Here is a 1,152,801-nt window from a genome sequence, read left to right as displayed (position 1 = left end):
TCATGTCTATTGCATCGGTAATGCCATCCGGCTATCTCATCCTCTGACGCCCTGGGTTTGTTTAAACCGTTTGGTTAGCTGGCTGAGGCTGAGCCTCTCAGTGGCCATCTCAGAGCTCTGCAGACAATATGAGCAGAGCAGGACCTTGTGCAGCGTCACCTGCTGCAGAATTCACATCCTTTGCCTGTTCCTAAAGGTACACGGTCACACACTAGGTCCTCACAAAGGCAGACAAGCTAATGAGCAGACGCTTCTGTAGCAGACAGAGGAGGCCACCTGGCTCAGGCAGGACGAATCCGCAGTGGGCAGAGGCAGTGACAGCTGCCACGTCATTGGAGTAGAATGGATGAAAGTGCAAACATGTAGTCTCTGAATTTAAACCAGATTTTAGAGCTCTTAACCCTTTACCGTGGACACTGTTTCCAGCCCGGTGTTTCTGCTTCTCTCCACCAGCAAGCACTCTAGAACTTTCAGACATAATATTTAAGGGATATTCCAAAAAAGTGATTGCCAGACTCAAGTTATATATTGCTGAGGAGGAAAAACTACTGATGTGGGCCTCAGAGCTCTCTCTGTTGCTTGGGCCTGGGAGGAAGGGTCAAGAGGATAAAGCTGAGAGACAACTCCCTGGGACATAGGTTCAGCTTCTGGAGAGGAGCCCAGGGAACTAACCTTCCTTGTTGTGAACTGACTTCTGGAGGGAGAGAACCAAAGAAAGAGACAGTTGGAGCTGAGAGGTCTCGACATTATAGAGAGGGAACACAGTACGCTTGGGTGGCTGTCCCAGGCTCTGCTGGTGAGTGGCCAACTGGGGCCCCTGAAAGAAACGGGCTTGGATGGTGAGGGTTCAGGGTTGCCCAAGCCAGGCTCCAAAGGGGGTGGAGCAAAGCCACAAATGGGATCTCTCTGACTTTTGGCATGACTGGAGAGAGATCCTGTTACCCCTTCAGCACCTTGCCCAGCGTGGGATCCATTCCTAAGAATTCTGTCAGTGGGCCCTCAGGAAGACCACTCTTCCCTTTGATTCTGGATTGTCCAGAGGTCATGGACCACTGACATTTGAGTGGGGCCTTTGGCTTCCCTGGTGGCTCAGATGGTAAAGAATCTGCCTGCAATGCAGGAGACCCAGGTTCAATCACCTAGGTCGGGAAGATCCTCTGGAGGAGGGCATGGCAACCCACTCCAGTATTCTTGCCTGGAGAATCCCATGGACAGAGCAGCCTGGTGGGCTACAGTCCATAAGGTCGCAAAGAGTCAGATACAAATGAGTGACTAACACTTTAACTTTTTCTTTGGCTTCTGCATGCCTGGGAGCTGACTTCTTTCAACCCAGGTCACAAAGAATCTTGAGTTCTTTCCTACCTGGGATTTACTGGTACGAGAAGCTCTCTGGGTGCCTGGCACAGGGTGTGCACTCCATGAGCTCTCTGCTTTTCTCCAAGACTCAGCAAATTATGCTTCCTTGTAAGCGAGCCCATGCTCTACAAGGGAAGGGACTTCATTAGTGCCTCAGGAGCCAAGGGCTGCAGTTGGCAGCTCACAGCTGAAACTTAAAAACCAAATTGCATACAGGGCGGAGGGGGAGGGATCTTGGTTGCCAAGATCCAGTTCTCTCAAATGTGCAAACCTCTGAGTGGAAACAGGCTGCCTGGGCACAACTCCTGACCTCCTGGAGATGTTAGGTAACTCTCTCTCCACACACACATATCCCAACTAACTGCCCGCTTACCCTCTGAAGGTACAGAAGCAACCGAAAGCCTGAGCCTTACTGGTCACCAGTCCCAGTGACCCAGTGACCCATTCTCCTGGGTGCTGGAGAATGTGCTCGGTGAGGGGGACCTGGGGTCCCAGGAATAGAGGGGCGCCGAATCTCCGTCGGGGCCGCAGAGCTCTTGCTCCCTGGAGCCATCACCTCACACTTGGGCTGGAGTCCTGGAACTAGGGGTCGGAAGTTGGGCAGAGTGAAAACCTGCAAGCCTGTGGCTCACCATCTGTTCTTCCTCTCCCCGCAAGTGCTTCCTCTCCCTGCAGCGCACTCCACCGCACACCCAGGGGCACACCCGAAACCACCCCAGTCCCGCCGCCCCGGCCTTCCCTGCCCAAGCCACTCACACCCCCTGAGGCCGAGGACAGAGCCCACTGTGTATGTCGGGCTCTGCAGGCCCCTCTGCTCAGGCTCGGAGCAGCCCAGCTTCCCCCACTGACTCTTCTTTCTCCTCAAACTCCTGACCCTGCACCTTTCCCACGCACTCTGGGCAACTGGCCTGGGTGCTGTTCAGAGAGCCCTGGGCTAGTGCCAGTGGGAGCAAGCTTCATCCCCACCGTCATCCAAGGAGATGGCACCGTTTTGCCCATTTTCACTGAACCAATCAGGATTTGAACATGGATCTGTGTGCCTTGTCAGTGCTTTTTCCTAGAGCTCCAAAGAGATCAAGAAAGAGCTTCTTGGGATTGAACTAGCTTAGTTTTATCTTCACAACAACTCTATGAAGTAGGTTCTAGAATTATCCCATTTTACCCACGAGAAGACAAGCCAGAGAGGTGTTACTTGCCCCAAATCCCTAGTGAGGGAGCTAGGATTTGTCCTTAAGACAGTCTGGCTCTTCCTCGCAGCTCTCGGAACTCATGGCCTTCCTCCCTCACCCCTTCAATCTCTCAAAATCGTCAGTGGCCTCCTGGTGTCCAGAGAAGACAACCCAACTGCAGAGCCCAAGTCCCACCCCCTGGTCATGCTTTTTGCTAAGCAGACCTCCACACCCTACTAGGCTGGTCTCTTTGCTGCTCAAACACACTGGAGATTTCCCTGCCCACACTGTTCCTGTCCTTACCTCCCCATTCTCCAGGCCCCCATTCAGCCAAGAAGCTTCTGGGGTGACTCCCACTGGGAATGTTCTCTCATCCATCTGAAATCGCCAGCCTGCTCTCAGATCAGGCGCTCAGCCTGGTGTGTGCGTCCTGCTCCTCACTCCGCCTGCTCCTCTCATCGGTCTCCTCAGAGTCTGAGTGAGACCAGTAGGAGGGGCAAGAACAGCACTGCGCCTGCAGCTCCTGCCTGCAGGTCCTGGGCCAGGTTTCCCCACTTCTAATCCTCACTCCAGCCCTCTGACCCCCACTGCACATGAAGAAATCTTAAATCAGAGTGGGGAGAAATTGGTCCAAGGCTGCACAGCTGAATGCCAACAGCTGACTCATTGGAAGAGACCCTAATGCTCAGAAAGGAGAAGAGAGCAGCAGAGGATGAGATGGTCGGATAGCATCACTGATTCAATGAACACGAACTTGAGCAAACTCCAGGAGATGGTGAGGGATAGGGAGGCCTGCTGTGCTGCAGTCCATGGGGTCACAAAGAGTTAGACATGACTTAGCAACTGAACAACAAGCACAGCCATTAAGTATTAGGGCTGAGATTCGAACCCAGCCTGGCTGCCTCAGAAGTCAGTTCTCTTGCCCACCGCATCACAAGTCCTAGCCTGTTTCTGTGCCAAGGGAAAGGTCTGAGTCCTACAGTCATTCATTCCAACTGTGACAGAGCGGGGCAGCCTAGGAAGGCTTCCTGAAACAAGCAAAGTGGGGAATGGGGGGGTGGGGGTGGGAAGCATGTCCAGAGGGGCCCGCCAGGCTGAGCAGTCGGATCCCGGTTCCTTCCAGAAGGGGCTGGCCAAGAATGGGGTGTCACCTGAGGAGAAGGAGGCACTGGCCACCTTCTGAGGCGTCCCACTCGAGAGGGCACAGAGCAGACTCGCCTCCCCTCACCACACTCCACAGGGGGAGAGGGGCAAAACCTACCAAATCAATAAAGCCCAACTTCACCCAACCAGCAGGTGCTACCATGGGGACCTCTTAGGACGGCTTCTGGGGTGAAAAAGGTACCTGGGCGACCACCACTCACCATAGAGGTAACACAGAGGCAGTTTGGCAACTTTCTCCTCCTTTTCCTTCTTTCTCATGTGTGTGGGTGGGGGGTGTGGGGGTGGAGGGAATCTACTTTCCATTCATCCACCCTCTCATTCCCTCCCTATCATGTTATCTAGATCATAAAGTGCTCAACTCTTTGCCAAATCTTTGTGCAAATACACACAAACCATACGCATACACCTGTACAATACTCTGCAAATTGCTTTTCTCACTTAAGACTGACCCAACAGACATCACAATCATAGCACTTCTCAAAGGGCAGCTTCTCTCACTAAAAATGATAGCATTATATAACATTGTTGTTGTTTAATTGCTAAGTCGTGTCCAACTCTAAGACCCCATGGACTGTAGCCTACCAGGCTCCTCTTGCCATGGAATTTTCCAGGCAAGAACTCTGGAGTGGGTTGCCATTTCCTTCTGCAGGGAATCTCCTCATGCAGGCATCAAACCTGCGCCTCCTGCACTGGAAGACATTGGCAGGCAGATTCTCATTGCTGAGCCACCAGGGAAACCCGTTATATAACGTACATATATGTGAATGTATTATTCCTATCATTATTTCCGCTTCTCTGGACATCTAGCCACATACTTGTAGGGATGGTTAAACAGTGAAACATGAGAAACTACAAAGCTGTCTCAAGAAATGTAATAGAAGTTGCATAGGTACAGAGATGAACCCCCAGGTTGGGTAGAAGGACCATGTTATCTTCTCAAATATTTCATTGAATTTTAAATCTCAATGGGTTGTTGTTGTTTTTTTTTTCTTTTTGACCTTTACAGAATGGTTCTGAGTCACTTGGAAGAACAAATATGTGAAAGAAACCCACAAATTGTTGAAACTGAGAGGCTGTTTAAGTATATAAAAAAGCTATAATCAACAAAACAGTGTAATAGAGATACAAGAAAAAAACAGGTCAGTATAACAAAATAGGTAACTTAAAAACAAAGCTTATTATCTATAAAAAAAAATGTAATATACGATAAGTTAGACGTTACTATATGGGAGGGAAAGAAAGTCTTATCCAATAAGATGTGAATCAGTTAGCTCTTTGGAAAATAATTAATCTGCACACTGTAAATCCAAATAAACCCAAGCAGATCAAAGAGCTACATGGCACAAAGGAAAGGAAAAATGAAAAGAAATCCTAAGAACTAGAAAGAAAGCTAAGTCAATACCTGTTTTATCTCTTGTTAATAGGGGACTTTCTAACTTAAAAAGCAATAGAAGGCATCTGAAAGGGAACGATCAATAGGTTTGACTACATAAAGATGATAAACCTCCATCCACTGAAAACATTAGAAACAAAACTAAAAGGTAAATAACCAGGCAGAAAAACCATTTCAACAAATATAATGGACATAGGGTTAAAATCCTGTTACAAAGAGCTCATGCAAACCATTAAGAACATAAAATGCCAATGGAGAGATGAGAACAGACAAGTCACAGAAGAATCCAAATGCTTAACCTTTCTAGAAATAAGAGAAAAGAAAAACTAAGAACGTAAAAACCCTTTTAATAGCCTTTTCTGATTATAAAACGATGGTTTACAGTAGAAAATCTGGAAGATAAAATTGACCCACTGGGTCACCATCCAGAAGAGACCAACACTGACTTTGCTGTGTATCCTGCAAGTGTTGCTTCCTCTGCCTTTTTCTTTTTAGTTTGAATCCTATTGTTGGCTTCCCATTTTCTGCCTATCAGGTTAACAAAGCTCTTTGTAAAGCTTGTACTCCGTGCTGATGACAGTGTATGAGGTTCACACAAAGTAGGTGCAACTGAATTTGAGGGGAAGGGGCTTAATTCATCCTGTCCTTTTCCTGAGGCCACAGCTGAGCAGGGGTGTTAGGCCAGTTGTGACCCCTGGAGCCATGTAGACTGCAGATCTCCAAGACCAGAGCAGCAGAGTCTCGAGGGGGCTTTTCAAAAGGACAGACTCTGGGGCCCCACCCAAGTCTGATGGCAGAGGCCTCCCTCTCCCCAGGGTCCCACAGTTATTTGGAGCTTGCCAGGGGCCTCTCTGCCCTGAGTCTGGCTGCCTGGGTTTGAATCCACACTTCGCCTCTAGTCACTGCGGTCCTCAGGCACACTCAGAGCCTTGGTTCCAATGGAGAGTGCCAGCTGGCAGGGCCATTGTGAGGATTAAGTCCATCAGAGGTGTTTAGCCCGCTGTCTGGCAATAGCATGTGCTCGTACTATTTTGTTAGCTCAAAAGAGCGAACTCCAACTATTTGCTTTCTGTTTTTATCACTCAGGACCTATCAAGGGATTTTTGCTGAACAGAGGCACTATGAATTCAAATCTCTGCCTCATGAGAGTCAGAAAACTGTTCACAGCTTTCAAACGGCAGTTTCTCCAGCTTTCCAAACATCTCCTGGCTAAGTTTCAGAAAGCCCTGCTAACTGTCCTTTCTCTGAACACCTCCTACCTGTTCAAGGTGACACAGCACATCGGAGGCAGAAAGCATCCCTCTCCCCTGACAAGGGGCTCAGCCCAGATCCTCCCGGCCCTGCCTGGCCCATCCTTGCTTTTCCACGAGCCATATCAGGGCTGTCATTCCAGCTCCCCTTACGACCGACAACTGGGCCTTGGCATAATAAATGCTCCGGTCGAATGTACTTTATTTTGGGAAAAGTCATTAAACCACTTTTGTGGAAACATTTTAATTGAATTAGATTGTTTTCTGATTGTAATAAATGTTAATTAATTGAGTGGGCCGGGTGTCCTTGGATCAGGCTGGCTTCTCTTGGTTTAATTAGGAGGAGAGTGCAGACTTACTTCTTTTTGTCATAAGTCTGAGGTTTAAATTTATCTTTTGTGCTAATAAAGTAATCAGGCAGGTGCAAGGAGCAGATTATTTTTTATATCTGAAATTTAATAGCCTGCTTCACTCACAAGCCTCTGCTTGACATCATCAGGGCATGACCTAGTTCCCTTGTCTTGGCTTAATGAGGTTTATCCATTTCTTTGGGGAAAAGAAAGAAATATTAACTTCTGCGAAAGTCCTTTTGTTTCCTAGTAATACCAGTCACCTGGTTCCAAGGGGACAAAGTTGCTAACAGGAGAGGCAGGTGGTCTGTGAGGCACTAAGAACCAACCCACCCCCCAAATTTTTGTTCACCCCTAGTGTAGGCAGGCAGACCTGGGAAGTTCCAGAAACTCAGAACAGCCCAGAGATCCTGGCAGCTTCCTCATTATAGAGATGCTGAGACTGCAACCCAGAGAGGGAAGGAGCATGCCCAAGGCCACACAGCATGGCCCTGGTATAGTGACATCCTTAATAACAAATTCAGTTTGGGTCAACTAAAACCGACACAAGCCAGACCCTGGATTAGCAGGGAGGGTAGAGATAGGTCCAAGGAGTTTGCACAATAGTAAAATATAGACGGGCGTAGAAGTCACACAGCACTGAAGGCAGCATTAAACACTAGGCACACAGTCTCAGGCTTGGGGAGGAAGGGCAGTCTGGAAGCCTTCAAGAGGAGATGTGTTAGCATTAGGTTCTGAAGGATAAATAGAAGTACGCCAGGTAGACAAAGTATGGTGAAGAGCATTCCAGACAAAGGAATGTCTGCACACACGAGAGCCCCGGGAAGCTCTCGGAGGCTCAGATTTGAGCTGGAGAAAACCCCTCTTTCTGTCTGCTGCAGTAGAGAAGGGTTCAGAGGGGGAGTCTATGGGCGGGGAGAACCAGGTGAGGGAGGCTGGGAGATCCTCAGCTCGACTCATTGCCGTGAAAATGGAAGAGCAGGGCTAGATCATGAAATGTTTAAGAAGCAGAGTCAACGTTTCCTGGCTTGGTCAGGTGTCCTGAGGATGGAGGGGTGACACCTGCCCTTTTGGACAAACTCCCTGGCTACCGAATGGTTGTGCTTCCTCCGAGTGGGTCTGTAAGGTGGCAACAGCAGCAGCCGCTTGCAGCTAGCAGCTTCCTTTAGCCAGATACCATTACACGAGCTTTGCCCGATACTGCATTTCCTCTTCAGTATAACTCTGCCAGGTGGGTCCTGTTCTTACCCCCATTTTGCCAGTGAGAAAGGAGAAGAGCCATGACTTGCCCAAGGTCACTGAACTCCAGAAGGGGGAGAGCAACTGCAGCTCCCCACACTGAGCCCGACCTACCCTGGATAGGCTCCACGTTCAAATGGGGCCTTACTGACTTTCTACCGCAAAGTATCCCAAATAGGTGACCAGAGTCTAGGTTTTCCTTTGAGGAAGCAAAAGACCTTACCAGCACCAAACATCATTCTCCAGGGGCACCAGGGCTGACCCGGGCATCTTGTCCCCTCCCCCATTCGTGCCCAGGCTCTTCTTGCTGGAGAGAGGAGGTGAGCCGGGCTGGGCTTCCCTCTTTCTTGAAGGCCCCCCAGTATAGCAAGAAGGCCCTGGGTTCAAACACGCTTTGCTCCGTGTAACCCTGGACAAGTCGCTCTTCCTTTCCAAGCCTCAGTGACTCCGTGTCCGCCGCGGCCCCCAGGGCTGTGTGGGGTCTCTGGGGTCCCGGCACACACTGTGATTGCGGCCACCCCAGCCGTGCCCTTGGCTCCCTTCAGGCTGAGGGGGTCTGAGGACATAGAGCCGCCTTCCAAATGGTGTCCTCACAGGTGCAGCCTCTAACCCCAGAAACCGGACCCCAGGCCTGCCACCCAGGAATCAAGTCCGCTGCCAGCAGACCCTCTTTTTCCAGTAGGTCCCCACCCTTCAGCAACCCTTCAGTAGTTGGTTGGCCAGGAGCCCCAGCAGCACACGCCTTCCCTCTTCACTCACCACCCTGACTCTGCCTGTCGGGATTCCGTTCACCCTTCCAGGCCTCGGTCTGCCTGCCTCCTCTCCAACCCCACGGGGCCTCTCCCCACCTGCTCTATGCCCCTTCTGGCCCACCTGTCATTGGGTACTTGTCTGATGCTAGCAAGCTCTCAGGGTGGACCCAGGGCTCTAAATCCCCCCCAGGGCCTGGCAGGGTCATTCCTGCAGGAGGAACAGCTCAGGGTTGTGGATGGATGGAGATGGGATAGAATTTGGCAAATTCCCCTACCCGCCCTCCCTATCACACATATACACGTGTGCACACACGTATGCTGTCACACTCATATGCACACGTGTGCACACACGTACGCTGTCTGGCCCACCCTCCCATTTTGTGATCACACTGGCCCTCCCTCTAGCTCTGTCCCCTCTGCCTGGGGCCTCTCCCCACTCCCTCCTGCTCCTCATTGGGCTGCCCCAAATGCTTCTCTGGGCTCTGGTAAGTAATTCCACTCCACATTTCTCACTGGGACATGCCTTGACTTTGGGGCAAGGCCAGGCCTTCGGCAAAGTGCCACTGCACACCACTGTGGCCCTGTCCCTAGGGAAATACCAGGAACGTGCCTTGGGAGCTAGTCATTGACAGGCTCCAGGAAACTCCCCCCAAATCCAAGGAGAAAGCCAACCGAGATCCTTCCCAGTGCAGCCAGGAAAGGGGGCCGTGAAAGTGAGATTAGGAAGGTTCCCTGCTTCCTGGAAAACAAAGCAGCAGAGCCAACTGGGTCCCGACTGATGGGTTTCCTGCCACCACCCCCCCTCCTCCTGCAGGACAGACCAGCTGTTAGCACCAGATTAATGACCACGATTAAAAGCAAAATGCCCTTGCCATGGCCCACTGTCCTCCCACACCTGTGAGTCCGGAGGCTGAGCTCTAAGCCCCGGGAATGGAAGATTTGTAATGAAATCAGACAGGCCTCTTCACTGCTGATGGTATCGGGGCCCAGGGGAGATGCAGACTTATTTCCTAATCTCCCGTGGAGCATCTGTCAGCCTCGCCACACAGCAATGTCATTCCCATGCCCAGCAAGGACCTTGCACGGGGCTGGCTGTCCGCCACCTGCCAGGCCACCTCCCCAGCCTCTTCTCCAGCCCCTTCTCTTTGCCTGGGCTCAGGCTGAATGGACATTCACATACACGCACTCATGCACACACACACACAGCCTGGTTCATTCATAAAGCGTCTGCTCTGTCCCTTTTGCATTGACAGAAGAAAGAGAAAAATGAGAACATCTCTATAGCAGTGTTGTGTGCGCGCGTGCTAAGTCGCTTCAGTCGTGTTCGACTCTTTCATAGCCCGCCAGGCTCTTCTGTCCATAAGATTTCCCAGGCCAGAATACTGGAGTGGGTTGCCATGCCCTTCTCCAGGGGTTCTTCCTAACCCAGGGGTTGAACTTGCGTCTGTTACATCTCCTGCATTGGCAGTTGGGTTCTTTACCACTTGGGCCACCTGGGAAGCTGCTATAGCAGTGTTAGAAAACAGTTAAGGTACTGTTGACAAACGAGTCATTCTGCAGGCTTTCTAGAAGCTGAGAAGTAGATGAGAACAAGCAAAATGTGAAGCCTACTGGGGCAGCACAGCCCATGACCTACCCAGACTGGGGACCAGTTTTCCCACCAGAGAGCTTCTGGGTGGCAGGGCTGAGCAGAGGGGCAGAAGGAGGCCTTGGGAGCTGGATGCTCAGGCTTCACCAGTTAGGACTGCATGCTGAGTCAGTGAGGGGTGTGGGAGGCTCACACAGGACAGAGGGGACAGGGCCCCACAATTACCACAGAGGAAAGCAAGGGGGATCTTGGTAGCAGTGGCAGCTCCCGCCATGCCGGAAACTTCTCTACTGCTATTGGCTATTACAGCCTAGTCCCTTGTGGACACCTGAGGCCCCGCTGGCAGAAGCTGTAGGACTGGGTGGGTGGGGAGCAGGGAGAGTGGCCTGGACTCCTCTGGAACAGGCCACAGAGACCTGTCCCGCCCCTGCCCCAACCTCGTGGTGTGAGCAGAACTCCATGAGACCCGGGATGCCAGGCACAAGTGAGCCTGTGGCTCCTGCCCCGACATGACCATTTGCTCCCAGTTTCTGCACTTGGAAGGGAACACTTCCTGCCCATACCTCCCCAGCAAGACTCAGATGAGGCCAGGAAACCTTGTGTACCACATCCTCCTTTTGATATTCATAGTAGGTCTTAGGCATCAAAGGTTCTGAGAGGTCTTGCCATCACTTTTATTCTATTTTACATTCAGCACAGTTACTTGTGCAGTCTCGTGAATTTTGACAAAAGATCACACCCACACAACCCACAGTCTTATCATTTGTACAACGCTGAACATTTTCATCACCCCAGGAAGTCCCCTCACTCCCCTCTACCCCCACCCCAAGGGCAACTGATCTATAATAATAGGTTAGTTTTGCCTGTTCTGAAGCTTCATGTTTATGGACTCTTACACAATATGTGCTCCTTTGTGTCTGGTTTCTTTCACTCCATGTATTATCTGTAATATCCACCCATGTTATTGCATGTGTCTATGGTTCATCACTTTTAATGGTTGAGGAGTATTCCAAGGTAAGATACAGATTTAAATGTGTTTATCTATATTCCAGTTGGTAAATATTTAGAGTTTTCTGATTTTTGCTCAAACAAAGCTGCTATGATACTTCTCTGTACTAGACTCTGTGTGAACATGTTTCACCTTTTTCCTGGACGGTTTTACCTAGAAGTGGAATTTTGAGGTGCATGCAAACCTCTAAACTGCTTTACAGAGCACCAGCTTACACTCCCCCCGAAATGTATAGGAATTTCTGGGGCTCCATGTCCTCTATATCCTCACGATTATTTGGTGTTATTTCATCAGTAACTTTAAAAAAATATTTCAACTCATCATTTATCACACTTACTGAACCACTGAACTTTTTTCTCATGATCCCTTTTAATATCCCATGGAGGCAGTGTGCAGTAGGATACTTGGAGAGTAAAGATCTAGACTTTCAGTTATAAATAGGAGAAATCAAAACATTAGCTATAAGAATAAAGAACGAGCAGAGAAAGAGATGCTCAGAAGAGGAGACAAAGGCACAAAATCAGAACAGGCCTCCAGTGGAAAGGAGTGAGTTCAGTACATAAGAGATAACTTTGGGACTTCCCTGGTGCTACAGTGGATAAGGATCCACCTGCCAGTGGAGAGGACGGGGATCTGATCCCTGGTCTGGGAAGATCCCACGAGCCACAACTACAGAAGCCTGCTTTCTCTGGGGCCGGTGAGCCCCAACGACTGAGCCCGCATGCTGCAACTACTGAAGCCCGTGTGCCTAGAGCCTGTCTCTGCAACAAGAGAAGCCGCCGCAAGAAGGCCACGCACCCCAACAAAGACTAGCCCCCACTGCTCACGACTAGGGAAAGCCTGTGTGCAACAAGAAAGACGCAGTGTGACCAAATGAATAAAAGTAAAAAAAAAAATAACAATTTGGGAAAACTTCTGAGCCACATTTTTTGAGATTCGAAGGATTTCACATAGATAAAACTGGAGCAGGCTATTACGCAGGAGAAAGAGAATTCAGAAATTATTAACATGATTGCAAAATGAAGGTCACTTTGAAGTGAAGTCAAAGTCGCTCAGTTGTGTCCGACTCTTTGTGACCCCATGGATTATACAGTCCATGGAATTCTCCAGGCCAGAATACTAGAGTGGGTAGCCGTTCCCTTCTCCAGGGGATCTTCCCAACCCAGGGGTTGAACCCAGGTCTCCTGCATTCCAGGCAGATTCTTTACCAGCTGAGCCACAAGGGAAACCCTAGACTCCAATACATTGATGAAATAAACAGTTCATAAACACAAATCTTCAACTACAATTGTTTTTAATAGATAGTAGCTCTGAAGGTCACTTTAGAAGCATCCAAAAGGAGAATGCTGAAAATGCAAAAAGGGATGTGGCGAGAGAGAGCAAAGAGCTCAAGAAAGGGGAAAACATTCCTTAAGTAAGGAAAGATTTGAATTTATATTTGAAAAAGCACAGTACATCTCAGGAAAAACTTGATAAAGAACAATCAAGACCAACAGCAGTTGGTCCTGGCTTTTCAGCAGACTAATTAAAGAAAAATTAAGACTTCAAAAAAAGGACAGAAGTGATAGGAGAATTTAGTTTAAGGTAAAGATGGTATTTTAAATCAGAGGGGAAAATACCATTTAATAAAGGGTTTTGGTATAACTCACCATGTATCTTTAAAAAAAAAAAAAAAAAGGATAGCTTTCCATGTTACTTCCTCTCCTAAAATTCCAAATGGATCTTAATTGTAATAATGAAATTATAAAAATAATAGAAGAAAATCTGTATGTTAGCTAAAGTGCTGTAAGGGGTAAATTCCAAAAATACCAGGCGCTTAGCACAACAGTTTAGTTTTTGCTCATGTGAAGTCCAACTGGAAGGGGTAGAGTGAGATGGGGATTTTGCTGCCCACAGTTTTCCCAAGACCCAGGATGAAAGAAGCACTGGCATCTTCAACAAGTGAGCTCCCGGGTTGCTCTGAGCATTGATTCCATCTGTCAGTCAGACAATGAGAGACGATTATGCATGAGAAAGCACACACATCCAAGACAAGAAAGATAAGTGGGAATAACCTTTGAAACTGAGGGAATTTCAAAATTATAAGATGTTTCTCTGCATAACTCTATGCAAATAACTTTGAAATATCTAGTTGAAATATTGATTTTCTAGGAATACATTATTTATTAAAACTGACCCCAGAAGAGAGAAAAAGTCTAAATAGATAAATCTACTAAAAGAAATAGAGAAAGTTGTTAAAGAGCTAATCCTTAAAAAAGATTTCAGGGGGGAGTTCTACAAAGCTGAAGGAACAGACATTCTCAATGCTCATTAAATTATTCCAGGGAATAGAGAATAATAGGCACATGAAGGAGGAGTAGGGAATTATCCAGCAAATGACTATGGAAGCTCAGGTTGCCTGATAACAAGCTGAATGTCCACTGAAAGCTACCATTATCTCAACAGTCAAAGTTCAACTTTCCACCAGCCTGCCAGATGCCAGCAGTTAGTATTCTAGACAGCTCTCTGAGAAGCTGGCATCTAAACTTAGTCTGGACACCTGGGCTCCTCAGTTATGAAAATCTTTCTTAAGCCAATTTAAGTTGAGTATCCATCTCTTATAAAAGACATGTCTTATTCAGTGGATAAACCATATTCTATTCAATTCTTAATGTAAATAGGAAATGATACATTGATTGAAATGTATACATGATTGAAATGATACATGATTGAAATACATTTGCTAGTAATTTAAAGATAAGTACTAATAATACGGCTGAGTGCCAAAGAACTGATGCTTTCGAACTGTGGTGCTGGAGAAGCCTTAGACAGCAAGGAGATGAAACCAGTCCATCCTAAAGGAAATCAACCCTGAATATTCATTGGAAGGACTGATGCTGAAGCTCCAATCCTTTGGCCACCTGATGCGAAGAGTGGACTCACCAGAAAAGACCCTGATGCTGGGAAAGATTGAGGGCAGGAGAAGGGAGGACAGAGGATGAGATGGCTGGATGGCATCACCAACTCAATGGACATGAGTTTGAGAAAACTCCAGGAGATAGTGAAGGACAGGGAAGCCTGGCGTGCTGCAGTTCATGGGGTTGCAAAGAGTCGGACACAACTTAGCGACTGAACAACAACTAATAATAATATGGACATGACATGGAAGTTAAAAACACAAGAGGAAAAACAAGTAACAGTCAATGCTTTGTCAACCCAAAAAAATTCAGAAAAGGGAAAACAGAAGGTATTGAGAAAGAATAATTAACAGAAAACATGAAATTGAATGGCAGGAAGACCAAACATTTTATTGTTACAGTACACCTGTGACTTACACTTAAATTTCTTTATTGGGCACACACACACACATATTCTTATACACAGTCATACACACAAATCCAGTTATAGACCAGTCAGTTACAAAATACTCACTTATAACAAAATAACAAAGATTAGCATGAAAGGTCTGGCAAAGATAATCCAGGCAAAAGCTGACAAAGCAATGTAGATATGTTCATATCAGACAAAGTAGAATTCAAGACAAGACACATTAAGCAAGATAAATAATATAATTTTTTTTCAAATAAAAAGTATAGCCTGCCAGAAAGATATGAAATAAAAAAGAACTTCAACCAAACCATAGGCATAGTGGAAGGGTTTATCATAACCTGAAATCAAATTGAGTAAAGAGAAGGTTTGAATATCAAATTTAAGAAGGTTTGAATATCAGATGTAACAAGCTTCATGTGTAGCCCAAAGGTAAACTATCTGTTTTACTTTCAGATCCTTATAGAGCAACAACAAAAATTCACCACATAACACACAGGCCACAAAAATCTCAGAAACCAAAAAGGAGAAATCAGATGAGCCACATTCCTTGCTCATAACGTAATAAATCTAGAAGTTAACAACAAAAAAATAAGGTCTTCACCTCAAGTCTAACCACTTGGAAATTTTCAAATATTCCTCTAACTCAGTTCTCAGTTCAGTTCAGTCTTTTAGTCATGTTCGACTCTTTGTGACCGCATGGATTGCAGCACACCAGGCCTTGTCACCAACTCCCGGAGTTTACTCAAACTCATGTCCATTGAGTCGGTGATTCCTCTAACCAGCTCAAGTTAAACTGAAAAAGGTTTTAAATCTGATGACAAGACGCCTGAAAGGGCTAACAATATTTCACACCAAAACCTAAATACTCTGACTGAAGATTTCCTCAGAGCAGTGTCATAGTCTTAAACTGTTCTGTGTAAAGTCAATATTCCCTCCACAAAGATATTCCGAGTGCCTGCTATAGGCCAGCACAGCTCTAGGTGCTGAGGGTAGGGCGGTGACCAAAAGAGGGAAGGTTTCTCTGTGGAGCTTACAGGCAAGCAGATAAATGTCAGGATGGCTTTTTAGAATATCCTGAATATTCAATTCGAGAAGCTGGAAAGGTATAATAAAATACTCTCAGGAAAGTAAGAGAGAGGAATAAAGAAAGTGTAAAAAATTAATGACAGCAAAGTCAAACAGAATTGATAAAATTAAGATCTGATCAGACTGCTAGGTTGACTAAGAAGAAGAGAGACAAATCATGAAAAAGTATCCTTAGAAATGGCAAAGGGAATGATACAGAGAAGATTGTACAGATTTTACGCAAATGACATGTATAATACAATGTCAAAATTTTTTTGAAAACAGGTAATTTAGAAAGCTATTATGGATAAAATGGAAACATAACTAGAAATACGTAAATTACCTAAGTTGACTCAATAAGCGGTGGAATACTTGAGTGGTCCAGTAACTATAGAAGAAAGTGAAAAGATTGGTCAGGATCTAATAACCAAAACACGTAAATACCTCAGTGATTTCAAAGCAGAATCTGACAGTGGTGCTGATGACCCTATTTGTAGGGCAGCAATAAAGACGCAGACATAGAGAACAGACACACTTGGGGGGAAGGAGATGGCGGGACGAACTGAGAGAATGGAAACATATACATTACCGTACATAAAACAGACCCAAAGTGGAAATTTGCTGTGTGACACCGAGAGCTCAGCCCAGTGCTCTGTGACAACCTAGAAGGGTGTGATGGGGAAGGAGACAGGAGGGAGGTTCAGGAGGGAGGGGACATACGTATACCTGTGGCTGATTCGTGTTGATGTATGGCAGAAACCAGCACAATATTATAAAGCAATTATCCTCCAATAAAAATAAATAAATAAATAATTCACAAAGTAGCCCTCAGAGGCAGTAGGAAGGCCCTGCTGGGGCTGGATTCAAGGCCTGCCTGCCACGGATGCTGAATGTTACTGAATCATCTTTCTACATCTCTTGAGATGATTGTATAATTTTTCTTGTTTGTTTCATAAATATAGTGAGTTATATTGATTGAATTTTTAACATTAAATCAAAATTGCATAATCAAAAAAAAAGTAGAGGCTGACAAAATTTCGAGGACTGCTATTTTTACTTAATATGTAGAACATAAAGATGGAAAGAGACTCTTTGGCAAAGCTGGCATACCAAAATCTGATCCACAAAAAAAACAATGGAATTATAATTACAGGACTTTAGATGCACAAAGAATGAGAAGGCTTGGGCACAAACTGCCCAGAAGGAGTGTTACAATTGGAGGCACTACTGTGTGTTCACTTGAGCATATGCGTGGCCTGTCACCCAAACCCAGCTGTGGGGACGTCTCATATACTGTGGTCCTGCCCTCCATCACTCCTTATATCTGTAATTTCATGGAGTATTTCCTACAGCCAATTGACAGGCAAGGAAGAGAACAGAGAAGAGTTTACGCACAGCTTGTCCACTGAAAGTGGACTCCTGTGGTCCTGCTGTCCCATTCAGAGGTGGCCCCAGGAGAAGACGGGGAAGAGAAATCTTATCAAGGGCAAAATTTAAAACATTGTATCTTATTGGTCACTTTCCTTGAAGGCAAGATGGCCTGAGGTACAGATCTACATTGGTTCATGAGCAGTAGTTAATGGTCTGGCCAAATGATCAAGGGCTTGGAAAGAACAAGAGTGGAAATCAGTGACCATGTGGTCTGGGAAAGATAATGTGGATAGAGCTGTCAGAATTGACCCAGAGGCAGAGCCTACTGTGTCTCACATAGATGCTCTCCAAAATGCCCTCCGTGTGGAGGAAGTTCTCGATAACCAGGTGGACATGATCACCCACCCAGTGGGTGAGCTGACATCTATCAACTTCTTTCCCCAGCTAGTCCTGGGCCTGCTCAGGAATAAAGTGGCTTTGGAGGCAGGAACAGAGACCACCTGGTCGAGTAGGTGGTCTAACAGCCGTTCAAAGCTGACGCAGCCGCTGCTGCCGACAAGGGCCTAACTTTCAGCAGTAGAGACCAAGTCTGCAAGTCTGATATCATACTACAGTGGAGAGGAACAGTCAGCTCTATGACAGCGAGTTGCTTATATTGGACTCCTTCCATCATGGGGGACAGTGATTTGTCCTCGTTGGAATAAATATGGATATTGGAGTTGAATAGGTATTTTCTTCATGCTTCCATCAGGACTGACATCCGTGGACTTCATAAATACGTCAGAACAACCCATACAATACTGCTTCTGCCCCAAACTCACTGTACAGCCAAAGAATGAAGCCGTGGGCCGATGGTCATGGGATTCACAGCTCTTATCATACACAGGAGAGCTGGCCCGAGAGAAGACTAGAGCAAACATTTAAAGGATCAGTCACGACACCCTGGTAGACAACACTCTGTGAGTTGGGATACTGTCCTCTAGGATGCGGCGTACGAGCTCAACCAGCAACCAACTTACAGTGATCGGTTTACAGCAACCCTGGAACCAAAGCATGAATGTGGGCTTGGCACGTGTCACCACTCCACCAAATAATCTCCTTTCAAAAAATTTGCTTTTTGTTTCCACATCTCTACACCTGCTGGTTTAGAGGTTTTGATATGCAAGGGAGGACAGCTTCTATCTGGAGACACACAATGCTTCCCCTGAATAGGAAGTGAATACTGCCAACCAGCCATGAGGGGCTCTCAGGCCAGTAGATGAACAGGCCCAAGGGAGATCATGTGTTAGCTGGAATGATTGATTTACAAGTGTGCTGTCCAATACTGTAGCCACTAGCCACCTGTGGCTATTATATTCAAATTTAATTTAAACTAAATTAGTAATTCAGTTTCTTCAGTCACACTAGCCACATTTCAAGTGGTCAACATCCGTACATGGCTATGTGTGTGTTGCTCAGTCGTGTCAGACTCTTTGTAGCCCCAGGGACAGGAGCCATCCAGGCTCCTCGGTCCATGGGATTCTCCAGGCAAGAATGCTGGAGTGGGCTACTGTGCCCTCTTCCAGGGGATCTTTCCGACCCAGGGACTGAACCCACATCTCATGTGTCTCCTGAATTGGAAGGCAGATTCTTTACTACTGAGCCACCTGGCTATAACATATGCGTATTGGCTACCATTTTACCCAGAGAAGATGTGGAACATGTCCATCATTGCAGAAAGTTCTACTGGACAGCACTGACTGACGGTACTAACGGGTACTAAAGGGTAATGGGGAGATCATTACAATAGTACATGAAGAAATGAGGTTGACTCTCAGGAACCCTCTGCTCTGCCTGCTAGTACTGCCATTAGTAACTTCCAGTATGGAAGCAAGATTACAACAAAGATGTTAGGCAAGACCACTAGGGCCCAGACCCCTCAGGAATGGACACATGGCCTAGAATCCCCGCCAGATGAGGTGTTGGCCAAAGGCAAAGTCATCATGCAATAGATGGTAGAGGAAGGAGGTTATACACCCGAGTCAAGGCACAGAGCCCCGTATTCTCTACCCATATTTCCTTCCCTGCTCTGCCATCTATACATTTATATACTTTAATGAATTTCTCTTGTATTTCCCTTTAGTCCATGCTTGTATATACTGTTTGAAGAGTATTGAGAGAGAATTGGGACAGAATTAGAGAAGAAATGGACCTTGCCCAGAACTTGGAGTTGTTTACAGTAACTGATAAGAGAGTGAAGATATTTTCAGTTTGCCAGACTGGATTTTTTTTTTTTTTGCACTTCAGCATGGGAAGAAGTCTGAATTCTAGTAGGACTTGGTTGGTTTTGTTGGCTTCCCGGAGTGTGGCTCTTCCAATAGTTTTCCAGTGTTAAAGAAGAGTTGGTTTTCGTTGTTTGCAGTCAACGCCTCTGACTGGTACAGAAATATAAATACTGATGAGGAATAGACCACATGCTATTTGCAGATGACGTACTTGGCTTCCCAGAAATTCCTAGAGAATAAGCAGAAGAATAAATAAAGAAAAGAAAAAAATACATGAAATAATTTACTGTGGCGACCAGATACAAAATTGCTTTTGTATTTATCAGCTTCATTCTGGAAGGAAATGTGATCTTTAAAAATTTTTGATGTAAAATAAAACCAGACCCAGAAGGCTTTGAATATCAGACCATTTTGTCCTGAAGGTGCTGAGGAGAAGTGAGACCTGTATTAGGAAGCCAAACACAGGAGTGTGTGGGAGGGTGGGAGCTCCCTGGGCCTGGCCTGTTCCTCCTGAGAGGTGCCTGCTGCTGCTGCTGCCTGGAGCAGGGGCTGGGGATGGCTCAGATGGAGAGCAGCACCAGCTGCAGTGCACTCTGGTGGGGCCTATGAGGTCCAAAGTGGCTGGAGAGAGCTGGGAGGGGGGAATGAGAGTCCCGTGCAGCCCCCCAGGCCACAGCATATCCAAGGCCCTAAGATTATACAGCCTCAGATATGCAGATGATACCACTCTCATGGCAGAAAGTGAAGAGGAACAAAGAGCCTTTTGATGAAGGTGAAAGAGAAGAGTGAAAAAGCTGGCTTAAAACTCAACATTCAAAAAATTAAGATCCTGGCATCCGGTCCCATCACTTCATGGCAAATAGATGGGGGAAATGTGGAAACAGTGGCAGATTTTGCTTTCTTAGCTTCTAAAGTCACTGTGGACGGTGACTGCAACCATGAAATTAAAAGACACTTGCTCATTGGAAGAAAAGCCATGATAGACCTAGGCAGAGTATTAAAAAGCAGATACACCACTTTGCCGACAAAGCTTTGTCTAGTGAAAGCTATTGTTTTTCCAGTAGTCGGGGACAGATGTGGAAGTTGAACCATAAAGAAGGCTGAGCGCAGAAGAATTGATGCTTTCCAACTGTGATGCTGGAGAAGACTCTTGAGAATCCCTTGGACTGCAAGGAGATCAAACCAGTCAATCCTAAAGGAAATCAACCCTGAATATTCACTGGAAGGACTGATGCTGAAGCTGAAACTCCAATATTTTGGCCACCTGATGTGAAGAGCTGACTCAATGTAAAAGACCCTGATGCTGGGAAAGATTGAAGGCACAAGGAAAAGAGCACAGAAGAAGCTGAGGTGGTTGGATAGCATCACCAACTCAATGAACATGAACTTGAACAAACTCTGGGAGATAGTGGAAGACAGGGAAGCCTGGCATGCTGCAATCCATGTGGTCCCAAAGAGTGGGACATGACTGAGCGACTGAACAACAACAAAGCTTACAATTGGAGGCCTTCTAAAAGGAAATCTAATACAAATTATAAGTACAAAATCAGGGACAAACACGAATAGTTACTTAGAATGAGAAAAGAGATGAAAACAACCCACGGACAAGAAAAGTTGATCTACCACAAATATCACAAAATCCCCCCAGAGAGCATAATATTTTTAATATTCTATATTTTTAATGTGCCTAGCACATCTTTTAATACCTTGTGTTCCTTGACTTTGGCTACATACCTTTTGATGGCCTCTTCATATGGCAATAGTATATAGTGTATGGCATTTCCTGTAAGGAGAACAGAAAGATAACTCAGTATCTCCCCTGGTGTGGTAGCTAGTTTTATTAATAGTTTAGGGAAGTTTCTTTCAGTTTCACATCTTGTTGGTAAAGTTGTAAATTTTTAGGATTGTTTTCAAATTGGGGGAAACTTCTATCCCGCTTCTTTTATACACGAGCTGTAAGCTTTCAGGGTAAGGACCCATCTTAAGAACTCTAAACTGATGGCTCGTTACCCAAAGCAATTCCGATGCACTCGCAAATTGCTACTACATCACTTTGAGCTACACAGTTGTGTACTGAAATTTCTCTTATGCTACACACACTGTACTTACTGATGAGCGTGTGTAGGAGTTTTGTCATTGCAATCCTCATTTCTCTAGGCTGTCTCGTTGTATTGGTAGCAATTTTGTGTGCCATTTCATCTGGAACTTCCAGGCCTCATCAGGACACGATGCATTAGTTACACGATACATCAGTCAGCCCAAAATGTGATTCCATATATTGGGATGAGTAAAACATGCAACTTCACACACAGAAGCACCCCTTGTTTGTAGGACTGCTACAGTGCTCAAGTCCTACAGACAATTGACTTCTGATACGTTTTATTTTGCATCCCATTAAAGAGAAACAAAATGTATAGTACATTTAGAATTGTATATGCGGCATTGCCGAGTATATTCTTCAACAGGAGGGATTTCCATTTTGATGGGCATCCATGAGAAATGAATCTATCCTCTGGTGGCGGAAGAATTTTCCCCAAACTAGTTTCTGGCTCTGTACCCTTCACACTTTGTTCCTCCTCCACAACCTTCCAGGGCTGGGTGTAGACACATCCATGTTTCAGTATGGCCTCTGGGCTGCATTTTCCTGTCCTGATAACGAGTGAGTCCACGTGGTGGGCATTGGTGGTTAGAAAATTATTGCCAGAATGACTAGCAATATACAGAAGTGCCTATACACAGAAGTGCCTATAAACTACATAAATATATCCACTAAGTCAAATAAATTGTGTCTCAGACTCAGCTTGCCCTTAACCAGATCCCAAAGATGCCCATGGCCATACAACATCATCCAACATGAGTGGAAGTATGACAGAGACCTTACGGTGGAAGAGATAGTGGTCTTAACTGAAACATTTTACTTTTATAAGTTTTACAGAAACATTTATGACCATGTAAATGCATTGCTGGGCTGCCTCCCAGGGCTTTGGAGGAAGCCTGTGTAAATGAGCTTAATTAACATCACAGAATAGCTTCCTTCAGGAGCTGAGGGACCAGGGAACAGTCCCATTAATCATTCCTCTCACCAAAAAAAGCACACCACAGTCCACACAATGCCCCTCAGGCTCACGCTTTCATCTTTGCTCACTGCCGCGTCTCAGGCAGACACCATTGGTCCCGGTCCACAGATGAAAAATGGACGCCCAGAGAGGAAGGACCCTTGGCCACCGTCACACAGCTGGCAGGTAACAGAGCCCAGCTCTTGTGTCCCAGTCCAGAGCTCAGGCGCTGCACCAGTTCCTGAACTGTCTCCTTTGCCCCCATAGTCATCCTGACAGAAGGCCGAGGACGGGGTCGCACCTCTGTTTTATAGAGGTGGTAGCCTTTGTCGTCACTCCTCATACCCACACTGACAGGACAGTTGGCAGGGCACTTTCATGCTCAGGAGTTTGTTTAACTCACAGCAGTCTGCAGCGTTATCCTCATTTTTCAGTAGAGGCTCATGGACATCACGTGGCCTGATGAAGACCCAAGTGCAAGGCTGTAGGAGGAGAGGCGCTGGAAACCAGGTCTCCCCACTCCTGCTTCAAGGCTCTTTTCACCACCCTTTGCTTGCTTCCCCTTTTGAGACCAAAGGGACCTCAGAGCATCATCTAGCCCAGTCCCCTTGTCCTGTAAATGAGAAGCTGAAGCCCAGAGAGAAGGGACTTGCCCAGGTCACACAGGAAGCTCCTAAGCTGTACATTTTGTCTCTCTGCCTCTTTTCTCCAGGCGCTGTAGAGCCATCGTCTGCCCCTCAGTGTCTAGGACGGCCCATTGCAGGCTGGCTCTTTAACCTCTGAGTCATCAGGCAACAGCCATACCCAGCGAGCCTATCACTGCAGTCCTGCCCAAATCCCTCTTCTTTGAAGCTTGTCTCTAACCACAGCCCCTATTGAACAGGGAGAAGAGGCTCAGGCAGCCATGTTTGTGCTGAGTAACCCCCCATCCAGTTTGAGCAAAGCTAGAGTGAGTCCAGCTCTGGTGCTGACGCTTGAATAGGTTGGGAGTCTAAGTGATGGAGAAGAAGCCAGACAGAAGCAAGTGCAAAGCTCCCTGACAGAAAGGCAAAAGCGTAAGAGACAACCCCCCGTCCCATAAGTTTCCCTATCGCATGATTGCTAGGACTACTGGGTCCAGGTTATTTTTCTGTAGGATACATCAGCACACTTTCACCTCTGAGTCTGGTAAGTGGGTTTTTGCACCATGCATTTCAGACATTATAGAATTAGTTTTTAAGCAAGTTTAATGGGTAATACCTTCCTTCACATGGTTCACAAATGAAAACAAAAAGGCATACATTCTAAGGTCGTGCTTCCTCCCCTGTCCCTATACACCCAGCTCCTTAGCCTCAGAGGTAACCACCTTTGTAATTTCTAGTATATCTTTTACAGCTTTCTTTATGCAGATATAAGCAAATGTGAATATATGCTTCTTACTCCCCAATTCTCTTCCTTGGGCCAAGGTAGCATACTGTATATATTGTTCTGTATTGCTTTTTTCGCTTAATCATCCTGGCAATCATTGCATATCGTAAAGTGATACAATTGTTTTGTTTACAGTCAAATCCATAGTTTACATCAGGGTTCACTCTGTGTGCTGTACACTTTGTAGATTTGGGCAAGTATATAATGGCATGTATCCACCATTACTGTCTCATACAGAGTAGTTTCACTGCCTCAAAAATCCACTGTTCTTAAGCTGACATAGTAGATGCAGAGCCAGGATTTCACTCTAAGATATTGGACCGCAAGACCAGGCTCCTTCCACTGATTGGAGCAGCGCTGTCTCCACTCGTATTAGAAATGAACAGCTTTCACACTGGTTCTTTACTCTTTTTCTACCCTCTGTGCAACACACTGGGGGTGTTGACAAAGCTGGGCCCAAATGATGGAAAAGAGCAATTTTCCTGCAGTGTGAGGCATGGGAGGCAATATTTGTCTATTTTTGTCTGCATGCACACACCAGGGCACAGCTAGCAGGGTCAGTAGGTCTTATGAGAGTAAATGGGGCTGTCGTTGACTTTTCAGTGCGCCAGCATCTTCATATGTGTGGCGGCCTTAATACCACCAGAATCGCATATGATAGGAGCTCCTAGCCCAGAAAGAGCCACACTGTTCAACCTACAGACTTACTAAGGTCCTCCCTAGGTCATGGGATAAAGAGACACATAAGAAACAGGGGCTTATAGCACAGTCTATCAGGACCCAGTGTGGCAAGTGGTTTTGAAATGGAACAGGACACTCCTGAGGCTTCCCTGGTGGCTCAGTGGTAAAGAATCCGCCTGCCAGGGCAGGGGACAGGTTCAGTCCCTGGGTTGGGAAGATGCCCTGGAGAGGGAAATGGCAACCCACCCCAGTATTCTTGCCTGGGAGGTCTCATGCACAGAGGAGCCTGGCGGACTGTAGTCCATGAGGTTGCAACGAGTTGGCCAGGACTTAAACGACAACAAAGGACCCTATTGTCCTTGCCCCTATCTCCTCTATCTGCCTTTTGTCTGTGAAAAAACTTTAGCCAAAGAATAAGTTTAATCAGAGAAGCAAGAAAATGCAGAAACAAAGGAAAACCGTTAAAGGAGACAAAATAATAATAATGTAGTCATTAATAGTCAAGGACCTTTAATTCCTTCTCAAGGGCTATAGACAATATTCTGAGCCATGTCCTGTAAACTGTCTTATGGATACTGAAACCCCCACCAGGTGGAAAAATTAACGTGATGACTGACTGTAGCCATGACATAAGCTGTCACAAGCCCAAGAATTGGTCTCAAGGAAATGGAAACAAACCAACCCTGGAACTGAAGATTAACTGTACTTAAAACAATCAAGATGACACAGCTCAGACCAGCAGTGACCAATTTCAAAATGACTGTCAGAGCTGACTGCACTGTTTCTGCATGTAGCCCCCTCCCTCTCTCTGTAAAAGCTCTTGCTCCCTGATTCTCCGGTGGTGGATGGGCAGAGGGAATCAGCATCTGTACAGCTGTTGGCCCCCCTCCACCCCAAGGTTGCCAACCTCCAAAATAAAGCAAGCTTTCCTTTCCACCAACCTGGCCTCTTCATTGGCTTATAAGCAGCAAGTAGCCAGACCTGTGTTCAGTAACGGTTTGATGGAAGAATGCATGGGGGGAGAGGGAGTTGTCAGCATTCAGGGAAGAGGATTTACCCCAGCCTGAGGGGGTAGATCAGAAAGATTTTTTGGAGGGGTTGCCTGAGCTGAATTTTGAAGGGTAAACAGTCCTTCAAGGTAAAGCTGGATGAGAATGGGCATTCCAGTCCACATGTGTAACATATTCAAAGGCCGGGAGGAGAGTGAGGACAAGGCCGTTTTTGAAAACTGTTAAGTGGCTCAGTGTATCCTGAGCCTCAGCCAGGGGCTTTGTTACAAAGAGTCATTCAGCCAAGCTGGGACTTCGGTCTCTATTCAGTAGACAATGAGAATTATTAAAATCCTGTAAGTGAAGGTAAGGCATGGTCAGAGTTGCATTTTAGAAAGGTCTTTCTAAAATCTTTCTAAAATCTCATTCTGGGAGATGTCTTGTTCTAAATGGTGTCTAGAGAGCAGCCCCCATTACAGCCTTCTGCACTTCTCACCAGAAAAGCACAAAAATGCCAAACAATTTTGAAAATCAAAACTGACAGACAATCAATTACTAGCATCTGAAAGGCAAAACAATTGCTTGCCTGTGCTTCAACTAGGAAACAAAGCAATCCATTCGCATAAATAAAGACAGAAATACACTTAATTCTCCTGCAGTCCAGAGATCCAAGCTATCTAACAACTAGAAAATTGGGCAGCTGCCCCTGGGCTGTAAATGGGATGGGTTTTTTTCTTTTTTAGATATCCAGCACACTGTTCTTAGATTCCTGTCCTTCTTGCACCTACCTTTTTGCAACTAAATGAAGTTGCAACCCCAAAATAACAAAAGGAGAGAAGGTAGGGCAGCCTGAGGCTGGCACTTAGCCTCCTGAAGGTGAAGAGTCTCAAGGTAAAGCACTGAGGTGGGAACAAGGATGGACAGGGAGACCCGGTGATGACCCAGGACACTTTTTCACAAACTCCACTGATCAGAATGGGAGACCAGACAACGGGAACAGAAGAGGATCCCTTTCCCTCATAGACTAAGAAGCTAGAGAAAGAATAGAAAACTGAGCTCAAGCGAAGTAGAAGGAAGGAAATGCCAAGACCAAAAATGAATGAAATAGGGAAACAATCAATTAATTTATTCATTAAATTTAGCAATGTTGCTGGAAACATTGTCTTTATGCAACTACCAATACTTCTACTAACCAGTACCAGTTACCAGTACTTCTACTAACCAGTACCAGTTACCAGTACTTCTACTAACCAGCTACAATTTATGAAATTCAAAAATAAGACAATTCACAAGGACATCCAAAAGGCAACAAATATCTAGGAACAAATCTAATGAAAAGTGTATAAGACTACACACATTACTGAGAGAAATGAACGAAGACCTAAATAAAGGAAGGGAGGGAAATACCATATTCATGGATTGGAAGATTCAAGAATATTCACAGAAATATCAGTCTCAATAACCTAAAAACTGGAGACAACCCAAATGTTCTTTACCAAAAGAATGCATTGTTTCATCTTGACATAATCATACAACTGAATGTATTCAATGCTGAGAATGAATAAATTACTGCTACTTGCAGCAACATGGATGAATCCTATAAATATAGCATGGAGTGAAGGAAGCTAAACTCAGAAGAGTACATATCATATGACTTCATTTATAAAAAGTTAAAAAACAGACAAAACTAATCTATGGTGTTAAAAGTCATGATAATAGGAGATACTGACCAAGAAGGGCTATGAGAGAAGATTTCTGATGCTGGTCACCCTCTATTTCTTGACCTGGGTGGTGATTTCACAAGTGTGTTCATTCTGTTAAAATCAAGCTGGGCTTTGTGCATTTTTCTGAATGCATGTTTTCATACAGTAAAAATTTTAATAAAAATGAGATAATTTAGGAAAAGGAAACTTGCGATATAAAGAACTTACAAGGCTTCTCAAATGCCGTGATCCCGTCGAGTTCTGTGTCGTATGTGGACTCTGCTGCTCAGTAGTAGAGCTGAGCACTTTACTTACTTATGTATTCAATTCTTGCCAGTTAAATAGTGCTCTATGAAATAGGTGTTATTCTTAACACTCACCTCACCCTCTTTTGAAGAGACTGCAAAAATCTGAATGAAAATATCAGCAAATATCACTCGTCATTTTACAGATGAGGAAACAGGCCCAGGGAGTTTAAAGTAACTTCTCCAAGGCCACATAATGACCGAGGGGTGAGAACCAAGAGTCAGTCTGAGCAGTCTGGGCCCAGGACCCAAGTTTCCTGTCACTTCCCTGAATCAGCTTGTCAGCTGTTTCTCTTCTGTTCCACTCCTCTCTCAGTTCCTGGAAAAGTGTTTCTCAGCCTCCATAATTCATCCCACAATTCGTGTGGTATCTTTGCCATGTTTGATGACACTGAAAACAATAATGATTCCTATTGTGTTTCTGCACTTGCCCATAATGGACAAACTTTTTAAGAGCTTGGAGCACTGTGCCAGGAAACCAGCTGAACAAAAAGGCTTCTGTATTTTTGTCAGTAGAAGCAGAGTTGTGAAGGGCAGCATAATGTGCGTGTTCACTGCCAAGAAACTTGCATAATGATTTTCTGCATCTTTAAATCTCTGAATCCATTAAGGCTCTCTAATTGGTATTGAGTAATACATCATGTGAATGGCAAGTATTATTCACATCTATCCCCTTGCTTCTCTTCATATAATCTTTTATCTAGGAAATGTTAAATTGTCTCAGTTATCTATGCATGAAACAGTTGGAATCCTCAGTGTATTTTCAGCTATGTAAAATGTAAAAATGTAGAGAAAAAATTTTAAGGAAATATACCAAATTATTAACAGTGGTTATCTCAGAATTGTAACTTTTGGGGTTTTTCGTGGGATTTTTTTTGTATTCTCAAATTTTCTGCATTGAATATATATCAATTTTGAAATAACAATTTTAAAATTAGCTTAGAGTATATAAATTTTTATATAGTTAAATAATTGCAATTATGTCAACATATATATGTAGTAAAAGACTGGAAGAAATTACTCATAATTTATTTTGTTCTGGATGTAGAGCAATGAATTTTTGTCTTCCTTCTACTCTATGACATTTTCTGAATTTTTTTAATGGTCATTCTATCAGTCAAGATTCTTGAATGGGGATCCTTCCAAACAGGTAAGGGGTTCAAATGTGGGAAAACTTAAAAAAAACACACAAATGTTTGCTACAAGCAGATATTATTGTTCAGTCGCTCAGTTGTATCCGACTCTTTGCGACCCTGTGGACTGTAGCCCGCCAGGCTTCTCTATGCATAGGATTCTCCAGGCAAGAATACTGGAGTGGGTTGCCAAGTTCTCCTCCAGGGGATCTTTCCAACCCAAGGATTGAACCCGAGTCTCTCGTATCTCCTGCATTGGCAGGCAGGTTCTTTACCACTAGCGCCACCTGGGAGACCTATATATCTGTATCTACATTTTTTTCTCCTGTGTTCCAAATGGGGCTGTAGAGCTGGTTTAATAAAGACACTAATCACTATAAGCAGATACAGATTTTACAGTGCAAAAAATAAATTTATCGTTTCCTTTTTTGGTAAAACATAGCCACTTTGTGTCACACAATGTGAAATCAGACTTCATTTTACTTCATATGATATAGCTTAAGAAACAGGGTTTACTGGGGAAAGTTATCAGCTGAGAGTCAGTAAGAGAAGACATGCATGCCCCAGCCTCCCCTCACCCCCCAAATAGATGGGCCACGGTCAGGTGCAGCGGGACACACAGTGGGTCTGCATTTCTGGGGGTGAACCTCAGCCCCTCATTTGCTCTTTTTCTACTTTACCAGGGGATAAAATCAGCCTGCTTGAGCATAGGGCAGTCAGAATTTAGAATGCCAGGAGTTATCCAGAAGGCTGGTTTTCCAGAAGGAAGGATTCTCCCACTGGGTGGAAGTGGTCAGTGAGGGACAGTAGGAGTCATGAGGTCCAGGACTTGGCCCGGGTACCGTGATAGGTGTGCTGCTCACTGATCGAAGAGAGGGGCAGGTTCAGGGAAACAGCGAGCTCAGTTTGGGACACGAGGAGTCCGGACAATATATGTCACCACCACAAGGTCAGGTCCCCATTATACACTCTCATAGTGCCCTGAACCTTTAAATTGCACACAGGAGATGCACATTCGATCCTGGGTTCAAGAAGATCCCCTAGAGGAGGCATGGCAACCCACTTCAGTATTCTTGCCTGGGAAGTCCCATGGACAGATTAGCCTGGCGGGCTACAGTCCATGGGTTTACAGAGTCGGACACAACTGAAGTGACTGAGCATGCGTGCATCCCAAGTGCAATAAGTCAATCATGGCATGATTAGCATTGAACCTCCCTTCTGGATGGATAGTGAGCTCCCTAAGGTCTTTGCCCAGGTCTAACCACTTCACTACTGTACCTCCAGCACTTGACATAGGGTCAGGCACAGAGCAGGAAACTAGTAGATATGTGCTGAATGGATTAAAGAATATACCTGGAGCCATGCAGCAGGCTGTCGGGTACATGGATAGGAAACTGAAAGATCTAGGAGGAAACTCTAGAGTCAGGAAAGCTATGCATTTGGGTGGTAACTGAACCCAAGGCACTGGGTCAGATGGCTCAGGGCAGGTGAGAAAAGTCCGAGAGCCTAAGTCAAAGTCCTGGGAAACACCATCATCCAAGAGGGCTCAGGAAGAAGAGCAGCTGGAGAGGAGGTGGAGAACTAAGTGGGAAGGGGGTGGAGAATTCTCTAGTGGTCCAGTGGTAAGTCCACTGATGGACTCAAGTTGTGTCCACTTCTTGTCTATTGTAAATAATGCTGCAGTAAATGTGAGAGTGGGCTTCCCAGGTGGCACTAGTGGTAAAGAACCCCCTTGCCAACGCAGGAGACATAAGAGACGTGGGTTCAATCCCAGGGTTGGGAAGATCCCTTGGAGGAGGACATGGCAACCCACTCCAGTATTCTTGCCTGGAGAATCCCATGGACAGAGGAGCCTGATGGGCTACAGCTCATAGGGTTGCAAAGAGTCAGACATGACTGAAGCGACCTAGCACACATGCACAAGTGATTAAGACTCCATACTTTCATTGCAGGGGGCACGGGTTGGATCGCTGGTCAGGAAACTAAGTCCCACATGCCACGGGGTACAGCCAAAAAGAGAGAGAGGAGGGTATCCTGGAAGCTACAGGAGGAGAAATATTTAAACAAAGAGAAGTCAGTGGAATCAAATACTGGTGAGAGGCCTTGTGAGATGAACGACACCAATGCTTATGAAACCCTTGGGTGCCAGGCACTGTTCTGACAGCTCTGTGTGTCTTAACTTGCTTAATTCTCACAAGGTAGGGACTATCATCATGATCTCCCCCACTTCCCAAAGACGAGGGTATCGAGACACAGAGAGGTCACCGAGCTAGTAAATGGGAGGGCTACAGTTTGAACCCAGGCTGTCTCCAAGCCTGTGCTCTTCCCTGTTACAGACACTGCCCTAGAAGAGAGGGAACAGATCAGGTCATTGGCAACACTGGCAATTTCAGTGACGCTATAGGGTAAAACCACAAGGCAGTGAGTAAAAAAAAAGTGAGTTGGAAGCAAGAGAGTACAGACCAGCAGGCCAGCCCTTAACTACAAAGAGTGGTCTGACTGTGTCACCTGGGGGCTCATTAGACATGAAGAATCTTGGGCCCAGCCCCATCTTCTGAAACAGACCCTGCAATTAACAAGTTCCTCAGGTGATTCACATGCGCGCTGAAGTCTCAGCGAGCTGATCTTTCAGAACTAGATGAGCTTTCAGGAACGTTGATGGAGAGAAGAGAGAAAGAAAAATGCAGTTTTTCTTTTTTGGTTGGAGAGACTGAAGCAGGTTATAAATTTAGAACAGTGGTTTGCAACCCTGACTCCACATTAAAAACATGTAGTGTGCCGAGGCCAATGCCCAGAAGAAAGTCTTGTAGTCCTGGTGATCCAAATACGGGGGCAAGGTAGGGAGACTCACACAAGGAATCAAAGTAAGGAAGGACAGGATGGAGGTGCAGGTGCCAGGGAATTAAGGCCTCCTCAGGTAACTGGGACCCATTCCAGTGTTCTTGCCTGGAGAATCCCAGGGACGGGGGAGCCTGGTGGGCTGCCTTCTATGGGGTCACACAGAGTCGGACACGACTGAAGCGACTTAGCAGCAGCAGCAGCAGGTAACTGGGAAGGTTTGAGGCTGAAGAAATGCAAAGAAGATGTTTTGGGGAAGGAAGAAAAGCATCACAGTAAAGCAGAGAGAAACATTTTAGAGTATGGGGACCAGCAAGGAGATAGACTATCAAAGGGAATAACTCCTAAGAGTTAGGATTGATTGATTGACTTCTTACATTTTAACTGGGATATGATGTAGCAAGAATGGTGCTTTTAAAACTGAAGTCAGATGGTGTTCCTAGCCTGCTCAAAGCCTTGCAGTATCTTTCCATCACATATGGCTTACTAGGCCCTTGGTGATCTGGCTTTGCTGACTGCATTCTCTGCTTTCCACTGACCTCCTGCACACTAGGCTCTTTAATGTTCTTTTTCCTACTGATCCCATTTCTGCTTCAGGGCCCTTGTACTTACTATTCTCATCTTTGGTTCTTCCTCTAAATATTCACACAGCCTGCTGCCTAACTTCAGCTGGGTCTCCTTCCATGTCCTCTCAGAGGATTTCTCTCATCACTCTCTATGCCTTTCCTCTGAATTCTTTTCTTTTTAAAATATTTATTTTATTTTTTATTTTTAATTAGGCTATAGTTGCTTTTCAGTGTTGTGTTAGTTTCTACCGTACAAGAACATAAATCAGCTATATATATCCTCTCTCTCTTGAGCCTCCCTCACACCCACCCACATCACACCCCTCTAGGTCATCACAGAGCACTAGAGCTGAGCTCCTTGTGCTAAACAGCTGCTTCCCACTAGCTAGCTATTTTACACACGGTGACCTGCCTCTTGAGAAACCTATATGCAGATCAGGAAGCAACAGTTAGAACTGGACATGGAACAACAGACTGGTTCCAAATAGGAAAAGGAGTACGTCAAGGCTGTATATTGTCACCCTGCTTATTTAACTTATATGCAGAGTACGTCATGAGAAACACTGGGCTGGAGGAAGCACAAGCTGGAATCAAGATTGCTGGGAGAAATATCAATAATCTCAGATATGCAGATGACACCACCCTTATGGCAGAAAGTGAAGAAGAACTAAAGAGCCTCTTGATGAAAGTGAAAGAGCAGAGTGAAAAAGTTGGCTTAAAGCTCAACATTCAGAAAACTAAGATCATGGCATCCAGTCCCATCACTTCATGGGAAATAGATTGGGAAACAGTGGAAACAGTGGCTGACTTTATTTTTCTGGGCTCCAAAATCACTGCATATGGTGATTGCAGCCATGAAATTAAAAGACGCTTACTCCTTAGAAGGAAGTTATGACCAACCTAGACAACATATTAAAAAGCAGAGACATTACTTTGCCAGAAAAGGTCCATCTAGTCAAGGCTATGGTTTTTCCAGTAGTCATGTATGGATGTGAGAGTTGGACTATAAAGAAAGCTGAGTGCAGAAGAACTGATGCTTTTGGACTATGGTGTTGGAGAAGGCTCTTGAGAGCCCCTTGGACTGCAAGGAGATCCAACCAGTCCATCCTAAAGGAGATCAGTCCTGGGTGTTCATTGGTAGGACTGATTTTGAAGCTGAAACTCCAATACTTTGGCCACCTGGTGCGAAGAGCTGACTTATTTGAAAAGCCCCTGATGCTGGGAAAGATTGAAGGCAGGAGAAGAAGGGGACGACAGAGGATGAGATGGTTGGCGGCGTCACCGACTCAATGAACATGGGTTTGGGTGGATTCCGGGAGCTGGTGATGGGAGGGAGGCCTTGAGTGCTGGGGTTCATGGTGTTGCAAACAGTTGGACACGACTGAGTGACTGAACTGAACTGAGAGCATATATGTCAATGCTTTCTGAATTATTTTCTATCACAACTCAATATCATGTCATAAACCTACCTGCCTATTTGTTTAAGGTCTACCTCCTCTACCAGAAAGTGAGCTCCATGGGGGCAAGGATTTGTCTTGCTCACTGTTAAATACTCACCACCTAGAACTGTGAGGCACAGAGGTGGTACTTGCAAAAAGTTTAATGAATGAATAGCTGGCTGCTGCTGCTTGGTGCCAATCAATAGGAGTTTGAGATGAAAAGGTGTTGCTGAGAGTGCCTGGAGAAGGTGATTATCTAGGGAGACTGTAGAGAACGAGATAATTAAGGACAAGCAAATGGCCATCTTTGAGGAGGGCGTGCAGAGTTGTAATGGCAGGTAAGACAGTAAACAGTTTTGTGTGTGGCTGAGAATGTGGTTTCTGCCCTACACCACCTACTCTCTGTGTGGCTCTGGGTAAATTTGTTAATCTTTCTAAGCCTCAATTACCCACCAGTAAAATGAGGCTGATAACCGTGATGCATGCATGCGTGCTAAGTTACTTCAGCCGTGTCCAACTCTGTGCGACCCCATAGATGGCAGCCCATCAGGCTCCTCTGTCCCTGGGATTCTCCAGGCACGAATACTGGAGTGGGTTGCCATTTCCTTCTCTATAATACCTTCCACCTAAAGGTTGTGATGGAAATTAATTGAGCAAATGGTCATAAAAAGCCTAGCACAGGGTAAGCTCTCAATAATTGCTAATTAATATGATCAATCCCAGATTGGGAGAAGAGTGTGAAACGTTGCAATATAAAACAATGTTTATGTAATTCTGCTAAATCTTGTTCCCCTTTGGAATAGTCTACCCAGGAATAGACTTGATGCGTTTGTTACCTTGTCCCCAACCACACACATACACGAAAATGTCTCTGCCTTGCCAGCCCCATCACCAGCCTTTTCTCCTTTCCGATGACTCTTCTGGGAGCTAGCCTAGGGCTTGACACAATAAGTTCTCCATAATTATTTGTTGATGTTCATTGCACGGCTCCCAGACAATGCTTAGGTGTTACTTTGTCAGGAAAATCTCAGTGTGGAGTGGGAGATAATTAGTTGTCTCTGACTTCCTTAGGAGAACGAACTAGGTAGAAAGATGGCTTTCTTCGGGCTCTGAATAACCTATAAGCCTGGCATGGCAAACGTAGCTCAATAGGAAGGGATTGGGTTTGGTCCTCTGGAACTTCCCTAGTGAACCATCTGCATCCCAAGGGCGGCCAGAGGCCAAGGGCGCTGAGCCCGCGTCTCCTTTAAGAGGTGTGGCCTCGCTGTAGCCACCACAGGAGTGATTGGCTGAAGCTGCCTGTCCCTGGGCGGGACTCGGTTGCTAGGGAGCCGCGCGGGCCCCGAGGAGACTGCGGCGGCTGCGCGTAGGAGCGAGGTGCTTGCTGGGGCTGGGGTGCGCGACGGCGCCGGGGGCTGCGGTGAACGCCTCACAGGCCGTGCAGTTCCCTGTGGGGAGGCGCCGTCGCCATTGCCACCTCGCTCGGTGAGCGCGTCCCGCTCGCCGAGCAGGGCCGCAGCCGACCGCCGGCACCATGGGCCAGTGTGGCATCACCTCCTCCAAGACCGTGCTGGTGTTTCTCAACCTCATCTTCTGGGTGAGCGTGGCCAGCGGGCGGGAAAGGGCGAGGGGCCGGCGGTGCGGCCCGAAGAGGCCTCGGCTGAAGCGCCGGTGGGGACCCAGCGGGGACACAGGCTGGGTCGCGGCTGGCGCTGAGGAGGTGGGGGAGAGACGGGAGTCTGCGGCGGAGACCCGGGAGGGCCTGGGCCCGGAGGCCGCTTCGCTTGGTACCTCCGCGGCCGGGACGAAGACTCGGGGTGTAGCGGGCGGTGAGGAGAAACCCTCGGGGGCTTCTGGCGGCCTCCGTCTCGGGCCCAACGCCCCGGCCGGCGGGCTCTGTGCCAGGAGCCCGGCGCTGAGAGGCCCCCCCCCGCCCACAACCCAACCTCCCCCCGGAGCAGCCTGCTGGACGGAGAGCTCACGTTGCAGATTCTTTCAGGACATCAGGCTCGAAATAGGATATTCCCCAAAGGGTCGGGCTCCTCTTTCTTTGTCAGGGCCCGGAGCCCCCGCGGCTCCACTGGCAGCCCCGGCGAGCGAGCAAACGGTGAAGTGCGGGGACGCTTCCGACTCAGGCAGGAGGAATTTTGCCTTAGAGCTCTTTGTGTGTGGAGAACGGGTCGACTGGTTACCAGCCCAGAAAACGGAAAGGTTTCAACTTGAGAAGCTAAATAATCCTGTGACCAGGAAAATCAATCATATTTGTTTGGTCATGGGGGTGGGTAGCCTGAGATTATAAACCTTGGTTAAATATGACTCGAGTGTCACAAGATCTAGAAAGGGATGAGTTCACTTTCAATAAAAGGTGGCTTATGAATTTTTTTGGACACGCCCCCAAAGGAAGGGCCCTTTATAAAGCACTTCATCTTCAGGTCCTTATCTCGTCAGGGACTTTTGTAATAACCTGTGTTATTCCTATCAGCCTCTCCACCCTCTAGTTCATCTGGACCTTGCACCCGGATAAGTCTTATTAAGCTTTTCTTCCTTCACATCACTTTACTTCATTTCAAAAATAAATACACACCCCTCCCCCAAAGCTTCAGCAGTAGAATAAAAATTCAATGCCCTCCTGGTATTGCAACCAAAATCCTCAAATCATCTTTTCCTTCCTCACGATTGACCATGTTCTTAAACCATGTTCTTAAACACCTGGACACACTTCTCTGTCCCCAGTCTTCAGGACACTTCTTGAACATTTCCACTTTCCATCCTTTTGTATGTCTCCATTCACCTCTTTGCCACAAACATACCTAAATTGGAAGGAATCCTTTCCTCCTTACAACCCGGTTCCCTCCTCCCCCTGCAAAGAATGAAACTTTTCATATCCTGACTGCTGTTGCATAAAAGAATAACTACACATCACAGGGCACTTACCACACACATCTTTTGCCATAAGAGAGTCTTTCAGGGTATGGTGTGATGAAAAGAATCCTGACTGAGAGTACTGTTCAGGATCACCCACGTGACATCAGGATTCCATGATTTCTTCTTTTCCGTTTAGAGCAGTGTTTCTTATACTTTAGTTTGACTTCGAAGCCTTTTTAAAAGGTAAAAGAATCTCCTAGTATCTCCAGATGAGAAACACTATCGGATAAGAAGATTCTTAAGTGTAGACTTAGCTTTGTATCCTTTACAGGCCCTTATTTTTTTACGGGCGTACAGTTTGATTTTGAAGAAGAATCTGTGTACTATCAGGTGACTTTTAGGCCTTTCAGGCTCAGGGACTGGAATTGTTAAACAAAATACTGGAAATACAGGAACCATTTTCTTTAAATAATTAAATTTTCATTTAAAATTGCAGTTTATTCAAAGATTCATTCATCTTTAGAAATTATATAAGTATATGTACTATTATTGGCACTTAGTGAAGAAGGTTATGTTGAACTTCGGTTGTGCTTTTCATGGTGGGTTCTTGCCAAGGCTGAGGTTAAACACCCTTTATCTAGGTTAGTAGAATAGTAAAATGTTTGTGAGGTGAGCTGTGATGAGGAAGTTAAGCAGACACGTAGGGGAAAAATATGTGGCACAGAGCAGGATTCATGTAACACAACTAAGAAGGAAGCAGTGTTAGCTGTGTCTCCCACAGAATTAGTAGTTAGGGACCAACTGTTGGAATCTGATGATGTTGGTAATCATAACTAAATTTGAGTGCTTTTTATACCCAGGCACTCTGCTAAGCACTTTAATGGAATAAAGCCTCATAACAGCCTCATTTGGCAGGGAATATTATGCTTCTCTTACAGATGAGGACATTAAAGTTTAACTTAAAGTGGCACACCCAAGGTGGGGCAGAGCCAGCCTTCAAACCCAGGGTGTCCTATACTCTAGAGCCTGTGATGTTAGAGCAAAGTGTGATTTCAAAAGACTTGCAAAGGGGAAGGAGCTCTTTAGGCAGAGTTAGACTCACTTGCTCCAAAACATGATTTTAACCTTGTTTAGAACTTCCACCAGCATTTAAACTAGACTGTTTAACTTGTCAGTTTAAAAAATTAGGTCGTCATGAGGAAGTACATAAAACATGTTAATCTGTTCTTCCTGGTTTTTTTTATTGCATTCTTCAGTTCTAATAAGTGTATTCTTTTATAAGTGGTCCGTTCCACCTTTTAATACCTTAATGTATAAGTGTAAGAATAAGCATTCCCTACATAGAGCATCTCTAACATTTATCTGGGTTCCCCTCGGCAACGTTTCCCTCATAGCTCAGTTGGTAAAGAATCTGCCTGCAATGCAGGTGACCCAGGTTCAATTCCTGGGTTGGGAAGATCCCCTGGAGAAGGAAATGAAATGGCAACCCACTCCAGTGTTCTTGCCTGAAGAATCCCATGGTCAGAGAAGCCTGGTGGACTACAATCCATGGGGTTGCAAGAGTGGACACAACTTAGCGACACCACTACCACCACCACTGGCAACGTTAGCAAAGATTTTTTTTAACTGTTGCATTGGCTCTTTACTATCAACTGATTGTTGATAAGTGTTGAAGTTTAATTCGTTTGGCAACATATTTAAACTCTGTCTCTTAATATCTTGATATCCTGGTTCAGTTGGCAGTTTGTTCAGTGAGCTGTGATATGGAAATAGATATGTACTTGAAATGCTTAAAATCGGCATTAAATGATATAACAGCCAAAGTTGTTAATGTTGACTTGGTGTAGATTATTGTGGACAGTACAGTCTAAGAAAATTACTGTGGAAAGGCACAAAGGGGAAGCAGTGGTTTCTAAAGTCTTTAAGCTTGTCTTAATGGAAATTGAGAGCTCATCACCAAATTCCAAAATATTAGGGCTTGTAGTGTGAAAGGTTAATTTTGGACAAGTGAAGGGATGTGCAACTCGGATCTCTTTGTTTTTTACAGAATGGCATAGCTTTAAATGTTAGTGTATTAGTGCTAGACCCATGATGATTTTTGGAAGATAAAAGTGTTTAGTTACTAAGTTTTGAAGGCTTTTAGAATAAACAGTCATTAACCTCTTCTCTAAACTGCACTTTTGCTCCAAGGTCAGACAAGAGCCTTAATTCAGTGGGTCATTTGATCTGACCTGGGAGGCCTCATCTAAAACAAGTTTAAATCAGTACTTGATAATTTCAGGTTTTTTTCTGTTCAGTTAATTGAGTACTTAATTAAGTCCCGTGTTATACAAATTACCTTTACTTTTTCTACCCTAGAAGAAGAGCCAATTGGCTAGTGTTTATTTTGCTCACACATATCTTAGGCATTATAGAGACTGTAAGGGAAAGCTTTGTCCATGCTTGCAGAATTTCTAGTCTGGCACATCTGCTTAGGGTGTTGTTTTTCATCAGTATGAAAAGCCATAGTAACGCTACAAGGGCTGTGGAGTAGGAAATACCACAAGGTAAACACCTTTTAAAGGCTTTTGGAAACAACTTTAGAATGTCGCAGCTTCACTAATCATTCATTCATATGAAATACAAATCCTATTTAAAAGCCTTATTTAAGCTTTAAAATTTGTCTTGTCTTAAAAAAGTTTCAACTTTCATTTCTCTCTGTGAATACATAAAATTAAGGAAATGTGCTCTGTTAAGCAGATACTACACAAATGTTTAAGCACCCACTTTTTGCTTATATTACCGGTAAAGTGATGGAAAAGTGAAGATCTCTGTTCTTACAGAGCTTTACAGGACAGACAGTTAAAAATAAGCAAGAAAAATAACAGATAGTGATATGTTACGCAGAGAATTAAGACAGAATGATGTGATAGAGTGATTAGGTGGCTGCTTTAGGTTGGCAAAGAAGTCTTCTCCGAGGAGGTGAAATTTAATCTGGAATATGTGAAGGAACAGATGTTGGGGTGATTTGGAAGAAATGGGGGACATTTAAGACAAGGAACAGCCTACAGGCCCTAAGGCAAATTTGATGTGTTCAAATTACCAAAAGAGGTTTTAGCTATACCTTCATGCTTTTGTTTAAAAGATAAAAATTTATATGAAATATTTCATTATAAATGAAGAAAAACTGCTTGTCACACATCTCCATATACATGTTTTGTGTTTTCTAGCACATCTTGCACATCGTGGAATTTGTTTCTCTACCTCTTGTATTCCCATCTTCATGAGTGACTGCTCCGACAAAGAATATGTCATTGGAGCACACCTTCAGCTAACAGATTTCTTTTTTCGTAGTTGTTTCTCAGTTTACTAGAAGAAAAGCAAGTTATGGTATATGACAGGAGACCTATTTCTTGTCTTTGACAGTTAAGAAAATGAATTACTTCCAGTCTTACTGCATTCACAGTCATCTGTCCACTGGACCAAGTACCTTGTGGCTGGGAGTTATTAACTGAAAGAACTCAAAGCAAAGGGAATGTAGGAGGACTCTCTTTAATGGGCAATTTAAGAAATAGGTTGTTTATTACCTTTTTAGGGTATTTATCATGCTTTGAAATATTTTAATGAATTTTATTCCATAAGATCCAACATTAGGAATTTTGCAAAAAATTTATTCCATAAAATTTATACTTGCATCAAACAAGTATACCCTAAGACTCATTCACTCAGTAAATACTTGCTGAATATCTGTGCTTTACCTGTTTGAGAAATGCAAAAGGTATAGTTCCTGCATTCTAATAGCTTATAGGAAGAGGGGTCAGACAGACAAGCAAAATCATTTAATGTTCTATTGAATTTAATTTCTAGCTGCTCCTCTCCCTCCCCCTTCCACATGGACAGTCTCAAGTCTTCCTTAAAAATGTCATCTCCTTCCTCCCTCCCCCTCTTTAATAGTTTGGTAGAGCCAGTAGCTGAGAAAAAGTATTTGCATTGATGTATTTGTTTTTGACTTACTAAAAGGAAATCTATAGTAAATGCTGACATACTGAATTTTACATTGTTGTTGCTATTGATTAAATACATAACCCAAGCAAAGGCAAACCTGTTATGAAGCTGAAACACCTCAGGTTCCAGTAGTAATAACTGACTCTTTACAGTTAGAGTAGGGTGTGGGGATAGAGAGTCTCAAAGAAAAATGCGTATTTAAATACTCTGAAAATACTCTTTCAGATGACCCCTGGAGCCTAGCAATCTGAAAATATCTAATTTCCATGCTGTTACAATAGTTTGACTGTGGCAGTTGCAGATCTCCAGTTTCACTGCAGCCTGAATCTTTTGGATTTTTCAACTGGGAGATATAAATTGGATTAAATAGAAAAATTTTGTTAAGCTAGATAAACAATGATTATAAAAAGTCAAATACAGAAAACGTTAAATAGAACAGAATTGAGGAACGTGACCTTTGGAATATATCTCCAGAGCAATATTGGTTTAAAGGATTAAAATATTCTTTCTTTAAGAACAATGGCAATAATGATAGTGATATTGATAATGAAGGAAGAAGTGGCTTATTGTCAAAATTATACACCTCGAAGTAGGGTTTTGTTTTGCTTGTCTCCTTGATAGGTGATATTTATGGGGGAAAAAAGATGTGTACTGAAGTGATCAGAATTGTGTTAAGTAGTCAGAAAACATGTAAAGATGAGTCAAAGCCAGGCAGACCCAAAAAAGTCATAAACAAGGAAGATTGGCAGAGGTGCCTAAAACATTTGGGATTGAAGAGATTCCTGTTTTATGTTTTGGTTAAGGACAGATTTAAGAATTCATTTGTTAAAGAACAACAAAGTCTCAATTTCAGATACAATTTTAAATATTGACTTTCATGATTCTGCAAATATATATTTCCTTTTTAAAGAAGACACTAAAAAATATTTTAATATTACCATAATTTCACCACCAGGAGACAACCAGTATTAACATTTTGGTGTTTATAAATATCCATGCATAAGTGTGTTTTTCCCCTAACATACCACAAGTGTGTTACTAAATTATGCTTCAACAAATTTAAGGGCTATAATGCAAATATATCTCTAGATGCTTGGGTTTTTTCTTTTTGTGTGTGTGTGTGTGTAGTATTCGTTTTAATTTTTATTTATTTTGCTTTACAGACTTTTGCTGTTTTCTGTCAAACTTCAACATGATCTTTTGTTTTTGCTATTATAATTTTGTTATTAACATTTTGACGAATGCACCTTGTACAGATCTTTTGTTTCCATCTGACCTCCTTTCTTAAGAATAGACTCCTAGAAGAACAGTTAATAGGTGCAAAAGCATAAATGCTGAGGCTAATGACGTGTTGCCAGATTGCGTTCCAGAAAGAGTCTTCTTATACTCCTGAGGGCTCTTCTGTCTGTATCCTTACGTATCTTTGAATACTGCTTGTCTTTATTATTGACCAGTTTGTTATGGAGAAAATGATATATTTAATAGCTTCCTAAATTCTTGGTTAAAATAGCTTTACTTTCTGTTAAGAGGATTTGAAATCTTTGGTATAGTCTTTTTTTTTTTTTTTTTCCCCTTGAGTGATAAGAGAAATGTGCAGCATTGGACTTGGTAGAAGAGTAATTCTATTTAATGATATGAAGTATTTTATCAGAGTAAGTCAAAACCGAAACAAATATGTTTGACTAGAGAATGTTATATAAGTAGAAGAATGCTGGAAGATTTCAAGTGATTTTAAGAAACTTATGGCTTGAGGGTGAAGTTTGGGGAAGCTTTCAGAAATCCACTGTATAGGACCTACCTGGTGGTCCAGTGGTTAAGACTCTGCACTCCCAATGCTGGGGGCCCTGTTCAATCCCTGGTCAGGGAACTAGATGCCATATTGCCACAGCTAAAGATTTCTTATGCCGCCACTAAAGATCCAGCATGCTGAAACGAAGATCAAAGATTCCACGTGCTGCAACTAAGACTCGGCACAGCCAAACATAACTTTTTTAACTTGGAAGATAATTGCTTTACAATATTGTGTAGGTTTCTGCTGTACAGCAGCGTGATTCAACTCTAAGTATAGGTATATCCCCTCCCTCTGAAGCCTCGCTCCCGACCCCCGATCCCACCCCCTAGGTTGTCCTGGAGCACTGGGCTGAGCTCCCTGTGTTACACAGCAACTTCCCACCTGTGATCTGTTTTACACATAATAGTGTGTATGTCAGTGCTCCTCTCAGTCACCCCGCCCTCTTCCCCTGATGTGTCCACAAGTCTGATCTCTACGTCTGTGTGTCTATTCCTGACCTGCAAATAGGTTCATCAGTACCATTTTTTCTGTATTCCATATATATGCGTTAAATGCGCTGTATAGAATTACCAGTGGATTCCTTATAGGAGAGAAGGAAGATAGGTACATGAGAGACTATTGTGACCATACAGAAAGCTCTGAGTTAAAAGTTTAAAAATAGATACGTAAGATGAATTTCTGCTGCTGTTTTTTCCCTCTCTGATTTTTGAAATCTGCGTTCTTACAAAGTCTGGAGTACACAGTGGTTTTTGCCAAGTCTTTCTATTTTTTCTCCCAACATTCCAATCGCTTCTGCTTTACCAATTGATTGTTGGAGGCAAAAATCACACAGAAGTAGTAGTTCTCGTAGGTGAGAAGAATTTGTCAGACTCTGCTTTTAGCTGAATGACTTCACATGGCCCCCTCATTTTTACCCTGTCCTGCAGGAAAGTCACTTCTGTTCTTCTTTGCTTTATCTTCACCCAAATGCTCCGTGGGATGCTTCTACCTTCACATTTCTAAATTTCCATATAGATACACTTTCACAGCAGAGCTGTTTCATCTCCTATTGTGGAATAGTCTGTTTAATTGTAATGTTGCCACATTCTGGTGGCAAGCTCACTGTGCTTGATGTGCTCCCTTTCATTTCCTATTTCTTCTTTCTTAGACAAGTAAAGAATTTAGGAGTTCTGTGGATTTTAGTATTTGATCATCTCTCTCAGAAGATTTGAAAAGTACAGAAACAAAGCAACTAGTTTCTAAAACCAAAACACTGGTTTCTAAACTACAGAAAAATCAATCTTACATAACAATGAAATTTCTTACTTTAAAAGGGCTTTACTTTTGTTGTAGGGAGTGAAAGGTGAAAGGATAAAGTGAAGTGTCATACTCTGGAACTCATACTTCTAAAATTTTCTAACAGGTAGCTTTATTTTTGGAGGAATAGCTTGGTGTTGTGCAAAAGCACTGAATTTCCTAAGGTTTTAAAATTTTGTGACAGTTTAGAACCATGAGTTTATTAAAGGGTAAAGAAGAGGGACTTCCCTGGTGGTCCAGTGGCTAAGACTCCACGCTCCCAGTGCAACCGGGGGAACCAGGTTCGAGCCTGCTCAGGGAACTAGATCCCACATGACACAACTAAAGAGTTTGCATGCCACAGCTAAAGACCTGGTGCCAATTTTAAAAAGGGTAAGGAAGAACAGTTTTCAGAAAATTATTTTTTTTCCTATTGTTTCAGCTTTCAGCCTTTCCCTTAAATTTCCCTTCACTTCTTTGTAAAAAAGATGAATATTTTTAGTATACTGTTCTCCACAAATCCTCCTTATAGGCTCAGATTTTCTCAGTGGTGACTAAAGCAGTTCAGCTGCTTCCAAGTTCTACATTTCATCCCCTCTGCAGCTGCTTTGTTGGCAAAGCCCAGAGCCTTTGATAGATATCAATCCCAGCATGACCCTTCAGAAGAAGGATTTAACCCTGTTCACCTTTTAGCCTTTCTAATAGCTGCAGCTCCTATGTTAAAAATCTTCATGACTGCAAGTCCCTAGTTAGGAATGAATTACAACTTTCCTTACATTTACCATATATGTCCCACCTGTGTTTGTCATTTGGATGGTTGGATGTCATTAAAGCAGTTGTTTATTGCTGTTTTTAGGTCTTCAGCTCTTGTTAGGACACCTTCTCTGTATTTTCAGAGTAACTGATGTCACTTCATAAGTTGTTTATTATACAACTTCTATACATGTCATTGGGCTTCAAACCTGCCTACCAATGCAGGAGACATAAGAGATACAGGTTCGATCCCTGGGTTGGGAAGATCCCCTAGAGGAGGGCATGGCAACCCACTCCAGTATTCTTGCCTGGAGAATCCCATGGACAGAGGAGCCTGGCGGGCTACGGTCCACAGGTTTGCAAAGAGTCAGACATGACTGAAGCAACTACATACACATACACACATACATGTCATTAAGAGAAGAAAATTTAGAGGACACCCTCTATGAGTTATTTGATTTATATAGTTTCATATCAGCAGTCACTGCAGTTTTTCTTAGTATGTGCAGCGACTATGCTGCTTCCCCCTGTATGTTGTCAAAATAGAAGCATTATGTTCTCAACTGCACTGTGTGATTTAGATGTTGACTAGTTTGCAGCCTAGACTTCTCTCAGATCTATTAGAAAAGAAACAGGCAGCTTTACAAATGGCATCTCCTCCTTGCATTGCATTCATTATCTGTCTGGGTGGACTAGGTGGAGGCTGGCCGCACTGAAAGTGTTTCGCTTGGCCCACGCCCAGGCAGCACCAAGGGTGAGCCTTGTAGGGATCTCAAACTCATTTCGTATCTAAAATGGAAATAGTTCTTCAATGTCCTGTATTTCAAATTGTTGCGTACCTATATCTTCCAGTTTTATTTTCAATCAAATTTATGTAGCCTTTAATTACGTGTACTAGCACCTAAAAGAAGGAATTTATTTTAATTCAAGCCTTGTAAGAAATGAAGGTTGCCTATTAGAGTAAGAAAAGCCAAGAATCCAAAGAATAGAGAGATGACTGGTAAAGACAAACTGGATAAAATTTGATTACTTCATATATAGGATTTCTTCTAATTCAGTTTGGGGACTAAAAGTATTTACTGTAACAAAATGTGTGTACATATGTGTATGTTTGCATACCACACATATGTAGTCAAGAAAAACTAGTTTTTGGTATGAGTGCTAAGTATTCCATATACTTCTGTGGTTAATGCACCCAAATTATTAAACTGTGTCTCCTCTTTTCTCTCTCTTTTGTCTTCTATCATCCCATAATAATATGACCCCAAAGTAAGTATGTCAGTGAACTGAGGGTCTTTGAACAGGTTCAGTTGCTGTAAGTAAAGCATTTATAAACTAATGTATTCCAGATGTGATGGCCATTAATAATTAGGTAAGCTGGATTAAGTTGCTAATCTTGTTCGAATAGGGAACTAAAATCTGTAAGATTGAACTGAAGAGGAAACAAAGCAAATTCAAACCAAAGATTTATGATTGAGCTTGAAGGGCAGTTTCAAGGGAAGGGATGAGATGAGGTGTTCTCAATGAATTTTGACAAATATCTACCATGTGCCAAGAGCTGTTCTGGGTGCTGGATGGTGGTTCAGGGCTGAAAGACTGACGGGAAAAGTTTGTGCCCTAAAGGCATGCAGAGATTTATATAGTTATAATTTCAACCCTTGGGATAAATGCTGTTAGAGCTATGTAGGGGATGCTCTATGACCAAGGGCACCTAATCTGGTCTGAATGGTCAAGAATGGCTTCCTAAAGCAGAGGTGATATTTAAACTGCATCTTAATGGGTGACAAGGAGTTCCTGAGCAGATGAAGAGAGCATTCCAAAGAGAGCAGCAGAGGTAAAGAAGTGAGAATGTGTAGTACATTTGGAATAACGGCTTTCAGTTGCTCAGGGTGCGTGAGAGGTCGTGGAGTTCGAGCCTGAAAAGCGGGAAGGACAGCTTAGTTTATCAGAGGCGTTACTTGCTTCATCCTGATTTTAAACATGCTAATGCCTTGTTCTGGTTTATATTTTTAACAGAAATAACTGATCATATAAAGAACATATTATTAAGGGACAGAGGGAGGGTCAGCAAGTAAGGTTTAGGGTGACCAGTGGTAAGGCCTGAATTAAGACAAGCACTGCAGAGGGTTGAAGAGAAGTTAACAGTATTCAGGTGATGTTTTGAAAGTAAATCTGGGGCTTACCGGGTGGCTCAGTGGTAGAGTCAGCCTGCCAACGTGGGAGATACACATTCAGTCCCTGACACGGGACGATCCCACATGCTGCAGAGTAACTTACCCCATGTACCACGACTGCTGAGCCTGGGAGCCCGTGCTCCACAACAGAGTAGCCTCCACTCGCGACAGCTAGAGGAAAACCTGTACAGCAATGAAGACCCAGCACAGCCATAAATAAAATTTTTAAAAAATAAAGAAACCTGAAGGAGTTTGGAGATTGATGGGATATAGAGGTAGGTCACAGAAAGAGTATAGAGTAACTCTCAGGCATTTGACTAGGAAAAGTAACTGGTGCCGTTTGCTCTGAAATATGAAATATGAGGGCAGATTTAATGGAGTGAGCAGGAAGGCAGCGAGGGTTTGAGGTAGGTTGAGGTCAGGCTGACTGTGGGACTTCCAGATGGTGATGTGTAGTTCTGAGTTGATGGCTTAGGTGGAGAGCTACAGTGACTGGTGAAGCCGTAACTAGGCTAACCCAAGAAGAGCCTACAAAATGAGAACTAAATAGGGCTGAAGGTAGAACCCTGGAGATCACTGACATTTGTGTGGTAAAGGAGAGTCCCTAAAGAGAATGAGAGAGCAAGCAGTGCAAGAAATAGGAAGAAAGCCAGCAGTGGGGCCTCCTGAAAGCCACAGGAGAGTTTGAAAAGAATATGGTTTTTTAAATTGGCTCCATTATTCTAGTTGACGTCTATTAAAAAGTCCATGTTATTTATTTATTTCTGAAGTCAAGTTACTTTCTCAACTTTCTATAAATGGAGTGAGTCTTTTCCATCCAGATCTGGGTGATTCTTCAGGCCTAGTGTATGAAAATATACTAATGATGCCCAAGCTTAGAGTCCCACAGACTTAAACTGCTTTCAGGTTGAGAAGAATTAATGATATCATTGTGGAGGCTCTTTTGTAGTTTGAAAATTAATGCTGTATGTGTTAAATTTTAAAGAATGGTGAAATAACTCTTTTTATATGAAAGCCTCAAAATGCTCTCTAAATGATAATTCATTAAACCGATGTTTTAACACTTAGCCTCACACTGTATTTGCTCATTCACATAAAAGCAGGCAACACTGGGCTGTCAGCATTGTGATGGCAAAATTGACACAATAGCAAAATTGACAATGATGAGAGGAGAACGTATGTATTAATAAAACTCTGTAGGTGGAGCACAGTGTCTGCAGCGGCAGCTGTTTTATGACTTTCTGCATTCACTTTCCCTGTAGGTGCTCTAAAACTTTGTACCTCAGAGTGTAGCTCAAAAATCAGCAGCGTTAGCTGGGAGCTTGTTGGAAATGCAGAATCTCAGGTTCCACCCCCAGACCTACTGATCAATCTGCAGTTTAATAAGATCTTCAGGTGATTCCTATTCACGTAGTTCGAGAAACACAATTCTAAAGCATAAATAGACTTAAAGGGCTTGCAAGGGGCTTCCCTGGTGGCTCAGATAGTGAAGAATCTGCCTGCAATGCGGGAGACCCCGGGTTCAGTCGCTGGGTCAGGAAGATCCCCTGGAGAAGGGAATGGCAACCCCCTCTAATATTCTTGCCTGGAGAATCCCAGGGACAGAGGAGCCTGGTGGGCTACAGTCCACGGGGCTGCAGAGTCAGGGATCACTGAGTGACTAACACACACACAAAGGATTTGCGAAGTTCTTTAGTCATTCAGCCCTCTAGCTTTACCATTTCACAGTCTCAACCAGGACAGCAAATTTTTTAGAAGTGGGTATCATGTATCATGGTTATTAGTTACTATTGTATTTTCTTTCCCCAAGGCAAGAGATGAGAGTATAAATGCAGATTCTGGAGTCAGATTACCTGGGTTCAGGTCCTGACTCTGCCACTTGTCCTGATTTCCCCATTTGAGGGGGGCAGCCCTCCCCTCTGCGCTGATCTGTAATTGACTACAGAAGGCCTTTGGGGTGTGTGTGTTTTCATTCTTGTCATCGATATTATGTGTGGGATTAATGGTTTCTCAGTCCTAGATGAGCCAGCATGGAATTTGGAAGACTTTTCAACTTTAGTAAAGAAATGTTCTTACTAATGAATAATTTTCAGCTTCACTGAAAAAAGTCTACAAATAGATTTAAAAGTGGTGGAAAATCTCATTGAGTTCTAACGTGCCAAGAAATAGTGGGAATGTTTAGCAGCAGGGGTTGGAGAATTTTACCAGTGCTCTGACCTTGTTTTCTACAGGGAGCCGCTGGCATTTTATGCTATGTTGGAGCCTATGTCTTCATCACTTACGACGACTATGACCACTTCTTTGAAGATGTGTACACTCTCATCCCTGCTGTGGTGATCATAGCTGTTGGGGCCCTGCTCTTCATTATTGGGCTAATTGGTTGCTGTGCCACAATCCGGGAAAGCCGCTGTGGACTTGCCACGGTAAGTTAGTTCTTCCCTGACCATATGTGTTGTCATAATATGTGGGAATATTAATTTGTGTTACTTGCTTGACTTGAGCATGAAACTCCGTATTCTCTTTGGCTCTCTTTATAATTGGAATAGAATTAGCACTTGTCTTAAACTTGTAGCAGTTATCTCAGATAATTGCTTTTTATCAAGAGAGTATTTAGAGCTATTTTTTCATTTGTATTTAACTTTTGACAATGTTTCCTTACATTTTCCTTACAGTTTGTCATCATCCTACTCTTGGTTTTTGTCACAGAAGTTGTTGTTGTGGTTTTGGGATATGTTTACAGAGCAAAGGTATGTTGTCTACTGTAATTTATATGTTTTAAAAGGTGGTTGAAGTGTTTTGAGTGAAATAGAACTCATTTTCAGAGTAAACATTTTCTTTTGCCTTCAGTTTAGCCACCACTTGAAAAATATAAAGGTAATTAGAAATTATGTGTCAGGATTTCTTGTCTCATTTAATATAACAAAGTTTTACTCTGCTGCTGGCCTAGTTTTAGGTGGTGCTGGTTTAGTTGCTAAGTTGTGTCCAGCTTGCGACCCCATGGACTGTAGCCCGCCAGGCTCCTCTGCCCATGGTATTCTCCAGGCAAGAATACTGGAGTGGGTTCCCATTTCCTTCTCCAAGGGATCTTCCCGACCCAGGAATTGAACCCCGGTCTCCTGCATTGCAGGCAGATTCTTTCCGACTGAGCTACGAGGGAAACCCCTAGTTTGTAGACAGTTTTCTTTAAATGACTCTAGTTGTTGTTCAGTTGCTAGTCATTCCAGCTCTTTGCAACCATGGATTACAGCATGCCCAGCTCCCCCATCCTTCACTATCTCCCAGAGTTTGCTCATATTCATGTCTGTTGAGTCAGTGGTGCTATCTAACCATCTCCTCCTCTGATGCCCCCTTCTCCTTTTAACTTCAGTCTTTGCCAGTATCAGGCTCTTTTCCATTGAGTTGACTCTTCATATCAGGTGGCCAAAGTATTAGAGCTTCAGCATCAGTCCTTCCAACTAATATTCAGGGTTGATTTTCTTTAAGATTGAATGGGTTGATCTCCTTGGAATTCAAGGGACTTTCAAGAGTCTTCTCCAGCACCACAGGTCGAAAGCATCAATTCTTTGGCACTCAACCTTCCTTATGGTCCAACTTTCACATCCATACATGACTACTGAAAAAACCATAGCTTTTGACTATACAGACCTTTGTTAGCAGAGTGATGCTTTTTAGTATACTGTCTAGGTTTGTCATGTGAAAGTGAAAGTGGTAGTCACTCCGTCATGTCTGTCTCTTTGTGACCCCATGGACTGTAGCCCACCAGGCTCCTCTATCCATGGGATTCTCCAGGCAAGAGTGTGCCCTCCTCCAAGGGATCTTCCCGACCTAGGGATCAAGCCTACATCTCTTATGTCTCCTGCATTGGCAGGTGGGTTCTTTATCACTAGTGGCTTCTCAGTCTTTGTCATAGGTTTGTCATAGCTTTCCTTCCAAGGAACGAGCATCTCCTTGACTGTAGAATGATCTACAAATGAATAATAGGTCAGCTGAGAAATTTGTTCAAATTTCCTTAGTCCATAGATTCCCAGATTTCTATTTTAGAAGAATTAAATTAAGGATTTCATTTTCCATTGCCTCTTCAGGAAAAAATGCCTTGGTCCTAGACATAGAAAAAGGGAGTTGGTTTTCAGTTGCTCAGTTGTATTCAACTCTTTTGGAGCCCGTGGACTGCAGCATGCCGGGTTCCTGTCCTTCATTATCTCCCAGCTTGCTCAAACTCATGTCCATTGAATTGGTGATGCCATCTAACCGTCTCATCCTCTGTCGTCCCCTTCTCCTCTTGCCTTCAGTGTTTCCCAGCATCAGGGTCTTTTCCGATGAGTCAGCTCTTCGCATCGGGTGGCCAATGTATTGGAGCTTCAGCTTCAGCATCAGTCCTTCCAATGAATATTCAAGGTTGATTGCCTTTATGATTGACTGGTTTGATCTCCTTGCTGTCCAAGGGACTCTCAAGAGTCTTCTCCCAACACCACAGTTCAAATGCATCATACTGGGGTTTGCAATCCTACAACTTGTTCCTGAGGAACAGGGGCTCTACCAAATGCCAAGACAACTATAGCCACTCCCTTCTTTCCACTTTTCTGGTCATTTCTTCTTTTCTTGCCCCTTCCTTTCTATTTTACCCACTTTTGCCTTCCACCTACAGCAGCATTTAAGGCTAAATAGGCTGCTTTAAATTAATTAATTTGGGTATAACTGAAAATCCCACGGACGGAGGAGCCCGGTGGGCTGCAGTCCATGGGGTCGCTAGGAGTCGGACAGGACTGAGCAACTTCACTTTCACTTTTCACTCTCATGCATTGGAGAAGAAAATGGCAACCCACTCCAGTGTTCTTGCCTGGAGAATCCCAGGGATGGGGGAGCCTGGTGGGCTGCCATCTATGGAGTAGCACAGAGTCGGACACGATTGAAGCGACTTAGCAGCAGCATAGAGCTGTTACGGAGAAGGCAATGGCACCCCACTCCAGTACTCTTGCCTGGAAAATCCCATGGACGGAAGAGCCTGGTAGGCTGTAGTCCATGGGATCGAGGCAACCCACTCCAGTATTCTTGCCTGGAGAATCCCAGGGATGGGGGAGCCTGGTGGGCTGCCGTCTATGGGGTCACACAGAGTCGGACACGACTGAAGTGACTTAGCAGCAGCAGCAGCAGCATAGAGCTGTTATGGCTTCCCTGGTGGCTCAGAGGATAAAGCGTCTGCCTGCAATGCAGGAGACCTGGTTTTGATCCCTGGGTTGGGAAGATCCCCTGGAGAAGGAAATGGCAACCCACTCCAGTATTCTTGCCTGGAGAATTCCATGGACACAGGAGCCTTGCGGGCTACAGTCCACAGGGTTGCAAAGAGTCGGACACGACTGAGCGACATCACACACTCACACACACAGAGCTGTTATGGGCTTCCCTGGTGACTCAGGGGTAAAGAACCTGCCTGCTAGTACAGGAGGCATAGGTTCGATCTCTGCACGGGGAAGATCCCCTGGGGAAGGAAATGGCAACCCCCTCTAGTATTCTTGCTTGGAAAATCCCATGGACAGAGGAGCCTGGGGAGCTGAAGTCCATGCATTAGCAAGAGTTGGACACAGTTTATCGACTAAACAACAACAACATAGAACCGATACAAAGGCATCCTAAGTTATTCTCTGAGCACACCTGGGATTATTTTCATTGTAACTTATGATTTGGAGTCAAAGACATGATAGGCTGATTTACTATTTAACCATTGCTGTGTAAGGTACCAGACAGGTATGCTAAAAAAAAGAATGCAGTGGATCATACCCCTGCCTACAGTCTGGTTATCAATTTTATGATCTTAACCACATGACTGATAAAATTACCAAATAGGTCTCATCATCTTAGAAGGGTAAGGAGAATCTGGTACAAGCAAACTTTATTAAATGACACTTTAGTTGCCACTCTGTTGGCAGTGAGGTATTTTGAAGAGTTGATTTCCTGATGGTTTTTGTTTTTTTTTTTAATCTGTTGATTACTTTTGCATATTTGTCCAAGTCTAAATAAACATTAAATAAGTAAAATGTAATATTGGTATTTGTCCCCAAAGTATCCTGTGGGTGCTTTTTAAGTTGTTTAATTTTTACCTCCTTTAGGAAAGGTAAATGAGTAGGTCTTCTAAGAACCCCATTTGAAAAAGGAGGGGATATATTTATAATTTAGACACCTATCTCAAGGCTCAACTGCTTTCTCCCTCTTTCATACATAGGTAGCCTGCCATCTTGCACACAATCATCTCTTTGATTGCTTTTAATCTAATGTAATATGTCTGACATTTTACCTGAGTCTACCTGAAGGCAGGAAGGGAGAGAATTTTTTTCTTACAAGAAATTCATAGTGCTATCTCGAAACTTTACATACATGCCATTTAGGCATTTAGCTGGAGCCTTGACTAATGTTACTTTCACCAATATTTTTGAGGGACTAGATTCTTTGTTTTGATTCAGGTGGAAAATGAAGTTGATCGCAGCATTCAGAAGGTATATAAGACCTACAATGGAACCAACCCTGATGCTGCTAGCCGGGCCATTGACTATGTTCAGAGACAGGTGAGTTCTCTTGAAGCTGATTTGTTTTTGAGAACCAATTGCTATTGAGTCAACATTGAACTTAGCTCTGTTACTGTGTAAATTAGCAGTGTACCTTTATAGCCATGGTTAGCGGCATAATGAGTCCAATATTTTTACCTTCACCCTTGAAAAGTTTTTTCCACCAGTACCTAGCATAGCCATAAGAAGCATCTGCCCTTCCCCCCAAAAAAATAATTAGCTAAAGGGGTGATAACGAGCGAGAGATTTATGTCACAGGAAAGTTGAGAGCCCAAATGAACTTTAGAGGCGGTAAGAAGTCTTTCACATACCTTTGGAAGATAAGACCACCAAAGATAACAGACAAAACTGTAAAAAAAGAAAATTATTGTAAACAATTTGAAACATACCTAAAGGTAGAATCATCTAGTAGATCTTTGTATCCATGAACTCACCTCAAAATTTATCTACTTTCTGCCAATCTTATTTCATCTATTTCATCTTATTTCTTACTCCTGCATGTCTTTTGCTAGTTATAACTTAGAGTAAATCCCAGACATTTCAGACAAAAAATTTTAAATACTTTCTCTTTGGATATAATATTTAATTCAGAATCAGATGTTTAACAGGCAAAATTAAAGATTTTTTTCTTAGCTATAAACTACCCCTTGTTGGCAATATGATTTTTCAAACAGAGGGTCTAGAACCACTAATTATGTGTAGCGATTTAAATTAAAGTTAAAAATTCACTTCCTCAGTCAACACTAGCACATTGTGAATGCTCAGTAGTTCCGTGTGGCTAGTTGTTACCATACTGAGCTTACAGACCTACAGCATTTCTGTCATTGCAGGAAGTTCTGTTGGACATCTATTGGTCTAAAGTAGCTTAAAGCTCTGCAGTGCACAGAACTCTGAAGTTCAACACAGGGCCATGTATTCTAGGAGGACTGATGTCTCTGTTCTCTTCTCTGTTAGCTGCACTGTTGTGGAATTCACAACTATTCAGACTGGGAAAATACAGACTGGTTTAAAGAAACAAAAAACCAGAGCGTCCCTCTTAGTTGTTGCAGAGAGACAGCCAGCAGCTGTAACGGCAGTCTGGCCAACCCCTCTGATCTTTATGCTGAGGTAAGTTCAGTTTCTTGACTAGCACTTGTCCAGCCTGGTAACCTGTTTTCTTGGTGACTTATCTCTACCTAGAACTTCTCTACCTTCTTTTACTTGCCTTTAATGTCATTTAATTTTAATATGTTATTTTCAAATGCATTATCTTTTTCCCTCTTATAGTTTGTCATTTCTATTTCTGCCAGTGAGTAGTAATGTGTGACCTTGCAGCTTTTCCCTTTTAAAAAGACTAATGAAGATGACTTTGGGTGTTTCAGGGGTGTGAGGCTCTGGTTGTGAAGAAGCTACAAGAAATCATGATGCATGTTATCTGGGCAGCATTGGCATTTGCAGCTATTCAGGTAAGCACAGCTAGCCAAGGAGTTATCAGAGTGTACTGATTCTCCAGTGTCAACACCGAATGGTTTTTAACCGCCAAGTGCAGTTAAGCTTTGTGTATATGGATAACTTGGAAGTGATTGAGGTATAGACACCAGTGTCCAACATCTTCTATTTCCTGTCTCCAGACATAGACCCAGAATGGTCCCAGAAACCAGAGATCTGGACGGGGGACGTCTTATTTTATTTTCTTGACTTGATTAGTGAGTGACTTGTTCAAAATATAGACTGTTGTCATAATGTATTCTTGGGAGGTGCTTTAGTAGAACTTCACACAATTGTTAAAAAAATCAAACTGCTTTATTTTAGCTTGGAGATGGAAAGCTTTATTTTAATTTTTTTTTTGTTTCTCTTTCCATTTCTTGCTTTCCTGTCTCCAAGGGATTTATATGTTAATATACATACATCAAGAACTGGCACTACACTGGTCTCTTACAGTAATAGGAGCAACTTTATCAGTTTACAGAAAAGACTGTTAAGTAAAAACTGAGGTTTAACTGCCCTAGTATTTGTGGATTTAGTTTTTTTAGACAGATTGGCATCAAGAAGTCTGTCATACTACTTGGCATATCTGGAAATGTCCCATGTCCCAGCTCCTACCAGTGAAAACAGTCTTTTTTTCCCCCTTATTAATAGCTTGTACAAAGTAGCTGGTAATTGTTTTAATTACCTCTCACTTTATCAAAAACAAACAAACAAACCCACACGTACCCTTTATACCTCATCAGTTCAGTTCAGTCGCTCAGTTATGTCTGACTCTTTGTGACCCCATGGACTACAGCACACCAGGCTTCCCTCTTATCACCAACTCTTGGAGCTTGCTCAAACTCATGTCCATCGAGTCAGTGATGCCATCCAACCATCTCATTCTCTGTCATCCCCTTCTCCTCCTGCCTTATATCTTCAATCTCATACCCACCTAAAAAAAAAATGACGATGACAATTTTTCTGCCCAGTTAAACTACCTACATTCCTAGTTTCTCAGGTATATATATTTTATCTTAGGGATTCTGTTAAAGGAATGTTACAGCTGTTTGAAAATGATTGAAAATCCTTTGCATCAGATCTGGTTCTCAGAGTATTCTTTAGTGTTCTTTTAGTATATTCTTGAAACGTGCTTCAGGTCCAGAGAATCTATTCTAGCACATTATTGACCAAGACATATCAACACCACAGGCATTAATTAATTTCTGCAAAAATCCCCCAGGCAATAATGTGTTAAAGTTTTTATATCATTTAATTGCTAGATAAACCAGTGTAATTGCTAATTTATATGTAAGTTGCTTGGCTTGTCTGCTATTTGTATATTTGAACAGAAACTAGTGTGTTTAGTAGGAAGTGCCTTTTAAAATGGCAAAAAGGTGATTGTTTACTTTGCTGGTATTCACACACCTCTGAAATGATTGATTAAAAAGCCTAGCTCTATTTGCTATGGTCTTTGTCCTTCTAAGCATTTACTCTGTGGCTCAGCGTAGCAGTAATCTATAGATCAGCAGGGATGTATTTCATATTTTCTCTGTGTAAACACTGTCATTTAGCTAAAAATAATGAAACATGAAGGTGGTGTCTTTACCCAAGTGAAATCCTGATCTGTGCATTTTTAATGACTTTATGTGTGGCAATAAAGCTGCATATATTAGCATGCAGCAGAAAAGCTTAAGTATATGATGCTTATGATCATGAAGTATGCAACATGTATATAGAAGGCTAATGAAAATCAACACTCAGATATGTCCCTCATCTACTTGAGCTTATTAACTAGCTTATTAATATTTCTTCATTAAATATTTTTCAGTGGGGACTAATAAACATTCTAACCAGTCTCTTAAATATGCCTTCTTATACCATGTTATAGGTAAATCACCGTGGCTTAAATAATATCTGATAAAGCTTTGATGTTTCAAGTTTAGCAAAACTAAGTCAGAGATTGAGAACTTTTGCAGACTTGAAACATAGTGGTTTTGAAAATTTTTAAAATTTTAGTTTTAAGAAAAGAAACATCCATTTGCAGTAAAGGATTTTCTAATATGTGTGAGTGCCTATAAATGTTTAAACTTTCGGTATTCAGAATCTGATGTGGATTGGTGCCCAGGATATGGAAAACCTAGGTGAAGGCAGAAACAGTTCAAAGAGCAATGAGCTTTTATACTTACTGTGATAGAGAAAGAGCTAGAAGGATGCTTGGAGATTCTCCAGTCCCTGTTCCCTTAGTTTTGAAGACCTTGAAATTGAGGAAGAGCAAGGATAGCATGATTTAGGACCATCACTAAATCTTGAACCTTGTCTCCATGTGTGCTCTGCCTCTGATTACCAATTGAAGAATTAAGATTCTCAAAAGATTAAATTCCTAAATTCTGTTATGAAATCTGACAGTGAATTGATACTTTAAGCTGGATGGAATACAAAATGTAATAGCATTGAAAAATTGTTAGCATTTTTCTTCAGGTTCTAAAGTGGGGAAGCTCTAAGAGCTATTGCGGTAAATTGTTTTATTTAATGGTAAAGAAAGATGATTTTTGGTAGTGTTGTGAATATCAAAACTATGCAAGTGCTGTCTCCTTTGATTTTGAGTATGATTTGTTGTACCGTTAAGCTATGTTTCATCAATGTTTTAAGACATAAAAGTGAATTTAAGATAAAATTTTCTCATAAGCTTAATTCACCAATAAGAGCCTGTTGTTTGAGTATTGTGGGCCAGTCTGCCCACCGCCTCTTTTGGTGTGAGCCCCACTCATTTTATGTGTTGTCCATGGCTGCTTTTGTGTTATGGTGACAGAGTTGAGTAGTTGCCACAGAGACTGATTTTGTCTCTTGGTTCACAGAGCCTAAAATATTTACTATAATTGTCCTTTATGAAACATTGGCGTTCTAGTCTTGTTAAGTGGTCTAGGTTTGGGTAGGACCAAAATGATCAAGAAAAAAAACGCTGAAAAGAGTTAATTGTTACAACAGGATTTTTTAATATAAGAGAATGAAATTTTAAAGATTTTGCACACTCCTTATACTATTAGTTTGTTAATCAGCAAGATATTTCACTTCTTTGATAGTAACTAGCCTTTTAAATATACAAATAAAACAGTCTGGTCATAATAATAAAATCTAGATTTTTGATTTGGCAAGCTCTTTTAAGTATCAGGTGCAGATAAAGCTGTCTACAAAGGCAGTATGGGAAAAAATGGAAATTGTCAGTCCTTGGACAATGCTGTCACGTTCTTAAGATGGAATGATCAAGAGCAAAATTCTATAGAGAACTGCTTCCCAAGGCCATGCTGCTTTTTTCTGGTCTGTATGCCAAGTGTGAAGTAGGCTGAGACTGCTGTTTCCTTCCTGCTTCTTCTAACTTCTATTTTAATTCATTAAAATGAGTTAAAATACATATGTAAATAGCACTTTGGATTGGGCCCTTTAGATAGTTAAAATTGAGTGGCTTAATTCTGACCGTCTTTTGAAAAAAATATTTTAAGTAATTCCTTAAAAACTCAAAACCAAAGCTTGGGAAGCTAATTCCTGAGTAGCTAAGTTGTGGGTTTTTTTTTTTAATTTGGGGAATTTAATTGTTAACTTTTTGAAAATTCTTTCATTGAAAAGCCCACTTGATAAATTTTTCTGCAAATGATAAATATTTAATAATAGGTGAAACTCCTGCTCAAGTCTTGACCCCAGTTCTTGAGTCCCTCCTTGGTTAGATAAGCACATAAATATTTTTTATACAAATAGAAGCTTATAGGATGCAATTTTCTACTTTTTTCCTTAAGATAATTGTATGAAGCCTCCAGTTTTGAGAAATAATGCAGACAGAATCTTTATGTGCCTTGCACAGTTTCCCTCAGTGGTTAACATTTTGCAAAACTGTTATATGTCACAACCAGGACATTGGCATTGATACAATCCACTGGTTTTATTTAGATTTCTCATTTCTATATGTGTATTCAGTTCTGTACAGTTTTATGACCTGTTTGGTTCTTGTATCCACCACCACCACAGTCAAAATACTGACCAGTTGCAACACTGTAAGAGTCCCACCTGGTAGTCTTTTATGATTGCACCCACCTCCCTCCCATGCCTCCTCCCCCATACCCTGGCAACCACTAATCCGTCCTCCATTCCTAAAACTTCATCATTCTAAAAATACTATATAAGTGGAACAATATATGTAACCTTTTGTACCTTCTTGAAGACAAATTAATATGCTACCATGGCTACCTATAAGTATTCTATTTTTTTACCTACTTCATAATTTATTTGCATTAATGGGCATTTATGGAAGTGTTGCTATTACCAAAATGCAAGTAGTGAATACCCTCTGTATGTATGTGCAAAATCTATAGCAAAAAATGTGTAGCCTTTAAGTTCAGGGGTCAGAGAATAGGGATGACTTTTTGATAGGTATTTCTAAATTTTTCTCAGAAAAGAGTGTTTCCAATGTCCAGTTCTGATTACCTGGTGTAAAATACCTACTTCCCCATAATGCCATCTATAGTTGTGTATCATAGAGCATTTTAATCCTTGGCAGTCAGTTTTTTAATCATTTGCTTGATGTATTTAGCAGTCATTTTTGCTGTTGTCTGTGTGTTACATTTGGACTAGGTGCAGATTACTTCTCATGACTTGAATATTGTAGGGATAAGTTTCATTCTAAGAAATCACACTGCAGCTAAAACATTTGTGATATTTTTAAATCTGTTGTTGGAGAATTTCAATAATCAATGAGATTTTAATGTAGCAAAGCTTTGGAAATGAACCTGTAATACTTAGTGATGAGGTTTGCACTATAAGAAGTTATTGTGTAGCACTTAATTTTTTTTTTAATTTTTATTGGAGAATTTAATGTTATTAAACAGATTCGTTTCCAGGCATGAGTAGGATTTTATCAAACTTATTGAATTGTTTTTAAATCAGTATAAGTTGATTTAATTTAAATTAAAGTCAAGAAAAAAAGGATACTTATTTCAGACCCCATTTTGAGAGTGCTGACTCCAGTAGAAGTTAACCAGCTGAAAGGAATGTGAGGAGGTGAGAATGGGAAGAGATCTTTTTCCCAACCAAATCAATAATTTCAGAGCTTAGCATTTTTATTGCTCAATTTAACATTGCCTGGGAACATAATTGTGTTTGATCTTATAGCTATTCTAAAAATGTTTTGATGTACAGTAAATGGAAATGTGTTTTTTTAGGAATTAGATACTAAACATGTCTAGAATTGGCTTAAGATATATAGTGAACTTCAACAATATCTACTTTTAAAATGTCTTAAAGGTACTTTGCACTAGTAAACACTCAGCAAATGCTGTTATAATGAAACTGATGAATTCAAGCAGAAAATATATATCCCAAATGGGTAGAATAGAGGCTAAGTAAGGGAAGAAGTTGGAGTGTGTAACTTCATCATGGAGAATTCAGACTGAGGACTTCCTTTGTCTCTGTACCTGTGTCTCATTAGTAATCTTCCACTTCAGACTTTGAGCGTCTAGTTATAGATCGGGTACATTCTGTTGAAATTAGATTGACCCCTGTATGTACAAAGGGCCCTGCCTTTTAAAATCAAATAACTGAGACCTTTCACTTTCAGTGAAAAGTTAGAACAGCACATTAATTTATTTAGCTCTTTAATAACTGTTTATATTTTATAAGAAGGCAGGTCAGAAATTCTAGACTCGTTTCTCTTTAATCCAGCTTAATCCTCTCACTTATCCAAAATAACATGGCATGACTTTATTACTATTCCAGTTTGCTACCACAGAAGGATTAGGCCTATTAAAATGATGAAGAAAGTGACCTTTAAAAAGTAATATGTACATAATATCACAGAGCTGTCCTGGATTTCAAAGATAATAATTGCGAAGCAGAAACCTTCAAACCACACTTTTTGGCATCAGGATTGGTTCCCCCTGCATAGGGATTTTGGGCTACTCATATATTGGGCTTTTTATTCTGTGGATTGTCATAAAGCCTATCTCCCCAAAATCCAGATGTGTGAAAGACCAACATTAGATTTCCTCATATGTAGTCTTGATCATTCCACTCTAGACCTTTGCTGTCTAGTATGGTAACCACTAGCCACATACATCTGAATATAAATTAATAACATAAAAAATGCAGCTCCTTAGTTGCACTAGCTCCATTTCAGGTGATCAGGAACCTCATGTGGCTAGTGGTACCATATGTGACAGCTCAGTTACGGACTGTTTGCATCACTGCAGAAAGTACACTTCTGTACAGCCCTAGTCTGGTCAGGATGGGGATGGCACTAGGAGAGCCTGGATATTCTGCTCGCTTCACGGATTATTCTTAGATGTGCAGCGGGGATGCCAAAACTGGGTTCTTAGTTCCTAAAAGGATAATGTGTTCATTAGAAATTGCTTACTGTTTGTGATTTTTTTGATGATTTGAGATCTTTGAACTGTGAAACAGTTCCATTGCCAACAAAGAACTACACACTTGCTATAAGAGGATTTTCAGCCTTTTTTCCCCATTGTTTTCTTCCTACAGCTGCTGGGCATGCTGTGTGCCTGCATCGTGTTGTGCAGAAGGAGTAGAGATCCTGCCTATGAGCTCCTCATCACCGGCGGAGCCTATGCATAGTAGAAAACTCAAGCCTGAGCTTTTTAGTCTTGTTCTGATTTGGAAGGTGAATTGAGCAGGTCCACTGCTATTGGCCTCCTGAGTTCATTTAGTTAAAGCACACATACACAGGTGTTGGACGGAGCAGCTTGACTCTTCATTTGTCTACCTTCTTACCTACCCACCTATGACTTTTTTTTTTTCCCTCTGTTTTAGCTGACTCTCCATGTCTGTAAGTGTTTTGAGTATGGCGGTAAATGTTCTAATCTCAGAACCGTTTGTGAGTTGCGTAGTGTGGTAGAATTAAAGGTTGACGTGGCCCTGCTTCTGTCACCTCCAAGCATAATGGGACTGCTGCTGTAGTATCACCAGGTCCTTTCAGTCTTCACGGTGGAGAACTCTTGGCCAAAGGTTTTGGGGGGGAGGAGGAGGCAGTCAGCTGTCTGGTTAAAGTTAATACCAGATAGTGCCCCTCATCAGTGTCCTTTTTAAAAATATATACTATAGTCCAGTAAGATAGCAACTGTACAAAATGGCTAAGATAGATTTTAGAATCATACCTCGTGTATCTTGGTTCATCTTCAAAATCAGACTGATCTTTGAAACTAGCGGTTTTTAATCAAAGCTGGCTTTATAGGAGGAGTATAATGTATGCACTACTGTTTTAAAACAATTAGTGTGAGTGTGTGTGTACTTTTGTATGATTGAGCCCATTCATCGTAAGTCTAAACTTGTTAGAAATAATGTACCCATGTAGACTAGCAAAATAGTATGTAGATGTGATCTCAGTTGTAAATAGAAAAATCTAATTCAATAAACTCTGTATCACCCCCTCAACATGTGGTTTTTAATTATTTGGAGACACTTCAATTCCAGAGCAGCAGTATAATGTTTTAAATGTTGGTGCTATCTGTAGTTCATTATGATTTGCATGTGTTTCAGTTATATCTGTTGCAAAATTTGAAAGACCTTGGTATTCACAAAGCTACAGATGCTTTTCAGTCCAGTACATCCTGCAGATATGGAGCACCTACTGTATGTGTGGCACTGGGGATACAGTGATGGTGCTGTCCTCTTCAGGGAATGTGGAGTGCTAGTATTGCAGAATTTACAGAAGCAGGTAATTCTCATACAGTGCAGTGATTGTAGTGATAAAAAAAATGGGAGCCGGAAGGAGATGCCTGAAGAGGTCAGAGGCAACTTCTGGAGGAGAGACCCAAGCCCAGAGGCTAGATAGACTTTATAGAAGAGGGTACACAGGAGTGTGAAATGGGATGGGGTATGTAGGCAGCCACAAGGAACTCTTTGTGCCTGGGGCTGGAAATACAATGCTGGGAAAAGAAGTGTGGTAGACCCTGGGTCTTCTCAGGTCTTCCTTGACATGCTTTGGAGGCCAGGTTCTACTTGAAGGTGGAAGCAGTCATGTGTGAGCATGGTGGTGATGCAAGTGGACCTGTCATAGCCGCCCTGTGGCCATGGGGATGGGCTAGAGGGCCAGGCAGCCTTCAGTGGGGTGCGGACATGGTAGTTTAGGAGAGAACTCAGGAACTCTTTGGAGTGGGGCTCTGTTGGTGGAGGTGGTCTCAGGAGGAGTTTGGAGTAGGGGAGAATGGTGGAATTTGATCACTGGGCAGAGAGAAAGGGGAAGGATGGAAGGATTCGAGGATAAGTCCCAGGTTTCTGGCTTAGTCAACTGGGAAAACAGAATTACTTGCAGGGATCAGGAGCTAGTAAGGATCATATCTAGGGACATGAGTTCCTGTTCAGTTTTGGATCCATCAATTTTGAGAAGCCTAAGTTCTATGCAAGTCTGTCCTGCCTGAAAATGGAGATGATGTCAGAAAGGAGAGGAGTAGAGACTAATTTCTGTTCACAAAGTGCAAGTTAACCAAAACATGGCTGATTTTAGAGAACTGTAGGAGATTGTGACACCATCCTTCTGGCAGAAAATGAAGAACTAAAGAGCCTCTTGAAAGTAAAAGAGGAGAGTGAAAAGGTCACTTAAAACTCAACATTCAGAAAACTAAGATTATGGCATCCAGTCCCATCACTCCATGGCAAATAGATGGAGAAACAATGGAAACAGTGACAGACTTTATTTTCTTGGGCTCCAAAATCACTGCATATGGTGATTGCAGCCATGAAATTAAAAGACGCTTACTCCTTGGAAGGAAAGTTACGACCAACCTAGACAGCATATTAAAAAGCAGAGACATTACTTTACCAACAAAGGTCCGTCTAGTCAAGGCTATGGTTTTTCCTGTGGTCATGTATGGATGTGAGAGTTGGACTATAAAGAAAGCTGAGCGCCAGAGAATTGATGCTTTTGAACTGTGGTATTGGAGAAGGCTCTTGAGAGCCCCTTGGACTGCAAGGAGATCCAACCAGTCCATCCTAAAGGAAATCAGTCCTGAATATACATTGGAAAGACTGATGCTGAAGCTGAAACTCCAATACTTTGGCCAACTGATGTGAAGAACTGACTCATTGGAAAAGACCCTGATGCTGGGAAAGATTGAAGACAGAAAGAGAAGGGGATGACAGGATGAGATGGTTGGATGGCATCACTGACTCAATGGACATGAGTTTGAGCAAGCTCCAGAAGTTAGTGAAAGACAGGGAGGCCTGGCATGCTGCGATCCATGGGGTCGCAAAGAGACACGACTGAGCGACTGAACTGAGTAGGAGATTGGCTATGTTCTGTTGACCGAACCTATCTCCTGTTCCTGTCTGCTGCACGTTGGACAGGAATGTTTTGCTTGTCTTTGGGCCTTTGACTAGCACCTTCCCCATCCCCCTGCCGTGTCTCCCCATCCTTGCTTCCAGTTTTCCATATGTACCGTTCTGTGGCTGCTCTGTCACAGGTTGGAGCTGAGGTGAAAAGTAGCTGGACTGGAATGTTTGTTGCCCTCAGCTCTTTCTGCGAGACCTACCTAGATGAGCCTCCAGAGTAGGAAAATGCTTTGGGAAAATAGGCCAATTAGTAACCCACTCCTTGAACTTGCCCAAGAAACTAATTCCACACCACCCCCTTCACTCATTTCCCAGCTTGCCTGGTGAGAGAGCAACATCCTCTCCTGGGCTCTGTCAGCCAGACCCAAACCCATCATGCTAACAGTGGAGCCAAAAAGACAAGGGGAAATGGTAGCTCTGAGTCCAGTTAAACCATCCTAGTTCCTGTCAGCTCTAAGTTGTGCTTAATTCCTGGCGTAGTCATGGAAATGCCTTAATCTTTTGGGAAGCTCTGGATCGGAAATCTCTCCATGTTGACCGGATCCATACGAATTTCACTTACTACCTACCTACTTGGGCTTCCCTGGTAGCTCTGTTGGTAAAGAATCTGCCTGCAATGCAGGAGACCCAGGTTCGATTCCTGGATTGGGAAGATAACCCTGGAGAAGGGAATGGCAACCCACTCCAGTATTCTTGCCTTGGAGAATCCCATGGACAGAGGAGCCTGGCATGCGGTCACAAGAGTCGGACATGACTTAGTGACTAAAGCACCACCACCACCACCACCTACCTACGTAATATCTCCAGGGTCTCTGCCATACCACATGGAGCTGAGACTGGGAGTTTGCATTACCCTGAGACCTGTTCCCCAGGGCTTATTCTCTAGAGTGCAAAAGAGCCACTTTTTATACCTGAATTTAATAAGTGAGCTCTCCCACTGGACCAGCATTTCCCACCCTTGTCTGCACATTGGAATCACTGGGGGAACTTTAAGAATACAGATGCCTGGAATCCCAGAGCTTCTAAGGCGGCTTGTGGTATCCAGAGTGCAGTGAAGGCTGAAGAATTACTGCTGTAGTCATTTTCTTTTTTAAAATAAATGAATTTTATTTGGAAATACTGTGTTGGACACAAAGTTTGTTCAAGTTTTTCCTAAGATGTTACAGAAAACCTTTTGGCCAACCCAGTGATTTCAGACTTACAAAGAGTTGCAGGAATAAAAATTGTACATATGAGGCCCAAACATCCTTTGCTTAGATCCACTGAGTAACATTTATGCCACTTGATTTGTCATTTGTATTCTTGGATGTGCTTTCCCTCTGCATCATCGTCCTTTTGTTCTAATACTTAACAGTGGGTATTTCCTAGGAATAAAGATACTCTTCAACAATCCCAGCGCAGTGATCAGATTCAGTACAGTTAACTGATAGAGTAGGTTAAAATACAGTTCACATTCTGATCTGATAATGTCCTTTGTAGAGCCCTCCCCCCACGGTTCTGGATCTAGTCTCAGATCATGTATTACAGGGAGTTGTCATGTCTCTTTGGTCTCCTTTAACCTGGAGCATTTCCATGGTTTTGTCACTTAAGACATTGACATTTTGGAAGAATACAGTTTCTCCTTTAAAATGATGCTGCTCATTTTCGGTTTATCTGGTGTTCCCTGTTGATTTGATGAGATTGTTTTGCATTCTAGATGCCTAGAACACTGTGTCATATATCCTCTCAGGAAATACAGTGTCATCTGTCCCTCATTGGTAATCTTAATTTTGATCACCTGGTGTATCATTTAGGGTCTCAGTTCAGTTCAGTTCAGTCGCTCAGTCGTGTCCGACTCTTTGAGACCCCATGAATCGCAGCATGCCAGGCCTCCCTGTCCATCACCAACTCCCGGAGTTCACTCAGACTCACGTCCATTGAGTCAGTGATGCCATCCAGCCGTCTCATCCTCTGTCGTCCCCTTCTTCTCCTGCCCTTAATCCCTCCCAGCATCAGAGTCTTTTGCAATGAGTCAACTCTTCACATGAGGTGGCCAAAGTACTGGAGTTTCAGCCTCAGCATGATTCCCTCCAAAGAAATCCCAGGGCTGATCTTCAGAATGGACTGGTTGGATCTCCTTGCAGTCCAGGGGACTCTCAAGAGTCTTCTCCAACACCAAAGTTCAAAAGCATCAATTCTTCGGTGCTCAGCCTTCACAGTCCAACTCGCACATCCATACATGACCACAGGAAAAACCATAGCCTTGACTAGATGGACCTTTGTTGGCAAAGTAATGTCTGCTTTTGAATGTGCTATCTAGGTTGGTCATAACTTTCCTTCCAAGGAGTAAGCGTCTTTTAATTTCATGGCTGCAATCACCATCTGCAGTGATTTTGGAGGCCAAAAAAATAAAGTCTGACACTGTTTCCACTGTTTCCCCATCTATTTCTCATGAAATGATGGGACCGGACGCCATGATCTTTGTTTTCTGAATGTTGAACTTTAAGCCAGCTTTTTCACTCTCCACTTTCACTTTCATCAAGAGGCTTTTTAGTTCCTCTTCACTTTCTGCCATAAGGGTGGTGTCATCTGCATATCTGAGGTTATTGATATTTCTCCCGGCAATCTTAATTCCAGCTTGTGTTTCTTCTAGTCCAGCGTTTCTCATGATGTAATATCTGAGGTTAGTGAAAGGTAAAAAGTTAATAGGAAAATTTTAATATTAATAATTGTTAACCGAGTAAGAAGTCATTAAGGGAGAAAAGAGCTCTAAAGCGTCTCCTAGAAAACAGCTACTACCCCAAGGATCAAGGTAAGAGAAGACAAGGAAGGAACTTAGAACAACAGAGGAGAGCCCTGTAAGCCTGAGAGGCAGACATCCGACAGGAACGTGCCGCCAGCTGTGTGCTGCAGAATCGATTCCCTGGAGGTGCCTGCTACACATGAGAGCAGAGAACAGTCACCGTGGAGGATGCTGCTGGGATCCAGGCCAGACTGGGACACAAATGGTCTCTTCCAGCCTTGTCTTCCACTTCAGAGGCCCCTGTTGGCCAGCTGGCAAAGAGAAATATAGTTTGCAGAGTCCCAACTTTAATGTGGCGGGAAAGGAAGGCAAGTTTGGAGCTAAGAGGCAACAAATTAATACCTAGTGCACCTGGTCAGGAGGTCTTCCACTTTCTCCATGGTATAGTTGCTGTTTTATCCCCTTTCGATTCAGGCAGTCTCTGGAGACACACTCTTAAGACATGCAACAATCCTGCTGTTCAAACTTCTCCCTCAGTTTAGCAGATAGGGCTGACTCTGACCTGACTCAATCTTTCCTGTGATGGTTGTGAAATACTGATTTTCCAATTCAGGACTCCTTCCTCATTTATCAGTCTGCACTCCCTTCTCTCCCAGTTGTTTATTTTTACGTATTTATATTCCTTGTAAACTGATGGGATTCTCCTTTTTTCCAATGGTCTATAATTCATTACTGTCCTTTGGTTTTTGTTTTTGGTTCTCAAATAGTCTGGATGTAACCAGTGGGAGCCCCTTCAAATTGTCTCAAGACATCCTGACATTTTTTTTTTTTTTTAAACACTTCTGTAATTTCTGACGAAAGAGCTTCTGGATTCATCTTGTACCCACCTCACCCCAGCCCTGGAATCATTGTTCCTCCGAGGGACCTTGGTCCCTGGTGCTAACTGTGCTCATCGCTGGTGGGGTGACTTTGCTTCTCATTCTGTCAGAGCTATCTTACTACCTTTTAAAACTTGTTTCTAATTTTTTTAAACAAAAGAAATAGTGCTTTAAAAAATGTAAACCATATGGACATCTGTAAGGAAAAAGTGCCTTCAGGTAAGCCAAGTTTAGTAAGTTTAAAGTCCTTCTACACTTTACATATACAAAAACAGACTTGATCTTGGTTTGTAGGTTTACTTTTTGCTATTACGTGAATTCTATTCTGTCCTCTTGAATTCTATTTTATAGGTCCTCTTTTTTCTTCACAACAAAATGTATACTCTTACCTGTATCGGACTGTAGAATTTGCTTTTTGTTAGCTGCATGGATATAGTAATACTACGATTAACCAATGTACAGTGGACAGACACTTGATTCCAGCCTCAGTGCAGTGAACACCTTCCTACACATACTGTCAGGCATTTAGAATTTTTTTAATTAAAACTTTATTGAGGTAAAATTCACACAGCATAAAATTAACATTTTAAAGCGAACAGTTCAGTGACATTTAGTATGCTCACAGTATTGTGCAGCCACCCCCTCTGTCTAGTTCATTACCCCGTGTTCTACATTTTTACATGGACTCGAGGATAGATTCTTAGTAGTGGTTCACTTTGAACTTTTAATAGATTGATGAAAAAGTAATTGTGGTTTCAGACCATGAATTTTAAATCATTATAACTAGGTTCAAACACATTTTTATTAGTCAAAATAGAAACCATTACAATCAGTACATTTTTGCCAATGAGAAATAAGTTTGTTTATTCCTATGGTGTAAAAATCCATGCTTCAGGATTTGATGAACTCTTAGTATTTTCTGCCTCCTGCTAGTTGCAGAATCATTTTCCCTGCAAAAAGTTGTTGAGATGCTTGAAGAAGTAGTTGGTTGACGAGAGGCCAAGTGAATATAGCAGATGAGGCAAAGCTTCATAGCCCAGTTTGTTCAACTTCTGAAGCATTGGTTGTAAGATGTGTAGTCGCATTTTCATGGAGAATTGGGCCCATTTTGTTGACCAGTGTTGGCTGCAGGCGTTGCAGTTTTTGGTGCATCTCATCGATGTGCTGAGCTTGCTTACTTCTCAGATGTAATGGTTTCACTGTGATTCAGAAAGCTGTAGTGGATCAGACGGGCAGCAGACCATCCAACAGTGACCATGACCTTTTTTGGTACAAGTTTGGCCTTGAGAAGTGCTTGGGAGCTGCTTCTCAGTCCATCCACTGCACCAGTTGTATAAAATCCACTTTTCATCACATGTCACAGTCCAATTGAGAAGTGGTTTCTTGTGTAGCATAAGAGAAGACGACACTTCAAAACAATGATCTTTTTGATTTGCAGTCAGCTCATGAGGCACCCACTTATCAAGAATTTTCACCTTTCCAATTTGCTGCAAATGCCAAATGACCTTATAATAGTCAATGTTGAATTCTTCAGTAACTTCTCCTGTAGTTTTAAGAGGATCCACTTCAGTGATTGCTCTCAGTTGGTCATGAACTTCCAAGGGCCAGCCGCTGCACTCTTCATTTTCAAGCCTCTCATCTCTTTTACAAAACTTCCTGAATCACTGCTGCCCTGTATCTTTGTTAGCAGTTCCTGAGCCAAATGCATTGTTGATGTTGTGAGTTGTCTGTGCTGCGTTACGACTCATTTTGAACTCAAATAAAAAGATTGCTCGAATTTGCTTTTTTTCTAACATCATTTCTCTAGGCTAAAATAAATATAAACAGCAAATAAGTCATTAGCAAAAAAATTACGTAAGAAATGTGCATGAAAATGATGCGTAACCACATTTATTTAAGAATGTATTCCAGTATCAAACAGTGAAGTTCAACAATGCAAAACCACAGTTACTTTTTCACCAGTCTAACCGATATATCCAGTTAACACTCCAGAAAAGTTATACCAATTTATATTCCCACTAGATGGGGAAACAGTGGAAACAGTGCCAGTCTTTATTTTTTTGGACTCCAGAATCACTGCAGGTGGTGACTGCAGCCATGAAATTAAAAGATGCTTGCTCCTTGGAAGAAAAGCTATGACCAACATAGACAGCATATTAGAAAGCAGAGACATTACTTTGCCAACAAAGGTCCATCTAGTCAAAGCTATGGTTTTGCCAGTAGTCATGTATGGATGTGAGAGTTGGACTACAAAGAAAGCTGAGCACCGAAGAATTGATGCTTTTGAACTGTGGTGTTGGAGAAGACTCTTGAGAGTCCCTTGGACTGCAAGGAGATCCAACCAGTCCATCCTAAAGGAGATCAGTCCTGGGTGTTCATTGGAAGGACTGATGCTGAAGCTGAAACTCCAATATTTTGGCCACTTGATGCAAAGAATTGACTCATTGGAAAAGACCCTGACGCTGGGAAAGATTGAAGGTGGGAGGAGAAGGGGACGACCAAGAGTGAGATAGTTGGATGGCATCACTGACTCAATGGACATGAGTTTGAGTAAACTCTGGGAGTTAGTGATGGACAGGGAGGTCTGGTGTGCTACAGTCCATGGTGTTGCAAAGAGGTGGACACGACTGAACTGAACTGAGCAGTATAGGAAATTCTGCGTTTCCCTACAGCCTTGTAGATACTTTGGGTATTAGAAGATTGTATGTTTCTAGAAAGTTGTCCATTTCTTCCAGGTTTTCCAGTTTGTTGGCGTATAACTTAATAGTATTCTCTTATGATTTTTTGTATCTCTCTGATATTGGTTATTTCTTTTTAATTTCTTTGTTTATTTGAGTTCTCTTTTGTTTTTCTTGATGAATCTGACTAAAGGTTTTTCAATTTTGTTTCTTTTTTAAAAAACTATCTCTTGGCTTCATTGATCTTTTCTGATGTTTTACTGTTTGTTAGGTTTTAGTCTCTTAATTTACTTCCTCTCTGATCCTTATTGCATGTCCTTCCTGCTGCCAACTTTGGGTTTTCTTTGTTCTTTTTCTGCTAATTTATTTGAATGGTTGGTTAGGTTGGAAACAAGATTTTGCTTGTTTCTTAAGGAAGGCCTGTAACACAATTAACTTCCCTCTTAGAACTGTTTTTGCTGTGTCCCATAGATTTTGAAAAGTTGTGTTTCCATTTTCATTTGTCTCAAAGTATTTTCTGATTTTCTCTTTGATTTCTTCTTTGACCCATTAGCATGTTGCTTAGTCTCCATGTGTTTGTGCTTTTCCTGTTTTTTCCCCCAAATTGATTTCTAGTTTCATACTGTTATGGTTGGGGAAAACGCTTGTTGTAATTTCTTTCCTCAAATTTGTTGAGATTTGTGATCTATCCTGGAGAACGTTCCCTGTGCACTTGAAAAGAATGTATTCTACTTTTTTGGAATGTAGTGTCTTGAAGCTATCTATTAAGTCCATCTGTTCTATTATGTTATCTAAGACCCCTCTCCTTACTGATTTTCTGTCTGATGACCTCCACTGACGTAAGTGGGGTCTTAAAGTCCCCTCTGTTATTGTATTGTTAATTTCTCCTTTTATGTCTGTTAATATTTGCTTTATGTATTTAGGTGCTCCTATAATAGCTATATGTATGTTAATGAGTGTTATATTCTCTTGTATTGATCCCATTATCATTTTATATACACACACACACACACACACACACACACACACACACACACAAGAAACTGTGGAAAATTCTGAAAGAGATGGGAATACCAGACCACCTGACCTGCCTCTTGAGAAACCTGTAGGCAGGTCAGGAAGCAACAGTTATAAGTGGACATGGAACAACAGACTGGTTCCAAAAAGGAAAAGGAGTATGTCAAGGCTGTATATTGTCACTGTGCTTATTTAACTTATATGCAGAGTACATCATAAACACTGGGCTGGATGAAGCACAAGCTGGAATCAAGATTGCTGGGAGAAATATCAATAACCTCAGATATGCAGATGACACCACCCTTATGGCAGAAAGTGAAGAAGAACTAAAGAGCCTCTTGATGAAAGTAAAAGAGGAGAGCTTTAAGTTGGCTTAAAACTCAACATTCCGAAAACTAAGATCATGGCATCCAGTCCCATCACTTCATGGCAAATAGATGGGGAAACAGTAGAAACAGTGTCAGATTTTATTTTTGGGGGCTCCAAAATCACTGCATATGGTGATTGCAGCCATGAGATTAAAAGACACTTGCTTCTTGGAAGGAAAGTTATGACCAACATAGACAGCATATTAAAAAGGAGAGACATTACTTTGCCAACAAAGGTCCATCTAGTCAAGGCTATGGTTTTTCCAGTGATCATGTATGGATGTGAGAGTTGGACTGTGAAGAAAGCTGAGTGCCGAAGAATTGATGCTTTTGAACTGTGGTGTTGGAGAAGACTCTTGAGAGTCCCTTGGACTGCAAGGAGATCCAACCAGTCCATCCTAAAGGAGATCAGTTCTGGGTGTTCATTGGTAGGACTGATGCTGAAGCTGAAACTCCAATACTTTGGCCACCTGATGCGAAGAGCTGACTCATTTGAAAAGACCCTTATGCTGGGAAAGATCAAGGGCAGGAAGAAAAGGGGACAACAGAGGATGAGATGGTTGGATGGCATCACCAACTTGATGGACTTGGGTTTGGGTGGACTCCAGGAGTTGGTGATGGAAGGGAGGCCTGGCGTGCTGCGGTTCATGGGGTCGCAAAGAGTCAGACACACTGAGCGACTGAACTGAACTGATGATTATATAACATCCTTTACAAACTTTGTTTTAAAGTCTTTTGTCTGATGTGAGTATCACTACCTCTGCTTTCTTGTCATTTCCATTTGTATGAAATATCTTTTTGTATTTCCTCACTTTTAGTCTGTAGGCATCTTTAGCTCTGAAATGAGTCTCTTGTAAGCAGCATATAGATGGGTTTTGTATTTTCATCCAGTCAGCCACCCTATGTATTTTTATTGGAGTATTTAGTCCAACACCGAATGTGACTATTGGTAGGTATGTACTTATTGCCATTTTGTTACTTATTTTTGTAGCTTTTCAGTGTTCTTTTAGTCTTGTCCCTTGTGGTTTGCTGACTTTCTTTTATATATCTTTCTCTCTAGCTTTTGTGTGTCTATTGTAGGTTTTTGATTTGTGATTACCATGGGGTTTATATATGCTAACCTATATCTGCCTGTTTCAAACAGGTAGTCATTTAAGTTCAAACACATTCCAGCAGGTATACAGTCTTTACTCCCCTGCTCCACATTCTATGTTTTTGATGTCTTATTTTGCATCTTTGTCATTTATGCCTTTACTGGTTGTTGTAATTATAGTTGTTTTTACAGATTTTTGTTTGTTTTTTAATCTCTGTACTAGCTTATTTAAATGGTTGATCCTCAGCCTTTACTATATATTTGCTTTTATTAGTTGGATTTCTCCTTTCCTATAGATACTTCTTATTTTAGCCTTTTCCTTTCCACTTAAGGAAGACCATTTAGCATTTCTTTTAGGGTTGGTTTTGTATTCATGAACTCTTCAGGTTTGCTTGTCTAGCAAGTTCTTTATCTCTCCTTCAACTCTAAAATTATTATCTTGCTGGGTAGTGAGTGTATTCTTGGTTACAAGTTCCCCCCTTTTCAGCACTTAATGGGGTTTCCTTGTATATGACTCTCTATTTTTCTCTTGTTGCCTTTAGAATTCTCTCCTTAACTTTTGCCACTTTAATTATGTATGATATGATCTGTTTGGGTTCATCTTGTTCAGGACCCTCTGTGCTTCCTATATCTGGATATCTGTTTCCTTCTTCAGGTTTGGAAAGTTTTCATTCATAATTTCATCAAATACCTTTTTGACCCTTCTCTCCCTCTCTCCTCCTTCTGGGACACCTATAATGTGAATGTTGGTACACTTGATATTGTCTCAGAGATGCCTGAAACTGGTCTCAATTTTCATTTTTCTTCTTGCTGTTCTGATTGGGTGGTTTCCATTATTCTGTCTTCCAGATCACTTTTGCATTCTTCTTTATCACCTAGTCTTCTGTTTATTCTTTCTCTGTGTTATTCATTTCTGTTATGGCAGTCTTCAGTTCTGATTGATTTTTAAAATATTTTCTAGTTCCTTTTAAAATTCTTACTGTTTATCTATTCTTTTCCCTAATTCAGTTAACATTCTTATTACTGGTGCTTTGAACCCTTTATCTGGCAAATTGTTTGTTTCGTTAGTTGTTTTCTCCAGTACTCTTGCCTGGAAAATCCCATGGATGGAGGAGCCTGGTGGGCTGCAGTCCATGGGGTCGCTAGGAGTCGGACACGACTGAGCGACTTCCCCTTCACTTTTCACTTTCATGCATTGGAGAAGGAAATGGCAACCCACTCCAGCGTTCTTGCCTGGAGAAATCCCAGGGACGGGGGAGCGTGGTGGGCTGCCGTCTATGGGGTCGCACAGAGTTGGACACGACTGAAGCGACTTAGCAGCAGCAGCAGTTGTTTTTTCTCAGAGGTTTTTCCCTTGCTCTTCCAATTCAAACCCCTCCTGTCTTCTCCTTTTGCTTACCTTTGTCTCTGGAATTAGGTGAAACAGTTACCTACTGCAGTCTTGAAAAGGGGTATCCCTGTGTGGGAGCCACCCTACACAGTATGCATGCACCCAGTGACCTTGGTGGGGGAGCCAGATCTGACATGAACACAAGTCACATCTTTCTCCGGGGTCTGCTGGCAGCCATCCCCTGGTTAGAAGGTGGGGCTGCAGAGAGAGGGGCTAGGACCGCAGCCTCCAGGGGGGTGGGACACTGGTCAGAGACCTTTGTAGTTTCAGTCTGCCCTCTCTGCACTGTTTCAGAGGTAAGCAAGTCTGAGCTTTTCCCCATGAGTGGAGTCCAGGTGTGAGAGGTGACTTCCGTTATTTTCAGTGGCTGTCACTGTGCTATCGGGGCCAGGACTGGATCTCGGGTTGCTGGGGGCAGAAGTTCTGAGGGGTTAAGTCCGTGCTAGCTGTGTTCCCCTTAAGTGTGTGCTCTCTGCCCCCATCACTGGCACCCTCACCCTAGAGAGGAGCAGTGCTCGGGCAAGGGAGATCGGTGGTGGTGCTTGGAGCAGGCCAATCAGAGATCTAGAAAACTTCTGATGTGCTGCTTGTGAGAGCGGTAGTAATGGCTGCCCCTCCCCTGCTCAGACACTGCTCCAGGTCTGAGCCGCCTCTGTCTCTCCACTCAGCTGCTGCCATGCTCACCCTGGTGTGTAGCATCAACACAGAGCAAGCAGGACCTGTGTGCAGACTCGGCGTGGGTGGGGCCTGGGCTGTGGAGGTCTGGTCACAGCAGACAGGTTCTGAGGGACCACCTGGGTCAGCGCGTCATGGCTCTCCCCTCCCTGCTTAGACACTGCTCTGGATCTGGGCTACCTCTGTGCCTCTTGGCCAGGACAGCCCTCGCCTGGGTGTGGAGCGGCTTTGTGGAACAAGTGAGGTCAGAGCTGTTGTTCAGCTCAGGCTAGGGTGCATACCAGGGTGGTGGTAGGAAACTAGTCAGAGACCTTTGTAGTTTCAGTCTGCCTTCTCTGCACTGCTTCAGGGATAAGCAAGCCTGTGCTTGCTCCCCGTGAGTGGGGTCCAGGCTTCCCACAGCCCTTCTGTTTGTACCGTCGGCCCTCCAGCCAGCCAGGGGATCTCATCTTCCTGGGGCACCCAGTATGTGGCTGGAACCACTCACTCCACAGGGAGGATCTCTCTCTGGGCTCTTGCGAGTCCCCTCCCAGGGCACGAGTCCTGGCCTGGTCACTGCTCCTCTCTTTCTACCTGATTCTCTGTGACTTTCTTACAGCTGTGTTCGTGCAGAAGTCTTTTCCCTGTCTCCAGCTGGTTTTCAGTGAGCATTGTTCCACATGTGATGTAGTTTTGATGTGCTTGTTGGGAGAGATGAGTTCCCCACCCTCCTACTCTGCCACTTTGATCTGTTTTTGACACTCTGGGTTGGCCTGTATCTTTTCTTCCCATCCAATAGATGAAAAGATGTATATCTATGACTCTTAGCTAGGCCCAGGATATTTTCAAAGCTGTTCCAGCCATTTGTGTCTCCTGGATTTCCAGTGTGTATCGTCTGCCCAGTTGGATAGGTGGTTTTGGGCTTTTTGTTTTTCTTATGGATCTTAATAAACAATTAAGTTTACTTGGGAAACTTTTCTGTGAAACTCAGTGTGTGCTGCTGTTGTGATAACGGGATTATGTGCCTGATACATTTCCTAATTGGTTATTGTTGGTGGGTAGGAGTCCCTGCTCTATGAGTACTTGATCTTATATGCTTGCATTTCTTGAAAATAATTTGTGTGTCCTATGTTGCTCTTTATCGCAGTGTCCTTGAGATTTCCTGAGGGTGTTGTGCAGGCCCTTGCAGAAATATCCTAAGTTTACCTGAATACCTTTTTGGACAGTGTTGAGTGTATGGCTAGTTGTGTTGACTATGTTGACTCATACACTGGTTGTGTCTCTTGACTTTATCCACTGAAAGCAAAATGGATATGAAAGTTATAATAGCAAAGAAAAGAGACCTGTTTATCTTTGTATCCTCAGCACCATAGTAGTCAGAATGGACACTCAGTATTTAAAATCAGCCACTATGATGCCATAAGAAGTTGGTTTTCAAACTTTCTTTTTGCAGCTGAAGTACCCATTAGAAAAGTTCTCAACCCTGGCTGCATATTAGAATCACCAGGAGAATGTTTGAAATATTTATGCTCAAGATGAGCTGGCAGAGAATTGGATTCAGTTTGACTGAGATGGGACCAGAGCATCAACATTCAAAAAAAAAACTTGTTAGGTGATTCTACTGAGCAGCCAAGGATGAGAACCACCACTGGTCCAATATGTAGACGCTACAAGTAGGGTTTGAAATCGTGTGGGGCTCGCCTTCCCCTCCCTTTGGCCCCTGATAGGGCTTCATTGAGCACAGTTTGAAAGCCACATCCCTGTGGGCTTGGTGCTGAGGATGGGGTGCCCACTTGCTGGCGGTGACCTTGTGCAGGGCTTGGGCTGCTGCTTCCCATGCCAGGAGGGGAAATAGGCAGAGATTGTGGTTCAGCCAGACGGAGCCTAACAGATACTCCTGTGCTGAGGTTGCCCAGCCTGGGAATAGCTGTGGGAGGGTGGTTGGAACTAAGTGTTAGACCCCACTGGTGCTTGTGTCCAGTTTGGCCAAGTAGCCCATTGCTTCTCCTGAACTACTTCTCCTTTACTCCTTGTCACTTTCAGGAAGGACTTACTGACATAACTATAGCTCCCCCGAGGGCATATTAAGATGAGGATGCTATGCCAAGCCCAAAGTTACTATTGATTGCAGCCAAGGTTTGGAGGGGGTGGTCCTTTTTATTAAAAGTGATCATCTCACGCTTTTCATTAGCACTTCTAATGTCTAATTTTGAAACTTCCAAGGATAGCAATTTATACAGGAGCTCATTGCACCCATCTTGCCGATAATGGTACTGAGATCCAGAGAAATTGTACCTTGCCTAAGACCACACAAGGAAGCATGAGCCTCGATTTCAGACCCTGATGCTCTGGCTTCAGAGGCCATGCTTTTCCTATCTGTTCTGCTCCATTTTTCCTGTGAGTAGCTCTCTGTCAAGAAGAGGGGTGCAGTTACTTATACACTCCATTACCCACACGCCAACTCCCTGTTTATCGGTCACCATCTCCTCTGCTGGGAAGGCTGACCGTCCAGCTGAGGTTGTGACCTCGTGCACAGAGAACGGAGAATGCTGCAGAGGCAATGAATCTGACCTCAATTCATTTGTGGGTTTCTTTCTCCCTACTATAAATTGTGACTCAAGAGTTGCTCTCAGTTCTGTTCCATGGCTGCCAAAATGACTGGAGGGCGGGCCCTGTTATCCGACACTCGTTACCCATCACCCTCCAGCGGTGTAGACATTGCGGCACCTGTCAGAGCTGTTGATAAATATCTAGGCCAGTGGTTTTTAAAAAAGATCTTTGCAGTTGGATGGAATGCTCAATCAAGATGACAAGGTATTTTCAAGGAATAAATAAGTAAAGCACTGAAACCTAGGGCTTTCTCTTCTTTTCTTTCCTCTCGGCTGCTCCTGCAGGGCCTGATGCCAGTGGCCAGTCTGCTGGGCTCTCCTGGGCCTTTGCTCAGACTGTGTCCCTGCTGCCACCCCGCCTCCACCTTCTACTGCACCTGAGGAGGGAAATCTTCTCATCTCCTTTCTTTCCACTCTTCCCATTCCTGCCTCACATCCTATAAATTTCCAAGTGCTGTTGATGTATTTCCCTCATCCTTCCAGAATTGCTCTCCAGCTCAGTTGCCACTTCCCAGACAAGCCACCATCATCTTTGTGTTGGCCAGCCTGCACATGGCCTCCTGGTCCCACTCTTACCCTACTTACTGTCTGCCTTGTATCAGAGGGCTGATAGTATCTCTGTGCAGCTTCTGGGGTGAGCGAGCTCTTTGACACCATCCCTTCATCTTAGCATCCCCCCTGCCCCTGTCTCAGTTTCAAATACAGTGTCATTCACACAGAAGTCATTAAGATACCTTGCTTGATTGAATTACTTCTGACAGGTCTCGTATCTGGCTGACCTAGGCAACGCTTCTGGCTGCCGGTTCGCACTGGCTTTCTTCCACATTTACTCCTAGGGCCTTAGGTGTGGCGTGGCTGGAACAGGGCTTTGGCAGGCCTGGGGCAGCTGTGGAAGTTATGTTTCTGGGGCCAAAAAGAATGGCATGAGAGCATCAAGCACAGAAGAGGAGCTTGGCCACCTCTGTGCGCAGGGTGGGCCTGTGTAGACCTGGGGCCCCTGCCTGGTGGATCTGCCGTGTTTGAGGAGTGGCAGGCAGCTGGGTCAGGAGACAGTGCCACCCGCACCCCGACCCAGAGGCCTGCAGGCCCCTACCAGACTCTGCACCACGGCCCCTCTGCCTCGGCAGACTGTCACCTGTTTCTTGCCTGGAGCTAAGCTTGCTCATCCCCAGAATGTTCCAGGTGTTCCCTCCTCCCTGTGCTCACACACCGCCCTGTCCCAATGCTCTTCCCTGCCTCGTGTCCTGTCTGCTGCTGCCCTGCTCTAGTCCCTCTGCCCCTCGGAAGCCTGCTCTCCCCCATCCTGGCTCTCGTGGGCTTCTCCCTGATCCCTCCCTGACCCCTCCCCCATCCTCCCTGACCCCTCCCCCATCCTCCCTGACCCCTACTCCCTCCTCCCTGACCCCTCCCCCACCTTCCCTGACCCCTCCCCCACCTTCCCTGACCCCTCCCCATCCTCCCTGACCCCTCCCCCATCCTCCCTGACCCCTACTCCCTCCTCCCTGACCCCTCCCCCACCTTCCCTGACCCCTCCCCCACCTTCCCTGACCCCTCCCCATCCTCCCTGACCCCTCCCCCATCCTCCCTGACCCCTGTGGCCTTCTCCCCTTGGCAGGGACCCCGTGCTAGGTTGCCTCCCCATCCCCAGCAGACCCAGCACAGACCCCACTGGGGCCTCAGTGACGACACTGCAGGTGGGAAGCTCTGCTTTCCTGGACTCCTCCCCTCCTTTACCTCCTCCCAATGCAGCACTTGGACACAGATGCCAGGAGGAAAAAGAGTGCTCCTTTATTCCCTGTGGGAAAGACTGCTGGGGAGCATCTGACTCCTCCCGTGAGGGCAGGCTCTGTCTGGGGCCCCCCGCAAGGCCAGGGGGTGGCTGGCCCCACTGGCAGGACAGGTCCAGGGAGGGGCTACTGTCTCTTCCTTAAATCTTCTCCAGGTAGGAGCCAGGGACAAAGCCACGCTGCCCGTTCCGTTGTACCGTCCACCAGCCGTCCTCCCCTTCCAGGATGACCTCCAGGATGTCCCCCGCAGAGATGTTCAGCTCGTCAGAGTTCTGGGCAAGAGAATGAAAACACATCTGGCTGAAGGGGCCTGCTTGGGAGGGCCTCTGGTCAGGTCACCCCCCCACCCCAGGCAGTAAGTGTCTCGCAGCTGGGCTGTCAGCTGAGACATGCCGGCCTCCTGTGGCTGCAAGAGAAGGCCACTCCAGGCTAGGGCAGCCCTGGGAGACCAGCCTCTTGTCCCCTTGGTTTGTCACAACCTGGGGCTGCTTCCCTGGCTTTTCCTCCAAGCTGCTCCCTTCTCCCGCTCCCTGCCTGAGACACAGCAAGCTAGCAAGTCAGGAGCAGGGGTGTTTGCTATTCCCCAGGACAGCCAGCCCTTGTCTTGCAAGCACACCATCATTCTCCTGGGCTGTGCCCCCTCCCCAGGGCACAGACTTTGGGAGTCAGTGTAGCCAGCCAAGCTCCAAGGAGATGCTTCAGTCCCAGTGGATCTTGGGTCCAGCTCTGTACCCCTCGCCTTAAAGCAAGGACAAATTAAGAGTCTCTGGGGATCTGGGCACAGCTGCCCTGTGGCTCCTTTACTCGTCCTCTTCTTGTGAGCTTCAGAAAATCAACCATGCACAGCTGAGGACCAAGTTCCGACCATGACTTGTTCTGGGCACCCATGGTCATGGGGAACAAGGCCTTTACCCAGAGCCTGCCCCTCAGACCACTTCCTCGGGTAGCTCCAGCTCCACCAGCCAGCTGCACACATGCATGGCCCAAGCAGTGCCCACACCTGCCTGGACACCATGTGACCCAGCGCCTGGTGCCGTTCATGAGCTTTCATTCAGCAGGTGTGCACCAGGCCCCTCCTGAATGCCAGGTGCTATTCTGAGGGCACCCACCCCAGCACCCTCAGAGTGCATGTGCCCACATGTGAGCACACCCTTGGGCATGCTGGTGTCCACGCAAGAAGGAGGGGAGGGCAGAGGGCCTCACCTGGGCTGTGTAGTCATAGAGTGCCCTATAGTCCTGGCCTGGCATGGTGGGGGGCCCTGGCGCCTCCTGCACGGCGATGGCAGCGTAGACACCCTCATTCCGGTCAGGGGTAGGAGTCAGGGTCTCTGTGGAGGCTGAGTACAAAGTGAGGTCTGGCACCCGCCCCTTGCAAAAATCAGTAGCCCCCAGAGGGCCCCCTGACTCACAGCGTCCTCAGACTTGCTCAGCTTCTTCCCATCCTCCAACCTCCCAGCTATTGGAGGGCCCATCTGTGCCAAGTAGACATCCTCTCCTCTTCCTCCCCCCAACCAGGGTGACAGTTGTCACCCCTAATTACCTGCAGAAGCTGCTGACAGTGTGGTCTTGGGACTTCCATGCAGCAGCCCAGAAAACCTGGGGGCAGGAAGGACAGGTGAGTCAGGGCGGGGGAAGTAGATGAGGCAGGGAGCCTGCAAGGTCAGCCCTAGCTTCCAGGCACAGATGTGACTTATGGGGTGCCCCTGGGCATGAGGGCTCTCCAAAGGGTCGTCCCAGTGGCTCTTCCCCGGCAGCACTCTCCCAGTCCCTTACCCTGTAGATGTCTTCCCAGTACCTGTTCCCCGCAGGGCCAAATTGGCGTGCTCCAGGGCCTGGGCCAGACCCCTCTCCAGCCTCCCCCACAGGCAAAGGAGCTGTCCCCTAGAGCTCAGCCCACTCACGCCCTGCTGGGACCTTCACCAGCCTGGCCAGCCCCGCCACTCCCCGACCACACAAAGTGGTCGTCCAGGAGGAAGTGTTGAGCTGATTCACCCCTTCCTCTGTACTTGGTTCAGACCTGGACTGAGCTAGAGTCATGCAAGTATGTTGAATAAAAGAAAAAAAAAGTGCAAGAGGCAGACACTGGGCACCTAGTACGGAGGCCCATGTGGGTGCCCTGAAGCAGAGGTGCTGAGAGCTTGGATGAGTAGAACCTACCTTCCTGGCCTGGTAGGTTCAAGCTAAGTCTACAAAGACTCAGCTTCACCAAACAGAGACTGGGTGTCAGGCATGGCCAGTGACTGGGAGAGGAATGCAGAGGGGCAGGTCGTACAGGCAGAGGAGTCTGGGGAGTGGAGTGGACCAGTTTGGGGTGTATAGGAGACAAGACTGAAATAGGGACAAGGCCAGACACCCAGGGGTCTTGAGGGCTCAGTCAGGGGCAGGGCCTGTAGGAAGCTGCCCTGTAGTGTGAGGTGGGACCCAGAGACCTTCCCTGGACAGCATTTGCAGAGCTGAGGGTCCAGGACAGAGCACATGGACAGGTGAGCGTAGACTTGGCAGGCGTGGGAAGGTCTGATGCAGACTTGCCCTGCCAGGGAGGGTTAGCCCAGCAGGCTGGGGCTGGAGGGACTGAGCTCGCCGAAGGTGTGGGTGCCCCGCCGCACTGCCTGCCTTCCCAGGGTTGTCTATGCTCTCGACTCCGTTCTTCCCTCCACTCACTTCCCCTGCCCCTCCCCAGCCCTGCCTGGCTTCAGCTGCCCCACACAAGGGTCCCTGCCTGTCCTCTCCAGCAGCCAGGCTTCCCCTGTGGGACCGCTTTCCCTCTTTTCTCTCGTCCTCATCAGACCCCTCCTCTCTGTCCTTTCTCGGCCCTGCCCCAGGTGGCTCTTCAGGCCTGTTGTCTAAGTGACCACATGTGCAGAGAGGTCCGAGTCCTCTCTGGTTTTGGTGTGACAGTGAGGGTGGGAATGCCCGCCTCCTAAGGTCCTTGCTGACTCAGGGTTCCTGGAGGAGCAGGTCGTGGGGCCCACGGGCTGCAGAAATAAGCCATCCTTGGAGGGCCAGGAGCTCCGTCGCCTCCACCCCCACCCACGCCCACCTTTCAAAGACAAGGCCTCTGCACTAGGTTGGAGGGAGAGAGGAGGTCATGGAGGCCTGGGGATGGGGCACAGGTGCCATGTGAAGCCCACAATGCTCCTTTAGATGCCCACAGATGGGGCACTCGGGAAACTGGCTGAGGGAGTTGGAGGGTGGGTGCACCCTGAGTAGACAGCCCTCCCAGTGGGCTGTCACCCCCAAGGCCTGAACCAGGAGGGTCCTAGGGTCTGAGTCTGCCCCCAGCACAGGCCCTGGGCCTCGAGGAGGTGTGTGAGTTGTGCAAGTGACACACGGGCCTGACACAGGACCCTGGCACCCACCACAGCCAGGCCAGGGAAGGGGGCTTGGGAAAAGCTGGAGAGTCCTCCAAGATCACTGGCTGCAGGGCCCGCCCCTCTGCCCTGATCCTGTGCAGCCGGTGAGGGGCCTGACAGGCCGAGGCTCCGACCAGGCCAGCAGCAGAGCTCAAGGGGTGAGCCCGGCTGGAGTCTCCCAGCACAGTTGCTAGTGAATAAGTGGGGTACGACTGTTTCATGCCTGGCTCCCCTTGGGCTGAGGGTGTCCTGAGGCTAGATTGAGTCTGTCTTGTCCCCCAAGAGTGCCCTGCACCTAGACACTACACCCCAGGCACACAATGGGTGCCCAATAAATACGTGGGGAAGAGCCAGTTGCAGGAGGAGGGGCTGGTCCCCTTCCTGGCAGCCCGCCTCCCCCTGGCCCCGCTCTGTGTGTCCCAGCTGGCTGGTGTCCAGCAGGCGCTCACCTCTTTATCATACCACAGGACGGCTGGACGCCAGGGCTGCTGGACAACGGGGCCACCTCCCGATCATAGTAGTTCTGGTAAGGCACCGGCGCTGCAGGTGACAAGTGCGAGAGGCCCCGGGTGACGAGGGCAGGGCAGGCGGGACCTGTGCCCTTTGACAGCCCATCCTCTCCCCCTCCAGAGACCCAGACCGGGGCCCCACCTTCCCATCCTGGCCCTGGCCTGCCCTGGTGCTTGAGAAGGGGGCCCCCTTTCACTTCCCTGAGAGATCCCCCTGTGGGTACCACCAAGACCGAACATTCTAGACTCAAGATTCAGTGGTGCCAAACCGTGAGTGGAGTGGGGGCTCTGAGGCGGCTCCTGCCTCTCCCTACCCCGTCTCCCCTCGAGTGTTACAGTGTCCTAGGCCCCGCCTGTCCCCTCTCTCGAGAAGGCAGCACACTAAGGACCCAGCCAGGGGCCTGCTCTGTCCCTGACCTTCCCCTGGGCCTGGCACCTAGAAGGGAGCTGTGAGCCACCCTGCTTCTGTCCTGGCAGTTGAGGCTCAAAGAACCCAGGCCAGGCCTTCCAGGGAAGGTGGACCTGGACCCAGTGGCCGTGTTGCCCACAAGCAGGCCTCACCTGGGGGCTCAGTGCCCGTGCTCTTGGCCTGGATGAAGCCGTCAATGTCGGCGTCCACGCTGCAGCCTTCCAGCGTCACCCGCACCTCTTCGTAGAGCTAGGGGTGGGGACGAGCAGAGGCTGGGGGGCCAGGCTTCACCTGGCCCACATTGTCAAGCCTGCCCCCCTCTTTGGGTCTGAACCCTGACAAGGGGCCTTGACGTGTAACTGCCCCAGGCCTGCCTGAAGGGCTAGAGCCCTGGCTGGCAGCTTCTCCTGTTTCCTGAACACCTCGTGTGTGCACATTCCTTTGCATCCTTTGCATTCCTCTCCATCCTCTGTGGGAGACAGGACTTCCTCATTTATAGATGAGGAAGCTCGAGAGAGTGACTTGCCCAGGGTCACAAAGCAGAAAGTGAAGTTAGTGCACTGGGCTTTGGATCTGGCATGAGAGGATTCAGAACTCATACTCCCTCCTCTACTACGAGGCCACCAGGTGGGCTCAAGTCATTTGGGGGGAAAGCCCCCAAAACTCCACACCCATGGGCAGAAGGGATTAGGCAAGTAACTGGTGGGATCAGGAGTCAGGGCTGAGAGAGAGCGAGGGCTGCATCAGCAGAGACCAAGGCCCCTGGCAGGAAGGTGGCCACCCCTTTCTGCTGAGGGGGGCCGACCCGGCCCGTAGAGCTCAGTAAGGGGTTGGAGCCAGAACACCCTGGAGATATCTGGGGACAGAAGAGGGACTGAACCTCGGCTCCTGCAAGCACCAGGCATGGAGCAGGGAAACCCCAGGGTCCCCCAGCCTCTCTGCAAACCTCTGAGGGGCTGTGTCCACCTCCCTTCTCCTCCCCTTCCCAGCGGAGGGAATAGAGCTCCAGGACTCTGATAGAAGAGTTGAGGCCTTGAAGCAGGGGCAAGCAGAGAGGGCAGACGCCGGGGTAACCACAAAGCACACCTCCCAGGCCAAGAGGCCATGGCCTGCACAGCACTGAGCTCCCTGTCGTTGGGGCCTGGGGGAGAGGCTCGGTGCTGGGCTCGGAGACCCTGAGGCCAGGGCTCAGGCCGCAGAAGACTAGGTCTGCTCATAGGCTCAGGTGGACTTCACTGTCGCTTCACTGTCGCTCGGAGGCCACCCTCCCCTCACGGCTCCCCGCACCACCCACTCCCTGCCCTCAGCCCCCACCTCATCGTCCTTGACGCACTGCATGGAGAGCTGGTTGCAGTGCACCCACAGGGAGTTGCGGAGGATGGTCAGCCGGTCAAACTCCTGCAACTGGAAGGCCTGAGGAGAGATGGGGGTCACTGTAGGGCTGGGCCAGGCCGGGCCCCACCCACAGCTCAGCTGGAGTTGACCAGCCAGACCCGGTGGGCTGAAGCCAAGCCTAAAGGAAGCCTAAAGGCTGGGGGTCCCCACCCGCACCTCTGTGCCAGCCCTTGAGGCTTCTGGGAAGTTGAGCTGCCTGTGGGACTCTGCCCCCTGCCCTTCCCCAGACCCTACCACACCCCTGGGGTGTGTCTTAAGAGGAGCACTGGACCCTGAATCCTGTCTCCCAGGCCCTGTTCATCAGCCCAGGGAAGCTATGGGTTCTGTTCAAGCTTCAGTTGCGGCTTCAGCCAAAAGGGGTGAAGGATCCCTGCCTGCCTGCCTGCAGACAGGGACTCCAAGCACAAAGCCAGGCAGGGAGCTCCCTGGGGAGGGCCTTGGAGTGAGTGGATAAGTGAAGGAAGGCTGGCTTTCCCCACTGCGGCCCCCTCTTCCCCCACGAATCAGCTGAAGGGGGGACGAGCATCAGCTCCACGCCGAGGGGCCACTCACCTCGCAGGTGGCGCGGTGCTCCTGCTCCCACTCACTCCGCACCCTCTCCAGCTGCTCAATGTTCTGCCTGTATGTCCGCTCTGGAAGCGCAGGGGGTCCTCAGGGAGGCCAGCCCACCCCGGTGCTCCCTCAGCGCCCTCCTCCTCCCTGGAGAGACCTGCCCTGGCTGCTGGAGCCGCAGGTGAGCTCTCGTCAGGGCCCCTCACCCTGGTACTGCCCCTGGAGAGGTGCTCAGTGCCCACCGTGTTCCAGCTGCCTCGGGCTGGGGCAGAGCCTAAGGTCAGAATCTGGGCCTCTCACCATCCCACCTTCTAGAAGCTGAGGCTCAGAGGGGGCGGCCCTGGAGGAGGGTGAGGGGGAGCTTTGGGAGCTGGTGGGCTGGGAAGCCAGCGGGCTTGGACCGTGGGCTCTGTGCCCCCCAGCCAAGGGAGCGCCTGGGTGTTGGGACAGGTGGTATGGCAGAAGGCAGAGCTGTGTCAGCAGAGGTGAGGGGTGTTGGGATCTTCTGGCATCGGGAGGAAGATAGAGGAGACAGATGCCCAGAGAAGGCTGTGATGTGTCTCAGTGTATATGAGAGAGAGAGAGGTGTATGTGCAACGAGTGGGCCTGTCTCCCTCGATCAGTGGCTGTGAAGGTCCTGAGCCCTGGAGCCAGACAGCTTGCATTCAAATACAGTTACCACCACTTACTGCCTGTGTGACCCTGGGCAAGTTAAATAACCTCTCTGTGCCACAGTTTCCTTACCTGTTAAGAAAGGGGGATAGTAGCAGTGAATGCCTCATAGGATTGTTGTGAGCATTAGTAAAAACATGCAAAGCACCAAGAACAGTTTTGGCAAATGCGAGAAAACGCATTTTTCATTTTGCTTGCATAAGGAAGCAAGAGTGAGGAGTGTGGGACTGTGTCCCGAGGGTGAAGGCAGTGTGCTGCCGGGGGAAAGATGTCCAGGCTGCCCACCCCCAAGCTGAGGAGGCGGGCTAGCCGCGTACCTGCCTCCATGGCTGAGTCCTTGCACTGCTTGGCTTTGTTCTGGCTCTGAGGAGACAGAGGGAAAGGGCACTGAGGCCCGGCCCTGGGCGCCTCCCAGCCCAGACCTCGGGCTCCTGGCCTCCCTGGGCCTCCCTGAAGGGCCTCTGTCACAGCCTCCCTGGCCACCTCTCACAGGGCAGGGAGAGCAGACACTAGCTCTGAGGGGGACACTGCAGAATCAGTTGAGGGTGAGCTCCATCATTAACTCCAGCCTCACCCTACAAAGGACCACAGGCTGTTTCCAATAAAATAGGAATAAAACGGAAACCTGGTCATGCAGACACATGTGAAAACTAGGCCTGGAGACCTAGAGCAAGAAACACAGACCTGGGGCTCAACAGCCACTGCCGGACCTGCTGGGTGGGGCTTGGGCTCTGTCCCTGACTTGCTGCCACCAACTCACGTGCAGGCCTCTGCCCTCTCTGGGCCTCAGCTTTCCTGTCTGTGCAATGGGCCAAATGTGTTCTTGGGTCCTGGGGGCTTTGATATTCCCACCCTGGCCAAGAGGCCGGAGTAGTCAAGAGCTTGGGTTCTGGACAGCCTGGGTTTGGGGTCCTTTCTCTGTTCCTGCCTGGCTCTGAGACCTTGGACAAGTCACTCAACCATCTCTGGGCCTGTTTCCTCTCTGGGACATGGGCCTACTGAGCCCTTCTCTGAAGGGTTGGGTGAGGGTTAGCATCTGCCCTGTGGGCTCTGGGCCTGGGCTGCAGTGGGCCTGCTCTGAGGAATGGGTTGTTGGGTGCAGCCTGGAGATAGCAAAGGGGATCAAACTGACTGTCTAGACCCTGAGATTCTAGGAAACCTTGCCTGGGGGAGTCTGCAGCTCCCCTTCCCGCCCTGCCCCAGCCCCATGAGATCACCCAGCCTCAGTGACTGCACGTACCTTCTCCACCTGCTTCTGTTGACCGTTGGTGCTAATGCGCTCAAAGGCCTGTTCAGCATCATCCGCATCCCGGCACTTCTGCTCATACGTCTTCTTGGACTGGGGGGTGTAGAGGGATGTGACTTGGGGGCCCCAAGGTGAGGCTCCTGAGCCCGACCTCCCTTCTCCCTGTCAGGGGCTATAGGTGGAAAGGGGGCCTCCACACCAGGGAGAGAGATCTTGGGGTCTGGAATGGAGATGGAGAAGGGAGTCTTGTTCCCAGGCCCCCCTCCCCACTGGGGACAGTGTAGCCTGGTCCATGCCTCCGCCTCTTCAGAAGTGTGGTCACATCAGACCACCTGCAGGGCTCGGGAAATGCCGTGTGTCATCATGATGCCAGGCCCTGTGTACGCGGTCCTTTCAGACAGCTCAGGAGTCCTTTCTCCCTCCACCCGCGGAATCCCTAGCTGACAGCATGTGTGACCCTGTAGACTGCTGTCTGAGACTGGTTGCTTACCCATCAGTCAGGAGCACCTCCCCCCTCAACAAGGGTAGGGGGCAGAGCCCCCAGGGCTGATCTGCATGGCACCCTGGCAGCCAGTGCAGCTCCAGGAACCTGACAGGCCACTGTGCCTGTTGCTGGATGGAAGCCTGAGCCCAGCCCTGTCCCAGGGCTCCTGGGATCCACACCCCAAACCCGGCCGCCCCTCCAGGCTCACCTCCATGGCCTTCTTGTGGAGCGACAGCTTGCTCTTCTGGACACGGTCCATGACAGCCTCGTACTGCAGGGGACATGAGGCTCTGAGCGTGGGGCTGTAGCCTCAGGACGCTCCCCTAGGCCAAGAGGACGGGGTGTCCCTGGGAGGAGGCCCAGCCTCCCCTCCTGGCTCTGATGGGGCAGTGAGGAGCTGCCCTCCCCCTCCATCAGCCTGCTCGCTCACAACAGCTGCTCCCAACAGAAAGCTAGAGGAGTGCGGGGCATGGATGTACCCCGGGTATCCTCTCCCTGCAGACCACCCCACCCCCAGCCAGGACTTGGTCTCTAGCCAGAGAATACCCAGCCTACACACACACATGTGCACACACCCACACTGTCCTTCACTCACAAGCCTCTGTAACCACGCATAGCAGTCACACTTGTGGGGACCCCAGCCACACTGTAGAAGGTATCATTCTGTCCAAAATAGCTTTTGCAGACATCACAGCCTCATCGGCCACAGGAAAGCTTGAAATAGCCATCTCAGGACCTCACAGACGCTCTGCAGGCAAGTCCCAGGCTCAGAGAGGTCACCTGCTCCAGCATCTCAAGGCTGGGCTGACTTGTGGGGTGGGCTTTGAGGGCCCATTGTCTGCTCAGGAACCCAAATTTAGAATCCCAAAAGCCTCAGGCCCCAGTTGGGCAGACAGGGAGTACAGTCACGTGAGATTTCTGCGGTCAGAGCCACTCGTCAGAGCCGGCACCCTGCCTGTGAAGACTGAGAGAGGGCCTGGTTCTCGGTTGGGTCCCTGAAGCTTGGGAGGTGGACATAAGCGTCCCATCCTGCAAGAGGGAGACTGAGGCACAGAGAGGGCAAGTGGCTTGGCCAGGACACCCAGCCCCAGGCTGCCCCAGCCATGAACTGTTGCTTTTTTTTTCCCTTCACAGGTCAGTTGTGTGGAAGTTTCCATTTTCAATTCTTTGGACAGTGTACAAAGATGCTCCCTCTCCAAGCAAGAAGTGTTTCTGCGTGCTGACCTCTCCCACCCTGTCTAAGTTCCACCCTCATCACTGAGGCCCCAAAAGGCTGATCCTGTGTCCACACCTGCCTTCCCAGAGGGCCACATACTCAGCCAATCAGAGTCTCAGGCTTGGGAGGGGGCACTGGGACACAGAGGGTACCAACCCCACCTCTCATCCAACCTCTGCAGCTTCTCTGACAAGTCGCCTTCAGTCTCTGTTTACCTACCTCCCACAATGGGGACCTCACTTCCTTCCCATGCATTGAGGGACAGCCGTCCCCTGTGAAGAATACCCCGGGATGCTAGGGCAAGCTCAACACCTCCCATTCCCCGCAAGCTCTGTCTACCTCGGCCTCAGGCAGCCCTGCAGAGTGGCTGCAGTGACGGGGCCCCCAGATCTTCCTTTCTCCCAGATAAGCACTGTTTCTGGTGACTCCCTAACTTAGGTTGCTTCCTTTGGATACTCCCAAGTTGTCGAGTACCCTCCATAGCCTGCTGTAACGGGATGATCGAAAAGGCCCATGCCCTTCACTCTTGGCATGAGACACCTCAGTGGGAAGAGCCCCAGAGGGGCCTACAGGCTGGAGAGCCAGGCCCTGGTTCCACCACCCGGCCTCTATCCACACTCTTCTCTCCTCCAGATCACCATCACCCCCAAGCCTGGGGTGCTGCCCCGCCCTCCATCATGAGAGCCCAGCCTCCACTACCATTGCAGTGACCACCGCAGTCTCCCACCGGGCCCATCCCCAGCACCCGCCTCACCTTCTTCCTCTGCTCCTTCTGCCTCTCACGGAACTCCTCCAGGCTCCGCAGCTCCTCGCGCAGGGCCAGGGCCAGCTGGATGTGGGAGCTGCCCACATTCTCCATTTCTGGGGGCAGAGTAAGGACACTGGTCCCTGGCATCAGACTTGATGGGCCCCAACCAGTGACACACTCGCCCCTGCCTGGACCAGCCCAGCCCCAACCCCACAGCTCGTCTCTGTTACCCCCAAGTCCTCCACCAGCCTCAGTTCCCAACCAGAATCCACTCATCTCCATCAGTGGGGATCTGCTGTTCCCAGACGGTCCTGTCCCCCTGCAGCCCAGGATGGGGAACAGGCGGGACTTACGCTGCTTCAGAGAGTCAAAGGAGGCCCTCAGGGAGCTGCAAAACAGAAAGACCAGGGTCGGTAGGACAGTGAAGGGGGACCTGCAGTCCTGGCTGGGCCCAGGGACTTTTATTTTGGTGGGAGGGCCCTTGGTCACTTATACGCGCTGACCTAGACCCAAGGGACCTTCACTCAGCCCATGACCACTGACTCAGAACTCAGGCTGGGATTTCTGGAATGCAAAGCGCTCTCTTTGGAAATTACAAAGCAATCAATGCCCCCGCTCCCATCCCCCAATGCTCTTGGCTTCTGCACATCTTCAGGCCTTCCCTCTCTCCCTGGAGCCCCTCCCCCATAGTCCTCTCCCAGATGAACAGAAGCAGGAGAGGGTGGGGTTCAGACTTGGCAGGGGGCCTGAGGACGTCTTGGAGGGAGATGAAGGGCAGCTATAGGGGAAGAGGGTGACAAGCAGGGCAGAGGTGCTGAAGGGGAGAGGTGTAGGGGCCTTTGGGCAGGAAGAATGGGATGTACAGTTGAGTACAGCGAGAAGCTGAGGGGCTCCCTGGTCCCTGGCTTGGTAGCTGAGTGGATGGTGGTGACACCTCTGAGAGGGCTCAGGAGAGAATATCGGGAGTTACTTCAGGGTGCACTGAGTTTGGGGTACTTGAGAAAACACAGTAGGAGGCATCAGTCTGAAGGGAGGACACCAAGGAGGAAGCAAAGGGAAGGAGCTGGCTAAGCATGGGAAGTGTGGAGGGTGATGCCTGAGGGTAGGGTTGCCAGGTGGCATAAATAAACTTACAGGACACCCAGTTAAGTTCAAATTTCAGATAGACAACAAAAGCTTTTTGAATATAAACATGCCCCATGTAAAATTTAGAACATACTTACATTTTAAAAATATTTGTTATCTGAAGCTTAATGGGACAGTCTATATTTTATCTGGCAGTCCTGCCAAGGGGGGCTGTCACCCAGAGCAATGAACAGAGGTGAGGTCTGAGCTAAGATGTCGGAGCTCACTCAGAACCCAGTCCTGTCTGCTGCTGATGGGTAAGGGGCACTTTGGTCAGAACAGGACTGATGGAAAAGTGCCTCTCCCAACCCATCTGCTCTCCAGCAGAGGCCTCTCTGAGGGGCGAGCTCCCCCTCCTGGCAGAGGAGGGAGGTGACTTGGAATCCCAGGTGAGGAACCAGGCTAGAGCTTCCTGCCCTCGAGTCCCATGTGCATTAGAAGCAGACCCTGGAGCCAGATGCCTGGGTTCACTCCAAGCTGTGCCACACACTCTCTGTATGACCTTAGACAAATGGCCTAGCCTCTCTATGCCTCAGTTTTCCCATCTGTAAAATGGGGATAATGATATCACAAGCAAAATGGTTGTGAGGATTAAATGAATTTATATGTATAAAGGTCTCTTAAGACCTGGTGCAAAGTAGATGCTTTGCAAGGGTTGCTGTCATTATGCCACCCTCCCCTGAGCCCACATCTGCACACCCCGACCAGTCCCGGGGGTCCCCCAGGCCCCTGAACCTGACCTGAGCTGTACCTCCCAAATGCCCCACCTAAGAGCTTACTACACACACCCCTCTTATCAGAAATGCCCATTGAATTCACCTTCGGGTTGGAGGCATCCCCTTGAAGCAGCCCCCATAGATTGGGTTCCCTTCCCATCACCCCCTACAGCCCTGTGGGCTGATGGGTACCAAGTCTCCAAGTGCACAGAGACGGTGTGTGGAGGTTGCAGGCTGGCTTGTCTACTCTCACGGGTAAAATTCTCTGCCTCTGACTATGGCCCCTTACCCAAGGAGACAAAAATACGCTGCCGCTCCTTGCTCACCGGGCCACCTGAGGAGCCAGAGCCAGAAGGCAGATGCCAGGTGAGGCGTCCTGTCACTGGCTGCATCCCTGTGCAGAGCAGCGTGCCTGCCCCCTGGTGGCCATATGACCACATGACACCCAGCGATACAGCTCTGCCCACCCCCGCCTGCGTGCCTGTGAGCGTGTGTGCTATGTCGCTTCAGTAGTGTATGACTCTTTTCAACCCTATGGACTGTAGCCCGCCAGTCTCCTATGTCCACGGGATTCTCCAGGCAAGAATCCTGGACTGGATTGCCATGCCCTCCTCCAGGGGATCTTCCTGGATCAGGTGGCAACTCACTTCCTGGATCAAACCCACGTTCTCTTTTGTCTCCTGCATCAACAGGCGGGTTCTTTACGACTAGCACCACATGTGGTGAAGACTCCCCCCGCCAGCATCTCCTCACCACCCTTGCAAGGCAGGCTTCACAAGGGGCTCCCTCCTCCCACAGGGACTCTTAAGAAACCGACCAGCCGAGCAGCAGCAGCAGCAGCAGCATCACCTGGCAGTCCTCAGAAGCGTAGCTTCTCGGGCTCCACTGCTGTCCTCCGGGAGCCGAAGCTCAGAGGCAGGGCCCAGCACACTGTTTCAACAAGCCTCCAGGTGCTGCTGATGTACATTCCAATGCGGGCCTCATTATTTAACGCTCACAACTCTGCCAGGCAGGGAGGGCACCATCATTAGCCCCATTTCACAGATGAGAAAAATAAAGGTCAGAGAGGTGACAAAACTGACCGTGGCTACAAAAGTGGCAAGTGGTGTAACTTTCTCTTCTTACCAGAGGAAGGAAAGGGTGAAGGCATGGTGACCCCACTTGCCTTGGTAGGGGGTGGAGAGGTCAGGACTCTGGCAGAACTGACACTTTGCCAGCGGTTACATTTCCTTCTTGCACACGCATCTCCTGCCTCAGTCGACCCATTTACGGTTAGAGCCTCTCTAGGCCCAGCACGGCCACCTCTCTACACCCCATCCCTCACCCACAACATGACTACATCCGGCCAGATCCCTCCCAGAGGCCAGGGCCTGCAACCTACTGGTCCTCACCTCCCTTTGGACCTCACATCCCACAGACACCTCAGAGTGTCCGAAACTGGGCTCTTCACCCTACAAACCTGCTCCTCCTCCAGGGCTCCCTTCTCAGCAAAGGCACCACACCTACCAGGTTATGCACACCTCCCCAATCTGTCCATCCACCTCTCACTGCCACCACCCTAGTCCCTGCCCCATCACCTCCATCCCTCCTACTTCACTTCTCATCTCTCATCCTTGTTCTCTGCCCACAGTCATTTGGCCACTTACCAGTTCCTCCTACATACCATGTTCCCTCTTGCGCCAGGGCCTTTGCACATGCTAATTCCCTATGTCAGCATCTTTGCCTGGCTCTCCCTTCTGTCTCTTCTGAGCATTTGTTCCTATTGTCATCTTAGGTTGACACATTTGTCTATCACTGCACTGAAATAAGAGCCTATTGAACAGGGGTAACATTTGGTTCTCCTCCCCGTTGTCGCCAGGATCACAGCCCAGTGAATTAAACTCAATACTCGATAAACCCCAAGGCCTTTTTCAACTCCAGACCACTCAGGGAAATCATCACCCACATTTCCCAGAGACGTTTGAACTGTGGTGCTGAAGAAGACTGGAGAGTCCATTGGACTGCAAGGAAATCAAGCCTGAATATTCATTGGAAGGACTGATGCCAAAGCTCCAATACTTTGGCCACCTGATGCGAAGAGACAACTCATCAGAAAAGGCCCTAAAGCTGGGAAAGATTGAGGGCAACAGGAGAAGGGGACGACAGAGGATGAGATGGCTGGATGGCATCACTGATGCAGTGGACATGAGTCTGAGCAAGCTCCGGGAGATGGTGAAGGACAGGGAAGCCTGGCGTGCTGCAGTCCACGGGCTCACAAAGAGCCGAACACGACTGAGCAGCGGAACAGCAACAGCTCTGCTGGGTCTCCACCGCGTGTCAAGGACGGAAGCCCCGTGCAGGCCTCTGCCTCGTTGTCAGTCCCCATTGCCCTTTTCAACCTGGCTCTCAGGACACTCGGCCCAGAATTCTGCTTCAGACAGTTTGAATTTCCAGCGTCAGTGTCTCCTGTACTACCGTGTGACCCACACGATCTCACGGCCCCTGCTTTGCCATCCTCACCCGTGCCCCCTGCCAGCCACGAGGCTCCTGCCTCCCAGCTCCCAGGAGAGGGCTCCTCTCACTGCCCCACACGCTGGCCCAAGTGACCTGGCCTCCTTAGAGGAGGAGCAGCCCTGATAAGAACACAGGCCCCCTCTCTCACTGCAGTATCTTCAGTGATACCTTCATTCTCTGAGCTCGGAGGAAGAGAGATGATGGAAAAAAAAAAACAACCCTTCTGACAGGAAAGCAGTGTCTTAGGCTTGACAACTGGGGGTGAAGCAGAGACGTGAGTGTTTAAGGATTCAAGTGGGGGCTGTCCTTGCTCGCAGGTACTATTGGGTTGGCCAAAAAATTCAGTTGGGTATTTCATAACATGGAAAAATCCAAAAGAAATTTTTGGCCAACCCAATACAAAGGGACGCACAGGAAACTGACCCCAGCCCTGCCTCGATTCCCCTTTCTGAACCCCTACCCTGTGCAGCTTCCACGGCTTGTGTGGGACTCGGCGCCCTACCCGGGGCAGGATGAGCAAGAGAGGGAGATAACAGCTTTCTTGGGGAGGCGGTATTTCAGGCAGAATTCACAGGGGAGATATGAGGGCATCAGCCAGAGCAAAGGCCCCATGGTTGGAAGGAGGTTCGAGGGGAACTTTCTGCAGGGTTAGACGTGTGGTTCAGGCAATACTGAGAAGCCGCCTGCACCCACCTAGTGCTTCTTTAAAATGCACTGAAAGAGCTTGTGGGGATTCCCTGAGCTGGGGACCAGGTCTTATTTGTGTGTTCCTCATTGCCACTGCCCAGCAGATGCTTGCTGAGTTCATGTGTGAACGAGGTGAGCGCTAAAAGTCATCTAAAGGCCAGAATAACCTCGTCTCAATGTATGTGGCTATGTCTCAGGCCTTCTGGCCAGTCTGAGGTCAGGGGATGACGCAGAAATGCTCTGTCTTCAGGTGGCAGGGGTCGGGGAGTCTGGATGGCTTGCCCCTCTCAGCTCTTGCTGGGCTATTTCTGGGGTCACGGAAGCCCTTGGCTTTGGTCGTCCTCCTCCACCCTGTTCAGTCTATGCACCTTCAGCCCCCTCCATTCGTCCTCCCGGGGGCTGAGAATGAGCATCCCATGGAAGACAGGGGGCTTGGCCACGAGGAGGCACGGGGCTCCCCCCTTCCCCCAGTGACGGATGGGCCCTGGAGGATGAGCTTCCAGCCCCCACGTGGAATAGCCAAGCCAGCTTTGCCAGGTGCCAACCTCAACACAAGCTCATAAGTCTCCATGGCAACAAGGAAGTGACCCATGTTGTCATGGTTGCCACTCATCCTACGCACAGAGAGCCCCTCCAGGTTGGTGTAGGACAGGGTGACCTGGTCTAAGCCAAAAAGCTGATAGGCAGGCAAGGCCAGAGTGTCTGGGAGAGCTTCCTGGAGGAGGTGGGGCATGAGAAGGCCCTGGAAGAAGGTTCTAATGCAAAAGACCAAAAAAGGGGATGAGAGTGAGGTCACCCCCAGTGGGCTAGACCCCAGATTCAGGACAGTGGGGCCCTTTGTTTCATTTTAAAACCTTTGAGTTCCCATACCCCCAACATAGCTTGGGGCATGGCACACACTTAGATGGGTGATGGATGCTTGGCCCATAGTTAAAGAAAGCAATGACTTCATGGTCTCACCAACCTTAGGACATAACTCACAGAGCAACACTTATTAAGCACCCACAGTGCATCATCAGCTGAGCTGGGAGCTGCAAGGGGGCAAGGCCCTAAGGGAAGCAGCAGGTAGGCTGGGATAGTCCAACCCCTGCCTCCTGCTTCTCTGGCTCTAAATGTGCCCTGAGCTTTCCAGCCTCCAGCCTTTGTCCACGGTCCTCTCCCAGGAGGTGCCCTCTGCTCTGCCCTGCTCCTCTGGCCACTCTAGCTCACTGGGGAACTCGGGATGGGGCTGGTTCTCACACGCACTGCTCCCAGCCTGCTCTGGAACCTGTGCCGGGGGGGCAATGAGGCCCCTGTGGGTTTTTTTCCTGCCTCTCCTACTGCTGGGGAGGCTGAGCCCTGGGGCCTGGCCCTGCCAGCCCATGCTCCAGCTCCTAAGTGGTAGGCAGCAAGGTGGACCCTGACTCTGAGCTCCTCGCCCTGGTCTGGGGCTCTACCCTGTTGCTCCCACCTCAGAGGGAGGCTCTCCCTCCAGGGACCCCACCCTCCAGCTCTCTGGGCCAGAGAAGGGCTGGGCCTCAGAGGAAATGGTCTAGCCGGGCCAGGCAGTCTCCTCAGTGCTAAACTAAGCCAGGTGACCCCAATTTGTATGACTCATGGAGGGGCCCATGAGATCGTAATGACCTTCGATGTTTCTCAAGTATCACTGTGGCTTAGGGCTCTCTGCTTGACATTGTGTCTGCCCAGAGGAACTCATGAGTGTGACTGTTCACAGCTGAGGACCCAGGACTCAGAGAGGGGGAGTGACCACTCCAGGGTCACACAGCAAAAAGGGTAGGGCAGACCTTGCCCCACCTGGCCTCCTACAACCACACAAGGAATCAGGGCCGCCCAGAGCCTCGCCCTGGCCACTTCATGGTTCTAAAGATAGGGCCAGATACTGTGCACCTCTCCACCCTTCCCACTGCCCGCCTGGCTCCATTTCCACTTTATTCTCTTCACTGGTGGTTTCTCCTTCCCTGTTTTAAGTCCCCTGTGACTCACAGCCCCCTGAGTGTGCCTCATACTTCCTGCCTCCAGCCTGACCTCCCACTGTGGCCCTGCCTGGAGCACCCCCTCCATATCCCCCAGGAGGGCTTGTCTCTTGCTGGGAAAGTTCTCCTTTTCCAGCAGCCCTGGGAGGTCAGAAGGCAGGTGGGGACTCCTGGATCATGCTCCCTTGATTCCAACCCTGTCTGGGAATACAAAGAAGGTCCCCGTTCATTTTCCTTACTGTGTCCTGGTAAAGAATGCCCTTCTCTGTACCCAGCTTGTACCCAGCCTCAGTCCTGCCATTTTTATCTGCTCAGCAGCCCACTGGAGTCGACAGATGAGAACCAAACTCAGAGAGGTTAAGTGACTTGCCCACAGTCACACAGCTCATAAAGACCAAGCGGGGACTAGAGCTCCTACATTCTTACTCCTGGAGCTGCGGTCACACTTTCTGGTCCAAGGCAGGACCCTTGGGCATTGAGCATCCATGTCTCCTGGCTCTTCAACCTTCCTCTAGCCCTCCCTGAGTCTTCTCTGGCTCCAGGTTCCTGGTTAGAAGAAGGGTCGCCTATGTCTTTAGGAGACCTGGAGAGTGTTGTTTATTCATCTCAAATGAGGCGACCGGGTTCCAGGCTTTGCAGCTGACAGGCTCTGGGGCCACTTTCCTTGAGCAGAGCCAGACCCCCATGGGGAACGGGGGCAGGGGTGTGGGCAGGGCTTGCTATGGCAACCGCAGGCTGGGTCGGGTCTCTGGGCTCCCGGGGAGGAGGAAGAGGATTCAGTCGAGCCCTTCCAGGACTTGGAGTCCTCTCCGCCCCTCGGCCTGACTCAGCCCTTACCCAGCAGGGAGAGTCCACCCTTCCTCACCACTGCTAGAACGTTCTCCTTAGCTGCCCTCAAATTGAAACTCTCTCCGCACCTGCGTCCCTCTCACAGTCTGCATGCAGAGGTGCTGGCCCAGGGGCTTCCCAGCAGCAACTGCCCTCCCAGCCAGGCTTGGGCAGCCTCTAAGGAAGGCTGCACTGTCATCCCCTCACTGAGGAGGAAACGGAAACCCCAAGTGTCAGTGACCAGCCCCCCCACCCCCCACCGCTTCAAGGTCACATGGCCAACGGGTGAGGAGCAGGCACCCCCACCTCTGGGCCACACGTCCCTCCTGGAAGCTCGAGCTGACCCAATGCTGCAGGGGGCGCGGCAGCCAGTGGGGTCCTGTCACCCCTCGCCAGGGCTCTCAGGACTTGGATGGAGACCCCCAGGGAGTGTGGGCTGTGCCCCTTGCCCAGAGAGTCTCCTGGGAGCTCAGACTGTGGGCTTTTTGCCCCCACAAAGAACCTGACCTTGCCCAGAGTGCCCAGCACCCAAGAAAGCTGCCCACCAGCCACCCTGCCCCGGGAGCCACTCAGACCCTCACTGGCCCTCCCCATCCAGCCCACCCCAGGAAGCCCTGAACCCTGTCAAAAGGCCCAGAAAGTGCCTGGGGAAGCAGGCAGGGCCCCCTTACTTGATCTCCGTCTGGCCACCTGCCTTGCGGGCAATCTGCACCAGCTCCTTTCCGTACCGCTCCTCCGCCTGGGCCCTGCAACGACAGCCCCCAGGCACCGGTCTTGTCCATGGCTGCTGGCCAAAGCTCACCCTCAGACAGGCACAGCCACATGGCAGGGTCTGCCCGTGCAGGCTCTGGCCCTGCAGATGCCTCCTTGAGACGGTTAAGCCTCCAGCCCTTCTAAATAAACGTTGGCTGAATTCAAGCACATCTGATGGGACATTAGATATATTTGCCCACTTGGGGGAAGGCCCAGGCTGGGAAAAACAGGGGAATCATACTCCTGACTTCTTAGAGTAGGGGTGGCCTGCCAGCAGCCAGGCTGGCCTCGGGGCTCGGCCACCTCCCTTCCCTCCTGGCGCTCACCTCTGTCTCAGCAGCTCCTCCACATCCTTGCACATCTTCCTGCCATCCAGCAGCCGCTGCAGCAACACCTCGTAGCCCGTGTGAGCGGTGAAGTCCCTGCACTGGGACACAGGACAGAGGGGCGCGTGAGGGCCACGCTGGGGAGCCCTGTGTGTAGCCTGGCGAGGACCCCGCTGACCGCCGCCAGGACCTGGCTTCACCATCAGCCTCCATCTCCCCTATCTAAGGACAAGCTCTTGGGGTTCAGCACGTGGCCTCAAGCAGGCACACAGAGGGTCCCCCTTGTCTGTGGAGGCACCAGGTGGAGATGAGCCCTGCGGGGATCAGAGCTCACAGTCAGGACACTCTAACCTAAGGTGGCCTGGGGAAGGGCCCCCACCACAAGCCTCCATGATGACAGCCTTAGGAGGTGCCTGGCACCGTTCACCCCTGTCGCCTTCTCAAGAACCCTCTTACCTCAGGTGCCCAAGTGAGAAAACTGAGGCACAGATGGGTGAGGTGTACCCGGGGTGACCCAGCCTGAAAGCGGCAGGCCTGGCATTGAACCCAGGCTGTCTGGCTCGGGCCTACACCCTTCAGTCCTACCCTCTATAGCCTCTGCAAAGAATAGCAATTGCTGTTCCCTGACAACCCACTGTATGCTGGATGCCACGCAGGGCTCACCCTGTGGGCTCAGGGCATCCTCCTGCACCCACTGGGTGGGGTGAACGTCGAGGGTCAGGATCCGGCTCTCACAGTGCTGAGAGCAGGGCTTCTATGCCTCTCAGCCTGGCTCCCATCCATTTTTCCCCCCATCCATTCTTGAGGAAGGACCCCAACCCACCAGAGTGCTCAGCCAGGCAACTGGGGCCAGCCCCGAGAGGCAGCACCTACCTGTTTTCTTTTCCATTTCCACAGACCATCCCCCATCATGAGCCACAGAGATGGGGGAAGGGAGCCCCTGCTTCGATGCACGCTCCACAGCCCCGTCTCACAGCTTAGTGAATCAGCAGGTCTTTCCCAAGGCCACACACACTTGAGTCAAGAGCTGGCCATTGCTGCCCCATGCCTCCCCTCAAATGCTGTGTTGTGGGTGTGAGGGGAGAGGCAGGGAGAAGTCTAAATCAAGGAGAGCTTCCTGCAGGAAGAGGTATTTGAGCCCGGCTCTGGGCTTCCCAGGTGGTGCTAGTGGTAAAGAACCCGCCTGCCAGTGCAGGAGACATAAGAGACATGGGTTCAGTCCCTGGGTTGGGAAGATCCCCTGGAGGAAGAAATGGCAACCAACTCCAGTATTCTTGCCTGGAGGACCCCAGGGACAGAACCAGGGCAGGCTAGAGTCCACGGGTTTGCCAAGAGTCAGACACGACTGAAGCAACTTAGTACGCAGTGGGAAGAGAAGGTGTTGTTTTTCAAGGTCTAAGGAGAATCGGATGCAGTAGAGAAAGGCAGAGAGGCCACAAATTGTACCAGCTGGCCCCGTGCCAGGCCCAGCCCACCTTCAGTCAACTCAGAACGGTAGAATCTGCCAGCCCACAGGATGGTTAGGATCCCGAGTGCATGCCTCCTCCATAAGCAGCCCTAAAAGTTCCCAAGACTAGGCTCAGCTGCCCACAGGCTGATGAGCAGCAGGCCTGGGTCTTGGCTGGCTACTCAGGGCCCCAGGCAGAGTGGTCAGCCCCCAACGCCCACAGGCCTCTCTGCCCCAGCGTCTAGGCTGGTGTGGGTGCCCCAGGCTCCATTTCTGTAGCTTTCGTGGGCCACTTGCTACTAACCAGACAGCGGACCACAGCTTCCTGCCCCAGCCTCCCCCCTGCCCCTCCGGACCCCCAGGACAAAAGCCAGTGGCGGCCAGGGAGGAAGATGGGTCCTTGCTGCTCCTTCCCTGCCCCTGCCCTCTCCCCCTGAGGGGTCACTCTGAGCTGGACACCACAGACCACCAGAACTAGGAAGCGTCTTGTCCAGTGCCCCTCAGTCCTTGGGGAAACTGAGGCCTAGAGAAGGGGAAGATGCGCCTGAGGTCCCACAGGCAGAGCGGGATGAGGACTTGGACTTGCAGGGCCTGTTGTTACCCCGCCATGCCTCTCGGGGAGGGGAGGGCTGACCAAGCCCAGCCCCGCGGCAGACTCTCTGATCTTTCTTCCCAGCCCCTACTCCCCAGAGGAACCCCTCTGTCATTACAGAGACCCCCGAGTGGAAAGAGAAGCAAAAGCAAACCTACATTGGCCATTCTGGAGGAGGTGGCAGGCAGAGGGGCTTGCAGGCGGGGTCCTTGGAGCTCAAGTCCCCAAAGTTCTGCAGGCTCTAGAATCTGGCCCAGCCCTGACTCAGAGCAGGTGGGGCTTCGGCTGGGTGAGCCACCGTCACCAGTGAGTAGGTTGTTCCAAGGAAGTGCCAGACTCCCTGGGGGCTGTTCCCGGCTGGCCTGCACCCCCTCCGCCACCCCACCTCAGTTGCCTCCTCCGGGGCTTCTGACTCAGGGCTCAGAGTAGGGCAGAGTGGGGCTCAGGAAGCTGCTGAGGAAACGAACTAGCTAATCATTCAGTTAATCAATTAGTCCTGCAGGCTCACCGCCCTCCAGGGGCCCACCCTGGCCTTTCCTCCCGGCACCTAACTAGCTACAGCCTGTAGGTATTCTGGGTTCCCTTTCAACCCCTTGTTTACAGGCTCAGGTGGACATTTCCACAGTGTGGAAGCTACGAGACGGCAGGGGCCTCCCACCTCCTTGTGTCCCCCCGCAGCCTCCGTCACCTGAGACCTGCCTCTGGCCTTGCCCTTGGTGAAATAGTCATTTATTGAGTCCACCAGCCACACACGATACCAAGAGTATCACAGCTGTCTTCTTATTGGAAAACACCACACACCCAGGGAGTTAGGGTGGTGATGAGGAGGAAAAGAGGGTAAGTGACTGCCCGAGTTCCCTCAGCTGGTGAAGATCAGAATCTAGGATATGAACGCAGGTCAGCTTGTCCCCGGGCTTCCCAGCTGGCACTAGTGGTAAAGAAGCCACCTGCCAACGCAGGAGACGTGAGAGGCGCAGGTTCGATCGTTGGGTTGGGAAGATCCCCTGGAGGAGGGCATGGCTCCTCCCTCCAGTGTTCTTGCCTGGAGACTCCCATGGACAGAGGAGCCTAGCGGGCTGACAGTCCATGGGGTCTCAAAGAGCTGGACACGACTGAAGTGACTGAGCACACATGCAGTTTGTCCCCAAAGCTACATCAGACATTCAGTCCAGTTCAGACATTGGTAGTCCAGCAACTCTGTTACATTTTGAAACATCAAAAAAAAAAAAAAAAACCCTCTTTTGAAGATGATTACTCAGACTCCCTCTGCCTCAAACCAAAGCCGTGTTTCCGTCTGTCATTCAGTTACCATGGATTCTTAGAGGCCAGCTCCGTGCCCGGGCTGGGTCAGAGGAACGCTGCCCTGGAGAAGGGCCGGCTGGCTCTGCAGATGTGAGCGGACAGCCAGCAAACGGCCAGAGGCCCCACCCTCGCCATGTGGCACCTGGGGTGATCCACCCCAGGGCGGGGTGCCAGGTGTCAGGCAGATGCAGGTCCCTCCTGGGGAGACCTCCCCCAAGCCGGATGTGGGACCCCAGGCCTTGCCATCCACTCTGTGTGGCCATTCTTGGCCTCCCTTGCCCCACACTGGTCAGATCAGGGCTACAGGAGAAGGTGTTCCAGGCTGCTCCGGCCAGAAGCGTATTCCTGCCTCCACCTGAAAGGGGCATGCGAGAAGCCTACGAGCTCGGGGCTCTGGTCTCTGCTCAGGGATGGCCCACCTGCTCCCTTGGCTGGATGGCCCTGGATGTGTCACAGTCCAGGCCGGCAAGCCGGCCCCAGCCCTGCCATGCCCCCACTGCGCAAGTACAGAGGGAGCTTTGTGCCCATTGCCACTTCCTCCTTGTCACACCCATGCCATTCTTGGTGGCTGCATTGGCTGGGCCACAGAGACCAGAGCCCCAAGCAAGCCACTTCCCTTCTCAGGACCAGGTTTCCTCATCTAGGAAATGCCTGGGGAGGACAACCTCTCCTGGCCCCAGACAGCCCACCCCATGTGGGCACAGCCCCCTGGGGGCAGACTGGCTGCCAAGTTTAGGGATGGGGCCCAGACCTGGCCCGAGAGACTGGACAGAGTTTAGCAGACCATTTATGGGTTCACACCCCACCCTGTGGTCCTGGGCGCTCTCAGCTTCCACTTCCCTCCCTGTAACAAGAGGCCTAATGGTTCCCTCCACCTACAGTTGATCTAAGAAGCCGGTGAAACAATGTACACAGATGAGATGAGGAAACACAAGGTCAGAGGTTGCCCTGAGCTGGCGACGGGGCTGAGGATTATTACCCCTATTTTACAGATGACAAAAACGGAACCCAGAGAGGTTAGCTACCTGCTCAGAAGTCGGTGGGAAACAGCCAGGTTTTGAGCCCTGCTCTCCCAAGCCAGAACTTAGCGCATCCCCCACCTCTCTGCAAAGCCCTGAACTCAGTAGCTGTTCAGCAAGAGCAGCTCCCCATGCCTTGCCGTGGCCCCCCCTGGCTCTCACCAGCCCCTTCTGGCTGGCTCTCACCGGACGGAACCCAGCTGCTCAAGGCTGGAAAACACCGAGTTATCCTCCTACTGAGTTATACACCCTTCCCCACCAGAGGGTCCATTTAAAAGGCTGCAGAAGCTTTTTCAAATGTTCCCTTACATGAAATTCCAGAATATAAAGTATCTCAGAGGACAGCTAAGCCTCTCACCTTAGAGGGAGAGGCCTGGGATTTGGTCACAAGTCTGATCTGCCAGGAAGAAGCTGGGTACTCTTGGTGAAGCCCTTGTCCTTTCTGGGGCCGCCTGACTGTGTTATGGGTTTGGGGAGAGGAGGTGACCTTCAACTGTTCTTTCAGCCTGGAGGCTGCTGTGTGTCTGTTGGCTTTTGGAAACCATGGCAACCATAACTGCATCTTACCTGGAGATGTCTGAAGTCAGGGGTGGGCTGAAGCTGCCCAAGGGGAGTCTGAGGGAGTGTGAGGCCTGGAAGGGAGCGGTTGGGGGCTGACACCCATACATCTCCTGGGAACCAAGTGGAGGCTGGGAAGGTGGCTGGGAAGAGCTGCCTGTAAGTCTTGGCTGGTGAGAAATGCCTGGCAGCCAAGAAGGAGCCCTCGAAAAAAGCTGCATGGAGTAGATGATGGGGTGCAGCTGGGAGGGATCAGACATGGACAGCTGCAGGGAAGAGAGTGGGACAGCCAGGGGACAAGGTCCCCAAAGGACCTGCAAAAGTAGCCAGGAGAGGAAGAGCTGACCTGTGGGCATCAGTCACCTGCTGCACCAGCAGCAACTGCACCAGGAAAATAAGACCCTTCATCCCTTTAGGCCTTCCAACCCCACACCCGCGCCGGCTGTAGAGACGCTAGAAGCAGTAAGCAGTGGGGGTGACAGAGACCGACCCTGTGCTCTGCGCGCATCATAGGCTTCCAATCACAGGCAAAGTCGGGGAGACTGGGGAGCTTTCAGGTGAACAGGAAAGTGAGATCTGGATACGAGGTTGAACTGGAGGGAGTTAGACCTGAAAAGGACTGGACACGCTCTATCACACGCCCAGGGGTGAGGAAGGGAGAGCTACCACTACCGCTTTGGAAGGCGGAAGGAAAAAATTCAAGCTTCCTGCTTGTGCCTTACCAAATTCAGAGACTGTTTCATAAAATGCTTACCATTCTTCTCAGAAACCTTTCTAATGACTGACATGCTCTTGGGTTGCTAGGCTCTTTATATATTTAATCTAACTTTTTTTTTTTAAATCACCTTTTACTGGTGGGAGAAGAGACAGAGCAGGGAGACTGGACTCACCGCTTTCATCTCAGGAAGCTCCAGAAGCCAAGGACAGCAATTCTGAATACGGTTATAGGCTGCACGGTACTCGGGCGACCTCACCTTCTAATTTCACCACAATTTAACAGAAAGGATTTCTGTGGCCAGCGCCTACCGTGGCTAGCTTACTAGCTACCAGTCCACTGTTGCTTGTCTGCTGTGCGCAGAGAAGCAAAACCACTGGGATTGTCAGAACACCTGAGGAAGTGAGTACTGAACTCTGGAGAAGGCAGAGCGTGGGGCGGTTTGCCTCCTGGGTCCCAGTGCCCACGTCTGTACAGCAATGCTCAGCAAATAGACTGGACAAAGGCTGCGAACATAGGGAGGCGCTCATGTGGACGTGCCTTCATGACAGCTGGCTCCTGAGCCGCCCCGAGTAGAAGACCAGACCATTTGTTTGCAGTTCAATGACTAGTTACCCAGCACCTTAATTAAGCCAGACAGACCCGTCCCCTCTACTTCATACAACATGTTACTACCCCATTGTACAGATAAAGAAACTGAGTCTCAGAGAAGATAAGTCAATGAATAGCAGCCAGGATTTTTCCACTGCCCCACAGCTAGTACCCTACAGTAGGTCTCGTCTCTACCATTATTGATTGCTAAACTGAGAGACGGCAAAGAACAGATACTCAGGTATTGCTTGGATGAATGGGTGGATGGATGGATGAATGGGTGGATAGATGGATGGATGGATGAACTGATGAACCAGAGACTTCAGTGAGCAAGCTGGATGTTTACCCAGAGAATCCCAGGAGGAGAGCTGGGTACAGAGGGCTGGGTACCAGGCCTCAGCCCTTGAGGAGCTAGTAAGGAATGTGATCATTTGTAGGCCTTTGTAGGGCCTTCAGGAGTAGGCAATGGCACCCCACTCCAGTACTCCTGCCTGGAAAATCCCATGGATGGAGGAGCCTGGTAGGCTGCAGTCCATGGGGTCTCTAAGAGTTGGACACGACTGAGTGACTTCACTTTCACTTTTCACTTTCATGCACTGGAGAAGGAAATGGCACCCCACTCCAGTGTTCTTGCCTGGAGAATCCCAGGGACGGGGGAGCCTGGTGGGCTGCCGTCTATGGGGTCGCACAGAATCGGACACAACTGAAGCAACTTAGCAGCAGTGGAGCCTTCAGCGAAAGAGGGAGCATCTGTGTTTGGTGTCCCCAGAGCCTCAGCCAGGACTCACAGGGAAGTAGACAGGGAGGCCAACTCCAGATCGGTACAAAGAAGGACTTTCCAAGAGCCCATGTAGCCCCAAATATGGAGCACAGGTAAGTCGCTTTGCTGGGTTGAGAGTGCCCCGTAGCTAGGATCTGGTAAGCAGGTTAGGGATTCTGCAGAGAGGATTCAAGCCTCAGATGATGTGTCCTACTAGGTGTTCTGAGTCTGGATGTCCCCTGACTTAAAGACTGGAGGGGTCCATCTGTAAGCAGGCAAATGTGGGGTGACTTATGGCTTTTCTAAGATGGCTCAGGATAGGTGTCAAAGGGAGAGAGCCAAGAAAGCAGTAGACTCTTAAGGAACAAAGCACATTGAACGTGGTTAAATGAGCTAATCTGGGGCTTGGGATTAGAAATGAGTTTCCAGAGGGCTCTAGATCTCCACTGAGCCCTGGGCTGAGGCCTCTTCACCCAAGCAGCCCCGTTGCATGGTCCCTGAGATGTCCAGGCCCTTGACCTGGGGCCCAGCTGGGCCACAAGCTTTGGGGAACCCGGAGACCTGGGGTTGTTTCCTGCAGCCTTGGGTGAGGGGGAGAGTGGAGCTGTTAGAGGCCTGTGAATGTTCAGGGGCTCCTAGGAATCCCACATTGCAGAGTTTGGAGGCCGGGGAATAGCACAAGTACCAGAAAGGGACCTCCTGTGCCAACCTGGGGCCTCATCTCAGTAACACAGACCCTGGGAGGATTTGAGGATGAGAGAGGTTATATAACTTGTCCCGACTTCAACACCAATTGTGTGGGCGTGCTGGCTTCCTACTTTGTGACTTTGTTGTTTCAAGTAGGCCTCCTCCAACATCAGGAAGGAAGGGCCTCCTCTACGCGCTCCCCTTCCCCCATCCTGTGAAGCACTGCTCACTTCCCCTCCATTCTTAAAGGCCCAGCTCAATCCCCCACGTCTTCCTCCTGCGTTAAGAAACCAAAATGGGCAGAAGTTAGCACAAGGGACAGGGCAGGAAGGGAACACAAGTCTGGGCAGAGGCCTGGAGGTGGCATTGAGCCCCTTGGGTTCAGGAGACTGGAAGCCTGATGCTCAGAGCTGTGAGCAGCGAGGGGGCTGAAGGGCCAGGACAGGTGTCTGAAGAGGTGGCCTGAGACCAGCTCGGGGAGAGCCCCGAGTCAGGCAGAGCCAGCGGTGGGACCCTCCCAGAAAGTAACGGGAACCAGGGCCAAGTTCCCAGGTCAGGAGTAGGGAGCAGGGCGGGTGGCATGTGGAGCGGTAGAAGCCCATGCCCTCTATGCCTCTAATTCTCAGAGAAGCCTGCAGTGTCAGGGCTGTACCCTGATTGCCCCACGTCACAGGTGACAACTGAGGCTCAGCAGCCGCCTACAGTGCAGGAGCCGTGGGTTCGATCCCTGGGTCCGGAAGATCCCCCAGAGGAGGGCATGCCAACCCACTCCTGCATTCTTGCCTGGAGAATCCCCATGGGCAGAGGAGCCTGGTGGGCTACAGTCCATGGGGTTGCAGAGAGTCAGACACGACTGAAGTGACTGAGCACACACGGACGCACGGAAGATGAGTGGCTGGCCCCGGTCACACAGCTCCTCTGTAGGTGGGCAGGAGGCAGGTGTCAGGCCAGGGCTGAGGGTAGGTGGGGAAGGTGGATGGAGGTTACTGAGCCACCACAAACACTAAGCCCCAGAGGAGACACTGACCCATAAGCAAGGACAGGCAGTGACCACACCCTGTGCAGAGCCAGCCCCATGGCTCCTTGCTGCACAGGCTCCAGCTTGTGAGTGACCAGCCAGGAACTGGGGGCCAGCACCAATAGCCAAGGCTGTGTTTCTACTTGTCCCTTTCCCCAAGCATCACCCCTTCCACACCACATATACCTGCCATGGCCCATGGGTGCACCCCCTTATCAAGAAGAAGTTCAGGCAGGGGGTGTGGAAAGAGTCCAGGTACCGGGTTCTGGTCCTGGCCAAGCCCATGCTTACAGACAATGTGAACTTGGGCAAGTTACTTAACCTCCCGTGCACAGATTCCCTCCTCTATAAAATGACTGTGAACACACTGCCCTCCTCCCAGGGGCCCTGAGGACTAAATGAAATAATATACGTAGGAGCCCAACAAAGGTCATCCTGAGACTTAATGAGCTCCTGGAAAAGGGTGGCCATGGTGATCAGTATATATTAAGTGAAAGTAAACCAAGAAAGGAAATAAAAGAGGAGAGCTGGGTTTGAGTCCTAGCTGTGACACTTATCTCGACTGGTTGCTTCCTGTCTCTCAGCCTCAGGTTTTTCATCTGTAAAGCGGAATGAACACTTGGACTCCGATGCTCACGGGGCCAAGGCGGGGTGTCTTGCTTGGTGGTATAAACTGCTGCAGGGTGAGAACTGGCAGATTCTTCTGGGTTCAAGACTTCCTCAAGACAGAGGTGGGCCCACTCCTCACACCTCTCCCCAAAGGCAGGAAGAGACCCCTGGCAGCCCCTGCAGAAGGCCCCTCAGCCTCCTCTGCTGCCCTTGGCAGGTTCTGGACCTCAGAGCTGACCCTTGGGCTCTGGTTGCAACACCCTCCAAGCCCAGGGGCTTTCTGGGTCTCCTGTACCTGCTGGGGGTCTGCACGTGGGGCTCCTGCCTTTATTAGGTCATTAACATTCATTTGACCACATCTGTCTTTTAACCACAGTGATAGATTTAATACAGACAAGGAGCCAGAAACTGAGAGGGTGGAGGGACTCAACCATGAGGGCAATGGAGTCCAAGCAGCCCGCTCAGTGCTAAAGGCAGTGTGAGAGACAAAGATGGCACCTGCCACCGTCTTCGGGTTCTGCATTAGAGACTGGGAATTGCTTTAGCCTGGCCAGCACAGCCAGTGGGTATCAGGCGTAGAGCAGCACTGAGGGAAAGCAGATCTTTAAGTGGAGCAAGATGCCGCCTCTGGGGGCCTGGGGCTCTGGGGCTGCCTGAGGCAAGCCTGTCCTCTCTGGGACCGTCGCTGCTTAACGTTCCCTCCCAGCATCACTTGCACCCACACGTTGTTGGTGTGTGTTTAGTCGCTCAGTCATGTTCGACTCTTCGCGACCCCATGGACGGGAGCCCACCAGGTGTCTCTGTCCATGAGATTCTCCAGGCAAGAATACCAGAGTAGGTTGCCATTTCCTCCTCCAAGGGATCTTCCTGACCCAGGGATCGATCCTCTGTCTCCTGTGTCTCCTGCATTGCACCAAACATGTTGGTAGGACTCAAACCAAGGCCACTGGGTCCTGGAGTGCAAACTCCTCCCCTCGCTGAACCTGCAGCTCTTCTAGGCTTAGGGGTGGTCTGCATCTGAAAATAAAATTCCAGCAATGGCTCGGCAGCTCCTGCCCTGCCCTGAGGCCTAGTTTTATCTGCTGGTTTTCCCCTGACCCTGGAATCAGCCACACTGTTCCTTTGGCTCCAGCATCAATTTGCATCCTCATCTGGGTCAGAGTGAGAACAAGTGCAGACGCCAGCTCAGCACCTACTGTGCTGCCTTCCAGTAGCGCAGATCCTCGTGCTGTGCAGACCTTCATGCCCCACAAGTGCAGTTTTCATGACAGCTCCACGGACACTGATCCAGACGTCTCTGTTGATCCCCTGCCTACCACCTCACCCTGTTTGCGTGGACTGACCCCAGCTGACCTTCCTACCACCTGCAGTCTGGGGTTCCCAGGCCTGGGAGAGTGGTCTCAGAGCTGGTCCAAACGAAGGGGAAACATTCAAGAGGTGACAAAGAAGGGGACTTCTTTTGCTTCAGTGGCTGCCAGTTGGGAAGTTGAGGATCAGAAATCCTGATTTTCAAAGGCCTCTCGGGTCTAAGCAGGCCAAGGCCAAGGTGGACATCAGTTCCCTCAAGGCTTTCTCATGGTCCACTGAAGAAGTAGGTAACCCCAGCCTATGGGACAATTGTGCTTGAAGAATGAAAGCTGGTGGGGACTCAAGGAAGCTCAGAAGTCATGGGCCTTCCCAGGGGCCAAAGGTGGGGCAACTCTAAGGAGGAGCCCACCATCCCAAGGGGATTCTCTCAAAGGATGGTGTCTCTCCACGTATGTCCAGGCTTGGGAGAGTTAGAGGGGGGTTGTCATAGACTGGTGGCAACCTTATGTGCGCGTGCTAAGTCACTTCAGTCATGCCCAGCTCTTTGCAACCCCATGGACCGTAGCCTGCCAGGGCTCTTCTGTCCATGGGGATTCTTCAGGCAAGTACACTATACTGGGTTGCCATGCTCTCCTCCAAGCGATCTTCCTGACCCAGGTATTGAACTCCAGTCTCTCAAGTCCCTTGTGTCTCCTGCAATGGCAGGCAGGTTCTTTACCACTAGCACCACCTCAGAAATGTTCAAACTTCAGTTTCTTCGCCCATAAAAACACCTCAAGTGTAGAGAAAAAGGAACCCTCCAACACTGTTGGTGGGACTGTAAACTGGTACAGCTACTATGCAGAACAGTACGGAGGGTCCTTAACAAACTAAAAATAGAGCTACCATATGATCCTGCAATCCCATTCCTGGGTATATATGCAGAGAAAAGCATCATTCAAAAATATTCTTTCATCCCATTGTTCATTCCTATACTGTTCACAATAGCCAAGACATGGAAGCAACCTAAATGTTCATCAACAGATGAATGGATGAAGAAGATGTGGTACATATATTCAGAGAAATACTATTCAGCTGTAAAAATGAAATCATACCATTTGTAGCAACACAGATGGACCTAGAGATTATCATACTAAGTGAAATAAGCCAAACAGAGAAAGACAAATATCGTATGACATCACTGAAATGTGGAATCTAAAAAAAAAAAATGAACTTATTTATAAAACAGAACTAGATCCAGAGGCAGGAAACAAACTATGGTTACCTAAGGGGAAAAGCAGGGAGGGATACGCTAGGAGTTTGGGATTAGCAGATACCTGTGGCAGTGGCACCCCACTCCAGTACTCCTGCCTGGAAAATCCCATGGATGGAGGAGCCTGGTAGGCTGCAGTCCATGGGGTTGCTAAGAGTCGGACACGACTCAGCGACTTCACTTTCACTTTTCACTTTCATCCACTGGAGAAGGAAATGGCAACCCACTCCAGCGTTTTTGCCTGGAGAATCCCAAGGACGGGGGAGCCTAGTGGGCTGCCGTCTATGGGGTCACACGGAGTCGGACACGACTGAAGTGACTTAGCAGCAGCAGTGTGCTCTGCTAAGTCACTCAGTCATGTCTGACTCTTTGTGACCCCATGGACCATAGCCCCCCAGGCTCCTCTGTCCGTGGGATTCTTCAGGCAAGAATATTGGAGTGGGTTGCCATGCCCTCCTCTAGGGGATCTTCCTGACCCAGAGATCAAACCTGTGTCTCTTGTGTCTCCTGCATTGGCAGAGGGGGCTCTTTACCATGAGGCTTTCCCAGGCCACCTGGGAAGCCCCAGTGATCCTGATGAACCTATTTACAGGGCAGGAATAGAGACACAGATTTATACTAGAATTCTGGAGTGGGTAGCCTATCTCTTCTCCAGGGAATCTTTCTGACCCAGGAATCTAACTGGGATCTCCTGCATTGCAGGTGGATTCTTTACTAGCTGAGCTACCAGGGAAGCTGCAAAAGAGAAACTGTTAGTGGGTCAGTTGTGTCCAACTCTTCATGGCCCCATGGATTGTAGCCTGCCAGGCTCCTCTGTCCATGGGATTCTCTAGGCAGAATACTGGAGTTGGTTGCCATGCCCTCCTCCAGGGGCTCTTCCAGACCTAGGGACCGAACCTAGGTCTCCCACTTTGTAGGTAGATTCTTTACCATCTTAGCCACCAGGGATACTACTATATATAAAATAGATAACCAACCAGGGGCTACTGTATATCACAGGGAACGACACTCAATATTTTATATAATCTTAAGGGAAAAGAATCTGAAAAGAATGTATATATATACATATATAAAATATGTATAACTGAACCACTTTTTTGTATACTTTAAAGCAACATTGTAAATCAACTGTATTTTTTTAATTAAAAATTAAAAAAACACCTTAATGCAGGACCTTAATAGCCAACAACATTAAAAAAAAGAACAAAGTTGGAAGACTCACACTTTCTAATTTCAAAACTCACTACAAAGCTATCGGAATTAGAATAGTGTGGTTTTGTCGTAAGGACAGACTTACAGACCAATGGAATGAAATAGAAAGCTAGAGATAAGCACTCACATATACGGTCAACTGAGTTTCAACAAGGATAAGACCATTCAACGTGGAAAAGACCATCCTTTCAACCAAAGGTGATGGGGAAATGGATATTCACGTGCAAAGGCATGAAGTTGGACACTTACTTAACACCATATACAAAAACTAACTTAAAATGGATAAACGACCTAAATGTAAGAGCTAAAACTATAAAACTCTGAACAGAAAATAGGGGGAAAGTTTCAAGACATTGAATTTAACAATGATTTCTTGCATATGATACCAAAAGAACAGTCCATAAAAGAAAAAATAAATAAGACTTTATCAAAACAAAAAACTTTTTTTCGTTAAAAGACAGTATCAAGAGAGTGAAAAGACAATCCACAAATTAGGAGAAAATATTTGCAAATCATACTTAATTACTATCCAGACTATATAAAGAACTTTAAAAACTGAACCACAAAAAGATAACCCAATTCAAAAGCAGGCAAAGGACTTGAATAGACATTTCTCTAAGGAAGATAAACAAACTGTCAATAAATGTGTAAAAATATGCTCAACATCACTAGTCACTGGGAAATAGGAATCAAAACACCAGTGAGGGACTTCTCTACCTGACCCGTGGTTAAGGGTCTACACTTCCACTGCAGCAGGCCCAGGTTTGATCCCTGGTCAGGCAACTAAGATCACACATGTCGCAAAGATAGGCAAATAAATAAATAAAAAGAGCCAAAGTTAAAAAACAAAAAAATGAAATACCACTTCATGCCTACTACGATGCCTATGATTGGGGAAAAGACACAGGAAATAACAAGCCCTGGTGAAGATGAAGAGAAATTGGAACCCTTGTGCATTGTTGATGGAATGTAAATGGAGCAGCTTCTGGGGAAAATATTGATAGCTTAGCAGTTACTCAGCATGTTAAACACAGGATTACTTATGATCCAGCAACTCCATTCCTAGTTTTATACCCCAAAGAACTGAAAGCAGAAATTCAAACCAGTATTCAGTTCAGTTGCTCAGTCACGTCCAACTCTGTGACCCCGTGAACCGCAGCATGCCAGGCCTTCCTGTCCATCACCAACTTCCGGAGTCCACTCAAACCCATGTCCATTGAGTCAGTGATGCCATCCAACCATCTTATCCTCTGTCATCCCCTTCTCCTCCTGCCCTCAGTCTTTTCCAGCATCAGGGTCTTTTCAGATGAGTCAGCTCTTCACATCAGGTAGCCAAAGTACTGGAGTTTCAGCTTTAGCATCAGTCCTTCCAAAGAACACCCAGGACTGATCTCCTTTAGGATGGACTGGTTGGATCTCCTTGCAGTCCAAGGGACTCTCAAGAGTCTTCTCCAACACCACAGTTCAAAAGCATCAATTCTTAGGTGCTCAGCTTTCTTCACAGTCCAACTCTCACATCCATACATGACCACTGGAAAAACCATAGCCTTGACCAGATGGACCTTTGTTGACAAAGTAATGTTTCTGCTTTTTAATATGCTGTCTAGGTTGGTCATAACTTTCCTTCCAAGGAGTAAGTGTCTTTTAATTTCATGTCTGCAGTCACCATCTGCAGTGATTTTGGAGCCCAGAAAAATAAAAGTCAGCCACTGTTTCCACTGTTTCCCCATCTATTTGCCATGAAGTGATTAGTACATCCATGTTCATAGCGACATTTTTCATAATATATGAAATGAGCTAAAAATCCAAGTGCCCAATAACAGATGAACAGATAAACAAAATGAGGTATACACGTAGCATGGAATATTTTTCAGCCATTAAAAGGAATGAAGTTCTGATACATGCTAAAACATGGATGACCCTTAAAGACGCTATGCTAAGTGAAGCAGGACAAATACTCCTGATTCTACTTATACGTGGTCCCTAGCATGGCAAGTTCATAGAGACAGAAAGTAGAGTAGGAGATGAGAGGAGCAAGATAAGGAGTTATTATTTAAGGGGTATAGAATTTCTGTTTGAAATGATGAAAAAGTTTTGGAATTAGTAGTGATGGTTGGTAGAACATTATGAGAGTACAGATGCCACTTAATTGCACACTTAAAAATGATTAAAATGGTAAATTATCTGTTATGTATATTGACATTGGCCACAAAAAAGTAATTGTATAAGGTTAAAAAAAAAACCCCTCTATCCTCTACTAATTCACAAGTGAGTCAAATGAGGTCACATAAATGGTAAATGCCAGATATATGCTCATTGTCAGCAATGGCCATGTAGCAGAAAAACCACAGTTCTCAACACCAATGGAGAACTTTGAAAACTACTGCTCCTCCGCCCTGAAATTTGTATGTAATTGACCTGGAGCTGCGACTGGGCATTGGGGTTTGTGACCCCTGTCACATTTCTGATCTTATCTCCAACCACTCTTCACCTCCATCACTCTGCCCCAGCAGCATAGGCCTCCTTGTCCCCTGAATAGGTCAAGCACCCTCCTGACTCAGCCCATCACCCCTTCTTTTTCTCTCCAGTATGGCTTAGCTTCTGCTTTTCTATTTCCGCAGTTGGGAACCCTGATCCCATCTGGCTGCCCCATCCCCACCCTGGCTGCTAGTCTCTGAAGCAGCAGCAGATACTTCCTGTTGCCCAATAGTGGGTGGCCTGTCAACACCAGGGAAGGGCCTGTCACTCACTGGCCTGCTTCTGTTATCCATTGCTCAGGGTGTCAGGTCTCAGCAAACCACCACACACTCTTGCTAATGTCAAGGGCGCTCTGACCTGACCAGGGAAGGTAGCAGCCAAGCCTAGCCCAGCAGCCCCAACATCCATCTGGGTGGCACCCCCAGGCCCACATCCCCTCTATAAGCCATGGTTTTCTCTCTATAAAGCAGGAATAAGAATACCAGCCTCATGGGGCTATTGCATCTTGTTACCTGAAGCCACAGGAATGACTGTCAAATGGTGGAATTTAGTATCCAGTGGTGAACAGAGTTGGGGAGGCATCCTGAGATTAGGAAGACCTACATATGAGGCTCACGCTGTAGGTGCCTATCCAGTTAAAAGTCAGAATCCCTTGGGATCTCTTCCTGATCTACTAGCTCCCAATGCTGAGCAGCAGCACGTGGTCCCCTGAGGACTGTGCTTAGTGTCTCCATCCTCAAAGCCTTTATCTCAGTTGAGAATCACTCTAATATCCTACAGATGAGGAAACTGAAGTTCAGAAAGGAGAAAGGATTCTCCAAGTTCCCCCTCAGCAAGTGAGGGGGGAAGCTTCAAAGAGGCCTGTCCCCATTCTGAGCCTGGAGCACAGAGAGTGACTAAGCCCGCGAGGGGGGGGAGCCTTCCGGAGCTAGTCCAGCAGGATGCCCTAGCTAGCGTGGGCAGCCCCCAGGGCACCGGGTACCACTCTCTCTTACTAGAAGTGAGGCAGTTTCGATTTCCGCAACTAGTTCCCTCCATCGTTTCGTTTGCAGCGTCAGACAGGCTCTAGCTGAGGCAGACAGGCATCCTAACCACAGCCCACAGCCTCCAAGCTTTTTTGCATGAGAGGAAACATCCGTCACTGGAGAGGGTGAAGAAAGGAAGAAAGGCTCTCTGCCTCCACTCAAGGCTGGTCAAGAGCTTTTAAAGCCCAGCCGGGGTCTTCCCTTCCTACAGTCACCCTATGCAATCCTCTGGGCCAGAAAACCCGTCTTACAAACCCACTGCACCCACTCCCCCTCCACACCTTTACCCATGCCAGGCCTTCCACCTTTGCCCTCCCACCAGCTCCCAAGTCCTCCCCCACCTTTCCAGGCCCAAGCAGGGCCCTCCCTCTCCATCCCAGGGGCTAGCAACCCTGGCTGTGTGGAGGTACTGGGAGAAGCCAGCCAAAGTCCCTGAGTTCCTGGGAACTGGACAACAAGGAGGACCTTGAGAAGCAGATCTTGTTTTCCACCAAGAATAAAATCGAAGGTGTGGCTTACGTTCTTGACCCAGGACAGAGCAGCCAGGAAACGCTACAGGGGAATACCTGCAGGCATCACAAAAGTGGGGCAAACGCGACCTTGAAGCTCTGCAGTCACCGGCTGCATCAGACGGTCGACCGCATCCTATGGAGTGGGTGTGGAAGAACCAAGTTCTTGGGTTCCTGGGGGCACACACACCACAAAGTGTGCACAGAGTATATGGAAGAGTTCACGCTACTGAACCATAAATGTCACCTAAAAACACCATCTCAGCTTGAAAACAGGAATTGCTTAGTTTTGTTTTTTAAACATTTTCCTTTTAATGGCATATGTAATCTGTGATCATTTGCGGAAAATTATGGTGAGAGAAATCACCTTACTTCCAAAACCACGGAAACCAATGTTACTGAATAGGGAGCCACCCTTTAATCCTTTAGGAATTATAATTGAACCAAGAACTCACCCGTCTCCTTGGATTTAGGGGCAGAATGCAATAGGGTCCGACAGAGCTAAGGGGTGTCCCTGCTCTGCCTGGGGTGTATGACCATGAACTTGGCACTTGACCTCCCTGTGTCTCCGTTCTGGACATGGGAGGCCATTGGCAAGTCCTTCCCTGCAAGGTGGATTTGGGGACACATGTGTCCCAGGGCCTGGTGCATAAGGGATGCCGAACAACAACCTGGAACAGCCGCCTCTCCTCTGAGAATGACGTATCTGGGACTCAGAGAAAAAAGAATTTTCACAGAACAGGACATAAACATCTTCTTTTTCATTTTTAATTGTGTAATGTAATTTTCACTGGGTAATATATTTACATGGTTCAACAATCAAACGCTATAGAAAAGTACATAGAATATTCAACGCCACCCAGCCCTGAAACCCATCAATCTTTCTTCTTTCACTTCCCCCAAAAGGCCATCACTTTAATTAGCTCTCTGTGTGTCTTTCCAGAGATTCTCATTGTTAATACAAGCCCATGCATGTGTGCTAAGTCACTTCAGTTTTGTTTGACTCTTTGCAAGCCCCTGGACTGTAGCCTGCCAGGCTCCTCTGTCCATGGGATTCTCCAGGCAGGAATACTGGAGTGGGTAGCCAATCCCTTCTCCAGGGGATCTTCCCGATTCAGGGATCGAACCCGGGTCTCCTCCATTACAGGCGAATTCTTTACCGTCTGAGCCATCAGGGAAGCCCTAGTACAAGCCTATACCAACACTCATGCTTATTTCCCCCCACTTTTCACAATGGGTTGCATACAAGACACATCACTTGGCTCTGTGCTTTTTACACAGAACACCATGCCTCAAGGAGCTCTGCAACCAGCACAGAAAGAGTCTGTTCTCATCCTTTTCAATAGCCATGGCCAGGAAGGCACAGGGAGGGCAGTAGGTGGCAGCAAAGGAAGGCCAGCCAGGGGCCCCCCTCTCCCACCTCCTGCCTCTACCATCCCCTCCTGCTCAGGAGAACCCCCTCCTCAGCCACTGGCCTCCTCGGCCTTCAAGGCCACAGGGCCCTGCCCTGCTGCAAGTCCATCCACAAAGCCTGAGTGGGCTTTGATTCCCAGCAGAGCCCCTTCCAGGCCACTCTGATCCCTCTTTCCTAGATGAAAAGTTTCCTGCCCAGCCAGAGGACTATGAGGGGTCCCCAGGTGGCTGCTAGTGCCAAATGCCAGAGAACTGGCCACACCCTCCCATCCAGGAATGTCTCCTCATGTGGGAAACTTGCAAGAAGTGGTCGTCAAGTGCAAAATCTTGATACACAAAGATCGACCCAGAATGCTAAATAGTTGGCAATAATTTCTGTTGTTTTTTAAGACAGCATATTAAAAAGCAGAGAAATAACTTTGAAGACAAAGGTCTGTATAGTCAAAGCTACAGTTTTTCCGGTGGTCATGTATAGATGTGAGAGTTGGACCATAAAGAAAGCTGAGTGCCAAAGAGTTGATGCTTTTGAACTGTGGTGTTGGAGAAGACTCTTGAGAATCCCTTGGACTGCAAGGAGATCCAACCAGTCCATCCTAAGGAAATTAGTCCTGAATATTCGTTGGAAGGACTGATGCTGAAGCGCCAGTACTTTGGCCACCTGATGTGAAGAACTGACTCACTGGAAAAGACCCTGGTGCTGGGAAAGATTGAGGGCAGGAGGAGGAAACAACAGAGGATGAGATGGTTGGCAGCATCACTGACTCAATGGACATGAGTTTGAGCAAGTTTCTGGAGTTGGCGAAGGACAGGGAAGCCTGGCATGCTGCAGTCCATGGGGTCGCAAAAAGTTGGACACCACTGAGCAACTGAACTGAACTGAATCCAAATGTCCAACAGGGGACTGTATAAATAAATCACATGTGTGTGTGCTAAGTCACTTAGTCATGTCTGACTCTTTGTGACCCTATGGACTGTAGACTCCTCTGTCCATGGGATTCACAGCATGTCCACCAAATCCACAAATTGGAGGACTGTACAGTCACTAACAATGGTGTTTTGAAGATAAGGAAATCACACCCAGGCCCACGCACGTTCAAGATAAAATTATGTCGAGAAGAGGATTGTCCCCCCACACTCTCCTCCTCAGTAGGGAACCTCAGAGTCTCAGAACCGGAGAGGGGAAGAGGCCACAGTAGCTGATCAGACAAATGGGGCCTCAGGCCTCTCCCCCAGCCCCTAGACCACGCATCCTTGGTGAGTCATTCCCCCACCGAAGGAAGTGGTGCCTCCTCTGTCCTCTGTTGCGGAGCTCAGCACCTCCTCACTTAGCGTTTCCAAATGAAGCTGGAGCCCAGCCTCAAAAGGGAGAAATGTAACCTCAAGTCAGAGGGAAAAGTTCAGGCCTGGTTTCTCGGTCCCCTTTGATGGTTTCCGCCCAAAGCCATGATGGTGGGAAGAGCAAGGCATGAGAAGGAGTATATGTGGCCATTACTTTTCCTTTTAACAACCCCGAAAAAGACAGGATGTGGGTCTTAATAAAACCTGGTCCAGAACTAGATTTTCCTTCTTAAAACAATATCCTGTGACTTCTTTGCAAAGGTGGTTGGATGTATAGGTCTGGGAGGCAATGAGAAGGCAGGAGGGAAAAGTGCAGCTCAGAGCAGTGCTCTGGGTGCTCCCTGTGCCTGGTCCATTATCAAAGAACTCTAGACTCCAGAAGAAGTCGATCCTGACTTCTGCTGCTGCTAAGTTGTTTCAGTCGTGTGCGACTCTGTGTGACCCCACAGACGGCAGCCCACTAGGCTCCCCCGTCCCTGGGATTCTCCAGGCAAGAACACTGGAGTGGGTTGCCATTTCCTTCTCCAATGCATGAAAATGAAAAGTGAAAGTGAAGTCACTCAGTTGTGCCTGATTCTTAGCGACCTCATGGACCGCAGCCTACCAGGCTCCTCCGTCCATGGGATTTTCCAGGCAAGAGTACTGGAGTGGGGTGCCATTGCCTTCTCCAGACTTCTTCTAGGGAAAGGTAATCTGACAGTCTCATTCAGCTGTTTGGATGGGGGATGAGGATCGGAGGGCCCAGCTTAGACTACCTAGTAGAGAACACTTCTCAACAAATATCTGTTGAATGTAACTAAAGCAAAATGAAGGAGAAGGTGGGTTCAGGAAGGCAGTAGGACTGTGGAGGCCCTTACTGTTCGTCCACTTATTCTATTAACATTGACCAAACACACAGCCCACTCACCAGCCCTTTGCTGAGGATACAGACAGGTGTTTCTTGCAATACACTTTGGCTGCTGCTGGGAGCAGAGCCCCTGCAAGGAAAGCTGTGTATACTGGGAAAAGGAGTGGTAATCCCGCAAATTCTCTGGGATTCTCTGCCCCTCTGCCCGGTGTTGAGTCAGGTTCCAGGAGCTCTAAGGCCCTGTCAGCTCGGGCACCTGGTACTCTTATCCTTAGCTTTCTTTCCGACAGCCCCCTGTTCTGAGGCTCAGTTACAAACTTCCTGCAAAACTGTGATCTTCTTTATCACTGTGTGTGTATTAACAGAAATCAAATGATCCTTTCCCTCCCCTGTGGCTAGCCCACCCCAGCCTCACTCCCACAGAAGCCTGCATCTGAACGTGAGGCTGCAGATAGAAGGAGGCTATAAATAAATACTGCATGGTCACGCTGACAAGATCGCAAATACAGGCCTACTGAGGGACAGGACTGGTCAACTCTACCACTTCTAACCACTGTGTCTGCTTTTTATAAGTTTTTGTCTCCTCTCTTACTATCAGGCTACCAGCTATCTGTGAAACTGTCTCTAACAGGTCAGTATCAGTTCAGTCGCTCAGTCGTGTCCGACTCCTTGCAATCCCATGGGCTGCAGCATGTCAGGCTTCCCTGCCCATCACCAACTCCCGGAGCTTACTCAAACTCATGTCCATCAAGTCAGTGATGCCATTCAATCATCTCATCCTCTGTTGTCCCTAACAGGTCTAACAGGTCAGGCCCACCAATATTTAATCAATCAGATTCCATGTAGATCCCTACTATTTGCTATATCTATAAGTCAACAAAACCACATGACCGAGCTTGTTAAAACTGTGGGTAAAATCAGAGTTCGTGGGCCCTAACTAAAAGCTATAGGGCATCTGGAATGAGTAAAGTATGCAAGCTTAATGCAAACTCGTAGAACCTCAGAAACCACTTTTGTTTCCCTGCTCACAATGAAGTGCTACCGTGAACAGGGCTGGCTCTCACCTGCGTTTCAGATGGTTGAGGCTGCCAGGTAAGGGGAGTGTTGTGGTATTAGACACGATCCTTCTAGCTCAGGGGCTTCCTTCCACTACACACCAGCCATTTACAGGCAGTGTGTTCCCAAGCTGTGGTTAACAGCATTGCCTGGGCATGGGATGGGGGAAAGCCAGGGGGAAGGGCAGGCTGAGCCCTGTCCCTAACACCTGCACAGTGGTTGGATCACTGTATCTTTTCCATTTTACTGCTTTGTCTGTAAATTGGGGTTCAGAAGACCTCTGTGGAGCCCATCTGATCTGATTTCTCTGGGAGGTAGGAAGGACTGAGTTTTTCCCTCCTTCACCAACGTGGCCCAAAGATCCAGTGATGGGCGCTGTGGCTAAAGAGGTAGTGAAGCACCTGAGTGAGAGCAGACGGTGGGGCCAACTGTCCAGGTGTCACCCAGCTGTGTGACTTTGGCAAGTGACTGAGGCTCTCTGTGCCTCGGCCTCTTCTTGTGAACAATAGGTGTCACAATAGCATCCACTTCCTGGGTTTAAATGAGTCAATAGATGCATAGTCCTGAGGACAGCACCTGACCCATCTTTAGTGCTCGGGTTAGTTGTCCTTGTGGGCTGGGCCAGGCTGAGCATCTGGGACACGTGTTAGGATTCAGAGCCCGGGGGCATCAGCCCTTCCCTCCCTGCTTTGGCCCTCCCTAGGGAAGCAGCACCTCTACCCCAGGCCCCCGGAGCCAGCAGCTGAGGAGAGGAGAACTTGTGGGTGACTCAGAGGTGGGGCGAGCACAGAGTGTGGGGGGATGCCGCACAGGAAGCCGCCGCAGGTAGAATGCTGCCGCCACACCCTGCTCCCTCCTGTACCACCTCCCCCCTTCCTGCCCAGACCCTGCCTTGGGGCTGCTCCTCGGGCCAGCTCTGTCCTAGGGAAGGTGGAACCAAAGGCTCTGGGCTGGACCAGATGTCCTGGAACTAAAATACAGGCAGGGTGTGCTTGCCCCGCCACGGGCTGCTAAATGCCTGGATTTTCAAGTGAAAGTGTGGGTCTCCCAGTCATGTCTGACTCTTTTGTGACCCTATGGGCTGTAGCCCACCAGGCTCCAATGTCCATGGGATTCTCCAGGCAAGAACACTGGAGTAGGTTGGCAATTCCTTCTCCAGGGTATCTTCCCAACCCAGGGATCAAACCCGGGTCTTCTGCATTGCAGGCAGAGTCATTACCATCTGAGCCACCAGGGAAGCCCTAACCTCTCCCCAGTTTTGCACTTCAAGTTGGAGCAATGATGTAGTGACTCACTGTCCAGTCTGTGCATCCCCTGCTGACTGCAGCCCCCCACCCCTCGCATGGGTCCCAGCTGCCAGCCTGGCGCTTGGAAGGGGCTGAGGCAGGTCTGCTTTCCTTGGCTTCTCTGGGCTGGTCCCAGCCCCTCTCTGTAGAGATGGGGAGATGGAGGCCCAGAGAGACAGCCCTCTGCCTACTGTGCAGTTAGAGCAGGCGGGAAGCGAGCCACTCAGACTCTGGCCATGGGCCCCAAGGAGAGCGTAGCCCGGAAGGGAAGGAAGACCTGGCTCGTTAGCTCTCGTCCTCCTGGCTGGAGGCCCCAGGAAAGGGCCCGGGAGGCCAGACTGTCGGCTGAGTCCAGGCCGACTGAGCAAAGAGCCAGTGTCCTCTGCGCGGCTGGAGGGGGTGCCCTCAGGACAGCCACGTTCCTCAGCTCTAACCAGAGAGGTCTCAGCTTTTCCCTGGGAGCCACTGGGAACAGTCAGCGCTTGAGAAGCAGAGCAGTAGGCTGAGAGACAGCAGGAAAAAAAGGCAGTGGGGTCCAAATGGGTCTTGCAGGCTGTGTGGCCTGGGCCCAGCAATTTCACCCCCACAAGCCAGCTGGGTACTGGAATTTCTCAAGGAAAAAACTTGATTTACACGTGCGCTGAATTTAAGAAAGCGAACAAGGAATTGCCCAGGCCTGTTGCCTCCCTGAAGGACCCCTAAAGTCTGCAAGGAAGAAGGGTGAAGAGGGGTGGGGTAAGGGCAAGAGATTGTGCTCCAGCGAGATGCAGGGGATTTTGTTACATTAGATCCCCTTGTTTAGCTCTCCCATTCAGTTAGTATGTTTGTTAATTATCTCTACTCAGAGAGGTAAAGCTCAGAGAGGTAAAATGACTTGTCCAGCCTCAAAATAGCAGAGCCAAGATCCAAATTCAAGTTTATCTGGTCCCCAGACCTGTGACCCTCCCTCCTTTACCTCACAAGTCCTCATCAAGTTCCCAGCCATATATCATATGCTCCTAAAAGGTTCCTGCTGTGGAGAGGGGGTCTTCCAGAGGAAAGATCTGCCCTGGGATCCCAGAGAATATCCATCCCTTGCTTGCTGAAGTTTGCAGAGGAATCAGTATCCCAGACTGAGGACCCCCATTGTCCACTTCCAACTCAGAAACAGCCCAGGTCACACCCCTCACCCCGTGACGATAAAGGATCAAAAATCAGCCATCATTTTTATGAGAAAACTCCCCTCTGGGAGCCACATCCCCAACCCACCACCCTGAGGAAATGTCAGCTGAGCTGGCCTCCCCAGGCACACTCCACTTGCTGAAACCCACAGCCGTCTTCACTCACCCAAAAGGCATCTTTGAACTGAAGCTGAGGCATCATCCTCAGGCAACCGCCACGGCAAAGCTTGCTCTCCTGCCACGGTCAGGGCTGAACGAGGGCCAGGAGCCAGGCGCACCGTCCCAGTCCCTGCAAGGCTGGCCCGGGGGGCCCCCTCCCCGGCCGGCGGCGCCCTCTGCAGCGCCTCCGAAGGCAGCCGTAAGCCAGAGACTGCCGGAGGGAAGAAACGGGCTCAACCTGTTTTGTTTGGGGCTAGAATCAGCGGCAAAATGAGGAAGGGCTGGTGCCCAGTGATGGGAGGAAGGGCCCCACGGTCCGGCCCGGCCCCTCGCCAGCCCCGCGGAGATGAGGACTCAGTCCAGGCTGCAGGACTGAGAGCAAGGAGGGCAGCCCCGGGTCAGCGAGGCAGTGGCCAGCGGGAGAGGCGGTCCCCGGGGCCTCCGCAGCAAGGTTTGTGCAACCTCCCCGGGGCAGGCTCCAGGGCCGGCGCCCCACAGGAAGTGGAGCCGCCCCGCCTGCCACCTGTCACCCTGCTACGCGCCTCCACTTGCCCCCTTCCGATGTTCTAGCGGGGAATGTTCTCTGAGCCACAAACTCAGCGAGCCTGAGGCCCATTACAGTTGTGGGCAAGGAGGAGGGCAGGAACCCAGGTGCTGTCACCCACCACCCCAGCCCCAGCCCGGCCCAGGTCCAGAGAGGCCAGACTCTCCACCCGTCACTGGAAAACCACTTCAGGAAGGGAGGGGCTCACCCAGACCAGAACATCATCACACCCTGCATGCACGATGCCCCAGTCCACGTCCTGCCCTTGAGGAGGTCACAGTCTGGGGGCAGACATAGCTGTGGGCTGGGGGTGGGGGGAAGGTGAGAGCACGGAGGTAGAGGGAGCAGGTAGCTAGGCCAATGGAGAACAGCCTCATGGAGCCTGCCTCTTCTCCAGGTCTCCAGATTAGACCCTCTCTGGGGCAGGAAGTCCCCTCTGAAGATGGAATCTTCAGGCAGGAAGAATGTTGTTGGACTGAGAGAGACAGAATTACAGAGGCATAAATTGGGGAGTTTGAAAAATCCAGGTGGAGGCCCCTGTTTTTGTTCTGTCTGGGCCCTACCCTTCAGAAGGACTTGAATACACCCTCCAGCTCTCCAAGCCTCGGTTTCCCTGTCGGCCACCCCTAATCTTTGGAAAAGATTAGGGAATTACTGGAATTTCTGTTTTTGGTGGGGCAGGTGCTGGGGCTCTCTCTGTGTGTCTGGTATTACCTTGGGAAGAGCCTTGGACTGGAGCCCCAGACACCTGGGGAGGAAGGGCCTGCCCACTCAGCAGAAGATGCCGGCGGGGGGTGGGGGGGCAGAGCCCAGGGTGGGTTGGCAGGAAGGGATGAATCAGGATTGTCCACAAATCACCACCCTCAGCAATGCCTCCCTTACCACTGACTGTGGTGATCAGACAGATGAGAGCTGCCGCAGGAGAGAACTAAGCTCCCAAGTACCAGCAATGTGAGCCCGGGGTTAGAGATGGGGCACACCCATACCTCCGAAATAACCACCCAAGAGATAACTCGCTGGGGAGAGCTGCAGAGCAGTGGGGCCATGGTGGTAGCCCCCTACCTCCAGAATCCATGTGTGTGTGTTAGTCACTCAGTTGTGTCCCAACCACGGACCATAGCTGCCAGGCTCCTCTGTCCATGGGGATTCTCCAGCCAAGAATACTGGAGTAGGTTGCCAAGCTCTCCTGCAGGGGATCTTCCTAACCCAGGGGTTGAACCCAGATATCCCGCTTTGCAGGCTGGTTCTTTACCAGCTGAGCTATAAGGGAAGCCCAGAATCCCTAGGATCTAGCTAATAAGCATCTCCAGCATTGAAAGCACCCCAGTTGGATTTTCTGTTGCTTGTAGCTGAAGACAGCTAACGTCAATATCACCTTGAATGACGAAGGCCAAAGGCTGAGGCTGGACCTCATCCCAATGGCATCACCACTTCTGATAGCCCCTACTCAGCCTCCCTGGCCTCAGGTTTCCATCTACCAAATGGAGTGATGCTTCTAGTTCTGGAGACAGACAAGAAACCCTCAGTTAATGACAGGCTCTTACCCTCTTATTCCCCTGGAGGACGAAACTCAACCTGCTCCATTATCCTTGTCTGAAAAAATGAATGGGCAGAGGAGCCTGGTGGGCTACTGTCCCTGGGGTCACAACGAGTCAGACATGACTTAGCCACTGAGCACAACACACCCTCTTATTAGCAGGAAACTTCAAGTCAGGCTCTCTCCCCTGCCTCTCCAGGGGCTCTTCCCATCACCCCTCATAAATTTCTGCTCAAAACAGCCCTCTTCCTTCCCCCCAAAGGTCCCCTCTCTACTCCTACCTCCACAACTTTGCCTCTCTCTGCTCCCTAGCCTCCCTCCTGACATGCCTGCCTTCATCTTCCTTCCCTGCACAAATCCTCCCATCCCCCAATGCCCGCCACAAAGCTCGCACACATGAGGCCTTCCTTTCCCAGCCAGGGCAGGCCCAGATGGATGGCCATGCTGGTTGTGGGCTGAAGCAATTAGGGAAGGAAGTAATAGGAGGATTCTAAAGAGACTCTAAAGTGCTCTGCTGTAGACAGGCCTTCCTCCTCCCTCCTCAACTCCCCACTGAGGCTTGGCCACCTCGGTGGCCAACAGCCAACTCTGCTTTGGTTTACACTTGCTGAGTACTGGGGGCATCATTAAGCCTTTTACGTGGACCACCTCATTTAGTCCTCCCTTATCATCATCCTCACCTCACAGAGGAGCAAACCAAAGATTAAAGAATTTATGTGACTTGGAACTTGTCTGGTGGTCCAGTGGCTAAGCCTCCCCCTTCCAATGCAGGAGGCATGGGTTTGATCCCTGGTCGGGAAACTAAGATCAGTAGGGTATGGCCAAAAAATCAAAAAAGAGAAAAGAGTTTATCTGATTCGTTCAACACCTCACAGTCGGTAAGTGGAGTGTTGGGCTTCAGACTCAGGTTTTCTGATGCCAAAGCCCATGTCTTAATTTCCCCTCGTGTCTGTTACCAACAACCTCTCTTAACAGTGAGTTTCATCCTTCCTTTCTCCAATTCTGCCTCCTCCAGAACCTCTCACTCTGATCCAAAGCTGGAAAAGGTGAGTCCAGGGAGGCTGTTGGGGCTGGTGGCTCTATTGGATGAGAGTCCAGCCCTGGCGCCTGATCATCGTCCAATTTCCCTTTGTTATTTGCACTGCCTAAGGATGCTTTGGCCCCAAAGAACATAAAACCAGAGGGTCTGATGTGGATGACATGTGTTATCATCCATATACGTGGTTTGGAGGCAGCATGGCCTGGGTGAAATTCATTAGGGCCCCGGCTCAGTTTCTCTGTGACTCTTCTCATTTACTGTCTCCCTTAACTTACTGTGCCTCAAAGAGTTGGCCATGACTGAGCAACTGAACTGAACTGTCTCCCTTCTCCAGCTCCAATGGCTCTGGTCTACGACTGCACACATAGCCACAGAGGAAGAAAAGGGATTCCTCTCCTTTTGTCTCACTTTCTTCAAAGTCCTCCCTGCCCAGGCTCTGGGGAGACCTCCCTTCATGTCTCATTGGCCAGAATGAGACAGAATCACATGCTCAGGTATGGCCATCACCGGCCTCAGGAAGGGGATGTCTTGACTGGGGTGATGGGAATGTTGAGAGCCAACCACCACGACCACCACAGCGCTCTGTCCACCAGGCCCACAAACACTGCTGGGTACCAATTCCTGGCAGGCCCTGCTGGGACTGGGGCTCAGAGAGGACACAGACCTGGTCTCTACCCTGGAGGACCCACTTATGGGTTCTAGAAAGATCTCTCCAAATGGGAAGTGGTTGGGAGAGGGTGAGACCAGAAGAGGGTGTTATAATAACTCTGAGAGAGGGCTGAGCCCTAGGTGGGCAGGCCAGGAGGAAGGGCTGGTGGGACATTATGGAGACAGAGGAGAAGGAGGGAGACATTTGAGTGCCTCTGAGAAGAAAAGGAACTGCTCTCAGGCCTCCCTTCATCACCAGTTTCCCTGGGGAAGGGAATCCAGTCCTGAAAATCATAATCACAGTTGCATCAAAACATCATTCGCCTTGAGGTCCAGGCAGCTGTGCTTAGAGCCAGACTTTGCTCCTATTTAAGGAGGGAGTCTCCCATGAAGGCTGAGCCCCATCCTATTTTGCATGACATTTGAATACATCTCCTGAGGAACTCAAACTCAAGAAGTAGGAGATCCATGGATTGAGAACAAAATGCAAAATCAGTTATTACAACATTGCCACAGCCAGCCCCTTGGAGGGGTTTTGCTCCTGAAGCCAGTTTATCCATCCTCTTGAGCCAAATAAACAACAAAAACAATAATACGAGCCAGCATCAAGGGAGTATTACTGCCCGAAGGATTTGCATGCATTTTACATGCTTGATCTCACTGATAGCTCTCTACCAGGACCAGCTATGTCATTTGCAGCATCAATGCAAAATGAAAGTGTGGGGCCTCTTATTAACAAGGCAAGGGGAAAATTGCTGTTAAAGCTTCTAAAATATAGTCTTTCCCTTTCCCATGTTCTGTCAACTTGCTTCATTTGCTATTTAACGTTGCACCCCCTTGGGCATGGGAACACTTGAGGGACAAGCGCCCTCCATCTCTTGACTCACTTTCAGAGGAAACCCACCAGAAGCTGGGTTTCCCCTCCTGCCAGTCACCAGACTGCATTCTCCGGCTGGGGGCAGGGAAGTCAAGCCAGGCATCTCCCTTTCTCACGGTAGAGGGTGATCCCCAAGACTACTGCACGCTCATACCAGGATGCCCTAGGTACGGGTCAGGAGTGGGCAGGAGACCTGAGTCACCTGCTGAATGCGCCACGGTGCTGTCAGCTCAGTGCGGGGACAGCTGCTGCCATGCCCCAACCTGAAATGCTGCCAGGCAACACTGAGCCTCCCCACACCTATGCCAGGCCCTGCTGGGGGCAGAGGGTGGCAGTGGTGGCTAGGCAGGAGTTGGGAGGGGAAAGCTGAGGACCCATCAGGGGAGGTGGTAGGAGACAGGGCCATGCATGCGCCGAGGCTCTAAGCCCTGAATCCATGCCTCATTGTCCCATCAGACTTCACTTAAAAACAGAAATCCAAAGATAGTATTATAAAGGGTTTCAAGATGCACATCCTTGTAGGAAACCCTGCTCACTACTGCCTGTTCTCCACACATCAGCATGACATTTTCAGACCAAATTAGATCCTGTACTTTCTATTGTCACCTTAGCTATGATTTCTCAATGCTCTTTGAACAACAGTCATTGGCCTTACATGGCCTGTAGATCCTGCATGATCTGACCCCAGCCTACCCTTCAACCTCATCTCAAACAGGAAGAATCTTGAGCAATAGGTTGGAGCCTTCTAGAAAAGGGAAGGTGTTGTAGAAAGGAGCATCTCAAAGCTCCTTGGTGACATTAGGCATTCAGAAGGCCCTGACCATGAATTTTATTCGGAAATAGCATCACCAGTGGTCCAGGGGGCATTTGTCTTGCCCCTCTCTGCCTGCAATTCAGGAGACCTGGATTCTATCTCTGGGTCAGGAAGATCCCCTGGAGAAGGAAATAGCTACCTGCTCCAGTATTCTTGTCTGGAGAATCCCATGGACAGAAGAGCCTGATGGTGCACAGCCCACAGGGTCACAGAGCCGGACATGACTGAGCGACCAACACTTTCATGTTCGCTTTTCTCATTGTTGTCTTGATAATATCTGCCATTGTCCAGGCAGGCCAGGTGACACAGTATCTTTCCTTCCTGGAGAAGCAGAGTGTACTGCCATGATGCTGGCATGGCTGTGAGGTGCCTGCTCACCTTATCTACCCCATGATTGAATTGGAATGTTCCTGGACCCAAGCACCATGGCCCACTGTTCCTGGGGGAAATGCGTCAGGCTCCTCCAGTTGGCCAGAGGCACATGTCCACCAAGCTGGGGCCCCCACACTCAACCGCAGCTACCCTGCCCCGGAATGGAACAAGCCCGGCTGCAGAGCATCCACTGGCATTTCCTGAGCCTTCTTATCTGGGGACGTGGAAGCAAACAAGGCAGAGCTCCCGCCTGTCTGATGGGGGAGGCAGCCCAGTGTGCTGACTGCAGCACAGCGGTGGGTGCAGGAGAGAGGGGAGTCCCCCGAAGGAGGGGACCTAGGGCCTGAGTAGCTGGAAGGAGCTCGCTGGTGTGACCAGTCAGCAAGGAGTTTCCAGAATGACAGTAAAGGCCTGCTGGGGTCTCAGCACACAGAGCTGTGTGCTAAGCACACACGCCTGAGGTCTCATGTCATCCAGCAGATATGGAAGCTGAGGTTCAGAGTTCAGCTAACTTGTCAGTGCGTGCATGTTTAGTCGTGTCCAACTCTGCAACCCCATGGACTGTACCCCGCCAGGCTCCTCTGTCCATGGCATTTTCCAGGCAAGAATACTGAAGTGGATTGCCAGTTCCTGCTCCAGAGGATTTTCCCGACCCAGGGATCAAACCCACATCTCTTGTGCCTCTTGCATGGCAGGAGGATTCTCTACCACTTGAGCTAGAGTCCCACCCTAAGTGGAGTCTTTCCTTCCTAGAGAGTAGGGCTGGAAGTGAGGGACCAGGGCAGAGTCTGGGGCTGAAGCCTGGTGAAGAGGGAGGGGAGTGAGGGGAAGTCAGCAGCTGAGGAGGAAGTTCAGGGACCAGGGGCCCTGCAGGGTGGGGGCGGGGCTCCCAGATGGCCTGTCTGACACCTGGGGACATCCTGGTCCCAGATCTTTGCAGAGGGGCCTGTGGATGTGGCCTGTGGCCCTTAGGATGTGCTATAGATTCTACTTTTCAGTTTGCCCCAGAAAAGCAGTTGCAAAAACATAAAGCTTCTTCCCACTCACGCAGCTCTTCTGAGTTGACAAGGAGCTTTCAGATTTACTAATTTGCAGCCACCAGGGTGTGACTCTAAGTTTCCAGTCATTGTCACTCTTCAGAAGCCGGGTGTTGCTGGTGTTGCTGGCCGGAAGGCTTAGAAGACATCACAGAAGTGCTAAGTGGCCAGCGGGTGGCCAGCAGGGTCACCAGGACCCCCCACCCAGCCCCATAGATGTGGGGGAAGGGCTACTTCGGTGAAGGCTGAGAACCACCATCGCCAGTTCACCAGTCAGAGGGTGGAGGAATGCAGAGGTGGAAGGGCCCGCAGAGACCCTCTCAAGGGTCTCCAATGGCAAGAAGGGGGCCTATCAGAAGACCTGTGGGACTTGGTTAAAAAACATAAGGCCAGATCTCAGCTTAGACTTACTGACTGGGTAGGGGCAGGGAATCTGTCAGTTTCTAGTCACCGTCTGTGAGTCAGACGCACACGCTTAGAAGGGAACTCCTCTCATTCCCTTACTGCTCCATTTTACAGGTGGAGAAACTGAGGGCCAGCAGGACAGAACCACTGAGCGGATTCTTTTTAATAACAGAGAAGGCAGGGTATAATCACCTCCCACCCGCCATTCCTGCTCTGGTCCTTTCTAGCCTGTTTTGGTTTGTGTTTTCCATAACGGCAGCTGTCTCAAAAAAGAGCATCAACAGTTTTTCAAAATCCTCTCCCCAGTTGGGCTGGTCTTCATTTGGTCAGAAAGTATCTTTGCTCACAGTAAGGCAAAGCTTGATTTTGGCCCAGCTGGTGTTTAATTATTACTGAGATCCTGACATTCAAAGGCAGGGGACCTTGATTTCAGTCTTGTCTGGGCCAGAAAATCACTAAGTCGAGAAATGGGGAAGGGAGCACGGATGCAGCAAAGGAGATAGCATACACCAAGGCGCAGAAGCAGGGGGCGACTGGGTGTGTCCAGCTGAGGGGTGGGAGGTGGGGGGAGCACTAGACTTGGAGACTGAAGAACAGGATTTGAATCCTGGCTCCAGCCTCACCTCACCGACAAGGTTCCTCGTCGGGAACAAGGGGATGATGAGCCTATGTATTTAACAGAGTTGCTCTAAACTTTATACAAGAAGTTTCTAACATGCCTGGCCCAGTACTTAAGACATGACATCATCCAGCTCAGCTCGTGTGCACAGAGGCCTGTCAGCCCACCGTGATGACAGCATTTCAGACCTGGCAGTGTTGCTGCTATAAGGTGCTGTGCTCCCAGGCAGTGACTGGAGAAGACGTACTCCCAGGACTTCAAACAGCAGAATAAAGCCCAGGACTGGCTGGTGGCCTGAGCAGTGTGGAGGGCATGACGATAGACTCTTATCAGACGGCGAGACCCCATGTTCTTGGGCAGCCGGTGCTGCCGAGCTCTCGAGTTTCTTCCCAAGCCCTGTCCTCAGCAGCACCCCTTTCCAGATATCTCTGAAAGACATGTGTTCTCATATATATTATTTAATTTTTACATTTTATTTGGATATAGTTTAAAAAGTAAAGAGTACAAGGAACTCTCATTCTCTTTCCCCAGATTCAGCAGATTATTTACATTTTTGCCACAATTCATTATTATATCTCTCTCTGTACTTACACAGATATGCAGATGACACCACTCTTATGGCAGAAAGTGAAGAGGAACTAAAAAGCCTCTTGATGAAAGTGAAAGAGGAGAGTGAAAAAGTTGGCTTAAAACTCAACATTCAGAAAACGAAGATTATGGCATCTGGTCCCATCACTTCATGGGAAATAGATGGGGAAACAGTGGAAACAGTGTCAGACTTTATTTTTTTGGCCTCCAAAATCACTGCAGATGGTGATTGCAGCCATGAAATAAAAAGACCCTTACTCCTTGGAAGGAAAGTTATGACCAACCTAGATAGCATATTCAAAAGCAGAGACATTACTTTGCCAACAAAGGTCCATCTAGTCAAGGCTATGGTTTTTCCAGTGGTCATGTATGGATGTGAGAGTTGGACTGTGAAGAAAGCTGAGCACCGAAGAATTGATGCTTTTGAACTGTGGTGTTGGAGAAGACTCTTGAGAGTCCCTGGGACTGCAAGGAGATCCAACCAGTCCATTCTGAAGGAGATCAGCCCTGGGATTTCTTTGGAAGGAATGATGCTGAGGCTGAAACTCCAGTACTTTGGCCACCTCATGCCAAGAGTTGACTCACTGGAAAAGACTCTGATGCTGGGAGGGATTGGGGGCAGCAGGAGAAGGGGACGAAAGAGGATGAGATGGCTAGATGGCATCACCGACTCAACGGACACGAGTTTGGGTGAACTCCGGCAGTTGGTGATCGACAGGGAGGCCTGGCGTGCTGCAATTCATGGGGTCGCAAAGAGTCAGACACGACTGAGCGACTGAACTGAACTGAACTGAACTAATTACATATGCTTAGTAATGAGGTAGATACTATCTGAGTAAGCTAGAGACATGGAACCCTTTACCCCTAAATTCTTCAGTGAGTATTTCCTGTGAACAAGGACATTCTCTTACATAACCACAGCACAAGTTTCAAAACCAAGAAACAACATTGTACAGTGTTCTTGTCTATCCCACCCCTCAGTCACCGTTAATTCCATCAGTTGTAATGTCCCTTAAGTCTGTTTTTCCCTCCTGGTCTCCTTCCATCTGTGACAGTTCCTCTATCTTCCCTTGACATTCATGACCCTGATACTGTGGAAAATGGCAGGCTGCTCAGTTTGTAGAATGTCTCTCCATTTGGGTTTGCATCTGGTTCTTCCCTCATGATTACATTCAGATCACACACTTTGTATGACAGGAACACGACATAAGTACTTTTGTGTTCTTCTCAGCACATCGTATCAGGAGGCACATGAGGTCAACTTGTCCCATTGTTGGTGATGTTAACTTTGGTCACTTGATTTAGGTGGTGTCCACCAGTTTTCCCTTTCATGTTTAATAAATATCTTATAGGAAAAATTTTAAGGCCATGTAAATATATGTATCTGTTCCTCATCACACCTTTGCTTGCTTGTTTTGACATCCATTGATGATTTTCTGACTCCACCCTTCCATCTATATTTATTAGTTGGCATCCTACTGAACAGAAGTGTTCCCTTTTCCTCATTTATCTATTCATTCATTTATATTAATGAAGACTCAGGAATTTCTATTTCAATAGGTTATAATCTGTTATTACTGTTATTTATGTTGATGCTCAGACTGCCCCAGATTAGAGCAGTTTCTGTTTCCTTTTCATATGACACTATTTGTTTTTGAGTACTTCTTACTTACCTGCCCCTAGCTCTAGAATCAAGGTTTCTCCAAGGATCCCTGGTTGCTTTCAATGGTGAGTCCAAAGTTTTGCTGTTTTTATTTTTAAAGCCTTTATTGAATTTGTTACAGTATTGTTTTTTATGTTCTGGTTTTTTGGCCTCAAGGCATGTGGGATCTTGGCTTCCCCACTAGTAATGGAACCTGCACCCTCTGTCCTGGAAGGTGAAGTTTTAACTACTGGGCAGCCAGAGAAATCCCTGAAGTTTTGCTCTGAACTCACTGCTCTTTACCTTTGTCTCCCCAAAATGGTTGGAGTAGATTTTTTTTTTTTTTGTAATTTTAATTTTATTTTATTTTTAAACTTTACATAATTGTATTAGTTTTGCCAAATATCAAAATGAATCCATCACAGGTATACATGTGCTCCCCATCCTGAACCCTCCTCCCTCCTCCCTCCCCATACCATCCCTCTGGGTCGTCCCAGTGCACTAGCCCCAAGCATCCAGTATCGTGCATTGAACCTGGACTGGAGTAGATTTTTAAGGAGTCATGATTTTGTATGAATAGGTGAGCTCAGAAGTTTCAGGTCATTGCTGATCTGAGCCCTGAATGATGGATGGCTGCAGTTTGGAGGAGCCTAGAGAAACATGAATTCTTTTATTATTATTATCATCATCATCACTATTAATGACAATAAACACTTCCATTCATTCAGTGGTGCTGTGTGCCAGGCTGGGAAGAGGCAGGGCAGCTCATGCAGGTGTTGCCTGCCAGGCTGAGGGTCTGGACTTTAAGCTTGGAGCACTGAGGGACCATGAAGATCATGCCTCTTTCTAGGGCTGCCTTCTCACCACCAAAAGTCAAGAACTTGTGGCCAAATCACACAGAGAGCCGAAAAGGAGACAAATAGAACAATAATCTGACACCCTTTCCCAGCAGAAAGCATATGACAAGGCCCAGGAGCTAGTGCAGGGGAAGGGGAGGAAGTGGTGAGATACAACAACCCGGACATTTCGAAACTGCCAGGCAAGAAAATCAGGAACCATCGTGCTCAGAGGATGTGACTCTCCTGACGGGACTCCCTCAGTACAAAGACAAAGACCTGTCACTCGTTTGGTTTTTTTTTCCCCCTCATCCACACTTTTCAAAGCATCTAGAGAAGGCACAGGTTTGTGACCTCTGAAATTTCTCTCCCACAGGGCTGCCATGTACGGTTGAGTAGGTGGTTCACTGCTTAAGACGTGAAAGACGTGAAGCCCAGGTCCCCTTCCAAAGGACCTGCTGCCCCGCTGCAGGGAGAGTACCCAGCATGGAGTCTCCAGCTGTCAGTTCCTTCCTTCTCAGTTGCAGGGGGCCGCCTTACCTGAGGTCACACCTTTCTTGGCCTGACTATTGGAGGCAAAAGGATAAAGGCCCCTCCATTGAGATCTTATGCTTGGACAACTCTGATGACCTGGTGCTGGGTTTGCTGAGCTTGACTGAGCCTGAAACACAGGTTGACTTTCCTCTGCCCAGACCTGCTTTCTCCCCCTTCCTTTCAACAGATGTGGCTCTCTAATAAACATCACGTGCTCCAAACTCTGCCTCAGAGCCTGCTTGTGCAGAATACAAACTGCCACACAAGAAGGTCCAGCCAAGGGGATGAGTGAGGGCTGAAAACCAGAGCTTGCTTCTGTAGCCAAGCAGTATGACATGAGACTTCACCCACCAAAGTGGCACCATTTTCTAATTCTCCTCCAGCCTGCCTCAGGGCTTCCCTGTCCACTGTGCTCTGTGGTCACTCTCTCTGAGCAAGCCCTTTTCCTCTGAGCTCTGCACTTCCCTTTCCACTCTTCCCTTTGATGCAAGAGACCCAGAGCAGTTCTGTCTCCTGTTTGCAGCAGAGAAATTGTCTGGTAGACATTTAAACTTAGAAGACCAGATGGGGAGTCATTCATCTCTCCAGGGAGTTGCCTGCCTGGAGGATGTCAGAGATAGAAGGACTCCATAGACTTCTGCAGGTGGGCCTGCCAGTGCCAGCAAAGGGTCAAGTGAGCTAGTCATGGAACCAGGTGTGGGCAGCCTGTCAGAGCCCACCCCTGGCCTTGGGACAGCCTCGGGGGACCTGGTTAGTACCTGGATTCACCTTACTTTCCAGTATAGAACGAGCACTTCCCTTTGGTTCTCATCCCCTTGGTCCTGCCTTTTCCTGTGGCCCCTAGCCCTCTACCCACTTCCAGCTTCCTCTCCTTCCCACTCCCCTCCTCGGTCAGCCTGGAAATCACTTCCTCCCTGTTTGCCCCCAGACCCTCTTGTTCACTTTCTCTGGCCCGTTCCTTCTGCTCCGTTGCCTGCAGGGCTGCTGGGGCCTCTGGCTTGGCCAATGTAGGAAGACTTGTGCCTGGGCTGGTGGAAGCTGGAGCTGAGGCCTCACCCTGCAGCCTCTGCTTCCGGAGGGCACTGGGTCCCCGCAGTCCCGACCAGAACGCTGTCATCTGTGGTAGTCACCATTACTGTGCTCCTACTGTGTGTCAGACACCGAGCTGTGCGCTTCAGATCTACCATCTCTCGTCCTCAGAAAGCAACTCAAGGAGAGTGTCATTGCCCCTGTCACAGGAGAACTGTACAGGATGAGGAAGTTAAGGGTCTGGGACTGGAATCCCAAGTCTGTATGTTCAAATCCCCATCCCCAGCCTATCTTTCGCCTATAACCCTCTACCTCTACACAGACTTAAGTCCGGCCAGTGCTACAGCAGCCACTCTAGGGTGCCCCTGAAAAACCAATTCAGAAAGACACTTGGCAGTAAATATGGAGGAATTACTGAGGAATTTTTAAAACTTGATACATTGTGTCCAGGAATTCCATGGCTAGAAACCTACCCAGAGGAAATAACAAGGAACATGGGAAACAATTTATGTACAAAGATGTTTGTAAAAGTATTATGTTTCATAGGGGAAAAAAAAATCCCCCAATCTACATATCTAAGCCTAATTAAATTATGGTGTTGCTCTGCTGAAAATATGCTGCAGCCATTGAAAATATTTATAAAGAGTTTAATAATCACATGGAGAAAACATTTATGACTAACGCCAAATGAAAATAGCAGGTTATAAAATTATACAGCTTGATCTCAACCATGCAAACTTGCTCTGCAATTAAAATGAGAATAAAGTGCGAGCCGTCCGCAGCTCCTCTTCTTCCATGTCCCCTACCCCATGCAGACTCTCACAGCAATTCCCACTCTCGTGGTGTCTCCTTGCTTTGTCTCTCCCCACTGAACCATGAGGGTTTCAGACGGGGAGCAGTTGGTCTTCTTCCTCCCTGATGGAGCAGCAGCCAGACAGAATCCATTGCTGAGTAGACACTCAATCCACCTCTGAGGAATGAATGAGCAAATAAGGAAAAGGAAGGGGTGGGAAGGCTGGCACAGGCCTCAAGCTGCTCACTTCCTCAGAATCAGTCTCCTGACTGGCACAATCTTAGACTTGCCTTTTCCTGCCCTGGCTCCAAAAGCCTTTGACAGCTTTGTCACCTGAGAAACAGGGCGGAATTTCCCCTGAGCAGCTCAGGATGTACAGGAGGGAGCATCCCTGTGACCCTGGGCCAGGGGGTGGAGACATGCCTGAGCTGCCTCTGGCACCTTATACACACCAGTCCCGCCAATCCTCACAGGTGTGGCATATTAATTGAAAACTCCCATTAACATTTACAAGCTTCCTCGGTGGCTGAGACCGTAAAGAATCTGCCTATAATGCAGGAGACCTGGGTTCTATCGCTGAGTCAGAAAGATTTCCTGGAGAAGGGAATGGCAATCCACTCTAGTATCCTTGCCTGGAGAATCCCATGGACAGAGGAGCCTGGCAGGCTGCAGTCCATGGGGTCACAAAGAGTTGGACACAACTGAGCAACTAACACACACACACGTTAACACTTACAGAAACTGAAACTTAGGGTCATAATTTGCTCCAGCTCTTACAGGAGTAAGTGACAGGGCTGGGTTTCAATCTCCAAAACCCACCCCTGGACTATAAAAGTGACCTCGGCCTGTCCCTTCTCCAGTGTGAGCCTCAGTTTCCCCTCTGGACAGTGAGGCTGCTGACTCCAAGGGCTCAGCTGTCCCTTTCCACTCAGATAGCCTGTGATGATAAAATGTCCCAACTCAAACTCCACTTTCCTTTTTCCAAACTCCACCCCCACATACCCCCCACCCCCCACCCCGCCCTGAAAGTTACTGGAGGCAGCCTGGAGCCTTGAGGATCATGGGACTGCAAATGAGCCAAGTGACGCCACGCCCACAGACCCTTCACAGATAGCCTGGGGCTGGAGAACAGCTCGTGCCCGCCCCCACCTCCCTGGATACCAGCAGAACGCTCTGGAGCATTGGAGCATCACATCCAGCCTCAGAAAGACACGTGTATCAGGTTGCTGGCCATTTCCCCTGCTGAAACCCCTGGGCTGGTGTCTGGGGGTCCTGAGAGTGTCTTCCTGCCGTCTTTGCTCAACTCAGCTCTCATGGCCAAAGGGCTCCAAGAAACATAGTCATCTCCCTCCACTGTCAACACACACCCTGCCTATGGGATAGACCATCGTAGTAACAGCCCACATCTGCACAGTCTCCCACCCACTCCAGCCCAGCAAGGTGCCCAGGACAGGATGGCAGTCCCATTTTATAGGTGGGCATCCTGAGGCCCAGAGAAGGACAGTAATTCTCCATGAGCCACACTAGTAAGTGGCAGAGCTGAGACTAATCTCTAGCCTCTCAAGCCAGTGTTTTTAGTGCTTTCCCGCCAGAGCCTGTGCTTGTCCCATTCAAGTGGTACACATTTATTAACCCTTGCCACAGGCAGGCGGAGAAGGCAATGGCATCCCACTCCAGTACTCTTGCCTGGAAAATCCCATGGACGGAGGAGCCTGGTAGGCTGCAGTCCATGAGGTCGCTAAGAGTCGGACACAACTGAGCGACTTCACTTTCACTTTTCACTTTCATGCATTGGAGAAGGAAATGGCCACCCACTCCAGTATTCTTGCCTGGAGAATCCCAGGGATGGGGGAGTCTGGTGGGCTGCCGTCTATGGGGTTGCACAGAGTCGGACACGACTGAAACGACTTAGCAGCAGCAGCAGCCATAGGCAGAACACTGTGGGACTGCAAAATAGGCAAGACACAGCCCCTCCCCTTGAAAGGTTTGCAGTTGAATGCAGCAGGGGAAGAAGCAGGGGTGAGGTGTCAGAGATGTGGTTTGCGAAGCTGCCCGGAATGGTGGGTGCAGAGCGAGATGTCTGGAATACCTGTTGAACGAAAGGCAGATGGACTGAATGAATGAACTGCCTTATTAACAACAGAGAGGGGAAGCGGGGATGGAAGAAATTGCCTGAGCCAAGGTGTGACACACAGTTTGACACACATGCAGGATACACATCTAAAGAAAGGAGAAACAAAGCTAAAAATAGTTCAGGAAGGCCACATTTTGAACCACTGTAAATGCCAGGCCCAGAAGTTTCAAAGATCCTCCGTAGATAAGAGTTGCTGTTACAAAACATGTTTTTGGACCTTCGTTTAGCAGCAAGACATGAATGATCAGGCAAACAATGGCAGCTCTGGGGAATAGGGGTGAGGGGTGAGGGGTGAGCCTGGAGGCAGAGGGGCAGGGGAGGACTCCCAAGAAACATGAGGAGGCTGGCCCCGGTCCGGAATGGGATGGATGTGGGAGAAAGGTGTACAGGTCTGGCTTCTGACACTGCCTTTCTCTGCTCCTAACAGCTGGGATTCCCTGCTGGCCAGCCTCAGCCTCACCCCATCCCAGGGGTCAGTCCTGACTCAGGAAAGGAGGACAAGAAGGCATCCAGCCGCAGGTATCATCAGCTCTGGCTGGTCATCAGTTTCTTATCTGGATGAAGCACAATAACACACAGTGGGCACTCAATCCATTACTGTAAGCCTAGACCCTGAGCTGCACTTTCCAGATAAATGTCACTCTGGATGTGGGACCGCCCTGCCCCCAGCCTGCCAGAGCTGGAGTCATGGCCCTGAATCCCAGCTCAAGCTGCCTATAGTCCAGCGCTAGGGGCCATCTGCCCGCCCAGCCATAACACCCCTTAGATTGGGATAGTAGAAAGAGGGAGGCAGATTTGAAGCCAGACAAACTGGGGCTTGACTTTAGCTCTATATTCTTGGAAAGTTACTCAACATCTCTGAGCTTCGTTTTCCTTATTTATAGGAATCAGCCAATAATACTCATGTAACAAGATGTTAAAGACGGGGCTTTTCTGCTCCCACAGAGTTTTGACTGCTGTCCAAAGGTGAAGACAAGAAGAGACTTCAGGGAACTACTTGAGCTTGTAGGACCTGCCAAAAGAGGGCTCCAAATAGACCCTGAAGGGCTGCCCAACACCCGCCTTCGGCTCCATATAGAGGTGAGGGCAGAGAGAAGACTGATGAAGACGATCCTGAAGAGAGTTTAGGGGAACGCTGATGTTTCTTTTCCTCTTCCCTCCTGCAGATTCCAAAAATGGCCTTGGGGCTTGATCGCAAGATCTCTTTCTCTGGAGAAATTCTCATCTCTGCTTTCCTTGAGGTTGGCTGTGCTACCAGGCACACTCTTTCCATGTGGCCACTCATGGCTGTTCAAGGCTTACATCCTTGTTTTAATATCCTCAAACAAAAAAGAGACAGCTTCTTATTCAATAGTCCATTCCAAGTTCCAGCCTGATTTTCCTTTGCCTGATTGGGGTCATGTGCCCATCTATGAACCAATCACTGTGGCCAGTGTGGGATGTGCTGCCCTGATTGGCTGGATCTGGGTCACATGTCCTCTCCCGGAGCCTTGTGAATCAAGAGTAGAGGAGGGAAAGGAGAGAGCTGCAGAAGAGGGAAAGGGATGAAAGGAGCCTGTGTGCCTCTTTTCCTGATCAGCGTATCTCCTTCCTCCCCATTATTCTCTGTCTCAGCACCTTCCCGGTTTCCCTCATTGTTCATATTGCTATTTAGAATTACATATTTGTTTCCTTGAGCTTCCCAGGTGACTCAGCGGTAAAGAATCTGCCTGCCAATGCAGGAGACGGAAGAGACGCAGGTTCGGTCCCTGGATCGGGAAGATCCCTTGGAGGAGGAAATGGCAACCCACTCCAGTATTCTTGCCTGGGAAATCCCATAGACAGAGAAGCCTGGCGGGCTACAGTCAATGGGGTTGCAAAGAGTCAGACGTAACTATGCACACACGCGTAAGTAGACTGTCTCTACTCTCCAGCATCGGCTCCAGACCATTGGAACCACACAGCTCTTGCTGCAACTCGCCCAGTGCCTGACATATTGGCATAAATGGGTGTTACCCTCATAGTGAGTGCCCTTTCTCCAGGAAGGGACCATGCTTATTTCCTACGAGTGTGTCACCCACCCCAGCCCTAGGTTGCCCCAGAGGTGCTTACACTCCATGGGCTTCTACTCATCTCCCCACACTCCCACCCCCAAGCTCACTGGCCTTGCCCCAGGCTCTCCTTAACTGAGAGTCATGCCCATGGGACAAAGGTCCAGAGGGCAAAGACAAGACCTCCCCCCGCACTGTCCTTCCACTGCCCACTGTGTGTCTGTCATTCACAGAAGTTGTGGCTGTGTCTTTCTGGAGAAGGCCATCTTCAGGTGCTACTGGGGAAGGTCCCTGCTCTCCTGCTAGGAGGTGAGGAGGCAGGAAACAGCAGTGCAGGACCAGGCAGTGTGGAGGGAGGGCTCAGCCTCTCTTGGTCTGCATTTTGGAGGGTCTCCTCCAGCAAGGAGGAGCAGGTGGTACTATTGGAGCAAGGCAGGAGGGAGCCCAGGTTCACATCCAAAGAAGTTGCCGTGTTTCTGCCCGATCCAGTTTCCCTTTATTATCCCCAAGCCTTTATCCATCGATGTGAGGCACCACTGAGCTGTCGCTAGGGAGCTGCCCTTGGTTCTTGCTCAGAATCTCTGATGTTGGAGGAACAGCGCCCCCTGAAGGCTGGCGGTGTGGGGCAGTGGAAATCAGCAAGAGCCCCCTCGGCCCCATCTTATGGCTGGAAGAGCTTTGTGTCAGAGTCAATCTGAGTGTTTCTGAGTGTTTTTTAGTGTGAGAAGCCTGAGCCTCTTGACTTCAGTCCAACAGTTAGTGAAGCTGCCCCCCAAAGGATCGCCTGGGGGAAGGCGTAGGTGCGAGGGAGCCACCTGACCCCAGAGTGTCCCTGCTCAAGTCTTCTGCCTGTGAAGACCTGGCCCCAGTCACTTCTCAGCCTTGGGATGAGGGCTGGCTGTCACCCTATCCTGAGCTGTGCAGGCGGGACCAACTTAGCATTCAGGACTTGCCAGCAAATTCTTTGGTGATGCGGGGCCTCTCAACTGGACCCCGCTATGTCGTCTCTGAGAGCAGAGAGGGGGAGAATGGCTGCTCCTAAACTCTGGCATTCCTGCCCCAAATCCTGTAGTTTTAGGAGTTCAGCCTAGTGCTGCAGGGAGGATGGGAGGCGTCGTGACTCTTCAGACTTCCAAAACGTCTCCTCCAGGCACAGGGAAGGGGTTTTGGCACTTGTGTGCTTGTGGGTTTCCAGACTAAAACCTCCATCTCAGTCCTATGACCCAGAAATTCTGTTTCTGTGCCCATGATGGAGAAGGGAGGGGCAGCCCGAGAGTCCTCCAGCGGGGGCGTGAATGAGTAACACGTGGCCGATGCACTGTAGGCAGACTCAGCAACGTGGATCTTAAAATCAAAGTGTTCAGTGAAAAAAGTAGGAAAGCAGATGAGATTTTATAACAGAATACCATTTCCGCACATTCATAATACAAGTATAGGTGCGTGCTTATTTTTAGCATTGTACTATTGCCTCTGGTATTAATAAAATGAACACGACTATCTGATATCAATGTGTAAAAGATTTCAAAGACTCTGCTTATTTTTAGGATACTAGAGGAATATTTTTCAACCAAAATTTGGAGGCTCACTTTGTAGACCAGCATGATCATATAATAGTTCTCCTATGTTAAATTATTTTTATTTTGCAATTTCCCATACTTCTTATAGTTGAAAGTATTTCAGTGGTTACTCTCAATAATTCTGTACTAGTTCAAATGTACCAAAATTCTATCAATTGACTTTGGAATAGTACACCTAAGTGGAAATGTAAATTCATGTGTTATTCACAATATATGTGTATCCCTCAAAGTACTTTTCATTTTCACATTGCCCAGGCCCTGAATTTGGAATGATATGCTTATTCAACATTTGGATTAAAGTCCTGATAATGTATTAATGCTTCTAAGTTTCCCCTTACACATAAGAAAAATAAATTATTTTCTGAGTTAAAAAATATATTCATACAAAACACATGCAAGAATACATACAAATAAAAAGATATGCATTAAGTACATTAGAGTGCTTACCTGTAGTGGATAGGAGAACAGGAGGGAACTATGGGATAAGTGCCTTAGACAGCAAGGAGATCAAGGAGTCCTAAAGGAAATCAACTCTGAATATTCACTGAAGGACTGATGCTGAAGCTAAAGCCCCAAACTTTGGCCACCTGATGTGAAGAGCCAACTCATTGGGAAAGATCCTGAGGCTGAGAAAGATTGAAGGCAGAAGAAGAGGGTGACAGAGGATGAGATGGTTGGATGGCATCACTGATTAATGGACATGAGTGAAGGACAAGGAAGCCTGGTGTACTGCAGTCCATGGGGTCTCAAGGAGCTGGACACAACAACAGAACAACAACAATGGGATAAGAGGAAATTCATTAATTCAAATTGAAGGACGAGGCCTTACTCAAAGATGATAACGGACCATGAGGCTAAGTAACTCAATCTCCCTGAGCACATGTAAGGGCGAAACTGATGAAAAACCCTGCAAGCTCCAGTCTCCAAGCTCAAAGTCAAGTCCATCTGCTCCAGCTCTGGGGCCAAGGTCTTCCAAGAGTTTCAGTCAACAGCACAGTGGCATTTGGTTTATCACCCACCCATCCAGAAAATTCCTAGGAACACGTGGTCCAGGCTCAAGAAATTGCACCCTAAAGAGACTATGAGACTGAGAAATGCGCCCCCTAGAGGCCAGAAGGGTGATCAGAGGTCTGTTTGAGTTGAACCAAAACTTCAAGGGACTCTCTGGCTGCATGGATCCGTCCTGTGAAAAGAGCTGATGCACTTGTTCTCACTAAGGCATAAGGGTTTGAAAAGTTTCCCCTTCCTAGAACAAGTACGATGCTTCAAGAGCCTGGTGTGCACTGTGAAAGGAAAATTAAAATGGAGTCAGTATTGTTAAGAGAGCTCTCTAAAATGGAGGCACTGAGTGAGTGTGATTTATGCTCACTTCAGCCCAGATGGAATCTGAACTTTGACCTGTTATTGTCTCAACTCTGGCATCCAGAATATCTGCCCAGTGTTCCAGACAGTCAAGATACCTCTGGACTCTTAACCTAAATAACTCGTGACAGCCTTTTCCTCAAGGAGAAATATTTCCTTTCCCTTGTCAGAGTCCATCATAATTCCTGCCAGACCATTTTAACAACCTGTGGTCTTTGCCTTTATAAAACCCTGACTGTTTTTCTTCCCTAGAACCCTCTTTCCATTCTACTCAAATCTGTGTCTCTCAAATTGCAATTCTTTTATTAAAAAAATAAAAAACAACCATTATTTATTTATTTGTCTGTGCCAGGTCTTATTTGCACCACACAGGATCTTAGATCTTTATTGTAGCATGCAAGATCTTTTTTTTTTTTAAGTTGCAAATGTGAGGTCTAGTACCAGGGATGGAACCCAGGCCCCCTGCCTTGAGAACACAGAGTCTTAGCCACTGGACCACCAGGGAAGTCCCTCAAATTGCAGTTCTTCAGACCCACACAAATTTCTTTGTTCTTTGAAGGCTAGATACCGATTATTGTTTGACAACAATACCACTGATGCCAAAGGAACAAGTACTGAGGGTGGAGTTTTAGGCAGCTGAGAAGCAAAGATTGTTCAAATGAGGCCGAGAGACCTTGGCCAGCCATACCAGTAAATCTTGGGGGGGGCAACATTCCCCTGATGTTTGGTCTTGGAAAGCATGCCAGTTTCATTTTGGAGGCACAATATGAATTCAATTTCAATAAGGGCTGTGACTTTTTTTTAGAAGGTAAGATATGTATAATTGGTCTTCTACGTTCCCCTCAAATTGAACCAAAATGATTGTGTTATTTATAATGTTACTCCAAACAGTCAGATTTTAAATCCTTACAGAATAAATCCGGCCCTTTAAGATGCCTTCCAGGGAATTCCTTGGTGGTTCAGTGGTCAGGACTGAGTGCTTTCACTGCTGGGGCCTGGGTTTGATCCCTGGTTGGGGAACTAAGATCCCACAAGTCATCTTGCTGTGGGGTTAGGGCTGGGGGCCATGAATATTATCCTCTTTCCATCATCTCTTAGATTAAAGTCAAACATTTAATTTTGGATTTTGGAAACACCAGGGGCCTCTCAATTTTGCTTCATCTGAGATAAAACCCCATCCTCCAACCGGCAGCTGCTGGCATCACCCTGAGGACCCACTGGCCCTGAGCACCCCCCTGGCCCTCCCTCAATCATATGGGTCTCCACAGCATAAGGAGTCAACGGGACCGAGGACACACAGAGCTGTGCATATCTTCTAGAACAAATTTCAGGTCCCCGAAACTCTGGAATAGCATGCCCACATGGCCCCTAAACTTGCAAGGGCCTCTTCCTCACAACACTGTCCCCCTAAGGGTAAACTGAACTGTTAGTGTGTGCAGCATAGGCCCAGAGGATGGCCAAGGGGCAGCTTTGGCAGAGGGTATGGATGGAGCTTGGATATGTGAGCTGGGATGTCCACACACATGTGCACGAGGTTCCTTGCAATGTGGGACAAAGCTGGGGGTGGGAGATAAGAAAAAGGGAGCCCTTTTCAAGGTTCCATGTTCCAGCACAGAGTTCAAGGATTTTTTTTTTTTTTTTTTTTGCTGCTCTGGGTCTTAGTTGTGGCAGGCAGATCTAGTTCCCTGACTATGGATTGAACCTAGGCCTCCTGCATTGGGAGTGGGGAGTCTTAACCACTGGACCACCAGAGAAGTCCCAAAGTTCAAGAGTTTTTAACTAAAACCTGGTTTTCCAGGCCTATAAGAAAACACATTTGTCAGGGTAACAGGATAAAATACGTTTTACCTAGCAATTTGTTAGCTTGATTTATACTCTTATTATTTAGATGTCCCATGGCCCGTGGCCTCCATTTGTACTCTTACCTTGGGCCATGCAAATACTGGGGGCAGGCCTGACCCAGGACTTCTTTTGTGAGGCTGATGTACAATCACCCACTCTCTTGTTCTACAAGGCAGGGAAGTAGAGAAGGAGAGGCAAAGGGGACTTCCAGGGTAGAGAAAAACTGGTGCCCCGAAAGGTCCCTTCCAGTCCCTCTTCCACAGGCTGCTGCAGGGATCCTTGCGTTTCTTCAGTGCTTTATATTTTTAAACATTTGATTGGGAAAAATCTCAAGCATTTCCAAAAGTAAACTAGAAGAATGAATTCTCATGTCCCCGTCACTCACCTGCAAGGATTATCAACTCATAGCTAAACGTATTCCTTCTCTACTCCCACCCACATCCTGCCCCTTCTCTACTATTTTGAAGCAAATTTCAGCTACATCATTTAATAATAACTATTTCTGTAAATATTTCTAAAATAATAAGTACTCAGGAAAAAAACACAACCACAAAGACATCACACTTAAAAACAATAATAATTTTAATATCAAATATCCAGCCAGTGTTCAAATTTATTTTAATGTTGTTTTAAACATCACAAAATTTTTATCTCTTTTTTTCCATTTGAATCTTGATATAAATATGTCCTGCACATTGTAATTAGTTATATGTCATTTAAGTTTCTTTTAAATATCAGTTTCCTCCTCACTTTTTTCTGCAATTTATTGGTTTAAGAAACTAGGCATTTATCCTATAGAGGTTTCCACAACATGGATTTTACTGATTGCATCTCCATACTGTCTTTTAATATTTTCTGAAATCCCATGTGTTTCCTATAATCCTACTTGAATCTAGATTTAGGTTGAATTTTTTGGCAAGAACACTTCACAGAAGCCATGCAATATCTGATTGTCTTTATGTGTGATGTTGGCAGATGTTGCTAATCGAGTGTCCAGTGTCACTGTCCATTAATTAATTGGGAGCTGCCAAATGGTGACATTCCAATTCTATCGTTCCTCTTTCATTTATGAACTGAATTACTTCTATAAAGAGAAACTTGCCAGACTTCCCTGGTAGTACAGTGGAAGAATACAGTACAAGAATCTGCCTGCCAATGCAGGGAACACAGGTTTGATCCCTGGTCTGGGAAGATTCCACAGGCCACAGAGCAACTAAGCCCATACATTACAACTACTGAGTCCGCCTGCTGCAACTGCTGAAGCCCACCCGCCTAGAGCCCATGCTCTGCAACAGGAGAAACCACAGCAATGAGAAGCCCGCACGCCGCAATGAAGAGTAGTTCCCGCTAGAAAAAGCTTGCGCACAGCAACCAAGACTCAGCACAACCAAAAATATATAAATAAATAATATAAAAAAGGGGAAACTTCCTCTCATCTATTATTTCGTTATGCAGGAGTGCAGTTTGTGTAGGAAGGACAGATAAATGCTCAAAGTTAATTTTACATCTTTGCCAATTTTCAAAATAATGAATTTGCTTGTAAGCATACTCCAAAGATGACCGATTAGATTTGTTTCAATATCATTATGAACTCTTGGAATTAAACCAATTTGATGTATTCAATCCATTGCAGTTTTACCTTTATCGATGCTCAAAGTGTCCATCTTTGGCCAAAAGGAGCCTCTTCAAGTTGACTCCTGAGTCCCGAGGATAACCCTTACACTCTCCTAGGAGTCTCTGAAGGCTTCCTTCCCATCTGCTATGACCAACTCCTCATGACGATTTCCTGTCCCAGCCCTGGAATCAACCATTTCTTCACGGAGCCCTAATCTTTCATGGGGAAATGAAATTTTAAGACTGCATTCTGGCCACACTGGGGGTGCTTGCTGATACTGGATTATTATTCCTAGGTCTTTTCAGAGGTCAGAGCTAGAGAATATGTTTTCTGTTAGTCTTAAAACATGTAAGTTCATACTGATACTTTCAATTCAAATTCAGCACTGGGGTTTTTGCACAAATTCTTATTTCTTCCACCTGCATCTCCTTTCTTCCATGCCAAGAGTCTCATTTCTCAAAGACACCACACAATACGGAATTTCACATAATCTCTCATTGGCTTCATCCTGCATTGCACACACAAAACAATCTCAGAATACCAATTCTCCCACCTGACACCGAAAGCTCAGCTTCTCTGTACATTATTGCCAAATCAAATCTCAGAGACAGAGTTTTGGGGAAGTAGAAAAGGATAGCTTTATTGCTTTGCCAGGCAAAGGGGGCCACAGCAGGCTCAGTTCAGTTCCGTCACTCAGTCATGTCTGACTCTTTGTGACCCCATGGACTGCAGCATACCAGGCTTCCCTGTCAATCACCAACTCCCAGAGCTTACTCAAACTCATGTTCATTGAGTCAGTGATGCCATTGAACCATTTAGATCATTTATCCTATAGAGGTTTTGTTGTCCCCTTCTCCTTTTGCCTTCAATCTTTCCCAGCATCAGGGTCTTTTCCAATGAGTCAGTTCTTTGCATCAGGTGTCTGAAGTATTGGAGTTTCAGCTTCAGCATCAGTCCTTCCAATGAATATTCAGGACTGATTTCCTTTAGGATGGACCGGTGGATCTCCTTGCAGTCCAAGAGGCTCTCAAGAGTCTTTTCCAACACCATCTTTAAAAAGCATCAATTTTTCAGCACTCAGCTTTCTTAATACTCCAACTCTCAGGTCCATACATGACTACTAGAAAAACCATAGCTTTGACTAGATGAACCTTCGTTGGCAAGGTAATGTCTCTGCTTTTTTATATGCTGTCTAGGTTGGTTTCAGCTTCAACATCAGTCCTTCCAATGAACATTCAGGATTGATCTCCCTTAGGATGGACTGGTTGGATCTCCTTGCAGTCCAAGGGACTCTCAAGAGTCTTCTCCAACACCACAGTTCAAAAGCATCAATTCTTCAGCACTCAGCCTTCTTTATAGTCCAACTCTCACATCCATACATGACTACTGGAAAAACCATAGCCTTGACTAGACAGACCTTTGTTAGCAAAGTAATGTCTCTGCTTTTTAATATGCTGTCTAGGTTGGTCATAACTTTCCTTCCAAGGAGTAAGTGTCTTTTTATTTCATGGCTGCAGTCACCATCTGCAGTGATTTTGGAGCCCAGAAAAATAAAGTCGGTCACTGTTTCTACTATTTCCCCATTCATTTGCCATGAAATGATGGGACCAGATGCCATGATCTTAGTTTTCTGAATGCTGAGTTTTAAGCCAACTTTTTCACTCTCCTTTTTCAAGTTCATCAAGAGGCTCTTTAGTTCCTCTTCACTTTCTGCCATAAGGGTGGTGTCATCTGCTTATCTGAGGTTATTGATATTTCTCCTGGCAATCTTGATTCCAGCTTGTGCTTCCTCCAGCTCAGTGTTTCTCAAGATGTATCCTGCTTATAAGTTAAATAAGCAGGGTGACAATATACAGCCTTGACATATTCCTTTCCTGATTTGGAATCAGCCTGTTGTTCCATGTCTAGTTCTAACTGTTGCTTCCTGACCTGCATACAGGTTCTTCAAGAGGCAGATCAGGTGGTCTGGTATTCCCATCTCTTTCAGAATTTTCCACAGTTTATTGTGATCCACACAGTCAAAGGCTTTGGTGTAGTCAATAAAGCAGAAATAGATGTTTTTCTGGAACTCTCTTGCTTCTTTGATGATCCAGTGGATGTTGGCAATTTGGTCTCTGGTTCCTCTGCCTTTTCTAAAACCAGCTTGAACATCTGGAAGCTCGTGGTTCACGTACTGTTGAAGCCTGGCTTTGAGAATTTTAAGCATTACTTTGCTAGCATGTGAGATGAGTGCATTTGTGCGGCAGTTTGAATGTTCTTTGGCATTGCCTTTCTTAGGGATTGGAATGAAAACACCTTTTCCAGTCCTGTGGCTACTGCTGAGTTTTCCAATTTGCTGGCGTATTGAGTGCAGCACTTTCACAGCATCATCTTTAAGGATTTGAAATAGCTCAGCTGAAATTCCATTACCTCCTCTAGTTTTGTTTGTAGTGATGCTTCCTAAGGCCCACTTGACTTCACATTCCAGGATGTCTGGCTCTAGGTGAGTGATCACACCATCATGGTTATCTGGATCATTAAGGTCTTTTTGTATTGTTCATCTTTGTATTACGGCCACTTCTTCTTAATATCTTCTACTTCTGTTAGGTCCATACCATTTCTGTCCTTTATTGAGTCCATCTTTGCATGAAATGTTCCCTTGGTATCTCTAATTTTCTTGAAATCTCTTCTTTCCCATTCTACTGTTTTCCTCTATTTCTTTGCATTGATTACTGTGGAAGCCTTTCTTATCTCCCCTTGCTGTTCTTTGGAACTCTGCATTCAAATGGGTGTATCTTTCCTTTTCTGTCTATAGATATACAGTCAAATCACTGTGTTTGGAATGGCTCCCCTGCCTGCTTACCCCACTGACAGTATGCACACGTATGCACCTTTGTTCCATTTTATTTCTTTACTCTTAGAAATTCCTTTTTTTAAATTTAATTTTGTGTTTTACATGAAATATTTACTTGGTTCCAAATATACAAAACAACCTTTATTCAAATAAACTCAGCTTTTATCTCCATCCCTCCCCTCTTTGTGGTCCCTCACCCCATGAGTAACCACTTCTCATTGGTTTGTCATCCCATTGTTTATTTTAAATACAAGTAGATACATCTGCATGCTTATATATTTGATCCCTGCCTTTCTTAAATAACTGTTATATACACATTCCCTTTATACTCAGAATATAAATGGAGAAATTCCTCATTCCCAGCTACAGCTGCCTGATACTTTTTTATTCAACCAGCCTTTTGATAGATATATGGGCTGTTTCCAATACAAAGTCAACCAACTAATTGCTTTTTGTCTTTTGGTCTAAGGTTGCTTGCGGGCTAAGTTGCTTCAGTCGTGTCCAACTCTTTGTGACTCTCTGGACTGTAGCCCACCAGGCTTCTCTGTCCATGGGGTTCTCCAGGCAAGAGTACTGGAGTGGGTTGCCATTTCCTATTCAGGGGATCTTCCCAACCCAGGGATTGAACCGGTGTCTCTTATGTCTCCTGCATTGGCAGGCAGGTTCTTTACCATTAGCACTACCTGTGAAGCCTTGATCTAAGGTTATTTGGATGCAAATCCTAGATGTTGCATCATTTCACAGAGGAGTCTTTCTAAAGTACAGATGTGGTCAGGACCTTCTCCTGCTTGGAACCCATCAACGGCTACTCCTGGCCCTTCCTTCTGGCCCTTTATTCTGAGTCTGGTTTTTTTCCAACAGAAACTGAGGTTTTGTCATACAATTCTTGAACCACTTGACTTTTTGGATTATAACATCTTCCCCCCCCACCCCTCAGTGATGATAGCTTCACTATCAGAATAAAGTCTCAACTCCCTAGTTGAGCAGAGAGTGCCCATCAGATCTTACCTTGCCCAGCTCACCAGGCCATCTGCTGCCCCCTTCTCCTCAGCACCTCTCCTGTTCATCTCCACCCAGGAGAACGGGCCCATACTTCTGTAAGCAAGTAAAAAGGGCTCACATGTATCCACAGCACAGGAAGTCCAACTCTGACAGCGGATGTTGGCAGCAAAGTGAGGTTTTATTGCAGGGTGCCAAGCGAGGGAGTTGGGAGACAAGCCTCAGACCCACTCACACTTGGTCTTTGAGTTAGAGGCTTTTTAAAGTAGAAGAACAAAGAAACTGGGCTTACTCATGGCCTTGTGACATTTCTGTGACATTTCTTAATCGTGGTTTCAGGAGTCAGGATGTCTCTGGCCAGGTGGTGCATGGCTCCGGAGTCTGTTAGTTCATCTTGCCCTGGAGAAACAACCTAAGTTTGTAGGTTATCGAGATTACCTACAACTGCAACTTTAGTCATCTGACTCTGCCTGATTAGTGTTCAGTGAGCACAAGATTGACGTCAGAGAGGACAAGAAAGGAAATAAAATTTTAGATAGAGAGGTCAATCAACTCGGTTTCAATACCCTGACTTCATACTGCTTACACATTCTCTATCCTCTGCTTACAAGCCTTTTAGAAAGGCTTTTCGTCCTTCTTTTATGCAGCCTATGTAAACCAACTGCCATCAATGCATGGATCCTGGACCGTGATTTTCCCATGTTTATCCCCTGACCTCATGGCTCCTTCAGAACTGAAGCTGCAAATATCCCCAATGCCCAGCAGAAACCCAGCAGCTCCATGGCTTTAGGAAATGTTTGTTGCATGAATAAATAATTGTCTTTCCTTTTAAATGAACAAAATCAGCTCCAGGTCACAGCCCTGCCTCTCACTAACCAGAAGAAGTTGCCCCATAGTGAAATCTCCTTGATGTTTTCTTTCTGTTACTCTTCTGAAGGAAAAGTTTCAATTAGGTGTTTATAAGGAGCCTGGTAGGTTGCAGTCCATGAGGTTGCTAAGAGTTGGACATGACTGAATGACTTCACTTACTTTTCCCTTTCATGCGTTGGAGAAGGAAGTGGCAACCCACTCCAGTGTTCTTGCCTGGAGAATCCCAGGGATGGGGTAGCCTGGTGGGCTTCCGTCTATGGGGTCACACAGAGTCAGACACAACTGAAGCGACTTAGCAGCAGCAGCAGCAACAAGAGAGACTAAAGCTATCATCACTGGGGGGTGGGGGGGAAGATGTTATAATCCAGAAAGTCAAGTGGTTCAGGAATTGTATGACAAAACCTCAGTTTCTGTTGGAAAAAAACCAGACTCAGAGAGCCAGCAATGTTGGACAGAGAAGGGAGGGCCTGGCTTGCAGCCCCCTCACAGCGGGCCCCAGGTCCATTTCACATTTGGCCCCTTCAGAGTTTGTTATAGCCACGCGTTCCGGGAAACACACTCACTCAGGAGGACAATGCAGATAGCAGAGTGCAGTTTATGACACCGGCGGGCCCAAGGCAGACTCTCCTCTTAGCCAAGGACCCCGACCAGCATTTGTGAAAATCTTTTATACCCCATGTGTTCATGTCTGAACCCACCACCCCATATTCCTTGAGACTTACATAAACCAAGGAAAATACAATCCCAGTAACCCCATCATTCACGTGCTATGTGAGCTCACGTGCTCAAACAATTAACCAATAATCCATAAGCCCAAGGTTATACTCCGATAGATACAGAAAAATTTATGGCCTGTCTGGAGTGATTAGTGTATGTTTCCTCTTAGGCGATGAGTAACCTAGATACTATCTTCAAGGTTCCCCTGTCTGGAGGGGGTCTTATCCTTCTGTTGTTGTTTTCATAGGCACTAAACACAGAGTTCAGAGTCCATTGGAAAAGTGGCCAAGCATGATCAGCATGAAAGGCCTAAGATGGAGTTCAGGCCCTATGAATCCCTTCTTCAAGTTAAGGAAACCCCCCTCTTCACTTCTGAGACCCCCCAACCAGGGCAGGCTTGGAGAGCATTCTGAGCCAGCTTCAAGATGGGTCTCTCACTGCTTGGAAAACCCGTTCTGTTCAGGTCTACCTGTTGGTTCAGACTTTAGGCTGCCTGCCTTTTATCCCTGTCTACACGGAAGGTGGCTAAAGACAGGCCCGTCCTTCTCAGGTGAGCTCAAATCGGGGCCTCCGCCCTCAGCTGGCCTCAGGATGGGGAGCCGTCACTGTGCATCCCTGGGGAGGGGCGTGTGAGGCGTGTGACTGCTGCACTCTTAGGTTTTTCTCATCTTCTGTAACTATTGATATTTTAGTAGCACATATCCAAGGAAGCTTGTGGGCAACTCAAGAGAAGCCTGGGGAGAAGAGAGAGACGTTCTGGTTTGAAAAGAGGTCGAAGAACCACAGAATCAGAGGAGCTCATATCGAAAGGGATTTTGGTACTCACCTGTGCTATGCTATGCTAAGTCACTTCAGTAGTGTCCAACTCTGTGTGACTCTATGGACTGTAGCCCCCCAGGCTCTTCTGTCCATAGGATTCTCCAGGCAAGAATACTGGAGTAGATTGCCATTCCCTTCCCCAGGGGATCTTCTTGACCCAGGGATCCAATCCGCGTCTCTTACGTCTCCTGCATTGGCAGAAGGTTCTTTACCCAGTGCCACCTGGGAAGCCCTTGGTACTCACCTAGGATATTCCAAAGAGGACATGTCCCCAGGATCACCAAAGAGGCCCCTCTTTGATCTGTTTTATAAGTATTGTGGTGGACTATCTTGCTTAAAGAAAGAGTTCTGGTTTTGTTTTGTTTTTGTTTTTTTAATCTGCAGAACATTGACCCTAGAGCAGCTTCTTACATGATACAAGAATACCCTTTATTATGGTGTTTCTGTCACAGTGCCACCCAGACTTACAGGATCCCAGAGTCAGAGGGCTCCCTTTTACCCCTAAGATGCTGCGCCACTGTTGGGCAGCTATAATGATCCAAAAGAGACACTTCTTCCCCCACCCCTCCCCGACACACACACACACACATGCTTCTCTGTGGTTCTCTGAATTGGTCCTGATCCTGGTCTTCTTCCCCATGGTCTGGGCTGTGGTCTGCTGAAGGCAGAGCCCACATCCTCCTCCCCGCCACCCCCACCTCACCTCTTCTCCCTATTCAATGTTCTCGGGTCCTTGGTCTGCTCCTTTGATATTTAACAGATCATTACTTGCCCTAAAGGGATTCTCTGGTCAGAAGTAAAAATGTTTTATGGCTATCACTTCAGTTGGCTCTGCTACTGATTCAAAATAGCAGTTGTTTTTCTCTTTAATGAATATTTTTCTCCCTCCCAGTTGTTGAGTGCTCTCCCTTTTTAAAGGTGTCACGATTCCAAGCAGACCAGAGCATGTCTGAGATTTCCTCCCCAGGCATTTCGCAACACTCACTGCCCTCCTTCCCTCCTGCCATGGAGGTTGTTGCTGTCAGGGTCTAGACTTTCTAAACTATAAGCAAAGCAATCTGAGGACCCACAGCCATAGAATAGCAGGCCAGGTAGAGGGTTCTCCCACTTGACCTCTAGAATTACCTGGAGGGCTTGGTAAAACTCAGACTCCTGAGTTTCTGAATCAGATCAGGGTGGGGCCCGAGAATCTGCATGTCTAACCTGTTCCCAGGTGATGCTGATGCTACTGGTTTCAGAGCTACTCTCTGAGAACTGCTATATGAAATGGAGACAGACAGCAAGGTTTCAAGGAATGGGAGTGTTTCTAAGTGCCCAGTAGAAAAGGGTGCAGTGAGACCCACACACTCCACAGGTGCCTGAGTTCACCCCAGTTCCTTGCTCAGGCGCCGCCTCTCCCACCCACGGCATCGCCCCCACAGGGAGTCTCACAGGGCTGGGAGCAGACACATTGTTTTTCGGACACTTCATCTCAGAGACCAAAGGAAACTGCTCCTCTGCTCCCAGATTTGGCCCTTGAGGAAAAATTGGCAAGAAAACAGTCATTTCATCTTGGAGGTGGCAGTGATCAAGAGAACAGCCTTCAACAAGCGTTTGAACAACACTCCTGTGTATGCCTAAGGGCCCTGCAGACTGTCCTAGGGATCTGAACAAGGGCAATTTCAAAATTCTGGGCCTATTCTGGTGATGAGCTATGGGAACAAAAGAATATTGGAGCTTAGGGAATGAGGAGTCGGTACATAGATGACAGGTTGTAGTTCCACGCCAGGAGATGTGGCTCCTGAGAGAGAGAAACACTTAAATAACAACAATGGCGACCTGACTTTGCAATCCTAGAGGATGCTAGGAAGGAAGAGAAGCTGAGCGGGCTGGGGGTGGGGGTGGGGGGAACAAAGTAGGAGGCTGGGGTGTCATTCAGGCAAAGAGGTGTTAGAGCCTGGGGGGTGGGGTGGAGGTTGTTGTTGGTTTCTAAAATATTTACCACCACCTGAGCATCAAAGACTGACAACAGACTGTGAAACCTCCCAGTCCCAGAGAGACCCCTGGCAATTAAGTTTAAAGGGCAGGAGCTGTCAATTGGCAGCCAATATATGTATAAAAGGAGCCTTCATCTCTGGCATCTTAACTTCAGCTGTGGAATTCATCTCACCTTGCAGCCTTATCAAAGGTTTGCCCTTCTGTTGCTTCAGAAAAAAAAAAATCACTTTATTGAGATTTTGAAATGCCAAAGTTTTCAAACCAGCAGCAGCTATCAAAAATTAAAGGAGCTTTAATCACAAGGTATTTCCTGTTTTAACTTCTAAGAGAAACTGCTACAGTACTCACTGAGGCTTGACAAGAACTGTTTCATGACTGTGGGTTCCAGAGCTTTCCTTCACGTTGTGTTTTGGCTATGCCTGCTTCATCTCTATTATTACTTAGCAAGGAAAGAATTTCCTTTTTTTCTAGTCTAAACATTCCCCATGAGAAAAACAGTCTGCTTCTCTGTTGAATAATAGGCCCCAAAGCCTGTTAATAAAAAATCAACGTCCATTTAGGAATTAATGGTAGGTAAGAATCGCATCATTCATGTTCATCGTATTTCTGCTACCTGACAGAGTGTAAAAAGTAGATTGCCTTTCTGAGCCTGCTTTGAAGGAGTCGATTCTGTCTCCAGAATGTCTCCACCATCTGTTCCAACCACAGTTGTCTTACCCAAGGGCTCATTACTCCTTCTGAGATGAGTCAACCCCCTCCTATCTGATCTCCCCACTTCTGCACTCCTTCCCTTCTCATCTTATGATAATTCTCTACACACTTCCCTAACACAGATCTTTCCCTAAGACCCACACATCCGCCACACACCTCTTAGGGGAGGGGATACCAGGGCTTATCTTCGTAACCCATAGTGTACTGGGTTATCTTCAAGGTGGGTTTCCCGCACCTGACCTGCCTTTCCAGCTCCACGTTGCCCAGGCTCCCAGTCCAGCTCCTGCCTCAGATGCATTGCTTTTCAGTCATGCAGCCAGGAGCACATTCATCCACTCAGCAGATGCTGCGCCCCGATTTCGGTCCTGGGAAACAGTTTAATAATAACAATAAAAACAGCTAACTGAAACTTTTCTGTATGCCAGGCACTGTGCCAAGTCTCTTCAGGTAAGAACTCATTTGATTCACACAATGACTCTATTAGGTAAATATAGCAACTCATCACCTCCATATAAAAGTAAGGAGACAGAGACTCAGAGAAGCTAAGCAGCTTGCCCAAGTTCAGGCTTCATAGTTCGTCACTCATTTATTTATTCAAATGGTCTCTGGAGTAACTATTATGTTCATGCATTATCCTAGGTACTTGGAAAACATGAGAGAAGGAAACAAAGAACTCTGCCCTCGTGGAGCTTACATTCTGGTGGAGGGAAATGGACAAGAGAATAGATGTTCTAAGTGAATTATCTAGTGTGTTCAAAGGTGATGAGTAGTACTATGGGAACTAAAGAAGAGCAGAGCTTAAGGAATGGGGAGTCAGCGTGTATGTGGCAGGTTGCAGTATTAATAAGATGGTCATGATGGCTGCATTACCCAGGGGACCTTTGCCTGGTGGGCTGCCGTCTACGGGATCGCACAGAGTTGGACACGACTGAAGCGACTTAGCAGCAGCAGCAGAAGAAAGTAGAGGAGATACCCTACGGCTCTCTTGGGGAAGAGCATCCTTGGGAGAAGGAAGAGCGAGTGCAAGAGTCCTGAGGCAGGAACATGCCAAGTGCCTGCTCTGTTTAGGAATTATAATGGTATCCAAAGTGGAGGGAGAGGAGTGAATAAGGGAAAAGAGCAGGGGCAGAATCCTGTAGCTATTCGGTTTTCATTCTGAGTAAAATGGCAAAGCAGGGACTTCCCTGGTGGTCTAGTGGCTAAGACTCTGCACTCCCAATGCAGGGGGCCTGGGTTCCATCACTGAGCAGAGAACTAGATCCCACACGATGCAGTTAAAGATCCCGCAGGCTGCAACAAAGATCGAAGACCCTGCATGCGGCAGCTAAGACCACTGGTAGACAAGCACTTTTTTCCAAGTGGCAGTGGGCAGTGGGGCCAGTTGTATTCTACGGTCATCTTGTAGGGAAGAGATGATGGAGAAGAGGGTGGTGGGTGGGGGAAGGGGAAGTCAAAAGATGGGTGCAAAGAACAAGAGGCAATTACACTAATTCAGGCAGCAGTAATGAAGGGGTGAGAAGTGGCTGGATTGGACTCTGAAGTTTTTTACTTTAGAGCATGGGGACGGCTCTGTGGAGCCTGCTTTACTCCACCTTCGTCCGGTCTACTCTGCCTCCTTTACAGGTAGTTATACAGGGGTCTCCTTAAATTATCACAGATTCATTTGAAATCACACACCCCAAACTGGAAATACTTCATTTAAATTCATTTAATACAAGCATTACATTAAGAAAAAATAACATCCTCCACCTTTCAAATTTCCTACAGACATTTTTTGTCTTTGAAAGTTAAATTGTTAAATCCATCATCTCCACTTTTAAATTCCTCTCGTAAAAAGGCAGTGTTTCTTCCTGTCTGTTTAAATCATATTCCACCCTGAGATTGGTTATGTAACTTAGGAATGAAAACAATGTCATGCCTTACTTTTCATCTGTCTCTTGGGAGGTGGCTACAGGAGCTGGAGTGGGAAATCAGTAGAGTCATAACCATAAGGCAATTTCATCTACTTTTTCTTAATTAAATGGGAAATATAAATTCTTTTCAATGAATGTATTAAATAGAAAACACACTCCAGTTCCAACCGGTTGCTAGGTAAAGCAGGCAAGGATAAAGACTCAGAGCTGGAAGGAATTATAAAGACCCACTCCTTTGAACTCTTCAATCATCCTCTGATGAGGAACCAGATCGGGAACAAAGAGAGCTGCCCAGACTGCACTGAGGTTAAGTGGCTGAAACTCAGGTCCTCCTTCGGACACCAGCCTAGTGCTTTTCCCAGACACAGTGAGGCAGCTTCCTGTCAGAACAGACCAGAGAAAACAAAATTATGGGCTTTCAAAGCTAGACTCTTAAAGTGATATCCAGAGCAACTAGACCAGTGTTTCTACATGGGGTGAGTTTGCCCTCGGGGCACTTTTGGCAATGTCTGGAGACGCTGTTTTTTATCTGTTACAGCTGAAGGGAGGGTGCTACTGGCATCTGATGAGTAGAAGCTGATGATGCTGTTAAACATCCTGCTATGCACAGCTCTTCCCTGCCCCCAACAAAGAACAATTCAGTCCCCAAGGTCAACAGTGCCAAGGTGCAGAAACCCTGAACTAGATCCAGCTACATATTAAGAGTCACCTGGGTGTCTGCAGACCAGTTGGATCAGAATCTCTAGGGGAGGGGTTCGAACAACGGTGTTTCTGAAAAACTCTCCAGGTGAAAGTTTGAAAATTACTGGTTCAACCCCTACCAATTGGAAAATGAATCAAATAACCAACCAAAGAATGTAATTAGCCCTCACTGTGGAGAAGGCAATGGCCACCCACTCCAGTACTCTTGCCTGGAAAAGCCCATGGACAGAGGAGCCTGGTGGGCCGCAGTCCATGGGGTCGCAAAGAGTCGGACACGACTGAGCGACTTCACTTTCACTTTTCCCTTTCATGCATTGGAGAAGGAAATGGCAACCCACTCCAGTGTTCTTGCCTGGAGAATCCCAGGGATGGCGGAGCCTGGTGGGCTGCTGTCTATGGGGTCGCACAGAGTTGGACAAAACTGAAGCGACTTAGCAGAAGCAGCAGTGTGTCCACCAGAAACTGAAGGACGTATAAAGCAGGTCACATCACAGCCCTGCCTCAGGGAGCTCACAGTTTGCCTGAGTAGCAGACCAGGAAACACTATCTGTTGTGGGTTATTTAGGTGACGAATGAAGACCATGTGGAGGAAGGGCTTTAGCAAACAGAAGGCAACAGTGAGCATTGAGAAGTCAGAGGGCTGGCTCCTGGGTTGTAACCAGAGGCGAGTTTATTGGTAGGACTACTTCATCTATTTTCCATCTTTGTATTTACTTCCGTGATCAGAAAAAGTCTCATTTTTTCCATCTGCTAAAATTGGGTTAGATAAGGTACACTATCTTATCCTCCAAACTATAATTATACATGATTTAATGATATTAAATATAATGTTACTGAGTCCAGAGAGACTGTTTTATTGCTTTTTAAAAAACTATACAAGCAATTTAATATATTTTATATATTAAGAAAATAATTGTCCCTCAGTTGTGTTTGGGTTAATTATACCCACCTTTCCCATTGGGAATTGGATTCCTTAAAGTTATCTTGGGGCTTCCCTTGTTGGGAATAAAGAATCCACCTGCAATGCAGGAGACACAGGAGATGTGGGTTTCATCCCTGGGTCAGGAAGATCCCCTAGAGGAGGGCATGGCAACCCACGCCAATATTCTTGCCTGGAGAGACCCATGGACAGAGGAGCCTGGTGGGCTACAGTCCATAGTGTTGTAAAGAGCTGGAAATGACTGAAGTGACTGAGTGTGCACGCAAGGATATCTTGGTCAGCTTCCTAAACTTGCCTGTCATTTTCGTGGTTACAACTCCCCTACTCCACAGTATAGGACACAATATTTAAGACATGGTCTTTCTCATTTTTAAACTAGTATCTAGTCAAAGCCTGTTTCCCTGCCTCCCTAGAGGCACTGGCGGCTGTTAGCAGTGGTTTTCAATCCTAAACAGACCCCATGCTCCCTGTAATAATAATAATGTTGTTAACAGCTGCTTTACTATGTTGAAATAAAACTCATATGTAATATAACTTACCTACATATAAAAATTTTTTGAATCATTATATACTGATTGTCCCCTCCTCCATATATTCTCCATGCCCCTACAGCCTGCTCTGCCCCCAGGGTGGCAACCTCCACAGACTGTATCACCCGGGCTTCCTGTGGCATTAGGCCCATGGGAGGCACTGATACAAAGGCCACAGCAAAAGGAGAGAGATGAGTGTACTTATTCCCTGCCTCATGGAGCTGCTAACAGTGTTGGCACGTCTCTGTACCTGCAGTCACAGCTCATATGTGTGTGGGTGAGGGGTGTGTGAGTGCATGTGTGCTAAGTCGCTTCAGTCGTGTCTAACTCTTAGCGACCCTATGGACTGCAGCCTGCCAGCCTCCTCTGTCTGGGGGATTCTCCAGGCAAGAATCCTCAACTGGATTGCCATGTCCTCCTCCAGGGGATCATCCCAACCCTGGGATCCAACCCACATCTCTTATGTCTCCTGCATTGGCAGGCGGGTTCTTTACCACTAGTGCCACCTAGGAAGCTCGGGAGACTAACACTGCCTAACCACAGACTGTGGCTTCAACAACAGACATTTACTTTTTCACACTTCTGGAGGCTGGAAGTCAAGGTCAAGGTGTCTACCCGGTTTACTTCTGGTGAGGCTTCTCTCCTTGGCTTACAGACAGCTGCCCTCTCTCTCTGTCCTCACGTGGCCTTTCCTCTGTGCACTTGCACCCCTGGGGTCTCTTCTTCTTTGCATGTGGACACCAACCCTATTGGATTAGCGCCCCACCCTTGTGACCTCATTTAATGATAATGACCTCTTTAAAGGTGCTAACTCTAAATACAGTCACATCCTGAGGTGCTGGGGGGTTAGGACTTCAGTGTGTGAATTTGAAAAGGGTATTATCTTTTAACATGTAAATTACATTAACATGTAAATACTTGGGAATGACTATCCCAGAAGATATCTGGAAGTACTGCTGTCAGATGTTCGCACCATGAATGAGCTTAGATACAAAAGCAGGATACCAAGGTTTTTATCAGGGACTCAGGTGGCATGAGTAGTAAAGAACACGCCTGAATATGCAGGAGACATAAGAGATGTGGGTTCGATCCTGGGGTCGGGAAGATTCACTGGAGGAGATTATGGCAACCCACTCCAGTATTCCTGCCTGGAGAATCCCATGGACAGAGGAGCCTGGCGGGCTACAGTCCATGGGGTTGCAGAGAGTTGGACACGACTAAAGTGACGACACATGCACGCACACACACACCACTAGTGCCAATATCATTTGGGACCTGTTTTTCTGCAATGGTGAACAACTCTTGGAAAAGTTCTAAATAAAAGGAAGCCTAGTTTCTTTGATTTACATAGTATTGAATTTCTGGAAATGCAGTATACATTAAAACTATGTGAAAAATAGTTTGTTTAAAGTGGAGTTTGATTCTAGGCTCAGATGATCATAAGCAGGAGTTTCACCTACATGAATGTCCACTCAGTTCAGTTCAGTTCAATTCAGTTGCTCAGTCGTGTCCAACTCTTTGTGACCCCATGAATTGCAGGCCTCCAGGAGGTGTCCATCACCAAGTCCTGGAGTTCATTCAAACTCACGTCCATTGAGTCAGTGATGCCATCCAGCCATCTCATCCTCTGTCGTCCCCTTCTCCTCCTGCCCCCAATTCCTCCCAGCATTAGAGTCTTTTCAAATGAGTCAACTCTTTGCATGAGGTGGCCAAAGTACTGGAGTTTCAGCTTCAGCATCATTCCTCCCAAAGAACAGCCAGGACTGATCTTTAGAATGGACTGGTTGGATCTCCTTGCAGTCCAGGGGATTCTCAAGAGTCTTTTCCAACACCTCAGTTCAAAAACATCAATTCTTAGGTGCTCAGCTTTCTTCACAGTCCAACTCTCACATCCATACATGACCCTGGAAAAACCATAGCCTTGACTAGACGGACCTTTGTTGGCAAAGTAATGTCTCTGCTTTTGAATATGCTGTCTAGGTTGGTCATAACTTTCCTTCCAAGGAGTGTCTTTTAATTTAATGTCCACTGGGACAGTCTATGGAGAAGGCAATGGCACCCCACTCCAGTACTCTTGCCTGGAAAATCCCATGGATGGAGGAGCCTGGTGGGCTGTAGTCTGTGGGGTTGCTGAGAGTCTGACACAACTGAGTGACTTCACTTTCACTTTTCACTTTCATGCATTGGAGAAGGAAATGGCAACCCACTCCAGTGTTCTTGCCTGGAGAATCCCAGGGACGGGGGAGCTTGGTGGGCTGCCATCTATGGGGTCGCACAGAGTCAGACACGACTGAAGTGACTTAGCAGGGACAGTCTAAAACCCGGTAAGACAAAGTACAATTATTTCTTGTGCAGGATTGCCCCACAAATGGCAGGGCACCTGGGCCCCCGACCTTGCACTTCAAATGCTCACAAAGTACCCCCAGGGTGTCTCCCCTCCAGCACTGAGTTCAGAGGATTTCAGTGGCCTGGAGTAATTGTGGTCTCTGCTGTCCTCTGCCCCTTTCTAGTGCTGGAGTCTGGGAGGAGGGGTGGGGTGGCAGGCAGTGGGGAAAGATCACGGCCTGTAGTTAGGAGTCTCTCCTCTCTCAGGTGGTTATTGTGATTCTATGGCTCCGAGTGACCCAAAGTCTTCTGTGGGACTTCTGGGGTGAACTCATATATGAGTTTGATTTTTTCTTTTTAAAACATTTTAATTTAATTCATTTATTTGGCTGCATTGGGTCTTAGTTATGGCACTCGGGATCTTTAGTTGTGGCATGAGAACTCTTAGTGCCAGCATGTGGGATCTAGTTCCCTGACCAGATTGAACCCAGGCCCCCTGCATTGGGAGCATGGGGTCCTAGCCACTGGACCACCAGGGACTCATTAGCAGTCACTATTCATACCCCCTACATCCAGACCTAGGTGACCGCTAATCTACTTTCTATCACTCAAGATTTTGGAGTCATATAGATCATGTGGCTTTTGTGACTGATTTCTTTCACTTAGCAGATGATATAGAGGGTCATCCATGTTGTAGTTTGTATCAGTACTTCATTCCTTCCATAGCCAGAAAACATTCCTTTATATGAATACACCACCTTTCATTTATCTATGCATCAGCTGGTGCACATTTGGATTGATTTCATGCTTTTGACTATTATGGGCAGTGCTGCTATGAACGCTTTTGTACAGTTTTTGTGTGTGTGTTTTCATCTCCTCTGGGTATATAGTGGGTTGGCCAAAAAGCATGTTCCAGGTTTTCTGTAAGATGTTCAGAAAAGCCCAAACACACTTTTTGGCCGACCCAGTACTTAGGAGTGGAATTGCTGGGTCATGTGGTAATTCTCTGTTTAACTTTTTAAGGAACTGCCAGGATGTTTTCCAATACAGCTCCATAATTTTACATTCCCAGTGGCAACATACGAAGGTTCTAATTTCTCCACTTCCGCATGAATGCTTGTTATTATCTGCCTTTTTGATTATATACATACCAAGTAGGTACGATGTGTTATTTCACTGTGGTTGTGATTTGCATTTCCCTAATGATTAGTGAGAGTTTCCCTGGTGGCTCAGATGATAAAGAATCTGCCTGCAATGCAGGAGACCTGGGTTCGATCCCTGGGTTGGGAAGATCCCTTGGAGAAGGGCATGGCAACCCACTCCAGTGTTCTTGCCTGGAGAATCCCAAGGACCGAAGAGCCTGCCGGGCTACAGTCCATGGGGTTGCAAAGAGTCAGACTGACTGACTAAGCACACAACGATGAGTGATGTTGAGCATCTTTGCATGTCCTTATTGGTCATTTTTATATATACCTGGAATAAATGTTTATTCAGATAATTTGTCCATATTTTAATTGGATAATTTGTTATTTTATTTTTTATTTTTAAAATTGAGTGGTAAGAGTCCTTTGTATATCTTAGGTATAAGTTGTTTATCAGGTATGATTTGCAAATATTTTCTCTTATTCTGTGGATTATTTTTTTACTTTCTTAATGTTATCTTTAAAGCACAAAAGTTTTAAATTTTGATGAAATTCAGTTTATTTTTTTCTTTTGACCATGGTCACAAAGATTTATTTATACAATTTCTTCAAGAGTTTTATAGTTTCAGCTCGTATTTAGGCCTATGTTCTGTTTTGAGTTGATTTTCGTATATGGTTCGAGGAAGGGGTCCAATTTCATTCTTTTGCATTTAGCTATCCAGTTGTCCCTGCACCATGTGTTGAAGAGACTATTCTTTCCCCACTAAGTTGTCTTGGCACCCTTGTCTACCACCACAGTCTTATTTCTGGACTCTCAGTTCTTTTCTCTTATGTCAGTGCTACACTACTTGACTGCTATACCCATATGGCTTCTTAAATGGACATTCCAAGGGCTGCCCCCATTTCATACTTCCCTTTGTATGGGAGACTGGCTCCTGTTCAACTTCTTTCATTCTCTCTATTGCAAACACCACAGGCTTTAACCCATGGCCTCTTACTGCTGGCCCACAAAGCAAACAGTTCTCTTGGATGAGAAAATGTGCCCTTTTTCAGGGACTTCTCGTGAAACGGTCAAGTATTCATATATACCAAAAGTTGATATGCAGGCTCCTTCAACACTGAGCTGTGGACTTTGGAGTCTCATCTTAGAGAAATTCTCCAAGCTATGGGGGTAGTGGAAATAATTTAGGTAAAGTGTGGAAAGAGAAAAAGCCATGGATAAAACCCCAGATGGTGGGGGAAAAAGCCCATAAAAGAGTCTGAGAAGCAGTGATCAAATGGGAAGGAGAAAAATTAGAAGAGCATGTCCTCATTAAAACCAAAAGAAAAAAAAGATTTTTCAGGAGGCTGAAGTCAGGAGACATGTGCTCAAGAAACTTTATGTGAATTCCATAGTTGGGCTTCTGTTTGGACTGTTCAGTTCAGTTCAGTCGCTCAGTCATGTCTGACTCTTTGTGACCCCATGAATCGCAGCACGCCAGGCCTCCCTGTCCATCACCAACTCCTGGAGTCTACCCAAACCCATGTCCATCGAGTCGGTGATGCCATCCAACCATCTCATCCTCTGTCGTCCCCTTCTCCTCCTGCCCTCGATCTTTCCCAGCATCAGGGTCTTTTCAAATGAGTCAGCTCTTCACATCAGGTGACCAAAGTATTGGAGTTTCAGCTTCAACATCAGTCCTTCCGAAGGACACCCAGGACTGATCTCCTTTAGGATGGACTGGTTGGATCTCCTTGCAGTCCAGGGGACTCTCAAGAGTCTTCTCCAACACCACAGTTCAAAAGCATCAGTTCTTAGGTGCTCAGCTTTCTTCACAGTCCAACTCTCACATCCATACATGACCACTGGATAAACCATAGCCTTGACTAGACGAACCTTTGTTGACAAAGTAATGTCTTTGCTTTTGAATATGCTGTCTAGGTTGGTCATAACTTTCCTTCCAAGCAGTAAGTGTCTTTTAATTTCATGGCTGCAATCACCATATGCAGTGATTTTGGAGCCCAAAAAAATAAAGTCTGACACTGTTTCCACTGTTTCCCCAACTATTTGCCATGAAGTGATGGGACCAGATGCCATGATCTTAGTTTTCTGAATGTTGAGTTTTAAGCCAACTTTTTCACTCTCCTCTTTCACTTTTATCAAGAGGCTCTTTAGTTCTTCACTTTCTGCCATAAGGGTGGTGTCATCTGCATATCTGAGGTTATTGATATTTCTCCTGTCAATCTTGATTCCAGCTTGTGCTTCCTCCAACCCAGTTAAATCCATCTGCAGAAACAACCTTGCTGAATGGTGTATAATCAATCCTACTCTTAGAATGTATTTTAGGGGGAGGGCTAATACTTAAATTTTCACATATTTTTGAAACTTAAGTTTGAAACTATAGCTGACTTAATCAACTGCTTATATTTTGTCTCATTTGCATATTAGTCTGTCTTTCCCCTCCCTCCTCCAGTGCTCAAACACAGACTTTTTTGTTTTTCCTGAACTATTTGAAAGTAAGTTGCAGCCATCTTACTCCTTTCTCTTCTAAAAATACTTCAGCATGTAAGAACAAGGATATTCTCATAACCACTGTTCAGTTGTCAAAAGTAATGACATTTATCACTGATACAATAATATTAAATACAGTGCATTTTCAAATGTCAGGATTACTCCATTAACATCCTTTATACCTATTTTTCCTTTCTCTAGGACCCAATCCAGGATCACATGTATATCTAGATGTCATAGTTTCTTAGTCTCTTTTAAACTAGAAGAGCTCCTTGGCCTTTTTTTGCTTTTCTTGACATTGCCACTTTTGAAGAATATAGGTCAAAAATTTTGTAGGATGTCCCTCACTTTGTGTCTGTGAGGTTTCTTTGTTGTTAAATTCAGACTATGTGGTTTGACCCTTGAACAACACTGGGGAGGAAGGGTGCCAACCCTCTGCACAGTGGAAAATCTAAGAATAATTTTCACACGACCCTCTCGATCTGCCGTTCCTCTACATCTACAGATTCAACCAACAGTGGATCACATAATACTGTAGAGTTTACTATTGAAAAAAACTCCATGTATAAGTGGCCCCCATAATTCAAGCCCATGTTATTCAAGGATCAGCTGGAGTTTTTCAGGAATACCACAGAACTGATGGTGTGTCCTTCTCAATGACCATATTAGAAACACACATGTTGGTTAGTTCCTGTATTGGTGATATTAACTCAGACGACTTGGGTACAGTTTGTCTGTCAGGTTTCTCAGCTATAAAGCTACTATTTTTCTCTTTATGATGAGAAAAATAATTTGTGGGAATATACTTTGAAATTGTAAATATGTATGTTTCTTATTAAATTTTCACCCATTAGTTCTGGTATCCCTTGATGATTTTTTTAACTCCAGCATGTATTCTACATTTATAAGTTGGAATTCCACTATATGGAAGAGCATTCATTTCTCACTCATCTATTTTTTAATTCTTTACTTTATTTCACCATGGACTTGGATTTTTATTTTATTCAAAAGCTTATAATCTATTATCATGATTTATTTTGATGCTTAAATTATACCGTATTTGGCCAGTGGGAACCCCTACAAACTGATTCCAGCATCCCTTTGATGTGTCCCCATTCTTCTTTCAAGCGATTTTAAGAATTCCAGTTTAGTCATTTAGTTGACTCAGCTGGCCCCTGATTTGCTCTGACCTCATGGCTAAGTCTAAGAAACAAGACAAATGAGATCTATCTGCACATTGCATTTATTTTTAAAGCATTTAAAATTGCATTATATATTTTGCACAATTTTATGCTACTAGCTTATGGTCACACAAAAAAATCCAGCTCTCTATCAATGTAAATGAACAGTAAGGCTTCTTAGTCATCATAGCTGACTGAAATCCTGCTCCAAACGCACTTAAATGCTAGACAAAATAGAATCCAAAACAGGTAAGATTATAGATCAGAGTATAAGAGCAATAAAGAAACCTCCATGTGCTAGAAATAAAGAAGGAACAAAAACTGAGAAGAAATGAACAGGGCATGATGGCTCACAGGGGAATCAGACAGGGCCCCTGAATGTGAACCTCAACCACTGGGGTGAGGTCTTAATGCCAAAGAAAAAGAAAGGAGATGATGCTTCTACAGTGGGGAGCTGGCCAGGACCAGAAGGAGGCTTTCTCTGAGATGAAGACTAGAAAAACTCCACCTACCGGTCTTCCCTGATAGCTCAGACGGTAAAGCGTCTGCCTACAATGGGGGAGACCCAGGTTCGATCCCTGGGTTGGGAAGATCTCCTGGAGAAGGAAATGGCAACCTACTCCAGTATTCTTGCCTGGAAAATCCCATGGACTGAGGATCCTGGTAGGCTACAGTCCATGGGGTAGCAAAGAGTCGGTACGACTGAGCGACTTAACTTTCACTTTCACTGGTCTAAAAAGGAACGAGGAAGTATAATATCTGCCAGCCGTCATCCACGAGAAAGTGTTAGTTGCTCAGTCGTGTCCGACTCGTTGGGACCCCATGGACTATACAGGTTCCTCTGTCCATGGGATTCTCCAGGCAAGAATACTGAAGTGGGTAGCCATTCCTTTCTCCAAGGGATCTTCCTGACCTAGAGATCAAACCCAGGTCTCCCGCATTGCAGGCAGATTCTTCACCATGTGAGCCACCAGGGAAGAGAAACTAGTCACCAAAACTGTGCTCCTGCAGATACACAGGGATATTACTGTGAAATATAGAAAATTTTAGGCTAAGAAATTTAACACGGAAACCTGTCTAGAACTGATAAAACTTCACAAGGCCTAAGGAAGACTTCTACAACCTCGGATATACAAGTCTCTCCATGCAAACAGCTCTCACTAAATGTGAATTCAGTCAAAATTTGCAAACCATAATGAAGGTGAGTCAGTGGACTGACAAATGAGACAACACCTAGAACCAACAAAATAATCTCAAAGATACTTAAACATAAATATATTTAAACATCCAAAGGGGGGGAAATCTTTTTTAAATGAGACTGCAAGTCAAGAACAGGCTAAGAGACATTAAAAAAAATTACAGTCATTGAAACAAACTGATATTATGTCAGCTTTCTCTCATCTTGTGCCATTAGTAAATTCATTCAGTAAATATCTACTATGTGCTAATCACATACTGGCCACTAGAAACGCAAGGATAAAGATACAGGAGTAGTCCTCAAGAAACTTTTATTTCATTCCTTTAACTTTATGCAAGGATTTTTATATATTGATTTATCTAAAGCGCATTGATTTATAGATAAACTGTTATACTTTTTCTCTTTGTCATACAGGAAACTCTATGTTTATCATGTTTTTAAATTGAGCAGGAGAGTGGCATTAATACAAATCACCCTCATCTTCCCTTCTCTAGGCTCTCAGTTCGTTGCTTTGCTTTGGTGGGTTGTTTGGGAGTAAGTTTTGCTGAGGTGTTGGGGTATAAAAAGCAGAAGGGCAGAAGGAGCACAGCTGGAGGACCAATTGCTGTAGTATGGTGAGGTGAAATACCTGTAAACAGCTAGTCAGAGCTCAGCCTTAGCTTAGCCCAACTTCCCTTTCCTTATCACCATGGATGCAAGATCACAATTAAAGGTAATCAAGATTTTTTTTTTTTTAGAGTACGCTAACAAAATCATTCACTTGCATGAGGTCATTTGTTGTTACGTGGAAAAACAAAGCATCAATTCAGACAGGCCAGCAGCTGGCACAAAGAAAACCCACCTTTGTTCATGCTTTTAGTGTGTTCTTGTAATGGGATGGTCTCTTTACGTCTGTTACCAACCATTATTAATGGGACCACAGAGCAGAAGAGTGATGTCTTCTGTTCTTTGAAAACTGGCCTCAGAAGAGAAGAAAAATAACTTTGTAGAACAGAAAACAAAACTAGGGTGTTTTTTTTTCTTGTTTAATCTTATTTTTTCCACAAAACCAAGATTAAAGGCTATGTGAATTTTTTAAATCCCTTTAACCATTTTTTTTTCTTTTCTCCCTTTAACCATTTTTAAAGTTTCAAGAATTTAAATGGTTTACTTTCTGTAGCTGATGAACTGTCTTTGGTTAATTTGCAATAAAGATATGGTGAACTCCAGGTTGCAATAAATTTGCAATTAAGATATGGTGAACATGCACTGTGAAAGTGCGTTTTCCTTTGTACTTGAATTTTTTTTTTTTTCCCAAATAAAACTGAGACATTTTAGTAGCTATTCTGCATGCCCTTAAGTAGCTGAGCTACTCAATGATATCAGTTGTAAAAAATTTCATAGCAGTCAGAACATCTGGCCAAATATTTATTTGACAAAAACTCAATGTTGAAATGAAGCACATTGGTTATCACACTTGTTTCAAGAACTTGACTCTAATTTGCTTTCCCAAATAATTTTTTAAACTTGAAAAGATCTTATAGAAGTTTTTTAAAGAAGAAATTTCTCACTTAAAAGGAAATACAGTAACACAAAAACCTGAGAGATAAATGCATAATTTAATGCATAAATTTAAAACTGCAAAGGAACCTAAAAAGGACATATACTGTAATAATTCCAACTATGTGATGTCTGGAAAAGGCAAAACTAAGGAGACAGTAAGTTTAGTGTTTGCCAGGGGTTGGGGTGGAAGACTAATGAATAAAGGCAGAGCAGAGAGGATTTTAGGGCAGTGAAACTACTCTGTAGAAAGGTAGATATGTCATTATACATTTGTCCAGACCCACAGAATGTACATCAAGAGCAAATCCTAAACTGTGGTCTTTGGGTGATAATAATGTCCTACCAGACTTCTCCGTCCATGGGATTCTCCAGGCAAGAATAGTGGAGTGGGTTACCATTTCCTTCTCCAATGTGTCAATGTAGGTTCATCAGTTGTAACAAATACACCACTCTGGTGAGGGATTTTGATAGTAGAGGTGGCTGTGTATGTGTGAAGAGCAGAGTTTATGCGAATGACTACCTTTTGCTCAATTTTGTTGTGAATTTAAGACTGCTAAGACTAAAATAAAGTCGATTAAAAAAAAAACACAAAGCAAAGAACTAAGTAAGGCTAACTGAATGTCCTCGCTTCTTTTAAGTTCACATCACAAACTATAAAGTCATTTTCTGTCCTGTATATTTGCCCAATCAGAAACAGGTATGAACTGATTTGTGTATGTACTGTCAGCTTTTCCATTTTGAAGTAGTACCTAGAGTCAAACAAAGGAAGTTATTAAGTCCTTCAACCAGAATCAGCTAATAATTCAAAAAGTCTCATTCTATAAGAATAAATTCAAATTATCCTATTTCTATTAAAATAAAAATAAAAGCTTTATTTTTAAAGAGGCTTGTTTAAAATCCAAATGAAAGCATTAAAAATAAACTTTTCTATTTTGAATTAGCAAAAGAAATAAACTTTTCTATTCTGAATTATAGAAACTCTGTTCAAAGCAGGTTTTTTTCTCTGTATGCTTATAAAAGCCAATTATTTAATACTAAATCTTCTGTTAGTAAGGAGAGGCTGTGCTCTTACCAAAATCTTAGCAGCTTAATAAAAGTCTTATTTTTTGATCATGCAAAGTCCACTGAGCGTCCATCTGACCTTCCTAGGGTCACTCAGTAATCAAGACTACTTTGGGACTTTCCATAAAGAATCCACCTGCCAGTGCAGGGGATGTGGGTTCAATCCCTGGTCTGGGAAGATTTCACACGCAACTAAGCCATACAACATAACTGCTGAGCCTGCACTCTAGAGCCCCTGCTCTGCAACAAGAGAAGCCACTGCAAGAGAAGCCCGCACACGGCAAGGATGAGTAGCCTTCAGCTTGCAGCAACTAGAGAAAGCCTGTGCACAGCAACGAAGACACAGCGCAGCCAAAACGCAGGAAACCTTTAAAAAGACTACTTTGATCCTGTGGCTTCACCATTTCAGGTAAGGCGTCCTCTACAACACCAGGGCAAAGGCTCGGCAAAGGTTTGTCACTGGTCTGCTTTGGGAATGACGTATGCTACTTCCACTCACATTAATTGGTTAGAACCAGCCCGTGTTCACCCACATGGGGGCTGGAAAATAGAACTTCTTTATGCCAGGGATTAAAGAAGTACAGATATGGATGACCACTAATAATGTCACCAAAATTCTTATATCCACGTGAAATCAAGGCTGAATGTAGAATGCTAATTCTTAACTCATCAGATTAAAATAAAAGCTGTATCTGATCCTCTAACAATTCTGGTATAGATTTTGGAGAATCTAGTAAGAAAAACAAATGATTAGCATGCTAATCAAACTAGTAATTCCAAATATCCTGATTTCAGTAAGGTTGACAAATGGCAGATGAGTGATAATTGTGTATCTTTTAATTCTTAAGGAACCAGACAAGTATCGTAAGTTAAAATGAAAACCATGTACTTTAGCCATCAGGGTAAGCAAGCTATCATTAAAGTTTATAATGAGAGTTTATAATCTGTATTCACAACTCACATCAGCAAAAACGGGAGCAATAGAGAGGTAAGCAGACAGTTAATTCTATCAGAAAAGAGTTTCAGGTTTTCTCTAATACTCATAAAGACTAGCTGAGTCTCCCAATGCTGTGCGTGCTATAAAAGAGAGAACTTCAGATTAGAAAAAGATTAACAGAATGCATAGTTGACCTCTTCACCCACAAATACAGGTTATTTAAGAAAATAGAAACTGTGAGTTAAAGCTGGGAAATAAATTTCTCACCTTCTCACTTTTCTTACTCCCCACAAAGGTAACAAGCTAACTTCCTGAATAAGGTTAAAACTGACTACATAGGTACGGACAAATGCTTATCAAGTGTGACTTTAATTTCAGTATGACTGATCTCAGGCTCTACTGGTAATTTCAACCCGTGCAATCCTTACGATTGTTTCCAGCCCGAAAGAGTGAGACCACATTTGCTATACTAGCAACTGAAATGTGTCAGGTGTACATTCAATTACAATATGATTCTTTTATCCAAAAGAACCAAAATAAGAATATGCAGCAAGAATATAATTTAACAAAGTTTTGAGAACATTCACTTCTCAAATACAGGAATGAATGAGGTGAGGTAATGTATAATACAACAAAACTTTTGCTGAATTCAAGGTTTACCTGAAAGATCAAATAAAAATCAAACAAACATATAAAAAGATATGACATTTCATTTTTAATCAGTCAAAAAAAAGAAACAGAAAAGAGTTCTGGACAAAGTCAAATTCCACACACCATAATGCTATAGTTACACATTAAATATAATTACTATCTATACATATGCAAAAATATAAAGTTCTATTTCATACAATAAAACCCTTTATAGAAACCATTTTAAAATTAAGCAGAACTTCTCAACATTAATATGTGAGGTATAAGTCCTTCTAAGGTTCCTTTAAAGGTTTTAAAACAAAATGCTAAATCTAAAAACAATGTCCTTCTGTCAGTTCCCAAGTTAAACCTACTTAAAACAAAAAATTGATAGCTTAGTCACATACTACTTAAATAATATTGTTCAGGCATCTCTGAAATCCTGTTTTTTTTTCAAGTATGGAAACAGAACTCAAATATTTCACAATACAGTACTAAACAGATGGACTATTTAGGAAAGACTTTTTTGTCATATGGCACAACATTGTTTCATTTCTTCAATGCATTTGGAAATAAATATCAGGCTTTTGTTTTACTTTTCTCCTAAAAGGCCAAAACTATAATGTACATTAGGATAATTTTGACTCTGGTAAGACTTAAGAGTGTAAAATATAACATCAACATTTTATCACAAAAGTAAAGCTGGTAACAAACTATAAAAGGAGCCTGTGCTCTACTCAGATACACCCGGGGATCAAAGCTCGTCATGATAAAAGTATTCATCATGAAGCTGTCTGCCGTAATCTGTGGCTTCACTTGTAAGAAACAAGTCCTGGTTCTCCAGAATCTCTTCTTCAGAGAGCTTTCGGTCACTATTCAAATCCATTTCATCAATTAGATGACGAGCCTTTAAAATAAAACAAAAACGTGTCAAGCATAATAAGTATTTTTCAGCAAGATGTTCACATTTTAATGGGATCTGATTTGTCAAAATCATTCAGGTATACCAAGTACTCATTATTGTCTAAGTACCTAAAAGTATTAACTATCATGACTGGGTCTGTCTACAGCATTTCTCATCACCTCCTTTCTTAATTTCTGCTGGGTTCTGTCTCCTCCCAACTCAAATCCAATTCAGGATATCTCAAAGACAAGGAAAATTAGTATAACCCATTTTGAGCCCCAGAGGTAAATACAAACTTTTATTATTCTATTGTACTATTGAATTCATATATAATACCATCCTAACTTCCTTGTCTCTTTGACAGTCTAAAACAGATCATAGATTTAAATCAAGAAATAGCAATGCATTGATCCTAAATAACTCCACTACTTCCTTCTTTGGCTTAAGATTCTGAATTTCCTTTACTACAATAGCACAAATTTGGGGATGAGAGAATCCTTCTGTAATACTTACCTCTTCCTGGGCAATGCCCTGGTTATTGGGTACAACCCAGGACAACAGTTCTTGCGGATCAAGTCTGCCATCAGCATCTCTGTCATAATCATTCATGAATCTATCTTTCTCAACAAGTATCCACTCTGGATCTTCACTTGCGGCTATTAATATATTAATATTAAAAAAAGAACATAAACATGCATACACAAGAATACCACACATATCCCATAAGAAGTCTGGTATAGCCCCAGATAGAGGAAATGAATTTAAAGCTTACCACATAAAGGAGGCCCAAAGAAACAAAGCACTTAACTGAAAAGGGCTGAAATAAGCGCAAACTCTATAGTAATTTTCAAAAGTGATATTCAGAGTTTTAAAATTGTTGCACAGAGGGAGGGAGGGAGATGAGAAGGAGGTTCAAAAGGGAGGGGACATATGTAAAACTGCTGCATAGGGACCTCCCTGGCAGACCAGGGCTTGGGCCTCTGTGCTCCCACTGCAGGCCCCGTGGGTTCAACGCCCTGGGGGCGGATCTAGGATCCCACATGCTGTGTGATGTGGCCAAAAAGAAAAAACATCAGCTTTATTGTAAAACTGTTCTGGGATAAAACTCAACTGAAAAAGTGAAAACAAACAAACAAACATGAAAGTCTATGTAGCATGCGTCGAACCTGGCGGTGGGAGGGGGGTTCAGGAGGGGGAGCACATGCACACCCGTGGCAGATTCATGCTGATGTATGGCAAAACCAATACAATATTGTAAAGTAACTAGCCTCCAATTAAAATAAATAAATTTATATTAAAAAATACATAAATAAACAGATGGAGATTAACAAAAAGTCTATGTAAAAATCTCATGGAGAAAAAAAATTTTTTTTAAGTGTTACATATTATCACAAACTAGTAATTTTGCTAACTGCTGCTACTTGTTCTGATATTGTTTGCCCAAGTCTGAACTGGGAAATGGTTTTATGAACATCATGTGACTAAATCTTCCTGTGTGTTCTCACAATGTGTGTTCTTACAAAGTAATGCCATAGGTAATTTTAAAGTGACATTCATAGTAAGTGATGCTAAGCAAAAATTCTGAAAAGACAGCTGCTTATACGAAAAGCTGCATATAAAACCTCCTTAAATTTTAAACAGTAAGACATTTTCCACAGTCTTACTCTAGTATTTATAGGATTTTTTTTTTTTCTTCTAAGATCTACATGCAAAGGTACAGGAGTCTGTTTAAAAATATCAACCTTTACTTCCTCAGCCATCTGAATTGATAATTACATTGTATTTGTTTGAAATGGAAGAAAAATGCTTGGCTCTATATGAGGAACTAGAAGTGGGCAAAACAGCATTCTCAGACAAGCTGTAAGCCCCTTTGTTTCACTAGTATTTTACTGAACTCAACAAGGAGGTATGAGGCCCAGTTCTTCCATTTTCCTCCATCAAACAGAGCTCTCAATGAGCAAGACTATCTTCCAATTTCTTCCTTTCCCCTTCCTCCCACACACCCCAGCCTACTTACTCGGGTCCCGCCTGTAGTCCCCAAGAAATTCTTCCAAACTAACAAATCCATCACCATCTTTGTCATGTTCTTCTAAAGCCTCTTGAATGACAAATTCCTATTGCATGTATGTTCACCAAAAAGAAAAAAAATCTGTCACAAAAGTTTCAATTCCATCACCATCTGAATCAACCCTACTATAGAATTAATTATTGAATTATTTCTACTATAATTAATTAATCCTACTATAGAAATATTTAACCTAATTATTCTTTAGGAATAATTATTTTGTCTATACTTGCCACACAATCTTTCTAAACACTGGAATTTAGAAGCAGGAATAAAACCCCAAATATTAATAGCTTAGAATTTAACATCCTTAAGCTTCTATTATTGAGCACTCTACCTCACCCTCCTGAATAACCTTGGCAATAAACTCACATTTCTATTTTCTGCACATTACCTCCTTCTGAAAAATGATATATCTTATATTACCTTTGTCTTCTTTAATTTCACTTTCCTGTCAATCCATTAACAAGCCAAAAGAACCCTCATCTCAGATGTCTCTGCATAGAACTGTTGCCTGAAATGGGTCAGTACCCTATAAAACTTCAACTTCCTTGCTTCCTCTTCCACCCATCTACCCTCATCCACCCTAGACTGCCCCCAAATCGGTTCCTGACTCTTTCTAAGGCTCCTTACCAACTAATCCCTTCTGACCCAAAGATCACGCCCTTTCTAGTTATGCTTTCCCAAGACGACCTGCTCCACTGCTTCCCTTACTACACTCCTGTGTCCCCTTGGACCCTTTTCTTATTATGCCCGTCCTCATGCTATACGTCAGACCCACATCACTTTCTCCTTTATTCCAGAATCAGAGGAAGATACAAAAATAGAAACCTAATCCTTATAAATTTATTTTTTGCCACTTCTGTGGGCTCTCACTGCAGCTTGGAAGTCTCTCTCTGCCTCAGCCTCCCTAACACTCTATGGCTGTTTTTTGACATCTCTATTTTCTCTAAGCCTTACCCCAATTCTCTCCAACATGCTCTTGGCAAAGACTTCCTATTTTTCTAAGCATGGGAGAGGTCTTCTGAAATCCTTCCTTGTTTCCCAGCACTGCATCCTCACCTTTAACCACCTCTATTTTGATGCCTGTTCCTTTCATCCTTCTCTTTGATCTCAGCAGTTAAAGCTCTGCCCCTCTTCTCTAGGATGAAGCCCTCAACTGTCTTCCTAGATCCCATACTTCCCCACTTCCTGAGAGCTTTCTTTTACTCTTAACTCCAGCTTCTCCAACCCTTTCCACTAGCTCCTTCTTCTGTGCCTTTAAAAACAGCCAAGTTCCCATGACTCTGCTGCACTCTTTAACCACCATCCTGGTCTTTCTTTTCCTCTCAGAGGTTACAGCTACTGTTCTCATTTCCTCATTACCTGCTGCTGCCTGAATACTTTTTCAGCCTGGATTCCAGAACCATAACTACAGTGAAATATATTCTCAAAAGTCTCTTATTGTAGTCAAATCCAGGGGCTTTATCTACATCTGCATGAAACAACACTTAAGTAGAAGTTGTTGGGTTTTGTTGTTTTTTTTTAATCAAATATAACAGATTTTCGATACAGAAACCAGGGGATGTTAACCTGGAGACCCAAAGATTAGTTTTGGAGAGAAGATCTGAGAATCTCTTGAAATTATAACCCAGTATTTTATGTGTATGAACATGGACATGTTCAGGACTTTTCTGGGGCAGGGTACACAGCTTGCATCAGATTTTTTTAAAGGAGTCTGTGATCCAATAAAAGAATCACTGATCAAACTGATTATTCCTGCATTCAAGTAATCCTCTTGGGAAACAAAGACATTTCAAGAATGCTGCCTTGGTTAAAATAATTTTTAAAATTATGTGAACGAAAATATTTTTAAATTCCAACTTTTAATTCAAAGTAGAATCACTTAGTTGATCTTATATTCTGCCCTTTTCCTATCCTATATACCCTTAAAAGGGAAACAAGGAAAAAAAGATCCATGAAAACAATTAAGGTAAACAGAAATTAATGAAGCTGCTCTGAATGAGACACCGTCTTATGATCACCCATCTTGTGTGCTGCCATCAACTCCAACTCAGCACAAAGACCATCCTTTCCCATCCCGACATATCCCATTCTGCGATGGTACTGCTTTTGTATCGTTGTTACTCAAGCTTCCAACCTCAGAGTCATTTCTGATTCTTGCCCTCTTCCCCTCCCATGCTATATCAGTCAACATTCCTGTCTATGCTTTCTTCAAAATGTTGGTCACTCATCAATTCATTCCATTGCCACTTTATATTCCAGGGCTATACACATAATGCCTAAATTATTTCATTGCTATCACTGGTCATTTCCCTCCTCAGTCTTCAACTGTTCCTTATTCCCCAGATAATCAAGATCCAACATCCTCCGCCTACCATGCTAGGGCTCAATTAGCTTATCTCCACTTAATTCTGGCACTTAAACAAACTGTGCCCAGCAATGTTCTCAAACTAGGTCATGTACTTTGTGGAAAGTAAGAAATCCAAAGCCTCACAATGGCAAGAGAAATGGCACTGATGGTGGTGTCTTGCCACCGAGCTAGAGAGAAAAATATATCTGCAGTCCTGCTATCAAGGCAGGGACATCCAACCATGACCCATTAAGCACAAAGCTACATCTTCCCTCCCTGAAATGTCCAGGGAACCAAGCCACACAGCTGGGGGTGATGCCAGGCAACAGACCTCAATGTAAACGTTTAGTCTGTTTTTTAAAAGCCATTTCTTATGTTAAAGTTTACTCTCCAATATGATAGTTTCTGCTCCCAAGAAGTTTACCAAGTCAGAGCAGGGACTTAATCACTGTTGAATTATACCCTGGGTTCAACAAAATTTTGAAGAGCTGGTACTTCTTTTAAAGGGATGAGAGGACTCATTATGCCTAAAGTTACAAAAACATTATTAGTCATTAGCAGTTGCATCCCCCCACCTCATCCCACCCCCATACCCTATGAAAAGGGATCTAAATATGATAGTGTTCCCAGACCAAAAGTTTTCACAAGTAACCCTGTAAACTAAACAGGAAGTTCTAGTGTTACTAATATTGAAACACCTGAGAAAAGTCTGAAAGCTACAAAACGACAAGGAAGGCGCTGAAGGTAACCCAGTTATGAAAGAGAAACTAGCCAGGCAAAGACGGATACACATAAACACTTCAGAGACTGAAGAAAACCTCATTCCTTACCTTCTCCCGCCCTGTACACACCCCCACTCCACCAGAAAACCTCCGTCTTCCCACCCCTTTTCTGAAGCAAGGAAAAGTTTAGATCATCTCCTAAAATTCTGTTTTGTATATAATTTATTTTCATTACTATGTAAAAGTTTTAAAGTTTTGGCTATTCAATAGTTATCTTGAAATTTTTTCTTCCTTACCGTCATATAATCAACTTCTTCAGGATGTTCAAAAGCAATAAACTCTTCAAGGTTCAAGCCAGGGCCTGAATCCTGGTTAGCTTTTTCAAATCGCTTCTTGTCCTTTAAATGAAGCTTTGAAAATTAAATATTGAACATTTAAAGGTTTTCTCATTCATCCCACAATGTCATTAAAAATACTTTGAAAAATACAAGCTATGTGACCTCTAAAGTACATTTATATCCATTATCACATTTAATCTTCACATCATCCCTTTGATGTTAAGTTGGGCAAATAACAAGCATTTACTAGAAGCAGTACAGCGACATAGGGAGACTCAGATCTGAATTCCAGCAATGCCACTTATTAACTTGTTACTTACGGCAAACTGCTTAACCTCTTTGGGCTCCTCAACTATACAACTGGGATAATTTGACACCAAAAACAACAGAAGCAAAAATAAACAAGTGGGACTACATCAAACTAAAAGGCTTCTGCACAGCCAAAGAAATCGTCAAGAAAATGAAAGCTACTGAATGGGAGAAAATATCTGCAAATCATCTATCTGATAAGGGGCTAATATCCAAAATATATAGAGAACTCGTACAACTCAATAGAAAAACAAACAGTCCAACTAAAAAAATGGGCAGGTCTGAATAGACATTTTCCGAATACATACAGATGGCCAACAGGCAGGTGAAAAGATGCTCAGCATCATAAATCATCAGGGAAATGCAAATCAAAACCACAGTGAGGCACACCTGACACCTGGATGCTATACAACAAGACAATCCAGCAATTCCACTTCTGGGTATTTGTCGAAAGAAAATGAAAATACTAACTCAAAAAGATACACAAGCCTCTATGTTCACTGCAGCATTATTTACAATAGCCAACACATGGGAACAGCCTATATCCACTGATGGATAAATGGATAAAGAAATTACATAATATGTTCCACTAATATATATAAGAATATTATTCAGCCATAAAGAATAAAATCTTGTCATTTAAGACAACATGGATATATACCTCAAGGGCATTATGCTTTGTGAAATAAGTCAGAGAAAGACAAATACTGTATGACCTTGCATATGTAGAATCTAAAAACAAACAAAAAGTTCACAAAAACAAAACCCAAAAAACAAAAACAAAAAACCAAGTTCACAGATAGAGAGAACAGACAGGTGGCTGCCAGAAGTGGCTGGTAGGGAAGTGAGAGAAATCAGTGAACTGTTTTTTGGTTTTTTTTTAGTTTAAATAAACTGAACAATTCATAATAAGAAAAAATCTCTATTAAGCAACTGAGATGAGAATTCCTATCAAGCAATTAGAAAACATATTAGGTATTCAATGTTACGTGTTACTATTATTGATAGAAAAATTGAGATTAAAATGATTTATTGAAAGGGATGTCAGGAAAACAACTAAAATATATTGAACTTGGATCCCTCCTGTTCTTTCTACAACACTACACACTACCTTCTTTAACAATCGCAGCAACTTTTTGAATGCCCCCAAAGCAATGACTTTAGACTATGTATTAGTTCTTGGTGTGCCTATTTCTGTTTCTGGTCTTCAAAATGACTTTTCAAAAACACTGTAACAGGTTTCAAATACTCCTCTTATGAGAATACTTTTGGTAAATATTTGGAAGTCTACTCTTCATAGGCTGTTTATAGTGCTACTTCTGTATGTCCAGATAAACACATCAAAAGCTGAAAAGCCCCTATCTTGGGGTTGAGCTAAATAATCATACCGTTTTCTACTTTGTCATGCCCATCTTCCTTTTCTTTCCCCTCAAGTACACTCTGGTAGGAAACCAAGCAGTAGCGACTATTAGGAGAAAAGCGACTTTTAATCAATTTTCTCAAAGGTAATTCTGTAATTAAGAGGATTGGAAGCCAATAGTGGCATATTGCTAATCCTGCATACATTTTGAGAAATTTCTAGGAATAACTTTCCTTTTTATAAACTGATGTGTATTAAATCACACATTTTTTTAAAAAGCACAATTTCAAATATTTTAGAAGCTTTTAATTTATGTGTTTCACTGTTGAAAAGAAATGCTCTTCTCAATTTTCTAGAATACTAAAGGTTGGGTAGCACTTGTTTACTGAAACAGTAGTTCTTTTACGATGACTGAGTTACAGTGGAGGCTCACTTCTTTCCCCAAAGAATTTGTCTTTTAAATACCCAGATTCCACTAGCCAGTTATATTCATCCAATCATGGCAGGAAAAAAACATGTTTCCAAACAGCTGCTTTTAACTTAATGTTTCATAATTTTAAATAACTAGACTAAATAATGTACATGTTATGTTCAGGTTTAACATGGGGAAAAGTAGAAAAACAAGAATTTGAGGTACTTAGCTGAGTCAATCAAGGTTTTTGAATAAATCACTATTCAAAATACTAAAGTGCTTAGATTTCCTTATGAAAGAACCCTTCAATCTGGAGCAAAAGGTCCATGTTTCAGCAGAGGGAGCTGAATTTGGCCAAATTTGCCTATGGAAAGAAAGGATCTCTTTCAATAGCTGAGATTTCTTAAAAAAAAAAATAAAGTACTTTTCTCATTTACATTTCTCAGGTTTTTAAAAAATAATGGGATTTTTAAAAGTCTTATTCATGGTCATTTAAAGAACACATTTATTAGAGACTCATATTAAAGAAGCTAATACACCAAGACTTTGTCCAAAGGGGCAAATTTCTAAAAGACGACCACAAAGGACTGTCAGTTTCATAAAACCTCAACACTTTTTTTTTCCTGTATAAAACCCTTGTGTTCTAGTGCATAGAAAGTACTATGCACAGTAGTAAAAAGATAGAAACTACTATAGTCATTTATTTTTACATTGTAACAGAAACTTGTGAAGAACAAAACTGCCATCTTTTGGTAGACTAAAGATTTTACACGAGGAAATCTATAACCTGTGATAACAGAACAAAAGTCTAGGTCTTAAGATTCTGATTAGCCACATGCACGATTATATCCTACACAAATAAATCCTGCTTACACATGCACATTCGCAGCTGGCTTTAGAAGTTATAGGAATTGAGCTTTTGCCAGGTAGGTCCTCAAACTTTAATTATCCTGCTTAAAAGTGCTGACTATACTTGTTCATCAGGTCATAAAGAAATACTTTTTTTCCGGCATCTCACAGCCTGCAAGTCATTATTCCAGGTTATCTCTATTCTCTGTATGAAAACATTAAAAGTAACATATAATTCAGCTATCAAATTGATTTTTGGTTTTTAATAGGCTTCCATACAAAAACATTTTATTTGGACATCCAATTACTTTTTATGATTCTTTTATGGTACAATGTTTAGGCTGTAACTTTGATCAAGATCGATACATTCTTCATCCTTTTATTTTTTATTTTGCAGAATCATGCAATTGTGTCTGGGTTCATTTTTACACCCCACATCCACTTTTAGTGGGTCATATATGTAAATATATATATATATATAATTCTAACAAAGTATTATAAATAGAATTTCATGTAGAGACATATTCCTATGTTGTTGAAGAATAAGCAAACAGGACCAATAGGACTCCCATTGAGAAGTGTTCATTTCAGGGACCCATTAATTCCTGTAGGCTATAAGGTCCATCTAATTCATTCTTTAAAAGTACAGTCTTATAATCAACATGTCCAGAGTACCTGGGTGGGAAACACAGCATTAAAATCAGACATCTTTTAAAAAAACCAAACTGCTCATCAACAGTTTATGTAACAAGTCACGTACTTCTTCAAAGTAAAGATTTTCTTCTCCATACCATCATGTATTATTACATTCCACCCTACTCCACTCTCCAAAGAATATAGATTTTAAAAAACTACACAATTTCCCTACTTTTTGATGGGATAATAATTAAATCTTTTGAGTGAAAAACAAACACAGAATCTACTTCTGGTAAGATTTTAAAATACTGTATTTAACGTTTGTATTATTCCCTGGCAAAGAAGTCATAATGTCACACCATGGTTTGGTTTTAAGAAAAAATCTTGGAATGTGAACGATGCTTTTAAGATGAGTTAATTCCTATAGTAAAGGAGAATAACTAGCAGACAAATTCTAGATCTCATTATCATCATCTGTTTTCTTTTTAGCACTAAGTAGTAAAAAGACTGATTTACACTCTTTTCAGTCTGCTGTAAGATGAAGACCCAAATAAGGAGAAAAGAGGATACTTTCCCCCTATATATTAAATCTTATCTACTCTAAAGCTGATAGTTAACAAATGCTTAAACAACTTCCAAAAGCTGATTGTATGTAAGTATTAGAGATAAACATGTGACTCACATGTTTTCTTCAACAATTTTCTTTCAAATTAACATAGAAGGATTTACCAGTTCAACTGCTACTATTTATTACTATTTCTCCATACTGTTTTCATCCCCATTTTTAGATATGAGGACACTGAGGCACAGGAGGGTTAATTTAACCCAAGGTACCCCACTGTCATGTGGTGCTGCGTGCATGCTCAGTCCTGTCTGATGCTTTGCGACCCTTTGGACTGCAGCCTGCCAGTCCGTCTCCTCCAGAGGATCTTCCCAACCCAGGGACTGAACTCGCATTTCCTCCAGCTCCTGAATTGCAAGTGGATTCTTTAGCTGCCGAAGCACTGGGGAAGCCCTTGCTGAATGTAAAGCCAAGGTGACTGGCCCCACAGCTGGAGTCCTTACCCTCCACACTGGTGGTACAGGCACAGCACATGCATAATCATGTCAACCACAAATTGGCACTTGCCATGGGTGCCTGCCATCTACCTCTACAAGAATTAAATCATGTGCTGCTGCAGCTGCTGGGCTCCAGCACCCTCTGAAGGAGCTCAAGATGGACAGCAGAAGCCAGGCACTCTGCGTTCTGGGAAAACTGGCAGGACAGGTCTTCAGATAGTTAGATATTCTCAGGAGATAATTTTATAAGCCCAATTCTTCTATCTCCTCATCTCTAGAAAAGCACTAAAATCCTTCATGGTTGACAACTGTTTCTCATGACTAGCAGAAGCTTCGTAAGACCAGCAGAAACTTTCTAAAAAAATTAATGTGCTTGACTGTATGTACTCCCCCTTTACCCAAATCACATATATACTGTCCTTTCCTTCCCCCCTGCCTCTTTGGAGCAGTTTCTCAGAGCTATCTGAGGCGCTGTCTCCCAGGCTGCAGTCCTCATATTGCCTCAAATAAAACTTAACACACAACTCTCAATTGTGCATTTTTTTAGTCGACAATCCTTAGCAGAGAAACAACCAATTTCGAGTTAGTGATGACCTACAGAGTTCAAGTGGTTCTTAAATAAATAGCATATACAATGCTACAATATGGCCACAGTAAAAACTAAATTGTAGATGCCAACAGAGGAAGCTCAAAAGTTTTCAAAGCACCCTTGACTAATATTTTGGGACATGACCTTTGCAAATAGTTGTTTGAGTTTATTTTTTCCACATACAACAACCTCTTTTTAAAAAAAGTCTTTAAAATTACCTCTGAAATACAAAGTATTCACAATATCAATTTTTAAGGCTTATAGTAATTTGTCTTAAAGAGTTCCTACTAATTACTAAGTAAAGTCTTTAAAAAAGTTCCTATTAATTCCTAAATATGTCTTCCTCAATTCTGCTTAAGAAGTATTTCAACAAATTAAACCATGAGACACAACACAACTCACAGTGATACTGAATCTTTAAAAATAAGTTATTTTAAATGGTGCAGCCACTATGGAAGACAGTGTTGCAGTTCCTCAGAAATTTAAAAACAGAATTACTATATATGAACTAGCAATTCCACTTCTGGATGTACCCACAAAAGAATTAAAGGCAGGATCTCAAAGAGGTATTTGTACATCCATGTTCATAGCAACATTACTCCCAATAGCCAAAAAGATGAAGCAACTCAACTCACCATTGATTGATGGATGGATAACAAAATGTGATATATACATATACTGGAATATTATTGTCTTTAAAAGGAAATTTTGACACATAGTATGACCTGGACAAATCTTGAGACTGCTAAGTGAAATAAGCTAATCACAAAAAATATACTGTATGATTCCACTTACATGAGGCACCTAGAATACAGTAAGTCTCATTCATATGAACCTTCAAGTTGCAAACTTTCAAAGATGTGAACGTGTGTTTTCATGTCCAATCACTTAAGCTAATTCACAGGTCTGGCGTCCATTGTCACATGCATGCATCCTCTCCAAGTGCTTATGCTTTTGTGTACCTTACTGTACAGTATGTACAGAGTACGGGCTTTGAAGGTGGCATTAGAGGTAAAGAACCAGCCTGCCAATGCAGAAGACGTAAGAGACGCAGGTTCGACCCCTGGGTCGGAAGATGCCCTGGAGAAGGAAATGGCAACCTACTCCAGTATTCTTGCCTGGAAAATCCCATGGACAAAGCAGCCTGGCATTGCAAAGTCAGACATGACTGAAGCAACTCAGCATGCATGCAGGCACTGTATAAAATACGGTAGTACAGTCTCCTTATTTCAAGCCCAATATGTCCAGAGGCAAGCATAAAAGAAGCAGTGACGTAGCTGGAACTACTGTACTTTTCAAGGTACTATACTGTAAAATTAAAGTTGTTTTATTTTCTTGTATTTTTGTGTGTATTATTTGTGCAAAAAGTATTATAAACCTATTATAACACTGTATAGCTGATTTGTGTTTGTTGGGTACAGGCTAACTTTGTTGAACTTATGAATGCACTTTTGGAATGGAACTCGTTCATATGTTGGGGAATTACTGTAGTTGAATTCGGAGACACAAAGTAAAGCGGTGATTGCCAGGGGCTGGGGGAAGTGGAAACGGGGAGTTATTTGAGGCTTCCTGGTGGTTCAGATGGTAGACAATGTGCGTGCAATGCAGGGGACCTGGGTTTGATCCCTGGGTGGAAAAGATTCCCTGGAGAAGGGAATGGAAACCCACTCCAGTATTCTTGCCTGGAGAATTCCATGGACAAAGGAGGCTGGCAGCCTACAGTCCATGGGGTTGCAAAGAGTCAGACACGACTAAGTGACTAACACTTTAATGGGTTTAGAGTTTCAGTTTTGCAAGATGAAATAAATTCTGGAGATTGGTTGCCTAACAGTGTGAATATAATAAAAAAATATGGAACTGCACACTTAAAAATAGTAAAATGGTAAATTTTATGTGTATCTTACCACAATTTAAAAAATGTTTATTTTATATAAATACTTAAAATGGTACTTAAAAATGGGAATAGGCCTCTATAATCTTCCTAATAAATATGATACAAAACCAACCATTCAATAACACAATAAAATAAAATATTATGAAACATATTCAAAATACACTAAAAAAGCAAACCAGGAAATGAGAACAAATGATGCAGCTAAGAAAAAGATGCAGGGATAATTGAGGTAGTCCAGAATAAGAGTCCTAAATCTGGCTAGAAAGGAAACATCAAAATGACCACTGAGGTGGAACAGGTGATTGCCTAGAGAACAAGGCAATCCAGTCGATGACCTCAGGGTTCTTGTGCTCACTCATGCAGGAAACTGAACTGATATAATCAAAAGAAAAAGCTTGTGCACACATACTCACCTGCCTAAAAGACTCCTCTTCTGCATCATCGAGAGCAGTGTTCTCAACAAAGTCGATCACCCGATCATACATCTGAATGTTGTATTCATCCCATGACACACTACCATCACTGTTTTTATCATACTCAATAAACTGTTGTTTCGCTTCTTGCATAGCATAATGTTTAAAAGACATTTGAATCCATGAACTGAGTTCACCTATGAGAATTTCCCAGAACACAATGAATGTGACAGTAATTCTGATACTTAAGAGTAGTGAGGATTTCTAAACATTCTTTAAAAGAAAAAAAAAAAAACTTTAGTGTTTATAAATATTTGAGTGAGAATTGGTTTAGCTGCGTTCATAGAAATAGGAGTAGGAGACAAGGAGAGCTGTTTGGAATCTAAGAATGTTATATGTGATCAACCCAGAACGTAAGCCCTTTGAGTATGGAGAGTTTTGGTATATTTTGTTCACTAAGGTACTCCAAATGACTAGAAAGCACCGGGCTCAAGAAGTATTTATTAAATAAACTACCAATTGGCCAAGAAAGCACTTGACTTTTAAAACATATTATCCAAAAAATTGCAGATAACTTTTGCTAATTGGGCTTTCCTGATAGCTCAGTTGGTAAAGAATCTGTCCCAATGCAGGAGACCCTGGTTTGATTCCTAGGTTGGGAAGATCCACTAGAGAAGAGATAGGCTACCCACTCCAGTATTCTTGGGCTTCCCTTGTGGCTCAGCTGGTAAAGAATCCACCTGCAATGCAGGAGACCTGAGTTTGATCCCTGGGTTGGGAAGATCCCTTGGAGAGGGAAAAGGCTACTCACTTAAGTATTCTGGCCTAGAGAGTTCCATGGACTGTATAGTCCATGGGATCACAAAGAGTTGGACACGACTGAGCAACTTTTACTTTGCTAATTATCACAGACCTCTCAGGAAGCACAAATATTTGAATAGCTACCCACTTAATACGTATTAGAAAAAAGTGTTCTTCATTTACAAAAGTAATATACAGTTTAAAATACATTTTACATTGAGTTGAATCAAGACTATATTAAGGAAATAATAGATAAGTAAGTATGATCTAACTTCTGAAAAATGCACTCAAGTGACTGAAGTTTGAGAAACATTGTTACAGTATATTACCATTAACTATGTCAAATCATCTGGAGGAAATTTTAACAAAGTTATGGGTAGCAATTATGATTTATGCGTGTCTTGTAATAGCTTTGTCTTAACTGGGTATCTGAAAACATGGAGGAAAAGTTTCTAAATCTCAAATGTCCACTTTCAAATCAACTTTTAAAAATCTATCTTAAAATACTTTAAAATATCTATAGAGATATTTTGGAGAAGGAAATGGCAACCCACTCCAGTGTTCTTGCCTTGAGAATCCCAGGGACGGGGGAGCCTGGTGGGCTGCCGTCTATGGGGTCGCACAGAGTCGGACATGACTGAAGTGACTTAGCAGCAGCAGAGATATTTAGTATATGCATCATAGAAAAAAAGGGATGAGGGGAGAAAAATGTGCGTATTTGTAAGAATAGCAAGAGTACCCATTTGGTTTAAAGATAATACACCATTTAATTTAAAGAATGGTACTCCTCTGTTAGTTTGAGGGAAGTCAGGTGAATAGAGAAAAGTAAAGATATTTTTGTCTCTCCTGAAACTTTAAATTGGGATAGAATAATTATGGTAACCATGGAACAATTACTTTATACCAAGTCCTCTACAGATGCTGTCTCTAATCTTCAAAACAAGGCAATTATAATCATTGCTTTACAGTTCAGGAAATTGATATTAGAAATTGAGGACTCATAACTGATAAGCAGCAGAATCCAGATTCAAACCCCATGTTTGGCTTCAAAGCCCAAACTCTTTCCACTGAACTTTGCTGTCTCTCAAGAACCCGAGTCCAGTCATGGCCCTTAACGTGCAAATAAGCAAAACTTCCTGAAGAGTCCTCAAGTGGAATGATCGTCCAGGCGTAACAGGGTACAGAATGGAACAGAGGCCAGAAACAGGGCTTCACACTTCAGCTCTGCTGTTAGAGGTAAGTTTACCCTCTCAAGGTTTTGTTTTCTCATCTACTAAATGAAGATTTGGACTAAGTTCCTTTTAATTTTAATTTTTTAAAAGCTTACTGTTAAATATTGGAGCATATATAGGCCCTTACAGATAAATGCCACCAAGTTTTCCAAATCATCTTGCGCACTCTCTAATGTATCCAAAGATGGACCTATTCTTATTGGATAATTAGCCTAGAGGCTCTGTTGTTCACATAGAAGGAACAAAGCCTTAATATTGGTGACCACACCTGAGGGCACTTCATTGACAACACATCTTGAATTTACCAATCAGGTTGTAATTCTCTCTAGCAACTTCATTCTTCAGATGTTGAGCACCATTTAAATGAGAGTTATAGCAAAACAGTTCCTGAATTTTTGTTGAGGATCAATTTGGAAAACTTGATAGGGTTCTTCAAATGAATGAAGCAATGGGGAGAGGCAGCTATTTATTTAGACTATTCTTTTAATAATCTGTGCATTTCGTTCCTGACTCTAGAACCTATCTAAGAGCACTCATTTTTTTTTTTTTTTAAGTGAAGGATATTAAAGACTGAATTAAGGGCAGGAGATATGGATTCTAATCCTGGTTTTGCCACTCATTTGAGCAAGGTACGTATGCCTCTGGGTTTCAATTTCTTCACCCCTACAAAAAGAGGTGGACATAATGATTATATGGTTCCTACCGAGTTATAATCATGTGTCATAAATACAATTCACACGCAACAGGTCCTTTTCTACTTGCTTATAAAAAGAAGCAAGTTCTTAAGATTCTAATGAAGCATTTATCAAAAGAGCAATAAACTTAATGCCTTAAGGCTTTAGTTTGTTTCTCCAAAATGAATTACATTGTTGACACTGATAAAAAGTCATGTGAGGAGTCCGGCAATTGCTCTAGGTATGACCTGAACACCGTGTAGGGTCAATGATGCTTATGTATTACGGGAGAAAGCACTGAGCTTTACTTGGTATCCTATGTCTAAAGATTTGGTGGTATAAAACCTACTCACCATGTCCTTTTTCCCCTCTCACATATCATCTCTAACTGATTGCAACACTAGTCATCTACACTCAACAGACACCCTGCTTAAATGTTTGCATTTGTCTCCTACAAAGGGCTGTCTCCATTGTTAGTTGTGTAGGACGTCCTTACTTTCGGTGAGAAAGCCATCTGAGTCCAAGTCAATTTTCTTTATGATTGACTTCAGTCTTTTGTGTTGCTCTTCGGGGGAGAGTTTAACATATTCATCGACTTCTTCCTTTGGGAGGTAAGCGATATACAGAGGGGATCACGCATTACTATCAGGAGGGCAAAATGGTGGAGAAAAACAGAGCTATTAGAGACCTCCCTTGCGGAGGGCTTTTGGGGTGACCCATATCTGCTCTCCAAGGGCCCTCCCCCAATGATCCCCTCAGTAACCCTGCCCCTTGTAGGGAAAGTAGAAGGGATCTGGCTCTTGGGCTGCATTGTTTTGACGCGCTTACAGACTCCGGGGTCCATCGGAGAGTGAGCGGCGCCCCGCCCGGCCCCCATTGTCAGGCTGCCCCGACCAGGCCTCGCCCGGCAGCCCCCTTTGTCCCGCGGGGACAAAGCCCGCGGCAGCCGCGCTGCGAGGCCCGACCCTCCCAGCCCCCGGTCTGGCCGCCTCACCTGGCCGCCCAGCAGCGCCTCGCGGTCGTAGTCGGCGCGGTGCTCGCCCTGCTGGTAGTGCAGCTCCTCGGCTTCCCCGGCGCCGGCTGCCGCGGCGCACAGCAGCAGCAGCCCCAGCGTGGCGGGCCTCGGGCCCAGCTGCATCGCGCCGGCCAGCCGCGGACACACAGAAAGGCGAGGAGGGAAGCAGGCGGGGCCCCAGCCAGCGGCGGCGCTCGAATGAGCGCTGCAGAGAGGCGGCGCGGCGTACGTACGGAGGTGGGAACGGAATGCGGAGAGGTCCGTGGCCTCAGTAACTAGAGCGACGTAACGCGGTGGCCCGAGCCCCAACTGCGATGGTGAAACTGGCCAGGCCGAGGCCTAAATAGCATCGGCGGGGGGGCGGGGAGGGGGCGGGGCTCCAGGCCGCGCCGCTGATTGGGTACCACGGCGCTGGGGGTGGGCCGCGGCGATGTGGCGATCTGCAGCGGGCCCAGAGGTTCCCGGAGGCTGGCGGTCGCGGCCGGGAGGGGAGACCCCCGGGGGAGCCTTTCCTTCCGCCACGACACCCTCCAGAAGACACGCCCTCACTCCACCCTCGCCCTGTCTCTGTCAGTCAGCCTCATTCCTGCCCGAAGGTCCCTGTCTACTCCATGTAACCGACCCTGCTTCCATCAATGAGAAAGGCTGCAGATCTGGATGAAAAGGCAATGGCACCCCTCTCCAGTACTCTTGCCTGGAAAATCCCATGGACGGAGGAGGCTGGTAGGCTGCAGTCCATGGGGTCGCTAAGAGTCAGACACAACTGAGCGACTTCACTTTGACTTTTCACTTTCATGCCTTGGAGGAGGAAATGGCAACCCACTCCAGTGTTCTTGCCTGGAGAATCCCATGGACAGAGGAGCCTGGTGGGCTGCCGTCTATGGGGTCGCACAGAGTCGGACACGACTGAAGTGACTTAGCAGCAGCAGCAGCAGGAAAATCTTTGTATTTCCAAGTCTTTAATGTATCTCTACTTACTTATTTGACCAGAGCAGAACGAATGAACCCGGGTACTGAAGCCAGATGTTTTGTATCTGATGCTCAATTTCTCGATTTACAAGTTCTGTGACCTTCGCCAAGTTTGATGTTGTTTAGTCGCTAAGTCGCTTCCTACTCTTTGCGACCCCATGGACTGTAGCCTACCAGGCTCCTATGTCCATGGGATTTTTCCAGGTAAGAATACTGGAGTGGGTTGCCGTGCCCCTCTCCAAGGGGTCATCCGCACCCAGGGTCGGAACCCGCACCTCCTGCTTTGGTATGCGGATTCTTTACCACTGTCCCTAAGTGAAATGTATAATTCAGTAAATTATACATATGTATATTTTGTATGTAATATTAAACAAATTATGTAAATTAAACAAATTATGTTTAAGACATAAATTATTCTTTAAGATTAGCATATACTTGGCCTACTTAATATTGCTCTGCAGGAGACCTGAGGCTCCTTCTCACAACCGAGTCCCAAACATTCCCTGCCACCTGCCTGGAGAGCTGGCACTCAGGATACTTACCATCCAGGCATTTAAGAAATATTGACACCTTTTGTATAGTTATAACTGGACATGGAACAACAGACCGGTTCCAAATAGAGAAAGGAGTTCGTCAAGGCTGTATATTGTCACCCTGCTTATTTAACTTATATGTACAGTATATCATGAAAAACGCTGGGCTGGATGAAGCACAAGCTGGAATCAAGATTACAGGGAGAAATATCAATAACCTTGGATTTGCAGATGACACCACCCTTATGGCAGAAAGTGAAGAACTAAAGAGCCTCTTGATGAAAGTGAAAGAGGAGAGTGAAAAAGTTGGCTTAAAGCTCAACATTCAGAAAACTAAGATCATGGCATTGGTCCCATCACTTCATGGCGAATAGATGGGAAAACAGTGGAAACACTGACAGACTTTATTTTGGGGGGCTCCAAAATCACTGCAGATGGTGACTGCAGCCATGAAATTAAAAGACCCTTACACCTTGGAAGGAAAGTTATGACCAATCTAGACGGCATATTAAAAAACAGAGACATTACTTTGCCAACAAAGGTCCATCTAGTCAAAGCTATGGTTTTTCCAGTAGTCATGTATGGATGTGAGAGTTGGACTATTAAGAAAGCTGAGCACCTAACAACTGATGCTTTTGAACTGTGGTGTTGGAGAAGACTTTTGAGAGTCCCTTGGACTGCAAGGAGATCCAACCAGTCCATCCTAAAGGAAATCAGTCCTGAATATTTATTGGAAGGACCGATGCTGAAGCTGAAACTCCAATACTTTGGCCTCCTGATGCAAAGAACTGACTCATTTAAAAAGACCCTGATGCTGGGAAAGATTGAAGGTGGGAGGAGAAGGGGATGACAGAGGATGAGATGATTGGATGGCGTCACTGACTCAATGGACATGAGTTTGAATAAACTCCATGAGTTGGTGATGGACAGGGAGGCCTGGCATGCTGCAGTCCATGGGGTCACAAAGAATCGGACACGACTGAGCGACTAAACTGAACTGAACTTTATATAGTCAAGGTACATGCACATGGGTGTCTGTTTTAAGGCTTATGGTTCACATTCATTATCTTAGGAAACAAAGTTATAACTTTTTCTTAAAATATTAGTTGTAATTTATTTTTGAGACTTTCAACAGGGAAAGAAAGCCTACTTAACATCATTTCTGTGTGAAAGTGGTTTATTATTCAAATATTTGTTGGAAGGCTAATATTATGACTTATTTATAGAAATGCATAATAAAGGAAAGAATAATTTTTCTGTACTTGACTAGTGGAGAAGCTCATAAAAAAGAAGAAAATTATTTTGAGGACTGCTCAGAATATCCAGTTTAAACAAATTCATGAGGCAATTAGAGTAAAAAGACATTTTAGCTAACTCGTCTTGATTTGCATTATAATACTCAACTAAAAATTAAAACTTTTTTTTAGTAAATTAGAAATTTCAAATTTAACATATTCTAAACTTACAGTAGAATTCTAGAATTCTTCAGTTCAGTTCAGTTCAGTCACTCAGTCGTGTCCAACTCTTTGTGACCCCATGAATTGCAGCACACCAGGCCTCCCTGTCCATCACCAACTCGCGGAGTTGACTCAGACTCACGTCCATCAAGTCAGTGATGCCATCCAGCCGTCTCATCCTCTGTCGTCCCCTTCTCCTCCTGCCCCCAATCCCTCCCAGCGTCAGAGTCTTTTCCAATGAGTCAACTCTTCGCATGAGGTGGCCAAAGTACTGGAGTTTCAGCTTTAGCATCATTCCTTCCAAAGAAATCCCAGGGCTGATCTCCTTTAGAATGGACTGGTTGGATCTCCTTGCAGTCCAAGGGACTCTCAAGAGTCTTCTCCAACACCACAGTTCAAAAGCATCAGTTCTTCAGTGCTCAGCTTTCTTCACAGTCCAACTCTCACATCCATACATGACCACAGGAAAAACCATAGCCTTGACTAGATGAACCTTTGTTGACAAAGTAATGTCTCTGCTTTTGAATATGCTATCTAGGTTGGTCATAACTTTCCTTCCAAGGAGTAAGTGTCTTTTAATTTCATGGCTGCAGTCGCCATCTGCAGTGATTTTGGAGCCCCCAAAAAGAAAGTCTGACACTGTTTCCACTGTTTCCCTATCTATTTCCCATGAAGTGATGGGACCAGATGCCATGATCTTTGTTTTCTGAATGTTGAGCTTTAAGCCAACTTTTTCACTCTCCTCTTTCACCTTCATCAAGAGGCTTTTTAGTTCCTCTTCACTTTCTGCCATAAGGGTGGTGTCATCAGCATATCTGAGGTTCCTGACATTTCTCCCAGCAATCTTGATTCCAGCTTGTGCTTCTTCCAGCCCAGCGTTTCTCATGATGTACTCTGCATATAAGTTAAATAAGCAGGGTGACAATATACAGCCTTGACATACTCCTTTTCCTATTTGGAACCAGTCTGTTGTTCCATGTCCAGTTCTAACTGTTGCTTCCTGACCTGCATACAGATTTCTCAAGAGGCAGGTCAGGTGGTCTGGTATTCCCATCTCTTTCAGAATTTTCCACAGTTTATTGTGATCCACACAGTCAAAGGCTTTGGCATAGTCAATAAAGCAGAAATGGATGTTTTTCTGGAACTCTCTTGCTTTTTCAATGATCCAGCAGATGTTGGCAATTTGGTCTCTGGTTCCTCTGCCTTTTCTAAAACCAGCTTGAACATCTGAAAGTTCATGGTTCACGTATTGCTGAAGCCTGTCTTGGAGAATTTTGAGCATTACTTTGCTAGCGTGTGAGATGAGTGCAATTGTGCGATAGTTTGAGTATTGTTTGGCATTGCCTTTCTTTGGAATTGGAATGAAAACTGACCTTTTCCAGTCCTGTGGCCACTGCTGAGTTTTCCAAATTTGCTGGGATATTGAATGCAGCACTTTCACAGCATCATCTCTCAGGATTTGAAATAGCTCAACTGGAATTCCATCACCTTCACTATCTTTGTTCATAGTGATGCTTTCTAAGGCCCACTTAACTTCACATTCCAGGATATCTGGCTCTAGGTGAGTGATCACACCGTAGTGATTACCTGGGTCATGAAGATCTTTTTTGTACAGATCTTCTGTGTATTCTTGCCACCTCTTCTTATATCTTCTGCTTCTGTTAGGTCCATACCATTTCTGTCCTTTATCGAGCCCATCTTTGCATGAAATGTTCCCTTGGTATCTCTAATTTTCTTGAAGAGATCTCTAGTCTTTCCCATTCTGTTGTTTTCCTCTATTTCTTTGCATTGATCACTGAGGAAGGCTTTCTTATCTCTTCTTGCTATTCTTTGGAACTCTTCATTCAGATGCTTATATCTTTCCTTTTCTCCTTTGCTTTTTGCTTCTCTTCTTTTCACAACTATTTGTAAGGCCTCCCCAGACAGCCATTTTGCTTTTTTGCATTTCTTTTCCATGGGGATGGTCTTGATCCCTGTCTCCTGTACAATGTCATGAACCTCAGTCCATAGCTCATCAGGCACTCTATCTATCAGATCTAGTCCCTTAAATCTACTTCTCACTTCCACTGTATAATCATAAGGGATTTGATTTAGGTCATACCTGAATGGTCTAGTGGTGTTCCCTACTTTCTTCAATTTCAGTCTGAATTTGGCAATAAGGAGTTCATGATCTGAGCCACAGTCAGCTCCCGGTCTTGTTTTTGTTGACTGTATAGAGCCTCTCCATCTTTGGCTGCAAAGAATATAATCAATCTGATTTGGGTGTTGACCATCTGGTGATGTCCATGTGTAGAGTCTTCTCTCGTGTTGTTGGAAGAGGGTGTTTGCTATGACCAGTGCATTTTCTTGGCAAAACTCTATTAGTCTTTGCCCTGCTTCATTCTGTATTCCAAGGCCAAATTTTCCTGTTACTCCAGGTGTTTCTTGACTTCCTACTTTTGCATTCCAGTCCCCTATAATGAAAAGGACATCTTTTTTGGGTGTTAGTTCTAAAAGGTCTTGTAGGTCTTCATAGAACCGTTCAACTTCAGCTTCTTCAGCATTACTGGTTGGGGCATAGACTTGGATTACTGTGATATTGAATGGTTTGCCTTGGAAACGAACAGAGATCATTCTGTCATTTTCGAGATTGCATCCAAGTCCCATCACTTCATGGGAAATAGATGGGGAAACAGTGGAAACAGTGTCAGGCTTTATTTTTTTGGGCTCCAAAATCACTGCAGATGGTGACTGCAGCCATGAAATTAAAAGACCCTTACTCCTTGGAAGGAAAGTTATGACCAACCTAGATAGCATATTGAAAAGCAGAGATATTACTTTGCAAACAAAGGTCTGTCTAGTCAAGGCTATGGTTTTTCCTGTGGTCATGTATGGATGTGAGAGTTGGACTGTGAAGACGGCTGAGCGCCAAAGAATTGGTGCTTTTGAACTGTGGTGTTGGAGAAGACTCTTGAGAGTCCCTTGGACTGCAAGGAGATCCAACCATCTCCAACCAAGGAGACCCATCCTGTCCATTCTAAAGGAGATCAGATTAGTCCTGGGTGTTCTTTGGAAGGAATGATGCTAAAGCTGAAACTCCAGTACTTTGGCCACCTCATTCGAAGAGTTGACTCATTGGAAAAGACTCTGATGCTCGGACGGATTGGGGGCAGGAGGAGAAGGGGACAACAGAGGATGAGACGGCTGGATGGCATCACTGACTCAATGGACGTGAGTCTGAGTGATCTCCAGGAGTTGGTGATGGACAGGGAGGCCTGGTGTGCTGCGATTCATGGGGTCACTAAGAGTCGGACACGACTGAGTGACTGAACTGAACTGAACTGCATTTCAAACTCTTTTGTTGACCATGATGGCTACTGCATTTCTTCTGAGGGATTCCTGCCCACAGTAGTAGATATAATGGTCATCTGAGTTAAATTCACCCATTCCAGTCCATTTTAGTTCGCCTATTCCTAGAATGTCAACGTTCACTCTTGCCATCTCTTGTTTGACCACTTCCAATTTGCCTTGATTCATGGACCTGACATTCCAGGTTCCTATGCAATATTGCTCTTTATAGCATCGGACCTTGCTTTTATCACCAGTCACATGCACAACTGGGTATTCTTTTTGCTTTGGCTCCATTCCCTCATTCTTTCTGGAGTTATTTCTCCACTGATCTCCAGTAGCATATTGGGCACCTACTGACCTGGGGAGTTCCTCTTTCAGTATCCTATCATTTTGCCTTTTCATACTGTTCGTGGGGTTCTCAAGGCAAGAATACTGAAGTGGTTTGCCATTCCCGTCTCCAGTGGACCACATTCTGTCAGACCTCTCCACCATGACCCGCCCATCTTGGATGGCTCCATGGGCATGGCTTAGTTTCATTGAGTTAGACAAGGCTGTGGTCCTAGTGTGATTAGATTGAGTAGTTTTCTGTGAGTATGGTTTCAGTGTGTCTGCCCTCTGATGCCCTCTTGCAACACCTACCGTCTTACTTGGGTTTCTCTTACCTTGGACCTGGGGTATCTCTTCACGGCTGCTCCAGCAAAGCGCAGCCGCTGCTCCTCACCTTGGATGAGGGTTATCTCCTCACCGCCACCCCTTTTGACCTTGAACGTGGAATAGCTCCTCTAGGCCCTCCTACACCTGCGCAGCCATCGGCTCCTTGGAGGTGGGGTTGTTCTTCCAGCCGCAGCCCCTGGCCTCGAGCGGGGGTAGGTCCTCCCGGCCGCCGCCCCTAGCCTCAGGCGTGGGGGCGTGGGGTAGCTCCTCCTGGCCACCGCCCCTGACCTCTGACGTGGGGTAGCTCCTCTCGGCTGCGCCCCTGACCTCGGACGTGGGGTAGCTCCTCTCGGCCGTTCCTGCGCCGTGGCAGCCTGGCACTCTGGGCCGCTGCCCCTGACCTCAGACGTGGGGTAAGTCCTCTTGGCCGCCTCCCCTCGGGCATGGGGTCCTCTGGGCTTCTGCCCCTGACCTCCGACGTGGGGTAGCTCCTCTCGGCCGCGCTCAGTGCTCTGGTTGCAGCCGCCCACGCTAAATGCTAAACTGAGGATTTATAATCATGTGTCACAAGAAAAGCTGAACAATAGTAAATAATTACCTGCTTGCCTGCTAAGTCACTTCAGTGGTGTCCAACTCTTTGCAACCCTATAGGTAGCCCACTAGGCTCCTCTGTCTACGGGATTCTCCAGGCAAGAATACTGGAGTGGGTTGCCATGCCCTCCTTCAGGGGATCTTCCTGACCCAGGGATGTAAACCACATCTCTTCTGTCTCCTGCGTTGGCAGGTGGGTTATTTACCACTAGCGTCACCTGGGAAGCCCTCAAATAATGACATGGTAATAAATTTTTTGTTACTTGGCCTCTAAAAACCTCTTGACTCATTTATAATATGGGCAAAATAATAAGACTACTATAGAAGTTTATTATGAAGATTAAATTAAATAATATGCGTTTAGAACAGTAGCTGGTGTGTATGGTAAAGTGTTCAATAAATGTAAGCTTACATTATGTGGGGAGAAAAGCAAAAGATGGTTGTGCAGAAGGAACAGTTTAGTAAGTACCTAGGAAATTCTTTGCAGACAGAATGCATGTAGAGGTGGGTTTTATTCTATGCCCACCTACAAGACTCTGTGGTTTCTGCCCCTTATCCTAAGTACACTAAACTAAAAAGAAATTCGTAGGCTGCAGCTTGAGCTTTCTTTCATCAGTTGCTCCACTTAGGATCAGGCCTTTTCACACAGAAGAAAAGGCTTTCTGGGTCCTCTTTCACTTCTCACAGTCTGTATGTGGATTGGGTGCCAAGAATTCTGTTCCAAAATGAATGGGCACAAATCAGTCACATTTCTTGAGTCAGGTTGGAATTTAATTGTTTTTAATCAGAGACTTCTGGAAAGTGTATAGAATGAAGAGTTCAATGGGGTCTTTCCACTGTTAGGAAGTTCAACATAGAATAGTTTTAAGTTTCAGAATGTGAATAGAGGGAACACGTCAGGATTGATTTTTCTAAAACAATTTTGAAGAAAGAAAAGAAAAAACTTTTATTACATTTTAATTTTAGCTTTAGTTCTGGGCTTTGAGACAGTACATGAAAAAAAAAAAAAAAGACGAATGTCCTCAACTCAGCTTTGCACATATTGTTCTCCAATGAGTACAAGGTAAAATTTGGCCCGCTCCTGATGTGATTCCAATTACAAAATGTACGATACAAGATTTTATGGAAGTTCTTCTGAACCCAAGGTCTCCCCAGATGGAGGCTTTGAGGCAAAAGAAATCTAATGATATCTAAAGAGGAGATAGGCCAAACAGCATAAATGTGAACAGCATCAGAAGGTCTGGATTTTATCTTTCTTCATCCCCTAAACAGATCCCTTTCCTTCTTTGGCCCTTATTTTTTCATCAGTAGGAAAATGATTAGGTTAGCTCAGAGAATCTTAATTTAAGATCTTTGCCTGTTAGGTGGATCCTAAGTGGTATGATAATCACAAAACCCCATGCAAAATTTTGTGCACAGTAGATTTCTGGAGAGGAGGGCCATAGTTTTGCTTTCATCAGAGTCTCAAAAAAATCCAGGTGGCAGCCCTTGTAGAAGTCTCAAAGCAGCTCTTCATCACTTAAATAATTTTATGATCTTGGCAGTTAGGATTGTTAGGAAGCAGATTAAAGACCTATGTTTAAGAGAGGCAAGACTGATCCATTTTCATTACTTGTAATTAGTCCGTTTTATTTAGTGAAAAATAAATATCTAAAATAAGCAGGCTGTCAATAAAAAAGGCATTATGAGAATCCAGAGGTCAACTTTCTTGCCCTATAAAAGCCATAGTACATAGCAAACATGTTTGTTTTTCTAATTTACTTATTTGTCTGCATTGGGTCTTAGCTGTGGCACACGGGAGCTTTATTGTGTCAGGCAAAATATTGTCATTGCAATGTGTGGGCTCAGTAGTCTTGGCTCGCGGGCTTAGTTGCCCTGCTGCATGTGGGATTTTAGTTCCCTGATCAGGGAACAAACCCGAGTCCTCTGCTTTACAAGGTGGATCCTTAACCACTGGACTACCAGGGCAGTCCCACAAATATGTTTTTATTTGTATTTTTGAAGTATAATTTACATACAACAAAGTGCACAAATCTTACATGTACAGCTCGATGAATCTATACGTATACAAACCTGCAAAACCTGCCCAGCACCCCATAAGCCTCCCTTCTATTCCCCAAATATCACCTCTACCAAACATAGTTACTATTCTGACCTCTGTCATCATAGGTAAGTTTTGCCTGTTCTTGAACTTTATGTAGATGGCATCATACAGGATGTAAAACTACTAGCATATACCTTTCTGCTCTGTTGGGAAGCAGTATGGTGCCAGGGAAAGAGGACAGACAATTTTGGAATCAGAAACACAGTGCTTGAATCAGTCTCCATAGCTCACCCACTTTGTTATCTTGAACAAATGACTTAATCTTTTTAAAATTCTGTAAAAAAACAAAAACAAAACACTGTAGTAATAAAAACCTGTCTGGCAAGTCTTATGCTGCTGCTGCTAAGTCGCTTTAGTCGTGTCCGACTCTGTGAGACCCCATAGACGGCAGCCCACTAGGCTCCCCGGTCCCTGGGATTCTCCAGGCAAGAACAATGGAGTAGGTTGCCATTTCCTTCTCCAATGCATGAAAGTGAAAAGTGAAAGTGAAGTCACTCAGTCGTGTCAGACTCTCAGCGACCCCACAGACTACAGCCCACCAGGCTCCTCCGTCCATGGGATTTTCCAGGCAAGAGTACTGGAGTAGGGTGCCATTGCCTTCTCCAGTAAGTCTTATGAGAGTAGCTTATTAAATACTTTATGTAAGGTGTCTGGCTCACTGAAGGGGCTCAAGTTTGTTTAATTTTCCTTTCCTTCTCCCTAGAAAATTTCTATTCCACCTTCTAGATCCTGGGTCTAGGAGTGCTTCCTAAAGGAGGCCTTTTCTAACTTCCTACCAAGCAAAATTGCTATTTTCTTGGGTCTCTTTATTTCATTAATGTGCTTTGTATGTTCCTCTGCTATAGCATTTAGCACAGTCTACTGTCAGACATGACTAAACAAAAACAACTGTAGCTATTTGTTGCTATTACTACAAGAATTTGAGAGTCTTGTGGTCAGGAACTATGTAATTTCACCTGTATTTCACCAGTGCCCTTACTAATAAAAGAAATTCAATAAATTTTTGTGGAATAAATGAATTCTGCTCTACTGGCATTCTTTTAGAAGTATGTACTGTAGATAGCAGAATTAACTTTGAAACTATTAAGAGAAAGAATGTGTAGATTTTGAGTTTGTTAAAATGTGTGTTTCAATGATTAGTGGCTTAAAAAACAAAGCAATACTTTATATACATGATACAGACACTGCGTTACAGGCGCATTTCCATGAAAATAAGTGAGATTTGGCACAATAAACAACTTACATGGAAAGGCTAACAAATGGAATGAGTTTGTAACTTTTCCAAAGTTGGAAAACACAAGACAAAGGAAGAGACTACAGGGCAGTGAATGAAGGAGCAACTTATACCGAATGGTCACACAATTAGAGGAATTTTGTTGATTGTTTAATCTTTAATTAGTCTTTTGAGAAGAGAAGATGTGGAAATTCCAGGGTTACAATGGAATCTTAGAAGATGACAGAAAATATGTAGGTGGGTGGGTGTCATGTTAAGTATACTTAGAACATACTTTCATTTCTAAGGAGTATCTAAAGTGTGTGTTGCTGTTCAGTTGCTAAGTTACATCTGAATCTTTGTGGCCTCTTGGACTGTAGCACACCAGGCCCCTCTGTCCTCCGCTATCTCCTGGAGTTTGCTCAAACTCATGTTCATTGAGTGGGCGATGCCATCTAACCATCTCATCCTCTGCCATCCCCTTCTCCTTTTGCCTTCAATATTTCCCAGGATCAGGGCTTAAGTAGTCATAAAATTGTAATAACCTCTTAGACATAATTGCAACAAATTCAATTTAACTGTTTCTTATTGAATGCGATTTCCCTCAATTAAACAAGGATCTGTCCCAATGATCAAATGTAATGATAGCTCCATCCTGAAATTGAAGCCATCCTTTACATCCGGCAATTCACATTTATGGCCCTACAGCAGTTACACCCATCTCTGGCCCTAAAGGCAGCCTAAGTGGACAGATATTAGAGTGCCTTCCCTGACTTACTCCCTGCACACATAGGGTGACCACACCTCCTGGTTGACCTGGCATAATTATTAATCGTGTCCACTTTCACACTCAAAAATATCCCAAAATGAGTTGACAAATTTTGTCACCTTACCTTTGGGCCTCACACACAACCTGTCCAGTCCTCTCTCAGCCCCCCTCTTCCCACATCCCATGCTTTATTAAGCCTCAGAACCCTTTCCCACATTCTTTCCCTCAAGTTCTCATCAATTAGTCCTTGAAGTGTTAGTCAAACACATCAGCAGTAAACATCAAGAATGCAAAGCAGGAAGGGATGAAAGTTGGTTAAAGAAGGCAGTGAAAGAAGGAGTAAAAGGAGGAGGAAGATTGTATACTAAGGTTTTCTTACAAATTATCATGAAATTTATTTCCTTTTGGCATTACGAAACTAGCTTTGAAGACGGTTTTGTGAGAGGAAACCCCAAACAGAGTGACTTCTTTGAAAGCAGAGTGACTTCTTTGAAAGATGCCACTTGCCGAACCTGTAAGTTTTGGAGTGTTTATGGGAACAAAACACAGGACTGCTTTGTAAGCACATCAGGCATTCAAGACTTACGTGTTGTCAGATCCGCTGACAAAGAGAAAAACGTTCCTACGATTGCAACTCTGTACAAGGTGCTGTTCAGGCGCTTGTGAGAAATTTGTGCCTCTTTTTTTTTTCTTGGTTCGTTATCTGGACACTTTTGAGGTTGATTGCTGTTAAAAAAAAAAAAGATTTGTCCTACAGTGTAGTACAGAAACAAAGGAGTTACACAAGTATGGCATGTGTACTTATTTATTTTAGGAAAATCAGTATATACAAATAGAGAAAAAAATGATCAGAAATCCCGTTCTTTTAAAAAATATATTTTTTGTTTTTGGTTGTGCTGGGTCTTTGTTGTTACACGTGGGCTTTCTCTAGTTGCACTGAGCAGGGGCTACTCTCTAGTTGAGCTGTTCGGGCTTCTCACTGCGGTGGCTTTTCCTGTCGTGGAGCACAGGCTCTGGGGTACACGGGCTTCAGTAGTTGTGGCACAGGGGTTCATTAGTTGCGTCTCTTGGACTCTAGAGCGTGGCTCAGCAGCTGTGGCACGTAGGCTCAGTTGTTCTGCAGCCTGTGGGATCTTCCCACACCAGAGATCGAACTGTGTCCTCTGCATTACAAAGCAGGTTCTTAACCATTGGATCACCAGGAAAGCCCAGAAATCCCATTCTTAAAAATGATTACTATAAACATTGGTGTTGAACTTTACAGAGGTTTTCTGTATGCTTTATATACACTTTTAAAGGCAGATACATCTTATGTAAAAATAAGATTAAAAAGGAAGCAGCTACTATCAATAAAATAGCTCAAGAAAGCCAAGGAGCATAGCCCAGAATGACCTACAAAGTCTAGAGACCCCTTAAAAATCCTCAGCAAGTATCCACATTCCATTTCAGGAATATTGATTTATGAAATAATAATAAGAGAAATATCATAACTCATGTCCAATATAGAGCTTAATATATGGAAAGAATTGTAATATATGACAACAGCAGCAGTAAGGTATGTGGTGGGTAGTAACTGTAACTACAGTTTTCTAAAATCTTTGCATTGTTCAAGAGGTGGTGAAAGTCCTAATTTATATTAGGGAAGTTTCCATAAGTCAAGGATGCATATTATCATCTGCTTTATAACACTAACATCAGTAAGATAATGCATAACTAGCAAGCAAGCTCATAGAGGAAAAAATAAAATAATAAAAAGGAATATTTTAATTTAAAAAGGCAAGGAAAGAGAGAAAAAAGAACATAGAATGTACTGGACAGGTTGAAAAGAAACCATAAGATAATTGGTTTAAGCCCAATTAATTAATTAATTAATTAAGTCACTGTATCAAATATGAATGGAATAAATACTCCAATTAGAAAAGCAAAAAATTTAAGACTGAATGTAAAACTTCAAATATTTGCTGCTTTCAATAAATACACCTTAACTATAAAAACACAGTGATGCTGAAAATAAATGAATAGAAAAATATATATCTGCAACCAGTAATCAAAAGAACCCTGATGCTGTTATACTAATATCAGACAAGATAGTCTTGATCATGAAAGGCTTTAATAAAGGTAAAGATAACATTTCATAATGTTAAAATCTCAATATTTCATCTTTCTTAGGCACACAGTGCTCTTTAAATTTGTAGAATATCTGAAGGTGATTGATTTCCTTTAATTTTTCATTTTTGATAAAATGATACAGATGTTCTCATTTAAGTATTATATCTTAATCTCATAAAAAGGTAAGAAGAATCCCATAGGACCTTTAGAAATGATAATTTTCTGTTTATTGATTTCATAAATCCATATTTGTTTAGAATTAACCCCATATTTATCACAGCAATTCTGGTAAGAGAGTCATAGTGAAGACCACTTGGGTTCTAGAACAGAGCCATATCTGTAGCAGAGAATTTTATTTGAGCAGAGAGTTACACTCTATTTTAACCTTGAAAATCATCTACAGTTATGCTATTGTGCCTTGCTAAAGAGTGAACATTTGCCTATGAAGACATTTGCGAGGACAGGTCTCTATCCTTTTTTACCTTAAACCAATAGTCACCGTATGGTACTGTATTCATACAATGTACAATACATGAGTCTGAGGATCAAAGAGTGGAAGTAGGAGGGCCAACTCACCATCACTCCCAAAAATTCATTTGATGAATTTGTTCTTCCTGGCCCCACAATGTCTAGGTCCTGTGCTTCTGTAGATCTCAGATTCCAGAAAGAGTACACTTCCACCAGGGAACAAAGAATCCTATTTAACTTAATACTATGACTGCCACCCTGCCACTTTGGGGTCTTTGTGCCAGTGGAAAGGAGCTCCTACCTTGTGGGGGAAAATGACTTTGATAATCATGAGGAGGTGGACCTGTTGCTACGTATGGAGTAATCAGGAACGTTTGGCACTTGGGTGATCCAGTAAGGAACCTCTTGATATTCCATGGTCAGTTTTAAATGTAAGCGGAAAAATTCAGCAACCATGACCTGATAATGGTATGGAGCTCAGGATCCCCAGAAATGAGGATTTAGGCAACTCACTAGACAAATCACATTTTGTTGTTGTTTAGTTACTGAATTGTGCCTGACTCTTTGCAACCCCATGAACTGCAGCAGTCCAGGCTTCCCTGTCCTCTACTATATCCTGGTATTTGCTCAAATTCATGCCTATTGAGTCAGTGGTGCTTGTAACCATCTCAGTCTCTGCCATCCTCTTCTTTTGCCTTCAGTCTTTCCCAGCATCAGAGTCTTTTCCAGTGAATCAGTTCTTCACACCAGGTGGCCAAAGTATAGGAGCATCAGTCCTTCCAATGAATATTCAGGGTTGATTTCCTATAGGATTGACTGATTTCATCTCTTTGCTGTCCAAGGGACTCTCAAGAGTCTTCTCTAGCACCACAGTTCAAAAGCATCACTTCCGGGCTTCTTTATGGTCCAACTCCCACATCCGTACATGAATGACTACTGGAAAAACCATAGCTTTGACTAATGGACCTTTGTCAGCAAAGTGATGTTTTTGCTTTTTAATATGTTATATAGGTTTGTCATAACTTTGCTTCCAAGGAGCAAGCATCTTTTAATGTCATGGCTGCAGTCACAGTCTGCAATGATTTTGAAGCCCCAGAAAGGAAAATCTGTCACTGCTTCCACTTTTGTCCCTTATACTTGCCATGAGGTGATAGGACCAGATGCTATGATCTTAGTTTTCTGAATGCTGAGTTTTAAGCCAGCTTTTTCACTCTCCTCTTTTACCCTCATCAAGAGACTCTTTAGTTCCTCTTCTCTTTCTGCCATTAGAGTGGTGTCATTTATGTATCCGTGGTATCATCTGATATTTCCTAGAGGTTGTTGATATTTCCCCCAGCAATCTTGATTCCAGCTTGCGATTCATCCATCCTGGCATTTCACATGATGTACTCTGCATAGACGTTAAATAAGCAGGGAGACAATATTCAGCCTTGTACTCCTTTCCCAATTTTGAACCAGTTAGTCGTTCTATGTCCAGTTCTAACTGTTGCTTCTTGACCCACATACTGGTTTCTCAGGAGACAGGTAAGGTAGTCTAGCACTCCTGTCTCTTTAAGAATTTTCCACAGTTTCTTGAGATCCACATAGTCAAAGGTTTAGTGTAGTCAATGAAGCAGAAGTAGATGTTTTTCTAGAACTCCCTTGCTTTCTCCATGATTCAACAGATGTTGGCAATTCGATCTCTGGTTCCTCTGCCTTTTCTAAACCCATCTTGTACATTTGAAATTTCTCAGCTCATGTACTGCTGAAGCCTAACTTAAAGGATTTTCAACATAATCTTGCTAGCAGGTGAAATGAGTGCAATTGTACAGTAGTTTGAACATTCTTTGGCATTGCCCTTCTTTAGAACTGGAATGAAAACCGAACTTTTCCAGTCCTGTGGCCACTCCTGAGTTTTCCAAATTTGCTGGCATATTGAGTGCAGCACTTTCATAGCATCATCTTTTAGAATTTTAAATAGCTCAGCTAGAACTCCGTCACCTCCACCAGCTTTGTAGTAATGCTTCCTAAGACCCACTTACCTTCACACTCCAGGATGTCCAGCTTTAGGCGAGTGACCACATCATGTGGTTATCCGGATCATTAAGATCTTCTTTGTAAGACACAGTTCTTCTGTGTCTTCTTGTCACCTCTTCTTAATATCTTCTGCTTCTGTTAGGTCCTTGCCTTTTCTGTCCTTCATAATGCCCATCCTTGCATGAAATGCTCCCTTGACATCTCCAGTTTTCTCAAAGAGATCTCTAGACTTTCCCATTCTATCGTTTTCCTCTATTTCTTTGCATTGTTCATTGATGAATGCCTTCTTATCTCTCCTTGCTTCTCTGAAACTCTGCATTCAGTTGGGTATATCTTTCCCTTTCTCCCTTACCTTTTGCTTCTCTTCTTTCCTTGGCTCTTTGTAAAGCTTCCTCAGACAGCTACTTTGCCTTCTTGTATTTCTTTTTCTTTGGAATGGCTTTGGTCACTGCCTCCTATACAATGTTATGAACCTCCATCCATAGTTCTTCTGGCACTCTGTCTACTGGGTCTAATCCTTTGAATCTATTTGTCACCTCCACTGTGTACTCATAAGGGATTTGACTTAGGTCATATCTGAATGGCCTAGTGGTTTTCCCTACTTTCTTCAATTTAAGGCTGAATTTTGCAATATGGAATTCATGATCTGAGCCACAGTCAGGTCCAAGTCTCATTTTTTGCTGTCTGTATAGAGCTTCTCCATCTTTGGCTGCAAAGAATATAATTAATCTGATTTTGGTAATGACCATCTAGTGATGTCCATGTATAGAGTCATCTCTTGTGTGATTGGAAGAGGGTATTTGCTATGACCAGCATGTTCTCTTGACAAAACTCTTTGCCTTGCTTCATTTTGTACTCCAAGGCCAAACTTGCCTGTTACTTCAGGCATCTCTTGACTTCCCACTTTTGCATTCCAATCCCCTATGATGAAAAAGACATCTTTTTTTGGCGTGAGTTCTAGAAGATGTTGTAGGTCTTCATAGAACCCTTCAAGTTCACCTTCTCTGGTGATGGTTGTGGTGGTTGTGGCACAATCGGTGGTTGTGGCATAGAGTTGGATTACTGTGATGTTGAATGGTATGCCTTGGAAATGAACTGAGATCATGCTGTAGTACTGCATTTCAAACTCTTTTGTTGACTTTGAGGGCTAATCCATTTCTTCTAAGAAATTCTTGCCCACAGTAGTAGATATAATGGTCATCTGAATTAAATTCACCCATCCCAGTCCATTTTAGTTCACTGATTCCTAAGAAGTCGATGTTCATTTACCATCTCCTGCTTGACCACATCCAATTTCCCTGATTCATGGACCTAACATTCCAGGTTCCTATGCAATATTGTTCTTTATAGTATCAGACTTTACTTAACAAAATATGCATAACGGTCAATCATCACTATAACCAGTACTCTTGCCTGGAAAATCCCATGGATGGTGGAGCCTGGTAGGCTGCAGTCCATGGGGTCGCTAAGAGTCGGATATGACTGAGCAACTTCACTTTCACTTTTCACTTTCATGCATTGGAGAAGGAAATGGGAACCCACTCCAGTGTTCTTGCCTGGAGAATCCCAGGGATGGGGGAGCCTGGTGGGCTGCCATCTATGGGGTCCCACAGAATCGGACACGACTGAAGTGACTTAGCAGCTTAGCAGCAACTGGTCATAATAAGGTTAGAGGTGATATTTATTACTTCCTTCTTTCACTATTCATTTGTGCTTCTATTGTTATTTGTCTATGCTTTAGCTGGTTGTGGCCCTTTACCTAGGTAGTGACCCCAACCTTCATTCCTGAAGGATTCAAATCTTTAGTGGTCTTGCCTTTTTTGGGTTCTTTGTTTAATCTTTTCTACTAGAGATGGAAAAACAAGGGATGCCCCAGTGATTCCTCCTAAGTACCAGATAGAATCCTCTCTGTCCTCGTTGTTAATCGGGACAGACCATTCCATCCAGTATTGTAACCTCTCCTCTGGCTATTAGATTAGTGGCACAAGGACCCCAAAATAGTCAGGTGGCCGTTTCAATTTCTCGTTCAATTGGACCATCATTGTGTCCCGTCATGAAAGCATGCCTCCCTTGGGGATATAGCAGATGAGGTAGATGCTTCTCTTCATATCCCTTTGGCCCATCTGAGTCACCTGCAACTGCAGTAGAGGCTACCTGCACAATGAAAGCTTTCCCCCCCTTCTCTAGTCTCTCCCTCTAGGTTCTCTCACACTCTGCCAAAGGAAAGCCCAGAAATGTGACAGAGTTAATGTCCTTTAATTGGACTTGGTAGGTATATGTCCTGCCTTCCTGTCCTCCAAAAGGACAATTCTGAAGTTTATTCCATACTGTTTTTCAGAGGTTTCTTGGTGATAATGAGCTTCAGTTTCCCATGAGTGATTACTTTCTCATCCTTACACACCTTATTGTCTTTTCTTCTTTCTCTGACTCATTTTCATCACTTGTGCTCATTGGAGTGATCTTCCAGATAAATTGCCTGGACACAAGGTTCTGTCTTAGGACATGAACACAAACTAAGACAGGAATCAAGACCTATTAAAAAAAAGAGGAATTTATGACTGGGAGAAGGGAAACTAAATTTTGTCAGCGGCTTATTAGGTATAATAGTTTCCAGAACCTGGGTATTGTGACTGTAAGAGAAACAGCACCATCTGTTGGTCACTGGCTCAGAGCATAAACAGTATCCTGGTAGCACTGGATCTCAGAGATTTGTCCCACAAGTAGTGCTGTAATTGACCCTTCCCAAGTGGTGCTCAATGGCACCCCACTCCAGTCCTCTTGCCTGGAAAATCCCATGGACGGAGGAGCCTGGTGGGCTGCAGTCCTTGGGGTCGCTGCAAGTCAGACATGACTGAGCGACTTCCCTTTCACTTTTCACTTTCATGCATTGGAGGAGGAAATGGCAACCCACTCCAGAATTCTTGCCTGGAGAATCCCAGGGACGGGGGAGCCTGGTGGGCTGCCGTCTATGGGGTCGCACAGAGTCGGACACGACTGAAGTGACTTAGCAGCAGCAGCAGCAGCAGCATGTGGTGCTAGTGTTAAAGAACCCGCCTGCCAGTGCAGGTAGATGTAAGAGACACAGGTTCAATCCCTGGGTCAGGAAGATCCCCTGGAGGAGGGCATGGCAACCTACTCCAGTATTCTTGCCTGGAAAATCCATGGACAGAGGAGCCTGGCGGGCTACAGTCCATAGGGTCACAAGGTTGGGCATGACTGAAGCTACTTAGCACAAACGCAGTGCTGTAATTATGACCTCAGTAGGTCATTCCATCAATCTGTTGGATTAGATGTTCTCAGATGATGGGGTACGTGGTAATATCAGTGAAAAACAAGAGTCTGAGCCAATTTCTCTTGCTTTCAAATGAGATCTTTGGTGAGAAGCAATCTTATACGGATATAATGATAATGAGTCATGGAATCATCACATTCCATAACTCCACAGATCTTGTTGCTGGTAGAACCATTTTGGATAAGGAAAGAAGAAAGAAGTATCTATTTAAGTGAGAATAAATCTCTGGCCCATTTTGATGGAAACGGTCTAATATAATCAGCATGCCCTCAGTGCCCTGAGGAATAGTGCCATAACAAGGGTTCAATATTGGCTTCTGCTCTTGCAGTCTGAGCTTTCTGCCTTGGGGAGGAAAGCCCACAGTGTGGACCCCTTATCCCTATTGCCATGGCTACTAGTACACAAGCCTGGTGAACAAAGACTGGGAGGCTGAATAATGGAGCCAACAAACACTCACAGAATGGGTCTTCTCCCTGATTATTAAGAGCTTCCTTTGTTTTTAAAAATTAATTAACCGACTGAAGTATAGTTGATTTACAATAATGTGTTAGTTTCAGGTGTACAGCAAAGTGATTCAGTTATGTATATTTTCCTTATTTTTCAGGATCTTTTCCATTATAGATTATTACACAACAGTAAATCCTTGTTTTTCATCTTTCTTTCATCAATTTTATAAATGGTAGCTAGTATCTGCTAATCACAAGCTCCTAATTTATCCTTCCCTATTCTGTTTCCATTTTCTGCTGACGGGTGAGGCTGAGCACTGAAAAATCGATGCTTTCAAACTGTGGTGTTGAAGAAGACTCTTTAGAGTCCCTTGGACTGCAAGGAGATCCAACCAGTCAATCCTATAGGAAACCAACCCTGAATATTCATTGGAAGGACCAATGCTGAAGCTGAAGCTTCAATACTTTGGCCACCTGATGCAAAGAGGTGACTCATTGGAAAAGATCCTGATACTGGGAAAGATTGAGGGCAGGAGAAGGGGATGACAGAGGATGAGATGGTTGGATGGCATCACCAACTCAATGGACATGAGTTTGAGCAAAATTTGGGAGATGGTGATGGACAGGGAAGCCTGGCACACTGCCATTCATGGGGTCACAAAGAGTCAGACATGACTGAGTAACTGAACAACAACTTCCCTTTCCCCTTTGGTAAACATAACTTTGTTTTCTATGTCTGTGGGTCTATTTCTGTTTTGTAAATAAATTCATTTGTATTATTTTTTAGATTCCTCATTTAAGTGATATCATATGATATTTGACTTTCTTTGCCTGACTTCCTTCGCTGAGTATGATAATCTCTAGGTTCATTAATGTTCCTGCAAATGGCAATTTTTCATTCTTTTTATGACTGAGTAATATTTCATTGTATACACACACACATCTTCTTTATCTGTTCATCTGCTGATGGACATTTAGTTTGCCTCCATGTCTTGGCTTCTATAAATAGTGCTGCTATGAACATTGGGGTGCATGTTCATCTTTTCCAATTAGAGTTTTCATCTTTTCTGGATATTTGACCAGGAGTGGGCTTGCTGAATCATATGGTAGAAGAACTTTGTTTTCAGTGGATGCCTTTGGGTAAGCTTTCAAATGAGAAGCAAAAATCTTCATGCCTGCATGCTAAGTCACTTCAGTCTGACTCTTTGCAATCCCATGGACTGTAGTCCACCAGACTCCTCTGTCCATGGGATTCTATAGGCAGGAATACTGGAGTGGGTTGCCATTTCCTTCTCCAGGGGATCTTCTCAACCCTGGGATTGAACCTGGGTCTCCTGCATTGCAGGCAGATTCCTTACTGACTGAGCCACCAGGGAAGCCTGCTGAGCCACTAGGAAAGCCCAAAAATATTGTTGGCCAATTTTGAGAGATCCATTAGTAGCTCAGCTGGTGAAGAACCTGCCTGCCAATGTAGGAGACACAGGAGACACAAGAGACAAGGGTTTGATCCTTGGGCCAGGAAGAACCCCTGGAGAAGGAAATGACGACCTGCTCCAGTATTCTTGCCTAAAAAACGCCTTAGATAGAGGAGCCTGATGGGCTACAGTCCATGGGACTGCTAAGAGTCAGACACAACTGAGCATGCACACATGGTTACTCATGGTATTCATATTCCTCTTCCATAGATTTCCTTGTTACCAATATTCCAATATTATTCTTTACAAGTCTTTGAGCAATAGGCAAATGTTAGTTACTACCTATGAGCCAGAGTAGATCTATACCTCGGACCATGATCCTTATAGGCTAAGTAGACATCCACATGTACTGCCCAAAGCTCTCCCCACTGGGAGAGTTGATTTTCACATTTTCTTTCAAAGCCGCTCTTGGGTAATATAATAACAATCCACTTCCAGCTGATGCCAACATATGGTGCAGGCCCATCTTTAAACTAGGCCCAAGTTTTATTTTATTCTGCTTTGTTTTCCTCTAAGTGATGGTCATAGGGAGCTCCTCATGAGGCCCTAGAGTCCCTGCCATCTGCCTGTGCCACTTACTTGTGTCCTCCTGACCCAATCAAGGATAATCTTTCTATGCTATTTTTAATTGATGATGGTTTGTTGGTATGTATGTCTAATATTGGGCTTCCCAGGTGGTGCTAGTGTTAAAGAACCCACCTGCCATTGCAGGAGATTTAGGAGACTCGGGTTCGATCCCTGGGTTGGGAAGATCTCCTGCTGGAGGCACAGCAACCCACTCCAGTGTTCTTGCCTGGAGAATCTAATGGACAGAGGAACCCGGCGGGCGATGGTCCATGTGTCACAAAGAGTTGGAGATGACAGAAGTGACTTAGCACACATGCACATGTCTCATGTCATGGCACTTCAAGACTGGCAGATCAGAGAACATCAGTCTTTATGTCATCACGATCCAGTCTATCAGAATCTAGTGCTCTTTTAGCATAAGAGAGCATGGTATAGTGTAAAAAACTTGAGGTCCTGTGCTTTGAATCTCTTATCGGGATTTGTGCAGGGGTCCATACAGCATCCTCACTCGTCACAGAAACTTAGATCTTCTGGATTATTAGACTTGATTGGCAGAGCCTGGACCTGCTGCAGAGCCTTTTTATTTTCTGGGAACACAGGTTTCTAAGTAAATGGCTCAGAGAAATACATCCAGATGTGGTGTATGTTGCCTTCAAAATCCAAATGGGCCCACTATGATTGTGCCTCTTTCTTAGTGTTCGGATGCACAAGGTACAGAAACCTGTCTTTAGCTTTAACACAGGGATTCTTGACTTCTTCATCTTGACATTTTGAACTTGACAGTTCTCAATTGTGAGGAGGTGCCCTGTACATTTCAGGATGTTTAGCAGCATCCTTGGGTCTCTGCCCACAAGATGCCAATAGCCACTAACTCCCTTCCCTACAGCTGTGACAACCAAAAAAGTCTCCAGATATTGCCTCTTCAATGTTCAGTAGGGGACAAAATTGTTGAGAACCACTGCTGTACAGGAATAGTGCAATACTCCTTTCATAGAAGTTGTGTGTCTCTGGCATTTATGTATCTTACTGAGAATATTTGCTACTTCCTGTTCACTGAGTCAGTCAACAGATGCTATAAGTGTCTGGATCAGATGAATGTTCTACGGGATGTCCAGATGGTCAAGGTCCATGTGGGCTACACTGTGACAGTATTTGAGAATTGACATGGACCTGAAGTAAAACTGTAGAAGTCAGTTACTGTTCCTGACATATGAAAATGTGTTGCTTTGATTTTCTTTGCTAATTGATTTGAGGGGAAAATGATTTGCCAGATCAACAGCTGCATACTACATGGGCAGGACTAGGTTGATGTGTCTCAGCAAAGATGCCATATCTGGATCAAAAGGTGCAAGTGGAGTCGCTGCCTAGTCTTGTTTTGTTTTGTTTTGTTTTTGACTTGACAAATATTTATTAAGCACCTATCACACATTCAACACTGTTTTAGGTGCTAAGAATGTATCTGTGAACAAAGGAATCATGATTTATGTTTATCTATTAACAATGCTGCTTCTGCTGCTAAGTCGCTTCAGTCGTGTCCGACTCTGTGCGACCCCATAGACGGCAGCCCACCAGGCTCCTCTGTCCCTGGGATTCTCCAGGCCAGGACACTGGAGTTGGTTGCCATTTCCTTCTCCAATGCATGAAAGTGAAAAGTGAAGTCGTTCAGTCGTGTCTGACTCTTCGCGACCCCAAGGCCTGCAGCCTATGAACAATAGTTTGATGTAAATAAAAACTACAGTGAGATATCACCTCACACCAACCGGAATGAGTATCATCAAAAAACCCAAAAAAACAAATGCTGGAGAGGGTGTGGAGGAAAAGGGAACCCTCTTACACTGTTGGCAGGAATGTTACTTGGTACAACCATGAGAGAACAGTATGGAAGTTCCTTAAAAAGCTAAAAATAGAGCTACTATATAACCCTGCAATCTCACTCCTGGTCATACATCTGGAGAAAAACATGATCCAAAGGATAGCTGCACCCCAATGTCCACTGCAACACAGTTTACAATAGCCAAAACATGCTGCTGCTGCTGCTGCTAAGTTGCTTCCGTCGTGTCAGACTCTGTGCCACCCCATAGAAGGCAGCCTATCAAGCTCCTCTGTCCCTGGGATTCTCCAGGCAAGAATAGTGGAGTGGGTTGCCATTTCCTTCTCCAATGCATGCATGCATGCTAAGTCGCTTCAGTCATGTCTGACTCTGTGCGACCCCATGGACAACAGCCGACCAGGCTCCCCTGTCCATGGAATTCTGTGGGCAAGAATACTGGAGTGGGTTGCCATTTCCTTCTCCAGGACATGGAAGCAACCCAAATGTCCATTTACAAAGGAACAGATAAAGAAGATGTGGTACATATAAACAATGTTTCAAAATCTCCTCAGTAGAAGAAGCTTGGATAATCTCAATCTCTGTCTAGTTTTGCCACTGTCAAAAGCAGGAATTAAACGGAGGTGAGCTGAGACTCATCACTTTTGCATCTATCAAATCTTTGATGGTGGCACCGATCCCTGCAATTCCCAGAGGGCTGTGATACTGCATTTGGCTTGGAGAATTCAATGGACAGTACAGTCCATGGAGTCGCAAAGAGTTGGAAATGACCGAGTGACTTACACTTTCAGTTTCACTTTACCATTTTGTTCAGGAAGGGCAGTTCCAGGGACCACTTGGCTCTGCCTACCATTAACAGTTCTTTCTGCATGGGTCAGGAAGCTAGTGCAGGAAATCTGCCAGTTGCCAAGCCTATTTAGTCTAAACATGCATTTAGGACCTGGAAAATTAACTCAGCATGGGTTTACAGAACTCTCCGAGCCCTCTGTGTGATTGACGTGGATGTAAGCTTATTATCTGGTTACCCGAAGCCCTCAATCTATCCAGGGGTCCCAGAGGATTAGCATAAATTCAGATCAGTGTCTAATAATCCTTCAAAGTCTGGATATGTCCCTGCCCTCAGTGCATGCTCATTCTTTTAAAAGCCACAGGTCCTCTGGGGAAAGTCTTAGGGAAAGATTTATGGTATACAGTTGTGACAATGTTGCAGTGTCCTTCCTCAAGAGGACCCAGTTTCTCCTTTAATCACTGGACCCTGGGTATGTGCTATAACCAGGAACTGAATTAGGGGCCAAGACTTCCTTTTGTGACAATTCAAGTGAGGTTTCTGTGTACCAGAACACAACCAGTTTTCCAGGTTGTGTATATCAAGTAAAACTTTAGTAGGCTACCCATCCATTAATATTTCAGTCCTAGGGACCCTGTCATCAAGTTGGTACCCCCACAGGTCCTGAGGATCAAAACATTCTGACTGCCACTCTGCCCCTGCTGAACATTGTGGTCCATCATGGTAACTGTGGCTCCTTATCTCTATGGTTTATTATTGGCACATGGCCCCTGCCACTCTGGCAACATTCCCACTGAAACCAGGAAACCCATTTCAGTCATCCTTGGTCCAAGGAGGAGAGGCATTGCAGAGCTTCCAAGGAGGCCTGTGTTTCTCTCACTAATGTTTTCTCAGTGTCTTAGTGCCCTCTGACCCCTTCTACAAAATATAGTCAGGAGAAGGGTGAGCAGGTTACACACAATAAATTTACTCCAACATTCCCGTCACCTTGACTCTTTCATGTGTGACCCTGTAGCTTGACTTTTTTTATGTGAGTCTTTACATTTCTTTCTCCCCATTGTGCATGCTCAGTCAATTCAGTTGAGTTCAACTCTGTGACCCCGTGGATCCATCAGGCTTCTCTGTCCATGGGTTTTCCTAGCAAGAATACTGGAGTGGGCTGCGATGGCCTCCTTTGGGGGATCTTCCCCACCCAGGGGTCAAACTTGCACTTCCTGTATTGCAGGAAGATTCTTTACACTGAGCTACCAGGGAAGCCCTCCTTCTCCCTATTATTTGAGTGAAATTCTGACCGCTTAGTTTCACTGAAGGTAGGCCACTACTGAATCCTGGTTTCAATCAACCAAATCAGGCAGGCTGCTAGAGGTGCTCCCTTTAGAATATTAAGAGCAGAAGGACACCTGTGTTTAATCTGACATATTATATTCTAGCCTTTCTTTTGTAATACCCTTAGTATCTACTCTGATACAGTTTTCCAGGCTATTGCTAATGTAAATACAAAAGATACTGTAATTGTTTGGGTGTATAAGCTCATTTATCTATTTATTATCTGGAATACATCTTATAATTCTCTCCTGGTTCCTTGGATTTAACTTTAGAAGTGGGTTTGGAGGTGGTAGGGGGATACGATTTGGGGGAGAATAGATAGCTCTTTCGGAGAAGGCAATAGCAACCCACTCCAGTACTCTTGCTTGGAAAATTCCATGGACAGAGGAGCCTGGTAGGCTGCAGTCCATGGGGTCTCGAAGAGTCGGACAGGACTGAGCGACTTCACTTTCACTTTTCCCTTTCATGCACTGGAGAAGGAAATGGCAACCCACTCCAGTGTTCTTGCCTGGAGAATCCCAGGGACGGGGGAGCCTCCATAGACAGCAGACATAGGCTGCTGTCTATGGAGTCGCACAGAGTTGGACACGACTGAAGCGACTTAGCAGCAGCAGCAGCAGATAGCTCTTTTCAAGGCAACTGCTGCATATATATTCTTTCAACTGGGGAAGGTCAATAAGGAGATGGGGCTTGGGGAGGTCACCTCAAATGTCCCCATCATAAGTCACAGGACCATGCTAGTTTCCAGTTGATGTCCTAACTTTAAGGCAGTGACTTAGGCTGTGAATTCAATGTTATCACATTTTAGCAACTTGAACAAATATATTTGGTTCTGATTCTCAACAATGGTCTGTCCTTAAGTGGTAAGAAACAAGACATTCTTCACACCCTCACCCTAACCCTGCAGGTAGAAGGTTATACTGTAGAAGCTTTCTGGTTCTCTGATCACACATTGAGCTGAGAGTTTAAAGCTCTGAATTTAACATTTTCCCTCTCTAAGCTGCCTAATGCTTGTGAAGTTGTCAGCCTACTCTGTAGTCCTTATAATTATCACGACTAACACATAGCGAAGTACAGTAGCTCCAAATCTTATTTCCTTACCTTCATTTGGCATTTTCTTATAAGCAACTGCAGATACTAATTTAAGCAAATATAGTACCATTGCTTGCCCTGGATTACTAGAATTTTATTTTCCACTTGTTGGAGGTGATAAGTGCATTCAAGTTAAACAGGTGAGCAAATTAAACTCCTGGTGAACAATGGAAAGATGTGATGTTATCAGAACCTCAAAGCTAAGGCTGTCAGGCAGAATCTAGAGCCATGGCATGAGGTTCCCAGTTGGAGTTGGAGCCACAGAGATGTTGTGTTAACCACTGGAGATGATGCTCGAGGGAGAGCAAGAGAGAAGAAATTTCTTGGCTTCTCCTATCCTACTGCTGAAAGCAGAAAGAAGCAGTGAAGCCAGGGGATTCACCTGAGAAAAGCAAGAGTGGCTGGTTTTGAAGTCCTCTGTAATTCAATTCCAGTCTTATGGTACACTTTAATTTTTACTGAGTGAGTCCTTGTTCCTTGTTTTCAAGGGGATCTAACTATCAGAGTTTGTACAAAGTGCTTCGGAAGCCCAGTGGACAGAGTAGCCAAGCTTGCTGCAGGTGTGCAAGAAGGGTTATCTGAGGTCCCAGAGGTGAGAGGGAGTTTGCCAGGTGGAAAAGAAGAGCAGATGTATACTGGAGGGACCAGCGTGTCAGAAGTCAAGAGGTGGGGCAAGACAGGCAGCTAAAGGAAAAGGGACAGTTGCCTGTGTGCTAAGTCACTTCAGTCATGTTTGACTCTTTGCAACCCCATGAACTATAGCCTGCCAAGCTTCTCTGTCCGTGGGATTCTCCAGGCAAGAATGCTGGCGTGGGTTGCCATTTTCTTCTCCAGGAGATCTTCCTGAACCAAGGATCAAACTCATGTCTCCTGCATTGGCAGGCGGGTTCTTTACTACCAGTGTCACCTGGGAAACCCTATAGGATAGAAAAAAGGAAAGTTAAAGTGTTAGTCACTCAGTTGCGTCTGACTCTTTGCAACCCCGTGGACTGTAGCCCACCAGGCTCCTCTGTCCATGAAATTCTCCAGACAAGAATCCTGGAGTGGGTAGCCATTCCCTTCTCCAGGGGAGTTTCTTGACCCTGGGATTGAACCCACGTCTCCTGCACTGCAGGCAGATTCTTTACCATCTGAGCCACCAGGGAACCCTCTGTATGATAGTACCTACTTCATATTTGTTTTAAGGCTAAATGAAAAAAATAAACAGTCACTGGTACAATTTGAGCTCTAACTGTACACTAAACTATTTTAAGTGCTTTCTAAAAATTGATTCATTTAAGACTCATAAAAACCCATTAAGGTGTACCTTAAAACTACATTTTACAGATGAGAAAAAATGAAGTTTAGAGAGTTTAGTAATTTTCCCAAGGTCACACACTTACATGACGTGACCCAAAGTCAGAGTCTTTACTGCTTGCTGTTCAGTTCAGTTCTGCGGGGTGTGGTGGGTTGGATGAGAGATTTCAAGATGGGAATGGTTGTTTAGATGCTTAAGGAAATGAGAGTGAGAGGAGAAAGGGGACAATGGTAAGAGGAATAAGGCCCTAACCACCTTTTATGAAAGGGCAGTATGTGCTCTTTACCCTACTCATTTTACTTATCTCTACCCTGCTCTACGAAGGCACAGATTTTTATCTGTTCTGTTTAATTAAATCCAAGCATTTAGAATAGCATCTGACATACAGTAGGTGCTCAAAAAACACTTGTTCAATCAAAGTGCAAGTTTTCTAAGAAGGCAGGAGTTGGGAACGGCCTGAACCACCACCAGTATGGTTCCTGCCCTCACAGCACTTACAGTCCAGCTGCGAGGTAAACTCCATTGGATTCCATAACTTCCTGCATACTGTGGGTAAAAAAGGGGAGGGAAAGGTATAATGAGCTTAAGTTTCTCGGCCGGCTGAGAAGTGAATGGGGTAATACTTATGTGATAATTAAGGTCTGAATGGTTCTGACATTGTTGGATTACTTAATTCGTATGTTTGTCTTTGAAGTACAGAACACACAATTGCTAGGTCTTTGTACTTTGATCCTTTCAAGTCTGGCACACGGGCGGTGCCGAATAAAGCTTTGCGGCAGAGGGTAAGCTGTGTTTGGCTTAGGACTGCACTCTTCTGAAGCAATTTCAGAGTTACAGATTTCTGAGGCGGACTTCTATGTTCTTTATCTATGGGACAGACTATGGTGATAAAGGAAGCAGAGGAAAGGGAGGGACTGATTTCGTGAGAGAAACAACTGTGTGGCCAAAAGCGGGATGCAAGCACGGCCTGGGGAAGGGAACAGACCCGAGAAGCAGCCGCGCCCGGGTCACGAAAGAAACCCACGCCCTACCTCCCGCCTCGGCTGCCCGTCGGCGGGAAGCTGGCTGCGCTTGCGCGCGGGTTGCCGGCGAGTGGAGCACCGAGGGGCGCGGCCGCAGCTGGGAGTCACGTGGTGCGCCGGCCAGCCGCCCCGCCCCTCCGCAATCGCCCCGCCCCGCCCCTTTCCCGGCGGGACGCTCGGAGCCGCCCCGAACTGCGCAGGGCGGCCAGGGGTGAGTGTCCGCGAGGGGCGCGCGTTACGCAGAGCCGGGAGATCCTGGACTGGGGTGCGGGTCGGCGGAAGGCGTAGAGGGGGCCAAGGGGACAAAATGGCGGCGGGGTACGCCCTTTCACCCCCTCCCCTCACCTGGGAGTGCGAGCGGAGAGGGACAGGGAACACTGCTGGGGGAGGGGAGCCGCGGCAGCTCGGGAGGGCCGTGGGGTCCTTCGATGAGGCCTGGGGACAGGGGTGGGCAGGCGCTGGGCCTGCCCTGCGGACTCATCTAGGGGTGTGGGCGACAAGGGACTCCGCGCACCCCGCGGGCCGAGAGGTGGGCGGGGGGCTGCGTTACTCCATCAGAGGGACGGCCCAGGGCGGCCGCGGGTCGACGCTTTCGGAATGTCCAAACTACTAGGGGCTAACAGAGGAGCCGTCCTCCCAGCCTTTCATTTGACAGGTGATCGTCACCGTGTCATTCTCACAGGGTTTACCACGCTTTTCCTGCACGTTGACTGGGGTATTAGCTCTGCCTGGGAAGCAGGGCGGGAAAGGTCTCTGCGTTTTACAGATGCGTGAATTGAGGCCTGGAGGGGTAAAGAGTTTAACCGGGGCCTGGCACCTGGGGGTAGTAGAACCTAACCTTCTGCCTCTTTTGGTGCTCCTTGCCCAGCCCTTCATTCGCGCCTTCCCTCCCCTGCCAGTGAGGGACGGGATTGTTTGAAAGCAGACAGAAAACTGGTCCTCCAAGCAGCACCTGCTGCTGTCAAGTGGCTCCCGCTGAGATGGGGCCCGCCCGCTTGAGAGCAGCTTCTTCCTGTTGTTGGTGAACTGTATTCCTCATTCTATTTGTGCCAAGTTATTCTGACATGAAAATAGCTCTTCAGTATAATATCTTATTGAATAGAGTAATTCCTTATATATAAGCACATGTTGATTTCACCAGCGTTAGCAATTTCGTTCTCATCAGTGTCAACAATCCGAGGTGGAAGAACGAGATAAGCGTTGTACATTTTACCAGTGGGGAAACTGAGGTCATTCCTTGCCCCAGGTCAGCCGCTGGTAAATGGTTCATCTGGAATTAAGCTTTTTAAACCTAAGGTTGGTGTTCTGACCAGTGTCCCACTTTGGTTTATATTGATGCTCTGGTCCTTGTATTTTTTTTTTTTTGTCGTTGTTGTTAAATACGACTTTTCCCCAAAATATGTTCGTGGCAGATTGATTTATGCTGCATATTGAAGTGATTTGAATAATATCCACTAAGGAATTAATATTAATTACAGAGTCAATTTTTTATTATGATTTGAAAAGGTGTCAGTGGAAGTGTGGCTTAATGGCTCTGAAGGCAAACTGATCTGAGTTTGAATCCCAGCTCTCCTGCTTGTCCTTTGACAGACAAATTTTTCTGAGCCTTAGTTTCCTCACCCGTAAAATATGGATATTATTGTCTATCTCACAAGTTTGTTGATAGCAAGTAAATGAGGTGTCTAAAGCTTGAGAACTGCTTCTGCTAAGCTGCTAAGTCACTTCAGTTGTGTCCGACTCTGTGTGACCCCATAGACGGCAGCCCACCAGGGTCCCCCGTCCCTGGGATTCTCCAGGCAAAAACACTGGAGTGGGTTGCCATTTCCTTCTCCAATGCATGAAAGTGAAAAGTGAAAGTGAAGTTGCTCAGTTGTGTCAGACTCTTAGCCACCCCATGGACTGCAGCCCACCAGGCTCCTCTGTCCATGGGGTTTTCCAGGCAAGAGTACTGGAGTGGAGTGCCATTGCCTTCTCCATAGAACTGCTTCTGGCTCATATTAAACACTCACCATATGCTTTTTCCTTTTCTTTCTTTCTCCCCACTCCCTTGAGCTACAATTTTTTTTTTTTTTTTTCATTCTCTGAACCCTGATGGTTTAGGTCAGTTTACCTGGTGGATCTATATGGAAGCATAATCAGTGTGGCTATATAGATACAGTTATGAAAAAATTGGTTACTTGAGCTCCAAAGGATCTAGTGTTTTAAGCATAGACTTCAAAATTGTTCTTCCAGCTTCACAGATATTTAAGAATCTCTACATGTTGATTTGATACTGACTTCACTAATTCCTTCTTTTAAACACTATATGAAGGGGATTGACATTGTCCTCTTTCACCTTCACACCCAATCACAACCCAGCCTAGTTTAAAGAAAAAGCAAAAATTCTTTGGGAAATCATATAGGAACATTCTTTAAACACTTAGAAAGTGGTAGTGGTATTTAATAGGAAGATAAATAGGATTCTCTGTAATGGTGCAGTCTAATATCCTTTGTGAAATCAGCATTTCTGAAATTGTAGAAATGAAAAAGGCCAATGGCTTGTATAACAAACAAGTCACTAATAAAAATCTGTTTCCAGTTTTATGCCGGGATGGTAACCTTTTTCACAGACATCTGTCTGGCTTTGGCAGTAGGTCTTACGGAATATAAAGAGAAAGATCTACAGTCCATTGGTGGAGACATCCTTAAAAAATATTAGAAGGAAGTATTTTTTTGCTCTGTGACATGAAACACTAAAGATTTCATGAAACTTTACTAAAATAATTTCTACATTTTAGTGATAACTTCCTAAAGTAAGTTTATTATATATTTTGAAAACATATGCGAAGTGGAGAGAATAGAAAAATTTATTTCTATGTACCAATCTATTTCAGCAATTACCTATGTATGGACAGTCTTGCCCCACAAAAGCTGTCGCTTCCTATTCTTTTGGAAGCAAATCTCAGACATCATATTTCGTTTGTAAAGATTTCTCTATGTGTCAAGCTCGTTTTTAATATATTGTTGGAAAGGAGAGGTAATTTTGATATTTTCAAAGAAGCATGGGTTTATGGAAGAAAGTAAATACCTCTTCAGTTCAGTCACTCAGTCATGTCCAACTCTTTGCAACCCCATGAGCCTACCCAAACTCATGTCCATTGAGTTAGTGATGCCATCCAACCATCTCATCCTCTGTCGTCCCCTTCTTCTCGTGCCCTCAATCTTTCCCAGCATCCGGGTCTTTTCAAATGAGTCAGCTCTTCGCATCAGGTGGCCAAAGTATTGGAGTTTCCCCTTCAACATCAGTCCTTCCAGTGAACACCCAGGACTGATCTCCTTTAGGATGGACTGGTTGGATCTTCTTGCAGTCCAAGGGACTCTCAAGAGTCTTCTCCAACACCACAGTTCAAAAGCATCAATTCTCTGGCACTCAGCTTTCTTTATAGTCCAACTCTCACATCCATACATGACTATTGGAAAAATCATAGCCTTTACTAGATGGACCTTTGTTGGCAAAGTAATGTCTCTCCTTTTTAATATGCTGTCTAGGTTGGTCATAACTTTCCTTCCAAGGAGTAAGCGTCTTCTAATTTCATGAAAGCTGTCACCATCTGCAGTGATTTTGGAGCCCCCCTCAAAATAAAGTCAGCCACTGTTTCCACTGTTTTCCCATCTATTTGCCATGAAGTGATGGGACCAGATGCCGTGATCTTAGTTTTCTGAATGTTGAGCTTTAAGCCAACTTTTTCACTCTCTTTCACTTTCATCAAGAGGCTCTTTAGTTCTTCACTTTCTGCCATAAGGGTGGTGTCATTTGCATATCTGAGGTTATTGGTATTTCTCCCAGCAATCTTGATTCCTGCTTATGCTTCTTCAGCCCAGCGTTTCCCATGATGTACTCTGCATATAAGTGAAATAAGCAGGGTGACAACATACAGCCTTGACGTACTCCTTTTCCTATTTGGAACCAGTCTGTTGTTCCATGTCCATTTCTAACGGTTGCTTCCTGACTTGCATATAGGTTTCTCAAGAGGCAGGTCAGGTGGTCTGGTATTCCCATCTCTTTCATAATTTTCCACAGTTTATTGTGATCCACACAGTCAAAGGCCTTGGCATAGTCAATAAAGCAGAAATAGATGTCTTTCTGGAACTCTCTTGCTTTTTCAGTGATCCAGTGGATGTTGGCAATTTGGTCTCTGGTTCCTCTGTCTTTTCTAAAACCAGCTTGAAATACCTCTTAGTTAATGTATTCATGGCAATAAATATAGGATTCAAAACCTCATTAAATAACTTGGAATTATAAAATGTCTGTATTGCTTTTCAGAATACTTACTTTACTGTTATACACTTATTTTCAAGTTGGCAAATGTGAAAAATTACCAATAGTTTTGAGTGTGCTGACACCAGCATTGTTTAAGTTCCAGTCTCAGAAAGTAAATACTCAAGATTTTCTTTTATTTTAGAAGAGGCAAAAACATGAGTGATAAATTTTATGAATGTTGGAGAGTAACTGATTGAAACCCTGATTTTTCTAGAATTTACTGACAAACACGAGACAGATCATAGATAGAAGTACTGTTGTTACTTTGGTGAGTTGGGCCTATATTTTTTAGAGTCGTGCTGATAGCAGGCTTCTTCCTATTTTGGGCCTGCCATTTGATTCTTGCCTTTTCAGAACCTGTGCGCCTGAACTCAGAGAGGACAGATGCCTTTCCTGGCACTTGAGCCAGTCTTCACATTTTTATCTCTAGGACTCTCAGGTGTCTGTACATTCTGGGACTGCACGGCAGGGTAGGACAAGTGAGACTTCAGTTTATCACAGGCAGCAACTTGTTCAGAAACCTTGGGCCCAGTTAGTCCTAGTGTTCATTCCCTGCTTACTAACTTTTGTGTGTGTGTGTGTGTGTGTACTCTATTTTCTGCTTGGCCATTGTTTTCCTGTAGCCTGGAGTTCTCAAATTTAATTTGAGTAGCACTCCCAGTATTTTGCCATATTCATTTTTTTATATTAGCAGATTTTTCATTTATGGTGGTGTTATGGTTCCTTTTAAAATTTAAGTCAAAATGTAGTTCTTTCGATAGAGAAATGTTATGTAGATAGTAGTACAGATGGTAGTTAGGACAAGTATGAAAGTAGTAACTGAAATTTTGGAAATTCTAAGTCCTTTTTTTAAAAAGCTTTGTTGAGATATTTCGCATAGAAAATTCAACTGTTAAAGTGTACATTTCAGTGGTTTTTTAAAAAAAAATTTGCATCTACAAATCAGTAAATGTGATATGCCACTTTAACAAAATGAAGGCTGAAAATCATGATTTCAATAAATGCAGAAAAAAGCACGTGACACCATTTAACACTCATTTATGATAAACACTCTCAACACAGTGCGTTTAAGAGGAATATACGTCAACATACTAAAGGCCATATATGAAACAGACCTTCAGTTAATATCATACTTAATGGTGAAAAGCTTAAATCGATCTCTCTAAATTCGGGGCAAGACAAAGATGCCAACTCTTGCCATTCTTATTCAACATAGTATTGGAAATCCTGGCCAGAGCACTCAGGCAGGAAAAGGAAGTAGAAGGCATCCAAATTGGAAAGAAGATGTAAATTCATCACTATTTATGGATAACATGATTTTATAAATAGAAAACCCTAAGGATGTCACCAAAAAACTTAGAAATAAATACAGGGGAATTCCCTGGCAGACCACTTGTTAGGACTCCACACTTCCACTGCAGGGGCACAGGTTGATCCCTGGTTGAGGAACTAAGATTCCACATGCCGATAAGCCAAAGAAAGAAAAGAAATAATAATTACAGTATAGTTGCAGGATACAAAATAAAAATACAGAAATCTGTTGTATTACTATATGCTAACAATGTGCTAGCAGAAAGAGAAATTAGGAAAAGAATCCTATTTAAATTGCAATAAAATAATAAAATAGGAATGAAAGTAAGGATTTGAAAGACCTTTAAACTCAAAAATATAATACATTGTTGAAAGAAATTTAAGAAGACACAAATAAATAGATATTCCATGCTTATGGATTGGAAGAATTAATATTGTTAAAAAGGCCATATTACCTAATGCAATCTACAGATTCAGTGCAATCCTGTCAACATTCCAGGAGAAATAAAGCCAAAAATTATGAACTTTATATAATATTAAAATTTATATGGAGGCACAAGATACTGAATAATCAAAGCATCCTAAGAGAAAAGAACAAAACTGGAGGTATCACACTTCCTGATGGCAAACTATTTTGAAAAGCCATAGTAAGCAATACAGCATGACATTGACAGAAAAATAGATACACTTACCAGTAGAAGAGATTTGAGAAATAAACCCACTCATATATGGACTACAAAGGAACAAAGCTCATAAAATGGAGGAAGGACGGCTTCTTCAACAGGTAGTCCTAGGAAAACTTGACAGCAAGATGCAAAAAAAAGAAACTAGACTGCTATCTCACACTGTACACAAAAATCAACTCAAAATGAATTAATGATTTAAATGTAAGACCTGAAACCATAAAACTCCTAGAAGAAACTGTGGGTAGTATGTTCCTTGACATCAGTCTTAGCAATATCTTTCTAGATTAGTTTCTTAAGCCAAGGGGAAACAAAAGCAAAAGTAAACAAATGGGACTACATTAAATTAAAAAACTTATGTGCGGTAAAGGAAACCATCAACAAAACAAAAACAACCTACTGAGTGGAAGAAGGTATTTGCAAATGATGTATCTGATAAGGGGTCAATATCCAAAATGTATAAAGAACTAATACAGCTCAACAGCAACAAAAAGAAACAATTTATTGAAAAGTGGGCAGATGATCTGAATAGTTATTTTTCCAATGAAGATATGCAAATGACACATGAAAAGATGTTCAACATCGTTAATTAATAGGGAAATGCGAATCTAAGCTGTAATGAGATATCTCTTCATGCCAGTTAGAATGGCTATTATTGCAAAGCAAAGAAATAACAAATTTTGGTGAGGATATGGAGAAAAGGGAAACCTTATGCACTGTTGGTGGGACTGTAAATTGGTGCAGGCACTTTAGAAGACATTATGGACATTCTTCAAAAATTAGGAATAGATCTACCGTATGATCCAGCTAGCCCACTTTCTGGTATTTATTTAAGGAATATGAAAACACTAATCTGAAAATATAACTCTGCCCCCATGTTCATTGCCACATTATTTATAATCACCAAGATGTGGAAACAATCTAAGTGCTCATCAATAGATGAATGGATAAAGAAGATGTGATATATATGTATTTGTATACACACATAATGAAGTACTATTCATCCATAAACATGGATAGAGCTTGAGTGTACTATGCTCAGTGAAGTAAGTCGCATGGGAGAAAGACAAATACTGTAAGATTTCACTTATGTGAAATATAAAAACAAAAAATAAGTGAACAACCCAAACCAGAAGAAACATGCGGATACAGAGAACAGAATAATGGTTACCAGAGGAGAAGGGACAGGAGGGGAGTAGGGTACAATGGATAAAGGTAGTTAACTGTGTTGACAGATGGAATCTGAATTTTTGGTGAGCACACTGTTGGGTATACACAAGTAGAAATATCATGTTATGTACGTGAAAGTATGTAACGGTATAAGCCAAGGTTACCTCAATAAAAAATAAATCTTAGAAAAGGCTCCTGCCAATGGTTCAGTCCCTGGGGAGTGTTCTGATTGGCTTATAGTCTCTGGAAGATACTTCAGGATTAGAAAGTGGGTCTTCATCACTTATGGTCTATGCACTTTTTAATCAGGTGTTTTTGTGCTGATTCCTGGGTTGAGTAAATCTACCTGTGAGTTTTTAAGAGTGGTTGTCCATTCCCAGAAGTTCTGTAGATTTCCTGGACGTATTTTCTATTGTTATTTAAAGATAGTTGTTTGGGGGCTCATCTCTCCTGTGCAGGATCTAGGGGTTGGAGTGCTTGATGTGGAGCTCAGATCCCTTGCTTTTCAGAGAAAAGATCCGTATCTTCTGGTGCCTCCTAATTGTGAATTGACACAGCTGGTATTGCGGTTTTCCTTGGTTGAACTGTCTCTGCCTCTCTCATCCTGTGCCTTTCATGTCTGTATTGATGTTCTGGCCTTTGTTGTGGAAGTTCTTTTTACCAAGTTTTTATGTCCCTTTCCAAGGAAATTATTCATGTATAGTTTTAGATTTGTTGTATACATAGGAGGAGTTGAGTTCAGGATCTTCCTGCAGCACTATAAGAACCCTCCCCATCCTTTTTTTTTTTTTGATATTTGAAATACAACTTTATTCTGATTCTAAACGAAAAGGAATGGGAATGACAGTAACAAACAAGATTCCACCTCTCAATATTGTCATGTGACTATAGCAGTCTTATATTTGAAACTCAAGGAGGAAACAGCTGTGTTCCGAAACACCTAAATATGCAGGTCCAAAAAATCAAGGTATTTTTTTTTAAACTGCCACATTCACTCCAAAGCCCATCCGTCTCCTTCAGCATCCAAAGATTAAGCACATGTTCTGCTTAGCTATATAATAAAGTGGCAAACACGCTGTACCACTGACATCACAGGACAGTTGCCTATAAATCTTTTCTTAGAGCAGTTTTAGAATTGCAGCAAAATTAGGAGGAAAATACAGAGACTTCCTATATACTCCCTGTCTCTACTCATGTATAGTGATGTGAAGTCGCTCAGCCGTGTCCGACTCTTTGTGACCCCGTGGACTATAGCCTACCAGGCTTCTCCGTCCATGGGATTCTCCAGGCAAGAATACTGGAGTGGGTTACCATTTCCTTCTCATGTATAGCCTCTCCATTATCAACATCCCTTGCCAGAGTGGTACATTTGTTACGATTGATGAACCTACACTGGCAAATTGTTGTAACCTAAAGTCCATAGTTTACATTACTCTCTACTATTGGTGTACATTTTATGGGTTAGGACAAATGTGTAATGGCAGGTGAGGACTTCTCAGGCGGCTCAGTAGTAAAGAATCTGCCTGCCAGTGCAGGAGATGTGAGTTTGATCCCTGGGTCAAGAAGATCTCCTAGAGGAGGAAATGGCAACCCACCCCAGTATCCTTGTCAGGAAAATCCCATGGACGGAGAAGTGTGGCAGGCTACAGTTCATATAGACGCAAAGAGTTGGACACGACTGAGTGAGCATGCACACACACACACACATAATGACAGGTATCCATCATTATAGTATTATACAGAGTGCTTTCACAGGCCTAAAGATTCTCTTTTCTCTGCCTATTCCTCCTTCCCCCTCAATCCCTGGCAGTCGTTGATGTTTTTCCTGTCTTGGTAGTTTGACTTTTCCAAGAGCTTCATTTCTTTTATGAATGAATAATAATTCTGTTGTGTGGGTACCACGTTTTTTTAATCCATTCATCAGTTGATAGACATTTGGATTGTTTCAGCTTCTGAATACTATAGACAACACTTCTGTGAACATTTATGTATAAGCTTTTTTGTGGGCCTGTTTTCATTTCTCTTAAGAATGCAATGGATGGTTTGTACTGTAACTCTGTATCTAACCACTCTAGGAACTGCCAGACTGTTTACAGAACCAGCTGCACCATATTGCATTCACAATCAGCAGTGTATGGTGGGTTCCAATTTTTCACATCATCTGTAACGCTGGTTTTGTTTGTTTTTTGGGTTTTTGATTTTTGATTATAGCCATCCTGGTATTTGTGAAGAGGTATCTCACTGTAGTTGTTAGGTTGTGATTTGTGTTTCACTAATGACTAATACTGTTTAACATCATTTGATGCTCTCACCAGCCATTTATGTGTCTTTTTGAGAGAAACGATAACATAGCCTTTAAAACTTGTTTTAAAATTTATTTTATTTTTTTGGGTTTTCTCCAGTTGTGATGAACTGGGGCTACTCTCTCGTTGCGGTGTGTGTACTCCTCATTGTGGTGGCTTGTCTTGTTGTGGAGCATGGGTTTCAGTCGTGGTGCGTGTGGGCTCAGTAGGTGTGGTTCCCGGGCTCTAGGACACAGGCGCAGTAGTTATGGCACACAAGCTTAGTTGCTCCGAGGCATGTGGGATCCTCTCGGATCGGGGAGCAAACCCATGTCTCCTGCATTGGCAGGTGGATTCTCCATGACTGAGCCACCAGGGAAGCCCTAATATAACATTTTTAACCCGACACAATGGTGGCATTTAACCTGACATGGGCTCTTGGTATCACTTCTGTGCTTGCTCACTCTATTGATTTTTTATCCAAATGGATGGCTCCTCAGAAATTCTTTGTGGTATTTAAGTTTGTGCTAAACATGTCCCTTAATGTATTTATTAATCTACAAATTATAGTTCACAAAGTTTGTTTAATTATGTCACATTTGCTTATTTTTACATTTGTTTCCTTTGTCTTAGGAGACAGATCCAAAAATATGTTGCCTCAGTTTATATCAAAGAGTGTTCTGCTTGCATTTTCTTCTAGGAATTTTATGGTTTCTGGTCTTACATTTAGGTCTTTAATCCATTTGGATTTATTTTTATATTTGGAGTGAGAAAATGTCCCAGTTTTTTCTTTTACATGTAGCTGTCCAGTTTTCCCATCACCAGTTATTAAAGACACTGTCTTTATTCCTGTTGTATATTCCTTCCTCTTCTGTTGTAAATTAACTGACCATAAGTGCATGGGTTTTTTTCTGGGCTCCCTATTCCATCCCCCTGATACATGTGTCTGTTTCTGTGCCGTTAGTATATTGCTTTGGTTATTGTAGTTTTGTAGTGTAGTCTGAAGTTAGGGAGTGTGAGTCCAGATTTGTTCTTTTTTCTAAAGATTGCTTTGGCTATTCAGTTTCTTTTGTGATTCTAAATGATTTTTAGGATTATTGGTCTAGTTCTGTGCAAACATGTCACAAGTATTTTGACAGGGATTGCATAAATCTGTAGATTACTTTGGGTAATATTAACAATATGAATTCTTCCAGTCCATAAACATGGGTCATCTTTCCATTTCTTTGTATCATTTTCAGTTTCCTTCATCAGTGTCTTATAGTTTTCAGAGCGTAGGTCTTTTACCTCCTGGGTTAAGTTTATTCCTATATATATATATATATATTTTTTTTTTTTTTTGATGTGATTTTAAATGGGATTTTTTTTTTTTTTTTTGCTTTCTGATAATTCACTATTAGTGTGTAGAAAAGCAACATATTTCTGTGTGTTAGCCTTGTATCCTGTAACTTTACTAAACCTACTTATCAGTTGTAATAGTTTTTTGGTTGGGACCTTAGTATTTTTTGTATAGAGCATCATGTCATTTGCAAATAGGGACAGTTTTACTTATTTCCTTCCAATTTGGGTGTCCTGTTTCTTTTTATTGTCCAGTTACTATGTGTAGGATTTGCAATACTATGTTAAAGAGAAGTTGTAAAGGTGGAAATCTTTGTCTTGTTCCTGATCCCAGAGGAAAAACTTTCAGCTTTTCACCATTGACTATGATGTTAGCGGTGGATTTGTCATAAATAGCCATTATTATATTCAAATGTGTTCCTTCTGTACCAACTATGATAAAAGTTTTTGTCATGAATGGATGTTGAATTTTATCAGATATTTTTTCTACATCTATGATTATGTGATTTTTATTCTTCCTTTTGTTAATGTTGTGTTTTACATTGATTGATTTACAGATATTGGGTCATCCTTGTATCCCTGGAAAAACCCCTGCTTGATCATGTGTGTGATCTTTCTATATATTATTGAAATCAGTTTGCTAATATTATGTTGAGGATTTTTACGTCTGTATTCATCAGAGATGTTGCCCTGTAATTTTCTTTTTTTGGAGTATCTGTGTTTCTTTTTGGTATCAGCATGATGGTGGCATTGTAGGATGAATTTGGGAGTATTTATTCCTCTTTAACTTTTTGAAATAGTTTAAGAAGGTTAAGTATTAGTTCTTCATGTGTTTGGTAGAATTCCACTATGAAGCCATCAGTTCCTGAACTTTTGTTTGCTGTCAGTTTTTTTTTGATTACTAATTCAATCTCACTGCTAGTGATTGGTCTGTTCAGGTTGTCTATTTCTTCTTGATTCTGTCTTAGAAGTTTGTATGTTTCTAGAAATTTATCCATTTCTTCTGTTTGTTGCCAGTTTGTTGCCATATTCTCATAAGATTTTGTAGTATTCTCTTATGATTTTTTTTTTGTATCTCCATGATATTAGATGTAGTTTCTTCTCTTAATTTCTCATTTTGTTTATTTGGATCCACTTTCTTTTTTTCTTGATGAGCCTGGCTAAAGGCTTTAAATTTTGTCATTTCAGAAAACCGGGTGCTGATGAAATTGATCTTTTCTGTTTTTTGGTCTCTATTTTATTTATTTCCTCTCTGGTCTTTATTATTTCCTTCCTTCTGCTCACTTTGAGCTTTTTGTTCTTTTTTTTTCCCTAATTACTTTAGATGCTAGATTGGATTATTTACGATTTTTTGTTTTGTTTGTTTCCTGACATAGGCTTATATTGCTATAAACTTTCCTCTTAGATTTGCTTTTGCAGCATCACATAGGTTTTGGAGAATTGTGTTTTTATTTTCATTTGTCTGAAGGTAATTTTTGATATCCTTTTTGATTAGTTCATTAATCGCTTGATGTTTTTATTAGTGTACTGCTTGGTCCCCATGTGTCTGTGTTTTTCTCATTTTTCTTCCTGTAATTGATTCTTTTTTCATACCATTGTGGTTAGAAAATTGCTTGATATAAACTTTCTTCAATTTGTTTAGACTTGTTTTGTAGCCTAGCATATGATCTGTTCTGGGGAACATTCCTTGTGCACTTGAAAAGAATGTGTTGATGTATATCTACTTGTTTTAAACTGGTAGTCATTTAAATCAAAACATATTCTAAAAGATCTGCATTTTTCTCACCCCCACTATATTTTGTATTCTTTACATTATATTTTACATCTTCACATGTATCCCTTAACTGTTCATTGTAGTTATAGTTGATCTTACAGTTTTTATTTTTTCATTTTTATGCTGACTTATTTAAATGGTTGATCCTCAGCCTTTGCTGTATATCTACCATACCACAGCCCTTAATAGTAAGGGCTAAATGGTTACTTACTGTAATAGTGGAGTTTTCCTTTAATAGAAATTCTTACTTCTTGTTGTATTCGTTTCTTTTCCACTTAGGGAAGACTTTATAACATGTCTTTTAGGATTGGTTTAGAGTTCATGGACTCTTTTACTTGTCTGAGAAGTTCTTTATCTCTCTTTCAGTTCTGACTCATAATTTTGCTGGGTAGAGAGTATCCTAGTTTTTCCCTTTCAGCATTTAGAATATTTCATGCCACTCCTGTCTGGCCTGCAGGCTTGCTACAGAAGCCTTATGGGTGTTCCCTTGTATATGACTCTGTTCTTCTCTTGTTGCTTTTAGAATTCTCTCTTTAAGTTTTGCCACTTTAATTGTGATATGTTTTGGTATGGGTCTGTTTGGGTTCATCTTGTTTGGGACCCTCTGTGCTTCCTGTATCTGATTATCTGTTTCCATCTTCGGGTTTGGAAAGTTTTAAGCCATAATTTTATCAGATACACTTTTGAATGTTTTCCTTCTCTCTTCTCCCTCTGGGACCCCTATAATGCAAATCTCAGTATGCTTGATGTTTTCTTAGATGTTGCTTAAACTGTTTTGATTAAAAAATTTTTTTCTTACTGTTGTGGTTGGGTGATTTCCATTTTTCTATCTTCCAGATAACTTGTGAAATCTTCTGTATTACCTAGTCTGCTCTTAACTTCCTTCTAGTTTTTTTTTTTTTTTTTTTATTTCATTTATTGCATTCTTCAGATCTAACTGGTTCTTTTTTGTTTTCTAGTTCCTTGTTAAAACCCTCTCTGTGTTCATCTGTTCTTTCCCCTAATTTGGTTAGCATTCTTATTCCTGTTTTGATCTCTTTTCCTGATAAATTGTTTATATTTTTTTGTTTTTTTCTTTTTCTTTCACTTGAAATAAATTCCTCTGTCTTCTCATTTTGATCAGCTTTCTCTGTCTCTGTAAACTTAGGTGAAACTGTTAACTATGATGATCTTAAAGGGGTATCCTTTTGTGGGTGTGTCCTTATGCAGTCTGTGTGAGCCTACTGGCTTTGGTGGGAGAGCTGGATCTGAAGTGAGCACAAGTCACATCTTACCCCAGATTTGCTGGCAGCTGTCACTGTGGTGGGAGGTGGGGCTGTAGAAGGAAGAGCAAGAGTCAGAACCAGGTGTGAGCTAGGACTTTGGTGCTCAGTAGAGAACACACCAAGGTGCTGGAGCAGAAGCCTTAAGGGTGGGTCCAAACTGCTTCCATTCCCTCTTAGTGTATGTTCTCTTCTCTCACAGCATTGGCATCATTCCTCAGAAGGGAGCTACACTGGAGCAAGAGGGGCAGGAGCAGCCCACTCAGTGTGGGTTGGGGCATGCGCCGGGACTGTCTTGGCACATCAGAGTCCACACTACTCTGCATCTGCTGCCTCTAGGAGTGCTAGTAATAGCTGCTGCTAAGTCGCTTCAGTCGTGTCTAACTCTGTGTGACCCCATAGATGGCAGCCCACCAGGCTCCCCCGTCTGTGGGATTCTCCAGGCAAGAACACTGGAGTGGGTTGCCATTTCCTTCTCCAATGTATGAAAGTGAAAAGTGAAAGTGAAGTCGCTCAGTCGTGTCCCACTCTTCACTGCCCCATGGACTGTAGCCTACCAGGCTCCTCCGTCCATGGGATTTTCCAGGCGAGAGTACTGGAGTGGGGTGCCATTGCTTTCTCCTGCCCTTGCCTTATTCAGATGCAGAGCTGGGTCTGAGTCGGCACCATCCCTTCACCTGTGCCCTTCCCCTTGACAGTGTCGACCTTCACCCTAGTGGGGAGCTGTGTGGTGGACAAGATGGGCCAGGATGTGCACTGGGGTGGTTGTGGAAAGCAACTAGAGTCACAGGCAGTCTCAGTCTGCTTCCTCTGCCTTGTTTTGGGAGCAAGGAAGCAAGTGTATGCCTGCCTTTAATGAGTGGAATTCAAGTTTCTCACAGTTCCCTTGCCAATCCCTCTGGTCTGCACACCAGCGAAGATTTGTCTTTCTGGTCTCAGACTTTAGGCCTGGGGTGCCCACTATATGGTTCAAACCCTTCTCTTTCCAAAGAGGGTCTCCAAACCCAAGTAATTCCCCTACTTCTGTGTCCCCTCCTTCAGGTGTGGCTTCCCACCTGATCACTTCTCTTTGCTTTCCTTCTTGACTGTGTGGATCTTTCTTTATAGCGTTTGTTATGTAAGAGTCTTTCCACCAGGCTCCACATTGCTGCTTGTCTATTTCCAATCTGTTTTCTAGTGCATATGCATCATATAATATTAATACATAAATTTGTGTCTCCCTAAAAAAGTTGTTGGTATCTAACTAGCTGTCTTTATTGGAAAGTTCACTAATTGATTCTGGAATGACCAAAAGAAAAAGAGGTCAAAGGAGTTAATTCTGCTTAATCAACAAGCCAGCCTACTTCCTTCTTTTCCTTAAAAACCTTTGTTCAGTGCCTAGCATTTTAAACATACCATCTTAAATAGAGGAAAAGGAAGATCACTGAAATGCTGATCTTGTCTTTCAAGATTCTAAAATGTAATAGGATGAGGAGAAAATTGTCATCCAAAGGAAATGGAGAAAAGATATAACACCAGTTGAGCATCTATTATGTGCTGGTCTTTATGTCTTATTTAAAAAACCACTTGGTGACTTGTTATGTAACCGATACTGTGTTAACTAGTAGAAACTCTAGTGTGCTACCATTTAACTGTAAAGTAGATACTATTCTCTTTACTCAAAAGAAAACTGAAGTTCTGAGGGATTCATGACTTGTGCAAAAGGTTATGTAATGAGTAGCTATAATAATTTGCTAAATTGAGATTCAGTCCCATATTATTGTGCTGTCTTTCTCACTGTGTCATGCTGATTTCAGTAGAAGTATTTCTCATCTAATCCTCCTAACAATCTTATAAATTAAGGATAGCCTTCATTTTTTCCCTCCCTAAACTGTGTGTCCTTTGATCAATTTTACTGAGGTATAGTTTACAAAAAGTATGTGGGCAGTTCAGTGAGTAAGAACACAGTTATACATAGTCATGAACCGCTGCCGCAATCCATCTTCCCAGAAAGTTTCCTTGAACTTCTTTCCAGTCCTTCCCCTCCAACTAAGGTAACTTTTGATATTTCCACCTGGGATTAGTTTTGCATGTTCTAAAACTTGATTTAAATGGAATAATTCAGAATGTATTCTTTTGCATCCAGCTTCTTTTTCCAAGCAGACTGTCTGAGATATCTATTTTATTGTATATTCATTCCTTTGTATTGCTCTCTGTTCTACTGTATAGATGTACTAAGATTGGATTATCTTTTCTTTTGATATATGGGTTGTTTCCAGTTTGGAAACCTGGAAAGGCTCTTTGAATATTTGTAAATAGGTCTTTGTGTGGAAAAAATTCTCTTGGGTAAGCAATCTAGCCTTCATTCTTATGGGTTAGAATACCGATATTTGAAGAGTTTGAATAACTTCTCATAGTCACACGACCAGTGATTTGGTTGACTCCAGTGCTTGTATACACTTTTTCTACTGTATCACACTTGTCCCTACTTTTCAGAAGTGATGATTACAGGTCAAGTAGTCTGAGAATTCAGATGACAGTGTCTGTCAGCTGGGGATATCAAAATGGGCTTCATGAAGATGACTTTTTTGAGTTGATGAATTGGTAGGCTTTGAGTATGTATAGGGTGAGAAGAGAGGAACATTTTGAGCAAAGATTCTTTAACATGGGTTTCATTTGTTAGTAAACAAGTATTTAATGAATGCCTCTCAGAAACCAGACACGGTTCTGTATTCGGAGGCTATAGCAGTAACCCAAAACCAAAGATCATCATGCAGCTAACTTTCTTGCGGGGAGAGATGGACAGTACACCAAGTAAGTTTAAGTAATGAATGCTCTCGAGAAGAAGTGGGATAGGGAGTGCCAGTAGTGGGAGTCAGGATAAACAGATTGCAATTTTAAAAAAGAGTGCTTTCGTAGGCCTCACTGAGAAAGTTACACGTGGGCAAAGATGGAGTCAGTCTTGAGCATTCCAGATGCGGACTTTAAAGTGTAAAGCCCTGAGGCAGGAGTGTTTCTGGCATGTTGGGGAACTTAAAGAGGCCGTATCGCTGAGCTGGAAAGAACATCAGAGAAGAGAGGAGTAGGAGATGTGGTCAGAGATGTATGAGGAGTTAGAGGTTTAGAGTGTGGGGACTTGGACCACTGTGGAGACTTTGACTTTTACTTTGCATGAGACGTAGAGGCATTGGTGAGTTGTTAACAGAGGTGATGTATTTTTGAAAATGTAACATTTTTATTGAGATATAATCCATATACCAACAAATCACCCAGTTAAAAAGTGTTTATTAGTATATTCACAGAGCTGTGCAGTCATCACCATGTTGAATTTTAGGACATTTTCATCATCCCCAAAAGAAATGCTGTACTCATTAGCAGTAACTCCCATTTTCCTCTAACTCTGTAGCCCTAGGCAAGCAATAATCTGTTTTTCTGATTCTATGAATTTTCCCATTTTGGACATTACATATAAGTGGCGTTATGTAATGTGTGGTCTTTTATGAGCGGCTTCTTTCATTTGTCATCTTGTTTTCAGGGTTAATTTATGTTGTAGCATGTACAAGCACTTTATTCTTTTTTTAATGGCTGAATAAGATTTCCTTGAATGGATATAGCACATTTTATTTATCCATCAATTTTTGGACATTTGGGTTGTGTCCACTTTTTGGCTATTAGGAATAACGTTGCTATGAATACTTGTATGTAAGTTTTTGTTTGAACATATGTTTTCAATTGACGTGCTGCATTTAAAAGGGAGTGAATTCACTTGGTGAAGATAAGTGACCAAGGCCCTTGTCCCAGAAAGTTGGGTTCCAATTGCTGCTTATTTTTCTTTGTTCAGAAGCTTTTCTTACATGATTAAGCCACTGTTTCTTGCAATTTCTCTGTCCTCTTGTTTTTTTTTTCTTTTTTTTCTTTTTTAAAATCTAGTTTCCTAGCTTTGGATTTCTTTGAATGAAGATTTGACCACCATTAAATAGGTTCCCTGAAAAGTAGGATCTGTTCTGTGTAGATCCTTAGGTAATCTATAATTAAAATAGTCTGATCAAACCTCAGTTGTTGAAAGTTCCTAAGGAGAGGTTACACAGTGTTTTATATTATTGAGTTGGAATTCATTAGTGGGTCATAATTCAGTGAAAACAGTATTTAAATAATGAAACAGAGCAGGAAATATTAGAGTGCATCTCTTACAATAGAGGTAAATGTTACTTCATGAAACTTTGTTTCAATATAAAGTATATATTTATAGATTATAGTAAAAAATGTTTGAAGCCTCCAGATTAAGATATCAGAGACTGTTTATACAATTAATACTTTTTCTCTTCCATTTAATTATTTTTGGAGAGCATTTAGGTATTGTTCAGCATAAAACATGCTATAGTATAACCAAATGAAATATAAAGGAGTAATGTTTTTGTTGTTGAATATAATAAGAAACTTAATGGGAATGAAATTTTTATCTTTTTATAAACAAATATGATTTTATGACAGTGTTATGGCTAATAGTATGTACTATATATTTTTTTTTTTATTATAGGAATCATACTCCATGGGTTTGTGTGGTAAATGAGCTTCTTGGCATAGAAAGGAATTAAAAAATGATGGTAAGTGATCAGTTTACCTTAAGCATTAACCTTAGTTTTTTTAGCCTCCTTCTACCTCCTTTCCTTCCTTCCGTTTTTCATTCATCATCCTTTTTGATGTAATATTTGTTACCTACAAGATACTCTATGGAACACGTGTTATAAAGTACAGCAGTTAAGGTAATGAACAGTGAGTGTACTGTTCAACCCTAAAGCCATAGACGCTCACTCTTAACATTTGTATGACCTAGGGCAAGAATACAGATGGAAGTTAGCTTTTCTCTTCATGTCTTAATCTTAAAAAGTTATAAATTAGTTTATGTCAGCAGCTTGACCTACTTTCCTACCCAGGGCTCAGCCAGCTCTTAAAGGAGAAATGCTGTCTCTGGGGTTGGCAGGGTGGATGTTGGGCCAGGATGGTCTCTGAATCTCAGATGGGCACTAATGTGGTGAAACTCCCCAGAAACCCTGGGCAGATGAGTTCACCTTCCCCATATTCTACTTTTTAAACTCAAGATTTACAGGCAGTTCTAAGTATCTACTCAAACTATCTCACTCAAACCCAGGAGGAGGAGGAAATACGGTTTATGGGATAATCCAGGTGCCTAGAGACTTCTTTGGGAAATGGGGGGTAGCCATTTTAAAGTAAATGTTAGATTTAAAATTAGATTTTAAATAAAAATTTTAAATATTTAAATATTAAGTAAAAATTAGATATTTTTATCTTGGTTTCCCAGCATAGAGGCTTTGACTTCTTCCTTCTCTTCCTTATTGTTTGCTTTTAGGGTGGGGAGGCCTCAGTTCAGTGTGTGAATCCCTCTCTATTAATTCCTGTATAGTTACTTGCTATCTTTTTGTTTTGACATTTTTGATGTTTTGATATTTTGATAGGTGTAATCTTCTAAAGTGTAGGATTTAGGGCAGGAGCCTCCTCTTTTGGGTGTAAATGTAGGATTATAACTACTTATATTTTTCTTTCCTATCTCATCCTGACCCATTCCACACTCCAGTTTCTTTTATATTTAAAGATGTAAATAATAAGTTCTGAGTTTTAAATTTTTAAATTCTGTCATTTGAGATCATTTTTCTTCTGCCTTTCATATTCTGAGAATTTCTTACAGTGAGGGCCATTCAGTCCTAAGCTCTGTTTTTGTTTGTCTGAATCTTTTTTCCTGCCCTGATTTTCAAAGATGGTGTTGCTGAATGTAGAAGCCTAGATTAAGAAAATTTTCTCTTAGTGTTCTGAAAAAATGTATTCCACTGTTTCAGCCTCTTTTTAGTCTTTCACAAAGTTATGTGATTTATGTATGTATGGCTGTGCTGGGTCTTCATTGCTGCACGGGCTTTCCTCTGGTTGTGGGAAGTGGGGGCTACTCTCTAGTTGCGGTGTGAGGCCTCTCGTCGCAGTGGCTTCTCTTGCTGTGGAGCTCAGGCTCCAGGATGCATGGACTTCTGTAGCTGTGGCACCGGGGCTTAGTTGCTCCACAGCATGTGGGATTTCCCTGGATCAGGGATCGAGCCCACGTCTTCTGCATTGGCAGGCGGGTTCTTTACCACTGTGCCACCAGGGAAGCCTCTCTTTTTGATTTTTTGATATTTCTTCTTCTTTTTGATATGTTTTGTTTTAATATTATATGCAATGTTTCATGCTTGCTAAGTGGATTTAGTCGTGTCCTACTCTTTGCGATCCTATGGACTGCATGCTGCTAGGCTCCTCTGTCAATGAAATTTTTCCAGGCAAGAATACTAGAATGGATTGCCATGCAGGGATTGAACCTGCGTCTCATTATGTTTCCTGGGTTGGCAGGTGGGTTCTTTTCAATACAATGTTTATGTGGTTCAGAATGCAAACTCTTTTTTTTCTTAATATATACATTTTATTGAAGTATAGTTGACTTACAGTGTTTCAGGTACACAGCAAGGTGATTCTGTTATATATATACACATATTATATTTCAAATTATTTTCAATTATAGGTTATTGTAAGATGTTGGCTCTAATTCCCTTTGCTATATAGTAAACCTTTGTTGTGTATCTATTTTTTAAATTAGATGTCTAGCATTCTGTTCATACAAACAGGTGGAATCAAATTGTTACAAATTTTTTAGCTAGGCAAAAAGTCATAGGTTTTCTAAAATATATAATTACACATAGTATTTATGTATTTATGTGTAAAGGCTTTTCTGCTGTGCTTGATAAAGGCTTGAGAAAGAACATTAAAAAAAGAAAGAAATTGGAAAACATAAACTAAATGAAATGGGAGCACTGAATATGAAAGAAAAAATGAAACAAACTAGGTAAAAGTAAAAGATCATCATATAGTCCAGTTTTTAAATATGGTTGCTCATTAGAAACACATCTCGAGCTTTGTAGAAAAAAAGCAATACCTGGGCATTTGTATTTTTCAAAAAATTCCAAGATAATTCTGGTACATATCTTGATTTTAAAAAGTGATTCAAAGTTTTTCTATTAAATGGTAGCTTTAGTGATATAGAATTCTGTTATTTTCTGTTGACTGATCATGATACAATGCTAGTACGTGAGTAATAGTTATATAATCACAATAGTAAAACCTTTTTTAAAAACAATTTTCACAATCAATAGCCAGACAAAAAATAAAAGATAATTATATTTGTAAGTTACAATGGAAACATGATTGACCTAACAATATAAAATATTTACATACAATTTGAGGGATTAAGTAGAGTGATGTGGTTAAATGGAAGTGCCCAGCCAGTCTAGGTCACTTGTCCATTCTTCTGGCATTTAATCTGTTTACATTTAAGGTAATTATCCATATGTATGATCGTATTACCACTCTTAATTGTCTTTTTAGGTTTATTTTGTGTAGGTCTTTTCCTTCTCTTGTGTTTCCTGCCTGAAGAAGGAAGTTTATGCCTAGAGAGGTTCCTTTAGCGTTTGTTGTAAAGCTGATTTGGTGGTGCTATTCATAACTTAAAAGTTAGCTATTCATAACTTTTGTTTGTCTGGAAAGCTTTTGATTTCTTCATCAGTCTGAACAGAGTCTTGCTGGGTGAAGTATTCTTGGTTGTAGGTTCTTCCCTTTCATCACTTTAAATATATTGTGCCAATCCCTTCTGGCTTGTAGAATTTCTCTTGAGAAATCAGCTGATAACCTGATGGGAGTTCCCTTGTATGTTATTTGTCATTTTTCCCTTTTTGATTTTAATATTTTATCTTTGTCTTTAATTTTTGTCAGTTTGATTACTGTATGTCTTGGTGTGTTCCTCCTTGGGTTTATCCTGCCTGGGACTCTGCGCTTCCTGGACTTAGATGACTATTTCCTTTCCCATGTTACGGAATTTTTCAGCTATTATATTTTCAAATATTTTCTCAGGTCCTTTCTCCCTCTCTTCTCCTTCTGGGACCCCTATAATGTGAATGTTGGTGTGTTTAATGTTGTCTCAGAGGTCTCTTAGGCTGTCTTCGTTTTTTTTCATTCTTTTGTCTATATTCTGTTCTGCGGCACTGATTTCCACCATTCTGTTCTCAGGTCACTTGTCCGTTCTTCTGGCTCAGTTGTTCTGCTGTTAATTCCTTAGTCTAGTGTGTGGTTCATATCTGGTTGTTTGTTAGTTCTTCTAGGTCTTTGGTAAATATTTCTTACATCTCCATTCTGTTTCTGATATCCTTGATCATCTTCACTATAATTATTCTAAATTCTTTTTCTAGAAGGTTGCCTATCTCCACTTCATTTGGTTGTTTTTCTGGGGTTTTATCTTATCTCTTCGTCCGGGACATAACTCTGCTTTTTCATCCTGATTAACTTCCTATAATGTAGTTTTTGTTCTAGCTGCTGTGGGATTGTGGTTCTTCTTGTGTCTTCTCGCTGCCCTCTGGTGGATGAGGCTAAGAGCTTGTGTAAGCTTCCTGACGGGAAGGTCGATGTTTCTGTTGTGTAGTCACCAAGTTGCATCTGACTCTTTTCAACCCCATGGACTGAATCACACTAGGCTTCCCTGTCCCTCACCTTCTCCCAGAGTTTGCCCAAGTTCATGTCCATTGAATTGGTGATACCACCCAACCATCTCATTCTCTTGTCACCCCCTTCTTTTCCTGCCCTCAATCTTTCCCAGCATCAAGGTCTTTTCCAGTGAGTCAGCTCTTCACATCAGATGGCCAAAGTATTGGAGCTGGAGCTTCAGCTTCAGCATCAGTGCTAATGAGTATTTAGGGTTGATTTCCTTTAATATTGACTGGTTTGATTGCCTTGCAGTCCAAGAGACTCTCAAGAGTCTTATTCAGCACCACAGTTCAAAAGTATCAATTCTTTCACACTCTGCCCTCTTTATGGTCCAGCTCTCACATCTGTATATGATTACTGGAAAGACCATAGCCTTGACTATACAGATCTTTGTCGGGAAAGTGATGTCTTTGCTTTTTAATATACTGTCTGGGTTTGTCAAGGCTTTTCTTGCAAGGAGCAGTTGTCTTCTGATTTCATGGCTACAGTCACCATCCACAGTGATTTTCGAGCCCAAGAAGAAGAAATCTGCCACTGCTTCCACTTTTCCCCCTTCTATTTGCCATGAAGTGAGGGGACCGGATGCCATGATCTTAGTTTTTTTAATATTGAGTTTTAAGCTAGCTTTTTCACTCTTTTTCTACTTTCATCAAGAGGCTCTTTAGTTCCTCTCTGCTTTCTGCCATTAAAGTGGTATCATTTGCATATCTGAGATTATTTCTATTTCTCCTGGAAATCTTGATTCCAGCTTGTAACTTATGTAGCCTGGCATTTCGTATGATGAGCTCTGCATATAAGTTAGATAAACAGGGTGACAATAAACAGCCTTGTTGTATTCCTTTCTCAATTTTCAACCTGTCAGTTGTTCTATGTAAGGTTCTAACTGTTGCTTCTTAACCGGCATACAGGTTTCTCAGAAGACAGGTCTGGTATTCCCACCTCTCTAAGAGTTTTCCACAGTTTGTTATGATCCATACAGTCAAAGCCTTTAGAATAGTCAGTGAAACAGACAGAGGTAGATATTTTTCTGGAATTTCCTTGCTTTCTCTATGATCCAGTGATTGTTGACAATTTGATTTCTGGTTCCTCTGCCTTTTCTAATCCAGCTTGAAGATCTGGAAGTCTTCAGTTTCACATAATGCTGAAGCCTCGCTTGAAGGATTTTGAGCATAATCTTACTAGCATGGGAGATGAATGTAATTGTCTGGTAGTTTGAACATTCTTTAGTACTGCTCTTCTTGAGAATTGCGATGAAGATTGACCTTTTCCTGTCTTGTGGCCACTGCTGGATTTTCCAAATTTGCTGACATATTGAATGCAGTCCTTTAATAACATCATCTTATAGGATTTTAAACAGCTCTGCTGAAATTCCATCACCTCCACTAGCTTTATTGACAGCATTGCTTCCTAAGGCCCACTTGACTTCACACTCCAGGATGTCTATTTCTGGGTGAGTGAGCCCACCATTGTGGTTATCTGGTCATTAAGACCTTTTTTGTACAGTTCTTCTGGGTGTTCTTGCCATCTCTTTTGATCTCTTCCATTTCTGTTAGGTCTTTACCATTTCTGTCCTTTATTGTGCCCATCTTTGTATGAAATATTCCCTTGATATCTCTAATTTTCTTGAAGAGATTTCTAGTCTTTCCCATTCTATCATTTTCCTCTATTTATTTGCATTGTTCACTTAAGAAGACTTTGTTCTCTCTCCTTGCTATTCTCTGGAACTCTGCATTCAGTGGGGGTATATATTTCCCTTTCTCCTTTGCCTTTTGATTCTCTTCTTTTCTCAGCTGCACTGTAAGGGCTCCTCAGACAGCCATCTTGCCTTCTTGGATCTCCTTTTCTTTGGTCACCTTCTCCTATGCAGTGCTATGCATCTCCATCCATAGTTCTTCAGGCACTCTGTGTCTCAAATCTAACCCCTTTAATCTCTTGTCACTTCCACTGTATAATCATAAGGGATTTGATTTAGGTCATACCTGAATGGCCTAGTGATTTTCCCTACTTTCTTCACTTTAAGTCTGAATTTTGCAATAAGGAGTTCATGATCTGAGCCATAGCTAGCCCCAGGTCTTGATTTTGCTGACTGTATAGAGCTTCTCCATCTTTGGCTGCATAGAATATAATCAGTCTGAGTTTTTGGTATTGACCATTTGGTGGTGTCCATGTGGGGAGTCATTTCTTGTATTGTAAGAGGGTGTTTGCTCTGACCAATGTCTTCTCTTGGCATAACTGTGTTAGCCTTTGCCCTTCTTCCTTTTGTACTCCAAGGCCAAACTTGCCTGTTACTCCAGGTATCTCTCAACTTCCTACTTTAGCATTCCAATTCCCTCTGATGAAAAGGACATCTTTTTTTTGGTGTTAGTTCTAAAAGGTCTTGTAGGTCTTCATAGAACCACATGGTACCCCAATAAAAACTGAACTATTAGAAAAGACGTAGGCAGTAAATGCTGGGGAGGAAGCCAATAAATGTATGTTGTAGAGTGGCAGAACATGCTAAACAGAAGAGAAAATCTTATATAAATGCCCTGAATTAGGAGGGAGCTTGGTGGTCATAGGGAACTGATTAAATGTCAGTGGAGTTGGAGCATGGCAGACAGGAAGAGTAATGGAAGATGAGGCTAGAGAGGTAAACAGAGGCTGGTTTGTGCTTTTTGATAATGCCAGATTTCTTAAGCTGTTGTATATCAGTTTAACTTTCTGTCAGCAGTGCAAGCAGTTGCCCAGCTCCTTGCCATCACATGGTATTGTCATTGATTTAAAAATGTTTTAATATTTTCAGTGCTTACTTTTGAGTACCTTTTCATATGATAGTTGGTTATTTATATGTCTTTTGGGAATGCCTATTCAATTTTCATTTTCTTGTTGGGTTATCTTTTTTTTCTAATTGATTTAAGGAGTTCTTTATTCTGGGTATAAGACCTTTGTTACTTTTACACATATATCTTCTTTGTGGCTTGCTTTTTCATTCTTTTAATGATGTCTTTTTAATATAAGAATGTGTTCTTAATTCCAGTGAAGTTCAATTAATCATTTTTTTCCTGTATGATTAGTACTTTTTTGTATCCTGATTAAGACGTTTTTCTATACCTGAAGATCATGAAAATATTATCCTTTATTATCATTATTTTTAGGACCTTTTATTTTCCTTTCATTTCAGATTTAAGAAAGGTTGCAAGAGGAGTACAGATAATTCTCTGATATTCTTTCACTAACTTTCAGTTCAGTTCAGTTGCTCGGTCGTGTCCGACTCTTTGCGACCCCATGAATCACAGCACGCCAGGTCTCCCTGTCCATCACCATCTCCTGGAGTTCACTCAAACTCACGTCCATCGAGTCAGTGATGCCATCCAGCCATCTCATCCTCTGTCGTCCCCTTCTCCTCCTGCCCCCAATCCCTCCCAAAATCAGAGTCTTTTCCAATGAGTCAACTCTTTACATGAGGTGGCCAGAGTACTGGAGTTTCAGCTTCAGCATCATTCCCTCCAAAGAAATCCCAGGGCTGATTTCCTTCAGAATGGACTGGTTGATCTCCTTGCAGTCCAAGGGACTCTCACTAACTTTACCAGTTGCTAATTTTGTCTCTTTTCCTTTCTCATATTCTCTCTTTTATTTTATATGTGTGTGTGTATATAAACATACATACATACACACACATATAAAATCACATATAGGGAATTCCCTAGTGGTCCCATGGTTAGGACTCTGTGCTTCCACTGTAAGGGGTCTGGGTTCCATCCCTGCTTGGGCAACTAGGATCCCACATGCGCATGGTATGGCCAAAAAGAAAAATCATGTATAAAGACAAAGACACATACATATATAGCTACACACATGTACATTTATTTGTAGACACATCCTTGCATCAGGCAGATCACCTGGAGAAGGGAATGGCTTCCCACTCTAGTACTCTTGTCTGGAGAATTCCGTGGATAGAGGAGCTTGACGGGCTACAGCCTGTGGGGTTGCAAAGAGTCAGACACAACTGAGTGACTGACTCTTTCACTTTTTCGTAAATACATGCATATTACTCTTCCATGAACCACTTAAGAATATTTTGATCTTGAGGAGACAGCAGTGAGCGGTGGTGTGAAGAGATCTTAGTTCCCTGCCCAGGAATTGAACCTGGGTAGCCTAGGTGAACTCAATGGACATATGAATTTGAGCAAACTCTGGGAGATAATGAAGGACAGGGAAGCCTAGCATGCTGTGATACATGGGGTCATAGAGAGTCAGATACGACTTAGCAACTGAACAATAACAGCACCTGGGTGAAAACCAGGAATCCTATCTACTAGACTGCCCGTAGGGCTAGTGGCTAGAAGCAAAGTTGCTCTGGCTCTTGCGCCCATTGAAAAATGAATTTCTCAAGAAGGTAAAAGCTATAAAAATAGGTGCAGAGTTTATTATTAGAGACATAGCACAACAAATGGGAGGGCACACAGAAACAACGTCTTTTAGATAGAAGCAAGGCAGAGGCACACACCCAGAGAGAAAGGGTGTGGCTGTCCTGCCTGTGAGGAGCTCACCGAGGGGTGAGTCAAATCGCTTATCCAGGGCAGTTCTTTCAGGTCTGTTTTGAAGAATGTCACTTGATTTGGGTCATATTTTCTTCTTATAGACTCTGATTTTGTGTTTTTGGCAGAATATCACATGAATGGTGTTGTATCCTTCTCAGTATATCACATCAGGAAGCATATGATGTCAGTTTGTCCTGCTATTGGTCATGTGGACTCTGATCACTTGGTTAATATAGGGTATTGTCAGGTTTTTCTCTTTGAAGTTTGCTTTGTCTTTTGAAAGTAGTATGTTATTTGTTGAGAGAGACTTTGAGGCTGTGTAAATATCCTGCAACTCATCAAACCATCTACCCACTAGTTTTAGCATTCACTGATGATAATAATTATTAGTTATCTACATGCCTATCTATCTGCCTGTCTTTCAGGCTTCTTGGATTTTTTATTTTATTTAATATTACATTCTACTACTACCATTTATTTTGATGCTCGCATTGTCCTTGACTTAGCTGGTGGAAGTTCCTTCACACTGGCTCTTGTATCTTTTCATTTGCCTTTATTATTCTTTGAGTCCTTCTGTACTTTCTAGTCTAACAGGCTATTCTAGATTCACCTTATAATTTCCCTCTCATTCCTTTTCTCACCTTATTACAAGGACTAGGAATTTCAGTATCATGATGATGGAAGTGGTGATTGTAGGCATCCTGTCTCTTTCAAGATTGTATCATTTAATATGATATTTGCTGAAGTTTGTGAAGAATGTTTATCATAGATGGGTATCCAGGTTTATCACATGCTTTTTTCATCTGTTGAAAAGAATATTAAACTCTTCTCCTTTATTTAGTTAATATGATGAATTGAATTCATTGATTAAAAAATGTTAAACCAGCCTTGCTTCCTGAAATAAAATCAACTTGGTTCTGATGTTTTCACTGGATTTAGTTTGCAGATGTGTGTGTGTATGGAGGTATATGTAATGTAAAAGTTCACATTGTTACTTTTGAAGGTGTTTGAACTGCTTATTTACTTTTCTTGTCCTCTTAGGTTCTAATATTCAGGGTCATGAGTCACTCTGTGACTTGAGATTTGATCCTTCATTTTTCCCTCTGGAAGAATTTAGTATAATTTCTCCTTCAGTGATTAAGGGAATTCACCAGTGAAACCCATTTAACCCTGGATTCTCTTTTATGGAATTTCTTCAGTAAATATTTCTTCAGTATTTAAAATTTTTTAATTTCTTTAGTAAATACTCAGATTTTTCCATTTCCTTTTATGCCAAAGAAAGAAAGAAAGATAGCACTAAGTCGTGTCCAACTGTTGAGATCCCACAAACTGCAGCCCGCCAGACTCCTCTGTCCATGGGAATCTCCAGGCAAGAATACTGGAGTGGGTTGCCATTTCCTTCTCCAGGGGATCTTCCCAACCCAGGAACTGAACCCAGATCTCCCGCATTGCAGACAGGTGCTTTACTGACTAAGCTACTCAGGAAGCCCCAAGATTTTATGCCAAGATTTGGTTAAATTGTGTTTTTCAAGGAATTTGTGCATTTCATAAAAATTTTCAAATTCATATTTTATTTATAACATCCTTTTATCTTTCTGATGTCTAGAGGCTCTAGAATCTTAGTGATGTTCTTTTGTTCTTGGTATTGATAATTTTTGCCTTCTTTCTTCTCTTTGCTTCATCAGTCTTGCTAAGAGGTATATATGCATTTCTTGGTAAACATTCTAAACACTTGCTTTCTTAGGTAATATACTGTAAGAGTCAAACTTAGAAACTTTACCTCGAGACTGATGTGTATGCTTTTTATTGAAACATTTAGTATTTGAACAAGCCTCTGTAAAATCTCTTTATGGCACTAGGTGGCACACTGTGACTTTGGATGGAAATACGTATATTTTGTTTAAATCTCTTGGAAGGAAAGGACCTATATGAAAATACTGTTTGAAATAGACATCTGGAATATTATGGAGTATCTCGGACTCATTTATTGCATTTCAAACCCTAATGCTTAAATTAAAAAGTTTAAAATTACATTAAGTTACACTGAGATTTTTTTTTTATAAGAATCAGTTCAGTTCAGTTCAGTCCAGTCGCTCAGTCGTGTCTGACTGTTTGTGACCCCATGAATCGCAGCACGCCAGGCCTCCCTGTCCATCACCAACTCCCGGAGTTCACTCAGACTCACGTCCACCGAGTCAGTGATGCCATCCAGCCATCTCATCCTCTGTCGTCCCCTTCTCCTCCTGCTCCCAATCCCTCCCAGCATCAGAGTCTTTTCCAATGAGTCAACTCTTCGCATGAGGTGGCCAAAGTACTGGAGTTTCAGCTTCAGCATCAGTCCTTCCAAAGAACACCCAGGACTGATCTGATCTCCTTTAGAATGGACTGGTTGGATCTCCTTGCAGTCCAAGGGACTCTCAAGAATCTTCTCCAAAACCACAGTTAAAAATAGAATTACTAAAATTGATCAAAATATATGAGTTTTTACTGAAAACAGTTCACTCAGCTTATGTTGCAGAAGGCAGCTGTCCTTTAAGCTGAAAAATGGTTTTCAATCATGTGTTGTAGTAAGATGAGTTTTATAATGTTTTTCTATATAAAATATTGGAATTAAGAATGATGACAGTCCTGAACTGGTGGTTTTTCTTTGAATGTGTGTATGTGTACTAAGTATAAAAAAACTAACCTCATAATTTGTAGTAGAACTGAAATGTTTATAGAATAAGAAAATACTAGATTTCAAGTTTTCTGGTACTACAACATTGCTATCTTGTGGTCATTTTAGTTCTGAGAAACTCACTGTTTTATGAAGACTCTTGAGTTATAAAGAACATGATAGTGAATTTTATGATCTGATATATATCTATGCGTATTTCCCTATACAGTTTTCTTTGATTGCATAAGAGAATTATCTGAAAAAGAGATGAAAAGTAGGTGACCTACTGACATAGAGTCATCTGGCCTGAAAAGAATACTGATACTTCTTGGTTAAAACAATGCTTAGATAATCTAAATGATAAATGCCAACCTAAGTTATATAAAGCTAATAATCATTGGGAGATGTCTTTAAGCAAAAGGAAGTGATTTTATGATATTACATTGATTGGAAAATATGGGAATAGAAAAGCGATGATTCAAGTGTTTTGCACAGAATGGAGCTGGAACATTGTTCACAAACTAATGAGTTTCAGTGAAAGCTTATGAGTCATATAAGTAGATGTCATATGTATATCCAGGGTAAGGTCAGAGTAGTGAAGAAATGTAGATACAGGTGTTTATTTTAAAAATATCAAAAGTTATTCTTGAGAGGAAAATTTGGGTTAACTTTATAGTACAGTATTAGAGTGGAAGAGAGCAGTCTTTGTTTTCCTAATAGTTTGAGAAAACTATTGAAACTAGTTGTTTCATTTATGTATTCTGAAATTCAATTCCTGTTACTCACAGATTTGTCATTGATTATTCCCTTTTTCCCTATATATGCAGTTTTACTTTCTGTGGATCATCCCCATCAGCATAAAAATATGCTGGCACTCATTTAAAAAACCTTCTCTGTTCATTTCTGCTTTGTTCTTTCTTGGTTCACCTTTATTACAATACTCAAAGTTTTTTTTTAAATACTTACTGTCTCCATGTTCTTATTCAACATTCTCTTGAACTCTCAAGTCAAGATTTTGACCCTACTATTCTACCGAATAGATAGTAATAAGTGACTGATTTATTTATTATAGATTATTTATTTTTTCACTGTCTGGACAATGCAGAGCTGCCCATCTTATTGTGCTGTTGCTTCTTTAAAGGTGAACTTCCCCCTCCTCTTCTGTATGCTTTAAAATTTTTCCCTTTGTTTCAGGTTATCAGTTTTTCTGTGGTCAGTCTCAGCATGGTTTTCTTTGTATTTGTATTTGTCTTGCTTGGAGTTTGTAGAACTCCTGAAATAATTGAGCTTATATCTCTTGTCAGCTTTATACTGTCAAAAGCATTAGTGGAACAGTTGGTGAAATTTAAATAATTATTGTAATTTAGATAATTTGGATCAGTGATAATTTTCTGATTTGATAGTCATAGTATAGTTATATGGGGGAGTATCTTTTAGATATATGAAATACACATTGAAGTACTTAAGGGCAAAAGGTATCATGGTTACAGCTTATTCTCAAATGTAGATTGTTTATTATAGAAGTTGCTTGTGAGCCCCTGCCCTAGCATATAGTGACTTTTCTTCTCTCAAAGGCATTTCTGTCGTTCGGTTGCTCAATTGTGTCTGACTCTCTGCAACCCAATGGACTGAAGCACACCAGGCTTCCCTGTCCTTCACTATCTCCTAGAGCTTGCTCAAACTCATGTCCATTGAGTCGGTGATGCCATCCAGCCATCTCATCCTCTGTCGTCCCCTTCTCCTCTTGCCTTTGATCTTTCCCAGTCTCAGGGTCTTTTCCAACAAGTTGGCTCTTAGCATCAGGTGACCAAAATATTAGAATTCAGCTTCAGCATCACACCTTCCAATGAATATTCAGGGTTGATTTCCTTTAGGATTGACTGGTTTGATCTCCCTGCAGTCCAAGGGACTCTCAAGAGTCTTTTCCAACATCACAATTCAGAAGCATCAATTCTTTGATGCTCAGCCTTCTTTTGGGTCCAAATCTTTACATCCATACATAACTACTGGAAAAGCAGTAGCTTTGACTATATGGACTTTTGTTGGCAAAGTAATGTCTCTGATTTTTAACATGCTGTCTAGGTTTTCATAGCTTGTCTTCCAAGGAGCAAGCATCTTTTAATTTCCTGGCTTCAGTCACTGTCCCCAGTGATTTTGGAGCCCAAGAAAATAAAGTCTGTCACTGTTTCCCTTGTTTCCCCATCTAGATGCCATGAAGTGATGGGACCAGATACCATGATCTTAGTTTTTTGAATGTTGAGTTTTAAGCCAGCTTTTTCACTGTCCTCTTTCACCTTCATCAAGAGGAGCTTTTGTTCCTCTTGGTTTCTGCCATAATGGTGGTGTTATCTGCATATCTGAGGTCATTGATATTTCTCCTGGCAGCCTTAATTCCAGCTTCTGCTTCATCCAGCCTGGTATTTTGCATGTTGTACTCTGCATGTAAGTTAAATAAGCAGGGTGACAGTATAAACCTTGACATACTCCTTTCCCAATTTTCAAAGTCATACTTCTCATTAATAAGTTCCTTTGTTTGAGAACCATTTGTTGCATTTCTTTCACATATTTCCCAAATAAGCAAGCAATTAAAATCAACCAGTAGATGAGGAGAACCCAAAACATAAAGAGTAATGTAAGTATGTAACGTAACCACACTGAAAGGGTGAAGATGAGAAGAACCAATTTAAGTAATTAAGGAAAATAACAATTAAATGAAGGAAACAACTAATTTAAGTAGTTAAGGAAAACACAAAATCCAGTACTTTGGATCCTGTAAGGCTAAAGATAAACCTGCATAGAAATATAATCTTGCTAATAAATGAGTTTCTCACAGAGATATGGGTTAGCAGTTATGAAACTTTTTTTTATTATTATTTATTGACTGCACAGCAAAGCTCGTGGCATCTTAGTTCCCTGACCAGGGATTAAACCCAGGCTTTTGACAGTGAAGGGTATTCCCTGGTATCTCAATTGGTAAAAAAAAATCGGCCTGCAGTGCAGGAGACCTGGGTTCAATCCCTGGGTCGGGAATATCCTCTAGAGAAGTAAACGGCTACCCACTCCAGTGTTCTGGCCTGGAAAATCCCATGGACAGAGCAGCATGACAGGCTACAGTCCATGAGGTTGCAAGAGTTAGACACAACTTAGTGACTAAAACCACCCACCTCAGCAGTGAAAGCACAGAGTCCTTACCACTGGACTGGACTGCCAGGGAATCCCCCCGCTTCTGCCTTTTTCTGAAACTACATATATATATATATATATATATATATTAGAATTGAACAGATAAGTAAATATATTTTAGATGATAAGAGCTGGTTTCTTACTAATGGAGAAATAAATTACAAATAAGGAAGGGGGAAGGCTAAAATGAACTTGTGGTGTAGGATTGAAGTGAGAGGTTCAATATCTTTGAGTTTCAACGTCTCTATACAGATAAATACAGAAATACAGATGTGTATATTGTGGATTAATGTGCGTATATATAGTTCCTGTTATCTGTCCTGAGTCTGTGGGTTGAATAGGTGGTTTTTCTGCCTGGGGGTGCCTGGGGTGCTGGGATGCCGCAGTCATCTGGGGGCTTGACTGGGCTGGAATGTCCAGGATGGCTCAGTGGATGTTGCCTGTCAGCTGGGTGTTCAGCTGGGGCTGTCAGCCAGAGTGCCGCCCTTATGTGGCATCTCTTCTGGTAACTTTGGCTTCTCATAGCTTGATGACTGGATTTCTAGAGTGAATATCCCAAGAGGGAGCATTCCAAGAGACCCAGGTAGAGACTGTGAAGCTTCTTATGACCTATTTTCAGAAATTAGCTGTGTCACTTCTACCTCATTTTATAGGTCAAAAAAGCGGGTCACAGAGCCAGGTTATAGGGGAGGGGATTATACAAAGATAGGAACATCAGGAGGAGTAGTTTATTGAGGGGAAGTGGGGCATCTCTGGAGACTAGATACCATACTGATTAATCCATATGTTATCTTTTGCTCTTATGGGTTTGGTTCTCTAATTTGGACTGTTAATTCTTTGAAGACAAGTATAACAGACTGGTTCCAAATAGGAAAAGGGGTACGTCAAGGCTGTATATTGTCACCCTGTTTATTTAACCTATATGCAGAGTGCATCATGAGAAATGCTGGACTGGAAGAAACACAAGCTGGGATCAAGATTGCCGGGAGAAATACCAATAACCTCAGATATGCAGATGATACTACCCTTATGGCAGAAAGTAAAGAGGAACTAAAATGCCTCTTGATGAAAGTGAAAGTGGAGAGTGAAAAAGTTGGCTTAAAGCTCAACATTCAGAAAACGAAGATCATGGCATCTGGTCCCATCACTTCATGGGAAATAGATGGGGAAACAGTGGAAACAGCGTCAGACTTTATTTTTCTGGGCTTCAAAATCACTGCAGATGGTGACTGTAGCCATGAAATTAAAAGACACTTACTCCTTGGAAGGAAAGTTATGACCAACCTAGATAGCATATTCAAAAGCAGAGACATTACTTTGCCAACAAAGGTTCGTCTAGTCAAGGCTATGGTTTTTCCTGTGGTCATGTATGGATGTGAGAGTTGGACTGTGAAGAAGGCTGAGCGCCGAAGAATTGATGCTTTTAAACTGTGGTGTTGGAGAAGACTCTTGAGAGTCCCTTGGACTGCAAGGAGGTCCAACCAGTCCATTCTGAAGGAGATCAGCCCTGGGATTTCTTTAGAAGGAATGATGCTAAAGCTGAAACTCCAGTACTTTGGCCACCTCATGCGAAGAGTTGACTCATTGGAAAAGACTGATTCTGGGAGGGATTGGGGGCAGGAGGAGAAGGGGACGACAGAGGATGAGATGGCTGGATGGCATCACTGACTCGATGGACGTGAGTCTGAGTGAACTCCGGGAGTTGGTATGGACAGGGAGGCCTGGTGTGCTGCGATTCATGGGGTCGCAAAGAGTCGGACACGACTGAGCGACTGATCTGATCTGATCTGATCTGATACTACCATACGGGCTTCCCTGGTAGCTCCCCTGGTAAAGAATCCACCTGCAGTGTAGGAGACCCCGGTTTGATTCCTGGGTTGGCACGATCCCCTGGAGAAGGAAAGAGCAACCCACTCCAGTATTCTTGTCTGGAGAATCCCTATGAACAGAGAAGCCTGGCAGGCTACAGTCCATGGGGTTGCAAAGAGTAGGACATGACAGAGAGACTAAGCACAGCACAGCATCAATTCAGTTCAGTTCAGTTGCTCAGTCGTGTCCGACTCTTTGCGACCCGTGGACTGCAGCACGCCAGGCCTCCCTGTCCATCACCAACTCCCAGAGTTTACTCAAACTCATGTCCATTGTGTCAGTGATGCCATCCAGCCATCTCGCCCTCTGTCATCATACTACCATATGTTTTTGTACTCTTCTCAGTGTCTTATACAGTGCTTTGCACGTAGTAAATGTCCAGTAAATGTGTTGTTGCCTAAGGATTCCAAGGATGCTAAGAGTTTATATTGGCAAGAACCAGAAGAGAGGATGAACACACCATTAATGTTGGACTAGGATTTTGGGCTGGACCCAGTAGGGAACTCTCTTCAGAAGGCAGTAGATTGCCCACATGGAGTTAGGGTTGGGCAAGGTGGCTGCATCCTTATGCTCATAGGCATGCTCTAGAGCTCTTTTATTTTCATAGATTCTTGGCTTAGAAAAGTGGACTATTTTGGTATAGTGTTCATTTGTGGGAAGGTAATTTGATTTTGGGACTTGCTAATAGGACTGGGCTTCCATTTGCCCAGGGTCTTGGTGCAGCTGAACCTGTAGGCTAGTGTTGCTTTCAGCTGTTTAGGACTAGAGAAAGCAAGAACACACACACACACACACACAACATTGTGTGCAGGAGGGCAGAGTTTTAAATTTTGCAACTAAATTTGTAAGTTTATAAGAATTATTGTTTAGATTCTCAATAACTTAGAGATAAAATTATGCAGTGGAAATTTACAACTGAGTGAAGATTTAGTTTAGCATTATCCATAGGGAAAAAAAAGACATCTTGAAAAAACATTTTATGTTGTAGAGAGCTTTCAAAGGAAATATGTAGCATGTTTGTAAAAACTATGTCTTAACCTGTTGATACATAATGAGGAGTGGTGCTGAAATGGATACACAGCAGTGTTTATGCTCCTTAGGACACTTTTTTAAATCTTAGGTTGAATTTATTCTTAAAATGATTTATTTTTAAAGTTGTAAAATTCAGTCTTGTAAGATTTTAGAACTGAAAAAGATGTGTGCCTTACTCTTATTTCTGTTTAAGCACCTTTCTGATCCCCAATTAGTTTTAACTGTTTTCTTTCTGAGAAAAGAAGAGTAATGATGAATTTGTTTGCCAACTGTATTTTGTATGTTGACCAACAGACTAATGCATGTTCTCTTATCTGTGCACAGGCTTCATTCCAGCGCTCCAACAGTCATGACAAAGTAAGGAGAATAGTTGCAGAGGAGGGTCGCACAGCAAGAAACCTAATAGCTTGGAGTGTTCCACTGGAAAGCAAAGATGATGATGGTATGTACTTTAAAAAGTTTCATTTTTGTTGTGAATTAGAAGATATATTTAGTCTTTAACAGTAGGCAGACTGAAAACTGTTTACAGTTAGAAGTCGTGGGCAATTAGTATGTATGAAATCAGAAATAATTTTTAACTGCTTTTTAAATCTTACCTAATATGCAAATGTAAATGACATAGTTTCAGATTCATACAGGGACGAAATTGGGTGTGTGGTTATGACTGGCAGATGGGTTTTCTTTAAAAATATTCATTTATTTATTTGACTGTGCCAGGTCTTAGGTATGGCACACAGGATCTTAATTGCATCACGAGAGGTGTTGCAGCGCTAAGCTCCAGAGCATGTGGACTCAGTAATTGTGGCACGTGGGCTTGGTTGCTCTGCAGCATATGGGATCTTGTAAGGCTTCTCAGACTAGGGATGGAACCTGCATCCTCTGCATTGCAAGGTGGATTCTTCACCACTGCACCACCAGCAAAGTCCAGCAGATTAGTTTTTTTAAAAGTTATAGGAGATTTAGATTTTTTTCTTTTATTAAATCCTTCTTATAATATAGGTTTAAAAAACTCTTTGTATTTACCGTGATTAGATACAATTTGATGTAATGGTTTAGAAAATAAAACGCATTTCTTTTACTTCTCATTATTATTTGAACTAGAAAAAGTGTCTTCTCTCTTCAGTCTTTGGAGTTCAATGTCTAGCAGTGTCAGCTTCGCCTAGATCCTGGAGATCTAGAGGATTGAATAGGGGATGCAGGAAACAGGATGTTGGAGTGTGCCAAAGTAGACCTCACTTTGAAATTTCCTGAAGGCTTGTAGGGTAGGTAGTACTGCAGCCTTGGATTTGTATGATTTTTTTTTTCTTGGTTAGATTAGCTATGTATTTTAGGAGGGAAACTCCGGGAGATGGTGAAGGACAGAGAAACCTGGAGTGCTGTCTGTGGGGTTGCAAAGAGTCAGACACAACTGAGCGACTGAACAACAACAACAACTACAAAAATTACGTTGTGTTCTTTTCATTGCATCATAGGAGCACATGATGTTGGTTTATCTTGTTGCTAGTGATGTCAGCTTTAGTCACTTGGTTAAGGTTTTGCCCAAGTTTCTCTGGTGTTAAGTAACAAATTATTTCTTTTGTAGTTAGTAATTTGTGGTAAGATAGTTTTAGAATATGTAAATACCCTGTTTCTCTTGAGATAGTCTACCCACTGCTTTTAGCTTCCTTTGATAATTCTAAATTTAATAAGTTGCTGCTCTGGTGGTTACAAAGTGGTGATATGCTAGTCCCATTGTTCCTTTACTGTTTGCTGGTTAACATTCTAGTGTAAGGAAGAGCTTTCCTTATCCCTCTTTGTATTTAGAAATCATTTTTATGTATTTTAGAAAGCTTTTATAGACTCATGGTTTCTTAGTTAATGAATTATAATCCATCACTCTTGTTTTGAGGGTTAAATTTTTTCTAGATTTGTCTAGTTGAAGATCTGTTAAGCTGGCTCATTTCTACTTGCCATATTCTTACTCTCTGAGAATATCCTTACACAGTGGGATGTTTCAAGCTATACAGGAATTCACCTAAGTTTATATTCTTTATTTATTTCATGTTTGCATTTTTTACACTTTGCTGCTGCTGCTGCTGCTAAGTCGCTTCAGTCGTGTCTGACTCTGTGTGACCCCATAGAGGGCAGCCCGCCAGGCTCCCCCGTCCCTGGGATTCTCCAGGCAAGAACACTGGAGTGGGTTGCCGTTTCCTTCTCCAGTGCATGAAAGTGAAAAGTGAAAGTGAAGTCGCTCAGTCGTGTCCGACTCTTCGCGACTCCATGGACTGCAGCCCACCAGGCTCCTCTGTCCATGGGATTTTCCAGGCAAGAATACTGGAGTTTACTTAAATTTTAAAACTTAAATTTTCTTTAAAATCTTATTTTTAAATTTATTTTTATCTTTTTATATTTGTAACTTTGATCCATTTGCAGTTTATTCTTATATATATATGGATCTAATTTTATCTTTTTCAATATGGATAACAAGTTGTCCCAGGATCACTTACTATAAAGTCTGTCTTTGCTCTAGTTACTTGAGATGCCACCTTCATTGTAGATTGAATTTTCACGTGTACTTATATTTTTTTCTACTAGTTTATCTAATTCATGTGTGAGTGCCACATTATTTTAATTATATAGGCATTATGGTATTTTAAAATATCTGCTTGGACCAGTCCTTCCTTAGTAGCTTCTCATTGTCAGTCTTCCTAGATATTTTTAGAGAGTGGTTATTTTGAATCACAAAAACTATTAAATAGAAGGGAAGTTAAATTTTTCTTTTTAAATTTAGCTCTGTACTAGCTAAAATCTTCCTATGGAGATTACTATTGCTTCATTTCTTTGATTGAAAAATATGGCAATGTTATATTTAGTACAAAAGTAGCATGAAACCTAAAAATATGGTTGCTCTGTGTTATAATTTTATTAAGTTTTATTTTCTCAAAGTAATCTGAAGGTGATATTATTAAAATTGCTTCTACTCAAAAAAATAAAAGGAAAGAGAATATAATAATGAATCATATATCAGTATATCTGCTGCTACTGCTAAGTCACTTCAGTCGTGTCCAACTCTGTACGACCCCACAGACGGCAGCCCACCAGGCTCCCCCGTCCCTGGGATTCTCCAGGCAAGAACACTGGAGTGGGTTGCCATTTCCTTCTCCAGTGCATGAAAGTGAAAAGTGAAAGTGAAGTCGCTCAGTTATGTCCAACTCTTAGCAACCCCATGGATCGCAGCCTTCCAGGCTCTTCTCCAGGCAAGAACACTGGAGTGGGTTGCCATTTCCTTCTCCAATGCATGAAAGTGAAAGTGAAGTCGCTCAGTTATGTCCAACTCTTAGCAACCCCATGGATCGCAGCTTTCCAGGCTCCTCCGTCCATGGGATTTTCCAGGCAAGAGTACTGGAGTGGAGTGCCATTGCCTTCTCCAATCAGTATATCTATGTATATCCTAATACTGCATGTAAGTATATAAAATATTGCCCAGTACAGTCTTAAAGCTTCATATATGCTTACTGCAAAATAACGAAAATAAGAGCATAGAGAACTAGAACTTTCTGAATATCTATAATAATGACAAGGGAAGAATGTTAATATCATAATTTTTAAAAAAGGGTTATTTTATATTGTTAAAATGTTGCCACTTACAGCATAATCTTTATTTTTGCTTTTTAAAAAAATAGCTCATTCTTTTATGGCTATATGCAGATATTTCTGAGGCTAATAATTCAGTTTTTAAAAGTTTTCTTCTGCTCTTTGTTTTATTCCTGTTTCCTTTGGTACTTGTTTTAAGCTGATTATTCTAATGGATATTCTAAAAAGCCTTCTGGTACATTCTTCTCTATGATGAAAGGATAAATAAACAGCTGTGTAGGGGAGTAAAGAGTTCTTTGCCTCTTTAGAGGTAGAGGCAAAGAACCCTGGGAGAACAGTGAGACAGGTCCACTGATGTGCAGATAAAGTGTTAGTAGGTGTTATGGCTCACTTCATTCTTACTGTTTCAGCTGTCCTGGTTCAAAATTATTTTGCAGAAAGGAAAGTTATTCTGTTGTACATTACAGAATTTTACTCCTGTTTTGGAATAACTCTCAAGAATAGAATGATTATAAAACAGTAGTGTCTTTCTTAAAAAGAGCAAGTGAGAAAGCTCTAACTGCAGAAATACAAAAGAACCAAGAATCTCCCTTTTCAAAATGAAACTATATTTCATAAATCAGATAAATTAAAACAGAAAATACTGAGTTTTTATTTTCTACTTAATTTATTTTTAAATGAAACAAAGATGAATATTTTTAATGATAAAAGGTACAATCCACAAAGAAGATAGATGTCATAAACCAGCAGAAACAAGATACATAAAGCAAATATCAAAAGAAATATAAGGGAAAAGATAAATATATATATAATCATAGTGAGATATATTAACATTTCTCTGAGAATATTTTATCAAATACAAAAAAATAAGAATAGGAGCATCTTAAATGATCTCATTAATACTTTATAATAGATTTCTATTTGTATTAATTTATATTAATCTTATATCCTCTACAAATATCTTTAAAATTTAGTATCTCATTCATTGTAGTTAGATGTCCATAGAACATTTAGAAAAACTGACCAAAAGGTAAATATTACTAAATTTCAAAAAGTAGAATTCTTTTTTTGTGTGTGATTCAGTTATACACATATATTATTTCTGAAATTATTTTCCATTATAAGTTACAAGATACAGAATATAGTTCCCCTTGAAAGTGAAAGTCACTGAGTCATGTCCAACTCTTCGCAACCCCATGGACTGTAGTCCACCAGGCTCCTCTGTCCATGGAATTCTCCAGGCAAGAATACTGGAGTGGGTTGCCATTTCTTTCTCCAGGGTAACTTCCCGACCCAGGGATCAAAACCGGGTCTCCTGCGTTACAGGCAGATTCTTTACTGTCTGAGCCACCAGGGAAGCCCTGTGCTATAGAGTAAACCTTTATTGCTTGTTGCATATCTAATTTTTAAATTAGAAATCTAGCATTCTATTTATACTAAGTCAAACAAGTGATGAAGGTGAAAAAGGAGAGTGAAAAAGCTGGCTTAAAACTCAACATTCAAAAAACTAAGTTAATGGCATCTGGTCCCCTCACTTCATGGCGAATAGATCAAGAAACATTGGAAACAATGACATACTTTATTTTCTTGGGCTCCGCAGATCACTGTGGATGGTGACTGCAGCCATGAAATTAAAAGACGCTTCCTCTTTGAAAGAAAGTCTATGACAAACCTAGACAGCATCTTAAAAAGCAGAGACATCATTTTGCCAGCAAAGGTCCATCTAGTCAAGGCTGTGGTTTTCCTAGTAGTCGTGTACATATGTGAGAGTTGGACCATAAAGAAGGCTGAGGGCTGAAGAATTGATGTTTTTGAACTGTGATGTTGGAGAAGACTCTTGAGAATCCCTTGAACTGCAAGGAGATCATACTAGTCAACCCTAAAGGAAGTCAGTCCTGAATATTCATTGGAAGGACTGATGCTGAAGCTGAAGCTCTAATACTTTGGCCACCTGATGTGAAGACCTGATTTGTTAGAAAAGATCTTGATGCTGGGAAAGATTGAAGGCAGCAGGAGAAGAGGACAACAAGGATCAGATGGTTGGATGACATCACTGACTCAATGGACATGATTTAGCGCAAACTCCGGGAGATGTTGAAGGACAGAGAAGCCTGGCATGCTGCAGTCCATGGGGTCGCAGAGTCAGACACGACTGAGCAACTGAACAGCAAAAACAAGTGGAATCAAAATGTCACAAATTGGGGGAGGAGCTAAGATGGCGGAGGAGTAGGACGGGGAGAACACTTTCTCCCCCACAAATTCATCAAAAGAACATTTAAACGCCGAGTAGATTCCACAAAATGACTTCTGAATGCCGGCAGAGGACATCAGGCACCCAGAAAAGCAACCCAAGTCTTCGAAAGGAGGTAGGAAAAAATATAAAAGACAAAAAAAGGGACAAAAGAGGGAGGGACGGAGTTCCGTCCCGGGAAGGGAGTCTTAAAAAGAGAGAAGTTTCCAAACACCAGGAAACCTTCTCACTGCTGAATCTGTGCCGAGCCTTGGAAGCACAGAGGGCAACATAACAGGGAGGAAAAATAAATAAACAATTAAAGCCCGCACATTTCGAGCCCTACGGTAACTCCCCCAGCGGAGAAGCAGCGCAGATGCTTGTGTCCGCCATTAGCAAGCGGGGGCTGGGCAGGGAGGCGCGGTGCAGGCTGCATCACAAGAATCTGGCCTGAATACCCCTAGCGCTATCTGAGCGAAATAATTCGGGCTAGCAAACCAGACTGGGATATCTACCACGCGAAAAGCCAGCCCTAACCTATGACACTGCCAGGCCGTGCACGGAACAAAGGACTGAACAGAGATAGCCAGCAGCAGACCATCCCCCTCCGGTGATAGGCAGCCAGAGCCGGAAGGGGACAATCGCAGCCCCAGAGAGACATTATCTATAAAACTGTAAGCAGGCTCCTTTGCTAACTAAAACTTCGTGGGGGTCTGGACGGTCAACATCTGCCTGAGAAGGTGTGCCAGTGCACACCTAGATAACCGAGCAGTGGGGAGGCGATAAGTCAGCAATCGCGCGCGCCAAACACTTCATCACCTGAGCTAGTCGGATCTGGGAAGAGCACAAAACGCAGGCCCAACCGAGAGTCTGTGCCTCTGAGGACTACCCGAGTGCCTGAACCTGAGCGGCTTGGACCTGGGAAGTACAGGCAGCCCAGGGCCGGCCACGGATGGTTCCCGGCGGAGCAACCTAGAGCCTGAGCAGCGTGGGCAGAGAGGCTACACGCGCCGGGAGGCGGGGAGGGGGGTGGGGGGGCGGGGACGGGGGCGCAGACCCAGTGTGGCTGAGGCACTGCGAGCACACGCCAGTGTTATTTGTTTGCAGCATCACTCCCTACCGCCCCTCAGCGCGACTGAACAAGTAAGCCTAAAAAAAAAAAAAAAAAAAAAAGTGTCCTCCACCGTCCCCTTTGTGTCAGGGCGGAAACCAGACCCTGAAGAGACCAGCAAACAGAAGAAGCTATAACAGAGGGAACAGCCTTGGAAGCTACAGGCAATAGATTAAAACCCTGTGGTTACTACCAACTACAAAGGAAGGGGCCTATAGATCTTGAGAAATATAAGTCGGACCAAGGAACTAGCCAAAAATGAACTGAACCCACAATACTCAGAACAAAACCAGAGAAAGTCCTAGATATAGTTTTACTATTTGTACGATCATTCTTTCTTTTTTTTTTAATTATTATTTTTAGTTAAAATTTTAAGTCTTCTATTATTCCTTTAATTTCCACTTTTATAACCGATTACTTTGCAAAAAAGAAAAAGACCCTATATTTTTTTAAAGCAAACATCATATATATATATTTTATAATATTTTTCCCTTCTCTTCTTTAACAGTGTATTTTTATAATTCCAAACTCTACTCTAGATTTTTAATTTTAGCTTTTTGGTATTTGTTATCAATTTTGTACCTATAGTTTTTTTTTTTATATAATTTCTGTGACCCTTTTTTCTTTTTCTCTGTTTCTTTCTCTTCTTCTTTTAAATAACATTGTATATCTGAAATTCCAAACTCTACTCTAGATTTTTAATTTATGCTTTTTGGTATTTGTTATCAATTTTGTACCTGTATTTTCTTTTTTATAATTTATGCAACTTTGTTTGTTCTTGTTTTTTTTCTCTCTTTCTTTTTCTTCTTCTTTTTTTAACGTTGTATTTTTTAAATTCCAAACTCTACTCTAGATTTTTAACTTTTGCTTTTTGGTATTAGTTATCAATTTTTGTACCTATATTTTCTTTATACTTTTCGCGACCTTGTTTGTTTTTGTTTGTTCGTTTTTTCTCTCTTTTCCTTCTTCTTTTCTTTAACATCATATTTTTGAAATTCCAAACTATACTCTAGATTTTTAATTTTTGCATTTATGTATTTGTTACTAATTTTGTACCTTTAAGAACCCAATATTCAGTACCCAATATTCACTAGGGAGCGAGATTACTGGCTTAACTGCTCTCTCTCCCTTTGGACTCTTTTTCTCCACCAGGTCACCTGTGTCTCCTCCCTAACCCCTCTTTACTCTACCCAACTCTGTGAATTTCTGTGTGTTCCAGATGGTGGAGAATACTTAGGGAACTGATTACTGGCTGGATCTGTCTCCCTCCTTTTCATTCCCCCCATTTATCCTCCTGATCACCTCTGCCACCTTCCTCCTTCTTCTCTTCTCTGTATAACTCTGTGAACAACTCTGAGCGGTCCAGTTGTGGAGTGCACATAAGGAAGAGATTACTGAATAGCCCACTCTCTCCTCTATTGATTCCACCTCATCTCATTCGGGTCACCTCTAACTCCCTCCTCACTCTTCTCTTCTCCATATAACGCTGTAAACCTCTCTGAGTGAAACAAGTTTCAGGGCAAGACATACCAAGCAAATTCTCCAGCAGCAAGGAACACAGCCCTGAGCTCCAAGATACAGGCAGCCCAAAGTCACCCCAAAACCATAGACATCCCATAACTCTTTACTGGACATTTCATTGCACTCCAGAGAGAAGAAATATAGCTCCACCCATCAGAACACCGACACAAGCTTCCCTAACCAAGAAACCTTGACAAGCCACCTATACAAACCCACACAGAGCGAGGAAATGCCACAATAAAGAGAACTCCACAAACTGCCAGAATACAGAAAGGACACCCCAAACTCAGCAATTTAAACAAGATGAAGAGACAGAGGAATACCCAGCAGATAAAGGAACAGGATAAATGCCCACCAAACCAAACAAAAGAGGAAGAGATAGGGAATCTACCTGATAAAGAATTCCAAATAATGATAGTGAAATTGATCCAAAATCTTGAAATCAAAATGGAGTCACAGATAAATAGCTTGGAGACAAAGATTGAGAAGATGCAAGAAAGGTTTAACAAGGACCTAGAAGAAATAAAAGAGAGTCAATATATAATGAATAATGCAATAAATGAAATTAAAAACACTCTGGAGGCAACAAATAGTAGAATAACAGAGGCAGAAGATAGGATTAGTGAATTAGAAGATAGAATGGTAGAAATAAATGAATCAGAGAGGATAAAAGAAAAATGAATTAAAAGAAATGAGGACAATCTCAGAGACCTCCAGGACAATATTAAATGCTACAACATTCGAATCGTAGGGGTCTCAGAAGAAGAAGACAAAAAGAAAGACCATGAGAAAATACTTGAAGAGAGAATAGTTGAAAACTTCCCTAAAATGGGGAAGGAAATAATCATCCAAGTCCAAGAAACCCAGAGAGTCCCAAACAGGATAAACCCAAGGCGAAACACCCCAAGACACATATTAATCAAATTAACAAAGATCAAACACAAAGAACAAATATTAAAAGCAGCAAGGGAAAAACAACAAATAACACACAAGGGAATTCCCATAAGGCTAACAGCTGATCTTTCAATAGAAACTCTTCAAGCCAGGAGGGAATGGCAAGACATACTTAAAGTGATGAAAGAAAATAACATACAGCCCAGATTATTGTACCCAACAAGGATCTCATTCAAATATGAGGGAGAAATCAAAAGCTTTTCAGACAAGCAAAAGCTGAGAGAATTCAGCACCACCAAACCAGCTGTCCAACGAATACTAAAGGATATTCTCTAGACAGGAAACACAAAAACGGTGTATAAACTCGAACCCAAAACAATAAAGTAAATGGCAACGGGATCATACTTATCAGTAATTACCTTAAATGTAAATGGGTTGAATGCCCCAACCAAAAGACAAAGACTGGCTGAATGGATAAAAAAACAAGACCCCTACATATGTTGTCTACAAGAGACCCACCTCAAAACAGGGGACACATACAGACTGAAAGTGAAGGGCTGGAAAAAGATTTTCCATGCAAATAGGGACCAAAAGAAAGCAGGAGTAGCAATACTTACATCAGATAAAATAGACTTTAAAACAAAGGCTGTGAAAAGAGACAAAGATGGTCACTACATAATGATCAAAGGATCAATCCAAGAAGAAGATATAACAATTATATATGCACCCAACACGGGAGCGCTGCAATATGTAAGACAAATGCTAACAAGTATGAAAGGAGAAATTAACAATAACACAATAATAGTGGGAGACTTTAATACCCCAGTCACACCTATGGATAGATCAACTAAACAGAAAATTAACAAGGAAACACAAACGTTAAACGATACAATAGACCAGTTAGACCTAATTGATGTCTATAGGACATTTCATCCCAAAGCGCACATGGAACCTTCTCCAGGATAGATCGCATCCTGGGCCATAAATCTAGCCTTGGTAAATTCAAAAAAATAGAAATCATTCCAAGCATCTTTTCTGACCACAGTGCAGTAAGATTAGATCTCAATTACAGGAGAAAAACTATTAAAAATTCCAACATATGGAGGCTGAACAACACGCTGCTGAATAACCAACAAATCACAGAAGAAATCAAAAAAGAAATCAAAATTTGCATAGAAACGAATGAAAATGAAAACACAACAACCCAAAACCTGTGGGACACTTTAAAAGCAGTCCTAAGGGGAAAGTTCATAGCAATACAGGCATACCTCAAGAAACAAGAAAAAAGTCAAATAACCTAACCCTACACCTAAAGCAACTAGAAAAGAAAGAAATGAAGAACCCCAGGGTTAGTAGAAGGAAAGAAATCTTAAAAAACAGGGCAGAAATAAATGCAAAAGAAACAAAAGAGACCATAGCAAAAATCAACAAAGCCAAAAGCTGGTTCTTTGAAAGGATAAATAAACTTGACAAACCATTAGCCAGACTCATCAAGAAACAAAGGGAGAAAAATCAAATCAATAAAATTAGTAATGAAAATGGAGAGATCACAACAGACAACACAGAAATACAAAGGATCATAAGAGACTACTATCAACAATTATATGCCAATAAAATGGACAACGTGGAAGAAATGGACAAATTCTTAGAAAAGTACAACTTTCCAAAACTGGACCAGGAAGAAATAGAAAATCTTAACAGACCCATCACAAGCACGGAAATTGAAACTGTAATCAAAAATCTTCCAGCAAACAAAAGCCCAGGTCCAGACGGCTTCACAGCTGAATTCTACCAAAAATTTAGAGAAGAGCTAACACCTATCCTGCTCAAACTCTTCCAGAAAATTGCAGAGGAAGGTAAACTTCCAAACTCATTCTATGAGGCCACCATCACCCTAATACCAAAACCTGACAAAGATCCCACAAAAAAAGAAAACTACAGGCCAATATCACTGATGAACATAGATGCAAAAATCCTTAACAAAATTCTAGCAATCAGAATCCAACAACACATTAAAAAGATCATACACCATGACCAAGTGGGCTTTATCCCAGGGATGCAAGGATTCTTCAATATCCGCAAATCAATCAATGTAATACACCACATTAACAAATTGAAAAATAAAAACCATATGATTATCTCAATAGATGCAGAGAAAGCCTTTGACAAAATTCAACATCCATTTATGATAAGAACTCTCCAGAAAGCAGGAATAGAAGGAACATACCTCAACATAATAAAAGCTATATATGACAAACCCACAGCAAACATTATCCTCAATGGTGAAAAATTGAAAGCATTTCCTCTAAAGTCAGGAACAAGACAAGGGTACCCACTTTCACCATTACTATTCAACATAGTTTTGGAAGTTTTGGCCACAGCAGTCAGAGCAGAAAAAGAAATAAAAGGAATCCAAATTGGAAAAGAAGAAGTAAAACTCTCACTATTTGCAGAGGACATGATCCTCTACATAGAAAACCCTAAAGACTCCACCAGAAAATTACTAGAACTAATCAATGATTATAGTAAGGTTGCAGGATATAAAATCAACACACAGAAGTCCCTTGCATTCCTATACACTAATAATGAGAAAACAGAAAGAGAAATTAAGGAAACAATTCCATTCACCATTGCAATGGAAAGAATAAAATACTTAGGAATGTATCTACCTAAAGAAACTAAAGACCTATATATAGAAAACTATAAAACACTGGTGAAAGAAATCAAAGAGGACACTAATAGATGGAGAAATATACCATGTTCATGGATTGGAAGAATCAATATAGTGAAAATGAGTATACTACCCAAAGCAATTTATAGATTCAATGCAATCCCTATCAAGCTACCAACGGTATTCTTCACAGAGCTAGAACAAATAATTTCACAATTTGTATGGAAATACAAAAAACCTCGAATAGCCAAAGCGATCTTGAGAAAGAAGAATGGAACTGGAGGAATCAACCTACCTGACTTCAGGCTGTATTACAAAGCCACAGTTATCAAGACAGTATGGTACTGGCACAAAGACAGAAATATTGATCAATGGAACAAAATAGAAAGCCCAGAGATAAATCCACGCACATATGGACACCTTATCTTTGACAAAGGAGGCAAGAATATACAATGGATTAAGGACAATCTCTTTAACAAGTGGTGCTGGGAAAACTGGTCAACCACTTGTAAAAGAATGAAACTAGAACACTTTCTAACACCATACACAAAAATAAACTCAAAATGGATTAAAGATCTAAACGTAAGACGAGAAACTATAAAACTCCTAGAGGAGAACATAGGCAAACACTCTCTGACGTACATCACAGCAGGATCCTCTATGACCCACCTCCCAGAATATTGGAAATAAAAGCAAAAATAAACAAATGGGACCTAATTAAACTTAAAAGCTTCTGCACAACAAAGGGAACTATTAGCAAGGTGAAAAGGCAGCCTTCAGAATGGGAGAAAATAATAGCAAATGAAGCAACTGACAAACAACTAATCTCAAAAATATACAAGCAACTCCTACAGCTCAACTCCAGAAAAATAAATGAGCCAATCAAAAAATGGGCCAAAGAACTAAATAGACACTTCTCCAAAGAAGACATACAGATGGATAACAAACACATGAAAAGATGCTCAGCACCACTCATTATCAGAGAAATGCAAATCAAAACCACTATGAGGTACCATTTCACGCCAGTCAGAATGGCTGCGATCCAAAAGTCTACAAGCAATAAATGCTGGAGAGGGTGTGGAGAAAAGGGAACTCTCTTACACTGTTGGTGGGAATGCAAACTATTACAGCCACTATGGAGAACAGTGTGGAGATTCCTTAAAAAACTGGAAATAGAACTGCCTTATGATCCAGCAATCCCACCGCTGGGCATACACACTGAAGAAACCAGAAGGGAAAGAGACACGTGCACCCCAATGTTCATCGCAGCACTGTTTATAATAGCCAGGACATGGAAGCAACCTAGATGCCTACCAGCAGATGAATGGATAAGAAAGCTGTGGTACATATACATAATGGAGTATTACTCAGCCATTAGAAAGAATTCATTTGAATCAGTTCTAATGAGATGGATGAAACTGGAACCTATTATACAGAGTGATCTAAGCCAGAAAGAAAAACACCAATACAGTATACTAATGCATATATATGGAATTTAGAAAGATGGTAACAATAACCCTGTGTACGAGACAGCAAAAGAGACACTGATGTATAGATCAGTCTTATGGACTCTGTGGGAGAGGGAGAGGGTGGGGAGATTTGGGAGAATGGCATTGAAACATGTATAATATCATGTATGAAACGAGTTGCCAGTCCAGGTTCGATGCATGATACTGGATCCTTGGGGCTGGTGCACTGGGACGACCCAGAGGGAAGGTATGGGGAGGGAGGAGGGAGGAGGGTTCAGGATGGGGAATACAGGTATACCTGTGGCAGATTCATTTTGATATTTGGCAAAACTAATACAATATTGTAAAGTTTAAAAATAAAATTAAAAAAAAAAACAAAAAAACACAAAATGTCACAAATTTTTTGTTAGGCCAAAATTCCTAAGTTTTATAAAATATATATTATGCATATTATTTATACAAGAGCTTTTCTACTACACTTGATAAAGACTTCAGAAAGAACATAAAGAAAGAGGGAGAAATTTGAAAACGTAAACTAAATGAAATGGGAGCACTGAATATGAAATAGAAAAAGTGAAACAAACTAGATAAAAGTAAAGATCCTCATATAGTCCAGTTGTTTAGAAACACATCTGGAGCTCTAGTGAAGGAAAAAAATACCTGGGCATTTATATTTTTCAAAAAATTCCAAGATGATCTGATATGCATATCGATTTTAAAAAGTGATTACAGGTTTTTCTATTAAATGGTCGTTTTGGTGATAAAGAATTCTATTATTTTTCCATTTACCAATCATTATAGTGAAGTCGCTCAGTCGTGTCCGACTCTTTGCAACCCCATGGACAGTAGCCAACCAGGTTCCTCTGTCCATGGGATTTTCTAGGCAAGAGTACTGGAGTGGGTTGCCATTTCCTTCTCCAGGGGATCTTCCCAACTCAGGGATCGCACCTGGGTCTCCTGCATTGTAGGCAGATGCTTTACCATCTGAGCCACCAGGGAAGTCCCATCATTATACAATGGCATTAAGTGAGTAATAATTACAGAATCACAATAATGAAAGATATTTATCAGTTTTCAAAATCAATAGCCAGACAAGAAAATAAAATATAATTACAATTGCAAGCCATAATGGGAACATGATTAACCTAACATTATAAAATAATTACATACAATTTGGGGGGTCAAGCATAGTGACCAGGAAGTACTGAGTTTTTAAGTGTTAAAAAATGTGTCCTTAATTTTATTGTCAAAATAAAATTTGAATTCAAAACGTATTTTCAAAAGAGTTGTATGTAAGTTGAAGGGTATCACTCATTTGGCTTTGTTTTTAAATTGTCAGACTATCTGATTTTTTCCTGTTCTAAGAAAGCCAGTCAATTAAAACAGTCTCTGGTACCTTGGAAATTTGTTTTTTATTATATCTGTAGTTCATGTTGGCCAGTTCGGTTTAGTCGCTTAGTCATGTCTTACTCTTTGCGACCCCATAGACTGCAGCACTCCAGGCCTCCCTGTCCATTGCCAGCTCCCGGAGTTTACTGAAACTTATGTCCACTGAGTCGGTGATGCCATCCAACCACCTCATCCTTTGTCGTCCCCTTCTCCTCCCGCCTTCAATCTTTCCCAGCATCAGGGTCTTTTCAAATGAGTCGGTTCTTCACATCAGGTGGCCAAAGTATTGGAGTTTCAGCTTCAACATCAGTCCTTCCAATGAACACCCAGGGCTGATCTCCTTTAGGATGGACTGGTTGGATCTCCTTGCAGTCCAGGGGACTCTCAAGAGTCTTCTCCAACACCACAGTTCAAAAGTATCAATTCTTCTGCGCTCAGCTTTCTTTGTAGTCCAGCTCTCACATCCATACATGACTACTGGCAAAACCATAGCTTTGACTAGACGGACCTTTGTTGGCAAAGTAATCTCTGTTTTTGAATATGCTGTCTAGGTTGGGCATAACTTTCCTTCCAAGGAGTAAGCGTCTTTTAATTTCATGGCTGCAGTTACCATCTGCAGTGATTTTTGAGCCCCCCAAAATAAAGTCTGCCACTGTTTCCACCATGTATAGATTAGTCTATGGTCTGTAGAAGGGGATTAGGTGTTAGTATGCCTGGAAGATTTGCATAGCTCAGTTTTATATTATCTGTTTGTTGATCTATATATTTATCTATTTTTGCCTTAAGGAAAATCTAAATGTCAAACTGGTGGAAAATCAAAGAGGACAATTCAAGGCACTCATAAAACATCAAAACAGGTACAGCATGTATAACTTTATTTTTTTGTTTTTAATTTCAGTTATAAATCTACTTTTTCAGGATTTGGATATTATGTTTTATCTTCATATAAAAATTTCATGGAACAACTTTTAACAAATGTGTATAGCATATTATGTGTCTAACTTGTACTAAATACATAGATTAATGTGCTTCTTATAACAACCCTTTGATGTTATAGGCATTATTATTATCTTCATGAGGAAACTAGGTAGAGAGAATTTATGTAACTTACTAGTATGTAACACAGCCAAGATTTGAACCCATTCTATCAGTTTCTACATTTTACACTCTTAACTCCTCTGTGGCACGTTCCATATTTGTGAGTTCTTCTATGATCTATTTTCTCAGTATAATGATGCCTTTCAATTGTAGGATAATCAAGATGTATTGAATCTAAAATTTTTTCAAATTATTCTACTAGATTCTTAGAACACAAGCCTACCTTATTTTTAAAAATGTTTTTGCATATTTATGCTGCTGCTGCTAAGTCGCTTCAGTCGTGTCCGACTCTGTGTGACCCCATAGACGGCAGCCCACCAGGCTCCCCCATCCCTGGGACTCTCCAGGCAAGAACACTGGAGTGGGTTGCCATTTCCTTCTCCAATGCAAGAAAGTGAAAAGTGAAAGTGAAGTCGCTCAGTCGTGTCCGACTCTTCGCGAATCCATGGACTGCAGCCTACCAGGCTCCTCCATCCATGGGATTTTCCAGGCAAGAGTACTGAAGTGGGGTGCCATCGCCTTCTCCATTGCATATTTATAGTTAGCTTTGTAATCTATGGGTATTTTATCTGACCTTTTCATACAATTTTAGTTTGATGTTATCAAATATATCAATATGTATTATGTAAACCAAAAACTATGCATAAGGAAAACATGGACTTATAATCAAGGTGACATTATGAGTCCATAAAATATTCTCCACTTATCACACACAAGAGGCATAAATGATAAAATATATTTTTTTAGTGTGTAATATTCAGCAGCTAATTTCCACAAGGTTTTTTTCTTTTTTTTTTGATTTATTTTTAAATTTGCTCTACCATATTAAGTTGGTTTCTGCCATACAGTATTTTTTTTTAATTAAGGAGACAAAGGATTTTCAAAAATAAAATAAAAATCCCAGTGGATTAGGAGTAAAACAAACAAAAATATTCACAGGTAAATGGAGTTGGGGACACACACTAGACAAGTCCTATGGGATAAGGAAGGCTGAAACACCCTGACTGTAGTGGGAAAACAGATCCAGACTCACGGTATAAAACTTTAGGTTTGTGCAGTGTTCTGCACTAGGAGACAAAAAATGCTACAATCTGCCTGGGGTTGTGGCCTGTGATAATTGACATCTGAAGCAATAAAAGAGAGTGGCCCTCTGGCTCATGACTAAGTCAGCTATATTCTTGAAGGCTGAGAGCTTTAAGTCCCCAATAAAAGACCTCTGAAAGTGGGACCATGGTGGGCCAGATGATGGTAACCGTAAAACCAGTACACATGTAGTGAGCATGAGCGAAGTGAAAAACTAAAGTAAAAGAAACAACACAAAATAAGGTTGCAAAATAAAATATCAGAGCACATGAGAAAAATATAAGATGTAAACAACACATTCCACAAATGAGAGATGAGGTAATGAAAAAAGGTCACTTTTCAGCAGTCTATTTGTTTATTATTTTTGGCTGTGCTGGGTCTTCATTGCCGTGTGGGCTTTTCTCTGGTTGTGGCCAGTGGGGCTACTCTCTAGTTGTGGTGTGTGGGCTTCTCACTGCAGTGGCTTCTCTCGTTACAGAGCACAGGCTCTAGAGCACATGGGCTTCAGTAGTTTTGGGCTCTGGAGCATAGGCTAAATATATAAGCCTGTGTGGCACATGGGCTTAGTTCTCAGAGGCACGTGGATCTTCCCCAAACAGGGATTGAACCCATGTCTCCTGCATTGCCAGGTGGATTCTTTACTACTGAGCCATCAGGGAAGGCCCATAAGGTCGTTTTTTGAAAGAAGATTTTCAAATAAATGAGTTTAAATTCCTCAAAGGAAAGATGAAATAAAAAAAGGAAAATTCTGAAATAAAAGATGGATGTTAATTTTGAACATTTATAGATAAAAGTGAACATGTTAGAAATGAAAATGTTAGTGAAATTTTTAAAACCTACAATTAGTAAGGATAAATTATATTGAAAAAAGAGATTAAAGAGAGAATTTACAAATTGAAAGATATTACTTAAGAGGATTTAGAACATATCTCAGAGAACTGAAGGGATGGAAAATAGGAAGGAGGAATTGATTGAGAAATTCTAAGATATGCCTTCTAGGACTTTTGAAATAGAGGATGAATAGTGGGCATGCAATATTTGGAGAAAATACTGTTGACATTTTCCTTACTTTGAGTTCTCAAGAGGGTAACTGTAGAGCTGAGCAGGCTAAATAAAAATAGATTTATACTTAGATACATTGTAGAGAAGGGCTGTGGTAAAGAAACTGCCTGCCAGTCCAGGATCCCCTGGAGGAGGAAATGGCAACCCACTCATGGACAGAAAGAGTTGCACAGAGTCAAACATGACTGAGCAACTTAGCATGCATGCACATTCTAGAGAACCGGCAAAATGTTAGAGTTAAGGATAAAATTCTTAAAACCCCAGAAAGTGAACAAAACCACAGAGGAATAACAATAACCCTTGTTATGAACAAAAGAAGAGTGGAGCAATATCTGCAGTTATAAGGTGAAATAACCTTTAATCGAGAATTCTGTGCCCATTCAAATGATAATTCACATGCAAGAGTGAAATAAAGCCATTTTTAGATGTACAAATGCTAAGGGTTTGCTACCTACAGACCGTTAATGAAAGGACTATTAAAGATATACTTCAGCAAAGAAGAAAAGGTAACCTGGAGGAGGGAGCTAGATAAAAAGGTAGCTGTAAAATATGTCAGTAAATCTCATTAACTATTGATGTTTTTAAAAAACACACAGTTAAATTTAGAAAGGTGGAGATACAATCTTAAACAATATTAAGACATAGAAGATAGATTGTAGGAGTTTGGAGGGAAGTTAGTGTGATAAAATCCTTGTCTTCTTTAAGAAGGAGTCTTTGTTTGCGGCTGGCTACTAAAGGAAGAAAACAAGTGGGCACGATTTCCAAATAAACAGAGGAAAAGAGAAAGTGAATAAACCAAAGCTTACCCACTCCAGTATTCTTGGGCTTCCCTGGTGGCTCAGATGGTAAAGAATCTTTTTGCAGTTCAGGACACCTGGGTTCGATCCCTGGATGGGGAAGATCCCCTGCAGAAGGGAGTGGCTGCCGACTCCAGTATTCTTGCCTGGAGAATTCCATGGACTGTATAGTCATGGGAGTTGCAAAGAGTCAGACACGACTGAGTGACTTTCACTTTCAACTAAATAGAAGACAAGAAAAAAAGAGGAAAAATCATAGTAAGTGAAAAACACGAAAGATAGTGGTAGATATTAAATATAAATATTTTAGCAAGCATAATACATGTTAACTGATTAAATTCAGTTCCTAAAAGTCAACATGGTTGAATTAAACCTCTCATTTTGAATTGAACTATATATTGCTTAATTTAAGATTGCTGGGAGAACTATCAATAACCTCAGATAGGCAGATGACACTACCCTTATGACCGAAAGCAAAGCGGAACTGAAGAGTCTCTTGATGAAGGTGAAAGAGGAGAGTGAAAAAGCTGGCTTCTAACTCAACATTCAAAATACTAATAAGATCATGGCATCTAGTCCCATCACTTCATGGCAACTAGATGGGGAAGCAGTGGAGAAACAGTGACAGACTTTTATTTTCTTGGGCTCCGCAGATTACTGTGATAATTGCAGCCAGGAAATTAAAAGATGCTTGCTCCTTGGAAGAAAAGCTATGACAAACCTAGACAGCATGTTAAAAAGCAGAGACATTACTTTGCCGACAAAGGTCTGTATAGTTAAAGCTTTGGTTTTTCCAGTAGTTGTGTATGGATGTGAGTTGGACCCTAAAGAAGGCTGAGCACCAAAGAATTGATGCTTTTGAATTGTGATGTTGGAGAAGACTCTTGAGAGTCCCTTGGACAGCAAGGAGATCAAAGCAGTCAATCCTAAAGGAAGTCGACCCTGAGTATTCATTGGAAGGACTGATGCTGAAACTGAAGCCCAATACTTTGGCCACCTGATGTGAAGAGGAGAGTCATTAGAAAAGACCCTGATGCTGGAAAGATTGAAGGCAGGAGGAGAAGGAGATGACAGAGGACAGAGGATGAGAAGACATTAACAACTCAATGGACATAAGTTTGAGCAAGCTTCAGGAGATGGTGAAGGAAAGGGAAGCCTGGCATGTTGCAGTCCATGGGATCGCAGAGAGTCAGACGTGACTGAGTGACCGAGCAACAGCAAATATACTGCTTATAAGAGACACATTTAAAATGTCAAGGAAAGGTTTGAAACGAAGAAAGAGAAAAAAATCCAGGCAAAATACTTTATGTTTTAGATGTACTCTAAAGCTAGAATAGTAGTATTCATATCAAACCAGGTGAAATTGAACATGAAAAGCATTGATAACAGAAAGAAGGAAATTATATAATGGTAAAATGAATAATCATGCAAGGAGTATAAAAGTACAAATCTTTTAGGTACCTAACAGCATAGACTTGAAATATTTAAAGCTCAGTTTAATAGAATTACAAGGGGGAAAGTTGTATTCATGATCATAGTGGTTAATATTAATATCCTTTACTCAGAAACTGATAGATCAAGCAGAAAAAAATGGCAAGAATATAGAATTAAGATACAATTATGCTTGAGCTCATATAAATACATACATGTATGTGTATATGTGTATATTCATTGGCACTCAAATAGTGTACACAAAGCATATGCAAAAATTGATCACTTCCTAGGTTATAAAGAAGTCTCAGTAAGTAGAAGTCAGACAACAGTATAGAATCCAGACACAACCTATTCTCTGATGGTAATGCAATTAAATTACAAATAAAATATAAGATTATTTTCACATAATATAAAAAATAAATTATTGATGGGCTAAAGAACAAATGAGAAAAGAAAAAATTTAAATTATCTGGAAGGATATATTTATGACATTGAATTACAAGAAGCTTTCTTAGATAAGACAAAAGCATAATTGATGAATATATGAAAATTTATATACTAAAAAACTTAAGATGAGCCTGACTGGGAGAAGATACCATATATTAAGACTTTATAAAAGTTAAAATTCATCAGTAAAAGGACAAATAACCCAATAAAAAATGCGGGAAACTTGAATAGCCTGTAAACTTATGAAAAGATGCTCGGTTTCAGTAGTTATCAGGGAAATATCTCTGCATTACTCATGAAATTCTACCACTTTGCCCTCTAGAAGTGAGTTTATCATCAGCAAAATTTTCTTTGTTCCTCTTTTCTCTGAACATCCCCTTTACCTTCTTGTTCTAGCTAAACGCTGACTCACCTGTGGGGATACTGCCTCTTCCAGTTGTTTTAAGTAGTAATTGTCTCCCTCCCACCTCACCCCCAGAGCACTCCTGCCTCTGATCCAGGAGGTGGATTATGTTTCATGCTTCTTCCTCACTGGTATTTCAGGCAGTCTTTCTCCCATCTCCTAAACTCCACACATTTGAAGCACACGCCATCAGGCTATACCACCTGCTTCCCCTTCCTGTTGCAGCACATTTAAATAGAATTCCAGGTCACTTCTCCTTATTCCTTGAAGGTATAATTTTCAGGCTCAGTGTGTGCGCTCTACCATTTGCTGTCCTCTAAATTTCTCACATTTCTTTCCTCCAGTGGTTTTGTCTTCTGCTCATCCCTATGGTCTTGCCTTGTTCTCCCTGGCAGTGACTCTCCTTCTAGGATCTCAGTCTCAGCTATCCCTCTTCTACCTGTCATCTTTCTTTCTTCCTTTTTCTCTCTGATCGTGTGACTCTAATAATTCTTTGTGGTCTATAGATTCCATGCAATCTATAATTTACTGATCCTACCACCCTTTCATTATCCCTTATACTCCATATAAGGAAAACAATAGAATGGGAAAGACTAAAGCTCTGTTCAAGAAAATTTGACATACCAAGGGAACATTTCATGCAAAGATGGGAACAGTAAAGGACAGAAATGGTATGGACCTAACAGAAGCAGAAGATATCAAGAAGAGGTGGCAAGAATACACAGAACTATACAAAAAAGATCTTCATGACCCAGATAACCATGATGGTGTGATCACTCACCTAGAGCCAAGTATCCTGGAATGCGAAGTCAAGTGGGCCTTAGGAAGCATCACTACAAACACACTTAGTGGAGATGATGGAATTCCAGCTGAGCTATTTCAAATACTAAAAGATGATGCTGTGAAAGTGCTCCACTCAGTGTGCCAGCAAATTTGGAAAACTCAGAAGTGGCCAAGGACTGGAAAAGATCAGTTTTCATTCCAATCCCAAAGAAAGACAATGCCAAAGAATGTTCAAACTAGTGTACAATTGCACTCATCTCACACACTAGCAAAGTAATGCTCAAAATTCTCCAAGCCAGGCTTCAACAGTACATGAACCATGAACTTCCAGATGTTCAAGCTGGATTTAGAAAAGGCAAACCAGAGATCAAATTGCCAACATCTGTTGGATCATCAAAAAAGCAAGCATTTCAGGAAAACATCTACTTTTGCTTTATTGACTATGCCAAAGCCTTTGACTGTGTGGATCACAACAAACTGTGGAAAATTCTGAAAGAGATGGGAATACCAGACCACCTGACCTGTCTCCTGAGAAATCTGTATGCAGGTCAAGAAGCAAGAGTTAGAACTGGACATGGAACAACACACTGGTTCCAAATTGGAAAAAGAGTACGTCAAAGCTGTATATTGTCACCCTGCTTATTTAACTTATATGCAGAGTACATCATGCAAAATGCCAGGGTAGATGAAGCACAAGCTGGAATCAAGATTGCCAGGAGAAATATCAGTAACCTCAGATATGCAGATGATACCACTTTTATGGCAGAAGAGCTAAAGAGCTTCTTGATGAAAGTGAAAGAGGAGAGTGAAAAAGTTGTCTTAAAACTCAACATTCAGAAACTGAAGATCATGGCATCCAGTTCTATTCATGCCAAATAGATGGGAAACAATGGAAATAGTGAGAGACTTCATTTTTTGGGACTCCAAAATCACTGCAGATGGTGACTGCAGCCACGAAATTAAAAGATGCTTGCTCCTTGGAAGAAAAGCTATGATAATCCTAGACAGCATATTAAAATTAGAGACATTACTTTGCATTCAAAGCTATGGTTTTTCCAGTGGTCATGTATGGATGTGAGAGTTGGACTATAAAGAAAAGTGAGTGCTGAGGAATTGATGCTTTTGAACTGTGGTGTTGGAGAAGACTCTTGAGAGTCCCTTGGACTGCAAGGAGATCCATCCAGTCCATCCTAAAGGAAATCAGTCCTGAATATTCATTGGAAGGACTGATGCTGAAGCTGAAACTTCAATACTTTGGCTACCTGATGTGAAGAACTGACTCATTGGAAAAGACCCTGATGCTGGGAAAGATTGAAGGCAGGAGGAGAAGGGGATGACAGAGGATGAGATGGTTGGATGGCATCACTGATGCAATGGAAAATAGTTTGAGTTAGCTCTGAGAGTTGCTGATGCACAGGGAAGCTTGGCGTGCTGTGGTCCATGGGGTCGCAAAAGAGTCAGACACGACTGAGGGACTGAACTGAACTGAATACTTCATATGGCCACACTTTCCTGGAAACCCAACTGATATTCTGTGGTTTGCCTGTCATAATGGTGTTCTTGCATATTCTCCCAACTGTCTGGCTACCCTATCCCTTAGTAGTTCATGTTTGACAGAGCTGTCCTCATTATAGCCACCTTTATACCTATTATGCTCTGTACTCATGCATTTGAATGTAGCCGGAGAAAAGTATCAATTATGTTGAATAGGCTTTTTTGACCTTTATGACCACTCTCCCTATATGGCTAATTCTGTCCCAAAATCCTATTTCATATCCCTAGTTATTCATTTCTGTCCAGATGCCATGGGCATTAAAAGAGGATAATAAAAGAATACTATTAAGAGCCCTTTGTCACAAATAACCGGGACTAAATGAACTGATTGCTTGAAAGACAGAATCTGTGAAAACTCACTCAAGATGAAATAGACACTCCAAATAAATATAAGTCTGTTAAAGAGATTAAGTCAATAATTGATAACCTTCCAAAACAGAAAGTACCAGGCCGAAACTGATTAATTGTTGAATTCTACCAAGTGTCTTAGGAAGAAATTATATAAATTCTCTATAATCCATTGTAGAGGGCAGAAGCAGGGGAATCCTTCCTAACTCATTTTATGAGGCTGACATTACTATACCACCAAAACCAAAGACACTACAAGAAAACTGCAGACCAATGACTCTCATCAACATAGATATAAAAATCCTCAACAAAATATTAGCAAGTCATATCCCACGATATTTAAAAAGAATGACACCATGAGCAAGTGGGATTTATCCCAAATGTGCAAGGTTGGTTCATCATTTGAAAATAAATAATGGAATTCATCACAGCAACAGGCTAGAAAAGAAAAATCCTGTTATTATACCAGCAGATGCAGGAAAAAAAAGTTTGACTAAATTCTCCAACTATAAAAGATGATGAAAATCTTTTTAATAGACTAGGAATAGAGGGGAACTTCCTCAACTTAATTTAAAAACAAAACAAAACCCTACAGCTAACATGATACTAATGGGAGAAACTAGAAGCTTTCCCATTAAGGTCAGTTATGAGGCATTTCTTTTTAACATTGTGATAGTAGTTCTAGTTCATGCAATAATACAAGAAAAGAGAATACAAGGTAAACAGATTGGGAAGGAAGAAATAAAACTGTCTTTGTTCATAGATGACATGATCATCTATGTAAGAAATCTGAAAGAATCAACCAAAAAACTCCTATAACTAGTAATTGATTGTAGAGGATTGCAAGATACAAGATTAACATACGAAAGTCAGTTGCTTTCTTGTGCACCACCAATGAGTTAGTGGTGTTTGGAATTAAACACATAGTACCACTTCATATCAGCACTCCTCAAACTTAAGTAGGTAGGTATCAATTTAACAGAGTATATAGAAGATTTATGTGATGAAAATGATAAAACTTTGATGAGTGGAATTAAAGCACTAAATAAATGGAGAGATGTTCCATGTTCATGAATAGGAAGACTCAATATTGTCAGGATATCATTTCATTCCATTTTGAAGAACATAGTCAATACAATCCCAGCAAATTATTTTATAGATATCAATAAACTTCTAATGTGTATATGGCAAAGCAAAAGACACAGAATAGGCAACACAGTATTGAAGGAGAAGAACAAAATTGGAAGACTGACACCAACCAACTACAAGACTTACTGTAAAGCTACAGTAATTAAGGCAGGGTGATATTGGCAGAAGAAAAGACAAATAGATATATGGAACAGAATAGAAAGCCCAGAAATGGACCCACATAATAGTCAACTGACCTTTGACAAAGGAGCAAAGCCAATACAATGGTGCAAAAATAGTCTTTTCAACAAATAGTGCTGGAACAACTGGACATCTATATGGGAAAAAAAAAAAATCCAGACACAGACCTTCCAATCTTCACAAAAAATTAACTCAAAATGAGCCATTGACCTTAAATGTAGAAGTGTAAAACTCCTAGCTGATAACGTTGGAGAAAACCTAAAAGACCTTGGGTATGATAATGACTTTAGGTACAGTAACAAAGGCATGGTTCCTGAAAGAAATAATTGATAAGCTGGATTTCATTAAAATTAAAAACTTCTGCAAAAGACAGTGTTAAAAAAATGAGAAGGCAAGTCACAGACTTGGGAGAATATATTTGGAAAAAGACAGCCAATGAAAGATATCCAGTAACATCCAATAACATGAGGTAACTGTTATCCACAATATACAAAGAACTCTTAAAACTCAACAGTAAGAAACAACCTGATTGAAAAATGAGCTGAAGACCTTAACAACCAGCTCACCAAAGAGGATGTACAAATGGCATATGAAAAGGTATGCCACATCCTATGCTGTCAGGGAAATGCAAATTAAAGCAATGAGCTACCATCACACACCTATTAGAATGACCAAAATTGGGAACTCTGACAACTCCAATTGCGGGTGAGGATGAAGAGCCACAGAAACTCTCATTCAATGCTGGTGGGAATTCAAAGTGAGAATTCAGCCACTTGGGAATACAGGTTGGCAGTTCCTTACAAAAGTAAATATACTCTTACCTTGTGATTCTACAGTCATGCCCTTGGTATAGATGAAGATGAGTTGAAGACTTACGTCTACACCAAAACATGAACATGGGTTTATAGCTGCCTTCTTTATAATTGGCAAAACTTGGAAGCAACTAAGATGCTGTTCAGTAGATGAATGGGGAAATAAACCATGGTACATCTAGGCAATGGAATATTATTCAGCTCTAGAAAGAAATGATCTATCAGGCCATGAAAAGACGTAGAGGAAATTAGTTATGTATTATTAAGTAAAAGAAGCCAATTTGAAAAGGTTGCATACTGTATGATTCCAACCTTAAGATGTTTTGGAAAAGACTAAATATGGAGATGGTAAAAAGATCAGTTGTTGCCAGACGTTTAGGTCCATAGGCTTTGTCAGATTATCAGGGGGAGCTGACAAGAGTTCTAAGAGAGGGAAGTGAGAAATCTGTTTTCTCCTTCCCCTTTCCCTCTCTTTTTCTTTCTTCCTTCCTTGTTTTCTCTCAAAAATGATTGATTAAATTAGTATATAGCATTTGTTATTTTGAATTTTATTTAAAAAATGAAGTTCAGTTGTGTTTAGCTTTTTCCAGAAATTTAGATCGCTTTGTCTTCTGTTGCATATCTTGGAAACAGGCACAGTAAGCCATATCAATGAGATCAGTTCAGTCACTCAGTCATGTCCAAATCTTTGCAGCCTCATGGACTACAGCATGCCAGTCCTCCCTGTCCTGTCCTGTCCATCACCAACTCCTGGAGCCTACTCAAACTCAAGTCCATCACACTGGTGATGCCATCCAACCATCTCATCCTCTGTCATCCCCTTATCATCCTACCTTCGATCTTTCCCAGCATCAGGGTCTTTTCAAATGAGTCGGTTCTTTGCATCAGGTGGCCAAAGTATTGGAGTTTCAGCTTCAGCATCAGTCCTTCCAAAGAATATTCAGGACTGATTTCCTTTAGGATTGACTGGTTGGATCTCCTTGCAGTCCAAGGGACTCTCTCAAGAGTCTTCTCCAACACCACAGTTCAGAAGCATCAATTCTTCAGTGCTCAGCTTCTTTAGAGTCCAGCTCTCATATCCATACATGACTACTGGGAAAACCATAGCTTTGACTAGATGGATCTTTGTTGGCAAAGTAATGTCTCTGCTTTTTAATATGCTGCCTAGGATTGTCATAGCTTTTCTTCCAAGGAGTAAGCATCTTTTAATTTCATGGCTGCAGTCACCATCTGATTTTGGAGCCCCCCAAAATAAAGTTTCTCAGTGTTTCCATTGTTTCCCCATCTGTTTGCCATGAAGTGATGGGACCAGATGCCGTGATCTTAGTTTTCTGAATGTTGAGTTTTAAGACAACTTTTTCACTGTCCTCTTTCACTTTCATCGAGAGGCTCTTTAGTTCTTCTTAGCTTTCTGCCATAAGGGCGGTGTCATCTGCTTATCTGAAATTATTGATATTTCTCCTGGCAATCTTGATTCCAGCTTGTGCTTCTTCCAGCCCAGCATTTCTCATGATGTACTCTGCATGTAAGTTAAATAAGCAGAGTGACAATACACATCTTTGACATACTCCTTTCCTGATTTGGAACCAGTCTGTTGTTTCGTGTCCGGTTCTAACTCTTGCTTCTTGACCTGCATACAGATTTCTCAGGTCAGGTGGTCTGGTATTCCCATCTCTTTCAGAATTTTCCACAGTTTGTTGTGATACACACAGACAAAGCGTTTGGTGTAGTCAATAAAGCAGAAGTAGATGTTTTTCTGGAACTCTCTTGCTTTTTTGATGATCCAGCAGATGTTGGCAATGAAATAGTTACCTAATTTTGAATCTTGGCATTGTCTCTTTTTTCTCCTGTAAAAAACAGAGCTAATAGTAGAAACTATGATGGGCTTCCCTGGTGGCTCAGTGGTAAAGAATCTGCCTGCCAAAGTAGGAGACATGGGTTCAATCCCTGGTCCGCAAAGGTCCCACATGTCTTGGGGCAACTAAGCCTGTGTGCCACAACTATTGAGCCTGTACCCAGAACCTGGGAGCCTCAACTACTGAGCTCCTATGCTGCAGCTGCTGAAGCTCTCGTGCCTAGAGCCCAGGTTCTGCAGCAAGAGAAGCCACCACAGTGAGAAGCCTGCACACCGCAACTAGAGAGTAACCTCTACTTGCCACAACTAGAGAAAAGCCCATGCAGCAATGAAGACCCAGCACAGCCAAAAAATAAGTAAATAAAAAATAGTAACTCTGGTAATAATTACTTCAAAGACTAAATGAAATATAGCTATATGGAAAGCACTTAACACAGTGCCTGGCACATAGCAAGCATGCCGTGAATGTTAAGTGCTGCTGCAATTTTTATTATCAGTGCTATTATTTTTGTCGGTGGTTGGTAGAGAACCCTATATTTTGAAACTTTATACAGACTTATCAGACAATTTGACATGTCTCTTCTATCTTTCTCCACAAGTTTGGCAGTTTTGCCAGTATTTTATTCACATTTTTCTTTGAGTATATTTCTTTTCCTCTTTATCTTTCCCCCTCTAATCATACCTAACATTATATGTGTACTTACTGTGGGCTAAGTGCTTTGTGAAATGTTCTGTGAACAGTGAAGCAGAAGTTGGAAGTCTAGGTTCTGGTCCCAGTTCTGTCATTCAGCCTTTTGACTGGGTCAACAGATTGAATCTTACTAAGCCTTAGTTTAGTCATGTACAGAATAGGGATAATAATACTTGTCCTGTCTTTATAGTAATACTTTGTTTTGAATATTAAATGATATGTTTTCAAGAGGGTGGGACAAATTCAGAGAGTAGCACTGACATAGTATACTACGGTGGTGAAATAGCTGGCTAGCAGGAGGCAGCTGCATAGCACAGGGAGCTCAGCTCGATGCTCTGTGATGACCCAGAGGGGTGGGATGGGGAGCAGGAGGGAGCCTCAACAGGAAGGGCATGTGTGTATACTTACAGCTGATTTACATTGTTATAAGCAGAAACCAACACAGCACTGTAAAGCAATTGTTGTTTAGTTGCTAAGTTGCTTTACGACCCCATGGACTGTAGCCCTCCAGGCTTCACTGTTCATGAGATTTCTCAGGCAGAAGCACTGGAGCAGATTGCCATTTCCTTCTCCAGGGGATCTTCCCAACCCAGGGATCGAACCTGCATCTCCTGCTTGGTAGGCTGATTCTTTACCACTGAGTCACCAGGGAAAGCGTAAAGCAATTATCCTGCAATTTAAAAAAGCCCTTCATAAAATAAAATAAATATGCAGATATAAAGTATTGCTATTTTTGTCAAACTTAAATGTCAGATTTGCATAGTACATTGCCCTTCAGATGGAATTACCTAGATGTAATTTATTCCTTTCTAGAGTCTTTCTTAATAGAAGTCTCACATAGAGCAATCACAGAGAATAGAAACATCTTAACTTGAAAGCAGTTTTGCCTATTATGCATTTTAAGAAAGGTTGGTTAAAGTATTTGAATAACATACATATGGATACACGATAGGATAAATACATAAATGGGTGAAGATGAGTTAGAGTATTTTTGAGAATTTCATACTAAGATTAGTGTCTGAATTCACAGGAAGCTACTAGTGCTTCACTGATTATTCTAGAAAAAGTTTGTGACGGAGGTATAATTCAGGAAAATTCAAGTGAATTTTAAGTTTGTGTGGAATATAGGGAGAGAAATGAGGTGGTCGGGAATGCACAGGGCGTTGGGGTGCAGTGTAACGGGAAGTCAGTGGTGTAATTGCAGAGCTCTAACTGGAAGATGGTCTCCTGTGGCTCTGTGATCTTGGACAAACCAGCCTCTAAATCTCAGTTTCCTAAGCTGTAAAATACAGTTAATAATACATACTTTAAAATTTGTATAAGGGGATATTTGCCATCATAATTAAATCATTACTACTAGAGTTGGAAAGTACTTGGAGAGCCGTTAAGGCAAAGGTTTTGTGGGTTGTTGATGATTACTTTAAATTTTATTGCTTGAGTGTTGAGAATTTGGGCCTGGATTAGGACTGTCAGATAAAATAGTTACTAATTTTTATTTGCTGGGTCTGACAGCCTTCATCTGGATGTGGGACTGTGGAAGGAGGATGAGCAGCTCCATCTCAGCCTCTTAAGTGTGTGTGTCTTTGTGTGTGTAAATGTTTTGTTTGCTTGCCTTTTGGTAACGAAGATTCTGTATAAGCCAAAGGCTGGCTAGAAAAGAGTTTTCAAGTATAGAAATCACTGTTACTTTGAAGGCCAAAGTGTAAAACAAAACTGAAGCCTATTAGCTTCTATTTTGGGTGTTCTTCACTCTGGGACTCTTATATGAAGAAGGGAAAACAAACCAGCTAATAGGAATGGCTTACACACATCCAGGACAACCCAAAGAAACTTGGGAGTGTTTGCTGTTCTAACTGTGGTACAAGCATTTATTTACTTCTCAGTTTAAGTAGCCACAGAGAGAAAAGCAACTCGTTTGTACTTCTAGTGAGAAGGTTCAAGTCTTCCTATAAACTACACACTCATGTTTGTGGTGGAATGATTCTTTGGTAGTCTATAAAAGTATAGAATATAATCTTGTATTTCCAAAATCTGCCTGTGCAACCAAGGAAAGACTGGGTCGTATGAATGCTGTAGTTACTTTATTTGGTGAATCTGCTCTGCAGCTGATGCTTGGTTTTCTTCATCAGTATTCTTTTCTAGTAAATTGTTTCATGTTTATATATTGATTTTTACTTTTAGTGGAAAAATGGTTTAAGATAAAGTTTAAGTAACCGAATATAAGTAGAGAATATGTCATTTCTAAATGAAAGGAGTATATGCCAGCAGTTTCACAATGATGAAATGGGTATCTGTTATTTGGTAATGTATTTAAATGTGCCATACATGTATTTTGGTAAACCAGGAGCCCTTTTAGTGCTCCTTTTCGACCAAGCGTCTATTCATCATTAAAATCATCCTAATTTTCAGTGAGACATGTAATTGATATTACAGACCTGCTGATTTAATTTAAAATGAGAAGCTTTGTTTTGGTGAATTCAGTATGATGTAAGGTGAAAAGAAAGACATCGTGTTTTTAAGTATTTATGTTGAAAAATGTGATTTATACAAAAATCTAGTTCCTGGAGGCATCAAAAAATTTTTTTTTCATGTTTTATTTCATCAGAACACTACAGTAGACTGTAAAATGACATCATCTGCAGCTGGAGATAAACACTTTGATAAAAGTCCCACTAAAACAAGACACCCTCGGAAAGTTGATCTAAGAGCTCGATACTGGGCATTTCTTTTTGACAATCTTCGCCGGGCAGTAGATGAAATCTATGTGACTTGTGAATCAGATCAGAGTGTGGTGGAATGTAAGGTAAGGTTTGCTTTAAGTTTTGTAATCCATTTGACGTCGGATTCGCCAGTTTTTGCTCTATCTAACTTGATTATTTACCTCTGTATACAGTCCTTCAGTATTAACTGTAATCTCCATGCTACACACTACATCCTCAGAACTTAGTCACCTTAAAACTGAAAGTCTGTACCCTTTACCAGCATCTCCCTATTTCCCCTGTCATTTGTAGCCACTATGCTACTGTCGGCTTCTGTGAATGCATCAGGTTTTTCTTTGTTTTGATTTTTTAAGATTATCCTTGTTGTTGTTTGCATTACCTAATTGTGTACTTTTATATTCTGTGCAAGATTTGGTAGAAAATTGTCTTGATATATAGTCCTAGGCGAGAAATTAAAAGATAGGTACGTGCGCACACACACACGCACACACAATTTATTAAAAGATCTCTCTTGGCTGCGTTCTCCATTGGTACTGTAGGTGGCATTAGTGAGATTTTCACATTCTTTGGTTTCATGTTTAATGTCTTTAATTGGACATTGCCCCTTTTCTACTGAGATCACTCTCCTCATCACTCTCCTCATCAACTTTGGTGAGGGGAAAGTGAGATTGATGGCTAACCATAAACAACTCTGAGTGGGATTGGGATGTCGTTGTAAGGTGTGTTTTCTAATTTTAGATAACCTTGTGTTTGTAATAGGATGTTAAACAGACACGTAGCATAATCTGTCTCTGAAAATGCACTGGGAAGCCTGGCCTTTTAGTAGATACAAACTATATGCTATATTTATACTAAATAAAATTATTTTGAGAAAAATCAGGATGATACCTATTCATAGAAAGATTACAGAGGCAGCTTCTGTTTCTACAGTGAACATGGTTAAAAATCTTGGAATTCATTATTTAACCTTTGAAATATATGAAGAGTCAAAGCAAAATTATATGTTGAAACAATAGCTGTGTTTCCTGTAAAATTGGAAACAGCCAAAATATGTTTTAGACTGACTTAAAAATATGACTCAACAGAAACAGGTTTCAGAATGAACAGTGATTGAAATCATCCAAGTTTATGCTTTGGTTGTCACAATTAATATTGTTACTATCAGCATGTAAAACTTTTTTATGTTTTAAAATATTTTTAAGGAAAATCATATTGTTGGGGTGTAGTCTCCACTCCTTGTTTTCCATTTCAACTTGCGGGGAACTGGATGTGTGGCTCTGGGATACTGGGGACCCCGTGGAATATAGAGACTGGTACCTGCATCTCCCTTAGAGATTTCATGGCATAACAAGCTTGCTGGAGTAGCTCATGCCAGCTGGGCCTAGAGGGACTTCAGGGTAGTAAGCTTTCTTTGGAAGGAGTTAGGATGGGACTTGTCACTGATTGAGTAAAGAGGACCCCCAGTGCATCTCATGATTTCTGTGAGGGAAGGATTTTAGCCATTGGTGAAGATGTTGGAGTAATAGGGACTTCTTATGAGGACACTTGGTGAGGTATCAGTAGAATATACCAAAGTCTGATAGAGTTGAGGCAGATCTTGCTTTGGGCAGAGGGAGCCAGGGTGAAGCTGACCACCGCCTAGAGAATCATGAATGCTCCCTGTGCAGAAATTACCATGTACTGCAGAGATCAGTAGGGACTACTCACTTCACATTGATCCAGAGAAAGATTAGGGACGCATCTTTGCCTGGCAGCACTTGATTTTGTTGTTGGTCAGCATCATCTTAGTCCCTGGAGAAGGACTGGCTGATGACTATTGAAGATCCATCACTAATATCTGGTAAGCTCTATAAGTGGAATATTGCTCTGTTCCCACAACTGCCACTTATGGCAGGGACATAAGTTTGTGAATGTAGGATAGTGTTAAGGGGTACAGAGGAGGAAGAGAGGAACGACTCTGTGAAAATAAACCATGTTCTTCCCCCTCACAGGCATCTGCTAAAGGCTATCTAATTCTCACTTGTGCTAGGTTGTCAGACAACAATAGGCAGATTGTATGAAGATAGGATTTAAAAATCAAACTTGGATAATTGAATGTGGCTGAAAAATTGTGGATTTCACTGAGCATACTCAGCAGGTTAAGGATTCAGCTGAGTAGCTAGTTATATGTGGAAAAAGATAAAAGTATTCTATGTTTATATCTCAATAGTTGAGACTTCTCATTTCAACAAGTTAAGTCAGGATCAAAATGAGATGTGAGAAAATGCTTAGAAAAGTATAACATACAATAAAAAGAAAATAAATTTTATAGTTAGATGAAAGGAGAAGTCACAGATGGAGAAAGGGGAATGTAGATCCAGGACAGAGAAGAATCATTATAGAAGCAGGAAGAATATAGGAGAATAGGAACATCCCCAAGGCCATGGAAGAAGAAGGAGTGGTACATAGGTTAAGAATGCCTGCAGTTGAGAGAAAGCTTGGCATTCAAGAGGGACAAGAACAGATGGGATCAAGGTGGAAACTTGTGATAAGAATTTGGAATTCCATTTGAGTGGTTCTTTGCCCTTTTATATTTTCAAGAAGTAGGAGGTGTGAGGTTGGAAGTTGGAAGAGGGTGGAAAGATCTGAAATAACTGTGATGGAGAATGAAGGGCAGACTTTTGGAAGCCACGGGGTTGCCCAGCAACCTTGAAGGTCACAGTTGAGACTGGAAATTCTTCTCTTTTCTGTATGTTCAGTTTTCCTTATTAGAGTCTTCTCCCATCAGCACACTACTCGCTTATTTCTCTTCCATTCTAATCTACAACAATAAAAACAACAAGAAGAAACCCCCAAACCCTATCTCTGTTTTACTTATCCTTTCATCCACTGTCCCAGACCCCATTTTCCTCTCTCCTTCTTAGCCAAGTTTCTAGAAGACAGCTGCCTTTTTGCGGCCTCTATTCCCTTTTCTCTCAGGAACTTATTTGTCTACTCCAACCTGGTGTCACATCCCTATCAGAGCTCCTGTTAAACTCTTATTAAAGTCACTCAGTGTTGCTCGGTGGGTGTTTTTCAGTCCCTCCCTTGATCTCTGAGTAGCATTTCACTCTGTTGGCCACGCCGCGATTTCAGCACTCTCTCCTTTGGCTTTTATAGAACCACCACTGCTAGCTTTCTTCCTTCTTTGTTGGTTGCTGCCTCTGCTTCCTCTTTGTTGGCTTTTCCTTTTCCACCTGACCTTTAGCTTTTGGGAATTCATTAAGGCTCGTCTTAAACCATCTTCTTTTCTCACTATTAGTTTCTCCCTCTGCGTTTTCTCCATGCCATGGCTTAATTTATTGTTGATTTCCTGATGATTCTTAAATTTATATCTCTAGCCTATACTTTTCTTCTGATTTTCAGACTTGTATATCCAAATAGCCTTGTTCGCATCTCCACTTGGATATTTCATAAGCATGTCAAACGGATGTATATAGAAACAAGTTCATGATGACTCCCTCTACCCTAAACCTGGAGATATATTTTTCTTCCCTGAATTGGCAGGTAGTCCCTCCATCTTCCTCCCTTCACCCCACACCAGCCACTGTCCAATGAATGGACCTCTTTGAGTTCAATTCAGTTCAGTCACTAAGTCGTGTCTGACTCTTGACGACCCAATGGACTGTAGCACACCAGGCTTCCCTGTCCCATCACCAACTCCTAGAGCTTACTCAAACTCATGTCCATTGAGGTGGTGATGCCATCCAACCATTTCATCCTCTGTTGTCCCATTCTCCTCCTGTCTTCAACCTTTCCCAGCATCAGGGTCTTTTCCAGTGAGTCAGTTCTTTGCATCAAATGGCCAAAATATTGGAGTTTCAGCTTCAGCATCAGTCCTTCCAGTGAATATTCAGGAATGATTTCCTTTAGGATGGACTGGTTTTATCTCCTTGCTGTCTAAGGGACTCTCAAGAGTCTTCTCCACCACCACAGTTCAAAAGTATCAATTCTTTGGTGCTCAGTTTTCTTTATAGTCCAACTCTCACATCCGTACTGGAAAAGCCATAGCTTTGACTAGATAGACCTTTGTTGGCAAAGTCCTGTCTCTGCTTTTTAATACTCTTTGAGTATTACCTCCTAAATCTTTCCAGCCTGTCCACTTCTCTTATTCTCTACTGCTACCATTCTAGTCCAAGCTGCCATTATCTTAGTGAAATCCCTGGATCACAATTGAAATCTTTTAGCAGGACTCCCTGCATCCTTCCAATCCATTCTCTATACGATAGACAAACTGATTCTTAAAAAAAACAAATATGAGCTCTGATTTCTTTGATTATAGCTCCTCAGAAGTTTCCCAATGCTCTGTGCATTAAAATCTCCAGCCTGACCTTCAAATCTTGAGTGAGTTGAATCGTGTAAACCTCATTTCACACCATTTTTCTCTCCTCCCTTCTGCCTCATTTAAACGAGCCTTCTTTCGATTACTCAAACATGTCAGGTACCCACAAGTCTTCAGACCTTTCCACATTCTGATTTTTTTTGCCAAGACACTCATCCTCGTTCTTCTTGCCCAGCACCTCTTCACCTCCCCCATCCCTTTTACGTAACTCCCATTTCTAGTATAGGTTTCAATTTAAGGTCACTTTCTCAGGGGAGCTTATCATGTTTCAGACTAAATCAGGTTCCCTGCTAATATAGAGTTCACCCTCATATCTGCATAGGATTGGTTCCAAGACACCTCTCCTACTCTTGCCATGTGGATACCAATATCCACGGATGCTCAAGCCCCTTTTATAAAATGATGTAATACATTCAGCCCTGGATATCCATGGGTTCTGCTTGGGCACATATGGCATGACTGTACTGTCATAGCATACTTTCCCTAGAAACATTTTATCACAGTTGAAACTACATAATTGTTTATTTTGTTGTTTTTATATCTGTCTTCCTTGCTGCTACTGCTAAGTCACTAAAGTTATGTCTGACTCTGTGCGACCCTGTAGATGGCCGCCCACCAGGCTCCCCGGTCCCTGGGATTCTCCAGGCAAGAACACTGGAGTGGGTTGCCATTTCCTTCTCCAATGCATGAAAGTGAAAAGTGAAAGTGAAGTCGCTTAGTCATGTCCGACTCTTTTCGACCCCGTGGACTGCAGCCTACCAGGCTCCTCCATCCATGGGATTTTCCAGGCAAGAGTACTGGAGTGGGGTGACATTGCCTTCTCCTTCTGTCTCCCTTACTAGACATTAAGCTCCCAGCAGACAGAAACCACACTGTCTCGTTTACCACTCTGTCATCAGTTCTTGAAACTGGAACTGGAACATAGTAATAGATAAATACTATGTAGTTAAATAGTAAATAGATGTTACATGTCTGTGTGAAGCAATGAGACTACATATGTTGTTGGGGTAAAGATACGTCTACACAGTTATGTGATTCCCTTCTACCCTGACGGAATACTTACTAGCATTCAGTCACTTGCTAAAAATGCCCAAAGATGGTGGGTAGATGAATTAGTCATGAGTTGGAATTTTTAAGGCAGATTTAGTGGAATATCATTAAGTAAAGGATTGAAGAAGTTAAGAGAATAGTTGGAGTAGTGGACCATGGAACTGAAGTTTCATGGGGAAGGAAATGGTTATCACAGAAGCCTGATAGATGGGAGAAAGTAAAGAAGTTAAGTATTTGCAAATATCCTTTGGACAAGATAGGAGTAGGTAAAGTGGATTCTCTATAGATAAAAATTAATGTTTATATTTTTAAAGTTACTGTTTACATACTCTAAATTATTAGCTTGTTTTTTAATGTCCTTGATCTCTCAGGCACTGAAATATTTTAGTCTCCCACTACTATTGTAATTTCTTCAATATCTCTTTGAATTTCTGGGATTTTTTTGCTTTACACATTTTGCTGTCTTATTATTAATTATATGTGTTACATTTTTTAAATTTAATTTAATTTTAAACTTTTTATTTTATATTGGAGCATAGTCAATTAGCAAGGGAATGCTCAAAATCCTTCAAGCCAGGTTTTAACACTACATGAACTGAGAACTTCCAGATGTACAAGCTGGATTTAGAAAAGGCAGAGGAACCAGAGATCAAATTGCCAACACGTGCTGGATCATAGAAGAAGCAAGGGAATTCCAGAAAAACATCTACTTCTGCTTCATTGACTATGCTAAAGCCTTTGATTGTGTGGATCACAACAAACTGTGGAAAATTCTTAAAGAGATAGGAATACCAGACCACCTTACCTGCCTTCTGAGAAACCTGTATGGAGGTCAAGAAGCAATAGTTAGAACCAGACATGGAACAACAGACTGGTTCAAAGTTGGGAAAGGAGTACATCAAGGCTGTATATTGTCACCCTGCTTATTTAACTTCTATGCAGAGTACATCATGTGAAATGCTGGGCTGAATGAAGCTCAAGCTGGACTCAAGATTGCTGGGAGAAACCGCATAAACTCAGATATCCAGATGACACCACCCTAATGGCAGAAAACAAAGAGGAACTAAAGAGCCACTTAATGAAGGTGAAAGAGGAGAGTGAAAATCTGGTTTAAAACTCAATATTCAGTAAACAAAGGTCATGACATCCAGTGCCATCAGATCAGATCAGATCAGTCGCTCAGTCGTGTCCGACTCTTTGCGACCCCATGAATCGCAGCACGCCAGGCCTCCCTGTCCATCACCAACTCCCGGAGTTCACTCAGACTCACGTCCATCGAGTCAGTGATGCCATCCAGCCATCTCATCCTCTGTCGTCCCCTTCTCCTCTTGCCCCCAATCCCTCCCAGCATCAGAGTCTTTTCCAATGAGTCAACTCTTCGCATGAGGTGGCCAAAGTACTGGAGTTTCAGCTTTCGCATCATTCCTTCCAAAGAAATCCCAGGGCTGATCTCCTTCAGAATGAACTGGTTGGGTCTCCTTGCAGTCCAAGGGACTCTCAAGAGTCTTCTCCAACACCACAATTCAAAAGCATCAATTCTTAGGCGCTCAGCCTTCTTCACAGTCCAACTCTCACATCCGTACATGACCACAGGAAAAACCATAGCCTTGACTAGACAGACCTTTGTTGGCAAAGTAATGTCTCTGCTTTTGAATATGCTATCTAGGTTGGTCATAACTTTCCTTCCAAGGAGTAAGGGTCTTTTAATTTCATGGCTGCAGTCACCATCTGCAGTGATTTTGGAGCCCAGAAAAATAAAGTCTGACACTGTTTCCACTGTTTCCCCATCTATTTCCCATGAAGTGATGGGACCAGATGCCATGATCTTTGTTTTCTGAATGTTGAGCTTTAAGCCAACTTTTTCACTCTCCTCTTTCACTTTCATCAAGAGGCTTTTTAGTTCCTCTTCACTTTCTGCCATAAGGGTGGTGTCATCTGCATATCTGAGGTTATTGATATTTCTCCTGGCAATCTTGATTCCAACTGTGTTTCTTCCAGTCCAGCGTTTCTCATGATGTACTCTGCATATACGTTAAATAAACAGGGTGACAATATACAGCCTTGATGTACTCCTTTTCCTATTGGGAACCAGTCTGTTGTTCCATGTCCAGTTCTAACTGTTGCTTCCTGACCTGCATACAGATTTCTCAAGAGGCAGGTCATGTGGTCTGGTATTCCCATCTCTTTCAGAATTTTCCACAGTTTATTGTGATCCACACAGTCAAAGGCTTTGGCATAGTCAATAAAGCAGAAATAGATGTTTTTCTGGAACTCTCTTGCTTTTTCCATGATCCAGCGGATGTTGGCAATTCATGGCAAATATATGGGGAAAAAATGGAAACAGTGACAGACTTTATTTTTTGGGGCTCCAAAATCACTGCAGATACTGACTGCAGCTATGAAATTAAAACATGCTCGCTCCTTGGAAGAAAAGCTATGACAATCCTAGATAGCATATTAAAAAGGAGAAACATGACTTTGTCAACAAAGGTTCGTATAGTCAAAGCTATGGTTTTTCCATTAGTCGTGTATGGATGTGAGAGTTGGACCATAAGAAAAGCTGGATGCTGAAGAACTGATGCTTTTGAATTGTGGTGTTGTGCTGGGAGCCGGTATATTGCATATTGAGTGCATATTGCATATTGAGTGCAGCACTTTCCACAGCATCGTCTTTCAGGATCTGGAATAGCTCAACTGGAATTCTATCACTGCTGGGAGCCAGTGAGGAACTCCGCCCATGACAAAGGTCATGAGGAAGGAGGCTCGGCACACGCAAAGGCGGGATCGAGCTTCAGGAGTCCCCCTGGAAATTCTCGAGCATATACCCCCAAAACCAGAGTCTGCCTACTTTCTGCTTTGTGCTTTCACCCACACCTCTGACTTTATGGGGGGCTGTCCCCTACTACCTCTCTGAAAAAAGAGTTAGCTTACAGCTCCAGTTAATAATTCCTGGGTGTGACAGTGTTTAACCTACAAACTCCTTTGGAAATCCTCTAGCCTGCCTGAATAGGTTTTTCCAGCCACATGTGATTGTTCAGAGCCTCCCAACTGTGAGAGGCAGGAGATGTTCTGAACTGTCTAAACACAGATTCTTTTGAGTAGTTAAAAGATTGATTAGAAATTGTATTGGTGAAGGGATTTTCACTTTTTGGGCCAATGTTTGCTGCTAAGTTTCCATATCCCTTACCTGCTGTGTCCCTGGCAGTGTATTGATTAATATAATTGGTGTAAGTAGTAGCTTTAATGTTTGTAACCTGGGACCCTTGAGTTAATTCTTTTTCTTGTTATAGCCCACCACACCTTTGCTCTGTAGGAATGCAACTTTATCTAATGCTTTTGGATGGTGGCTCCTGACCAATCACCTTTAGAGAAAAATAAGTTTTCTGAAGAAAAGGTCTTAAAATGTTAACAGGCCTCCGGGCCAGAAGATGATGCAAATCACCTAAGCTTTTGCATATGATAAGTTTGCAGGAAGAAAGCCTGGCTTGCTGCCTGACTCTACCCCTTCCCCCATTATCCTCTATGCATAACTTAAGGTATAAAAACTGCTTTGGAAAATAAAGTGCGGGGCCTTGTTCACCGAAACTTGGTCTCACCATGTCGTTCTTTCTCTTACCTTCTGGCTGAATTATTCAGCCTCTTTTCTCCACTGAATTTCCTCACTGAGCTATCCTTATTTCAGCCTCTTTTCTCCACTAAATTTCCTCACTGAGCTATCCTCATTCTATTACTCTTTATATCCTTAATTAACATTTAATTAAGCAATTGTTTCCTGATCTTCGCCTACGCCATCTCTCCTTCGAATACCCTGGATCAGCCGGGGCTGGTCCCCGGCAGTGTTGGAGAATACTCTTGAGACTCCCTTGGACTGCACGAACAAACCAGTCAATCCTAAAGGAAATCAACTGTGAATATTCATTGCAAGGACTGATGCTGATGCTGAAACTCCAATACTTTGGCCACCTGATGTGAAGAGCCAGCTCACTGGAAAAGACCTTGATGCTGGGAAAAGTTGAAGGCAGGAGGAGAAGGGGACAACAGAGGACGAGATGGTTGGATGATGTCATCGACTCGGACATGAGTTTGAGCAATCTCAGGGAGATAGTGAAGGACACGGAAGCCTGGTGTGTTGCAGTCCATGGGCTAGCAAAGAGTCAGACACGACTGAACAGCAACAGCAGTGTTGATTTTGAGCATTATAATAATTGTTTTGAGCATTTTTGTCTACTTACACTTAGTCACAATAGGTCTCTCGGTTTTCATAATGGGAAATAGCATAAGAGCATCTAGTCCAGCAACTTCCAAATGAGTTGCGATTAAAAATTAGTTAGCCACTGAAGCAACATATTTGTATCACTACCCAGGCAACTGCAAATTTTGTTTATCCAAAAAGATCCTGGTAAGGATTAAATTATAGGAGAATGCTTTTCATTAGCAGATTTTCATTTGGTAGGCTTTTATTTGTTGAATATATTATGTATGTATTCTTTTTCCAGCTTGCTTATATTGAGAATTAAGGGGAGATATTTGAAAGAGGTGAATGATAAAGGAATGAAGATGACTGGGTCAATAATATTATTAGACAGTTTTTGAAAGTGATTTATTTGCCATTTTGCTTTCAGATGATTTCTTTTTTAAAAATTAGATTAGCAGTTTAAAAAAATGCTTTTTAAAACTTGTTTCACTTTTTGTAAAGCATTTTCTTTTTGTAAGAGTCCCTTCATCACTGACTTCTCATGTGATGGTTATTTCCACTTCTTTCATCATCACAGAGGGCACAACTGTGCTCATTCCTGCAGCTGAGTTGGAGGGCTCTATTGATGTCTGGGCCCAAGGGTCTGTGCACCTAGTATTGTGTGTCAGAAGGACAGAGGGATGGCGCCAACCATCCTGCTGTGCGCCAGTAACTAGAATTAGTTACAAACCGATCGAATCCGTTGCAGCCAATTGGTAAACTAATTGGTAATTTTAGCTGTACATCTATATGTAGTTATCTGAATGCCTATAACGTTACTTTCAGAGCCACTTTTGTTCTGTTCATCCTGCTTAACAAAATAGCCTTCATAGCTGCAAGGAGAAAGATGTGCATCAGTGACTGGGAGGCTGCTCCAGCTGCTTGTCTTGTTTGTATTCCCTTGTTCGTAAAACATGACTCAGGTTACAGCTGCATGGTACCACTCTGATCATTTCTGATAACGGTGAGCTAAACATTCCTTAAAATAGGTTGTTTAAGCCACCAAATGCACTTTCTCTGTGCCAACTTGTATCAGAAGTATAGCTGCTTATATTCTTGCCTTTTAGGGGGTTTCTTCTTTTCTTTCAGTGAAAAAGGAAATCAGTAGACAACTTTTAAAGGAAATTATTGGGAATTAAATCTTTCTGTGCCCTAAAGTAGGTCGCTTAAGTTAATGAATTTAATTAAAGAATTTGAATTGTATTAGTAGAGTTGAGAAAAGGAAGTCAACTAAATTTTAAAAATTTTCCTTTTCCTGATCACAGAAAACTTTCATTACCAGTGATTTGGCAATAAGATTACCTTAGAAAGAAAATAAACAGTACTTCTATGTCAGGAGAGTCTTTTAAAGTAGAATATAATTTTTATGACTAAAGTGAGGTTGGTACTATATTTCATTTATGAATAACTTGGCATGTATTTATTATTAGTCTTGGGTTTGGTTTCCAAAGTGTACCTGTATGTTTTAAAAAAAAAATTTGTAAGTGAAAAGTGTTTTTGAGGTCTTTGAGGCCCACTGATACTAAACCATGAGTCCAGTACTTTGTTATGGAAAAGTAATATATTTTTAAAACAAATAACCATCTTTATAGCTGGCTGTCATTTTCTGATAGTCATCTTCTGGGAGAATTGGAAAGTTGCCTTTTATAGTAAAGTGGGACTGGCATGCCTTTACAGTAAGATGAGAATACTATGATACTGGTAAAGTGAATACACTTTAAAGTTCTTTGTCTTAGCATTTAAGACGAAACATGGCAACTATGGCCAGTTAAGCAATGTCCGCACATAGCTAAACCTGACATCAATTCCCTTTTGTCAGATGTGGAGTGGATCTTAGTGGCTTATGCTTTTAAATCTTTTTGTGTAAAATTTTCATTGCTACTCTCATGTAAAACTAGTCAGTGCTAAGAAAAAATGCAAGATGAGTAGAATGTAGTGTCACAGTAATGTGATTTTGGATTTTCTAAAGAGGAAAATTAGAGTGCAGATCAACTGAATTAGAAGTGATTCCTGTGAAATCCAGTCAGTTTGAAATATATTTTGTAATTGGAGGCTTAGTGTCTGTGCAAATGCTGTATTTGATAAACAGAATGCAGGTAACCCGTATTATTAAAACTGGTTTTACATCATGCATAATTATAATGGCCTTTGATATATTCAGCTTTGTATTATTTGCCTTAGAAATGCTGGTAAAATTTTAAACATTTACTTTTCCATATATATTTCTTTTTAAACTGATGATTTCACATATATGTTAGCAGAATTAAAGATTATTTAAAAGACTAACAGTTATTATTTTTTAAATTTGATTTCAGAAAGCTTCAGTTTAGTAGTAAATGTAAAAAATGTTGATGAAGAACACTGGAGGGAAGCATGCCCTTGATAATGGATTTGCTAGTAACTTTTTTCATTCCTATCTTTTCTTCTTTTTATTTTTCTTGCTGCTGGTATAGAACATCTTGGAGGTATGACTTAGCAGAAAGAGCAGTGGGCCAGGAGTCAATGCAGTGGGGCTTGGGTTCTGTGCTGTCACAACCAGATCACTAAACTCATGTTATCTTAAAATTAAGTGACTGACTATAGACTATGTGACTTCTTCATTCATAAGATAATCCTCTGAAATTTACTCATTATGTAACATCTTTTGTCACTAATAGTTTTACTTATTCAGCCCATTCTTTAGAATAAAAATTTCTAAACAAGACTGGAGAGGGTAGAAATTTGCTTTAAGAGGGATTGTAGATTATAACTAATTTCTGTCATAAAGTACCACTGATAAATGTTACATTGGACATCTGAGGGAATAATCTTCTGTTTAATTCACTCAGGCTAAAGAGCAGCATTTGCTAGCATGCTGTTGATGTTTCAAATCACTGAATACCTCTCTCTTCTGGTTTGAATTTCATTGATTCAGTGTTTTGACACATTGTGGATTTCTAACATTTTATTTTGGTGAGTAAATCATAGAATCTTAGAACTGTTAGTACAGTTGTCTAATCCACCTACCCATTATACGGTTACCCTTGACCGTATTCCCTCTGGTAAATAATTCTCTTTTTGAGACAGCTCTGGCAGGTGAAAATCTGTCATTTTCACTGAGTGTTCTTTGTTCTATAACTTGTATTTATGTGGAAATAATATAATCCCTTTTATGACAACCTCTCATGTGAAGATGTTTATCATACCATCCCATTAGTCTTTAAGCCTAGTCATCCAGTTCTTACTGTAGTTCCTACTATAATCTGATGTTAAAATCTTCCTTATTATCACACTTGGTTTATTGTGTTCTACTTTATCTATCTATCCTCCTTAAATTGTGCTTACCATGGCTTAGTGGCTAGCAAGTAGCTAGCAACAGAATTAGACTCTAGCTGATTAAATAGAAAAATTAATTCTTCGAGAGGACAGGTCACAGATTTAATACTAAAACCCATGAATCAGGGTTAGAAAATAGGCAGAAACCAGGGAGGTTCTGCAGAGAAACATCTGGCTAGGATGTATTGCTGTTTTTTTAAATACCACCATTTCCTCTTTATCTTTGCCTTGCTTGCTTGAGATTCAGAGTCCCAGGCAAGTGAGTCTGATTGGTTAAGTTCCAATCATATTACTGTGCTTAACTGTCAAGTAGTAGAGAGCAGGAAGATCTTCTCCTTTTATGTCTGTGCAAAAACCCAATTCCCCAAACTAGAAAGAGAGTGGAAATTCAGGTTAGCAGTAAAAAAAATGTTTCACACAGACAGAAAACCCACAGAGGAAGTGGTCTCATTTTACCTTATGCTGATCAGACCCCCAGCCTTTTCATAGTTGCTATTATAATTGTATTATTGAAGTGTGAGGCCATATTCAGTTTTTTCTCTGGCTCAGCAAACTATTTACTCAACTTGAGTTTAGTGTCAAGTGAAATTACAGTCTTTTTTATATGTGTCATGTGTTGTTAAGACCAACCTCCTCTGCCTGATATTTTACTTGCACAGTTAGTTACTGGATCAAAGGGTAGAATCAGAAACTTATCATTTAAAAATATCTCATCTTTTTAGATTTGCCACATTACTATAACCTGTCCATGCTGCCCAATAGAAATATAACATGAGCCACATATGTACTTCTAAATTTCCTACTTGTTACATTAAAAAGGCAAAAAGAAACATATGAAAATAACTTACATAATATTTTAAATTTAACCCAATACATCAAAAATTATTTCAACATGTAATAAGTATGATTATTATTATTTTTACTATGATCATTATTATTAAGATATTTTACATTCTTTCTTTTTGGTCAGAGTCTAAGTTCAGAGTAGCTGCCTTTCATGTACTTGATAAGCACGTGTGGCAAGTGATTACCATATTGAACAATGCAGATTTATATATTTTTTGAATTCTTTTGTCTATGGTGGACTTATATCATTTGTAAATAAATGAATGAGCATACCCTGTATTTCTTTATCAAATACCCTGTATTTCTTTTATCATACACTGGTAAAAATGTTTGGGTAGAGGGACTTTTCGTATCTCTGAGGATAACTGGAAGAGCTAGGTGATAAATAATAAATCTACAGACAGCTTAGGGAGAGTGAAGAATTCTTAAGCAGAAGAATAGTAGGAGCACGATCCAGGAAAAGATAGAAATCCTTAGGGGGAAGTCTCAGCAATAATAATCTGAGTAATTTATTGGTCAGAGGACAAATTATAGTAGAAATTAGGAAATATTTTGAACTGAATAACAAAAATAATATATGTGAGATGGAGCCTAAGTCATATCTGAAGGAAACTTTATAGTGCTGCTGCTGCTACTGCTGCTAAGTCGCTTCAGTCGTGTCCCACTCTGTGCGACCCCATAGACAGCAGCCCACCAGGCTCTGCCGTCCCTGGGATTCTCCAGGCAAGAACACTGGAGTGGGTTGCCATTTCCTTCCCCATTGCATGAAAGTGAAAAGTGAAAGTGAAGTTGCTCAGTCGCGACCGACTCGTGGAGACCCCATGGACTGTAGACCACCAGGCTCCTCCATCCATGGGATTTTCTAGGCAAGACTACTGGAGTGGCTTGCCATTGTCTAAAATGCATATAATTTCTGGAATAAAATAAAGGCTGAAAGCCAATGATCAAAATATCCAGCTTAAGAAGTTAGGGGAAAAAGTAAACTAAACCCAGAGACATCAGAAGGAAGAAAATGATAAAGAGCAGAAATTAATAAAATAGAACTGTCATACATCAGACATTATCATCAAAGTCAGAAGCTGCTGCTGTGGTTAATCAAGAAAAGAAATTAGAAAGTGTGGAAACTAGTATCAGTGATGAAAAAGATAATATTACTACTAATATTGCTATCAGATATGAAAAAGGTAACTGACTGCAGGTCCTATAGAACATTAAAAAGACAAGAGATCCTTCTCTATTCTCTTGTTCTCCCACCTCATTAAAAAAAATATGGATTAGAAGTAGCTGGCAGATGTGGGTTGGTCGCATAAGAAATATTAAGAAAATAAGATATTGAATATAAAGGGAATAAAATTTCTCATTTTCAGAGAAAGGATTTACAATATGGAAAGGGAGAAGTTTAGAATGAACTATAGGTGATTGATGTGAAGAGCTGACTCACTGGAAAAGACCCTGATGCTGGGAAAGATTGACGGCAAGAGGAGAAGGGGAAGACAGAGGATGAGATGGTTAGATAGCATCACTGACTCAATGGACATGAATTTGAACAAACTTAGGAAGATAATGAAGAACAGGGAAACCTGGCGTGCTGCAGTTCACGGTGTCACAAAGAGTCAGACGCTGCTTAGCGACTGAACAACAACAACAAATAGGTGATTGAATTTGGAAGCATTGGTATGAGCTTAAATTTCTTTTAAAATACCTGTACACAGCTAGGTACAGAAATAGGTGTAGATGTGTTCATGTGTATGTTTGTTTTTCTGCTGTCTGCTTTTGCTTCATTGACTACACCAAAGCCTTTGAATGTGTGGATCACAACAAAATGGAAAATTCTTAAAGAGATGGGAATATGAGACCACCTTCCCTGCCTCCTGAGAAACCTGTATGCAGAACAAGAAGCAACAGTTAGAATGGGACTGGTTCAAAATTAGGAAAGGAGTACATTAAAGCTGTATATTGTTACCCTGATTATTTACTTATATGCAGAGTACATCATGCGAAATGCTAGGCTGGGTGACTCACAAGCTGGAATCAAGAGTGTGGGGAGAAATATCAATAATCTTAGATGTAAAGTTGATACCACTTTAATGGCAGAAAGCAAAGAGAACTAAAGAGCATCTTGATGAGGGTGAAAGAGGAGAGTGAAAAACTGGTTTAAAACTCAACATTCAAAAAACAAAGATCATGGCCATCCATTCCATCACTTCATGGCAAATAGATGGGAAAAAGTGGAAACAGTGACAGATTTTATTTTCTTGGGCTCCAAAATCACTGTGGACAGTGACTGCAGGCATGAAATTAAAAGACACTTGCTCCTTGGAAGAAAAGCTATGACAAAACCTAGACAGCGTATTAAAAAGCAGAGACATCAGTTTGCTGACTAAGATCCATCTCCTCAAAGCTATGGTTTTTCCCATAGTCATGTATGGATGTGAGAGCTGGACCATAAAGAAGTCTGAGCGCAGAAGAATTGATGCTTTCAAACTGTGGTTTGAAAAGACTTGTGAGTGTCCCTTGGACAGCAGGGAGATAAAACCAGTCAATCCTAAAGGAAATCAACCCTAAATATTCATTGGAAGGACTGATGTTTAAGCTGAAGTTTCAATACTTTGGCCACTTGAATCAAAGAGCCAGCTAATTGGAAAAGACCCTGATGCTAGGAAAGATTGAGGGCAGGAGGAGAAGGGGGCGACAGAGGATGAGATGGCTGGATGGGTCACCACCTCAGTGGGCATGAATTTGAGAAACTCCACGAGATAGCAACTGAACAACAACAACTGGGAGTGCCCTGAAGCTCTGACGCACCAGTATCAGTGAGCACGTTAAATACCTGATCTTTAGGTATTTATATCACTTAGGTCAATATATCAGTCTCCAATGAACAGAACCAGAACTGCTTAGAGAAACGGCTGATTCCAGGGCAGGGCCAGCGAAAATACAGGATGAGCCTAAAAAATCTTTTTGTGACAGAAAGTAGGAAATAATCTGATGCAATGGTAACATGTCAGAAATACGTAAGAGCCAGCATCAGCAACTTCCCATTTGCCAAATCTGGGACAATTCAAGTATTAAAATAAACAATGATAGTAATGGATCATTGAAGAATATAGAAATTGATGAATCCATACTATTATGAATAAGTAAATTAATAAATAGTCAAATAAGGGAAAGCAACTTTTCTATAATAGAATGCTAAGTAATAAATGTAGAAGGAATGATGGAATTAGAAAACCATTATTTAGAAATTATTATAATAATTTATCCAGGCAAGAATCACCAATGGATCTTAAATTAGTGAAATTTGTTGAAGAACATGATATTTATAGTTATAGAATATCTCCCTAAAAGGTAGCTTTCAAGTACAGAGAAAAATAGGAAGTTTAAGCAGGGAGTTGTTAGATACCACTTATCAAATTATCAAATTTATTATCATTAGTTATAGGACATATACATAGTGGGTGCCTCTTTATATTAGGCACTGAGAAGACCACAGCATCACTAATGTGGTATTCCTGATAATTCATTTAATTTGACCTTAAATTGATTGACATATTACAAAATAACTGCCTGTATTCTTTAAAAATATGAGGTCATGAACGACTGAGGAAGAGCAGTAATAGAATGAAAAAGACAGGACAGTTAAATACAAGTGTGATTCTCAGTAGAACCTTGGATTAGATTATTTTTCTTCTCTAAAGCCACCCTGATTATTTAACTTATATGCAGAATACATCACATGAAATGCCAGGCTAGATGGCTCACAAGCTGGAATCAAGATTGAAGGGAGAAATATCAATAACCTCAGATATTATGCAGATGACTCTAATGGCAGAAAATGAAAAGCAACTAAAGCGTTTTTTTTTTTTTTTTTGATGAAGGTGAAAGAGTAGAGTGAAAAGCTGGGTTAAAACAAACATTCAAAAAATGAAGATCATGGCATCCAGTCCCATCACTTCATGGTAAATGGGTGGGGGATAAATGGAAACAGTGAGAGATTTTGTTTTCTTGGGCTCCAAAATCACTGCGGTTGGTGACTGCAGGCACAAAATTAAAAGACAGTTGCTTTTTGGAAGAAAAGCTATGACAAACCTAGATAGCATATTGAAAAGCAGAGACATCACTTTGCCAAGAAAGGTCCATCTAGTCAGAGCTATGGTTTTTCCAGTAGTCATGTACAGATGTGAGAGTTGAACCCTCAAGAAGGCTGAGCACTGAAGAATTGATGCTTTCAAAGCTGTAGTGCTGGAGAAGACTCTTGAGAGTCCCTTGTTTAGCAAGGAGATGAAACTAGTCAGTCCTAAAGGAAATCAATTCTGAATATTCACCAGAAGGACTGATGCTTAAATTGAAGTTTCAATACTTTGACCAGCTGATGCAAAGAGCTGACTCATTGGAAAGGACCCTGATATTGGGGAAAATTTAGGGGAGGAGGAGAAGGGGGCAACAGAGGATGAGATGGTTGGATGGTATCATTGACTCAGTGGACATGCTGGTGCTGCTGCTACTGCTGCTAAGTCGCTTCAGTCCCGTCCAACTCTCTGCGACCCCATAGATGGCAGCCCACCAGGCTCCGCTGTCCCTGGGATTCTCCAGGCAAGAACACTGGAGTGGGTTGCCATTTCCTTCCCCAATGTGTGAAAGTGAAAAGTGAAAGTGAAGTCACTTTGAAAACTTTGAAGAAAACATAGATGTAAATCTTTGTAACCTTGGAGTAGGCAGTACTTTCTCAAATATTATACCCAGAGCACAAGTAACCAAATAAATATGTAAATTGAACTTTATCTAAATTTAAAACTTACATGTGTTATTAGGACACTCACAAGTAAAGAGACAGCTCACAGAATGAGAGAAAATATTTTCAAACAATATGTCTGATAAGTTTAATATACAAAATATATGAAAAATTCCTGCAGTTCAAAAATAAAAAAGACAAATAGCCCAGTTAAAAAATGGGCAAAGAATTTGAATAGACACTTTTGCATAGATGATATACAAATGTCCATAAACACATGAATATGTGCTCAACATTTTTAGTCATCAGGGAAAATCAAATAAAAACAACAGTATCGCTTTACTGTCATTAGGTTGACTAGAGTCAAGAAGTCAGAAAATAGCAAATGTTGGTAAGGATTGAAGGAGATGCAACCCTCTCATATTGCTAGCGGCAATGTAAAATGGTACAGCTACTGGTGAAAAAAATTTTGGTAGTTAATGTTAAATGTTAGAGTTACCATATGGCCCAGGAAATCCACTTCCATTTATATACCCAAGAGAATTAGAAACATGTGTTCACATAAAACCTTGTACATGAATGTTCACAGCCAGCAGCATTCATAATAGGAAAAAAGTGAGAACAGCCTAAATATCCATCAACTGAAAGTGAATAAAAGAAGTTGTGTTTACACAGTTATTTAGTTATAGAAAGGAATGGAGTACAGATGCATGCTACCAGGTAGATGAGCCTTGAAAACATTCAGTTCAGTTCAGTTGCTCAGTTGTGTCCAACTCTTCACGACCCCATGGACCACAGCACACCAGGCCTCCCTGTCCATCACCAACTCCCAGAGCCTCAAACTCATCTCCACTGAGTTGGTGATGCCATCCAACCATCTGATCCTCTGTCGTCCCCTTCTCTTCCTGCCTTCAGTCTTTCCCAGCATCAGGGTCATTTCAGATGAGTCAGCCCTCCGCATCAGGTGGCCAAAGTATTGGAGTTTCAGCTTCAACATCAGTCCTTCCAATGAACACTCAGGACTGATCTCCTTTAGGATGGACTGGTTGGATCTCCTTGCAGTCCAAGGGACTCTCAAGAGTTTTCTCCAACACCACAGTTCAAAAGCATCAATTCTTCTGTGCTCAGCTTTCTTTATAGTCCAGCTCTCCCATCCATACATGACTACTGGAAAAACCATAACCTTGACAAGACGGATCTTTGTTGGTAAAATAATGTCTCTGCTTTTTAATATGCTGTCTAGATTGGACATAACTTTCCTTCCAAGGAGTAAGCATCTTTTAATTTCATGGCTGCAATCACCATCTGAAGTGATTTTGGAGCCCCCAAAATTAAAGTTAGCTACTGTTTCTACTGTTTCCCCCATCTATTTGCCATAAAGTGATGGGACCGGATGCCAGGATCTTCGTTTTCTGAATGTTGAGCTTTAAGCCAACTTTTTCACTCTCCTCTTTCATTTCATCAAGAGGCTCTTTAGTTCTTCTTCACTTTCTGCCATAAGGGTGGTTTCGTCTGCATATCTGAGGTTATTGTTATTTCTCCTGGCAGTCTTCCAGCTTTTGCTTCATCCAGCCCAGCATTTCTCATGAAAACATTATGCTAAAAGAAGCCGCCTCGAAAGACCACATATGATTTGATTCTGTTTATATGAAATGTCCAGAACAGGCCAGTCCATAGATACAGAAGGTTGATCAGTGGTTTCCAAAGGCTGGGGAGAAGGGAAAATGGGGAATGACTGCTAAAGGTTTCTTTTGGGGGATGATGAAAATGTTTTGGAATCAGTTGCATAATTCTGTGTATATATGGTGCACAGCTCTGAATTGCGTAATTTAAAATGGTGAATTTTATAGTCTGTGAATTATATCTCAATAACAAATTGAGGAAAAAAAGCCTGTATTATGAAAATTCTTCTAGAACATAGAAAAATGAGAATTCCTTTCAGCATGACTTTGATAACCAAAACCGTTATGAGAAAGGAAAATGTAGGCCACACTGAAGTACAGATGCTTAAGTCCTAAACCAGATAACGATGTATTGAATCTAGTGATTTGAAAATTGGTACGGTACATCACAATCAAGTCAGGTTCTTTGCAGTCCTGCAGTGTTCCTTTAACATTTGAATATGAAATTAATGTTATTTACCAGATTAGATGAGTGAAGATGAAAAATCATATGATCATGTCAGTGATTTTGGAAAAATACTTTGTGAAATTCAGCACCCATTCATGATAAAACTAGTAAACTGAGAATAAAAAGGAGCATCCTTAGTGATATAAGGAATCTTCCAAAAATTCTAGAGTAAACATCAAGCTTAATGCTGAGATGTTGAGAGCTTTCCTTCTGAAATTGTGAATGAGACAAGATCGGCCACTATCTTTATTTCTTTTCAGCCTTGTGCCAGCACAGGAATAAGAGAATAAGACATAAAAGATATGAGATGTATGGAGAAAAATAAGTATGTCATTATTTACAGATCACATATATATGTATACACACACAATAAACACACTTAGGAGATCCAGGAAAATCAACATTAACTGAAAAAAAATTTAAAGCAACTACCATTTATTCTTAGGGTTGAGTCTAACAAAAGATATGTAAGACCTCTACACAGAAAAATATAATACATTATGAGACACACCGAGTAAGATAAATATATAGAGCTATAGGTCTGTAAAGACTAGAAAAACAATGTTATAAGAATATCAGTTTTCTTTCAGTTCCTGTATAGAATCAGTGCAAATGCAATTAATTCTATTTTTTTTACCCTTGAGAAGTTGACAAGCTGATTCTAAAATTTGTATGGAAATGCAAAAAGGGCTGGAATTTGCCTAGACAACTTTGAGGTCAAAGATAAAGTTGGAGAATTTACTGAATTTTGAGATTTATTTTAGAGCTGTAACAATGCATGATAATTTACTGCTGGTATAAGAATAGACCAATGTAAAAAAAAAAAAAAAAAAGAATAGACCAATGTAACAGAAGAGATATTCTAGACACAGACCCATGCTTTAAAAGATAATTTTGGAGAAATCTTCCTGACCTTGTGATAGGAAAAGAATACATAAAAATAACACAAATAATATCAGTCTTTAGATAAAACAGTCATAAATTAGACCACCTTAAAATTTGGAATTTCTGTTCATCAAAAGATTCCATTCCATTAGGAGAGTGAAAAGGCAAGCTTATATGTGCTGCACATAGAATCAACAATAGGCACATATCCAAAAGAAGTTCTTCTGCACATCAGAAAGAGAAAGACACTAGAAAAACGGGATGAGTCTTGAATAAGCACTTTACAAAAAGAAGTTGGCCAATAAGCATATGAAAAAGGGCTGACAATCATTAATAATCAGCGAAACACATACTAAAACCAAAATGAAACCATTGCAGCGTCATCAGCCAGAATGGCTCAGGTTAAAAACACAAAAAGAAGACCCAAAATGGACAATTCCAGGTATAGATGAGGGTTGCTGCTGGGTGTGGCAACCACTTTGGAAAACAGTTTGTTACTATATGTGCAAGTGGAACATAGGCCTACTCTGTGACTCAGCAGTTACACTCTTGATCATACACTCAATAGAAATAATACATATGTGCAGTGAACATGTACATGAGTAATAGCATATAACTTGTAATATCCCAAATTTGGAAATTGCTTCAATATGCATCAACATTAGATTGTATAAATATTAGGTAAATAAATATTAAAATAAATACCAACCAATAAATTTTGATAAACTGTAAATTGGGTAAATGTTAATAGAATACTGTTCAGTAGTGACCTTGGAATATGACAGTAAGTGAATGGCAGGTATGTTCTGCAATATGGATGAATCTGATAAACAAATGTATGACAGAAACCACAAAATAATACATAGTCTATGAGTTCATTTTATGAATTTCAAAATAAAACTATTAGAAGTCAAAGCAGTAGTTACTTTGGAACAGTGATTAGGAGGGAGACATCAGGGAACTTTTATTAGAGACTGATAGTGTTAAATTTTTTGTCTTGGATGGTGGTTGCATGAGTCCTTACTTTGAAATAATTTATCAGTACATTTATGTTTCATGTACTTTTCTGTTTATTAAATATAGCAATAAAAAGATTAAAAAAATACTCAGTTGAGAAAGTCTTGAGAAGGAATATCAATACCATCTTTTGGTCTTTAGACTGTGAGCTTCACTAACTTCTTACCAAACAGAATGAAAATAACCCCCTACTCCCAGATATCGGTAGGTTTTGCTGCTTCCTCAGTGAGGAGTATTAGTGTAAAAATTATTAATTCCTAAGTCCTTTACTCTAAAATTTTTTTTCTTGAAGCTCTTTAGTTTCAGAATGGAATCTAATGTTTGTTTGTTTTGAATTAGGAGGTGCTGATGATGCTGGATAACTATGTAAGAGATTTCAAAGCATTAATTGACTGGATTCAACTTCAGGAAAAGCTGGAGAAGACAGATGCTCAAAGCAGGTAATGAATTCTGGTCTTTATATTTATAGCAGCTGGCAGATTCTAAAGCATTTATTAAAATTGACAATGACCTTGACCTCAGCTTAACTGGAAACTTGTCTAGATCTAAAAGTTGGGAGCTGCATTTCTCAAGTTCAGTAACAAGTATTTTATTGGGTACCTGCTAGTGCAAGGCACTTGTTATCTTGTACAGAAATGTAACTGCTGAGTAAGATATACTTACTACTTTCATGAATTTGTAGTCTAAGGATGGGATAAAATAGAACTGATTACTATGAAAAAATTGTCAATATTATAGGTGTCCAGAGGACAGAGTCATATCTCCTTTGGGGAATAGATCAGGAAAGATTTTGAGGAGATTGTAGAAGTGTTTAAAAAATGTGATGGATTTTAATATAGTTGGCCTTTCAGATGAAGGGAATAAGGACAGCTATAGAAGTTCAGGGTGCATATGAAGTGACAGTAAAGTAGGGAAAAGTATAGTATTTCTTCTTAAGGTAGTAGGCAGTGAGGGAAATTGATGAGACTAGGGGAGTAATGAAAGACCAGAGCTATTTCAGAAACCTTCATTTGGAATCAGCACACAGAGCTGCACTGTGCGCTGCTCACAGCACGCCTTCATTTGGAATCGGTCTCCGGGACTATTGTGGTTAAGAAAAACAGACGCAGTCCTGCCCTCATGAAGTATGCAGTGCATTGACAGGAAACACTGAGGTTAAATACTTATCCGTGTACAAAGAGTCACCCCGAAGAAACATACTATACTTTGGGAGTATAATAAAAGGTACCATCAACCAGTTGGTTAAGCCCAGGAGGATTTCCCCAAGGAGCTTATATTTCAGTGAGGCAGAAATACCAAGAAGCAGTTAGCTTGACAAGGAGAAAAGAAAAATGTAATCCCAGGTAGAGGTGACAGTATAGGATATCCTGGAGGTGCAAGAGAGCACAGAATAGTCCAGGAGTTCAGAGTTTAGCAGGGTTGGAGTGAATAGAACAGGCAAAGAGTAGCATGAGATGAACCTAGAGAGATAGGCGGAGACCAGATTATGTAGGACTTTGTAGACGTGATAAACACTTTAGTGTTTATTTTGGGTCATAAAGGTTTTTAAGTAAGGAAATTACATATCAGACTTTTTTTTTTTTTTAAAAGATCTTTCTGACTGTAGTGTGGGAAGGTTGAGATTCAGCAGTATAGTTTATAGATTAGATGCTGGCTACTCAGGCTCGAGGAAAGGCAGTAGGGAGAGCCGAGACATATTCCAGAGATGGATAATCCAACTGTATTTAGTCTTGTTTTGGTTATGTGCACAAGCAAAAGAACAATTTGCTCTTTAGTTTAGACTTAGAAGTAAAGCCTGAGCTTTTGTGAAGTGGGTCAATTCACATGAAGCTACAGTGATGCCCTTTTACCCAGAGAAAACAGGCCTAGGCTGATTCTTTTCCTTGGATTTAACCTTGGTTCAGTCTCAGTGAGTGGAGCTGTCCTGTTGAGAAGGCATCGTCCTAGTCTGTCAACCCCAGGGGAAAACCAAGTGAGTGAAGGAATCCCAAGGGAAAAATCCAGGAAGTCTTGGTTCCCAGGAAACCAAATTCAGGGAAACTAGTTGTCTTTGCAATAAGCAGTTTCACCTTTACCCCTTGATAATAGGTTATTAGATTGGATGGGAGTGGGGGATACATTCTTTAGTGGGGTTGAACCAGATCATCATGCTGATTTGGAATTGGTGACTGTATTGCCCTTGAAAAGATAAGCAGAGGAAATCAGGTTCAAAGAAAACAGAATAGATGTACAGAGAGGGCAAAAATGAGGGGAATCATCTGGTCTTTCAGAGTTTGAGAGTGTTGCTTTAAAGCCTGCCTCTTCCAGACCTAATCCTCATGAGCCACCTTGAGGATGTCCTTATCCTTGTAAGTTTATATCCTTGCAATAAATCTTTATTTTCTTTTTTATTTAGCTTTATGAAGTTTCTGTTCCTTGTATCCAAAAAGGGTCTGTAATGTAACTGTCAATGCATTATAGAAGCTAACTAGTTTTTTTTTCTTGCTTGCAAACTCCAGGCTAGCAGTGGCTATGTTGAAGATTGAGAAAGATTCTGAGGCCAACTCCAAGCTTAACAGCTATGCCTATCCAGGCATCATGGTTCAAAAATATACCTGAGGCAACACTTTAAAAAAATACATCTTATTTATTTGGCTGCATTGGATCTTAAGTTACAGCATGTAGGATCTTTCACTGTGGCACATAGACTCTCCAGCTGCAAGGTGTGGGCCCCAGAGCATGTGAACTTCAGTAGTTGTGACAGAGGAGCTCTCTAGTTGTACAGGGGCTTAGTTGCTCCAAGACATGTGAGATCTTAGTTCCCTGATAAGGGATAGGACCCATGTCCTCTGCATTGTAAATCGGATCCTTAACAACTGAACCACCAGAGAAATCCCTGAGGCAACTTTTTTTACCTTAAGAACTTCCCAGCACTTATCTTCTTTGCCTCCTGAGGCAGCTCACAGATATAAGAAGCAACCTTTAATTTCCTGTGTGGTGGCATTATCCATCTTTCATTCATCATCTCATGCATCAAAAGTTATTTCCCATATGATTTGGCAATAAATTATCAAAAGCTTTAGATTTTATTTGGATAAACATCTATATGAATTTTCTTATTTTCTAGTAATTAGTATCATTTTTTAATTAGAGAAAAAAAATCACAGTCACTAGATTGAATAAAGAGTAAGAGGCTAGGACATTTGGAGAGTTATGGAGGTCTGATTGAGGGCATAGGATGGAGAAGATATTGCTTGGGGAAATTTTTTTCAAGTAGAGATTATGCATCCTGTCAACTGATTGGTGTGGAGCCAGTGAAGAAGGAGGAATAGTTAGCTTTTCTAGCAAAGAACAGTGAAATGTTTATGATGTTGCTCTTGTGGGTAAGGTAGAGGATGAAGGTGTATTCTTCAGTTTAACCCTCAGCACTTTCTGTCTTGATCTCTGCTCTACACTCTTAGCTCTCCAGCAATACTGGATACAAGTAGCCAAAATTAGTACCATTGCCTTTTTAATGTGTTTTTAGCTGGGTGTATGGAAGCTTTTAAAATATAAGTAGTTTGTGTTGTGTCTTTGTAACCCCATAACCTGCTGTAGTGGATGGAAAATCCTGGACCATGCATCATCTGGAATTATTTACTGGTAATATGGTAAAGAACTTTCTGATAGACAGTGTACCAAGGAAAAATTGTGATCTGCTTATGTTTTCATGCACTTAACAACAAAGAGAAAAGATTAGACTACCCTACCACCACCACCATCGCCGCCACCTCTTTTCTCTTTTAATCTTTTGTGTGTCTTGAATTGGCAGACCAACTTCATTGGCATGGGAAGTAAAGAAGATGTCCCCAGGACGTCATGTGATTCCAAGTCCGTCAACAGATAGAATCAATGTAACATCAAATGCTCGAAGAAGCTTAAATTTTGGGTGAGATGAACTCAAAAAAGGCTACTAAGGCTTACATTATAGTAAATAAATTTTTTGTGGACATTATACTTGTATTATAAAACTTGCATTTCACTATAAATATATTGTTGTATATGTTTTTGTTTATGTTTGAATAAAAAGTTAAAATCCAGGAAGAGTAAAGTTTTAACTTTTAGGAAGTATTTTATGTTCAAACATAGGATCCCGAAGTTAAAACTCAGAAACATATTTCATGCTAAATGATTAGTAGCATGAATTGTCAATTTCACAACAGATGACCTAAATATATCATAAACTGTGTTATATGTCATATGGACAGTAATATATCTTTATACATTATAATCTTATCAACAGTTGTATAATTACTATTTTATGAAGTTGTCTTTTATATCAGATAACAGAAGAGTTATAAGAAGAAATGAGGTTGTATTGTCTTTTGTATTTACCTACGTAGTTATTTACTTTTGGTGGTTTTCTTTATCTCTTCATGTGGATTCAGGTTACTATCTGGTGGCCTATCATTCACCTGGAGCTGTCTTTAATATATCTTATTAGGCAGGTCTGCTGGTAGCAGTTTTTATCAGGTTTTGTTTATCTGAGAATATCTTAATTTATCTTTCAATTTTTTGAAGGATAGTTTTGCTGTTCATAGAATTCTTGATTGAGAGTGTTTCTGTTTTAGCACTTTGACTATGTCCTCTCACTGCCTTCTGGCTTCCATGGCTTCTGATGAGAAATAAGGTGTTATTCTTTCATAAGATACCTCAGTTCTCTCTCTTGGTGCTTTCAAGATTCTCTCTTTGTCTTTCGTTTTCAATAGTTTGATTATGATGTATTTAGGTGTGGAGTTTGTAGAGCTCTTTTAGATTTGTAGATAAGTGTTTTTCATCAAATTTAGTAAGTTTTTGTCCATTATTTCTACAGATACCCTCTCTGTCCCTTTTTCTCTCTCCTCTCCTCTGGAAATCCCACTCATACTGAGATTGTGTTACTCATGATGGTGTTCCACAGTCTTTGAGACTCTGTTCAAATTTCTGCATTCATTTTTCTTTCTGTTTTTTGGGTTCAGTTCAGTTGCTCAGTCGTGTCCGACTCTTTGCGACCCCATGAATTGCAGCATGCCAGGCCTCCCTGTCCATCACCAACTCCTGGACTTCACTCAAACTCACGTCCATCGAGTTGGTGATGCCATCCAGCCATCTCATCCTCTGTTGTCCCCTCCTGCCCCCAATCCCTCCCAGCATCAGAGTCTTTTCCAATGAGTCAACTCCTCGCATGAGGTGGCCAAAGTACCGGAGTTTCAGCCTCAGCATCAGTCCTTCCAAAGAACACCCAGGGCTGATCTCCTTTAGAATGGACTGGTTGGATCTCCTTGCAGTCCAGGGGACTCTCAAGAGTCTTCTCCAACACCACGATTCAAAAGCATCAATTCTTTGGTGCTCAGCTTTCTTCACAGTCCAACTCTCACATCCATACATGACCACTGGAAAAACCATAGCCTTGGTTAGATAGTCTCAATTTACCTGTTTTTAAATTTGCTAGTTCTTTATTTTGCAAGCTTAATTCTGCTGTTGAGCCCCTCTGGTGAATTTTTCATTTTCATTATTGTACTTTTCAACTCCAGAACACATATGTAATTCTTTTAAAGTATTTATTTGTGTATTTATTTGATTGCGACAGGTCTTAGTTGCAGCACGTGGGATCTTCAGTCTTCATTGTTGCATGTGGGATCTTTAGTTGTGGTGTTTGGAGTCTACTTCCTTGACCAGGGATCAAACCTGAGCCCTGTGAACTGGGAACACAGAATCTAAGTCTCTGTGATTATTTTTCATATTTGATTTAATTTTTATTGATATCCTGTGTTTGATGAAACATTTTTCTCATACTTTATTTTTAGACGTGGTTGTGTTTTGTTCTTAAATATTCTTTGAACATATTTATAATAGCTCATTTAAAGTCTTTGTCTAGTAAGTCCAACGTTCAAGCTTCCTTCAGGACTTGTTTTGGTTGCTTTTCTTTTGTGTGTCTGTGGGTAGGCTATACTTCCTGTTTCTTTGCGTGTCTTATGGCTTTTGTTCAAAATTGGATATTTTAAATAGTATAGTGTGATAGCTCTGGAGATCATATTGCTACACTTTCCAGTATTTGTTGTCACTGTTTAGTGGTGGTGGCTTTGCTACTATTTGTTTGTTTAGTGACTTTCTTGAACTAGTCTTCTGAAGTCTAAGTGAAGTGAAGTGAAGTTGCTCAGTCGTGTCTGACTCTTTGCGACCCCGTGGACTGTAGCCTGCCAGGCTCCTCTGTCCATGGGATTCTCCAGGCAAGAATACTGAAGTGGGTTACCATTTCCTTCTCCAGGGAATCTTCCCGACCCAGGGATCGAACCCAGGTCTCCTGCATTGCAGGCAGACGCTTTAACCTCTGAGCCACCAGGGAAGCCACCTCTATGTTTTTTGTTATTATAGTCACTGAAGTCTCTACTTAGTTATCTTAGTTGCCAGCTAATGATTTGACAGAGATTTCCTTAAATGCCTTGAACCAATAAGTCTCCTAGCTCTTTTCTAGTTTTAGGTGTGGTCACCATGTCTTCAGTGCTCTGGAGTTTACAGTTCTAACTTTGCTCTCAATTCCTGCTTCCTCAGAGCCTCAAGGGCAGTCAGAGGTGAGAGATTAGAGCTGTTTCAGACCTTTCCTGAGTTTGCACACAACCCAGCGCATGTGTGTGGTCTTCTTGATTTCCAGGAATGTATTAGAGCTCTTCAAAGCCCCCCAAGGACTTCTCATTCTCCATCGTTGCCTTTTAAGTTAGCCCCTGTTTGCCCAAAATGCCATTGATACCTCTGGCAGCTATGATGTTGTTCGTGGAAGTTATCACTGTTGTTTTCCTTAAATTTCCATAGCAAAATTCACTTTTAAAGATAAATATCTGTTTGGACTCGAGTTCTTTAGAGTGAGTCTTAACATTTGTAGTGTGAGGGTCAGTAAGTAGTTTGCTTGGTCAGTCATCTTTGTTCGGTTAAAACTTACCCTTTCTTCGTGGCTTATCATTGTTCCTGTCTCCATGTCCATGGTCAGTTTCATCTCCTGTTATTGCTGGGCCTTGCATATATGTATATTATTATTAGATTTTCAGTGTGTTAACGTTTTTAATGTTTATTTTTGTTCTTACACTATGACCTTCTTTAAGGGAAGATGTTTGTCATATTTTCTGTATCCCAAGCACCTAGCATTGTACTCAGCCCTTAGTAAGAGCTCACTAAGTGTTATTCAGTAGAATCAATTTTTTGCTTTAAATGAGATTATTAGATAGTATTGCCCTAGGTGAAGGTTGATGGACTTTGGAGCTGTCACACGAGTGTATGTTCCTCGGTTTTTTGTCTCGTCACAACAAAGATTTGGAGTGATGGACATTAAAGCCCCCTCAGCGTGTCACAGCTCTTGGGTCTTGGATAGACCGTGTTATAGCTCTCAGGTCTCAAACAGACCATGTTATAGCTCTTAGACAAATCAGTGTTACAGTTCAGTCTTACAGCTCTATTTTATTCAGAAGATAGCAGGAAAATCCATCCTCGAGGCTTAGCAGGAAAATCCATCCTCGAGGCTTGAGGGCACGTCGATCTAAAGATGCGAAGAGAAGAGCCCCGCAGCACGTGGGAGAGAGAGAGAGCTAGCTTTGGCTCCTCTTTTTATATGTTTTTTCTCTCTGGGCCTGTCCTATGTAAATTGGCCAGCTAGGAGTGTTGTTTGTTTTACCTGAGGTCCTCACTCCGGTCCTCGGACCTTCCTTTGTTTTATTTTTGCGGGCTTTTCTCTTCCTTGTCTTTTAGCCACCGCCATTTTGGACTCCTTTTCCCTATTCTACCTACCTAACAGAGCCTTATAATAATTGAACTTTAGTGGAGTTGAGGAAAGATATATAAGCAAATAAAAGCAAATGTTTGTATATTCAAGCACCATTTAAAGAGAAATTCCCCTATAATGCATTCCGTTGGTCTGTAGTGCAGAGAGTCTTGTATGGTGCATGGTTTATTTTAACACTGAAATTCTTTAATGCGTAAATAATAAAGTTCTCATATTGATCTTCATGTGTTGTATCATTGAATTAATTGACACCCTTTATTATCATCATAAAATGATAATAAAGCATGCTGAAAAACTGTGGCTTATAGGCTGACTTTAGTGTATATACTCACTTCTCTTCTTATTGGTTGAGTTAAATGCTTTAGACTCTGCAGTTAGTTACCAAACTTGTTTATTTAAGTTGTCTGTATTCTAACTCATAACTTAAATATTAAGTAAACCAGTAAAATATGAGTATAAAATGAATCATTGTTTCTGTGAAAACTAGGATGAGTTTTTGGGAAGCTTTGATAAAGTCAACTGTTAAAGTTTTGCTGTCAAATGAGAAGTGGATAGGACAACTATAAAAGCTTGGAGAGATTATTAAAGTTGGGAAGAATTGTGTTCTTATTTAATAGGTATCACTAAATTATCACTCCATTTCAAAAAACCCAAAATTGGACACTGTCAATGAGGCATCATACTTGAGGTTCATGTAAGAAATAATACATGTGAAAAACCCTGTTTTAATGGTGCCTGTGTTGATATATGGTCAAATTAATGGACATTTATATTATTAATAGATAAGGGTTTTAAATGAAAATAAAACGTTAAGGGTATATGTGCATATTTTTTAAGATTCTCCATTTCACTGAGATTTTCTTTTAAATTGAACTAGTGACAGCTTTTATATTATGTTTGCTCCCATACTATATGTTATGCTGGACTAATGAAGTATTAGTCCAGGATATTTATGAATATATTTGCCTTAAGTTGCTATGATAGTATGTTATCCTGTGTGTGTAGATATACATTCACACATATAATTCATTTAAAATTTAAATATATTAAGTATATATTTTAAATTTTAATGTGTATTTGATTTATTAAATTCAGTCATTTTCTCCATAGGGGTTCATCTGGCACAGTGGCTGCTCCACGTCTGGCTCCCACAGGGGTCAGTTGGGCTGACAAGGTAAAGGCTCATCATACAGGCTCTACTGCTTCTTCAGATGTAGCACCTGCCCCGTCTTGCCCACCAGTGGCAGTGCAGAAGCCTTCCCGCAGAAATGGCAAGTGGTTTTGAGTCAACCTTTTTATGCAGTAGACAAGTGGGTTTACATGGATCTATTTATTTTATTTGAAATTGGTCATAGTAGCATTATATATTTATCTGGATGCATCATTTCTGTGATGTTAATTTGCCTTAGTTAAAATCATAAAATAATCTTAAAAACTATATGAAAACTTAGGAAGATCATTCTAGTCTTGAGTTTGAGAATGATGTCTTTTGTCAATTCATTTATTAAGATCCTTTATAACTCCTTTGACTTAAAGTAGAAAAGAAATACAGTAGTTCATCCTCTACTTTAAAATGTCATGCCAGTACTTCATTAATATTTAAATACGATTTAAATGCATTTCATTAGTATTTTAAATACTGAAGTAATATCCTGTTTATCTTTACTCATGTATCTGTTTTCCATACCATCAGAATAAATAAAGGTCAAAAATAAATAGAAGGGCCATTATTCTAAAGACCCACCTTTATTTATTCTGTAGGGGTTTTCTACATAAATTCAGGGTGGATTTTTTTAAATTTTCAGCTGCATTAGGTCTTCACTGCTGTGCGTGGGCTTTCTCTAGCCATGGCCAGTTGGGGGTGCTACTCTTCACTGTGGTGTGCAGGCTTCTGGTTGAGGTGACTTCTCTTGTTGCAGAGCACAGGTGCTAGGGTGACGGGCTGCAGTAGTTGTGACCCGTGTGCTCAGTAGTTGTGGCACGTGGGCTTAGTTGCTTCACAGCGTGTGGAATCTTTCTGGACCAGGGATTGAACCGGTGGCCCCTGCATTGCAAGGTGGATTCTTAACCACTGGACCAGCAGGGAAGCCCCAGGGTAGATTTTTTTTTTTTTATACATTTTTAGAGACTTAGATTTTAGAGTGATAGTAAGAAATAATGAATTTGTATTATGAGTTAGAGACAACTTGAGAGTACTGCTTTCTTTTCTCTGTGATGAAAGATCTGTTTGGAGCTTTTTGGTTTGTAAATGTTTTATTGGATATAACAAAGGTAATGCAACATCTTCATTACTGATATTGTGTTGTTTTTCCCATTTTGGTCTCAGTAAGATGTATTGGCTTGTTTCAAATATATGCCTTAATTTTATAGAATATATTGCCCGTGCTTTCTCTATTGAGAAAGTAGAAAACTGAGAGTAGGCATGAGTTCTTTCTTAGGAAAAGGTAGGAAAATGTATAATCGTAAAGCTTAGTGTCTGTATCTTAAAAGGGTCTGAGAGAAATGTATTAAAAAATCAAAACCACAAGGAATTATATTGGGTTGGACAAAAAGTTCATTTGGGTTTTTCTGTAAGATGTTACAGATGTATCATAGTTTTGTTTAAAGCAGTATTTATGAGTGTGACCCATTTGGTTGAAGTGAAATGATTGATCTTAATTATGACTAGACTGAAAAATTATATTGTTAATGTACCAGGGAATTTTGTTTTTGACCACTTTAGTTTTCCATTTTGGGGTTTTGATGCACTGTTGTGCTCTGTGAGCAAGCTCTGGGAGTTGGTGATGGACAGGGAAGCCTGGTGGTGCTATAGTTCATGGAGTCACAAAGAGTTGGACCTGAGCAACTGAAGTATGCACTGAATTATGGTGTATAACAAGTTTAATTTATAACTGCAGTAGCTGTAATACTCAAGTTTTTAATAATATGCTATAAAATTGGTTTTTGTTAAAGATGACAAAGTGAGCACAGTTACCTTACTCTTTCCCCAAACTCAACTGAAATGATATGGAAGGACTTAAAGAAAAAGAGACAGGAGAAGAGATGATATGAGCAAAATTTGGAAAGTTGGAAAGTAGAAAGGTCAGTGGTGACATTTGAGTAAGCTAGCTGCATCCTCAGCTCCAAGAGTGGGCAAAACTGTCAATGTCAAGCGATCCAATTTGCTCCACATAACTTCCAAAAGATCAAAAATTGGTGTGAGCAGGTATCTTTGGAAGTGAGAGTATAGATAGGGATTATAAGTTAAGAAGAATCTTGAATCTTCCTCAGTTTTTCATGACTCTGAATAGTAGGATGAGAGTAGATGTATCTCACTTACCCTACAAAATATTGGAGGTTGATTCTCTTGAGAAGGTACAAAAGATAGTATTTGACCCGAGGGATACCAGCTATATTGAAAGATGGGAGTATTGTATTGAAAATAAAGAAGTTAAGTGAAAGACTATTCATAATGTTAAGACTCCTCAATCTTTCTTCCTCTTCAAACCCTCTCCTCCTACTGAACTGTGAGGTTTCCAGATCAAGAGAACCCACACCTAAGTAACTCATCCAGATCTGGTATGCTGCTGCTGATGCTAAGTCACTTCAGTCGTGTCCGACTCTGTGCGACCCCATAGACGGTGCCCACCAGGCTCCCCCATCCATAGGATTCTCCAGGCAAGAATACTGGAGTGGGGTGCCACTGCCTTCTCCACAGATCTGGTGTAGATCATGAGATACCGGTCTCTGAGGCTGATGCTGTAATTGGATGAACGTCTGGTAGTCCTGGAAGACTTTGGCAGTTGGGAGCTAGGCTGTGAATCGGGGCAGGCTGTTGTGACAGTGGGTCTGGACAGTCTCTCTCACCCACGTGCATGCATGCCACCCCACCGTCAGGTAGTAGGATCTGTTTTTCTCCCCAGAAGTCTTTGGTTGGTCCTGTGACTTGATAGGATCAATAGAATGTATCTAGAGTGACATTTAGTAAATTCCCAGCCTAGCTGGTAAAGAGTCCTGGCAGCGTCAGTTTTCTCCTTGTTAGAAGCCAACTGCCCTGTAAAGACAGAGAAGGCGATGGCACCCCACTCCAGTACTCTTGCCTGGAAAATCCCATGGACAGAGGAGCCTGGTAGGCTACAGTCCATGGGGTTGCTAAGAGTCAGACACGACTGAGCGACTTCACTTTGACTTTTCGCTTTCATGAACTGGAGAAGGAAATGGCAACCCACTCCAGTGTTCTTGCCTGGAGAATCCCAGGGACGGGGGAGCCTGGTGGGCTGCCGTCTCTGGGATCTCACAGAGTCGGACACGACTGAAGCGACTTAGCAGCAGCAGCAGCTGCCCTGTAAAGAAGCCCAAGGTAGGCTACTGAATAATGAGAGACCATATGAAGACAAAGTGGCCAGGAGAAGAACTATCTCAGTCAGTAACTAGTATCAAAACTTTTAGGAATGTGGTGAGGCCATCATGAACTCTCTGATTTCACTTGAATCACCCTAGCTGACACCACATGGAGATTAGAAGAGTACCCTGTTATACCTCCCCCACAAAAACTGAGCACTCTTCAGATTCCTGACTCAAAGACTTTGATGGAAATAAGATTAGTATTTTAAGATGTTAAGTTTTATTCATCTTATATAAAAATAGTTAATGAGACTATCCCCTAATTGAATAATATGGGTTATAGAAAGATAAAGGAAGAAGTCATGAAATAATTAAAGAAACTTTTGTTTAACATGAAGATAATAAACTTTTAACTATAAGGGCCATCCATTAACTGTCCAGTATAATGGATGAAAGTAGACTGACATCAAAATTTGTTGGGAAATTTATGAGTAATACAGATGATGAGAGGCTCTAAAAATAGAAAAGAATCAGTTTATATACAAATGACCAAGAATCACAATTGATTCTGAATCAATCAAAAAAAAATCAACTTTTGCTGAATTACTAGAAGCCACAAGAAAATTGAACAATGTCTTCAAAATTCTGGAGGAAGATAATTTCAAAGCTAAAATGCTATGTCCAGCCAAATTATCCATTATATGTGAGAATAGATTTTTCAAGACATTTTCAAACATGCAAGGTCTTAACATTTTTTTTTAACTGCATCGACACTGTTACTACTAGAGGGAAGCCAGCACAGAGAAGAGGCAAAGGTAATACTTCTGTGGTGGTGATCCCAGGATGTTTGCTGTGTGCATGTCTAGGGAGCAACCAATCTAGATTTTTTCATGGTCACAGTGCTCTGTAAGAGAGGAATCCGGAAAGATAAGTGAAATTCTTAAAGCAGCTAATGTGGTTGCACATGTTAGAGGAGATTTAAAATCTTAAAGAGACTTGGTATTGAATTAATTCTAAGTCAGTAGAAAATACTGAGGTTAAATCATGAAGAAAAAAGAAATAGAATGCAGAGAAGAGCATAAGAGGCACATATGTAAATGGAGTCTGTGAAGAGATGGAGTGAATGGGGCAAAAGCAACATTTGAGGAGGTAAATCACTGAAGATTTTCCCAAACTGCAAGACATAAAGTCTTATATTCAAGAAATGCTGTAAACCTCCAAGTAGGAAAAAAACAAAATAAATCTTATCTAGATGCAATATACTACAAATACTAAAAAAACTACTAGAAAATCTTTGCAAGTAATCAGAGTTTTAAAAAAAGACCTTTCAAAGGAGCAACAGTAAACTCATAGCAGATAAAAGCCAGATGAGAGTGGAATGAGATCCTTAAGGTGCTGAAAGAAAATAACTGGCAAGATAGAATTCTACATCCAGCACAAATAACCTTCAAAATGAAGGTGAAATAAAGGTAATTCTAGATAAATAAAAAAATGAGAGAATTTGAAATTAGCAGACTTACACTAAAAGAAATGCTGCAGAATTCTTCAGGTGGCACGTAAATGATCCCAGATAGAAACCCAGAAATACATGAAGGAATGAAGAACCCTGGAAGGAGTAAACATGTAGATAACATTAAATGTGTATTGACTGCATGGAACAATGTCTTGTGGAGCTTGACATGTGTGTAGAATGAAAATTTATGACAATAATTCAAAAGATAGCAGAAAAATGGAGTTTACATTATCTAGTTTCTAGCATTATCTAGGAAGTTACAAAATAATTTGTATTAGATATAAGTCAAGGATGTGTTATAAACTCAAGACAGCAAAAAAGAAGAATAAAAGAATGTTCAACTAATAATCCGTTTGATTAATCCAAAAGAAAACTGGAGAAGAGGAAAAAAGAAACACAAAACGGATAAGACAAAAAACCAAATTGTAGTTATTAGAAGTAAATGCAATTGTATCAGTCCCTACATTAAATATAAATGGTCTAAATACTATATATTCAAAACAAAATCATATATGAAACGAATCGCCAGTCCAGGTTCAATGCGTGATACTGGATGCTTGGGGCTGGTGCACTGAGACGCCCCAGAGGGATGGTATGGGGAGGGAGGAAGGAGGGGGGTTCAGGATGGGGAACACGTGTATACCTGCAGCGGATTCATGTTGATGTGTGGCAAAACCAATACAACATTGTAAAGTAATTAGCCTCCAATTAAAATAAATAAATTTATATTAAAAAATTAAAAAAATAAAAATATGCACTGATTTGCAATCACAAAAAAATTATAAAGCCATATTAAAAATAAACCTGTATTCTACTTATAAGAGATATACCTTCAATATGAAGACATGGAAAAGTCAAAAGAAAAAGACAGGGAAAGATGAAAGATATTCTATACATATCCTATTCAAATCAAAACTAGTATTTTTAGAATAGCCAGACAAAATGGAGTAGACAGGAAGCGTTTTAAAGAGAGATTTCTTTTTTTTTCAGTACTAAAGGGTCATCTCATCAGAAAGATAAAGTAATTCTAAGTTGCTTTAGACATACACATACATATATACATATCTTTAAAACATATAAAGCAAAACCAGGCAGGACTGAAAGGAAAAATTGAAAAAAGTCTATATTTATACTGGGAGATTCTAACATAACTATCTCAACTGATAGTACATATAGATAAAGATCAGTAAATATAAAAATCCAAACAACTTGATTAGTTAACTTTATGTAATTGATGTGTCTGACAAATAGTGCTTTCTCTTTCCCATTCCAATGCTTCAGTCTGGAAACTTTGTATTGTTATGCATTTTAGTTATTGCACTAATCCTCTGTTCTGTATGTCTAATCCATATTTTCTTGAATATATTAATAACAGCTATTTAGAAATTTTGTGTCTGAGAAGTAAAATGTCTGGACTACCCATAGATTTGTTACTTTGAAAAACATTTTTGGGGAATTTTCAGTTTTTTGTTGTTCATTTATTATTCAATTATTTTATTAGTATGCCACATATTTAATTGAATGTTTAACATTGTGTATTAAAGGTTACAGGGGCTTTTTCTAAAAATGTATTTTTTTTATGGCAATAAGAGAACAAACAGAGCACCTTAATCCTGTCAGGGTTTGCCTTGAGGTTTTATTAAGTTGATATGTTTTAGTTTTTTCTTGTTCCTTTTGGGGTCTTAACTGAAAACCTGGGGTGTTTGCCAAGACCACTTCATTCCTGAATTCCAGCTTTTGTTTCCTCAGCACCATACAGATGCTACAATATCTGCTTAGCTTGTTAGCACCCCAGCTGCTGTTTTCTTCTGGATTTCTTGGAGTCTTGCCTTGTATATGCAAAGCTTAGCAGTTGTCAGACTTCTTAAGGGAAGATTGAATGCAGACTTCTTTTGGCTTACTCTTCTTCAGTTCCCTGCTCTCCATGCTTATTTTTCCTTGAAGTCCCAGTTGCTTTAGATTTGGTGAACTCCAGCATCTGTCTGAGCTAGATAGGACTGGTGGTTTCTGCAAGGAGTCACTTTGCCTGCACTGTGAATTCCAGCAGTCTTCAGGGAAAATTCTAGGGTGAATGTGGATCTCACATTGTGGCCTCTATTCTCAGGAATTGTAATTCCTCAAATCTTGCCTATATTGGTTGCTTTCCAGTGCCTTTAAACAATTCATTTATGTATTTTGTCTAGCTCTTGTAGTTGTGTTTGACAGGAAGATTAATTTTAATACAGGCTACTTACTTTCTTACGGCTGTAACTGTAAATTGAAATACATATTCAGGCACATGTGGAACATTTACCAAAATTGACACATGCTGAGCCATTAAACGTTTCAACAGCTGTTAGATGATTGAACTCATTCTGTCTGAACACACTGGAATGAAGTTAGAAATTAATTATAAAAAGATAGCTGTGCAATTCTCAGATTTTTATAACTTTGGAATATATTTCTGAAAAGTCCACGAGTCAGGGAAGAAGTCACGATGAAATTAGAAAATATCAGTTGAAAGAAAATGAACATTTAAAAATCCTTGGGTCTGGTTAAAGCTATGCTTTGAGGAAAATTTCTAGCCTCAATTATACCAACTAGAAAGAAGGAAAACCTATAATCCACATTTTGTTCATTTCAAGAAATTAGAAAAGAACAAGTTAGACCCAAGGAATATGGAAAGAAAAGGTTTATAGGAGAGAACACAGAGAAATTAACAAAGGCAAAATGTAGTTATTCAGATAGACTAATAAAATTAACAGATTTCTAGTAATAGCAAGAAAAAGAGGAGACAAAGCCTAGTATCAGGAATGAAACAAGGGTGTTGATAGAGATCCCACAAATATTAAAATTATGACCAATATTATACACTAAATTTAGAAACTTAGAAGAAATTGATAAATAACTTGAAAGATGTAACAAAAATTGCATAGCAAGAATTAGAAAAACTTGAAGGAACTTATAAGTATAAAAGAGAATGTGGGTTAATAATGAAACATTTTTTCATAAAGAAAGTTCTGGGTCACGATGGCTTCACTTGTGAAGTCTTCCAAAGATTTTAGGTAAAGATAGCTTCAATCTTAAAGAAACTCTTCCTCAGAATAAAAGATTATTTTAAAACCTTAATATTAAAACCTAAAAGGATATAACAGTAAAGCAACATTTTATCTTGAACATTGAACAAAATATTAGTGAATTAAATATAGTGATAAATAAAAATGATAACAAATAACAGGATTATCCCAATGCTTTTTAAATTATTAGTTTTATTGACTTGAATTTAATACTACTTTATTAATGACATTTGTGAAAATTCTGGAGTGTAAAAATGGTGGTGTGAAATATAGTTTTGAGCTTTGGGCACATCTCTGAAATTATTTTAAGTATTTAGAAGTTCTCTGATAGTTTAAATAATGATTTACTGTTTTTAAGAAGTATCCTTATTTATGGGAATGATTTTTCGATATAGTTTTTACTGAAGTTTTCATTAAAAATGTAATTTGTCCACAACTAATTTCTTAGTGTTTAATAGACCTATGTTATACATGACCACAGGAAAAACCATAGCCTTGACTAGACAAACCTTTATTGGCAAAGTAATGTCTCTGCTTTTGAATATGAAGGAGTTATGACCAACCTAGATAGCATATTCAAAAGCAGAGACATTACTTTGCCAACAAAGGTTTGTCTAGTCAAGGCTATGGTTTTTCCTGTAGTCATGTATGGACGTGAGAGTTGAACTGTGAAGAAGGCTGAGTGCCGAAGAATTGATGCTTTTGAACTGTGGTGTTGGAGAAGACTCTTGAGAGTCCCTTGGACTGCAAGGAGATCCAACCAGTCCATTCTAAAGGAGATCAGCCCTGGGATTTCTTTGGAAGGAATGATGCTAAAGCTGAAACTCCAGTACTTCGGCCACCTCATGCGAAGAGTTGACTCATTGGAAAAGACTCTGATGCTGGGAGGGATTGGGGGCAGGAGGAGAAGGGGACCACAGAGGATGAGATGGCTGGATGGCATCACTGACTCGATGGACGTGAGTCTGAGTGAACTCCGGGAGTTGGTGATAGACAGGGAGGCCTGGCGTGCTGCGATTTATGGGATCACAAAGAGTTGGACATGACTGAGCGACTGATCTGATCTGATCTGATAGTTTCTATTTTGATATACTTTTCTTTTGAACTGCTTCATTTATTTTAGGTTTTTTTTTTAATTGTGTGATAATGTTTGTATTGGCCATCTTATTGATTAATGGATTAGGTCCAAGTTTTAAACAGTATTTTTTTCTATAAAGAAGCTTTCAAAAAGGGCTGTTTTTCTTTTTAAAGTAATTAATCATAGTGTTCCTAAGGGTGAGACAGTTAAATTATCTGGAATCAAAAATCTTTTGTTAAACTTAATTTCATAATTTAGTTGTTTTTTTCTTTTTGTATATTTGGTTTTTATGACGTTGATTTTATAATTTTTCTTTATATATACATATATATATATATACTTAAAGTATGGAACAGAGATAAATAAATTTTTAAAGAGTTAAACATGGGTGAAAATTGAATACAACTGGATGGTATATGATTTAAGGTGTTATTAGTAATTTTGCTGGTTATGTTAATGATGTTGTTATATTTTAAAAATTCTATCTTTTAAAGACACATACTGGCTTTCCCTGGTGGCTCAGTGGTAAAAATTCTGCCTGCCAATGTAGGAGACACAGGTTTTGATCCTTGATGGGGAAGATCCCACATGCTGCAGAACAGCTAAGCCTCTGTGTCACGACTGTTGAGCCTGCGATACAGAGCCCATGTGCCTCAGCTATTGAAGCCACATACGCCCTTCTCTTGTGCTGCACAAGAGAAGCCCCTGCAATGAGAAGCCCGCGCACCACAACTAAAGAGTAGCTGCTCACCACAACTGGAGAAAAGCCTGCACAGCACAGAGCCAGCAAAGCCAGAAAGAACAAAATCTGATGTTTTAAAGAAGTATATTAAAGAATAAAAGGACACATACTGAATATTTCCAGGAGAAGTGATGTTTCTAGGATTTCTTTTAAAATATTACAGGGCTTCCCTGGTGGCTCTGTGGTAAAAAAAATCTGCCTTCCAAAGCAAGAGACACAGGTTTGATCCCTGATTTGGGATGGTCCCACATGCTGCGGAGCAACTAAGCCCGTGCGCCACAACTACGGAGCCTGTGCCCTAGGGCCCGGAAGCCACAGCTGCTGAACCCGTGGGCAACAGCTGCTGAGGCCGACACCCTAGTGCCCATGCTCCACAACGAGGGGAGCACACCGGTGAGAAGCCCAGGCACCGCAACTGGAGAGCAACCCCTGCTCTCTGCAACTGGAGAAAAGCCTGCACAGCAACGAAGACCTAGAACTGCCAGAAATGGATAAAATTAAAAAAAATATTTCAGAAAAAAACAATAGGGAAGAAGAAATGAAATAAGAGCAGCAGAATGTTGATAATTATTGAAGCTTAATGATTAGAGCGGGGACTTCATACTATTTTCTGTGTACTGTATTTGAAAATCTTGATAATAAAATGTATAAGTATAATAAATAATAAAATAATGAAAAAATAGTAAAAAGTTTAAGAAAACAACAAAAAATTTAAGCATGCTTTCCCCTTGCAGATTTCAAAATGCAGATTTTTCAAATAAAAGATAACAGGTTCCATCTAGTCATTATTTTAAAATATAATATAAATGTAGTAACAGTTGCAATATTTAAAAAATAAGGTGAGTTAATATACTAGTCACGAGAATGAGCATTTTTGTAAATATTTTTTTCCTTTGAAATAAAATATCTTCTACATAGTGAATCATGTAATGGCATGGCCTATTGTTGTTCAGTTGCTCGGTCGTGTCCAACTCTTTGTGACCTCATGGACTGTAGCACTGCAGGCTTCCCTGTCCTTCACCGTCTCCCGGAACTTGCTCAAACTCATGTCCATTGAGTTGGTGATGCCATCCAACCATCTCATCCTCTGTCATCCCCTTCTCCTCCTGTCTTCAGTCTTTCCCAACATCAAGGTCTTTTCTAATGAGTCAGCTCTTGGCATCAGGTGGTCAAAGTATTGGAGCTTTAGCTTCAGCATTGGTCCTTCCAGTGAATATTCAGGATTGATTTCCTCTAGGATTGACTAGTTCGATCTCCTTTCAGTCCAAGGGACTCTTGAGAGTCTTCTCCAACACCACAGTTCAAAAAGCATCAATTCCTCGGCATTCAGCTTTTTTTATAATCCAACTCTCACATCCATACATGACCACTGGAAAAACCATAGCTTTGACTAGATGGACTTTTGCTGGCAAAGTAATGTCTCTGCTTTTGAATATGCTATCTAGGTTGGTCATAACTTTCCTTCCAAGGAGTAAGCGTCTTTTAATTTCATGGCTGCAATCACCATCTGAAGTGATTTTGGAGCCCCCCCCCCAAAAAAAAATCAGCCACTGTTTCCACTGTTTCCCCATGTATTTCCCATGAAGTGATGGGACCGAATGCCATGATCTTCGTTTTCTGAATGTTGAGCTTTAAGCCAACTTTTTCACTCTCCTCTTTCACTTTCATCAAGAGACTCTTTAGTTCTTCACTTTCTGCCATAAGGGTGGTGTCATCTGCATATCTGAGGTTATTGATATTTCTCCCTGCAATCTTGATTCCAGCTTGTGCTTCTTCCAGTCCAGCGTTTCTCATGATGTACTCTGCCTAGAAGTTAAATAAGCAGGGTGACAATATACAGCCTTGACGTCTTCCTTTTCCTATTTGGAACCAGTCTATTGTTCCATTTCCAGTTACAACTGTATGCTTTTGTTTTATTATCTAGTATGCCACTCTGAGTCTTTTGGTTGGAAAATTTGATCCATGTTCTTTTTTTAAAACTTTTTTAGTTTCTCTTTAGGGAATTTCCTTTGGTTGTCCTTTAAAGGTTGGTTTGCTAGTGACACATTTGCTTAGTTTTCTTTTCATCTGAGAATGCCTTATTTATTCTTCATTCCTGAAGCATAGTTTCACTGATTATAGAATTTGCGATTGACAATTCTTTCAGTCCTTGAAAGTTGTGCCACTTCCTCTGGGCCTTCAGTGTTTCAGAGGAGAAATTTGCTGTCATTGAAACTGATGTTCTGCTGTAGATAATTTATCTTTTCCCTATGGCTTCTTGTCACCCCTCCATGGCTTTTTTTAAGAATTTTTCTTTGTTTTTTCTTTTCAGAGGTTTCATTACGATGTGTTTTAGCATCAGTTTCTTTAGATTTCTTAGTTCTTTCAGTTTTATATCTTTTTAGTCCCTTTAGTGTTATATCTTTCACTAAGTTTGTAAAGTTTTTATTCGTTCTTTCTTTAAATACTTTTTAAGTCCTACACTCTCCTCTCTTTCTGGGACTCCACTAACACAAATGTTACTTCTTTTGTTGTTGGCATAAAGGTCCTTTGTGCTCCATTTAAGATATTCCCTATGATACCTTTTCAGCAAAATTGGAGACTAACTTTCACCACTTCCTTGGCTGCTACCGGAGGTAGCTCAATTCTTGTCTGTACCCCCACTGACACAACACAGGGGCAGAGTGAGGGGAGGACTGACTCCCGACTTATCTGTGTAAGGTGGAGCGGAATCTTAGCTTCCTGATGGGTCCTGCTGGCATTATCACAAGGTGAAATGGGATCCATGTGCTGAGTAGATGTGTCTTCTACTACTTTATTCTGTAGCGATGATGTTGGTGAGGGTAAAAGCTCAGCTTTCTATATGGGACCTGCCAACACTGGGGGTGGGGAAGATCAGAATATTGACTCATTCTCTGTGTCTTTGATGTTGGATGAAGATAGAGGCTGTGGGTAGGGCGGATCAGTATCTACCAGTTCTGACTCTCACCACCTCATTAAGTCTCACTGCTGCTCAGTTGGTATGAAAGTTCAGTTTCCCACTGACACTAGGGGTGGGGAAAAGTAGAGTGCTGACTAATACAGTTCCTACTGCCTTGTTTAATGTCATTTGGAAGTAGAAACTCAGCTCACTGTTCAACTTTGCTGACACTGTTTTGGTGAGGGAGTTGGACCATCTATTTCTACCACGTGGGCAATGGAAGTTCAACTCTCTACTTACCCCTATTGAAACCATGAGGTGTAAGTTTTCCACTGATGGTTGGCTGAATAGAAGGAGGATTGCCAAAATGATTATTTTCTTTGGTCATTGTTTCCTCTGCCCTTCGGCTTGGCAAAACAAGTTTTGCTGATGCCCGTTTTGTGTGTATCATTTGTTCTTTCTGGGTTGGAGGCCTTTGTACCATCTTGTCATATATAGGAAGCAATTAGGAAACACAGAGAACTCATCACTATGCTGCTTTTAACTCCCAGGGTCACTAGGCAGTCCACCTATCTCTTTCTTTTAAAATCTTCCTGTGCTTATTTTGTGTGTTTTTCCAGAGTTCTTAGTTGTAAGAAGGAAGACCTGGAAATGCAAGTCAGGCTACTCCATCTTGGCCAGAACTAGGTATCTTCATATTAATTTTGACACACTACATTTTAGCCTATAAACTTTTAATAATTATGGCTATTAACTGTATATGTGTATACCTCAGGTTGTGACATTTTGAACCATTGTAGTAGAAGATTCATATTTATTTTGGGCTATTTTGCTCTGTGTCTTTGGACATAGGCCCTCATTTTTTTATGTGTATGGTGAAATACTGAACTAGATCCTTGAGTGTTCATTCAATTAACATTCTATAATCTTATGATCGTTAAAATAGTTTTTTGTTTTTTTTTTTTCCTTTTTTGCTAAGGTAGTGTATACTTTTGGTACTAAGGGGAAAAGTACTTGGACTTTGGAGCTAGGCCTGTGTTTGGATTCTGAAAGATGGAGAGGCAGTTTTTACTTATCCATTAGACCATTGACATCAGAACCAGTTTGCCTGGACTTGCATCTTGGCTTTTACCTTTTGTCTCAGTTTCCTCATTGATAATATGGGAATGATCTTAGGGAAAGATTAAAAGAGTTATATCGAAGGCACTTACAACAGTGGTAGCACATAGTATACATTCAGTTCAGTTCAGTTGCCCAGTCATGTCCGACTCTTTGTGACCTCATGGACTGCAGCACGCCAGGCTTCCCTGTCCATCACCAACTCCCAGAGCTTACTCAAACTCATAACCGTTGAGTTGGTGATGCCATCCAACCGTCTCATCCTCTGTTGTCCCCTTCTCCTCCCACCTTCAATCTTTCCCAGCATCAAGGTCTTTTCCAGTGAGTCAGTTCTTCACATCAGGTGGCCAAAGTTTTGGAGTTTTCAGTTTCAGCATCAGTCCTTCCAGTGAATATTCAGGACTGATTTCCTTTATGATGAACTGGTTGGATCTCCTTGTAGTCCAAGGGACTCTCAAGAGTCTTCTCCAACACCACAGTTCAAATGCATCAATCCTTCAGCTCTCAGCTTTCTTTATAGTCCAACTCTCATATCCATACATGACTACTGGAAAAACCATAGCTTTGACTAGACGTTTCTTTATTGGCAAAGTAATGTCTCTGCTTTTTAATATGCTATCTTGGTTGGTCATAGCTTTTCTTCCAAGGAGTAAGCATCTTTTAATTTCATGGCTGCAGTCACCATCTGCAGTGATTTTTTTTAGCCCAAGAAAATAAAGTCTCTCACTGTTTCCATTGTTTCCCCATCTATTTGCCATGAAGTGATGGGACCAGATGCCATGATCTTAGTTTTCTGAGTGTTGAGTTTTAAGTGAACTTTTTCACTCTCCTCTTTCACTTTGATCAAGAGGCTCTTTAGTTCTTCGCTTTCTGCCATGGAAAACTAACCAAACTGATCACATGGACAACAGCCTTGTCTAACTCAGTGAAACTATGAACCATGCCGTGTAGGGCTACCCAAGATAGGTCATGGTGGAGAGTTCTGACAAAACGTGGTCCACTGGAGAAGTGAATGGCAAACCACTTCAGTATTCTTGCCTTGAAAACCCCATGAACAGCATGAAAAGGCAAAAAGATAGGACACTGAAAGATGAACTCCCCAGGTCGGTAGGTACCCAATATGCCACGGGAGATCAGCGGAGAAATAACTCCAGAAAGAGTGAAGAGACGGAGCCAAACTAAAAACAGTATCCAGTTGTGGATGTGACTGGTGATGTAAGTTCAGTCCAATGCGGTAAGAGCAATATTGCATAGGAACCCGGTCTGTGAATCAAGGCGAATTGGAAGTGGTCAAACAGGAGATGGCAAGAGTGAACATTGACATTTTAGGAATCAGTGAACTAAAATGGACTGGAATGGGTGAATTTAACTCAGATGACCATTATATCTACTACTGTGGGTAAGAATCCCTTAGAAGAAATGGAGTAGCCATCATAGTCAACAAAAGAGTCTGAAATGTGGTACTTGGATGCAGTTTCAAAAACAACAGAATGATCTCTCTATATCTCCAAGGCAAACCATTCAGTATCACAGTAATCCAAGTCTATGCCCTAACCAGTAATGGTATACATTATATAAATATTGCTTTCTGACTGTGGGGCCTTAGGTCAGTCTTAATCTCAGTTTTATCATTTGTAAGATAAGGATAATTATACCTACCATGAGAGGTCATAGGAATTAGATAATACCACCCCCCCCCCAAACACACACACACACGTGAATACACTTTGCATAGTAATCAGTGTCATGTTTATAGCTTATAGTCAATGAGTATTAGATTGTAAAATATTTTTATTTTATAGGTTTTTGAAAATTTATACCCTCTAAATAATTCTTGATTTATTTTCTTCCCTCAACTGTATAGAACGGAAGGATGCTGAAGGATGGGAAACTGTTCAGAGAGGAAGGCCTGTTCGTTCACGATCAACAGCAGTGATGCCAAAAGCTTCATTACCAACAGAAGCATTAAGATCAAAGGATGACAGTGATAAAGAAAATGTACATCTTTTGCCTGATGAAAGCATACAGAAAAGTGAATTTGTTGGAGATGAACCTTCTAATACTATAGAATCTCAGCCCAAGGACCCAGTACACTCATGTGATCATCCTCTTGCAGAAAGAACCCAGGTAGTACATTCTCAAAATCCTTTAACTGCTTTTTATATGGGATATATATATATATATATATATATATATATATACACACACACATATACATATATATATGTAGGAATGTCTTAATTTTTCTACTTCACTGTTTTACTTTTATTGTGAAAAATTTCAGATCTATAGAAAAGTTGCAAGAATAGAATAATGAACCCTCTAGTACTCTTTTCCTAGATTCACAGATTAACATGTTGCCAGTTTCTTTTCTCTCTTTACTTACGTGTTACATTTGAAAGTAATGTACAAACATCACAGCCATTCACCTTTAAATTCTACAGCATGTATCTCCAAAGAACAGAAAACTCTTTTCCATAACCACACTATAATAATAAAATTCAGGGAATTTGACATTTATATAATATTGTTATCTAAACTTATAGTCTGATTTTCAAAAATTCCAGTTGCCCCAGTAATTTCTTCACAGAAATTTTTTCCCTGATCCACGATGCAGTTTAGAATCATACATTGTATTTGACTTTGTTTCTTTACTATCTTTGACCAGCATCAGTTACTTACCCTGTCTTTATTTTTCATGACATTCATCTTTTAGAAGAATACATTGCAGATTTTTTTGGTACAGTGTTCTTCAGTTTCTTTATTCATTATTCACATTGGCTTATGCATTTTAGACAAAAGTAAAGTGATCATCAGCCTCGCATCTAAAGACACATCATAGCAATTTGCCCGTGTTTGTTGACTTTGATTACTTGGTTAAGTGGAGTTGTCCTGCTTCATTTGTAGTCTTATTTAAAGTGATGAGAGTAAGAATTGTTTTTCACTTGCTCTACTTTTGTTTTCTACAGTCCAAGTATAGAGTGATTTGCTGATATTTAAAATAATTCCTTAGGCTTAATATTCCCGGTCCTTTTTCTTTTAGTCCATTTGAAGTTTATTTTACTTGTTTGGTTAAGCAGTGCATTTTTGAAAGATATTTGTTTACAAAAAGGTTTATGTTCACTTAGTATAGTTTTCTGTAAAGTCATTAGTGAAATATAAGAGATTGATATAGGTACAGAGACTAAGGAAAAAAGTTGTAAAATAACTGTAATATTTCTCAGTCCAGAATAGTAGCTTTTTAAAATTTTCTTCTTTTACCTGAAGAATATTTATTTTTCTTTAGACTCCCAAGTTTTTCATAATGATAATAATATCTCTTAATCCTGCATTATTCTTAATGTTTTATAACTGTTTAATGTGTATATGTTTTATGCCCACATGAGATTGAAAACTCCTTGTGGGTAGAATCTTATGAAAGTGTGAAAGTGAAAGTCACTTAGTCGTGTCCAACTCTTTGCAACCCCGTGGACTGTAGCCTGCCAGGCTCCTCTGCCTATGGGATTCTCCAGGCAAGAATACTGGAGTGGGTTACCATTCCCTTCTCCAAGTTGGCTTCCCAGCCATGGGATCAAACCCAGGTCTCATGCATTGCAGGTGGATTCTTTACCACCTGAGCGAGGGAAGCCCATATTGCCTTTTAATTCCCGTAATATGGAACAGAGTCATAGGCACATAGTAAGTTTACAGTACATAGCTGTTTGGTAAAACTTAAAGAAACTTTTAAATGTAGGTAAGTTTGATGAAGAAATCACTTTTTACATCACTTAACCAACATTTAGCAATTTTGCTAACATATATTTTAACTATAAAATTTAACATTGTAAAAAATGTGCTAATTTTGTGTAAAGAATAAGCTTACATGATTTTGAGATTTTAGAAATAGTCTATGCATAGAGCTTATGAGTAATTATTGCTGAATTATTTCAGTATAAAAGTTCACTGCTTATGGTGGCCAAGCTAATATTAATAGCTGTTTTCTCCACTCTCATTCTGAAAATGGAATTAGCATATTCATATATTTTGACCATTACTTTATAATTTAGCTTTGATTCTGTTATTTAGGTTGATACTGGTTTTTTAATAAACAGGATTGACTATATTGTAAAGATCAGTAATGCTAATATAAATATTACTGAAAAGATTATAAACCATAATGACTGATGTATGGATAATGTTGATAGCAATATAAACATTGTGATGCTATTTGAATAATGCGTATGCTAAAATCAACACTTTGGGACACTTTAAAGTTATAACCAATAGTAGAATTTTTAAAGTAGTTTATAAGACTTGGCCAAGTTTAATATTTACATAAATACTATATCAAACTGGGGTTTTTATGGCCACTGCAGTGTTTATCTGATGTTTATTTAAGTAGTGGTGTGAGTGGGTTTTAAATTCACAACTTTAGATTTCCATTCTTCTCCTTGGAGTTCATTGCTCTGAGTACTGAAAAGCATAGCGCCGTTATCCCTATACTCTGTTAGAAAGGGAAAATAAAGTCCTGTTTCTGTTCACTAAACTCTAAAATTTTTAAAAGATGTAATGTATTTTTCCTAAGCAAAAGTTGTATTTGGTTTTCACATTTCTGTTGCTTTTGTGTTAAGTATTCTTAAAGGGGAATGAGAGGCTATTGAAGTCTAAAGAATATGAATTGCTTAAGGAGATTGCTTGCTGACATATGCTCTACTTTTTATGGTGTATTTTTCTTTTAGATCTAAGATTTGGTATTGTGTACCATGTGAGTCTTCATGAAAGATGCTTTGAGGTTGTGTTAATGTTATCTAAAGAGAGTGAGTTCCATGTTTTGAGTAAAATGCCTTTAAAGTACATATTTGGTGAGAAGTGCCTTCATTTGATATTAGTTTTCATAAAAACTATGTAAATACCTTTAGTTATTTGAACATAAAACATAATATTTATTATACTTGTGACCAGATTTCTTTTGTGAAGCATATAGTATAGCCATCAGGAATCAGCCTAATAAATAAAATGCAATTGCAACATATATTGCTTAATTTCTTAAAATACTTGAGTGTCCTTAAACATAGTAGATATGTAAATAAAATTTGTGGCTGCTTAACGTTTCTTTTCTAACACTTGAAACATACCAAAATAATGAGGGATTGATCTTTTAGCCAGCCAACTGCTGCTTCACAGTTTGTGGGTTAAGCAGAATAAGCTTTTCTAGAGTGAAATAGTCGGTGAGTATTTTTTGTTACCTCTGATTCATTCTACAATATGTTTTGTTAGTTCACAGTGAGTACGCTGGATGATGTCAAGAACTCTGGGAGTAGTTTCTTACCAGACAATTCTGTTCAAACTTCTGAAATACCTGCTGTTCACATTGATACAGAGTGTGTTTCAGTTATTCAGCAAGCTGACACACCTTCTTTGCAAGCAAGTAAAGACAAATTTTCAGCAGAAAAAGCAAGAATAGAAAGTGAAATGGATCCTTCAGATATTTCAAATGTGAGTGCTGCTAACTTGGTAAGAACAACTTCTCAGAATTCCAAGTAGATATATTAAAGAGGCAAAAATTCTGATAATGAAAAATTGTATTGTGCATTTCTGTACACTTTAGAGAGCACTTTTAAACATAGCATTTTATATGTTATTTTATGTTAACATGTTATTCTTATAGTAAACTTTGGATGTAGTTAAAATTCTTCTTATTTTGTAGGGGGTGGAAATGAGACTGTGAGAGTCAAGTAACTTGCTCAAAATCATTTAGTTTTTGTATGATTTGGTCAAATGTTCTTTAGCATTAAGAAACTATAACATTAATGTCTTCCATGCAACATCTACCACTCTGTTGGGAAATGGTGCTTAATGAACTTACTTTTAAAATTCTCTTAACAGAGTACTTTACATAGTTATCATTTGGAATTGGTCTTTAAGATGAAATTTGTCATCCCTATTGCTGAATCTTTAAAAATGCATTGACTTGAAATTATTTATAGGATTATGTTTTTAGATGAATAGTTAATTCTGCTCATGTCCTTCTCTTTTTCACTTAAGTAGTAAGATAACTTGGCCTGAGGATAGTTCAGAATAGGTCATGCTGGCATTTGTAAAAACTACTTTTCAAAAGGAGTAGCTCCATATAAAAAGCTGTTGAGAAAAGTCATTCCAATTTTCATTTTTAAATGGCCACCATATACTATAATTTCTTTTTAAACATAGTGCTTTATGATGCTAAAAGGTGATGTCAGCAGATGGTGCGTGTGTGCGCGCCCAGTAGCTTCAGTTGTGCCTGACTCTTGTGGCCCCATGGTCGTTAGCCAGGCTCCTCTGTCCGTGAGATTTTCTTGGCAAGACTACTGGAGTTGGTTGCCATGCCCTCCTCCAAGGGATCTTCCTGACCCAGGGATCAAATCTGTGTCTCCTGCATTGAGGTGGATTCTAGGTGGATTCTTTACCATTGAGCCACCAGGATTAGGCCAAATCATATATCTTAGAGTAAGATTAGATATAGATGAAACTTGATATGAGTTATTTAAGGAAAAATAAGAGTTATAGTAATAAGAAAAACAAATTAATATTTAGATTCCTTTGTAAAGGAATAAGGGTAGTTTGTTTTTAACTTATATCTTTTAGTGTGAATTTTTTGAAAGTTAAATGTAATTACTGTCATATAAGTGAATTTAATGTACGGGGTAGAAATTGATATCATAGATATCATATTAAATTTCATAGATATCATATTAAATTATATTGTGAATTGAGTCTGTGAGAATCAAATTTCAAAAGAGGAAAAACATCCTATGCTTAAGTAAGCATAAAAATGTTTTTTAAAAATTCTTCTCTAATCATTTTTATTTTGATCACATAGGTAAAATTAGCTTGTGGTGGAATATTGAAAACCCTTGGTTATTTTGAGCGTGACATTACATACTTGAAAGAAAATAAGTTCTGCTTTACCTATGAATATTAGTATATTCTTAGAAGTTTTAGAGGAGTTTTAACCAAGGTTTTGAAAAAATTTTATGTTTTTAATTTGTCTTGGCAGTAATACTTCTGTGGGTTGCTCTAGATAAGCACCTCATTGTTGAGATTCTAAGTGAAGGATTATAGAGAATTGTGGTTTATTGAGAAAACTCTTTCCTTTTTTCCCTGTATATAATATTGTCTCATAGATGGTTAGAGTAAAAAAACCTGCAGTTCTCTTATTTAACAGAAAGCTAAGCAAAAACTGACTGTGAGAACCTTTATGTTTAAGGTCCATTTTTGCCAGCACTGTAAAAATGTGCTGATATAAATCCTAGCTACCCTGGATTAATTTTTTTAGAGTTACTGAAATTCCAGATTTTAATGAAAATTTAGAAATTTAGGAGTGATGATGTATACAGATATTTGTTTGAATTTCACAGTGTGGAAAATAGTAGAAGTTGTATGTGGATATTAAATCATTTCATCCATAAGCTGTGTTACTATGTTAAAATATTTTCAGGTCTTAAAAGACAAAATAGAAATGTCCTCTGGAGAAGATAAGATTAGGAAGGAAATAAGCTCATGTGAGAACATACTTTCTACAAAGTTAAATCTGTTCAACTTTAATAGCTTTCTAATTACTGGTATCTGTGATGTTGTCGTGGCACCTTAAGAAGTTAATTTCTGTAATATTCAAGAGTTTATAGAGAAAAAGCTTATGATGCAAAGAAATGATTTCTCATCTAAACTCCCTCATCCCATTCTGTTCCCCAGGGACAGTCTTGTGTGTTTTGAGGGAGTAGAGTATCAACAGGGTAGATGAAGTTGGGAGGGGTGGCTTTAAGGAAGCTACCAATGTTTAGGCTTCAGACCAATTCAGTAATAAGCTGAAGCTCAAGCACTTGCATTTTTAATACCTTTATTGAGGTGTTATTGATTTTCAATAAACTTCACATATCTAAAGTATATACATTGATATATTTTGACATGTGTTTATACCTATGAAATCATCACTACAATCAAGATAATGAAAGTATCGATTGCCTCCAAAAGTTTTACATTCTCTTCTGTCATCCTTCTTTCTGCTCTTCCCTGTGTCCCCTACCCAGGTTGTCACTACTCTGCTGCCACTACATAATAATTAGCATTTTCAGAATTCTCTGTATATGGAATAATATAATTAATGTAAATTATGTAATGTTTAGCCTCTTTCATGTACCATAATTATTTAGAGATTCATTGACATCACTGTGTATGTTAATAGTTCCTTCTTTTTCTGTTGTCTTTCGCGGTACTCTGTCACATGCGTGCAGCTCAATGCGTTCATCCGTTCAGTTGCTGACAGATGTTTGTTTCCAGTTTCTCTGTTATGAATAAAGGCACCATGAACATTTGTCTTTGTTTTGAACATACGTTTTCATTTCTCTTGAAGAAATATCTAGGTCAGTTTGGCTGATAATATTGTTCGGGTCTCCTTTGCCAATGTTTTGTACCTGTTCTATCAGTTGAGAGAGAGGTATTGAAATCTCTGCATGTATCTGTGGCACTACCTTTTTAAAACCAACTTTATTGAGATATAACTTGCATAATATGCAGTTTATCCATTTAAAGTGTACAGTTCAATGTTTTTTAATATGTTCACAGAGTTGTGCAAATGTGACCATGATTAGTTTTAAAACACTTCATCACTTCAGAAAAAACCCAGTGTCCATGAGCAGACCTCCCTTTCTCCCCACCCTCCCAGCCGTATACAGCCACTCATCTGTCTTTCTCTCATATAGATTTGCCTGTTGTGGACATTTTATAGAAGGGAATACAATATGTGGTCTTTGTGAATGGTTCCTTTCACTAAGCATATTTGAGGTTCATCTGTGTTTTAGCCTGTACCAGTATTTCACTCCTTTTTATGGCCAAATAATATTCCATTGTTTGAAAAATGTGAACTGAACCATATTTAATCCATTCATTAGTTTATGAACATTAGGTTTTCTCCACTTTTTGGCATTTGTGAATAATGCCACTTTAGGTGTTTGTGTACGAGTTTTTGTGTGAACATATGGTTTCATTTCTTCTGGATGTACATCTAGGATTGGAATTTTGGGGTCATATGATAACTTTCATATGGGCTTCCCTGGTGGCTCAGATAGTAAAGAATATGCCTGCAATGCAGGAGAACTGAGTTCGATACATGGGAAGATCCCCTGGAGAAGGGAATGGCTACCCACTCCAGTGTTCTTGCCTGGACAGTTCCATGGACAGATGAGCCTGGTGGGCTACAGTCCATGGGGTCGCAAAGAGTTGGACACAGCTGAGCGACTAACACGTGGTAACTTAATTTTTAACCTTTGTGTGAAACTATCAGACGGTTTTCCAAAGTGGCTGAATCATTTACATTTTACATTTTACATTCCCATCAGGTTTATTTTGTTTTGCAATTCTATCAGTTTTTGCTTCCTTTGTTTTGAAGGTCTGTTCACAAACTTTTAGGATTGTTTTGTCTTCTCAATAAATCAACTGTTTTATCATTATGAAATGACCTGCTTTATCCCTTGTCATATTTTTTGTTCTGAAACCTACTGTGTCTGATATTAATAATTCAGCTTTGATTAGTTATTACCATTGTTAGTATGGTACCATTACCATTTGTTAGTATGGTAGCTCTTTTATTTGTAATCTGTTTATAGTCCTCATATTTAAGTTAGGTTTCCTACGTGCAGCATGTGGTTTGGGGTCTTGCTCTTATCCAGATTTGAGTCTACTAGTTGAGGTGTTTAGACTATTTCTGTTTAATGTGACTATGAATATGGTTCTTTTAAATCTACCATCTTATTTTTCCCTTTGACTCACCTATTCTTTATCCTGCTTTTCCTATTTTTCTCCCCTCTTTTTAATTATATTTTTAAATTTTCTCCTTTGTTGGCTTAGTAGTCATTAAATCTTTGTTATTTCAGTTTTTGCCTTAGCATTTCTAGTATACATGTTTAGCTTATTATAGGGATTTATCAATTAATTCTGGTACATATTATTTGTATTACATAGTTCTAATGCATAATTTTAAATTAGGTGTATATGTTCAAAAAATATTAACACCATTATGGCATAATTTTTTTATGTTCCTTTTTAAGAATAGTGTTTTTCTTTTGTTTGTAAGATATTTAGTCTGTAACTGTTTTGAATTTTGGTGCTCAAATGAAATTCACACTTTATCATTAATAACAATACCTCTTATTTATATAACTTCACAGTTTGTCATACACAGTGGTCTGGTAAGAAAGTAAGTCATGGATTATTGTATCATTTTTTGGAATACAGAATAGTCTCTTGCTTTTAAGAAATTTCTGAGTCACAGAGCTGGACCCCAAGTTTTATAGTTCTTTATCAATGCTATTTTTATGTATATGTTGAGTATATGATTAGAAGATAAAGAGAGAAATAATTACTTGACTTTCCAGTCTACTGATGATTTTTCTTATTGTTTGTTTTTAACTTTATAGTCTATGGCAGAAGTTCTTGCTAAAAAAGAAGAGCTAGCAGATCGTCTAGAAAAGGCCAATGAGGAAGCCATTGCCAGTGCTATTGCTGAAGAGGAACAGTTAACTAGAGAAATTGAAGCTGAAGAAAACAACGATATCAACCTTGAAACTGACAACGACAGTGATTTTTCTGTGAGCTTTTAGCATTTTTATTCTCTGGGTGATTGAGACATACAATAAACAATAGGAAGTCTTTTTTAAAGCACTTTACCAAGTGTTTTTTATGTATGATGCAATTGACAAGCTGGAAGTTGGTTTCTCATTTTACAAATGAAGAAATTGAATCTCAGAGTAAGTAAAACATAACATTTCTCAGATTATAAGTGTAAAGATTGGAGAAGAATCTAATATCTTTTTCTATTCTACTGATAAAAAGCAAATGATACATTGCCTTGCTGTCACTAAGCGCTCATGATATATATATGTTGATGATAGGGATTTCTTAAAGAATGAAAGTAACCATGAATCTTTCAAATATTTTTCTATTAAATTTTAATGCCCAACAAGTACTTTTGAGCTTTTCTGATGTATACTCTGAATATTTCAGAGTTTTATGTAGTAATAGTTTAAGGCCAATACTTTGCTTTTAAAATTACTTCATTCATTTCTGCTGTTAATGTTGGTGTTGGACTGTTTGCTAAATGAAATATATGAGCAATAGGTAGGAAATTTTCGAATATAGTTCATTTTATTAGTTTATAATTGGTTCAACTATTTTTCAGTGTTTCTTATTACATTTTAGGCCAGCATGGGCAGTGGCAGTGTATCTTTCTGTGGTATGAACTGGAATGATGTCCTTGCAGATTATGAAGGTAATTTATGTGTGCATGTGTGTGTGTGTTGTATGTATAGGTAGAGCAGTACAAGGTAGATTATGTTAATACGTGTGGTTTTTGTGTAAAATGAATAATGTATTAGAGTAGGATGCCTTTTAAAAGTCGGTTCTCAAAAGTTGGTTTTATAGATTTACATGGTTAAACAGTAACAGTGGTTTTCTTTTTTCTGAAATAGCTCGTGAATCTTGGCGCCAAAATACATCCTGGGGGGATATTGTAGAGGAAGAACCTGCTAGGCCTCCAGGACATGGAATTCACATGCATGAAAAACTTTCCTCACCATCTCGTAAAAGGTCTGGCCTTTGAAAATTAATTTGAAGTGTTTCACAGGAAGGGAGCTAGCCATTCTTAATTATTAAATGGAGTCGTTACATACTGATACTATTTTAAGGTCATTATTCAGGACAGTTTCAGATCTTTTGAGAAGTGACAATGTTTTCCTGAAATGTTAGGCCAAATTAGTTTTGTGTGTTGTTTATATTTATTTTAAGAACTTTGAAGACTAAAGATATTTTTGGCTTTATCATGTAAACATTTGTGTCTCTTGTCCATTTGTTTGTATTAATAGAACAATTGCAGAATCTAAGAAGAAACATGAAGAAAAACAAATGAAAGCACAGCAGCTAAGGGAAAAGTTACGTGAACAGAAAACATTAAAGCTTCAGAAATTGTTAGAAAGGGTGAGTTTTTAATTTTTAGAGAACCATGATTGCCTTAAATTGTTGGGCTTATTTTCATATTGACTTTTTCTGGTTTCAAAGAAGCTAAAAGAACAGTAAAAATAAATTCACTAGAAAATAAAAGCATTTCTATCCACTGAAAATTACCTGTACCTTTCTAAAAAAAGAAATAAGAATTTGTCATTCCTAAAAAAGCTAGTAAATTGATGTTCTGCAGTTTGCATGGATTATTAAAGCTACACTTTGTCTTTTGCCATTTTCACTGGGGGTTTCCTTAGTCAGTCTTGTGCAAAGTGTTCGATGAATTGGTAGGACAGTTTTGAGCCTGAGATGGTGAAATTTGAATAAGCAGGGCACTAAGTAGATTCATGGGGTTTCCCTTGTGTCTCAGACGGCAGAGAATCTGCCTGCAATGTTGGAGTATTCAGAGCAGTGTAAATTTTGGTCAGCGTGATGTAGTGGAAGGAACATGGACTCTGGAGATAGCCAGTCTGGTGAAATCTTGATTTTAACCACATGATAGCATGTGGTGGGTGCCCTTGGCAAATTACTTAACAATATTGCCTTTTAGTTTCTTTATCCATAAAATGGCATTTAAAACTGTTAACCAGCTGTGTTGATGAATGTAACAAATATGTAAAACTGTAGCATGGTACTTGGGTGACTGTTGTTCCATATATATATATGTCATTCTTATTGTTAATTATACATGGCAGATGTGAGTACTGTGTTAGTTATGTGTGCTGTGTAACAAAGGACCTCAAGACTCAGCAGTTTAAAACAACACACATTTATTAGCTCACACTTTCTTGGGCATGGAAACTGGAAGTGGCTTATGTTGTGATCTTTTGTTTGTTTGTTCAGTCTCTCGTGAGGTTGCAGTCAGTGTGTTGGCTCGGGCAGCAGTCATTCGGAGCTGAAAGATCCACTTTCAGATCCCTCATGTGGCTGTTGGCAGGCCTGGAGTCCTCTTTAGTGGTTGGTTGTGGACCCCCATTTCTTGCCATGTGAGTCTTTCCACAGCCCAGTGTTCTCATGACATGGCTGCTACCATTGCCACAGAATAACCTGAGAGAGAAAAAGAGAGAATGAATAAGTGAGCTGCCAGAATGGAAGCTGCATTGTCTTTTTATAATAACCTAATCTTAGAAGTGACGTACTATCACTTTTGCTGAATTATATTGCTCCTTGGAAGGAAAGTTACGACAAACCTTGGCAGTGTATTAAAAAGCAGAGACATCACTTTGCTGACAGAGGTCCATATAGTCAAAGCTACGATTTTTTCCAGTGGTTGTATATGGATGTGAGATTTGGACCATAAGGAAGGCTGAGCACCAAGAATCGATGCTTTGAAATTGTGGTGCTGGAGAAGGCTGTTGAGAGTCCCTTGGACAGCAAGGAGATCCAGCCAGTCCATCCTAAAGGAAGTCAGTCCTGAATATTCATTGGAAGGACTGATTCTAAAGCTGAAGCTCCAGTACTTTGGCTACCTGATGCAAAGAGCCAACTTACTGGAAAAGACCCTGATGTTGGGAAAGATTGAAAACAAAAGAAGAGGGCAGCAGAGGATGAGATGGTTAAATAGTGTCACCAACTTAGTAGGCATGAATTTGAGCAAACTCTGGGAGATAGTGGAGGACAGAGGAGCCTGGCATGCTACAGGCCGTGGGGTTGCAGAGTCGAACATGATTTAGTGACTGAACAACAACACATTGGTCACAGTCCTGATAGAATGTGGGAGGGAAATATGCAAAGGTCTGAATACCAGGTGACTGGGATCATTTGGAGCCATCTTGGAGTCTGTGTACTACGAATACTTGGCACAGCACAGCAAAAGCATGCGCCCCCTGTAGTATGATAGTCACTCAGTCATGCCCGACTCTTGCAACCCCGTGGACTGTAGCCTGCCAGGCTCCTCTGTCCGTGAGATTCTCCAGGCAAGAATACTGGAGTGGGTTGCCATTTCCTTCTCCAGGGGATCTTCCCAACCCAGGAATGGAACCCGGATCTCCTGCATTGCAGGCAGATTCTTTACCGACTGAGCTATGAGGGAAGCCCTCCCCTGTAGTATAGGTAAACTCTTTTGTTTACCTTTTGGTCCTAGAAAGGAGAACTAATATGCATAGGTTAAAAGTATTTGCACTCCTTTTGTGTGTTTTAAAATTGGGAGAGATAATTAGATCAAATAGTTTGATGGTAAAAATGAGGTGACATAAGATTCTCCTTAATGCAGTAGAAAAGTTGGTGGGATAGGAAGAAAATCTATAATTTTTCTCTTTACCTGAATCTCAAGAATTTAATTATTTTTATTTTAATCATTTAGTTTGGATAAATCAAGTATGAAAAACAGTCTCCTTATAACGGGGTTCTACAAGAGTTAATATATTTTTTCATTTTAAGCTTCAGAAAACTGTTCTAACACAATTATACTTTACCTTCTTATTGTGTTTTTAATACAAACAAAATTATATAGTTTTTTTTCTCACTAATATAATCTCCAGATAATTCATGCAAACACAATAATAAATTCTTGAAATTGTATAAGACATTAGAAGTTCTTAATTTTCCCATCAATGCCAGTATCACTTCAATTAATTCAAATGATAAATCTCACCTTCCATTTGTACAGTGGTTATTGTTTCATTACTGTTCTTCCATATATGGTCTCATATGATCACAACAGTACTTTTGTGAGGCACACAGAGTTGAACAGATTCTGAGCCCCATTTCATATCATAGGTGTAAAAACTGAATCTAGGAGAGACTGAGGGCTGTCTGCAGTGTCATAGAACCAATCATTTGCAGAGCTGGGGCTTTAAGGACCTGTTTTTACCTCCTATTTCAGTGTTCTTTCTGCATCATACTTTTTAAGGTGGTTAAACCCATTATTATGTAGCTAAAATTCAACTTAAATGTTAGTTTTCTTCCCATTCGTGTTAAGTCAGCATTGATTTTCTTTATTCTTTTTGGTACTAGTTCTAATATGTTGAAGCACAGGACAAGTCTTTTACTTCTCCTATTTGATATTGTTTTAAGGAATTAAATGCAGCTATCATAATTATCTTTATTCTTCCATAAGTAAAACTCTGCGTGTTCCTTCAGGGAATGTTCTTATGCAGATAATTGTGACTTTTCAAACATCTCACCATTTTTCAATTTCTAGGGTAATCATTTGTCTTGACTTTGAGTTATAGAGACAACATTTATAAGGATAAGAAATACTATTTTTAAGTGTGCTCATAGTGCAATATAATAATAACAGCAAATATTTCTCTTGAGCAATTTCTAATGTACTATTTAAAAGTTTTACATATATTGACTGACTCAGTCTTTAAAACCTATGAGTTAGATACTACTACTGTTCTGTTTATAGATGAGGAAACTGAGATGTCGGCTAAAAAAAGTTGCCCAGTTTACATATCTAGCAAGTGACTGGTAGATTATGAACTGTCAGGCTTTATAGTCTGTGTTCTTAATAATTAGTCATGATCTTTAGATCTTTCCTGGTTCTTCACTTTGTAATTCCTAAGCTGTTTACCTGTTTGCACTTCTTGTCAAATGACTATGTATGCTGAAATTAATGATGTGATAATTCATTGCATATAGGAGAAAGAAGTCCGAAAGTGGAAGGAAGGGTTATTAGACCAACGACGTAGGATGATGGAAGAGAAATTACTTCATGCTGAATTCAAACGAGAGGTGCAATTACAAGCAATTGTTAAGAAAGCACAAGAAGAAGAAGCTAAGGTATGTCTTAGGTGTTTTGAACATTGAATTAGTTACTCAAGTACTTTCAATTGTTACATGAGAAGTTAATATTTATCAAGTGTTTATTCGGTACCAGAATAACAACATTTTTACAGGCTTATTTGAAATTTATTCTGTACAATATTTTATTCTTAAAATAATCCTATGAGATATATATTATTTGTTTCGCTTTATTGAAGTATAATTTATAGATAATAAATAACACATATGTGAAGCATCAGTTTGATGAGTTTTGACATATGTATTCCTGAAACCATAAGTACAATGAAAATAATAAACAGTTCCATCACCCTCAAAAGTTTCTTCATACCTCTTTGTAATTCATTCCTTCATCCAACTCTTTTACCGTGCAATTGCTGATCTGCTTTTTGTCACTATGGATGTTAGCATTTTCCAGAATTTTATGTGAATGGAATCATAGAGTAGGTACTCTTTCTTCTGGCATCTTTCACTCAGCATAGTTAGTTTGAATTTTATCCATGTTGTTGTATATATCATTTCCGTTGCATTGCTGAGAAGTGTATCATTGTGTAGAAATACCATAGTTTGTTAATCCAGTCACTTGTTGATGGACATTTGTTTTCATTACAGTTTTTGGCTATTATAGATACAGCTGCTGTGTAAATTCATGTACAAGCCTTTGTGCAGATGTGTGCTTTTATTTTCTCTGGTGAATACCCAAGAGTGGATTGGCGGAATCCTATGAGAAGTTTAACTTTTAAAGAAACAGTTTATATACTTTTACCAGTAGTACATGAGTGTTCTAGTTAGCCACATTCTCACCAATACTTGACATGGTTACACATTATAATTATAACCATTTCATATTAGTCTGTATATATAGTTCTCATATGGTTTTAATTTGCTTTTTGAACATCTTTTATGTGTGTATTTTTTCTATCTGAAGCTCTTATTTGGTGCAGTGTTTATTCAGGTATCTGTTGATTTTTGAAAGTTAGATTGTTTTATTGTTATTCAAACAGGTGTGTTTTTAGCTTTTTTGAGGTATACTTAACAAATGAAATAGATACTTATGTGATGATTTGATATCCATATACATTGTGAGAGGATTCCCCTGATTGAGTTAATTAACATATTCATCACCTCACATATTTATCTTTTGTGTGTGTGAACATTTAAGTTTTCCCGTATCATATTTTAATTATACAATACAGTGTTATCAACTATAGTTAGCCTACTATACATTAGATGCTCAGGTCTTATTCACTGTATAACTGAAAGTTTGTGTCCTTTTACCAGTCTCTTCCTATTTCTGTCTGTCTCCTTCTGGCCCCTGGCAAATACTTTGCTACTCTCTCTTTCTTTGAGTTTTTTTTTTTTTTTTTTTTAATTGAAGTATCAGTTCAGTTCAGTTCAGGCACTCTGTTGTGTCTGACTCTTTGCGACCACGTAAACCACAGCACACCAGGCCTCCCTGTCCATCACCAGCTCCCAGAGTGTACCCAAACTCATGTCCACTGAGTTGGTGATGCCATCCAACCATCTCATCCTCTGTCGTCCCCTTCTCCTGTCCTCAATCTTTTGCCACATCAGGATCTTTTCAAATGAGTCAGCTCTTGGCATCAGGTGGCCAAAGTATTGGAGTTTCAGCTTCAACATCAGTCCTTCCAGTGAACACCCAGGACTGATCTCCTTCAGGATGGACTGGTTGGATATCCTTGCAATCCAGGGAACTCTGAAGAGTCTTCTCCAACACCACAGTTCAAAAGCATCAATTCTTCGGCACTCAGCTTTCTTCACAGTCCAACTTTCACATCCATACATGACTACTGGAAAAACCATAGCTTTGACTAGACGGACCTTTGTTGACAAAGTAATGTTCTGCTTTTTAATATGCTGTCTAGGTTGGGCATAACTTTCCTTCCAAGGAGTAAGTGTCTTTTAATTTCATTGCTACAATCACCATCTGAAGTGATTTTGAAGCAGAAAAAAATAAAGTCATCCACTGTTTCCCCATCTGTTGCCATGAAGTGATGGGACTGGATGCCACGATCTTCGTTTTCTGAATGTTGAGCTTTAAGCCAACTTTTTCACTCTCCTCTTTCACGTTCATCAAGAGGCTCTTTAGTTCTTCACTTTTTGCCATAAGGGTGGTGTCATCTGCATACCTGAGGTTATTGATATTTTTCCCTGCTATCTTGATTCCAGCTTGTGCTTCTTCCAGCCCAGCATTTCTCGTGATGTACTCTGCATAGAAGTTAAATAAGCAGGGTGACAATATACAGCCTTGACGTCCTCCTTTTCCTATTTGGAACCAGTCTGTTGTTCCATGTGCAGTTCTAACTGTTGCTTCCTGACCTGCATACAGATTTCTCAAGAGGCAGGTCAGGTGGTCTGGTATTCCCATCTCTTTCAGAATTTTCCAGTTTATTGTGATCCACACAGTCAAAGGCTTTGACATAGTCAATAAAGCAGAAATAGATGTTTTTCTGGAACTCTCTTGCTTTTTCAGTGATCCAGCAGATGTTAGCAATTTGATCTCTGGTTCCTCTGCCTTTTCTAAAACCGGCTTGAACATCTGGAAGTTCACGGTTCACATATTGAAGCCTGGCTTGGAGAATTTTGAGCATTACTTTACTAGCGTGTGAGATGAGTGCAATTGTTCAGTGGTTTGAGCATTCTTTGGCATTGCCTTTCTTTGGGATTGGAATGAAAACTGACCTTTTTCAGTCCTGTGGCCACGGCTGAGTTTTCCAAATGTGCTGGCATATTGAGTGCAGCACTTTCACAGCATCATCTTTTAGGATTTGAAATAACTTGACTGGAATTCCATCACCTCCACTAGCTTTGTTCGTAGTGATGCTTCCTAAGGCCCACTTGACTTCACATTCCAGGATGTCTGGCTCTAGGTGAGTGATCACACCATCGTGATTATCTTGGTCATGAAGATCTTTTTTGTACAGTTCTTCTTGTATTCTTGCCACCTCTTCTTAATATCTTCTGCTTCTGTTAGGTCCATATTGAGCCCAACTTTGCATGATATGTTCCCTTGGTATGTTTAATTTTCTTAGAGAGATCTCTAGTCTTTCCCATTCTGTTGTTTTCCTCTATTTCTTTGCATTGATCACTGAGAAAGGCTTTCTTATCTCTCTTTGCTATTCTCTGGAATTCTACATTCAAATTGAAGTATAGTTGATTTAGAATATTATATTAGTTTCATGTATGCAATATAGTGATTAGTGTTTTTACAGATATTACTCCATTGTTAGTCATTGCATGATAATGACTGTGATTCCCTATAATAGCAATATATAATTTTTGCTTATCTATTTTATACATAGTAATTTGTATTAATTCTGTACCCCCGATTTGCCTCTTTCCCTCCCCCTTCTCTTTGGTTACCACTAGTTTGTTTTCTATATCTGTTTCTGTTTTGCATATATATTCATTTGTATTATTTTTTAGATACCTCATAGAAGTGATATCATATAGTATTTGTCTTTCCTTGTCTGACTTACTTCACTGAACATAATATTCTTTAGGTTCATCCATGTTACTGTAAATGGCAGCATTTCATTCCTTTTATGGTTGAATAATATTCCATTATACACATGCACACCCCACACATCTTCTTTATTCATTCATCTGTTGATGAGCCTTTCAGTTTCTTCCATATCTATATAGAAATTCAGTAAAAAAATGATACTTTTTGATCCTGTAGACTAGTTGGACTTAATAGATATATACAGGACATCATATTCAAAAACAGCAGAATACACATTCTCTTCAAGTGCACATGAAATGTTCTCCAGGATAGATCACATACTAGACCATAAACAAGTCATAGCAAATATAAGAGGATGGAAATTATATCAAGTAGTTTTGCTAACCACAGTGGTTAGCAAACTGGAAATCAGCTACAGAAAGAAAAATCGTTTGATGAGTTTGACTTTTTCTTTTATATTCCAAATATAACTGGTACAATACAGTATTTTTCTTTCTCCCTCTGGCTTATTCCACTTTAGTATAGTAAGCTCCATGTTCATCCCTGTTGTAGCAAATATCAGAATTTCTTAAAAGATTTTGTATATTTTAGGTATTAACATCTATGTTTTGCAAATGTTTTTTCTTAGTCTATGGAATGCATTTTTATTTTCTTAAAAGTGTCTTTTGAAGCTTTAAAAATTGGAAAGGTCCAATATATTGACTTTTTTTCTATACTTTGTGTTTTTTATGCCCTTTTAAAAAAATCGTTATGTAAATTTAAGATCACTAGGATTTTCCCTTAAGTTTTCTCTAGACGTTTTAAATTTTATGATGACATAAATTTTGAATTAAATTTTGTATATGGTGTGAAGTAAAATTGAGGTTCATTTTTTTATATGGATATCTAATGTTCCATTATTATTGTCAAAGAGGCCATCTTTTATATGATGAATTGCCTTGGATACTTGTTGAATAGCAGTTGGCCATATATGTGTGGGTTTGTTTATGATTTTCTGTTCTGTTACATTTATCTTTATGCCTGTTTTTAGACCAATAACACTTTATTACTCTACCTTTATAACCTCATGCAATCAGGAAGTATAAATCCTTAAGTTGTATTTTCTTCTAAAATATTTTTGCTATTTTAGGACAATATTGACTAGTTGTGATGACAGCTAACATCATTGCCATGTTCCCAGTTTTAGGAAGAAAGCATTCAGTCTTTCACCATTAAGTATAATATTAGCTGTGAATCTTTCATAGACGTTCTTTATTAGATTGAGGAACTTCCTTTCTATTCCTTGTTACTAAATTTTTTTACCATGAAGTTTGAATTTGGTTACTTGCTTTTTCTGCATTTATTGAGATAATGTTATGTTTTTATAACATTTTTAAATGGTGAATTTCAGTATTTGATTTTCAAATACCAAAGTGTGTAGTTCTAGGACAAACCTCACATGATCATGGTATAAAAACATTTTTATATTTCGGAGAGCTTGGTTTGCTAAAATTTTAAGAATTGTTGGATCAGTATTTATGAGGAGTTTTGATTTTCCTAGTTTGTTGAGTGCTTTCATCATGAAGGATACTGTATTTTGTCAAGCACTTTTTCTGCATCTGTTGCAAGAATAATGTGGATTTCTCCTTTGTTCTTTTGCTATTTGGTGTATTACATTATTAATTTATATATTTTAGTCTAATTTTTTAGTTGTTTAAGGTAGAAAGGTACATCTGGACCCTTTTACTGCATTATAGCTGGAAGTGGATGTTCTGAGCTATGTATTGTTTTTATATTTTAGAGGAGCAATCTGAAAGCAGATTGTTGATGGTCACAGCCAGAATTAAAATCCTGGTGTTTGTGGTTCTAAGGCCTGTGCTTTTACCACTGTTCTTCTTATTGGTTTAGTATTCTCATTTTGTGGTCTTTTTTCATATGACTTGTATGAATTTTGATTTGTCTAATTGCTTAATATATTTATTTTCATTATAATCTCATTAAGCCAGAGGTCAGGAAGATCCCCCAAAGGAGGGCATGGCAACTCATTCTAGTATTCTTGCCTGGAGAATCCTATGGACAGAGGAGCCTGGTGGGCTACAGTCCAGAGTCTCAAAGAGTCAGACATGACTGAAGTGACTTAGCATGCAGCAAACCAAAGTGACTCCTGTAAACAAAATAACCCAAGCTATAGTTTTAAGTAGTTTCCATCAAGATAAATGATCAACTGCGGGTTGGGTTTACATAAAGATATCAGCTGCCATTTGTAGTTTAAAAAATTCTTAATAATCCCAGTTAACTAAGATGAGTGTATACTAAAATTTGTGCTAATATGAAGTACTTCTTTAAAACCCTACTACCAATATGCCCTGTTGATTCTCTTAATTTTCATTGCTTTCTCTTCGATAATCTCTGAAATCCTATTTTGAAATGTATTGCATATACAAAGAAGATAAAAATAGACGATCTGGTTTTTTCTTGTTCTCTCATTCATTTAAATGTTTTATGAATGAATTGTTCTTAATGTAATTACATAAATATCTTAACAGTTTGTGTGGAACATTATCAGTTATTTTCATCCCCAGACATTTTAATCTATGAAACAAAACCTCCTCCAGCCTTTGGTTTTTTTCACATGTCGGTATTTCCCAGTCTTGCCTGATCATAACAGTCATCTGAGTTGTTAAGAAAAGAGATTTCCAGGCTTTGCAGGTTTTTTTCAGTAATGCTAGAGTGACCTCTGAGGAGCTTTATTGTTTGTAGTAAGCCTGCCACGTGATTCTTAGGGTCAGGAAGTTTGGTTCCACATATATCAGAGTGGCTGCTTCTTCATGTTTGTTTAGTCACATCACTTTCTCCATACACTGCACAAATCATTTTTTGTGGTTCAGTTGCCTTTTTACCTTTCTTGAAATAATAATATGCAGAATATGTTGCTTTTTCCTTCCATCTTCCACATTAAAATGGCTCTGTAAAAATTCATCAATATAATCTAACAAAATTGTTTCAAATGAAGTCAAAGACAACTAAGCTCTAGTTGAGCCATCTTATGAAAAAACTGAATGAACCTTTTGGCCAACCCAATATATTGGAATATTTTCTTTTGACTTTCTTAATATAGATATTATTTTTATATTAGGTCATCTTAACTTGTTCTCCATGTTCAAAAGTTATTACTTATACATAAATTTATATTTTTAAAGTTCACAGTACTGTGATTGTAACAAGCCTTTCCTCCATTAATGATTTGATATTTTGCCATCTCTGTTCTGTTTTCATGCTTAATTAACTGAGTTAATTCAATGATCATGTTACCTTTTCCTAAGTTTCCTTAACTTTCTTGTCTTCCTTTATTTTATCATTATGTCATTTTATCATTTTTTTTGCAGCTTTAAATCCAAGTGCATGTTGACTTCTCTTACATTACAGAATATGCCTAAGAAATTTTATGCTTTTTCTTTGGTTATGTTTTATTCCAGTAATTTTCAGGAAATGTCTTATTTATTTACTTACTTATGGTTTTATTGAGATATCATTGACTATCAAAATTATATATATTAAGGTATACAACTTGATATTTTGATAAACATATATATTTTGATATAATCACTACAATCTGCTAATTAAAACATCTATTACTTGTTAGTTACTGTATGTGTGTGTGTGTTAAGATTTCAGATCTATTTTCTAAGCAAATTCCAAGTATATTTTATAATATTGTTAACTGTTATCACTGTGCTGTATGTTATATGGCCAAACATATTCAACTTGTGTAACTAAAACTTTCGACCATTTGACCAGCATTACAGATTGGATTTTTTTATTCTATTTTTGCACATTCTCCCCTCTGAATTTTATTTTATGTATTTTTTTTGAGCATTAAGGTCCCATTTATTTTTCTTTCATCTTGATTATGCTTAACATGTGACCCTTGATACAGTATGATTAATTTTCCTTGAGCATACCTGTTCGTCTTATACTTTCAGTCTAGTTTGAGAAATGATTATGTTGTTAATTTACTTATGAAATTGGCAATATGGCATGGAGATTGGGAAATCTGTTTTAGAACTTCATTCACATGTGAGTTTGACACTTACTTTAGTTTGAAACATATCTATTGATAGGTTTTATTTCATTTAGCATGGATTCCTGGAGTCTGTACTTCTGTCAGAGAGAGCAGCTCCAGTGTTTAATTCCATTTCACTCTGCCTTTTTCACAATAGCATGCCATCCTTCTGGCTTTCAAGAATGAGGAATTTGATCCCAACTGACGTTTTCCAGTTTTTTATCATTCAGTTCAGTTCACTTAAGTTGCTCAGTCATGTCCGACTCTTTGCAACCCCATGAATCGCAGCACGCCAGGCCTCCCTGTCCATCACCAACTCCCGGAGTTCACCCAAACTCACGTCCATCGAGTCAGTGATGCCATCCAGCCATCTCATCCTCTGTCGTCCCCTTCTCCTCCTGCCCCCAATCCCTCCCAGCATCAGAGTTGTTTCCAATGAGTCAGCTCTTCGCATCAGGTGGCCAAAGTACTGGAGTTTCAGCTTTAGCATCATTCCTTCCAAAGAAATCCCAGGGCTGATCTCCTTCAGAATGGACTGGTTGGATCTCCTTGCAGTCCAAGGGACTCTCAAGAGTCTTCTCCAACACCACAGTTCAGAAGCATCAATTCTTCGGCACTCAGCTTTCTTCACAGTCCAACTCTCACATCCATACATGACCACTGGAAAAACCATAGCCTTGACTACATGGACCTTTGTTGGTAAAGTAAAGTAATGTCTCTGCTTTTGAATATGCTATCTAGGTTGGTCATAACTTTCCTTCCAAGGAGTAACCATCTTTTAATTTCATGGCTGCAGTCGCCATCTGCAGTGATTTTGAAGCCCAGAAAAATAAAGTCTGATACTGTTCCCACTTTTTCCCCATTATTTCCCATAAAGTGATGGGACCAGATGCCATGATCTTCGTTTTCTGAATGTTGAGCTTTAAGCCAACTTTTTCACTCTCCTCTTTTACTTTCATCAAGAGGTTTTTTAGTTCCTCTTCACTTTCTGCCATAAGGGTGGTGTCATCTGCATACCTGAGGTTATTGATATTTCTCCCGGCAATCTTGATTCCAGCTTGTGCTTCTTCCAGCCCAGTATTTCTCATGATGTACTCTGCATAGAAGTTAAATAAGCAGGGTGACAATACACAGCCTTGACGTCCTCCTTTTCCTATTTGGAACCGGTCCATTGTTCCATGTCCAGTTCTAACTGTTGCTTCCTGACCTGCATATAGGTTTCTCAAGAGGCAGGTCAGGTGGTCTGGTATTCCCATCTCTTTCAGAATTTTCCAGTTTATTGTGATCCACACAGTCAAAGGCTTTGGCATAGTCAATAAAGCAGAAATAGATGTTTTTCTGGAACTCTCTTGCTTTTTCAGTGATCCAGCAGATGTTGGCAATTTGATCTCTGGTTCCTCTACCTTTTCTAAAACCATCTTGAACATCTGGAAGTTCACAGTTCATGTATTGCTGAAGCCTGTCTTGGAGAATTTTGAGCATTACTTTACTATCATTCCGTTCAGTTCAGTTCAGTCGCTCAGTGGTGTCCGACTCTTTGCAACCCCATGAATCGCAGCACACCAGGCCTCCCTGTCCATCACCGTCTCCTGGAGTTCACTCAGACTCACATCCATCCAGTCAGTGATGCCATCCAGCCATCTTATTCTCTGTTGTCTCCTTCTCCTCCTGCCCCCAATCCCTCCCAGCATCAGAGTCTTTTCCAATGAGTCAACTCTTCATATGAGGTGGCCAAAGTACTATCATTAGCTGTATTTTATTCATAAAAACTGTACTCTCTAGCAAAACTTGACTGTTAAAAATCAATATATGTAAAGTTGAGGATGAAATATATGTAGTTCAGTACTTTGTACCTAATTATAACTTATTTGGTGTATGTTGAAGAAAATTGATTTGTACAGTAACTAAGACAGTATGGTACTGGCACAAAACCAGAAATGTAGATTAATGGAGCAGGGTAGAAAGACCAGATAAACCCACACACTTAGTCACCTAATCTATGGCAGAGGCAAGAATATACAATAGAGAAAAGACAGTCTCTTTAATAAGTAGTGCTGGGAAACTGAACAGCTGCATGTAAAAGAATGAAATTAGAATACTCCCTAACACTATGCACAAAACAAAGTCAAAATGGAATAAAGACCTAAATGTAAGACTGGACACTATGAAACTTTTAGAGGAAAACAGGAAGAACACTCATCTTTTTGACCCACCTCCTTGAGTAATGAAAATAAAAACAAAAATAAACAAAAGGACCTAATTAAACTTAAAAACTTATACACTGCAGAGGAAAGCATAAACAAGATGAAAAGTCAACTCTCAGAATGGGAGAAAATATTTGCAAACAAAGCAATTGACAAGGAATTAATCTCCAAAATATACAAACAGCTCATGCCGTTCAATACCAAAAAAAAAGAAAAACAAACAACCCACTCAAAAAATGGGCATAAGACTTAAATAGACATTTCACCAAAGAAGACATACAAATGGCCAAAAAGGACATGAAATGATGTTCAGCATCACTAATTATTAGAGAAATGCAGATCAAAACTACAGTGATGTATCACTTCACATGGATCAGAATGACCATCATCAAAAATGCTTCAAATAATGCTGGAGAGGGGGTGAAGAAAAAGGAACCAATTTGAACTGTTGGTGGGAATATAAATTGATACAGCCATGATGGAGAACAGTATGGAGGTTCCTTAAAAACCTAAAGGTAGAACTGCCATATGACTCAGCAATACCACTACTGGACATATACCCTGAGAAAACCATAATTCAAAAAGATACATGCACCCCGATGCTTATTGCAGCAGTATTTACAAGAGCCAGGGCATGGAAGTAACCTTAATTTCCATGTACTGATGAATGGATAAAGAAGATGTGGTACATGTATTCAATGGAATATTACTCAGCTACAAAATGGAATGAAATTGGGTCATTTGTGGAAATGTGGTTGGATCTAGAGACTGTCATATAGAGTGAAGTAAGTCAGAGAAAGACAAATGCCGTATGATATCACTTGTATGTGGAATCTAAAATGACACAAAGGAACCTATCTCCAGAACAGAAATAGACTCGCAGACATGGAGAATAGACCTGTGGTTGCCAAGGGGAGAGGGCCCAGCGGAGGACTGGATTGGGGATTTGGGGCTAACTATTAGCCCCATAATAACTACTAGCCCTATAGTAGATGCAAACTATTATATATAGAATGGATGAATAACAAGGTCTTATTGTATAACACAGGGAATTAATACACATATGTATGTATAACTGAATCACTTTGCTGTATACCAGAAGCTAACAACATTGTAAATGAATTGTACTTCAATAAAAAATTTCAATGGCAGGCCTTTATTTACTCTATTTCACTTCTTACTACGGCCTATGGATTTGTTATATACACTGGATTATTATCCATTTGGGGAATAAATATTGAAATAAAAGACTGGAAGTCAATTCATTTTTTGTTCTGTGCCTTATACAACTGGTTTATATTATTAAATAAAGACTGTTAAATTTCTTAACATGATGTGTTAAGAATCAGTGTCTAATGTGCCTTAGAATGAGCCTAATTTGAAACTTACTTTCTGTGGTTTTTTTTTTTGTTGTTGTTGTTGAAGGTAAACGAAATTGCCTTTATAAATACCCTTGAAGCCCAGAACAAACGCCATGATGTTTTATCAAAATTGAAGGAATATGAGCAGAGGCTTAATGAGTTACAGGAAGAGCGTCAGAGAAGACAGGAAGAAAAGCAAGCACGTGATGAAGCTGTTCAGGTAGAATTTTATTCAGCAGGCATTTGTGAGCACTGTCCATTTCCTAGACCCTGGGAATAGAAAAAGAAGTCAGTCCTACACTCTGTTCCCAAGGGTGTATGGTTTAGTCCAGCATGGTTTCGAATCAGGAAGTCTGATAGCAAAGGCACTGTGTACTTCTTCAGATAACGTTATCAGTGTCTTTGTCAATTTGAATCTCTAGTCTCAACCAGATGAAGGGCTAAATTGCTCTGGACAGATTATTATCTGTTCTTTTCTAATTAGGTTGGGAAAGAATATGTTCCTTTCATCTATTAAAAATGGATTGTGTTTGAACCTGTGTATATAGCCTTAAGGAACTGGGCAATTTTTATGCTTATAACGGGGAGCACCTGTCGTATATTGGGCAGTATCATCAGGTACTTAAACCTCTGTAGCATACCGTAAGTCAGCTACCATTTTCAGAATGGGAAGAAAGGTTAACACATAAACATGAGTGATGTTTTTTGACTATTTTAGATCTTCCTCAAGATCAGGTATGAACACAGACACATACTTTATCTATTATAACCACTATTTATTTGTTTATTCATTCAGTGATCATGTATTATTGCTGTTATATGCTGAGCTTTGCTTGTGTGTGTCTTAGTCACTTAGTCGTGTTCAACTCTTTGCGACTCAGTGGACTGTAGCCCGCCAGGCTCCTCCGTGTATGAATTTTCCAGGCAAGAATACTGGAGTGGGTTGCCATTAGCTTTGCTTAAGGACATGAAAAAGATACGTCTTTGATCACAATGCAGAGACGTATATGTAAATAAATCTTAACCCATTAGGATAAGTGTAACAGTAAAAGCGTTTTGGAAGCACAAAGGAGAACACATTACTCAAATTGAGACATGAGAAAGTCAAGAAAAAGCTTTCTGGAGGAGATGATGCCTTAAGCAAGATTTGAGTAATGAGATAGTTGCAAACGGTGGAAATAGGCATTCCATGCAGAAGGAGATACGAGCGAGTACAGCCTGTAGAGTCATAGACTTGATCATGAAGAGGTTTCTTGTTATGTTAAAAATTAGGGATGTTATTGATATTTTATGCTTCTTTATCTCACTGGTAATTTTAGAAGATTAAAATATCAATACAGCTTTCAAGGTTATTGGTTGCTTCATGCTATTGTTGTGTACTAGCAAGCAGTCCCATATTCACCCAATCTCTGTTCGATTTGAGTTCAGGGTCTTATTTTAATCTTGAGTGCCAAGCTAACTTACGTTTAAAAATACAGAATGTTACTATTAGAGAAAATTTAGCTTTTCCTATCAAAGGGACAGTACAAAGTTTCATTATTATCATTTAAAAGTTAAAGTTGTCCATTAATTAATATTGTTAGATGAATAAATGAAATAGGGTATTTGAATTTTTAATCTGTGCCATCTCTTCAGCTTTATTGCTGTTTTTCTTTCTGCAATGGGACCATTTTATACAGATAATCGTTTTGAAGATTGCGTGTTACTTTTGAATAACTATTATGCATTAGTAATTCAGAAATAAATAAATAATGATCTTTGCCTTAATGGTAAATAATAGAACACAGTGTGAAAATGTAATAGAAACCTATATAGGCTATAGCAGTATCACAGAATAGGGAATAATTAGCTCTGTTGCTGAGAGGGGAATGTCAGGGAAAGTTCTCTGAAAGAGGTGACTTCTTAGCTGGATTTTGGGGGGAAATATATGAGTAATATTGTATATTTTTTTAATAGACTTCTGTGGTTACTTTTTCTACATTTGTTTTGCAGATTTGAAAATGCAGCAGTTATTTTCTGTTTAAAAATTACTCTTATTTCATAATTTGGAACACTTATTAAGGCTTAAAGGAAAGCAGGTCTTTTGGGATTTTTTTGTAGTCATTAACACATTTTTTGATTACTCAGAATTTTCTTTTTTAAAATGTTGAAATTTCTTGTGGATTTAATGTTCAATGGAAATTTTAAAACCTATATACATAAATTTAATCTGTATACTGATAGTAGAAAATTTATTGGTTTTATATACATATATAAAATTAAAAAAAATTATAAATGTATAGTCATTACTAGATGTGCTAGGCACTAAAGCCAAACATAAAAATACAGTAATAGTAAGATATTAACTCAGTGAAGAATTTAGAGAGGCCCCCATCTGCTTTAATTGTACTCTTGAAAAACTTCCAAAATTAATTGTTAAAAGCAGTTGTGATTCTTGGTTTTTTGGCAAGTGAAATATACTAAGTTAATGCTACCATTGTATATTCTTAATTTGCCATTTTTGTTGTATAAACTATTGACAGATTAGTTTTAAGCCCAGTTTCCTTAGATAGTCTGCCTTGTCCTCTTGCCATAATCTTTTGATTTGCAGGCATACAGGGCAGGGTTACAAAATCCATTCTTTGGCCACCGTAAACATATCCTTGACTGTGAAACAAAGTACGTGGGACTCTGAGAGGTTTCAGAAGGCTTGAGAGGTAGATGCCTTTCCAGTTCAGCTGCTGTAGGTTTATACTTTATATTTGTAAGCTTACAGATTTATGATGAATACTACTTTAAAACTTATGCTTCATTTGTTTAATAGGTATTTATCAAACTCCTGCTATATACAAGATGCTTTTATGGAGTGCAGAGTTTCCTGTCTTTAGGAAACCTGTATTTTAGAAAGGAAAATACTAGCTGAATTTACTAGTTTTACTCACAAGTACCAATTTTCTTTTCTAGTTATTAAAAACAGACATTAGAGGATTGGATTTTTTTTTAAATTCAATTATTTGTTAGTACAACATTGGAGTATTTCTTATATCCATAAAAACATTCAACAAGTTGACATTATATTAGTATTTAAGCATACAACTTACATTGCATATACATAAAGTAACTGTTTTATATAATATTAGTATATTTAATTTATAAGACCAACTTTAATTTTTAAAACTATATTCCATAAGATTGTTTTTTAAAATGCAAAATGAAAAGTTCTGGTTTAATTATACTTAAGCTTTATCTTTTTACATTTTAGTGTGGCAGTTGTGCTTTCAGATATACTGCAGATTTTTTAAAAAAATACTTCAAGTAAATTTGAGGTTAAGAGAAAACTTTGTTTTTACTCTTCAGTTTTTCAGATAATAATAGCTAAACAAGTTGCTACATATTATACTTAACTTAGTAGCGAGAGGTAGCTGTAACATTAATCCATGAATAATATTTCAGAAAGCAATGACTATTTAAAATCTATTTAGATACCTTTACAAGTCTGCAGTCTGTCAGATATACTCTTCTGAAATCAGTACATTTCCTTTAGCTCCCTGTCCCCTCTCCAAAAAGAAAAAGGAAAGAAAGAAAAGAATTAGGTACCCTTTGGTGGTACTACTTTAAAAAGGTTTTTTTCCCCTGCATACATACAACTTCTTGTAGAGATAAAGTTACCATTGTGAGTTAAGTTAATTATTAGAAATATTTACTTCTCTCCTCAGTGTTCTTGAGACAGAAACTGCTTTATCTGCAGTCATTTACTGAACACTTTACGCCATACTAAACACTTTGTTAGGTACTTACCTATATAATAATTTAAATCTCACAACAAATGGTGTGTCTCTTTAAGGTAAAATGACTTGCTCAAAGTTATCTAAGTAGTAGTTACTAGAGCCTAGATCAGTGTGTTCTATTTATCATAAAGAGTTGTGGCCAGGGAGATGTTGTATAAGCTACCTAGAGAATGGGGATGAATTGAAAGAAATACATTGGTATATCTAGTAATATGGTGAGATATATACAGAAAGTATATCAAAGTGTTTTAATGAAGTATCTTCTACCTTAATAATGATTATTATAAATAATTACTGAGAATTTAGTATATGCTAACCCCTGTGGCAAGTGCTTTTCATGTATTATCTCATACGTTCTGTACAGTATCCTTTAGAGTACTATTGTTATTTTTTGTCTTCTAGAAAACTAATTCACATATATTATGTAACTAGACTAGAGTCACCCGACAGTAAATAATGGAATCAGGGAACAAAGAGACTCTAATGCAGTATCTACTCTCTTATCCACTATGCTATACTATAATGCCTTTCTCCTGGCCACAAACTGTGTGTGTGTGTGTGTGTGTGTGTGTGTGTACAATTGCTCAGTCATGTCTGACTCTTTATAACCCCATGGACTGTAACCCATCAGGCTTCTCTGTGTATGGGATTATCCCCGCAAGAATACTAGAGTGGGTTGTCATTTCCTCCTCCAGGGGATCGTCCCCACCCAGAGATTAAACCTGTGGCTGCTACCTTGGCAGGCAGATTCTTTATCACTGAGCCACCTGGGAAGCCCGGCTACAAGCTTTTCTTCAGTTAAGAAGAAAGCTTAGTTCAGAAATAAATTCTGTTAATTATGCTTTCTTCATCATATTCTGTTATTTCTACAACCATCTAAACACAATGGTTTAGAAGTGATTAATGGCACCCCACTCCAGTACTCTTGCCTGGAAAATCCCATTGATGGAGGAGCCTGGTGGGCTGCAGTCCATGGGGTCGCTAGGAGTCAGACACGACTGAGTGACTTCACTTTGACTTTTCACTTTCATGCATTGGAGGAGGAAATGGCACCCCACTCCAGTGTTCTTGCCTGGAGAATCCCATGGACAGTGGAGCCTGATGGGCTGCTGTCTATGGGGTCGCACAGAGTTGGACACGACTGAAGCGACTTAGCAGCAGCAGCAAACATAAAATATTTATCAGATTCTCACAGAATATAAATAACATAATATGTACTAAAATAACATTTATTCTTCATTTTTTTATTAATTTATTTTAATTGAAGGATAATTACAATATTGTGATGGGTTTTTTCCATACACTGACATGAATCAGCCATGGGTGCACATGTGTCCCCCCATCCTGAACCCCCCACCTCCATCCCCACCCCATCCCTCTGGGTTGTCTCAGCACTGACTTTGAGTGCCCTGCTTCATGCATTGAACTTGCACTGGACATCTATTTTACATATGGTAATAAACATGTTTCAGTGCTTAAAATAGCATTTATTCTTATAAATTTGTAGCACTAATGAATGACATGTAAAAGCCAGATATTATTGATACTTGATTTTTGTTTAAATTCTGAGAAACATAATGACAAGTCAGGTATTTGTCTTGAATATATAAGTCTATGTCCAAGCTATGTCACCTTTGATCATCTTCATCTTACACATAATTCTAACATCTTTTAAAACATTTCTGATACTAGGAACGTAAGAGAGCTCTAGAAGCAGAACGGCAGGCCCGTGTAGAAGAATTGTTAATGAAGAGGAAAGAACAAGAAGCCCGAATTGAACAACAGAGGCAAGAAAAGGAAAAAGCCCGCGAAGATGCAGCCCGGGAAAGAGCTAGGTACTTAATTTGCCATCTCGATGTTTGGTCCTGATGAACATTTTGTAGTGAGTGCATATTCAGATCAAATTTTTAAGCTATTTATTATCAAGTATGTTTTTTAGAAATAGTCACATATACAGAAATGTTTTACTGAATTTTGATTTCCAGGAATTAAGACACTCTACTTAAAATGGAAACCTTTTGAACATTCCCATCTGTTGGATGGGAAACTTGAGGTTTCAAGATATTTTCAGTTGTAAGAAACAGAATTTGATACTAGCTAACTTAAGTATTGGGAGGAAAAGTGACAGGAAATTAGAGGACCAGGTTTGGACTTGGTCAGACATCAAAGGCTAGGTCACAGGAGCTACAGCAGTGGTCCTCTGATGGAAGTAATCCAGTAGTATATTGTCTTTCTTATTATAATAAATGACACTTATCCATTCCTACTTTTTAAAATCTCTTGTTTAAGATTCAAGGACCAGGACACTCAAAGCTGGTGCTCTGTGACAACCGAGAGGGATGGGGTGGGTGGTGGGTGGGAGGGGAGTTCAGGATGGGGAGACACGTGCACCCGTGGGTGATTCATGTCAATGTATGACAAAAACTACCACAATATTGTAAAGAAATTATCCCCCAATTAAATTAACTAATTAAAAAAAAGATTCAAAGACCAAAGACAAAGCATTTAATTGGCCAAATTGATTTGTGTTTTTTGATCTTGTTTATGAAATTTTTTAATATCCCGTGTCATAAGATATTATTCAAAATGGTACGGTTTTCAGTTTGATACACATTTAGGTTTTATATCCTTTTAAGGTAACTTTTAGATATAGTATGAAAAGAAAAATCTAAATTTATTCATTTGCCTATGGCACTCATTCATCATCGCACCATTTGTTGAAGAGTCTAGCTTTTAACCATTGAACTGCCTTGCTACCTGTTCACGATCAGTTAATCATAGATGTGACAGTTTATTTCTGGACTCTGTCCTTCTCTTTTGATGTCTCTTCTTATTTTGGAACCACACTGTTTTAACTACTGTAACTTTATATCAAGTTTTGCAAACAAGTAATATAAGTACTCCAGTGTTATTGTCCTCTTTGAAAATTGCTTTCCAAGTAATTTTTTAGGGTATGTTCACCATTTTCTTAAAAATAAAATGCTTCCAAGCTTTTTTATAGCAACTGCCTTGAATCTATAGATTGTTGTGGGGAGAATTGCCACCTTTATAATATTGTGTATTATGATACATGAATATGGTATGTGTCTCTGTATCTGCTTTAATTTCTCTCAACAATATTTTGTAGCTTTTAGAAAATAGATCTTGTAATTCATTTCATTTCTTAAATTTAGCTCATTTCTTAAATTTATTAAGTACTCTTTTTGAGGTCATTGAAAATGGAATTATTTTATTTCATTTTTGGTAGTATTTTTGCTATTGTATAGAAATAAAATTCAGTTTTTTATTTATCTTATTTTACAGTTTTTAAATGATCTTGCCCAATTTTCCTATGAGTGTTTTCCTATTAGTGTTTTCTTTTTTGCTGTTGTTGTTCTTTAGGACATTTTCATAACGGCTCATGTCATCTGCAAATAGCCCTTGCTTTACTTCTTGCTTTGTAATATGGATGCCTTTAATTTCTTTTTTCTTGCCATGTTGCACTGGCTCAATCCTTCAGTACTTTGAATATTCTTACCTTTGTTGTTTTTGATGAACATTTGGCCATTAATCATACTGTTCTGCCGCTGTATATGGTGAGGGTTTTTTTGTTTTGTTTTCTATTTCTTTTTTACTTTGTTTTTCACCAGTTTAATTATGATTTGTCTAGATTGTTTTTCTTCATGATTATCCTACTGTTACATTAGTGTTTTCATCAAATTTTGAAAGTATTTGGCCCCTATTTCTTCAGATATTTAATTGTCATTTCTCTTCAGGTTCTTCTGAATTGTAGCAGTTTCTCAGACTTTCCATGGTTTTGATGACCTTGACAGTTCTGAATAGTGGTCAGGTATTTTGTAGCCTTTTCCTCAATTAGGATTTGTCTGATGTTTTTCTCATGGTTATATTGAGGTTATGGTTTTGGAGAGGAAGACCACAGTGGTGAATGTGAATTACCATTTTTCAAATGTCAAAAGTTCATGATATCACCATGTGTTTTCACTGATTTTGTTAGTCTTGATCACCTGGCTAAGGTAGTTTTGTTAGATTTCTACACTGTATACTTTAATTTAAATTTCCAATATACTATCATCCTTGGAAGCAAGTCACTAGGCACTGGCTAAGCTGAAGAGATGGGGAGTTATTCTCTACCTCCTTGAGAGAAGAATTCCTACGTAAATTATGTGCACTTCTTCTGTACAGAATATTTGTTCTCCTATTTATTAAATTCCTGTTTTATATCAATATGTCATTTATACACCAATATTATGGCATGTAATTGGTTCATCCTTGGACATTGAGAACTTTTTCATTTGACCCCCATCTGCCTTAGATATACTTCATCATTTTGGTTTTTGAGTATATCCTTACTTCCTGGCACTGAAAGATGCTTCAAATTCATCTTATATTTTCCCTGCTGCACCCCTCGAATCAGCCATTTGTTTAAGGATTCCTAGTTTCTTTTGTTGTAAAGTTTTAAAAAAAATCTTTCTCTATTGAGATTCTCCATCTGTTGAATCATTGTCATGATATTTTTTCCTTAGGTTGGCATACTATCTTTTAATTCTTAATAACATATTTATAATAGCTGTTATAGTTCTTGTCTGCTAAATCCAGCATAAGGCTTCATTCAGGGAAAGATTTATTTGACTGCTTTTTTCCTAAGCATGGTCTTTCTTCTTTTTACATCTCACAGTTTGTGATAGTTTCCTCTCCTGTTCTCTTTGTCTTTGGGAATATTAGCCTTTTATATCCCTTTCATAATTTATAGATTTTTATACAGGAAAAGAGATAAATATATATTTTCAATATGCCATAATTAACTTACAGTTCCAATAAAGTGAAAGTTGCTCAGTCGTGTCTGACTCTTTGTGACACCGTGGACTACACAGCCCATGGAATTTTCCAGGCCAGAATACTGGAGTGGGTGGCCGATCCCTTCTCCAGTGGATCTTCCTGACCCAGGAATCAAACTGGGGTCTCCTGAATTGCAGGCGGATTCTTTACGAACTAAGCTATCATGTACTGTACAGTCCCTGGGTTCACAAAGAGTTGGACACGACTGAGCGACTTTCACTTTCACAGTTTCAGAGCTAGTATTTAAACCCATTCCTGGGTCCAGAAGCCTATTAGGTTGGTGCAAAAGTAATTGCAGTTTTGCATTGTTGAACTTTGCCCTTTGATATTGGAATACGTTCTTAAATGTGGTTATGTTATACATCATTTTAATGCACATTTCTCACTTTATGTTTTTTGCTAATGACTTATTACTTGCTGTTTATTTTATATTTATTTTAGACTATAGAAATGATGTTAGACAGAAAGTAAATTCAAGCAATTTTTTTATTCAAGTGCAAAATAGATTGTAAAGCAGTGGAGACACTTACAACATCAACACATTTGTCCCAGAAACTGCTTAACAAATGTACAGTTTTGTTTTGCAATGGAGACTGAGAGCCTTGAAGATGAGGAGTGTAGTGGCCAGCTGTCAGAGGTTGACAGTGCCCAGTTGAGAGCCATTGTTGAAGCTGATCCTCTTACAACTACATGAGAAGTTGCTGAAGAATGCAGCATTAACCATTCTATGGTCATTTGGTGTTTGAAGCAAATTGGAAAAGTGAAAATGCTCAATAAGTGGGTGCCTCGTGAGGTGACCAAAAGTCAAAAAAAAAAATGTTGTTTTGAAGTGTTGTTTTGTCTTATTCTGCATAACAGCAGCAAACCATTTCTTGATCAAATTGTGACGTGCAATGAAAAGGGATTTTATTTGATGATAGGCAACAACCCTCAGTGGTTGGACTGAGAAGAAGTTCCAGAGCGCTTCCCAAAGCCAAATTTGTACCAAAAAAGGTCATGGTCACTATTTGGTGGTTTGTTGGTGGTCTGATCCACTACAGCTTTCTGAATCCCAGTGAAACCATTACATCTGAGCAGTATGCTCAGCACATTGATGAAATGACTGAAAACTGCAATGCCTGCAGCTGGCACTGGTCAACAGAAAGGGCCCAATTCTTCTCCATCCATGACAATACCTGACTGCAAGTCGCACAACCAAAGTTTCAAAAGTTGAACGAATTGGGTAACGAAGTTTTGCCTCATCTACCATATTCCCCTGACCTCTCGTCAACTGACTACCACTTCTTCAAACATCTCAACAACTTTTTGCAGGGTAAACATTTCCACAAACAGAGAATGCAGAAAATGCTCTCCGGGAGTTCATCGAATCCCAAAGCACAGATTTTTGTCTTACAGGAATAAACAAACTTGTTTCTCATTGGCAAAAATGTGTTGATTTTAATGGTTCATATTTTGATTAATAAAGATGGGTTTGAGCCTAGTTATAATTATTTAAAATTGACAGTCCAAAGCCACAATTACTTTTTCATCAACCTAATATTCGTATAACTAACAATGTCTATTGCTTCCCAAATGTTTAATGTGCAATAATATATCCAAGACTTAGTAGGCACTCTGAAAAAATAATTTTAAAAGCTCTAAAATACATATGTCTATGTGTCCTAATCGTATTTTCTTAACCTCATGAAATTTGTTACTGTAAGCATTGAGTTTCTAATTTTTACTGTCTTCTTACAGAGACAGGGAAGAACGATTGGCAGCACTCACAGCTGCTCAACAAGAAGCTATGGAAGAGCTACAGAAAAAAATCCAGCTCAAGGTAGGAATATTATATATTTTTCTTTGAAATTTTAGAGCTGTTTTAATGTAGCATGAGATTAATATTTTTTCTTTTTAATTAATTGTATAAAAATTGATTAATTTGCGTTACTAATTTTTGGAGTTATGTGGTTTGTCTATGATCATTTCCAACTCAACTATCTGAAAACAAATTATTTTAATAAGATAAAGCCATTGAGGGAAAAAAATGTAAAGAATTTTAGCATTTCTTGGTTTTATTAAGTAATTTGTTAATGACTCGATATTACTATTAAACTTTTAATATTTGTAGACCTCTAATAATTTAGAAATAAAGTATTGTTTCAGTGCTTAGGAATTGCATAATTATAGCTTGGGAGATGATGATAAGCTGATATTTTCTAGCAAGTCTTTGCCATTGGTAGTTTCTAGCAGTGTGAATATTTTACATTATGTCATAATTATTTACATGTTGGGGTTTCACAAGGGTAGTAAATTCCATAAAGTAGAGGATCCTATATTACTATTTGTATTGTCCTAGAACTTTATCATTGATTTAAATCTAATGCAGCAAATACTTATTGAATCTGGTGGTAGGCATAAGGTTACAGAGATGAGTAAGACATGGTTCTGAGTTTCAAGAAACTCATAATCTAGTGTGAGATTCAGATGCTAAGCAGATAATTTCTATGTGGATAAAGATAATCATGGAGTGTCATGAAAATACAGAGGAGGAAGACACATAAGCTAACATGAAGGGTTTCAGAAGTCAGGGAAATAATTTTAGAGGATAATACCTGAGCTGAATCTTGAAAGAAAGATGAGTTGAGTAGGTAAGATGGGTGGGATGGCACCCAGCCATATAAAATGATATGAGTATGAAGTCAAAAGTCTGAAATAGTGTTTGGGTTTGTTTATTTTTTGTTTTCTGGGAAGTTGTTGGAGGCGATGTGGGTAGAGCTCTGTCATGATGGGACTTTCCTGCTGAGGATAAGCTTGGTCTCTAAGTAGGGCAGCATTTCCCATGGTATGTTCCATAGAGTGCTTCTCATGTGTGTTATGCTCAAGAAGGTGTGTAAAATGTTGCTCAGTATAAGCTAGGTTTATTACATCAGTGCAGAGTGACAAGCCTAGAGCCGGTAAGTAGCGTTAACTTACTATTTTCCAAAGTTATTTGACCACAGAAACTCTTCTGCAAAATGCTTATTAATAACCCACAGTGTAATTCCATGGAGTACCCTTTATAAAATGTTACTATGCATGTAGGGGATGATAAAGGGCTTTATATAAATTCTTATCATCAGCATCCAATATTGAATTAAGGCATTCTGTTATTTTAGAAAGTTTAATAGAAATACTGCTTTTTCAAGTTCTCAGTGTAATGAATAAATTTCTGTATTTTTATACTTTGATTTCATTTATAGCATGATGAAAGCATTAGAAGACACATGGAACAGATTGAACAAAGAAAAGAAAAAGCTGCTGAGTTAAGCAGTGGACGACATGCAAATACCGATTATGCCCCCAAATTAACCCCTTATGAAAGAAAGAAGCAGTGTTCTCTCTGCAATGTCCTGGTAGGTTGTCAGTATCAGTGTTGTGATGAGACGTTACAATTTATTACTAAAGTTTATTAAACTATGGATATATATTCTCCAGTCTTAAAAGTCATACAAGGCATGTGCTGAGTACCATGAATTTCTTTAATGATTTTTATGCAAAGTAAGTATAGATAGTACAGAAACAGTATCAGCTTTTAGGAGTAGCAATGCAAAGGATCAAAGCATGCAGTTGCTGCTCAAATGCATGTTTACCTAATGATACTAATGATATTTTAGCCTAATGATACCTAGGTCAATATTTTGGGATATTAGGACCACAAAAGTAAAGCAACATTTTTTGGTGCTGAGACTTGAACCTTTATACTTAGAAGAAATGATATCCTGTTAAGGTTGGCTTTGATGACATGCCTTTTTTTATCATCTGTCTTCTAGAGGAGTCTTAGAATTGTATTCTAAAGAAAACATTTTTTAAGACTAATGTATAAATTATAGAGCGATTGCAAGTTGTGTATAATATACTGGATAGAATGTGTAATATTTAAAATAAGATATAATTAAATGTTCATTACATTGCTTTTATATTATGCTTTTAGATCTCTTCAGAGGTGTATCTTTTTAGTCACATTAAAGGAAAAAAACACCAGCAAGCTGTGAGAGAAAATAGCAGCATCCAAGGGCGTGAACTTTCAGATGAAGAAGTGGTAAGCTTTACTTTGGTTCATTTACATGTTTTTATTGAGTACCTTCTATATTCTCTTCTACTGTGAAGAAATCCATGTTCATATGTATCTCTGTGATTATCTAAAGCTATATTTAGTAACTACTACAATATAATATGGGCTTCCCTAGTAGCTCAGTGTTAAAGAATCTGCCTGCCAATTCAGGAGACGTGGGTTTGATACCTGAGTTGGGAAGATTCCCTGGAGGTGGAAATGGCAACCCTTTCCAGTATTCTTACCTGGAAAATCCCATGGACAGAAGGAACCTGGCGGGCTATAGCCCATGGGGTCAGTAAACAACAACAATATAGTATACAAATATCTTTATTTTAGTATATATATTAATAAGAAACATAGAAGTTAGAACTTAATACTGTTTATATAATTTCAATACATAAACAGGTTTATGGATATATACACTGCTGCTAAGTTGCTTCAGTCGTGTCTGACTCTGTGTAACCCCATAGACGGCAGCCCACCAGGGATAGGCTCCCCTATCCCTGGGATTCTCCAGGCAAGACACTGGAGTGGGTTGCCATTTCCTTCTCCAATGCATGAAAGTGAAAAGTGAAAGTGAAGTCACTCAGTCGCATCCGACCCTCAGCGACCCCATGGACTGCAGCCTACCAGGCTCCCCTGTCCATGGGATTTTCCAGGCAAGAGTACTGGAGTGGGGTGCCATTGTCTCCTCTGATATATACAGTACCATGTGTGCAATAGATAGCTTAGTGGGAGCCTGCTATATAGCACTGGAAGGTCAACTTGGTGCTCTGTGATGACCCAGAGGGGTGGGGTGGGGGTCAGGTGGGACAGAGGTTCATGAGGGAGGGGATATATGTATACATATAGTTGATTCACTTCGTTGTACAGCAGAAACTAACACAACATTGTAAAAAAATTATACTCCAATAAAAAATAAAAAGATTAATAAAAGGTTTATGATATTTTGATAATAATTTAAGAGTTGTTCAGTGATACTCTATGTTTCTTAGAAAATAGCTAACAATATAAAAAACATAGAAATTGATAATTTGGTATCAGTACAGTACATAGGGATTTTTGGAAATGCATTATTTATCTACCTATAATTACCGTTAACATGGAATTTAGATTTGTAGAAGTATTTTTATAAATATTTTAGTTCGACTGTTACTGAGATATGGATGATACTACTAATCTCTTAATTTGTTCGTTCTGTATGTACTAAGCAAATTTCTAAAGGTACCCAAAGATGAGAAATTCATGTTTTTCAGGTATCTCTTAAGACATCCAGGAAAGGTTATTATGATTCTGTGAGGGCAGTGCTTGTGTTAGGTGCTTAACTTAAAAAGTGAAAGTATGTGTTTAACTTTTTTGTTTTAATTATGGTATATATTAATAGAACACACAGATTTAAAGTGCATAACTCAATGAATTTTTACATTTGTTCCACTCATGTCAGCACATAAATTGTTCTTGAATCCTGGAAGGCTCCTTCATCCCCGTCCCAGTTGTGCCCCACCCGCCAAAGGTTAACTAGTCTCTGACTACCATCAGATAGTCTTACACTGTTCTTCAATTTCATATAAATGATGTCATACAGTATATACCTTTTGTGCTTGGGCTTCTTTAACTTATACTTAAGCCTGTGAGATTGATCCCTAATGTTTATGTGAAGTGATAGATCATTCTCTCTTAGCAAGTGCCTTCTAGACAAAGACCTTCAGGAGCACATCTACCGTTGAGTAGAATTGGGTTTATTGATTTGTTACAGAAAGAGAAAGTGCACACCATGGGAAGTTGTAGAGTTTCTCAATAAGGTGTTGGAACGGACTTATAGGAATTGGGTTTTTGCTTAGGTGATTTGGATAGGGGAGAGCGTTCAAAGACATGAGACTTTGCTCTGGATTGGATACTGTCAGGAAGCAGGGGTAATTTTGTGGTTTTTTTTTTTTTTAATATTTATTTATTTGGCTGTGTCTGGGTCTCAGTTGCATTGGAGAAGGAAATGGCAACCCACTCCAGTGTTCTTGCCTAGAGAATCCCAGGGACGGCGGAGCCTGGTGGGCTGCCGTCTATGGGGTCACACAGAGTCGGACACGACTGAAGTGATGCAGCAGCAGCAGCAGCAGGTAGGAGGAGCAGACCTGCTGTTTTCTAAGTTTCTGATATGACCAGTGTTTGAGGAGAAATTACACACGGTTAAATTGGTTCACTCCTTCTAAGGATTTTTGCCCCTTGAGTTCCAACTGTTTTGACAGCTCTAAACCAAATTCTGTCTCCTCAGCTCAGGACGACTGCCACTTTGAGCTTTCACTGTTCTCTCATGCCAAAAATTGGCATAAACACTTGGGGCAAAATCCAGAGTGAATGTGGCACTCACCTCCTGTGCTTCCCTCCTGTTTAGGGGTCATGGTCTCAAGTTCTGGCTGTGTTGGCTGTTTTTAATGCCTTCAAGTAGATCTTTTGCATACTATTTGCAACTTTTGGAGTTCACTGTGCCAGATCACTGTGGCTGAAATTGGAAGTCTTTAAATGTTTAATTTTTGTATATCCTTTGTTTGACATAATGCTTGTCGCATAGTAAGGCATTTAAGAAAAACTTATTGAAATAAGTTGAACTGTAAGGTTATACAGAATGGCTTTAAGTACCAACTAATAAAGGTGAAATAAAAAAAATGAAACTAATCATCTATTTAGTTTACCAAAAATAATTTTTTACCTTTTACTCAAATTGGGTATTTTAAGTATTATGGATTTTTTTTTTTACTTGAATCATTCATGTGGTTGTCCCCATTCTCTACTTAACTTTGCTGTTTATAACTAGAGTCATGTGAATGTGTGTTCCACTTTTTAAAAAATCCTAAATTGTTTCGTTATTTATTTATTTATTTATTTTTGCTGTGCTGGGTCTTCTTTGCTGCATGGGCTTTTCTGTAGTTGCAGTAAGCGAGGGCTACCCTTATTGCAGTGCGGGCTTCTTATTGCAGGGGCTTCTCTTGGTGCAGCTTCTGGACTGTAGAGCACAGGCTCATTAGTTGTGGCACACGGGCTGAGTTGCTTCCCGCCATGTGGGATCTTCCCGGGCGATGAATGGAATCCATATCTCCTGCATTGGCAGGTGGATTCTTCAACACTGAGCCACCAGGGAAGCCCCATTAATTAGAATTTAATTAGTCTCTTTAAAGAAAATCTTCCACTTATAAAAATTATTTGTAACTAAGTTCTCTTAATAAAAAGGCTATTCTATTTAATTTACCAAAAAAATCTAAAATTTTGTGCAGCACTGCTACTATGTAAACTGAAATCTAAATTTTATGTGTTTTTATCTCATTGAGAAAAATAGAGAAGGAAGGGATATTTAATTCACACATTTACTTTGGAAGAAAAATATATAGTATTGTATAACTTTTGTAGCTACTACAGCATAGTTTGATGTTTAGCTGTTGTGGTTTGAGGTTGGATTGAGATATTCATTTTGTGTACTGTTTCAGTTTAGAAGTATTACATTTTCTTTAAGTTTTCACTTCATTCATGTAGTTATTTTTGGTAATAGCCCCCTTTTCCTCAAACCAAGTGTGCATATGAGTTTACATGATATATAAAGGCCATTTTATACTTACTCATACACACATTTCATTTTTAATCAGTGAGGGTAACTATAGTAAACATACTTGTTCTACTTAAAGTTATTGCTTGTCATCTGTGATGTCTTTATATTATATACACCTTATCTGTGACCCTTCTTCTTTGACATATAAGATTTTATTTATACCACCTCTGACCTAATAAAATTGGACCTTTGACCTTATGCACTTGACATATCAGATAACTTACTCTTGATCTCTGACACATTTTGTTTTAAGCCTGTTAAACATAATAGGTAGCTGCCCAGCAAGAAAGGCTTAATGTTTGGGGTTTTTATTGTAATTTGACCAGGAAATTTTTCTTACGTTTCTTGAGACGTCACAAAAAAAGCTACTGTATGTTCAATTTTTTTCTCTTTCATCATCTTAGATCCAAATGTTTAAAGAACGTGATTTCTAAAGGACAAAGAAACTGGTACTAGTTTAAATATATTCTAAAATTTAATTTTTTTAACACAGTACTAGAGAAATAGTAAAATATTAGTTTTAATAAAACTCTGATTTCTTTTGTAGTCCTGTTTTCACATTCTCTGAAGAAGCTGATAGTGGTTTTCACAGGACTTATATAAAGTACATTTAATTCTGTAAAGAGAGTGAAATTAAAAAGATTTTAAAACTTTTTTTAATTTTTGTATTTCAGTATTTGTGAGACTCCTTGGCTTTAAAAGCATATAAATTACACTTGTTTGTCAACTCATGTATTCACATACAGAGACAATAATAGTTTATTTTCATTTAATTAATGGAAAATATGAAAAGAACTTTTATGAAGGATCTTAATTATCATTTATTGGATGTTTACAATCAAGTGTGATTTTACTATTCCTAAATTAGTATTTCTGCTTGGTAAACTATACTAGATAGGTGATTGAATGAACATTTTAGGTAGTGAAAATAGAAAGATATCATTGTATTTAGTGGAATATAAGCCAGTCTCTTTGGCTCCAGTGTGCCCATGATTGATGTGGAAGATGAAGTAGATGTCTCCCAGAATTGATGGCAGTCTGAGAAATAATAGTAAATGCTTGTGTTTCTACAAAGCACAAGTACTTGCTATTACCTCTTTTTATAATCATGTTTAGGAAAACATCTTCTGCCCTTCAACAGCAAATCAAGTCAAATTTAAAAACCTACAACTCATTTAGAAAGGACCTTCATTTTCCCCCTATACCTCAATAAGTACAATTATGTTTGAGAAACAATGTAAAAAGCATCTACTGTTTCTTATAGGACATAGTTTCCATTGCTTTCATTTTCTCTTTACTAGATGTTAATGTGTGTATTTCTTCTAACTTTTAGAAGTCTTACGTTAGTAAATTCACTCCCGTTAATACCTGATATGTGCAGGGAATACGTAGCTAGATATAGCTGATTCAGTCTTCATTGATTCAAGGAAGACATTTTAAGCAGACAATCAATTTGTTTAAATCTTAGTTTGATCCAGTAATTTAAATAGTTTCCATAGTTAGTACCCAGCCTCTTTTATAACAATCCTCAGTCCCCATCCTCTTGCTTGTCTCCTTAAAATGGCATCTGTGCATATCAGAGTAAGAGTATGGCTTATGTAACCCCATGTTAGGAGAAAAGTTGGGATCTTACTACATCGTATCTTCTCTTTTCTGATTTCCAGTATGAGTTCCTAGTTTACCTGGTTACTTAGTGTACTCATGGCCACGGATCCTAAAAGGTAGCTAGTGAATTGCTGATCTTTTCTTTCCTCTTGGACATGGGTGGAGCATGAGCCATTTATTTGTCTCTTGCTGATCAGCAAGAGACACCCCTGAGGTCGCTCTGCCTTCGTTTTTCTGAGTCTTTACCGTAGCCTCCATTCTGGCCCATAGCATGCCTACTGGCTTCTACCACCTAAGAACTGAGGGCATTTGGGGAAAGCTTTTATTTTAATCAACACCTAATTAGGTTTTTTATCTGAAATTCTGTGGCCAGTGGTTTAGTTCCAAAGTAGTTATTCATAGAGGAGCAGGGAATGCCTATCTATCTCTGATCAAAGTTACTGTGTTTTAGTAATAATTATTCTGTCAACTTGGCTTCTCTTGCATTTGGCAGAGTAGGCACATCTGCAGTATCAGAAAAATCACAAAGCTATAAAACAGAATTTTCACAGTCCTGTAATTTAGTTCTCTCTCTCAAAAAATATTTTTTTAAGTTATGAAGTATTTTAGCATCAGAAAGTAATGTAGTAAACCTCATATTCCTGCTTCCTAGATAATAGCACCTCTTTTTTTTCTTTATATTTGGAAGTATAGGGGAAAACATGAGAGTCAAAGTGTGGTGGTAGTTCCAGGTTCAGGAATAGAGCTTAAATCCTCATGTCCCACAATGAAAAGTCAAGAGCCAATCCTAAATTGAAAAATGTAGAAATAGCAACACAAAATATATTAGTATAAAAGAAAAAAGATAAACTAATGAGCTAAAATCTTTGCCTCTGGATTTGAGAAAGAAGTGGGGAAACCAGTAGGAAATTACTTTCTTTGAACTACTGACTGTGTTAATTATGTGTATTGGGTAACTTTGATAAAAGGAAAAGCATTTTAAAAAATTAAAGAAGAAATAGAACAACAGAGATGTGTTCATGTTGCTCAGGATACATTTTTGTTATTTTGGTTCAAGATTAAAATTAGATAAATGAATGTGTCCATAAGAGACCACGATAGTGAAGTTGAATATTTTGGCAACTTACATCCTTAGATCTTTATTCTTTTAAATTGTTGCAGTAACGTTTGATGCCATTATAATAAAAGGAAAATACTGGATTCCATTTAGTGCCACTTTGAGATTTGGTCAGGTAGGCGATGTATTCTTAATTTCAGGTTGTCTTTTTAGCTTTTTCGGTATTGTAGAACAAATGAATTAAAGCATGTATAATTGACTTTTGCTAGGGTTTCATCTCGGAGAAGGCAGTGGCACCCCACTCCAGTATTCTTGCTTGGAAAATCCCGTGGACGGAGGAGCCTGCTAGGCTGCAATCCACGGGGTCGCTAAGAGTCGGACATGACTGAGCGACTTCACTTTCACTTTTCACTTTCATGCATTGGAGAAGGAAATGGCAACCCACTCCAGTGTTCTTGCCTGGAGAATCCCAGGGACGGGGAAGCCTGGTGGGCTGCCATCTATGGGGTCGCACAGAGTCGGACACGACTGAAGTGACTTAGAATAGCAGGGTTTCATCTATTCTAACCATACTATAAGATTTGAGGTACAAAGTAACCTTAGATTTATGCCAGTAACTAGTTCAGTGACTTGGCATTTTATGCTGAATAAAATTAAGACTTTAAAAAAAAAATTCTGTTTATTTTCTGATTTGGAGGTTTTTTTTTTTTTTTTAAAACAATTTGTAAGTTGTCATAAATGGCTCTTATCAAGGTAAAGAAGTTCCCTGGTTTTGTAAGATATTAAAAAATAAGTAGGCATTAATTTTTATTGAAAAATTTTCTTGATCTTTTGGAAAGGTCACATTTTCCTTTAATTTTTTTGATGAGATATATTACAGTAATGACTTTTCTGATACTAAGCTTACTTGGTCTTGATTTAAAAATATATAGTTGAATTTGTTTTGCAGATATTTAATTTAGATTTTCCTTTCTCAAGATTATATTAGCTTCATAATATAAACTGGCTAGTTTTTCCTATTGCTTCTTTTTTTTAACTCCAGGATACGTTGCATAAAATAGAAATAATCTTTATTTGAAGTCTTTGTTTACTTTTGACTGGATAGAGATTTGCCGTTTTAAGATTTTTTTCTCCAAAGAATTGAGTAGATATCATTTGCTGTCTTTACCTTCTCCTCTTACTGTGGTCAGTTTGTTCTTCATTATTCTTTTTTCAAAATTGCCTTGGTTTTCCCTTCACTTTTCAATTTCTACATGACCTTTGCTGTTAACTTGTTAAGAACATCCTGTTTGTGTTTTAATTAAGATTGCATCAAGGTAAGAGTAAACATCTTTTAAATATTCTTTCTAAGAAATTCCCTTGTGGTGCAGTGGTTAAAATTTCACCTTCCAATGCAAGGGGCATAGGTTGGATCTCTGGTCATGGAGCTAGAATCCCACATGCCTCATGGCCAAAAAATTAAAACATAAAACAGAAACAATATTGTAACAAACTCAATACTTTTAGAAATTCTTTCTTTCCATCCAGCCACATGTTTGTCTACTCATCTATTATATTTGTATGTATGTATCATTTAATATTTTGGCCACCTGATGCAAAGAACTGACTCATTGAAAAGACCCTGATGCTGGGAAAGATTGAAGACAGGAGAAAGGGATGCCAGAGGATGAGATGGTTAGATGGCATCACCGACTTGATGGACATGAGTTTGAGCAAGCTCTGGGAGTTGGTGATGGACAGGGAAGCCTAGTGTGCTGCAGTCCATGGGGTCACAAAGAGTTGGACATGACTGAGAAACTGAATTGAACTGATCATTTAGTAAAGTACATAGTTTTCTTTATTTAAGCCTTAAGCTTTCTTGCTGGGCTTATTTTGTTTCTAAATAATTACTGAAATTTACAAGTATTTTGAATTTCAGTTCTTCTTTTAAAAAGAGTATTTTTTTCTCTTTGGAGATATATATATATATATAAAATTTATTCATTGTTATGAAAATAGTCCTACTTTTTTTTTTAATTTAATTTTATTTTTTAACTTTATAATATTGTATTGGTTTTGCCATATATCAAAATGAATCTGCCACAGGTATACATGCGTTCCCCATCCTGAACCCTCCTCCCTCCTCCCTCCCCGTACCATCCCTCTGGGTCGTCCCAGTGCACTAGCCCCAAGCATCCAATATCGTGCATCGAACCTGGACTGGCGACTCGTTTCATATATGATATTATACATGTTTCAATGCCATTCTCCCAAATCATCCCACCCTCTCCCTCTCCCACAGAGTCCAAAAGACTGTTCTATACATCAGTGTTATAGTTCTATACATCAGTGTTATAACCTGTTTTTTTTTGCTCATTAATACCCTTTTCTCAAAAATGAAGACTGCCAGTATGCTATTATTATTTATTCATGCTTCCTTGTATTCTTAAAGTCAATATTTGCAATATATGTATCCTGGAGTTTACTATCATGGTCATAATTATTTATACATTTTTCATCTTACTGATCAATTATACCTTTAAAGAATATCAAACATCCCTATTTCTTATTTAATGCTTCCTAGATTTTTTTTTTTGGTATCATCTTTTTATGGCAAACCTAGTTTTGGTTAGGTTTTTGATGTCCTTATATATTCTTCCTCTTCCCTCCCCTTTACAGTTTTATTTTTGCATCTAGATCTATTACTAAAAAAATATGCTTTTATTTTAGTAGTTTTTGGCTCTATAAAAAAGTACCATGCTGTATGTTATTTCTTTGGACTTAACTCTTTTGTATTCAATATTATAGATTAATACAAATTGGGAATTTCCTGCTGTTTTAAGGCACTTTGAGGTATAACTGTTATACCTTAAAATGCACTTACTTTAAGTTTACAGTTCAGTAACTTTGGGCATAGTCATAACCCGTGATCAAAATAGTAAACATAATAGTCGCCTCAAAAAGTGGCATCATGTGCTATATCTTTCCTGATTTTCTGCCTACTTCTGTTCTGTCAATTTTTGAGAGAGGGATATGGACTCTTCTAATTGTTACTTTTGCCATTTCTTTTGACAGTTCAGTCGGTTTTTGCTTCATGTAGTTCAAAGCTTTGTTATTAGGTTCATAAATGTTAATCATTGTTATGTCCACTTGATTAATTGACCCCTTTTTATTATCAAATGACCTTTATTTCTAATAATACTCTTTGCTACCTTGTGTAATATTAGCATAGCCATTCCAGCTTTCTTTCTTATGCAGTGTTAGAGTAGTATATTCTTTTCTATCTTTTTACTGTAACCAAATATTTATATTTTTGCATGCATCCTTTTGTTAAACATTTTAAAGTTAATAGACATAAAGAAAATGTTTATTCTGGTGCCATTGGCTATGATATGATGCTGCCTACTCTCTTAAGCCCTTGTCACCCCAGGCTGTGAAAATCACTCAACTGGGAGGTCTGATGCTATGAACATTGTCTCTGATTTTGTATTGAAAGGGTGGTATTATTTGTGTTCAATGGTAATATTGTTACTAGAATATTATTGAAATGATTTCTAAGGATGAGGCTTGGTACTATGTATGTGAAACCTTAGAATTCTGCAAAGACATCTTTCATTATAATCCTTGGTTCAATACAACTAAACCATTCTCTGCTGTAGTATTGAGCTCAGACCTCTCCCCATCTTCACAGCATGATAAATTAATAAGCTTGTTGAACTCTGGGCTTTTCTTTGAGTCATCTGTTAAACCTCAGATTAGATCAGAAAGGAACATCAGAATCTGAAAAGAAGTCTCTACCTCATTCATCATCTCCACCTACCGGAAAACTGATGGAGTATTTGTAATTGTCACTGAGTGGCAGGGGGACAGATGGTGGACTATCATTCTATCACAAGATGGCCTTTTCTCTTTTACATGGTGTCTGTTTCACAGTATTTCATTAGCTTCATTTTCTCATCCGTCACTTCAAACAATATAATACATAGATTGTAGTAGATAAAATCATAAGTGTATCCTACACCTGTAGAAAGGGACCTGGGAAGAGTTGAATCTTTTGTATTATTAAAATAGCCTATCAAGTTTTATACGTTGACACTGTTGAATGTGTTTAATTTTTCAAAATGGTGCTGCCACAAAGGGCATTTTTTTTATTTTTTTAAAAAAGGCATTACATTTTAGATTTTCTTAAATTTACTGTTTGACTAAATTTAAAATTTTATTTAAATATAATGGGACTCTCAAACTGCTTTTTAAAGCATTTCTTCAGCACCTGCTTGTGTACTCTGCACTAGTCCAGGTGCCAGGGAAGCAGAGATAAATGTCACTTGAGCCTATCTCTTCATTTTGTGTTATCTCTGATAAATTTCATAGTTTCATGAATCTCTAAACACACTTATTTAAATATGAGTGAACTAATTCTTATATATGGTGCTTTCAGTTTTGAATAGTGTTTGGATGATAATGATAGACATTCTGGTATTGCTAGTGCCATCCAACAGGTCAGTAATTATAAATCAGCTTTCCTCTGAAATCTCTCTGGGGGATAACCTGCTGGGATGGCTTTATAGAAGAGTGTTATAAGCCAAAATAATAGTTTGCTATAGATTCTTTCGGAGAAGGCAATGGCAACCCACTCCTCAGTCTTATTCATAGTAAAACTCTGGCTCTTTAACGTAAGCTGTTAGCATAAGCCCTTGGCACACTTCATATTGAATTAATGTTAATAAACTAAATGATGGGCTTCCCTGATGGCTCAGATGGTGAAGAATCTGCATACAATGCAGAAGACCCTTGTTCAGTCCTTAGGTCGAGAAGATCCCCTGGAGAAGGGAATGGCAATCCTCTCCAGTATTCTTGCCTGGAGAATCCCATGGACAGAGGAGTCTGGCTGGCTACGGTCCACAGGGTTGCAAAGAGTTGGACACAACTGAGTGACTGATGCTTTCACTTTCTCACTTTCAAACTAAATATTAATGAGCTAACCTATCATTTATTATTTTCAATATACTATGTCTGTGAGGGTGGTATTCAAGATATATGGTAAAGTGCTGTCTAAAAATGCCATGTTGTTTGTAGTTGAGTATGTTTTTATTCCTTCCCTTCTTTCAGCTGCTTCTCCTTTTCCTCCTGATTTTCCTTCTTCTTCTTCCCTTCCCAAATACCTTCATTTCCCCAGTCTGCCATCTCTTCTTCACCTCTCATTTTTCTTACCATCATTCTCTAAAGAAGCAAGAAACCAAGTTCCTACCCTCCAGGCCCCCACACTTGCCCAGTTTTTGTAGAAGACAGTGAGGAAATATTGTAAAATGCCTCGTATTTATCTTACTTGTTGTCCCAGGCAGGCTTAAAAGAGTGGAGTGCCTCATAATATTTTAAGAATTTAAAAGAAAACATTATTTGTTTCTGAAATTGATTAATATCATTGGATTTTAGATTACAAAGTTGAGAAAGTACAGGATGAGGTTGAGAGAAAAATGTTTTTCCAAACAAAATGTTGAAAACCCTTGCATTAATTTCTCATGTATTTAGATTTGTAACTTGGCATCCACCCTGCTCTTTTCTTAATTCCCATCCTGCTCTTGCAAGTAAACTTTTGGCTCCAGAGAAATATGCCTTTTGAGCATGACATTGGATTTCTATAAAGGAACAGCTTTGATTTTTAAGTTAAAATACATTTGTATTACTGTAATGAAACTGTGGTTCTTTTTATTCAGAGAAGACATATTTAAATCTTTTGATCTAGAAAGAGTAATATCCTTAAAAATTCTCAGTTCTATATTACAATATTTTTAAATAATGGGAAGCAAGTTGTTTTCTTCAATGTAGCATATTTTATGAAATGTGTTTATTGTGAGGTGTAACACTTGAGAGAGCTCTGAAAATTATAGTTTAATAAAATCCTATGTGTGTCATTTATATTTTCTTGCTCATCAACTATTTTTAGAACTTTGACATTGTTTCCCAAAGATCATGAACCTATCTATAGCTTAATTTTTTCCTGTCTCTTTTAAAAAATAAAGAACCTTCAGGAGGAGTCTGATAGAATATCAAGGTCATAAACTTCATTATGAATTATTTCATTGAATATAGTAAATTATGTTAGAAAGGCCAGTGCTTTGGTCTAGTATGCCATAAAAGGTAATTAAAAGAATAAGAAGGATATAAACTTTGATGAGATCATCTGTATAGGTATTAGTTTCCTTATATACATTACTAATATTTCATATTACAGTAATGTTTAAATAAGAAGTCACAATTATGACTTTAAAACTAGATTTAAATGTGTGTGTGTGTGTGTGGAGTTAGCCATACTTAATTAGATTTTGGACTTGAGACATTGATTTATTTTATTTTATTATTTTTTAAGTGGAGTGTAATTGCTTTACAGTGTTGTGTTTCTGCTGTACAACAAAGTGAATCAACTATACATATACGTTGATTTTTAGAATGTTAGAAAATGGGGGGCTTTAGAATTTTTTGTCTAATGCTTTTATTTTACTAGTGAGGAAACTGAGGCTCAGAGAAGGGACTTAGCAATGAGTTGTAGAATTCATCCTGGTGTAGTTCTCTTGACTCACAGTTTAGTGCTGTTTCCACGGCACCAATTTGCTTTTCTGTTCCTAAGGAAAAACAGTGTCTCTTACTAATGAATATGTAGAATTAGCAGTGTCAAATAGAATGGCCAGTGAAGACTGATTTCTGACTTGTTAGTAGAGTAGTACTTGCACTGACCAGGATTCCATAAGGGTAGAAGTTGTGTTTTTTTTAAATTCTTACAAGAAAGAAGACTATACAGAGGCCTTCAGATGATTTTTGGTCCTGATAATTCATATTTTGGAAATGAGTCATAGACACATTTGAGACACACTGCATCCCAAAGTGTATACTTTGCTTTGCCTTGTGCCTGTGGTGTAGTAATTAGGATTGTGAGTAGACACCAAAAGATGAGTGTATTTTTACATAGTTATATCTGTTCTTTCTGAGGTACAAATGAGCCTGTAGAAACTGTAACCTTATACAAATCAATCCTCTTTAAATAACTTGCTTTTTCCTTACATTTCCTTATAATCATTAATTTTACAGTGATTAAAATATTAATATACGTCAATTGTGGAAAATTTAAGAAAAACTGAGGTTTGCCTACTGTTAATATGTTGATCTAATTTTCTTCTCTTTACCTGTGAATATCTTAAACACTTGCTTATATAGAAACTGCCTTACAAGGATTAAAATTTGAATTTTTATTTACCATTACAAGTGCTTAAAACTAATCTAACCTTTCTAGTACCATATTAATGCATGTGCCATAATTTAGGTAATCCGTTCCCTACTGCTGATATTTTGTTGTAAATCTCACTGCAGTGAATATATTTGTAGAGAAATATTGTTGTACCTTGATATTTCCTTATGGTAATTTTATGGAAGTAAGTTATTCAAAGTTTATTTTTTTACTGAGCATTTTATTAAATATTAAGTAGACTGGACTGTGAAACAGTTTGGTTGTTCATATTAGAATGGGGGCAGGAATATCAATCTCTTAAAAGCTCAATTTTCAGATGACCATAACTATAGATAACTTTAAGCAAGCAATATTTCAGGTAAAAGGAGATGAAATTGCTGTATTTGTCTTGTCTTAGCCAGTTTCTTGGGATTTTAAGAAAGGATGTCAATAAGGATTATTTTTTTACAGGATATTGTCTCCTTCTGTCATTAAAATAGATGTCAAACTGGGAGTCCACTCTCTTCAGCAATTGAGTAGTGCACAAACATGTAAATTCCATTATGAGACTAGTTCTTGGACGCTTTAGAGATAAGAATATTGTGATTTCATTTACTACTATTGGCAAGCCAAACATATAATTTTAAAATTAATTTGTGTAAATTATTTTTCCTTACAAGATTTTCTAAACTGATGGAGAATTTTCTAAACTGATGAAGAATTTAAAACACTTATAATTATAGACAGAATAAGATGACAAACCTCCATGTACTCATCACTCAGTCCTAATACTGATAAACTCATGATGCATCCTGCCTTATTGAACTTTTCTAATCCCTTTGCACAAATACTATTTTGACATCAGCTCTAAATATCATCTCATAAGAGCTATTTTAAAATGATTTACTTTCTACTTACACATTTACTATAAATGAGAAAATTAAAAATGCATCAATCATCTAGTGACAGGTTTTAGTATTTTGCCTTATTTTCTTATAGTCATTTTATGTACACATGCATACACGTATAAAAATGCAAAGCTATAAACATAATTAATATAAATTTTAGTACATAATTGCATTAATTGGGAAAGACAAAAGATTAACCTGCTGTAATAGTGACAAAAATACAATGATTTTTTTTTAAACATAGATCTTTATTCTTCACAATGGAGTCCTGAGGTAAGCAGTTCTAAGTGGTCAGGGTGGCTTTATGCCATGTGGTTTTTTCAGTTATCTTCTGTTGCTATCATCCCCTAATATAGTTCTAATATTCAGAGCTATGTTAACAGACCCTTTTGTGTTCCAGTTTGCAGAAGGGGAAGAAAGTGAATGGGTCTTCAAACCTTAAACATGTATGCATAGTCCATTGGTGAGAATTCAGTCACATGGCTACCACTAGCTACCAGAAGATTGGGTGGGACTTCCCTGGTGGTCAGTGGTTAAGACCTTGCCTTCCAGTGCAGGGGGTGCAGGCTTGATCCCTGGTCAGGGAGCTAAGATCCTGCATGCCTCATGGCCAAAAAACCAAAAATAGAAACAGTGTTGTGACAAATTCAATAAAAGACTTTAAAAATGGTCCATATAAAAAAAAATCTTAAAACAAAGAAGAATTGGGAAATCTCGTCCCTAGCAGAAGAATTATGTGACTTGCTAAAGCTTTGTTACTGTGCAGTGTGTAGTAATTTCTCTATACTGTCTATTGGCTGCTCACAGGCAGGCAAATCCAGAGACGTGATCAAACTAGGCATTCAGCCCATTTGGAAAAACTGTATTTGGTGTGAGTTCTTTCATCAAGATGAGCATAATGTCTCATAGACTTTCTTTTTTTGTGGTACTGACATATTAGCTTTTGATTTTAATGGATACCTAAATCCGTTAATTCATAAATATGGGGCTATTCAAATTCTACATTTCACTTTCACTTATTATTTGGAATACATTTATAAAGATATTCTTTCCCTCATCTACTATTTGATTACTGATTAGTAGGTTAAATTTTTTTATTTTTACCTGTTTCCAGTATAATGAGTTTCCTATTATCCTCCAAATGTGTCCACAATTAGTTATTTTAAAATATATATCATTATAAACTCTGGAATTATTGATGGCTTTCCCTCATTGAAAATTTTTCTTTTTTTTAAAGCTCAAATTATGCTATCTGTTGGTCAGTGGGAGCCTCTTAGAGTTTGCTCTCAAGTTCTTTTGACATAAGCCTGGTAGAATTTGTTAGTTACCTTGCTACTTGATATGGCAAGACGTTTAGTTTATAGTTAGCTGTTTCATTAAGATGTCTTGATTACTTTTACTGTGAAATGATATTTCAAGAGCATAAAATATATGTGATGTGTTTGTGAGTATGTTATACACAAGCATACACACACATGCATGCATGCGTGAATGTGTACTAAGTCACTTCAGTCATGTCTGACTCTTTGCGACCCCATGGACTGTAGCCTGTGAGGCTCCTCTGTCTGTGGGATTCTCCAGGCAAGAATATGGGTTGCCATGCTCTCCTCCAGATAAACATACATACATTTGTTTATATAACATACGTTTTGGAACCCAAGAAGAGAGAATGTGTCACTGCTTTCCACTTTGCCCCTTTTTGTTTGCCATGAAGTGATGGGACTGGATGCCATGATCATAGTTTTTGAATGTTGAGTTTTAAGCCGGCTTTTTCACTCTCTTCTTTCACCTTTATCAAGAGGCTTTTTAGTTCCTCTTCACTTTCTGCCATGAGGGGGGTATCATTTGTATATCTGAGGTTGTTGATATTTCTCCTAGCAATCTTAATTCCAGTTTGTGCTTCATCCAGTCCAACATTTCGCATGATGTACTCTGCATATAAGTTAAATAAACAGGGTGACAATATACAGCCTTAACATACTCCTTTCCCAATTTTGAACCAGTCCGTTGTTCTATGTCCAGTTCTAACTGTTGTTTCCTGACCTGCATACAGGTTTCTCAGGAGAAATGCTCATAATCTCCTTTACTTCATCCGACATTATGTACACAGCAATCTTAGAATAACATTACTAATAATCCTACTGCCAATGTTAATTACTGAGAACAGGTTAAAATTCTTTTCATGTTTTCCCCATTCTCATCTTTTTTATTAGTAAGTCTATGAAAAAAGTCTGACATACAACCATTTTACGACTGTATTTCCTTAGCTTTTAATCACTAGTTTAGTCTTAGTTCTGTAAGTATATATGAAATATTTACCAGTAGTCCTCATGTCTCTGTCTTTATAGTCATGTTGATTTTCTGAGGCTTGTTCTATAGTAGATTCTTCAGGAAGGTCTTATGAAAATAATATTCCCTTTAGATTTTTTTAATGTTAATAACAATTTATCTGTGCTTTCTATACTTGAAAGCTGGTTTTACTGGGTATAAAATCCTCAGTTCACATTTCTTCCTTTGACAATTCTAAATAAATTTATAGTAGTCCCCTCCCAACCTTGGAGGATATATTCCAAGACCGCAGTCCAGTGGATGTCTGAAACCATGGATAGTACTGAATACTATATATACAGTTAATCCTTGAACAAGACATATTATCATTATGTGAGTCCATTTATACATGGATTATTTTCAATAAATACAGTACTGCATGATTGTGGCTGGTTGCATCTGTGAACATGAAAGGCCAACTGTGAGATTATGTGTAGACTTTTGACTGTGTGGGGATCAGCATCCCTAACTCCCATATTTTTTAAAGGTCAGCTGTATTGTCTTTTTCCTGTGTATAAATACCCATGATAAAGTTTAATTCATAAATTAGGCAAGTTAGAGAATATTGAAATTGCCAATGTCACTTTTCTTATGCTTAGAAGTCATTTTTAAATAAAATAGGATTACTTGAACCCGAGCACTGCCATACTACAATCCACGTGATAACCTAGATGGGTACTATGTGACTAACGGGTGAGCAGCATATATAGCGTGGAAACACTGGAAGGGGAAGGTTTACATCCAGGCCATGTAGTGGGGTAGTGTATGTTTTCATCACACTTCCCAGAACAGTACCGAATTTAAAACTTATGAGTTTATTTCTGGAATTTTCCATTTAATATTTTTAGACCATGGTTGACCACAGGTAATTAAAACCACAGAAAGTGAAACCAAGGATAAGAGGAAACTAGTATACTTCATTTTGTTCTGGCATAAAATATTGCTGTCAAAAGGCCTGATGATAATCTAACTTTTTTATAGATTTTATTTTTAGAAATTATAATATTATATGTTTTGCTATTAGCCACTCTGGGTCAGTATTTTCAGATATGTGGTGTACTCTTTCAACATTCAGTTATATTCTTTATTAGGAAAGTTTTCTTGAATTATATTATAGTTCTTAACATTTGATTTGTTCCCTTGTTTTGGTTTTCTTTTTCAAGTGCTCCTGTTTGCTGTATCTTTGTCTATCTTTTGTATTTCCACTTACTCTCAAATCATTTTTATTTCTTTTAAGTATTTTTCTCCCTTTTGTATTTTTAGTTGTCTGAGGAATTATTTGTTGTGTTTATTCACTCTTTTGTCTTCTAGTTTATCTTCATTTCTTAAATGATATATTTTCTTTTGCCATCTTCACTGAGTTTTGTAACTTAAATTCTGAATCTTTGAGATGGTGGTATGTGTTAGAACATTTTTTATATTTGTTTTAGCTTATTTTGAAATAGAAGGTTACATATTCATCTTTTCTGTGTATTTTTTTTGGGGGGGGTGTTTTCATTGTTTGTAGTGTTGCTATTCTACTTATTTGTTTTTCTTTTAATAATTTTGTCATTTGGTCTTGATACCTTTGTATTGCTTATTTTTAGTGGAATTTGTAATGAGTTACGATTCAGGGTACCTATTCTAACTTCTTAGACCTCCTTCTATTGTTTTTGTAAAAAATATAGTGACTTGCTTTCTAAAATTCCCTAGTTCTGTTACCTGTTCTGTTTGTATCCAGGCATTTCCTCCCTTTGTTTCTGTTATCCCTAGTTTGCTTAAATTCCTTCTTTAGCAGTTTTCTTTGTGGCTCAGCTTTGAGAGGTCATAGGGCTTGGCCTGGGCTTCCCAGGTGGCACTAGTGGTAAAGAACCCACCTGCCAATGCAGGAGACCTAAGAGATGCTGGTTCGATCCCTGGCTCTGGAAGATTCCCGGGAGGAGGGCATGGCCACCCACTCCAGTATTCTTGCCTGGAGAATCCTCATGGACAGAGGAGCCTGCTGACCTACAGTCCATGGGGTCACAAAGAGTTGGACACGACTGAGCGACCGAGCAGGGCTTAGCTCGGTCACAGACTTCTGACCTTCTTAATGCAGGCACCTTTTACTCACCTGCCATTTCAGTGGTCAAACCTCTCTCAGTTTTAGATGCTGTTCTCAGATTGGTCTGTTGAACTCTGCAGTGAAAAATGATTTCCTTTTTAGAGTTCTGTTCTCAGGTTCATTATTCAGTCTGACTGTTTTCCTCTGACTTCTCCTTCAGAGACGCTGAAACCCTGCTGACCTGTTGGGAGTTTGTCATCACCCACTCCTGCTTGGAGGCTGTGGGGATACCTTGTCACTTACTTGTTGTAAATATTTTCTATGGGTTTTGATTTTGCTGTCCAGTTGCTCTTTCTGTTTTATATGGTGATTCAAAGAGAATCCATAACTTCATTACCACTGCCTTCATCTTCTCAGAATCCTCATTGTAAGTGTTTTAATGGCTAATACTTCACAAGTAGAAATGCATTATAATTTTCTAAACCACTTCTCAGTGTTGAAAACCTCCTTTGTGCATGTTCTCCCTCTTCAGAAACCATCTCAAAACCTTCCTGTGTAGTCTTCATGGTTTTAATGGAAAAATAACAATTAATTATCCTGTGTCACATCCAACAGTGCATCATCAAAAGGCAGTCTCTTTCTTACAGAAAGTGAAAACATAGTGCAACCCACTAGAGGCAAATCTATGAAACCTGGAAAATTAGAAAAGAGACATATTTTAAGTCACGTAAGACAAAATACAAACAAATGGTTAAGCATATTAATAAAAGTTTTTCAGCTAACAAATTGACCAATTTACAAAACGAAACAGAAATACTAGGTACTGGCAAACCACTTGTGGGGACTTACTCTCATTTTGGTTGTTTTGGAATACATATGAAAAGCCTTAAAAATGTGTGTAATCTGTAGCCCAGAAATTTCAGTTCTATGCTTTGATCATAAAGGAATAATTTAAATTGTTTTAATGCCTATTTATTTGGCCGCATCAGATCTTAGTTGCGGCATATGGGTGCTCAGGAGTTGTGGCATGTGGGCTCCCCAGCTGCTGTGTGCCGGCTTAGTTGCCCCGCGGCATGTGGGATCTTTTCCCAGCCAGGGATCACACCCATGTCCCCTCCGTTGCAAGGTGGATTCTTAAGCAGTGGACCACCAAGGAAGTCCCTAGAAGTTTAGCTGTATTTGTTTCCCTAGTATTTATCATATTGAAAATAAAAATTCAAATGTTTAACAAAAAAGCATTTAGTAAAATTAAGTATACTGTAAATAATCAGTAGATTATGTTATAGAACATTATTTCATGGAATGAATATATTTGCAATATTAAATTTAAAAAACAGATTGTAAAATAGAATAAAAATGTCTGGATGATTACTCAATTATTTTTAGGTATTAAAATTATAGGAGATTTTTATTTCTTAATTTTATTGATATTTTTTATAATTAACATGGTTGTATTTTTTTAATTAATTAATTTTAATTGGAGGCTGATTACTTTACAGTATTGTGGTGGTTTTTGCCATACATCCATATGAATCAGCCACGGGTGTACATATGTCCCCCCATCCTGAACTCCCCTCCCTCCTCCCTCCCCACCCCATCCCTCTGGGTTGTCCCCAAGTACCGGCTTTGAGCGCCCTGCTTCATATACATCAAACTTGCACAGGTCATCTGTTTTACATGTGATAATATGCATGTTTCAATGCTATGCCTCAAATCATCCCACCCTCACCTTCTCCCACATAGTCCAAAAGTCTCTTCTTTACATCTGTGTCTCTTTTGCTGTCTCTCATATAGGGTCATTGTTACTGTCTTTCTAAATTCCATATATATGCGTTAATATACTGTATCGCCGTTTCTCTTTTAGACTTAATTCACTATTTTTTATGATTAACATGTTGATTTGTATTAGGAAAAAATTAAGTCAAACAGAAATAGAAATGTATTCTCATTTGGTTTTAGTTTGAGATTGTTTTAAAAAGTTAATGAGAGTGCATGATGCATACTGTGAGTGTTATTGTAACGTCTTTTAAAAAGATGGCAGTTTTTGTTAGTTCCGGATGGAATCCAAATTTTTCTATGTAATGTCTGCATTTTAGACCGTTAATGGATTCTATTAGATATGTAAATACCACTTGTACGCAAATGAAAATAGTATAATTAAGCATTTTACAAAATTAAAAATGTCATTTAAAATACTCCTTTTCCTTAGTGCGGTGATAGAAATTAGATGTCAGAGACTTAGCCCACTTGAGCAGTGTTAGAGGGAGGGAATGTGGAGTGGGAAAAAAGCTTGGTCTTGCATGTGTGCATGCTAAGTTGCTTCAGTCATGTCTCACTCTTTGTGACGCTGTGAGCTGTAACCTGCCAGGCTCCCCTGTCTATAGGATTCTTCAGGCAAGAATACTGGAGTGCGTTGCCATGCCCTCCTCCAGGAGATCCTCCCAACCCAGGGATGAAACCCATGCCTCTTATGTCTCCTGCATTGGCAGGCGAGTTCCCAGTGCCACCTGGGAAGCCCTTTTGAACTTGAGTTTTATGATCATGAATATAATATTGAACCTTTGTTAAACATCTGTAAAATATAAACATTTTCCCACCTTTCTATAGGGTTGTGAAGACTTTAGCCCTTTGCTGATCACAGCAAGTATTTAATAAATGATAACTTGGATGGTGGTTTTACATGACTTGCTTTGTGTTATGTATCTTTATTATATATGTTAAGGGAGTTTTCTTTATTTACTTATGTAATTGCTTTCATTTGACTTGAGACCCAGGTTATTTTTTCAAGTTGCATGTATATGTATATTATATATACTTATCACTTAAGTAATTGCCTTTGTTTAGTGCCAAAGTATAAAGATGTTGTATACAACAGGCCTAATTTATCAGTGAAAATAATTACTTCCACTTTTGAGAATATTTTACACCTTTGGTTGGGGTGATTTTGTTTTACTGTTTTGGTAAGTTTATGATTTGAAAAGTTTCTGCTTTTTGTTGAAGTATGGTTGATTTACAGTGTTATATTAGTTTCAGTTGTTCAACACTGTGATTCAGTATTTTTATAGATTATATTCATTTAAAGTTATTGTAAAACACTGATTATATACCCTATCTTGTACATTGCAACCTTGATCTTATTTATTTAATAATTAGTAGTTTGTACCTGTTAATTCTCTTCCATTGTCTTGCTCCTCTCTTACCCCTCTTCCCAGTGATAACCACTAGTTTGTTCTCTGTGACTGTAAGTCTGTTTTTGTTTTATTATATCCATTTGTTTGCTTTATTTGGGGGATTCCATATAGAAGAGAAAATATACAGGATTTGGGTTTTTCCCTCCGACCTCACTAAGCATAGAAGTTTCATAATAAGCACAACTCTATGGCTCAACTCATTTTCTAACCATATCTCTAAAGTACTAGCCAAAAATATATTCTCCATAATCATATTGTCTGGATTTAAATTAGGCTGTATCACTACTATCTACAAAACTGCTAATCATCATGATCTTGACTTTCTAACTTCAGGAAAGTTATTTGATTCTGTGTCTGTTTCCTAATAGTTAAAATGAAAGTAATAACAATATATACCTTTTAGTGTAGTTCAAAGGACTAAATCAATGATCATATGTAAGGGACTTACCTCAGTGTACATTGTATAGTAAGCCCTCAGAATACTACTTTTGCCCTTTTTTATCAAGATATAATTGACATAGAACATTTGTGTTAGTCTTAGGTATGCAACAATGTTTTATATATCTGTATATAGTGAAATGATTACCATAGTTTAGTTACAGTCTATGACCACTCAGAGTTACAATTTTTTTCTTGTAATGAGAATTTTAAGATCTACTCTCTTAGCAACTTTAAAATATACAATACAGTATTGTTAACTACGGAGAAGGCAATGGCAACCCACCCCAGTACTCTTGCCTAGAAAATGGACGGAGGAAATGAAAATGCTTATCCTGCCATGGACGGAGGAGCCTGGTAGGCTGCAGTCCATGGGGTCGCTAAGAGTCAGACACAACTGAGCAACTTCACTTTCACTTTACACTTTCATGCATTGAAGGAAGACATGGCAACCCACTCCAGCGTTCTTGCCTGGACAATCCCAGGGACGGTGGGGCCTGGTGGGCTGCCGTCTATGGGGTCGCACAGAGTTGGACACGACTGAAGCGACTTAGCAGCAGCATTGTTAACTATACTCACTATGTTGTACATTACAATCTGAAGATTTACTTAATCTTATAACTGAAAGTTTGTATGTTTTGACTTCATTCATTTGACCACAGATATTGTATTACATCTTGTTATCTTCGTTTCATCATTCATTTAACCTATACTTATTGAGTGCCTACTGTATGCCAGGCACAGTACCAGATACCGAACCATCACTGAACAAAACAAAGTCAGTGCCCTCATGAAACTTATGTTCTAGTGCAGGAAATTACAAATGAATATTGATATCAGGAACTGATGATAAACAAGTCCTATGAAGAAAAATAAGAAGATGGCACATAATGGTGTTATGTAAGGTTGAATGTTCATTTTAGCTGAGACCATGCAAGTACCTGGAGAAGAATATTCTTGGCTAAGGTAACAAGAGTCTTGAGGCAGTACCATTCCTGATGGATGTGAAGAACAACAGCATCCTGAATTCCACTCCTATATCAGACTGTCTCCTGAAACTCTCCACTTGTGTTTCCACCATAAGCATTTCCAAAATAACATTCTACAACAAAACTCTTATGCTCCTTGTATACATAAAATTTGCTGTTAGAGTGTTCAGTAACTGCACAACTGCTCAATCTAATCTATAAGTAAACCCTATCAGTTCTACTGTTTAATATGCCCACTCCATCCACAGTGGAGTGAACAACAGAGAGAGTAATGTCAGATGAGGTCAGAGAAGTTGATGATGTGGGGTTTAGTAGACTGTGATAAGGACTTTGGATTTTGCCCTGAAGGTGATGAGAATGCAAGATTTTGATAAGAGGAATGATATGATGTAATTTATATTTTTTAAAATTGCTGATTTTGTAAATAAAAGATTTTGAGACCATAGAAGCTGGAAGAATATTTAAGAAGCTATTTCATAATGCAAATGAAAGCTATGAGGAAGCCTTAGATTAAGTGATGGTGGTGGGGAGAAGTGATTGGATTGAGATTAATATGGGTATATTTGAAAGTAGAGCTGATAGGATTTACTGATGTATTAGATGTGAGCAGTTATGCAAATAGTGGCACCACTTACTAAACACCGTAAGGTCAATTTTTAATGTATGTTAGCAGCATAAGAGCTATGTTGTAGAGTATTATTTTGGAAATGCTTATATTGGAAATACTCCACTTAAGTGGAGATTTTCAGTAGATAGTTTGATAAGAATAGAGTTCAGGGGAGAAGTCTGGATTAGAGATAAAAATTTGGGAATTGCCTCTGTGAATGATATTTCAAGTCACTGTACTTGATAAATAAGTTTGAATAGAGAAGAAGGAAGTTATGAATATAAGTCTGAGATGTTTAATATTTATCCGTCAAGAAGAGGAAAGGATCCAGCAAAGAAGACTTAGAAGGTACAGCTGGAGTTAGGAGGAGAGTGTGTTATCTAGAAACCTAGGGAAGAAAGTGTGTCAGGGAGGAAGAAGTGATCTACAGTTCTAATGATGTTGGAAATTTAAGGAGAGGGTCTAAAGTAATTTCTAGGAGGGAGAATGTAGACAAAGTAGACTAAGGCTGCTCAATGGCCTGGCAGTTCTAGAGCCCATTTGAGGTGTAAGGTCATAAATTTAAACTGAGATCTTGTCACCATGGTTTTTATAGCCATATTAATCTGCTCAGTTATGAGTACAAAGTAGAGAAAGAGTTAGATTTAGGGTTGAGATTTTTCCATGCAGGTATGAAAGAAGAATAGAGGGACAGGGGAGTTGTGTACATGCAGGAGAGTAATAATAATGAGGTGCCATAAAATCCAAGATGGCTAAGGAGGGAAGTGGGGCCAAACTCTGTGTACTTCAGCCAGACCAAATTTCTGCTGCCACTAGCCACATTCTGCTTTCTCACCTCTGCCTGTTTTCTGGGATGCCCTACTCCTTTCTCCTTCCTGCCACCTTTCGCAACTACCAGCCCAAACAAACACACACATACCCAATATCCATATGTTCAAATTCAATCCATCCTTCAAGGGATAGCAGACATGGTGCTTCCTTCTTAAAATCTTTCCTCATCAGCCCAAGTGATCTTGTTTCCCTTTTGAGCTCCTGTAGTACCAAGCTGGGTTTTATAGATTAGAGTATGGTATTTTACCTCTCCTACTGCAGTGTGGGGTTACAGGGCACTTGAGTATGTCCCTGTATCCTTAGCATTTAGCTCAGTTGATGTGCAGCAAAGTTTGACAGGTCCATGAAAGTCTCAAGTAAAATGATTTCTTCAGTGTTTACCAAAGCAATTTTTGAAGCCAGTATTTCATAGAGGTTACTTTTACTTTCATCTGTGTATTCTTTTCTATTCACTGTAGTCTGTAGCAGTGCCATGTTGTTTTTAATTATTATTTCATTTATTTATCTTGCAGGAGCACCTTTCCTTAAAGAAATATGTTATTGACATTGTGGTTGAAAGTACAGCTCCACCAGAGCCTTTGAAAGATGGAGAAGAGCGGCAGAAAAATAAGAAGAAAGCCAAAAAGATAAAAGCACGGATGAACTTCAGGTACCATGAAAAGAAAAAAGTGAAATTGTTAGTCTCTCAGTCATGTCTGACTCTTTGTGACCCTGTGGACTGTAGCTCACCAGACTCCTCTGTCCATGGAATTCTCCAGGCAAGAATACTGGAGTGGGTAGCCATTTCCATCTCTAGAGGGTCTTCCTGATCTAGGGATCAAACCCAAGTGTCGTGCATTGCCAGTGGATTCTTTACTGACCAAGCCACCAGGGAAGCCCTCAGGAACTATAAATGTGCTTAAAAACAAAGAAAAAGTTTTAGTGGTGTATCATTTTTAATGTAAATCCAAGGAAGACTCTCTGCCCCTCTCCAAAAGTTTAAACTTGTTTGCTTCAAGAAAGCCTTGAAAATAATACTGATGAGCCTAATTTATAGCCACTTTCTTTGATTGAGAAAGAAAACTGTATATCGATCTAAAGCCCTTGCTTTCACCTGTTAAGAGCTCTTCTTATAATTGGATGCCAAAGCCCTGCCAAACTTGTGCCTCCTTCAGCATACAATAGTATGTTTAAGTATGTGTAAACCAAGCCTATTTTTCTTTCCAACTATTGATTTTTAAATGAAGTATCAAAGAAAATCAATAGCAATCAACAAATAGAAGTCTGCTGGCTGTAGTGTCAAATCCCATGACTAGGTTTAATCAATTTGGTTGCCTGTCACAACAAGAGAAAGTTCAAGAAATATCTTGAAATGGAAAGTGAGTTGTCAGACCTGTAGTTTATCATCAGCCTCCAAAGTGACATCTGAGGATCAGACAGCTGTGTAGTACATCATTACCTCACAAGCTCTGAGCATCATCTGATGACTGATGAGTCTTGTTCCAGGACACAAATGTAGTTCCTCCTTAGAAAATAATTCTTTGCTATTTGAAGAAAGGTTGTCTGAATATATTGTTGCACCTTTATTCCTAAATGGTTAGAAAAAGAGAAGCTTGACGTATGGAATTATAGAAATACAGGTCTAGAATAATGGTGAACAGGTATTATCTCTCTATAGTTTCCAATTTCAGATTGTAATTAAAAGAAGATGTCCATTTCATCTTACATAATCAGTGGAAACTTGAGAGTACTCATTCAAGCAAAGAATAGAAAAGGCTTTTTTGGTTGGTTTTTTTTTTTTTTTTTTTTTTGTAGTTCCTTGAAGTTTCTAAGAATAGTTTTAGAGTATATACTTTAGGGTATTACTGGCCTTCGTTTCTAGTTTATGCTGAGAACTTGCTGACCTCCAGAAATGGTATTGAGTCCATTCTTTGGACCTTTCTCTTATTCCTCTATGTACACATTCCTTTGGTTAGTTCACCAGGTGTTTGTATTCTCCACCTGTTGATGACTACTGGTTTTATATCTCTTCAGTTGTACTCAAATTTAGTGTATCCAAAACAAGTTCCTGCTTTCTTCTCTGCATCTGCCCCTCCAAACCTCTCCTTCTAGTTTTCTCTGTATTAATAACCAGGTAAGTCTATTCTAGTTGTGTATGCCAGAACCCTTGAAATTGTCCTTGACCTTTTTCTTTCTCCCACGTCTCATCCAGCCTAACTGCAAATCATGTTAGCTTTTCTGTAAAGTACATTCAGAGACTCTTTCTCTAGCATCACTACCTCCCCCCTCAATCAAGCCTCCGTCATATCTCACCTGGATTATTGCAGTACTTCCCTGACTAGTCTCTTTGTTTCTATCCTTGGCTTCTCACAGTCTATTCTAAACATGCTGACCAAAGTGAACCTGTTAACATGTCAGATCATGTCACTTCTCTTCTCAAAGCCTCAGGGCTTTTACACTCCAGTTTTCCTCTTTCTGGACAGCTCTCCCACATATATCCGTAGAGCTTAGCACTGTTACCTCCTTCAGGTCTTTGCTGAAATGTTAACCTTTTCAGTGAGGCTGTCCTTCGGGCTCTGATATATATATATATATATATATATATATATATGTACACATATATATAGTAATGCTAGGTTATTAAAGGAAATCTTTAAATTATAGGAAAAATCCTATAATTCTGATGCTGCTAATTTTTTGGCATATACGTATCCTTCTATGCTTACATACCTATATCAATAATTTTTTTTATTGCAGTATGATTTATGTAAGTGAATGTAGAGATCGCTAATACACAGTTTGTTGAGTTTTGTCAAACCTGCATACTCACGTATCATGTGTAAGAGCCTTTGATTGTTTCACAGTGTCTTTGTGTCTCTTTCCAGTCAGGCTTTCACCACCCTTGGCTCTTGGTAACCACTGACCTGCTTTCTATCCTCATAGGGTAGTTTTTCCTATTCTAGAAATACATACAAACGAAGCCTTTGTGGCTGACTTCTCTTACCAAGTACAGTTGATCCTTGAACAGTGAGAGTGTTAGGAGCACTGACTGTCCATTCAGTCAAAAAATCCACACGTAACTGACAGTTGGTGTTCCATTTCTGCAGTTCCTCTGTTGGTTAAACCTCCACGGGTTTGGCCAGCTGGGGACTGTGTAGTACTGTGGTGTTTACTATTGAAAGCAATCCAAGTATAAGTAGACCCATGTAGTTCAATGCCATGTTGTTCAAGGGTCAGCTGTATACCATTTTTGAGATATATCTGTGTTTTGACTTGTGTGTAGTTAGTTTTTTTTTTTTTCATTTCATTTCATACCATTGTGTGCATATTCCATAAATTTTTATCTGTTCATCTAATAGACATTTGGGTTTTCACTTATTTGGCATTTGTAAATTAACCTATCAAGTCTTTAGGTGTATTTACATTCTCCTTTCTCTTGGATAAATACTTAAAACTGAAATTCCACATTTTTTTCACAGTGGTGGTACTATTTTACACTTCCATCAGCAACCTGGGGGAGTCCCAGTAGCTCAACATTTGTCAATACTTGGTATTTTTAATTTTTAAAATTTTAATCTTAATTCCAGTTTTAGCATAGTTGTGTCTCGTGATCTAATTTGCACTTCCTTAGTGATTAATAATATGTATTGAGTATCTTTCCATGTAATTTTTCACCACTCATATCTTCCCTTATGACGTGTCTTTGAAGGTTTTTGCCCATTTTAAAAGTTGAGTTGTTTGTCATTTTATCTTTGAGTTGTTTATATATTCTAGCTACATGTTCTTTGCCAGTTATGTGTTATGTGAATTTTTTTCTGAATCTGGAGCTTGGCTATACATTTTGTTAGCAATAGCTGTTGATAAGCAAATGTATTTTTAATCGTGATGATATCTATTTTATCAATATGTTCTTTTTAGGTCTTATGCTTTCTGGGTTCTAAGAGATTTTTGTCTGACCAAAGGTTAAAAAGCCTTCATTTTTTTTTTTTCTAGAAGCCTTGTAATTTTAGTTTTAGCATTTAGATTTATGATCCGGCTCAAACAAATTAGTGGGTATAATATGAAGAATAGGTCCAGGTTTATTTTTCTGTATAGCCAGCCAGTGATTCCAACACTATCCACAGAAAAGATTTCCATTCCGATTACGATGTTTTAATACTTTGGTTAAAAAAAGAAAATCTCCCCTATGTGAGTAAGTCTGTTTCTGGACTCTCCTCTTCTACCCTGCTTTTCTATTTTGACACCTAATAAAAAATATAAATCACCCCCTGAAGTCTGAATCTGCTTCTGGTCTGTTCTCTTCCATTATTTTGTTCCTTTTCACACTGTCTTGATTACAGTAGCTTTGTAGTAGGTCTTAAGATAAAGCAATAGACGTCTTCAACTTTGTTTTCTTTTTGAAGTTTTGTTTTTCCAATGTCTTACATTTTCACAAAAATATTAAGACCAGTTTTTACTATCTAAAATTAAAAAGTCTCTTGGGATTTTGATTGGCATTGCACTGATCTGTAGATAAGCTTAGGAAGAAAGGATATCCTGATAATTTTGAATCTTCCAATTCATGATGAGATATGTATCTGCATTTGTTTAGAGCTTATGTAATTTTTCTAGTAGTTTTTTGTAATTTTCAGTTTAAATGCTTTACAAATACTTCATTAAATTTATCCCTAATATTTTAAGTTTTTGTTTCTATTGAAAATTATATTTGTAATATTTTTTGTTGTGAACATATAGACAGAATTACTATTTGTATATTCACTAGCTATTGGGACCTTTCCAAATAGACTTATGAGCTCTAATAGTTTTATAAATTTATAAGATTTCTTTATGTACGTAAACATATCAGAATAAAGTCAATTTTATTTGTTTTTTTCTACTTAGTATACTGTTTATTTTTTTCTATTGTCTATTGCACTGTGTTGCACCTTCTACAAAATATGAAACAGAAGCTTTGGTGCTGATCTTAGGGAGAAAGCAGTAGAGTTTTCACTATTACGTTATATTAGCTATAACATACCTTACAGTTTCTGTAGATGTCATTTCTCAGATGGAGGGAACTTTATTCTATTCTTAACTTCCTGAGTGCTTTTTTCTTAGATTGATATACCATATTCTCACATGCCTTTTCTACATCTATTAAAATGCACTCTTTCATTTTTATCAGTTTGGTGCATTATGTTGACTTGTTATGGCAGCTTTAGTGAGATATAATTTGCAACCTATTCCCATGTAGGGTATATAACTCTGTACTGACTTTTGAGTGTTAAGTCAACCTTATACCCTTTTAATAAGCCCCATTTTCTCATTATATATAATTTTTTTGTATATTGTTGGATTAAGTTTGATAACTGTAAAAGATTGGTACATTTATGCTCGTGATGTATGTCGATCTGTAGTTACAATATCTTTGTGTTTTGTAATCAAGAGAATGTTGGCTTGCTTAAGTGGGTTGAAAACTATTTGTGTCTGCAGGAGTTTCTATAGGATTAGAATTAGTTTTTTATTTAAATTATGTATATAATCAGTGAAGTCATACTTTGTATTTCTTCTTCAGTTTTGGTATTTTGTATCTTTCAAGTAGTTTGTCCACTTCATAGCAGTTGTTAAATTTATTAACACAAAGTTGCATACATTATTCCATTATACTTCTGATTTCTAGTCCTGCACATAGGAAGCTTGGAAATCACCACTCACTCCATCCTAACAACAGGTAAAAATGTGAAAAAAGTGAAAAATCAGCAGCTCTTCTTAGATGCATAAGATACATGAAGTAACAGTGTAGGATGCAGCCTTCCAAATTGGACAGACAGATAAGCAAATAGAGAAAATCACAACGTAACAAGAGCAGAAACCTCTGTGGAAATCAGTACTGGGGTAGGAAAACCTGAGCTATAATTGATGACTCTCCAGATGTTCAAGGTGGACAAATATGGGAGTCAGAACTACATGAGATCCCCACACTTCTGTTTACTTCACTTCTAAGAGCTTGATCAGGTTCTCAAAGTGAGTATCACAGCAAAATGCTTTTGCTTCCAGCAGGGAATAAGGAGCTGTTTTGAAATATGCCAGGGCATTTTGTTCTTCTTAAAAATGTCTGCCTTCCCACCACCACCCTGTTACCAATATGAGACCAGAATAAAATAATAGGCCAATACCACTGATGAACATAGACGCAAAAATCCTCAACAAAATTCTATCAAGCTGAATCCAACAATACATTAAAAGGAGATCAAGTGGGTTTAATCGCACTGATTTAAGGATTTTTTAGCATCCCTAAATCAATCAGTGTGATACAACATATTAACAAATTCAAGAGTAGAAACCATTATGATCATCTCAGTAGATGCAGAAAAAGCTTTTGCTAAAATCCAGCATCCATTTATGATAAAAAAAAATGCTCTTCACAAAGTGGGCATAGAGGAAACCTACCTCAACATAATAAAGGCCACGTATGACAAACCCATAACTAACATCATACTCAGTGGTGTAAATCTAAAAGCATTTCCTCTAATATCAGGAACAAGACAAGGGTGTCCATTCTTGCCATGTTTATTCAGCATAGTTTTGGAAGTCCTAGCTATAGCAGTCAGAGAAGAAAAAGGAATCCAAACTGGAAAAGAAGTAAAACTGTCAATGTTTGCAGATGACATCATAGTATACATAGAGAAAGATGGTACCAGAAAACTACTAGAGTCCATCAGTGAATCTGATAAAGTTGCAGCATACACAGTTAATATACAGAAATCTATTGCTTTTCCATCCACTGACAATGAAAAATCAGAAAGAGAAATTAAAGAAACAATCCCATTTATCATTGCATCAAAAATAGTACCTTGGAATAAATCTGCCTAAGGAGGCAAATGACCTATACTGTGAAAAGCATAAGGCACTGATGAAAGAAATCAAAGATGACACAAGAAGATGCAAAGATATACCATGTTCTTGGATTGGAAGAGTCAGTATTGTCAAAATGACTGTGCTTCCCAAGGCAATCTACAAATTCAGTGCAGTTCTTATCAAATTACCAGTAACATTGTTCACAGAACTAGAATCAAAAATTTTAAAATTTGCATTTTGATACAAAAGACCCTGAATAGATAAAGCAATCTTGGAAAATGAAAAATCAGGCTCCTTCAGACAATACTACATAGCTACAGTAATCAAGACAGTATGGTACTGGCACAAAAACAAAAATAAGGTCAATGATGCAGGAAGGAAAAGTCCAGAGACAATCTCATGCACCTGTGGTCACCTAATCTATGACAAATGAGGCAAGAATATACAGTGGAGAAAAGACAGCCTCTTCAATAAATGTTTCTTGGAAAGCTAAACAACTATATGTAAAAGAATGAAATTAAAATATTCCCTAACACTATACACAAAATTAAATTCAAAATGGATAAAAGACCTAAATGTAGGACCTGACACTATAAAACTCTTAGAGAAAAACATAGGAAAAACACTTTTTGACGTAAATGGGACCTGCTGCTGCTACTGCTAAGTCGCTTCAGTCGTGTCTGACTCTGTGCGACCCCATAGACGGCAGCCCACCAGGCTCCCCCGTCCCTGGGATTCTCCAGGCAAGAATACTGGAGTGGGTTGCCATTTCCTTCTCCAGTGCATGAAAGTGAAAAGTGAAATTGAAGTCGCTCAGTCATGTCCGACTCTTAGCGACCCCATGGACTGCGGCCCACCAGGGTCCTCCGTCCATGGGATTTTCCAGGCAAGAGTACTGGAGTGGGGTGCCAATGGGACCTACTTAAACTTAAAAGCTTTTGCACAGCAAAGGAAAGCATAAGCAAGAGGAAAAGGGAGAAAATATTTGCACCAGGCTGCTCTGTCCCTGGGATTCTGTGGGCAAGAATATTGGAGTGGGGTGCCATTTCCTCCTCCAATGTATGCATGCGTGCTAAGTCGCTTCAGTCATGTCTGACTCAATGGACAGCAGCCCACCAGGCTCCTCTGTCCACAGGATTCAGGATTCTGGAGAATACTGGAGTGAGTTGCCATTTCCTTCTCCTGAACAGTAATGTAGTTTCCTTAAAAAAGCTAAAAATAGAACTACCATATGACCCACTACCAATCCCACTGCTGGACATATAACTGAGAAAGCCATAATTGAAAAAGACGCATGTACCCCAGGGTTCACTGAAGCATTGTTTACGATAACCAGGATACGGAAACAACCTAAATTTCCATTGACAGATGAATGGATAAAGAAGATGTGATACATATATATAATGGAATTTTAATCAACCGTAAAAAAGAATGAAATTGGGACATTTGTAGAGATGTGGATGGACCTAGAATATATCATACAAAGTGAAATAAGTTAAAGGAAAACAAATATCATATAGTAACACATGTATGTGGAGTCTAGAGAAATGGTGCTGATGAACCTATTTGCAGGGCAGAATAGAAATGCAGATGTGGAGAAGAACATGTGAACACAGTGGGGGAGGGGGAGAGTGGGATGAACCGAGAGATTAAGTTTGACATAAATGCACCACCATGTGTAAAATGGATAGGTAGTGAGAACGTGATGTGTAGAACACCACAGCTTGGTGTTCTGTGATGACTTGGTTGGTGGAATGTGAGGGAAGGAAGATCAAGAGGGAGGGTGTATATGTATACAGATAGCTGTTTCACTTCGTTGTACAGCAGAGATTAACACAACATTGGAAAGCAATTATACTTCAGTTAAAAAAAGAAAGAATGAAATAATGCTATTTGCAGCAACACAGATGGACCTAGAGATTATCATACTAAGTGAGTGATATAAGTCAGAGAAAGACAAATCTCATTATCACTTATATGTAGAATCTAAAAAAAATGATACAAATGAACTTACTTATGCAACAGAAAGGAACTCACAGACATATAAAAGAAACTTATGGTTTTCAAATGGGGTACTTGTGGGGGGGATAGATTAGTAGTTTGAGATTAATGTTTACATACTATTATATATAAAATAAACTACAGGGATCTACAGTATAGCACAGGGAACTGTACTCAATATCTTGTAATAACCAATAATGTAAAATAATCTGAAAAAGAAAAATACATTTATATGTATCACTGAGTCATTTTGCTGTGCAAAATTATGGATTAACTATAATTCAACTTTTAAAAAGAGAGTGAAAGTGAAAGTCACTCAGTCGTGTCCAGCTCTTTGCAACCCCATGGACTGTAGCCTGTCAGGCTCTTCTGTCCGTGGAATTCTCTAAGCAAGAATAATGGAATGGGTTGCCATTCCCTTCTCCAGGGCATTTTCCTGACCCAGGGGTCAAACCCAGGTCTCCTGCATTGTAGTCAGATTCTTTACTGTCTGAGCCATCAGGGAAGCCCATAAAAGAGGGTAGTGGCATTTTAGCTTGCCCTGAGCATATCTCAACTTCCCAACTCAGCAGAAGCTTTGAAGACAATCAACTGCATCCCTGTTACAGGTATCTAATACTGGAGAAGAGCAGATCTTGTACTCAAAGAACCATAGCTGTTTTGACCTCTCTGATGGTTCTCTGAAAGGTTAGTTTTAAGAGTTTGTCCTTCTTTTGCCTAACTCAGAATTCTCCCAGAGCTGAGGAGGTTACCTGGGGATAATTGTCAAAACAATATGAAGGCAAATGTATTAATTGATGATACCTGGTGCAAGGAGGGCATGGCAAGCCACTCCGGTATTCTTGCCTGGAGAATCCCCATGGACAGAGGAGCCTGGCAGGCTACAGTCCATGGGGTTGCGAAGAGTTGGACATGACTGAGTGACTAAGCACAGCACACAAGTACAAGGATATACAACTAGTATAAATAATTGACTAATAAAAACTTGCAGGGAAAGGTTGAGGATTAAGATGCTTTGGGAAACAAAGGCTTTGAAAATCTCCCACATACTCTGAGAAATCTAGAAGGCCACATGTATCCCCAGGGTTGGGTACATGATTAGATAAGACCCAAGACAACCCTGGAGTCTTTTCCCTACCTGACCATCAGGCTTTTATGCAAGCAGGAAGTGAGGGCTAAGACAGTGTTGTAATCTGCCTGACTGTGTCTTGTTGGCTTGCCACAACACAGTCACACAGCTCATCTGCAAATACTAGTTTGGGACTCTTTGTTGTTATTATTTATGGTATTCAAAGAAATCTCTTGGATCACTAGCTGATAATGATGATGATGATAATGATAATGATGATAATAAAATAATGAAACCAAGACTTTAGGGATCATAATGACAAAGAATATAAACTTTAGAATATTAGTTCAGAAAAGTCACTAGACAAATGTACAACAAGCAAAAACAAACCCTGAGAGAAAAGAGAATCTGATTTCCAGAGTTGCCACATTATAATGCTTAAAATATCTGCTTTTTTAATATGGCATTGATCTTTTTTTTTTTTTTGTAACTTTAAACACTTTATTTTGTATTGGGGTATAGCCAGTTAACAATGTGGTGGTAATTTCAGGTGAACAGTGAAAAGACTCAGCCATATATATACATATATCCATTCTCCCCCAAACCTCCCTTCCATCCAGACTGGCATGTAACATTGAGGAGAGTTCCATGTGCTATACAGTAGGTCTTTGTTGGTTATCCATTTTAAATACAGAGGTGTGTTCTTAAGGAAAAGTTGCAAAGAAAAGGCATGCAAAGAAAAAGAAAATTGGCCCATACTTTGTGGAGGAGGAATTAAGAGAAAGTGTCCTTGGGGAAGCCCAGACATTGGCCTTCCTAGACAAAGACTTTAAAAATTTTAAATGTACTCAGAGAAGTAAAGGAAACCATGTGAATGATATCTAACCAACTGGAAAAGGTTAATAATGAGATTTAAAAAAATTTTAAGGAACTAATAAATTTTGTAGCTGTGAAGTACAAAAATTGAAATGAAAAATTATTTGAAGGGTTCATCAGGTTATCTGAGCAGGTAGAAGAAAGAATTGGTGACCTTGAAAACTATTAATTGAGATTATCCTTTTTATAGAAGAGAAAGAAAAAAGAATGGGTAAAAGTCAGAGACCTGTGGGACACTACCCAGCATACCAACATAAACATAAGGGGCATCCCAGAAGGGGAGTAGAGAGAGCAAAGGGCAGAGGACATTTGAAGAAATATATCTGAAAGTTTTCCAAATTTAATGAAGTATATGAATCTGCAGATCCAGGAAGTTCAACAAACTCAAAGTAGAAGAAATGCAGAGATCCACGCTATGACACATAATCAAACACTGGGCGATAATGACAAAGAAAATCTTAAAAAAGAAACAATTCTTCATATATAAAATATCTGCAGTATAAGAACAGCTTATTTCTATAGGAAAATATGGAGGTCAGAAGCTAGTAGGATAAACATATTCAGTTTCCTGGTAGAAGAAAAAAATTGTCAACCAAGAATTCTGTACTTGGCAAAATTTCAAAAATGAAGGAGAAATTCGTACATTTTATGATAAACAAAAGCCAAGTGTTTGTCTCTAGTAGACCTGCACTTCAAGACGCTCTAAAGGAAATCTTCAGTCTGAGATTTAAAAAAAAAAAAAAGTAGACAGTAACCTGAATACATGCAAAGAAATAAAAAACACTATAGAAATAACTATATAAGTCAGTGTAAATGTAGTATTTTTTAACTCCTCATTTTTCCCATTTGAATTAAAAGTGAACTGCACAAAATAATAATTATAAACCTATGTTTATGGGCACACACTGTATAAAGCTGTGATTTATAATTCTAGCATAAAGAATAAGTGCTATATTGTTGTTGTTTAGTCGCTAAGTCGTGACTGGCTCTTTTGCGACCCCTAATGGACTATACTCCATCAGGCTCCTCTGTCCATTGGATTTCCCAGGCAGGTATACTGAAGTGGATTACAATTTCCTTCTCCAAGGGATCTTCATGACCCAGGGATTGAACCCACATCTCTGCTTGGCTGGCATCTTCTTTACCACTGAGCCACCTATATAGCCAAATGCTATATAGGAACACTTTTGTATACTACTGAAACTAAGCTGATATTAATTCTAGCTAGATTGTTATGAAAGAAGATGTTAATTATAATTCAGGTCACCTACTAAGAAAATAAGCAACTAAACAAATATATATGTATGTATATATGTGTGAAGAAATGAGAGTGGAATGAAGCTGGTACATTTAACACAAGATAAAGCAGTAATGAAAGAAATGGGGGACAGAAGAGAGCATAGGTGAAATAGCAAAATGGCAGAAGTAAATCTGTCCTTATCAGTAATTATGTTAAATATAGTTTCATTAAAGACTCCAGAATCTGTTTGTAATGCAGGAAACTTGAGTTTGATCCCTGGGTCAGGAAGATTCCCTGGATAAGGGAGTGGCAGCACACTCCAGTGTTCTTTCCTGGGACTGAGGAGCCTGGCAGGCTAGAGTCCATGGGGTCACAAAGAGTCAGACACTCCTGAGTGACTCACACTTTCACTTAAAAGACTCCAGTGAAAGATACAGGTTGGCAGAATGAATTTTTTAAAAATGATTCAACTATATGCTATCTACAAGGGACTCACTCAATATATAAGAACCCAGCTGGCTTAATGTGAAACGAAAGTAACAGATACTTCATGAGAAGAATAACCTCTGCAAGATAATGTAGCTAAATGATATTAATATAATACAACATATACTTTAAGACCAAAATTGTACAATAAAGGAAGAAGGACATTTTTTGGTGATGAAAGAATGAATCCGTAAAAAATATATAACAATTACAAACATATATGCATCTGAGAAAGCCACAAAATACATGAAGGGAAAACTGGCAGAATTGAGGGGAGAAATAGGCCGTCTACCAGTAATAGTTGGAGATTAAAGCAACTGAAACTCTATACTTTGCTGGTAAACGTACAAATTGGAATGACTCATTTGATAAACATTTTGTAAATTAAGGTTAACCAGGTGCTTGTCATATAGCTCAGCAATCCCACTTCTGTATTTATCTAAGAGAAATTAAGACATTTATCCATGCAGTAATTTGTCTACACATGTTCATAGTAGTCCCAGATTGGAAAGTAAAATATCCAACTGGTAGTGGATAAACAAATTATGATATCCAGAGAATGGGACACTGTAAAGCAGTGGAAAGGAATAAACTAATAATATATTCAACATTATGAAAGACTCTTAAAAGATTTATTCTAAATGAATTAATTCAGACACAGGAGAGTATGTATGATTGTACTGATTTGATATTCATAAAGCTTTAGGGGTAGAAAGTAGACAGCTGGTTGCTAGGAACGAAAGGGTACGGGAAGGGGAAAGAGACTTATTGCAAAAAAAAAAACCTAAGAAAACTTTGTGAGTGGTAGAAATGCTTTACATCATGATTGTGGTTTCATTTATATTGGTAGGCCCAATTGTGAAAACTCATCAAATTATAGGTTTAAAACTTGAAGTCTTTATTGTATGTAAATTATACCTCAATAAAACTGACCCAAGAATGAAAAAAATTATAAACACAAAAAATGAACATTGTGAAACCAAAGCGTAGGGTTGGGGCAGAAAATATCTGAAGTAACAAGAATTTTTTTGGAGTAAGAAAAAATGGAAATAAACTATTTGACATTTGTGACAGTGAGAAAATTAAACTTATGGGGATATAGTCAAAAAATTACTCAGAATGAAGTTTTAACCTTAAGTTACTTTATCAGTTGAAGTAGAAATGATCTAAACAACTCAAGGATTAGAACAATTTTCTAATTTCTCCTTCCTGAAAAATGGTACAGATTTATTTATTTTTATTTAACAAATACACATATGGCACTTATAATGTACTATATCTTTATAAAGATAAAAACAAGTTAAATAGAAGTTGATGAGATCTAATTCTTTGAGCATATTGGTAACAAAAGAGCCTATGAAAAGGCTAGCCAAAAAAATGGAGTAAATAAATATCCCACATTATGGCTGAGAAAAAGTATAATCATGATAACAAGGAGACTAAAAGTGAGGAAATGTAGTATACAACATGACACTAATAAATTTAAAACATTAATAAAGTGAGTCATTATCTTAAAAAGTAAATAATGAGAATTTAATTATAATAGAGTATTCAGTCTTAGCTCTCATTATTCCCATATTTTAATCTTTTGCTCCAAGCAAAGGGATCTGTACACAGTTCCCTCAGCATAACTTGTATTTCCCTCTGTGTCTTCATTATTGCTCACTTCTCTCTCCTGTTAATGGCATTTTCTTTTCGTGTACTCAGATACTACTTATCTTTCAAGCAGGTACACTTTCCATTTCCTTGAGGAAACTCCCCCTAGCATCTTAGGTGGTAATGAGCACTTGTGACAGTTTGCATTTGTTACCTACTCAGCTTTGCAGAATTATGTGCCTTTTAATGCTGTTTCTTCCTCTTCCTTGTGGAGAATAAATATCTTGAATAGCTCCACTATGTATATACCTCATCCGTGCTGTATATAACTCTTATTATCCCCCATATTCTAGTTTAGTTTATACAGAATATGAACTCTGGAAATAAGTATTTAATTGATTGTTAAAAGTGAATCAAGACAAGATTCAAGTTAGGGAAAAGTGCTTAACTACCATTTCAGGTAGAGTTAGGATATCTTTGTTTGGTATTATAATTTTCTAGTTAAATGTGCACAAATCGGAGAATGTATTCAGTCTTTTCCACTTGAAGCCTCAGATGAAGAAATGTTTTGATATAATAGACAACTTCTTAAGCCTCAATTTCTTTTCTGTAAAATGAGGAAAAGACGTATTTTTTAAGACTTCGCAAGACAGTACATAGCTTCTGGCGTATGTGCCTGGAATGCATTGAACCCTACATAATTGTTTTTTCCCACCTTCATATGAGGTCACAATTGCAAGTACAGTGTGGATATTTCCCCATTTTGATATGCATTAATATTTTTGGCTGAGAGCAGTGAGCACATTGAGAGCATCCCTGCCTCAGGTGGTAAAGAATCTGCCAGCAACCCAAGAGACTTGAGTTCGATCCCTGGATTGGGAAGATCCCCTGGAGAAGGGAATGGCAACCCACTCTAGCATTCTTGCCTGGAGATGGACAGAGGAGCCTGATGGGCTACAGTCCATGGGGTTGCAGAGTTGGACATGACAGAGTGACTAACCCTCACTTTCAGTGAGTGCATGATAAAGAATCTGCCTGCAATGCAGAAGACCCAGGTTCAATCCCTGGATCAGAAAGATCCCCTGGAGAAGGGAATGGCAACCCACTCCAGTATTCTTGCCTGGGAAATCCTGTGTGCAGAGAAGCCTGGCAGGCTGTAGTACATAGGGTTGCCAAGAGTTGGACACAACTGAGTGATTAACACTTTTACTTGCAATGTGCACATGTAGTTTGAAACATACATAATTTAATGTTTAATTCTAATTTAGTTATTTCTTCATTCCCAAGCATAACCTATGGTAGATTGATTTTTTTCTCTCATTAGGCCTGGTGTAATTTGCTTCTTTCAGGTTTTTATGAAGCAGTTTTTTGTTTTGTTTTTTTTTCACCAGTCATCGCTGTCTGGATTGGTGTACATTGTGATTAGTTCTTTCACAGGTCACTGATTAGAGGCTAGAACCCTTTGGATGAATGGTCAAAATTTAAATTTTGACCTCTGAAAAGAGAAATTGAAAAATTAAATCATTGTTAATATATTGTAAAAGTAGCATTTGCTGATTGTTGACCTATTGATGGCTTTTAAGTGCTGGAACACGCAAGCTGAAGCTTAGTTGAACAATGACAGAGAAGTGTTATTAGATTTTTGCAGACTTTTGGCATTTAGTCTGTATAAACAACAAAAGCAGAACAAAATAAATCTTTTGAGTATCTGGTCATCATTTCCACTGCCTTTTAAAATTACTTCTAGACTTCAATGACTATTCTTTACACAGAAGCACTGTACGAAAAAGAACTTACCATGATGGTGTGGTCACTCACCTAGAGCCAGACATCCTGGAGCGTGAAGTCAAGTGGGTCTCAGGAAGCAATACTATGAACAAAGATAGCAGAGGTGACAGAAGTCCAGCTGAGTTATTTAAAATCCTAAAAGATGGTGCTGTGAAAGTGTTACACTCAATATTTCAACAAACTTGAAAAACGCAGCAATGGCCACAGGACTGAAAAGGTCAGTTTTTATTCAAAACCCAAAGAAGGGCAGTGCCAAAGAATGTTCAAACTACCACACAATTGCACTCATTTCACCTGCTAGTAAGGTAATGTTCAGAATCCTTCTGGCTAGGCTTCAGCAGTACGTGAATTGAAAAATTCCAGATGTACAAGCTGGTTTTAGAAAAGGCAGAGGAACCACACATCAAATTGCCAACATCTGTTGGATCATAGAAAAAGGAAGGGAACTCAAAAAACACATCTACTTCTGCTTCATTGACCCTCTAAAGCCTTTGACTGTGTGGATAACAACAAACTGGAAAATTCTGAAAGAGATGGGAATACCTGTCTTACCTGTCTCCTGAGAAACCTGTATGCAGGTCAAGAAGCAACAGTTAGAACAGGACCTGGGACAACAAACAGATTCACAATTGGGAAAGGAGTGCATCAAGGCTGCATATTGTCACCCTGCTTATTTAACTTTATGCAGACACATCATGCGAAATGCTGGACTGGATGAATCACAAGCTAGAATCAAGATTGCCAGGAGAAATATCTACAACCTCACATACACAGGTGATACCACCCTAAGGGCAGAAAGCAAAGAGGAGCTAAAGAGCCTCTTGATGAAGATGAAAGAGGAGAGTGAAAAAGCTGTCTTAAAACTCAACATTCAAAAAACAAAGATCATGGCATCCAGTCCCGTCAGATCAGATCAGATCAGTCGCTCAGTCGTGTCCGACTCTTTGCGACCCCGTGAATCGCAGCATGTCAGGCCTCCCTGTCCATCACCAACTCCCGGAGTTCACTCAGACTCACGTCCATCGAGTCAGTGATGCCATCCAGCCATCTCATCTTCTGTCGTCCCCTTCTCCTCCTGCCCCCAGTCCCTCCCAGCATCAGGGTCTTTTCCAATGACTCATGGCAAATAGAGAAACAATGGAAAGAGTGGCAGATTTTATTTTCTTGGGCTCTAAAAATCACTGTGGACAGTGACTACAGCCTCAGAATGAAAAGACACTTGCTCCTAGGTAGAAAAACTATATCAAACCTAGATGGCATATCAAAAATCAGAGACATCACTGTGCCAACAAAAGTCCATATAGTCAAATCTATGGTTTTTCCGATAGTCATGTACAGATGTGAAAGTTGGACGAGAAAGAAGGCTGAGCACAGAAGAATTGATGTTTTAGAATTGTGGTGTTAGAGAAGACTCTTGAGAGTCCCCTGGACTTCAAGGAGATCAAACCAGTCAATCTTGAAGGAAATCAACCCTAAATATTCACTGGAAGGACTGATGCTGAAGCTCCAATACTTTGGCCACCTGATGCAAAGAGCCAACTCTTTGGAAAAGACCTTCATGCTGGGAAAGATTGAGGGCAGAAGGAGAAGGGGGCATCAGAGGATGAGACGGTTGGATGGCATCACCAACTCAATGGACATGTGTTTTTGCAAATTCTGGGAGATGCTGAAGGACAAGGAAGTCTTGTGTGCTGCAGTCCATGGGGTCACAAAGAGTTGGACATGACTTAGCAGCTGACCAACAACAACAGTAATTTTGCATTGAATACCTCTTGAGGTACATTGATATTCAGCCATCTTAACCACCTTGTAGAAACTTAATATGGTTTCAAGATTAATTATGATTTTCATATTTTTGAAAAATAACCACCATTCTGTACCAAGTCCCTAACTCAGATATGTTTTTATGATTTTCTATCCTGTGAGGAAATATGCATTTTTCAATCTTTTTGGATTGCATTTATAGTATTGTAAAGAAGCAGTGTCAGAAATGGAATTGTTAAAATTCAGCATAGTAATATTCTTAATACTGGGAGGGGAAAAACATAGCCAAAGTTTTATTTTGGTATAAAAATTAGCAACAAAATAGCTAACAGTGATAAAACTCTTTTCTCTCCAGGGCCAAGGAATATGAGAGTTTATTGGAAGCAAAAAATTCTGGTTCGGACTCACCTTATAAAGCAAAGTGAGTATTTTAGCCTACATTTTATTTATTTGTCTCTTTAGTCTCTGCCTATAACAAAAGTTTACCTGAACCATTATTGTTTGCTTGTGGTCATAGACTTTTGTATCCGATGCCTAGGATATTATTCTTCTAACACCATATCATATATCCAACTGAGGATGATTTTGCCAGGGGTCATTTGTCTGCATCTGTGGATATGTGATAATATTTTTGTTATCACAGATTGGAAAAACTGGTGCAGCTGCCATCAAGTGAATAGAGGCCAGGGATGCCATTACCCTTTTTTCAGTGCGTGAGATAGTCCTCCACAACAAAGGAGTATCTCATTCAAAACATCAGTAGTGCTGAGGTAGAGAAACCCTATTTGAACAAAGCAAGTTTTGCCAAGGCTGTACTGATTCTTACTCTGAGGAGATCTCGTTCAGGATTGTTGCTGGGGCCACTTGACAGAAATTAAAAGATGCTTACTCCTTGGAAGGAAAGTTATGACCAACCTAGATAGCATATTCAAAAGCAGAGACATTACTTTGCCAACAAAGGTCCGTCTAGTCAAGGCTATGGTTTTTCCAGTAGTCATGTATGGATGTGAGAGTTGGACTGTGAAGAAAGCTGAGCGCCGAAGAATTGATGCTTTTGAACTGTGGTGTTGGAGAAGACTCTTGAGAGTCCTTGGACTGCAAGGAGATCCAACCAGTCCATTCTAAAGGAGATCAGTCCTGGGTGTTCTTTGGAAGGAATGATGCTAAAGCTGAAACTCCAGTACTTTGGCCACCTCATTCGAAGAGTTGACTCATTGGAAAAGACTCTGATGCTGGGAGGGATTGGGGGCAGGAGGAAAAGGGGACGACAGAGGATGAGATGGTTGGATGGCATCACTGACTTGATGGATGTGAGTTTGAGTGAACTCCGGGAGTTGGTGATGGACAGGGAGGCCTGGCATGCTGCAATTCATAGGGTCGCAAAGAGTCAGACACGACTAAGTGACTGAACTTAACTGAAGTGATTGGGTGTAAGTGTAATTACTATGTGTACTAGCTAAGGAAACAAAAACATCGTCATTTTGTTTGTCTCAAATAGACTGCCAATAGCGGGGCCGTGAGAGAAGGGCACTCATATAATACTGCTGTTGGGAGTGCAGATCGGTATGGTCTTACAGAAAGGCCGTGTGAATCTGGAGCTTAGGATGTCCAGTTTGGTTTTCTTTTACTTTTAAGATCTTTTATTCATTATATATACACGATTAAGTTCCAGTACTTAAGGTTTTATTGTTTAATTATAGTTGATTTACAATGTTATGTTAGTTTCTGATGTACAGAAAAGTAATCCAGTTATACATACGTTGTTTTCAGATTATTTCCCATTATAGTTTATTAAAAGATACTGAATGTAGTTCCCTGTGCTGTACAGCAGGACATTGTTGTTTATTTTATATGGTTTGCTGGTCCCAAACTCATCTGATTTATCCCCCTGCTACTTTGGACATCCAGTTTAGACTTCATACTGCCCAGTGAAATAATGAAAAATATGTGCAAATATTTATATACAAAGATAACTATTTTTGTTACTTTCAGTAGTGAGAAACTCAAGAAACAACTTACATGCCACAGATGGAGGAATATCTATAAGCAGTTGTTAACTGCTTACAAGTTGTTAACTGCTAACAAGGGATATAAAAAAATGACTCACAAAAGTTAAAAGACAAATTGTACTCTTGGATAGAAGACAAAGTATAGTAAATTCTCTTTAAATTCTCCTACAAATATGTGATTTCAACAACATAACAACCTTCTTAAAGCTAGAGATAGAAGCATTTTAAAGAACATATAGAAAAATAAAATTTCCAGGAAAAAAATTTTTAAAGAGGGGAAATGAAGTAGGATTCAGCTAACAGGTGGTTAAAATAGTTTTGCATTGGCATGTAAATAGTAATACAAATTAACGGACTCGGTTTTTAAAAACAATCTAGAAATCGATCCAAAATTTGAGGAAATTTAATATATGACACAGTATAGTGTTGGCAGAGATGGCCAGAAGTTGCTGAGCCATTCCTGAAGGCATGGCCCTTTGCAATATAACTTTGACACCTCTCCATCAACGGGTGGACTCTTACTAACCTTACTCTTGAATTTGGCCTTTTGACTTGTTCTGATCCCTAGTCTACTGCAGAAGCAGTGTGTGACTTCTGAGCCTTAGCTTCAGAAGTCTTGAAGCTTTTGCTCACAACTTTGCTTTCTTGTTCCCCTCTGACTGCCATGTAAGGAAGCTTGGGTCGGCCTCCTTGATGACGGATCACTTGGTCATGGTGAATAATCCTTTTAATATGCTGTTGAATCTGTTCGACTTGCTCTGTTGAGGGTTTTTGCATCAGTGTTTTTGCATAGTGTTCATCAGTGATGGGAATATCAGGCCAGATCAGGCCTCTGCTTGTGATGTCTCATTGGCCAAGGCAAGTCATTTTGTCAAGTCCTTAGTCACTGTATGAGGAGACTAGTAAGTCATGGCTAGCAAGATATACTTCAAGGGGGGACCTTTAATGTAATAGTCTGTTCTGCAGCTTTCCCTGGATGCTCCTCTTACTTGACTAACTGCTCTTCTTCATTACCTGTTGCCTCATTGTTTCTTGTCTCTTTGAGCTCTGACATTAGCATGCCTTTGTCCTGAGAGTTCAGGTAGAGGATTATTCTCTTGGTAATCTCATTTATTTTCATGACTAAACAACTAGTATCTGGATGGACTTTATTTATTTTTTTAAATTTTATTTTACTTTTAAACTTTACATAATTGTATTAGTTTTGCCAAATATCAAAATGAATCTGCCACAGGTACACATGTGCTCCCCATTCTGAACCCTCCCCCCTCCCCCCTCCCCACACCATCCCTCTGGGCCGTCCCAGTGCACCAGCCCCAAGCATCCAGCATCGCGCATCGAACCTGGACTGGCAGCTTGCCTCCTACATGATATTCTGGACTTTAGATTCTTGTTTCCAATCCAGACCTGTCCCCAGAACTCCAGAATACAATATCCAGCTTTCATGTTAGCATTTCTACTTGGATGTCTCTCTGTTCACTTGAATGCCTTAGGTGAACATGTGTCAGGGTAGACTCCTGAAATTTGTTTTCAAAACTTACCCCTCCTATCTTTGTTTATCTTAAGAAATGGCAGGTCCATCCTTACATTAAGTCATCTAAAACTTTAGAGTCATCCTTTTTCTCAAAAAGCTTAATTATTGTAACTGATTGAAATAGGTAACCAAAAAGGAGATGAAAAGACATGTCTCCTTATAAAATTATTCTATTTAATAAATGAAAATGACTTTCTCCAATTTCCCTTCCCCCTAACCAGAAAAATTCAGTCCTATTATTGTTAGATGAGAGCACCACCAAGCAGCCATCTGCATTGGCTGGATGACTGGATCAGTGGGGGCAGAGTGGTGGCTGTCAGAGCCTGAGTGGACCAAAGAGGGGTGGCCAGATGTGAAGGTCCAGAGCCGAGCAGAGCCTCCATGTAGGGTAGGACACTATGGCCTGGTGTGGGGAATCAGAACCAAGTGAGGAGGGCATATCCATGGAATGTCATCCTTGCCCAGTCTGTCAGGGGAGCCTTGTAAAGGCTGTGAAACCTATGCATGGGTGAGAAGAGCAGAGGAGACCGGTGTGGGGAGTCAGAGCCAAGCAGGTAGATAATAGTGTACATAAACTATGGATGGGTGATATGTTAGGGGGGTTGTTCCCATAAGTAAATATATTAAGGATGTTGGAAGACATATTGCTCACTGTTAGAGAAGAGAGTTAAAAAGTATACTCAAGGAGAATAGAAAATCCTGCAGTGATGAATTGGAATTTTAGATATCAGTTTTAACTTGTATTTTCCAATATATATGTAGAAATAAATATATGTAAAGTGTAGGGATACACACACACACACGACCTTGGAACAATGCGGAGTGGGGTTTAGAGGTACTGACCCTCTGAGCAGTCAAAAATCTGCCTATAACTTTTACAGTCAACCCTTCCCCTCTGAGGTTTTACATTCATGAATTCAACCAACCATGAATCCTGTGGTGCACACGTAGTGTAAAAAATCTGTATAAATGGACCTATACAGCTCAAAGCCCTGTTGCTCAAGCATCAGCTTTTTGTATATATAATTATATATATTTTATAATATTTATATAAAATAATGTACACACATTTTCTAGATCTTTCCACTGTGGGTGAGGGCCTGGGAACAGCAGCACCTTGATAGCATTGAGCACATCTAGTATTAAGTGTGAGGATGACATAGTTCCCTGAAGGGGTAGATGGGTTCTTTATTCACAAGAAAGGATGCTGGAGGCAACGATGAAAGATGTTCCCTATGGGACGCAGTATATGCACACTGGCTTTCTTCATCTTATATGAGGATTTCTTAAACTCTTACATTTAAAAATACAGGCTTAGGCATATAACTTAAAAATGAAAGGGGAACCTGTAGCCTTAAATTTAAACTATGTACCTCTCAAATAGAGACGGTTTAAAAGAAAAAATGGAAGTTAATATATTTATGTCTTCCTGCCCACCACACTAAAGAACAGGACGCAGTGTCCCTTCTTACACTTATAAATCTTCCCAATGGTCCTAATGAACCTCCCAAAACTTTACTGTGATAAAAGTTAGGGCTCCTTAAAGAGGAGCCCTTACCATTTACCAGTAACAGATTTGAACTGAGAATTGTTAAAATGTGTTCAAATTTTGAGAAGAAAATATCTGACCTTAAAAAATTCTCCACAAAGCCATTTACCTGTCAGATACTTCTCATGTTCTGGGCTAGGAATTACGAAGCCTTTAGTTTTTCTTTTCATGCTAGAAAAATTATCTGCCAGAATTTACACAAATAGCAATTTCTGTATTAAAAAACTGCACCCTCTAAACAGCTCCTGTTCTTGCCCTGTAAGGAAACTATAACTTTCAGGAATTGAGTCCTGTGACATTCAATCATTATTTATAGTATGAATCAAAATCGAATGCTTTTCTTCTTGAGAGGAGCTATGTTATTTGTGGTACTTGGTGGAGGCCAGGAATGAAGCAGAGGTTTAGCTCATGTTACCACAGCATCCCCTTCATTTGGCATTCTTCCTTGAAGGGTAGGTTCATATGAGTCCCAGATTTGATTTACCTCAGGGCGAAATATAAGCCTCTTGTATTCTGTGAATTAAAATGGTCCTTGTGCCTCTCTAAATACCCCTGGTTTTCAGTGGAATGTGAGCATTCTTGGTAAGAGTACTACTAGATTCATATGCATCTATTGCTGTGGCTGGATATTTAGTTACATGGTGTGCAGGCTTTATTCAGCCAAGAGCTGAAGTGGCTACTTATCTGTCACACAATGGAGTTTGCTGCCAATATTCGTCCACGTGATAAGGTCAGTTACTTTAATCGGATGGGACTCTAGCCCACATTCGATTAGGAGGAAAAGGACTATGTTGCTCTTAGTCTATTTTTGTATTTTTTATATTCTCGAAATGTTAGGTTGAGACTTTCTGTCAGCAAGTAGTAATAAGAGTTGATTATTTATTGATTATTTATTCAATGTCTACTTTAGTGAATGGTGTTAGGTACATTACATTATCTCTAATCTTCAGAAGCTCTGAAGAAAAAAATATATGTATATATAATCTCCACTTTTAAGTTGAAGAAATTGAGATTGAGTATTTAAATAACCTCCCCACAGTTTACATAAAGCCAAAATTTAAGCATAGGTATTTCTGATTTTAGAGTTTGCATTTGTTCTGTGACTTATCAAAGTAAACTCCATATGGATAGCTTAGATTTAAACTGGAGTTCACAAGCGCCTTTTTGAACTGCAGTTGCTATTGTATTCTTTGAGGAATTAAAGATTTTTACATAAATAGGTGAAACTGTGTTCTAGGATATTATTCATTTGTGAATAAAATTTTCTTATTGAATTGACTAATATGGTGTGGAGATAAAGCATGAAATCTGAAGATGAAAGGCATAGGTTCCTACTTCCAATAGTGCATTTACTAGCCATGCAGCCTTGGGAAAGTCACCTCATCTTCCTAAGCGCTAGCATTCAAACAGGGATGGATAATGTTTTTCAGAGGACAAATGAGATCATGTACATGAAAGTATATTGTAATAGAGATTATGGATATTATAAGACTGGTATAAAGAAGAAATTTCTTCTTAGACCATATATCAGTGCTTCTAGAGTGTGCTTATGTAACAGTGCTGTGGATAAGATGGTGAATGGTTCGACAGCAGCCCTCCCTCATAAGGTTCATATTGTGCTTCTGCACTGTTCAGTATGATAGCTTCTAGCCACATGTGGCTGTTTAAATTATCAAAATTAAGTTAAGTTAGTTCTTCATACCGAAGCTCCTTCACTCTAGGGAATGTGAGCCACAACTGCTGAGCGTGCGTGCTGCATCTGTTGAAGTCCTAGAGACGCTGCTTAGAAACAAGGGAAGCCGCCACAAGGAGAAGCGTTGGTACAACTGGAGAGTGTCCCCCACTCGCTGCCACTAGAGGAAGCCTACACACAGCAACGAAGACCCTGTACAACCAAAAACGAAATAAAATGGTTAATTTTTTTTTTAAGTCCTGCACTCATAGTAACTGTCTTTCAAGTACACAATAGGTACGTTTGACCAGCAGCCACCAGGTTGTACATAATAGGTATGGAACATTCCCATCATTACCAAAAATCCTGTTGTCAGTCTCTGCGTGAGAGAGACTTGTGATAGTGACTTGAAGGAACAGATCAGAGAAAGCAATGTTTGAGCTAGGAACTTAGGGAAGAGTAGAATTTTTCTGGAGGTGGAGGAAGTGTTTCAGAAGGAATGAATAAAGAGCATTTGCAAAGACACTGAAGCAGGGAAAGCAGGATTTAGATCCAGAAGGACCATGCATATAGAGTCAGTGTGGTAAGATTAGCCCTGCTGCTGCTGCTGCTGCTAAGTCGCTTCAGTCGTGTCCGACTCTGTGGGACCCCACAGACGGCAACCCACTAGGCTCCCCTGTCCCCGGGATTCTCCAGGCAGGAACACTGGAGTGGGTTGCCATTTCCTTCTCCAGTGCATGAAAGTGAAAAGTGAAAGGGAAGTTGCTCAGTCATGTCTGACTCTTCGAGACCCCATGGACTGCAGCCTACCAGGCTCCTCCGTCCATGGGATTTTCCAGGCAAGAGTACTGGAGTGGGGTGCCATTACCTTCCCTGAAGATTAGCCCTATGTGGGAGGAATCAGTCTTCCTTGATTGTAATAGGAGAAATAAAGGAGAGTGTGGGTGAAATGCTCAGATGCTTATAGATTTTTGGCAGAAAGTGAGGATTTCCTTGTTCCAGTAGCTTCCATTTTCTCTATGAAATGTAAAATCTTCTTATATGGAAGCAAGAGGGAGAAGGAAAAGAGTGGAATTATGAGGAGATGGAGCAATATATGAAGAAGTCTTCGTGGAAGAGTGTGAGAGTGAGCAGACTTGGACAAACTTAGTAAGATTCTGAAGCCATAGTCATACCAATCTTTTGTATGGTGTGAGTTTTTCTCAGTATCAGAAATGGAAACGGCTAGCAGATGTTCACTAATCCAGCTAAATTAATGTTTGTAAGACATCGAGAGGGATGCCTGGCCCACTAAACAGACGTTGGTGATTGTTACCATAACTGGGGGTTACCTGTAGGAGTAACAGAACAACAGAGAGGGAATGTACCACACGTTTACAAGGAAGTGATTATAATGAAGGCCAATGGAATCAGTCATAGATAAAAATGGAAGTAGGGTAACGGCAGTGGCATATAGGGGGAAAGTGGAGAGATCTGGGATGGTGTCTGGTGAGTGTCTGTTGGTAGGATGCTCAGGCGAATAACAGGATAGGAGAAGAACATTGCTCAAAGAATGAGGTCTGTGAAACAGAAGAAGCAAGGGCTTTAAAGAAACATTAATGCAGTCCACTTACTAAAGTGCGTGCTAAGTCACTTCATTAGTGTCTATAGTGTCTAACTCTTTGCGACCCCATGGACTGTAGCCCGCCAGGCTCCTCTGTCCATGGGATTTTCCAGGCAAAAATACTGGAATGGTTTGCATGCCCTCCTCCAAGGGATCTTCCCTACCCAGGATCGAACCCATATCTCTTATGTCTCCTGCATTGGCAGGTGGGCTCTTTACCACTAGAGCCACCTGGAAAGCCCCAGGTGTGTTATGTGTTATTCTTGGTGAAAAGCAAATAAAAGCAAATGCTCTGTTGTCTAAATGACATCAGCAGTGACAGGAAATCCCCAAATTGCTTATAAACTGGAACATGGGGAATTTGACATTCTGAGAATGTCAAATTCATATGTCAGTGCTTATAATTACCTTAAAGATTTACAACAAAATATGAAGACCTGCTCAGGCTCCTCTCCTCATTTTCTCTGCCATCATACTCTGACCTTTCCCCACATCAGGTCTGTTCTAGTGTAAGAGTAACGCAGAAACTGATGGCAGCAACTGCTCCAGCTGATCCTGTGGATGGACAGTACTGTCCTTTAGGTCTGTTTTGTGTCACAAAGACTAGATTGGTGTTTGTGAATATAGAGTAATACCGTCCTTAGGAATGGTTTGTTTTTCTTTTCCTTAAGTACTCTATGAAGCAGTTTCTAACATAATAATGAAAGTAACTTTTGTTTAAAAGTGTTCTGGAAAATGAAATATTGTATTCTAATTCATTCATGTCATTCTTCTCTTTTATTTTGTATCCAAGACTTCAGCGGTTAGCCAAAGATCTTCTAAAACAGCTACAAGTACAAGACGGTGGCTCATGGGCAAACAATAAGGTTTCTGCTTTAGATCGGACCCTTGGTGAGGTCGCCAGAATATTGGAAAAAGAGGTATGTAACTCATCTATGGCCCCTGGCCATAATCTTTATGTTTCTTTCTTATTATGACGGGCCTTGGGACTACAAGGCAAACTCTAAATATATGTGTTTCTTTGGTGTTTCCAAAAGCCAGTCAACCATTGATGGATATTTTTTTCTTTTTGTTCTTAAGATATTGAAATTGTTTTTAGTTGTGTTAACTGAAGTCCTCTATGGCAAAAATACATTCTTTACATTGTAGTTTTCTCAGTTATATTTTTCCTAACATGGCGTTCTATTTTAAATAGAATCAGAGTAATAAAGATATACAGTTTTATGGCAGAAAATATAAGACTTTGAATTATAAAGCTCATAAATCACAGATTTTCACAAAACACCAGTTTCCTTCCTGTTTCCAATAGAAGATTTGATAGTTTTCTTTAATGACTTACAGTCGTTAAATGTTTCAGTGACAATTTAAAAAATCCTTAATGGTTTTAAAAGTATTTATTATTCACTATAGAAAATTTTAAAGGAACAAAGAAGAAATAAAACTCCCTGTAATATCCAATATTGACATTTTATTGTGTTTTTTTCTAATATTTTACTGTACATTTTTACAGTATTTTGTCTTGCTAATTTTATCATAAATATTTTATCATGTCTTATAAATTCTTTTAACTGAATGAACATATCACAATTTATACAATTTATATCACTTAGATGGTTTCTAATTTTTTTGTTTAAGGTGATGTTCATCTTTATTAGCTGTGATTTTTGTTTTCTTGGTTTAAACTGTATTGTGTTATATTTTATATATATGAAAGAATGTAGTGATAAAAATTACATAAATGCAGTGGGTTATGATCTCATGACCAACCCAAGGACTAAGTTGATCCCAGTATATTTATTATTTATAGTTCCCACTGGATTCCTTCCTCACCCTATCCCCTGCCTCTGCTCCCTTTCAGGAAATACTGTATAGAATTAAAGGGGTATCCTTTTTTTGTTTTATAAAAATAGTATTATTGATTTATCACATAAATGTATATTTAATTAATATATTATTTTGTTTTGCTTGTATTTGGCCTTTATAAAATATTACACTTCAGACTTCTTGATTTTTTTCAATCAAAATTAAGACTCTGAAGTTTTATTTAAGCTTATAAATGTAGCTATTTTTCATTTATTTTCTCTGTCGTACAGTGAGTACTACATTGTGTTAGTACTACAATTTTTTATATCATTCTTCTTACAATAGATGTTCATTTTCAGGATTTGATATGTGTGTGTGTGTGTGTGTGTGTGTGTGTGTGTGGATGGGGGTGATTGGAGAGAGGGAGAGAGGTAAGGGGCCGTGCTGCTCAAATAGTTTCTGTATTAGAACAATTCAAGAAGAATTTCTCTAAAGCAGGGAAGGAGCCTCAGACTTTAGTCTGCATCAGAATCACCTAGAGGACTTGTTAAAACACCTTGGGTTTCTGATTCAGTAGATCTGGAGTGGGTCCCAAGAATTTGTATTTCCAGTAAGTTCCCAAGTGACATTGATGCTGCTGATCCAAGGACTATGCTTTGAGAGCTTGCTCTATTCTAGGCGGTATGCCTCAGGGGCAGAATTACTGGGTTTTCAGTCATATGAAAAACCAACTTTACAAGACAGCGCTCAGCTGCGTTTTGGCATCAAACAACAGTCCTCTTTAGGAACTGAAAGCAGCATACTCACTGTGACGTGACAGCAGGGCCACATGGAGTCGGTTCTTTTGTGTAACACGTCCTTCCAAAGTATGACAGTTCAGAAACTGGTAGTTGTCCGGCATGTACTGGATGGAATGTTTAGAGGTTTTACATGCCTTGGGGAAATCTCTAATTATTTTAAAATTAGCAGACACTGATTATTTTCTTTTTGTTTTTGAAAAAGGGTACTTATACTTTGAAATAAAAGGCACTGCTTGAAGATACTACCATGTAAACTTTATCCTACGAATATTGTTTTAGATTGAAGTAGTCACAGAATTTTTTAGTAAAAAGTAAAATGATCTGTGTAAGAAAGGTATTCAGTATGAAAATCTAAGTAAAGTTATTTCACTCACAAAGGGGCAATTTACCAGAATACCACTGATTCCTTATAATTTGAGGGAGAAAAATGTTGTCTGGCTCCCAGTCTAAATGGTCTGTGTCAGGAACCTTGCTGTAAAACTGTCCTCAGAGTATACGCTGCAGGACCACCTAAGAGTCTAAACTTACCTACAATAAGATCCTTTTGCAACTTTTAGAACTAAAATCCTTTTTACTTTGCCAAGACAGACACACTTTATTTGAAATCCTGTTCATAGAGTTATATTGACATTTCAGTGTAATTCAGCTGATGGTATTTATGATTTCAGTCTAGGAATTATAAATAACCATTCCTTTTTGTTTGGAAAACTGCCTGGAGTAACAAAATCATTAGCGTCAAAGCCAAGTACCCAGTGAAGAATTTGAAGACGGCCTAGAAGTGACAGGGGTGGGACTGGTGGAACTTGGGCAGGCACTCACTGAGGATGGTGAGAGATTAATCTTGAGGCCTTTGTCCTCTTGGTTTAGACCTCAACACGCTGATGCTTTCTGTTACTGCTTTGGCACGGTTTCCCTTAGGTAATTTTTCTGAAGTTCTGAGAACTGTCTTAGGGCTAACAGGTTAAAAGTGTGAAGCCCACAAGTGCTCCTGTCACAAAAGAGATTTGGAGACTAAGGAGATCTGGGTATTTTAGTACTTACTGTGTGACTCACATTCCTTCTGGCTTCTTAGGTTCTCTGATTCCATTCAGGAATAAAACATTTGTAAGCTTTGTTGTGTGCATTATGCTTTTTAACAAACTGCGCCACAAACTGCTGCTCAAAGTATGAAATCTAATAGGAGATTTTCTCTTCACAAGGATTAAACCCACCAAAGCCTACACCCTGACATAATCATGAACTGTCTCACCTGCCCTCAGAGATTGCAAAGAAAGTGCCTCAGCATAGTACAGAAGGTATGGCCATAATCCAGCCCGGGAATAGATTTGCAGTCCAAATTCACATCACCCCTACTATTTTAGATGTTGAATTGAGTGTAAAGTAGTCCCAGATTGATTAGTAGCATCCCCTAGGAACCTGGCAGAAAGAAATGCAAATCCTATTTGGAAGAAGACACCTTTATCCTAGGCCTCAAGGCATTTCTGTTAAGTAATTTTATGAGAACAAGTGGCCACAGTCAAAACACAATCACAAAAGTAGATAAGTCATTATGAGTAAGCTCAAGCAGAAAGCAGAACTGCAAGACTTTGTAAATACCAGTCATAGATCATAAAACTGTATGTTTTATGTGTGAGGAAATAAAAGGCAGGATTGAAAATATCTACAGTTATGGACCTAACAATAGTGACACAGGAGGGAATTCAGAATAGTCCTCTCACTGATGACAGTTAATAAAGCTAAACAGACTATAAGCTGGTTCCGAACTGCTAATAGAGTAGTAAAGAATTACTGGTCCAAGATCTAGGAACATGGCATTTTGGGGCTGGGTATAGTTGGTGATCCAAAAAAGGTGGATGAGAAGCTTGAGTAATACTTTTAATAATATTGCAGAACTGGTGAAGGAGAAACATTAGCGTCTAGGACTGTCAGCGCTAACACGGTGGCAAAAAGTCCATGTTTTGGGTTGAGACTTTAAAGGACTGAACTAAGAGAGAGGGTAAACAGAAAGTGTGCCAGTCACTACACACACAGCAGCTAAAGGTCAAACCATCTGGATGGCTGGGAAAGTCCTGATCATCGGAAAAAAAAAAAACAGGAAAGTGGTCTGGAATTGCTAATACCTGCAGGTACCTAACCAAAGCAAAGAGAAAATCTACTCTGAAGGAAGATATTATAATAATCAACCTAAGCCTCAAATTATTTCAATAAAATGATTTTAAAATACATTTTCTGGCAGAGAAAGATAGTTAAGCATATAAAACGCAAGACAACATGGATAAAAATCAATAGAAAGAAACAAATAGGGACTCTAGAACTATGCTTACTGTGTTCAAGGATATAAGTATTCATTTTTTAAAAAAAGTACAGCACATTTGAAAGAAAATAGAAATTTGAGAACTGAATGTTTTTGTAATTAAAATTACAAAAACTGTAGATGAAATAACAGAATAAACCAACTGGAGAGAGATTTTTGTGTACTGTAAGATAGGTCATAGGAAAGAATCCTGACTGAAGCATGGAGAGAAGATATGGAAAATACAAAGAAGAGTGTAAGAGGCATATAATATATAGTGAAAATACCTAATATATGTATAGTTATTCAGAAGGAGAGAAGTAGAAACATTTGAAGTAATTATCATTTAGAACTTTCTAAAATTTATCGATCAATCCACAGATTCATGAAACCAAATAAAATTCAAGCAGGGTAAATTAAAAAGAAATCCACAGTCCACAGACATCATAGTAAAATTGAAGAAAATCATAGTGCAAGCCAATCTCATTCATGAACTTGGATTCAAATTTCCTAAGCAAATTTTGGCAAACCAAATCATGCAATGTGTTACACGAATAATAGGTAACAACAAAGTTAGATTTATTCAAGATACGCAAGTTTAGATTATTGTTGGAAAATCAGTCATAGCTTATATTAATGGAAGAAAAAGATCACCTCAAAAGATGCAGTTAAAAAGCATTTGATAAAGGCATCACCAAAGCAATTCATGATGGTAAACCAGGAACAGAATGGAATTTCCTAATCTAACAATTTGTATCTGCCCAAAAAAAAGCATAGCTGATATCATAAACTATTGAACAAGTTTAACAAAGCCACTAGATGCAAGAAGAGAATATAAAATTGTATTATGATGTCATCAAAAGAATTAAGCATGTAAGAGTAAATCTATCATGTTCATAGATTAAATTTTTTTTGTATCTCTTATTTAAAGCTGCATAAATTAAGATGGTGTGCTGTTGGAGCAAAGATGGAGAAAAAGAAAAATATTAACAGTCTTATTCTAATGTATATGCTTGATGCATGGCATGTGAGGGATCTGTTTATGTATATATGGAAAAAGGAGGTAGGGTGAAGCATTAGGAGAAAGTATGGTCTATTTTGTGAATGATGCTATGGTGATTAAATATCCTTATTTTTTAAAACTGAAACTTGACCTTAACTCACATCATAAACAAAAAATTCTAGATTGACCTAAATGTAAATAAAAAAAATAAAATTAGGATATAACAGAAGAATGTCTTTTTGACTTTGGGGTTTTGCCTAGACAAGAAAAGTACAAAAAAGACATTAACCATAAAGGGAGGTGTTGATAAATTTGCATTAAAATAGGAACTTTTATTCATCAAGAGACTCCAGGGAAAGAAAAGAATAAAAAAGAAACAGAATGGGAGAAGACATTTATATGTACGACTCACAAAGAAGGGTATCCAGAGCATATAAGGAATTCCTACAAGTTAATAAGGAAAGAAAAACCCCAACAACAACCCAATAGGAAAATGGTCAAGAGAATGGCATTAAGAAATTTAAATAGCCAATAAATAAATGCAAAGATAGTCAGTCTCTTTCAGAGAAGGCAATGGCACCCCACTCCAGTACTCTTGCCTGGAAAATCCCATGGATGGAGGAGCCTGGTAGGCTGCAGTCCATGGGGTCTCGAAGAGTCGGACACGACTGAGAGACTTCACTTTTCACTTTCATGCACTGGAGAAGAAAATGGCAACCCACTCCAGTGTTCTTGCCTGGAGAATCCCAGGGATGGGGGAGCCTGTTGGGCTGCCGTCTATGGGGTCTCACAAAGTCGGACACGACTGAAGTGACTTAGCAGCAGCAGCAGCAGCAGTCAGTCTCTTTAATAATCATGAAAATCTAAATCAAAAATTTGGAATTATACTGTGAGTCACCTATCAGAATGGTAAAAAATTAAACACGGAAAATACCAAATATCAGCAAAGATCTAGAGCAGTGGGGATGCTTATATGCTGTTTGTGATAAGTTAGTGCTACTACTTTATTTTTTTAATTTTTATTGAATTGTGGTTCATATACAACATTGTATTAGTTTCAGGTATACAGCAAAGTGAATTGGTTATATGTATACATATATCCACTCTTTTCCTATGTAAGTCATTACACAGTATTGAATAGAGTTCCCTATGCAATACAATAGGTTCTTCATTTCAGTTCAGTTCAGTCGCTCAGTCGTGTCTGACTCTTTGCAACCCCATGAATCGCAGCACTCCAGGCCTCCCTGTCCATCACCAACTCCCGGAGTTCACCCAGACTCACATCCATTGAGTCAGTGATGCCATCCAGCCATCTCATCCTCTATCGTCCCCTTCTCCTCCTACCTCCAATCCCTCCCAGCATCAGAGTATTTTCCAATGAGTCAACTCTTCCCATGAGGTGGCCAAAATACTGGAGTTTCAGCTTTAGCATCATTCCTTCCAAAGAAATCCCAGGGCTGATCTCCTTCTTTTTTTTAATTTTTTAATTTTTTTTTATTTTTTTGTTGTTCCTAATTTTATTTTATTTTTAAACTTTACATAATTGTATTAGTTTTGCCAAATATCAAAATGAATCCGCCACAGGTATACATGTGTTCCCCATCCTGAACCCTCCTCCCTCCTCCCTCCCCATACCATCCCTCTGGGTCGTCCCAGTGCACTAGCCCCAAGCATCCAGTATCATGCATCGAACCTGGACTCGCAACTCGTTTCTTACATGATATTTTACATGTTTCAATGCCATTCTCCCAAATCTTCCCACCCTCTCCCTCTCCCAAATCTTCCCACCCTCTCCCTCTCCCACAGAGTCCATAAGACTGTTCTATACATCAGTGTCTCTTTTGCTGTCTCGTACACCGGGTTATTGTTACTATCTTTCTAAATTCCATATATATGCGTTAGTATACTGTATTTATGTTTTTCCTTTTGGCTCCTTCTGAATGGACTGGTTGGATCTCCTTGCAGTCCAAGGGACTCTCAAGAGTCTTCTCCAATACCACAGTTCAAAAGCATCAATTCTTCAGCGCTTAGCTTTCTTCACAGTCCCAACTCTCACATCTTTACATGACCACTGGAAAAACCATAGCCTTGACTAGATGGACCTTTGTTGGCAAAGTAATGTCTCTGCTTTTGAATATGCTATCTAGATTGGTCATAACTTTTCTTCCAAGGAGCAAGCATCTTTTTTTTTTTTTTAAATATACATTTATTTATTTTAATTGGAGGCTAATTACTTTACAATATTGTATTGGTTTTGCCATACATCAACATGAATCTGCCACAGGTATACATGTGTTCCCCATCCCGAACCCCCCTCTCTCCTCCCTCCCCGTACCATCCCTCTAGGTCATCCCAGTGCACCAGCCCCAAGCATCCAGTATCATGCATTGAACCTGGACTGGCGATTCGTTTCATATATGATGTTATACATGTTTCAATGCCATTCTCCCAAATCATGCCATCCTCTCCCTCTCCCACAGAGTCCAAAAGACTGTTCTATACATCTGTGTCTCTTTTGCTGTCTTGCATACAGGGTTACGTTACCATCTTTCTAAATTCCATATATATGCGTTAGTATACTGTATTGGTGTTTTTCTTTCTGCCTTACTTCACTCTGTATAATAGGTTCCAGTTTCGTCCACCTCATTAGAACTGATTCAAATGTATTCTTTTTAATGGCTGAGTAATACTCCATTGTGTATGTGTACCACAGCTTTCTTATCCATTCATCTGCTGATGGACATCTAGGTTGCTTCCATGTCCTGGCTATTATAAACAGTGCTGCGATGAACATTGGGGTACATGTGTCTCTTTCAATTCTGGTTTCCTCGGTGTGTATGCCCAGCAGTGGGATTGCTGGATCATAAGGCAGTTCTATATCCAGTTTTTTAAGGAATCTCTACACTGTTCTCCGTAGTGGCTGTACTAGTTTGCATTCCCACCAACAGTGTAAGAGGGTTCCCTTTTCTCCACACCCTCTCTAGCATTTATTGCTTGTAGACTTTTGGATCGCAGCCATTCTGACTGGCGTGAAATGGTACCTCTTTGTGGTTTTGATTTGCATTTCTCTGATAATGAGTGATGTTGAGCATCTTTTCATGTGTTTGTTATCCATCTGTATGTCTTCTTTGGAGAAATGTCTATTTAGTTCTTTGGCCCAATTTCATGGCTGCAGTCACCATCTGCAGTGATTTTGGAGCCCAAAAAAATAAAGGTTCTAGTTACCTATTTTATGCATAGTAGTGTGTATATGTCAATCCCAATCTCCCAATTTATCCGTCCTCCTCTTTTCCCACTTGGTTACCTTAGGTTTGTTTTCTACATCTGTAACTCTATTTCTGTTTTGTAAATAAGTTCATTTGTACCATTTTTTTCTAATTCCACATAAGTGATATCTTACGATATTTGTCCTTCTCTGTCTGACTTATTTCCCTCTGTACAACTTTCACTCCGTACAACAATCACTAGCTCCATCCATGTTGCTGCAAATGGCATTATTTTGTTCTTATTCATGACTGCGTAATATTCTGTTGTATGTATATGTGTGTGTGTGTGTGTGTGTGTGTATATATATATATATATATATATATATATATATAATATCTTTATCCATTCATCCTTCAATGGATATTTAGGTTGCTTTCATGTCCTGGCTACTGTAAATAGTGCTGCAGTGAGCCTTGATGGGGTGTGTGTATCTTTTCAAATCATAGTTTTCTCCAGATATATGCCCAGGATCAACTAACGTTGAAGCCATGCATATCATATTTTACTTCCAGGTCTATATCCGAGAGGAGCTAATACATACATGCACAAGGAGACATGTGCATATAAATTCAAAGGTGGTATCGTTTATTACCAAACATGGAAGATAACCCAAGTATCCTTCAACAGCTGAATATATAAATTATGGTAGCAGCATGGATATGTCTCACAGTGTGCAGTGAGTGAAACAGTTCACCAAAATATATTTATACACTATTGCAGTTCCAGTTATATGAACTTCAAGAACAGACAAAGCTAACCTTACTGTTCTGGAATGTATACCTAGGTGGTAAAACTATAAAGAAGATACGGGAAGTATTTCTCATAAAAATCAGGATAATGATTGTCCAGAGAGGAGAGTGCTTGGTATGATCAGGGAGATTTACTGAAGGGGTTTCCAGATTCTTCTTTTTTCTTGACCAGATGGTGATGTTATACTCAAATTACTCTTCAAATTGTGTTATGTGTTTTCTCTTTTTTTTTTTTTTTCCTGGCTTTCTATATGTTTGTTATGTTTCACAATAAAAATTACACTAAAAGTTCAAGTTAAATTGCTTCAAAGACACTTTTGTTGCACAAATGTTTAATTATTTCAAATAAGAGTTTTTAAAACATTCTTGTGTATGCAAAGGCACTCTCTTCATTCTTGCCATTGTATTAAATTTGTTCTAAGTAAATGTGATTTGTATTTGCATTGACTTTCTCAGTACTCTGCCACACTGAACATTACATTTAAGTTTGGATAGTAACAGCATCCCACAAGCTTTCTGTGGTTTATCAGTAACATGAGACATTTGTATGCTGTTACTATAAGTAAACAGTTTAAGCAGATGGATTGGACATGGATTTTGTCCAGTTGCCTTTCCTGACTTTTTTAGAATCCTGCCAAATTTAAATAGGGATTCAGCTGTAAGTCTCTTCAACCTCAATAAGTAAACCACATAGCTGACAGCATTCATAATTTAACTGAATCGAGAGATGTCAAATCACAATTGACTTTGTGATAACCTATAGCACACCCTGCCATACTTTGGTGCTTTTGAAGTTCATCCTGCAAAATTCCACCAACAAAAAACTATAGAAGACAGAAAAGTAGAAACTCTGCCTTACCCCATCCTCTTCTTTCCTGCTTTTCACCAACTGAGGTTTGTGGCTATTTTATACATGCCTAGACTCAGAGAAGATAAACCACTAATCCCTAGGAGCTTTTTCACCCTAATGTGTGTTCAGAAATTGTGTTCAGGTCCTGCTGGGCACTGCCTCTTGTCCAAGCCTCACGGTTGCGTTAGGTTTTACTTCTCTTATTTTCAGCTGGAACTCTTCAGTTGTGAGAAAGTGGAGAACATTCAGTTGTGGGATCCTCTCATTTCGATCCCCTCACTTACAGTGTTCTCAGTTTATGGTGTTATTTCCTCATAGCAGCTGCCTAATAACTGTATGTAGCTTGTATGACACCCATATTTTGTCAGAAGGTGTCAAGTATATCATATGGCCCAAAGTAAAATGAAAATGTTTCTCATACCTTCTTCAACTAGCTTGTTTTAGTCAACTAAATGGAATTGTTATTTTAAGAATCATACTGATCTTTAATATGTACATGGTTTGTATTTTTAAAAAAAGAAACAGTGAAGGAAAGGGAAGAAGTGTTTATATATTTTGTTTTAGGTGTGGTTATATACGTATGTCCAATTGCCAAAATGCATCAAACCAAATACTTAAATCTCTACGTTTTATGTTAATTATCTCTCAGTAAAAAAAAAAAAAAATTAGGTGATCATGACTGAAAAATAGTGTATATTATATTTCAGATGATGAGGCTTGCCTTTATAAAAGCACACTACTTTAGTCATCTCGTCTGAAATCACTTACTGTGGTTTCTTTATGAAAAGTCCTCTTTTAAAAGCAAATAAATTTGTTATAAAAATTCAGTTATGAATATTTGCACTGCTAGTTTACAGCAACATTTTTATACAACTTGTGATATTTTCTATTATGATTATGCAAATTATCTCTGTGGACTACTCTTAAATTCTTTTTAAGAACCTCTTACATAACATAGAAATTTATGTAAAACAGACTTGCACAGAAAATTAATAATTATAACAGCAAAAAACCTGGTGACTATTCCTTGAGAAACATCATTGTCAGCATCTCAAAACCCTCCAACCCATCTACATTTATTTTGCCAATCATACATTTCTCTTAATATTTGGATAAATTATTACTTTGGCTTTTTGGAAACCACTTTTTTTTAATTTTATGATTTTTGTCCCCTAAAGGCCCATTCCTAAATAATGTATGTTAGTTTAAACATGTCTAGTTTTGAACATTATATAAATGGAATGCTCTTCTCTGTAATTTGATGTTTTGCTTCTTCAAGATTATGTATTTAAGAATTTATGTTGTTGTAAGGGGTTTTTCCCATTGTTATATATTGTGTCATTATATAAATTTACCACAATAACATTTATCCATTTCACCACTAATGGACATTGGGTTGTTTTGATGAAATAAGTGCTTCTAAACATGTATCGTTGAACACATGTGCAAGAATTTCCCTAGGGATGAATTCCTGGGTCGTATGGTATGTATATCTTTAATTTTTCTTGATAATGCTGTATTGTTTCCAAAATTATAACAAACGACTCTACTGCCAGCAAAGTATGAAAGTCCTTTCTCTCTTTCTAACACTTGATATTATCAGGCTTTTTAATTTTTGCTGATCTTGAGGGTATGTAGTAGTACTACTTGCTGTAGTTTAATGTTCCTCTCGTTTGCAGACAGGTTTGAGCACCTATTTGTACTGCTTGGCCATTTGAATTTTTTGTGACATGCCTGTTCAAATCTTTTGCCCATTTTTCTACTAATTTATTTTTTATGTTCTGGTTACCAATCCTCAGTTGTTCAAGTGTATTAAATATATACATTTCTATTACTCAGCTGTCATTTTATTCTCTTTTGGTTTTTTTGATGAACTGAAGTTCTTTTTTAAAATTAAAATATAGTTTATATATTTATAATATTATATAAGTTACAACTGTACAATGTAGTGATGCACAATTTTTAAAGATTTTACTCAGTTTATAGTATTGGCTTTATTTCCTGTATTGTACAATGTATCCTTATAACTTATTTTATGCATAATAGTTCGTACCTCTTACTACCCTACCAAAATATCCCCGCCCCCCCTCCCCTGTAACCACTGATTTGTTCTCTCTATCTGTTTCTTTTTTATTATGTTCACTAGTTTGTTGTATTTTAGATCCTAAGTATAAGTGATATCATATAGTATTTCTTGGTTTTAATATGGGGAAAGTTATCAGTATTTAATGGTTAATAGTTTTTGCTTATCTTTATAAACAATTGCCCCATTCCTGAATCAAGAAGTCTTTTTTTATATTTTCTTGTAGAAGTTTTATAGTTTTGCTTTTACTTTTAGTTTATTATCCATCTGGAATTAATTTTTTGGCTTATTGTGAAGCTTAATTTCATTTTTTCCTTCTGGGTGCTTAACTTTTTGAGCAGCATTTATTAAAAAAACTAGTTTTTCCCTGTTATTCTTTGGTGCCTCATCTATCATAAATCAAAGTTTTATAAATATGCATTTTTCTTCTATTTTTTGTTTTAATTTATTCTCTCCCCAGTTGTCTCTGATACACTGTTAAAACTATCCATTAAATTCTTAATTTTAACCACAGTATTTTATTTTCCATGTCTAGAAAGCCTGTTTACTCTTTTTCACATATGCTATGGCTTTTTTATAATTCCATGTTCTTTGCAGACATTTTTGAGCTTACTTTTTATTTATACACAGAAGATATCATTTTACAGTCTGTTTGATAATCTCAATATCTCACATCTTTATGTGCTTTTATACATTCTTTTTATGTCTTAGTTCCTTTTTCACCTATTAATTTTTCATCACATGCTGATAAGTGTAATTGTGGAGAACTTTTGCATCTATATTCATAGCGTACTAGTCTGAAATTTCTTCTGATGTCTTTGTCTAGCTGTGATATCAGGGTGATACCAGCTTCATAGAATGAGATAGGAAGTGTTCCCTACTTCTGTTTTTTGGAGTAATTAGAGAAGGACTGGTGTTAATTCTTCTTTAAATGTTTGGTAGAATTGACCAGTGAAACCATCTGGTTCTGAGTTTTTCTTTGTTGAGAGATTTTTGAGTACTGATTCAATCTCTTTACTTGTTACAAATATATTTCAATTTTCTATTTCTTCTTAAATCAGTTTTAGTAGTTTACATATATCTAGGAATTTGTTCATTTCATCTTGTTGGCATGTAATTGATCATAGTATGCTCTCATAATCCTTTTATATCTGCATGGTCAGTAATAATATCCCCACTTTCATTTCTGATTTTAGTTATTTGAGTCTTCTCTATTATGATTAGTTAAAAGTTTGTCGATTTTGTTGATCTTTTCAAAGAACCAATGTTAATTTTTCTCTTTGTTTTTCTATTCTCTATTTTATCTCCACTCTAATCTTTATTTCCTTTCGCTAAGTCGCTTCAGTCGTGTCTGACTCTATACGACCTCATAGACGGCAGCCCACCAGGCTCCTCCGTCCCTGAGATTCTCCAGGCAAGAACACTGGAGTGGGTTGCCATTTCCTTCTCTAGTGCATGAAAGTGAAAAGTGAAAGTGAAGTTGCTCAGTCGTGTCCGACTCTAGCGACCCCATGGACTGCAGCTTACCAGGCTCCTCCGTCCATGGGATTTTCCAGGCAAAAGTACTGGAGTTGGGTGCCATTGCCTTCTTTTAGTTTAGGGTTATTAGCTTTGAGGTTAGTTTGCTTTTCTTCTTCTAGTTCCTTAAAGTTTATTAGAGTTAAGTTATAGATTTGAGATCTTTGTTATTTTTAAAGCAGATAATTACATCTATAAATTTTTCTCTTAAACATCACTTTCGGTGAATTTCATAATTTATATTATATTCATTTTCATTTATTTCAAAACATTTTCTGATTTCCCTTGTGATTTCTTCTTTGACCCATTCATTGTGCACAATGTATTGTTTAATTTCCACATATCTGTGAGTCCTTCAGACTTTCTTCTGTTACTAATTTATGATTTCATTCTTTTGTGGTTAGAGAATATAATTTGTATAATTTCAGTCTTTTAAAATTTATTTACATTTGTTTATGGTCATTGTAGTGGAACAATTTTAAAAATAATTGAAACCTAATATAATGGTGCCTTCCTCTGGAAATGTTTTATTTATTTTTGGTAGGTGCTAAGTATATTAATGTTTCCAGAATATCTTAATTCAAATTCAAGGCCAAAGGTTCCCTAGACCTCTTGGGGTGTCCTAACAAGCTGCAAGTATATGGACTGGCTGGCTAGCTTCCATTTCAGGCTTATTATGAGGGTGAGTCTTTTCAGTCTTGGGTAGAATACTTAACTTGCGTCATTTTGTAAATGTTTCTCATGGATGAGCAAAAGCAGCCTTGAGGGCTGTGCTTCTGTCTCTTGATTTTTACCTTTTCCTGGATATTCAACTTGCAGTTCTCTTTCTGTTAGCTTTAATTTGTGTAGAATAATTTTTAAAAATCTTTTATTCAGCTTTTTTGTCATTTTTCAATAGGAGAGTTTATCTTAATTGCTAGTTTCTCATTTTAGAATGAGATAGTCCTTCTAGTGTCATTTAAAATTATACTTTTAAAATAAATTACAGACTGGAAGGATATTAAAGTAATGTCTGTAACATCAGCATTTTGGGAAATGGCTGTTATACTTAAGTTAGCTAGTTGTGTAACTGAGACTCAGCTTGTTTCATATTAAGCTGTGTTGCAAATATACGAAAACAGCTGTGTGTCCCCTTCCACTTAGAAGAGTATCACACTGAGGATTTAGTTTAAAAAGAGAATGCCTTTGCTGATGCATCAGTGAAGGTCCTTATTCAGAAAAGTATTTAGTTCATTGACCAGAACTGTAGAACATTAAAGTTGTTTATAACTAAATCCCAGCTACACATTTTTGGTGGTTATTTGTTATTTCTTCTTAGAACTAGGGGCTTCCCTGATGGCTCAGTGGTAGAAAATATCCCTACCGGTGCAGGAGACTCAAGTTCAATCCCTGGGTGGGGAATTCCCCTGGAGAAGGGCATGGCAACCCATGGCAGTATTCTTGCCTGGGAAATCCCACAGACAGAGGAGCCAGGCGGGCTACAGTCCATGGGGTCACAAATAGTAGGATGCGACTTAGTGACTAAACAACAAAAACAGCTTAGAATTAGACAGAATGTGTTTTGTTTTTTAAGGAGAGCTAAGCATGAGAAATCAAAACCAAGTTCACTACTTATCTAGCTAGGTAAATGCCAATAAACTGTCATTACCCACCTTTGCTGAGCTAAGGGAGGCTTCTCAAAGCTATTAGATACAAAAGTACCCTTCCCTGGAATGTCAGTTTTATACAAATTTTAGAGACCAAAAAATCATTAAAAATTCTTTTACACTCAGGTTTTTGTGCAAAAGATCATGTGGCAAATAATTGAAAATATTTCACCAAGGCATGTCAGTTATTACATTAGGCAAGAAATGTCATAAAAATGATATTTGAGAGCCAGAAGTAGGACCATGAGTTATTTAATCTATATTTATGTTGCTAAAAATGACAATGCTGCTGCTAATATTAAGAACAAATTATTAGAGTTCTTTCTTCACTAAACAAAGTTCTTATTGAGTACATTGTTGTTATGATTTAAGGAGATAGACAACACTGTATAAGAAACCCTTCCAGCCCTGCATATGATATGAGTGATTTTACCTCTCAGCAAGATGTGCTTTTTGAAGTTTCTGCCTGTAGCATCCCAACAGTATTCCATCATGCTACCTCTCTGGCAATGTTCTGCTCTTGGGCTCACCTTAGTGATTGATTGCTGGATGCAGTGAGTAAACACTTACTGTTTTTAACTACATTTGTATAAGTCTGGGTTCTCGGAAATAGTGACACTAAAAAATGAGAAATTGCCCGTATAAGGACCTTGATACTAGCTGTCTTCAGTTCAGCTTATATATATTTTTTTTACTTTAATAGATTCCATGGCAAATGCCTTGTATGTAAGTAAGACAAGAAGAAAACTATTTTCCTCCTCAATAGTATGTAATATAAAACATTGCTTTCTAGTTAAAATAAGCATAGATGAGATCATGGAAAAGAATGCAACATTTTAAAATTTTTGAAATAAAATTCTCATGAAGATGTTTCTTGCTGGTACTAAGGATATACTCCCCCTTCCCCTTCATGTCCCTGAAAACTCACTATTTTTCTGACTTTAGAAATTCTTAAATGAACATTTTGGAGAAACTCTACCTTGTAATAAATTAAATCATCTAGGTTGTCCTCTATCCCATCCTTAGGAACTGTGGAGAAATAAAGGATTGTTGAAAGTTACAGGTGATGTTGGTGAAAATTGCACCATCTGTGGGCAGATACTAAGGAAGCAGATGAGAGCAGTGTTGAAAGCGTGGACCTAGAACCTGCTGCCTGTTTACCTGGACAAATTAAGCAATCTGGGCTTCAGTCTTCCTTATCAGTAAAAAGTATGATGTTGACATGTCCAAAGGATTGTGTGGCTGTTAAATGAAACAATGTATGTTAAACTCATGGCAACAATTAGGCATTCATTAGATGTTGATACAGTATAATGCAGCTATTAAGACCACAGGCTTTGTAGTTATAAGCCTGAATTCAAATCACAAATCAGCCATGTAAATAGTAGCTCTGTGAGCTTAGCTAGATTATTAACCTTTATAGGAAACTTCATTTTCTTCCTTTCAAAAATATGAGTAGGATTACATATCTTTTTTTTGAGAATTAAAATTTAGTAGCAACATAAAAAAAATTTAGTAGCAACATAATCGGAGAAGGAAATGGCAACCCACTCCAGTGTTCTTGCCTGGAGAATCCCATGGACGGAGAAGCCTGGTAGGCTGCAGTCCATGGAGTCGCACAGAGTCGGACACGACTGAAGCAGCTTAGCAGCAGCAACATAATCAACTGTTATTTATTACAAGAATTAAAATATAGCATCTAAATTAATATAAACCATCATTTTAAATATTAAAAGAGAAAAACTATTAATAGAAACAGAACAGACATAAATTAAAATTCAAAAATTATTCCTAGCTGTTAACAATTTTTAAGATTTAATTTAAGAAGAGCCTAGTTTAGGGTGGTTATCAAAAAACTGCCAAAGAACATCATATCTAATAATGAAACACTGATTCACTGTCCTGGAGGTCATGGCCAGCTCAATATAACAAGAAAAAGCTGTGCTGATAACTACCTGATGTGCACCAGTATAGCCATGTGGATTGTTTGAAGTCATTTCTTCCCTTTGATTGGCTGATATCTGGTGAAATATGTTGCTAACATATCTGAACATGGCTGAGTACTCCCATTATCTTATCCACACACACCCATATCCCCTGGCCAGCTCCCAGCGCACGCCCCTGACGGCAACGAGAGGAAACTTCTGCAGATGGCTGATGAGCATCACAAAAAGCTGACTCAACTCTGAGGCACTGAGAAATCACCCAAATGTGAACATTCAGCACCACCCTAAGGAAAGCATTGGAAGGACTGATGATGAAGCTGAAGCTCCATTACTTTGGCCACCTGATACGAAGAGCCAACCCATTAGAAAAGACCCTGATGCTGGGAAAGATTGAAGATGGGAGGATAAGGGGATGACAGAGGACAAGGTGGTTGGATGGCGTCACTGACTCAATGGACTTGAGTTTGAGCAAGCTCCGAGAGTTGGTGAAAGACAGGGAGCCTGGTGTGCTGCAGTCCATGGGGTCACAAAGGGTCAGACACAACTGAGTGAATGAACAGCAAGGGAAAGCAAAAGGGAGGCTGTCAGCACATGGACTGGCTTTGCAGGATCAAGAGAAGGCATATAATCTTTAACAGTTCCCTCACAAAAGGAACCAAAAGTGTGGAGCAAGTGTATTCATAGAAAAGTTCTGAGAAACCTTAGAATCACTAATAAAACTGACCAAGTTAATTTTTCCCCCGAAGCCAGACTTCTTTACTGTGATGGCTTCTTTAAATGATAACACAGCAATGCAAGACATGAAGGAAATATGATACAACCGAATGAACACAATTTTCCAGCAACTGACTCCAAAGAGATGGAGACCTAAAATTTAACCTGAGAAAGAATGAAAAGGAGTGAAGAAAACCTAACAAGAACCATGGTCTACCAGTAAGAAAAATAGTCTGCTTTATTGAGGACTTCCCTAGTGGCTCAGACGGTAAAGCGTCTGTTTACAGAGCAGGAGACCTGGGTTCGATACCTGGGTCAGAAGATCCCCTGGAGAAGGAAATGGCAATCCACTCCAGTATTATTGCCTGGAAAATCCCATGGACAGAGGATCCTGGTAGGCTATGGTCCATGGGGTCGCAAAGAGTTGGACACGACTGAGCAAATTCACTTTCTTTCTTTCTATTGAAGTACAAGTAGGGGAAGAAAGGGTCTCTTGAGAAAGTTTATTTAAAGAAATAATGCCTGAGAACTTCACAGTTATGGGAATTTGGAAAGGGTTTTGTATATCCAAATTCATGTAACTCACAGGTGCCCCAAAATTGCAATACCAAATAATTTTTTTTTTTTTTAATGATCAGGCCATCCCATGCCTTTTTTTTTTTTTTAAACTTTACAATATTGTATTGGTTTTGCCATATATCAACATGAATCTGCCACAGGTATACACGTGTTCCCCATCCTGAACCCTCCTCCCTCCTCCCTCCCCGTACCATCCCTCTGGGTCGTCCCAGTGCACCAGCCCCAAGCATCCAGTATCGTGCATCAAACCTGGACTGGTGACTCGTTTCATATATGATATTATACATGTTTCAATGCCATTCTCCCAAATCATCCCACCCTCTCCCTCTCCCACAGAGTCCAGAAGACTGTTCTGTGCATCAGTGTCTCTTTTGCTGTCTCGTACACCAGGTTATTGTTACCATCTTTCTAAATTCCATATATATGCATTAGTATACTGTATTGGTGTTTTTCTTTCTGCCTTACTTCACTCTGTATAATAGGCTCCAGATTCATACACCTCATTAGAACTGATTCAAATGCATTCTTTTTAATGGCTGAGTAATACTCCATTGTGTATATGTACCACAGCCTTCTTATCCATTCATCTGCTGATGGACATCTAGGTTGCTTCCATGTCCTGGCTATTATAAACAGTGCTGCAATGAACATTGGGGTACACGTGTCTCTTTCAATTCTGGTTTCCTCAGTGTGTATGTCCAGCAGTGGGATTGCTGGATCATAAGGCAGTTCAATTTCCAGTTTTTTAAGGAATCTCCACACTGTTCTCCATAGTGGCTGTACTAGTTTGCATTCCCACCAACAGTGTAAGAGAGTTCCCTTTTCTCCACACCCTCTCCAGCATTTATTGCTTGTAGACTTTTGGATCGCAGCCATTCTGACTGGCGTGAAATGGTACCTCTTTGTGGTTTTGATTTGCATTTCTCTGATAATGAGTGGTGCTGAGCATCTTTTCATGTTTGTTATCCATCTGTATGTCTTCTTTGGAGAAATGTCTGTTTGGTTCTTTGGCCCATTTTTTGATTGAGTTGTTTATTTTTCTGGAGTTGAGCTGTAGGAGTTACTTGTATTTTTGAGATTAGTTGTTTGTCAGTTGCTTCATTTGCTATTATTTTCTCCCATTCTGAAGGCTGTCTTTTCACCTTGCTTAGAGTTTCCTTTGTTGTGCAGAAGCTTTTAAGTTTAATTAGGTCCCATTTGTTTATTTTTGCTTTTATTTCCAGTATTCTGGGAGGTGGGTCATAGAGGATCCTGCTGTGATGTATGTCAGAGAGTGTTTTGCCTATGTTCTCCTCTAGGAGTTTTATAGTTTCTGGACTTACGTTGAGATCTTTAATCCATTTTGAGTTTATTTTTGTGTATGGTGTTAGAAAGTGTTCTAGTTTCATTCTTTTACAAGTGGTTGACCAGTTTTCCTAGCACCACTTATTTAAGAGATTGTCTTTAATCCATTGTATATTCTTGCCTCCTTTGTCAAAGATAAGGTGTCCATAAGTGCATGGATTTATCTCTGGGCTTTCTATTTTGTTCTATTGATCTATATTTCTGTCTTTGTGCCAGTACCATACTGTCTTGATGACTGTGGCTTTGTAGTAGAGCCTGAATCAGGCAGGTTGATTCCTCCAGTTTCCATTCTTTCTCAAGATTGCTTTGGCTATTCGAGGTTTTTTGTACTTCCATACAAATTGTGGAATTATTTGTTCTAGCTCTGTGAAGAATACCGTTGGTAGCTTGATAGGTGCAATCCCAAATAATCTTAAAGACACAAAATATAATACAACTGTTTAAAGTCAAAGACAAAGAAAAATTTTAAAGCAGCTGAAGGAAAAAAAAAGATCTTCACATACAAAAGACTGTTCCCCCCACCCACAACAGTAAGGCCATCAGTGCATTACTGCCGAACAAGAATACTGTGCCCAGCAAAGCTGTCCTTCAGAAATGAAGGTGAGATAAAGACTTCCCCAAATAAAACCTGAGGGAGTTCATCACATTATCCCTGCCTTATAAGAAGTGCTGCAAGGAGTTTTTTAAAGCTGAAATGAAAGAATGCTAATTAGTGACAAGAAAATATAAAACTGTCTAATAATGTAATGAATGTTAATCACTTAAGTCTTATATAAAACTTAAAGGACAAAAGTATCAGAAGTAACTACATTAGTCTGTGGTAAGAGACTATTATAAGTTATTTTACATAAATTTCATGGTACCCAAGATGCAAAACCCCCAAAATGGTACATACCAAAAGAGGAAGAAACGATAAGGGAACTACAAAGTAGCTGGAATACAGTAAAATGACTTTAGCAAGTCCTTACCCATCAAGAATTACTTTAAACAGATTATCAATCAGAAAGCATAGAGTGGCTGAATGGATTTAAAAAAAAAGACTTCAATATATGCTGGCTACAAGATTGAAAGCTTTCCCTCTAAGATAAGGAATAAGATAAGACTGCTTTCTGTCACCACTTTTTCCCAACATAGTGCTGGAAGTGAAGGTGAAGTCGCTCAGTCGTGCCTGACTCTTTGCGACCCCATGGATAGTAGCCTGCACCAAGCTCCTCCGTCCATGGGATTTTCAAGGCAAGAGTACTGGAGTGGGTTGCCATTTCCTTCTCCAGGGAATCTTCCCAACCCAGGGATCGAACCCAGGTCTCTCACATTGTAGACAGACGCTTCTCACATCTCAGACAGACGTCTGAGCCACCAGGGAAGTCCAATAGTGCTGGAAGTTGTAACCAAATAAATTAGGCAAGAAAAAGAAATAAAAATGAATTCAGATCATAAAGGAAGAAGTAAAATTGTCTCTGTTAGCAGAAGATACAATCTCATACGTAGAAAGTCCCAAGACTCTAAGAAAAGCTGTTAGAACTAATGAAATCACTAAAGTTGGAGAATACAAGACGAATATGCAAAGATCTGTAGTTTTTCTATATAGTAACAAGGAAGTATTTGAAAAAGAAATAAAGGAATCCTATTTACAATAGCATGAAAAACAATAAAAGACTTAGGAATAAATTTAACCAAGAAAGTGAAAAGATCTGTATGCTAAAACTATAAGGAACCGATGAAAGAAATTGAAGAAGGCACAAATAAATGGGGGGGGGGGTGGCAATCTCATGTTCATGGATTAGAAAAATTAATATTGTGAAAAATGTCCATATGATACTTCCTTGCTGGTCCAGTGGTTAAGATTCCACTTGCCAATGTAGGGGACACAGGTTTGATCCCTGGTCCAGGGACTAAGATCTCAGAAGCCACAGGGCAGCTGAACTTGTGCGCCGTAACTACTGAAGCCCAGGCACCCTAGAGCCCATGCTCCACAACAGGAGAAGCCTCCATAACAAGCAGCCCGCTCACCACAAATAGAGAGAATTCCACGTGACACAACAAAGAGCTTGTGTGCCACAATGAAGACCCAGTGCAGCCAAAGAAAAAATCCCGTACTAACCAAAACCATCTGTAGATTCAATGCAATCCCTGTGTAAAGCTATAGTAATCAAAAAGAGTTTAGTGCTGGCATAAAAAACAAACACATAAACAAGTGGAATAAAATTGAGAGCCTACAAATAAAACATGTAGGGTCAACTAATATTTGACTAGGGGGCCAAGAATAGTCAACAGGGATAAAGATAGTCTCTTCAAAAAGCAGTATTGGAGAAATTGGATAATCACACTCAAAAGAATTAACTCAAAGTGGAATGACGACATAAATGTAAGGCCTGAAGATGTGAAACTTCCAGAAGAAAGCAACAAGGGAAAGTTTCTTGACATTGGTCTTGGTCATGATTTTTTTGGATATGACCAAAATTACAAGCAACAAAAGCAAAAATAAACAAGTCAGACTATATCCAACTTAAAGGCTTCTACGTAGCAAAAGAAACAAGCAACAAAATGAAAAGGCAACTTATGGAATGGTAGAAAATATTTGCAAACCATATATCTAATTAGGGGTTAATATCCAAAAAATATAAGAGACTCCTACCACTCAATAGCAAACAAAAATAATAATAATCTGATTTTAAAATGGGCAAATGTACCTAAAATTGATATTTTTAAGAGCACATGAAAAAGGCCAACAGGTTCTTAATATATCATCATCAGCATCAGGAAAATATAATCAGACTCACAATGAAATACCACCTCAGTCTGTTAAAATGGCTGTTATCAAAAGGATAGCAATTACCAAAGGTTAGCAAGGATGTGGAAAATAGAACCTTATACACTATTGATAATAATACAAATTGGTATAGATTGGTATAGGCTTTATGGAAAGCAGTATGGAGATTCCTCAAAAAATTAAAAATAAACCTACTATATGATCTAGCAGTCCCACTTGTGAGTATATAGTCAAAGGAACTGAAGCTAGTCTCTTAAAGAGATACCTGCACTCCTGTGTATATTGCAGTTTTATCCACAATAGCTAAGACACTTGCTGTCGTTCAGTTGCTAAGTCATGTCTGACTCTTTGCGACCCCATGAACTGCAACATGCCAGGCTTCCCTGTCCTTCACAGTCTCCCAGAGTTCGCTCAGAATTATGTCCTTGAGTTGGTGATGCTATCAAACCATCTCATCCTCTGCCACCCTCTTCTCCTTTTGCCTTCAGTCTTTCCCCTCATCACAGTCTTTTCCAATGTGTTGCCTCTTCATATCAGGTGGGCAGAGTTTTGGAGCTTCAGCTTTAGCATCAGTCCTTCCAATGAATATTCAGGATTGATTTCCTTTAGGATTGTCTGGATTGACCTCCTTGCAGTCCAAGGGACTCTCAAGAGTCTTCTCCAGCACCACAGTTTGAAGACATCAATTCTTGGTGCTCAGTTTTCTTTGTGGTACCACTCTGAAACATCCATACTTGATTGCTGGACAAACCATAGCTTTGACTATACAGACTTTTGTCAGCAAAGTGATGTCTTTATTTTTTAATATGCCGTCTAGGTTTGTGATAACTTTCCTTCCAAGGAGAAAGTGTCTTTTAATTTAATGACTGCAATCACCTTCTGCAGTAATTTTGAAGCCCAAGAAAATAAAATTTGTCACTGTTTTCACCTTTTTCCCCATCTGTTTGCCATGAAGTGATAGAACTGGCTGCCATGATCTTAGTTTTTGGAATGTTGAGTTTTAAACCAGTTTTTTCATCCTCCTCTTTCACCCTCATCAAGAGGCTCTTTAGTTCCTCTTCACTTTCTGCCATTTCTTCACTTTCTGGTATCATCTGTATATCTGAGGTTGTTGATATTTCTCCCGGCAATCTTGATTCCAGCTTGTGATTCATCCAGCCCAGCATCTTGCATGATGTACTCTGCACAAAAGTTAAATAGGGTAGCAATATACAGCCTTGACATACTCTTTTCCCAGTTCTGAACCAGTCTATTGTTCCATGTCCAGTTCTACCTGTTGCTGCTTGACCTACACACAGGTTTCTCAGGAGACAAATAAGGTGGTCTGGTATTCCCATTTCTTGAAGAATTTCCCACAGTTTATTGTGATCCACAATCGTGGAAACAACCTAAACATCCATCAGCAGATTAGCGGATAAAGAAAATGTGGTGTGGCAGTGTGCACTGAATGTTACTCAACCTAGGATTACAGGAAATCCTCGCGTTTGTAACAGCATGTATAGAGGACATTCTGTGTGAAATAAGGCAGAGAGAACAACAAACACTGTATGGTCCCATGTACGTGGAATCTGAAGATCAGATCTGTAGAGCCGGAGAGTAGGATGCTGTTTGCCAGGGCCTGGGGGTTAAGGTAAATGGGAAGCTGTTGGTCGAAGAGGATAAACTTCAAGTTATAGGAGGAATAAGTTCTGGGATCTAATGTACAGTGTGGTGGCTGAAGTTAACTATACTGTATTATATATTTAAAAGTTACTAAGAGATTAGGTCTTAAATGTCCCCAACTTCCCCCACACATAAACACACATAATGGTAAGTTTGTGAGATAATGAAGGTGTTAATTACCCTTATTGTGATAATCATTTCATAAAATATATGTGTATTAAATCAACATGTTGTTTGATTAAACCAGATACCATAAATGTGTGCAATGTGGTGTGTCAATTTTGTCTCAATAAAACTGACAGCTTTTGAAGAGATAGTCAACTGAGGGGAAAAAAGCAAAGAATTAAACGAGGGTTTTTATTGTTGTTGTTGTTCAGTCGCTCAGTCATGTCCGACTCTTTGAGACCCCATGGACTGCAGCACGCCAGGCTCCCCTGTCCTTCACCGTCTCCCAGAGCTTGCACAAACCCATGTCCTTTGAGTCAGTCATGCCATCCAATCATCTCATCCTGTTTCATCCCCTTCTCCTCCTGCCTTCTATCTTTCCCAGCATCAGGGTCTTTTCTAATGAGTCTTTTTATAAGGTATAGTACATGTGTGATGTTGGTACAACTACATAGTAGAAAATATTAGCCCAGAAACTATTTTACACATATAGGAGTGTGTATGTGTGTATAACACATAGATGTACACATATACATACGTATACAGAGGGAATCTTGGTATTTTGACATAAATTGCATATTCAGTAGTAGAGATAGAATGGACCCTTCAGTAAATGGGACTGGAACAATTATTTTTCCATATTAATCAATGAGTGGATGTATGTGTAAGTGATTAAGTGATGGGATAAGACCACTATCTCACAAATTTGAAAATTGTGTGAAAATTCTAGGATAAGTTAAAGTCCTATATGTACAAAAGCAGAACTCTTTTTAACTTAGAAAAAATATAGTATATCTCCATGGGATTAGTTCAAAAATAATTTAGTATCTCAAAAGTGTGTATAATTAAGTAATATGATTGACCACATTGATGTGAAAAACAAAATTCTTCAAATAATAGCTTTGATAAACAAAGTTATATGGTATGACTGAAAAGATATCTGCAACACATATAACCAGAAATCAGACTAGAAGAACGTATTAGTTTTCCTACAGATCAGTAGGAAAAGGTCAACCCATTAGGAAACTGAGTCATTAAAAATAAAAGAAGTCCAGATGGCCATTAAATATTTGGAAAGATGCTCAATGTCATTAATAATCAGATTTCTGTAAGTTTAAACAAGTTACCATTTTACTCCCAGACTGGTAAAAACTGAAAATAGAAAATACTATGTGTTTGAAAGCATATGGTGAAAGGAATCCCTCATACACTCCTGGTGGAATACTAATTGATACACTACTGTGTAGAGCACTTTGGCGCGATCTGGTAAAGGAGAAACTTTGCATGTCCCGTTTGACCTCCCCAGGATTCTGTTTGTAGTTTCATACTTTGGAGAAACTCCTGAACCTGGGTGCAGTGAGATTCTTACAGGGATGTGTGTTGCATCCTCATTTTAACAGCAAAAGCCTGAAAATAACCTACATGTCAATAGGTTATTGACATCAATAGGGGAATGGCAATAGTAGAATGAACAAGTTGCAGCTTTGTTGTATAATAGAATACTATGGAGCAGTTCATTGCTTATTTATTTAAGACACGTTAATGAACTTTCAGCTGTGTACTAAACACTTTGGATACTGAGGACATGATGGTAACCAGCACTTTTAAATCGTCACTTAATTTCAGGCCATTATAATGAATGGAGGCAAGGAGTACATTCACTTTGTGGAATCGTCACACTTTATGCTTATAATTTATGCACTTTTCTATATGTATCATTAAATGAAGCATTTACTTTTTAATTTTTAAAATATTTACTTCTTTATTTTGGGCTGCGCTGCATCTTTGTTTCTGTGTGTGGGTTTTCTCTGGTTTCAAAGAGTGGGGCTACTCTTCCTTGGGGTGTAGGCTTCTCACCACAGTGGCTTCTCTTCTCATGGAGCATGGGCTCTAGGGCTCTCAGGCTTCAGTTGTTGCTACTCAAGGGCTCTAGAGCACAGGCTCAGTAGTTATGGTCCATGAGCTTAGTTGCCCTGTGGAATGTAGGATTTTAGTTCCTGGACCAAGGATTGAACCCGTGTCCCCTGCATTAGCAGTCTGATTCTTAACCATTGGACCACCAGGGAAGTCCCCAATTTAGTGCTTTTTGATGTATTTGCAGAGTTGCGTAACCATCACCACAAATGGTTTCAGATCTTTTCCATTACCCTTAAAAGAAACCTTGTACCCATTAGCAGTCACTCCCCTCTTTCCCCTACCCCTTCCATCCCAGGCAACCTCTTACCTACTTTCTGTCTATATAAATTTGCCAATTTTGGAAATTTCACATAAATGGAATCATACAGTTTGTTGACCTTTGTGACTGGCTTCTTGCACTTAACATAATATTGTCAAGGCCCATCCACATTGTAGTGTGTATTAATATTCTGTCCTTTTTTGTTGCCAGATAATATTGCATTCTATAGATATACCACATTTAATTTTGTTGATAAACATTTGAGTTGTTTTTACTTTGGGGCTATTATAAATAATGTTGGTATAAATATTCATGAGTAAGTTTTTGTGTGGCCATATGATTTCATTTTTAGGGATGTTTGTATGTAGAAATAGAATTGTATACTGTATTCTAGATATAACTCTTTGAGGAACTGGCAAACTTTTCCAAATTGTCTGTACCACTTTACATTCCCACTAGCAACATACGAAGATTCCAGTTTCTCCACATCCTTGTTAATTTCTGTCAGTAGATAGATACACAGACAAATGTAGATATCCTAGGGCATGTGGAGTGGAATTTTGTGATTTTAATTTGCATTTCTCTGATAAGTAATAGGATCAAACGTGTGTGTATGTATTGACTGTTCATATATATATTCTTTGAAGAAATGTCTGTTCAAATCCTTTGTCCATTTTTAAGCTGGGTTATTTATTATTGTTGAATTGTAAGTGTCCTTTATATATTCTGGATCTAAATCCTCTGGATCTATATCCCTTATTAGTAGTAGGACTTACAAATATTATAATTTCTCCCATTCTTTATGTTGTCATTTCACTTGGTTATTGGTGTCCTTTGAATCATAAAATTTTATTTTTTAATGAAGTTTAGATTCTCTGTTTTTTCTCTGGTTATTTGTGGATTTAGTGTCTTAATTCAAAATCATGACGGAGATCTTAGTTTTCATGGCTACCTTATGAATACAAGCCTTCCCAGAATAGAAATTAGAAAATTATCTTTCCAGCCTCTCTGACAGCTTGGCACAGGCATATGATCTTCCAGTTAGAAGCACACATGCCAGATTTTGCATCAGAGTCTAAGGTGGTAAGAAAGAAAGGCAATGTCAAGAGCTCATTCCAGTAAGAGTGTCAGGAGATACCTCCAGTTCCCAGATTTCAGCAGTGGCAGAAGTGGCAGCAGTGCAGTTCCTTCTGTCCACCGTGCAGAGTACAGTGCTGCGCCCAGCAGTTGCGAGCAGTGTCTACACTGAAAGTCCCTCTTGCCATCCTGAAGTTAATCCATTTTGTGTGAGAATAGTAACTGCAAGTCTGTTTCCCATTACTTTAAATGAGGGGGGAAAATCATATTTTAAATTCCCAATTCCTTAAACTATACTTAAACTATAAAACACAGTAAAATGCATATGTAAGTGATAAACACTCACGATGTAAAGTATCTAAAACATCATAACAATTAATATGATTGTTAATATTTTGTTTTGCATCCAATAGCATGTTACATATTCCCTTTGTTTTCAGTCAGTAAATTTTTTGAAATATGTATATGTGCTCTGACATTTTATGAGTTCTGTTTGGAGTGTAATTCAACTTGCATATCATTGCATTTAAAATGTACGAAGTTTGGAGTAGCTATAAATTTTTCTGTGTATACATCAACTTACAAGCTTGCAATTAAAGATAAGTTCATTCTATAAAGTTTGGATTTTAAAAACCAAGAGACGTTGTACTAGGAGAATGTTATCCATAGAAACGTTGTTCACAGGTATGCCTGTTTTTATTGAGCACTTGTAACATGCCAGGTACCCTGCAAAGGATGTGATTCTTGTCTACGGGCCCATATTTTAAATAAAACATGGTTGTGTTTCCTAACTCTGTCCTAAATACCCAAAAAGTTAATATAGAGGGGGAAATAAGCAGAAATTATTTTTTCTTTAACCAGATAAGCTTTCCTACTCCTCTCACATTATGAAAAATTATAAAACATCCCATCAGATGAGTTCTGGGTTCTAACCCTAGCTCTGTTTGGGTGTAACCCTAGGCAAGTCTAGGTGACAGTTTCTTTGTAATATGAGAAGTAGACTGAATTAGATCTCTAGGGTTCTGTCCAGCTCTAAAATTATCTGACATTTTGCTTCAAACACATGTATGTAAGTCATATAAGCAGAAAATACTCAAATGAGTGAAACACTTTTAGAGCTTCTCCCTTCTAGAATATTCAGAATTCCCGTCAATAGCTTGTATCCTGTAATTGCTCTCAGAAAAACCCCAGTGTTCCCCTTGTTTAGAAATGTCCTGATCTCATAGGATAGCAAGACAGTGATCAAAAATTGTTTTTTATATATTTATTTTGTGAATTTAAAATATGTTACCAACAAGTATTAAGAAAAAGCACATGAACCACAAAATTGATTATTAACTTTTCATCATATATGTTTCTAGGTGAAGGTCTGTAATAAGAAAAGGGCAATGAGAAGATAAATTTCACAGTGTTAATAGGCAAGTCCTCTTTGGAGTAGTTTTTTCTTTTTCCAAGCATTACTCTGCCACTAGTGAAGTCTCATTATTTCTAAGTGTCCTAATCAATAAGGTCATGAAAGATTGATGTCAGGAGCTGTCACTGTGTTTATGACAAGAAGCATATAGAGTCATTTATAGGAGTGGGCAGTAATTCTCCTGTTAACTTGTAAGTCAGGGAATCAGTAAGCCCATCTTACATGTCTTTTGGTGGTGAAGAGAATCTCAGTGGTGTCCATCACTGACTGAGGAAGAGGCCAATATTGTTAATTGAATTTCCCTAAAGAGAACAAAAACATACCATCATGTCAGGGGAAAGGGAGAAGTAGAAAATCCATACAAGTCTCTGATATGTATGAGTTGGTTGCATTGATTTTCCTCTGCTAATGGTATGGAATGGATACAGAATTGTCCTCAGAAAGTAAAAGGTTGATTACAACAGCTCTTTTCCACTTAAGACTTAGGAGCAAACTACCAATGTTTCAAATAAAGATACATGTATTTTATTATAATTTTGAAGTAACACATTTTAGTTTTATTCTACTAAAGTAATGTGTATTGTAAAAAAGTGTAACACTTAAGCATTTTCTTATTTCTTATGAACATGGTTTTTAAGAACCACAGAGTTTTCTATCATATGAGAGTACTATAATTTATTATAGTTGGTTAATCATCTGTTTTATAACATGTTCATTGTTAAAAACAAAATTAACTAATATAGAAGCAGAATAAGTGAAAGCTCCTTCCTCTTTCCCTCCTTGGACCTCTTCTCAGATTTAACAGCTGTTAACAGTTAGGAAAATATCCTTCCATATTTTTGGTTGCTTCATATTCTTATGCATACACATGCATACACATTTTTTCTAGTTAAAAAATCAAGCTATATGTATTGTTAGTCCATTCTTTTCAGATAGTAGCATATTATCAATATTATTCCGCATGAGCACATCATCTGCCTGATTCTCACCATTTTAATTAGCTGGGCTTGGTATTCAATTGAAAAAAACAGCAACATGTGGCTTTAGAAAAATTAGACCACCTGAAAGGGAATTCTATGTAAAGGAAATTTCTCTTTTACTTTACCCTGGAAATTCTTTTTAAAGACTGAATAGTATTCCATGGAATAGTTGTACCATTAACTTATTTAATCATTTCCCTATTGACAGACTTCTGTTTGGATTTTGGGGGGTATTTTGCCTTTTCAAATAGTGCTTCAGTGTACATCCCTGTACATACGCCATCGTGGACCTGGGCTTATATTCCAGGATGCATGCCTGTGTGCTAAGTCACTTTAATCATGTCCAGCTCTTTGAGAGCCTATGGACTGTAGCCATCCAGGCTCCTCTGTCCATGGGATTCTCCAGGCAAGAATACTAGAGTGGGTTACCATGTCCTCCTCCAGGGATCTTCCTGACCCAGGATAGATTTACTAGATGTGGAACTGAAATTCTAATTTTAAAAAAAAGCTAATTATATATACTTCAGACATGTTAGAACCTGTTAGGTTGGTACAAACATAATTGCAGTTTCAGACCATGAACATGAAAGTGAAAGTCACTCAGTCGTGTCTGACTCTTTGTGACCCCATGGGCTATACAGTCCATGGAATGCTCCAGGCCAGAATACTGGAGTGGGTAGCCTTTCCCTTCTCCAGGGTTTCTTCCCAACCCAGGGATTGAACCCAGGTTTCCTGCATTGTAGGTAGATTCTTTACCAGCTGAGCCACAAGGGAAGCCCTTTAGACCATGCTGCTGCTGCTAAGTCGCTTCAGTCGTGTCCAACTCTGTGCGACCCCATAGACGGCAGCCCACCAGGCTCCCCCGTCCCTGGGATTCTCCAGGCAAGAACACTGGAGTGGGTTGCCATTTCCTTCTCCAATGCATGAAAGTGAAAAGTGAAAGTGAAGTCGCTTAGTCGTCTCTGACTCTTAGCGACCCCATGGACTGCAGCCTACCAGGCTCCTCCGTCCATGGATTTTCCAGGCAAGAGTACTGGAGTGGGGTGCCATTGCCTTCACCGTTTAGACCATGAATTTCATATAAATATAGCGAGGCTGAAACACATCTTTATTAAGGAAACTAGGAACCATTACATGTTTGCCAAGGAGAATAAGTTTGTTCCTGTAGTGTAAAAATCCACACTTCCAGATTTGATGAACTCTTGGAAAGCATTTTCTGCCTCCTGCTCATTGTGGAAGCGTTTTTCCTGCAAAAAGTTGTTATCAAGATGCTTGAAGAAGTTGTATACTCAAGATGCTCTCGATTGGTGAGAGGTCAGGTGAATATGGTGGATGAGGCAAAACCTCATAGCCCAATTCGTTAAGTGTGGATTGTGCAATGTGTGGTCGATCGGGCACTGTCATAGAGAAGAATTGGGCCCTTTCTGTTGACCAATGCCAGCTGCAGGCATTGCAGTTTTCGGTGCATCTCATCTATTTGCTGAGCATACTTCTCAGGTGTAATGGTTTTTGACAGGATTCAGAAAACTCTAGTGGATCAGATCAGCAGCAGCCCACCGAACAGTGGCCATGGCTCTTTTTGTGGTACAGGTTTGGCCTTGGGAAGTGCTTTGGAGCTTCCTCTTGGTCCAGCCACCAAGCTGGTCATCGCCAGTTGTCATATACAATCCACTTTTTGTTGCACATGACAATCCAATTGAGAAATGGTTTGCTGTTGTTGCATAGAGTAAGAGAAGATGACACTGAAATGATTTTTTTTTTCAGTCGGCTCATGAGGCACCCACTTACTGAGGTTTTTTACGTTTCTAGTTTGCTTCAAGTGCTAAATGACTGTAGAATTGTCAACGCTGAGTTCTTCATAAATTCTCATGTGGTTGTAAAAGGATCAGCTTTGATGATTACTCTCAATTGGTCGTTCTCAACTTCCAATGGCCGGCCATTATTGCTCCTCATCTTCAAGGCTCTCATCACGTTTGCAAAACTTCTTGAACCACCACTGCACTATACGTTCATTAGCAGTTCCTGGGCCAAATACATTGTTGATATTGCAAGTTGTATTCACTGATTTACAACCCATTTTTAACTCAAATAAGAAAATTACTTGAATTTTCTTTTTGTCTAACATTATTTCCCTAGTCTAAAGTAAATGTAAAATAAACAGCAAGTAATAAATTATTAACAAAAAGTGAAGTGAGAAATGCATGTTAAAATGATGTATAACCACATTTATTTAAGAATGTATTCCAATATCAAATGGCAAATTTCAACAGTGTAAAACCTCAATTACTTTCGCAACACCCTTATATAACCTTCTTTGCCAGGAAAGATATCAATAACCTCAGATATGCAGATGACACCACCCGTATGGCAGAAGGTAAAGAGGAACCAAAGAGCCTCTTGATGAAAGTGAAAGAGGAGAGTGAAAAGCTGGCTTTAAACTTAACATTCAAAAAACTAAGATCATGGCATCTGGTCTCATCACTTCATGGCAAGTAGATGGGGAAACAATGGAAATGGTGACAGTCTTTATTTTCTTGGGCTCCAGAATCACTGCAGATGGTGACTGCAGCCATGAAATTAAAAGACACTTGCTCCTTTTAAGAAAAGCTATGACAAGCTTAGATAGTATATTAAAAAGCAGATTCATTACTTTGCTGACAAAGGTCTGTCTAGTCAGAGCTGTGGTTTTTCCAGTTGTCATGTATGGATGTGAAAGTTGAACCATAAAGAAATATGAGCACCAAAGAATTGATGCCTTTGAATTGTGGTATCAGAGAAGACTCTTGAGAGTCCCTTGGATGGCAAGGAGATCAAACCAGTCAATCCTAAAGGAAATCAGTCTTGAATATTAATTGAAGGGACTGATGCTGAAGCTGAAGCTCCAATACTTTGCCACCTGATGCGAAGAACCGACTCATTGGAAAAGACCCTGATGCTGGGAAAGATTGAAGGCAAGGGCACAGAGGACGAGATGGTTAGATGGCATCACCGACTCAATGGACTGAGTTTGAGCAAATTCCAGGAGATGGTGAAGGACAGGGAAGCCTGGCATGCTGCAGCCCATGAGGTCACAAAGAGCCAGACACGACTGAGGGACAGAAGAGCAATAGGCTGTCATAAAAATTCAGTTGGCAATATTTTAATCTTATAACTGTAAATATTATTTATTATAACCTTATAGTATATAATTATAAAATAGTAGAATTTGGTTTGCAGTGCTATCTTAATTAGAAGATAACTTGAAGTCTTCTGGAGAACCGGGCTGGACTTGCATAACTTTTCAGAAAGGCTGTACAGAGAAGTCATAACAATTATCTCCCATAGGATTGAAGAAATGGAAGAATGAGATTCATTCAATTTTATAGAAAATTAGAGTTATAAATTTTATTCCATACTCTTCCACTTAAAGTTATTGAAAAAACAGAAATTAAAGTAAATAGATTTTAAAATTCGGCTCCAATTAAAAACTATCCTTTAAAGAGACAGCTTCACCCTTTTTTTACTGGTTAAAACTGTCCTTTAGAGTAAAAGAAGAATTTACCCTTTTTCTACTGGTTTGTAGTTCTTTTGTCTCTCATATTACTTATTCTTGCCTCAAGTAAGTTGTGACAATACCTTCGGTGCATATTTTTTCAAGACTGATGACAACACTTATGACCTCCCAAAGCTGCTCCCTTGGTGACCACTAATGGTTTATCCAGTGTCAAACAAGATCTTTGTTTTCTTGATTTTAGATAAATTTGCAGGCCACTGCTTCACCAGTCATGAAGTCAGTTGTTTACATTTCAACAAAATGTTTGTTGTAACTTTCAAATACAGAGGAACTGTAGACAGACGGTGTTTATCACATTGTAGAGACTGTCAGAAATGGTTGGCCTCAGAATAACTGAGTTGAGCTCAGTGTTTACATTTTCATCTGCAAACTGTCAAGCCTGCTCACTGGAGTGACCAACTGCAGCATAAGATGAATAGCACAGCATTTCTTATACTACTTGCCATATATTGGTCTGAAATAGTCTTTTTCCAAAAAAGAAAAAAAAAAATGTGCTTTACAGATGATGGCTAAAAGATGAGAAGAAGCCATTCCAGTATTAGAAATTTTAAGATTACTATTTTGCTAATGACCCTCTTCCAAAAGTGAAATATGGAAAGTCACATGTAAAATGTGTTTCCTGTGGTGATATTTTTTTCCTGTCATCTCCAAGTTCCATCAGAAAAATGTGCTGACAAGTAGACAGAGGAGAAGGTTTTAGAAAGGAGAAGTGGCCCTTTGCTTGCACTGTGGTCATGTCAACTATTACAGTCAATTAAAGCCTGTTTCTCAGTTTTAGGCATTCGCTCAGTCTGTTATTGAACAAAAATGGGGATGAATAAATAAATTTAGTATTGTCTTAAGATATGTCCAGAGATCATATATATGTGTATAAATACTGACATACTGAATCTTTAACATTTCATTCCCGACTGACTGCATGATGCTTCTTCCTCTGAAATAACTACTTCCTGAAGCCATCTCCTACTCATTCTTCAAAACTAATTTCAGTAATCTCCATTTTCAGGAACCTTATCCCAGTCCATTGTTTAGCTTTAAAATCCTTACCAAGTTTTTTCATAGCTGCATAATAAAGTTTGTCATATCTGCCTCATAATATGATTACCTATTTTTTTGTTTGTCTCCCCTACTAAAACCAAAAGATTCTAAAAAGTAAGGGCTATTTTATTTAACCAATGTGCCACTAGAGAAAAGTAGAGTGTTTGGCATACAGTAGGTGCTCAATAAATGTTGAATTATTTAATTTGGACATTATATTTCTGCTTTAGAACTCTAGGATTCGTGCCCCCCCCTCACTGGTTCTTTCCTTCCGCTTCCTTGAAGGCCTTCATCCCTTGTTAAACAGAACAGCATCTTCTGTATTGAGCCGGCACCATCTTTTCCTTCCTGCCTTTCCGTGCTTCTGCAGTAGGCCCTCATTTCCTCTGCTTATCTGGGTCTATTGTTTTCTTCAGGATCTCATTCAAGATGCATTTCCTTTCGAAAACCTATGATTAATTGATGCTATAAGGCTATGGTTTTTCCTGTGGTCATGTATGGATGTGAGAGTTGGACTGTGAAGAAGGCTGAGTGCCGAAGAATTGATGCTTTTGAACTGTGGTGTTGGAGAAGACTCTTGAGAGTCCCTTGGACTGCAAGGAGATCCAACCAGTCCATTCTGAAGGAGATCAGCCCTGGGATTTCTTTGGAAGGAATGATGCTAAAGCTGAAACTCCAGTACTTTGGCCACCTCATGCGAAGAGCTGACTCATTGGAAACAACTCTGATGCTGGGAGGGATTGGGGGCAGGAGGAGAAGGGGACGACAGAGGATGAGATGGCTGGATGGCATCGCTGACTCGATGGATGTGAGTCTCAATGAACTCCGGGAGTTGGTGATGGACAGGGAGGCCTGGCGTGCTGCGATTCATGGGGTCGCAAAGAGTCGGACACAACTGAGCGACTGATCTGATCTGATCCTCGATGCTTTCAAGAATACAGTGAGGAGTATAGGCCCTCAGATACTTAATGAAAAAACAAATGAGTAATAGGTAAATCGAGGAATAGAAGGTCACCATTAGACTGCAGATTTAAAAGAGAAAAATATGGTAAACAAAAAGGAAAAGAGGTGATGGGAAAAATCATCTCAGTGGAGCTCGAGTATCAGTCACATAGTCATTTTACTGCCAGTGTAATTATCTCCGTGATGAGGGAAAGCAGTGCCACAGAAATGACAAGCCTCGGCTTCTTGCTGCAGATGTATCATTCCCAGATACTTGTGCTGGGGAATGACAAAAGCTCTCAGCCTCAGTTTCCTTGCCTGTGAAACAGTAGTCTTAGGGTTCATCCAGCTCTCCAGTCTTGGACTTCTACAGATATCTGAAAGTAGCAAAACTGGTTTTGGGTGGAACTCTTTAGATTGATTAAAACTCAGTTAGCATATGCCCCTGGAACCATACTGTGGACGCTACTTCCCTGCTGAAAGGGTTGTACAGTCATGGCAAGGGGAGTTTTAAGTTATCATGTGACTCAAGAAGACAAGGGTTCTAGGATTTCTAGAAAATTGTTACATCATTCAAAGAGAATTTAAATGTAACTTTTCCTCCAATTGCCTCATAGCACAATTAGAGAAATGTAGAATATGAATTAGAAGGTTTTCAGCAAGCATAGTCAGAAGGTAGTGGAATCTCAGAATGTACCATCTCTCCAATCCCATATTAATAATAATAATGCTTATATTTGTAGACTGCATCCTGGTTTCCAAAGAATCTTTCTCATTTCATTCCTCATCCTCTTACAGTAGTTAGACCAAAGCTGATGGGTCAGTAAGAGTTGGAATGAGGATAAGGAAACCAAGGGTACCATGGGGCTGGCAAGTGGAAGAAAACTTATGTTCTGTCTACTCCATCTTAGAGAAGACGTTTATTCTTGCTAGGGGATGCTTTTGATATCTGTGTTTCTCTACCATGCCCTGATGCCAAAGAGACAAGGAATCTGCTGAGGAAAAGCACATGGACACCATCCAGACATCCAGTTTATTGACTTCACTAAAGGTTGGTAGATGGGCCACAAGCTCTCTGTGGGGTGCTGAAGGCTTTCTTTACTCAGAGCAAAAGAAGCTGGGAACGTAGAAGACATCTCTGGACAACATGATTAAATAAATGCAGACTAATAATACTTACTCCTGCCAGGTACACATATTCTATTCTTCCCTGGTGGCTCAGTGGTAAAGAATCTACCTGCCATTATAGGAGACACAGGTTCTATCCCTGGATGGGGAAGATCCCCTGGAGAAGGAAATGGCAACCCACTCCAATATTCTTGCCTTGGAAATCCAATGGACAGAGGAGCCTGGAGGGCTACAGGCCATGGGTTGTGAAAGAGTCAGACACAACTTAGCAGCTGAACAACAGCAAAACCAGTATATTAACACATGCAATCCTCACAGCAGTCCTATTTATTATCCCCATTTTACAAATGAGGAAACTGAGGCACTTTTCCAAGGTCCCACAGTAAATAAGTGGTGAACCAGGAGTTGAAAACAAGTAAATTACTGCCTGGGTCCATGCTATTAATCACTACCATGTGCTGAGTAAAGCTGATATATCTTTAACTGAGGTGGTGACAGATTAAAGTAGGTTGACACATGTAGGAATGAGAAATAAATGCATTTGGAAAGTATTCAAAAGATAGAATCAACATTGGCTATGAGGAGTATGGAAAGGAAAAGCTTAAGGTGAAGTGGATGATTCTGCCTTTTAGTATCGTTTATGAGACAAACGAGAACAGATTCCACCTTGGACATGTACACGTGCTTGTGGCACATCCACGTGGTGAAGTCCAGTGTGAAGTTAACCGTAACCACAAAGGGCTTAAAGACAGAGATTTAGTATCATCAGCCCTGGATACAGTGAAAGAAATAGTAGAAATGGATGGCAATCTGTGAAGTAATGAAAGGATACAGTAGAGGAGAAAAACCTGAAAAAATAATATTTACTGCAGAGTTTGGCAGACTAATGCCCATGGACCAGAGCTGGCCCACTGCCAGTTTTTAATGGCCCACAAACTGCGAAGGCTTTTTGCATTTATTTATGATTGCATTTTATGGATTTCCCTGGTGGCTCGGACGGTAAAGCATCTGCCTACAATGCGGGAAACCCAGGTTCAATCCCTGGGTCAGGAAGATCCTCTGGAGAAGGAAATGGCAACCCAGTCCAGTACCCTTGCCTGGAAAATCACGTAGACAGAGGAGCATGTTAGGGGTCGCAAAGAGTGGGACATGACTGAGCGACTTCACTTCACTATGATTGCATTATACGTGGGCTTTCCTGGTGGCTTAGTGGTAAAGAATCTACCTGTCTAAACAGGAGATGCGGGTTCAATCCCTGTGTGGGGAAGATCCCCTGGAGACGGAAATGGCAGCCTATTCCAATATTCTTGCCTGGGAAATCCCATGGACAGAGGACCCTGGTGGGCTACAGTACAAGGAGTTGCAAAAGAATCAGACACAACTTGACAACTAAACAACAACATTTTATATTATAGTCTTATTTTTGCCTGTTGACCTGCAAAACTTAAAATATTACTATCTGGTCTGTTGAGAAAACTTTACTAATCCCGGCCTGGCATGCTGCAATTCATGGGGTCGCAAAGAGTCGGACACGACTGAGCGACTGAACTGAACTGAACTGATTGAAGCAAAGGAAGACAAACCTTATATGATGAAGATAAATGTTAGAGAAGGTGATGGAGAAAATCAGAAGACTAAAGAATCATATAAGCTAAGAGGAAAGGCAGGTTTTTCAGATAGGGAAAAGTTGGAAATGTTGGCATAATAAGTTTATATACTGGCACCTCTACGTAACAGTAATAAAAGATATTTTAAAACTAAGATGTAACCAGGTTGAAAGCAAAATTGGGATTTCTGTGGACCAGAAATGGAATGCATAGAAATCACTGTATTAAAAAAGGCAGAAGTCACCATTCCATAGCTCTCTCAATCCAGAGACCCTGGTGACCAGAAGGTGGGCTCCTGTGGGCTGAAAGGGGGTAAACAACGCCATTCAAAGTCAGGTTCATAGTCTGAGGACAAAGCTTGGGCCGGGGACTTTTCCACTCCTGAAAGGTGGTTGAAGAAAAAATGCTGCTGACCACTGGGAGGAAGAGAACACACAGCCTCAAAACCTAGCCACCTGCCAGCTCAGTAACAGGTCTGCAGTATGTCTAAGATTGTTAATGGAGTTCCAACCTCCGAATTGCCATTTAAGTGACCTTGGAACCATGGATGCCCAGGGGAAACAACTATGAAACTAGATAAGGGAGCATAAAGGGTTAGACATAATAAAACAAAGCTCCTATGCTTAAAAAACAAATCAAAATTACAGACATGAGTAAATAAAATATTAGGAAAGATGGCTGTGAAACAGATTTTTTAATGGAGCAAGAGTTTATAACAGATGAAACTAATTTTACAGACCTCTCTGAAAGAAATTTTGAAAGAAATATATTTAGTATTCTCAAGGAGGTAAATGAAAGTACCCTTTTAAAATCAATAGGAAAGCATGAAAAAATAAGCAGAAGTGAAATAGTAGGTAATATGAGAAAGAACTAAAATATAGGAAATAAGAATATAACTCTTGAAGAATATAACTTAATAGAATAAAATATAAACTGAAATTAGACATGCAAAGAGTTAAGCAGTAATTTGGGAGGTGGTAATAAGTAACATACCCCAAACACAGAAGAGAAACAAAAGGGATGAAGGAATGATTAAGAATCATGATTGTAGACGGAGGGGTTTCCATAGCATCTATTTGGAGTTCTGAAAGGAAAAAAATAGAAAAATAGAGTTAATATTTGACATTCAACACCTGAGAATTTTTAGGAATGGAAGAAAGGCATGAATTCACATTATAGGGAGACTGTAGATGATCAAAGAGAAGAAAATATGTAAAACTACCAGAATAGAGACAGATTATCTGAAAAGTACAGTTAGACTGAAACTTCTTGTCAGCTGTGAGGCATGCCAAAAGTCAACAGAATGGTGTCTTCAAGATGTGTAATATCAGCCAAGAATTTTATGCCCAGTGAAACATGATTCAGGAATATAGGCAAATTGAAGACATTTTCAAACATTCAAAGGCAAATAAATAGAAGTAGTACAGGCTTTCACTAAAAGAATAGTTAAAAGATAGTTCAGCAGCAGAAGGCGAGTTCATAGAGAAGGCATGTGGTACATAAAAATGGTGAGCCTAGAAATTGTAAAAATGCATCAGCTTGCTTTTTTAACTATTTAACTATTTTAATTACATTTAATTAAAATAAGCATCTGTTAAGGGATGCCTATATTTTAGGTATGCATAGAAAATGTAACTTTATGAAAAAAATAAATTCTATCTTACAGTCATGTATTAGTGTAGTATTAATATGTACCAGTAATTATATTTAATTTTCATAAATTAAGGGTCCTTGGATGGATTATTTGAGTAGTCCAGGTCTCAGAAGGTCTTCCCTTCATGTAAACCTAGTTTGTGGAAGCATTCATGGTATTCCTGAGAGCTTGCAATATTTGGTTGCAGTTCATGTTTCATTCCAGAGATCATACTCTCATGTATTGGTAAGTCTCTGAATGAAAGATAAACATCTCCAGAAACTGTTAAAAGTTGTCTTAAACATCCCCAGAAGTTCAGAATGAACATTTCTCAGCAGAATGTGGGACTGTCCTGGTTTCCTATTTCTGAGCGTCATAAAAATAATACGGCGGCAAAAATTAACTATGCCGTAGGATGTAAATAATAATAAGTGAAAATATTTTAAAATATTCACTTAGATATGTGGTGGTCTTGTTTCTAATGGAACCATTCATAAAAGCCTAGTAATCCAAGTGAAAATATCTTCCCAAGAAGAAATGGTCTCCCTCTTCTTTGAACTCTAAAACACTTTGTCTGCACCTCTCTTAGGAGAAGTATCAATTTTTGCCGTGGTTTGCATTGACAGCTTCTTGTTCTTTTATCTCCTCTCACGCTAGTCTTTTCAAGGTCTCTACCGTGGCTCTCTCTCTTCCACAAAGTAGATGAGAAGTCTATACACACAGCACACACGTTACATGAGCAGTCACTTTGTATATCTGAATTTTGTGGATTTTTTTTTTTTTTTTACTGTAGCAACAAAGCATTTTATAGGAGTATGTTACTGCATGGCTTCTTGAAAAGCTATGAAAATTTTACAAATTTGTAAGTAAAGTTTCTATTTGAATATTTGGGCCATTAATATAAGAAAAGTTTGTGTAAAGCTAATTATGTTGATGTTTTGAAGGAACTTCAAACCATAGTTGTATAAGAGTCTTATTTAAGTTGCGACAGTCATTTCAGTCTTATGAGAGTCAGGAATTGATGGCATGTAGGAGGTGGCTAAGGTAGAAAAGGTTATTTATTTTACCCTGATCACACACAACAGTTGGGATTTTTGATAGTTGATTTATGCATGCTTTTTTTTTAAACTAAGACACTAAAGTGGCAAGTATATCATCCTCTCCATAATATATGAGAACATGCTGTAAATGTGATTTTTCATGTATAAAGCATGTACTTTCTTTTTAAAAAATGAGTAGCAATTTCTCTTCTGTGTTCTCAAAACCCTCTGATTATACTTCTGTTATAGCATTAACTGTGGGATTATAGTGATTTGTTTTCCTAACACAGTGCACTTCCCACCTCAGTACTGTCATTGGGTGCATACCCCTAGATTAATAAGGAAACACAGCCTTAAGTGACACGAAACTGTTTATTGACTGAATGAATAAGATGACTAACTGTAGTTTGGTGTGTTGTTGTTCAATCGCCCAGTAGTTTCCGACTCTTTCTGACCGCACGGACTGCAGCACGCCAGGCCTCCCTGTCCCTCACCATCTCCCAGAGTTTGCCCAAGTTCATGTTCATTTCATCAGTGATGCCATCAGCCATCTCATCCTCTGACACACTCCTCTCTTTCTGCCCTTGATCAGAAGTGTAGTTTAATTCCCATGAAATACAGTTGTGTATGGTTGCTTATGTCTTCTGAAGCACAGAGATTCTTAATCTCTTTGTTGATTATTAGTTGGTTCTATCAGATTCTCATAAAGGGTAATCAGTGAACATCCTGAAAACCAGTAACTCAGAAATTCTGGTTTCTGTGAGAGAGAGAGAAAGAGATTGAGAGAGAAAAACATGTCTGTCCATACCAGAACTTTAGGATCAAACTTTTGTCTGATTCTGTTTTCCTCATTTATTGTGCAAATATATATTTCTGACCTATTAATTAAGACTTTCTCCAGTCCTGTCAACTCAGTCTGAATCTTTTGTAAAGCAGAAAATACTTCTATAAGTGTTCTAATTTGAATTTTATATACCACGTTTACCTAAAGCAATGTGCTACTCTTAGTAAAGACAATTCTGCATGAGAATTAAGCTAATCTGGCTATTCTACAATTGCTGTAAATATTTCAAACCCAGTATTTCAGTAAATAGTGTGGTTTTTAATTAGACCATTTTGTTATTTTAAACAGCTTTATTAAGATACAGTTCACATTGGATGGAATTCACCCTTTTAACACTATAATTGGCTGTTTTTCTATATTCGCAGAGTTGAGTATAATCTTTAGAACATTTTCATCACCCTGAAAAGAAACTTTAATCATCACTCTCTAATCTCCCCCATCCCCCTTAGCGTTTTGTTAACATTTGCACTGGAAGTTTCCTGTCTTAATATAATGATCAACGGTTCACACTGCCTATGTGTGTATTTCAACCATCTATTTTTCTATTCCAGGTTTTCACATCTTACTGCAAGCTATTAGTTTAAATGAACTGCAGATTTAATAACTTGGATATTATCATTTTATTCTTTCCTTGCAAGTAATAAAACTTAAAAATTAGCATACTGCTTGAGGAACAACTGTTGCTTTATTGACAGAGTTAAAATCTTTAACTGACTCAATACCAATGAATCAGTGCATAGTGATTAAATAGATATCTCTCCACCAAATTGAAGTTGGAATAAGTCATACTGGGTGAATGTATCTCTTACAGTTTGGATTATGTGTATTCAATTCATACTTCTTGGCCTAAGTTGTTCTTTATCATAGATTTAGACAGGTACAAGAAAATTAAAGTCAGTCATAAAGCATCTTGAATTTTTCAGAATAGGAAACCCCATGTGGATGATCCAGGTATTTGCATTTTGGACTCTTTTGTTGACCATGATGGCTGCTCCATTTCTTCTAAGGGATTCCTGCCCACAGTAGTAGATATAATGGTCATCTGAGTTAAATTCACCCATTCCAGTCCATTTTAGTTCGCTGATGCCTAAAATGTCGATGTTCACTCTTGCCATCTCCTGTTTGACCACTTCCGATTTGCCTTGATTCATGGATCTAACATTCCAGGTTCCTATGCAGTATTGGTCTTTACAGCATTGGACTTTACTTCCATCACCAGTCACATCCACAGATGGGTGTTTGTTTTTCTCCACTGATCTCCAGTAGCATATTGGGCACTTACCGCCCTGGGGAGTTCATCTTTCACTGTCCTATCTTTTTGCCTTTTCATACTGTTCGTGTGGGTCTCATGGCAAGAGTACTGAAGTGGTCTGCCATTCCCTTCTCCAGTGGACCACATTTTGTCAGAACTCTCCACCATGACCTGTCCATCTTCGGTGGCCCTACACGGCATGGCTCATAGTTTCATTGAGTTAGACAAGGCTGTGGTCCATGTGATTAGATTGGTTAGTTTTCTGTGATAGTGGTTTTCTTTCTGTCAGCCCTTTGATGGAGAAGGATAAGAGGCTTACTGAAGCTTCCTGAAGGGAGAGACTGACTGAGGGGGAAACTGGGTATTGTTCTGGTGGGCGGGGCCATGCTCAGTAAATCTTTAATCCAATTATCTGTTGATGGGCAGGGCTCTGTTCCCTCCCTGTTGTTTGACCTGAGGCCAGACTATGGTGGAGGTAATGAAGATAATGGGGACCTCCTTCAAAAAGTCCCATGCATGCACTGCTACACTCAGTGCCCCCAACCCTGCAGCAGGCCACCACCGACCCACGCCTCCACTGGAGACTCCTGGACACTCACAAGCAAGTCTGGGTCAGTCTCTTGTGGGGTCACTGCAGAATGATTTCTGTTCTTTTCCAAGGCAAACCATTCAATATCACAGTAATTCAAGTCTGTGCCCGACCAGTAATGCTGAAGAAGCTGAAGTTGAACGGTTCTATGAAGACCTAAAAGACTTTCTATAACTAACACCCAAAAAAGATGTCCTTTTCATTATAGGGGACTGGAATGCAAAAGTAAGAAGTCAAGAGATACCTGGAGTAATAGACAAATTTGGCCTTGGAATACAAAACGAAGCAGGTCAAAGGCTAACAGAGTTTTGCCAAGAGAACGCACTGGTCATAGCAAACACCCTCTTCCAACAACACAAGAGAATACTCTACACAGGGACATCACCAGATGGTCAATACTGAAACCAGATTGATTATATTCTTTGCAGCCAAAGATGAAGAAGCTCTATATGGTCAGTAAAAACAAGATCAGGAGCTGGATAATAATAAAGGCTGAGCATTTTTTAGAATCGATGCTTTTGAACTATGGTGTTGAAGAATACTCTTGAGAGTCCCTTGGACTGCAAGGAGATCCAACCAGTCAATCCTAAAGGAAATCAGTCCTGAATATTCATTGGAAGGACTGATGCTGAAGCTGAAACTCCAATACTTTGGCCACTTGATGCAAAGAACTCGTTGGAAAAGACCCTGATGCTGGGAAAGATTGAAGGCAAGAGGAGAAGGGGACGACAGAGGATGAGATGGTCGAATGGCATTACCAACTCGATGGACATGAGTGTAAGTAAGCTCCGGGAGTTCGTGAAGGACAGGGAAGCCTGGTGTGCTGCAGTCCATGGGGCAAAGAGTCAGTCACGAGTCAGACACGACTGAGCGACTGGACTGAACTGATGTGGATGATAAGCTATGTTGTATATTAATGTTTTGATTACTAAAAGTGTTATATAAATCACTCATCAGAAACATATGTAATCATCTTTTTATTTGTGTCATTTACACAGTTCTTGCTAGCACAGAGCATTTCTGAATGAAAATCTCTGCAGAGAAGCAGTAAAATGCATAATGTACTAATGAATAATACATTAACAGCCTTATAGTCAAGATCACTGATAAACAAATTGGTAGCCTACTGTCTGAGGACACATTAGGTTGCTGACTTCATTTGATAGAGGACTTTTTGGACTTGTCTACTATCTATGTCTCAAGTGCCATAGAAACAAATTTAATAAATTCCTTATCTAATTTAAATGAGGATTTAGGTAAATTCATGATGAGTCTGTGCTACTTCTTTCATGTCTTTGTATATGCTTTGTGTACCTTTTTTATATCTTTGTATACACTTTGTATAAGTTGTATCACATATATATTCCTGTGCCTCATTGTAACATTAGGGACAGGAATGGATTACTAAAGTACATCTATGAAGGGTTGACTTCTCTTATCACTTCAGTTGGTAAAGTTTTATATTTTGGTTTACCGAAAGCAATAAATTTAATTTTGAGTAAAGCATTCACCAGTAAGAATTAAGTAGTACTTTATGATCTTACTTTCACTGAGTTTATAATCCTTACATATTTTTTAATAGAAGCTGATTATACCACTAGAATGCTGGACTGTAAACTTCATTAAAGGATGGGCTTGTCTGTTTTATCTGTCCCCAGCACCTAATTGTAAGAACATAATGGTTGCTTGTTAAATGTTTGTTGAATAAATGAATGAAAATGTCAAGCAACAGTGGGCAGCAAGAAAGTACTCTGCAGTTAAGACAATAGTAACTACTCTAGGTATTTCAAAAAGAGATGTGTTTAAAACAAATATTGCATCATAAAAATTATTGCACAGATTGGAGGAGCAAAAGAAGAGGGTGATGGCACCCAGAGAATTATAACTTGAGGGAGCTATTCCTGTCTACTTCCATGCCAGCCAGAGCTGGAGGAGTAAAAGATGGGAATGTGGAGTTGCCTAGAACCTGTCAATCCATAGCAGCCCCTGGCATTGCTGGATCTCTGCCTCTGCCTTTTCAAAAGTGACATTTCTGATAAATGATGATGTAGTGCATTGCATGCATATACTGTATAGTGCAGATTTAAGTTCTGGTGTAATGTTTATTGGACACTGCATATACTGTATAGTGCAGTATACTGTATATGCAGTATACTGTATATGCAGTATACTGTATATGGCATGCATATACTGTATGGTGCAGATTTAAGTTCTGGTGTAATGTTTATTGGACACTGGATCTGTATAGAATGTGATTCTTGTGCTGCCTGGGCATTTTGGTATTTCATTTGTTTAGAGACTACAGTCTTTTGATTTATTCCTTTGTAAATTGGGATGTGTTTTATTAGTATCAACACAGGAATGTACATTTATTTAAGTACCTACTCAGTGCTAGGCACTGTGTTAAGTATTAGGAGTATAAAAAATAATTTTTAAAGTACAACTTATAATATATAAGTATACCTGCCATAACACTCGTATTTTCATGTAAATATATTCAGACCATGTATGTACTCAGTGGTTTAGACCTGCCATTTTACTTTAAATAGCACTAGTTTTTCACCTCAAGTTGTACTATTCTTGAAGAAAAAGGCAAGATGACATAACTGCGTATCTGATGCAATCCACTGACTGTTAGGCAGTGCCACTCAGAGGCCATCTGAAATATGATAAGTGTATTTCTCAGCAGACTAGAGAAAAGATGACTTGACAGAAACAGATTTACGTAATATAATGCGCATTCTGAGAAGACATAATCATGTCTGTGAGTATGCAGTAGCTTACAAAGGTTAAATATATACTGCTTTCTGAGATTATAGATACACTTACTTACTAGGGCTTAGAAAACATGAACATAAGATCATACAAAAATCTGACATTCTCATCTCTTCTTTGAACTGTTCTATGTTCAAACTGTTCTAAATTGGCACCTATATGATGATGGCACAGGAATCCTTGTAAGTTAAAATTAAGGAAAAAGAAAAATAGGCTTTTTTGTTCAGAGGCATGGCAACCAATATATGATATCCATTGGAAGAAAAATTACCTTTCCTAGAAAAAGCAGTGTATCTTCATTTCTTCCTTCCCCTCCTCCTTCGTATTTTACTCCTTTTTCTTTTGCATGAAATTAATGTTATTGAACAAAGATGGCTGATTAGAGATAAATGCAGTAAAGAAAAAAAATCTGTCCAGCTTTCAGTCCTTTATACAAATACCCGATTGACGCCACTGTTCCATTTAGCAGGACTGTGTATTAAAAGTTAAAATGGTGTTTAAAAGTGTTTTTCACTTGGCATTATGAAAAGGAGGCACGAGACGTCTCCCTCTCCTGCCATGCATGAACCCTGCGTCCTGTGAATGCCACATATTCATTACCTTGAAAATCATTACATTCTTTTTATGCCTCCTTTACTCAATTGATAGACTCTAAGCTTTTTCGTGAGTCTGAGTGAACTCCGGGAGTTGGTGATGGACAGGGAGGCCTGGCGTGCTGCGATCATGGGGTCGCAAAGAGTCGGGCACGACTGAGCGACTGAACTGAACTGAACTGAAGCTTTTTCATAGGGTGTGCTAGACCAGTTTGTATCCCTTCTGCTTCATATGTAGAAGATGACTGGTAACTTGATTCTTCTTTCTCCCACTTCCAATCAGTAGCCAAGGCTGTCGTTGCTTTTACTTGTAAATATAGGTTTTAGCCAGCCATCTTACCTCTCTGTTTGAATCGTCACTGATGGTGTTGACTCCCGAATCATTTCTCTTACTTTTTTTTTTGTTTTTTTCTTAACCCACTCCAGTCTAGCCACGATATAGATTCTAGCATGTGCCTTCAAAAGTGGAGGGGCGGGGGTGGAAAGTGTGTCTGTCACTCTGCTTTAAAACCTTTTGGCAGCTCTCTGTTGCTTTAGAATAAGATTTAGATTCTCTGTCTTTGAACACAAGGTCCTCTGAAGTTTATTCTCTCCCTACACCTCTGACATCATCTCTCAACATTTCCCCATCACATCACACTCTTAACCATTTTCAGCAGCTTATTATCCCCTGAGTAGGCCTTCTACCCTCTAATTTCCATACACCTCATCCCCTAGAACACCTCACTGTCTCCCATTCAGTGCATTTGCCTCCCTCAACCACACACACACACACACACGCACACACACCCACCCTGTAATCAAATCCTTCTTCCTGGATGACTTCTTTTGAGGTTCACCTCTGGTATCGCCTCATGTCATTCTGATCTTCACCCAAGCAGGTTACGTGCTTACCTGTGTACGCCCAAGGTGTACCCTGTACCTCCATCAGACTGTTTAGTCACTAAGTTGTATCTGGCTCTTTGCGACCTCGTTGACTGTAGCCCACCAGGCTCCACTGTCTGTGGAATTTCCCAAGCAAGAATACTGGAATGGATTCCTATTTCCTTCTCCAGGGAATCTTCCCAACCCAGGGATGGAACCTGCGTCTTCTACATTGGCAGGCAGATCCTTTACCACTGAGCCACCAGGGAAGCCCCATACCTCCATCATACACAAGACTCACCACCCTATGTCATATTCATCTGTTTTTGAGTCTTTCTCAGTAGAATGTGAGGTCCTTGAAGATAGGTCCTGATCCTCTGGGCTTCTGTATTTCTGCCATTTAGCAAACATGCAGATAGCTGGCAGGCAATAAATGTTTGTTCAAATAAACTGAATGGTTTGTTGGCTTGTCTTCTCATCCATTCCTTGCCTTAAGGCAAGCAGATGCCTGGACATTCAAGAAATGCTTGTCAGGGCCAAATAGCTTACTTTACAGAAGTGGCCAATTTGGTAGATTTGGTAATACCAGGAAAGAGTTCTGGGAATTACCTCACAAAGTCAGTCTATTCAGAGGGAAAAATTGGTGTTATCTTGAAGAGTTGTAACAATGACTTGTGTTTGCTTTCATTTATATATCCCAGTTTTATTTCAACTAAGGACGAAAGGAAGCTGGAGAATATTTTTATCTTAAAAAAGCTTATATATAATTTACATCATTTACTTCTCGAATACAAATCCAAAGTACAGACATTAATTATTAGTTAAGTTTGATTCTTCGCTATCCTTCAATTTGGTCTTCTAAAGCACCAACTACAGTTCCTTATATATTCTGGGTATCAGACAGATTGCTTGTCGAAGTGATATAACAAGCTTGTTTGTATATGTACCCAAGAAAATAAATTGTAAAATATACCATAAAAAGCTAGTAAAGTTATATTATAAAGCACATAACATTTGCCAGACTACCCAAAATGGCACCTTAAATAAGGGAACATTTTCAAGTTCCCTCTTAATCCAAAATTCTTAGTTTTTTTTTTTTTTAATTTATTTATTTTAATTGGAGGTTAATTACTTTACAATATTGTATTGGTTTTGCCATACATCAACATGAATCCGCCACAGGTGTACACGTGTTCCCCATCCTGAACCCCCCTTCCACCTCCCTCCCCATACCATCCCTCTGGGTCATCTCAGTGCACCAGCCCCAAGCATCCTGTATCCTGCATCGAACCTGGACTGGTGATTCGTTTCTTATATGATATTATACATGTTTCAATGCCATTCTCCCAAATCATCCCACCCTTTCCTTCTCCCACAGAGTCCAAAAGACTGTTCTATACATCTGTGTCTCTTTTGCTGTCTGGCTTACAGGGATATCGTTACCATCTTTCTAAATTCCATATATGTGCATTAGAATACTGTATTGGTGTTTTTCTTTCTGCCTTACTTTACTCTGTATAATAGGCTCCAGTTTTATCCACCTCATTAGAACTGATTCAAATGTATTCTTTTTAATGGCTGAGTAATACTCCATTGTGTATATGTACCACAGCTTTCTTATCCATTGATCTGCTGATGGACATCTAGGTTGCTTCCTTGTCCTGGCTATTATAAACAGTGCTGTGATGAACACTGGGGTACACGTGTCTCTTCCAATTCTGGTTTCCTCGGTGTGTATGCCCAGCAGTGGGATTGCTGGGTCATATGGCAGTTCTATTTCCAGTTTTTTAAGGAATCTCCACACTGTTCTCCATAGTGGCTGTACTAGTTTGCATTCCCACCAACGCTGTAAGAGGGTTCCCTTTTCTCCACACCCTCTCCAGCATTTGTTGCTTGTAGACTTTTGGATAACAGCCATTCTGACTGGCGTGAAATGGTACCTTATTGTAGTTTTGATTTGCATTTCTCTGATAATGAGTGATGTTGAGCATCTTTTCATGTGTTTGTTATCCATCTGTATGTCTTCTTTGGAGATATGTCTATTTAGTTCTTTGGCCCATTTTTTGATTGGGTCGTTTATTTTTCTGGAATTGAGCCGTAGGCGTTGCTTGTATATTTTTGAGATTAGTTGTTTGTCAGTTGCTTCATTTGCTATTATTTTCTCCCAAAATTCTTAATTTCTATAGTTCTTTTCTACCTCTTACCATTTACTCTTCACTTCTCGAGTAATGGCTTTTTTTCAAAGCTTCAGTAACCTTATTCTCAAGAACAATATAGAGCCATTCCTTATCTGGAAGTGTATAGTTTATTATGTCTATAATGCTATCTTCTTGTCTAGGGAAACCTCCTAGCACTAATCTGTATCATTGCACTCACCTTACAGACATTTTAGTTCAGTGAAACAGTTTTCTTTTTCAGTGCACAGTATGCAGAGAAGGAATATGGTGTGATGGTTTAAGCTCAAGATTCTAAAATTAGACCTACCTGAATATGAGTCCTAGATCAGCCCTTACTAGTTATATAATCTTAAAGAAGGTACTTATCTTCTCTGAGCTTTCGTTTCTCCATGTAAATAGGGATGGTAATTGTATCAGCCTCATTATTTGAGGCACTACTTGCAAGGCAGCACTTAGGAGAGTGCCTGTTGCATGTGTATACACACTTTAAAATGTTAGTGAATTTTTCATGTGCCAAGCACAAGGGAAATAGCAGTAATTAAAGACAGGTACAGGCCCTGCCTGTATAGGCAGTTGAATAGTTAATTATTATAAAAGAGTGTGATGAGTTTTTTTAGGACGTATTAAGGAAATACAGAGTTGTTTGTGGAAATAGTCAGAAGACTATAGCCTTGAGGCTCTTTGGGGGAAATAATATTAAAGCTGAGACTAATGGAGTGAGAAGGTAGACTCAGATAAAATAAAGATATTTATGAGAGAAATCATACGTTAGTGAAATTTTGAGATACCAGAAAGACTCTAGGGTATGTCCTCTTAAGAACTTTAAGGGTCTGCTCTTATGGGTACCAGGGTTTCCCAAGTGGCTCGGTGGTAAATAATTTGCCTGCCAACGCAGGAGACTCAAGAGATGCTGGTTTGATCCCTGGATCGGGAAGATCCCTTGGAGTAAGGATATGGCAACTCACTCTAGTATTCTTGCCTGGGAAGTCCCATGGACAGAGGGGTGGCAAAGAGTCAGACACCACTGAGCACACACACACGTGCACGCTACGGGTATTAGCACTGAATGAACTGGAAGTGAAATGTGAAGGCCGGAAAAAGCATAAGCCCTCAGCAGGTAGGAACTAAGATTTGTTTGATGACATTATATTAGGTAATTAGCTTAAGAAGCAGGGATAATATAAAGAAAATGATGACAATTTCTGATGTTTATGCAGATCAATTTATTTCATTCTCTTAATAACCTTACAAGGTGGGAATTATGTGGCCTCCTTTGTAAGAACACAGAGGTATGGAGAGGATAAGTAACTTGTCTGATGTTATGCCTAATAAGTGAAAGAACTGGGATTGAAACCACGGCAGCATTAACCCATAGGCCATGCTAATAGTTTCTAAATGGTAAATATGACATGGTTTGCATCTAATTCACATACCATAAAATTCACCCTTTTAAAGTATACAGTTCAGTGGGTTTTAGTATGTTAACAAGGTTCTACAGTCATCACCACCATCTAATTCCATAACATCATCACTCCCATACCCCGTTTTCCCCTCCCCCAGCTCCTGGCAACCACTAACCTACTTTTATCTCTATGGATTTGCCTATAGAATTAATTTTTTGCAGTGACCTTGTATCAAGGCCTTGTTAAACTTGCTTATTATTTTTTTGAGCTTTTTTGTACACTCATCTGGATTTTCCACATAAATGTTCAAGTTGTCTGAGAAACAGAATATACAAATAGACAATAGCCAGCCCATCTGTAGCAGTGACCTACAACCTCTGAACCACTCAAGCCAGAATGGTCAGAAGTTGATCAGTGACTACCAGCTTCACTGGTTTTTGATCCTGCTTCTTGCTCAAGACCAGCCAGACAAAGATGAGTGTGCTCCTCAAGCCACCAGTAAGATGCCCCCTTGCAGTTAACCTGCCTCTGGCTTCCCATGCCAACAGCCTCCAAACACTACGTACTTGAAGCCGCCTCTTGCCTGCTTTATAAAGCTTTCCCATCCCTCTGACTTTGAGTCTCTGCCAAGTGCAAGTGTTTGTGGTTGACTATCTTTTGTAGCAAACTCTGAATGAATAACCTCTGTTCTTTAAAAGTTAGTCACACAGTCATGTCCCGACTCTTTGTGACCCCATGTACTGTAGTCTGCCCAACTCCTCTGTTCATGGAATTCCCCAGGCAAGAGTGCTAGAATGGGTGGCCATTTTCTTCTCCAGGGGATCTTCCCAACCCAGGAATCAAACCCAGGTCTCCTGCATTGTAAGCAGATTCTTTACCGACTGAGCCAGTAGAGAAGCCCTAGTTCCTTAAAAACAAGCACACAGTATTTGTGCCACAAGCAGCTCACAGTCTGAAATACCATTTCTGCCCATCTTTCTCAAAGCCCTCTCCCTGTCCCTGCTGAAAAGGCCACCTAGGTTGTACGCCTTTTAATGTTTACACGTGAATGTCTCCGGAAGTATGGACTCATTTTAGGATCTTTACATTTTTTTAACTGATGACTTTACTTCTCCATAATGGGAGGACATGGACTTGCATGCTGACTTAAAACTAAAACACACCTCAGACTAAAGGCTGTGTAAATATAAGTTGATCACCAAATTTCTCTTTAGATGAAATTGAGTATTCCTTGTAAAAAGAGATACATATATGCCTTTTTATAAAGAAATAAGATTCTGTAATGTTCTGGTGTTCTCCAGACTTAATGAATCCTCTGAGTTTTGTTTGCCTTGAATAAGCAGACTTTTAAACATCTTAGTTCACCTTTAGAAAAGGTCTTATCTTATTCACTCTAGCTAAAAGCAGTAGCTCAGAGCATCTCTAATGTAACAATTCAGTGGGGCAGCATTAACCCTTCAGTAAACATGATCATACTTGCTTTAGCAAAATCAAGAAGACCAGACACTCTGAAAAAGTCTTTCACATTGTTCTCTACATAAGAACATCTTGTTTGCAACATCTTAATGGGGAACAGAACTCTGTGTAGTAAAGCAATTTTCATTTCATTTAACTAAAGTATGAAATTTAAGGAATGATGCTAAAGCTGAAACTCCAGTACTTTGGCCACCTCATGCGAAGAATTGACTCATTGGAAAAGACTCTGATGCTGGGAAGGATTGGGGGCAGGAGGAGAAGGGGACGACAGAGGATGAGATGGCTGGATGGCATCACTAACTCGATGGACATGAGTCTGAGTGAACTCCGGGAGTTGGTGATGGACAGGGAGGCCTGGCGTGCTGCGATTCATGGGGTCACAAAGAGTTGGACACGACTGAGCGACTGAACTGAACTGAAAGTATGAAAAGAAAAAGTGAAAGTCGCTCAGTCGTTTCCAACTCTTTGCAACCCCATGGACTGGTCCATGGAATTCCAGGCCAGAATACTAGAGTGGATAGCCATTCCCTTCTCCAGGGGATCTTCCCAACCCAGGGATCAAACCCAGGTCTCCCACATTGCAGGCGGATTCTTTACCAGCTGAGCCACCAGGGAAGCCCACAAATACAGGAGTGGGTAGCCTATCCCTTCTCCAGCAGATCTTCCTGACCCAGGAATCGAACTGGGGTCTCCTGCATTGCAGGCAGATTCTTTACCAGCTGAGCTACTAGGGAAGCTAACTAAAGTATAAATTAATACAGTCATCTTGAAGTCCAAAATCTGAAAAGCTGCTCATTTTTGCCTTCTTACTTGCCACGTTTTGTATTGGATAGTCTCTTTAGTAACAGATTTAGCAGTAATTTTATCTCATATATTTTCCCTCTATACTTTAGATGCTAGAGAACCAGGAGGGGCTGAACCAGATTGCAGACTCCAGATAATCCATCTGGGAAATGGATTGCCTGTGATCACTAGCTATTTTCCCCCTTTCATTTCCTTCAGACTAAATTAAGCAGACACAGTGCTTCCTAGCAGGATCATTTCTAAAATCAACTGTACCTGACTTTCCTAGTACCCTATTGCAAGGTTATGTGGTTTTTTATTTTTAATTGAAGAATAATTGCTTTACAGAATTTTGTTGTTTTCTGTCTGCAAGGTTTTTAACCTTGCTACTTCTTGGGGGAAAAAAATCTTGAAATAAATATCCTATCCTGGGCACAGGTAGAGAAGGCATGCTTTGAAGCTCTGAAGCAGTATCATGCTCCAGTTGGAAATCTTTGCTGGATTTCACTGATAATCAGAAAGGAAAGGGTTTTGAAAGCTTACCCTCTGCCATAAAAAGTACTGAGGGCCAGTTGGGACTGGAGCTGCAGGGGGAGCCCATCCTGGGCCACCTGGGCTCTCTTCTAACCCTGGTCCCACATTCCCTTCCTCCTCACCCAGAGCCTGCTGCCCTCCTGCTGTGTGCACATTTCTCCCCATTTCCTGACAGTCTCAAGAACTTCACCACCAGATAAAGTACTACTCATATTTCAGTCCCTCAGAATCTAGTTAGCTCTCATTTCCTTTTTTATTTACTTGTGATAGTCAAACTTGGCATTCCTTTACATTTTCTGAGTCTGGATTATTTCAAGAATTAAAAAAAAGTTTTTTTTAGTTGCTAGTGAATGTTAATATAAGAGCTCAGGATTCCCTCTCTAATGCTAAAAGTAACTTCACCATGTCTTCACAATAACATGGAGCTCAATGCAACATGGGTTTCCAGATTTGATCCTGGAACAGGAAAAGGGCATCAATAGAAAAACTAGTGGAAATCCAAATGAGGTTGTAGCTTAATTAATAGTATAGTGTAATTTCTTACACTATAAGTTTTGATAAGTGTGCCATGATATTAATATGAGGAAGGCTCAACTAAAGTATATAGGGACTCTCTACTGTCCTTGTAACTCTTTAAAACTATTTCAAAATAAAATATTCTTTGAAATTTTAAAATAGCCTCAAGTCCAAGATGTTACAGAACTGGGATGTTTAGTGCTAAGTGCTAAAAGCCCAGCGCATTCCTATAGCCACACGCTAGATTTTCCCACAGCTTTCTTGATGTAGATACATTGTGCCCTTGGAAGTCAGATAAACCTCGGCTCGATCCCTGGCTCCGCCACTTGCTAGCTGTAAAAATTTAAGCATGTAACTGATTCCTCTATTTCGTTAATGGGATGATGATTCAGACCTCATCATCATCGCATTATACAGGGATATTTTGAGGGCTTAGATAAGATAACAGTCTACCGCCTGCCACATGGTAAGCCCTTGAATTTGTCACTTTCAGCCGTCCACGTTGGCACTTTGAGAAAATTGCTCTCCCCCTCCCTTCTTTAGGACATAGAAGGCCTGGGTCATTACTTTCCTTGAGAACTGGGGGGAGGGGATGAATGCCAGGTAGGGCAGGACATCAGCAAAGATGTCAACAAAGGCCTTGTCATTGCCCTTCACGTTCCTGGCTTTTCCTCTCTGGGCCTGTCCTCTTCAGGCAGGCCTAACCCCAGGGCTGGCCTTGCCTTAACAACCATAGTTTCTAGCTTACCTGTATCCTTGCCTTGCCTTTCCCAGGCACATGAATGTTTCTAAGCCTTTTTCTTTGTCATTGTGGATTCATGGGTTTTCTTTCCTCTTAAGAGAATTTCTGATGTTGAAGCCCAGAAACTAGACTGTACTTTTATACTCAGAAGGTATTTATTGAAAACCTACTTTTTGCTAGACCCTGTATAAACATCCCAACTGTCAAAGAGCTCACAGTCTACCTTGTGATTAAATAATCATTATGATCTACTTTACAATTAAATTTTAATAGAAAAATCAGTCAGGAAGTGCAAGTGTTACCATGGAGTGAGAACAGAGCCCTCTGGGAACACTCGTCTCCATTTCCCTGCCATCTCAGTGAACAAGAGCCTCTGAGCTCTCAAGATCCTGCTCCCTGGGAGCTGCTGGACTGAAGGAGTTTGTCCTTGTTACTGGCTCTTGTCTGAATCACTCACTTGTCCCAGACAGATTCTCCTTGGTCTCAAAGTCCTGAATTTCTTTTGCTTCCCAACTTGAAAGCATCTAAAGTGGATTAGATGCAGGAACAAGGAAAACAAGGAACTGCTGTAGTTGGACTCTTCAAATTCTCCCACAAAGCACTAGGCACCCTGGAAGCTGGGAATGGTGGGAGAATAAAGGAGTTGCATAAGGCGCCTCTTGTGTAGGTCCTTGACTGATCCTTTGTCTTTTGGTTTGATGGCATGATAACTCAGAAAACTGTTCACGTTGACCCCTGTTGTGTCCTGAAGACCTTGTCCTCTGTGTGCATACGGGTTTTTGTACATCCCCTCGTCATAGCGCTTACTTCACAGCATTGCACTGGTCTATGTTAGGTCTGTCTCTCACTGTGGCTATGGTGCTGAGCCTGACCTAGTGCCTGCCACTTGGCAGCTTTGTGGAGTGTGAAGATGAGAGATCAAAATAACTGTACTGTGAGTTTTGTTGGACTGCAGTCATAAACTCTATACACTAATCTTTGGTCGTCCATCTCCAGCAGTTTAAAGAGAAGGAGTGAGAGCCCTCAGGCCTTGTGTTCTGCTTTCGTCCTTCAATTCCTGTACCACCCCCTCACTCACCCTGCCCTCGCCTCACTTAGTCCAAACAGATCAAACATGGCACAATTCAGCTCCCTCAGGGAGAGCCTTCCAAAGGGTCCATGTTCCGATTAGCATCACAAAGGAATGGTTCGTCTCATCTTGAGAAAGCTTTTCCAGCCTCTTTCAGCATCACTTACCTTATTACCCAGACCTTCAAACTGTGGCTTATGATTTTACAGGACTTTTTGGCACCACAGTCCCACAAATTTGCAAATTCCTTGTGATAATCTTAATCCCAGAAACTGATTCTTTCAGGTATGAGTGTCTATAGCTGAAAAGCTGCGCCAGACCTTTATGTAGATATAGGAATATGAAGAAGCCAACATTAGAAGGCTTAGGAGAGAAAAATCATACACAGTAGAAGGAGTCTCAGTTCATTGTGCTTGCTTCTTTGAAGCTGAAAATAACCAGTGAAGATCGTAGTTGAGTAGAGATGATGTCCTTTAAGTGTTAGGAAACTTTTCCATATGGGAAAACAACCATAAAAAAATTCACCCCAGAATCTTTTTGTTTCTATAAATTGGGCTGCTAAATTCTGAATTTGTGGACTTGCCAAAACCTACTTGTATTGTCTCTAAACAGGTCTTAAAGTACCACCAGATGCTCCAAACAAATCTAGCCTATCCTGCTAATGAACATGAAAACAGTTTTCCCCATCTGCTGCCTCTGTCTAAAAGGCTAGGAAGGCCTTCCTCTCTGATCACAAAGAACATAATTACTGTCTATAGAGAAGTCAAGTACAAAGGCCACCAGCCTTTGCAGGCCACCAAAGATTAACAGCTGCCTCTCCTTTAATTGGGAAAGGTAATAACAGTTACTCTAGTCAATAATTGAATGGATTCCTAGGCCATGTAATTCAGATTGAAGCTGTCATTTTTTGCTGGCCTTTAGCTAAGCTGGGTTATTAGAATGGAGCCTGTAAGCCTATTAGTCAGTTGTCAGTCTCACAGTGGGAGGGAGCAAAGGAAGGCAGAGCTATTAAGGTGTTATGTCAGGGATTGAATACACAAGTAAAGCCACAGGTTTCCACTTTAGAGGCATTTTTTTTTTTTCTTGCTCAAATCAGAATGATGAAGCTCTTTATGAAAGTTCTGATTTCATAATTTCTATCTGAATGCAGAGTATTTGAAAAAGGGGTGGCAGAAAAAAAGAAAAATACCTAGTTCACCTTTCTAGATGAGATGTTTTCAGTCAGTTAACAGACTTTGCATGGTGTCTGTGGTGTGTGCATCCTGAGTTTGACCCCGCCTGAGAATGCAGAGGGAGGAGAGCTTAAGCTTCACATAGTGCATGAACACAGAAAGCTGTGGGATAACATCAAATGTGAGAAGGGCCATGAGAGAAGTACAAAGACAAAGACCTTTGACTTTAGTTGAGGGGATTTGGAAAAATGTTATGAATGATATGATCTGGGTCTTAAAGGATTGAGAGATTGCTGTTTGAACATTACAAGTCGAGAAGAGGACAGGATGGATAGAGAGAATTTGTTGTTGTTCAGTCACTCAGTCGTGTCTGACTCTTTGTGATCCTGTGGACCGCAGCACGCCAGGCTTCCCTATCCTTCACTGTCTCTTGGACAGTGAACTCAAACTCATGTCCATTGAGTCGGTGATGCCATCCAACCATCTCGTCCTCATTTTTAGTACATCTGCTTTTTTCTAGACACTCAGAGGCATAGGAACAAGTATATCACTGCATTTGAGGAGCATCCAGCCTCATTGTGGCATCCAGGTATATAGAGAGAGCAGTGTATAGGAAGTGCCACATGATTGGCACAAGGAGCTGGTGGGGTGGGAATGGAGAGGAAGAGGAAGGCTCTCTGCATCCTTTAGTCTACTTGAATCATTGTGTGAAAGTGATCTTCATTCTTCATTTGCATAGAGTGTTTAACACCATATGCTTAAGAAGGTGTTTTTCCCCCTTGGTTTTAAATTTGGGGAACTCATCATTGAGCCAGTGTGATTGTTTCCTTTCTGTCATAGGCTATCAGAGAATTGTCTCGTCTGCCTTATGTACAGAGAGAGGGAGAGCTGTTCCTTTGCACTGCGTTAGGCAGTGAGATCCACCAGGAGATGTTCCTCCTTGTGCTCACAGGCCTCTATGTTGTGGTAAATTGTCATATCTCACAGGACATTTTTGCTGTTTGAGAGAAGGCTTTCTGTTTATTCATCCTTTTGTTCAGCTACTCACCCATCAAGAATGTACCATTCATTTTCTGTGCCAGCACTCGGGCTGCAGAGATAAGTCAGCTGCCATTCTTGAGCTTGCAAAAAGAGAAATGGAGCGCAGAGAAGAGCAGAGACGATGGCATGAATAGGAGTTGGTGCGGGGCATGAGGGAGAAGTTAGCATGCTGCCCAGTATTTCCGTTTAGCCATGCTCTGGGGAAGAGCATCCCAAAGTGCATGTAACCAGAACTGCCTTTGACTCTGGGGAGAAACTTGTGAGATTTTTTTTCTTTTTTTCCCACAGTTGGTTTTGCTTTTTTGCTTTATTTCTTTGAAAAGTTGCAAATGACAAATTAGAACTTCAATTTTCAATAATACTTTAGTAAAAAATTTGGCTTTCAGTGTCCTTTATGTTCCTGAAATCAGCTTATTTTTTCCTGCTTAATGTCTATTAGAGCCCATGTCTTAAGTTTTTCAAGAGGTCACATCCATGTTGTTGGCATTGCATGAAAGGCTCTGAGTGTATTTTGTTTTGTCTTGAAGGCATAGATGTGTACATTAAGATGGTCTGCGTTCCCTCAGTCCTCTTCCCCTCGCTTTTGCAGTGCTGACCCCGTCCCCTCCCGTTGTGGAAGGTCTACAAGGATGGCAGCAGTGCTGCTTTGTTTCTCTGCGGACAGATTGCATCGATGGGTGCATCTGCTGGGCTTAAAGTATGACATACTTTGTTTTTGAGTTGAGAAGTATCAAAATATAGAGGCTTTATATTGAAACAGAGTATGAGTGGAGAATGTATTTCCTTAATGGCTATTAAAGAGTCTCAAGGTGAACGTGTCTTTCAGTCTTGAAAACCTGAATTTCATTGTTTGGCCTTTTCCATCCTGGTGAAAAACTGCTCCATTTGGCTACATGCAATAACAGGAATGGGAATTTTATCCTAGGCTCATACTAGAACAGTTGACTGCCTGTGTTTTCACAGTTAAAATTGTGTTAAAATACCTTTGTGAGTCTTCTTTTTCACAACTGTCATTCAGCAACCACTGATGATGCATTTGCTGAGTACACCCCCGTCTGCTAAGTGTTGGGGATGTGATGATAAAACAGACGTAGTCCCCAACTGCGAGAAGCTCTAAGTTTAGCGGGATACAAAGAAGAAAAGCTAGACGGTCATCCCTTCTGAGAAGGGATACCCCAAAAGCACAGAGGCCTGAAAGAGCACGGGCCATATGGGGAGTTCGGTTGAGAGAGAGGTAGGAGCATGACAGGGAAGGAGGCTGTTAGAGAGGGTTCAGATTCTGAAGAACTGTGTGAAAGAATTTGGGCCTCATTCAGTACACAGTGAGGAGGAAATCGTTCACATGTTCTACCCCCAGAGTAGCGTGATCACGTTTAGTCTTGACAATATTATCTTCATTGCGTATAAAGGCATCCATAGCAGGACTACTAAAAAAGGAGCCCACAGGCCAGCACCAGGCTGTTGTCACTAGAACAGGGTGAGTGAGTGTACAGATCAAGAGGAGTTTCATGACTTTCATGTAATATTTTAAAATATGGGCTCAAACTTAGTATATCTTTTTCCCCTCATTTGTATAATATTTCACAAAAGTATTGGTCACAATGGAGTGAAAATCTTAAAAACAAAGAAACAAACAAAACACCTGACTTGTGTTAGAGAGTTTGGGAAGCACAGCCGTAGGGGATGGGGCTGCTGCGAGCCTGGATCCAGAGATACTAATTAGGAGGCTGCTGCAGGGAGACCAGGAGAGCCTGAACTGACATGGTAAGAGTAGGCATGGGCAGAGCCGCAAGAGTGAAGAGCTGTAACAGGAGAGGAGTCGTCGGAACTTGAGCCTGAATCACTGTGAAAGCAGGAAGAGTCTAGAAAGGCAGATGTTCTTTTAAGAGTCTGCTGAAAGTTGGCTTCTTGCTCTGTGCAGTTTTTTTTTTTTAAGAATTACTTATTTATGTATGCATTGGCTGTGGTGGGCCTTTATTGCTGCACGTGGGCTTTCTCTAGTTGTGGAGAGCATGGGCTGCTCTAGTCGCAGGGTGCGGGCTTCTCATCATGGTGGGCTCTCTAGTGTGGAGCATGGGTTTTAGGGCGCAAGGGCTTCAGTAGTTGCAGCTTGTGGGCTCCAGAGTGCTGGTTCAGTGGTTGTGGCAACCAGCTTAGTTCTGCAGCATGTGGGGTCTTCGCAGAACAGGAATAGGACCTGTGTCCCTTGCATTGCAAAGCGAATTCTTTACCACTGGACCCCCAGGGAAGCATTATTATCAGCTCTTCCATCCCTGTTTTACACCAATGTTTCCCTTACTTTTAATGTGGTTATTTTTTAAATATTATTAAATATTTTATCTATAATTCCTACTTGAGTATAGAAGAAAGGAGACAAATGTACGTGTTTATTTCCCCCTCATAATTCAGAGCCCCCCTGCCGTTTTCCCTAGGCTTCAGATGCTGCCCTAGGCTGCCCGGGCTAACCTGGGCCTGGCTCTGATAAACTGCTTGTAGGATAACTCATCACTACCTACTTAAATATTCATATGTACTAGATTATCTCCTCTATATGACATTCTACAGCAGAGAAAGCCAAGCTGTGGTAGCATTAATCAGTGGTTGCTTCAGGGAGGAAGGATTGGCTGTGGAAAGCACATGAGGGGAATTTCTAGGGAAATGGAAACGTTCAGAACTTGTAAGCACTCGTCAGGTTTAATTGGATGATATCCTTATGGTCTGAGCCCTCACCCTATTGTAAAGTGATCCTCAAAATTAAAAAAAAAAAAGCCAGTAAACAAAAGGTGTTCAACCTCATTATTATCAGGGGAAGACAAACAAAAACCTCACTCAAATGCCAGTATACACCCATTGAAATGACTAAAGGTTTAAAAAAAAAAAAAAAACTGGAAAAAATAAAAATAAAAACTGGTAAAGCCAAGTTTTGATGTGAATTTAAGGTAACTGAAATCATCACTGCACTGCAGTGTGTACAGGAATTGTTCTGAATATTTTAGAAAGTTGTTGAGCCATAACTAATAACATGGGACCTGTGCATGCAACGTGACCCAGTAGTTCCACCCTTAAGCATATACTCAGCACAGCTACATGCCACATGTGCCGAAATACGTGTTCAGAAATGTTGAAGGCAGCGTTGTCCAGAGTTCAAAGCAGGAACAACCCAAATGTCAATCAACAGTGAAACACTGAAAGATTTAAATAAGGTGAGGTATATAATTAGATAAGGGAACACTGTACAGCAAGCAAGATGAACTAAATACTGCTGTAGGCAATAAAATTGATGAATTTAGGGGGGAAAAATAATAGAGCAACATTCTTAGAGAAATGCACATCAAAACTTCAATGAGGTATCACCTCACACCAGTCAGAATGGTCATCATCAAAAAAAGCTATTCACACATACTAGAAAGGACATGGGAAAAAGGGAACCCTACTGCACTGTTGGAAGAAATGTAAATTGGTACAGCCAATGTGGAGAATAGTATGGAGATTCCTTAACAAGCTAGGACTAAAACTACCATATAACCCAGAAATCCCACTACTGGGCATATACCCTGAGAAAGCCAGAATTCAGAAAGTCGCATGTACCCCAGTATTCATTGCTGCAGGGCAGAAATAGAGATGCAGATGTGGAGAACGAACTTGTGCTCTGTTCACGCAAATCATGGGGGAGGAGACTGGGACAGACTGAGAAAACAGCACGGACATACAGACACTGTCTCGTGTAAAATAGCAAGCTAGTGGGACCTGCTGCCTAGCACGGGGAGCTCGGGGAGCTCGGCAAGGTGCTCTGTGAGGACCGAGAGGGATGGAGCAGGGGCTGTGTGGGAGGGAGGACCGAGAGGGAGGGCAGGTAGCTGACTCATGGTGTAGTGCTGCAGAAACTAACACAACGTTGTAAGCAGCTACGCTGCAATTAAGAAAGTCAAGAAAAGTTAAATACTGTAGAATATGTGGAGTGTGAGCCTGTTTTTATAGAACTGAATAGAAGACAAAAGGAATCAATGATTTCAGAAATCAGGATAGCCTTTACATGTGGCAGAGAGGGCGAGAGAATGAGTAGGATGGGTATCAGGGGGACTATGCCATGTTTTAGAGCTTTATTTTTTAATTTTGTAATTGTTACACGGTGTGTTCAATTTGCCATATAGTTATGATATGGCTATATGGTTGTGATTAGTGCAGTTTTATCTGTGTATGTAAAAATTATTACTGTTTTCTATTTATATTGACATCCCAGCATAAGAAGAAAGAATGGTCACAGCCTTATGGTTTTAAATAAATTACTGAGCACCTAGTTTTTCAGTTTTCTGATTGTTCTATTGCAGGGAAACATTTTCTCATTAATAACATAAATTGTTAATTGTTAATCTTAAAAATTAAGGTTAAAATCTTATCTGGGACTTATAAGTGAAGTCTCTCATGTGGGATTCATGATGAACTTCTTATAGTCTCTTATTGTATTTTATTGTGTACCAAGAAGGAATAAATGAATGATTAAGATATTATACTGTCAAATTCCAGACATGTTCTGGAACCAATAATTGCTAGTCCACATAAAGCAGGCAGAGCATTTTGCTTTGAGTATCAGAAGAATCAGGCAAACGTGTTTGGCAGAGCTTGTGAATAACTCATCTCTCTCTGCCAAGTACCCCCCCCCACCGCCCCCCACCAAAAGTCCCTCAGTATTTCAAAGACATTTCAAGGCTTGATAACTGTGAGAATACTATTAAAACAAATGCAAGGTGTTGTTGTAATAGAGACGTTGAATATTAGTTTGCTAGGACTGCCATAACTAAGTACCACAGACTGGGTGGCTTAAATATAATAGAACTTTCTTTCCTCGCAGTTCTGGAGGCTGAACTCCAAGGTCAAGGTGTGGGTAGGTTTGGTTTTTCCTGAGGCCTCTCTCCTTGGTTTGTAAAACATACCTGCTTGCTGTGTCCTCACACAGGCTTTTGCTTTGTGCATCCCTGGTGTCTCCTTCTCTGCCAAGTTCACCCGTCATACTGCATTACTGCCCCACCCTACCAGCCTCATTTTAATTTAAATCACCTCTTTAAATTTCTCATCCTCCAACACAGTTACATCCTGAGGTCCTCGGGGTTGGGATTTCAACATAAGAACTCAGAAGAGGGTGGGGACATGATTCAGCCCACAGCAGGTTGCCATCCTATTTTTCACATATTTGACACAGTGATTCTGTGTATGTTTAAAAACTCTTGCCTTCCTCATGCCAGAGGAAGGCAAAGAACTTAGATATCCTTTACACAAGAACTGTATATAATTCAGAAATTGTCTAGAAAAAAATCATAAGTTGAGTTCTAAAATGGTTACTTAATATTCTCCCTAAAATAGCTAAAGTGGTTAAAAAAAAAAAAAAGATGAAGCTAACTGCTTAGGTATTAAATTATCTTGTATTACTAAAGAGAAAAGTTCTAGCAAAGGAAATCTTTGTGGAAGTCAATTTATCTTGTTAGGTGGTAATTAACATTACAAAAAGATCCAATTTTTAAAAGTATTGTTAAAAAGTTACCTATAAAATGATTTTTTCCTGTGCTTGGAGTGCTTCATCCCTTTCCCTTTCCTTTTGCCTGCCTCAAAACCTCAACTTTCCCAGAAAAGCCTGTGCTGACCCTTTCCCCAATACAGACTTAGTTTCCCCACTGTTCTCCTAGAGCGTCTTTCCTTCGTCAGAGTGCTTGTTATAGTGGAAATTGTTATACGTATTTGATTAATGTTGGTCTCATCCACTAAATTTTAAGCTTCACAGGGGACAGCAACCATGATCTTTTTTGTTCACCACTTTTGACCTGTAATTCCTAGCACTGAGTAAGCATTCAATAAGTGTTTATAGAATAATTGAACCCACAGAATATTTCACGCTACAACTAAATATTTCATTTGGTTATAATTTTATGTCTGGGAAATTGAGCTAATTTCTCCTTGTATTTCTGTTTAGAATGTAGCAGATCAGATTGCATTTCAAGCCGCTGGTGGATTAACAGCCCTTGAACACATTCTTCAAGTAGTGGTCCCAGTCACAAATGTGAACACTGTTTCACGAATTCCTCCCAAGTAAGTATAGTTTTTTAATCTGTCTTTCACGTTTCATTTGTGAGTCATTTCTGCCTATGGTTTCCATATGGGGGAACCACAAGAAAATTGTATGTGTGTGCAGGTTTGAATAGCAAAAGCTTACACTCCCCATTAGGGAGAAAAACAGAGGTGCTTGACTTCACTTACAAAACTCAAATTGAGCCTAAAAAGCCTTATGAAGGAAATTCCTCTGGTCTGTGACCTTTACTAACCCCAAATCAAGAAGACCTGATGAACTTGTGAGAAGTTCTAACCACTTAACAAAATTTGAACAGAAATGAATACTAGTAAGAGAAAACTAACTTTTGTATTGCATACAAAAAAAGGTGACTAAGTACATTAACAAAGGACTGAGCTGTGAAATTTGAAGAAGTCCCTAACATACAGGAAGAGCAGTCTGGGGCTCAGACTGCCACAGTCTAGAGTCCCAGCCAAAGAGTTTGGAGCTGAACTGTCATTTGGTCTTTAACTATAAATTGCTCCGTCCTAAGGATCCTATACCCCCTTTAGACCCAAGATCTACTTTCTTATTATTTCAAGTTACCCTCTGGTCCCTGGCCACCAAGGATGTAGTAGCAGACAGCATTATTTCAGAAATATTGTATTCCTGAGTTGTAACATGTAAACTTTTTGGATATTTTGTGGAGACATTTGTAGAGTTTAAATAAAAAGTTTTGATAAAAATTCACTTATGTCACTGAGAAACTTTTAAGTATTTAATTAGCTCAGCTAAAGTGGGTGCTTCATTTGTCCACTGGCTACAACAGGGAAAAATAATTCCTTGAGTATGTTATCTTTTTTTTCTAAGAGACATTTGATAAATTAGAAATAGCACCAGCTTTGGAGTGAAACCAATCTGGGTTCCAGTTTTACCTCTGCCAGTTACTAGCTAAGAGAACTGGGACAAGTGCCTTAATCTTGTTGCATCTGTTTCCTCATTTGTAATCATTTTCACCTCACAGCATGGGGATCAACTGAAGTGATAATGTATGTGAGAATTCGTTGTTAACCTTAAAAGTGAAAGTGAAAGTGAAAGTCACTAAGTCTGTCTGACTCTTTGTGACCCCGTAGCTGCCAGGCTCCTTTGTCCATGGAATTCTCCAGGCCAGAATACTAGAGTGAGCAGCCATTCCTTCTGCAGGGGATCGTCCCAACCCAGGTATCGAACCCAGGTCTCCCACATTGCAGGCGGATTCTTTACCATCTGAGCCACCAGGGAAGCTTGTAAACCTTAAAGTGTTTTATAAATGTTAGGTGACAGTTTTTAAAATGGCAGTCTTGCCTGGTTTAAGACAGTGTTATCAATTTGATGTGAGATATTGCTGTGTACACACTTTGACACTGAGTTAGTTTGGGTTCTTTTGCTTTACTGACAAAGTAGAGATGAATGAAAGAAGGTGTAAGTACCCTGTAAAGTCAGAGTATCTTTCTTTGGAGCAGAAAACTCTCCCATAGGGTAGTTACAATGTACATATAGATGTTCTGTCCCCAAAGAGTTGCTATTATTCCCTATCACAGTGGACCTCGTTGACAGTGTGTTACTTGGCATGTTGTCAGGTAATGCATTGTACACATACTCAGTGTATGTTGATTGGCAGGGAGAGAGGAAGGAAGGAATCAAACATAGTGTTTGAGATAAGAAAGGAAACGGTATTTGATTATTTGGGACAGTGCTTTCCATAACTGTTAATTCATATTGTTCACCTTAAATGTACTTGGTAGCATTTGTTTTCTTCCTTTTTTGTTTTATTGTTGTTGTTTTCTGTTTTTCGTTAGGCTTCAACATGCGTGACACTGAGGTCCCTTGATGGTAACTTAGATTAAATGCCTGTTCCCCAAAGCTGCCTTTGTCATTGTGGCAAAGGGCATGTTCTGGTGCTTATCTATGCCTCTCGTGTAGAGAACAGAAGAGGTTTTTCCCACAGTTCCTAAAAAGACCTAACCAAGCATTAGTGCACGTGCTTTGGAAAGGGGCCATGGAACCCTGAGAGTCCAGATCAGTGCTTCTCTGATGGCCACCAGCTGCCGAAGTGCCAGGACCGAGAGTTTGTTTCTTCATCTCATCTTAGGCTAATAGATTTGTGTTTTCAACCAGGTACTGCCTACTGAGTGAGGCCAGCTTAAAAGGCTGTGGGCATCTAGCACTGACTCTAAGATTCCCCTGTCCTTAGCACAGCTCAAGATCATGACTGTACTTTCTAACCTAGCCTCCCTTCTTAGGGCGAACAGATTAAGGCTGAGAGTATTATGCTGCTTACTTGGAGACAGGAAAAAGAAATATCACAATTTTGTTACATTTAAATGTAGGCTCAAAGCACACTGGTGGGCATCAGTCAGTGATTTAATTCGAAAAGTATTCCTTTTCATATTCCTTCTAACAGCTTTCTGGCCTTGGGACTTGCATAGTTGCTGGGTACTCCCTTTACTCTCAACTTGCCTGCATCCTCCCCTTCTATCCCTCTTGAGCTCCCAGCCCTCAACATCCTGAGCTTTTTGCCACCACCTTATTAGCATATCTTATTTTCTGCCTCCTGTGGCATTCCATGGCTCTTACCTAGAGCAACTGTTGTTGGTTTTGTTTTAACTATCCTTCATTAGTTCATTTTTCTCAGTGATAAACAGAAGAGGCTTTGAGAAAGTTCAGTCACTGTTTAGTAATATTTATCATGTGGATCATCTCAACAGTTACCATGTGGGCCCCCTATGACTGCACACCCAATGTTTCACTCCCGCTGCAGCCCAGAGCTCTGTAAGTGGATAAAGGAACTCCCTGCTCCTCTTTCCTCATCGTTTTGCCCATCTCCCTTTTTACTCCACATAGTGCCTCAGCAGTTGTCCTGTAATTATTGCTAGGTAACTCCCTCTGAGTGAATATTTTGCTTTCAGCAGATTTTTTTAGTGTGAAACTGAGGATTCTACCCACTTCTGAAAACTGTAATTTTTGAAATCTTTCTGAATCTTCACTGTGTTGCTTTTCTTTTTTAGAACCAGAGAAAGCTCATAAACCTGCTTGAATCCTTTTCAAATTATTATTGATTAGGTCCCATTTGTTTATTTTTGTTTTTATTTGCATTGCTCTTAAGACATGGATCCAAAAAGATACTTCTGCAATATATGTCAGAGTGTTCTGCCTGTGTTTTCCTCTAGGAGTTTTATATTATCCAGTCTTACATTTAAGCCTTTAATCCAATTTAAGTTTATTTTTGTGTATGGTGTTAAGAGAATGTTCTAATTTCATTATTTTACATGGAGCTGTCCAGTTTTCCCAGTACCAGTTATTGGAGAGACTGTCTTTTCTTCCTTGGATATTCTCGTAGACTAATTGATCTTAAGCGCACGGGTTTGTCTCTGGGCTTTCTGTCCTGTTCTGTTGATCTATGTTTCTGTCTCTGTGCCACTACCACACTGTTTTGATTAGTGTGAAACTACAAAGTTTCGTAGTATCGTCTGAAGTCAAGGAGCCTGATCCCTCCAGCTCTGTTTTTCTTTCTCAAGATTGCTTTGACTATTCAGAGCCTTTTGTGTTTCCATACAAATTTAAAAATTTTTCTTCTAGTTCTGTGAAAAATGCCATTGGTAATTTGATAGGGATTGCATTGAATCTGTATTTTGCCTTGAGTACTATAGTCATTTTAACAATATTTATTCTTCCAATCTAAGAACATGGTATATCTTTCCATTTGTTTCTGTCATCTTCAGATTCTTTCATCTGCATCTTACAGTTGTCTGGGCCTTTGCTTTTTTTGCTAGGTTTATTCCTAGATATTTTATTCTTTTTGATGCACTGATAAATGAAATTTTTAAAAAACTCTTCTTTCTGATCTTTCATTGTTAGTATATAGAAATACAACAGATTTTTAAATATTAATTTTTTATTCTGAAACTTTACCAAATTCATTGATAAGTTCTAGTAGTTTTCTGGTAGCATCTTTAGGATTTTCTACGTATCATATCATGTCATATGCAGACACTGACAATTTTAGTTTCCTATTCCAGTGTGGATTTTTATATTTCTTTTTCCTCTCTGATTGCTGTGGCTAGGACTTCCAAAACTATGTTGAATAAAAGTAGTGAGAGTGAGCCTCCTTGTCTTGTCTGATCTTAGAGGAAATGCTTTCAGCTTTTCACCATCCAGTGTGATGTTAGCTGTGTGTTTGTCATGTACAATGGAATAGTCAGTTCAGTTCAGTCGCTCAGTCATATCCAAATCTTTGCGACTCCATGGACTGCAACACGCCAGGCTTGCCTGTCCATCACCAACTCCTGGAGCCTACTTAAACTCATGTCCATTGTGTCGGTGATGCTATCCAACCATCTCATCCTCTGTCATCCCCTTCTCCTCCACCCTCAGTCTTTCCCAGCATCAGGGTCTTTTCTAATGAGTCGGTTCTTCGCATCAGGTGGCCAAAGTGTTGGTGTTTCAGCTTCAGCAGAATTTCATGGCTTGCTCCTTGGAAGGAAAGTTATGACCAACCTAGACAGCGTATTCAAAAGCAGAGACATTGCTTTACCAACAAAGGTCTGTCTAGTCAAAGCTATGGTTTTTCCAGTAGTCATGTATGGATGTGAGAGTTGGACTATAAAGAAAGCTGTGCGCTGAAGAATTGACGCTTTTGAACTGTAATGTTGGAGAAGACTCTTGAGAGTCCCTTGGACTGTAAGGAGATCCAACCAGTCCCTCCTAAAGGAAATCAGTCCTGAATATTCATTGGAAGGACTGATGCCGAAGCTGAAACTCCAATACTTTGGCCACCTGATATGAAGAACTGACTCATTGGAAAAGACCCTGATGCTGGGAAAGATTAAAGACAGAAGGAGAAGGGGACAAGGATGAGATGGTTGGATGGCATCACCAACACGATGGACATGAGTTTGAGTAGGCTCCAGGAATTGGTGATGGACCTGGAAGCCTGGTGTGCTGCAGTTCATGGGGTCACAGAGTCAGACACGACTGAGCAACTGAACTGAACTGAATATTCCATAAAAAAGAATGCAATAATGCCATTTGCAGCAACATGGATGAACTTAAAGATTATCCTATTAAGTGAAGTAAGCCAGACAAAGACAGGTATCATGTTATATCACTTATATGTGAAGTCCAAAAAAAATAGCATTGAAACATGTATAATATCATATATGAAACAAGTTGCCAGTCCAGGTTCCATGCACGATACTGGTTGCTTGGGGCTGGTGCACTGGGACGACCCAGAGGGATGGTACAAGGAGGGAGGAGGGTTCAGGATGGGGAACACGTGTATACCTGTGGCAGATTCATGTTGATATATGGCAAAACCAATACAATATTGTAAAGTTAAACAACAAAATAAAATATTTTTTAAAAAAAGATACAAATGCACTTATTTACAAAACAGAAATAGGCCCACAGACACAGAAAACAGACGGTTCCCAAAGGGGAAAAGAGTAGGGGAGGGATAAATTAATTAGGAGATTGGGATTAGCAGGTACACACTAGTTTATATGAAATATATATATCCATCAGGGACCTACTGTATAGCACAGGGAACTATACTCAGTATTTCATTATAACCTATAAGGGAAAAGAATCTGAAAAAGAAGGTATATAGAGAGAATTATAGAGATACAGATATATAAATAAAACTACATCACTGTACTGCACACCTGAAACTAACACGACATTGTTACATTTAAATCACACACACACACGTTATTAAAAGGAATTGGCCAGGATGTGGTATTCTTAAGTCAACCTTTTTAACAAATGTGCTCCAATAAAATTGTTTTCGGTGCCAAGAAAGATCACCCTGAAACAAGACAATTTTCATTTCACGTTGTATCTACTTTCGGAATGACTCATGTTATTCTTCTTCCTAATTTTAATTGGAGAAAATAACAAAATAATGAATGACATATTCTAAGCTTTTCTTTGGTTTAGGCTAATAACAGTTGTTTAGCATAGCTTTTTTAAAAACAGAAGTATAGTTTATTTACAGTGTTGTGTTAATTTCTGCTGTATAGCAAAGTGATTATGTTATATATATATGGACTTTCTTTTATTTTATTATCTGTATATTATTTTTCATTATGGTTTAATCACAAGATATTGACTGTAGTTCCCTGTGCTATTAGGACTCTGTCATTTATCCATTCTGTATATACTAGTTTGTCCCTTAACATAGCCCTTAATATTTGAAAATAAATGGCAGTTTGTCATTTTCTTTGGGCATAAAGAATGCCCCATATTATGTGAATAAGAAGATGGATCTGTTGTGACTAAGGTTGTGGCCTAAACTTTGTGTTGTGTTTTTGTAGTCTATTTACATAGCGGCAGTGAATAGAAGTTAGAGTTGACACTTACAGCATTCCACATCCCCAGGCCCAAATATTGTTGTTTGGTCACTAAGTTGTGTCCAACTCTTTGTGACCCCATGGGCTGCAGCATACCAGTCTTCCCTGTCCTTCACTATCTCCTTGAGCTTGCTCAAACTCTTGCCCATTGAGTCAGTGATGCCATCCAATCGTCTCATCCTCTGCTGCCCTCTTCTTCTGCCTTCAGTCTTTCCCAGCATCAGAGTCTTTTTGAATGAGTCGGCTCTTCACATCAGGTGGCCAAAGTACTGGAGCTTCAGCTTCAGCATCAGACTCTTTTCAGACAGCAGTAAATGTTCATATTTCATAAAGAAGCCAGCAGATTTTTGGGGCCACCAAAAATCATCACTGGGCTGTCTTTCCTAAGTTGGCTTTTACTTGCTTGGAATTCTTAGTCCTTGACAGATAGTCACAAACAATAAAGGGGCCAAATAGTTAAGTTATTCTACTTAACTCTTCTAGTCTTCAGGCTACTCTAGGTTGTCCTACTGCAGAACCAAATAGTCCCTCTTTCTTCTCCATCAACCTTGCTTCTCTTCCTCCATTGTCCCTCTGGACAGAATTTGTATATGGAAATAGTCTTATCAGCATGAAGCATTGCATGGTATAATGAAGAATAGACAGACTCTGGAGTCAGATCTGAGCCTAAGTCTCTGCTTTTTACTCCATAGCTATGGTATCATGGGCCAAATTGTTATAACAGAGCCTTAATTAAATGGTAATACTACTGTGCAGGGTAGGACTTGTTGGCTGCTAAAAGTACATGTGTTCATTAAGTGCCCTGCACAAAGAAAGCACTTAGTTAATATCAATGGATTGGATTTCTTTTCTTTCTCTTTTATTTTTGCGGGTGTTATTGTTTTGACTACACGTTACCCTACTTAATTACTGAGCTTTAAATCCCTGTGTCTGTGTCACTTTGGGTTCTAAGAATCTATGGTCTATTAATTTTACTTGGTCATTTGTTTTTTCCACCCTCAGTCCAGACTTCGTCCTGGTTAATTTTGGCCCAGCCTGTCAAGATTCTTTCTGGATCCTAATTTGGCTGCTTACTTAGTTTTTTTTTTCTTTAACACTGTGTCACATCTGAAGTTGATGTGTAAAAGATAAGTATCTTTATCTAAATCATTGAAGAAATATCAAACAGGTTAGAGAATAGTCCAGTTTAGCCCTGTATTAATGTTCCCAGGTATTCTACTTGTGTTATCTTTTTCTCAAAGGGACTCTAATTCCTTGGGATCAGAGACCATAGTAAATGCATTATTTGTCAATCATATGATGTCTTAATAAGTATCATTTCCATATATGAATGAATGAATTTTCTGAGACATGGAAGTAAAGCAGTAAAATAACACACTATATCAAATACATATTTTAGTCTGTGGACTTAAAATATGATTACATCTCAGTCCTAGATGATTAAGGGCCTGATTTAGACCAGTCTGTTAGCTAGACTTAAGGCAGTATTTTTGTATTCCATCTTTCAGTTTCTGTGAATCTTTTGTCTGTAACTGCTTTACTTAGAAGGTCAAAGGGAATGCTGGAACTGTATTCTTGGGTTTGTCCTTATCACAGTTTTAAAATCAGAGCACCCCCATTTTAATCTATGGTGAAAAATAAATTCTTCCTACTACTATGGCCTTTATAAAGTATACCCATCTATTCATGTCAAACAAATTAAGTTCTCTTTTTTCTTATTTAGAGTATATACATTTATCTATCCATAAATCAGTCTCAGGTAAAACAGTAATCACTGAATACAGTAAAAGTAAATAAATTTAGAATGATGGCCATACTGCATTTACTTGACTCTTTGAAGCTGGTGAGGAAACAGAACTTAACACTTATTGAGCGCACCCTCAATGCCAGTCACAGTGCCCGAGGCTTAGCATGGTTCCCTTGTTTACCCCTCACCGTCACCAGCAGCCAGATACATGGCCGTTGCTAGCATGAGGATTGCGAGCAGTCGTGTTTGGGACATGACTACAACCTGAGAGAGAGCCATTATACTGTTTCTCAGAGAGTGTGTATTCTTTCCAGATGACAGAATGTTCAGAATTACTCTCCCAGGATTATTGAGGTTTCATCCCTAGAAGCTTCTGTTCCTTTCTCTTGGTCTTGTGATACTCACAGGGTGGCAACTGATGCAGTTCATTTATAGCGGAAAAGGGGTATTCTGGTGGATGCCAGAAGCAGGTAAATGACGTTGGGCTTCCGATTCTGATACCCAGGGAAACTGTTCTCTAGGGATTCCCTTTTTGGGATCAGTTGTATGGACATAGGAATGGGATTGCCACATCTAGGAGCCATTAGAAATAGACCTTTTCCTTAGGGAACTTAATGGAAAATGAAATGGGTTAAACTCTAAGTATCACTAATACTAGCCTGCCTGTGTTACCTTTGTGGAACAGCCAGCCTGGTGATATACATAAGCCCTTCATAAAAGGAATGCTTTGCTACATATCTGATGTCTGCAAACTTGGTTTCCTCCGATGCGTGGCTTCATGTGCCTGGCCTACAGCTTGCTGCTTACTCCCGTCTCTTGCTTGACTGCCTTGTCTGTTCTCTTTGGAGCTCATCTACTGTTGGGTCTTTGCTTTTCTCTTTGGTTTGCAACACAGTCTAAACCCTGTTAATTCTGTCTTCACTATTAGTTTCCTCCCATGTTACCATTTATCTCTTTTCTTGGCTTGTCATATGTACCTCAACTCCATTGCTGTTTGTTGTGCCCTTCCTTTTTCTGGGTGTTATGATATTACATGTTCTAGGCTTTATACCTGTGCCTCTTCTAAGCAGCTGTATTTTATGCCATGGGATGTTTCCCTCAATGACCACAGCTGGTTAAACCAAGACTGAACATTTGACTCAAAAGCAGCCAACCTTACAGTCTTAAAACTCAGCCCAAAAAGTTAAACTGGGCCAGTCAAGATTGTCTCTCAGGAGTTTGCAGTTGGAAAACCATAAAACTCCAACCATTGTGTGTGTGTGTGTGTCTTGTGTTTAAATTTGAAAAATCATGCAGAGTAACTTCTGGGATGGTCATTACAGGGCTGTGTTCACTCCAAGTTTAGCAGGACTAATGGAGGCCAGTTGTGGGAGGAAGGAGGAGACCAGAGCTTCATGAGAGATGAGGGGCTGGAAATGAGAGGAGGCCCCGTCCACAGAGCTGGCATTGTTCCTGCCCTCCTGAAGTCTGGTAGCTCATTTTCTCCTGGATTCACGTGAACGTTCCCAACAGCCTTACAGTAAATGCCTCTTTTTACTTGAAATATTTTAAGCGAATTTCTGTCCCTTCTAACCTAGATTCTGATACTTTTAAATACAAATATTAAAAGATTTTTTAAACTCCAGATTGAATTGAAAATATTGGACTATGTAATAGAGCCTTCCTTGCAACCTCATAGCAGTTTTTCTACAATCTTCCATATCAAGAAAGAATGAATAAATGCCCAAAGTTTAAAGTAGAAATAAAGAGAGAAAGCACATTCTACATGTTCTCTAGGGTATCATTCTTTATGAACATTAAATGTTTCTACAAGCTCAGACTGACTGAACTTTCCTTTTTCCTCCTAACCTTCATTTGGAGGACATGTATAGAGAATTAAATACACTAAACGTCCTGTACCTGGATGCTAATGTAATGTACTCTAGAGTGCAGATCTTACTTTCAGGATCAAAGATTAGACAACATATTGCTTAATAAAATACCTGAATTCTATAAGAACAAGTAACAATACTACTCTTGTTCTTTATAGTCCTCAAATGTTAACTTTCTTGGTGTCCCTTGGGTCACACAGAGTGGTTTCCTCATTATTAACCTTATAATTAGGATTTAGTTTGAATCCCAGTAACATTGTCTTACTTTCATAAAAACTAAAAAATATACTTCTTAGCCTCTGTTTTCTCTGACTTGACCATAATGGACCATAGTCCAACTTTTTAATATGGAATAAGTTTGTTCATGATGAACTTAATCATTTCACTGGCTGTCTTCTGAAATTAGAACCAGTTGGTTTCATGCATTGGAAAAGGAAATGGCAACCCATTCCAGTGTTCTTGCCTGGAAAATCCCGGGGATGGGGGAGCCCAGTGGGCTGCCGTCTATGGAGTTGCATAGAGTCGGACGCTACTGAAGCGACTTAGCAGCAGCCTATTTTGAAGTTGAGATTAAGATGTTTAGAAGGTGAGAAGATTGCAAGAGCAGTTACTGCCACCAGCTCCCCACTCAAATCCTGATAGCCTGATGCAGCTCAGAATGTTAATCCTCTACTACAAAATAAAGCTTTATGATATTTTTAAGAACTGAGTAATTTGCCTTTGTTTTAAGACTCAGTAGTGCAGTTTCAACTGCTAGGCGAAAGATAAAACATTTGTAAAAAAACAAATGATTATAGTACTCAAAAGAAGAAAGGAAAGCATTGACTTATTTCAGTCTAAGCTTTTTTGAAATTGCAGTTTTGTTCTTCTCAAGGAAAGCACACAGTATCTCCATATTACTAAACATCTATCCCAAAGCATGACATAGTCATACACCTGATGCAGGTTTCAGAGCCCTGTCTCGTCCTGTTCTTACCTCTGTCTTTCCCAATAAGAAATGCAAAACTTCATTCTAGGTGGGGTGGTTGTATTACCAGAATTACACTGGTACTTTGCGGATTCATGTTTTCTGATAAAGTTTGCAATTTTAAACTTTTTTCTTAGCCACTCTACATTAAGGCATTTTCTTTCCATGTAGAAAGTTCTCAAGTAATAGTTCATTGGTTGAACACTTTTGCTTACCTGTTTACTTAAAATATTTAACTTGGACTATCGCTATTAAATCACTTCCTGGGACGTTACTAACAACTTATTTGAGGCTCTAACTTTCTTGCTCTTTCCTTTTACACTAATGCCTTCTCCAGGGAATCATTTTTATCAAGCCTAGCTATTGATTCAGAGATCAAGTTGTTGCCTTACTGAAAATCAAAATTCATATAAATGTTTCTCAGCATTGACATTTGAGTTAATGTAAATACAAATCTCTCTCCATTTTCCAAATTTATGCATTCCAGCAGAAATGATTGTAAAGCTAATTTCTGTTAAGTGAATCCTATTTTCTTATTAATTTCCTTCATAAAATCAGCAGTGTATTTCTGTAAGGAAAATGTCAATGACCTAAACAATTGATGTAGAATTTGTGGCCAAGTCCTCTGGGGTTCTAGACAGTATAATACAGCAGTCTTGCTGAAAACACTCTGTAGCACTTTCAGAATTGTGAACTATGTAGGTCTTTGCTAACTCTGTAACCTCTTTTGTCTTGTCACCTTCTGAGACTTGGATTGTTGAGAAACACCTAAATAGGATGAAGATTACAATGTCATATTTTGCAAATATATACACAGTCTAACACATAATGTATTTTAGGCTAAAATTTACTTCTGTGTTCAACCATACACTTTTGCTCATTTCATGTGCTAGCAAGATAATGCTCAAACTCATTCAAGCTAGGCTTCAACAGTACGTGAACTGAGAACTTCCAGATGTACAAGCTGGATTTAGAAAAGGCAGAGGAACCAGAGATCAAATTGCCAACATCCATTGGTTCATAGAAAAAGCAAGGTAATTCCAAAAAACCATCTACCTCTGCTTCATTGACTCTGCTAACGCCTTTGACTATGTAGATCACTACAAACTGTGGAAAATTCTTAAAAGAGATGGGAATACCAGACTCCTTACCTGTCTCCAGAGAAACCTGTATGCAGATCAAGAAGCAACAGTTAGAACCGGACATGGAACAACGGACTGGTTCCAAATAGAGAAAGGAGTATGACAAGGCTGTGTATTGTCACCCTGCTTATTTAACTTCTATACAAAGTACATCATTTGAAGTGCTGGGCTGAATGACTTGCAAGCTGAAGTCAAGATTGCTGGGAGAAGTATCAACAACCTCAGATATGCAGAGGATACTACTCTAATGGCATAAAGTGAAGAGGAACAAAAGAGCCTCTTGATGAAAGTGACAGAGGTGAGTGAAAAAGCTGGCTTAAAATTCAGCATTCAAAAAGCAAATATCATGGCATCTGGTTCCATCACTTCATGGCAAATAGATGGGGGAAAGTGAAAACAGTGACATATTTTATTCTTTTGGACTCTGAAATCACTATGGATGGTAACTGCAGCCGGGAAATTAAAAGATGCTTGCTGCTTGGAAGAAAAGCTATGACAAACCTAGATAGTGTTGTAAAAAGTAGAGACATCACTTTGCTGACAAAGATCCATATAGTCAAAGATATGGTTTTTCCAGTAGTCGTGTATGGATGTGAGAGTTGGACTGTAAAAAAGGCAGAGTGCTGAAGAATTGATGCTTTTAGACTGTGATGTTGGAGAAGACTCTTGAGAATTCCTTGGACATCGAGGAAATCAAACCAGTCAATCCTAAAAGAAATCAACCTTGAATATTAATTGGAAGGACTAATACAAAGAAAGACAATGCCGAAGAATGCTCAAACTACCGCACAATTGCACTCATCTCACACGCTAGTAAAGTAATGCTCAAAATTCTCCAAGCCAGGCTTCAGCAATACGTGAACCATGAACTTCCAGATGTTCAAGCTGATTTTAGAAAAGGCAGAGGAACTAGAGATCAAATTGCCAACATCCGCTGGATCATGGAAAAAGCAAGAGAGTTCCAGAAAAACATCTATTTCTGCTTTATTGACTATGCCAAAGCCTTTGACTGTGTGGATCACAATAAACTGTGGGAAATTCTGAAAGAGATGGGAATACCAGACCACCTGACCTGCCTCTTGAGAAACCTATATGCAGGTCAGGAAGCAACAGTTAGAACTGGACATGGAACAACAGACTGGTTCCAAATAGGAAAAGGAGTATGTCAAGGCTGTATATTGTCACCCTGCTTATTTAACTTCTGTGCAGAGTACATCATGAGAAATTCTGGGCTGGAAGAAGCACAAGCTGGAATCAAGATTGCTGGGAGAAAGATCAATAACCTCAGATATGCAGATGACACCACCCTTATGGCAGAAAGTGAAGAGGAACTCAAAAGCCTCTTGATGAAAGTGAAAGAGGAGAGTGAAAAAGTTGGCTTAAAGCTCAACATTCAGAAAATGAAGATCATGGCATCTGATCCCACCACTTCATGGGAAATAGATGGAGAAACAGTGGAAACAGTGTCAGACTTTATTTTTGGGGGGCTCCAAAATCACTGCAGATGGTGACTGCAGCCATGAAATTAAAAGACGCTTACTCCTTGGAAGGAAAGTTATGACCAACCTAGATAGCATATTCAAAAGCAGAGACATTACTTTGCCAACAAAGGTCCGTCTAGTCAAGGCTATGGTTTTTCCAGTGGTCATGTATGGATGTGAGAGTTGGACTGTGAAGAAGGCTGAACACTGAAGAATTGATGCTTTTGACCTGTGGTGTTGGAGAAGACTCTTGAGAATCCATTGGACTGCAAGGAGATCCAACCAGTCCATTCTGAAGGAGATCAACCCTGGGATTTCTTTGGAAGGAATGATGCTGAAGCTGAAACTCCAGTACTTTGGCCACATCATGCGAAGAGTTGACTCATTGGAAAAGACTGTGATGCTGGGAGGGATGGGGGCAGGAGGAGAAGGGGACGACAGAGGATGAGATGGCTGGATGGCATCACCAACTCGATGGACGTGAGTCTCAGTGAACTCCAGGAGTTGGTGATGGACAGGGTGGTCTGGTGTGCTGCGATTCATGGGGTCACAAAGAATCGGACACGACTGATAGCAACTGAACTGAATGCTGAAGCTGAAGCTCCAATACTTTGGCCACCTGATTCAAAGAGCGAATCATTGGAAGAGACCCTGATGCTGGGAAAGATTGAGGGCAAGAGGAGAAGGGGGCGGCTAAGAATGAGATGGTTAGATGGCATCATCAACTCAATGGACATGAGTTTGAGCAAGTTCCAGAAGATGGTGAAGGACAAGGAAGCCTGGTGTGCTGCAGTCCATGGAGTTGCAAAGAGGCAGACACGACTTAGCGACTGAACAACAATAAACATATTCACTTTCTCATTTGATTAGTTCTAGGACTCAAGCCAGGATCTGTATTTAGAATTAGAGACAAGGGACTATAATGCACTAATGAATTAAACTCAGCTGGGATTTAGAATCAGAGCATTAGAGTTCAAATACCAGCTTTGCCAGTGTTTAATGTCAGACCTGCCTTTAAGACCTCATTGTGCTGTAGGATTTTTCATCTGGGGAATGGGGAAAAGCTTTCTGCCTTGCAGGGTTGTGAAGGTGAAATGTAACGTATATGGAAGGGCTTTGTGAGTTGTCACACTCTGGCCTGGGACACTAATGGCACTGGGTCACACACCCCATGCTGTGTGACATTCCTTGACCCATTAAATACCTCTGCCCCCAGTCATTGTGACAACCAAATGTGTTATTACACATTTCCTCACGCACCTGGGGGATTGGTACCATTGGTTGTGTGCTGAGCAGTAGAGTTGTGGAAATAAAACTGTGTCCATAACCATCAGCAGGCTCATTCATTAAAAAGTGAGCTAAACAGGGAAAAGGTAATTTGGTGCTAAGTGTAACTGTACAAGAATGCGCCAAGTGCAGAGACAGTGAAAGGATGGTGTCATTAACAGCCAGAGGAAGACAGAGTCTTTCCTATAGGTTTTAAAAGATAGATTCAGAGTTTGTCAAATTAACAACTCTTCCTCAGCAGAGAGCACAGCATGTGCAAGAACATGGAGACCTGAAATAACAGGGCACACTTTGGAAGGTGTAAACATTTTGATATTATTAGGACACTGTCAGTACAGTATAAAAAATAATTAAGTTCGAGTGCATTGGACAAAATGACTCATTCAGGGAAAAGTGAAAGATATTATTTATTCCTTATTGTTTTCACATTTTGAAGAAAGTTTATATCTTTTTCATTCCTCATCTTTGTATTATTGTCTCATCTTTCTATTACGTTAATTTAAGCCCTCATTGCTTATGCTGTTTTACCCAAAGAGGAATTCACTCATTTAATATATACTTTTATTGCCATGTGGTTAGCACTTTGTTTAGTATTGTGGTTAAAGGATGAGTGAGAGATAGAGAAAACCTTTACAAAGAAGTTGTAATGAGTCCCTGCAAAACACTTGGCATTGTCAGAAATATAAGAGTAATAAAGCTATTTATATTAATAAATATATTACATTTATTTAACAGAGTCTTTGACACATGTTCATCAATTTATCACATTATATAAATGAAGAAACTAAGGCTTAAAAACACTGAATGATTTATCGTCTCTTATCACATCGGCAGCTAGGACTGAGCATTCTATTCTGGTATTCTCCCTTTTCTATCTTATTGCCTACGTGGTAACACCCAAGAGAGAGGTTTTCAGTCTGGTTAAGAGCCAAAGGGGGACAAGAAGAATGATCTAACAGAAGTTCAGAAAGATGAACCAAAACCACTTGTAACTATTTGTATGTATGAGACAAAATATTCAGAGAAGATCTAGCAGTGAAGTCTACAAAAGCAGTACAACATCTCTGTGTTACCTTCAATACCCTTTTCATGATTTAAATCAGGTGGTAAATACAGAGTAAATTCATCATAAGACTTATTTCCCATCAATACCAGATATAGATATAGAGGTGGAAACCACATACCACCTTATGTGTCTGCTACATTACAGCCTCTCATTAAGTGTTAATCAAATGTTATTTGCTGGTGTGGGTGAAGTTTAGGATACAATCCATTGTTAACAAACAATTCCTTATTTCTAGGCAGGATTATTGTAATTCTAAATAGCTATTTTTAGATCAAGATTTACTAAAAGTAAATAACTTTCCTCAAGATAATGAAAGTTTAAAAAGCTATTTTGAAAGCTAATTAGCTATGTGTGTGTGTGTTGTGTGCTCAGCCGTGTCCAACTCTTTGTGACCCTATGGACTGTAGCCCATGAGGCTCCTCTGTCCATGGGATTTTCCCAGCAAGAATACTGGAGTGGGTTACCATAGTGATTGATAAATACTGTTCTCCATTTGACATATTGAGGCATTTTGTTTGTCTCAAAAGGCAGCACAGAAATGGTTACAGATGACAGCTGTTATACCACTAATAAGATTAAAGTAAAGAAATTAGTTGTGTCGACTTTAATCTGCTGTTTAACACTGCACGCCACCTGGGGTCTTCTCCAGAGCCTACATGTTTAATTGTGACTTTAAAATTATATAACCAGATCCTACTTAAGAACATATCTAAAGACTAGCTAATCATAGCTGTCTTTTTATTAGACAAGACAGAGTTTAACACTAGACTTCAAATTAATGTTTTAATTTTATGCTCATCCTAATTTTTAAATGTATTATTCTAATCTTTGCAACAAAACACCATCTCAGTGGGAGGTTAATTTTAGGAAACGCAAGAAGTCTAATTAGGTTGTACTTAAAATATATGTGATTTCTCATTTAAAATTAGAGTGTGTCTCTGTGGAATAATTAAACTGCTTATTCTAATTATACCAAATTCACCAGCTAAACAAGAATCTTTGAAATAACTCATCTAGTTGAAGATTTCTTTCTCCTGCTCTGAGGCATCATTATACTTAGGAAAATCCCTGAATTAAAAAATTACTTTTAGTGTTTTTAAAATGTTACATTGTAGAATATGATATGCAGTGTAGTAATCATTTATAATTGTTACATTGAGTTTTGATGCAAACTGAGGTGTAGAAGGCACATAATTTACATCTGCGGAGCAAAGACTGGCTGGTCGGCAGCACTATCAGCATCCCTTCTCTACCCCAGTCTTGAGCTGTCTTTTATTTCCAGTTCCTGGATGTTGGCTCCTCGGCTATCCACACCCACCCTAAGTGTTGTAGCGTCAGAAAGGAGGAAGTCAGAGGTGGAGAAGGCTGTGTGAATTTATGCTAACCATCACAGTGCCAGTGGGGAAAAGTTTTCTTCTTTACCTGCAGCTCACACTGATTCAAATGTCCACTGCAAAAATACCCCAAAATTCTGTCACAAATCCACCTTCTCTGTGGTCACAAAAATATTAAAACTGAATCATCTGTTTATTGTTAAATTTTCTGCATCATTCTTCTGTCCCCAGATTTCTTGCCAAAAAAAACATTTTCTTCTTTTTTTAAAGTTTTATTTATTTTAGTTTCTGACGCTGGGTCTCTGATGCTGGCAGGCCTTCTCTTGTTGCAGAGATCAGGGCCTTCTCTTGTTGTGAAGCACAGGCTCTAGGGCAGGCAGGCTTCCGTAGTTGCTGTTCCCAGGCTCTAGAGCACAGGCTTAGTAGTTGTGACCCACGGGCGTAGTTGTTCCACAGCAGTTGGCATCTTCCTGGACCAGGAATCAAACCCATGTCTTCTGCATTGGCAGGCTGACTCTACCACTGAGCTACCAGGGAAGCCTGGAGAAGGCATTCTCTTATTAACCAAGACCTGCTTATCTAATTGTACTAGTTCAGTATTTGAATTTTGTTATTCTCTGTGTCAAAGAGAGGAAAGAGAGCTGTTGTATAGAAGAGTTTGAAGGAAAAATGCTTTTGAGTCCTGAAATATCAGTACAAAATTACGAGACACTTTTAGCTAGGGGATGGGGCTCCCACCCCTAGTCATTCTAATGATTGTTTAAAAGTAGAAAATGTGGCTAATAATGTATTGGTATGTTCCGCAGTTATTTCTTGTATGTTCTGCTTGAAACAAGGAAGACAGTTGTCCCTTCATGTAGACATCCCTGTGCCCAGCCAGCTCGGTGCTGTATGCTATGAGGACTCCACAAAGGATGAATCAAGGACCTGAACTAGAAATCACTCAAGAGTAGTTGTATAATAGAGTTTTCAGTGCTTTGACACTAGTCTGTTTTTAGCCTTCAGAACTGGCACATGCAGCTTTCATGTGGGCCAGGCCTTCAGGGCCAGGCCTACATCACAGGCCCCATTGCGTGAGCAGCCACTTGCTTGGTGGGTGCAGTTCAGTTCAGTTCAGTCGCTCAATCGTGTCTGACTCTTTGCAACCCCATGAATCACAGCACGCCAGGCCTCCCTGTCCATCACCAACTCCTGGAGTTTACCCAAACTCACGTCCATCGCGTCTGTGATGCCATCCAGCCATCTCATCCTCTGTCGTCCCCTTCTCCTAGTGCCCCCAATCCCTCCCAGCATCAGGGTCTTTTCCAATGAGTCAGCTCTTCGCAAGCTTGTTAGAATTCTAGCTGCAGTTGCCTCTCCCTAGTTTCAGATAATTCTTTTTGATAGTATCTAAACAAGTTGTTTTAGTTTGGAGCTTATAATGACAAAGCATAATTTGAAAATGATGAATATAAACTATATACCATTTATTAGATGCTTAATGCAAACAAAATGTACTTGGTAAATTATAATATGTTTGGGAGCTCTAGTTTTAATATTCATTTCACCCCTCCCTAGGAAACTGGTATTACTCCAGGTCTGTGTGTTCTGGTTCAGTCCAGATAATCTTTCCTTAAACAATATCATTTGCTAACCATCCTCTGTCATTTGTAATATTCTGTCCTTTCCTACACTTATTCACATCAAGCCCGTTCTTTCTTTCCGTGAGGGCTAAAGCAATAATTTACAAAAATTCCCAGTTTCTCTTTGCAGCTGTATTGTTGTGACTCCGTTACTTGGCACAGGATTTTGCTCCACAGGAACATAAAGCCTTCGCTCACTTCCATGTATATAAGTGATATGCCATCTATTATGAATAAATGCTTAATGCAAACCAAAGGCATTTGGTAAATTATAATTTATAAGTGTTCTGGTTTTAAACTGCCAATGGCAGTTGTTTTTAAATGTCTGCTTTCTTGACACTGGTATCAGATAATGGATTTGTGAACAGTGTTTTCTGAAAAGCCTTAGTCAGTATGAACCCACGTAAGGTTATAAACTTACGTACTTCCTAAGTGATATTATCAAGTCCTCTTCGGCTGCAGCTCTCTAGGGCTTTTCTATTTAACTATTTCATAACATCTTAGATACTAATCTTAATGTCTGAGGTATACTATACTTGTATTCAAATTATGTTCTTCTTGGATTAAAAAAAACAAACCCACCTTCGTGATGCCTTTTCTGTCCTCTGTTTTTCAGAGAAAACATTTTTAGTGAGAAGACCTACTGATACAAGATTCACTCATGTATTCATGATTATCTGGGTCAGAAAACCTTTATCTCCACCCCCAACCACAGTGTACTTTTGACGGAATGGACAGTAAGATTTTACTGTCTTCTCAGAAGATACTTTTAAAATCTGGGGCTTTCTGTTTGATGTTAAAAAGTGCTTCCAGTCATTTGGGTTTTAAATTACAAGGAAAGCTGCTTGGGCAGACCACCCAAGCTGGGTTCAAAGAAGTGATCGTTCTAAGACAGGTGCTCTTCAAATAGAGGTTGTCTTTCAAACAAGTTCTACTGAGTGGACAAGTTTTTCCTGACCCCTGGGATTTTTTATACTCCCCCCGCCCATTTTTTCTCATCAGAAACCAGTTTCTTTGTGGAAGTTTTCTTGGGAAGGTTTTGTAAGCATAAGACTATATAGATGTAACATTCTGCACTTTACTAGTAAATGCAGTGTCTTTAATGTAAAGCACAGAGGGCGTTAGGACAATAATCCCACACCCTGTGCTGTTTGCTTTTCCATGTGTAGATTTACTTATGCCCTGGGATATTCCACAAAAGAGTTTAGATCAGTTGTAGAGTTTTCATTGACTAAGAAAAAAGAGAGATTAGAAATCAAGACTATAAAAATATAGATCAAAATCAAAGGAAAAAGAGGATACAATAATAGAACTATAAATTCCACATGTCATTCTAAATATAGTACCCTCATTTTTGAAACTTTGAGAGATCTATAGTTGTATATATTAGTCCCACTGTACAGCTGCCATACATAAAGCAGTGTGTTATTGGCTTTATATATTACAGAACTTACATAAATTATCAACTAGACTAGAAAACCGGGAAACACATCCTGTGTATATAGTTATAGTAAAAGTGGCATTTCAAACCAGTAGAGAGAAGGTGAATTATTCTAGAATTTCTTGGGTGGGGGAGGGAATTTAGGCTTCTGCTTCATGCCACACATCAAAATAAATTTTAAATGATTTGATAGTAAATTATAAAACCATAACATTACCACACACAGTGATGATTAAATAAATGCAAATGGCTAGATACAAACATGTAGTTACCTCATCTCATGGTAAAGGATAACTTTTTAAAGGAAAAAGGGACAGGAAGAGAAAATAAATCACAAAGAATTGTTTGACTACATAAAATTGTTTAGCTTCAGTATATTAAAAATGCCTTAAAAATAATGAGCAAAATTATTGGCAGTAAATAAACTGAAAAAAATATTAACAACATGTATTAACCCTTTGTTATAGATATATAATTAGAGAATCCTTATAAATCATTAAGAAAAAGAGAAAAATCTTCAATAAAAATTTTTAAATAGAGCATACTGGAATGACCCAGAGGGATGGGATGGGGAGGGAGGTGGGAAGGGGGTTCAGGATTGGGAACATGTGTACACCCATGGCGGATTCATGTTGATGTATGGCAAAATCAATACAATATTGTAAAGTAAAAAAAAAATTTTTTTTAATTAAAAAAAAAAAAAGATAAGTGTAAATGGCTACTTACATCATACCTTACCCCACAATCAATTTCATATCTTGTATTTAAATGTAAAATCTATGAAAATACCAGAAGTATTTAAATTTAAATTTACCAGAAGTAAATTTCAAAGAATATTTTTGTAATGCTGAAGTAGGAAGATTCTTCTAAGTCTGACACAGTATCCAGATATACGAAAGGGAAATTTTGACAGATTTTATCAAATAAAAATGAAACCATTCTTTATGACAAAAAGCAAAAAATATAGATAAGCAACAGACAGGAAAATTTATTTGCTGTATATGATGATAAAAGGTTCATATCAGACTTCCCTGGTGGTCCAGCGGTTAAGAATCTGCCTTGCAATGCAGGGGACATGGGTTCAGTCTCTCGTCGGGAGTTAAGACCTCACATGCCATGCCAGCACACTGCAAATACTAAGCCCGAGTGTAGCCTTTACTGACCCCACACTCTTCAGAGTCCACACACCACAACTTGAGAGTCTGTGCACCACCACAAAGATCCCGCGTACTGTAACGGAGACCTATTACAGCCAATAAACAAATAAAAAGGTTAATACCTTTGTTATTGGTAAAGTGCCTTATAAATCAATAAGAAAAAGACAACCCTCCATAGAAAAATGGGTAAAAGGTTCACAGTGATAATTAAAGAAAATATAAATGCACATTGCCAATAAGCACATGAAGTGAAAAGTCCTTAATCACACTAGCAATTAAAGAAATGCAACCTTTAACATTTTTAGCTGTCAGATGAGTAACAGATTTTAAAAATGAAAGTGTCTGATGTTAGTGAAAACATGGATGAACTTTTTCTGGGAGTATAAATTGATTTAAAATACTTTTTTTCTGGAAGGCAGTTTGAATTTTGCAATGTCTATCAAAAATCTTAAAGTAAATCTTCATATCCTTTGAACCACATTGTCATTACTGAACATTTACTCTCAGGAGGCAGAAGGATTTGCTCAGCACAGCTGTGGTGAACGTTGGCTGTGCAGTGAGCACCTCCTGTCCTTATGGAGTTCCCAGGCACAGTGTGGCCCTCCTCTGCAGTGCGTGAGCATACCAGTGTCCGCTTCCCAGTGCTCTTTGTGTCTAGGATATAAACTTGTGACCTAGGCTTCACCACCCAGCATAGCCACTCCAGACTTTTACTCTGAGGCTAATAAAGTAAGAAGCAAGGACATCCCAAACGCTATTCCTTTGACAGTTGCAGGCAGCTGCATCTGTTGTCCAAGGTCATAGTGTGAGTTCAAGCTGTGACATATGGTGCCCGGAGTTTTTTGTTTTGTTTTGTTTTGTTTTAGCGGATCAGGTTCCTGGTGTGTGATTTGGATATTGGTCCATGCAGTATAACTTTGATGCCTGTGTTTTCTAAATCCTATGATATACCCAAAGCTTGTCAGTTAATTTCCTTCCTGTTTAAATCAACCAGAGCTTTCTTCCCCTGGCTTGTAACTAAGAACTCTGACTATTAAAACAGGGTTGCCATTATGTTGAAAATTGGATACAATAGTAAGAAATTGATTGATGTAAAATTTTACATACACTGGATGATCCTCTTCCTTCTTTTAAAAGCTACAGTACTTCTTAGTTTAAGCAGTTTAATCAGAAAAGGAATTTAAAATAAGAAATTGGATGCTTACAAATCTGTTGGAAAAGGTTGCAGGCCTGTTTATTGACTCCAGAACAATACCAAACGTATCCACTGGGGGCACTGCTCCCTCTGAGGCCAAAAAAGGAAGGAAGGAAGAAGCTAATGCCACACACAACTTTCTCCCACACTCAGGAAACCACAATGGGTATTGGAAGCTGCAGATCAGAGATTAGGAAATCAAATAGTACAAGTTACCCCACTGGTTCTTGACACACAGAATCTGGAAAAGGGAGCCTGAGTCTACTGCAGGGAAGCCTCACATTTCCAAACCTTGCTTGATGACAGCCAACAGCAAAAGATGGCCTTGGCTCACTTCACCCTCCAAATCTCGTAAAGTACCATTTGTGTAGGGGGGAAAACTCTTGCATATGCACAGACTCCTGGAAGGATATGTGCACTAGTAACCGTGGTGATTTCTAAGGTAGGGAAATGAGGGGCTGAAGGACATAAGTAAGGGGGAGGCACTTTTCACCATGCTTCTTGGTTGTGTGTTGTGCTAAGGTCATCACTCCTAGTCAGAAAGGTACCAAGTTCATCGTATTGGTGTTAAAGCGCAGGAGTGTTTCCTGTACTCCAAGGGCACACACCCCCAGGCCTCTGAGGAGTATTTCAAGGCTCTTTGAGAGGAGAACAGAGTAGGTCTCTGGGTCTACTTCTACTTCAGTCAGAGCAACTCTGATTTTATCTGTTCTTTGGTTTAAGCTTCTGAAAAAGATTTCGTTAGCTGTTAAGCTTCTGAGTAAGAAAGTAAGAAAGCTGCTTTTGTAAAAAATTGAAGACTGGTGTTATGGAAGAATATTAAATATCATGGAGAAATATTCATTTTACACATATTAACTAAGTGAATATTTCTGAGACGAGAAGACTGGAAGTACAAGTACCAAATCACCTCTTCATAGTTTTTTACTGTTTATTTGTGCTCTCTTTCTCACAGTTATTACAATTATCTTTAAAATTATTTTTATAATCACAATTACATGTTATTTTTTTACCTGAAAAGAAAAGCACTCTTGCCAAATCTAAATGTGTTAGCTAATAAATGAAATAGTGCTGAATGGCATTTGTGGGGGATTTGTTAGGTAGAACCTCCAACTGATGTGTCGTAAATGAGTTACACGTAGGCCAGGATTTCCTGTACAATCCTCAGGGGTTAAGTCAGGCTGGAGCTGAGCCTCCTCCTGCTCCCTTCAACTTAGAGTCCTTTCATTGTTCATGCCAGTATTCCATGTAAAAATTTACGAAGCATGGTGCTTTATTATTCTGGAAATTACAGGTTTCATAGCATGCTTTAATTTGATTTGATTTTTAACTGTTTTAATTGTGACTTATTCATAACAAGAATAATAAGATTAATAACTCTAATGAACCTATCATTATGAATTATTTAACCACGTGCCAGACACCATCCTAAGTACTTTGCATCTATTATTTCATTTAATTCTGATGATGACCATGTGAAGGTTAGGTATTATTATCTCAGTTTTACAGATAAGAAATTGGATGCTAAGATATAAATGAGTAACTTGCTAAAACCTCAAATGACAGAACTAGGTTTCTAACCTAGTATCTTATTCCAGTATCTTTCCTCTTAACCAACATACTCTAATGCTCAAGTTTCAGGAACCTATCAATTATGTTGAAGCAAGTACCACTATATCAGACAAACAGATGATTACAACAGGGGCTGTCTTTACCATCTTTCTCCCACTAGAGCATCAGCTCCATGAGAACAGAGAGCTTGTCTGTCTTGTCTACCTAGCACAATGCCTGAAAAATCATAGGGAATTACATATTTGTTGAACAAATGAATACTTACATGTTGATTCTTAGACTCATGCTTCTCAACTCTGCCTGTACATCAGAATTGCTCATAGAGCTTTTGAAACATGCTGAATGTCTAGAGCCCTCCCATTCCCACTAGCATCTCCAGGGGAGGAATTCAGGCAAGTCTGTATCTTTAAAGATATACAGGTGATGCTAGTGCTCTGTCAAACTCTAGAGCCCCTATTCCAGAGCAGTGGTCTGGAATTTTGTTTAAAAAAAGTGAAATTCATTAAAACACAAATTGCTGGACCCCACCCCCAAAGTTTCTAGTGTTTAGTAGATCTGGGGTGAAGTCTGAGAATTTGCATTTCTGCAAGTTTCCAGGTGATATTGATGCTACCGGTCTATGGTTCACACGTAAAGAATTATTGTTTTAGAGGATTGGTTGTAAGGGACTAAATCAAAACATTTGTACATAGGACTTAAGCAGGGGATTTAGTGAGGCCAGAATCAACATTGATCACTCAGGCAGTGCAGGTTAATTACAGTTTTCAAAGCACTCACAAGAATGCCCATTGAATTTGTTGCTCCAAAAATTCCTTTGAAAAATGGGATATAATTTTTTAATCCCAAGGGACAAGGAAAAAAAACACATTTCTTTGATGGGTTTGACCCGAGACTGTTCACTCTGTAGGTCCTCCCCTGCTGAGGCACTCTGGGTCTGTCCATACAATCTCTGAGCAGGTGTGGCCTCACTCCCCAGACCTCTGCAGTTCTTGTCTCACAAGGGAAAACCTGTAGTTTCTCTTCGTGTGTTCTCCTTTCCTTCATTATCTGCCCTTGTCAACCAGGAGACCTGGCAACAGGAGGTTTGGCACACTCTTTTTTCCAGATACTGTTAAAAAATTCTAGATCCCAAAATTCCTGGGTAACATCTAATCTTAGATTATTAGGACATTGTCAGTAGATGGGTAAGTACATTTCCATTGCCTGCTGCTGCATTAATAAGAGGCAAGAATTCCTTTCTAATGAACACTAGGCTGTGGATAAAAATTAAAAGCTTTTATGTCTAGCTGATGGACCTTGCACCTAGTAATATTTGGGTTGGTTTTTTAAGAGTGATTTCTATCCCATGCCTGCTGCTTTTATACCATTCATTTTGTGTATTTCACATTGTTTAGAGAAGAACTGCACAAGTTTTATAAATGGTGTTTTTCTCCTTGTGTTAGGTCTCTTTGCAATGCAATCAATGTTTACAACCTCACCTGCAATAACTGTTCAGAAAACTGCACTGATGTTCTGTTTAGTAACAAGATTACCTTCTTAATGGACCTCCTCATACACCAGTTGACGGTATGTAATATTATTGCTTTGAATTAGAAGCAGTTAAGATTTGAAAAATATCCCCTATGGAGAAAACTAAAAGAAGCCATCTTATTTATTCTCCAGATTGAAAAAAAAGTGAAGATGATTGGGAGAGTAAAATAGGAACTGGCAGAAAAACCTCTTCATTTGAAAATCTTATAATGCATTCTCCTAAGTCCCAGTGTTTGATGGATAATGTACCTGTAGCACTTGCCGAGATCACAGATTTCCATGGTTAGACTGGGACTTTGGAATGAGTTAGGCTCAAAGCCGTATCTCTGAGGTCATAGAAACTAGTGCTGTACAAGGGAAGAAAGTCTCATAACCTCTCTTGCCAGCTCAGTTTAAAGGGTCAGTTTGTGTTTAACTTGGTAAGAAACATAAAGAAAGGGAAGTAATGCCTCAGTGATGAGGCAGGGTGAATGGTGGGAGAAGATATTAAAGAAAATGGATTTTTTTTTAAAAGGTCAATTTAAGACGGACTTTTTGAGGGCTCTTGATGTATTTTTTGAAGCAAGAAATTCCTCTGTCACAAAGGGGCAAACCTGTTATACTTTTGAAATAGGAGCAAGCAGCCAATTGTAGCCTTAAATTTTCCTTCAGTCCACAGATGTTGAAAGAGGTAAGCTCAGGATAATATCCAAAGGTTTAGGTCTGTCAACTGCAGCCTCCAGAACACAGCCCTGGGACCAGAAGTTTCCTGGTGAAGTTTCTGAGCCCCTGAGGTATTGGCACAAAATCACTCTCAAGCTGCAAGTTTATAACACAGGAGATTTATTTTTCAGAACCGATTTATTTTACTCAGCACGTAGTTCTAATAGCTTTTCCCTAAACTGTGAGCCTTTTGCTCTCTTTCCTTCTCCATCTGGTTAATTTCTACATCCTGAGACCTTTACTAAGACATAATGGCACTTTCTTCATGAAACCTTCCCCAGCCTGACCCTCTCCCCAAGTCCAGGTTAGGTGTTCTTATATGCTCCGGTACATTAGGTCATTCATAGGATTAATCACATTGAATGTAATCAGCTGCTTACTTGTCCATTTCCCCAACTAGCCATAAAATCAATGAGGACAGGAGGTGATTCATCACTTTCTCCAAAATCCTAAAACAGGGCCTGACACAGTAGGTTCAGCACATTGTTGATGAATATATAAGTAAACAAATGGATTCCCATATGTTTCAAGCTGAAAATCAGAAAGGAAATGATGAGGCTCTTACCTGCTCTTCTCATGACAAAGAGAAGGGACAGCAGTGAGAAAGGACAAAAACACAGACCTAGAACAATGCAGTGCAATAAGGGTTGTTTATGATGACACTGAGTCATCACTTGAGGGCTAAGTTATATATGGTTTATCTATAAAATAAGGCATTGAAATACAGGTAATGGATTTTAGCAAAAATTTCTATCAGAAATATTTCAAAGCCAGGGACAAGGAGAAAGACTTAGCATTTGTTGTATGACCTTATGTCCCAGGCATTTTAATATATTTTGCCTCATTTCATTTTTAAAACAAAGTCAGTGTTAGTATACTGCTTTACAGGTGAAGAAACTTGAGTCTGAGAAAGGTTGACTTGCCCAGGGCTACATGGATAGTCATGGAGTCAAGAGCCCAAGCTAGGTCTGTCAAACCCCAGTCGAGGGACATTCTGCACAAAAATTGACTCATTTTTCAAAAGTGTCAGTGTCATGAAAGACATAGAAAAGTTGAAGAACTGTCACAGATTGGAGGAATCTAAGGAGATCTGACAATGAAATGTAACGTGGGATCCTAGATTAGAAAAAGGATGTTCGTGAGAAAACCTGAAACTTCAAATAAGGTCTGTAGAATAGTTAATTTTATTGGCTCAATGTTGATTTCTTGCTTTCAGTAATTATACCGTGGTTTTTCAAAATGTTAGCAGTAGGGATACGGATGAAGGGAACTCTACTATTTTTGCAGCATATCCTGTTTTAAAGTCTTCTTGCTTATTCCTTCACATTTCAAAGCCATTCTCTTCTGTTACTTTACCCTGTTCAAAGTATATAATTTCTATGGTTCCATTACCAATTTTAAATTATTTCAAAATAAGAAGTGGGAAAAAAAAAAAAAAACCCATGCTCTCCAACTATTCCATGCCGCATTATCTGAAAGAATTTACTGTGTGAAACCTGTTCTTATATTGGTAATGGAAGAAGATACATAAATGTACTTTGAACAGAACAAGCAACAAAAGGGAATGGTGTTTGAAATGTGAAGGAATGAGCAAGAAGACTTACAGACAAGATCTTCCATCCTAGCTCTTCATTCTTTTCTGATCAAAACCTGTTCTCATCATATAAGGTAGTTTGTTTATTCTCTCACTTAATAATTATAAGTGCCTACTATTTCCAGTTGCAGAGAAGTGTAGGGTATGATCCTGAGCATCCAGGAAATTCCTGCTTTGGAGTAGGAACAGATATGTAGGTTGCACATAAAAATGGTGTGATGTCAGCCTGTACAGAGTATGGTGAAGCACAGAGAAAGGAGGTCGGTAGCCTCTGCCCGGGACATCACAAAGCTAGACCGTAGCTCCTCATAATAGCTTTCATTTATTAAGTGCCTACCATGTGCCAGGAGCTTGTAAGTAGCTTGATCCTTTCCCTCTACTTTGAAAGCCCCAGTTTCCTTTGAATAATATTCCCTTACTTGTGACCTCAAGATTTCTTAACACTCGGAAAGCTTTTAATCTCCCAACCAATGAATTTCACCGCATTCTATGTTTATTTTGTTCAGTTTAGAACTTGAATCCTGGGACATTAGTTTGTCAAACACATTTTATCCCTCCTTCCCTTAAACGTGGCACTTCCTGGTCTTTACTGTTCTTTTTGGCTTTTTATTCTCTGTCAATTCTAATACTGCTGTGATGGAGTTTGTGATAATTGAAAGAGGTGGGTATATTTTCTAAGTTGGAGAGGTAGAGGTGGTGGTGGTTATTTTTACATTTCTGGAAATCACTTGTGAATTTACATTTTTATTGCTACCTTGTTTTGATGTACGTGTAACTGAAATATGGATCACTAACTTGTAAGTACCCTTTCAGCAAAGGGTAGGAAACTGTCATCACACATTTTCCAGAAGGATTATAAAGAAGCATAAAAGAAGTTAATTAATTAAGATCTGATGGAATTTATATGACAACTGATTATAGGGCAGGTCAGCCTTTCTTCAGCAAACTGAGATGGTTTAGGAGGCTTTTCTCCCCTAATCTAGCTGTTTGGAGTTTGTTTTAGCATTCTTGTACTGCATCTCAATTATGTGCAAAGTGTTGTACAGATGCCAGGATTACAGAGGTGAATTGGACACAGTTCCTTCATTCTAGAAGCCCACGGTTGAAGAATGAGCAACTTGCATACATTAATATTAAAGAAAAGCTGTGAGAAGTTCTGTAACATAATCAGAGCTACAGAGTAGTGCATACAGCCTAGAAAAGTACCTGGCACATAAGGAAATGCCTGCTAAATATTTGATGAATGAGTGAATGAGTTCTAACTTGGAGTATTGGAGACTTTCAGGGAGAATTTGGATTTGCCTATGCCTTGAAGGGTAGAAATTCTACAATTGTGGATTATGATTTTTACAAAAGCCAAATTAGCATGGGTGGCACTGAAAAAGTATGTGTTTTTTCTTGCAGTATAGATTCAAAGTAGGATTTTTAGGATAAGGTCTTGAGGAATTTATTTGGAGCCCTATAAATACAGTACATTTAGATAGGCATTATCTTCAAAAAGTATGAAAACTTTAAACTATGTTAAAGCAGATTTCAATAACTGAGTGTTAAGAATCTTCTCTGTGCCTGAATCATTAACTGCAGAGGAAAGTGTAATATCAAGGCCTCTACCTTCAAAATGTCTCCTTAAGGAGACTACACATGACCATTAGAAGGCAATAAAAAGACCAGTGAAAAAGAGCAAACTGGCAAAATAGATAGTCCCAGTTCTCATTCCCAAAGAAACACTTAGCAACTATATACAAACTAAAATACCGTATAAACTCGATGATATAAATCAAAGCAAGATCCTCTATGACCCACCTCCTAGAGTAAAGGAAATAAAAACAAAATAAACAACTGGGACCTGATTAAACTTGAAAGCTTTTGCACAGCAAAGGAAACCAAAAGCAAGGTGAAAAGACAACCCTCAGAATTGGAGAAAATAATAGCAAAGGAAACAACTGACAAAGGATTAATTTCCAAAATATACAAGTAGCTCATGCAATTCAATACCAGAAAAGCAAGCAACCCAATCAAAAAGTGGGAAAAAGACCTAAACAGACATTTCTCCAAAGAAGACATACAGATGGCTAAAAAACACATGAAAAGATGCTCAACATCACTCATTATTAGAGAAATGCAAATCAAAACTGCAATGAGATATCACCTCACACCAGTGAGAATGACCATCATCAAAAAGTCTACAAACAATAAATGCTGGAGAGTGTGTGGAGAAAAGGGACCACTCTTGCTCTGTTGCTGGGAATGTAAACTGATACAGCCACTATGGAAGACGGTATAGAGCTTCCTTAAGAAACTAGGAATAAAACCACCATACGACCCAGCAATCCCACTCTTAAGCATATACCCTGAGGAAACCAAAATTGAAAAAGACACGTATCCCATTGTTCATTGCAGCACTATTTGCAATAGCTAGAACATGGAAGCAACCTAGAAGTCCATCAACAGATGAATGGATAAAAAAGTTGTGGTACATACACACAATGGAATATTACTCAGCCACAAAGAGGAACACATTTGAGTCAGTTCTAATGAGGTAAATAAACCTGGAACCTATTATACAGAGTGAAGTAAGTCAGAAAGAGAAAGATAAATATCACATTCTAATGCATATATATATATATATATATGTATATATATATGGAATCTAGAAAAATGGTACTGACAGGGCAGCAATGGAGAAACAGACATAGAGAATAGACTTATGGACATGGGGAGAGGGGAGGAGAGGGTGAGATGTATGGAAAGAGTAGTATGGAAACTTACATTACCATATGTGAAATAGATAGCCAACAGGAATTTGCTGTATGGCTCAGGAAACTCAAATACAGGCTCTGTATCAACCTAGAGGGATGGGATGGGGAGCGATATGGGAGGGAGGTTCAAAAGGGAGTGGATATATGTATACCTGTGACTGATTCATGTTGAGGTTTGACAGAAAACAACAAAATTCTGTGAAGCAATTATCCTTCAATAAAAAATAAATTAATTTAAAAAAATATCATTATGAGAACTCCAGAAAACAGTTTAGATATTACAATACACAAAGTGATCTCAAGGCCAGGAACAGCCACACTGGTGTGAGTAAGAAAAACTAATTTGCTTTACTCACAATCTCTCCTCTCTCGAGTTGGCACAGCTTGGCATTGGAAGATGATACCCCAGCTCATGGTTCTCTGCTTTAAAGGGAGAGGAGTTGAGTGTGAGTCCAGCATTCTGGCTTTTTGGAGGGCTGCCCAAGGGACTTGTATCTGCCTCACCTGACTCATGGCACTGCCAGGAAGCTGGGATACTTTGAATGCCTGGCAGCCCTTGAGAACAGCAGAAAGCAGGGCAGCTTACTACTGAGAATCAGAGAACCTGCAGTGCTACAGACAGACACTAGAGGGAGCAAGAGATTACGATCTCTTCAGAAAGAAGCCAGCCAGGCCTTCTAATTAAGAAATTGCACATGCAGGCCCAGAGAAGTCCTGCCCCCTATAAAAATGCTTCATAGAACCTCTGACTCCCTAGTCAAGGGAACTGGTGTCTTCCCCCTTTACAAAGCCACTATGTACAGTCTAAAAGTGATACCTATTTTTTCAAATGTGCAGATTCCAACACAAAGTTACAAGACACACAAAGAAAAAGGGAAGCATGGCCCCTACAAAGAACAAGATAAATCTTCAACCAACCCTAAAGAAGCAGGTATATGAATAACGTGACAAATATTCAAAATAATTATTCTAGAGATATTCTGTGAACTCAGAAAAATGATATATGAACAAAATGAAAATTAAAAAGAGATAGAAAATATAAAAAGAACCAAATAGAAGTTTTAGAGCTAAAGAATAAATTATTGAACTGAAAAAACTAGAGGAATTCAAGATCAGCCTTGATCAAACAGAAGAAAGAATCATTGAACTAAAAGATAGGTGATTTGAAATTATCTAATCGAGAATAAAAATAAAAAGGAATGAAAAAAAGCCCGAGGGACTTACGCTGTACTGTAAAGTAGACCAAGATGTATATTATGGTGGTCACAAAAGGAGAAAGAGACAGAGACAATGGGGCAGAAAACTTATTTAAATAAATAATGACCTAAAATTTCCCAGTCTAGTGAAGGAAAGGGAATCCAATTTCAACAAGTCCAACAGGTCCTAACTTTGGTGAACCCAAGAAATCTCACATAGACACATTATAATCAATTATCAGAAGTCAAAAATAGAATTTTGTATGCAGCAAAAGGAAATCAGCTTGTCACATGCAGAAGAACTCTCATAAAACAGTGTATTTCACACCAGAAGACCTACAGTCCAGAAGGGAGTGGGATGTTATAGTCAAAATGATAAAAGAAAAAAAAATGCCAACCAAGAACACTACATCCAGCAAAACTATCCTTCAAAAAATGAAAGAGAAATAAAAACTTTCCCAGATAAACAAAAGCTAAGGAAATTCATCACCACTACTAGACCTACTTGATAAGAAATTCTCAAAGGAGCCCTGAAAGTAGGAGGAAAAAAAAAAAGACACTAAAGAGCAGCATGGAAGCATGTGATAGTATAAAGCTCACTGATAAATGTGAACATAAAGACAAATACTGGGGGCTGTAATACTGTAAAGTGAAAGGAAAGTGAAGTCGCTCAGTCGTGTCCGACTCTTTGTGACCCCATGGACTGTAGCCCACCAGGCTCTTCCGTCCATGGGATTTTCCAGGCAAGAGTACTGGGGTGGGTTGCCATTTCCTTCTCCAGGAGATCTTCCCAACCCAGGGATTGAACCTGAATCTCCTGCATTGTAGGCAGACGCTTTACCATCTGGGAAGTAATACTGTGATGGGGGGTTAAATCAGTGTTAATCCTGACACAGAAATTAAAAGACCAAACTGTTAAAATAGCCATAAGTATAAAAGTATGTTAATGGATACATGATTTAAAGTATGTACTTTGCGACATGAAAAACATAATATATTGAGGGGAGAGAAGTAAAAGTATAACATATTTGTATGTGATTGATATTAAGTTATCAGGTTGAAATAGATTATTATAAATGGCAACCACAGGGAAAAACACCTATAGAAGATACTCAGAAGAAAATGAGAAAGGAATCAAAGCATGTTACTACAAAGGAAGATGGCAGAAGAAGAATGAGGGGCAAAATAACCGTATAAGACATAAAATAATTGACAAAATGGCAATAGGTATTCCTTCTCTATCAGTAATTACTTTCAATGTAAGTGGTTTACTCTCCAATAAAAAGGCACACACTGGCTGAATGGATAAAAACACAAGATCTGACTATCTTTTGTCAACAACAGACTTACTTTAAATTTAAGGACACACATAAGCTGAAAGTGAAAGAATTGAAAACGATAATTCATGCAAATGGTAACGACAAGAGAACAGAGGTAGCCATCCCTATATCAGACAAAATAGACTTAAAAGTCAAAACTCTCAGAAGAGATAAAGAAGAACATTATATAGTAATAAAAGGTCAATTTTTAAGGAAGGTGTAACAATTGTAAATACACATGCACCCATCAGAGCACTCAAATATAAGAAGCAAGTATAGAGGAACTGAAGAAAGAAGATGACAATAGCTCAGTTAAAGTAGATTTCAATACCCCACTTTCAATAATGCATAAACATCTAGAAAGCAAACCATTAAGTAAACAGAGGATTTGAACAGTGTTGTAGGCTGCATGGACCTAATACACATATATAAAATATTCTACCCACCGGCAGAATACACATTTTCTCAAGCACACATGGAACATTTTTCAGGATGGATCACACATTAGGTCACAAAACAAGTAAATGAATTTAAGATGACAGGTGTATTTTCTGACCACAATGGAATGAAAATAGAAATTAATAACAGAAGGAAAACTGGAAAATTCACAAACATATGGAAATTAAACAACTTGATAAAAAAACAGTGGATGAAAGAAGAAATTAAAAGAGAAACTAAATAGTATCTTTAAGACAAATTAAAATATGGCATACAAAAACTTATGGAGTGCTGTAAAAGCAGTGCTGAGAGGAAAGTTCATAGCAATAAATACCTGAATTAAAAAGGAAGAAAATCAGAATCCAACAACACATTAAAAAGATCATACACCATGACCAAGTGGGCTTTATCCCAGGGATGCAAGGATTCTTCAATATCCACAAATCAATCAATGTAATACACCACATTAACAAATTGAAAAATAAAAAACATATGATTATCTCAATAGATGCAGAGAAAGCCTTTGACAAAATTCAACATCCACTTATAATAAAAACTCTCCAGAAAGCAGGAATAGAAGGAACATACCTCAACATAATAAAAGCTATATATGACAAACCCACAGCAAACATCCTCAATGGTGAAAAATTGAAAGCATTTCCTCTAAAGTCAGGAACAAGACAAGGGTGCCCACTTTCACCATTACTATTCAACATAGTTTTGGAAGTTTTGGCCACAGCAGTCAGAGCAGAAAAAGAAATAAAAGGAATCCAAATTGGAAAAGAAGAAGTAAAACTCTCACTGTTTGCAGATGACATGATCCTCTACATAGAAAACCCTAAAGACTCCACCAGAAAATTACTAGAACTAATCAATGATTATAGTAAAGTTGCAGGATATAAAATCAACACACAGAAATCCCTTGCATTCCTATACACTAATAATGAGAAAACAGAAAGAGACATTAAGGAAACAATTCCATTCACCATTGCAACGGAAAGAATAAAATACTTAGGAATATATCTACCTAAAGAAACTAAAGACCTATATATAGAAAACTATAAAACACTGGTGAAAGAAATCAAAGAGGACACTAATAGATGGAGAAATATACCATGTTCATGGATTGGAAGAATCAATATAGTGAAAATGAGTATACTACCCAAAGCAATTTATAGATTCAATGCAATCCCTATCAAGCTACCAATGGTATTCTTCACAGAGCTAGAACAAATAATTTCACAATTTGTATGGAAATACAAAAAACCTCAAATAGCCAAAGCTATCTTGAGAAAGAAGAATGGAACTGGAGGAATCAACCTACCTGACTTCAGGCTGTATTACAAAGCCACAGTTATCAAGACAGTATGGTACTGGCACAAAGACAGAAATATTGATCAATGGAACAAAATAGAAAGCCCAGAGGTAAATCCACGCACATATGGACACCTTATCTTTGACAAAGGAGGCAAGAATATACAATGGATTAAAGACAATCTCTTTAACAAGTGGTGCTAGGAAAACTGGTCAACCACTTGTAAAAGAATGAAACTAGAACACTTTCTAACACCATACACAAAAATAAACTCAAAATGGATTAAAGATCTCAACGTAAGACCAGAAACTATAAAACTCCTAGAGGAGAACATAGGCAAAACACTCTCTGACATACATCACAGCAGGATCCTCTATGACCCACCTCCCAGAATATTGGAAATAAAAGCAAAAATAAACAAATGGGACCTAATTAAACTTAAAAGCTTCTGCACAACAAAGGAAACTATTAGCAAGGTGAAAAGGCAGCCTTCAGAATGGGAGAAAATAATAGCAAATGAAGCAACTGACAAACAACTAATCTCAAAAATATACAAGCAACTCAGCTCAACTCCAGAAAAATAAATGACCCAATCAAAAAATGGGCCAAAGAACTAAATAGACATTTCTCCAAAGAAGACATACAGATGGCTAACAAACACATGAAAAGATGCTCAGCACCACTCATTATCAGAGAAATGCAAATCAAAACCACTATGAGGTACCATTTCACGCCAGTCAGAATGGCTGCAGTCCAAAAGTCTACAAGCAATAAATGCTAGAGAGGGTGTGGAGAAAAGGGAACTCTCTTACACTGTTGGTGGGAATGCAAACTAGTACAGCCACTATGGAGAACAGTGTGGAGATTCCTTAAAAAACTGGAAATAGAACTGCCTTATGATCCAGCAATCCCACTGCTGGGCATACACACTGAGGAAACCAGAAGGGAAAGAGACACATGTACCCCAATGTTCATCACAGCACTGTGTATAATAGCCAGGACATGGAAGCAACCTGGATGTCCATCAGCAGATGAATGGATAAGAAAGCAGTGGTACATATACACAATGGAGTATTACTCAGCCATTAAAAAGAATACATTTGAATCAGTTCTAATGAGATGGATGAAACTGGAACCTATTATACAGAGTGAAGTAAGCCAGAAAGAAAAACACCAATACAGTATACTAACGCATATATATGGAATTTAGAAAGATGGTAACAATAACCCTGTATACGAGACAGCAAAAGAGACACTGATGTATAGATCAGTCTTAAGGACTCTGTGGGAGAGGGAGAGGGTGGGGAGATTTGGGAGAATGACATTGAAACATGTATAATATCATGTATGAAACGAGTCGCCAGTCCAGGTTCGATGCACGATAGTTGATGCTTGGGGCTGGTGCACTGGGACGACCCAGAGGGAAGGTATGGGGAGGGAAGAGGGAGGAGGGTTCAGGATGGGGAACACATGTATACCTGTGGCAGATTCATTTCGATATTTGGCAAAACTAATACAATATTGTAAAGTTTAAAAATAAAATAAAATTTAAATTAAAAAAAAAGAAAAAGGAAGAAAGATCTCAATCAATTTAACTTTATACCTCAAGAAACTAGAGAAAGAAAAACTAAGCCCAGAGTTAGCAGAAAAAAGAAATAATTAAAGATTAGAACAAACTGTCATAAAAACAGACACATAGACCAATAGAACAGAATAGAGAGCTTGGAAGTAAACCTACAAATACACAGCCAACTAAGATTTGACAAGACATAAAAAATATGAAAAGGAAAAGGTGGTCTCTTTAATAAATACTGTTGGATAATCTTCAGTAAACTCTATTGGGAAATGGTGGCTATCCACATGCAAAATAATGAAGTTGGACTCTATCTTACACCATACACAAAACTTAACTGCAAATGGACTTACAACTTACATGTAAAACCTGAACCCATAAAGCTCCTAGAAGAAACATGAGTAAAGCTCCTTGACATTGCTCCTGGCAGTGATTTTTTTTTTTTATGATATGAGAAAGCACAACAAAAGCAAAAATAAACAAATGGCACTACATTAAACTAAAAGGCTTCTGTACAGCAAAGGAAATAGTCAACAAAATGAAAAGGCAAACTGCAGAAGAGGAGAATATATTTGAAAATTATATATCTGATGAAGGGTTAATGACTTAAATACATAAATATAAAAATCAGAAACACAGAAAGTAACAAGTATTGGCAAGAGTTTGGAGAAATGGGAACTCTTGTTTCCTGGTGGAAATCTGAAGTGGTGCACCTACTTTGGAAAACAATAATGACAGTTCCCCAAGAAATTAAAAATATAACTACCATATGAGATTTCTTCTTGGTATTTACCTAAAAAGTTGAAGTCAGAACCTCTGAGATCCTTGCACTCTCATGTTCCCTGTACCATTATTCATAATAACCAAGAGGGGGAGAGAACTGAAATGTCCATTGGTAGTTGAATAAAGAAAAATGCATGTGTGCATACACTGGAATATTATTCAGCCATAAAAAAGAAATCCTTCCATACGTGACAACATGGATAAACCTTGTGAAATAAGCCAGTCACAGAAGGGTACATACTGCATGATTTCACTATCTAGTCAGGCTCACTAAACTGAAAGTTAAGAGCTAGGATGAGGGCAAATGGAAAGTTGCTGTTCAGTGAGTATTGAGTTTCACTTATGCAAGATGAAAAAGTTCTAGAGATCTGATTTACAACCATGTGCATGTAGATAGACTATGAAATATACTTAAAATTGTTAGATGATAAATCTATGTTACATGTTTATTACCACCAAAAAAAGACAAGTATGAGTACTGCTGAGTACTGTGAAAATAGATTGATTGACTTTTAATGCGGACAAATTCTACATAGTCCATATTACAGATTGGTAAATGGAGTTATGGCAAAGAGGTCATACAACTACCTAGTGATAGACTCATGACCTGAATGCAGGTCTCCTGAGTTCTTGTCCAGGACATTCCCTTCCTATAACCTAAATTGATGTGTCCTCACATTATTGAGTTGACAAATGAGATAAAGTAATATTTTTGTGACTTTAATTTTATCCATGTTTCATATTTTCACCTGGGTAATATATACTGAAGAAGCATTTAATTTAAAGATTTATAATTTCTTGATGTTTCATTGCACTTTAAAAAGGCATTCAATATTTTATTAGCATTCTTATTTTTAATTCATAGTGACCTGCTCCTCATGGAATATTTAAAGAATACTCTTATAAATTGTGTGTATATATTTTCTGGAGCCAAAGAAACTGTTAATTGAAAAGTGATGTACAAACCTTAAATAATTGATATGATACTGTTGGATCAAAGAGACTGTTGCTGAGCACTGCAGAAGATGACAAGAAAGCCCTGTATACTAACAAAGAAAATATAAGTGCAACCTTACAGCAAGGGGATTGTTTTTCACTGAGTCTGGTGCAGAGCCATACGGATGCCTATTTTCATTATAGCAGCAAAGGCCTGGAATTGGTCCTTCACCACATTCTCTTCTTTGTACCAAGGAGCCAGAACATGGACTTCATAGTTAATTACATGGGAATAGAAATCCTTCAGCTCTCCACAAGTAACACTGGTCTTCCGGACGCCACTTGCCTCTTGTTTCTCCTTTCTCCACTTGCTCAACATGTCAAGGGCACCCTACCCATTTCTTCATCAATAATGTGAATTCTGTTTCTCATATACTATATATATATTTTATATATACATATATATATATTTATTGATACAGAGTGTATCAGAACCAGAGAGGAGGCTTTCATAATATCTAGTCTGGTCTAGTCCTCCTTGTCTTACAAATGAGGACAATGGAACTCAAAAAAAGAGAAGGATGGGAAATGTGTGGGCTGGGTATTTGCCAAAAATTTCACAGCCTGTTTCCAGTAGAATTGGGATACAAATTCAGGTCTCCTAAATCCCAACCTAACTTTTTCCCACTATATTACATGGCACACTGCTCCTTTAAGTCTGGTGAGAACAGTTAAAGGATACTGCGACTGGTATAGAACTTTACCCTTAAAGCTATATCCAAAATTGATCTAGTGAGAGAACATGGGTCAAATTATAACTCTTAAGTGCCATTCTACTGCAGTCATATGAAATCATATCATCATCATCATTATTACTGTCACCTATAATCACGGAGGAATTGACACATCCAGCATCATAGTGGAGATTTTATCACACTGTTTTCAGATGGTGGGTAAAGCAAACACAATGGTTAAATATGTACAAAACTGAAGAAAGCAATTAGCAAACTTTATACACATAGATAGAACCATATGTGAAACATTAGAGAATATAAATTTTTTATAAATACACATGGGAAATTTACAAGAATTGACTATGCGCTAGGCCATAAAGCAAGTCTTAACATGCTTGAAAGAATCCATATCATACAAATGGTCCAGTTTTGCTTCCAATATTATTGAATAAGCTCCTACCAGAGTGACCCTTCTGCAGATGGCAGGAGGTATAAAGTATGAAAAAAACCTACTTGAAGGTGCTACAGACCTATCAAGAGCAGACAGATTCTGGTCGGAATAGACACTTGGAAGAAGGGAGCAGCATTGAGTAAGTTTCCTGGTTTTATGGCATGAGGGCAGTACCGCATGGGATGGCTAAAACTACCATAGAAAATCCACAGTCTTTCTGGCCTGAAGAACCAGAAGACAGAATTTGGGGCAAAGGTAACTGTGAGAATGTAGGGATGACATTCAAAAAGGAGATAACCAGAAAGGAGGATTCCCTAAATTATTTATAAATATCTGAATGACCCTGGTACCATATGTTTGTGGGACACTCCAAGTACTTCAGCTAAAGACAAACTGAACTGAGATTTCAACTGCTATCCATGAATAAAGTTTTGCAGTTGAATCCAGCAAAATCATATGCTTGCTTCTTTTTAAAAAATCAAACTGAAAAATATAACAAGTCAAAAATTCACTGAATGAATTAATAAATGATAATGATGAAAAACAGAAAAATAACATGAGACAAACACCCACAGTAATACTTATTGCAGGAGAGAATCATCAATGGATGCAAAAACTAGTGAGTAAAAGTATAATTAGGAAAAGGATATTTTTTAAGTTTCAGAATAACTTTGAATTACAGAGAAGGAAAATAGAAAATTTGCAATGAAGAAACTTGGCAGATTCTACCTTAACTGTGTGATCAAAACTAACATCACTAAAAACAATATATCAACATCATTTACCCTCTAATATCATATTCTTAGAAGCTCACACTGTCATTCTGTGACATTTGATACTTTTGCAAAATACGTCATCTAAATATGAGAAAATATCAAATAGTTCCAAATTGAAGATGGTCTACAAGATAGCTGATTAAATCAAAAGATTGAAGAAATCATAGAGACTAGAGAGATGTGAGGAGAAGGCAATGGCAACCTACTCCAGTACTCTTGCCTGGAAAATCCCATGGACGGAGGAGCCTGGTAGGCTGCAGTCCATGGGGTCGCACAGAGTCGGACACGACTGAAGCGACTTAGCAGCAGCAGAGAGATGTGACAACTAAATTCAATATGGGATTCTTGATGGGATCATGAAGCCAAAAAAAAAAAAAAGGACTTTAGTGAGAAAAACTGGGAAAAGTCTAATGAAGTCTATAGATTAGCTCATTGTTTTATATCAATGTTAATTTTCTGCTTTTAGTATTTGTGCTGTAATTATGTAGGGTGTTAACATTAGGGAAGACTGGGAGAGGTGTAAAATTATTTACAAAATAAGTATAAATTAAAAAAAAAAAAAAAACAGTTCACTGGTGGACGTAACAGAGTGGAAGTAACAGAGGAAAGATTATTGAACTTTAAGTTATATGAATAGGAATTAACCAGTCTGATGAGTGTGTGTGGTGGAGAGATTGAGAGAACAAAATCAAACAAAAAGGAACAGAACCTTAGGGAATTGTGGGCTAGTATTAAACGGTGTAATATGTATATTGGATATACAGAAGAACAAAGAATGAAGCATTAAAATATTTTTGAAAGAATAATGTCTAAGTTTTTTCCAAATTTGATGAAAGTCATAAATATACAGATTCAATAAGTTCACCAACCCCCCAAAAGGATAAATACAAAGATAATCATGTCAAATTACAAAAAACAAGTATAATAATAAGAGAAAATGTTGAAAGGTGCCACATTGCATACAGACAAATAATGATTCAGGTAATGCCTGACATCTGTCTCACCAGAGGCCAGAAGACAGTGAGCATTTTTTTTATATAAATTTATTTATTTTAATTGGAGGTTAATTACTTTACAATATTGTATTGGTTTTGCCATACATCAACATGAATCCGCCACAGGTATACACGTGTTCCCCATCCTGAACCCCCCTCCCTCCTCCCTCCCCATACCATCCCTCTGGGTCATCTCATTTTTAAAATGCTAATAATTAGAAAAGAAAAATTCAATCCATAATTTCTATATCCAGCACACAAAAAAATGCTTCAAGAATAAAGGTGAAATAAATACAGTTGAAATTTGGAAATATATGCCTTAGACAATTAGATGACAAAAGGTTGTACTATAGAAATGATAAAGTTCTTCAAACTGAAGAAAAATGACACCCAATGAAAATGACCATCTTTAGGAAGGAATGAAGAACTCTGGAAATGAAGATGTGTTCTTTGTTTTTCTAACAAAACTTTTAAATATACATGATGGTTTGAACAAAATTTTTAGTACTGTTGTTGTTTAGCTGCTCAGTTTTGTCTGATTCTTTACCACCCCATGGACTGTAGCCCACTAGGCTCCTCTGTCTATGGGATTTCCAAGGCAGGAATACTGAAGTGGGTTGCCATTTCCTTCTTCAAGGGATCTTTCCAACCCAGGGATCAAACACATGTCTCCTGCTTAGCAGGCAGATTATAATACGTTTAGGTGTACTGCATATGATGCATAGTATAACTATAATATAAAGGATGGAGAAATTCAGATTTAAACTGAATAAAAAATTCAGACTTAAACTGAAGAGGTAGGGAAAACCACTAGACCATTCAGGTATGACCAATAGATTAAGGGATTAGATCTGATAGACAGATGCCTGAAGAACTATGGACAGAGGTTCGTGACATTGTACAGGAGAAGGTGACCAAGACCATCCCTAAGAAAAAGAAATGCAAAATGGTTGTCTGAGGAGGACTTACAAATAGCTGAGAAAAAGAGAGAAGTAAAGGCAAAGGAGGAAAGGAAAGATATACCCATCTGAATGATGTAGAGTTCCAAGAATAGATAGCAGAGATAAGAAAGGCTTGCTCAGTGATCAGTGCAAAGAAATAGAGAAAAACAATAGAATGGGACTGATCTGATCTGATCTGATCTGATACTACATTCTTTCTCATTGTATTACATCAGAGGGTACATTATGTGAATTTGTGTTTATCATTGGTGATAATATGTTTGATCACTTGGTTAAGGCAGAGTCTTCTGGATTTCCCTGTTTAAAAGTACCTTTTTCCTTTTATAATTAGTAAGCAGTCTGTGGGGTGATAGGGTAACTCCATGAGAATTCTTTCTCCCAGCAGACTTTATCATTAGTTTTAGTATTCATTGATTCTTACCTGAAACAGTTCAGTTATTACTGTAGTGATTGTAAAATGGCAACTTTTATTTCTGTCATACTTTATATATTTATTAATTGACTTTTTCTCTAAAGAAGACATTTTGAACACATACACACACACAAAAACAAAACAATAGAATGGGAAAGACTAGAGTTCTCTTCAAGAAAATGAGAGATACCAAGGGAACATTTCATGCAATGATGGGCACAATAAAGGACAGAAATGGTATGGACCTAACAGAAGCAAAAGATATTAAGAGGAGGTGGCAAGAATACACAGAAGAACTATACAAAAATATCTTAATGACCCAGATAACCACGATGATGTGATCACTCACCTAGAGCCAGACATCTTGGAGTGTGAAGTCAAGTGGACCTTACTAGTGGAGGTAATGGAATTCCAGCTGAGCTGTTTCAAATACTAAAAGATGATGCTGTGAGAGTGCTGCACTCAATATGCCAGCAAATTTGGAAAACTCAGCAGGGGCCACAGGACTGGAAAAGGTCAGTTCTTATTGTAATCGCAAAGAAAGGCAATGTCAAAGAATGTTCAAACTACCATACAATTGCACTCATTTCACATGCTAGCAAAGTAATGCTCAAAATTCTCCAAGCGAGGCTTCAATAGTACATGAACCATCAACTTTCAGATGTTCAAGCAGGATTTAGAAAAGGCAGAGGAACCAAGAGATCAAATTGCCAGCATCCACTGGATCACTGAAAAAGCAAGAGAGTTCCAGAAAAACATCTACTTTTGCTTTATTGACTACACCAAAACCTCTGACTATATGGATCACAACAAACTGTGAAAAATTATTAAAAAGACGAGAATACCAAACCACCTTACCTGCCTCCTGAGAAGTCTGTATGCAGGTCAAGAAGTAACAGAGAACAAACATGGAACAATGGACTGGTTCCAAATTGGGGGAGGAGTACATCAAGGATGTATATTGTCACCCTGCTTATTTAACTTATATACAGAATACATCATGAGAAATATCAGGCTGGATGAAGCACAAGCTGGAATCAGATTGCCGGGAGAAACATCAATAACCTCAGATATGCAGGTGACACCACCCTTATGGCGAAAAGTGAAGAGTAACTAAAGAACCTCTTGTTAAAGGTGAAAGAGAAGAGTGAAAAAGCTAGCTTAAAACTCCACTTTCAAAAAACGAAGATCATGGCATCTGGTCCCATCACCCCATGGCAAATAGATGAGGAAACAATGGAAACAGAGACAGACTTTATTTTCTTGGGCTCCAAAATCACTGCAGATGGTGACTGCAGCCATGAAATTAAAAGATGCTTCCTGCTTGGAAGAAAACCTATGACCTACCTAGACAGCATATTAAAAAGCAGAGACATTACTCTGCTGACAAAGGTCCATCTAGTCAAAGCTCTGGTTTTTCCAGTTGTCCTGTATGGATCTGAGAGTTGGACAATAAAGAAGGCTGAGTGCCAATGAATTGATGCTTTTGAACTGTGGTGTTAGAAAATACTCTTGAGAGTCCCTTGGACGGCCAGGAGATTCAACCAGTCAATCCTAAAGGAAATCAGTCCTGAATATTCAATGGAAGGACTGATGCTGAAACTGAAGCTCCTGTACTTTGGCCACCTGATGGGAAGAGCCAACTCATTGGAAAAAACCCCAATGCTGGGAAAGATTGAAGGCAGGAGGAGAAGGGGACTGCAGAGGATGAGATGGTTGGATGGCATCACTGACTCAATGGACATTTGAGCAATCTCTGGGAGATAGTGAAGGACAGGGAAACCTGGCGTGCTGCAGGGCATCTCAAAGAGTTGGACATGACTGAGCGACTGAACAACAACAATATAGTTGAAACATGTTTTTAAATGCCTGGAGAGAAATTTTTAAAACATCATTAAACAGGGTGACAGCTACTCAGTGTATACTTTGTGCCAACTTGAACGCACTGTATTGTCATCTAACATAAAGACTCAGGAAAATGGGTGATCTCAGTGCTCAGACTGGAACCTGTAGTGTTCTGGGTGTCCTATAATAGAAGGTTCTAGCTGCAGGGAGAAAACTAGTGCAGATGAAAAGCACAGAGACCGTCACCAACAATTGCAAGGGAATAGTCCTGTTTCTTTGCATCTATCAAGTCTAGATGGGCTTCCCAGGTGGCTCAGTGGTAAAGAATCTGCCTGCCAATGCAGGAGACATGGATTTGATCCCTGGGCTGGGAAGATCCCCTGGAGAAGGAAATGGCAACCTACTCCAGTATTTTTGCCTGGGAAATTCCATGGACAGAGGAGCCTGGCAGGCTACAGTCCACGGGGTCACAAAAGAGTTGGGCAGGACTGAGCGACTAAGCAAGAACATCAAGTCTAGGTACAGTCTTGGTAGTTTTTGTTTGTGAGGAGGAAGAGAAGCCTGAAATAAACCTAGCGAAGGTGAGAACCATACACATGCACATTTGTACACATACTCAGAAAGCAGAGAGAAAATGGAAGAATCTAAAAGGAAGGCAAGTGGGACCCAAGAAGAGAAGGAAATGGAAACAGGAGATCTAGGGAAGGGGATATAGAATGGAGGAAAAAGGAGACAGCTAGTGGGTCAGGTGTAGAGGGTGAGCAGAAATTATAAATAGAAGAGTGAATACAGAGAAACTGTTGGGGCCTTTCTCAGCACCCTGTAATAATTCAGTCTCTCTTCTGTCTTCTTGAAGCTTACATCCCTACCTACATCTTCATGTTTGTTCTTAGACACAGTAGGGCACCAAGCAGAAGGCCTTCTGGCTCTTCTAGTAAGTGAAGGAGAACAGGAATACTGACATTAAAATGGCCATACACACAGCTAAGTTCCTGTTTCTCTGCCCTTTCCCAGTCCTCTTGGGGTTTTATGAGATGTTGGAAATAGACTAAAAGCATTCTTTATGTTTGGCCTCTGCTTTTGCTTACTTCATTCTCACCTGTGAAAGCAGTCTGTTCGGAGAGAAAAAAGCAGTAATATTAGGTCTCATTAACACCTCTGACTGCAGCAAATGAGAGTCTTAAAGTTGACTACACTTCAGTATGTAGTTTTGTTTCTTGAATGATAACTTGCTTTCTCTTGAATCTTGACAATATAATTGAACAAATCCTGATGCTTTTAAAAGTGTGGTTGAAGTTTAGCAGTTTCTTAGAAACATACTAGCCCTATGAGTGCATGCTAAGTCACTCCAGTCGTGTCCGACTCTATGAGCCTATGGACTCTAGCTCTCCAGGCTTCTGTGTTCACAGGATTCTCCAGGCCAAGAATCCTGGAGTGGGTTGCCATGACCTCCTTCAGGGGATCTTCCCAACCCAGGGATTGAACCCATGTCTCTTATGTCTCCTCATTGGCAGACGCGTTCTTTACCACTAGTACCACGTGGGAAGCCCCACGTACCAGCAGTGTCTCTCCTTGCTATTTACCCAAGAAAAACGAAAACACTTCTTCACAAAAACAGCTTGTTCAAGAATGACATTAGCAACTTTATTCATAAATAACTAAAATCCTTAAACAGCACACATATCCAGCAACAGGTGATAATGATAAACAGATTGTGGTATATCCATACAATGGAATAACATCTAGCAATAAAAAGGAATGGGCTGATGATACACTGAACAGCATGAATGAATTATTCAGAAGAAAAAAAGCCAGATTCAAAAGTCTACCTACTGTATGATTCCACTTATTTGAAGTTGTAGAAAATACAGAATAATTCATGACACACAAAACAGATCAGTAGTTGCCTAGAATACTGAAGGTGTTGAAGGACACTGACTTCAAAGGAGCAAAGGGAACTTTGGGGGCTGTTGAAGTGTTCTTTATCATGATGGTCTTACACAGGTACATACATCTGTGAAAACTTACTGAAAGATGCACTTAAAATAGTGAAGTTTACAGTAAAATTTATTTTTAAAATGTGCCTTTGAAGATGTAGCAAAATGCTATCAGCTGATGAATCTAGGTAAAGAGTATAGTTCATTTTTTAATTTTCTTTGGCTTTTCTAACAGCCTGACATGTTTCAAAACAAGAATTGTGAGAAGCGTGCCTTTGTTTCCATACAGAAGGGTCTTTAGCTTTTGGCACTGTAAGCTGAGGGAAATTTAACTTTTTGCCCTAGACGTAGAAGGGGAGAAGTACTGTTTAAGAGGCAGCAGTGTAAAGACACTGATTACATTACTGAAGGGTGAAAAAGCTAGTACACCATCTTTATATGCTTTTATATTCATTTTGTCTTTTTTTGTTGTTAATATGAATAACATAGAGGGAATGGCTATTGATTTTCTCTTTTGTTTTAAGCATATGTAATTTATTCCATTTACTTGTGTGCCTTGTTTAGGCAAAAATATGTTATACTAGGCATCACTAGAAATCAGAGACAGTATGGTGTGGAGCTTGCTTTCAGGAAATCATAGTCTTAATGCAGAGGTCAACAAGCTAGGACTATATGCCAAACCATCACCTGTTTGTAAATAAAGTTTTATTGAAACACAGTCACATTCATCTGTTGCATATGACTGCTTTCTCCCTGCAGTGGTAGAGTTGAGTGGTTTTGATGGATACTGTATGACTGCAAAGCATAAAATATTTGCTCTCTATCCCTTTATAGAAAAAGTTTGCCATCCTCTAGTCTTGTAAAATGAGACACGAATGCCAAAGCAAAGAGTGCCATAAGCAGAGCAAAGAACTGGATGTTCTGAAGGTTCAGAGGAAGGAGAGATTCCTTCCTAAGAGGAAAGTTGGAGAAGGCGTCACTGAGGAATTGTTGGAAGCTAAACCTAAGTAGAAATTAGGCAAGTGGGAATGGAGCAGGAGGCTTGGAAGGAACACTTGAATGGGCTCTTGAAAATCATCAGGTATAGAGAAAAGAATGTCCAATTCAGCATCCTTAGACCTGCTTGTCAACAAATCATAAAATATCAAGAACTATAAAGATCTTTAAGGATTCTCTCATACAGCCAGCCCTTTCAAGTTTCAGGTGAGAGAACAGACTTAAAAAGGTTAAATAACTCATGCAAGGTCACATACAAAGTTAGTGGAGGGAGCTAGCCTAATACCCATTGCTTTTGCCTCCACACCTTGTGTTGGGCAGCCTGAGGCACTTTGATAAGCACTGACTGAATTGAAATGACTTGGCTTCCTGGAAGAAGTCTCATCTAAGGTGTGGGCATGCAGATCAGACTGTGTAGAAGACTTTTGTCAAATCACACTTACTGTCCCTTCCTTTGAGGTTTACTGCGTGCAGTGAGAAATGTCAGTGGGGATTTGTTTCCCAAATGAATGCTGTGAAAGAGGAAGACCAAAACCTGTTTTTTAATTGTGCATTTCACATATGGTTTGATAGATGTTTGACAGGTATTTTTAGAAAAACAAATGATATATTTCTGAAAACTACCTGTTGTCGCTGATAATTAACTTGGGAATATGCGGCTTCTATGTTGGATCAGAATACCCATCCTGAAACTGGCACTTGTATTTTTCTCTGTTTCATCCCTGCATGTGTTTTTGACCAAGTTTCCAAATGTTAAGCTATCATTTGTAAAATGCCAGCATCGTCAGCTTTATTGTATTACTATCGTTTAGTTGCTAAGTCATGTCTGAGTCTTTGGGACCCTATGGACTGTAGCCCTCCAGGCTTCTCTGTCCACGGGATTCTCCAGACAAGAATACTGGAATGGGTTGCCATGCCCTCCTCCAGAAGATCTTCCCAACCCAGGGATCGAACCTGTGTCTCCTACATTGGCAGGTGGATTCTTTACCTCTGAGCCACCAGGGAAGCCCTCCTGAAATTTAGCATGCCAAAAACTGGGCCTGTCCTCCCCCCTTTACCATCCTGCTAAATAACACTACCATCTGTGCCAAAAACCTAGGGAATGTTTTGAAACCATACTTCCCCTTAACTCCTCTTCCTCCCCATTCACCAAATATGCAATTAATCAGATTATTCTGTAGCCCCCATCATGTCTCATTTGTAGCAATATGGTAGCCACCTTCGTTGCCTTCAGTTTTAATCTCTACCATAACACCATGTTATGACAAGAGTCCTGTGTCTAAAATGAATCCTTCTTTGGCTCACCCATCACCTCCAAGATTAAGAGCCAAAATCCTTAATGAAGCACACCAGGCATGTGGTCCTATAGTCTCATTTCCTGCTGCTCTGGCTACACCCAGCAACCTGCAGCTCTCTGAGTGTCTGCACTCTTCCAGGCCTTCTTTCACGCTATATTCTTTTGTGTATGCTACTGCCCCCCCCCCCCACCACCCCACCAAGCTCTTTTCACTAAGCTCTTCTCTTCAGTGAGACTCAGCTCAGGAGTTACCTCCTTCTCATGGTGTTCCTTGTGCCAGTCCTCATAGAGATTACTTCTGGGGTTGTACTTACTGCATGGAATTCTAATTATTCTTTACTTACCTGTAAACTTTTGAAAGCAAGACTGCTTTTATTTTCATCCATTGAGCTTATCACAGAGCTCTAGGATGTAGTATTGTGAAAATGTTTGATAAATGAACGAAAGAATCATAAGCTCATGTGCTTTAGACAACTATAATGTCATTTCAAATATAGTTGAAATGTGAATGACAGACATTTCCTTTTTCACATGAATTTGTCTGCTTCATGATCTACATACAACTATTTCTGTAACCTAAGGGATTCCTCCAGAACTTAATCTCCTTCCTATGAAGTGGGTAACATGGCTCAGTGATTATCTGTAACATCTCTCCTCACATCTTTTATTTAAACCTATCTAAAGAGATTAACCCAAAACTCAGCTACCATTTCTATATGTGCAAAGTGTAAAAAGACCTATGGGAAAATAGTCTGTATATATATTTCCCTAAAGTTCTACCTTTAAAACTTTGATTAAGAGGAGCTTTGCAGCTTTTGCAGAATATGAAGCATTGTCTTTTGGGTAGCTACTACAATGGGAGACAGTGTTTAAATGATTCATTAGCATTGGATGAAACCTGAATTTTCATTTATCTAATTGTGGTCACTTGTCAGACTACTCTGAAAAGTGGTAATAAAAATTTCCTCACACTTGTTTAGTGCCTTCTAATTTTCAAACACTTTCACATGTCACCTTAATTAATCCTCACTACAGTACTGTAAAGTAGTTTAAGGCCCAGGCTTAGCAGTGAGACTGCCTGGATTGAAATCTTGAACCTACCGTGATAGTCTCTCTAAACCCTAGCTTTCTTGTCTGAAAACAGGAGTGGCAGTGCTGCTGTGTGGGGATACCATCTGGGTTCAGTTCAGTCGCTTAGTGGTGTCCGACTCTTTGCGACTCTACGAACTCCAGCACACCAGGCCTCCCTGTCCATCAACAAATCCCGGAGCCTACCCAAACTCATGTCCATTGAGTGGGTGCTGCCATCCAGCCATCTCATCCTCTGTCGTCCCCTTCTCCTCCTGCCCTCAATCTTTCCCAGCATCAGGGTCTTTTGAAATGAGTCAGCTCTTTGCATCAGGTGGCCAAAGTATTGGAGTTTCCGCTTCAGCATCAATCCTTCCAATGAATATTCAGGATTGATCTCCTTTAGGATAGAATGGTTGGATCTCCTTGCAGTCCAAGGGACTCTCAAGAGTCTTCTCCAACACCACAGTTCAAAAGCATCAATTCTCTGGCACTCAGCTTTCTTTATAGTCCAGCTCTCACATCCATACATGACTACTGGAAAAACCATAGCCTTGACTAGACAGACCTTTGTTGGTAAAGTAATGTCTCTGCTTTTGAATATGCTATCTAGGTTGGTCATAACTTTCCTTCCAAGGAGTAAGCATCTTTTAATTTCATGAATGCAATCACCATCTGCAGTGATTTTGGAGCCCAAGAAAATAAAGTCAGCCACTGTTTCCATTGTTTCCCCATCTGCTTGCCATGGAGTGATGGGACTGTGATGGAGTCATGGAGTGATGAACTCCTTATTGCCAAATTCAGACTTAAATTGAAGAAAGTAGGGAAAACCACTAGACCATTCAGGTATGACCTAAATCAAATCCCTTATGATTATACAGTGGAAGTGAGAAATAGATTTAAGGGCCTAGATCTGATAGATAGAGTGCCTGATGAACTATGGAATGAGGTTCATGACATTGTACAGGAGACAGGGATCAAGACCATCCCAATGGAAAAGAAAAAAGCAAAATGGCTCTCTGGGGAGGCCTTACAAATAGCTGTGAAAAGAAGAGAAGTGAAAAGCAAAGGAGAAAAGGAAAGATATAAACATCTGAATGCAGAGTTCCAAAGAATAGCAAGAAGAGGTGAGAAAGCCTTCTTCAGCGGTCAATGCAAAGAAATAGAGGAAAACAACAGAATGGGAAAGACTAGAGACCTCTTCAAGAAAATCAGAGATGCCAAAGGAACATTTCATGCAAAGATGGGCTCGATAAAGGACAGAAATGGTATGGACCTAACAGAAGCAGAAGATATTAAGAACAGATGGCAAGAATACACAGAAGAACTGTACAAAAAGGATCTTCACGACCCAGATAATCACGATGGTGTGATCACTGACCTAGAGCCAGAAATCCTGGAATGTGAAGTCAAGTGGGCCTTAGAAAGCATCACTACGAACAAAGCTAGTGGAGGTGATAGAATTCCAGTTGCGCTATTCCAAATCCTGAAGGATGATGCTGTGAAAGTGCTGCACTCAATATGCCAGCAAATGTGGTAAGCTCAGCAGTGGCCACAGGACTGGAAAAGGTCAGTTTTCATTCCAATCCCAAAGAAAGGCAATGCCAAAGAATGCTCAAACTACCGCGCAATTGCACTCATCTCACACGCTAGTAAAGTAATGCTCAAAATTCTCCAAGCCAGGCTTCAGGAATATGTGAACCATGAACTTCCTGATGTTCAAGCTGGTTTTAGAAAAGGCAGAGGAACCAGAGATCAAATTGCCAACATCCTCTGGATCATGGAAAAAGCAAGAGAGTTCCAGAAAAGCATCTATTTCTGCTTTATTGACTATGCCAAAGCCTTTGACTGTGTGGATCACAATAAACTGTGGAAAATTCTTCAAGAGATGGGAATACCAGACCACCTGATCTGCCTCTTGAGAAATCTGTATGCAGGTCAGGAAGCAACAGTTAGAACTGGACATGGAACAACAGATATTCAAATAGGAAAAGGAGTACATCAAGGCTGTATATTGTCACCCTGTTTATTTAGCTTATTTGCAGAGTACATCATGAGAAACGCTGGACTGGAAGAAACACAAGCTGGATTCAAGATTGCTGGGAGAAATATCAATCACCTCAGATATGCAGATGACACCACCCTTATGGCAGAAAGTGAAGAGGAACTCAAAAGCCTCTTGATGAAAGTGAAAGTGGAGAGTGAAAAAGTTGGCTTAAAGCTCAACATTCAGAAAACGAAGATCATGGCATCCAGTCCCATCACTTCATGGGAAATAGATGGGGAAACAGTGGAAACAGTGTCAGACTTCTTTATTTTTCTGGGCTCTAAAATCACTGCAGATGGTGACTGCAGCCAGGAAATTAAAAGACGCTTACTCCTTGGAAGGAAAGTTATGACCAACCTAGATAGCATATTCAAAAGCAGAGACATTACTTTGCCAACAAAGGTCTGTCTAGTCAAGGCTATGGTTTTTCCAGTGGTCATGTATGGATGTGAGAGTTGGACTGTGAAGAAGGCTGAGCGCCGAAGAATTGATGCTTTTGAACTGTGGTGTTGGAGAAGACTCTTGAGAGTCCCTTGGACTGCAAGGAGATCCAACCAGTCCATTCTGAAGAAGATCAGCCCTGGGATTTCTTTGGAAGGAATGATGCTGAAGCTGAAACTCCAATACTTTGGCCACCATGCGAAGAGTTGACTCATTGGAAAAGACTCTGATGCTGGGAGGGATTGGGGGCAAGAGGAGAAGGGGACGCCAGAGGATGAGATGGCTGGATGGCATCACTGACTCAATGGGCGTGAGTCTGAGTGAACTCTGGGAGTTTGTGATGGACAGGGAGACCTGGCGTGCTGCAATTCATGGGGTCACAAAGAGTTGGACACGACTGATCGACTGATCTGATCTGATGGGACTGGATGCCATGATCTTAGTTTTCTGAATGTTGAGCTTTAAGCCAGCTTTTTCACTCTCCTCCTTCACTTTCATCAAGAGGCTCTTTAGTTCTTCTTCACTTTCTGCCATAAGTGAAAGTGAAAGTGAAGTTGCTCAGTCATGTCCAACTCTTGTGATCCCATCAACTGTAGCCTACCAGGCACCTCTGTCCATGGGATTTTCCAGGCAAGAATACTGAAGTGGGTTGCCATTTCCTTCTCCAGGAGATCTTCCCGACCCAGGGTTTGAACCCGGGTATCCTGCATTGTAGGCAGACACTTTACCATCTGAGCCACCAGGGAAGTCTTCTGCCATAAGGGTGGTGTCAAGCCTGTATATAGTTACCTGGCTTATTTAATATCTGTGCAAAGTACATCTGCATAGAATGTTATGCCCTTCTGCCATAAGGGTGGTGTCATCTGCATATCTGAGGTTATTGATATTTCTCCCGGCAATCTTGATTCCAGCTTGTGCTTCCTCCAGCCCAGCGTTTCTCATGATGTACTCTGCATAGAAGTTAAATAAGCAGGGTGACAGTATACAGCCTTGACGTACTCCTTTTCCTATTTGAAACCAGTCTGTTGTTCATGTTCAGTTCTAACTGTTGCTTCCTGACCTGCATACAGGTTTCTCAAGAGGCAGGTCAGGTGGTCTGGTATTCCCATCTCTTGAAGAATTTTCCACAGTTTATTGTGATCCACACAGTCAAAGGCTTTGGCATAGTCAATAAAGCAGAAATAGATGTTTTTCTGGAACTCTCTTGCTGTTTTGATGATCCAGCAGATGTTGGCAATTTGATCTCTGGTTCCTCCGGCTTTTGTAAAACCAGCTTGAACATCTGGAAGTTCACAGTTTGTGAAAAGCCTGGCTTGGATAAGTGAGATGAACTGAGTGAAGCCATTAGCATTGGTATCTCACATTGTTAAGTGCTCATGTTAACTGCTCTTATGCTCTCTACTGCCTCTTTCACTACTTCTGTTACCACTGTAAGGAAAATCCCTGCTTAGTGACAGTGGATTTTACTCTCTGGAAGAATCAGAGGCCTTAAAAAGGGGTTAAGCACTCAGGCTGTACCCTTCTACCATGGTGGTTTCAGAGAGGGCTGAATGGAAAACTGGGATTTTAATCATCACCTAGCAGTAATTAGCCCCTCTCTTCCCCCCAGGGAGCTTCCCAGGTGCCTCAGTGGTAAAGAATCCACCTGCCAAGCAGGAGATGCAGGTTCAATCCCTGGGTCAAAAAGATCTCATGGAGAAGGAAATGGCAACACACTCTAGTATTCTTGCCTGTGAAATCCTGTGGACAGAGAAGTGTGGTAGGCTACAGTCCATGGGGTCACAAAGAGTTGGACATGACTTAGAGACAACACAGCCTCCCACCAGGGTCAGTACAGACCATGCTGAGAGCTTGAATTTTCACCTCACCCAGAAATAGTGAGACTCCCTCTTTCTCTTTCTCACCAGAGTGGATCAGAAAGGGCCAAATAGGATGCCAGGACTTACCACCTTCCTCTAGTAACAAGTCCCACCACCCTTACACCTTCCGGTGGTAACCCTCCTGTGGAGGCGTTATGGGGAGCCGTAACATCTGCCTCTGCCTCCCCAAACCAGCAAGCCAGTGGGGTGTCAGTGGAGAGCTAAGTGAAGAGCCTGACAGTCATGGGCCATCATTCTCACCAAGGGTGTCAATGAAGGCCCACCAGGGAACCTGCACTTCTGTCTCCACCTGACAGTGACAAGGTGGTACGCCTGACCCCAAACCAACACAGTCCCAGAAAAGGCCTTTTAAAATGCACAATTTAAATAAGATCTGGAGTCTTAAAATGTAATACCCAAGACATCAAAGATATAATTTAAAAAATCAGTCATCCAACCAAGAGCCTGAATGAGAATCCCGTGGACAGAGAAGTGTGGTAGGCTTACAGTCCATGGAGTTACAAAGAGTCAGACATGATTTAGTGACTGAGCAACAATAGTTATAAAATGTTATCATTGGAGGAAACTGGGACATGTATATAGAACTACTCTATACTTTTATTTTCAGTTTCCAATTAATCTGTAATTATTTTATATTAAAGAGTTAAAAAAAACAAATGCCAATTCACCCAGTTGTATTTCTTCGAGCTTCATAGTCCAACATTCTTTCAACATCTTGCCTTGCTGCTCTGTGCTGCCTTACAAATCATCACAGGACCTCGTTAGATATGCAGGTGTGTATAAGCCCAACGGAGAAGGCAATGGCACCCCATTCCAGTACTCTTGCCCGGAAAATCCCATGGATGGAGGAGGCTGCAGTCCATGGGGTCGCTAAGAGTCAGACATGACTGAGCGACTTCACTTTCACTTTCCACTTTCATGCATTGGAGAAGGAAATGGCAACCCACTCCAGTGTTCTTGCCTGGAGAATCCCATGGACAGAGAAGCCTGGTAGGCTGCAGTCCATGGGGTCGCACAGAGTCAGACACAACTGAAGCGACTTAGCAGCAGCAGCAGAATAAGCCCAACATTCCGTTTATGATGCACATTTATTCTCCTCATTGTACCTCTTACTCTTCTCACTCCTGACACCTCCATCACAGCAAATGAAATACTCTTTTCTGTTCTGTTTGACTTTTATTTAGGCTGTGTTGGTCTCTTGCCATTTACTAGGCTGTATTCCAGAAAGTCCTTTAAATGTCCACTAGAAATTAAATGACTTCAAAATACTTAATTCTTATGATTTAGAAATCCCACTTCTGGGTATGTTTCCAGATACTAAAATAAGTATCTCGAAGAGATATCTGCACTCTTATGTTCACTGAAGCATCATTCATAATAGCTAAATTGAAAAAAGTACCAAACTTAAGGGAACCAGCAGAAGTGATGCTGAGGAGGAGTTTTACAGCTAAAAATGCTTGTATTAAAAAAAAGAAATATCTCAGATCAACAACATACATTGCAACTTGAAGAAATAGAAAAAGAACAACAAACTAAACACAAAGAAAATAATATAGCTTAGAGAAGAAAAAAGCTAAATAAAGAATGGACAGACAACATAGAAAATAATGAAGCCAAAAGTTGATTTTTTCAAAAAGATTGACAGAGTTAATAAGCCTTTAGTTATATGGACAATTTTTTTTTTTAAGGAGAAGAAGTAGAAGACTGAAATTACTAAAATCAGAAGTGAAAGTGAGGTCATTACTACCAATTCTATGAAAATGAAAAGGATGGTAAGAAAGTACAGTGAACAGTTGTACACCAAAAACTTGGATAACCTAGATGAAATGGAAAAATTCCTAGAAGCACAAAATCTACCAAGACTAAATCATGGAGAAATAGAAAATCTGAATAACGTATAACTAAGGAGGTGGAATCTGCAATTTAAACTCTTAAAACAAAGAAAAGCCCTGTACCTGATGGTTTCACTGGCAAATTCTAGCAAACATTTAAAGAACTACTATCTGTACGTCTCAAACTTTAAAAAAAAAAAACTAAATGAAGAGAAGGGAACATTTCCTAACTCATTCTATGAGGCCAGCATACTTACTATGAAAGCCTGTGAGAACACTACAAAAGAATAAAACTACAGACCAGTATCCCTTGTGAACACTGATGTAAAAATCCTCAAGAAAATACTACCAAACCAAATTCAGCAGCATATTAAGAGGATTATACACCACTCCCAAGTGCAGTTTATTCCTGGAATTCAAGCTTGGTTCAACATACAAAAACGAATCAGTGTATTACACCCCCTTAACAGAAAGAAGGAACGAAATACACATGATAATCTCAGTTGCTACAGAAAAGCATTTGACAAAATACAGCACCATTGTGTGTCAAAAGAAAAACCATTGTATAAACTAGAAAGAGAAGGAAAGTATCTTCACATAATAAAATTCATATATGAAAATCTATAGCAAACAATATACTCAGTGGTGAAAGACTAAAAGCTTTTCCCCTAAGATCAAAAACAGGCAGTGTCCATACTCACTGCTTCGACTCAACATAGTACTGAAGTTCTAGCCAGAGGAGTTAGGCAAGAAACAGAAATAAAAGTCATGCAAATTGAAAAGGAAGAAATGATCATTGTTTTTTCCTGATATGATCTTATATGTAGAGAACCTTCAAGATTCCACACAAATGAAAAAAAACTGTTAGAACTAGTAAATGAATTCAGCAAAGTAGCAGGATACAGAGCAACAAGCAAATTTAACTACAAAACTACAGTAATCCAGGAGTGTGCGTGTGTGTGCGTTCTCAGTCATGTCCAACTCTTGGACCCCATGAACTGTATCTCTCCAGGCACCTCTGTCCATGGGATTTTCTAGGCAAGAATACTGGAGTGGATGGCCATTTTCTTCTCCAGGGGATCTTCCTGACTCAAGAATCAAACCCACATCTCCTGTGTCTCCTGCATTGGCAGGTGGATTCTAAGACAAAAATGAATCAAGGAACTAAATATAAAAGCTAAAATAATAAAACCCATGGAAAAACATAGGGCAGGGGTTTCATGATGTTGGATTTGGCAGTGATTTCTTGTATATGACACAAAAGGCACGGGTAACAAAAGAAAATAGACATATTGGACTGAATGATTTTCTTTTAATTTGTGCATCAAAAGACACTATGAATATAATAAAGAGGCAGCCTTCAGACTAGGAGAAAATATTGGCAAATCATTTATCTGATAGGGAATTAATATCTAGAATATATAGGAAACTCCTGCAACTCAGTAACAACAGCAGCAAAATAAAGCCCAACTAAAATATTGTCAAAAGACTTGGACGTTTCTCCAAAGAAGATATGTGAATAACCAATAAGCACATGAAAAGATACTCAACATCATTAATCATTAGGGAAATGAAATATTACCTCATATTCATTCATAAGGATGGCCATTGGCAAAAAGATTAAAGAAACAAATGGTTTGGTGAAGATATGGAGAAATTGGAACCCTTGTGCACTGCTGATGGGAATGTAAAATGGTTACAACCATTGTAGAAAATGGTGTTTTCTTTAAAGTGTCTAAAGGAACTCATTCTTGAAAAAACTAAAAATAAAATTACCATATGGTCCAGTAATTTTGCTTCTGAGTATATACCAAAAAGACTTGCAATAAGAATCTTTTTGAAAAGATATTCATATATTCATAGCAACATTATTCACAGTAGATAAAATGTGGAAACAAACCCGAATGCTCATCAATGAATGAGTGGATAAATAAAGTTGTGGTATATCCATACAGGGGAGTGTTATTCAGCCTTCAAAAGTTTAGAAGGAAATTCTGCTGTGCACTTCAGCATGCATGAACTCTGAGGATATTATGCTTAGTGAAGGAAGCCAGTCACACAAAGACAGAATACTGTGTGATTCCACTTACATGAGGTGCTTAGCGTAGTCAAAATTATAAAGACAGAATGTTGAATGTTGGTTCCCAGAGGCCCTGGGAAGGAGAGAATGGAGAGTTATTGTTTCGTGGGTATAGAGTTTCAGGTTTGCAAGATGAAAAGAATTAAGGGGATGGATGGTGGCGATAGTTGCACAGAAATGTGAATGTATTTATTACCACTGAACTGTGCGCTTAAACGTGGTGAAGAGGGTAAATTTTGTGTTACATGTATTTTGCCCCAACTTTTTAAAAGACAAAAATGGGTTAAAAGAGTAGATGCCTCATGATAATTGTCTCATATACCTTAGAAGGTGATATAGCCCAGCCTCTGGAATCAGACTACCTGGATACAAATTCTAACTCCATAATTAGCTAACTTCTAATTTTGAACCAATTTCTTTGCTTCTCTAAAACTCAATTTTCTCACCTATAATTTGGGGGTAAACAATAGTACCATTCTCAAAAGAATTTTGTAGTCTTTTAAAAACACTTGTTAAGTACATATATGAGGAACTGAACATTAGTTACGAGGGGTAGAACAGTGTATGAAGCACATTTGTCCCAGTCTTCACAGAGCTTCTGTTTTACCAGGTATGGGAAGTAGGCATCATGAGATTAATTACGTGATTAGCGTTGTGACACATGCAAAAAGAACGTGTACAAAGTACACTAGGAAAGCGTAAATGGGGACTGACCAAGTCAGGAGGGTCAAGAAAGGCCTCCCAGAAGAAGTCACGTTTACATTAAAATCCTGAGGCTTTAGTTTTTGCCTGTTAGCTAGGCAGAAGGGGAGGTGAGAGGATAATCTAGGCAGAGAGAATAGCTCCTGAGAGAGCCCTGAGGTGGAAAAGAGCTTGTGGAATTCAGGGAACCAAAGAAAGGCCATTGAGGCTAGATCCTCGTGAGCAAGAAGTGAAGGGAATCAATTTGGGCAAGTGAGGTAGATTGGGGCCAAAGCTGGACTTTGTAGGTTCAGTTAAGTTTCTGACTTTAGTCATAAATGTACACTCTGGAAGGGTGTCAGGTACAATCAGAAATGGACTTTGGGGGAACAAATATGAATGCAGAGAAACCAATTAGATTGTCAGAGTAGTCTGTAAGAAAGATTATGATGACTTGGACTACTATAAGTATGGCCATGAAAATGGAGTCAAGAAATATTCAGGATGTAGAATTGGGGTGTGTCTATGCTGAGTTACTTCAGTTGCGTCTGACTCTTTGCGACACTGTGGACTGTGTAGCCTGCCAGGCACCTCTGTGCATGGGATTCTCCAGGCAAGAATACTGGAATGGGTTGCCATGCCCTCTTCCAGAGGATCTTCCCACCCCAGGGATCGAACCCGCATCTCTTGCATCTTCTGCATCGCAGGCAGATTCTTTACCTCTGAGCCACTGGGGAAGCCCTTAAAATTGATAGGTTTTGGTAATGGATATGTAGAGTAAGGGGGGCCTCCCAGGTGGCACTAGTGATAAAGAACCTTCCTACCAATTTAGGAGACATAAGAGTTGCAGGTTCGATCCCTGGGTCTGTAAGATCCCCTGGAGGAGGGCATAAGCTAAGCTAAGCTAAGTCGTTTCAGTCGTGTCCAACTCTGTGCGACCCCATAGACAGCAGCCCACCAGGCTCTGCCGTCCCTGGGATTGATTCTCCAGGCAAGAATACTGGAGTGGGTTGCCATTTCCTTCTCCAATGCATGAAAGAGAAAAGTGAAAGTGAAGTCGCTCAGTCATGTCCAACTCTTAGCGATCCCATGGACTGCAGCCTACCAGGCTCCTCCATCCATGGGATTCTCCAGGCAAGAGTACTGGAGTGGAGTGCCATTGCCTTCTCCAAAGGAAACCCACTATTCATATTCCAGATAGATGGCTTTATTTGAATAATTTCATGATCATAAATTAGACCTACAGAATCATAGACACTGAGAATAAAAAGAGGCCTTAGAGATTAACCATTCCATCCTCCTACTAGGAAAGAAACAGTGATGTTGGGATAAATCACTATACATGAAATCAGGCGTTCTGAATTTGAGAAGCTGTGTTATCATTTACTGACTTCACAAGCTTGTTCAAGTTGTTTTACCTGTCTGAGCCTGTTTTCTCACTTGCACAATAAGGATAATAATAAATATATTTGAGAGTTGCTGTAAACATTTAATGAATTAAAGTACCTCTCATCATCTTACTTCAAACAGACTCAGCAAATTTTAAAGCCAAATGCCCTTAATTTATGCAGAAAGACTGGGGACACACAGGTCATGTTGGTAACAATGGCTGAGGTAGAATGAGACCCTACCCTCCTAGCTCTCAGCACAGTAATCTCAACACATCGGTACTGCTTTGTAAATGCTTCTAGAACCTACTCATTCTTTCATTCCACAAACCTCTAAAAGCACCAGGTAGATAGTAGGCACCTTAATTGCAGAGACAAATAGCTTACAGTCCAGTAGAAAAGACAGATTGCTATTGTTGTTAGTTACTAAGTCGTGTCCGACTCTTTGCAACCCATGGACTGTAGCCTGCCAGGCTTCTCTGTACATGGGATTTCCCAGGCAAAAATACTGGAGTGGGTTGCCATTTTCTTCTCTAGGGGATCGAATCCAGGTCTCCTGCATTAGTAGGTAAATTCTTCAGTGCTAAGTCACCAGGAAAGCCCAGAAAAGACAGATAAGAGACATTTAAAATGCACTGCTGTTTGTGCTACAATAAAGCAGAATGTGCACAGGGTATTTGGAGACTGCAGTGAAGCACATGACTTACGTTGGCAGGTGGGGGAGATAGAAGACATACCCCGTAGAGTGCAGCAACTGAAGCAGGAGTAAGAGGTGAAGAAGTAGAAGACTGCATGGAGAAGGGGGTGATGGGCAAATTCCTTTCTGCCTTCTACTCACTTTACAGATTCATCCAGGGTGACTGCATATTGTACATTTTTGATTTTTAAGTGCTGGTTTTATTTTTAACTCTTGAATAAGTTACAACAATATCTTTTTTTTTTTTCCTGACCTGGCTTTCTTTTTTTTATTTTATTTTATTTTATTTTTAAACTTTACAATATTGTATTAGTTTTGCCAAACATCAAAATGAATCCGCCACAGGTATACCAATAATATCTTTTTAATTGAAAATCAGTGTCTAAGTGCATTCAACAAGATATTTTTCTAACACCTTCTACATAGTCAGCGGGCTTCCCAAGTGACTCAGTGGGTAAAGAATCCACCTGCCAGTGCAGGAGATGGAGGTTCAATCCCTGGATAGAGAAGACCTCCTGGAGAAGGAAATGGCAACCCATTCCAGTATTCTTGCCTGGGAAATCCCATAGACAGAGGAGCCTGGTGGGCTATAGTCCATGGGGTCACAAAGAGTCAGACATAGCTTAGCGACCAAGCACACATACACATAACCAGTGTTGTGTATGGAACAGAAAGGCGCCAGGAACAGAAAGAAAGTGAGGTCGCTCAGTCGTGTCCGACTCTTTGCGACCCCATAACTGTAGCCTGCCAGGCTCCTCTGTCAGTGGAACTTCTAAGGCAAGAGTACTAGAGCAGGTTACCATGCCCTCCTCCAGGGGATCTTCATGACCCAGGGATTGAACCCGGGTCCCCCGCATTGCAGGCAGATGCTTTACCATCTGAGCCACCAGGGAAGCCCAGGAAGTTGTTTTAGGTGCCAGGAACAGACCAGTGAACAAAACAAAATCTCGCCCTCGTGGAGCTTATATTCTAGCTTTGGGAGACAGGAAATATCAATACATAATAGTTCAGAAGGTGACCATTGCAGTGGGAGAAAAATAAAGCTTGAGTAAACAGGAAAGGGAATTGGGTTTGCTGGAGAAGGCTGTAACTTAAAGAGGTAGTCTGGGAAGGCTTATAGATAAGGTGGCATTTGAATAGAGAACTAGCAGAAGAGGGGGAGTGAGTCATGAGGATACCTGGTAGAAGAGTATTCAAGCAGAAGAGATGATAGAGCAAGAGCCAGCAGAGTGGAGCACATGAATTTAGAAAGATTACTGAAGAAGTATCTCAGGAAGGGGCTCTTTGGCCATTATGCATTTTTGGACTTTAACTTTGCAGAAGATAAGAAGCCAGGGATTCTTTTGAGTAGAAGAATGATATGATTCAACGTTAATAGCAAAGAAATTTCCAACCATCAAGACCACTAAGCCATGTACTATAGAGTTTGCTAAAATTATTTTATTTAGGATTTTGACTGCATAAAATGTATAGTCTGAAAGGCATAAATGTATTAAAAATACAAATGTATTTGGGATAAAATACAACATCCTCTAATACTGTCTTAATATTGTTTGTGGAATTTTTAAAACATAACGTTGGAAAACTATTAGCCATTCCTATGTAATTTCTTTTCGTGCTTTCAAGCCAAGTAAATCATCAGGGTAAATATCTTTCGTGACTTCTATTTTTATAACATAGCATGTCATAATGTAACATGAGCATGGATGTTTTATGAAATATCAGTGGTGCAGACTGCTGTGTGTCTGAAGACAGTTTAGCTAAGGGAGTAAAATGGTGCCAACAGCGCAGAAGCCCGTGTCTGATGCTGGAGCCCTTCTACGTTTTTTTGCCTTTTTTTTTTTCCCCTTATACTCTGACACTGACTTGGTAGGACCTTTCTAAACAATCTCCTTTTGGTTCTTAGTGAGTTTAATTCATATTCCAACCATTGTGAACACACTGTACAACTTAAAAATACTTAAACCCAACTTCACAATACTGAAAATTAGTTGGAATAGTATTACCACTGATTACCAAGTTAATTTTGTCTCTCATGGAATCATATTACAGAGGGATAGATTTATACTACTAATAAAAGCATCTTTCTGGGTTGCAAAAAAGAATGTAGGAAGTTTTTGAAGCATGGTAGGAGGTATTGGGGGGAAAAAAGAATATGAGCTCGTCTTTTAAAAGTGATAGTGACTTAATTTAATTTTGCTAAAACACTTTGCTTCAGGCCTTGGCCCTATAGATATTGGGTTTCTCCTTGGAGTAGGTTTAGAGAACAGTACTAATTTCAGCCCTGATGGTTTCTTTCTTTTTAGGAAAATCTCTTTCTCCCCTGGACCATGATTTCCTCAACTATAAAATGAAACAATCTGATTCTAAGTTTCTTTCTAAATCTAAAACTATATGAAATATCTGCAGATTTTGAGAGGGCCAAATGTTTTTTGAGAGGAAGGAGAAATTTAATAACTGTATGTACATGAAATCAACTTATAGTTTGCTGCTTCTGTGAGAGTAAGATAATGACCACACCAGTGTATCCTAAAGAAATATACTAAAGGAAATACCTTGCATCCATTGAAGAGAAACTGTGGCTTATAGATTTCTGCCTCAGAAGTGACAAATTGAAAGGAGCCAAAAGCTACATAGCTCTGATTTTTCCCAGGCCAAGCCTGGCACATTCCAGCAGGTGGTAAAGTCACACGCACGGCTGCATGCTGGGAAGGTAACCTTCCCCTGCCCTCCACAGACCACCCACCCCAGGATGGAATGTGTTCCAGACTCAGGTAAACCAGGTGTGCAATAGACAGTGGGCGGGGGGAGGGGAGGATGTTGCTAGAACACCTTTCCTAAAGGACAGGCCCCTGAACGTGCAGTGTGCCCTTGGCCCAGCAGCAGTGTTAGAAGGAAGTTCAAACTCAAGTGTTAGGGTTTAAGCGTATATCAGAACTCTAGATATGCACTTCATCTACTCAGTGTCCCAGAAGAGCAGGCCGCTAATGAGTTACTTTACCTCTGGCAAGTAACAGTGATAGCCAGCCAGACAAAGACAGCAGTGCAGAGTGCTGCTCTGAATAGAATGGCCTCTACCGTGTTAGGTACCTTCTCCTTAAAGTTTCTCTTTATCAAGTCTCATTCTTGAAGACTAGAAAGAACCTTTTGTCTAACTGAAGATAAGCCCTTTCATACCTTAATTCAGGCAGTTTTGAAATTCTTAGATGAAACATCAGTTTCCTATTAAACATTGCAGTAAAATGATTTTAAACTAGCAGAAGAAAAATCTATGTAGAAGGATGGGGAAAGCTTCTGTGACCGTTTGAGTAAAATGATGTCCTGATGAGACAAAGTCTTCACCAAAGCAAAAGAAAACTATTTTCAACAGTGAAAGGATCAATGTTAAATGAGGAAATTAGAGAGAAAAACAGATTTGGGGGGAAATCTGATGAGGTGAGGGGCTGAGACTGTTGGAAAATAAGAAATCAGGGTGAGAAAAAGAAAACTTCAGTACAGTGAGGGCCTTTGGACTCGGGTACCTGGTCCCAGGGTTCACCATGACGAGCCTAACAAATGGGGCTTGGCTCCTAACAAGGAGGAGAGCTCCTTGGCTCCTGCAGACCACAAGGGTTCTTCGTATAATTGGCAAATTGTTAGAGAAATTTTTGCATTTGTGTTTAATTTATAAGAAACTGGTAAAATGGTGTTTCTAAAATTAAGCAGAAATCCCCAATAGAAGAGAAAAATCAAAAGTTGTCAGCTGTGAACAAAGAATATAAAAATAGTGTAAACATATATCTGATTTACTTGACCTTGATTGAGCTTATTTTAGGGGACTGATGAAGAAGTGACGTTTGGTCCCTGAACCACATTTATGGTTTCTGAATAAGAGGCTTAGTATATTTCATTCATAATTATTCCAACAATCTTTAAATAAAATATTTTCATGCTCTTTGGTACGAGTAAAGTTCTTATTAATTAAGAACTTTTAATGGAAAAGACATCAGAAAGGCAGTGTTTGACCCATGATCAGTTTTCACCTCCTTCCACTAGAGACAGTTTCTCCAGAATTCTCAGAAAAAGAGATGGCCAGTGGGAAGTTGGTGTGGGGTGAGAGAAAGTACGTGGCTTTAGAGTCTAACAAACTCAGGTTCTAATCCCAGCTCTTTAACTATAGCTGTGAAACTTGGATGTGTTAACTGCTGTCTCTGACCTTTGAGATGTTAATCTGCAAAAATTAAATGTGATGGTATAAGCGAAGTGAAAGTGAAGTCGCTCAGTCGTGTCCGACTCTTTGCGACCCCACGGACTGTAGCCTATCAGGCTCCTCCATCCGTGGGATTTTACAGGCAAGAATACTAGAGTGGGTTGCCATTTCCTTCTCCAAATCGTATGGTATAAGGAAAATGCTTAAATACTTGGCATAGAAGAAAACCCTAAGAAATGTTAGTTTTCATCATTTTTTCTCTGCACCCCACCCCAAATAAGTTGCGGTTCATAATTTAGCCTTTTTTTTTTTAATACCTTAAGGTTGTCTTTTTGAGCATAAACAGGTATACTGTTTTTCAGTTCAGTTCAGTCACTGAGTCGTGTCTGACTCTTTGCGACCCCATGAATCACAGCACGCCAGGCCTCCCTGTCCATCACCAACTCCTGGAGTTCACTCAGATTCACGTCCATCAAGTCAGTGATGCCATCCAGCCATCTCATCCTCTGTCGTCCCCTTCTCCTCCTGCCCCCAATCCCTCCCAGCATCAGAGTCTTTTCCAATGAGTCAACTCTTCGCATGAGGTGGCCAAAGTACTGGAGTTTCAGCTTTAGCATCATTCCTTCCAAAGAAATCCCAGGGCTGATCTCCTTCAGAATGGACTGGTTGGATCTCCTTGCAGTCCAAGGGACTCTCAAGAGTCTTCTCCAACACCACAGTTCAAAAGCATCAATTCTTGGGCGCTCAGCCTTCTTCACAGTCCAACTCTCACATCCATACATGATCACAGGAAAAACCATAGCCTTGACTAGACAGACCTTTGTTGGCAAAGTAATGTCTCTGCTTTTCAATATGCTGTCTAGGTTGGTCATAACTTTTCTTCCAAGGAGTAAGCGTCTTTTAATTTCCTGGCTGCAGTCACCATCTGCAGTGATTTTGGAGGCCCCAAAAATAAAGTCTGACACTGTTTCCACTGTTTCCCCATCTATTTCCCATGAAGTGATGGGACCGGATGCCATGATCTTCATTTTCTGAATGTTGAGCTTTAAGCCAACTTTTTCACTCTCCACTTTCACTTTCATCAAGAGGCTTTTGAGTTCCTCTTCACTTTCTGCCGTAAGTGTGGTGTCATCTGCATATCTGAGGTGATTGATATTTCTCCCAGCAATCTTGATTCCAGCTTGTGTTTCTTCCAGCCCAGTGTTTCTCATGATGTACTCTGCATATAAGTTAAATACTGTTTTTAATAAATAATAATTTCAGTGCAAAAAAAAATGAGTCCAGTAAAAGCAATGAGTCTCAGATTGCAGAGCCTTTAGTATTCTTATATCTGTTTTTTTCTTGAGCTTCAAGAATAGTGTCATGTTGTGCTTCCCTGGTAGCTCAGTTGGTAAAGAATCCGCCTGCAATGCAGGAAACCCTGGTTTGATTCCTGGGTCGGGAAGATCCGCTGGAGAAGGGATAGGCTACCCATATCCAGTGTTCTTGGGCTTCCCTTGTGGCTCAGCTGGTGAAGAGTCCACCTGCAATGCAGGAGAGCTGGGTTCTATCCCTGGGTTGGGAAGATCCCCTGGAGAAGGGAAAGGCTACCCACTCTAGTATTCTGGCTTGGAGAATTTCATGGACTGTACAGTCCATGGAGTTGCAAAGAGTCGGACACGACCGAGTGACTTTCACTTTCACTTTGCTACCTCTAAAATGGCCACCACTTCTCCTTCATATTGTTCTTTCTGTTCTACTATAAACCAGTAAGCTACAGCTTGCTACACTTATTTGTAAAATCAGAGTCTACAGGGTCTAAATGTCCTTACGGTAAGCAGAGAATCTCTGTTTCTTTGACCATGGACATACTGGATATTCAAATGTTAGATGAGCAGGTGATTAAATAAATGACATTAATTTTGGTATCTCAGAAGTCTTTAATATCTTCATGATTCTCAACTGTATTTTTAAAAGATCTGATTACTGGGTAAAAATGCTTCTAGAAAAGGGAAAGATTGCTAAGAGCATGTGTATAGTGTTTTATTTGAAATATTTAGTATCAGTACTAGGTTTTTGAAATGAAAGGAATATGAAAATTTGTGATATATGAAGAACCCTGACATCACCCAGAAATGTGTTTCTCATATTCTTTCTGTAGTTTGCAAAAGAAAAGGAAAGTTGTGCCTTCATGGTGATTTGCCGAGTTGTAAATGTGAAGTATTTACCTAAAGTCGTGTGACCTGCTGGAGGAGGAACTGGAACTTGAACACAAAGCTATCTGATTCCACCTTTAAACTTTCTTCCTCCCCATCTCTGGCCTGTTGTCTCTGCCCCTTTCTTGGTAGCAAGGTCTTCAGGAGCCTCTGCTCCTGGGAAGAGTGAACCCTTAAGTAGCCAATATCACATGCCAAAGCACAGAGTTCCCAGCCCGGTAATTACATATCTAGCCACGGTGCTTCCAGTCATCCTTCTCTGTGAGAGCTGCTGTTCATACCCAGTTGTATTTACTGCTGGTAATAGTAGGAATCATAGTAAGAGTGGCAGTTGCTACTTCTTTTTGGATGGAGCAGATGACACTTCCATGGGCCTTGCCTATGAGCCAGACGTTGTACTAAGGCTTTACATATGTTGACTCATTGGATACTGTAATTATCTTCATGTGACAGTTGAGGAAACTGAGACACAGAAAGGTTAAGGAACATGTCTAAGATCATATAGCTGGGGCTGGAACCCAAGCCCAAGTTCTGACTCCTTGTCCAACTTTTAACAGCCATATTACTTCCTGTAAACTATAAGTAAACAGCTCAATATGACCCTGTGTATTAGGGGAAATACTATTATATTTTACCATTTTGTAATAAGAAATGCAAATTTTTTCCTCATAGAGGAATTTAGATTAGATGTTTTAAAAATCTACTTTGACAAGAAACAGTGCTATTGTGGGAAGGGGGACACCTTCCAGGGCCCAAGAGTGGGCTCTTGTCTAACACTCAGAAATGAACTGTCGGAGGAGACATGTGCTGACAAAACAAGAGACTTTATTGGGAAGGGACACCCAAGTGGAGAGCAGTAGGATAAGGGAACCCAGGAGGACTGCTCTGCCATGTGGCTCGCAGTCTCGGGTTTTATGGTGATGGGATTAGTCTCTGGGTTGTCTTTGGCCAGTCATTCTGACTCAGAATCCTTCCTAATGACACACACATTGCTCATTCAAGATGGATGCCAGCAAGAAGGATTCTGGGAGGTGTTGGACACGTGGTGTCTCTTTTTGACCTTTCCTGAACTCTTCTGGTTAGTGCTGGCTTATTAGTTCCGTGCTCTGTACCAGGACCTCCTGTTGTAAAATAACTCACACACATGGTTACTATGGTGTCTGACCAGGATGGGTGGTTTCAGTCAGTGTGCTTCCCATAACAGTGCTATCAATTAGCCAGTTGGTTTGTTTTCTGAGTTTATACAAATTTTTAATACTTTATGCAGTTGAATAAGTAATATTTATTGAGTGCTTATTATATGCTTAGGATGACCTAAGCATTTTATGTCATTAGCTCATTTAGTCCTCACAAGAACCCCATGTTATTGGTAATGTCATTATCCCTGTTTTATGAGAAAATTGAAAATTGGAAGTAGCGACCTGCCCAAGGACACCTAGCTACTAGGGGCAAAATTGAGATTTGAACTGACAGTCTGACTTTAGAACCAGTACTCAAGCATTCAAATAGCACTTCTAGAATTTCAAAATTATTTATGATTCCAGAAATTTTCCATATCATCTCTGTTCATTTTTGGTGGTTTTATTGAAATACAATACTGTATTTTTTCCATCTAGGTTTATGTTCCAGATGAAAATAATGCTATTTTGGGAAGAAATACAAATAAGCAAGTTTTCGAAGGCTTGACAACTGGACTTCTCAAAGTCAGTGCTGCGGTTTTTGGCTGCCTGATTGCCAATCGACCAGATGGAAACAGCCAGCCAACTACACCAAAAATATCAACACAGGAAATGAAAAGCAAACCCTCACAAGGTGATGCTTTTAACAGTCGAGTTCAGGACCTCATCAGGTAAATTTCTAGATTTCTTAAAACTTGTTTGTTTAAAAAAAATATTTTAAAATAATTTTAAGTCTCAGGGCCCATGTAATGGCAATTGTTCTCACACCATCCACAAATTCCTGACAGAAAATATACCACATTTTGTAGAGAGAAGGAAAATCCTATTAATGAAAAGCAGTATAGTTAAAGCTCATCTGTCATTCTTGGTATTTAATATTCAATATTAGAATAGGTAGTTTCCAAGCTTTTTATAACTGTTTTTGCTGTCAACTCTTTCCAACTCAAAGAATTTCTAAGAATTCCCCTATCTCAGGTCATCTCTGCTTATAAATTTGGTTCAGATTTTAGGTACTCATAATAGCTATCATTAATTGTAGCACCCATTATTAATAATGTATTGTGTTGTTGTTTAGTTGCTAAGTTGTGTCTGACTCTTTGCAACCCCGTGGACTGCAGTATGGCAGGCTTCATTGTCCTTCACTATATCCCAGAGTTTGCTCAAACTCGTGCATTGAGTTGGTAGCCTCGTTTTGTCAGAACTCTCCACTATGACAAAGAACTCTCGACTCCCGGTGTGGAAAGGAAGAATCTTTTAGGGGCTTCCCAGGTGCCACTACTAGTGAAGAACCAGCCTGCCAGTGCTGGGGATGTCAGAGACAAGGGTTCAGTCCCTGGGTTGGGAAGATCCCCTGGAGGAGGGCATGGCAACCCACTCCAGTGTTCTTGCCTGGAGAATCCCACAGACAAAGGAGCGTGGCGGGCTACAGTCCATAGGGTCGCAAAAAGTCTGACAGAACTGAAGCGACTTAGCGCAGAAAGTGTAGAAACTCTAGAGGACAATGATATCCTCTGGATCCTCTGTAGTTTTGCCTCAAGTGACGCTAATGGTAAAGAACCTGCCTGTAATGCAAGAGACATAATTAGATGTGGGTTTCATCCCTGGGTCAGGAAGATCCCCTGGAGAAGGACTTGGCAACACACTCCAGTATTCTTGCCTGGAGAATCCCATGGTCAGAGGAGCCTGGTGGGCTACCGTCCATAGGATCACAAAGAATTGGACACGACTGAAGTGACTTAGCTCGCACACACTCCACTATGACCCTTCTGTCTTTGGTGCCCATGCAAGGCATGGCTTATAGTAGCTTTGTTGAGTTACGCAAGGCTGTGATCCATGAAGGGGAGTAAGGTATTGTAGTAGAGGCTTTGCAGCCCTGTAAGTGTAGGATTTCTAATTCAGACTTTGTTCAGTTCAGTTCAGTCGCTCAGTTGTGTCTGACTGCTTGCATCCCCATGGACTGCAGCATGCCAGGCCTCCCTGTCCATCACCAACTCCCAGAGTTTCCTCAAACTCATGTCCATTGAGTCAGTGATGCCATCCAACCATCTCATCCTCTGTCGTCCCCTTCTCCTCCCGCCTTCAATCTTTCCCAGCATCAGGGTCTTATCAAATGAGTCATTTCTTTGCATCAGGTGGCCAAAGTATTGGAGTTTAAGCTTCAGCATCAATCCTTCCAATGAATATTCAGGACTGATTTCTTTTAGAATGGACTGGTTGGATCTCCTTGCAGTCCGAGGGACTCTCAAGAGTCTTCTCCAACACCACGATTCAAAAGCATCAATTCTCTGGCGCTCAGCTTTCTTTATAGTCCAACTCTCACATCCATACATGACTACTGGAAAAACCATAGCCTTGACTAGATGGACTTTTGTTGGCAAAGTAATGTCTCTGCTTTTGAATATGCTATCTAGGTTGGTCATAACTTCTCTTCCAAGGAGCAAGTGTCTTTTAATTTCATGGCTGCAGTTACCATCTGCAGTGATTTTGGAGTCCCCAAAAAATAAAGACAGCCACTGTTTCCACTGTTTCCCCATCTATTTCCCATGAAGTGATGGGACCAGATGCCATGATCTTAGTTTTCTGAATGTTGAACTTTAAGCCAACTTTTTCACTCTCCTCTTTCACTTTCATCAAGAGGCTCTTTAGTTCCTCTTCACTTTCTGCCATAAGGGTGGTGTCATCAGCATATCTGAGGGTATTGATATTTCTCCCGGCAATCTTGATTCCAGCTTGTGCTTCATCCAGCCCAGCGTTTCTCATGATGTACTCTGCATAAAAGTTAAATAAGCAGGGTGACAATATACAGCCTTGACGTACTCCTTTCCCTATTTGGAACCAATCTGTTGTTCAAACTTTGTAGGTAAGGAAATTGCTCAGCGGGGTTAAATGCTTTGCCCAAGGTTATGTAATGCATAAGTTTAAAATTTAAATAGGAGAATTGAGACTGAAACTCAGGTCTATCTGGACTTCCAACAGCTGTGTATTTTCCTCTACACAAATGTGGCAATTTCTAACACCTGTTTAAGGTCAACCCTGTTTCCTTCCATGGTCACCTTTTCTCCAGGGAAATTTATTCCTACTCTGACATTCAAATTCTTTTTCCCTGGTGAATCTGGAATCAGATAGGACATTTAATTTCCCAATAGGATTCCATCTGGTGTTAATCAATTACCTGTCCCACCTAGCAGAAACTCCTCTGTGATCTGCACTGATCTCTGACTCCCAAAACCCATGCAATTTGTTACTCTTTGAAGCTTATAGTAGGTTAATAGGAGAAAGAGAATGCCCTCTTCTGCATTCGCTTCTTTCTCAGTTCATAAATTTCATCTGGTCTCTTGTAGTGCTTTCTTGGAAACAGTTGTTTCATTCAGGATCTTTCTTACCCTTGATTACTTTGTTAACTTGTCCCTTGCAGCCGCCTGCCCTCTCTCCCCAAGCATATTTATTGCTCGAGAGTACTAGGCAGGCCCTTTGGGTCCACAGACCATTTATCATGCAGCACTTGACTTTGACCCTCCCTGGCCTTTCTCTCTGTTGCTTGATCTCATTCAATTTCCCCATGTCCCTTTGGTCTGTAGAACCTGGCCCTCCCTGCTGATAAATGCCATTGAGTCCCAGCATCCTCCCTTGGGCTACTGTGTGATGCAGCAGCCCTGCATTCTTGTCATCCAGACAACTCAACTACAGTGAGCCAGAAGGCCCAGCCAGATGCTTCAGTGCAATTCCAGTGGGCCTTCCAGGAGACAGTACCTACATTTTTACACTTATTATTATAGTTACCAGATCCTTCATTAAAGAAAAAAAGGTTATTGGGGGGAAAAAATAACAGTGGTGATCTGCCAAACCGAATAATTCATGTAACTTAAAAAGGATGATAGGCAATTACAGTGCTTCAGAGCAAAACGATGTCACTCTATCTGGCTTGAAGCACTTTTGGTAAATATTGTTTTCTTGTAGATAATGTATTGTTAGCTGGCTTGATGATCCCTGTGTGTAGGACCACAAACTCTATCTCAGATCTTCCTAGTGAAGCAAGCAGAATATATGTAAATAGTCTCATGCTTTCTTTCTCACCTTCTCAAATATGAACCAACAGGAAATCTCACTCCACTCCCTGCTGCAACCTGCGCCTTTTTGTCGGTTTATAAATCTCTAGCATTGCAAAGTTGTGAGCGAAGCATTCCAGCACAGTTTTTGGCACTGCTGTCTTGCCTGTACTACTAAGGTAGAGCTGGAAGAGGGTACATCACTCTGACGTATGTCCCTTTTCTCTTCTTATCTGGCATGGAAGAGGCAAGAGGGTGTCTAACCGAGATGAGGTAATAACAGTGTTTATTCTCCCTATTTTAGAAGGTTCAGTCAAGGTTCTAGCCCTAAGAGATCCTCAGAAATATCTTATCACCTCAAAATATTGCCACTTGTACTCACTTTATGCCAGACACTTTACAAGGTCCTGGGATACAAAAACAAATTAAAAAAAAAAAAAAAAAACCTTTAACAGAATATCCAAATAATATCTTTTGGCTATAAAACATTGGAATTTTTTTGTAAGATGCAAATATTGGCAATTTCAAGTGTTTAGCATAGTTCTAGGAAAGCAGTATTATGTATAGGACAGAAAAAATTGCAATGTGAAAAAACAAACTGGTTTGAAATTTGCCAAGGAAATGCGTCAGTCCTGAGGCTCTGCAATTCGGTTTTTTTCCTGGCTTTATTGAGACATGGGTGGACATATATAGCGTTGTGTAAGTTTAAGATGTACAAGGTGATGATTTGTTACACATATATATAGGGCAAAATGATTACCACAGTAACTGTTAGTTAACACCTCCATCACCTTACATAATTGCCTTTTGTGTGTGTGTATACTGAAACATTTAAGAGCTACTGTTTAGCAACTTTCAAGTATGTAGTGCAGTACTCTAGCTTTTAGTCACCATGCTGTGTGTTACATTCCTAGAACTTACTCATCTTATAAATGTAAGTTTGTACCCTTTAACCAGCATCTCCCCCTTTCCCCTACCCACCCCCAGCATTGGGCAGCAACCATTCTACTGTTTCTGAGAGTTCAACCCTTTCAGATTCCACACAGTATTTGCCCTTTAACTGTCTGACTTATTTCACATAGCATAATGCCTTCAAGGGCAACCCATATTGTTAGAAATTGCAGGATTTCCTTATTTTTTTATGGCTGAATAATATTTCATTTTATACACACACACACACCACTTTGCAGGTGTGCTCAGTTGTGTCCAACTCTATGGAATTTTCCAGGCAAAATTACTGGAATCGGTTGCCGTTTCCTCCTCCAGGGGATCTTCCTCACCCAGGTATCAAACCAATGCCTCTTGCATCTCCTGCACTGGTAGGCGGATCCCTTACCACTGAGCCATCTGTGTGTGTGTACGTAGTCGCTCAGTTGTGTCCAGCTGTTTGCGGCCTCGTAGACTCTAGCCTGCCAGGCTCCTTTGTCCATGCAGATTCTCTAGGCAAGAATACTGGAGTGGGTTGCCAGGCCTCCTCCACGGGATCTTCCCAACCCAGGGATTGAACCCAGGGCTCCCACGTTTCAGGCAGATTCTTTACCATCTAAGCCAACAGGGAGGCCCATGAGTACTGGAGTGGGTAGCCTCCAGGGTCTCTTCCTGCATTGCAGGCGCATTCTTCACCAGCTGAGCTACCCGGGAAGCCCTCTGAGCCACCTGGGAAGCCCTATATACAACTTTACCACTTTTCTTTATCCATTCATCTGTTGATGGACATTTAGCTACTCTGGATAATGCTGCAGTGAACATGAGAGTGCAAGTATCTCTTTAAGATAATGATTGATTCCCTTCAGATATATACCCAGAAGTGGAATTGACAGACCATACGGCGCTTCTGTGTGTCATCTTTGGAGGAATGCCGCACTGGTTTTCATAGTGACTCTACAAATAGACTTTCCCACCAACAGTGTACAAGGTTTCACTTTTCTCTCTGCATCCTGCCAGTGTTATTTCCTGGTTTTCAGGGTCTCTCTTTTGTTTGTTTTTATACCCACCCTGACAGGTGCAGGTAGTGTGTCACTGTGGTTTGGATTTGATGTCCCTGATGGTTAGTGATGTGGAACATCTTCTCCTGTGTCTGCTGGCCATTTGTATCTGTTCTTTGGTAAAACATGTATTCAGGTGCTTTGCCTATTTTTAATTGAATTATTTGTATTTTTACCATTGCGCTGTAGGAGTTACTACAACAATTTGGAAAACATAGAAGATCACAATGCATTTTTTAACATACAAGCATTGTCTTTAATCCCACCACCCAAAGATAATCACTGGTTTTAATTTTGGTTTTGGTGTAATATATGTGGTTATTTTATGAAAACAAATTGTAATACTTATACATACTTTTTATGTCATACTTTTTCGTCATACTTTTTAATTTATTTTTTTCCAAATCAACAGAAACTTGCAAATGAATTTCTACCGGCTTTCCAAGCATTTGATTATGTGGCATTGATTTGCTTCGTGCATGTGTGCTAAGTCATTTCAGTCATGTCCAACTCTTTGTGACCCTGTGGATTGTAGTCTCACCCCTCGGTCCACAAGAATTCTCCAGGCAAGAATACTGGAGTAGGTTGCCATGCCCTCCTCCAGGGGATCTTCCCGACCCAGGGAACAAACCGACACCTCTTATGTCTCCTGCATTGGCAGGCCACTTCTTTACCACTAATGCTACCTGAGAAGCCCAAGGTGATTTGCTTCAGGTGACCTATTACTTAAATAGGTTTATTCTAGCATTTTACTATTATAGATAACACTGTAAAGAATATCTTTCCCTATAATTGATTATTGTTTTCTATTAAACTTTGAGAAGCATAATTTGGGGTCATAGAATGTGTATTAAGGATTTTGATCCAAATTGCCAAATTGTCCTACACGGAGAGATCAAATTGCCAACATCTGCTGGATCATGGAAAAAGCAAGAGAGTTCCAGAAAAAACATCTATTTCTGCTTTATTGACTATGCCAAAGCCTTTGACTGTGTGGATCACAATAAAATGTGGAAAATTCTGAAAGAAATGGAAATACCAGACCACCTGACCTGCCTCTTGAGAAACCTGTATGCAGGTCAGGAAGCAACAGTTAGAACTGGACATGGAACAACAGACTGGTTCCAAATAGGAAAAGGAGTACGTCAAGGCTATATATTGTCACCCTGCTTATTTAACATACATGCAGAGTACATCATGAGAAACGCTGGACTGGAAGAAGCACAAGCTGGAATCAAGATTGCTGGGAGAAATATCAGTAACCTCAGATATGCAGATGACACTGCCCTTATGGCAGAAAGTGAAGAGGAACTAAAAAGCTTCTTGATGAAAGTGAAAGAGGAGAGTGAAAAAGTTGGCTTAAAGCTCAACATTCAGAAAATGAAGATCATGGCATCTGGTCCCATCACTTCATGGGAATTAGATGGGGAAACAGTGGAAACAGTGTCAGACTTAATTTTTGGGGGCTCCAAAATCACTGCAGATGGTGATTGCAGCCATGATATGAAAAGACACTTACTCCTTGGAAGGAAAGTTATGACCAACCTAGATAGCATATTCAAAAGCAGAGACATTACTTTGCCAACAAAGGTCCATCTAGTCAAGGCCATGGTTTTTCCAGTAGTCATGTATGGACATGAGAGTTGGACTGTGAAGAAGGCTGAGCGCCAAAGAATTGATGCTTTTGACCTGTGGTGTTGGAGAAGACTCTTGAGAGTCCCTTGGACTGCAAGGAGATCCAACCAGTCCATTCTAAACGAGATCAGTCCTGGGTGTTCTTTGGAAGGACTGATGCTAAAGCTGAAACTCCAATACTTTGGCCACCTCATGTGAAGAGCTGACTCATTGGAAAAGACTCTGATGCTGGGAGGGATTGGGGGTAGGAGGAGAAGGGGATGACAGAGGATGAGATGGCTGGATGGCATCACCAACTCAATGGACATGAGTTTGGGTGAACTCTGGGAGTTGGTGATGGACAGGGAGGCCTGGCATGCTGGGATTCATGGGGTCGCAAAGAGTCGGACACGACTGAATGACTGAACTGAACTGAACTGAACTGAGAGATTACATATGAATATGTCCTTGTACCTTCAGCCTAGACAGTGTTGAATAGCATCATTCTTTTGAGTCTTAGCCAGACTGAGAGGTGAAAATATTTCATTTCTTTATATTAGTAGTGATACTGCACATTTTTAAATGTTCATTGGCCATTTTAAATAGGACTTCCTTGATGACTCAGACAGTCATTTGTGAGTTGCCTATTCATGTACTTGCCCATTTTCCTATTGGAGGTATTGAGTTTTTTAGTTATAAAAGCTCTTGGTATATGATAAAATCATTAGGCACTTGCATAGAGGAACAACCATATGAAGAGGTAGCAAGAAGACAGCCATCTGGAAACCAAAAAGAGCAGCCTCATGGGAATCCAACCCTGCTGGCACCTTAATCTTGGCTTTTTTGGCCTCCAGAACTTTTCTGAGATATGGACGGAATATACTAAAGAACAGCCAACCATCTTGTACTATGAAATGGATCCCAGTGCTGTAGATGATATTCCTATTTGTCAGGATCAGTGTTCATTCCCTGTGGTAAATGCTCCATTTATAAGGTCTTCATTCATTGTTTGTGAACTTATTGTGCCATCAAACAGATGGCCTCACTAGAAGCCCAAATAGTAACTATCCATAGACAAGAACCACTGTGAAAACTCAGAATAAACAAAGTGAGTAAGCCTGAAGCATCTCCCACTAGACCTCAGAGACCAAGAAGTACCTCATTAGAAGGGTAAGAGGAGCAGCCACACACCGCACTCCCACAGGCCAGCACAGTGCTACATGCAGGCCCCCCAAGCCTGTGGTTCCTCCAGTACTAAGAAGGAGCCCAGATGGACATCTAGCTCCCCCAGCATTGTGGGACACTTCCACTTTGGTCTCACCTAACAAAGATTACTGGGGGAATCTGCAGGGCTTGACCACTGGGGAGCAAATAGAACAGGGGAGTGTGGTGCTTCAGCACTCAGATCTTGGTGGACTGTGCTCCTGGCTACTGTGGTGCCCAAGCAGAGATCCCAGGCAGCAGCTCTGCCCATATACGAAGTTGAGCTGTCGCCCCATCTGGTCAGGGAATTCAGTTGCAATTCTGCTGCTTAGGGTCCCCAGGCTGTACCAGCTATAGAGCTTGTTTTACCATGCAGCCTGGGCAGGAAAACAGGTCATCATCTGTGCCCTCTTGCTCAGCATTACCTTCATTTCTGACTATACAGGAAGGTCAGCTATGGAACCTAGGCAGCTGCAGAGTCCAAACTACAGCCCTGTTCAGGCAGGGAGTCAAGCCAGCAGCCGTGTCCAACTGTTGAGCTCAGCTTCTGACCCCACATAACCAGGAGGACTGAACAGTAACCTTGGGAAAGCTCAGAACCCAGCTATGGTCCCATCCTCAGCTGCAGAGTATAGCCTGCACCCCACCCTGTAATGGAGCCCAGACAAAATTCTTCTCAACCACAGAGACAGTTTCTAGACCCACCCATCTATGAGATACAACTGGAGACCGCTTCCAACCAGAGAGGCCAGCCAGCAGTCTTGCTCAATATCAGAGCACAGCCAGCAGCCTGATCAAGAAGCCCAGCCTCTGGCACAGCCTTTCAGAATATTGAAGAAAAAACTGCCAACCAAGAATGCTGTACTCAGCAATGCTGTCCTTCAGGAATGAAGGAGAAATACTTTCTCAAACAAAAAAAGCAGAGGAAGTTCATCACCACTAGACCTCCCTTACAAGAAATACTATAGGGCGTTCTTCAGGTTTAAAGAAAAAGGTGATAATTAATAAGACAAAAACATATGGATGTGTAATACTCACTGGTAATGCTAACCATATAGTCAAAATCAGATCTCTGGTATTATAATGGTGATACATAAAATTCACTTACAAGCTAGTTTGAAAGTGAAAAATCAAATGTAATAGATATAACCATAACCACAGAAATTTGTTATTGAATGAACACTATAAAAACATGTAAACTGTAACATAAGTAACCTGAAATATGAGGAAGGAGAAATAAAAGTACAGTTGACTTTTAAACAACACAGGTCTGAAATGTGCACGTCCACTTACATCCAAGTTTTTATTTTAATAAATACTATAAAGTTGGACTGTGAAGAAAGGTGAGCGCTGAAGAATTGATGCTTTTGAACTGTGGTGTTGGAGAAGACTCTTGAGAGTCCCTTGGACTGCAAGGAGATCCAACCAGTCCATTCTGAAGGAGATCAGCCCTGGGATTTCTTTGGAAGGACTGATGCTAAAGCTGAAACTCCAGTACTTTGGCCACCTCATGCGAAGAGTTGACTCATTGGAAAAGACTCTGATGCTGGGAGGGATTGGGGGCAGGAGGAGAAAGGGACGACAGAGGATGAGATGGCTGGATGGCATCACCAACTCGATGGACATGAGTCTGAGTGAACTCCAGGAGTTGGTGATGGACAGGGAGGCCTGGCGTGCTGCAATTCATGGGGTTGCAGAGTCGGACACAACTGAGCGACTGAACTGAACTGAACTGATAGTACTACACAGTCTGTAGTTGGTTGAGTCCGCAGGTGCAGAACCAAGGATATGGAGTGCCAATGATGGGACTTCAGCATCAGTGAGTTTTGGTATCCACAGCAGGTCCTGGGACCAATCCCCCACAGATACTGAGGGACAACTGCATAAATTTTCTGTATGCTGTCAAACTTATCAACTTAAAGCAGAATGTAATATACACCACAACTTCCTTATCCATTCATCTGCCAGTGGACATCTAGGTTGCTTCCATGTCCTGGCTATTGTAAACAGTGCTGCAGTGAACATTGGGGTACATGTGTCTCTTAAAGGCAGTGAAAGAGACACAGATGTAGAGAACAGACTTTTGGACTACATGGGAGAAGGTGAGGGTGGGATGATATGAGACAATAGCATTGAAACATGTATGTTACTATATGTGAAACAGATGACCAGTACAAGTTTGATACATGAAGCAGGGCACTCAAAGTCAGTTCTCTGGGACAACCCAGAGGGATGGGGTGGGGAGGGAGAAGGGAGGGGGGTTCAGGATGGGGACACACATGTATGTGCACCCATGGCTGATTCATGTCAATGTATGGCAGAAACCACCACAATATTGTAAATTAATTATTCTCCAATTAAAATCAACTAATTAAAAAAACAGAATGCAATAAAAAGATTTCCCAAAGAAAAACCTATAGTAGATACACTTAGTATAAAGAAGTCAAAGCATACTGTCCCAAAAAGTCATCAGATCACAAATGAAGACAGCAAGAAAGGGAACACAGGGCAAGGGAGCTAAAAAATAGAAAATAATTAGTGAAATATCAATAGTAAAGTCCTTAGCAACCAGTAATTACTTTAAGGGTAAATGGATTAAATTCTCCAATCAAAAGACACAGAGAGGCTGAAGGATAAAAACAATATCCCACAACATACTGACTCTTAGAGACTCATTTTAGCTTTAAAGACACAAAGACTGAGAGCAAAGGGGTGTACGTATTTCAAAGAAATGGTAACCAGAAGAAAGGAAGAGAAGCTATATTTATATCAACAAAAATAGATTTTAAGCTAAAAATGGTTAAAAGAGACAAAGAAGATCATTATATAATGATAGAGGGGTCAATCCACCAAAGATATGACAGTGAGTAATTATTTATGTATCCAACGTTAGAGCCCCTAAATATATAAAACTGATACTAACAGAACTAAATGGAGAACAATACAGTAATAAGTGGGGACATTAATACCCCACTCTCAACAATAAATTCCTGGAGAAGGAAATGACAACCCACTCCAGTATTCTTGCCTGGGAAACCCCATGGCCAAGGAGCCAGGCAGGCTACAGTCCATGAGGCTGTGAAAGAGTCAGACATGACTTAGCAACTACACAGCAACAAGAAACACCCAACAATAATAGATAGATCTTCCAGACAGGAAATCAATAAGGAAACAGCAGATTTAAACAGCACTTAGAACTAATACAATTATGTAAAGTTTAAAAATAAAATAAAATTTAAAAAATAAATAAATAAACAGCACTTAGGCCAAAAGGACCTAACAGACATATATAGAGCACTCCATCCAACAGCAGCAAAATACATATTGCTCTCAAACACACATGGAACATTTTCAAGGATGAATCCTATGTTATGCCACAAAAGAAGTCTCAACAATCCAAAAACATAGAAATTATATCAAGTATCTTCTCTGATCAGTGGGGTGAAACTAGAAAACAGTAATATTTTGTAATCAATACACAAATCATCACATTGTGTACCTAAACTTAAAGGATGTGTATATTAACTGCATCTCAATAAACCTGGGAAATAAAACATTAACCCTTATCTTACAGGTTTCAATGCTCTTTTGTTTTTTGTTTGTTTGTTTGTTTTTCCTGTTTATTTTAGTCAATGCTCTTTTGGTTTGTCATTATTCTCTTCAAAAATATTTAAATTTTCTAGGAGTTTATGTGAGATGAGTGCAATTGTGCAGTAGTTTGAGCATTCTTTGGCATTGCCTTTCTTTGGGATTGGAATGAAAACGGACCTTTTCCAGTCCTGTGGCCACTGCTGAGTTTTCCAAATTTGCTGGCATATTGAGTGCAACACTTTCACATCATCATCTTTCAGGATTTGGAATAGCTCAACTGGAATTCCATCACCTCCACTAGCTTTGTTCATAGTGATGCTTTCTAAGGCCCACTTGACATCACATTCCAGGATGTCTGGCTCTAGGTTAGTGATCACACCATCTGGGTCGTGAAGCTCTTTTTTGTACAGTTCTTCTGTGTATTCTTGCATCTCTTCTTAATATCTTCTGCTTCTGTTAGGTCCATACCATTTCTGTCCTTTATCGAGCCCATCTTTGCATGAAATGTTACTTTGGTATCTCTGATTTTCTTGAAGAGATCCCTAGTCTTTCCCATTCTGTTGTTTTCCTCTATTTCTTTGCATTGATCACTGAAGAAGGCTTTCTTATCTCTTCTTGCTATTCTTTGGAACTCTGCATTCAGATGTTTATATCTTTCCTTTTCTCCTTTGCTTTTCGCTTCTCTTCTTTTCACAGCTATTTGTAAGGTCTCCCCAGACAGCCATTTTGCTTTTTTGCATTTCTTTTCCATGGGAATGGTCTTGATCCCTGTCTTCTGTACAGTGTCACAAACCTCATTCCATAGTTCATCAGGCACTCTTATCTATCAGATCTAGTCCCTTAAATCTATTTCTCACTTCCACTGTATAATCATAAGGGATTTGATTTCAGTCATACCTGAATGGTCTAGTGGTTTTCCCTACTTTGTTCAATTTAAGTCTGAATTTGGCAATAAGGAGTTCATGGTCTGAGCCACAGTCAGCTCCTGGTCTTGTTTTTGCTGACTGTATAGAGCTTCTCCATCTTTGGCTGCAAAGAATAGTTTTCATTCCAATCCCAAAGAAAGGCAATGCCAAAGAATGCTCAAACTACCGCACAATTGCACTCATCTCACACACGAGTAAAGTAATGCTCAAAATTCTCCAAGCCAGGCTTCAGCAATATGTGAACCATGAACTTCCTGATGTTCAAGCTGGTTTTAGAAAAGGCAGGGGAACCAGAGATCAAATTGCCAACATCCACTGGATCATGAAAAAAAGCAAGAGAGTTCCAGAAAAGCATCTATTTCTGCTTTGACTATGCCAAAGCCTTTGACTGTGTGGATCACAATAAACTGTGGAAAATTCTGAGAGAGATGGGAATATAAGACCACCTGATCTGCCTCTTGAGAAATTTGTATGCAGGTCAGGAAGCAACAGTTAGAACTGGACATGGAACAACAGACTGGTTCCAAATAGGAAAAGGAGTTCGTCAAGGCTGTATATTGTCACCCTGTTTATTTAACTTATATGCAGAGTACATCATGAGAAACGCTGGACTGGAAGAAGCACAAGCTGGAATCAAGATTGCCGGGAGAAATATCAGTAACCTCAGGTATGCAGATGACACCACCCTTATGGCAGAAAGTGAAGAGGAACTGAAAAGCCTCTTGATGAAAGTGAAAGTGGAGAGTGAAAAAGTTGGCTTAAAGCTCAACATTCAGAAAGCAAAGATCATGGCATCCGGTCCCATCACTTCATGGGAAATAGATGGGGAAACGGTGGAAACAGTGTCAGACTTTATTTTTCTGGGCTCCAAAATCACCGCAGATGGTGACTGCAGCCATGAAATTAAAAGACGCTTACTCCTTGGAAGGAAAGTTATGACCAACCTAGATAGCATATTCAAAAGCAGAGACATTACTTTGCCAACAAAGGTTTGTCTAGTCAAGGCTATGGTTTTTCCTATGGTCATGTATGGATGTGAGAGTTGGACTGTGAAGAAGGCTGAGCGCCAAAGAATTGATGGCTTTTGAACTGTGGTGTTGGAGGAGACTCTTGAGAGTCCCTTGGACTGCAAGGAGATCCAACCAGTCCATTCTGAAGGAGATCAGCCCTGGGATTTCTTTTGAGGGAATGATAACTAAAGCTGAAACTCCAGTACTTTGGCCACCTCATTCGAAGAGTTGACTCATTGGAAAAGACTCTGATGCTGGGAGGGATTGGGGACAGGAGGAGAAGGGGATGACAGAGGATGAGATGGCTAGATGGCATCACGGACTCTATGGACGTGAGTCTGAGTGAACTCTGGGAGTTGGTGATGGACAGGGAAGCCTGGTGTGCTGCGATTCATGGGGTTGCAAAGAGTTGGACACTACTGAGCGACTGATCTGATCTGATCTGATCTGATGAGTTTATGTACTTTATCAACCTATACCTTACAAAATTATCAATACCTATGTACCAACTTGACATCATTTTTCAGTAACTGATAACATTTTTCCATATTGTCTTAGATCTTTTTTCATACTGGTAAGAAACCAAATGTGGCAGGTACAGCTAACTCCCCATCTACATTCCTTTCCCTTACACAGTGATTTATCTTTTGAGAGAGTTAGAGTATGTATATATAGTTCCCATGCACTTTTTATATTATTTGTATATATGTATGTGTAATATATATGTGTATAGTGTGTATATATTTATATATATTCATATAATAAACATAAACATTTCTGTTTTTGTATGTGTTTAAAGTTTACATAAATGCTATCATACAATTCTTTCAATTTCTATTTTCACATAACATGTTGAAATTTATTTATGTTGATGCATATAATTCTGATTAATTCATTTTAACTGCTCTAGACATTTTTTTAAATGAATAAATTCCCAGTTTGTACACCTATTTGAGGGCAGTAGTTTCTATTTTTTCACTATTTCAAGCAATGATACAGTGAATATCCTTGTATAAGCTTCTTTTGCACCTGTATGGGAGTTTCTCAAGTGCATATGCCTACAGTAAGAATTTTGAATCCTATGATAAATCCATGTTCAACTTTACCAAGTAACATCAAATTGTTCTCCAAAGAGTACACTTCCCATTAGTAAAGGATAGGAGTCCCATTTCCTCATATTCTTATCAGTGTTTATGTTAACATACTTAGTGATTTTTATCAGTCTAATATTTGTGAAATGGTATTTTGTGTTGTGTTAATTTTTCATTGTATTTATGACTAGTAAGTATGCATGCATTTTTTAAAATACTGCCATTATTACTAGTAACAATAAAACTAATAATAAAATATTTCAAGTTCTTTGCATGTATTAGCTTATCAGTCACTTATCACAAGAACCTTCTACTAACACTGTTATATCAAAAAGAAAACAGACTAAGAAGGGTAACGTAATTTGCCCATGGTCATCCAGAAACTTGTGGGACAAGGGTTCAATATGTCAATATGTCATTTTCCTTTATTGTAAGATAATAGAGCTGGTGGTCATCATTTCATATTTTCCAATTTTAAAACTGTGGGAGATGCTCAGTAACCAGATGAATATATTTCCTAACTTAAAAAGAGAAAGGGAACATTATTTTATGCCTTGTAAATAGTAAACTTAAAAGAGGCTACCAACATGAATTATTCATCAGATTCTCCTTTTTACAAAAGAAGTGTATTAGTAAATGAATAGTGACAGGGATTTTAGTGCACTTACAAGCAGAAACATCAGTTCCTTTGCACATATCACTGAAAGATTGTATGTGTTGATTTTCAGAACTGCTGTATTCAGAGTCCTTCACTTTTCATATATGTGAATGCAGTAGCACTGAATAGGTACAAAATCTCTAAGCTAAGGCTGATTTATCTACAAGGTACTTTATAGTCTTCAGATATTTTCAATTATTTCTGCTTTGTGGACTAAGAGCTACTATTGTTGATCTGGGTTAATAAACAGTTCTAGAAAACTGTTTAATAGACTGAAAAGATGAGAGTAACTTCTTAAGTGATACTGTCAACTCTCAGAACTGGTATTTTTCATAACAGAGGGCAATTGGATTCTTGGTGCTTATTATACTCTTAATGGTGATAAGATTTTTAAAAAGTAGAGAATCTACAGTGGCATTGGAAGTTTAGGTTATAACAAGAGTGCCTAAGTAGAATCATCCTGTATCCTTGCATTCTAGTGAATTTAGCTCCTAGTACTTTATGAAGTATTCCTTTTCAAGAGTATAGAGATCCTTAAAAATCATTTCAGTTATTGTCAGACTCTAGACTGGTGCGACTTCACTTTCACTTTTCACTTTCATGCACTGGAGAAGGAAATGGCAGCCCGCTCCAGTACTCTTGCCTGGAGAATCCCAGGGACGGGGGAGCCTGGTGGGCTGTAGTCTATGGGGTCGCACAGAGTCGGACACGACTGCAGCAACTTAGCAGCAGCAGACTGGTGAGAATGATCAGATAATCACTTTCTTGAAGAAAATAGCATTAGAGTAGCCAACAGAAGTAAACAGAACCATTCATAGAAATAACTGATTATTCAGGGATAAATCTAAGGAAATAGTTGCATAAGATGTTATATTCAAACCTGTGTTGTCTTTGCTTGTTAGAAAGGCCTAAGCCTGTGTTTATTAAGGTTTCTCTTTGAAGGTGAGGGCTTCCCTGTTGGCTCAGCCAGTAAAGAATCTGCCTGCAATGCAAGAGACCTGGGTTCAATCCCTGGGTTGGGAAGATGCCTGGAGAGGGGAACAACTACTCACTCCAGTGTTCTGGCATAGAGAATTCCAGGGACAGAGGAGCCTGGGAGGCCACATCCATGGGGTCACAGAGTCGGACACGACTGAGCAACTTTCACTTTCACTTTTTGAAGGGAAAGATGTTACCAGGCTATGCACATTGGTAACACATATTTGTCCCCACATCTAGCTACGTGGTGAACATCGGTCTGATCGACAAGCTTTGTGGCTGCTTCCTCTCGGTGCAAGGCCCAGTGGATGAGAATCCCAAGATGGCTGCCTTTCTGCAGCATGCCGCAGGACTCTTACAGGGAATGTGCACGCTCTGCTTTGCTGTCACCGGAAGGTAAGGCCTCTACTGGATGTCAGTCTGGACTCCACTTTTGAAACATCTCTTGGACTTTGCTCATTCTGGAGTCATTTCATAGGGATGTACATGGTCATCTTGGCCTCTTTTCATATTCGTGCTACCTCTGTCCTTATTGGCTTCCCATACTGAGACTTGTCTAATGTTTCTCATTTTCCCTGGCTACAAGCTCCTGTTGGAGCCTGTTTTTCTTGTTGGTGTCATTAACTTTTCTAAAATTTCTATAAGAGACCATCCAGGCCTTCTTTCACTGAGATCCAGAGGAATCAAGTGATTTTTCTTGAGTCAGGCAGTCAGTAACATCGCCTAGGCCAATCAAGTCAGATCATCAGTATAACATGGCACAGCCTCACAGTGCCCTGACCATCAGTTACAGCCTGCTAGGTTCTTTATTTTCCCCTTTGTTCCTTCTTCCAAGGTATCTCTATGAATAAGAGAGGAGCCATCCAAAGACAATAACTCCATGAAGTCACTCATGCCCCGTGGGCATGCTTATAGCCAGTGTATCAGGAACTACTAGTAGCCTGGTTGACTCTCTAAAACCCCGACCCCATCCTGTGGACTGTCCTCAAAAGCAGTGATTTTCTAAGAGAGACAGTAACCACCTCGTGTTCTTTTCTCTCCCCACCTACCAAGTTAAGAATCATTTGCAATAGTGACTCAGTGTTTCTGACAGGAATATGACATATCCCTCAGACGTATTGAGGATATTCAGTAAAATAATTTTCTTACAATTAAAATCTAAATAGCACTGTATACCAATTATATATATATAATATATATAATTATATTATAAATATATAATATATATATACATATATATATATGCTGTGCTGTGCTTAGTTGCTCAGTCATGTCCGACTCTTTGCGACGCCATGGACTGTAGCCCGCTATGCTCCTCTTTGTCCATAGGGATTCTCCAGGCAAGAATACTGGAGTAGGTTCCCATGCCTTCCTCCAGGGGAATCTTCCCAACCCAGGGATTGAACCCAGGTCTCCCGCATTGCAGGCAGATTCTTCACCCTCTGAGCCACCAGGGAAGCCCAAGACTACTGGAGTGAGTAGCCTATCCCTTCTCCAGGGGATCTTCCCTACCCAGGAATCAAACCCGGGTCTCCAGCTGAGCTACCAGAGAACCCCATAGATATATATATATCTGTATATATATGTGTGTATACATATAGGTATATGTAGGGATTTATCAAGAAAGAAACTATTTGAAGCTAATGAAGTCCAATTACTTAAACAAATCTTATACAGCCATGTTCAGTGTACCACAGTACTAATGTCTCTATTCTTAAAAGAGAATTTGTTTTCAGAAATTAACTTCCTCAACATTTGTTGGTCTGTTCTACATAGGACCTTGATAGTCACGTATTCTTCTTTATTCTTACCCAGTCCCTCCAGCCCCAGTCACATTTCTAGGAAGATTAAGACTGTCTTAGTGTCAAGGAAGTCAAACATGGCCTTTAGTCACTATTACACTTAGTCTGTTCCCTCTAGAAATGTAGCCAGAGCCTACCTTCCAGGGATTTGATGAGAACTCAGGAAGGGGCTATTTGTAGGTCTGTGACCTAGGTAAGTTCCAGTAGCAGCAGTAACAGGGATCCATCCAGGGCATCGGCACCTGCCAGCTTAGAGGCCGCCATGCTGCCCAACTCGCTCTGTGCAGTAGCCTGGCCACTCCCTGGAAGGGATCCTCTCACCCAGAAGACCCTTCCAACACTGGCTCTTTTGTGTACACGCCATTATAAACCTGCCAGCATCTCAAGTCTTTGTCATCTGTACTCTTCCCTTGAATCCAAATGAATGTCACACACAAACATTTCCATATATGGGGTGTTGTGTAGTTTGTGGGCATCAGCGTTCCCTTACACATGGATTCAGTCACTTGAAATCTGTGGGACTTGAAAGAAGCCTAAAGGTCATTCATAGCCACTCATAGATAGGGAAAGCAGCTGAGCCAAAATAATTTGAATTAGGACCCAAGATTCCTCTGCTGGTGTTCCCTCTTACACACATGCCTTTATATTATTCAGAATATGGGAACATACATTTTGTTTCTTTGAAGACTTTCTCAGTTACATATGTGGAGGACAGTGTCCTCTTCTCTTTAACACACACAAACATGTCCTTGTCTAGTAGACAGTGACTGAACATCTGCCTGGGCCAGATCAGATCAGATCAGATCAGTCGCTTAGTCGTGTCTGACTCTTTGCAACCCCATGAATCGCAGCACGCCAGGCCTCCCGTCCATCACCAACTCCCAGAGTTCACTCAGACTCACGTCCATAGAGTCCGTGATGCCATCCAGCCATCTCATCCTCTGTCGTCCCCTTCTCCTCTTTCCCCCAATCCCTCCCAGCATCAGAGTCTTTTCCAATGAGTCAACTCTTAGCATGAAGTGGCCAAAGTACTGGAGTTTCAGCTTTAGCATCATTCCTTCCAAAGAAATCCCAGGGCTGATCTCCTTCAGAATGGACTGGTTGGATCTCCTTGCAGTCTAAGGGACTCTCAAGAGTCTTCTCCAACACCACAGTTCAAAAGCATCAATTCTTCATCGCTCAGCCTTCTTCACAGTCCAACTCTCACATCCATACATGACCACAGGAAAAACCATAGCCTTGGCTAGACGAACCTTTCTTGGCAAAGTAATGTCTCTGCTTTTGAATATGCTATCTAGGTTGGTCATAACTTTCCTTCCAAGGAGTAAGCGTCTTTTAATTTCATGGCTGCAGTCACCATCTGCGGTGATTTTGGAGCCCCCAAAAATAAAGTCTGACACTGTTGCCACCGTTTCCCCATCTATTTCCCATGAAGTGATGGGACCGGATGCCATGATCTTCGCTTTCTGAATGTTGAGCTTTAAGCCAACTTTTTCACTCTCCTCTTTCACTTTCATCAAGAGGCTTTTTAGTTCCTCCTCACTTTCTGCCATAAGGGTGGTGTCATCTGCATATCTGAGGTGATTGATATTTCTCCCGGCAATCTTGATTCCAGCTTGTGTTTCTTCTAGCCCAGCGTTTCTCATGATGTACTCTGCATATAAGTTAAATAAACAGGGTGACAATATACAGCCTTGACGAACTCCTTTTCCTATTTGGAACCAGTCTGTTGTTCTATGTCCAGTTCTAACTGTTGCTTCCTGACCTGCATACAAATTTCTCAAGAGGCAGATCAGATGGTCTGGTATTCCCATCTCTTTCAGAATTTTCCACAGTTTATTGTGATCCACACAGTCAAAGGCTTTGGCATAGTCAATAAAGCAGAAATAGATGCTTTTCTGGAACTCTCTTGCTTTTTCCATGATCCAGCAGATGTTGGCAATTTGATCTCTGGTTCCTCTGCCTTTTCTAAAACCAGCTTGAACATCAGGAAGTTCACGGTTCACATATTGCTGAAGCCTGGCTTGGAGAATTTTGAGCATTACTTTACTGGCGTGTGAGATGAGTGCAATTGTGCGGTAGTTTGAGCATTCTTTGGCATTGCCTTTCTTTGGGATTAGAATGAAAACTGACCTTTTCCAGTCCTGTGGCCACTGCTGAGTTTTCCAAATTTGCTGGCATAAGACTCCAAGCTAAGTACTGAAGCTCCTCAGGGAGCCCAGAGTCTGTCAGAGGGTCAGACTTGTGAATTAATAGCTACAATGTAATAGCTGCAGCAGAAGAGAGGGTGCACAGAAAAGGAAATAAAGCCCTTCCAGAGGAGGTCAAGAAGGGCTTCAGTGACTAATTTGTAAAGGATCCAGAAGACAAGTGGAGGAAAGAATTCATTTGGGAGAAAGGGCATAAGGGTACTGCATGATATAGCAGGTGTTATTGGTACCTGAGGCCTATTAGGTGGTCACCTGCCAGTGACTTCCTGTATTTCACTACCTGGGGATATTCTCTGGACAAGTAGCTGTTTGCTAGAAGTACAGGAGAATTAACACCCAGGAATCACTCTCCAACAATAAATTGGTGGATAACATCCCAGCTCCACCAACCCTCAATGGGACAATCCTGAAGTGTGTTCCTTACAATCTCTCCAAGGGGCCCCTTGGAGAGTGGTAACCTGTTCATTAACACATACTTGATTGACTTTTCTCCCTGCCCTCTTTTCCTTCTCTACTTCCTCACAGGTAGACATCATACAACCATATCTTTGTTTCAGGGTCTGTTTGGGGGACAGCCCAAACTAAGAGTTATGGATATAGAAGACATTGTCTCATGTTCAGTTTGATGTGGTTTATAATAGGGTAACTGTGAAGGGTGGCAGGAGATTAGATATTCAGTGAGCTCCATAAATGTTCACATTTCCAATATAGGATGATCACTCCTGAAAAGTATAGAAATGGCTGGAATGGCTTGAGTCTAGTAGGCTTGAGCCCACTAGAAGGAGTAGGCTTTTTATTTTATTTTTTAAAATTTATTCATTTCAATTGGATGCTAATTACTTTACAATATTGTAGTGGTTTTGCCATACATTGACATGAATCAGCCATGTGTATATATGTGTTCCCCATCCTGAAGCCCACTCCCCCTTCCCTCCCCATCCTATCCCTCAGGGTCATCGCAGTGTACCAGCTCCGAGCACCCTGTCTCATGCATCGAACCTGGACTGGCCATCTGTTTCACATATGATAATATACATGTTTCAATGCTATTCTCTCAAATCATCCCACCCTCGCCTTAGGAGTAGGCTTTTTAAATGTTGAGGACCTGTGGAGACAGTGAAAACAGAGAGGAACAGATACAGTGAGGACACAGAATAAATGTAAGTGAGATGACATAAAGCTTGATAACATGGGAGCATAAAAGGAAATGAGGACTCCAGAGTGACTCCCAGGTTTCTGATGAAATTTTTGAGCAGTAGATGAGATGGTCTCCAAATTGTAGGATATACACCACCATTTTCCATGATTCTAGACACGCCTAAGATTATCCAAGCAGACCAGAGTGTGAGTGTGTGTGCATGCAGGTGTGTGCGTAAAGTTTATGTGTGAAACAGCAGTCCGTATGTGTGTGTCTGTGTGTCTGGGCTTCCCAGATGACACTGCTGGTGGAGAGCCTGCCTGCCAGTGCAGGAGACACAGGAGATGAGGGTTCGACCCCTGGGCCAGGAGGATCCCCTGAAGGGCAGGGCATGCCAACCCATCCCAGTATTCTTGCTTGGAAATCCCACGGACAGAGGAGCTTGGCAGGCTACAGTCCATGGGGTCGCAAAGTGTCCGACACAACTGAAGCAACTTAGCATGCATACACACACACGTGTGTTGTATGTATGCTCATAAAATGAAGTATAATTATTTATATGTACATATACAACTGGATTTTAAATAAGTCAGTGATTAACCCTTAGTAGTTTTTTGTTGTTCAATCACTAAGTCATGTCTGACTCTGCAACCCCATGAACTGCAGCACACTAGACTTCCCTGTCCTTCACTCTCATGTCATGCTCAAACTCATGTCCATTGAGTCAGTGATACCATCCAACTATCTCATCCTCTGTCACCCCCTTCTCTTTTTGCCTTAAATCTTTCCCAGCATCAGGGACTTTTCCGATGAATCAGCTCTTCGCATCAGATGGCCAAAGTATTGGAGCTTCAGCTTCAGCACCAGTTCTTACACTGAAATTCCAGGTTTATTTCCTGTAGGATTGACTAGTTTGATCTCCTTGCTGTCCAGGGGACTCTCAAGAGTCCTCTCCAGCACCACAGTTTGAAAACATCAATTCTTTGGCAGTCAACCTTCTTTAGGGTCCAACTCCCACATCCATACATAACTACTGGAAAAACCATAGCTTTGACTATATGGACCTTTGTCAGCAAAGTGATGTTTCTAGTAGTTTTTAAGAATTCTTAATCTGTTTTTTTCCCAGTATAATTTCCTTCCCCAACCTCAAGTTACTCAGCAGATTTCTATTAGTAAGCCTTCTTACGAAAGCAGGTCCAGGTAGTTCCCTGGCTCAATTTATACTCAATTTATTTCTTATACTACTAAGAAATTCTTAGCAGTATCAGTATTATCTGTTTCTGAGACAGAGAGAAGAATGATCTCTCACTGCTTTTCTTCCTCTGGTCTTTCTGTCTTCCAGCATTTCCTGAGCACTGCCGAGCTACAGGAATACAGGGAGTTTTCCTGTCTCTTCTGATTTGTTTACCTCTAATAGTTAGAGACCATTTTTTACTACTTCCGTATCTTCATAGAAATTGTATTTCTAAATTGTGAACTAGAGTGGCCTGTTGAAAGCACTTCAACAGGGTTTCGGCACACGGTCACAGCCGTGCCTGGGGAGAAAGGTAGCGTGGTGGTTGTTCTACAGGAGTAATTCACATAATTCTTGTTTGGGCTGTGTGGAGAAGCCAGCCAGAGCCAGGGTGTCGAGCAGGGCTTGTCCTCAAAGCCCTTTTGTGACCAACAGGAATAAGAGACAAAGGGGAGCCAGAGAAGCCTTCAAAAATTGCCTCTTGTGAACTGGCAGACCTGAGATAATTCCGGACACTGATGGATAGCGCAGGGCTTTGAGTAAACACTCTGCAGTCACCAGTGGCGGCCTTTGTGGTGGTGATTAGAGCAGGTCTGCCTTTGCTTTCCCTCCTATTGTGCCCTTAATCTTCCAATTTTTTCCTAGGTTTTGTGGAAGACAATTTAGGTGTCAGAATGTACTCTGTTAATCTCTGCTTCAGTGTGGGTGGGGGAAGTACTAACTGATTATTTTTGTACCAGGCCTTGGTTTTAGACAATAACTTCCATTTCTTTAGTAAAAATTGAAAGTGCAATCTTCAGGTGAAAAGGATTGATTTTATATTAGGAATACATCAGAATTTTAATATGGGAATTTTTCACCAGCTATAATTTCTTGATCACGTCAACAAACTTCAACAATCTGTAATACAACTTTCTGAAATGCCTGTTTAGCCTTTACTGTTGTCAGTTTTCCATTCTTGGGCCTACAAGAAGTAAAGAAAAGAGGATAGTTTTCAAATCTTGGGGCAGTGACTCAACTGCCATAATTGGCTGAGGCTCCCTGCGGTGCCCTTAAGGTGCTGGCTCCTTAGCTGAACTGATGGGATCAGAACCATAATGAGTAATTACACGTTGCAACCAACACAGGTTTTTAAATGAGTCAGCAATCATTTCTAAATTCATAACTATGCAAAGTCATATAGCAGGTGGGCCAAGAAGTAGTGGGATTCAAAGTGAAAGAGTTTACAGTCTTTATGACCGCACAGATGAGAGAGAGAAACTTGTAAAAATTAGCTAATTCTGATTGGTTGAAAAAAAAAATGTTCTGAATTCTACAATATTTTTGCACAAAAAGAAGTCTGTTAATATGTGTATTTGTGGTTTTCCAGTTTTACATCTGTAAACGACACTGACAAACAGATTCTAGCCAAGGTCCCTAGAAACCTGGGTCTTAAAAAGATAAGAATGATTTGTAATTTAGCCCATTAATTATGTGGATATAAATGAGTGCTTCTCAAGTGTTTAAGGGTGCTTGAAAACCATTTGTTCGAGCAAAGGTAAACTTTAACTCTGCCTGCCTGAATTATTCATTCATTCATTAGACAAATATTTATATAGTGCTTGCTCTGTGCCAGGCCCCGTGCTAGACTTAGGAGAAAACAAAAATGACTCAGACATTGATCATATCCTCAAGGAGCTGGTAAGCTAGTAAAGAAGAGGTGTATACAAATATCCGTGGTATAAGGTAGAGAGCAATACAGAAGATAGACGATAACATAGAGAAAGCACTCGGCATGCTGCTTGGCACATAGTAATTGCTTGATACATATTGGATTATCATGTCATCATTGACAGAATTCAGACGAGGGAGAGACCACTCTTAGTTGCAGGAATCAGCTGTTTTCTAGAGCAGCTAAATTTTAATCTGGGCCTTTAAAGATAAAAAGGGTTGGAACATTTAGAGTTGAGAAAAACCTAGACAAAGAAAATAGCATAAGCAAAAACATCAAAGCAAAAAAATATGAAGAATGAACCAAGTACGTGCTTCAGCTGGCTTTTGAGATGTATGTAGTAGTGGTTTTAGTACCTCCCAAGCTGTTATGATGTTCAAGTGAGATAATAAATATAAAAATACTGTGTGATATATAAAATGACCTGCTGACTGTGGTGGTGACAGTGGTGTCAATAAAATCCTTTGATCAGGGGATTTCCCTGGTGGTCCAGTGGTTAAGACTCCACATTCCCAGTGCAAGGGGCCCGAGTTTGGTCCCTGGTCAGGAAGCTATTAATAGATCCCATATGCCACAACCAAGAGTTCACAACTAGGACTTCCCTGGTGGCTCAGTCAGTAAAGAGTCTGCCCACAATGTGGGAGACCTGGGTTCGATCCCTGGGTTGGGAAGATCCCGTGGAGAAGGGAATGGCAACCCCACTCCAGTATTCTTGCCTTGGAGAATCCCACAGATAGAGGAGCCTGGCGGGCTACAGTGTGTGGGGTCGCAAAGAGTCGGACACAACTGAGCGACTAACACAACAGAACACAAGGGTTCATGCGCTAACAGCTAAAAATCCCGCATGCCACCAAGGGAATAAATAAATCTTTTTTAAAAGCCTTTAATTGGGGCAGTGACCTACTAAGGACCATGTTTGGAAGTTATCATGTGAAAATGTATGGGAGCGGTCACAGAAAGTCTGGGCAAGAGACAAGAGGAATGGAAAAGAAGAGTCCTTTTCAGTCCCTCATGTATGGTGTCACCGGTGTCCCAGGCGTCAGACTCCAGATGTCACCTCTGTCTCATCTGTCTTCCTTGTGAGCCAGCTCTAACCTGCTGTCGTGTTCCACCGACTGGAAGGAACCTTACAGTCACCTGAACCCAGTCTTTGGTTCAGATTTTAATCTCTTCAATAACCTTTCTCAGTTTGTATTCGAGTATCTTCATTGACAGGGGACTGGGGGAGCCTATGCAGGCACTGGGCAGTTTTAACGCTTTAAGAGCCTCTCCTTATACCAAGCTGCGATGTGTCCCCAATGCTGCCTTCTAGCACTAGTCTCGCTCACTACTTGGCAACGTTCAGACTGTCCTAACCCCACTCTTCTCCGGCCTCACCCTACCACACACTCTCCTTTGTTTTTCTTCTTGTTCCAGTTACTGTGGCTGTGTAATAGATTACCCCAAAACTTACTGACACGAGACAACAGTCTATCCATCTCACAGATTCTGTGTGTCAGGAATTCCATCAGACGCAGAGAGAATGGCTTTCTTTGTTTCACAGGGTCTGGGCCTCAGTTGGGAGGCTGGAGTCATCTTTGAGCCTGTTCACACACGTCCGCTCTCACCTGTGTCCTCTCCTCTCTGCAGTCTCCTGCCCACTGTTTGCTAGGGGCCTTTCCTTGTGGTCTCTCTGCACAGGCCAACTTGGGCTTCCTCACAGCATGGTGACAGCTTCAAAGGAGGAGCATCCTGACAAAGGAGAGAGCCAAGTAGAAACCATGTCATGTTTTATGACCTAGGTCAGGGGTCATGCAGTATCCCACCACTGAGTTCACTTTAGCAAAGCGGCGACAGAGTCCCACCCAGCTTCAAAGGGAAGAGAAATAGACTTCCATCTGTTTGTGGGGAATATAAAGGTTCTAGAAGAGCATATGATACCAGAAATACTGCTGTGGCCATGTTTGAAACATACAGGCGGCCACATTCCAGCCTGCCCTGGAGACCAGTGTTCCCAGTGTCCTGTTCTCATCTGTACTCTTGCCTCTTTGCACTCTCATGTGCGCGGTTATCACCCTTCTCTTGGTATCTTTAGCCACTGCCCTCAGAAAAAAAGGCTTGCTAGTATTGGGAGATGGGAATTGAAGTAAATACAATAGAATTAAGCAAGTGGAACTAAAGGAAATAACATTCGTTGAACACCGTTTACGTGCCCCAGGTGAAGGGCACCTCGTGAGTTATCTCCCAGCACTCCTCACGCTGTCCAGGGGGTCATTACAGCCTCTAGACTTCCAAGGAAGAGTGACCATCCCCATCCTTCAGGTTTGGAAAGTGAGAAGAATACAGGAATCTCTGGACTGTCTCTATATTCACAATTAAGCAAATGTTAGTAGAGAGATTTCTAAGAGATCTATCCCAGCTGGTAATAAAGCAGTAGTTGACTTGTAAGGACAGAAGGATTATCTCCTCATTGCTACGATTCACACTGTGTGTCTACTGTGTGCTAGGCACTATCCCAGAAAAAGGGGGCTGTCTTGGCCTGACCCACAGGGCCAGCATTTAGGGGCAGCCTTCACTGGCCACAACTCCCAAAGGGGATAGGATATGATGAAGGAAGTCTGTCAGTATGTATGCAGGCTCACCAGACTTAGCATAGCAGAATCAGTCTGGGATACACTTGCAGCTGAACCCACACTGATTCTAGGACTCTGGGGAGCAGGATCTCAAGAGGAAGATCCTTTTATCGAGTTGCATTGAAGAGCATGGGTTTGGGAGACAGAGAAATATGAATGCTGGTCCTGCTCTCCGAGTTCTGTGACAAGTGACAGATTCTTTAGCTTCTCAATGCCTGTTTCCTCACATTATAAACATGAATTTTGCTAATTCTTCTTCAAAGAGTGGGACAAGGAAGGGGGCAGACAGGACTAACATGTTTGTCAGCCTGACCTCGTGCCCAAGGTAGCTTTTATATATGCATTTATTATACCCCAACCTGTTCCAAAAAGAATTGAGTTGGGTTACAGAGTATGTGTGTCTTTTTATTCATATGTGAAATAGATCTCCAGTCCAGGTTTGATGCATGAGGCAGGGTGCTCAGGGCTGGTGCACTGGGATGACCCTGAGGGATGGGATGGGGAGGCAGGTCGGAGGGACGGTCAGGATGGGGAACACATGTACACCCATGGCTGATTTATGTAAATGTATGGCAAAAACCACCACAATATTGTAAAGTAATTAGCCTCCAATTAAAATTTTAAAAAATAATTTTAAAAAATTAAAGAATTATAATAAAAGATAATAGGGAAAAGTAAGTTAAGCCAGAGCAAGTAAAATTAAGGCATAAACTGTATTCATAAACAAGGCCCTGATAGACATTTCCTCTTGGAATTCCTACTTGCAGTTTCTTCCAGGAACTGATATTTAATATGTCAGATTCTAAGCTCATTGGCTTTCATCCAAAGTTGGCTCTTTTTCCTCCTGATTACCTTATGCTTCTCATGATTCTAGTCATATGAACAGATTTTAGGACCCCAAACCTTTATTATTTTTAACTTCTGTCTTTTGCAATCCAATCCTATCCTATATAATTGAATAAAAATAAAAATTAAAAAATTCTTGCTTCAGACATGTGAGAAGGCCCCTATTATTTATACCTATGACTTGATATCTGTCTGCTTCTAATTCACTATATCTTTGTCCTGAGTATGTCTTCAAATGTAAAGATTCCCTTAAGGAGAGAGACTAAATATCCTAGCAGCTCCCCTTTGGGCACCTAGCACCTGGGCTAGAAACAAAATAAGAAGCTGGGAAATAGCCATGACTGGCAGTGTTAGTAAATACCAGTGTGTACTAAGGACCGACACCAGGGCTCCATTTCCTGCACCCATTCTTAACATCTAAAGAAGAGTTGCCCATGTCTCACGTTCTTCTCCCTGTAAGGTAAGAAGGAGACATCCAAGTCCTTCATGCCTTCGGTATACCTTGCTAAAACCAGTTCTCTCCCTCTCTCTGTCTCTGTCTCTCTCTCCTCCATTGCTTTAGCAAATCTTTATTAATTGCTATTTACTGACCAAGAAGAGATAAGAAAGCCTTCTTCAGCTATCAATGCAAAGAAATAGAGGAAAACAACAGAATGGGAAAGACTAGAGATCTCTTCAAGAAAATCAGAGATACCAAAGGAACATTTCATGCAAAGATGGGCTTGATAAAGGACAGAAATGGTATGGACCTAACAGAAGCAGAAGATATTAAGAAGAGATGCAAGAATACACAGAAGAACTGTACAAATAGGATCTGCACGACCCAGATAATCACGATGGTGTGATCACTGACCTAGAGCCAGACATCCTGGAATGTGAAGTCAAGTGGGCCTTAGAAAGCATCACTACGAACAAAGCTAGTGGAGGTGATGGAATTCCAGTGGAGCTATTCCAAATCCTGGAAGATGATGCTGTGAAAGTGTTGCACTCAATATGCCAGCAAATTTGGAAAACTCAGCAGTAGCCACAGGACTGGAAAAGGTCAGTTTTCATTCCAATCCCAAAGAAAGGCAATGCCAAAGAATGTTCAAACTACTGCACAATTGCACTCAATTCACACGTGAGTAAAGTAATGCTCAAAATTCTCCAAGCCAGGCTTCAGCAATATGTGAACCATGAACTTCCTGATGTTCAAGCTGGTTTTAGAAAAGGCAGAGGAACCAGAGATCAAATTGCCAACATCCGCTGGATCATGGAAAAAGCAAGCGAGTTCCAGAAAAATATCTATTTCTGCTTTGTTGACTATGCCAAAGCCTTTGACTGTGTGGATCACAATAAACTGTGGAAAATTCTGAAAGAGATGGGAATACCAGACCACCTGATCTGCCTCTTGAGAAATTTGTATGCAGGTTAGGAAGCAACAGTTAGAACTGGACATGGAACAACAGACTGGTTCCAAATAGGAAAAGGAGTACGTCAAGGCTGTATACTGTCACCCTGCTTATTTAACTTCTATGCAGAGTACATCATGAGAAATGCTGGACTGGAAGAAACACAAGCTGGAATCAAGATTGCCGGGAGAAATATCAATACCCTCAGATATACAGATGACACCACCCTTATGGCAGAAAGTGAAGAGGAACTAAAAAGCCTCTTGATGAAAGTGAAAGTGGAGAGTGAAAAAGTTGGCTTAAGGCTCAGCATTCAGAAAATGAAGATCATGGCATCCAGTCCCATCACTTCATGGGAAATAGATGGGGAAACAGTGGCAACAGTGTCAGACTTTATTTTTGGGGGCTCCAAAATCACTGCAGATGGTGACTGCAGCCATGAAATTAAAAGACGCTTACTCCTTGGAAGGAAAGTTATGACCAACCTAGATAGCATATTCAAAAGCAGAGACATTACTTTGCCAACAAAGGTTCGTCTAGTCAAGGCTATGGTTTTTCCTGTGGTCATGTATGGATGTGAGAGTTGGACTGTGAAGAAGGCTGAGCACTGAAGAATTGATGCTTTTGAACTGTGGTGTTGGAGAAGACTCTTGAGAGTCCCTTGGACTGCAAGGAGATCCAACCAGTCCATTCTGAAGGAGATCAGCCCTGGGATTTCTTTGGAAGGAATGATGCTGAAGCTGAAACTCCAGTCCTTTGGCCACCTCATGCGAAGAGTTGAGTCGTTGGAAAAGAGTCTGACGCTGGGAGGGCTTGGGGGCACGAGGAGAAGGGGATGACAGAGGATGAGATGGCTGGATGGCATCACTGACTCGATGGACGTGAGTCTGGGTGAACTTCGGGAGTTGGTGATGGACAGGGAGGCCTGGCGTGCTGCGATTCATGGGGTCGTAAAGAGTTGGACACGACTGAGCGACTGATCTGATCTGATTTACTGACCATTTATGTGCCAGACATTTATCAAGGTATTAGCGATCCAGTGGTGAACAGAATACTCACTCTATGGAGCTTGCAGTCTAACAGGAGAAAAAGATGACAAACCAGTAGATGAGTAAGATAATTTCAGCTAGTGATAGTGATACGAGAAAATAGAGCAGAGTAGCACAGCAGAGTGACTTGTGTAGATGGAGTGGTCAGGGGAGGCTTCTCTGGGAAGGTGATACTGAAGCTAAGAAGGAGCCAACTCTGTAAAGACTGAAGGGAAGAGTATTCCAGTTGAGCAGAACAGGAAGTTGATGACTCCCAGCATCTGAAGTGGGTGTGTACCAGAAGCAGAGAAGGCAGTGTGCTGGAATTTGATGAGCAAGAATGTGCTAGATGAAGTCAGAGAGTAAGGGCCAAGAGATGAGAACAGAGAGTGAAAATTTGGCTTTTATTCCAAGTGTGGTAGGAAACCACTGGAGGATTTTAAGCAAGAGAGCAGCATGATCTGATTGTTTTAAAAGTAATGAGTTTTTACTCTGTGTAGAATGAATTATAGGGGAGAGAGTGGAAGCAGGAAAGATCGGTTAGGAGTGTACCACATCATGCAACCCAGATATGACATTGTCCCCTCCCAGTTACTCACCCAGAAGAAATAATTGCTTTCTTTTGGCAACACAGCAGAGCCTCTGACAGAGCTCCTTCAGCCTAACTGCTAAATACTAAAGATTAGAGAAGCCCAAAATGCCAACTAAACTAGCCAAAATCAGCACAGGACCCTTTTGTGTTTACAGTCAGTATGAGAACTGAGGATAGAGAGGTCAGAACTGTCCCATCTGAGAAGCATTCTTGCACAGCAACCTTAGCATATAGTTCCAAGATCTAGGACCATATGCTGTTGTCTGTCATCCGGAGCCTACCACCTTCTCACCTCATGGGCTCCTCCCTGCCCTTTCTCCATTTATCTTTGGTTGTCCCCAGACTGTCCTGAGCTCATCACCATCTTATTTTGAACTTTCTCGGGCCTCCATTCAGACCTCTGCCAGAGGCCAGAGTTTCTTCTGATGGGCCTCCCCCTTTACCTTCCATTCTCGCTGGTGTCCTCCTGGTCTCACCCTTACTCCAGCGTGTTTTAGTTTATTGATCCCAAACCACAAGAATGGCTACCTATCTGTTTTCATCGTCTGGCACTTCTCTTCCCGAAAGCGTTTCCTTCTCAAAAGTTCCTCTTTGAATGAAATTGAAATTCATAACCAGATGAAACTCTTCCCAAGTATAAACCAGTCTCCCCTATCTAATATTCTCACTCTTTAATTGCTCATATATTTTTCCTCTTCTCTAACCAAATGTCTAGACCATCTTACAGCATTTAAACATGTATCTTTTCCACTTTGAGTTTTCTCTTGCTCTCGTATCTCCACTAAGTCATCCTCATTCCCTTCTACAGGGCTCCAAATTAGATGTACATTAAACAAGTTATTTTCTCCCTGTAGCGTATACATAACATAGTGTGTGGGAGGGGGGGAGACTATAATTTTCAAAGTAGATTCACCTCTGTTATAACAGCCCAGAACTGAACAGAATCTTAGACATCATCCTGTCCAATGCCCAGCCAAGTTCTGATGCCACAGCCCTCTGCCACTTCAGTGAATGTGTTCCTCTGCTTATTGCAGAATCATTAAGAAAGTACCGCCTCATCAACAGCCCATTTAACACTTGAGTGTTCTAATTGTTAGAAGATTTTCTGTAAGTTTAATATCTACTTTTGGGTAACATCTCTCCTCTGGGATCATAAATAACAGTGTAATACCTCTTCACTTTGAAGATAACCTTTATAGCCCCCAGTTCTGAAATGAATTTCCCACTCCTTCCGATTTTCCTCAGATGACATTGTTTCATGTACTTTGACCACAGAAATCACTTTCCTTGGGAACTTGGTGATGCACCAGTGTCCTGAACGTGGTGCTGCACCAGTTGCTAGAACCAGTGCTCCCAGAGTGGTTGTTGAGTGCAGTGCAACTGGTTAAACCTTCCTTGTCGCATATGCTGTACTCCTGTTAGCTCAGTCAAAACTGAATTATATTCGTTGGTAATCAGGCAAGACTGTTTCTTCATTTCTATACAACTAATATGCTAAGTCTTTTTCCCCCATTTATAGTTGAAAACTATATTCCAGTCCCCTGTCCCTCTTCCCATCCTGAACATATGCAGTTAGTTTTTATAATCTAAAAATAGTATTTAATAGTCATTTCTATAAATTTTACCTTTCTTAGTCCTTATTTTTAATTAAACTTTTTTTTATTTATTACTTCCTTCTCCTTGACACTATCTTCACTTTGCTTCTAGAACATCACACTTCCTTGCTTTTCCTCCTACCTGACTGGTGTCTGTTTTTCAGTTTTCTTTGCTGATTTAGTCTCATCTTCCCAACTTCTACATGTTGGAATGCCCTACAGCTCAATTCTCAGGCTAATTTATGTTCACTCACCAGATAAGCTGGCTTTAAATGCCATCTGTGTGTTGATGACTCCCAAACATCTCAAGCCCAGATCATTCCTCTGAATTCAGACTTGTATATTTATTCACTTATTCAACAAATGTCTACTGAGTGGCCACTCTATGTCAGATACTGTTCTAAGCCTTAGGGATAAGATATACAGAATTCCCTACCCTTGGGAAGCTCATTTTATTCCAACCCAGTATCTTCACTTATGTTTAATAGGCACCTTGAATTTAACATGTTTACAGCTAAGCTCCTCATTGTCCTTCCCAGACATTCTCTATCCACTGCCTTCCCTGTCTCTGTAAATAGCTGCCACATTCGCTGAAAATCACTGATCCATTTTGCACTCCTCTTTTTCTCATATTTATGTCCAATCTATCAGGAAATCATTTTGCCTTTCCTTTCTGAAGATTTTCAGAATCTACTCACTTCTTAGCACATCCATGGCTACCATCCTGGTTCATCCACCATGATTTCTCACTTAGATGATTGAAAAAGTCTCCTAATTGGCCTCTCTGCTTCTGCCTTGGCTCTTCTAAAAACTTTAACCAATTATCTCTAGTGATTATTTTTAAGCCAAAGTCATACTGCATCACCCCTCTGCTCAAAACTTTACAATGACTTTCTGTCTCATGCAGGTAAACCCTTATAATGTCCTTACAATGGTCTGCAAGCCCCTACCTGATCTTTTTCCTGTTTCTTCTCTGACCTCTTCCACCCTTGTTCTTCTGCTTGCTCAACCAAGTATAGCCACACTGGCCTTATTGCTGTTTCTTGAATATGTCGTGCATGCTCCTGGCTCCAGGCCTTGGGACTTGATCCTCCTCTCCCTAAAACACCCTTATTCCAGGTATACACATGGTTTCCTTCCTCACTTTCTGTAGAATTCTGTTTACGTAACACTTTAGAAAGGACTTCCCCAACCACTCTGTATAAAATAGCATCACACACATCTTGATTCGTCACCTACATCTTCATTCCCTACATATCTGCTGCTCCTTTACAGCACTTAGCACACCTGACATGCTATATTTATTTGTTCATTGTATCTCCTGTACTAAAAGGTAAGCTTTATGAGAAAAAGAACATAGATTGTACTACTGAATCCTAGTGCCTATAAAAGTGCTTGCCACAAAATAGGTCCTCAAAATATTTGTTGAATAAATGAATTATGAATGAATAGGCCCACTGTGGTAGGCAGAATAATGCCCCTCCAGAATATTCTACCCCAAAGCAAAATACACATTCTTCTCAAGTGTACATGTGACATTTTCCCAGGTTGAATACATGTTAGGCCACTAGTTAAGTCTCAGTAGACTAGACATCATACAAAATCTCTTCTCTGACCATAACAGCGTGAAGTAAGAAATCAATAATAGAAATAAAACTAGAAGACTCACAGACTTGTGGAAATTAAACAAAACACTCATAAACAACAAATGGTTTAAGGAATAAATCACAAGGGAGCTTTGAAAATACTTAAGAGAGGAATGAAAACAAAAACATAACATATCAAAACTTAAAGCCTAAATCAACTGACAAAATTGCAGTAGAGTGTCTGCATGGATACAGAAATAAAACCCACATATATACTGTTTACAAGAAACTCACTTCAGATCTAAAAATACACACAGAGTGTAAGTGAGAAGTTGGATAAAGGTCTTCCATGCAAATGGAAATCAAAAGATAAATGAGGTAGAAATACTCATACTAAACAAAATAGACTTTAAAACAGACTGTAAAAAATAAATAAAACAGACTGTAATAAGAGACAGAGGACTATTACACTGATCAAGGATCAATCCAAGAAGATATAACAATTGTAAGTATATATGCATCAAACATAGTAGCTCCTAAATACATAAAGCAAATGTTAAAAGACATAAAGGTGGGGGGGCTTCCCTGATGGTCCATTGATTAAGAATTCGCCTGCCAGGACAGAGGATATAGGTTCGATCTCTGGTCTGAGAAGATCCCACATGCCATGAGCAACGAAGCCCATGACCACAACACTGAGCCTGTATGCCACAACTGCTGAAGCCCACATACCCGAGAGCCCATGCTTCACAACAGGAAAAAAAAAAAAGGCACTGCAATGAGAAGCCCATTCATTACAACTAGGACCCAGAGCAGCCAAAAATTTTTAAATAAATAAAAATTAAAGACATATAGGGAGAAATTGACAATACCACAATAATAGTCAGAAACTTTAATATCCCACTTACATCGATGGACAGGTCATCCAGACCAAAAATCAATAAGGAAACACTAGCCTTAAATGATACATAGACCATATGGACTTAACAGATATATTTAAGAGTCCATCCAAAAGCAGCAGAGTACACATTCTTTTAAAGTGCACATGGAACATTCTCCAGGATAGATTGCCTGCTAGGCCATAAAATAAGTCTCAGTAAATTTAAGAAAATTGAAATCATATCAAGCATCTTTTCCAACCACAGCTCCATGAAACTAGAAATCAATTACAAGAAAACTGTAAAAATTACAAACACGTAAGGCCAAACAGTGTGCTACCAAACTGCCAGTTACAGTAAACAAAACATTATGTCACTGCTACGAAAACAGACATAGCTCGATGAAACAAAAATTAGCCCGTACACTTCTGGTCAATTAATCTACGATAAAAGAAGCAAGAATATTCAAGGGTGAAAAAACAGTCTCTTAAATAAATGATGTGGTGAAAACTGGACAGCTGCATGTTAAAGAATGAAATTAGAGCATTTTTTCACATAATATGCAAAAAACTCAAAATGAATTAAAGACCTGTTCTAAATGTGAAACCCAAAACCATCAAACTCCTAGAAGAAAACAAGCAGAATACTCTGACATAATTCTAATATATTGGGGATCTGACTCCTGAGGCAAAGAGAATAAAAACAAAAATAAGCAAATAAGATCTAATTAAACTTAAAAGCTTTTACACAGCAATGGAAACCATTGACAAAATAAAAAGACAACCTTTTGAATGGGAGAAAAGTTTTGTAATTCATATGACTGATAAGGGGTTAATATCCAAAATATATAACTAGCTCATACAACTAAATGTCAAAAAAAAAAAAAAAAAAAACCATATTAAAAAATGGACAGAAGACGTGAAAGGACATTTTTCTTAAAGAAGACATACAAATGGCCAACAAGCACATGAAAAGTTGTCAGCATTGCTAATCATCAGAGAAATGCAAATCAAAACCACAATAAAATGAAGCTAGAGCACATCTTCACAGCATACACAAAAACTTAAAATGTCATAAGAACTTAAAGACCATAAAACTCTTAGAAGAGAACATAAGCAAAACAGTCTCTGACATAAATCTTAACTAGTGTTTTCTTAGGTCAGTCTCCCAAAGCATTAGATATAAAAGCAAAAATAGACAGGTGGGACCTAATCAAACTTATAAGCTTTTGCACAGCAAACAATAAAACAAAACAGAAAGACATCCTGCAGACTGGCAGAAAATATTTGCAAATGATGCAACCAACAAGGGCTCAATTTCCAAAATATGCAAACAGCTCCTGCAGTTCAATAACAGAAAGACAGACAACCCAACCCAATCAAAAAATGGGCAGAAGAACTAAATAGACATTTCTCTAAAGACATACAGATGGTCAATAGGCACATAAAAGATGCTCATCATCACTAATTATTAGAGAAATGCAAATCAAAACTGCAATGAGGTACCACCTCACACCAGTCAGAATGGCCATTGTTTACAATTCTAAATAATAAGTGCTGGAGAAGATATGGAGAAATGGGAATCCCCTTACACTGTTGGTGGGAATGTAAATTGGTACAGCCACTACAAATACAGTATGAAGGTTCCTCAAAAAACTAAAAATAGAGTTGCCATATGATCTAGCAGTCGCATTCCTGGGCATATACAGTACCCAGACAAAACTTTCATTTGAAAAGATACATACACCCCTATATTCATAGCAGCACTATTTACAATAGACAAGACATGGAAACATCCTAAATGTCCATCAGCAGATGAATGGATAAAGATGATGTGGTGTATACACACGCGCCTAGAAGCACGATACCTACCAAGATGAAATCACAAAGAAATAGAAAATCTGAATAGACGTGTAACTAGTAAGGAGATTGAATCAGTAATCGAAAGTCTCCAAAGGAAAATCCTGGACCTGATGACTTCAGTGATGAATTTTACCAAACATGTAAAGAACTAGCACCAGTCCTCCTCAAAATTTTCCAAAAAATTGAAGAGTAGAGATCTTTGTAACTTACTCTGTGAAGCAAGCATTACCCTGATTCCAAAACCAGACAAAGACACAAGAAAGAAAATTCCAGATTGATATTCCTTTTGAACATTGATGTAAAAATCCTCAACAGAATGCTACCACACCAAATTCAGCAGCATGTTTAAAGGATTATACGCCATGACCAAGTGGGATTTGTTTCTAGAGTGCAGTAATGGTTCCACATATGTACATCAATCAGTTTAATAAATCACATTAACAGAATGCAGGTGGGCGAAACATGGTCATCTCAATCTATACAGAAAAACAGTTGATAAATTTCAACACTCTTTCATGAAAAGAAAATAATACTCGACAAACTAGGAATAGAAAGAAACTATCTCCACATAATACAAGCTTTTCCTCTAACATCAGGATAAGGCAAGCATGCCCACTTCTGCCACTTCTATTCAACATAGTACTGGAAGTTTGAGCCAAAGCAATTAGGTGAGAAAAAGAAATAAAAGGCATGGAAATTGGAAGGGAAGGAGTACAAATTTTCTGTTTGCAGATGATACGATCTTATATGTAGAAAACCCTAAAGATTGAACACACGAAAAAACCTGTTAAGACAACTTGAATTCAATAAACAACAATACAAAGCTCACAAGAATTAGTTGCATTTCTATAACAGTGAATAATCTGAAAAGGAAATTATGAAAATTCCATTTATAATGTCATCAAAAATAATAAAATACTTAGGAATTAACCGAGAAGATGAAAGATTTGTGCAATGAAAAGTACAAAACATTACCAAAAGAAATTAAAGAAGGCATAAATTGGAAACACATCCCATGTTCATGGATTACAAAACTTAATATTGTGAAGATGTCGTTACGACACAAAGCAGTCTCTAGATTACTTGCAGTTTCTATCAAAATCCCAAAGACTCTCTTTTGCAGAAGTAGAAAAGCCCATCCTTAAATTCACATGGAATCTCAAGGAACCTCATGGAATCTCACAGAACCAAAACAGTTTTGAAAAAGAAGAACAAAGTGGGAGGACTCACACTTCCTGATTTCAAAATTTACTACAGTGCTGCAGTAACAAAATGGTGCGGTAATGGCATGAATGCAGACATATGTAACAGTGGAATAGGACACAGAGCCCAAACTTAAACCCTTGCGCGTACAGTCAAATGATTTTTGACAAAGGTTCCAAGACCATTGAATAGAAAAGCACAATCTTTTAACTGGATATCCATAAATGAAACAACGAAGCTGGGCACTTACCTAACACCTTAATTTAAGATAGATCAGAGACCTAAATGTAAGACATGGAATGATAAACACCTTGAAGAAAAGACAGGGCAAAAACTTCCTGACATTGGGTTTAGCAAGGATTTCTTTGGATATGACACCAGATGCACAGGCAATAAAAGAAAAAGTAGACAAATTGGATTATATGAAAATTTTTTGATTTGTGCATCTAAAGAATATCAATAGAGTAAGGAAGCAACCCAGAGAATGGAAGGAAATACTTGCAAGTCATATATCAGTTATATGATATCTGATATCCAGGACCTATGGAAAACTAAAACTCAACAACAGCAAAATAACCACATTTTTAAAATGGGCAAAGAACTTGAATAGAGATTTCTCCAAAGAAGTAGTACAAATTGGTCAATAAACATGTGAAAAGATGCTCAACATCTGTATAGGGAAATGCATATCAAAACTACAATTAGGTATCCCTTCACACCCATTGAAATGGCTACTATAAAAAAAGTACCAAGTTTTGGTGAGGATGTGGAGAAACTGAAACCCTTGTACATCATTGGTGGTAATGTAAAATGGTATATCTGCTGTAGAAGATATTGTGACAGTTCCTTAAAAATTAAAAATAAAATTACCATATGATTAAAGAATTCCATTTCTGTTTATATATCCAAAAGAATTGAAAACAGAGTTTTGAAGATATGTTTATACACCCAGGTTTATAGCAGCATTATTCACGATAGCTAAAATGGAAGTAACTCAGTGTCCATCAGTGCATGATTGATAAACAAAATATGATGTATACATATAATGGAATAATGCACAGCCTTAAAAAGAAGGAAATTCTACCATATACACAGTGTGGGTGAACCTTGAGGACATTATGCTAAGTAAAGTAAGCCAGTCACAAAAAGACAAATAGTATACAATGATTCCACTTATCTTACATACATAGAGATCAGAATTATGGACACAAACTAGAATGGTGGTTGCCAGGGGGAGAAGGAATGGAGAATTATTATTTAATGAGTCTAGAGTCTCAGTTTTACATAATGAATGAGTCATGGAGATGGTTGGTAGTGATGGTTGTATAACATGAATGTATGTAATACCATTAAATTGTACACTTAAAAACAGTTAAGATGGTAGACTTTATGTGTATTTTGCCACAATGGAAAAAAACTGGGGATGGGGGTAGATAATAGTTCGGCCAAAGGTATCTGTATCCTAATCTCAGAACCTATAAATGTGTTATCTCACATGGCAGAAAGAATTTTGCAAAAATGATTAAGTTAAATATTTTGAGATAGAGAGTATTGTCTTGATTACCCAGGTGAGCCCAGTGTAATCATCAGTTCAGTCAGTTCAGTTCAGTCACTCAGTCCTGTCCGGCTCTTTGCGACCCCATGAATCGCAGCATGCCACGCCTCCCTGTCCATCACCAACTCCCGGAGTTCACCAAAACTCACGTCCATCGAATCAGTGATGGCATCCAGCCATCTCATCCTCTGTCGTCCCCTTCTCCTCTTGCCCCCAATCCCTCCCAGCATCAGAGTCTTTTCCAATGAGTCAACTCTTCGCATGAGGTGGCCAAAGTACTGGAGTTTCAGCTTCAGCATCATTCCTTCCAAAGAAATCCCAGGGCTGATCTCCTTCAGAATGGACTGGTTGGATCTCCTTGCAGTCCAAGGGACTCTCAAGAGTCTTCTCCAATGCCACAGTTCAAAAGCATCAATTCTTGGGCGCTCAGCCTTCTTCACAGTCCAACTCTCACATCCATACATGACCACAGGAAAAACCATAGCCTTGACTAGACGAACCTTTGTTGGCAAAATAATGTCTCTGCTTTTGAATATGCTATCTAGGTTGGTCATAACTTTCCTTCCAAGGAGTAAGCGTCTTTTAATTTCATGGCTGCAGTCACCATCTGTAGTGATTTTGGAGCCCAGAAAAATAAAGACAGCCACTGTTTCCACTGTTTCCCCATCTATTTCCCGTGAAGTGATGGGACTGGATGCCATGATCTTTGTTTTCTGAATGTTGAGCTTTAAGCCAACTTTTTCACTCTCTACTTTAACTTTCATCAAGAGGCTTTTTAATTCCTCTTCACTTTCTGCCATAAGGGTGTTGTCATCTGCATATCTGAGGGTATTGATATTTCTCCCGGCAATCTTGATTCCAGCTTGTGCTTCTTCTAGCCCAGCGTTTCTCATGATGTACTCTGCATATACGTTAAATAAGCAGGGTGATAATATACAGCCTTGACGTACTCCTTTTCCTATTTGGAACCAGTCTGTTGTTCCATGTCCAGTTCTAACTGTTGCTTCCTGACCTGCATACAGGTTTCTCAAAGAGCAGGTCAGGTGGTCTGGTATTCCCATCTCTTGAAGAATTTTCCACAGTTTATTGTGATCCACACAGTCAAAGGCTTTGGCATAGTCAACAAAGCAGAAATAGATGTTTTTCTGGAACTCTCTTGCTTTTTCCATGATCCAGTGGATGTTGGCAATTTGATCTCTGGTTCCTCTGCCTTTTCTAAAACCAGCTTGAACATCAGGAAGTTCACGGTTCACATATTGCTGAAGCCTGGCTTGGAGAATTTTGAACATTACTTTACTAGCATGTGAGATGAGTGCAATTGAGCGGTAGTTTGAGCATTCTTTGGCATTGCCTTTCTTTGGGATTGGAATGAAAACTGACCTTTTCCAGTCCTGTGGCCACTGCTGAGTTTTCCAAATTTGCTGGCATATTGAGTGCAGCACTTTCACAGCATCATCTTTCAGGATTTGGAATAGCTCAACTGGAATTCTATCATCTCCACTAGCTTTGTTCGTAGTGATGCTTTCTAAGGCCCACTTGACTTCACATTCCAGGATGTCTGGCTCTAGGTCAGTGATCACACCATCGTGATTATCTGGGTCGTGAAGATCTTTTTTGTACAGTTCTGTGTACTCTTGCCACCTCTTCTTAATATCCTCTGCTTCTGTTAGGTCCATACCATTTCTGTCCTTTATCGAGCCCATCTTTGCATGAAACGTTCCCTTAGTATCTCTAATTTTCTTGAAGAGATCTCTAGTCTTTCCCATTCCTCTAGTTCTTTGCATTGATCACTGAGGAAGGCTTTCTTATCTCTTCTTGCTATTCTTTGGAACTCTGCATTCAGATGCTTATATCTTTCCTTTTCTCCTTTGCTTTTCACTTCTCTTCTTTTCATAGCTATTTGTAAGGCCTCCCCAGACAGCCATTTTGCTTTTTTGCATTTGTTTTCCATGGGGATGGTCTTGATCCCTGTCTCCTGTACAATGTCACAAACCTCATTCCATAGTTCATTAGGCACTCTTATCTATCAGATCTAGGCCCTTAAATCTATTTCTCACTTCTACTGTATAATCATAAGGGATTTGATTTAGGTCATACCTGAATGGTGTAGTGGTTTTCCCTACTTTCTTCAATTTAAATCTGAATTTGGTAATAAGGAGTTCATGATCTGAGCCACAGTCAGCTCCCAGTCTTATTTTTGTTGACTGTATAGAGCTTCTCCATCTTTGGCTGCAAAGAATATAATTAATCTGGTTTCAGTGTTGACTATCTGGTGATGTCCATGTGTAGAGTCTTCTCTTGTGTTGTTGGAAGAGGGTGTTGCTATGACCAGTGCATTTTCTTGGCAAAACTCTATTAGCCTTTGCCCTGCTTCATTCCGTATTCCAAAGCCAAATTTGCCTGTTACTCCAGGTGTTTCTTGACTTCCTACTTTTGCATTCCAGTCCCCTATAATGAAAAGGACATCTTTTTTGGGTGTTAGTTCTAAAAGGTCTTGTAGGTCTTCATAGAACTGTTCAACTTCAGCTTCTTCAGCGTTACTGGTTGGGGCATAGACTTGGATTACTGTGATATTGAATGGTTTGCCTTGGAAACAAACAGAGATCATTCTGTCATTTTTGAGATTGCATCCAAGTACTGCATTTCGGACTCTTTTGTTGACCATGATGGCTACTCCATTTCTTCTGAGGGATTCCTGCCCACAGTAGTAGATATAATGGTCATCTGAGTTAAATTTACCCATTCCAGTCCATTTCAGTTCGCTGCTACATTCACTCTTGCCATCTCTTATTTGACCACTTCCAATTTGCCTTGATTCATGGACCTGACATTCCAGGTTCCTATGCAATATTGCTCTTTACAGCATCGGACCTTGCTTCTATCACCAGTCACTTCTACAACTGGGTATTGTTTTTGCTTTGGCTCCATCCCTTCATTCTTTCTGGAGTTATTTCTCCACTGATCTCCAGTAGCATATTGGGCCCCTACTGACCTGGGGAGTTCCTCTTTCAGTATCCTATCATTTTGCCTTTTCATACTGTTCATGGGGTTCTCAAGGCAAGAATACTGAAGTGGTTTGCCATTCCCTTCTCCAGTGGACCACATTCTGTCAGACCTCTCCACATGACCCGCCCGTCTTGGGTGGCCCCATGGGCATGGCTTAGTTTCACTGAGTTAGACAAGGCTGTGGTCCTAGTGTGATTAGATTGACTAGTTTTCTGTGAGTATGGTTTCACTGTGTCTGCCCTGATGCCCTCTTGCAACACCTTCCGTCTTACTTGGGTTTCTCTTACCTTGGACGTGGGGTATCTCTTCACACCTGCTCCAGCAAAGCGCAGCCGCTGCTCCTTACCTTGGATGAGGGGTATCTCCTCACCGCCGCCCTTTCTGACCTTCAACGTGGGATAGCTCCTCTAGGCCCTCGTGCGCCTGTGCAGCCACTGCTCGTTGGACGTGGGGTAGGTCCTCCCGGCCGCCGCCCCTGACCTCAGACTTGGGTAGCTCTTCTCGGCCGTTCCTGTGCTGTCGCAGCCTGGCACTCTCGGCCGCCGCCCCAGATCTCGGACATGGGGTAACTCCTCTTGGCCGCTGCCCTTCGGTCATGGGGTCCTCCCGGCTTCTGCCCCTGACCTTGGACGTGGGGTAGCTCCTCTCAGCCCCGCTTAGTGTGCTGGTCGCAGCCGCCACCGTGCTTAGTGCACCAGTCCTTGTAAGTGAGAAGGGAGCAGGAAAGTCAGTGTTAAGAGAGGGATTTGAAGATGCTGTGCTGCTAACTTTGAAAATGGAAGAAAGGGCCAGGAACCAAGAAATGCACTGTACTATAGAAGTTGTAAAAGCCAAGGAAAAACATTCTCTCCTACAGCCTCCAAAAGGAACAAAGCTCTGGTAACACCTTGATTTTAGCCTAGTGAGGCTTGTTTTGGATTTTTGATCCCCAGAATTTTAAGAGAATAAATTTAAGTTGTTTTTCAACAACTGCTTGCATGTGTACCTGCTCAGTCGCTCAGTCTTGTCCAGCTGGACTCCATGGATTGTAGCCCATCAGGCTCCTCTGTCCACAGACTATTCCAGGCGAAAATGCTGGAGTGGGTGGCCATTTCCTACTCCATGGGATCTTCCCTAACCAAGAATCAAACTCACATCTCCTGTATTGCCAGGTGGATTCTTTACTACTGTGCCACCTGGGAAACCCTTTGAACAGCTAGTTTGTGATGATTTATTCCAGCAGCAATAGGAAACTGATGCATATACCTGCCTACTTGTTCTTCAGTCACTAAGTTGTGTCCGACTCTTTGTGACCCCATGGACTGCTGCATCCCAGGCTTCCTTGTCCTCTACTCTTTCCCAGAGTTTGCTTAAATTCATGTCCGTTGAGTTGGTGATGCTATCTTAGCATCTTATCCTCTGTCACCCTCTTCCCTTTTTGCCTTCAATCTTTCCCAGCATCAGGGTCTCTTGCAGTGAGTTGGCTTGTCGCATCAGGTGGCCAAAGTATTGGAGCTTCAGCTTCAGCATTAGTCCTTCCGGTGAGTGTTCAGGGTTGATTTCGTTTAGGATTGACTGCTTTGATCTCCATGCTGTCCAAGGGACTCTCAAGAGTCTTCTTAAGCACCATCATTTGAAAGCATCACTTCTTAGGTGCTAGGCCTTCTCTATGGTCCAACTGGAAAAACCATAGCTTTGACTATTTGGACCTTTGTCAGCAAAGTGGTGTCTTGCTTTTTAATATGCTGTCTAGGTTTGTCATAGCTTTCCTTCCAAGGAGCAAGCATCTTTTAATTTCATGGCTTCAGTCACCATCCACAGTGATTTTGGAGTTCAAGCAAATAAAATCTGTCACTGTTTCCACTGTTTCCCCTTCTATTTTCTATGAAGTGATGGGACTGAGTGCTATGATCTTATTTTTCTGAATGTTGTGTTTTAAGCCAGCTTTTTCCATCTTCTCTTTCCCCTTCGTCAAGGGGCTTTTTCATTCCTCTTCACTTTCTGCCATTTGAGTGGTATCATCTGTATATTTGAGTTTGTTGATATTTCTCCCAGCAATCTTGATTCCAGCTTGTGAGTCATCCAGCCTGGCGTTTCACATGATGTACTCTCCATATAAGCTAAAAATAAGCAGAGTGACAATATACAGCCTTGACGTACTCCTTTCCCAATTTTGAACCAGTCATTTCTTCCATATAAGGTTCTAACTGTTGCTTCTTGACCTGCATACATGTTTCACAGGAGACAGGTAAGATGATCTTGTATTCCCATCTCTTTAAGAATTTTCCACAGTTTGTTGTGATCTATACAAAGGCTTTTGTGTAGTCAGTGAAGTGGAAGTAGATGTTTTTCTGGAATTCTCTTGCTTTCTCTATGATCCAAAGGATGTTAGCAATTTGCTCTCTTTCTTCTGCCTTTCCTAAACCCAGCTTGTACATCTAGAAGTTCTTAGTTCACATACTGCTTAAGCCTAGCTTGAAGTATTTTGAACATAACCTTGTTAGCATATGGAATGAGCACAGTTGTATGGTAGTTTGTGCATTCTTTGGCATTGCCCTTCTTTGGGATTGAAATGAAAACTGACCTTTCCCAGTTCTGTGGCCACTGCTGAGTTTTCCAAATTTGCTGACATATTGAGTGGCATAGGGGATAGTACGAAAAGGCCCCTATTAGACTATAACCTTCTATAAGGCAAGGGCCTGGTCTTCCTTGACTTTGCATCACAGGTGGTTATTGTTCCTGGAGCACAGGTACTTTGGCTTTTTAAGCAAAGAGTATATGACAGATAGTCATGTCCTTTTTGCTCACCACAGAGTCTGATTCTCAGACTATCCCAGTACATAAGAGCCCACAGCTGGAATAACTCTCTAAGTAATAATTCACTTCTCTTTGAACAGTGAAGTTCACATTCATCATTGGGCAGAACAGTGACTTAACTCCGTCCACCCCAAGCCCTATGCAAACATTTGGGCAGAGTGTTCTGGGTTCAGAGACTAAAATGGAAGGTTCTAACAAGATACCTCAAGGATTCTAGATCTGAAGAAGGGAGAAAAGGCCAAATCTCAGAAGCTCAAAGAGCTGTCTAGAAGGTCACCAACACTGAAGGGCGTCAAAGTGGTTGTTACCAAACCAGAAATCTGGGACCAGGGATACAAGAACCAAGATACCAGCAAGCCAAGAACAAGTGGGGAAGAGGGGGCTATAGTGTCTGCAACTCTCACGGCTGCCTTTTGGACCAAATAGGACCTAATACATAATGGTTTAAAATCTCAGAGATGGAATGGATGGCACTTGATTCATACCCACACAAATTACTGCTTTCTTTGCCTAGCTATACTCTCCTTTAAGGCAAAGTAAGGTTTTCAAGAACTGTGCAGGAGTACTGATTGTATGTAACTTTTAATGAACAGAAATGAGTATACCTAATTTTAGAGACCAAAAACACTTTAAAATCCAGTAAAATTGAGAATATCTTAGGGTATAACATATAAAATTTCAGATCTGATTTTTCATATCTTCCATGTATTTTGAAAAGAAAACTTTATAACCTGTGCCTGATATGAATAAGGCCTTTTACTTTTTTATTATAAACATTTAGGCTTAAAGTGATTATAGCTGACATTTAAGACCAACAGGAGCCAGTGGCCTGTTCATGGACAAATTATCTGTATTTCAGACTAAATCAAAAGTAAACATTCTCTAAAGTCCTTTCAGGTCTACATTTGTCCTGTGGAAGTCAAATGAAGTCAACAAGCCCTCTCTCTCCCCTCCACTCTGTATATTCTATAGTCTCACTTTGAAATGAATCATCCTTTCCACAAAGCAATATTATATACATTTTGAACCATTTCCACATCTGAGTTCTTGAATGCTATTTTAATTGATTTTTCTGAATCAGCATTTTTATTTCATCAGAAGAATATTGCAAAAGATCCTGAGTTATGTTGTTTTATAGTTTCGTGTTTTCCTAATGGGGTGGGGGAGTGGGGTGGGGAAGGGGTGGAGAGAAGAGAAACCACTATGATCTTCACTTGCTGCCTTTTTAAAAAATGTATTCTTTTGAAGAAATAGTAGCAGTGAAGTCATGTCATTTCAAAAATGCTTGCAAAGATTAACTGTTACAAAGTATTCTAAATGATAATGCTGTATCCCTGAATATCTGCATTTGAATATGATGATAATCAGGTTAAAAACAGCACAGGCGGTAAGAGGGAGGTCACCATGCTGAATCACAGAGCAAATCGCAGAAAAACTCTTGTCACCAGCCATGATGTCACTCAGCTCCAAGCTTCTGAAAGCCTATTAGAAATTAACTTTAGGGAGAAGTCTTCTGATTGTCATTGGTTCTAAAAGGCATTGGTTAAACAAACACAGACCCCTTTTTGGAATCTATATAATAAACTCAGGCACATTAATCTCCACTTGGAGAGATTAATCTCTACTCAGTCTTTAGTCATGGTCTGACCCCTAACTCTTAGGGCTATAATGGAAGGAAGGGCAAACTAAACTGACATTAGCTAACAGTTTGTGTAAAGGTTCAATATATCTCTAAGCAAATAAATAACATTTCTTAACTTTCTGTTTTTATTGAATCCCATAAGACAGAAAGTGTCTCTCTATGATGATACAGAATTACATTACAATCTGTGTAATTTGTTTAACAGTTTATCCCAAGATTTTACTTAAGACATGGAGATAAAAGAAGAGGTCACCTATTTGGCCTAATGTTTTGGTGTTTGGACAAAGCATCGCCTTTAAAGGGTCAGAATTTTGGGTGGTACCCCTGCCTTTGCCACTGACAAATATTTATGACCTCAAACATCTCCCTGAATCTCTGAGGGTCTCAGTTGTGTCGTGCGTGCAATCAGGAGAACCATACGTTCTCCACCAACTGTGAAGAACTAGGAATGAGGCGAGGTGGAAGGCGTGAGTGTAGTTAGCAGGTCCTGCCATGCAGATGAGATGATAGTATTTCATAAGAGCCGCTTTCTTGAGAAGAGAACAAGTGTCAGTGTCATGCCACGTTCTTAGCAATACCAGAAATAGTGCACATTCAGAAAGTGCTTACTGTGGTTATGAGTAAAACTCTGATGAAACTAGCAAATCAGAATGAATACAATAATCCCTTTAGGGATAAGTTATGGATTAGAAAACCAGACAAGATACTAGAAACTTGCCAGCCAACACTTTCAAATTTGTAGTTACTTAGTGGCATCTCTTCTGTGCTTCTGGGCAAGTGTACAAGATAAGCGTAGATCTTCAGTGCCTCTCTCTTCTTCTAGATTCCTGTTGAAAGGAACAATAACAGTAGAAAAGGGAAGGTCAGGAGGAACCTGAGTTAGTGTTGAAAGTAGGGAAGGGCATCAACCTGTGACAGAAACGTAAAGACATGTTGTCCCATGAAGGAAGGTGACTGACCCCCTTGGAACAACACTGAGACCTGAGCACTTGTACAGTGGGTAGAGCACATGGCCGCCGCGGCTACCGACCTTCCGTCTCCGATTCAGACCCTGGGAGAAAAAGTGAGGCCTTCTCTCCAGGCATTTCAGCACAAAAATCTCCCTCCATTCCATCAGCTCTGACAGTGACACGTGCCATCCCCAAACCTTGCTGAACCATCAGAGAAATAGAATGTACCCCTTACCTTAGACCTATTCACCCTTGAGCCAGAGTGAATAGGAAGGGGGCCCCACCTGAAGCATGTTGGCTGGGAGAAGGAGAGAGAAACCTGGATGTAGGGGGGAAAGGGGGTGAATGAATGCTTGCCAGACGCACTTACTTATTAAACTGTAGGCTCGTGGTCACTAGATACTTCATGTATACCTGAGTTCAAGAGTGAGACAAATATAACAAACCCTCACCAATGAAATGGACATGAACTTGGGCAAACTCCAGGAGATAGTGAGGGACAGGGAGGCCTGGCGTGCTGCAGTCCGTGGGATCACAAAGAGTCAGGCACGACTTGGCGACTGAACAACAACACTTCCCGTTGACTTTAGGAATCGTTTGCCACTACCACTGCTTCTTGCTTATCCACAGCATTGCCTGCCATTGTTGCTAAGCTGACTCCAAGGTGGTTTGTATAAAGCTAATCCAGCACCAGCTTGTTCTTGGGAATCTGGCCCCTGCAACCTGTCCTTCCAGTGCTCCTTGATGACAGAACTGTGCCTTCAAAAGCAGCTGAAGTGTCTCCCTGTCACAGTATACCAGCACACTGCTGGGTTTTTGAGGCCTCATGCTTTCCTGATAACTGCTTCCCCTGAGAAGACCCCCAAGTGTATCCAGAAAGCAAGCCATGGTGTTCTGACTTCCGAGTCTCAGCAGCTCTCATGGACTCTGTCCAGTTCCTGCAGACCTGGAGTCTAAACACAGCGGGGCTGCCCAGACTGCAGAGGGCCCGGGGGCAATAGCAGCCTCAGCACTGGCCGCAGCATGCTCCCTTGCCACTGGCGCAGCAGCCTGGCCTCCCAGCTGGAGAAAAGGGCAGGCCACAGTGCACCGGCGCGGGGGAGGGCTGCCTTTATTTCTTGAGGTTTCTTGTTACCTCCCTGCACAACTCACATGGTTTGCTTTTAACGGTCTGCTTGTCTTGTTCCATTTGACCTGTAAAAATGCTAACATCCTTTAAGTAGATTTCTCTTAAAGAGTTGAATGTTTCTTTGTCAGGTCGTACAGCATATTTGACGATAATCGCCAGGATCCCACAGGGCTGGCAGCTGCTCTTCAGGCCACAGACCTGGCTGGAGTTCTGCACATGCTCTACTGCGTCCTCTTCCACGGCACGATCTCGGACCCCAGCACTGCGAGTCCCAAGGAGAGCTATGCTCAGAGCACAGTCCAAGTGGCCATCCAGAGTTTGCGTTTCTTCAACAGCTTCGCAGTTCTTGATCTGCCTGCTTTCCAGGTACCAGGAGTTGGTTAACCAACTGAGAGTTAATAATTTCATATAGATATGATGAGAGGTTCTTCTCCTGGAGTGGAGTATCAGGAATAAGCTACAATAATAGGAATTACAGTACATGCTATTTATTAAGCTACTATATTCTGGGAACTGTATTAAGTGCTCTGCATATGCTTTCTTATTTATTGTCATGACTGCCCTCCAAAATATTATTATACCCATTTTACAGATGGGAATGCTGGCAGCTAAGTAATTTCCCAGGGCTACACATAGCTGAGCCAGGACTGGTACCCATGGTTATATGAACCCCAGCCTATGCCACTCTGCTACTTAGAAATCTTCTGTCTTGATTTCTTTAGAAAAACCATTATCATCCTATAAACATTTAAATATTAAGGAAAGTAATGGTTTCTTATATAAGCAGAACCAAAATTAGATAAATTGTTCTGATTGATGACTTTCTACGGGTGATTTAACTGACTGGTGTCCAATGTAAAGTGCATGTGTAGTTAAATGTGCAAACCCCTATAAATTAAGTTTTTATAGCTAAAGAAAGAAAAATTGCTTTGTGCTGCAACACCAGACTGTCAGCTTAGAAACAGATTTTTTTTCATGTAGGAAATTTAATTTTCAAAAACACTGAACCTTTGGAACAGAGCAAGCCCCAAGGAGTAGACTTTCTCTTTCAGTTTATTAACTGTCAAGTGATTTCATTAAAAAAGGAACAAACTTGGCAGATGATGAACCCATAATTTAGATGAATTGCTTTGCTTAAAGGGAAAAAGGTTACAGAGATACAGACGTATGAAAAGTGTGGTCTTTGGCCATGGCAAAATGGAAGAAACACTTCTATTTTGTAGCTAGTGACAAATGTGTAATTCTTGTTCTCTTGACAGCTGGAAATTATGAGTCAATTGTACCACTGGATTCAGTATCTTTCAACTTTGTAGAGTTAGTTTACCCCTCCCAAGGAAGAGAACAGAAGTCTCTTCCTTGGGGTTAATGCTTTTCAGTTTTCAAAGCACTTAAACTAGCCTGAGGTGGTAACTACACAATATGTAAAGTTCCGAGCGGTTACAGCTGCACCTTTAACAAGAGCAAATGCCAGTCAGTGGCTCTGGCCTCTGGTATAAAACATAACATTTGTGTTTTATGAAGACTCAACCCCACTATGTTGTATCTGGAAACAGCTTGGAAATCAAGATATGCTCATTTTATGTCCTCAGAATATGGGGACCAACAGGCTACCCATGGGCTAGATCCAACTAGAGTGATTTCTTTTGTTACCAGGGATTGTGAAAAGCAAACAACAAATAAAAAGTATTCCTCAGTTTCTGGTTCTATGGGTCTTCTGACCAGGATTTATTTTGCTGAAGGGGGCTCCACTTCATACATGAGCATTTCCATTAAGTGGGCCATTCCATCAGTCACTCTGCGTGTCAGGGAGCCCCAGGTCCCTGCCCCACCCTCACACCTCCATGAGCTCACAGCCTGTCCAGCCTCACTCAAAAGGAGAACCACCCAACTCCTTCCAGCTCTTCTCCCTCGGGGCCTTTAGGCACAATGGCCAATAAGTGAGAAAAATGTAAAACCTATTTCTGGAACTCTTCATGCCAAACTAAGATAAAAACCAAGATTTCTCCTCTCCAGCTCCTTGCCTCATCAAGCCCAAAATATACCCCCTTCTTGAACCACGTTTGCTTCAACCTCAGGAAAGATACCAAAGTGACTCAGGAGTGTTCCAGCCATTCTTAGAGTGAAATGCCCACCTCCTGAGTGGAATGTCTTTTCTTGACTGGTACCCAACAGTTCTTTTGCTTCTTTCTCCTCTGTCCTTCCTGTTACTCTGTATTTCTCTTAATTCTTCCCTGCTGTATCTTCTTTTCTTGATCTCTTCCCTGACTCCCCTGTCTTCTTTTATTTTAGTCAATTTTGCCATCACAATTTCTCATTCTCTCCCCAGACACTGTTTCCAGGTTCCCTTTTCCCCTTAACCATGGGCTAGGAAAGCCTACAGGGGCCTTTCCTCTTGGCTGCCATCCTTTTGGTGCTCAGAGTCCAGCACGTGTTTTTCTCTTACTCTCATATGTCAGGATGTGCAGGGACCCGGATGCCTGGAATTGCTAGCCTCAGGGCCTTTAATACATCTACCAGTGATTACCTTATTGCACCAGTTACTTTTATCCATTTAAAAACAAACTTAGTGGGGTAAACAGCAACCATTTTATCATGATCATAGATTCTGTGGGTCTGCAGTTCCAGCAGGGCTTTTAACAGTGGGGGTGGCTCGTCACTACTCCACGATGTAGGGCTTCCGCTGAGGGGCTCGAATCCTGGGGTGGAGAGTGTGGAGAGAAGGAGCAGGTTGACTCAGATAGCTGGGAACTGAAATCAGCTGGAGGCTCCTTCACGCTCATATTTTATGCCCAGGAATCCTCAAAGACCGGGTTCACCGGGACTACTGGCCATAGACTCTACATATGGCTTCGCTACGTGACTTGGGCTTCTCAGAGCATCGTTGTGTCTGTGTTCTCAGTAGGAGCATCCTGAGAGGAAACTTCTGGAAAACATGTGCTCCCCAAGGACCAGACAGAAGCTGTATGGCTTTTTATGACCTGGCCTCTGAAGTGCTATAGTTATATATCAGCCATACTCTATTGGTTACAGCTTTCCAGATTCAAGAGAAGACATAGGTCCCTTCTCTCAAAGGGAGGACTGGCAAAGATTTATAGTTGTTTTCTTAACCAACCACTGTAGTCTGTTTAGCATGCTAAAGCAAAAACATCTTTCCACACAGACATTATTGATGTAGATAGACATCTGATCAAGTGTGCAGTGCTCAAGTAAATGTGGTACAAATATACAATATTTGCATTGTATGACCTTAGACAAGTCATGCTGCTAAGTCACTTCAGTCGTGTCCGACTCTGTGTGACCCCACAGACGGCAGCCCACCAGGCTTCCCCATCCCTGGGATTCTCCAGGCAAGAACACTGGAGCGGATTGCCATTTCCTTCTCCAATGCATGAAAGTGAAAAGTGAAAGTGAAGTCGCTCAGTGGTGTCTGACTCTAGCAACCCCATGGACTGCAGCCCACCAGGCTCCTCCATCCATGGGATTTTCCAGGCAAAAGTACTGGAGTGGGGTGCCATTGCCTTCTCCGAGACAAGTCGTATGAGTCCTTAAACTTCAGTTTCTTATTTTTAAAATAGAGATTAAAAACACTTACCTCACAAGCCTAAGGATTAAATGAGACTACATAAAAGCACTGTGCTAGCTAGCTTGCTCCTTGGAAGGAAAGCTGTGACAAACCTAGACAGCATATTAATAAGCAGAGACGTCACTTTGCTGACAAAGATCCATATAGTCAAAGCTATGGTTTTTTCAGTAGTCATGTACGGATGTGAGTTGTTGTTCAGTTGCTCAGTTGTGTCCAACTCTGCAACCCCATGGACTACCAGCATGCCAGGCTTCCCTGTCCTTCATCATCTCCCAGAGTTTGCTCAAACTCATGTCCATTGAGTCAGTGATGCCATCCAAACATCTCACCCTCTGTCATCCCCTTCTACTCCCATCTTCAGTCTTTCCTAGCATCAGGATCTTTTCCTATGAGTCAGTTCTTCACATCAGGTGGCCAAAGTATTGGAGCTTCAGTTTTAGCATCAGTCCTTCCAATGAAGATTCAGGGTTGATTTCTTTTAGGACTGACTGATTTGATCTCCTTGCAATCCAAGGGACTCTCAAGAGTCTTCTCCAACACCACAGTTAAAAAGCATCAGTTCTTCAGGGCTCAGCCTTTTTTATGGTCCAGCTCTCACATCCATAAAGGACTACTGGCAAAACCGTAGCTTTGTCAACACAGACCTTTGTCAGCATAGTAATATGAGAGCTGAACCATGACAAAGGCTGAGCACCAAAGAATTGATGCTTCTGAACTGTGGTGTTGGAGAAGACTCTTGAGAGTCCCTTGGATTGCAAGGAGATCAAACCAGTCAATCCTAAAGGAAATCAACCCTGAATATTCATTGGAAGGACTGATGCTGAAGCTCCAATACTTTGGACACCTGATGCAAAGAGCCAGTTCATCGGAAGAGACCCTGATACTGGGAAAGATTGAAGGCAAGAGAAGAGGGGGATGGCAGAGGATGAGATGGCTAGATAGCATCACCGACTCAATGGACATGAATTTGAGCAAACTCCAGGAGACAATAAAGGACAGAGGAGCCTGGTGTGCTGCAGCCCATGGGGTTGCAAAGAGTCGGACACGACCTAATGACCAAACAACAACAAAGCTAGCACATAGTAGGCCCTGTAGACTGACTCAGATTCCAAAGGGGTGAAGAATTTACCCGACGTTGCATCTTGCAGGTGCTGAATCAGAAGGTTAAGTACTGAGTGCCGCATTCCCACTGTTCCTGTACCTTTCTTCAGAGCCATAAACCTACGTAATTGTTCTGTGTGACAACATGTTGCATAGTGGTAACAAAAGGTTATCCATTAGAATATTTTCTTAACTGGTTCCATTTCATTGTATACTAATAAGGCTGTCAAAATATTTTTCTCCCTTCAGCAAAGACTTTTATTTCACTCTGAATTCATATTGGCACAGATGGCCTTGAGATCCCGGGTATTGTATATTGCATACTCTTTGACAGTTTTTACAATTGAAGGTGGTCTCAAGAAACAAATCAATGTACTGACTTGGCAATTAATTCTGGCTAAAAAGGAAATATGGTTTCCTTGAAAAATTGGTTTAATTTTTATATTCAAACTTGCATGCCCCTTGACCTGCTCTTATCAGTAAAGGTTAAACAGAGGGCACTGGGTCACAGCAAGCTGGACACAACTAATTAAATAAGGGCTGAGCTGAGAAGGTGTCACTCCTGATTTAAAGGATCGAGGCCCTCCTGAAGTCTCTTTGGGGCTTGAAAAACATTTTGTCTCAATGCAATGAAACTGAGGCAGAAGGCACTCTTAAAATTTAGCAGTAATTTCGTTTCAACAGCATTAATTAAAAAGACTGTGTTTCACAACAGGGTTAGACAGTGAATTCATTGAAACTTCCAAGCTGCAACAGATCTGACCTGGTTCAAGCCAGCCAAGACCTCCAATCAAGAGATGAGTTTAAAACGCTGCCATATCCCACAGGCCAGCAGTGGTGCTTCATTCCAGTGTGGGCTGCGAGTGTATTCTGTGGGCTTCGCCTCTCCCCTTTGCCCTCCTGTCGCTCTGTCTGTTTGACATGTTTATTAAATAGAAGCTTCAGGCTGCACAGACAGACTCAGGCTCTCCTCCCGCGTTGCCCACCACGGGCAGCCCCTTGCCTGTCTTGAGAAAGGATCCCAGAAGCCTCGTAACCAAGGGGGCTTCATTGTTTGTTTTTTTGGGGGGAGGTGTTTGTTGGGGATTTTTTACATTCTTTTGGGAGCTGTGGAGCTATTTGAATAACAACTAGTTGTTATTTATATCTATTTTGTTTTTGAACTTAAGTAAATAATTAGAATTGTATTTTAATCCCTGAATATGAGAAAATATTTTTCTCCTTCAAAAAAAAAAGTATTGGAAGTTAGCTAAATGGTAGATTTGCAGGTGAATTTTAATATCTTTAAATTTTTCCAAGTTTTCTACAGTGAGACTATTTGTGCAATGAAAAAAATACCTCATTAAAAATGGGATAAATACTCATGCTTTAGGTGAATAACATCTTGATCCACATAGTTACAGGCATCTGGTCTGCTACGCTCTATTTTCTTTTCTTTTTTTTTTTCAGGGTAATAAGTGTTGCATTTAGTACGGTCACTTATTAGAGCAAGAATCCTTGAACTGAGCTGTTAAGCATTGTGCTTTCAAAATTTCATAGGCTTTCCTGGCAGCGTGGCACAAAGTGCACAGGGCCCAGGCTTGCTTTGTGGTTTGTGCAGAGCTCTGCTGCAGCTCTGGCTCTCCCTGGCTGCGGAGTTCTAACTGCTCCTTGTCTTTGTCAGTCTATCGTAGGGGCAGAGGGCTTGTCCCTTGCGTTCCGGCACATCGCCAGCTCCCTGCTGGGCCACTGCAGCCTCGTCTCCTGTGAAAGCCTCCTTCATGAGGTCATCGTCTGTGTGGGCTACTTCACTGTCAGCCACCCAGATAACCAGGTAAGGGGCCCAGGAGCGTTCCTCAGACTTCCCCAGCCCTGAGAGTGTGAGGTATTGGAGTGAGAAAAGGCAGGCGAGCCTGCTGGAACCCATCTGTTCTGTGTGAGGCCCTTGAGGTAGGCTCCAGGGATATGTCTCTGGCTTCTCCTCTCTAGAAAGACAGGATCAGCCCTAGATCAGCACGAGGACCTCCTCTTAGAGCTATAAAAATAAAATATTTTTCATCAAATATTCTTGTTAAGCCACAGAGAAGTGTCTCCTCCCTTACCATGTAGATTCTGATGCTTTATTCATTTTGTTTGTTTGTTTGGATGAAATAGATAACATCTTTCAACTCGAATCACTTTGCAAATAGCATCAGAGTCTGTTGCTTTATGAAACTGCTCTTGGTCTTTGGCTTCTGCCGAGGTGCTTAACAGGGTGCCAGATGGTGTTGGAGGGGAGCCTGAGAAGACAGGGCTTGGGCCTTACCCCCTTGAATCATCCAGAATCCTTTTGCTTTTAACTGTTTTATTTGGTTTCTGAGCAAGATTTCATTTGTAAATAGGGTTCTGTTGCCTTAAAATGTTGGGAAACCTGTTTTACAGATTTTATTTTAAAAATAACAATAAAAAAAATAACAATAATAAAATACTTTATTTCTCCTTATTTTAAAAAACAGAGTTATGGCATAACGTATCAGATTATAATTCCTGAAAACCTAATTTATCTAAAGCCTCCTACTCAGCAACTCTAATTGTGTGGATTATATCTGAGAAAAAGGCCAGCAAACAACCCTCACTCCAAGTTTCCTAATTTTTTATTTTAGGCAACTCTGTAATAAATGTGCTTACTAGGTTTATTAGCCTGCAATAATCTAGACCTGGAGAAGGCAATGGCACCCCACTCCAGTACTCTTGCCTGGAAAATCCCATGGATGGAGGAGCCTGGTAGGCTGCAGTCCGTGAGGTCGCTAGGAGTCGGACATGAGTGAGCGACTTCACTTTCACTTTTCATTTTCATGCATTGGAGAAGGAAATAGCAACCCACTCCAGTGTTCTTGCCTGGAGAATCCCAGGGACGGCGGAGCCTGGTGGGCTGCCATCTATGGGGTCGCACAGAGTCGGACATGACTGAATCGGCTTAGCAGCAGCAGCAGTAATCTAGATCAGGGCAGGAGAAGGACAGGAGATAGTTGTAGTGCCAGGGCCAAATACAAGGTGACAACCTACACACTAAGCGTTAATGAAACTGCCTATGTGATAAGGAGAAAGAAGTTAGAAGAAATAAGACAAGCCCAAGGACTTAGCAGGTGTAGCCATTGGGGTTCACAGGGACACTAACCCAGTGTTTTATTTCCCCAGATGACTGTTGATGCCCCCAGTACTGGCCCTGGGTGAGCATGGAGGCAAAATGTGTGCTGCATACCTTCCCTCTAAGAAGGTTAAAAAATATGCAGTCCATCCCTGAAAGATTTCCATGATTAAAATACAGGAAATGCGGACCCTTGCCAGAATAAGTGTCATACATAGAAAAATTCCTCTTTTAAAGACCTCGTTGCCCGGAGGGCAGACCTTTCTCCTCTCCCACCATGGGAGCACTCACACAGCACTCTCCCCAGCCAGCATCTCTGGACAGATGTTATGCCCTTCCCGCAGGCCAGGCCCCACAGGTTCACGAGTCTCTCTCCCACAAGCTACTCAAGGAGGAACATCTCCTGTTAGGTTATCTTTTCTTCATGTGTATCCATTTGACCTATTAAATTGCATTCTGTTTCCCTTCAAAAGTTTGTCTTTTGGTTACAAAAGTGTCCCTTCAGTTCAGTTCAGTTCAGTCACTCAGTCGTCTCTGACTTTTTGCAACCCCAAGAATTGCAGCACGCCAGGCCTCCCTGTCCATCACCAACTCCCGGAGTTCACTCAAACTCATGTCCATCGAGTCGGTGATGCCATCCAGCCATCTGTCATCCCCTTCTCCTCCTGCCCCCAATCCCTCCCAGCATCAGGGTCTTTTCCAATGAGTCATCTCTTCGCATGAGGTGGCCCAAGTATTGGAGTTTCAGCTTTAGCATCAGTCCTTCCAATGAACACCCAGGACTGATCTCCTTTAGGATGGACTGGTTGGATCTCCTTGCAGTCCAAGGGACTCTCAAGAGTCTTCTCCAACACCACAGTTCAAAAGCATCAATTCTTCAGTGCTCAGCTTTCTTTATAGTCCAACTCTCACATCCATACATGACCACAGGAAAAACCATAGCCTTGACTAGACAGACCTTTGTTGGCAAAGTAATATCTCTGCTTTTCAATATGCTGTCTAGGTTGGTCATTTACTCATCATGAAAAAGATAAGCAAGGGTAAAGAAGGAAGCAGAGTCCCAGTCATTCCTGATCTCACTGTTGAGACAGCCACTGTTACCGTTTTGGCAGGTTCCTTGCAGTCTCTTTTCTGTGAACATTTTGCCGTTAATATTGTTGAGATATAATTGACATATAACATTGTATTGGTTTTAAGTGTGTACAGTGTGAAGACTTGATCATGGTTGTGTTGCAAAATGATTAGCACAATAAATTTAGTTAACAGTCATCACCTCACATAGTTCATTTTTTTGTGTGTGATGAGAACGTTTAGATGTACTCTCTGCAGCTTTCACATATGCAATACGGTGTTGTTAACTCTAGTCACCATGCTGTATGTTACGTCCCCAGAGCTTACTTACCTTATAACTGGGAGTTTGTGCCTTTTGACACCTTCACTCATTTCACCCACATTCTGTCCCTCTATGAACGTTTCTACCTAGCTGAGGTCATAGTGTATATACAGTCCTAGCCTGCTTTATACACTTCACATTATATCAGAAGCCTTCTTTGTGAGCATCACTTTTAATGGCTCCATGACTTTATCTTATGTAGCCAGCCCGTGGTCTACCTAACAGTTTCCTGCTCTATACCTAAGTCATTTACTATTTATCATGACACTGTCTCCTGCCTTGTAAAGAGGTGAGTAATTTGTGTGTGTGATGATGTTTTACTGTACAGTTCTACAGCAAAAGGTTTAGTTCCTTCAGTGCACTCATGTTTAGGGATGGTTTGAAACTCTCTGCTTAAATCAACTGTGTTGTGATGAATTTACTGAACTGTGTGGGGTTTCAGAGACTCTTTCTGCTCTCCTCCCCGGCAGGTAAAACACATCTCTAAGTGTCTCTGGGCTCACCAGAGTCAGTGAGGAGTGGGGTCGGGGAACTGGTGTTTGGAAATGGCATGCTAAAACTGACATGGACCTGATGGCAAAGTAGTGCCTCGGCCTGCTGGAACAAGAGAAAAGCAGATTCAGTGGGCAGAGAGAGCAGCAAGCAGTGCAAGGAGGAGACAGAGACCCTGTGGCTTCTCAGGCAGGGAAGAAGATGCTCTGGGGTTTAGAGATAATTGTGGAAAGCTAAGTTCACTATGAGTAAGAAGTTAGAAAAGTTAAAAAAAAAAAAAAAAGGCCAGACCTCCTTTCCCAACACCTTGCCTCCCAGAAAGATTGAATCTTACCTGGACATCCACTTCTGATTTGATGGAAGGTCAGAGAAGTCAGTTCAGTCCTAATGCAATTGCTAAAACGGTAAAGTATCTGCCTACAATGCAGGAGATCTGGGTACGATCCCTGAGTTGGGAAGGTCCCCTGCAGAAGGGAATGGCAACCCAGTCCAGTACTTTTGCTTGGAGAATTCCGTGGACAAAAGAGCCTGGCGGTCTACGGTCCATTAGGTCGAAAAGAGTCAGACACGACTGAGAGACTAACACTAGGTATCAGCTAGAGAAGAAATCAGAAATTGCTAGAAATGATAGTAATTGCCAGCCACTGAGACACTGAACCTTAAGGAGATGCTGTTTCTAAGCATAACCTCTTACATTCATAGAATGCTTTGTTGTTCAGTCGCTCGGTCGCGTCTGACTCTCTGCAACCCTGTGGACTGCAGCACACCAGGCTTCCCTGTCCTTCAGCATCTCCCGGAGCTGACTCAGACTCATGTCCGTCGAGTTGGTGATGCCATCCAAGAATTCTTTCTACTGCCCCTCATATCTGTTGTCTCTTGGACCTTCCTCATTAGCATTTCACTGAGGCTGTAAGCAGAAAAATTATTCCTACCTCACAGACAGGTGAGGTATTGGGATTCAGCAAGGTGAAATAAGCCCCCTGAAATGACATAAAGAATTGGAGAAACTGAGGCTCAGAGAAGGAACAGGAATTGCCCAGCAAGAATTCACAGAATCCAGTCTCCTGGTGGGCAGTCCTGATGCCCTTTCTGCCTCACTTCTGTTATTATGAAAGTGAATTTATTTAACCTCATGCCACTTTCTTTAAATCTGAGAAATTTCAGAGGAGAAATTATGATGCTCAACTGATTTAATGTTTCCTTATCATCAGGCAGAAATCATGTTAATTTGCAGGCCTGTTTGTCCACAGAGGATCTTTTATTCCTTCCAGGGAAACAGCTTGTGTCTTTATAAGACAGGAGACCCTGAACTCCTGCTGCAACTGAAGGCTGTTTTATTAGGTAAACTGTTGTGCATAAAGGATTGGCACTTTTTATTTGCCACCATTTAGTCTATTAACTGGAAGGACTGAGCCCCATGATACCAAGGATGACTTTAGAAGAGAAACCTGGATAATAAAAGCAATGCCCCATCCTTGATAGAACCAATCATCTGTTTCCTGTAGGGTTGCAGTTTCTAATTAAAAAAATTTTAATCAAAAGCTTCCTTGTATTTTATAGTACTTTCATGACTCTAAGTTCCTTCCCATTTAATTATTATAATGAACGTAATTAGTATGTGCTGTCAGGCCTTCACTTTATTTACATTTTATATTGGATAATTAAATGTGGTCTGATAATTAAATTAACTCAAATGACAGATGATTTGACCGCCTGCATATTACTGTATTGGGAATAAGCACCTTTGCATATTCATTTTAGTTAGTGACTGACTTTTTCATCTGGTAAGACCCCATAGATTCCCGCTATCAGAGCTGGAATCTCCTGTGATAGTTGAAAGGAGGAAGGATCCCATTGGCCCACCCTCCCCCATCAGCTTCTCTGAAGGGAGTCAGGCAGACTGTGTCATCATCTGCTCAGCCGTTGATTGTGGGGGGCAGAGGAGGGGGCGGTGGTCAGAACTGGCCAGTCAGCTGGACAGTGAGGCTTGTGAAACTAGATTCTGCCTAAGCTGTGTGACACGCAGTTTCCAAGTCTTTTGTTGCTTCATGACTTAGTAAGAAAATCGAAAGGTAATCGACTAGAGGTTCCTAAAATGTTGTGCTCACCTCAGACATTTCCCTGCAAACAAAAACAGGGGCAGTCTCCCAGTTGCATACCACCTGCCCGTGAGGGACGCAGAGTTGTGTTTTAAGAGTGGCAGTTTCCCAGAGCTCCATTTTAGCTTTTGGAACTTTCAGAGGTGCCCTAATTCCTGTGCAAACATTCTTGCTTTGCTCCTTGTTTTTCTCAAAGGCAGATGGTCCTAGGTCACACCCATTTGGTAAACTCCTCCAGCCTCATCCAGGTCTAAGAGTAGAGTGTGCTATGGTGGGTTCAGAGTGAAAACTCCAGCCTTCAAGGCCTTTCTGTTCTTCCAGTGTTGGCAGCTTATTCTTGAGCTGTCACACACACGTTCAGCTTTCTCTATTTTCTTTGTGTGACAGATACAGTTCCCTTTCACAAAATAATAATGTATCATGCCTAACGAAGAGCCTAAGAACTTCAACAATATAACTATCTTGGAATTACTCAGTATTTACAGCAACAAAGGAAGCTATGGGGTTTGTTCCCAAAAGTAGAACAAATAAACTTCCTAATTAAAAATAACTTCTGCCTAAAGATTTATTTCTCTGCATATAAGTTAGCATATTAAAAAGCAGAGACAATACTTTGCCAGCAAAGGTCCATCTAGTCAAGGCTATGGTTTTTCCAGTGGTCATGTATGGATGTGAGAGTTGGACTGTGAAGAAAGCTGAGTGCTGAAGAATTGATGCTTTTGAACTGTGGTGTTGGAGAAAATTCTTGAGAGTCCCTTGGACTGCAAGGAGATCCAACCAGTCCATCCTAGAGGAGATCAGTCCTGGGTGTTCATTGGAAGGACTGATGCTGAAGCTGAAACTCCAATCCTTTGGCCACCTCATGCGAAGAGTTGACTCATTGGAAAAGACCCTGACGCTGGGAGGGATTGGGGGCAGGAGGAGAAGGGGACAACAGAGGATGAGATGGCTGGATGGCATCACTGACTTGATGCACGTAAGTTTGGGTAAACTCCAGGAGTTGATGATGGACAGGGAGGCCCGGCGTGCTGCGATTCATGGGGTCGGAAAGAGTCAGACTGGACTGAGTGACTGGACTGAACTGAACTGAAAGATTTATTTGGAGGCTTCCGGTGAGTGACCTGGCTGGTGTTAGAATGGAGAAATTTGCCAGTTAGCGATTTTGGCCGCTTGTCGGAAAAGTCACCAACATCACAGAATCCAAACAAAAGATATCTTTACGCCCCTCATCTCTTTGGTGTCCCCATCTTGCTTTTCCCACACAAGGGTAGTTTGAAGTACCTCCTACTCATAGTAAGTACCTTTTTACTCCAAGACCACCTGAAAGGTTTGCAAGGAAATCCCTCCTTGGCTGAGTGGCTGCGTTGCTAGGGAATTAACTGGAGTAATGGGCAGCCTCCCCAAGGAAACCTTCTCTGAGTCCTCAGTGGACACCATCACCACTCAAGGCTGACACTGACCAGGTATAGCACTGTTCAGCGTTCAGTGAAAGGGATGTTTTCCCCACCCCCTCTGTACAGAATCTTGCCCTGATTCGTGGCTCACTGTACTCCCACCAATCCCCCTGCCTGTGATTGACACAGCAGTAGTTCAGATGGCACCTGATTAGATTCCCATCTTGAGTCAGTCTGCACTTCAGATTTTGAACTTGATCTCTGATGGCAGTAAACGTCAGATGTCACAGAGGATGAGAGCACAGGCTCTGGAGACAGCCGGCTTTGAAATCATTTAGTCTGTTCTTTCCTAGCACTGTGACCTTGGTTTGGTCAAGTTACTAAATTGTGAGCCTCAGTTTCCTCATCTGTGAAATGGAGGGCATAATACCAGTACTGCCCGTGTTGCTGAGTGAATTAAATGAGACAACACAGGCCCAGACTCTTAGTGAACGCTCAAGAAAGGCAGACCCTGCCGTCCCAGCGGCCCTGTTATCATCAGCTTTATGGCACTAAATAATACAGCTGGGTCAGCAGTAGGCTGAATTCATAATTCTGGCATGGTAAACTGAAAAGAACATGGTTGTGCAGATAATGGTGACTGAGCCATGAAATTAACAGACAGTTACTCCTTGGAAGAAAAGCTCTGACAAACCCAGACAGTGTATTAAAAAGCAGAGACATCACTTTGCTGACAAAGATCCGTATAGTCAAACCTGTGGTTTTTCTAGTAGTCATGTACGGATGTGAGAGTTGGACCATAAAGAAGGCTGAGCACTGAAGAATTGATGCTTTCAAATTGTGCTGGAGAAGACTCTTGAGAGTCCCTTGGACAGCAAGGAGATCAAACCAGTCAATCCTAAAGAAAAGCAACCCTGAATATTCATTGGAAGGACTGATGCTGAAGCCGAAGCTCCAATACTTTGGCCCCCTGATGCAAAGAGCCAACTCACTGGGAAAGACCCTGATGCTGGGAAAGATTGAAGGCAGGAGGAGAAAGGGGTGACAGAGGATGAGATGGTTGGATGGCATCATCTCAGTGGATATGAGTTTGAGCAAACTCCAGGAGTTGGTGAAGGACAGGGAATGGCATGCTGCAGTGCATGAGATCTCAAAGAGCTGATATGACTTAGTAACTGAACCAGAGAAGGCAATGGCACCCCACTCCAGCACTCTTGCCTGGAGAATCCCATGGACGGGGGAGCCTGGTAGGCTACAGTCCGTGAGGTTGCTAAGAGTCGGACATGACTGAGCGACTTCACTTTCACTTTTCACTTTCATGCATTGGAGAAGGAAATGGCAACCCACTCCAGTGTTCTTGCCTGGAGAATCCCAGGAATGGAGGAGCCTGGTGGGCTGCCGTCTATGGGGTTGCACAGAGTCGGACACGACTGAAGCAACTTGGCAGCAGCAGCAGCAGCAACTGAACAACAGAAACAAACTATCCTTTCACCTGTCTTCTCAGTTTCTCAGTTTGGGGGAACTCAGGTTCAGAACACTCCAGTGAAATAACTGTCTGAAATCTAACATTGAAGCTTTGAAACTGAAACCTCACCATAGTTTCCTCTCCACTGCACTATAAAGGCTGGCAGCCCACTAACAGTGTCTGAGGCGAAGAGCATAAGGAGGGACATTGTGAGGGCTTGGTTTAGCCACACAGTGACATGAAGTTAATCCTCTGAGATCCGTCCCAAGACTGGACAGAGCAGCAGAAAACGCACACACGACCGTCAGCACCCCAGTCCCAGGGACCCAAACCAGGTCCTGTGAGCAAGGGCCGAGGCTGAACACCGCCGCCGGGCGTGGGCGGTGTGTCCAGTCGTCAGTCATCCTTGGCTCACTTGGAAGTCTTCTACTGGGTGTGGAAAATGAGGCCAGAAGGAATGTTTTGTCACAGTGTAACTAATGACCAGTCATAAAACTAACTTTTTCTGGGCCTGCTTTGGTGTTCAGACTTAAAGGGTGCCTTTTTAAATCACTGAGATAGACTGTAAACACTTCTGTAATCACAGAGAAAACACTTCTTCTGACGTAGGAGATCTTAAAGCCCAACATCATACAACAAACACTGGAACAGCAGTCAGGAGGTAAGGGCTTCTCCTAACTATGCGGCTGTGTGACCCTGAGCAAGTCACTGCCCTTCTCTGGACTTCACTTTCCTGTCTGTCAAAAGAGTTAGGCTGGGTGCTCCCAAGGGCCCTTCCAGCTCTGACAGAAGACAAATGTGTAAGTCTATGATGAAGTGAGAAGTTATGTCCAGGCCAATATAGGTGCTTGAATTCAATAATTTTCATTTCTAAATGTAGTCATCACAAATGTTCTAGCAGCCACACTGGTCTCCTTGCTGTTCTGCAAACACACCTCTCAAAACTTTGTTCTTATTGCTTTCTACCTGGGAATCTTTTCCCCCAGAAATCAGCATGGTCTGGGGAGTGGCAGGGGCGGGAGCGGGAGGTGACTTTCAAAGGCTTTTTTCTCAGTTATCATGTTATCAGAGTGGCCTTTCCTGACCGTATGACCTAAAATCAGCCCCATTGCACCTTTACCTAGCTGTATTTTTATTCATATACTTATTGCCCACCCCGACATTTATTTTGTCTGTCTCCCCTCTCCCACCCCATGCTACTAAGGTGTTAGTATGTCAAGAACAGAGTCTTTGTCTGCAGTGCCTACAGGAGTGTCTGGCACATAGTAATTACTTAATATTTGTTAAATGAATTATTGGATGTTGAGATAATCTATCTCTTCTAGACATTATACTGCAGAAAAGGTTAAAATGGCCCCAGATTTTAAAGAATACAGCACTTCTGTTTTAGTGACCAAACCTCCTAAACTGACTTTTAGCTAAAACTTTAAGAGCCATTTCTTTGGCATGGTAAGTTATATTTGAATTTATTCTAAGAGAAACTTCTTAGTTTTGTTTTTGCTGGAGCCAGTAGTTCTGAGATACAAAGGAAACTAGTGTGTTTAAGGTTTGGCAAATCCTGTGTTTGAGAAAACAGCAGTGTGTGAGAGAAAACTTTGGAGGCAGACTTAAGTCCATGTCCTAGCCCCGCCCCGCACTTGAGTGATAAACTTGGGCAGGTTATCCTGAGTGTCACTTCCCCCAGGCTATAACATAGAGCCAAGAAATTGTAATGATTAAATGTCATCCTCAAAACTGCCCTGATGGTCCAGTGGCTAAGACTCCAGGCTCCCAATGCAGGGGCCCCAGGTTCAATGCCTGCTTTGGGGACTAGACCCCACAGGCCACAACTAAGAGTTGGCATGCCACAACTAAAGATGCCATGAAGATCCCGCATGCCACATGCTGCACCTGAGACCCAGCACAGCCAAATAAATTATTTTTTTTTAATTTTATTTTATTTTTAAACTTTACAATACTGTATTGGTTTTGCCATATATCGAAATGAATCCTCCACAGGCATACATGTGTTCCCCATCCTGAACCCTCCTCCTTCCTCCCTCCCCGTACCATCCCTCTGGGTCATCCCAGTGCACCAGCCCCAAGCATCCAGTATCGTGCATTGAACCTGGACTGGCGACTCATTTCATATATGATATTATACATATTTCAATGCCATTCTCCCAAATCATCCCACCCTCTCCCTCTCCCACAGAGTCCAAAAGACTGTTCTATACATCAGTGTCTCTTTTGCTGTCTCGTACACAGGGTTATTGTTACCATCTTTCTAAATTCCATATATATGTGTTAGTGTACTGTATTGGTGTTTTTCTTTCTGGCTTACTTCACTCTGTATAATAGGCTCCAGTTTCATCCACCTCATTAGAACTGATTCAAATGTATTCTTTTTGATGGCTGAGTAATACTCCATTGTGTATACGTACCACAGCTTTCTTATCCATTCATCTGCTGATCTAGGTTGCTTCCATGTCCTGGCTATTATAAACAGTGCTGCGATGAACATTGGGGTACATGTGTCTCTTTCCCTTCTGGTTTCCTCAGTGTGTATACCCAGCAGTGGGATTGCTGGATCATAAGGCAGTTCTATTTCCAGTTTTTTAAGGAATCTCCACACTGTTCTCCGAAATACAAATCAAAACCACTATGAGGTACCATTTCACGCCAGTCAGAATGGCTGCGATCCAAAAGTCTACAAGTAATAAATGCTGGAGAGGGTGTGGAGAAAAGGGAACCCTCTTACACTGTTGGTGGGAATGCAAACTAGTACAGCCACTATGGAGAACAGTGTGGAGATTCCTTAAAAAACTGCAAATGAATTATTTTTTAAATGTCATCTTTATTATGCAGAGCCCAGGTTTACTTGACTCTCAGCCATAAGAGGGGGTGTCTCGGATATTTGCTTGTCGAGTCGGTGGCATTGTCACAGAAAGTCTCTTTCATACGTGTGTCCCACTCGGAAAGCATACGCTGTTGGAAAAACTACACTTAAAGACCCCAAATCACCGTGTCATTCACTTTAATAACAAGCTTCAGTGGGCGGGGGGCGGGGGGGGGGTGGTTAAAATATTTTTCTCAAGTTTCTTCATGTGTGTGTAGTTCCTTTGGGATCACACACCTTAGGTCTGCATAACTCGTCAAAGAACCTAGTGTGTAGGAGTTCTGTCATGGTAGCCATGAGCTGGTCTCTGCTGCAAGGCCCGGGCAGTATGTTTTTGTAGCGTGAGGAGAGGATTGTGGGCTCTGGAGCCAGATGACCTACGTTCTGGTCACAACTGTACACCTTACTAGCTCTGTGATCCTGGTCAAAACCCTTACCTTCCTGGTGCCAGTTTCCTTAAATCAGGATAACACTGATAACACCTCATAGGGTTGTTGTGCAGATTAAATTAGGTCATGAGCATAGTGTAAAATTAGTACATTCCCTGGGCCTGAACAAAGGTTAATTGTGATATGATTGAAATGTCTGCCTTCCACATTCCCTGCTCTTAATGGGGAGATCCTTGGAGCATCCACTCGGTCAGCTCTGACACTTGATACCACCTTAGATAGGCCATCTCTGCTGTCAGAGCCTTTGTCCCCGTCTGTTGAGAAAACTGACGAGAACTCTCTGTCTTCGTGGACCCAAAGGATGCAGAAGCATGAGGAGGTCCTCCCGTAGGGGTCTCTGGGCCGCCACTCGACGCACTGCCCCAGCACAGCTGCCAAGGGAGGTCTGGGCGGGTCAGTCTGGCCCTGTCCAGCTGCCAGCTCCCCCGCCCAAGGGGCATGCATAGTTCAGCCGGACATACCTGACAGGTAATAAACATACGCTTGTCTGGAAGGCAGTGGAGGAGAATCTCTGCTCACCATTTGGGGCTGCAGAAATAGGAGGAAGAGAGACCTCACACCCAAATAACTCTCCTCTATATGGGCAACTGCTAAACTGAAAACACACCACAGAAATAACTCAGAGGTGCACTGAGATGGTGTTAGGAAAAGAAACTAGAAAATGCCTCACATGAATCAATGTGAGCATTTAATGGACCTTAATTGGAACCTTATCCTACTGTACTTAGAGCAGAGAGATGAAAGCAAAAGAAATCTGAGAGACCATTTATTTCACTTGAGAAAGCAGTAAACTAAAACTACAAAAAGATTTGACTACTATTATATTTTTTATGATTAAATAAAATTGTCATAGACTGGTGCTGGCGAGCCCATAAGTGCGCCATGGAATGCATCCATGCTCTTTGGCTGCTGTTGGGATGTGACCAGAAAATCTATCAGGCTGTGCTCTGCATTTATTAACTCTGCTATTCTCACACCACCCAAAGGCGCTGTGGTGAGGAAGGCTTGACCTGAGTTCCAAATCAAAATAGTTGAGAATATGAGGATAGTGTATTTTGTGTGAAGACTTTCATTCATTCTTAAAAAAATATAAGCTATTTTCACCATATTTAGATGTAGTGTCTGTGCAGGTATAATCACCAAAAGGTGCTCATGTGTGTGAAACCTTGTAGCACAGGATTATATTATTTCTCCAAGTTCACAGGCCTTCAGAGATCATCTAGTCCAGCTCCCGTCATTGCCAGACAAGAGAAGGGCTTGCTCAAGTCCCTGGAGCCAGTCCTCCTGACACAAGATCTAGGACTTTTTGTGACCAGTCTTCTGCCTCCTCTCCCCACCCCCTACCTTGTGGTAGGTGGGACATAGATACTTCAAGTTAAAAAAAAAAAAAATCCAAAATAAAGAGGCCCCTCAAATGTATGACAATATAGTGGGTCTGTGTCATTTCCAAGGTCTGTGCTCTTTAGACAAAGCTCTTTCTCAAACATAAATTAAAATGAAAAGAGCACTTACGAGTATAGTCCCTGACAAATTATAGAATCCATGACTTTTAGGGTTAGCCAAGTGTTTAAGAGAATCTAGGCCAACCTTCTTGTGCTGCAAGATGTGTTCAAAGGGGATTTAGAACATGCTTCATTTAAAAGGTAACTCTTCTCACAAAATAGACAACATGAAAGAAGGGAAAAGAAGTTCTAACATGGAACAGAGGCTGGAGGTGACTTATTCGTGGGGAAATGCCAGTATCATGAGCTTTGTGTCCACATGAGCATTCATCATTCATTCTTTCGCTCAGTGATCAGCTTTTACTGAATGTCCGCTCCATCTCAAACCAAGTGCTGGAGGATGCAGAAACGAATAGAGCCCCGATCTTGTCTTTCTGGAGCCCAGAGCCTAGGAGCCGTGCTGTCAGTGCTGAGACTCATTCCTTCCTTCCACAGACATTTCACAAGCGCCTGCGATGGTCCAGCTACTGTTCTAGCCACCCAGAAGACCGAGAGAAACAAAATAGACTAAGTCCCTGCTCTCAGGTTGCTGACACTCTGGGAGGAAAGGGAGAGACGATCAATAAGCAAACCTGGATGGGTGCTTGAGCTTTGTTTAGAGATATTTCACAGTGGAGGTGGTGCTTGAGCTGCTATCTGGAGGTGGAATAGTTACTTACCAGGTAGCAAGGTAGGAAAGACATTCTGGGCCTAGGAAAGACCATGAGCAAAGGTGTGTGTGTGCGCTTAGTCACTCAGTCATGGCCAGCCCTTTGTGACCCCAGGGACTGTAGCCTACCAGACTCTCCTCTCCGAGGGATTCTCCAGGCAAGACTACTGGAGTGGAATGCCATTCCCTTCTCCAGGGGATCTTACTGAGATCTAAAATGGCCTGGCAGGTTTAGGGAACGACAAGCTGTTCCTTCTATCTGTAGCTTAGGAGGTAGTGGAGAGAATATGAGTTAAGGGTGAAGAAGCTGGCTGGGCCGAAGTCATGAAGAAACCTGCATGCAACTGGTAGGTAGGTCTTAGGGATTTATTCTCTCAGACATGATGAGGTGCCCCTAATGTTACTAGCAGGGGGAGGAGATGTTCAAGCTGTGTCTGAAAGTCCACTCAGGGTGTAGAGAGTGGGGAGACAGGCCCCAGGACTTCTGCAGTGGAGCCCCAGGATGGGAGCTGGTGTCCCTGGTTATGTAGCATTGTTCCTCCCCACAGGAGCAGGGTGGTGTCTGAGGGGGGCACCTGCCCAGGAGCCTTCTTTGCACCCCTCTGCCAGCAGTACTCAGCAAGCAGCCTGTCACCCATAGGAAGCAGGGGACACACGTCAGGGGCCTTGTCACCCAGGTTCCCTGGAGGGACACTGAAGGACAGCCACTCCCCCTCGCTGCATGAGGAAAGCCCTCATTTCTGTAGGATAACCTGGTTTCCAAAGCCTCTGCGAGGCCCAACCCCCAGATACTGGCTTTAACCTCTCCTCCTGCCCCTGACTGCTTCCCTGCCTCCTTCCGTCCTTCCCTCTCTCTCCTTCCTCCTCGACCCTCGGCTGGTGCTAGACAGCAGTGAATCCCTGGGACCACCAGGAAGAAGGCTAGTGCTCCAAGGGCCTGCCTCCCACACAGTCTGCCAAGATCTCTGCACTTAATCTCAGCCTCGAAATCTATCTTAGAGCAGAAGCAAGTCTGGGGAGAGAGGAACGTGTTTGCAGTGCTAGCCAAGGGAATCTTTGTGTTTCTCTGCCCCAAATTCAGTTTGATTATGTATGTGGACAGACTCTTCAAATTTTTCTCATGTGATATTTAAATAAGGCCATTTCAGTGCCCAGCCTACTCTACCCCCAAGGCATCAGATCAGAGAAACAAGGTGTGTGGGTGGGAGTGTTTGGGACATACCTTTTCCTTTATATGATTCATAGAGGTCACTGGCCTCAAGGCCCCTCCTATCATATCTTTCCTCTCCTGGGCTTGGGCGTCAGGTGTGATGGGACTTGTCAAAGAGCACTGTGGACAGAGAGGCTTGGCCTCTGCCCCGGCCTGGCCACGAGGACTGTTGCCCCCTGTGCTCCAGCATTGTAGCAGGACCAGTTTCACAGGGAGGAATGCAACAGCTACTTTGTTTCTGCTCTGCTAGAAAAATATTCTTTGTTCCAATGATTTACAGGCCCTCTCGGCTGTCTCTTATAATGAATTTAGATGTCTAGACACCTATTTTTTGCCCCTTTGTTGATGACATCTTGTCTCTGACAAGAAAAGGGAAAAAGCAAAACAAGAATTCCTAGGCATAAAGAATTCTCCTTGGTGAGATTTAACCATTTGTGTCCATTTCTGTCTGATCTCGTACTCCATTCACGCTGCCGGCCTGGCTGATGGAGGTGGCTTGGCCTTGGGCTTGACAGACCAGCTCTTGCTGTCCTTACCCATGCCCCACCTGCCCCTGCTCTCCAGACGGTTGTGCCAAGAGGCTGTTGGAGTCGATGGGGTGCTGCCTGAAGTACTCAGTCAGCTGTTCTTGTAAGTCCAAAGATAGCGGCTCTGAGGACCTTGAAAGCCCTGGGAAGAGTAGGCCCAGGGCGCTGGTGTGGCAGTGGGTGTAGACAGGCCCCTGGAGTCAGGTTTCGACACCAAAGCTCAGTCCTCGTTCGTTCATTCCCCAGCTGGTCATGGAGCACCTGTGATTTGTCAGGCACGATCCTAGGCACTACGCCACACACTGGGGACACAGCAGCGAATAGAAAGGACATGACCCCTGTTCCCACAGTGCTGAAAACAGACTCACATCAGCCTGTCTTTGCCTCAACAACTGCTCATGCTTCTGGAGTCTTCTGGTCCATGGCAGACGTGGGACTGAGCTTCCAGTGACCTGAGCAGTTAGCAGCTTGCCAGAGAGGGCATTCTGAGGGGAAAAAAAAGAACATAAAAATAAAATGCAAAGCCTTCTCCTAAATAAGGGAGAAATTTAAGATCACTCTTAGATCATAGCAAAATTAGCAGGATTCACAGAGTATACGTAGATAAGACAGAAAGTGACCACTTTGTATTTTGTTTCCTTGAATGTAGGTGAATTCTAGAGAGATGGAGATTTTGCTATAGGACACCATGGTTGTGTCAAAGATGCTTTGAAGGATGGTTGGATGGATGGATTTCGAAAGGGGCCAAGAAACTGCCCCACAGAACCTTTTTTCTAGTTTATTTCTATTATTTAGTGTTATGGTTTTGGTATGGTCAGGAAGAGAGCTGTTCCCATATAAGTGAATTTTGCAGAGGACTAAACTTACCTTTAAAACACTATATTTATTTAACATTAACTACTTGTGTTCATTTTTTAAATTTTAGTCTCCTATTTCTTAAACTTAAATCATACTTAATAGACATTTTTGATGCCTTAAGAAATGAATATCTACTGTAGTATCAAGTACATGAGCATTATCGTGTATGTGAAGCAAATTTTTTAAGTATAGAGTACTAAGAGAAGGTCATGGGGTATAATACGTGTTACTACTACAGTACAGTAATATCACTCAAGACCAACCATTTATACTAAATGATTCCAGGCAACTGTCTCAATTCTTATTTGTTTTTGAAATCCTTTTCATTTCCACGCCCTCACTTACTAGAGTCAGCTGGCGCTTCTTTCTGTCTCCAGCAGTCTCCTAATTTGCTGATTCCACTCCACTTTGGTTGGACTTGCTTCTGAAATGTAAATTGGTAGGCTGAGTTGGGGCTTGCAGAACTTAGCTGTAAATAATTGACGTGGGCTTCGTGGACCGACTGGGCACTCTGTGAGGGCAGGGATGTCTCTGACTCATTCACTGCCTCGCTCCCCAAGCCTTACATAGCACTCTGCCAGAGTAGATGCTCAGTAGAGTTTTGATGAATGAACTGGTGTGTCTGCTCAGCAGCCTGCTTGCTCACTTCCTGGTTCTTGGCTGCATTCCAGGTGGTCACAGTTGGAGGAAGGGGGCCTTCTGGGTGAGGAGAATCAGGCTGTTTTCCATTTACATAACATGATAGAGTCCCCAGAGGCCTTCCTAGCCACTCTCCTTGGGATCTTTGAAGTGACTACGGCAGTTGTCATTTCACAGATGTGAAGTGACTACCGCAGTTGTCACAGATGTGAAAAACGCAGACTGCCCAGGCCAACTACGTTTCTAGACCAGATGCATACTCCGTAGCTTACCTCCACTTTCCTTTTTTTTCTTCCTGAAATTTAACTGTTGGGAAAAACTCTTCAGGTCATACCAAGGATTAGCATTATAAATATATCATAGGGGATAGTGGTTGTTTCAAAAACAAGGCCGGGTCTGCAGGCACGCAAAATCCAGAAGGCAGCTAATTACATCACCATCACGAGAGGGTCCTCATTCAGAAGTCGCATGTTCCAACAGTTCACTCCTGAGAATCTAGCCCCATCACCAACCGTTCCTCTCTTTCAAGTTCTTATGTCTGATAGTTTGAGACAAACCCTTGGCACAGCCTAGCGTATAACCAAGAACTGGCTATTTGATATCTAGCCAAGCAGAATATAGGTTTTTGAAGAAAGGTCTTTTGTGTTGGTTTAATCTGTGTATGTCAGTTGATTTAGTCTGTTTAGAATGGCAATATGTCATCCTCCTCTTCATCTGGGCTGGCAAAGTTGTGCGAGAAGCTGGCTGGCAGCCAGTCATTGGAACGAGCTCAGGGCTTGGCGACAGAGAGCCCCTCTGCCTAGGAAGGGGCAGCCCCCTGGGTGTGATAGCCCTGAGAGGCAAGAGAGAAGCCAGCTCTCAGAGTCAGAAGAGTTTTCCAGGCCCAGCTCCATAAATGACCAGTGGACCTGTAACAAGTCTCCCAAGCTTTCTGAGTTTCGGAGCTCTTCTTATAAAAGAGTATAGCCATCCGTGTCTGCCCCCGTCAAGGGTGTTGAGAGACTCAGATGATGTAGATAGAGGGGCTTCAGGGACGACTGAGTACCGTCTCCGCCAGTGACAGGCTTTCTGCTGCGTTGGATGTTACTGAGGTTCTGGCATGCTGCAGTCCATGGGGTCACAAAGAATCGGACACGACTTAGGGACTGAACAACAAGCAACAACTGGCAATGTGATGCCCTAGAAAATTTTGGATTCCTTCACATCAAGTGAGAGACCAGTGTCACCCCACTACCCACAAAGGAGGAGGGTTTTTCCCCAGACCTCTCCTTATAACCGGGCCAGGGAGCCCTGCCTGGGATGCTGAGAGTCTCAAGCCCAGTTTCTTTCTAGGGGAGCAGACAAATGATCACAGAATCCATTCTTAGGGATGTCTTAGTTCAGGCTGCAGTAACAAAGTTCCATAGACTGGGTAGCTTGTAAAACAATAGGAATTTGTTTCTCATTGTTCTGGAGGCTGGAAATCCAAGGTCAGGTTCTGGTGAGGGCCCTCTTTCCAAGTTACAGACTACCAGCATTTCATCATGTCCTCACAAGGCAGAAAGAGGACTAGAGGGCTCTCTGGAGTCTCTTTTATGAAGGTATTAATCTCATTCATGAGGGCTCCACCCTCATGATCTAATCACCTCCTGAAGGCCCCACCTCCTGATGCCATCACATGAGGATTAGGATTTCAACAAAAGAATTGAGGGGGGCACACAAACCTTCAATCTATGACAAGGGACTAGCTGAGCAGACCTAAGACGATGTGAAATGGAGACCTGCTTCAGAAAATGGCATCTGTGCCCCATGAGAGGAGATCTTGGTATGATTCTCCCCCAAGGCAAGGTACAGAAGAATGTGTTAACTAGGGACCCTGTGTCACTTTGATTCACTCATTCCAGTAACTCTGAGGTGCCCAGCCCTCTAGCAGAGCAGGGGAGGACAGAAAAGTAAAGGAAACAGTTCCTGCCCTTCTGGAACTAGGAATTAAGCTGCTCACACAATTTACAGTATAAAAGCTGCTGCCTTGTCTTTGGGTTGAAAAGCAGAGGCAATCTCTGGCCGTGCTGCCTGGGAAGGCTTCCTGGGCTAAAGGATTTCCTTAAGTGCTTGGAGGGAAGCTCCTCCTGGGTCTGAATCAGGAGCCCACAACACCAGCCTTATTAGCTCTGGCACTTCTTGCTCTGTTTTCAGATTGACAGGTCTGGCACAACAGCCCCAACACACACACAGACTCAGCTTAAGACTGTTTCTCTGTACCACTTACCTGTGTTTCTTGGATCACACTTATGCTAGGATTTTCTTTTCAAAGCTGTCAGAATGCACTTCCTACCCCGCCACCACAAGATCCTGGCTGGCATCCCCCGCCTGTTTGCACAGCTCTCTCCTGTGGAGGCAGAGCCAGGGAGAGGCCGTGGCATGGCTTCCCAGGTGGCATGAAGCTTGCTGATGAGTCCTAGCCAGAGCAGGGCCCGCTGCTGCCAGGCACCCTGTTCTGATGAGCAGCCCCTACGAAGAGGCGGGGGCAGGATGACAGAAAGCACTCGTTAGGCCTCACACACTGGGAGGGGACTTCTGATTCTGCGAGTGTAGGGAAGCCAGATCCGGCAGGAGGAGACTCAGAGCAGCAGAACTGGTGAGCTAACCAAAGGCTCCTAACTAACACTGCCTTTTACATTGTGGTCACAGACACTGTTTTGTTTGATCCTCATGTAAATGCTAAAAGCTGCCATCTGCCTCCGTTTCATTGAAAGAACACTGTGGCTCAAACCAGTTAACTGACCAGGGCTAGTTAACACCAAGCTTCCTTGAGCCTGCAGATTCATGCTTGTGGCCTCGAGAGACAACTGGCCCAGGCACTTCTAAAATACACCTGGTTAGTGAGGAAAGCCTGCTAGTGAAACTTCATGCTGGCCAGGGGTGACAAGGAATTGGACCTGAGCTGTGGATTGAATTGTATTCCTCCAAAATTCATATGTTGAGCCCTAACCCCCAGTGTGAATATCCTTGGAGATAGGACTTTTAAGAGTTAATTAAGGTTGAATGAGGTCATAAGGGTGGGTCCTAATGTAATAGGATTGGCGGCCTCATGCACACTCACTAAGGACAGGCCACATGAGGACACAGCGAGGTGTCAGCATGCAGACCAGGGAGAGAGCCCCCACCAGAAGCCCCACGCAGCACTCTGACCTAGCCTGCCAGGCTTCTGAACTGTGCGAAAGTACATTTCTGTCATTTAAGCCCCCTAGTCTAGGGTAGTCTGTGATGGCAGCCTGAGCAGACGAAGACAGGCTGGCACTGAATCTAGGTTGTTTCTTCTCTCCACGTGAAATTCCTCCACCTACAATTCTAGGTGCTCAGATCTGATCTAACCTTGAAGGTCCAACCCACCTGCTCAGTGCAGCCTTCCTCACCTTAGTAAGGAGTAATCTCTCCCTCCCATGGGCTGCCCCAGTACTTTATCCTCCCTCTCTGATGACCCAGGCGCCTTTGTATTACTGTCCTTTCTGGACATACCTCATCTCCCTGAGAGGTGAGGCTTGACTCCTCTCCATGTCCCCTTCAGCATTTGGCACAGGAGGCATTTGGTAAATGGCTACTGAATTTAGAGCTCTTTTCTGGCTTCCTCAATTGGGGCACCCAGTTATACTTCACTTGGTAGGAGGTGCAAAGATTGGAACCCGAAAGCTTAGTGGGTGTCCAGGGATCAGCAGATGAAAGAATCAACATGTCCCACTTGTCTACTCCAGATTCTTTTATTTTTATTTTTTCCCCAGATGCCTTTTTAGTGCCAGTATTCAGATCCTCCTGGCCCTCTTTCCAAGGCTATAGCGCACGTTGGCAGCATGCAACTTTCCTTTTTCTAAAGCCTCTTCTTCCCAGAATTGTTGATAGTTCCAAAAAGAAAAGGAAGTGAGGGTCTCTCACCCACTTCCTCTGTTACCCTCTCCCTATTCCTTCTCCTAACCCCTTGCCAGTGAAGAAAAAAGGTGGTGAGTAAAAGGTGGTGAGTGCCAGGGCATACAGGTTAAAAGATGCCTTTCTTCAGTGCCCGTGGAACTACTACTGCTTGCCTTTGCTTAGAAGCCCAAAGGAAAATTCTCTCCAGAAGCTGACCAAGAATGGGCCCAAGAAAGCTTTGCAGTACTCTCTCATGTTCTGATACAGTCAAGTAGTTTCTGTGTGACTTGTCTTAAATTCAAAATGCGGGAATCTAATTCTCAGTGAGAAAGAGTATATTAAAGACCCAGAACTCTTGGTCATGTTCTTTTTCTTTATTTGAGTGCTAGTGGCTCAGACTGGAGAAGGCAATGGCACCCCCCTCCAGTACTTTGCCTGGAAAATTCCATGGATGGAGGAGCCATGGGGTCGCTGGGAGTCGGACACGACTGAGAGACTTCACTTTTCACTTTCACACATTGGAGAAGGAAATGGCAACCCACTCCAGTGTTCTTGCCTGGAGAGTCCCAGGGACGGGGGAGCCTGGTGGCTGCCATCTGTGGGGTCACACAGAGTTGGACATGGCTGAAGTGACTTAGCAGCAGAAGCAGCAGTGGCTCAGACAGTAAAGAATCTGCCTGCAATGTAGGAGACGTGGGTTCAATCCCTGGGTCGGGAAGATCCCCTGGAGAACAGCCTCCAGTATTCTTGCCTGGAAAATTTCATGGGCAGAGGAGTCTGGCAAACTCTAGTCCATGGGGTCACAAAGAGTCAGACATGACTGAGTGACTAACACAGGTATGTTCACTTTGTGAAAAATCAGTCTTTTAACTTAAAGGGGATATGTGTTCTGCTTCACTGAAAAGTATACTTAAAAAAAAAAAAAAAAAAACCCAAAACAACTGAACAGTTGGCTTAGGTCACACAACTAGTTGGTGACTAGGGTAAAGGCCAGAGCTCAATTCTCCCAGCTCTGTAGTTAGTATGTATTTTAGAATCACACCCCCAAGAGCAAGAGGCAAGTTCAGTGTCAGTTGCTTTTGATCTGAAAGTGAAAGTGAAGTCACTCAGTGGTGTCTGACTCTTTGCAACCCCATGGACTGTAGTCTACCAGGCTCTTCCATCCGTGGGATTTTTCAGACGAGAATACTGGAGTGGGTTGCCATTGCCTTCACCAGGAGATCTTCCCGACCCAGGGACTGAACCCCAGTCTCCCACATTGTAGGCAGACGGTTTACCGCCGGAGCCACCGGGGAAGTCCTTTTTGATCTGAAGTTTCTGGCAATTCTCTTGGTTTCCTTGGAGCCCTAGTTTGCATCATGAAAATGGACAAAACGGTCGAGAGGAGGTCTCTCATTACTGCTGAGGCAACACCAGCTTCCTACCTGTTGCCTGATGACTGTGGCCACTAAAGACATCTATAGGCGGGTCACATCCTTCCTTGGTTCAGTGCTCGGGAATGAGGCTCTGTGAAAATACCCTTTAATATTTGTGTTGACCTGTGTGCCCTGGAAGAAAGGGCAGGTGGCCAGGCTAGGCTCAGGGTGGTGCCACCTTAGGCCTTTGTCCGGACACAGGTGACAGATGAGTGATTTAGTTGCAACTCCACAAGGAAGGCATATAGAGAGACATACTTACATCATATGGTAGGAGATTTTTCTTAGGTACGTTTCTTTCATTCAACAAGACGTTCATGTCCTGTGATGACTCCCTATTGACTTTCTACTGATTTTGGACAGCTTAAGCAGTCCCAAGTGACATTTGACTCCCCCCTAAGGCCTGGGACTGAATGACTGGATGAAATAAAACTAAGTCCTGCCTTCATCCCCTAACCTGTCAGAAGCCTCTGAGGCAACTCTCTCCTCATCCCCAAGGCCCTGAGCATTGAGGTCAGGCTGTTTGCATCCCCAGCCTTGCTTCCCTGCCCCTACAGGAAGTACCTAACCTGATTCAGCTGACTGTTCCTCTGTGCTCATGACATCATGCCATTCCTCTGCACCCTAAGCCCACCTGCATCATCCAGGAGTGGTTTCACCTACTGAGCCTCAGTGCCAGCGGTTGGCCCCTTGCAGGCTCTCCTAGTGCTGTCTCCCCACAGAGTCTGAAATGTGGTTTGAGGGACAGTGCTAACTAGATGTCCTCCTCTGGCTCACTGCCAAGCCAGGGGGTAGCTCGCAGCACCCCTCGCGGACCCCTTGCCTATAATCTGGCTAAGTCCTGTCATGGGTGGTCCTGTGGGTAGAGCTTCTTACCCCCAGGCACCCAAACTGCCAACCTCCAGTTGTGTCTTCTGCAGTCAGGGACTTAAAGATAGTGGCCTCTGACAGGTCATCTCACTACCCTGCTGGTGACCTCTGTAAACTCACTTTTTCAACAGGCAACTCATAGCCAGCTCTGTTCCCAGAGGGGACTGACCCCCAAGGGACTGACCTCCCCCACCCACTCAGCGAGGGTCAGGAGTCCAGGTGGAATAAGTTATGGTTAAGCTAGAATGTTCTGTGCTGATTTACCAGGATCCAGGAGTCACCACGGAGAAGGCAATGGCACCCCACTCCAGTACTCTTGCCTGGAAAATCCCATGGACGGAGGAGCCTGGTAGGCTGCAGTCCATGGGGTCGCACGACTGAGCGACTTCACTTTCACTTTTCACTTTTATGCATTGGAGAAGGAAATGTCAACCCACTCCAGTATTCTTGCCTGGAGGATCCGAGGACAGAGGAGCCTGGTGGGCTGCCGTCTATGGGGTCGCACAGAGTCGGACACGACTGAAGCGAGTTAGCAGCAGCAGCAGCAGCAGGAGTCACCATCATTGAGTTTAACATTATGCCTGTGCCAGCCAGACTGTCCAGTTTAATATCTTTTCAATTAGTGAGTCTTCCAGTAATAGCATTTTAACAGTGAAGTTCCAAAGAAAAAACTTGTTCTTAATTTTTGTCCAAAGAGGGGAAAAGAGGCTTCTAATAATGGTATCATTATAAATTCTAAAGTGATGATCATTTGGCTGTGCGACAAAATTTGTAGCTAATAATTAAAATAAAGATTTAAGTAAATGCTTTATCAATAAAGTGGATGATAGGGGCACATTTTTCTCAGCCAGTGTCAGGGATGGCAGCCCATAGCCATGTGCTGAATTGTCACACTGCAAGTCTTTAAAATTCCTGCTGGATTTGAAGGTATTAACAAGTCCCTATCAACATTCTCTAAAGGTTTTTGATGTCATTTTAGCTATTGAACTAAAATATGTGAACTATTACTTTGTTGATTTTGTTCTTAAACCAAACTGCATTATCATCTGAGAGTGTGTTCTTAAAGTATTGTTAAAAGTACTTTGAAAACTTGTAAATCTCTATAATTTATGTTTCTCCTGCCTCTGCTGTTTCATTCTGTCCTTCTGGTTTTAATTTGAATGCAGTCCTGTCTGGGTGTGTACCTGTAAAATTGTGTTTTTCCAAGTACAATTTACAGTCTTGACCTTAGATTTTACAGTGTTCCTAACCTTCCGTGAGCTTCCTCCTATACCAAGAAGTGGGGCTTCGGGTCACCCAGCTCTTTTATATTAGAACAGTCTAATCAAGGTTACTTGAAACAGATCTGATTTTGATGTTTCTTAGTTTATCATATAGGCCTAGGGAGTAAGTTCGGAGGGCTTCCCTGCAAGCCCATTAACTGCATTGCCCCATTTCTTAAAATGTACACAGTTGTAAACCCAGACTGCTTCAGGACAACAGTCTCGTTTATCTAAACAATTCTCCTTTTAGACTCAATGGCACTGATGGAAACACAGATAAGCAGGATGGATCAGAGGAAGGAACTTTTGGAGCTTTTTTTTTTTTGGGCTGAAACTGTTCCCATTCCCCTAACAAACCCCTTTTTTCTTTCCAGGGGCTTGTCTGCATATGGAATAAATTGATCTGTGTTCAATATATTCCGTGAGCTAGGGTAGGGGAAGACTGCAGTGGGAGGGTATAGGAGAGGGTGTCTGTCTTCTGAGTGCGCTCTTGGCAGGTTTTAAGGAATATGGCTATTTTGCTTTAAGGGGAGCGTGAAGGGTGAGGCGCTGTGTTAAAGCAGTGCGTATCCTGAATCCACTGCGTGGGCATCCTCTCTCCGTGATGAATCCATGGTTCCTCGTGGATTATAAGAATTTTTAAATGGATGCAAGACTTTTGGCATCTTTTCCTTAAGTTAGGAAATGAGATTTCTTTCTTTTCTGCTCCTTTCAAATATCACTTAAATTAAGCTCTGATAAGGAGTTAGGAGTATTTTTTTCTCCTCCTTACACTTCTTCAGCACGTTTTCCGTGGTTCTTACTGGTACTGCTGGCCGAGGAAGCGGGACTTGGGGCAGGCCAGGGCTCTGTGGCAGCTGACCTGGGGTTCCGCCTCCGTTGCAGGTCATCGTGCAGTCCGGCCGCCACCCCACAGTACTGCAGAAGCTTTGCCAGCTGCCCTTCCAGTACTTCAGTGACCCACGGCTGATCAAAGTGCTGTTCCCGTCACTTATCGCTGCTTGTTACAACAACCTTCAGAACAAGGTCATTCTGGAGCAAGAGATGAGCTGTGTTCTACTGGCCACGTTTATTCAGGTACCTTCTATATTTATGCCAAATTCTCTGACTCTGTGTGAAAGCTAATGCGACTGAAAAATAAAAGTGAACCAGCTGTTTACCCTTGCCATCCACACTACCCCCAGGTTTCACCTGTTGATGTGCTTGACTCTCAAGGTAGGGGTAAAACTGGGGTTTGAGTATTGTATATAATTTCTGTTCGAAGGATTTCAAGAAAAAGGTATTTTTCCAGTTAAGCCTGTACTAAGGAAATGTTTTTAAAAGACTTCTTTAAGGCTTTAACTGTTACTTCATCTTGCTTTTTGTCTATTTATAGGGAATAGATAATGACTGCTGAAGAAAGATTAAAACTGCAATTTATTTCTAAATTTTTAAATAAATATTCATATGTATATACACACATATGTGTATGAGGAAAAAAACATTTTGTTGCTTTTTCTCAAATATAAAACTTTTAATTATGGCCTTATATTTTTCTGATCCAGTGAAATTCTGTAGGACTCAAATCAGAATCAGTACTGTAGCAAAGCAGTATTTCCACATCTAAATTAACCCAGTCATCTGACAATAGAGAATCAATTTGGTTGTCTTTAACATTTGCTAATAGCTAATCCTGTTATTTCTTTTCTGTCCTCACACAATGACATTATTTGCTGAAAATCTTCCATTATTTTTTCAAATGTTGCACCCTAAAGCCAATATGTTTTTGTTCCATGACACACATATGCTTAATAGACAGTGTTTTCTGTTCATAATAATAATGAAACAGAAAGCAGAACTTTGTATTGTTATTGTTCCTTATTCTGGCTAATATACATGTATCACTTTTGAAAGAGTGTAACAGTGCCCAGCTGGTTGGGATGGCTAAAGGATCCCCCAAGCTTTCTTCACCTTAGAAGTGGTTTACATTTCTTAAACTATCCTCTGTTAGATGATCAGCTAATAAAACACACTAGATCAATTATGCTTAGAAATGTTTTGTTTTCAGCTTGTTTCTTTTTGAGTCTAGATTCCAGTTTCCAAAAAAATTTATCAAAAATATTCAGATTTATAGGTAGGGTATATATATTCAAAAAAATCTTACAGTTAATAATTAAAATCTTAATGAAGTTTTATATAACCATCATATCAATGTATAGGATTCTTCATATATTCTTACAGCCTTAGGATTAAAAAGGAAATACGTTATAGAGAATTTTAAGACCATGATCTTAAAATTCATTCTTTTGTTCCACAGGTAAATTTTTAGTACCTCTGGTGTGCTGGGCACTGCTCCAGGCACTGGAAATACAGCAGCAAACAACACAGATACAAATTCCTGCCTTGAAATTTAGAGTCGGGGGAGTCAAACAAAAAACAAATAAATGAGCAAAATAAATAGCATGTCAGATTGTGTTAAATGCTGTGGAGAAAAGTAAGGCAAGAAAGGAAAGGGGGTCAGGGACCTCCAGAGATGACATGCAGCTTTTTGTGGCCTGCGCAGAGGCCTCAACCAAGACAGTGATTATCGAGCAAAGACAATTTTGTAGCTGTACCATCTTAGTCCCTTACATTTTTTCAACCTCTTGGAAAACAATTTATAAAAATATAAATGGTATCAGAACCTAAAGTAAGGCTCATATATAGTATTTTCATCTGGTGTTGATCTCAGAGTACTTCTAATTTGACTCTTCTCTATTATAGTTAAAACACAATTAAATATAATTTAAATTTAACACATTAACCATATATTTTAGCACAGATTTTATAAATAACTAGAAGGAAATGGCAACCCACTCCAGTGTTCTTGCCTGGAGAATCCCAGGGACGGAGGAGCCTGGTGGGCTGCCGTCTATGGGGTCGCACAGAGTCGGACACGACTGAAGTGACTTAGCAGCAGCAGCATGGAAATTTCTTATAATGCTTATTTGGGATAGGATGTTAAAAACAAGTTTGGTTTTTTTCTATAAATTATTGTGCTCAAGAGAATGAAAGTACATTGGACTTTCGTTTATATAACGATTCTTCAAGGTCCCCTGTGTTAGATTATTAGTAGTCACTAGAAAATATTAAAAATAAGAGCTAGCAGTTTGTCCTAGGTTCCTGAAATTTCACATATTACAGATGACCTTTTTCATGTTCCATCGAAGAGTAAAATTGCTGGACTTTAAGATTTAGCTACAGAATAGATGGACCTAAGAATATTATACTACATGAAAGAAGTCAGAGAAAGACCGTTACCACGTGATTTCACTTATATATGAAATCTAAAAAATGAAACAAACATAGCAAAACAGAAACAAACTCACAAATCCAGAGCTCTGGTGGTCTGGACAGTGGGATGGGGAGGTGGGCAAAATACGTGCAGGGAATTAAGAGGTACAGACTTGCAGCTATAAAATCCATGTCATAGGAATTTAACGTACAGCGTAGGGAATACAGTCAATAATATAATAACACTGTATGGTGACAGCTGATAACCAGACATATCATGCGAATATGGAATCACTATGCTGCACGCCTGAGACTAATATGATATTGTATGTCAATTATACTTCAATTTAAAAAATGTAGCTACGGAATACATAAGGGCTTTTATACTTGTGGGTTTTGTTTAATGTTAAAAGTCTGTCAATATTTTAAGACAGTATTTGGCTAAAGAATTCAGTTTGTTAGATATAAAACAAAGTTATACTTTCCACAGCAGGCAACAACCTGGCCGTTGGTGATACTTAGATTTGAGTCATCATTATTTGATTTAAATATGAGAACCTGAATTACATAACATCCGTTTCTTAAGCTTTTATATTTGGGGTTCCAAAGTATTCATGGTAAAAAAGTTATCTCAGAATTCAGAGGCATTTTTAAAGCCACTCTCAGCAAAGTTCTCTGTTTGTAGCATTGATATAAAAACACTTTTCTCATTTCACACAGGATTTTGCACAGACTTCAGGTCAGGCAGATAACCAGTCTTATCAGCCCAAAGGTATGTCTCTACTGAAATTAAATGTCATGTGTTTGTTAGCTGGACATTTCTCACTCTACCCTTTGTAACTGTCAAGAAATCAATTTATTACATCACCTAAAATATTTGAAGTTCAGATACAAAGTATATTTCAGAGAATAAAGAAATTGATTTTGTCATCAAACATGAGTGTATCAGGATATACAGAGAAATCCATGGAAATAAAAGAAAAGCACAAAACATCTTTATATAATTTATATTCACTTCATGCAAGTTATAATAAATGGTGAATAATTACTAAAGAGCTACCTTGTAATAGAAGAGACAATTAGATCATTAATATTGGCCTACATTACTCACATAAATGCTGAAATTACATATTTAGTTCCCTACCGGTGTTCAGAATAAAATTGTCATTGATAGTAGCCCATATGTTCCTCTAAAATTCAAGCACTTGAATTTTTTATTGAAAATAAAAATTGTAAAATTGTTTTACATGAAGAAAGAGCACAGTTCAGGGGCCAAAAGATTTACAAAAAAATGTTTTTCCCTGTAGCATTTCTGCTGAGGTGAGTCCTGTGATCAGAGCAGAGATGTAGAATTTTCAAGTGCATTTTTACTTTTTAAAATATTCTGCTACCCACACTGTAATTGAGAAGTACAAGTTGCTCTTTGTCTGACTGTCATGTCAGCATCTCTGACTAATGAGACCTTCATCCAGATTTTCCCCAATTCTTCCCTTAGTTTGATAGTCTTTAAAGTGTCCAGAGGTCTAGTCCTAGCAAGATCCTCTGGGGCACCCACTCAGTAGCCCTCATTTTGGGGGAGGAGGAGGTCACCCTAGGCAGGGGGTGTATATGTGTCTCACAGTTCTTTACAATGGACAGGTGCTGAAAAGTACATAAATGAGAATATAACTAAAACTGTAACAGTATCATGAGAAAATGTCATGTTTTATTGGCTCAGACACTCACAAGTAAACAGAAAGCTATGCCCCTTTTTAGAAATTCAAGTCACCATCATAGTTGGCACCATTTGCCTAAGTCAGAATCAGTGTGCAGGTTCACTTCTGCCCTGACTCAGTCACAGCCTTTTTTTAAGTTGTTGGAGGCTAGGGAAAAAAATCATAATTTGTAATCATAATTTGTTTCTATATCTTAAAAACAATGGTTTAAATTTTGAAAATGCCTAGAGAAATCTTCTTCTAATGTATTTATTTTTAATTGTACAGCAGTTTGGGGTTTTTTTTTTTCTTTTTTCTTGGCCGGTAAGAAGTACAGACATTCTTTTTCTTCCTCTTCCTCCTGACATAAGGATGAGTCACCATTTGCTGCCTATCTGTCAGGCATGTCCCAGGGCTGCCTCTATCTGCTTGGTTTCAACCTCTCTTTTCCAAGGGATCATCTTCTCTGACTTTCATGCTTTCCCCAATTACTATGGGATTAATCTTCAAAACAGCAAATGGGGAACGGTTCTCTACTTTGCTTAGAAAAGTCATTGCTATACTGGTGACAGCTCATAATGTGCTTACCTGATTTTAAAAAATGATGATGCCACACTAAGTTGCTAGTCTGCACCTGGACATCTGTTCCCCTATTGCTTAGAATGTACTCATAAAATGTTTCAAGATGTTTTGAGTTCATTGCCCAGGTGAACCTCTAAATTCTAATGTGAAGCAGCTCCTGACACACCACATTCTTATTGCTAAGGAAGAATCCGGGTTTTATTTTGTTCACCATACTTATTTTCTTATTCCAGAGTCCAAAAACGGTGTTTTTCATAATGTTTTACCTAGAGGTTAAACATTATGTATATAGTGTATGTCTGAGTAGCTTAGAAGCATGAAATAGATTGTAATTAAAATATATATTATATATTTCATACTACAGATATAGATGAGTTACCTTTACTGAAATTTGCATCGTGGTTTATTTGAAGTGTATGTCTCCATTTTGGACTCAGATATCAAAATAATTTTCATTTCTTAAATGTTGAAGATTTTAACTGGTTTACTATTCTCTTCTTTTCCCCCCCTCAGGAAAATGCCTTGGTTCCCAAGACTATCTTGAACTGGCTAACAGATTTCCTCAGCAGGCCTGGGAAGAAGCTCGACAGTTTTTCTTAAAAAAAGAGAAAAAATAAAGGTTTTGGTTGGTTGTGTATTTGAGTACCCTCATTAATATTTTAAATTGTTCAAAACATTGTAACTACTCCTTAAGAAGTTCATTTTCACATGTTTATACTCTGTAGATATGGTATATACTTTACACTATTTATAAAGACTGTAGATACTTTAATGTTCTTTCTAATTCTGGGAGTTTATTTCATTTATGCGCAATAGTTTGGAGTTTGGTAACTTACATCCTATGATAATATATACTTTGCATTTGTAATATGGGTGAAATTAGACAAAAAGTTAGCAAGTCTGTTTTGTTCTTGTAATAAAATAACTTAATTCTGTTTGCAGTGGTGACTTTTCTTGTGAAGGCAATGCAGATTTGAAAGAAAAACTAATTCCAACTCTGGAAGTATCTTAAAGACTTACTAAAAGTTAACCTGCTTTAAATTTCCCTTATTAGGTTTGAGTAGAAGATGTTTGTAACAATTTAACATTCTAAATTACATAATATGTTCTAGCAGCTATCTGAAATTAACTCAGAGCATTGTATCCATTTGTCTGCCTAAATTTTGCCAGCGGCCAATACCGAGAGTCTCCTATAGAAATGGGATTGCTGAACTGAAATTCTCCAAAATAAAAATTAGGGATCCAAAAAAGATCAAACATAGTGAACCATTCTAAAGTATTTTCTCAAATAACTGCAATGAAGCTGAAGTAAAAATAAAACATGATCACAAAGGTCCTGAATAGACGTTTTCACTCCTGTGCACGGCTCACAGCTTAACGGGAGGAGTGTCTGCCAGGAGATGTTGACCTTTTCATATCTTGTTCTCATCGTTTCTCCACCTTAAGCCGACGGTCAGTGCTAAGCCGTTCACTGAGTGACACTGGGAATTATTTCTGTCAGATAAGGATCAAACATTAGCAAGAAAAAAGATCTGATGGGGGGGGGGGCGGTTGGAATTAATACTGTAAGATTCAAGACTGGGGGCGGAGGGGACGGAAAATACAGAAGTTACACCGGATTGTTAAAAGCAAACTTACCTCCTGTTCAGGACACTTATTTTTGGATCCTCCCAAGTCTGTCGAGTTATGTGTATGCTGTTTTTACTTCTTTGCAAATAGAAAATAAAGAGGTCCAATTTCAAACGAAAGAGAAAGAAAGCAAACGCAATCCCTGTGCGCTCTGTGCTCCTACCGCCCGGCCCCCGGGGTCTTCCGCGCGCTCGGGCTGCGGGGCCCGGCGGGGCTCGCGGCTCGGGGCGGGGAAAACCCCTCCTGCTCCAGCGGAGTCCGCTCCCAGGGCTTGGCGGAGACTCAGACCGGGGCGCCAGACCCAGGGCCCGGGGCCCTCGCCGCGACGCGCGCAGAAGCACCTCGAGCCGCTGCCCGGCTGAGCGCCGCACACCGGGAAGCCGAGGGAGCTCGGCCCTGGCGCCCGCACCTCCCCTCCGGCCGGCGGCCCGGGGCTGCTCCTTGGCCAGAGGGCCTGGGAGCCAGGTACCGGCGGCCGGCTTCTTGCGCGACCCGCAGCTGCCGGGGCGCCCCATCCAGGAGAGGCGTTCCCAAATTCCGCTTTTCCCCGCATCTTGGGGCGTGGATGCAGAATCCTTGTAGCTGAAATGAATAATCAAATATTTATACGATTTCCTACAAGACGCTTCACAATAGAAATATGCTTATCTGGTCGGAAATTTGCCAAAAAGCCATAAATAATTGAGACAGCTGTGATTAACCTTCCAGAAACCATACCAGAATTCGCAATTAAAACATTTAATTGAATGGTCTCATTTGGCCCGCCCCGCCCCCAACCCCCGTCCGGGAGGGGAGGAGGTTTGATTGAGACAAACCCCGGCCCCACCCGGCTGGGGAGCCTGCGAGGATCGGGCCCGGGGGCTCCTCGGGGGGTGACTCCCGACCCGCGCGGTTTCTGGAGGTCTCAAGTTCCCTACTTTATTATTGCGCGCTCCGCCGGGCCAGAATGATTGAAGCTCTAACTCCCCTGGGTTTTACGACTTCTAAACTCTCCCGGGATGGGGAAAGCACATCGCGCAGGTGAGCGCAGGCACATCTTGCTCCACTCTACGGGGACGAGTGCCACCCACTGGCGTTCTCCTGGGGGCGGGGCCCAGGTCACCGGTCCCCTGAGGCTCAGGGGCCACAGGTGGACCCGCTGGGCCGAAACGAAAAGCCTCGGCTGTGTCCAGCCTGTAAAGCTGACGATGCGACTGGGCCCAGCCGGAGCGTAGGTAACCACTGTGCCCGGGCTTTAAAGCCCAGAATTGGAGCCCAAACGGAAAAGGCCGCCCGAGGCCCGAGAGCAGCGGCATTTGAACGCCCAACGCCTGCCCAACCGAACTTCCCGCTCTGGGCGGCAGCTCGCTGGCCCGGAGCTCCAAGCGACTAGTCCTTCCGAAGCCCAGCACGATCTCGGGGCCGCGGCTTCCTGCCGAGTTCCGGAGCCTCTCCCTCGCTCCAGGCAGTCGGGGGCGCTGCGAGCCTCGAACCCTGAACCTAGGTCCGGAACTCGCCTCCTCTACCATTTTTCCTTCCTTCCTTCCCCAGGAAAGAAGCTACCTGGACCAGTTCTTCCAGAGCTCCTTGCCAACCTCTGAATTCTTGGGTCTCAATACTCTGGGAAGGGATTACTCCTCACTACCCCTCTTCTTCCACTTCAGTCTCCCTGCTCCCACACCCGGAACCCAGAGGTCTCCCGCCTTCTATATGACACCCTGGCCTTAAAGATCCTGTTTCCCACTGAGGAAACTCTTCGGCCTTTCTCAACTCCTGCCCCTCAGCTCACTCCCTGACCCACTCTCTCACCAGCCCTTGACCTTATCGACCGGGCAGTGCCCGGATCCAAAAGATGGACTCACCTAGCACTCTAGCCTTTCTGGCGTGATTTCTGCGAGGCGCCAAACTTGCTTTATAAATTGAACCACTCCCCCACAGCACTCCACATCTGGTTCCCAATGGAGTACTTCTCTGTGCCCTTTTTCGCTCCTATTACTGCTCTCAGCCTGACTCCATTTATCAGCATCTTCCATGCACAGTCTCCATCAACAAGGTGCTAGCCTGTAATTGGTCACACAATCCTCCTTATTGCACTGAATGCCAGTATCTTGAGGAAAGTTTACCTTTACATCAATCAGACCCATATTTAAAAGCCTCTAATCTTCCCTACATCAGCTTAATAAACTCTCTGAATTTCCTGCTTTTATCACAAGTCCACTGGGACTCCTCTGCAAATAGTTTATTATTCATTCATTGTTTCCCATCTCTAGCATGCTGCTATTCAAGCAAATTCCCTTGCTCTCTTTGGTGAATACTTGTATGGGGAAAACACAGCTAACTAAATGTGTGGCAGCTTATGCCCTCCCCCAGACAGCAGTGGCAGAATCTCACATTTTTTAAGAGAACAATCTTAGACAATGTCTTACTTAAACCTAGTCTTTGCAGCTCTGACAAAACTAAGCTTTAAAGCTATTTCATATTCAAAACTGAAAGGCTGATTTCTGTTACAAAACCCATTAAAAATTAAAGTTCGTTGGGAATACTGCCACAGGGACTTTGAATTTCCCAGAACTGTGTAGCCTTTCAATATGTATTAAATTTTGTGGTAGGGTAGCCATAAACTTCTCCATCTCTGGGAATCTCTTTCCTGCTTCAATTACATAGAGCTACCCAAATTATTAGATAAATCTGCTGAGAAAATCTTATTCTAAGGTGAATCTACTTAAATAACTAACTCCCATTTCCCACCCTATGGCCTCTTTCATTGAACTGACTTTTTTACTACACAACTCGGTATCTCACTTTAAAAGTTCAGTAAGCATAAAATACACTTGTAATTGTTACAGGTAATTTAATTTACAAGGAAATCCCTACTGTATTACAGAAGATGTTTAAAGATGACCTGGGAGCCAGTAAAATTGATATTTATTAATGTAACTAACCAACCATAGATCTGACACCTCACCAGGGACCATCATAATAAGGCTTTAGAGTCAAACTCTACTCTTGGAAACCCAGACGGAAAACGATGTGCCCCTTTGGGTGGCTAGCAACAAACTACAGGAGAAGAGCTTCTGATGTTTTATACAGCAGTACACACAGATACAGGGCTTCCCAGGTGTCTCAGTGGCAAAGAATCTGCCTGCCAATGCAGGAGACTCAGATTCGATCCCTGGGTCTGAAAGATCCCCAGGAGAAGGAAATGGCTACCCACACAGTATTCTTGCCTAGAGAATCCCATGGACAGAGGAGCCTGGTATGCTATATAGTCCATGAGGTCAAAGAGTCATATGCAACTTAGCGACTAAACAACATCAACACATAGCTACAGGTATCCTAAATACACAGTAACCACTTTGATCAGAATAATTTCCCAATATTCAAAAACAGACACACTCATATAAATATCCAAAAAGGAATTATATTTTTGATCTATGGATGGCCAAAGAAAAAGTGACTGTAATTAGATAGGCAGATGTAGCATTAAAATACTGCAATCTGCCAAAAGCAAAAATTCAAAGCTAATTAACAACCAAATGACATTTTTCAAATTCAAGAACCTGTTATTTCCTTTTTAAAAAAGACAAAACCCAATATTCTGGATCAATCAAAAGTTTTCAAAAGTAAGACTTTTCAAAGTTTAGCCCCCTATCCAGTGGCCAACCAGAAGGTAAAAGGAAATATCTGTATTTCTGTTTGGGAGGGAAGAGTCTAAGTTAAGGGAACAAACCCTCAAAGACTCTAACCCTGATTATTAAAACCGTTTCTGGGCACTTGAGAGGTAAAGCTGGTCCTCATTAACCCTAAATATCTCTTCCTTTATCTCTAAGTTTGCAGCACCATTTCCTAAATCCTGAAGAAGAAGAATAATCTCTTTAACGTCTGTGCTAGCATCACCTTGACTTTCAGGAAGTAAAATATAAATGTGGCCCAATCTTCCCACCTCCTCCCATTTTCTTTCAGTAATTGCCAGCTTTGCTGCCAGCCTCCCGTTTCTAATGGAGGGGCAGGGGGAAGGGGAGAAATTCGCTTTCAGAATTCCGCCATCAGCTCAGCTGAAACACCTACAGTGGCCTCTGGCCATCCAAGCAGCCCATGGCTTTTTAACAGCAGGCATCAACTTCTTTGTCCAACGACCAAAAATGCCCCCTCCGACACATTTTTCCTTACCAGGCCCTACCTGAGCTAAGATGGCAACAATAGTAAGGGCGTTGCCCTCTTTCAAAACAATTCCTGGACAAAGGATATACCTTTGGGTTCTTTTAACTTGATAGGACAATGCCAGAGATTCTTCAAGAGTAGTGGAATCACTAGTAGGCTGGCAGCTTTCTGAGCCCAAGTGAGGACTGGTCTAGGAAAAGAATTATCCCAGGCTGCCAAAGGGTTAAATATTTGTGAAGGGTAAAACCTGAGCCTCCCGTTTTTTTGTGTGCTTGCCCGGGGGCCTGCTAGAGATTCAGTATCTCCCGGTTATTTCCTGCGATCACTAAAGCCAGTTTTCAAGAAAACAAGTCGCAGGGGTTTGAAATGTCACACCAAGTGACCTGGGCACGGCATATCCAGGGGCCATTCCCAGCCCCCTCCCACCCAAGCCAGCTCCCGCCCCCTGCATTTCGGGTCTGGAAAGAAAATAAACCAACGACACGCCAGACTGGTTCTGGGTGGACTTATTTTCCCTGGCAGCCGCGATCCTAGCGGGGGCTTGTTGTGGCTCCTTCAGTGTATCGCTTGCAGGTGATGCCAAATTCAGATAAGGAGCCGCCGCCCGGCCTTCTCTTCTGTCTAGACGGGGGAATTAATAAATGCAGCGAGATTGATCACGTCGCGCATCCACTCTGGGGACAACGCCGAGGATGAGCCGTCAAGGCCCCCCTTTTCTACACCGGGGCCCGCGGGCTAGCCTCGTGGCTCGGTGGCAGGGCCCGCGTGGCAGGCGAGCGAGGGTTCTGGATCTGAGGGTTCGGGCATCCAGACCCGCGGGAAGAGAACCGCACGCAGGTAGGGCCCGAATGCACCGGGCCGAAAAGAGTCGGAGGACCTTGAAGAACTCCAGGTTGGGTTCGGCTCCGGGAGCTAAAGCAAGGTTGAGACGGAACCGCTAGCCCCAACAAGCGGAACAGCAGACATTGGATCACCGCAGGTTTCCCGCCCAAACAGTCACCCCCGCTGCCCCGCGGGCTTCTGCAGCGAAACGCCAGGGATGAGGAACGAGCAGGGGGCGCGCAAGCTTCCGGGAGGGCCTGGGCGCTCGAGCGCTTCGGGGGGCCTCGCGGGGCCGCAAGGGGCGCAGGGAGCGCAGATACCCAGCCCCGCCCCCCTCGCGACGCCCAATCCCCGCCGGGCCCGCCCCCGGGCGGCGCGGGAGCACGCGGGCCAGCGGCGCGCGAGGCGCGGGCACGAGCCGTGGGCCCTGGGCCGAGTGTCATTTTCGTTGAAAGAAGCTCCAAGCTGCAACCTGCCTTCGTCCAGCCCTCCCGCTGCGCCAACAGCACACAGGAGCAGCGTCGCATAGGGTTATTATTTCTTTTTTATTAAGATCAAAATATTCGTCCCACTATGAACTGGCTGTCCTCACAATAAATAACAATAACTTACGTTTTGTTCGGCAAAGGCTCACACACTCTGTCCTCCGTCGACTGATAATTTAAAACATTTTCAAGGAAAGTCTCGTTTCTACTTTTTTCCGGCAATCATGCGCTTTGGGGGGTTGAGTGTCTGTTCCTTTGGATTGTCCCCGTCCTCTTCCCCGCTAGAAAGCGGGCGAAGCCACCTGGAAGCGCGGGGCCGGGCCGGGGCAGTACCCATGGTCGGCGCGGGAGAGCGCGAGGCTCGGCGGGCGCGGGACCTACCCCGCGCGAGCTCCACGCACAGGTGGGTATGTGGACGGGGGCGCCGCGGACCGAGGGAGAGGAGAGGGCAGAGCTAACGCTAGTCAACCCAAATTCTGGTTTTGTAAAAATAAAAGTCCTCGGAGCGGGGCTCTCCAGTCTGGTGAAAGAAGGTTGCATCCAGGCGATTTTGGCTGCCCCGACCTCCTCTCTCGGTCCTTTTTCTCTTTAAATAACAACAATCATAATTACAAAGGCGAGAGAGTTTTCGGAGCTGGTATGGCCTGAGCATGGGTGAGTCTCATGCAGGGAGCATGCGAGGTCCGCGGGCTGGCGGGGAAGGGTCCCCCCTCACGTCTCCACGGGACTCGGCACCATGCTGTTGGGGGTGTCCGGGAGCTGCGAGGACAGGGAGGTCACGTCGCTGCCGGAGGAGTTGCCTAGGGAGCCGGACTCAGAGAAGGAGACCTGGGGCAGGGGAGACACCGGGAAGGAGCGGGTGAAGACCTGCCCGAGCTGGTTTTCCCGGGCCGCCAGCTCCCTAAGGTATTCTTGGGACAAGTCTTTGACTGGGAGCATGCCCTTGGAGAAGTCGGCCCGGCCCCCAGGAGCACGCAGGAGTATTAGGGCGGGCGGGGGCACGGGTGGGTTAATCCCTCGACCTCTCCTCCTGGTGCTTTGCTTTAATCCAGGGAGACCTGGTTTAGAACCAATTATGGGCCGGGTGAGGTTGCAGCTACCAACCTCCCCCTTCTCCCAGCCCCTCTTCCCCTGAGAGCCCCCCAACCCTTCCCACCTTGGCTAAGCGACTAAATCCACCCCACCTCCCCCGGAGTCCAGCCTTCCGGGAGGGCAGAGCAGGTCCTCACCAGCTGCTGGAAGGCGGGTTGGTCCAGGTCACTCTGGAGCGCGAACTCGCTGAGCGCTTTCCACGGCGGCTGGTACGTCTGCACCTCGACTGCACTGCCCTGCACGGCGCTCTCGTGGCGGATGGGGCTGCCCGCCACCAGGGGCGTCCCGGTCAGTCCCTGGAGGCTCTGCGGAACAAGCAGAAGAGGGGAGGCAGAAGACGTTGGGTCTTGCGTTTCCCAACACCTTTGAGACCAGGACCCCAGGCCCTGGCACATGATTTGGAGCCTGAAACTGGGGGGGCATGCACTTGTCCGCAGCAGCCGAGTGAGCCCGCCTTCTCCACTGGAAGACACCCCGGGCCCCAAAACAGCCACCACGGGCCAGCCTCAGTGCTGGAAGCCAACACCGCAAGGGAACAAAACGCGAGGGCTGCATCCCACCCCCTCTCCGGGTTTGCAGAGGGAAAGTGTTCAAACCGAGTCCCGCTGAGAGATGGACACAACCCGCCCCTACTTGCTGGAGCTCAAAACCAGGCTGCCTTGGGCTCCGAACTGAGCCCAGGACCCCAACTCCGATCTACTGCTGGGGCTGGGGAAGACCTGACCTTAGATACAATAATTTAGATGCCTTCCAACCCCAAGGTAAGCCTCGCTCTGAAAGCACAAAGACACGCTATTTGGACTAAACAGTTCCGCCCTGGATCTCCCGAAAGCCGGCCCAGAAAAGGGAGCGCCGATGCAGCGGCGCGAACCCGAGGCTCCACCCGACCCGACCCTCCAGTTCCCCGACCCTCCAGCTCCCCGCCCCTCACCGTCTTGTCGTTGTGCTGCTGCTGCTGCAGTTGCTTCATGAGGATGGATTTCTTCTTGTCCTTGCACCGCTTGTTCTGGAACCAGACGCGGATGACCCGCGGGCTCAGGCCGGTCATCTCCACCAGCTGCTCCTTCATGAGCGCGTCGGGCCGCGGGTTGGCGGCGTAGCACGTCCGCAGAGTGTGCAGCTGCTTCTCGTTCAGCACGGTTCGCACGCGGGTTGTCTTCTCGGTCTGTTTGTGCACGTGCGGGCGCAGCGAAGGCTGCCGGCCGGATCCCGGGTCTGCGAGGGAGCGAGAGGTGAGCCAGCGGCCGCCACCCACTCCCCCTGCGCCCCGCCCCGCGGCGGCCGAGCCCCGCGGGGCCCGATCTCGTTTGTCTTTTCTTCAGTTTATTTCGTTTTCTGGTTCGTCTGTTCTCTCTTTTCCGTCTGTTCGTCCTATCCGGAGAAAGGTGTGCACTTTTGTCCCTTCCCTAGTTCCTCCACCGGGCTCCCCGCCGCGATCCCCGCAGAGCAAGCAGGGCCTGGGAGTTCCCGAGTGAGGCCTGTGCAGGACAGAAGTGGCTGCACCCTGCTGTGCCTCCTCCGCTTACCCGACCCCCGGAATACCCGCAAGGGTTCCGCGGGACGAGGGAAGCCCTCCGGAAGAGGCGCAGTTTCAGAAGAAGAGGCGCCTGGGACGCTGGAAGGGCAAGGGGCCCGAGCGCCGCGCTGCGTCGGGACAAGGGGGCCTGTCTGCCTCTCCCGGGAGTCCCCGAAGAGACCATCTCCCTGATTCTGGGGCCGCTCGGACAGGGCCAGACCGTGTGTCATTAAGACCTGGCCTGGGGTCAGGAGTGGGTCTCCCGGAACTGGAACAGTTCCTTTCTAACAGCCCTTGGACTTCGGCCCCAGGGTCTCCTTTCTTAAGGCTCTAGTTTCCCTGTCCAGCGGCCGTTTTCCCGGCCGGCCCACAACCGCTGGCACTCTCCTCACTGGGCCTTGGGTTCTCTCAACCCCAGGTTGGGTAGAGTCAGGTACTTAGTTAAGGCCCTATTCCGGTGGCCGGAAACCTTCAACAAACAAAAGGGAGACCAGGGTTCACTCAACACTGGCATCACACCCCCATCTGAACCAGGTCTACCTACCCTTGGATACAAGTCGCACTGTTTCAAATTATATCCCCTTCCAGGCATTTCTAGGTCTGGATAAATATTCACAAATAGCCCATCTAACTCAATGTCCTCATTCTATACTAAAGAGAGGGCCAGCGAAAGCTCAATCCCTTCGAGCACACAGCACCCAGAGTCTCAGCCTGGTCTCCAGACTGATGCTTCAGGTCTGTGGCTACTTGCTGGTAACTGCTCAGCTGGAGTCACCATTCCCACCGGCTAACCACACACTTAGAACCAGTCTCTGGCCATCTCCTGATTATGACCTAGAGCATGCCCTGGGGTGTTTGCCATTATCCCTGAATCCACTGTGCTTCCACTTCTTTCCCACCAAGAAACGTTTGGCTACATTGTTCATCAGACTGGGCCTCAAAAGAAAAACGCAGACATTTCGCTCTCTGTTGGCTGGTGAACCTTCAGAGCTGTGCCGGTGGACTTCTGCCTGGCTGGGCCCAGCTCTAGGCTGGGAACTCTATTCCTTACACACATACCCCCAGGCAAACCTGTCTTTCCTCTCAGGCAACACAGAGACTGCTTAAAATTCCCAGTATAAGGTCCTTAGAGTCACCACTTGAGTGCCCCGTTGTCATTTACCTTCCCCCTCCTACTACTACCGTGATCCACACATTCCTGAGAACACAAATCTCCGCAATTCCGAACACTCATACACACAACCCCGGCTCACGTTTTTTCCCGGTCACACACGAACACACACTCCGTCACGTTCCTAGCAGAGTTCTGCACTCACTCAGAAACCCCCACAATGCTGGCAAACGGAAACACACCCAAGTGACAAGTTTTCGTCCGAGCACAAGCACCCGTCTAAGAACACACACACCCACATGTGCACGGCACCCCGGAGCTGGCGGCGCAGTGCCGGCCGCAAGCGGCTTACCTGGCAGATGCAGGCCGCGGGCGCCGGGAAGCGGGCCGGGGCTGCGCGGGCTGCCGGCCGCCGCGCGCTCGAGCAGGAGGCCGTGGTCGGCGCGGCAGAGCAGCTCGTGCTCCCGCAACGAGAATTCGTCTCCCGGCAGCAGCTGGCGGCTGCACACTGAGCAGCGGAAACACTCGATGTGGTACACGCTGTCCCGCGCCCGCATCACCAGATCGCTGCTGCTGAAGCCCACCTGGCACTTGGCGCACTTGATGCCGAAGAGCCTGCGGGCCCAAGGCACGGGCGTTGTCAGCATAGGGCCTGTGGCCGGCCTCGCCCGCCGGGCTGCTACCCGCCCAGGGCACGCACGCCCAGGAGGCTTTGTGGTCGCGAGGGTGGCTGCGGGGACCAGCCATCGGGGGTTCCCAGGCCAGGAGACGAGTGGCGGCACGCGTTCGGGGCGGGGGCATGCCGGCGGCCTGCCATTCTCGAGCCTCGGCCCCGGCGGGCAGTGGCGCAGCCCGGACACTTGCGGGCCTCACCTGACGTAGTCCCGCTTGCAGTAGGTCTTCCCGTCTCTCACGAAGCACGTGCACGTCTCGTCCAGGTACTGGCTGCACTCGGCGCACTTGAGGCAGGCGGCGTGCCACTCGAGGTCTGGCGACACCCGCAGGATAAACTGATCGTGGATCTGACTCCCGCAGCCCACGCACATGGCCGTCCCGGGCTTCTCTGCCGGGGAAGGGCGCGGAGCCCGCATCAGGCCTGGCTGCCCGGACCCCGGCCGAGGCCGCTCCAGCCCCAACCCAACCCGCTCGCGCTCTCTTTCAAGAATTGGGACCACAAGATAAAAAGGAAATGGGCTTTGCAAAGGTCCAGATACTTGGAAACGAAAAAAACGAAAAAACACAATCTTCTGAATCTGTGAGGGTTTTTAGTCTCTCCCCACCCCTTCCTCAGTTTTTCGGGTTTTTTTTTTGTTTTTTTTTTTACGGTATTACATTCACTTGGACACAGGCGTTTTGTTGATATCTCCTGTAACTAAAAGCTAAGATGTAAGTGAGAAGAAAGGGTAAATAGACATTTAAGCCCTGCGGACGCCACCCCATCAATACTGAACGGTGATGTTCCGGCATTTCCGTCCGCACACTCCCTCTCTCCGCGACTCCCTCCTATCCCAACACAGACACATCAGCTTTTAGCGGAGTCTCTGCTCATCCTCTTTGACATTTTTTTAGCTTAAACATCCCAGATCAAGCTAAAGAAATCTTCCTTATTTGAAAGGCCGAAAGACAAGCAAGCAAGCAAACAAAACAAAAACCCACATCCCTAAATCAAACTATTGCCCTAGCGCAAAACAGAAGCAGATTTCACAGCCCGAGGTCAGCCTAGCAGGCTTGAGAAAGAATGTTTAATTATAAACTAAAACAACAGGATTCCAAAGGATAAGCGGTCCTGCAGGGAAATCTATTCGTTTTGATTTTTTCTCTCTCAGTGTCCTGTCAAATAGAAGCCACTTGTAGAATCCGCTAAACATTGTTCTGCATTAGAAATATTGCATATTGAGCGCACACACACACACCACACACATATACAGAGAAAGACTTACTCTTGGAATGATCCCCCATAGTACCTAGAAAAGGATAGTGAAAAATAATATCCACCATGCAGAAAAGAGATGTGCGCAAAGCGTGCGGCCAGGGGCAGAAGGACGAGGGTCGTGCACCCAGCCTCTGCTCTTTGCTAACTAACTCCTCCTGCCCCGCGGAGTTGAAGGAGCGATTCCGCACCGGCCCGCACGCAGCATGACGTCAGCACGCATTCGCCCGTGGCCGGAGCTGGGGGCGGGACCTGTGGCGTCACGAAGCTTCCCCAGAACCGCGGGGGATGCGGGGGAGGTGTTAGGGACTTGGGGGCTGATGGGCGGGGTGGGTGGAAGGCGGGAGTGACAGGGGATTGGCTGAAAGGAAATAAGCCAACCCTGATTGGCCCAGAGTGAACAATGGAGCGCGGCCCCCTCCCCGGAAACCTACAAGGATCCTCATTCTGGCCCCGGGGGCTATCCCGGCTGGATCTTGCGTCACTGCTGAGCTGTCTCCGCGACCGCCGCAGCTCTGAACTTCCTCTTAGACTTGCGGGGCGGTCTCCCTAGGCGTGCTTGAGCAGGGTGATGAATACCTGGGGGAGTAAAGGGCGGGGGTGTCTCTTTAAATGCTCCTTTCTTTCATTAACAACAACAAAAAAATTCACTCTCTTATGAGGAGAGCTGGGGAGAAAGAAAGTGGTCTGTTTGGACAAGACCTTCACCGTCCAGCCGGTGAGGGTTCTCTCAGACGCTTTTGTTCTCAGGGTCCAAGCGAGAGAGAGAGGTTAAGGGTTTGGGTAAACTCTGTTTAGACGTTCCCCACCCGTCCGCCTGCGGAAAACTCCGAGTTGAAGCGTTAGGTGGGTAGCACCAGAACACAGAATCCGAAGACCCTCGCCGGATCCAGACTCCAGCCTTGACTTGCATTTGGGGCGGGGGTGTAATTTGACACGGACTCCCTCATTCTTTCCCCCACTCGAATAGCGCAGCTCCTTCTAGGAACAAGACTGGGGTCGAATGTGTGTCTCACTTCCAGAATAAACGATATTTATAAACTCTTCTGTTTTATTTCACAAACGAACTGCAATGCAAATAATTAGAAACAAATGTGGTGCGCAGGGTGATTTACTATCTGTGCAGTGGCTTGTCGTTCCTTAGAAAACCTGCGACTTCTGAGCAAAGTCCAGGCATTTCTTTCTTTCAAAGAAATTGCTGTGGGTTTTGTCTGAAAGGGTTCAAAGACTGGCCCATGAATTATAAATCACACTTACCCAACCAGGGTGGCTGTTGTTGTTTTTCCCATTAAAAGGTGTACCAAGAACTTGGTGTACGCTTGAGTGGGGCGCAGGTGGGCTCCTAGGCATAAAATGTCTCCACGGGAATCTCAGATCCGGCCTACGTCGACCTGAGGGCACGGTGGAGCTCCGCGGCCCTTCTGCTAAAAACGTAAGGCTTGTCGGCCTCACGCTCTGGACTGCTTGCCGGAAAATGGGTGCAGTCAAGTACGCAGGGAGAGGCTTTGCTGAGAGCTGGAGCTAGACCCTTAGCGCGCACTGAACTCACTACCCGAGGACCGTCTCCACACGGCCTGCGAGTGCCCCTCCGCCGGCCAGCGCTGTGCTGAGCGCTTCACGTGGTAGCCCCGTCGGACTTGTAAGACTTTTAACCACCGCTACTACCTTTGGAAGGTCTGGTCTTCTCACTGTCCGGTTTTTTAGCACAGCTTACCAGCTGCTGTGCCCACATGCCATTTCTTGAGTCTTTGGCCACTTAGCGCCCCGAACAGCACTTACCCTCAGTGTATGTGGAGCACGTCGAGGTGGGGAGAATGCTGCGTTCGAATAACGTGTCTATGAAAATGAACGGGGTTGAGAAACGAGGAGCGGGGAGTATGGGTAGATATGGCTGCACGTGGCCACTCTGTGATCTCAGGCATGTTATTTTACTTCTCTGACCTTCAGTTTCCTCATCTGTAAAATGGGATCAGTCAGTCAGGCAGTTCAGTCGCTCAGTAGAGTCTGACTCTTTGCAACCCCATGAATCGCAGCATGCCAGGCCTCCCTGTCCATCATCAGCTCCCGGAGTTCACCCAAACTCATGTCCATCAAGTCAGTGATGCCATCCAGCCATCTCATCCTCTGTCATCCCCTTCTCCTCCTGCCTCCAATCCCTCCCAGCATCAGAGTATTTTCCAATGAGTCAACTCTTCCCATGAGATGGCCAAAATATTGGAGTTTCAGCTTTAGCATCATTCCTTCCAGAACACCCAGGACTGATCTCCTTTAGAATGGACTGGTTGGATCTCCTTGCAGTCCAAGGGACTCTCAAGAGTCTTCTCCAACACCACAGTTCAAAAGCATCAATTCTTCGGTGCTCAGCTTTCTTCACAGTCCAACTCTCATGTCCATACATGACCACAGGAAAAATCATAGCCTTGACTAGATGGACTTTTGTTGGCAAAGTAATGTCTCTGCTTTTGAATATGCTATCTAGGTTGGCCATAACTTTCCTTCCAAGGAGTACGCCTCTTTTAATTTCATGGCTGCAATCACCATCTGCAGTGATTTTGGACACTGTTCCACTGTTTCCCCATCTATTTCCCGCAAAGTGTTGGGACCAGATGCCATGATCTTAGTTTTATGAATGTTGAGCTTTAAGCCAACTTTTTCACTCTCCACTTTCACTTTCATCAAGAGGCTTTTTAGTTCCTCTTCACTTTCTGCCATAAGGGTGGTGTCATCTGCATATCTGAGGTGACTGATATTTCTCCCGGCAATCTTGATTCCAGCTTGTGCTTCTTCCAGCCCAGCGTTTCTCATGATGTACTCTGCGTATAAGTTAAATAAGCAGGCTGACAATATACAGCCTTGACGTACTCCTTTTCCTATTTGGAACCAGTCTGTTGTTCCATGTCCAGTTCTAACTGTTGCTTCCTGACCTGCATATAGGTTTCTCAAGAGACAGGTCAGGTGGTCTGGTATGCCCATCTCTTTCAGAATTTTCCACAGTTTATTGTGATCCACACAGTCAAAGGTTTTGGCATAGTCAACAAAGCAGAAATAGATGTTTTTCTGGAACTCTCTTGCTTTTTCAATGATCCAGTGGATGTTGGCAATTTGATCTCTGGTTCCTCTGCCTTTTCTAAAACAACTTGAGCATCTGGAAGTTCACGGTTGACGTATTGCTGAAGCCTGGCTTGGAGAATGTTGAGCATTACTTTACTAGCGTGTGAGACGAGTGTAATTGTGCGGTAGTTTGAGCATTCTTTGGCATTGCCTTTCTTTGGGATTGGAATGAAAACTGACCTTTTCCAGTCCTGTGGCCACTGCTGAGTTTTCCAAATTTGCTGGCATATTGAGTGCAGCACTTTCATAACATCATCTTCCAGGATTTGAAATAGTTCAACTGGAATTTCATCACTTCCACTAGCTTTGTTCATAGTGATGCTTTCTAAGGCCCACTTGACTTCACAGTCCAGGATGTCTGGCTCTAGGTGAGTGATCACACCATCGTGATTATCTTGGTCGTGAAGATCTTTTTCGTACAGTTCTTTTGTGTATTCTTGCCACCTCTTCTTAATATCTTCTGTTTCTGTTAGGTCCATACCATTTCTGTCCTCTATCGAGCCCATCTTTGCATGAAATGTTCCCTTGGTAAAATGGGGTAGGGGGGGTAAAAATAGTATCTACCTCTACTGTTGTAAGAATTTTTCTCTGGAAAAGGCTTAGAACAATATCTGGCACATAGTGCTGCTGCTGTTGCTGCTAAGTTGCTTCAGTCGTGTCCGACTTTGTGCGACCCCATAGACGGCAGCCCACCAGGCTCTGCTGTCCCTGGGATTCTCCAGGCAAGAACACTGGAGTGGGTTGCCACCTCCTTCTCTAATGCATGAAAGTGAAAAGTGAAAGGGAAGTGCAATATGTGGTAAATAAGACACTTATCATTATGGCTTTATATTGGGAGTCTGTGTGTACACTGTGCCTTACCTGTTCCCAGGGCCTGCCTGCCTCTGCGTGTGGAGGGGAAGTCTAAGTCTATCTGTGTGTATGTGTCGTCTGATGATTTGTTTGTGCATTTCCATGTATGCTTGTTCTGTACATCACTTCTGTGGGGATGGAGGCTCAGAAAGTGGTCTGAGTGAAGAGTTTGTGTACGGATGATGTTTGTGTAGTTGGGCACAGTCTCAGAACTGGGAGCCAGTATGTGGTAGGTACCCTTCTGTAGTGAACTGAGAAAAATGCTCTTGGCTGCTGGTCTTCCCTCCCCAACCACTCTGGGCCTGGCCAGACTTTCAGCACCTAACTAGGAGCAAGCAAATCAATTAACTCAATGGCTCAGGCAGCCAGGAGAGGGCGGCTCTGGGCTGGAATCCTAAGTCTAGACTGTTAATCTCTTGGGCCAAGAGAAATTCTTCCTACAACCCAGAAAAAACAATTATTTGAGACCTTATTAGGGAAGGGGGTGTCTGGGGGGCAGTGGGCAGGGGTAGGAAGGAGGGGAGGTGTTGAAGGGGCAGTAGGGTGAGTAGATGATCTCTCCTGGGATGTCAGGTAGCCGAGTCATAAACCAGTATTCTTTCAGTCTCCATCATGTGCTGCTGCTGCTGCTAAGTCACTTCAGTCGTGTCCAACTCTGTGCAACCCCATGGGCTGCAGCCCACCAGGCTCCTCCGTCCATGGGATTTTCCAGGCAAGAGTACTGGAGTGGGTTGCCATTGCCTTCTCCGCCATCATGTGCTAAGGTCCTGTTATTAGCCTATTAGGTCTTTACAGCAATGTGATGAGGTGGGTGGGCCTCCCAGGGGGCTCTAGTGGTAAAGAACCTGCCTGCCAATGCAGGATGACACAGGAGAAGTGGGTTCAATCCCTGGGTCGGGAAAATCTCCTGGAGGAGGGCATGGCAACCCACTCCGTATTCTTGCCTGGAGAATCCCATGGACAGAGGAGCCTGGTGGGCTACAGTCCATGGAGTCACAAAGAATCAGACATGACGGAAGTGACTTAGCACACATGCACGTGACGAGTGGGTAGTGTTAGATTCCTTCAATCCCCGAGGAAACTGAAACTTAGGGAGGTGACATGATTGCTTCTGGTCACAGGATAAATCAGAACTGCCATTCACAGCAGGTCTGCCTGGCTCCATAGGCTTTGCTGCTTGCACTGTGGTCGAAGACCCACGTGAGTGTGGTTCCATCTGTCACCAGCTTCACTTCTCTGGGGCTAGAAAATCAAGGACTGTTTTCAAGACCCCCTCCACCTGGGTCTCCTGGGTCACAGCCATCCTTGAGAGACAGCACAAGAGTGAGAGAAGCAAAAATCCTTTTCCCCTGGCACAGCCACAAGGTGCCATTGATCTGACCCTGCCTTGGGTAGCTGCTTTCCAGATACTCCCACGGTCCCCTTCTCCATGTCCCAGACTACAGGACACAGGAGATCTGGGGGCCCTCCATTTCTGGGCTTTAGAGTGCTCTCTACCCTTACAGGGAATAGCAGCTTGAGCTCCAGAGCTCCATATATTCCATAAAACTAGCCCCGGCTATGACCCTCCTCCTGGGAAGATTCTGGAAGCACAGAGAAGTCTCTCTGGATTCCCTTTCCCCAGACCTCCACCACCCCACCATTACTGCCTTAAACTCTACTCACAGTCCCCCTAAAAGATAGGCTTACTGTTCGGAAATCCTTGAGAAAGCACAGAACAGGTACTCACTCACAATACAGGGACAGCAGCTCCCACCCTGAAAACAAAACCTGAAAGAAAGGTCAGGAAGGAACCTGGGGCCTGGGAGCAGATCACAAAGCAGGCTTTATTATCTTACAGTTTTGCTTAATCAAGCCTTCCTTCTTTCCTTCTAGAACTCGCGAACCAAAAAGCTACAAGACCCTTCGGAGACTTACTCTTTCAGGCCTTTGTTGGACAGAGAAAAAGCTGCAGGCCAGAGAGGTGGTCATCCTTGCCTGGCCTCCTCTTCCTCAAGCACAGAGCTCACAGACAGCTCCTACAGGCCTGCACACGCACACACACTCTGCTTCCTTCCCCACTACCTGCCTTCCTGTTCGTACCCGCTCAGGAGACATTTACCTGCTGCGAGATGTTTTGTCTCCTATTCATCATCATGGAACCACATATATGGGGAAGAATGTGGGGCTTAACCTTCATGTTCAGAATCATCCTCATCATAGCTAACATACAGGACTCTAACTTGGAGCCACCTTCACACACAGGACTGCCAGTGTGTCACAACAATTCTAGGAAGGAGTGACTATTGTTAAAATTATCCCTGTGTCTGGGACTTCCCTGGTGGTCCAATGATTAAGAATCCACCTTGCAATGCAGGGGATGTGGATTTGATCCCTGGTTAGGGACCTAAGATTCCACATGCCACAGAGCAACTAAGTCTACACCCTGCAACCACTGAGCCCTCGTGCCACAGCTAGAGAGTCCGTGCGCTGCAACGGAAGATCCTGCAGGACGCAGCGAAAATCTTGCATGCTGCAACTAAGATCCAATGCAGCCAAGTAGATAAAAGCTATACCTGTTTCACAGATGAAGACCTTGAGGCTTGGAGATATTAGGTAATTCGTTCCAGGTTTCACAGCTGGTGGAGCCAGGGTTTGAACCAGACTCTCTGCCCCCTGACTTGCTGGTAGTATCATTACACTATATGGCCTCCGAATCACTCACAAAGGGCATGTCACAGACAACTGTCCACCCAACACAAAGGAAGCTGTTGCTGGTGATGGGAGCATTAATCCCACTGTGAGTATCAGAGAGGAAACCGAAGGCCAATGACCTGTCTTCCAGCATGTAAGTGACAGAAATGGAGCTGGAAGCCAGGTCCCTTGACCCAGGCCAGGGGTCTTCCTGCTGGAGTTATTTGGGATGGGATTTCTCTTTGCCCACCTGAGGACCAGGGCTCTCCTCTGGCTCCTGCCTCCATCCCCTTCCCAGCCCATACCCTTTTCTCCAAAGGCAGTTGGAGACATTGTACAGAGGAGGCCAGAAGGGCTCTCAGCACCCACATCACCATCATAGGCTTCTGAGAGCTCGACTTTGGGGGGAGTTGAGCACCATGTTTCAGACAGCAGCTCAGGCCTGGGAAGACCAAGAAACTTGGCAAATCACAGTCAGATTTCAGGCCTCCTGATATCCAAACCCATCCTGTCTCCCCAGGCTCTCTTGCCTGACCCCCACCAGCTTCCTCTGAGCAAACAGGCACCCAGTGACACGGGGCAGGCCCATCCCTCCCTAACGTTCACTGAACACTTGCTTCTGGCCAGGCCTTGGGCTAAGCCATCTTCAGATCATATCAGATCAGATCAGTCCCTCAGTCGTGTCCGACTCTTTGTGACCCCATGAATCGCAGCACGCCAGGCCTCCCTGTCCATCACCAACTCCTGGAGTCCATCGAGACTCACATCCATTGAGTCAGTGATGCCATCCAGCCATCTCATCCTCTGTCATCCCCTTCTCCTCTTGCCCCCAATCCCTCCCAGCATCAGTCTTTTCCAATGAGTCAACTCTTCGCATGAGGTGGCCAAAGTACTGGAGTTTCAGCTTCAGCATCATTCCCTCCAAAGAAATCCCAGGGCTGATCTCCTTCAGAATGGACTGGTTGGATCTCCTTGCAGTCCAAGGGACTCTCAAGAGTCTTCTCCAACACCACAGTTCAAAAGCATCAATTCTTCGGCGCTCAGCCTTCTTCACAGTCCAACTCTCACATGCATACATGACCACAGGAAAAACCATAGCCTTAACTAGACGAACCTTTGTTGGCAAAGTAATGTCTCTGCTTTTGAATATGCTATCTAGGTTGGTCATAACTTTCCTTCCAAGGAGTAAGCGTCTTTTAATTTCATGGCTGCAGTCCCCATCTGTAGTGATTTTGGAGCCCAGAAAAATAAAGTCTGACACTGTTTCCACTGTTTCCCCATCTATTTCCCATGAAGTGATGGGACCGGATGCCATGATCTTTGTTTTCTGAATGTTGAGCCTTAAGCCAACTTTTTCACTCTCCACTTTCACTTTCATCAAGAGGCTTTTGAGTTCCTCTTCACTTTCTGCCATAAGGGTGGTGTCATCTGCATATCTGAGGTGACTGATATTTCTCCCGGCAATCTTGATTCCAGCTTGTGTTTCTTCCAGTCCAGCGTTTCTCATGATGTACTCTGCATAGAAGTTAAACAAACAGGGTGACAATATACAGCCTTGACGAACTCCTTTTCCTATTTGGAACCAGTCTGTTGTTCCATGTCCAGTTTTAACTGTTGCTTCCTGACCTGCATACAGATTTCTCAAGAGGCAGATCAGGTGGTCTGGTATTCCCATCTCTTGAAGAATTTTCCACAGTTTATTGTGATCTACACAGTCAAAGGCTTTGGCATAGTCAATAAAGCAGAAATAGATGTTTTTTTGGAACTCTCTTGCTTTTTCAATGATCCAGTGGATGTTGGCAATTTGACCTCTGGTTCCTCTGCCTTTTCTAAAACCAGCTTGAACATCAGGAAGTTCACAGTACACATATTGCTGAAGCCTGGCTTGGAGAATGTTGAGCATTACTTTACTAGCGTGTGAGATGAGTGCAATTGTGCGGTAGTTTGAGCATTCTTTGGCATTGCCTTTCTTTGGGATTGGAATGAAAACTGACCTTTTCCAGTCCTGTGGCCACTGCTGAGTTTTCCAAATTTGCTGGCATATTGAGTGTAGCACTTTCACAGCATCATCCTTCAGGATTTAGAATAGCTCAACTGGAATTCTATCACCTCCACTAGCTTTGTTCGTAGTGATGCTTTCTAAGGCCCACTTGACTTCACAGTCCAGGATGTCTGGCTCTAGGTGAGTGATCACACCATCGTGATTATCTTGGTCGTGAAGATCTTTTTTGTACAGTTCCTCTGTGTATTCTTGCCACCTCTTCTTAATATCTTCTGCTTCTGTTAGGTCCATACCATTTCTGTCCTTTATCGAGCCCATCTTTGCATGAAATGTTCCTTTGGTATCTCTGATTTTCTTGAAGAGATCTCTAGTCTTTCCCATTCTGTTGTTTTCCTCTATTTCTTTGCATTGATCGCTGAAGAAGGCTTTTTTATCTCTTCTTGCTATTCTTTGGAACTCTGCATTCAGATGTTTATATCTTTCCATCTTAAGAGGTCTCATTAAAAGTTCCCCAAAACCCCAGGAAAGGCTGGATTACATAATATGTGGCTACCAGTGCAAAATGAAATCTGGTGTCCCTTGCTCAAAAATTAGTAAGAATTTCAAGATGGCAGTGTCAAAGCCTGAAACCAAGGCTGGGGCCCCACCGGGTACATCTCATGAAGCTGACTCTCCATCTGAGGTGTTGAGGCAGGTCTTTTTACCATCTTTCAGCAGCTCAGAAACAAATAAATTAATAACCTAAATGAGTTAATACATCTAGTAGGAGGTGAGACTGAGACTTAAACCCACTAGTCCATGAGACTAGTTATCGACGTTTGCTCTGTGAGTCTGTCCAGATGGGATGAACTTACTTGTTGGTTACTTTGTTTATAGTGGACATGTGACAAAGGTCATTCTGTGTTAAGAAACGCACAGTCTATAGCACTCTTGTCCTTGATGGGTTCAATACGATCATTATAGAAGGATGAGAAAAAGTAGCTCTTTAAAAACAAAACCGCCTGGGAGCCTTTGTTTCTTTCTAACCCACACCCTCATAGCTGCAGGGGATAACCTGCCAAGCTTACATCCCAGGAGGGGAGGAGATCATAAAGAAGACCCATGCTGATGGCTTTAGGGACAGTTGTGTTTCTCCTATTCCAGAAGGGGAATCCCCAGCTGGCTCAGGTGGCCTGGATGTGGTTCTGAGCAGTCTGGCCCCAGGCACTGGCATTCCTGGCTGACTTCTGTCAGTCAGCAGCCTCACAGGGTCTACCTTCTAGAGTGTGGTTTCAGCCTATCACTATCCCTCCCTTTGCCAAGATCAGGATATTGAGCAAAGCGAGAAAGAAAGGGAGAGAAGGAAAGAGGGAAACACTGAGCTCCAAAAGGAATACAATCACCAACCCAAGATTGGGTGGTTTTGCAGAAAGGCTGGCCTCTTACCAGATGGTCCAGGCTAAGGCTGGGGGCCCTGCTTGGACATGGTGCCTTCACTGAAACAAGGCTAAGGAGGAGAGGAGGATGAAGGGAGGCGACACACAGTCTCTCCTTGACCAAGCTTTAGCCAGCCTCCTCTGAGCCCTTTCTCAACTAGACCTCTGTCTTAGCCTGTAGGTTTGAGCAAAACACTAACATAGTTTCTCACATCTCAAGTCCACATCCCTAGGATCACCCCAGCCCCGCTTAAAGTGTCTACCTGAAAATACTTAAGGCTGCTGAAAGAATTTACTTTTTGTTCCAACCAACACCTGAAGATAGGGCCAGCCTCCTATCTTCCAGCCTCCGTGGCAGGGCAGGAGCCTACCTTGGATAAGAACCCATTAGCAAACCCTGATGGATTTCTCATAGACCAACCCCCTCTTCCAGCCTTTTGCAATTTTTCACCTCGCTGACTCTTATGAGCCCTCCTTACTCCCTCACTCTCCCTTTAAGATGTCTGGTCACCTCTGTACAAATTGCAGTTGAGTTCAGTTCATGCGACTGATACAAAAGATAATATTTGTTAAAATCTGTCCTCTCCACTTTACCTCATGTCCAACTTTGTTCATCTTTGACTTATGATCAGCACTGGGAAGAGAGCTACCAAACCTGGAACAGTAACAAGGAGGGAGCACAGAGTGGGATGGCTGGAGAGACTTCTTGGAGCCTGTGGCATCTTATCTGAGCCCTGTAGGATGAGTACCAAGAAGAAAAGGATCAGGAAAGTCTGCTTGGAAGAGGAAATGGTCTTAAAGATAGAGAGAGGAGGTGAATGACGCAAGTGCATTTGGGGGAAAGGTGAGCAGCTGGGAGGCAGAATGAACCAGGACAGTGACACGAGCAAAGCCCTAGAGACAGGAGACAGGAAAGACCCTGTAGCCACCTAAGGCAGGTCCATGTGCTGGACTTTCGTGGAGGAGTCAGCATGAGTGAAAGACTAAAAGGGAAGCTCATGTCAGACTGTGAGTAGCCTCGAACTTCCACCGAGGAGTCTGAGGGATTCTCTTGGCCAAAGGGAACCTCCATGATCCTGTTCCCTGGCCGGAGAGATTCAGATGGAAAATAGCAAAAGTGTAAAAGAGTGCGTCAAGCAAGGCCAGAGAAAACAAGGATGTGAGTCAGGAGGGGGTAAGGGGCCAGGAGATGGAGGAAGAGATCCTATGGATAGACAGCTCCTCTCTCCACCTAGAAACCTAGAAAGAGCAGGTTGGCAGAAGGCTAGTTTGGGGAGAGTTGGCTGGTGATCAGTTCCTGGCAACCATTTCCATGGGATAAAGGGAAGCATTTCTATTCGTAGTCCCGAAGAATGAGGAAAAGAACACCACTCATTTGTAACTTACTTGTTGACCACAGCCATGAAATTAAAAGATGCTTACTCCTTGGAAGGAAAGTTATGACCAACCTAGATAGCATATTCAAAAGCAGAGACATTACTTTGCCAACAAAGGTCTGTCTAGTCAAGGCTATGGTTTTTCCTGTGGTCATGTATGGATGTGAGAGTTGGACTGTGAAGAAGGCTGAGCACCGAAGAATTGATGCTTTTGAACTGTGGTGTTGGAGAAGACTCTTGAGAGTCCCTTGGACCGCAAGGAGATCCAACCAGTCCATTCTGAAGGAGATCAGCCCTGGGATTTCTTTGGAAGGAATGATGCTAAAGCTGAAACTCCAGTACTTTCACCTCATGCGAAGAGTTGACTCATTGGAAAAGACTCTGATGCTGGGAGGGATTGGGGGCAGGAGGAGAAGGGGACGACAGAGGATGAGATGGCTGGATGGCATCACTGACTCAATGGACGTGAGTCTGAGTGAACTCTGGGAGTTGGTGATGGACAGGGAGGCCTGGCGTGCTGGGATTCATGGGGTCGCGAAGAGTCGGACACAACTGAGCAACTGATCTGATCTGATCTGATTGTGGGCAACCATCCTGTTATGTAGGTTGTATCCTTTCTGGGGTTGGCTTTCTCTGCTGTGCTCCCGCACCAGAGGTCTGAGAATGTGGGCACGAAATTGGTTTGCCCTGACTCATTTGGTCCTAGCATTTCCCTTGAGCGGTATTTCTATATGCAAATAAGAGGAACATCAGCTATCAGAGTTCATTTTGACTTGCCAGCGGGAAATGGGACATTGTAAAAAGTCCTCCATCCTGCACAGATGTGTGGGTGTGTGTGTGGGGGCCGGTTTTCAGATTTGGGGGGCCAGTTACAGCCCCTTTACCAACCACAGATGCTTACCTTTATGATACTAAAACAAGCAGAAAAGAAAATATCATATATCCTCAAACATGAGGCCGTCTCTTCAGAAAGTTGTAGTCCTGATCTTTTAAAGGTTTTGAAGGATGTCTTTAATTCTTTCCAATATAGGTTTGTAAAAAGCTAAATGTGTGTGTGTTTCTCATAACAAAGACTACGGACTTGGGGATTTTGTTGTCTGTTCATCACCTGGAAACAAAATAGGAGACATCAATGACACCAAGTGCTTGGCTCTATTCAAAGCCCATGAACTGAGTTTTTCAAAAGAATCTACAGAGGATCCTCTTTCACCAGAAAACATCTTCTAGAGGCTAGAGTTACTAGCAAATTCCAAAAATAGATAATGAATGAGATGATAGAATCTGGGTTGTCACCTCTTGTCCAATGGGATTACCCCGGGTCTAATCTCAGACAGATTGTGATTAATGTGATTGCGGATGGGGCATTAATCCGATTCAGGAGAGAATCCAGGCAGATTTTCATCTGCGCCGAGTTTGTAATGGGTTTGGAGGCAGCAGAAAAGCAGCTTGTACCAGATTTTGCCGCATCACTGTGATGAGGTCTATTTTGATCGACTTGAGTTATGGACACTATAAATTATTTATAGCTACTTTAAACATGCCTTACACTTGTAGAGACCTTCAGAACAAAAAAATAACACCCCTCTTGCTGTTGTAGGAATCTCATTCAGCTGAATCCTGGTGCCCACAAATTGTAAAAAGCAAGGGAGAGAAGAAATTTTAAGAGTGGTAACTTCAGCATTAAGTGCTCACTGAACATTACAAGGGGCAAGAGGGTGCAGGAGGCAGACCAGTGCAGGAGGCTGAGGTACACTGGGTGGTCCAGGCCCTGGAGGGATTCACTCTAGATGGGGGATGAGGAGATGGACCCAGACTCAGGAAGGCAAAGGCAGCCACGGGAGGCAGTGTGTGATGAGGCTCAGACAAGCTGAGCACGGAGGAGAATTCTCCATGAGCCAAACAACATTTGTGAAGGAGGTAGAATTTGAGCAGGGTCTTTAAGGGTGAGACAGCTCCGAATGTGAGTGAGAATGTGTGGGAGCAAAGGCTGGACACAGGTAGTACTGGACAAGGAAGTAAGGCCTGGCGGGGCTAGGGGTCAGGGATGGTGGCGGGTGGCACTGTCATACACTGAGCAGCCACTCTGTGCTGGGAAGTGTCCATCTGTCTCACTCAGTCCTTATGTATCAGCAGGATGCTTTGGGCTAAAAAAGGCCCAGGTGAAAGGGGCACAACCAGAAAATGAGCTGGCTCAAAGAACAAGCACAGAGGCAGGGCAGATCTCGAGTCAGACGATCCAGGCATTCAGAGGTATCAGCACAGTCTTTCAGTGTCTCTGCTCTGCTATCCACAGACTCAGCTTCATTCTGAGGGTGCTTCTTATGGTCACACAACAGCTGCCAAAATACACGTCTCCTTGACTGTGACCAATGGGAGAAGCTGGCTTCCTGGGGTTCTCATCAAAGAGCAAGAAAGCTTCTTATCACAATCCCCTGGAAAACCTCTTTTCTGTTTCACTGGCCCAACTTATCTTAGATTTGTCCATTCCTGAACCAATTACTGCAAGGAATTTGGGATTCTCTTGTTGGTTTAGACTAATCAGCATAGGTATATACATCCCACAAGGGGATACTGGTAATTGTTTAAGAACTGATTCTCACAGAATGCTTTCATTGATTTTTGCCAGACACTTACTGATTTATGGTTGCACAAGTAAGTTAAAAAAAATCTTCTTATAATCTAGTAAATAAACAATTATCGAAATATACTAGTTAGGATGTCTTAAATGAAAATATTTAAAACCCTGTCATTAATCCAACAAGATACGTGGAAGGTGTACACGACTAAACCTATCTTGACAAGGTCATGAAAAAGACACATAGTTCTAAACATGTTCTGGTATGGAAATACGGGAAATCAATTCTATAATCTATATATGTGTAAATCTATAAATATATTTCAGTGTGCCACAGATACAATGAAATTGCCAATGGAATTTGACAAAACAATTCCAAAGATAAAATGAAAGAAGAAATGTTTGAGAATCATGAGGAAAGTTTATGAAAGAAGAGAAATGAAGGGTGATTTTTTTCCTACTGTGCTCTAATGCATCGTAGAGTTCTGACAATGAAAAGAGTTTGATACTAAAGCAGAAGAGGATAGACCTAATGTAACACATGGAAAAGGCCAAATTTAGACTTTTGATCTGATATAAATTCAGTTGAAAACCAAATGATTATTCAGTAGATATCGTTTGTACATTTGAAAGCAGTGAAAGTTGGGCTTTTCTGTACCACCGTTTACCAAAAACCTCTTCAGTTGGATTAAAGATTTAAATGTAATGATGAAACCACACAAGTACTAGACAAAATGTATGTGACTCATGCTGTCACTTTGGGATGAGGATGGGCTTTCCAAGTGGCACCACAAAGGGAAAGACCAATGGATTTGACCACATGAAAATGCAATGCTGTTTATTATTTATGACAGACAAAGGGGTTGTTGATATCTTTAAAACAAAAAGTATTAAGAACCCAAATAAGAAAATGATGAATGCAGAAACATGAGCTGGAAAGAAGAAAAAACCATGGTTAATAACACATGGAAAATTTGTAGTCTTGTTAATTGTATTAGCACACAACTCAGTGGCTTAAGACAACACCCATTTATTATTTAAGAATTTCTGTAACTCAGAAGTCTGGGCATGGCTTACTTGGGTTCTCTGCTCAGGGCCTTACAGGGCTGATGATGGCCAGACTGCATTCTCATATAGAGGTGTGGCAGGGAAGGATAAACTTCTGAATTCCCATATTGGTGATGGAATTCATTTACTTGCAGCTTCATTTCATGATGATTTACTTCCTAAAAGTCAGTAACAGTTTCTACTGCTCTGAGTCTCTCTAACTTCAGCAAGCCCGTTTAGAGGGCTCACCTAATTAGGTAAGGCCCACCGAGGATAATCTCCATTTTGATTAACTGAAAATCGATTGATTAGGGACTTTAATTACATCTGCAAGGTCCTTTTACTTTTGCCATATTCTGTTCATTAGAAACAAGTCACAGGTATTCATGGGGGCTGAATTATACAAGGGTTTGGATCACTGTGGATCACTACCACATTAGTAACTAAAGCATCATATAGCAAAAGTATTTTTTTTAATTTATTTATTTTTGGTTGCACTGGCTCTTCATTGCTTAGCTTGTTGGATGGAGTGTCAAGGATACAACATTCTGAAAAGCCACAACAATCTGAGATGCAGGTTGGTGAATTTTGTCAAAGCCTTAAAACTGTAATCTCCTTGATCAAGTAAATCCTCTGCCAGAAATTATTCTGCAGAAATACTTACAGATAATGTACACAAAGACTTAATCATGAGGTTGTACATGGCAGCTTTATTTATAGTACCAGAAACTTGGAGGAAAAAGGGAAAATGAGCAAAAGTGAAAGAATGGTTAAATAAACTGTGGTTTATTTATTCCATCCATATGACGGAAGTGCACTGGATCAGACTATTTTGGAGTCTGGGCTCCAGAGCCAGGCTCCCCTGGTCAGAAAGACTCCACTACTTAGCAGCTCGGTAAAATGGGTGTATATCTTAAACTGTCTGAACCTCAGTTACAAAGAGGAAATAATAACAGTACTCACTTTACAAGGTTGTTTGTGGATTAAGTGGCTCATACATGTAAATGCTTACCCCAGGAGCTAGACCAAGTCAGCACTTAATTGTATAGGAGGAGGAGGATAGGATATTATGAAATTACCACACAACTTATACAGAATGTTAAAAAGTTAAATGATAAACTCAGAAAGCAGGATAGAAGGGCATCTCTTAGACAATATTTATTTTCACTTGAGAAGTGAGACTATAGAAGATTACTATTTTCTTCTTTGTGAGTTTTTTTTTTCTTTGTGAGTTTTTATATTTACCAATTGTCCTGCACCTATATACTAATGACTTTACAGGGAAAATATCCTAACTGATATTTTTTTAAAAGAAAGGAAAAGTGGGAGCCCTAAAAGACAGGGAAGACCCCAAGGGTGAGGTGGGGATTGAACTGTTCTTGTATGACAGTGGTTCTGAAACATTTGGAATTCAAAATCAAGGAAAAACCAGTAGGGACATCACACAGGACTGCCACTATTCCATGATGCCAGGTGACACATTAAAAAAATTCCACTATCTCGGGCACGTCTCTTCTCAGCCTCTTGTCCGCAGAGGGAGCAGTATGTCTGCGGAAGTCCCCCAGGCAGCCTCCGCAGAGGAGCAGAAGGAAATGGAAGATAAAGTGATTAGTCCAGAGAAAGCTGAAGAAGCAAAAGTTAAAAGCAAGATATCCTCATCTGGGACAAAATCCTGGAGGTTCAGATTTTTTAAGTAAACGATTGCATAAAGGGTAAAAATATTTTGATTCTGGGGATTACAACATGGCTAAAGCAAAATGAAGAACAAGCAACTTCCTACTGCAACCCCAGATAAGACAGAGGTCACTGGTGACTACATTCCACTCCACAGGACCTTCCTCAGTGGAAACCATCTCTTGTTGCTAGCAAGCTGGCTGGCTGATTAAAAAGAGCTGAACCGCATAAATCTTCTAATTCCCATTATTTCTCCTTAATATGTTACTCCTCTGCTTTTTATTTCCTTTTACTCATTAAGTCATTTGAGAGTGATGGCTTTGCAGATAGCGGTAGTGTGTGCTGCTATTGTAAGGGAATATACATGTGTAGAGTTTTTGATTAGTTTAACAGTGCACTGATGAAAAGAACATGTTAGAGCAACATAAAGTAATCTACTTGAGAATAATTGTATATATTACCTAACTCCTAGTGTAGGGCTGGATCCAACAAGTAACAAGTTTCGCAGTTTTAATGTTGACTTTCTTTAATATATTTTAATTATAGCTTCGTATATTACTCTTATTTCATATAACCTTTACTGTTAATTTCTGGATTTTCCTTTTGGGTGTTGTAAAACAGAAGTTTAAGACCACAAGTTAGAAGAAAGGTCACATGTTTCAAACACAAATAGATGGGGCTCCAAAAGATTTGTACCCTATGCTTGAACTTGAAAGGCCTTAAATCTGTTTCAGCTTTAACAATAGAATTTTACTTGGGCAATATTTGCCCATTCTGGTGTAACTTACATGACTCTATTGCTTACTAACAGCTGTTGTTGAAGCTAGTATTCTTATTCAGTTCGATAGTGTTCAGAATACCTTTTGTCACTGAAGATGTGAATGAAGTGTGCATGTGCGTTGACTGTTGAATTCACTTTTGTGCCATTTTTGTAAATACAATAGTTTTGCACAAACGCTCACAACTCTCTGTATTACTTTCACATATTAAAGAGTAGATAATGTGCCAACCAGAAGCACAAGCGTTCCTACAAAAGACTCTGTATGTCATTAGAGCTTTTGTATAGTAAGAGTAGTTTATTGTCTTGGGGTTATAGAATACCAGACTGAAATCTTTGCTCGGTCTGCCATAACTTACGCTTTTTCATTTGTTACTAGTACCTGTGACATTCAGTGGCCTTGTGCAAATATGATATGTTGCTTAGGCATATCTTTTGTGCTATGCAGAACATTTCATTTTGACTTTTATGAAAATTACTGTTCGTATAATTTATATAAACATTTTTAATGTAGAAACTTTTTACTTCCACAGTCAATTTGGGGGACACTAGAATAAAATATTTTGCCTCTTGTGGCCCCCTGCCTTCTTTTTTTCTTGCTTCTTTGACTCACATTGTGTTGAGCTGTGCCATTCAGCCTGTTCAGAAACATAAGTGTCTATATCTTTACTCTTGAAATTTGTTCTGCTGAATGCTGTTATTTTCTAACCCAATAATGACATTTTCCTTATAATTTCTCAGTTGTTAATTAACCACTCTTAATCCTGTGTTATTACTGACACTTGTTTAAATAAAAGGAAATTTGTAATAAAACAAGTTATTTGAAAAGACTGGCCCAGGAATCTAGTCAGGATGAGCTGAATTTTAAGTAATTATAATGAGCTAAGTGAATTAGACTTGTGACAATTAGAGCAATTTACATGATAGGTGGAACAGATAATACATAGATATTTTGCTTCTATAGATGTCATTTTAGTAAAATGTAAATTTCAGTATATGTGTGGTTTGTCTAGTTAGTAAGAACTTTAATTAACAGATTGCTGGGACAAATTTACTGGCCTTTTAAGAGCTCTTCCCATATGCTGTGATGCTGTAGCATGATGCTGAGGATCAGTAGCCCGAGATGATAGTGCTTTTTTCTTCATCTTTGACTTCTGCGAGGCCTCCACCTCTTTTGGATCCAGGCATCTTTTCTGGGTCTTGGGTTCATTAAGTTCCTGCTTTCCTTTGACCCCAAAGCACCACAGATGGTGTGCCGAGCATACCACTGCATGTAAAGGCTGCCTAGCACTCTGAGGAAAGCTGCTTATCTTCCCGCTTCACCCACTCAAAAAGCAGAAAACAACAAAATCAATGATGTGCTAATTTGTTACTATAAGGATTGGTGGTGGTTTAGTCGCTAAGTCATGTCTGACTCTTGCGCCCCATGGACTGTAGCCCACCAGGCTCCTCTGTCCATAGGATTTTCCAGGCAAGAGTACTGGAATGGGCTGCCATTTCCTTCTTCAATGATAAGGATTCAGTTCAGTTCAGTTGCTCAGTTGTGTCCGACTCTTTGCAACCCCATGAACCACAGCACGCCAGGCCTCCCTGTCCATCACCAACTCCCAGAGTTTACCTAAACTCATGTCCATTGAATTGGTGATGCCATCCAACCATCTCATCCTCTGTCGTCCCCTTCTCCTCCTGCCCTCAGTCTTTCCCAACATTAGGGTCTTTTCAAATGAATCAGCTCTTCACATCAAGTGGCCAAAGTATTGGAGTTTCAGCTTCAACATCAGTCCTTCCAATGAACACCCAGGACTGATCTCCTTTAGGATAGACTGGTTAGATCTCCTTGCAGTCCAAGGGACTCTCAAGAGCCTTCTCCAACACCACAGTTCAAAAGCATCAATTCTTCAGCACTCAGCGTTCTTTACAGTCCAACTCTCGCATCCATACATGACCACTGGAAAAACCATAGCCTTGACTAGACGGACCTTTGTTGGCAAAGTAATGTCTCTGCTTTTTAATATGCTATCTAGATTGGTCATAACTTTACTTCCAAGGAGTAAGCATCTTTTAATTTCATGGCTGCAGTCACCATCTGCAGTGATTTTGGAGCCCAGAAAAATAAAGTCAGCCACTGTTTCCACTGTTTCCCCATCTATTTGCCATGGAGTGATGGGACTGGATGCCATGATCTTCATTTTCTGAATGTTGAGCTTTAAGCCAACTTTTTCGCTCTCCTCTTTCACTTTCATCAAGAGTCTCTTTAGTTCTTTCTTCTTCACTTTCTGCCATAAGGGTGGTGTCATCTGCGTATCTGAGATTATTGATATTTCTCCCGGAAATCTTGATTCCAGCTTGTGCTTCTTCCAGCCCAGCATTTCTCATGATGGATGTACTCTGGATATAAGTTAAATAAGCAGGGTGACAATATACAGCTTTGTTGTACTCCTTTTTCTATTTGGAACCAGTCTGTTGTTCCATGTCCAGTTCTAACTGTTGCTTCCTGACCTGCATACAGGTTTCTCAAGAGGCAGGTCAGGTGGTCTGGTATGCCCACCTCTTTCAGAATTTCCCCCAGTTTATTGTGATCCATACAGTCAAAGGCTTTGACATAGTCAATAAAGCAGAAATAGATGCTTTTCTGGAACTCTCTTGCTTTTTCGATGACCCAGCAGAAATAGATTTGTAATGAGAATAAGTAGGTTATTCAAAAGCAGGTATAATCAATGCAGGATTGATTTAAGAATTACAAAATACCCAAAGTAGGATTTCTGTAATATCTAGTGGGGTTTGGGTTTTGTTTTGTTTTTAATGACTATTTGCAAGCTATCACTGTTAAATTCACACACATCAGATTAATCTGAAAAACCATGTAATTCTTGGTTATGGTAGGACTCCTGTTATGGTTTGCAACAAGTGATGTAATCTCTGCATGAGTTTTAGTTTGTAAAATAAATAATAATATTAACCTACCTCAAAACTTGTTGAGGATCTGTGAAATACTGAGTAAGTGCCCCAAATAAAATATTGTTGTCTTTTTATTAAAAAAAAAAATCCACTGTCTCCTACCGTAATTTTATAAAAGAGGTAACATATTAACACCAATGAAGAAATGCCTATTCTCAGAATAAATAGTTCTTCCCACTGAGCTTTGTGAAAAACTACTTACACTATTCTTATTTTTCTCTGAAAAAGGCCAAATACTTTTTCTTTGGCTGAAGATTGGGAACCACCGGAGTCGAGTCTTGGCAATGAGGAGGGTACACCAGCATCAGGCACGTGGCAGCAACGTAGGGAGAGAGGAATGTATCCAAAATGTGGGGACTTTGGAAGGTCTGGCCCCTGCTCGGCCCCAAAGTTCTGACTGCAGTTTCATGGTGGGTGTGGTTAAGTGCAGAGACTCCTGGGGGCCACATGATGCTTTAGTTCTTATGGGCATGCTAGGGATTCCCTAGTGGGGATTGTCTGAAACCCCCTTTATAAGCACTGAAAATACAGCTGTGAATAAGACAACTATAATCCCTGCCATTTCTTGTGGAGGGGGAGGCTCTGGGACAAGTGTTTTTCATTAAATCTATGAGCTCAGAGATGGTATCAGTCTCCTTTCCTGCATCCTCCACAGGCCTAGCAGAGGACAGCAGGCTCAGCAAAGAGCTACTGAACCACAGAATTTTCAGTGACCTGAAAAGCCTGGTCAAGGGCATTAGAGGTAATGACAGCCATCCAATGGGACTTTAGTTGGTGTTTCTCAGACACCCGCGGGCTCTTGTGCATCAGCAAAAGTTCCAGTGTCCATTTCTTTCCATGGGTATATTGGAAAGGTATGCATGTTTTATTAAACTTGAAATCAGACTTCAATATTTATGTATAAATCTCAAGCTTCACTTTAGCCTTGTGAAGGCTGGTAAGATGCAAGGCTAATCTGATAATGGAGGTAAATTCCTTTGCCATTAATCCTATGAATCATACATGTCTCCTCTAAGAGCCTGAAATATGAATATTTTAGCACAGGTAAAATATCAGGAGAGTCACAGCTCACTAATTATGATAAACTGGGAGGTCAGAGTGCCTTCTATTAATAGAAGAAGATGTTATGCTCAAGGTCACCTTATTATATAGTACATATAGTATCTATATATACATTAGATTAAACATCAACTAAATTGACAGTGGATGAATCATCGCCAAGAGAGCTCACACCTCAGTTGCTTTCACATAGAGATAAGGAGCCCAGAGTTTTAGAACCTTACTTATTAGTTTGCCAAATAACTGTTTTGGAAAATAACCATGTTTGCTGGACTGTGGACACCATCAATTTGCCTGGTACACCTTTTTCTCACAGACAGTCATAATGATTGTCTTTACTTCTGCTGAGATCCTTAATGTAAATTCTCAGGCTCTAAACCGAAAATTGCGGAGTCCTCCAACTCATAATAGTTACATTTAGCGGGGGGTTTTCTCTAGAGGGCATTACTTGGATAGTGGCTGTACCTCTGACTATCAAGATCTCCTTTCATGAACTTTTTGTTTCTTTCTTTCTCTTGAGGGGAAAATATATTTCTTGAGCACTTACTGTGAGCCTCTACAATGAGAGTCCTTGGGGCAAGGACAATGTCTATTTTATACCTCTTGGGCCTAGAAGGGCTCAATAAATGGCTGTTGAATTACTAGGGTCCAGGTGTGCCTGCTGGGGGCTCCATCCACAGGTGGTACCCAGCCTCCATGATGGTCTTCAGTGATGCCTGCCTCCTGTTCTTTTCACCCTGGTGCTGTTCTCTCCCACATTGTATCAGGGTTGGTTAGTGTGATCAGAATATGGCAGTCATGATGGTATGTCACCATCAAATTTAGGTTGTAAGAGTGCAGTGTATGTCTTGGAATACACTCTGTCTCTATCTTATCCTCTGATCACTGACTTTGGGAGAAGCCATGTGGATAGGTTCCTGTGGTGATAAATGGAAGCCTCCTGCCAATAACCATATGAGTGAACTTGCAGGCAAATCCTCCAAACTCATGCAATCTACAGAGAATGCATCCCTGGCCAGTAATTTGAGTGCAATCTTGTGAGAGATTCTATACCAGAACCACCCAGCTAAACTGCTCCAGGATTTCTAATCCTCTGAAGCTGTGTAAGATAATAAATTGTTTCAAGCTGCTAAATTTGGCGGGGCGAGGGGTGAGGATTTGTTACCCAGCAATAGATAACTAACATCTAATTCAAAATCTAATAATAGGTAACATAAATTCCCACATGTTTCTTACAAAAATCCTTTAAGGCTTTAGCAGCATTCTACTAATGAAGACAGGCTTCCCAGGTGGCACAGTGGTAAAGAATCTGCCTGCCAATGCAGGAGATGAAAGAGGTGCGGGTTTGATCCCTGAATCAGGAAGCTCCCCTGGAGCGGGAAATGGCAACCCACTCCAGGATTCTTACCTGGGAAATCCCATGCACAGAGGAACCTGATAGGCTACAGTCCATGGAGTCGCAAAAAGTCAATCACGACTGAGCACACACGAACACACACACACAGATATACGCGCATGAATGAAGACACAAAGGATCAGTGATATTAAAGAATTTATCTAAGACATCTCAGCCAAATGAGGGGGAAAGTGGATACAAATTCAAGCAAGACACCTGCTCTCTCTCAGAAAACAAAAACATCACGTCTCTTGACCAAATAATCTTACCGTTAAAGTCTGTCACTCTGCTATCAATTGGGATTTCAACATCTGGTAATAATAAGAGTGGTGATTATTAAAAATATACCGACGGAAGCTGTTTGCATAACCCGTAAATGTTCGAGGTTTCATGGTCATGATTTTCAAATAGAAAAATGACAACACGTGGGAAGGAACAGACAGACTGAAAGGAGAACTGAAAGTGCCATAGTTAAAATCTTCTGCATGTATTTTTAGCACCAGGAAAGAAGTCTTGTTGGCAGACACTGCTAAAAAGGGGAGGTCCATTTCCATGTGCTATATTTAGAAAGGCAGAATATCATTGCGGAATAATTGCTTATTGGAAGCACAAGTGAGCCTTGAAATTATGAAGCAGGTTTAAGACTACAGGCCCATTTCTATGTGGTCCCTATTGAAGCAGAGGAGGGGACCACCCAAAAGCAGTACTCTGGGTGTACCAATCTTATCAACCTCTAAATTTTAAGTGAAAAAGTGGGTCTGCTGTGCATACGCAGCCTCAAGACAAATCCCTGGGGTTGCTCCTTCTAAACCAAACTGCTGCCCCTAAAACACTCCTGGAGAGAAATTCTGGAGCAGCCCTGGAAAGCAGTGAATTAAAGCCATCTAGATGAAGAGCAAAGAGAACTGAAGGGTGTTAAGCATGATAAATCAAAGTGTAAAGCAGCAGTTCTCGTTTGTCGAGTCTTGAAACACTAGTGGGTCCAGGTTGGTGTGTGCGAGGTGCTACAAGACCTTGTAATCATCAGTGGTTGAATTACTGGCTTTTGTCAGATGTTTGCTTTTTAATTTTAATTTTCCTTATGTGGACCATTTTTAAAGTCTTTTGAATTTGTTATAATATTGCTCCTATTTTATGTTTCTTTTTTTTTTTTTTTGGCCCCAAGACAAGTGGGATCTTAACTCTCTGACCAGGGATGGAACCTGCACCGCCTGTATTGGAAGGTGAAGTCTTAATCTCTGGACCACCAGGAAAGTTCCTAAATGGTTTTTCTTTTTTAAAGAGAAAATAAATGAGAGGACTTATCATAATGTCCCTCATCCTTATATCCTAATGATGTGTGTGTGTGAATCTATATACTGCACAATTTACATATTTAAAGCGTACAGTGTGATGTTTTTAGTACATTCATAGAGCTGCATGATCATCACTTCCCTCACTTGTAGACATTTTCATTACCCTCTCCCCAAACTCCATATCCATTAGCAACCACCTTCCTCAGTTGCCCTCAGCCACAGGCAACCACTAATCCACTTTCTATCTCTATAGATTTCCCTATTCAGGACATTTTATATACATATAATACATATAATACCATATAATACAAGGTCTTCTTTCACTTAGCATAATATTTTCAGGGTTCATATATGCTGTACGGTGTCAGTATTTTATTCCTTTTTACTACTGAATAGTAGTCTATTGTATGGATAGATCATATTTTATTTATCCATTCGTCAGCTGGTGGACATTTGGGTGCTTTCAGTTTTGGGCTCTTACGAATTATGTTGCTATGAGCATTTATGTACAAGATTTGTATGAATATGTTTTTATTTCTCTTGAGCATATACCTAGGAATGAGCTATCTAGGTCATATGGCAATATGACAAACATTTCAAAGAACTGCCAAATGGTTTACCAAACCAGCTACATCATTTATGAGGGTTCCTCCCGTCAATGTGTGAGGTTTCCAATTTCCCCACAACTTCATCAGCACTTGTTCTTGTCTTGTTTATTACAGTCAATCTAGTGTGGTTGAAGTGGAATCTCGTTGTTGTTTGGATTTGCACTTCCTTGATGACAAATATTGAGTGTTTTTTCATGTGCTTATTGGCACTTGAAGACATTTGTATACATTCTTTGGGAAAAAGTTTATTCAGATCCTTTGCCTGTTTTAAAAATTGGGTTGCCTTTTTGAGTTGGAAGAGTTCTTTATATATTCTGGGAACAAATACTTTATCAGATATATGACTTGCAAATATTTCTCCCATTCTCTGGGATGTCTTTTCAGTTCTTTGGTGGTGTCCTTTGAGGCACAAAATATTGATGAAGTCCAATTTATCAATGTTTTCTTTTGTTGCTTGTGCTTTTGATGTCATATCTAAGAAGGCTTTACCTAACCCAAGATCATGAAGATTTATTTTTTATTTTTTTTCCAAGAGTTTCATTGTTTTATCTGTTATATTTAGGTCAATGGTCCATTTCTTTAAAATTTTGAGCAAAATGAAATGATGAGATTAAAAAAAAATTTTATTGGAGTATAGTTGTTCTACAATGTTGTGTTAGTTTCTGCTGTATGGAAATAACAGGTTTTAATTTAATATAGTATGCCATCATTGCTGTTTTAAAAACCTCTTACCATATTGGGATAAGCAGATGACCCAAAATAAAATTTCACATTATCTAGAAAAATACCAATATTAAAAACATGTAAGAACCAGTGGCAGACAGACAAAGCACAGTCAAAGTTTACATTAGAATATTAATTCTATTGTAACTTATTAACAAATAAAGTATTGATTTTAAATGTGTTTAAATTAAGCCTATTATTCACAAAATTAGAAAAATACCAAAGCAACTCTAAGAAAACAAGAGAAGGATTAATGTGGAAAAATGAAATATTAATTCTTAGGAAATACAAAAATGTTAGAGCTATTTTAATTTTCAAAGAATTTATACTTTTCATGAGTGGAATTAAAGACATAAAAGAGAGTTTGCTGAAATCCAAGAATATAAAGTAGAAAAATGGATGAAATGTTTATCTTTCAAGGATAATATAATTTAACAAAATAGACTTTATAAGAGCTGACAATTAACAATAAGAATTGACAATAATAGTGAAAGCCCCTTAAAATGCCTTACATTAATATGATGTCAGAGACTAATCCTCCAAAATGTTTGAGGAACTGATAAGTCAGGTACCATTTAAGTATTCCATGTATGGAGAAGAGAAGAAATGCTTGCGTCTTGCCTCTAGTCCAGAGTAAAAATAAGATCTGAGATTCAACTAAATCTTTCCAAAATGGCTTACGAAATGGCTTTTGTATTCCTTACTCATATACTTAGAGGTGAATATCTTGCCATGCTGTTCGTAAGTTGGTGCTCCTTTGATTTATTTGTCATTGTTGTTCAGCTGCTAAGTCCTGTCTGAGTCTTTGCAACCCCATGGACTGCAGCACACCAGGATTCCCTGTCCATCACCACCTCCCGAAGCCTGCTCAAACTCATGTCCGTTGAGTCAGTGATGTTGTCCAACCGTCTCATCCTCTGCCGCCCCCTCTTCCTCCTGTCCTCAATCTCTCCCAGCATCAGCTTCTTTTCCAATAAGTCAGCTGTTCGCATCAGGTGGCCAAAAGTATTAGCGTTTCAGCTTCAGCATCAGTCCTTCCAATGAATATTCAGGGTTGATTTCCTTTAGGATTGATGGTTTGATTTTCTTGCCATCCAAGGGACTCTTGAGAGCTTTTAAAGCCTTTGATTTATAAGGGCTAACAACAACAACAAAAAAAGATGATGCTGCACTCAATATACCAGCAAATTTGGAAAACTCAGCAGTGGCCACAGGACTGGAAAAGGTCAGTTTTCATTCCAATCCCAAAGAAAGGCAATGCCAAAGAATGCTCAAATGACTGCACAATTGCACTCATTTCACACGCTAGTAAAGTAATGCTTAAAATTCTCCAAGCCAGGCTTCAATATGTGAACCGTGAACTTCCTGATGTTCAAGCTGGTTTTAAAGGCAGAGGAACCAGAGATCAAATTGCCAACATCTGTTGGATTATGGAAAAAGCAAGAGAGTTCCAAAAAACATCTATTTATGCTTTAATGACTTTGCCAAAGCCTTTGACTGTGTGGATCACAATAAACTGTGGAAAATTCTGAAAGAGATGGGCATACCAGACCACCTGATCTGCCTCTTGAGAAGCATATATGCAGGTCAGGAAGCAAACATTAGAACTGGACATGGAACAACAGACTAGTTCCAAATAGGAAAAGGAATACGTCAAGGCTGTATATCGTCACCCTGCTTATTTAACTTTTATGCGGAGTACATCATGAGAAATACTGGGCTGGAGGAAGCTGGAATCAAGATTGTCAGGAGAAATATCAATAACCACAGATATGCAGATGACACCACCCTTATGGCAGAAAGTGAAGAAGAACTAAGAGCCCCTTGATGAAAGTGAAAGTGGAGAGTGAAAAAGTTGGCTTAAAGCTCAACATTCAGAAAACTAAGATCATGGCATCCAGTCCCATCACTCCATGGCAAATAGATGGGGAAACAGTGGAAACAGTGACAGATTTTATTTTTCTGGGCTCCAAAATCACTGCAGATGGTGACTGCAGCCATGAATTAAAAGATGCTTACTCCTTGGAAGGAAAGTTATGACCAACTTAGATAGCATATTCAAAAGCAGAGACATTACTTTGCTGACAAAGGTCCGTCTAGTCAAGGCTATGGTTTTTCTATAAAGAAAGCTGAGTGCCAAAGAATGGATGCTTTTGAACTGTGGTGTTGGAGAAGATTCTTGAGAGTCCCTTGGACTGCAAGGAAATCCAACCAGTCCATCCTAAAGGAGATCAGTCCTGGGTGTTCATTGGAAGGACTAATGTTGAAGCTGAAACTCCAATCCTTTGGCCATCTAATGTGAAGAGCTGACTCATTTGAAAAGACCCTGATGCTGGGAAAGATAGAGGGCAGGAGGAGAAGGGGACGACAGAGGCTGAGATGGTTGGATGGCCTCGGTGACTCAATGGACATGGGTTTGGGTGGACTCCAGGAGTTGATGATGGACAGGGAGGCCTGGCGTGCTGCGGGTCATGGGGTAGCAAAGAGACAGACACGACTGAGTGACTGAACTGAACTGATCTAAACAAAAAAAATCTGTCCAATTGACAACTATATCATCTAGCTAAACACCACCTCACCCCACTCACAGTTCCCTACAAACTACTCTAGGTGGACTGGCCACCATTTGACTCTTTAGTTATAGGGCCTAGTCAGGGTCTTTCAGAACCCTTAGGACCTTATTCACACCATCTCTCCATGGCCCATTTTGAGTTAATATTTGCATATGGTGTGAGGAAGGGCTCTAACTTCATTCTTTTGCATGTGGAAACCTCACAACAAGAAAGTTTCTTTTTCAAGGAGAAGCAAAAGAATGAACTTTTTGATGCCTGACCTTTCAGTATAACATTTAAAATTCAAATGATTCGGTTCTAACTTTCCCTGTCACCCCAAACTCCTTCCTTCCTTTTATCTCCTTGACTTACTCTTTTCCTTTCCTTCTTCTTTCTATTTCTTTTTTTCCCCCTCCTTTCATGATTGCTGCCAACTTCTTGTTATTTCTTCAGACAATCAATGTATATTTAATGAGCACCTGTTGCATGCCTAGCATTTCACTATATGATGGAGGGGATATGAATATGACAAGACATGGAATCTATACTCCTAAATGAGTATACAGTTCATTTGGGGGTGGTGAGTGTCTCATGTATTACATACTAAACAATAACGTAAGGTCAGTAACAACCTATGGCTCAACCTGGACCCAGGAGCATGGTGTAATGTTTGTATTGTGGCAATACAGCAAAGGCCACAAATAATGGAATGTAACAGAGATGTGGAAATCAGAGTGCAATAACACATGGCTGGTGGGAACATAACATGAGATAGTCACTTTGGAAAATAGCTAAGTATGTACCAAGTCACAAAAGGCAGCAGATTTTATGATTCCATTTATACAAAGTGTCCATAATAGTCAAGTTCAGTTCCGTTTAGTCACTCAGTCGTGTCCGACTCTTTGCAAACCCATGAACTGCAGCACACCAGGCCTCCCTGTCCATCACAAACTCCCAGAGTCCACCCAAACCCATGTCCATCAAGTCAGTGATGCCATCCAACCATCTCATCCTCTGTTGTCTCTTTCTCCTCCTCCCTCTATCTTTCCCAGCATCAGGGTCTTTTCAAATGAGTCAGCTCTTCACATCAGGTGGCCAAAGTATTGGAGTTTCAGCTTCAACATCAGTCCTTCCAATGAACACCAGGACTGATCTCCTTTAGGATGGACTGGTTGGATTTTCTTGCAGTCCAAGGGACTCTCAAGAGTCTTCTCCAACACCACAGTTCAAAAGCATCAATTCTTGGGTGCTCAGCTGTCTTTTTAGTCCAACTCTACATCCATACATGACCACTGGAAAAACCATAGTCTTGACTAGACAGACCTTTGTTGGCAAAGTAATGTCTCTGCTTTTGAATATGCTGTCTAGGTTGGTCATAACTTTCCTTCCAAGGAGTAAGCGTCTTTTAATTTCAAGGCTGCAGTCACCATCTGCAGTGATTTTGGAGCCCAGAAAAATAAAGTCTGACACTGTTTCCACTGTTGCCCCATCTATTTGCCATGGAGTGATGGGACCAGATGCCATGATCTTAGTTTTATGAATGTTGAGCCTTAAGCCAACTTTTTCACTCTCCTCTTTCATTTTCATCAAGAGGCTCTTTAGTTCTTCTTCACTTTCTGCCATAAGGGTGGTGTCATCTGCATATCTGTGGTTACTGATATTTCTCCTGGCAATCTTGATTCCAGCTTGTGCTTCCTCCAGCCCAGTATTTCTCATGATGAACTCTGCATAAAAGTTAAATAAGCAGGGTGACAATATACAGCCTTGACGTACTCCTTTTCCTATTTGGAACCAGTCTGTTGTTCCATGTCCAGTTCTAACTGTTGCTTTCTGACCTGCATACAGGTTTCCCAAGAGGCAGGTCAGGTGGTCTGGTATTCCCTTCTCTTTCAGAATTTTCCACAGTTTATTGTGATCCACACAGTCAAAGGCTTTGGCATAGTCAATAAAGCAGAAATAGACATTTTTATGGAACTCTCTTGCTTTTTCAATGCAAGGCATTGAAATAATAGGCAAATTCTTAGACAAAAAGTGGATCAGTCATTTCTCAGTGCTGGTGGTATGGGGTAATTAGGATTTAATAGCCTAAGAGTATGAGGTTTCTTTTGGAAGTGACGAAAATATTCTAAAATTAACTGTGGCTTGCACAACTCTGTGAATATGCTAAAAATTTTATATACATGAAATGGTATATAATTATATCTCAAGAAAGCTGTTGTTAAAATCAAAACAAACCAAAAGAGCAGCAATAAAGACCCAGCACAGCCAAAATAAATAATTAAAATTATTTTTAAAAATATCCAAATCAAGCACTGACAATCATGTGCACCAGCTTGGTTATGTTAATCACTTTGATGTTTGGGTAAGTTAAGCAAAAAAAAAACCTTATTGATGCTGTTTCTGCATGCAGTTCTCTACTTAAACATAACAAAACATTCTGTTTTTAAAACAAATTGTGATGGGTGATGAAAAGTAGATACTACACAGTAATGTGGAGCAGAAGGGTCATGGGGCAAGTGAAATGAACCACCATCAACTACACCAAAGGCCAGTCTTCATCCAAAGAATGTGATGTTTTATATATGGTGGGACTTCAAGGTGGTCCTCTGTTATGAGCTCCTTCTGGAAAACCAAAGGGTTACTTCCAACAAGTACTGCACCCTATTAAATCAGCTGAAGGCATCACTTGACAAAAAGTGCCCAAAATTAGTCAGCAGAAAATGCACAGTCTTCTGTTAGGATAAGCAAGACTGCATGTTTGATGACCAGGGAAAAACCATTACAACTGGGCTGGGAAGTTCTGACTCATCAACTTTATTCACCAGACATTGCTCCTTCAGATGTCCATTTATTTCAGTCTTTAAAAAATTCTCTTAATGAAAAAAAATTCCAATTCCCTGAAAGACTGTTAAAATCACAGAACAGTTCTTTGCTCAAAAAGATAAAAAGCTTTGAGAAGATGGAATTATGAAGTTGCCTGAAAAATGACAGAGGGTAGTGGAAAAAAGGGCTTCCCAGATGGCACAGTGGTGAAACATCTGGAGGAGACATAACAGATGGAGGTTTGATCCCTGGATTGGAAAGATCCCATGGAGGAGGAAATGGCAACCCCATTCCAGTATTCTTGCCTGGAAATACCATGGACAGAGGTATTTCCTCTGGCCGTCTCCTCTGTCCATGGGGTCACAGAGAGTCAGACACAACTGAATGACTGAGCACACACACATGCAGAGTAGAACAAAAGGGTGAATATGTTGTTCAATAAAGTTCTTGATGACAATGAAAAATGTGTCTTTTACTTGTACTAAAAAAACCAAAGGAACTTTTTGGCCAATCCAATAAATTGGAGAGTCAAGCAGAGTCCAGATCAAGGAGGGCTCTGCAGAGCTTTGCAGTGTTTCCCCAGCATGATGGAAGCAATTGAACAGGGGTGATGAAATGTGCTTTATGTTTTAAGAGGATCACTGTTCTGAGAATTGCCTTTGAAGGCAAGCGCAGAGACCCAGAGACTAGTTAGGAGGCTGCTTCAATAACCCCAGGATGAGATGACAGTGGCTTAGACTAGAGTGGAAGCAGAAGGCTAAAGCCTAAGAATTTACTGATGGATTGAATGTAGGTTGTAAGTCAGATTACAAAAAGAAATGTTGCAATTTACATTGGCATCAACATCCTGATTGTAAATTGTATAAGCAGAGGGTTCAATCTGGTGACCTGCCGTATATGTCAAAGATGAATTTTAATCAGCTTTGTTGTTGTTCAGCCGCTGAGTCGTGTCCAACTCTTTCTGATCCCATGGACTGCATGCAACACACCAGGCTTCCCTGTCCTCCACTATCTTCTGGAGTTTGCTCAGGTTCATGTCCACTAAGTCAGTGATGTCATCCAACCATCTCATCCTCTGCCGCTCTCTTCTCCTCCTGCCTTCAGTCTTTCCCATTATCAGAGTCTTTTCTAATGAGTTGGTTCTTCACAGCAGGTGGCCAAAGTAATGGAACTTCAGCTTAAGCATCAGTCCTTTCAATGAATATTCAAGGTTGATCTCCTTTAGGACTGACTGGTTTGATCTCTTGCAGTACAAGAGACTCTCAAGAGTCTTCTCCAGCACCACAGCTTGAAAGCATCAATTCTTTGGCATTCAACTTTCTTTATGGTCCAACTCAGAGAAGGCATGGTAACCCACTCCAGTACTCCTGCCTGGAAAATCCCATGGGCAGAGGAGCCTGGTAGGCTGCAGTCCATGGAGTCACGAACAGTTGGACACGACTGAGTGACTTCACTTTCACTTTCATGCATTGGAAAAGGAAATGGCAACCCACTCCAGTGTTCTGGCCTGGAGAATCCCAGGGATGGCGGAGCCTGGTGGGCTGCCATCTCTGGGGTTGCACAGAGCCAGACATGACTGAAGCGACTTAGCAGCAGCAGCAGCAGCAGCAGCAGTGTGGTCCAACTCTCACATCCATACGTGACTACTGGAAGAACCATAGGTTTCATTATATGGACCTTTGTTGGCAAAGCTATGTTTCTGCTTTTTAATATGCTATCTAGGTTTGTCATAATTTATCTTCCAAGAAGCAAGCATTTTCAAATTTCATGGCTGCTGTCACCATCCACAGTGATTTCCGAGTCCAAGAAAATAAAATCTGTCCCTGCTTCCACTTCTTCTCCTATTTGCCATGAAGTGATGGGACCGGTTGCTATGATCATGGTTTTTTGAATGTTGAGTTTTAAGTCAAATTTTTTCACTGTCGTCTTTCACTTTGAAGAAAGTAGGGGAAAACCACTAGACCATTCAGGTATGACCTAAATCAAATCCCTTATGATTATACAATGGAAGTGAGAAATAGATTTAAGGGATTAGATCTGATAGAGTGCCTGATGAACTATGGATGGAGGTTCGTGACATTGTACAGGAGACAGGGGTCAAGACCATCCCTATGGAAAAGAAATGCAAAAAAGCAAAATGGCTGTCTGAGGAGGCCTTAGGAATAGCTGTGAAAAGAAGAGAAGCGAAAAGCAAAGGAGAAAAGGAAAGATATTCCCATTTGAATGCAGAGTTCCAAAGAATAGCAAGAAGAGATAAGAAAGCCTTCCTCAGCGATCAATGCAAAGAAATAGAGGGACAGCAGAATGGGAAAGACTAGAGATCGCTTCAAGAAAATTAGAGATACCAAGGGAACATTTCATGCAAAGATGGGCTCGATAAAGGACAGAAATGGTATGGACCTAACAGAAGCAGAAGATATTAAGAAGAGGTGGCAAGAATACACAGAAGAACTGTACAAAAAAGATCTTCACGACCAAGATAATCACGATGGTGTGATCACTCATCCTGGAATGTGAAGTCAAGTGTACCTTAGAAAGCATCACTACGAACAAAGCTAGTGGAAGTGATGGAATTCCAGTTGAGTTAACTCAAATCCTGAAAGATGATGCTGTGAAAGTGCTACACTCAATAGGCCAGCAAATATGGTAAACTCAGCAGTGGCCACAGGACTGGAAAAGGTCAGTTTTCATTCCAATCCCAAAGAAAGGCAATGTCAAAGAATGCTCAAACTACCGCACAATTGCACTCATCTCACATGCTAGTAAAGTAATGCTCAACATTCTCCAAGCCAGGCTTCAGCAATACATGAACCGTGAACTTCTAGATGTTCAAGTTGGTTTTAGAAAAGGCAGAGGAACCAGAGATCAAATTGCCAACATCTGTTGGATCATGGAAAAAGAAAGAGAGTTCCAGAAAAAAACATCTATTTCTGCTTTATTGACTATGCCAAAGCCTTTGACTATGTGGATCACAATAAACTGTGGAAAATACTGAAACAGATGGGCATACCAGACCACCTGACCTGCCTCTTGAGAAACCTGTATGCAGGTCAGCAAGCAACTGTTAGAACTGAACATGGAACAACAGACTGGTTCCAAATAGGAAAAGGAGTACGTCAAGGCTGTATATTGTCACCCTGCTTATTTAACTTATATGCAGTGTACATCATGAGAAACGCTGGGCTGGAGGAAGCACAAGCTGGAATCAAGATTGCCGGGAGAAATATCAATAACCTCAGATATGCAGATGACACACCCTTATGGCAGAAAGTGAAGAACTAAAGAGCCTCTTGATGAAAGTGAAAGAGGAGAGGGAAAAAGTTGGCTTAAGGCTCAACATTCATAAAACTAAGATCATGGCATCTGGTCCCATCACTCCATGGCAAATAGATGGGGAAACAGTGGAAACAGTGTCAGACTTTATTTTTCTGGGCTCCGAAATCACTGCAGATGGTGATTGCAGCCATGAAATTAAAAGATGCTTACTCCTTGGAAGGAAAGTTATGACCAACCTAGACAGCATATTCAAAAGCAGAGACATTACTTTGCCAACAAAGGTTCGTCTAGTCAAGGCTATGGTTTTTCCAGTGGTCATGTACGGATGTGAGAGTTGGACTGTGAAGAAAGCTGAGCGCCGAAGAATTGATGCTTTTGAACTGTGGTGTTGGAGAAAGACTCTTGAGAGTCCCTCGGACTGCAAGGAGATCCAACCAGTCTATCCTAAAGGAGATCAGTCCTGGGTGTTCATTGGAAAGACTGATGCTGAAGCTGAAACTCCAATACTTTGGCCACCTCATGAGAAGAGCTGACTCATTAGAAAAGACCCTGATGCTGGGAGGGATTGGGGGCAGGAGGTGAAGGGGACGACAGAGGATGAGATGGCTGGATGGCATCACTGACTCGATGCACATAAGTTTGAGTGAACTCTGGGAGTTGATAATGGACAGGGAGGCCTGGCATGCTGTGATTTATGGGGTCACAAAGAGTTGGACATGACTGAGCAACTGAATTGAACTGAACTGATGGGACCAGTCGCTATGATCTTTGTTTTTTGAATGTTGGGTTTTAAGTCAAATTTTTTCACTGTCCTCTTTCACTTTCATCATGAGCCTCTTTAGTTCCTCTTTGCTTTCTGCCATTGTTGTTGTTGTTCAGTCACCCAGTCATTTCCAACTCTTTGCAAACTCATGGACTGCAGCACACCAGGCCTCTCTGTCCCTCAGCAACTTCCGAAGTTTGCCCAAGTTCACGTCCATTGCATCAGTGATGCCAATCAGGCATCTCATCCTCTGCCACCCTCTTCTCCTTCTGCCTTCAGTCTTTCCCAGCATCAGGAAATTTCCCATTGAGTCAGCTATTCACATCAGATGACCAGAATACTGGAGTTTCAGCTTCAGTCCTGCCATTAGTGTGGTATCATCTGCATATCTGAGATTGTTGATATTTCTCCTGGCAAACTTGATTCCAGCTTGTAAGTCATCCAGCCTAGCATTTCACATAATATACTCTGCATATAAGTTAAATAAACAGGGTGACAATATATACTGCTTTGTCATACTCCTTTCTCTATTTGGAACCAGTCAGTTGTTCCATGTCCAATTCTAACAGTTGCTTCTTGACCTGAATACAGGTTTCTCAGGAGACTGGAAGGTGGTTTGGTATTTCCATCTTTTGAAGAATTTTCAGTTTGTTGTGATCTACACAGTCACAGTCAAAGGATTTATTGTAGTTAGTGAAGCAGAAGTAGATGTTTTTCTAGAATTCCTTTGTTTTCTCTATGACCCAACAAATGTTGGCAATTTGATTGCTGGTTCCTCTGCCTTTTCCAAATCCAGCTTGTACATCTGGAAGTTCTTAGTTCATGTACTGCTGAAGCCTAGCTTGAAGGATTTTGAGCATAACCTTGCTAGCATGGGAAATGAGCACAAATGTCTGGTAGTTTGAACTTTCTTTTGCACTGCCCTTCTTTGGGATTGGAATGAAAACTGACCTTTTCCAGTCCTGTGGTCACTGCTGAGTTTTCCAGATTTGCTGACATATTGAGTGCAACACTTTAACAGAATCATCTTTTAGTATTTTAAATTGCTCAGCTGGAATTCCATCACCTCCATTAGCTGTGTTATCTTCCTAAAGTCCACTTGACTTCACACTCCAGGATGTCTGACTCTAAGTGAGTGACCATACCACCATGGTTGTAAATTGTATGAGCAGAGGATTCAATCTGGTGACCTGCTGTATGTATGTGTGGATGGGTTTTAATCAGCTTTATTGAGGTGAAATTCACATATGATGAAATTCACCAATTTTAAATGTTCTGTTTTTTGAGTTTTGATAAGTGTAGACAGACATTATATATAGACAGATACTATATATATACCACATAATGTGTATATATATATATATACATATACACCACAATCAAAATACAGAACACTTTCATCTCACTGAAAAGTTCCCTCATGCCCATTTGCCTTTAGTCTCCACCCTCTATTCCAGCTCTTGGAAACCACTTATCTGCTTTTTGTCCCTTTACTTTTGCCTTTTACACACTGCAATATAAATGGAATCGTGTGTCTTTTGTGTCTAACTTATGTCACTTAGCATAATGTTTTTGATATTCACTCATGTTGCTGTGCGTATCAATAGTATGTCTTTCTTATTGTGTTACAACGGAATCTAATAGATCATACTTAGCTTGGGTTACCATAACAAAACACCACAGACTAGGGGCTTAAACAACAGAAATATATTTTCTCACAGTTTTGGAAGTCCAAGATCAAGGTGCCATTGTGGTAGGGCTCTGCAAAGCCTGGCTGGCAGACAGCTGCCTTCTCTCTCTGTCCTCAAATGGGGGAGAAAGGAGGGATGCAGTAATCTAACAGCCAGTTCCCCACCTCCCATGGCCTCCTCTGATCCATATTATCTCTCAAAGGTCCTATCTTCAAATCTGTCAAACTGGGCTTCAATATATAGATTTTGGGGGAACACAATTCAGTCCATAGCACAGTGGAATACAATAGACCATGATTTGTTAATTCATTCACCAGTTAATAGGCATTTAACAGGTTATTTCCCATTTGGGACTGTGATAATAAGCTGTTATAAACATTTGAGTACAATTTCAATCTAGTTCCTGAGTTAAAAATCACAATAAAACCTTACCACTTCTAAACTGTCAAATTGCTATGTAGTACAACCAGTTGGAATATTCAGCTTCTATTTCAGATGAAAAAAAAAAATTCACAGAATTGATGTTCCAGTGTCTCCAAGTTTATAGTCTATGGGAACTTGAATAGAATTTGTATCCTATTGTTGTGTGAAAATTGTATAAATCTTGATTATGTTGAATTGGTTCATAGTGCTTTTCAGGTCTACTATATCCTCTTACTTTTCTATCTATTCATTCTATTAATTTTTGACAGTTGATATTGAAACTCCAACTAAAAACCTGAATTTACCTACTTAAAAATTGTAATATATAGTGGAACTAGATGCAACTTTGTTCTGTATTTTCCAAGTCTCCTGTAATTGTGTTATCACACTTACATAACTTAAAAAATAAAAAAAAGAATAAACAATCACAGAACTGATAAGAGTCCATGAAAGTGAGTGAATTTCACCACTGACATGGAGACAGTGACAAATGATAGATTCAAAATATTTTCAACAAAATATCTGCTGACAAATAATACAGTGAATAACTACAGGCTTTACATACCTTATATTTTCATAAGTTTTTAAATCTGTCTAAGCCTTGTTCTGCTTCACACGTGTTTTTGCCACCATTATCTGTAACGGTCATAGCAGATTCCACTTCAGCTTGTACTGATTTGTTTTCTCAGCTTCTTAGGAAACAGTCTGTTCATTCAAACTATTCACAGAGGCCTTCTGCAGTCATTTCAAACTTGGCTCTGAGTCCTTGAATAAATAAGACAAACTGAACATCACCATTAATAATACCTGTTTACTCATCCAAAGCTAAGGAAGACTACTTGAAATAATTTTCCTTGATTTTAAATTGATTATTGAAGTTGAATTTCATGCCCTCATTTCTTCTACCCCCAAACCTAACTGTAGTAAGCAAGCTAATTTTCTTAGGACACATTTTGTCAGCTGGTACAATCAAGCCAAATTTAAATGCAATATCAGTAAAACAGTTTTCCGTGCTTGGTTAACAAATGAGCCACTAAGAAATTTACTTCAGTTGCAGATTTGTTTTCATTCTTTACACTCGTGAAGAAATTCTGATGTAATGAGCTATTCAGTTTTAAATACTGCAGATGATACATTCCGTTTTTAATTTTCAATTTTTTCTGATGATTGTGCTCCTGTGGGTTGACAGTAATGTGGTTAGTCTGTTAATGTTGATGTATACTGTATTCTTTTAGCATGGCAGTAGTGTTATTGCATAATAAACACAGTGCTTTACCATCTAATTCAACAACAGAATAATTCACATTCCACTGGATTGATGTTCAGGTTGCATGTCTGCCCAGTTTTTCCCTCTGTCCCATTCTTTCTGGTTCATCCTTTACACAGATGTGGATCTTAAGGGCACCCCCTCCCAACAGTCGTCAGGTGCTTTAAACCTGTCTCAGAGCCTGCTTCCAAAAGAAACAGGAATGTGTTTCTATTGCAAGTGAAGTGGTCTGAGAAAGCAGGTGATAAGATGCAGTTTTGGAGCTGTATTACTCTTTGCTAGGCCAGTTCTGAGGCCCCTCTCACTGCCAGTAGCTGGATGCAGATAACCCTTTGCATAAAGTAGTGGTGCAGTTGTTACAGCTTTCACTGGTGGTGAATTGGGATGCTTTGCTTGTGGAAGGGAATATGCTAGGCATTTGAGAGAAACAGAGGAAATAGTTACTATGAGACAATGGCATTGGGTGGCAGTTGCTAAGTTCTACTGATGCCCTAGAAAAAAAAAATATAAAAAACTAGGAGTGATTAACAGGCAATTTAAAACCTGTGTAAAAGTTGGAGGGCTTCCTTGGTAGCATACAATGAAGCAACCTTTAAGACTCTAAAGGATTCTCATCATTTTCCCAATCAATTCATATTATCCCTGAAGACACCAGACTAAACCCAGAGGGTGACAGTGGACAGTGGACAGTAGTCCTCCTGCAGCCACCATACCAGCTTGGGCATCTTAGCTAGAGCAAAAGAACACAGCCTCAGGTACACTTTATGTGGACATTGCTTTGGTGAATAAGTTCTTTTCTATGCCTATGAGGAAAGTAGATCAGAAATGGTATGCATTCACATGGAACATCAATGTTATACATTTATAACTTTACTCCAGAGCTATGTTAATTTTCAGCTTCTATAGTAAGACAGCCTAAGAGATCAAGACCATTTAGACACCCTGTAAAACATCACACTGCTCTGTTACATCAGTGACATCTCACCAACTCAGTCAGATGGACAAAAGGTGGCTAGTTCAGGGAAGAAAAAGATTTTATATCAGATCCAGGCTGTAGTCCCAGCAGTACTGCTATTAGGCCATTTATGCTTCCATAGCTGGTATTCATGTTGCATCTGCATCTTGAATCACAGACCTTTATATGGTGCTGTGCCCCCGTAAGAACATGTAAGTCCAGGAAACGAGGCGTGGAAGCAGGAGGGACCTCCTTTACCATCACTCTTGTGAGCTCTTGAGGAACTTCGGCTTCCAGGCCTCACAGCCCAGAGTATTTATTTACTTCCTGGAGTATTTACTTCCATTGAAGTATTTAGCTACAGATGCCACTGCATTCTGGGCACCTCGTATGCAAGGACCAGCAGGCTAGAAGCAGAGTCGTCATCCTGGCCGAGAGTGAGCCACTTGGGTGCTTCTCAGTACTCTCTTGCCCAGTTGTGACAATAAATGGACAAATGCAACTACTCTGGGCTAAGAAGGGCCAGTGGTCAGGGGCTTGGATCAGCAGGCAGGCCACTGAGCCCAGAGGAGGTGCCAGCTGAGGGCAGAGGAACTTGGCATGGCTGACGAGGAAGGAGACAGTGAGTACCAAGTGTGTTCCCCAGAGAGCTGCTGCAGCTGGGGCTGTAATTCATCCCACTAACGCTCCTCTTTTAAGTTTTCACCAGGAATCCCAGAGAAGCTGCTCCTGAAACTGGCCTGTGGGGAGGAAAGAGGTGAGGTGAGGTGACGTGTTTTTTCAGAGACTGGAGGTTGACTGTGGAGACTGCTCCCTCCCCTCACCTTTCCCTTCCTGCCTTTTCTCTTTGGACAAACATTTCTACAACACTCAGTAAACATGAACCAGATACCAAAAACCATTGACTGGGTCTTGCCACAAAAGCAGCTCATAACTGAGGGGGAAAGACAGATGCCCAAATATCTACAGGGGAAGTCCTCTAAGATGTTTTAGTGCACATGTTTTTCGGTGGTTGCTGACCGGCTTGTGAACATAGAACTGGCCACCACTCCATGAGCAGCTCTGGTCAGTCATCACAGACCTGGACAGTTTTCTGCCTTTTTCTTGGTTTTGGTTCTGCTCTGCCAGGAACCACCTTGTCCCCGTGGACATTGCGCGCCTCTGCTGGGCACAGCTGCTGCTGATTCACTGGAGCCTGGGTGGTGCCAAAGCTGCCCCAGCGAGGGTGGAGGCAGGATGGGGGAGGGGAAGCCTTTCTTCTCTTTTGTGTTTTGCTTTGTCATGGGTGTGAAGGTGGGGAAGGAGGTTGGTTTGTGTACCAATTTTTCCACATCATTTTTAGTAAAATACTCCTTTCAGTTTTTACTTAAAGCACCCTGCCCTCTTCTTTCCATTTCCACAGGACTGTCCAATTGGGAAACTTGGCTGGGAGGCAATGCAGTGATACATGGAGTCCTAAATGGCAGCTCCTACATGCAGACTCCCAGAGGGGGTCCCCAGCTCCACCCCACCATGTGGGTGCAGACGTGTTCCAAGTAGATGTAACTGGTGTTCAAGTTATGGTCATAGAGAGTAAAGAAGAGGAAAGGGTTCATTCACCCTGGAGGGTTGGAGAAGGCCTTACAGAAGAAACGCCTGTGAGCTGAATGTTTAAGGTGGCATAGGAATCTGCCAGGTGGATTGCCAAGTCCAGACAGAGGGAAGAACAAGCGAAGTATAGGGCCTGAGAATGTTTGTTGGCTCAAAGTTCTTGCTCCAGAGAATTTATATTCCCATGTAAGGAGATTAGCAAGAAATACAAAAGAATAGAAATGTGTATGCTGTTAGGTAGTGATGAATGCCAACAAGGAAAGTCAAAGGAGATGGCAGAGAGTGCAGAGGGAGGGGGACTGTTTTCTGTAGGGTGGCCAAGGTCAATCTTTTTGAAAATGTGGCTGTTGAACAGAGACCTGAATGAAGTGAGAAACAGAGCCACGTGAGGAGCATTTCAGCCAGAGGGAACAATGCGAGTGCAAAGGCCAGAGATGGGAGCTGCTTGGGGTGTTCAAGGAGCAGCAGAGTGTAGGGGGGGGCATAGTGACAGGGGGCAGTGGAGAGGAGGGCTTTGAGCAGAGGACATGATTAGTCTGCTGCTTGGAGAGGAGACTTCAGGAGGCATAGGTATAAACAGGAACACCAGTCAGGGGGTTCCTGCCATGATCCAGGGGAGAGATGATAGTGGCCTGAGGGAAGGTAGCCGTGGTGGAGGAATGAAGACATGTTGGTGGAACTTGTTGGAATTTGTACATCTTTTGAAGGTAGAGCCAGTGGGATTTGTTGGTAGTCTCAACAAGGCTGGAAAGGTAGTTTGTTACAAAATAGGGGACTAAGAATTTCTGAACGTATCACTCCCCTGCTTAAAGTTCAGACTCTTTAGCAAGCCACTCATTGATTTGCTGATTCATCCAACAACTAGTGATTGAATACCTCCTATAAGACAGGCTGTGTGCAAGGTGTGAAGACACATTAATAAAAACAAGTAGGACAGACTCTGCCTTTACAGGTCTTACAGACAGATGGGTGAGACAGACAGGTAACCAGGCTGTTACAACCCATGTGACAACTGCCTCCATATACAGGGGAAGTAGTATAGGTGAAAATAGGGGCACATGGAAGAGAGATTTAATTCAGAGTTACTTGTGGTGGTGGTGGGGGGTGGGGGGAGAGAGGAAAGTCCAAGTTGAAATATCAAGAATGAATAGGTATTAATATTAAACAGTTGAAGGAATAAAGGGGAGAAGGAGGAAGAGAGTAGGGAGGTGAAGGGAATAGGGTATTGGAGGATTTGAAGGAAGTTCTGTATGGCCATGCAAGATGGAAAGAGGGTAAAAGAAGAAGGGATTAGCTCACACAAGGCTTATACTTCACATTAAGGGGGTTGCATTTTATTTTAAAAGCAATGGGGAGCCACTGAAGTGTATTCAGCAGGGGAATCCATCACTGGTTTATCCTTTTGAAAAGCCCTTTGGTTGCCTTGTGAGATGGATTGAAGGGTGGAGAAGCCTGCAAACAGGGAGAACAGTAAAGAAGCAACTGAAGCAGTGTAAACACAGACAGGGGTAGAAGAGAGTCCTGGGTGGATTTGGGAGCTGTTTGGGGGAGTGGAATCTCTAGAATTTAGTGACTGATAGGATAGAAAATGAAGGAAGGAACAAGTCAAGTGTGACCCTCAGGTTCTGGCTTGAGCCGTTGGGTGGAGATGGAAAGCTTTGTCCGAGAAACAGAATACAGGCTGAGAATGAAGTCTGGATGGGAATGCCCAGTCAGTTGTGAATGTGTGGGTCTGAGGTGTTGAGAGACATTCTGAGGAGCTGCCCAGTAGCCAAGTGGATCCAAAGGTCAGGAGAGATTTAGCAGTCATGGGCACTGAAGACAAGGTGTGGTTGGGGCTGAGTAGGGAGAGAAGAGGGCTTGGGTGGGGCCGCATGTTACACCCCAATTCAAGACATTTCCCAATCTGCCTCCTTCTATAGGCAGCACACAGCAGCCTGCCCCTTGTTCTGGGATCTTCCTGTCCTGTTCCTTCCTCGTTTGGGCTCCCTGTTTGTTCCCCTTCTAGAACCCAGCTCAAACATCACCAATTCCAGGAATTATTCCTTCCGTAATATTAATGATACGTTTTCCTTCAGAGTCTGGTGAAGTCAACCTTTCACGCATCCTTTTATTATATTGCCCTGACCTGAAAAATGTGTTTAGCATATTGCAGATCTTAGCACTGATACCTGTAAACAAATGAACAGGCAGACGAATAATTAGAGCTTGAGCGGGGGACTTAGTCGAGAGGACTAGGAAGTCAGGACAGTGACGTCATAAATCTGGTGTAACTGGACACTGCACACTGGGACCGGCAGGTAGTCTGAGCTACCGTCACCCGGTCTTCCCCTGCTTTGCCCCTGCCTTTTCTTATCTAACGCAGCTCCACTTTTGTCCCACTCCCAAGTCCAGCCCCTAACTTTCCGCCCTTCCCATTGGTTGCGCGACCGCCCAATCGGCGGGCAGAAGCCTTAAGCTCGCGCTGTCTCGGCTCGCCTGGGGCGCCTGCTCTCGTTCCCGCGTCTCGCGAGCGTTACGGTGACTCGCGGAGCATTTGCAGTTCGGTCTGCTCTCGGCTGCCGTGAGGCGAATCGGTGCAGGCACTATGTTCCGAGCCGCGGCTCCTGGGCAGCTCCGGCGGGCGGTGAGTCCGGGCGGGGAGGGCCGAGCCCGGTGACGGCCCGGCCTCAATCTGCTGTTCCTGTGAAGGTCTGGGCGAAGGTCACCGCCATCCCCAGACCTAGCTGGCCCTCGCGCTGGCAGGCCCGGGTGGAACTGGAGCTCGGGTTCAAAGTTTTGGGGGCCTGCCCTTGCTTCCTTCCGGGTCGCCAGCTGGGGGTCGAGGTCAGAGCTCAAAGTACCGAACCTAACTCCCGCTGCCCCTCCGCGTCCTCTTGGCAGCCCTTCTCCAGCCCTCCAGCTTTCCTCTTTGCACTGCTGGGCCGCCAGGTTTTCCACCTTTGGCGGAGAGCTAGCATCTGCGTCCCCGGTGAATCTTTACCCGAGGGAGGAAAATGTCGCCGCTGGGATGCCTTGTAAAAAATAAAAAACTTGAGTTCAGCTTCGAAGGTGTCGTTTCTGAAAGAATTATACATTTTCCCTGGGCGCATTACGGCTGCTCGAATCCACTCACTGTCAAGTACCGGGGGCGAGGGGCAATGTGGTTTTGGAAACTTGGTCTGCTCTCTGGTAAATGGGACAGTGGTGAGTTTAGGTGATTGTATTGACAACTTTGGCCAATTTGCTTTTTTTAATCCAGCAGATTGTTGGTGAAGTATCTGGGGAACTGTTGGTAGCGCTAAGTTTTTGATGCTTTTATTAGTTACAACTCATGAGTTTACCACATTTTTCTATTATGAGAAAGACTAATAGAAAATATGTTTTTGTCTAATGCTATGGGACACTAGTATTTGGAGATTGACCGGTTACAAGTCAAGTAACAATTTATATTGTAGATTCTGAAGGTTTTCTAATTTACACTTAGGTTAAGTGACAAGATTGCTAAACTTGGGTCAGAAACTTTCCTGTGGTTTTGTACTTTTTCTACAGTTTTTCTTGTGCACGCATATTTTCTTATATCCTGCTGGGACTTTCTCCTTGACACATAGTTAGCAATCTTTCTAGATATCTGTAGGTCCTTTTCTTGTGTATTGTTTGTTTCATTAAAAAAAAAAAAAAACCCACCAACCCTCCATTCCCCCTCCTCATACACACACAGTTCAAACCCATATCCTTCAGGTCAGCCTTCAGTCTTTCTCCCAGATATTTTCCTCAGCGGATCCAGACATAAACAAGTTAAAGGCATCGATTTGGAAAAAGGTCCAGGTATCGAAGTGACACTCTTATTGTATACAGTAATGAGAAGGTAGTTTTGTGGGCAGGTTAGAAGTCTGGCCTAAGAGAAATAGTTGTGGAGGGGGCATTTGAGACTCAGTTATTTTATAGTTATTGACTCAGTTATTTGACTTCCCTGGTAGTTCAGATGGTAAGGAGTCTGCCTGCAATGCAGGAGACCTGGGTTCTATCCCTGGATCAGTAAGATCCCCTGGAGAAGGAAATGGCAACCCACTCCTCTTGCCTGGAGGATCCCATGGACGGAGCTGGCGGGCTACAGTCCACAGGGTTACAAAGAGTCGGACACGACTGAGCAACTTCACTTCAACAGAAAAAAAAGTGGAACGACTAACTTAAGTAATCACTCTAAACACAGTTTGCCAATATACATGGACAGTATTTCCAAATTTTACTGTGGTTTGCCAAAGACTTTGACCTTTACGACTTATTTGCAGAATTTGAAGTCATGCTAAGTAAAGTAACTCCTCCAAAGTCATTGGAAACATCTGAGAGATTTGAATTTCAAGGATATAGGAAAATAGTGGGCGAAGAAGGCAATGGCACCCAGTCCAGTACTCTTGCCTGGAAAATCCCATGGATTGAGGAGCCTGGTGGGCTGCAGTCCATGGGTCTCGAGGAGTCGGACACGACTGAGAGACTTCACTTTCACTTTTCACTTTTCTGCATTGGAGAAGGAAATGGCAACCCACTCCAGTGTTCTTGCCTGGAGAATCCCAGGGACGGGGGAGCCTGGTGGCTGCCGTCTATGGGGTCACACAGTCGGACACGACTGAAGTGACTTAGAAGCAGCAGCAGCAGGAATATAGCAGGAACACTTCTAGAATGAATACATAAATACACATACATATTTAGCTTTAAAAATTTAGAAATTTCAGAAAAGTTTCAAGAACAGCACAAAGAAATCTCAAAACCCTTTTCTGAATTTCACCAGCTGTTAACAGTTTGGCACATTGGCTTTATTTCTCTTCATATATACATCCTGTTATTTTTCTGAACCATTTGAGATTATATTGCAGACATGCCCTTTACTCCTAAAACTTTTAGTGTATTTTCTATGAACAAGGAGTATGTACCTTTCATAACTACAGTTCAGTTCAGTTGCTCAGTGGTGTCTGATTCTTTGCAACCCCATGGACTGCAGCACACCAGGCCTCCCTGTCCATCATCAACTCCGGGAGTATACTCAAACTCATGTCGGTGATGCCATTCAACCATCTCATCCTCTGTCGTCCCCTTCTCCTCATGCCTTCAATCTTTCCCAGCATCAGGGTCTTTTCCAGTGAGTCAGTTCTTCACATCAGGTGGCCAAAGTATTGGGAGTTTCAGCTTCAACATCAGTCCTTCCAGTGAATATTCAGGACTGATCTCCTTTAGGATAGACTGGTTGGATCTCCTCACTGTTCAAAGGATTCTCAAAAGAGTCTTCTCCAACACCACAGTTCAAAAGCATCAATTCTTTGGCACAGTATAATTGGCAAAATCAGCAAGTTTAACAATGATACAATACTATGCATTATCTGGTCTACAGGTATTATTCATGTATTACCAGTTGTCTTGTTAATCATTTGTAGCAGTATTTTTTTGTATTGTTTTTTAAATTGAAGTATAATTGATTTACAGTGTTATGTTAATTTCTGCTGTATAGCAAAGTGATTCAGTTATACATATATATACATTCTTTTTTATATTCTTTTCCATTATGGTTTATCTTAGGATATTAACTATAGTTCCCTGATGCTCAGCAGTAGGACCTTGGGGTTTATTCATTTCTGTATGTACCAGTTTGCTTCTGTAGCATATTTCTTACTCTAGTCTAGGATAGTCCAGAATCAGGCCTTGCAATTTAGTTCTCATGTGTCTTCAGTCTTTGTTAGAAAGCTCCTCAGCCTTTCTTTGGCTTTGATGACAATGGCATTTTTGAAGGCCCCAGGCCTTCTATTTTGTTGACTGTCTCCCATTTACATTTGTCCAGTGTTTCCTCTGGTTAGTTTTAGGTTATGTATTTTTGGCAGGAGTTTTACAGAAGTGGTATTGTGTTCTCAGTGGATCATACTGGGAGGCTCATAATGTTGGTTTATTCCATTGTTGGTGGTATTAATTACTTGGCTAAAATGTTATTCAGCAGGTTTCTCCACTGTCAAATTACTACTCCTCCCTTTGTGATTTTTAACTAATTTATGGGTATATACATTGAGACTATAACTCTTCTGTTTCTCATCAGCCTTTCACTCACTAGTCTTATCTGGTGATGCTTCTTGCCTGAGAAATGATTACTGTGATATAAAATGGTGATTTTTCTAATTCCATCGTTCCTCCTACATTTGTTAGTCTTGTATTATTATTTATGAACTCAAGAAACCGTGCTTCATTCAGTAAGTTATAATCCGTTCAGTTCAGTCACTCAGTTGTGTCCGACTCTTTGTGACCCCATGAATTGCAGCACGCCAGGCCTCCCTGTCCATCACCAACTCCCAAAGTTCACCCAAACTCACGTCCATCGAGTGGGTGATGCCATCCAGCCATCTCATCCTCTGTCGTCTCCTTCTCCTCCTGCCCTCAATCCTTCCCAACATCAGAGTCTTTTCCAGTGAGTCAACTCTTCGCATGAGGTGGCCAAAGTACTGGAGTTTCAGTTTTAGCATCATTCCTTCCAGAGAACACCCAGGACTGATCTCCTTTAGAATGGACTGGTTGGATCTCCTTGCAGTCCAAGGGACCCTCAAGAGTCTTCTCCAACACCACAGGTCAAAAGCATCAATTCTTCAGCACTCAGCCTTATTCACAGTCCAACTCTCACATCCACACATGACCACTGGAAAAACCATAGCCTTGACTAGACGAACCTTTGTTGGCAAAGTAATGTCTCTGCTTTTGAATATGCTATCTAGGTTGGTCATAACTTTCCTTCCAAGGAGTAAGCGTCTTTTAATTTCATGGCTGCAATCACCATCTGCTGTGATTTTGGAGCCCAGAAAAATAAAGTCTGACACTGTTTCCACTGTTTCCCCATCTATTTCCCATAATCCATTACTACTGTTAAATGTTTTGGTGGTCAAGTTGTGCCAGATTTCTGAAGTGCAAGTCCCTTCAATCTGGCCTGTTTACTTACACTTATGATACTCTAAAGTCAAAATGGCTTATCTGACTCCATACTCTAGAAATTTAAAAAAATTTTTCTGTAGTTAACTGAATAAATTTAGAAAGATACATTTCTACAAAGTCATATTTTTAACAATAGATTAATCTACTAAAAGATTTAAAAGATTAAGATGTTAACATGACAAGGTGAATATAGCTAACACTGCTGCTGCTGCTGCTAAGTCACTTCAGTCGTGTCCGACTCTGTGCGACCCCATAGACGGCAGCCCACTAGGCTCCTTTGTCCCTGGGATTCTCCAGGCAAGAATACTGGAATGGGTTGCCATTTCCTTCTCCAGTGCATGAAAGTGAAAAGTGAAAGTGAAGTCGCTCAGTCATGCCCGACTCTTAGTGACCCCATGGTCTGGAGCCCACCAGGCTCCTCCGTCCATGGGATTTTTCCAGGCAAGAGTACTGGAGTGGGGTGCCATTGCCTTCTCCGATAGCTAACACTACTAAACTATATATTTAAAATTGGCTGAGATGGTAAATTTTATATTTGTTTTTCATCACAGTCAGTGAAAAAAGAAAAGAAATACCTTAAGCTGTTAGAATGTAAGTTAAATGACTCACGTTTGGTACGTAAGTTATGTTTCCATTTTGGCTTATCTGTGGCCTTGAGCAAAGTCCTTCATCTTTGGAGAGGGCTCCTCAGTGTTACTTGTTAATGAAAGTGTTTTCTATCCAAAACAAAGAGCTGAGGAGCACACTAAGAGGAAAATAGGTAGTTAATGTTCTTGCAAGAATATTAATCTGAATTATTAGTATTATTTTATTCATTTGCATTTAAGATTGATTTGTCGACTAGTAAGATACCAAAGGGACTGCCCTGGAGGCTCATTTGGTAAAGAATCTGCCCGAAATGTGGATCTGGGTTCCATCCCTGGGTCGGAAAGATTCCCCTGGAGAAAGGAATGGCTACCTGCTCCAATATTCTTGTCTGGGAAACTCCATGGACAGAGGAGCCTGGTGAGCTACAGTCCATAGGGGTCGCAAAGAGTCAGACACGACTGAACGACTTATACTTTCAAGATACCAAAGAGATATTTTACACGGAGAGTACAGCAACACTTTCAAGGTTATTTGAATCTGCCTATTACTGTATTCATTCCCAGACAGGAAGACATATCTATTATGATTCAGAAGCTATGAAACTGGCATGAAGGAACATGACATTTTTCAGAGTCCATGGTTTATCATTGATGAATGAGATTGAACTCTGTAATTCACATGCAGATTTTAATTTCTTTTGAAGGAAGAGAGAAAGCCAACTTTGATGTGGTACTGAAAGATTTATTGCATGAGGTGAATTAAATAAAATTATGCTGCTGCCAACATGTCTACTTTAAGCGTCTTGTCTGTTTTTAAAGAGAAGTAAATTGACTGTTTTTAATAATATAGTCAATGTCATATGACATTTCTAGTCATGATTAAAAGCTACTGTATTTTATTACTAAAGAGGTTAAAGTAATTTAAAGTTCAGAAATGTAATATACATGTTTAAATTACAAAAGTTACATTAAAATAGGGATGGGTAACTAATTATATATTATTTGTCTTTTTCAGTAGAAGTTGAAAGATTTTATAGTTTGTACCTGCTTTTTAATTTTTGAGTTAAACAAAAAGACCTCTGCCTATTTACCATAATCCCATTTAGTTTTCAAAGGTGGTGGGGGAGGTAGATTATGTTTATTCTTACTACTTTATGTTTTGAGTAGGTTTGTAAGGGTAAAGTAGGGAGTTAGGGTCCCAACTCTTTTTCTTCCAACTCCTGTTGTAGTTCACTACAAGAACATACAGTTAAACGGGCTTCCCAGGCTCAACAGTAAAGAATCTGGCTGCAATGCGGGAGACATGAGTTCAATCCCTGGGTTGGGAAAATTCCCTGGAGAAGGAAATGGCAACCCACTCCAGCATTCTTGCTGGGATAATCCCTTGGAGAGAGGAGCCTGGCAGGTTAGAGTCCATGGGGTTGCAAAAGAGTTGTACATGACTTTTTATCAGCAACAGTGATCCTTGGTTGCTCCTGAAAGAACAGAAAAACAAGCAGGATCAAAACTGTTAAGGCTGAATAAGAGGACGAAAGTGTGCTCATTGAACTTTAGCTATCCGAGGTTGATGGTGACTTTGAAGAGATTGGATTCAGTGTTGAGTGGAAGTGAAAGCCAGTTTGCTGTGAGTAAAGGTTCAGAAGTGAGGTGAGGCAGCAGAGTTTGTGTGTAAGGACTTTGTTTTCAAGAAGTCTAGCCTTGAAAGGGTGGGGAGATGATAACCTCTCTAAGTCCTATCCTTGAAGGGTACTGTCTCATAAAGGCCAGTCAGCTTAATAAGGGTATGAGCTGGTATGTAAAAGAAAACTTCACTTTACTACTTGGAACTAAGTCTAGTCAGTAAGTTCAGATAAGTTGCCTAAAAATATGATGGAGTGGGAAGACTTCCCTGGTGGTTCAGTGGTTACGAATCCGCCTGCCAGTGCAAGGGACACTGGTTTGGTCCCTGGTCTGGGAGGATCTGGTATGCCACAGGGCAGCTGAGCCTGTGCGCTCTAGAGCCCATGCTACGGAAGAGAAGCCAGGACAATGAGAAGCCTGCACACTGCAACAAAGTTTCCCCTGCTCCCCACAGCTAGAGAAAGCGCGCACAGCAGCAAAGACCCAGCACAGCCAAAAATCAGTTAAAAAAAAAGTATGATAGGGTATCTCTAGTGATTTAGCACGTTTGTGTACTGTTCTTGGTAGACACACATATTAAAGTACTTAGATAATTAAATTATCAATGACAGAAAAATGGTTGCTTTTTAGCTTTTGATCATTTTGGAGGAAACTTCTTAGTTACTAAACATTCACAGAATGCCCACTATGTATCAAACTCAAAGATAGATACTGAGTTCACAATGGAGAGTGAGACAGACCTGCTGCTGCTGCTAAGTCGATTCAGTCGTGTCCGACTCTGTGCGACCCCATAGACGGCAGCCCACCAGGCTCCCGTGTCCCTGGGATTCTCCAGGCAAGAACACTGGAGTGGGTTGCCATTTCCTTCTCCAATGCATGAAAGTGAAAAGTGAAAGTGAAGTTGTTCAGTTGTGTCCGACTCATTGAGACCCCATGGACCACAGCCTACCAGGCTCCTCCATCCATGGGATTCTCCAGGCAAGAGTACTGGAGTGGGGTGCCATTGCCTTCTCCTGAGACAGACCTAGTCCCTGCCCAGTGCCTTGCAAACAGACTGGGAAGACAGACATTGAACACATTATCTTAAGAGTGATCATGAAAGGTGTATAGGGTCTTTGGGGAATATGTACTGGGGGAGAGAATTAATCTAGTTAGGGAGCTGGAGAAACCTGTGAAATTACTTTGTGAACTAAGGTGAACTACAACTGTTGTTAGTGGGTAATGAAGTAATAGTAAGGGTAAAGGATTTTCTTTAGGTAACAAGGTCACCTCATTTTTGAGTTTTGTCTGTCTTAACTCACCTGTTTACCTTTGTTTTAATTTAGTATGTACTGTATGTGCTTTTTTTTTTTTTTAAGAAAATTTTAAAAGTATTTCAAAGTCTATTGAATTTGTTACAATACTGTTTCTGTTTTATGTTATGTTTTTTGGCCTCAAGGCATGTGGGATCTTAGTCCCCTGACCAGGGATCCAGTCTGCACCCCCTGAATCTTAACCGCTGAACCACCAGGGAGCTCTCTTATATGATACATATCTTGCCTTTTAAACATGGTATTATTTCCAGGATTGAATTTGAAACAGAAATAAAAGTGCATTAGTCATGTTAGTTTGATTATTCAAAAAAAAGCCCCAAATAAAAGCGCATCTAAAGTCTGCAGCCCCCTTGCTTCAATTCTGGGCAAGTGTGATGGGCCATCCTAGTTCCGGGGCTCCCTTGTGAGATCAGCTGAGAGCTCTTTAGTGGCTGCATTGCAGAATTGCAGTTCAGCTGCTTCCACTGCCCGCTTATATTTCCTTGATGCCTCATGGGGAGCCAAGAGTGATCCCCAATAAACTTCTTCCACACACACGCACACACAAAAAGGTTGATGAGAAAACGGGTGGTGGTACCAGTCTGCATTAATTAATTTAAGTAGCAGTGTTTTGAGGAGATTGAGATTCTTTTCTGAGCAGCTACCTTATTGCGTATTTCAACAGTTATCTTTAAATGTTGAAGATTTGGCTTCTTTTTTTCCTCATAAACAAAGAGGGCCCTAAAGTCTGCAGATGCAGTGGATCACAAGGTAATAAAACAACTTGCATTTAAAAACCCTTTCAGTAATGGGACCTGTACTTTTAGAATCTTTTTGTGATATGCTACACCACTTGTATTTAAAATAGGATTTTAGTGTTGTGGGATTTTTAGAACTGGAAAAGAGGCCTTTGAAGTCATCTTTTTGACCAGTTCTATTATTTTTAGCAGGAGAATATTTGCTAGGTGAAATATTACAGGAATGATCCATATATAAAACAGCTAAAAATGGTAATGCTTGGAGAACTGTTAATTACAAACCTCAGATCTGAGTCCAGCTACCTGTCTGTAGCCATTAAGTTCCAGTTCCTCCATATGTAAACTCAAGGTAGTAATAGTACCACATCATAAAGGATTTTTGAGTTTTAAATACAATTTAATCTTAGTAGAGGGCTTTGATCCCTGGATTGGGAAGATCCCCTGGAGAAGGGAACAGCTACCCACTCTGGTATTTTTGCCTGGAGAATTCTTTGGACAGAGGAGCCTGGCAGGCTATAGCCCATGGGGTCGCAAAGAGTCAGACACGACTAAGCAACTTTCGCTTTCCTTTCTTTTTCAGCGGGCTCAATAATATTAGTTTGGTTAATTTGGGTAAAGCAAAGTGAGGGACCATTCTGGCAGCCCTGCCTGCCTGGTGCTCACTTTATTCTAGGTGCTGGTTCCAGCGGTGCCTTCCTGGATAGAGTATAGTGTGAAAACCTTCAGTTTACTTTGTCTCCCTCAATTTGAAGATGAAGCAACTGAGCTCTGGTTTAAGGAATAACATTTTAAAGGCCACAGACCAATTTCTGCTGCTGCAGGCTACACACAGCTGTTATTGCTGAATAAGCTACATAACCATGTTTAGGTTCTGCAGCTTCTCTTGAGGCGGTATGTGAGAATAGAAGGTAGAATACTGAATTAGAAGAAACCTTAGTGAATTAAAAGAAGCCTTAATATTAAACTGTAAAGGAGTCAGTTGGTAAAGTAATGTGAAGTGTCTTAGGATATATGTAGTGTTTAGTCAAGACTGGTCAGATAGATGGACTGAGTAGTTTCTTATATATTCTTTTGGTGTTGTTTATTCTTTAAAATTTTTTTGAATAGCCTTTTAAGAAGAATATGCAGTGTTCCCTTGGAAGTTCTGAAAAGCTTGACAATTCCTTAGGAAACTACCCAATTTATCTTATTATAGAACTATAATTTATAGCAAATATGGGCCTTCTGCCACCAAATCCTGGATTTATTCTTTAAATGATGATGAAAAACTCATAAATTTTATGGTAAATGATATGTGAAGCATAATCAAAAATATGGTGTCTGATATATATTGGTAATAAATAGTTTGTTACTGGCAATTCTTGTTAAATGTGATTTGAATCATAAATTATGCCATTGGATCCTAATTACACAGTTCTTTACTGGGTGCTCCTCTGATTAAAAAAGAAGTACCATGTAATTCTACAGGTGTATATCAGAAAAAACATTGTTCTAGACAATGGGGATACAAAAATGAACAGGCATGGTGTTTGCCTTCTAAGAATTTTCATGCCATCCCAGGAATTGTGAATTGCTACAACTTTTCTGGAGAACATTTTGCATCAATCAATGTTAAAAGCCTTGAAAGTGTGTCTATCTCTTGATCTAACATTCCTGGATTTTGTCATAAGAAGTGAATCTTAAGATGTACATAAAGATTTCTAACCTTAACCATAAAAGTTCTCACCTCCTGTGAGATTTTTTTTCTAAATTATAAAAACATAAAATCTATACAGAGACTTGATTTAGCAAAAATAGAAGTCTCCTTTTCTCCCCCTTTCTTGCTCCCTTTGAGTAAACAAAACAAGGAGGAAAAAGATAAATGTCATCCACTAATAAACAATGTATCAATTCTGTCCTCTGGCAAATTCTTCAGTGTCCTCTTCCCATCCTCAATTCTGTGGCTTTGGAAGCATTTCTACCCCTGAATCTATGGCCCTCAGCTCTGGGATTGGTTCATCAAGGATCAAGGAGGCTTAGAGGGCTGAGGACAAGGAATGGGTTGCAGTTGTAGAGGTAGGAAGCTTAGGGGCAAAGGGGCCCCGATCTTGTTGAAGGTTGTACAGAATCTGATTTAGTCATCTATGAAAGCAGAGTAGCTAAAGTAACCTGGCCAAGTTCCAATCTGAACTTGTAGTCTTACTGGACTAAAAGGATATCTCATCTGTTGAGGAAGAGTGCAGAGAGCTATGAGAAGGGTCATCTCTGCACTGTTTATAATCATAAAAAATTTCTGGTAACCTAAATGACTATGCAAACTAGTTGAACTGGTATGCCTAAGTATTAATTAAAAGATCAAAGTGAAGATGTTAGTTGCTCAGTAGTGCCCAACTCTTTATGATCCCATGGTCCATGGAATTCTCCAGGCAAGAATACCAGAGTGGGTTGCCATTCCCTTCTCCAGGGGATCTTCCCGACCCAGGAATTGAACCCAGGTCTCCTGCATTGCAGGCATATTCTTTACCATCTGAGCTACCAGGATATGTACAATATAGTAAACAAAAAATATGTATTCTGTTGATTTAGTTGCATGACCAGCATTGTAGTCCTGTGCCTGGCTTCCCTTCATTTATAACCTCCTTATAAAATTCAAGCTCTGCGTACATTTTATATTAGGCTTTCTTCATTCCAACGCCAGATCAGAAGATTATTGCTGAATTCAAACCACTGAACCATGACATGTGATCATCACTGCCTGTTTTTCTCATTGCCATTTTCCACAAGGACAGTTCTCAGATTTTCTCCTTTCCTCAGGCCTGTGGTGTGCTTCCTTATCCTTTCACATGTCAGAACACCTAAACTTCCTTCCATTCTTCCTCTTGATTCTCTGTGATCTGCAGCTGCCAACATTTAGGCTGTCTTCATTAATTGGAAACTATTCTGTTTTGCAGTTGTGTGTGAACAAGTCTTATTTCCCTTGAAAACTTTGAGTGCAGGGACCATTCTTGTTCATCTTTGTGTTTCTGGTGTTTGAAATTATTTCGAATGACCATGAACTACATGTTGGTTTCTCGATAGCCCACAGTTCCTCTGGAAGGATTTTAACTGGTTCCAGGATACAGCCCCAAAGCTTTGTTGAATTTGAAAGCATATTTAAACAATTGAAACTTTAGCAAAATTGCTGTAGTGTTGTAAAGACAGATTTACATTATCAGTTATTTTGGTATTAAATTCATTTTACCTGAAGCAATAGAACTTTAGTAGTTGATTACATTATCATTATTCCTGGATATACTCTGCTCTTTAGTAGTATTGACTGCAAGTGAATGTAATTGGTAGTTGATACCTAGTTTGAGAATGTCTTCTAAGGATTTTAAATTCAGATACATAAATCAGTTTCTTGTTGAACATAGATTAGTGGGAAAGTTGTTTGGAAATAATAAAAAGATTTTCTAACAGTAGAATACTAATTTGTATTTTCTATTTTTATTAGGCAGGAATATCAGTAATAGAGTGATAGATAAAAATAGCCCAGTTTTGCTATTGAGCAAGTATTTATAATACATTTATAGAACTGAGTATTGCATACACTTCTTTTTAAAGCACACCTGCTTACCAATTAGGGCAAAAAATATACTGCAACATTATTTTCCTTTTTTTTCCCCTCTTTTTAGACCTCATTGCTACGATTTCAGAGTACCCTGGTGATAGCTGAGCATGCAAATGATACCCTTGCTCCCATTACATTAAATACCATCACTGCAGCCAAACATCTTGGAGGTGAAGTGTCCTGTTTAGTAGCTGGAACCAAATGTGACAAGGTGAGAAATCTTTAAGGTCAACCATAGCAAATAAAATTGCCATCAAGAGACAGGGAAAGATGGCGACAGAGTTATAATGAGGACTGTAACCCAAACTGGGTCCTAAACCTCATTAAGTGGTCAGTTTCACAACCATTACTGTGTGTGAAAAAGAAACTAAAAGATTTGCTCACTAGGCATTTTGTCTTTTGAAATGACGTGGAATACTTGATTTAGTTCCACTGGCACATCACGTGCCATCAGGTACCAAGTAGAGAGATAATATTTGAGTCCCCTTAGAGGTTAATAGCCAATCCCTTTTTAGTATTGATGAATATACTTGCTAATTGCTTTTAATTCCTGAAAGTGGTAAATCTGGAAAAAGTATCATGGGTATTAATTTTTAATTGGTGTAAGAATTCAAATGCAAGGACTTTCCCAAAACTACAGCTGGTACTAGAAGATGTTCTTTGTTTGGTTGTTGACATAAGACAATGACAGCTCTGTAAACTAACCCCCTGGAAAGGAACTCTAATGAGGTTTGCAGAGTCTGTGCCTTTGGACTTGAGTGAAGTTGAAGTCGTGCTGTCATTATGCTTACGCACCTGGAGCCACCAGTTGCCTCTCTCACCATACAGGATCTGCCAGTTGTGTAGCTGGGGGCTTGGACCTCAAGGGAAGAAACCCAGAAGAGAGCTTGTTACTTTTTAGACGGTTTAATTTATTTTTTATTACATGGCATTGATGCAGAGCATGTGATATAATGCAGGTTCAGTTAGTATTGTTTTGGCCAATTTCTTACATGAAATTGGTATCTTAATGTATTCAAGCAGGTGTGTGCTTATGTGGATTTCTTTACCTAAATCCTGCTAACAACTGTTGACTCTTGCATAGTTATGAAAGACAGCTAAGCTATCTTTTTGGTTGCCCTACTTTCAGATATACAAGTTCTGGATTTGATTTTTTTTACTGTGATTTTAATTAATCTAATATAACTTGGAAGATATATCATAGACAGCAAGTAACTTTTCTGTGTAGTGCCTGAAATAAGAGATGGATTTGATAGTACCATATCCCCTGCCAGTGAATACCTGATTCAGAAGAGTTGCTTTTGCACTGCCTTCTTTCTTGAGTGAATGTTGTTGGAACCTTGCCCTCCTTTGAGGGAGGGCAGAAGGCGTGGCCTTTTGTGTTTACTCATCAGTGAATCAGCATGGAGGTAAACAAGAAGACGGTAGGCTAGAATATGGTTGCCATGTTTCTGCTAAAACAGAAACCGGTCATGCTGTACTTAGAGATTTAAAAGAAGGAATTCTAATGGCTTTCGTATACAGAAAAAAATGGCTTTTCTGTATACAGAAAATCTGAGTGGTCAAAGAGCTTTCCCAGAACCCCATCCTGATTCTAAACAAGAGAAAAGAGGAATTAAAATAGAAAATAATTTGCTTCATTATAGATAAATACATGAGGATGGGCAGGAACTCAGGGGTTGACAGTGGACTGTTTTCTCTATAGTTTTCTAAGGTTCTCTATGGTTTTCTCTATGGCCCAGAATCACTGATTTTAATATCAGCAAAAATCATTATTGTCAGATAAAGTGCAGTGGCTTGCATACCAGAGTGGTTAAGTCTTGCTCTTTAGTTCTCGGAACCTTAAGTCTGAAATGTCTGAAATGTATTGGCTGTGTCATTATTATGAGTGAAAGAACCTAACCATTTCTAAAATGATGGACTTATATTTGTATTGAGCAAAAGGGAAGAGCACGATATACAATTACATTTGAGTGGAGAGCGAAGTTGATTTTGGTTTATCAATTTGTACTTTTTTCAAGGCAAGACTTTTTGTTTAGGGTCAGTAGACCATAAGATCAATTGGCTTAAGATTTTCTTTGTTAAATAATTTTCTTTTATTCCTAAGAAGCCCTTTTTCTCATAAGAACAGTTTTTTACAGTGGCCATTAAGATTTTATACTCTGTTGAATCTGTAATGGTGGCTCTATTAGTATTTTTCTGTTAGATGGATAATTAAAAACTTTTATTCATAGGTGGCACAAGATCTCTGCAAAGTAGCAGGTGTGGCGAAAGTTCTGGTGGCTCAGCATGACGCGTACAAAGGCCTCCTTCCAGGTGAGCTTTTCCAGTGGGAAAAAATTAATGTCTCAATTATGCTTGAAAACTGAATATGAAAATATTATGAGATGTGTTTATCAAATGTGTTTAATTCTCAGAGGAACTGACACCATTGATTTTGGCAACTCAGAAGCAGTTTAATCACACACACATCTGTGCTGGAGCATCTGCCTTTGGAAAGGTGAGAAGATTGAGAATGTGGAATCTGATGTCACTAGTTGGAAGGGTTAGATTTCATGGTACTGAAAATGTACAACAGACTTTGTTTAGACAGCTAATTCTGGCTTTCAGAATTAATGTAATAGTTTTGATAAAATTTATTCTTTCAAGATTTTGCTATAATTTCTGTTAAAATGCTATCTCCAGGCTTTCAGCTATGGTCATAGAGACAGCTTTGTTCTTTTGAGACTTTGTCATATTTTTTATAATGCCACTTCCAGATTTTCAGATTTTGTCATGGGGAAAGCTCTATTTTTAAATGTATTTTTCTTAAATAACAATGTGGAACTGTCTGAACGCCATTTGAATTAGTAACCCATTATAAGACATGGATTTGCTTTGGTGACTGGTGGATATTTAGAAAGGCCAAGTTTATCTATTTGAGAGATTTGGAAAGGGCTGTGTAGTGGTTGAAGACATCCTTAGGGTGGAGAGAAGTGTGATCTGATCACATGCATTGTGGTATGTCTGAATGTGCCATGAGGTGGGTCGTGGTCTGCATGAGTTATTTACCTTCCTGAAATTTGTTTTCTGATATGTAACATGATGCAGTTTGGCCAGCTGATGTCTAAGTCTACCAGTTAGAACTTTTAAAAGATGGAATGGGTTTTCTCTGTAGCAGTTGTCATTTTCCTTGGAAATGGTTAAGTCAGAGGCTTGACATCCAGCTACTGTATTTTGGGATGTTGCAGATCAGCATTGACTAAAAGATCATTGGGGACCATTCCATCTATGAGGGTTTTGTTTCGGGGTTAGATGATTCAAACAATTTCGTGAGTCTTGAGTTTCTGTGATGACAGTTCACTAAGAAAATTGTTAAGCCAAGAAAGGGTATTTGTTGTAGCTGATTCCCTAGACTTTATACTCTGGCTTTGATTGCTATATGGGTGTTTTGAGAACAAAGGTCACATAACAGTATTACAGCTGGTGCTGCAGCTTCTGAATGGATTTGGAATGAGGAAGAGTCCATCAGGTGAAGCTGAACAATTTGCTCTGTAATAGGTCTTCACGGATTGTCTTTTTAAGACACCACAGCTTTATACTGGTAATCTAGAATTTTAAAACTGTCATCTTTTTGTGCATCAAAAGAACACTGTTGGTTATTACCTCGCCTTCCCTGAAGCCACGTGGTGTAGCCTGTTAGATAGTGTTGAGAGGTATCTGTTTACCGTCCATCCTTTCAGGACACTGAGACGTGTGCCTTGAAGTGCTGTGGTAAATTTTGTTTTCAAGATGTGCTAGAGTGAAACAAGGAATAGTAGAAGTACAGAAAGTATTAAATTTCAAGGAATTTTAAAAAACTCTAAAACTTTAGAAAGAAATACAGTCTGAATATCATAAAATTTGTGTGAGAATCTGCTCAGCCAGGTAATAATATTTCCAGTCGTATTTCCTGAACAGTTAAAGAAGGTGCCTCAAGGAAAGAGTTACTTACTGAAGCAGGCTTTAAATGCTGACAAATTTGGTTTGTTTTAAAAGCAGGTATCTTCTAAATGTCTTATTTACCAAGTTAGAGCTATGTTTAATGGCATTTTAATTATTTTCCCAAGCCCTTTATTTCCTATAAAATCTTAATTTTTTTCTGATTGTGGATTTATAAACTATGGTACTTTTCAGTAGCTCTGTTATTATGGTTGAAAGGAAATTGCTATATAATATAGGTAACAATAGATAGAAAATCTTTACAGTTGGAGGATGTAGCAGAAGGAAATTTGACTTCAACTTTCAATACTTGTTGGCATCAATTTATATAGAACTGCTTATTAGATACAGGGTAGAGAGATGAGAGGAGAAGGCAATGGCACCCCACTCCAGTACTCTTGCCTGGAAAATCCCATGGACGGAGGAGCCTGGTGGGCTGCAGTCCATGGGGTCGCAAAGAGTCGGACCCGACTTCACTTTCACTTTTCACTTTCATGCATTGGAGAAGGAAATGGCAACCCACTCCAGTGTTCTTGCCTGGAGAATCCCAGGGACGGGGGAGCCTGGTGGGCTGCCGTCTATGGGGTCGCACAGAGTCGGACACGACTCAAGTGACTTAGCAGTGGCAGCAGCAGAGAGATGAGAAGTGGAGACACACAGCTTCTGCTCTCAGGGTGCTTATAAACTTAGTTGAAGGTTATATAAGATGTATATTAAAACTTTTAAGACAAAATACATATTATTGAATTGTACATGCATGTGAGAGGATGCAGAATAAAGGAGTGATTAGAGGATGGTCCTGAGAGAATTCTTAGAGGAACAGAGAGGATTTGGGGATGGAATGAGGAGAGGAACTTGAGTGCTGTTACAATGAAAGTTCACCTGCTAGAGTTGGTTTCATGTACTGAGTTTAGGAGATGCCATAGAGTAAGCTCTGTGTAGAAAGCAGCGGGGGATTTACCCTTTCTATCCGTGTGATAAAAGCAACACTTCACTTTTAAAATTACACTTAGATGATCTCATCATCTAAGAGAACCTTTGCATCTAGAAAGTATGCATATTCATTCTTCACTAACTGATTCTCTTTTAGAGCCCAAGAAATTTGGATAAAAGCACAGAGGTTCTTTTCCTCTTACTGTGAGGTGAAGTAACTAAGCCCTGGGGTTAGTGGGGCTTGCCCAGTGATCTCTGCTAGTGGGAGCACAGTCACCACATGTGTCTATTCCAGAGATGTTGTATGTATATGCAGAGAAAGCATATACGTGTGTGTGTGTATATAGAGAGAGAGAGAGAAAGAGAGAGAGAAAGGTTGTACTTTACTTTTCTCATTTTTAAAATTATATGGATTTACTATAATTTGTAAACCTATGCCCTATTGATGGACACGTTGGTTAGTTTTTGTTTTTTTAAATGCAACATCACTTTTTAAAAAGGTGAACATGTCTGATTTGGAATTTTTTCTTTCATGTACATTAAGTAAACATATAAAGATGTTCTTTTTTAGTATTTGAGAATTTTACTACTATAAATATTTTTCTATCATATCTAGATTCAGTAATCTATAACTGTCACACTTTGTAAATGATGATCATTAAAGCAAATGTCATGTCTCATAATTCAACGTACTGAGTTAAGGTAGTTTATTGCTATAAACTCATAAAACTCTTAATGTAGTTAGAGTAATGATCGACTCTTACTTATGTTCAAAGACTATCCAAAAAGTTGTGCTTGAAGCTGTCGTGTATCTAAAGATGCACGTGAAATATAAAATATTCAAAATAAAGTTTCTATAGAATTTGCTTTTAGAGAATGTTATTGCTAATATTTTATAGCCATCCATCAGCATGTATGTGTGTAACTCACTACTTATTTTGCTTTTAGAACCTTTTGCCCAGAATAGCAGCCAAACTTGATGTTGCCCCTATTTCTGACATCATTGCAATCAAATCACCTGACACATTTGTGAGAACCATTTATGCAGGTGAGTACCCAAGGAAAACAGTTAATCAGTATATTAAATTTTTGAAAATTCTAAAAGCAGAAATTAATATTGAAGATAGGATTTTGAAGCATGGATCATCCTAAAGCTTCCTGAAGAAAATCTTAGTGTTAGATCTATCTTAGTGTTAGAATTGCTGTTGGACCGTGATAGAACATTCTCTCTGATAGAGTTAAAACACACTTTTTTCCTTCCTGGTTATTCCATGTACAGAGTGAGATTTTTCCAGTGATCAATAAAAATTAGGTTTCTTTTTCAGTATATTTTGCAAGTGGCGCTTGAAAAAGAAAACTTTCTGTTTTTTTAAAAATAATTTCAGTCTTCTTTGCTGCTTCTATTTCATTTCTGTCTGCATTAAGAAATGCAGTTCAGTGTCTTTTTAGTTGACTGATCTTTTGCTAAGCACACTGGTCTCTGGTGGGGCTGGAGAAGGCAATGAACTCTTTGATCTTTCTGATTGAACTCAAATCAAACCTCTCATCTTTAGTAGTGTTTAAAGGGAAGTATTTGGTCATAGTTTAGGTCACTCTTAATGTAATTGCTAATCCATAAGAAATGTCTCAAATCCTTTAAAAATCTGGGTGCATCACACTTGCCATCCTTTATGCCCCTACCTTGTTTTCACTTATTTTCTTCCCTTAGCAGGCATGGTAGCTTTGTCTTTATTAAGTTATTGCAGCTCATGTTGTTAAGTTACTGATCATGTTGTTTTGGAGAAGAAAGCTTTTGTTTATATTCCTTTTAGGAAGAATGTACCTGGTTAGTGTGACAGCCTTTTCCAGTTCGTTTCTTCCCTGCAGGTCAGCACTTGTTCTATTTTTAAAGACATCCAAAGTTACCTAGAGTGCCACTGATACGTTTCTTCAATGTTACAGTCCTTTCCCTATATTTAGTAAAGGTAGAAAAAACCTAACTGGTCTCTAGTTATTTTTTCCTTATCTTTGTGAAGTAAATTCTGAACCTCAGAGGAATACTTGGGGGATTTTTTTGCCTTTCATGGTTGTTTTTAAAAATAAATATGTATTTCAGGAAATGCTATATGTACAGTGAAGTGTGATGAGAAAGTGAAGGTATTTTCTGTCCGAGGAACATCTTTTGAAGCTGCAGCAACAAGTGGAGGTAGTGCCAGTTCAGAAAAGGGTGAGTGTTCATTTGTATTTGTTTTGGTTTCTTATTTTTGGTTCAGACATTATATTAGAATAAGAGATTGCTTCTAGTTAAATCTCTAATGCAGGGTGTTTGAGAGCTCCATCTAAATAAATGATATTCCCAAGTTTATCCAAAAGTACAAAATATTTATATTATTTTTTTGTACTGTGATAGTTTGGTATATATCAAAGGGGTAAGGGTGGGGTGCATTAAGATTAATTTGTTATATTGATGTGAGGATTTTTTACTCTCCTCTCATTGTTTATTATAAAAGAGCTTCAATATAATGGAAGACTAATAATAGTAAATTTATGGAAGATGTTAACACTTTAATATATATAGTATCTTATTAAACCCCTAGAGAAAGGGTTTTTTCAGTCTTATAGGTAGACTCAGAGAATTAAATGACTTTTCAAAAGTCATATAGCTAATACGGTGAAGGCTGGAATCCAGTCCCTTTAAGTCTTTCCGAAAATCAGAGAGAATGAAATTAGTAGCAAAAAATAAAAAAATCACACTAACAAAATTAAATTTCCTGTTATTAATTCTTTGTGTATTTCTCTTAAAAATTTATTTTTACTATAGTACTTGAACTCATACTGTTTGTTTTATTATATGTATCAATACACACAGCATCAAGCACTTCCCCAGTAGGAATATCAGAATGGCTTGACCAGAAATTAACAAAAAGTGATCGGCCAGAGCTCACAGGTGCCAAAGTGGTGGTGTCTGGTGGTGAGTCGAATATTGTAATTTTAAAAAATGATGTAAACTTGAAATACTTTGCTTTTATTAATACTTAATTTTAATGGAGCACAGGTGTTTTTTCAAATGTAAGAACTAAGTTGTGAGTATTAGTCCCATTAGGAAAATGAAATCTTGAGTTTAATAGTTTGGACTTGTGTTGCAAATCTGTTTCATTGGCACCAGGGGGAGCATGGTACAAATCTCAACTCCATAGCTTTGCAACTTGGTGTCTTTGTCATTTTGACCAACTCCTGTGTTATTCTGAAGAGTATGGTTAACTTCTGAAGCAAAGAAAGGACTGGTTGGAATCTCAAGGCTGTGTTGTGCGACCCTTTGCTCTATTTTAAAAGTCTTGCAACGCAGTCCAAGTCTCTATGGATAACTTGAAGTTTTTTCACATTTAATATGAAAACTGTTAATATTGCATAAGACTTGCTTCTTTTTGTATACCATGCTTCTTATTTAAAAACAAAACAAACAGAAAACCCCAAGAAACAAACAAAAAGACCCATATTTCATAGCCTGCTGACTTTTTAAAACAGTGACTGCTATGATTGAAAAATCTTTCCAAACTAAACATCAAAGGAAGTAATTAAGCTTCCAAACAACTTCTTATTGCAAGTGGCATTGAGAGGAAATAATTTATATTTCAGAAAGGTATATCTGACTAGTTTATTCACTTATTTTTTCAATAAATGTTTATTAGGTATATGTTCTCTGCCAGGCCCATTGCAAAGTGCTGGAGAAATAAAGAGGAAAAAACGGATTATTCTTGCTCTTAAGGAGTTTAAAGACTAGTGGAATGTCTTCTTTCAGTTGTTCAGTTAAGTATTGCTAAATATAGGAGTGACCAATATAGGTATGAATCTTGTATTTAAAGAGTTTTTGAAAAAAAAAAAAAAAAAAAGAGTTTTTGTTCTAGTGGGGAAGACTGATTTTAAAGACTAATTATACTAGTAGTTAACCAGTTAGTTAATTACAGAATTACAGTAGTGTTGAATGCTTTATTGGAAAAGTGCAGGAGTATCATTGGAGAACTTAGGAAAGGCTTTATAGAGAAGATGGCAGTTGTATAATATGAAGATTCACTCATGTATATGAAGTTCAAAATTTTTACAGAATGGAGTTTATATTTGGTTAATTCTTTTTTTTTCCCGTCTTCTTAAATGAGGTCGGGGTTTGAAGAGTGGAGAGAACTTTAAGTTATTGTATGATCTGGCAGATCAACTACATGCTGCAGGTAAGTTTATTTTCCTTACTGAATATTTTTTCTTCATTATTTCATTTGTATATAAGTCACTCAAAGCTGCAGATTTTTTGCTGTCTCTCATTTTCAACTTTTCTGTCGGAAACAGTTTTTCTTAATCTCCATGTAAATGGTGTAGCCTTCAGTGAGGAAAGGTTGTCCTTGTTCATTATTATTTATATGATACTCTTACCATTTGCCAAATTTTAGTAGTTTTTTCCATTAAAAAAAATTAAATGTCCATTTCATTGCCTACTTCAGATTCAGGAATGCCCTTGTTTTTCTCTTTATTGCTGGTCCGACGTAAATCTCTCATACAAATAGAAATTAACATTTTAAAAATTTATAGGGAAGATGGATCTTGTTATTAAAAGTATATTAAGAATGGAATAATGGTTTTTGAAAAAAATCAGAACATTTAAAGTATTTTAGTTTTTAATTATACAACTATAAATGAGTGTATTCTTAATGTCTAGTTTGTTCTCCCCCTTTTGAGAGTTTCTTGTATAACTTTCTGGCTTTTATGCTTTATATTACCTAATATATGTACCCATAGAAATAGTTATGGCTTTGTCTGAATAAAGATGTAATCTTGACTCTTTATAATCAGATGATGGTATTTGACTGAGGATATTTCATTTATTCATTCACTGAATAAATATTTATTGAGTGTCTGCTATATGGCAGGCACTATATTAGGAGCTAGGCAAAAAACAGTGAATAAAATGAGCAAAATGATTCAAAGTTCTAGAGGCCAGAAGCACGTTGAAATCAAGGTGTTGGCAGAGCCATGCTCCTACTGGGCAGTGAATATGTTTCCAGTTACCAGAGGCTGCTTTGGGCTTGTAAGGGGCCAGGAGATGGAGGAAGAGATCCTATGGATGGACAGCTCCTCTCTCCACCTAGAAACCTAGAAAGAGCAGGTTGGCAGAAGGCTAGTTTGGGGAGAGTTGGCTGGTGATCAGTTCCTGGCAACCATTTCCATGGGATAAAGGGAAGCATTTCTATTCGTAGTCCCGAAGAATGAGGAAAAGAATACCACTCACTTGTAACTTACTTGTTGACCACAGCCATGAAATTAAAAGATGCTTACTCCTTGGAAGGAAAGTTATGACCAACCTAGATAGCATATTCAAAAGCAGAGACATTATTTTGCCAACAAAGGTCCGTCTAGTCAAGGCTATGGTTTTTCCTGTGGTCATGTATGGATGTGAGAGTTGGACTGTGAAGAAGGCTGAGCGCCGAAGAATTGATGCTTTTGAACTGTGGTGTTGGAGAAGATTCTTGAGAGTCCCTTGGACTGCAAGGAGATCCAACCAGTCCATTCTGAAGGAGATCAGCCCTGGGTGTTCTTTGGAAGGAATGATGCTAAAGCTGAAGCTCCAGTACTTTGGCCACCTCATGCGAAGAGTTGACTCATTGGAAACGACTCTGATGCTGGGAGGGATTGGGGGCAGGAGGAGAAGGGGACCACAGAGGATGAGATGGCTGGATGGCATTGCTGACTCAATGGACATGAGTCTCAGTGAACTCTGGGAGTTGGTGATGGACAGGGAGGCCTGGCGTGCTGAGATTCATGGGGTCGCAAAGAGTCGGACACGACTGAGCAACTGATCTGATCTGATCTGATAGGAATGTGGAGTTTGAAAGTTTGGACTAGAGATAGAAATTTGGGAATCAACTACATTTAGATGGTATTTGAAACTGTGAGACTGGATAAATTCACCAAGAGTGTAGATGTAGAAGAAGTCCTAGGACTAAGCCCTAGATGCTATAAGTTTAAGAGGTAGGGGAGAAGAGGAGAATGAAGACCAAAGACAAATGGAAAAGTAAGGCAGGAAAACCAGGATAGAGAGTGTGTTGTTCTGGAATCTAAGTGAAGTGTCTCAGTAAGGGAAAGCGTGATCTTCTGTGTCAAATGCTGCTCGTAGGTCAGGGAAGATGAGAACTGAAAAGTGCCTCATTGATCAGCCACGTAGAGGTCATTGGTGACTTTGAACAGTTTTAGTAATGGTGGTACTGGGGGCAAAAACCTGATTGGAGTGTTTAAAAGTAGTTACATGGTTGTATTCACTTGATGATCAGCCGTCGAAGCTAATCATGAGCTGAGTTCATTTGTGATTTGTGTGCTTTTCTCGTATGTGTGTCATATTTTAATTAAAAAGTTTTTAGAAGTAGAATGGGAGGCCTGGCAATGGAGACAATGAATGCAAACGACTCTTTAGAGGCTTCTAACCATATGGTAGAGCAGAGAAATAGACAGTAGCTAGAGGGGGAGCAGGACCAACAGAGGAACTTTTTAAAGATTAGAAGATAATAGCATGCTTTATATGCCGATGGGAATGCTCCAGTTAAGAGGGAAAGGTTAATCATACATGAGATGAGAGTTATTGGAGTGATGTTCTTGAGTCGGTGGGAGAGAATATGAACACAGCTGCAAATTGATGGGTGAACTTGTTAGTTGGAGCAGGTTTCAGTTTTTTAGTGAAATTGGAAGCAGAATGTTAAAAGAATATTGAAAGTTTGAAGAGAGAGGAAAGATACAAAATTACAATATAGGACAGTCTGAGAGAAGTAAGGCCTATTTATTTAAAGTACAAAAGGGTTAACATGGCTGAGTAACATTAGCATTTTTTTGCAGTCATGCTGAACAGGACAGGTATGCAAAGGGGAGAAAGATTGTTTAGTCAGTAACTAGAGATGGAGGTTTTCCACCATCTGGAAATAAGATGATATAAGAGGAGGGCAAGGAAATTGAAGGCATATGCAAAGGAGTGCTTAGAGCCATTGATAATAGAAACTGAAAAGGGTAAAGAAAGAAGAGAGAACATAAGGGGAGAGAGGGACAGTGGAAAGAATTATAGCCCTCAGTGGGGTCAGAGGGTTGTTGGAGTAAGGGACCAAAAGGGGTCAGCTGGAATGGGGAGGTCACAGAGAGATTTTGGAAATCGAGATTGTTGATGGTATTGGTAATGGACAGATTGAGGATATGACCATGGGTATGGCTGAGGTAGCGTGAAGGGTAAGATGAATGGAGAATTGCTCAAAGAATTGAGGAGCCAGGATGTCAAAGTCTTCAAGAATTAAGATAAGACTAGTATTGGAGAGAGTAACAAGACCCAGAAGCTAAAAATCCTAGAGAAATGAAGGGAATTGACCTGCTGGTTAATAGATGACACAAGCAATATACGAGTGACATTATCCGATGACATGAGATTCAAAATGGAAGGCTTTTAAGGAGAAAGGAGGGAAAACCTTTTGAGAGTGGCAGTGAGGGCCTGGAGTACCACCTTGAGGCCCCAGTGGTATGAGGATGCTGGCAGACAAAGCAGCATCTGCTGGAGAGGATTGGAGAGGGTAAAAAAAAAAAAGAAAATTTTTTTAAATTTTTAAAAAACCATTATCAGTGAATGTCCCCAACAAATTGAATAATAGAGCTTTAAAAATGACAACTGTTTTTTTCCTTAGTTGGTGCTTCTCGTGCTGCTGTTGATGCTGGCTTTGTTCCCAATGACTTGCAAGTTGGACAGACAGGAAAAATAGTGGCACCAGTAAGTACTGCAGTAAAATATGCCATGCAAAATTCTGTGGGGATAAGAACTACATGTGTTTGTGGAACAGTCATCTCAGTGAAGTGATGATCTATTCAGTGTGCCTAAGCAGTTAGCCTTTATCCTGGTGAATGTGTCCTCACAGGCCTATGGATTTCTTGGCCTCAGTAAAATGTATAGCAGGTCTTAAATCCAGCAGTGTTTTTCAGAGTTTTTAAAGCAGTAGAATACTTTGTCAGATTTGTCACAACACTAAATATGAAATTGAGAGAAGCATCATTTTATTATATAGTTCACCTTAGCATTTATTTACCATAATGCCTATGTACTATAAAATCTGTCCATAAAACCAATGAATCTGTATTAATGAACACAGACTCTCAAAATCAGGGGCTGTGAATTGACAGCTATAGTCTGACATCTTCCTGAACACCTAGTTTATTTCTGTATTATGTCTGGTTGCATGAAATTCAGTAAATTCTGTAAATTCAGGAATTCTGATTCCGTTCTGATCCGTATTACATTATTCTTCAATTAAAACTATTCAAAACTTAGGAATATATTGGTTTCAAAGTTGAATTACTAACAATATCGAATGATTGTCACGTTTCTTAGATGATACAAGTTTTCAGTGGGTAGAATTCTTAGCCAGCTTAAGTCTTCATTGTGTGGAGGAAAATGAGTTTTTAAATATATTTCAAAATGTACTTTTAATGTATTTCAAAACAAGATATTAAGTCATATCCATTAAAAAAAATCTCATATCTCATCAGATGTTCATTTAAAATTTCAAAATAATAAAAAAAATTTGTCTTGTCTTTGAAGTTCGTTTTGAAGAGAGTTCAATCTTTTGCCCGTTTTAAAATTGGGTTCTTTGTCTTTGTATTGCTTCCTTATTCATTTTCTTTTGAAGAGCAGGAATTTTTATTTTTATAACATCTAATTATTGATGGTTGTTAATGCTTTTTGTGTTATTCAGCTTATTTGAATTCAGATAAGATCTCAGAATCTAAAATAGTTAGAAAAATCATGTGACCTGTTTGCTTGTGATTCCGCATTTGTCAGGCTGTGAGAACATTTATTGAGCAGGTAAATTCGAACCTTCCCTGACATTTAATGAGGAATGGCAAAGAGGTATTTTTTGGTGGAAATCTTGTTTGTCCTAGTTTACATGAATAAATATCTTTAGATTTGAATTTATTTACCAAAGATGAAGCCCACAACCTTTCTAATCAATAATACTTCTACAGCAAAGTATGGTGGGGGACAGGCTTTTATTTACATTGACTTTTCAGGAACAATACACTTGTTTTTAAGTAGCATGGCAGAATGACAGGGAACAACCCGTGGCATCCTTACTTGTAGATAAATGTCATGCAGTCAGCTTTCTTCAACATTACTATCATGACTGTAGGATTACTGAAAATTTTTCATAAGGAATTTAAAACATATTAAAGTCTTTGAAGACTTTCTTTAACATGAATCCTGTATTCCCTGGAGATTCTGGCTCATTAACTCTGAGTTAGACTTCAGTGTGTGTGTGTGTCTGTCTGTCTCTGTGTGTATTATTTGTCTGTGTGTAGTTGTGTATATGTTTGTGTATATTTTTCTTTTAAGACTCTTAATCTTTTTTGAGCTGATTTCAAGTTTACAGAAAACTTTGAAGTACAAAGTAAAAACCTTTATTTTTGTGGACTGTTTGAGAGTAAGTTGCTGAGATGATTCTCCATCATTTCCAAATAAGTAGGACATTCTCCTATAAAACCACAATACAACTTTTAAAATCAGGACATCGGCACCAGTACATTAATACCATGTGATCATCAGACCCTGTTCAGGTTTTGCCAGTTGTCCCAATAATGTCCTATATGTTTTAGCAAAGGGTTGTAATTTGTAATCAAATGTTGCATATGGTTGTCATGTGTCCTTCCATCTCAAACAGTTCCTGTCTTATTTTGACTTTCATAACCTTGACACTTTTGAAAATTATAGGACAGCTATTTTGTAGAGTAGAATGTCCCTTATTTTGGGTTTATCTGTTGTCTCCTCACCGTTCTATTTAGAATATGTATGCGCCTTTGACAGGAATATCCCAAAAGTGATATTTCATCCTATAAAGTGGTATACAGTTTCATTGTGTCTTATTAGGTTTTCACTTTGTTTGATTAAGGTGATATTTCTCAAACTTCTCCACTGTAAAGCTGTTTTTCCCTTTGTAATTAATAAATTTTTTATAAGGAGGTACTTTGAAATGATGTGAATATTCCAGTTCTCAAACTTTCAGTTTATTCATTTACATTTATTTTCTTATAAGCGAACATTGAATATTTATTTATAATAGGACTTATTGTCCCTATTAGGTTCAGTGGGTGAAAATCTGTTGTTATTCTTTCTGTTGATGTACAAATTGTTCCACATTTGGCCAGTGAGAAGCCCTTCTGGGGGCTTCTGTGTCTTAGCATGTTCCCATCATTCTTTGGGGCCTTACTGATAGAATAAGATGTTCTAGGCTTTTTGTTCCTTTGCTATCCCAGCCCTGGCATCAGTCTTTTCTCCAGGGAATCCTGGTTCCTTTTAGTGGAAGAATAGTATGAAGCTGACATCTGAATATTACTTGTGCCTGTTGCTGTTTGGATATTGCTGTTCTTAGGACACCTCAGTGAAAAGAGTTAGGGAGTGTGTGTAGGTATGTGTGTGTAGGTATGTATGTGTAGGCAGATACACAGATTTATGTATTCATAATAATACATTGCTTGGTTTTTAAATGTTAAACCACCTTGAGTTGCTGTGATAAATCCTACTTGTTCATGATATGATCATGATATAATTTTAATATATTGCCGGCTTTCATTGACTGATGCTTTGTTAAGGAGTCTGGGGTCTGTCTTTATCAAAATAATCTGTAATTTTCCTCCTCATCCCCAATATCTTTGTTCAGTTTTGGTATTGGCATTATGCTGCCTTCATGAAATGAGTTGAAAGATACTCTCTCCTGGTGTATTTTCTGAATGAGTTTGTGTAAGATTGGTTTGTGTTTGTGTCTTTCTTAAATGTTTGATAGAACTCACCACTGAAGCCATCTGAGCTTTGAGTTTTCTTTGTTGGAGCATTTGACAGTTAACTCAATTACTTTGATAGATTTAGGGCTATTCAGATTTTCTCTTTTGTTTTGAGTCTGTTTTGCTAAGTGATGTATTTAAAGGAATTGGTTCAGTTCTCTTAAGTTATCAAATATATTGGATAAAGTTGTTTATACAATCTTGCCCTGTTTCCTTTCATTGTTTGTAAAATCTGGTGTGATAGCTCCTTCTAAATTTTGCCGTTTGTGTCTTCTATTTTTTTGTTTCCCTTTCCTACATCAGTCCAGCGAGGAATTTATAATATTAAACATTTATAATGATTCAGCTTTCTAAAATAATAAGTTTATTGAGATACAATTCATTTACCATACAGTTTGTCTAAGTAACTATTTAATTCAGTGACTGTTAGTTTATTTACAGAATTGTATAAACATCGCCTGTCAGTTCTAGTACATTTTCATCATCTCCAAAAGAAATTGCACAACTGCACTCCTGTTTTCTTTTCAGCTCCCCAGTCCTAGGCAATTACCAGTCTACTTTCTGTCTTTGTGAAAGTAAAAGTGGTAGTTGCTCAGTTGTGTTTGACTCTTTGTGACTCTGTGGACTGTAGCCCACCAGGCTCCTCTGTTCATGGGATTTCCCAGGCAAGAATACTGGAGTGGATTGCCATTTCCCTCTCCAGGGGATCTTCCCAACTCAGGGATAGAACGTAGGTCTCCTGCGTTGCAGGCAGATTCTTTACCCGTCTGAGCCACCAGGGAAGCTCTTTCTGTCTATATAGATTTACCTATTCTGGACATTTATGTAAGGGGAATCAAAGACTAAATGGTCTTTTATGGCTTTTTTAAAAAAAATAGCATGTTTTAATTTATTCATGTTATAATATTCCTTTTTATTGCCATATAGTAATTCCATTGTACTGATATACCACATTTTATGTATCCACTCATCATCTGATGGAAATTTGGGCTGTTTACTTTTTGGCTGTTATGAATAATCCAGATAGAAATATTCATATACAGGTTTTTGTGTGGACATATGCTTTCATTTCTCTTGGATATATACACAGGAGTAGACTTGCTGGTTCATATGATAACTTTATGTTTAACCTTTTGAGGAACTGTTTTCTGGAGCGGCTACACCAAAAATGAACCAATTCTTAACTTTGTTAATTTTTCTCATTGTTTTCTTTTTATTGATTTTTGTTCTTAATTTCCTTCCTTCTGCTTACTTTAGATTTACCTTGCACTTAAGGTAGAACTTTGCTTCATTAATTTTGTATTTTGCTTTTTAAAATGTAAATGTTAAAGATATAAATTCTTCAGTATTAAAATTCATTAAATCTTATTTTATGGCCCAACAAATGCCGTATTGTGGTGACTATGCCTTGTGCACCTGACGAGAATGTATATCCTGCCATTGGACACTGCAGGAATACTCTAAAATATGGCAGCAGAGATATGTCCCAAACGAAACAGAAAATTTTGAAAACACAGGAAAAAACGGACAAAGCTTTGGTGAACTGTGGGACAACTTTAGGAGGTCTATTATGTGTGTAATTGGAGGAGAAAAACTCAGATCTCAGATGCTCAACAAATACCAAGAGTAGGAAACAGGAAGGCAACTACAGGGCATGTAACAGTCAGATTGCTTAAAGAATGATTAAAAGAAAAAATCTTTTTTTCAAAAAAGAAGTCATTTTATTTTTAGTACATTTGCTTTGGAGGGAGAGCCAATTAATTGGAAAGAGTGCATAATTTAACCAACATCAGATCGCTCTGCTGCATTCCCTGTTGAAACTTTTCTTTTTCAAAGTCTTTTCTTATTAAGGTTCTTACAGAGTATTGAGCAGAGTTCCCTGTGCTATGCAGTAGGTCCCTGGGTAATCTGTTTTAAATATATCAGTGTGTATGTGTCACTTCTAATCTGTCCCTCCCCACCACCCTCTCCCCCTGGCAACAATAAGTTTGCTCTCTTAAGTCCATGAGTCAGTTTCTGTTTTATAAATAAGTATGTTTGTACCTTTTTTTATTTTAAGATTCTGAATGTAAGTAATGTCCTATGATATTTGTCTTTCTCTGCCTGCCTTACTTTACTCTTTCATATTCTTTTCCATCATAGATTATCACGGGATGTTGAATATAGTTCCCTGTGCTGTAGAATAGGACTATCCTATGATAGTTTGCATCTGCTAATCCCAGACTCTCAATCTTTCCCTCCCTCACCCCTTGTCCCTTGGCGCCACTAATCTGTTCTCTAAGTCTGTGAGTCCATTTCTGTTTCATAGATATGTTCATTTGTATGATTTTTCAGATTCCACATATAAGAAATATCACATCATAATTGTCTTTCTCTTTCTGACTTACTTTGCTTAGTATGATAATCTATCCATGTTGCTGCAAATGGTATTGTTTCATTCCTTTTAATGACCTGAGTAATATTCCATTGTGGGGCTTCCCAGGTGGGTCAGTGAGAGATGCAGGAGACACGGGTCCAATCCTTGGATTGGGAAGATTCCCTGAAGTAGAAAATGCCAACCCATTGCAGTATTCTTGCCTGGAAAATTTCATGGATAGAGGCCTGGCGGGCTGCGATCTTTGGGGTTGCAAGAGTATTGGACATGACTGAGCATGCACGCAGTATTCCATTCCTTACATGTACCACATCTGCTTTATCCATTCCTCTGTTATTGGACATTAGGTTGCTCCTATGTCTTGACTATTATAAATAGTGCTGCAGTGAACATTGGGATGCCTGTATCTTTCAGAATATTGGATTCCTCCAGATATATGCTCAGGAGTGGGCTTGCTGGATCATGTGGTAGATCTAGTTTTAGTTTTTTAAAGAATGTATAGTGGCTGTACCAATGTATATTCCCATCAATAGTGTAGGAGGGTTTCCTTTTCTTTATACTCTCTCCACCATTTATTGTTTGTAGAATTTTTAATTTCTACAATGGCCATTCTGACTGGTGTGAGGTGATACCTCATTATAGTTTCGATGTGCATTTCCCTCATAATTAATGATGTTGAGCATCTTTTCCTATGCCTCTTGGCCTTCTGTGTGTCATAAATGTTAGTTTCCAGATTCACTGACTTTATAGCTTTCTCCAGTTAATGATCAGCAAGCACCTTTTATTACTTTAAGTGAAAACAAATTAGAAGACCTGAAATCTCATAATCAAGAATTGTTTTCTGGCAGACAAGCAAAGTTGTTTCATCTGTGTTTATGGTTGATATAATTATATTCAAAACCCACAAATAAGGTATATCCACTTCAATACTGATAAAAAGAAACTCTTAAAAGCAGTGAGAGAAAAGTATAAATGAACTCAATATTCCAGTCAAAAAGCAGAGATCGCTGGATGTATAAAAAGCAAGACTCAACTGTATGCTGCCTATGGGAAATACATTTAGACAGAAAAAGATATGCCATACTAATAGTAAACATGAGGAATCTGAGTTGTCTTTATTAATATCAGGTAAAGCAAACTTCAAGACAGTGAGTACTGCCAAACATAAATTGATGGGCCATAAATTGATGAAAGGATCAATTTATCAGTAAGACAGAACAGTCATGAATGTGTAAGTACCCAATAACAGAACTTCAAAATACATGAAGCAAAATCTGACAACTAAAGTGAGGAATAAACAAATTTATTATCCTAGTTGGAGGTTTCAATACTATACCTTCTCCCAATAATTGATGGAGTACTAGACCAAAAAATCCAGTTAGGATATAAAAGATCTACATGAGGGAGAACAAGCTATCTGTAAATCACACAGCAAGTATTTTTGGTTTTATTGGCCATAGAGTGTCTGTCATAACTACTTAACTCTTCGGTTGTAGAGCAGGAGCAGCCATAGATTGTAAATAAATTAATGAGTTGTATTCCATTAAAACTTTATATACAGAAACAGGTGGCGGTCCAGGTTTGGCCTATTGACTTAGCATTTATAGGACACTGAGCCACCTTTTTTTCCTCTACTTTTATTCTAGGACTCCAGTTGCTCATATTTTAGATATCTTTATATTCTTCTGTAGATTATTTAAGTTTTGCTCATTCCTTTTCATCTTTTTTCCCTCTGCTCTTCAGACTGAATAATTTTCATTGACTTACCTTCAAGATTACTGACTCTTCTATAATTTCTGATACGCTATTAAACCCAGCTAGGAAATTTATTTTGTATGTTTTAGTTCTAGATTTTCATTTGGTTCTTTTTATAGTTTCATTTCTCTGCTGAGGTTTCTTATCTGTTCAAACATTATAGGTATCTTTCTTTACATCCTTGACCATACTTGTAATAGCTGTTTTTAAATTCTTGTGTTCTAATTCCAAGTTCTTGGTTATTTCAGGGTTGATAACCTTTGATTGTAGTTTTCACATTTTCCTGTTTCATTATGTGTGTAGTACAATGGTTCTCAACATTTTTGTCTTGGGACTCCTTTTAAAATTTGTTGAGGGCCCTCAAAGAGCTTTTGTTTATTTGGTTCATAGGCAGTGATGTGTATTGTATTAGAGATACAAACTTAGGAATTTTTAAAATGTTTATTCATTTGAGAACTTTTTAAAATGTTTATTCATTTGAAATTAATAGTTATTTTATTAATTAATTATTAATTTTTATTAGACTATAGTTACCTTCAGTTCAGTTCAGTTCAGTCTCTCAGTCGTGTCCGACTCTTTGAGACCCCATGAATCGCAGCACGCCAGGCCTCCCTGTCCATCACCAACTCCCGGAGTTCACTCAGACTCATATCCATCGAGTTGGTGATGCCATCCAGCCATCTCATCCTCTGTCGTCCCCTTCTCCTCCTGCCCCCAATCCCTCCCAGCATCAGGGTCTTTTCCAATGAGTCAACTCTTCGCATTAGGTGGTCAAGGTACTGGAGTTTCAGCTTCAGCATCAGTCCTTCCAAAGAACACCCAGGACTGATCTCCTTTAGGATGGACTGGTTGGATCTCCTTTCAGTCCAAGGTACTCTCAAGAGTCTTCTCCAACACCACAGTTCAAAAGCATCAATTCTTTGGCACTCAGCTTTCTTCACAGTCCAACTCTCACATCCATACATGACCACCGGAAAAACCATAGCATCAAGATGGATCTTTGTTGGCAAAGTAATATCTCTGCTTTTCAATATGCTATCTAGGTTAGTCATAACTTTCCTTCCAAGGAGTAAGCATCTTTTAATTTCATGGCTGCAATCACCATCTGCAGTGATTTTGGAGCCCCCAAAAATAAACTCTGACACTGTTTCCACTGTTTCCCCATCTATTTCCCATGAAGTGATGGGACTGGATGCCATGATCTTCATTTTCTGAATGTTGAGCCTTAAGCCAACTTTTTAACTCTCCTCTTTCACTTTCATCAAGGGGCTTTTTAGTTCCTCTTCACTTTCTGCCATAAGGGTGGTGTCATCTGCATATCTGAGGTTATTGGTATTTCTCCCGGCAATCTTGATTCCAGCTTCTGCTTCTTCCAGCCCAGCATTTCTCATGATGTACTCTGCATTGAAGTTAAATAAGCAGGGTGACAATATACAGCCTTGACGTACTCCTTTTCCTATTTGGAACCAGTCTGTTGTTCCATGTCCAGTTCTAACTGTTGCTTTCTGACCTGCATATAGGTTTCTCAAGAGGCAGGTCAGGTGGTCTGGTATTCCCATGTCTTTCAGAATTTTCCACAGTTTATTGTGATCCACACAGTCAAAGGCTTTGGCATAGTCAATAAAGCAGAAAAGATGTTTTTCTGGAATTCTCTTGCTTTTTCCATCATCCAGCGGATGTTGGCAACTTGATCTCTGGTTCCTCTGCCTTTTCTAAAACCAGCTTGAACATCTGGAAGTTCATGGTTCACGTATGGAAGTTCATGGCTTGGAGAATTTTGAGCATTACTTTACTAGTGTGTGAGATGAGTGCAATTGTGCGGTAGTTTGAGCATTCTTTGGCATTGCCTTTCTTTGGGATTGGAATGAAAACCGACCTTTTCCAGTCCTGTGGCCACTGCTGAGTTTTCCACATTTGCTGACATATTGAGTGCAGCACTTTCACAGCATCATCTTTCAGGATTTGGAATAGCTCAACTGGAATTCCCTCACCTCCACTAGCTTTGTTCGTAGTGATGCTTCCTAAGGCCCACTTGACTTCACATTCCAGGATGTCTGGCTCTAGGTCAGTGATCACACCATTGTGATTATCTTGGTCATTAAGATCTTTTTTGTACAGTTCTTCTGTGTATTCTTGCTACCTCTTCTTAATATCTACTGCTTCTATTAGGTCCGTACCATTTCTGTCCTTTATCGAGCCCCTCTTTGCATGAAGTGTTCCTTTGGTATCTCTAATTTTCTTGAAGTGATCTCTAGTCTTTCCCATTCTGTTGTTTTCCTCTATTTCTTTGCATTGATTGCTGAGGAAGGCTTTCTTATCTCTCCTTGCTATTCTTTGGAACTCTGCATTCAGATACTTATATCTTTCCTTTTCTCCTTTGCTTTTCGCTTCTCTTCTTTTCACAGCTATTTGTAAGGCCTCCCCAGACAGCCATTTTGCTTTTTTGCATTTCTTTTCCATGGGGATGGTCTTGATCCCTGTCTCCTGTACAGTGTCATGAACCTCCATCCATAGTTCATCAGGCACTCTATCGATCAGATCTAGTCCCTTAAATCTATTTCTCACTTCCACTGTATAATCATAAGGGATTTGATTTAGGTCATACCTGAATGATCTAGTGGTTTTCCCCACTTTCTTCAATTTAAGTCTGAATTTGGTAATAAGGAGTTCATGATCTGAGCCGCAGTCAGTTCCCGGTCTTGTTTTTGCTGACTGTATAGAGCTTCTCCATCTTTGGCTGCAAAGAATATAATCAATCTAATTTCAGTGTTGACCATCTGGTGATGTCCATGTGTAGAGTCTTCTCTTGTGTTGTTGGAAGAGGGTGTTTGCTATGACCAGTGCGTTCTCTTGGCAAAACTCTATTAGCCTTTGCCCTGCTTCATTCTCTACTCCAAGGCCAAATTTGCCTGTTACTCCAGGTGTTTCTTGACTTTCTACTTTTGCATTCCAGTCCCCTATAATGAAAAGGACATCTTTTTTAGGTGTTAGTTCTAAAAGGTCTTGTAGGTCTTCATAGAACCGTTCAACTTCAGCTTCTTCAGTGTTACTGGTTGGGGCATAGGCTTGGATTACCGTGATATTGAATTGTTTGCCTTGGAAATGAACAGAGATCATTCTTTTGTTTTTGAGATTGCATCCAAGTACTGCATTTCGGACTCTTTTGTTGACCATGATGGCCACTCCATTTCTTCTAAGGGATTCCTGCCCACAGTAGTAGATATAATGGTCATCTGAGTTAAATTCACCCATTCCAGTCCATTTTAGTTTGCTGATTCCTAGAATGTTGACATTCACTCTTGCCATCTCTTGTTTGACTACTTCCAATTTGCCTTGATTCATGGACCTGACATTCCAGGTTCCTACGCAATATTGCTCTTTACAGCATCGGACCTTGCTTCTATCACCAGTTGCATCCACAACTGGGTATTGTTTTTGCTTTGGCTCCATCCCTTCATTCTTTCTGGAGTTATTTCTCCACTGATCTCCAGTAGCATATTGGGCCCCTTCCCTTTCAGTATCCTATCATTTTGCCTTTTCATACTGTTCATGGGGTTCTCAAGGCAAGAATACTGAAGTGGTTTGCCATTCCCTTCTCCAGTGGACCACATTCTTTCAGACCTCTCCACATGACCCGTCTGTCTTGGGTGGCCCCACATGGCATGGCTTACTTTCATTGAGTTAGACAAGGCTGTGGTCTGTGTGATCAGATTGACTAGTTTTCTGTGATTATGGTTTCAGTGTGTCTGCCCTCTGATGCCCTCTCGCAACACCTACCTTCTTACTTGGGTTTCTCTTACGTTGGACATGGGGTATCTCTTCACGGCTGCTCCAGCAAAGTGCAGCTGCTGCTTCTTACCTTGGACGAGGGGTATCTCCTCACAGCCATGCCTCCTGACCTTGAACGTGGAGTAGCTCCTTTCGGCCGTCCTGTCCCCGCGCAGCCGCAGCTCCCTGGAGGTGGGGTTGCTCCTCTCTGCTACCTCCCCTGACCTCGGGCGCTCCTCTTGGCCGCCTCCCTGACCTCAGGCCTGTGGTAGCTCCTCTTGGCCTCCACCCCTGACCTCGGACGTGGGGTAGCTCTTCTCGGCAGCTGCCCCTGACCTTGGACGTGGGGTAGCTCCTCTTTAAATTCTATTATGTATTTCTGATATGGTGCCTCCAGGTTTTTTAATCTTTCAAGATAACCTTAATTATTCAAGGTCTTTTTTGATTCCATATACATTTTAGGATTGTTTGCTTTATTTCTGTGAAAAATGCTGTTGGAGTTTTGTTAGGAATTGCATTTTATGTGTACATTGCTTTGGGCAGTATGGATGTTTTAACAATATTAATTCTTTTAATCTATGAGCACAGAGTATCTTTCCATTTATTTGTATCTTCATCATTTTCTTTCATCAGTGTCATAGATTTCCATGTACAAGTCTTTTACCTCCTTATGTTAAATATACCCCTAGGTATTTTATTCTTTTTGATGCAATTGTAAATGGGGTAGTTTTCTTAATTTTACTTTCTGATAGTTTGTTGTTAGTGTATAAAAACACGTTTCTGTATGTTGATTTTGTATCTTGCAACTTTACTGAATTCACCTATTAGTACTAACAATTTTTTGGTGGTATCTTTACCGTTTTCTCTATATAATAATACCATGTTGCCTGCAATTAGAGACAGTTTTCCTTCTTCCATTCCAAGGAATGCCTTTGGATGCCTTCTATTTCTTTTTCTTGCCTAATTGTACTGGTGTGGACTTTTAACACTGTGTCAAATGAGAGTGATGAGAGAGTACATCCTTGTCTTGTCCCTAATCTTAGAAGAAAAACTTTCAACTTTTCATTGTTGAGTATGATGTTACCTGTGGGGTTGTCATATGTAACCTTTATTATAAAGGTGAAGTGAAGTGAAAGTCACTCAGTCATATCTGACTGTTTGCAACCCCATGGACTATACAGTCCATGGAATTCTGGAATACTGGAGTGGATTGCCTATCCCTTCTCCAGGGGATCTTCCCAACCCAGGGATCAAACCCAGGTCTTCCTCATTGCTGGCAGATTCTTTATGAGCTGAGCCACAAGGGAGGCCCTATGATAAAGGTATATTCCGTCTATACCCACTTTGTTGACTGTGTTCTTTATTCTATTTTTAGTCAATTTTGTTTGTGAGATTCATTCATTTAAAGAAGGTAGCAGTTTTCATTTGTGTTTCATTAATGTATGGCATTCTATTTTATAAATATATCATACTTCCACCATTTTTCCATTAATGGATGTTTATTTAGGTGGTCTATAATTTCTTGCTATTACAAGTAATGTTGCTGTGAAAATTCTTAAAAAATGTTTCCTTGTATGTTCGTGTTTCCCTAGAGAAGTATGCATAAGAGTGAAATTGCTTAATTACGTATAGTAAATGTCTGGCTTTACCAGATATTGACATACTGCTTCTCAACAGCTTATAAAATTTACCTTCATTCTCATCCTTGCTGTATTTTGGTATTTTCAGTTTTTTTTTTTTTTTTTTTTAACATCTTTTGCAGTTGAAGAGGTAGATGATGGTTCCAAAGATAGATAATGGTGGTGATTACACAACAAGGCAAACATACTTAATGCCACAGAACACTTACCAATGATTAAAATGGTAAATTTTATGTTAGGTATATTTTACTACAATTTTTTAAAAGCTTTGCTAGTCTAATGGGCATGAAATCTCACTGTGCTTTTAAATTTGCTTTTCCCTGATTACGAGTAAGGAATCTTTCATTCATGGTTTTTTCCCCCCTCTGAATTTCTCGTTCATATCTTTTTTGCCTATTTTTTGCCTATCTTCTTAACAATTTTGGGAGTTCTTTTATGTATTCTGAATATTAATCTTTTGTTGGTTATGTGTGTTATATATATTTTCTCTCAGTTATGACTATCTTTGTTTTCTGAATCTTTTTTTTTTTTTTTAATAAACAGGAGCTTTTAATTTTAATGTGGTTGAACGTTTTTTCCTTTTTGATATATACTTTTTTTGGTGTTTTATTTAAAAGGATCTCTGCTAAGAGAAAGTCTTAACAATATTAACCTGTATTTTTTTTCTTAAAAGTTTTATTAAAGTTTTGCTTTTCATATTTCACACTCAGTTAATCTACTTGATTTAATTGTTTGTTTGGTATGAAGTAACTATTTAATTTTTCCTCATGTAGCTAATCGTTTATTACGCATTTTCTTCTGCTCCAGACCTTTTACACATCAAGTTTACATATACGCAGAAGTCTCTTTCTGCATTCTGTGTTTTGTCTGTCAGTTGTTTATCATTGTACCAAAACTGCTTCTAGAGCTTTGTAATAAAATTTCCTACTTGGGCAATACCCATCTCTCCCATTCTTCTCCAGAATTGTCTCAGCTATTCTTGACTCTCTGTCTTTTCCCACAGTTTTAGAATTAATTTGTCAAGCTCCATATTTGGAATGTTGATTGACAAACATCCCTGTCTCTTATTTTCAAGGGTATTCTAGTGTTTCACCACTAGGAGTGCTCCTAAAGCAGTTTCCTACAATACATTGTGTCATATCATGTATGGTTTTATGGTTATGCTAACCATAAAAATGGTTAGCAGTCCAGACTCTGTAGCCAGGTTGCCTGAATTCAGTTCTTAGTGTTACCACTTGCTTTCTGTGTGGCCTTGGACAGATCACTTAGCTTCTCTGTACCACCGTTTTTTCAGCTGTGTAATGGCAATGGTAACAGTCTGTACTTCGTATGTAGTTCTGAAGCTTTAAAGCATTGGTCTGTGTCAAACGCTTAAAACTGTGCCTGGCATATAGTATGAGTACTGTGAATTAATACACTATTTATAATCGTGAATTAGTATTATAAATCTAGTTTGTTAGAGGTTTTTTTGTTTTGAAATCATGAACAGGTATTGCATTCTTTACTGTTATCTGATAATTTCATTGGATTTTATTAGGGCATTAATTAACATGTGTTGAGCTTAACAGAGTGTCAGATTTATGCTATGACTAGAATTTAATAAATATGGCTTTTTTAGCCTTGACATAGTTGGTAGTAGTTCCCATTTAACTTTTTTTCTGGATTACCTTTTAGAAGCCCCATTGATGACTTTACCTACCTCACCATTCAAACGTATAAACATACTGCAGTCAAAGAGTTTCTGTTACGTCCTGCCAGAGAAGTGTGTTTTTTCACTTAGTGGAAGTAGATTACTTTGTCTGTATTTTGGTATTTTACTAACAGATTAGTGGTTCATTTATAATTCTGACTTGATGAGTACTTACTCAATAAAGCAGTTTTGGGGAGAATTTACTAAGATAAGAAATTTTTTCTGAGTTCTTTTGAAGAAAATTCACTAATGTTGAAAAGTCTGTGTATGAACAAACTTTATGGGAGTTATTTGTACACAGCTGGGACTGAATTTATGGACTGCTTTTCTGACTTGCTAAAAAGCTAAAGAGTGACAACCCCTTTCATACTGCATTATCCAGCTTGGCTTTTAACTCTAAGAAAATGGTGTTCACAAATTGATGCTTTATTCCTTTGGGGTTGGTATAGAAGCATTAAATTGTACTAAAATATTCATATGTGAGTGCATTTAGCTGAAAGCAATTGATGTTCTGTTCCCAAGAGGACAAAGAGAAATGCTGTATGGACCTGTAGTGCAGAAAACACCCTAAGCATGCTCCTTAAAGGTAATTACATGGCCTGCATGATCAAAGCCCTTACAGTGGAGCTTAAAGTGACAAAGGAGAAGTTGAAGAACTAACAAACTGTGGTTTGGATGTATAGATAGTTTGGTTGTGCAGTAGTTAAAAACTTATTTGCTGAAAGTTAGTTGTAATTGTGTCTTTGCTTCATTTTCTTAACTAATTTTTATTAGACTGTTTTCTCTAAATATTTATTCCAAAAGAACCAGTGTCAGTCAAGTTTTCTTATCCATTACCATTTAGTATATAAAATTAATTTTTTAAGTTTTGGAGAGTCTGTTGAATTTTTTATGTATATATTAGAACTTTTATAAAAGATTCCACTGATATAAATTGACGTGCCTTGTAGATGATCAATCTAATTTAACAGCTGGTATGAAAATCAGTAAGAGTAGACAGCAAATCTTTGTTGTAGCTATCTTGGTGTGGCAATTTGAATAAAACTGTTCTAAATTTCTATTCTTATTCTAACTGTATTTTTGGCCCTTTCATATAAAAGCTAATGTTTTTCCTCATGTATCGCTTCAGATAAGATAATCATGCACATTAATGTCAGAGAAAATAAAACACTGTACTAGAAGGAAATGTTTATTCAATGATAGTTGATCATTTAGCATATGTAATTCAATCCTCATGTTTATTTTAGAGCCAAAGATAAGAGTACTAAGATCTTGTATAAAAGAACATTTTAGTATTTTAGTTTAATATATTTATATATTAATATTAACTAAAGTTAGTCTGAGAAGGAATTTGGGAAATGGATTAGGGGCAAGGGAATGCTTTCCATTTCCTTAAAGTGAAGTTATTTATATGGTCTCTAGTAAGGTTGGATGAATAGTAAATTTACTCTTATAAGCATTTCCCTTTTCTACGTTATTAGCTCTGCTCAGATTCTTAGACCTTTAAAAGGTGGTTCAAGGCGTTTTTGTGTAATTTGGGCTGAGCTCATAGAGAACTCAAGTTGCTTTTTTTCAGAACAGTTTTAGATTTACAGAAAAATGGCAAAAATAGTACAGAGAATTCCCATAAGTCTTTTACCTGGTTTCCCATATTGTTATTTTTTAATGTTACGTTGGAACTGTTTATGGGCTTCCCTGATGGCTCAGCTGGTAAAGAATCCGCCAGCAATGTGGGAGACCTGGATTCGATCCCTGGGTTGGGAAGATCCCCTGGAGAAGGAAAAGGCTACCCACTCCAGTGTTCTGGCCTGGATAATTGTGATAGTTATTAAAACAGGATTCTAGAATTAAGTGTTTTGAAGATGGAGAATTGTATAAAGGATTCTGTCAAGGAAATTACTTCCTGATGACTTTATTGTGGTAAAAATCTAATGAAATTTGCAACCATATTTAAGTGTATAATTCAGAGACATCATTTATATTCAGAATATTGTACAACCATAACCTCTGTATATACTCCAAATTTTTCATCACCCCAAAAAAGAAACTGTGTAACCATTAAGCAGTAGTTCTCCATTCCTTCCAACCTCAGGCTCTGGTAATCCCTAATCTACTTTATGTCTCTATGAGTTCACTATGCTGGATATTTTAAGAGTGAATCGTATACAATATTTGTCCTTTTGTGAGTGTCTTCTTTTAGCATATGTTCAGGTTTAATCCTTATTGTAGCATATGTCAGAATGTCATTCCTTTTTATGGCTGAAAAATATTTTAATAATATTCCATGAATATTTTATTTATCTATTGATAGATACTTTGGTCATTTTTACCTTTTGGCTATTGTGAATAATGCTGCTTTGAACATTTGCATATAATTATCTGTTAAGTTCCTGCTTTAAATTCTTTTGGGTGGTAAGTTAGGCCTGGGATTGCTGGGCCACATGATAAGTCTTTGTTTAGCTTTTTGAAGAGCCTCCAAACTGTTTTTCTCTAGTTACTATGTAGCTTTCATGAGCTTCTTGGCATAGAAACTATCTTTATTGTTTTAGATTAAGTAATCATCAAGAAAGGCTATGCACAAACAGTGACCTTCTTTTTGGGAATGACCTTCATTTTGGGAATGAGGTAACTTGAGTGAAAAGAATAGTACTTTAAAGTCAGGTTCTATTGCCAGCTTGGTTCTTCAGGCCTCTATTTTTTTTTATCGATGACATAGATATTGTGCATAGAATTAGATATTGTGCATTGAATTGTGGTGCCAGAGAAGACTCTTGAGAGTCCCTTGGACAGCAAGGAGATCAAACCAGTCAATCCTAAAGGAAATCAGCCCTGAATATTCATTGGAAGGACGGATGCTGAAGCTGAAGCTTCAGTACTTTGGCCATCTGATGCAAATAGCTGACTCATTGGAAAAGAACCCGATGCTAGGAAAGATTGAGGGCAGGAAGAGAAGGGGGCGACAGAGGATAAAATGGTTGGATGGCGTCACCGACTCACTGGACATGAATTTGAGGAAACTCTGAGAGATGGCAAAGGACAAAGAAGCCTGGCGTGCTGTAGTCCATGGGGTCATATAGAGTTGGACATGAACTAGCAGCTGAACAATAACAACAAATGCATAGGTAACCTTAGAGTTTCCTTACTCTTACAAAATTCTGTATAGGTATATATAATTTAGCCGTTAGATCAATTAAACCTTACTGATGAAAAATCTTAAACTTTTTATTTGATTGCTAAAAATGCAAAGCTTTATAATCTACTAATTATATTTCTAAGTAATTTGATGTTGTACACCCAAATATTTCAGTGTAATTTCATCATCTGAGTAATTTTATATTATACCTAGGAATTCCTTGGTCATCCAGTGGTGAGTACTCTGCACTTCTGCTACAGGGGGCACAGGTTCGGTCTCTGGTTGGGGAACTAATCTCACAAGCCGTGGGGCATGGCCTACACACACACACACACACACACACACACACACACACATTGACTGCTTTCTGCCATTCTAGGTGTCCTTGAAGAAAGTCTTCCTGCAATAGAAAATCTGTGCATTTAGTATAGAAGCTAATTACCTAAATGCAAAACATCTACATGCAAAATAGTTAAGTATTAAAAGTTATATTTTATTGTAAAAATACACTATTAAGAAAAATTTATGTCAGATTCTATGCATCATGTAATCAAAACCTACATTTAAAAACAGTATTTAAAGACCAAGAGCTGAAATTTCACCTTTTTTGGTTTACATTTAAACTTTTGAATTCTAAATCACAATATAGTTAGTTACTGTCCATTAAAAAAAAATCTTTTAACTTTGTATTTGAGAAACTGGGTTACTAAACTTATACTTTGAACAAAAATAATAAGGTACGTAATGAAGCAGCATAGGGTTTCCAGGTGGCTTAGTGGTAAAGAATCTACCTGCCAGTGTGGGAGACACAGGTTTGATCTCTGGGTCAGGTAGATCCCCTGGAGGACTGCAACCCACTGCAGCATTCTTGCCTGGAAAATCCCATGGACAGAGGTGCCTGATGGGCCATAGTCCAGAGTCCCAAAGAGTTAGACATGACTGAGTGACTGAGTGATGAAACCTATGCTAGAAGTATAAATTACCACTTGCTTTGGTCATATTATAACTAGACTGGTCGTGAAGATGACATTTAATTGGCTTCTCTGGGGGGAAAGGTGGGCCAGTAAAAAGAATATAGAGGAACTCCAATCTGTGGATGAATTTAGGATTTTAAAACACCTTGGACTAAAAAACCCAAGCTATGTATTCTCTGCCTAATTAAGCACCAAGTCCATCTACTGAGCCGTGGAATATCTATTCATATGAGAAACCTACAGAGGTTTCTTTTAAATGAGTTTTCTGATTTTGTTTCTAGACCTTTTCCATTAAAGTTATTGGAACCAGATATTGACTTCATCGAAAGCCAGGTGAAAGTTTTTATCCAAAGTGTTAGTTTTCTGTATAGGTTACATAAGCTAAACATCAAAGACATCAACAAACAAGAAATGGTTTCCAAGTCTTGCCTCTTCCATGAGTCGTCTTCTTGACGGCCTTGTAGCCAGTGCCTTTGTGTGAAGCATTTGTATTAGAGGCATTTCAGTTGATGTGCAACTAACTGGTCATTAGATAAATCAAAGGTTGTAGCTTATGTCCTAATTCAGGGTGAGGAACTCAGAAATAAGCTATCAACTGATACATCTAGTAACATGGGGTGAAAACTAATGTTAGCTAAAATTGATACTTTTTTTTTTACATATAACCTTATGTTAGCTGTTCATCTCATCTTGTTTTAGTGATTTTTCTCCATGATAAATATATTTACTGGAGTTTTAATAAACTAGTGACTTCAGTTAAAGGGTATTAATAGCACTGTCACAATATTGAGTTATTTGTGGTGTAGTGGAAGTACTGAACTTAAACTCAAAGGTTAAGAAGCCTGCCTTTTACTAGGTGTGTGTAACTTTGAATGACTCATCAAGCCTCCTTGAGCCTGTGCTTTCTGTTCTATAAAATGAGAAAAATTTCCACCCCTTAGAGTTATTGTCATAGTGAAGTGAGATAATGTATATAGAGTATGGTTACTGGCATATTATAGACAATTCATGTAGTTGTGATGATTAACATGCCATCTCAAATACTGATACAATCTAAGTTAGTCCTAGTATAGGAGCATTATCTGATGGTTGAGACATACCTTCAGCTTCATATCAGGAATATGCATAAAGTTCTGTATTCATTTGAAACTCAGCTGAGGCATAAACCTGTCTGAGAATTTCATAATACAGGCAGAGAGCTGTTTGAGAGAAGAGCCACAGTTGTGCTTTGCATTTTGGGGCCTCTTCCAAAAAGAGAAGAGACTTAAAAACAATTTGGCAAACAGAGGAAATAGTTTGGCCTTTTAAATGAGTAGCAGGATGAAATATAGCAATAGTAATGCACAAGAGACTTGCAGTAATTAGAAAATATAGTTCGGTTAATCTACTTCTCAAAGAGACATTCATTATTTCCTGTGATGAATTACATTTAACTCCTAACCTGGCATTTGTCCTGGGTATGTGTGTTGTGTTTTAGCTGTTGTAACAGTTGCTGTTTAAGGTTATGCCTCTGTAGTCTTCTGAGTAAACAATGTTAAGAGAGCATGTGCCATTCTGTAAAATTTGTTTCATCCGAGGCAGTCTTACGGTATTGTTTTTAAGCACATACGTAGGATTGCTGAATTCTAGTTTTTAATAGAACTACTTATATGATGTCTTTAAACTTTTTATCTTCAAATAAATGTAGCTTTTTACATTCCTTCCCCAATCTGGAAAGCGAGACTTTGTAGAAAAGGAATTTTAAACCTGATTTTTAAAGAGGCGAAGAAATACTGGCTTAGTTTTTCTGCTCTGAAAGCTCCAGATTTAACCACTCTTCTCATAGTCATATTTTTATATAAACATAAAAGTAAACATTTAAATCTTTCATTTCTACTTTGTTTAAGCAGTACTGAAGTTGCTGCAGGCTGAATACTGTTCCAATTCTAGGAAAAAAGATGTAATTTCAACTTGATATATTATTTTTTGTATGACAAATTTGATATGTCTTGGTAGCTGTCTCTGGGCCATGTATCCCTGTATGAAGATTATGTTAGAATTTTGTGAAGAAACTCACCTCAACTTTCTAGGCCAGCCAGCACTGTCTAGAAAGTTGGGCTGAATTCAAACTTTACAGCTAGTAGAAAAATTGTATCAAGTTAAATAGCAACTTCTCTTAATATAGTGATAGTTACTATCACAATAGTAAACCACTCAAGTAGTTTAAAGTGGGATTTATGTGGCAGTTGGTTGTCTAATGCCTTCTGGTTTAAAGATTTAGTGATCATTCAGTAATAAGAATAGCATTAATAGTAATGGCTCATATTTTGAGCACTTCACATGCATTGTGTTACTTAATAATCCCAACAATCCTATTAGCTGCAGGCATTTAATTTAAAAATAACATTTAAAAAATGTAGGTAGATATGTTGTTTCTTTAGACATAGTGCTGTTGCACACTTAATAGGCTACAGTGTACTGTAAACATAACTTTTATATACACTAGGAAACCAAAAACTTCTTGTGACTTGTTTTATTGCACCGCTCGCTTTACTGCAGTAGTCTGGAACACGCAAAGTCTCCAGGGTGTGCCCGTATGCTTTTTTGAGAAGTGTGAGCCTTTCAGGGTAGAGTCTTCAGGTTTTTCTAAAATTTTAAGAAAGAGTATCTTACTAGAGAACAAAATTTGATTATCAGTTTCAGAGTATAAATTTACTGTTTTAAACCAGCCATTTTCATCTGGGTTTTCTTATAATGGTCTACCATACCTGAAAATTGGTGGATTTGAGTCATCTATGTGTTTCTCTATTGACTGCTCCCTTATTTAATCTTCAGCCTTGTCATTCTGCTGACTTTCCTTTTATGATCTTGTTCTGAGCCAATAAAAGCAAAGCTAACACAAGATGCTAATGTCATTCTGTCTTGAGGTCTTACTGTCATGCTCTGCAGTACCTCATAGAGCTTACAAGAAGGCTCTTCTTTACTTTGGTTTTTTGTTTGTTTGTTTGTTTTGTCAGAACCTCACGGATTGTGGGATCTTAGTTCCCTGACCAGGGATTGAATCTGGTCTCTGGTCTGTGGAAGTACGATCCTAATCACTGGACCTCCAGGGAATTCCCTTCTTTAACTTGTTCTTAAATTATCTTGGATCTTTGGCTGTCTAGCACGGTGATAATGATGAAGTTACATGTCGATATTGGGCACTTGAAACGTGGCTAGATTTAATTGAGATTATATTATTAAAATTGGTTTCACCTATTTCGTTTCACTTTAATGAGGCTAATAGAAAATTTTAAAGTATGTGGCTTACAATATTTTTATATTATATATCCCTTTTGGATTTAATAGTGTTAGGTAAAAATCACAGCGTGCAAGTAAGAAACACTTTTCTCCTTAGCATCGGCACCAGGATCTTCTGGAGAGCAGGACTCAGAAATACATGCTCTTGGAATTCGGATTTCCTGCCCAAGATTTGAGTGAAGCAGGAGAGTGATGTTAGCAAATACTTACGGAAGAAAGCAGCCAAAACCCAAATCATGCATCAGAGAATACTCTGACCATGTTGATTCCCCAGGTTGGTTAGATTTCTGTAAAAGTGTTAAGATTTCATTTCAGTCTTTCAATTCTCAGACATACAGATTTGTCATCATGCTCGGACTAGTAAAACCTCTTCTAAAAGCGTGTTTTGTTTGAAGGACTAAGGAGCAGGAACAGATGGGATAGGCTGTAAAAGTAGACTCCTGTTTGGCAAAGGACAGAAATTACTCCAGAGTACCATCATCCCCCAAACTGCTTCCTGCTTCTAAAGGCCATTCCGCTTCTTGTTGGCAGGAACGGAAAGTAAGGGGTTGCATAAGAGCCCAGAGCTCTGTCACACCCAGATTTTTACGATCTTACCTTAACCTGTGTTGTTTGACTGCGAGCTTCTAGAGTGTGTACCACAGGGGATTCTTGCTGTCCTGTACTTCTGCTAGTCCATACAACTCTTCTGTATGAATAAGGGAAAAAATACTCCTTTCTCTAGTTACTTTACTGCCATCTGTTGGAAAATTATTGTAATAAAAATGCAGATCTATAATGACTATGATATGAATGATGCTTCCCTCCAGAGTTGTTCAGATTACAGCCTGCTCAGCTGTATATGGTAACCCTGGGACCACCCCAGGAGTCTACTAGTCACTGAGTGGGCTGAGAAAATCAGTGTTTGAATAAATCTCAGTTCTTGAGTGGTACACCAGTGTCTTGGGAAACCAGATTCTGTGCTAAGGATTGAAGCCTCAGAATCCCAGTTATTCAGATGAGCAAGCTGAGGCATAGAGAGATTAAATAATTGGCTCACGGTCAAAGGTCTGTTAGGTGGCTGAGCTGGCATTTATTTCAGCATAGGCAGTGAGATTCCAGAGCCTAGGTTCTAAACTTCTAAATGGCAGTGATATACTCCTCTTGCAAACCTCTATTAACCACACTGGGTGCAGCAGTCTCCAAGCCCTATTCCTGTGTTATCTGAGCACACTCTAATGTAGACATCTGCTCCTGAGTTCTTTGGATGAGGCTACAGCTGTAGTCTTTTTTAGGTCTTGGCAAAGAAAGAGGGATTTGTCCTTTCTTTTGCCAGAACTTGAAGTAGGTGCTGCCCCTTCTTTACCAAGCCTATGGCTTTACTTCCCATCGTCCTCTCCATCCTTGAATTGCAGGATGATTAACCCAGACTGCTACCAGCTGTCCTTCGTCCAGTTTCTTACTCTAGTTAAGTTTCTTTCCCTTTGTGAAAGCTGTTAGAACTTTATCTCCAGGACTACCCCTCCTTCCTTTTCTGTCTGTTCCTTTCTTTAATCCCACCTCTTTTTGAACCCTTAATTGCTGTTCCCCCCTCCAACATCACCTCTCATTTTCGCTCCAGATTTTTTTACCTACCATCCGATTTAGAAAGAAAGTGCCTCAGGGCAGGGTTTGCCTTGTTATGTTGTGAAGCAGTGTCTAAAGTGCTCCATAAATTAGCATCTGTGGAGGGTTTTGCACATACTAATTATTATTATTGAAATACAGAAATGCTTTCTGAACCGTGAGGAAGCATCCTATGACTGTAGTCTAATTGCCTGTACATGTTTTCTGAAAAAGAAAAAAAGCCTCAAGCCTCTCTTCCTGTCTTAGAGAGCCATCAGATCTCAGAACAGCAGCCAAAATCTCAGGACTCGTTCAGGGCTGTTGTTTCAAAGCTTTTCTTATTTATTCAGAGAACTGTGTTTGCACGATAGTAAAATAAGTTCTTGTTGGTCAGGAACAGGTCAAAATTTACCTGTGTGGACAATTTATGCTTTTTAGAAAGGTGGGAATGACCCTGGAACCACCTTTGGTTTCCTTTGGCCCAGAATCTGTTATTTCTTTACTGACATTTATGGTTAAAGCCAGCGGTAGTCATTTCTCAGGAGGTTTAATGTAAATTTCGTTTATATCATATTTATGTTGATGTTTAGTGCCAGAGTGAATCAGCATTTTTATTAGCATTTTATAATGCAAATGGAGAGGCTTTTAAGACTTGCTGAATTTTAATGTAGACATGTATGTCAGAAAGACCCCTTTATAGAACTATTGATCCCTTCCAATATATGGTTTGAGAACATACTTCGAAGTGTGGTTAGTGAGACAGTGTCTATCTAAATAACTTACTTTAAAAATCTTTACATTAGAACTTTTTGGCCTGGTTTTCCTGAACGTAGGATTTAGTAAGTATACTGTGATTAATAATTTAATGAATGTTCTCTCTTAAAAGAAATGCTGGTCAGAATAAATTGAATGATGTTAAAATTATCCATTGAAGTTACCTGTAAAGTCTTCAGTGGAAAATACTGGTGCTTTTTCAAAATAGTAGTGCTCGTTTATTAGTCATACAAGTGTCATTGTCTGATAAGAGTATAATAACAAGGCCTTACTGTATTATCCAAAGGTATATGGTCATAACTTATGCATTGGATTATGTTTAAGATAAAATCATGGGATTGCTTTTTATCCTCACCCCTTACGTTTTGCTCTCTGCAGTAGTGTACTCCCCACCCTAAGACACAGACTCTTTAGGCCTAAGTGCTCTTTCCTATTTTCAGGCTTTTGATGATTAACTAATGAGCAGGTTGAATTGAAAAGCAAACCCAGCTCACTGTAGATTTTTAGATGATTAACTCACATTGGGGACTAGGTTGTATCCTTTCCAGAGTACTTAAGGGTATCCTACTGCTCTAGAAGCGGTGGACACTTTATGCCTTTAAAGATAAGACCCAGAGATTCGCTATCAATGTGCTGGGTCAAGTTACAGGTTTCAAGCTGCTCACGAGCTGAGGATCATCTCTTTTACTGGTCCTCAACTCTGTGTACGTTAGAGCATCCTGAGGAGCCTTTTTAGAAAGGTCGGCTGTTGAAGAGCTTTTTAAAGAAAAGCTCTAGCACTCATGAATTAGATTACGGGCCATGCAGAAGACAAAGTGGGGCCGCCTGACATTGTCATTGACTTTGAAGTCTTGGCCCTGTAATAAAACTGTGTGACAGAGCCACCTGCAGTACCTTCCACATTACTCATGTTGAGGAGAGACTGTGCTGTCAGTCGTGACAGAACTGTCGTGTCAGCCTGGTTACATGGTAAGGGGCACCCCCTACCCAAGCCAGGGCTTGTTCAGCTTATGTGTGGGGAAAGCTTTTCAGCTGAGGTTTTAATTATCCCTAGTAGACAGAGCAACTAAGCATTTTTAATTAAGCACTTATTAAATCGGTTTTCCATGATGACAGTGAGTTTTAATTTTTAGATAAAGTACAGAGAGCAGTCATCATTCCCTTTATAATTAGTTGAAGCAGAGGGGTAGGAAGAGGTGCAACTGTCACCCACATTTACTGGGAAACTGCAGTGCAGGGACCCGTTTATTAGGCGTTAGAAATACAAAGGTTCATTCTGTGCCTGTGAGAAACCTGTTATTTTTTAATTAAGGAGGTTGTGTGTGTATGTGTGTGACCCTTGAGACTGATTTGTATATTTGGTTTTTCTAAATGTGAAGCTTAATAAATACACTCTTGATTACCACTTCAACAAATATCCATGAGAAGCAAATAGCTAAGTCAAAGTACACTTTAATACGTATTTATATGTTAATATGAAATGTGTGTATATTGTTAGTGGCTCCATGCAGGGTGGTGAGTTGAAGAGCTGTATCCAAATGAGTAGCACAGACAGAAAGTACGGCCTCACAGCAAATTGTGAGATTAAGTGAAACAGTTGATGTGAAATGCTTAGCACAGTGGTCAACACACAGTTAATGCTCAAAAACTCTTATTATCCAATATTATTGTTCCACCACTACTTTATGAATTCAGAGGTAAGTGTGCACTATGGGTTAGGGAGATCAGGGAAGAAGGAAGGCATAATTTAAGTAATACATATTTGCATCTGTTTTATTTAAAATATTTCTGGTGTAAGACTTGGGTTGGTTATAGCAAGTACTTTGGAAGGTGTAATATATGAATGCATATTAATGATATGGTCTCTTTTGTTTCAGGAACTTTATATTGCTGTAGGAATATCTGGAGCCATCCAGCATTTAGCTGGGATGAAAGACAGCAAGGTAACTACACAACAGTGATGATACTAAGAGGAAAAGTGTTCACATTTTAAAATTTAGGTTTCACTGGTATGCCTCCATGTAGTTACAGTGTGTGTAGTGGAACCGTTCACGTTAACACAAACCTAGGGATTGGAAGGTATATACACCACTGTGCCCTGCCTGAAGATGCACCATTGGTGGGAGAGGCCGTGTGTATCACGGAAAGAGATGTGAACCTGAATCCCGCTCCCCTGCAGACTTACCACCCGACATGTCTTGTTTGTACCTCAGTTCTTTGTCTGCCAAATGCACGTGTTGGAAGATCTCTTTCAGCTCTGACAATTTGTGGATGGAAAATAGGGGGTGAAAACAACTTGATGAGGTTCTGACTATCTAGTTTATGATGTACTGACACCTGGTTCTCTGTTTCACCCTAGTCCCCTAACGGTCCCACCGTCATACATCAGCAAGGCCCGTCTTCTTGGGTCATTACTAAATTGTGACTGACACATTTTGGATTGGAGCATCTCAGAACCTTAGTAATTGTCAAAAATGCAGCATATAGAGGAGCCACTTGATTTTAACTTGCTGCTTGGACTCTTATCTAGAAGTCCTGTGTGATGACTCTGTGAACATACATTTCAGAATATGACACATTAATTCATGCATAACAATGCACAGTTTGAATTATGAACTTAGTCTTTCATGAAGTCAGAGATGCCTCTGACACTCCTGCTTTTATTCATTCAGATGGAAGTTTGATAGAAAAGGTAATAAAACTTTTAATAGGTTTAACTTCTAACTTGAAAAGATGCATGCACTACCTCCTTGTAACCTCTAAATGAATTGGCCCAAAACCAGTCAGATTTCACAGTTGGATGGCAGGATTCTTCACTGAGCTCTGAAAGCAGCAGTGCCAGTGGGGAAAATGTTATTGCTGCATTAGAGGGTAAAGAAAAAAAAAACCAATAAACACCGGCAACCTTCAAAAATGTTTTTAGCTGGGCCTGTTCAGACGTATCTAGAATTTTGCTTCTCTCTCTGCCTGCCTAGAAGATCTTGGTAAAAGTTCTTGTTCATGGCATCAGGGCTGGATTGGAGGAGAAATGGACTAGATGGTATATGTCAAAGCAAAAAGGGAATAATTGAATTAAGGAGACCCGTGTTGGGGAATAATCTGTAAGAATAAACTTGAGCCAATAATTTGTCTGTCCATCCAGTCAACAAATATTTACTAAGTCTATGTACTTTGTACAGATGCTGGAGTTGCTTAAATGAAAACGACATAGTCCCTGTGATAACTCTTTTGTGGGAGACACACCAGTCTTAGATTGTAATTTTGGCTAAGTTCTAAAGTGGAGGATTGGGACTTCCCTGGTGGTCCAGTAGTTAAGAATTTGCTTTCCAATGCAGCGGATGTGGGTTCGAGCCCTAGACAGGGAACTAAGATCCCATATGCTGCAGGGCAACGAAGCCCATGTGCCACAACTACAGAGCCGACCTGACGCAGCCATAGATAGAGTGATTGGTTTAAGTCTGGTAGTTCAGTTCAGTCACTTAGTTGTGTCAGACTCTTTGCAACCCCATAGACTGCAGCACGCCAGGCTCCCCTATCCATCACCAACTCCCAGAGCCTGCTCTGCATATAAACTGTATACCTATTAATAAGGTTGAATACAGTCTGTGCTTTAAAATGTCTATAAGGAAGAAGAGTATGAATTTATAAGAACATATTAAAAGAGCCCTAGAATACAAACAAGATTTTATCATAATTATTTACAGTTGATATTTCAAGAATATTCTTTCAGTAACCTGAGAATTCTGTAACTGACCAAAATCTTTTTTCTTAAATACTATGGTGGTTCTTTGCCCACAATTACATGCTCTTTCTTTAAAAATAACTTTTATATAGTGGGATGAAAAAGCTTTCAGATGATTAAACTGTCAGATGTTTGACTAGGTGGCCTCCAGGAAATCATTAACCATCGTTAATTAAATAAATCTCTGCTAGTAGCTGTGAAGCAGGCTACTTATTCCCAGAAGAGAAAGACCACGATGCAAATCAATGCCTATGATTCAAAATGTTTGTCCTTGTGACTAGATTTGAGGTGTATATTGAAACCATGCTATATTATAGTCTTCGCCCACACTTTAATGTATATGGCATGTTTCTCTGGATCAGTAGTTACCTGGACTGCAGTGTGTGCCAATTTCAGATATTCTGGAATATTCAGGCCTTGGGGCCCTTTTAGAGGAATTTACACATATATCATACAGACTATATTTTAAGTTAGACTGTATCAAAATACTTGAAAAAGGTGTTCTGCCTGTTTTCATATGATGGAGTAATAGGCAGGGAAGTACTTAATTTTACTTCCAAAGATTCAAAAATTATCATTTTTTAATTAAAATAACACCATATTAGAGTCAAAAGTCTAATTTTACTTTAATTGCAATGGTGTTAGAAGCATCTGTGGGGAATACCAAACTATTTGTAGTGTATAAAGAAATCTGTTATTAATAGAATAATTGTGTAAACATAACATGTTTTTTAGTGACAGTTTCTCTGTAATCTGTTACTGATCTGTCATTATAATCTTTTACATTTAAAGATTTTGTGGGAGTTAAGAGGAACTTGTGGTAGTTTTTGTAGGAGACGTAGTACTTTGTTACATTTACTTGCTGCATACATAAGGACTTAAACTTTTTTGTTTTAAATATTCATCTTTACTTAATAGGCCAACTAGATAGTTAACTTTTCTATTCTCACAGTAGACCCAGGATAGTAATTTAAAAATGCTAAATGGAATGCAGTACATAGAGAATAAATAGTTTGAGCTTTAAAGCCTATGAGTTAGGGAATGGCTTTGTTACTTTTTAAAGTTGAAATCTAACATTTATAGTCACAAGTTTAAAACATATATATTGTTAATAGGTGGAAAAATACTGATCATTGTATAAGTGAAATAAGCTGAGAATTGACTCTAATAATATATATCTCATGATTTGACAAAGTTGACTTCTGTCTTGTTGAATAAAGCACACCAAATATAAAATGGATGAATGAACTTTTTATCTGTGGTTTTTATTCAGTATATCTAAAAATTTTCAATGACCTACAAAAATTTCCTGTTATATTTGGTTGGTTTGGTTTAAGTCAGGTTATTAATTTATATACAGAAAATTCAAGATTTTTAGTATACTGCATTAAAACATTCTTCTGCATGGTAAAATGTACATAACATAAAGTTTACCATCTTAATTATTTTTAAGTGTAAAATTAGCTATGTACACACTGACAGTGGTATTAAATACATTCATAATGTTGTGCACCCATTATCACTATCCAATTCTACAACTCTTTTCATCTTTTAAAACTGAAACTCTATACACATTAAATGGTATTTTCCCAGTCTCCCACCTCATAGTCCATATACTTATAACCACAATTCTACCTTTTGTTTCTATGGTTTTGACTATTCTAAGTACATTTTAAGTGGAATCATCATTTGGTATTTGTCTTTTTGTGACTGGTTTATGTCACTTAGCATAATGTCCTCAAGATTCATCCATGTTGTAGCATATGTCAGAATTTTCTTCCTTTTTAGGCTAATAATATTCCATTATATGTGTATGTGTGTGTGTTTATACACACACACCACATTTTGCTTATCCATTCATCTATTGATGGACTCTTGAGTTGCTTCCAAGTTTTAGCATTTATGAATACTTTGCTATGAACACAGGTATACAAATATGTTTTCAAGGCCCTGTTTTCAGTCCTTTTGGGTATATATCCAGAATTGGAATTGCTGGGTCACATGGTAATTTTATTTTTAATGTTTTGAGGGACTACTATGATGTTTTCCACAGCAGTTGTACCATTTTACATTCCCACCAACAGTGCACAGGGGTTTTAGTTTTCCACACCCTTTTCAGCACCGGTATGGTTTTTTTTGACAGTAGCCATCCTATTAGATCTGAGGTGGTATCTCACTGTAGTTTTGATTTGCGTTTCCTCAGTGATCAATGATGTTGAGCATTTTTTCATGTGCTTACTGGCCATTCATATATCTTCTTTGGAGAAGTGGCTTTTAAAGCCATTTGCCCAATTTTTGAATTGGACAGTGTGGTTTTTTGTTGTTGAGTTTAGTAGTAATTTAGTAGGTTTTAAAAAATATATTCCATATATTAATTCTTTATCAGATATATGATTTGTAAGTATTTCCTCTCATTCTCTAGGTTACCTTTTGACTCTGTTGATAGTGCCTTTGCTGCTGCTAAGTCGCTTCAGTCGTGTCCGACTCTGTGCGACCCCATACACGGCAGCCCACCAGGCTCCGCTGTCCCTGGGATTCTCCAGGCAAGAACACTGGAGTGGGTTGCCATTTCCTTCTCCAATGCAGGAAAGTGAAAAGTGAAAGTGAAGTCGCTCAGTCGTGTCCAACTCTTTGCGACCCCATGGACTGCAGCCTACCAGGCTCCTCCACCCATGGGATTTTCCAGGCCAGAGTACTGGAGTGGGGTGCCATATAGTGCCTTTAGAGCCACAAATTTTTTTAATTTCCATGAAGTTCAATTTGTCTGTTTTTTTGTTGTTGCCTATACCTTTCATGTCATATTCAAGAAATCATTGCCAAAACCATCATCATGCAGCTTTTGGTCTATGTTTTTCATCTGAGTGTTTTGTAACTTTAGGTCTAATGTTTAAATCTTTGATCTGTTATAAGGTTAGTTTTTGTAAACGGTGTTAGGTAAGAGGCCAACTTCATTCATTTGTATGTAGATACCTGGTTTTCCCAATACCATTGTTGAAAAGGCTATCTTTTCTCCATTGTATGGTCTTGACACCCTTGTCAAAAATCATTTGACCATATATGTGAGGGTTTATTTCTGGGCTTCCTCTTCTGTTTCATTGGTCTATAAGTCCCACTTGAGGTTTCTTGAGAGTCCATATGAATTTTAGGATGAGTTTTTCAGTTTCTGCAAAAGTCACTATAGGAACAATTCTGATGGATATAGGATTATTGGTCGACAGTTTTTTTCTTTTACCACTTTGAATGTATCAGCTCACTGCCTTCTTGCTTCCAAAGTTGGTAATGTAAAATCTGCTGATAGTCTTGAGGATCCCTTGTGTGTAGCAAATCAATTCTCTCTGTTTTCAAGATTCTCTTTTTATCTTCAGCTTTTGAAACTTTGATTATGTGTCTTAGTGTGGAGTCTCTTTGAATTCATCTTACTTGAAGTTTGTTGAATTTCTTGGATGTTTCTATTCATGTCTGTAATCAAATTTGGGGAGTTGTCAGTCATTATCTCTTTAAATATTCTCTCTGCCCTCTTCTCTGTCTTCTCCTTCTGGGACCACCATAAGATATTTTGGTCCTCCTAATGGTGGTCCACAGGTCCCTTAGGCTATGTTCACTTTTCTTAAATCTTTTTTCTTTCTGTTCTTCAAGCTTGAAAATTTCCATTGTCCTATCTTCCAATTTGCTGATTCATTCTCCTGCTTGATCGAATCTGCCTTTGGATCCCTCTAGTGAATTTTTCATTCACACTTTGTACTTCTTACCTTCAGAATTTCTTTGTGGTTTCTTTTTGAGTTTTCTCTTTATCACTATTTCCATTGCATTCACACATTGTTTTCTTGACCTTCTCCTCATCTCCTTTTAGTTTTTTTTTTTTCAAACATCTTTAAGATGATTATGTTAAAGTCTTTGTCTAGTAGATATTCCAGTTTCTGTTTATATTTTTTTCCTTTGAGTGGGCCATACTATTTTCTTTTTTTGCCTTGTGATTTTTATTTTGTTGAAAACTGGACATTTAAATCAATAATATAGTAGATTCTTCTATTTCCCCAGAGTATGCTGGGGTTTTTTTTGTTTTTGTTTATTGTTCTTTTTGATTGTTACACACTGTCTCTGTGCCAAGAGTTAACCTGAGGTATATAAACTTAAGGGCTTCTGGAGTCTTCAGAGTCTGTGCCTTTCCCTAGGCATGTATGGTCACTTTGTAGTTTTCCTCTGATATGCATTTGCTTTTGAATGTCCTAGTCATTAATGTCTGGCTACCACAGAGGGAAAATGCCACAGAGGGAAAACGAGAAAAATGAAGAGCACTAATCTTTTAAACCCCCTGGGAATAACTTTGACAGGTGGGGGAAAAGAGTGGTTGAGGTACAACAGCAAGAGCCACCCTCGTCTTTGTTTGCACCTTTGCGATCAGGTGCAACACACTATGATCAAAGCAGAGATCCCCAGTATTTAGAGGACAAGGTTTCTTGTACCCACTCTGACTGCTATAAGCTGTATGCAGGCTGTTCCAGGAATATGTACACAGCTGCCTGCCACCAGGAATGAGAGATGGGGGTTTAGTAGCAGCTATTCTGCTAAGAGCTACAGTTTACCATTCAAGTCTTCCCCTGGAAGTTGCAAACCGTTAATAGATTCCAAAATTCCAAACTGGTTACATGAAAGATTCTGCCAGTTCAGTTGTTGTGTAGGTGGGGAGACAGTTTCTCAGTGTTTCCTACTTGGCCGTCTTCCCAGAATCCTCTCCGATTTGTTACTTATCTACAACATTTTTTCATAAGTTAAAAAAGAGCTTTTAAAAAATAATGATATAAAACCTTTTTTAAATATTGCAGTTGGCCTGTGGTAGGGATGAGAGATAATTTTTTGTTATGTTCCTACCCAGAAACTTCTGAATTTACAATACCAGTACAAATTAAACTAATCTTATTTGGTAGACATTTTTAAGAATACAAATTTGTTGTTACGGAAGTTAGAATAGAACCATCAGTCTATGTGGTATGTTTTCTTTAAAAACTCTTTGCTTTTATTTCACAGACAATTGTGGCTATCAACAAAGACCCAGAAGCTCCAATTTTTCAAGTGGCAGATTATGGAATAGTTGCAGATCTATTTAAGGTAAGTTGGCCTTGAGAGTGATAGCTGTTATCTAGGTTGTCATCCAAGAACCTGCAGGAGTTGGTCAGGGAGGAAGCTGTTATAGGAAGACATTGTGTGAATGTGTATCTGTGTCTGTCTGTGTATGTATATATTAATGTATTTACACAATTTTGAACTACTTAAAGTGAAGAATTGTTCTGCTTAATATATGATGTTTTTATGGAGCATTATATTAATAACTTTCCCTTTAAGAAGTCCATTTTGTCTTTAAACATCCATATGATTCTTGGCATCTCACGTACTGTTGGTACACAATATGAAATGACTCAAATAATTATAACCTAGAACCATATTTACCGTATACCTTAAAGAAATTCCCATCATGACCCCTCATTGAGAGATTTACTAGTGATGCTCTAGCTTTTCATGGGATGAGTGGGCTCTCAAGTCCACTTTATCGACTCAACAGGTATGCTCTGCTTGCTGTGTTTGAGAGTCAAAGGCCTTCCTAACAGTGACAGCCATAGGAAAGAACACTTATTTCTAACTCCTCACACTCTTAATTTTTTTGTATTCTTTTTGCCCTCCTACCACCCTTATGTTTGCCCTTTCAGTGAAAGAATTACTTCAGTGATATAGTTGAGCACCTGATACCCATTTGGCCACATTTAGAGGTCCTAGCTTATGCATGGGCTGGCCTCTTTTAGTCCCTCAGGGCCTGTCTACAAGTTTCTCGGTTACCTTGTGCAGAAATCACTTAGGCAGTGATTGAGGCTCTGAAAGTAGCATCCAACGCTAGGTTTACTAACCCGTCACATAGAACTATAATGAGCTGCTGTGGGCCTTTATGGAGAGGCTGCAGCCTGAGAACAGAACCAGGGGTGGTCTCCCCAGCAAGAGGATTGGCCCATTGCCATGGCTTCTCTAGCACTTGGATGATCCAGATGAACTCACGAGTGCACTTTGAGAGCACATCTGTATTTTGAAGTGTATGTTCATGCTCAGTGAAGAATGGGCCCTTCAGATGCTCAGCAGTTCCTTGATAGCAGCCCAGCCTGCCTGCTGAGACTGGAATGGGGCTGTTGCCCTGGGTCAGCAAAGGGCATTTTTCCACGTGGAAATCCCCGGGTAACCCCTGCCCACATGCAACCCAGAAGAGCCTCTATCTTGCATGGGGAAAATACAGCCCATCTTCTGTGGTCCTAGGTTTCTGTATCTGAAATGCAGGGTTTAGGTCAGTTGGCTGCTCCTGTGACCTGACCCAGCTGTAGAAGAACTGTGACTGTAGTGGCAGTCATGTGACCAAGATATTCCAGTGGGAGGAAAAGTTACTATGAAAAAAATAAAATCTTTGTATTCCTGTGTAATAGTACCTTTGTCCAAGTAGAAAGCATATAGTTCCAGTGAGATACAGATAAAGGGATAAAGACCTTTAAATTTAAAAATGAAATTAGTACTTGCTGAACCCCAGCCATGTCTCCTGTTGACATGTTTGCAAACAGACATCGAATGTAGTTGCCTTTTATCTTTCTTCAAGAGACTATTTTAATAAATTTGTAAGTAATTTTGTTTAAGGTATGTTTTTCTGTCTGCTTGTGTACTGTATTTTGCTGCCCACACGCTTGATAAAAAAACGAGGTGTTAAACAGTCAGACATTTGTGATGCTCACACTGTGGACACCTGCCCTGGGGAAGGAGCATCTCTGTAGCAGTGTTGGGTGCAGTAGTGTCCCACAAGTTGTGCCTCTTGCATCAAGGGCAGCTTCTGGGTGTAACATGAGAGGCGATGCCTGTGTCTGTTATGTGAGTCTATGCACATGTGTGTGTGCATGCTCAAAGAGATATTGAGAGTTCTAGGACACTGAGAGTGGAAAAGGACCTCAAAAATCATCCAGAAAGCTGATTTCCAACTTGAGATTCTCAAGCTATTTTTGGTGTGTTAAGAAGCACACTTTAAAAACTTTTTCTGAATTTCTTATTGAGATAACGTAGCTTTATAACAGTATATAAGTTTCATGTGTACAACGTTATATTTCTGCTTCTGTATACCCTACAGTGTGCTGACCACCAAAAATTTAGTCTTGCCCCATCACCATATAGTCGATCGCCTTTAGCCGCTGTGCCCTCCCCCCAGCCCTTTCTGCTCTCGTAGCCACTACTCCCCTCCCCCCAGCCCTTCCTGCTCTGGCAGCCACTACTCTGTTCTCTGATTCTGTGTGTTTGTTTTTATTTGGTGTGTTCATTTACTGTGTTTTGGGAGGGGGTGTCTTTTATACTGGAGAAGGAAATGGCAACCCACTCCAGTGTTCTTGCCTGGAGAATCCCAGGGATGGAGGAGCCTGGTGGGCTGCCGTCTATGGGTTCGCACAGAGTCGGACACGACTGAAGCGACTTGGCAGCAGCAGTCTTTTATATTCCACGTGAATGAGATTGTCTTTCTCCTTCTGATTTATTTCACTTAGCATAATACCATCAATGCCCATTCATGTTGTCACACATGGCAAAATACTGTTCCATTGTATACATATAGACCACATCTTCTTTATCCATTCATCCATTGATGGCCACTTAGGTTGCTTCCATATTTTGGCTATTGTAAATATGCTGCAATGGACCTAAGAGTCCCATTATATCTTTTCAAGTTAGTATTTTTGTACTCTATGGATTAAAAACCCAAGAGTGGGAGAGCTGGTTCATGTGGTAGTTCTATTCTTAATTTTTCTGAGGAATCTCCATACTGATTTCCAAAGTGGCTGTGGCAATCTACATCCCCACCAACAGTGCACCAGTGGTCCCTTTTTTCCACATCCTTACCACCAACACTTGCTATTTCTCGCCTTTATGATAACAGCCATTCTAACAGAAATGAGGTGACACCACCTCGTGGTTTTCACTTGCAAGTCCCTAATAATGAATGATGCTGAACATCTTCTCATGTACCAGTTGCCTTTATGTCTTCTTTGGAAAAATGTCTGTTCACCTCTTCTGCCCCATTGTTTAATTGGAGCGTTTGTTTTGTTGTTGAGGCATATGAGTTCTTTACATATTTTGGATATTAACCCCTTACTGTATACATGATTTGCAGGAACCTTCTCTTGTTTCATAGATCGTCTTTCCATTTTGTTGATGATTTCCTTTGCCATGCAGAAGCTTTTTAACTTGCCATTTGTTTATTTTTGCTTTTGTTTGCCTGAGGAGACATATCTAGAAAGATGTTGCTAAGATTAATGTCAGAGAGCAAACTATCTGTGTTTTCTTCTAGGAGTTCTGTGGTTTCAGGTCTTACATTCAAGTTTTTGATCCATTTTGAATTGATTTTGTGTGTCAAGTTTCATTTTTTTTGCCTGTGACTGTCCAGTTTTCCCAGCACCATTTATTGAAGAAATTGTTCTTTCTCCAGTGTATGTTCTTTGTTCTTTCATTGTAAATTAATTTTATTTCTGGGCTCTCTATTCTCTTCCATTTGTTTGTGTATTTTTCTGCCAGTACCATGCTATTTTGACTACTATGACTTTGTAATGTAGTTTGAAATCAGAGAGTGTGGTACCTTCAGCTTTGTTCTTTTTTCTCAGGATTGCTTTGGCTTTGTGTGTGGGGAGGGGGGTCCTTTTATGGTTTCATGCAAATTATAGAATTTTTTGTTCTATTTCTGTGAAAAACGTCCTTGGGATTTTGATAGGGATTGCACACGAATCTGTAGATTGTTTTAGGCAATATCAACATTTTTAAAACGTTAATTTTTCCCATCTATGAGCATGGAATACCTTCATTTACTTATGTCTTCAGTTTCTGTCAACAATGTCTTACAAAACAAAACAATGTCTTAAGAGTTTGGTGTACAGGTCTTTCACTTCCTTGGTTAATAATATTCTTGGGCATTTTATTCTTTTTGTTGTGATTATAAACAGAACTGTTTTTTTTTAATTTCTCTCTCTGCTGGTTCATTGGTAATATGTAGAAATGCAACAGATTTTTGTATGTTGATTTTGTGCCCTGCAACTTTGCTGTATTCTTTTATTATGTCTAATAGTTTTTTTGGTGGCATCTTTAGAGTTTTCCATATGTCAAATTATGTCATCCACAAATTTTTAGTGACATTTTTACTTCTTCCTTTCCGATTTGGATGCCTTTTATGTCCTTTTCTTGCCTAATTGTTCTGGCTAGGACTTCCAATACTATTTTGAATAAGAGTGGTAAGAACAGGCATCCTTGCCTTGTTCCTGATTTTAGAAGGATAACTTTCACCAAGCTTTTCACCACAAAGTGTGATGTTAATGGGTTTGATGTGTATGACCTTTATCATGTTGAAGCACATTCTTTCCATATCCACTTTATTGAGAATTTTTTTATCATAAATGGATGTTGAATCTTGTCAAATACTTTTTCTGAATCTACAGAGATGATCATATGTTTTTATCCTTCATTTTGCTAATGTTGTGTGTCACATTAACTGATTTGCAGGTGTTAAACCACTCTTGCAGTCATGGAATAAGTCCTACTTGATCATGGTGTGTGATCCTTCTTATGTATTGTTTGATTTGTTTTGCTAATAATTTTGTTGAGGATTTTTTCATCTATATTCATCAGAGATATTGGCCTCCAATTTTCTCTCTCTTTTTTTTTTATATTGTCTTTGTCTGGTTTTGGTATCAGGATGATGTTGGCCCCATAAAATGAGTTTGGAAATGTTCCCTCTTCAATTTTTTGGAGTAGTTTGAGAAGGGTGGATATTAAATCTTCTTTGAATGTTTAGTAGAATCACTTGTGAGGCTGTCTGGTTCTGAACTATTGTTTTCTGGGGAGCTTTGATTACTTTGAGCTTTTTAATTCAATCTCTGTACTAGTGATTGGTCTATTCTTATTCTCCATGTTTTTATGATTTAGTCTTGAAAAGTCTGATTGTAAGAATTTGTTCATTTCTTCTAGGTTGTCCTATTTGTTGGTATGTAGCTATTCATAATATTCTCTTATAAGCCTTTGTATTTCTGTGGTACCCATTGTTATTTATCCTCTTTTGTTTTATTTGTCAGAGCCTTCTTTCTTTTTTAGGTGAGTCTAACTAAAAGTTTGTCAATTTTATTTATCTATTCAAAGCATTAGCTCTTAGTTTTGCTGATCTTCTCTATCATCTTTTTAGTCTCTATTTCATTCATTTCTGCTCTGATCTTTATTATTTCCTTCTGCTGATTTTGCGCTTTGTCCTTTTATTTCTCCTTTGATTTTTTTCCATTGGCTCAATAGTTGTTCAGTGACATGTTGTTCATTCTCCATGTTTTTGTGGTTTTTCCAGCTTTCTCTTAGTTGATTTCTAGATTCTTACCATCGTTCTCAGTCTTGAGACTTGTTTTGTGTCCCAGCATACAGTCTCTCCTTGAGAAAAGTTCCATGTGCACTTGAGAAGAATGTGTGTTACATTCCTACATAGATACACATCCATCATATCAGGTCTAATGTTTCACTTAAGCCTGCTCTTTCCTTATTGACTCTAGATTATCTCTTGGTTGATGTAGGTGGAATCTCTTACTGTTGCTGTGTTGCTGCCGTTTTTTCTGTATAGATCTGTTAATAGTTGTTTTACGTATTTTGATGCTCCTGTGTCAGGTGCGTATATATTAGTAAGTTGTATCTCCTTATGAATTGTCCCTTTTTCATTATATATTGTCCATTTTTGTCTTTTGTTAACTTTACTGTCTTGCGATCTTTTTGTCTGATATGAGCGTAGCCCTACTTGCTTTCTTTTGGCTGCCATTTGCTTGGAGTATCGTCTTCCAATCTTCGATCCCTTAAGTAGCCCACATTTGACTATTGGGAGACTACCTGGAGTAAGACATAACTTTTATTTGCCTTTGGCAAGAATTAAGGCATTGTCTATATCATGCTGCTCAGAAGTTCTGAAGCACAGTTATATATGCCTTTGATTAATACAAAGTGGTGAGAAAGTTAATCAGTTTTAAAAATGCAGTCTTGGGGAAAACTAGTTAAGAAAATATGAAAAATTTTACTTGAGGTGCAGCCTCTCATTTATTACTGTATGAGTAACAACCAGGATGTGTTCTTCTTAAGTTGTCTGTGTCTCAGAGAGAGATGATTTAGGGAAGTTGCTGAGCAAGTTGTTGGCACAACTAAGAGAGATTCCTGCTCTGTTCTTTTTCTCATTACTGTCTTTCTAGCTCATCAGGTACCACAGCCGGTTGGTTCGCCACCACTCCTGTACCTTAGACGAATTGCAGTAAATAGGACCACGTCTTTTACAGACTCTGGCAACCAAGGCAGAACTAAACAGAAATCAGATTGTTTTCTCAGTTGAAATCAGAATTAAGTGTAACACGGATGAGTATTATAGTATTAGATCGGTGCAGAAGTAATTGCTCTTTTGCATTGTTGAACTTTGCCCTTTGATATTGGAGTACATTCTCAATGTGGTTATGTTATACATCATTTTGATGCATATTTCTCACTTTATGTTTTTTGCTAATGACTTATCACTTGCTGTGTATCTTATATTTATTTAGACTAGGGAAATGATGTTAGACAAAAAGCAAATTTGAGCAGTTTTCTTATTCAAATTCAAAATGGGTCGTAAAGCAATGGAGACAACTTGCAACATCAACAATGCATTTGGCCCAGGAACTGCTCATGAACATACAGTGCGGTGGTGGTTCAAGACATTTTGCAAAGGAGAGGGGAGCCTTGAAGATGAGGAACACAGTGGCCCAGCCATCAGAAGTTGACAGTGACCAACTGAGAGCAATTACCAAAGCTGATCCTCTTACAACTACACGAGAAGTTGCCAAAAAATTCAGTGTTGACCATTCTGTGATCATTTGGCATTTGAAGCAAATTGCAAAGGTGAAGAAACTTGATAAGAGGGTGCCAAAGTGTTGTCTTCTCTTATCCTATGCAACATCAGTGAACTATTTCAATTAGATTGTGACATGCAATCAAGATTGGATTTTATACAAAAACTGGTGATGGCTGGTTGAACAGAGAAGAAGATCCAAAGCACTTCTCAAAGCCAAACTTGCACCAAGAAAAGGTCATGGTCACTGGTGGTCTGCTGCTGATCTGATCCACTACAGCTTTCTGAATCCTGGCAAAAATGTTACATCAGAGAAGTATGCTCAGCAAATTGATGAGATGTATGGAAAACTGCAACTCCTGCCGCTGGCATTGATCAACAGAAAGGGCCCAGTTCTCATTGACAACACCTGACCAAACATCGCACAATCAGTGCTTCAAAAGTTGAACAAATTGGGCTGTGAAAGTTTGCCTCATCTGCCATTTTCACCTGACAGCTTGCCAACTGACTACCACTTCAAGCATCTTGACAACTTTTTGCAGGGAAAATGTTTCAACAGCCAGCAGGAGGCAGAAAATGCTTTCCAAGAGTTTGTCAGATCCCAAAGCATGGATTTTTATGCTACAGGAGCAAACAAACTTATTTCTCATTGGCAAAACTGTGTTGATTGAATGGTTCCTATTTTAATTAATAAAGATGTGTTTGAGCCTAGTTATAATTTAAAATTCATGGTCAAAAACTGCAATTACTTTTGCTCCAACCTAATAATTCTGACAGAAGAGCAGACAAGGTGGCATAGTGAATACATTTCTCACTGGAGCTACCTTCTATCTTTAAAAATCAAAATTTTAAGGTATAACAGCTTAAAAAATATAATTATGCAAATTATGAATGAAAATTAATTATTATCTATTTGGGATTAAGATCTTAACATCATAAATCAAATAACAGCTATGTAAAAAGGACTTTTTTAGACCAAATTTTTGTTTAAAAATTTCAAACTGTATCACATATAACAAATATAGAAACAGCTATTGGACTAATAATTCCCTAAGGTATATCGCATCCACCAAATTTCATCATGTCTAGAGTAAAACTGTATATGCATAACGTTTTATTTTCTTTTATTTATTTTTTCACTTCGCCTTTCAACAGTCATATGAGTTAGAACAAATTTATTTTTTCTTCATATGACAGAAGTAACATGGTACAGTAATTGCAAGCTTCATTTCATATTCTGTCTTGGGCATATACTAATTAAATTATCTTAGCAAACTTACTTAATCTCTCTAAATATAAGCATTCTCATAAGTAATATAAATATTACCTTATAGTGAGATTTACTGCACTTAGTTTAGTCTGCGTTAAATATTCGCCTACCTGTTTGTATTGCTCCATGCAGGTACATAGTAGTTGCTTAATAAATGGTGAATCTCAGAATCAGAGTTATAGGACAGAGGGAACCACCTGACTGTAGTTTTGTTAATTTTTAAAGATATACTAACTTTACTGGGCTATAATTCACATATCATAAAATGTGTGCTTTTAAAAGGTACAGCTCAGTGTTGTTGTTTTGAGTATATTCACAGAGTTATGCATCCATCACTGCTAGACTAGGTCTAATTGTGTCTACTTGTGCTAACATTTTCCTCACACTGAGAAGAAACCCCATACCTATTCGCAGTCACTCCCTATTCACATTCTCCCCAGCCGCTGGCAACAGCTAATCTCCTTTGTGTCTGTAGATTTGCCAGTCCTGGATATAGAATCATGTAATACGTGGCCTTTTGTGGGTGGCTTCTTAACATAATGTTTTAAAGGTTCATCGTTGTAGCAGCACTTTATTCCTTTTTATTGCCAAGTAATAGCCATTGTATATATATGCCACAATTTGTTTATCCATTTATCCATTGATGAACTTTTGAGTTGTTTGCACTTCTGGCTGTTATAATTAATGCTGCCATGAGCATTCATGTATGAGTTTTTGTGCACTGTTCATCTTTTTTGGACACATATCTAGGAATGGAATTGCTTGTATACTTTTATAACTGTGTGTTTTACATTTTGAAGAACTGCCTACTATTTTACAAACTCATTGACCCACTTTACGTTCCTACCAAATAATACACAAGGGCCCCAATTTCTCCATACGGTTGCTAGCACTTGTTATTAGCTTTTACTGTAGCCATCCTAATGGTTGTGAAGTGGTATCTCATTGTTGTTTTGATTGACTCTTTTTTTTGGATGACAAATCATATTGAGCATTTTTTGTGTGTACTCTTTGGCCATTTGTGTGTCTTCTTTAGAGAAATGTTTATCCATGTTCTTTGTCCATTTTTTCATTGAATTGTTTGTTTTGTTGTTGTTGAGTTGTAAGATTTCTTCATATTTTCTGGATGTTAAACCCTTATGAGACCCTTAGTATGTTTTCTAAATACTTTCTCCCATTTTGTTGGTTGTCTTTTCACTTTCTTGGTAATATCCTTTGATGACAAAAGTTTTACATTCTGATGAAGTCCAGCTCATCTGGTTTTTGTTGCTTATGTTTTGGATGTCATATCCAGGAATCTATCATCATAACCCAAGGTCCTGATGATTTACCCCTATGTTTTCTTCTGAGTTTTATGTTGTTTAACTATGTGTTTGATCCATCTTAAATTAATATTTGTGTATGGTATGAGGTGAGGGCATAGCATCATTCTTCTGCATGTGGATATCCAGTTGTCTGTCTCTGTTGGAGAGACTCTTGTGTCCGCATTGATTAGACTTGGCATAACTCCTATCTGTTTAAACCTTTTTCACCTCTCTCCAACATAGCCGTTCACTACAGTCGTTCTAGTCCCTTTACTGTCTCTGGAACCTACAGTGTTTATCCGTTTGCCTCCTCATTTTTTGCCCAGAATCTTTTTTTCCTCCATGTTAAATGTTCTGATTTTTCCTAGTCCATACCAGACTCAACTTATGTCAGGGTTCTTGAATTCAGAGCTTTTAATGCCGTTCTCATCCTCTTACACTACAGTATAAGATGAGCAGGTTTCTAATCAAGTGGTTCTTAGGCCTCTGTCTCTTCCCTCTTTGTGGCCAGGAATCAGGCCTGATCCTCTCTATTTCCCATAGTGCTTATCCTGAGGAAATACTAAATAAATGAGTGAAACATAGTTGTGCTGTGCCTTATATCAGTACATGGTCCTTTTTGAGACATGAATTCACTGTCATCTGGTCTTACTGAGTAGGGAGCTGCCTCTGCAGTATCTAAAATAGAAAAAAAAAAGAATTCATATCTTTCAGTGTGCTGAGGCCATTAGATACTCAGTAAACTGAGCTGGCATGTTTTTTTCCCTAACCAAGGCATTGTTTGGTATGCTTGGGAATTCCAGGATTGGTCTAACAAAAATGATATGGAGCATGGAGAGAGAAAGACCCCTCAACCCTTTTGGGGGGAGTGCAGCAGGGGGACTTTCTGTAAGGTTTTTAAAAACTATGTTCTAAACCAAATTGATGTTTTATTTAAAAGAAGTTGGGCCCTAGCCCATTTTTCATGAAACATGTAGGTCCCACATGAGGCTCGTTTAGCATGTCATCTATGTGACTGGCATAAGCTCATGGTCTCTCCACCAAGGAAACTGGGGGAAATGGTGCCAGCACTTAATGCTGCCCCTGAGCTAATGCCTGCTGGCTCCATGGTAAACACGGGCCTTTTAATAGGCTGGAGACAAAGTGACATTTGGAAGAAACAACATGTCGACAATTTCCTTAATAAATTTTGTACGAACACATTATTTCCACCTAATGGAAATGTAGCTCTCTTAAATAATTGAGAGGCTATATTCATCAGTGGCGAGTTCAGCTGGGATCTTTGTGAGCTAGGGCAGTCGACAACCCTTTGGAAGCTGAGTAATTGATATTTTACACGAGTGGCTAGGCTAGTTTTCAGGCAGGCCCTGTGTGCTCCTGCAGCCCCCACATGTAGCCCTCCTCTGTGACCCAGGCTGTCACAAAGCAGCTCCACACCGAAGCTCCGGTTGCAGCCACTGAACTACCCAGGCCAGGGGTTAGTAACGAATCCTTTCTAAAGTGGGAGCCAGCTTGATCAGTTTCCTTCACTGTGGTTTCTTGCTGTGTCTGCTGACCAGCCACTGCGTTAGGACAAGGCCTTGGTTTTAGTAAAGAGCAATGATGGGTGACGTCCAGCATGCAGCTCATTTTTATGTGCCAGAAGATGGTAACGTGCTGAGGAATAACAACTACAGTGTTTGTTAAGTGAATGATGAATGAGTGAATAAACAAGTACTAGAGGAGGCTGACAGGAGTCGTGACTAAGCAAGAGACTGAAGGTAGGGCAGGACTGCAGTGAGGGAAGGAAGAGTGCCGGGGAACACAGAGGTCAAAACATACACTGTTCTCAACAGACAAGAGAATCGGACTTCCTGTTCTCAGGGCCGCCTTTCTGAGGTCTGGGGTTGTGTCACAAAGGCTTCCAGGCCATGAGTGGGCTTTCGGCTCTGCCAACCACTTGTCCCATGGATGGGGAGAGAGACTGTGGGAAAACAGGGAGTCCTTGGGAGGGCAGAGGGAGGGGGCTCTTTGTACCTCCCGTACCTCCTGGTGATTCACCTTGTTGCTTCTGGCCTTTTTGTACTCCTTAGGGAGCTGTGACCTTATCACAAAGAAGACTCAAATTGTTTCATTATTATTATTTTGTTCTAATTTGCAGGTTGTTCCTGAAATGACTGAGCTATTGAAGAAGAAATGAGTCATGACCATGTCTTAGGACGAAAATTGTATCAAAGTATATTCAGCTGAAATCATAGAAATTCATGGCTAATATAACAATCATCGGAAAGTGTGGAGAGCTACATTTCATAATTTGAGGAAAATTTCTAACAGACACCAAATGCTTTTTTTATGGGGTTATTATTATTTCTTAATTATTTGTGGTTCTAAACAGTTATTTTTTTGAAATTTTATAGCTCTGTAATACATAATAAAGCCTTTCCATAACTTTAAAACTATTACCGAAATATGCCTATCTTTGTAAAGGAAGAGAGATAATTGAAAAAACAGGAGTGAAAATTATTATTTACTCTTGCTGGTGTTGTTCATGGATGGCTCTGTATTTTAGATAAAATTATAAACATGAATGTTCGCACCAGTCTAATCAACATAATGCAGTTGTTGAGACAAGGGAACTAGAGTGGTGAATTTAGAGTTAAAAAAGCATGGCCACAAAGTGTGAATATTATCTTAAATATATTCCAGTCTCTAGAAAATCATAGCTAATGGGACAAAAGTGCACCAGCCTTAAACCTGAACCTGCTGAATGTATTTAGTTGACTTAAGTTGATTTAATTTTCCATTTCATTTTAAGATCTTGGCAGTTTACAGTTCTTGGTGTCTATAAATTAGAGGCAAGTGGAGAAGGGGCCACATTGAGACAGTATGGCCTCTTATGCTAACAGATAGCTCAATGCTATTGTAAATGTTAAAAGTCTTGCTCAGAGATGGCTCTGGCTTTTCTTTCGCCCTCCTGGTGGCTTCCTTTGGACTGTCTTAGAAAGCAGCCAGGCATGCACGTCGGCCACATGTGCGGTGAGTTCTAGCACTCTCCCATGCTGCCCTAGGCGGCCAGGCGCTTGTGTGAGTGCAACCCCAGGAACAGAGGCTGGTGAGGTCTGGGCCAAGACTGCAAGAAGGAGTGGGCAGGGATCTGGGGTCTTAGAAAGGCCAGGAGTCAGCAGGCGAGCTGAATGAAGAGCACTGCCACGCTGAAGCCGAGCCACAGAAGGTATAGTTGGTGACAAGAAAGATGGCAGGGAAGAGATGGGAAGTGACTAGTGATACACAAAGGGAGAGAGCAGAGGGCCCAGTCGGGCCCTTAGTGTGGCCAGCCTGGGGCTGATTAGTTGAATCCTCTTTTGATGCGTTATATTCACTTTCTGTGAAACACCCTTTGAAGTTAAATGTCACTGGCACTTCTGCCTTCTTGTAATGAAGTGAGAGGAGCAGCCAAGTAGTGCTCAGTGTTAGAACTGTAGGACCCTAGGTTGCAGAGCTGAGGGACCATCCGGCTCAGCCCCCTTGTACAGAGAGGGATCCTGTGGCACAGAGAGACGTGAAGGAGCTGAAGTGACTTGTCCAAGGCCATGTAATTTGAATTTCTCTTGCAGAAGTAATACCTGTATCTTGTTGCTATCTTTGAGGCTCTTCCCAAGGAGGCTAACCTTACTTGGGGCCTTTTCCATTTACGCTTCATCCCTGTGGGAAACCATAACTGGGGGGACAGGAGAGGAGCAGAAGTGGCGGCTGCAGAGGTGCCCAGTGTATACAGGGTGTGCCAGCTCAAGAAGGTCCATCCCAAGGGGTGTCTTGGTGTGGTTCTTGGCCTTGGGGTTGAACTGTTTGGTCTTTCTCCCTTTTGTCTTCCTCCTGTCACAACTGTCCTGCTCCAGCTTCAAGCAGCTGTTCAGTTAATTTACTGGATACAATTTATCATCATCATCATAGCATTAAGTAGGGGCTTCCCAGTAGCTCTGTGGTAAAGAATCCACCTGCCAATGCAGGAGACCTGGGTTCGATCCCTGGGTCAGGATGAACCCCTGGAGAAAGAAATGGCAACCCACTCCAGTATTTTTGCCTGGAGAATCCCATGGACAGAGGAGCCTGGCGGGCTATAGTCCATAGAGTGTCAAAGAGTCAGACACAACAGAGCAACTGAGCACGCACGTGGCGCTTACTATATGTCACATACTAAACCCCTTCAGTCCTCACAACATCTGTAAGATAGATGCTATTCTTATCCCTGTTTTACAGATGAGGAAGCTGAGGCAAAAAGAGGGTATGTAACTTGCCCAATTTCAGACAGCTTACAAACGAGAGCCATGATTTGGAACCAGGAAGTTTGGCTTCAGAGCAGTGGCCTCACCAGTGTGTGTTTCTGCCTCACCTCTGCTGGAGGAACAGGGAGTGGCTGCATGGTTCCCTCAGGTAAAGGGCACTCTGTGCCTGGTCCCAGGTGGGCGGGGCACACACTCAGGATCCTAGTGGAGGAAGAGAGTTCGTATCCTGGGCTTGTCTTTCCAGCAGGAATTTGTTCAACTTAGAAGCCCCTTTAAGTACCCACTCAAAGTTTACCTTCAAAAGGAAGTTGTGTGAGACTGGGGCAAATTGTTAAAAACTACCATCTATGCCAGAAGGTACAATTTGACATGCCCCTTTTTTTTTTACTTGTTTAGTGTTCTGTGGGAAACCAAGCTGTCAGTTCCAAATGACAGCCCTACATCTTGGCTTGAGGATTGAGCTGTAGCTCTGGAAGCAGTCTAGGCAAAAGTGTTAGGAATAGCTTTCTTTGGGGTTTGTGTGTATGCTTCCTGCCTTTCTCCCCTAAGACCTTTGAGGTCTTAGGTTAATGTCATACAGTCCCCAGGAATTTGGCTAATTTGTCAGAACACGAAGTCCCTGAGAGGGCAGGAGTATGTGTGTAGGAAGGCAGCCATGTGAGGGCAGAGCTGATAGGTTCTTGAGGTCGTTTAGGTCAAGCAGATACTGGGAAAGACTGAAGGCAAAGGGAGAAGGGGACGGCAGAGGATGAGATGGTTGGACAGCATCACTAACTCATTGGACATGAATTTGAGCCAACTCTGGGAAAAAGTGAAGGACAGAGGAGCCTGGCGTGCTACAGTCCATGCGTTTGCAAAGAGTCACATGCAACCTAGCAACTGAACAATAAACAACCTCCTTACTATGGACAGTGAGGGCCCTGGTCTCAGCTCTCTGGCAGTTGAGAGGGTACAGAACCCAGCACTTCCCCTGGTCTCTCCGCAGTACATCGGGGCATATTCCCTTGGAGGCTCCCTGGCTCACCCAGCAGCTGTGCTGTGTGGGCCTCTGGAGCAAACACCTGGATGTCTGGTCTGGCCACTGCACTGAGGTAGCTTGTGGTCCTGATGGGGAGAGCAGCTGGCTGCTGGGCTCTGAGAATACAGGCTGTTAGAGGCATAGCCCTTGCCCTCAAGATCTGCAGCTAGCAAGGAAGATGAGATGAGACCCAAGTGATTAGAAAAGCAGATAGCATGCAGTCAGCATGAACTGCACATACAGGGAGGGCTCCTTCAGGGAGCCAGCTGCGGTGATTCCTCAGGGCGTGGAGGTGTTAACATGAACACGAGAGGCAGAAGTAGAACAGATGAGAGTTCGCATGCCTGCTTGAGGCAGTGACGGGCGGAAACACAGTGTCGGGAGAGGGGTTGAGGGTGACAGGTAGTTAAGGCCAGATTGTGGAGGACATTGGCTGGTAGGCTGAGGAGTCTGTTGTTTTTCCTCATGGGTCAGTGGTTCTCAAACTTTGCCCTCAAGGAATACTGCTGTTTCAGGAGCTGTGCCAGAGATGGTACTGTGAGAGCTCCTGATTTGCAGGAAAAATTAATAGAATTTCCTAATCTAAGTCTTTCTTGCATCCTTTTTTCTAAAACTCCAGTTGCTGCTACATCTGATCCTACTATAATCAGGTTCCAAAGTGAATGAACTGGTAACAAATGGGTATTTAACTAAGGAGGTCAGTGGCCATTGGCCCTCCACAGCTTTTGTTTAGTGAACAGGTGTTGAGTACTTAAAAATGCTCTCTGCTGGTTGTACTATTCCTTGTTTATGTGTTAGAATTAACCGTGTCAGTATATCCAGAATCTTCCACAAAGAGCGGCATGACATCCTGAGGCCCTGCCACCTGAACAGGTCTTTGGGAGCACCCTTCTGGCAACAGGGAGATGGATACTATACTAGCCTGTGTTGAGGAAGGCCTGTTACTTGATCTAGAGGAATAACATAAGCTGGTGGAGTGTTCAGGACAGACAGAGGAAGAAAAGATGGAAGCGATTAGGAGGCTGTTGCAGGAATCCTCTGGCCTTATGCCCTGAATAGGTTTGACTGAAAGCTCTTTGGGTACAGAATGGGTCCCCTGAGACTATGGAAATGGGTCCGGTGTTGTGGGCGAGGCTGGCAGAGAGTGGGGCTCGTCCTCCCAGGATAGTGTGGGAGCCACGCTGCCGGCAGAGCCTGGGCGTGTCTCTACTGGGCTGGGAGGCTTTGAATGAAACCCCAGCCGTAAGAGCTCTCTGTGCTGTTTCTGTGAGAAAGGGGAAGTCAGTTTGGTTGCATTTCACACCATCTCTCACGGGGCTGAGAGAGTTTTTGTTTTTGGTTCGTGTAAAAATGTGCTTAAGAGGCTGGGAAACCCAGAGAACAGTATTGATTATAACAGATGGATTTGGTTAGCTGTTGCTGAACGAAAGGAGACTTGACTGATAACCTTGTTAAAAGCCCATTTAGGGTGATATATTGCTCCAACTTGTATAGCCCTAGGGTTTAAAAAATATTTTGTGGGGCACCCACATGAAGAAGAGTTGCTGATAGTCCTTGGTTTATAATAGCACTCTCATGCAAGTTACCGCTCAGAGGTGGGAAGGGTAGGAAACTGAAGAAGGCAGGCTCTCAGGAGAAGTGATCTGCCCCAGGGCATAAAGCAGGTGGCAGAGCTGGACACAAACCAGAATTCCGGCAAATACTACTTGTTAAGAACCTACTAGGTGCATTATCTTTCCTTCTCTAATACAACAGTCCCCAAAGTGGGCATCATCACCCCTACTTTCTGGAAGAAGAAATGGGCTGAGCAGAGGCAGTGGTGAGATATGAAACCTGAGCTGACTCCAGGCCTGAAGAGCTTGGCCTTTGCACCGGGCTGCCCCCCAATATATTCCAGCTTCTCTAGGACTCTCTCCTCTGGTTTGCATTGTCTCAAAACAGCAAACTTGTCATGGAAGCATGGAAGAGTGATGGGTGATAGAAATAGGAATTTATTGGGAAGGAAGCTGGCGTTTACTTTCTTTGATGCCCGGATTGGTGAGTAGTCAGGCCATGGTGAGGTTTTCTCTGTCCGGGCTTCCCCATCTTTGCCTCCCACAACTGGTCTCGTGGTTTTGGGCACTCGAGTCCGGCTTGGAGGGCTGTTTCCCTTCCCAGTGTGGGGGCTGCATGGGGAACTGTGAGGTCTGGGACCTGGGCTGAGCACTGAGTGGGCTGCTCACCAGGACACTGGGGTTCTCATCCTGGTTCTAATATGGTCTCAGGGGTGCCCTGGTCACATTCCTTCTCCTTTTAGGCTTCATTTTCCTCATCTGTAAAATGGCAAATTGCACTTGGTAATCTTCCAAGATACCTTCAAGCTTCAACCTGTGTGAATGTGTTGGCAGATATCAAACAGCTTAGGAAAATGGAGACAAGAACCACTTTGGAGAGCTGTGCTGAGTGCTTTACAGACATTATTTCATTTAAGCTTCATAATAACCCCACGAGGTATTGTAGTGTTCTCCACTCTCCAAATAAGAAAACTGAAGCTTACAGAGCTTAAAACGCTTGCCAAAGGATTCACAGCTAGTGAGTGGTGACCTTAGGCTGAAGTATACCCTCAACCACATGCCATAACCTGAGTTCCTCTCTGGGAACACGGTGTGTGTGCATGCTAAGTCGCTTCAGTCATGTCCAACTCTGTGACCCTGTGGGCTACAGCCTGCCAGGCTCCTCTGTCCACAGGATTCTCCAGGCAGGAATACTGGAGTGGGTTGCCATGCCCTCCCCCAGGGGATTTTCCCAATCCAGGGATCAAACCTATGTTTCTTATGTCTCCTGCATTGGCAGGCAGGTTCTTTACCACTGGTGTCACCTGGGAACCCCCTGGGAACACAGAGGATGTGTTCCTAGTCCAGCCTGACTGGGACCAGTTGCAGTGAAGGGGAGAAAGATGAGACAGCTGAGCTGAGTTCAGTCAAAATCAACCAATAACGAAGCATATCCCAGGTGAAAGGCCCAGCGTGGCCAAGGCATAGAAGCACCAAGAACATGACGCAGTCTGGACTCCAATCCCTCCGTCCCCTTTTAGCCTGATTCCGCCATTCTAAACCATTCTCTGCTGAGGGAAGCAGGGGGCTTTGTACTGGATCTGGTCTGTACACTGGCTTACTTTTGTGGCATTTAGCAAACCCAGGTCCAAGAACACCATGCCTCTTCTTTATGCAGTGGAGGTGGAGGTGAGCCTACCTAGTTATGAGGCCTAATTGATGTTGGGGAGGCTCCTAGAGCGCTTGGTGAAAGGTGCCCTGTAAATCTCAGACACTGAAGAGTTCTGCCACATTCATCACAGTGTTTAATGTCCTGATTGATCTCCAGGGTAGTCAATTTCATTTGCTTGTTTCAGGATGAATAGGCAGCCTGCTCCCCTATGCTATAGCCTGGGGCTCTGCATAAAATTATGCCAGCGCTGTCTCTTTGGTAGTTTGCAATAAATTTAGCAGCAAATGTTCCATCATTTTCTTTGGATAATTAAATTAACTATTCACCAAGAGACAATACTAAACTTTTCAGTGCTGGAGCAAAGGGAAAAAAAAAATTCCGAGTAGTTATGAATTCATCATTCAGTTTATGCCATGGAAATGTAGGTTTGGGGTTTATACTGGGAAAAGGAGAGGAAGGCAGATAAGGTGCCTCCCGGAACAGCAGTGCTTTAACTCAGGGTGACTCTGGGGCATTATTTATGGGGGAACCAGTGGGGATATATGAGCAGGGTGAGCTCAGGAGGAGCAGACAGTGCCTGGGAGTGGGGGTGGGGCACACGTCCTCTCAGCCCCTTCAGCCACCCTCTTCTCGCACCAAACTATCAGCAGCAGCAAGTGAAATAACTGAGCTTGTCCTGGGCAGCCTTCCCCAGAACTGCTGAATGTGGATAGGGAGCACAACACCCAGGCATCCATTATTAATAAGGATGGTGTCTGTTTGTGTCTCCCTTGAAACATTCTCAAAGGGCTTTCCCTTCCATTATGTCGTTAGCTATCCCAGCAGCCCTCACAGGGGTGGGTGGGGGTGGAGGGATGAGAGTTGTTATTCCTGCTGTACAGGGCAAGGATGCAGATCCATGGATTCGCTGGGGGCATACAGCAAAACAGAAACGGGGTTGAGCTGAGAATCTGGGGCTTTGGCACACACCCTGTGTGCACCACAGCAACTGGGTGGAGGGTGGAGGTGGGGTATCCCTGAGATGTCCTATCAAGCCCCCAGAGTTGTTGGGTATCCTTGTTAAGCAACTCTGTGCAGGGGTCCTGTTGATTTGATAGAAAGATGTGCTAAGTCACCTCAGTCATGTCCGACCCTTTGCAACCCTGTGGACTGTAGCCCGTCAGGCTCCTCTGTCCATGGGATTCTCCAGGCAAGAATACTGGAGAGGGTTGCCATGTCGTCCTCCAGGGGATCTTCCCAGCCCAGGGATCGAACCCGTATCTCTTGCGTCTCCTGCTTTGGCAGGTGGGTTCTTTACCACTAGTGCCACCTGGGAAGCTTCTTTCTAAGGTGGCTTCCTTGGACCTCAGCTCACAGAGAGTACAGCCCCACTCTTAGTCTCTTTAGAGACGAGGAAATCAGAGAGGAATGTGGGGGCAGCACCAGGGCAGGAGCTTCAGTCAAGAGCCTGGCGTTGAAAGGTGTTGCTGAGCTGAGAGTCACGGACGGAGTGAACAGCCACCATGCTGAAGGGAATCCCAGGCCACTGGCCTCTAATTAATTGTACAGGATCTGTGAAAAACTCGTCTGTGTGACCTGATCTGAACGACCTAGGTTTGGGTTGGAGGGCTGATTGGAGAGGAGCCGGCCATGTCACTCAGGGAAGGCCTTACAGCTCCCCAGTCCCGGTGGACTGTGAGCCAGGCCTGCAGGGCTCTGACCACGCTGCCCTGGGGGCCGGCCACCAGCATTGCTGACTCTGAGCCTTGTCTTGGCTGCCAGGTTTGGCACGTCAGGGAGCCAGCCAGGCCATGGGACTGGCTCCTCTCCAGCTTCAGTGGCAAGGCGGAGCCAGGAGGCTGGCCCTGCGGGAAGGGCCACAGGGCTCTGCAGGGAGGGTGGGCAGGTCCCTCCAGCCTGAGGAGCCATGCAGGCTGACCGCTCCCTCTCTGGCTCTCCTGATGACACCTGGTTTAATTCCACGAAGTTCGGCTTGCCACATCCAGCATGGCATCTAATCCCAACAGACCTGGGTTTGAATTCTGCTCCTAGTTCAGCTGTATGCCCTTGGACAAGTCATTTCATAAATCATCCTCTGTCTCTGTAAAGCAGGGAAGACAGCACCCACTTTGCAAGACTGTGTTAGAGAGGGAAGACCGCAAAGATCCCCCCAGCACAACAGCAAGTGAGTAAGTGGGAGCCATGTTGTGCCCACCATCTTGTTGGCTTACAGGAGGCAGCAGCTGCTACTGGGCCCGCCTCCCTTCTGAGCGAGCCCCAGAGGGCGCTGACTGAGCAAGTCCACGAGCAAGGAGCGGGTCTTTCCCAGAGCGGCAAACCTCCCAGGGAGGGCTCGGGCTCCATCTCCACTGGCGCCCAGCTGCCCACCAGCTATAACTCTGGGCTATGGCACCCAGGGGAACCGTGAAAGCCAAAGCTTTTACTCTCCACCTCCTGCTCTCCAGGCTAAGACTCCACCCCGCGCCTGTCCTCAGGCAGGTGAGTGGCTTCCTCTGTCTTGCGCGCCCTCTTCCTGGTGACTGTGGACTCTGTCCTCAGAGAGGTCAGACCACATCTAGTCCCCATCTGCTTGTGCAGCAGCTCTGACCCTGCTACTGCCTGGGCAGGCGGGAAGGTAACCATGAGTGCTCAGGCAATTTCACCTCACAGCAATCTGTAAATGTCCTAAGAAACCAGCTGTTAAAAGTGGGACTCTTCTGGGTGGGGAAACTGAGGGAGAGAGTGGGGCCACTTGCCTATCATCTTACCCCACTGCTCTCCTCCCAGCCCTTTTCTCTGGAGAAGTCCAAGCAGAGGTGACTACCAGCTAGCCATGGGGGTCTCACCTCCAGCACAGGACAGGCTCATTTACTTGACTGGGTGGCCAGCACTAGCCCATGAGCTGGGGCAACGGGAACTCAGCCAAGAGGGCATCACGGCTCAGCAGGCTGAGCCTGGCCAAGGAGGGTAGCTGTTTCTAGTCTAGCAGATGCAGACCACTAAACAGATCCCGCAGCTCCTGCCCTAGAGATTATAAATCATGTAATGCCCTCCAGCCCATATGTGACAAACCCAGGAGTGACCACTTTGCTTTCAAAAGCTCTACAGCTTGGGAGCCCCAGCACCTAGCACACTGCCAGGCAGATATGAGCTCGTTTCAGTGCCTCTCTTGTTAGTGTGTAACCTCAGGGAAGTTTCTTAAACCTCTGAGCCTTGGGTCGTACACCTGTAAAATGGGCCCAGTGATACCACCTCACAGGGCCACTGGAAGGGTTAAAGGAGCCCAAGGGGGTAGAGGCCTTACAAAGTGCTCAGTCATGGCAGCTGTGAATAACTCTGCTGCTGGTGATGGAATGCCTCAGATTACACCCCAAAACAAGCTCCATTTGATACTGTTCCCTTTAACATCTTTTTTGACAAATGCTGATCTTCCCATGAATAAGGAGAATGTTTTTTGTGGCCTGGGGGCCGGCAACCAGCCCATTTAGGAGCAGTGACCTCACCAAGATATTCATTTGAGGCAACGGGAGCCCTTGAATTGAAAAATAAAATTATCTTCCCTTTTTCTTCTGGGCATCGAAAACAAAACATACTCATAAACAAAACCCCTTGGAGGCTCTTCAGCAAGGGACACACTGATCAGGCTCAACAGCCCGGGTTGGAGTTTGGGGAGCTGACACACTGGTGGAGGAGGTGGGGTCAGAGGCTGGGCCTGGGCCTCAGCAAGGCTGTGAGGGGTCTGGGGCAGGGGCCAGCATCCCCAACTGTTCATGGGGAATGAGAAGGGGGCTAGCATTCATGCACATGGCCGGGTGGATGGTGACACCCGGCTGGGAACCTGGGAGGAGCAGCAGGCTGCGAGCAAGACCTCTCGCTCAGCTTTGGGCCTCTTGAGATCCCTGAGGAATGGAGCCCTGGGTCAGGGAGCTGTGTCTGGGAGTTGCTGGCAAGGAAGACAGAATTCTGAGCTCCTCTGTGGTGGGGAGATGAGTGAAGAGAAGGTACTGGTCCAGAGTCACACAGCCAGGCAGTGTGAGCGCTTCCCTCCTGGGGTCTAGGGCTCCTCTACAAAGGCCTCAGGGATACCGGAGAGGAGCTGGTGGGCTTCCTTGGTGGATTTTCAAGGCCAACCCAAGCCCAGAGAAGCCACTCTGGGGTCCTCACCTGGACTAGCAGCCAAAGGATCACCTCTGCCAACGGGAAGTCTCAGTGCAGGTGGTTTTTATTATTAAAGCCAAGATTGGAAAATGGCTCTCACCCCCACCCCGCAACCCTCCCACCCTCCTCCAGACCCATCCCTTTATGTCCCCAGAAGGTGGAAACTAGATTTGTCTCGAAAAGACTCAGAAACGCTCATGCCTAAATGAGAGAATGAAGACAAATGAGATAGGCTCAGATGGTGGTCTGTGTGATTGTGTGGGCTCCACCCGGGATTCCTGGAAAAGACGGCTTGGGGGTGGGGCTGGAGAGCCCCTGCTCACAGTGCTGTTCCCGAGGGTCCAGGGTGGGCGTCGGGAACAAAGGCAACGGAAGAGGCTGAGCTGGCCCCCACGCTCTACCCTGCTGAAGCTGGGCCACAGGCTGGTTTTTGTAAAAGTGGTTTTAAAAAAAAATCCCAGCCACGAGCACCACCCTCCCCTGAGCAGGGTGAGAGGAGGCGCCAGCTCTGGGCTTTGAGGTCTGAGGCGTGTGGCCTCCTGGCCTGGCGTCACCTCCCTGGAGGCAGGCAGCACCCTGAGGGAAGCCAGGAGGGCTCCTGGGCCCCTCATGTGACCCTTGGTGGCCACCGGGGCCCCGGGGGAGCATCGAGATGGCTGTCTCCCCGCCTTCCTCCCAGCCTGCCTGGAGGCTCTAGGCTTCAGGGACCCTGTGCAACTTCTGCTCTTTGGATTCCAAAGATCTGAACTTTTCCTCCAGCACAGGCGCAGCCGGCTGGAAATGGATGACAGGCTTGATCTGAAAGACGGTGAAGCCCTCCCGGTTCTTCTGGTTAAACAGACTCACCCTGTGCTCCAGCTCAGGGCTGGGCTGGGCTGAGCCCTCTGGGCTGGGCTGGGCAAGGGGGGCGGAGTCCAAGGCCCTCCGGGAGGGGCAGGGGTCCTCTGACAGTGGGGACAACAGGTCCTGGACTGTGGCCTCTGCCATATGCTGCTGAGATGGCGGCGGGGGCAGCGGCAGGGCGGAGGGGCTGGGCCTGGGGGACGGCTCCTCGCGGGCGGCGCTGCAGTCCGTGGAGGAGCCCAGCGTCTGACTGCTGTCACTCTGGGCCCGGGTGCCGGAGCTGCGCGTGGAGCGGGTGGCACTCTCGGAGCTGGCGCTGGCACCGGTGCCTTCGCTGCCGAGCTTCAGGGGCACGTCGACGGAAAAGAGGTCAGACGAGACGTTGGGCTGGTGGATGTCGATGGCGGCCGTGGTGACCACGCACACAGCTGGCTCTGGGACGCCGCTGTCTGCAAGAAAGGAGGGGTGCGGGTCACACTCCACTCTGGCTGCACCTCTGCACCCTGATGGGGGTGGGGCTAGATGGTGGGGGTGAGGTGAGTATGAATGGCTTTGCTGGGAGAGGCCTTGAGAGATGGTCCAGGTTTCCAATATGCGCCACCTGCCCTGAGGGAGAATTATGCCTCCCTATCAGGTGCAGACATGTGACGGGCCTCAGCCAGTCACCTGCAGGAAGTGACCAGTGGCGTTTCCTGGAGAAGCTACATAAGCCAGCTGTGCTCTGCCCGTGCGGTCAACACTGTTCCAGAAGGCACGACAACTGTTCTGTCTGCTGGGAGATAGCGTAAAGTAACAGCCTGGCCAAAGAGCCCCTGGCCAGTGTCCCTGGCCCTTTGTTGACTTATTTAAACCACTCAAATGTGGGGTTGTTGTCACTGGGCACAGCATAACCGAGCCCATCCTGACTAACTCAGCACAGTGTGCTATGACAAGGAATCTGAATGTCATGGTCATTAGGACTCCAAGTTTTAAATGGGTCCAGCGTGAGACTCATGACCAGAGCTGTGCCCTCAGAAAACTGACGAATTTTTATAGGATGCATTGTAAGTGGAGGGTGGAGGACATCCCAGAATGTCTTCGCTCTAAGTGAGAAGTATCAAGGGCCTGAATTACAGTAGGCGTAGTGTGGGTAAGGTTTCTCTCTAAAGTGGTAGGGAGAGTAGGCTGGGAGAGAGGTTCAGGCTAGAGATGATGGTCTTTGAGATCAGCAGGTTGGATAAGGCTTTGGAAGAGGAGAAAGGGAGGGAAAGAGGCCTTAAAGGGGCTAAATTGCAGAAAAGATGAAATTCAGATGTATTCAGGATGACCCACACTATAACCTTCTAGCCTTAGAATGGGGTTTACAAGGATTTAAGGGCTCAGCAGTAAAGAATCTGCCTGCAATGCAGGAGGCCGGGTTCGATCCCTGGGTCAGGAAGATCTCCTGGAAAAGGGAATGGCAACCTACTCCAGTATTCTTGCCTGGAAAATTCCATGGACAGAGAAGCCTGGTGGACTGCAGTCCATGGGGTTGCAAAGAGTTGGACACTACTGAGCAATGAACACTTTCACTTCTCAAGGGCTGTGAAACCCAAACCTTACAAGACTCAAGACACTGGCTAAAGAGAAACAAGACCCTGAAGGACTGAGTATTATTTTAAAACTCAACCTTTCTCATATGAAAACCACTAGGTCCCCTGAGACTTTCTGAAGTGCAAGAATGAAACATAAACAAGGACATGCCCAGTGCCTATTGCTTCTCACACCCAATTATGCATTATCTCACCCCCCTCACGCTCATCCTGAAAGGTTCTCAGGTTGGGAAGTGCTGAGGTCATTAATTCCTAGATTCCAGCCCCTTTCCACCCCAGGGTCCCCCATGCACATCTTGGAGCACTCCCATCCCAGCACTTGAGCTCAGGTGCCAGAGTTTGCTGGGAACTCTGCCTGCGGCTATGGCTCACAGGGGCCAGGAGATGGACAGCCTGGTCGAGCTGTCCCTGGCCTGGATGGTAGGGGTTGCCAGGGTCACCTCTGGCGTGGGGCCACACAGAGGTTCTGGTACCCATGGAATAGCACCAACACAGACTTACCACTGCTGGGCCCATTGTAGTACTGGCTGATGTAGCTGTTCATGTCATCTTTCACCGTGGCTTCTGTGGAGGTGAGGACAGAGAAGGGTGAGTGAGGGTGAGCTGGACAGTCCAGGAGCAGGGGCTGTGGCCAGTTTGTGCTCCTCCCCCCAGTGTCTCTACCCCCATCACCACGAGGAGGCACTGGTCTCCCACAAGCTCCCTGCCACACGGTTCCTCCAGGGGGACCACATGGCTCATCTGCCCCAGTGCTGGGCTGGGTACCAGGGACCCAGGTTCTGATGAAGCATCCAGCTTGCTGTGTGATATGAAGAAGCCCTTTCCTTCTCTGAGATAAGGGCCTGGAAATAGTCCTTTGGGGCTTTCCCTGCCTGGATAGCCTGAGTCTCTGAATCCACGTGAGTTTCTCACAGTCACCAGGAAAGCTCTCCTCAGTGCAAAAGCCTGAGTGCCGTTTCAGCCGCACACAGCCAGCTGCAGAGGCAGATCTTGGACAACAGCACCCTCGGTCTTCCACACTGCCCAGGAATGGACGCAGGCGCTGGGCACCCCCAGCCGTGCTCCCAGCACCCTGCTCCCAGCACATGGTGGGTGCTCAGTAAAGAGTTGCTGAATGAATAACCAATGAGAAGGTGTAAAGCTGTCCAGGTCTCAGGAGATGGCATGGGAACAGGGTCTCAAAGAATTGGTTCGTTGTTCTGATGGGGTGGGAAGGGATGAGAGAGGAGAGATAACTTGAGAGAGGCCTGAGCATGGTGAGGGGCGGGGGTGGGGAATGGACAGCAGAGGACAGGAGACCCCAAAGCCATCCTAAGGAGCTCTGCCTTGCCCCAAGCACAGTGAGGAGCCACAGGAAAGTGTGAACAGGCTCAAGTGTGAGGCACTCCCGAGGGTGCGCTGAGTGGCTGGGAAGGTGTCAGGCTGGACGGGAGACAGAAACAGCAATGCCCAGGGGAGGGGAGACAGGTCCTGTTGAGGCTGCAGGTGAGGATGGGGGTCTACACCCCCCAGAAGCCTCGGTCTGCAGGTGATGGAACCTGCTGCTCTCCGTGGCCGCCCTCCTGACACACCTGAGATCACTGCAGAAGCCTGTCTGCCCTGACACGGGGAGGCCGGTGGCGGCAACACAGCAACCTGGCTCTTAAAAGCTTTTTTGGCCTCTCTTGATCTTTAAATGCCTGTGGCCAGAGGTGTATTCTGCATTAATGCCTGAGCTGAGGGAGGGGCCCCAGGCTGGCTCCAGGCCCTGCTTCAGGATCAACCAGCAATGCGCCTCAGAATCAGACAGCCAACACTCTTCTCCATGGCTCTTCATAATTTATGTTGTAAATGCTGTCTAGCCCTGCAGGCTGCCCCGGGAAGTGGGAGGAGGCCGGTGTGACTGCTCCTGGCAAGCAGTTCCAGGGCCACCAGGTCTACTGGGCCAGAGAGGTCTGGTCACTGATCTTGGTATTATCCTGAGGGACCTGCAGTGTGGCTGTCGAGGGCCATGTCACAAGGGCAGGACAATAAACTCAGCTAAAGTATCCACAGACCGGTGAGTCCCACAGGGGCTCACGTGCAGGAGGTGGCCTGGCGTGAATGAGAAACACCCAGAGCCTGGGTTCCTGTGCTGCTACTGGGCAGGTCACATCCCCTCTCTGGGCCTCAGGTTTTCCATCTGTACCATGTACCATGCGGGAGCGGGTGGGGCTCTTAGAGACCGTGACAGCCAGGCTAGCTGGCTCCAGGCCCCTCAGCCAGCCCTGAAGTTCAAGAGGTGAGAGAGCAGAGTGGGAAGGGACCGGAGCCATCGAGGAACCGCACTCCCCCCGACCCCACCCTGTGTGAGCATCCTCTCAACCCCTGCCTGGGCTCTGCCCACCATGGCCTGTGCCCCTCACAGAACGGGCCTCCTGCCTCTCTGTTGAGCAGCTCTAATAATCAGATTCCTCTGTGCTCAGCTGGGGTGGCGTGCCTGGCCCTCCACCTCCAAGGAGCACAGGGCCTCCTGGGGACCTCCACTCTGTGATCAGGCAGCCAGTCTCCATCTCCTTAGGAAGGGCCCACTCTGGGAGGCCTTGCAGATCTGGGGATCTGGGTCCTGTCCCCACATGCCTCAAGGCCACACCCCACTTCTCCTTACTACATGACAGACCTTCCAGCACTTACAAAGTCCTCACATCCTTCCCAAAATGTCTCTTCTCCTGAGAAACCCCTGTCCATGCTTCACTCCTCCCTGGTTTTCCAGCCTCTCAAGTCACTATGGGCTCCAGATGTGACCAAAACAGGGGAAGGGAGGCAGGAGGGAGCTGACTGTCACTGTGTCCTTCAGAGCTCCAGACTGCGGATCGGGCACTTCACACAGCAACTTCCTTTCATCTTGCTTAACAGGTGGGTCCTCCTGGAGATCTGCTGGGATCTTCCCCTCACACAGCCTAACATCCTCCAATCGGGTTCAGCAACCACCCTACTCTGCTGACTCATGAGTCTGTGGCCAACACGGATGCCCAGGCCAGGCCTCCTCTGCAGGCGCTGGGGCCAAGCCAGCCAGGCCTTCACCAACCATAGCCGTGTCGGCTCCACAGAGGACTTCACATTTATCATCACAGGCAAATGTCAGCTTGTTGGTCTCAGCCCAGAGCCTGCTGAAAGCATTCTGAATCTTGATTCTGTCTGCTAAGGTATTCTCTCTTGTACCTCAGTGTTGCCTATTCAATTGAGGATGCTCAATCTTCATCAAAGCTGTGGATAAAAGTAACCCGAGCCAGGTGACCTTCAGCCCAGACATCTCTCAGCTTCTGACTGCTCTGGCCAACCGGACAGCTTCTCCTGGATGACCTCCAGCCACCTCTGACTCAACGTGTCCAAAAGAGAACTCAGTTTCTCCCCCACCTCCACCTTGGTGAATGGTACCCTGGGACCCTGGTCATTTCTCCACGCTTCTTCTCCATTCTTACCAGGAATTCAGCTCCTGCTGAACCTGTGACCAGTCAAGGGACCCCCAGATGCCCTCTGCCATCCAGCCTTGGGTCAGACCTCACGCTTTTCCCTTTGGCCTCTCATCATGCTTGCAGGGATTAATAAACGGGATTGCTCACTCCATGGATGTACCTGACACAGAACTTAGATCTCCAGGCGGCCACTGCAGGCCTGTCTAGTCTGCATTTGTTCCCTCTGCTCCAAACCTGTACCCACCCAGAGGCCTCAGAGTGAGTTTCAAGACAGTCAGAGCAAGGCCTTGCCCAGGCTTTTCCAGCAGTGTTGATCGCCACCCACACCCCCCTACTCTCTCTGCTTCAGGCAGGCCCCTTTCTCCACACTGACCACTTGGGCTGGGGCTTTGTCCCCTCCCACACAGAAGCCACATTTTACTCAGAGTCTCGCCAGCACTTAGCATGGGGCTTGGTGTATGCTACTCACCAATAAATAGGATGACTGGACAGTGACTGAGGCTGGGTCGGGGCCTGCAAGACCTCCCTGGACCATTCCCCTCAGGCTCTGAGACACTCCCTGCACCACGCAGCACACAGCCTTGCTCTTGGTCTCTGGTACTTCCTGCCCAGAGACTAATGACTGCTGGTGTCTGGGAGCCTGCAGGGAGGGAATGCAGGCAGGCAGGCATGGATGCATGTGGCCAGGAAGAGGCCATCAGTGAGCCCCGACATGGGGCTGCCCACCCTCCATCTAAGAGAACCCCTGCCCCAAGGTTTGCTTTGATTTGGCACGAAGGAGCCCTAAGGCCATGTAGGAACTGCCGCACAGGAGGACTGGGTTGGCTGACCCTGGAGGGGTGAGAAAGAAGGGCTGGTACAAACTCAGGCTCCAGGACAAAACAGCCCAGGTGCCAACCCCAGCTCTGCAGACATCTGCTCTGTGTCCTTAGGCAAATCCCTCGCCACTCTGAGCCTCAGCTTCCTCAGTAAAATGGGAATAAGAAATACCTACTTGCTGGTGAGCTATACGTTTCACTGGGATGATGAAGGTCAAGTCTAACCTGGGTCTGTCCATCACCTCCCTGAAACCCTGGCCCACGGCGCTCCCTGCTGGCCCCTAAGTTCAGGTCATTTCTGTGGCAGCTGCCGCAGCTGCTCTCAACCACCCAGCACTTTTTCCTAGGGCGTGAGCACTCCATGCAGCCATCCTGACTGATCCTCCTAAAGCTGGCTGAGTGCTGTGGTGGCAGTGCTCATTATGTGGGTGTGCTCCTTGGGCAGAGCCCCAACCTGCCCAGCGAGGTGGAGCAAGAGGGCGGTGAGTCAGGTGGGCCTCCCTGGGTGGCGGGACTGGCCAAGCTGTTGGGGTGGGAGTCAGGAGTCAGGACGGCACACCCACATGTCCTGTGCAGATCCGAGCCCAGAGGGAGACCCTGATTCCTGGCCAGGGCTCCCACTGCCACACTCCGAGCTGCTGCCCCACAGCTCAGCAGCCCTCACCGAGAAAGGACACTACTGTGTGCTGAGCACCAGCTGTGTACCAGGCCGAGGGCAGTGTGTGTGGCTGAGTGCTCAGTCCTTCTCAGTGGGGTGTGCTTCTGCTCCTAGTTGGGACAATTAGAGTTCAGACCCAGGACAGCTGCATAATTTGTGGGGCCCTTTGTTTAAAAAGCATTAAGGCCCAGAAATAAACTCACCCGTATATGGTCAATTAATTTACAGCAAAGGAGCTAAGAATATACAAGGAGGAAAGGAAAGTCTCTTCAGTAAGTGGTCCTGGGAAAACCGGACCCCTAACTTACACCATACACAAAAATTTACTCAATGAATTAAGACTTGTATGTAAAACCTGAAATCATAGAAGTCTTAGAAGAAAACATAGGCTGTAGGTAAGCTCCTTGACCTTGGTCTTGGCAATGATTTTTTTTTTATTTGACACTAAAACAAAAGCAATGAAAGCAAAAAATAAACCAGTAGGACTATACTAAACTAAAAAGCTTCTGCACAGCAAAGGAAACCATCAACAAAACGAATGGCAACCTACTGAATGGAAGAAAAATATTTGCAAATCATACCCGATAAGGATTTATATCCAAAATATATAAAGAACTCATACAACTCAGTAGCAAAAAAATAATCCAATTTAAATATTGGATCTGAATAGACATTTTCCTGAAGAAAACACAGAGCAGGCCAGAGGTACATGAAAAGGAGCTCAACTTCACTCAACGAAAGGCGTGCAACTAAGCACAAACCAGAACCACAGGCACATGCCACCTCGCACACGTTATAACAGCTAGAATCACAAGGACAGAGATAGTAAGAGGTGGTGAGACGGCAGAGAAAAGAGAACCCCAGTACACTGTTGGCGGAAATATAAATTGGTGTGGCCACTCTGGAACACAGTATGGAGGTTCCTCAAAAAAAATTAATAGAACTACCATATGATCCAGCAGTTCTACTTCTGGGTACATATCTGAAGAAAACAACAACACTCATTTGAAAAGATGCATGCATCCCAATGTACACAGCAGCATTATTTATAATAGCCAAGATATGGAAATGACCTCAGTGTCCAAGAACAGATGACTGGATAAAGAAGATGTGGTATGCACACACACACACACACACACACAGGAATGTTACTCAGCCATAAAAAAGAATGAGATCCTGACATCTGCAACAACCTGGATGGACCAGAGGGCATTGTGCTTAAGTGAAGTAAGTCAGACAAAGACACAGTATGATCTTACTTACATGTGGAATCTAAAAACAAAACCTGAAACAAACAAATGCTCTGAGCTCAGAGATACAGAGAACAGATTGGTGGTTCTCAGAGGCAGGGGTTGGGCAAGCAAGGGAGGGGCTGTGAAACGGGTGGGCGAAGGGGCTCCAAAGGTACAAACTTCCAGTTATACGGTAAATGTCACGGGGATATGCTACAAAATGGTCACTATAGTTAGTTCTGTATGGTATATTTGAAAATTGCTAAGAGAATAAATCTCAAAAGTTCTCCTCACAATAAATAAAATTCTGTAACTATGCATAGTGATGGATGCTATCTAGACTTACTGTGATTCTCTAGTATATACAACTATTTTCAGGTATATCTGAAATCAATATATCAATCACTGAAAGAAAAAACATTAAGAATTTTGAGAGAGTGACACCAGAGCAATGAACCAAGTGTGACACCCTCGGTGACTGCATGGGTCACCCCACCATGAAGCCAGTCCAGAGAGGTCAAGTAACTTGTTCAAGGCCAAGGTAAGATTCAAACCCAGCCCTGAGTCTGAATCCCACCTCTTTCTTTCAGAACCACCCACACCTCCCTGCCCTGGTATCTGCCTCTCTGCTTTATGTGAGGTGCCCCAGTTCTAGTGCTACAGCTCTGGGGGCTCTCCTGGGTCTCCAGTGCCCCCATAGGGAGGCCAGTGATGGCAGAAAGCCCGACTTGCCCCCATCAGCACATAGGCCTCTCCTCTCCCAAGGTGAGACCCGGTGCACCTCCGTGGAGGTTTCTCCAAGCACTGGTGCAGTGTGGGGGTGGTGGGGGGTGGATGCCGAGGTTCACTGTGATATATGGTAAAAGCTGTGGCACTCCCACCAGGGGCTGTAATTCATAAGTTATGGGCGAGCTTCAAGACTAATAAATTTGGGAGGGAAGTATTAATGACTACACAGGGGCACTGTGAACTTGGCAAGCCCCAAAGCCTGGAACTTTGCAGTCCGGGTTTTAAAAATGATTTGTGCTGGAGCAAGTTTAAACAGAAGCTGGTTGGCGTTAGTCTGACAGTGACCCGCTGGCAACCGTGGGGACTGCAGGAGCTGCTTCTCCTGCCACGACTGAAGCTGGCACTCCCACCCCCGCTGCTGCCTCCTTCCCCACCCCCATACCCCAAGAGAGGCCGGCCCTCCCCTGAGGCTCCAGAGACTTATTGCTGATGTCTGCAGGTTAATCCCCGGATTGTCTGTGTACTAGTGTGACACGCTGAGCCTTGGGGCCCTTGCTGGCCTGAAGGTCATGGTGAGCAACAAATGCTGCCCTTTCTCCCTCTCCAGTGTGGCCCAGACTGCCCCTAGCTTGTCTAGCCATGATTTCTAACATCATGGAAATCCCTCTCTGGACACAAGTCCCGGTCAGAGAGACATGAGCTGGGGTGCCCTGACTCCTTAGCCCATCCGAGGCCGTGAATCATGCATGCCACTTGCTAGCCCGGCAAGGCTTCTGCTCTCTGTCTCCGGGGAACTGCCTTTGCTATTGACGGCTCTGGGGGTTGGCAGTCAAGTGACAGGTTGGGAAATGTGCTAGTGCTCTGCTGAGTTGGGCAGGGCCGGTGTGCCCCTAGAGAGCTGGGAGGCAGGGATGTCACGGGGGAGACAAAGGAGAGCAAGGGTAGGGCTCCAGGGCTAGATGGGAGGGGCACTGGCAATGGCTCCCAGGGGTGCACGTTTGCCAGCTCTGTGGGAGATCTGAGTGCCCTATTCAGACATGCCTCTAGTTTCCAGGAGGGTTGGCACAGAATCCGTGACCCCCCTGGCTGGCACATGTAGCCAATCACTTTCTCCCTTCTTATTCTGCCTCCCTCCACTTCCTGCTGGAAGGTGCCCACCGTGGGGACTGCAGGGAGAGGAGGAACAGGGTGGAGAGGCAGGGACTCATGGTTTCACAATACTAAAATGTGTGCGGTTACTTTAAATGCTTGGCTTGTTTGCAGACTCTGTGACCTCAGATCTTGACACCCTGTGAATCCAAGTGTGGCATCAGGTGTCCGGGATCTGGAGGTCATTGGCTGGTGGGGGGATAGTAATGGCCAGGCTGTTATCTCAAGAGCTAAGGCTCCTGGTGAGAGAGGCAGAGAGGTGCTGCAGAATGACTGGCTGTACAGGAGGTGCCACCTGAGCTCAGGTGTTCAAAGGTGTGTGCTGCCGAAGACGGAACAGTGCTGAGTAGGCCCCAGCACCAGGTGAGCTGCAGTCTCAAAATGCGCTTGAGCAGCCACCACGGGCAGAGCACGGAGGTGGCTCCCCCACCTCACTTTGCTCCGTCAGCAGGAAGGTCCTGGGATGGGCCAGTTGTACGTGCTAAGTTGCTTCAGTTGTGTCCAAGTCTGTGCGACCCTGTGGACTGTAGTCCACCAGGCTTCTCCCCATGGGATTCTCCAGGCAAGAACACCAGAGTGGGTTGCCGTGTCCTCCTCCAGGGGATCTTCCTGCCCCAGGGATTGAACCTGTGTCTCTTTAAGTCTCCTGCACTGGCAGGCAAGTTCTTTACCACCTGCGCCACCTGGGAAGACCCTGGGATAGGCTGTAAACCTGCTCCTCTCATCCTTGGAAAACAGGACAAAGTGGGCAAAAGTTGCCACCAACTTCCAGAATTTTCAAAACGAAGATTCTCATATTCTGGATTCCCCATGCCCTGGCATGGGGAGCTGCAAGCCACAAGTGGGGTTTCTGGAGCGGGCTACTGCCAGAAGCCCCCTGAGCGCTGAGAGAAGACCCAGGGTTGCAGGACCCATAGTGAAACAAGCGATGTCCACAGATTTGTTCTGTTCTTCAATCAGTTCTGAGCTTGCAGACTATATTCCATGCAGATCACTCTGTGGGGAGCCTGCCAAGGGCCAGGTGTGGCCCTGAAGACAAAATGCGGGGGCGACCTGGCAAGCGGGAGTTCATATAAGGTCTCGAGGGAAGGACGTGGTGACCGGGAGCTGACTCTGAGACGGGTTTGAAGGATGAAAAGAAGTTTGGCAGGCAGGCCTGTCCTGCCAGTGAACAGCATGTGGAAAGCCTCAGGGACTTACTACTACACAGAACACTTCTCCAAACGCAGAGATGTTTCACTCAGCCAGAGTGAAAGTGAAGACGGAGTGCAGAGTGGAAGGAGATGAGACGGCAGTGAGTGGGAGGGGGCAAGACCATCAGGGGCCTTATATGCCACCTGTTACAAGTTGAGTCACCATGTCCTTCGCCTCCAAAGTCATATGTTGAAATCCTAACCCACAGGACCTCAGAATGTGATCTGATTTGGAAATGAGATTGTTTTAGACTGAATTAGTTAAGATGAGGTCATATATTGGAGTAGGGCGGGCCCCAGACCCAACACGACTAGGGTCCTTGTAAAAAGGGAAATCCAGACACAGAGGCACACACAGGGAGGATGCCATGTGAAGGGAAGGCAGAGGTCAGGGTGACGCTTCTACAAGCGAAGGGACGCCAAGGGTTACCAGCAGCGCGCCAGGAGCCGGGGGAGAGGCAGCAGCAGATGCTCCCTCGCAACCTCAGAAGGAGCCAATCCTGCCAAGAGCCTGATCCCAGACTTCCAGCCTCCAGAACTCAGAGGCAGGAAACTTCTGTGGGTTAAGCCGCCCAGTTTGCAGGACTTTATTTCAGCAGCTCGAGCAAATAACCAGTCGAGGTATTAAGTCAGAGAGTGACATGAAAGATTTATGGAAGATCACCGTGTGTGTGTGTGTGTGTGTGTGCGCGTGCGCGTGCGTGTGCGTGTGTGTGTGTTGGGGGGAAAAGAGTGAAGAGGGCACCCAAGGGGGCAAAGCTGAGGTCAAGGAAGCGGATGAGGTCCAGAAAGAAGGAGGCTGAACAATGCAGATGAAAAGTTGGGAGTGTTTCAAAATATATGCAGGCAGTAAAACCAGCAGGATTGGTGATGAGTTGTGAGCAGAACCTACAAAGCCCTGGAAACCCAGAGCAAAGGCAGGAATCAGGCTACAACTGAACACAAATGAATGTCAAACTCTGCATGGGCATATAGAAAGTCAAGGATGGGCTGTGGGGAGAGCAGAGCCATGACCTGGCTCAACTCTGAGCTCAGGCCAGGCAGCCACCACAAGGCTCAATCACAGGAGTCTTGCGTCCAGAACAAAAAAGCAGGGGTGAGCCCTTAACACTCCGCCCTAGTCTTGCAGCTCCCTGAGAAGTGCACTTAGTCTAGATGTCATTCTGAAAGGGACAGAAACACTGGAATGCTCAGGGAGGGACTGTACGGCAAGAACCTGGAGGGCTTGTGTCCCCTGAGAAGTGGCTGTGGGAATGGAGGTGACAGTCCCTGGAGGAGAAGACACTCAGAGGCCAGTTTCTGAAAGGATGTCTCAGCTGGGAGACATAAAAGCTTCATCCAGGTGGGAGAGGTGTGTGCCAGGGGCAGACCTTGGCTCAGTCTGAGAAGTACTTTCTAACAGGCAGAGTCATGTGAAGTTGGGTTGGTCTGGGCTTCCTTGGGAGGTTCCAGGTACCTGTTCTTAGAGGCTGGTAAACCTTTCGGCAGGGGTTCTAGATGGGATTAGCACATCAGCTGAAGAGCTAGACTCAGAAGTCCTGAGTCCCCAACTTCTAAAGTTCTAAGGTTGGAAGGTCTCTCAAAAGATCATAATAGCAATCACCCTATTCCCCAAAACGTGTCCACAGCACCTTGTAGCCTACAGAGCTTTCTCACGTCCACCAGCTCCCCAGACTTCCTGTGAGGCAGACAGAGCCGGAGTTATGAGCCCACTTTACAGAAGGGAGCACTGAGACCCCAAGTCACAGAGCTGGGGAGTGGCAGAGTCTGGAGCTCTGGCTTCCTGCCTCCCAGCCCGCCCAGCCCCGCCTGGCTGTCACTGCCCTGGCGAGGGGCATAGAGCACGCCAAGGTGAAGAGGGCCCTAGATCAAGCTGCACTTAGCCCAATCCAGCACCTCCGTTTCCACGTGACCCCATGAAGTTCTCCTGATTTCTTTGAGCCTGAGTTTCTCCCTCCATATGACAGAAAAGAGGTGTGAGGATGGAATGAAATCACACTGTAAAAAGCTTCTCTTGGAGGCATCTGGGTAGTTCCCTTACCTTTAGGTCAAAAAGGTGGTCCTAGAAAAATCCCAGGGACAGCAGAGCCTGGTGCCCTGCTGTCTGTGGGGTCGCACAGAGTCGGACACAACTGAAGTGACTTAGCAGCAGCAGAAATGTATTCTGAATTATTAGGGGAAGTCAATATTTAAAAAAAATATCTTGGTAAAGTGAAGGAATCCCTTACCCATCATTTTAGCAACAGCACTTTCAGGGGCAAGTCAGGGCAGGGTAGAGTCAGACCGGAGCAGCAAGGGTGCCTGGGGAGGGGAACCTGCGTCCAGGCTCCCGGGTCCCCCTGGGGGCTCTAACAAGGCTTCAGATCTCCCCTGCTGGCCCCTGTGCCCCCTGAGCTTGGAGCCAAGCCCTGGCCTGAGCCCGTCAGAACACAGCCTCCCCAAACCCCACAAAGGCCCAAACCTGACAGCCGCATCACCACGGAGTGGAATTTCCACCCCAATCACAAAATACCACCACCTGACATTTGCAGGACTACTTTGCAATTCTGAAAGCCACTTACACCTGCTTCCTGCGGCCTCACATGAACCTGTGAGGAAGGCTCAGCACTGTTCCCATTTGACAGCTAGTGAAACCAAGGCCCAGAAAGGTTAAGTCCCCACTGCAAGGCGACACAGTTGGTCTTCCCTAGAGAAAAGTCTGCCCTAGGGTACTGCTGAGGCCCCCGTCGCCACCAACATCACCGGCCCATAAATCTACCACCATCTTCAAGGCTTAGGTTCTGGGCTATTCTGGCCCCAGGCCTGGACTGGAAACCTAGCTCTGTACCTTTGGACGACTTTTCTGGGGCTCAGTTCCGTCACCCATAAAGTAGTAAAGTCTCCTGCAAGTTGCCGCAAGGAATGGGGAAGTGATACACTCAAAGCAGGCAAGATGCCTACAGGCCACTGAGGTCATGTCGAAGTCGCGTCAAGGTAGCTTGACTGAACGCTGTCTCCGAGGCTGAGAAAGGCAGTCCCGGGGAGCAATTAACTAGGGTTCTCCCCCCGCCACCACCAAAATGGTGGGCCGACATCGGGACAGAGACCCGTCAGGAGACGTGCTCCAGCTCCCGGACGCTGTGGCTGTGCGCAGAGCCTGGGGGCTGGGAGGGAGCTCCCCATGGCGGGGCTGGGGAGGCGCCGGCGGACTCACCTTGCGCGGGCTGCAGCTCCTCCACAACGCTCTCGGCCGCCGTCTCCTCGGCCCACGTGCCGGCCTCCACCACCTTGTAGCGGCTGCGCGGCTGGCTGAGCACGTGCGGGGCCTGAAGCGCCGCCTCGCGCTCCGCCGCCAGGTCCAAGTCCTGCTGTGCCAGGTGCGCCCGCAGCTGCCGGATCTCAAACTGCAAGAAGGAGAGGGGTGGTGGGCGGTGGGCGGCACGGGGACCCGGCCCTGCCAGACGTCTGGGCTCTTTCCTTTTGGGGGAGCGGGGAGGAAGGCGCTGAGCCTCCAAAGGCTGGAGGGGGCGTTCCTTTATAAATCTCCCACGACACTAATGGCATGAGTCCCTGACGTTTATGGAGGCTTTTCCAAGTAATAAAACATGTCCCCGTGTCCCATCTCTGATACTGTGTCGTCTGGCCCCATAGGGAGGACAAGATGGCCGTAAGAGGAACACAATGGTGGTTTGCAAAACGAAAACAACAAAAAAAACATCGCAGAAGGAGTCGGGGAACATCGGACTTGAATCCTGTTCTAGTTACTTGTCTAAACGTGTGACCCCCAAAATAAGAACCTTATTCAGGTGTCTTACACCGATGTTTAGCGGAGGACTGGAAACCCCACAATATCCAGGGCCAGTGGTAACCTGCCACGGAAGCCCATCGTGGCATCATGTGCTCGCTGGGCGGCGCCTGACCCACTTTTCTTGCAGCAACGCCCACATCCTTCTCGGAGGTGTTCTGAGTGCTGCTCAGACAGGACTGGCTCTGGTCCCAACCCTGTGGCTTTAGGGCCACGTGGCCGTGGTTTCTGTCTCTGTAAAATGGGGGTTATCACCCCACAGAGCTCTTCATAAAGGCTTTGTAAAAGGCGTCATACATTTTTATTTTGGTTTAAATTCTTGTTGTTGGGGAAAGTTTCCTAGAGAGGCTTTCAGATGCCTCTTGGGGTTGTGGCTGAGATGGCTGTTCACACTCTGGGGCCTTCCTGGGTCATCTGGGCGAAGGCAAAGTTTGGGTCTGACGCTGAATGGCCTGACTGCGGACTCGGGAGGAAGGAGAGTCTTCACTGCCACCTAGTGTTCCAAACACACATTGCATCGCTTTTGCACAACTCCACAATCTCCAGTCAAACCCCCAAAGACCTGAAGCTGGGGGTTAGCTCCCTACCTAGGAGATTACCTGCTTGCTCACGATTCCAACCTCCAGCCTTGGCCCCTCCCTGCAATGTCAGGTCACACTTCCAGCTGCCTGCCTGACAGCAACAGAATTGGGTCACAGGCATCACAAACTCAACCTAAACAGGACTGTTCACTCTGTTCTCACAGCTGCTCCTCAGGCGCTTTCATCTCATTTTAGCTGGGTCCAAAAATGTAATCTCCTCCCTTGCCTCCTCACTTTCCATTTGCCTTGCCATCCACTCTGCCCTCAAGGCCAGCTCCCGAAGGGCTACCCCAAGTCTACCCACCTCCCGCACCTCCACAGCCAGTGCTCACCTGGATGATTACAGCCCCACATCCTCTACCATCCATCCTCCAACAGAGGCCAGAGGGGTTCTCATAAACCCAGATCAGATCATGTCACCCCCTTGTCATGTCTCCCCTTGGGTGGGAGAAAACCCAAGCTTTTTACCCTTGACTTACAGAGCAGGTGTGTGTTCTGGCTCTGTTTATTTGGCCCACTTCATCTCATTCTTTCTCCCTTTACCTCTCACTGGGACACACACCTTCTCAAAACTCCTTAAACACTCTAAGCCTGTGTTGGTCTCAGGATCACTTCCCCAGTGACCTCTGGTCCTGCATCACACGGCTGCCCCTGCCCCCTTGGAGGCGTTCCCAGACTCCTAGCCCAGGCACTCCATCCCTTTATCCTGTTTGAGTTCTCTACATTGCACTTAGTACCTTCTGATTGTTTTATTTATTTTAATGCTTCACCATTTTTCCTTTGATGAAAGTGAAACACAATTCAAGGAGTCACTAACACTAGAGTGGCTAGGCAGCAAACTGACATTGGGACAACTTCCCAATGGCAGTGTTCACGGGGTTTGTCTCTAGGACCACTCAGGTCTGGGTAGACTTCATCAGCCTCCTGCCTGAGGACACGCCTCAGGCCCACCTGTGTGCTGAGAGCAGAGCAGGGAAATGGGGCTGAGGGTCCAGCCACGAGATGAAAGGACATTTACCAAATTCCGGGAGTGCACCTCACCCAGTGTTCACTCGCAGAGCCCTCTGGGTCAGTTTCTCCAGAGGCTGAAACGCTTGCCTCTTGTGTGATGGGGGGGCATGGTCTCCTGACTGCGCAGGATTTGCAAGGGGACCTGGAGGGTTCAGATAGCATGTGTACAGACTTTTAGCCCACCCCTCTCCACTATGGTCAGCTTCACACTCACCCCTTCCTTCCAAACTCTCCAGGGTTCCGAGGGGGAATTAGCCCCTTTCCTTCACTAGCCACCTCTTCACACAGTCCCTTAGTTATAGATCCTCCTCTCTTCAAGACCAGTTACCGCTTTCTTGCTCACGCTCCACTTCCTGCAAATCCACAGAAATCTCTCTCTCCTCTCTGTCCTGATGGACAGGACTTAAAGGATTTCTCAATTTTTATCTGTTTTTTCTTTTTTTTCTTTACCACCATCTTAGTGGAGTTTGGGGAAGGAGATCAGATAAACACATGTGGTCACTCCACCATTTTCTTCAAAAGCTGTCTATGGGTTTTCCTCTCTCAGCTGCAGTGGTGTGCAGGATTTAAAATAAAAAGAGGCCTGATTTACAGTGCAGGCTAATCTCTGGTAAATTCACCATGGCCAGTTCCAGACTACCAACACGACGTTATGCAGAACAGGGAAGAAATGAGCACAACTGGCCCTCAGGAGCCAGTGAGCGCCCCAGCACCCCACTGCCACCCTGGCGCTCTGTTAGAGCAGGCATGCAGAATATAACCTACACGAGAGTAAAGTACAGAAGATAATCTCTGCAAGAGCAGGGGTCTTGTGGGTCTTGTCTGTCTTGTTGCCTGGTACACAGAAGGCCCTCAATAAGTATTGCTGAGTGAATCCATACACAAATGTGTGAAACTAGCCAGTTTTGCCCAATTCTGTGGTTTCAGGCTGAGTCCTAACACCAGCCACAAACTGGGTCCTGATCCTGACCCAAAGCTGAGACAAAGCCTGAGCCCCAACACTGAGCCCTGATCTTGCTCACAGAGTGAGCCCCAAGTCTGGTCACACACTGAGCCCTGACCCAAGTCATGAACTGAGAGCCCAACCTGATCACACACTAGGCTCTAACTCTGATCTCAGACTAGGCTCAGACCTGGATCTTAACAACCCAGTACTCAGATGGCGCCACTGGTCTCAGAAAGTAAGAAAGCAAGGCTGGCTTGTTACAGGGTAGTCTGTCCAGAGGGAGCAGACTGGAGCCACCCTTCTTGCAGCAGGTCTCAGATGTCACGGAGGACCCATTAGGCAACTCTCCTTAGCTCTGCTGGGGCTAGGAGCCCCTCCGGCCCCAGCTGATCTGAACTTCCCATGGGCATACCCAGCCTGCTTTTTCCAAGGCCGCTCATCAGGGCCGGCAGTCCTAGCTAATGGCCTCCAAGGCCACTCTGAACAGATGCATTATTGATAACTTGTAATTGATACAGAGCTGCCCATGGGTGTCCCACTGGAATCCAGGCCAGACAGCCAGAGGCCAGAGCTTGCCCAACCCCAAGCCCATATATGCAGACATAGGCATGCACAATGAAATAGGTTTTAAGCTAAAAATATGTACCCCAAGTGCATGGTAGTTCTAGTAATTCATTTATTCATCTATTCACTAAGAAGTCAGGTAAAGCATGGTGAGGGTGATGTTAAAATTCTGTTATGTATGCTAGAATGAAAATGCCTCTCCCTGTAAGTCCTGGCTGGTCCCAGTGATAGGGGCTATCTGCTGCGCAAGGAACAAATCTCTTAGGAGAGTCCTAAAAGCTAGCTCTGGGTGGCACCTGTGGTAGAGGTGGTGCATCCGGGAGGCAGAGACTGGGAGGACAGAGCGGTGAGGAGGTCTGCAGGGGCCACACCAGGCACACAGCCTTGGAGCCACGGTAAGAGGTTCTAAGGACTTCAGCCCTTATTTAAAGAGCAACAGTGAACCACTGAAATCTTTTAAACAGAAAGGTGGGGTGGTGGGGTGGTGGGGTGGTGATTCAGCTGAGCATTTTGAAAGGACTGTGCTGAAAGCAGAGTGGAGAATGAACTGGACAGACATAAGCCAGGACAGACATGGGACTATGAGCTCGGAGACAACTGCAGCAGTCCAGGCCAGGGATGACTAGAATCTGGACTAGAGTAGAGACAGTGAGAAGGAGATGAGAATGATTTAGGAGGTGACAGTGTCAGCATCGGACAAGGCAATGGCACCCCACTCCAGTACTCTTGCCTGGAAAATCCCATGGATGGAGGACCCTGGTGGGCTGCAGTCCATGGGGTCGCTAAGAGTCTGACACGACTGAGCGACTTCACTTTCACTTTTCACTTTCATGCATTGGAGAAGGAAATGGTAACCCACTCCAGTGTCCTTGCCTGGAGAATCCCAGGAATGGGGGACCCTGGTGGGCTGCCGTCTGTGGGGTTGCACAGAGTCGGACACGACTGAAGCGACTTAGCAGCAGCAGCAGCAGTGTCAGCATGGGCATGATTAGAATGCAGATGAGGGAGAGGGTCACCTGCTTTGGGGACAGGTTATTACAAGCTGCCTACCCAGAGAGTGTGGGTGGCTGGATGCTCTGAGTGCTTGCCCTGAGGAGGAATGACTGACCCCCTCATAGAGGAGCCACTGCAGACGGGCTGCATGGGCTCTCAGCTCTGGCCACTGGCCATGACAGCCCAGCGGGCTGTCCAGATGTTCTAGCTGGGACCCTCAGAGCCTGGATCCTGATCCCCATTCCTGAACATGGCCACATGTGCCTCCCCAGTTGATGAAGAGTTGTCAAGGGGTCCTAGGATGTCAGGGCCTCATTAGTCAGATGGGAGAGCTGAGGCCCTGAGATGGGAAGGAGGCGTTTGTGCCAGGGGACAGGGTAGGGAAAAGGCTCAGACCACGTGGTGCATCAGAAGCAATGTTGGGCCCAGAACCCATGCCTCTGGCTTCCAGTCCCACAGACCTTGGTCAGGGAACTTGAAGCCTTATGGGAGAGATGGAAGTAACTCAACCCAACAGAATATGAGGAGCTTAATGGTGACAGGGGTCAGGAAAGGGAAGGAGGCTCCAATGTGGGGAAACAGCTAGAGCTGGAGGCAGGAGCCTGAGATCTTGGCCCATCACCCTCCCTCACTCTGTTGTAGTTGTTCAGCCGCTCAGTCGTGTCCGACTCTGCGACCCCGTGGACTGCAGCACGCCAGGCCTCCCTGTCCTTCACCATCTCCCAGAGCTTGCTCAGATTCATGTCCACTGAGTCGGTGATGCCACCCAACCATCTTGTCCTCTGTCGCCCCCTTCCCCTGCCTCACTCTGACTTTGGTTAAGCCTCTTTTCCTCTTTGGGCCTCATTTTCACTGTATGTTCAATAGGCTAACAAAGCAGCTGAATTCTGGTCTATAATAAGCTCTGTGCTAGCTCTGCGATTCTAACTGGGAGGGGAAATTTGCAAGTGCCAGTTAACTCTTGGTGCATCTTCAGCACCATCCTGTGCTCCTGCTGCGTGCTGCGTGTGCTCAGTCATGTCCGACTCCTTGCGACCCTGTAGACTATAGCCCACTAGGCTCCTCTGTTCATGGGATTTTCCAGGCAAGAATACTGGAGTGGGTTGCCATTCCCTTCTCCAGAGGATCTTGCAGGCCCAGGGTTTGAACCCATGTCTCTTGTGTCTCCTGCATTGCAGGCAGGTTCTTTACCACTGAACCACCTGGGCAGCCCCCTGCTCTCATACAAATGCCCAAATGCAGAGAGCCAACTCTTTACAGAGAAAGATAACATAACCCAGAACATCTAAAATGCATCAACAATGCATTCCACAGACAATAAGAATTATTATTCATGCAAACAAGTAGAAAAAAGTGATTATCAAGTCATAAAGCAGTTAAGAAGCTGCTTAGAATCTGCACAGAAGCTGACCTATTTAAATATTTGAATTAACAGACAAGGGCTTTGAAACAACTGTGATTAATATGTTAGAGAGGGGAGGGGGAAAGATGGATAAAATGGACGTAACATTTCAGTGGAGAAACAGACCTATAAAAAGAATTAAATGAAATTTTTAGAACCTTAATATACAATATCTGAAATTGAGTCCTCAGTTGCATGCATTTAACAGCAGAGTGGACACAGTAGACGACAGGGATGTTGAACCTGAGGATAGACCTATAAAAAAAAATATTATGACTTACAGTCAGAAAAAGAAAAAAGAGAGAGAATGGGGGAAGACATTAGGGTATAAGAAAGAAGTAAGGCATGATCAGAAAGTCTAACATGCAATTAGAGTTCCAGAGGAGAAAAAGGATAGGGTGAGGCCGAAGCAATAAATAAAGAGATCATGGAGGGACTTCCCTGGTGGTCCAGTGGCTAAGAGTCCACACTCCCGATACAGGGGGCCTGGGTTCAGTCTTTGGTCAAGGAACTAGAGCCCACATGCCGGAACTCAAAATCCCACGTGCTGCAATGAAGATCAGGCACAGTCAAATAAATAAACATTAAAAAGGAGAAAAAATGACGGCCCAAACCTTTGCAAATCTAAGGAAAAACACCAACCCACAAATTCAAGGAACTCAGAAGAATCTCAAGGAGGATAAACACAAAAACCCCAATGCCCTGCAGGTAAGGAGAAACACCCGTAGCACGTGGGCCTGGGCCTCTGGGAGAGGAAGCACAGGGCGGCTTTGAAGACAAAATGAAGCAAATTTCCCATTGGCAAGCTGGTCCAGTGGGGAAAAAAGGACCATTGTGTGACTTAGGAAGAATGAGAGTGCAGTCACTGCCCTTCTTAATGCACATCATGAGCTAAGTATTTCTAATCAGAGAACCTGACCAAATCAGCTGGGATCCACAAGGAAGCCCTCAGCGTGCATTACTGGAGTGAGTCAGGCCCCTTCCATTGGGGTGGGCTTTTAATGCATGCCCAGGCGGGGCCAGACCCCCGGGGCGGCAGGGCGGGCACACCCAGCGCATCTCTGCCTTTAATGGTCTGGTTTGTGGAGTACAACTGACATGGCCTTGGCCTGATCAATGCACACTTTGGCCAGAAGCTCGATGGTATCTAATGCAATAGCAATAATTTTCTTCCATCCTATTAGGGCTGTCTGCACAGACTGCCCTGCCTTCAAACCCATCTGCTATTGGGATGGCATCCAATGTTTATTTCCATTAGTTTCGCCATTGTTGGTAACAATAAAACTCAGGAGACAGTTGCAAACTAATGATTTAGGAGCAGGGTGACGCTGAATCCGACCTTGGCCCCTTTCCATCCACTGTGAAGATGACTGGTAGTTGGCCATAAATTTAAATTATGGCAAAAGGATAACATAAGTTATTCCTCTGATGGCTAATTTTATCAGCTAAATAGGCTTGTCATTAAAGCTATCGGCTGTTTTACAAATCACTTCCCATGTTTGAAAAAAAACAACTTTCCTTCTCATGGTTGGAGATCTTGAATAATCCAGGTAACAAAGACTATTGTGCTGAGCTGGGGGGGGCTTTTGCCTCTATAAGAAAAGAGGGGGCTTCTCTGGAATGAGCCAGCCACAAACGCCACCTACAGAACGAGGAGAGAACCCCTTTCCTGCTACTCTGAATGTGCTGGCCCTCGAAGGACAGGGGCGAGGCCTCTGCACCCTTCCCCTGCTTCCACCGGGAATGCCTGTCCCTGAGGGTCCAGATTATCACCCTGTTTCTTCAGGAGACAGGGGGACCTGCATCATCCAGGGAGGACTGATCATTGTGACTGCCCCTCTCGCTATTGGGAAGGGGGGAACATCGTGGGCCTACTAGGCGGCTACGCAGGTAACTGTTCTCGGTAGGCGCACAGTCTACTCGTGTTGGGACCTGGCGCCTTAGGTATGAATGTGTAACTGAGTCCACCATCAAACAGGGGCAGAAGCAAGGTCACCAGGTCACCAGCACAAAGGTTACTGCTTTCAGGCCCAGGCAGTAAAAATCGTCTATGCACAGTTTGCTACCCTCCCTTTCTTATCCCCTGGCTAAAGGGAGAAAACTCCAGAATAACAAGGAGCCATGACATGGAAGAGCCTGGAGGCCGGAGTGACTGTGACACAGTGTCCCTGTAGCCCTACCCCCTCAATGTCACTGCACTGGGCTGCAGTGGGGGGGGGCGGGGGGGGGGGCGGCGGGACAAGTACGCTCCGCCTCAGGCCACTGGATGTCTGGATCCATGTGATGGAGCAGATGGTGTTACTCATTCAACAGACTTGTACAGATGCCCATTTGTGGTGTAGGAAAATGCACACGGAGCCCGGAGTTCCATCCCGGCCCTTCCTTCCATGACAAACAGTGAGACCCTGGGCGAGCCGCAGTCTCTCTCAGCCTCAGTCTTTCCATCTATAAAAGGATTAATAATACCAAGCCTGCCAACTCTGACCATCAAAGTCAAGATGAGCTAAGACATGTGGCAGTGCATTTGTGAACAGTCACCATTATAAACGATTTAGTACTGTTTTTATTCTCTCTCTCTCTCTCATTTACTGAGAGACTTCAGTGGACCAGACTTTCTATATTACTTGAATTAATCTGAACTGCACAGCATCCTTGTGATATAAGCCTCGTTTCCTCCATTTCTCCAGTGAGGATCCGAGGCCCAGGGGTGAAGGGCATGATCCATGTAGCCGAGGTTGGAATTCCTCTTGCTGCCTCCCTGGGTGAGAGGATGGCCCCCCACCCTGCAAGCTGCCCTCACACAGGACTCTTCTTTCGGAGCCTGCCGCTTGCCCCAGGTCTGAGGCTGTCCTAAGGGGCTCAATGAGGTCCACTGGCTGCCTTGCAGGCTGGGCCCCAAGTCACCCTAGACTGAGCCCCACCTCCTTGGGTCTCTTGCCAATGATCTCAGGGTAGATGGTGCTGAGGAAGTAGAACTTAGCTCATCCCACGGGGCCCAGCAGGGAAGAGAAACTTCCTTCCACAGGGCTCTGAGCTGCATCGTATTATTGGGGGCCAAAAGTTGTTGCAAGGCTTAGAGCGCAGAGTAGGTACAACGGGGACTTCAAAATATGTTTCGGAATTAGAGCAAGGGGCCGGGCAGGGATACACTAAAACCTCAGAGGTGGTTTCATATGACGAATAGGAAGAATATATCATTGCACTGATTTAACCCCTGCTTCGAAAATACCTTTGATTTCTGAAGCAGCCATTTACAGAGACGGACAAAAAGTGCACACCATCTCTCTGAAGGATGGTCACCAGCACCTCTCCTCTGGAATCCATGAGTGTACAGATTGGTGTACAGATGGATGCCCAACAAAGTTCTGGGTGGACATACAGGCAGAGAGCAGAATCCACAGAGAGAGCAAAAGAAAAGTGAATGGGAATGACCTTCCAGCCAAAGGATTGTTGAATGCGGGGGTCTGAGGGGACGTGCTTCCATCACAGTAATGAGCCGTCTGGAGGAAAACTGCAGAAGGCCAGCCGAGGCTGGAGAAAGGTGAGGCCGGCCAACAGAGTGCACCCCTGTCGCTCCCCTGCCGCTCGGCCCCTCTGGGCTCCTCGTAGGAATCTGCTAAGGGTGAGGTAGCCCAGTGGCCAAGAGAGACGTGAGACTGAGGGCAGCTCTGAATCCTGTCTCCCTGCAAAGACCAGAGGGCCAATGTGGTCCAGGGGGCAAGGACCAGAAGGAGCCATAAGACGCCCCTCTTCCATCCTCATCCCCCACTGGCCTCAGATTCCCCCGTCTGCCAAATCCAGGGGCCCCTCGTCTTTAACAAAAGGAGGTTCCGGGCCACCTGGGGTGTGGCCACGTGGTAAGAAACGGGCTGCCATGTGGCGCAGAAGATAAAACGCACAAGCTGTTCATGCAAGAAGCTGGCAAACCATGTCACCCAGAGTCTTCACAGGGTCACTGGAAGAAGCAATTTAAGCTTTCTTAAAAAGTGAAGATGAACTTTAAAAAGAGTCACTTGACCTCAGCCAGGTGTTCAGGGTGAACACCCACGGTGACGTCAGAGTGACAGTGTCACCTTTGATACGATGGGACGAGAATGGCACAGGATCTCTGTGGTCTCCCTCCCAAACTCCCAGAACTCCAGTCGAATCATGAGAAAAACATGAGTCAAAACCCAACAGAGAGACATGCTATAAAACGCCTGACCAGCTCTCCCAAACTGTCAAGGCCCCCACAAACAAGAGAGGTCTGAGGGACTTTCAGAGCCAAGGGGAGCCCCAGGAGACATGATGACTCATTGGCATACGGTAACCTGGGTGGGATCCTGGAACAGATCAAGGACATTCGATAAAAACTGGATCGGAACGATGTGCGGACCTTGATAATAATGCATCGGTATTGGTGCATTAATTGTGAGAAATGCATGATGTTAAGGTAAGAGGTTAACAGTGGGGAAACGGGGTATGCCAAGCGCATGTGGGAACTCTGCTACTGTCCCAATTTTTCTATACGTCTAAAACTGTTCTGAAAAATAAGAGCTGGCAAATAGTTACACAAATACATGCCAGGGAGAGAGCAAGGTGAATGCAAAGTGATGCCACACATTTCATTGGAACTTTGGATAAATTTCAATTTCTTAGGTAGAATACACGAATTTAGTTTGGAAATTGCTTCATTGAACCCTAAGAATTCCAGCCGGGAGAGAGAGATTTTTGACCAAGATGAACAGAATGGCCTGGGATGGGGCAGGGGCGGGAGTGGGGACAGCAGTGAGAGACTCTGGAAGCTGTTGAGGGAGCTAAGGGGACCCAGGTCTGTGCCCACAAAAGAAGGGCTGTCCTCAGGCCATGATTTTAAATCACCCTGGTGCTCACCCTGATCAAGGTTTTCACCAAGCCCTGAGAAGTGACCTGGGTAGAAAAATGTCATGGAACAAGACCCTGAGCAAGGCGGGCTGGGGAAGAAGGACATTCAGTTAGGACAGCTGGATCTACTCCTGGCTCTAAAAGCCCTCACTTAGCTGTGTGCTCTTGGGCAAGTCACCACTCCTCAATTTTCTTACCTGTAAAATGGGTGCATGGGGGGAAACAGGGGTTAGTTCTCATAAAGTCACTATTTATCAGGCGCCGGGCTTTAGGCTAAACAATCCCACAGCTATCCTTCCCAGATTACTAGCCCAAGGTCCACAGAGGTCTCACTGGTGTCCAAAACCACAAGTAGCCAAGCAGGCTTTGCACTCAGGTCTGTCCGTAACAACTTAACTATTCCAAGCACTTTCCTCTTGAAGGATCTGGCCACCCCTGATATCCCATGAGCCAGCACTCATATTTCTTTAAAGGCATTTGTTGCCCAGTCAAGTCTCAAGCCTGGTCTTACAATCCAGTTGAAAATGAAGTGTCTGTCTGCTCCACTCGGTGGAGAGGGCAGGGCCGAACTCTGGGAGAGCGGAGAACCCAGTTACAGCTCTAGCCAGCCCCTCCCGCCCTCCTGGCAGCCCCCTGGGATTCCAGCCCGTCTGGCCCTTTTTTGCTGTCTTAACTCAGATGACAGGCTTCAGGTGTTTTTTAAATTAAAACGGTTTGTTTCTGTTCATCTCTTTTCCAGATGTCACTACCTAGAGGGAATCTGTCTTTATTTATGGGCTCTTTCCTGTGCGGAGTCCAAGGGAGTCTCCCTCCGGCCCAGACCCCCGGGAAGGAGGCCACATGGAGCGGGTGATGTGAACCAGGACAGCAGGAACGTGGGGTCCCCGGGGGCTCAGGACGGGGTCGTGGTGGAAAGCGGGGGAGGTGGGCTGCCGCCAGGGCTTCCCCTCAGCCACGCGGCACATGGGCTGTTAACGTGAGGCTCGTGGGGCCAGCTCGCTCTCTGTGGCCTGGGAGGCCATGCATTTATGAAGAGCAGATGCAGGGCTTTCATGTGGCCAAGTGCAGCTGAGCAGGGCATTCATTTTCCTATCAGACAGCAGACTGAGAGCTGCCTGACCATGCTCTGGCCAGGTCCTGGATGAGGCTCAAGGTGTCCCTGACCCCAGACCCTGCTCCCCTTGGTGGTTCTACAGCCTCCTCCAGGCTTCACGCCCATCTCCACTCCTGCCTCTCCCATCCGTCCTCCAATGGTGGCAAGAAAGAGCCACCAAAAATTCAAATCTGGGGACTTCCCTAGTGATCCAGTGGTTAAGACTCTGCTCCCAATGCAGGGTAGGCGGCTTCGATTCCTGGTCAGGGAACTAGATCCCGCATGCCACGACTAAGACCAGGCACGGCCAAATTATAAACTAAAATTCAAACCTGCGCAGAACCCCCTGCCGCTGCTGCTAACACTCCAGGTTTCCTCCCTCTCATCAGGATGAAGGCCAAACTACCTCTGGTTAGCAGTGCAGAGGACAGGGGGTGGAGGGGAGAGATGGGCCTTGAGTGAGGCCTGGAATCCTAGGCAGACCCTCTTCCGGGCCCAGCTGCCCATCCCCAGCCCACCCACCCCCCTCAGCACAGCCTCACAGGGCCCCTCCCTGTCTCAGAGTCTTTTTCTTGGTTCCCAGAAGGCAGAGGGCACTGCTGATGCCTCTCTGGTGGGTCTGGGGGTCCTGGGTGGCAAGTGGCCCACTGCGATGCCTGGCAAGCTCTGCACACAGAATCTGATTCCCCTTGCCTTTCAGAGACCACGGTGCCCAGAAGACCCTGATAACTGAGAAGGTGACTCAGCCAGTTCAGGCTGGAGAGCTGACTGGTCACCACAGCAAGATGAAAAGAAGCCTGGCCTGGGAACTGGGGCTGAGTCCAGGCCCGGCTGGGCACAAGTCACCTTAGAGACACGTCTCCTGACTCTGGGCCTTGGGCTCCCCATGTGTCTGTGAAGGGGCCGGAGGAGCTCGCTGACCACAGGGCCCCTGCAGCTCTGACACCCTTGGGCGGGGGGCTTTGGGCACCCCTAGCCTTCTCTGCCTGGGATGGACCCGGGCAGAACTGAGAGTGGCCTTGCATTACCCCTTGCTCCTGACAGATCTGCGTCAGTCTCTCCAGCTGCTCGTCTTGGATGGCCTTGGCCTTCTCATACTGCTGGATGACCATCTCCATCTCCACCTTCACCGGCAGGACGTAGGCTGCAAGACAGAGACAGCCCCATGAAGAGCTCGGCAGCGGCAGGGCTGGGAGGGGAAGGGCCAGTCCCAGCGTCCAGCTAGCAGCAGGCTCAGGCCCAGGCGTGGTTCCCAGAAGATCCAGCAGTGCAGTGGCAGGCGTGGTACCTAGGTACCAACAGCACCCAGAAAGTATAAGAGGGTTAGAACCCTAACCATTGTGACCGAGAGACCCATTTTCCTCCTTCTCCATAGTGACATTCTGCATACATGCTCAGTTGCTCACTTGTGTCTGACTCTTCACAACCCCATGGACTGCAGCCCACCAGGCTCCTCTGTCCATGGGATTTTCTGTAATTCTGGCGGTATGCATGGCTGCCTGGTATGAGGACTATATTTTCCAGTCTCCTTTGTAGCTGTGAGCAGCCATGAGACTACATCCTGGACAATGGGAATATAAGCGCAGGTGTCATGAAGCAGCTTCCAGAAGCCTTTCTTAAAAGGCAGCTGGGGTTGATGAGGAAGTGGAGATATTAGAACCTTCCTGCACTGCTGGTGGGAATGTAAAATGGGGCAGCTGCTCTGGAAAACAGCAGTTCTTCAAAATATTCAACAAAGAGTCACCACACGGCCCAGTAATTTCATTCCTAGGAATCTAAGAAAAATTAAAACCTATGTCCACACAAAAACTCGAACAGAAGTGTCCACAGCAGCCCAAAGTGGAAACAACCTAAGTGTCCATCAGCTGACAGATGGACACATAAAATGTGGCTCATCTATGCAATGGAGTGCTGCAGCTCAGCTCAGCGGCTTAGCCGCGTCCGACTCTTTGCAACCCCATGGACTGCAGCACGCTAGGCCTCCCTGTCCATCACCAACTCCAAGAGCCTACTCAAACTCAAGTCCATCACATCGGTGATGCCATCCAACCATCTCATCCCTCTTTCGTCCCCTTCTCCTCCTCCCCTCAATCTTTCCCAGCATCAGGGTCTTTCCAAATAAGTCAATTCTTCACATCAGGTAGCCAAAGGTATTGGAGTTTCAGCTTCAGCATCAGTCCTTCCAAAGAATATTCAGGACTGATCTCCTTTAGGATGGACTCGTTGGATCTCCTTTCAGTCCACGGGGCTCTCAAGAGTCTCCTCCAACACCACAGTTCAAAAGCATCAATTCTTCTGCGCTCAGCTTTCTTTATAGTCCAACTGTCACATCCATACATGACTACTGGAAAAACCATAGCTTTGACTAGACGGACCTTTGTTGGCAAAGTATTGTCTCTGCTTTTTTAATATGCTGTCTAGGTTGGTCATAGCTTTTCTTCTAAGGAGCAAGCATCTTTTAATTTCATGGCTGCAAGTCACCATTTCACAAGAAAAAGGAATGAAGTCCTGATGCATGCTTGGGCTTCCTGGGTGGTGCTAGTGGTAAAGAACCCACCTGCCAATGCAGGAAACAAAAGAGATGTGGGTTTGATCCCTGGGTCAGGAAGATCCCCTGGAGAAGGAAATGGCAACCCACTTCAGTATTCTTGCCTGGAGAATCCAATGGACAGAGAAGCCTGGCGGGCTACAGTCCAGGGGGCCACAAAAGAGTCAGACATGACGGAAGCAACTTAGCACGTGTGTACACATGCTACAACATGGATCAATCTTGAAACCATTAAGTGAAAGAAGGCAGATACAATGGACTACATATCCTATCATTTAAATGAAATGCTCAGAAGAAACAAATCTATAGAGACGGAAAGTAGATTAGTAATTGCTCAAGGCTGGAGGGGAATGGAGAGTGAGGCTAATGGGTTTCTTTTTGAAGTGATTTTTTAAGTGCTCCAAACTAAATTTTGGTGATGTTTGCACAATTCTATGAATGTACTAAAAACCACTGAGTTGTGCATTTTAAATGGGTGAGTCTTATGGTATGTAACTGTATCTCAGTAAAGATGTATAAAAAGAAAAGGCAGCTGGGGCTTTCCTTTTGACTCTTTATCTTATTCCTTTCTTCCGTCTTTCTATTGGCTGAAATGAGGATGTGAGAGCAGGCATGGACACAGCCATCTTGGACCGTGGGGGTGACTTTGGAAAGTAGGCTCTTTGCAGCAAAGCAACAAAACAGGAGGAACAGGGGACTGTGACTATGGATGCTCCCTGTGGATCCTGGACTGCCCACCTGCAGGCTCTCATGTGAGAGGAACAGGCTTCTATTTTAAGTCACTGCTGTTCTGAGGCCAGTTGCTCACAGTCAATCCTACTTATTTATGAATGAGACACATTGAGACCCAGAGGAGAGCCCCTGGACTCTGGGTTGGAGAACCTGGAGAGTTCCCAGCCAGCAGCAGCCCCACGGACCCCTCCTCTGGCAGTTCTCTGGGCTCTTGGAAAGTCTCAGGATCAACTCTTGACCTGACCTTGGCCTCTGCCTTTCACACTCTTCTCACACCTCTCAGAACCCAGCCCTTCCAGACCCTTCAGAAATCTCGGTCACATGCCTCTTTTGCCACTATGTTCTAGAACTCTCCATGTCTCAATTCTCCAAGTTCCTTTCCACCCACAGTGTCCCAACCTCCAGATGTTCTCTAGCTGCTGTAGGAATCATGCAGACGAGAGAAATCAGAATTTTTCTGTTTGCTTCCAAACTTGAGGACAGCCCATGAGTCCCTGAGACTTGTCTCCAGGCCCCAGAGGCTGCCCCAAGCAGGCCCGCTGTCCCCAGGGTCTCTGCTGAAGCCAGTTCACACCCAGAGTGAGAGTGGCATCCAACCCCCATCTGTTCACACAGCGCATCCCTATCATGATGCTCCCAGTGGCTCAGCAACGCCTGATGTGTCAGGACAAAGGGGAACAGCTGGGAAGAGCATTCACAATGGGAGCTGTCAGGATGCATCGGTGTGAGGGTATCCAGCTGTCCACAGCTGGCAGAGAGGAGCCAGAAGGCGCTGTTCATGCCCTGGAGGGAGCGGATGTTCTCAGGGACAGAGCTGAGAGCAGAGCCTGTACGGATGGGGGAGGCTGAATGTCTAAGGGAGCACTGGTAGGCCTCGGGCATCCTGCCTCTACTTGTGGCTCATGGCTGCTTTGCTATGTGACCCTCCTCCCTCGGGGCTTGAGCCTTCCCACCTGTGAAATGAGACGATGGACGAGATGATCCACCAGCACCTTCTCAGGGTGGACCTTCCAAAGCCGGCCCCGATCACATCCCGGTTTGATGAGGACCCTGGATTAGGGGCTCCCTGAGCAGATGTCAAGCCCCACAGTATTCACAGGGTGGGATGTGGGGGTGGAAACCGAGGAAAGGCTGCCCCGACAAGGGAGAGACCCCAGAAGCCACGCCACCCTTCCTGCCTCCAGCTCAGCCCCTTCGGGTCACTCACCATCAATCACCCTCTTCACCCGCCAGATCCGAAACATAATGATGAGGCTGATGGCATCCCAGGGGCTCCGGGGCCCATTGGCCACAGTGGACGCCACCATCGGGGCCAAGGACAGGATGATCACTGCCCCGTCAAACACCTGTGAGAGGAGGTGGATGTCAGCATCCTGGGTCACCTTCCTGAATGTCCTGGAACCAGTGACCAGGTCAGGCAAGGCAGCTGGCACTGGCCAACGATGCCCTGCAGCCCCCTCTGAAGGTCACTGTCCATCCCTGGCTACCTCTCCTGATCCTCCCTAGCCTTCAGGGGCCTCTCCCTGCTGGACATGCTCCTGAGCACTGTCTCTCCTCCAAGTGACCTCAGTCCATCACCAGCCTTGGTTCAGGCTGCTTTGGGCTGTTCCAAGCTTCTTTTTCAAGCATCTGCCTCCAGCATCTTGTCTCTTCTTGGGACAGGCTTGCCTTCATGTCACAGGGTTTCTGCGCTGGCCTCTCTGAACCTCTCAGTGGCAGCAGGGGCTGAAGGAAGGCCCCTTCCCCTTGGGAAGCCCAGAGCTTGCATCTTCTTCAACCAGGGCTGGTGCTGAGTCTCTAACTCTGCCTGGAGGCAGAGTTCAGAGAGGAGGGGACCCCGCCTAAGCTTCAGCTCTGGGCCCTGCCCTGACATCAGCCTGTCCCAGCGTGGCCTTGGTCTGAGACTTCCACAGGCCAGGCCTCTCTGTCCACTCCCAGCATTTGACCCAAAGAGGCTAAAAAGTGTGCGCTGGCTGGGGGTGAGGGAGGAATGGGGAGCAGACACTGACCTTCTTGCCTTCTCCTGTGCACACCCAACTCGAAGGACAGCCAGCCTCCCCAGCACCCCATCTCCACCCATCACACCCCACCTCCTCTTCACATGAAACAGAGCAACTGGTTTGCTCTGCAGAAACCCAGGCTGAGAAGCACTTCTAGGGTCCCCTCACTCTGCTCTCCGACCACGGGGCCATTTTAAAGAGTAGATTTGTTTTCAAACACATTTCAGAAGTTTTCCAAAATGATTCAAGAATAACTTTTTAAATTTTGCAGAACTTCAAGGAGACATTTTAGACCATATTCTTTCACTGGAAACTTTCTCAGTCGTCTCCCTTCCCCACCCACCCAAAGGCACAGCTGGACAGACTCGTGTGTCCAGTGTGGGAGGGAGCTGGCCTTTGTTGATGGCTCCCACCCTGGGATGGACAGGACAGTGACAGTTTCCAGCTTCCAGGATGGCTGGCTGTGGGGTGCGGGGGACACTGGTCTTTACCTCTATCTTGTTTTCAATGTAATCCCAGATCCCGAGCACCACAATCCGAAGAACAGTCTGGGGAGAGGAAGTGAGAAAAGAGAGCATGGTTACTGCTCTTTCTACCTGCTTCTACCAGCAGAGAAGACTCCAGAGCTGAGAATCCAAGGCTCTGCCTCCTTGGGAAGAGTCTTCCCCTAAGTGTCTCTTGGTTCACGTGCCCTCCCCAGCCCCGCCTTGAATGCCGCAGCTCAGGTCTGCGTTACCACTGGCGCCAGCCCCTGGCTCAGCACCTTCAGTGCTCCCACTGAATACAGATACACTCTGAATCCTTGGAATGGACCCTCAGAACTCTGCCTCCCTCTCCAGTCATCTCTTGCACTCCTGTCATGACATAAAGCACTTGCAAACCTACAAACATGCAATTCTTTCTCCTATACCTTGTCTCCACATGTGGTAAAGACTGCTCCCCCACCCCCAATTTTTTTTCCTCATACAGTAATTGGAATTTCAGTATGGCCACCCAGAAAAAGACTACATTTCCCAGCCTTCCTTGCATCTGGAGTGGCCAAGTGAGCAAGTTCCGGCCAACAGCTTATGAGCAGAGAAGCTCTGTGTCCCACCTCTCAGTTGTGAGCCCTTCCTCCTCCTTCCTTCTCCTTCCTTCTTCCCAAAGACTAGAATGTGGGCGTGTCGGTGTGGTGGGGAAGTGTGTTCAATTAGGGAGGGCTGGGCAACAAGATGGAGGCACTGCTGGGTCCCCACCAGCCCCACATCACCACATGAGCCTAAACGGCCGGTCCCACCTGTCCTTCCACGAGAGAGAAATGAATCCCGCCTTGTTTAAGCCCGTTTTTGGTTTTCTTGTTAGAGCATCTTGGCCTGTGTGCTAACCAGAGGGCCTCTTTCCCTTTCTCTACTTGGAAAGGCTTTCTTCTCCTTCTGAAAGTAAAAGTGAAAGTTGCTCAGTCGTGTCTGACTCTTTGCCACCCCATGGACTATACAGTCCATGAATTCTCCAGGCCAGAATACTGGAGTGGGTAGCCATTCCCTTCTCCAGGGGATCTTCCCGACCACTCAAGCATCGCCTCCATGAAGCTCCTCTACCTTCTCCAGGCTTGGTGCCTCTTTCCTGGGCGTCCTTATAGTCCTTGGGAACATCAATCGCTGCTGTCCCCTCCCCCAGCACTTCATCTCACCTCGTGGTGACTGCCTGCCTGATGCCCCAGTTAAGGATGAGGAGACACTGTCTGATTTCTCTCCTTTATCCCAGTGTCTGGCATAGAGTGATTACCCGTGAGTGATGAATAAATGCGTGACTGACTGATTCCTTAAAACCCTCCATAACTCATTTCAATGCCTCTGCCTTCTGGGGTGGTTTCCTCACCAAGAGTACCTTTTTCTCTAAAGAAGATACTTAGAACCTGGTCTTGTATGACCCTGGTATAACTGTCTTAGGTCCTTCCCTGAACCAAGGTGAGAAGTTCATGGCAATTCCCTCCAGGTGAGGTCCGTTCTCCCACACGCCTACAGGATTAGGTTGGCCAAAAAGTTTGTTCAGAAAACCCACCCGAATTTTTTTTTGCCAACCCAATACAAGGTCAGCCACCTGAACCTGGCAAAAGCTGCAGAAAGGTTAGCGATCTCTATCCATACTTAGGCCACAAAAACGACTGGCTGCTAAAGTTTCCCTCTTCCTCATGAAGGACTATCCCAATTTCCATGAGGGGATGAGAAGGAGGGATGCTGGTGGCGGCCTGTTATGTCACCATGTTTGAGAACACAGAGGGACACGCGGCAGCCTGATGTCCCTTCCACATGGTTCCCTGATCTCTCACTGAACTGCACCGCAGCTCTGAGGGGGTGAGGAGAGATCTGGGTTGCTGGTTTGGGATCTTGAGGTCACAGTTCAGTAATGGGCTGGTTGTGTGGCTATGGGCAAATCAAATCCCCTCTCTGGGCCCATTTCCTCTTCTGCTGGAGAGACGGATTAGAAGATACACATCTTCCAGTTCCGTGTGAGACTAACATTTGCCATCTGGGATGTATCAGTAGGTTGCAAATCCTGGGCCGGCCCTCCTCACACGTGACTCCCATTTTACAGAAGGGGACGCTCAGAGAGGTTAAGGACGCTGCCCAAAGTCACTCAGGCGTTGGGCAGTGAGTCAGTGTTTGGACGTGGAGGCCGTTGACTCTGCGTTGTATACTCAGGCTGCATGAGAACACCAGACTGTCCCAGTCTTCTGTTGTTCACTCCCTCAAATTGGGCCGACTTTGAAACTCAGCATTTGTCTCCTCTGAAAGGATACACCAGCCACATCCACCCCAAACACACCATTCTGAAGCTCCCAAAGCAGAAAGTCCTGGCTAGCACAGAGGGGAACAGGGTCTGGTCCAAATATGATTTCTCCTTCTGCTGCTCCTTTTGAGATTGTGGTAAAATACACACACACACACACACACACACACACACACGTTTTAGACTTTGTGGCATAAAGTACCTTCGCATTATTGTGCAACCTTCACCATCATCCACCTCCAGAACTTTTTCATCTCCCCAAACTGAAACTCCTGTGCCCATTACATATTAATTCCCCGTCTCCCCCTCCCGCAGCCCCTGGAAACCACTATTCCACTTTCCCTTCTCGGTTTGACTACTCTCAGAACCTCATTAAAAGGGAATCATCCTGCTTCTTTATAAACAAAGCAGCACTTACTGAAAAGTCAGTGGCCCGGGGTGGGGGGGAGGAGGTGAAGGAGGAAGGGAGCCAGCTAGGCTGAGACTCAGCCAGGAACCCGCAGAGGGGAGGGGCAGGCAGCATACATGCAGCCTCTGTGCTCTAGGAAGGGATGGAGGCTTGATGGGCTCCTGGGCCAAAGTGGTGCCAGGAAGGCAAGCAGAGCAGAAGCACCTGCCTCCTGCCTGCCTTCCTTGCTGGTCCATCCACAGAGACCCCCACCCTCCCCACCAACCGAGGGAGCCTTTTCTTTCTAGCCCAGCCCATGGAAACAGAGCAGCTAAAAGCAGCTGTGGAGAGGGCTTGGGAAAGCCCTTCTGGGCCATCCTCTTGCTGGAGAAGAGAAACGGCCTGGAACTGGTGGCTCTGAGTCAGGGTCAAAGCTGGAATGAGAACCCAGCTCTGAAACACCCCACCCAGGGGCTTTTCCCCTGTAGCATCCTTTGCAGGTATCAAGCCATGCTGCCCTCCCACCTCACAGCCCCCACCATGGGTCTCGCCCCAGTCGACTAACCCATTGAAAGCTAGTGTTCCTCAAAATGCTGGCAAGGACCCCCTGCTTCAGCAGCATCTGGGTTGTTATTTATTTTTCAGTTGCTAAGTCATGTCTGACTCTTTATGACCCCGTGGACTGCAGCACGCCAGGCTTCCCTGTGCTTCACTGTCTCCTGGAGTTTGCCCAGACTTATGTCCAGTGAGTCAAAGATGCTATCTAACCATCTCATGCTCTGTTGCCTGCTTCTCCTCCTGCCCTCAGTCTTTCCCAGCACCAGGTTCTTTTCCAATGAGTCGGCTCTTTCAAAGTATTGGAGCTTTAATACCAGCATCAGTCCTGGGGTTTTATTTAAAATGAAGATTCCTGGACTCTCATGGAGATCCAGGATATCAGGACCTCTGGGTGAAGGGCCCAGGAATTTGCCTTTTAAACAAACTCCCCTGGGGTCCCAAAAGAATGGCGGGGATGTATGAGGTGACAATGCCCTGGGTGAAACCAGGGAGGCCGCATGCCCAGATGCAACAAGCAGAGAGTTCGATTAGGAATCAAAGGTCAGGGCCCCTTTCTGGTTCTGACTAACCCTTACTAACCATGGGACATTGGCCGAAGCCACCTGCCCCGCCCCAAGACCCTCAGCCTTGCAATCCTGCCCCCAAGTGTTGCAAAGGTCTTTGAGGCAGGGAGGGACCGAGGGACCTGTACCCTCAATTCCAGCTGCCTCTGCCCTCCTGGAGCTAAGAGTTTGCAGTCTCCTTCATTCCAGTCTCACCTTCCAGAGATGAGGTTGCTCTGACGCTCAGGACAGGCTTGGCAAAATCTACAGGATGTCACCCTTTATTGTTTACTATAAGCCAAGGTCTTCTGCCATTTTACAGATACAGAAACTGAGGCTGAGAGGAGCAGGTAAGCCTTCTGGCTCCCAGGCCCCTCTTCCTTCCTACCCCAGGGCCCTCATCTTTTCCCTTGGGAAGCTCTGCTCTCAGGAGGGACGCCCCTCCCTTCTCCCCAGGGAAGGGGCTCAGGCTTCAGGGAGCATGAGGGTGGGTGGGAAGACCTGACCGCTGCACCTGCCAAGAGTGGGACACGACTTAGCGACTGAACAACAACCATCCCTTCTCCAGGCAGAGAGATTCCCTGGCTCATTGGTGAGCAGAGTGGGGGCTGGCACCCTTGCCCCCACAGACCCAGCCCCAAAGCTGGGCCCACTAGCCAGGAAGAAGGAAGCAGCATGCATCCCGCCCTGAGCCTGTGCCCCTGCAACACTGCAGCTGGTGGGTTTGGGGAGTGGGGCAGTGCCCGGGCTCTCTGGGGAGCCGCCTGGCCTGAGGAATACCCCTGGTGCTTCCTCAAGATGCCTATCTACCCCTGGGCAAGTTTTTGCTGCCAAGATGGCTGCAGGCTCCCTCCTCTGCAAGCCCCCTTTTAAACTGGAGCAGCAAGAGGTAGGCACACTGTCCGGGATCCAGCTACAAGGAGAACTTAGGAAATGGGAGCTGAAAGCAGTCTTCAATGTGTTTGCAAAAGAAAGGTCTACCGGGTGAGAAATCTTTCAGGGGAGACCGCAGGGCAGCACAAGCGCGCCCCCTGGAGTTAGGCGTTGATAAAACAGGAGCAGAGTTAGCAGCTCCCCCACTTCCCGCCTCCACCCTCAGGTCTTCCAAATGTGCGGAGATCCCGATGGTGAAGGGCATCTGCCTCCCGCCCTGAACAGCCTCCGCCCTAGGGGTCCAGAGGTGACCCCGCACCAGACGCCGTAGCCGACAGGCGCACTGGCTGCACTGGTTCCATTTCAGCAGGCGGTTCCCAGCTACCTTAAAAGAATGGGTTCAAGGCCGGCAGGATGATAGAGCATGGTGGCGACCACGTGACCAAGGGCCGTGCATTAAGTGCTGACATGACCCGGCTGTGTGCTCACGGTGCGGGGTGCTGCTGGGGGTTGGGGGGCTACCGTGCTAGGCATGGGTAGGAGAGGTAGAGAGCTTGGAATCCACAAGGCAAGCAGAGTTTGTTCTAGAACTCCCTCTCAGCAATATGTTCATCTCCACTTCCTCCGTCCTGAAACATCTCTCACTGACCCCAAGTCTCCCTTAAGCCAACCCCCCGTCTCTTCTCCCAAGTTTCTGAAGAGGTGTCTCCACTAAACCCACTGCAGCCTGACGCCGGCCCCCACCAAAACTGCTGGCACCTGGTAATTAGTGCCGACTCCTCAGCCCCTTGCGGGATGACCCCTGGCTTCTTTGGTTGGTTTCCTTCCTTCCTTCTTTGGTTTCCAGGGTCCCAACCCCTCTGGATTCTCTTCCCACCTTCTGGCTACATCTTCTGTCAGCTTTCCATCCTCAAATTGTTTCCCTGGGCTCCATTACTCCTCTCATGCTTCCCGGTCCCCAGACCACTGCACCCTTGGCTTCGCCTCCCACGGGACATCTGGGGGCCTCCCTCCCTCTCCTCCCCCCGCCCCCCTCTTCCTGCAGCAGTTTCTGGGCTTAGTGAAGGGCATCCCCACCCCCTCTTAGGAGACCGGTCCCCCTCCCCCTCCAAGTCATGCTTGGTCCCGTCTCTTGCTCACATGCTCCCCTCGATGCTGGCCAGTCCCCACATCCTGCAGTTTAGCTCCTTCAACTCCGTCTAGCTTGTTCCTTCCTCCGTCCTGCTTCCACTGCTCTGGGTCAAACCTTTAACCCCAAAGCTGAACCACATCTCCCAAATAGTCCCCAAATTCCAGTCTTCCTCCCGCTTCCAACACCCACTCCTCATTGCCTTGCCTGGCTGATTTCTCAAAAAGGCCAATTTCATCACTTCCCTCTCCTGCTTGGAGCCTCCTCCCAATTCTGAACACGATGCCCCAATCCTGAGCAAGGCACCCTACTCCTGAACAAGATGCCCCACTCTTAAGCAAGACCTGGAAAGGACCTCGTGACCTGGCCTGGTCCCCAGGACATCTCCCTCCACCTCCCCAGCCACAGGCAACACCCCAACATGCTGTGGTCGCTCTTTCTCAGTCCCTTGTTCGCTCTGTGACCACTGCCTGAGGCCCTCCATGCCCCCACCCATCTGGCAGCTCACACATCCAGCAGCAGCTTGCGGGCCCTCTGAGGTCTCCCACTGACTGCAGTGGGAGATTTAAGCTCAGTTTCTTGTTCTCATTATACACATCTGCTTGGCTCCTTCCCAGTAGACAGTAAACCCCTGAACTGGGCCTGCGTCTTGATTATCAGGGCAGAATCCTCATGCCCAGCACCACCTACAGAGCCAGCACCTGGCACAGAGTCACCCAAAAGTAGGAGCCAGGTGAATAAGTGAGAGCTTCCATTTTTCAGGTGCCTCCTCTGCTTCCCAGGTGGCACTAGTGGCAAAGAACCCGCCTGCCAATGCAGGAGACTTGAAAGATGCAGGTTTGATCCCTGGGTTGGGAAGATCCCCTGGAGAAGGAAATAGCTACCCATTCCCAGTAGTCTTGCCTGGAGAATCCAACAGACAGAGGAGCCTGGTGGGCTACAGTCCATCGGGTCACAGAGTTAGACACAACTGAAGCGACTCAGCACACGTGCACCTCTGTGCCAGGCTCTCTATCAGGCACTGGGAGATTAATTTTATGGGTCAATTTGGCTGGGCTACAGGTATTCTGATGTCTGGCCAGACATCATTTTGGGGTGTGTCTGGGGGGGGTGTTTCTGGTGAGATTATCATTTGAACCAGTAGTCTTGAGTAAAAGCAGACTGCCCTCCCCAGTGTGAGTGAGTCTCATTCTTTTCAATCCACCGAAGGGCCACAGAAAACAAAAGGAGGACGGATCTGCTCTCTCTGCTCTAACAGCCAAAGTTAAAAGAAACCTTGATCAACTTATGTGTGGATGCACCAAGTATGGTCTTTCCATACAATGGAAGGGTGCTGAGACATAAAAAGGACACAGGCACTGAACCACACTCCATGGGAATGAACTTGAAAACATGTTGCGTGAGAGAGCCAGACCCAAAAAGTCAGATATGGAATATTTCCACTTTTATGAAATATCCAGAATAGTTAAGTTCATAGAATCAGAAAGCAGACTGGTGTGGTTGGCAGGGGCTGTGGGAAAGGGGGAATGGGGGAGTGGCCACTCAGTGGGGACAGGGTCTCCTCTGTGGGTGATGAAAATGCTTTGGAACTGGAAAGGGGTGATGGTTACACAGCACTGGGTGCTCAATGCCGCTGAACCTTTACAAGGCTGTCATGTTGGGACTTCCCTGGTGGTCCAGTGGTGAAGAATCTGCCTGCCAATGCAGGGGACACAGGTTCGATCCCTGGTCCAGGATGATCCCACATGCCTCTGACCAACTAAGCCCCTATGCCACAGCTGCTAAGTCTGCACATTCTAGAGCCTGTGCTCTGCAACAAGAGGAGCCACCTCAATGAGAAGCCCGCACACGGCAATGAAGAGTAGCCCCCCTCTTGCCATAATGAGAGAAAGCCTCCAGGCAGCAACAAAGATCCATCACAGCCAAAAATCAATTGATAAAAATAAAAGGCTCTGTTTTGTGAATTTCACCTCAATAGAATCATAATAATAATAAACAGAAGGAAGAAGCAGCAGCTGCTGCCCCTGCCTTGAGGCTCCCATCTACAAGGTCAGCCGTGGGCTAGCTTTCCCCTCTTCCAGGAAAAGGAGCTGGGCCTCTGCATCTCCACCCCGGCTAGGGAACGGGGCCAACACCCCATGACCCACACTCAGGCCCTGCTGCAGGGTGACCCACCCTGGCTGGGCCCCCAGGCCTCGTGGAGTCTTGGGAAGAGAAGCAGCTGGCCTCCCCAGTTGCAAGTGACCACTGGGCCTGGTCTCAGCCAAGGGCGGTTTGCACAACTGTCCATCTGGATTCTGAAGGCTCTCCCCAGTCTCAGTGCTGCAGGGCCCCATGGAAGCAGGAGGAAGCGGGATGACCCTGCCTGACATGGCCCAGGAAGCTGCCCAGGCATCCACATTCACCTCGTGCCCCTGCAGGGACCCTGCCCGGCCTGACTGCGTGTGGGGCGCCTACTCACACTGCAATGAGAAGCGTCTGCCTTGCTGCTGAATAGCTTGGCCTGTTTGAACAGATGGCAATTCCTCAAACTGAATTACCATCTGTAAAAGAGATGACCAGTGCAAGTTCAATCCATGGTGCTTCATCATGCAGGGCACCCAAAACCAAAGCTCTGGGACAACCCAGGGGGGTAGGGTGGGGAGGGAGGGGGGGAGGGGGGATTCAAAATGGGGGGACACATGTATACCTGTGGCTGATGTTGATGTATGGCAAAAACTGTCACAATATTGTAAAGTAATTAATTCTCCAATTAAATTTAATTGATTTTTAAAAATTGATGTCTTCACACTAAGCCCAAAGCAGCCCCATACTTCTCTTAAGACTTAGCTCTGTGCTCTGGGGCGTCTTCCTTGGAGCAGCCCCTGGAGCTCTGAGATGGGCAAGGACAGGCTGGCGTTCACACACCCACCCAGAGGCCTGCATCTGTGCCGCCCATCTTCCTGAGGGCCTGGCAGTTTTCTGCTCCTCCACAGCCTCAGTTTTCTAACTCACAAAATGTCCTGCCCGACTCGGGGACGGTCCTCAAGCTCAGCTGAGACATGGGGTGGGACGGGGCTCAGGACTAGGTGATGGGCCACCTGGCCTCAGGAGCCCTTTGGGTGTGACCTTCCTGGACTCCACACCCACCCCCGGCCGGCGGCCATGGACCTGGGCGCTCCCCAGAGGGACAAGGGCCAGCCCCGAAGGGGCGGCATTGGCTTCTCCCTAGGTGAGGGGGTGTGCTGGGTCTGTGGTCAGAGATTTCACAGGGTTCGGGCTTTTCTTTCTCAGTTGCTGACACAGACCTTTCCCTCAGATTCTCAGTCTGCTCCCCGCCTGCGTGCACCAGGGCCAAGGTGGGTGGGCAGGGAGGGGCATGCGGCAGGGACACGCCAGACAAGAGTCCGGAGCCTTGGGCCCCGTTTTGGTGGAAACCGGCTATGTGACCCTGGGCTGCGGTCCTCATCTGCATGGTTCTAAAGGGACGCTTTTGGCATTTTCAGCAGGCAAATCTGCAAGCCTACTCCATGGCGGAGGGACAGGTGACTCCCGCTTGAGGTGCCCCTGTCATGGTGAGAAGCACAAACACCTTCACACACTTCCAACCCTCCAGGGGGTAGGGGTTGGGGGCCTCTATGGCAGTGGTCCCCGAGCTTTTTGGCACCAGGGACTGGTTTTGTGGAAGACAACTTTTCCTTAGATGGGGCGAGGGGTGGGGGGCATGTGGTAATTAATCTGAGCCCGAGCCATGGGGATTGATGGGAACACAGATGAAGCTTCGCTCCCTTGCCCTCTGCTCATCCCCTGCTGTGCAGCCTGGTTCCTAACAGGCCTCACCCGGGTCAGCACTGGTCCACAGCCTGGGGCTGGGCCCCCCTGCTCTGTGGGACGGCTCTAACCTCTTCAGATGCTAGGTTCTCCTGGGAGCTCCGGGGACACCCAGACTCTCGAGCTGGGCTGCCCCTCATGTGGGGCTGGCTGTGCTGGGGAAGGCAGGGTTCCCCTGTTACTTTCCTGTTATCCCTCTATTATTCCTGTTACCCCTGTTACCCCCCACCCCCCATTACTCCCCTGTTACCCTCTCTTACTCCCACCTTACAGCCCCACCCTCCTCATCTCTGACAAGGCCCAAGGTCACAGTCATTCTCCCCCAGCCCCCAGCTCTCCCTGCTGAGCCTGTGGGAAGCCCAGCCCACTTCCATGGCGTGGAGACAGGGTGGGGGGCGGGTGAGGGTCTGAAGCCACAATGCCTCTACACAGGGGCTTGTCTGTTTCAGGTGGCTCGTCTCTAGCAGTGACAGGAAGGGAATGCCAAATTAACGCTGGGTAATAAATTCTGTGAAGCCAATAAAACCAAAGCGGAGGGATAGATGGAAGAACCGCAGCAACTGATTAAACATTTTTGTTGGCAGTCACAGACACATGGCACATTTTCCAGGGCTTGCATCAAGCTGACATCTGGCCAGGGCCCATGTATGTGTGGGAGGGAGCCCCGGTGAGTGGAGATGAGGGGACCCCCCGGCCGGAGACAAGGACCCTCCGAGGGGCAGCAGGCCAGGGAGCAGGCACTATCTGGGGGCCAAAGCATCTCTGGGACGATGACCTTGGTGAGCTGGTGGGGACACCTCCCAGGAGGGGCAGTGTTTGGTCTGCCCCCTCAGTCTGAGCCCAGGCTCGCTGGCCAACTTCGTGGGCTGCAGGAGCTGAGGCCCGGGAAGAGAATGTTCCGGGTGTGGAATGCCTGCTGCCCAGCCCAGCACACCCCACACCCAGGCTGAGGATTCTGGACTCCAGGCCTAAGGGGCCTGGGCCTCCCCTGAGTCTGAGAAAGAGAGTGCATGCCACTAGCCAGTGTCAGAGCTGGCCCACCGAGAACCCCGGACACGAGAGGATCCCGGGTGCCTGACTCCCTGGGTTGCCTAATCACATCACAAAACACTCTCTACTTCCATCCCTCCATGCACATCACTGCTCTCCCAGAGCACCCTTCCGCCCTTTGAGGCCCTGCTGTGCTCTGGGACTCAGAGGCCCCTCTGCTTCTGAGCTGGTGTGAGCTGTGCGTGTACGTGTGTGTGCATGTGTGTGTGTGCACAAGCCTACACGCCAACGGGCTCTGCACCATGTTCCTTTCTGACTTCCTCCCCACGCCTCCTGACCACGTTGAGAGGCCCCAGTGGGACTCTGCCCGGGGTAATCTGGACCTGCGGCAGTGCTGGGTGAGGGCACATGGAGTGGGCCAGCGGCCAGCTGACTCGGGCCCATCTTCCGTTAGGAAGAACAGGGCTGCCACACAAAACTCTCTCGTTCTATAAAGACCCGCCACCCACAGAATGAAGCCCAGTCTTCTCAGCCTCCCCTGCAGACCCTGCCGGGAACAGCCCCAAGTCGATGCCCCTGAAATGCAGGCAGGGGTTACTGTGACAGGCCCGGAGCTGCCCACAGGACTGGCCACTCACCCTCCCGTCAAGGCAGAGGAACCGGGCCGAGATCCTGGTTCCATGCATTTCAGATGCGCTCAAGGCTATCAGCTCCCATCAAAACCCAGGGCCCTAGGGCTTCTCGGTGATTTTCCCCTCTTATTTCACACACAGAGAAATGGGCTGGGGCTTTATCAGCTGACTCTAGCAATGGCAAAGGGCATCTGTGCTCCCTGACCCCAGCACATGCCCCTTTGCTCCCACAGAAGGGTCACAGCTCAGTCTAGCCAGACCCTGTCCCCCCTGAAAACCTGGGTCAAGTCCACTGCCTGGCCGTGACTCCGTCTCTCTGCCTCCTGAGCCTCGCCCCCCGGCGCACCCAGGACCACAGCCATAGTGTCCCAGTCAGTCTCCCCGCTCCAGGCCCCTGGGCTTTGGCCTGGCCTCTGCCTGCTCCTCACCAGCTGCACAAACCATCTGCTCTCTCTCAACCACCTCCCACTCAGCCTCACCTTCACAGAGGTCACCTTCCACCCCTTACCTGGACGACACCTGCTCACCGTCCGGGCCACCCGCCAAGGCCCAGCACACAACTTCGCTCCCCGTATTGTGTCTCCCTCTTTGCAGCCTCGAGGGCCAAGAGACTAAAGCTTCGTCTCCCCGGGACAGAAGTTGCCCTGAAGAGATGGTCACAGGGCCCGAGTCTCAACCCACCTCCGAGAAGAACACCGAGAGGATGGCCAGGCTGATCCAGTGTATCACGCCAGCAAACTGGAACGCGCTGGAAACTGCAAGCACAGTAACAGGGGTCGATTTTAGGAGTAAGGAATGAGGTCCATCCGCAAAGCGGGCTTCGAGGCATGGAGGCAGGCCTCCAGGAGCCCAGAGAGTGAGCATTTGGACTGGGAAGCAGTCGGGTCAGAGAACATGAGGGAGCTTTAAGGGCTGTCTGCAATGGAAGTGGAAGGAGGTGGGTGGGTCTGTGATGCTGTTTTTCCTTCTACCCGAGAGGCTGCCTCCATCTCCCCCCAGGCTGCCTCTCAGAGTTCCAGAAAGGAGCCTTCCAGAGGGACCTTACAGAGACATCCAGGGCTCTCGGACCAGGGAAGGCAGCTTTGGTCAGATCTAGATGAGCTTTCAGAAATCCCCACCACAACTGACCCCCAAAGCACTGTGCGCTGTGAGTGGGATTTAAGGCAAGCTTCCTTTGACTTCTCATTCTGAAACTTCTGAGTGGCTGAGATGGCAGTGTTAGCCAGAGTATTCTGGGGAGAAGACTGGAGCTGGGACTGGCAGAGGGAGCTGGGGGTGGGGAAGGGATGTCAGCCTCACGAAAGTGGCACAGCTTCCCGCCTCCAGAGCGTGAGCAGGGAGCGCCAGCAGCCACTGAAACTCCCACCCCACCTTCTACCAGACAGTTCTTGGCACTAAGGCACCACCTCTGGGCTCATAGTATAGGAGCCCTGAGGCTAATAGTAAGATGCTGGGATCCAGGACAAGGGCAGGTGGGCTTTGATAGAGAGAGGGCAGAAGGGGATGCCTCTCAGAAGGCCAGCCCAAAAGAGAGAGTGGTAGGAGTGGGTGACCCCGGGCGGCGTGGCAGGGCAGAAACAAGACACAGGAATGCTGCTGGGAGCACGCTTCCCTACTGCACTCTGGCCAGGCCTGCTCAGCACGTGGCTCAGCTCCCCTGGGAGCCCAGGAAAAATGCCCTGAGCCATCGGGGGGCAGGCTGGCCAAAGAGAGGAACCCACAGCCTCCCCAAAGCTCTGAGATGGGCCTGCCCTGGGGGGCAGGCAGAAACGAAGCCCTGGACCATGTCCAGGGTCACAGAGCTGCCACACTGGGTTCCAGGTGGGAGACTTTGGGGCCCCTGGCTTGAGGCCAATACGAGCCTCAGAAGGCAAGGCCTGCCCCACTGTGGGTCACATGAAGATGAGTGGGAACTGGGAGGCTGAGGCCTGCATGATTCTGAAGGGGCCTGCGTGATTCTGAAGGGACTTCCAGATGATTCTGGAAACATAAAATCTCTCCCCATTATTTCTCAAATGAATTCCTGGGCCTTTTTTTACGGTTCGCTTTAAAAGAGCAATAAATCTCTGATTGTGCATTTTATGGAATTTAAGATGCCTTTTATGAGCTGCTATTGGATCTCCCACCAAAATCAATCTCCTGGATACTTAATTTTAAGCAAAATTCCAGTGTCGGCCGCGTTCTCGGTTCTACCCAATGCCTGAGCAGCCAAGGGCCCAGGGTATAACCCACAACAGGGAAAGAAAGACTCTGTTATGGTCAGACCTCATAAAAAGCAGACAGAGGGATGAGTGGGAGGGAAAATAGACAACACAGTATAATTGAAGACAGGCTGAGTGTAAAATCAGGGCTGGTTACTTTCTGCTGGAAGATACGGTGATTAGAACCAAGGGGCCACCAGCTGTACAAAGCCAATGAGGCTCATCAGACAAAAGCAACTCTGCACTCTCTGCTGCCCTCTCGGAGAGGAGAGAAGGCTAACAGGTTGGCAGGAGCTTTGACGGACCCTGAGTGCAGAAACTCCAGTAAAGGACCTGCGGAAAACAAGTCTTAAGATGACAGAACACGTCTGGGGGTGGCCGGATCAACAGTCCTGGATTTTGCCAAAGGACGGGAAGGAAATCTCTCAGAGGGCCAACAAGTTCATTTCTTTTTTTATTTGCATTTGAATGAACCATCCTCTAACTAGGGGACCTCTGGGGATGCAAAGAGCACTCACTCACCCAAAGCCAAGAGTCAAGGCCCTTGGCCCTTCATGCTGGTACACCAAACAGGGATCTACAAGGGGCTGGGGGCAGAAGAGGACCCTCTGCTCTGATGGCTGTGCTGCCAAGGGGCACCTGGAAGGACAGAAGAGGTGGCAGGCAAGCCAGCAGCCACCCCGTGCGTCAGGCTCCCATGAACGTAGGACAAACACCAACAGGACCAGGGTGAGGAGGAAAATCGGCATGAGGGCTCGGCATCCCAGCTCCAATACCTCTCACCAAGGGGAAGTCCAACTTCTCCCAAGCTTCATTCCCATACCCATAGAGAGGGTAACAGCCGTCTTGCCTGTCTCCCAGGGCTGCTACTAGGATCAGATGCACAGAGAAGTGCTTCCAAAATGATCACATTATAGACACATAACCCTGCCAACTTACAACTGGTTAAAAACACAAGGAATCCTAGCATCGCTGTGGCTGCTGTCATTACAAGCTACTACAAAGTGAGACGCCTCCACACATGGGAACTCTAAGCTACAGAAAATCCCAATCTGGAAGATTCCAAATGGGAACAATAAAAAAAAAAAGATGCACACAGGGGTCCCCAACGCTTTGGATCTTATCAGCTGCTGATCATGGCATGCTGGGGAGGGGGAGTGAAGAGGCCACCCTGGGTGGATGGGGGGCAAACCCATGCTGGGATGACACAGAGAGGGGCTGCCAGATGCTTTCTTCCCCGCGGTCACCCCCATGAGCTATGGGGCCGGGGTGGGGTGGGGAGGTGGACAGCCGTCAGGCCGGGGGCAGATCTCACTGGTGGTTGGGGACCCCTGATGGATGCACATGGAATATTGACATCATATGTGTTTGCATATGTATCTCTCTTGCTACTCACACTGGAGAAGCTTTATATCTATTAGAAGTTCCAGAGTCAGGAGAATCACCACCAATATTACACAGGTTACCAGGAAACCGTTGACACTCGCACTGAGCAAAAATACCTGCCACACGGCTGCTCTCTTCCCACAGCACGGCTTCAGCCAGGTAGACCTGCGGGGACAAGAGCGGGGAAGGAGGCATGAGCCGGGAAGGGGGTATGGGGGGGGGGGCCCGTTGCAGCCCTGCTCTCAGACCCCGCCCCCGGCCCACCACCTCCCACCTCCCCGGCTCTGCGCCTTCTTCACGGGCACTGGGCAGAAGGACGAAGACTGGAAACATCTCACTGAGAGATGCAGCTTCGTTTACAGGCTGACCCAGGCTGCTCACAGCATCTCCCTGTGCTCCAGTCTCTTCATCTTTAAAATGGGAACAAAACCACATCTCACAGCCTTGTTGTAAAGACAGAAGATCACAAAGGTTAGTGGAGAGGCTGGCTATGTGATAAGTACTGCATGAATTATTATAATTATTACATTTATTACTATAGGGCTTCCTTGGTGGCTCAGTGGTAAAGAATCTGCCTGCCATGCAGGGGACCCGGGTTTGATCCCTGGGTCGGGAAGATCCCCTGGCGAAGGGCTTGGCAACCTACTCCAGTACTCTTGCCTGGAGAATCCCCATGGACAGAGGAGCCTGGCTACAGTCCATGGGGTCCAAAGAGATGAACACAACTGAGTGACTAACACTTTTACACTTTCACTTTATTATTATCCTTCTGTGCAGGGTCAGAATGGAGCACACGTTCTACATTCAGGAGACCCTCAAAACCACCTCTAACAAGTGCTCAGTGAATTAATAGGCGAATTTTCTTTTTTTTTTTTTTTCAGTTATATAAGAAAAGATTTGAAGTAGATCTTTGTTTCTCAAAGCAGACTGTAAGAAACATTAGTTCCACAGAACGTTAATGGTTGTTACTCAATAAAAAGTTTCCATGGTTGGGTAAGTTTTGGAAAATTTGTGTCAAGGTTAAATGGATTATTTTTCTTTGCAGGACATTTTAGTGCCATTAATATGCTATCACACACCAACGGACTCCAAAAGGAATTACAGAATCAGTGTTTCCTAAGCTCACTATCCCACAGCACACTTCTGTATGTGGCATCTGGAGGGACTAGTGGTCCGTGGACCAGCTTTTGGGAAACCCTTGACTACACGATCATGATCATACTTAGATATGCGGCCACCAAGGATGAAATCTTTCCTGAGTAGGCCTGAATGTGGAGAGAAAGCAGAGAATCTCAGAGCTGGTAGGTCTCTTAGGACACTTGATCCACTGCTTTCAGGAACACAAGATTCTGGTGATAAGGGGGTGCCTCTAAGAAGGTCTTGGGATGGTGAGGTCAAAACTCACTGCCTTGGTAGGTTATTTATGGGCTGGACCCACCTGCCTGCCTTGACAAGGAGGAATGAGGTGCCCTGGATCACCAGTGGCTGGGGCCTTCTCGCTTCTGGCTGACCTTCAGTCTCCTGGGGCCATGCCAAAGGCATTCTAGACCTCCGTTTCCCCATATGTAAAACTTCTTAACCTCCAGGGTCATTGAAAATTAAATGAGAAAGTGTATCTGACCTGGAAGGAAACATGCAGCTGATGACGATGGTGATGGTGGTGATGATGGTGGTGGTAATGATGATGATAAATTATCTGATGGCCCAAAGATCCGGCTGTCACCCCTGTCCTTCCTGTCCTGAGGGAGCGGCCGGCTGGAGCCTGCTGCACAGCGGCCAGGACCCTCCCTCAAAGAACCCGAGGGTGTCGCTGGAAGGGGGACTCCTGCCTTGAGGTGCTTCCTTCTCCCCGAAGGAATACTGTGGGTGCTTCCAAAAGGAGATTTCTTCCTCACAATCCATCCAAGGAAGGCTCGAAGGAGGCCCCAGCTGTGGGAAGGTGGGACAAAGCTCGTGGCTCTTCAAGGAAACCTGGCTTATTCAAATCTTTCTTGGATGTTTTCTAAAACCAATGGGAATGATAGGTGTCCTTGGCTCCGGGGGAAAAAACTGGGGGTTCAATCCCCAGCCTCAGAAGCTGGTCCCAGGAAGAGGGGTAGGGGAATTCCATCAGGTGATGGGGAAGGATGGAAGGTGCCTTGGACAGGCAGAGGGTGACTGATGTGACCCCCAAGCCCACAGCCAAGAGTGTGGCTGGGGTGAGGGGTGAGGAGAGCTGCCAGGTAGAAGGGAGGGTTCTCACTGGGGACAAGAGTGAGTGGAGGCCAGACTGAAGGCAGGTTTCAAAGTCCCCAGCAGAACCACCTCCCTCCACCTTCCTGAAGGTTCACGAGGGCTCCCCCTGACCCTGGATCTTAGCAGAAAGGTCAAGAAGCGATTGGTGGCCCACGACTAAATAGGCTGCAGGATAAACCTCAAACCAACACCACGCAGACCTCAGGAGGGTTGCCAGAGAAAGTACAGGACAAACAGGTAAGTCTTGGATAAGCAATCAACAATTTTCTACTGTAAGTATGTCCCAATCGCTGCAATGGGCTTCCCAGGTGGCTCAGTGGGTAAAAGAATCCGCCTGGTGGTGCTAGTGGTAAAGAACCCGCCTGCTTAAAGCAGGAGCCGTAACAGAAGCGGGTTCAATCCCTGGGTTGGGAAGTCTCCCTGGGGGAGGGCATGGCTGCCCACTCCAGTACTCTTGCCTGGAGAATCCCATGGTCAGAGGAGCCTGGTGGGCTACAGTCCACGGGGTTGTAGACTCAGACACGACTGAAGCAACCGAGCAAGCAGGCATGCACAATCATTGCACGCTTACACTAAAAAACAAAACTCATTGTTTATCTGAAATTCAGATTTAACTGGGTACCCTGTAACCTTATTTGCTAAATCTGACAGCCCAAATTCAGAGCAGAGGGGGCTTGAGGTGGGTCTGATGAAGGTGGCTGGGATAAGTCAGAGGGATGCATGGGAACCCTGGGAAACAGGTGAGAAGCCAGCATCAGGGAAGGAAAGACCAGGAGAGGGACACCGCTGGGAGGGCTGTACGTCTGTCCAGGAGACCAGGAAATAAGGACTAGCACGGCCAGCTCAGAGGGACAGCCGTGTCCCACCTGGCCGAGGCCCAGAGAAGCCTAAAGACTCTGCCCACAGGGGCTATCCGCTGTGCATGCTTTTGTGTGTATGAAAAATCCCTTTGGATTTTAAAAAAATTATTTATTTTGCTGCACCAGGTCTTGGTTGCGGCATGTAGAGTCTTTATTTGTGCTATGTGAACTCTTCATTGCAGGATGTTGGAGATACTTCCCCGACCAGGGATGGAACTGGGGCCCCCTGCATCAGGAGCTCAGTCTCAGCCGCTGGACCAGGGAAGTCAGACCCTTTGAATTCTAAGGTAGCCCTGGCCATCACCACCGACTGACCTCCTCTCCTCCTGGCCCATGCTGAGGGGGTCATGTCTTCTTTTCTCACAACATGACATTTCCGACCCCCTTCCAGGGGCCCTATTTAACCTTTTCGCACCCCTCACCCCGATTCTCGCCCAGCTCCAGCTGCCCCGGCACGTCCTCTGGAAGTCTCCTGCCGCCCTCTGCCCTCCTGTTCACTCCTCCCCGAGGCCACGAGCACTTTCACTGCCGGGTCCCAGAGGAGACCCAGCTCCAATTCCACATCCTCCCTGAAACCCAGTCCAATTGTGTGTGGCCCCTAAACCGAAGCCATTTCACTGTCACCTGAAATCTGAGGCAAGCGCTTTCCATGTGATGAATAAAAAAGGGCAGCTGCCAAGGCCATTTGCTGGAGCTGCTGCCACGCTGAGCACCAGAGGAAGACGCGCCTGTATGCCCAACAGGGGCCGGGGGGCACCTGTTCTCCTCCGTGCCTGTGCATCCCCGAAGCATACGGTGTGCCCTCAGAGCCCGAGCCTTCTACCCTGAGAAGTAGCTCTGGTACTTCTTCAAGTAGCAGTCTTTCCCTCTAAAAAGGAGACTCCAAGCTTGAGCTGTCTCCATGGGAGGGAAAAGTCATTTTATGTTGCTGTTTCAAATGTTAAGATGTTGCTTTTTATTTTTTTGTGTGATTGGAAAAACTTCCTAAGCAGACCTGGGTTTGGTCACTGGGAAGCGGTCAGTGCTGTAGTTTGAAGCTGGCAGTGCGGGCCTGGCCCTGACACCATGGCATCCCTTAGATGCCAGGACTCAGAAACCAGGCTGGGAAAGATCTAGAAGTCAAGTGCGTGCCGGACACCCTGGGTGTCCTACCCTAGGCAGGCACTGTGACCCAGACAGGCAGCGGCTCTCGGGCTGCCCTTCCGTGGGTGAGAGGCAGACCATAAATGTAACAAACTAGGAAATTAGGAATTTCCCCAGTGGTCCAGTGGTTAAGAATCCACCTGCCAATGCAGGGGACACAGGTTTGATCCCTGGCCCGGGGGGATCCCACATGCTGCAGAGCAACTAAACCCCTGTGCCACAACTACTGAGCCTGTGCTCTAGAGCCCGCACTCGGCAACGAGAGAAGCCTCCACAGTGACAAGCCCGGGCCCAGAACTAGAGACTAGCTCCCGCTCGCCACCGCAAGAGAAAGCCTGTGTGCAGCAACGAAGACCCAGTGCAGCCGAAACGTAAATAAACGGAATTAATTCATTAAAACAGGTTAGGAAATTAGATGGTGTGCGACAAGGTGGTGGGTTCTGTGGAAGAAAAGAGGGGCATGAAGGGTGGCATTTCAAACTAGGTGGTCAGGGTAGGCCTCACCCAGAAAGTGCCACTGTAAGCAAGAGCTGGAGGGAGTGAGGCTGTGCAGATCTGAGGGCGCGGTGGCGACGTACAGGAAACAGGGACTGTTTGTGGTAAAATTGTATTGGACTCCCAAGGAATCTCTGGCAGAGTAAATACCAGAAGGGCAGGATCTGGGAGCTGGGCTGGGGGTGGGAGAGGTGGGGCTCCCCCTTTAGGCTGGGGGCAGTTTACCTAACCCACCTGGGGCAGATGCTGCAGGCGTTCCCACAGCCCTTGGGGCAACCGATGCAGTTCCTAAAGAACCCCACGTGAAAGTGTTAGTCACTCAGTTATGTCCGACTCTGCGACCCCATGGACTGTATAGCTCACCAGGTTCCTCTGTCCAAGAAATTCTCCAGGCAAGAGTACTGGAGTGGGTTGCCATTCCCTTCTTCAGGGGATCTTCCCAACCCAGGGATTGAACCCGGGTCTCCTGCACTGCAGGTGGGTTCTTTACCTTCTGAGCCGCCTTGGGAAGCCCCAAAGAACCCAGGGCAGTTGCAAACAGAGCCCAAGACTGCCTGAGTCCTGCGCTTCCACTTCCACACCAGCCCAGGGGTCCCCCTGGCCCTGCTCTGCCTTCAGCTACCATCCCTCAACCACGTCCATGTGGAGGTGACTTCCTGCAACCCCTCTTTTTGCACAAGTTCAAGAAGTGCGATTCACACATGCTCTATGTGAAGCCCAGGGCAATACACGTGCGGGTGGACGCAGCTGCAGCAGGTGGAGGGAGACCACCCATCAAGGAAAGAACAGCATCCAGGGATCCAGTAGCTGCTGAGGAGCGGCTGCCTGGGGCAGGAAGGCTGCAGTCCACATCCAGCTCAATGGTTCTCAACCTTGGCTGGTCTGAGGACCACTAAGAGAGCTTAACAACATCCCAGCGCCTGGGCCACACACCGTATCATTCAAAACACAACCTCTAGGGTGGGACTCAGGCCTCAGTAATTTTTGATCTCCTTGGAAGATCCCCTGGAGAAGGCAATGGCAACCCACTCCAGTATTCTTGCCTGGAGAATCCCATGGACAGAGGAGCCTGGTGGGCTACCGTCCATGGGGTCGAAAAGCGTGAGACACAATTGAGCAACTAACACTTTCACAAAGTGCAGCTGAACTTGAGAACCACTGTCTTTGGTCTCTGATGCCCAGTGGACTCTGGGAACCAGCAGCAGCAGCATCACCTGGGGCTTGTTAGAAACGCAGACTCTTGGGCCTCCCCATACCCATGGAATGAGTGCATGCCAATGAGATCCTGGGTGATCTGGGTGACGACCACTGTAGTGGATTTAGCAAGAGGCACTGGGCAGCTCAGGAGGTGGGCAGGGCATGGTCAGGGGAGACGGGGTGCAGAAGAGATGAGGCAGTGAAGGCAAGCAGGTCCCCAGCCAGCCCCAGGGCTGGGGCGCAGGACCCAGCACTGAGGAAACGGTGAAGAAGGCAGGCCCCCCGGGGAGCAAGAAGGAGCACTGATTCTCACTGAGGCTGAGTGTGTGTGTTCGGGGGCATCGAGGGATTCCTTACCCCAGACCTAAGGCTGAAGTCAGAGTCCAAGCAAGCTCTGGGCTTCCAGCTCCATGAAGAGCAGGACTGTGGGCCCCAAAGCTCCATGACGGAGGCTGGGCTGAAACAGCAGACTTCCTGGCTGCCCCAGTGTTTGGAAATCCCAAGCTGCTGATAAAATGTCCTCTGAGAGTCAAATGATTCAGACATTCCTAGGAGACTGTGTCTTAGCAGAAAAATAGAATCTTTCCAGCTTCATAATGTCCCTGAATGATTAAATAATGACTCAAGGAGTTCCATGGGCCAAAAGGGAAATCAGCATTGACTCTTTAATTAGAGAAGATACTTTCCTCCATCTCTTGAGCATCCAGTCCTGTCCATCAAAGCCCTGGAGTGGGTTTTCAGGGTGGTGTTATCCCCAGGAACACCACCAGAGGGCAGGCGTCTCTCAATTTCCTATCTTGGTGCAGTGACAGCGAGGGGACAGCTCCAGGAGGCCGGCTTGGGCTGCCAAAGTCTGTAAATACCAACAAGCAGATGGCATCTCCTGGCAGGCAGGCGTGTGTCCTACTGTGAGGGTCCACCAGTCACTCCTGAGACCTCAGAGAAACCCTGGAGCGGGAGGGGAGGTGAGTGCCCTTACTGCTTCTGTTTATATACTTAGGTGTCTTGATAAAAGTTTGAGAGAATGACTTTTAGAATGTGAGAATGAACTCTGGCAAGTTTCTGATGGAACCTTCATAGGAGGTCAGGCCGCGTGAGCGGCCCAGAAGGAGGCGGCTCCAGGTCACTGCTCCATCAGGCAGTGTTCCCAAGCCTGGCACCGAAACAGCCCCGTTCTGAAAGGCAGAGCAGAGCTGTGCGCTGCCAGGACAGCAGGAGCTGTGTTTGCTCCTGGGGAGTCTGGCTACTCCCACCCTGGCAATCCACAGCATGGCTGCCAGGCTGGTATAGCTGGGAGGATGCACGATGGGGGAGAGGCAGTGGCTAGAGTATGGAGATTGTGGAGACCCCCACGCTATCTGAACAGGTGCTCATAGGCTGTGGACAGTCCCAGTGTCCCCGGAGGAGGTGGAAGATCACAGAAGAGCCTGTTTCTCTGTGAGTGGCCAGACCAGATGGCCGCATATCCTACTGCGTGGGGATTTTCATCCCTCAAGTCCCCAAAGAAAGGGGTTGAAGTTGAGGCCTTAATGAAGTCTGGGGCACTGGGCCTCCCCACCCTACCTCAACTCCTGCCTTGGGAGGCTCTGCTTGACCAGAGCACTGAACCTTCTGGCCTGCAGAGCTCTCTGAGGCATAAAAACCTCGGCACTGCACCCAAACAATGCACAAACCACAACAGTGTGCACAGCATTCCAAGGGGCGCATGGACCCCTCGAATCTCACTACTAGGTCTTCTAAGGACACCTGGGATCCAAGTTTAAAGCCAGGGACTGCGCAGTCTGAGATCCGCCCCTGCCCCCCAGGCCCTGAGATACTCTAATTCTGTGTTGCTGGACGCCGGTGGCTTGGGTGCCCCAGACTTGGTGGCGGTTTCATCAGCAGATCTAGTGGCCCCACTTTTCTTTACTGTATTCACCCCAGGGGATTAAATTACTGTCAGAGAAAGCCACGAAGCTGACTTAAAATCCAATTTCTGGCATTGCCCTGGGTTTTATTTGTATTGATTTAACAAACACTTATAAGGCATTTACTATGTACATATGCCACTCTAGGACTTTACAAATGTTAACTTGTCTAGTAGTTTTGGACGACAATTCCTTCAATTTTTTTTTTCCTTCTGTTGACAAACAGTGGGGACAGTCAGACTTTTCCATCTGTCTAGGTTTTGGTACTAACACCACCACTGCCTGAACTCTGAGTGTTATCTTTGAGCCTTAGTTTCCTAAGCTTCCAAATGGGAAATGCTGTTTTATTGCAGGAGTGTTATACTAAAATATTAAAAATAACATGTAAAATCTACAATGTAATGCTTACTACACCATTCATATTTATTATGATTGAGATGCGTGGACATTATAAAAGTGATTAATCATCTAAATGTGGGTAGTTTCCACATCCATTCCATCCTGTACATAGTTTATTACATGCCCGCTAGGTGCCAGGCACTATACTGGGTGCTCAGCACATGAGGGCACTCAGGGCATTCATCTATATGGAATCTGCAGCCTTATAAGTTAATTCTGACTCTGCAATGAGCTCTTAGTCCTAGACTACCCTGAAAAGCTGAACATATAAAGGGAGAGGAGAAAGCAGACGAGGGAAATGAGCTTACACATGAAGAACTCATTCAAAGACAACCATCCTCTCAGGAGAACCATCAGTCCAACAGCCACAGGGACACACTTGTGCCTCTTTCTCACTCTCACAGGGAGAAGCAGAACAGCAGGCAAAGCACTGTCAAGTCCCTTCGTTCCTGTACACAATCGCAGGAGGCAAGCAGAGCACACACACTCAGAAATGGAAGCACACTACACGCTGTGGTCACGGGGACTCTCAGGTTGGAGGTGAGAGGTGAGAGGTGACTCAGCCCTTGGGGGAACTGAAGAAACTGAAGCTCCCATTAGAGCAGCTTAAGTGCTGCAATCAGAGCTAAAGGTTAGCCCCACCCCCTGGGGGGTGGAGGGGGGTGTGCAGCTGGGGTCACAGGAGTCTGACATGTGCTCACTCCAGAATCTCAGATATCTTGCACCCTGGGAAATGCCAGCTCTGGGAAAGATAGCAGGGAGCGGTGGCAAGAGCCCAGCCCAGGAGCTGTTACCCCACTTGACAAGCCGTCAACCTCCGTCTGGGAACACAATGACCAACACACACCATTGACCTGCTACTTGGGGGGCTTGGGGCATTGTCCACACACCTCTGAAGGGCTTCCATGGGTTCAAGCCTACTCAGGGGAGAGAGTGGGGTGCTGCTGGAACAAGTGGCCACAAGACTCTCTCACCTCCTGAGTCCTTAATTCAGGAACTGGCCAAAAGTCCAAGAGTCTTCTTTGTGCCAAGCTTTGTGGGCAGGGCTGCCTGGATGAGGTCAGCTTCCTACCCAGGGGGTTAACAAATGGGCTACGATTTTCAAGCACTCCATCCCCACCTCTCTGTCCAGCTCTGTGGTTCTGAGCTGTGGCTTGGCAAATCCTGGGTCAGCCAGCTCCCTCTTCTCTTTGGCCGAGGTTCAGATCTAGGGTGCCTCCACAGATGACTGCCCCCCCTCACCTCCACAAGCCCATAAATTCAGCTCACTTTCCTTGGGGACCTGGACTTGGGTTTATGTCCTCACCCCGCCCCCCACCCCCAGATCACCCGCACCCGGCAAAGATGGTCAGAGGCACTCTGCCGCCACCTGGTGGTCTCCAGCGGCGATACACCCTGCCCCTACTCAGGTGGGGAAAAGAGGTTTATTTTGCTGAGAAATATCGGTGATTGCAGCCATGAAATTAAAAGACGCTTACTCCTTGGAAGGAAACTTATGACCAACCTAGATAGCATACTGAAAAGCAGAGACATTACTTTGCCAACAAAGGTCCGTCTAGTCAAGGCTATGGTTTTTCCAGTAGTCACGTATGGATGTGACAGTTGGACTGTGAAGAAAGCTGAGTGCTGAAGAATTGATGCTTTTGAACTGTGGTTTTGGAGAAGACTCTTGAGAGTCCCTTGGACTGCAAGGAGATCCAACCAGTCCATTCTAAAGGAGATCAGTCCTGGGTGTTCACTGGAAGGACTGATGCTGAGGCTGAAACTCCAATACTTTAGCCACCTCATGCAAAGAGCTGACTCATTGGAAAAGACTCTGATGCTGGGAGGGATTGAGGGCAGGAGGAGAAGTGGATGACAGAGGATGAGATGGCTGGATGGCATCACCGACTCGATGGACATGAGTTTGAGTGAACTCCTGGAGTTGGTGATGGACAGGGAGGCCTGGTGTGCTGTGATTCATGGAGTCACAACGAGTTGGACATGACTGAGCGACTGAACTGAACTGAACTGAATATCAGCGAACTTACCACCTTCTTAAAAAGTATAAAATCTTTGCAGTTCTTGGACTACAGGAAACAGGCTAACTGTTCTTTCAAGAAAATACTTTTTGATCTGAATTAAACCTCTATTCCCACTTTGGGGCATCAAGAACCCTCATGGAAGCCTGAGCCTACTAAAAATAGAGAGTCATGGGTCACAAGGTCAGCTTGGGTCCAGGGACAGCTAGTGTGTCAAAGGAAGGGACGGAGTTTTATTATAGACAAATCTCACTGGCATTGAGAAAATGGATTAAGGAAACTCTTAACTTTTTTCCTTCCTTAAGAGAAAAATGATGACTCAAGCTTTACAAGCCAAGTGATACAGAACTTTTGGACTTTGAATTTGCAAGGTCATGGCACAGACAGAGTTGCCTTTTAACCCAGAACCCCCCAAACTGTTTCTTTTTCTAAAAGGATGCCAAGAGTATACTAGCTCAAGTGGGCAAGCTTCTGAGGCAAGTCTGATTCATTTCTCTTAGAATGATTTTGTGGAGGGGCTGTGGAATTAGCTAGGATGCTCAGAGGTGGGCCAGTCACAGACCATGGCCTTGAGTTCTGAAGCGTGAGAATCCTGGTCCCTTCCTGTGATTCTTCTTGGACCCCACATAGGTCTTGGACTAGCCTACACCTCTCCCCAAATAAAACTGGGCTTCCCCTTCTCTTCTAATTTTATCTTTAACACAGTCTCATCCATCCATTTACTCACTCAGGTCATTCCTTTATTTAATCAACACTGCTCTGTGCTCCAAGGCTCAAAGGATCCGATCCCTGCCCTGAGGGAGCACTTGATCCAGTACCAGAGGGAGGCTGGAGAGTAGAGCAGAACTCAGTGTCACAAGTGCTGAGACAGAAGTAGGTCAAGGGCTATGGTGCACGCAGGTGAGACCCTGGCCTGGGTGGGGTGGGGGACAGAAGACTTTCTGGAGGGGGTGGTCCTTGGACTGCAGAGTATGGGGAGAGAGAAGGGAATCTGGGGTCATGGCTCAGAGGGTGCCTCTCATCCTCCCTCTGTGCCTCCAGCCTTTGTTTGCTGGCATATCTAAAATTATTTCAGTCGTTATTTAAAGATGTTGCTATATTGGCCCTGTCTTCTCTTCCTAACCTGACATCTCAAAAATATTAGGTTTTCCTCCTCTGACTGTGAGGTTGCAGTTATTTCAGAAATGTGCCATTAGCATCATTTCCAAGCAGTGTCCCTTTCTGTCTTCCCAACCTTCCTCCAAGCTTCTCCCATCTGGAGGTCTGGCCCTGACCAACCAAGTCAGACCTTGTAGAACACCAAAATACAAATAATTACAAAAGGCTGAATGTTTTTCATTTCTTGCTTTGTTTTGGTATTTTGACAAAGACGATCCTGCCTACTCTCCCATGACTCTCCCTGCACTTGCTTTTCACCAAAAGAAGGGGAGCACTATCTCTCTGTATGGCCACAGAGTCTCCTCTATAAAAGGGGGTGACAGCCCTTGCTTTCACTGCCTTCCTCCCACATACGTTGCCACCATCACTTTTCCTATGGGGTCTGCACCTCCTGAGGGTGGAGACTCTGGGCTTCTCTGAATTTTCTGTCTTCTGTGAAGCTAACCTCCTGTCTAGCTAACCCAGACCCTGCAAACCAACCAGGCCTTCAAGGTAGTGAAGTTGGTTAAGAAAAGGTAGAACTCCCAGTCTGTGCCATGAGTTAGACACCTGCAAACCCGGTGTCCCTCTTCTAAAGGTGGACAGTTGGCTCACTGAGAAGCAGCTCTGTATCTCACGTTCCCACTGTTTAATGGGGTGATGTTCCAAAGGGAAGCAGGCCAGACCGGGCTCCGGTTACATGGAGACACAAAGGGAAACACTGGGATTGTGGACACAAGTCAGACTGCCTCCAAGTGAAATAATCAAGTCAAGCAAGTTACTGAAGAAACAGTCTGAGAAGGCAGACATGTTTCTAGATCTTTTCCAAATCCAACAATGACTATAAAGGAAAAAGGAAAGTCTCATTCTGGATCAAAAGCTATGAATGAAGGCTTGGGTTCCTTAGAGGCCCATTGGGTAACATCAGTGTGTTTCAGGAAATGACACAGTTCAAGGGGTGGCCCTGATTGGGCTGTGGATTCCCATATCCCTGACCATGTGACCCAATTCTAGCCAATGAGACATGAGGAGAGAGCAGCTAAATAATTCTGGGAAAGTTCTTTGTTGCTCTTGAAAGAGAATGATGGGTAGCCATTCTTTCTCTTGCCAGATATGTATGAAGATGATGTGGCCAGATAACCATGGCAGCTCCCTCACAAAATAAGGGGAACCTTACAGCATCAGGATGAAGCCAACACTGCTGATGGCAGAGCAGACAGACGGAAGGAATCTGGTCCTTGTCACTATTGGTGAGGGTCTGGACCAACCACAAAGCTGCCCTGGCTCCAGGTACTTATGGAGTGGGTGCATTGTGGCAGCTCAGCTGGGGTTCAGAACATGCTCAGGCAGCTCCTCTGTTCCCCTCCCTCTCCTCTAAGTGTCTGTTCACATCTGCAGACACGCACACACAGATCTGTGTTTTAGCACAATCGAAGGAGGAAGTGCATGGCTAGGGGAAGACGCAGGGAGGGCAAGGATGATGATGGTGGTGGAGGTGGTGGTGTAGTTGGCATGGTGTGCCAGTGCAGCCCCTTGGATTGAATTGGAGACCTGGGTGAAGAGAAGCCAAAGCCAGAAGCAAATAGGACCAGAGTGGTCTGGGCTCACAGATAGCTTGGTAAAGAGTCTGGGCATGGGGGGAAGCTTTTCATCCCTACCCTGCTTGGGTATACAGTGGCCTTCTGGTTTCTGAAGCTCCTGAACCGGGCACGAGCATTCCCACCATGTACACTGTTGGTGGCAGTGGAATGGAGAGGGAGCCAGAGCAGGAGGAAGAAGGACCCAGCTCCAATGGCGACTGTGCCTGGCTGACTGGCTTCATGGAGCCCAGGTGTCTTGGAAACCGCTGGCTCCTGTCGAGGCAGGAAGGAGGCTGAGGGCCATTGTAAAGCAGTCAAATGCACATGTGACTCACTCTGGTGACGGGTTGGGGAAGATGGCCAGGTAGGTCTAGATCCACTGACTGGGGCCAGACAGAATTCTTTTTTGGGAGAAGACAGTTCAGTTTTGGGTCCTGTTGGGTTTGAGATGGCCAGAAGTCCTGACTGGGTAGGTAATGGTTCCTCAGGCTGGATTTAAGTGCTTCCACCAAAAAAACTATTTAAAGCAATGATTTGGGTGGAAACTAGAACATTTCTCAAATATGCAGTCCACTCAGAGATAGAAGAACAGATAATTCCACAGACACTTGTTAGGATTCTACATGTATCTGGGATCCTGTGAAGATGTCCAGGAAATAATTGTATGTGAGCCAGGATTTTTTGAGAGAGAGAGAGAGAGGGAGGGAGAGAGAAAGGAAGATAACTGCGTTGGAGACATGGCTTGGAAAGCTACAAGCTGAAGAACGTTAATTTCAGTCATGGGGGTTGCTGCACTTACCCAGTGGATAGAATTAGTAGAGTGAAAATGGCCAAAGACAGAAAATGAAGAACCCCAACATTCAAGGACCAAGCAGAGAAAGAACAAGTTTTAAGGGGTAGGAAGAAAATCTGTAGAGTGTGATAGAGCAGCAGGAAATGGTGTTTCAAGATGGGGGCGCGGCTGACAGTTTCAAATGCTGGACAGAGGACAACGAAAAGATCCTAGTATCATGGAGGCTGTTGATGATCTTGAGGAGAGTTTCCATGCAGATAGGGCTGAAGCTGGACTGCAGGAGACTAAGGAATGAATGGGAGGGAGCAGAGGGAGCATGGTGAGTGTAGATGAAGCTTTTAAGAAGTTTGGCTGCAAACAGGAAGACGGAGATGGAAGCAGCAAATGGGACGTGGAGTCGGGGGAGGATGTGAGAGACCTGAGTGTGTGATGAGTCAGAGTGAGGTTGTAACTGAGGCAGCAAAGTTCATGAAAAGGCGTGAGGGGAGGGAAATCAGCACTCAGAGGTAAGGTGGGCCCTAGAAGGCAGGATGCGAGGGACAGAGGGGGTGGGATGCTGTTCATCTGTGACCGTTTCTATTCCTGAGGGAAGGAGGAGATGAGGTCATCTTCTGGGGGCAAGGGACAGCTTGGGGGAAATGGGAGCAGTCTGAAATGGCCATCTGGGGACCAGGAGTGAAAGCTTACCAGGACAACAGAGGACTGTCAGGCAAAACTGAGAAACAAGCTGAGGCTGCAGACCATGAGCCTGGGGAAATGCTGTTCCAGACCGAGTGAGTCCTTCTCCCCCACCCCACCCCCCAATTCCCCCCCTAAGCACTGGCCAGCCCCCCAGCACTGCAGGTTGGGACTGTATTTGGAGGTGGGGCTTCTGGGAGGCACTTAGGTTTAGATGAGGTCAGGGTGGGGCCCCCATGATCGGATTAGTGCCCTTATAAGAAGAGGAAGAGACTGGAGCTCACTCTCTCCACTCATACAGAACAAGGATTGGCCATTTGAGAGCACAGAGAAAAAGCAGCTGTCTGCAACCCAAAGAGAGAGCCCCCACCTGCCACTGACCCTGGATCTTGGACTTCCCAGTACCAGGACTGTGAAAAAATAAATACCTGTGTTTCAGCTGTCCGGTCTGTGGTCCTTTGTTATGGCACCCCCACCAAACTAAGACAGTGCCGATCTGCCCAGGTGTCTGACTTTCGCACCTGAGCCCCAAGCAGTCTGGGTATGGAAGCAAAGAGGGTGGACAGAGAGAGCTGCAGTTTAAGACAAAGAGGGCTCTGCAGTTTAAGCTCCATGAGGCAGATACGTGAGAAGGACAAAGGTCTGTTAAGAAAGTCAAGGGGCCTGACAGAGATGAATCTTTTCTATCTTTGCCTAGGGATTTACCCACATTTCAGTGACTGTACACTTTTGACAGTATAGCCGAGCAGTGGTATCACGTGTGCAATGTACGCTAACAACAGTTACAATGTGATTTTGTAAAGGGACAGGTGACAAACAGAAGCCTGTAGTGCCAGCCTGGATCAGGAGCCAAGGCTCTATCTTGCCTTGTATCAGTCACTGGGTGACCTTGGACAAGTTCCTTCCACTCCCTGGACTCTGGCATCCTGTTACAATATTTAGAATACATATGTCCTAAGATTCCCCCCACCCCCAGCTCTAACATTCTCAGATTCTGGGGAACTTAAAAGCACTGAAATACCACTGAGCTCAAAAGAAGTGAATGGCAAGGTGGCTGGGTCACTGGGCACCCCCTTGCTGGGGACTCTGAGGTCCCATCACTTCCTACTGAAAAGATTCATTCCTATATATATATATATATCAGTTCACTTACTAGGAAGAGCTGTATTTGACAAGACTTACAGAACAGCTTTTCAAAGACCTAGAAATCATGTTGTTTTGCATCGTTTCAGAAAAGGCCAGGTTGGAAAATTTGGGAAAACCCCAGGAAATGCAGCAAGAGCCAAGAAGAAGCTTGTGAGGAGAGGTTTCTCCCCCCCCTCACAGTGTGCTTTGGTTTTGCTTCCCCGTGCCCTGGCTGGTGTCCTGTACCTGCTCTTCCTTCCTCCAGGAAGCCCTCTGGCTGCCAACGAAACCCCCCGAGGAGAACTCCAGCCGGGAAGCAAATCCCTTCTGCCAGGCTGCTTCCTATTTACTCAACAGAAGCCGCGTTCCAGGGCGCACCTGGAGAGTCAAATCAAATCGAGAGCCTCTTTGACTTGCAGGCATCCTATTTGTATTCTCCCTGCTCAGAAGAAACCTTGAAGGAGCCTGATTCAGAAGTAAATGGAATGACAAAGCGGGGACACTGCCCTCTCCAATTCAAGCTAAGGAATGGTGCCCCATGGCCTGGACCACAGCAGTGCATGTGCCCACAGGCTGCAGACTGTGGACGTGGTCCAGAACCAGAACCCTCGAGAATCCTTCCCTCTTCTTGCCTTCAGAAACTTGAAAAGAACCTAACGCTGGCGCAGGTGAGGTGGGAAATTAGTCCATGAGAACAGCGGAGGAAGGATACCAGGTTGTATATCAATTTTGACCGCCAGGGGGCAGTGACTCGGAAACCGGGTGCTCAGGGAAGGCTCGCCCGCCAATGTCACTGGCGGAGGCGAGGACCTGGAGACTCGGAGAAGACCCTGTGGTCAGAGCGTGCAGCCAGTGCCCGGGAGGATGGTGCCGCCGTCCGCGAGGCATCCCCGAATTATTTCCAACCCGTTTGCCTATCCGTTTTCAGTGTCCTGCTGACTCTAAGCACAGTCCTTGGAGAAAATTATATTTTCAGAGAAAGCCACTGGGGTGAAGTTTTTGCACAAGGTGTATGGTTTCACAATTATTAGGCAATTTACCTCGCGAAGGCCGGGAGCCCCTTCGTAAATACGCGCAGGGAATCCAAGCTCTGCAAATTTAACTGTAGCTAAGGCTTCTCATTTGCTTCTAAAATAACCTGGCAACCCTTACTTCGTTTTTATATTCAAAGCAGTCGGCGTGTTCCAAAATATTTACCGGCGGCACCCAGGGAAGGAGAATAGCCCACAACTGGCTCCCGAGCTCAGGGCCACCTTTTAAAAGTCTGTATCTAAGAGCCACAGGGTGGTGCAGGGGAAAGTTGGACCCCACTGTGACCCCAGGACCTGTTTCTGGCCTTTAGCTTCCCCCATGTAAACTGAGGGTGTCACTGCTGTGTCTCCCCTACCCAGATTGAACACAGGTGTCCAATCTGATTGACCAGCCTAATTAAAAGTAGGCAGGGGCCACTCCCTGTATCAGAGGCCACCAGAAAAGAAGTGGCTAAGGGCTGCAAAGCTCCTGGCTGAATGCTGCTAAATTCCCTTCTGCCCTTCGCACGTTCCTGCCCAGAGAATGCTTTCTTCCTGATCCCGTCCCTGGTGAGAGGACTGTTTAGTTGCTAAGTTGTGTCCAACTCTTGTGATCCTATGAACTGTAGCCCGCCAGGCTCCTCTGTCCATGGGATTTCCCGAACAAGAATACCAGAGTGGGTTGCCATTTCCTTCTCCGGGGCATCTTTCCAACCCAGGGATCGAACCTGTGTTTCCTGCTTGGCAGGCTGATTCTTTACCACTGAGCCACGTGGGAAGCCCGATATAAGGAAAGTTCAGTCTAAATCCATTCCTTATGGGCTCTGACCCCCTGGGTGACTCACTTATCCTGTGGGTTTCCAATTCTTAGATTGGGAGTTGTATGGGCCCTTAGGGTGTTTAACAGCCTTTAAATAGTGTAATGCCCTGAGTTCCAAGCAAATATTCACTTACGAGTTGTCCACCAGCAACTGATGTTTGCTGTGCCCATGGCCTTTTTCGGGGGAAACCACATCTGAGGAGAAGGGCCCATGTGGCCTGATGTGAACTTCTGGTCTCTTGACTATCTAGCATCTCTCATCTCCAGCTGCCTCCCTGGAGGTACCCATGGAAACCCGGGGAGTTTATGTGACAGACTTCTTAGCTACTCAGCAGTCCCACACCTACCCTTCTCTTTGGTAATCTTCGTCTAGATTTGACAGGAGCTGTGAGCCCGCTGTGGAGAGGTCAACAGCAGCCAGCGGCAAGTCGCGATAGGCAAAGTTCACCAGCTGCACGGGAGCAATGCTCTTGGTTTCTTCGTCTACTTGTTGGGAGATGATCTCAACTTCGGAAAGTCCTCTTTCTGTGGCAGGCCTGAGTGGGGGCGGACGGCAACAGGACAGAGTCATCCCCCAAGAACAAAACGACGTTTCCGTTCCCCAAGGAGACGAGGGAGTAGGCATGGGATCACTGCTGTGCTGGAGGAGGGCAACGGAGGGTGAGGTTCCGTTCCTCCCCACTGGCCATCCCACCACCCGTGCCATCTCCCTCACCAGCTGGGAAAAAGCAGAAACGTGCTCACATCTGAAAACATGAGCTTTGGGGGCAGGTATAGACCCAGGTAGAAACTCTACTAACCAGCAAAGCCAGGACTTAAGACTTTTAGGCTTCTCAGTCACCGGATTTTATGTTGGAGTAATATATTCTTGTAAGTTGTCTCCCAGGTTTCTTTGTAATGGTCCTACCATCTGGACACAATAGAGAAGTGAGGTGTTTGCTCACAACTGGATGTACCATTGGTGCTTGGGGGGCCGATCTGGAGGGGCCGAGTGAGCCTTCAGGCCATGAGGACAGGAGGGGCCTGCTGTCCTGGGTGCCATTCCATTCCTACTCAAACTGGTCCTGTTCAGTTCAATTCAGTTGCTCAATCATGTCCAACTCTTTGCGACCCCATGAACCGCAGCACACCAGGCCTCCCTGTCCATCACCAACTCCCGGAGTCCACCCAAACCCATGTCCATTGAGTTGGTGATACCATCCAACCATCTCATCCTCTGTCGTCCCCTTCTCCTCCTGCCCTCAATCTTTCCCAGCATCAGGGTCTTTTCCAATGAGGTCCTGTTACAGTTGCCTTTTTAAGGTTGAGAGTAGGAAACGGGGGTCACCAGATCAAATGTCCGAGAGAGGTTGTGCGTCTCATCCTAGGTTACTGTCAGACTCACCAAGGGCCCTGCAAATAACCCACAACTCCATTATCATTACAGAGCATCTCAACCAGGGGCAGGGCCACCTCCTGTGACAGGTTATCAAGCAACCCAGCAGGGTATTTAGCAATTGGTGGAGGAATCTGCAACCCAGCAGGGTATTTAGCAATTGGTGGAGGAATCCGTGGCTGTGACCTCCAGTGACCACAGGAGGTCACTAACGACATTAATAGGAAAGGGGACATTACACATCCTGTGGTGTATTGGGTAACTAAGAACTCTTCCTCCCAATCCCAACAGCTACCCTGTGAAGAGATGGTAAGCTGGATCATTTTGCTTTCACCTCCTGGGGTGCCGTCTTTGGTCTCTCCAACAAATCCTTGAGCCTAGCTCATCCCATAGAATCCGAGGGGCTGGGTCTTATGCCTCTGGCCAAACAGGGAGGAGGAGTAAGAATGAACTATCCAAGGGATCACTGAGAGGCCAGTGGCAAGGCTGCGGTGACAGCCCAGTTTGTGTTAAACTGTCCTTGGGCTCGAGTGCAGATTCCAGTGCTAACTTCTGTGGGCCTCCACATTCTGGGGCTTCAGGTTCCCCAGCAGAGGCACGACGAGGTGAAAGAGAGGTGCCATCCCTTCTCTATGACCTTGACATGGGTACGAGGAAGAAGAAAAGGCAGGAGGAGCTCTGGATTGAGAAGTCCCCACACTGGGCTGGACGGTTCTAAATGCTAAGCTTTGCCAACTGCCAAGATTATTGGTTACTGAAAGCTACCCAATAATACACAGTGGCAGTGATCCAGAAAGTCTAGAGCTGCATCTGCCTACTTCTCTTTTGCTTGAATCATCCAGAGAATTGAGGGAAAAGAGGGATCTTTCTTGAGCACCACAGGTTGGTGGCCTAAGCTGCCTGAATTCACCCAGGAATTTCCAGTGCCCCAATTCTCTTTTGTGGGACTAAGGTTTAAATAACCTTAGCTCTTTGCCCCCTGTCAAGGCATGGATAATAGTACTCATCATGGTGTGACATCTACAAAACGACTCAAGATCTTCAGACAGAACAGTCACGGGATGTGAAGCTGCTGAGTTTCTCAACAGTTGGAACAGAAGTGTGGTTGTTCATGGGGGAATCCTGGCTCCTCCAGATGTTCCCCCAAAAGTAAATGACACTGGGCTGAATTTGTTCTTTTCTTTTGGAACTATGGCTTGCTGAACCGGGGCTTTCTGATCCGTGGGACGTTCGTGCAGGGCGGGGGTGAGTTTCTGAGACCAACAGGATGTGGCTCTGAGAACCGTGGGATAAGCTGCTTCTGGCTCTCTTTCCCCCTCCTGCTTATGGTCATAGCACCATGGCCCAGCACCATCTCTCCTCACGTGGTCATCTCTCAGCACAAGGAGACAAGGCCTCCTTTAGGGGGAGTAAAGGTCTGGGTGTTGGGACTGGTCCCTGGTCTTAAGTAAGAAGAACAGTATGGTGGACAACATGTATCAGTGGTTCCTTTCTTCACCCCTCACTTCGCCATGTGACTCTGCAGCTTCCCATCAAAAGGAAGAGTATATTTCCCACCTCCAATGCTGTGTTCAATCAAGAGACTTGTTTTGGCCAATGGGATATTAGTAATTCCACTGGACTAGCAATGGGATTACAATCCCAGTTTTGTTTTGTCTTTTGATTGCACCGTGTGGCATGTGGGATCTTAGTTCCCTGACGAGGGATTGAACCCATGTCCTCTGCAGTGGAACCACAGAGTCTTAAACACTGGACCACCAGGCAGGTCCCTACAACCTGTTTTGGATTGCAGAATTCCTCTGCCTTTTTGAATTAAGAAAATGAGATGACATGAGAGAGGCAACTCAGAGAAAAAGTAGATTTTAACAAGTTATTTTAATGTCAGGCTCAAGGACAAAACCACCTGGAACCCCGTCCATCTCTACGGGGCTGTTCCCTGATCCCAACATACCAACTCAGCATCCGCAGAGAGCAGATCCCAATGCTACTTACTGTGGATTGGTCATGTTGAAAGATGCAACCAGGGCCATGGGTATTCCTGGTGTCTAGTGGGGCTCAGCTGTCTTGAAGCCTGACGTCAGCATTTCCAAGCATGAGTTCTACAAAACATATGAATGTGGTACCCTGCAAACAAATAATTGAATAGTAGGAATTTGTTACACTCAGAAGCCAAACCAGAGTACCTCCTAAGCTCATCTAAAGATGGAAGCCCTTAGAACTTTCTCTGAGATAGACTTCCCTTCAAAGTAACAGTGAACAGATTCCGATCATTACTTATGGCAGATACTAACAGACAGGATTTCTCTCTTTTTTAGAGATGAAGAAATGGGCCCAGAGTGACAAAGTGACTTTTCTGCATCACACAGAGATGGCAGAGAGCCAGGTTGGACCACAGCTCTTTCTACTAAATAGCCAAGTAAAAACCAGGGTAACTCTATATACTTCAGCTTTAGGAATCTCAAAAATTAGGTTTGTCTAAAATAATCTCAAGAGCTTTCCCACATATTTCTTTCTCCCAAGATTTCCCTCTCCTCTGGTAGGCTATTTCTCTACTCTTCTAGGCCTCCCTCTCTTCTTCCCAACTGGGTGTCTCCAGGAGAGAGGTCACACACCTTGAAGCCAGGCTGCCTGTGGTCATGAGGTATGAGATAGATGGGCCCCTGGGCTGGTCAGCTGGTATTTGTCAAGCAGAGTAAAATTGAAGCTTTGTTCTCACCCAGACACTCCAACGACAAAGCTAGTGGTGGAAGCTGAGCTCTGCTGAAGTAAAGAGATAAGAAGGCTACTCCTGAGGTCAAGGAAAACTCCCCTGTCTGCACACGTGCAGGGCGGCTCCTTAGGGGACAAAAGGGGAGGGGACACCACCCCATAATAAGTGTGAACAGCCCATAGGCCTCTGCAGTGGGATCCATCTGAGCAAAAAGTTGTGCACACATGTTGGAGAGGGTCCTAGGACCAGTCAGGTGTGAAAAGAGAAGATAAGTGGCCAAATATAAACAAAGACCCGAAGGACGGTCCTTTGTAACAGCGGTCCCCAACCTTTCTGGCGCCAGGGACCGGTTTCATGGAGGATGGTTTTTCCACGGGGTGGTGAGGGACATGGTTTGGGGATGATTCTCCTAAGGAGCACATGACCTAGATCCCTCGCGTGCACAGTTCACACTAGGGTTTGTGCTCCTGTGAGAATCTAACGCTACAGCTGACCTGACACGCGGAGCTCAGGTGGTAATGTGAGCAATGGGGAGTGACTGTCAACACAGAAGAAGCTCCCCATTTGCTCACCTGCCACTCACCTCCTGCCACGCAGCCCCATTTCTATCAGTTGGGGACCCCTGCTTGCTATGGGACTTAAACCACCTCTTACTGCAGCCCTCGTTCAAGATACCCATACTCCTCTCCTGATGTATATTTCTGCCTCAAATAAATAAACTTTATCTGTGTGTTCTCCCATGTGTTGTGCTATGTCTCTAATAATAAACTTTGTGCTCATTTTCTCCACCCATAAAATATGGGAATAATAATAGAACTAACTGAGTTAATGCATGTAAAACCCTTGGAATAGTGCCTGGCATCTACTGTTGGCTTTTATCAACAGAGCTATTGTTTTATAAATTTAAACTGCACAGTCTGTTGAATCTGAGCACATTCCAAAGCATTTGGACGTCTGAGTGTAAGATTGCCTCTTAAAATCTGGATTAGGTAAATAGAATATACTTTTCTACCAACAGGTAGTGTAGTACCACCTTGAAGTCTTCTGGGAAAGAGTAACAGAATGTACACAGACAAGGAGATAGACCCAGGTTTGGGGCAGTTTTGCACTACTTGGAAGTTACTCAAAGGGCTGATCCTTTCATAAGTTACATTCCAATTGCAAACTGGTTTTCCTACAAGACATCAATCCAGGATGAATATCCTTTCCCAATCCTGAAGCTCTTCCCAGGTGGCGCAAGTGATAAAGAACGCACTTGCCAATGCAGGAGATGTGAGAGAGAGATGCGGTTCGATCCCTGGTTCAGGACTATCCCCTGGAGGAGGGCACGGCAACCCACTCCAGAATTCTTGCCTGGAGAATGCCACAGACAGAGGGGCCTGGCAGGCTACACTCCATGGGGTCGCAAAGAGTCGGACCTGACTGAATGACTTAGCCATGCAATCCTGAAACTCAGCTCTCAAGGAACAAAGGGACAGAATTGTCACATGGTGCCACAGGAAAAGGTGCTCCTGGAGTGAAAAATATGAGGATTGATGGTAAATTTGCAAAGCGGGGAAGTGCTTTCACGTTCTGTGTAACTAGGAAAAGTCAGAGCTCAAGGTAAAGGAAACTGAGGAAATCTTGGGAAATCTGAACTTTGAGCAACTGGAAATAAGAGAGACAGAGAGCTTCATAAAATCAGAAGAGCTTTGGGATTTCCCTGGTGGTCTGGTAGTTAAGACTCTGCAGTCTCAATGCAGGGGCCCCAGGTTCAATCTCTGGCCAGAGAACTAGATCCTGTGTGCCACAACGAAAGTTCATATGCCGAGACAAAGACCCACTACAGCCAAAGAAAAGGATAAATAAGTAAAGCCATTAGAGCTTTAATACAGCGACCACTGTTTTCACACCAGGTGTTTTTGGGGGCAAAACAAAGCATGGGAGCAAGAGTCAGAGACAACAGCAAGGAGAATCTGGACAGATGTTTTGCAGCCACCCCTTCCTGGGGGTTTCACCTTACTTTATACCTTCATAAGGAGGGCCTGAACTTAAAAATGAGAACTCTCCTGTAGCATCTGTAGTATTAATTGCACAGTAAATATATCAAGTTCTCCATCCCATAGCACAGATTCAGTCAGTCTCAATCTTTTCAGTTCTTTCTACAAAGCCTCCAGCAAACCAACTCCTCCCAGTGGTAGAACTGGTTATGTGGACTGTCCATCCTCCACTGACAATGAAGTCAGGACAGGTGTCCACAAACAGGAGTCCAGGTGAGCAACCCTACCTTCTGGAATGGTGTTTTAACAAGCTGTATTTGCAGATGAGCCCTTTACATGCTATTCAAGATATTAACTCTCTGGAGAATATACTAGGAAGATCTTTGCTTCCATGGACCTTCCAGTACAGTTGTATTTCCTATAAATATTAGTCTATAAGCTTTAATAAGATCCACCTTCAGTTTTTTTTCTTTTTCACTTTCATAAGCAGTATCATGACTTCCATTCAGAGACACAGAATGTCTTTTTTTTTTCTTTTGTGACATAACAGCCATTGATGGGTTCCTAGATCCCATTAATTCATTAGGGCTTGCAAAAAGATCATATGATTTCATCTTTCTGTCTTCATTTCTCAGCTACTATGAAGACACACTCCCCCTCATCAACTATTAGATTAGCTTAAGGTACAGTTCACATAGAAAAGGAAGGATACATGCTTAACTTTCCCTCCTTTATTTATTAGTTTTCAAAATAATCTTCCAAAGTCGATCAGTGAGGTGTTTTGTGGTGGTTGGTTATTTTTCACAGTGTTACGGATTTAAACATTCACTCAAGAGGGGTTGAGAGGGGAGCAAGCTCCTTGGAAACGGGGACTGCAGGTTCCTGGAAGGAGATGTGGGGATGGGAAGAAATGATTGGCATCTCCAGGACAGGCAAAGATGAGGCAGGATAGAGGGTTAAAATCCTATTTGGATGGACAGTGAGTAGGCTGCTTCAGCGATTTAGAACCTTAACAAGTAACACAGTTCAAGATCCCTTAAGATGATGCTTTTTAAAAATAATATTTTCCAAATGAAATAACACCCAAAGCACAAGCCTAGCACGAAGCAGGTGTAGTCTAGCACTCTATAAATGAACATCTGCAGTGCAAACCTGCTGTCTCATAACCTGGGAAAGCAGAAGAGGAAACCTGTTTTGGATTTCTTTGGTCTGGCAGCAGTGGGGAGGAAGGCTGTTTTTTAAACTTTAGGAAATTCCAGTCCATTCCACTTGTTGCTCATGAGTCTGTCTATATGTAATTTACCAAAACCATATTGGCTTGTTCCAGACAAACCTGCCAAGTTCAAGTTGGCATCCCAGGAATCTTAGAGCTGAAAAAGGCTTCTAAAAACAAGTAATCAGTTCCCTTACCTAGCAGGTGAGAAAATCCGTAATTTGGCTCACCTGTCCCCAGGGGCGACTAAGTCTACTCCTCATCTCTTACTCTAGTGACAGCCCCGTGGCATACATGATCTGCTTTCATCTGCGTTCCATTGGTTGCCAAAGCTGCTTTTACTGCAAATCACCTGGGGGCCTTTTGGGACATATAAATTCACAGGCTACACTGCAGAAATGCTGAATCAGAACTGTGCAGGTGGAGTTTGAGAATCTTCTTCAAGTTCCCCAGCTGTTTCTGACATGAGGCCACTCCACTTGACCCTCAGTATCAGTGCTTCTTAAACTTTCCATTGCACCAGAATTACCATGAAGGTTTATGTAAATACAAATTGATAGCCCTACCCACAAAGTTTCTAATTTAGTATGTCTGGGGTGGGAACTTGAGAATTTATATTTTGAAAAAACTCCAGAGAATAATGATTTGCTGATCCACAGATCACACTCTGATCTTCTGTACCAGAAAGACTGCTTGAGGTAATTTATAGAAGGGATTTTTATCCCTGTGTATTTTGCACACAAAGCTAGTATGGTGAAATAGTCAGCAAAACCTATCCTGGCCAGGCTGAAGATGACACGCTATATTAGTTAGGAATAATTTTATTTGCAAGTAACAAAATATCTGACTAACAGTGACTTAGGCAGTAAAGACTTTTAATTACCTTACATAGCAAGAGGCCTGGAGGCAGAGGCTCAAAGATATCACCAAGGACTCAAGCCCTTTGTATCTTGGCATTCCCTCATTCCTCTTGTGATGCATTATTCATATTTGTTGCCTTGTGGTAGCAGAATGGCTGCTGCAGCTCCAGCTTGCACATCCTCACACTAGCTCCTACCAAAAAGAAACAATCAAAGGCTTTCTCCTCATGAAGTTTGGTCTTTTATTTAGCTGGTATTATCTTTCCAAGGCCTCTAGTCAACATCTAATGTCTCTTGGGCATAGCTAGGTCATATGGCTGCAAAAGAACCAAGGACAATACACAGCTGGCCAAGGGAGTAAGGGGTGATATGAGATCCTGGACCAGTCGTGATTCATCCTTTAGGAGCTGGGCATATTGTTACCATAAACAAACCTCAGTTCTCTTAGCAAGCAAGAAGCACGAAAGAGCTGTCTGGTGTATAACCACTTGTCTGCCAGACCAGGTCTGGACACTTCTGAGATGGTTCTGAGGCTCTGCTGAAGGAAGTTTCCTGGGTCTCCAAAGTGTTGGTAACATGTTGGCAGGAGAGATAAAAGATGTGCTCTTACCAAACCTCGGGGCTCTTTTATTTAGAAAGCATATGTGTGGGGTTCAGTTTTGACATCCTCAAGCATGCTACAGAATCTACTCCTAGGGAGAAGCCGCTGAGCACAGGCACCTTTCACAGATATGATGTTCCACACCCCCAGAAGGAGGCTGTTTCTTGTTCTAAAAGACAAAGGTTTGTGTACAGCAACACAAGGTCAACCTTGTTGTTACCTTGACCCATTTGTACCTTGCTCTGTTAACAAGGAGTGAAAATGAAATCAATCAATCATGTCTGCGAGCATTCTCTCACTCTGATCTCCACTCCACCGCGCAGTCCTTAGCAGTTAAACAAGCGGGCAGGGAGCCCACAGTGGCTCTCTTTTCTAGATGTGGCCCAGTCTTCTGTGGACCCCTCTTACTTTCTACCTTTTGCTCTTCTCCACTTACCAAATAATGCACCCACTCAACTACTACCAGTATCATGAAGCAGGGGACACACAAAACAAGATCACACTAAACTAGATCTGAAATTACTCTCATGTTCCGAGAAGAAAATCAAGAGGACCATCACTCTAATCCTTCCCTTGCTCCCCCCCCCCCAAATTTCTTTTTTCTAATGAGCACTTCCCTAAGTTGTCCCTAATGGAACAAAGGATCCAGTGGTTCCTTGCCCCTGGCTAGTCTGGGCAGAAAAAGACGTCCTATAGCAGGGATTCCTCACCCGCTGCCTGAGATCATTTTCCCTCCAGAATTCTGTGGAGCTCCTGGGGAACTCAAGTATCTGTGATTTAGAGAAGTGACAACAATGAGCGAGGGCTGCAGTGGCTGACCCCTATCATCCCCCCTCCCCGTTCCAGTCAAGCAAATCTTAAGAGTAAGACTCTGCAAGTCTCTGAAGAAATCTTTCGCTGTACATTGTGTTAACTAAAAGATTTAAGAACTTAAGATTAAGAAAGTTAATTATGATTAACTTTGCTATTGAATTCTACATGGCACCAGACAAATGACTATTCTTTGATAAATGGGGGCGGAAATCCTCTTTCTTCAATACTTTTGTAGTACTTTTTTGTATATCTGTGGTAGGATGCAAAAATGACCCCATTCTCACTCTCCCTATATTAATGCCCCTTTTGTTGTTCTTACAGACAGAATGTGTCCCTCAAAACTCATATGTTGGTGGTATTGGGAGGTAATGCCTTTGGAAAGTAATTAAGTCACGGGGAAGGAATCCTCACAAACGGGATTAGCACCCTAATAAGAAGAAACACAAGAATGATGACTTCTTAGCCATGTGAGAATACAACCCGAACACCGCCCACTGCAAACCAGGAGGGGAGTCTTCACCAGACACCAGGTCTGCCAGCGCCTTGACCCTGGACTTGCCAGGTTCCAGAACTGTTAAGAAGGCCCCCAGCCTATGGCATTCTGCAACAGCAGCCCAGATGGACAAGGACAGTCACATAGCTTATTACCCCCTCACCTGTCGCTGGGGCTGGCCACGTGACCTGCTTTGTCAACATAGATTGGAAACTGTGATGATTAGTTTTATATGTCAACTGGACACACACGGGGCTATCTGGTTAAACAGTGTGTCTCGGTGTGTCTAAAAGGATATTTTTGGATGAGATTAAAATCTGAATTGGTAGACTGAGTAAAGGAGGCTGCCCTCGCCAGTGTGGGTGGGCTTCATTCAATTTGTAGATGGCCTGAAGAGAATAAAAAGCTAGTAAGAAAGAATTCTCTCTCTCTGCCTTGCTGACTGTGAGTTGGGGCATCAGTCTTCTGTTTTCAGACTCAGGCTCAAAATTATCCTATTGGCTTTACTGGGTCTGGACTTCTCAGCTTCCGTAATCCCGTGAGCCAGTTCCTTATAATAAATCTCTTTATTCACATTCACACACACACACACAGAAACACACTCATGCACACATATATATCCTGTTGCTCCTGCTTCTCTGTAGAACCCTGATGACCGCATCAGCAAACAAGAAAGCACTCCTGTGACTGGGCTTGCCTTCTCGCTCACATGTTTCCATGACAGCCAGCGCGCCCATCACCCCGGCCAAGGACGGCCAATAGCCGCCTGCACCTGCCCACCCCAGACACATGAGTTCAGTCAAGTCTAGAAGAGTCACACAGCTGTGCCCAGCCTAAACTGCAGAGCCACAGACCCATGACCTACATAAAAACTTTGTTTTTTCAAAATCATTCTTTAGCCATTTATTAGTACCTGGTGTCCTCTAGAAGTATACCAAAGACTGGGGTTATCACGATAAAAGAGACACTCAGAAAACTCGTGGGCTACTGATAAGACAGATGCGCAGATAGAAATTAAAATTCAGAGAGGTGAGAAGAACAAAACATTACAAAGGAGTGTTTTGAAAGCTGTAAACTTCCTTATAAATATCACTCACATGGCAGGTACAGTCTTCTTCCTTCAGCCATCTGTTAGGAAAGGTTTGTTTCTCTAAGCCCACCAAGTTTTGGGAATGGTTGTTATGTGGTATTACTATGGTAACAGATCACTGATACATTATAGATAAATGTCCACTGTAACACATAAAATAATACAAAGACACATATGTATATATTTTAAAATGAAGCACAATTTTATTTAAATTTTCTGAAATTTATACTAAACATGTTGTTTCAAAAATGCTTCACCATGATACAAAGGTTTTATTATTTCACCTTTCTTTTATAGGTGTTTCTTTTTGTGTACAGTTCTTCAATAGAAGCCCGAGTCCTGAGTTGCCCAGTTAGGAGCCTCTGACCTGCTATTCTGATTTTCTTCTCACTATTCATGGCCAATATCTGGCTTCTAAATGAACAGCTTTTGGTCTTTTAATCACTTGCTGATAAGGTGAGCCTGCACGTCACATGTAACCACATGACCTAATTTAGAATCAATCTTGGCATCTAGTCTTGTGTTTCTAATCAAATTTACAATCCACCTTAAGGGACTGGCCAGATGTAGCAAAGACGTATATTTTCATATACATCTTTGTATATATATATATTAAAGATAACCTCTCTCCAGCCTCCATTGTAACCCTCCATGTCTCCCCTGAGGTCCTATGTTAACACTCAGGTGTAGAAATCCTGGCCCAGAATTATGTAAGCATGTACTCACAGATATAAGCTAATTTGGGGGGGGTTGTGTTTAACAAAATAAAACCAACTCTGTAATTTACTTTTATCACTTAGCAATATAGAATGGAAATCCTTTCTTGTCAATAAAGATCTATATTTTTCTAATTTCTTAATTCATATACATATGTATACACACACATACACATGTATAATACATAACTATATAAATTGCTTATCATAAAATTCATGTCTTTAGTGGCATGTGTATTCTTTTTTGCCCACTTCCCCCTCATTTGCGCACTTCACCTGCCTCGCTGTTGCTCTCCCTTAATATACATACAGGAGATGTATGTATTCGATCCCTGGGTCGGGAAGACCCCCAGGAGGAGAGCATAACAACCCACTCCACTATTCTTGGCTAGAGAATCTCATGGACAGAGGAGCCTGGCAGCCTATATAGTCCATAGGGTGACAAAGTGCTGGACACGACTGAAGCGACTTCGCACACACACACATCCCTACTGACAGGCAGTTTCAGAGTTTTTGGGCCCTGTGAAAAATACTACAATAAGGATCTTGCATACATTTCATTATGGTATTTTTATTTGTATGGGATAGATTCCCAGAAGTGAGATGACTGGGCTAAAGACTATATATCTTATATTTTAATAGTTAAAACAAGATTGCTTTGAAAGTTCCCTTTTAAGGGAACATCTTAAATTATTTGCAAGCCGTTGAAGGTGTCTGTGGACCAGATAAGTCCAAATACTTGCTTAATTATACCCTTGCCCCCATGGAGCACTGGAGTGAAAATAGAGGACAAGGGCGAAACCAAAAATAGCAATAAATATGCTTGCACCACAAGGAAAGACTTAGTTGACTTAGGAACTACCCTGTGACAGTATTTCTATGAGTTGTTTCAGAACAGTTAATGCCCTGAGGATTCTGTTTTCCTCCTTGTGCCATAAACCCTAACCCTCCAAACTAAACCAGCCACATAACCAGTTCCTGGGTTCCTGCCCAATCCCAGGAGTTATGAGTTGTGATCTATCCAAGGAGATCTGAATTCCCTGGGAATGAGGATGGGAGAGCACCACAGTGGAGGGGGGATTGCAGGAAATTCTGGCGTCACCTTCTAATAGTTTCCAGTCATATTTTAGGCACTAACTTATATATTGATATACTGGAGTGGGTTGCCATTCCCCTCTCCAGGGAATCTTCCTGACCCAGGGTTTAAACCTGGGTCTTCTGCACTGCCGGCAGATTCCTTACCATCTGAGCCACCAGGGAAGCCTCACACATTGGTATTTTTGTCTGTTGAGGTGCTCAGTTATGTCCGACTCTTTGTGACCCCAAGGACTGCAGCATGCCAGGTGTCCTTGTCCATCACCAACTCCGGAGCTTGCTCAAACTCATGGCCATCGAGTCGGCGATGCTATTCAACCATCTCATCCTCTGTCATCCCCTTCTCCTCCTGCCTTCAATCTTTCCCAGCATCAGGTTCTTTTCTAATGAGTCAGTTCTTTGTATATACTTACTTGTTAAAAAGAGAGCGACTTTGCTAATGATTTTTATCTGGTTGACCAGGAACTATATCTAAGTTAAGCCTGCTATGTTTCCACCCACACTCTCTGCCAGCTTAGAAGTGTAAATGACATGGACCTACTCAGGGGTACCTGCAGGGGCAGGTCCAAACACGGAAGAGACTAGGACCAACCCCAACCTGGAGGGGCTTTATCCGAACTGGCTGTTCAAGGGGACGCAGGGAGCCATCAGGAATTGAAGGGTGACCTTTGTCCCACTTCTAATAGGACAGGATGTCCTTCCAGTTCAGTGGAGAGAATCCGGTCATGACCTCACTCTGAGTGAAGTCAAGGGAGTTTGGCTCCTGGGGCAGTGATTTCCAGAAACCAAATAAAAGTCACAGATGCAAAGTGGATCCACATTATCAGTAAGCAAAGACATGTAAATTCAAACCATTTTTTCTCCTAATGGACTAGGAATGATTTATAATACTTAGTACTGATGAGTGTATGAGAAAACGGCCATTCATGCACATCACTGAGATATATATGTGTGTGTAGTTGCTCAGTTGTGTCTAACTCTTTGTGACCCCACAGACTGTAGCCCACCAGGCTCCTCTGTCCCCTCTGTCCCTGGAATTCTCCAGGCAAGAAGACTGGAGTGGGTTGCCATTTCCTTCTCCAGGGCATCTTCCCAACCCTGAGATTGAACGTAGGTCTCCCACATTACAGGCAGATTCTTTACGGTCTGAGCCATTGTTGATAGAGGTGAAAATTGTTGGAAATTTGCTGAAGGGTGATTTGACAATATATTTATCAAAATTATTTTAATGTGCACTCTTTGACCCCGCAATTCAACTGCTAGAAGATATGTTTTAGGGGAATAACAGATGCATAGACACATATAGAAGTTTCTTGAATTTATATAATATCACCACACCTCGCACATAGTAAGTGCTCCACAAATATGTGTTGATAAGAAATCAATAAAATAATAAATTGAAAGCAATGCAAATGTCTATCAATAGGAGACTAGGTAAATAAATTAAGGAACTTCTGTATTATGGGATTGTCCTACAGCTATTGAAAAGGATGAAGTTAAATGGAAACTGGGAAGGACTTACTGCAAAGGAATATGAGGGAACTTCTGGCAATACTCTAAATCTTTATTGTGGTGATGGTTCCAAGTGTGCTTTTAAAATGGGTGCTTTTTATTGTTTGTAAACAGTTCTTTCAACAATATGGCTGATTTTTTTTTTTTAATGGATGAAGGTATACTATTTTCAATAACATGGAAAGTTGCCTACAATGTAACAATAAAAAAGGTTACCAAATGATAAATAGATGATGATCCCAATTACATAATATATAGAGAAAATACGTATATGACAAGGTGTGGAATGGGACTTTTCCTGTGGTCCCAGAATTTGGCAGCTGCCCTAAAGTCAAAGATAAAGATAGTAAATGCTCACACATTTTCTAAAGAGAGATGTCAGACTATCTATTTGGAATATACTAACAGAAGGCAATGGCACCCCACTCCAGTACTCTTGCCTAGAAAATCCCATGGATGGAGGACCCTGGTGGGCTGCAGTCCATGGGGTCGCCAAGAGTTGGACATGACTGAGCGACTTCACTTTCACTTTTCACTTTCATGCATTGGAGAAGGAAATGGCAACCCACTCCAGTGTTCTTGCCTGGAGAATCCCAGGGATGGGGAGCCTTGGTGGGCTGCCATCTATGGGGTCGCACAGAGTCGGACACGACTGAAGCGACTTAGCAGCAGCAGCAGCAGCAGCAATAAATGGTCAAGCTGGTCTAGTAGCTACTACTCCTGATGGCCTGTGAGAGAGAAGGCTAGAGAAACCCATGCCAGATGCCTAGGCTGACTGGGACATGGAAGATGGCCAGGAGAGGACAGAGAACATTGGTGGGAACAACCTGCCCTTAACCACCAAGCTAAGCAGGGGTATGGCATCAGTCAAGGATATTAGTGAAAATTAAACTCAATAGTTTAAGAGAGTATACATTTTTAAAGGATGCTGAATTCCAGGTGGGTTAGAGCGCCAGGTATCAAACATTTATGGTCAGGAACACGGACTGGACCCTGGTGCCGCTCCAGTACAAGCATTGCTGATGCCACCACACCACACCGACATCCTCTCCTCCCCAGCTTCCAAGGTCCCAGCTCCCCCTGATTAAAAATCGGCAGAGACACATCACACAGCTGTATCCTGGCTGCAAGGAAGGCTGCCACCTTGCATGGGGGTGGACTCAATATAGGAATTTCCCCAACTCTAGAAAGGCCTCTGGAGGGATGTGAGATGATCACAAATATGGCAATAGTTAGGGACTACAGTCTAGTTTATGGACTCCAGTGGACACCTTGCTAGGACTCTACTCAAGAGGACCAGAGGGGTGCCAGGGACACACGTCCAAAGCGGGAACTGAAGGTAGCCCTCTGAAGTAAGGCAAGAATCCAGTGGAATGGTGCGTGCAGCTCCCCTACTGCATCCAGATGGGCTGGAGTGGCAGAACACAGAAGGTGGATTTCTAAGGAACTTGCAAAAGCATCCTTGGGTCAGGCTGGGTGAGTACAGAGAACTGGGGTGGGAAGGAGCAGAAAGGCTGGCCTATAGGTCAGGTTGTGTAGCCTGGACAGAAGTTTTCATTTACATGGAAGATTTTAACACCTGAAAATGAGCCTGTCCTAAATCCTGAAGGGCTTCCCTGGTGGCTTAGACAGTAAAGAATCCGCTGCAGTGCAGAAGACCCGGGTTTGATCCTTGGGTTGGGAAGATCCCCTGGAGAAGGGAACGGCTTCCCCCTCCAGCATTCTTGCCTGGAGAATTCCATGGACAGAGGAGCCTGGTGGGTTACAGTCTATGGGGCCGCAAAGAGTCGGACGTAACTAACACTGTTTTAAATCCTGAAAGTGACTAGAAAAGCTAAGGCATCTTGCCACATTCATGTCAGGTGATGGGAGGAGAGAGAAACAGCAGAATATGTTGTTGAAAAAAGTCATCGCTTGATGGTTCCTATCAACCTCCATTCATCTAAAAGGTCCGATGGCTGCATCCAAAGTTATTAACAGGTAGGGAGGTGGGGGAAGAAGTGGTATTCTCGAGGAGAGGTTTCATTTCACTGCTTTTTGTTCCTGAGCATCATTTGTTTAAAAAAAAAAAAAAAAGACAAGGATAATCCAGATATGATGAACTTTGAAAACACTATGTTGGATAAAAGAAGCCAGACACAAAAGGCCACATACTGTATGATTCCATTTACATGAAATTTCTCAAATAGATAAATCTCTAGAGATAGGAAGCAAACCAATGGTTCCTGAGGGCTGGGGAGAGACAGGAGTGGGGAATGACTGCTTAGTGGTTGCAGGGTTTCCTTTTGGGATTATGAAATGTTCTGCAACTAAATAATATTAATCGTTGCACAATGATACAAATATACTGTCAGGGACGGTACATTTCATGTTATGTGTATGTTAACCACAATTTTAAAAACTAGGAAAGCAAAACCAAAAGTCAACCAAAACAACAACAAAAATCTAGAAATATTGCTTGACAAGAAAAGATGTTCATTACAAGGTAATTAGAAAAAGTAGGCTTTAAAGTATGTTCATATATGGAAGAAAAAAAAAAAAAGCCCATATAGTGTGATGTATGTATAAAGCAATCTGAAAGGACAGATCCACAATGTTAAAAGAAGTTATCTCTGGGTGGTGGGACTACAAGGAACTGTTTACTTTATATGTTTCTATACTGTCTCATTTTCATTAATAATGAACTAAATCTACTTTTACACTAAAAAATGTACCTAAGGTTAAAAATTGGTAAGCATGCATGAGAGATACAGGAAAAGGGCTGTGGGAATCCCGAGGCAGACTAGACAGCTTTCAACTGCCTGGGTTCCCGAATCTTCCTCAGAGCAGTCTCCTGACAAGGACCCTTACCTCCAGGCTTCTCTTCTCTGACACATCTTACATGCAGCCACCACATAACTCTTCTGCTGAAGCTGGGGTTTGCTCAGTCACCACTACTTACCAACGTGGTGTTTTTCAGTTGCTCAGTCATGTCCGACACCTTGTGACCCTATGGACTGCAGCATGCCAGGCTTCCCTCTCCTTCACTATTTACCGAAGTTTGCTCAAATTCATGTCCATTGAGTTGGTGGTGTTACCATCTCATTCTTTGCTACTGTTTTCTCCTTTAATCTTCAGTCTTTCCCCGCATCAGGGTCTTTCCCAATGAATTGGCTCTTCGCATCAGATGGCCAAAGTATTGGAACTTCAGCATCAGTTCTTCCAGTGAATATTCAGAGTTTATTTCCTTTAGGATTGACTGGTTTGATCTCCTTGAAGTCCAAGGGACTCTCAAGAGTCTTCTCCAGTGAAATTTGAAAGGATCAATTCTTTGGTGCTCAGCCTTCTTTATGGTCCACCTCTCACATCCGTATATGACGACTGGAAAAACCACAGCTTTGACTGGCTTTGACTAAACAGACCTTTGTCGACAAAGTGATGTCTTGGCTTTTTAATATGCTGTCTAGGTTTGTCATAGCTTTTCTTCCAAGGAGCAGGCATATTTTAATTTCATGGTTTACTGCTTACTGAACATGGTCTCAATTCCTTGGCCTGTGATTCAGAACCCTCCACCACCTGACCTCAATGTTTTAAGCCATTCCTCATCCTCTTTCTGTGCTGTGTTCCAGCCACCTTGTCCAGACACCACTGTTCCCAGTGCTCAGACACAGGCACACAATTATCCACCCTCTGCCTCTGCTTATGGAACTCTCCCGGCAGGACCATGGACAGGTCTGTGGGGGATCAGTATTTAGTTCAGTATTAATGAAAATGAGACAGTATAGAAATATATAAAGTAAACAGTTCCTTGTAGTCCCAACCACCCAGGTCCACAGGTCCCAACCACAATCCCTCTCTCATCCAACCTTCTATAACCCAGTGTCACTGCTTGCCCCTGAACGCAGTGTCAGGGAGCCGTCTCTTTTCTGTCTTCTGTACACTTTAACTGTACATCACTCAGGGCATGTACCACTTTTGCACTTTGTCTTATAGAGGTTTAGGCTCCTGTACCATCTATTATAGACTATAAGCTCCTTAAGGCCAGGGTTCATATTAGCAAACTGAAAGGAAAAAACCTCAAAGCACTTGAAAAAATATTTCATGTTGCTAATTATTAGAGAAATGCAAATCAAAACCGCAACGAGGCATTACTTCACACCGGGCGGAATGGCCATCATTGAAATGGGGGGCGGTGTAGAGAAAAGGGAACCCTCCTACACTGTTCCTGGGAATGTAAATTGGTGCTGCCACTATGGAGAATAGTATGGAGGTTCCTCAGAAAACTAACAATGTAACTACCATATAATCCAGCAATCCCACTCCTGGGCATGTATCTGGAGGAAACCATAATCTGAAAAGATATATGCATCCCAATGTTCTCTGCAGCTCTATTTGCAATAGCCAAGACATGGAAAAACCTAAGTGTCCATTGACAGAGGAATGGATAAAGAAAATGTGGTACATGTATACAGTGGAATATTACTCAGTCAAGAAAAGAATGAACTAATGCCATCTATAGTACCATGGATGGACCTAGAGATTATCCTACTAAGTGAAGTAAGTCAGAGAAAGACAAGTATCACACAGTATCACTTATATGTGGAATCTAAAAAGATGATACAGATGAACTTATTCATAAAACAGAAACAGACTCACAGATTTCAAAAACAAAATTACACTTACTAAAGGGGAAAGGTGGGGGAAGAAGGATAAATTAGAAGTTGGGAATAATACATCACATTATTTTATATATAAAATAATATCACATTATATTATATATAAAATAATCAACAAGGAGCTACTAGATAGCACAGGGAACTCTACTATAGGTTAGAGTTATTATTCTGTAATAACCTATATGGAAAAAAAGAATCTGAAAAAGAACAGATAAAAGTATATGTAGAACTGAACCAGTCTGCTATATACCTGAAACTAACACAACAGTTGTAAGCCTATACCCCAATATGGGATAAAAATTATATTAAATCCTTAAAAAAATTAAAGAAAAATCTCTTGGGCACATTTCTATATGCCAGATTTAGTTCAGCAGCTTTTCTAAAGGCAGAAAAATGAGGCAGGGCCTTTAGATGGCCCCATGAGTACGCTTTCTGCATTCAAAAAGTATTCTTCAGTTAACCCATCAAACTTGAGGACAGTTTTCAGCAAGTCAGTGCTGGAGGCAGCCTTGGAGGGGCCATCAGCAGTGAATGTGCAAGGTCATCTTTGTGCCTAAGGAGAAACACGACTGAGCAGTTACCCAGCAAATGATCTCCTCTTGGAACTCAGTAGGATGTTAAAAAAAATAATAGACTATTTTTTTAGAGCAGTTTTAAAATTTAAAGAAAAATTTAAAGTATAGAGCATTTCCATGTGACCACCACCCCTCCCCCCCCACCCCGCGTAGCTTTCAGTGGTACATCTGTTGCAATTGATGAAATCAGAAATCTGCATCTTAACAAGATTCCCAGGAGACTTGTAGGACACTATAGTTAGAAAAGCACTAGGGTGCATGATATGTAAATTCCCTTTCAGTTCTAAGCTTCTAATACAATCTGTGACCTTTACTATGACCCGATCGGGAGGGAGGCTGCTAGGAGTTCCCTGGGAAGACGCTGACTGGCTGGGCCTGCAGTAAGCCCGAGGGCGCCTTCCCAATCAGGCTCCACGGCAGGCATCCAGGCACAGCAGGCAGCTGCTGGCGTGACCCTCTTGGAGAGTCGTGCTGCCCTCCAGCCAAGGAAACCTCTCGAGTTGTCACGACGAGTGTGACCCGAGATGAAAGCTGGGGGTGGTGCCCACATGCAGTGAGCTTTGCTGGTGTATGCGGCTTCACATGGAGACCTGGAGTCCGGGTCCCTGAGCAGGCTCAGCTGCTGGAGGGTGGAATTAAGAGGAGATGGGAATTGCAAGGAAGATTTCTGGTGAATTCTGAGGCTATGGACATGGGGAAGAAAATGCCTGCTGAAAATCTGTCCCTGTAAATACAAAGAGAACTTCAGATGTCAAACTCCCATGGTTCGGGGGGCTGATCACCTGTGTGACAGAACGACATGGAATAAGAGCAGTGCAGCGATAATCAGCAATGTGGGTTCTAGCCCCTGGCATCCCTCTTTCCATCAAGTCAGACAAGTCTCCTCTCATTTCTCAATTTCTCATCTATAAAGTGAGACCAGATTTGCTCACTGAAATAATTGAGCTCCTAGAACAAGCCAGAGACTGGGGCTAGGTGCTGAGAACACAAGTGATATTCACGGAGATAACGGTTTGGATAATTTTCTAATGAACCTTCCAACTTAAATATTCTATTTTAAGGACAGGCTTTGGACCCAGACCTGGGTTCAAATGTGAGCTTTGTAACTTAGCATCTGAGTAAAAGCAAGGTCTTAAATCTCAGTTTTCTCTACAATATTTATATGTCAAATGTTTTTCAATGAAGATAGTTTAAGGGCTTCTCTGGTGGTCCAGTGGTGAAGAGTCTGCCTTGCAATGCAGGGGACATGGGTATAATCCCCGGTCAGATGTCATGAGACCCACATCCTGCCCAGTGAGCTCAGTTAAGTTCTGTACAAACAAAATACACACTGAAGACCTATGAATAATATGAATAAAATCATTTTTATATTGATTACATGTTAGAATGATAATATTCTAGATATACTTTAATGTTATTAAAAATACATTAAAATTAATCTCACCTGTTTCTTTTAGGGCTTTCCAAGTGGCTCAGTGGTAAAGCATCCGCCTGCCAATGCAGGAGACACAGGAGAAGCAGGTTCAATCCCTGGATAGGGAAGATCCTCTGGAGTAGGAAATGGTAACCCACTCCAGTATTCTTGCCTGGAAAATTCCATGGACAGGGGAGGCTTGTGGCTACAGTCCATGGGGTCACAAATAGTTGGATATGACTGAGCACACACGCATACACACCAGTTTCTAACTTTTTAATGTGTTACTAGAAAATGTTTAAACTGTGTGTGTGGTTTCTACTTCTCTTGGACAGTGTGAGCTCAAAGAAACAAAAGCACACTCTGCTGTCCTGGGTCTTTGTTGGTTGCCAATATGATGGGGAGAGGATATTTACAAGTGAATCCACCCCCAAGAGAAGTCCAGTGTGGTGCAAAACCTCGGGACGAAAAAATAGAAAAGAAGGGGGAATCAGGTGGGTTGGGGTGGCTCTGGCAGGCTTTAAGGAGGAGCTCAGGTATGAGTATGGTGAGGCTACCCTGAGGGCACTCCCAAAGGGATGCTTGGACTGAGTAAGCTTCTTCAGGGAAGGGCCTATGATTCTCCCACTATGCCTTGCATATGACAGAGACCTGATGACTATTCATTCTCTGCAGGGGCTGAGGGATGCTGGGCTGAAGGGGAGCACAGAACTGTGCAGAGGGAGGGTGAATATGGAGGACCTGTTTGTGAAGAGGCTGGGGCCTCTGAACTGGGAGTCTGTGCACCCGGGAACAAGTAGGAACAAGGTTGGCTAGCCAGGGTGGCAGTTTAGCACTGATGCAGTGGGTGGCAAGGCCATGTCTGATCTTTCCTGGGTATCGAGGGCTCATGCTGCCATGTACAGTCCTTCCCTAGGCACGGGGTGACTGTGTAATGACAGACCATTGACAAAGAGACTAAAATTTGCATGTCTGAGGGAACACGGTTCTGTAATCTAAGTAGGACAGGCCTAAATGTTTATTCATGCACATCCACTCTTCTATCATCCCTTCAAACATTTCCTGAGCCCCTAACTGGTACCCAGGTACGGGGGCCACCGAGACAATTGAGATATCATCTCTGCCATTCCCTTGAGCAGGGGTTGGCTAACTATGGCCCAGAGGCCAGATCCAGCCCACCCCTGTTTCAGCAAATAGCATTTTACTAGAACATGGTCACACCCCATCTTTTATGTATTGTCTGACTGCTTTTGTGCTACAATCTGTACAGACTGAATAGTGTGGCAGAGACCAAACAGTCTACAAAACCTAATATATTCACTATCTGCCCTTCTGCAAAGTGTCTGCTGACTCCTGCCTTAGAGCAATAGCCATGTAAGCAAATACTGATCATGTGACTCAATCAGAGTTCTGGGGGGAAGGATGGGCACCGGTGAGAAGAAAGGGAGGGAAGGAGGTTTCAGAGGAGCTGATGCTTAAGCTGTGCCTTGCAGAATCATGGGTCTGCTGGGCAGATGAGGGACTAGAGAAATGGGAAGGACCCTCCAAAGAGAAAAAGCAGCATCTGTGAACACACAGAGGCAAGACGGGGCAAATTCTGGAAGCTGGCTCTAGCAGGACCACAAACTTTAGGCAAGCCTTCAGTGCAGCCTGGCAATCCCATATCCATCCCCTAATCCCACCACTCTCCTGCTTTCCTGGATGACTACTGATGCCCTCCTCTCTCTCCTCACCCCTCCAATGCCTGTGTTCACACTCAGTCAATGAACTCCTCCTAACTGCCCTGGGGGAACAGAGACATTTCCAAGAGAACTTCCCCATGCTCCCCATCCCCCAGCCACGCTCTCATCTGCAGCCTTGCCACTGACTCTGCCCTCCCTCCATCTTCCAGACAAGACATCCATCCTGTCCATATCCTAGCCATGGGAGCCATGTGGGGATCAGATCCTCTCGGCTCTTCCTTACTCAAGGCATGGTTTTCTCAATTCCCCCTGTGGGGAAGCTTTACTTTCTTTAACATCATAAGCCTCTGGCTATTTCTCTGCTCCTTCACGGCACCTTCATCTGAAAAGGTGTGAAGGTGTGTACATGTGCTGTTTCCAATTCCTCTCTCCTCATTGTCTCTGGAATCTACCACCTCACTCAAGCTTTGGTCTCCACCTCTGCAAAACTGCCCTCCCTGAAGTCACTGACGACCTACTTGTTGATAAATCTGCTGGTCAATTTTTTTTAAGGTTATTTTAAAAAATTATTTATTTATTTTGGCTGTGCTAGGTCTTCGTTGCTGCATGTGGGCTTTCTCCAGTTGTGGTGAGCAAGGGCTACTCTCTAGACAGCGCGGGCTTCTCATTACAGTGGCTTCTCTTGTTGCGGAGTATGAGCTCCAGAGTGCATGGGCTTCAGTAGCCGTGGCGTGCATGTTCTAGTTGCTCCATGGCATGTGTGATCCTCCCGGACCAGGGATGGAACCCCTCCCTGCACTGGCAGGCAGATTCTTAACCACTGGACCACCGACAATTCTTGGTTTTCAGTCTCCCTGTCCTAATAAAAGCATCTGACCTCCTCTCCAATATACTTTCTTTACTGGCATCCAGAAATCCACCCTCTCCTGGATTTTCCTACTCCTATACAGGCCACTCTAGTATTATTGCCTAGGAAATCCCATGGACAAAGTCTGAGCCTGGTGAGCTACAGTCCATGAGGTCACAAAGAGTCAGACACAACTTTGCAACTGAGCATACAGGCCACTCCTGTTTATCTTCCAAACTGATAAAAGCTCACTTTTCTCCATCCACTCTCCCGGCATCTCATCCAGACATTATAAGCACTGTCTAATGAGCTTGCTGTGATGGTGGAGATGTTCTCTATCTGTGCTGTCCAGTATGGTAGTCTCTGCTCACATTTGGCTGTTGTGCACTTGAAGTGTGGTTAGTGTGACAGAAGGGGCTAAATTTTAAATGCTATTTAATGTTCAGTCAGTTCAGTTCAGTTGCTCAGTCGTGTCCGACTCTTTGCGACCCTGTGAACTGCAGCACGCCAGGCCTCCCTGTCCATCACCAACTCCCAGAGTTCACTCAGACTCACGTCCATCGAGTCGGTGATGCCATCCAGCCATTTCATCCTCTGTCATCTCCTTCTCCTCCCACCCCCAATCCCTCCCAGCATCAGAGTCTTTTCCAATGAATCAACTCTTCGCATGAGGTGGCCAAAGTATTGGAGTTTCAGCTTTAGCATCAGTCCTTCCAAAGAACGTCCAGGACTGATCTCCTTTAGAATGGACTGGTTGGATCTCCTTGCAGTCCAAGGGCCTCTCAAGAGTCTTCTCCAACACCACAGTTCAAAAGCATCAATTCTTTGGTGCTCAGCTTTCTTCACAGTCCAACTTTCATATCCATACATGACCACTGGAAAAACCATAGCCTTGATTAGACGGACGTTTGTTGGCAAAGTAATGTCTCTGCTTTTGAATATGCTATCTAGGTTGGTCATAACTTTCCTTCCAAGGAGTAAGCGTCTTTTAATTTCATGGCTGCAATCACCATCTGCTGTGATTTTGGAGCCCAGAAAAATAAAGTCTGACACTGTTTCCACTGTTTCCCCATCTATTTCCCATGAAGTGATGGGACCAGATGCCATGATCTTCATTTTCTGAATGTTGAGCTTTAAGCCAACTCTTTCACTCTCCTCTTTCACTTTCATCAAGAGGCTTTTTAGTTCCTCTTCACTTTCTGCCATAAGGGTGGTGTCATCTACATATCTGAGGTGAGGTTATTTAATTCATGTTAAATATAAATAGCTTTTTGTGGTTAGTGGCTACCATATTGGACAGTCCAAGTCTATTTGCTGATGACTTCCAAATATATCTTTACCCTCAACTGTTCCCATTAATTCCAGACTCATGGATCCAACTGTCAACCAGAAAACCTGACTTAGATGTCTCATCTACCCCATTACAGCCCTTCCCATCTCTGTGAACAACAAACTCATCCTTCCAGTTGCTCAGCCCAAAGAGTCTTGGAACCATCCTGATTCCTTCCTTTCATGCCCCATATCCAATCTGTCAGCAAATCTGTCAGTTCTACCTTCAAAATACATTTCAAATTTTAACACTCCTCACCACCTCTCCACTCCAGTCCAAGCCCCTGTCGTCTCTCAGCTGGATTACTGCAATTGACAGTTCACCTGTTCCCCTGCTTCCACCTTCACCTGTCCTTCACACAGCAGAAACCCTTTTAAAACCCAAGTCAGACACATCACCCCGCTGCTCACCACCTCCAGTGGCTTCCTGTCCTGGCCACTGAGTGATGGCCCTCAAGGTGCTATCCTCTGTCTCCTGCCTTCTCTGCAACTTCCACCTGTCTCCTGTGACTCCGCCTCTCCAGCCCTGCTGACTGTGTTCTAGACATGCCAAGCACACTCTGTTCTGGGCTTTTTCTCTGCCTGGGATGTTTCTTCTCTGCCTGGAATGTCCCAGGGCTTGCACCTTCACTTCCCTCAGGTCTTTGCTCAAATATCACCTATTAGCAACGTCTTCCCAGACCACCTTAATTCAAATAGCATGCTCTGCTCACATTTCTTATCTCCTCTACCTGCTTTATTCTTTTCACAGCATGTCTCACCATGCGTATAATATACTATATGACTAGTATTTGTTTACTAAGTACCTCCCCCATTAGAACATAAACTCCTTGAGAGCAGGGGTTTTGTGTCTCTCTCGTTTACCACTGTATCCTCAGCATCCAGAACAACAGGTGCTCAAGAAATATTTACTGAGTCAATAAAGGATAAGTGGTGACAAGCATAGGAAGGCGGAGAGGCTTGGGAGGTAGATGACTTGTAAAGAGACTGGGGGATACGACCCTTGGGGACTGGACATGGATGCAGTCGCCACCACAGGTCACCCAATCGCCCTGCCCCTCCACCCAGGTGGCTTCTTCACCCCCCACTCAGCAGTGCTCCCAGGATCACTGAGCTCCTGCCAACCCCCATCTTTGTGGAGGAGGAGGAAGGCACACCCCTGCTTCCAGCCGAGGAACCTGGGTCTTTGTTTACCACGCAAGTAGTGCCTCCTCCAAAGGGAGGCATCTCTGAAGAAGAGTACCTGCTCCCGACCCCACTCCTACCTCAGTTGGAGCGGGGAGCTGGCCAGGGCTGGCAGGCTACCTGTCTCAGGCTGTCGTCCCGAAGCTCTGGCTGGCTGCAGAGGGCATGGAGTCCGTGGGTGACAAAGGGGTGAGGGGAGGGATAGGTCCTCTCTGTGGATCCAAGGCTGGAATCCCAGCCTTCTCTGGATTCTGACAAGACATTTTGCAATTGTGGTGTCGGGGCATTTTCATATGGTTAGAGCCCTTGGACATCACCCAGGGACTAGTCCAATCACTTCACCTCGTAGGTAAAGACACCAAGGCCCAGAAAGAGGCGGTGACCTACCCAAAGTCACTCAATGACTTAGTGCCTGAGCCAGGCCTGGAATCTGGGTCTGCCTCCTGTTTCTCTTCACCACATGATGCCACCTGGATAACAGTGTCCTTTGGATCCATTTCCCTTGGCCCCTCTTTCAGACCAGGCCTGGTGGCTTCAACAAAATGCTGATTCCTGAATCTAGCTGGGGCTGTGCCATCACAGCCTGGGGTGTCTTCCTTCACACCTTAACCTCTGAGCCTGTGCACTAGGGTCTGACCCTGATCCCCACACACTCTGATGGAAATTAGAGGACTACTGTAGTTGCCACGGCAACTCAGAAGTGCTTTTGTGTCAGGTACTTCAGCTGCTTGGCATCCCTCAGCGAGATGCTTTGCTAGGTCTCGGCTCTGTCACCGACCAGCTATGTTATCCCGGGAAAGTCACTAATTTATCCATCTATTTACCCATCCATCATTCACTGCCATCCAAAAAGAATTTATGCCAACTTAAAATATCACCTACAAAGCAAGACCATAAAAAAATAAAATAAAAGCTCCAAACCATGTTTAGGTAGAAATATAAAGAGGCTATAGGGGTTTAAAAAAAAAAAAAAGCTAAGTATTAAACATGTATTGCTTTGGTAATTAGGAACAAAGCTTAAGAACCTAAGCTGATATACAGCTATTCCAATTTCATTGTGGGCTTTCAAGTCTTTCTGCTCCCTGGCCTTAGTTTCCTCATGTGTAAAATGAGGGGTTGGACGTAACGCTCTAAGATTCATATCAGCGCTGTCATTTTGTGGCTCTGTTTTTATAGAAGGATGGGGCAAAGTGGCCACTCCACACCCTCCTTCTCTCCCCATCTCCCTCTTCCCAGTGGCAGCACGGTGACTGACACGTTGCTGAGTCACTTCAGTCGTGTGCGACTCTGTGCGACCCCATAGACGGCAGCCCACCAGGCTCCCCCGTTCCTGGGATTCTCCAGGCAAGAACACTGGAGTGGGTTGCCATTTCCTTCTCCAATGCATGAAAGTGAAAAGTGAAAGGGAAGTCGCTCAGTCGTGTCCGACTCTTCGAGACCCCATGGACTGCAGCCTACCAGGCTCCTCCGTCCATGGGATTTTCCAGGCAAGAGTACTGGAGTGGGGTGCCATCGCCTTCTCCGGACTGACACGTAGACACACTCAAGCTATGTGATCTGAGTTCCCCAAATTGCGGGCAATGGACACAATCTGCTGTTAACAGAAGCCACTCATCCAGTTCATTCAATATTTACAGAGCACATAACATAAGCAGGGCACAATGCCAAGGCCACGGAGGTAAGTCAGGTAAATCTGACAAAGATGCTGTCCCCAAGGCATTTTCAAAGGCAACGTAAAGTCAGAAGTAGTGGGTTCTAAAGAGGGCAGAAACAGAGACATGGCCTTGCAGGAGCTCAGATGATTCGAGAGCCCATTTTTTACTGAAGAAATTAGGGAAGCTTTGGGAGGAAATTTTTAAACATGGCCTTGGAAGAAGGGTAGGATTTTTAAATGATAAAACTAATCCATGCACATAATAATAAAGATTCAAATGGTTCGTTAAGTATATAAAATGACAGTAAGTTCTTCTCTCAGCCTCCCACCCCTGAGTCCTAGCCTGCTGAGGCAACCACCTCACGTGACTTGTAAAATATATATTTTAAGCTTCCTGTCTGCTGCATCAACGTGGGTCAGTTTCTCCTCCCCCTCCCCCTTCCAGGAAGTGTGGTGAGGTTGCTGGCACCTGGGCACTTCTCTCTGCCTCACCCGAGGAAACAGGACAGTGGAGTGGAGTATACGTAGATGTAGGCTCTGGAGCCAGACAGCTGAGGTGCTACTCTCACGGCTTCCATTTGCTAGCTGTGTGACCCTGGGCAGGTTACTTCACCTCTCTGTGCTTCAGTTTCCTTAGCTGGAAAATGGATATAAAAATAGCACCTAACTCATAGCTTTGTCATGAATTCAATAACCTTTAACAGGCTTAGGACAGTGACTGGGGACATAGTGGAGACTCAACGAATGGTAGCTATCTTATTACTAATACTCTTCTCCACATTCCAAATTTTGATTACCTGTTAAGTTCTTCTTTACATGTCAAGGTTTAAATCATTCAGATTCTGCTTTGGAGCTACACGAATTTTTGCATGCTTTGTAAACTTCACATAAATTGAATCTAAAACTTGAAGAACAATAAGCAATATTTATATTTAGGATTACATACACTGCAGAATCAGCTAGGGTGAATAAATCATGACAGAAAGGGCTATAACACTATTTCCAGCCAAGTTACTGGATGGAAACAATTCAAATATATAGGTTTATTGTTCTTCTCTTATCTGCCATCAAACTGCTCAAAATCATATTTCAGTTTGCTTCATGTTTGGCCCAGACTTCTTCCACAGGCTTTTCTCTACATTTCTGAGGCTTCTCATTGCCCTTCTTCTTATAGAAAGTAGAACTATATGTTTTCTTCATCTTATGGTAAGACTGTCAGGATCCCTAATTTCCCTGTTAAATGATCAATTTTGGACACATTCCTCTATGGTTCTGCTCCACATGGCTCTATTTTCCCCCGCTCAGATCCCATGTTTCCTCTTTGTTGAATTTCTTTCATTTTTTCCTGGAGTACACCCTTAAGTAATTTTCCTGAGTAAAATATGTGGACAGGAAATGTTCCAAATATTTGTATGCCTGAATGTGACATTATTTTACACTATGCTTTTTCTAATTTTTCTCCTAAATTCTCTTCAACCCTATGGTTTCCATCCCTGCCTTCCAATAAAAATGCTCTTGATGTGTTAGTCAGGGATCTCCTAATTACCAAACACAGTGGACACTTTTAGCCCTACACCTTTCTGTGACATTTGACATTGTTGACCCTCTGATTCTTAAAACTCTTTATTCTCTTAGTTTTGAGGATTTTGTCCTTTTCTTCTTTCTCTGTTTACTTCCTTTGAGGTTTTCCCTTCTCAACTTTACAATACTGATATTCATTTCTAAAAAATATTTATTATTTATTTGACTGTGCCAGGTCTTATTTGCAGCACATGGTATTTTTGTTGCAGCATATGGGATCTAGTTCCCTGACCAGGGCTCGAACCCGCATTGGGAGCATGGAGTCTTAGCCACTGGACTACCAGAGAAGTCCCAATGCTGATATTCTTTGATGTTCCATCTCTGCCAAACTCATGATTTCTTCTATATGGGCTTTCAAAAAAGGCTCATCTAACCCTAGGACTTCAGCCACAGTCTCTGTGTTGAAACAGAGTTCTAACTAAATACTGTATAATAATTTCAAAATTAATATGTTTAAATCTTTTTTTTTTTTTGGCCACACCACACTGCTTGTGGGATCTTAGTTCCCTGACCAGGAACAGAACCAGCGTCTTTGGCAATGAAAGCATAGAGTCCTAACTGGTGGACGCCTACGGAGTTCCCAAGTATGTTTAAATTTTAATCAGTAATGTACTTCCATTCAAAGGCTGTTTCCATTCTTGTGGTTTTAGTTTGGGGTCATGGAGTCACTACTGACCCAAATCTCTCCCATTTAAGCACTGTGCAGTCATCCTCGACCTCTCCCTTTGCATCTCCCAACCAGTTGCCTCAACAATTCAAGTCTATACCAGAAATATCTCTGGAATTTCATCATCTTCCCTATTAGTCTCAGTGCTGCTGCTGCTGCTTCGTCGCTTCAGTTGTGTCTGACTCTGTGTGACCCTAAGGACTGCAGCCTGCCAGGCTCTTATGTCCATGGGATTCTCTAGGCAAGAGTACTAGAGTGGGTGGCTATGCCCTCCTCCAGGGGATCTTCCCAACCCAGGGATCAAACCTGGGTCTCCTGAATTGCAGGTAGAATCCTTACCGCTGAGCCACTAGGGAAGCCCCATTCTCATTGCTACCTTAATTCAAATCCTCATCATTTCTCACCCGGATTATGGAAACAGCCTCATTGGCCCCTCTGCCCCCAGCCTTCTCCCAGTCTCTCTAGCCTTCATTCAGCTAGTTATGTTCCAAAATTTTTTGTGTGATAAAGCATGTGTGTGTGCTAAGTTGGTTCACTCATGTCCAACTCTTTGTGACCCTATGGACTGTAGCCCATCAGGCTCTTCTATGGGATTTTCCAGACAAGAATATTGGAGTGGGTTGCCATGCCCTCCTCCAGGGGATCTTTCCAACCCAGAGATATCGAACACATGTCTCCTGAGTCTGCTGCATTGCAGGCAGATTCTTTACGCACTGGACCACCTGGGAAGCCTGTGTGTGATCATCTTTCCTCTATTTAAGACCCAACTGGCTCCCTACTGCTTATATATATATATACATATTCTCTCTCTATATAGAATGATGCTCAAGCTCCTAAGAATTACACATGACACTTTGCAATTTACCTCTCTACATTTATATTTCGAACCCTTCTTTCACCCTTCAGCCCCACCTTTTCTATATACACTTCGGCCACAGAAGTTTCCATGGATCCCATCCCTCCCTAGATTCCATGCATTCTTATTTACTGTTTCAGGCTCAGTTGTTCCTTCCACAATCCCAGAGAACCCTTCTAATAACTGTCTAGCACACAATACTGTTGAGATCTATTTTCTTCTTCCTCTGTGGCTATGCTGTCCACTTCTGGGAAGCTGGGCGTATGTTATATTTACTGGTCTCATCAGCACCTACCACAGGCCTAACCACATGATGATTCGATTTGATGCCAAGGGAAGAAAAGATAGCAAAACCTCAGGGAATGAGTATGTTCAAGAGCAGGAAGAGGAGCCATGATGAGGGTTTTGTGAGGGTAATAAGAACCCTGCAGAGTCACAAAGGCCTAGGGGAGAGAATTTTAAGGAGGAGGGCGTGGTTGGTGATGTCGAATGAGTAGGAGGTTGAAGAGGCTGGAGATGATGATGCCACTAGATCTGGAGACTTGGAGGTCTCTGGCCACCTTCAAGAAAAACATTCCAGTAGCAGGAGAAAGGAGTTGATGAGATCTGAAAGGTTTGGGAGGGAAGAAGGGGTGTGGAAGCAGTTATTTTCTGACCTGACTGCCACAGCACTTGACATTGACCCTCTCTATTTACTGAATCACTTTCCCCTTCTTTGGCTCCTACGAAGCACATTTTACATCTCCTCAGATTCCTTCGTGGGCTCCTTGTTCTCTATTGACCTTTAAATGTCAAGGTTTCCAAGGTTCTGTTTTTAGCCCTTGTCTCTGCTTAATGCTTAAACTCTCCCATTCATGATGATTTCAATGATGCCTACCTCTTGGTGACCCCACACTCTTATCTCCAGCCCTGGACTCTCCCCAGGCTTCAGACCCGTTTTTAGCTCCACCTGTTGCACATGGAGATTCTTCAGGGTTACAACAAGCTCACCTTTCTGGAACCCAACTCACCAGCCACCACCAAAAATCCCCCCTCAAAACCTGCTTCCAAATTTTCAGCAACTGTATCAACCTATTAAAGAGTACAATCCAAAGACTTCTTAACTCTTTCCTCCTCATTTTTTATTTTATTTTTTTTTCTCCTCATTTTTTAAATTCTGTCAATCCTACTATCTCCTTTTTATACACTGAAAACAAACTAGGAAGAGAAATTAAGAAAACAATCCCATTTACAGATCACTTCAAAAAAAAAAAAAATGCCTGCTAATAAATCTAACTAAGGAGGTAAAAGACCTGTACTCAGAAATATGATGATGTGATAAAAGAAACTGAAGATAATGCAAACAAATGGGAAGATACACTGTGCTCATGGATTGGAAGAATACTGTTCAAATGAACATACAACCTAAGGCAAATTACAGATTCAATACAATCCCTATCAAAATGCCAATGGCATTTTTCACATAACTGGAACAAATAATTCTAAAATCTGTAGAGAAACACAAAAGTCCCTGAGTAGCCTAAGCAGTCCTAAGGAAGAAGACAAAGCTGGAGGTATCTTGCTCCCTGATTTCAAACTACAAGTCTGCAGTAACCAAAAGAGTATGGTACTGCTACTTCCCTGGTGGTCCAGCGGTTACGACTCTGCATTCCCAATGCAGAGGGACTGGGTTCAGTCCCTGGTCAGGGAACTAGATCCCACGTGCTGGAGCTAAGAACCTGTGTGATGCAACAGAAGATCCTGCATGTGACAATGAAGATCTTGTGTTCTGTAACTAAAACCCAGTGCAGCCAAATTAAAAAAAAAAAAAAAAATAGCATGGTACTGGCACAAAAACAGGCACATGGATCTAGGAAACGGGATAGAGAATCCAGGGGGAAAACCCACATTGATATGGTCAATACATCTATGACAAAGGAGGCAAGAATATTCAATGGGGAAAAGACAGCCTCTTCAATAAAGGAAATAAAGGAAAACTAGACAGAGGACGAGATGGCTGGATGGCATCACCGACTTGATGGACGTGCGTTTGAGTGAACTCTGGGAGTTGGTGATGGACAGGGAGGCCTGGCGTGCTGCGATTCATGGGGTTGCAAAGAGTATGACACGACTGAGTGACTGAACTGAACTGAGACAGAGGATGAGATGGTTGGATGGCATCACTGACTCAATGGACATGAGTTTGAGTAAACTCCAGGAGTTGGTGATGGACAGGGAGGTCTGGCGTGCTGCAGTCCATGGGGTCCCAAAGAGTCAGACACAACTGAGCGACTGAACTGAACTGAGGGAATTATAAGCAAAAGAATCAGACTAGACTACTCTCTCACATCACATATGAGAATAACCTCAAAATGGATTAAGGACTTAAATGTAAGGCCTGAAACCATAAAATTTCTGGAAGAAAACATAGGCAATATGCTCTTTAACATGAGTCTTAGCAATACTTCTTTGGATGTCTCCTCAGGCAAAAGAAACAAAAGCAAAAATAAGCAAATGGGATTGCATCAAACTAAAAAGCTTTTGCAGAGTGAAACTGTTAACAAAATGAAAGGGCTGCCTACTGAATAGGAGAAGATATCTGCAAATGATATATCTGATAAGGGGTTAATATCTGAAACACACAAAGAATGTACACAACTCAACATCAAGAAGACAAAAATCTTGATTAAAAAATGGACAGAGACATACAGATGGCTAACAAACACATGAAAAGATGCTCAACATCACTCATTATCAGAGAAATGCAAATCAAAACCACTATGAGGTACCATTTCACACCAGTCAGAATGGCTGCGATCCAAAAGTCTACAAATAATAAATGCTGGAGAGGGTGTGGAGAAAAGGGAACCCTCTTACACTGTTGGTGGGAATGCAAACTAGTACAGCCACTATGGAGAACAGTGTGGAGATTCCTTAAAAACTGGAAATAGAACTGCCTTATGATCCAGCAACCCCACTGCTGGGCATACACACTGAGGAAACCAGAAGGGAAAGAGACACGTGTACCCCAATGTTCATCGCAGCACTGTTTATAATAGCCAAGACATGGAAGCAACCTAGATGTCCATCAGCAGATGAATGGATAAGCAAGCTGTGGTACATATACACAATGGAGTATTACTCAGCCATTAAAAAGAATACATTTGAATCAGTTCTAATGAGGTGGATGAAACTGGAGCCTATTATACAGAGTGAAGTAAGCCAGAAGGAAAAACATAAATACAGTATTCTAACGCATATATATGGAATTTAGAAAGATGGTAACAATAACCCTGTGTATGAGACAGCAAAAGAGACACTGATGTATAGAACAGTCTTATGGACTCTGTGGGAGAGGGAGAGGGTGGGAAGATTTGGGAGAATGACATTGTAACATGTAAAATATCATGTAAGAAACGAGTTGCCAGTCCGGGTTCGATGCACGATACTGGATGCTTGGGGCTGGTGCACTGGGACGACCCAGAGGGATGGTATGGGGAGGGAGGAGGGAGGAGGGTTCAGGATGGGGAACACATGTATACCTGTGGTGGATTCATTTTGATGTTTGGCAAAACTAATACAATTATGTAAAGTTTAAAAATAAAATAAAATTAAAACCAAAAAAAAAAAAAAAAAATGGACAGAGGAGCTTAATAGACATTTTTCCAAAGCAGACATACAGATGGTTAATAGACCCATGAAAAGATGCCCAACATCACTAGCCATCAGGGGAATGCAAATCAAAACCACTGAGATATCACCTCACACCTGTCAGAATGGCCATTATCAAAAAGACAAGAGATGACAAGTGTTGGTGAGGATGCGGAGGAAAGGGAACGCGCGCACTGTTGGTGGGAATGTAAATTTGTGCACCTACTCTGGAAAGGAGCATAATTAAAAACAGAACTACCATAAGATCCAGCAATTTCACTCCTGGGTATTTATACAAAGAAAATGAAAAGATATATGTACCCCTATGTTAATTACAGCATTACTAACAATAGTCAAGATATGGACGCAATCTAAGTGCCCATCAATAGAAAAATGGATAAAGAAGATGTGATATACATATATGTAGATACACATAAACACACGATGGAGTATTACTTAGCCATGAAAAAGAATGAAATCTTGCCATTTGTGACAACATGGTTGGACCAAGAGGTGCTAAGTGAAATAATATAGGCAGAGAAAGACAATACTGTATGATTTCACTTATATATGGAATCTAAAAAACCAAAATAAATGAACAAACATAACTAAACAACAGAGTCACTGATACAGAGACTAACATGTGGTTGCTAGAAGGGAGGGGGTTGGAGGAAGAAGAAAAAAAAATCCTATTACCTCAATAATCCGGAAATTCATTCCCTCTTTTTCCAAACCCATTGCTTAAATTCTAGCATTCAAATTTTTCTACCACATTGTTACAATCACCCCAAGTCAATTCTCAATTCCTCTTTGAGTATTCTCCACACTGTTTCCATAGAAGTCTTTTTCCTCTAGTACTTAAAAAAAAAAAAAAAAAAGGATGCATAATTTACATACAATAAAACACACAAATTGTAAGTGCAAAGTTTGACAGGTTTAAGCATAACCACCACCCCATCAAGAAATAGAACATTTCCATAGCCTCAGAAAGTTCCATTATGACTCTCTCCAGTCAAGCCCCTGATGCCCAGAGGCAGAAATGTCCTGATTTCTATTACCACAGAATAGTTTTGCCTGTTCTTAAACTATGTGTAAATGGAATCACATGGTATGGATTATCTTGTGTCTGGATTCTTCAGTCAACACAGTGACTGTGAAAGTCATCCAGGCTATGGCATTTTCACTGGTTTGTTCCTTTACACTGCTGTGCATGCGTGCTCAGTCACTTCAGTCACGTCCAACTCTTTGTGACGCCCTGAACTGTAGCCCATCAGGCTCCTCTGTCCATGGGCTTCTCCAGGCAAGAATACTGGAGTGAGTTGCCATGCCCTCCTCCAGGGGATCTTCCCAACCCAGGGATTGAACCTGGGTCTCCTGCATTGCAGGAGGATTCTTTACTGCTGAGCCACTGAGGAAGTCAGTGAGTAGTACACAATTGTATGGATATACCACAACTTATTTTTCCATTCATCTGTTGATGAAAAATTGAGTTGTTTCTAGTTTTCGCTCTTATGAAAAAGCTGTCATGAACATTTTTGTCTATCTTTTTTGGACATATATTTTCAATTTTAGATAAAAATATAGGAATAGAAGTGCCAGTTCACAGGATAGGTGTATGTTAAATTTTGTAAGAAACTGTCAAACAGCTTTCCAATATGGTTCTATTATTTTATATTTCCACAAGCCATGTCTGAGAGTTCCAGTTGCTAAAATAAGTCTTTTTCAAATGCAAATACGTCATGCTATTTTCCTACTTAGAGATCATCTCTGTCTCCACACATGCTCAAATTCCACAGGAAATAGGCAAGGGTCTCCATGATCTGTGCCCCAATTGTCCAGCCTCACCTCTTACTATTTCTCCACATGTTCCCTTCATTCCAGTTATAGAAACGTCACTCAGTTCCCTCAACTCATGAAGTCTTTTCACTTCTTTGTATAAGTCTTTCCGTCTGCCACAATGCAATTTTCCTCTCATTTGCTCAACGGATGTCTACTCATCTTTTCAAAGGTGTTTGCTGATTACTTCACACCTGTACCTACACCCCTATGAGTTAATGGCTGCTATTCTGTTCCCCATTAACATACACAATATAATTCCATTAGAATACCCCACTCAAAGCCAAAGCATTAGAACACATTATTTTCTTCTTGCTATCTGACTAGCTCCTGAAAGACACTTCTATCACTGTTTAATGATAGTCTACTGGCAGACAACATTACTAGCAGTTGGGCATAAAGTAAGTAAAAATAGCCATGACCCTTGCTCCCCTAGAGTTTAGGGAAGAGTGGAAAAGAAAGCTAGGTAACCACACTCATAAATGGAGAATCAAGTAGTGAGTTAATTAGGTGACCAAATCCGAGCAGCTTCTGGTCTGTCCCTTCCATCACACGGGGACCATCAGTCTCTGTTCTCAAATCTCCCCAGCTTCATTTCAGTTTCTTGAACTGTCTCAAGTTCTCTCACCTGATTAATCCCTAGATTCCAATTAGATTATCTGCTCAAGGAAACCTTCCATGCCCTACCTCCACCATATTTAGGATAGATTTTTTTCTTTTATGTACTCATAGACTCATCATCCCCTTTGTTCAGAACTCCTAGCTGCAGGAGACCTGGTGGCATCATCCTCCACTGACGGCCACAACGGATGCCCGCCGTCCACCACTGTACGCAGCATGGGGTCATGTGAAACAGACATGTGTGAAATAATTTTAGAAGCACTCAAGAAGCTTGACAGCTAAAGGGAAGGAGGGACCACATGTATCTTGAGTGGGCTGAAGAATTAAGGAATAGTGTTTTTAAGCAAGGGCACAACTTGGGTTTGTTGAGGGAATGCAGCTAATAAAGGGATGGACTATGTAAATAGAGTTCTGAATCACAAATACAGAGATTATCAGTTTTGAAAAGGAAGTATAATTCTTCCACTGAGGTATGAGAAAAGGGCAGAAAAACTGGGAAAGATCTAGAGAAAAGACATGAACTCATGGCAGATGTGTTATTACGGGGCAGGAGTGTTATTACAGTCACGTGGATTCACTGGAAATGTCATTGAATCTGCATGGGGCTATCAGACGATCACTCTTTGTCAGTTGTGCTGTGGATTCTGCCTACAGTCATGGCAGCAGATTTATAGAGTGGTGACTCACAATCAGCATGACACTAAGTTTTCACGTACATTTGCCATCTCACTAAACTTTCACAGTTCACAATTTTTCAAAGTATATAATTTTAGGCCCAATTTATAGATGAATTACAATTTACAGAACTTGGGTTCAAGGAGGTTGAAAACCTTTCCTGGATCCACACTGTCAGTGACTGGATGACCTAGAATTGGAACTCTAGTCCTGCGGCAACTTGGTAGACTGGCCGTTCTGCTCCCTGTGCACTGGTTTCAGATGCTTTATTCCAATACAGCTGGAACATGGGCATAGCGCAAGGTGGCAGAGGCAGTTTTTGTCTATAGGGTTGGTTTAATTTGACAATGTGCTTTCCAGGGTCTCCTTATGAGTGAATGAGGAATAAGAACACAGTTTGGGAAGCTAGAAGGCAACATTCTGGCCTAGAACCCATTGTCCTCTTACTGAGATGGGAAGAATCAAATCATAAAGAAACCAACACTGGAGTATGCCACAAGTTAACTTAACTAAAGATGAGGTCAGTAACTTCTCCGTAGAGGGCCATGAGTCCAGGAATGTCATGGAGACACGCCTTCACGTGGCCTTTTGAGCTTCAGGCACAGATGCCAAGATGGCAATAGCTTGGGTAACTAGAGTGACTATGGGCGGGGCAGCCCTTAGAAGACAAACCTATCCCAACAGGAGAAAAAAAGCCTTTGGAATAAGTGCCAGAGTGTCCACGGAAAGCTACAAAGCTGTGAAGACCCTGGGCCAGGAGACAGGTGTCCACACCAACAGAGAACAGCAGGTGATTCGGGAACTGGCTCCATCTGTAGAGAGCAGTACTGCAGGAGTGATCTGAATTAGAGGAGGGAAAGGGAGCCAGATGGGCAGGTTCCTCGTTTGGAGAGGTGCCTTTAGGGATCTTAACAGGAGACATTGCGCATCACTGCTGCCACCAGCCAGTGTGGTCTCTTGACCATTATTAAGCTTCCTTATGCTATCTTATTGGAGAAGGAAAGGGCAACCCACTCCAGTATTCTTGCCTGGAGAATTCCATGGACAGAGGAGCCTGGCGAGCCACTGTCCATGGGGTCTCAAAGAGTTGGAGATGACTGAGTGATTAACATTCACACATACTGTTTTATGGGTTTCCCAGGTGGCAGAGCAGTAAAGAAACTGCCTGCCAATGCAGGAGATGTGGGTTTGATCCCACGTCTGGGTAGGGAAGATCCCTAGAGCAGGAAATGGCAACCCACTCCAGAAATCTTGCCTGGAAAATTCCATGGACAGAGGAGCTGAGCAGCTACAGTCCATGGGGTCGTAAAGAGCCAGACGTGATTGAGCACACACACATGCTGTCTCATTGCCCATGCATTTGCAGGTTGAGATCTACTTAGTCTGTGCTGTAGTTGACATATTTTTGTATTAAATTTTTTTAAATCTTTTGTTCATTCCACATGGCATGTAGGATCTTAGTTCCCCAACCAGGATTGAACCCTGATTGAACCCTGCATTGGCAGCACAGAGTCTTAACTACTGGACCAACAGGGAAGTCCTCATTCATATTTATTTTAGCATAACCTAAGACTCATTTCAGCCCTTGCAGCTTTTCCAGCTTAAGGAGATATAGTCAGTTGACCAGCGCCCCCTGCAAAATTCATGTGACCTTATTTAGAAATAGGTCTCTGTGATTAATTAAGGACATACCGGAGTAGGGTGGGCCCTAAATCCAATGACAGGTTTCCTTAAAAGAGATAAAGAGAAGACAGAGAAGGCCATGTGAAGACCAAGGCACAGACTGGTGTGATGAGGCCACAATCCAAGAAACACCTGTGTCCACCAGAACTGGCGAAGATGATTCACCGCTAGAGCTTTCGGAGGGAATATAGCCCTCTTGACTCCTTGATCTTAGACTTTCGGCCTCCAGAACTGTGAGAGAATACATCTCTGTTCTTTCAAGCCACTCAGTGTCTGGTACAGCATCCCCAGGAAACTAACACAGGAACTGAGGTCATTCTCCTGAAAGATACATCAATGAGCTCTCCAGGCCTCAGCAGCCCCTTACTTCACCCCTATATGTGAGCACCAAGAAAAAATGTCTGCTGAATAAATACATTTCCCAGATTTTAAATTGAGGGGGAAGCATGATGCTCCTTGAGGTGGCGTAGAGGGATCAACAGTAACAGTAGATAGCATCTGGGAGACTCCAAGCCTGTATCTCAAACTGTCTGATCATGTGGCTTTAGCAGGCAAATTCACTAAGCGTCAGGATGTGGTCTCTAGTTTTGTCAATCTCAAGGTTGAATCAACCTTTGCATGATTAGCTAAATCATGCTAATCAAACTCCCAAGAAATAAAAACCAGGTTGCAAATGTATTCATTGGTACATGTGTGAGAAAGAGAGAAAGCTTCCCTTTCAGGATCCAAAATGCTCAAGTTCACTACCAGGGGCCCAGAGTGAGCACACCAAAAGCTGATCAGAGACTCTCTCTCTCTCTCTCTCTCTCTATATATATATATATATTTGGCTGCATTAAGTCTTAGTTGGATCTTCAGTTGTGGCATGTGGGATCTAGTTTCCTGACCAGGGATTGAACTTGGCCCCCCTGCATTAGGAACACAGAGCTTTAGCCACTGGACCACCAGAGAAGTCCCAATAATTGTATTTAAACTTGCTATATTATAGTTATGTTCTGGACTTGCTTCCCTAATATCACAAAGCAGGTGACGTTCACTAAACTACCGGGTTCTTCTAAACCCACACAGACTGCAGCACACTGGGCTTCCCTGTCCTTCACTATCTCCCAGAATTTGCTCAAATTCATGTCCATTGAGTTGGTTATGCCATGCAACCATCTCATACTCTGTCATCCCCTTTTCCTCTTGCTTTCAATCTTTCCCAGCCTCAGGGTCTTTTCCAAAGAGTTGGCTCTTCGCATCAGGTGGCCAAAGTATTGGAGTTTCAGCTTCAGTCCTTCCAATGCATATTCAGGGTTGATTTCCTTTAGGATTGACTGCTTTGATCACCTAGCTGTCCAAGGGACTCTCAAGAGTCTTCTCTAGCACCATAATTTGAAAGCATCAATTCTTTGGTGCCCAGCCTTCTTTATGGTCCAAATCTCACACCCATACATGACTACTGGAAAAACCATAGCTTTGACAGTATGGACCTTTGTCAGCAAAGTGATGTCTCTGCTTTTTAACATGCTATCTAGGTTTGTCATAGCTTTTCTTCCAAGGAGCAAGTGTCTTTTAATTTCATGGCTGCAGTCACCATCCACAGTGATTTTGGAGCCCAAGAAAATAAAATTTGTCACTGCTTCCACTTTTTCTCCTTCTATTTGCCATGAAGTGATGGGGCTGGATACCATTTGTTAATAACCATAATTAATATCATAATTAATATCATTAAGTTTCCTGTAGCTACTGTAACAAAGTATCACAAACATGGAGATATTCTTTTTAAAGAGTATAAATATATTCTCTTGCAGTTCTTGAGGCCGAAGTTCCAAAATTAATGCACTGGTAGGGCTGTGCTCTCTCTGGGGAAGCTCTGGTTCTGGCCTCCTCTACCCTCTCATCACTCCAGGTGTTCCTTGGCTTGCGGCCTCATCACTCCAGTCTTGGCCTCTGGGTCACACTGCCACTTCTTCTTCTCCATGTGTCCATGATAATCCAGAATGATCTCATCTCAAAAATTTTAACTTAATCACATCTGCCTTAAATCACATTCCCCCCCCACCAAAAATAACACAGGTTCCAGGGACTTGGTTTGAATACCTTTTGCAGTTTGTGGGGGGTGTGGTTTGGCAGTCACCATTCAAGGCTTTTGAACACTGGGACCTGTCTTCATATTTCTTCAGTGTCTCACATATGAATGCAAATGAATAGATAATAAAGGCAATCTTATTTCTAAATTCTAAGGTGCCTCACTACCACTACAGACCATCAATATCCCTCTGAAAGGTAATCTAGAATCTTTATACCATTGGCCACGCAAGCACAGGCCAGTGTGAATGAGTTTCATGAGTTCATGATTCAGTGTGAATTATCTCTTACAAGGAACCCATCTCTTCAGGCCAACCTGTCTGTATAAACAGTCATCGCAATCAGCACTAACTTTGACTATGATGTTAAATATCTTGCATGATTATCTTTTGCTCTACCTGTTCAAATCCTTTCTACCTTTTGAGGCCCAGCTAATGCTCTACTTTTCCAGGAGATGACATTTTCTTACCCTCCACACCTTTTCACAATCCTGCTTTCCTTTGAGTTCTTCCTGCCCTTTCTGCCCATGGGAATCACTTCTGGTTTGTTGCTGTTCAGTCGCCAAGCCATGTCTGCCTCTTTGCAACCCCATGGACTGCAGCACGCCAGGCCTTCCTGTCCTTCACCATCTCCCTAAGTTTGCCCACGTTCATGTCCATTGCATCGATGATGCCATCCAGGCACCTCATCCTCTGATGCCTTCTTCTCCTTCTGCTTGGGACTTGGTAAACTCTTTCTAAGAGTTTCTTTCTCAAATTAGACTCAATGCATATAGTATAGTATGCTGTTGGAATTTTGTTAAATAATTGTTGGGTGATGAATGTAAGGAAAACTAGTGAGCTAAAGAACAGATCACACTAAAACAAGATTTCTCCACTCTGAGGCAGGAAAAAACACCTATTTGCCTGGAGAGTCCAAGAGAAGACAGAATACTCATTTGGGGATCAACTGATTTAGAAAATTAGATAATTATCTCCTGGAGGATGAGATGTTTAACATTCAGCTAAAAGATAAAGTTCTTTTACATAAGTGGTAACTGCTAAGAAGGCTTCCCAGGTGGCATAGCAGTAAAGAATCCGCCTGCCAATGCTGGAGATGCAGGAGACAGGGGATCAACCCCTGGGTCAGGAAGATCCCCTGGGGTAGGAAATGGCAACCCACTCCAGTATTCTTGCCTGGGAAATCAAGACAAATTTTTTGATTTCCCAGAGAAATCAAGAGAAGTCTGGTAGGCTATAGTCCACAGGGGTCACAAAGAGTCGGACATGCCTGAGCAAGCACACATGCAGACAGCTGTTAAGACAGTCAGGGACTGTGATTTTCTATCAAGGAATATATCATAAAGGGGCTTCCCTGGTGGTCCAGTGGTTAAAACCCAGAGCTGCCAATGTAGGGGGCATGGGTTCCACTGCTGATGAGGGAACTAAGATCCCACATGCCGTGTGGTGCAACTAAAGATTTAAAAGAAAGAAAGACAGACAGCATAGACCTTTAAAGAAGGAAAGTTAGAGGGCGCCAAGTGTCTTCCTCTCCTCCCAGACAGGATTTGGGGAAGAATTTGTACAGACAAAATAGCCCCAATTTCAAAATGTATGTGAATATGCAGCAGCAGAACTCTAAGACTCAGAAGCTCTGAAAGGAAGGAGAATTGCCTGATTCAGGAGTCCCTGACATCATCAGTTCACTGAACCTGGTGACAAGAGCCACATCCCAAGTACGAGGCATGACCTTCATGTTGCTAAATACAGCACTCAATTTCTCAGACACGTGGGACAACGGACCACTCACCCTTCCTTCTTGAAATATTTTGTACTCTTGATCTCTGCCTTCAATGGATGTTCCTTCTCAGTTTCCTTCACTGGGTCCTCTACCTCCTCTTGACCTCTAAATGTTGACATGCCCCAGGGCTCATTACTCAGACCTCTTGTCTTATTCACTTCTCCTCTCTTCCAGGGCCTAGGTGAGCTCACTCAGTCTCACGACTTAAAATTGTCATTCACACATGCTTTCTCCAAAATGGTATCTCTGGCCCCATTCTTTCCCTTGAACTCCAGACTTGCATATCCAGCTACCTACTTGATATCTTCAATGAAACATCTCATAGATTGTAAAACTGAAAATGACTGAAATAGAACTCTTCATTTCACCCCACCTAAAACCTCCTCCTCCTCCATCTCGTGCTTCCCTGATAGCTTAGTTGGTAAAGAATCCGCCTGCAATGCAGGAGACACTGGCTCGATTCCTGGGTTGGGAAGATCCACTGGAGAAGAGATAGACTACCCACTCCAGTATTCTTGGGCTTCCCTTGTGGCTCAGCTGGTAGAGAATCCGCCTGAAATGTGGGAGACCTGGGTTCGATCCCTGGGTTGGGAAGATCCCCTGGAGAAGGGAAAGACCACTCACTCCAGTATTGTGGCCTAGAGAATTCCATGGACTGTATAGTCTATGGGGTCGCAGAGTCAGACACGACTGAACAACTTTCACTTTCCTCCATCTCCACTTCAGGAAATGGCAATTTCATTCGGTGGCTCAAGCCCAGAACCTTGAAGTCAACCTTGACTCCTCTCTCTCTCTCACCCGACATCCAATCCATCAACAAATCCTATTGGTTCTACCTTCCACATATATCCAGAATCCAACCATTTGCCTTTGCTTCCACTGAGGGCAACCTGGTCCATGACACTATCAACTCTCACCTGAAAGAAACTCCCCACTGCTTGTCTGCTTTCTCTCCCACCCCCTGCTAATCAAACTCTAGGAGGCAGCCCAGTAAGACAAACTAAATCATGTTACTCCTCCGCCCTCAACTATACAAAGATGTCCCGGTAAATTTTGCATGAAATTCAATGCTCACCATAGTCCACAAGGCCCTGCAAATGCTCTTTTCCAGTTTTATTTCCTATTTTTGTTACACAGGCCTCCTTGTTGTCTTCAGTAAGTTATTAAACTGAACATATATGCCTCAAAATATGAGATAGGATATAAAAAGAAAATTTTTGCCATCAATAACACAAAGTGTGTGTAGTGGGGTTGTGCAGCTGTAAAAAAAAAAAAAAGTCCTCGTGTTTATCAGGTACAGAGCTTCGATTTTGCAAGACGAGGAGAGTTCTGGACATGTATGGTGGTGATGGTGAACAACAATGTGGATTTACTTAATTACAGGCTCTATTTTGTTCAGCAGATCTCCAGAACTTAATGTGAATGCACTTAATGTCACTGAACTATATATTTAAAAATAGTCAAAATAGTAAATTCTATGTTATGCGTATTTTACCAAAATAGGTAAAATGGTAAATTCTTTTTTTTTGGCCACAGTTAGTAGCATGCAGGATCTTAGTTTCCTGACCAGGGATTGAACCCATGCCCTCTGCATTGGCAGTATGGAGTATTAACCACTGGACTGACAGGGAAGTTCCCAAAAAGGGTAAATTCTACATTATGTGTATTCTACCAAAATAAATAATAAAAAAGAAAACAATCATTAATATTTGTGTATTTGCAAAACAGGTCTGAAAGAATAAGCACAAAAGGGGAATAGTAATTATAGAGTAGAGTTACTTGCTCAGTTGTGTCTGACTCTTTGCGACCCCATGGACTGTAGCCCACCAGCCTCCTCTGTCCATGGGATTCTCCAGGCAAGAATACTGGAGTGGGTTGCCATGCCCTCCTCCAGAGGATCTCCCTGACCCAAGGATTGAACCAGCAGGGTTAAACCCAATTTCCTGCATTGCAGGCAGATTCTTTACCAAGTCTGAGCCACTAGGGAAGCCTGTTAGGGTAGGAGGATTACATATGATTTTCTTTTTGCAGGAAAAGTGCTTCTGATATATATATTACTTATGTGTGATTTTTATATATTACATATATAATAAAATTCATAAGGAGCTCTGTATAAAACTTATACCTAGTATGGTGATAACTACATACAAACTCTGGAAATAAATATGTTATCACTAAACTTCCTATTTAGTGTCATCAATTTCAATGGATTCATCGCTACAGGAACTAGACAAGAGGACTTTAAATATAGGAGCACTTAGATTTTCAAATGAAGACTCAGGTGACAACATGGATGCTACCTGTCTGACACAGGACAATCATACTACAGATGAGCAAGCTATTGCAAAAACTCTGACACGTCTCTGCAATGTGTCATTTGATAATGTGGCATCTTTTGACATAGACCAAGCTACAGAGCTGCCTATTGTGCATAATTAAGGGTTTCGGATGTACTAAGGTTTTCTCCTGCCAAATGCCATTCATCTATGCTTGACTCTTCCAACAAATATAACTGAAGTACAATTTGTAAAGCAAGCTCGCTGTGTGAATTATTTTGTCCTGCTGTTTTAAGTCACTGCACGGTTCAGAGGAGTAGAGAAATTATTCTGGGATACCTAAATCACAAAGTACAATCCCATCATTTGGGGAGAGGATGCCAAGACCCAGAAGACAAAGTGGTCCAGAGTTACCCTCCTAGTGTGTGCAATAGCGGGGGCTCGCCTCCAGAAATCCTTATGCCTTAGTCCCATGCATTTTCTCAAAAGTTGGAATGTTATCTTTGGAAAAGGAGAGTAACAACAGTCTGAATGTGGTTACAACTAGAAACAGCCTTATCTTTCCCCAACCTTTGTCTTCAAATAGACTCCATAGCTTTCTGATTACTCACACTTTCAAGGACCACCTAATTTTAGCAATTAAGACTAATTTTCAGGTGTTGTTTTTTGTTTTAAATTCATCTGGTCTAAATCAAATCTTCAATCTCACTTTTAGCTCAAAGTTCTTTCTGTCCACATGGCTCAGACTGACTCACAGCTTGAGGTCTTGCAAATGGGGAAGGAGATGAAATCTGCTTTTCTCTCCTTCCTTTCTTCCATTGCTCTCACGTCCCAGGATCAGTGGTGGGCCGGGAGTGGAGGAGTTGACAAGGATTGAAGTAAAGGGGCTAAAGTCTTTGCACTTGACTGTAAAGCTTCCTTAACTGACAGCATTCTCTGGGTTGGTGTCCAAAGATGGAACATACCTTGGGATGCAGCTATGGCTTCTGAAAAGGCCTTATGGGAATCTCCATAGGATCTGAGTCAGGGGCACCAAAGTGAGGGTGCTGTGGGAGCCCTCTCCCTTGGCTGGGAGGCATCAAGGCTCTCCCTGCCCATCTCCAATTGCACTGTCCCTCAAACTCTGCCCAGTGAATCAAATCTTCTTGACTAGTCTTTTTTTTTTTTAAGTTGAGAATTATGTTTTATTTTTAATATATATTTTATTTTGTAGAGTATTTTTATTCATTTATTTTTGGCCATGCTATATGTGGCCATATATAGATCTTAGTTCCCTGGCCAGGGATTGAACCCAAGACCCCTGCCCTGGGAGCATGGGATCTTTAACCAGTGGACCACAAGGGAAATCCCTGTCTAGTCTTTTTTTCACACAGGCTGGTGGGTGATGGTAGCCAGAAAAGTTTATCCACCTTTATATAAATCTTGAGGGGTTTTGCCTAGCTATTCCTCTTCAGAAGTGTATGGTACTTAACACATAGCATTTTCATTTAAAAAAACTCCATTCAGTATTGTCTTATGGGAGTCCTAAGTGTCAGTAAGTTTGTTCTTACTTTTGGAAAGGAAGACAAAGAGGAAGCAGTTGTTGGGAAGATCCTACAGGGAGAGAGGGAATTACCCACAGACTGGAAAAAGGAGGGACTGCCTCCAAAGACAACCCTCCCTCATCATAGGGAATGTCAAAGATTTTGAGAAGACTCTGAGGGGAGCTGCTTCTCTGGGACCAAGCAGATTGGGGGCATCAGGATAAGATAAAATCCTGCCTCTGCCCTTCACCCACTCAGTAGTATAGACTGAGCTCTTTCCTCCTTCTGAACTCTGGGTTCCCCATCTATAAAATAGGGGGATGGTCACTACTTGTCATTTTTGGCTGCATAGCATTGTAGCACCATCTCTACTGGAGGAATTACAAGATGGGTGGTGGGCAGACTCTCCCTTTGGCCATTATGGAAGCCCAAGAGGAGGCCATACAGTCTCACTCCCTACCCTTCCTATATATTACAGCATGGAAATATGACAGGCTCATCCAAGGACTCTGAATCCTTAGTAAGAATGCAAAAGTGTAACTGGTGGAATGACAGTCCATGGGAATGGCATGAATGTTGACTGCAAGTGATCAGCCCAGACTAGTGCAGCAGCGCCCGTGCCTTTGAGCTGTGCCTGGCCACCTTGATCATGTTCTGAGCCTGGCTCTCTAGCCCCCAATGATTCTGCGGAGATGTCATGTTCTCTGCGATAATTACCTTAACTTGGCTCACAAGTCCCATTCAACCGTTTTCTCCCTCTACAGTAGAGGCTAGAAAGCAAAATACTTGTACTCCCAGACACCTTTGCATTAAGAAGTGGTAATGTGATATAGTCCTGATTAATAAAATAAAACATGAAGTCCCTTCCCCAGTATGAAGGTAAAACCTGGAGAGGAAAAAGCTTTTTTACTTCACCTTTGTCCCTCTCCTTCTTCCTGCCCGGAATATACATGAAATGCCTGGAGGTGAAGCATGTGCTCATGACCATGAGAAACAAAATGCTAAACGAAATCCTAGCCTCTGATGACATTCCTGAGCAGCAAGACAAGCCTAGACCACCACTTTCAGAAGTTAAATACTGGTGAGGAAATAAATCTTGCTATATGGTATACAGCAGGTCAGAAGAGATTCCATGGATTGGGTCTAATTTGCTACAGAGATTCAAATGGAACTATTTTAGTTTATGATATAACAGATGAAGATTCTTTTTGGAAGGTTAAAAACTGGGTGAAATAATTATGGAAAATGTTGGGAAATGAAATCTGTTTATGTATAGTAGGAATCTACTGTCTGAGTAGTGGCTCAGACAGTAAAGAATCTGCCTACAATGCAGGAGACCCAGGTTCGATCCCTGGGTTGGGAAGCACTCCTGGAGAAGGGAATGGCAACTCACTCCAGTATGCGTGGCTGGAGAATTCCATGGGCAGAGGAGCCTGGCGGGCTATAGGCTATGGGATTGCAAAGAGTCAGACACAACTGAGTGACTAACACACATACAGGTGATAAACTAGACTTGGAGAAGGAGAGACATGTTTTCATTCAGGAAGTAGAGTCGTATGCAGAATCTGTGGGAGCAAAACATTATCATACTTCAGTCAAACAGAACCAAGGAATTGACTCTTTTTTGACCTTTGTAAAAGAGAAAATAAACACATATCCTTCTACTCCGCCATCTTGATCACCTCATCACAATCAAAGAAAGCTAACCAAAATGATCACACGCATCACAGTCTTGTATAACTCAACGAAGCTATGAGCCATGCCATGCAGGGCCACCCAAGACGGACGGGTCATGGTGGACAGTCCTGACAAAACATGGTCCACTGGAGAAAGGAATGGCAAACCACCTCAGTATTCTTGCCTCAAGAACCCCATGAATTGTATGAAAAGGCAAAAAGATATGACGCCGGAAGATGAGCCCCCCAGGTTGGTAGGTGTCCAATATGCTACTGGGGAAAAGCAGAGAAATAGCTCCAGAAAGAATTCAGTGGGGCCAAAGTGTAAAAGACACTTGGTTGTGGATGCGTCCAGTGGTGAAAGTAAAGTCTGATTCTGTGAAGAACAATATTGCATAGTAACCTGGAACGGTAGATCCATGAATTAAGGTGAACTGGATCTGCTCAAGCAGGAGATGGCAAGAGTGAATATCAACATTTTAGGAATCAGTGAACTAAAATGGACAGGAATGGGTGAATTTAATTCAGATGACAAGGGGATCTATCTTCCCAACCCAGGGATCGAACCCAGGTCTCCCACATGTGGGCAGATTCTGTACTGTCTGAGCCACCAGGGAAACCCAAGAATACTGGAGTGGGTAGCCTACCCCTTCTCCAGAGGATCTTCCCAACCCAGGAATCAAACTGGGGTCTCCTGCATTGCAGACAGATTCTTTACCAGCTGAGCTCCCAAGGAAGCCCAGATTTCTGCATCCTAGGCAAAATCTGAGTTGAGCATGATATTTATATTTGTAAAATATTTTGTAGTTTAGAACTTAAACTGTCATTTTTTGTACCATCTCACTGATCCTCACAGCAATGCTGAGCTAAACAGGGCAAGCACAAGGACTATGAGGAGAGATGGGTTCTAGAGATAAGGATGGCTGGTTGGATGGCATCACTGATTCAGTGGACATGAACTTGGGCAAACTCTGGGAGACGTTGAGAGACAGGGAAGCCTGGTGTGTTGCAGTCCACAAGGTTGTGAAGAGTCGGACACTTCATGACTGCACGACTGAACAACAACAGCAACAATGACCCGAGGCAGTGGGGAAAGAGGAACAGACATTGGACTAGGGCTCAGGAAACCTGTTTTGTGCTCCAGTTCTACCACTAACTTAGTACCTGGACCTTGGGAAAGTCGTTACCTCTCTGGATCCAGTCTCTTCATCTGTTCAGTGAGGATGCTGGATGTACTAGTCAACTTAGACTGCCTTAACAAAATTCCTTAGACTACATGGCTTAAATAACACACTTATTTTCTCACAGTTCTGGAGATGAAAAGTCCAAGATCAGAGTGCCAGTACAGTCTGGTTCTAGTGAGAGCTCTTCTTCCTGCTATATCCTCACACTGGGAGTGGGGAAAAAGAGAGAGGGAGAGACAGCTAGAAAGAACTCCCTCTTTTTATAAGGACGTAGTCCTAGCAGATTAAGGCCCCATCCTTATGACCTCAGTCAATCTTTTCTTTTTAAGCTGGAGTATAATTGCTTTTCAATGTTGTGTTAGTTTCTGCTGTACAATGAAGTGAATCAGCTATATGTATACATATATCCCTTCCCTCTTGAAGCTCCCTCCCACCCACCCCATCCCACCCCTCTAGGCCATCACAGAGCACTGAGCTGAGTCTCCTGTGCTATGTAGCAGGTCCCCACTAGCTACCTATTCTACACATGGTAGTGTATGCATGTCAATCCCACTCCCAATTCATCTCACCCTCCACTCCCCCGTGTCTACACGTGTGTTCTCTGCGGCTGCATCTCTGTTCCCGCCCTGCAAATAGGTTCATCAGCACCATCTCTCTAGATTCCATACATATGCATTAATAAGCAATATCTGTTTTTCTCTTTCTGACTTACTTCACTCTGTATGACAGACTCTAGGCCCATCCACATCACTACTGATGACCCAATTTCAGTCCTTTTTTATGGCGGATAATATTCCATCGTATATATGTACCACATCTACTTTATTCAGTCATCTGTCAATGGACATTTAGGTTACTTCCATGTCGTGGCTAATGTAAACAGCACCACAATGAACATTGGGATACATCTTTTTTTCTTAATTATTGACCTCATTTAATCTTAATTATTTCCTCAAGATTCTTGCTCCACAAACAACCACACTGGGGGTTAGGATTTCATCATATGCATTTTGGGGGAACACAGTTCACCTCACAGCACTGACATGACATTTGGAGTTCCTTTCACCTGTTAGCACAAGTCTGGAACACTGAAGATGCTCACAGTTATCCATGGAATCAGTTAGTCTACTGGCTTCCTTGATTCAAGACATTGCACAAGGCTCATTTCTCAACTCTTGGGTAGTGAGCATCTTGGGGTCTTCTGTGTATGCGTTTCCTTTTCAAAGGAAATTAACACACCAAAGGTGATCTCTGGTCGAAGCAAGTCTCTCCTGAGGCTGGAGCCTTAATGTTTTTCAGAAGGCAGTATATTTACTGTTACTTTCAGTCTTGGGGCGTGACATGAAACGTAGCTACTGTCTTTAGAAAGAACACCATGGTGACTGTCAGTTGGAGTTGGGTTTCAAATCACACGTAGACAGTTACATTTTCTGACTGCCATGGACACTGCTGATCAATTGTGGGCCTTCACCAAAGCCCAAAATGCCTTGTCATTCCTCCTTCACCCCTGAAGCGCCTGCAAGTGCTGTTTTCAAGCATCTTTGTGGTCAGAAGCAGCCTCTGGTGAAGCGAGCCAGCCAACCTTAGGTCAAATATAATTTTCTCCAATGGTAATTAACCATGATTTCTCCAGAAATATTAATTATTTTTGGTTTAATATACTTATAGTCAAAGGCCTAAATACAATTATATACTCACTGCCAAAGGCCTTAAATACAATTCCAACAAAAATATTCCATGGATGGTTGAAACAGCCCTAGAATGAGGTGTTGTATTCAGATCCAAGGCCATCAGGGGTAAAATGGTCTCAACTTCTATAACGACTTTATTTGTTTACTTCTTCTTATTTATGATAAAATCTATAACTGCTTATAACACTAAAGTTTCCCTGTGTTAGTAATTTCAAACACAAATTCACCTTTTACAGCTATTAAAATCCTCACCTTCAGTTGCCCCCAACTGTCCAAATTCTGGTATTCTTACACAATGGTAAGATGCTGAGTTTCCATGTTTGATCCTATAGAGCAATGGTTCTCAACTGAGAGATGCCAAAGATTCCCAGGGGGCATCTGGCAATATGTAGAGGCATTTTTTGGTCATCACAACTGGCAGCTGGTAGGTAGAGGCACAGGATGCTACTAAACAGTGCACAGGACAGCTCCCCTACAACAAAGTTATCCAGCCCCACATGTCAATAATGCTGAAGCTGAAAAATCCTGCTACAGATCTGAAGATGCAAAGAACATGGTCTGTAAGGCTGCCAGGGTAAGAGAGGGGAAACTTCTACTGGCAGCACAACTCTGTGACTATACACGACCTCAGAGACACAGCAGAAACTGATGGGAGTATCTGCCATGCCAACAGAATGTCAGGAACAGGATTAACTTTTTGTTAAGTAGGCAGCCCCTCCTCTGATCTTCATTCAACTTCACTGTTCTCTTCACCTGCATAGTAAGGGGAAAGAAAACAGGGCTAGAACACAGTGGCTCAGGAGCAGGCCTGTAACGAGGTCTAAAGATTTGCCACTTAAACCCTCAGAGCTCATTTTACTTGGGATGGATGGCAGGAGGACAGAAGAAAGCTCCATTTTATAAAATCCTAACAGCTTCATGGGTTGGTAGGATTTCAAACTCCTTTTAAAAAGCATTAAATAACTCCCTGTGCTCCCATTATTTTAATGATTTCTATATATCCCTCCTCATTCCAAAAAGGTTGAGGTGGTTAACTTGCCCTGTGGTGTCAAGTCAATCTCCCCATATAAAGCTTACATGGGCTTTAGGACCGATCAATAGGTGTTTCAGTGTAGAAGGAAAAAGGATTTTGGGAGGACCAAGGAAACCTATAAAGTTCTGGCAGTTCAAAGATATGAGTTAAATTCCTACTATGTGTAAAGTACAGTGCTAAATGCTGAGGCAATATTTTTTAAGAGTATAAATCACAGCTGGTGTCCTTAGGTAATTTATAATCTGCCTGAGAGAGATAGGCTCGGTGCCCAAGGGAGGATGTCTTTCATTATAAGGCGGTCTGTGCTCAGAGCCTCCAGGCAGGCACAGCGCTCAGCTCTCTTCCCTTCCTTGGCGGGGGAAAGAGGATCAGAGCAAAGGCTAGGAAGTGGGCACACTCTGGAAAGGGTTGGGGCAGACAGCAAACTAATCAGGTGCTAAAGTTATGGTTTTACCCCGCAGCTACCAGACTCTGAAGGCATCCAAACAGGAAGTTACAGGGATAAAAGGTGACATTTACTGAGTGCTTGCTGTTTACCAGGCACACTCATTTCATCTTCTTCCTGACAGCCCTATGACAAAGCTACTCTTCTTCCCATTTGACTGATGAGGAAACTGAGGCATGGGGTTATTAAACCATTTGTGCAAAGTCACACAATTAGGAAGAGCTAGAGCCAGGATTCACCCCCTGGGCAGAGCTCACACTCTAATTTCTTCTCAGGGCTGCCTCTTGATAGAACAGAAAGGTTGAGAGCTGAGGAAAGATCAGACAGGTTAGGAAGACACTGCCAGCAGGGAGCAGTTCAAGGAGTAGAAGTCAATGGGGTCAGATGTTGCTGAGCCATCAGGAACGAAATCTGAGAAAGGGCCATTGGATTTGTGATTAGGCAATCAGGGGTGACCTTTAAGAGTTCTGTTCCGAAGACGAAGACGGGTGGGGACAGGGGTTCCCGGTAAGACAGGAAGTGGGGAGTGAAAATGCAGAGTCCCTGGTAGAAACTGATAATGAAAGGACAGAGAGAAAAGAAAGAGACTCTTCCAGGCTTTTCTTTTGAAGCTATGCTACCAAACAATGGAACACAATTACAATATATTTCACCTTGTTATTTTGTTTTGAAGGGTATAACTAATACATTTCAGTGGCCATGGTTAAAGGAGAATTATCAAGTGTCACAGAAATTGTTTTGTGTTTTTTTTTTTTAAAGCTGCATCAAAATAAGGTAAAATCAAAGATTTAACTGTTTGAAGGGAAATCATTATGGGAGAAAGGTTACTTAACCTTATTTCTATATTGCATTGGCTGGACATGATGGCAATTCTGTAACTGGGATGGGGGACTGTCAGAAAATCACGGATGAAATAACTCACTTCAGACTCAGTTCAAGCCAAGAGTAGCAGAAAGCACTGCATGTGTTATGGCTTGAGGCTGAAATTCAGAGAAGAGCTGCCTGATAGCAGAATGCACTTCCAAAAACCTGGGCTGCAAAGGGCAGAAATACCTATTAAAATTCTTTGTTTTAATGAGCTGTGGGAGCCCGAGTTATTGGCCCTGTCCTAGCTACTGAGTAGTTTCCATTACAAATCAAAAGCAGTTTCAGGCAGGCTGCATTTTCTTGGAGGGGAATTCTCTCCTGGTAGATAATTCGGACCGCCTAGGGCAGCAATTAAAGGCACTGAGGAGGAGAGAAGGAGAAGGAGGCTTCCCTGTGGCTGAGGAGAGGCTCCACCGAGACTTCATCCCATAGCCATTCCCTCCCTCTGGCATTCCAGTGTACTCAGTTCTACAGTGTTCTGAGTCACGTTCGTGTCCCAGATGCCCATCACTTTGCTGCTGCCCAAGAACTACTGCAAACAATAGATGAATGAACGGTAACTCGGAGTCTGAGACTGCTGGGACCAAAATAATCTCAGGCTGGGATGCTATTGGGGTACGTTTTCTGCAAAACTCAGAGTCACGAGATAAATGCTTTGGCAATGAACTTTCACACCCTGGCTTAAGCAGGAAAGACACCAACAGGTATTCAACTTAAAAAAAAAAAAAGAGGATGAAGCTGTTGGTGCCATGATTAACCTGCCTGTTTGAGTGTTCACAGATTCCTTTTCCTTTCTAGTGACTCAGGCCATGGGCAAGTTGGTGAAATCTAGAGCATCCTTCTTTGGAAGTCTTCAAAATCGTTCTGCACTCCAAATAGAAGGGAACCCACACAGGTCTCCTTTCCATCCCAAGCCATATGCCGATGTACCTTTTGCTTCCTTGTTACACACTGCAGCCCTCAGGAGACTTTCTTTTCATCTTCCCAAGGGCTGACTCTGTCTGGGAGGTTCCTCTTTTGCCAACAACGGCTCAAAAGTAAGACAAGATCTCCCCCGATTCTTCTCCACTTTTCTTGTTGTTCTCCCCCACCCCCAACACACATAGAGCCTTTGCATTTGAGAGGTTTCACTGCTCACGACGGGGAACTGTAAGGGCTACAAGAAAACAAGAAGAGTGGGAGGTTGGAAAGACTCAAGGATGCCACGGTGACTTGTCAGTTCTTTTCCACAGCACCAGGGTTAGGGGAGTGAACAAAATAGACAAAATCCCTGTGCTCTGGAGCGTTCATTCCCTGGGGCTGATTTTTATAGAGTGTGTTTGGAGGGGCTGTGGATAAAAGCAAAGCAGGAGGAGGGGTGGGAATGCCTGTGGGAGGGTGTGTAGTTTTAAAGGAGTGATGAGACTTTGAGCAGAGCCAAAAGGAGGTGAGGGAGCAAACCATGCAGGAATCTGCAGGAAGCATGGTCCAGGAGAGGGAGGCGCTAGTGCTAAGGCTCTGAGGCAGCAGGAACAGCAAGGGGGGCCCCGGTGGACAGGCAGAGGCAGAGGAGGGTGGGAGGCGCTCTCCATCCTGCAGTGCGAGTGAAGAGGAGGAAAAGGCCCAGATTCTGAGCCATACTGGCCAGGGCCTGCACCTCAGCCTCTGCTCCTTATGTCACGTACCTCGGACTCTTCTCTTCTAATCTAGAAAGAGTTGACCACAAAGGGTCCTTGCAAAGGGCTAAAGGAGACACGAATGTGAAACTACCTATGGCAGGACACAGCACACATCAGTTCCCTTCCTCCAGCCCTGGTTACAGGGCTCCTCTTGTCTAGCTCCCATTGTGGCCGTGTCCATAAGTATGCCATTCAAGGGCTCTCTAGTGGTTCAAAGTATACTGCCAAGTACAAGAAAAGAAACTGCAAAGCAGTATGCACCTATGTATAGTATTGTTGGTGAACAGTAACATTTTAGTATCTGCATTAAGAAATCCAGAGAAATCCATACCAAACTATTAACAGTGGTCTCGTGAAGGTATAAGACTATCAAAGATTCTAACCATGGACCTCTACCTTCTATATTTATGTAATGGTTGAACATTTTACAACACATACATATTTGCAAGTAGAAATCACAATAGATACTCATGTTGGTACAGAAGAATTGATTTCCTGGCCCTTTCCTATAAGCAGCCTCCATCCTCCCTTGCGCCCAAAGCCCACAGATGTGAGCCCACTTTAGGAACCCTTACATCTTCCTTATGGGGCAACTCAGTGCATACAAGCTCAACCAAAGGTCTAGGTCTCTCAACAGACCAGGACTATTGGAGAAAGTCCTATGGAGGGTGTACCTGGCCAGCATTTGTGAACTCTGGTTCAGTTTGGAAAGGGGATGGATTAACTAGCAGGTTGTGAACCACTTTCTAAATAAAATTAAAACCCTTGCTATAGCTTCCACCAAGGAGAGAAAAAGACGACTGGTGAAAATCGAGTATTTCAGAGTAACTGACTGTGAACTTTCGTGATTCCAGATTGCTGACACAGAGACAAATATCTCATTTTAGAGAATACTAAGTTAAGTGTAAGAAAACAAAACATTTCACAAGTAAGTAGCCTACAAGGTCAGTCAAGGAAAGACAATATGCCAGTTCCCAGTGTCTTACTCAACAATACATTAAAATGTGCATTACAATAAGTCACTGCAATGCATGTTAGTTACATAGCTTGGAAAAATTTTAGTTGCTTCCAAAAAAAGAAAAAAATAAATCCTTGGCGAAGGGAAAAAAAATAACACTTAAGCATCCATAGTTGCCCATATGGTTTTTCCCAGTGTAAACATATGTTTCAGAAAAACAAATATGTAGTCAGAAACATTTTAATGTTCCTCAAATTGACCACTGCACCAGAAAAGGGTGCTCAGCCCTGCAGTAAATAAAATCCTGCTTGAATAGAAGAAAGTAGACTTCTTGGATGCTTTTTAATTATGAGACAACTGACTGTAGAAGATAGAGGTGCTCCCCATCGGAAAACCCATTTACTCCCCAGAATCAAACAATGCCTCTCTTTGCTTTCCACTTCCCCCTCAGTTAACATCAGGACTTTTCTTGAGTTTATCTGATCAGAAACTGGAAATCCCCAGGGCAGAAAGGCTCCACCTCAGCATTTCCATAAGCACCAGAGCTGTGTGCTTCCAAAACCAAGTGACTTCTGTGAGGCAAAATGGTTGTAACAAATTGCTTTACTATCAACAGAATACAGAATAATGAAAAAAGTAACATCATGATGTCCTAAAACCAGTTATATTGCCCAAGAAAGAAAACAAAGCTTATAGAATTTACAAGAGAGTCTTTTATTTCTGACCTAATATTATTCAACAATTTAACATTAAAGCTGTAACTTCCATGGGATATAATTTTCAAATAATCCCTTATGCTTATCTATACTTTTCTCACCACCCTCTCAAATATGTGACCCGAGTATAAAACTTTGTAGCCCCCCGGGATGAATTTCCCATCGATGCAACTACAGTGAAAACTGTTAGGAATGTGTAACAAGATCTAATACCTGCATTATAATAATGCATTTATATAAAAATATTAAATTTACATCCATTGTTAAATGTACAAATTCCAAGATTTTTCTAATGAAGAGCTGCTACAATCACAGAGAAACTGGATTATGGTCTACAGCTTGCATAGATTTCTTCACCTGGTTAAGGCACATACACACACGTGTGTCAATGTTTTAATGACTGGCAGTGAGACCAGAAAATGGTGTGCAGTGTAGGGAGAAGATAGGACTGGAATGTGACCATGAGAAATGTGAATGATTCATTCTACCTGATGCATATACATTTTATAGATTTAAATGTGAAGGGAAACAACTTTTTGAAACTGTTTTGGGAGAGCCGAACAGACACATGTCTTTAAAAAAAAATTTTTTTTAATCTTTTTATTTTGTATTGGGGTATGGCGTCACTGACTCAATGGACGTGAGTCTGAGTGAACTCTGGGAGCTGGTGATGGACAGGGAGGCCTGGCGTGCTGCGATTCATGGGGTCGCAGAGTCGGACACGACTGAGTGACTGATCTGATCTGATCTGATCTGATAGTCGATTAACAATGTTGTGATAGTTTCAGGTGAACAGAGAAGGGACTCAGACATACGTATCCATGTATCCATTCTCCCCCCAACCCCCCTCCCATCCAGGCTGCCACGTAACACTGAGCAGAGTTCCATACGCTATACAGTAGGTCTTTGTTGGTTGTCCATTTTAAATACAGCAGTGTGCACATGTCCATCCCAAACTCCCTAACTATCCTGTCCCTCCATCCACTCCCCATCTGGCAACCATACATGCATTCTCTGCAAGTCTAAGAAACATGTCTCAAATCCATGTTTATAGGCTCAGTGCCACCTTAAAAAATTCCACACAAATCCATTCTGAAACAACAGTTTCTATTACTGGAAAGTCACAAAGGTTGAATTGAATCTATGAAATGGAAAATCAGATCCAAGCCTGTATGTTCATTCATAAGCTTTGATCTTAATGAAAATGTAGATGGAGTGGCAGTACGAGGGTTAAACATTACTCCCACCCCTTTACCCACGCACTAAACCCCTCCTTCCCCAGCAACCAGATGCACTAGAGTTTGTATCCTTATCCTGTCCCTGACTGTGTGACCTTGGGCAAGTTAGCTAACCTAAGTCTTAGCCTCTTCGTGTTCAACATGGAGATAACAGGTTTGTTATGAAGATTAAATGAGATCATGTACCAATATCTGGTATATATGACCATTAAAAAAATGTGTTCTCAGGATTAAATGTGGCACTCTACTATATATTTTAGAAGCAATTATAGTCCTGTTGCCATATCCAAACATCTTGTGATAACCATTTTTATTCTATACTTCTAGCTTTCGCTATTTTTTCACCAAAGCATTTCAAGGGGGTGGGGGGAGAAGGTAGTTTCATACGTCCCACTTTTGGAACTGTTTCTTGAAGCAAGATGAAAAGCTGGGGAAATAGATAACTGAAGAGAAATTTAGTCTTTAGGATATGATGTTATATGTGTATCGAATATAAACAAATCATCTCATTTCAATCTATAACATATGGGACATCAAATCATAGGTTTTATTTTAAAAGAGACAAAAGCCAAGCAGTATTAAAGAATACATTAGGAATCAATATGGGCCTATTGCTATCTCAGTATTAGTGTCTGAAACAGGGATTGGTGGGCTAGATTACAGGGAATTTCATGGGGTCTAACTTCCAACAGGTGGCAAGCTTTAGTCATCCTCAGATGCAAAACCTTAATGAGTTTGAGCATGCAAGTCTCAGGGATTCTGTTCAAGGCCTCCTCTCGGCAATCAAGGGAAACAATTTTCTGATTTTAAGCCACCCTGGCAAGTTAGCAAGCAGGGGAACTGTCTGCCGTAGCTTGCACCTGTCCCTAGAACGGGATTCTGGCCTGACGGTGAAAAACCACCATTCTTTCTTGCCAGTCCATTCTGCCGCTGTGGCGCCTCCAGACAAATGGGGGAAGCCCACTAGGAAGCGGTTACGACCAACCAAGCCACAAATCCCCGGGGTGTGGGATTTCCACCTCAATACCACACTCGAAAACCGAAAACAGGCGCTCGCTTGTTATACTGCAATGGGATTCCCCCCAGCAGCAATCCCCCCCCCCACCCCCAGCTTGCATGTTTTATTAATAAATGCAAGATGGCACACGGAGGCAAAGAATGGGAGGTAAGGCATCTGCAGCTGGACCCGAACCAGGGCAGTTTGCAAAAATAAATAAGAAGCATGTGACAAGAAGCAGATCTCCAGGCTGGAGCTGAAGCCTTGGGCTGCCCCAGTCACCCTAGCCTTGCTACCCCGGCCAGAGGGGATGAAGGTCAGTGGTAAGATCCCAGCCCTCCCGGGCACGTACCCTGCAAACCCTGACCGGCTCCCACCCCCGCCCCGGCCACAGGACCCGGGCAGCGTGGCAGGGGAAGCCCCGGCCACGGCCGGCTGCGGGGACACATACCTGCTGCCGGGGCTGGGGATTCGCTCGGCTCTGCAGCGGCGCCGGCCGCGGCTCGCGCTCCCGGGGCTCCCCTCTCCGCCCCCCCGCCCCCTCGCGGCCCCGCGGCTTCCTCCGCTCCTCCGCCCACCGCGCTCGGGGGCGCGCGCGCGGCCCCGCGCCGGCGGCAGGACCGGGCCCGCGCCTGCGCCCTCGCCTCCTTTTTCGGGGCGCGCGCCTAGGTGGCTGCGGAGCGGCCGCGCGGCTGTCTAGGAAACCGGCAGATTCGGCGGGTCGGGCGGCGGGAACCGGGCAGGGGGCGGGGGCTGGGGACGCGGCTCGTGCCTGGGCCCGAACGGAGCGCGCAGGTTTCGTGGCGTGGGTGAGGGGGTCGCGGGGACGTGTCGGGTGTATGGGGGGCTGCGCGTGCGCGTGTGGAATCAGGAAGGGGTCGTGGAGAGAAGGTCTGAGGTAGAAGGGCTGGGAAGCAACAAGTGAGGGGGCCCCATTCGCGGTATTTCGTGCAACCGAGAATAGACACCTTCTCTGGCTTTGGTGCAGCGTTTTGCAGTTTCCAAAGCTCTTTGCCAGCCGTTGGTTACATCCACACACGGCACCCGGGTGGTGAGGCAGCGAACGGTGGGCATGGATTGCCCTTTGAGCTTTGATGAACCCCTTTCTGGCCTCGGTCGAACCAGAGTCAGAGACCCCCTGACCCTCAGGCTGCTGTCTGGGGAAAAAATTACTTGTCAGGACCTTCATTTCATAGTTAACCTCGGGACCCATGTAGGTCAGTGTTTTTCAACCTTTTTTTCTTTTCATTATCGTTCTCTTAAGATAAGCCTTTTAAAACGTTTTGCTCATCAATTTCTTGCTCCTTGACGCCATGAAATTCTGATACCGTTCATATACCGCATAGCTGCTTATGAACCGTACGTGTATCGTGTTTTACACATAAAAGGAATAAGATCTCACCCTTAGGAGGTAAAACATCTTCCCCGTGGAGAATGCTTGCTTTAGGACAGTGGCAGTTGGTTAGCGGGTGTGGCAAATGGCTTAGGTGAGGACTCTGGGTGCACCCACAAGACTATAGATTTAAGTTCTTACATCCTCCCTGTTTCTGATGTCTGTACAGGCTGCTGTGAGCAGTAGAATAATACAATCACTTAAGCACCTTCTGGAGTCAGAGTAGCTCTTGTCTCTTGTAGTCTCAATTCATGCTAAAGATCTAGCCATTTTCCAGTAGAGTCCGGATAGTTTTGCTAAAGTACTTGAAAAGATCGCAAACTCTCTCTTGTAGACCACCAAGTTCCAGGGTGAGCTCTAGCTCTACAGACAGCCTTGATTTCTGGTTCTCATACCTCTTATAAAGGTTTTGTTGTTTATTTTGGTTAGGCCTGTTTGATAAGCAGGAATGTCTTAGTCTAGTCATCCCTGTCTTTCTAGCTAAAAGTTGGAAATTGTGGAGTTGAAAGGCTTCAAAACCCAGGTCACAGAATTGCCCCAGAGGCTTGGATTATACGTTTCTTAGACAAAGAAATTGGAGAAGGCAATGGCACCCCACTCCAGTACTCTTGCCTGGAAAATCCCATGGAGGAAGGAGCCTGGTAGGCTGCAGTCCATGGGGTCGCTAGGAGTCGGACACGACTGAGCGACTTCATTTTCACTTTTCACTTTCCTGCATTGGAGAAGGAAATGGCAACCCACTCCAGTGTTCTTGCCTGGAAAATCCCAGGAACGGGGGAGCCTAGTGGGCTGCCGTCTATGGGGTCGCACAGAGTTGGACACGACTGAAGCGACTTAGCAGCAGCAGCAGCAGCAGACAAAGAAATATCTAGATCGGGAATGTGTGTCTTTTTGGCAAGTTGGGAAATAAGTAAAATACCTTCTTCAGGTCCTCCCTCATCTTTAACCCAACTCTAATGGAATTTAAGAGGAACACAAAGCCTTTGGAGGTGATATTTGTAGAAGCTACCTGAGTGGCCAGAGGATTTTTCTTCTCCATTTAATGTAGACTTGAAAAGAGAAAGTGGGGATGAGTCTGGAAAAGTTGGGAGGACGGATGGGATGGGGAATGGGTAGTTTTCTGACAGGTGGTGGCAACATTTCAACTACACTTGAAAAAGTGTAAGAAAAAGTAGCCTTGGCATAGCTTGTTCATGTTATTTTCCACCCCCATTCCCCACCCTACACTTAGTAGAACTCCAAAGGCTTGATTAAAAGCGTCCAGTTACAATGGTAGTTGAAACAGTAGGACACGTGTTTTGAAACTTTCAGACAGAAAAATTGGAACACCACTTTGGTTTGCCTGAAATCTTTGTAGTCTAATACCAGTTTTACATTCAGGTGTAATACTACTTCAAGGGAACTTTTTTCCTATAACAGCTGTCATTGAAGACCCTCTAGAGAGAGAAAGCTGTGGGAATTATGTGCTAATATCTTTTACCTGGGTCTTTTAAGTGTGCTGCTTTTTTTTTTTTTTGGTAATCTGAGTTCATGGAAAATGTAGGTGCACCTATCTTATGTGGTAGTTTGTACTCCAAAAAAAATCCCCTAACACCTGTAATTTATCAGCTCTATGCTGACCCTGGTGGTGTGTACTTCATATTACCTACCCAAACTAAACCCCACCTCCAAGTCTTTAGGGATGTTGAAAACCCAAATTAGCTGTGTAGACAAGATACTATTCTGCTTTCTCCAAACTTTTCCTGCTCTATTTTCAAATTTCTAAGTCCTAATACCTGGAGGAGGATTAGCCCCTGAGGGTGATCAATTTGGAGGAACCGTGAAGAACTCTGGCAGGCCTCTTTAGCTTATTCTTAAATGTGTCTATAGGAATCTCTTGAGGATGCTTGATTAAAATCAGATTCTGGAGGCTCCCCTCAAATCCATTAAAATTGAATCGACACAAGTATGGCCTGTTATTTTTATTTTTAACTGCCCCAGGTGATGCTTATCAACAGGAGAGGCTGAGGAACACTGGAGCTATAAATAGGACAGGTGCCCGCTTCAGTAGAATGTAGGTGACTAGAGAAGGGATTTTGTGGGTGATGGAACCCAACAGCAAAAGGAAAACAGGACCTATACAGCAGAAATAGAAGAAATTAACTGTAGTTTTAAGGCTTATGTGTCACTTTCTTGCCAGATATATCTGCTTCTAATGTGGCTGTAATTACCATGCTCTTCCATACCAAAATATCTTTTGAGGTAAGTCAGATTTTCTTTTATTTCAAAAGACTGTCTTTTCAAGAGTACCAGAATCACATAATCAGAAAAATTGTGCATGTATGCAGCTGCAAGATTAGGAGAAGGCAGACTGGAGATTACGTTGATCCTATGAATGTCTGAAAAAGATTGCTATTAGAGTTAAAATTTGTTCTCTTGAGGTAGTCGCTTGAAAAAGTAGAACGTGTGAATTCTGATGCCATGTGATTTGTGAAATTTAAATAATATCAAGAGATTTTAAGTTGTTAATGTTTATGTAAATGTTAATATTTTAAAACCTCTGCTGCGTGTTGATTTGGGATGCAGCCTCACTTATTGGGAACACACAGGGAGAAAGCCAATCTGAGTCAATGAAAAGCTTGAAAAATGGAATATATGTGAATTTGTGTGATAATTATTTAAAAATTTAAGTATACATAGTACCTGCTAACAAAGTAGCTTTCAAAATCCTGCTGAATGCTTTAATGAATAAATGTGATTGACTTGTAATTAGCAAAATTCATGTGCATATATTCTGTGTAGATAAAGCAAAGTGCAGTACTGTGCACTGAATAGGTCCTCAATTAATATTCTTTTAAAAACTACTTTCTCATAAATAGGTTAAATATACTTAATGTAGCAAGCCCATTTTCAAGGACAGAAGGGGCAGATTTTACCTTGAGTGGGGGCATGCCAAGAATGGGGCAGTGAGAACATCACTTGGGGTGTAGGCAAAAATGTTCTCATTGTCTGTAGGGAATTTATAATATACTCACTAAAATCCTGTCTGATTTTCATGACCAGCAGTTTTTATGTACCAGAAATGCTAAACAATGTCAATGATAAAATATTCTTCCTTGAAAAATTTCTTATGAACCTAGTTTCTAAACAAGTTCCATATTCACTATATATATATATATATATATAAAATTTATTTTATTTTTGACGGTGCTAGGTCTTTGTTGCTGCACACGGGCTTTCTCTAGTTTCAGCGTACCCTATAGCTGGGATGCTTTGGCTCCTCATCTCGGTGGCTTCTCTGGTTGTGGAGCATGGCTCTAGCGCCCACAAGCTTCAGTAGTCGCTGCACGCCAGCTTGGTAGTTGTGGAACACGGGCTTAGTTGCCTTGTGACATGTGGAATCTTCTGGATCTGGGTTGAAATCCCTGTTCCCTGCATTGACTGGCGGATTCTTAACTACCAGACCACCAGGGAAATGTTTATGGGGCTCTCCATGCAAGAATACTGGAGTGGTTTGCCATTTCCTCCTCTAGTAGACTGTGTTTTGTCAGAACTCTTCAGTATGACCTATTCATCTTGGGCGGCCCTGCATGGCATGGCTCATCGTGTCACTGAATTATGCAAGGCCCTTCACCGTGACAAGGCTGTGATCTATGAAGGGGAAGAGAAACAAAAGGCAAGGGAGTAAGGGAAAGATATACCCAACTGAAGGCTTTCCTGGTAGCTCAGACGGTAAATAATCAACCTGCAATGCAGGAGACCCAGGTTCAATCCCTGGGTCAGGAAGATTCCCCTGGAGAAGGGAATGGCAACCCACTCCAGTATTCTTGCCTGGAGAATTCCATGGACAGAGGAGCCTGCTGAGCTACAGTCCATGGGGTTGCATAGAATTGGACACAACTGAGTGACTAACACAACAACTACATACCCAATGCAGACTTCCCAAGAATAGCAAGAAGAGAAAGAAGGCCTTCTTAAATGAGCAATTCAAATGGAGGAAAACAGTAGAATGGGAAAGGTTAAGATCTCTTCAAGAAAACTGGAGGTATCATGGACCATTTCATGCAAGGATGGGCATGATAAAGGATAGAAACTATAAAGACCTAACAGGAGCAGAAGACATTAAGAAGAGGTGGCAAGAATACACAGAAGATCTGTATAGAAAAGGTCTTAATGATTTGGATAACCACGTTGGCGTGGTCATTCACCTAGAGCCGGACATTCTGGAGCATGAAGTCAAGTGGACCTTAGGAAGCATTACTATGAACAAAGCTAATGGAGGTGATGGAATTCTAGCTGAGCTATTTCTGATCCTAAAAGATGATGCTATTAAAGAGTTGTACTGAATATGCCAGCAAATTTGGAAAACTCAGCAGTGGCCACAGGACTGGAAAATGTTGATTTTCATTCCAATCCTAAAAAAAGTTCAAGTGAAAGTGTTAGTCATTCAGTCATGTCCGACTCTTTGTGACCGTATGGACTCTAGCCCTCCAGACTCTTCTGTCCATAGTATTCTCTGGGAAAGAATACTGGAGTGGGTATCCATTTCCTTCTCCAGGGGATCATCCCACCCTAGGGATCAAACCCAGGTCTCCCACACTGCAGGCAGATTTTTTACTGTCTGAGCCACCAGGGAAGTCCCAAACTACTAGACAATTGTGCTCATTTCACATGCTAGCAAGGTAGTGCTCAAAATCTTTTAAGCTAGGCTTCAGCAGTACGTGAACTGAGAACTTTCAGATGTACAAACTGGGTTTAGAAAAGGCAGAAGAACCAGAGATCAAATTGCCAATATTCATTGGACCATGAAGAAAGCAAGGGAATTCCATAAAAACGTCTACCCCATTAACTGTGCTAAAGCTTTTGACTGTGTGGATCACAACAAACTGGAAAATTCTTGAAGAGATAGGAGTACCAGACCACCTTAACCTGTCTCCTGAGAAACATGTATGAGGGTCAAGAAGCAACAGTCAGAACCAGACATGGAACAACAGACTGATTCAAAATCGAGAAAGGAGTACATCAAGGCTGTATATTGTCACCCTGCTTGTTTAACTTATATGCAGAGTATATCACTTGATATTCCAGGTTGAATGAATCACAAGCTGCAATCAAGACTGCAGGAAGAAATATCAACAACCTCAGATGATACTGCTCTAATGGCAGAAAGTGAAGAGGAGCTAAAGTGCCTCTTGATGAAGGTGAAAGAGGAGGGTGAAAAAGCTGGCTTAAAAGTCAACATTCAAAACACTTAAGATCATGGCATCTGGTCCCATCACTTCATGGCAAATAGATGGGGAAACAATGAAAAGAGTGACAGATTTTATTTTCTTGGGTTCCAGAATCACAGCAGATGGTGACTATAGCCATGAAATTAAAAGACGCTTGCTCCTTGGAAGGAAAGCTATGACAAACCTAGATAACGTGTTAAAAAGCAGAGACGTCACTTTGCTGACAAAGGTCCATACTATGTTTTTTCCAGTAGTCACATACAGATGTGAGAATTGGTCCATAAAGAAGGCTGAGTGCTGAAGAATTAATGCCTTATAGCACCACAGTTAGAAGGCATTAATTCTTCAGCACTCAGCCTTCTTTATGGTCCAGTTCTCACATCTGTATGTGACTACTGGAAAAAAGTATGGACCTTTGTCAGCAAAGTGATGTCTCAGCATATTCAAAAGCAGAGACATTACTTTGCCAGCAAAGGTCCGTCTAGTCAAGGCTATGTTTTTTCCAGTGGTCATGTATGGATGTGAGAGCTGGACTGTGAAGAAAGCTGAGCTCCGAAGAATTGATGCTTTTGAACTGTGGTGTTGGAGAAGACTCTTGAGAGTCCCTTGGACTGCAAGGAGATCCAACCAGTCCATTCTGAAGGAGATCAGCCCTGGGATTTCTTTGGAAGGAATAATGCTAAAGCTGAAACTCCAGTACTTTGACCACCTCATGTGAAGAGTTGACTCATTGGAAAAAGACTCTGATGCTGGGAGGGATTGGGGGCAGGAGGAGAAGGGGATGAGAGAGGATGAGATGGCTGGATGGCATCACTGACTCTGGACGTGAGTCTGAGTGAACTCTGGGAGTTGGTGATGGACAGGGAGGCCTGGCGTGCTGCGATTCATGGGGTCACAAAGAGTTGGACACAACTGAGCGACTGAACTGAACTGAACTGTGGTGCTGGAGAAGACTCTTGAGAGTCCCTTGGATAGCAAGGAGACCAAACCAGTCAATCCTAAAGGAAATTAACTCTGAATATTCATTGGAAGGACTGAAGCTGAAGCTTCAGTACTTTGGCCACCTGATGTGAAGAGCCAACTCACTGGAAAAGACCCTGATACTAGGAAAGTTTGCGAGCACGAGAAGGAGGCAACAGAGAATGCCATGTTGGATGGTATCAATGGACATCAATTTGAGCAAACTCTGGAAGGTAGTGAAGGACAGGGAAGCCTGGCATGCTGCTGTTCATGGGGTTGCAAAAGTTGGACATGACTTAGGGACTGAAGAACAAACAACAACAGTGTAAGCTTCAAATTAGCACATTTTAATTATCGACCCTTTAATAAATATTATATTCTACAGAGACGTTAAATCAGAGAACTCCCAATTATATAGCTGGCCTTCAATAAATCTAGACTCAAGTCTACAGATATTTTTCCAAATAAATTCATAAAAATTCAGGGTAATGCAAGGCTTCAGGTGCAGTTCATGTCTGCAACCCCTTTGGTCCATATCCCTGTATTTAAATAGTAGATTCTTATGCAGTGATAGTACAGAGACTGTAAGGTGAAGAAACAGCTTGATTACTTCAGCATTTTCATTCCATGTGATGACCTAAGAGTTTTCATTTGTGTTTAACATTTAAGAGTGAAACAAAGTATAAACTTTGAGGTATAATCTTTTTGGCTTGTAAGTACAAATTTTAGTTAATATGTGAAATTATCCTTTTGAATAATTGAATTAAAATATATTTAACTCTAAAATTTATTCTTTTTTAAATTGTTCACTCCAAAACTGAAGGAATCAAGAGAATAGGAAATATAATGTTATTATTTAGTACTTCCACAAAACAATATATAGGTTTAAGTTTTTCCTTTTTTCAAAACATTAATTCCATTACTTTTTTCTTTTTTGTACTATAATATTTATTTTATACTGACATATAAGTGAATTTGAGTCAGAGAATTTTCACTGTCTGTTTCATTCCTGACTATTATTATTTGTTTCATTTCATGGTCATTACTGAAAATAATTTTGTCACACAGAGAAGGGTATGTTTAGAACAAAGATCCCTCTGGATATTATATTCTGAGAATACCACTGGACTCAAATGATCACAAAATGAATGATGTTCAAATTAAGTGAGCTGTATTATGTGTTTAATATCTGGAATTTTGCATGTACTTCATGAGGAAACCATTTTGGGGGTACTGTTTATATGGCAAATGAAATACCAGTGGTGGTATATGTATTTTAAAACATAAAAATGATCTAATGTTCTACTTCTAGTATATTTAGGTTATTTTAAAATCTAGAAAATACATGTCCATGTGTTTATCAGTAGACTCCTAATGATTTCTGACATTTATTAAATGCTTGCAATGTGTCAGACATCATTCTGTGAGCTTTATTTGTATTTTTTATAATAGTCCTATTGGCAAAGTATAGTTGTTATCTCATTTTACAGATGAGAAAACTGAGACACAGTGAAATTTAGTAATTTGCTCAAGATCACCCAAATAGCAAGTGGAGGAACCCAAAATTCAAACCTGGACAGTCTGACTCAGAGACCTCTCATTCAACCCTGCTACGTCACATGTATATTCAAAATTGTGCCTCAGTTAGTTTGAGGAATCATGATGTAGTGGGAAAAGCATTCTGGGTTCCAGGGTTTCACCTCCAGTTCATTATTTTTTTCTTTAATTTTATTTATTTTTGGCTGCGCTGGGTCTTCATTGCTACAAACAGGCTTTCTCTGTTTGCACTTCTCATTGTGGTGGCTTCTCCTGCTGCAGAGCACGGGGTTCTAGGATGTGGGCTCAGTTGTTGTGGCCCACGGTGGACTTAGTTGCTTCGTGGCATGTGAAATCTTCCCGGATCAGGATTGAACCCATGTCCGCTGCATTGGCATGCAGATTCTTAACACTGGGCCACCAGGGAAGTTCCCTCCAGTTCATTCTTTAACTTTGAAAAAGGCAATTAAATGAGTGTCTCTGATTTGGAGAGGATTGAACTTAATATATCTAGAAATTCTCGAAATTTCTTTCTAGCTCTAAGTTTTTGTGATTCTATGATTATTTTTATGTAAAGAAGAAAATTTGATTTTTCACTTATCCAACAGACTAAAAATGAACCAGAAAAAAAAAAAAACTAGCATGATTAAATTTGAAGGTAGATAAATTTTTGATATTTTGTTGCAAAATTAGCTATTATTAAGCCTTTCATGTTCATTATTTTTGTGACTACAGAAAGACCATAAACTTCTTTTTTTAATTGAAATATAGTTGATTCAGAAAATTGTGTTTTGTATATACAGCATAATGGGTTTTTTTTGCAAATTATATCCTGTTATAGATTATTATAAAATTATTAAAATATTCCATTGTTATTATATGCGTATTTTGATATTGGGTATAATTCTGTGTTATGTAGTAAATCCTTGTTTATCTATTTTATGTATAGTACTTTGTATCTGTTAGTCTCATACTCTTAGTTTATTCCTTACCCTCTCCCTCTCCTCTTTGGTAACCATGAGTTTGTTTTCTATGTCTGTGAATTGTTTTCTGTTTTGTATACAGATTCATTTGTATTATTTTTCAGGTTCCCCATATAAGTGATACCATGTAGTATATGTCTTTCTCTGGCTTCTTTTACTAAGCATAATATTCTCGAGGTCCACCCATGTTGCTGTGAATGGCAATATTCTGTTCTTCTATTTTTTTATGGCATTGTATACATGGCACACATATATATTCCACAACTTATCTGTCCATTCACCTGTTGATAGACATTTAGGTTGCTAACTGTGGAAAATTCTGAAAGAGATGGGGATACCAGACCACCTGACCTGCCTCTTGAGAAACCTGTATGCAGGTCAGGAAGCAACAGTTAGAACTGGCCATGGAACAACAGACTGGTTCCAAATAGGAAAAGGAGTACGTCAAGGCTGTATATTGTCACCCTGCTTATTTCACTTATATGCAGCGTACATCATGAGAAACGCTGGGCTGGAAGAAGCACAGGCTGGAATCAAGATTTCCAGGAGAAATATCAATCACCTCAGATATGCAGATGACACCACCCTTATGGCAGAAAGTGAAGAGGAACTAAAAAGCCTCTTGTTGAAAGTGAAAGTGGAGAGTGAAAGAGTTGGCTTAAAGCTCAGCATTCAGAAAATGAAGATCATGGCATCTGGTCCCATCACTTCATGGGAAATAGATGGGGAAACAGTGGAAACAGTGACTGACTTTGTTTTTTTTGGGGCTCCAAAATCATTGCAGATGGTGATTGCAGCCATGAAATTAAGACGCTTACTCCTTGGAAGGAAAGTTATGACCAACCTAGATAGCATATTCAAAAGCAGAGACATTACTTTGCCAACAAAGGTCCATCTAGTCAAGGCTATGGTTTTTCCAGTGGTCATGTATGGATGTGAGAGTTGGACTGTGAAGAAAGCTGAGCACTGACAAATTGATGCCTTTGAACTGTGGTGTTGGAGAAGACTCTTGAGAGTCCCTTGGACTGCAGGGATATCCAACCAGTCCATCCTAAGGGAGATCAGTCCTGGGTGTTCATTGGAAGGACTGATGCTAAAGCTGAAACTCCAATACTTTGTCCACCTGATGCGAAGAGTTGACTCATTGGAAAAGACCTTGATGCTGGGAGGGATTGGGGGCAGGAGGAGAAGGGGACAACAGAGGATGAGATGGCTGGATGGCATCACCGACTCGATGGACTTGAGTTTGAGTGAACTCCGGGAGTTGGTGATGGACAGGGAGGCCTGGCGTGCTGCAATTCATGGGGTCTCAGAGTTGGACATGAACTGAGCAACTGAACTGAATTGATACATGACACAGATATATATTCCACAACTTATTTGTCGATTCATCTGTTGATAGACATTTAGATTGCTTCCATGTCCTGGCTATTATAAATAGTGCATCTATGAGCATTGAGGTGCATGTATCTTTTCAAAGTAGAGTTTTTGGTTTTTGTTACTGGCCTCCCAGGTGGCCCTAGTGGTAAAGAATCCACCTGCCAATCCAGGAGAGACATAAGAGATGCAGGTTTGATCCCTGGGTGGGGAAGATCCTCTGAAGGAGGGCATAACAATCCACTCAAGTATTCTTGCCTGGAGAATCCCATGGACAGAGGATCCTGGCAGGCTGCAGTCCATGGGGTCACAAAGAGTTGAACATGACTGAGGGACTTTCACTTTCACTTTTTTTCATACCAAGGAGGGAATTGCCAAATCATATGGTTGATCTGTTTTCAGGGTTTTTTTTTAAGGAACCTCCATACTGTTTTCCATAGTGATTGTGCCAATTTACATTCCCTCCAGTATTGTATGAGTGTTTCCATTTCTCCACACCCTCTCTAGCATTTATTATTTGTGGACTTTTTGATGATAGCCATTCCACCATTGTGAGGTGATACCTTATTGTTGACGGAGAAGGCAAAGGCAAGCCACTCCAGTTGTTGTTGACGGAGAAGGCAATGGCAAGCCACTCTATTGTTCTTGCCTGGAGAATCCCAGGGACGGCAGAGCCTGGTAGGCTGCAGTCCATGGGGTTGCTAGGAGTAGGATATGACTGAGTGACTTCGCTTTCACTTTTCACTTTCATGCATTGGAGAAGGAAATGGCAACCCACTCCAGTGTTCTTGCCTGGAGAATCCCAGGAACGGGGGAGCCTGGTGGGCTGCCATCTATGGGGTCGCACAGAGTTGGACACGACTGAAGTGACTTAGCAGCAGCAGCAGCAGCATGTGGGTCTAGAAATACCATAAAAGTTCTGAGGAATTAATTATGCATTCTGATAATTGGCTTGATATAAAAATTTATATATGCCACTTCTATATACTTAAGGTGTTCTGAGCCTTGATCTTCTTAGTGCCATATAAAATAAAGCTCTTTGGAAAAAGGAACTTTTAAAGTGGAAGATAGATCATATTGTATACCACTTTCCCCCCCTCCTTTCTCATGAAGGTTACCACTTTATTAAAATGATCATCATTATTAACCCTCTATCCATAATATTGCATGTAAAATTTTTTCTAGGTGGAGACATAACGTAAAAAATAATTTTTATAGAGAAGGAAATAAAATTCCTTGAAAGAAAGTGAAAGTATTGGTTGCTCAGTGATGTCCGACTCTTTGTGACTCTATGGACTTTAGCCTACCAGGCTCCTCTGTCCATGGAATTCCCCAAGCAAGAATACTGGAGTGGATTGCCATTTCCTTCTCCAGGGGATTTTCCTGACCCAGGGATTGAACCCAGGTCTCTCACGATGTGGGCAGATTCTTTACCATCTGAGCCACCAGGGAAGCCTTGCCATCTTCTAAAGTCTCTGAAAGGGTTTTCTTTCTTCCACCCAATAATATTTTAATAAAATTCTGTGTCCTTCTTAATCCAACTTCTAGCCTTGTATTTAGAAGTATTAACAATAAATAGTTTTCCTGGGACTTAAAAAAGGGGAAGAAGGAGAAATTAAGCATATTAAAGTTTCTGTCTGGAGAAGGAAATGGCAACCCACTCCAGTGTTCTTGCTTGGAGAATCCCAGGGACGGGGGAGCCTGGTGGGCTGCCGTCTATGGGGTCGCACAGAGTCGGACACGACTGAAGTGACTTAGCAGCAGCAAAGTTTCTGTCACTTATTATGAAGTTCTCTGAAGGTATACCTAAAGAAATGAAAGTTTATGAAATGTGTAAACAGATGCTATTTTCCTTCTCTCCATGTGTTACTAAAATTGCTATATAAAATATTTTGTTTTTATTTATAGCAGCTACAATTTCTATCAAAGCAGAAGAAATAGAGGTGAACTATAAAGCTGGTTTCCTCTCTACCCTGCAATCTGGAGAAAAACTTTCTCCCAAGGACAAAACAGGTAAGTGATTATTAATTCATTCTTTGTAATGTTTTGGGGCCAATATGTGGAGCCATAATTTGTCAACTATAGCCATAGATTATTGGTTTAGTTCAACTAAGAGACAATAGAAATAGATTCCATAATATGGAGGATTCTTTTACTTCTGATTTACAGAAGCTTAGAGCTCAATTCTAATGTTGGAAAAGCCTGTATGTATAGAACCATGTTCATGTATGTGTTAACTATTCATAAAACATTAAAAACAGCAAACTTGTATGCTGGTTAAGTCCAAGTCTAGTCTTAGTAATTTGAAAATAATATGAATATAGTTAAAGAAGGTTAAGAAGGTCTTGGAGAGCAAGAATCTGGAAAATAGTTCAAGTTGTTGAGTTTATAAGAGTGAAGGCTAAGGGATGATATTGCTTTTCAAGTAGATAAGAAGCTGAGAATGGTGCCTGTCTTTTTCCCATCTCCATAGAGGAAAAACAGCAGGAGAAATATAGATAAGAAAAGTTAAAGCTTTTGAAATTAAGGATGTTTAAGATTAGAATGATTGACCTTGGGAAGTTGTAGAATCCTTTTTCTGGAAGGTCTTCTAAGTAGTCTGATCATCTGCCAAGAACAGTTTATATATCCATCATAAGGCCTTTTAACTTTATGTTGTTATGGTTTTATTTTGACAAACATATGGTGATATGTGTCTAAGGCAGTAGCTGACATGATATATTTATAATGACAGAATATATAAACTAGTAGAACTTGACTTTAGGAGTATTGTGGAAACTTACAGAGTTATTTTATGAGCACAGGTATAGTCATGTGTTTTATTCCGCTTGTTCCATTGTTGACCGTGTGATCATCATTAACATGTTTAAGTTTTCTGGTTCATATTATACTCTTCAAATACATGTGTTAATATTAGTAGAAATTGAATTGTGACTCTTAATGAATGACCTCTATCAAGTCTGGAGAGAAGGATGGGAGGATAAATTTAAAGAACAGTTTGTTCAGATAGGATTGTTGAGGACAGCTCTGTGAAATGTGAGACAAGGTGAAGATTTCAAAGGAGAGTGGACCACAGTGTGATAATCTGAAGTTGGCATTTGTTCCACATTTCTTCCTATTGATTCAGAGAAAGAGCAGAAGGTAAGGATTAAATAAGTTATATTGGAAACTTATAAGATACCTTGTGACCTTAGGGGGAACCAGATTTTTTTTTTTAAAGAGTAAATTGCAGAGAAGTGAAAAATAGTTTTGGATAAAAGAGTTTTTCCTCAAATAAACGGATCCGCTAGTAGTTGGAGGATAGGGCAAGATGATAAAGAATGACAGAAGTGGAAGAATTGGGTGTAAAATGAGCATGGCTGGGGGAGTTTGAGAGATGTGCCTGGAAGTCAGAAGCAAAAGGGAAAAAAGAATTGTGCTGTAGGAGGTGAATAAATAAAACAAAAGAAGTACTTGAGTAGTAAAGTAGACACAAGTTAAAGGAAAATCAGGGCCATTAGGATAATAATTCTTTATGAGCAGGGATGTATTAAAGATGACCAGTTACTTATACTAAGGAAAATGGGAGGGGATGGTGATTACTCCAGGTCTGAGAATGGCACTTGCCTGTGAAAAATAACCAGGATGACTGACATCTTATTTCAGGAAAAGTTTTCTGGGATGGGTTCAAAGACTTAATTCTGTTTGGATATTGACTGTAGAGTTTCTAGGCTCTAGTGACATTGACATAGAAAACCTCTAGGAAGACCAGGATCAATATGGAGAGGTCAGCGGGTTGGAAGTGCTGTGATATTTATCTGCTTCACATCCCTGTGTAGAGCTGTAGCGTTTTGTAGGAGACATGCATAATTCAAGACTATTTCTGGCAGCAAAGAATGGAAAGTTTGCCATTGCCTTGTGGCGGTAGCTTAAAAGAGTTTGTAAATCACTCACCAGCCAGTTTTGAAACTGTGATTCTTAATGAATTATTAATTGGAGGGAATTTTGCATTATTTCATATTGTGCATATAAAGTGAATCTTAATTATCAAGTCATTTTACCTGTGCATAAAATGCAACCATGTACCATTAGATTTTCCAGCTAACACTTGTTGAGTGCTTCTTATATTTCAAGCACTTTATATGTAAAAATTAATTTTACATTCAGACAGCTCTTTGAAGTAGGCACTATTATTTTGTCCCCACTACCTCAAACCTCACTTATGGATGAGGAAACTTGGCACAAAGATTTTTGCTCATTTCTGTGGTAGAATGTTCTAATGTGGTAGAATGTTCTAATTAAGAGAACTAGGATTTGCACTCTGGCCTTCTCGCTGTGGACCCATGCTCATAACCCCTGTACCACATACCTTTTTATATAAATTTTTTAAAAATTTATTTTAATTGGAGGCTAATTACTTTACAATATTGTATTCGTTTTGCCATACATCAACATGAATCTGCCACAGGTGTACACGTGTTCCCAATCCTGAACCCCCCTCCCACCTCCCTCCCCATACCATCCCTCTGGGTCATCCCAGTGCACCGGCCCCAAGCATCCTGTATCCTGCATTGAACCTGGACTGGCGATTCGTTTCTTACATGATATTATACATGTTTCAATGCCATTCTCCCAAATCATCCCCTGCACAACAGAGTCCAAAAGACTGTTCTATACATATGTGTCTCTTTTGCTGTCTCACATACAGGGTTATCGTTACCATCTTTCTAAATTCCATATATATGTGTTAGTATACTGTATTGGTGTTTTTCTTTCTGGCTTACTTCACTCTGTATAATCGGCTCCAGTTTCATCCACCTCATTAGAACTAATTCAAATGTATTCTTCTTAATGGCTGAGTAATACTCCATTGTGTATATGTATCACAGCTTTCTTATCCATTCATCTGCTGATGGACATCTAGGTTGCTTCCATGTCCTGGCTATTATAGACAGTGCTGCGATGAACATTGGGGTACACGTGTCTCTTTCAATTCTGGTTTTCCTCAGTGTGTATGCCCAGCAGTGGGATTGCTGGATCATAAGGCACTTCTATTTCCAGTTTTTTAAGGAATCTCCACACTGTTCTCCATAGTGGCTGTACTAGTTTGCATTCCCACCAACAGTGTAAGAGGGTTCCTTTTCTCCACATCCTCTCCAGCATTTATTGCTTTCTAACACCATACACAAAAATAAACTCAAAATGGATTAAAGATCTAAACATAAGACCAGAAACTACAAAACTTTTAGAGGAGAACATAGGCAAAACACTCTCCGACATAAATCACAGCAGGATCCTCTATGACCCACCTTCCAGAATGGTGGAAATGAAAGCAAAAATAAACAAATGGGACCTAATTAAAATTAAAAGCTTCTGCACAACAAAGGAAACTATAAGCAAGGTGTAAAGATAGCCTTCAGAATGGGAGAAAATAATAGCAAATGAAGCAACTGACAAACAACTAATCTCAAAAATATACAAGCAACTCCTACAGCTCAATTCCAGAAAAATAAACGACCCAATCAAAAAATGGGCCAAAGAACTAAATAGACATTTCTCCAAAGAAGACATACAGATGGCTAACAAACATATGAAAAGATGCTCAACATCACTTATTATCAGAGAAATGCAAATCAAAACCACAATGAGGTACCATTTCATGCCAGTCAGAATGGCTGCGATCCAAAAGTCTGTATAAAATTTTTTAGTTGAAAGTGGAAATCGCTTAGTCATGTCCAACTCTTTGTGTCTCTGTGGACTATACAGTCCATGGATTTCTCTAGGCCAGAACACTGGAGTGGGTAGCCTTTCCCTTCTTCCCAACCCAGTGATCTAACCCAGGTCTCCTGCATTGCAGGCAGATTCTTTACCAACTGTGCTATCAGAGAAGCACAGTTTGAAAGTTACTTGGAAACTATTTTGCTTTGAACATTGTGGCAAGTATATTTATAGGTGGCACAATTTACATCAAAGAAAGTGGCTTTTGTGAGCTGCTACATGGAATGAAAATTGATTTATTGTTTCTGCCAATACACTCAGTGCTACTGTTATTCAGAAGACCGGATTGGATGGTATAACCTTAGTGAGTTTACCAGGGTCTAACTCTCAGTATTGTGGTCTTAAGAAAGCCGGTCTGAACAGTAAGTGTCCCAGAGAGGATTAAATTAGTCTGACGACCTCATCAGCTTAAGATGTGGAGCCAGAATGCAAATTAATTTAAATATAATGAGATGAAACTATTATAAAAACCAGTTGTAACAGTATGACCAGTGTATTTTCTTTCAGGTGGTGCATTGAGATGGGAAACCAAATTACAAAAGGTTTCCTGGTAAACAACAGGCATCATGAATGTTTTGAATATTTCTTGTTGTTTTTTTTTTTCATAATATTTATCTATTTAAAAAATTCCTCAAGAATTTCATCAATAATAGCTGCTATTGGCATGTACTGTCAGTCCTTAACTTATAAATAGCCTCCAGCCCTGTGCCCTCCACCAGGGGCTCTGCTGCCATAGAAACAGTTGTTAATAAACATGGGTATTTTAGAGAATCTGTGGGTTCAGAATTGAAGAAAGGGAAGAGTCTGTTGAAAGCAGTTACTAAAGGTGTTAATTTCAGGGACAGACTCCTAAATAGGCTGCATTTGCCTGAGTAGAGCTCTCTTGACCAAAAATGTATTTCTATAGCACTGCCTGAGGGGCTTCCCCTCACTTCTGTTGTTCAGATTTCACCAAATAGAGATTGCTTTTTATTTTTCAAACATTTTCTTAAAACTATAAATGTCTGTGTGTGGTAGATATTCTTAGTGACCTCCCTTCTATCCATTCCCTATTGCTTACCTTCACTTTGTTAGGGGCAGCAGTGTTCCCTGCTGCTGCTGCTGCTAAGTCGCTTCAGTCGTGTCTGACTCTGTGCGACCCCATAGATGGCAGCCCACCAGGCTCCGTCATCCCTGGGATTCTCCAGGCAAGAACACTGGAGTGGGTTGCCATTGCCTTCTCCAAGGCATGAAAGTGAAAGTGAAGTCGCTCAGTTGTGTCCGACTCTTCACAACTCCGTGGACTGCAGCCCACCAGGCTCGTCTGCCCATGAGATTTTCCAGGCAAGAGTACTGGAGTGGGGTGCCACTGCCTTCTCTGAGCAGTGTTCCCAGCTCCTAGCAAAAAACCTTGAATAGTTGAAGCCAGTCATGACAATCCTATTCTCCTTTGCCAGTGATCGTAAAGGGAAGACTGCTGAGCTCAGGGATTGCCTTTGCTTTCCTGATAAAGAGAACAGAGGTGGCTGGTGCTCTCTTCTTTCCCCCTCCTTTGTGCCTTAAATGCAGACATGAAGCCTGGAGATACAGCAGCCATTTTGTAACCATGGGGTGACAGGCATGAGAGTGAAAAGATGATTTTAACAAGCTGAGGACCATGGAGAAGAAGGTTTGACAGAGTCTGGGACATTGTTGAACAGCTCTTCCAGTCTTGGACTGCCTACCTCCAGACTTATGGAGAAAATTAAGGAGAGGAAAGTTGTAACCCTTGTTACATGGTCATAGAGCATTTCATTAACCTACACCTGCCGTCCCATGGAAGGCTGACTGTGCAAACTGAGACTGCATGTTAGGAGAAATGAAAGGAAAAATTGGAATAATGTGCATATTGGTGACTTCTTGTGGCTTTTCAGTAGGGTCCCACACAAGGGAGTGAACTCAAATTAGTGCTGCTCAGCATGAAAGCAGAGAGGCTAGAAGAATACAGCTTTGCTATGGAACTAACCTGCCTTTAGCTTGTAGTCTAAATTGACAAAGAGTCCTGTAATTTGAAATTTGGGGATTGAGGGTAGTATCTTCTTACCTAAGACTTGTCGTTAGAATTGCCTTGTCTTTTATGATGGTTCAAAGGTCGGCAGCTAAGAGATGAGAGTCTCTAAGCCTAAAGATTATTTCTAGAGACTTCTAGAAACAATTTTTTGGTTGTGATTACTCACACAAGGACTTCCCTGGTGGCTCAGACAGTAAAGCATCTGCCTACAATGTGGGTGACCCGGGTTCAATCCCTGGGTTGGGGATATCTCCTGGAGAAGGAAATGGCAACCCACTCCAGGATTCTTTCCTGGAAAATCCCATGGACGGAGGAGCCTGGTAGGCTACAGTCCATGAGGTTGCAAAAAGTCGGACACGACTTAGCGACTTCACTTTCACTCGCACAAGAAATTGATCTGACCAGAAGCTTGATATGTTTTTGAGGGAACTGTAGTACAAAGCTGACAATTAGTTGTGATTGTCTTTACCTTCCAAGCAATCCTCATCCTTTTCTCCCTGTGTCAAACCAGGGTAAAGTAGGCTACAAAAGTTGTGAATCCCCTGGAAGGGTCATCCACTTCACAGCCTACCTTAGATATGGCTGCAGAGGACAATGACACAGCAGATCCTCCTGAGACTTGAAGTAGGCACTGTCAGATTGACTGACCAAGGGATTTATTGCCTGCAGGGGAATCTGTGATTTCTGTCCAATAAGATATGATATGGATTGTTGATTGTGGAAGACTGTGTACTTCTTATAATCTCCCTTTCTCAATGGAATTTTTGTTGAGATCACTTTGTTCTTTCTTTTTCGTCCTTGTATATATGTGAGGGGAGTTGTTTAGAGACATTTCTCTTTTAGCGATACAAATGGTCAGATGAGAGTTGTCGTATTTGGTCTTCATAGAGCAGACAGAAAATCAACCAGAGATCTTGCATCATGCAATGACTGGATGACAGAGTGGGGCTGTCTTCCTGGAAGAGAGGATGAGTATGTTGTGTTTAACACTCATGTAAAAAGTGTGTGTGTATGTGCATATTGAGTTGAGGACTGCAGACACTGTTGGCTGACCAATCTATATTCATTTCTTACCTCTATTGTAAAAATTAGAAAAGTTAAATATTTGATTTTCTAGTCTTCCCTATTGCTACAATAGTCATGTAATACAACTGTAGCCCATAAACCTGCTGAGGGACTTCACTGATAAAAGAATCAGACAGGGCTGGAGTTAATGCTTGGAGCTGCAGTGACCATCTTGAAATCATTAGGCAACAAACTTGAATGGAAAAAGTAAACTCACTCAGGTCTGCTCTTGCCTTCTGAGATGGCCCACACTCTGCCTGTGGGTGTGTTTCTCTCTAAATAAATCCATTTCTTACTTTAGAAAAAGTAAACACACTCAGGATGGTGGAACAAAAATATTAAAGATACTAATGGCATCATTAGTAAACCACCCTTAGCAATCACCAAATTCAAGGCTTTTTGTCTTGTGAGAGAAGTGAAACCATATTGTTAATACTCTTGTGAACTGAGTTCACTGTTGCCTACAGCCCAAACCATCTTAAACTGAGCAGTATAGATGTCTGTTTTCTGTACTACAACCTCAAAGATAGTTTTTGTTTATTGGTTCATTTTTAGCATGAAGCCTTTTTAGTAAATAGTTATATGAAGTAAGAAAAAGATTTTTTTAAAAAGCTTTACAATAGGCTGATTCACATGTAAATGGCATTATTGACATGTTATTATGGATAGGCGTCTTCTCCATACATGGCCTAGCCTACTTTGGTTCCTTTTTGAAATAGAATATGGGTATAGCTCAACATTGTACATTTAATATAATTAGGGAACACCTTTTGGAAATTGGTTTCCCATGCTGAGGTATGCAGTGGGAAAAGCTAAAATTGTTACCACCAAATAAAAGTCTTCAGGAAGAAATTGCTGACTGGAATAGAATATGTTCAATATAAAGTCTTGGCTTTTGTATAGAACAATCTTTTACTTCTGCATCATTGACTACTAGTAAATGTTTACTACTTCCAAAATGATGTTTTACTCTCTATGCTTTATTTCAGAGCATGCATTTTTTAATTCCAGTGTCCTTTTAAATGTTTTTTAGAACATTTCATCATTTCAGAACAATTTTTTATTCCAGTTTTTGACTCAACCATATGAGGTTCACAATTGTATTTTTCTGTTTTTTGCCTTTCTTAACATTAATTGGTTGTAGTAGACATGTGTGCCAGCTTTTTATATGAAAAGGAAATTCTTGAATACCAACCAAAGGTAAATATGGAGTTAAGGAGAACAGAAATATTTCTTTGGATGTATTTTATAGAAAAACTATATTTGGCTTCAAGAAAAACTGGCTTTTTAATTTGTGTTCACATGTTGACAAAATGTGATCCAAATCATTTTTTTTATTTTCTAAAATCTATTTTAATCTGAAGGGGTTTTAAAAAATACATTAAATTCTAAAAACAAAAGCTTTTAAAATTGTTTTTAAAATAAGCTGAGAAGGCCTGACACTGAAGATCTTATTATTACGTGTCTAAATACGCATGAAGTGATTTTCAGGTATTGAGATGTACTGGTCTCCACTATTTTCTTGCTTACTGGCTTCATACATAATATTTTGCTTTCCTTTCCTGATGTACCCTGAGTCAGGCCTGACAAAAAACTACTAATATTGTAAGACTAGCGAGCTAACATCTAAGTGGGAAATTCTTAAATATATGATAAGGCTATTTTTGAGCAACCAATGTAAACTCTTTGACCTGTTTCAGCTAAGATTTGAACACTCTAGAAAGAGTTTGAAACAGAGCTGAAAGCTTGAGGATTTTCTTGATTTACTCTTATTTTTAAGCATGTGTTGTTGGAGTGGTGGCTTTTATGACTATCATATAAAGTCTGTCTGCCTGGTGATTATCTACTTTTTACCCTGTTTTCTGGCTTTTCTTAAATCATATATGACGTACACGTGCCCATCTTTCACTCTGAGATGCAACATTGCTGGGTGGATGCCTCCCTCTCTGGGCTCATCTTACGCCACTATCTGCTCAAATTGCATAAGTCTTCTCTTAGTACAGATATCCCAGTTATCTGACTACTTCTAAGTCCCCACAGTTATGATTCCGAAGGGAAGTCAAAGGTATAATAATATTCACTAATGAACGACTCACTTATAAAGCTGACTGTCCCTCATACATGCATTCTTGTCTAGCTTAGGAGCATTGTTGGCCGGTCTTTTCATGATTGTTGAATATTCCTATAAAACACAAATACATACAGGTGATTTTAGGGCAAAATTGTGAATCTTGAAAAGATGTAGGAGAGACGATGAAAATGATGTTGGGGAACTCAGATCACAAATGATACCAATGGCAAATGAAGATGTGGCAGACTTAGGCCACAACAGTTGAAAAATAGAGAAAGTGCAATGATGATGGCAACTCATCTCTTTTAAAAGTTCAATATTAGGATTCAAAGAAGGCCTTGGGAAAATTGTCAGCAATGTTAAATTTTTTACAACCATCTTTACAATTGTCCATATGAAAACTAGACATTAGATGAAGTCTGTTTATATATGATACAACTTTGTCAGAAAAATTATGCCCAAATCCCTACTTGATTTGTTCATTCTAAGGATTAACACACATTGATATCACTTATATATGGAGTCTAGGAAGAGTGGTACAACTGAGCCTATTTACAAAGCAGAAATAGAGTCACAGTTGTAGAAAACAAACTTATGGTTAACAATGGGGGAAGGTGGGGGGTGGGAGAGATAAATTGGGAAATTGGGATTTACATATACACACTACTGTCCATGAAACAGATAACTAATATTAATCTATTGTAAAGTGCAGGGAACTAGTCGATACTCTGTAATGACCTATCTGGAAATAGAATCTTTAACAAAAAAAAAGATGTATGTATGTGTATGGGCTTCCCAGGTGGCGCTAGTGGTAAAGAACCTGCCTACCAATAGAAGAGACGCAGATTCCATCCCTGGGTCAGGAAGATCCCCTGGAGCAGGGCATGGCAACGCATGCCAGTATTCTTGCCTGGAGAAGCCCATGGACAGAGTAGCCTGGTGGGCTGGAGTCCATAGGGTCCCGAAGAATTGGACACCACTGACGCGACTTAGCATGCATGTGTGTGTGTAACCGATTAACTTTGCTGCACAGCTGAAACTAACAACACTGGAAGTCGACTGCACTCCAAGGAAAGTTAATTATAAAACAGTTAGCACATAACTGCAATTATAACCCAAACTCTTAAATATAAGATGAAATAAACCTCAAAATTTTTACCCCTGTTTTTATATGAAATTTTCATCTCTGTTTAAAGTGGATTTTTTTTTTTTTTTTTTTGGCTGTGCTATGTAGCACATGTGGGATCTTAGTTCCCTGACCAGGGATCGAGCCTGTGCCCCTTGTATTAGGAGTGTGGAGTCTTAATCACCAGGGATGGTTAAGACACTGCAGCACCAGGGAAGTCCCTAAGTAGACTAACTTTAAACGGCTTTTTTCCCCCTAATAGCAATTATCTTCAGAGAAAGTGATCTCATATACATTCTGTACCTGGGATATAAAAGAATTTTGTCTATCTGGGATTTTGAGAATATATTTACATATTCCATTCATAAGTAAATTCATGAGACTAAATATGTACAGTCTATTTACTATGGTACATTTTTTAAAATTCTGCCACTTACAGGCTGTACTTTGAGAAAAGTCACTTCACTTCTCTTGGTGTCAGTTTCCTTTGTAGAATGAAGCTAATCCCTACGCTGTAAGACTGTTTTTTAAATTGTATTTGTTTATTTATTGGGCTGCACCGGGTCTTAGTTGTGGCATGTGGTGGGATTTTCAGTTGGCATGTGGGATCTAGTTCCTTGACCAGGGACAGAACCTGAGCCACCTGCATTGGGAGTGTGGAGTCTTAGCCTTGATTCACCAGGCAAGTCCCCAGATTACTGTTAAGGACTATATAATGTACCTGAGGGCTTCTGTTGTTTTGTCTGGCATACTGTGAGTGTACAGTAAATGGTAGCTCTTATTATTAACTCACATGGATACTAATGTCAGTCACATTTGAACTTTTTTTTTTTTTGGCTTTGATTTTCATATCCACAGTTCTTGTTCATTAAAGACTGAGAGGGCGTAGAGCAGTTCTGTGACAGCCAAAGTATCATAGATATAATTTAGATTCTTTCTTGAATAATCAGTTCTATTATCTGAATCTGATTCACATTTGGGGGCTAACAAAGATTTTCTTCTTGACCAGTCTCTAGCCAGGGTCCTCTAAATTGTCTTCTTGACTAGTAGCACAACAGTAGCATGTCTTCTAACAGCTGACGCCACATCCCTAGAATGACCCTACCCTCCCATCCCCACCCCCTTTAAAGTGCCTGCTTAAGGAAAATCAAGGCTGCCAAAAGAATTTATTTTTTATTTCAGCCAGCACCTGAAGATAGAGTTCCTATCTCCCAGTCTTTATGGGAGTGTAGGAGCTTACCTTGGATGACTGCCAGTTAATAAACCCAGATAGGACTCACATGGAAAAACCTTTGCACCTTCTTGCTTTTTGTAATTTTTCAAGTCCTTCACTCTACTAAGCCTCCACTCACTTCCCCTCCCTATTCCCTCATTCTCTCTTGAAAACACCTAGTCACCTCATAGATTCTTGCCTTCTTTGTTATAGATTGCTGCTAAGTCACGTCAGTCATGTCCGACTCTGTGCGACCCCATAGACAGTAGCCCACCAGGCTCCAGTCCCTGGGATTCTCCAGGCAAGAACACTGGAGTGGGTTGCCATTTCCTTCTACAGTGCATGAAAATGAAAAGTGAAAATGAAGTCACTCAGTCGTGTCCGACTCTTTGCGACCCCATGGACTGCAGCCCACCAGGCTCCTCCGTCCATGGGATTTTCCAGGCAAGAGTACTGGAGTGTGTTGCCATTGCCTTCTCCTGTTATAGATTAATTTACCATATATACATAGGTTTGTTTCTGGGTCCTCTATTCTGTTCCATTGATCTATGTGTTTGTTTTTATGCCAACACTATACATTTTGATTGCTGTAGCTTTATAATATAATTTGAAAGTATGGAATGTGATACCTCTAGCTTTGTTCTTCCTTCTCAAGGTTGCTTTGGCTATTTGGGATCTTTTGTGGTTCCATACAAATTTTAGGGTTATTGGTTCTGTTTCTATAAAAAAATACCATTGGAGTTTTGATAGGGCCTGTCATATGTAGCCTTTATTACGCTGAGGTACGCTTCATCTGCATCTGCTTTGTTGGGAGTTTTTATCACACATAGATATTGAATTTACCACATAGTGTTCTTCATTGTGGAATCAGGCTTCAGTCGGGGATCATTTACCTTTAGCCTTTAGAAATTTAGAAATTTCATTGTTTTTTGTAAAGCTAGGTCTATTAGCCACAAATACACTTACCTTTCATTTTAGTGTGTTTCAATTTTGTGTCATTTTTTGAAGAATATTTTTTTAATTAATTTATTTTTTTAATTGAAGCATAATTGCTTTACAGAATTGTGTTGGTTTCTACAAAACATCAGCATGAATCAGCCATGGGTATATGTATGTTTTTGTTAGATATGGAATTCTAGGATAGAAGAATTTTTGTTTTTTCTTCAGCACTTCAAAGATACCATTTTTCTGCTGACTTACTTTGTGATGGGAAATTAGCCATTGGGTGTTTTTTAAGCTAATCATCCCATTTCTTGAATTCTCCAGCTTTTGGCAACCGCTGTTTCACTCCCTGCCTCCAAGAGTTTAACTTTTCCATATTCCACATACAAGTAAGATGATGTAGTTCTTGTCCTTGTGTGTCTGGCTCACTATACCCTGTGTCCTCGAAGTTCATCCACATTATCACAAATGGCAGGATCTCCTTCTTCCCTAAAGCTGAATAACAATTCATTGTTAAATACACTACACCAAAATGACTCCACCCATTCATTTGTTGATGGAGGCATAGATTGACTCCCTATCTTGGGTGTTGTGAATAACACTGCAGTGAATGTGGGAGCTCAAATAGTTCCTCGAGCTTTGATATCATTTCCTCTGGATGCATACCTAGACAGGGGGCCACCGGACCACACGGCAGCTCCAATCCCAGTCTTTGGCGCAGCCACCGTACTGGCTTCTGTGATGTTTGCACCAGTCTACCTTCTTGTCACAAAGGCTCCCTTCTCTTCACATCCTCACCAACACTTTTTTTTTGTCTTTTTAGTAATAGCAGTTCCAACATGTATGATGTGATATCTCACTGTGGTTTCAGTCTGCACCTCCCTATTGATCATTGATGTTGAGCATCATCCCGTATATTCGTTGGCCATTTGTATGTCTTCCTTTGAAAAATATGTATTTAGGTCCTCTGCCCATTTAAAAAATCGGGTCATCTGTCTTCCTGCTGTGGAGTTATTTGAGTACCTGATATATTCTAAATATCTACTCCTTACCAAATGTATGGTTTGCAGAATCCTCTCCTATATCCTCTCCTATATATTTTTAAAGGTAATATGAAGATATCGCCATATTAATTCTTCCAATCCATGAACGTGGAATATCTTTCTAATTATTTGTGTCATCTTCAGTTTCTTTTTTCAGTGTTTTATGGTTTTCACTGTACAGCTTGTTCACCTCCTTGGTTAAATTTGTTCCTGAGTATTTTATTCTTTTATAAATGGGATTGTTTTCTTAATTCCTCTTTAGATAGTTTGTTGTTAGTGTATAGAAGTACAACTGCTTTTTTGTAAATTGATTTTGTATCTTGCAGTTTCACTGAATTCATTGATTAATTCTATACATTTTTTGGTGGTGTCTTCAGGGTATTCCATATGTGATATCATGTATCTATAGACAGAGGGAATTCTATTTCTTCCCTTTTTTTTTTTTAAATCTAATTGCTCTGACTAGGACTTTCACTACTGTGTTGTCTTCTTCCTGATCTTAGAGGAAAAGCTTAAAGCTTTTCACTGTTGGGTATGGTGTTAGCTGTGACCTTGTCATATAAGGCCTTTTTTATGTTGAGGTATGTTCCATCTATGCCTAATTTTTTGAGAGAGTTTTTAATCATGAAAGGATGTTGCATTTCATCAAGTGCTTTTTCTGTAACTATTGAAATGATTGTAGGATTTTAATTCTTCCTTTTGACACTGCACTCCTTCTTGGGTGGGACTTGAACCTAGCTAAAACTCAGACTTGTGCTCGAACCCACAATCCCTGGCTTAGGAAGGGACTTGAACCCCTGCCTTTCGATTAAAACCACTCACCTGGTGTCAGGACTTACTGAAGCTCAGACTCTTTTGTCTCATCATGGAAACAATTCAGCAGCAGGCAAAGACCAAGTTTATCAGCATAGGATGCTTGTGAAAGATACAGGGAGGCGGGCAGAGTAGCACAGCCCCAAGAACAAAGAGGGCTACATTTTTATAATCAAAGAAAAATTGGGGAGGGGAGGAGACCACCTTCTTCCTCATTCTTGGACAGACATGAAGACTTACATCATTAGTTCCTCCTTTGGCCCTGCATGGCCATGTCATGACAGACACCAGGACTGTCATGGTGCTATTTAAATCATATGTACATTAGCAAAAGGGTGGTAAAAATATTAAAATATGGTAATTCATCTCAGGTTTTGGTATAATGTCCTCTTTCACCTAATTTCTTTCCCTTTTCACCTGTATTTCCCTCCTGGTTACATGCAGAAATGCTACTCTTCAAAGACTGTTAACTCTCTGACTTAAAGTAACAGGATTCAGACCCATATCTGTTGTCTTGCATTTTAACTGTCAGGGTTGTGACTTGTGTTTGGTGCTTGGATGCACCTGGTCTTCCTTCAAGGTAGTGTAGATTGTTGCTAGGTTATTGGATTCTCTTCTTGAGTGGTCATTAGCTTGCAACAGTCTCCCAAACTGCCTTAAAATTTCCTGTCTTTAGTCTCCTAGAGGGATTTTTAAACTGACTGATTATCTTATTCTATCCCTAATCACTTTTGTTAATAAAGAGAATCTCATTGATTGAATCGTGTATGTTGAAGCACTTACATCCCAGGAATAAATCCCACTTGATCATGGTGTATCTTTTAGATTTCTAAAAGATGGTGACCTTTAAAATTTCTAAAATACTGTTGAATTGGTAGTGGTTGAATTGGTTTAATTTGCTAGTGTTGTGTTGAGGATTTTTGCATCTATTTCATCCAGGATATTGAACTGTAATTTTTAAATTTTTTCTTGCTCAATCTTAATAAATGATAGTCAATTTTTCTAAACTTTTCAAAGATTAGATCAATTTCTGGCCTTGTTAATTCTCTGAATTGTATGTTTGCTTTTCATTTTGTTGTTTCTGTTCTTTGTTTCCTTCTTTAAACTTTCTTTGAATTGTTTTCTTGTTCTTTTTAGCTGAATGTTTAGCTTAACATCTGTAAGCCTCTTTTTCCCTTAACATATGCATTTAAGGCTGTAAATTTTCCTCTAAATGTTGCTTTAGTTTCCTCCACATTTTAATATATAATATTTCCGAAATTGATATGTATGATCCTATTACCATTTATTTTGTTGTTTTGAGTTAAAATATATTTTTAATTTCTTCGCTGAACCATTTAAAATTTCTAGTTTATTCTCACTATGGTCAGAGAACTTACTCCATATGATTTCAGTCATTTAAACATTTCTGAGACTTGCTTTTCAGTAATGATATGTTTTTATAAATCTGTGTATGCTTGAAAAAAAAGTTTATTTAGCACTTGTTAGGAGCATTGTTTACATATCTTTATTAGCTCAAGTTTTTTTTATATTATGTAGTTCAAACTTATATCATTGTTCAAACATTTTGCCTAAAAGAAATAAACTTCCAGCAACAATTTTAAAAAGTGGGTTTATTTCGGATCAGCAGAGAATTTCAGTTCAGTGTCTGCAGGCATGGTAATCTACGTGCAAGTCCCCACACAGCAAAGTTAAAGAGAACACTTTTGTACAGGGAGAAACAAATTGAAAAGGCTATAATAAACAAAGAGTTCATGACTTTCTTATTGGCTGAGTTCCTAAGAGGAGATGGGGGAAATCTTCTTCCTGTTTACTCTATCTCCTTTGATTCATAGTGTGTCTCTGGCATCTGTTTTATTTTCTCTCCTTTTGCCTTCTTAGGGATTTTTTGTTTCAGCTTTCCCCTCTGCTAGTTTGTTTAAGTTTGAATTTAAAACACTGTTTCTATTGTACTGGTAATTACCCTAGAAAGTACCAGATGCATTCTTCATTTACTGAAATCTTTCAGACTTTATTTTTTTGGGCTCCAAAATCACTGCAGACGGTGATTGCAGCCATGAAATTAAAAGACGCTTACTCCTTGGAAGGAAAGTTATGACCAACCTAGATAGCATATTGAAAAGCAGAGACATTACTTTGCCAACAAAGGTCCGTCTAGTCAAGGCTATGGTTTTTCCAGTGGTCATGTATGGATGTGAAATTTGGACTGTGAAGAAGGCTGAGCGCCGAAGAATTGATGCTTTTGAACTGTGGTGTTGGAGAAGACTCTTGAGAGTCCCCTTGGACTGCAAGGAGATCCAACCAGTCCATTCTAAAGGAGATCAGTCCTGGGTGTTCTTTGGAAGGAATGATGCTAAGGCTGAAACTGCAGTACTTTGGCCACCTCATTCGAAGAGTTGCCTCATTGGAAAAGACTGATGCTGGGAGGGATTGGGGGCAGGAGGAGAAGGGGATGACAGAGAATGAGATGGCTGGATGGCATCACCGACCCAATGGACATGAGTTTGAGTGAACTCCGGGAGTTGGTGATGGACAGGGAGGCCTGGCGTGCTGCAATTCATGGGGTCGCAAAGAGTTGGACACGACTGAGTGACTGAACTGAATGTCTTCAATGGCACCCCACTCCAGTACTCTTGCCTGGAAAATCCCATGGACGGAGGAGCCTGGTAGGCTGCAGTCCATGAGGTCGCTAAGAGTCAGACGACTGAGCAACTTCACTTTGACTTTTCACTTGCATGCATTGGAAAAGGAAATGGCAACCCATTCCAGTGTTCTTGCCTGGAGAATCCTAGGGACGGGGGAGCCTGGTGGGCTATGGGGTCGCACAGAGTCGGACACGACTGAAGTGACTTAGCAGCAGCAGCAGCAGCAATGTCTTTGGAAACTGAAATTAAAACCTCAACAAGATACTAACTACTACCTACCTACTAGAATAACTATAATAAAAAATACTGACAATATAGTTTTGGCAAGGATATAGAGAAACTGAAAGCCTTATACAATACTAGTGGAAATGTAAAATGGTATCGCCACTTTGGAAAAGTGAAAAAATTTCACTTCCAAAGTCAAAAGTGTAACTTTTGCTCTCAATCCCACAAAATAAAAGGATCTTAGGACACATTTAATTTACCCCTTGCTAACTTTCATGCTTTTGTTTTTAGGTATTTAATGCTACTTGGATATTGCTTTGCTGTGCCTAGTCGCTCAGTTGAATCCAACTCTTTGCAACCCCATGGACTGTAGCCTGCCAGGCCCCTCTATTCATGGGGATTCTCCAGGCAAAAATACTGGAGTGAGTTGCCATGCCTTCCTCCAGGGGATCTTCCCAACTCAGGGATCGAACCCAGGTCTCCTGCATTGCAGGCAGATTCTTTACTGTCTGAGCCACCAGGGAAGCCCAATACTGGAGTGGATAGCCTATCCCTTCTCCAGGGGAACGTCCTGACCCAGGAATTGAACCAGGGTCTCCTGCATTGCAGGCAGATTCTTTACCAGCTGAACCCAAAGGACATTTCTACTTTTTATATAGTGTTTATTTAGATTTGCCACCATATTCACAGCTTTCTTGGCCCTTAATTCCTTTTTACAGCTAGAATTATTTTCCTTTTTTGCATTCATTCTTCACATTCTTTCCATTCATACTTTAATGCAGCTTTTTTTAGTACAATTTTTTTCATTTTTGGTTTATTCAAAGTGTCTAAATTTAAAAATCTGGTATGAATATTTGTGTACAAATCTTTTGAGTGGACATATGTTTTCATTTCTTTTAGACAGATTCTTAGGAGAAAGATTGCTGGGTTTTATGATAAACATATGTTGATGTTTTTAAGAAACAGCCACACTTTTCCAAAGTGGTGGTACCATTTTACATTTCCATCAGAACTGTATGAGACTTCCAGTTTCTCTACATCCTTGCGAAAACTATATTGTCAGTATTTTTTATTATAGTTATTCTAGTAGATAAGTAGTAGTATCTTATTGAGGTTTTAATTTAAGTTTCCCTAAGTTGAAAAAAAATGATTGCCCATTTTTTAATTGGATTGTCTTCCTTTCATTTGTAAGAGTTCTTTATATTGTCTGGATACAAGTCTTTAATCAGATGTATGATTTGTAAATATGTTCTTTCTTTCTGTGACTTGCCTTTTCATTTTCTTAATTTTTTTTATTGAAAAAGTTAAACTTTGATAGTCTAACTTGTCAACTTTTTCTTTTATGAACTGTCCTCTTGCTGTCATATTTAAGAAATCTTTGCCTAACCCAAAGTCACAAAGATTTTCTTTTAGAAGTTTTATAGTTTTAGCTCTTACATTTAGGCCTGTGATGTATTTTGAGTTAATTTTTCTGTATGCTACAAGGTAAAGGTATAATTCTGTGTTTTGCACATGGATATTCAAATATTCCAGCACCATTTGTTGAAAAGACTACCTTTTCCTCACTGAATTACCTTCATACTCTTGTTGAAATAATATAAGGGTTTGTTCTAAGCGTGTAGTTCTTCATCTATAGATTAAACACGTTCACTATCAGTATCCCATCAGCATTTAAAAAATAGTAATTGGTAAGCTAATTCTAGAATTTATATAGAAAGGCAGAGGACCTAGAATAGCTGAAACGATTTAGAAAAGGAACAAATCTGGAGGACTTAGACTACCTGATTTCAAAATTTGCTGCTGTAGCCATTGAAGTGTTAGTCACTCAGTCGTGTCCGACTCTATGACTTCATGGATTGTAGCCTGCCAGGCTCCTCTGTCCGTGGGGATTCCCCAGGCAAGAATGCGGGAGTGGGTTGCCGTTTCCTCCTCCAGGGACTCCCCCTAACCCAGGGATTGAATTGCGTCTCTTATGTCTCCTGCATTGGTAGGCAGGTCCTTTACCAGTTAGTGCCACCGGGGAAACCCAGTGGTGTGGGTAGCCATTCCCTACTCCAGGGGATCTTCCCAAGCCAAGGATCGAACCTGAGTCTCCTGCATTGCAGGCATATTCTTTAGCATCTGAGCCACCATCAAAGGAGTGTGCTTATTTCCAGGAAGAAAAGAGATATGCCAACTTTAGGCCATTATTTTTATTTTATTTTTGAATTCTTTTCCATTATGGCTTATTATACAATATTGAATATTGTTTATCTATCTTATTTATAGTAGTTTGTATCTGCTAATCTCAAACTCTTGACTTATTGCCCCCACGTTTCCCCTTTGGTAACTATAAGTTTGTTTTCTGTATATATGAATCTGTTCTGTAAAAAGTTCATTTGTATCTTTTTTAGATTCCACATATAAGTGATATCACATATTTGTCTGACTTACTTCACTTAGTATGATCCATGTTGCTACAGATGACATTGTTTCATTCTTTTTTATGGCTGAATATTATTCCATTGTGTATAAATACTACATCATCTTCATCCATCCATCTGTCGATGGACATCTAGGTTGCTTCCATGTCTTGGCTATTGTAAATAATGCTGCTGCGAACATTGGGGCACATGCATTTTTGGATTATGGTTTTCTCTGTATACATTCCCAGAAGTGGGGTTGCCAAAAGATATGGTAAATCTATTTTTAGTTTTTGAGGAACCACCATACTATTTTTCATAGTAGCTGCACCACTTTATCGGAGAAGGAAATGGCAACCCACTCCAGTGTTCTTGCCTCAAATCCTGTGGACAGAGGAGCCTGGTAGGCTGCTGTCCATAGGGTCACACAAAGTCGGACACGACTGAAGTGACTTAGCATGCATGCATGCATTGGAGAACTGAATGGCAACCCACTCCAGTATTCTTGCCTGGAGAATCCCAGGAACAGAGGATCCTGGTGGGCTGCCCTCTATGGTTTCGCACAGAGTCAGGCACAACTGAAGCGACTTAGCAGCAGCAACAGCACCAATTTATATTCTTACCAAAAGTGTAGGACAGTTACCTTTCCTCCACACCCTCTCCAGCATTTATTATTTGTAGACTTTTTAATGATGGCCATTCTGACCGGTGTAAGGTGATATCTTATTGTGGTTTTGACTTGCATTTCTCTAATAATTAGTGATGCTGAGCATCTTTTCATGTGTTGTTTGCCATCTGTATGTTCTCTTTGGAGAAATGTCTCTTTAGGTCTTGTGCCCATTTTTTGATTTTTTTTTTTTGTTTGTTTTGCTATCGAGCTTTATGAGCTATTTGTGTATTTTGGACATTAATCCCTGCTGGTTGCATCATTTACAAATATTTTCTCCCATTCTATAGATTGTCTTTTCATTTTGTTTATGGTTTCCTTTGCTATGCAAAAGATTTTAAGTTCAATTAGGTCTCATTTGTTTATTTTTGTTTTTGTTTTTATTACTCAAGGAGGTAGATCCAAAAAAATAATTGCTTCAATTTATATCAAAGAATGTCCTGACTGTGTTTTCATCTAGGAGTTTTATAGTGTCCAGTCTTACATTTAGGTCTTTGATCCATTTTGAGTTTATTTTTGCATACGGTTTTAGTGAAATCACTTATATATGAAATCTAGAAACATGAGGATTTCACTGGTGCTATAGTGGAGGAGAGTCTGCCTGCCGATGCAGGGGACATGGGTTTGATCCCTAGTCTGGGAAGTTTTCACATGCTGCAGAGCACTAAGCCTGTGCACCAGAGCTACTGAGCCTTTGCCCTACAGCCTGCATGCTGCAACCCATGTGCCTAGAGCCCATGCTCCGAAACAAGAGAAGTGACTGCAGTGAGAAGCCCACACACTACACCTAGAGAGTGGAGCCCCCTGCTCTCCACAGCTAGAGAAAGGCCACGTGCAGTGGTGAAGACCCAGTGCAACCAAAAATAAATAAATAAAAATTATTAAAAAAATAATCCAACTGTTTAAAAAATGATACAAATGAACTTATTTACAAAACAGAAATAGACTCACAGACATAGAAAACAAACTGTGGTTACCAAAAGGGAAAAGGGGAAGGGATAAATTTGGAATTTGGGATTAACAAATACAGACTACTATATATAAATAAATAACAAGGACCTACTATATAACACAGGGAACTGTATTCAATAGTTTATAATAACCTATAATGGCAAAAAGTTTAAAAAAGAATAGAGACATATATGTGTAGCCGAATCACTTTCCTGTATACCTGAAACATTGTAAATCACCTATACTTCAGTAAAAAATAAAAGTTAAAAAAAGCAGTAGTTATTACTGTTATGCTGAATTGGGTAGTAGTTCTAGATTTGAGCAAGAGATAGAGTGTTGGAAGGGCTGTCTAACAAAATCAAAGAAGACTACATGCAATAAATAGTATGATTAAGACACTGAGTATTTGAGGGCTGGGGCTGTGTGGAGTGGGCACCAGGCCAACTGTCAGGTTGAGGTTGCCCTGGGCCCAGGTAAGGACTCATCCAGGTGTGCCCTATCCACCTAGGAAAAACTGCTCTGTCCCTGCCTTCCACTTGGCCCAGGAGGGTATGTGGGTGGGTATGGGCATTGCAATATGCTCTGGGACTGCTTCCTGAGCCTCTGAATAAGGCCATCAGGCCCTGGTTGCATGCCTACTCTAGTGAGAATTCTGTCCTCATGACAGCCCCATGACTGACTCCTTCTGCACTCCTGGATTACACACTTGACTGTCGACATGCAGTAACTTCCTATGCCTCCTTGGGCTAATGCGGGCCAACCCCAAACTGAAACCCAGGGGTCTCGGATCCTAAAGGAAAGCATAACTAATCAACACAGTTTGCATGTTCCTCCCAAGGACTGGCCTCTAGGCCCAGCAGGTGGGGCAACTCTTAAGCCAAAGCAACTGCCACAGAAACAGAAGACAGCTCCTTGCTCTAGTGGTTTCTGCTTCTCGTTCCTGTTACTGCCTTTGGCCCAGGGACATGGCAGATCCAGTGTCAGAAGTGGAAGCTAAAGTTGATGGCAGAGCTAGAATCCAGAGTGTTTACCAAGCCCATTTCTCTGCCAGCAGATCCAGTGGAACCGAAACATCTGGAGTACAGGCCAGTGAAGGTCAGGAGGCACTTTGACCTCCAGGTTGCTGTACATGATGTCTCGGACCATGGTGGACCGTGCCCGGGAGGCTGGCCTCCTGGCTCCCTTTGTTTACTAGTGCCTACCTTGGCACTCCCTTTCACTGTGCTGACCTGGGAATCACCATTCTGCTAAACAGGGTGTTTGTGCCCAGGAAGAAAGTGAATCCTGAAACGTGGTATAAAGTCTAGATTGAGGGAGAAGTGGGCCTAGTCGTGGTGCTGAGGCTGACAGAAACCAGGAAGTCATTTGTCTCCAAGACTAATCCAGACAGAACCACTGGCATTACCAGGACCTGGAGACCATGGCCAGGCTCCCAGGTACAGACCCCATTTTCATTGATGCTGACTTCCAGAGCACGGTTCTCGAAAGACCCATTGGAAGACAACCAGAGTCACTCTGAGGACTGAGCACCAGTCCTCTGTGCAGTCACGTCATACCTGTGGTTTAAGTAATTCCTACCTTGGACTCCTGGTATGTGAAGAGATTAGATGATGTAGCCCTGTCCCTGAATTATTAGGAAGTCACAGAGTAAACATTTCAAGAGATTTGATTTTATGCTGGATCATGTGCTATTGGTATAAATAAATCCCTATACTACAAAAAAAGCAGCTGAATATTTGAGATGTTATGATAAAGCACAGTATTCTTCACTTGTCCCTCCAGCCTACCAAAAAGGAGGCAACTGTCAAGCTCTCAAGCTGTTTAAGAAAAACAAGGTACAAATAAAATGCATATGCACATACAGCATGATTTTAATCAATCTAGAGTTGAAGAGAATCTATTTTGTCTTGCTGTTGGGAATATTATCTAATGAATAGCCCAAGTATTTTGGCCTTGAAACAAGAGAAGAAAATATTCACATGGCATGGATCTTCTGTTAATAGTATTTATAGTAATATTGATAAAACTATAGTTTATTGGTTTTCAACTTTTACATCTAGAGGCAAAGTTATGAAACACTTTTTTAGGGTCACAGATGAGAATGTAAATGTTAAAAACCTTCATGATATAGGAGTCAAGGTATAGCTACCAAGGCAGAAAGAGGAAGAGGGGAGAGAAAAGTTGGAAGCAAAGTTACTGTAAAGTTAAGCCGGTCTGTGAATTGACTCAAGTTCATTGATGAGGACCTAGAAGTATGAGTATATTACTTAAAATTGCAGATATAACCAAGAGAAGAAATAGAGACAGTGTAACTTATCAAACATTCAAATCAAAGAAGTAGAGGGTAGTGTAAGACAGCTGAAGCCTCATCTTCCATTGCTGGGGGTTAGATGTTGACTAAAGTGCTAAAGCCTTTGACTGTGTGGATCACAATAAACTGTGGAAAATTCTGAAAGAGATGGGGATACCAGACCACCTGATCTGCCTCTTGAGAAATTTGTATGCAGGTCAGGAATCAACAGTTGGAACTGGACATGGAACAACAGACTGGTTCCAAATAGGAAAAGGAGTATGTCAAGGCTGTATATTGTCACCCTGTTTATTTAACTTATATGCAGAGTACATCATGAGAAATGCTGGACTGGAAGAAACACAAGCTGGAATCCAGGTTACCAGGAGAAATATCAATCACCTCAGATATGCAGATGATACCACCCTTATGGCAGAAAGTGAAGAGGAACTCAAAAGCCTCTTGATGAAAGTGAAAGAGGAGAATGAAAAAGTTGGCTTAAAGCTCAACATTCAGAAAACGAAGATCATGGCATCTGGTCCCATCACTTCATGGGAAATAGATGGGGAAACAGTGGAAACAGTGTCAGACTTTATTTTTCTGGGCTCCAAAATCACTACAGATGGTGACTGCAGCCATGAAATTAAAAGATGCTTACTCCTTGGAAGGAAAGTTATGACCAACCTAGGTAACATATTCAAAAGCAGAGACATTACTTTGCCAACAAAGGTTCGTCTAGTCAAGGCTATGGTTTTTCCTGGGGTCATGTATGGATGTGAGAGTTGGACTGTGAAGAAGGCTGAGCGCCGAAGAATTGATGCTTTTGAACTGTGGTGTTGGAGAAGACTCTTGAGAGTCCCTTGGACTGCAAGGAGATCCAACCAGTCCATTCTGAAGGAGATCAGCCCTGGGATTTCTTTGGAAGGAATGATGCGAAGGCTGAAACTCCAGTACTTTGGCCACCTCATGAGAAGAGTTGACTCATTGGAAAAGACTCTGATGCTGGGAGGGATTGGGGGCAAGAGAAGAAGGGGATGACAGAGGATGAGATGGCTGGATGGCATCACTGACTCGATGGACATGAGTCTGAGTAAACTCCAGGAGTTGGTGATGGACAGGGAGGCCTGGCGTGCTGCGGTTCATGGGGTCGCAAAGAGTTGGACATGACTGAGCGACTGATCTGATCTGAAAGTGCTAAATTTAGAAATAGAGAGGATAAGCATTTTGAATTGTGGAAGAAGAGCTTGCTGTTGGCCACATTTGTTCTTTTCTTATTTCTCTGATAATTTCTTAACGGGCTCCTTCTACAAAAGTTCAGTGTTGGTATTTTCCAGGGGTCAGTCCATGGCCTCTGTCTCATACAACACATGCACACTGTGAGCTAGTTCGTTCACATAAATGACTTCAGGAACTGCCTGTATCTCTGAGCTGATGGTTATCCTGCATGCAAGATTTGCATTTTCAGGCAATTCCTTCTACATGTCCCAGTAGCACTTTAAAGTTAACATGTCCAAGTAGTAATCATTATCTTACTCATGAACTCTGTTTCAATATTTCATTTTTTTTAACAGCTTTATTGAAACATAATTTATATACCATAAAATTCACCTTTTTTTTTAGCCTGATCAATTATGCTTATCAAATTTGCAACTGCCTCAACAGTCCAATTGTAGAATATTTCTATCATTCTAAAAAGATCTTTTATGTTTATTTGTATCATTTCCTTTTCCCACCCCCAGTCCCAAGCAATTATTAATCTATTCCTGTCGCTTGATTTGCCTTTTCTAAAGATTTCATACCCCACATCCAAGGTAAGAGAAACCCAAGTAAGAAGGTAGGTGTTGTGAGAGGGCATCAAAGGGCAGACACACTGAAACCATAATCTCAGAAAACTAGCCAATCTGATCACATAGACCACAGCCTTGTCTAATTCAATGAAACTAAGCCATGCCATGTGGGGCCACCCAAGATGGACAGGTCATGGTGGAGAGGTCTGACAGAATGTGGTCCACTGGAGAAGGGAATAGCAAACCACTTCATTATTCTTGCCTTGAGAACCCCATGAACAGTATGAAAAGGCAAAATGATAGGATACTGAAAGGGAACTCTCTGGGTCGGTAGGAGCCCAAAATGGCACTGGAGATCAGTGGAGAAATAACTCCAGAAAGAATGAAGGGATGGAGCCAAAGCAAAAACAATACCCAGTTGTGGATGTGACTGGTGATAGAAGAAGGTCCGTTGCTGTAAAGAGCAATATTGCATAGGAACCTGGAATGTCAGGTCCATGAATCAAGGCAAATTAGAAGTGGTCAGACAGGAGATGGCAAGAGTGAATGTCGATATTCTAAAGGAATTGGTGAACTAAAATTGACTGGAATGGTTAATTTCTACTACTACACAGTAGTAGACCATATACCTACTACTGTAGGCAGGAATCCCTTAGAAGAAATGGAGTAGCCATCATGGTCAGCAATCTCAAAAACGACAGAATCATCTCTGTTCATTTCCAAGGCAAACCATTTAATATCATGGTAATCCAAGCCTATGCCGTAACCAGTAACGCTAAAGAAGCTGAAGTTGAATGGTTCTATGAAGCCCTACAAGACCTTTTAGAACTAACGCCCAAAAAAGATACCCTTTTCATTATAGGGGACTGGAATGCAAAAGTAGGAAGTCAAAAAAACCTGGAGTAACAGGCAGATTTGGCCTTGGAGTACAGAACGAAGCAGGGCAAAGGCTAATAGAGTTTTGCCAAGAGAACACACTGGTCATAGCAAACACCCTCTTCCAAGAACACAAGAGAAGACTCTACACATGGACATCACCAGATGGTCAACACCGAAATCAGATTGATTATATTCTTTGAGCCAAAGATGGAGAAGCTCTATACAGTCAGCAAAAACAAGACTGGGAGCTGACTGTGGATCAGATCATGAACTCCTTATTGCCAAATTCAGACTTAAATTGAAGAAACTAGGGGAAACCACTAGACCATTCAGGTATGACCTAAATCAAATCCCTTATGATTATACAGTTGAAGTGAGAAATAGATTTAAGGGCCTAGATCTGATAGACAGAGTGCCTGATGAACTGTGGACGGAGGTTCGTGACATTGTACAGGAGACAGGGATCAAGACCATCCCCATGGAAAAGAAATGCAAAAAGGCAAAATGGCTGTCTGGGGAGGCCTTACAAACAGCTGTGAAAAGAAGAGAAGCGAAAAGCAAAGGAGAAAAGGAAAGATATAAACATCTGAATGCAGAGTTCCAAAGAATAGCAAAGAGAGTTAAGAAAGCCTTCCTCAGTGTTCAATGCAAAGAAATAGAGGAGGGAGGAGGGTTCAGGATGGGGAGCACAGGTATACCTGTGGCGGATTCATTTTGATGTTTGGCAAAACTAATACAATATTGTAAAGTTTAAAATTAAAAAAAAAAAAAAACTTTAAGTGCTCAACCTACAAAAAAAAAAAAAAAAAGAAATAGAGGAAAACAACAGAATTGGAAAGACTAGAGATCTCTTCAAGAAAATTAGAGATACCAAGGAAACATTTCATGCAAAGATGGGCTCGATAAAGGACAGAAATGGTATGGTCCTAACAGAAGCAGAAGATATTAAGAAGAGATGGCAAGAATACACAGAAGAACTGTATAAAAAATAGCTTCACGATCAAGATAATCATGATGGTGTGATAACTGACCTAGAGTCAGACATCCTGGAATGTGAAGTCAAGTGGGCCTTAGGAAGCATCACTACGAACAAAGCTAGTGGAGGTGATGGATTTCCAGTTGAGCTATTTCAAATCCTGAAAGATGATGCTGTGAAAGTGCTGCACTCAGTATGCCAGAAAATTTGGAAAACTCAGCAGTGGCCACAGGACTGGAAAAGGTCAGTTTTCATTCCAATCCCAAAGAAAGGCAATGCCAAAGAATGCTCAAACTACCACACAATTGCACTCATCTCACACGCTAGTAAAGTAATGCTCAAAATTCTCCAAGCCAGGCTTCAGCATTACGTGAACCGTGAACTTCCAGATGTTCAAGCTGGTTTTAGAAACGGCAGAGGAACCAGAGATCAAATTGCCAACATCTGCTGGATCATGGAAAAAGCAAGAGAGTTCCAGAAAAACATCTATTTCTGCTTTATTAAATATGCCAAAGCCTTTGACTGTGTGGATCACAATCAACTGTGGAAAATTCTGAAACAGATGGGGATACCAGACCACCTGACCTGCCTCTTGAGAAACTTATATGCAGGTCAGGAAGCAACAGTTAGAACTGGACATGGAACAACAGACTGGCTCCAAATAGGACAAGGAGTACGTCAAGGCTGTATATTGTCACCCTGTTTATTTAACTTATATGCAGAGTACATCATGAGAAACGCTGGACTGGAAGTAGCACAAGCTGGAATCAAGATTGCCGGGAGAAATATCAATAGCCTCAGATATGCAGATGATACCACCCTTATGGCAGAAAGTGAAGAGGAACTCAAAAGCCTCTTGATGAAAGTGAAAGTGGAGAGTGAAAAAGTTGGCTTAAAGCTCAACATTCAGAAAACAAAGATCATGGCATCTGGTCCCATCACTTCATGGGAAATAGATGGGGAAACAGTGGAAACAGTGTCAGACTTTATTTTTCTGGGCTCCAAAATCACTACAGATGGTGACTGCAGCCATGAAATTAAAAGACGCTTACTCCTTGGAAGGAAAGTTATGACCAACCTAGATAGCATATTCAAAAGCAGAGACATTACTTTGCCAACAAAGGTCTGTCTAGTCAAGGCTATGGTTTTTCCAGTGGTCATGTATGGATGTGAGAGTTGGACTGTGAAGAAGGCTGAGCGCCGAAGAATTGATGCTTTTGAACTGTGGTGTTGGAGAAGACTCTTGAGAGTCCCTTGGACTGCAAGGAGATCCAACCAGTCCATTCTAAAGGAGATCAGCCCTGGGATTTCTTTGGAGGGAATGATGCTGAAGCTGAAACTCCAGTACTTTGCCCACCTCGTGCAAAGTGTTGACTCATTGGAAAAGACCTTGATGCTGGGAGGGATTGGGGGCAGGAGGAGAAGGGGATGACAGAGCATGAAATGGCTGGATGGCATCGCCGACTCGATGGACATGAGTTTGAGTGAATTCCGGGAGTTGGTGATGGACAGGGAGACCTGGCATACTGTGATTCATGGGGTCTCAAAGCGTCGGACATTACTGAGTGACCAAACTGAACTGAACTGAAAGATTTCACATAAATGAAATCATACAATATGTGGTTTTTGTGACTGGCTTCTGTCACTTAGCATGTTTTTGAAATTCATGTACCAACACACCATCCGTTTTTACTGCTGAGTTGTATTGCACTGTATGGCTGTACCATATTTTGTTTATCTGTTTATCAGTTGATGGACATTTGAGTTGTTTTCTAGTTTGGGGCATTATGAATAATGTTCTAAACATTATAGTCCTGTCTTTGTGTGGATCCATATTTCCATATCTCTTGGATTCATTTACGACAAATTTGGGCTTCTCAAGTGGCATAGTGCTAAAGAACCTGACTGCCAGTGCAGGAGACGTAAGAGACGCAGGTTCAGTCTCTGAGTCAGGAAGATTCCCTGGAGGAGGGTATGGCAACCCCCTCCATTATTCTTGCCTGGAGAATCCCATCAACAGAGGAGCCTGGCGGGCTACAGGCCATGGGGTCGGACAGAACTGGACACGACTGAAGCAACTTAGTATGCACGCATGGAAATTTTATATTTTAACTTTTTAGGAAGGTATCGAATTATTTTCTAAAATGTGCAATTTTATAGTTCCACTAGCAATGAGAGGTCTAGTTTCTCTTTGTTATTGTTTCCCATTTTTCTTATAGATATTCTAGTAGGGTGTGAAATGGTACCTCAGTGTAGATTTTAAAAAATATTTTTATTTATTTATTTTTGGCTGTTGTGGCATGTGGGAGCTTTTGTTGCAGCAGAGGAGCTTCTCTCTAGTTGGGACGTGTGCCGGTTCTGGAGTGCGTGGGCTCTGTAGTTGCCACATGCAGGCTTAGTTGCTTCCTGACACGTGGGATCTTAGTTCCCTGACTGGTGATCGAACCTGTGTCCGCTGCATTAGAATACAGATTCTTATCAACTGGACCACCAGGGAGGTCCCATCTCTTTGTGGTTTTCATATACGTTTCCCTAATGGGTACTTGCCTGGAGGAGGGCATGGCAACCCACTCCAGTATTCTTGCCTGGAGAATCCCCATGGACAGAGGAGCCTGGCAGGCTGCAGTCCGTGGGGTCGCAAAGAGTGGGACATGACTGAGCACAGCACAATGTGTACTTGAAGGTTAGCCTTGATTTTTCCTTTTGTACCCTGCTATCTCACTCTGGGAGTGTACCTATTAAGTATATCTTTAATTCTCTCCTTTATGCTCATTCCCATTACTTTATTTCTTCACTATTTTTGATTATTAAAATGGCCTCCAAATGGTTTTCTCTGATAGCAGTTCCTCTGCAGATTGTAGTCTATTTTTCTACACTATTATCAAAATGAATTTTCTAAAATGTAGGTGTGGTCATGCTACTTCTTTGCTAAAAACCTTTCCAAGGAGCCCCATTGCCCTTTAGATAAAGTCCACTGTCTAAACCCTGCTTGTTTTACAAGGCTTGTTCTTGCCATCGTCCCTCACCATCGTCTCCTCTTATAAAGCCACATACACACCCTGAACGCATCATGACCTGTAATCTACCTGCTGTTATCTGAACACATTAGGATTTTCTTTCTTCTGTGCCTTTGAGCATGCTGTTACCTCTATCGGAAAACAATAAACCCTTACTTGTTCTTCAAGGCTCAGCACAAATAAAACTCCCTTTTAGAATCTTTCTCTGATTCTCCTTAACAGTTAAGCTTTGTTTCTGTGTGTGTTAATATGGTGACATAAATAGGTGTCTGTGAAAATATAGTAGGTTGAGTTGCATTGTCAGCCTAAAACATTTCTGTAATTACTTGCTACTGTTTATATTTCTATCCTTTGTTAATGATAGCAGGTCACTTACCACATATTTATCGATAGATGCATGAACAAATTATTTTTGAAGATCATGGCTTTTATTTAGAATGAAAGTTAACTTGAAAAGTGTTAAGTCATCTTCTTTAGAATCATGTAGCCTCAAACATTAAATTTATTTGTATTGTGTGAAAAATTATTAATACCAAACCAACTGCCATGATAAGTCTCTTAATAAATAGCATCTTGAATATCCTGAATGAACTCATAGATTATTATCTCTCACATACAGTTTAGTAGTCATTTTCATGTTAGTGGACAGAAATATATTTCAATAGTTCAAATCAAATTTACTGATTTTTCATAAAAATGTCATTTTAAAATCCAAACAGTGTAAGCTAACAAAATTTTATATATATGTATATATATGTTTGCATGTGTGTGTTTATAAGATTGTAATATGTAAAAGTTACCTTTGAGATAGTATTTAGTAATGTAAAGAGTTTTTTTCAGAATATGGATTATGAGTTTATTTAAATATTTTCTTAAAAGAGCAAATGTACTAGTTTCTACATTTTACATCAAACAAGTTCATGTCTGAGTTGTTTTAGAAAAGAAAACCATATGAATGGTTGGCATACTTTAGGTAGTTACTTGCTAAAGAACTCTGTACTTCAATTTTAAACAAAATTATGCTTTACTTTATTAAGTTATTTATGATTTTAAACCTTATCACTTTCCTTAATGCATATATTACAGCTTTGTTATAGTTTGCAGATAGTTATACTGCCATCAGTATGAGTCATGTTCAGTGCTTATATTCACTTCAAACTGAACATGGTATTGTATGTATGCTGTATTGTAACTGTTGCCTTCTTTAAATTTTCTCAGTACTTCAAATCATTATTTATGTTAATGTTATATATTTTGTAAGGAAATTCCTTTTTAAAAAAAACCCTATGGACATGGAATATTACTCAGCTATTAAAAAGAACACATTTGAGTCAGTTCTAATAAGATGGATGAAATTGGAGCCTATTATACAGAGTGAAGTAAGTCAGAAAGAAAAATGCCAGTACAGTATATTAATGCATATATATGGAATTTAGAAAGATGGTAACACCGACCCTATATATGAGACAACAAAAGAGACACAGATAAAAAGAACAGACTTTTGGACTCTGTGGGAGAAGGTGAGGGCAGGATAATTTGAGAGAATAGCATTGAAACATGTATATTGTCATACATAAGTTAGATCACCAGTCCAAGTTCGATGCATGAAACAGGGCACTCAGAGCCAGTACACTGGGACAACCCAGAGGGGTGGGATGGGGAGGGAGGTGGGAGGGGGCTTTGGGACTGGGGAACACATGTACACCCGTGGCTGATTCATGTCAATGTATGGCAAAAACAACCACAATATTGTAAAGTAATTAGCCTCCAATTACAATAAATTAATTAATTAAAAAAAAATCCTTGGAGGGCGGATGTGGGAGTGGGGTCAGAAGCTGGTAGGAACCTGAAACGTCTTGTAATTGTCTGAAGATTCTTCAATCACTGTGTCAAGTGACACAGATGTTTCTCTTTCTTCATATGATGAAGATCAGGGATTTAAACTTATCCAAAAAGCTAGAGAGGCACCATTTGTCCCCATTGGAATGGCAGGTTTTGCAGCAATTGTTGCATGTGGATTATATAGATTGAAGAGCAGGGGAAATACTAAAATGTCTGTTCACCTGATCCGCGCGTGTGGCAGCTCAAGGCTTTGTTGTGGGAGCAATGACTCTTGGTATGGGCTATTCCCTATATCAAGAATTCTGGGCAAAACCTAAACTTTAGGAGAGGAGATGCTGTCTTGGTCTTGTTGGTAGTGCTTGCTTTAGTTAGACATCTCGTATTGAGGTTATATGTTTATGCTAAAAATAAATTGTTTGGGTCAGACAAAAAAAAAAAATCCATGGAATACTTGTCCACTAACTCCATGTTAAAATTCCTTTTCTTCACAAAGTTATACAACACGATGGAATTATTCAGCCATACAAAGATAAGTTAGGAGCCAAATGAATATGGTTTACTTAATCACTTGAAAATATGGGAAAGTGATTTGAGAAGGCAGCTTAGAACAACTTATTTTCTAAATAAAATTCTGCTCCATTTGTAACTCTGAACATGTGGACCGAAAGGGCTGGTTCCCTTGGCTGGTGCCTGACCTCTGTGCACACCTTGGTCTTTCTTAATCGCACCCACACTGCGCACTACAGCCATATAAATTAGATTTTTGACGGATTATAAAGGGCAAGGCACAACTGCTGCAGATTGCATTATTCAGAAACTTTTGAAATGCTGCATATCCAACAGAATTTATTGTTTGTTTGAATGTAAGTTTTTATTGAGGTAAGCCTGTTTCTTTAGAAAAAGAAACTCATACAATGAGCCAGTGATTATTTCAAATTAAATAGGTTTAATTTCTGTCTTTCTCTCTCTCACTGCTTGTCTGTTTAAGAGTGACTTGCTTTGAAAGAAGATCTTGCTTATTACACCTGTGTTAATAGGAAGTTGTTGATTGAGATTTCTGTTACAAAAGTTTTTCTCCTTCAGTCAGGAGTAAGTTAAGTGTCTTTTATAAAATGAAATTGAGAGCATATAATCATAATGTAAGTATAAATCTATCATCTTTGCAAATGTCTTTTGGAATTCCTTTGTTTCTGTTAAAGCAGATAACTTCATACATAACTCCTTTGTTTTGCCAGATGCCAGATATTTTTCAAAAGAAAGGCACATGTAGATTGGTAAATGTAATATGTAATCTACAGTAAATTTAAAAGTACTTTTATAAAAATTTTAAAGGTTCTGTAGAAATGCAAACCTTTTGGTCATTTTTAATAAACTGAAAAATTGAAAGTTGTTCTTTTGAAAAGTCAAATTAGAAATAGGCTTTATGAGAAAGTTAAAATGTCAATTTCAAGTCACTCATTTTTACTTATTATCTCATATTTTTCATATAGAAACTCATATAGTATACTACTAAATTAACATAGTTTATTGGGCTTCCCTGATAGCTCAGTTGGTAAAGAATCTGCCTGCAACGCAGGAGACCCCTGTTTGATTCCTGGGTTGGGAAGATCTGCTGGAGAAGGGATAGGCTACCCACTCCAGTATTCTTGGGCTTCCCTTGAGGCTCAGCCGGTAAAGATACTGTCTGCAATGTGGGAGACCTGGGTTTGATCCCTGGTTTGGGAAGATCCCCTGGTGGAGGACATGGCCCACTGCAGTAATCTCACCTAGAGAATTCCATGGACTGTATAGTCCATGGGGTCACAAAGAGTTGGACACAACTGAGCGACTTTCATTTTCATTAAAAGTAAAACATTAGACTTTTCTTTAGAGAGAGATTTAAGATTGCATTATATTATTTAGGCAGTGATTTGTATCTAGTGCATTTATACTATTTATTGATCTTTTAGTTTCACCTGTTCAGACTTTTTTATTGATATATAAGTATCTAAAAATATAGATCTTCTAACCAAAGAATTTAGTCCCTAGCCTATAAATGCCTAATTATTTTCATCATTTAAAAGAATATTATTGTTACGATATTTGAAATTTTGTAATGCTATCAAAAGAGGATAATTTTTCCTGAATTATTAATTTTAGGTGCTGTTTTTCAACCCTAAACTTTCAGCCAAGAATGAAACTATTTAGAAGTTAAGATGACAACAGGTAATTTCTTGTAAGTTTATACTTTTGTCAATGTGTGTCAAAAAATTTATATCATAGAAATAGAAACAAAAAAGAAATGTATATCAACACAAGACTGTATTTTTTCCATCTAAAATTATCCTAGAAATGTGAAATATCTTGGTTTTGAAAGACCTTGCTTTATAACATGGAACTATTTTATTTAGACCTGTAGTTTTAGACCTACATTTTATCGCTTTTTACAAACTAATTCTGGTGTACTCTAAATCTGCTATCAGCTTTACAAATAAGTAAATGAAATCAGAATACAAATAGATTCAGAGATAGTGATTCAGGTTAGATGAGTATTCCTTACTGATAAAATCCGAGATGTTGAGTCATAACTGGTTGTGATGCTATTAAAAACAAGGACATTAATTTCAGCTACAGAAATCATTCTGTGATAAAGTTGACACTCCACCCTCAATGGAAAACCGTATGTGATGATGTCCATGATTCTAACGTAATGTAATGTCAACTGGGATTTTATTTGTTAGCCAGATTATTCCTGGAAAATTGTTAGAATTATCTTATAAAAAGTTGTTTTGAAAAAAAGAAAAAAGTTGTCTTGTTGTAAAGAAGCTTCAGTTCAGTTCAGTTCATTTACTCAGTCGTATTCGACTCTTTGCGACCCCATGGACTGTAGCACACCAGGCTTCCCTGTCCATCACCAACTCCGAGTTTACTCAAACTCATGTTCATTATGTTAGTGACATCCAACCATCTCATCCTCTGTCATCGCCTTCTCCTCCCGCCTTCAGTCTTTCCCAGCATCAGAGTCTTTTCCAATGAGTCAGTTCTTTGCATCAGGTGGCCAAAGTATTGGAGTTTCAGCTTCATTATCAGTCCTTCCAATGAATATTCAGGACTGATTTCCTTTAGTAAAGAAGCATAACATTGTGTAAAAAAGAAAAAAATTAGAAGATTAGTTCTGGTTGGTTTACTTTCCTTTTTTCCACTTAAATTCTTTGTAAGTTCTGTTTTCCTCTTTACATTTTTATACTTTTATAATTGTAATGTGAGGGTGAAACAATTTAAAATAAAAGAAAAGTTCAAATTCTTACAGTGAAGACATCTGGTTCGATAGTAATTATATCTTAAGGATATTAATATCTTAGTGGCAAATAAATACTAAATAACTTTTTTTAAATTAGTGTGCTTTTTTTAAAATGCCAAATTGGAACAATGCCATTTTCTTCTTCACATAAGATTCTATGTCACTTTCTGCACAGAAATGATCAGGAACCAACAAAGTTCAATTTTAAAGCAATGTATTAAATAATTTCCCCTTCAGGATCAAAAGATAAAGCATTCAGCAATTGACTTTTCTAATCATAAATAGTAGTCTATAGTAGTATAACTCAATGAGTAACTATAAAGACATATTTAAAGTATATAGTATATATAATACACACAGGAGATATGTTATAATGTTATAACATATGTTATACATATACATATATGTTATACATATATGTTATACATATACATATATGTTATATAACATATAATGTTACAACATTATAACATATCTCCTGTGTTTATTTCTAAGTTTTTCTATATAATGGTTTTGGGGGGATTTTTTTTCAAAGAATGAGTGAAGAGGTAGAGTCTGGAAGGGAGGGATAGGTACCAAGAAAGAAAGGGAAGGCAGAGAAAGAAGCATAACAGAAAGGTCAAAGATAAAGAAGGAAGAAAGGAGGGAGAAAGAGGAGAAAAAGGAAGAGAGACACGGAAATTTATTTTCTTAATATTCCAAAGTTTTTTGCTGTATCCCATATGGTGGTATTACTGTTTTCAGTTTTACTGAGGACTTGAAGTATGTCTTTATAGTTACTAGCTATTACCTAATGTCCCCTTGCAAATCAAAACCTAATAAAATATTTTTGTTTTTTGATGTTAGAATTGTCATATATAGAAATGCTTAAAGATGATTTTGAACATTAGAATTTATTTAATAATCTAAATTTTTTTTCCCACAGCAATTTCAGGCTTTAATGTATCCGAAACCTTAAAGGAAAAATAGGAAACCAAGTATACTATTGGGACAGAACTCTAAGCGAAGCTGTACTGAATGAGAAAAGCCACTATTCATTTTAAGATACTGGTCTTCTCCTTTTAATCTATTATATCGTTTAGTAGCTAAATTGTGTCCAACTCTTTCCTGAACCCATGGACTGTAGCCCACCCAGCTTCTCTGTCCATGGAATTTTCTAGGCAACAATACTGGAGTGGGTTGCCGTTTTTTTTCTCCAGGGAATCTTCCTAACTCAGGATAACCCGCGACTCCTGTGTTAGCCGGTAGATTCTTCACCACTGAGCCACCAGGGAAGCCCTTGATATATTATAGAGAGTCCCTATGTCTGCAATACAGTTTTAAACTCCATTGTAATTAATGGCCATATCCTTAAGACAGATTAATTTCTTTCCCTCAAAGAGATAGAAGTCCCTGCTTATCAAATAAGGAATAAGACTAAGTCCTTCATTTTAAGAAACAATTCTTTATTCTAATTTTTAGAATTACTACTTCAATCTAAGATATTTAGTCCTTTTCCTTATTTTATTAGAAAAACTATAATTTGTCTTTTATTTATGTATATGTTTTAGATCACGAAGAGCCCTGTGGTCCTAGTCACAGGTCATTCTGCTTGAATGGAGGACTTTGTTATGTGATACCTACTATTCCCAGCCCGTTTTGTAGGTGAGTAAAATGGGCTGGGGGAGAGGGTAATTTTATTTTTCACTATCTACTCACTTCTTTAAGAAGTGATAAATATTGAATAAAGAATGTGAGATGAAAAAGGGCAAGGAACACTTCATATCTATATAAATATTTATAGATAAATATTTATCTATATAAATATGAAGTGTTCCTTGCCCTTTTTCATCTCACATTCTTTATTCAGTATTTATCACTCCTTGAAGAAGTGGAAAAGAATTATGGTTTAAAAAAACAAAGCAAAGTGGCAAATCATCTCAAAAGCATTTATTTTGAAAATTTGTAGTGGTAGTTTCCAGTCTATTAGTATTTTTTAATAATCCGTTTTAGTAAACTCTCTACAATTTTAGCAAATTAGGGAAGACAGTCTATACTTAACATTCTGGCAAAACAGCTAGAGAATTCACGAATGTAAGAAAACACACCATGAGATATTTTGCTTTGATTTAGAATATATAAGTACATGATAACTGTGTTGGTACCAAAACTTCATTTGATATATTAAATTGAAAATGAAGAGTTAAGTTTTTCTAACAGTGGGAGCAAATTTTGAAAAGAAAGGATCTTAGTTTTTATTGTTTTAAAAGAATATGATTCACTTTGGGAGTATAGTTATAGCCAGTGGTTAATAAAAGACTTGAAAACAGTACTTGTATAGCTGACTTTATGTGAGTTTGGTTGAATAGGATTAAAGGGGGTTACAATAAGCCTCTTTTAATATGTGAACTAACAACATGGTACTACCAGTACTGTTCCTAGGTTTTAGCAGAGCTGACATCCAAAGATATTTTGTGGCATGTGTGTCAATTACTCTGTTTTTGTTATTTAACTGAAATGAGAGAGAGAGAATCTAGATTTAAGACCATATTAAATAAAGGAATAGGAAAGTGAAATTTTCAGAAAAAGAGAAGAATGTTGGGATTTAGTGTGGAGGAGGAGAGACAGAGAAATAACCTTATAATTATCTCAGGGAGTTTTTAGAAGTTTTCATGGAAGGAATAGTGACTGACTATTTTTAAAAATAGGTATTTTTTTCCTCTTAGGTGAAAAAATAAGGGGATAAAGGAACAAATTAACAATTATTTCTCACCCTCCAGATGCTTTACATTAGATTACATTTTAAATCCATTTACTGAAATATAATTTATGTATGATAAACAACATTCATGTAAGTGCATTAACTGATGAATTTTGACTAATGTTTATACCTGTGAAACCACCACCACCACGAAATACAGAATATTTCCACTATCCCCTCAAATTTCTTTACTGACCATATTCTTTATTTACATTTCCATGTTTCATTCTCAGAAAAACCTTAGAGAAAAGGTGGAGAGGAGACCTAAGGAAATAGAAAAATAAGGAGAAAATGAAAAATTGACTGTATACTAACTGTCTGTTATATTGCACTGAGTAAGTGGAAAGAAAGAGTTAAAGAGTATTGAAATATGGAAAGTCATTGAAATGGGAAGAAATCTAGTGTTTTAGTTCAGGCTACTATAGCAAAATACCATAGACTGAGTGGCTTATGAAAAACAAAAATTTATTTCTTATAGTTCTAAAGGCCAGAAGTCTGAGATCAGGGTGCCAGCCTGGATGCTTTCTGGTTTGCAGATGTACCTGGGTAGAACTTTTGACTGGCAGGTTTATTGTCAGGAAGAGCTGGTAAGGAGCCAGCTATCAGACTGCAGAGACAACATATGATAGAATGAGGAGGACCTTCCTCTAGGTGTAAGCAAATTACAAACCACAGGCCAGATTGTTTTTTGTTTGACCCTTGACTTAAGGTTTTTTTTTTCTTTGCTTTTTAAAGGGTTATAAAACATATTCAGAAAATTATGGAAGATTATGCCATGCATGGCAGGAAGAGAGAGTTCACTAGAGCCTCTTTTATAAGGTTGCTAATCCCATTCATGAGGGATTCCATCCTCATGACTTAATCACCTCCCAAAGCCTCTACCTTCTAATACTATCATATTGGGGTTATGAAATTCAACATAAGATTTTTTTGGGGGACACAGATGTTTAGCCCATAGAACTTAGGTTGTCACTCTGCTTTTGCATTTTATATAGATGCATTTTTAGTTTATTTTTAAAGAGTGACTAATGAAAGAGAATGGGCTGCTTTGCTGGGAACTCATGCCAGGCTTAAGAATCTATCTGATTTCTTCCTAATTTCAGACTTTAATAGTGGTAGTAATTGAGGAGAAGTTGAAACCATGCCCCACGATTCATAATGGCTAGGAAGGAAGCAAGGTCACCATGTTGCGTGATCACAGGAGATTCTTTGAGATTAGCACTTGCTGCACAGTGTACAAGGTATATCCTGGAGTTATTAAACATACTGAAAGAAGGTGAAGTCAGGAGGAACAAAAGGCACCTTGAGCAAAAAGGAAGAAATATAGTGACTAAGAGTTCAGTGAAACTGAATGGCAGATAAGTTTAAAATCATATTTTGTAAAAATAATTGCCTTCTAATAATTTTAGGACCATTTTTCTAATACAGTCCTATAGGCTATATTGCCTATATGTAAAGGCAAACTCATTTCCCATCCCAACTCATTCTATTTCCTGCATTCCCTATTTCTGACAATCCAACCACCTTGTCACTCACTGATTCTTCTTTAACTGTCATTGAAGTCTTGTCTGGTTGTCAGGTCAAAATTCTGCCTTTGCTGTAGGTCTCTCATCTTTCTAGCCCCCTGTGTTCTTACAATCATTGTGTTAGCTCATACCTTCTTAATCCCTGATTTGTCTATAGAAATGGTTTCCTAGCCAATTTTCTTGGACCCTAATTCTCATCACTGCTTCTGCTAAAATAAAACTTCAGTGACAACCTTCATACCTACCCATCTGCCACAGATACCATGAAGTTTCACCTTTTGCCATAGCTTTTAGAGACATCTACTGTTTGCCCCCAAACCACCTTTGTGATCTTCTATTCTTCCTTGGTCTGAGTTCTACCTTGCACAATTTACTATTTATGTTAGACACATTTTGCATTTTCTCACCCTTCCTTTTCTTCCTGTCTGTTGGCATCTCACTCCAGAATACTTGCCTGGGAAGTCCCATGGACAGAGGAGCCTGGCAGACTACAGTTCATAGAGTCACAAAGAGTAGAACTTGACTTGCGACCGAGTACAAACACATGTGCATATTCAAATCCTACTTGTATTTCAAGGTTGCCTCCTTCCTAATCACTCACCTCATCACAAATCAAAATTAATATCCTCCTCTCTGTACAGAGAAATGTGTGGAATTTATTGCCTTGTATTTTGTATCACATATATACTCACTTTCTTTATTCTACAATAAATATCCCCCATCATTCTTATCATTTAGGAAATTGCCTTGCCCATGATAGATGACAGTTTAAATAATTGTTGATTCATCTCTGAATCAGTGGTCAGTATATTTTTCTTGTGTGAAATATATAAGTAAATTAATAAAATACTTAGAAATACTACAATGGCAATAAACAAATAGGCTTTACAAATTTAATTTACTCTTTCTTACACATTGGTCTTTTTCTTCTGTCTCTCTCTCTTTTTTTTTTTCTTCTTATTTGGACTTTCAAACCAGCATCCTCTGGTTTTTCTCATGTAGTTTCTTTATTTGCTTATTTAGCACAGTGATCTTCCTTTTTTAAGCTAATATTTTAAAGTTGAGGACTACATGGTATGAGTTTGTTAGTGTTGAGATTTGCTCTAGAGCCTGATTCACGTACAGAATTTTAAATGGTCTGTGTCTGCGAAAGAAGATTGTGGATTCTTTAATCGACAGATGTCAAGATTTATGTATACACTTAAATCAGGCTTGTTATAATGTGCTGTTCAAATCTCTCATATCCTTAATAATCTTATCTTCATGATTTATCAGTAATTAAAGGGGACAGGGAGGCCTGGTGTGCTGCGATTCATGGGGTCGCAAAGAATTGGACACAACTGAGCGACTGAACTGAACTGAAAGGATTATGTCCAAATTTCTCACTAATTTTGGATTTTTAATACCATGATTTCTGTTAATTTTTGCTGAATGTATTTCAGGCAGTGTTATTAAGCATATATTAATTTAGAATGGTTATGTCTTCTGGGGGTGTGTGTGTGTGTGTGTGTGTGTGTGTAGTCATGTCCAACTTTTTGCGACCCCATGGACTGCAGCCTGCCAGGCTCCTCTGTCCATGGGATTTTCCAGGCAAGAATACTAGAGTAGGTTGCCATTTTCTCTTCCAGGTCTTCTGATGAAGTGTCCTTTTTTATCATGATATAGTGACCTTCTTCATCACTAATATTTTTTGTCTTAAAATCTATTTAACTGACATTAGTGTGTTACACTAGCCTTCCTGTTTTGGTACTTGACTCGTATACATTTTTCTTTCAATTTTACAGTGTGTGTCTATAAACACATACAGTTAGTTGAACTTCACCTTTTCTGTCTTTACTGGAATGATTGAGTTTTATTTTTCCATCCTACATTCTGTTTATTTTCATTGACATGTCTTAAAATTAATGAAAAGAACAGAAAAAAATATTAGAATAAATAGTACATAATGAGTGTAAGTGTTATTTTGAAACTTGTGCTTCAGATGTGTCAGTGTGCATGTGTTTGGAGTCACATATACTATTTTTTGATTCAGTGGCTCAATATTGTTATTTTTTTAATTGATGGTGGTATAGTCGCTAAGTCTTGTCTAACTCTTGCAACCACATGGACTGTAACCCCCCAGTTAAGAATACTGGAATAGATTGCCTTTTCTTTCTCTAGGGGATCTTCCAGACCCAGGGATTGAACCCAGGTCTCCTGTACTGTGGGCGCTTTCTTTACCAACTGAGCCACCAGGGAAACCCTATTTTTTTTTTAATTGGAGTATAGTTAATTTATAATGTTGTGTTACTTTCTGTTGTATAGCACAGTGAATCAATTATATATATTTCCCCACTTTTTTAGACTCATTTCCCACATGGGTCATTACATAGTACTGAGTAGAGTTCCATTGGGCTCTATATGCACGCTCAGTCACTTCAGTTGTGTCCTACTCTTTGCGACCCTATGGACTGTAGCCCATGAGGCTCTCTGTACGTGGGATTCTGTAGGCAAGGATACTGGAGTGGGTTGCTGTGCCCTCCTCAAGGGAATCTTCCTGACTCAAGGTTTGAACTAGAGTCTCTTGCGACTCTTGCATTGCAGGCAGATTCTTTACCCACTGAGCCACCTGGAAGGCCCCTATGCTATACAGTAGGTCATTATTAATATTTATTTATTTTATATATGGGCTTCCTTGGTAGCTCAGCTGGTAAAGAATCTGCCTGCAGAGCAGGAGATCCCGGTTTGATTCCTGGGGTGGGAAGATCCCTTGGAGAAGGGTAGGCTACCCACTCCAGTATTCTTGGGCTTCCCTGGTGGCTCAGCTGGTAAAGAATCTGCCTGCGATGTGGGAGACGTGGGTTCGATCCCTGGGTCAGGAAGATCCCCCAGAGGAAGGCATGGCAACCCACTCCAGTATTCTTGCCTGGAGAATCCCCATGGACTGAGGAGTCTGGCAGACTACAGTCCATGGGGTTGCAGAGTTAGACACAACTGAGCGACTAAGCACTGCACAGCATTTTCTATGTGGTAATGTATATATTATTGTTGTTGTTCAGTTGCTAAGTTGGGTCCAACTGTTTGTGACCCTATGGACTGTAGAATGCCAGGCTTCTCTGTCCTTCACTAACTTCCAGAATTTGCTCAAATTCATGTCCATTGAGTCAGTGATGCTAACAATTTCACCCTCTGCAGCCTCCTTCTTTTACCTTCAGTCGTTCCCAGCATCAGAGTCTTTTTCAATGAGTTGGCTTTTGGCATCACATGGCCAAAGTATTGGCGCTTCAGCTTCAGCATCAGTGCTTCCAGTGAGTAGTCAAGAATTGACTGGTGTGAACTCTTTGCAGTCCAAAGGACTCTCAAGAGTCTTTTCCAGCACAGTTCAAAAGTGTGTATATGTTATGCCCTTTTCCTCTTGCCCTCAATCTTTCCTAACATCAGGGTCTTTTCCAGTGAGTCAGTTCTTCACATCAGGTGGCCAAAGTATCGGAGCTTCAGCTTTAACATCAGTCCTTCCAATGAATATTCAGGGTTGATTTCCTTTAGGATTGACTGCTTTGATCTCCTTGCTGTCCAAGACACTCTCAAGAGTCTTCTCCAGCACCACAGTTCAAAAGCATCAATTCTTTGGTGCTCAGCCTCCTTTATGGTCCAACTCTCACATCCATACATGACTACTGGAAAAACCATAGCTTTGACTATACAGACCTTTGTCAGCAAAGTGATGTCTCTGCTTTTTAATACACTGTCTAGGTTCTTCTTAGCTTTTCTTCCAAGGAGCAAGTATCTTTTAATTTTGTGGCTGTAGTCACCATCCACAGTGATTTTGGAGCCTGAAAATGAAATCTGACAGTTTCCACTTTTTTCCCATCTATTTGCCATGAAGTGATGTGATCGAACCCCATGATCTTCGTTTTTTGAATATTGAGTTTTAAACCAGCTTTTTCACTCTCCTTTTTCACCTTCATCAAAAGGCTCTTTAGTTCCTCTTTGATTTCTGCCATTAGGGTGGTATCATCTGCATATCTGAGGTTGTTGATAATTTCTCCTGGCAGTATTGATTCTAGCTTGTGAAGTCATCTAGCCCAGCATTTTGCATGATGTACCCTGCATATAAGTTAAATAAGCAGGGTGACAGTATATAGCCTTGAAATACTCCTTTCCCAATTTTGAACCAGTCCTTTTTTCCATGTCCAGTTCTAACTATTGCTTCTTGACCTGCAAACAGATTTCTCAGGAGGCAGGTAAGGTGGTCTGGTATTCCCATATCTTCAGAAATATTCCATAGTTTGTTGTGATCCATACAGTAAAAGGCTTTAGTGTAGTCAATGAAACAGAAGTAGATGTTTTTTTGGAATTCCCTTGCTTTTTCTATGATCCAACGGATGTTGGCAATTTGATCTCTGTTTCCTCTGACTTTTCTAAATCTAGCTTATACATCTGGAAGTTCTTGGTTCACATAGGGCTGAAGCCTAGCCTGAAAGAGTTTGAGCATAATCTTGCTAGCACATGAAATGAGTGCAATTGTGCGGTAGTTTGAGCATTGTTTGGCGTTGCCTTTCTTTGGTATTGGAATAAAAGCTGACCTTTTCCAGTCCTGAGGCCACTGCTGAGTTTTCCAAATTTGCTGGCATATTGAGTACAGCACTTTAACAGCATCATCTTTTAGGATTTTAACTAGCTCAGCTGGAATTCCATCAGCTCCACTAACTTTGTTCATAGCCACATTTCCTAAGGCCCACTTGACCTCACACTCCAGGATGTCTGGCTCTAGGTGAGTGATCACACCACTGTGGTTATCTGGGTCATTAAGAGCTTTTTTGTACAGTTCTGTGTATTCTTGCCACCTCTTCTTAATCCCTCTGTTCTGTTAAGTCCTTGCTATTTTGTCCTTTATTGTGCCTTCTTTGCATGAAATGCTCCCTTTGTATCTCCAATTTTCTTAAAGAGATCTCTGGTCTTTCCCATTCTGTTGTTTTCCTCTGTTTCTTTGCATTGTTCACTTAAAAAGGATTTCTTATTTCTCCTTTCTATTCTCTGGAACTCTGCATTCAATTGGGTTTATCTTTCCCTTTCTACTTTACCTTTCACTTCTCTTCTTTTCTCAGCTATTTGTAAGGCCTCCTCAGACAACCGCTTTGCCTCCCTGCATTTCTTTTTCTTGAGGATGGTGTTGGTCACCACGTCCTGTACAGTGTTACAAACCTCTGTCCATAGTTCTTCAGGCACTCTTATCGGATCTAATCCCTTGAATCTAGTCATCACCTCTACTGTATAATCATAAGAGATTTGATTTAGGTCATATGAATGACCTAGTGGTTTTCCCTACTTTCTTCAGTTTGAGCCTGAATTTTATAATAAAGAGTTCATGATCTGAGCCACAGTCAGCTCCCGGTCTTGTTTTTGCTGACTGTATAGAGCTTTTCCATCTTTGGCTGCAAAGACTGTAATCAATTTGATTTCGGTATTGACCACCTGGAAATGTCCATGTGTAGAGTCGCCTCTTGTGTTGTTGGAAGAGGGTATTTGCTATGACCAATGCATCAATGCATTCTCTTGCCAAAACTCTGTTAGCTTCTGCCCTGCTTTATTTTGTGCTCCAAGGCCAAGCAAGACTCTTACTCCAGGTATCTCTTGACTTCCTACTTTTGCATTCCAGTCCTCTATGATGAAAAGGGCATCTTTTTTGGTGTTAGTTCTAGAAGGTCTTGTAGGTCTTCATAGAATCGTTCAACTTCATCTTCTTCAGCATCAGTGGTTGGGGCATAGACTTGAAATACTGTGATGTTGAATGGTTTGCCTTGGAAACCAATACAGGTCATTTCTGTCATTTTTGAGATTGTAACCAAGTACTGCATTTCAGACTCTTTTGTTGACTATAAAGGGCTTCACCATTCCTTCTAAGGGATTCTTGTCCACAGTAGTAGATATAGTGGTCATCTGAATTAAATCCACCCATTCCCATCCATTTTAGTTCACTGATTCCAAAAATGTCAATGTTCACTCTTGCCATCTCCTGTCCATGAATTCACCTTGATTCATGGACCTAACGTTCCAGGTTCCTATGCAATGTTATTCTCTTATTACCTTTTAAACATCTGAAAAGTCTGTATCTATAGTGATGGTCACCTTTTAATTTCTGATGTAAATGTTTTGTGTTTTTTCTTTTTTTCCTAGAGGTTTATTTATTATTTTTTTAACACCAGTTTTAAGCTTTGTTGATTTTTCTCAATTGCGTTTTTGTTTCCTATTTCACTGATTTTTTTTTTCCAGTGAAACTTGTAAATTAGTAATTTACCTCAGTCCCCATCCAAATCACATAACTTCATATCAGTTCAGCCCTTAGCCTGAGCCTCATGACCAGTTGTTTTTATGTAGGATAAATCAAAGATAGTAGTCAACTTTTTCCATCTAACATTATCTCATAAATGCTTTTTTTTAATTGCCTTATCTCTTGGTGCCATTTCTAATGAAGTATGGTTGACATTGGAGAAGGCAATGGCACCCCGCTCTAGTACTCTTGCTTGGAAAATCCCATGGACGGAGGAGCCTGGTAGGCTGCAGTCCATGGGGTCGCTAAGAGTCAGACACGACTGAGTGACTTCACTTTCACTTTTCACTTTCATGCATTGGAGAAGGAAATGGCAACCCACTCCAGTGTTCTTGCCTGGAGAATCCCAGGGATGGGGGAGCCTGGTGGGCTGCCGTCTATGGGGTCACACAGAGTTGGACACGACTGAAGCGACTTAGCATAGCATAGCATAGCATGGTTGACATGCAACATTCCATTCATTTCAGATGTATAGCATAATGATTTGACATTCATATGCATGAATGTCTGTGTCCTTAAGTTAGGGAAGTTTCAGTCATTGTTTCTTTGAATAAGCTTTCTGCTCCTTTTTCTCTTGCTCTTCTTCTGAGACCCCTGTAATGTAAATTTTATTGTATTTGATGCTGTCCCATTGGTCCTTTAAGCTGTCTTCTCTTTTTAAAATCTTTTTTTCGTTTGTTTTCCTGCTCTGTTTTGCTGAGTTCTGTTGCCTGGAAAATCCCATGGATGGAGGAGCCTGGTAGGCTGCAGTCCATGGGGTCGCTAAGAGTCGGACACGACTAAGCGACTTCACTTTCATGCATTGAAGAAGGAAAATGGCAACCCACTCCAGTGTTCTTGCCTGGAGAATCCCATGGACGGAGAAGCCTGGTGGGCTGCCATCTATGGAGTCGCACAGAGTCGGATACGACTGAAGCGACTTAGCAGCAGCAGCAGCACAGAGTGTCCTATACCCTAGAACACTGATTCTTTCTCCTTAATCTAGTCTGGTGTTGAACCCCTCTAGTATATTTTTTTTCGGAGAAGGCAGTGGCACCCCACTCCAGTACTCTTGCCTGGAAAATCCCATGGGTGGAGGAGCCTGGTGGGCTGCAGTCCATGGGGTCGGGAAGAGTCGAACACCACTGAGTGACTTCACTTCCACTTTTCACTTTCATGCATTGGAGAAGGAAATGGCAACCCATTCCAGTGTTCTTGCCTGGAGAATCCCAGGGACAGGGGAGCCTGGTGGGCTGCCGTCTATGGGATCGCAGAGTCTGACATGACTGAAGTGACGCAGCAGCAGCAGTGTATTTTTTTAGTTCATTTATTGTGTTCTTCAGCTCTCTGACTTCTGTTTGGTACTTTCTTATATTTTCTTTTTCTTTGTTGAAGTTATCTCTGTGTTTATCCTTTCTTCTTCCAAGTTTGGTGTCTTTATAACTATTACTTTTAACTGTTTATTAGGTAAATGACTTTTCACTTAGGCCATTAAGTGACTTTTCACTTAAATACCATTTCACTTAGGTTTTTTGTTTTTTGTTTTCCTGGAGTTCAGCTTATTCTTTCATTTGGAACATATCCCTCTGTTTCCTCATTTTGCTTGACTCTGTATTTGTTTCTATGTATTAGGCAAGATAGCTCTCTCTCCCAATTTTGAAGGAGTGGCCTTGTGTAGGAGATGAACCTTATTGTTTAACTTTGCCCTGGATCTTTATTGTCTCTTCAGCTGCCTTGCTGTTGTTTCAGACCTGTGAGGCTTGAAACGCATTCCCCTCTGGCCAACAGAGCCTGACAGTCAAGGGGCATCCCCCCTGGGGAGAGGGCTCCACATGACTACTGGTTCTGGCAGGGCCTAGGGAGAAGCACTGGCAATGGGACACTTGCCTGTCACCTCTGCCAGGTTAGTGCCTGCATTTATTTCTTATAAATTACTTAAGGATATTTCCTGACACATAGTGAACAATCAACCAATATCTGTGGAATGAATAAGCAGCTCTGTATATATGGAGTGAAGTTCTCGTTTCAGTTTTTTTCTTAGGGTAACTTTCCGGGCCTGGAAAGAACAGTCATAGAGCATATGTTCTTGCCTGGGAAATCCCATGGACAGAGGAGCCTGGTGGGATACAGTCTTTGGGGTTGCAAAAGAATTGGACAGGACTTAGCGACTACATAAGAACAACAATGTAACAACATATTTTCATAGCAGACAGTGTTGAGTTTTGTTTAAGAACGCAGGGTCTAGACTTCAGCATAGCTGTGAGACTGTCTTTGCCCATACAAGCTGTATGCTTGTGGACTATTTGCCTCACTTCTTTGACTCACATTTGAAATTGAAGAAACAAACTCCTCTTGCCCAAAGATGTTATGAAAAATTTAAGCACAAGTAAATGGCAACCCACTCCAGTGTTCTTGCCTGGAGAATCCCAGGGACAGGGGAGCCTGGTGGGCTGCCGTCTGTGGGGTCGCACAGTGTCGAACACGACTAAAGCGACTTAGCAGCAGCAGCAGCATTGGCTAACATCTGCTCGTTATTTCTTTTTTGCACTTTCTTTGGGTTTGATTTTCTCTTCATCCTTAAGCTCTTTGAACTCATCATTGGATGTTACTGCTTACACAGTGCTGAAGTATATAACTGTGTGTATAAATCTGCACATGTATGAAATCACTTATCTAGAAAGTAAATTCCTAGAGGTAAGATTTCAGGATTGAAGATACATACTTTTGTGATTTTAATAGGTGTCGCCAAATAGTTCTCTATGGGGATTATAATACTATTTTGAACTCCTGCCAGTAATGTATTTGAGTAACTGTTTCCATTACAACAGAGTTGTCAAACTTCTGGATTTTTGCAAATACGATAGATTAAAACCATAGTATCTCAGTGTTCTTTTCATTTATATTTTCCTAATTATATGTAAAGTCAGACATCTTTCATTGCTTAAATACTAGTTATCTTTTTTGATAAACGTTTGTTCACATATTTGCTTATTTTTAAAAATTGGGTTATTGATACTTTTTATTTCTAGAACTTGTCTTATATTGGGGAGGTTAGCCTTTTATGTATAATATTAATTTAAAATAATTATTTATAGTTTATTATGTTTCTTTTTCTCTATCCTACGGTGTTTACTTTTCCATGCAGTAGTTCTTTTATTTGTCTGCAGTCAAAATTTTCAGTCTTTTGTTTTTTTCTTAAACTTCAAATTTGAGTCATACTTAGAAAAGTCTTTCTTACTCCAAGGTTATAATGAATTTTCTCATGTTTGTTTCAGGTTCTTTTTAAAAGTTAAAAATTTATTCTACTTAGAGTATGTATATGGTCCAGATTTATCTTCTTCAATATAACTACCCAGTCCTCTCAACATTATTGATTTAATGTCATAATTCCCATTAGAATGTCATCCTCATAAGGACAAGAACTTTTACTCATAGTTACTCATGGAATTGTGCCTGAAACATAATAGGTACTCAGTAAGTATTTATTAAATGCTTGAATTCCTCTACTGATGTGAAATGCCAGCTTTGTTATATACTAAGTTTCAAATGTAAGTATTTGAATTCTTTCTGGAATTTCTCTCATTTTCCTTTGGCCTGTTCATGTGCCAGTAGCAACTTCTTTTAATTGTTGGATCTTTATAGTGAGATTTAATATATAGTAAGTCTAGGTTTTGCATCACCACACCCCAACCACCCTTGATTTTTAATTTTTTCATATGAACTTTTAAAATTAATTTATCTGTCCAGAAAGAAAGACTGTGGATTTTTTTGAGTGGGTAATTGCATTAAATTGATACATTCACATAAGGACAGTTTTTTTTTTTATTAATTGCATTAAATTGATACATTCATGTAAGGAAAAAAAATTTTTTATAGTGCTGAGTCTTTTTATCCAAGAATAATACATATCTTCTTACTTATTCAAATTCCCTTTTGTGTCCTTTAGGGGTGGACACATTTTATAAAACATTTAATATAAATGTTTTATATATTTAATATATATTTTATATATATTTAAATATATATTTAATATATAAAATAAATATATATTTAATATAAATTTTGCACATTTCTCTAGTTTTTTCCTATAGATTTTATGTTTTGCTGCAAATATAAATCATTTTACACATAAACTTAATAAATATCATGTTATTCCTATATTTAAAACTCTTCAATGACTTTCCATTTCACTCACATAAAGACCAGAGGCTTAAATGGCTGTCGTATTTCTCTACCCTCATATCTTATTCCTCTCCTGTTGTTCAGTCTACTTCAGCCACACTGGCATCCTTGGTGTTCCCCAATGCCAAGAAAGTTCCTGACTTTAAGATAATGTCTTGGTTTTTCCTTCTGTTATAGAATGCTCTTCCTCAAGATATCCTTATGGCTAATTCCCTCACATCATGCATCTCTTCACTGTCAACTTCTGGACCACTATTTAAAAAATGAAACCTATTCTTCTCCCATTTCCACTCTTCCTTTATCCACATCTCTTATGATCCACTAACATGCTATCTGATTTTTTATTTATTTTTAAAATAATTTTTATTTATTTTATTTTTGATTGCACTGGATCTTCATTACTACACAGACTTTTCTCTGGTGGTGGCGAGCAGGGGCTACTCTCTACTCGTGGTGCATGGGCTTTTCATTGCAGTGGCTTCTCTTGTTGCAGAGGCTCTAGGATGCGTGGACTTCACTAGTTGTGGCACATGGGCTCAGTAGTTGCAGCTCCTGGGCTCTAGAGCACAGGCTGATTAGTTGTGGCACACAGACTTAGTTACTCCATGGCATGTGAGATCTTCCCAGATCAGGGATCAAACCTGTGTCTCTTGCATTGGCAGGCAGATTCTTTATCACTGAGTCACCAGGAAAGCCCTTGTTTACTTTATTACTTACTATCTCCCCAGGATCGATTATAAACTCCATGGTTTTTTTAATTTAAAAATTTAAGAATTTTTATTTTATTTTATTTTATTCAGTGATGTTTCCCATAGATCTAGAACAAGTGCTCAATAATTATCTTTCGAATGAATGGAGGCCCAGCTATTCTGCTAAATTCTTTTATTGTTTGTAATATTTTTTCAGTTGATTCTCTTGGTTTTCTCATCATGTACAATGGAAAACTGATAGAGTGATCTGGTACCCAGTTCAAGCATTATATTTTCTATAAAGCTTTTCTAAGTAGAATTAACTGGCCTCCATTTACACTCTGTGGCAGAGCCTGTTAGTGTTCAATAAATACCTTTGGGGTCTTCTACATTTCCCAGCCCCACTTGTCGATAAGTTGGATCCCTGAGATTGAGTTCTGGGACAGAGTGTTATGGGAAGGGATTCAGGCCACTTCCAAACCTGGCCCCAGACAACTGTTTCCTGAAAAACTCCAGCCTATCTTTTTCCTACCTCAGTGACCTTGAAGGCCATGTTTTCAAGGTAGTAGATTTAAGTGATGGAGAGGGCTGCCTGTGAATAAAACACTTTTCTTGTATTAAGCCACCAGTTTGAGGATTACCCTAAATATCAGCTAGTAATTATATTCTCACATACTCAAACATGTTTTAGACATCTTTATGACTCTTTATGTCACTTAAATGACTTCTGTATATGCTGCTCCCTAATAGAATAATAAGCCCCTTAGAGAAAATGCATCCTCTTACTTGTCTTTGAATTGCTTGCATCCAGTATAAGTCCTAGAATATAATAAATGCTAAAAGAAAAAAAAAATTTCTCGGTAAAATGTTGACGAGGAAAACCAGGATAGAGAAGAATTTGGAAATCTTATCACTGAAAAATAAGGATATTTAATACCAAGTAATCAAAGCTAAGATATAATAAATTCTGTGAGGAAGATGTTTACAATAGATTGGATTTGAAAATAAAAGTTATTTGCGATTTTCTACAGAGATATATTGAATTGTTTTTTTGCCCTTTTTAGTTTACACATTTCCTTCTCTCATTAAGTTAATAACAAACCAGTGCTTCTAAAAATCTCAGAAAATTTTCTTTGTCTAATAAAGTATTAGAATGGGAAGAGCTCAAATGAGGGAAAGGCCATGAAAAGAAGCCTTAAAAATATCATTAAATTAATTTCCTCAGTTTTACACCTGCCTCATCCTTTTTACAAAGCATCTCAACCAATATGTGTTAAATAGAAATTCAAAATATAGAGCTAATTATGGCCATCAAGAAAAAATGTGTAAATATTATATTTATAGATCTTTATGATGCAATTCTTTTAACACATTTCACTGGGAATATTGAGGTTTGATCTAGGACCTGTTCATTCTTCATTCTGATAAAACCATTTTATCTGATTTCTACCAAGACAGTACAAGCAGATGTAGTAATAACAAATGTAATATTGAGATCTAATACTATCATTATGTAGGTAAACAATTCACTCAGTTCAGTTCAGTTCAGTCGCTCAGTCGTGTCTGACTCTTTGCGACCCCATGAATCGCAGCACGCCAGGCCTCCCTGTCCATCACCAACTCCTGGAGTTCACTCAGACTCACGTCCATCGAGTCAGTGATGCCATCCAGCCATCTCATCCTCTGTCGTCCCCTTCTCCTCCTGCCCCAATCCCTCCCAGCATCAGAGTCTTTTCCAATGAGTCAACTCTTCTCATGAGGTGGCCAAAGTACTAGAGTTTCAGCTTTACCATCATTCCTTCCAAAGAAATCCCAGGGCTGATCTCCTTCAGAATGGACTGGTTGGATCTCCTTGCAGTCCAAGGGACTCTCAAGAGTCTTCTCCAACACCACAGTTCAAAAGCATCAATTCTTCGGCGCTCAGCCTTCTTCACAGTCCAACTCTCACATCCATACATGACCACTGGAAAAACCATAGCCTTGACTAGACAGACCTTTGTTGGCAAAGTAATGTCTCTGCTTTTCAATATGCTATCTAGGTTGGTCATAACTTTCCTTCCAAGGAGTAAGCGTCTTTTAATTTCATGGCTTCAGTCACCATCTGCTGTGATTTTGGAGCACAAAAAACAATTCACTAGTTGCTGTAAAAATAAATCATTATAAACAAGAATTGGGCACTATTTTCCAGTTTTGTGAATGAATCTCTTTTCTGTTACATGTAAGGGGTAGCTTATGTCAGGGACTATATCTGATTTCCTGACCTTTCACTAGTGTTTTGTCAGCAGTATCTCTTTATCCCACTGTCTTATGTAAGCAAGTACGTCTGTTAAAAAGCAAAAGCAAGTTTTTTAATAATATGAAGATTTAAATTTCAAACTCTTGTAATTAAAAAGAAAATGAACTACTCGGTAAAGTTTGTACACCTAGGCCATAAAATAAGTAGCCTTATGAAATTCTGTATAACCATATAACCGTGTTTTCACAACCTGGAGATCCTCTCTTGGTCTCCATGCTTTCAGACCTAATTATGCATAGTGTAGTATGTGTGTATTAGCCACTCTGTCGTGTCTGAGTCTTTGTGATGCTATGGACTGTAGCCCACCAAGCTCCTCTGTCTGTGGGATTTCCCAGACAAGAATACTGGAGTGGATAGCCATTTCCTTCTCCAGGGGAACTTCCCAACCCAGAGATTGAACCCAGGTCCCCAGCATTGCAGGCAGATTCTTTACCTTCTGAGCCACCAGGGAAGCCCCATGCATAGCATGGCGGGGGGAGGGGGTTCTCATCCCTCATGAACACAAACTGGGCCTGTAGAGACTAATAACTAAAATAACCATTCCAGTTTATTAACTTTTGAGTGGTAGTTAACACAGACTTGAGTTAATGTGAGTCAGGTATTTTCTCTGTGTAGACTGTTACACATGGGAAGTCAAGTTTATAATTAGAGCATTGTTTAGGGAATATAGAATGGAAACAAAGTTATATAAATTGGATTTGTCACTAGCCTGTTGCATTCATTTCCATAAGAGGAATAATCTTACCTAGGACTGTAATACTTGAAGTCTGGCCCATAACTTCTCTATTAGTGCTTAGATGAATACTGCTGAAGTTTGCCTCTTGTGCTCTTTGCCCCTGGGTTTCTCTTGCTGACCAACAGCTCCTCAGATTGACAGGCTTTTTCTTTAGATATGTTAATATATATACAGCCATTCTCCATTTTTTGAAGGACCTTGGCATTGTTCATCTCTGCTTCATAGACTTTATAATTTAGCTTTTGTTAAATAACCTTTTTTAATTCATTTATCAGTAGTGTAGAGCATCTTAACACAGTAAATGTATTACTTACTTGTACTTAATGCACAGTCTAAATATAGTTGAGGTGTGTTGCAAGTATTACATATCTTATATATATATTTTTTGTGTGTGTCCTTTAGCCCATGACTACCAACAATATGAGTCTTGTGGCTAGTATTGTTTAAAATGACTAAACATGAAGGTGGGATTTCATTTTAATTTATAAGCCTTTTAACTACCTCTGTATTATATTTTTAATTTTTGCTCCAAGGATATATACAGGTTTAACTTGACAGTTAATATGATCATGACTGATTTTCACTTCATATAAGATGCAGAATCTTGCCAACCGTATTGTTTCACTTGTTTCCCTATTCTTTATGCCGTCATTATCCTAAGTAATGTATCTACATAAGTCTGTAGGCTCCACAATACAGTATTTTTGGTTTTGGTTTAAATAGTCATATGTATTTTTCTAAATGGAGATTTAAGTGACACTTTTTTTAACTGTTTCCAGTGCTCATCATCCCTTTCTATAGATTTGTCTCCCATCTAGTTATTTCCCCTGAGCTGGGAGACCTTCCTTTTTACTTTTCTTACAAAACAGGCTGCTGACCATAAGTTATCTTTTTTTTCTTGTATCTAAAAATGTCTTTATACTGCCTTCAGTCTTTTTCTTAGCAGCTTTATTGAGATATAATTAGCATATCATATAATTTGCCCAGTTAAAGTAAATAGTTCAATGTTTTTTCATATGTTCACAGTGTTATGCAATGAACTATCACTGTAATCTAATTTTAGGACATTTTTCATCCTCTCCTAAAAGCTTCCCTGGTGGCTCAGATGGTAAAGAATCTGTGAACCTGCCTGCAACGCGGGAGACCAGGGTTCGATCCTTGTGTCAGGAAGATTCCCTGGAGAAGGGAACCCACTCCAGTATTCTTGCCTGGAGAATTCCATGGACAGAGGAGCCTGGCGGGCTACAGTCCACGGGGTCCCAAGAGTCGGACACAACTAAGTGACTAACACGTTCACTTTCACACTTAGAAGTACACCACAAACATTTGTAATTAATCCCTATTCTCTACCACATACTTAATCTACTTTCAGTCTCATTATCCTATTTTGGATATTTAATACAAATGGAATGAGACAATAAGGGTTATTTTGTGAATGGCTTCTTTGACTTAGCCTGAGTTACTTTATGTTGTAGAGTTATCTATTTTGTAGCATGTCTCAGTACTTTATTTTTATCACCAAATAATGTTGTATTGTATAGATATACATTTTATTTCTCCACTTATTGGTTAATGAACCTTTGAGATTTTTCCTACTTTTGGGCTATTATGAGTAGTGCTGCTGTTATTGCTTTCATATTTAAAGGGTATTTCTGCAAAATACAGAGTTCTGGGTTCAATTTTTTTCCCCAGACTTTAAATATTTCCTTCTACTGTCTTCTGGTCTCTACGATTTCTGATACAAAGTCAGCTATCATTCATATTACTATTTCCCCATGTGTACTGTGTTGTTCTCTCTGATTACTTTCAAGATTTTCTCTGTTTTCCCTCCAGCCATTTAACTATGATGTGCCTAAATTTGCTTGGTATATGCCATTTCAGTATTCAAATTTATCTTTCACTAAAGTTGGGAAATTTGAGGGCATCATTTCTTTAAATATTCTTTTCCTGCCCCATTCTCTAATTTTTCTCCTTTTGGGTTTCCAATTACAAGTATGTTGACCTTTTAATACTGTTCCATAAATCACTGGATTTTTCTTTCTTTTTAAAAAAAAATCTTTCTGTATTTTAAACATAGTTTGTAATGATCTGTGTTTAAGTTCACTGACCCTCCTATTATTTACAATCTGCTGTTAAGGCCACCCAATCAATTTTTATTTCATATATTATTTTATGAGTTCTAAAATTTCCATGTTAATTATTTTTTCATATTTCCTATTTTTCTGCTGAGCTAGCTTATTTCTTCATTGATTATATTTTCTTTTATGTCCTTGAGCATTAAACCTTGGGATTTAAAATTCTTGTCTGCTAATTTCAGTGTCTAGGTCATCTCAGGGTCAGACTCCAGTTGATTTTTCTTTACACTCTTACTGTAACATATATGTCCTAGTAAGGGAGGAGAAAAATCTTTTTCCTCTACCCATCTGAGGTTTATTGGTTGAGGCCTTGCAAATTAGACTGACAAAAATTAAAAAGAGAAAAACAGAAGTTTACAAATGCATGTATTCTGAATAAATACATGAGACTATTTGGTGATGAGTAACTCAAAGGTTTGGTTTAAACTTGGGGTTTCTATAACATCTGAACAAAAAACAATAAATTTGTAAAGAAGCAACAAGACAAGAAGAGATTTTAGACTTTAAGGATGGCAAACCACGAAAAAGTAAATATATGGAGAAAACTAATGGAAGATAAATAATATTATATATGCAGATGGTACCACTGTAATGGCAGAAAGTGAAGAGAAACCAAAGAGCCTCTTGATGAGGGTAAAAGAAGAGAATGAAAACCTGGCTTAAAACTCAACATTCAAAAACCTTAGATCATGGCATCTGGTCCAATCACTTCATGGCAAATAGGTTGGGAAAAAGTGGAAACAGTGACAGATTTCGTTTTCTTGGGCTCCAAAATCACTGCGAATGGTTACTGCAGCTGTGAAATTAAAAGATGTTTGTTCCTTGCAAGAAAAGCAATGACAATCCTAGATGAAAGCAGAGGCATCATTTTGTTGACTGAGGTCCGTATAGTCAAAGCTATGATTTTTCCAGCAGTCACGTATGGGTGTTGGACCATAAAGAATACTGAGTACCAAAGAATTGATGCTTTCAAATTGTGGTGCAGGAGATGACTCTTGAGAGTCCTTCGGACGGATATGAGTCTGAGCAATGCCAAAGAATGTTCAAACCACCGCACAATTGCACTCATCTCACACGCTAGCAAAGTAATGCTCAAAATTCTCCAAGCCAGGCTTCAACAGTATGTGAACTATGAACTTCCAGATGTTCAAGCTAGATTTAGAAAAGGCAGAGGAACCAGAGATCATATTGCCAATATCTGTTGGAGCATAGAATAAGCAAGGGAATTCCAGAAAAACATCTACTTCTGCTTTATTGACTACGCCAAAGCCTTTGACTGTGTGGATCACAAAAAACTGTGCAAAATTCTTAAAGAGATGGGAATAGCAGATCACCTTACCTGCCTACTGAGAAACTTGTATGCAGGTCAAGAAGCAACAGTTAGAACTGGACATGGAACAACAGACTAGTTCCAAATTGGGAAAGGAGTACATCAAGGCTGTATATTGTCACCCTGTTTATTTAACTTATATGCAGAGTACATCATGAGAAATGCTGGACCGGATGAAGCACAAGCTGAAATCAAGATTGCCAGGAGAAATATCAGTAACCTCAGATATGCAGATGACACCACCCTTATGGCAGAAAGTGAAGAAGAACTAAAGAGCCTCTTGATGAAAGTGAAAGAGGACAGTGAAAAAGTTGGCTTAAAGCTCAACATTCAGAAAACGAAGATCATGGCATCTGGTCCCATCACTTCACGGCAAATAGATAGGGAAACAGTGGAATCAGTGAAAGAATTTATTTCTTTGGGCTCCAAAATCACTGCAGATAGTGACTGCAGCCATGAAATTAAAAGACACTTGCTCCTTGGAAGAAAAGCTATGACCAACCTAGACAACATATTAAAAAGCAGAGACATTAATTTGCCGACAGAAGTCCATCTTGTCAAAGCTATGGTTTTTCCAGTAGTCATGTATGTATGTGAGAGTTGGACTATAAAGAAAGCTGAACACCAAAGAATCGATGGCTTTGAACTGTGGTGTTGGAGAAGACTCTTGACAGTCCCTTGGACTGCAAGGAGATCAAACTGGTCAATTCTAAAGGAAATCAGTCCTGAATGTTCATTGGAAGGACTGATGTTGAAGCTGAAACTCCAGTACTTTGGCCACCTAATGCGAGAACTGACTCATTGGAAAAGACCCTGATGCTGGAAAAGATTGAAGGCAGGAGGAGAAGGGGATGACAGAGAATGAGATGGTTGGATGGTATCACCAATTCTATGGACATGAGTTTGAGCAAGCTCCAGGAGTTGGTGATGGACAGGGAAGCCTGGTGTGCTACAGTCCATGGGGTCGCAAAGAGTAGGACACAACTGAGAGACTGAACTGAACTGAGTCTGAGCAAGCTCCGGAAGATAGTGATGGACAGGGGAGCCTGCTGTGCCGTAGTCCATGTAATTGCAAAGAGCAGTACATGACTTGGCGACTGAACAACAGCAGTGGAAGATAAGGACTTTAGGATTTGAACAGACTTTTGGTTTGTGGTTTCTTTGGTAATGCAGCCCACTTAAAAGCTTACTAGGCTCTAGATGTGTCCTTGTTTCCACTTAGTTCTAGAATGTAAGTACCATAGCTGGAGATCTAAGGGGAACTGTTCTTTAACTTTATATTTTAGGTCTTTCACTTAATGTTCTCTTAGTTTATCCTTTCCCTTCCAACTTTGCTTCTGAGCAGGCCAGCATTGTCTGGCAAAGATATGAATAAAAGGCCCAGGGCATGATCTTATCTCCTGCTAAGATTATTCCTTTGCAACCATCTCCTAAGTTTGCTTCAGTTTTGGTTACAAAATACATTGACATATTAAAATTTTGATAAATTTATGTGACCCAACAATTAAGCAATAGTAAAAGATATACAGCATAAATTGTTCTTTTCACCTATTTCCCTATTTTCTACTCACAACTAATTTTATGTATTGTTTATCTTCTAACATATTTATGCATGTATAAGCCAAAACCAACCTGAGATCTTATTTTCAATCAATTTTTGCACTGTTTTCTACTTTGCTTTTTTCACTTTGTAATACATTTTAGAGAGCTTTCAATGACAATACACAGAATGCTTTATAACAGTTTCATAGTGTTGTGTCTTATGTAAGTACTATGGTGTATTTAACCCTTTTGATGAACCTTTGAGTTGCTTCTCAGCATTTGCTAATGCAAATAGTGCAGTAGTAGATAACCTTGGATGGAGAGATGCGTGCATGCTCAGTCGTGTCCAACTCTGTGGAACCCCATGGACTGTACCCAACAGGCTCCTCTGTCCATGGAATTCTCCAGGCAAGAATACTAGAGTGGGTTGTCATTTCCTCTCCCAGGGGATCTTTCCAGCCCAGGGAAAGAACCCCTGTCTCCTGTGTCTCCTGTATTGCAGGCAAATTCTTTACCCGCTGAGCCACTGGGGAAACCTAGGCTTAAAATGGGGAAACGTCGTTTATAGAGTGCAAGTAAATTTCAGGAATTTGACTGGGTCAAGGTATATGCATTTGTAATTTGGGTAGATATTGGCAAATTGCTCTGCATAGGTATTTGAGATTGCCTCATTTTCCGGCAGAGTATATTATCTAACTTTGGACCTTCACCAATCTTATAGGTGAGAAATGGTATCTGAGTGTTGCCTTAACTCAAACTTACCTTTTTTAAAAAATAATTTTTATTGGAGTATAGTTGATTTACAGTGTTTCATTGTTTTCTGCCATACAGCAAAGTGAATCAGTTACACATACATATAGCCACTTTTTTTAGATCTGTTTCCCATTTAGGTCATTACAGATAATTGAGAAGAGTTCCCTGTGCTATACAGTAGCTCCTTAATTAGTTACCTGTTTTATATATAGTATCGTGTATATGTCAATCCCAGTCTCCCAATTTATCCCTCCCTTTTTCTTTCCCCATTGTTAACCTTGTTTGTTTTATACATCTGTGACTATTTCTCTTTTGTAAATAGGTTCACTTGTACCATTCTTTTAGATTTCACATGTATGTGATACCATGTGATATTTATCTTTCTCTGACACATTTATTTTATGATAGATGAAGCTGCGCCATTTGTATTTCTTATTCTGTCAATTTTTTTTCTCCCCAGTTTTTCTGTTAAGTTGTAGTCTTTTAGGATTCATTTTCAGGGCTTTTTATATAATACGGAAAATTCTTAAATTTTAATATAGTGTGGAAAATTATTCAAAGAAATGGGAGTTCTAGACCACCTTACCTGTCTCCTGAAAAGCCTGTAATGCAGGTGAAGAAGGAACAATTAGAACCGGACATGGAACAACTGATTGGTTCAAAATTGGAAAAGGAGTGTGACAAAGCTGTATATTGTCACCCTGCTTATATGCAGAGTACATCATGAGAAACGCTGGGCTGGAAGAAGCACAAGCTGGAATCAAGATTGCCAGGAGCTCAGATATGCAGATGACATCACGCTTATGGCAGGAAGTGAAGAACTAAAGAGCCTCTTGATGAAAGTGAAAGAGGACAGTGAAAAAGTTGGCTTAAAGGCAAAACCAATACAATATTGTAAAGTTAAATAAAATAAAATTAATTTAAAAAAAGGGGGGGGGGAAAGGTCAACATTCAGAAAACTAAGATCATGGCATCTGGTCCCATCACTTCATGGTAAATAGATGGGGAAACAGTAGAAACAGTGGATGACTATTTTTTTTGGCTCCAAAATCACTGCAGATGGTGACTTGCAGCCATGAAATTAAAAGACCTTTGCCCCTTGGAAGAAAAGTTATTACCAACCTAGACAACATATTAAAAAGCAGAGACATTACTTTGCCAACGAAGGTCCATCTAGTCAAGGCTATGGTTTTTCCAGTAGTCATGTATGGATGTGAGAGTTGGACTGTGAAGAAGGCTGAGCGCCGAAGAATTGATGCTTTTGAACTGTGGTGTTGGAGAAGACTCTTGAGAGTCCCTTGGACTGCAAGGAGATCCAACCAGTCCATCCTAAAGGAGATCAGTCCTGGGTGTTCATTGGAAGGACTGATGTTGAAGCTGAAACTCCAATACTTCGGCCACTTGATGCGAAGAGCTGACTCATTTGAAAAGACTCTGATGCTGGGAAAGAATGAAGGCAGGAGGAGAAGGGGACCACAGAGGATGAGATGGCTGGATGGCATCACCAACTCAATGGACACGAGTTTGGGAAAACTCCAGGAGTTGGTGATGGACAGGGAGGCCTGGCGTGCTGCGGTTCATGGGGTCACAAAGAGGTGGACACGACTGAGTGACTGAACTTAACAGAACTGAACTGTTTTCACAGTTAAAAAAAAAATCTCTATGTGCATATATTTCTCTACTACTTGATGTTTTATTGTTAAATACCTGCTGTGACTGCCAGCCAGTGTATGCTTTAGATTGCAGTCCTCACTCCACTCCTATTTTTGTTACTCTCTTCCCAATTTTTGTAAATGGTACAATTTCTACTTTGTCAGAGTATTTGACATTTTCTCTGTGTTTTGTCACCGTTTTCCTCATCTGTTTTGGTCTGCGTTCTGTAGTTGAGTATATTCAGTGCTCCTTGCTTGCCCTTTGGCCATTGCCTCTGTAACCATGTCATGATGAGCTGAAGTTTGTTTGCTAGATGCCTTCCAGAAGTCAGGCTCCCAGATTCAGGATTTCCTCCATGCTCTGGCACACTTGCACATTTCTGCTGCCGTGTCTCCTTATGTTCCTTCCTGTGTTCCTGGTTCCTTCACAGGCCACTGCAAACAAGTCAAAATGAGCCTTTCATCTTCCAGGAAGCATATGGTGCACAAAGAGATCTGCTTCCTTCTTCGTCCCCCAAGCTCTTATTTTGTAGTGTCTGCCCAATCGCAGCTTCTTTTGACATTTCTCACATATTTTATAATCTGTAGATCCCATCTTTTCAAAAAGTAGGAAGAAAGAAAAGGAGATACTTCTCCTTTTAAGGATATTTTCTTGAAGTTGGAAGTTGCAGCTATCACTTTCCTGCACTCTCTTAGTTGGAACCTAGTCATATGGCTTTTCCTCAGTGAATGTGGAATTTGGAAGCACAGTGTTTATTTCATGTAGCCATGTGCCTAGCCAAGGTTTCTTGTAATTGGAGGAGAGAAAGGATAAAATGATAATGGAGGATAGGGGATATTTAGGGGTTTTTGCCTGTTTGTAGTCTTATTAGGGAAAAGGAGCATTATTGTCTAAATTGTTGTTGTTCAGTTGCTAAGTCATATCCAAATTACACATAATTAAATGATGAAGCATAACATGTATAACATTGGTAAGGATCAAAGGATGTATATTTCTCAAACTAGAATATGAAATAGTCCTTCTTTTCTAACAATAATGTAAACTGAGAGGAGCCTTACTTATCCAGAAAATTTTCCTTGAGAGTGTCTAAATTCTTTAGATGATTAATTGCTCAACTTGCCTTTAGTGGGAATAAATGTAGCCAGTTATTATTACCCAAGTCTAGCTAAATGTATAAAGGTCTTGAATAGTATAACTTGATTATTTTCTGTATATTATGAGGCTCTCTGTTATATGCAAATGATCCTCTAAGGATTACACTTTGGTCATTAGTATTACTTAGTATTTGAAATCAATTTATCAGAACTGAGCAAAATGTCTCTGACAGGTGGAGGCGGCAGAGAGTGGTCTGGAACGTGGGATCTTTTCTGGATATCACAGCACTGCTGCTAAGTCACTTCAGTCGTGTCCGACTCTGTGCGACCCCATAGACAGCAGCCACCAGGCTCCCCTGTCCCTGGGATTCTCCAGGCAAGAACACTGGAGTGGGTTGCCATTTCCTTCTCCAATGCATGAAAGTGAAAAGTGAAAGTGAAGTCGCTCAGTCATGTCTGACCCTCAGTGACCCCATGGCCTGCAGCCTACCAGGCTCCTCCATCCATGGGATTTTCCAGTGAAGAGTACTGGAGGGGGGTGCCATTGCCTTCTCCGATCACAGCACTAGGATGTCCTAAATACCTTTTAAGACTCAAGACTTTGGGAATGGATGCCATGTGACAACAAAGCTGAAAAATGAGGTGAAATGATGCCAGAGATAACCTTGAAACACTGCCATTTTGTTTGGAAATACCCTAGATTTTCATACTGGGTATACTCTTCCTCATACTTTCGATTGATTTGCTGTATTTGATTTTACTAATTAACATCAGTTTAAAAGAAAAAGTCACCAGAGAAAACTATTTGGTTTATTTTGAGTCTACCTGATATTTTTCAGTACACCTCCACCATTTCTTTCACTAATCTCTGCTTTCCCTTTTACTATTCTCTGGAGTCTAGGTAATTTGGGAAAGCTGAGAGTTTCTTATGTGCTTGGTAAAAAAATCCTTGAGATGTATTCTCTTTAGTTTGTGATTGTTCTGAAACTAATTTGTTTTACTACTGAACAGTTGGTTCATGTTTTCCAGTTCTAGACTGTGGACTCTTTTGAAGGAAAGTTCTTTCTCATAGATGTATTTTGAATAGGTTATAAGATTATCAGGTGAAAAATAGAAGAAATAGTTGATAGAATGTAATATTTTAGATACTTATACTCACAAATATTTTTCAGGAAAAAATTGTAAACTAATTGACTTATCAATAAAATAATTCTGGAAGTCTGAAACATAGTAGATGTAAGACTTATAAACTACTATTAATGCTAAGAAAGATGCCTAAATTATCATATACAGTTTTATTTTACCTGAGCTCTTTGTTGTTTTATTTATTAGGAAATAGCTAAAATTCTTTAACTGTTTAATAGGAGATAGTTAAAATTATTGAGAATGAGCATATAGAGGAGGCAGGAAAAATATGTGAAGGAAGAAAGAATAATTTAGTAAATTTACTTTGACATGCAAAAGTCTGAAAAAAATTTTTTTTTGGCCATGCCATGTGGCATGCAGGATCTTCCCTGACCAGGGATTGAATCCCTACCCTCTACAGTGAGCACACAGAGTTTTAAGTGCTGGACTGTAGAGTCTTAAGTGCTGGACCACAGGAAGTCCCCAAAAGTCTAAATATTAAAATGCATTTGTGTGCATGCTCAGTTGCTCAGTTGCGTCCAACTCTTTGTGACCCCCATGGACTATAGCCCTCCAGCTTCTCTGTCCATGGTATTATCCTGGCAAAAATACTGGTGTGGTTTGCCATTTCCTCCTCCAGGGGATCTTCCTGACCCAGGGATTGAACCTGCATCTCCTGCATTGGCAGGTAATTCTTTACCACTGAGCCACCTGGGAAGCCCAAAATGTATTTATATTCAGCTGTATCGATTTCTTAGTTAAGCTATTAATATAATACCCAGAAGTGAAATGTATCATAGTTGGGTGAACTATGATCATTTTTGTTCACTTTTTTTGGGTCAGTATTTACAAATCTGATTCTATATAATCATGATTTGAACAGGAAATATTACCTCTTCAATACAGTGTAACCTTTTAAACCAGATTTAAATTTCAACTATATTGATTTTGACAAATAATACTTATAAAATGGCCCCAAGATAAAATTATTTGTGTGTCCTCACTATAAACCTACATATTCAGATAAAGTTAATTAAAACAGAAAATTGTATTTCCCACATAATAAATTACTTGGAAGTACAGAAGTAAGATATGTCTGTGGGTACATATAATTGTATTTTATATGCATAGAGAAAGTTAGCCCAAGTACAAAGAAAATGGGGTGTGTGTGTGTCAAAATCCATTCAATTTGGAGATAAGAAAAGAATAATATAAAGAGTTTTGCTGATATAAGCATAGGCTAATGCTATTACTGCCTAACTATAGCTATGCTGAGCTGTTCCACTATTATTCAGGTGTCAGCATTTCTATTGTGGACTTAGGACGTTGTCGTTATAAGAATTTACTATAATTTATAGTCTAAAATAAAAGGATACTATTGTTTTTGAACTTCAACTGAGAATATTAATACAATAGGAAGAAAATATAGCACAAAGTTTAGATTTTCAGTCACATTATTCAGCTTTTTACTCACTTTTAGAGAAAATATATATGTAACTATCTCGAACTTCTTAAAGAATTTTCAGAAAAATAAGTAATTATTATACATCTTCATAGATTCATATGTATATAGTATATTTTGTAGTTATTCAGGTTCTCTATATAATTTATTCCAGTTTTGCAAATAAATTCCAGAAATCCACATACCAGGCTTTCGTGTAATGCATTTAGTGTTTTTCCATTTATTCATTTCCTTTTCAGACTTTCTCTGATAACACCATCCTTTCAAGTAGGAAAACAGTAAGCAGTCAAGTCACAGCTTGTATTCGGGAGTTTGTAGGATCACTGGATTGCAACTCACTGAAAAAGACCCTGATGCTGGGAAAGATTGGGAGCAGGAGGAGAAGGGGGCAAAGAGGATAGATGGTTGGACGGCATCAGTGACACAATGGACACGAGATTGAGCAAACTTCCAGAAACAGCGAATGACAGGGAAGCCTGCTGTGTTACAGTCCGCGTGGTCGCAGAGAGTCAGGTGTGACTTAGCAACGGAACAACAAAAACAAACATTATTGACCGCCTTGATATGCCAAATGCTTTAAAATACATGATCTCATTGGATCATTCCAAAGTCCCTTTTTAGATGGGTGTGACGTCCCAAGTTTGAGCAACTTATTTCAGGCCACTAGCCCTTTCTACTATTATATACACCTTCTTACCTTTGTGTACCCAAGACTTCTCTTAGAAATACGTATTCTAATTTCTGTTGAAGAAAAAGGTGGTTGTTATCAGGGGCCAAGTGTGAAGTAGCAAAATTTTATCTTTTTACCTCTTTTTGTGCCGTGATTATTTTCTTTATACTATGCATTCCTTCCACTGTTCTATTTTAAAAATTCTTTCTGAAAATTCCTCCCCACATAGAGATTTAAATGACAGTGTAGCTTAACGTATTACTTTTCCCAAAGATATTGGCATTTTAACTTTTACTGCAGAAAGAGAATTGAAAGGAAAAGCTGAATCTCATGGTGCCAATTGCCTAGCTATTAGGAAGACTTTTACCCATATCTCATCAAAGCTGCCACTAAATTTGTTAGCCCTAATCCAAATGGATTTTACTAATTTATCATTTAGTTTTTTGTAAGATAAAGGAAATTACAGTCGCTTTATGCTTGGCATTCCTTTTTGTATTATTTTTTAAATAATTTTCCTGTTGTATTACTGTGTACAAGTGGCAGAAATTAACCCTTGGCATGTTGTGTGTTTCTGAAAGAAATTACATATTTTTCTTTACTTTTACATACTTAGTTGTTAAAAATAGGGTGGTAGATAGAAAAAAAATGCAGAAGTACAGTTCTGTAGCAGTGCTTTCTGCCAAGCATAACATTAAAATAAAACTATATAAATGACAGTTACTTAATGACTATGGGAAATTTATTTCTCTAGTTAATGATATCAGGGTGAATAAGGGTAAAATTTTCTGTTGAAGTATAGTGTATAACTATTTCATAAGAGTTTTGATTGGCATTTCCTCTGTATGAACTGGGAATTTCCTGGTGGTCCAGTGGTGAGGACTGTGTGCTTCCACTGAAGCGAGCGTGGGTTTGAGAACTAAGATCCCTTTTGCTGCATGGTACAGCCAAAAGGAAAAAATAACAACAACACTATGTGCAGCGAAGGCATTCACAGATGTCCAGGAAATTTCAGAGATCTTTGGTCATTATTTTACTGTAATAATTATTTCTATCATCTCTGTTTTTAAAAGACAAAGAAAAATTGTGATTTTCTGGGGTCCTCTGGGAAATCTCAAATATAGTTTTGGATATAGTGGATATCATGATTTTTTATTTTATTTTTCCAATATTTAGGTTCCAATTTTGGGATGGCAAAATCAAAAAAGTTATCAGAGGAGATCTGGGCACTTGGTTAAGATAGGTGCCCAAGAAGTAATATTCAATTACCTCTTTAGTCAAAAAGTGAGAAGTGAAGTCAGTCGTGTCTGACTCATTGCGACCCCATGGACTGTAGCCCACCAGGCTTCTCTGTCCATGGGATTCTCCAGGCAAGAATACTGGAGTGGGTTGCCATTTCCTTCTTCAGGAGATCTTCCTGACCCAGGGATCGAACCCAGGTCTCCTGCATTGCAGGCAGACGCTTTAACCTCTGAGCCACCAGGGAAGCCCTAGTCAAAAAGACAAAATGTATTTTCTAAGCTCTGTTCTTCATTATACTTTCTCATATTCTAGAACAAACTGATCTAGTTCTCTTTTAGGAGTTGACCTATTCAAGCCATTTTTGTAACAATGAGATGTAATTTTTAACACACTTTGTGTTCATTACTATCTTCAAATGAACCAATTAATAAGTATTTTGTAAATTTATATTTTACTTCCTAATATAGTAAATGCCAATAGTTCTGAACCCATATAAACAAAAGCTCTCTGGAGTCCTAAGTCCTAGAGTCCTTTGGATTGGAGACTGAAAATCTTGAGAACGACTGCAAACTGCTGCTTCCAGACACACCTACCCTTGGAAAACAAAAGTACGCACAGAGTTGTATTTCTCTGTCACAATTGTTCCAAGTATAGTCTCATCAGTTCAGTTCAGTTCAGTCGCTCAGTCGTGTCCGACTCTTTGCAACCCCATGAATTGCAGCACGCCAGGCCTCCCTGTCCATCACCAACTCCCAGAGTTCACCCAGACTCACATCCATCGAGTCAGTGATGCCATCCAGCCATCTCATCCTCTGTCATCCCCTTCTCCTCCTGCCCCCAATCCCTGCCAGCATCAGAGTCTTTTCCAATGAGTCAACTCTTCGCATGAGGTGGTCAAAGTACCGGAGCTTCAGCTTTAGCATCATTCCCTCCAAAGAAATCCCAGGGCTGATCTCCTTCAGAATGAACTGGTTGGATCTCCTTGCAGTCCAAGGGACTCTCAAGAGTCTTCTCCAACACCACAGTTCAAAAGTATCAATTCTTTAGCACTCAGCCTTCTTCACAGTCCAACTCTCATATCCATACATGACCATAGGAAAAACCATAGCCTTGACTAGATGAACCTTTGTTGGCAAAGTAATGTCTCTGCTTTTGAATATGCTATCTAGGTTGGTCATAACTTTCCTTCCAAGGAGTAAGCGTCTTTTAATTTCATGGCTGCAATCACCATCTGCAGTGATTTTGGAGCCCCCAAAAATAAAGTCTGACACTGTTTGCACTGTTTCCCCATCTATTTCCCATGAAGTGATGGGACCGGATGCCATGATCTTCGCTTTATGAATGTTGAGCTTTAAGCCAACTTTTTCACTCTCCTCTTTCACCTTCATCAAGAGGCTTTTTAGTTCCTCTTCACTTTCTGCCATAAGGATAGTGTCATCTGCATATCTGAGGTGATTGATATTTCTCCCGGCAATCTTGATTCCAGCTTGTGCTTCCTCCAGTCCAGCGTTTCTCATGATGTACTCTGCATATAAGTTAAATAAGCAGGGTGACAATATACAGCCTTGATGTACTCCTTTTCCTATTTGGAGCCAGTCTGTTGTTCCATGTCCAGTTCTAACTGTTGCTTCCTGACCTGCATATAGGTTTCTCAAGAGGCAGATCAGGTGGTCTGGTATTCCCATCTCATAACTCATATCAATTATAATTTTCAACCAAGTAACTATAACTAACTTGTACTTTACAGAGAAAACTAGGGTAGTGGATAATTTAGAACTGTATGGCATCCACAAGCAGTTTAGTAGGTGTGCAAAGTCATGAATTCACGTATTGCAGCTTTCTACTACCACACACATCTCTTACATGACTTTCTAATATGGAAGAAATGAGTATGTTCATTAACATGAACAAAGCTGTAACCTTAAGAAGCAAAATTATATAAATTTAAAATTATACTTAGTGATTAATATTTCAGTATTTTGTCTTGGGCTTCCCTGGTGACTGAGAAGGTTAAGAATCTGCCTGCAATGCAGGAGACCTGTGTTCCATCCCTGGGTCAGGAATATCCCTGGGAAAAGGAAATGGCAACCCACTCCAGTATTGTTGCCTGGAGAATCCCATGGACAGAGGAGCCTGGCGGGCTGCAGCCCACAGGGGCACAAAAGAGTCAGACATGACTGAGAACTAACACACACATTCTATCTTACTTAAAATTTATCTCTGTCTAATAATATCCATTAATTCAATTTAATATAAGTTTAAGCTTTTACATTACCTTGGAAATTATCTACTAAAAACAAATACTATAAAACATACTTATGGTTGAAATAAATGTTTGTCAGAATAATGATTGAATTTAACTGAATACAGTGTTCATTTTTCATAGTTTTTAATAATATGTAGGAGTAATATTGGCTTAACTTGATTAGTAAACCTGTATAATTTTAGGAAAAACAAACCCAAGTGGAATAAAATGTATGCTTCTGTAATACTTAATACTGATAATGCCAAGATACAGATGTTTTATTAAGCTAGTATTGTTTACTAGAGATTTAGTCTTATTAATGTGAACTTGGATTCTTAGAATATTTCATAGTTTTAGCAAGAAGAATTTTAAGTTTAGTACATTTAAAGCATTGCTGCTGCTACTGCTGCTAAGTCGCTTCAGTCGTGTCCAACTCTGTGCGACCCCATAGATGGCAGCCCACCAGGCTCCCTGGTCCCTGGGATTCTCCAGGCAAGAACACTGGAGTGGGTTGCCATTTCCTTCTCCAATGCATGAAAGTGAAAAGTGAAAGGGAAGTCGCTCAGTCGTGTCCGACTCTTAGCGACCCCATGGACTGCAGCCTACCAGGTTCCTCCACCCATGGGATTTTCCAGGCAAGAGTACTGGAGTGGGATGCCATTGCCTTCTCTGCATTTAAAGCATTAGAAGTTCAGAAAACAAAGTCCTACTGTAGAGCACAGGGAATTATATTCAATAACCTGTGATAAACCATGATGGAGAAGAATATGAAAAAGAATATATATAACTGAGTCACTTTGCTGTATAGCAGAAATTAGTACAACATTATAAATCAAGTATATTTCAATAAAATTTAAAAAAATAAAGCATTACAAGTTCAGTTTCCTATTCTGAGAATTTTAGGAATATTGAATTTATGTAAGAGCTTATTTATCTCTGTTAAGTCAATCAGATTAGAACTTCTTTATTTTTTTTTTTAGAACTTCTTTAAGAAACCTTGTACTATCATTTTTTCATATCCTCTAGAGAAAGGAAGAAATTTCACATGGAGTGAAAGGTAAAGGCCTTTCTGAGTTTTACACATAGGCACAGAGAGGGCTTATAGCTTCAGATCTATACCTTTGGCACAGATCAAGTAAACACAGAAACTTAAAATCTCACTGTCCAAATGTCAAAGAGGTATTCTCCTCCCCTCAGTGGGTATGTAATTTTTTATTTGTTTGAGCTAAAAAAAATAGAGAAATTTTTAATAAGAGTCTAATAAACCAGTTTCTCTGTCAACTAGATAAATAGATCTCTATCATCCATTTACAGAGATCATCAGATTGTCAAACTATAAAACCAAACTCCTTATCATTGCTCTTACTAATGGGAAAATAACTTATCAGTAGTAAGAAAACCAACAACAACAAAAACTAAAATATGAAATTAGTGGATAGGGAAGAAAGCTAGAGAAACAGAGAGCCAGCAAATTTTAAATTCTACTGCTGCTTGAGATTCACTTCTGGGAGCCAGGAAAAGACATGCCGGGGCTTAAGCTACTCAGGAGGTGCGCTTCACTGGCAGCTCCATTTACCAGCTTTGTCAGATGAATCCATCTCAGTGGGTGACCTTCAAACTCGTTTAAAGAAAAAATTTAAAGAGAAAATCATGATTTTCATGCAAATATAGTATGAACATGTGTCAGAGACATATTTAACTCATTCATTAACAAGGGAACCAATAAAATGTTACAACTGACTCAAAGACAAGTGCAAACAACACACTCATGGGAGTTTCCTGGCCTTACAGTGGTTAGGTCTTCAGGTTTTCACTGCTGAGGGCCCTCACAGCGGGGCCAAAAACAAACAAAAACCAACACACACGTGTAAGTATAGGTGATCAGTCTATAATGTTGAAGTGAATTTATAAATACTAATCAGTATCCACAGGGAAATCTCTCTACTGGACAAAATTAATTTACATTGTAATAGATTTTCTAAGTTTACAGAGTTGTAAAATAGCTCAAAGACAATGCAAAACACAGGACCCCATAGTATCAGACAACCCAGAGGGTTGTTAGGACGCCTAACAACCATTCTTGTCTATTTCAAAGTCTTTCACTGAGAACAATCCAGGTGAAGTCCTTTACTGCCCTTGTCCTCTTGGCCAACTTAGGCACAAGGTTAGCCAGCCCCTGACCTTTCAGCCTTCCAACTAGAACTTTCTAGGTTTGTGGAGCAAAGATAGGGAGAAAGGATTTGTTTTCACCTGTGTTTGCATCACTAGCTGGATGAGGCCTCTCCTTGCTGCTTCGCTTTCCTCCAGGTTTCTTGTGATCACTCTGGAGCCAACCGTTGCGCAGTGTGGAGGTGGAATTTTAAATATCAGGCAAAAGGTACCTTCCCAGAGTGACTCAGTAAGCTCTGGCTCCCTGAGCCTGATGACCAGAATTCTTCCAGAGGGGCATTCCTAAGAATTATCTGCCCACAGAGCCACAGGCTCAGACCAAAGAACCTGAGACCCTGCTGCCTTGGCTAAAGCCAAGCTTTTTAATTTTCTTTTTTAAATTTTTGGCTATGTAGGATATGAGTTCCCCAACAAGGGTTTGAACCCACACCCCCTGCATTGGAAACATGATGTCTTAACCACTGAATTGTTGGGGAAGTCTTTGAAGCCAAGCTTTGTCCCCTATCTACAGCAGTTCCAGTGTTGGGCAGGTAAAAATCATCATTTGTCAAGGTGATAAAGACTCAATTCTATTTAAGAGAAGCAATTTAGGACTACAAACGTAATACACGAAAGTCTTGCTATATGAAAGGCTTGTTTTATGAAAGTAAAATAATTGATGTTGAGAATTAGAATTGAGAAAATGTAAGGAAATCAACATTTATTGTACTTCTGCATTGGACATGTTACCTCTTTTAACTCTATATTGCATTTGTGCCTGTCCACGGTTTTGCCGGGCCTCAGTGTATGTATTACTAAACTCAATTTCCGAAAGGAATTTTCTGGTTTTATGAGTTGTTTTATTAATCACATAAAATTTTAGTTTTCTTAAGGTCAGTAGTTATGATAGACCAGTTCTTGGCACTCTTTTTAGGTAAGACTTCTGGTTTTTCATCTGTAAATTTAGTAGAGGGTTATACTTCAAAGAAAGAAAGTTCAAAATGCTACTGTGATGTTAATCAGAATGGAGTCCTCTTTACTTTGACTTTTGGCAGTGTACCACATGCTTTATTAAACATCAGGATTTAGATTGATCTTTAGAACACCTTTACAGAAAGGAAATCACAGCCTTGAAGCTGATGATAGGACAGTTGCAAAATTTGAAACAACTGCTTTATTTAGCTATGCATTTTGTTGACACTTTTCATTTTAGTAACCTTATTTTTCATTAGTATTCTCAGCAGAAACAACTGATATATCTTTCTTGACCTCACCATGCTTAGAACAAAAACTTAAAAGGATAAATCTTCTTGAAACCTCACGTTTTCCAGATCACCTGCTTGTCAAACACGGCAGAATACGGTTTTGAAACAGTGCAAACGTACCTGCTGTCTTAGGTCTCCGTGTCTTCCACCAGCCTTTGTCTTACTCCTTTGTATCACTTGTCCAAGAGCAGAAACTATTCTTCAGAACTGACTCAGGTGTTCTAGGAAGCAGAGTGCCAGTAAAAGACAATGAATATCCTCCTTTAAAGCGCCTTCATTTTCTTCTTATGTGTTGCTTTATGAAGTTATAGCAGATTGTGTGTTTGCTTCTGAATTTTGGATATCCTTTTAGATAGTGTCTTTTTCATCCACTACTTCCCTTGACAGGCCACTGAAAAATATCCCAATTTCTCATCAACAAGATTTCATTTTTAACATAGGATACCATGCAAACTGGAAACTGTGGCTTTTGTTCAGCTCTAATACTTAACTTCTTTTGTCAGGAAGTGAGCTGATGCTGGCTTCTCTTTGTCTTATTCCAAGTTGGGGCATGAGATTTTCTCTGCATTAGAAGGTTGTTGAGACCTGAAGCCTGGGAAGGTAAGATGCCAGCATGAATACTGTCCGTTTAGAACTGTGGTTTAATTGAGTGGTGATTTAAGAGGATGAGTCTTTCCAGTTGTCCCTGACCTTTCAGTTTTACCAAAACATGTGAAAAATGTCTACAGTTGGGAGGTCCATTAATATAATTTGTTTTTGTATAAATTTTAAATATAGTTTTATATTTACTGAAATTATTACTTAAAAGAAAGGAAGAACTGACCTATACCAATTTTATATATAAATAAATCTTTGTATATACAAATATATGTATATTTATACCAAGGATTATAGCAGTATAGACTACAAAAATATATATATTTCCTGCTTATAGTTTTATTTTTCTTCCCTGATCATTTTTAAAATATATATACTTTGTCTTTCAAGAACATTTTTGGATTTCCTTTCTGGTTTTTTTTTTTTTTTTTTTTAAGGAAAGCAGAATAGGGTGTGCAAAGAATTGAGATAATTTTTCTCACACAGAGAAAGGCAATATTTGGGGAAAAAATTTTAATCACAAAATTTTGCCTAAGTATTCTGGTGAACCAAGCAGCATTCTATGGCTGTCTCTCCCAAAAAGTCTTCATTGGAAAAGACTAGCCAATGTATGGGTTGAGTAATGAAGGTCCTGTTTTAAATTTCTTGCTTACTCTCATCATTTGTTTACATGCTTCCTTCATTCATGGTGCTTTAGCTTGTTTCAGTAAGTAAAATGTTTAAAATTTTCACAGTGTTTTACTAAAACAAAAAAAAATCATAATTTTTCACAATAATACTATCATACATGACAAATATTAATTATTCTCTATGGAGAACATTTTATCCATTTATATACAGATATAATCTGTAGTCCATTTCAGCCCATGAATTATCTGGTTAATAGTCCACCTTGGAAGAACCTAATAGATTTTGCTTTTTTATTGGACTTAGATTATACTTTACACTTTTAAAGCACAATATTTATTGGTTTTTAAGGGTGCTAATATCATAAAGTATTTTATTAAGCAAAACTTTTGCAAAGTTGAATATTAGCTAAGTGTCTCTTACTTAATATTAAGAATCTATTAATGCTTAGTGAAATTACATTTATGGCATTAGCTAATAAAAGAATCAGTCTTCCCTAAATTCTTGACCTATAAAAATATAGTAGGAGTTCCATAGGATGTTGGCATGTTTTTGTATGCTTATCTGGCTCTGGATCGCTAAAGGGACTTAAGCGCGTGTGCTTATTAGTTCATGTTTTTTTGAACACTCTAATAGTTTTATTTTATTTTGGATTTGCTTTTGCAATTTTTCGTGGATTTCAGATTGAACTTTGATTGCTATAAACTAGGAATCAAACTTGGAAGTCAATTTTAGCATATGCCAATATTATACTTTTTTCTTTCTAGGATAGATTAGCCCAAATCAAGTGGCATTGACATTGAGTCTCTACTTGGTTAGTGAACTCTTCTAAAGTTGTTTATTATTTCTGAAAAGCTTTTAATTGTTTCTGGCTATAACTTTTCTTAAGTATTTTATTCCATGAGATGTAAACATGGCCTTTGTAAAGTAACTAATTTCAGTTTCACGTGTATAGTGTGTTTCCATATTCAAAGCACTTTTAGACATTACTTATTTCATTCTGACAATAGGCCTATGAAATAGGTACAGCAGATGTTATTTTGATTTTACAGTCTTAGTTTGAGTGAGTTGCTGAAGGTCACACAATCAAGTCAAAAGAGTGTATCAAGAAATCAGTTTTTTCTAGCTCACAGTCCAATACTCTTCTTAGAGCTATATGGCACTGTTTATTTACACGATTAAAAACTTGGTTCTAACAACTTACCTTGAATCCTGTAGAATCTAATGAATTTATTTCATGTGCAATGTACTAACATAGCTTCTGGGTTTAAGTAGAGATTGTTGGTGTTATTCAGCCAGAAAACCAACACATATGTCTTGGGTTCTGAATTTTGAAATTTCTCACGTGGTTAAGCATTAGTACCTGTTCTGGCATTCGTCTTTCAGTTCCAGGAAAATGTGCATTATCCTAGTACTTCGTATTTACCTCGGTAGATGGCACAGCTGTTTGCTACTTGGCAGTCTGTGCAGAAATGATGTCCAAAAATAAATTAGCAAGGAAGTTACATAAAGACTGAAGGCTACTTAGTTCTACATGAAATGGTGGTACAAATGTCCCACCTTTCTATTTTGCTTCAATCGATACTACTATCTCATTTTCTGTCTAAATCTTAATTCACCTCCTCCGCCTTTTTTTTTTTTGAAAGTTGCTCAGTCATGTCTGACTCTTTGTGACCCCATGGACTGTAGCCCATCAGGCTCCTCTGTCCATGGAATTCTCCAGGCCAGAATACTGGAGTGGGTAGCCTTTCCCTTCTCCAGTGCATCTTCCCAACCCAGGGACCAAACCCAGGTCTCCTGCATTGTAGGCAGATTCTTTACCAGCTGAGCCACCAGGGAAGCCCTAATTCACCCTTATTTATTTATCCTTAAAGGAGCTGACTTTGCCTGAAGTTTGATATTTTTGTCATAACTGGGTCATAACATTTTCACAAATGAGCTCGAGCTTTAAAAGTGGGATCCTCCAATATTGTAAAGTTTAAAAATAAAATAAAATTTAAAAAAAAAAGTGGGATCCTCACATCCTGGGCCGTAAATCTAGCCTTGGTAAATTCAAAAAAATTGAAATCATGCCAATCATCTTTTCTGAGCACAATGCAGTAAGATTAGATCTCAATTACAGGAAAAAAACCTACTAAAAATTCCAACATATGGAGGCTAAACAACATACTTCTGAATAACCAACAAATCATAGAAGAAATCAAAATATGCATTGAAATGAATGAAAATGAAAAAACAACCCAAAACCTATGGGACACTGTAAAAGCAGTGCTAAGGGGAAGGTTCATAGCAATACAGGCTTACCTCAAGAAGCAAGAAAAAAATCAAATAAATAAAAGCACCTAAAGCAACTAGAAAAGGAAGAAATGAAGACCCCTAGGGTTAGTACAAGGAAAGAAATCTTAAAAATTAGGGCATAAATAAATGCAAAAGAAACAAAAGAGACCATAGCAAAAATCAACAAAGCTAAAAGCTGGTTTTTGAGAAGATAAATAAAATTGACAAACCATTAGCCAGACTCACCAAGAAACAAAGGGAGAAGAATCAAATCAACAAAGTTAGAAATGAAAATGGAGAAATCACAACAGACAACACAGAAATACAAAGGATCATAGGAGACTACTATCAGCAACTATATGCCAGTAAAATGGACAACTTGGAAGAAATGGATGAATTCTTAGAAAAGTATAACTGTCCAAAACTGAACCAGGAAGAAATAGAAGATCTTAACAGACCCATCACAAGCATGGAAATTGAAACTGTAATCAGAAATCTTCCAGCAAACAAAAGCCCAGGACCAGATGGCTTCACAGCTGAATTCTACCAAAAATTTAGAGAAGAGTTAACACCTATCTTACTCAAACTCTTCCAGAAAACTGCAGAAGAAGGTAAACTTCCAAACTCATTCTATGAGGTCACCATCACCCTAGTACCAAAACCAGACAAAAATGCCACAAAAAAAGAAAACTACAGGCCAATATCATTGATGAACATAGATGCAAAAATCCTTAACAAAATTCTAGCAAACAGAATCCAACAACATATTAAAAAGATTGTACATCATTAAAAAGATTGTACATTATCCCAGGGATGCAAGGATTCTTCAATATCCACAAATCAATCAATGTGTTACACCACATTAACACATTGAAAGATAAAAACCGTATGATTATCTCAATAGATGCAGAAAAAGCCTTGGACAAAATTCAACATCCATTTATGATAAAAAAAAAAAAAAACTCTCCAGAAAGCAGGAATAGAAGGAACATACCGCAACATAATAAAAGCTATATATGACAAACCCACAGCAAACATTATCCTCAATGGTGAAAAATTGAAAGCATTTCCTCTAAAATGAGGAACAAGACAAGGGTGCCCACTTTCACCATTACTATTCAACATAGTTTTGGAAGTTTTGGCCACAGCAATCAGAGCAGAAAAAGAAATAAAAGGAATCCGAACTGGAAAAGAAGAAGTAAAACTCTCACTGTTTGCAGATGACATGATCCTCTACATAGAAAACCCTAAAAACTCCACCAGAAAATTACTAGAACTAATCAATGAATATAGTAAAGTTGCAGAATACAAAATCAACACACAGAAATCCCTTGCATTCCTATACACTAATAATGAGAAAATAGAGAAATTAAGGAAACAATTCCATTCACCATTGCAATGAAAAGAATAAAATACTTAGGAATATATCTACCTAAAGAAACTAAAGACCTATATATAGAAAACTATAAAACACTGGTGAAAGAAATCAAAGAGGACACTAATAGATGGAGAAATATGCCATGTTCATGGATTGGAAGAATCAATATGGTGAAAATGAGTATACTACCCAAAGCAATTTATAGATTCAATGCAATCCCTATCAAGCTACCAACGGTATTCTTCACAGAGCTAGAACAAATAATTTCACAATTTGTATGGAAATACAAAAAACCTCAAATAGCCAAAGCTATCTTGAGAAAGAAGAATGGAACTGGAGGAATCAACCTGCCTGACTTCAGGCTCTACTACAAAGCCACAGTCATCAAGACAGTATGGTACTGGCACAAAGACAGAAATATAGATCAATGGAACAAAATAGAAAGCCCAGAGGTAAATCCACGCACATATGCACACCTTATCTTTGACAAAGGAGGCAAGAATATACAATGGATTAAAGACAATCTCTTTAACAAGTGGTGATGGGAAAACTGGTCAACCACTTGTAAAAGAATGAAACTAGAGCACTTTCTAACATCATACACAAACATAAACTCAAAATGGATTAAAGATCTAAACGTAAGATCAGAAACTATAAAACTAGAGGAGAACATAGGAAAAACACTCTCTGACATACATCACAGCAGGATCCTTTATGATCCACCTCCCAGAATATTGGAAATAAAAGCAAAAATAAACAAATGGGACCTAATTAAACCTAAAAGCTTCTGCACAACAAAGGAAATTATAAGCAAGGTGAAAAGACAGCCTTCAGAATGGGAGAAAATAATAGCAAATGAAGCAACTGACAAACAACTAATCTCAAAAATACACAAGCAGCTGTACAGCTCAATTCCAGAAAAATAAACGACCCAATCAAAAAATGGGCCAAAGAACTAAATAGACATTTCTCCAAAGAAGACATACAGATGGCTAACAAACACATGAAAAGATGCTCAACATCACTCACTATCAGAGAAATGCAGATCAAAACCACTATGAGGTACCATTTCACGCCAGTCAGAATGGCTATGATCCAAAAGTCTACAAGCAATAAACGCTGGAGAGGGTGTGGAGAAAAGGGAACCCTCTTACACTGTTGGTGGGAATGCAAACTAGTACAGCCACTATGGAAAACAGTGTGGAGATTCCTTAAAAAACTGGAAATAGAACTGCCTTATGACCCAGCAATCCCACTGCTGGGCATACACACCAAGGAAACCAGAATCGAAAGAGACACGTGTACCCCAATGTTCATCACAGCACTGTTTATAATAGCCAGGACAGGGAAGCAACCTAGATGTCCATCAGCAGGTGAATGGATAAGAAAGCTGTGGTACATATACACAATGGAGTATTACTCAGCCATTAAAAAGAATGCATTTGAATCAGTTCTAATGAGTGGATGAAACTGGAGCCTATTATACAGAGTGAAGTAAGCCAGGAATAAAAACACCAATACAGTATACTAATGCATATATATGGAATTTAGAAAGATGGTAACAATAACCCTGTATACGAGACAGCAAAAGAGACACTGATGTATAGAACAGTCTTTTGGACTCTGTGGGAGAGGGAGAGGGTGGGATGATTTGGGAGAATGGCATTGAAACATGTATAATATCATATATGAAACGAGTCGCCAGTCCAGGTTCGATGCACGATACTGGATGCTTGGGGCTGGTGCACTGGGACGACCCAGAGGGATGGTATGGGGAGGGAGGAGGGAGGAAGATTTGGGATGGGGAACACATGTATACCTGTGGCGGATTCATTTTGATATATGGCAAAACCAGTACAATATTGTAAAGTTAAAAAATAAAATAAAAATTAAAAAAAAAACCACAATGAGGTACCATCTCATGCCAGTCAGAATGGCTGCTATCCAAAAATCTACAAACAATAAATGCTGGAGAGGGTGTGGAGAAAAGGGAACCCTCTTACACTGTTGGTGGGAATGCAAACTAGTTCAGCCACTATGGAGAACAGTGTGGAGATTCCTTAAAAAACTGGAAATAGAATTGCCATACGACCCACCAATCCCACTGCTGGGCGTACACACCAAGAAAACCAGAAGTGAAAGAGACACATGTACCCCAATGTTCATCACAGCACTGTTTATAATAGCCAGGACATGGAAGCAACCTAGATGTCCATCAGCAGACGAATGGATAAGAAAGCTGTGGTACATATACACAATGAAATATTACTCAGCCATTAAAAAGAATACATTTGAATCAGTTCTAATGAGGTGGATGAAACTGGAGCCTATTATACAGACTGAAGTAAGCCAGAAAGGAAAGCACCAATAAGTATACTAACGCATATATATGGAATTTAGAAAGATAATGATAACCCTGTATGCGAGACAGCAAAAGAGACACAGATGTATAGAACAGTCTTTTGGACTCTGTGGGAGAAGGTGAGGGTGGGATGATATGAGAGAATAGCATTGAAACATATTATCACATATGAAACAGATCTCCAGTCCAGGTTTGATGCATGAGACAGGGTGCTCAGGGCTGGTGCACTGGGATGACCCAGAGGGATGGGATGGGGAGGGAAGTGGGGGCGGGGGGGTTCAGGATGAGGAACACATGTAAACCCATAGCTGATTCATATCAATGTATGACAAAAACCACTACAATATTGTAAATTAATTAGCCTCCAACTAAAATAAATTAAAAAAAAATTAATAAAAGTGGTATCCTTGTACCTACTCATTGGTAGGCTGTGTTTATCTTCTGTAAATATATCTGAAAATTTGAAGTTAACTTTTAGGTTAGTCATTTCTACTTCTTGGATAACAACATAATATTTAAATTTCTCTTTGTTTTTTCTCTAAATTCTGTTCTGACTAGTTAAATAACAAAAAGATATATTTTTTCTTGACTTTGCTTTATTTAAAGATACCATCAGCTTTTGATTTTCTCACAAGAGCATGTGTTTGTTTGGCCTTGCTGTAAGACAACGGACAGCACTCTAGTGTTGATTGGTTTCCTTTATATGCCTTTTTTTGTCTGTCAGCCTACAACCTCATCTGACCGCTCCGTTTATATTTATACCATTCTCTTGACTCCATCCAACTCATATGATGTGACTAACATATAGTTAGTTACATCAGCTAGTTTGTCATCTTGCTTGAAGTTCTATCTTACCTAAACTTGAACCAGCCTTAAGAAATTTGAGTAATGAGTTTATAGTTTGTTTTTTTTTTAATCTTCCTTATAAAGAAGAATTCAGTTCAGTTTAGTCGCTCAGTCGTGTCCAACTCTTTGTAGGGGACTGCAGCACTCCAGGCCTCCTTGTCCATCACCAACTCCCGGAGTCCAGTTAGTCAGTGATGCCATCCAACCATCTCATCCTCTGTCGTCCCCTTCTCCACCTGCCCTCAATCTTTCCCAGCATCAGGGTCTTTTCAAATGAGTCAGCTCTTTGCATCAGGTGGCCGAAGTATTGGAGTTTCAGCTTCAACATCAGTCCTTCCAATGAACACCCAGGACTGATCTCCTTTAGGATGGACTGGTTGGATCTCCTTGCAGTCCAAGGGACTCTCAAGAGTCTTCTCCAACACCACAGTTCAAAAGCATCAATTCTTCGGTGCTGAGCTTTCTTTACAGTCCAGCTCTCACATCCATACATGACCACTGGAAAAACCATAGTCTTGACTAGACAGACCTCCATTGGCAAAGTAATGTCTCTGCTTTTTAATATGCTGTCTAGGTTGGTCATAACTTTCCTTCCAAGGAGTAAGCGTCTTTTAATTTCATGGCTGCAGTCACCTCTGCAAGGAAATAAAGTCTGTCACTGTTTCCATTGTTTCTCCATCTATTTGCCATGGAGTGATGGGAAGGATACCATGATCTTTGTTTTTTGAATGTTGAGTTGTAAGCCAACTTTTTCACTCTTCTCTTTCACTTTCATCAAGAGGCTCTTTAGTTCCTCTTCACTTTCTGCCATAAGGGTGGTGTCATCTGTGTATCTGAGGTAATTGATATTTCTCCCGGCAATCTTGATTCCAGCTTGTGCTTCATCCGGCCTGGCATTTCACACGATGTACTCTGCATATAAGTTAAATAAGCAGGGTGACAGTATACAGCCTTGACATACTCCTTTTCCAATTTGGAACCATTCTGTTGTTCCATGTCCAGTTCTAACCGTTGCTTCTTGAACTGCATACAGATTTCTCAGGAAGCAGATAGCCTTGATCTATGGGGAAAAAAATGTATTTTTTATTTAAACTTCAGGTAATTGTGCTTTCTAACGTATTTTACTTCCATTTCAGTTTACTACTCATATTCCGTCCTTTCTCTTCCTCTCTGTGTCCCAACTCCATCTTTACAGTGGTTTTGAGAGTGGTTTTGAGAGAATGGGAACTGTTGGTCATACTGACACCCCCTCTAGTGGAAGCTCTAACCAATAACACCACTTTCTCACCAGCAGTAGGACTTGAGATTCATAAAACATCTTTCATATACTCATTTAAGTAAAATTGATACCTGTGCTGTAACTTGATATTCTTTTCTCTTATTTATTTGTATACTGCTTTATTGCCTATCACATTAGTTGCCAAGCTTTGTTAGTAATTAGTTCACATGTAACTTTCTAGGCCTGCATCCTTGTTAGTCTAGGATGGGAGAAAAGAAGGTAACATTTATAAATACTTCCTAAACTGGAAAGAGTTGGGGAGAATTAATTTAATAGAACAAATATTTCTGGTTTTGGTAATGCTACTTTGAAGAATATATACACACACATACTTTTTTACACAAAATTTTTGCTTAGTTTACTGTTTAACTTTGTGGGTTGCTTTATAACTAAACATTAGTATATATTAAAAATACTATTATTTATCTTAACTGCAAATATGAAATAATCAAATTGATCTGGTGCCAAACTCACTAATTCATATCAATTTTTATGTTTTATAATCTTTGAACATATTAACAGGGAGAAAGCAGCTGGTTGATATTACCAAAGATTATGGATTTCTGTCACATAAGTTTTAAAGAGCTGAAAGTAAATGGGCTTAAAATATTTGGCTGGCAAATGAAAATATCACAAAATCTCTAGAAAAGCAAAGTGATAATATAAGGAGTAGAACTACCAGATACTAAAACATAAAGTAACAGTATTGAAGCAGTAAGGTGGAAGCCCAAGATTAGATATACAGATCACTGAAGAGTAAAGAACTGTCGTCACTTATACAAACTTGACATATATTAAAGGAGGCACTGTTAAACAGCAGGCAAGAGAACGATTATTTAATAAATGGGGTGGAAGAGCTATTTAGCATTGTCAAGGAAAAATACACTTAGAATCACATCTACACCAGAGATAACAAAATAAATTTCAGATGAACCTTAAGTGTGGACAATTACATATTGAAAATATGGAAGGTAAAAGGACTGACTATTCTATAATTTCTCTGGAGTTTCTAAGCAATTTGAAAATTGGAAAAGGAAGATAGTAAAGATCAGACTGCAGATGCTAATTTGTTTTATTGTAACTGTAGCTCTGTAAGCATCATAGTAAAGCATTCCTAGTCTATGTTCCGAATCTGAAAATTAGTCTTCTTTTTTTTTTCATACCAGCTGGAAAACTTATGCTTCCTATATTAGTTCATGGAACAGAGAACGCAACTCTGTATCTAACATTTTGTTCCATAGATGCATTGAAAATTATACAGGCGCTCGTTGTGAAGAGGTTTTTCTCCCAAGCTCCAGTATCCAAACTAAAAGTGACCTGTTCACAGCTTTCGTGGCATTGACTGTTCTTCTGGGAACTCTTATCCTTGGAGCCCTCTACTTCCTCTGCAGGTAACCAAAATAGAAACATGCTCTTGAAAAGAAAAAAGTAATACATAGTAGTTATTGTTTGACTAAATAATCAATATGCCCTTTAGCTCTAGATTATTTTTCCAGATCATGTTTTCTGTTTAGAGTTATTTCTCTAATGCAGTTATTGTTACTAAATTGTATCTTTTATTTATTTTTGTTATTAAATTAATGTCATTTTTGAAAGGGATCTTCTTCTTTGTTACTATCATCATCATTACCTTAACTTTTCTAAACTAGTAAGGTAGACCCACATTCACTGAAGTTATCATGCCAAAAACACCTAAATATTTGGAGTAAGTCTATTTAAAGTAGACTTTGAATGTGAAAGAAAAGCAATGATTTATTAGTTACCCAAATACCCATCAACAAAAGAATGGACACCAAGTTGTGATATATTGCTATTAAAGGGTAATATATAAGCAGAAATGAATTACAGTTACACAGTTGTGATTCTGAAAGCTCAGCTTCTCTGTACATCAGTGCCAAATCGAATCTTGGAGACAGAGTTTTGGGTAAGGTAGAAAAGGATAGCTTTATTACTTTGCCAGGCAAAGGAGGACTCAGTGGACTTTGGCCTCGAAAACTGTGTGTCCCAGCTTGGAGAAGATAGTCAGAAGTTTTATAGTAATGATTTTAAAAGGGTGTGATCAGCTTGTGGACATTCTTCTGATGGGTTGGTGGTAAGATAAGTAGGAGTCAGCATCATCAACCTTTAGGTTTCAACTGGTCTGGATCTACATGCTTGTGGATAGCATACCATCTAACTTTCTCCCACCTGCAGAGGGTTTCAGTATCTGCAAAACAGCTTAAAGATATCGTGTGTTTCTGTTGATGGGGAACCAGGACCTTGTCCCAAGGCTGCACTACTGTTTCTCTTGACTTTTGTTTCTTCCTGGTCTAGCATTCCCTCCCTTCCCTAATTAACAGCTGCTTGAATCTGCCCATTAGAACTCAGGAAAAGTCATAGAGGCTGAAAAAAGGCTATTTCCTGTAATCAAAGAAATGAGAGACACAGAAAGGCTTTGTGCCCAGGAGCCCCAGAGGACCCTGCTCGGTATCAAGTGCCTGGGTAAATCTTAGAAACATAATTTTATGTGAAAGAAGCAAGTCACATAAGAAAATGTAACAATATGATCCCACTCATGAAAAGTTTAAAACTAGACAAAACTAAATAATGTGTTGGTTAGGGTGATATATATGACTAATTCAAGTAAGAGACTGGTTAGCACAAAATACAAAATGATAGTTACTTGTGGTGGGAAGAGAAAGGGAAGCACTCAAAGAAGGCATGGAATGTTAACAGCCTGTTTCTAATCTTGTGCTGTGCATGTAAGGGTCTATCACTGATTTTTAAACTGGTGTCAACTTAAATGTTCACAACCAAAAGTTGAGAGTTATGTGTTCTTTTGGCAGGAATTTTTAAGACTTCAAGCCTCGGAGGCAGCATTTCAAGTAACCTTGAGAAAATTGCTCAGATGAGGCAAAGGGGGAGGTAGGAGAGATAGAAGTTTTGCAACAAAGGGCAGGTAGTTAGAACATCAAAAGATGTTTAAATCTTTTAAGTATTGTTAATTAAAGAAAACCAGCTACAGTAAGTTAAGGAATTTAGCACTTTTCTGTATAGGAGAAGATGCGAGAATCTGGATTCACTGAAATCATTCCTTTGATATGCACTGTAATTATTTGGGGCCAGTTTCCTGTGTTTTTACCTCCTGTTTTCCTGAGGGCTCACTACAGGGAGTGGCAGCAGTCAGATGGCAGGTATTCTTTCCTTTCTAAGTTCCCTCAGGGCTCACGAGTGGCCTGTGGGCTCGCTGCAAGCTGACGTCTGTGACATCCTTAGTTTACTGACAGGGCAGGAGATATTTCATTTCTCTCTAAGCATAAATATTGCCATTCACTCTTTTTATATGTGTACTTTATTGAAAAATAAAGCAACTTTTTGCCATATATAAATGTTAAATATTGTCATATTAATTGGAAAAATGAATGTAAATTTAATAACTGAGAAAAATAGCATCCTTAAGATTCTTACAAAAATAATATGACATTGAATAGTTTTCAGAAACAGTTATAATATGCTATCCACTGTACCTTTTCCATTTTTAAATGACAGCACAAGCAGAGGTATTTCTGCATGATGATTTGTGTCTTGTCAAAATCAAGAGTAGAATTAATGTGAAAAAAACATGAGTAGCTATTGCTTATAAAATCTAGGCATAAGATTTAGGCTCTTGCATCCTGACCAGGTGAAACATACTGTCTGAAATGTGCTTTCAAGAATTAAAACAAGTCCCTGATTGCTGTAGTAGCTTTTAGGTCCATCAGTGGCTGAAATTGCTTTAAGCCGAAGCCCTTTTGAAATTTAATAACTAATTAATGTCATATTTGAATGAGGTCCAAAATAATAACCCATATGCTGAAATCTAGGCAGAATCAATCATGTTTTACGAAGAGGAATCAGTGTATTTTTAGAAAACACATTTCATTTTGCTATGGTAAAAAGTGGTTTTGAATTAATTTTCATTAATGTAGGTAATACTCTAGGCATTGACTTACTGAAAAAAAACCGAAAGCAAGTGTACGTTCCAATATCTTATTTAATATTAAACGTGGTTTTTAAAAACTCTGTCATGAGCATTTGAGTGTAATTAGAAACTATATTAATGGACCAGATGACAAAAAAGATTGATGAACTGTAGCCTTAAAAAAGTGCAAGTGAGGGACTTCTCTGCGGGTCCAGTGGTTAAGAATCTGCCTGCCAATGCAGGGAACATGGATTTAATTCCTGGTCCAGGAAGATCGCACTTGCTGGGGGGCACCTAAGCCCACACACCACAACTCCTGAGGCCCATGCGTCCTAAAGCCTGTGCTCCACAGCAAGAGAAACCACCACAGTGAGAAGCCTGTGCGCCGCAGCTAAGAACAGCCCACTTGCCTCAACTAGAGAGAGCCTGTGCACAACACTGAAGATCCAGTGCAGCCAAAAATAAATAAAAATTTTTTAAAGGTGCAATTGAGTTTTTCAGTAGTTGAGTAAAGCCACCCCATGTCACATAAAGTGTTACTCAGTAGACTCTGACTCTTTGCGACCCCATGGACTGTAGCCCACCATGCTCCTCTGTCCATGGAAATCTCCAGGCAAGAAAACTAGAGTGGGCTGCTATTCCCTTCTCCAGGGGATCTCACTGACCCGGGGATCAAACCTGGGTCTCCTGCATTGCAAGCGGATTCTTTACTATCTGAGCCACCATAAGGATCCCAACTAATAATGAAAACTAACCACTGTAAGAAGAGCACAAAAATGCTACATTAAAATAGCACAGTTCTGCTGTCTTAAAGAAAAAAGACTAAGTGGCATCATCAGCATCTGGAGCCACTACAGATGACCTACCTGCCCTGGTGCATTTGTTAAATAATGGGGCACAGTTTTAGGGAAGCTCTGGCAGTTTCAGACAGTTGCAGAAAAGAAAATAAACCTCCATATATTCAAATTTAAACTTGCTTTCTGCACTTGCACTTACCCATTTTCCATTTGTATGTTTCTTTCTTCTTTATTGTCAGGAAGGGCCATCTTCAGAGGGCCAGTTCAGTCCAGTATGATATCAACTTGGTAGAGACAAGCAGTACCAGTGTCCCCCACAGTGAGTAAATTCAAAATAAATGTATATTTTAAAACCCTAAGTTAGATGTTGGTTGTTTAATGGGATTTGGATCTATCCAAAAAATGTTGACCCTAAAAATTTTTTCTATGGATTTTTTACCTGAAGATAATTTCTCATTAGCTGTATGACACAAGTCGTATTTTTTCCCCAAAGAAAACTATGTTATCACAATATGTGAAATTATGATGTTAGTTATAATATGTTTCACAGACTGATTTTTACAGAAGTAATTTGAAGTGGGCTGGTATATGGACAGGAGGGGGATTTTTATTATCAGATCAGATCAGATCAGATCATTCGCTCAGTCATGTCCGACTCTTTGCGACCCCATGAATCGCAGCACACCAGGCCTCCCTGTCCATCGCCAACTCCCGGAGTTCACTCAGACTCATGTCCATCAAGACAGTGATGCCATCCAGCCATCTCATCCTCTGTCGTCCCCTTCTCCTCCTGCCCCCAATCCCTCCCAGCATCACAGTCTTTTCCAATGAGTCAACTCTTCTCATGAGGTGGCCAAAGTACTGGAGTTTCAGCTTTAGCATCATTCCTTCCAAAGAAATCCCAGGGCTGATCTCCTTCAGTATGGACTGGTTGGATCTCCTTGCAGTCCAAGGGACTCTCAAGAGTCTTCTCCAACACCACAGTTCAAAAGCATCAATTCTTTGGCGCTCAGCCTTCTTCACAGTCCAGCAAATCTTTTGGAAACATATGGGTCAATTCATGTTTTAAAAATATCGTGAAAAAAAAAAATATCGTGAGACTTCTGTCTCTGACCAAGATGGAGTAACAGAGACTGGATTTACCTCCTCCTTGAAATAATTTATAAATGGACATTATACATTAAGCGATGGTTTTCAAGACATTGGACAACAGGGAACAAAGGATCGTGAGAGACTGAAAACAGATGAGATGACCCAATGATTCCCTCAAAGTATTGCCTTGAGAGAATTTCCAGACTGTGGCATGGGAAAGTTGGGTGGATGACCCAGGTTGATCAATGTGGCTTGATCAATATAGTTCACTGAATGGAGTACTGGGAGAGCCACACAGAGAGAGAATTTCAGAGATCTTCAAGTATTCAGTTGAGTAATAATCACATATATACTAGGAAAGTCCTTGATATTAGGCAAAGAATCACCTGATAGGATTAGAGGTACCCATATTCACACAAGGCTAGGAAAAGTGCCTGTTCCCAATAATAAGGCTAAAAATCCTAATTATTCATTGAGTAACAGTGTACACAGAAGATTGTTTCTTCAGTAGTGGGGAATAATTAGCCCTACATTGAGTACTGCTCCAGTCCTGCCTTACATTGAGTACTGCTCCAGTCCTGCCTAACAGACCATAAAAGCAAGAATTGAAAGAATCAAATTGTTTCTAAATAACCTAACTGCATCATCATCATCAGCTCAATCACTCAGTCATGTCCGACTCCTTGCGACCCCATGGATTGCAGCATGCCAGACTTCCCAGTCCATCACCAACTCCCAGAGCTTGCTCAAACTCCCAGCATCAGGATCTTTTCCAGTGAGTCAGTTCTTTACATCAGGGGGCCACAGTATGAGAGTTTCAGCTTCAGCATCAGTTCTTCCCAATAAATACTCAGGACTGACTTCTTTAAAATTGACTCATTTGACCTCCTTGGAGTCCAAGGGATTCTCAAGAGTCTTCCCCAACACCCTAGTTCAAAAGCACCAATTCTTTGGCACTCAGCTTTCTTTATAGTCCAACTCTCACAACCATACATGACTACTGGAAAAACCGTTGTTCTGACTAGGCAGACCTTTGTTGGCAAAGTAATGTCTCTGCTTTTTAATACACTGTCTAGGTTCATCATAGCTTTTCTTCCCAGGAGCAAGTGTCTTTTAATTTCATGGCTGCAGTCACCATCCACAGTGATATTGGATCCCAAGAAAATAAAGTCTGTCACTGTTTCCATTGTTTCTTATCTATTTGCCATGAAGTGATGGGACTGGATGCCATGATCTTCTTATTTTGAATGCTGAGTTTTAAGCCAACTTTTTTACCCTCCTCTTTCACTTTCATCAAGAGGCTCTTTAGTTCCTCTTCACTTTCTGACATAAGGGTGGTGTCATCTGCATATCTGAGGTTATTGATATTTCTCCCAGCAGTCTTGACTCCAGCTTTGCTTCATCCAGTCCAGCATTTTGCATGATGTACTCTGCATAAAAGTTAAATAAGCAGGGTGACAATATACAGCCTTGATGTACTCCTTTCCCAATTTGGAACCAGTCTATTGTTCCATGTCTGGTTCTAACTGTTGCTTCTTGACCTGCATACAGATTTCTCAGGATGTAGGTAAGATGGTCTGCTATTCCCATCTCTTTAAGAATTTTCCAGTTTGTTGTGATCCACACAGTCAAAGGCTTTGGCGTAATCAATAAAGCAGAAGTAGAGGCTTTTCTGGAACTCTCTTTGACCTAACAGATGTTGGCAATATGATTTCTGGTTCCTCTACCTTTTCTAAAACCAGCTTGAACATCTGGAAGTTCTCGGTTCACGTGCTGTTGAAGCCTAGCTTGGAGGATTTTGAGCATTACTTTGCTAGCATGTGAAATGAGTGCACTTGTGTGGTAGTTTGAACATACTTTGACATTGCCTTTCTTTTGGATTAGAATGAAAACTGATCTTTTCCAGTCCTGTGGCCACTGCTGAGTTTTCCAGATTTGCTAGCATATTGAAAATGGTTAAAATGGTAAATTTTATTAAGTATATTTCACGATAAAAAGCCAGAAAGAGATGCTGCAGTTTTTTTGGTTTTTGGTTATACTGGGTCCTCGTTGCTGTATGCAGGTTTTCTCTAGTTGCAGCAAGCTGGGGCTACTCTTCACTACAGTACATAAGCTTCTCACTGCAGCAAGCTGGGGCTACTCTTCACTGCAGTACACAAGCTTCTCACTGCAGCAAGCTGGGGCTACTCTTCACTGCAGTACACAAGCTTCTCATTGCAGTGGCTTCTCTCGTTGCAGAGCGCAGGCTCTGGGGTTTGCAGGCTTCAGTAGTTGTGGCACAGGGGCTTGGTTACTCTGTGGCATGTGAAATCTTCCCCAACCAGGGATCAAACCTCTGTCCCTTGCATTGGCAGGTGGATTCTTAGTCAGGGTACCACCAGGGAAGTCTAAGATGCCATTATTAAATGATACTATCAGATGATTCATTTTAATATACTCAAAATTATCATTTGAGTTATCAAGAGATTGAGTTGTGTTCTTCTACTTTGTAATTGGGTGAAGTCATGTATGTTAATGGTTTGATGAGTTTTTTTATTTTTGCTGTTATTTGTAATGATAATGTCTGGAACTACATTCATTTTTTAAATGCTTGATGATAAAATAACCAGTGAAAAAATTCTCAGAGAACTGAATGTATTATCGTGCATGGTTTTAACTGGGAAGATTAGTACAAATAGGGCCAAATGTGACAGGAAAAAATGTGGGAATGGCTGACTGCCACTAACGCTTGAATGCACGAGTATCCATGCTTGTAATTCACCAATGGTTTCTCTCCTCAAAGGATTTGCCTCTTAATTTTTTTTCAGAACGTTCAATGGGGTGGTAAAAACTCAAATTATTTTTTAGAAACCACATACACCTAAAAAGCAAGTTGGCTTCTTTTCAGTTTATAAAGACATGTTTGTAATAAAATAGAAACTACCTTGGAGCCTTTCCACAGAGGTACTCTGGTTTAATTGGGAAAAGAGTTTCAGAACTCAAGTATTAAATTGCTGCCTTATTTTAATGAGGAAAAAAGGGTATCACAATCAGGGGTAAAAATCTGGATAAGGTGTTGGGCATAGCTCACAAAATTAGCTCACTGGCCACTTATTTTTTCAATGTCAAACAGTCTCAGTAACTGCAAAGCCATCACTTTAAGAAAAGCAAAATAAATGCCTTTACCACATGTGACAAGATCTGTGTCATGAAAACAAAGTTGATCGTGAGGATTGGGAATTTCTTCATGCTATTAGCTTATATTTGTTATGAAAATCAGAGCATAATGGTACATGTTATTTTAAAATTTATTAATGAGCTATTTTCACCAGGAAACTCCTCTTGCCACCATCCCATAAAGCTTTATTCAGTTTAATCCTCCTTTCTAATAGATTCATTCATGTCACCTTGTATGCCTCTGAAATATAAATCTCCCAAGGCAATTTTTTAATTTGTTCATTAAGTAAACCTACAGCTTTAAGTCCTGGCATCCATTTAGATTGTGATTACGTGTCATCCCTATTGCAATAACACACTAGTTCTTAAAGTACAGCTCTTTAAATGAAAAGAAAGTAAGGTAACTATGGAACTGTGAACATCAGGTACCTATAGGTGCCAGACACTGTGGCTGGTATTTCACTTTGGAGACTCTTATAAGTCTTAATACCCATTGTGAAATGTCAATAATCTCAGATACACAGATGATACCACCATTATGGCAGAAAGTGAAGAGGAACTAAACAGCCTCTTGATGAAAGTGAAAGAGGAGAGTGAAAATGGCTTAAAACTCAACATTCAAAATATGAAGATCATGGTATCTGGTCCCATCACCTCATGGCAAATAGATGGGGAAACAATGGAAACAGTGAAAGACTTTATTTTGGGGGGCTCCAGAATCACTGCAGATGGTGATTACAGCCATGAAACTAAAAGCCACTTGCTCCTTGGTATGACCAACCTAGACAGCATATTAAAAAGCAGAGGCATTACTTTGCCAACAAAGGTCTGCCTAGTCAAAGCTATGGTATTTCCAGTAGTCATGTATGGATGTGAGAAGTGGACTATAAAGAAAGCTGAGTGCCAAAGAATTGATGCTTTTAAACTGGGGTGTTGGAGAAGACTCCTGAGAATCCCTTGAACTGCAAGGAGGTCAAACCAGTCTATCCTAAAGGAAATCAGTCCTGAATATTCACTGAGAAGGACTAATGCTGAAGCTGAAACTCCAATACTTTGGCCACCTGATGCGAAGAACTGACTCATTGGAAAAGACCCTGATGCTGGGAAAGACTAAGGGCAGGAGGAGAAGGGGACAACAGAGGATGAGATGGTTGGATGGCATCCCCGACTCGATAGACATGAGTTTGAGCAAGCTCTGGGAGTTGCTGATGGAGAGGGAAGCCTGCATGCTACAGTTCATGGGGTCACAAAAAGTCGGACACAACTGAGTGACTGAACTGAACTGAATGCAACCCATTGTGAAGCAAGTGGCATTCTTCTCTATGAAAAATAAAACAGGTTTAGAGAGGTTAAAATCAAGATCACACATCAGAAGGTGGTAAGACAGGATCTAAACCCAGGTGAATCTAGTTCCCAAGTCCAAGTTTTTCATACTGTACTTATGGTTCCACAGATGGGGGTAACAGGCTCAGGGCTCATTGGCTCTTGTGGGAGCCAGTTGTCCCTACGTTAAACACCAGCCACAGGTTTGGTTTTATCTCGGTTTTTGTTACTGTCTCCTGTTTTCCTGCCATCAGTTATTCATTTTTATTGCTGTTAGAGTGACTCACTTTACCAATCTTTCGCTCTTACCCTCTTTGTCATTTGTAATATCTTTTTAAAAATTCACCAAGCTTGTTAGAACTTCAGGTAACAGAAAATAGGCAGTGAGAAAAGGCAGGGACACTTCTGTGAGATCTGAATGGAGGTGCTGATACAACTCTTCTGTGTTCTGGGGTGTGTTAAGAGGCTCATTGGATGTTCTAGGCTAGTTCACCTCAACTTTTCACAAACAGAAGGGGTGGATGTACATGTGTAAATAAAGACGTGTTGACAGTTGTACATATAAAGAAAAACTGAGATGGAGAAAACATCTTGATTCTTATTTTCCATAGGTCATGGAGAACATTGAAGAAATAACACAGTGAAGCCAAATCATTGCTTCTTTGTTACAAAGGCAGAAAGTGAAACACTAAATGGTAAAATAAACAAGTTAATCTTTCTTTGTTCTCTAAATAAAAGACTGAAAGTTATACCTTGAAACACAGTCCATCCTGTTGCAAAGTATGTGTGTTTCTGTACCATATATTATTAACTTATTTGCAGTTGGTAAATAGGAAAGTAATATCAATCCTGTATGAAAGTTGCATGGATTCAAACGTGATTTTTTTTTTCCCAGTAAGCTAATATGTTGAAGCAACTAGAGGCAAACTTTCTCACAGCTCAGGAGAAACTCTTAATAATATATAAAGACCCTAAAAGAAAAGTGAAAATCCCTTAAGGGCAAAGAGTGACTGTTTTAGTAGCACACTGTATTAAACTGGCGGCACCCCACTCCAGTACTCTTGCCTGGAAAATCCCATGGATGGAGGAGCCTGGTGGGCTGCAGTCCATGGGGTCGCTAGGAGTCAGACACAACTAAGCGACTTCACTTTCAAGCATTGGAGAAGGAAATGGCAGCCCACTCCAGTGTTCTTGCCTGGAGAATCCCAGGGACAGGGGAGCCTGTTGGGCTGCCGTCTATGGGGTCTCACAGAGTCGGACACGACTGAAGCGACTTAGCAGCAGCAGGAAAGCTGCAAAGAGCAAGTTAACCATGAAGACATTTCACCTGGTTATTAGGAAAAAAGTATTGACTGATGAAAGTGAAACTGCATAGCTCATCTCAGGACTTAGCAAATCACAGGTTTTTTATGTCTTGGTGCAGAAGGAATTCAGTGAGGGACAAAGTGAGAGGTAAGAAGTGGATTTATAGTTTAGGATGCTTTTGAAGGATACTAGCAGGCAGGCAAGAGACCTCTGCCCTGAGAACTAAGTGGGCAACATGTTTATAAGCAAAGGGAAAATAGAAAGGGTTGAAGAAGACCACTTTCTTCCTCGTTCTTTGAGTGGATGTCAAGCTTACATCACTAGCTCCTCCTTAAGTCAGGCAGAGGACTTTTTGCCCCTATATGGTCAAACTGGGACTGTCATGGTGCTATCCACATCAGCAGAAGTGTGGTAATGTAAACTAACATACAGCAAAATATGTTAAATAACCTCAGGTTTTAGTATGATGAGGTCTTCTACTTTGGAATGGCACCTTGCCCATGTATTCCTGTCTTTGGTATATGCTAAGGGGCTTGTCCTAAGGATCATTCTCATGCTGACCTGGACCAGCAGGGTGCAGGCCTCACTTTTTCACTTATTGGACTGGAGCATATCTTATGCTTTTATTGTGTGGTTTTGTAGTTAAGCAGGCCTGTTTCACTATAGTCTGATTGCTTTCCTGAGTGATCATTAGCTTACAATGATCTCCCTAAGTTCCTTCTCTGTCTAGAACTCCCTAGTGGGATGTCAAAAGCTACCTGTGTAACTATCCTGCTCTATCCCTATCATTGGGAGCTACCTTTAGATCCTATTTTTAATGTTAATGAAACTGGTTTCCTTTAAAAATAAATATTTATTTGGTTGCATTGGGTCTTATTTGTGCATGCGGGAATCCTTAGTTGAGGATGTAGGTTCTAGTTGCCTAATCAAGTATCGAACCGAGGCCCCCTTCATTGAGAGTGTAGAGTCCTAGCCACTGGACCGCCAGGGAAGTCCTGAAAATGGTTTCTATGAGGAGCAATTGATTTCAGGGTCTATATCTGAAAGGAAGAAGCATAAATCCCAAACTTTAAGTATACAAAAGATGGACTAATTCTCAGTGCAGATACTAGTGGAGATTTAGGATTCTTGTTTTTGTTACTGCTCAGGTTACAGAATTCCAAACCTTTTTTCCCCCATAAGGCTTTTAATTTTAGGGCACGATTTTACAGATCATGAGGTTTTCATCTTATTAGGAGCGATATAAAGAATGCATTTGGTAAAGTTGGTAACAGAAGTCCATCGTTTTCATTAAGGCTCCTCTTTTTTTTTTTTTTTTACAGTTTTATAGATTTTAACAAATGCATGATTTCATGTGTCCACCACTACAGTATCACATTGAATAATTTCACCACCCAGAAATCTCCTGTGCTCCATCTACTCTTTCCCAGTTTCAGTGGTAACCACTGATCCCTTTATTATCTCTATAGTTTTTTACCATCTCTATAGCTTTTTCTGGAATGTCATATAGTTGGAATCATACAGTAGGTAACCTTTTCAGATTGGCTTCTTTCACTTCTTAGCCTTTTACACATGCAATTCAATGGCATTAAGTATATTCCCATTGGTTCAACCATCACCACTGTCCATCTCCAGAACTTTCTCATCATCCTATTACTGAATGCTATACCCATTAAACAATAACTCTTCATTCCCTCCTCTCCTCAGACCATGGTAGCTAACATTCTACTTAATCTTTAAGCATCTTAATATTCTCAGTGCTTGATATAAGTCTCAGTATCTCATACAAATACATGAATCATGCATTTGTCCTTTTGTATGTGGCTTATTTCACTTACCATGTCTTCAAGGTTCATCAACAGTATAGTATGTATCCAAATTTCATTCCTTTTTATGACTGAATGATATTCCATTGTATATATTTACCTCATTTTGTTTATTCATTTATCAACAGGTGAACATGAGTCATTTCACCTTTTGGCTATTGTGATGATGCTTCTAGGAACATACATCTGCAAACAGCTGTTCAAACCCCTGTTTTCTATTCTTTTGCATAAATACCCAGAAGTAGTATCAAATGTTAATTCTATATTTAATTTTTTGACGAACTATGATCCTGTTTTCTACAGCAGCTATACTGCTTTATATTCATATATATATATATGAATATATATATATATATTATAGCAATGCACTCTAGTTTCTCCACATCCTTGTCAACACTTTTTAAAAAAAATAAATAATAGCCACTCTAATGGGTATGAAGTGCTATTTCATCGTGGTGTTTTTTTTTGTCTTTTTTTTTTTTAATTTTATTTTATTTTTAAACTTTACATAATTGTATTAGTTTTGCCAAATATCAAAATGAATCCTCCACAGGTATGCATTTCCCAAATGATTAGTAATGTTGAGCGTCTTTTCATGTGCTAATTGGTCTGTATCTTCTTTGGATACCTGTCTATTGAAGTCCTTTGCCCAGTTTTGAATTGGGTTGTCTTTTATAACTGTTGTTGCATTTTAGGAGTTTTGTATATGTATGTATATATATATAAAAATGGGTATTAATCCCTCATCAGATATGTGATCTGCAAATATTTTCTCCCATTTTGTGGATTGCCTTTTTTACTCTGATAGTATCCTTTGATACATAAATGTTTTACTTCGTTTTGGCCATACTGGGTCTTTGTTGCTTTGTTGCTTTGTGTGGGCTTTCTCTGCATTGGTTGTGGCAGACAGGGGCTACTCTTCACTGTGGTGTGTGGGCTTCTCACTGCGGTGGCTTCTCTTGTTGCAGAGCGCAGGATGTAGAGTGTATAGGCTTCACTAGGTATAGCGTGCGGAGAAGGCGATGGCACCCCACTCCAGTACTCTTGCCTGGAAAATCCCATGGGCGGGGGAGCCTGGTAGGCTGCAGTCCATGGGGTCGCTAAGAGTTGGACACGACTGAGCGACTTCACTTTCACTTTTCACTTTCATGCATTGGAGAAGGAAATGGCAACCCACTCCAGTGTTCTTGCCTGGAGAATCCCAGGGACGGGGGAGCCTGGTGGGCTGCCGTCTCTGGGGTCGCACAGAGTCGGACATGACTGGAGCGACTTAGCAGCAGCAGCAGTCATAGCACGTGGGTACAGCAGTTGCAGCATGTGGTCTCTAGGTGCGTGGCCTTCAGTAGTTGTGGCACACAGGCTCCGTAGTTGTGCATGGGCTTAGTCGCTCTGTGGCATGTAGAATCTTTCTGGACCAGGGATCAAACCCGTGTTCCCTGCATTGGCAGGCGGATTCTTATCCACTGTGCCAACAGGAAAGTCCAAATGTCTAATTTTTGAAGCTCAGTTTGTCTCTTTTCTCTTTTCATGCCTATGACTTTGGTGTCATATCAAAGAAATTACTCCTAAATCCAGTGTTCTGAAACTTTCCCCCTGTTTTTTTTTTTCCCTAAGAGTGGAGTTTTAAGTCTTATGGTTAGGTATTTGGTCCATTTGAACTAATTTCTGTATATAGTGTTAGGTAAGAATCCAACTTCATTCTCTGGCATGTGGGTATCCAGTTTTCTCAACATGATTTGTTGAAAACACTGTCCTTTTCCCATTAAATGGTCTTGGTGTGCTTCCTCCAAATCATTTGACCATATATGTGAGAATTTCTGGATTTGTTATTCTATTCCACTGGTCTATATGTCTGTTTTTATTCAGTATCACACTGTTTTGATTATTGTATCTTTGCAGTAAAATTTGAAATCAGGAAGTGTGAGTCTTCCAACTTTGATCTTTTTTAAGATTATTGTTGTTTTTCAGTTGCGAAGTCATGTCTGACTGTGATTCCATGGACTGCAGCGCACCAGACTTCCCTGTCCTTCACCATCTCCCAGAGCTTGCTCAAACTCATGTCCATTGATGCCGTCCGACCATCTCATCCTCTGTCATCCTCTTCTCCTCCTGTCCTCAGTCTTTCCCAGAATCAGGGTCTTCCCACTGAGTCGGCTCTTTGCATCAGGTGGCCAAAGTATTGGAGCTTCAGCTTCAGCATCAGTCCTTCCAATTCAGGGTTCATTTCCTTTAGGATTGACTGGTTTGATCTCCTTGCTGTCTAAGGGACTCTCAAGAGTCTTTTCCAGCACCACGGTTTGAAAGCATCAATTCTTTGGTATTCAGCTTTCTTCTTTTCAAGATTGTTTTGGCTATTTGGATCCTAGATATTCCACTTGAATTATTTTTCTGTATCTGTAAAGAATGTCACTGAGATTTTGAAGTGAATTACATTGAATTTGTAGATCACTTTGGGTAGTACTGACATCATACCAATATTAAGTCTTCCAGTCTGTTTACATGGGATGTTTTTCAACTTATTTGTGTCATCTTTAACATCATTAGTATCAGCTTCCCTGGAATAGCTCAGTTGGTAAAGAATCTATCTGCAATGCAGGAGACCCCGGTTTGATTCCTGGGTTGGGAAGATCCGTTGGAGAATGGATAGGCTACCCACTCCAGTATTCCCCTTGTAGCTCAGCTGGTAAAGAATCTGCCTGCAATGTGGGAGACCTGGGTTCAATCCCTGAGTTGGGAAGATCCCCTAGAGAAGGGAAAGGCTGCCCATTCCAGTATCCTGGCCTGGAGAATTCTATAGACTGTATAATCCATGGGGTGGCAAGGAGTCGGACACAACTGAGAGACTTTCACGTTAACATCATTCAGCAATGTCTTGTGGTTTTCAATGTACAAGTCATCAACAACTTCATTAAGATTTCATTAAGTCTTTGGGGTTGTTCATATTAGTATATAGAAAGGCAACTGGTTTTGTGTGTTGCTTCTGTATCTGAACTTTGCTGGATTTTTTTCTTAGTGCTAACAGATTTGGGGGTGTAGAGATCATTTGTGTTTTCTACACAAAGGACCATGTATTCTGCAGAGATAATTTTACTTCATTCTTTCTAATTCCATTCTTTTTCTTGACTAATTACTCTGCTTTGAACTTCCAACACTGTGCTGAATAGGAGTAGTAAAAGCTGCATCCTTGTCTTATTCATGATTTCAGTCCTTTTCCATTGAGTATAATGTTAGCTGTTAAGAGTTTCATATGTGGTCTTTATTATGCTGAGGTGCTGCTGCTGCTGCTAAGTCGCTTCAGTTGTGTTCGACTCTGTGCAACCCCATAGACGGCAGCCCACCAGGCTCCCCGGTCCCTGGGATTCTCCAGGCAAGAACACTGGAGTGGGTTGCTATTTCCCTCTCCAATGCATGAAAGTGAAAAGTGAAAGTGAAGTTGCTCAGTCATGTCCGACTTTTTGCGACCCCATGGACTGCAGCCTACCAGGCTCCTCCGCACATGGGATTTTCCAGGCAAGAGTACTGGAGTGGGTTGCCATTGCATTCTCCTATGTTGAGATAGCTTCCTTCAATTCCTAGTGTGTTGAGTGGTTTTTCGTTTTTTTTTTTTTTTAATCAAAAATAATTTTGTCAAATCCTTTTTTCAGCATCAGTGATATGATCCACTTGGGACCCTCATTCTGCTAATGTGGCGTATTGTATTCAATTGGATTTGATTGATATTTGATTTGATTTGATATTCAGTTTATCTGTTGGACCATCCTTGCATTGTAGCAATAAACCCATGTGTTCAAAATATATAAAATGTTTAAAGTGATCTTGAATTCAGTTTGCTAATCCTTTAAGAATTTTGCATCAGTATTCAACAGGGATATTGGTCTTTAACTTTCTTTTCTTGTGTTGTCATTGTCTGGTTTTGGTATCAGGGTAATACTAGGCTTATATAGTGGATTAGGAAGTGTTCTTTCATATTGAATTGTTTATTTTGAAAAGTTTGAGGACTGATGTTATTTCTTCTTTAAATGTTTGGTAGAACTGAGTAAAGTCAGAGGTTGCAGGATTCTCTTTTGTTGGGAGGTTTTTGACTGCTGATTCAATCTCCTTTCTAATTATAGGTCTATGAAGACCTAATTTCTTCATGAATCAGTCTTGGTATGGATTTTACAAATATATCCATTACATCTAGGTTATCCAAGATGTTTACAACTGCTCTTGTATTCTTATAATCCTTTTTATTTTTGTAGACTCATTAGTAATATCCTTAATCTTACTTGTTTTTTGAAGTTGAGTCTTTCCTGTTATTGATCTAAAAGTTAACCCATTTTATTAACCTTTTCAAAGAACTAACTTTTGGTTCAAAATTTTCTGTTGATTTTCTGTTCAGTATTTTGCTTATCTTAGTTCTAATATTCTAGTAGCTTTGGGCTTAGTCCATTCTTCTTTTTCTAGTTCCTTAAGTTATAAAGTTAGAATGTTGATTTCAGTTTTCTTTCTTAAACATTTATAGCTAAAATATTCTCTTTTATGAGATGCAATGAAAGCAATGCATGTTGTGTTTTGCTTAATGTCATTTTGCTATTTCTCTTCTAAATTCTTCATGGATTTTTGCTCCTTATTTTGTTAGTGTCTTTTGTGTTTTGGTTTGTTTTTTTTTTTTTTTTGTAGTAAAACATATAAATTCTCTCCTTTTGTATGTATTCTATAGCTATTTCTCTTTTTTGGCAGTTGTTTTTTCCCTGCTGCACTGCACAGTTTATGGGATCTTAGTTCCCCAAGCAGGGACTGAACCTAGGATCTTAGCATTGAGAGTGCAGAGTCCTAACCACTGGACTACAAGGGAATTCTTCTGTAGCTATTTCTTTGTGGTTATCATGGGGATTCCATTTAATGTCATAAAGTAATAACACTAATTTGAGTTTATAGCAGCTTAAGTTCAATAGTTAATAAAAACTTTGCTACCTTGCTCTTATGTAACTTTGCCTTCACTCCCTTTCAGCCGTTAATGTCACAAGAGTCCATCTTTAAGCGCTGTGTTGGAAAACACAAGCCAATAACTATTTTTATACACTGGTTCCTAAGTTGTGTGGAAAGTAGAGTTAAACATCAGAGTTATACTAGTTTCTGTAATTGTTCATGTATACCTTTACTGCAGAGTTTAGTTTCTTTTTACGGTTTCCTGTTCGTATCCTTTGTCCTTGAAGAATTCCCTTTAGCATCTCTTGCAGGGCATATCTAGTTCTAGTAGTCTCTTCCTGCTTTTATCTGATAATGGTTCCATTTCTCCCTCATTTTTGATGGATAGTTTTGCCAGATAAAATACTCTAGGTTGACAGTCTTTTCTTTTACACTTTGAATATATCAAACTACTGCCATTTGGCCTCCATGGCTTCTGATGAGGAATCTGAGAATCTTACTGAAGATTGTTTTACTTTTGGCTGAGCTAGGTCTTCACTGCTGCATGGGCTCTTCCTGGCTGTGGCAAGCAGGAGCGACTCTCTGGTTGCGTGCCCAGGCTTCTCACTGTGGTGGTCTCCCTTGTCGTGGAGCACAGGCTCTGCAGTGCACCAGCTTCACTAGTGGCGGCATATAAGCTCAGGAGCTGTGTCCCCAGACTCTAGAGCACAGGCTCAATAGTGGTGGCACACAGGCTTAGTCAGGCTTAGTTGCTCTGCGGAACACGGAATCTTCTGGATCAGGGGGCAAGCCCATGTCTCCTGCTTTTACAGGTGGATTCTTTACCGCTAAGCCACATAGGAAGCTCTGAACGTCCGCTTTATGAGTCTCTTCATTCTTGCTGCTTTCAAGATTCTTTTTGTATAGCTTAATTATACAGTACTTCCTTGACTTACAGTGGGATTGTATATTGATAAACCCATGGTAAGTTGACAATATCATAAGTTGAAGTGCATTTTATATACCTGTCCTACTGAACTTCATAGCGAAGCCTATCCTACCTTAAATGTGCTCTGAACAATTACATTAGCAAAAATCATCTAATACTAAGCCTATTTTGAAGTGATATAATTGAATAGTGTGCTGAAAAACAGAATGATTGTAAGTATATTAGATGTTTACCCTCGTGATCACATGGCTGACTGGGAGCTGTTGCTCTCTATCACTGCCAGTCAGCATAAGTGCATCTCATTGCATACTGCTAACCTGGGAAAAGATCAAAATTCAAAACTTGAAATGTGGCTTTTAATGAATCCATATCACTTTTGTAACATTATGTTTGAAAAATCCCAGGTCCTAGATTGAGGACAAACTATGATGTATTTTTTGACTTTACCCTATTTGGTGTTCACTGAGCCTCTGGACATCTACATCCACATCTTACATCAAATTTGGCAAGCTTCTTGTCATTATTTATTCAAATAATCATTATATAGTTTTCTCTTTCTTCCTTGGACTCCTATAATGTTTCTTGTTCCATTTGAGGGTATCTTGCAAATCCCTTAGATTTTTAGTTTTATAGCAGTTTCAACTGTCCTGTCTTCAGCTTTGCTGGTGAGTGTTTTTGCTTGCTCAATTCTACTGTTCAACCCCTCTAGTGAAATTTTATTATTTTAACTTTCTGCTCCAGAATTTCTTTGGTTCCTTTCTGTAATTTCTCTCCATTGGTATTCCCATTTTATTCATCACTTTCTTGATTTTCATTAGTTCTTTGAGCATAATTAAAGATCTTTTTCTATTAAGTTCAGTGTGTGGGCTTCCTCCAGGCTAGTTTCTGTTTCATTAAATTGACCTTATTTCCTTGTTCCTTTGTATGCCTTTCAGGTTTTTTGTTGTTGTTGTTGAAAATTGGGCACTTTACTATTATAATATTGTAATTCTGAATATAACATTGTTTTATCCTCAGTTCCCAAGTTGTTGCTGACAGCTAAAGGCTGTTCATTTGTTTTTGAGACTTCCAAGCCCTTTTTGCAAAGCCTATTCCTTGTGTGTGATCATTGAAACCTCTGTCCCTATTATCTCATGTTTATCTCATTTTAGAGACTTCCCTGAATGCCAGTTCTCCTTTTTGCAGTTTAGCTGTGTCCTAAGGCATTCCCGCCTTACTTAGTTAGGCTTGCTTCTATCCTAGGTATCAGACCAAGATGAAAGCCCAAGGTCTTAAGTCTTTTCTGAGCCATTTTTGTCTGTGCACACATTTGGCATTCTGCATTCCTTGGGTACAACTGCTTTTGAACATCTGGTTTGTCAAAAATCTTACCCCAGTTTCTCGTCTGGGCCTTATACGGCCTGTATCTAGATGCCTGCGATTCTGTAGTCATCTGGCGGCTTTCACAAGTGGTACCTACCTTTTCTTGCCTGTTTCCAAGTTATGGAAAACAATGATGAACAGCTTGAATCAAACTTTGTAATCCTAAAGACAGATTAGAAAAGGCAGTGATTTGCAAGTAAAGTCTATTCTCCCTCTTCTGGCTTGAGGAAGGGAAATGGAAACCAGCTTCTCTTATTTTAAGAATAAGCCCACCATTGCACGGGAGGCAAGGGTGGGTAAAAGACGATGGGTTTTCTTCACTGGGCTGTGTGTTGGTTGCTGTAAACCTTTGACTGTTTTCCAGGATTCCAACAAAGTTGGTTCATATAGTTGCTGCTTTCCCCCTCTTCTCCCCAGTGTTTCTGTGGAGGAATGAAAGCTGGAATGTCATAGATCACAATTTTGCTTGTGTCAGTCAGATCAATTATGTTTATTCCTACCTGTAATTCTAGTATCCTGACTAGGCTTTGAATAGGGCATGTTTCAGATACATGTATGGTGACTGAATTTTAGTTAGACTTGGAAATTTTGTGTAAATGTTAAGAAAAGGGTCTCAATTATTTTCGTCTACATTTAAAATTAATGAATACATATTTTTTCCAATTCCTTGTAGTAATCAATCTTTCCTTTTTTACTGTGATGTTACTGTTGTTGTTCAATCACTCAGTTGTGTCCGATTCTTTGCAACCCCACGGACTGCCGCACGCCAGGCTTCCCTGGGGTTGCCCCACGCCAGGCTTCCCTGTCCATCACCAACTCCTGGAGCTTGCTCAAACTCATGTCCATCGAGTCAGTGATGCCATCCAACTATCTCATCCTCTGTGACCTCCTTCTCCTCCTGCCCTCAGTATTTCCCAGCATCAGGTCTTTTCCAGTGAGTAGGCTCTTTGCATCAGGTAGCCGAAGTATTGGAGCTTCAACTTCAGCATCAGTTCTTCCCAGTGGCTATTCGTGGTTGACTTCCTTGACTGGTTTGATCTCCTTCCTGTCCCAGAAGTCTCAAGTGTATTCTCCAGCACCGCGGTTTGAAAGTATCAATCCTTTGGTGCTCATCCTTCTTTATGGTCCAACTCTCACATCTCTACATGACTACTGGAAAAACCACAGCTTTGACTAGACGGACCTTTGTCAGCAAAGTGATGTCTCTGCTTTTTAATACACTATCTAGGTTCACCATAGCTTTTCTTCCCAGGAGCAAGCGTCTTTTAATTTCACAGCTGCAGTCACCGTCCACAGTGATATTGGATCCCAAGAAAATAAAGTCTGTCACTGTTTCCATTTTTCCCCCATCTATTTGCCATGAAGTGATGGGACCAGATGCCATGATCTTAGTTTTTCGTATGTTGAGTTTTAAGCCAGATTTTTCACTCTTCTCTTTCATCAAGAGGCTCTTTAGTTCTTCTTTTCGTTCTGCTGTTAGGGTGGTGTCATCTACCTATCTGAGGTTATTGATATTTCTCCCAGCAATCCTGATTTCAGCTTGAGCTATTTCACATGATGTACTCTGCATATAAGTTAAATAAGCAGAGTGACAATATACAGCCTTGATATACTCCTTTCCCAATTTGGAACCAGTCTCTTGTTCCATGTCTGGTTCTAACTGTTGCTTCCTGACCTGCATACAGCTTTCTCAGGAGTCAGGTAAGGTGATCTGGTATTCCCATCTCTTTCAGAATTTTGTAGATGTTGATTCACACAAAGGCCTTAGTGTAGTCAGTGAAGCAGATGTTTTTCTGGAATTCTCTTGCTTTTTGTATGATCCAGCGGATGTTGGCAATTTAATCTCTGGCTCCTCTGCCTTTTCCAAATCCAGCTTGAACATCTGGAAGTTCTCAGTTCACATACTGTTGAAGCCTTGCTTGGAGAATTTTAAGCATTACTGTGCTAGCATGTGAGATGAGGGCAATTGTGCAATAGTTTGAATACTCTTTTGCATTGCCTTTGTCATTGGGATGAAAACTGACCTTTTCCAGTCCTGTGGCCACTGCTGAGTTTTCCAAATTTGCTGGCATAGAGTGCAGCATTTTAACAGCATCACCTTTTAGGATTTGAAATAGCTCAGCTGGAATTCCATTCCCTCCCATAGCTTTGTTCATATGAAAAGGCAAAAAGATATGATGTCCACAGAACACTAACTTTTATAAAGCCTTTCTGAAATGAAATGCTCCATACACTCTTAGTACCAAAACATTAAATGGTGTTTATTGGCTTCTGCCAATGTTTTCTGCTTTATAGTAGCATATGTTCTTCTGTCTCCATCATGGCATAGTGCAGAAATGAAATAAAACAAAAATAACATGTCTCATATAAATATTTGACTTTTTCTATAAATGTGCCAAAATTAAAATGACTTCCTGGTAACACTCTTTTACTTAGTATAGGTGTTAGTTTTGTTCATTTAACAAGGATGTTATTACTAATATTCACTATGTTTTATTTTAGGATTTTCATAAAGCAAGACTCAAATTGTTTCTACAAGTGAAAACCAAGTCAGTCATCTAAAATCTCAATTTCAAATCAAGAGGATTTAGAGTCTTCTGTTTTTATTAAAATGGAATTTATGGTGGTGTTTAAATGGGTTAGGCTGTGTGGGCACAAAATGACACAAGTAGATTTAATTATTTTCTCAAAAATTCCTGTAGAATGCATAGGAAATTATCAGATTTGTAGAAGTTTATTTTACATTCTTTCATGTTCACTGTGTCAAATTTGCAGTATAAATCAGTGGCAAAACCTTTGCTGTTCGGCTTCTCTTACTAGATTGAAAAGTGGTTTTATTTACCAGTGGTCCAGGTTTAAGCAAAGTTGAGAATTACAGCAATGAACTGGCCTTCTGGGCCTCTTCATTAGTCTAGGTCACAGGCTATTAACTACAACAATATGCAGGATGTCTGTTGCCAGGTCTTAATCCCAAGCTTCCCTCCTCTTCCTTACATTGTTACTTGGCTTTTCAAGGAGTTTATTCCTTGAAGCAGACTTTAACAAGGCAAATTGTAGCTGCAGAAAGATTCTGCTTTGAAAGCACATAAGAAAGCATTTTTTAAACATTTTGATTGAATAAACAATCCTGTCAACCCTGTCACTTGACAGAAGGCAGTTCAGTATGCAGACACTAAGAATACATCTTTAGTTTTTTTATACCCGTGTTGATTTTTTCACGTGATCATTTTTCCGGTTTCACAAATGACTATACAACAGTTGCCATTCTAGGAATTTAATGTTTTTAGCTGAAACAGTAATAATGCTTGCTTTTAAGACAAGCCTTTCAAAAACAGCTAAATACTAATATTCAAAAAATATTCGATTGCAATCAAACTTTTCTTTGGACTTTCTTCTCACTCCAGTACTCTCGCCTGGAGAATCCCAGGGATGGGGGAGCCTGGTGGGCTGCCATCTATGGGGTCACACAGTCAGAAAAGACGGAGGCAACTTAGCAGCAGCAGCAGGAACTAATATTGAGGATAATCATAATCTAAAGAAACTTTAAAGTATTTTCATCATTCATATAAATAGCAGAAAGAAAATCTTTTGGAGTAAAAACTGGTTTAACAAATTATTGAAAACAGAAAAGTGTGAATGTTCATCTATTTTGATTTCACTTACCTTGCAAGTTTCCGTCTATGCTGCTAGAACCACCGACTGTTACAAAAGGGCCATAGTTATGTCGTACATATTAGAATATGCTAATACACATGTCCTGTAACAAAGACCTGGGAAGAAAACAAGTGGCTTAGGCAAGACTGATTTTAATTTCTGTCTTGTAAAACAGTTTAAAGAGAGGCAGTCCAGATCAGTTATGCACTTCAACAAAAAACTGTATACTGTTCTGAATGGTTCTCTTCCACAAAACAGCATTGACTCTGCTGTGGAGTTTAAGATGGCTCACTACCATATCCACTTCTAAGCAATAGGATTGATTAAAGGAAAACAAAACAAAAACGGTCATACTTTTAAAGGAAATATTATCATTTCCCTCACACTTCACTGTCCTGAATAGTCATACTTGCAAGGGAGACTAGGAAATGTAGGCTTTATTCTGGTGTGCGTGTGCCTGGCTAAAAACCAAAGGTGTTATCTGTGTGAACAGGAAAGAATAGATATCAGGAGAAAATTGGTATTCTCTGCCCCTATTTTGATATTTACAAATAATTAGAAATTTAAAGTTGAAAATCCTTTTACTGGAAATGTGCCAGGATTTGCTAGCTGACAAATACTATCATTCTGGGTGTTCCTCTTAGTTCCCTTCACTCACTCACGAAAAGTGATGGAGATGGTGAAGGACAGGGAATCTGCCATGCTGCAGTCCATGGGGTTGCAAAGAGTTGAACACAGCTGAGCAACTTAACAACAACACAACTATCTGAGTTTCCAAGGTATGTTACAGTGGTATAAAATTAAAGAAAGGTGATGTAATTGCCTGATCTGCCAACTAGCTATATAGAAGTAGGTGAAAAAAGAATCTTCCAATGCAAATTTTTTTTTTTAATCTCAACAGTGATGTTTATTTGCTGGTGACTATGCCCTGAGGGCCACAGTGAGTGACTAAGGTCAGCAGTTACTCTTCAAGGACTCTAGCACACACAAAGGCAACAGCTGATACCCAAGTGTGACTCTAGCCTCGATCCTTTGTCCATGATGCAATGTCTTTATTGAGGGAAAAGGAAAATGTTTTCCCTTATAATCAAATATGGATTAGCCTTGGCAATTCATTTGACTAAGCAACTTTATAGAGTACTAAAACAAAACAGTTCTTTAATACTTATCAAGTGAAAAGTCAGTAATAATTTTGTTACAGCTTCTGAATAACATGGTGCAACTGTAAAGCAGAGAAAAATTTATCAAGCCATCTGTATAGTTTTCTCTTTTATTAAGGAAGGAAAAAAAATCTTCATGATTCTGCTGAAAGATCATCTCCCACTGCAGAGGTAGTCATGGAATGTCTCAGCTCTCCTTCCTTCGATGGATCCTTTCTCAGTCTTCCCATGCAGAAGACTATGTAAAGTCCTGTCATACAGCAGTCACACAGCCTGGTGCAATAGTCATAATTGGTTCACTTGTGCCTGATGCAGAAATTCTCAACTCTGGGTCCCCATTATGTTATATACAAAGTTATCCTTCCTCTAATACATTAAAAACTACCAAAAAAATCTTTAGAGTGTCAAAGCTATAAAACAGATACATATAAAGTTTCTTTTGTCTGAAATATACACCTCCCAAGTTTCCATTTTCCAGAAAAGGCAGAGCCTACAAGCTACATATTGTGAAAGCCACTTTACAGGTGGCTTTATTTAGATGACCCAAGATGAATCAGTGCCATTATTGTTGTATAGCTGTGAAATAGATCATTATAGTTAAACTCATTACATTTCTTCAGTATAAAGTTCCCAGTGACTATGCGATCGCATCCAATTTCTCCATTTCCAAAGAAGCCAAATAAAGGAACACTAGGAAAAAACTTTCTAAATGCATCAGCCTCCACATTCTTCTTGGCTCTGTAATACTGAGAGCCCCTGCCGACGCATGCAAACATGAAACCAATGGTGTTCTGCTCTGGAATGTTTGCTGCCTTGAGGCGCTGCATTGCAGCATCAGCAGTCTTCTCGTCATTGACATCCTCGTTGAGAAGCACTGTGGCACCCTGGACTTGGTGTCCACTAAATGACAGTCCGACCACACCAGTGGCATCAATGTCCAGGGGGCTCCTAGGAAATGAAATCAGAAAAGTGGCGACGTGTCATGAAACACAATTCAGATTTACAGTGTAAAAGAAAAGAAAATATACAGGGTAAAAGAAAAAACTCCTCCCAATTCTCACTGGTTGAGAAGTGCTGCCTTAATTTACGGTTAGTCTGAGGTGCTCCCTCCCCAGAGGTAAGGCAGAAAGGGTTACAGATGAAACTACTGAAATTAATACAATAAAAGAACGCAGAAGGCAGATCTGCGGAGAAGAAAGCAATTCTTTCTTCAGTCATAGATACAAAGGGGCCAATGCATCACCACAAAGATTCTAAAATCCAGCCTGGGCTGTCGAGGGGCACAGAGCATCCTTACCTTACCCTCTTCCTTAGAAAGGAACCTTACAACTTTACTCATATATACAATGCTGAAGCTTTCGGCATTATTTACAGCTTCAGTACCTTCTTATCCCCTACCTCAGCTTGTCAAATTTAATATTCAATCATGGAGGATAATTTTATTAGAATCCATAATTCCAGAAGTTTTAGCTGTCTTCTATTTGGTCCATAAAGAAACAGGTTACACTGCTGTGTCTTATTTATTGCTTTGAGCCAATAATTAAGTTTAATCTGAAGGACAAAAATCACATTTTCTTTTTGTTTCTATTTACCTGGCATTTTTTAAAATGAAATACTTTGTGGTTACTAAAGAAAATATAAAGTGTTAATAAAGTTGTAACACCCACTGGGGGAAACCAAGTAAGTACCTTTTTTTATCAGGCTTAGCAACATCTGAGTCTGTGAACAGGCAGGATTCACTGGGTTAATAAGAAACTGAGACTTAAAAGGCTTAAGCAGTAAGGCCCTTAAGGCTAACCAGTGGCAAAACGAGTCTCTGAGGGGCAGAACCATCTTCCGGAGTCTGTAGCTGCTCCTTTAACGTTATTGCATTTCCTCTTCGGTGTACAATGCCGACAGGTGTCTCCTGCCTAAAAGAATCAGTCTTCTTTTTTTTAGAGGGAGAGGGGTTTATATCTGGACACCACTAAAATGAAGCACTGATATACTCGATGGCTTCCCTTACTCAATGACACAGTGTAAAGACCACATTAATGTGTCACGTAAAAGGTAATGATTGCTGGAGGGTGTATCTCCCCATATTAGGTAGAAAGGGTGTGTTACATACAGACAGCCATGCTAAACTAACTGGCCAGCATCTCAGATGGTACATGTCTGAATGAGTTGGCATTTCAAAGATAAACTGTAAGCTAATCACCATTGCCCTATCCGTATATAATTTAAAAGTAAAAGACAATAAGGAAGATTAAACAAGAGGGGAAATAACCCACAGACAGTGACCAAGAATCAGGTATACTTATGCATGAAATCCAGTGCTTAGAGTTCAGTGCACTTGGCTTTCCTCCCTTCTTCCTCAAGTTCCAGGAAACTCAACTTAGCATCTGCTTTCCCTGACCTGTCGGTGCTGACAACCAGGATGGAGATTATGACTGGGATGATTTAAATTGCTCTTAAAGATACTGATCTCTAACGGTCCGTCTCCATGTCACTGCTCTACGGTCCAAATACTAAAAATACAGAAACAACGAGGTTTGCAGGAAATATTTGGGGTCGGGGGAATGTTTCATTTTCTTCCTTTCGGAACAGCAGGTATTTATGTCCACTTAATTAGCTGAAACTCAAAATACTACATACTTTCATTGGACATGGAAAAGTAGAAGTAGTTCAAGATAGAAGAGCAAATATTTTTATCTTTGAAAACAGACACCTTAGTAATAAAATCAAAGAGATACCATTTTTGAACTTGAAAAAGCCTTTCAAAAGATTTAGTATAGTATTTTCCAAAATGTGTTCCAAGCAACATTGCTTATACGTGGAGTCTGAAAAAATGGTACAAATGAACTGATTTACAAAACAGAAATAGTCATAGACGTAGAAAACAAACAGGGTTACCAAGGGGGAGGAGGGGGTATCAACTGGGAGGCTGGGGCTGACATACACACACTATATAAGACAGGTGAGTACAGAGCATGGGGAACTTGTTCAGTACTCTAATGGCCTGTGTGGGAGTAGGATCTAGAAGACGGATGTATGTGTAACTGATCACTCTGCTGTCCACCTGAAGCGAGCACAACACTGCAAATCAACTATACTCCAATTTTTTTAAAAATCTAATACAGTGTTTTTTAAAATGTGTGCTGAATAATACCAGTAGGCCTGCAAGATGCTTCACGGACAAAAGGTTCTGTGGCCAAATGTATTTAAGAACTGCCACAAGTGACAGTATTACCCCTCCCTCTAAAAGATCCAAAGCACTGAGCACAGCACTAGGGGTTCCAAGAAGTTTTACCACAAAGCTGTGCTACTGAACCACACATTTCCTTTAGAGGAGAACACAACCAGAGGAAGTGATATGCTGCAGTTACAGAGTGATGGAGCCATCCAGAAACGCAATAATGTTGAAGGTCAATTTTAAGGAGAGTGTAAGTCCAACTAGGAATAAATTCTTAAAAGGATAACATATAAATTTTGTTCTTCAAAGATAAGCAGAATTACGTTGTGTAAGCCCTTCAACCTATGTCTGCTGCAAAATGGAATGAACCATTAGCAATCCTTTAAACATGATTTTTAAAAAACCCAAAGTGATGTAAAGCTGAGAACATAACCATCACACGCAGAAGTCAAAAGCACGTCAGACATACTTTTCAGAGGTCAGCGATGCCAGGTTGTCCACCTGGCCTCCAGCCAAGATGACGTTCATGTCACTGAAAGTGCTGACGACTCGCTGCAGGTAATTACTGGCTCCCACCTTACAGCAGTTATAGCCAAATACAAGGACCACTCGAAGCTCAGGGTTATCTAAAAGACCTGCAGAAAAACGAAGAGTGACCATCTAAAAAGAGAGTCTTTGAAAGAAATCCTTAAAAAGGAATTGTGAGTCATTTTTCAAAATGAAGTGTTATTGCTAATGTCTTACACGCCTAATTAAGAACAACTTAGTGCTTAAGCTGTCAAGTCTTCCATTCTTTTTTGCAAGCTCTAACATTACTCAAAACCTTTGCTATAATTAATTTTTAACCATTAAGAAAATTAAACGGCTATTTGAAAATAATATAGTCAACCTTCAACCCAAATAAGGAAGCAGCTGTGTAACCGAGCAGCACCCCTTGGTGGGCCTGGGCACAAGCCATCTCCACTCAGGCCGCCGCCTGCCATGGAAGGGAACCCTGGTTTACAAAACAGAGTTAGATGCAGTGGGAATTTAAACGTCCAGAGGAAATGAGACGCCACGAACCCCCTGCAGAGGGTTGAATGTGATCTCCCCCCACATTCCCAGGAACGAAGAATGTGACCCAACTTGGGAAAAGGGTCTTTGCAGGTGTGATTAAGGATCTTGAGATGTGATCATCGGGACTGTCCAGGTAGGCCCTAAATACTACACAAGTATCCTTACTAGGGAGAAGGCAATGGCACCACACTCCAGTACTCTTGCCTGGAAAATCCCATGGATGGAGGAGCCTGGTGGGCTCTAGTCCATGGGGTCACGAAGAGTCAGACATGACTGAGCTATTTCACTTTCACTTTTCACTTTCATGCATTGGAGAAGGAAATGGCAACCCACTCCAGTGTTCTTGCCTGGAGAATCCCAGGGATGGGGGAGCCTGGTGGCTGCCGTCTATGGGGTCGCACAGAGTCAGACATGACTGAAGTGACTTAGCATAGCATCCTTACTAGAGAAACAGACAGAAGAGGCAGTGTGACCTTAGAAGCAGAGACTGAAATGATGCAGCCATAAGGAATGTCAGTGGCACCAGAAGGAGGAAGAGAAAAGAGATCCCCGCCCCTGGAACCGCCTTACTCCAGCCTTCTGGCCTTCTGTACTGAGACAGAATAAATGGTGCTTTGAGCCACTGAAGTTTGCGGTAATTTGTTACAGCAGCCTTAGGAAACCAAAACACCACTAAAATACAGGCCTTATCCACATATTCCAGGAGAGAGAAGGTGGATTAACCATGGGAAACTCATTCCAAAGCAGGGAAATACTCAACTCTGGAGCCCTTCTGGGATGTAATTCTGGAATGAAAAGTAGCTACCACTAGAGGGCAGCACCGTCTGGGCAGGAGGTAGGCAGGACACACATCCCCGACAGGCTCCCAGGCTTTGGGCAGGACACACCCCCCCCCGAGAGGGTCCCTGGCTTTCTCATGTGCCTCTGGCACCCTGTTCACAGACTATCAATTTGAAATCTGACAAACAGGTGGCTCTGGGAGAGGAAAAAGAAAAAAAAAATCAAACACATGACCCACATTCGAGTATCCACTGACTCAGCCACATGACTTCCACCTTCATAGGGTAAAGGTTGCCTGAAGTAAAGCTCATTCAAGCAAACTGGGGTGGGGTGGAGATGAATGACCAGTTCCTAACATGAAGTAATGACTTCTCCAGGGAGACTGCCTCTGGTCCATTTCTAATTCTCTCCATAGCACATCACTGATTTGGATGGTAAGAAAGTGAAAGTGAAGTCACTCAGTCGTGTCCAACTCTTTGCGACGCCATGGACTGTAGCCTGCTAGGCTCCTCCAACCATGGGATTTCCCAGGCAAGAATACTGGAGTGGGTTGCCATTTCCTTCTCCCGGGGATCTTCCCGACCCAGGGATTGAAACTGGTCCCCTGCCCTGCAGGCGGACTCTTTACTGTCTGAGCCACCAGAGAAGCCCACATTGCAGGAAGAGTAAGAATATTAGTAAAAGCCAGTACTTTCAAGACACCATATACCCCAAACCATTACTAAAGGGCTCTTATTCTCCACACAGACCAGGCCAGCAAATTTTCAGAAAATGTTTCTTTTTCTTTTTCCAGAATGACTATTTCGAGTCAGAAGAGGCCTGTGGGGTCAACAGTGTAGTCTTATTTTACAAATAAGGGGTGATAATCTCAGGAAAGCGACTGGCCCAGGGCATCTTAGCAGACTCGACCCATGTCTCTTGACTCTCAGTTTTAAGTTTTAGAAACCTGAAGACTTCTAATCTCTCCCCTTCCTACTGTTTTCTAAGCTCTAGACTCTTTTACAGTTGCCGACTAGGCACCACCCTCGTTCAGCCAGCGCATACCCGGTGCTTTCAACGTCTCCCTCCAGCGGTCTTGTTCTATAGCCGACCACGCACACACACACTCATCTAGAAACCAGACCCACTTCCCTCCACCCAACTTAGAGAACAAGTCCACCGCAGCCCAGGCTGGCTGCCTGTCGAGGCAGACAGGTCTCTATCATGTACCGGAAGGAAGGTTCAAACGCCACGCCACTCAAAATTGAGAGGCCTAAGATTCACGAGCCTGAGAAGATGACCACCCAGCTCATTTTGAGGTAAATCCTGGCACTGCCTTCAGTCCTGCCTCTGGTGAAACAAGCGGGTCCTCTACTCGGTGCAAGTGTCTCAGAACTTCCAACTTCAAGAAAGCAGGCTAGCCATCTTCCCAGCTCTGGTATTTGCTGGGCAGATGACACACTCAACCAGTGAGCTCCAGTTCCCTGTTCCTGGAAATCCAGCGTGAGACGGAAGTCACAGCAGACAGTGCCTGGAGGGCACGTGGGCCACCCGTTCCCTTGGCAGCCCTGAACACTGTTCGACGGCACACAGCGCTCGGTGACCAGGCCTCTCGGGCTTGGATCCCACCACTGCTACTTTAAGGAATCACAGCTGGGGTGATGCCACCACTCTATGGTGTTCATAGAGAGACATGGTACGAAACAGCTTCAAAGACTCAACGTGTTTCCTGTAAGGGCATATGGATCCACTAGAATTTATCACAGTTCTCGGAAGACTGAGTAGCGTTCTACTTCTGTCCTGGCCCGGCAAACCAGGGCCCCAGCTCTAGCAAACGCTGACAGTCTGCACCTCAGGTACTACCCATGGCCCTGGCTGCACTATGCCCCTCCTACACGTGAGCCTCAACTCAGAATTCCTCCACCGATCATCTACATATCTTTTTTGTAAGCTGCCTTAAATTCATTTTCAAATAAGGCAGAATATAAATTCGTTACAGATATGATCAAGCTGGAAGGTTAAAAGGAAAAAACTAAAATCTAGACACCAAGACCAGTATCAGGTTCAGGAAAGCCTACTATGAAGAACTATTCCAAAGACTGGCCAGGACTGCCTGAAAAAACTTTAGGTCTGTGTGTTCAGATTTCTATTCTTTTTAGAGAAACCTCTCTCTGAAGACAGCTCTTTTATGAACTATTTGAAAGTGATATAATCTAAACGCATGTAGAATATCGACAATTACTTTAAATAGGTACGCAACAAGCAACAAAGACTTATTGTATAGCACAGGGAACAATGTCTGGGTAACTCAGCTGCTAAAGAATCCGCCTGCAATTCAGAAGACCTCAGTTCGATTCCTGGGTCGGGAAGATCCGCTGGAGAAGGGATAGACTACCCACTCCAGTCTTCTTGGGCTTCCCCAGTGGCTCAGCTGGTAAAGAATCTGCCTGCAATGCGGGAGACCTGGGTTCGATCCCTGGTTTGGGAAGATCCCCTGGAGAAGGGAACGGCTGCCCCTGGGAGGGACATGCTGGCATCACGTCAGGATCAACCAAGAGTCAGCAACATCAGCTGCCGAACCTCCTTCCCCTCCTCCCCCAATTACTGTGCCAGCTCCTTTTTCTTCAATCACCATTAAATAACCTGGTGTTCCCAAATTTCCATCTGTGGTTGAGACCATTCTCTTGAGCTTCAGACCTATATATTAACTGTCGAATCAATGTTCCCATCTCAGATTCAACGTGTCCAACCCAGAACTGGTAATCTGATTCTTCTGACCTCTGTCCCCATCTATTCCGTTCCTCAGAGCGCCTGCCGTGGCAGAAACCCGGGTGACAACACTGCCACCCTCCTCATTCTCAACTCCCAACATTTAAATCCATCACCTCAACCTCGATTCCACCTCGAAACTTCATCGTGAATCCATCCATGTCTCTACAACTCCACTTGCCACAACCACAACAGCCCTGATCTTCTGCATCCTCTCTTGTGTCCCTCCAAAATGAGCACACCACAGCCAGAGGGGCAGTTTCAGAAGACTTAGCTGGCTGTGTCCCTCCTCTGCCTCGAGTCCTGGCTTGCCACTGCCCTTATGTATGTAAAAATCCTTGGTGTGTCCCCACAACGCAGAGCCAGCCCCAGCCTGCCTCCTGGCTCACACCACACTCCCTCACCTTCCATCTCACCATTCCCTAGACACACTGGAATTCCTTATATTTCATAAATGAGCCAGTGGCTGCACAGCAGTCCTGAAGGTGAGCTGCCAGGCCCTTTCTATTTCCTGTCCTTTGATCTATTTTTGTCAATAACTGGGAAAGAAGGCACAATACTTGTACGATCCTCTTCCTGACTCCACATGTGAGGGACCCCTGCCCACTCCAGTTCACTCCTCCTCAGGGCTCTGCCCAAATGTCACTTTCCGAAGACCCCAGGGTGGATTAAGTCCTGTGCTTATGTTTCCCAGCACTTCTGTGCGTCCACCTGGTAACACTTACACATCGGTGTACCGCATTCAAAGTCGGCCTGGCCTGCTGAACCGGGAGCTCCAGGAGGCATCTCCACAGCCCCACACATGCAGGCCTGGCAGAGGATCTGCACAGGAACAGTTTCCAATGAACCAACACTGGCTTTTACGGAACATGGGTATTTCTGATTTCACTTCGAAAGCATCAAGTGCTGGCCCATCTACATGTGTATATCTATATATTTTTTTCATTCCAGAGACTATTTTTTAACACGGGGTGGATACCATACAGATCTCAGAACAACCTGTGTCTCTTCAGGGCTTCACTTGTGGTTCAATCGGTAGGAATCTGCCTGCAATGCAGGAGATCGGAGTTCGATCCTAGGTGGGGAAGACCCCCTGGAGAAGGAAATGGCAACCCACTCCAGTATTCTTGCCGGGCAAATTCCATGGACCGCAGTCCATGGGGTCACGAGAGTCAGACACAACTTAGCGACTAAACCACCACCACCACGCCTCTTTTAAAAAATGCGCCATTTTGGTAAGTTCTTCAAAAAGAATGTAACCAGGGTATGTGTGTGTGTATTATATATATGTATATTTATATATATAAAGTAATATGTACTGGGACGCTGGGTCTGATTATGACACACCCTATATACAAGGTCTAGAAGGACTCTAATATCTCATGCGAGGTCCCTGCCCACAGAGACACTGCCCATCTCGCAGGAGGCTGAGGGGGCTTTGTTTATTCACCACAGGCTTTCCACACACCACCTTCTACTCAGAGCAGCCAAGTCTACAACGCAGGGGAACACAGCCCAGGCGCCAAATCTGGCCCCTGCCTTTGCATATAAAGTTTTACTGGAACAAAGCTGATTTTTGTGTACTGTCACAGCTGCTGCAGTGCTCCAATGGCAGAGCTGAACAGATGCCACTAGGCCGCATGCCTGGCCAAGCCTCAAACAGTCACTACCCGGCCTGTAGAGAAAGTGTGCTGAGCCTGTGGGACGCTTCCAGGAACGGGGTGCCGTCCACGGCCACAGAATGTGGCTGACGAGCTGCGCCGGGCGTCTGGCTCAGGGCTGCAGGCTGGGGCTCTGTGGAGAAGGGGTGCCCACATCACAGCCTCCCTCCCTGCCCCCCTCAAATGCCTCCATCTTCCTGTCCACTTACAAGGCAACAGTCCAAACAGAGAAGTACAGAAAATAGTACGGGAAAGGATAGAGATTACCATCTCAATCTAGGCAGAGCCTCAGTTTCCAGAAGGTCATGAACAGGATGAAAACAATGGCTTGGAATAAGTCAAAACTGTTGCCAGCAAACAGTTCAGCGAAAGGACACCAATAAAACCACGTCACAGAGCAGAAAAACATGGGGCTCTTTCCTGTCAGTTTTCTGATTCCTATACTTAGAACCACAATGCAAAGGTCTAAAACAAATCCAATAACTATTTGATTATAAAATAGATGGTTACTCCCACTCAAGATTTTGAGTCTTTCTTATAAATGGACAAAACTAGGCTTCTAGCTTCAAGCAGTGCTACCACAAAGACCTCAACCATGGATCCCCAGGCTGCTTTAAAACAGAAGAGACCATGCCCAGAAGGCACCGTACTCACTTCTGGATAAAAGAAAAGAGACAGCACAGAAGAAGAAACCATATGACCTTCAGCAAAGGCACCAAGTCAAAGGCCAAACAAGTTCCTCTAACAAGTTAACCCCAATCAGTTCACCTGCAGAGTAGACGAAAGGCCTTAGCACTGCTTTGCTTGAATAGTTTAATGCTTCCTATATTAAATTAAGCTTTCTCATTAGTGCTTAGAAACGGAGCCAACCCTTTCTATCAACTCTTATGCATGACCTGTCTACATCAGCCAAGTCTCCTGCCTGGTATTTCCTAGTAAACCTTTGTTTGATAGACTTTGCTTTAACTTACACTATCTCTAGAACTTATCAAATTCATCACACTTATTTCTTTCTAATTAGTCGGTATTGAACTAACCTGTATCTTCTAGTTTTTTTTAAATAAATGCTTATTACTATCACAAAAGAGAAATAAAACCTTAAACTTTTCAGCTTCAAAAAACAAAACAGGACAAAATGATAAAAAAATATTCAAAGAGGAAGAAGTCCTTCAAAATTCAGAATTAAATGCAAGTGAGTTTTTAATCAATGGAGTATTTGTGGAAAATTCATCTCTAGTTCTCTCAGGTTGTAATGTAAGTAAAATAATTTAAAAAGTGGATCTATTCTATCAAAAATATTGCACCAGGCTCTGTTAATCACTAGTTTGAACTGTCCACATCTGCAGTAACTTGTACTTAATTCAGACTCTCTTGCGAACAAACAAAATCAATCAACAATGTGGGCAATTAATGGTAAACATAACAACTTACCTACTTCAGTGAGTTGATGCCTTTCTAGTGTTAATTTCTTTGGATCCTTAATAAAATGAAAGGGCTTTATTTTTATTCCTTCAATTTGAGGAAATAATAGAGCAAAACCAGATTCTCCAATTTCTATTTCCTGAGGTCGATTGCTACGTGATCCTATTGGTGTCACTAGGAAAGAAGGTAAACCATTTTGTGAACAAATTCAATGAAGACAGCCACACCTCATACAAATTACCCAGTTTACTAACATAATCAATTAGATAATAGGCCACTACCCAAGTAAAAGTTTCTCAGCTTTCACATTTTTAGGAGTATAAGGTCATGTCTATAGTTTACTTTCAAACTGTTTAGAAAGAAATGTTTTCATAAACACAGAAAAAGCACATGTTTTTCACTATGGTGATCTAGATGAAGGCATATGGGTGTTTATTGTACTATTCTATTATTCTGCCACCTTTTCTATAGATTTGAAGTTTTTCTAAATAAAAAGTTGGGGAGGTAGTAATTACAACTTCACAGCAATTCTACTTCAAAAACATTTATCATCAATGGCTGTTTTAGAAATAGTTACTAATTGTAGCCTAAGAAAAAGGAATCCAATCAGCTGTCGTGGTGGAAGTGTTGTTGTGACATGTGTGGAACTGGCTCAAAGAAAGCACTCAGCTGCAGGGGAACAAGAATCAACAGACAGGGTGAGGAGTGGGTCCAGGTCCTGAATAAAGGGAGTTGGAATGATACTCCCTCCCAACATGAAGATAACACGGGAACTTAGGGAGAAAGATGCGCAATGCTCTGAGCGAGAGGAAGGCTTCAGGTAGACTGCCCACCCGTCACTATGGGATCACGGAGGCAAAAGTGTTGCCTGGGTCTGCCTGCCCTCTCCTGTCCCTGACCCCCAACTCAAACTTTAGAGTTTCTACTTGGTCATGCTTTGAGGAAGTCACAGCGGGCAGCGTGACTGCGCACACACAGGCCCAACAAGATTAACTCAAAGAACAAAGAACTCAAAGCTGTTTTTATAGAAGCACTTGATAATAGCTAGTAATGGGTAACTAGATCGCTCATTTAAGGAAAAATTAAGAGTTAAAATCAGTCACTGCCATCATTTTTTCAATCCAATGAGAAACAAAATTTGTGATGAAGGGGCTGATATAATAATATAGGAGCAGGAGCTAATCGAAGGACACATGAAACAGTCCCCATCAACCATGTATCTACCCTTCAGATCAGATCAGATCAGTCGCTCAGTCGTGTCCGACTCCTTGCGACCCCATGAATCGCAGCACGCCAGGCCTCCCTATCCATTACCAACTCCCGGAGTTCACTGAGACTCACATCCATCGAGTCAGTGATGCCATCCAGCCATCCCATCCTCTGCTGTCCCCTTCTCCTCCTGCCCCCAATCCCTCCCAGCATCAGTCTTTTCCAATGAGTCAACTCTTCGCATGAGGTGGTCAAAGTACTGGAGTTTCAGCTTCAGCATCATTCCCTCCAAAGAAATCCCAGGGCTGATCTCCTTCAGAATGGACTGGTTGGATCTCCTTGCAGTCCAAGGGACTCTCAAGAGTCTTCTCCAACACCACAGTTCAAAAGCATCAATTCTTTGGCGCTCAGCCTTCTTCATAGTCCAACTCTCACATCCATACATGACCACAGGAAAAACCATAGCCTTGACTAGCCGGACCTTTGTTGGCAAAGTAATGTCTCTGCTTTTGAATATGCTATCTAGGTTGGTCATAACTTTCCTTCCAAGGAGTAAGCATCTTTTAATTTCATGGCTTCAGTCACCATCTGCAGTGGTTTTGGAGCCCAGAAAAATAAAGTCTGACATTGTTTCCACTGTTTCTCCATCTATTTCCCATGAAGTGGTGGGACCGGATGCCATGATCTTCGTTTTCTGAATGTTGAGCTTTAAGCCAACTTTTTCATTCTCCTCTTTCACTTTCATCAAGAGGCTTTTGAGTTCCTCTTCACTTTCTGTCATAAGGGTGGTGTCATCTGCATATCTGAGGTTATTGATATTTCTCCCGGCAATCTTGATTCCAGCTTGTGTTTCTTCCAGTCCAGCGTCTCTCATGATGTACTCTGCATATAAGTTAAATAAACAGGGTGACAATATACAGCCTTGACATACTCCTTTTCCTATTTGGAACCAGTCTGTTGTTCCATCCAGTTCTAACTGTTGCTTCCTGACCTGCATACAAATTTCTCAAGAGGCAGATCAGGTGGTCTGGTATTCCCATCTCTTTCAGAATTTTCCACAGTTGATTGTGATCCACACAGTCAAAGGCTTTGGCATAGTCAATAAAGCAGAAATAGATGCTTTTCTGGAACTCTCTTGCTTTTTCCATGATCCAGCGGATGTTGGCAATTTGATCTTTGGTTCCTCTGCCTTTTCTAAATCCAGCTTGAACATCAGGAAGTTCACGGTTCACATATTGCTGAAGCCTGGCTTGGAGAAGTTTGAGCATTACTTTATTCACGTGTGAGATGAGTGCAATTGTGTGGTAGTTTGAGCATTCTTTCTCATTGCCTTTCTTTGGGATTGGAATGAAAACTGACCTTTTCCAATCCTGTGGCCACTGCTGAGTTTTCCAAATTTTCTGGCATATTGAGTGCAGCACTTTCACAGCATCATCTTTCAGGATTTCAAATAGCTCAACTGGAATTCCATCACCTCCACTAGCTTTGTTCGTAGTGATGCTTTCTAAGGCCCACTTGACTTCACATTCCAGGATGTCTGGCTCTAGGTCAGTCTGTAAACACTTGAAATCCTTTGTACTTCCTTGCATAGGACTTAATATCCAATCAAAATTCTTTCAGTGAAGATTACAAATGCCAATTGTGGAGTAGTACTGAGTGCAACAAAGTAAAGGATCACAGCTAACATTCACTCCCTGCTCACTACATGTCTCTATTCTAAACACTGCACGTGTGCAATTCACTGACTCCTCAGACTCTCTGGGAAAACTACTGTCAATCACCCCCATGTCAGAGAGGGGGAAACGGAAGCTCCATGAGGTCAGTGAGCTCGCTCAAAGTCATGCAGACATAGAGTGCTACAGCCGGGATTTCCACCCAGGGATCGGAACCACCGCACCATGATGGCCTCAACGGGCTCTCCCTCCCCAAAGAGCTAGAGAACAGTCAAAAATAATTAAAAGCAGCAAAAATTCACCAGGAGCAAACCTATAAAAAAGAAAACTTCATGGTATACGCTTCAAATAGTGGCAGCTAAGGAGAGAAAGAGAAGTGCATGAGGAAGGTTGAAGGCAGTTCCTGTCCAGGCCGACCTCACGTCCACCCACCAGAAACAGTTCTGGCTGAACTGCCAGAAGTGGGAATTCTCACTCATACTTTCTAATTTGTAGAGAGGATGAATGAGATCTTTGTCTTTCTCTGAATGGCTACCTGGAAGATATGAATTATTATTACATGTGGCTTATATGGACAACCCTGAGATTTGAAACATTAACCACAATAACCTAAGGAGCATGAACGTAAGTCAAATATAACTTGAAGGTATAGAAGGCCAATGTTATCGTACTTTGGACGGCCAAAAACATAAATCTGCTTTAAGCTACAAATAACCCACCAGTCCATAGGACCCCACATTAATGAAAGCCAGGAAATCAAGTTGGTATTCTCTCACCTACAATTCCTGGGGTCACAATCCCAAGGACTTGGCATTGTTTTGGGAAGAGCTTCTCAAGGGCAAACGCTGCTTCCATAGTAGTTCTTTTCCTGGCTGCAGTAATACAGAAGAAGATTATCCAGGCCATCCATTTAAGGTCAAATTTGATGAAGAAAATAAAAGCAAATATTAAATAAAGTTTAAGTCACTTAACACTAGAACACATTACAAGGACGTCTAAAAGCTTTGATTAAAACCAAAAGTCGTGTTTTGTTGCTATGAGTCCCTGTTTTATAAGTTAAATTCTAAATCTGACCTTCAGCATTGCCAGTTTGTCTTTTCCAGTTGTTCACATACTGCTTTTGCCTCAATGACACAAGCAGTAGCCGCTGGATTTCAGATGGACTATTCTTTCTGTTAAGCTGATACGAAATCATGACTTTTCTAGAGCACAGTCATCTGGAATCAAATCACACAATGACAATCCACTAAGTCTTAACTCTGGGGTCAGTGTGCCCATCATGGGACACAGTCTGCTTCTTCACTTAGCAAGCCAAGAAGAATGCACAGTGCTGCCAGAGAACTTCGGTGAACAGTCATCCAACACAGCAAAAGGCTGGAACAGCCAAAGACAGACATTCTGTTTTAACAGTAAAATGCAAACGCCTGCACACGAAGTCTTTCGAAATGAGAGAACAGCTCTCCAAAGGCCTTGTGTCGAGTGTACCATGGCGTTTGGAACCTCTGGATAGAATCTCTGAATCTTTAGACTGCAAGGTGTGCAATCTCTGACGCAGACGCTTCCTCAAAAGTTCAGAGACACTATATGCATGCATTCTTCAGGGAGCAGGCCCACAGCCTCAGAAAGTCAGTAACTCTCAGGATGAAAACAGTACTCATCTCCAAACAGAGGTGCACAAGGAAACAAAAGAACCCAAAACTTTGTCCTCTGCTGCTCACCTCTCTTATGGCCACGACACTCCTCCAGATTAATGAAATTTTCTGAATCAGCCATGTAAAGAACTGTCTGTGGTAATATATGGACATTCTGCAAAGGAAAAAAGAAAAAAAACAGAATTTGATCACACAAATCTACCAATGCTTTTGTGGCGCTTTCGAGTTCTGCCCTGACCCAAACTGCCATCGCCCGACCCTTCTTCAGGCCAGTGTTGGTGTTTTGAGTCCATCTACTCATTCGTGTTTCACTCACGCTCTTTCATTTTCAGTTCATTCATTTGTTGAACATATATTATTTCTTCAGGTCACAATCATTCCAGCCTGACTGACGAAGTTCATTTTCACAATAATTTAAGCTCTTAGACAAAAACATTAAGTACCAGCAAAAGATTCCACTGGCTCTATGTGAACAGGTATCACAGCAACAGAAACATCTCAGCAAGAGGAAAGGTACAGACTTGTATTACTCCTCTTTTCTTTGCCAGATTAAATAATCCAGGCCTTCATTTCCGGTTTGCTAACTAGTTAGTTTCCTACAGGAATCTATCGCTCACCATTAGCTGGACAAGCTCACTTCTGTATTTATCCTTCTGCAGCTTTCTTCCTCTTGCTGAAGATTGTTCTTCTCCTAAGAAAGAGCTAAGTGCCGCACTCCATAATACCTTTTCCTAGACTTCCTAAGGACCGCTGACCTCGTGTGTGACATCCGTCATCCCAGTCATTCTTACTTGTGCCTTATCTCTTACAAGGGACAGCTGTAAGCCCTTACAACCTGGGCTTATTCAGACTCATGTTTTCCACCAAAATACATATAACAGACAAGTGGCGAAGCAGCTCAACTTAATGAAAAGGGTGTATACAGTTTTCCTCCTAAGCTGGTTACTTTCAAAGATTTTTACTATCAAAATGGAATGAAGAAGATAGCATTCAGTAAAGCCTCAATAGGAGTTAAATGAAAATGAAATGTTGATCTGGGAAAGTTAAGTTGTTTTGGAATAGATTCCATATAGACAGACTCATAAAAGATACTGAGACAATGATGAGTGGCCTCAGGGCTGTATAATAAACTATGGATACAGTTTCTGTGGTCTACAAGGCATCGTCAAAGAATATAATTTGGGGAGTAGGGGGCAAGATAACAGTAATAAGACCTTCAGCCCACATCCTACCACAGACACTCCAAATTTACAATTATTTACAGAGGAACTACTGATGGGAACAACCTCAAGACTAATGGAAAAAAATTTCCACAGCTGAAGACATGCAGCAGGAACCACCATGAGAAGGCAGAAGGGGGAAACTGGAGATACAGCACAGAGGAGACCACACCCTCAACAGGCAACCTACAAATGTGAGGATAATCACAACTGCAGAGGCTGTCCCCAAGGAGGAAGGGATCCGAGCCCCACCCTGGATCTCCAGCCTATGGGTCCTAAAGCCAGGAAGATGAGGCCCTAGATCATCTGGCTCTGAAGGCCAGCAAGGTACAGAAGGCTCTGAAGGTACAGAAGAGCCAGAGGGCTGGAGGAAACAGAGACTCTATTCACAAAGGGTGTACACAAAATCTCGTATGCTCTGAGTCCAAGCTCAGAGGCAGTAATCTGAAAGAAGGCTTGGTCAGATCTTGGAGAGCCTCCTGGAAAGGCAGGAGGCAATGGGGACTCTCCCCTAGGGACAGAGATGCTAGCAGCAGCCATTCCGGGGGAGCTTGTTCTACCAGGAGGACCCTGATGCCGCTAGCACCACTGTGGAGTCCCTCCTCTAGCCTATCAGTGCCATGGGCTTACCTACCTACCAGCCCTTGTCCTGCCTTGGCCATAAAGCCAACTTCACTGGAACCCAACCCCACCCGCCAGCAGCCGGCAGCCTCCACATGAGCTCCTGGCAGCCAACCGGGCTTGGGGGCCAGCCCTGCCTACCAGAACACCCACAGCAGTCACCTCTGCCACAAGAGATGAACCCTCGCAGCCCACATAAGGGGTACTCCTAGAGGATACAGCTCTGGTGATCAGACAGAACTGTGCTTCTGGGCCCCCTAGGACATCTCCTTCTTCTCCAAGATCAGGAAGCATAACTGATCTACCTGATATAAAGAAATAAAAACGGAAAATCAGGAAAAATGAGGTGACAGAGGAGTATGTTCCAAACAAAGGAACAAAACAAAATCCCAGAGGGAGAACTAAGTGAAATGAGATAAGCAATCTACCTGATACAGAGTTCACAGTAATGATCATAAAGACGCTCAACGAACTCAGGAAAAGAATGGATGAACACAGTGAGAAGCTTAAGAGTGACTTCTAAAGAACCAAACAGATCTGAGAAATACAGTAGCTGAAATAAATTTAGCTACACTAGAAGGAATCAACAGTTGATTAGATGATACAAAGAAATGGATGAGTGAAGTAAAAGAGTAGTAGGAACATCTCAAGCTGAAAAGAAAAGAAAAATCTTAAATGACAGTAGTTTAAAAAATCTCTGGGATAACATCAAGAGTACTAACATTCACATTATAGGAACCCCAGAAGCTGAGGAGAAAGAAAGTGACAAGAAAAGTTACTGGAAGAATAATAGCTAAAAACTTCCTTAACCTGGGAAAGGAATATCCAGATCCAGAAAGCACAGATCCCAAACAAGAAGAACTCAAAGAGGTCCACACCAAGGCACATTACAATTCAAAAGGCAAAACTTAAAGCGAAACTCTTAAAAGCAGCAAGAGAAAAACAACTAGTTATGTACAAGGGAACTCCCATAACATGGTCAGTTGACTTTTCAGCAGAAATTTTGCAGGGCAGAAGGGAGCAGCAAAATATGTTCGATGTGATGAAAGGAAAAAACCCACAATCAGGAGTAGTCTATTCGGCAAGGCTATCGTTCAGATTTGAAAGAGCAATGAAGAGTTTCACAGACAAGCAAAACCTCAGTTCAGCACCTCTAAGTAGAATTTACAAGAAATGTTTAAGAGACTTCTCTAAACATCTCACCTGGAAATAGAAAAATCTAGAAGGAAGGTTAAAAGACAAAAGTAAAGTAAAATCATCAATATCCACAAAAAGTTGTTAAAGGATACAGAAACCAAGAAAAGGGAAAATATGATGTCAAAAATGATAAAGAGTGGGGGTGGATGCAGGTTTGTTTGAATGTGTTCAAACTTAAGAATCACCACCTTAAAATAATCACATACAGAGGACAAAGGAAATCAAACTTAACACTAAAGACAGTCAGGACATCACAAAGGAAGCGAGCAAAAGAAGGAAAAAAGAACTACATCAACAATCAGGAAACAGTAAACAGGAATAAGCACATACTTAATTTTTATTACTTTCAATGTAAATGAACTAAATGCTCCAATCAAAAGACACAGACTGGCTGAATGGGTAAAAAAAAATAAGACCCATATATATGCTGCCTACAAGAAACTCACTTCAGATCTAAAGACACACGCTGAGAGTAACGAGATGGAAAAAAAGTGTTCCATGGAAATGGATATGAAAAGATAGGTAGCACTACTTTGATAAAGAGATTGATACAACAAGATATGACAATTGTAAGTATATATGCACCCAAAAAGAGAACACCTAAATACATAAAGCAAGCAGAAACAAAGGGCGAAAGTGCCAGTAACATCCTAATAATTGGGAACTTTAACACCCTACTTATATCAATGATCAGACTGTCCAGAGAGAAAATCAATAGGAAACACTGGCCTTGAACAATACATTAGGACAGACAGACTCAATAGATATAACATATAGAACATTCCATCCAAAAGCAGAATACACATTATTTTCAAGTGTACCTGGAACATTCTCAAGGATAGATAACATGCTAGGCCACAGAACAAGTCTCAATAAATTAAGAAGTCAGAAATGACATCAAGAATCTTTTCTGACCACAACACTATGAGACTAGAAATTAACCACAACAAAACGAAACACTGGTAGGCCAAATATGCAATTAAGTAACCAATGGGCAACTACAGAAGTCAAACACCTGCTGACAAATGGAAATGTGAACACAGCCCAAAATCTGCGGAATGCGGCAAAAATGGTTCCAAGAGATAAGTGTACAGCAATGCAAGCCTACCTCAGAAGACAAGAAAAATCACAATTTAAAAACCTAATCTTACACTAAATGAACTAGAAAAAGAACGCAAAAAACCCAAAGTTAGTAGAAAAATCATAAAGCTTAGAGCAGAAATAAATGAAATAGAGACAGTAAAATAATAAAAAAGATCAAAGGAACTAGGAGCTGGTTCTGTGAAGATAAAACTGACAAAACCTTTAGCCAGACTCATCAAGAAAAAGAGCCCAAATCAATAAAACAAAATGAACAAGGAGCTATTACAACTGACCCCAGAGAGATACAAAAAGATTCAGAGATTACTATGAACAACTATAAGCCAACAAGATAAACACCTAGAAGAAAGGGATAAACTTCTAGCAACACATAATCTCCCAAGAGTGAATCAGAATGAAACAGAAAATATGAACAAACCAATTACTGACAATGAAACTGAATTAGAAATTTAAAAACTCCCAACAGACAAAAGTTCAGGACCATACAGCTTCACCAGTGAATTCTATACCAAACATTTAGAGTTAACACCTATCCTACACAAATTATTCCCTAAAAATGAAGAGGAAGAATGGCTTCCAAACTCATTGTTATGACATATACCCTGTACCAAAACCAGATAAAGACACCACAAAAAAGGAAAATTACAAGCTAATATCCCTGATGAACAAAGATTCAAACTCCTTAAAAAAAATCAGCACATCAAATTCAATAATACATTAAAAGAGTCATGCACATGATCAAGTGAAATTTATCCCAGGGATGCAAGGATAGTTCAATATATGCAAATGAGTCCACGTAATACACCACATTAACAAAATGAAGAATAAATACCTGATCATCTCAATAAATGCAGAAAATTTTTTGACAATACTCAGTATCCATTTATGAAAATAACTGCACAAACTGGAGACAGAGGAAACACACATCTACATAGAGGACAAAAATCACAGCTGAAATCATACTCAGCAGTGCAAAGCTGAAAGAAAACAACTCATAACATAAGGAAAAAGACAAAGATGTCCACTCTTGCCACTTACTCTCAACACAGTATTGCAAGTTCTAGCCATGGCAATTAGACAAGAGGAAGAAACAAAAGGATAATTTGAAAGAAGAAGTAAAACTGTCAGTGTCTGCAGATAACATAACACTACATATAGAAAACCCTAAAGACACTAGCAGAAAACTATTACAGCTATTAAATGAATTCAGTAAAGCTGCAGGAGCCAAAATTAATATACAGAAATTTGCTGTGTTTTTATACGCTAACAATGAACTATCAGAAAGAGAAATAAAGAAAATAATCCCCAAAGAATAAAATAACTAGGAATAAAACAACCAAGACATAAAGGACCTATACTCAGAAAATCTTAAGACACTGATGAAAGAAACTGAAGATGACACAATGAAACAATATACTGTGGTCACCAAATGGGAGAATATTGTGAAAATGACCATCTACCCCAATGCAATCTATACATTCAATGCAATCCCTACTAAAATACCAATGACATTTTCACAAAACCACAACAAATAATCTAAAATTTGTTTTGATTACTGTAATATAGTTTGAAATCATGGAACATGATACCTCCAGTCTTGCTCTTTTTTCTCAAGGTTGTTTTGGCTATTCAGGGTCTTTTGTGTTTCCATACAAATTTTAGAGGCTAAAATCAGAACTATCATTTGACCATCAATTCCACCTCTGGGTATTTTTCTGAAGGAAAAAAAAAAACTATTTTGTTAAGATATATGCTGTAAAGAGCAATATTGCATAGGAACCTGGAATGTTAGATCCATGAATCAAGGCAAATTGAAAGCGGTCAAATAGGAGATGGCAAGAGTGAACATCGACATTTTAGAAGTTAGCGAACTAAAATGGACTGGAATGGGTGAATTTAACTCAGATGACCATTATATCTACTACTGTGGGCAAGAATCCCTCAGAAGAAATGGAGTAGCCATCACGGTCAACAAAAGAGTCCTAAATGCAGTACTTGGATGCAATCTCAAAAACGACAGAATGATCTCTGTTTGTTCCCAAGGCAAACCATTCAATATCACAGTAATCCAAGTCTAGGCCCCGACCAGTAACGCTGAAGCTGAATGGTTCTATGAAGACCTACAAGACCTTCTAGAACTAACACCCAAAAAAGATGTCCTTTTCATTATAGGGGACTGGAATGCAAAAGTAGGGAGTCAAGAAAAACCTGTAGTAACAGGCAAATTTGGCCTTGGAGTACAGAATGAAGCAGGGCAAAGGCTAATAGAGTTTTGCCAAGAGAACGCACTGGTCATAGCAAACACCCTCTTCCAACAACACAAGAGAAGATTCTACAAATGGACATCACCAGATGGTCAATACCAAAATCAGATTGATTATATTCTTTGCAGCCAAAGATGGAGAAGCTCTATACAGTCAACAAAATCAAGACCAGGAGTTGACTGTGGCTCAGATCACGAACTCCTGATTGCCAAATTCAGACTTAAATTGAAAAAAGTACGGAAAACTACTACACCATTCAGGTATGACCTAAATCAAATCCCTTACGATTATACAGTGGAAGCAACAAATAGATTCAAGGGATGAGATCTGATAGACAGACTGCCTGAAGAACTATGGACGGAGGTTCATGACACTGTACAGGAGGCAGGGATCAAGACCATCCCCAAGAAAAAGAAATGCAAAGAGGCAAAATGGTTGTCTGAGGAGGCCTTACAAATAGCTGTGAATAGAAGAGAAGTGAAAGGCAAAGGAGAAAAGGAAAGATATACCCATCTGAATGCAGAGTTCCAAAGAATAGCAAGGAGAGATAAGAAAGCCTTCCTCAGCAATCAATGCAAAGAAATAGAGGAAAACAATAGAATGGGAAAGTCTAGAGATCTCTTCAAGAAAATGAGAGATACCAAGGGAACATTTCTCACAAAGATGGGCCACAATAAAGGGTAGAAATGGTATGGACCTAAAAGAAGCAGAAGATATTAAGAAAAGGTGGCAAAACAACACAGAAGAACTGTACAAAAAAGATCTTCGCGACCAGATAATCACGATGGTGTGATCACCAACCTAGAACCAGACATTCTGGAATGTGAAGTCAAGTGGGCCTTAGGAAGCATCACTATGATCAAAGCTAGTGGAGGTGATGGCATTCCAGTTGAGCTATTTCAAATCCTGAAAGATGATGCTGTGAAAGTGCTACACTCAATATGCCAGCAAATTTGGAAAACTCAGCAGTGGCTAAAGGACTGGAAAAGGTCAGGCAATGCCAAAGAATGCTCAAACTACCACACAATTGCACTCTCTCACACACTAGCAAAGTAATGCTCAAAATTCTTCAAGCCAGGCTTCAACAGTACGTGAACCGTGAACTTCCAGATGTTCAAGCTGGATTTAGAAAAGGCAGAAGAATCAGAGATCAAATTGCCAACATCCGTTGGATCATCGAAAAAGCAAGAGTGTTCCAGAAAAATATCTACTTCTGCTTTATTGACTATGCCAAAGCCTTTGATTTTGTGGACCACAACAAACTCTGGAAAATTCTAAGAGATGGGAATACCAGACCACCTGACCTGCCTCTTGAGAAATCTGTATGCTGGTCAGAAAGCAACAGTTAGAACTGGACATCGAACAACAGAGTGGTTCCAAATAGGGAAAGGAATACATCAAGGCTGTATATTGTCACCCTGCTTATTTAACTTGTATGCAGAATACATCAGGAGAAACGCTGGGCTGGATGAAGCACAAGCTGAAATCAAGATTGCTGGGAGAAATATCAATACCCTCAGATATGCAGATGACACCACCCTTATGGCAGAAAGTGAAGAACTAAAGAGCCCCTTGATAAAAGTGAAAGAGGAGAGTGAAAAAATTGGCTTAAAGCTCAGCAGTCAGAAAACTAAGATCAAGGCATCTGGTCCCATCACTTCATGGCAAATAGATGGGGAAACAGTGGAAAATTGTGAGACTTTATTTTCCTGGGCTCCAAAATCATTGCAGATGGTCACTGCAGCCATGAAATTAAAAGACCTTTGCTCCTTGGAAAAAAAGCTATGACCAACCTAGACAGCGTAAAAATCAGAGACATTACTTTGCCAACAAAGGTCCATCTAGTCAAAGCTTTGGTTTTTCCAGTAGTCATGTATGGATGTGAGAATTGGACTATAAAGAAAGCTGAGCACCAAAGACTTGATGCTTTTGAACTGTGGTGTTGGAGAAGACTCTTGAGAATCCCTTGGACTTGGAGATCCAACCAGTCCATCCTAAAGGAAATCAGTCCTGAACATTCATTGGAAGGTCTGATGCTGAAGCTGAAACTAATACTTTGGCCACCTGATGTGAAGAACTGACTCATTGGAAAAGACCCTGATGCTAGGAAAGATTGAAGGCAGGAGGAGAAGGAGATGACAGAGGATGAGATGTTTGAATGGCATCACCGACTGAATGGGCATGACTCTGAGTAAACTCCGGAAGTTAGCGATGGACAGGGAGGCCTGGAGTGCTGCACTCCATGGGGTCACAAAGAGTGGGATACGACTGAGTGACTGACTGAACTGAACTGATGCACTGCAGCATTATTTACAATAGCCAAGATATGGAAGCAACCTAAGTGCTCACAAAGAGATGAATGGATAAAAATGTGGTACACTTAATAGACAGTGTATTAAAAAGTAGAGACATCACTTTGCCAACAAAGATCTGTATAGTCAAAGCTACGGTTTTTCAGGTAGTCATGTACAGATGTGAGGCCTGGACCATGAAGAAGGCTGAGTGCAGAAAAATTGATGCTTTCAAATTGTGGTGCTGGAGAAGTCCAAATTCCTTGCACTGCAGAGATCAAACCAATCGATCCTAAAGGAAATTAACCCTGAAGATTCATTGGAAGGACTGATGCTGAAGCTAAATCTCCAACACCTTGGCCACCTGACGTGCAGAGCCTATTAACTGGAAAAGATCCTGATGCTGGGAAAGACTGAAGGCAAAAGAAGGGAGCAGCAGAGGATGAGTTGGTTAGATAGCATCACCAACTCAGTGGCAGTTTGAATAAACTCTGGGAGTTGGTGATGGACAGGGAGGCCTGGCCTGCTGCAGTCCATGGGGTCACAGAGTCGGACACGACTGAGCAACTGAACTGAATTGAAAATGCCCAGTATGTGGAGAATGGTCAAAGAAACCATGGCACATCCTTACAATACGCAGTCATTAAAATTGCTATTTATAAAGTCTTCATGACCCGAGAAAAATTTCCCTAAATTACAGAATAGCATCACCAATTCAATGGACAGGAGTTTGAGTAAACTCCGGGAGTTCGTGATGGAAAGGGAGCCCTGGCGTGCCTGAACTGAACTGAAATGCTGTGCTTAGTCGCTCAGTGGTGTCCGACTCTGCGACCCCATGGACTGTAGTCCGCCAGTCTATCCATGGGGTTCTCCAGGCAAGAACTGGAGTGGGCAATTGCCATTTCCTCCTCCAAGGGATCTTCCCAACCCAGGGATCAAACCCAGGTCTCCCGCATTGCAGGCGGTCTACTTACCGTCTTGAGCCACCAGGGAAGTCAGGCCGTATACGAATTGTTTTAAAGTACTTAATCTCAACGATTGACCCACCAACCTTGCAAAGGACTGTACGCGACACCCCTTACTTGCCTCAAGCTCTTCGGCTACCACGCGGACCAGGCAATGCTGCGCCAGATGGCAGGGATCCGCCGAGAGCGCGGAGATCCAGGTCACATTCCGATGAGTCCGCAACACTCTGCGCACACACTCCCTCCATAAGCGGCACACGCTGGGGACGCACACGCACAAAGGACTGTGAACGGACGTTCACTTCCCTTTCTCCTGCAGCTCTGTACAGACCTCCCTCCGCTCGCCCCCACCCATAACCTCAACAGCAGGAGATCGCTACGGGATCCCGGGTCCCCGGGACGGTGAGGCGTCTGGCACCGGTTCGGAGGCAGAGCTGGGGGCGGAGAGAACCGTAGGGGGAAACTGGCTCCTCTGGGAAGGGTCCCCGGGAGCACTACGGCAGGTGTGCTGGGGTACGGGAGCGCCACCTGGGGACACGGGGTCCGGAGCCGGGGTCAGCCCTGGGTCCCGACGGTATCCGCCCACCCGCCAGCCCAGGCAAGCCCGAGCCAAGTCCCGAGGTCAGCTTCCCGCCTCCTCTGCCCTCACCCGGCCACCCGCAGCAGCGCCTTAGCGGGCAGGAAGGTGAAGACACGCTCCACCACCTCCGCTAGATTACTCAGCACGAAGGTGCTTCGCGGGTCTGCGGAGGAGGAGCCGCAGCAATCGCCGCCGCCGCCCACCCGCTCCATGCCTCACCAACCCCACCAACCCCACCGGGAAACAGTACGGCGGCTCGGAGGGAGCGGCTTAGACAGGGCCCTCGGCGTACTGAGCAGGCGCGCGCGCCACTTCCGGCCGATCCGGGGAGGCGGAACTGCTGCGGGGAAGCCCACGTGACTCCAGGCTAATACGTTTCCGGCGCTGGCTTTGGATGGCGGGCAGGTGTTTGGAAGGGGAGCTTGGCGGACTTAAGAGTCCATGGGGTAGGAGAGTCGGACAGGACTGAGCGACTAAGCACAGCACACACACAGTCACGCGTCCTGTAATTCTTCTGGGACTTTCCCGGAGGCTTCACGCAGTCAAACCAGATCCACCTCATTCTGTGCCGCTCACTGCTCTTGTAGCCGTATTTCCAAGTCTTTCATGAATTCTTGGAGTCAGACTAGAAAGTGTTGTTATCAGTCTTTACAGTCCCGATGTCAGTTAAACAACAGCATGAGTCTGATTTTTGAACAGATAGTATATGCTTTTAAAAGTGTGAAAATCAATACCTTTATTCAACACCGTGTAGCCCTCAAGTTCTGAACGTGTAAATCAGCTTACAGAGTACCTACCATTGCTGTGAAACCACGCCCCAAACAGCATTAGTTCCCTGCCTATAGCATCAGATTCACCTGGGAAATACTCAGCTTGGCGCGTTCTCGGTCCCCACCGCAGGCTTACTATGCGGGCTGGGGCCCAGCAGTCGGAGTTTTAGCTTTACTGTGATTTAAATCTACCCCTGATGCAAGTTCAAGTTGAGAACCACAAACAGAAAAATATAAGCACAGCAGATACTGCTGTCTCCCCAGGGAACACCCACTCCTCCTGTAGCTTCCTTGCTGACAAGGCCCTGATCTGGTGCCCAGCTCTTGGCTGGTAAATGTGGTAAGTCTAAAAAAAGCAGGTCTCAAACATTTTGACTTCAGGACTGCTTCACATTCTTAAATACCGACAACGTCAAAGAACTTATTTACGTGGTATATTTACGTAGTATATTTATCATACTAATTCGCTTAAAATAGTTCATCACACAGAGTAACTTATGAAAAAATAACCTTACCAGATCTCCACTCCATTCCCCAGTATTGCATAGAGTAGCATCTTTACATCTTATAAACCTGTAACTATTGACATTAGTTAGTATTAGACAGCTGGATCTGCTTCTGAATTCAGTCTGTTCAATATCATGTCTATCACATCATGTAGCCTCTGGAAAACTCCACTGTACACCTGGGAGAGAATGAGAGTGAAAATATCAAATAATGGTTTAGTGTTGCTTTGACCTTGAACACCTCCTAAAAGGGTATCAGGAGTCTCCAGAGTTCTCCAACAAATTATGAAACCTTGAAAACCACTGATCCAAACTAATCATGATAGTTTCATTCTTTTGACCAGCCATTAATTTAGGGGTAGACAAATGCTCTAGTTCTAGGCCCAGAAAAAGTTGTGTTTTTTTGGGAGGGGGGTAGGGGGACCTCTAAAGACTTTCTCACTTCCTAAGGAGACACTAGGGCCGTTATCTACCTCTGGATGGATTTTTAAGGTGGCTGCACATTCAAGTCTATCCAAAGATAAAACCAACACAGAACGATCTCAAAGCAGCAGAGGTACTACGCCTGGAGTTTTCCTACCTCTGTACTTCTTGTATGTGAGAAATTGACAATTGTGTGAAGAGGCTATGGGTACACTGAACAGGGAACAGATTACTGTACCTTGGGGAATTAGGAAAGCGACGCAGAAAGTAGCACCTGAATTTATATTAAACAATCAGTGTGGGCAAGGGAAGAGGTTGAGGAAACCCTGAGTATGCCAAGTCTATACACACCAATTCTGGGTTTTCCAGCTTTCTCTTGTGAAATCAATCTACCTTAAGCCTCTCCTCACCCCATCCCACCATATATGATCCTATTCCAGAAACCCAACAGAGCCTATAGAAACTCAAAGAGTATCTGTTACAAAAGGAAAGTGAAAGAGGTTATTTTTTAAATGGTTCTTTATTCATAAACTTGATGCAAGTTTACAAAATTTACTGTACATTGCCAAATAAATCTGCAATGAAAAATAAAGTCCAACCCCCCGCCCCAAACCAAAAACCAAAGCATGCCAAATGTGCAGCTGTCAATCTGCTAGCCATCAGGATATTAAAGAATTCAATAATGTATTCAAGACTTAGCCTTAGGTTTAAGGAACTTTAATGCTTTAAAGAATTCTGCCTTGTCACTTGTTATCTGAGCAACTGGCAATCCAAATTGTATACAAATTAACCAAGTGAACAAGAATGCCAGAAAATCTTTTTCTACTATCCTCTTAACCAAAATAGGAAAAAAAAAGAAGAAAAAAAGGAAAAGAAATTAAACACAATAATGCAGAAGTGCCAAGTCTTTCAGATGTGGTTTACAAAGTTAAAAACTGAGTCTTAAAGCATAAGACACACTTTTGAACTTTGTAACTGGTTTGTGCAGAAAAAAATGTGCTTCTGGGTTTCTTTTTAAAAGTGCTTAATAACTAGAGTTTACTTTTAAATCAAATTTGGGTATATTAAAAAAAAAATCTATTACCAACCCAACAGGACTAATTCAGGTAAGGCAATAAAATGGAGAATACACTGATTTGAGTCTAGATTTTATAAAAGAATTAATATATGTAGAATTCCTATTAGTCTTTCAATGTAAAAGCCATTATTATGACTATAGAAAAAATTTAAGTCTCCAAATTAGATACTTTTTGTACTTAACTGCAGTTTTGTTCAAGAAGTCTTTGTGCCAATCACTTTATAAGATTATTAGTTTACAACTGATTGCAACATCCCGTTAATAAAATGGAAACGTAGAATGACTTAGTATTTTAAATAATTCAAGCTCTATACTTCAAGCTCTTCTTCATAAGAAATATTGAACCAACAAGAAGCAGATTCAGCTCAGCAAGACTCTGATGCCCCAGTGGAAATTACTGCGTACAAGCTGAATTGACACAGCCTTGCTTTGCTCTGCCTAAAAAGTTCAACTCAATTAAGAGCAAATCTTCGGGAGATAGTTCAGATCTTCATAGCCGTTAAAAAAAAAAAAAAAAGTTTAACAGTTTAACAAGTACATTTCCTGTCATTATTTTGGCAATATCATAAAATAGTTTTAACCTGAAAAAGCTACTGTGATTCAGAACACCTTAAATTTTCTAAACCAATATTAAACATTGATTAAACTTTATTGGCTTTAATGGAACAATATATTATAAATCCTCATAACACACGAGCTCAAAAATGGGAAATTTGCCCTCAAGTCATAACTTCAGTAACCTGATGCTGACTTGTCTGCTTAAGACGTTTCACCTTTAAGAAAGAGATGATTAGGAGTGGCCAGTATGTGTATTTATCAGAAAAAATACAGTAAAGGCCCCACTGCTCAGTCCAAGATACCTAAAATGAGAAAAATGGAAAGGCTGTAACTTATACTGGATCAGTTGACAGATTATCCACTAAAATATCTATTAGCTAACATCTTCGGTACTGCTGTTATAGGGGCACTCAAAGCTTGTGTCTGCATGTTGGAAAGATTTTCTTTAAAGCAACACTGGTCCAAGCATACAAAAGTCAACACATTTAGCCATCTTCCTTTGGAGGGGTGTACCAGCCTGAAAAAGAATGGGAAAAAAAAAAGTTAACATATTTTAATTCTTAAACCAGCTAGGAGAAGCGAAGGCAATGGCAACCCACTCCAGTATTCTTTGCCTGGAGAATCCCATGGATGGAGGAGCCTGGGAGGCTGCAGTCCATGGGGTCGCTAAGAGTCGGACACGACTGAGCGACTTCACTTTCGCTTTTCACTTTCATGCATTGGAGAAGGAAATGGCAGCCCACTCTAGTATTCTTGCCTGGAGAATCCCAGGGACAGAGGAGCCTGGTGGGTGCCATCCACGGGGTCACACAGAGTCAGACACAACTGACGTGACTTAGCAGCAGCAGCAGATACTTTCTCTACCCATAATTTTCTCTACTTGTAATTTCCCTGTTTAAACCTTCTTGTAAAAATTAAGCTTATACTTGGGTTGGTAACACAACATTCTAATATATTCACAATAGTTATTTTCTATGAATAAACTGTACTTGAATTTTCAAGGTGAGATTTCTGTATTAATGGCATTTCTACCTAAAGAGAAGAGTGTGGACTATTAGACAACAAACTAAGTTTTATATAGGAAACTGAACTAAAAATAACTGTCCCCCAAACAAAATCCTGGTATTTTAGAGTACGAGGGACTGTCATCAGTGCAATGACGTCATTTTGCCAGTGAGGGTGCCATCTCAGCAGGTGCCCTGATTAAGTGACTAAGCCCAAGATCAGATTTAGCAGCAGCAGGTTAACCAGAGTCCATCTCCTGAATCTGAATCTATTGCTCTTTCTTCAAAGCTAATTATACACAAACTTACACATTTTTGAATGCTGACTATAATGTCTAATTTAACAAAAAATAAGAGATAAGAAAAACGTGTTTCTCTGCTCAACAACAAGATAAGCTCTCTCTAAAAAGGCAAATGAGACTGAGACAAAGTACTGTTTGGTACGAAGCTGCCCTTCCAACAGTATAAATATACCAAGACTGTGGAGTGTCCACGTGCTTAATAAAGGAGCACATAGGCATCTCTGGGCCTGTTATTTTAGCGTGCTAGAGATGATTATTATGAAAACCCAGCTTTGTCCTCAAATTTTATCATTTCCCTCTTCAGAAGCTTGAAAATTGTTTTGAATACTATTCTTTCAAAAGTAAGCAGTCACTGCAAAAGCGACACGTTTGCTCTATCACTTAAATGAAAGTGAGCACACACAAAACACAAATATGAAGTCACAAGCTACCACATTCTAACTACAGAACACTTTACTGTAGATACTCTTGAAGAAAAACTACTTCCTGTCAATTAACCTCCTCTGCACAAAAATGCATCCATTCCACTACTCCAGCTACCTTGAATATCAGCACACTTGGTTATTAAGTGCTGCACACACACATAGCTTATCTCCTTCCTCACATTTGGTAAGACAGACATTATACCAACTTTAGAGATGAGAGAACTGAGGCTGAGAGGTAATGGGACTTGCTCAGGGCCCCAGAGCTAGTGAGTGACGCAAATGGCACCTGGTAATAGGTCCTGACTCCAAGTCTACTTCTTTGTCATCTCACTATTAGAGACAAAAACTCCAAACATGCCTTGTGAATACAAGAAAAATTGAAAATAAGTCCAATAAACTTTTGAAAGATATTTTTTTTAATTTACAATTCAAATATTTTTAAGTGTAGACTGAAGTTAGAACTTTTTTACTTGAATAAATAAATCTGCACAATTGTCAAAAAGCATTACGTGGTCTGAAAATGGTTGAGCAACTTGTTCATGATCCTGATTGCACTTACTCAGTATTAACAGCAAGAACTCCACCTTTAGAATTGCCTTTAACTCAGTTCCTATCCCAGTATCACACATTTCAAGTGAGTAAAGTGATTCATTCATCAATCTACTCAAAAACGTTTGACTCAGAGATTCCCAGGCCAAGTATTTAGGATACAAAGATTTTAAATGAAGCATGTGTATCCTCAAGTTAAATTTTTTCACTCTGGTAACCATACTTTGTAAGAAATTAAAGCAAAAACAGAAGAATAAAACAAAACAAGTAAACAGTACATTATGTAAAATTTCACATATGGCAATCAATACTTATTGAAGTAAACATACCATTTTTCTCATGTATCTGTACAATGGAATTATAAGATTGCTGGGCTCTTGCTAGATTATATTGATTCTGAAAGAGAATTATACATTTTATATAAAAACTGTAAGTAGATGAAAATCATTACAAATAATTGATGGATTATTTGCATCACTGCTGTACTTAACACAAGAAACCAAGTATTTCCATTTCAAAAATAAATTTCCCAATTTCATTATTCCCAACTATTTTAGAGGGATAACAAAACCAAAATTGTTTTCTAATAAAGATCTACAAAGTTCACAGTTCATTTTCTAAGTCCTCCTGCCACTGCACAAGTACAGTGCAGTGTACTTATGAATAAAGTTATGAATAAAGTTAAAGGATGTTGTTTGGATGCAAGGAGAATGTACATGTACATATATATATGTGTGTGTGTGTGTATATATATGTATGTATAACAAGCACTGCTGTAGAGCAGAAATTAAGACATTATAAATCAACTGTTACTTCAAAAAAGAAAAAAACATTTGTATCTAGAAATATAAAATCATAAATGTCCACTGACAGAAAACTCTTCCTTGTAACTTCCATCAAAAAACAAAAAAAGAAAGAAACTACAAAATACTGCCTTCAGGTAAGGAAACATTAGGCTTTAAGGACTATACATATGGATAACAATTTGAGTTAAACACCTGAAGAATGCCCATAAGTGATACCAAGTCACACTACTAAAGGAGTCTTCTTTTGTTAACCTCTACAGATTAGAATGTCTTCTAAGGGACCAAGTTTAGGATTGATTTTATTAATTTTATCCCCATAAGTACAACTTGCCTACATCTTAACTTCCAATTCTCCATCGTGGAGAATTATCATAAGCATTCTCCATAGTGGTTCACATCTATTATGTTATGTCACATAATTTTTTAATAAATTCATAGCATAAGAATGTGTATAAACACATTCCAAATGACAGCTTTCATTCCTACCTGGCCTGCTACCACTCAGTTCCTCCTCTCACCCACCTTCCTTCTTCCATTCGAATAAACTACTCTTATGAGTATCCCTGTATATCCTTAAGATTAAATAAGAAAATTAATGTACAGCCTATTGTTATTAGTCACTGTCCCCTGCTTTTTCTAAGAAATGATAGCATGACCTAGAGTAAAAAATTATATCCTCCTGGTTAAATGAGACTTTTATCATTAAGTAGTCACTAATGCTTTGTTCCAAAATCACACTGTTTACACTGTTTACACTGTTTACACAGCTAAATCAGCTTTGTCAGTGTATACAGGCAAACCTCATTTTACTGCACTTCACTTTACTGCACCTAGCAGATACTACATTTTTTTGTTGCTGTTTTTAACAGTCTGAAGATCTGTGACAGCCCTGCACCAAGCAAGTCTATTGGCTCCATTTTCCCCCAAGAACACTGGCTGACTTTGTGTGTCTGTGTCACATTTTGGCAATTTGAAATACTTCAAACTTTGTCATTACCATGTTTGTTACAATGATCTGGGATCACTGATTTTTGGTGTTAACCACTACAACTAGCTGAAGGCTCGGATGATGGTTAGCATTTTTTAGTAGTATTTTTAAATTAAGGCATGTACATTGTATTTTAGACATAATGCTATCACACACTTAGGAGACTGCAGTACAGTGTAACTGTTACACATACGAGGAAACCGAAAGTTCATGTGGTTTGCTTTACTGTGACCCTGGCCTTACTCAAGTAGTCTGGAACTGAACCCATAATATCTCCAAGGTATGCCTATACTGGTCTATCTCTATTATCTTCTTCCCTAAAAAAAATTCCATCTCTTTGTATCCTCACATGTTAAACATACCTCTTGTGACAAACTATAATAGGAGATTAAAAAGAATATATTCATAAATGTGTAACTGAGTCACTTTGCTGCACAGAAAAAAATTAACACTATAGATCAACTATATTTCCAAAAAACTTTAATAAAAATAAATAAATACACTTCTTAAAGACCACTTAATTCAAACTAACTGGTAACTTTTGTGCATTTATATTTGTTATGATTTATTTATTTGGATTTGCTTTTATAACTTCACTTTCTGATTTCTATTCCTCACTAAATATGATTTTATTATCTCCTCCTGGGATTCAAATAAGACATGTTTTAGACCTCATTCTGATCTGTACCTCCTAACTTCTGCTGTACTATCTATTCCTGGGTCCCTCTGTGCAACATTCTGAGTTATTTCTTCTAATAATTCTCTCTTCTGACGTCCAATCAGTTTCTCATTTTAACATTCTTCATTTCTATAGATTCTTTTCTCTGATCACTAGATATTACACATAAGTATTCATTTTCTCACAATTTTAATATCTGCTACTTCCAAAACTTCAAGCCTTTGTGACCCTGTGTCTCTTATTTGTTTCTGCCAGTTCTCATGTATGTTAGGTTGTCTACTTGGGTGCTTGTCATCTTTCACTGTCAAGTGAAAAAGCTGGCTTAAAACTCAACATTCAGAAAACAAAGATCATGGCATCCGGTCCCATCACTTCATGGCAAATAGATGGGGAAACAATGGAAACAATGACAGACTTTATTTTTGAGGGCTCCAAAATCACTGCAGATGATGATTGCAGCCATGAAATTAAAAAACACTTGCTCCTTGGAAGAAAAGCTATGACAACCTAAACAGCATATTAAAAATCAGAGACATTACTTTGCCAACAAAGGTCCGTCTAGTCAAAGCTATGGTTTTTCCAGTAGTCATGTATGGTTGTGAGAGTTGGACTATAAAGAAAGCTGAGCACCTAAGAATTGATGCTTTTGAACTGTGGTGTTGTAGAAGACTCTTGAGAATCTCTTGGACTGCAAGGAGGTCAAACCAGTCCATCCTAAAGGAAATCAGTCCTGAATATTCATTGGAAGGACTAATGCTGAAGCTGAAACTCCAATACTTTGGCCACCTGATGCAAAGAACTGACTCATTGGAAAAGACCCTGATGCTGGGAAAGATTGAAGGCAGAAGGAGAAGGGGATGACAGAGGATAAGATGGTTGGATGGCATCACCGACTCAAAGGACATGAGTTTGAGCAAGCTCCGGGAGTTGGTGATGGAGAGGGAAGCCTGGCATGCTGCAGTCCACAGGGACACAAAGAGTCGGACATGACTGAGTGACTGAACTGAACTGATCTTAATCTCTGAGAATCTTATAGTCTTAATTCAGAAATCCTTTCTTCTAAAGAGTTTTGGCATTTGCTACTGATGAGAACTGTGGATACAATTAACATGAGACCACTTTAGTCCCCTTAGAGAATCAATTTTCTGCTTCCTCTGTGAGTTAAGATTCCAGTGAGCTCGTGATTTGATGTGCAATACAGTAAGAAATACTTAGATTTAGTACTATTTGGATAGGTATTTAATACAAAATTCACAAGGAATTTTAGGAACATACAGAATTTTTTTTAAAATGTCAGGTAGGGATGATTTCCATCACACACTTTTCCAAAATATACTAACTTCAGAGTTTGTTTTGGTCTTAAGTGTCCACAGATAACTATAATTAGACATGAAAGATATTTCTGATATAGTAAGTGAATAAAGAACAGAACACGGTGGGTAAGAGCAGAGATTAACAGCCAGAACGTCTGGTTCCAATCCTCACTCTCCACCCTGACCTTAGATGAGTCACCTAACTTCTCTGTGCTTCAGTTTCCTCATCTACAAAATGAGGACAATAATAGTACCTACTTGTAGGTTATTAAGAGGATAGAAAGTTAATACCAATAAAAAGTTTAGATTAGAGCCTAGCACATATATGCTTACTAGGAGTTAACTATTACAATGGGATTTCAATTTGGGGAAGCATGTAACTACATATAATTTTTTATTCACTAGTATATATAAACCAATAATAAATTTTAAACCATAGACATATTTAATTATAGTAGAAATAACAAAGACTAAAAGAACAGGTAGAAGCTTCGTAACAGGAAAAGTATCTCATAGTTAATGCAACATTCTTAATAAAAGTACCTTATTTGCTCCAAACTGCACTCTGGCTTTGCCTTTAACTAAGGTGGCATTGATCTGCATGATGACCGATTCTATTGAATAGGCACTGCTCCAGCCCTATAGAAAGAAGAAAACACTCTCTAAAACACTGTGGTATTCCTGATTCTCACTCAGGAAAGCTTAAGAAAATGGCATATAACAACTTAGTAGTATCAAATTTATGTTAAGTTTGTAGTCAAGGAGTAGAAGTTGGACCATTTCCAAAATCTCACAAAACAAAGAAAGCTGTGTTGTAAGAGCAACAAATGAGCAAATTATAACATACATCACTCTTATTGCCCATTCTAGCATAGATTAAGCACCAAGTACAATGTCATTTTACTGGTTTAAATAGCTTTCATTATTAAAATAGGTGCTATTAGCAAAAATAAAAAATTATTTTAAAGTGGGTACTATTACAAAGAGCTCTCTGTCCACTTATAATCTAATTTACATAATTAAAACACTCTACAGAGGTTGAAATACTTGAGTGCCATAAGAAAAACAGTCACCTGTTTTGTGAGTAGTTCCATGCACAGTGCTCCACCACCCAACACGTACCTTAAAAAGAAAAAGGAATCATACAAAATTCTCTAGATCTTGGTATTCTTTCTTCAGTTTTTAAAGTATCACTACTAAGAAAGCATGCATACAAGTAAAGATTAAAAGATAACATGCAAAAATGAAAATAAGCTTTTAGGGTTACAGAACTATGGGTAATTCTAAAATTCTGATGTCATCATCTAAATGTCTTTTTTTAACTAAATAATGGTTCTTAACAACAGAACACTTGAAAACTTTTAAGGTATCAGAAACTAAGAACTTAGCCCTAAACATTCCAGAGAATGGGGGCAGGAGAAATCTTCCTTAAATGGTTTTCAACTGTTCTACTCATCTTAAAAGATTTCTCCAACATCATGTTAAATAGCCAAGAGCTTTTCCTTTGACAGCAGTGATGATTTTACCCTATCTATAGTAATGAACATCTGCATTTATAGTTAAAATATTTCTCATTCTGTTGTGAAGATCAAATGGTTCTGACCAGGGAGCCTCTCTGGAGCTCCCCTATTTCTCTTTCTAGTCCTGAGGACTCTTCTCTGAACCAAGGACAACTACAGGGGATTTCATTAGAAATCTCCATTAGATCTCCCTTAGAAATCATTATTTAGATCAAGATTCTTCAGCCTTTGACATTTTCTCAAAGTAACTCCTCCTTTAATGTTAAACTTTAAAACACATTAAATACCATGCCTAAAAATAAAAGGAATGGTAATTACAAAAGAAAAACTGTGGCAATCTTGAAAACACATAAGGTAGGACCACTGATTAGGTCTATGTGAAAACTGTGTCCACCACACGTTTTGTTTGTCCTCTGGGACTCTGCCCATGCCTTTCCCTTGCCTGAGATTCCTTCCACTGCCTACTCTCCCAAATGCCTGTTCTTCCTCCTGCCCCATAAAACTTGCCAAGACCATTCGAGCCTGTAAATTTTGCATTCTGGCTAAGCAAATGAATCCTTGTGTTGACTAAACAAAGTAACAGAGAAGTAAGGAATCTAAAAACTTCTACTGTAGACCACTAGTAATAATAGTTACAGTGGAATTACTCACTAACAGAAACTAGTCAATAACTCTCCCCTATTCTGGAGAATGTGGTCCACTGGAGAAGGGAATGGCAAACCACTTCAGTATTCTTGCCTTTAGAACCCCATGAACAGTACGAAAAGGCAAAATGATAGGATACTGAAAGAGGAACTCTCCAGGTCAGTAGGGGCCCAATATGCTACTGGAGATCAGTGGAGAAATAACTCCAGAAAGAATGAAGGGATAGAGCCAAAGCAAAAAGAATACCCAGCTGTGGATGTGACTGGTGATAGAAGCAAGGTCCAATGCTGTAAAGAGCAATATTGCATAGGAACCTGGAATGTCAGGTCCATGAATCAAGGCAAATTAGAAGTGGTCAAACAAGAGATGTCAAGAGTGAATGTCGACATTCTAGGAATCAGCGAACTGAAATGAACTGGAATGGGTGAATTTAACTCATATGACCATTATATCTACTACTGCAGGCAGGAATCCTTCAGAAGAAATGGAGTAGCCATCATGGTCACCAAGAGTCCAAAATGCAGTACTTGGATGCAATCTCAAAAACGACAGAATGATCTCTGTTCGTTTCCAAGGCAAACCATTCAATATCACAGTAATCCAAGCCTATGCCCCAACCAGTAACGCTGAAGAAGCTGAAGTTGAATGGTTCTATGAAGACCTACAAGACCTTTTAGAACTAACACCCAAAAAAGATGTCCTTTTCATTATAGGGGACTGGAATGCAAAAGTAGGAAGTCAAGAAACACCTGGAGTAACAGACAAATTTGGCCTTGGAATACGGAATGAAGCAGGGCAAAGACTAATAAAGTTTTGCCAAGAAAATGCAATGGTCATAGCAAACACCCTCTTTCAACAACACAAGAGAAGACTCTATACATGGACATCACCAGATGGTCAACACCGAAATCAGATTGATTATATTCTTTGCAGCCAAAGATGGAGAAGCTCTATACAGTCAGCAAAAACAAGACCAGGAGCTGACTGTGGCTCAGATCACAAACTTCTTATTGCCAAATTCAGACTTAAATTGAAGAAAGTAGGGAAAACCACTAGACCATTCAGGTATGACCTAAATCAAATCCCTTATGATTATACAGTGGAAGTGAGAAATAGATTTAAAGGCCTAGATCTGATAGACAGAGTGCCTGATGAACTATGGAATGAGGTTCGTGACACTGTACAGGAGACAGGGATCAAGACCATCCCCATGGAAAAGAAATGCAAAAAAGCAAGATGGCTGTCTGGGGAGGCCTTACAGATAGCTGTGAAAAGAAGAGAAGCAAAAAGCAAAGGAGAAAAGGAAAGATAAGCATCTGAATGCAGAGTTCCAAAGAATAGCAAGAAGAGATAAGAAAGCCTTCTTCAGCAATCAATGCAAAGAAATAGAGGAAAACAAAAGAATGGGAAAGACTAGGGATCTCTTCAAGAAAATTAGAGATACCAAGAGGACATTTCATGCAAAGATGGGCTCGATAAAGGACAGAAATGGTATGGACCTAACAGAAGCAGAAGATATTAACCTAAGGTGGCAAGAATACACAAAAGAACTGTACAAAAAAGATCTTCACAACCCAGATAATCGCAATGGTGTGACCACTGACCTAGAGCCAGATATCCTGGAATGTGAAGTCAAGTGGGCCTTAGAAAGCATCACTACGAACAAAGCTAGTGTAGGTGATGGAATTCCAGTTGAGCTATTTCAAATCCTGAAAGATGATGCTGTGAAAGTGCTACACTCAATATGCCAGAAAATTTGGAAAACTCAGCAGTGGCCACAAGACTGGAAAAGGTCAGTTTTCATTCCAGTCCCAAAGAAAGGCAATGCCAAAGAATGCTCAAACTACTGCACAGTTGCACTCATCTCACACGCTAGTAAAGTAATGCTCAAAATTCTCCAAGCCAGGCTTCAGCAATACGTGAACCATTAACTTCCAAATGTTCAAGCTGGTTTTAGAAAAGGCAGAGAAACCAGAGATCAAATTGCCAATATCCGCTGGATCATGGAGAAAGCAAGAGAGTTCCAGAAAAACATCTATTTCTGCTTTACCGACTATGCCAAAGCCTTTGACTGTGTGGATCACAATAAACTGTGGAAAATTCTGAAAGAGATGGGAATACCAGACCACCTGACCTGCCTCTTGAGAAATCTGTATGCTGGTCAGGAAGCAACAGTTAGAACTGGACATGGAACAACAGACTGGTTCTAAATAGGAAAAGGAGTACGTCAAGGCTGTATATTGTCACCCTGCTTATTTAACTTATATCCAGAGTACATTATGAGAAAAGCTGGGCTGGAAGAAACACAAGCTGGAATCAAGATTGCCAGGAGAAATATCAGTAACCTCAGATATGCAGATGACACCACCTTTACGGCAGAAAGTGAAGAGGGACTAAAAAGCCTCTTGAGGAAAGTGAAAGAGGAGAGTGAAAAAGTTGGGTCAGAGCTCAACATTCAGAAAACGAAGATCATGGCATCTGGTCCCATCACTTCATGGGAAATAGATGGGGAAACAGTGGAAACAGTGTCAGACTTTATTTTTTGGGGCTCCAAAATCACTGCAGTTGGTGACTGAAGCCATGAAATTAAAAGATGCTTACTCCTTGGAAGGAAAGTTATGACCAACCTAGATAGCATATTCAAAAGCAGAGACATTACTTTGCCAACAAAGGTTCGTCTAGTCAAGGCTATGGTTTTTCCTGTGGTCATGTATGGATGTGAGAGTTGGACTGTGAAGAAAGCTGAGCGCCGAAGAATTGATGCTTTTGAACTGTGGTGTTGTAAAAGACTCTTGAGAGTCCCTTGGACTGCAAGGAGATCCAACCAGTCCATTCTGAAGGAGATCAGCCCTGAGATTTCTTTGGAAGGAATGATGCTAAGGCTGAAACTCCAGTACTTTGGCCACCTCATGCAAAGAGTTGACTTATTGGAAAAGACTCTGATGCTGGGAGGGATTGGGGGCAGGAGGAGAAGGGGATGACAGAGGATGAGATGGCTGGATAGCATCACTGACTCGATGGACGTGAGTCTGAGTGAACTCCAGGAGTTGGTGATGGGCAGGGAGGCCTGGCGTGCTGGGATTCATGGGGTCGTGAAGAGTCGGACATGACTGAGCAACTGAACTGAACTAAACTGATCCTGGAGAATTCAGGCAACCATCTCTCTTACTTTCTTGTCCCAACTTTCGGGAACTTTCAAAGCAAAAGTTTAATAGGAAGAAAAAAACCTCTAAAAAAATTAAATCAGGAAGGAGAATCATGAGATTTTACACTTTGCAGGGGAGGAAAAAATTGGGAGATTGGGATTAACATATACACCACTCTATATAAAATGGATAACTAATGAGAATTTACTGTATAGCACATGGCACTCTACTCAACACTGTGTAATGCCCTATATGGGAACAGAATCTTAAAAAGAGTGGATGTATATAAATATATTAATTGATTCACTCTGCTGTATAGCAGAAAGTAACATAACATTGTGAATCAACTATACACCATAATTTTTTTTTTTAATAAAAGATAAACTGTGTATATTCTCTTATGTTCCTAAAACTCAGAAATTTGTCTACAATTATCTGAATCTCCCACTGGGCTCAAAGTGTATCTTGCATATTTAAAAATCTTGCAGCTTTAAATATGCATTTGCTGATTTAACAGAATTACAAGATACAAGTTCTCATTTGATTTTGATTTCTCCAAAACCACTCAAAATCTAGTAATCTGTTAATGAGTTAACACCATTCTTGGTCCTTACACTTCAGAAATGCTAAAGAGAAACTTATTTTAGGAAAAGGACATATGTAGTTAATGCTGAGCTACCAATTATCTAATCACCACCTTCCCCTTTAGCACCCCACTCTTCATTTTGGGGGTGGAGAGTCTTGTCAGGAGAGAAGGGAAAGTTTTCATACTTGTAGATTAGAAGAAAGTACATTTTCTACAAGCACATTCTAACTATAAAAGTGTTTGATATCTCAACACAAGACAGAAGGAGTTCTAGTATCCATACAAAAAGTGAGCTAAGCATATATTAGTGCATAATAAACTTTCCTTAGTATATACAATTATTAAATTTCTTTTATATATACCACCAGCAGCATTTACATATGAAAAAAAGTCAATTCTACTTTTGTATTGCATCATTTTATCAGCATGTGTTCTAAGCTCCTATTGTTCTTAGGGTCCAAACAAAAAGCTCCTGAAGAATATTGAGACAATGCAAGGACACTAGAAAAAAAAATAATCTAAGGGTCATTTACAGATAAAATGCCATATACATATACATGGAAACAGTAACATTTTCAGCTTAAAAAATTTTTCAGTTGCCAAAGTTATATAGCAAACACTATCCTAAGTTCAGCCTCTTCGGGCATTAGTTTATAAAATTTTTGTTTTACTAGGAGGTTCTTGCAAGAATGTTTGCCAGCTAACCTCCCCACCCACAATCTAGGATGATCACTTAATTGCTATGAGGGGACAACAGATACCAGTACTTAAGTGGACAACAAATACCATTAATCATGCAACACTGATTCTTGCAAGGATCCAAAAAACAGATGAGAAATAAAATTTTATATTAAGTCAAATTCTTGATGATAATCTCATTTTTTTTTAAAAAGGCAGGCTTCCAACACAATACTCTAAAGCAGTTATCCTCCAATTAAAAATAAATTTTTAAAAAAGGCAGATTTATCAGCCTACATAAAACAGTCATGATCTTTCCCTTTGTTGAGGTAAGGAAAGGGGCCATGGATAAGAACAGAGCCCTAAAAGAGCAATAAAGTTCTGGCATTTAAAACCAGATTCTTAAAATAATGTTCCCTCAATACAGACAAAAAACCCATGGTCATATAGAAGTAGAAGTATTCTCTTTGTGAATGACTGGGACACAAACAATACCTCCTATTATATCAGCCAATAAAGCATCTTTACAAAGAGCTCTCTAATGATGTATTGTATTACCGTCAAATAATCTTTCTGATTCTCACTACACTGTACCCTGGACTAAGCAAGAAAGACAGCCAAGTTTTGATGGCTCAGTAAAGCAGCTCATAAAACACCAGTGGATTGGAAATTCTATACTACCCTAAACTGCCTATTTACTGTATTTGCCTACAGCTTGCTAACATTATAACAAAGCTATAAAGCTAAAGGCAAAGGAAAGATATACCCATTTGAATTCAGAGTTCCAAAGAATAGTAAGGAGAGATAAGAACGCCTTCCTCAGTGATCACTGCAAAGAAATAGAGGAAAATAACAGAATGGGAAAAACTATAAGATCTCTTCAAGAAAATGAGAGATACCACGGGAACATTTCATGCACAGATGGGCACAATAAAGGATAGGACCAGAAGATATTAAGAAGAGGTAGCAAGAAAACATAGAAAAACTATACAAAAAAGATCTTCATGACCCAAATAACCATGATGGTGTGATCACTCACCTAGAGCCAGACATCCTGGAATCTGAAGTCCAGTGGGCCTTAGGAAGCATCACTATGAACAAAGCTACTGGAGGTGATGGAATTCCAGTTAAGCTATTTCAAATCCTAAAAGATGATACTGTGAAAGTGCTGCACTCAATATGCCAGCAAATTTGGAAAACTCAGCAGTGGCCACAGGACTGGAAAAGGTCAGTTTTCGTTCCAATTGTGAAGAAACGCAATGCCAAACAATGCCAAACTACTGCACAATTGCACTCATCTCACACGCTAGCACAGTAATGCTCAAAATTCTCCAAGCCAGGCTTCAACAGTACATGAGCCCTGAACTTCCAGATGTTCAAGCTGGCTTTAGAAAAGGCAGAAGAACCAGAGATCAAATTGCCAACATCTGCTGGATCATCGAAAAAGCAAGAGAGTTCCAGAAAAACATTTACTTCTTTATTGACTATGCCAACGCCTTTGACTGTCTGGATCACAACAAGCTGTCAAAAATACTTAAAAAAAAAACTTAAAAGAGATGGGAATACCATACCATTTTACCTGCCTCCTGAGAAATCTGTATGCACGTCAGGAAGCAACAGTTAGAACTGGACATGGAACAACAGGCTGGTTCCAAACTGGGAAAGGAATATGTCAAGGCTATATATTGTCACCCCGCTTATTTAACTTACATGCAGAGTACATCATGCGAAATGCCGAGCTGGATGAAGCACAAGCTAAAATCAAGACTGCTGGGAGAAATATCAATAACCTCAGATATGCAGATGACACCACCCTTATGGCAGAAAGCGAAGAAGAATTAAAGAGCCTCTTGATGAATGTAAAGAGGAGAGTGAAAAAGTTGGCTTAAAACTCAACATTCAAAAAATGAAGATCATGGCATCTGGTCTCATCACTTCATGGCAAATAGATGGGGAAACAATGGAAACAATGACAGACTTTATTTCCTTGGGCTCCAAAGTCACTGCAGATGGTGATTGCAGCCATGAAATTAAAAGACGCTTGCTCCTTGGAAGAAAAGCTACGACCAACCTAGACAGTATATTAAAAAGCAGAGACATTACTTTGCCAACAAAGGTCCATATAGTCAAAGCTACGGTTTTTCCAGTAGTCATGTACAGATGTGAGAGTTGGACTATAAAGAAAGCTGAGCACCGAAGAATTGATGCTTTTGAACTGTGGTGTTGGAGAAGACTTGAGAATCCCTTCGACTGCAAGGAGATCAAACCAGTCCATCCTAAAGGATGGACTGAATATTAGAAGGACTAATATTGAATCAGTCCTGAATATTGGAAGGACTAATGCTGAAGCTGAAACTCCAATACTTTGGCCACCTGACATGAAGAACTGACTCATCTGAAAAGACTCTGATGCTGGGAAAGATTGAAGGCAGGAGGAGAAGGGGACGACAGAGGATGAGATGGTTGGATGGCATCACCGATTAGATGGACATGAGTTTGAGCAAGCTCTGGGAGTTGGTGATGGACAGGGAAGCCTGGCATGGGGCAGTCCATGGGGTCACAGAGTCAGACACGACTAAGCGACTGAACTGAACTGCTAAGTTACTATATTTTCTTATCTCGTTCATTCATTCACAAATATTTACTGCATATATAGTAATAGTATGTATGCATGCTAAAAACTGAAGCAGACACAAGAATATACAATGAAGACTTGTATGACAAGTATGACTTGTACAGTGATGACTTGCCTTCATGATGTTTGCAGTATAGTAAAGATTAGATGTTAAATGAACAATAAAGTAGTGGAGGGGGTCCCAAAGTTCTGTAAGGAGGAAAAACCAGAAGCCTTATTTTAAATTTGGTGGTCAGGAATAATATACCTACGAGTGACACACAAGCTGAGACTTGCAGGAATTGAAGTGTGGGTGGAAACAAGAGGACTGAAGAGGCAAGCAAGGGCAAAATGACAGACAGTGTATGGAATACGGTACGGACATCAACCTGCAGGAACAGCGAGAAGACATGGGATGTGTTTAAGCAGAGGAGCAACACAATCAGAACAAATCTGTAAAAGCTCACTCTAAAGAGCTTTATGAGTGAGGGGATAGAAGCAGGAGTCTGATCAGAAATTCTCTGAAGTGATCCAAGTGAGAACTGATGGTGGTAGCAACAAAACTGAAAACTATTGGATCTGAAAATCCTTTAAAGTAGAGAAACAAAGGAAAATGAGAAAAAGGTGAGATATAAACAATGACTCTAGATTCATTAAGTGAGATAAGGAAGACTGGGGAAGGGAGGCTGAAAAAAAGATGGGCTCAAGTTTTTGTCCTGAAGGCCTGTGTAAGAGACATTCAAGTAGAGGTGTCAATAAAGCATAATATTGGAAACACCAAAGACATAGGGATGTGCGATACAAGCCTAGGAGTCACTGGCACACAGAAATATTTTAAAAGCCATGGAGCTTTTTCAACAAATCAAACAACAGCAATTGGACTTTAGGTAAAACTCTATGATCTAAACCTCATACCTTATACAAAAATTAATTCAAAATGATTCACAGACGTATCTGTAAAATGTAAACTGTAAAACCTTGAGGAACAAAAATAGAAGAAAAATCTTTGGGATCTAGGACTAGGCAAAGAGTTCTTAGACTTGATACCAAAAGCACAATTTTACTTCAAAGCTAAAATATTTTGTTCTACAAAAGATTCTGTTAAGATAAAATTAAGCTAAATACTAGAAGAAACTAAAAAACCACACATCCAAAGGATTATTGTGTAGAATGCACCTTAAAAACTTTCAAAATTCAACGAAAGAACAATCCAATTAGAAAACTGGCAAAAGACATGAACAAGTATCTCTTGGAAGAGTACATAAAGTTGTCCAATAGGCACATGAAAGATGTTCAACACTGAGGAATATTCATTACGGAAGTGCAAGTTAAAACCACAATGAGACATCACTGCACAGCTAACAGAATGGTTAAAATAAAAACAAATGACATCATCAAGTGCTGGCGAGGATGTGGACAAAGTGGATCACTCACACATTCTTGACAGGAATGTAAAATGGTAAAGCCATTCTGGAAAATAGTGTGGTAGTTTCTTTTAAAACTCAATATGCAATGACTGTGCGTGCGTGCAATGTTGCTCGGTCGTGTCCGACTCTGGGTGACTCTATGAACTGTAGCCTGCCAGGTCCCTCTGTCCATGGGGTTCTATGACCTAGCAATTGCATTCCTAGACATGAATCCCAGACAAAGGACAATACATTCACATTCATTCACACCCATATACACACACACTGTATACAAGTATTCATAGCAGCTTTATTTGTAATACTCTTAACACTGAAATCAGTCTAGAGGTCCTTCAGTGGGTTTCTGGTTAAACAAACTGTGGTACATGACGCACCATGGAATACTACTTAGCAATAAAAAGGAACAAACTAGTCAGACACTTAGATGACTCTCCAGGGAATTATGAGTAAAAAACAAAAAACCAGCTAATCCCCAAAGGTTACAATACAAAACTTTAAGATTTCATTTATGTAACTTTTTTTATAATGACAAAATATTAGGAATGCAGGACAGATGAGTGGTTACCAGGAGTTAAGGGATGAGGGGCACTAGAGGAAAATGGGTCTAGTTTCAGGGGCAACAAGAAGGATCCATGTGGTGTTGGAACTGTATAGTGTCTTGACTGCTGTGTTGCATACACACATCTACTCAATGTAAAATTCAATACACACACATGCATGCAAGCACGCCAAGCCACTTCAGCCATGTCCAACTCTTTGCGACCCCATGACCTGTAGCCTATCAGGCTCCTCTGTCCATGGGAATTCTCCAGACAAGAATACTGGAGTGGGTTGCCATGCCCTCCTCCAGGGGATCGTCCCGACCCAGGGATTGACCCCACATCTCCCGCATTGCAGGCCAATTCTTTACCATCTGAGCCACCAGGGATATATATGAGTTATACATAAAACTGGGAAAATCTGCATAAGCACTATATATTGCATCCCTGTCTCTGTATCACTGTTTCATAATTCTATACCACACAGCTTTGCAAAAATCGTACCACTAGGGAAACTGGGCAAAGGGGACAAAGTATCTCCAATAGTTCTTCCAACTGTGTGCAACTATACAATTAACTCAATGAAAAAAAAATTTTTTTTAACGCAAAGGAATGAAGGGAAAAGAAAAGACAACAGACCTAGTATCAAATTCTAAAGAACCCCAACAGGTAGAAGTTAAGTGAACAAGGAGCTCCCAGCAAAAAGAGATGAGAGGAGGCAATCAGAAACCAAGGGGAAAATGTTCTGGTGTTGCTGAGAAATCTAATAATCAGGTATGATAGAACCTGAACAGGTACTTCTGGATTTACCGAAGTCCCTATTGGAAATACCAGACTGGGAGGAACAGTAACAGCTAATGCCAAATTACATGGGGCTGAAAAGTGAACAGGAAGGAAATGAAGAGAGTTGGTTACATACACACTGCTTGTGGGAATGTAAATGGTGCAGCCACTTGGGAAAAGTGTGGCACTTCATAAAAAGTTAAAAAGAGTTATTACCAAAGGACCTAGTAACTCACATAGGTATATATGATACAGAAATGAAGATGTGCACACAGAAACCTGTCTGTGAAAGTTCATAGCATTACTCGTAACAGCCAAAATGTGGAAACAAATGTCCATGGATAAATAAAATGGAATGAGCTACTGATATATGCTGCAACATGGATGAACCTTGAAAACTTTTAAGTGACAGAAGCCAGTCACAAAAGCCTGTACTTTGTTTGCTTCCTTAAATGAAAATGTCCAGAATACACAAATCCACAGAGATAAAAATTAGTAGTTGCTGGTGGGTGGAGGGATAGGAGAGAGGAATGAGAAGTGATTGCTAATGGGTACAGAGTTTCTTCTGGAAGGTGATGAAAGCATTTTTAAATTAATGGTAATGGTTACACAACTGAGTATACTATACCACTGAACTGTACACTTTAAAAGTGTGAGTTTTATCATGTGTGAATTGTATCACAATGAAGCTGTTATGTTTAAAATATTTTTTGACAAGAAACAAATAAGGAAGTAGCTAGTAGATGTAGGATATAAAACACCTGGAACAAAAACTGTTCAATAATCTGTCCAGAGTCACAGTGTGTAATTAAGCATTACCCTGAGTCAGAGATCACAAACTGTTCTATCAGGCTTCACACTTTTTAGTTCTTCCCATGTCAGTCATAATTCTTACTTTTTACTTAATAGTTGACTGTGAAGATCAAGTCATACTGATTTTGCCTCAAATTACCCTCATCCTTTATTCATCTTTCCATTCCCATCACTACTGTAACAACTCAGGTTGTTATCACTTTACCTAAGACAGTGGCTTCAGCTCTTAACTAGCCTTGCATTCTTCCAAGACTTTGTGAATATAATTTGTCCTGTAGTATTTTCTACTGTCAACAGATTTACTTTCCAAGACATTCTTTTTACTTTTATTTCCCTATTTCTGAACCAGTTAAAGAAAAATAAATTAAATATCCATGGGTAATAGTTTGCTCACCAATCCATGTTTTTATATAATTACAAGCTATTGTCAACACAATTTCCTATAATTCTTCTATAGGAACTCTACCCCTCATGTGTTATAGCTCAAACTATTCTGGTAAACTGAAAACACCATGCTCTTTCCTAAATGTGTGATTGTGTTTACTTTTCACCTATGTAGACAATTTTCCTTCAACCTCCATAAGTTGACCAAACCCCACCCAGTACTTCAAGACCTAGCTGAGATCCCACCTACTTGTCCAAGTCTTCCCAGATCACTATTGCCAGAAGCAATCTCCTTTTCCTTTAAGGTCAGAGAACTTAAGTCCATACTTAAAACCTGACAAATCAATTGAATACTCAATACTTCTAATGGTTTATTATTGCTGCCTTTTGGTATAATGGAAAAAACGTTTTATTAGAAGATATAAAGTTTATTTGGATAAGTCACAAACTGACTTATTATTCTAGTTATTTATTTGAATAATGGGAAAATAACCCCATTTGGTAAAAGTAATCAACGAAGACAAACTATATAGCAGATTTTAAAACTGAAAATGGCATGATTTATAATTTAATTATCTCCACAAGATGGTAAACTACTAAGACCATAAACTCAGGAATTTTCTCCACAACAGAATATGAAAAAAATCTATGCTAGTGAAGTTTACATCAGATTTCAAAATATTTTTACAAAAATATTTTTTATACATTTATCCTGAATTTGAAAAAAGTTTCCAAATATTTTCCTTAATCATTTATAGCCACCCATATTGTTTTAATCTAAATTAGACTATTACTATATAAAGCATAGAAATGATCAAAGGATTGGATATTTTTAGATTTTAATTACCATAATATGATTGTTTCACAGAGTGGACTTGATCAGCTGAGCATATCACAATTCTCAAACTATTTTACCTCCTGTTATTTCAAGGATCTACAGAACCTTCCACAACTAACCTAGGTACAAATTCTGATCTTTTCCCCATCATTCATATGACTTCTAATCACCAAAAAAAAAAAAAAAAACAAGTTTCAATAAAAAATGCCAGGCAATTACCATTTAATTCTACCAAACTGAGACCACCCCTTTAGAAAATCAATGACCAGCTCCATAGGCCTGTGAGATTTCCTGTGATTATTCCTCGCATAATGGGCATGTGGGAATCACTCTCTAATTCTAACTTTCTCTAAACCCTCAATCACAACTTACATTTGAAAAACATTTGATTTTTTAAGGTGAAGTATATACACATAGGGTCATTTAAAAACCCCTGTAAACATAATGAGTTATACCAGTGATGCTTAAATTATGGTTCCCAGCCTGGAACATCAGCTTCACCTGAAACTATCTTAGATATGGAAATTCTCAGGCCCCATGAGGAAGGCAATGGCACCCCACTCCAGTACTCTTGCCTGGAAAATCCCATGGACGGAGGAGCCTGGTGGGCTGCAGTCCATGGGGTTGCTAAGAGTCGGACACAACTGAGCGACTTCACTTTCACTTTTCACTTTCATGCACTGGAGAAGGAAACGGCAACCCACTCCAGTGTTCTTGCCTGGAGAATCCCAGGGACAGGGGAGCCTGGTGGGCTGCCGTCTATGGTGCTGCACAGAGTCGGAAACGACTGAAGCGATTTAGCAGCAGCAGGCCCCATAACAAGTCCTATTGAATCACAAACTTTGAGTTAAAGTTTAGCATTCTAGGCCTCCTGGCATTTGACTAGCCCTCCAAATGATCCTGATGTATACTATCAAAGAAAATAATCACTTAAACTTACCCTCCTGAGAGAACAGGTAATACCACTCGAACAAATGGAGGATCAAATGGAAAGTTATCCTAAAAAACAAATAAGCAAGTTTAATTTTAAGAATATCCTTAATACTGTATTATTTAGAAGATTTTAAAATAATCTATAAAGAATGCATACATTTATTATCTAATGATGAATGAAAGTCATAAACGTAAAAATAGTCCCCCAAAATGAAATGAAAACCAAAGCAAATAAAAATGAAGATCAGGCCCAAACAGAACAGTATATTTGCAAAATTATGAAATACAGAAAGAGGTTCCCACTTCCAAGAGAACTATATAAAGGAACCATTCCAACAATGATGGACTAGGTAATTTGGATCAATCATCTGGCTATGAACTAGAAAAGGTAGACAAATGTATAACTACAGAGCTAAGATCAAGAAAAGGGAACCTCAGAGTGCAGCCTTTTTTTCCCTTTGGATTTTCTTTCAATTGGAGGAGAGGAAGATAAGAGGTTAAGAAGCTGAGAAGAACAAGACTCCTTACAAGTCACTATAGCACACATTAGCTTGGAACCCTGAAGGACAAATCACAAACTACACAGGTAGAGAACAAAGCCCATCTTTATATCATCTCACTGCCATTTGGGATTCAGGGATCCTGGGTTACAATGCCCAAGTACCTGATGGGCAGACATACATCTTCTATTTAGAGGACTAGCATCCAAGGCTTCAAAATAGCTCTCTAATCATTCATATATAACATCTATCACCAAAAATAACCAGTCATATGAAACTTAAAGACAGCATTATCAGAAAATGACAGACAAAACTACAGGGTGTCAAGATAAGCGTTATCCGACACAGATTTTAAAATAACTAAGCTGAATATTTTGTATGCAGGTCAGGAAGCAACAGTTAGAATTGGACATGGAATAACAGACTGGTTCCAAATAGGAAAAGGAGTTCGTCAAGGCTGTATATTGTCACCCTGCTTATTTAACTTATACGCAGAGTACATCATGAGAAACGCTGGACTGGAAGAAACACAAGCTGGAATCAAGATTGCCGGGAGAAATATCAATAACCTCAGATATGCAGATGACACCACCCTTATGGCAGAAAGTGAAGAGGAACTAAAAAGCCTCTTGAGGAAAGTGAAAGTGGAGAGTGAAAGAGTTGGCCTAAAGCTCAACATCAGAAAACGAAGATCATGGCATCTGGTCCCATCACTTCATGGGAAATAGATGGGGAAACAGTGGAAACAGTGTCAGACTTTATTTTTCTGGGCTCCAAAATCACTGCAGATGGTGACTGAAGCCATGAAATTAAAAGATGCTTACTCCTTGGAAGGAAAGTTATGACCAACCTAGATAGCATATTCAAAAGCAGAGACATTACTTTGCCAACAAAGGTTCGTCTAGTCAAGGCTATGGTTTTTCCAGTGGTCATGTATGGATGTGAGAGTTGGACTGTGAAGAAGGCTGAGTGTCGAAGAATTGATGCTTTTGAACTGTGGTGTTGTAAAAGACTCTTGAGAGTCCCTTGGACTGCAAGATCCAACCAGTCCATTCTGAAGGAGATCAGCCCTGAGATTTCTTTGGAAGGAATGATGCTAAGGCTGAAACTCCAGTACTTTGGCCACCTCATGTGAAGAGTTGACTTATTGGAAAAGACTCTGATGCTGGGAAGGATCGGGGGTAGGAGGAGAAGGGGACGACAGAGGATGAGATGGCTGGATGGCATCACTGACTCGATGGATGTGAGTCTGGGTGAACTTCGGGAGTCGGTGATGGACAGGGAGGCCTGGCGTGCTGTGATTCATGGGGTCGCAAAGAGTTGGACACGACTGAGCGACTGAACTGAACTGAACTGAAGCTGAATATTCAATATCACAGTAATCCAAGTCTATGCCCTGACCAGTAATGCTGAAGAAGCTGAAGTTGAACGGTTCCATGAAGACCTACAAGACCTTTAAAAACTAACACCCAAAAAAGATGTCCTTGTCATTATAAGGGACTGGAATAAATAGGAAGTCAAGAAACACCTGGAGTAACAGGCAAATTTGGCCTTGGAGTAGAGAATGAAGCAGGGCAAAGGCTCACAGAGTTTTGCCAAGAGGACGCACTGATCATAAAAAACACCCTCTTCCAACAACACAAGAGAAGACTCTACACATGGACGTCACCAGATGGTCAACACTGAAATCAGACTGATTATATTCTTTGCAGCCAAAGATGGAGAAACTCTATACAGTGAGCAAAAAGAAGACCGGGAGCTGACTGTGGCTCAGATCATGAACTCCTTATTGCCAAATTCAGACTTAAATTGAAGAAACTAGGGGAAAACTACTAGACCATTCAGGTATGACCTAAATCAAATCCCTTATGATTATACAGTAGATCTAAGATTTAAGGGACTAGATCTGATGGACAGAGTGCCTGATGAACTATGGATAGAGGTTCGTGACATTGTATAGGAAACAGGGATCAAGAACATCCCCAAGAAATGCAAAAAAAGCAAAATGGCTCTCTGAGGAGGCCATACAAATAGCTGAGAAAAGAAGAGAAGCGAAAAACAAAGGAGAAAAGGAAAGATATACCCTTTTGAATGCAGAGTTCCAAACAATAGCAAGGAGAGATAAGAAAGCCTTCCTCAGTGATCAGTGCAAAGAAATAGAGGAAAACAACAAATGGGAAAGACTAGAGATCTCTTCAAGAAAATTAGAGATACCAAGGGAAATTTTCACACAAAGATGGGCACAATAAAGGACAGAAATGGTATGGGCCTAACAGAAGCAGAAGATATTAAGAAGAGGTAGCAAGACTACACAGAAGAACTTGTACAAAAAAGATCTTCACGACTCAGATGATCATGATGGTGTGATCACTCACTAGAGCCAGACATTCTGGAATGTGAAGTCAAGTGGGCCTTAGGAAGCATCACTACAAACAAAGCTAGTGGAGGTGATGAAATTCCAGTTGAGCTATTTCAAATCCTGAAAGATGATGCTGTGAAAGTGCTACACTCAATATGCCAGCAAATATGGAAAACTCAGCAGTGACCACAAGACCGGAAAAGGTCAGTTTTCATTCTGATCCCAAAGAAAGGCAACACCAAAGAAAGTTCAAACTACCACAAAATTGCACTCATCGCACACGCTAGTAAAGTAATGCTCAAAATTCTCCAAGCCAGGCTTCAGTAATACGTGAACCGTGAACTTCCAGATGTTCAAGCTGGATTTAGAAAAGGCAGAGGAACCAGAGATCAAACTGCCAACATCCGCAAAATCACCGAAAAAGCAAATGAGTTCCAGAAGAACACCTACTCCTGCTTTATTGACTACACCAAAACCTTTGACCGTGTGGATCACAATAAACTGTAGAAAATTCTGAAAGAGATGGGAATACCAGACCTCCTGACCTGCCTCTTGAGAAATCTGTATGAAGATCAGGAAGCAACAGTTAGAACTGGACATGGAACCACAGACTGGTTCCAAATAGGAAAAGGAGGAAGTCAAGGCTGTATATTGTCTCCGTGCTTATTTAATTTATATGCAGAGTACTTATATCATGAGAAGCGCTGGGCTGAATGAAACACAAGCTGGAATCAAGATTGCCGGGAGAAATATCAATAACCTCAGATATGCAGATGACACCACCCTCATGGCAGAAAGTGAAGAAGAACTAAAGAGCCTCAGGATGAAAGTGAAAAAGGAGAGTGAAAAAGTTGGATTAAAGCTCAACATTCAGAAAACGAAGATCATGGCATCCAGTCCCATCACTTCATGGCAAATAGATGGGGAAACAGTGGAAACAATGTCAGACTTTATTTTTGGGGGCTCCAAAATCATTGCAGATGGTGATTGCAGCCATGAAATTAAAAGACGCTTACTCCTTGGAAGGAAAGTTATGACCAACCAAAAGCAGAGACATTACTTTGACAACAAAGGTCCGTCTAGTCAAAGCTGTGGTTTTTCCAATGGTCACATATGGATATGAGAGGTGGACTATAAAGAAAGATGAGCACCAAAGAATTGATGCTTTTGAACTAGGGTATTGGGGAAGACTTGGATTGCAAGGAGATCCAACCAGTCCATCCTAAAGGAGATCAGTCCTGAGTATTCACTGGAAGGACTCTGTTGAAGCTGAAACTCCAATACTTTGGCCATCTGACATGAAGAACTGACTCATTTGAAAAGACCCTGATGCTGGGAAAGATTGAAGGCAGGAGGAGAAGGGGACAACAGAGGATGAGATGGTTGGATGGCATCACCGACTCAATGGACATGAGTTTGGGTGGACTCCAGGAGTTGGAAATGGACAGGGAGGCCTGGTGAGCTGCAGTCCATGGCGTTGCAAAGAGTGATGATTGGACATGACTGATCAACTGAACTGAACTGAAGCCGAATATGTGCAAGAAAAGACAAGCCTGAAAACCATGGCAGAAAACTAAAATTATAAAAATGAACTATATAGAAATTCTGAAGCTTAGAAATAAATAAATGAAATTAATAACTTGATGGATGAGTTTAACTACCGTGGAGACCTGTAAGAGAAATTTAGTATACTGGAAAAATAAGTCAGAAAGCATCCCAAATGAAGCCAAGAGAGAGAAAAAAGTGGAAAATACAGATAATAAGCAAGATGTAGGAAAATGAATTGAAAAGGCTAATCATATATGTAGAGTTCTAGAAGAAGAGAGAATGGGATAGAAGTAATATTTGAAGAGATAATGTCTGAGAATTTTCTAAAAATGATTAAACATTTCATAAGATTTACCCACTGTAAATACTTCAAGAGAAACAATGGAAGCTATAATAGAGGAATGACATCTTTGAGGTAATGAAAGAAAGGAATTTCCAACCTAAAAATCTATACCAAATGAAAATACTTTCCAAAAATGAAGTCCAAATAAAGATATTTTCCTATAAGCAGACCCACTCTAAAGGAAACAAAAATGGATATTCCTCAAGCAAGAGGAAGGTCCTAGATGGAAACATGGAGAATAAAGACCATGAAGAGAGCTAATACATATACAGGCCCAAAAGAATACTGATGAGTTATGTAATAGTGACATATAAGGATTTAGATAAATATAGAACTAAAAGGAATGACAACAAGAGCACAGAGTACGTGTTCTAAGCTCTCTGTGTTGACAAGGAAGAAGGAAAACACTAACAAATATATATTACACTTTGACAAGCTAAGGATATGCGTTGTAATTGTAAGGTAGTAAAGAAGAGTTAAGGAACGATAAGCACCATGCTAATAGAGGTAGGGGAACTAGAGTAATTTCTTAAAAATCTGAACGAAGTGACAAAAAGAGATGGTTCAAGGACAAATAGAATGAGACACTAGACTGAAACCCAAATAGGAATAACAACATTAAACGTCAATAGATGATCGCTTTGGCAAAGATCAGGCTTGATAAACATATAAAGGCAAAATAAGAGAAAAGAATCTTAGTTAATTCTCAGGCTGCACAGTTCTTTCAAATTTTCAGTCCTGGAAACTGAGGTTTCCAGAACAAAACTTTTTCTCTCAGTGAACTTAAGCAAAGACTGTAGCTGAGGTAGCCTCAGAGTGTCAGAGGTCTTGGCCTCTGACAAAGTGTCAGTGTCAGATGAGTCCAAAAAAGGTCCCAGCCACTACAACAGAGGAACAAGGTAACAGCATACTGCCTCCCACGAAGATGTGTCAGGAAGTCTAAGAGAAATTACCAATTTCTATGTTCAAATAAAAAAGAATTAGTCAACAACTAATGACCCTTAAATCAAAAATCAATCTGCAGGTAAAGGAGCGAAACAAACATTTGTTTCATCCAGTTATTTCTAAGAACACGAAAATACAATGTTTACTTCTAAGAAACAGAAAAATAACAGTGCTTATTTCTAAGAATACAAAAATACAGTGTTTAACTCCCTACCTCTACCCATCCTCCAGCAAGGCTCTGAGGAACATATAAACTATGAAAATTAAATCCTAATAGGAGAGGGAGATAAAAAACATACTTCTGATGGGTAAAACAGGTAATCTTAGCTATCTATTGTAAGGCAGAAAAAGAAGAAATCTATCCACACAAAACCAACTTAATGACAGTTATTATAATCTACTTCTGAATAAGTAGCTCGCCTTTTTTCTACAATTTAATAAAGAAAGGCATAGATGCAAAGTTTGGTAAAGCACAACTTGATTTAATTTCCTATATTTTAGATTGTTCAATGTGTGATTCCATAGGAGTGACTACAAACCTCTCTCAATTGATTATGTGACAGTAAGGTTTCCCTTCACTTTAAGTAATGCCTCAGATTAACTACTCTATCAAAACTTAGGGATTCTATTCCACAAACTCTGTACCTTGGAACTCAGTAACCAAAATTTTACAGAAATAAGGTGTCGGGGTGGGGGAGGGTAGGTACAGGTACTGGGGGCAAGAGAAAAAGGTTTCTGTTATAACAGATATATGAGAGGGAATTCCCAGGCAGTCCAGCAGTTAGGACTCCACACTTTCACTGCCAGGTTCAATCCCTGGTGGGGGAACTAAAATCCTGCGAGCCATGCCGTGTATCTAAAACAAAAACAAAAATATAGATATGCGAGTTACTGTGGTGTATTAACTCAGAAACTAAGAAGATCAGAGTTTACAGTGACCTCACACAGTTATCTGATTTCCAAATAAACTGTCTAGGCCTTCCAAGCTATTCTTAACGATGAGGAACATTCTATTTTTGAATGACTACATCATTGGATGGCTCTAAATAGTTACAAATCACTTCCTTATAGTGAGTTGAAAACCGTCACTTTACGTCTGACTTACTAATTGCCATGCCTTGTGTTCATCAAAAACAAAATCAAACTAATACTTCTACATCCCCAGTCCTTCAAATAGTTGAAGACAAGCTATCACAAACCCCCATGTTCTCCTCTCCAAATCTACAATCCCACCATTTTAGGACATGGCATGGAATCTCTAATCCCAGCTGCTATTCTCTAGATGAACCCAGACTTGTCTAAACAAACTCTTTTTAAAGTACTACCTCAGAATTCAACTCTGTAATTCACACGTGGCCGGAAAAGCCAGACCACCACTTCCTAACCAAGCTGCTGACAAATCTAATACCCTCTGCCCCCTTTCGCCTTTCCAACCTAGTGTCACACTGTATCTCAAGTTTCATTTTCTTATTCTTCAGGACCCTCAAGGTGTCACTGTGGACATTCAAGGCCTTGAATACTATTCCTGCTCCTTCTGTGGATCCTTCTTTCTGAGTCATATCTGCTATTCTCCAAAATCTATGAATTGAGATACTTATAACTTGTCAACTGAGTTTAAGGTCCTCTTCACAAGGCCGGTTAGCTCAGGGCAATCTTAACCTTCCCAGGCCTCTTAAATACTTCAGCCCTAGCAAAGGCCCTTCTTTGTGGTATCAGAAACCATGGTCCAGAAACACAAATCCAACAGAATCTCAGCCATTCATTTACCTCCCAGACTGTCCTCCCTGAAGTTCTATCTAGAGCAAGAAAATATAGTGAAAACACTATCCACAGTCACAAGTCTCAAACAGTTTCCTGGTCAAGATTTCATATTCCTTTAAAGATATGTCTGAAAGGAGAATGTGGGAGGGGAGTGGCCCGCGTTGGGCTTCAAAGATATTGATACGGTTCTATTTCTTAAGCTTGGTATTGCGCATATGGTTTAATTATTTAGATTTCAAGTTAAAAATAATTTACATAGGGGAATTCCCTGGCAGTCCAGTGGTTAGGACTTCATGCTTTTACTGTCAAGGGCCAGAGTTTGATTCCTGGTCAGGGAAGAGGGAGCCCACAACCCACACAGTATGGCCAAAAATAAATAAAATAAAAATTTGCATTTTTAAAAAAGATACATTTCTAGGTTCTTTGCACCACATGAATCAGTAAATATATGCCAGATTCACTCTCTAGGAAGGGAACCCAGCCGATAGCCTCAATAATTTCTACAATAACAAAGCCATGGGAAAATAGTGACATTTGACATTTGGGTTATTTGAAGAAAGTTCAATCATAAATGAGGATATAAGCCCAAACAAGAATATACACACACAAACACTAAGCAAGCAGCTTTCAGAAAATTACTCCTTTCTACAAGTGTAAAAGTATCCTTTCATGTCTTTTCTTCCTTCAAAACATCTCATATTTATCTAATGGTAGTGAAAGTCACTCAGTCGTGTCCAACTCTTTGCAACCCTGTGGACTGTACAGTTCATGGAATTCTCCAGGCCAGAATACTGGAGTGGGTAGCCTTTCCCTCCTCCAGGAGATCTTCCCAACCCAGGGATCAGACCCAGGTGTCCCACACTGCAGGCAGATTCTTTACCAGCTGAGCCACCAGGGAAGCCCATATTCATCTACTTTCATCTATTCCTACCACTACCAATCTTCATTACTCTTCCGCCCAGATTAAAATCAATGCCCCCACCTTGTATCCCAGAAGTCTACTCTATCTTATCCAAACCCTACTCTGATGCTGATGGCATACTAATTGTTTTTTAAAAATAAAGTAAAAAGCCTAATAGATCAGTCCTACCCCTGCCTAAAACCCCCTGCTAGCTTTTTAACTACATAAAGGTAAGCTCCGAGACTCTCCATCATGACCTCCAGAGCCCTACAGTTTTCATCACAGATTTCTCTCCAGGAAGACGACAGGTCCTTAAAGAACAGGGATTACACTTTAGATGCCTCACGTCCTCCAGCCTTCTATAGCAGGGGTCCCCAGCCTCCGAGATCTAATGCCTGGTGATCTGAGGTGGAGCTGATGTAACAATAATAGAATAACACAAAAAATGTAACACACTTAAATCATCCCCAAACCACCTCCAGACCCAGTCTGTGGCAAAACTGTCTTCCATGAAACCCATCCTGGTGCCAAAAAGTTGAGGACTGCTGTTCGTTCTATCACACTAAAATGCACTGAAGTCTAACTGAAATAGAAAAAAAATGTTTATCTGCAAGACAGCTGTTACACAATTTCTCAATTTCACAGAACAAGTCAAAAACCAGCTCCAAATAATTAAAACATAATCCCTTAGAAATGCTTCACAATGTTTTTAAACAAAGGCTTAAAACCACTACACTTATCCAGAGTCCATAGTAAATCAATACATTTTATCTAGATTCCATTGCCATTCTTCTTTAACTTTTGTTTTTTAGCAACTTGAAAAAAAAAAGTTGTTAAATACAACATATAAATTTAGAAAAGTATATAGGTATACTGTTACACATTAGCACGAAACTGTATCCACACAACCACCACCCTGGTCAAGAAACAGACAATAGCCAGTATCCAAGAAGCCCCCAGATGTCCCTTTCAGCTCACAACTCCCTCCCTCTTACCTAGACGTACTTGCTATCTTAACTGTATGGTACTCGCATCTTCATTTCCAAGTATGAATCCATTAATGCTTCTCAGCCTTCTTTTCATTTCTGTCCCACTAACAAGCCTTTTTAGAGTATTTTTTTTCCCTAATTCTTCCCTGTCCTGCTCCCTCATCAAATTTTAACACCTCAGACATAGTGTGTATGTATATACATACTATGGTCCCTTGAACGGCTACAGGCCATCTTAACATCTAAGCCTTTTCCACTCCAAGGACCAATTTTCACTGCATTGGGTGTGGGGTGGGGAGCGAGGAAGGAGAGACCTGCCTCCAATGAGAATGCATGCCCTAAACAATTTAGTTTTACCTATTTTTGAGCTCTATATAAACGAAACTGTACAAAACATGTTTCTGGATCTGCTTTCTGCTCAAACCGTGTTCAAGATTCATCTATCTTGTTGTACATAGCTCTATTCCATTTTATGAATACCACAGTTCTCAATTTTACTGGGAGACACTTAGGTTATTTTTATTTGAGCCTATTATAAACAATGCTGCTTTGAACATTCTTGTGTTTGTCTCCTGGCACATTTAAGTACTCATTTCTTGCAGATTGTGTATCTAGAAGGAGAATTCCTGGACCATAGGGTACAAGTATCTTCTACTTTGCCAAGTTATACCAAATAGTTTCCAAAGCAATTGTACAAATATATGTTGCATTAGAAGCATATGTAGTCCCCTTAAAATTTTTCTTACCTTAAAAGAGAAGTTAAGCAAAATATATTCTATGCCTTCTTTTTCTTTTAAAATCTGAAGATCACTGTGCAAAGGACTATCAGGATCCACCCTAAGAATTACAAAACAAAAAAACAGTTCAAACAAAAAGGTCAGATTTTTTTTCCTCACTAACTTTAAAAATAAACCATTCCAAAAGCTAAAAACAGAGCCCCTAGGGTAAGTTTCAAACAGAGAAAGTCTAAAGTTGTTCTATGGTCCCTAGAAAAACAAATTACTATAGTCTCCAATTCCTTGAGATTAAATGTCCAAAGAAGAGATCACAGTATTCTAAATCTCTTCTCTCAAATGGCATGCAAAGTTAGCAGTTATCCTAAAGGAAAGGGTCATATGTACACAGTCTTCTCAAGAACTCAAAAATTTAATCTGCTTCTCTCAAACTAAATTATTAGACAAAGGGTTCAATGAGAGAAATTTACCAAGGACAAGTGAAATCACTAACAAAACCTAAATTTGTCTACAACTGTTTATATAAAGATCTCCTCATTTCTTACTTCGAGTACACAATGGATACTAACTCATCAAGTTATTTATACACTTTTGTTTATATAGTTCCTAATTGTCTCACTAACTCCATGAAACACTTTCTCCCACAGCTGGCCCTTCTTTTCCTCCTCCTGCTTTCTCATTACTTATTAAGCCCGAGAAACAGCTCATTTTAACAACCTAAGAACTACTTCTATACAAACAGGATCTAAAGTTCTAAGAAGAAGCCATAGTAAATAGGTACCAAATTAAGCAGGGAGGAAATCTCATTGTGATAGTCTACCATTAAAAAGAGTGGGTTAGCATAAAAAAGCACTTACTTCTGCAGTTTAACATGCCAGTCATATAAACTGTCATTTATGAGTTCCACTGAATAAATCCCTGTAATGATATAGGGCATGTTAGTTACTCTTTACTTATAACTGTTGCACTTGATCTTATAACTATTGCTCTGCTGTAAATGTACACACTATATAGCCAACAAAATCAAGAAATTTTGCTATTAAAACATAACAGCTAAGTTGTAATGTAATAATTCTTGTGATGGAACAGAGTATCTTATGCCATAAATAGATAACTAAAGTCATCATGAAGAGGATTGTGGGGTTGAGAAACTGTTTACCATTCACTGCAAAAGGAAAAAAAAGATTATGCAAAATCACATGTACTTAAGACTTTTCCCCTATGCATATACAAACATTTCAATTAAAATGGAATCCCTCTAACATATAGTTTTATAATCTTTCAGGGGGCATTTTTTCCAGCTTAGTATATAGAAATTTACTGTCAATTTTTAAAATAATTCTACAGTATTTTACTTTATGGATAAGCCATGATTTAATTAAGCTCACCATATATCTGGTTATTAATTTAATTTTTTATTACTACAAAATAATGCCATAACAAACAAGTGATGATTTTCACTATAAATAGTATTCAAATATTAAACTTTATTAGGTTTCTACACACAAACTTTCAGACTTCTTATAAGAACTGTTAGGACACCAAAACTTGTAATAATCTCAGAAACAAGTCTGACTTATCTTGTTCTATAAAGGGGAGAGGCTGATTGTTTGTTTTTAAATAAGCTCTAATGATTTAGGTTTGATCACTCTGAAAAATTCTGAATGAATTATAATGCTACTTTTTTCAAAGAAAGTAAAGTTTGGCTCTTTATCTTATACAGTACTTTTAGACTCTCTGCAATAGTATGAGGGAATTTTATGTCAGTTATGGAGGTTCCACAATATTTAAGTCTTACTGGTTAAGAAAGAACTCTTAAGTCAAACTATAATTAAAAAAAAAAAAAAAACCTATTTTAACTCTCTCTATAACAGTTGATTATGTTTATGAGTTTGTCGTTTCAAAAAAAGGAATAAAAAACATAAATTAACTTGGCAATAATTCTTCGTACAATAAAACATATTCATCTTATTTACTTTCTAAAGCAGATATTTCTTGTACCTTTCTATACCCAGAAGATTAAAATCCTATGAATCCCTATCAACAAGAAGACAAAAAATGTGTCCATAAAACACAATTTCTAAAAATCCAAACAATAAGTGAACTCATGCTATTTTATCCCCCACATCTTTTGGTTACTTAAATTTGCATTTTCATTTCACATTCCTAAAATAAAGTTAATAAACATTTCTGTTTCTGTCCAGTTATACTATGAGAAATTATATTATATCTGAAAACTTTAGGCATAAGGACAACAGCAGAGATCCAGAGATCCTTACCTGTTTTATAACTCTGTGATCTGTATATGTCCCTGAGCTCTTTCATAAGTCTATCTGAAGCTTGTACAGACCCAGACACTGCACCCTGAAATATAAAACTTGCTGTTTACCAGGATTTATTGATTCAAATAACTAAAGATTTAAGGTATCTGAACCTGAAATAAATGTTCACAATGAGACTGTAAAAATGGATCACCACTTAACACTTTAAGAAGTCAAAAAAATTAAATCAATATCATAAAGTTGCAACAGGAATACAAATTTGGAACAGGTCTGATTCATTTACTATTTGTCATCTGGAAAAAAAAAAAAAAGACTAATTTATGTCCAGATCACCATGACCACTTCAATACCCTAGAACTAATAAGAGTCTATTTCAAATTCATCAATTTTTTTAAAATTTATTTTCTTTTTTGTGGTTTTACTGGGGTGGGAAGTTTCATGTTCACAGCAAAATTAAGAGAACAGTACAGAGATTTCCTATATAACTGCCCCTCACAATCAATAGTCACCCTCATTATCAAGCATCCTTCAGGGGCGTATTTCTTACAACTTATAAACCTACTTGGACACATCATTACACCATCTTATGGTTCACTTTCAGTGCTGTACATTCTACGGATCTGGACAAACGTATAATGACATGCATCCACACGTTACAGTAACATACAAAGTATTTTCATTGCCCAAAAAGTCCTCAGCGCTTCACCTATTAATCCCACCCCAGCCCCCACTCCCTGGCAACCACGGATCTTTTTACTGTCTACATAGTTTTGCCTTTTCCAGAATGCCATATAATTGAAACACAGTCTGCAACCTTTTCAGATCGGCTTCTTTCACCTGTAACATGAATTTAAGGTTCCTCCAGGCCTATGTCCTGTCTTGACAACTCATTACTTTTTTTCTATCAGGGATTAATATTCCATTGCCTGGATGTACTACAGTTTATTTGCTTTCCTACCAAAGATTATCTTGGTTGCTTCCAAGCTTTGGCAATTATGAACAAAGCTGCTATAAAAATCCATGTGCAGGTTTTTGTGTGGACATAACTTTTCAGTTTATTTGAGCAAATACCAAGGAGCGCAACTGCTGGATTGTATGGTAAGAATATGTTTAGTTTTTAAAGAATCTGCCAGACACTATTTTTCTATCAGCAATCAGAAAAGTTTCCTGTTGCTCCATATCCTCACCAGCCATTTGGTATTGTCAGTGCTCCAGATTTTGGCCGTTTTAATAGATGTGTAGAGGCTCCATGCATTTTTGAAAATACTAGAAGACCCTCAACATGATACATTAACTAAAGCAGTTTCCTTATAATCAAGAATATACTAATAATCTATAGTTTACATATTAAGAAATAGAGAAACATGTCCACATACATACAACTGGTTTCAGTACTTTTCAGTGTTCCAACTCCTCTGAAGATTAAAAGGCACCAGTATCTTATCTTAAGACTGAATATGAATAGAACTATTTATCATAAGAAAAACATTTAGAATGTCTTCTGAATTAAAAAAAAAAAAAGAAAACCTGACCTTGTAAAATTTTATTTTTTTTTATTTTTTTAATATAAATTTATTTACTTGGAGGCTAATTACTTTACAATATTGTATTGGTTTTGCCATACATCAACATGAATCCACCACAGGTATACACGTGCTCCCCATCCTGAACCCCCCTCCCACCTTCCTCCCCATACCAGCCCTCTGGGTCATCCCAGTACACCAGCCCCGAGCAACCTGTATCATGCATCGAACCTGGACTGGCGATTCATTTCACATATGATATTATATATGTTTCAATGCCATTCTCCCAAATCATCCCACCCTCGCCTTTTCCCACAGAATCCAAAAGACTGTTCTATACATCTGTGTAAAATTTTAAATGCTACATCTTAAAAATTGCACTACACTTTAAGGTGAGGTAGAAAATCTGGCTACGTTACTTGATGAGTTAAAACCCCAGTTTCACATCTGTAGAGTAGGAAGAATATTTCACACAGTGGTTATGAAAATTAAATGCAAAGGTATATACAAAGTTTAAAGGATTTAGTGTATGTCATGTGATAGTATTCAATAATTTGTAGCTGTTTGACTATAACACACAAATTGGATGCAATCACAAGATATAGAAAGTAAGAGTAACTATCTTTAACTTGAATACCACGAGCTTTTATTTATTTTTTAATAATCAAGGTAAAGACTTGGCTAAATTTCTTTGCCCTCTAAAGAAAGATCTGCCAGTTACATTAGTACAGTAAGTAAGACTGACGACATGAGAGTAATCTTCCTGTTTACAACACTTTTCATCTCCTTGCACAACAATTCACTCCCTGTGTTTGAGAATCTGTGCTCAGGACAAAAGAACTGGTTCTCAGATTTCATGGGGTTGATAAACAGCTTTAACAGAAAGGCAGTAGGTAAACAGTTAAGTGTTGAGATGGAGAGCTAGACTTTCATTTGATATTTCTCTACACTGAACATTTTATATACATTATTCTCATTTATTATTTACAGAAATCATCTAAACGGTACATAATGTCCACATTATAGAGTTGGGAAACTGAAGCCACACAGCTGTGTTTGTTACCATGCTGTTTCATATAAAAGATGTTAAGTCAAAAGAAAAAGTTACTTTTGGTTCTGTCATAGCAGAGCAAACCAGATACCAGCTTCGTGAAGAAGAGAGAATTTGAATTACACTTTGTAGGAGAGACTGAATTTAAATTTACAGATTCCATAGGAAAAGGGTAAAAAGAGAAAACAGGATAAGCAGGTTGGACAGTAACTGATTTCAGATGAACAGAGTAGAAAAACAGATGAACAGGGTAGAAAGGAGCTATCAGTAGATGAGAAACGTTAGGGGAAAAAATAAAACTAGGGCAATAAAACATATGACTGAACCTACTACCAAGGCAGGGATGGAGAGGCCTGGCTGAGGTTGGTATCTTATTGAATTGCCCTGTATTTATATTATTCCTCTACAGCTGACTCTTGAACAAGACAAGTTGGAACTGCATGGATCCACTTATATGCAGACTTTTTCAATAAATACACACTACACTATCTGCAGTTGAATCCTTGGATGTGGAACTGCAGATATAGAAGGCTGGCTGTAGTTACATGTGGATTTCTGACTGCAAGGTCAGCATCCAAGAGTCAACTGTAATTACTTAACCACGAAAGTCCAGGTTCTAGATATTTATACAATACTTACATTTAGATGGTCTTGCCTTTGAGTCTTCCTAATTTTCTCTAATATTGCCAAATTTTCTTTTTCAATTCCTTCATCCTCTGACTTTTTCCCACTAATGGGCTCTTCTTCCTTCATCTCATAATGATCCAAGTCTTCTATATCCTACAAAAAAATTAAAAATTTAGCTACTCAAGCTCATGCCAAAAGTTAAATTATTCTTGACCTAGAACATAGAAGAGAGAAATACATATATCCTATGAGGAGGGGAGAAAAGCTTTCACCATCCAATTTAAAAGGTTCTCTCCTTTTATATCCTATATTTTAAAGCTAGAAACTGAGTAAAGCATATTTAATACTTTTACAAAGCCATAACCATCTTAAATGGCTTTAAATCTCCTATTAAGAGGAAGTTTTGAAATAGTACAGCATGAAGTACCAAGAACTTTAACCTGACTTCTAAAAATCTATTAGATTTAGTTTAGTACCTAGTCTAAAATGTGAACACAGATATAGGCACAAATCTATTTGCCCATTTCAACTTTATAACCACAAAACCAAAATTTTCATGTGCAAAATATCAGAACAGTTAATTCAATGGAATGCCAGAAGACCGTTAAAATGCCAATACGGTATACTGGCTTCTTCTATATCAATAATGAAATAAAAGACACAGAATACAAAACTGAATACACAGAATGTTAATTATGTCAAAATAAGCACAGAAAAAAAAGAAAAGGACATATACTGAAATACTATTATCTGCGTTTTTTCTTCTTTTCCAAGTTTTCTGTAGTGAGCACATATTGATTTTTTATAATTAGGAAAAAAGTTTAAAAAAAGAATTAAAACACCATCTCTAAGTCAACATCATTCATCTCCACATAATTCTTCTCCCTCCTTCCCTTATCATCTGCTCTTACACATTAAAAAATTCTGCATACATTTGTATAAATCTATTTTCTTATTTCCAACTTTACTTCAGTCATCAAAATCTCTAAAGAAGTAGTCTATACTTTATCTCCATTTTATCAAGCAGATTAATTCATGATTTCTAGACCAGGTTGATTTAGACCACTTCCATCCAGACTCAATGATCTTTTTCTTGGACTGCCATCTCTTCAACTCCTATTCCTTTCTTATTTAGACCCTGTCTATGACTTCATGCTTCATAGAGTCGATTTCCCCTGGATTGCACATTTCAGCTATGATTTACCATCTACACTTGTTTTCTTCAGAGTGCTGGACTGTATCTCCTCCTCCAACTTCAACCTCAGCCATATCCCAACCCAAAAAATTTCTCCACTCAGTATTAAACAACACAGAAGTCATCATTATCATCTTTACAAAACAATATTCACGGTACACTATTTTCTGCTTAAGGCCTTATCAACAATCACACCAAATATAAACAAATATTGTCTCTAATTCAAAACTCAGCCATCTGCTTTTTCTAGACAAACTTGCTTTCCAAGACTCCAACACATCAATCTTCTTCCAAAAGGACAACCTCCAGTGTGCTCAAACACCATGCCCAGGGTTGTTCTGGGCCTTTTTACCACATTATTTTAGTTGCCTAGAATATCTTTTCACCTATCCTAATCTGACATCTCCAAAGTCTATCCTACCTTTCCAGGTTTACCCAAATGTTGCTATCCTTCCTTCATATTATCTTGTGAATGAAAAAAAGAAAGGTACATAAACTCTTTGAGTACAATGTCTACTTTATTATATACTGGGCTCAATGAAAAGTTTAAAATTTTAATTCAGTTTATTCCAAAGTTAAACTTCATGTAAACATTAAAAAAAACTTCCTATAATCTCCAAAATTCATTCTAATTGGATAGTGTTAAGAATTATTTTAGGGCTTCCCTAGTGGCTCAGTGGCAAAGATTCTGCCTGCCAATGCAGAAGACGGGTTCGATCCCTGGTCCAGGAAGATCCCACGTGCCACAGAGCAACTAAGCCTCTGCACCACAACTACTGAGCCTGTGCTCTAGAGCCCAAGAATGACAACTCTAGAGCCCATGTGCCATAACTACTGAAGCCCCCACACCCTAGATAGAGTCTGTGCTGGGCAACAAGAGAAGCAACCACAATGAGAAGCCCACGCACTGCAAGGAAGAACAGACCCCGCTCTCTGCAACTAGAGAAAAACTGGCACAGCAACGAAGACTCAGCACAGTCAAAAATAAAGTTATTTTTTCCAAAAAAGAATTATTTTTACTTTCAGACTCACAAAACAAACCTCCAACTACATTAGTTATAAGGCATCCTAAGAAGTGAATTTTAGATTTAAATTTTTCCAAATCAAGAAAAATAAGGTAATAACCTGAATCCATTTTAAGACCCAAAACAGAAAAATGTTTTAAAACCAAGGTTGTGGAACTTGCCTTTTATCAGGTCAGTATAGAGAAAGAGATCTTCATTATGAAGTTTGAATTTAAATGCAAAGTTTCAGAGTCTGAAAACCTCTAAAATTTTATCAATGACTGGCAACTAAACTGATGTAAAGCTCAGTGTCTTTGGAATTTCCTCTTTGACATTCTGAAGTTTTCAATATGAGATAGTTTTCATTACATCTAATGAATAGTCCCTTTAATTGTTCTCAAATTCCCCTTTTATTCAAACTTTTGAAACTTAGTAGTTCCTATTAAACCAAATCAGGTTAAGTACTGATTACTATTAAATGCAAATATAATTTTAGTACTAAATGTTAAGAGCTCTTATTTTCCATGAAATCAAATCCAAGGACATCAGATAAGCAATTTGCTAAAAAGCATATGATGAATTAGAGATAAAGCCAGATTTTTAAACTGTATTAAACTTCAAATACAATGTGCTTCTCATTATTCCACATTAACAATGGTTTTATAAAGGAGACTAGAAAATTACTAAAATGTCCAAAAATGAAGATATTTATGAAATGCTACTTTTACATAAAATACCTACTTCAGCCATCTCTTCCTCTTCCTCCTCTTCTGAAGTCACCTCTTCTGTTGTCCCATTCTGAAAAGAAAAAAAGTTTGCCAGGACTACACAGAACAAGTAAGCACACAGCATATCGGAAGACTTTAGGGACAAACTACTTGTCACTGCAATTCCACTAACAGCTCATTAAAACTGAAACATTTACTCTTAAATTCTGCTTTGACAAATATTTATCAGCTTTTTAAGAAAATTTTTGAAAAATTCAACTTAACAGATGCCTTAGAAATTAACAAAGGCAATTAGTCAAATATAAAGCAAACGGAAAAAAAAATTTAAACATATTCTAATTAATATTTTAAATATTCTAATTTAAAATAAGAAAACATTTTATACATATCACTATGCCTGTAAGGCCAATGGCTTCTTTTTCGTTTAAAATACCCCAAACCAAGCGTTCCTTAAAATGTCTACCTTTTAAGGTTTGAAAAACCTGAATCTTTCCATAAATTCTACAGTTTACATTTTAAAAAGTTAAATGTGTTATAAAGGCATAGACACTGCACAAAACTAAAAGTTATAAAGTAATCACCATTTCAACTAAAGAGCTATTTTTCTTTTTTTATAACATGCTGTTTACCACAGAATATTTCTGTATAAGCCACAACTTAACTCTCATTCACAATGAGTCAGATGGGGTTTTAGGAAGAGCTTTTATATCTAGTTTAATCAGAGTTCATAAAGACAAGCTTCCTGGACCCAGAGCACAGTTCTCCAGGACATGGAGTTCTCTAGGACTTTAAAAACTTGGTATTTTTCCCCCCAGAAATTCCTACTCTATTTGTCCAACTACAGCTGGTAAGGATCACGCTCATATAGGAGGTTAACCTTGCTGGCCTCTCAGTGTCAGTGTCAGAACCAGAGGAAAAAAAATTTTTTAACGTAACTCAATGCAGCAGCAAACTCTCCAAACAGATTTCTCTCTTCCTTTTATTCAGGAACTGCAAAGGCCACCTGTCAAGCACCTCCCATTCACACACCACAGGCAGAGCACAGGTTTGAAAAACCAGGAGAGGCTACAGCAGAGAAGAGTGACAACTGCTGAGGACACGCATAACAACTCATACCCCATCCAAAAACGAGGAGATAATCGGGCATCACCAGATATTTGAAGAAACTAGCAATCTGAAAGAAAGGCACCAAGTTAAACAAGCAGAAGTGGCCTGAAGCATGATCAATGAAAGCAATAAAACAATTTAAAATCTGAATTGGAGGGACTTGCCTGGTGGTCCAGCAGTTAAGGAATCACCTTCCAATGCAGGGGATATGGGTTAGACCCCTGGTCGGGGAACTAAGATTCCATATGCCACAGGGCAACCAAACCTGTGTGCCACAACTCCTGAGCCCTTACATCCTTGAAGCCCACACACCATGACTAGAAAACAGTCCATGCACTGTGACAAAGACCCAGCGTGCCACAACTTAAGACCAAAAATTAAACTAATACTTTAAAAAATCTATCTGGAATCTTTAGCAGTAATTGAGAAGATACTGCATCCACAAAATCTAAAAATATTACTATGTAAAAGAACAAGAGAGTTCTGGGAAATCAAAAATATCTCCCCTCAAAGGAAAAAAAAAAAAAAAAACAACTTAGTAGAAGGGCCAGAGAGCACAAAGGACCTGAATGAACAAAATATTTATGATTAAAGAAGACAACCAAACTGTGACATTCCCCTAAAATGTGGAGAAAAAGGAGATGGGGGGTGGGGTGGGAAGAAGGTGATTAAAATAAGAGAAGAGTTAAGGGAAAAGAGACCTGGAATATAGAGATCCAATATTCATTCAGAAAATGAGGGAAAGAAAGAGACAAATGTTACCAACCTAAAGAAGGATGTCAAAATATCAAGCTCTGAATGCCCCAAAGTAATGTTGAAAAGTAAAACCCCATACTTTACAGTTAAAGAAAAAAAAACATATCAATTTCCAGAGAGAAAAAGTATAAAGAACTAAGAATCAGACAGGTTTCAGACTTTTCATCTGTAACAAAATATACCAGAAGAAAAAAGTATAAAGAACTTGGAAAAGACTCAGGTATGAATTTAGAATTCCCTGAGTTCCATCAGGATGCAAGCCATACCTGTGTTTATTCAGCACCGGATCCTCAGCACTTACACAGAGTACTTTACACAAAGTCAAATAAATATATTAAATAAATAATAAAAACAGACACTGAGTATTCAAGGAACACTCCTTATATCCACCCTCAGAAATCCTTTCTAGAAAAAAGAATACATTATTCAGAGATATATTTCAGAGAGGGAAAACCATGGAGTACAAGAAACAGCAATAATCAAAGACATCACTGGTTAAGTCTAAGTAACTGCTGCTAATGCAGCTGAGAGTTTACAGGCCATATTCTGATCACAGTGAAAAACTAAAAACCCCAAAGCTGCCTGAGAATCTTTAAAAATTTTTTCTTAATAATTTTTGAGAATTTTTAAGAAGAATTAAGAATTAAGAATTCTCTTAATTTGAGAATAATTAAGAATAATAATTTCTTCTTAAATGAAGAAATTGACCTTCATATGCCCCTGTAATTCAATTCCTAAATACATGCCCAGAGACATACTTGCACAGGTATACCATGTACTATAGACAAAAACGATCATGGTAGCACTGTTCCTGACAGCATACTGGAATCAAACCAAAAGTCAGTAAACAGTCAGATGGATAAGTATGTATGGTACAATGGAATAAATACAGCAATAATAAAGAACTATAACTACACACCATATAATCCTGACATTGCAGGATGTTTAGTAATATCCCCTCTATGCACAAAAAGCCAATAGCACACTCCCCCACCCCTCCCACCATGACAATACAAAGTATCTCCAAATACTTTCACGTGTCCCATGGGAGGCAAAACCATCCCCCTAGCTGAAAATTGATTTCAACTGTTTGAGATCTTAGGAAAAAAAAATACACCACGCTTCCCAAGTCATGAGTCTGCTTATACTCTGATACCAAAATTAAACAAGAGGAACCTAAAAGGAAAGAGACTATATTAGACTCTACTTAAAGTAGAAAAACCCCAGTATAAGGTATCATATCTATTGTGTTCTACCCCCAACTCCCAACCTACATAGGTACTGAATGTATATTATGTGAATGCAAGGAAGAGTCAAAATTAGGAAACTTATTCATGTAATTTATAAGTTATATCCCTATATGGAATTATTAATATATGCATGGCCATGAAAAACAAGGTAGGTCTATATGTACTGTGTCCATGATATACTGTTAAGTGAAAAACCTATGTCTTCTAAAGAAGCAAAGTTGAACACAGAATGGACTTTTCTCCCATCTCTTTTCTGAGGCTCCACTAGAACTACGATGAAGACATACCATGAAGGTTGAACACTGTACACACACACAATGTAACAAAAAAATAAAAGAGGGCTACCAGCAGAAAAGACAACTCATGCTAGAAGATGACAGTGAACTGGAGAATGGTGATTTAAGTGGAGCAAACAAGCCAAGCCACAGGTTAGGGGGTAAACCGGCAGGCTAATCTGTCCCGCAGCGCCCTGGAGAGGCTCCAGACGAAGACACCAGGACACCTGACAGCAGGGGTGATGGGTGGAGTGAGACACAGACTAACCAAGGCCAACAACAGAGCGACTGTCCAGCCCCAAAACACACCGCTCTCCTTAAGCAGAACTCTGGCAGACACGTCTTTCTCAAGCAGGAGACAAGGTTTCATGTCCAGAGAAACCAGACAGTTCCAGCCATCACTTATGATTATACCAGGAAACAGGGAGTGGAGGATAAGGGATGGAAGCCAGCTTAAATTCCTCCAAAAAGCTGTATCAGTTGGCAAGTGTTGGCCACAAAGGACTCCTTATCAGCCTTTTAGTACCTCTTTCAAATATGAATGAAAAAAAGGAAAAAATATGAAAAAGCAACAGAATAAAGAGATATATGAGGAAAGTCTTCAAAAAGAAAAAAACAAACCAAGATAAATTAGAAAAAAAATTATTAAACTTATTAAAGAGAAATAGAGATGCTTGAGGGAGAATATCAAAGTAACCCCTTAAAGACACTTACGATTACATCAACAAAACAAAAATAGAATGCTACGAATAAGGAATAATCAGAGAACAAGCTTTTAGAACTTACGGTTCGTTCATCTTTGGAGAGGACCCACAATGAGACACACTCCCAGCATTCGCCCCTTGTATGGACCCCACCCACTGTCAACTTGGGCTGGCCCTGGGACTTGCTTTAACCAGCAAACATGGTGGAAATGACACTGTGCCAATTCCAGATCTAAACTTTAAAAAAAGCCTGACAGCTTCCACTTTTGTGCTCTTGAAAGCCAAAAATAAGAATTCTGACTACCTTTCTAAAGGAAGAGAAGCCACGATAAGAGACCTGGAATGATGAGATGCCATGTGGTAAGAAGGGCCATGAGAGGAAACAGCAGGCACCAGACATGCGAACAAAGAAGCCATGTTGGACATTCCAGTGCGGTCACATGTCCAAATAACAAGTCCCAGCCACTCTCTGACTGCACGGTGAGGTCAGCAGAAAAACTGTCCAACTAAGCCTAACCAACCCACACAATCCTAAGACAGAGAATAAAGTGTTGTTTAAGCCATTATGTTCTGGGGTAACTGGTTAACCAGTACTAAAGAGCCAAAATAAAACTTATAAAGTTATGACTGTTCAAATAAAATTTTCAAAAATTGAAAGGTAAATGTTTCAGAATTTGAAATTAAGACAAAGAGACAGAATATAGTGATAATTAGATACAAAGATTCAAGCAAGGAGGTCTAAAATCCTATTGGTAGGTATTCCAAGGTGAACAAAGAAAAGAATGGAAAGGAGAAAGTGCCACAGGAAAAAAATATAAGAACATCTACCCAAAAAGAAAGACTCGAGAGTCCAAATTTGACAAGATCCATCCATACTAAGTGCTCAAAAACAACAGAAAACCAAACAAACCACGACTCAGTAAACCACTGTGATATTTCAGAACACCAAGGGAAGGACAAAGTCCTAAAAGCTTCCTGAAAGTCACGCAGAGATGACCAAGACTAAGAATGGCATACCTACTGACTAGACACAACAGCACAGTCTGAAATTCTGAGGTAAAATTTTTTTCAACCAAGAATTACACATTGAACCAAACTACCAATCAAGTGAAGAATATAATAGCAGTTAACATTTATTGGGCATTTATTATGCACCAGGCATTGCCCTAAATGATTTACATGTAACAACCTATTTAATCTTTACATGTCCCCGCAGATATATGTATTACTAGCATCTCTCCCAGTTTGCACACGGGAAACTGGGGAACATCCTGCTAGGTAACTAGCCTAAGTTAATTAGGGGATACAACTAAGGAGCAGTGATCAGGATTCAAACCTATGGTGGTCTGGCCTTTTTTTTTTTTTTTTTTTAAGAAGTTAAGAACTCAGAAATGTACCACCTCTTCATGTTTTCTTAAGATTTTACTTGACTAAAATCATTTTACTCCAGGGAAATGAAAAGAGGTAAGCCAAGAAAGAAACATGAAATCTGAAAACAATGTATCTACTACTCCAGTAGAAGAAACAAGAAAAATTTCAAGATGACCGCTGAATAGCCAGCCCAGAAAACAACCTGCTGAGACTGGTACAGAAGAAACCAAAGGCTGAAGAAGAGAGGGGAGATCTCACAGAAAAGAGACAGGACATAACTTTTTTAAACTAAGAATTATTACTAAGGAAGACACCGCAAAGCAAAAAGCTGTACAAAGGAAATATAACAGGAAACTATACTACAAAGTCCTAATGATGATTATTCATATGACTAAATATAAAGATGTTTTAGGAAGGGGAGGTGGGTGGGTAAGTGGGTGGTATAAGAGTTAAATCTTTATTATAGTACAAGCCACGAAATTATACCTAAATAGGTAAATCCAGAAATCCAGAGAAGTTAGAGGTGGTGGTGAGCAAGTGGGTACTTCTGCTGATGGAGGAGATAACATTAGAGTTAGGCCTTTCGAAGCACAAAACGGCAGAAAGATGGCATTCTCAGGTGAAGGTAAGTAAATAAACAAAAGCAAACAACTGCAGAAGCAAGGAACAGTTATGGCAACCAGAAATATTAACAACAAAAAGGTGGTGATGGGGACAAGGGCAATTGTTTGCCTGTCATAGTAAATATAACCAGCAGCTCCCAAGAATGAAAAGGCTATTTTTAGTATCTAAAACAAACAAAACAATTCAACAGGAAAACAAAAACTAACTCCTAAATAAGTTGTATAATAATGAGAAATCATCCTAATTTTATTTGTGCATGAGACAATGTATTTTAGCTCTTGAACACTTGAGAATTTTTACTTTACCTGACCCGTGGGTAGTGGTTGATCTAGCATCTCAACATCCAGGTGCTTAGGAAGGTTATATAATCTGCAGAGTTCACATATCAACCACTTCAATTGCTGACGAAGCTACAAAACACATTTCAGTAAATAAGCATTACGTTAAAGAGCCCTTAGAAGACATGAATAATGCTACAACTATTGTAACTAATCCAGTAGGAAATGGAAAAAAAAAAAGTTTACTATTGCTCAATTACAGCCTACAGATAAAATAACAATCTTAAGAAATATTTTAGGGGCTGCCTAGCAGAATGACATGAAAAAAATGGCAGAGGAAGAGAAGCTCCAAACACTGCCTAATTTTCAGTTGTTAACTTCTTTTCTTAATAACTTATAAGAGCACATTAATACATTAACGAGGCTACAGAAAACAGAAGCAGCGTTGTTGCACATGGATTATAAAATTATATATTTCACAGCCACTCATTTGCAAGTACAGAGGCAAATGTGGTCTAGCAGACAGAGCCTTGGAACCTAGACAACCTTGGATACAGTACCTAATGCCCTGAGTCTGAGTCTCCTCATCTGGAAAATAAGGAAACTAAAACCTTCTCATAAGGGTAAAGATTAAATGAAATCTTCTGCAAAAACACTTGACACTTATAGGCTCTTAAGTGTTTGTCAAAAAAAAAAAAAAAAAAGGCCTCACTAGGAAAGCTGCAAAGAATAACTCCTTTCCACTTTTAAATTCAGATTTTTAGAACATATTTACTTTAAGTAAGCAAGGTAAATTATATGCACAAATACATTTTTCATTGTTTAAAAAATATACATTGTTTTCAATGTATAAGTTTAGCACTATGATTTCAGAAGAATGGTCACTATCAGTAGACCTGACTGGGAGCAAATAAGGCAACTTACTTCAATTGGTCAGAACAGTTTCCTAGATGTTGCCAACCAGGAAAAGACATGAAGAGAAAGAAGATTTATGAAGGACTAAGGGAAAACAGAAACAGAATTAGAATGGGCTAAACAAAGCAAAGAACAAGCCTTTCCAAAGTGGACAATGGAGCAAATGAAAATGAGGAAAGCTGAGCAGTAAATTAGTATCAAAAGTATCCTCAAGCTTAAAAAACAGCAAAGCCCCACTGTGGATTTGTTCTCCATCTGATAAGCTCTGTTCTGTGCTCAGTACATAATAAAGAGGTGGCTGGGTGAGCTGGACAGACCTGGACACTCCATTCCCTGGTACAGGAAGAGCTCCCCGAGCACTGTGGGAGAGACAGCCGCGTGGTCGTAGAGGTGCACCAGGCAGTAACAAGCAGGGCCATACACCTCCCGGGAATTTCAACGCCATGCTCCCCCCAAAAGGTGTTTAAGGGATCAGAAGAAGAAACTTAAGACCAGGGGGGAAGAATTTAGGAAATATTTAGAAGGGAGATGAACAAGTCTTAGAAATTTACTAGATAGTTTCGGGTTGAGGAGGCAGGGGTCAGGAAACACTGGTATAAAAAAGAACTCTAAGATAGTTCCCACATTCAGGCATGGGTAACAACTTTCATTATTTCATTTTGCCCCATTCACAATCACAGAGAGAAATTTTTGAGGGGAAATGTGATGGGGGTGGCGGAGTACTAAGATGCAGATGAACTTAAATTTTAGATGTAATCATTTTGAACAGCCATGGCACACCTGAGTGAGATTCCCTGAATCTATGTGATATATAGACAAATAATGGGTGTCAAACTCAGGAGACAAAATTTTATCTAGAGATACAAATTTAGGAATCATTGGAATATAGGCCACAATTTAAGTACTAGGGGTAGAAGAGATTACTCAGAGAAAGCACAGAAAGAGAACAAAGAGGTGGACCAAGGAATAAGAGCTCAGAGAAGACCAAGGCAAGGTAGTAAGAGACAGAAACAGGAGAAAGTGATTTGATGGAAATCCTCAGAGGACAGAGACAGGACTTGTCTTGTATACTGACCACTTATCACAAAGCCTGGCACAGAAGCCAGGCACGTTTTTAAAAACACTTTTCTGTGTCCTACTACTAACAGTTTTCTGTAAAAACCCAGGTTAAAAAAGGTATGTACAAACCAGTGTACACATAGTTATATATTTTTTACAGCACTGTATACGTGCTTCCCTGGTGGCTCAGTCAGTAAAGAATCCGCTTCCAATGCCGGAGACTGCCTGCAGCACAGGAGACCTGGGTTCGATCCCTGGGTCTGGAAGATCCCCTGAAGTAAATGGCAACCCACTCCAGTATTCTTGTTTGGGAAATCCCATGGACAGAGGAGCCTGGTGGACTACAGCGCATGGGATCACAAGAGACAGACACGACTTAGTGACTGAACCACCATACAAAAGGGGCCAGATTATAGAAAATATGCTTTGCCTCATTTTTTCACTTTAGTACATCTTGGAACGTTGCATGTGCTCTTGTGGAAAGACTGGCTGCATTCTTAACAACATGATGTTCTATCATAAAACCATACAGCAATTTTTTTTTAACCAGCTCTTTACTGGTGGACAGTAAAGCATATGTGTTTGCTGAATGAAGGACTGTTTCAAAAAGAAAGAGTCAACAGTTTCAAAATGCTGCAGAAACTTTAGGACTAAAGAACTAGTCCCGGATTTGGCAACTAGGGGTAAAAATTTTAGTACAACAAAGGTGGCAGCGTACCCATTATAATGAATTAAATGTGAGAAAAGATAGCTTATTTGATCAAGAAACTAGATTATAAAATAACTGGCAGAGAGCACAAGAAAGAGTAGAGGATGAGTTTGTTTTTTTCTTTTATGTAAATACTCGTTCATAAAATTGGACCAAATTTTTTATCCTATGTCATTTCACTTTAGGAGCATTTTTTGATGGAATATTTTAGACATCAAAAAATAAGCCCACTCATCTCTACTATTATAAAACTTACAACTTTAGATCTTTGAGGCAACCTCCTAAAGGGAAGCACTGGTAAGGGGGCTATGTCTATTGCTCATTACCTGTCCTGTTGCCCCTCCCTTGCTGGAGATGTGAACACATGTCTGTCTAGCTTTTAATTTTTTCCTCTAATCTTCATGGCTTTGTTATTACTCTTGTAATACTCACACTGAAGTTCCTCTGATCGTAATTTTAAGAATAGATGTTTAAACCACCTCTAACTTATTGTGACAAAAATCTGAGGTCAGTCTAACTTCCTCAAATGGTCAGTTCTCCCAGTACTATTCATAAAATAATCTATCCTTTATTTACTGAGTATTTTGGTTCAATTTAACTGATTCTGAATTCTCAATTGCATGATTATGTTTCTAAATTTCTAACTGCCTTTACCTGTCCAGCTTAGTGCTAGTACTTGATATTTTATTTAGTATCTGGTCAGATAATTACTATTATTTACTCTTCAAAACAAACTTTAGAGTCATTTTGTCAAGTTCCAAAAATAAATCTGTTGGAATTTTTACTGGAATTGCATTCAATTTATAAACTCACATGAAGTTACAGATAACTGACATATTTATAATACGGGAGTCTGCACATCTAGGAACACAGTTGTCAAGTCTTTAATTCCACTCAGCAAATGTTTATAGTTTTCTTGATACAAAATTTGTACATCTAAGCTTATTCCTAGGTGTCTAATTTTTCTTTAATTGTGGCTGTCAATAAAATACCTGTCCACTGTATTTTTTGATTATAGCTGATATTTAGGAAAACTTGATTTTTATATAACAGAACTTTTAATCAATCATCTTAAAAATTGCTTTTTCAACTGACTCCTTTGGATTTAAGGTAAACAATCATGTCATCTGCAAATAATGACTGATATTCTTCTAGAAGAACTTTGTGATATCGTGGAAAAATGCAAATGATATAACTTAAATGTATGTTTAAGAGTCTATGTATTTTACAAGCAAAAGAAAAATACTGATTTTTAAACATTGCCATCATGTCAACAATGTTTATTATCAGGTAGAGAAAAATTAGGGTGACTTCTATTTTGCTTTTATTGTTTTTACTTTCACTAGTTCTTTCACAAGGGTCACTTAATAGCTTTATAATCAAAGAAATCTGATTTCTTTATATATTAAAAAATAATTTTTAATTTATATTCCTTTGGTTTTTACTGCAGAGTTATATAGACTCTTGACAGAAACATCAATTGGGGTCATTCAATCATTATTTCCCCCTCACATCTATCTCAGTCTTTTTCCCTTTTCCTACCTTGGATAGTGGACCCAATCAAAAATGCTTACTTAATTTAATGATTAGGATTCATGGGAAAGAGACAACCTAATTCCTGAGCTAAAATAGGACTATAGTTACGGGGAATAAAAATGAGAAACCGAGTACTAAACAGAATTTGAAGGACAAAAAAAAAATCTTAGAGGAGCTAAAGACTAGGTTATCAAATAGTCATTAATCAAGCTTTTGTATCATATTACCTCTTAACACTTGAATTCTGTTATGTTCATGAGAAAAAAAAAAGTAGTGTTGTTTATTTTCTCACCGAATTGTTGTTCTTAGTGTCTTCGAGACGTTCCAGAACTGAAGTCAGGTTTGGATCATCAGAGTCCACAAACCATATTGGTGAAGAAGATGGATAAGATTCCTGTTACGGAGACACTGATGTTAAACACATTTACATACAGGCTAACCTGGATATGCAATTAAACCCCACCACTAAATGGCAAGATGATCACAAATTTAAGTAAAACATATCACAGAAAGAAAAGTAAGAAAAGTAACACATTAAAATCCATGTCTTTAAATTCATTAAAATCCATGTTTTTAATTTTTTAAACAAAAATTATTAAGCTCTATAGTTTAATCTTGCCTGCTTCGTGTTATATGATTTATAAACCTTAAAAAAGGACTTGCAGTCTGATTTAAAACAAACAGAAGAGAATATACTGCAAAAGTTGTTCCATCAAAAGCAGAAAAAAATGTTATGCAAATATCAAGGATGATGGGTTTCCTTCCTTTACAAAGAAAGGTCTATCATGGCATGGATTTGCCAGTTTTAACATTTTTTAAGGGCTTTAAAATCTAGAATCATAATAAGTCCTTCAAGAAACAAAAACAAAAGCAAAAACAAAAATTTCCAACCTTGAAGTAGTCTACAGAGTTAAACCATACTACTTTTTGCCTTTCAGTATAAAAAAGCTACATTTCTAGGCTTTATCTAGATGAGATGTAACTCAATTTTTTAAACAAAGTAAAGGAATACATACCTAGGCACATGTTTTTAAATCCTTACAAATGCTAAAACTAATTTTTTAAATCCACTCACTGTATGCCTTGTCTTCTCAGTAGTGTAACTACACAAGTTACTTTGAGATTTTTTTTCCCCATTAGAAAACTGGCCCCTAAAAGCAATCCCATTTAATTTTCGCCTTTTTCCTAATAATTTCCCTTCCTTTCTCAGACTGCAAACAAGAATGTAGTTTCTAAAGGACAGATTTCTTAAATGAGATTAAGATTACTTCTTAAATACAGCAAGTGTTAGAAAGGCAGAACAAACAGCAACACAGCTATCTTAGGGCTACCTTCAGTGCTCACTTGCCATGGGAGCTGAACTCTGAGACAGGCATTCTCCTTGTACAGCTACTGTCTGTGGGCTCCCACTCATCGAGGTCAGTTGTGTTCTTGAACACTGCAATAAGCTGCCTCTAAAATGGCCCCAATAATCCTAACCTCCTGGTATTCACCCCCTTGTATAATTCCCTCCCCTAGACCTAACAACTCACTTGTAACAAGCAGAATACAGTAATAGATGTCACCTCTGAAATTAGGTTACAAAAAGATGGGAAATTCTGTCTTGCTTACCCTCCCTTGCTCTTTCATTTGTTCCCCCAGTGGAAAACAGTTCCCTACGGAGAGATCCAAACCCACTGAGCAAGGGATTGAAGAGGCCTCTGACCAAGCGCCAACTAGAATCTGAGGCCCTCAGACCAACAGCGTTTGAGGAGATGAATCCTACCAACAAGTGCATGAATGAACTTGGAGGTGGAGAAGACTGTCCTGTCCTGCCTTGAGATGACTATAGCCTCAGCCAACACCTTGAATGCCTGGTCAGGGACCCTGAGCCAAGGAACCCAGGTAAGTCACACACAGATTTTTGACCCATAATCAAAATGAGATAATGAGAGATAGTGAGATAATGTCTGTTTTAAGCTGCTAAACTAGTTGCAGAGCAATAAATAATTCAAACACCATAAAATTCCAATATTTTATTACATCACACAAACTGAATACTACCGAGAAATGCTATTACTACCTATATACTTTTTTAAAGCACAATTATGTGTTGATTTTTTTAAGTTAATGAATTAAGCATTACACATTTCCACCTACTAACATTTACTCTGTTCATTTGTACTGCTTTCTGTTACATATTAGGGAAAGCCATTATTATTAGTATTAGCTGCAGTTAGGATCTAGTCACAGAAACATGACAATTTTACCTAGTTTTAAAGAAGTACTGCTTTGAGAATTATAATCTCAATTATATATAGTTGGAGCCACAGAATATTTTTAAATATTTTTAAAGCATTTTACCAAATGTTCTTTAAAGAAAAAAACCTGAAGTAGAACATCATTATATCCATTCAGCAATGGTTTATTTCTGTATCCCCATCCCTCAAACTCTTACTGTGTTCCAAACCTCTTTAAGGCTAAAACGTAGATGGTCTTCAAAATTAATCCCATTTTTAGCGAGAATTACTTAACTGAATATTACATTTTCTTCAAAGTCTTCAGCCTAATCTGGAGAATACACTATCTAAACCATTTTGTTTTATATTTGTATTTTCTTTAGTCTTAAAAAAAGAAAAAAAACTACATTTTGAGCTTCATTGCATTGATTAAAGTTCTGCATAAGCAAAAGAAAATACATCAATTGGTGCTCTGGGCTAAAACTCCTCAAAACCATAATATGAAAATTACAAAACTAAAAGAAATACTGAAATCAGTTACTACCTATGCCATATTTTTCTAACCCTAGACAAAAGACAGGATATATAGTAGGTCTAAGCAACTATGTTAACAGTTCTCTAAGTGGGGCCCTTGGACTCCAAGGTCCAAACTATTTCTACAGGAATACTAAGATGTTAATTGCCTTTTGCATACTTAACATTCTTACCAATGGCGCCAATACAACGGTGGGTACCTTAGCACAGATAAAGGCAGTGACACCAAACTATACTTGAAGTCATGGTATTATTCACCACTATGCATGAAAGGTGTTTCAAAGAAGAAAAAGGCATTTCACTTATGAACGTCTGTGATGAGGCCGTTATTTCACTAAATCTCAATCCTTACGTCTTTTTAATATTGCAAGTGATGAAATGGGCACACATGAGCATTCCTACAGAATACATGAGAGCACGTGTGTGTTTGAGTTGTGAGCTGAACTAACCACTTTGACAGGACACCATTTTCACTTGAAAGAATGACTGACAAACAATGGTTATTCCAACGTGGGTTTCTGATAGGTGTTTCCTCAAAAAAAGAATGAAGAGAACCTGTCATTTCAAGGAAAACCCAAGGCAGTATTTGTTGCCAATAATAAAATTCAAGCTTTTAAGCAAAAATTAGAAGTTTGCAAAGCCTGTTTCCACCATGTGAGCCTGACAGCTTCCCAAGAGTATTTTGATGACGGTGATGATGATATTAATGGATATAATGTTATGTTATATAATGAAATGTATTAACATTTATAAGATTCCAGCAAACTAATATTTTCCAAATAACAACGCATGATGTCATATCATGCAAGGGTGAAAGATCCAGTCAAAATCCAAGAAAAACCAAGTTTGGGTACAGTATCCACAAAGAACATCTGCAGCTATCTAAAACGGCTATTAAAATATTTCTTTTTCCAATCAAGTATCTGTGTGAGGCTGGATTTTCTTATTATTATTTCAACCACAACAACATACCACCATAGACTGCAGAGGCAAATGACAGACCAGATATCAAAGAGTTTAACCTCCAAAAAATGTAAAATTGTGCCACTATTCTCATTAAAACTGCTGCCTGTCCCCATCCGCCAACCTTTTCCCCCTTCACTTTCAGAATTTCTTCCTTGGAAGAAACATCCTTTTACCATTCTGTATTAATGTGGTTCCACTGAGGATACTTTTCCTATCTCCCTTCCATCTTCCTACCTTCCTCTCTTGACCCAAAACCTGATCACTGGTCTCTACCAGCCTATCCTATTCCTGATTAGCTGTCAGATGAGCTAAACTAGGCAAATCTGGGTCTTCTCTGGGACTAGAGCCCTCTTTCTCAGAGATCTAGCATCACAAGGTCAATGCTGGCCAACAGGGGCAGTCAGCATTTATCTTGCTAAATGGAGAGGGTTAAAAGAAACCAACGGAGAAGGTAATGGCACCCCACTCCAGTACTCTTGTCTGGAAAATCCCATGGATGGAAGAGCCTCGTAGGCGGCAGTCCATGGGGTCTCGAAGAGTTGGACACAACTGAGCAACTTCACTTTCACTTTTCACTTTCACGCATTAGAGAAGGAAATGGCAACTCACTCCAGTGTTCTTGCCTGGAGAATCCCAGAGACCCGGGAGCCTGGTGGGCTGCCTTCTATGGGGTCGCAGAGTCGGACACAACTGAAGTGACTTAGCAGCAGCAGCAGCAGCAGCAGTAATGTTTAAGGCATTATTTAAAACAGAAAAAACCCAGAAACCACTGATAATAGGGACATGACTGACTCAATGCTAAAGTCATATAATAAGACAGCACACAATAATTGAAGACATTATAGAGTAATGGTTACTACAAAGGTCTACAATATTATTGAGTAAAAAGTAAAATCAGATTATAAAATAATCTGATTTTTTTAAGAGAGAGGGAATCTACATAAATATAACAGAAAAAATATGACCAGTTGACAATACATACATCAAAGTTTGGATAGTGGTGTGTTCTGAATGGTAGAACTACAGGCAATTTTTTTTCTAGTTTTGCTTACCTGGTTTCTAGACTTCTTAATTAAATAAAAATGTCTTGTCTTCCACATTATAAAATATCCACTACCATCACCTCTGGAAACTGAACCTTCAGCACAAATTCTACATCATGGTCAAGGCTTGTTCAGTGTAATGTTTAAAAGACAATCCACATACTTTGAAAGGCATCTAAAATTATTACCGAAACTTAGAAACCTAAGCATTCATGCTTTCAACCTCTTATACTTCAAGCTTTTAAATTTTTACAAGATTAATAACTAAGCTTTCTATCTTGAAAAGATAGTTTCCTTACTATTTCTCTTTAAAATGACCCATGATATACAATTTTTAAACAATGGATGGTGCTGAAAAATCCCAATATAAGTTCAAGCAACTTTCCCCACATTAAATGTTTAAATGCTTCTAACATAGCTCTTTGTCACCACAGTTATGAAAATTTTAGACAATTATCTAAGCATCTAATTATTCAGGGGCCTTGTTTTTCCTCAATTTTATTAATACTACTGTTTTTACAGTAATTTTAAGGCTTGAAGGATGAAGTTGTCTGTGACCACCACCCTAAAAGTTACATAATTGGACAAATTACAAAGAAGCTCACCACCACTGCCACCATAAAATGTTGTGTTGTCCTAATCTAAGACAACATAACTCAAGGTCAATCAAACCGACCTCTTTGCTTCTCATTGTTTAAGGAGCTTGCCTTGTTCAGAAATAACTTTATCTATTTTCCACATAAATCCACTACAAGACCAGTGTGCAGCTCTATATCAAGCACCTGCCAGCAAAACTGCCTGCCAGAATGCTCAGTTTCTGGTATTTTTCCAAATGATATGAAATCCTTGGAAATGGCTGTGTCTTAACTTTTTGAAAATTGACACACATACTTCTTGTTGAAGGTTCAGAGGTCTAACAACTGTAACACTTCTGGAGAACAGTTATAGAACACATTATTTTCATATTTTGCCATTCAATAAATGTGGGATGGAGAATGAAATAAACTTACAGAATTACCATATGGTACTATATAAAATCCTAAATGACTTGACAACATTAAAAAAGCTATCCCCTCCCCCCAAAAAGAAAAAAAGAGATTGCTCCCTGATAATCATTTTACAAGTAAACAATGTACAACCACGTATCTAACATGACTGAAACCCACAGAAGCAGAGTAAATACACTAATATTTGGTAAAAGAATACTGCATACACACTCCTGTGATCTGAAAAATGTTAACTGTTTGAGGAGCAAATTACAGCTAATTAAAACTTCATTCTAAATGAATTGAAGCAGAGAAATCAAAAGTGTCGAAAAAGATTCAAACCACTGAATCTGCAGAAACCACTGGTTTCCTTGATTCCAAGTCTGCTTTGTCTTTCAAAATAATCTTTTAGAAGAGAACACAGAACACTATTACAATGACCTTGGAAAAAGGGACCTCTGCTTTACCACTCTGATTCTCCAATAATGCTTTATTTGGCAGGGACTATTTAAATTCAATTCCCAGCCCCTCAACTAGCTGACATTTATCTAACACTATCCTTTTCCAGGTCTAAGGAAGTTTAACAAAGGAAAAAAAAAAATCAAATTACTAAAGGATACCCCATTCACAAAATGGAAACCTAAATCTCCTCTTCATATATCTGTTCCTTTCAAGGAAGGTCATAAAAATGGGGATGAGGGAGACTAGATAGGAACTAGGAATTTGACTCTATATTATAAACTGGTCAAATGAATGGAAACAATGATTCCTCTGGAGTGAAAGTATCATTTAAGCACTTAACATGACAGTTCTGATACTTTCAAAAGATTCTCCAGGAGTTCAAACTGGAAAAGCAATCTGTCCCAGGAGAATAGACCAAAGAAAAGGTCTTGGGCTTTTCAGTCAAGTTTTGTTACTTCCCTTGTATAACATTGTCAGGGCTACTTGTTTTTTTTTTTTTTTTTATCAGTGTAAAGACAAGAAACATCAAAAATTAAATTAACAGCACTGGTTCATTTCCCATGAAAAGCTATTAAAAAGTATTTTCAAACCAATGTTATTCAGCCTAATGACATCATCACTTTTGACGTCACTAATGACATCATCACTTTTACATTTATAGAGGTTATTATCACTGTTAGAGAATTCTCCTAAATACGTTCTCATGTGGGTCAAAAAGTATTATCTATTTCATAGAAAAATACAGTAAAAGTAGTAGTTTGCTTGAGGTCCCAAAGACTAAGACTACAATTTGTTTTCCCATCTCCTAAACTCAGAGCTCTAACATTTTTAATTTAGTATCTTGTTGTTGGGGTGGGCAAAAGAGTACCCTTTTTGGCAATGATGAATAGAAATTTAATTAGTTAAACAAAAAAATGTTCCACCACAAATAGCCCGGCAAAGCCACTCATACAGAAAGAGTAATGATTTATGCTATACAAATAATAAAGTACTATGAGGTTTTATTTGTTTACCAGCTAATTTACTTCCTGGGGGGGATTTCTCACTTTAAAACAGTGATTCTCTACCAAGAGTTCCCAGATGCCAAGAAGTCCACAAAAGGAGTAATGGGGTTGTCAAGTTAGGCTAAATATTTCAAAAGAACTAAAACAAAGTCCTATACTGGCTCTGAATAAGGCTGCACAGGTTATTAAAATGAGCTGCTTTGCTTTTAGGTGTGATCATAACAACTGGATGGTAGCTCTGACTGGCTATTAAATCTATTTACTGAAAATGGAAAAAAATGACTTTTTAAGTCTGCATGACAAACTTTTTTATCATGAGTTTACAGAAAACAAGTAAAAAAATGACTCCTTGAAGTTGAATTTAGCCCTCTTTCCCCTTCATATCTAAAATTAGGACAAATTTATGAAACAGAAAAGAAATTTAGTTCCACTCCTTTGGCCTAAAGAGTAAAAAACATCTACACTTTCGCCTGTTTTTTTTTACTTCTTAAACCACTTTCATGTGAAGTCAAATTGAAGATTCCCTATCAAACCCTAAGTGGCCTTTCAAATATTTATGCACGACCCAAGACACTTTCTTGATGTTTTCTCTGCCCTTTTGACCAGTTCTTGACAGTTAACTTATTAAGATTAAGTAATTAAGATTTTTGTTCAAAGAGAATGTAGTTAAAATGGTGGCCATATCGCCAACAACACCAATATTTACTGAGCATTTACTGAGTGGAGGATGAAAAGCAAAACCACTGAATAGTCTTCCCTGCCACCATGAAAAAGACTTTCCAAAAAACCCACCACTGTATTATAACAGAATGTAAGAAAACATAACCAAAGCAGCAGTTAAGGACTATAGGAGGCAGGAAGGGAAACAGATACACTGTATGACTAGGGAGCCTTGGGGATGGTCAGACATGTCAAGACAGAATGAGTTGGGGAAACGGGCACATTCCACACACGGAAAACTGCTGATGCAGAAGCCTGAAAGAAAAAGGGGGCACCATATCTTTAGAGGATTACTCAAATTGACATGCATGTGTGTAAGAAACAACTAATGAGGTACCATTCACTCACACATTATAGCAAGTGCCTAAGGATGCTTCTTGGTAAGCATGGAGAAGACAGGGCCTGGCAAGAACTCAATGAATATTTGGGAATAAGAGGAAAAGATTTTTTTTTAAACAGATCAAACAGTACATTTTTATTTTTAACAGCTAAAACTTTTTAGATAATAGCAAATCAAACACAGTAGACAAATTCTGGCATTTGAAATCCAGCCCCACTCTTTCCTTGCTCTTTCCCCTCTAAGAAAATGGTATCGACAAGAGCAAACTGTATTGATTTTATCTAAACACTAAGCCATGCCTAAACAGTCTTTATCTTTTAGAGATATACACCAAAATATTTACAGATGAAGTGCTATGTCTGGAATCTGCTTCAAAATAATCCAAGGTGGGGCAGAGATGAAATAAGATTGGCCAAAAGTTTATCACTGTTGAGGCTGGATACACGGAAGTTCTCCATGCTACTAAACTTCTTGAATATGTTTGATGTTTCTCCATAACAATGTTATTAACACAGCATCTACAATGATAATTATCTTCCGATAATGTGTCATAATTCACTGACACCTCAGTCTGAGTAGTCTGTATTAATGGTACCATTATCCTAGTCCCCACCAAGTCCTCCTTTTGCCCGGCATCTCTCACTTTGTGGTCTACTCCCTAATCCATGTCATCATTCAGTAGCTTTGTGTGCAGCTGACTCCATCAGCCTCCAATATGGTTCTCAATAGGGCACTGCTGGCACTTGAAGTGGGATAATTCTGTCTGGCAGACTGCCTGAATATTACACTTGGCATCCCTGTACCCCTGCCACTTAAATGCCAGCTCAGCACAGCAACACCACCATCCCACCCCCACTAGAATAACCAAAACCACACACACGTTTCCTAATGCCACCCACTACAGAGAACTACTCCTAGTCCTGGATGGTAAACACATCTTCCCATTTACCTGAGCTTGCGCCTCCCCAGGAGCCTACAAGTTCAGTTTGTCATTTAAACCAGCCCTACTTTATCCGGGCCATACTTCAACTTGTGCCAGAATAATCATCATTCAGATCAGCCAGTCTCTTTATTATCACCTACTTTGTGCTCACGACTACTTCCTGTTTTCCATTCTTGGAAAATGTTCTCCTTCACCCGCCTATATCCTGGGCTTCTCAAGTCTCATTATAACGTCTCTATTCCTAAGCCAACCACATTTTCAAAGCTGTGGTGTCTTTTTCCGGATGGAGTTTCCTCTGCCTGAAATGCCCTTTGGCTCCCTTCCAAAATTCGACTCACCTGTGAAAACCCAACTCCACAAATCCGCCTCTCCTCAAGGCCCTTTCTGAAGCGCCCCCTGCCCCCAACCAAAGTCAAAGTTAATTACTCTCTTTGGCTTTCGCGAGCATACCTTAGAACTTGATCACTTTGTTGTGTAAAACTCTTCCCTCAAGAAGCCTGAGCTCTGAAAGCAGGGACTGCTCTACCCATTTTTGCGAAACCAGCGCCTAGAAGAGAACATCTCAGTACAGCTCTTTATTTTTTTTTAATATACACCTGCTCCCCGGTATTCTGAAAACTATTTTAATATTATCATAACCTCAAGGCCTTTGCAGACTCCGGAGCACCAGGTACGCTGTAGGACTTACCTACTAACTTAACCAAAGGGAATTTAACGACGCTAGAGTCAGCTTTAACCGTATTCACAGAGGAACATGAAACCACCACCTTGACTCCGGTTATAATAAGCGGCACATCCCGCAGTTTGGAACCGATACCGTAGGTCAACTTCACAATGAACATCCTCATCATACACTTTTATGAGGAAACTTATTTAACTTTTTTTTTACAGGTTTATCACGAGCTTTCCGACGAAGCAAATGAGAGAGCTTTAAAGGATCTTTCCGACTTGAGACATAAAAACGATCTTCCTGGCAGTAGATTTGGGCACGGATCTCCTTTCCCCTACTCCCGATTTACCACAGGAGGGGCTACACAAACATCCCCCCAGAACACCTGCCGCATCCAAGGTCCAACGCGCCTTCGGAACGCGTTAGCGCGGAGCCAGGCCAGCGGGAATGGGATCATTCAAACAGCGCCAGAGGCTGCATTCTAAACTTTCCCCCGACAAACGCGTCAGTTTTCAATGTTAGTTTCTCCTTAAACCCAAACTTAAAAAATAATTGGGGGAACAGACGGAACCAGGGAAACCTGACTGGAGAAGGACGCGTTCAAACTTGAGGGCCTTTCGCCTGCCCCGCCGGGGCTCACACAACAGCCGACCCGCGGGCCGCGGCCCCCGGGGGCAGGCCCCTGGCTGTGGGCGGCCATGGCGACCCAGCGAGGACTCGGCCGCCTCGAGGTGCGGCGACCGGGGCCGCGAGGGGCCAGCAGCCCCAAACCCAGCCCTGCCGGGAAAGCCGGAGAACCGCGCCGTCCGCCTCCTCCCACCCCAGCCGCGCGCAGTCCCGGCGGGGCCCCAGTCGGGCCCCTCACCGGGAAAAGGGGCGGACCCGCCCCGCCCCGCCCAGGGTCCGAGGGGCCTCTCCGGGGCAGCCTCCCCTTTGTCCGAGCACTCGGGGCGCCCCTCTCCTCCCCGGCCCGGCCCTGAGGGGCAGCGGCTGGGCGCCTCACCGTGATGTTGCAGTGGAGTGTGAGCGGCGGCGGCGGGGAGTGCGGGCTGCCCGGCGGCGCCGGTGGCGGCACCAGGAACTGGCAATGCAGTTCGTCCAGCTTCCAGCTGACGATGCGGAATCGCTCGTGGTTCTTGTCGAAGATGGACGCCAGGAACTTCAGCTCGGCCTTGAGCCCTGATACGGACATCTTCCCCTCATCTCCGGCGGGAGGGGTGCGGAAGGGGAGCCGGGCCCGGAGCCGCCGTCACGGCCGCGACCGCCCCGCGGGGCCGGCCCGGGCCGCGCTCTCGCGGCTCCGCCTCTCCTCGCCGCCGCGGCCCGCGTCGGATCGGGGCTGGAAAATGGCGAGAGACGCCGAGGCCTCAACGAGCGGTGCTGCGGCGGCCTGGGCGGCTGCTCCCTTTGTAACTGACTCCACCGGCAGGAGGCGGCGGCCCCGTGGCTTAAAAGGGCAACAGCTACACCACCCCCGCTACCGCCTGGGAAAGGGCTGCCCCCACCCCGCCCCCTCCCCTCTCCTCTCCCCTCTCTTCCCCTCCCCTCCTCTCCCTGCTCTTCCCCTCCCCTCCTCTCCCCTCTCTTCCCCTCCCCTCCCCTCTCCCCTCTCCCCCCCCTCCCCTCCCCTCTCCTCCCCTCCCCTCCCCTCTCCTCCCCTCCCCTCCCCTCTCCTCCCCTCCCCTCCCCTCTCCTCCCCGGCACTCCTGCGCGCCCCCGTTTCGGCGCGTGCGCGCGGCTGAGGCGCGCGCCCGCCTGGCCGCCCCCTCCTCCCTGTGACCCAGCCCCCTTCCCCTCGGCCCATCTCCTCTGCTCGCGACCACGGACGCCAGGGTTAGGCCAGCTGGTGCCCCGGCCCCTAATCACCAGAAGGACCCGGAGACCCCCGCGCGCCCCTGTCCCCCAGCCTGGGATCAGACACGTGCCCGGCCTATTGCGCCGGCCACGTCGGCGGGGCAGCGGCCACGCGCCGGTCCCTAGGGGCGGGGCTCCGCGAGGCTCTGAGCGGGCCACCCACTCACCTGACCCAGCCCGGGGCCCTCCCAGATAGGAGGCTGCAGACAGCACTCCGGACCCAAATCGGCCCACTTAGCTTCATCTCCGCTACTCTCATCCTAGTCACCTAACCACCACTTCTCTATCTAGCCTGAGTTCCTGCCAGGACCTTCTCTCCGGACTCTGCCCACTCCTTTGCTCTCACACAATCCTTTTACCGATGATGGTAATTTGGTCCCTGCCAGCTGCTCCCTCCCACCTCTCGCAATTTCATCCTTTCCGTACCCACTACCTCTGTTCACTCTGGCATTCATTTTTCTCTCCCTCTTTCCTGTCTCGAGCTTAAGATAACTCTCTCCACCTCCCATGGAGGCAGGGCTGGCCTATTTTCAGTGAAGTCTTAGCTCAGGGCCTTCCTGAACACCTAATCTAAAATAGCCTTCTAGTCACCCTGTATCATACCATCCTATGTTAATTTTTTGCTAGACACTTTTCACTATCTGATATTTTTCCTGTTTATTCGTTGTTTTCCCCAACGTGAATGTCTTATCCAGAGCCATAGTCCCAGGACCTAGAATGAGGCCTTTTATATAATAGACACTCAGTGTTACTGAATGAATGCTCCTATCTGGAATCCTCAGCACTTAACACAATCCCTGGCATATTCTCAATTGCTCCCGAAATGGATGGAGGGCTGCATGGTAGTCCAAAGGAATATAACATAATTGGGCAGGTAATTAATTAATAGTGTATTTAGTGTGTTTAGTGATATGCACTAGAAGCAGCGCCAGTTTCATGAGCATGCAACCTGTAGTTGCATAAGTCTCCTAGTTAGAAGGGCCTTGTGTTAGGTTTAATGCCCTGCTATAGACATTTTGAAAGTCTTAATAATTTTCCAGCAAGTTGCTCTGCATTTCCTTTTGCACTTTTAAAAAAAAATTTATTTTTAATTGGAGAATAGTTGTTTTACAATATTGTGTTGGTTTCTGCCCTATATCAATATGAATCAACCATAGGTATACACATGTCCTCTCCCTCTTGTTTGCACTGGTCTTAACTAGAGGTACCTAAGCCTTCTCCGGTGCCTAAATGTCTACTCCTCCATGATCTACAAGTGGTCCCTGATCTACTTGTCCTTCAGATAACGAAATGCAGGACAACATAAAAAGATATGATACAAACTTATTTACAGAACAGGAACAGACACACAGACTTAGAGAACAAACTTATGGTTCCCCAGGGGAAGGATTAGGGAGTTTGGGATGGACAGGTATACACTGCTATATTTAAAACCAACAAGGATCTGCTGTGTGGCCCAGGGAACTCTGCTCAATGTTATGTGGAAGCCTGGATGGGATGGAGTCTGGGGAAGGATGGATACATGTGTTATGATGGCTGACTCCCTTTGCTGTCCACTTACAATTATCACAACATTATTAATCAGCTATGTGTGTGTGTTTAGTCATTTCAGTCATGTCTGACTCTTTGTGACCCCATGGACTGTAGCCTATCAGGCTCCTCTGTCCATGGGGACTCTCCAGGCAAGAATACTGGAGTGGGTTGCCATGCTCTCCTCCAGGGGATCTTCCCAACCCAGGAATCAAACCCAGGTCTCGCACATTGCATGGGAATTCTTCACCTTCTGAGCCACCAGGGAAGCCCATTAATCAGCTATACTTCAATACAAAATAAAGGAATTTAATAAAAAGTTTTAAAAATACAGAAACACACAAGGAGGTAGTAAGTCCACTGAATGGGGAACATATTTAAAGTTTTTATTTTCATTTACTTCTGTAATAGTGAATCATGTTATATTGTTTCTTAGCCTTCCAGTGGTTCACAGACCACTCTGAGAATATAATAAAAGCTATGATCCATCTTCTCAGGAAAATACCTCTGCATATAAAGTGTTTTATTTATGGGGATTCCTGGCCCTGGAACTATGGGCACCATTATGAACTGGGACTGAGAGAAAGAAGAATGGATTCCAGTGCCAAACTCTGAGCCAGAAATAACTAGCACTGGCATTATTGCTGGGTTAGGCACACATGTAGCTTGCTGCTGCTTTTTTCTTCAGTCTCTGTTACTCCTAATAAGCATGGTAGTCACAGACAAGGATTTGAGACAAAGAGGAACAAACTGTTCAGAACTTTGTATAACTTTGAGAAATAAAATTCCCTGAATAAGTTATTTAATCTCTCTAAGCTTTATTTTATCTCTAAATTGCTATGAGAAAATAGAAAGCTTTATAAATTGTAAACACTTTTATATCTCAGAAATACACACACACACATCCCCATGGACTCTAACCTGCCACATGGGATTTTGCAGGCAATAATACTGGAATGGATTGCCATTTCCTCCTCCAGGGGATCTTCTTGACCCAGGGATCAAACCCACGGCTCTTGCATTGACAGGCAGATTTTTTACCACTGAGCCACCAGGGAAACCCTAATTAAGTTGACTCCACAATATGCATTCCATCCCAGATGACTGGAAATCCAATGAGGGATCCTATCCATTTTCCTGTAATAGGTTAAGGGGCAGGCTTGTGACACATTTCTGGTCAATGACACAGAAGAGAAGTCATAAGACGTCACAGAAGAAGCTTTAATCAACCAATCCTAGTGCCTGCCCTGATTCTGGACCTCTTATTGTGTGAAGTAATATATTTCCTTATTGTCCAGGCCATTTTAAGTCAGTTTTTTGTTATTTGCTCCAGGATACAGTGTTTTTTTTTCCAATGCTAGACTTTAAGTTTCTTGAATTCAGGAACTATCCATCAGTTCAGTCACTCAGTCGTGCCCGACTCTTTGCGACCCCATGAATTGCAGCATGCCAGGCCTCCCTGTCCATCACCAACTCCCGGAGTTCACTCAGACTCACGTCCATGGAGTCAGTGATGCCATCCAGCCATCTCATCCTCTGTCATCCCCTTCTCCTCCTGCCCCCAATCCTCCGAGCATCAGAGTCTTTTCCAATGAGTCAACTCTGCATGAGATGGCCAAAGTACTGGAGTTTCAGCTACTTATATTTCTAGCCCTTTTAGGGCTTGGAACACAGCTGCTGCTGCTGCTGCTGCTAAGTCACTTCAGTCGTGTCCAACTCTGTGCGACCCCATAGACAGAAGCCTACCAGGCTCCTCCACCCTTGGGATGCTCCAGGCAAGAACACTGGAGTGGATTGCCATTTCCTTCTCCAATGCATGAAAGTGAAAAGTGAAAGTGAAGTCACTCAGTCGTGTCTGACTCTTCGAGACCCCATGGACTGCAGCCTACCAGGCTCCTCTGTCCGTGGGAGTTTCCAGGCAAGAGTACTGGAGTGGGTTGCCATTGCCTTCTCCTGGAACACAGCAGACCCGAAAAAAATGATTGTGAAATTTAACAATCATTTTTTGAGCATCTTCAGTGATATCAAGAGCCCAGACTGTTTCCCTTGTCAAGCTGAGAGCAAGGTGGCTGGAAGTGTTCTTTCAGGTTACCAGACACAAGAATATCCAAATCAGAAAGGGCTGTTTCTTCCATGTCTTCTTCCAAGACGTGGGACTTTTCCAAGAATATACCCACTGGCTTCTCTTCTGTGTCATTGGCCAGAAATGTATCAAAAGCCTACCCCTAAACCAATCAGAGTTTTAAATGGATGGGATCTCTCACTGGCCTTCCACTCATTTGGGATGAAACAGATACTGGAGAGTGTCTACTACCACAGTGTCTACTACATACTCATAAATAAAGACAACATCAGAGCACAACATCTGCTGGATCATAGAAAAAGCAAGGGAATTCCAGAAAAACATCTACTTCCGCTTCATTGACCACACTAAAGCCTTTGACTGTGTGGATGATAAAAACTGGAGAAAATTCTTGAAGAGATGGGAATACCAGATCACCTTACCTGCCTCCTGAGAAACCTGTATGCAGGTCAAGAAGCAACAGTTAGAACTGTACATGGAACAACGGACAGGTTCAGAATTAGGAAAGGAGTATGTCAAGGCTGTGTATCATCACCCTGCTTATTTAACTTATATGTAGAGTATAACATGAGAAATGCTAGGCTGGATGAAGCTCAAGCTAAAATCAAGATTGCCAGGAGAAATATCATAAGATTTCTTTATGGTGGAAAATGAAGAGGAACTAAAGAGCCTCTTGATGATGGTGAAAGAGGAGAGTGAAAAAACTGGCTTAAAACTCAACATTCAAAAAACAAATATCACGGCATCTGGTCCTATCACTTCAAGGCAGATAGATGGGGAAAAAATGGAAACAGTGACAGACTTTATTTTCTTGGTCTCCAAAATCACCATGGACGGTGACTGCAGCCATGAAATTAAAAAACAGTTGCTCCTTGGAAGAAAAGCTGTGACAAACCTAGACAGTATATTAAAAAGCAGAGATATCATTTTGCCAAGGAAGGTCTGTATAGTCAAAGCTATGGTTTTTCCAGTAGTCATATATGGATGTGAGAGTTGGACCATGAAGAAGGCTGAGTGCTGAAGAATTGATGCTTTCAAACTGTGGTGCTGGAGAAAACTCTTGAGAGTTCCTTGAACAGCAAGGAGCTCAAACCAGTCAATCCTAAAGGAAATCAACTCCGAATATTCATTGGAAGGACTGATGCTGAAGCTCCAATACTTTGGCCACCTGAAGCAAAGAGCTGACTCATTGGAAAAGACACTGATGCTGGGAAAGATTGAGGGCAGGAGGAGAAGTGGGTGACAGAGGATGAGATGGACAGATGGTATCACTGATTCAATGGACATGAGTTTGAGCAAATTCTGGGAGACAGTGAAGGACAGGGAAGCCTGGTGTGCTGTAGTCCATGGGGTCACAAAGAGTCATACACAACTGAGCGACTGAACAACAACAAATGACATATCAGAGAAGGAAGAATTTAATTCTAGAAATTATTTGGATAAAAGTACAGCCATTCTCAGAGAACATCCAAGAGACCAGCTGATTGTATAGTACAGGAAGGGACCAAAAGGAAGATAAAGCTGAGATGCTATTTGAGCCCAGATCTTGAAATCCTAATACCGTTCCAGAACGACTACAGTTTCATTTAATGAGAGTCATCACTTTTCAGAAGATTAATTTGGCATTAGTACACAAAATAGATCACAGTGGGTTTAAAACTATAAGGTAGCCATGAAGAAGAGGCAGGAAACCCAGATCTAGATCTGGCATGCCATTAATTCCATGGGTCAAGTCACATCAAACTCAGACATTCTCCAGCTCCAAACAACAGAGTCTTTTGGATTGGCCCAAGTCAACAATGAGAAGCACTGAAACAGAAATGGCAGTGGGCATGGAAAAGACTATACTGTTCTAGGGACGTATCTGAGGTAGAACTGCTAGATCTTAGAGCTGATATGGGGCTTCCCAGGTGGCGCTAGTGGTAAAGAACCTGCCTGCCAGTGCAGGAGACATAAGAGATGCAGGTTGGAACCCTGGGTAGGGAAGATCCCCTGGAGGAGGCCATGGCAACCCACTCCAGTATTCTTGCTTGGAGAATTCCATGGACCAAGGAGCCTGGTGGGCTGTGGTCCATAAGGTCACAAAGAGTTGGGCACAACTGAAGTGACTCAGCATGCACACACTGTTTTTATTAGAGTATGAACAGAAGTGGAATTACTGTGTCCCTCAAACTTCAGGGCCCCTTACACAGGCACAGGCCCCTTCTAAATAAATATTAACCTTTGTTTTTTAGTTGATATTTGTAATTTTGTGTTCTTTTTCTTGAAGAAAGCTCCCAAGATTGAATAAGCTTCAGGCCCTACAACACCTGGATCTGCCCCTAAGGAGAGAGCCGATTATAAGCAATGAAACCTGAAGACATAAGAGGCAATAAGATGTAGCACTAGATTCTGGAAGAGGAGGGAAAGGATGGGATGAGTTATGTGTGGAAAAGAATCACCCCTTCAAAGAGGCTGGGGGCGGGAGAGAGAATTGGGGAAGACACAAAGAAATGTTGAGAGAGTAGAGAGTTGGTGAGAAACCTTATGCTGAATAAATGACCTTGATTACAACAAGGCAAGTTTGGGAACAGACAAGACAGATAAATACAGAGGACAGGTAGTGTTGACAAAAATGGGCTGAAAACTCTTAACCGTGGAGTCCCACCTGGATGTGCGTGAAGGACCCTGAGAAGAAGAGGAAAGTCTCCAGGGAGACAGAGCAAGTGCAATATGAAATAAAGAGTGGGATAAGTCACAACCTGTACAGAAGACTTGCAAACTCCTAGAATTTGAATGTGGAGTAATTCCCAGTGACAGCATATTCCATGCTACTCTCTTTAACGTAGAAAGTGGTAATCACACAGTCATGCCCGACTCTTTGTGACCCCATGGACTCTGGCCCACCAGGCTCCTCTGTCCATGGGATTCTCCAGGCAAGAATACTGGAGTGGGTTCCCGTTCCCTTCTCCAGGGAATATCTGTAGGGCTGCTCTCAAATGCCTTTATCAAGCCTTCCCTAGTTCCCTGAATTGAATTTAGTCTCTCCCTTTCTCCAATTTCACAGTACCTTGCCTGTTCCAGTCTCCTGGAAAAGGGCATGGCAATGCACTCCAGTATTCTTGCCTGGAGATTCCCACGGACAGAGGAGCCTGGTGGGCTCTAGTCCATGGGGTCACAAAGAGTCGGACTCGACGGAGTGACTAACACACTTGTCTGTTCCAGTACTTATTTCACTGGTGTTGCTTTGGTTATGACTAGCTGGTTCTGCGTTTGTCTCCTGTACTAGATTGTGAACTTCTTGTCTGAAACATCTTCCTGTCTATAGCCTAATCCTTGGGACATAGAAAGCATGCAGTAAGTGATCACAAAGTGAACACGGCCTACTGGAAGCGAAAGCCTTGAAACACCTTCAGTTAAAGAGACTGCAGGTAAATTGTGAGAGAAATTATCTAGTTTCACTGAAATCTCAGGGAAGCTGTGAGAACCTCTCTTCTTCTCCCAATGTCTGAAGTGTGTACACATCAGCCTGTGGCCACATAACCCCAGACAACCACAGGGCTCCCCACGAGGCACAGGAAATGGAGCCCATCCCTGTTGAGGTGAACAAGTGACTCATTATTCTGCTGCAGCCAGCTCAGCCAGAAACTGTCCTAAGCTGAAATTTTCACAAGTTTGGGCTCTGGCTTATAGTAAAACTCCTATCTTTGAGTTTTAGTTACCAATGCCCATCTCTTACCTGTATGGTGAGAGGCTATCAGACCAAGGTGCAAACACCCTGAAATTGTATGAATTTGAAGTATATATGCATATGAATGTTATTCTGGGGAGAAAGTCAGAAGTAGCCCTATCCCATAGAACTTTCTGCAGTGGTGGAAGTGTTCTGTATTTGCCCTGTCCAATACAGTAGCCGCTGGCCGTATGTGGCCATTGGGCACTTGAAAAATGATTGATGTGATTCAGAAACTGTAATTTACTTTGATTTAATTGAATTACAAGTTAACTTCAATTTAAATAGCCACACAGAGCTAGTGTCTACCATATTGAGCAACATAGCGCTAGACAATTCTGTAATACCATGTATTAGCTCAGTCTAGTGCTTTTTAAAACTTGTCTATCCTTCTTTACCCTTGTAAGCAGCAGCCATCTGTTGCTAATTATCATATATTTGGTGCCTGACACAGACTCAGTGCTTAATAAATGTTTGTTAAACGAATGACTGAAAGACCAAATGTCACATTTTCTCTGAACTTAGTTTTCTTTTTTCTAAAATAAAAAGGATGTGCACCAAGATTAGAGAAGGAAATGGCAACCCACTCCAGTATTCTTGCCTAGAGAATCCCGTGGACAGAGGAGCCTGGCGGGCTGCTGTCCATAGGGTCGCACAGAGTTGGACACGACTGAAGCGACTTAGCATGCATGCATACATTGGAGAAGGAAATGGCAACCCACTCCAGTATTCTTGCCTAGAGAATCCCGTGGACAGAGGAGCCTGGTGGGCTGCTGTCCATGGGGTTGCACAGAGTCAGACACGACTGAAGCGACTTAGCAGCAGCAGCACTAAGATTTCTTCTAGCTAAAAGCAAATAAACAACAACAACAACAAAAAAAAAACCTAAGAATCTAGTAAGCAAATACTCACTCATTAAACAAATATCTATTGAAGTAGCCAAGTTACTTCATCCTTGTGGCAGGCTGAGGAAACTATCATTATGCTTCCAAATAACTGAATTTTAGAAAAGGAAAGTAATTTGCCCAAGTGTGTTAGTCTCTCAGTGGTGTCTGACTGTTTGCGACCCCATGGGCTGTAGCCCACCAGGCTCCTCTGTCCATGGAATTCTCCAGGCAAGAATACTGGAGTGGGTTGCCATTTCCTTCTCCATGAGATCTTCCCGATCTAGGGATCAAACCCAGGTCTCCTGTGTTGCAGACAGATTCTTTACCCTCTGAGCCACCAGGGAAGCCCCAGGGTGACGCAGTAAACCTGAATCCAGATCTGTCTAGCTGTTTCCACTACACTTCAGCTTATATGTAAATTATAAACATAAATTTGTGCTGTGCTTAGTCACTAAGTTGTGTCCGACTCTTCACGACCCCATGGACTGTAGCCCACCAGGTCCCTCTGTTCTTGGGGATTCTCCAGGTGGGTTGCCATACCCTTCTCCAGGGGATCTTCCCAACCAGGGATCGAACCCAGGTCTCCCACATTGCAAGCAGATTCTTTACCATGTGAGCCACCAGGCAAGCCCTAAATATAAATTTCGACAAATATAAAACAGCAAATAACTTCACATTGAGAGGGCAGGGTGGCACAGAAATGTCAATGGAGTGAAATACAGATCTTCCTGTTAGGAAGATAATGGGTTCTACAGATAGATTCTGAGTGAGAACTGCCAGCTTTTTCAGAAAGACCACCTGGCTCTTGAGGAGGGGCACATGCTCCTCTGGAGAAGCTAATTAATCTAATGGGAAGAACTCCTGACCCCACTGACGCTGATGAAAGGAGGCAGCAGGGAAATCAGCCTGGGGTTTATTATAGTAAATCCCTAGAAACCTTTCAGAGCATTATCTTGCCTCTGTCATCAGCAAATGAAAGCTTCAAACAAAAAGATTCCTTCCTTATTCCATCCCCAGACACATTCTTACAAAATGTTCTTTTGGACTGTTTAAGGCTACTGAGTGAGAATATCTTTCTCGATCTAGGTATAACATACCTTTGACCCAGTAATTTTTCATATCTAAGCATTTATCCTAAAGAGCTACTTAGGCACATAATCAAGGTGTAGTTACCCAAGTGGTTACTAAAAACATCAAACATTTATGAGCCAATTGGAGAAGTTTGAACATTTAATATTTGATGATATTATGGAATTATTGTTTAGTTTCTTAGGTGTGGCAATAGTATTGTTATTGCTATCCTATTTTTTTAAATGAACATTCTTCTCTTTTGGAGCTACTTACTGATGAAATAACAAAGACTTGGTTAAAGTATTTATCCCAGCTCTTTTTACTTTATTCGTTTACTTTTTAATATTTATTTGGCTTGTCTGGCTTTAGTTGCAGCACGCAGGATCTTCGTTGCGTCGTGTGGCTCTTTTGCCGAAGCGCACGGCGTCTCTAGCTGTGGTCTGTGGGTTCCCATGCACCCTGGTTCGGTTGTTGCAGCTCTAGGGCTTAGTTGCTCGGCAGCACATGGGATCATAGTTCCCTGACCGGGGACCAAACCCATGTCCCCTGCATTGCAGAGTGGACTCCTAACCAGTGGACCACAGTGAAGTCCCCCAGCTCTCTTTATGATAGCAAAATGCGAGGAAGGACCACGTGATTAGAACTGGGTCTATTAGGATGACCAAAACTTTCGTTCAGATTTTGGAAAGCTGGGATGGAAAATCCGAATGAATTTTTTGGCCAACCTAAGAAAAGTTTTTATCTATCCTCAGAATGAAATAATATGCACCCATTAAATCTAGTTGTGTGTATATGTCTGGAAGGATATACTAAAATGTTAACAGTGGTGACTTTTCAAGCAGTTTCAGTTTTCTTTCCGTTTATATTTTCTGAAATAGTTTTATTGAACATGTTATTTATGTAATAAAACAATTTAAAATTGATTTATAGATATTTAAGGTGGAGAGAAGTAAATGAGAGAATTTTGCAAAGAAATTTAAAGGACCAGTGAATGTGTGGCTGTTATTGTTTTTTGTTTTGTTTTTTTTTCTATCACAAAATGATACCTGATCTAGAGGCAGCTCAGAGGCTGACAGACTTTAGGCCCCAAGACAGATTAATCATTACAACTGATATTTTTGAAGTTGTACCTGCCTTTGGATGAATTCCCCCTCCCCAGACCAAGAGGAGTGATACTTCCAATGTTTTGACTTCAGGTTGTGGGCCTTAGACCTCCTTCTCTGGCTGACTTGCTGTTGGGTTGTTCGTGAAGTCTTTGATCTTCACTCTCTGCAGAGCCACTACAGGCTAAATTGAGTCTCACCCTGCCCACGCTCCAGGGCTTCAAGGTGCTACTATTTCCAGGAGGAATTTATGGAAACACAGACTTGATTCTGTGTTTGGGGTTTGCCATAATCAATTAATGCATTCTATGACTCTGAATAGCCCAAATGCCTAGAATCTATAGTCTTCTCCTTGGCTACATTTAGGTCTCATCTTGCACGATATGAAAAATTAAGTAGCAACAAACACAATCCTTCAGATCTAATGGGCCTAAGGGAAGAGGCCCTGGCTCACTCAAGACAGGTATATTTTTAATACCGACAAACACGCTTCTCCTGCTAAAAGCCTCAGGCTCCACTCAGATGGTGAAATGAAACCCAGGAGGAGACACTGTGTTTGTGGTAGAAAACCAGAGGAGTGGTCAGGAGATTTGTGAGCCAGTTCTGGCTTCCCTGGTCACTGTGCATGGAACATGTGGCCAGTCATGTCCCCTAACTGAGTCTCCATTTCTATGTATGTTGGACAGTGTTCATATTTTCATAATTCAAACACCTACTTAGTCTCAACTATCTGTGAGCCACTTTGCCAGCTCAAAAGGAAATAAAGTGTCAAAGAACTTACAGGCCTGAAGGCAGTACCAACATGAACGCCACAAAAGCCAGACAGTGGGAAACACGATGGTAAGTAGTGCTTTATTTTGGAAAGGGAGGCAGGGGTAGGGGAGGAAGAAAGACTGTCTCAATTGAGAAACTGATTTGTTTTCTACTTTCTAAATACAGCAGTTATATTATTTAGTTTCCCTCTGGATTTCCAGGAAGTCCAGAGCTGGTCTTAGTTGGGTGCTCCCAGAAGTAAACTCTGAGACAGAGATTCCAGTGCAAGCAGTTTATTTTGGAGGTCATCCCAGGAAGCACTGACAGAGGACTGGGGCAGTCAGACAGGGAAGGGGAGTAGGTTACCATGCAGGCAACTACAGCTTATTCCCCTCCATGGAAGTCCGAGAACATTATGGAATACGCCTCCAAGTTATCCCAGCCATGGGGAAGGGCGCTGGTGTCTTCATTCACAACTCCCCATTCGCTTCTGGCCACAAGCTGCTTCTGGTGGCATTTACTCGGGCACTGCCAGCTTCTGTCATGCATGGCAGAATGTGCTCCCCACGATAGAGGGTTGCAAATGTTCACAGATTTCTTAATTTCAGATATCCATGTTCTCTCTGTGATAGACTGTTGTGTCCCACCCCTGGTCCACCTCAACCCCACCTGTTCTCCTTATTTCAAAAGAAGAATTTAAGTTGGGCATGTGGCTACCTAAGTAGAGAGGACTTTTTTCAGTTTTCCTCTCAGGTAAGTGTGGCCTAATAGCCTAGTTATGGACAATGGTGTGTACCTGGAAGGATGTACAGCACTTCCAAGTCATGCCCTTAAAAGACAGACACTCTGCTGCTCCCCTATCCCCAGTCTCTGCTTCCCACTGGAGGGGTTGCTGAGACCAGAGCAGCCAACCTGGACAGAGTGACAGAAGCCACGTGGTATCACAGTGGAGACATTCCACTCAAGACCTTCCAGCTCTTGAAGATATCTCCTGATTGTTACTTAAGAGACAAACTCTTTGTGATATCAGCTTAGCCTATACCTTAACCAACTACTCTCTTTCTCTCAGTACTTTAAATGTTTTCCTTTTTAGCCTTATTTTATTATTCTTATTGGATAATGTCTTGCAGTAGGATTCCTGGCATGCTACAGTCCATGGGGTCGCAAAGAATCAGACATGACTGAGTGACTCAACTGAGGATCCCTTAACAACTAAATCCCTGTGATATTTGCCATATCCATGGCTCCCAGTCATGCTTTCAATCATCTCTTTATATATGGAAAGATTCTGTTAAAGATAAATGCAACTGGACATGACTGAAAGTGGTGAAAACAGATTTTATTCAGTAGCTACTTGACAGCACAGGAAATGCAGGGCCCTGATTTGTACAGAGGTAATGAAGCATTTTAAAAGAAGGAAGGGGAAGAGAGGTAGAGAGAGTGGGGACTCAAGAAAAAGTTTACAAAGGGCAACCAATGTACATGTGATTAGCCCAGCTGTGTCTGATAGCTGGTAATTAGGGAAGTTAGGATTCTACCTCCCACATGGACTGGGAGACAGAGACCCTCAGTTCAGTTCAGTTCAGTTCAGTCGCTCCGTTGTGTCCGACTCTTTGCGACCCCAGGGACTGAAGCACACCAGGCCTCCCTGTCCATCACCAGCTCCTGGAGTTTACTCAAACTCATGTCCATTGAGTCCAAACATCTCATCCTCTGTTGTCCCCTTCTCCTTCTGCCTTCAATCTTTCCCAACATCAGGGTCTTTTCCAATGAGTCAGGTCTTCACATCAGGTGGCCAAAGTATTGGAGTTTCAGCTTTAACATCAGCCCTTCCAATGAATATTTAGGACTTATTTCCTTTAGGATGGACTGGCTGGATCTCCTTGCTGTCCAAGGGACTCTCAAGAGTCTTCTCCAACACCACAGTTCAAAAGCATCCATTCTTCAGCAATCAGCTTTCTTTATAGTCCAATTCTCACATCCACACATGACCACTGGAAAAACCATAGCTTTGACTAGATGGACTGTTGTCAGCAAAGTAATGTCTCTGCTTTTTAATATGCTATTTAGGTTGGTCATAGCTTTTCTTCCAAGGAGCAAGCATCTTTTAATTTCATGGATGCAGTCACCATCTGCAATGATTTTGGAGCCCCAGAAAATAAAGCCTGTCACTGTTTCCACTGTTTCCCCATCTATTTGCCATAAAGTGATGGGACTGGATGCCATGATCTTAGTTTTCTGAATGTTGAGTTTTAAGCCAACTTTTTCACTCTCCTCTTTCACTTTCATCAAGAGGCTCTTAAGTTCCTCTTCACTTTCTGCCATAAGGCTGGTGTCATCTGCATATCTGAGGTTATTGATATTTCTCCCGGCAATCTTGATTCCAGCTTGTGCTTCATCCAGCCCAGCATTTCTCATGATGTACTCTATGTATAAGTTAAATAAGCAGGGTGACAGTATACAGCCTTGATGTACTCCTTTTCCAATTTGGAACCAGTCTGTTGTTTCATGTCCAGTTCTGTTGCTTCTTGACCTGCATACAGATTTCTCAGGAGGCAGGTCAGGTGGTCTGGTATTCCCAGCTCTTTAAGAATTTTCCACAGTTTGCTGTGATCCATATAGTCAAAGGCTTTGGCATAGTCAATAAAGTAGATGTTTTTCTGGAACTCTCTTGCTTTTTTGATGATCCAGCAGATGTTGGCAATTTGATCTCTGGTTCCTCTGCATTTTCTAAACCCAGCGTGAACGCAGAGACCCTAATCCTCTTTATTTCATTCTTTTAAAATATTTATTTATTTATTTGACTGTGTCAGGTCCTAGTCACAGCACACAGGTTCTTCAGTCTTCCTTGCGGCATGTAGGATGTTTAGTTGCAGCATGTGGGATATTTTAGTGGTAGCACATGAACTCTTATTTGCAGCATGTGGGGTCTAGTTCCCTGACCAGGTATGGAACTGGGTCCCCTGCATTGAGAGCTTGGAGTCTTAGTTACTGGACTACCAGGGAAGTTTCAAGGAACTATCCCTCTTCATGATAAAAACATTCTTGAAAAAGAAACTCCTGACTTGTAGCAGATTTATAAACATCTCAAAGAGACAGGAAAAGGATTCACAATAGCATGTCCTCTCTGATAAATGCTCTATGCAGAGATCAGAGGTCTTTTGTCAGGTGTTGGCTAGAACAGACCATAAATTCCTTTGATAGCCCTGAGCTTTTTCAAACAGGTGCTTGGAAGGGAGCTGGATTGTCCCAGCCTTAGGCTGCTAGAAGCCATGTTTTGCATTTCTCAGGTCCCACATTATGAATCCCACCTCCTCAGTGTAGGAGTCAGAACTTACATGTCCAGACTCCCTTGCAGCTAGGGTACAGGCCCTTGACCAAGTTTCTCCCACATTCTTAGATACTAACAAATGAGTAACATGATGAGGAGGCCAGGCTCAGGGAAAATGATCTTCAGCCAAGCACAGTGATGAAGATATTGGGGTTTGAGGGCAGTGAGGCCGATGTCTCTGAGGGGATGTGTGAGACTGGGTCTGAGAATGTGTAAGTACTGCATATGGAACTGCTTGCTGCTCCTCGAGGCAACTGCCTCCACCAGGATGAAGGACTTGCTGAGGGGGATGCTGACAGGAGCAGGAAGCAAGGAAAGCACAGATCCCTTCTCCCTCCTCCAGACTTTCTGATGCCTTCAAGCAACTCCTACCACCATGTAGGCAAAAGATGAATGTATTCTGTAGTTTCAGTGCCCCAAGCAGAATATGTAGAAGGGTGGATTTGAGACAGAGAAACAATAGCTTAATAATCAGCAAGAATCTTAAAAACAAAGGTGTTAAATATTCTTAGGCGTATATCATTTCTTGCAATGGAATAAACCCTTTGGTTGTTACTTTATTTGTCTCTTTTCTTCTTGTCCTCTTCTTTCTTTCTAAATGGTCTCCTCCATAACTTCAATTACAGTCTCCATGACATTATCCCTAAATTCTATTTCCAGGGCAGGTCTCTTGTTTGCACTGCAGTTTTATATATTTGATTGTCTTCTCAGTATCTCCTCCCTTTTGTCTCCTCGGTCTCTCAGACTTAACACACCCAATCTCTGGGTCTTTTCCTGGAGCCTGCTGTGTTCTCTAGTTCCATGAATGTACCACCATCCCTCATCCCTCCCCCCATTTCATGGGAACACCTGAGAGTGACTGTTGACACCTCCCGTCTTCCTCATTTTTCATATCCATTTAGTATCAAGTTCATTGGGTGTACTTCCTCAATACTTTTGAATGTCTTCACTTCTCTGCACTACACCTGCCCTGGTCCAAGGCCATCATCTTCTCTCACTTGAGCTGTTGCAATAGCCTCCTAAATAACTCCCTGCATCCAGTTTTTTTTTTTAATTTATTTATTTGGCTGTGCTGAGTCTTAGTTACAGCACGCAGGCTCTTCAATCTTTGTTGCAGCATATGGGATCTGTAGTTGCTGCAATGAAACGCTTAGTTGCAGCATATGAACTCTTAGTTGCAGCATGTGGAATCTAGTTCCCTGGCCAGGGATTAAACCGGGATCAGACACCCTGTGTTGGGAGCACAGTCTTAGCCACTGGATGACCAGGGAAGTCCCTGCTTGCATTCACTTTTGCTCCCCACCAGTGCAGTCTTCTTAGTTATCTTTTAAAAATCTGATCATAACACTGCTAGGTGTAAAACCCCTCACTGGTTTCCCATTACTTTTAGGATAAAGTCCAGACTCTTGTCCATGGCTTGCAGTCAGAGAGTGCCTACCTTCCTAAACCATTTACAGTCCTTTCCTTCTCATCATTTATGTACTAGGCCGTCCATGGATCTGTTTTCGGTTATTTCAGAGTTGCATCTTTGTCCTGCCTCGGGACCTTTGTACATGTTTTTCTTTCTGCCCAGGTTTCTCTTCTCATCTCCTGGGTCCTTCACCTAACTACCTTTCTACTTATCCTTCAAATTTCAGCTTAATATCACTCCCTCAGGAAAGCCTTCCCTGATTTAACTACTGTCACTGCCACCTGGGCTAGGTAAGTCCTGCTTTCCTGAACTCCGATAGGACCCTCTAATTCTCTTTGGTGTTTATCACCTTTATAATTGTTTATTTATACAATTGTTTGTTTAATATGTCTTCTCAGTATACTTAAAGTCCACGAGGAGAATGTCTGTCTTATTCATTGCTATAGTCCAAGCACATGTCATTCATCCATCCTAGCACATATACCACAGTGTTAGTCATATGGTGGGGCTCCCCAGGTGGTGCTAGTGGTAAAGAGTCTGCCAGCCAGTGCCAGAGACATAAGACATGCAGCTTTGATCCTTGGGTTGGGAAGATGCCCTGGAGAAGGGCATGACAACCCATTGCAGTATTCTTGCCTGGAGAGTCACATTGGACAGAGGAGCCTGGTAGACGACGGTCCATAGGGTTATATAGAGTTGGACACAACTCAAGCGACTCGCACACACACAGGCATATAGTACTACTCAGTACATGTTTGATGAATAAATGAGTTAGTGATAAGAAAGCTATTCTGAGAGACAACATAGCTTAGGAGAAATCACACGGACTAAGAGCCATGAGACCTGGGTTCTAATCGTGGTTTCATCATTTCCCAGGTAGTTTTCAGCAATTATAAATGTCATTCAGCTTCAGTGTCTTCATCTTTAAAACAAAGAGACAGTGAATGGTCTCAGAGATTTCTTCGGTTTCCAAATGCGGTAGTACTTTCCTAGTGGTGATGCCAGTGGCCATGTGAAAGGGTGTCATTGTGACTACAGTTCTGGAAAGGAAGCGCAACATCTTTGCCTGGGTTTCCCGATTCACCTTTCCCAGGTCCTCCCCATCTCGCCACTCTTGGTTTGATTACAGAGTAAATATCCCTGTCATCACCACCGAACTGACAGTTGACCCATCTGTTTGGCAGATTAAGAAATGAGAAGTTAAGGTGTGTCAGGCTTCTGGCAAAGACAGGAAACTGACTCCCCTGAAAACAACTTTCCTTCTCGGGCTTGAGAATTAGAGCCAGTTTAGTACAAATACCTAAACTTTCCAATACCCGTAGCTCTTCCACTTGCACTTCGCACTCCCACGCGGGAAGGTCTGCTCAGCGGGGAGTGGGGGCCCGTGCTGAGGGCAGAAGCAGCACAAACCCCAGGCTCATTCACAGCAGGCACTCTGGGATGGGTTTGGGCCCGCTTGCGTGTGGGTGTGTCAGGCATTCTGGGAATTCATGTCAAACAGAATCACTTCTCTACAACAGGAAGGCCTGAATCACAAGATACTGACAAGCTGTCTGGTTTCCCCACCCTACTCCTTGTATTATTCCTTCTCTGCACTCCCACCCACCCACTCCCCACACCCCCGCCCCGCCCAGCTCACCCCAGGTGTCAGTGCCCTCTCTGTGTGAGAGGTGCCTGGCTCCCTCCAGAAAGAGCAGGTTTAGAACACCCTGACCTCCCTCCCCCAGGCTACTCTCAGTCACAACCCCTGCAGTTTGGGGTTTTAAAGACCTCTCAGGAGAAAAGCAATTACATCCAGAACTGCAAGATGCATTTGCCCCCAGAGATTCTGTGGCCCAATTGCATTATAACACACCTATTTGAACGCTGCCAGGCAGGGCTCTCCTCCCACATTCAGGAAGCTAAGGAGGAAATGTGTGAAAACGATCACCCTGCAAACAAAAATATCACATTTCTACAAAATCTAAGCTGTAATAGGCTTCCTCAGAGAATCATACTTCATCGGTCACATTTCTAAGATGGAGTGACCTGCCAGCTTGCTCAGCATAAAGTAGACCAGTTGTATGAAGTTTGTACATTTTGGACTTCCTGATAGTCCAGTGGTTAAGAATCTGCCTGCCAATGCAGAGGACTCTGGTTCAATCCCTGGTCCGGGAAGATCCCACATGCCATGGAGCAACTAAGCTGGTGTGCTATAAATACTGAGCTGGCACTCCAGAGCCTGTGAGCCATAACTAGAGAAAGCCTGTGCACAGCAATGAAGACCAAGTGTAGCCAAAAACAATTAATTAATTAATCGAATAAAAAATTTTTTAAAAGATTATATGGTTTGTTCAAGCACAAGTTACCTGGTTTAGGAAGTTGAAAGTCAGTTCACACTCAGTGCTTCAAACCCTGGGCTTTAGGGGCACTTCCTTCCAGAGCCTGCGAAAGTGTTAGTCACTCAGTTGTGTCCGGCTCTTTGCGACCCCATGAACTGTAGCACACCAGGCTCCTCTGTTCATGGGATTCTCCAGGCAAGAATCCTGGAGAGGGTAGCCATTCCTTTCTGCAGGGCCTGTGCCTTTTCCTAATTTGCACAAGGGCAGTGTAGCAGCTGGTGGTGGCTCTGGTCTAGGACTCCAGATCTAGAAGGGATAACACCCATCTCAGGAAGAGACACATGTTCATGGTGTGGCTTTGCCTCTCTCCTTTTCTGAACTTCCTGCAAAATTCTGTCTTATTTCTTCAAAGCAGTATCTTGTTACTTGTTTAGGAAATATGGGCAGACTGTTACTAGGAGCTTGTGTCAGAAAATAGTTCTGGAGAGAAATCAGATGGCAATCTTAGATTCAGAGAATTTTAGGAGAAGGTCTATTACTATTAACAAAATAGTGCTGTGTAATGGTGTAGTTACAGGTGGAGGACTCAGAAGAATGTCTGAACTATAGAATCAAACTCTTACTGTTTCTGCAAAATAAGAAGCCATTTTGAACCCAACTTTTTAAGGTTATCTATTGGACAGACAGACAGACCTGTTTTTCTGTGTTTGATACATTGAGAATTTCTAATGATTCTCATACTTTCATGCAAGGAAGGAATAGAAGCTTGAAAGAACGGTGTTTCTACAAATTGGAATAGCATTTTTCAAAACTTAACAATTATCCATAAAGCTGGTGAAAATCCTGATATTGCATATCTGTGAAAAGTTACACCAAATGCTTTAAAATTTGATAGAGCATTTTCAATTGTATTTTTCCTCAAAAGAAGCTCCATGTGTAGAAAATGAGTAGATCCAGAACTGTAACTCTATGAGACAAATTGCTCGTGTTGGCTCTCTTTTAAAAAATTCTTTTCAAATATTTATTTCATTTTTAGGTGCATTGGATCTTAAGTTGTGGCACGCAGGGTCTTCTGCTGTGGCACACAAGCTTAGCCTGTGGGCTCAGCAGTTGTGGCAACCAGGCTTAGTTGTCTTAGTTCCCCGACCAGGGATCGAACCTGTGTCCCTTTCATTGGAAGGCAGATTCTTAAGCACTGGACCACCAGGGAAGTCCCTCATGATGGCAATTAATAAAGGATGAGAAATGACTTTTGAAACATAGCATCACTTGCCTCATTTTGTATCGAAGTTAAAAAAAAATAGTCTGAGTGTGCTGAAATTGCTTAAAATTCCTTCTATTCCTGTCAACATACCTTTTTGAGACTAATTCCTCTAAAGTGTAATTTTTAAAAAACATTAAAACCATCTACATATACATCACACCCTGTTGGTATCAGTGTTGTTGATCCAACCTACACTAGATAAATTAACAAGCATAAAACAAGATGTTTATCACATTAAAAACTTAAAATTGATATGCACATTGTTCTTTCAAGGTATGCTAAAAGCACTTGACATGGGCAATACTACATCCTTCCTAATTTGGAGTTTAGACACCACTGTAGAATGGCAAGAATTTATGTATGTGGCAGCTCTTTAACATTTTAATTTATTTATTTTTAACTGAAAAAGAATTGCTTTACAATATTGTGTTGGTTTCCGCCATACATCAACATGAATCAGCCACAATTCTTTACATTAAACACTTACATGCAAACTTTCAATGAGCAACATGTTTAGTTTTTATCATTCCTTTGTTTGTCCTCAGTTATGTTTTTTCTGATTATATTTCTTTTGAATATAACTTTTGACTTCAAATCTAGTTATAAAAATCTGGTCTTATATTTTACAAATCATGCTTTACTTTTCCAAATAATTACCTTTTAAATATTGAATAATTCATTTTAATTGTATTTCATAAAAAGTCATTCTGCACTCAATTGAAAATAAGATAAAACAAGCTGACCCTTCACCCCAGATAGTTTGAAGAGGAAGAAGAGCAGCTAGGAACTTCAGTGAGGGACGTGGCCAGCCTTAGTCTATCCCCTAGGGAAGGAGTCAGGCACAGACGCCAGGACCTCACTCTCCATCCTCCAGTCCTGCTGGGGCCTCTCCCAGTTGACCCAAACCAACCAGAAGCCAGAGGGCAAGGAAACCTATGGAAGCCATCCTTTGAGGTCAGTCTCCAGGGCAGAGGGCAGGCTGGAGGACAGAAGAAGTACATTTGTGAGGGAAGGGTGTGGACAGAGACACAACACAGTATGTGTCCCAGGGTGTGGGTGTGTATTGGCTTTGTGGGGTAACAGGCAAAGAGACTTTGGCCAATACTTTGGCCACCTGATGTGAAGAACTTAATCATTGGATAAGACCCTGATGCTGGGAAAGACTGAAGGCAGAGGATGAGTTGGTTGGATGGCATCACCCACTCAATGGACATGAGTTTGAGTAAGCTCAGGGAGTTGGTGATGGACAGGGAAGCCTGGCGTACTGCAGTCCATGGGGTCGCGAAGAGTCAGACATGACTGAGCAACTGAACTGAGGCAAAGAGACAATCACAAGGCAGGGTAATCAGTGCCAGGATGGAAGGAAAACCGGAGTCCTCTGGGAGCATACGTCTGATTCAGGGCACGTCTAACCAGCCTGGGCATTCATGTGGGCCCAGAGGTAGTCAGGTCTGGAGTGGCTTCCTAGGGCATGTGATATGTGAGCTGAAGAATGAGAGAGAACAGTAGTTAGCCAGGAGACAGGGCCGAGAGGAGTGAGGGTAAAGGTAGCGCAAAGGGAACAGCCTGTTGAAAGGCATATATGCTGGATGACAGGAACAAGGAACAAAGCGGGTGAAGCAGAAGCGGTGAGCCTAGTCAGATCATTCTTGGGCAAGGAATGTGACTTTATCCTGAAACAGACCAAGTGGAAGGAATGACTGAGAAGGTCTTGAATTTGAAAAGGGGAAAAGCAGGAAGCCTCAGAGTCTGCATTCAGGAAGGAGCAGAGATAATAATAGTAATAGTAATAGCTCAGATAGACGTGAGTTTGAGTGAACTCCGGGAGTTGGTGATGGACAGGGAGGCCTGGCGAGCTGCAAATCATGGGGTCGCAAAGAGTCGGACACGACTGAGTGACTGAACTGAACTGAAGTCTGAGAGAGGGCTAGTTTGATGCCACACACTGTTCTAAGCTCTTAATATGTGTTTTAATTTAATACTCCCAGCAACACTGTCAAAAAGATGCTGCTATTACTCCCTCATTATAGATGAAGAAACTGAGGCACAGGGAGTTTGGGCAATGGCCTGAAATCACACTTAATAAATAAAAAGAGCTAGACTTTGAACCCAAGCCGTCTAGCTCCAGCATCAGTGCTCTTAACCACCACCTTGGGGCAGGGGAGCAAGCCAGAGTTGGGCACCTGGGGCCAAGGTTGGGGAAGGGGGTTTTAAAGCTGGCATCTGCCTTCCATGTTTCCTGAAGGGAGAGCCTGGTGAGCGTAAAAGCCCTGGCTACCCTCTTCCAAACCAGCTACTCCTCAGTACCTTATTTGTCCTTGCCCACATCCCTGAGATGCACAAACCTCTTATCGGTGCTGGCTGAGCTTGTCCCATTTCCATTTTGCATCTTGGCTTATAATGTAATGGCAAAAAACCAACTTGTAATGGCAAGAGATGGGAGACACAGACTCAAGTCCCAGCCCGATCCTATGGCCCTGATCAAGTCACCAACCCATGGGGCTCCTGTGAAAACTGACTATCCTTCTTCCAGGGGCTCCCCTTTTGTCTTTTTGCACAGTCTGATACAAATTTGCTGTCTTCCCCACATTCCTTCCCATTCTGGAATTTTGGTAATTGATAGCTATCTTATGTTACTTCTGATCTCTGACTGTCAGTACTTGCTTTTTCAGCTGACCTGTGTTGCTTCCAAAGTACTTCATCATCTGCTAATGCAGAGTAGTTCCTGGGTTCCTATCAGTGGCACAAACAAGCCATTCAATGTATGTGTTTGTGTGTGTCTGTGTCTCTCTCTCTGTCCCAAGGGAACAGGGTACTGCTGAATTCAGGCTGATTATTACCTTATGGTCTGTCAGCAAACTATGTTCACAAGAAAGCAATTTGCTGTTATGTCTCTTGCAGTGATGTCATGTTGCTCATGTTTTATGTTTTTCAGAGTTCATTAGTTTTTATGCATCCTCGGTTAATATCTAGCTCAATGGATTTTGTAAGTGAAATGCCCCCAAACGCAAAGTCACCCTCTTAAAATATAATTGAAAATACGTGCACATTAACTTTGGATTGCTGACTCTGGATATTACCATCACTAAGGGCATAGGATCCTGGAGTTAGACTGCTGGGCTTGAATCCTGACTCAGCCATGGCTAGCTGTAAAATACTTAACAGCTTTAAGCTTCAGTTTCTTGACCTGAAGAATTGCTATTTGCTAAGTCACTTCAGTCGTGTCCGACTCTGTGTGACCCCATAGACAGCAGCCCACCAGGCTTCCCCGTCCCTGGGATTCTCCAGGCAAGAACACTGGAGTGGGTTGCCATTTCCTTCTCCAATGCATGAAAGTGAAAAGTGAAAGTGAAGTCGCTCAGTCGAGTCCGACCCTCAGTGACCCCATGGACTGCAGCCTTCCAGGTTCCTCCATCCATGGGATTTTCCAGGCAAGAGTACTGGAGTGGGGTGCCATTGCCTTCTCCGACCTGAAGAATAGAAATGATTAAATGAAAGAGTCTATGTGAAAACTTTTAGTATGCTGCCTGACTCAGGGTAAGTCCCCAATCATCACTGGGTGTGTGCTTATTTGCTTCAGTTGTATCCAAGTCTGTGACCCTGTGGATTATAGCCTGCCAGGCTCCTCTGTCTATGGGATTCTCCAGGCTAGAATACTGGAGTGGGTTGCCATGCCCTCCTCCAGGGGATCTTCCCAACCCAGGGGTTGAACCTGTGGGTTCTTACATGTACCTGCATTGGCAGGCAGGTTCTTTACCACTAGTGCCACCTGGAAAGCCCCAATCATCACTAGCCATGGTTATTATCATCCCAACTACACTTGCATCAACAAGGCAGGAAATTGCTCAAGCTGCACAGCCAAGCTAGGAGGGGCACACGTGTGTTTCAGCTCAAGAGTTCTTAGTCTAGTGAGGCTCCTGAACTCAGAGGCACTGGCAACATCAAGTTTTCCTTACAGTTGAGCCATTACTTCTACTGATCAACGAAACTGACATAATGCCCCATTTTTTGAGCACCAGCCATGTGCCTAGAGCTATCAGCGTTGAGAAGAGCAGTGTGCTTTAATTGGCTAGAGTGAGCAATCCAATTATGGGAAGAGTGAGAAATGATGATGAGATCAGAAATATAAACAACTTGGCTAGGGATCACTGAAGGTCAGGAAAAGGAAATGAGGTGCATACCATGTTAGGACAGAGCCAGTCATCCTCTGGGCCTATAGATGGAGTTATGGAGAGGAAACTATGCCAAGCCTGAGGCCGCAGATCCTGAGGGACCACCAGCAGCCCTAGGCTATCTAAGGAAGAGGGGCAGAGGGGTGACCATCTGGTTGAAAGAGGGAGCTGGGGGACATGGTTGAATCCCTTGAGACTAGGGGAGAGAACTGTGTCCAGAGCAAGAGACTTCACATCAGAACTCTGCACACCCATGCTCCCTTCTCCTCGGGGCTTCCTTGACCACAAACAAGAAATTAACTTGGTGGAAAGTCAAGCAGACTCCCACAGAGATGCCTTCAAAGCCAGACCTGTGACTGAGGGTGTTGCCTGACCCTTCAGCATACCTCAGAGAATCTTTCCATCTGCAGATGTACTGCGCTCCCAGAGACAACTGTAAAGGGTTCTTTTGGTTTGGGAGCTGTTCCAGCATTTGCCTTACGTGGGATGGGAACAGGATGCCCTAGAACTTAGTGAACTTTTTTTTTCCCCGTCTGGAATGAAGAGGCTGCTCATTTCATTCACTTTATGAAAAGTGGATCTAGGGTTGGTTTTTTTAAATTAATTAATTAATTTACTTATTTATTTGGCTATGCCAGGTCTCAGTTGTGGCATGAGGGATCTTTTAGGTGCAGCATCTGGGACCTAGTTCCCTGACCAGAAATCGAACCCAGGCCCCCCACAATCGAACCCACTGGAAGCTCAGAGTGTCAGCTACTAGATCACCAGGGAAGTCCCTCGGGTTGAGTGTTTAGAACATCTAAAGAAAGATTTGTCAGGAGGTGGCTGGCGTGAACCCTCGGAGATTGCTCTTTCTTCCTAGAGCACCAGCTTAGGAGTCCCAGCATTTCACCCTGGCTCAGCCAGTCTCCAGCCACGTGGCCTTCATGAAGTTGCTTGACTATGCTGAGTCTTGGCTCTCTCACTTGAGACTGGAGGTGAGAATAGTAGGTGTATGTATGAAGTCGCCACGGGTCACTCTCATAGAGTAAAAATTAAATGAAATAACAAGTGATGAGCTTAGTACATTATTGGGCATATGGTACATCCTTGATAAATGATATCCCCAATACTTTCCAGTGTTTTAGGGGAGCCCAATGGCAGAAGCATTTGAAAAGATAGATGTAGATGATGGCTATTTCTTAGAGGTGTGAACCTCCCCCATCTACAACCCCAGAGCCCGTTGGCGTTTGCTCAGTGAGGCCCTTCATCCTCTTTACTCTTGCTCAGAGCTGAGACAGTTGCCCTAGGGCTGTTCAGGACACAGCCTCTGTTGCTACAAGAATCTTCCCTCTCCCCAGGCTAACCACAGGTCAGCCACTTGCATAACATGGCTACAGGAACTCAAAGAGAAAGAAAAATGTCAACACTGAACCACAGTTTATTCATTGACTCTTCGGTTGATGGGCAGTAGGTTTTTGCTATCATGAACAGAACTGTTAGGAGTCGTCCTTGTACAAGTCTCCTATTTTACATGGGCAAGAATTTCTCTAGGACATAGAGTGGCATTGATGGGTTTTAAGGCATGGGAATATTCAACTTTATGAGATAGAAACTATTTTCCAAAGCGGTTATATCAATTGACACGCCCAGCAAGCAACACATAAGAGATTTCAAGCTCTGAATCCTGTGGTGTTGTCAAGTAACAGTCAAAATGATGAACCAGCTACAAACGTTGTTTATATGAATCTCAGCAATATAATATAAACTGAAAAAAATCCCACAAGGATATATATGGCATACTTTATATAATCTGGAAAACAACTACAAATAAATCATGTATATATACTTTAGAACTATGTAAGATAAAATAAAGCTAGAGCAAAAACAATTCAAGGGGAGGAGATATTGGCATACTCATATTCAGAGTAGCATTATTCACAACAACCAAAAGGTATAAGAAATGTCTATTAACAGATGAATGATAAACAAATGATATAATCAGACAATGGAAAATTATTTAGCCTTAAAAAGGGAAAGAAATTCTGACACATGCTATAACATGGATGAACCTTGAGGACACAGTGCTAAGCCATCACAAAGATGTATGATTCCACTTGAATGCAGTACCTAGGGCAGTCAAATTTGTAGACAGAAGTAGAAGGGTGGTTGTCTGGGGCTGTGGAGAGGGAGGAATAGGGGATTGTTGTTTAATGAGTACAGAGTTTCTATTTTTCAAGATAAAAGGTGTTCTGGAGATTCATTGCAAAATGATGTGAACATACTTAACACAACTGAACTGTCCACTTAAAAGTGATTAAGATGGTAACTTTTACATTATGTGTATTTTAACACAGATAAACAAACAAGCAAGAGGAAGTCAAAGGAGCATGAGATTCAGGAAAGTGGTTATCTAGGGTGGGGATTGGGGGAGTGGATGTGATGGAAAGACTGGGGCATGGAGAAGTACCATGTACATATGTCAATGTTGCTGACAAGGTCCTAACTTTCATTTTGAGGAGTAAATTCCCTTAAAAAAGAACACTAATTATATTTTAAAAATAAACAAACATATAACAATGCTCCTGTAAGCACCAATAATGAGAGAATGTCATCAACCAGGAATTAGATCAATTCTATTCTCTACAATTGAGATACAGAAACAGTTGTCCTCAAGGTTCTGCATAGGAAATTATAAACTTTAAAAAATATTTTACAATAAGAGTTTAAACTCCCCCCCCACCACCACTAACATATTCCTCTTGTCATTTTTATAAAGTCTTGAATTAAAGAACCTTGCCGGGTATGACTGCAGGTAGAAGCCTTAACCAGGCAGACCCCCATTTGGCAATCTCAGTCAAAACTCTGGCACCCAAAACAGGTAAACAAGGTGGGAAACTTGCCCTAAAGGAAGGTAACTTTTAAAACAAGTCAATCGGATGCTAATTTATTAATTAACCCTGGTGAGATTTGGTTGCAAGTTGGCCAGTCAGTGCTTCTAATTTTTCTATACGATTAATCCATAAACATGTGATAATTGACTTATTCTGACCCAAATTTGTTATAGAATGCTGCTTTAACAAGGTTTTGTCCAGGTCTGTTTATATCCCAGGGTATAACAACATGATTTTAGAACTGAAAGTAACCTTAAAGATTATCTCGTCCAGAAATGGCTAATAGTTGACACATACACCACTAGTTCTCAGACTCCTGCCCATGGCAGACATTACTAATCAATCACGGGACACCTTCCCCTTAAGCCTGGTCTACCTCAGAATCTCTTCTAACACAGCATTCTGCATGAGATGAAACCTATTTGGCATCTTTGACCTAGTCCAATCCTCTGCTTGTACAGATGGAAAAATAAGCAAAGGAAGTGAGTGGCCAGGGTTACATAACAAGTCCAGAGGCTTTTCCACTACCCTTGAGTCATCCTTTCCTTTAGGGCTCTGACATTGTCATCACAAGAATCCCAAACTTTGTTGCTATTATGAGCTGAATCCAGCCCTCATTTTACAGCCCCATCCACAGACAGCTTTCCTTCCAGGACTTGCAGGCCTCTCTGGCTCCCTGTCCTTTCAGTGTAACTGCTGCTTTTGGCAAGGCTTTCCACGGAGAAGAAAGCGTCTTCTCAAGCTTCATGATATTCCGTTGGCATCACCGCAAGCCAAATCATCACAAACAACAGTGCCAGGTCTGGGGCAGAGGTAACCCATCACATCACTCAGCAGGGACGTGGTCCCTCCAAGGCTGTCTTGTCACCGTGGAGCAGGTTCCCTTCAAGGCATGGGGATGATTTCCCCTCCCTTACTCCACCTCACCCCCATGAAGGACCAGAGCATTGCTTCTCTAAGAAAACCTACAAACTTCAAATTGTTGGGCAAAGGAAATAGAAGTGAAATTGTAGGAACAGGTAAACAGGAGAAAGACAGGGAGCGGCTGAGGGCCTTTCCCTTTGAAGCACCATAAAATGGTAGCATGGAGGTCTCATTCCTTTGAAAGGGACATCCGAGCAGGCAGGGCATGATCACCTTCCCTTCAATCATGTGAGGACCTTTCACAACCTCGGCCAAGCTGCTACATTTGTTGTTGTTGCTTTATTATTTATTTATTTGGCTGCATCAGGTCTTTGTTGTGGCATGCAGGATCTTCAGCCTCGACATGCAAACTCTTGGTTGCGGCATGTGGGATCTAGTTCCCTGACCAGGAGTCAAACCCAGGCGCCCTGCATTGGGAGCACGGAGTCTTAGCCCCTGGACCACCAGGGAAGCCCACAAGATGCTAGAGTTGAATTACACTTCACATGCTTTTGCCAGACCCTCTTCTAGTTGAGAAGTGAACACTTCATCTTAAGACCACAGGAAAGGCTTTGGAGATACGTGGTCCAAGTGTCTCATCTCAGACCAGAGAAAGTGGAGCATGGATCAGACACGAGCTGGCCTCAGGCCACACAGGGAGTCAAAGCCCAAAGTCAGAGCTCACAGCTTCTGCCTCTGGAACAAGACTCTTCGTCTCCTTTTCCCTAACCAGTGGGCCTTGCTTGGTGTCCTGGGAAAAGGATGTATCAAAGACAGCAGAGAAACTCACATCTGAAGGCTAGCCTCACCAGGTCAGTAAATGAAATTGAGGGATCTCAAAATTGGAGGGTGAAGTTGACACGGGCAGGGGGGTTGGAATCAGCATGGAACCTGGCATGGTGCTATTGCCAGTAGAGATTTGCTCTTTTAATCCTCTCAACAAATCTGGGCAATTTAGACCTGTTTCATGGATGAGAACATGGGGGCCCAGACACAGTAAGCAACTCGTCTAAGTTGGCCTCAATAGGAGATGTTGGCTGTTCCATTTGAACCCAGAGAGGTCAGCTCTGAGAGCCTGGCCCTTCCTTTCTGACCCCCACTCAGGATCACCCCCAGGTAACACAGAGTCAAGCCAGTCGCTTGTGGATTTTTAAGAACTCAGGTAAAAGTATATTTCATTTTGATGATTCCAAGTCCTGGGTAAGCAAAGGAGATTATGAATAGGTATGGTGAAATGTTATTTCTGTGTGTAGGATATATAATCCTTTTAGGAGGATAAAATTTTCTCAAGCCACTTGGCAGTAACTATGTTTATAGATCCATTCTGTTATAAGGTATTATACTTCTAGCTCACTGGCCTGCATCTTCCAGAAAAGAAAATTTTGCATTTAATGTTTAAAATGAAATAAATACTTATTTGTATAAGATATATTATTTATACCTTGTTACAAACTTGGAGAATGCAGTTGAAATTGGGGTGTCCTAAGGGCTTCCCTCATAGTTCAGTTGGTAAAGAATCTGCCTGCAATGCAGGACACCCAGGTTCGATTCCTGGGTTGGGAAGATTCCCTGGAGAAGGAAATGGCAACCCACTCCAGTAGAAGAATCCCCTGGGCAGAGGAGCCTGGCAGGCTACAGTCCATGGGGTCGCAAGAGTTAGACATGACTTAGCAACTAAACACCACCACCACCATAAGCCCTTTAAGGGCAGGAAGATCCATGGCTTCAAGAAGGGGCTCTTCTGCATACGCTGTCTCATAATGAGAATCAGTTCAGTTCAGTTCAGTCACTCAGTCTTGTCCGACTCTTTGCAACCCCATGAATCACACCACGCCAGGCCTCCCTGTCGATCACCATCTCCCGGAGTTCACTCAAACTCATGTCCATCAAGTCAGTGATGCCATCCAGCCATCTCATCCTCTGTCATCCTCTTTTCCTCCTGCCCCCAATCCCTCCCAGCATCAGTCTTTTCCAATGAGTCAACTCTTCGCATGAGGTGGCCAAAGTACTGGAGTTTCAGCTTTACCATCATTCCTTCCAAAGAACACCCAGGGCTGATCTCCTTTAGAATGGACTGGCTGGATCTCCTTGCAGTCCAAGGGACTCTCAAGAGTCTTCTCCAACACCACAGTTCAAAAGCATCAGTTCTTCGGTGCTCAGCTTCCTTCACATTCAACTCTCACATCCATACATGACTACTGAAAAAACCATGGCCTTGACTAGATGGACCTTTGTTGGCAAAGTAATGTCTCGGTTTTTCAATATGTTATCTAGGTTGGTCATAACTTTTCTTCCAAGGAGTAAGTGTCTTTTAATTTCATGGCTGCAATCACCATCTGCTGTGATTTTGGAGCCCAAAAAAATAAAGTCTCACACAGTTTCCACTGTTTCCCCATCTATTTGCCATGAAGTGATGGGACCAGATGCCATGATCTTTGTTTTCTGAATGTTAAGCTTTAACAACTTTTTCACTCTCCTCTTTCACTTTCATCTAGAGGCTTTTTAGTTCCTCTTCACTTTCTGCCATAATGGTGGTGTTATCTGCATGTCTGAGGTTATTGATATTTCTCCTGGCAATCTTGATTCCAGCTTGTGTTTCTTCCAGCCCAGAGTTTCTCATGATGTACTCTGCATATAAGTTAAATAAGCAGGGTGACAATATACAGCCTTGACATATACCTTTTCCTATTTGGAACAAGTCTGTTCTTCCATGTCCAGTTCTAACTGTTGCTTCCTGATCTTCATACAGATTTCTCAAGAGGCAGGTCAGGTGGTCTGGGATCCCCATCTCTTTCAGAATTTTCCACAGTTTATTTTGATCCACACAGTCAAAGGCTTTGGCATAGTCAATAAAGCAGAAATAGAATATTACTTAATAATTCAGCTAAATCCTTACTGCTGGACATTAACAGCTAACCCTCTGTATCCATGAGTTCTACACCCATGGATCCAAATTATTCAATGGACTTACCTGGTAGTCCAGTGGTAAGATTCCATGCTTCCAATGCAGCAGGTGTGGGTTTGATCCTTGGTTGGGGAACAAGGATCTCACATGTGTCGGGTGTGACCAAAAAAATATTCAAAAACATTCCAGAAAGTTCCAGAAAGCATAACTTGAATTTGCTGCATGCATTTACATTGTATTAGGTATTATAATCTAGAAATAAGTATATGCAGGAGAGGATGTGTGTGGGTTATATCGAAATACCACTTCATTTTATAGAAGGGACTTAAACATCCATGATTTTGGTATCAGTGGGGGTCCTGGAACAAACCATTCATGGATGTGAGGGACCACTGTATATTGTTTTCAGTTTTTAAAATGTCATCAACTACATTGTAACAAGTATCCCTTAGTTAGGTCATGGCTGATATACAACAATATTTTTTTATAATTACTAGAAATTATAGATCAGATTTAAGACATTTATAGATATTGCCAATTGGCCTTTATGAAAGTTGGCTCAATTTACATTCTCAGCAGTGCATGAAAGGCCCATTTTCTCAAATTAACACTGGGTTTGCATTTTAAAAAATTATTAGCAAAATTGAATATTGTTTTACATATTCATTGGTCATTTGTATTTCTTCTTTTCCGAATTGCACTTCATTTCCTTGCCTCATTTTTCTTATTATTTTGCTTGTCTTTTTCCCATTAGTTGACAAGTACTTTTATATAGTGGAAATATTATTTCCACACTTTGACCTATTTCATTGTGTAGAAACCAAAAATTCTACATGTTATGAGATATCAGAAAAACAAATTAAAAGACAAAAAGACAAATGGAGAAAAGCAACATTTTTAGTGATGTAACACTTTCTTTTTAGTCTCATGCTTAGAAAGTCCTTAATCATCCCGAAGGTTATAGAAAAATCCATTTTTGTTTTCTATTAATTTGTTAGTATGTTTATAGTTTTTATTATTAACATCTAAGCCTTTATAAGAACTGGAATTAATTTCTGATATGAGGTTTAAAGCAGTAATGATCTAACAATTTTTTCCAGGTAGGAAATTCATTGCTCTACTGTAACTTATTTAATAAGCCTGTCTTTCCTTGAGGATTTCAAATGCCATTTTATTACATCCTAATGTATATTCTCATGAAAATTTGGATTTGTTTCTGGATTTCCTGGTCTATTCTGTGAATCCTGGTTTCTTTTAAATTCTAAAGCTATACCTCTTCCAGGGAGACTATAACTCTTCCCTGGTGGCTCAGAAGGTAAAGAAACTGCCTGCAATGCAGGATACCCAGGTTCAATCCCTGGGTTGGGAAGATCCCCTGGAGAAGGGAATGGCTACCCAGTCCAGTATTCTTGCCTGGAGAATCCTATGGACACAGTCCATAGGTTCACAAAGAGTCAGAAATGACTGAGCAACTATTATTATTATACGTATTCCAACAAGGGCTCCCAAATTCTCAGAAATGGATTTTGCATAGCTTTGAAGGTTTCCGTTTATATCTCTTACACTAGACGGGGAGTTCCTTGAGGGCAGAGGGTCTGTCTTATTCCTCTTTGCACCCAAAGTATGGTGCAATAAAAGGAGGACACAGCAGCTCACAGAGAAGGGGAACAAACCCCAGGCAGAGGGTGGCCAGATTCAGCAAATGAAAGTACAGGGTGTCCAGTGAAATTCAAACATCGAATCAACAATAAATAATTTTTGAATGAAAATAATTGGGATATATTTGTCCTAAAATATTATCCGTTGCCTATCTGAAATTCACTTTTAAGTGGGAGTCCTATATTTTATCTGGTAACCCTATCCGGACTGGATTCAGGAGAACTGGCTTTGGTTCTGCCTCTGTCAGGACTGGCTAGGAGACCTTGGAAAAGCCATGAACCTCTCCAGACCTCAGTTTGTCATTGTGGAATCAGGACTTGGTTCATTCCACAGACGTTTATTGATCAAGGACCCATGACATATCAGGTTCTCTCAGGCAGCTGTGTGGCAAAACGCAGGCCTGGGAGGCAGGAGGTGGAGTTCTGATTCAAGTTCCCACTACCCACATGATAAGACACATACCAGGGAGAAACTGGGCTAGGTGAGCTCTCCAGTGCCTCCCACCCTGCATTTCCACAGCCCACCCGGACACCCCGATAGGAATTCTCACACTCCTCGGACTTTGCATTTGGCCTCAGCCTTTGCTAGGCACTCTGCGCTGGCCAACAGGAATCCTTCTTTTGCAGGCCAAAAGCAGCAACTGACACAAGTAGAAGGGCCCAGCTGGCTGAGTGCGAGGGTGCGTGATACAGCCTTCCATACACCTGCAGAGGCAGCGTTGCAGGCCAGGGAGGCACTAACTCGAAGCTCTCCTCCGAAAAGCCCCAGGGACATTGATCCCAGTGGTGTGGTGCGGTCTTTCTGCTCTTTAACCCTTCCTTTGCATGCAAAGGGAACACAGCGCTCTTCTTTTCCGATACCTCCCAGCACTGATAGCAGACTGAACAGGCCCAGCAGACTTGGGCCAGGTGGAGCAGCAGTCATTCTGTTTCTCCTTTTTCCCTCCACACTATTCCTGTGTACACAGATGACCCAAGCCCACACAGCCTATGTACTTGGTACAAATGGCCCCTGCATGCAAGCTAAGTCGTGTCAATCATGTCCAACATTTTGCAACCCTATGGACTGTAGTCTGGCCAAGGTCCTCTGTCCATGGGATTTCCCAGGCAAGAATACTGGGTTGCCGTTCCCTTTTCCAGGGGATCTTCCCAACCCAGGGACCAAACCTGGGTCTCTTACATCTCCTACACTGGCAGGTGGGTTCTTTACCACTAGAGACAGCCAGGAAGCTCCCAAATAGCCCCAAATAGTTTGTGCCAAATATAATGCTAAGCACTGGAGTTACAATAGTGTACAAAAACTAGCCCAGCCCTTGCTGCCATGGAGCTTATAGTCTAGTGAGGGAAATGGCCATGAATCACCTGGTCAAGCTTATTTAACTGGAAAAGTATAAGGAGATACAAGGGCGTATTAGTAGGAAATCTATGTTGAGGGGATGGGTAGTCAATATCCCAATCAAAGGAGACTTGAGCAGGAGTTCACTATTCTAGGAGAGGTATTTCTGGAAGAAAGAACTGTATGTGCAAATGTCCTGAGGTGGGAGGGTGTACCTTCAAGGATCTGAAGGGCTTCAACTTATGAATAGGTTAGGGAAGACAGGCAAGGAACACGCCATTCAGTTCATAATAGGAGAGAAACACTATTTACTCAAAGAAAAGGGTTTGCTGGTCAGACAAGAAGAAATTTGAGGGCCCTGAGCCCCCCAGTTATTTTATAAAGAAATAATATGTCCAACACAACAGTTTCTTATCTTCAGTACCTAAGATCCACAAGATCTCACGTTGGAACAGATATTGTTTATCATACAAACTGCATTCATAATCATGCTGCATTCATTTTCCTAGGGGATATCCCAAGTTATATAGAGTGACATGTTTGTTGAGAAAATTATAGCCCAAAGGAAAGACTTTTTGTTTTTGTTTGCAGTCCAGCCTTATTATGAATCATATTAGATTTCTATGGGGTACTTTGCATTTTGCAAATAATGCTCGAGTCAGAGGCTTGAAAAGAGTACCAGTTTTGGAGGCAAAGATTCTTGCATTCAAATTCAAGCTGAGGGCCCATGGCAAGTCACTAGCCCATTCCAATCCTATATCCCTGTTGAGTAAACCACCTACTTCTCACCATTTGCAAGGATGGAGGTAATGTATGTATAGTGCCCACTCTGTGCTCAGCTCACAGGAGGAGCTTTTTAAGTTTAAGCTCCCTCTTCCACCATCCTAATATATTTGTTAAAGATGGGAGGCGAGAAGTATGTGGAAATGGGATGGAGAGAACAGTACCAGGGAGGCTCCAGCTAAATACTTCACAATCCTACCAATCAAATCTCTGAATTAGGGGGGCGGTCCTAAGATGGCAGAGGAATAGGACAGGGAGACCACTTTCTCCCCTACAAATTCATCAAAAGAACATTTGAATGCTGAGTAAATTCCACAAAACAACTTCTGAATGCTGGCAGAGGACATCAGGCACCCAGAAAAGCAGCCCATTGTCTTTGAAAGGAGATGTTTTATCAACGGTGCTGTATAGATTGAGAAGTCTTGAGGCTACTGTAAAAATAAGACTGAAAACCAGAAGCAGGAGGCTTAAGTTCAAATCCTGAGAACACCAGAGAACTCCTGACTCCAGGGAACATTAATCGACAGGAGCTCATCAAACGCCTCCATACCTACACCGAAACCAAGCTCACACAAGGGCCAACAAGTTCCAAAGCAAGACATACCACACAAATTCTCCAGCAACACAGGAACATAGCCCTGAGCTTCAATATACAGGCTGCCCAAAGTCACTCCAAACCCATTGACATCTTATAACTCATTACTGGACACTTCATTGCACTCCAGAGAGAAGAAATCCAGCTCCACCCACCAGAACACCGACACAAGCTTCCCTAACCAGGAAACCTTGACAAGCCACCCGTACAACCCCACCCACAGCAAGGAAACTTCACAATAAAGAGAACTCCACAAACGGCTAGAATACAGAAAGGCCACCCCAAACACAGCAATATAAACAAGATGAAGAGACAGAGGAATACCCAGCAGGTAAATGAACAGTATAAATGCCCACCAAGCCAAACAAAAGAGGCAGAGATAGGGAATCTACCTGATAAAGAATTCTGAATAATGATAGTGAAAATGATCCAAAATCTTGAAAACAAAATGGAATCACAGATAAATAGCCTGGAGACAAGGATTGAGAAGGTGCAAGAAAGGTTTAACAAGGACCTAGAAGAAATAAAAAAGAGTCGATATATAATGGATAATGCAATAAATGATATCAAAAACACTCTGGAGGAAACAAATAGTAGAATAACAGAGGCAGAAGATAGGATTAGTGAGGTAGAAGATAGAACGGTAGAAATAAATGAATCAGAGAGGAAAAAAGAAAAACGAATTAAAAGAAATGAGGACAATCTCAGAGACCTCTGGGACAATGTCAAATGCCCCAACATTCGAATCATAGGAGTCCCAGAAGAAGACAAAAAGAAAGACCATGAGAAAATACTTGAGGCAATAATAGTTGAAAACTTCCCACAAATGGGGATGGAAATAATCACCCAAGTCCAAGAAACCCAGAGAGTCCCAAACAGGATAAACCCAAGGTGAAACACTGCAAGACATATATTAATCAAATTAACAAAGATCAAACACAAAGAACAAATATTAAAAGCAGCAAGGGAAAAACAACAAATAACACACAAGGGGATTCCCATAAGGCTAACAGCTGATATCTCAATAGAAACTCTTCAGGCCAGGAGGGAATGGCAGGACATACTTAAAGTGATGGAAGAAAATAACCTACAGCCCAGATTACTGTACCCAGCAAGGATCTCATTCAAATATGAAGGAGAAATCAAAAGCTTTACAGACAAGCAAAAGCTGAGAGAATTCAGCACCACCAAACCAGCTCTCCAACAAATGCTAAAGGATCTTCTCTAGATAGGAAACATAAAAAGGGTGTATAAACTCAAGCCTCAAACAATAAAGTAAATGGCAATGGGATCATACTTATCAATAATTACCTTAAACATAAATGGGTTGAATGCCCCAACCAAAAGACAAAGACTGGCTGAATGGATTCAAAAACAAGATCCCTTATATATGTTGTCTACAAGAGACCCACCTCAAAACAAGGGACACCTACAGACTGAAAGTGAAGGGCTGGAAAAAGATTTTCCATGCAAATAGGGACCAAAAGAAAGCAGGAGTAGCAATACTCATATCAGACAAAACAGACTTTAAAACAAAGGCTGTGAAAAGAGACAAAGAGGGATACTACATAATGATCAAAGGATCAGTCCAAGGAGAAGATATAACAATTATAAATATATATGCACCCAACATAGGAGCACCGCAATATGTAAGACAAATGCTAACAAGTATGAAAGGGGAAATTAACACAATAATAGTGGGAGACTTCAACACCCCACTCACACCTATGGATAGATCAATGAAACAGAAAATTAACAAGGATATACAAACTTTAAATGATACAATAGACCAGTTAGACCTAATTGATATCTATATTTCACCCCAAAACAATGAATTTCACATTTTTCTCAAGCACACACGGAACCTTCTCCAGGATAGATCACATCCTGGGCCATAAATCTAGCCTTGGTAAATTCAAAAAAATTGAAATCATTCCAAGCATCTTTTCTGACCACAATGCAGTAAGATTAGATCTCAATTACAGGAGAAAAACTATTAAAATTCCAACATATGGTGGCTGAACAACACACTGCTGAATAACCAACAAATCACAGAAGAAATCAAAAAAGAAATCAAAATATGCATACAAACAAATGAAAATGAAAACACAACAACCCAAAACCTGTGGGACACTGTAAAAGCAGTGCTAAGGGGAAGGTTCATAGCAATACAGGCATACCTCAAGAAACAAGAAAAAAGTCAAATAAATAACCTAACTCTACACCTAAAGCAACTAGAAAAGGAAGAAATGAAGAACCCCAGGGTTAGTAGAAGGAAAGAAATCTTAAAAAATAGTGCAGAAATAAATGCAAAAGAAACAATAGAGACCATAGCAAAAATCAACAAAGCCAAAAGCTGGTTCTTTGAGAGGATAAATAAAATTGACAAACCATTAGCCAGACTCATCAAGAAACAAAGGGAGAAAAATCAAATCAATAAAATTAGAAATGAAAATGGAGAGATCACAACAGACAACACAGAAATACAAAGGATCATAAGAGACTACTATCAGCAATTATATGCCAATAAAATGGGACAACTTGGAAGAAATGGACAAATTCTTAGAAAAGTACAACTTTCCAAAACTGAACCAGGAAGAAATAGAAAATCTTAACAGACTCATCACAAGCACGGAAATTGAAACTGTAATCAGAAATCTTCCAGCAAACAAAAGCCCAGGTCCAGACGGCTTCACAGCTGAATTCTACCAAAAATTTAGAGAAGAGCTGACACCTATCCTGCTCAAACTCTTCCAGAAAATTGCAGAGGATGGTAAACTTCCAAACTCATTCTATGTGGCCACCATCACCCTAATACCAAAACCTGACAAAGATGCCACAAAAAAAGAAAACTACAGGCCAATATCACTGACGAACATAGATGTAAAAATCCTTAACAAAATTCTAGCAAACAGAATCCAACAACACATTAAAAAGATCATACATCAAGACCAAGTGGGCTTTATCCCAGGGATGCAAGGATTCTTCAATATCCACAAATCAATCATTGTAATACACCACATTAAAAAATTGAAAAATAAAAGCCATATGATTATCTCAATAGATGCAGAGAAAGCCTTTGACAAAATTCAACATCCATTTATGATAAGAACTCTCCAGAAAGCAGGAATAGAAGGAACATACCCCAACATAATAAAAGCTATATATGACAAACCCACAGCAAACATTATCCTCAATGGTGAAAAATTGAAAGCATTTCCCCTAAAGTCAGGAACAAGGCAAGGGTGCCCACTCTCACCACTACTATTCAACATAGTTTTGGAAGTTTTGGCCACAGCGATCAGAGCAGAAAAAGAAATAAAAGGAATCCAAATTGGAAAAGAAGAAGTAAAACTCTCACTGTTTGCAGATGACATGATCCTCTACATAGAAAACCTTAAAGACTCCACCAGAAAATTACTAGAGCTAATCAATGAATATAGTAAAGTTGCAGGATATAAAATCAACACACAGAAATCCCTTGCATTCCTATACACTAATAATGAGAAAATAGAAAGAGAAATTAAGGAAACAATTCAATTCACCATTGCAACGAAAAGAATAAAATACTTAGGAATACATCTACCCAAAGAAACAAAAGACCTATATATAGAAAACTATAAAACACTGGTGAAAGAAATCAAAGAGGACACTAATAGATGGAGAAATATACTATGTTCATGGATCGGAAGACTCAATATAGTGAAAACAAGTATATTACCCACTTCAATGCAATCCCTATCAAGCTACCAAACGGTATTCTTCACAGACCTAGAACAAATAATTTCACAATTTGTATGGAAATACAAAAAACCTCGAATAGCCAAAGCAATCTTGACAAAGCAGAATGGAACTGGAGGAATCAACCTGCCTGACTTCAGGCTCTACTACAAAGCCACAGTCATCAAGACAGTATGGTACTGGCACAAAGACAGAAATATAGATCAATGGAACAAAATAGAAAGCCCAGAGATAAATCCACGCACCTATGGATACCTTATCTTTGACAAAGGAGGCAGGAATATACAATTGAGAAAAGACAATCTCTTTAACAAGTGGTGCTGGGAAAACCGGTCAACCACTTGTAAAATAATGAACACTTTCTAACACCATACACAAAAATAAACCCAAAATGGATTAAAGACCAGAAACTATAAAACTCCTAGAGGAGAACATAGGCAAAACACTCTCCGACATAAATCACAGCAGGATCCTCTATGACCCACCTCCCAGAATATTGGAAAAAAAGCAAAAATAAACAAATGGGACCTAATTAAACTTAAAAGCTTCTGCACAACAAAGGAGACTATAAGCAAGGTGAAAAGATAGCCTTCAGAATGGGAGAAAATAATAGCAAATGAAGCAACTGAAAAAGAACTAATCTAAAAAATATACAAGCAACTCCTGCAGCTCAATTCCAGAAAAATAAACGACCCAATCAAAAATGGGCCAAAGAACTAAATAGACATTTCTCCAAAGAAGACATACAGATGGCTAACAAACACATGAAAAGATGCTCAACATCACTCACTATCAGAGAAATGCAAATCAAAACCACAATGAGGTACCATTTCACGCCAGTCAGAATGGCTGCGATCCAAAAGTCTACAAATAATAAATGCTGGAGAGGGTGTGGAGAAAAGGGAACCCTCTTACACAGTTGGTGGGAATGCAAACTAGTATAGCCACTATGGAGAACAGTGTGGAGATTACTTAAAAAACTGGAAATAGAACTGCCATATGACCCAGCAAGCCAACTGCTGGGCATACACACCAAGGAAATCAGAATTGAAAGAGACACGTGTACCCCAATGTTCATCGCAGCACTGTTTATAATAGCCAGGAAAAGGAAGCAACCTAGATGTCCATCAGCAGACAAATGGATAAGAAAGCTGTGGTACATATACACAATGGAGTATTACTCAGCCATTAAAAAGAATACATTTGAATCAGTTCTAATGAGGTGG

General features: G+C 41.6%; 11 protein-coding genes, 1 non-coding gene and 3 pseudogenes across 27 annotated transcripts; 7 read left to right on the top strand and 8 right to left on the bottom strand.

Annotated features, from left to right (window-relative positions):
- The first annotated feature begins 34,726 nt into the window (after positions 1 to 34,726).
- Positions 34,727 to 61,676, top strand: TSPAN3 (tetraspanin 3). Its single transcript, XM_027521079.1, has 7 exons — positions 34,727 to 34,993; positions 48,471 to 48,662; positions 48,912 to 48,986; positions 52,695 to 52,796; positions 53,751 to 53,903; positions 54,158 to 54,241; positions 60,768 to 61,676. The coding sequence occupies exons 1-7, from the start codon at positions 34,931 to 34,933 to the stop codon at positions 60,858 to 60,860; spliced, it is 762 nt and encodes a 253-aa protein (XP_027376880.1). The 5' UTR covers positions 34,727 to 34,930; the 3' UTR covers positions 60,861 to 61,676.
- A 17,068-nt stretch (positions 61,677 to 78,744) lies between these two features.
- PSTPIP1 (proline-serine-threonine phosphatase interacting protein 1) lies at positions 78,745 to 123,135 on the bottom strand. 3 transcript variants are annotated; one of them, XM_027521528.1, is made up of 15 exons: positions 122,602 to 123,135; positions 98,254 to 98,354; positions 97,846 to 97,920; positions 89,706 to 89,740; positions 89,359 to 89,465; positions 87,597 to 87,659; positions 86,899 to 86,997; positions 85,976 to 86,021; positions 84,987 to 85,066; positions 84,354 to 84,452; positions 83,192 to 83,288; positions 82,571 to 82,661; positions 80,309 to 80,364; positions 79,972 to 80,105; positions 78,745 to 79,040 (listed from the first exon to the last, which is right to left on the bottom strand). In XM_027521528.1, the coding sequence occupies exons 1-15, from the start codon at positions 122,635 to 122,637 to the stop codon at positions 78,909 to 78,911; spliced, it is 1,251 nt and encodes a 416-aa protein (XP_027377329.1). In that variant the 5' UTR covers positions 122,638 to 123,135; the 3' UTR covers positions 78,745 to 78,908. The 3 variants fall into 3 exon arrangements, with proteins under 3 accessions (XP_027377329.1, XP_027377331.1, XP_027377332.1); XM_027521530.1 differs by lacking the exon at positions 122,602 to 123,135 and adding an exon at positions 104,062 to 104,161; XM_027521531.1 differs by lacking the exons at positions 98,254 to 98,354; positions 122,602 to 123,135 and adding an exon at positions 92,043 to 92,195.
- A 48,914-nt stretch (positions 123,136 to 172,049) lies between these two features.
- On the bottom strand, positions 172,050 to 189,955 carry RCN2 (reticulocalbin 2). Of its 2 annotated transcripts, none has more exons than XM_027520621.1 (7): positions 189,592 to 189,955; positions 189,094 to 189,199; positions 185,891 to 186,087; positions 178,328 to 178,441; positions 174,909 to 175,005; positions 173,405 to 173,547; positions 172,050 to 172,894 (listed from the first exon to the last, which is right to left on the bottom strand). In XM_027520621.1, the coding sequence occupies exons 1-7, from the start codon at positions 189,733 to 189,735 to the stop codon at positions 172,742 to 172,744; spliced, it is 954 nt and encodes a 317-aa protein (XP_027376422.1). In that variant the 5' UTR covers positions 189,736 to 189,955; the 3' UTR covers positions 172,050 to 172,741. The 2 variants fall into 2 exon arrangements, with proteins under 2 accessions (XP_027376422.1, XP_027376423.1); XM_027520622.1 differs by having other exon boundaries at positions 178,328 to 178,429.
- Positions 189,956 to 219,086: 29,131 nt separating this feature from the next.
- Positions 219,087 to 642,757, top strand: SCAPER (S-phase cyclin A associated protein in the ER). 4 transcript variants are annotated; one of them, XM_027521864.1, is made up of 32 exons: positions 219,087 to 219,168; positions 237,594 to 237,660; positions 255,209 to 255,326; positions 270,529 to 270,599; positions 286,044 to 286,241; positions 309,067 to 309,167; positions 312,518 to 312,634; positions 317,606 to 317,766; positions 333,090 to 333,352; positions 336,482 to 336,700; positions 341,656 to 341,826; positions 342,437 to 342,506; positions 342,706 to 342,823; positions 343,099 to 343,210; positions 346,817 to 346,957; positions 358,116 to 358,271; positions 363,511 to 363,653; positions 368,392 to 368,473; positions 369,876 to 370,028; positions 370,607 to 370,714; positions 396,012 to 396,148; positions 413,491 to 413,556; positions 422,296 to 422,422; positions 487,075 to 487,190; positions 512,863 to 512,986; positions 556,085 to 556,317; positions 572,989 to 573,144; positions 605,643 to 605,880; positions 611,862 to 612,011; positions 637,174 to 637,365; positions 640,261 to 640,312; positions 642,330 to 642,757. In XM_027521864.1, exons 2-32 carry the CDS (start codon positions 237,655 to 237,657, stop codon positions 642,431 to 642,433), a joined length of 4,203 nt encoding a protein of 1,400 aa, XP_027377665.1. In that variant the 5' UTR covers positions 219,087 to 219,168; positions 237,594 to 237,654; the 3' UTR covers positions 642,434 to 642,757. The 4 variants fall into 4 exon arrangements, with proteins under 4 accessions (XP_027377665.1, XP_027377662.1, XP_027377666.1 ...); XM_027521861.1 differs by having other exon boundaries at positions 336,482 to 336,718; XM_027521862.1 differs by lacking the exon at positions 219,087 to 219,168 and adding an exon at positions 219,257 to 219,275 and having other exon boundaries at positions 336,482 to 336,718.
- A 464-nt stretch (positions 642,758 to 643,221) lies between these two features.
- On the bottom strand, positions 643,222 to 643,968 carry LOC113879956 (homeobox protein cut-like 1). Its single transcript, XM_027521866.1, has 2 exons — positions 643,455 to 643,968; positions 643,222 to 643,310 (listed from the first exon to the last, which is right to left on the bottom strand). The coding sequence occupies exons 1-2, from the start codon at positions 643,958 to 643,960 to the stop codon at positions 643,229 to 643,231; spliced, it is 588 nt and encodes a 195-aa protein (XP_027377667.1). The 5' UTR covers positions 643,961 to 643,968; the 3' UTR covers positions 643,222 to 643,228.
- Positions 643,969 to 648,933: 4,965 nt separating this feature from the next.
- Positions 648,934 to 654,801, bottom strand: ISL2 (ISL LIM homeobox 2). The gene is made up of 6 exons (XM_027521703.1): positions 654,552 to 654,801; positions 653,485 to 653,674; positions 652,964 to 653,226; positions 650,916 to 651,199; positions 650,122 to 650,289; positions 648,934 to 649,720 (listed from the first exon to the last, which is right to left on the bottom strand). Exons 1-6 carry the CDS (start codon positions 654,607 to 654,609, stop codon positions 649,604 to 649,606), a joined length of 1,080 nt encoding a protein of 359 aa, XP_027377504.1. The 5' UTR covers positions 654,610 to 654,801; the 3' UTR covers positions 648,934 to 649,603.
- Positions 654,802 to 671,117: 16,316 nt separating this feature from the next.
- LOC113879988 lies at positions 671,118 to 671,474 on the top strand (annotated as a pseudogene).
- Positions 671,475 to 697,883: 26,409 nt separating this feature from the next.
- Positions 697,884 to 767,531, top strand: ETFA (electron transfer flavoprotein subunit alpha). Its single transcript, XM_027521286.1, has 12 exons — positions 697,884 to 698,049; positions 710,273 to 710,419; positions 712,443 to 712,524; positions 712,626 to 712,708; positions 716,050 to 716,149; positions 717,197 to 717,307; positions 717,950 to 718,051; positions 719,235 to 719,303; positions 722,778 to 722,860; positions 748,768 to 748,833; positions 755,658 to 755,738; positions 767,234 to 767,531. Exons 1-12 carry the CDS (start codon positions 698,011 to 698,013, stop codon positions 767,270 to 767,272), a joined length of 1,002 nt encoding a protein of 333 aa, XP_027377087.1. The 5' UTR covers positions 697,884 to 698,010; the 3' UTR covers positions 767,273 to 767,531.
- Positions 767,532 to 777,760: 10,229 nt separating this feature from the next.
- TMEM266 (transmembrane protein 266) lies at positions 777,761 to 902,530 on the bottom strand. 3 transcript variants are annotated; one of them, XM_027521503.1, is made up of 12 exons: positions 902,446 to 902,530; positions 850,697 to 850,866; positions 845,904 to 846,035; positions 842,884 to 843,072; positions 825,147 to 825,301; positions 822,231 to 822,304; positions 810,350 to 810,406; positions 809,066 to 809,204; positions 805,607 to 805,722; positions 792,535 to 792,724; positions 780,630 to 780,692; positions 777,761 to 779,006 (listed from the first exon to the last, which is right to left on the bottom strand). In XM_027521503.1, the coding sequence occupies exons 3-12, from the start codon at positions 845,939 to 845,941 to the stop codon at positions 778,408 to 778,410; spliced, it is 1,620 nt and encodes a 539-aa protein (XP_027377304.1). In that variant the 5' UTR covers positions 845,942 to 846,035; positions 850,697 to 850,866; positions 902,446 to 902,530; the 3' UTR covers positions 777,761 to 778,407. The 3 variants fall into 3 exon arrangements, with proteins under 3 accessions (XP_027377304.1, XP_027377303.1, XP_027377305.1); XM_027521502.1 differs by lacking the exon at positions 850,697 to 850,866; XM_027521504.1 differs by lacking the exons at positions 850,697 to 850,866; positions 902,446 to 902,530 and adding an exon at positions 846,524 to 846,677.
- A 138-nt stretch (positions 902,531 to 902,668) lies between these two features.
- Positions 902,669 to 1,020,392, top strand: NRG4 (neuregulin 4). 7 transcript variants are annotated; one of them, XR_003507449.1, is made up of 9 exons: positions 902,669 to 902,714; positions 905,567 to 905,628; positions 915,362 to 915,466; positions 949,333 to 949,398; positions 952,024 to 952,117; positions 998,200 to 998,349; positions 1,001,935 to 1,002,014; positions 1,007,878 to 1,007,961; positions 1,020,101 to 1,020,392. XR_003507449.1 is itself a non-coding variant. In XM_027521509.1 (8 exons), exons 4-8 carry the CDS (start codon positions 949,389 to 949,391, stop codon positions 1,020,109 to 1,020,111), a joined length of 345 nt encoding a protein of 114 aa, XP_027377310.1. In that variant the 5' UTR covers positions 902,709 to 902,789; positions 905,567 to 905,628; positions 915,362 to 915,466; positions 949,333 to 949,388; the 3' UTR covers positions 1,020,112 to 1,020,392. The 7 variants fall into 7 exon arrangements, 1 of the variants encoding a protein (XP_027377310.1); XR_003507445.1 differs by having other exon boundaries at positions 902,709 to 902,789; XR_003507450.1 differs by lacking the exon at positions 1,020,101 to 1,020,392 and adding an exon at positions 1,010,526 to 1,010,682 and having other exon boundaries at positions 902,709 to 902,789.
- Positions 936,954 to 938,376, top strand: LOC113879582 (annotated as a pseudogene).
- On the top strand, positions 945,405 to 948,067 carry LOC113879581 (annotated as a pseudogene).
- A 1,763-nt stretch (positions 1,020,393 to 1,022,155) lies between the features above and the next one.
- On the bottom strand, positions 1,022,156 to 1,022,281 carry LOC113880198. Its single transcript, XR_003507662.1, has one exon. It is a non-coding gene; the product is annotated as a small nucleolar RNA SNORA3/SNORA45 family (small nucleolar RNA).
- A 1-nt stretch (position 1,022,282) lies between these two features.
- FBXO22 (F-box protein 22) lies at positions 1,022,283 to 1,048,334 on the bottom strand. The gene is made up of 7 exons (XM_027521506.1): positions 1,048,094 to 1,048,334; positions 1,047,566 to 1,047,704; positions 1,037,852 to 1,037,939; positions 1,036,910 to 1,037,005; positions 1,033,261 to 1,033,425; positions 1,026,054 to 1,026,219; positions 1,022,283 to 1,023,360 (listed from the first exon to the last, which is right to left on the bottom strand). Exons 1-7 carry the CDS (start codon positions 1,048,234 to 1,048,236, stop codon positions 1,022,943 to 1,022,945), a joined length of 1,215 nt encoding a protein of 404 aa, XP_027377307.1. The 5' UTR covers positions 1,048,237 to 1,048,334; the 3' UTR covers positions 1,022,283 to 1,022,942.
- A 1,890-nt stretch (positions 1,048,335 to 1,050,224) lies between these two features.
- On the bottom strand, positions 1,050,225 to 1,112,777 carry UBE2Q2 (ubiquitin conjugating enzyme E2 Q2). 2 transcript variants are annotated; one of them, XM_027521507.1, is made up of 13 exons: positions 1,112,296 to 1,112,774; positions 1,101,698 to 1,101,799; positions 1,097,214 to 1,097,318; positions 1,090,835 to 1,090,891; positions 1,087,907 to 1,088,047; positions 1,084,691 to 1,084,775; positions 1,083,269 to 1,083,329; positions 1,082,424 to 1,082,514; positions 1,072,339 to 1,072,397; positions 1,058,499 to 1,058,547; positions 1,057,969 to 1,058,064; positions 1,053,969 to 1,054,035; positions 1,050,225 to 1,051,876 (listed from the first exon to the last, which is right to left on the bottom strand). In XM_027521507.1, exons 1-13 carry the CDS (start codon positions 1,112,482 to 1,112,484, stop codon positions 1,051,845 to 1,051,847), a joined length of 1,134 nt encoding a protein of 377 aa, XP_027377308.1. In that variant the 5' UTR covers positions 1,112,485 to 1,112,774; the 3' UTR covers positions 1,050,225 to 1,051,844. The 2 variants fall into 2 exon arrangements, with proteins under 2 accessions (XP_027377308.1, XP_027377309.1); XM_027521508.1 differs by lacking the exon at positions 1,097,214 to 1,097,318 and having other exon boundaries at positions 1,112,296 to 1,112,777.
- Between the last annotated feature and the right edge of the window lie 40,024 nt (positions 1,112,778 to 1,152,801).

The sequence above is a fragment of the Bos indicus x Bos taurus genome, chromosome 21 (assembly GCF_003369695.1).
Source record: "Bos indicus x Bos taurus breed Angus x Brahman F1 hybrid chromosome 21, Bos_hybrid_MaternalHap_v2.0, whole genome shotgun sequence".
In the NCBI taxonomy this organism is placed as follows: Eukaryota; Metazoa; Chordata; class Mammalia; order Artiodactyla; family Bovidae; genus Bos; species Bos indicus x Bos taurus.
The sequence above is the reverse complement of the archived record's forward strand: the minus strand, read 5'-3'. Positions and strand labels throughout refer to the sequence as shown.

Excerpts from the sequence above, each read along its gene's own strand:
- TSPAN3 (XM_027521079.1), top strand. The coding sequence starts at position 34,931 with ATGGGCCAGTGTGGCATCACCTCCTCCAAGACCGTGCTGGTGTTTCTC. Across the intron at positions 48,663-48,911 it reads GCCGCTGTGGACTTGCCACG|TTTGTCATCATCCTACTCTT; the intron begins GTAAGTTAGTTC and ends TTTTCCTTACAG. Across the intron at positions 54,242-60,767 it reads TGGCATTTGCAGCTATTCAG|CTGCTGGGCATGCTGTGTGC; the intron begins GTAAGCACAGCT and ends TTCTTCCTACAG.
- PSTPIP1 (XM_027521528.1), bottom strand. The coding sequence starts at position 122,637 with ATGATGCCTCAGCTTCAGTTCAAAGATGCCTTTTGG. Across the intron at positions 98,355-122,601 it reads AGTTCAAAGATGCCTTTTGG|TGCAGGGACTTCACCGCTCA; the intron begins GTGAGTGAAGAC and ends CCTGTGTCCCAG. Across the intron at positions 97,921-98,253 it reads GAGGAGCTGCTGAGACAGAG|GGCCCAGGCGGAGGAGCGGT; the intron begins GTGAGCGCCAGG and ends CTGTCGTTGCAG.
- RCN2 (XM_027520621.1), bottom strand. The coding sequence starts at position 189,735 with ATGCAGCTGGGCCCGAGGCCCGCCACGCTGGGGCTGCTGCTGCTGTGC. Across the intron at positions 189,200-189,591 it reads AGGCGCTGCTGGGCGGCCAG|GAAGAAGTCGATGAATATGT; the intron begins GTGAGGCGGCCA and ends TACCTCCCAAAG. Across the intron at positions 172,895-173,404 it reads AGGGCATTGCCCAGGAAGAG|GCTCGTCATCTAATTGATGA; the intron begins GTAAGTATTACA and ends TTTATTTTAAAG.
- SCAPER (XM_027521861.1), top strand. Across the intron at positions 637,366-640,260 it reads TACTGGCCACGTTTATTCAG|GATTTTGCACAGACTTCAGG; the intron begins GTACCTTCTATA and ends CATTTCACACAG. Across the intron at positions 640,313-642,329 it reads CCAGTCTTATCAGCCCAAAG|GAAAATGCCTTGGTTCCCAA; the intron begins GTATGTCTCTAC and ends TCCCCCCCTCAG.
- LOC113879956 (XM_027521866.1), bottom strand. The coding sequence starts at position 643,960 with ATGGGGCGCCCCGGCAGCTGCGGGTCGCGCAAGAAGCCGGCCGCCGGT. Across the intron at positions 643,311-643,454 it reads ATAAGTGTCCTGAACAGGAG|AAATAATTCCCAGTGTCACT; the intron begins GTAAGTTTGCTT and ends CTTATCTGACAG.
- ISL2 (XM_027521703.1), bottom strand. The coding sequence starts at position 654,609 with ATGGTGGATATTATTTTTCACTATCCTTTTCTAGGTACTATGGGGGAT. Across the intron at positions 653,227-653,484 it reads TGCAAGCGGGACTACGTCAG|GCTCTTCGGCATCAAGTGCG; the intron begins GTGAGGCCCGCA and ends TTGGGCCCGCAG. Across the intron at positions 649,721-650,121 it reads AACCCGCCTTCCAGCAGCTG|GTCTCCTTCTCTGAGTCCGG; the intron begins GTGAGGACCTGC and ends CCCCTGCCCCAG.
- ETFA (XM_027521286.1), top strand. The coding sequence starts at position 698,011 with ATGTTCCGAGCCGCGGCTCCTGGGCAGCTCCGGCGGGCG. Across the intron at positions 710,420-712,442 it reads CTGGAACCAAATGTGACAAG|GTGGCACAAGATCTCTGCAA; the intron begins GTGAGAAATCTT and ends TTTTATTCATAG. Across the intron at positions 719,304-722,777 it reads AGATCAACTACATGCTGCAG|TTGGTGCTTCTCGTGCTGCT; the intron begins GTAAGTTTATTT and ends TTTTTTCCTTAG.
- TMEM266 (XM_027521503.1), bottom strand. The coding sequence starts at position 845,941 with ATGGCCCTGGTTGCATCTTTCAACATGACCAATCCACA. Across the intron at positions 825,302-842,883 it reads GAAGATTACCAAAGAGAAGG|GTCTACCTGGCTGAAGCCGT; the intron begins GTAGGTGTGGGA and ends TTGTCCCCGCAG. Across the intron at positions 810,407-822,230 it reads TCTCGGTGTTCTTCTCGGAG|ACTGTTCTTCGGATTGTGGT; the intron begins GTGGGTTGAGAC and ends TCCTCTCCCCAG.
- NRG4 (XM_027521509.1), top strand. Across the intron at positions 952,118-998,199 it reads ATTCCCAGCCCGTTTTGTAG|ATGCATTGAAAATTATACAG; the intron begins GTGAGTAAAATG and ends TTTGTTCCATAG. Across the intron at positions 998,350-1,001,934 it reads GCCCTCTACTTCCTCTGCAG|GAAGGGCCATCTTCAGAGGG; the intron begins GTAACCAAAATA and ends CTTTATTGTCAG.
- FBXO22 (XM_027521506.1), bottom strand. The coding sequence starts at position 1,048,236 with ATGGAGCGGGTGGGCGGCGGCGGCGATTGCTGCGGCTCCTCCTCCGCA. Across the intron at positions 1,037,940-1,047,565 it reads TGGTAGCCGAAGAGCTTGAG|AATGTCCATATATTACCACA; the intron begins GCAAGTAAGGGG and ends TTTCCTTTGCAG. Across the intron at positions 1,026,220-1,033,260 it reads GCATCAACTCACTGAAGTAG|GTCTTTTAGATAACCCTGAG; the intron begins GTAAGTTGTTAT and ends GTTTTTCTGCAG.
- UBE2Q2 (XM_027521507.1), bottom strand. The coding sequence starts at position 1,112,484 with ATGTCCGTATCAGGGCTCAAGGCCGAGCTGAAGTTCCTGGCGTCCATC. Across the intron at positions 1,097,319-1,101,697 it reads ACACTAAGAACAACAATTCG|CTTCGTCAGCAATTGAAGTG; the intron begins GTGAGAAAATAA and ends TGTGTTTTGTAG. Across the intron at positions 1,090,892-1,097,213 it reads AACCACTACCCACGGGTCAG|AATGGGACAACAGAAGAGGT; the intron begins GTAAAGTAAAAA and ends TTTTCTTTTCAG.